We start from the raw sequence: 1,153,433 nt of genomic DNA on the forward strand, positions 1-1,153,433 counted from the left end.
CTTGAAAAGATACCATAAAAGTACATAAAATCAGTTAAAAATACGTTAAAAAACAATTCATTCATGACATTTCATTTCATTTTATCCAGAGTCTCTATATACAGGGCATTACAATCAACTCATCTCTCTCGAATTCCTTAACCTCACCGGCATCTTAATAAAACTCATGATACAGGACAGGGTATATGCATCATTGGCCTTCTGCAAGAACAATAAAGCTACCTTGGCGTGTTTAAACTTAGTTTGTTTCAGGATTCCCACCAGGAACTTACGCCTAGGTAATGAGTAAAATGAGCATAGCAAAACAAAATTAAGGGTATCCTGCGGAGACCTATTGTCGCAGCCGCAGGTACCCTTCTGCTCAACCGTTAAGGTAAAACCAGGGGGATCGGACAACAAGTGGTGCAACAGGTTAAACCTAAAACGGGTCATATAAAATCTGTCCTGTGCAGTATGGATCAGTGAGAGATAGGGTTCCCTTCCACTCTCCATTTTCAATAATCTATAAGCCACAACTGTGGATTTGCGCTCTTCAGTGGCCGCCCTACTTACAGTTGTCCATTCCCCAAACCTTTTCTTAACTGTTGTTTTATTCTGGGCAGTGAGGACTTCAGGCTCAGTGAAGAGGTTCTTACAACCAATGACCTCTAAAGTACACTTTACATATTTTAGCCAGGGGATAGAGCTCCCTTAGTCTCGATTCAGACAATCTGTGATAATTTGTCTACTGAGGCCTGCCTCGGGGTTAGACCAGATTTTCACCCAGGCCAGAAGTGGTCTGATCTTAATCTGGTCTTCAATATAAGGTTCTCCCAGTTCCTCATGCATTATGTAGGTAGATGTGCTAAGTGGAACTTTCAGTATCCTTCTAAAAAATGTGTTTTCCTCTGCCTGGACCTGATGTATGTTCACAAAACCCCAGACTTCCGCCCCGTAGGCTGCCTTGGCGCAACATATTGATCTATACAAATTCATCACTTGCTCGGGGGACCATCTTCCCAGCCTTCTCCCATAACCCATTATAGCCCCGGATGAGGCCACCAGTTTTGCGCAGTGTTTGTCCACCAAAAGTCTGAACTTTAAAAGCCCGTCAAATAGTACACCTAGATAGGAAAAGGACTGGACCAGACTGATTTTGTAAGTTCCTATCTTATAAGAAAATGTCTTATCTGGTCTGGCCCCCGCAAGCATAACATATGATTTGTCCAGGTTTGATTTACCCTAAATCACTACACTGCACAAACACTACTACACTACCCTAAAACCTAAATCACTACAACAGTACCCTAAACCCTAATACACTACAGAAAAAACACACTAAAACGTTTAAAAAACACACAAACGTTAGAATACTACTTTTACACCATCCTAAACCCTACAAAAAAAAACTCCACCCCAAGCTCAAACCCCCTTACCTCCCTCCTCTCCAGCATCGCCGTGACTGCTCTGGTTCCTGCTTCCTCCTTCCTGCTTGGTGCACGTTGTTGTGAGGGGTTTTATGTCGTTACAACGAATTCCGTTGCAACTCAGGCCTTTACCACGCATGCGGTACAACGGAATTCGTTTTCCATGCATTACCTTTACCACGAATATTCCTTTACCACCCATAGATTTACAACGATTTTCGTTGTAAATGTATGCATGGTGAGGGCATACTCGTGTTAAAGGTTATACCTCTCTCCTTACATGACCCCCGGCCTCCACTCCTTATAATTATCCCTTCCCTTAACCCTTAATCTTTTTTTTTTTTAAACTAAAATTCCCCTAACCTTTGAAGTTGTCTCCTCTTCATCTTCGTTGGTTACGTCGGTCGTACGTCGTAAAGAGGAAGCGGAAGTTTATTTCAGCTTCCTCTCTAACGACGCTGATTTCTTCAGCTTCGTTATTTTGGGAGGGGGAGACCCCCCAACCCCCCGTTTTAATTAATCCCACGCTTTATTTTTTATTTTTGGGGGGGAGATCCCCCCAAACCCCCTTTTTTTTGCATTTACCACACATGCCTTTACTACGTATCTCTTAGTAAAGGTATGCGTGTTAAAGGCTGTCGTTGTAACCACGCATGCATTGTAATGCCTGCGTGGTAAAGGTTTTCGTGGAAACGGCCGTGTTGTAGTGCCGTTTCCCGTTGTGAGGAAGCAGCCTAAGTTTCCTCCCAACGACTTGGATAGCTGCCGCCATTACACATTGCGTCGCATGCGTTGTAAAAGTGCATGTGATGTAATGTATGGTGGTTTTTACCACGCGTTGTAACATCACATGCGTTGTAACACGTGCGATGTAATAGCAACGGGTGGTAAAAACTGCGTTGTGATGGATGTTTCCTGAGGTTTCTGGGCCTGCCTGTCATTAGGCTTCCTGAGCAGTAACCAGGGACAGATAAAAAGCAGGGATGACATTGAAACCTCTCCACCTTTAACAACAGGAACTGCATTCCCACCCCATAACCATACAATCAACCAAATAGCAGTGCTCAGGAAGAACTAATCCAGCAGCCCCTTCCTAACAAAGTTTTCATGGAATTTCAAAAGCTAGCCCTGTTTCCATCCTTCTCACTTCAGTGTCTGACTCTCCACCGCCAGCCAAAAGAATGCAGCCAGTACACCTCCGGTGTGTGCAGAAGCTGTCCTCATCCTCCATCGTGTTCCACCATAAGCCAGTGGCATCCAAAATGGAGCCCACTGACTTCAATACTCACACTAATACACAGAGTCTTACTACAACACATGTATTATAGACTTACTATGCACTCGACATACACAAAGGATGCTGGCACAAAGTTCTGGATTTCACATAACAGTGGACCTTTACACAAGAGTGGTAAGTTAGCACTCTCACGGGCACAAATAAAAAATGTTGGGTCACCTAACCTTTAAGATCACATAAAACGGTATTAGCCACCACCGCTTGATGTGCAAAACTCAAAACAGCCACAGTAGTCCTCCGTCCACTATGAGGGCTTGCTTGGTGTGCCCCTACAGATAACAGGGCAGCTCCTGGACCTTGCATTGTCAGGGAGAGTTCTGGGCCTCAGTGCCTATGCTTGATTAGACTGACGCCAGGGACTAAATAAAAATCAGAATACCTCATTCACAGCACTCTGATATAAGGGCGGGGCTGCATGGTGGTATACCATGCAGGGGACAGTCCTGCCCCAACAAAAGCCCAATCCCCGGAGTTACATTTAGACTTACAGATTTAGGTGCCAAATGCATTTGGATGGGGAAACTCTTTACATGAGTTAATTATTCATCCCAATAAGTTCCGATCTCCGGGAATAGGCTGATATATAATGGATGTCTGATGAGTGGCCATTACCAAGCGAGCAGTTGGGTTTGAATGGGCTGAAGATGGGCAATCGGCAACGATTTAATGCATAACTAAAGACCATTACAATCCAGTCTGACACCTGTGAATGGCGTGATGACCTCACGGCGACTAAAAGCTGAGAAGAAATGAAGAATAGGTCAGATTTCTGCGTAATTAAAAGTACAGGAAAAAATGAGTGCTGCGGCCTGGATGTCTAATTTTGGGGAGGTGTCAATTTCATCCACGATGGGCTGGGGCAGCTGCCAAAGGAGGTTGCTAGAGGGAAGCCCTGCTGCCCATGACCAATTGTCTGTCTTATCTGTGCTCATTTCAACTAGTGACAACCCACCCATTCACCAACACCTCTGACCATTATAGATAATTGATCATTGGTACGATAATTACAATGCATTGACCAGAGGTTGTGGCGTAACGACCAGAGCTGCCGACGTTGGTGCTGGGGAAACAGGTTAGAGCCTCGGCATCGGCTCAACATCCTGTGATTCTTGGCAAATCATTTAATCTCCCTGTGCCTACCAAAATTGATGTGTCCTTGTGTAATATAATGGTGCTCATGTAAAGCTCTCTGATACCTTTGGGTCAAGTTCGTGCTATATAAAAACAAAACATGCTATATATAGGTGATATGAGCAGTTAAATGCAATAAGATGTGTCTGACACGTTCGCCACTCTTCCTTCTTTAGTTCCTAATAGAAACATAATACATACCATAGCTTCGCAAAACAAAATATGTGGTCAGCTTTGATGAACACTGTACAATTAAGGTGCACCCCTGTATTCATTGGACTCTGGATACCGAAACTGAACAAAGAGTTTACAATGGTTCCCTCGAAGGAAGCATATCAGTCTATTTTTTCTTGGCAGTGTGTGAAATAAAAAATAGAGAAGATTTGTCCTGTTGACCTGTTGACTGCCATTCAGTGAGAAGCGAGAAAACTGACATTGCAATAAAGAAGTTTTCCTTTACTTAAATGATTTTGTCAAGCAGTCAACAGTATATTACTTGCTGGTTTTCTATCACAAAGTGCACGAATGCTCACCTTAGTCACTATTTTACGTGCACTGCCTCGTTCTTTGGAGCACCTACTTTGAGCTAGATATATTTTTTCCTGTGTCATTATCTTATCACTGGAGTGAAAATAACGAGAATAAGTTTATCTAAATATAATTACGTGTATATATGTTTTTGTTTTACACACTGTCAAGCAAGCATATGCCAATATGCTTTCCCCTGTGGAACCGTTGCAAATTCTTTGTTTTGATGTACACTGCAACATGACTCGCAGTAGCAGTCCCTCTGCAATGGCAGAGGAGCATTGCCCCACTGCTTTCAAGCAGTGCGAATTATAAACAAATTGATAATAACTTTGAGATATTATCATTTCATGTTTCTGCTGCTTTGCGGGCGGGCAGGTGGGCCAGCCTGCTCTGCTCTCGGAGCAGGGGAGGAGTGCACAACTGTTTGGCTGGCACTCTCAGGCCACCCAAACCAGCTATGCACACTTTCCCTGTTCTCCAAGCATACTGCATTACAGCCTGTGTGGTGAACATACCCAGGACCTCATTTCCTGACTGAGCGTCGAATCAGGATGCTCAGACCACTCACAATGCTGCATGGCAGCATTGTGATTGGCCAGGGGAGCCTGGGTGCCCACCAATCCAGCGTTGTGATTGATCATTGGGCCTGGCTGTGCTTCCTGTTCCTTGAGGAGAGCAGGAGCAGAAACATGGGACCCAGCAGCAAGTTAAGTTTTTATATATATGTGTTTGTCCTAGACTAACAGTAACAGATGAACTCCGTTTTTTACAGATGGACCAGGGATCAGACCATCAAATATCGCGGGGTCGGGCAGACCAAGAGGAAACAGAGAAGAGGAGGGCAGGGATATTGAAGGAGCACAAGGAGGAACAACGGAGAGATCACTGCGCTCCAATGTGAAACGGAAGGGGAAGAAATAATCCAAGGCAATACAACTATTAATTTGAGTTGTATTGAATTGACAAACGAAAATAAACAAGTACATGGATTAGGACTCTCCTACTGCCACAAAAATGATTTTAATTATGCCAATAGTTTTCCTCCATATCGCGTGACACCTGGCAAGGCTGCCCTCTATTCCCTTTGCTATTTGCGATTGCTATGGAACCACTAGCGGTGCGTATAAGACAACGTCATACGCCCCGGGGGATCTGGTTCAGTACCAGGAGTCTCCTCATCTCACTATGCGCGGATGACGTCACCTTGTATGTACTTGACCCTGCGGTAAATCTCGACCCTCTCCTTCGGGAATTCTTCAGGTTTGGCGGCCTATCAGGCATCTCTATCAATTAGGCCAAGTCAGTTATTTTCCCCCTGACAGACAATACTGCCCCAGTTGTCTCCGAATTCCCTCTCAAGAGGGAAGGAGACTCCGTCAAATACTTGGGCATCTGGCTTAGTAGGAACCTGCAGGAGGTGTGGAACTTAAACTACGGGCGTGCCATCTTGTCGTTGGAGAATAGGGTCGCACTGTGGGCCAGACTCCCCCTCTCTCTGGTGGGGAAAATAGCCCTCGCTAAAATGATAGTCCTGCCTATATTTCTTTATTTATTTGCCAATATTCTGATTCCACTAACGAGGGCCTTTTTCAGAACTCTTAAACACTGCTGATCTCGTTTGTGTGGGATTGTGGGCAGGCTCGAGTGTCCTGGGATCTTTTGACACTCCCACTGAGTCAGGGCGGTCTGGGCGCTCCAAATATGAAATTATATGCCTGCTGCGCGCAGGCCCAGTTCCTTCATTATTGGATTCACGGACCCCTTTTCAGTCTCATGTGGCCATTGAGACTGATGTAGCAGCACCTGTCCCACTGTGGGTTGCCCTGTATCAGAACTATCGCCGCCCTAGGGAAGACATAGACACAGTGGAAGCTCTCCGCTGGGCATGGAACAAGCTGCGGAAAAAAGCAGGTATTTCTGTATTCTATGCTCCAGCCATATGGCTAGAGCATAACCCTTTATTGCCTCACCTTGGGGATAGGATTTGTGGGACTGCGGCTCAAAAGTTGAATCTCCGCACCTTCTCAGATCTCTACCCAAATGGCTATTTCCGTCCTCCACCAGTTGCGGAGGAGGGCCAGTCAGTGCCTTTCACTGAACTATTTTCATATCATAAGCTCAGAGCTGCCTGTAGATCCCTACACGAAAAATTCCTGTGCTCCCCGGTGCCTATGGCAGCCTTTGGAAATGTGTTGAAGTCACCCACGCCTCGTAAACTGGTTACACATTTATATACACATATGCAAAACCCAGCACCCTTGACACAATGACCTCCAACAACCGCTTACTGAGGAACAATGGTCGTACTTTTGCCGCCAGCTCTCCGAGCTCTCCCCGAACTACAAACTACGTCTAATCCACTTTAAGTTCCTCAACCGCTATTACAGAACCCCTATGAGTCTACACCGCATGGGACTTCGGGATGACGAGAGCTGTTGGAGCCTTCTTTTTAGTCCTGCTGACTTTTTCCATATTGCATGGGACTGCCCGAAGCTGTCGACATACTGGTTCATGATTTTCACACTGATAAATCTGATAATTGGCGTACCTGCAACTCCATCTCCCCAACTATGTCTGTTGAGCTATGTAAAGGACACTCCTGTTAAAGTTCGTAAATTGCATGCTTTACCTCTCCTTTTCGCTAAACGGCTAGTGGCTGTACACTAGGGTAGAAAGAGAGTGCCTTCCAACAAGGAGTGAATTCGGGACGTCATGTATGGACATTCGCAGCTAACCACCTTTTGGCAACTTATGCCTCCCACATCACGACCACGTGACATTTGGGAACCTTTTCTTAATTGGGACCGGAGAGACAGGGTGCTTCAGGGAACACAGAGACTTCCTGGGTGGGGGGGGGGGGTGGATGGTTGGGTGGGATGGGATTCTCCCTTTTTTAACGATTTCTTAGACAGATTGCTGGTACTCATTCCAACACTGGGCTCCATATCTTCGACATCACAGGCCCCAATCTCAACTAGTGTCATCCGTGGGTACTCGTAAGACTCCTTATGACTCCATTTGCATGTTGCTAGAAGTGCTTTGTGATTTTTTTATCGGGTTGGGAGGGGAAAAAAGAGTGATTGGTACATGTTTAATGATGCTGATATTGCGTTGATTTTACAATTTGAGACTACTAGCTGTTTGTAACTGATGTTACAGTTTCTCTTTTGAAACTGTCAATAAAAATACATTTAAAAAAAAAGATTATGCCAATAGTAGAATGGATCTTTATAAATTCGTTCGAAAACTTAAATTGATGAAAATGCATCAATTGCTTCTCAACTGTTGGATCTGACCACTACCATTCCCGGTGACTTTAATTGCTTAACTGTATCAGACATTCCTATTTTAGATGACATGTGGTTTATGGTGAACAATGATGAAAACGTGGGCCTACCAAATGAGGACATGGAAATGACAGAACAAACAACTTCATTAAAAATAAATGAAGAAGACCAAACACCCTTTCATCCAAAATCAAGAATCATACAGTAAATGGCAAGAGATAACCTTGATATCTCCTCTGAAAATGTAATAGGGGATCTACGAAAAATGTACCAAAACATAGGGACCAGAAAAGAAGAATGGACCCCAGAGAGACACAAATACATAAAGTTTTGGGAATAATCAAAAAAGAACAAAGAATTTTAGTAATACCCTCAGATAAAGGAGGGAATGTGGTTCTCGGGGGGGGGGGTACCTCTACAAGAAAGAAGCCTTAAAGCAGCTCAATAATACAGAGTGTTATAAAAGAATTACATTAACAGAATATCAAGAAGTGATTGATCTTTTTTTCTGATAGACTGAAATAATGGAATGAGCAGGATCTGCTAGATTGGGATGAATACAAATTTATCAAGCAGGACAATCCAGTTACCCCAGTAATTTACATGATACCGAAAGTCCATAAAGACATTTTTAATCCATCAGGAAGACCTATAATTTCATCTTGTAACAGTGTATTTGAAAATGCTTCAAAATATATTGATTTCTTTCTTAATCCTATTGTTAAAACACTCCCCTCGTACATCAGAAACTCTGCAGATTTTGTAAAACACATCTATGATGAGAAACGGGAGGATCATATGGTTTTGGTCACTTTATACATTTCAACCCTATATACCAGTATAAGGCATATGGATGGTCTGAAGGCCACACATCATTTCTTAAAACAAAACCAATGAGATTTGCAGCGCATAACGCTATGTTGTTAGAAATGATGAAGAGGTGCCTCACAAACAGAACATTTTCATGATCTGTTCCAACAAGAACAAGAAATGCAATGGGCACCTGCTTTGCCCCCAGTTATGCCAACTTACATCTTGGCTGGTGGGAGGAGCAGGTGCTCAGAGGGCCAGATTTGGAACAATGGACAGAAAATGTCTTGTTACGGTTAAGGTTTTTTGACAATGTTTTCGAGCTGTGGCAGGGCACGGAAACAGAAGTGATCTGTTTTATCAATGATCTAAACAAGAACATGTTAAATCTGAATTTTGTGGGGCACTACAATAAAATGACCATAGACTTCCTGGATGTAAGATTGCTGGTGAGTGGAGACAAACTGGAGAAAATCGACTGCTCGTAACACAATACTCCACGCAGCCAACTCACACCTTACACCCTTCATTAGGAGCATTCTGTTTAGGGAGATTTACAGGGCTAGGAGGACATTTAGCACTGTGGAGGATTATGAAATTGTGGAACAAGAAATGAAAAGTCGGTTTTTACAAATAGGTTATCCTATTAAAATCTTGGAAAATGCCTCCAAAAAAGCAAGGATCTTAAACAGAGAGAAATTGTTATTTGAGCTATCAAAGACAGCTGTGAAAAGAAGAAATATAAACAGGGAGAAAATCTGCATAGGTTTGTAACAACGTATAATGCTAAACATGAGGTTAATTTTAAAAAAGCACTGGCACTTTATTAGAAGTGACCCTGTTATAAGATCACAGATGAAAAAGTATCCAGAAATAACCTCCAAAAAATCTAAATTCTTCAAAGACCAGATGGTGACGAGTGAATACAGGTAGAGTACTGGAGGACATACCTGGTTGCAACAGAGAGAAGGTTTTTAAAAAAATGCCTAAAATGTAAAGCCTGCCAAAATAGGGATAATCTCTAAAATTTTTAAATGGTTTTTAACAAAACTGTAAAAAAAGGTAACCTGTACATCCAGTTTTATAGTCTATATTTTGAGGTGCCCATGTGACAAAATATATGTAGGCAGCACCACCTTGCCAGCACATAAAAGGATTTTGCAGCACAGGTAAACTATAAGTAACAATGACCGTAGTTACCCTGTTGCAAGGCACTTTGAAAAACTACATTAAAGTGATCCAACAAAAATGCGCTGTAGTTGTATAGTGGAAGTGCCTAAAAAGAAAAGAGGGGGCAATAGAGAGAAAGAACTACAAAGACTGGAAACATATTACATTTAAGAACCAGACAGTAAAGAGCCCAATGGATTGAATGTGGACGAGGACTTGTTCACATGTCTGTACTAACAAGCTGTATAAACTGCACACTCAAGTAAGCCATTTCTGTAGTTTAAAAGAAATTGTAAAAAAAATGTAGTACATCATGGAAGAGGACATTTTGCACTAAGCACTTTATAGATTATTAGCACTTTCTTTAGCAGTATAAAGCACTAGTACTTAGATTAATAGTTAAATAGAAGGGAAAATAATATAAAAAGAAGTTATGTATGAAATGAATACATTATGCACTAGCACTTAGATACAAATGGTATGAAATTGTGGTTAACACTTGATGAAAGCAAATGTATTGAAATTGCAGCCTTGGTAACTTCAAGCACGGTGCACTTTAATAATGAAATTGGTATTTGATATGTATTTCTTGTTAGAATTGCCAATACACATTTTCTGACCTTGTTCTACAATAAATAAATAGACAAGGGAGCAGACAATTATGACAAGGGAATATGATTAGGACGCTGTAGAAAAGTGCAACAATTTTAATATTTCAATGTGGAGTACTTTAGTATTTAAGCACTGGAGCACTTTACAGACTGGGGAACTTTCCCCTTTTTTTGCATTTATTTGTGAGTGTTTAAATTTCCTGTTACAAATGGAAATGTGTATATACTTTATTGATATCATTTTACAAAATATGATATTAATGAATCTTTTGTAAATGGGTTTTTTAACAATTCAAAAGTTTAATATAAATATATCCCATTTTTATACCAATGTTGTATGCAGTGCAAGAACATTCCAAGATGGCTCCTACAACTCCAAAACCCAAATACCTAATGTTTGTAAAGGTTTGTCCTCTGTCTATGTTTGTATCCGGGCCTCGTTCCTTTTACTGTTGGGGAAGTGGCATATGTATTTAAATGGAAAATAAAGCATGGCTTGTATTGTGACCAAGGCTGCAGCCGAAACGCGTGGATATGCCATCACCTTGAAATAAAAGCTTTCGAGTAAAAACTAACCTCTGGACTGCCGGTTTGTTTCATGGAACGGAGAAAGTTTGAAATTGAATATATATACACTTGGGATACAATTGCGGACTACACACCCCAGAAGGCCATGCAAATGACCGCACTCACTATGGCAGGTGTGTTAAGAGCAAGGTGTGCAAAAAAAGACGCTTTCATTTCCCTCTTGACCTAACGCCGCTGAGGAAGGGATTTTCAACCCCGAAACGCGTCTGGCGTTTACTGTGGATTTGTGTTGCTTGTGAAGGAGCCTGCCAGCAAGCTGCCAATCAAAATAAATGAGCTGAAATTTAACTCCCTGTGGCTCCAGTTAATTTGGGTTCCTGCATTCGGTGATATATATATATATATATATATATATATTTATTTTTTTTCTCGCAAAAACTGTACGCCGGACTCAGGAACTGTAACGAATTGGTTTTATTTGGCAAACTCCACAGCAAGTTAAGTCTGGTGTGACAGACTTAACTTCCTGTGGAGTTTGCCAAATAAAAACAATTTGTTACAGTTCCTGAGTGCGGCGTACAGTTTTTGCGAAAAAAAGATTACTGGACCTGTGGTTGGTCCCGCGCACGCACCCGCTGAAGAGCGCTCCAGCTCTAACCGCCATTGCTTATATATATATATATATATATATATATATATATATATATATATATATATATATATATATATATATATATATATATATATATATATATATGTATATATATATATATATATATATATATATCACGCTCCTTGTCTACTTCTAGTTCCAAAAGAAACACAGCACTCGCGGGGGGAAAGTCATAGATATTTATTAGACTTTCAAACACACCAGACGCGTTTCGGCATACGCCTTCCTCTGGTACCACAGAGGAAGGCGTATGCCGAAACGCGTCAGGTGCATTTGAAAGTCTAATAAATATCTATGACTTTCCCCCCGCGAGTGCTGTGTCTCTTTTGGAACTAGAAGTAGACAAGGAGCGGGATATATTGCGGTAGCACCCCCCGCATCCAGCCCAGCACCCGTGTACGAGTGCGTGAGTTTGGTGCAACAGGAGCGATATATATATATATATATATATATATATATATATATATGTATATATATATATATATATATATATATCCACAAAACCCTCCAACAGCGTTAAAGGAAGGAGCCACAAGCAGAGACTTCGGGTGGGGTTCTTTATTGGAAAACAGGTAAGGCATAATGCATTTCGGACTTCTCCTTCTTCAGACGCCCCCTGCTGCACCGCATAGCCGCAGCCATTGTGGAATGCACTACTAGCGCCGCCCCAACCATGTGATCATCCGCCTTGTTGCAGTCACTGTAGAAGCTCTCTCCCTCCTGCCCCTCCCCCTGTAATCCCCCTTGGGACCCTCCTCCAACGCACCCCCGCGCGTCATGCCGGCCACCACTACAAACAAAGTGGTGATTCTCTTGTTAATGATGCATGATCTATACATATAACATGTGATAAACCACAAAGGCAGATGAGCAGAGTGAAATATCCTATTTAATAACATATGTACTACAATTGTTGAGTTTGGGAAGTAATAAGACCCACAAGAATGAAACCTGCTTCTCCCCTTCCCCAACAATGGTAATAAACGTCACGTTACTGTGAATTCCTGTGTGTGTATACATCATCTGCATTTGTCATTATGCTTGCTTCAAATAATAACAGCCTTTTGAGCACAAAGAGACCTCACAGAAGCATTATGATGATCTAGAAAAAAGATGAGTCATTTAGGGAATGAGAGATTTAGTCAAAAGCACTTAAAGTGCATCATCCAAGAAATACCTGCACTGTTATGACAAGAAGTGGTCACTTACACGTGGCGCTGATGATGCAAGTGCGAGAAGTTTGGTGTCAACGAAAGACTTCCACATCTCTAAGGACTACAGCACTTCAAACCTGTACATTGTATCGATGGAGCCAAGTAGCCTGGACTGTCTTCTGCGCCTCCCTCGTTGGAGTCTGCCAGGCCCATTGCCCTCCCCCATTTCTTTCCTGCCTTGCTAATGTAGTCTGCCAGTCTGCTAACACTCTGGCCAAGACATCTAAAAGGAGGTAAGGATGCTGCTAGGTGCCGTTTATTATATTTAATAGCTTTTAGAAGTAAAATATTCAGTATTAACCACAAATGTTGGTTGCCTTTGATGAAGTGCTGGGGCTCACAAGTTGTGCTCCTTGTGCCAAGAACCAGTAAATAAATATAATTATGTGTATGCCCACGAGCAATATAGCTTTTTTCATCTGGGTCCAAGGAGGAAATGGCAGAGCAGATATGGGTAAATTGTTTAGTCAGAAGGAGTGAAGATAATCTATTTATGTGCCACCCTACCAGCTTGTCATTGGCAGAACTCCCAGTTTCTGGATTCTTAGAATGTGCATGCCACATCTGCAGGTGGAAGGAATCGAGGCTGTATCCTTTGCTGATGTGAGAAGAATAAAATAGTTTATTAGTCAATTAAAACCATGAACAAGGTAATGCAACTCATAAGGTTTGAAAATATATACAAGAAAGATTAGGAAAGATTTGTCATACATCTATTTCGGCCACTGAGCATCTTCTCACTAGTCCTTCACTTTCTTTAACTTTCCTTCCTAAGTATGAATGAATGAATGAGTACGCTCTTGTATAGTGCATGGCTACCGTGAGGCATCCCAGCGCTGCGAGACCATGGGCAGAAGAAGACACTCAGTGAAACAAAAATGTCTTCAATCGCTTCCTGAATACGAGATGGTTCATTTCCAGCCTGATGTTATCTGGGAGTTTGTTCCAGCCCTTGGCTACATGAAAAGAAAGCTGGCGGCCACCCATCCGGGCTCGCTTCACCCTGGGTACAACCAGCAGATTTTGCTGATTAGATCTCAAGGATCTAGAGGCATGATGCCGGCGAAACAAGGGCTTGAGGATGGTAGGACCAACATTACTTATTGACTTATGCGCCATACAGAATGTTTTAAACATGATCCTTTCCTGGATTCCGAAGCCAGTGAAGGGACCGAAGTGCCGCCTTTGCCGAGCAGCGTCTGGGAAGATTCATAAGCAGCCGAGCTGCACAGTTTTGTACTGATTGGAGAATCTGGATAGAGCCAACTGGAGCTCCCAGATAAACGGCATTTGCATAATCCAGACGCGATAAAATCAGCGACTGGACCAGCAGCGTCTGGCCTCAAAAGGTAGGAAAGACAGGACTTTCCTAAGGACCCTAAGCAGTCCATAACAAGTCGCTGCCACCTTCTTGGCCTGAACCTGAAACCCCAAGGTGGTATCTAGCCAGACCCCCAGACTCTTTATTTGGGTCTTTGGGGTGGGAGGGGGGCCCAGACACTGCGGCCACCATGGGTCGAGGTTAATGCGAGCTTTATACCCCAGGAGCATGACGTCAGTTTTTGCCCCATTTAGCTCTAAAAATGACATCGTCATCCACTCCGAAACCTTGGTGAGACACGGGGTCAAGTTGTTACTCCCCTGATCTCCGGCGTCATCTGTAGCCCAAGAGACGACCAACTGCGTGTCATCGGCGTAGGTGATAAGCTGAATTCCCCAGGGACGCACCACCTCAGCCAAGGCACTCATGTAGATGTTAAATAAGGTTGGACTGAGAGAGGACCCCCGGGAACGCCGTGACACAGATGCAGTTGGTCTGGTCGGATGATACCTCCTCCTCAAAAACGGAGAAAAATCTCTCTGCCAGAAAGGACTGGGCCATTTAAGGACCATTCCTGAGATCCCTGCCCGATGGAGGCACTGAAGCAGAAGTGGGTGATTAACAGTGTCGAAGGCTGCGCTGAGGTCCAACAGGCCGACGGAGCCACACCCACCCTTTAGAACGCCCACACTGCGGCGGGAAAACCGCTGCGGTTAAGGCGAAGAGAACACAAGGGATGAATTAATGAAGTCTTGATGAACAGTTTTGAAACTATTTCCTTTAACAGCTGTTATATTTTTTAAATTTGCAGATGTACTTTATTCTATTATTTTAGTCAGGAAGAGACGTATTAATTAGGTTGGGAATTTGTGATGGCTCTATGTCGTATCCAGGGGTTCAGATGACTGATGCATCCAGTGCAAACACTTGTGTTTGACCTTCTTGTCACAGATTTGAATCCTGGTGGATACACTCAGCTTTTCATCTTTCTGAGGTCGATAAAACGAATACCATTTGAGTTGGGTGACAAAAAAAATCTCTCAGTGCCACGAGATCGAGTGATGCACACACAGTTTGCAAATACACATGTGATGTGTGACTGTTGGACAGGAATCTCCGCTGCATAATGTACAGTTGTGTGCACTGCCATGCATGCTTGAACTGCATACCTGTGATTATGTTTTTTTAACTTCTGGTCACTCCACAAACGAATCCTGTGTGCATGCATTGACCTTGGCCTGGTCTTTTGACAATGATATATTCTGGACGTAGCTCTGAAACAGGAGGGATGATCAAAGCACACCCTCATAGTGGCAGGGGACTACTGTCCATGTCGCGAGTTTCATGCGTGGAGCGTGGTTGCCCTATCATGGTGGGTGAAATATAGTGACAGGCTTGTAATCGTGAGATATACATGCACACTTACAGGCCAATTCATATATAGGTCTGCTGTTCACAATGAACCCTGAATCCTGAACATGTCATACCATGCATTGTATGTGTACATGTGTGCTAGGCGGTGCACAGACAAAATATCGACTCCAAAATATCGACTGGACATAATATCGAGTTTTAAATATAGACTGGACAAAATATCGACTGGACATAATATCGACTACAAAAATATCGTTTTTCAGGTAAGTGAAGTAATATCGACTGTATAAAATATAGATAGCAAAAATATCGAATTTTTAATAATATATAATATTTTATAGTGTATTTTCCTGTAATAATATGTGTGAAAAGTGTGTATTAATGTTATAAAATATTTTATTAAATGAATTTTGTTTTTTTAATAATTGCGTAATGTAATTCTGTAGCGGGTTGTGGGTTTATAGGGGAATAGGGTGGGAAGTAATTTAATAATAATTAAATAATTAATATATGTTTGTAAATATTTATAATTAATAATTAATTGATAATTAATTAATAATAATTAGTTAATTAATTAAAATACTTTTGTACATATTTTGTATTAGTAATTAATTGGTAATTAATTATTTGTAATTAGTTAATTACATTAATTAGAGTACATTTTTATATATATAATTGTGTGTTATTGTTAAGTAATTAATTGGGAAAAAATAATATTAATTATTAAAATAATTACAGCTAATGTGCTAATATATTTACTTTATTGTTATTGTTAATTAATAATTATTTGGTATTTAAATAATATTGATACATTTTGGGTAAAGGGGTATTTTTAGGGTTCAGGGTCAGTTTTTAGTTTTTGGGTAAAGGGGCATTTTTAGGGTTCAGGGTCAGTTTTTAGTTTTTGGGTAAAGGGGTATTTTTAGGGTTCAGGGTCCGTTTTCAGTTTTTGGGTAAAGGGGCATTTTTAGGGTTCAGGGTCAGTTTTCAGTTTTTGGGTAAAGGGGCATTTTTAGGGTTCAGGGTCAGTTTTTAGTTTTTGGGTAAAGGGGTATTTTTAGGGTTCAGGGTCAGTTTTCAGTTTTTGGGTAAAGGGGCATTTTTAGGGTTCAGGGTCAGTTTTTAGTTTTTGGGTAAAGGGGTATTTTTAGGGTTCAGGGTCAGTTTTCAGTTTTTGGGTAAAGGGGCATTTTTAGGGTTCAGGGTCAGTTTTTAGTTTTTGGGTAAAGGGGTATTTTTAGGGTTCAGGGTCAGTTTTGGGTTTTTGGGTAAAGGGGTATATTTTAGAGTTCAGGGTCAACAAATAAGATTGTAAAAAATTATTTTTATTATTTTCATTTATTATTTAATTATTATAATTTAATTTAAGTATTTTTAGGTATATTTTAGTAATTAAAATTTAATATTAATTTAATTTAACACTGTTTTTAATAAAGTCGATATTTTTTACATCTATATTATTGTTAACGATATTTTGTACTCGATATTTTTGTACTTACCTGTTTGTAGATACAAACTCGATATTTTGACTGTCGATATTTTGTCCACGATATTTTGGCAAGTCGATATTTTGTCCCTCGATATTATTTCAGTGATCCGTGCTAGGCATGTTAGTGTGCAGTGAACAAGTAATATAGACGTGCAGGTTCCATTTTGGAAGCCCACAGCCTGGGCCAGAGTGCAAGATGAAGGAGAGGTTGCTTTCTCCAGACAGAACGTGTGTAATGCTGGCATCTCCTAGATGGGGAGCACCAGATGCATGGTGAGGAAATAGGGAAGAGGCTTCCTTAGAAGTGCCAGGTTCCTTTTTGATTCATTGGACTGTAATGATTCTGACTGCAGCTACCATTAGGTAGATTGCAGGGGTACAGGACGAGACCGGCAGTATCTGTTGACAGGGAAAGGTGCCCTTTGAAGGACACAGATTCTTGTCTCTCTTCCTGATCTCTGTGAGGAAGGGCCATAAATACCTATGTGCATCATGCTCTCGCCTGTTTGTGGAGACTGCCCCGCTCAGAGGAGCATCCTTGCAGACAGAGGCCAGACCTGGTAGGTGACCTGTGTAGGACACATGAAAGGGGACCGACCCTAACAGGTTCCATGGAAGCAGACCTGCAATACACATCCTCCATTTGGGAAACCAGTATACAGATGGGAGCTCAAGCCCAATTGTTGTTGTGGTCCCTACCGAAGATGGGGTACACCACAGAGTACTCAGGGACTACTACACAGCCAACAGTTGGTGTTGCACTGGCAGCCAACAGCCCAGATGTGAGGGAACATCACCTTGAGTCTGATCTGAAGGAAAAATGACTAAGCTGTCATAAGTGCCAAGATATCTTACCTGTGAGCGATGGAAAGAAGAGCCAACCCTGCAGGAAGAGCAGAGTGTGGGTGGGACTGCTCTAATTGACTTTGGGGTAGGGTCTGTCTGACAGAGACTCACCGAGCAACTGTGCTGGAGGACTTGAGCGGTGTGCCCCGTCTGGGAGCCTCAAATGAATTCGGGATAAGCATCTGCTGGTGGCCGTGTTCCCCACAAGTAAATGTAAATTGATACTTGTATAGCGCTTAACTACTCACTTAACTACTCACCCGCAAGGGTCTCAAGGCGCTTGTACGAATACCGCTGTGGAACCCATCCTGGCTTTCCCTGTGAGGCGTCCACTCCTGGGCACCCCCAAGGTGGAGGCCAGGCATCCTTAGCGTTGTGGGGTCCACTCCTGGGCCCCCCAAGGTGGAGGCCAGGCATTCTTAGCGTTGTTGGGGCCATTGTGGAGATTTAGCAAGTTATTGCCCAGAGTTGCAGAGTGGGACTCAATGATTGAGGGAGGCCCGAGGTCCCTGCAAGGGACCCCCCATGGGAGGGCAAACCCCGTAGTAGGGCGCAGGGAACCGAGGACAGCCCGTGGGTGGGAAGGGGCGGGGGAGGCGGGTCATGCTAGGTCAGGCCCCCCCCCTTTCCTGGGAGGTTATAAGGGAGCTCCTCCCTCCCGGCGTCCTCTTTGCTGCTTCCCCCTGCAACCACCACGGTCGCCAGGCTGCCCCTCGCCAGCCTCAGGCCCGTTAGCCCCCTAGGCCCTCTCCCTATCCCCCCCCACGACGTCAGACGCGAGGCCCGCGGTTTCCAGCTCACAATAAGGTAAGGGATTATCAGGCCTCCCCCCGGGCCCCGTCCTCGGAAATACCGAGTCGACAGGGCTCCGCCACGGGGGGGGGGCCTAGAGATCCCATGGCCACGGGGAGGCATGAGGTCCGTTAGGGGTCGGGTGCTGGGTTATCGTGCGCGGGAGTGGGAACAAGAGTGGGAGGTTCGAGAAGTGTGGGGCACAGCAGCCAAGATTCGTCGACACGAACGGCGCATACTTGCGCATAGCGATCGTTAAGGCTTTAGGGATTGTGTCGGTTTCGCTAAGGCCCCTTCCCCTCCCTGGCTGATGATCGCGCTTGTCGGGGCTGGGTTATCAGGGGAGGGTGGGGGCAGCAGGAGCAGGAGGTTCGGGATGTGGCCCAGCGGATTTGAAACGTCACCGCGGCGGCACATACGGGGCATTGTGATCAACCACCCCCCCCCCCCCCCACGCACGTACACAGGAAAAACAACTGGTTCACATGTTTGGGGTACAGACAGTGGACTCAATTGTACGTCATGCGGGGGACATTCCAGTCCCACCAGTTACACAATTTTAATTTATTTGTACACCATTAGTGGTATTTTGTAAGGCGCATGGCAATTGCAGCAGTGTTTGTAATGCAGAGCTGCTATTTTAAGCCGCCTTTCTTCGCCTCACTATTCGGGTCTCATTGGCAATTGTACACATTGACCCATAAGTGATGATGCTGTAAACAGTAGCAGGCCGCACTTGAACTATGCACAGTTGGGAGGCCAGTCCACAGTACAGTCACTGTGCACACATTGTATTGCTCCCCTGGTAGCAATGTGCTACGGCTGTTCCAAATCTATGAATGAGTCACATCAGCCGTCGGGGTTGCTTTTACACGACAGGGCTTAGGACCAAGGGTTGATGCGTCCACGAGAAGTGTCACTGGAAATTAGCGGCGATGGCTAATTTGTTTGCGGAGTCAACTAGGACAGCAAAAGGACACGGTGTACAAGCTGGAGAGGGCGAATCCTACGCGCGCCAACGCTCTTCTAATACGATCCTATGCTCCTTCCAGATAATGTCAATTACGCCAGGCTAAAACCAAGCGGTGAGATAGGCACTACAGATCGGGAGCGCACGCATTCAAATAAAGTGCTTTTAAAATCTCTGTTTTGGGAGGAACTCCGTGGCTCACCTGGGCAGTGCTCAGCCTCTCCAGCCCTGCAGACTACGGTTCTAGCCTCGGGTCTGCTAGATAGTTATTTTAAAATATCTGATTTCAACAGACTTTTGTTTCAGATTATTAGCGCCCACTTTCTGTCCGCGTGCTGAAGCTTCTCCCTGTACCCCCCACGTAAGTGAGTTCGCACGTCGTGCAGCATGTTTGCGCTGCTCTATGGTAATTATGGCGGGGGTGGAGGGAAGCAGTCCTGCACGCCCCCGTCTGCCCCCGTGCACCTCAGCGCTGCTCTGGAGTGACTTGCTGCACGCATCTCCCCGCCCAGTAGCTGTTAAGTGCGTTTTCTGAAATAAAGGAGATAAGGGCCACTGTCAAACTGCAATAAAGTATTTTAAATGAACGATTTCCTTACACCGAGTTGCTAGCGATATCCAGTGAGTGATGTCGCGATGCATCTCACAACACAAGGTGGCATCAATAGACAAGCATTCTAGAAAGCCTGTTGTGGGCGATTGTTAGAAATACAAGTGTGGGGAGAGAAATGCCTTTTTCCTCTACACTTAATGGTCACTTAAAAAATGTTTGCACTGCGTCTGAAATTTGGCTCATTTAATCAATAATACATTCTTGCATGTGTGTTACTCTTCTACTCATGTTAATGTGAAGCTGTAGCACTTGTATCTAAAGTATTTACATAATCAATTTTGCGTGAATTAGGATCTACCAGTCGAGATTGGTTCTTGATCTATTCAACGTTAGTGCATGTGTGTGTGTGGAAAATTCTTAATTAAATACTTTGGGGCAGATTTACAATAACTGGCGCATCCCCAGGGATGCGTCAGTTATTGTGCGCTGCAGCTCCGCCACCCATTGTGCGCCGCATTTACAGTGCGGCGCACCATGGGGCAAAACGGCACAGATGCGTGCGCATCTGCTGAACGTCATCTTCAAAGCGCTGAATGTTCATTGGAAACATAGCATTCTTTAGGCAGGAGCGGATGTGATTACAGTCAGTTAAGGTAGGAATTAAGAGCCAAGTTTGCAAAACTCCATCATGGTTCCAAATCAAGCATTTTGCCAAAAGCGCTGGCTTTCCAAAAGAGCGTGTCGCAATGTATTATAGGCATGTTTATGACTCGTCACACGTCTCATGCACCCTTCGTTAGAATTCGCTGTGAAATATATGTAAATGTATGTAATGCAAAGTAGAAGCTGTCACTGTGGCAGGCCTCTCGCGTTTTTAATGGGAGCAGAGGCACTGGGGGAAACTAGGCCTAATGTATTCCCTCCAGACCACGTTTATTTCTACAACCAGTTGGGTAGCAAATGACATGCTTACGATCAAATATCCAGGATAAATATCGAATATTTTCCAGCACCAGCAGATTATTTAGCAGAACAGTTACCTGTCTGCGTTGGAGGGTGCAAGTGGTTCATTATAGACATATACATTGAAAACTATCCTTTTCGTCGGTCCTTGCAAGTCTCAATGACCTATCCTGTACCCTGTATATTTTGTTTACCCTCCAGTTTTAGAGTATTCGTTTTATCCTATTATTAACGAGCCCTCGAGTTACTGAGCGCTCACATGTGGCGCATTTTTTACAACTTCACGCATCTGCCTAGATGAGTCACGTTGTAAATAGGTCACAGGGATGCGCCACGTTTGCGGCGCGTTGCGTGACGCAACGGCGGCGTAAAAAAGTTTTATAAATGGTGAAATACTGATGACATTTCTCTCTGCTTGAAAATTGTCACTCAGTCAAACATGAGCATGTCTTTCACTCGTTCTCAGTTAACTGCCTGGCACAATGGCCATCGATTCTACATGTGATGACATTTAGGTGGGTACACGGAATACCCTGCAACTAGTGAAAACAGGTTAGGCTGGAGAAATGATCATCCATCAGACGTGTAAAGTAAATTCTCAAGCACATGTATAGTATGGGTCGCAAAAATTTCGAAGTTGTACAGCTTTATCTACGATTAGCATGGCGTGCTACTGATATAGGAGCTGTGTGTGAGAAACGTGCTCTGTATCGTGGAGATATCGGGCTGTTATCCAGGCAGAGTCGCTCAGCCATTTGCATTCTGGTACTCGCAGTCCTGATTAATAACGGGGAGTGCAGCCTCAGGTGTCAAAACTCGCACACAGAGAACTCGATTGGTCCAATATTGCGCCAGTATGGGAAACGTGCAGATAGGTATCGCCACTTTCCTTTCCAATTCAAAGGATTCAAGGTAGACACTGATCCTTGTTTTAAGTCACATCTCTTTTCTGCCGTTTAACTTTCATTCCGTCTTATGACGTTCGCGCCGCCCCCATTCCTGCTCTTAAGCTACAATTATCTGCCGGCAGGGCTGGCTGCCTTTTATGGTGTTTTTAGGGATTGGTGAATGAAGAGCTCGGAAAGAAAGCAGTGTAACTCCCCACACCTGCCCGCGTGAGAGATCGCGCAGCAGACAAGGATGCCTGTGGGGTAGCAGTCGGTTTGCGGCTGGTATGTGCGGCCGCATTCTGCCGGAAGACGCGCCGTCCAGGGAAGTCAGGGGAAGACAGAGGATGCTCTGCAGCAGTACCTCCCTTCTCTGCCCCTGATTTAAGTCAACAAGAACAGTTAGAGTTCGCTCACAGTCTTGCCATTTAAGACTTAAAGCATTCAAAGTTTTATACCAACGACGCCATAGTTATTGCCATTTGTATTTTGCAGCCAACAACCACGATAAGGCCAACAGCCCTGACCAGTGGTAGGTGTAATGCTACGTGTTGTGTTATATAGCGAGAGGCAGGGACATGGGCAGCAAAAGATCAGTTGGGCGGCACACTTTGCTAAGCTCAGAAGTTCAGCTGGTGTTTCAGGCCACCCTTACTCACAGCGGCCACAACAATTTTGAGACCACCCAGTTAACAATCCCAATTTTAAGACCTAACAGGCACATGTTGCTCTCCTCTGGGCGTTAAGACAAAGATTCAGGCGAACAAAGAGAGAGTGGCTGAATCAATCACGTGCGGAGCATATAAAATCAGGCGATAATGTAATAAGGTGTCTTCATAAGTCAAATTATACTGCGGTAACACGCTAGCGCGTTTTCACCTAGTACATCAGATTAGGCCCTGCAGTTAAGAGTTATTGGAAGTGGGAGTTCTAAACAGGCACTGGTGACACATGGGAAATAGGGCAAGGCAATGACAAAACTAGCAGTCCTGCAGAAGTTCAGGTTCCCAAAAAGCGGTGGGGGAATGGCAGGTTGGGTGTGGGTTCCTTACTACGGTACAGCACCAATCCTAAAATAGGTTTCCAAAGGAAAGTTCAGGACTGAACACTATGCCTTGGCGTCAGTAGGCAACCACATCTTGCATCTATATACATTTAGGTGTCACTTTATTATTATTATATTAGCCAGATCTATGTAGTGCAAACATGGCCCAGAGTATTCGAGCACATACACGAGCTCTGGCTGCGATACACAGGGACACATTAAAATTTTGGTGGACACGGGGTGATTGCGGGACTCGCCCAGAATCACAGGAGGTGGCCGCGACCCTTAGGTTTGCCTCTAAAGATATTACATTGTATCAATACGGGTAAGAAGGATAGACACTTGCTTCAGTTTTAAGGGCTTATTAAGAACTATTACGGCAAAACATAGATTATAGCATGATGAAAATTAGCCTCAATGCAGCCTGATCATCGTAAATAGAACCCAGCAGAGTTCAATAGTAAATCCAACATAGTCCTGCCTGCCAGAGTGAGTAAGAGGGTTTCGTGTTGGTGGGAAGAAATCACCCATTATAGGACCTCAGACAATATCTCACGCATTACTACACAAGTATATAGTTCGCAGGCGATGCAGCAATAATCAACAGACGACAAGAAGCATTTTTCTGTAAAATATATTTAAGGATTATCCCAGAAGACCAATACATTGATTCAAGGGGTCCTCAGAGTGCTTCCAGGTGACGCGATTTGTAACATTATTTACTGGGCGGTTTGGGAATGATAGGTTGTCCGGGATAGGGACATCTTATTTACGAGGACTAGGAACCCTGCTATCGCCGCATCGATGTGCGACAGGCGACATGAAACATTTATTGCAGAATGTATTCCAAGATTGCCCCACAAGAACAATACATTGGATTTAGAGGTCCTCGGATTGTATCCAGGTGACGCAAAGTGTATCACTGTTTACTTGCGGTCTGGGACTGTAGGTTGTTCTGGGATAGGGCCATCCTACTACGAAGAGTAAGAAACTTCCAACCTTTCGTTAATGACATCTTGGTTACAAAGACTAGGAAACCTTCATTCGCGCCAGGGGGACCTCACAATTATTAGAGGGAGGGCAACTACAACTCAAAGTGTTTGTCTTTAGTTCCCGGCCCATGTCTGCCTTGGTGAATAGTGCTTGTAATTCTCGTCCTTCATGGGCAACAGAGTGAGATAATTTGGGACCTCATGCAGTGAGCAGGTATCTACTAAAGTAATATCTTGTGGTGCAAAAAATCCCTCACAGTCATGCCTTTGGACGCCAGGTCCTTTAATCTTGATCAATAAAGTGTCACTGCTGAACCACAGGTCTTGCTGCAAGTATAGAATTTAATAAACTAACTTATGTACTAAAAGGGAGTACAGCTCAAACCATAATAAGAGGTCAGTACATGGGCTTTCTTAATTGCAGAGAACACAGCCCTCATGGAGGGTAACAGCAAAGAGGACTAGTATAGAGCAAATTTTTCAACTCCAGCATGCTCCTAACCCTCGGCAAGCAACACCGGGTTAATCAATACAGTAATATATCTGGCACGGCATGCCCTCCTCCTAGTTACTTAACATGACATTCATGCACAGGGGGAACATCTTGCGGCAAAACAAAATAAAAGTAGTATAAAACAATTAAATATTTCAAGTTCACTGACAAATCAGAGTATTTCAAAGCAGGTCCCCACCGGGCGTATCTAGGTATTAACATTCTAGTCCAGTTCACTATCCCGCACCACTTCATCAAAAAATTGTAACAGCAGCTGGAAGCGGTGCAGGAGATGTATAGTTTTCAGAATAAATAGAATCATTTATTAAATCCTGGTCCACAATCCTGACCTGAGGCACTTTTTAAGTAGGTGTTAGTCTATCCCGAGAAGGAGAGCTTAGACAACAATTTTAGGTAGGGAAGGACGTAAGGGAAAGACAGTAGTGTCCTATAGCTGCACATCGTGATATAGGCTCGTGTTCAGGACAGGTGGCAGGCATACACCAGTATCGGGTCCATCGAGGACAGAAAAACCTCCAGTCCACATCCAAGACACGGGCAGTAGCTGGCTGCCAGGCATTTAGTGGGGCAGGGTGCTAGACTCTGAGAAGAACGTGGGGTCAGAGCATACCTTGGCCTAATATGGTGGATGTAGGAGTGTTTGGCAACACCTGCACTCAGGAATGGCCCACCTTGGCTTCGCCAGGATAGGGATAGCCTTCTCACCACCTGGAGTAGGTAGAGGAGAAACAGTTACAAAGGTTAGAACCATTCGGCAACTGCGGGAAGCAATGAAGGGGGACCCAAGCACATTGAGCAGTGAGCTGGGTTCGTGGGCCTCAGGTGGTCAGAATTGTCACCTAGACCTATATGTAGGGCGATCCCAAAAACAGGAAATGGCGCAGGAACAGGACCTGAAGCTTCCAGTGCAAGCGCACCGTGCATAAGTCATACATGCTCCAAGGGGTCCTTCTTGGGAACTTGGGGTACAATGGCGCCCCGTTAGTCCTTAGGGCGGTTAAAGAGGGGTAGGTTTCATTAGGCATGGCTTGCTGCACGCCAAGTCCATTGGGTGCTGGGAATCTGATGGGGTCCATCTGTCCAAAGTGGGTATGGCGATCTTCCTATTGGACCTGGGTGAGGCGCTAGAGTTAGCCGGGTGTAGATAGACGAAGACTAAGGCTAAGTAGTGGGGGCCCTGGGCGCAGCGGTTGCCACGCCCAAGGCTGTGGATAAAGTGCAAGGCGACTCCCCCACACATGCGGAACAGGCGCAGGAACAGGACCTGAAGCCCCAGTGCAAGGCACAACTGAGTCATATGTAAGCCGAGGGGCCCTTCTCGGGGACTTGGTTCAACGGCACCCCGTTAGTCCTTAGGGCGGTTGTAAGCCTGAACAACCAGGGGTTTGCTAATAAACGCCCCGCCTGGATGGGCAAGGTGTGAGTTGACTCTCCCTTGTCTGGAGGGCGGGGCAGGTGGACGGTAGGTCCACCGGTGGGAGGCTGGTGCCTCCCGGAATCGACACCTGGCCAGGGCCATGGTGTCCGCGTTATTGGCTCATCTTCAGGCGCCCTGCAACAAGGGGTTGCGGGGCCTAGGGGGGGTCGCCTGTCAGTTAACCCACTCTGTTATTTGGATCACAAATAAACCTGCAACTTCTTACTCCCAAAATTCTTGTCTGTGTATCATTTGGGTGGTGAGGGTTGTGGGGTGAGGTGTACCGATGCAACTACTATGAGGGAGGCCCGAGGTCCCTGCAAGGGACCCCCCATGGGAGGGCAAACCCCGTAGTAGGGCGCAGGGAACCGAGGACAGCCCGTGGGTGGGAAGGGGCGGGGGAGGCGGGTCATGCTAGGTCAGGCCCCCCCCCTTTCCTGGGAGGTTATAAGGGAGCTCCTCCCTCCCGGCGTCCTCTTTGCTGCTTCCCCCTGCAACCACCACGGTCGCCAGGCTGCCCCTCGCCAGCCTCAGGCCCGTTAGCCCCCTAGGCCCTCTCCCTATCCCCCCCCACGACGTCAGACGCGAGGCCCGCGGTTTCCAGCTCCCCTCCCTACCGCTCACCCGCTGGAAGGGGGGAAGTGGTGAGGGGAAAATATTAATGTTGTATTTATGTTTTCTAGGTTGCAGGAGGTGTTACAAGGGATCCCCCCCACACATGCAGAACAGGCGCAGGAACAGGACCTGAAGCCCCAGTGCAAGGCACAACTGAGTCATATGTAAGCCGAGGGGCCCTTCTCGGGGACTTGGTTCAACGGCACCCCGTTAGTCCTTAGGGCGGTTGTAAGCCTGAACAACCGGGGGTTTGCTAATAAACGCCCCGCCTGGATGGGCAAGGTGTGAGTTGACTCTCCCTTGTCTGGAGGGCGGGGCAGGTGGACGGTAGGTCCACTGGTGGGAGGCTGGTGCCTCCCGGAATCGACACCTGGCCAGGGCCATGGTGTCCGCGTTATTGGCTCATCTTCAGGCGCCCTGCAACAAGGGGTTGCGGGGCCTAGGGGGGGTCGCCTGTCAGTTAACCCACTCTGTTATTTGGATCACAAATAAACCTGCAACTTCTTACTCCCAAAATTCTTGTCTGTGTATCATTTGGGTGGTGAGGGTTGTGGGGTGAGGTGTACCGATGCAACTACTATGGAATAGGCACCGAGGCGAGAATTATCAGGTCCGTGGAATTTTGAGCCAAAGACCCGCCGAGGCAGGGAATTGAACCCTGGTCCCGGGCTAGACCTCTGCATCAGGGTCTGCCGCTCTAACCACTTAGCCACACTTCTCCACTCCACAAGTAGATTGAGTGACCACAGAACTAGCAAGAATGTCATTGGGTCGGACCCAGTCTGGAATATTAAGTGATCAAAAGAGTGTCCTGGGGGAGCCTTGTGAAGAATTGAGGTTGGCGTCTCGAGGCTCGGTTTGCTGAAGCTGGCACCGAGTGTGTGTTGTGGCAAAGAATGGTCATCTGCCAGTGTGTGACTCCCGTGCTCAAGAAAAAGCACAAAGTACTCACCTGAGTGTTGGAATGAGCCAGGTCGTGAATGGAGCACCCACAAAGTGCCTGAGTGAGTTGTGATCTGCAGCCCCTCCCTGGAGGAGGGACCTATCAAAATCCTCCTCTCCTGCGCCACCCTCCTAGTGACAAGCTGGGTGAATGGCTCCTGCAGTACTCTGAGAAGACTGCTATGCATCGCAGAGAGGCTCCTGCTGCGGACGGGATCCTGCTGCTAAGAGAAGGCCGAATGCAGTCCGGCGCTGCTATTACGAAGTTGGTGAAAGACTGGTTTCAGACTCAAGACGGCCAGGTAAAGTTCTAGTCCGCAGCCGGGGCGTAATGGACACCCTGCAGCCCCTGCTGTGCGGGGGTGCAGTCTTCTGTACATAAAGGAGGCCCCTTAGTTTGTCTGTGCAGTGCTGTGTGTCTATGCAGTGTGTAGCATGCTTAGAACTGACTTGCGATGACCCAAACAATTCAGTGGGGGCTAGTGACTTTTGAAAGTGATAGGGTGGAAAGTTAAGGAAACAGCCTCCCCCTTATTGTTGTGGTGTGGGTGTCTTATCACCCACACTGTCTGCCCTTCACACTGTCCAGCATGTACCCTGCCTTGTGCCCTACATGAATTTGATAAATTCTTTTTATTAAATTTTCAATTATACAACAGTACAGGTCATAATAACGTTTCATAAAAATAAGATTTAGTTAATATTCTTTACAAAGACTCCTTCGCCAACGGTATTACTGGGGTACAGCTTCTCTTGCCGATCAGCTCCTCTCCCTGCCCCCTCCCCCCCCCCCCCCATGCTAGTTCGATCGAGATGGGAATTACAGCTCTCTCCCCTGTATGAGTTCCATCCACCCAGCTTTTTATCCCATTTTTTAGGGCAACCTCTGCTTTTGTAGACATCTTTTTCGGCAATCATGCATTTATCCATATCGTTGGCCCATCCCTTTGTTGTCGGTGCATCATCTGCCCCCCATCGCATAGCTATGTTATGGTTGACTAATGTGAAGCCTAGTGTGGCCCATTGTTGTTGTATAGTGGAGAGATCTGTGGCGTTCCACATTTTGAGGAGTCCCAATTTTGGTGTTAATTGGATTTCTTTCCAAATCGCATTTTGCAGATGTCGTGTGGCTTTTTCCCGGGGTGGTGCTATGTTTGGGCAGCTTCATAGCACATGGTGAAATGTAGCCTCCTCCATGCAATGCCTGAGACAACGTACATCTTCCTTACACCCTATTTTGGTTAGGGTGGCCCCTGTTAAGTATGTTCAATGTAGTATTTTGAGCTGGATGAGACGGAATTTGAATGGTATGGCTGCCTCTCAGGGGGACATTAACGCTGTTTGCCACTCATCGTCTTCCAGCAGCCCTATTACTTCCTGCCATCTGTGACGGAGTAATTGGTGTGGGTCAGTTAGGCTATTACAAAGTTTTCGATAAGTCATTGAAATGGCTTTTTTGTTCATGAGTTCGGACATTAGCCTATCTTCTAGTGGGGATGCCTCCGATACCTCATGCTGCGCAGGGATGGTTGTGATAAGGGCATGGCGAATTTGCATGTAACAGAACACTTCCTGTTGAGCTAGGTCATATTCTTTTTGTAGCTCTGAGAAACTGAGAATTTGCCCTTTTTTCCATAGGTCACCAACTGTGGAAATGCCGATGGCGTCCCATTTATCAAATCCTGGCTGTGTACCCAGTGTACCTAGACTTGTAGCAGTTTTGTGAAGATGTGTAGAATTCTGTTTATTGATTTCACTGGTGACGAAAGGTATAGTACAATGTCGCCAGCATATAGGGATATTCTATCCTCATGGCCCTCTGCCCATTTTAGTACTCTAAGTAGTTGGCCGTCTCTGACCCAGGTTGCAGGTGGTTCTAGCATCAAGGAAAAGATCAGTGTTGATAGGGAACACGCCTGTTGTGTTCCCCTCTTCACCGTGAATGTCCGTGAGGTGTGGTTGTGTACGCTGACTTGTCCTTTGAGGTCTATACAGAGAAGCCTAACCCACTAAAGGAATTTGGGTCCAAAACCGATTTGTTGCAGGACTTCGAAGAGGTATGGCCACTCGATTGTGTTAAATGCCATTTTAGCATCTAATGAGAGTATTATTGCATCTTCTACGATTGTGTCTTTCCTACCCACTAAATTGTGTAGCCAGCGAATGTTTAGGGCCATGTTGTGGCCAGGCATGCAGCATGTACTATTTTATTAGGTTTTGCTGGGGGACGGAGCTGTAAGCTCCGCCTCCAGAGAAATCTGTAGTTTCTAGTATGGGTGACTTGAACACGCCCCTCTGCCTCATTGGCTAGCTCCATAAATGGAGGCTAGCCAATGGAACAGAGAGGCGTCCGTCATGGCCGGACCAGATTCGGGGGCGTTCCCGAGAATCTTTGGCTTTTGGCTACGTCATGCTACGTCAGCCAAAAGCCGGGAACGCCCCCGAATCTGGTCCGGCCGGGCGTGCTTGCTGCTGTCCTGCCTTCCTCCCGCCGTCCCCCCTCCCCTCGCTGTCCTGTGCACGTTTCCCGCCCCCCTCGTCTTCTCCCGCCCCCTTCCCGCCGTTCGTGTACTCTCCCGCCTCCCTCGTCCTCTCCCGCCCCCCTCCCGCCGTTCGTGTACTCTCCCGCCCCCCTCGTTCTCTCCCGCCCCCCTCCCGCCGTTCGTGTACTCTCCCGCCCCTCTCCCACCCCCTCCCGGGTTCAACCACGGCATTAGGAACATCTCCGCCCCCTCCCGTGTTGCTGAGTATCTTTTTTTTCCGTATACGTCACTGTGCACTCTTAAATACTAACTACGTCACTCATTCCTCCTCCTCTACGCAAAGTCAGTGGCTGGTTCCAAGATGTCGGCTTGTGGACGTGGGATGGAGCTGTGGGCGCTGCTGCTGTATTGCGGGATGTGGGCTTTGGCGGTACGTGGGGTTGGCATAGCTGTAGACGCCCCGAAGGCAGGGGGCGCGGCTGCCCCACAAGCCGCAAGTCGTCGTGTCCCCCGCGAGGCGTGGGCCCGGCGGATGGAAGCTGTCTGATGATGAGGCCTGCCGGGAGGATGTGAGCCGTGTCTGTCCAAGGAAGACGTGGAACAACAACCTTGCCGTGCTCGAGTGCCTACAGGACGTGCGAGAGGTGAGAATGCGTGCATTAATAGAGATCTGAATATCCCGGTTATGCGTGTGCTTCAGTAAAACACAGGACCGTTGACGTTCAAAGATGTATTGGGGACCACACAGCAGCTGTAGGTGACCCCCACCCCCTATTTTACCCTTGTTAGTGCTTGTCAAGTTGCAACTGGGATCAGTCTGGCTGGGTGTTGTCCAATAGTCTAAGTTGTCAAAGAGGCATGATAGCGTTGTCAGATGGCAAGTCGTAGGTAGGAGGCAAATGCTTGTTTTTCTGGGTTCTCAAATGATTTTATTTAAGTTTTAAGTTTAAATAATGAACTCTTTAAAGATTACTCTACATAGAGTGCGCACTCTTATACAAAGTATTTGTGTTCCCCTGTTATTCCTCATTGTGCAGTCATTGAAAGGCTCAGCCAGCTCATGTCTGGGGACCTTGACTTGAACCCTTGACACAGAAGTTTTCAGTAACACGCGTCACATATTTTGGCGCAGATGTTTACAGTAGCTGCTGGACTGACATTGCTAAGATAGCTCGGCCAGTAAAGTGGGCGCTGCGGAGATTTAGATGTGAATAGACTCTTAGGACTGACTCAGCACTTCAACTGCAGTTAGTGCATTATTGACGTAGGTACGCCACCACCTGAGGCCAGATCGCTCCACACCTGGAGCTTCATTGCACACAGATTGCGATTTTTGGGTATGTGTTATTCTCGTAACCACCAGTACATCAAGGTCAGCTTGATATGGACAAGGCAGTGACCTGTCCTTGACCGGATATGCAGCGATCAACTTCTGGCTTGTTATACCGTTTTATTTAAATAAAAATAAAAAAGACACCTAAAAAGCCCCAACCGCCCAGGAGACGCCAGTGCGTCTGCAGAGGTGCAAAGTGAAGCTCTTTGCACCTTGAGCCCCTCCCCTATTCTACAGTGCGACGCCCCCCGCAGAGATAAACCAACGCCACCCTGCAGGCTCCTTTGATGTGCTTATTTGAAAGAGGCGGCATTTGCATGCAAACCATCACCATGTCTTTAAAAAACATCCGACATCTTCGTACTTTACGGTTGAAGGCTGTCTGGGGGAGGGGGGAAGCGATTTACGGCGGGCTACGTGTTTCAGTTATTTCTCTCGGCCTGGCGATAGCTCAATGTGAGAGGGTGGGGAAAGAGATGGAATCGAAATCAACTCAAACTAAAGAAAAAAAAATAGTGATACCTATGCCTCTCGTACCACTTCCGTCCTGCACCAGCCACATACATAGACGCACTTTACAGACTGGCACAATCGGTGCTGCCATCTGTTAGCCGTAAGGCCATGCCAGCGAATTGTCTTTGTGCCATGCCTCTCTTACACTGAGCTCACTCTCGACACCAGTACCCACTCTCGGCTCCTGTGCCCACCACTCTCAGCACCCGTGCCCACTTAAGCGAGAGGGGAGATCCTTCTACCAGGTGGAGGATCAGGGAAGCGGGTCTGGTCAGTTTCCAGGTGCTTTTGACGCACCATGCATACATTTTGATCAATCAGAGAGAACGCCTCTAAAGTTCAGGGACATGGGGGTGCCCGTAGTGTGTCATTATGTTCTAAATGTATGTGTGCAGATATCATTAAGCCATATACAAGTTTTACCACTAGTATATGTAGTAGAGCTTTGTACTTACTACCATCCCTATGGGATTTTAGAGTGTATCTGTTGGTATCTCTTCCTTGAGTGACTTTACAACTTGTACATTTGCAAATTTCACCTCCTTTCACTCCTCTTGTATATTTACATTTTTTTTCTGTTTGCATCTCTTATGTAACTCATGTAATCCAAAGTCCTTATGTAACGCAACTGGTTCTTTTGTAAAGCGCTCTGACGCCTTCAGGTAATGTTTGCTCTATATAAAATTGCAATAAATAAAAAAAAAAAAAGCACGAGCCTTCAATGCATTTCCGGTATAGTGGACAAACCTTATTAATCAATGTCACCGCATTGCTGATCGCATGAAAGACATCTCTGTTGCCTCGTTCGGGGAGGTAAACCTGGGTAGAGAGTTCTGGTGCCTTTAAAGGCATGGGTCGCAGCTCAACAAAACACTGCATTTTAGAAATATGGGGGTGTGATCCCTTCATGCCTGGTCTTCAAGAGAGGGGAGAGAATAGCAGAGAATGGAGCATGACCTGCAGGTTACACGTTCCAGTGCTGGCGGGGCTGATTATGCTTTCATCCTTCTGAAGTCGCTGCAGTGAGCTCCAGTGTGTGGATAATATCGACACCCTTTATTTCAGATGCAAAGTCATTTATTTTGAGCTGTGTGCCACATTAATAACCAGTATATCAATGTATTAATTAATATACAGGCAATAACATTTGCCCTTCTATGATATTATTCAAAATTCGAACTATAAAATACTGAAAAAAGTGAGCAGATGTTCAGACCGCAGAAGGATGTTGGGGGCGCCTTTAATCAAGCAGCCGTTCGAACAAGCAGAGAAGATCCTATGACCGCGCTCAACCCAGACGGGATTCGTCGCTTTCAGTATCCGGGTGGGAAAGGCTCAGAAATAGTCGAAGCTAGAAGAAAGGACATGGGTAAATCAAGTTTGCCCGCTCATGTCCTTGATATTATTTGCACAGTTAAGCTCAGGATTTATAATTCAATTAGTTCACGCTGTACTTTAAAATGCATTTTAATCTAAATGAACGAGAATTTATAATGCATTTGATTTTAGTAACTCAGTATATTTGTATATTTATCACTGTACTTCCACAATGTTATTATTGTCCCGATGTATTGATGGTGCTGTGTAACTTTTTTTAATTAACTTTGCACATTAGAAATAGAGTTGACCTTGAGGATATGAGCACGCGCTGTGCTGCCCGAGTAGCACGGACTGGAGCACAGGGCTGGAACCGTCACAGCCTCACATCAGAGCAGTGATTGGCGCACTAAGAAGGAAAGGGTGGGCATTTCCTGTTAGTCAAAGCCCTGCCAAAGAAGTGCAGGCTGCCTCGAGCCTTACCCATAGGTGCTTCAAAAGAATAGGAAGTGTCAGAGATCGAGCTCCACCCCTTTTATAATGAACTGTAAAAATGTACATAAACTTCAAAACAGCACGGTACAGCCCCATACTGTCTGCAAACCACTGTTACCCAAGTAACCGATGACCCCCTGGCCTCTGAACTTCAATTACGAAGTGTGTGTGTGGCTCTGGGTGTGTGTGGCTCTGGGTGGGTGGGTGTGTGTGTGTGTGTGTGTGTGTGTGTGGCTCTGTGTGTGTGGGTGTGTGTGTTGCTCTGAGTGTGTGGGTGTGTGTGTGGCTCTGAATGTGTGGGTGTGTGTGTGGCTCTGGGTGGTTGCGTGTGTTTGGCTCTGGGTGTGTGGCTCTAAATGTGTGTGTGGCTCTGGGTGTGTGGGTGTGTGTATGACTCTGGGTGTGTGGGTGTGCGTGTAGCTCTGGGTGTGTGTATAGCTCTGGGTGTGTGGCTCTGGGTGTGTGTGTGTGTGGCTCTGGATGTGTGTGTTAGTGTGGCTCTGGGTGTGTGTGTGTGGCTCTGGGTGTGTGTGTGTGGTAGTAATTGCTGTCTGCTGAGCTCGTCCGTAGGGTACAATAGGTCTCACATTTGCAAGAGATTAATCTAATGGCAATGTAAATGACAATGCCATTTATTTATCTGTTTTCAAAACCAACACATAAATACAACATTTGTCATTTACAATGCCAATAGCTCTAACTTTTTCCAAAGGCGAAACCATTGCATTGTAAATGCTTGTTCATAATAGGGGCAAGTCGGGAGGCTAGAATCTTAGCGCGGATTTTGGCCTCAGCATTTATTAGATCGGTCATTAGGAGCCACAGTTTTCAGATGGTTTCTCCTTCTTGCGTATAACTTCAATAGAGGTCAACCTTTGATCTTCGGGTAGGGCCCCCTTCTCGTTACTTTCTAGGGATATGTCTCATAGGTATGGTGCAACCTGAGATGCTGTGGCTTTAAGGAATTTGATTGGGAAACAATTGGGCCCCATAACCTTCTCGGATTGTGTATTGCTGATTGCTGAGCGGATGTCCTCCTCTGAATGGGTATCCTTTGAGCGAGTCCTGATCGTCAGGGTATAGTGTCAGTAGGGTAATGTCCGCAAGCAGTTGCCGTGAATCTTCTGCCGTGGTTTTGACAGCTGGAGTATACAGCCTTTCGAAGTGGTTGGTAAATGCCTCTGCGATCTCTTGTGGGTCTCTGATAATGTTGGGGCCATTAATTTGTAGCAGGGGGACCCAACGCGCACCTTGTTTAAATTTTTCAAGCCAAGCTAGAAGTTTTCCCGCCCTGTCCCCAAGTTCGTATAGTTTGTGTTGGACTGCCATGTATTTGGCCTTAGCTACCTCTGTCACAAGAGCTTTGTATTCGAGTTTTAAGATGCTTAATTATGCGCATCCTGCAGGTCATTGGATGGGTTTCCACATCCTGGCGCACCCTTTCGTCACTGTGTTGTTAGTTAAATGAGGGCTATTTAGCAGAATATCAGGAACAACTCTTGAGTACACAGCAGTACAACTGTGGTAACAACAGCAATATAAAAATATGTGATTATCATCTTTCATACATGTGGATTACAGCAGACTGCAAACTGCGCCGATCTGGGTTCTCTGTGAAGGGAGATGAGTGTAAGCGCTCTGACAAACTTATCTGACCCCTCCATGCCTGCTGTCTGCACATTATCACACCACTTTCACTGGTGTTGTATAGAATAAATCACTTGCTCCCATACTAGATATTTACTGATTCAAGTCTCCAGAAAAGCAATGAAAAGCGATGGACACTGGAAAGAATGCAGAACCATGTCTAGAAGTCCTATATTCATTGATGTGACACGATCTTTCCTGAATCCCACTCTCACCTCTTCTCCTAACTGGATGCGCCTTGAGACGCTTGATATCACAGTGCTTTGCTCTATTACCAGCATCTTCTAACTCTTTAAGGGCCATATGTATCAACATCCCGTTTTGCGATTTCTAAATAGCGATTTTTAAGGAATCACTATTTAGAAATCGCAAAATGGTATGTATGTAGAAATTTGCTTCTTTTTAGCAATTCCTTAAAATTCCTTAAGTGCGATTAGCAAATTGCTAATCGCAATTAAGGAATAATTTCCCATTCATTTCTATGGGCCAGGAGACACATAGGAATGAAGGGGAAATTTGCGATTCGCAATTTGCTAATCGCAAATTAAGAATATGTTCAAGGGTGCAGGGGTGTCCAAAGGACACCCTGTTGCACCCCTGAAATCTGCATGGGTGCACATGTGGTGCACATACATGCCCTAAGGGCATGTATGAGCGTCACATGGCACCATTGGATTTTCAAAAAAAAATGCTTTTTTTAAAGAATTCGCAACTTACCGCCAACTAGAACCTGCGCGCCTGTGTGGTACTAGACCTGGCAATATTTGGCAGCCACCGGCAACCCCAGAAGATAAGAAGATGGCCTATTCCCTGCTGATGAGGGGTAAATACCCCGAAACACGTGTCCAGGGATGGCGAAGAAGGATACATCGCGGAATACTAAACTACACTGACCATAGTCCTTAGGGGCGATCCCGCTGGTGAGTGAGTGGTGTGCGACCCCACCCCCTTTTGAAAAGCCTTTCGAAGTGGTTGGTAAATGCCTCTACGATCTCTTGTGGGTCTCTGATAATGTTGGGGCCATTAATTTGTAGCAGGGGGACCCAACGCGCACCTTGTTTAAATTTTTCAAGCCAAGCTAGAAGTTTGCCCGCCCTGTCCCCAAGTTCGTATAGTTTGTGTTGGACTGCCATGTATTTGGCCTTAGCTACCTCTGTCACAAGAGCTTTGTATTCGAGTTTTAAGATGCTTAATTATGCGCATCCTGCAGGTCATTGGATGAGTTTCCACATCCTGGCGCACCCTTTCGTCACTGTGTTGTTAGTTAAAGGAGGGCTATTTAGCAGAATATCAGGAACAACTCTTGAGTACACAGCAGTACAACTGTGGTAACAACAGCAATATAAAAATATGTGATTATCATCTTTCATACATGTGGATTACAGCAGACTGCAAACTGCGCCGATCTGGGTTCTCTGTGAAGGGAGATGAGTGTAAGCGCTCTGACAAACTTATCTGACCCCTCCATGCCTGCTGTCTGCACATTATCACATCACTTTCACTGGTGTTGTATAGAATAAATCACTTGCTCCCATACTAGATATTTACTGATTCAAGTCTCCAGAAAAGCAATGAAAAGCGATGGACACTGGAAAGAATGCAGAACCATGTCTAGAAGTCCTATATTCATTGATGTGACACGATCTTTCCTGAATCCCACTCTCACCTCTTCTCCTAACTGGATGCGCCTAGAGACGCTTGATATCGCAGTGCTTTGTTCTATTACCAGCATCTTCTAACTCTTTAAGGGCCATATGTATCAACATCCCGTTTTGCGATTTCTAAATAGCGATTTTTAAGGAATCACTATTTAGAAATCGCAAAATGGTATGTATGTAGAAACTTGCTTCTTTTTAGCAATTCCTTAAAATTCCTTAAGTGCGATTAGCAAATTGCTAATCGCAATTAAGGAATAATTTCCCATTCATTTCTATGGGCCAGGAGACACATAGGAATGAAGGGGAAATTTGCGATTCGCAATTTGCTAATCACAAATTGAGAATATGTTCAAGGGTGCAGGGGTGTCCAAAGGACACCCTGTTGCACCCCTGAAATCTGCATGGGTGCACATGTGGTGCACATACATGCCCTAAGGGCATGTAAGAGCGTCACATGGCACCATTGGATTTTAAAAAAAAATGCTTTTTTTAAAGAATTCGCAACTTACCACCAACTAGAAGTTGGTGGTAATTTGCGATTCCTTAAGGGCATTTTTGAATTTTTTTTCCTTGATACATTGCATTTAAGGAATCGCAAAATTTGTGATTCCTTAAATGCAATCGCAAAATAAGGAATGGCAAATTTTGTGATTCCTTATTCCTTATTTTGCACCCAAATTGTTTGATACTTACCATTTTGCGAAAATGGGTTCGCAAACGCCGAAATTATGCGAATTTCGGCGTTTGCGAACCCATTTGGCCTTGATACATATGGCCCTAAATCAACAGGACTCCAGGTTACGAGTTGCAGGATTTTCGTTTACAACCCATTGTTATTAGCTGCTTCCATTGAAGCCAGCAAAGACTACAATTACCAGAATGCACTGCCTTTGTAACTGAAAGGCTAGGACAGGGAATATATTGTTCAGACATTAAGTTATTGGGTCTTCCCATTGATAAGTCTATTCAGTAACACATTCACTCAGCAGGATGCATGCATGTTAGTTTCTTCCTGTTACCAATGGCTGAGACCTGACCCCTCCATACCTGCTGTCTGTACTGCGGTTCTTTCAGACAAATCTGGGGCACTCCATGACTGTGCCCCTGGGTGCGTGAGTGCACGCAGTATGCGGGCCTGCCCTTTTCAAAGAACATTTGCAAGGTTCACTTACATTACATCTAAAAAAGGTCACAATGCGCGTCACGGCCTGTAGCATCTTGATGATATGTTACGTGCGACAGCGGCAAAAAACATAAACTAGGCCCCTGATGCTTGTGAACCAACTCTAGGTGCCCTTCTTTCTCACCTGCATCATAGAAGGTGTCCAGCGGCACGCCGTCTCCCCAAAGTCCAGCTCCCCGAAGTTGACACTGCTTAGGTGGGCCTCCTCAGCCTTACAGGCTTGCAGCAGTCACTGTGGGGCTCAGACTCCATGCTGCCCACCGGTCCGGTGTTAGGGTTGATGATTACGTAGTCGAAAAAGTAGGACACTGGCCCCGTCGCGCAGCGGGCCCGCCGCTGGTGCACCAAAGGCAAGCCCGTCTGCGCCTGTCCACTCCTGGCCCGGGCCATGGGCCAATAACCCTGGCTGCTCGTCCAGAGCCCGCCCAGAGCCTCTCTCTACTCTGGGACTTAGTACCATGGCACAACCGGTTAGACTCAAATATACCTCAGAACGATTAACGGCTTTTCATACACCCTTGAGTCCAAATTGCATCAGAGCACATTCTACAGAAAACTACAAACTTTGCGCCAATTGTGGTTTCCGTTTTCTCCCCAATCCTGAATTTAAGGCAGAAAAGCTAATACCCAGCTCCAACACTTCACCTTCCCAAGAAAACCTTTCTTCTTTATCAGTATAAATTGCCGCTCCTTACCCGAACACAAATCAGACATCTTTGATTTATTATCAAATGACAAACCGGATGCGATTTTCCTCACTGAGACCTGGCTTCATGAAAGCTCAGGCCCAGATATTGCTACAGCACTACCGGAAAATTATGCCATAGTGAGAAAAGACCGTAATTTGAAAACCGGTGGTGGAATTGCGGTTATCTTTAAGAAAGATTTCAAATGCGATTTTGAACATCTCCCCTTCCCTAATTGTGAGGCCGCTCTCGTTAAGTTGTCTCTCTCCCCCAAATTCACTTTTTCTGGTGTACTCATTTACCGTCCACCTTCCTCTTCTTTATCTTGGACCTCAACTCTCACGGAACTCATCGCTCCCTTAGTCATGAAAACAGCTAATTTTTCCCTTCTAGGTGATTTTAAACTCCACCTAGAAAATAAAGCTTGTAAAAACAGCTTAAATCTTATTTCTGATTTGGCCTCCTTGAATATTCACTTACTATACTCTGGTCCTACTCATGCAGCTGGGCATTTCCATGACCCCATTTTCTCCAACCTAACTGAGATCTCTAGTTCCCCGGCCCTCCCAATAAGTTGGTCCCATCACTTCCTTATTAAATTTAACCTAACACTTCCACCACACCTTTCAGTCTTTTCCAGTTCACCAGTCTCACAAAGTAGAAATTGGAAAAAGCTAGATATTACTCCCCTTATTACTGTTTTACACTCCAATCTTCCTTGTTCCTCGCAACAAGTAAGCCAGCTATTAGTCTCAGTGCAAAACTGGCTAGCTGATGCCATTAACACATGTCTACCCCTCACCAACAAAAAAATGGACAACCATCGACCACCTGCTCCATGGTTCAATGAATCGCTAAAAAGTGAAAAAACTAACTGTAAAATATTGGAGAGAAAGTGGAGAAAGAACTACACTTCCTTATCTAAGTCTATCTACAAAAATGCCGTAAGAAATTACCATAAACTCTGCAAATTAGCCCGTGCAGAGTATGTTTCCACTACCATTGTAAATGCTGTCAATTGCTCCAAGACACTTTTCAACACGGTCAAGGAACTTGCTGGTTCCAAAACTCAAGCACAACCTCCCACATTAACCAAGCCCAAATGTGACGGCTTGGCCTCCTTTTTTGTTCAAAAAGTTGATATAATATAGCAAGACATTGTACTGTAACTGGCAAAAAATCCCCCCGCAGCTTCCTCGCCTCAACTCCCTCTTGATAGCACAGACCCTTTCCTCAATCAAGCAGAGACACCGGCTCTCCTCAACCATTCTCTTATAACCTGGCCTCTACTTACTATAGAAAGCTTAACAAAACTCCTAAATAATATTAAATCCGGATCGCCAAATGACCCCTTACATGTTCCAATACTAAAGCAGTTGAGTTCCTCCTCACTTTCTGTGATAACGGATCTCCTCAACACCTCATTGCAAGAAGCCATCATTCCACCAATACGGAAGCATGCTATGATCCATCCCCTTCTTAAAAAAGCTAATACTGACCCTGATATGTCCAGTAATTACCGTCCTATATCTCTACTTCCCGTCTTCTCAAAGATTCTTGAAAGATATATTCACTCACACCTTACTCAGTATGTATCAATACATGGACTTCTTCAACCATCCCAATCAGGCTTCAGAGCTGGATTTTCCACCGAAACCTCCTTACCTGGGGTCACTGAAAACATATCTCATCACCTGGACAATGGAGACACCGTTGCGCTCATTCTACTTGATCTAAGCGCCGCCTTTGACACGGTGTCCCATACTGTATTGATAAACACACTAAAATCACTGGCCATTGACGGACCTGCTTTAAGTTGGCTTACTGTCTTCCTTTCAAATCGCACCTTTCAAGTCTTCTCACAGATAGCCTGCTCTGAAGTCCACTCTTTTGCCCATGGGGTGCCACAGGGATCAATCCTCAGCCCTCTGCTATTCAATCTGTATGTAAGACCACTGGCTGAGGTAGCAGAAAACTCTGGTTTATCCCTTTTCTCCTACCCCGATGATTCTCAAATCATTTTCTCCCTTTCCTCACATAACACAAACTCTCCTTCTATTTTCAAAATCGGTTTGAACAATATAGCATCTTGGATGCAGTAACATTTTCTCAAACTTAATGGAGAAAAAAACGGAGATATCGGTGTTAGAAAAAAACATAGATCTCTGGAATCCCCTGCATCGGCCTTGTGAAATGGGTGATCTTCCGTCCCCCTCTCCCCAAGTTCGAAATCTGGGCATCATGATTGATGACCAACTCAGCATGCATCCCCAATCAGTCAAAGTTGCAGCGACTTGTTTCACCATTCTTAAACGGGTAAGGAAAATCTGTTGGCTGCTTCCAGAATCCACCAGAAAAACCATAGTCAATGCCCTAATTACATCTAGGCTTGATTATAGAAACATACTCTATCTAGGCTCAAACAAATCTGTAGTCCATAGACTACAGATGGTACAGAACGCTGCCATCAGGGTTCTGTGTGGAGTCCCTAAGTTCACTTCCATTTCTACCTACAGACGCAAGTTACATTGGTTAAAAGTCAAAAATCAAATAAAATTCAAGGCCCTAAGCTATATGCAAAAAATTAAATCTTGTTGTGCGACTCGATATCTTCAGTCCTTAGCCAGTCCCTACTTCCCTCATCGACATCTCCGCTCTGCTACCCAAAGAAGGTTCATCATCCCCAAATTCAAACTCGCCCGGATGGGTGGTAGATCTTTCTCTTACCTTGGCCCCTCGCTCTGGAACTCATTACCCCCAGCACTCCGAAATGAGATGAACTATATACCCAGTTTCGTAAGTCTTTAAAAACCTGGCTATTCGACAGATAAACTGTATTGTCTTATTCTTTTCCTCTGAGCACAGATTCGTCCTTTGCGACGGGAAACCCTTTTTGGTTAGCTGTTGCGCACTATAAATTTAAAACTAACTAACACCAGTAGAAGAACAACCAGTTGAGTTGAAGAACAACTTAACCAATCCTAGAGCTGCTCTCATGCATGAGACCTGCTCTAGGATTTATTAGAGAGTGATGGCTCAGTGCTCAAACTGGGACTTGTGGCCTGTGCTGTCTATCCACCCGGCTGTTTAATACAGCTTGGGTGGGGGAAGCTTAAAATGCAGCAGGCAGAGTAAAAAATACAATTTTAATAAAGTGACTTTATTACCGTTTTCTTTTACCCTTTTGCTGTGCCCACATCAGGGGTGACTCACGCTCCTTTCTCCAAAGGGAGCAGCCGTCGCTGCCAAAAGTGAAGAGAAACAAAATAAACAATTTCCTTCCTTCTCTTCAGTCCCAGCATGGTAGGCACCTTACAAGAGTGCTTGGAGCCACTCAATGAGAGCCTTCTCCACAGGCACTGCTTCTTTGAGAGGGGAAGAGGCAGCACAGATCAAACTGGGACGGGGTTAAATAAGGTTGTCACCTTCCCTGAAGAAAAATTCTGGCCCTCTGTTTACTTTTTAATATTTTTTAAAGGCTCCAACATAATTCTGAAGTAGACCATAAAATATGACTTTAGGTAGCTTAACAGAAGAATGGAGATAACGTAGGATGATCAGAAATAATGAAAAGGAAAGAGATGGGAAGGGAAAGGGAGAAAAACAGTAGGAAAGAGAAAGAGCATTGGAGATTAGAAATTTGAGTGTACTGAGAGACGTGTACACATAGGAGGGGAAAAAAGAAAAACATGGGATGGGAGAGGACAGAAAAGGAAAAGGGAAATATATTGGAATGAGGGATTTTAAAGATGAGAAGGGACTGGGGAGGAAAAGAGAAAAAATATGAAGGACACAACATTTATACTTTGAGATATGTTAGTCCTCTCCATCAGCTCACTTTGTATATTTCACACTCGTTCTTCAATAACCTTAGGAAAGTGACCACAAGATTTGCTAACACTTTCTCCATCACTACCCCAGGTCTACAAACAGCTGGTAATGCTACTCCACTCTACTCTACTCTACGACATGCCACTCCAATCTATGCCATTCTACTCTATGGCACACTATGACATGCCCCTCCACTCAGCACCTCTCCACTCTACGCCCTGCTACTCTACACCACACCACGCCACTCTCTGCCCCTCCACTCCATGACACTTTATTCTACGCCATGCCACTCAATTCTACTCCACTCCACCATCCGACACTTTGCGCCACTCCACAACACTCTATAGCCCCTCCACTCTATGACACTCTGCTCCACTCTATACCATTCCACTCTACAATACTCTATGACACTCTACAACTCTCTATGCAACTCCCTCTTTGCCACTCCACACAACCTTACTCCACTTTACTTTTTCACACTATTGCAGTATGTCACTTTATGCCACTCCACTCTACGAAACTCTATACCACTTCACTCTACGAAACTCTATGCCACTCCACTCTATGACACAGCATTAATCTCCACTCAACCACATTCTACTCTACTCCATTAAATGACACTTCGCTCTACGACACTCGACTCCACTTTATGCCATGTCAGTCTACTCCACTTTACACCACTCTACGCAACTCCTTCTTCACCACTCAATGCCAATTTAATCCACTCTTTTTCACTCTACTCCACTCCACTCTACGACACTCTACTCCACTCCATACCTCTACACTCTACAACACTCTATGCCACTCCACTCCACTCTATGCCCGTTCACCCTATGCCCCTTCCCGTTACTCCATTTCACTCCACTCTACTCTATGACACTCTGTCACTCCACTCTATAACATTCTATGCCACTCCACAACACTTCACTTTGCTTCATGACACTCCATGACACTCCATGACACTCCATTCCACAACAGTCCTCTCTACTCCACAACACTCCAATCAATGACACTCTATGCCACTCCATTGTATGACATTCTACTCCACTCTATGCCACTTCATTCTATACCACTCTACTCTACTCTATCCCACTACACTTTATGAAAATCTACTACACTCTATGCCATGATACTCTACTCTGCTGTACACAACTTCCTCTATGCCAGTCCACGCCACTTTACTCCACTCTACACCACTCCACTCTACTCAACGACACTCTACTCTACGCCACTCCACTCTACAACACTTTTTGCCAGTCCACTCTACAAAACACTACTCCACTGTACAACACTCTATTCTACACCACTCCACTCAATTACACTCTATGCCATGACACTCTACTCCACTGTAGACAACTCCCTCTATACCTGTCCACACCACTTTACTCTACTATGCACCACTCCACTCTACTCAACGACACTCTACTCTACGCCACTCCACTCTACAACACTTTTTACCAGTCCACTCTATGACACACTCCTCCACTCTACGCCCCTTTACTCTATTCCCTTCTACTCTACTCACTGACACTCTACGACATTTCACTCTATACCACTCTACACCACTCCGTGCCACTCTACACCACTCCACAACACTCTATGCGTGTTCACTCTATGCTCCTCCATGTTACTCCATTTCACTCCACTCTACTCTACTACACTCTGTCACTTTACTCCACAACATTCTATGCCACTCCACTCCACGACACTTCACTTTGCTCCATGACACTCCAGGACACTCCACAACAGTCCTCTCTACTGCACAACACTCCATACTGTTCTATTCTATTACATTCTACTCCACTCTATGCCACTTCGTTCTAAGCCTCTCTACTCCACTCTACGAAAATCTACTACACTCTATGCCAAGACACTCTACTCTACTGTACACAACTTCCTATATGCCAGTCCACGCCACTTTACTCCACTCCACACCACTCCACGCTGCTCAACGACACTCTACGCTACGCCACTCCACTCTACAACACTTTATGCCAATTCACTCTATGACACTACTCCGCTCTACTCCACTCTACAACACTCTATTCTACACCACTCCACTCTATGCCATGACACTTTACTCCACTGTACACAACTCCCTCTATGCCAGTCCATTCAACTTTACTCCACTCTACTCAACGACACTCATCTCTACGCCATTCCACTCTACAACACTTTTTGCCAGTCCACTCCATGACACACTATTTTGCTCTACGCCCCTTTGCTCTATGCCCTTCTACTTTTCTCATTGACAATCTACGACATTTCACTCTACAGCACTCTATACCACTCTATGCCACTCTACACCAGTCCATAACACTCTATGCCACTCCATGACACTCCACAAACTCCTCTCTGTGCCACTCCAGTTTATCAGGGCCAGACTGGGAACCGAAACCGGCCCTGGCAAACTGCTCGGCCAGCCCTACCTGGGGGGGCAGAGGGGCTGCGGCCGAGTTGTTTGCAGGGGCCGGTTTCGGGCGATTTTGTTACAGGGGGAAGATATTGCCAGCCCCCGGTAACAAAAAGGGCCCCACAGGGGTCCAAAACTGGACCACATCCTGGCGGCCCACCGGGGATACGCCCAGTGCCCGCTATGACCAGTCCGGCCCTGCAGTTTATGCTATTCCACTTCATTCCACACCACACTACTCTATGCCACAAACTTTTAGCCAGGCAGAACAGCAGCCACTCTGGTGTACTACATGGCAAAAATCTTTGTCAAAGCGAATAGCTCTTCATAGGTGAGAGCGATTGGCTTTGCCAATGGTTGTTTCTCTACGCCGCGAAATGTATCACAGAAGCTACGGCTGATGTCATGTGGATGCAGGCAGGAAAGGTGAAGTACTTCTACAGAGTTGATGGCAACTAAGAAGGTATAGGCATTATGGGAGCCCCTCTCCATTTCTTGCAAAGGAGCCCCAAAAGGATTTGTTACGTCACTGGTCGACAGTAGCCCCTAGAGCATGGTGAACTGGATATTCATGCATTATCGATGGTGTAGGGAAATTCTATGTTTTCTGTGTAATAAAGTGCTTGTCTTTTTGACAAAAAGAAGCACTGGACTGGACATTGATCTTATTAAGTTAGTAGGATGGTGGTATTGATTTTTGAGCCTGAGTAACCCCCCAGATTAATCTCAATGAGAAGCCTGTGACTGCTTGCCCCTCGATTATTGAGAGTCAAGTGCAGAAAAGGGTGGTCTTTGACCCAGTTTGAAGAGCCATAGTAAGGCAGGCCCTGGGACCGCAGTGGTAAAAGGCTTCCACCCTCACGGTTTATAATAATTACGATTATGGACTGTGGAAATGTTAACAAAGAACAAACCAAAGTTCCCAGCATTTATAATATGCTGCAGTTTCTTGATTTAATGCATTTTGTTATAGGATATCGATAAAAAAAACTTGGATGTGGTACTATTAGAACAAAATGTTGCTATTTTCTACTGTAAAGAGAAACCTGAAGGCAGACAAAAATTGACCTACTTTTGTCCTGCAACAAACAACCTTTCCTCTAAATTTTACCATCGCATCTGGGTCTGTTGGTTCTTCGGTAGCCTAGATTTATGAAGTAATGGCCGTGTTGCGGCATGAAGGTATTGTCAACCAAAACTGATGTTTCTCCTACACCCTTCTATGGAATTGGTAGTGGCCTTCAGAGCAGTTTCCTGCTTTCGCACCATACTACTTTGTAATATGATGGTATCATAAAAAATAATTAAGTAGTAAAGCGTTTGAGGAGGACAGACCCTTTATGATTTGTTTAATGACTGTATGGCTGCGGTGGATGAAGCAGATTGTGATGTGCCGAGTGGAGATTACAGATCCCACTTAGTGATGAAGTTGTGTTGTGTTGCATGGTGGGTGCACGCTTCACCTGGTGTCGTCTGTTTCTCTGTGTCAGGTAAAATATGCAGTGTTGTGTTGAGTAAAGAGTGTGTACTCCACAGAGTAGAATACACCTTTATACTGCTTGCTTTCCTATAGGTCCCTACTGGATGGCGGTGCCATACACAGGACAGTTATTTTCCTTCTTGTTTCTGTTTATCCCTTAGTGGGTGATGTATGATGTGGTGTGAAGTTGTTACGTGATAATAGTGAAGGTATTTAGCAATTGTGTTCCCGTATGTGGCTGGCATGTGTGCATGTGTGGTAGTGTGCAGGTAGGTCGTGTGAGGTGTGGAGTTTCTATTTATTATGTGTTGGTAAAATGTAAATGTGTGGTATTATGAGTTGTGTTTATGCCTAGGGCAAATAGGTTAACTTTTTTGTGCTCATCCCTTAAGTGCCATTTGCTAGTGTTTCACTTAAATAATATGGGGCAGATTTACAATAACTGGCGCATCCCCAGGGATGCGCCAGTTATTGTGCGCCGCAGCTCCGCCACCCATGGTGCACCGCATTTACAATGCGGTGCACCATGGGGCAAAAACGGCACAGATGCGTGACGCATCTGTGCCGTAAAGGTGGCGCATTGCTGGAGTTGCATCGCAAGCGCGACGCAGCTCCAGCAAGGCTCGGTGGTGCCCTATCTGTCCAATGCTGCGTCAAGCCTTACGCCTGCTTCAAGCAGGCGCAGGGTTTTGACGCAGCATTGGCCTAAAAGTGACTGAGTGAAATCTTGTAGATTTCACTCAGCCACTTTTGCGAGGTGCACCTGACCCGGAACGCCCACCCTGCGCCGGAACGCCCACAGGGCTTTACAACATGACGCATCTGCCTAGATGTGTCACGTTGTAAATGGGTCGCAGGGATGCGCCACGTTTACGCCGCCGTTGCGTGACGCAACGGCGGCGCAAGTCCGACATAAATCTGCCCCTATGTGTGTGGTCTTGTGCATTGTGAGTCTTTCACTGTGTCTGACTGTGTGCTCCTAATCTCTGTAGAATGTTATGATGCATGACTATTTTGTGTGCATAAAGAGGCAGATGAAGGCAGAAACAAAGCTTCTAACATTATTATTCCTGGCGAAGAGTCTCTGCTTACTGAGTAAACTCTCCTACATGAAGGGTGAACTGTATCCTGCTTCTGCACGTTGTATATCTGTGAGGGTCACTTCACAACACTGCACTGGGAAATCTCACCTTAATTTTTGGAGGCAGAAAAAAAGCTTCCATATTAGTCTTGGCACCCTAACACTCCACGACTGTCAGAATGAAAATCCTATCCCAAAGGACCACCTCATTATATAGACAAACAAATGATGTCCACTTCTTGCTTTTAGGACAATTAGACTTCAGAAGCCATGCCTTCCAGCATGGGAGAGACCTCTTTACATGTCAAGACAAAATAATAGCACTGCTCTTCCATTAGTTTCTGATTTTGAAACTGAAAGTTTCCATATATTTTAAACTCCTCCACGATGTTGGGAGGGATCCCATTCAGGCAGTGGCTCAGAAAGGAGAAAGTCTTTCTGCATTCAGACTTTTGGTGGGTGTGGCTCTTGATATTAGAATCAAGGAATCAGGGAGGACCATACATTCTTTGGAGTCCACCGGGAGCATTCTGAGTCCTGGGGTCAGCCTTTTAGCTGCAGCTATCTGTCTCTTCATTCCGCTAACAGCCACAACTAACTGAGAATCTCATAAGAAGTGCCCTCTCACACCTTCAGCCATTCTTCCCAATCATGCTTCACATTAACTCACATTCAAGACCCAGTCACCACCCTTGCATTTATCCAATCACCTGACACATCATTTCCAGACAGGCGTTTTCAAACTCACTATGTCCAGTAACTGGTACCTGTTAGACTCATCCGCCTTAGGGCCGTCTTCCCCCAAACCTTTTGCCTTTACACTCCTATTTTTGCTAAAATTAGTTTTTGGAGGATTTAGGACTCTGTGCACTTTACAACTGCTAACAAATGCCAAAGTGTTAGTGATCACTCCCTAAAACATGGTGAAATGGACTATCATCTGATTGGCATTTTTAATTTACTTATAAGTCCCTCCCTAGTAAAGTGGTATACAATTTGCCCAGGGCCACCCTAGTAAAGTGGTATACCATATACCCAGGGCCTGTAAATTAAATGTTACTAGTTTGCAGGGTATGCTCAGGCGTGAGTCCCTTGCTCACTTTGCCACTGGATTCAAGCAAGCCGGGCTAAAGACGGCTGGAATGCCAGAAACCGGTCCTCGGAAGCTTGTTTCCGGTCCAGGGAAGACATGGCTTGGCAGTTCGGGCTGGACTGTTCCCATGAGGCACAGGGTCAGACTGACTTGCATATAGCCATGTCTGAACTGGGGTGGCAGAGTGGGCTAAAGAACGGTGATGGATTAAACCCAGATCTTTTGACTGGGTGTGAGTGTTTGATTGGTTCAGATGCTCCGTCCATCACCACCCCCTTTTGTGCCACTAGTTTGCCTGCAGCACTTATTTGCCACCCACATAAGAAGACCACTCTTCAGTTCACTTTCTGGACCTGTGGAAGGATTCTCAGAGGACTGCTTTCTGTTGTGGCCTGCTGTGTCCGCCCAAGACTACTTTGCTGCACCTGGAAGGACTGCTTTGCTACCTGAAGCCTGCCTTGAACTCTCAGAGGCCTGCCCTGCTGCTTGAGACCTGTTCCACTGCTTGAGCCCAAGACTACCAGAGTGACTTCAATGGCTAGTTGGCTGGCCTCCTGATCAGAGACTGAGGAACAGAAGAGGCTCCAACCATCTTGAAACCCGCACCTGGAGTGAGCCTGAGTGAGTACTAATCCCCCAAGTGGTGCCTCTCCAGTCCTGGACCCTTCGTGGTGGTGCCAAGGGTGCCCAGATTGCCAATAGTAAAAACTTGGGACGTAAACAATTTTGGGCTAAAAACCACTCTGAGAACCGAGGGAAGACCAACACCAACCTCCTTCTCTATCCGCCCAAGGTGCATCAAAGGTCAGCCTGACTTAGCGGCAGCTCCCACAACTTTTTTCTCCACTGCAGCATATCCTTTTCAGTGGTCCTTCGCCAAAGGGGTATCCAGCCTCATGGTTACAGCCTCGAGCCTTGTCCCACTGGAGATTTTCAACTTCCAAAAAAAGAGACTAAGTCCAAATGAAGAAATCTTCACCGCAACTTCGTCCAACAGCTCCATGACAAGGCAGTCTACTCCTCGGACACTGCCTGCAGCCTTGACTTGCTGAACTTCTACGATGTTGAAATTTCAACGAAGTCCGAAGATAAGCGCGACTGGGCCCAATCCACTTTTTTATCCGACTCACTCTCCATCACGGTCAGACATATTTTTCAACTTTGACCAGGTCTCGCGCGAATAGATGTCCATGGTTTGCGCTTCGATCTTTTTTAGGGACTATTTTTCACCTTAAATCGAAAAATTCATAACTCAGGCTCTAACTGATGGTGTCAAATAATTTATTAAAATATACTCAATTTTTCTGAATTGGTGCGAATTTTTTTTTACGTTGTGTTTTCACTTTATTCCTGTTGTGTGCTGCATTGCCTCTAATTTAAGCCTGACTGCATTTGTGTCAAGCTACCAAAGGTGTAAGCACAGGCTAATTTAATGACTTTTGTGGTTCACCCTGACCAGGTTGGGGTTTTTGCTTGAGCAGGGTTAACTCCCAACTCGACCCACAGCCCAATTTCCCACAGTACCCAAAAGATTCATTTCGAGACACAGGCCCAAAACTACTTTTATATAGGTTGCCAACAGTAAAAATGTAATCTCCTGTCACACTGAGGAAAGCCTTCAACAATATCATGTACCTACACCTGGGGATTGTCACTCATCCGTTAGTAATATAATGGCATGGGCACATTCATATGTTCCCTAACTCAGTGGCATATGCATTGAAAAGACACAATGGAATGAAAGCGAGGAGCGATGGAAAAGAGGAGTGGTTGCAGGGCAAAAACAAACAAGCCAAAATGTTGTCTATGGTCTATAAATCCAGTACTTGTATAGCGCACAAATCCCCCCCGAAGGGGTATCTCGGCGCTGGGGGCCGTTGGGAAGATTAAGCAAGCTATTGCCCAGAGTCACATGGTGCTGGGCAGACCCCTACCATCGGCACCAGGGACCAAACCGTGATCCCCAGCGTCCAGCGTCAGTCGCCCTTGCCGTGGCGCCACACCTCTTATGTAGCCTACTCAAGCTATACTCACTAGGACCCTCTTGTTTCTAGGTGGACTCTGAGCAGGGAACATGTAAAATCGGGAAGGTGTTAGAGTGTGGTTAATGGGAAGTAGGATGTAATGAGCACTGTGTGTGACTGTATGCTGAAGAATAAAGTAATGCTCCAGTGTGTTTCTCTCAACATGCTCCTTCTAAACGAATCGGAAAGGCAGCCATCGATGACTCTGAGGTTCATGGCTTCTTCATCAGTGAAGTCACAGAAGTGGCAACGTGCATCAAGTCTTTCCACAAATTTATCCATTGTCTCACCAACCTGCTATCATGCTTGGTTGAAAAACATACCTTTCATAATTGACATTCATAATTGGATTAAACTTGGCCTATAATGCTTCTTTAACCTTTTGGTGCGATTTTGCATCAGTCTGTGAAACTTTCTTTACCACTTCTTTCACTCCATCATCTGCAAGGTTTTTTCAGTATTTGATGATCTTCTTGTCATTGTCATCTTCAAGCGCATCTATGAAGTCATTGAATACTTCGATCCACACAGCCCACATGGCCCCCAATGTTCTGCTTCTTAGAAGTGTTGAAAAGTGGTGGCAGCTTTAGGAACATTGCTGGATTGTATTCCCTTTTGCGCCATTTTGTTAGCACATGCTGTTCAAGTGAATGCATTGCAGGCTGGCACCAACAGCGTCTGCAAATAGAATTCAGTGGAGAAGCATGTGTTGTGGTATGCTTCAGTCATCCTTGACAGTGAGTAAGTTCTCTGGTTCTCGTACCTTGTTGACGTTATTGTTATTTCTTGCTTCGTCTGACTAATGGCTCTGTTTTTGTAGCACAGCGTCTCTGTCGACCACCTCACTGGCAGTTTTGTCACAGATTGTGAATATGCTCCTCTGCAGGTCCTTTGATTGCTTCTGCGGCTGTGAATAGGTTGGAGCAGAGCTTTGACTCTACATGTGCTGATTGCAGACTGCTTTGCATTGATTCTGGGCACACGTGGCATGCACAGGCAGTTTGCTGTACTGTTGCAAACTCTCAGGGAGAGCAGTTTTGTTTTCCTCTGGCACACATCCTCTACTCTTTGCCAGTTGTAGCGTCTTCAACAGCCAAGGAGCCAGCAAATGAATTTCGCCCTGTGGGAGCTTTGGTCAGGCATTAATTTATTCTTCAGTCAGTATACACACACACACACACTGCACATTACATCATACCAATGCAGCCATTACGCATTTCCTTTTCAGAATCCGCCCAGAACCACAAGGGCCCCAGTGCATATAACATCAATATGCTACATGGTACACAAGGAATACATTGGTAATTCTGTACATCAGGAAGTATGTGATGCGAATTTACAATAGGGATAAGAAAAGGGCTCCTGGTTTCAATATATTTTTTACACTTCGTTCTGTAGTTATCTATATTTATTTTTGGATATTTTCCTGTCTTTATCCATATTTATTCAGTTTTTTTGTCTGAAAAAAATGAGATGTGACTATTATCATTCCTTATCTACTTAACTGAAAAAATGTAAATTCACACTGGAATGCCTACTGGGTTTTAATGCTTTAAGTACTCGTGTATGGTACATCAATGCATCCAGAAAAACATGCTGGCAAAACTAGTAGGTCTTGCCTGCGATAGAGTGAGGAAGACCTATTGGAATTGCTAATGCTTTTGAACCCCAGATAGCTGGACATGCCTGGCAGCCATCTTGGAATCATTTTTCTAATGAATTCTAAAAATCATTTTATGATGGCACACGTGTTTTCACCTGTTTGCACAAATGCCATTAACAGGTGGCCATCTGAAATGGTGGGAAAGCTATCAAAAAATGGCTGCTATATTAGCACCTAGTGGACAGAGGCACAGTGGGATCAAGCAACTGAATGGGTGGAGCTAATTTATAAACAAAAAGAGCAGAGGGTGGGAAGGGAGGAGGGAAATGGGGGAACAACGAGACAGAGAGAAAGTCAAGAAGAAAGCAAAACCCTCCACCTGGCTCCTGTTGCCCCAGGGATTGACTTCAACTGGACTGTAGTGAGAAATAAGGGCAAAAGCCAATGTGCACTTGTTGTGATGACCCTTGAGTGAGCTGCTTGTTAACAGCCTCGGCTCCTCTGCAATGGCGGAGGAGCATTGCCCCACTGGCTCAGCCAGCAGCTGAAAAAATAAAATGATATTGTTTTACTTTTCAACTGCTGGCTGAGCCAGCATGTGTGGGTATGGGCAGAGTGATGTGCATTGTTAACTGTGCATGTCAGTTTGGCTGGCCGTCTTAGGCCGGCAAAACAGACATGCGCACTTAAGTTTCGCCAAACCCAGCTGTATTACACAGCTGGGTTGGAAAAACAGCTGTGCCTGAGCGAGCACTAAACAAGCCAGCTCAGGCCAATCCTCGTGCTGCTCTCATGCAGCATGAGAGCAGCTGGGGGATTGCACAGAGAATCTCTGATGCTGTCCCAGGGGCTGCTGGGACCAGGAAGCAGAGGAGCTCCAAGGAGGCAGAAGCAGCACCAGATAAGTTTTATTTTTTTATTATTCCATCTCTCCTCCCCCACACTCATCCAGCGCTTCCCCCTCCATCCACCCCACCACTATTTATATGCAAAGGCTGCCACTGCTTGTTGATTGCCAATTTGGAAACTTGTAATTAATAAATCAGTTTTTTCTTGTTAAGAGAAACTCTTCGTCTACATTGTAAATATGGGTGAGTTCTCTTTCACATAACACCCTAGTTACACACTTACTTCTCTCTTTCAGAGGAGTAGGTCTATAATTACAGGTTTTCTACTACTGTGTGTGCGCTCTCTGATCCCAAAAGTTCACAAAACCTTCAAAAAGTGAAATGTGTGACTGCTAATTGCTCTTTTGAGCACACGAAGGCCTTTGAATTGTTCCTGAGTCATTACAGCAGTGGGTGCAGAAATGCTGGAAGCTGGTATTGCTACAGAGATTTGGCAAGAAGTCAGCCATACCTGCACTTTTGTTTTTTTTATCTTTCCCGCCTATCACAGTCTGTGAGACAGCAAGGCAGAAAAGTGCACGCGGCTAGCACGCAGCAGGGCAGTACAGTCCCAGGAGCAGTGCTTAATTTGTGCCGGTACTTTCAGGGTCTGAGCACCGGCACCTATTTCTCAGGGCCGGGTCTATTGAATTTTTCTCTGAAGCACAGTCAGCACTGTGCACAGTCTTGTACACACAACAGGAGCAAACCCTTCAACCGCGTTGGGATTGGGTTAGGAAGTATATAAGAAACATATGATATCCCAAATGGTATAATTTGGAGACAGTTAGTTCAGATATGTATAAAACATTATAACAAGGAGATAAGGAGACTCTCTTTTGGTTTTTCACATATGTGCTGGTAACATCATATTTATTAATTGGGTACAAGGAGAGGAAAAGGGGGAAAACAAGGTAATTCTGCAGTTATATCAGCACTGCAAGGAGCAAAGTAAAACACTTGTAGGTAACCCAAATTGTACTTGGTGCTTAGTGCGAGTGAGTGAAGGCACGGTAGCAAAACAAGTGACAATAAACAACGACGGCGGCGCAAGGTGACTAGTGATCAATATATACAGTGAATACAAACAATATGGTTCCACATTTGTTTGAAATTGACTTGAATGAGATTCTGCAATGGACCCTGCCACTTTGACTGTCCCCACTGCTACCTCGTACAGTGCCTCTCTCTCCACAGTGGGCTTCTCCCGCTATCACAGTGCTCCTCTATCCACAGTGCCTTTCTCACCTGTATCTCAGTTCCTTCTTCCTACAGTTCCCTTCACCTGCCTATCACAATGCCCCTGCCTGCCACAGTACTCATTCATTCCTGTTACAGTGCACCTTGGCTCCAGCCCTTGCTCTCACAGCCATCCCTCTCCACCATTGCTTTGTATTAAAGCTTGCATTGGGCCCTGAGCAGCCATACTTTACGAGTTTGCACTTGAGACCACAAAGCCCTTCTCAGTCTTGGCCACTCGAAGTAGGAGACTTTCCCAAAACCCCAAACCAGAGAGAGGATACATGGGGAATTTATCAGTTTCGACCTGGAGAAAAATAGCATTGATTCAAAACATGCTATCGGCGGGGTAGGCTGTGTCGGGTGCGCTGTACCTCCCCCCACCCCTACAAGTCTGCTGACTACTATCGCCCCACATTGTCTCTTCACTTCCAAAGACCCATGTCCGGTAAACCCCTGCAGCATACTTACAGCCTTATGTCCCTGTTGGAGAAAGATCAGAGTTTTGTCTAGTTGCATTTTTGACTGTAGTGCAGAGGGGTAATGTAGAACATGTAGCATGCAGATGACACAACTGTATTTATGTGGATAGCTCAGTGGGTTTCTGTTTTTTGTCACAGACGTCCTTTTGTTACTCGCGGATCATAAATTACAACCCTAATATAGCCAGCCGGCAGACTCAGTTGAATTTTGTGCTTTATTAGTTAAAAAGTGTGTGTGGAAGTCTCTCTGAATGGAGTTGAATGTCTGACTTTGTTTGAAAGTAGGTGGCAGTGGGATTCTGCGACTTACAGCCTGATCATGTAATTTAACTATTTGTTTGAAGCATATGAGCGTGGTTCTTCATCAAAGCGTAATCCCAATGGTATAACTGACACTTTATTATGTTTTATCAGGAATACCTATTGTGATGGCACAAAACATCTTTTGATGGTATAAAACTTAACACAGTTAAAGAATCACTATTGTGTGTCTTGGACAACACTGCTATGCATTGATCAGACAGGCCAAGAATGATACACTCCTGTAACCCCTCAACTTCACATAATTAAATACTGTATATTTAATAAAGCAGAGGAGTACTCTTTTCTTGCTTTCCCTCAGTATCTGCTTTTCTTCTTCTCCTTCACACCTCACTCCTTCCCTTCTCTTCAATCTTCCTTTACTTTCTGCCATACAACCGCATTTTTACTTAATCTCCACATCCCCTCAATAAATTCTGGTTCACCTTTCCATCTTTCTCTTCCACTCTACTCTTCCACTATCCCTGCTGTCCACTCTTCTTCCCTTGCCTTTCTCCTCTTTTCACTTTTCCTTCTCATCACGTTCCACTCCAATCTTACAATCCTAATCTCTGCTTTCCACTTTTCTCTTCACATTCTATGTCTATCGTATATATCTTTGCCTTAGGACCTCTTCTCCTCCCTCACTCTCCCTTTAAATTTTTTCCTTCCTGCACATATGTTCATATCCACTCCAGGAATCTGTGTTCTAACTCAGGGTCATAAATTGAAATCTTGGTGTGGCTACTCAATCTTTCATATTTAGATACAATTAGTGCAATTGAGCTGGATAACAACATTTTGAAATTTGGTGTCAAGGCCCCCTTTAGTGAATATGTGCTTTACAAACATACGTGGTGTATTTCTCCCTCTATCCCTTCATTTCTTCCTTCCACATTCTTCTCTAATTTCCTCCTTCTTTCATCCATTATTTATTTCCTTAGGCCAGTTCGCCTCTTCCTGCTTGTATTTTTTGCTGCCTTCTTTAATGTGTTCCTTCCTTCATCCTTTCCTTTCTTTTAAACAGCACAGTACAAGCACATTTTCTTTCATTTGCAAAGCTGCCTCAAGTCCTCAAATGACCTTTTCTAAAGCTACATTTTGAGATTTACACACATTCTCTAATTTGAGTTCACTTTTAAGTTGTTGTTATAGTCTTCCTACATGTTATGTTATATTGATTTGTATAGCGCACTAATTACTCAGGAGGGTATCCAGGAGCTTGGCAGGTGTGAGGTGCCTGAGGTGCTTTTGTGAATAACCAGGCCTTCAGCTTCTTTCAGAACTCAAAAAGTGAAGCGGTGGCTCAGATTTGTTGACTCTTGTGGATGTGGGTGAAGCCAATAAAGGAAGTGGGTGGAGCCACTGGAGGATGTGGGTGGAGCTGGGTAAGTGGGTGTGGCCTCTATAAAAACTGTGAGCATCTGCACTTCATATTTTACAAATTAAGCACTGCCCAGGAGCGGATTGACTGGTAGAAGGATGAGAGCAAGATGTGAGGAACCTGTTTTCCTGGCCAGATACTGAAGACAGGGCAGGAGGGAATGCTGACATTGACAACCCAGCCCACAAATCTCAAAGAATACACCATTTATGTGAAAAACACCTGCCTGAGGAGCTCATTTAATGTTTTTTTTAAAGAGATGTTTATTGATTTTAAAACAAAACCGAAAACTAATACATTAACCAAAAAGAAAACATTTAGTGTAACTGGGCGCACAGAGGTTTAAGTAGGATAAAAAAACAGGGGGCGGGTGCAGGTGGTGGGGTCTCTGAAAGGAACGTGGTCTATTTTATTAACGGCGTGGTTCAAAATCTACTAAGGTACAAATTTAGCATAGTGTGCCCCCACTGGTTAATAGTTGCGTAAGATAAATAAGCCTTTCACTTTGTTGTGTATATAGTATTGAAAATGCTTCCGTTCTGAAATGATCGAGACAGAATGTACTAAAGAGAGTCTCTTTGAAGTTACATCAAAGGCAGGGAAGGGTGGTACTACTACAGAGTTAAGATTTTTTTTCCATCCTGAGAGTGAGGGCAAAAAAGGAGATCTTGATAGGGACCCGCCTCAGCCTATGCTTTTTAGAACTGCCTCTTCTGGACACCGGCAGGACCCGGCCCACTTAAAGCACTGCAGGCGCAAGGATTGGCAATGGTGGCAGTCAAGATCACATGTACTACAATAAATTACAGCAGGTGACATAGGGCAGTACCGCGCCAATTAACTTGGGTCTTCAGCATAGATACACAATGGAGAGCGCACCTGGACAATACAACACAGTCCCATACAGACACATCATCATTCAAAACCACACAGCGCAGATCCACATCAAATCAGTGGTCGAAGTGGGGGGAAAAAAGTAGGGGAACTATGGGCGGAGACTCAGAGGGCGGGGATAACCCAAGGATTAGATCAGTGGGAGGAGTCAGAGGTGTGGCCAGAATGTGCCAAACATCCCCATTTCTAGTATTTGTTTGGCATTTCACCGACCAGTTACACCTTATTGTGTTATTTAATTCCACCAATAGATACACTTGGTTATTTAAGGTTTAATAGGAGTTATTGGCAATTAAATATATTCACAAAGTGGGATATATTTCCAATCACACAATGTCCCAATTACGCTTAAAAGTGGAATCACAAGCCATTTGTCTCCAAGCAATGCAGTTTCTCTCATTAGCACTTCTCCCTTCTTCCACAAGAGCAGTTCAAACATGAATGGCAAAATATCTTAGTTTGCAATTGTTTTCTATATAATTATGGCTCTGCCATGTTTGCCACATAATACATCATCCACTGCATAATCCTACAGTTTTAACTAATCATTTTTGTAGCTCAAATAGATAAAAAGTTACAAAAAACGTGACTTGAGTTTCTGCAAAGTGGATGGCCCTTTGCAAAGGTTGACTGATCAAATTTCTCATTGCTGCATTTGTATGTTATACTGATAATAATGAGGCAGAATCTTTACAGAGACTTAACGTGTAAAAATGTCTAAATAATAAAGTTTAAGAAAATATATTGCATTACGATGCAGCCTTTTTTTTATACATAATGTAGTCAACACTGCGGCATCATTTTGTCCCCTGTCGCTGCATAATTCCAGTGGCTCCAGGGCAGGTAGCACATGTTAAAAGTGCTTGTGCATGAAGCAGAGGGACTGTGAAGTTTATAAACTTAGTTTGGTGTGCGTATAAATCCTGCATTGCTGATCCTTGGTGAGCTGCAGCTACTACTGCAGAAACAAGGCCAATGGAGGTACCAATGGGTGAGGCGGACTGGCCTCGATGGCAGGACCGGCTTTAGTGCTGGTGTCGCCCAGTGCAACAATGTTTGTTGGTGCCCCCAATGATCACCTACGCCTCGGACTCCCTCACTACCACCCTCTATCAGTCCCCCTCAAGCCTCCATAACCACACTCTTTCTCAGATGCATTTAATTTGATTTACAGAGCCACACATACCAGTGTACGGTGTCAGAGCACTTTACATCACACACACTACACAGAGACAAACATTTATATGTGTGTAATCACTGTGTAGGAAATGTTACATAAGACAAAGGACTACAAGGTGTAGAAGCCACATGACAACCATACTAGTAGGCAGTATAGTTTAATAGCTCACTGTTCTATGTTAGGATTTTGACTTATAAACTGCAAATAACAAAAGAATCTCTCTGCCAAAAGCAGTAACCTACTAACATTATGTGCACTTTGTGATCTGCATGTTACATGTTCTTTGCAGCAGGCACATTAACCCTCTGTGCTACCTTTCCAGGAGTCAACCCATCCACTAGACAAAACTCTGATCTCTCCCTAGGAACTGGAGTTATCAGGACATATTTATTGTTGTTGAAAATTGCTGGAGGCTAGGAAGGAGTCAGCAATTTTTTTTTAAACCATAATATACTTGCAAACACTACGCACCCTCCCGAAATAGGTACCCAGTGTGTTTACACAGTTCGCACCGCCCTAACTTGCTCAAGGTTCATGTGACCTCAGTGACAGAGTCACAGTGACTGGATCACTGTTGCTCTAGGGTGTGCTGCTTCGAAGGCCTGCCCGCAAGACTGGAGATGAACTTCAGTATGGATTGTGGTGGACAGGCCTTCAAGGTTAACCCACAATTGACACCAGTAGGGTACACCTGCTTGTGCTAAGACACCAGGGCTTCTAAGAACTAGTGGGGCTTTCTAAGGTCTAGCATGGGAATATGCTCCCTCAGTAAAGCAGTCTGGCAGACTGGTCATGAAGGCTGAACCCAGTTCCCCAGTTCCCCAGTTCCAAATTCGACAGCTCTGGCCATAGTGCCACATCCTCTGCCCCACTGAACACCATACTGCTCCACTGAGAGAAACTCGCACTGCCTTCAGCTACAACCTAATTTTGCCCGCTATAAACACTTGGATGTGGCTCAATTCATATTATGCACTTGATAATAGTAATATGCTGACAAAAATACAAGAAAAGTAAAAGCAAACACTCATAGGGAATGCAGGATTAAGTAAAGCATGTGAAATGTAAGCAGAAACAACATGGTTACCTTAACGATCTCTCACTCACTATTCAGAAATTAGCGAGTGGTTTTACCTGAAAAGTTAAGGACATGACTACAGGGCCCTGGAGGGAACCGTTTCAATATCCATTGCTTATATCCTTACAAAACGTAAGCATTATGGTGTAAAAAGACCACATCCATAAAAACAGAGCCATGGTACACATTTTGTTTGCCAATCCACCCATCAAGCAGGTATTGCAGTACCTCCAGGAATGGTGCACTTCCCCACCTGGGGATAACAATGCTGTTCGAAGAAAGACGAGAACACAAAAGTAACGCATCACTGCAAAGTCTGTAAAGTGAGGCTGTTGTGTTTGTATGTGAATAAAACCAATCTGGCCACCTTGCAACCACTCTGCCTTGCTTTGTTTAGTTATGTATTTATTTTTCATATTTAAAACCTTTTATTTCTCTCCATCCCGAGGCTGCACTTTGGAATAGAAAAATGTCAGAAAAAGGGCATTTACCGCAAGAGTGTTTTTCTTTTTTGGATCCATTACACAGAGAAGCAACTAAATGAAAGAAGGAAAGAGAGGTTGTGAACCGTTTCTTCAAGTCATGGTTTTCAGTAAATGAGGAGCAAGACAGAAAGTAAGGGAATAATAGAAGAGAGTGGAGGCAGCGGCCAGCACAGACAAGAAGAGGACATTGTCTGTGTCTTCTCTGGGCAGTAAGGAAGAGACAGAATCCTTTCCCTGCTCTTCCCATCACCGAACATCCACGAAAGCAAGCCGAGCCTTATCTGAAGGCCTTTGCTATTTCTGCCGTCCTGGGACACAGTTTTGAAAAGAATAAGTAGGGAATGGAATCTTTTTAATAAAAGAAGTAGGGGCATGCCGTGCCCTTCCGATCCCGCACACTATGACCACTGCATCAAATGCTTAGAAAGAACACCTAATCACTGTATCCCAGCCTTGCCATGTCACCTGAAGATGATGCACTAACCCCCAGGCAACCTCCAAATGTTTCCGCCATGACCAAAATCCTCCCTTGGGGTCTAGTTTAGGGCAGTCCAACAAAATCATATCCCACTCTGGCAGGCCTCTTCCTTCCAGATCGCCTCCCTCTCGCCGTCTGCCAACCTAGGCAGTTCTTCCCACCATCTACACACGCCCGGGCAGGGGCTCATTTAATATTAATGTTCTTCTGTTATTTCAATTTGCATAGATCACATTTTGCTCATTAGTTGTCAGTTGTAACACAACCTGCTATTAGTATGGCAGTAGCACTGTCTGATGTCTTGCCCCTCTGTATGGTCCCACAGTTCTCATCATGAACAGGATGGACCTGCTCTAGTGTGCACTGTGCCTATTGAACTCAATGTTCGCAATTTTCAAACATTAATTGCTGTCAAACATAAACATAATACACGATATTGATATACTGCATATCAGTGTTTACTCATTTTTTTCTCATTACATAGATTGTTTACTTTTACGTGTTCATATTTCATTTATATGTTATTTCATCACATATGATAACAGTCCAACTTGTTGCTAAATACTACATCCTATTACAATACATGAAAACTCTCGAATTTCTATGTTTATTCCATAATTGCTACTGAACCATATTTAATCTCTGGCCCAATGCATTTCGGAACGCTTGTTCCTTCCTCAGGGGCAGTGTTTGCCGCTTCAATCAACCTGTCTCTTCTCCGTAGGGGTGTGTATATTCTTTTTATTCTATGTCATCTGACATGGTTTGGTCAGAGAACGAGGATACAGCGGAGTACTCGCAGCACTAATCGCTAGGTAGAGCAAATATCGAGAAGAGTCGTGCACCACTTTAACAGTTGATACAGAACTAAAGCTGCACATCCCGAGCATTTGATTCCAAGGGTGAGCGCATATCGAGAAGGGTCCCGCAACGTTTAAACATCGGATGACATAGAATAAAAAGCCTCGTATTCGGAGTTGTTGATCCCTCATAGGAAGTGTCACCGTTTACATTTACGACGGTTGCAGATACCTAAGATTAACCGACTCATCCACTCTATATATACACACCCCTACGGAGAAGAGACAGGTTGATTGAAGCGGCGAACACTGCCCCTGAGGAAGGAACAAGCGTTCCGAAATGCATTGGCCCAGAGATTAAATATGGTTCAGTAGCAATTATGGAATAAACGTAGAAATTCGAGGGTTTTCATGTATTGTAATAAGATGTAGTATTTAGTAACAAGTTGGACTGTTATCATATGTAATGAAATAACATATAAATGAAATATGAACACGTAAAAGTAAACAATCTATGTAATGAGAAAAAAATGAGTAAACACTGATATGCAGTATATCAATATCGTGTATTATGTTTATGTTTGACAGAAATTAATGTTTGAAAATTGCGAACATTGAGTTCAATAGGCACAGTGCACACTAGAGCAGGTCCATCCTGTTCATGGTTTGAATAGTAGTATTAATGTGGAGCCAACACATGATTATAGTGTAGCACCCTTGTATAAGTATAGGTAGAGTGATAACATAGTGTTAAGATTGAGTGCGCCTCTTACTCAGTTGTGGGTATTTATCTTGAGCCCACAGTTCTCATTGCACATAAGAGTCAGATGCTAATTATTTCCTTTGGTCCCTGACCGGATTAGAATGAAAAGAAAGCTTATAAAGAACAATCAATGACAAAAATATTAACAGCACACTATTGTTTATTCACATAGTGTTCATACGTATTTCATTGTATTTTTTTCTTTTTGGTTTTTACACTATACACATATAAATAAAAAAAATTCAAAGTGCCCACCGCACAGGGAAAAAGGGGTGAGTGCAGTGATCGGGATTTGTTCAGGTAGGTGAAGTCACAAATCAATTGCAAATTTCTTTTAACAATTGAAAATGGCTTCTCGAAAGAGCCATACAGGAGTACATCCAAAAATCAGTTGGCATTATTATAAAGAAAACATCATATTCGAACGGGTGTTCAAAATCACAATCTGATTGTGTGTTCCAGTCTGAAAGTCAACGTTTCGACCCTCGTTGTAGGGATGTTGCCCCTTACATGGCGGGTCTTCTTCAGGACACGGGGGAAGGGGTGGGCATATCCTATGGGGGAAGATTATTAAAATTATTAAAAGTTCACTTAATGTGGAAAGTGCACAGAGGTACATCAAATTACATCATACATTGGTACAGAACCTTAACACAAGTCAGGTCAGACCATGTAGAAGTGGAATTATGAAATTATTATGGATTGGTAGGTCCTCATTAATGTGAGACACCTAGGAGGAATGGAAGCGGGCCATAATTATATTATCAATCACGCATTGCTGAATGGTATAACCACGATTGACAGTCAAGGGTATTACCCGTTTAGTGGCGTGCGCGTATGGGCCAGGGTCCGTGTTATTTCGTGACTCGGCCGCTGGGGAAGGAAATGCAGTAGGATTAGGTCTTCCCGCCTAAGTTATATATTTATAGACAGAAAGTCCAACAATTAATTAAAATCGACCGGCCATCAGTACCTGAGGGAATGGGTCAGGAATCCTCGTCCCCGGCAGTCTCCTAGAGGATCGGGAGTTCGTCTGGCGTGTTAAATATCACGTATGCTGGAACGGGAAAACTTCTGCATCACGTGATTACAATAGTAGTGGTAGAAAGACTAGGACTTCATCACTATGGTAACCTAGCGTGGCCTCAAAGAGAGGAAAGCATAGTATTCATCTGTCTGTATATTAAGTGATCAGGCAAAAAGAGTAGTGGGAAGGCTATATTTGGGTATTTAAAATACGCGCGCCAAGGCATTCCGACACTCAAAACTCCATTTTAATTTCAGGAATTGATATTAAACTACGATGGATTTCCGGCATTAACTTGGGTTTGTGACGGCATCTAGTGACGGCCGTAGGTGAATTTTGACCTGTCTGCATTCAGTACCGCGTATGCAGGAACGGGCAAAGTTCTGCATCACATGATACCGTTAGTACTGGTAGAAATACTGGAACCCTATCACTATGGTAACCTACCGTAGCCTCAGAGAAATAAAGGCATATTGTGGATCTGTCTCTATATTATCAAGCAAATGAGTGAGATTAAATTTAATCATCTATATTATGTGCGCCAAAGCATTCCGATGTTCGTTACATTTACAGGAAGTGATACTGTGATGAATTAGCAGCATTCCCATATGCTTATGAAGTAACGGCCATAGGTACAGAATTTGGCCTGTCTTCGGATAAAAATACAAACGTTAGGTCGGCATATCCACTAAGACCCCATATTGTCTCGAAATAGACCACGTAACTGCCTTGCAGGGTATTAAGGTAGTCTAGAAGGGATGCAAAAATGTTTGAGCTCTCTTGCACTGACTGGCTCTGCAGACGTATACCTGTTCCATGTTTTTGAAGGAAGTGTTGTACGGCTTCTACATTCTCAGTAGGAACTGTGCATTTGTTGGACAACATAAACGTTGAGATGGTGCCAGACTGATTCCATGAAATCCCTCGGGATATGTTGGCAATAGGATTGGGTGGTAAATATCGACTCCTAAAAAGCCTGTGGCACTCTTTGAAGTGCCAGCTACATCTGGATTTACCGAATCGGTAAATATACCGATTCGGTAAAAATTAGGCCCCCTACATTAGAAAACCCTAATACCAGTCGGTAACGGCCAAATTCGGCCGTTACCGACCGGTATTAGGGCTCCTACCTCTAGCCCTGAGACTTGCAGTAATGCATATTGTTGGTAATTAGAGCTTTACCTCATTGCCTTTTCTCACCCTAGTCCGAATAAATAAAGATTGTGCCAATGCATAAAAACAACTGGACTACAGACACATGAACGAAAGTCACAGAAGGCAACCAGTAACATTTATTGAGCAGAAAACGAAATTAGCAGGACCCAGGTCAACACATGGGAGCCACACTCTGCTGGAAAAGAACCACCCCCTCCAAAATCTAAATGGAGATTAAGGTATGTGGAAATATTTAGTGACTGGGTATTTAAGGGTCCTTTTGCTGTTTAAGGGTCAAAGTAGCCACTACGCAAATCTTTAAGAAAATGTCTACTTTGCATCTTTGCTTACTCAATCCCCTTGTTTGCGATTCGTACCAACCCCATTATTTGCTTTTCCAAGTATAAACGTGGCACACATTTCATTCTGCAGGGCAGACCCTTGGAAATTTTCACAAGAGGCAGGGGTCCTGAACCGGGCCATGACAGGCCTGTCCTGTCTGATAAGCAAGGGAAGTAGCCAACCAAAACCAACAGCTGGGAGTTGACAAAGAGGAAATCCTCCCCTTACAAGTGAGTTAAAAGTAAGAAATCAAAACAAAGCTGCTGAAAAGAGGCAGTCCTGGTTAGGTAGATGGAGAGAGGCTTCTGAACTTCCAGCCTGCCTCTTCAGTCGAGGAAGGGACCAGAAAGGAGCCCAGGATGGATGAAGTACAGTGAACAGTGAAAAGCAGAGGAGACTTTTAGGAGTAAGGTTGCAGGACACCTATGATCATATAGGTCATAATGAAAATTAAGCTAAGACTCTGTGCATAATAGGGCACCTGCTCACCATTTCTGTGACTAGAAGAAATTGCCATTACAATAACAACCTGTCAGGAGGCAGATTTAAATCAACTGCCTCTATTGGCTCAAAGGCTCCAGTTGAAGACCCTAAAGAACTAGAGGCAAATCCCAAGAAGACAAACAGAGAATTAATAATATGCCAATTACTGAAATACCTCTTCAAAACCTGTAGTCAAGGAGTTCTAGGTTCCGCTCAAATAGCTTTTCCCTTAATCTGCACGGTGGAGACAAGTTGGCTCAAGAGAAAGTAATTCGCAAAATAAAATCCAGCACGTGACCATGCACACAAAAAGTACGCAGAACCCCCCCTTTTCAATTGTGCCATGATTTAAAATTCTTCTAGTGCCTGGAATAGACTTTGAGAGTAGCCAGGCACTGAAATTTGTGGGTACAAACAGATACAACATTTAAACGCCCTAGAGTGTGATACCCTAATCTTTTAGACTCCAACCCCCTTTAGGGACTTACAACAGAGCTACCTGTGGTAGCATCAGATACCTAATGTGCGACAAATCTCTTGCTAACACACAGTGTAAACATGTTGTCAGTCTGCACAGAAGGTGAAACTATGACATTGGGCAGTGTTTGCTTTGTATTCTCACTGTAATGTCCAGTGAACATGCCACTGTGCTACACTTCCCAACACCCACCCCTTCACAGGTACCTCCAGTAGCTGACCCGGTTGATAAAAATGCTGCTGGGAGAATGTGCCCTCCCTCGAGTTACCACTTACCCTCACTTCAGTTATCTACAGTACCCCTCTGTTTTGTTTAATGCAATACGTGCCTTGGACCTACAACATAGCTTTACTACCCCTAGATTTTGAGGATGCAAGGACAATCGAGAACTCATAATAATACCATGCATGTGACAATAAATGACATTGACTACTTATTTGTGGATAAATATGGTTCATGTTTATTTATTACACAGGTTGGGTTAGCTTACGGGCGATTCAGGTGGCACCAGTGCCTTCACAGTCAATTCATCAAACAATTGATACCCATCCTGAAAAACCTATATATGTCCTGTTGGTGGTATCAATGCACTTAGATTATTTACAGCTCATTCACTCAAGTGTAGGTTGCCACCCTGCTCTTTCCTGTTTGGTCATTTGACAATCCATAGCCCCCTGGCCACTCTCCACAGTTACTCGCGATTTCACTGTGCCTTGAGAGATTAAGAAGCACAGCCATGTCATACCAGGCCCAGTTGTAGTTATTCCCAGTGACCTGAGGAATTACCTTTCGTCTCCCAAGATCTACCATCTAGAGGCCCTCGTGGTTGTTTGAAGCTTTAGGCTCACTCTCTAACTCTGCCATGTGATGTTGAAAGAAACCATCACATTATTTGTCCTTTTGCCTCTCATGCATCCGGTTTGAGTCGAACATCTCCTTAAAATAGGAGGAATTTTCTTCGCAAGCATTAAGGGCCCGATGTAGGTAAACGGGATTTTCCGATTTCAAAATACCGAGGCGGGCCGAATCGGTATTCTGAAATCGGAAAACGAGATGTAGGAAAAAAATACCGAATGAAAACCGATTCGGTCGGCATCGGTAATGAGATTCGGTACGTTCCGATTCAGCTAGGTCCGAATCGGAAATTACCGAATCGGCCAACAACGAATCGGAAAATACCGAATCGGCTACCACCGAATCGGATATTTCCGATTCGGCGAATACCGAATCGGTAAATGCCGATTCGGTAAAAACCGATTCGGCAATCATAGACCCATGGCGAAAAAGCCCATAGGAATGCATTGCATGACCCGATTCGGCTTTTACCGAATCGGATAATACCGAATCGGATTTTACCGATTCGGATTTTACCGAATCGGTAAAAGCAGACTCGGCAATAGGCGATTCAGCCAATGAGGTGGCTCCCCCTCCCCCACCCAAACAGGGAGTGGCAACCCTGGCAGGTGCAGCCAATTAAGAAGTTTCTAGAAGTTTCTGGAAAGCCTGCCTGAGCCCAACACACAGTTAGCAGCAGTGGGAGAAGGAGGTTGCAGACTGAGCAGGAGCAAGAGAACATGGCAGATCAGGCAGGAAGCCAGAAGTCCTCCCAAAAGAGGAAGCCAAAATTCACCACCACAGAACTACAGGTGCTGGTTGAGGAGGTGGTGAGGGTGCACCGCCAGCTCTTTGGCAAGCTGTCCCTCAACGTGCCAGACAGCACCAAGAGGCGATTGTGGGCAGACATCGCCCAGAAGGTCAATGCTGCTGGAGTCACCCCCAGGTCCATTGAGGAACTTAAGAAAAGGTTCTATGACCTCCGCAGCCTCACCAAGAGGAAGCTGGCCGACCTCCAAAGGCAGGCAGGACACACCGGAGGAGGCAAGAACCCGGCGCCACCCCTCACCGAGCTGGAGGAAATTGTCTCCAGCACCATCGAGAGGGAGAGCATTGTAGGGATCGGGACCCTGGACAGCACTGCGATGGCCACAGCTACAGGTAAGAAGCATGCGCATCATGACACACCCTACCAGACACCTCCCCATTAGACACAATGCATAGGCAAACACCAGCACTGTACTGTCACCAACATACAAGAGACAAGCATCATGGTACATGTAGTCAGCAGAAGTTAGCCAAATATGTCAGTGCAGAATCACAAGACAGGAAACAGTGTGACACGGTGTAAGGAGATGCAAGGACATGTGGAATGCCATAATTGTACTGACTGTAATACATCGGCACTCAGTTTACAAATGCTTCTTTGTACCTAGGGGCACCATCAGGCGGCACCACTGTGGCAGCAGAGGGAGCTTCCACATCACATACTGCAGTGGCAGGGCCGAGCACCAGCCAGCCTGGCCAGGAGGAGGAGGAAGAGGATGAGGAAGGAGACACCCCAGGGCTTGGAATGGAGGGAGTCCTGGTGATTGATTTCCAGGCAGTGCACTCCCCAGTACTGCCCAGCTCACCCCCCTTGCAATTTTCACCATGCAACTCCCCACCAAGGCAGACCATTCCGCCGACAACAGCTCCTGCCACAACCGTGGCCTTGCCACCCGTCCTACCTGTCCTGGGAGCAGGGGCTCCGGGACCGGCCAGCACCACACCACCACCAGTGGCACCCCAGCCCACTCAGCAGGCCGGAGGCAGCAGTGCCAGACGCCGTGCCACCACCACCACCACCACCACCACCACTGCTGCACCAGCACGGGAGGGCAGTGTGTTCCTGGGCCTGGAGGGCCAGATGGTCAAAATCCAGCGCCAACAGGCCAGATCCACCATGGCCTGCCAACGCCAGCTCCTGCAGCACAACCTGCAGATGGGGGAGTTGGTGAAGGGGTTCCAGGCTGTTGTGGACAGCAACAAGGAGGTGGCAGCAGGGTTGGGCAGGCTGACCACTGCCATCACCCACTCCTCTGCCAGGCAGGAGGACCATGAGGTTGCGCGCAGGAGGGATGCCCGGGTGCTCAACCGGGCCATGGCCCGCCTTGCAGCGGCGACTGCACAGCTGTGCCAGCGTAGCGCAAATCAGGAGTCGGTGCAGAGTCAGCATACTGCTGAGCTGACCAGGGGGATGGCCAGGATCACCACGGCCATGGAGGCCATGTTAATATCGAACGCCGCCTCCAATCCTGCCCTGGACCTGGGTGATGCTGGTGACAGCAGCAGCCGCAGCAGCCCGGCCAGCGCTGCATCAGAGCCAAGGAGGAGCACCAGGCGCTCCGCTGATGCTGCTGGCCATTCGGAGGGGGCCGAGGGACACCCCAGTGGATCTGGAAAGCGGGCCAAAAAATAGGCTGGCAAGGGGGGATGATCATACCAGAACCCTGGACTTTATTTGTTTTGACAGACTCCATTTTTTTATGCACTTCAGTGATGTAACTGTGGTGCATCACTATTAAAAAGTTTATTTTCCAAGCAACATTTAGCTGTCTTTGCATCTGTACTCAGTCAGAAATAGTTCTCAGTGATCTCCTCACGTCTGTATCTGCCATCACATGGCGTACACACCCCAGCTGGCTGTGTCAGTGGCACAGCTTCGTCGTCGTCATAGTCCTCGTAGTCAGACAACTCCACCTCAGTGCCCTTCTTGACCGCAAGGTTGTGTAACATTGCACATACAGCTATGATCTTGCAGCAGGTGATGGGGGTATACTGCCTTGCACCTCCACTCTTGTGCAGGCATCTGAATCTACTTTTCCAGATGCCAAAGGTCCGTTCAACAACATTCCTGGTGCGTATGTGGGCACGGTTATACCTCCTTTGGCTGGGTGTGGAGGGGTTGAGGTAGGGGGTGAGTATGAATGAGCGGAGGGCATATGCACTGTCGCCTGGAAGAGAAAGGGGTCACATTAGACACATGCATACATGTATTACACCTACCTACTATGTGTTATGGGGGTCTGATGATGTGGCTCACCTAGGAGGTATCCTTCTCCAAAATCGCCAGCCATCAGCCGTGCATATATGCCGCTCTGTTGGAATATATATGAGTCATGGGTACTCCCTGGAAATTTTGCTACCAGGTCTGTGATGGTGTACTTGGCATTGCAGATCACCTGCACGTTGATGGTGTGTGTCGATTTCCGATTGCGGTATATGTATTCGGTGTCCGCTGGTGGGCAAATCGGAATATGCGTGCCATCTATGCAACCGATGACTTGGGGAAAGTGTGCCATCTGGTAGAAGTCCGCTTTGGTTTGTAGCAGTTCTGCGTGGGTTGCAGGGAATGAGATGTATTGGTCCATCCTGTCTATCATGGCGTCAAGGAATATGTGGAAGAACCTTGACAGGCTGCTCTGGCTCACCCCTCCTGCTGCTGCTACTCCACTTTGATAGCTGCCAGACGCTACCAGGTGTAGGCTGCATAGCACCTGGACGTGGGCAGGGATGGCGTGTGCCCTTGGGGTGTGGTGGTCCAAGTATGGCTTAAGGTCCCTGATGAGCTCAAGTATGGTGTCAGAGTCCAGCCTGTATCTCTGTAGGATCTCAGCCTCAGTGAGCATGAACAGGGTTATCCTCTGTCTGTAGACCTGTTCATTTCTTAGCCATTCCCTCAGTCCTTCCTGCTGTAGCCGTAGCCGCCTCGCAATGACATAGAAAGCTGCCATCCTGCAAGTTGCAATGCATTTTGGGACTGTTTATGTGGGTTGGAGTTGGTTACCACCTGATTGCAATCCATGGTAAATACCGAGTGAATTCTACCGATTTTGAGCCGATTTCGGTGTTTCTGTGCCTCCCTACATCTCCCCAACTGTCGGAATCGGGGAATTTCCCGATCGGAGAATCATACGAATCGGCATGTTTTCCGATTCGGAGAATGTCCGAATCGGTATTTTTTCCGATTCGGTACATGGACCGAATCGGTGATTTTCCGAATCGGTGTCACTAACGATTCGGTAGTGGGACCGAATCGGTGATTTTCCGATTCGGTGTCACTAACGATTCGGTAGTGGGACCGAATCGGTGATTTTCCGATTCGGTGTCACTAACGATTCGGTAGTGGGACCGAATCGGTGATTTTCCGATTCGGTGTCACTAACGAATCGGTACATGGACCGATTCGGTCTTTGTAACCGAATCGGTGTTTTTCCGATTCGTTACATATCCGATTTTCGGTATGTACGTATCGGATTCTTTCCCATTCGGTACACATTCCGATTCGGTTTTCTATCCGATTCGTTCTGTTTTTGCTTCCCTACATCTCGATGGCTGTTTACCGATCGGTAAGGGCCAAAAATCGGTATTTTCGGCCGATACCGATCGGTAAAGCCCTACCTACATCGGGCCCTAAGACCCATAACAAAGTTGCTGCGCCACTGTACAAACCCAGGAAACCCAGTGGGTTTTAATGTCAATGTGAAGGATGCAAACTGAACCTTGTTACAGTAAGTCAGTGCTTAATTTGAGCTGGTGTTTTCCGATGCTCAGCAAAGTACTCAATAGTCAACACTGACACATGGCAGTCTGCCACATGGTGGCGCTGTTTGTCTAATTTAGAGATGAGCACAACACTTGGTTATTAATTCAACATACATTAAAATGTATAACACCTGTCACCCAAGCCATTCTCATAGCTTTTGGGGCCTGGGATGGCCTATGTTGTCAAGCTTGTAAGTGTGGGGTGGTTAGTAAGTTGTGTTCCTACTGTTATTGGCTGGGGCAATAGGTGGTACACACTGCTGTGCCCTCCAGACTGGCGCCCTGGCATTTGTTTTTTCTACAAATTAAGCACTGTGAGTAAGTGTGCTCAGAAACCCAGTAGATGAAAAATCTTTCCCCACACCTTGACTGACTGTGTGGACCCTGTCTGCTCACGCGCTGCGCTTGGTTTAACCCACGAGCCCCGACAACTGCCCTTGTTCTGTGCAGAGTGGAAAAGGCTGACTGGGTCAGGAAATACATTACACGATATCTGAGAAAAACACACTTTGAGCGCCTTTTCAAATATGCCAAAATGGGGGAGATAATGGACAACAGCGAACTAAATTGATTTTGTACTTTTTCGCCAGCTAAGATTAAAAAAAAATACAAACACCTCCTGGGACAAGTTGTTTTTGTAACAATGGGATCTAATGCCTTACAGTTCATGTTAACAGCTGCGCCATCTGATCCGCGGCCGCTTTTTGTCGGCTGAAGCACTTCTGTTGCCAATCAATCTATCATGGAGTGCTTAATGCCTGCAAACGGTAGGCGGGGCTGAGGCAGCCCGGAGAGCAGCGGCCGACAGTTACAGCAACCAAAGACCCGAGGCGAGCCCGAGGGAGGCAGGAGGCTCGCGCGCCACAGCGGGAAGCCGCCCTCGCCCCAGGACCACGCAAACAGGGTGGGGATCCCGCTTTCCGCCCGCCTGGTCACCATGTCACAGCCCAACAGCCGGAGGCAAGAGAACAACAAAATAGTAAGTCTATACGAACCAACGTACATATTAAGAATGCTCTGAAATTGAAATCATACAGACCATGAATGTACAGCCGGATTTGTGTTAGTATTTCCTTTAAGGGCAATATCTGGTAGATGATCATTTTTATTTTATTTGATACTTCTTGTATTGTATTGTATCGTAATTGCTTTTTTTTATAGCGCTTTCTACCCCTGAGGAGGCGTGGAAGCTCTTTTCTCCAGGCATCACTCTGTTCTGGTGCTCAAGGTCAGTGTTTATTGGTTATTTTTAGTTTTTGGGATTACTTTTGACCTCGGCCTCTCATGGAAACCATTACTCGTGTTCGAGTAAACTAATAGGGGTTACCAGGGATCACTGGCTGTTTGTATTCATGCAGGTGGTTGATCGGATTGGTAGATGGACCAGCCCAGGTGAGATCAGGTATTGTTAGATTGTAGGAATGTTTTTGTATTTCGTGCACTGCTGAACATTGCCCGAATGCACAGAGGTTGGTGGATTATTTTATGTACCATGGGAGGTTGTCTACAGGCAAGGGCCACTGTCTGATACTTAATAAAGGTCAAAATATGTTCTTAAGAGCCTGAAGTGCGTGGTGCTGAACGCCACAATTGCTGAATACTAAGGCTTTCCAATCTTCATTCCACCTCCTGCCTCTTTCTTCTCCATCCTACGCTTCCCGTCTCTTTTATCTCAGCCTTGCAGGTTCTTTTCTTTCTCTTCCTCCTTTCTCCCATTTCCGCCTTTCTGTTTCTTGCTGAGGGTCAAAGTCTGTTGGTAGAAAATAAGTCCTGGTTACAAAATCAGTGCCGGTGCCAACCACCTGCAACCAGTGGGACACTGGCCAGGTTCAGCCACTGAGAAACACCGCCTCGGGTCTCACTCTGTTGTAGAGCAGTGCTTGAGCTGGGACCCAAGTCGGGAATGTCACAATTGTCAAATGTGAGGAGGTCACTGGGTGTGCAAGGTTGAACCGAACATAAATATAAATGGTGGAAGCCGACATATAACACTTTTGAACATGGGTAATCACTTTCTCCACTTCCCCTCAACCGCCCAGAAACCTCAGTTCCGCACACCTGACATAAACCGCCTGCATGGTTGCTGCATTTTCATTTTATGCAACTAACAACCATTGCCAAAGCCAATAGTCCTGCCTTGTTGTAGGTGTAATGATACTTGCTGTATTATATATCTGGATGCAATGACAGAAACAACATAATACCAGTCGGGCGGAACACTATGCTAAGCACAGATTTTTATCTTAGGTGTTTTAAGCCATGCCCTCAATTATATCAAACGCCACCTTTAGAGAGGACCCCCCCTTTTTTCATTCCGCTTAAAGCCCTGGAAAAACACCATGTCACAGTCACCTCAAAGCATGGCACTGTGCATCATGCATGACTTATGACTTCCACTTTTTCAGACTGCCTATGTACAGGGGCATAGTGAACCTTGCCCACCCCACCCCTTGCTTCAGGAACTACATACAGCAGGATGACAATTTTGATGGGTCTCTTCTGTATGCAACTCTGCAGACAGAGACTCAGCTCTTAATTAATATGAAAAGGTGAGTGAGTGAGCAAGTGAAGGGATGGGTGGATGGATTAGTGAAAGGGTGAATGGATAAATGAAAGGATGAATAGAAGGTTAATGAGCGAAAGGATGGATGGATGTGTGAAAGGGTGGATGATTGGCGATTGAATGGGTGGATGGATGAGTGATAGGGTCAATGGATGGATTCACGAGTGGATGAGTAGAAGGATGTGTGGATGGATGGAAGGAAGGATGGCTAAGTGAAAGGGTCGATGGAGAGAGAAAGGGAGAATGGATGGATGACTGAAAAGGTGAATGGGTGGAAGGATGAGTGACTGGGTGGATGGATGAGTAAGTGAAAGGATGGCTGGATGAGTGAAAGGGTAAATGGCTGGACGGATGAGTGGATGGATGGGTGGAATAGTGGATGGATGAGTGTATGGATGGATAGGGTGAAAGGATGGATGGATGAGTGAAAGTGTGGATGGAGGGATGGATGAGTGGAATGATGGATGCAAGGATACATGATAGATAGGTTTGCAAATGGATGATTATGTTTGGATATAGATGGGATTACTTATATACTATTGCACGACCTCCTCTGATCTGCCTGTAAAACGTGCTTTTGTCCCGAAGTTTTGTCCTGAATTTTGATCCCCTGTCCTGAATTTTGACCCTTTGTCCTGAATTTTTACACTCACCGTCCTGAATTTGCACTCATGCCAGTTGGTCACCCTAGCACAACACCGTCTTTAAGAAGAGACTCAAGACCTGGCTTTTCGAATGAGACAGGCAGCACGCACCTGGATACCCTTGAGGTTGACAAGTAGCGCTGTACAAATACCTCTTGAAAGAGTCACAGCAATGGATAGTTTGGGTAGCCCTGCGTTGCAGGCTCTAGAAGTATCATAAGCTGTTTTGGCACGGAGCCTTCAGCCACTCCCTAGCTCAGACGTTTAACATTGAGCAACAAGGACCAAATCAGTGCAGATTTTCTAGATACCTCAGATCTATTTAGTTACAATGAATCAAGATGGGAACCATTTCCCTAGTCAGTTGATATCATTGCCTAATTTGAGCCAGTGGTTTCCGGTGCTCAGCACCGGCACTTAATCATCAACACCGACGCTTTGAACAAGCACCAGTTCAGGACACATTCACAATCATTTGAGAGGCACGGAATATCACAGGATATTGAGCCGACCCAAGATTCGAACCTGACTCCCCAGCTCCGAAGTCAGCTGCTCTGGCCATTAAGCCACAACTGTGCTCCTCTTTTCATAGTTGGGAGTTGGTTCTGGTTCAGGAACGCATAACAGGAGAGCTGGGGCTCTTGTCTATTGGCAGCCTGCCTCCTCACAAGAGCCCTGGCACTTAGTTTTTTACAAATTAACCACCGGACTTGATATCATTAAAAGCTGATGGATCTGTCCATTATGGACCAACATTAGATGCCACTGGCTGCAGCTTTCTATGTCCTCATCAGAAAAAAAAGCTTTAAGAAGCACAAATAAGAGAGGAGCTTTGGCTCCCCTCACATATTGATTACAGCATTTGATAGGGAAGAAATTGTGTTAGTCCACTTACAAAGTAGTTCCATTCCCTCTGCTATAGGGCTGTGTATCACATGTTGTTCTGATACCTGTGAAAGAGGACAGAGATCTGCTGGTTATTGCGGCACAAGCAGGGCTCGAGTTGGGGGTACACGCGGATGGACAGCGTCCCCCCACTTTTTTCACAGAGTGGATGCCGTCTCCCCTGCCAAGAAGCTGGGCCCCACAGAAATAAGCTGAACATGTCCCGGTGTAATTTTCAGACACTGGGACACGTTGAGCACGTGACGTCATGGGATCATTTGCATATGGTCAGTCCCCCCTCTTCTTTTTATAGGACTTGTGCCTTGAGCACAAGTTAATAATGCATTTCTCTTTATGGCGGTGATATATGATGTATTAGAGGCGGGTTATCTTTGTAGAAAATAAAAGGCATCTATAAAAAGCGTTCCTTGGAAATGGAGGGGCGCAATTCATCCAGGGTTGTTAGTGTGCCTGTTTATCTACAATCTCTTGCCGGGAAGTCGCACAAATCAAATTAAAGCTGAAGAGAAAAGATACCCTCAAACACTACGGGAAAACACTCCGGCGTTTTCCGACAACACAGCAAAACCAACTGGCTCCAGACCGAGCTTTCTCGCACGAGCCGCCTCGCAGCTCCGCCACTGATTTCATTTACATGAAAGCTGCCAAGAAAACTCCACACACACTGCCCGGTGATAGACAAAGGGCATGGACATCATTTGGGGGTCGCCAGAGGTCGCAGCTGCGACCCCTGGCTTGCCCTTTGCTACCCGTAGAACTGCCTTTGCGACCCCTAGCCTCAGAGGTGGCAAAGTCAGTGCCAGGAACACAGGGGCAGCTGGGGCCCCACTCTCTCTTTATTTTTTATCAATTTTTTATTACACTAATAGTAAATAAATAAAATATATGTGTGAGTAAAAGTGGATGTCAAAGGGCGTGTGATGTCCTTTTCACTACCCCTGTGATGTCCCTTCTGCTACCCCTGGCATTTAGGTGAATTGACGTCCATGACATAGTATGTGTGCTTTCATGTGCTGCCCGGGCACAGGGGCACTGCGAGTAGCCCTCTATCATGGTGAAGAAAGGTTCTAAATAGGTATGGTGCACCTGCCTGGAGGTGCACAGAAGTTCCCTCATTAGTTTAATTTCTATGCGCTCTGCGCCCCGGCCCTATGTCCCACTGTCAACAGGGCTCATTTAGTCTGTCTCTCTGGCTTCATTGCTGTGCCACCACAGCAACCTGTGCCACCGCCAGAAGTAGCACAACACCAGTATCACCACCACTGTTACCACTACCGCCACCACCACCTGCACTATACCAGCAGTACCAACAACACCAGAACTACCACTACCACCAGCAGTGGCACAAACATTGCCCCTACTAGTACCAGAACCTCTGTTCCCATCACCACCACCACAGTAACACCAGTACCAACCTCACTAGTACCCCCACCACCCATCAGTACCCCCCTGCCACCACTACCAGAACCACCATTAACACCATTGTCAGTACTACCACCAGAGTACCACTACAGTGTCATCACTAGACATATCCCCAACAGTACTACCACCACCAGTACTACAACACCATTCCCACCGTACCACCAGCATAGTACCACCTCCAGTAGTGCCATCACAACCAGCAGTCCCACCTCCATAGTAACATCGCAATCATCACCACCCACACCACCACTCATACCATCAAGTGTACCATGGACCAGTGCCAAGATTACCACCACTAGTAACTCCACCACTACCAGAACCACCACCATCAATAGCATCACCACCATTGACGCTACCATCCGTACCACCACTAATAATAATTGTACCACCAGTACTGTCATCAGTACCAATACTTCACCATCAGTACCACTGCTACTATTACCCATACTACCATTAACACTAACATCAGTATTAGTACTGCCCCCAGTATCAGTACCATCACATCACCACGACTAGTACCATCACTGCCAATGATATTTAAATACACATTTTGCACAGTAATCCAGTGGTGAGTTGTTCACTAAGGGACCCTGCTTCCCATCCCATTGAATGGGATCTGCCCTTCTGGAGTTCAATGTGATTTTTGTTGGCTACGTGGGCTCTACCCAGCAAATTTGGCTTTGGAACTCGCACGCTGTTTTTAAAATACATAACTTTTTCTAAAAAAATTTGGAGTGATTTATTTTTCACGCTTTCATATGTGCTAAACCATATGGCTCTTTCAAATATTCTGCCTAAATGTATCTTATATGTAAGGTGCAGAGATACCAAAAGTTTCTTTTGAAAACCTTCTACAAAAAACATTTTTAAGCATCTGTTCCAACGCTGTAAAATCTCACGTTTGGGTCATAGCTGTTTGCAAAGTTCCCTGATCTGTTCATTCATATGGATGATAGGTGTTTAGGAGTGTGGATTCGTCTCAAAATCTCTAGATAACCACTGTTCAAATTATTCTCATTTGCATTTATTGTGTGTAAATCCATGTGAAACACCTGACACGTAACTGGTGCTAATAGGCCAGAGTGCGACATGCTTTAGATGAATCGGTCTGACATGTTTAGGATCTTTGACTTATTGGCAGCACCTTTTGTCACTGGAAAAGGGGCATCACAGGATTACAGACCCCATTTGCCTTCAAGGAGTAAACTCGGAGGTGGCTCCTGCGTTAGAGCGGAGGAGCGTCGCTCCGCCCAGTAAAATGCTCCCAAACGCCCTTAGATAAAAAATAAAACAGTAATAAAGTTAATTTATAACCATTTTTTTTCGTCCTCCCGTCCCGAACTGAATGTGAGGACGGGCGGGGTTTGTTACCTGTTTGCAGCAGGGAGTAGGGTGGGTTGCCTGGTCAATTTTCAGAGCGCGCATGTCCCTTTTGCCGCTGTCTTGCGATGGCCAGCCAGACATGCGCACTTGGAAAGCTGGAAGACAGCTGGGTTAGAGCAAGTGCAGGGTTCCAGTGTCCTCCGGAATGGCGAGAGAGGCCACTCCCTCCAATCCTTGCCCTTCTCTCATGCTGGTGAGAGAAGCTCTAGGATAGGCCAAGGCAGTTGGCTGGGGCCTGCGCTGAACATCGGACTACAGCTGGAGAAGGGCATGCTGCGAGGAGGAGGCTGTGTTTGGTTAGTGGGTTTAATTTTTTATTATTTTATTTGTGGCGTGTGCACAATAGTGCACAATTACCCACCATCCATTTGCCCGCCCCATCACTCCCTGTAGATGCCAGTGCTACTGGTAAGGTCGTTATGACAGGGTGAAAGATGTTGTTAGTGGTTGCACATATGAAGAATAGGTATTTAATGGTCCATTTTTGCTTAAGGTCAGACTAGCCACTACAAAAATCTTTAAGAAAACGTCTACTTTGCTTGTTTGCTTGCTCAACCATAGTTTGCAATTCGAACCAATCCTATTATTTGCTATTCCATGTATAAACATTGTACATATTTTCTTCTGACAAAGTCCATCTGCTGCTATAATTGTGACTTTTAGGCCTACTATTAGTGGACATATGCAGTGGATGTATCTTCTTATCAAATAATAACACAGCAGAATGTTAAATGCGTATTTTATGCGTATGGTAGGGATTCGACTAGCGTACGTTTCCCATGGGATTGAAATTTATTTTAGAACATTGGATTGTTGAGAGCTCCACTGAAGAAAATGTAGTGGATAATTTAGAACATTTTACCTTCAGTGGATGGCATATTATAATAGCCTTATAGCCCTTGTGCCTTAGGGTACACCAGTTGTTGAAGGACCTCTTCTATGTTATAGGTGAACTCTGGTTCAGGTCCTTTAGCAACCTGTATATCTCTCAGCTGTGGACTATAAGGCTACATTATTGCTTCAGTATTGTGTTCACACTGTCCCAAGATTGCTTCTGAGTGCTGTAGGAGAAAAAGGAGGAAACAGGAGACCTTGAAACAACCAACTGAATGCATAAAGTAGTCTCCACTCCAAATGTTTGTCTGAAGAGAAATGTCTTTAGCTCATTTCTATATGTCCTGAAATTTGACTGTAATTGATGGGAATTAGGAATGAGTTCTAGAGGATGATGCAGTGCTTAATTTTAGCTGGTGGTTTCTTATGCTCAGCACCGGAACTTAATCATCAACACCAGCGCTTTTCATGAGCACCAGTTACGGACACATTTATTTACAGGGAGATTAAGTGATTTGCCCAGTGTCACAGGATGTTGAGCCGACGCCAAGACTCAAATCTTGTGTCCCACCTCCGAAGTCGGCAGCTCTTGCCATTACACCACATCCTCTCCCCACTTTCATGGTTAGTAGTTGGTTCTGTTTTAGTCAGCGCTAAAAGGAGAAATGGGCTGGTGGAAGCTGCCTCCTGGCGAGAGCCCAGCACTTATTGTTTTACAAATTAACCACTGGGATGTTGAGCCCTAGACTGTGTGCCGCAAGTAGGAAGAGACAATTGTTGAGCTCTTACCATAGCCGATACAGCCTAGAAACACAACGTAGTACTTAGTGGTTTTGGATGGAAAAGGGAACAGGCATGTGAAATGTAGCCTAATGTTGTAAAAAAAAGAAAAAAATTCTGTTTTACTTCCTAAACTTTACAAATATAAGCAAGCATTGGCCAAGGCAATTGGTCTGGTATTAAAGTGCTAACGTATGAAAATACAGCCATGCACAAAAACAACCTGCCTCCAGTATCACATTCATGCAAGACATATTGGCGTTTACAACTCTTGTTTGGGTATCTTTTGCTTACATTGAAAAATGCATGGGGTTTGTTGTGCATTTTGGTAAAGTATATGTGTTTTGTTTATGTCAATTAAAATTGTATTTCAATATGACTTGAAGTTAGGCCGTTCTGTACATTCTTAGAATACCTTTTCTTTTTATATTTGATGTTTATAGATTTCAGAACCCTAGAACACATTATTAGCGTCTTCTATTTTTAAATAAGGTGAAATCAGACCTAATAGTGTATCCATAATAGACCTTCTGACTCTTGTTGAGTAACCGTGCCAGAAAGCATCAGGACATGATCTTCAAGGAGTTGTTTATGATGTTGAAGTAAGCATTAGTGCAAGAAAGCCAATGGGCTCTCCCTAGAGGAAATTCTGGTAAATCCAAGGATAGCTATCACAGGATTGATGAGGGGAGCGTTGGGGGGTGTTGTCGGGTACTGTATTTGTACAACAGATTGCAAATTGAAGTGTGGTTAAAAAAAAAAGCTTGAACTGACAGGAGAAGTGGGCAAGCCAGCAAAGTAAGGAGAAGAACTGGGCCAGAACCGAGCCAAGGGTCTGGTTTAGCTCTAAGAGCCCGTACACGAGCCAATCCCTGAAAATAGTTGGCATCTTAATCATGCAACAAACATCTTACAAATGATAGTCTCTTTAAAATGAAAAAAGTATTTCTTTAAAATGCAGAAGCATTGACCCTTAATACATCAGATTATTTTTTTACTAAAGGTGCTCTGAAATCTGATACGAAGAAAAAGGAGACTTTGTTAAATAAAATATTTGCCTAGGATCACACAATTTGGTCAAGTGAGAAGCCTGGACTGGTCCCAGGTATTCTGGTTTTGCATTATGCAATTCACCCATTAGATGGCTACCTCTTTCTCACCTTTTTTAACACAAAAGGTTTATGTTTTGTTTTTAATTCTTGGCACATGGTGATAAGAGTGTGGGTGGCAGGCAGAAGCCACAATAAAGCTCTGTTTGATTTTTGGCTCTTGGGTCCAAGAGGACCTCAATATGAGCCAGAGACAGGCAAGTGGACCCAGGATCCTTTTTATTAGTAAGTAAACAAACTGTAGGAAGGTAGGATCCTTCTGCATGGTTATCCTCCATTTTTTGCCTGGTGCTATGCTCACTTTGACTAATCAGACGTGGGTCCGGTGCTCACTACACCACTGTATTCAAGCTTGCCTGGCTGATGATGGGTGATGCCCTGAAACCGGTCCCAGGATGCTTGTTTTCGGTCCAGGGAGGATCTGGTTTGGCAGTTCGGGCTGGACTGTTCCCACATGGAACAGGGTCAAGACTGATTTGCATATGGCTGGGTCCAAACTGGGGTGGTGTGGTGAGCAGAAGAATGATGGATTTAACCCAGATCCTTGTCATGGGGGCGAATGTTTGCATTGTCCAGCATTCCGTTCATCAATTGTTTCTTTTGTATAAATTCAGGAAACTGGCACTAGTTTACCCCAGGTAACAGCAGAAGTAAGTGAGTTTCCAAAGAAGGAAAGGGAAGAGAACACCAACGTGGTTCATCTGGGCTTTACAGAAGGGGGTTCTTCACTGGGAGAAATACTGCTCCTATTGAGAGAGAAAAACAAATTACAAGGGGGGCAAATGCACGTTGGCTAATTTTATTTAATCATATAGATTTTTTTACCTAGTAAGACATCTTCATGCAAATATTTTGTTAAATTGGATTGCTCCTGAAAATGTGTAGCTGTTTTAGACTTACAGCAGCTCTTCTAGGATTGTTTGTGACTCCCATAAATTTACTTCAGCTATAGGAGGAAACCTAATCAAGTCAATTTTATTTAGATTCTGGAAAAATGCTTTTCCCTGTATGGCCAATTGACTGATATGGCATTAGGGACCAAATTATGCAGCAATGTTCACTAAATTATGCTGTAAGTCTAATATGGAGACTAATGTAGCACCTTGTGTAGCATTATTATTAATCTATTTTGCCATTTTTACACTTTTTTAATTGTGTATGGGTAAACGTTCCACCTCATTCATACAGGTTTAATGCTTGAATATAATGGAACAACAACAAGGTGATGGGTGGAATGCTCAAAATAATCTCCGCTACTGACAATGGCTCTGGCCACATTCAAATACACTTTTTTTTGACCACCATGCCATTTGAGTTTGGACCAATACATATGCACATCAGTCTTGACCCTGCCTGAGCAGGAACAGTCCAGCCCAAACTGCCAAGCAAGGTCCTCCCTAAACCAGAGTACAAGCAACCCAGGACCAGTTTTGCCCTTCTTATGGTCTCTTCAGCCAGGTATAGCTTGATTCAAGAGGCACAGTGAGCACAGGACCCCCTGCAAACACATTGGCCCTGATTCACAAAAGTAATCTGAGACAAAATCCTAACTTTACGACTTTCGGTATTCACAGAAGGTATTTAGGAGTACTAAAGTTAGGAGTTTGTCTCAGTTAGTCTAAGTTTTGGCCTTAAGTTAAACTTAAGACAAATTTACGTTTAACTGAGACAAAATCCTAACTTTACGATTCGGATTTTGTTTCAGTTAAACTTAAGTCTGTCTTAAGTTTAATTTCAGACCAAAACTTAAGTTTAACTGAGAGAAAATCCTAACTTTAGTACTCCTAAATGACTTCTGTGAATACCGAAAGTCGTAATCTTACAATTTTTTCACAGATTACTTTTGTAAATTGAGCCTATTACATTAATGAGTAACCCCATGAATGTAGAAAAAAATGTAAACTCTTAAAATAAAAATGTAGATAAAGATATAGATAGGTATAAGAACCCAATAGCTATCCATTCACTGTGGAGAGCTGCAGGCAGGGCATCAGCGGCTGCATGACTGGCTAAAGATAAGCAGTTGCCTATTTCCAGTTGTTGCCTGAAAAGCAATTCAGTGGCAGGCATCCAGCTCTTTAATATCAGAACAATCTGTTAAACTCATGGCTTGCTTTTCTCTTACTGTGGCTCTTCCTTTTGCTTTTTATGCTCCCACATCTCTCCTCATAACGTGCTCTCTCTGTAACAGTCTTTCTGTTACTTAAACTTATTATGCCACAGTCTGCATCTTTTCTACAGTTCTGTCACACTCTCTTTGTTTTTGTTCCCGCATTTTTCTTCCCTGAATCCAAACCCAGGCTTCGTCATTGGTGCTACTTCAGGTTTTATTTTGTCAGTAGGTCATTGAATTCTGGGACTTGTAGCCATATTTTTTCTATGATCATTTTGCGGTAGCAGCCAGCATGGCTCCTGGGTGGGGGAGGTGGGGGTGGACACGAGGGGTCACGGGGGGTTCTATTCGTGGGAGGTGTCATGGGGACATAAAAAAAAAGAAATACAATTAATCTTACCTTCTCTGCTCCTGCTCTCCTGCCTCCGACAGAAACAGGAAGTAGGCAGCCAGGCCCCCTCCCTTAAGCCAATCATTGGTCGGGACAGCGTGTTCTAGATGCAGGCTGCAATGCAGCCTGCACGAAGAAGGGCAGAGTGCGCATGACTGGTTTGGGTGGCCTGAGAAGGCCGAACATTCTTTGTGCAATGAGGAGTGGGCAAACCACTCCGCCCCTGCCATGCTCAAAGAGTAGAGCAGCCCTGCCCACCCGCCCTCCGCAGTGCGCAAAGGAAACATAAAATGGTAATAACTAAAAGTTATTACCATTTTATGTTTTGTCTATTTCGCACTGCGAGAAAGCAGTGGGGCGAATCTCCTCCACCCTATTGGAGGAGCCGCCCCAGTCTGTTTGGGAAGAAGGGGGGGTGAAGGTTTCACACATAGGATGAAGCCACTAGCCAGATCTGTTCTAAGGCCTCACTCCTGGCCGATGTCATGATACTGATTCAGGTAAAAACGTCTAGCTGCACGTGACTCAGTTTCACAACTCAAGTTAAGTTTAGACATTCTATGGTATTCACTAGCCCAATTTTGCCAGGTCATATCTGTCACAAACCAGGCTTCTCTAATACTGCAAATGCTCTATTTGAGCACCTAGGCCCTCATTGCACATTCCCAGATGTAAGCGTGTGAATAGCTGTATCTGTTCACCTATAGCCGGTGATGATACATTTTTTCCTGGACCTGGGAATAACACAGCCCCAACTTAGATGCGGGGTAGCACTTGCTGTTTCCCAGATGCAGAGAGGGAGAGCAGGTAGGGATAGATGCAGAAGGTGCCTGCTGCCCCTGCACCTCTGCAGACAGGGCCAGACTGGCTGTAGCGGGCACCAGGCATTTCCCTGGTGAGCCAGCGGGGTGGAGGCCTGCTTTGTGCCAGTAGGGTCTGGTTTTGTCACTGGGGGCAGTATTGCAGCAGTACTGCATATCTGCCCCATGTAACAAAAGCAGGAGAGGTGCTTCTTGCTGACATCCCCCACTCCCAACCCCCCACCTTTCCTCCTCCCTCACCCCCACCAGGGCGGTCGAGCAGCAATCTGCCGGGGCTGGTTGTTATTCCCAGTCCAGCCCTGTCTGCATAGAAGTTTGGGTCTTGGGTTTCTGGGCCAGGAATAATCGGCCCAGAGATTGCAGACCCGATAATTCTAGCACGTATAAGGAAGGAGTCCTTTGAACTCGTTGTATTGAGGAAAATGTATTGGTGTTTTCAGAACTTGTTCATAAAGGGCTTTCAAAAGTGGAAGTACATTTGTTGGGGCCTTTGCTACCTTGGTACCTCGTGCCTTTTGAATGAGCTTACCTTAAGCAGGGTCCCTGGAATTATGAGATTGTGCAGCGGCATCGATTATCGCATAATTATAGATTTGCCTCATTTTCCACATAATCCATCTTCTACTGTACAATCTGCAGATTTTAACGAGAAAAAAATCAATTTCTAGCTCAAATGGTTCAAACGTTACCAAAAACGCAGCAGCATGTGTTGCCAATCAGTGGACGACATTTTACAAATTTTGACTGGTGTCATTTCTGTTGCATATTGCTATATTTGGGTATTAAACTGGTACTAATGAGATGCACCCAATTAGGGCTTTAAGTGGGCCGGGTCTCACAAGGCACCAGCAGTTTTTTAAAGGGGGGCCTCGAAAAGGGTCTCTATTGGGCTCTATTTTGTGCTCTGGCACAGGCGTTTCATTTTTTTCCAGCCTGCAGTGACCGCAGGCACATCAATGTGCGCCTGCTCACACGGCTCTTCTCACTAGTGGAGAAGTTGCGTCATGACATCATGCCAGGGGAGTGTTGTAGGTGAAGGGAAATCCTTTAAATAGAGTCATTTTCTCTCTGGATTTCCCTTCTCTTTTTGAAACTCCGGTGCCGCAACATCGTCGTGGTGTCAGCAGGGCTTTAAGTGGAAGCTTTTTCAATATTATATATAAAAAGCCATAGCTGCTGCTTATTTATCTTATGCAACTAACAACCATTGACAAAGCCAATAGTCCTGCCTTGTTGTGGGTATGATGTTACTTGTTGTATCATATATCTGGATGCAAGGACAGAAACAGCAAAATACAAGTCGGGCGGCACACAATACAAAGCACAGATTTTTAGCTTATATGTTTTCAAGCCATGCCCCTAATTACATTGGCCACGCCCCTTTGAAAGACCCCCCGTTTTATTTATCCCCCTTAAAGCCCTGCACCCATTGTCCAGACAGCGTTAACAAGTGTAAAAATGACAGAATAATGAATTAATACTATTTAAAAATGTGCCGCATTTTTTGGCTGTTCTTGCCGCATAATTTACTCAACCCTGCCACATAATTTGGCCCTCTCCTGCTGTATAATTCCAATGGCCCTAACCTTAAGAGATTGAATCCTGAAATGGCCATTGAATCATGAGCTGTCTTTATTCGATAAGTGCACTATGCAGGATCTCGCTTTTTTTTAACCACATCGATGCTGATGACGAGCTCAGCTCGTCATCAGCTACGGCGCTCGTATGCTGATGACGAGCTGAGCTCGTCATGTAAAGCGGTAATCTGAAAATAGCCGCACACAGCGGGAAAAGCCACCGCAGCGATGCGGTTAAGGTGTTCTGAACACAGGAACAGTGTAATTTGGAGAACACGAGAGACTGCCATTGATGTCTGTGTTCCTCTGTGGTTATTTTTGGAGAAGGCAATTGGCCCTTCCAATTTATTTAATGGTAATTTTTTCATGAATTTTAAACTTGAAGATTTGCAAGATATAATTTTTTAAGTCCTAAAGAAGGTGGTTTCAAGCATTATAAATAAATACATTTGTACCCACTGAAAAGCATCGACAAGCATACAGATTCATTTCTTGCTACATTTGGACTTCGAAATATGAATACATTACAACTTCATTACCACATGATTTGTAATTGAAAGAGACAGTGTTTTTACTTGTGTGTTTTATGAAATCTTCTTTGTTCTTTTCTGTTTGTAATTGTATTTATATAGCGCTTACTACCCCTGATGAGGAGTCAAAGCGCTTTACGGCGAGTAGCATGCTAATCTGGAACCAAAAAGTATTAGTGGTGCATTAGTATAGGGAAATATGAGTCAATTTGAGCAGTGGAAATGAGTCTGTTAGTTGGATTGAATGGTATAAAGGAAGGATAGAAGAGGGAAGAGTCTAGAAAGTGTTATTTGGGAGATCATAGTAGTAAGATGAGGTTTTGGATGAGTCAAAGGAGGGATCCATGAAAGGAGGATTTTGATTGTCTTTATAAATTTCTGAGTTATGTGATTACATTGTAATAAATATTATAGTCTTGTATGACTGTGGTCCTTTTGTTTATGACATTTTATTGGCGCAGTTTGTATCTGATCTGTGAGAGTAGGAAGTTTTGTTCCTAGGGGAATTCTTAGCGTGTTGTGACAAGAAAGGAATCAAACCCAGATTGCTCATCTGGTAAATACCTAACCCTGCACAATTGGCATTTGTCAGGTATCCAATTTTTACATGAGGGGTAGCAAGTCAACATAGGACTGAATGAACAACATTTCAAACTATGTGGACACCTGGGGTTAGGGATAATAAATCATGTTTTCGTTGCCATTGCCAAGCTGTCTGTAGCTTAAGCTGAAGGTGCTTGCTCCTCTCTGTCCCTCTCTAACACCTACTTGTTTATAGTGAAGAGCCACTTCAAAAAGCATGGCCCCCCAGAACAGTAGGTCCGCCTTTAGTTGAAAATGATGAGTGCCTTACTGCTCACCATGCGTAGCTGTTAGCTATCTTTCCATATTACCGAAGCAGAAAGACTACTTTGGGCTTTCTTGAACAGTATACAGTTCTTGGCAGAGGTGTCTCTAAACTTAAATTAAACCGTAGGAGTCAACACTGTGTAGTTATAGTTAGGCAGGAATTTTCATATGAAGAGCATTTTTGTTTTGCTAATATATTTCAAACCGTTTGATGAATCATGGCAAATCTTTCCATAAAAAAGTTTATTCACCTCAGCTTTTACCTGGAAAGTGTTGGGGTTATCCGTCAAGGGCATCAAGTAAAATGGGGGTTTCAAAACACATTTTTCCCATCAAATTTCTCATAAGAATTTTGGGATGCAATACAGAAAAAAACAGCTCAGCAGAATTACACCAAATATAGTGGAAAACTAGATAAATACTCAATAATTGTGCTGTTGTGATTTGGTGTAAATCTGTTAAGCCATTTTTGGGAAATTAAACTTCAAAATATAGTTATATCTGGATAGTTGGTTCCGCAGGAGTAAAGGGGTACTCTCGCAGTACTGCAAATGTAAAACAAATCTAGCCTTCTGATTGTCCGAGAGGGCATTTTACCTATTGGCCCATTCAGTACAGCAGGACCGGTACCAGTCCCATTTACAGAGCATTCTGATTGGCTGACTGCAACATCAACAGGGAAGTTGCAACCCCTATTTTAGGACTTGGGGACTCGATCACTCATCCTGAGTTAAAAAAAAGAAAGGTACAATAGGGCCGTGAAAGGGTACCCTGCTCCCTGGCCCCATGTGGAGGTATCCCAGAGCAACACCCTGCAGCCAAAAAAAAAATTAATTAGTGTTGCAGATCCTGCTGTACTTCGGCTGGACCAAGCAAGGTCTCAGGTGAGAACCTGCGGGAGGTACTGCAGGACTCTGAGCACCCCCATGAAGTTCTGCTGGAGTACCGAGGAGCATCGCAGGACCATATACGTTTTAAAAGGTAAAGCTTGCACTATCTTCTATACGTTGATGTTCCGCTTGTGTGATGGTTCTGAAGGAGTACTGCAGTACCACCAATTGTTTTTTTTTTGTTAAGGGGAAAATGAGGCGTGGATGTATGTGGGGGGTTGCACAACTCAGGCATGGTGGTGGGGCTGCATTGGGGGTGAGCTGCCCATGGAGGGGTTGAACACAGGACCTGGCTGCAGGCCAGGTGCTGTGGCCAACCCTTGCTGTGCATGGCGTTTCACTGCTTGTGGATGCCACACATGACTTTCAGTTGTGCATGTCCGGAGTTGGCCACTCACTTGGGGTTTAGCACAGTGTCCAACTCCCTAGTGCGCATAATCAAAAGCTATGTTCAGTGAAGGACTTGGGGGATTATTATCAAAAGCGCCAGGCATTTCGTGAAAAAAACAAAGGTGAGTGGACAGTGGCAGTGTCCCTGCTGCTTGGACGGCGCGAGCACTAGCGCGATCTGTGGTGCAATTATAAAGCTGATTTTATAGCTTTTAACTGATTTTAAAAGGACAGTGGGAGGAGAGCGATCAGGCTCCCTTGTGTGCTGTGCAATTAAACTGGGGCACGGCAGGACTGCCGAGGTCTTGGGCAGCTAGCCTGTTTGCTGAAGGGTATCTGGGGGCAGTTTTCACGGCTAAAGTCTCCTACCTGACGGCAGCGGCTGCAACATCACACAGGAGGGCTGGGCTTGTTTTCTTCTTCACCGCCCCGTTCTGACGCCGGTGACCAGCACCGTTCGTGCAGAGGGCGTGGAATGTCCAAGCCAGCCATTTCCGGTGCGCGGGCAGCGCTCTAGTGGTTCAGACGCTGGGGGAGGTTAAAAGGCGGATGCCTGTTCGGTTTCCGACGCGCCGAAGGCGAGCCCGTCTGTGCCCGTCCGTGACCGGGCGCGGCCCAGGGCCCAAACCCCTGGTCAAATGGGGAGAAGGGTACGCTGGAGCAGAGATCAACTCTTGGCTCTCCGCGGTAACATCCCTAGCGTGTGCCTGCATAGCGTGAGAGTGGAGGTAGATGTGGACTGCATGCACTGCAGGTTTTGCGGCAATACGAGAAGAGAGGGGAAACAGGAGTACACTAGCCTAACCTGTGGGTTGCTGAATGTGAGATCTTTACGCAAACATAGATTAGATGTGTACGACTTGCTCACAGAGAATCACTTCGACCTCCTGTTCCTCACAGAGACATGGCTGGATGGGGACTCCGCCACAGACTTAGTTGAGGCCTTACCAGAGGGCTATCAGATGATTAGGCAAGATAGACCACTGGGCAGAGGGGGGGGGGGGGCATATCCATGTATTTAAACAGCCGCTATGCTGCCAAATGGAGCAAGCGCCAATCTTTGACAGTGAGGCAGGTGCTTTCACTATTAAAGTGAATGGTGGTAATACAGTGAATGGCTTCCTGATCTACCGGCCACCTGGCCCTTACACCAGGTTCACGGACAGTCTGGTAGACAGTAGTACTGAGGCCGCACTATGTAGAGATAAGTTCCTTGTGTTAGGGGATCTTAACATCCATCTTGAAGATCCCTTGGACAGAGGGGCAATGGATCTCTGGTAGGAACTTCAGGCCCTGCAGTTAGATCAAAGAGTAAAGTCCCCCACTCATCAGATGGGCCATCTATTGGACCCGATATTCGCCAACCTGGGGGAGGTAGAGGTCAAAGCTGTTGTCCCAGTCCCCTGGTCTGACCACTTCCTGGTGACCTTTGTGGTGCGGATCCCGGGCAGTAGAGCACCGGAACAGGTGCCCCTTAACTATCTCAGCCGCAAGTGGACTAAATTTTCGCAAACAAAGTTCAATGCGGCACTTACATCGGGAAGGGGGCCGGGGGGGGGGGGAGGATGTGGAAACAGCTAGTAACAATCTGACCAAACGCATTATGGAGGCATTGGACTGCACGGCCCCTCTTTGCCGGAAGAAGGTGGGCTGCCGCACTCAGAGAACGGCCCCGTGGTACAATGATGAGTTGCGGGCAGCTAAGGCGGAGTGCAAGCGCTCAGAGAGGCAATGGCGGGTGGCCTTTAGGAGCCAGATCAAACAAGAATATTTAGTAAAGAGGCGCACTTACCATGGGAAGATTAGGAATTCTAAAGCAGCCTACTATGCTGATAAAATCAGGGAGGCAGAGAATTCTCCGAAAGAGCTATTCCTGATTTATAAGACTCTTTCGGTAGGAAAATCCGCCGTTGCACCTAGGGACTGCTCGGTGGAGTCGTGCAATCGTATCGCGTATTTCTTCGCCGAAAAAGTCTCAAAAATATACTCCTCCTTCCCCAGCAAGACCATGGCAGGATCCGAGTTTGTTGAAGCTCCTAGGGAAACCGAGGGCCTTCATGGACTGGCAAATTTTATCACTCCTCCTCCAGATGTGCTGATACAGATCTGTAGGTCGGTAAAATTGGGTTCCCCCAGGGACCCAACAACCCCTAAACGCTTGGCCGATAGCCTCCCGCTTTTGGAGCCATACCTTTAGGACCCATACCGTACCCAAAGACTGGAAACAGGCGGTAGTGCTACCCCTGCAAAAGAAGCCAAACATTAGCTTCGAAAAACTGGAAAATCTTGGCCCAATCTCCCTTTTACCAAACATGGCCAAAGTTGCAGAGAAGGCCGTGAATATGCCACTCCTCCTTCACAACACTCAGTTCGAATTCCGGCCCCGGTACTCCACGGAGTCGGCCGTACTTAGGGCAGTCGAGACCATGAGGCAGGAGGCAGATGAGGAACAAACTATGACCTTGATCCTGCTGGATCTCAGCGCAGCATTCAACACTGTAGCTCATGCCATCTTGCTACAGTGTCTGAATGAAGGTGGGATCTCTGGTGCTGCGTTGAAGTGAATCCAGTCCTTCCTGACAGATAGAGGCTTTCAGGTCAGACAGGGAGACTACTATTCGAGAGTGGTTAATTTGGGTCAGGGCGTGCCCCGAGGGTCATCCCTGAGCCCTACTCTTTTTAACCTGTATGTCTCCCCAGTGGGCACTATAGTGGAGAGCCATGGGCTTCGCATAGTGTTGTATTCCGACGACACGCAGTTGGCCATCTCCCTATCGCGCGTGCCCGGTCTTGCTGCAGAGAAATTTAGAGTTTGCATGCAGGAGTTGGCAACCTGGATGTCTGCCAACTGCCTAAAGTTAAATGGCAGCAAGACGGAGGTGCTCATGGTGGGGGGAGGCCCGTCAGTGTGGTCGTCGGCATGGTGGCCATCCTGTCTGGGGATGACACCTACACCGTGCCAAGAAGCCAAAAATCTTGGGGTATGGCTGGATGCTGACCTCACTTTCGGACCCCAGATTAGCCGAGTGGTGGGGGTATGCTTTGGTGTCCTAAAAAGACTACGGAAGATCCTTGATTTGCTTACGATGGAGGCTCGCAGGATGCTGGTGCATGCCCTGGTAACGGCGCGACTGGACTATGGCAATCTGCTGTATCTGGGGGCGACGGGAAAGAACATCAGTCGTCTCCAGGTATTGCAGAATGCCACGGCCCATTTGGTCCTGAAATTACCCTGAAGGTCGGCCTCAGGGAGAGCGCTCCAGGCACTTCACTGGCTCCCAGTGAGAAGCAGGATTGAGTATAAGGCATTGTGTACATGCCACCGCATTTTTCACGGTAAGGCGCCGATACCGCTGCAGGACCTGATTTCTCGCTATGAGCCATCTCGTGCCCTGCGATCCACCGGTGCGGGGCTACTGAAAGTCCCCAAAGTGAGAAAGGCTCGGATGGGGGGCAGGTCCTTACAGTATCTGGCAGCCAGAAGCTGGAATGGACTGCCGTCAGAGCTGCGCCAAGAGCCATCCGAATCCAGATTCAGCGGGCAACTTAAAACCTATCTCTTTATCCGCTAGACTTGCACTGCTACTAGCCCCCTGATTCTGTCGCTTCCACTTGTCACAGCGCGGGGACACGCCGGTGCGCGTAACCAGGCGCTCTACAAATCTCCCTATTATTATTATCATTATTACATTGATGTAATAGTTAGGTATGGTAATAATATTGTACTAAAAAACACCAGAAATGTGCTGAGAAAAACAATGGTTAAAGAGATGTTATAGGTAGGTAAAGCTGTATGATTTTAGCTTACAAAACCTAGAAATTAATTGGAAAAAAATAATTGTAATTTGTTATAAAAACTATTGCTTTAAAACAAAAAAAGCACAGAAAATTCAACAATTATAGTTTACTGAGCTAACAATAACTTTCACACCCGCGATGCACCTCTTATGAGCTCACATGTTGCATCACTCATGACATGTTAAATGACATTATTGATGACATCAGTGTTTTATTCGTTTTGAAAGATAGTTTTTACATTATTACATGGCCCAACTATAAGATTACTTTAACCTTTGTTATTTTCAGTGAATAGTAACATACATACGCCTGTTATTTTAGTTGTGGCTTTTATTTGGTAGTTTCTGCATTCATCCTACCTAATCTCTTGTGAAGCGCACTGTTCCCTGTGGATTTGATGTGTGCAGTGTAAATGTTATGAATAAATAAGTAGGTTTAAGAAATGTGCAAGCAGAGCATGCTGTATTGCTCCTATCCGCTACTTTGCTGTGTTCAGCAATGCCCAGTTATGACAGGAGAGGGAATGCATCATCTCTCCAAAAAGCATATCCTGCACGCCCTGCAGTCTAATGGCGAGCTATAATGGGATAGATATTTCCCAAGGTAGTTTGATTGAGATAAAGGATGCATGAGATTTTCCTAGTGGGACTTAGGTGTTTGGTGTTTTGGGCTGAGAATTTAATTGTAGGAGAAGGTACCAGGTCGACAACAAAATTAAAAAAACAAATTGGCTTGAAGCAAATATAGTTTTTTGGTCTCAAAAACCACACACCGTGGTCTCGAAAGGGATCTGCTTAGTGGTCAGATGTGTTCCATGTGAATGCTGCCACTCACACTGAAGTTAGCCAATGACTGAAGCTGGACTGCCACATTTTCGCATGCTGTAGGCCAGCATGAGAGGAAGAAAAATGTGAAGAAAACAATAAGATATCAATGGATGAAGAGGGCTGGCTGAAAGACCCTACAAGTAAGTATTTTATATATGTACTACTGCCAGGCTGGTGCTCAATGTGTCCCTGTGCTTGCCAGTGTACCACATGGTGGCACCACACTCTGTGTTAGGGGAGCACATCAGTATAACCAGGGTCACTGGAATTATGCGATTCTACGGTTGCGGCGATTTTCGCATAGTCATGGATTTGCTGGATTTGCCACATAATCCATCATCTGCTGCGTAATCTGTTGATTTGAACCCAAAAAAATTCTAGCTCAAACATATCAAAAGTCACAAAAACATATGGTGACTTGTGTTTCTGTGTACAGGATGGCTTTTGTCAAAGGTTAAATGGTCACCTTTCATTTGCATATTTCTTTATTATTATTATGTTACCAGGTGTAAACATGACAAATTAATTAGGTAATATTATCACAAAATGTGCATTATTCAGCAATTTTCCATTTATTGCCATATAATTTAGTCAACCCTGACGCATAATTTAACCGTCCTCTGCCGCATAATTCAAGTGGCCCTGAGTATAACTATTACATAAATATTAAACAAATTATTCTAGTGAGTCCAGGCCCAATTTACTGCTTGGGATATCCTGGAAATGTCCAAACTCTGTGTGATGTTAAGAAGGGAGGGCCCGATTCACAGAATGAATTTAATACTCAATCCTAAACTTACTACTGTTTTGGTATTCACAGATTGCACCTACTACTTTTGGTTTTCACAGACATTTAGGAGTCCTAAAGTTAGTAGTCCTAACTTTACTACTACTAAATTGAGAAAAATCCTAACTTTTAAGACTTTCGGTATTCACAGAAGGCATTTAGGCGTCCTAAAGTTAGTAGTCCTAACTTTACTACTACTGAATTGAGACAAATCGTAATTTTAGGACTTTCGGTATTCACAGAAGGCATTTAGGAGTCCTAAAGTTAGGAGTCCTAACTTCTGTGAATACCAAAATGAGTAAGTTCATTCTGTGAATACCAAAAGTAGTAAGTTCATTCTGTGAATACCAAAAGTAGTAAGTGCAATCTGTGAATACCAAAACAGTAGTAAGTTTAGGATTGAGTTCATTCTGTGAATCGGGCCCCGAGTGTTTATACTGGCATGTGGCAGTGATAGCAGTTCCAGTCAGTAGTACAGTCGGCAGTGGCCTCCTGAGCAATATCTTGGACCCTGGCACTTGTTTATTTATAAATTAAGCACTCAGTAGCGGCCAGCATGGTTTGCAAGTGGTGAGGTCGGTGGCAGGGTTGCACAGGGAGGGGGTGATCGCACAGGGAGGTGGGGAATGGGGTTCAATAATAATACAAAAATAATACAAATGTAAACCTACCTTACTGCCTGCCTGGGTTCCACATCTTCACTGCTCCTGCTCTCTTGTCTCTGGCAGGAACAGGAAGCAGGCAACCTCCCTCCCCTCCCCTAAGCCAATCCCAATGTTCCAGTGGAATGTTGTGATTGGTCGTGACGCCGCCCAGCCAGCAGCTGTAGGAGATGGCATTTTCTTCATGCAGGCTGCAATGTAGCCTGCATGGATAAGTGCAGAGTGCGCATGGCTGGTTTGGGCGGCCAGAGAGGGCGGACCAAACCAGTCATGCGACTCTTGAGAGGGCAAACCACTCCTGCCCTGCCAGGTCAGCTCCCCCCACCCGCAATGTGGTAAGAAACATGAAATGGTAATAACTAAACTTTATTACCATTTTATTGTTTTGGCTTTCTTGCACTGCGAGAAACTGTGGGGAGACTCTCTTCCGCCCTAGTGGAAGAGCCGCCCCTGAAAGCACTGCGTCATACCTAAAAATGAGTGCCGGTGACCTCTGCCTCCAGCCACCTTTACAATGTAATGAAAACTGTAGTGCTTCGCTTCATAGAATATATGGTGTGCTAAGCATTTGAGCCTTTCCTAAAATCATAACACTATGGGCTACTACACTGGTTGAAAGCAGAAACTAGATCAAAGCTCCTGCATCTAAACTACCATTCTTTTGGAACATGAGTGCACACCCTTTTAATATGAAATCTAAAAAATAGTCCCAGCAAACCTTTTCACGTACGAACAATGTTCACAGAAACTGCAGTCTGTGGAAGATAGAAGAGACTTGTTCTGTTCTCGAGTTGGGTGATAGGTCTATATTGAGTTTCCATTCATTTTTATAATCTTCGATTGAGGGATTTTTCCCTCATGCTCGATGAAGTTTTGCATGCAAGATATCCTTCACATGTCAAAGTATGATGTTTGCAGGGATCATATTGTTATCAGACTGATGCCACCCCTTGGTCCAGTTGCCTATTGCTAGATTCCACTGTTGTCGCCAAAACATCTTCCTGTGGCTGGCCTTGCATGGTGAACTGTGTTTTATGGCTGGTCAAGGAATGCAGATGTTTATGAAATGGGACCAATCATTGTCTTGATCGATGCAGTTAGGGTACTGTAACATTGTGAGCGGTAGCCATTAAATAATGACCTTAAACTGCAGATTAGAGCAATTAGCTCTCACATTTTTAGGCACAGGGAGATTAAGGGCCTTACTTAGATCTCGGCGGATGGAACACTCTGTCACAAACGTGATGGATATCCCGTTCTTCGTATTATGTTGTCCATAGTATATAATGGGATCGTAATATGGCAGACGGTCCTAGTCTGATCTTCGTCACTAAAAATGTAGGTATTATATTTGACACTAAATTTACCAGGTTAACTCATAATAATGTTCATCATGCTTTTTTCATGCTAAGCATATAAGAACGATTCTTTTGTCTCTTATCCAGGATGCTAAAAGTTTTGTTGTCTCTTCTATTACCTATTAGATTATAATAACTCCTTGTATCTGGGGCTTCCTACATTTTTAGATAAATACATATAAAACATATACAATGCTGCCACCAGATCCACTTTGGGCGCCCCTAAGTTCTGTTGTGCCACTCATCTCTTACCTTTCCTTCACTAGCTTCCTATTAAAGCCAGAATCTCTTTCACAATTCTTTGCCTGGTACACCATATAAACTTGCTGTGCTCCACTTTGTTTTTGAATAAACATATCTGCTTATGCACTCTGTGTGTCCTTTCTGTTTCAGTGATCTTGGTTGTCTGATTTTATCCTGATTTCAGAATCATAGACCAAGTGTTCGTTCCTAATCAGTGATAATACCTGGCCTTTTCGATTTCTCTATTTTTTTAATAAAGTTTATGAACTGTTAGTTTATGCAAGGTTATTAAAATCTGGATGGATTCCAAATATCTTCCTGAATAAACCGATGGATTCAAAGTTTTAAAACTCGCTTTTCAAAGTGACATGAAACCCTTTGTAGTATAGATGCACTAAACAAAAAGCTTTTACCAAAACACAACATAGCAAACAGGAGGGAGTATATATACGATTGTCAAAAGAAATTCTGTGACATCAGTTAGAACGAAATCCATAATGGACCTTCCTATTGTTCCACATATTACTGTCCCCTTTATTGTTCATTTGTGATGCCATGGAGCCTGATGTGGCTTTCAATAGCCATTATTTAGACCAGTTGCTTTCAACAATAAAAAAACACTATGGTGGGAAAAATCAGCACAGCAGGAAATTAACTGGAAAGGTTTTAATCACCAAGGTTGAAGACTGAGGTGATTATCACTTTCCATTGGTTACATCTGGCTTACCCTTGGGTACCCTGCAACATCCTTGCTACTGTGGATCTCTGGGTAAACACAGCAGCAGGAAAGCCCTTCAACAGCAAGTCAACTGTCCTTGACAATGTCAATGTCCTCAAGAGTCGAAGGAGGCACGGTGTAGCTCCCAATACCACACATTTTTTACTATTTTGACACGTGGAGGATCAGGTTAATGTGAAATCAAAGTGTGCTTTTTCATTAACATTTCTTCATAGTGATTGGCTAAGATTCATTCTGTGTTTTATAAATAGCTATATAAATTGAACTAGCCTTGATAATGAAAGGGATAAGATATCTTATCAGTATTAAAAGTTAGTCATGCCCATGAATCAAATTTGGAATAACATTTTAATACTTTGAATTTTAGTCTTTGGCAATTCTTCTCCCTGTGACGACTCAGTAGTGACCCTATAAATAAAATGCAAACCTGCATGCTGCCTCCAGTGGTTGTTGTACATCACCAACCAGATCAATGACCTTGGATTAAATTGGTCAGGAGAAATCCTCAGCATTTTCCAAAAGATACACACTCAAAGCACCACTTAACAGAATTTACAAGGATGTCCTCATCTTTTTGGAATATAAAATAGTGAAGGTCAATGAGGATTTGCTAGATCTGCTATTTATCCCACTAGCCTTAGTCCATCCTCTTTCAGTCCAAAGATAATGGAAGAAATTGGAAAATTAGCCGCCAAAATTAAAGCCAAAAGGGTTCTATCAGAACCTACAACATCCTTTAGATCCTCATAAATTCAGACCAATATTGAAGCATTCATGAACAAGTAAATTATTGGAGAGGTAAGACACAGCACAACTTCAGGGATGTGTGGTGAGATCTACCCTACTACTTAAAAGTCTGATAGGCTTCAAAGCTGCAAGAGAAATGGAAGCCATTATTGCAAGCATATAAGAGGACATCCTCACTGTATTGGATTTAGGACACTGCAGTGTTAATTCTTCTCAACCTATTTGGTGGTTTATGACACACTGTAAACCATGACATCCTAATTTAAAGGCTAAAGGAATGAGTGGGTCTCTCAGGGTCCACAATTTAATGTAATTAATCATTCTTCCTGATGTGCAGTTAGAGGATCTTGATGGACGCCGGAGGGTAAGGGCTAACTACTACCCCCTGCTGAAGATCTACAAACTTCCTGTGGCCCAGTCAATTGTTTATGAACAGCTGGAATTTCTGATGTATTTGGATGATAAGTAAATTCATCTTCTTAAAAGGAAGGTATCAGGCAAACATCAGACAGTGTCAGGATCACATCTATTGTTAGATGAAAAAGTGGTGGCCCACACAAAAATATGAACTGGCCCTATAAATTGAACTCCCTCACGACAGCCAATTTTTGTTACACATACTATCAGAAATCTGGGCGGTTTTACAATTGATAATTGTGTCCTCGAGTCAAAAATGTGTTCAAAATTCTCCTGTGTCCAGTTGTCCATGCTCTTAATATTCCTAGGCTACCATGAACAAGCCATTGGGTGGAACTGACCAGGTCCTGTGAGATGACATAACTGGAGCACTGAAATGTGTATGTAGGCCGCTCAAAAATTAGTTGCAGAGAGTGAAAAACTAGGGAGAAAAAGAATCCCAAACTGAAAATGAGACTGCATCAAGTCCACAGTTTAATCACACCTCTGGCTCCTAGTGGATTCTAAGAATATGATCCAGATCTTATGCAGCATGATCTATGGATTTTGAAAAGGGTGCAGGTTTCTCAATATGCTTGGAGTCTGTGATCGATCAAGTCTTAGTCAGATGCAACCAACAAGTTTAGATAATGAAGGCCCTTACCCTGTGTGTGCAAGCCCTCCATTCTAAAACATCATCAGTCTCTTAACAAGAGACCAACCAAATTGCCTCATTTTTAGATCTCGCCCATTATTTACCATTGGTTCTCTTTGTGGTCACTCTCATTTCCTTGCTTCTCATTGGTCACCGCCTGGCGTGTTCACTTCCAGTTCACATCCTCTTCGTGCATTTGTTCCTTCAATGGTGCTTGGGCCAAGAGCTGATTAATTACTGTATTGTATTTGAACCTAGGTGGCGAAGTGAGCTAAAGAATGATGATGGATTCAACCCAGATCTGTGACTGGGGGTGAGTGTCTGAAAAGTTTCAGCGCTCTGTCCATCATCTCCCTGTGTTTGCGTACTTCTTTTCTTACCCCATTGTTGTTCCTGAATGAGAAACTATACCTTTGCAGTAATCTACTTTCTTCCCTGCTTTCCCAAATGTAACACACTTTACTTTGCCAGCAATCCATTTTACAATGTTCTTTCTTAAGCCTTCTAACAATCACCTTTTTAATGTAAGCATGTTGCAGCATGCTTCCTTTGTTTTTTAGTGTTCGTCCGCTCTGTGTGCTTTTTGTCTTGTATCTTGTACTTGTGGCATTCACTACCACTGCCTGTGTTTGTAGCTTTTCTTTATTTTGGTTGTGTTCCCTGTTGTTGCTTTCACCCATCTCCACCCCTTGTTGTTTGCTTACCTGAATGTTACAAACGATATTTTGCCACCAATCTGTTTTAGAATGTTCATTTTTGCGCAACTTTTTTGTTAACTTATCGTAACATGTTGCAGCATTCACTTACTTTAGCTTTTTTATGTGTTTGTCGTATTCCCTACACTCTATACAAGACTGCACGTAATGCTTGGATGTGTGCTCAGGCTACTGCTAGATAATAACAAGCATTGTCAAAATCAAAAGGTCTTGCCTATACAAGTGCTATTGGCTTTGCCAATGAGTTTGAGCCAGATTGTACACCAGCATGGCTGCTTTTCAGCATGCATAAAAGTTAGTGGAGTGTGGTGTAGTGCCGTAGAGTGAAGTAGAGAGGAATGTCGTGTACTGGGGAGTGGCGTAGAGTGGAGGAGCGTAGAGTGAAATAGTAGAGTGAAATAGTGTGTCGTGGAGTGGAATGGAGTGGCATGAAAGTGTCATCGATTGGAGTAGCATAGAGTGGAGTAAACTGGGGTGGAGTTGCGTGGAGGGAGTTGTGTACGGTGGAGTTTTTGTTATAGCGGCCTTCTTGCTTTCCACTCTTGTAAATACCATGGAGTGCGAGGTTCTTCTCCGATGGTTTCATTTTGACTTCAGTGCGCAAAGGAATTCTTTGGCCTAATAGCCAATTCAGTGCAAACATTCAGTAGCACAGCTATGGTTTCCAAAACATAAATGTTTAACACCTTTAGCTTTTACTCCTTATGGAACAGGTAAACATGCTCCTTTTCTTTGATGTTTTTGCTACACAATATGCGTTTATAGCAATAAATATTTCCTGTGGTTCCACATTTATTTTTTTGTGGTTTACTGTTTTATATTTAGTAGGATAAAGAAGCCGAAAAATATAGCATAAAACCGAAATTTGACTCCCAGCAGGGTCCAGTCAATCTTCCTTCATTCCCATGTTGACAATTACTTAAAAAGAAAACTATAACTCTTAAAACAAAGAAAATGAAAAAGCAAACAGAAGCAACAAAAAGCAAACAAGCAAATGCAGTTAGGTAGACCTTTTATTACTGATTGACCCTTGAAATTAGTAATGTACATTAAAACATGATTTTCTGATTTATTGTCTATAAATAATGGCGGCGCCAGGTGTCGTGTTTAGAGTATCTCAAGGAAGCAGTACCTATAATGAACTGAATGGAGCATGTAAGATGGAAGCGTAGAAACAACCAAGAAATCGCATGACACAGCAGCAAACCCTGGGATTAGCTATCTTTTGTGCAGCAGGTACAGTGGTACCATGAACTTTTATGCTAAACGGAATCCTGTGGAAGCTTGAAATAAATTGCTAGATTTTCCCTGGTGTTGCTGAGTGGCAGTCAGATTTTCCTGGTAGCTTGTGCATTCTACTTTGGCCAGCAGCTACAAAGCATTACTCACAATAAAACATTATCTGCTGTGGAAAGCTTAGACTTACAGCTGGAACACCTCTGCTCTATGGAGAGGGAGAAAGGGGCGATATTATAAGCAACAAAAACATAAATAGATGTTATACTGAGGCAAAAATTTATATTGCACATACTGTTTGGCAACAGTAATAAAAGATTCCCTGGAACAGCTTGGTGATGCTTTTGCCAGCTCCATCTCATAAAGGTTATCATGGTCCTCTGTGCCCAATGCATCACCAGACGACCGAGCTTAGTGGTTACCCGGAACGTGGCACCGTGTGTAGTGAGAGGGTTGGGGTCTCAAACAATAAAACAAATGAAACATTAACATATGCAGAAGCTGTGCTTGCCAGGTCAACTCGCCAATCAGCTTACCTCACCAATGATGCCACAGAGGACTTTGTAGATGATAGAACTGACATCATTGATGGCATGACTTGGTTTTGGAAAAACAGTACTATACGTCCTTATGTCAGTGCATGGTCTCGGGCTGCTCATACACGATCAATAAAGAACCTGGTGGTTCTCATTTTTCAAGCTACAGAGAGTGAAATGTAAAACAACAGAAAAGATGTATTTTGCCTGTGGAAAAATAAATGCAATTAGGGCGGTGGTTGGCTGGAGTCCCCTCGCTGCTGAATTCTATCCGTATACTTGCCACAAGCATGATATTGTAAGCATAATGAATGGGGGACCGCAAAGAGCCAAGGTGCAGATGCGGAGCACAGTCTGTAGTAACCCAACACCAGACACACCGAGGTGCACGCCTCTTGTGATGGCTGCCCTTCAACAGGCATTACTCGGACATAAAGCTGTGACAGACAGATTGCATGCTAATGTCTACTAATATTACACCGTGATGAGTTCTTGTGCTGTGTGGGTATGTGGTGTAGCGGCTAGTGCTGTTGAAGTTAGAACCGCGTAACCTATGTTCAAATCCCGACTTAGGCAGCAACGTCTTTGCTTATGTGCAAATTGCTTAACTACCTCTTGCTTAAAACAAGCATTTGCAATGCAATAGGTCTCGCCTTTTACCAGAGTGTGAGCTATTGACATTGCAAATGGCAATGCCTTTTCATTTTTGTTTTCGTTTTTAAAACATAAATAAAAGGCATTGTCATTTACAATGGCAATAGTTTAACTCGCCTAAATGCGAGACCTATTGCATTGCAAATGTTTGTTTAGTACTGTTCTCACTTATGAAATAGCTTGTGATCTTCAGTAGGTCACATCTGCAGTGTCTTGCTCAATGCTTGTGACCACTCCTGGTAGATTGTGTCTAATTCTGGTGGCCACATCTGGAGTATTGCATCCATTTCTGAGGGCCCTTATAAAGTGTTGTGTTCCGCATTTGGAATACTGTTTCCTTTATGATGTTTTGTGTGATCTTCAATTGGTCATATCTGGAACACTATGTACAGTTCTACCAATAACATTCAGGGCATCATACCTGGTTTTGGAAGCTACACTTGGAGTATCATGTACAGTTACAGGGACAATATATTCTGTATAGTGCAGGTTCTGGGTATGCAGATTGAGGAGCATGCGTTGCTCAATATTGTTTCCTGTTCTGGAGTGCTGATCTAGAGTGGTATGCCCAGTTCTTGAGACTTCCTCTGGAGTACTGTGTCCAGTTCTGGAGGCCGCATATGATGTACTGCTCCAAGTACCGAAGACCACTTACCAACAGGTATTTTTATGATTCTGAGGTTAATTTGCATATTAGTCATAATCCAGGCAGCCATTTGTCAAGAAATGTTGTCAACCTATTCCCCAAAACGCGAAGACCCAAAAGGAAATTCATACTTTACAAACACCATCAAAATGCTCTGGGTTTAAAACAAATATTTTTATCAAGTGTATCAATTTCCACTCAAAAACGTGGTCAGAATTATTTCCGTAGGTATGTGGGTTGCAGCTGGTGCTATTTCTTTGAAAACATAATATTCTACTTCTGTAATGTATTTTCTCTTTTCAGAAATGTGACTTGTTTCTTGTTAAAAGGATAAGATTTCATTGCATCTAAAGGATGGAGACATGAATTTAGGTGTTAAGGGACAGTTTTGTAGATAACTTGTTTCTAATTGTACATATTTGCTGGATAAGGGACCAGAGGAATGGGTGATAAAGTGATGTAAGCTGTAGGTAAAATTCAGATATTCTGATTACACATATGCTCGAGAAAGAACACCGAGGTGACAGGGGATGATAAAATGAGAAAAGGCTGTGAGTGAGCAACAGAACACACAGCTGAGGTAAGAAAGAGAAAAGTGTTGAGAAATTCCACCGTGGAGTAGAAGAAGAGGGATGTTAGTAAGAGCGTGAGAGGTCCGGTGAAAATAAGTCAGACAGAGAAAAACATGGTTTCCAAAAGGCAAACAGATTATGTAAACGGGAGATATGTGTGTAAGCGTGAGTGTTTAAGAGAAATTATGTGTACGGATCATTTGTGCAATTGTGTATGGGAGGTGAGTTTTTTTTTAAACGGGATAAAGAGATAGGGAGATGTGCTTGTGTTTAAGAGCGGTGTACACCTAAGGGATGTGCACATGTAAGGGAAATGTTTGCTGTTGAAGCAATGTGTGCTTGTGAGTGAAATGTGCATGGATGTGTGTGTTTGTGTGTGTCTGTTGTGTAAGGATGTTATGTGGTAAGGAGATGCGTGTCTACTTGCGATCTGAGTGCAACGGGGATCTGTGCAAGTGAGTTATGTGTTTAAGTGTATTGTGAGCCTCTAAGGGCTACACATCTTCATGGAGACTATGTAAGAGAACGTTGTGTCGAAAATAAAAGTATGTGTGTATGTTTTGTGGAGAGAGAGTGAGTGCGGTTTAGGGGCGTGTTGGTGTAGCTGTGATAGGTGGGTGTTTAAAGAGATGTACAAGCGTTAAAGAATGACGTAGGATAGAAGTTAAGAGGGGCGCCAGAGGGGAGGGGTGTGTTTGTGAGATAGAGGAAAGTGGCCAGAAGAGGGAGTTCTGAAGAATAAGCAAAGTGGAGCACAATCATCAATGAAAAAGGAAAGGAAGAGGAACAGCAAAAGAGAGACAATAAAGTAAAGGGTAAATGTGAGGAAGACCGAAAAGGTCAGCAAAAGGAGAAAAAGCAGATGATAAAGACACTAAGAAAATGAGAAAGTGTAAATCAAGAGTGTGTGTTGTTGCGAATGGACGGGAGAAAGAAGGGTTGGGGCGGAGAGCTAGATTGGGATACTTCATTCGTCACAGCACTCACACCACTGCGGTCAAGGATTGCACAGGAGTGGTGCGCGCGCAGTCTGTTCTTTTTCTAAGCACATACTCGTGGCGCGCCCCTGCGCACTCCCGCAAGGTGTATGCCGCCACATGCACGAGTATGTGCTTTGAAAAAGAGCTGAACGACGGCTAAAGGTCTCCTAAGCAGCGCATGCTCGCTGCGTAGGCGAGACCTAAAAAACAAGTTGCATCAGGGGAGCTAATTTTTTTTGTGAAACAGTACAATGCCCTTGTGCCAAGTTTGCGCAATAAAAATCTGAAAAAAAACATTGGCAAACAAAATGGGGGCGGTGGTAGAGGAGAGATGGGTAAAAGCAAACAGGACAGGGGTGGGAGGGAGCGAAGAAAGTAATAAGAAACCAGGTGGCAACAAAGAATGTGATAGTGCCTGAATCACAGTGCGCACTGTGGACGGGCACTAGTTAAGTTTAATTAATTGGTGCTTTGTCCATGCTCCACAGAAGGAACAGAACTAACGCATGGCTTTGTGATGCCCAATTAAAAGGCAGCAAAAAAGAGTGAAAATTGAACGAACTAATGGTGAGTAATGGGCAGGCTCCAAGCCCTTTACTGCTATATACAATAACCTTCGCAGCAACAGTGCATGCGCACTATCCAATTTAATTCAATCCAATACTTTATTCAGATAAAACATATCCATAAAGGGACAAAATCACAAAGTAAAACATAAAAACATGCAAGTTCAAAATGTCCATAAAAACTGATATATGTAAAAAACAGCAGTACAAAGCTATAATATATATATATGTATATATATATATGTGTATATATATATATATATATATATATATATATATATATATATATATATATATATATATATATATATGAACCACGTGACTCCTCCGGATCTCTCGGTGTCTCTCGCGCACATGTAGCACTCCAGCACACCAGCAAACAGGAAGGAGACGGACCACGTCACATCAGCATAGGTGTTGTTTTATTCGGTACAACAGCAAGCAGCTACGCGTTTCTGGCAAGGTATGCCCTTGTTCACGCTACAACCAGTACATCGAACTAAATGCTTTTTAAATGCAATTTACACATAGTGACCACCCCCTCATGGTCACCTAGTGAGTCATGTGACTTAATAGATAAGGAAAACATACTACCCTAGTGAGTGCGAGTACATCTCGTGAAACTTATCAACAAGAAGAAACATCACTGGTTAAATCCAGAATTCACACTAAATAGACCATAAAGTATCACTGGTTAAATCCATGAATATGGCCCTGATTCAAGAGACCTATCAATTCATTACTAGCAATCATATTATAATATCAATACATACATATTAAATAGCTGTAAATGACAGGAAATTCTTAAATGCAAAATTTATACAATTAGTGTTTCTGTATGCGTAACCATGGTAGTATGATAAAGTGCTAAGTGAAGTTTAAAAAGTAAAGTGCAAAGTTCTGAGAAAAGTGCATAAGAAGAGAAAGCTGTACATAATAAAGTGCAATACCAATCATTATATCTAGTACGATTAGAATGTATTTGATCACATTTGAATATTGTATGGGTTCTGATTACCCCAACATTTCATATGTATATTTCGTACATTAATAATAATAAATAGTATAAATAGTTTAAAAGCTCCTTGAACATCAAAAATAACCCGGATTTGTGATAATCAATTAATGATATATATACACACACATTTCAATTCAACTGGCATATATATACATCCATATTACATATTTACAACCCACAACAATTCATGTATAATTTCATTTGTGTTCATACTCAAAATATTAGTCCTATTGTCAAATACTGAGCAATATACAAAAGTAGAAAAGTAGAAAAGTAGAAAAAGTTTTTTTACATATATATGTGTATGCACATTAAATCTATACACACAAATATATCAATCAAAGTATCTACAAGATCATGATACCAAAAATACGAAAAACTTTACAAAGTTATTTACAACTTAGGCAAGCAAGCAAGCAAACAATGTGTTCAGCCCCATTCTCAACCTCAAAATAGGGAACCTAACTAAGAGGGAGATCCAGATTACTAATAGACATGGGGCTGTAGTAGTAGACAGTAAATATGGGTGGACTGACAATAATACCTTCTACAAAAAGTGATGCATCTCATCTATGTTGTTCAATCCATTTGGCCAACGTGTATCCAGCTCTAATATCATCCTAATCTCCAGCTGTCTTAACAGAGATTCCCTATCTCCTCCTCTTTTCAAAGGTGGCACGGCCCCGATCACAAAGTACCTTAAACACGAAAGATCCTTGTTGTGTACTCTTTTAAAGTGGCGTGCCACCGGGTAGGCAGGGTCACTGTGCAAAATGGCGCGCAAATGCTGTAAAATCCTGACATGCACCTGCAGCTTGGTACTACCAACATATTTCAAGCCGCAGGTGCAAGCCAGGACATACACAGCAAAATCTGTTTTGCAATTAAAATTGCCCAAGATCTTTTTAGGTTCTGTAGAAAAAGGAGTCATGTATTGTACAGTATTCTCACCAAATCTACAAGCGCGGCAGCTGGAGCATTTGAAAAAACCCTTAGAGGGTTGCAACCAAGGGGTTTTAGTTTTTAATTCAGGGGCAGGTTTGTCCAATGCGGACCCCATGCTTTTAGCCCATCTGAAGGTTATGGTAGGAGTGGCTGGTAACCTAGTGTTTAATAAATGATCACTTAACACTATAGGCCAATTCTTTTTAAAAATTGCTTTCAATTTCCTGTCTTCGCTGCTAAAAGCAGTAATCATTCTAGGGCCCTGTTGCAGAGTGTCAGGAATGATACCACTTACTGACTCGGGGTGAGGGGAAGGGAATAAACTTTCTCTAGATCTAAGTTTAGATTTGTCTACCGCTTCCCTGAGAATCTTATCCGAATAGCCCCTGGCTTTCAATCATGCCAACAATTCTTCTAAGCATTGTTCGAAGTCAGTAGGGCAACTGCAGATTCTCTTTAATCTCAAAATCTCTCCATAGGGTATCCCCACGATGGTGTGTTTAGGGTGCATACTGGCGGCGTGTAAGGTCATATTACCCGCCGTAGCCTTCCTATGGAGTGTGGTCATAAGCTTGGCATCAGACACATAAATCTCTACATCTAGAAATTGCATTCTAGTTTGACTAATATTGACAGAAAACTTGAGATTCATGGAATTGTTGTTCATGTCATCCATAAATGACAAAGCCCCCTGTTTAGACCCTTTCCACACCATGAATATGTCATCTATATACCTTAGATAACACACAACGTTTTCCCTCATGGTGATGGAGTGTGAGGCGGTGAGGACCTGCTCCTCCCACCAGCCTACGTGTAAACACGCATAGCTGGGGGAAAAACAGGCCCCCATCGCTACCCCTCTCATTTGCCTGTAAATGTCTTTGCCAAATGTGAAATAATTATTGTGTAGACACCAGTTGATTAACCCCAAAATGACCTTATTATGCTCATAAAAAGTCATGGGTTTCTTGTCCAAAAAGTACTTGATTGCATTTAAGCCTTGTTCGTGGTCGATACTCGTGTATAACGATTCAACGTCCAACGATATCAGGCACATGTTCTCGTCCCAATCAATACAGGCAATTTTGTCCAAGAAATCACTGGTGTCACGGACATAACTATCAAGATTTTTCACTATGTCCTGGAGAAAGAAGTCGATGTACTGGCCAACGTTTTCGCCCATGCTTTTAATGGCGGAAACTATTGGCCTGCCAGGCACAGGTGTGACTCCTTTATGCACCTTTGGGATCAAATACAGAGATGGCATTCTAGGAAATTCTGTGTTCATGTATTTGTATTCCTCGGTGGAAATCAGACCCTCTCTCTTCCATTGGGATAGTAGTCGTTGTAATTCACCTTTGGCATGGAGGTATTCTTTCTGGTTAGAGACTTTGTAACATATATATATGTGTGTATGTATGAAGTGAGCATCGTATGACGTCCACAAACTGCAGTTGTCAAAAATGGACCCACATGGCATACTAGTTCATAGTCTTCCAAGTTGAGTAGAATCCTGTATGCATCACTGTAATGTATGTGGAAGACCTTTTTTAAAAAAAGGGGTTAAAAACTATCTTATCTATTGCATATATAATTTACAAAAAAATAAAACGTGTAATGTGGTTTGACCTGAGTGACCTTAGCATGGGCATTGCATTTGATCAAAGTTGTTATAAAAACAGAGGAAAACACAACAAATACTTCACGGGCCAGCCCTTAGATGGAAAGGGAGACCCTGCACCTAACAGCCCATGGATATGGTAAGGAAAATGGCCAGTAAATTATGATCGTTCTCAGTGGTCATAAAAGTGAATACAGTGAACTTCCTAGACTCTCTATCAAGTCTGTCTGTCTATATAGTGCGTATAGGGCTCCTCGCAGATCTTTTATTTACAGTTTCAAACTTTTGTGGGCTATCGAAAATGTCTTTGCAGTTGATCCTGTTTAAACTAGATCTCACCTCGGCTAGCCATGGGATATCCATGCCTTTATCACAGTTAAATCAACAAAAGGAAATGATGTCCAGGGATAAATGTACACAAGTTGCTATAGCAAAAAGACAAAAATATTGATCCCTTGCGTGGGAGCCTAGTCCCCAATTTTAACTTGTCAAAAGTTTACTTACTCATGAGGGCATCCTCAGTTCTTTCACATATCTTTGCTTTATTTTAAATATGGATATCTGCACAATTATACATTTTACATAAGTAAACCATTATACATACAAAAACACATAATCACCACCATAAATTGCTAAAAAAAAATTGTACCCATCCATTTAAACCCGACTGCAAACGTATGCATATTTCTAAGCAATCCGACGGGAGGTAATGCTTTCCACACACCGCATAAACAGAGAGATACTACCTCTCTATTCAGTCACTTGTGTAGTGTGTGTTACAAATGTTCATAAATCCACATTTCAATTTGATGGACTCCTCCTCTTCATCTGGTCGACTTGTTTCAGCCCACTGAGTCGGGCCTCATCAGGACAAGGGTAACACAACTCAAAACAAAAACTACCTACAAAACAATTATACAAAATATTAAATCCTGTACACGTTGTCTTTATCACAAAAAAGGTGCCATATATTTAACATGCATGGTCCCATGTGATATGCACATTCTCTGGATCAAAATAACAACTCTTTTAATGCTGAAAGGGGCACTAGATGTTCTGTCTTACAAGAAGAGACATGTTGTAATCATTATCTGATAAAATAAAAAATGCTGAAACAGCACAATGAGAGGTGTCAACTTGTATGATGAGTCTGTCTGGCAGAGCGCGCTGACATCCTATTAAGCGGGAGGCATCCTTGTAGGAGAACTCACAGACATCGGAGGGGCTTGCATTATAGCGAATTACCATGATCTCTTGTTTGTCCGAAGTGTTCCCTACAGCTGTAAGGCAGAAGGCGTCCACCAGCTGATGCACTTGTGGTGGCCGTGGTAGGTTGTGGCTGCTTCTCCTCACACTGGCAGAAGAGTTGTTGAAGCTCCAGGCAAGGAGAGCAGCTGGCTGATGTCTTCAGCAATTGATTCATGCAGACAGAATCTCTTTCCATGCAAGAACGCTTGACTATTCACTCACTCCATCTGCCTCTAAAGATTCTCTTGCTAGACAGAATTCTATCCCTGCTATAATTATTAAGCCTTCATTAATTTACAAATATGAGGGAGTTTATTCTTGTGTACTGATGAGACCAGTCCAAAATGAGGCAGGCCTAGATCATCATGTCTGGTTTAATAGGATGGAGATATTTTTGGCAGCATGCTTTCAGGGTGTCCTGTTATGGATTGGTATCTCTTCACAGAACTGGCAAGCATAACACTTTGCTTAAAAGACAGCACCTGGCATCAGGCTATTAACTTATCTTTATTATTTTCTCAGCTTTTATACATGGCCTTCTGATGTGGAGATACTCTCCACACATCCTCTTCTCTCTGCTTCCCTCAATGTAGTGAGAGTGAACACTAGTACTTCCTGTTTCCACCCAGGAAGTTCCTTGTATCTCACTTCTGTCTGGACCAGCTAGACTGCTGACATACTTTTTCATTTATTTTTTTGATTTAAAAAAACCTTTAATGATGGCGAGAGTTGTTGACCACAGCATGGTGACTACATCCCTGGGTGGGCTGGCAACGCAAAGTAGTGTACTGCATAGCAATATAGGTGGGGGGAAGGTACACAGCAACCACAACAGGCCGGCCGAGCCAGGTGGGACAAGTTTGACAAGTAGCATTAAAGGGTCATAAGCATTTTGATCAAAGAAAAAACAGATGAGAAAAACAACATTACCACTTTAAGCGTATTTGAAGGTAGAAAATGCCCATTCGTAATGATGTAAGCTATCTGTTGAGCTCATAAGTGATTTTACCCCATATTCTGCCACCTCTTTCGACGTTATACCCTGGCCTGAGTGCAATCCCATATGTATCATTTCACATCCTGTCGTGTACCCATACGTCGCTAATGCTAGGCTCAGCGGCTGTGTCTGTGGCGGTGGTTTGCTCCAGAAAATAGATTTGAAGGGGAGCCCATATATCGCGTGGACGGGAGAAAGGCGGTAAAAGCTTGGCATAAATGTGTAATTGCTCTTGACAATAGATAAGATATTGCAGCCAATCTTTAAATTTGGGGGCTCTCCATTTTCCCCCACCTGCAAGCGATGCGCCTCGTGGCGAGAAGGAGCGCTAGGGAAACATACCTCCGCATCTTAACTGACCAGTGTCTCAGTGTAGCCCAGAAGCGTGGTTAGGGGGTCGTCAGGAATATGTATCCCAGTCATTTGGTCAAGCGCCGTCAGCACCTCCGTCCAGTAGCTTAGTATGGGCGGGCAGTCCCAAGCTAAGTGCATAAAATCTGCACCTTCACTACCCCAGTGGTCTCAACGGTCATTGTCACGAAGGTGAAGGCGTTGCAGGCGCGCTGGTGTGTAATAAAGGGGGTGAATGTACTTGTAGTGAATGATAGGCAGTCTGCTGCTGGCAGAGATGTTTCCAGTTTGGCGGCAGCAGAAGGACCATTGGTCCTCAGGAAGGGGGGAGCCTAGTTCCTCCTCCCATCGACCCTTTGCTGGCTTGGCTGAGCGAGGGTCGTATGTGCGATCTCTTTGGATGGTGCGATATAGTAGTGACACAACGTGTGCAGGGGTAGTTTGCTGCAGAAGGGTGTGTAGGGAGGGCATATTGGGGGATCCTACAGAAAGCACGGCGTGAGAGCTTTCACGTCCTGTCACAATCTAACATAGAAGAACCGTTCAAGTGGGGTAGGAGGTAAAGTGCAGAAGAATTCCTCACTTGTGCAAAATGTTCCCTTGATATAGAGTGTCCCCAGGTCTGGATGGAGAGTTTTCAAAGGAGTCGACAGCAGCCCCCTTCCTGTGTGACCAGGAGGTCAAGCCTACCGTGGAGGGGCATTAGGGGAGAGTATTGTAGGGTGCAGTGTTGTAGTCTAGCTGGGCCGCGCTAGGCACTGGTGGTGCATTTTACAGTGGTGGAGACTAAGTGCGTCGAGACGGCAGGGGTGCTCAAGTAGGCAGAGCATAGGGTTGGTGCCATGTACCCATCCTCTATCGCCAGCGGGCATGTAAGGGGGGGATTGTCCAGTATGATACGAAGTGAGCCTGAGCGCACCTGAAGTATAACTCCAAGTCTGTTACTTCAAATCCTCCGGCACTGAAGGGTTGTGTGAGGGTGTCCCAGCACAGTCTGACTTGTTTCCCACCCTATATAAGGCGAATACTTTGAGTTTTAATGGCTTTAAAAAAGAGTTGGCTGGGGGCTTAGGGGATATTAGTGAAGAGGTAGAGCAGTTTGTGTAGGACCACCATTTTTATAAGGGAGATTCTCCCAGCCAGGAAGAGGGGTAACGCAATCCATCTGGTGATTTTCTCAGTTATTAGCTCGAGCGCCCGCCCATAATTGGCAATCATCAAATCACTCCAATTGCGAGTAATGACTATGCCGAGGTATGTGAGTGTGTCGTCACACCATCTAAGGGGATAGTCAGGCACGAAGTGCGTAGTGGAGTCAGTGGGGTAAATCTGGGACTTTTCCCAATTGATATTGACCCCAGAGAGGTGACCAAAGAGAATGAGCAGCCTGAGAATGGGGTTGAGAAACAGGGTGAGCAGGTTGTGAGATGTACCTCTGCTTGGTACAAACCCTGATTGGTTAGGAAGGACCAGGGCGGTGATGAGGGGGCTCATGGGATTTGCTATCAATTTCGCTAAGATCTTCGCATCAACATTGATGAGGGAGAAGGGTCTGTATGAATCACACTGCGAGGCTGGCTTGCCCGGTTTCGGCATGGAGATTATTAGCGCCTCTCGCATTGTCTCGGGCAATATGCCCGTTTCACGGACCTCTTCGAAAACGTGCCTCAGCACGGGGATGAGTACGTGGCGATATGTTTTGTAGAATTTGGCCGGGAGGCAATCTGGCCCGAGGCCTTGCCAGATTGTAGATACATTATATCGTCTTCATGGTGCGCAAGGAGAAATTCTCTTTGATTGTCTCCCAGCCAGGCTATTGCGGTATCCTCAAAGAAGGGGGGGAAGTCTATGGATTGCGCTCTCTGTGTCGTGTATAAAGTTTTGTAAAAACTTCTGAAGACGGCTACAATATCTGGAGTGTTTCTGTGTAATTGACCTTCCTCATCAACGATTTCTAGGACGGTATTGGAGAATCTAGGGGGGCAAATCAAAGATGCACGCGCTTTGCCTGGTCTTTCGCCTTCACCATAGCGGCGTGCTAGGTGGTATTTCCCTCTGTACTTACATTCCCTCTCATCCGTCTCCTGATAGTCAGTGATCAGGTCTCGCAGGCGCGCCTTGAACTCGGGGGGTGGGTGCAGCCTGCATCTGCGTTTCTGTTTGTTTGAGCTACAGTTCTAATTTACGGAGTGTAGCGCGGATATCTTTCAAGACTCCCCCACTTTTGGCAATACAGATTCCACGTATGGTGACCTTAAGGCCTCCCAACTGTGGAATATTGTGTGACAGAGTTGTTGTTCCAGGGAAAAAAATCAGTTATTTCTTACTCTAGTTCCGTCTTGAATACTGGATCTAACAGGGCCTGCGGGGCTAGGCACCAGGACATATTGGGCGATTCTCGTGGGGGGGTGTGAGGGTGATGAGCACCAATGAATGATCGGAGTATGTGCGGGAGAGGTGAGAAGCGTGCGACAGCCATGGGGTTAACTCTCTAGTGAGAAGCCATCCATCTATTCGTGAGCAGGAAGAATGGGCAGCGGAGAAGCAGGAGCCCTCCCGAACCTGCGGGTGAAGGGCACGCCAGGTGTCGTTCAAATCATGGTTCTCGATAATGTGGTTGAGAGTGTGATGTGCATTGGAGTAGTGACGGGGTTGTGGGTTTGAACGGTCTAGTACCAGATCCAGGGTAACATTAAAGTCTCCCCCCCACATCAAATGTGTGTAGCCAATATCAAGTATCTTTCCTCAGAGGACCCGAACAAATTCTGGGTCATCAGTGTTCTGTACGTAGCAGAAGACAAAAGTTATACATTGAGCAGCCAATCTACACCATAGGATACTGTAACAGCCTTGCAGGTCGGGCTAAGATCTTATGGGTGTGTATGGTAGTATGCTTTTCACTAGTATAACTGTGCCCCGGGCATGGAGGAATATTATGAGAAGCATCTACAGGTCGCCCAGCGGGATGCGAATGTAGTGGTGCGGAGGGGCTAAGATGTGTTTCCTGGAGCATAGTGCAGTGGACATTGTGGCGGTCTAGATAAGAGAGGATGTGTCGGCTTTTGGGCGGGTCTCTCATGCCAAGCACATTCCATGTCAGAAAATTATAGTTAGGGGGTCTAGGTCGGGTCACCATGGCAGTGTGGCAGAGCCCCACCACCCGCCGGAAAGGCCCAGCATAGGACATGTCGCAGCACACCGAGTGGGGCTTGGTGTTCCGGGTGGCGACCCTGAAGGTTACATGCTGGAGATGGACACAGAATCCTCAGGCCGGGGCAGAGTCGTCACTCTACATCCAACGTACCGCCATCTTCAGTGATTCGAGTGGAGGGGGAGGATTGGCCCGCGGACACCTTGGGTAAGGGTTTAAGAAAGTAAAAGACGTGTTGAGGATTAGTAAAGCAGTGTTGTTTCCCCTGGTGAGTAACCTTGAGGCACGCTGGAAAGAGCATAGTGTACTCAATGATCATTTGTTGGGGTTTTTTCTTTACTGGGAGGAATTTTCTGCGCCCCTTGTGGGCAGCCATTTTGAAATCCAGGTATAGTGAGACTTATACGCCGTCAAAGAGCACCTTCTTGTGCTCCCTGGCGAGTCGCAGGGCAGCGTCCCAAACTCTATAGTTATGGAGTCTCACAATAATGGGGTGAGGAGGGGCGCCAGGCACGAGGCGAGAGGCCAGTGAACGGTGCATTCTCTCAATGATGAACACCGGTGAGAACGCCGCTCTGCCATAGGCGGTGGTGAGCATGCGTTCTACGTACTCTTCCATCCTGCCAGTGGCGGTGGATTCCGGTACTGCCAGGATGCGTAGATTATTAAGTCTGGAGCGCGATTCCAAGTCCTTGTTCTCTGCGGCTATGAGTTTCAGGACCTTCTCCATGTCCAACGTTTTGGTATTGGTAGTGGTGGATGCATCATCCAGGGCAGAAATACGTTGCTCAGATTCTTTGAGACGTTCTTCATGTTGGTCACTTTTGTGTGCTGTGGTGTCTATGCGGGCATTCATAATGTCCATTTGGTTTCAATAGAAGACAGGCTGGACTGTATGGGGAGAAGGAGGGCCTTCAGGTCATCCGTGAATGTGGGTTGGTCAGGGGTGCTGGACTGTTCCCCCTCCATTTCGGCCTGTGTTCATGTGGATTTCCTGGCTTCGAAGGTAGGTTTAGGTTGCTTTTCACCTGTTTGTCCCATGGTGGGGTAGTGGTCCAACGGGAGACAGGCAGCAACCTGGTTGTGGGATGATGATGCGATGCGGGAAGGGAGCAGATGTGAGCTTGCCAAGAAGGGGGTGCGCTGAACCGATGCCCGCGACCCCACCAACCCTAGCATCGGGACCAAGTGGCACACCCGCGCGCAGGAGGGGAAGCCCAGGACGCCTCAATCCACACAGACTGCTGACGAGACGGGATGGCTCCGCCAAACTTGAGGTGGCCGCCTGTGGGCGGGTGGGCGATAAGGCCACCTCCTGGGACGGTGGGGAACACGCCCGGTGGCGGCAGCGGGACCCTGGGTCACGATGGGGGCTCCGGGGTGGTGGGGGACTCGACCAACAGCGAGACCGTCCCTCAAGTGATAGGGCAGTGTCAGTCGTTCGGCAGGGGGGAGGTCCCAGGGCCCCACCGGCCCCTACAACACCAGGCCAACAGCATTCACCAGTTTGTGACAGTAGCGGCACAGCAATTCATCAGGTGCAGCATGGGGGATGTGAGCAGGGTGGCCTGGGGTAATCTCCCCCACAGTATTCCAGTACAAGCAGGCGGCACAGCTATTTCCCCCGCAGGTCCCAGGGGTGAGATCTGGCAGCTCCGTTGTTGGCTCAGGGGCAACGGTGCGCGTAGCGGATGAGGCCCAGATTATTGGTGCAGGCGGGGAGCGAGTAGGCCGTAAGGAGCAACAATGTAGGCCCACCACCACATGCAAAGTAGCCACCGGGCGCCAGGAGGGACTTTAGCAGGATCGTCCCAAGCGATCTCAGCAGCCATCAAAGGTTCATGGTGGGAGGTAGAAACAGGTGGAAGATCGGTCTCCAGTCAAGAGGTGGCATTCAGCGAATCACGGAGTACAGCCAATGGAAGAGCGGTTGGCGGGCAGTGCACCACCTGCAGAAGATGCAGGGCATCGTGGCGCGGGCATTGGGGCAACAGACAGGAGCAGCGGAGCATCGCAGCAGACTCACTAGGTGTGGCGGAGGCGAGGTGTATCTGTCCCCAGCGCAGGCGGGCCCTCCAGCATCAGCACACAGACAAAAGTGGCGCAGGCCTCCAGTCCCCCATCAGGTCCAGCAGGGGTCATGTAGGATCCGGGAAATGGCACTCATCTTAGGCCGTACGTCAGCACCAGCACAGTCCGCGCCATCTCCACCAGCGGTCCCCAGCACAGGATCTGCAGGTCCTCCCTTGACCGTCGCAGACCAGCGTCGCCCAGTCGTCGGAGGGGAATTCTCTGCACGACTGGCCGGGGAGGCGGCAGCGGGTCCCCAGGTGCACAATGGCAGGCGGAACGGGCTTGCCACTCAGGCAGGCGAGGCGTCAGTGGTTGCGCGCATCACCGGCTTCGTTCTTCAAAAGGAGCTGGCTGATCGCACCGGGGTGTTCAAGGGGCCTCGATAGTAGCAGCCTCCATTTTGAATCAGCAGGGTTAAAAACTAACGGAGGCGGGGTCCGCTGCTTACAGGTCGATTTTCGGCGAGATTCCTGCAAAGGTAGGTGACAGATGACGTGCACTACTCCTCCAATACATTTTTAGGCGTACAGGGCTGGCTTTGAGGAGGATGTCAGGTGGATGTTGTCCTGAGCTGGAGGAGCCTCAGGTAAGTGCGGCAATCTTGCTTGGCGCCCTCTAGCGCCCCCTAGACCGCTGACATACTTATATAACAATGTCCTTTCCTGGAGGACATGACACAGGGTAACATTAAGTTTTGTGCTTACATATTCATTAAGTAAGTACTAGTTTAGCTAAAGAGCCCTTTGTAGTTCTAACCATATTATTGCAGAACTTATCATTGAAAACAAAGCTCTCTGAATAAAACCCAACAACCCAACATTGTTTCTAAAATAACAGCAAATGGAGTCCTGTAGCATTGTGGAACTACCTACTGAAACTCTCCTTCCATTACATTAAATATTCTTCCTTTTCTCATCCAAAATTAAGGCCCTCATTCAAAATAGGAAGTGTACAATTACTGCACTATTCCAATACTTCCCCAGAGGAATCGGGAATTACAGTGGAAATCATTATTTCTTCAATGATATCTGCAGATATTGCACACATCCTAGTACTTTTTCTGCATACATTTTCTGTCAGGTATTATTTAGTGAAATATACCTTCCTTAAAGAATGATTGCCCTTCTTGAAATCTCAATTCTGGAGAGTAACTTCCTTTTACAGGCGGAAACGGGATTTTCGAGATTCTCAGAGAAATTAAGGGGAGCATTTTGTCCTTCAGAGCCCTTATAAAGTCTTGAATGGAAGACACTCCATGCAATGCAGAAATCCTGCAAAGGCCAGGCAGTGCCACTGAAGTATTCTTTACCAGACACTCAAAGAATAGATTCCAAGTATTTACTGACAGTAACAAGGTAATCAACAAGACAACAGTATTCCTGTAAAGCATGTAAACGTCAATGAGACAACTGCGATCTACTGATTACCTTTACACATATTAGCAAGAAACAATTACCACAATAATTTTTATTATGTTTGCTACCATTAATCCTGTTATTTTGGAAGGACACACCCCCTTAACCTCTCCCAACCTACCAACAGATATGTCTGTGGGGTATTTTGGATTCCCCCCTGTTACACTTGGCATCTTTTGGCATGTTTCCCCTCACCTTTTGCTTTCTGACCTCTCGGTTTTTACTGTTTTTGCTGGTGTAATGATTCTGCGCACTTTCCTCACTGCGGTCCAGTGGTAAAGAGTAAGTGCTCCTGTATAAAATGTGTTATTGATTAGTGTTTCCATGATTGGTATACTTGATTTATGTGTCAGTCACTAGGAAAGTGCACTGTGGGCTGCAGCACTGGATTGTGCCACCCACGCAAACAGCCGGTAAAGTGTATCTCTGCCATCGCAGAGCCTATGCACAGCCTGGGGCTGCCGTGTCGACTTGGCGAGTGCACACACTTGCAATTTCCTAAACCTTCCCTTTTCTACATGTGAGTCGCCCCTAAGGTAGGCCCAAGGTAGCCCATGGGCAGGGTGCATTGTACATAAAAGATAGGACATGCCCTGGTGTGTGTGGCATGTCCTGATAGTGAATTACAGCCCACTTCATTTTTCACTATTGGAAGGCTATCTGTTTCCCGTAGGCCAGAATGGGCAGTTTGATCATTACATCCTATGATCCTAAATGACCCAGGGAACATGGTAGCAATTTTAGTTTAGTATGCCTGAACTCAGAATGGTAAAATACATATTTTAGTGAAGTTAGTTTTAACATTCTGTGTTTGAAAATGCCACTTTTAGAAAGTAGGTATTTTTTGACCTAACCATTCAGCCTGCCTCTGCTAGCATGTGTATTGTCTGTCTGGTTTGTGAGTGACAGGAGCTGAGGGAGACAGGGTGAGTCAGCCAGGATGAATAGGCATATCTACACCTAGATGGGTGGGAGGAGTAGCGCCTAGGTCTGAATAGGGCTGAGCTCACCTTCCAAAATGCTGGCTCCACCTCCTGTGATGCGTCTGAGAACACTGGCCCACACTGACAAAGGAAGAAGGTGCAACCTGGCAGAATGCACCCCGAACTGGTTTGTACTAGGTCCAGGTCCCTCTGCCTTCAGAGGACAAAGGAATTGCTGGTATAAATTTTGGGGTCCAGACCCCAAGACTTTAGAACTCGCTTGAATCAAGGAACCTGCCAAGAAGAAGAGCTGGAAGAGCAGCCAGGAGCAGTATTGCCCCTTTGCTGTGTTGTTGCTTTGTTGGGTTGGCCTGCAGCTGATGCTTCTGCCTTGGGCAGTGAAAGTACTGGACTTAACTTTCTCTACTTGTGCTAAGTATCTCCAAGGGCTTGAGGTAGAGCTTGCCCCTTGTTCACAAAGTCTCAGGAACATCAAAGACTTCAAGCCCGACGCCCTCTACGACGCCACTGCCGACACCGTTTCCTGAAGGCACAGCAGAGAGCACCGCTGCAACGCCGCACCGCGACCCTGGTCTCACCCACGACGCCTGCTGATGCCGCCACCGAGTCGCTGCTCGCACTGCGACCTGTGGGCACCGCACTCCGCACTGCCTCGCTTCACGACGACGCCTTGGTATCGCCGCTGCTTCCAGCCAGAATCGACGCCGCTGCTTGCACTGTGGTTTAGGGGCACCGCTCGTAAAGTTATACGACACACCGCCCTCATTCCGCACCGCAGCCTTGGCCTACCGATGCCGGTGCCCTCAACTCCAGTTGTCAGCTGACGACAGAGCTTCAAGCGACAGCGATGCCACTGCTGCACCATGACCTGCCAGCACCGTGACGAGCACCGCCTTATCTCACACCACGACCCTGGTCTCACCCTGACGCCATCCAATGCCGCCACCGAGGCGCTGCTCGCACCGCAATCTGAGGGCACCGCACACCACACCGCTGCACTTTGCACCGCAGCACTTGACGCCTGCCAATGCCAGAGCTCCAGATTCCATCAGAGAGGAGATTGCCCTGCAACAGGCATGACAACGAGAGGTCTGAGACAACCTGCATCTCTGAAAGGTACTGTTGGCGGATCCTCCGACACCGCAGCTGACCCGTGACGCCGCGGTCAGCCAGAACTCTTTGGACTTGCTTGTTCACGACACCGTGAGAGCCCGGACGGAGCTATCATCATCAAGGAACTGTGTTTTCAAGACATCTTGAAACACAACTATTTTCAAAGTACTGTACTGTGGATTCTTATTGTCTTTGGTCTTGTTTGAGGATATAAAAATATTGGATATTTTTCTAAACTCGTGAGGTGTCCGTTTGTAGTGCTAACACTGTATTAATGTTGGTTATGTGCAAATACTTTACACACTGCCTCTGAGATAAGCCTAACTGCTCATGCCAAGCTACCAAGGGGGTGAGCAGGGGTTATTTTAGGAGTGTAACTCCCATATCCTGACTTGAGTGGTGATTCCGGCCTGGCTTCGGTGTAAACCTTAGCCAACCCGAAACCCCATTTCTAACACCCCCCCACCATAAATATATTATGATTATTGTTTTCCTGGAAATTTTCCTGAGACCAGGGATGTTTTGATTGTGGGCAGGGATTTCCAAAGAATGCCCTTATCATTTGCACTTCCATAGTATTCCTGTTGATTTTGTGTTTGATGTTAACATCATTTTAAAACTGGTGTGACAACAATCACATATCATGCACAACAAGTGCTTTAACCCCTTCAATGCTGGTGATAGAACCATTCAGTCATCAGTCACGGTTGGGCTGTGCTGATGACGGAATGGTTCCGTCACGACCACACCCATTATCATAGGGGCCCAGCACAGGAGGAAAATATCGCCCGCAACGATGCGGTTAAAAACCTTTTGTGCATCATGACAACATTTGTTTGGGGCCTCCGAGCAGTCACGGGTTACTGGGCACCAATGGTGACTATTTAAAACTAGTGTCCAAGGCTACAGTATGTATGATTCCAGGCTGAATTACCTATCATTCCCTTTTAGCACTTGACTTTCAAGATAGTTTGGGCAGGCAGTCCAAAGCTTACTCAAAAAGGTGATGTAGGTTCAGACATTCAGAACATAGTAAATGCAGTAGTATCATTGAATAGTTCTACCTTTTGAGTCAATACTTTATTTTAGAAAAGAGGCTTACTTTAAACTATATAAAAAAAAAAAACTACAAGATGCTGTCAAGAAAACGAGACCTCTATATCCCCTACCTAGCCGGCGATATGACTAGGCCTGGGTGGGAAATTCTGTTCCGCTTGTGGAATTTGGGGAATTTCGCGTTCCACGGAGAACGCAGAATTGCCAAAAATTCCGCGATCCGCAGCTTCGCAGATTTTTTTGCTTCTTTGCGCTTTCAAAATGCGTGTTTGCAAGATATTTCTCCCCGAGCACGCAAACAGCATTCGATAACAGGAAAAAAACATTGCGAAAGGGCGGAACAAGCAATTCTGCATGTATGTGGAACTTTGCGTGCTCGCAGAGATTTTTTACCATTTCGCTGAACTTTGCGTAGCGCGGCAACACAAATTACACCCACCCCTAGATATGACCCCAAATTCTATTACACAGTTGGAGCGGGAAGCACTATAAAAATACTTAACAATGAGGCCTTCAGTTATTCAGTGGATGTTTGAGAGGTTAAACACTAAGAATCCTTGCTAAAGGATTGCTTAAAGAATAACAGTCTTACAGTTTATGGTGAAGAACGCAATCCATAATTTGCACACAGAAATGCAAATCATAACCCGCATATCAAATGCAATGCTGGGGACCTCTTCTTTAATGTGATAAATGCAATTTCAAATTCCGTAAATAATCCTATAGATGAAATCACATATCATATTACCCGTAATACTATAAAATATACTAGTATGAATGTAGTATTATTTATTGGTTTGACTATGTATTATTTATTTATGTTTGCTTTTAGGTGTTGTTATTTATTATGAAAAATAAGCATTGCATTTGGTGTGTGAGTTATGGTTTACATATCTGTTGAACAAGGTATGAATTGTGGTACTACTAGTAACTTGCGATTGTATTGGTCTTTTGGTTTTAATTTGCAACTATAACTCCACTTTAGCTGTGGTTTTCTTGAATACATTTCTAAACTTTTTTTTTCATTTATAAAGATGGTATGCCAAAGCTAACCAAAACGTCATCCTTTTGTCAGTAAAGTTTGGGGTTCCATTTTGTCATATACTACATGAAATAGTTACCTGTGACCAACCTGTGCGCACGCAGGTTGACTGCAGGGCATTGGCGTTGATTCACCAAAATGCTAGCGGTAGCAGGAGTAACATCACACATTCTTTGACCTCCGTGAATTCATACAAAGTGACATCATATGACCTTTGCCGCTGACATTAAGAACTCCATAATAAGTGCACACTTAGTATAACACAGCAGTTACTAATACAAATACATGTCAATTTTATATACATAAGTATTGCTGTATTCTAAATAGAATGCTTAGATGATATGCCAGAGAAACACAACACATTTCTATATAACTGGAAGATATTTTCTACAAAACAAAAAATATTGGGTTATAGTATTCCTAAATTGCTAAATTTCTTGCTCACTCTGGGGTCGTGGCTACGGCCCGAAGCGGGATGGCTGCCTCTTGAGGAGCTCCGTATGCCAGGCTAACATATTCGGCAAATACCACTGATTCAGGTCACTGACACCGTTCAAAACTTCATGAAGCGACCGGATTTGGGTCTCATCGACCGTCGGAAGCTCCTCGAAACTGGAGTCAACGTTGCAGATCAGCCGACAATAAAATGGCGTCGAACCATGATTGTGAACGGAGAAAGGAGTGCTGATCTGCATTGCGGGGTGGCGTGTGACTCCGGTGTGCTTGGCTCTGGATTCCCTGTGTTGCGGGCACCGTTGGAGCTTTTGACTGCTTTCATCGCGGTACCCCAGCGGGGGAACTCAGGACATCGGGAGCAGTGGGGACGAACTGAAGAGGAGCATCCTGGGAACCCGGCCTTGCAGCTGCCATGCTGACGGAGCCTCCGGAAAGACGGGCTGAGGGGGCAATACAGGTCACTGAGCTGTCCACCCGGGCGCCCTGCGAAAGTGCGGTGAGTGGGATGGGGGCTTTTGCTGTGTCGGGCACGGGCTGGATTGCACGGCTGGGCCTGGATGCCCTTGTGTATTTACACGGGCGGGGTCATGGCGCGCCAGAGCGAGCTGGCCGGGCGTTGTGTGGAGGTTGCACCTGCTGCTTATCTCGCGGAGCGATTGATCTAGCTGAGCGCCCGGGGTGGACAGGTTCTGGTGGTTTACTCTGGTGCGCGGTCCGGCCTGTTTCAGCGGTCTGTGATGCCTAGGGTCCTGCCGGTGCCGCTAGCCCACGGGGGTAGGTTGGTATCGAGCTCTGCGTGCGGGTTGTGGTGCCAGTGCGCTCCGAGGGGCTCTTTGAGTGGCTCGGCCTGCACCATCTGGCGGAGAATTTCCCTATGGGAGCCAAGAAGCAGGCTCAAACGGTGTTCCATTCTGACCGCGGGTGAGTGAGACGACCAATCCAGTTGAAACTAAGTGGGGCCCAGCGGTGCACAGAATATGAATATCTAGAGTGGTGGTGGTAAATAAGACCGACCTAATCGCTGACTTGATGGCTACTGCTTGTGCGACAGTTGGGGGTCCTGCTGATACATCAGCCTTCTGCGGATTACCTGAGAGCCTACAGGCAGTACCTGGGGTAATTGGTGAACCACTGTGAGGTGCCTGACTCTTAATGTGCTGATGTGCGGTTTGCTCGCTGACGGTGGGGATCTACGCATTTACAGTCTAGGCGTGAAGGAGGGCATGGAGTGACTGGAGTCCTGTACATTGCTGACACACCCCTTCAATATGGGAAAACCTGACCCCAAGCAGCCAAAACTCTCATTTGAAAGCAAACGCAATATGGTGCAACCAAAACCATGGGGGACCAGCCTGCGATGCAGAGTGTGTCAGATGCTGTGGAAAACCCAGAGGATGACACCAGGACTATCCTGCTTGAACTACGCTCAGGCCTGAAATCCATAGACGGTAGATAGATGCGCTCACCTCCAGCCTAGATGTGGTAAAAAAGAAGGTTGATATGTATGAACACAGGCTTGATGTCCTGGACAACTGGCTGTTGGATACGCAGGTCTCGCAAGCAGAATCTCGAACACAGATACTGCAAATGGAAAATGTTGTGGAGGTCATAAAAGCTAAAAATGAGGATTCGGAAGCGTGTTCCAGGCGGAACAACCTTCGTATAATTGGACTGCCAGAATCCACTGCCATATAAAAAATGGAGCAGTTCATAGAAAGTCTGTTGCGCGAACATTTTGGCACTGTTTTGTCGACTGTAATGATTGTGGAGAGAGCTCATAGAGCTCTAAGCCCTCGATCTAAACTGGGCACACAGCCGCGTCCGAGAATTACACACCTGCTAAATTATGCAGACAGAGATGCTATTTTGAGGGAGGCCAGAGCTAAGAGCCCCATAAATCATAAGGGTGATAATCTATCCTTTTTCCCGGACTACACCCCTGCGGTGCAAGGGGCTCGTAGAGAGTGAAAAAGATTCTGCAGTCTGCTTCCGCCCCATATGCTATGTTGTACCCTGCTGAACTGAAAATATCACATGATTGTGTAGCGCATTTTTTCCCAGACGCAAAGTCAGCCTTGAAATTCACAAAACTTGTCTGCAAACCTAAACCCCGTCAGGGCGGGCCGGGGAGTCCGTCGACCTAACAAATACTGAGGAATCTGATTAGTAATAGTAGTTCTGTATTCTTGTGGACACATGTAGATATGTAAGGTAGCAAAATGTCAGAGTTGGTTTGGACTCGATCTGAAGGCTGAAGCAGGAGAAATGTTTTTCTCTTTACTTTTTCTGCATGTTGTTATACGCATTTTGATTGCTAGGAATTCCTGATGCTGTCTTCATTTACAGCTGATGGCGCATAGGTGTGCCACACAGTTATAGCCTGGCAACCTCACCACATGGTGGGTGTTTGCTGCCGTTCCCTTCCCCCGAGCGGGTGTTCCCCTAATAACAGTTTTATGGAAGATTGAGTAAATGGGTGGGAGGGAGGACGGAGATGGACTCGACCTAATTGGGAGGTTGGAGTGGGTGGCGGGAGGTGGAAGGGAGGACTGGGAGATGTGTTGCTTTTTATTTATTTATTTATTTAATGTAAATCTGTTGTCTGAACTAGGAGACGGTGAATATTGCGAATTAGACATATATGGCATCACTGCTGCGCTCCTGCTGTGGCCCGACTTGATTGCTAAGCTGTCTAGAGATGTTAAAATAATCAGTGGGTGAGTGACACAGATTACGTCAGGTGCTTGCCTACTTGTCCCGCCATGACATACATATTGCTCTGCTGCAGGAAACGCATCTGACCAGACACACGGAACGTGGCATTGCCAGCAAGTGGGCTGGATTCAGGCTCGCCTCTTCCTATTCATCATATGCCAGGGGTGTGTTGATTTTGATCCGACGAGGCATTCCATTTGCCCCAATCCAGACACATACAGCTGGAGAGGGGTGCTGTGCAATGGTACAAGGGAAATTAGAAGGCTCCTTAGTGTCAATAGTAAATATGTACGGACCTATTGTAGATGAACCAGAGTGTTTCTTAAGAAGGTATACCAAGTTGAGGGATTGGCCAGAAGCAGACATTCTTTTGGGGGGATCTAAATACCTATCTGAACCACAATCTAGATACATTTAATCCACTATCAAATCGAACTCCCAAAGTGGCTCAAAGTGTACTAAGAGCTATGTTGGAATTTGGATTATTAGACATTTGGAGAGTTCGCAATGCCTCGGTGAAAGAAGGTACACATGCTACACCGCTACACAATAGCTGGTCTAGGCTGGATTATAGGCTTCTAGGTAGCGATGCGATTGAATGGGCAATAGAGGTAACTAACTTATAGCGCACATTATTGGATCGTAACCCAGTACAACTAGACATCAAAATTCCGACGGCAATACACCGCCCTTTCACGTGGCGCCTGCGCTCGGAGGCGCTGCTAGACCCAGTATATGGTGTGTGATGCAATAGAGCGCTACTTTGAAATTAATAAGGGATCAGTAGATAGCGCCTCCACTGTATGGGAGGCCTTTAAAGTGACAATCCGAGGAGTGTGCATTAGTAACACAGAGGGCATATTGAAGGATCTCAGAGCGCAGCTTGCTAAAATTGAAACCATGCTTCAAGACTTAGAACATAGCTACACAGCTGCCCCATCGGCTAACACCCTTTCCCGAATACATTAGCTGATATTGGAATATGACTCCCTGGCTGAATCTGAGATACGGTACATATCACATAGACACACGGCACGTAGGTATGGAGAAGGGGGGAGGCCAGGTCGTACTTTAGCAAATAAAATCAGGGACCGTATGGAACAACCTCATATTGACAAGGTCACAGACTCTCATGGGATAGACCATTATCATCCACCTGCTATCACTGAGCAATTTTGTGACTTTAAGGTGTGTCTCTATACATCTAGGGGGAGTCTGCAACAGCTGAGATGGAGAGCTACTTGGATGATGTGGCGTGTCCCTGGTTATCGGATGCCCAAAGGGAATATCTGAGCCTGCCAATTGATGCAGAGGATATTAAATCTGCAATTTTGGCCCTGCCTAATGGGAGGGTGTTGGGACCTGATGGCCTCACGGTTGAATTTTATAAAACATATGCAGACCTAGTTACCCCTCACCTGCTGGAAGTGTATGTAGAAGCGCATGACTCAGGGGTATTGCCGCTGTCGCTTCAGCAAGTGCTGATTATAACACTGCTCAAAAAAGATAAACCTCCTGATAGGTGCGACTCATACAGACCCCTTTTGTTGATCAATATAGATGTTAAGATTCTTGCCAAAATTCTAGCTGTTAAATTACAACCTCTGATACCGTGCCTGGTACTGCCAGATCAGTTGGGTTTTGTACCTGACCGCTCTACATCGCACAATCTGCAGACCATCTTTTCAATGCTTCATGTAGTAGAGCCGGGCATCTCTGCTGCAGGCCTTCTACTCGGTTGAGTGGAAATATATGTTCTTCATCCTTCAGCGCATGGGATTCCCAATACATTTTTATAAAGTGGGTTATGTTATTATATGCGGAGCTATCAGCTCGGCTGCGGGTCGGTGGTCTGACATCAGATCCATTTAGTATTGAGCTGGGCACTCGTCAGGTCTGCCCTCTATCTCCGCTGCTCTTCGCGCTTGCGTTGGAGCCACTAGCGTGCATTAAAAGACAGAGGCATAGAGAAACGGCTCTAAACTTTAACTATCGCCTGGTTGCCATTTCGCTATATGCGGACGACATGGTGCTGTTTGTATGAGAGCCTTCGTGCTATCTGGCACAGTTGCTACGGGAATGTGTCAGATGCGGCCTACTGTCTGGACGGCCGTAAACTGGGAAAAATCCATCATCATCCCTCAAACGGAGTCCACGACTCAGCCTGATGTGGAATTCCCGCTGGTATGGTCCGCAGAACCAGTTAAATATCTTGGAGTCTGGATCCATCGAGATCCAGATTTAGTTTTACGTGAAAATTATGGCCGAGCCTGCAACAAGCTGGATCAACAGGTGGATGTTTGGGTGACTTTGACTCTATCTCTGGCGGATAGTATCGCTCTAGTAAAGATGGTGGTCTTGCCGCGTTTTCTGTATTCATTTACGAACATCCCGATTGTGCTATCAAAGAGGTTTTTTAACATCCTCCGCAGGATTCTGCTCCGATTGGTCTGGGGAGGCAAGCATGCTCAAATGAGCTGGTCTGTTCTCACTAGCGATTATGATAAAGGGGGGTTCGGGGCTCTGGAATTCGATATCTACTATCTCAGTGCGCAGGCTCAGTAAGTGTATTATTGGGTGAGAACGCACGCTTTTACTCCACATGTCGCAGTGGAGGAGGGAGACGCCTGTCCAGTCCCGCTGCACAGTATGATTACACACACGAAACATGGAGTCCCGAAAACCGAAATTAATGCGATAGACACAACGATCGCTGCTTGGCTGGAGATAAGGTGGCTGGTACATAAGATACCCATATACGCACCAGCTATGCACATAGAACATCACGCTGTGCTGTCAGTGACTCATGAGGCGCCCTCGAAGCGGCTTCTTAATGAGACAGGCCTTCAGCTGATGAAAGATTTATACCCGGAAGGGTCGTTCCACACAGCTGAAACTCTGCACTACATAAGTAATCCTACTTTGTTGTTCCGGTTTGCGATGCATAGACTCAGATATGCGGTTAGGGCGCACTATGTCACCTACCCTCTTGAGCCTCCTACATTACATTCATTACAGTTAGTACTCACTGTTCCCACTAATAAGAAATTGTTTTCTAGGTTACATAGACTAATAAGGGAAGAGTGTAAGAGTGAGGCAGACAGAAGCTGGGAGAGATGGAATGCTTGTCTACCTTCCCCGAAATTGGAGAAAGATTGGGAATATATATGTGGTTTAACGGGCACACTTGTTATGAATGATAATTTACGCATAATGCATTTTAAATATATACATCAGGCGTATTATACGCCGGCAAGGTTACACCGCTATGGGCTACGAGACTCTGGCTGTTGTGTGAGGTGTGGTCAACATGATGCTGATTTTTTGCATCTTGCATGGGGATGTCGAAAGGTGGCCGAGTATTGGACACTTGCGGTGAGGGAGATCGGGGAAATGTCGGGACTGGAGTTGTAGTGTACTCCACTTGTCTGTTTACTGTGTTGTGTTCCGCATGCAAAGGGAGTGAGCGGTAGATTTGTAGGACTAGCGGTGTTCATGGCTAAAACAGAGTGGCTATTACTTGGGGTGGGAAGCGCTCACCAAAAATAGAACACTGGATCAAGGACCTTGTATACTGCAAAGGGAATATGGAGACTTATGCAGAGGAATTGCCAACAGCATCAAGGCCAAAGGATATTTGGGAGCCCCTGAGGCAATTCCTCCAGAAGAAGGCAACAGAGGCAGAGCAGGGTGACCAGAGCTAATTGGTACACGGTAAAGCGCCAGACAGTCCGGGTGAGCAGTATGTGTGCATTGATAGGGTGATGCTTTTGTTTCTCAGCACAACTTAGTGTTATCCCTCAGGCACGATATGGGTTTCTTTTTGTTGTTGTTATAATTTGCTGTTTATGTGTTTTGTTGTTTTTGCAATGGGGGTTATGTTCATTGTTATTCTCGTAAGATGATAACGTGCAACATGATTATTTCTTGATTTGTTTGTATTTTTTTTTCTTTGTTGAAAATAAAAATGTAATAAAAAATAAAAAAATCTCTTGCTCACTCTTTCTAACCACAAAGATGAAGATATGGTTCTAACGATATTTTTCATGTAATCACAATAGGCAAATATGATAAGTTGTTCAACAATTGTGTTTTTATTTCACTTTTTTGTCTTGTCTATTCAGGTTGAGTGGCATTCCCCTGCTGTATTTACTTCTTTTTAAGAGTTAGATCCCAACTTCTTTTATGGGACTGCTTTTGCGATTTTTTAGGCCAGGGGTCGCAAAAGAAGTGCCAGGGTTAGCAGGGAGCAAGTCAGGGGTCGCAGCTGCGGTCCCTGGTGACCACTAATTGACGTTCGTGCTGCAGAGACATGCCTGCAGCCAGGCTCTGTGTTTTACCTACTTTGGGTAGTCATACCCTCTGGGCATGGCCCTTGGTCGTGCTCAGCAGGGGTTGGCCACAACTCTCTGTAGGAGGCAAACTCCCTCTGCACATGGACTTTGGCCATCTCTCACAGCATCTAGCCATCCTCCGCTGTGCAAGGCCTTCAACTATTAGTGGAGAAGTGTGGCTCACTGTTTAGAGGAGGCAGACCTGGAAGCAGAGGTCAGCCCGGGACCAGGGTTCAATTCCCGGCTCGGCGGGGTCTTGAGTCCTAAAATGTCCATGGACTCGACAATTCTCGCTCCGGTGCCTACTCGATTCATGGGTTCACACTCTTCGACTCTGGGCAATAGCTTGCTTAATCTCCACAACGGCCCCTCGCGGCGGGATGCCTGGCTTTCACCTTGCGGATACCCTGCCGGGGTATCTCACAGGGGAATACCAGGACGGGTTCCCTAAGCAAGCGCCTTGATGCCTTCGGGTGATACGTGCGCTATATAAAATCGCAATACATTTACATACATTTACATGCACAGCAGCAGTTGACCTCAGGGCACAATCCGTCTGGAGGCAGCCAAAACCCACTGCACAGGGGGTTGGGCCATGTGCATTGGGGCCTACCCACAGGGCCTTGCCAAAGTACATCATGCATCCATCCATGGCAAATCCCACCTGGACATGGATTTTGATTATGCTAAGTCGGGGTTGGCACAGAGCCCGACCTACAGCCAGACCCTGCTCCCAAATAACTGCATGTGGCCAACTCCTCTTGCAGCCCTTTGCCACATGCACCATAGTGCACTAAATTATATTTTTCATGGTTCAGGAATCCTGTGGCAGATGCCTGAATCTCGAGGCCCAGTAGGGTCTAACTAGCAACTCACACTTCTGTGGCAGTTGTTCCATGAATGAAACAGACAATCAATTGCATATCATTCAGTTGCTGAAAAATATCTCAGGTGTTCTAACTGTTCAATAACAAGGTCCAAACATATTGTGTCCATATTTTACTTTTCCGGCACATCGTACACTCACTAAAAAAAGTAGATACACAAAACACTCACAACACAAGCTCCCACACATACCTCTTACCCAGCCTCACCACAAGTATCACTCTCACACCCAGCCACATATTCTGCACACACACTTTGCATACACCTACACCTAACCTGCTCCCTACGCACACTCCAACCTCACATATTCCTTACTCGCATACACCACTCACAGACACACAGACATGCACACACACTTGTCCACAAATATTACCCTTCTTACTTCTCGATTAAATCCGTAGTTACCTCACATACACCACCACACAACTTCCATTCATCCACCAGCCAATTGCACACTTCGCACATTCACCAACAGATATCTCTCACAACCCTCTTGTTCCTTTCCCACAAATATCAGTATTGGCCCCCATGCTATTTAACTCACATCTTCAGTCTCTTTGGGACTTCCTAGGTTCCTATGTACAATGGACCCCCCTTACCATCAACATGCAAAACACTCAGTGTGCCATATCTGAATTAATAAACAATACAGCAAAAAGATGACATGTACACCACAAAGAAGGAGGACTTTGCTTTGAGCCTTGATTTTCTTGAGTATGGGATAAGGGATCTGTCAACTCACCAGCCTCAGCTATTCAGACAGCACTGCAAGAATGATTATATACATGAAAACATTATGCAAAATTACAGTTGCATTATTGAACTCAAATCGCTTCCCCTGTACACCTAGTGTACCCAGGGCTGGACTAGAAACCAAAAGCAGTCCTGAAAAGATTGTTCAAACCCCCACTGCTCCCTTCCTCCTCTCTTCTGTCTCCCTCTTATGTCTCTCCTGAAGCTCCCCCCCTTACTACCCCACCCACCTGCTGTAATTGCCTGGGGAAGGTGGGGCAAGTGAAGGAGCTGCAAGCCGCCTAAAAACCCTCAGGCAAAGGCTTCCGCACACAGGTGAAATGCCTGATAGGTTAGAGCAGCACTCCGGGTGTGTGTACTGCATGCATCACATTAAAAGCCCCGAAACAAAACTCTCCCTTATAAATGCATAATAAATTTGAAATCTTGTACAGCAGAAAACACCTTTATCGTGTAACAAATCTTCAATTGGAAACATTGCTTTGCAGCAAATCTTTCACGCAAACCAGATCCCTTTTTGAACTTTGACCTGACCAATCTTTGACATCCTTCAAAATCTGCCTAGAAAATCACCTAGTCTTGGCACTGCTGTCCTCCTCCTGGCGAACATTTTCTTATTCATCAGTTTAAACCTGTACATTTTGGTGAGTACTTCTTGGAATCTGTGTGAGTCATACTTTTCTTTGAGCTCGTTAAGCAATCCATGAATGGCAGAAATTTGCTCGACATGTAGATGCAAGCAGTTCTTCATTTGTAACAATAAATAGATAACTTAGAGGGCTGAAAATATTTTTTAGGAGCCTGACGTGGTGCTGCTGAATATCGGGTTTGTCATCACGCATGTTTGTTTTCATCCCTGCTTTCTCCTATTGTCACTGTTTTACTACCTTTCTCTTCACCCTTCTTTCTCTCTTTTATACCTTACTCTCTCTTGCTCTTATGATGAACAATTAGGGGCTCATTACGATGGCGTATCGATTGCCCTATTTTGATAGCGGGGGTATTGCGCCAGACGCAAAGTCCACCGTTTTTCCGCCGGTCGGCAATCGTTCCGATTGTCGGCCGGGCGGTGCTGGGCCAGGAACATGGTGGCAGTGCCTAGCAGGCACCGCCAGCCATATTACAATGTGGCTTGCGGACAGGGGGTTGGGGGGTGCACTTCAGGGGTACCCCTGGTACCTCCCTGCAGTTCCCTGCACCAAGTGGCAGGCACCGCGTGGTGCCTGCCATGTGGTGCCCGGAAAAGCCAGGCATGCGATTTGATATCGCGGCGGGTGCTGCTTTAAGCAGCGCCCGCCGCATTGTTAAAATGCGGAAGGCGACTGCCAGGGTGGCGGTCGCATACTAATTCGTGGTGCGGGACCATCGCATGTCTGCCGCCAGTCCCAACACAGCGGGGATGGCAGGCAGACTCAGGTCTGACTGCCATCCTAATAGGCCCCTCAGTCGCTAAAAAAGTATATGTTGCCCACCACCGGCAACCACTGGCAAAATAGTAAGCACTGGAAGACTTCATCAGTACATTGCTGACTATTAGTAAGGATCTTTTGTCAATCAGATCTTGAGGTGGTACTTAACATTTTAAATTTTCAACATTCTCTTTTTGGAATAAGACATACATTTTCTTGGAAACAAAGTCAAAAACGGATCATCAAATGAGCCTCATAGTGTTTTGCTCTCTAAGAGATATATATATTTTAATACCCACAGCTTAGCAAAACGCCACACAAGCGTCCATACCTGTCTTCACACACACGAGGCTCAGGCATCAGCGTGGGTGGAAAATTACAGAGCAGACGCGCGCTGACAGCTCATATAGCGAGCGCAACCTTTCTTTCATTTCGACTGACACACAAACCGAAGTTTCTTTTCTTTGGATATGTTTTCTATTCCAGGACAATACTGAGAATTGTTTATAAACTGTATAATGACGTTTGTTAATTTATGATGAAGTCCTGATATCACATAAGAGTTGTACAAAACACTTTTATTTTAAAAAAGAATCGATGGTTTGCCTTTATTTTGGAAGCATGACTCTGCAAAAAAATGTAATTTTCTTTCATTTCCATTAAGGTTTCACATGTCAGTTTTGTCGTTTCACAATGAACCAATGGGTTATCAGTATACACTATATATGTTCTATGTGCACTTGGTGAAATCAGATGTAGTGAGCAAGGCGGACTTGTCCGCCGAAACGCGTCTGATCGTTTTTTTTGTTAATAAAGACCCTTGATTTGGAATCCCACGGAGTCGGTGCCTGTTTTTCGAAGGATTGTGAACACAGGATTGAGTTTATATATATATATATATATATATATATATATATATATATATATATATATATATATATATTCACTGAAAAAACCATAGGTTTTAGGCCATATATAGTTAGGGATTAGCATTTACAAAACCTTAATTTACTCGCACAAAACCATAGAAATTCGCATATATAGTTAGATGCAATAACTATATATCGCGCACCCGCAACCCACTGCTGATGATGTCACATATTACATCATTCATGACATGGTCAGTGACATCACTGATGACATCACTGATGACATCTCAAATGACATCACTGATGACATCTCAAATGACATCACTGATGACATCACTGATGACATCTCAAGTGACATCACTGATAAAATCACTGATAACATCTCATTTGACATTACTGATCACATCACTGATGATATCATTCATGTGATAATACGATCAACCTCTTCAGACTCTAATATAACCTTAGATACAATCAGTGTAAACAGACTCTCACAGACTGTCACTCATCCATGGAGCTACTCACAAACCTAGTCAGTCATGCAAAGAATCAATCACACCTCCATTTCCTCAACTATACAGTTATACACACCTTACTTAATCAAACATACACTAACACATATTTACTCTCTTATACAATCCCTGATACAAGTTCACAATGATCCATACAGCCACTCACACATTCACTGGCTCTTATGCACAGTTATTTATATATGTCAACTCTTACATGTACTGTGTTTTACATATGTACTTACTTTGACATGTAGCACTGAGAAATCCAATTACTCACCAATGCACTCATGCAGATAGTCAACCGCCCATACAGCTCTTTCCACATGCACTTTTGAACCCATACATCTACTGAATCAACTGCTCACACATCTATGCACAGAGTCACACACCTCCCAGCCACCCCCACACACACACTCACTCTCCCATACAAATATTTGGGCAACCAATCAATAACCCATATAGTTACTCATATAGCTACTGATCAACACATGCAGCAGTTTACAGAACTACAGTCATAATGATGCACAAATTAAGACAGTTTAGTCACTAACCCATGCACTCAGTGAGACACATTTAATCATTCTCTCATACAGTCAGTCATGCACCTACTAAATCCTTCATCCAAACACTTATACATCCACTCATTCTTCAATATGTAAGACATATACATTAGCCTGGAACATTGTTAGTGATAAACTGTAAACATATCTGGGTCCTTTGCTTAAAAAAAAATATATAAAATATATTTGTGAATTAGAATAAGACTAATGTATTTTCACGAGAAATTAACAACTGTCCTGCAAGTAAAATATTCCTATTTCGTGAAAAAGGGCGTTCCTTCGTCCCATGAGGGAGCCATTGAGCAAAAGAGACTCGACCTGCTGTCTTAGTCACTGATAGGCCTGATTATCTGATTTTTATCGATCACTTTATGTTGCAACAGTGGAAAACAAAACAGCCCTTGCCCATTTATTTTTACTGCATTCCTGCGTATTATACCCTACCCCCAAACAGTATTTTGCCTGTTACCATAGTAGTAGTTTATGGAACACTTACGTCAGCACATAGGTTAAAAATTTCACCACAATATGTTGCTAATGAGTGACATTCAGCATTATACTTCAAATTATAAATATAATTTCTATTGATGACTGCTACCCCCACAAAAAAACAGACAAGTCGCAATAATGTTTAGTCTTTGCAGATAGTGAAAAATCGTTTTAAAAAACAAAAGGAATCGAGCAAAATCAGTAGGCCACTAATGGGTTCTCTTTTTGACCTCGCTAAAATAGAAACATTAAGAACAACCCCTCATGAGAAATACGAAACTAGTGAGATGAACTGAGCTCCACACGATGATGGCTGCAAGACAGCTCGGCTCCGCCACCCACCCCACCCAAAATAACGACAAACCCTATGCAAATATTATAAATATATACAACACACCAGCAAAGTAACAGGGTAAAACATTTTATTAAATAACTATTTACATAACTATTTTATACTTTTAGTTGCCCAATCCGGCTAGCTCAATCGATCGAGCATGAGACTCATGCACTCTGATCTCCTTGGCCTCAGTCAAGCATCAATAGTAAGATTTTCATACATGAGTGTTCGTTCATGGTTTTGGTCCCTGAGTTGCTTCGATGTCACTGCCTTGCACAAATGGCATAAGTCCTGGATGTTGGGTGCCATAGTTCAGAGTTCTGAGCAGCGCTTGTAACACTGTCTAAACCTTATTTGCACCTGCTGCAGCTTCACTATTCTCAAAGTAAGTGGGGGCCGTTTGTGGACCTGACTGCATTTGAAAACAATTTGATACGGTACCTCCCTAAACCACTTGACGGAAGCCCCCGAGGGGCGGTGTGATGGCGCGGACTCGGAGAAGACGCTTGGCTCCGACCCCCTCCCCAAGTCTTGTTGCCCTGGTGTAGCCTGAGATCGCACCCGACATAGGCGGCCGGCTCCCGGGGTCAAGCGGAACTTTTTGCCTTTTGGTGACTCTTCCATTCTGAACATTGTCCCACAATCCGTTTGACCTGAAAAGATTACACAAATAAAACATTTGTGAATTTTAAATTTCTGGAGAAGTATAATTCACCAATACCTTTCTCTGTAGATCTTTTTCCATTAACAATCCCAGTTCCATCACCCGCCCAGGATATCACTACTGTTAGTTGTCATTTTTGCTTCTGTTTTAATAAAAAATGTTTTAAGGTGTTTACTGTTTTTGTTGCGATGTATATATTTATAAGTTATTAAAGTGTTATAATCCTACTAATTTTTTATCGATTATTGCTCTTTGAGATATTCCCTGTCACAGGGAATATCTCAAAGAGCAATAATCGGACCCTGTCTACAAACAGAAAAGAATAGGAATATTCTGTTTCCCTTTGCAGATAGTGAAGGATAGGTAATGCGGACTTTTGTCCCCCGTTGTAATCCGTCATGACTGTTTTTCTCCCCACTAATTGATTGATTGGCTGGACATTTATTGTTCAAGGAATAGTTCTCTTGAGGTATTCTCTGTTTACAAATAACGTGGAAAAGAAATATTCTGTCTAGTCTTTGCAAGTAGTGAAGGGTGGGTAATGCGGACCTTTGTCCCCCGTTGTAATCTGTCATGCCCATCTACTCCCCACTGATTGAGAAACTAGTTCCACCCGGACCATTTATTAGAGGTACATCATCTGGCTCAACCGGAGAGTACCCCTAATAAAGAAGACATATGTAAAATACGAAGTAATCACTGTATCCTAATAAACAGAAGCTTTAACATGAAACACACTTGAAAAGGAAGGGAAAGAAATCGAACAAAATCAGTAGGCCACTGATACGTTTTTGACTTCGCTAGAAATAAGAAACATAGAAGTGGTGAAAAAAGCCAAGCTTGACGTTACGGCAGCCACGAGGTAGCTAGGCTCCGCCACCCCCCCACTGCTCCAAGCATGTCTGTCCCACCGCCCGCCACGCCCATTAACGGTAACATGAAATAGATACAAATCAGCAGATACCTACCCCCATTCCGGAAACTCCCGAAGTGCAACAGGGCCACGGTTACGCCCATCCGGAAGATGAGGCCTAGACACGTGCAGGGCGGGGCCCGGCTAACCGCCATCAGCCGTGGGGTGGATGGCCCAAAATGTACTGGTCTCCCGATTCCCTTCTTCTGCCGCCTTACAGGCCACGGGGGGGGATGTCTTGCCTCTGCCTCCGACCCCCCCCCGCCCCTCTTATCGCCTGGTCCGGACATCACGGATATCAACGCCAGGTGTCGGCACGTTTGCTGAATACTGTAAAGGTTTTCCTACACTTGGCGACGTGCTCGCTGCCTTGAATTCCTGGCGTGAGTCCATGAAGTTTCAGTCAACAAGGCCGGAGGGTGTTCTTCTAGACTGGCTCGCTGACCCGCTTCCCACGTGTGCTTGATATGAGCTCCCCGTTCGGGCCTGAAGCGACGCCCTGCAGGCCACGGGGGGGATGTCTTGCCTCTGCCTCCGACCCCCCCCCCCCTCTTATCGCCTGGTCCGGACATCACGGATATCAACGCCAGGTGTCGGCGTGGGGTGCGCTGGGAGGGAGAGGCGGCGCGAACGAGCCTCTCCCACCCCCACAGGTGGGGGCCCCTCAGCTGCACCCCCAACGCTCCACTCACCCAACAAAAGGGTTCCTCCACTCTTGCGATGCAGCGGCGCTGCACTCACCCGACAAAAGGTCTCGTCCACTATTGCGAGGCAATGATGCTCCGCTCACCCAGCGGGGGTCTCGTCCACTGTTGCGGTGCAACAACGCTTCTAGTTTCCTGCGTCCAGAAACGTTCTCCTCAACTTTGAAGATTCTATAAGAGCCACGGGGGCCCCCGACCCACCAAAATCCTGCAAGACTACCAACTTGATCAGTTCCGGTGGGACACCAGTATGACCCGGTAGAAGAGATTGTTGCCTCCCACCCCACTTTGACTGATAGTTCATGTCGGCAGTCCCCTCTGCTACCCTTCAACGAAAACTTTTGGACTGCCGAAAGAGGTCCCGGTCCAACCACGAGTTTGTGGAGACATTTTGACTATACTTAGACCTTCCTGACCTCACCCAAAATGGCGCCGGTACAAATGAAACTCTCAACTCCTTGTTGTGCCCCGATTGCTCAGCCTTGATATCATGAGATATGTATGCAGTTTTTAGCACATGAATTGATATGGGATAAGACTGATTATATGTTCGGACAATGAATTGATCCAGGATGGGTATTGATTATACGTTCAAACAATGAATTGACATGGGACGGGTACTGATTACACGTTCGAACAATGAATTGATATTAACTTCTAATGCATCATTGATTACTGTATTTATTATTGAAGGTTCGAATTGTCGACACTTTTGGTACTTGCTCACAATGAATTATCGATATGATTTTGTTGCACTTGTCGCACTTTTTACTATGAAATCAACGACCACTGACTCTGTTATGTTTTCTACAAATAAATACCCCCCCCCCCCCCCCCCCCATTTACAGTTCCAGCCTGCTCCGTGGCCGGCCCACGGGGTTGTAAGCCCGTATTTGGGCACCAACATTTTTATTAAAGGTTTTTGAAAAAGCAAACGTAGTTGTAACGCGTAGATTGGTAATTTTCGAATAAATGGCCACTATTTCCGATTATTATTATTATTATTTTTTTTTAAAGCAGGTGAAATGAAGCAGCTCAATTAGTTAAGGGTTAAAAAGTATAGTACGCAGAAACATTGAAAATATGAATGGTCCAGGTTTGTTGTGTGTTTTTCATTTTTCTACAGCATAAAGCAATCAATAAAGATCCTGGTATTTAGCCTCTACTTTATATGCTACCTGTATCAGGGAAGTTGTTTTAAATGCCCCTAAGCCACCCCGAACGAATGTCACCTGGCCCTCCTAGTACGAACGAAAACGACCCCGTACCACTGTAGGTTATCTCTCTTCCTCAAAAATGACAAAAATTACTTTCTAGGACGTTTTGGACATTGATGATTTTCATATGATCTATTTATTAAAGTAATACTCATCTCTCCCCATGAAATTAATTTTCCACATGCTACACAAGTCAATCTCATCTGCCTAAAGTTCTTTTACAGATTTGGGACCGTTTCCTTTGCCTCTGACTCACTTATTGCTAAGTCATTGGTGGATGTTTTTGCCGGTCGGGGATTATCCACCAAATCTCGAAGTTGTGCTTTAGAATAATTAAGAGGGTGCCACCTCTCCATGTGCCGATGCATGGTATGATTACCATAGCTATATTTTTTTTCGGTCCCTCTCGAGAGTTTTTTTTTTGCAGATGAGGCAGGTAACGAACCAGGCATTAACTTTCTTTTCATGAGAAGGAAAAGAAAAAAATTGCCAGATAAAATTCACTTTCACATGGGACGTTCTTGGCATATCTTTCAGAAACTTTTACATCACTGTGTCATTTCTTTGTCTATCCTGGTTAAAGCAATGTCATGTAAATAGTTGTTTAAAAAGTTTTTTTTAACGTGTTTACTTAGTTGGAGCGTTGTATATATTTATAAGTTATTAAAGTGTTATAATCCTACTACTTTGTTGGAGTGCTATATATTTTTAATGTGACACATAATTGTAAAAACTTTGATGTACAAAGAGGCATCCCTGGAATCTTCCGCTTCAGGCTCGGACCCACACACCCTCACAGTGAGAATCCCCTCCCCAAGCACAATACAGGATGGTTATCAGATAGTAGGAACGCGTGTGGTGTGACGGATCTCATCGGGTGGGGGCCTTGATCTACTGTAACTCCTTTGAAGAGGGGTGATTCTCTACAGCTGGGGCCATAAACTACATCTGCAGGGCTAGGTGATAGCCTGGGACCGGCCTGGACAATCGGACACAGAGGAAGAGGAGTGTCAGAGGGTGCGGTAGTGAATAGGGTGAAAGGGAGGTGTCGGGCGGGCACAGGGTGTGATTCTCAGAGAAGAACAGCGCAGATGGGAGGAGGTTTCTGGCCCATGCATGAGAGAGGGAGCGGGGGTGACCAGTGCTTGGGGGAGATGCTTGCGAGGGTGGGGAGTCATGCGGAGGATCGGCGGCGTGCAGAGAGTGGGTCTGGTCAAGGCATCTAAAATGGCTGCCGTGCTCAACAAAAGTGTGGCATTGCAAATAAGGCAAGATGGCGCAGACAATGTTTATCAATAAGGATTAATTTATAACAATTATTTTTAACAAAATATTTACTCGCAGTGACAAAATGGCGGTCAACAGTTCCTGATTTCCATCGAATCGAACGTTAACAGACGTCACGCAGCAAAAAAAAAAAAACGCTCACGCACAGCCGCTGGAAGACATGTACCAACATATATGAGCCTCCTCAACCACCCTCAAAAAACATAAGGGGTCAGGATACGTCTCCCGTACCCCCTTATACCTAGTAATTTAATTAAATCGAAACACAAAATGGCGAATTCATGTTTCGCTACCAGTTTGCGACCCGGTTCGCGAACCGAGAAGCGCTTCTACCGCGAAAAATCCAATTTTTATTATTTGCCCCACGGGACCCTTTAATAACCCCAACATCATTCCTAGGGGGTCAAGAGGGGTCTACCTTGCCCCCTTTCATTAAATTCCCCCTTCGTTTTTCTCCTCCTCTTGTCTCTCGATCCTACCGAGAGACAAGATGGCGGCCACATCGGACTGTTTAGAATGTTGACAGACACCGGAGAACCAATCAGCTTCGCTACGCAAAGCTCCGTTACGCGAAAAGTACGCGATCTGGAGCGCTATCTGGGACGCTGTCACAGATATATTTGTTTTTTTAAACGTTAATTTCTCAAAATCCACTGGAGCACATATATTGAGACCCAGCAAAGGCACATCGGGCTAACAGTCCTTATAATTTTGCCAAGTTTCGTGTAAATCCATTCAGCCGTTCGAGCTAAAAGTGAGGCCAAAGGCCCTATGGAAAAATGAATGGGAAAAACGCGTTTTGGGACCCCCCTTTTTTCTCGGCCCCCCCTTGACGGAACGCCCCCCAAATTTTCAGGAGCTGCACAGAAACAAAATGTGCCATTTTCCTGAAAAATTTCAGCCAATTCCGTCCACAAACGCCAAAGTTATTAGACATAGAATTTTCAAAAGTTCCATAGAGAAAAAATCCTAACTATATATACCTACTGGCGACCGCCAGTAGGTAATATATATCAGCCCTACAAATGTAACATTCCTAGATGTTGAGGTCTATATAGAGAACGGCAACTTGGAGACAAGAATACACAGAAAGCCAACAGCTGTAAACTCCATATTACATGCAACCAGCCATCACCCGAAACATCTTATAGAAAGCATTCCATACGGTGAAATGCTACGAATTAAACGCATATGTAGCACACCAGAAGAACTCTCCAAAGCACAAGAATCAAGCAAGAACAGATTTTTAGAACGAGGGTACTCCATAAAATGCATTGAAAAGGCAATAATAAAAAGCAACGAGGTAGACAGAAGTTCCCTTTTAGAAACAGCCTTAGCCAAGACAAACACGAAAGTATCAAAAACAGAGATACCACAAGATGACGACTTCAGAATGATTGTAAGCTACAATAAACAAAACAAAGAAATTGGTCGAATTATTCGAAAAAATTGGCCATTGGTTAAGAATGACCCAGTACTAGGTCCATATTTACCAAGCAAACCAACAGTCACTCATAGAAGAGCACCAAATATGAGAGACAGATTAGTAGTGAACAATCCAATAGAAATCGCCAAAAAGAACTGGTTTAACCAGAGACAAGGTTTCTATAAATGTCAAACGTGTAAAGCTTGCTTGAATGGGGTGAACAAAAAGAGTTTTACACTAGCATTTGGAAAAGGTGACCAACAAATCAAACATATGCTAACGTGTAAAACGGAATATGTGGTCTATATCCTCGAGTGTCCCTGCAATTTAAGATATGTGGGAAGCACAAAACTGCAGGGACATAAAAGAATATTGCAACATATACGTGCAATTAAAAACAAAGACCCGAGCTACCCAGTTGCCCGTCATTTTAATGAAAAACACCAGGGAGATGTTAAATTACTGAAATACTACCTCATTGACACAATACCCCCAAGTAAGAGAGGTGGGGATCGGGATGAAAAATTAAGAAGATTGGAAACTAGCTATATATTAAAGCTAGATTCTAAACAACCGTATGGGCTTAATATAACTGAAGATCTGTACACAAGCCTATAATAACAGTCAAGAAGTAGGTAGTAATGATACTGTGAAAATGGAGTATAGTAAAAGAAACAGAATAACAACATATACCCATAAACAACTCCCTTGGTAAATAGAAATGAAATTTAGTGTATCACGACAAACATAGCCGTAACAGAAAACAACAAATAAAGCATAAAAAGGTTTTTATTAGTAACTGTTTTTTAATAAAATAATTCATAGATTAAAAATCGTGAATTGTATGTTGCAACACTTTTTTTAGGGAGTTTTCTTTTTTCTGTCATCAGGGTTTACACGACAACACTTTTCTTTTCTTTTGTAACACCTTCCTTATCAGAGGCTTCTGAATAGGACTTTTTAAATCACATTAGAATCTGTCCAGAACATACAAGTGGCCCCGACAAATCAATTTCAGAGATACTATACATATGTAATGTGAAAATCTGTAGATGTATTATCTTGCACATGCGAATTTGCACAAATCATATAAAATGTGATAGAGCTGTAAAGGAAATGAGTCTTTTTAATCAAATGTATATATATTTATTTATTTATATATTTATTACACTCTTTAGAAATCTGCTCTAGGGTATTTATACCGTGATAAAATGCACTTTATTGCGAAATTTGCACAGAAATACATGTAAAAATGAATTGAAGATGTACATATTACTATGAAAATGTATCTTATGGTATTTATACCGACATGAAATGTATGCTATAATGCAATATGGAGCCAAAATCGTTATAACAACCAATGTACAGATTTGTTATTATTATTAGAGCACTGTCACTTTAAATTGCATCACTAACAAAAGAGAAAAAAATGCAAATGTTGGTATATAAGAAACCAGGTGACCATTTACTGTGTCATGTGATCAAGGTACGTCAGTACCGAAACGCGTAATGGCCGACTGAGTAACAGCTCAATAAACCGACAATTTTTCTACTTACCTGGGTCTGTGCTCCATGTGTCTCTTCGGGAGAAGAGAGCGCCTGCGTCCTGCTTGCGAAGTGGAGTGGCAGTAATATATATATATATATATATATATATATATATATATATATATATATATATATATATATATATATATAATGTTACAACCTTTTTGGGTATACTTTGTATGCTGTAGTCTTTCCTGTTAGCGCTAAAACATCTCCTTATTCTGGTTTCGTGTTTTGTAATCACATGTATATATTTTCATCAGACATGTTTTTAACTTCACTATTTATTCACTTTCACTGATTTGCACAATTTTGCTTATGATGGTTATGGCACTAAAGATTTGTTAATGGGAACCTTTATTCTATTGGCCCACTTGAGCAGGCATTATTTGCACACTGCGAAATTTGCACAAATCATATCAGAAGGGTATCAAATTTATTTGACCTGTAGTTATGATAATCAGAATCAGAAAAATCTTTTTTCGGTTATTTGCACAAAACAACCATAAAAGCACAATTTGATAAAAACATAATCATAAAAACCAAATATCTAAAATCCTCTTATCCTGAAATATAAACACATTTGATCTAGTGCAAAGATTTACTGAGATTCTAGGCATTTTAACCCTCCATACTGTTTCTAAATTTTAGGGCTAATTTTAAAAAGCTGATTACAAATAAAGTGCATTCATCTTTTAGCAGCTGTAGATAGCAAAGTGCAGGTCTAACCTGGGTAAAATTCAATTTTTTAAGAAGAGGTTTAAGATAAATCCTCCGAGGTGTATCATAAAATGAACAAATAAATAAAAAGTGCACCAAGTCCTGCGGAGACACATGGTCGCAGCCGCAGGACGGTAGCACTTGGCCTTGATGGCTACCTTTTGGGACTGCTAGCTGTAAATGAAAAAGACCCAGACGAAACCTAATTAACAGGAAACAGTCAAAGCTTGACATTGGCCAGGACAAATAGGGTTCCATACAGAATGTGGTTTGTAAAACAACATATTTTCGAACACTACTTTTGTTTAGTTCCGCCTCCTCACGCTGTAGGTTCTGCATGAGAGAAAAGGTGTTCTTTACGAACTCTACATCAGCTATGGTGATAGAGTCAGGGTTCAGAAAAAGTTCAAGGCGCCCTAAAGCGAGAAAGCAATTTTTCGAGTATTTTAACCATGGGATTTTTAACATATTGTCCCATGATAAAGCTTCTCTCAAAAGCTGGTAGTTTAACGGTAAATCCTTGTTAAGCCAACATTTCAACCAGCATGTTAAAGGTCGTAGTGCTATGATGTCACTTAAATAGGGAGAACCTAGTTCTTCGTGCACTATAAAGTTAGCAGTTCCCCTCGGGACCCCCAACAGCTGTTTCAAGAAATTATTTTCAGCTACCACCAAATCATTAATAGCTATATGCCCCCATAACTCACTTCCATAACAGCCTATCGCCACTCTCTTGGCCTGGTAAATTTTTAGCAGCGCGGTAATTGGCCACTTGCCCATTTTCCTTGCAAAATTAAAAATGGCCGCATTAGCACGGGTTATCTCCCCCTTTATCCTCTGTATGGCGGGTCCCCATTTCAGTTGGTTGTCAAACAGGACCCCCAGGTATGAGAAGGTTTTTGTTGTAGGGATCTTCTTCCCGTTTACATGAAATGAGAGCGTCTTGTTATGTCCTTTGCCTACATTCATTACAAAGGATTTTGAATTATTAATGGCAAGAAACCGGGTTTTCATAAAACTGAAAAAGGTGTTAAGCAACAATTGGAGACCTTTTGCGGTCTTAGCCAACAAAACGGCATCGTCCGCATAAAGGAGGACAGGTAACCCTTTGCGCCCAACATAAGGGTAATCGGCGCCTGTATTGAAAAGATTGTTCTCTAAATTGTTAATATATAAGTTAAAAAGAAACGGGGCCAGGATACAGCCCTGTCTTACACCCGGTGTACTCCGAATTCCCTGGTTACCTTCAAGTCCTGGGAATATCGAACATTAGCCCGGGTGTCCTGGTGTAAATCCACCAGAAGGTTGATCAGGTCTGTTCTACCCCCATATTTCCCATGGCCTCCCATAATTTGGCCCGGTTGACACAATCAAAGGCAGAGGAAAGGTCCATAAAGGCCATATAAATTGTGCCCTGACGTGCCAACGTATATTTTCCCAGTACCATGTACAGGTTAAGGCACTGTGAGATGGTGGAGTGACCTGGTCTAAAACCATACTGAATCGGGGAAATTATATTGTTTTCTTCAGCCCAGGCTGTTAACCTGTTCAAAGTTACAACTCCCACTACTTTGACCATTGAATCGATTAGGGATATTGGCCTGTAGCAGGTCGTGCTATTTCGATCCCCTTTTTTAAAAACTGGGAATATCGTGGATACCCCCCAAGACTTAGGGCATCCGTGATTTAAAACTGCATAAGTACAGCAGAGAGAACGGGCGCCCATAATGATACCCTTGATTTAAAAAGGTCCAGGGGCAGGCCATCAGGCCCGGGTGCTTTATTACTCGATAGGCTTTTAATACCCTTTTCCACATCACGAATAGAAAATAGCAGAGGGTTGTCACCTCGATCACCTCTTTTATATTCTGGCTGTGGCGTTTCACTGTTAAAAAAAATGGAACTAAAATGGGAGACCCACTCTTCTTCTAATATGTGCATATCTATAGAAGAGTCGCCTGGGGATTCAAACAGGGGTTTATTAATAATTCCCCAAAGTTTTGCACTATTTCCAAGTATTGTGGGATCTGACAGCTTTTCCCAGATGGAAGCTTTCACTTCTGCTTTACGTACAGCCAGAACCTTTTTGTAGGTAAGGCGGGCTACCCTGATACTTAGCGGATCCCTCGGTCTGGCTTTTAAAGCCGTCTTTAGGTCACGACTTGCCCTCGAGCAAGAGTGATCAAACCATTTAGGGTCACTACATGCCCGACTTGTGGAGGGTATGGTTAGCAATGGCATTGCCCCAACTTTTGAGACAATGCCATCATAGGCTAAGAGAATTTCCTGGGCTGAACGTACTGGAGAGACGCAGGTTGATAACTCGATATTGCACATATTATTAAACTGTTCGTACAATTGGGCCGAGTTCACCTTTACCCACTTTAGGCGTCTTTTGCCGTCCGTACATTTTAGGACCCCACCATCCACCCTTTTATTTTGCACATTTAAAATCTTGCCTCCTAGATGAATGCAGACTGGGTTGTGGTCGCTAAGTGAGTTCTCAAGAATTTTAAAACCTGACATATGGGTGCTGAGAGTACTAGAAAGAAGTATGTGATCAATATAGGAACCCCCGCGCTGCCTTTATATGTGGGGACTTCATGAAGAATATGATCGTCCACCTGGGACATGGCAGTGATAAAATCAAATTCATCCATGAAGTTGTTCAGCAAATTGCCCCGGGGGGTATGATCAAAATGAAAACCTTCTAGTCTGTTGCAACCCATTAAACCGGTTACGGTATTTGCTCGGTTTCCACAGTTATGATAATTGGCCATTCTCAAATTTACGTGGATTGTCAGTTTTCATGCTGCATATGACATATTGTATTTATTCGGTTTGTATTATACAATTATTCTGACTAATTGAATTGGATACATGATGGTAATCTGCAAGGCACTTTTTGCATATTTGCACAAGTACATTTTCACTATTGTCATAAATTGCTGCTTTTTGATTAATTGCTGCTAAAATGGATTCATCCAGGGACAAACTGTTTTTAGCTTTGTATTGTCAGCTATTTTTAATCGAAAACGTTGCATTTTACCGGTGTTATGTTTTAATGCCTAAGGATGTGTCCTTGATGACTAATCTTTTTTCGTTGCCCATTATGTTCTGTGTCGCATTATCCAATCATATGTGTTCTTTGGTTTGCACTTGCACTTTAAATGTTGATTCCTCCCGCCATGGCGTCATGTGATCAAGGCCTCTGGGTAGGCCGAAACGTGAAGCTGGCTGGGTGCGCTTTGATGAAATAAAACACCTAATTGCTCACCTGTATCCCTGAGTCGACTTCACGTTTCTGGTCTTCGTAACGCTCCATGCACAGGGGGCTCGATGATTTGAACTGAGTCTACGGCATATATATATGAGCAAGGGTCTCCGACCCGAAACGCGTAGAGTAATTGCCTTAAAACTGTCGAATTAAAAGGCTTTTGGGAGATCTAAGTGTTCGTGTGTTTTCTTCTGAGAAATATTGAAGAAACTTTTGACTCTCTCTCTCTCTCTCTATATATATATATATATATATATATATATATATATATATATATGGGCCTTACACATTTTTATTGATGGCTCAATGAAGTTCAGTCGATCGTTTACAAAATTATTGAACAAATTAAAAAAGAAACTTGATTTTAGATATTTATGATGTAATAAATATTTATTACGGTTTGAGGATTCTATTTATAGAACTTTTGTAAGAATTCTATGGTAATATCAAATAATTTGCACGCTAAACTTGATTTTAGGTATTTACGACGTAATCAATATATATTAAGGTTTTTTCGCATCTTAGGTATTTTTGGCAGCTTTTTTTTAGAAAAAATATTTTTCACGTTGAATTTGTTTAATAGCTAAGTGTGTAGTTGTCGATCCATAGTTGGTGTAATTTCCTACATTGGATCAAACCACTTATTTGTTCAAATTTATATAGTCAATAATGTTTGATTTCATTTGAAATGCCATCATGCTTCTAATATATTTTTAGTAGTATCATATCATTAACGTTTTCAATAGGAGTACCAGGTGCAGACCCACTAGGGTGTTATTTGTGGTATTATACGCATATCTGCAACATTCTATGGGAAGGCCATCATGCAGAAAAGAGTAGATTTCTCTGTTTAGCTCAGTGGGATTCCGCCACATACAATTGAATATATTCATGATTCATTAAGACTGGCTTATTTGCACATTACTATGCAGCACTGAAAGCTCATTTGCACAAATTATTACTGCCTGTGAGGCCACTCATTGTCTCAAAAATTTGTGGCTATATATGAATTTTTCCGCAAATTTGAATCGCTTTAATTACATTCAGTGACATCTGTGTATTTGCACATTTATATTAAGCACTGTTTGCTTATTTGCACAATTGTCTTAATGTATATCAATGTTTGATACTGTGATGTTTATGAAGAACATATGTTAAGAAGTGATATTTCTTCTATGTCTATCTGCCTTACTTACACGTGGCATTGCACTGTCACTTTAAATTTGTGGGTCTCTTCTCACAAGGTCATGTGATCAAGGCCTCCTGAAGGCCGAAACGTGTCATGGCGGTGGTGCTGGGTGTTTTGATGAACTAAAGAACCCTACACGAAGCTTTTGGGTCTGTGTTCGTCTTTCCAGACCTACTTGGAAGTATTAGGCAGATAATGATGAACCAGAAATCCTCAAACTCCTTCTCAGGGGTCTTACCAATAAGTAGTCCATTCAAAAGCAGCAAAGAAATCAACAGAGAATCTGAAATATGAAAAGACATCTTTATTACAATTAATTGTGAGGCTACGTCCCCCAGTCACACCTAAAGCAACTAAATGAGGCAGCCTCCTGAATGGTCTCAGCACAGACCTTTTATACCATTTATTATGCCCTAGGCACATATTTTCTCTTTGAAGTACATTATTGTTGGTCACTCCCAGGACGTGCACACAAAGCACTGTATGATGACAAACCCACTTTCAAGATAAGTCCAGGCCATAAATAATGTCCACATAATGCGTACATTCTCTAGCTGACAAGGCCGGATAAACCCAAAACAGTAAGATCACAGCCCATGTCATAAATAGCTCGTGGAGGCAGGAACAGATGGAAGTAAGATAGGCACGTTTGTGTGTAGTAAATCTTTACAATGTCCTGTGCTCTGATCTATAATCTTGATCAGCTAAAGGGCAGGAACTGGCTTGGCAAGGTTAGCCTCAAGCAACAGGGTCATCTTCTGCCAGGTCATGCAGGAGTCAGCACAAACCCATGCTAAGGTTATGTCCTTAAATACTTGTTCTGCCACAGTGAGGGCCTACTGTAAGGGCAATCCACAAAATGACTGCTATGTACAAGATGGAACCCGAGGGTTCAGAACAAAACCTTCAAATACACAGTGAATCCATTGGTGTAACATGACGAAAACACTCGCACTTGCTGAACTCACTGTTTACGGTCTGCTGTTACCAAATTCATAACAGAATCATGATATTTAAAACACAGGTTCAGAATTCAAGGAACCATAGACCATCCTTTTGCCCTTCAATAGGCAATCACTCAGTCTATATTTGCAACTGTGCCCAAAGTCCGTTATAAGCCTCTTTGGAAGGCTTCTATTGTCCATTAAATCGGCTTCCATTGTCTTCTTCCGCGTTGGGCCTCTCGATCCAGGACTTTTCATGAGAAAAAGTACTGCTTAGTTGGAGTGCCCTCCTGGCAAACACCCACAGCTCACTCAAGTCTCAATGTCTCAAAACAATGCACCAGTGTCTCTTCTTTGTGGCAGACACTACAAATGATGTGCTCTTCATTGATCATGGGCACAAAACATCTCGTGCAGATCCAAGCACTACTGAGAAACAACCTCTCAAGATCAGCAGCACTTTCAGACTCCAACACTCATTATTTAGTGTCAGAGGACACTGCTCTCTCATGGGCACCAGAATGTAGTGCCTTTCCGTCTGAGCAAAGGGAAAAGAGAGAACCACTTGCTGGCAGGTGGCTACTCCCAGGGAGAAGGGAACTAGATAAAGCACACATGTCTACAGAGACAGGGACACGTGTTCACGTCTGCCTGAGACTAATGCCATGGCTGGTCAGGATAAGGAGCCAAGCGCCACCCAGATGGCGGACGGAAAACAACACTGGGCAGTGAGTACTGCCGAGTACAGCAAAGCATGTGCGAGTATCCTGCCATGCCAGTTTGGCACCAAACCACTGCAAAGGGACAGCACAGGAACGGGTTAGGAGTGCAGGAACTTCACACAGAGGCAGTCGTGCCCATGCTATCCAAAGCGGATGAGGACAGCAAACTGGGACCCCCAGAAGAAGGAAGAGCGCAGCCATCAGCGTGCAAACGGGAGTGACCAGGAGAAGGTCGACGGAGCGATGACGCAACCCTCCAGAAGCACTGAAGCCACGCCGGGATGGAGTACAGCGATGCCTGGTGGCCACAGGCCATCGCTGCAGCAGTATGGCGAAGACAGGAGCACCACCACACGAACCGACGGTGGTTCCGAAACTCGGCACAGGAAAGTGTGAATGTGCATGACACAAATGCGCAGCAGTAGACGACACTAGCCCAAAGCAGCGAGTCACGGACCGACCGAAGAGCGCATTCAGAAGCGCGCCAAAGTAATCGAACTGCGACGGAAAGGAAGAAATGGTTGCGCAGACAACCAGAAGCATGAAGACTCACCGGAAGAAGCCGACCACCCAGTCTGGTCGCAAAGGATAAAGCCGACCAGTCAGGTGGTCGCCCAGGAAAAGAAGAAGCCAACCAGTCGGAAGGTCACCCGGGAAGAAAGCATGAAGCCGACCAGTTGGATGGTCGCCCAGGAAAAGAAGAAGTCGACCATTTGGATGGTTGCCCAGGAAAAGTAGAAGCCAGATGGTCGCACCAAGAAGACGATCAGCCAGATGGTCGCATGAAGAAGCCAAACTGCCAGAAATTGGCAGAGTGGACCGGCAAGAGGTCCAAGAAGTTCGACCAAGGCGTGGTCCGCGAACATGGACCAACGAACTTCGACACCACAAGTTAACAGAGTAGAACTGAAGATGAAGTGAAGGTTGCGACACTAACTCTAGAGGTTGAGTGAAAAGAAGACAGTGTCCTAGGACTAGGACAAGACCAGGAAGACACGTGCAGAGTGCGCGTGCTGCACAGGGAAGCCTGGCCAGAGAAGATGAAAGGAGATCAGTCCAGGTTACGCTGCAAAAAGAAGGAAGAAATCAGAGAGGCACGCCGCCACTGCGAAAAGAAGGAAGAAGGAGTCGGAGTGGCACACCACCACTGCGAAAAGAAGGAAGGTGACAGGCACTAGAACATCTGAGTGCATTGGAGGACAAGGCCTGGCAAGAGCACCGGCAGCACAGATCAAAGACGTCTACCTACGAACCATCCATCCACACGGCGATCGCAGAAGAGAGCAAGCTGGACTGTTGGCGACATCTACCTTTGGGGTTGAGCGGAAGATTGGATGGCGAGAGTGCTCAGGCATCCAGAAGCTGAGGAACTGACCACTCCACACCAGCCTGTGGCAACCCAAGAAGCAGAGGCCTCAAGGGACTCTGGTGGCAACAAGTCCTGCACGGGAGACAGATCCACAGCTGCGCGTCTGCAGGACCCACGAGGATGGAAGCCTTGTGTGCAAGGAAAGGAGTCAACAACTTAACCTTCAGGTGGAGCTAAGGACATAACGGTGAGGCTCGTGGAGCGCCCCGCTCACGGCCCGAAGGCTATGGTGGAGCAACATGACCGAAAGCCCCAGTCCAGTGAAAGCCTGGCAAAGAGGGCCTCCCGGACATCTTGTGAGAGAAGAACACTGGCGAAAGGGGCATTCTAGTGAGAAGGATGTTTGCACCTACTCTTTTCACCTGCCAAGAGACACTTTGAAGTCTGCCCGGAGACATCACCAATGACCAAGACTGAGTAGGGGAAGCTAAAAGACAGAGAACAATCATATCATCCACCCTTCTCCCCAACTACTCATCATCACCTGTTGAGCGAAGCAAAAGCAAGATTGAGGATGACGTCCAGGCGGCACGGGCAGGAGACCAGACCCGCCGAACACCTGCGAACCATGCCACAGCAAACTGTTGGTCTTGGCCGCAGTAACTACGTTGCCTGCGGCCAGCGGCAGCCAAAGAGACTCGTTTGAAGTCATGAGTCCTATGTTATGTTTTAGTACATCTTTCTCCCACAGGTTTTGTGACTGTTCCGTTGGTTGGATTTTTCACCAAGTTTGTGAGGGATGTAATGACCTAGAGTCAGCGCTCTAGTGTTCAGCATGTTACCACACACTGAACACCCACCCACCACAGGCATCATCGGTCAGATGACCCTGCTCAATAAAGAGGGCTGAGCACACATGCTCAGGGCCAGTTGTACCCAGTAACCACTGTGTCCGTGTCACCAGTCATTCATAGCATGTGGGCCTAGAGCCCAACTTTACAGTATCCAAGAAACCGAGCCTTGCCAGGAAGTTTGCGAAGGTAGGAGCATTGGCTTATTAGTCCGGTGAAGGAGTGTGAGTGTTGCGCAGTTAGTGCTATCCAGCTAACCATCTGTTTGAGACACCTAACTTCACATCATACGTACCGCACCATGGCCGCTGACGCTGTGAGGAGCCGCGAGGAGGCAGCAGCTGAAATGTTCGATGACTCCCCGGTCATCCAGTCTTCTTTAAATGTGCATCCCAGTGTATCCAAAACTGGGAGTTCAGATTTAAAAGAGCTTTTTAAAAAACTGGAGAAAGCGATGCGCGCAGAACAATCAAAATGGTGGGAGTATCTTTCCCTTTCCCGCTATCTGGAGGTGGGGCGCATTCCGCGAGGGGTTGCGCATCATGTTGGCGCAGAGTTATAAGAACCCAGACCCCAACGTGCTGGCTGAGTGGGCAGAGTGCAACCTAGAGTCATCCTGCAAATTAGTGAGGATTTTGGTGAAGTATGCAGAAAGTGCCACCTTGCAAATTATAATAGATTAATTAAATGATGAAATCACCAAAATGGGGGCTTCGGACATGGAGAAGAAATACTGTGAGGAAATGCTTGCACCCTTATTGAAAGAAGATATAATCTAAAACCGTAAGGTGTTTACATTTCAGAGGGACAAACTGCACTACCAGAAGGGGCAAATTTTCACCTTTGCAAAGAAATGTGATTCCCTCAAGAAAACCAACAAACCCGCACAAACACTGTCAGTTCCAACAGACACTGGTGATATTGCCCAATCATCGACATCAATGTCTGATTTAAGCTCGGTGCCAGGCAATAAGTCGGAAAATAAACAGGCTTTAACAAGCTCCAAAGTTGGGGTTTACAAAACTTTCACTGGCACAGGAAGTAGATTGCCTGCGCCAGGACAGAAGACAAACCTAAGGCCCGTGCGCAAAACCAAAAACAACTGAGGGGGCAAACCTAAAGCGCCGCGAGCGAAGATAATGCCGCAAATGCAAACAGCGGAGGCAAACTAAAAATACAAAATAAACACAGAAAAAACGGAACCGCAAATGAATAGTTCCACTAATGGCCCCCTTTCAATAATTAACCTCACTGACATGCAGCTCACTAACACGGAAGAAAAGATCTTAGCACTCGGACTTTCATACTGTCCTGTCAATGATTTTAATCATGCACAAACCAACATTGATTTGTACAAATATACGCGTAAACTCAAATTACGCAAGTTTCACTCATTGCACAAAACTGAGCACAAATCAAAACAAGCCCTGGCACCTTCAGGAATTCTCAGCCCCCAATCATAACAGTCAATTACTACGATTTGATGTGTAACCTACGTGAGTTGCGTGAGGAAAGTACGAATGTCGCATTTTCAGATACCGAGTTCTTTCCAAAATTGTATATGTCTGGTCTAACACAATTCAAACCAAGATCCACCTTTAATCCTATTATGTTGCATGACAATATTGACATCTACAATGAACTTGTAACTAATCAACTTAAAAAACGACATATGTCAACATTTCATGCGCGGCGGAGGTATTCATATCAAAACAGCTGTTATGGGCAACTAATGAAGAAATTGCAGGGCAACGATAATGTGATCATTTGCCAAGCTGAATAGGGCGGAAATGTCGTACTTTGGCCTCGGAAAATGTATCTGGAGGAAGCACTCTCCCACCTGAACGATCGCCAGTGTTACAGACGCAGTGACTGAAAATCTATCAGTGTAGCATGGAGCGACTTCCATACAAAGCTGCTATCATGGAAGAGTGCTGGATTGCTGAGGATGGATGAATTCAAGTTTCTTAAAGTGAACCATCCAGTAATCCCAGTTATTTATTTAATCCCCACAATACATAAGGATCCAACCAAGCCTCCCGGGAGGCCGATAATATCCGCAAGGAACAGTATCGTGGAGAATACCTTGTGATATATCGACTATTTCTTGCAGGAGCACGTTAAACATTTACCATCATACCTGCTTGAGGAAGATTAACAATCTAATATGGCAAGATAATTACCTGTTAATTACTCTTGATGTCACTGCTTTAAACACAAGTATATACCATTTGGATGGCATCAAAGCAGTTGAACATTTTTGAGGACTAATGGGCACATGCATCAACCTATTTAGGAAGTGCAAACGGTGCGAATCGGTAAATTCGGCCGTTTGCGCTTCCTAAATACGTTTTTGGGATGCATGAAACAATTTTTCAAAATTCGCTTTTTTTTGCATTTCCTAAAAATGCGAATGCATTTAAGGAATCACATTTGTGCGATTCCTTAAATGCAATGCATCAATTTTTTTAAAAATGCGAATTTTGAAATAGGAAGTGCAAATTAACACGAGGCTGACCCTCGTGTTAATTTGCGAAATTCTTTAAAAAAGCACAAAAATGCATTTTGGAAAGTGTCATGTTACATACACACATGTCCTTAGGACATGTGTGTGTGAAACATGCACTTTAAAATACATTTCAGGTGTGCAGGGGGGGGGGTCCTTTGGACCCCCCTCTGCACCCTTGCAATGCATCAACAAATTGCGAATTCCAAAAAATAGAAATGCAAAACGGCATTGATTCCTATGGGCCTCTAGGCCCATAGGAATCAATGTAATGCCATTCCTTAATTGCGATTCGCAATTAAGGAATCGCAAATTCCGAAAATTAAGAAATCCTAAAAAAAATTAGGATTTCTTGATGCATAGGATTTTGCAATTCCTAAATTGCGATTCCTTAATTTTCGCAATTTAGGAAATGCAAATTCCTACAATGATGCATGTGCCCGTAAACCTCTGTGCATGTTGAACCATAACAAAATGCTTTTAGTGATGATTTCAATTTGTTTAAACAATAATTACTTTTTGTTTCAGAGCCAGATTTTTCAACAGATGAGAGGTGTGGCTATGGGAGCTTGCTTCTCCCCTAGTTATGCCTGTTTGCATATGGGGATGTGGGAGGAGCAAGTCCTCAGGACCAGATTTGAGCAAGTTCTTACTGATAATATAGTTGCTTGGTATCGTTATATAGACAATCTATTTCGCATCTGGAAGGTCTCAGAGGCAGAAGCTGATTTGTTTATCCATGAAATCAATGACAACAATCTCAATTTACGGTTCACAGCACAAGTTAGCCAGGAATCAATGAATTTCTTGGATGTGGAAGAGTACATCCAAATCTGTCGGCTGGAGACCAGGTTGCATCACAAGCCAACGGCGGGCAACACGGTGCTCCATGCCACCAGCCATCATCTTGATCATCTGATATGCAGCATCCCCTATGGTGAGATGCTGCGTATCAGACGTATTTGCAGTGTAGATGAGGACTGTTTTAAAGTTCAGAATGACAGTAAGAAAAGATTCCTGGCCAGGGGCTACACTGTTGAAATGATTGACAAGGCAATTATGAACACGAAGTCCATTTCCAGATCTGTAGCTTTAGGTCTTAGACCTAGATCAGGTATCACGCACAGTGCACCTATCTCAAGTGCTGAACCTCCAAGATTAATCATGACACCAACACCGCACTTTACGAAAACTCAGCACACTTTAACTAACAGAAATTTGTATATCTGACCTCCTCACCTGTAACTTTAGTCATTTTAAGATTTATTATTAGCATTTTTTATTTGCACAAGCACTTTTTTTCATGGCAGAATAGACAGTAGGCCCACTTGGGCCTTGTACATTTTTATTGATGGCTCAATGAAGTTCAGTCGATTGTTTACTAAATTTTCGAACAAATTATAAACTAAACTTGATTTTAGATATTTATGATGTAATAAATATTTTTTAAGGTTTTAGGATTCTATTTATAGAACTTTTTTGAGATTTCGATGGTAATAGCAAATAATTTGCCTTCTAAACTTGATTTTAGATATTTATGACGTAATGAAGATATATTAAGGTTTTTTGCAATCTAGGTATTCTAGGTATTTTTGGCAGCTTTTTTTAGAAATGTCTATTTTTCAAACTGAATTTGTTCGATAGGTAAGTGTATTAGTTGATCCATAGTTGGTGTAATTCCCCACATTAGATCAAACCGTTTTTTTGTTCAAATTTATGTATTCAATAATGTTTGATTTAATTTGAAATGCCATCATGCTTCTAATATATTTTTTGTAGTATCATATCATTAACATTATCAATAGGATTACCATATTATATGGAAGTGCAACAGGTGCGTACCCACTAGGGTGTTATTTGTGGCATTATACGCATATCTGCAACATTCTATGGGAAGGCCATCATGCAGAAAAGAGTAGATTTCTCTGTTTAGCTCAGTGGGATTCTGCCGCATACAATTGAATATATTCATGATTCATTAAGACTGGCTTATTTGCACATTACTATGCAGCACTGAAAGCTCATTTGCACACATTATTACTGCATGTGAGGCCACTCATTGTCATAAAAATTTGAGGCAATATATGAATTTCTCCGCAAATTTGAAACACTATAATTAGGTTCAGTGACATCTATGTATTTGCACATTTATATTCAGCACTGTTTGATATACATTAAGACAATTGTGCAAATAAGCAATGTTTGGTACTGTGATGTTTATGAAGAACATATGTCAAGAAGTGATATTTCTTCTATGTCTATCTGCCTTACTTACACGTGGCATTGCACTGTCACTTTAAATTTGTGGGTCTCTTCTCACAGCGTCATGTGATCAAGGCCTCCTGAAGGCCGAAACGCGTCATGGCGGTGGTGCTGGGTGTTTTGATGAACGAAAGAACCCTACACGAAGCTTTATATATATATATATATATATATATATATATATATATATATATATATATATATTTTTTTTTTTTTTTTCACAAAAGAACAGTACAAAAGAGAGGCATTGAGACAATTGAATGACTCTGACTGCTACAGAATCATGGACAAAAGGGACTTTGGGAAGTGTGTCACAGAATATCACAATTTATTTGGGGGTTGGAATGAGGAGGGTATGCTGAATAAACAAGAACACGAGTATCTACTTTGTGAGCACCCAATCATTCCAACATTTTATCATCTTCCCAAGGTACACAAGGACACTCTCAACCCCCCAGGCAGACCAATTGTCTCTTCCATAGGAAGTTTACTCGAAAACACGTCGAGATTTATAGATGGATATCTATTCCCATTTGTAAAAGATCTCCCTTCCTATGTTAGAGACACTCAGGATTTTATAAGGCAGATTGACGGGATCGGGTGGGAGGATGACATGCTCCTCATCACCTTAGACGTTACAAGCCTATATACCTGTATTGAACATCAGAATGGAATTTCTGCCGTAAAATGGTTCTTGGGCAAGAAGAGTATGCAGTACCATCAGCATAACAAAATGCTAGTAAAAATGATTGAATTCTGTCTCCATAATAACATGTTCTTATTTGCAGGTAACATGTATCACCAACTCAGAGGGACCGCGATGGGCACGTGCTTTGCCCCCAGCTACGCGAACCTCTTCGTGGGCTGGTGGGAGAAGCACGTGGCCTGGGGGGGGTCCAACGAAAAGTGGCTAGATAACATCATGATTTGGTCGAGATATATAGACGACCTGTTTGTCGTTTGGCGGGGTGACGTCTCCTCGGCTGAGGAGTACGTGGCAAAGCTAAACGACAACGAGTTAAATCTCAAATTTACCAGCACAATGAGCCAGACATCAATCCACTATCTCGACCTAGAGGTCTTTGTCAAGGAGAAAACCCTATGCACCAAACTTTACCGCAAGCCTACGGCTGGAAACACCGTATTACACGCGGCCAGCCACCATCCGAAAAGTATGGTTAGGAACATCCCCTTTGGAGAACTATTGCGCATCAAAAGGAATTGTTCGGATTCCAATGATTTTAGACAAGCGCAGAAAGGGGCGGTAAGCAGATTCAGAGAAAGAGGGTACTCTAAAACACTACTCGATGAAACAACCAAGCGAGTAGACAGTATTGAGAGAAAGGACCTCTTACAGGCCACTGCCAGCAAGAAAACAGATGATGGTATCACTAGGATGATCACCAGTTACAATATGAGATCGAACGAACTGGTGCACATATTTAACAAGAACTGGCACATCCTAGGCACAGATCCAACGCTTAAGGGACTGATACCAGACAGACCACCCATTACTTATAGACGCTGCCAGTCCCTGAGTGACCATCTAGTGAGAAGCCACTACACGGACCCCCCCAAAAGCACGAGAAACAAGCCAATTAATGGTTTCTTTCCTTGCATGCATTGCAAGGCTTGCAAGTTCAGCAAAAAGAGAACCAAATATGAAGGGAGGACGAATGACCCTAGGCCAATGAGAGAAATTAAGAAATTTCTGAACTGCAATTCAGAATTTGTAGTTTATTGCCTAGTTTGCCCGTGTTCGAAAAGATATATTGGTAGTACCATCAACCAAGCCAAAAAACGCATCCTGGAACATATGCGTGCCATCACCAATAAGGACAAGAACTACCCGGTGGCACGCCATTTTGAGACCCACCATGACAGCAACAGGGATCTGTTATCCTTCTATCTTATAGATCAACTTGATAGAAGGGAACGTGGTGGGGACAGGATAAGACTTCTTAGGGCAATGGAGTCCAGGTACATCATTGACCTCCAGAGCATGCAGCCGAAAGGGCTTAATAACGACGAGGAACTCTGGGTACACCTAGAATGAACTTACACCCACTCCCAGATTGGTTCAGGAGGAATGAAACTGAATTGCAAGTAGAACAAGTAAGATCTGCAATCCCAAACATGCACACATTCTTTGAGTCTGCAGCTCATTATACTGGTACCAAGAACTTACAAATATGGATTTTGGCCCATACAGGGCTCCATAATATGTGTTGATAAAACAAGGCACACATACACATCACCCACTTAGCCCATTCAGGGCTACACATAATGCACTAATACAGTATCTAAGTAAATATCAAATAATTTATATTTTTCTGGATATGAACAGAATGAATTCACATCAAGTGAGGTGGACAGAAAGACAGAGTCAAAGGTCTTCTGAATGTGTATAAACGAATGTTTGCTGATAATGTGCCTTACAATCAACTCAGTGTTTTTATCATTTTTTATTATTATATACACTTTTGCACGGGCACTTTTTTTATAAAGTCACTTTATACCCCTTGTTAATATGATGTAACAATGCTACAAACGAATTGTAATACTGGACGTTCAAACATGGCCGCCAAAACCACCAAGGCGAGCAGCAGTCCACTTTCTATGTTTCGGGAAGTGGTAGGGGATTTAATGACTGTGTACACAGAGAATGGCTGACACTGAAGAAGCCAAATCGGTGAAACGCGTATGTCAGGGGGGCAGGGGGGTCTGCCAATAAACCATTGTTTGGAAAAACAACAACTTGGAGTGCCGTCCGTTTTTGACCTTCGAAGAGATCACGGAGGTGTGTGCAACCATATATATATATATATATATATATATATATATATATATATATATGTACATACATTAAAAAAACATAGGTTTCACACCAGTTATAGTTAGCTGAACATTTTACTCATACAAAACCATTGAAATTCCCACGTTATAGTTAGTTGGACTCACTATAACTCACGCGCCCGCAATCCACTGCTGATGATGTCACACATTACATCATTCATGACATGGTCAGTGACATCACTGATGACATTTCAAATGACAACACTGATGACATCATCCAGTGTCTGTGTGTTACTGTAAAGTTCCATACATCATTTGTGTGTTACTGTAAAATTTAAATATGTTTTACATATTCAAGAATGAGTGGGTGTATAAGTGTCTGGATGAAGGATTTAGTTGGTGCATGACTGACTGTATGAGTGAGCGATTAAATGTGTCTTACTGAATGCATGGGTTAGTGACTAAACTGTCTGTATGTGTGCATCATTATGTCTGTAGTTGTGTAAGGTGCTGCATGTGTTGATTAGTAGCTATATAAGTGGCTATATGGGTTATTGATTGGTTGCCCTAGTATTTGTATTTGAGGGTGAGTGTGTGTGGGAGTGGCTGGGAGGTGTGTGACTCTGTGCACAGATGTGTGAGCAGTTGATTCACTTGGTGTATGGGTTCAAGAGTGCATGTGGAAATAGCTGTATGGACGGTTGACTGTGTGCATGGATGTGTTGGTGAGTGAATGGATATCTCAGTGTTACATGTCCAAGTGAGTACATATGTAACACACAGTTCATGTGAGAGTTGGCATATATCAATGACTATACATGAGAGTCTGTGATTGCGTAGGTGACTGTATGGAACACGCTCTCGCATTTGCACCCTTGCTCTTGCCCCTACCGCCCCCCCTCACATCCCCCATCCTACCGTCGGCCCCTCTTCTATACCTTGCAGCATTGTTCCTCCAGCTACCCCTAAAGCCCTCACGGCGTGTTATCTCAACACCCGGTCTGCGGTCGCGCACGCGCATGAGCTCTCGGTCCTGCTGGATACTCACGCCCCAGACCTCCTTTTCCTAACGGAGACCTGGTTCTGCGATGACTCCCTCCCCGCCCTATTATCCATCTTACCGGCCACCTACTATGCTCTTAGGGCTGACCGCCCTACCGGCAGAGCTGGGGGTGGCGTGGCAGTCATCGCACGTGCCGATCTTCCCTTTCAAATTCTATCCCTGCCCGGTATTGCGACCTCCGAATATCTGATGATTCGCACCACTTCCACCTCTCCCCCTCTGACCTGCTTCCTCACCTATCGTCCCCCTCAATCCCCCATACAGTTTCTCTCTGATTTCTTGGACGTTTTAGCCACGATTACAGTCAATAACTGCTATCCTACTTCTTGGCGACTTCAACTTCTGGCCCTCTGACCCTGCTGAATGTTCGTCCTCTAAGGAGTTTTCTGACACTCTCCAATCTCTTAACTTCACATCCTTCGTTCACTCCCCCACTCATATCAAAGGTCACACGCTCGACCAGATTTGGTCCCTGAATTGCCCTGTGGATTCTCTCTCCATCTCGCCCTGCTCATGGTCTGATCATCATCTGATCTCATTCTCCCTTCCTACCCACCCCCCAGCTAAGCCCCCCCGCCCCAAAAACACCTGGGTTCGATCTTGGGGCCGAGTCAATCCGGAAAATCTCTCCTCCCTTCTCACCTCCTCCCTTCCCTCCTTGCAGGGTCTTTCCACTCTCTCCCAGGTCAAGGCCATCGACCATTGGCTCTCCTCTGGCTGCGACTCCGTCGCCCCGCTCAAACTTATCACCTCCAAGCGCGAGAAGGATGCCAACCGGTGGTTCAACGTAGAGCTCAAGGCCACCAAACTTAAAGTACGCCGCGCGGAGCGGGCATGGAGGAGAAATTATTGCCCCATTTTAAAGCTGGAGTATACCACCGTTCTCACCCAATATAAAAAAGACATCTTGGAGGCTAAAACATCTTACTTCTCCTCCAAAGTCCTCGCCGCGGACAACCAGTCCAAAGAGATATTTACGATCATCCACAACCTAGCATTCTCGGACAGAACAACCCTCAAGCCCGTCCCGTCCGAAGACCTCTGTCACTCCCTCAATAACTACTTTATTCATAAAATTGCTATCATCAAGGCCAACATCCCTCCCCCTTCCCCCTCCTTCGTGGTTCCCCAATGTCCCCCTCCCAAGGGTGAGCACATCACCCTCCACCTCATCACTAAGGAATCTCTGATCTCTTTAGTTTCCTTGGTCAAATCTGGCTCTCCGCTTGACCCCTGTCCTGCTCACATCCTCCGGCATATATTTGCTACCTGCCCTGACCCCCCCCTTCACCTCCTTAATAGTTCTCTTGCCCAAGGCGTAGTCCCAAACCCCTTGAAGTCTGCGGTTATCGTGCCTATCCTAAAAAAACCCGGGGCAGACCCCACCGTCCCCGCCAACTTCCGCCCCATCTCCCTCTTGCCATTTTTGGCTAAGGTCCTCGAGCGCCATGTCACCTGCGCTCTGAGCTCCTTCGTGGAGATGCATGGGGCTCTTGCCCCCCGCCAGGCCGGCTTCCGCCCCGCACACTCTACGGAGTCCGTTGTCATCTCGTCCTGGACAACCTCAGGGAGGGTATGGATACCAACCAGCGCCAGGCCCTAGTGCTCCTCGACCTCTCTGCCGCCTTTGATACTGTGGATCACACCATTCTGCTGTCCCGTATCAAGGCGGCGGGGATCGGGGGTACCGCTCTGGTCTGGCTTTCCTCCTTCCTGAGGGACCGCACCCAGGCTGTCCGCCTGGGCGACTTTACAGCGGACGTCCGGAAAGTTCAATGCGGGGTCCCCCAAGGCTCCTCCCTTTCCCCCCTCTTATTCAATCTGTACGTTGCCCCGCTTATCTTTTCTCTTCAACAGATGGAGGTCGCCGTTTTTAATTACGCGGACGACCTCCAGCTGGTTTTCAATCTATCCTCTTCTCCCTCTTCTGTCTTAAACTTTCAATCTGTTATGCTCCACATCAGGGACTGGATGAACCACAATCACCTCAAACTCAACCCCGACAAGACCGAACTGGTGTTGACGGGTGGCTCATCCAGCCCCTGGTCTCCTCTCTTCTGGCCCCCCTCCCTTGGCCCTTCTCCTGTACCCTCTTCCTCTGTTAAAACCCTGGGCATAAAACTCAACTCTCAACTCACCCTTCACTCCCAGGTTAGCTCTGTGGTGTCTTCTTCTTTCCTTTCACTGCGCACTATACGCAGGGTGTCCCGTTTCTTCACTTTTTCCGCTCTCAAACTTATCATTCTGGCCATGGTGGTTTCCCGCCTGGACTACGGAAACGCCCTATATGCCGGTATCCCCGCATATAGCTTGCGCCGCCTACAACTGATACAGAACCAGGCGGCCCGCCTGGCCTTCAAACTTCCAAAATTTCACCACTCTACCCCCCTTCTAAAAACGCTACATTGGCTCCCTGTGCTAGCCAGGGTCCAATTTAAGCTCGCCTCTATCACCTTTTTGGCACGCCAGGACGTGGCACCTGCCTTTATCTCTTCTGAGATCATTCCCTACGTTCCCACCAGGGAACTCCGCTCGTCCTCCCAGTCCCTCCTCACTGTCCCACGCTACCGGAGAAAGAAGTGGGGAGGCTCAAAATTTGCCACTCTTGCCCCGATCCTCTGGAATTCCCTTCCCCTTGAACTCCGCTCCATCACCCTGTACCCCCAATTCCGAAAACATCTCAAGACCTTCTTGTTCAAGAAGTTCCTTGAGTAAAACGCCATCACCCCCCCCTGCTTTCTAGCCCTGGACCATGTTAGCATTAGCGCCAAGAAACCGCTGGTAGACGTGCGCTCTATAAATAATTTTAAGCTTAAACTTTTAAACTATGGAACAATGTGTACTTGTATCAGTGATTGTAAAAGAGAGTAAGTATGTGTTAGTATATGTTTGAATAAGTAAGGTGTTGTGTGTATAACTGTATAGAAGAGGAAATGGGAGTGTGATTGATTCTTTGCAGGACTAACTAGGTTTGTCAGTAAGTCCATGGTTGAGTGGTAGTGTGTCAGTGTCTGTATAGGTGTATGAGTGCATATGATAGTGTTGTATTGATGAGTGACTGCATGTATGAGTGATTGTATGGGTGAATGAGTGGATGTGTGTGTAAACTTAGGAATCAGTGAGTGTGTATGTATTAACTAGTATTGGTGTGTCAATGGTTTCAGGAATGGTAGTCTGTATTCAATACTGGATGTATCAAAGATTAGATTAGAGTGTGAGGAGGTGCATTATATTATCACATAGATGATGTCATCAGTGATGTCATCAGTGATGTCATTTGAGATGTCATCAGTGATGTCATTGACCATGTCATGAATGATGTAATACGTGACATCATCAGCAGTGGATTGCGGGCGCGCAAGTTATAGTGAGTCCAACTAACTAAAACGTGGGAATTTCAATGGTTTTGTATGAGTAAAATGTTCAGCTAACTATAACTGGTGTGAAACCTATGTTTTTTTTAATGAATTTCAAAGGTTTTTTAAATGCTAATTCCTAACTATAACAAATGTGAAACCTATGTTTTTTTAGTGAATTTCAATGGTTTTTAGGTTTCGCCTTTTCCATTCCGAAGGAATGGGAAATGGCGAGAATTCAAGTGCTCAAAATACTCGGGAAACCACGGGTTTTTTCGTGCGGTTTTCTTCGAGTTCACGTGGCCACAGGCACGCGCATTTGGGCCATAAACTTTCACGGCCATCTGTTCCCCAGCTCCAGCACCTCCCCTCTCTCTCCCCGCGCACAGCCTTACTTGGATTTCTCCTCCCCCTCCCCAGCCAGCTTCCCCCAGGCCGTGTTCCCTCCCCTGCTACCCCATCCTCACTCATCCCTCTCACCCCCTCCTCCTTCAGGCCCCCACCATTTGCTCAGGACATTGCTTGTTTGCATTTGCGATATTTATTTGTTGTAAGGAACGTGTTTATTTAGGGGTTTTGAGTTGCTTGATTTAAACGTGCATGCAGCTTGCCTTGCGGGCTTTAGCAGTGATCTGCATTTTTTTTTCTAACTTTAACATTTTGCTGCTTCTCTTAATTTAGGTAATGTGTATTCCACAGATGCGGTAAACCTAAAGATAACAATCTTCACTAGAAGGCTGATTTTTGCTTCATTAGCGGTTGCATCTTCACTGTTAGGAACGGACCATGTTTTTCTCTTGTGAAGGAATTGTGCTTTATTTTGAGAAATATTTTCTGTTTCCTGGCTAGATCTGCTTTTAATTCTGATGGAAGGACTTTTTTCCCTGTTTGGAACAGACGTGTTTTTTTCTTCCAAAGGGCTTTGCTTTATTTTACAATTTGTTTTGTGTTCTTTGGCTTACATTGTTTTTATTTCAGATGGAAGGGATTTTGTTTTCCTGTCTGTACATAAATGAAGTGCACGCAACGTATTCAGCACACCGTGTTCAATGACCCCAACATAGTTAATACAGAAAGTCTCCTAACCCCACTCCCCTGCGTTCCCACCAGCCCCCACCATGTGTTTTCCTGTTGATTCCTTTTAGAGACAACTTTTTTCGATTCAACAAAACACAGACATGCTTCTTAGAAGGACGATAGCAGACTTTATAGCTTTTCACAACTATAAAGCATTCTACCTGTTCTCGCTGCTACACCCTTTTTGTTTTGCTAATTTACTATCGTTGCAACCAAAGGTTCCTAAGTTTTGTTGCAAAGTTAATTTGGTATTCAAATGCTTTTAGGCTATAGGACCTTCTACTGTGCTTACACCTTCAATTTTTTTAAAGGAAAAACGCTACAAGAGTCAATTTGCAGTCCCTGAACATGGTTAAACAGCCTTCCTCTAACCTCCAACCCCCATGCCTCCCGCCCCACCCGTATGCGAGCACTTTCTAATGGGAACATTTACTAATACATTGTCACGGTGCAATAAAAAACACAGATGCTTCTTTCAACACTGATAACAATCTTTACTGCGTGGCAGATTTACAACAAATTGTACCATCTCCTCCTACTTCGTCAATGCACTGTTTCTCTGGTCAAAACCTCTCTGGTCCATCTCAAACATAAAACAAGCATTGGCATACCCAATAGGTCTCGCATTTACGCGAGTTTGAGCTATTGGCATTGTAAATGACAATGGCTTTTAGTTTTCTTTTCATATTTATGTTTTAAAAACGAAAGCAAAAATAAAAGGCATTGTTATTTGCAATGTCAATAGCTCAAACTCGCATAAATGCGAGACCTATTGCATTGCAAATGCTTGTTTAAATGCTAATTCCTAACTATAACAATTGTAAAACCTCTGTTTTTTTCACTGAATGTCAAAGGTTTTTTAAAAGCTAATTCCTTTCTATATCGAGTTTGTAACCTAAGATTTTTTTATTTATTTGCTGTTTTGTGTAAGTATTAATTATTATTAATTTATTTTTGAAAAATATTTTTCCATTGGTTTTTTTTAATCATTTTTTCCTGGGGCGCTCAGGGTGCGCGCACCGGTAAGCTCCTTGGAGAGCGCACCAAGAGCGCTATTTCTGCGTTCGTTAAAAAAAATATGTATGAAAAGTAAATAATAACGCAAGACATTTAGTACCATACTTATAAATGCAGTATTTTTGATTTACGAAATGAAAATGAATTTACATTTCCGTAAAGCTGTCAAAACGTCACTCAGGCGCGCCGCGTAAGCGCCCCTGGAAGAGCCTATGTTCGCGCCGCGTAAGCGCCCCCGGAAGCGCGCAACTTAAGCGCGTCAAGTCATGTGACCTTAAAATAACTCTTTTCATTGGTTGCTAACAGTTTTTTTTACAAAGAATGAAATCCCCACCCATTTCCTTCACTTCTTCTTTCACTTTTGTGACTGCAAGACCTGACTTTTTGCTCTTGGATCTTTGTTGGATTACCATGGCTGCCAGAACATCCAGCAGTGATGATGACACAGAGAGATTTATTGATGAAGAGGTTCCTCCGCCCCGGGTAAAAGAACACTTCATATGGAAGTTTTTTTCCATTCCAGATGATAAAAAAAAGTAAGTGCTCCAAATGTGGAGTGCCGGATTTGTCATACAGTCCTCTCACGGGGTGACCCCATCAAAAAATATTCATTTGGGAACTCCACCATGATTCCCCACGTCGAGAGGAGGCACCCCCAGAACTTTGCCCCGGAGAGTGTCAGAGCTCTGGCACAAGAGGCTCCCAGGGATGGTGCCTCTACTTCAACCGGATGACCAACTACATCGGTGAGGGGGCGACCAGAAGAGCTGATCCCTAACATTCAGCCTGCATTTAATGAAGCCGTAATTAAATGCAAAAAATGTGATCAGCTACTTTGTTATGGGGAACAGAGTGTTATGCTCATGGTACGAGCAATAGACAACCACTGGTACCAACCCCAGTCCTAATTTTGATTATTTTTTTTTGCTCCTGTTGAGCAGTTTCCCATTCCCTGTTTTTGTTTCTGTCGAAAAAAAGGAAAAAAGAACTACCTCCAATTCTCATCGAAGAGCTGTATTCTTAAAAAAATGAAAAAGAGTAACTGAAGTGGAGTGCAGTGAGAGAAGAGAGGAAAATGAGTGAGAAAGCAAAGAAAGGGACGAGAGGGGAAGGGAAGTGAAGTAGGGGGACTAAAAGAAGGTGAGTGTGGGGAACGAGAGTGAGGAGAAGGAGAGTGAACATGGGGAATGTGGATAATTGAAGAAAATGTAGTAAAAGAACGGTGGTGTGGAAGGGTAAGAAAAGAGCAATGATTTTTAGGAAAGAGTGGAGATACAGACTGGATAAAGACAATTTAGTGTGAGACAAGGTGAGTAAGGCAGTGAAGAAACAGAGAAAGTGAAAGAAAAGGTTAGAGTAGAAGACTGAAGGCCACATTTATGAGGCCATGGGTCACTTTTACGCTGCCGGTGCGTCACTTTTTGTGATGTACCAGTGGTGTAAAAAATGCACCTTGTTGAGTCATATTTACAAAGTGACGCATCTAGGTAGATGCGTCACTTTGTAAACCCCCACGCCACATTATACCTTCGCCAGGTATAATGTATGCAAAGGGGGCGTATTGACGCAAGAAAGGGTCGTAGAAGTGACGCAGTGAAATCTATGAGATTTCACTGCGTCACTTTTATGACACCGTTGCGTCAAAATCTTGCGCCTGCCTCACAGCAGGCGTAAGACTGACGCAGGCCCTTTCACATGGGGCTGGCCTCATGTGAAAGGATGCATTGCTGGAGTTGCGTCACGCTGAATCCGGCATTGACCGAGCACCCCTGGGAGAGGCGCAGTCTTATCATGACTAACGCTCTATTTCCACATTTGTGAACCCCAGGGCGAGGCAAGCCACAATTGTGACTTCAGCGCAAACTGGTCGGAATACTGATGTCCGAAGTATAGAGCCATCGATGCCCTTATACTTTTGATTCCGGCGCTCGCACTCAATTGAAAGTGCGGCCACCCGGTTCATTTACAGACGGGCGCTGAAGTTTTAAACCACCAAAACAACATAATCACTGAACTCCACTTTAAACCACGTGGACGCTCAACCGCGGGGCTTGTCTCATTCAGGCATGTTTTGTTATTATATAAGTCCTGATGATGATCCCATGCATCTAATAGAGCTATAGGGATCGAAACGTCGACACCCAAGAGTGGGTTGACACTCATATTATTGTCTAAAAAACTTGTGTACATTCCACTCCAGGCGACACTGCCAGTTATCTTTGAATTTTCTGCAGTGCCCTGTCTTTGCTCTTTTTCCTTGCCTGAAAAACACCCTTTTTCTCACCCTACATCTATTTTTCCTTTCTTTGTCAGTACGGCACAGGCTTGTGTCTTGTTATTATTGTATTGTATACTTGACATTGATTCTTGAGAATAAACTCCTGTCCCGGCTGGGTCAGGATATCTTGATCTGTATAGTTTCCATTGTGTTTCTATACTACATTGTACATATGTTGAATAAGCTAGGTTCCATTGTTTCCCATAACACTCCAGCAATGCATCACTTTTGCGCTTACAGATACGTCAGAAATACTGACGTATCTGTAACTCCTTGCGACATAATGCGTCATACATTAAATATGACGCATGAGTAGAAGACTGAAGGCCTCATTTATGAGGCCATCCGTCACTTTTACGGCACCGGTGCGTCACTTTTTGTGAGTGATGCACCAGTGGTGTAAAAAATGCACCTTGTTGAGTCATATTTACAAAGTGACGCATCTAGGTAAATGCGTCACTTTGTAAACCCCTGCGCCACATTATACCTGCGCCAGGTGTAATGTATGCAAAGGGGGCGTATTTACGCAAGAAAGGGTCGTAGAAGTGACGCAGTGAAATCTATGAGATTTCACTGCGTCACTTTTAGAACACCGTTGCGTCAAAATTTTGCGAGACTGATGCAAGCCCTTTCACATGAGGTTGGCCCCATGTGAAAGGATGCATTGCTGGTGTTGCATCACTTTTGTGACACACTCAAGCAATGCATCACTTTTGCGCTTATAGATACGTCCGAAATACTGACGTATCTGTAACACCTTGCGACATAATGCGTCATACATTAAATATGACGCATGAGTAGAAGACTGAAGGCCTCATTTATGAGGCCATCCGTCACTTTTACGCCACCGGTGCGTCATTTTTTGTGATGCACCAGTGGTGTAAAAAATGCACCTTGTTGAGTCATATTTACAAAGTGACGCATCTATGTAAGTGCGTCACTTTGTAAACCCCTGCGCCACATTATACCTGCGCCAGGTATAATGTATGCAAAGGGGGCGTATTGACGCAAGAAAGGGTGGTAAAAGTGACGCAGTGAAATCTATGAGATTTCACTGCGTCACTTTTAGGACACCGTTTCGTCAAAATCTTGCGCCTGCCTCACAGCAGGCGTAAGACTGACGCAAGCCCTTTCACATGGGGCTGGCTCCATGTGAAAGGATGCATTGCTGGAGTTGCGTCACTTTTGTGACACACTCCAGCAATGCATCACTTTTGCGCTTACAGATACGTCAGAAATACTGACGTATCTGTAACTCCTTGCGACATAATGCGTCATACATTAAATATGACGCATGAGTAGAAGACTGAAGGCCTCATTTATGAGGCCATCCGTCACTTTTACGCCACCGGTGCATCACTTTTTGTGATGCACCAGTGGTGTAAAAAATGCACCTTGTTGAGTCATATTTACAAAGTGACGCACCTAGGTAAATGCGTCACTTTGTAAACCCCTGCGCCACATTATACCTGCACCAGGTGTAATGTATGCTAAGGGGGCGTATTGACGCAAGAAAGGGTCGTAGAAGTGACGCAGTGAAATCTATGAGATTTCACTGCGTCACTTTTCAGACACCGTTGCGTCAAAATCTTGCGCCTGCCGCACAGCAGGCGTAAGACTGACGGAAGCCCTTTCACATGGGGCTGGCCCCATGTGAAAGGATGCATTGCTGGAGTTGCGTCACTTTTGTGACATACTCCAGCAATGCATCACTTTTGCGCTTACAGATACGTCAGATATACTGACGTGCCTGTAACTCCTTGCGACATAATGCGTCGTACATTAAATATGACGCATGAGTAGAAGACTGAAGGCCTCATTTATGAGGCCATCCGTCACTTTTACGCCACCGGTGCGTCACTTTTTGTGATGCACCAGTGGTGTAAAAAATGCACCTTGTTGAGTCATATTTACAAAGTGACGCATCTATGAAATGCGTCTCTTTGTAAACCCCTGCGCCACATTATACCTGCGCCAGGTGTAATGTATGCAAAGGGGGCGTATTGACGCAAGAAAGGGTCGTAGAAGTGACGCAGTGAAATCTATGCGATTTCACTGCCTCACTTTTCTTGCGCCTGCCTCACAGCAGGCGTAAGACTGACGCAGGCCCTTTCACATGGGACTAGCCCCATTTGAAAGGATACATTGCTGGAGTTGCATCATTTTTGTGACACACTCCAGCAATGCATCACTTTCCTCTAAACACTCTACTTAATTTTTTTACTCTATTTTTTTACACTGTTTTCCCTGTGGTGCGCTCAGGGTGCGCGAACCGGAGAGCTTACCCGGGAACGCACCCAGCGCTTACCCCGCGAATTTTTAAAAAAAAAAAAAGGTTTTTTTGCCCTTCAGGGTCCTTCTAGGCCCCCCTCAGAAAACCTAGGGGGTCAGGGGGTGTCTACTATGCCCCCTTTTAATTATTTCCCCCTTTCTATTTCACCTCTTGTGTCTCGATTCTACCAAGACACAAGATGGCGGACTCTCCGGACTGTTTAGAATGTTGACAGACACCCGACAGCCAATCAGCTTTCCGCTCGCGCACTCCCGTAGCGCGCTGGGTGCGCTCCCCGGTACGCGCACCGGTTAGCGCTTGGAGCGCGCCTATAGATATATATGTGTTTTTGAATTTAATTTAAAAAAAACCACTGGAGCAATTTCAACCAAATGTAGCAAAGGCACATCTGCGTACCAGTCCCTACAATTTTGCCAAGTTTGGCGTAATTCCATTCAGCGGTTCGGGCTGTAGACTTGTCAGACCGTCCTATGGAAATTAACATGGGGAAAACACGTTTCGGGACCCCCCTTTTTTCTCAGCCCCCACTTCACGAATCCCCCCGAAACTTCCAGGGAAGGAGCGGAGCGGAACTGGCCAAAATTTTGGAAAATTACATACAAATTCCACAACCGTCGCCAGAGTTATTCCCAATAGAATGTTGCGGATTTCCTATGGTATCCAATCCAACTGTAACTACCTACTGGCGACCGCCAGTAGGTAATATATATATATATATATATATATACATATATATATATATATATATATATATATATTTATATATATGTATATGTATATATATATATATATATATATATATATATATATATATATATATATATATATATATATATATATATATATATATATATATATATATATATTCAATGAAAAAACCATAGGTTATAGACCATATATAGTTAGGGATTTGCATTTACAAAACCTTATTTTACTCGCATAAAACCATTGAAATTCCATATATAGTTAGTTGCGCTAACTATATATCGCGCACCCGCAATCCACTGCTGATGATGTCACATATTACATCATTCATGACATGGTCAGTGACATCACTGATGACATCACTGATGACATCATCCAGTGTTTGTATGTTTCTGTAAAGTTAAAATATGTCTTACATATTGAAGAATGAGTGGATGTATAAGTGTCTGGATGAAGGATTTAGTAGGTGCATGACTGACTGTATGAGTGAGTGATTAAATGTGTCTCACTGAGTGCATGGGTTAGTGACTAAACTGTCTTAATTTGTGCATCATTATGTCTGTTGTTCTGTAAACTGCTGCATGTGTTGATCAGTAGCTATATGAGTAACTATATGGATTATTGATTGGTTGCCCAAGTATTTGTATGGGAGACTGAGTGTGTGTGTGGGTGGCTGGGAGGTGTATGACTCTGTGCATAGATGTGTGAGCAGTTGATACACTAGATGTATGGGTTCAAAAGTGCATGTGGAAACAGCTGTATGGGCGGTTGACTGTGTGCATGAGTGTATTGGTGAGTGAATGGATATCTCAGTGCTACATGTCAAAGTAAGTACATATTTAAAACACAGTACATGTGAGAGTTGACATATATAAATAACTGTGCATAAGAGCCAGTGAATGTGTGAGTGGCTGTATTGATCATTGTGAACTTGTATCAGGGATTGTATAAGAGAGTAAATATGTGTTAGTATATGTTTGAATAAGTAAGGTGTGTATAACTGTATAGTTGAGGAATTGGAGGTGTGATTGATTCTTTGCATGACTGTCTAGGTGTATGAGTAACTCCATGGATGAGTGACAATCTGTGAGTGTCTGTTTTCACTGAGTGTATCTAAGGTTATATCAGAGTCTGTAGAGGTTCATCGTATTAACACATGAATGATGTCATCTGTGATGTTGTCAGGGATGTCATTTGAGTTGTCATCAGTGATGTCATCAGTGATGTCACTGACCATGTCATGAATGATGTAATATGTGACATCATCAGCAGTGGATTGCGGGTGCGCGATATATAGTTAGCGCAACTAACTATATATGGAATTTCAATGGTTTTATGCGAGTAAAATAAGGTTTTGTAAATGCAAATCCCTAACTATATATGGTCTATAACCTATGGTTTTTTCATTGAATTTCAATGGTTTTTTAAATGCAAATTTCTAACTATATATGGTCTATAACCTATGGTTTTTTCTGTGAATTTCATTGGTTTTTTAAAAGCTAACATCTGTAGCTGTAAAATGTATTCTTCTTTAAATCCCAAAATATATTTAGATGTTTATTGATAATTTTTTTTTAAATATTTTTTTTCTTCGCTTCTAGTTCGCGAACCGGGAAGCTTTCCGTTAGCTCATCTTGATGCCGCGATCTAGTCCGCGAACCGGTCAACGTTACGTTAGCGGAACTGTGACGCGTCACGGAAGCGCGACGTATCACGTTATCGCGTAATGCGTCTAATGACGCGCCGCGTTAGCGCTCCCGGAAGTGCTCCGGACCGCGAACCGGAAGCGATCTGGGACGCGGCGCGCGCCGCGTAACGTAAGCGGAACAGGTCATGTGACTTGTTTATCAAACTTTTCATTGGTTCATTTCACTTTTGGTTTCCAAATGATGTATGACTAGGTCATGTGACCTAAAAATAACACTTTTCATTGGTTCAGAACTTTTGCTTTCCCCAAATCATGTAAACCCCTCCTTATTTCCTCACTCTGACTTTCATCTTGGTGAGAGAAAGACCATTTAGCTAGAATTGAACAATGGCTTCTGTACTTGCTGCAGCTGGTGGAACCCCACCACCACCTCCACCTCCTCATAAGAAGAGAGGACCACCTAGTCAATTTATCACTAACAGAGAGGAGGAAGAGGAGGAAGAAGAAGAAGAGGACAGAGAGGAACAACAATTTGTCCAAGAGTTGCCCCGGGTTTCAAAGCGAAAAACAAGTTTCATCTGGCAGTTTTTCTCCATCCCTCCTGGATCAAAGAAGGTGAATGCTAAATATGCCACCTGCCTCATCTGTGATTACAGATTGTCGAGAGGCACAGATAAGAAATACAGTATGGGCAACTATACGATGCATCGACACATGAGCAGGTGGCATCCCTTAAACTACAGCCGGGCTGAGTTAAGGGATCTTCAAGACAATCCCACGACAACTCCTGTGGCCAGATCTACCTCCACAATGTCTTTGACGGGAAGAGAGGCACAAGAAACTGTGCCAAACATTCAACCCAACTTCCAGCATATGAAGTTAACTTGTATATACTGTGGTGGTATGCTGTCGTATGGCAACATGAGCGTCAACCTGATGAACATGGCGTTCGAAAATCATAAATGCCCTAATGCACCCAAGAAGTAATTTTTTTTTTTGCTCCAGTTGAGCCGTTTTCAATGCCTGTTTTTTGTTGTCTCCCCTCCATAAAAAACACAAAAAAAACATAAAACAGTTCTAAAAATACAAAAAAATCAAAAAATGTTCAAAAAAATAAATAAATAAATAAAACAACAAAAACAAAAAAAAACAGTTCTTTTCAGAACTACCTCCCCTTTCAAACAAAATTGCTAGAATGTTTATCACTCTGGCAAGCTCTATTTCTTTTGGTTCGCTTCAAGTTCGCTGACCGGTTCGCGAACTTTAAGCGAACTAAAAAAATATTTTTTTAAAAAAAAGAAGAGTTAGTATAAGGGAAGTAAACAGAGAATAATGTAAAAAGAAAGACAGCTATAGAGAGTAAATGAGAGATACTGTCAATGACATCATCAGCAGTGCATTGCGGGTAAAAAGAGTAGAAAACATTTACCTTATAATTCTTGTTACCTTTTTTAAATATTTTTTCATACTTTCAATCTGTAAAACAAAGAACAAACATTTCCAAAAATATTAAAACATGTATTTAAAAATTAGAAAAGACAAGGGAAAAGGTTCAAAAACAAACAGTTTTTCAACAACTTTGACATTTACAGAAGTCTCTGCTTCTCTACGTCCCCTACACAATCCTAAAGATATATATTCTAAAGAAACTGTATCTTGATGTTGATGAACTGAGGCCTATTTTGGAACATGATGTTTTTCTTGCACTGCTAATGTCTCACAATAGTGATGCAATAGCAGCGCAAAAAAGATGTAAAGCCATCATAAAATTGTGTCTAACATTGTAAATGCTTGATTTAGGATGCAAATAAGATGTGTGCTTTCAAGAGCTTTCTTTGAGGTGAGGCCTCTTTTCTTTTTTTAAAAAAAACACTACCCAGAAGTACAGCACTGAAAGCATTAAAATTGATATTTACAGAACTCAGCTTACCCATATGTACCTCACATTTCTAAATGTATATCATAAGGACAAAAAGCATAACATTAATTATACATGTTAAATGGTTTCTTTTTGCTGTTCTCAGAATGTATCAAATTTCACTTAAATCAGTGACTTGAAGGTATTCATCATGTAACAGCGGGGAAAAAAAAACACAATCAAAATGACTGTGTTTAAAAAACCCATACAACCTAAGAAATCTGATTTCAAAACTCCTTAAAATTAACTTACTTTCAATGACGTCGAACGATCTCCTATGAACAGCATCCACTCTGTTGTGCTACAAATATTTTCAGCCCGCCACTTTCTGAAAGAAAACCTCCATCGATACGTAAAATATGTTACATAGAAAAAAAGACTTCTCTCATTATATCACATGTTTCCACTAGGCCAAATCATGTTACCGCGATTCGCAAGTCTTGTTATTCTTCCAATCAAATCCCGACATTTTCTATTTTCGCAACTTTCAAAAATAAAATATTTGAGATTATTTTCACAATCCTGGACTACTAATAACTTACTCTTCTTTGTCACTCATGTTCTCCTTTTCCTATGACACTGATACTGCTTACTATGAAGCAGACTTACTTGCATCAGGTTTATATAGTTGGATTTTTAATCTAGACAGCATTGCAGACTTACATTCCCTCTACTTAAAATTTTGGTTTTAAAAACACCAGGTAAGAATTTTTAAGGTCAAACGGCAATTTTTTTTTGAACGTTACAACGGAATCATTACAGAATGACCAGCCGTTTCCAGACTTTAAGTAAGCTGTATAATGTCCTGATGTTGTTGATGGACCATCGTGATAGATAATTGCTACAGTAACAAAAGTCCTCCCTGATATTGACAGCTGAGAAGCCACAAAATTTTTTATTAAAGTTGACAATTTTGATCCATCAGGCCTACAACGTTGGATCATTAAAATGACATACTGGCCATATCTACGTATAAATAATGTTGACATCATATCACATTTACATTGGCTACACTCCATGTTGTGATCCGCTGCATTTACTAGCTTATTAAAGGACACTGATTTACTGTCTGGCAAAGTTAAATATATAAATCTTTCTGAGTCTACACTAGTAGTACTTGATACCATACAGTTCTCGCAGTCATGCTGCCATTGATAAGAAAGCCCAAACAGGTGATCTACATCTACACCCTCATCTTGCAATACATCAAGCATATACATTAAAAACTCCTGACAATCTTGCTGATTATTTTCAGAGAAGTCTGTTTGACCTGAACATTCATCTAACAGATAACGAACTTCAGACACACTTTCTACTTTTGTTCGATCAGTGCTACATTTCTCTAACACAGAATTCAACAAGCAGCATAAACTTTGTTCTGAATTGAACACAATCTGTTCTTTTAAACTCTCTAGTGAAAAGAGAACATTAACAACTACATTTGCATAGCAGTTGACACCAGAACTGTTTTCAAATTGAAAACCAACAATATCTTCAACAGAATCCACTTTCTTTCTGCTAACAACTTTCGGTTCATTGACTTTTAGTCTTTTTGCAACAACCTCCCTACTGTTACTGATATTTCTACGTTTCTGGCCTACCACACGTTTCTCAAACAAAGGATATTGAGGCAAATGTGGCGCATACTCTCTTCTTAACCTATTGTATTCCTTAACACAATCTAGATCCGCACAAATGTTTGTGACATCACAGTCAATCAAGTACAATCCCGATAAAGTTCTAACTCGTGACAATGCCACATATGCCATACCCTCCTTGAACACAGAACTGCCAATATTCACCAATGCACAGTCTACACTTAAACCTTGCGATTTATGGATTGTCACCGCATATGCCAAGCAAACAGGAAACTGTTTACGGCGAACATATAAGTCTTTAACAAGCAAAAACCTAGCAGAGCAACGACCAATTTGCTGTACTTCCTCAATGCCATCAAATGTAATTCTTAAAATTTCTATTCCATCTCTATTTTTGTATTTCTCAAAATCAACAACATTACCCATTGATCCATTTACCAGACCTCTTTCTACATGTAAATTCCTTCTCAAAATGATTCGGCAATTTAAACACACATTCAAAGTCTTTTCAAAACCCGCTGTCTTAGATATAGTCTTCTCTAATGAATCCAATTTTGATTTCAAATTGTCTGACAAAATAATTGTTGATCCCATATGCTCTAATTTGTCGATAGCTTCAAGTTTCACAATCTCTTGCTTTTCTAAATTCAACATTTTGTTGTTGAAGATGGCACATTCTGCAAGAGTTGGCATGAGACATATCCCAGATTTCTTCTCAGTAATTTTCTGAAAAATATTCTCAGGCTCAATCTCTTGTTTGGGATATAAATTTGACAGTAATCGTGCATTTAAAGCTTCTTTCCCATACTCGGTCACTTTTCCAATTCTAATATCTTGTAGAATATTCTTGTAATCTTCATCCTTTGCCTGACGCATATTTTGATGCAGTTCAGCATAATTGAAGTTTAACCATATATTGACGTTGCCAATGCTCCCTAGGCACTTCCTGGTATCTTCATGCGTGAGTATTTTGAACACAGGTTGACCTTTTACTGGTGTCAGCTGCAGAAGATCTCCGAAAACAATGATGTGTTTCCCACCAAATAACACATCATATTCAGTTTTAAGTACTTCTTGCATTCTCAAATGCACAAAGGCAAGCATGACATTTGAAACCATGCTTACTTCGTCAATGATAAGTAGTTTCATTTTCCTCAAGACTCTTGAAACTTCACAGCATGCATCTCCAGATAACTTGTTGTATTGTAATTTGTTGTCATGCTCCACCGGCAGCATCAGTAGACGATGCAAAGTAATACCTTTAATGTTATGTGCTGCCAGTCCAGTAGGAGCGGTGACAACACAAGACAGCGATGACTCAGTCCTTTCCTGCAAATAACAAGAGATTGCTTTAATGAGGAAACTTTTTCCAGTTCCCGCTTCTCCACTCACGTACAGTCGGACAGGCTTCAACGATGTACATGAGCACTTGTTCTTCTCATGACTTAATCCGTGCTCAATTTCCTTGGTAACTTCATCATATATTTTCCTCTGCTCAACGTTGAGTTGTTTTTCCAAGTCTTCTAAGTTAACTGAATCCTCCTGAGCATATGCCATGGCTCTTTCTACTTCATTCATAGCAGTGGCAGCTTCATTTTCGATAATAGGTCCTCCAAGTGGATCTTGACTCAATGAAACAGAACTCTGACTGTCCTGAGAACTGTCTCTGGCAATCTCGGCTGCAATCGTTGCTTCCTGCTCAATTTCCAAAGTTAGCATTTCTTGATATTTAGAAAAAGCAGGACATTCTATGGACTCCTTGGCTGCATTGAAAGAGTCTTCGTAACAGAGGAAATCTCCAAGCAGTTCCTCTTCTGCACGCCAAGGCTTGAAAAGTTGCAAAAGTGCTAAATAGAAAAACTCCTTTTTTTCTGGAGATTCACCACTCAATTTTCGATGGTTTACTAATTTGCATTTTCTTTGCTTGACCAGGCATCCCTCACTTCCAATTACAGCATACACTCCTTTCTCAATATCTTCTTTGATGTTCCTCTTGAATATATAATTTTGGAGAACCTCATATAAACAAACATTCTCAAGGTGACTGCTTTGATTTGGATAATATGTATCCAACATGTTGGTCTTCAAAATGTCGGTACTGTTTGGTTCCTTTTCTGCCAAATACTCAATTTCCCGGACAGGTTTTAGAACTCGATTTCGCCTTGCAGCAAGACCAAGACTCGCCCAAACGAGACTCCTGGATTTGGCATAGAGACTTGCTGAAGACATTCGATCAGAACATTCGTAAGCTCCGATTTCTCGATGCGACAACATCTTCAGACTGAAACTGTACAACTTCTTGCTGAGGCTCTTTTCATGGGAAATGTCCTCCCACATATCCTTCAGTTCGGTCTTTTCTTTTTTGGTGATGTAAGATGTCACATACCGAGCCACAGCCATACAGTTGTCAGCCACAAACTGTATATCCATGTTGGCATTCCACATGGACAAAATCACTGGGTTGTAGTCATTGATGTACTTGGACTCTTCATTCCTTTTCAAATTGTATGTATTCTTGGGTGATTTCCTCGTCACATTATGTCGCAGCGAAGACATCAAACTGTTCACTCTTCCTTTAGAAATCACCGGTCGTGGAAAGTTGAAACGACATTTGGTGTAGAACTTGTCCTTGTTTCTGAATTTACGACGACAGTACTTTCCACAACGATGGCTTTGGAAACGTAGAACTTGTTCTCTTAGACTTTTCTTCTCCGTTGCGTTTGGAACAGCACACGTAGAATACTGTTCTATGAAATTCATCACTAAGTCATCCGGATCTGTTCCAAATGTAGGTGCATCCTTGATCCACAACAACATATGTATATGAGGGGCACCTCTTGCTTGGTACTCCTTTCTCCAGAAGAAATCCAACACCTCTCCAAGAGGTGGATTCTTTTTATTTGTGATGAAAGACATCATAGCTTCAAATCTATGATTGAAGTACCTGCATACATTCACTGGATCCAAAGAACACAGTTCTCCAGGTGTCTTGAATTCAATGTTTTCAATATTTCCATTTGCCTCTCGTAGAAATTCAAGTAAGTCTTCCCAGCCATACTCGGCACAGCTCAGAGTGAACCTATGAAGCTCTAAAAGTACATATCAAGAAATGTAATTGTTTATCACAAATGCGATTAAAAACAGCCGCAATGCATGAATATCGCTGAAAAGTCAACGATATTCATGCATTATCCAGCAAATGCTCTTAGCCATGTTATCCACCTCCCATTGGATAACATAGCTAAGAACTGCTCGCAAATGTGAAAAAAAACGGCCGCAATGCATGAATATCGCAGAAAAGTCAGCGATATTCATGCATTTTCCAGCACATGCTCTTAGCCATGTTATCCACTTCCTATTAAATAACATGGCTAAGAACTGCTCAGGGCCCCATGAGGAACGCTTTCCATTTAAAAAGGGAAAAATAACATCAAAGACACTAAAATTCCTTCTAAATATGACCCCAAACAACCTATGAAGCTCTAACAGTACATATCCTGAAATGTAATTGATTTCAAAATTTGTTTTTAAACACAGCATATAAATCAATTGTATACCTGCATTCATGGAGAAATGACTAAAAATGTCCTTGAGACACATGAAAGTGTTTTCTGGAATGCCCTAGCACCATTTTTGGGACACTATTAACATGGCTACGTAACTCCCATAATCAAAATCTAAATTTGCCAAGCGCAAGTGGGAGCGTATTTAGAAGACACTTGCCCCAAGAGGAACACTTTCCATTTAAAAAGGGAAAAATAACATCGCAGAAAAGTCAGCAATATTCATGCACTTTCCAGCAAATGCTCTTAGCCATGTTATCCACTTCCTATTAAATAACATGGCTAAGAACTGCTCAGGGCCCCATGAGGAACGCTTTCCATTTAAAAAGGGAAAAATAACATCAAAGACACTAAAATGCCTTCTAAATATGACCCCAAACAACCTATGAAGCTCTAACAGTACATATCCTGAAATGTAATTGATTTCAAAATTCGTTTTTAAACACAGCATATAAATCAATTGTATACCTGCATTCATGAAGAAATGACTAAAAATGTCCTTGAGACACATGAAAGTGTTTTCTGCAATTCACTAGCACCATTTTTGGGACACTATTAACATGGCTAGGTAACTCCCATAATCAAAATCTAAATTTGCCAAGCACAAGTGGGAGCGTATTTACAAGACACTTGCCCCATGAGGAACACTTTACATTTTAAAAGGAAAACATAACATCTTAGACACTCAAATACCTTATAAATATGGCTCAAAACAACCTATGAAGCTCTAGCAGTACATATCCAGAAATGAAATTGATTTCTTAAATCGTTTTTAAAAGCAACATCTCTGTTTCAGCTTACATAACAGACCATAAAATGGGCTCCATGTACCACAATAACTTGTGTTACTGCATGCCAGAATGTTACACCAAATATGCAATTACAATTTCTCTATGAAACTAATTCTATTAGTATATCACTAGAGACAAAACCACATTTTAAAAACACAGCTTTCTTCATCATTTTCTCCTTAAATCATACTATTCTCTATCTAAATTAAATAAATCTTTTCTCACCTTAGCAAATATTTTTTGAGTTTTGAAAACAGTCTAAGAAATACACCAAATTGTCTTCAGCAGAAGAAAAAGGATGCACTCCAAAGGCTGCAGCTATTGAAAGCACAGAAATACAGATATTCTTTTCACATATCTCTCATATTAGCCAATCATACCTCTTCCCTCACTTTTTTCAAATCAAAACCCTTCCCCCCTCTGCCCTGTCTGCCTTGTTTCCATAGCAACCACCTCCTGGAAGACCTCTCATGTTTGCAAATTCACACAACAATGTTTCAATTGAACTCTGAACTCTCAGTGCACCTGCGTATCCAGTGCAATCTTTCATTAAATGTTTCTTCCTTGACCATTCAAATTACATCTTTCAAAGAACACATCCATGCACCCTAACTTTCTGTTTTCAGAAATGGAAATGCACCAATCACTGCTAATGAATCATTAGCATTGTAAATCCACAGTTTTTTTTCTTTAGAAACTCCTACTGTTTCAACTGCCCTTTCATTACCACACTTCATCTGACTGCAGAACAACCTTCTCCCACCATGTTTAAGGTCTGGATTGTTGGACATAGTTACATCCACTGGGCTCAAAGGTATGCTGAGAGCAGAAATTTACCTAACCTCAATTTACAAGATGTGGAAATTAAGTGGTTGGGCCAAAGAGGATTAAAATGTCACCAATTGATACCATTGGTGAAAACCTTTATGCATTTGCCAAAACCTGACCTGTTAATAGTGCACTGTGGAGGTAATGATTTGGGCACTTTGACAGGGGTAGGTCTGGAAATGCTTTTAAAGGACACCTTTGAGCAATTAATGGCACTTTTTCCTCAAACTGCCTTGGTATATTCCAATATATGCCAAAGACAGAAATGGAGGTGGTCCAACCAATTTTGTCCACAAATTGAGAAAGCGAGGAAGCATGTAAACAAATCTGTTTCAGCTTACATGAGAGACCATGGAATGGGCTCTCTGTACAACAATAACTTGCGTTACTACATGCAAGATATCTACAGAGGAGATGGAGTTCACTTCTCAGATGAGGGCAACAGAATTTTCATTCTGAATTTAAGACTGTGCATTGGTACCTACTTATAAGTACCTAAATGTACCATAAACCCAAAAGCTCTTCTCAGAGCTACCCTACATCTGATCACTCACAATTATTATTTTTCTCTAACTTTTTTCACTAATTTTCCACAAAATTCGCTCCCCGGAGCGCTACCCGGTTCGCTAACCGAAAGCTAACCTCGCGGAATTTTTTTAAAAAAAGTTTTTTTTTCCGCACATATAAGCCTCCTCAGCCACGCTCAGAAAACCTAGGGGGTCAAGATAAGTCTACCATGACCCCTTCTACCCATTCTAAACATTATTTGCCCTCCATCTTGTATCTTAATGCGACCGAAACACAAAATGGTGGACTCCCGTGACGCTTAAGGTTCGCTAACCGGGCCGCTTCCCGGAAAGCGGTCCTAAAAAAAGGCGGGAAAGTAATTTACAGAAAAACGACTAGAGACACTCTCACCAAATATAGATTAGCTCATACTACATAACAATCCCTTCCATTCTCACAAATTTCATTGAAATTCCATTTAGCCATTTAGCCTGTAGACCTCTCCAAATACCGTGAGGTAAATTACTTCACAAAACACATCTGAATTGTTGGAATTGACAACCAATGAAAATGTTACTTTCCTTTTCTACTTTTATTACCTGACATTTGATTGGTTATATACCTGTATATATATAAAGGGAGAGAAGGAAACACAGCCATTTTGACTACTACTTGTTGTTGTATATATCATTTAGAATATCACTAATAACATCAACTTGTTTCTAAAGGTAAGTTGTTATTTTTAAAACTGAAGTATATTGTGCACTATAAGTAAATATGGTAAACTTTTTCAGATAGTTATATACTATCCCTCTGTAAGAGTTAGACATTGAGAAAGGCTTCTTTATTATAATTATGGACTGATTTAGGTTTCTGTGGTATAATTATGAATTTACTTAGGCTTCTTCACAGGCACTTTTTAATAGTACTACTTCACGCCTGAAACCATACAGTGCCCATAGATTACTTCTCTGTTATAAACTCACAAGTGCCTGTCTGAACTTAAACCCAACAGTGCCCTATCTCTACTGATATATTTATTTTTTATGCAAATTACAGCAATAAAATGGAAGGTGAGCAGAATGTTTCCTTCGAAATTGTTCTGGAGACCAACACAGAAAAAGTTATTGCGGACAATGATGACTCAGATTTCATGGATGAATCACGGGACCATGAATTAGTTCAATGTGTAGAATCAGTGGATCATTTACTTCATTATGATGACGGTCAAATGTTTGAACTTATGTTCACTGAACAAGAACACATATCAGACAGTGAAATGCTAGACGTTGTATTAAATTTCGAAAAACAATCCGAAAAATAAAATTGTATGTAATATTAAAAAATTGTTTGAGTCTTTAATCATTTTTATATGTAATTCATAAACTAGTTAAATGTTAGAAATGTTATTAAATTTTGAAACACAATCACAACAATAAAAAATTGCTTAAAAAAAGTAAAAAATAATCAACAAAACCAACAAATAATTAACATACAGTATTAGAAAAGTCTTTCATTCTTTTATCCATAAAGTTCGCTGCCCAGAACGCTTTCCGGTTCGCAAACTTGGCGCTTACCACGCAAAAAAAAAAATTTTTTTTTTTTTTTTTTGGACCCTCCTAGGCCCTTTTAAAACCTCCACATAAAACCTAGGGGGTCAACGAGGATCTACTATGCCCCCTTATGGTAATTTCCCCCTTTGTTTTGGCCTCCTCTTGTCTCTCGATCCTACCGAGAGACAAGATGGCGGCCGCTCCGGACTGTTTAGAATGTTGACAGACACCGGAGGGCCAATCAGCTTCGCATCGCAAAGTTCCGATACGCGAAAGGTTCGCTAACCGGATCGCTGCCCGGAGCGCTGTTACAGATATATATCTTGATTTAAACGTTAATTTCTCAAAATCCACTGAAGCACATATATTGAGACCTAGCAAAGGCACATCGGGCTAACAGTCCCTACAATTTTGCCAAGTTTCGTGAAAATCCATTCAGCCGTTCGGGCTAAAAGTGAGTCCAACCGCCCTATGGAAAACTCAATGCAAAAAACGCGTTTTGGGACCCCCCTTTTTTCTCAGCCCCCCCTTGACGAAACCCCACCAAATTTTCAGGGGCTGCTCAGAAACAAAATGTGCCATTTTCCTGAAAATTTCAGCCAATTCCGTCCACAAACGCCAAAGTTATTAGGCATAGAATTTTCAGAAATCCCATAGGGAAAAAATCCTAACTATATATACCTACTGGCGACCGCCAGTAGGTAATATATATATATATATATATATATGTATGTGTATATATGTATATATATATATATATATATATTTATATACTAGCAGCCGGTCCCGACGTTGTCCGGGTCTGAAATACAATGTGTGCAATGTGTGTAATAGGCAAGGGAAATTTATTTTAAAATCTCGCGGTAGACAATATTTTTTGTTTGATTTGAATCTGGACGGAGAATAAATTGGTTCTCAACATTACAGGACCTAGAGAGCACGACATATAACTGTCCATGAGTGAAGCAGTCTTCTCATAAGTCAACGCCTATGACTTTGTACGTTTGACCTTGAGATTTGTTAATGGTGGATGCAAATGCAATGTTAATAGGGAACTGCAAGCGTTTACATTGAAATGGCAGATCAGTAGGGATCATGGGTATGCATGGAATGTGAGCTAACTGTACAGCAGCTGGGCCAGAGAGAATTGTTGCTGTTATGACATATGGCAAAAGACTTTTAACTTGTAGGCGCGTACCATTGTATAGATTGGGTGCATGTAGGTTTCGTAATAACATGATAGATATTCCGACTTTAAGTTGGAGTAAATGAGGTGGAAGTCCGGAAGGGTTAAGAGAGTTTAGGAATTCTTGAGGATAATGCACGGCGTCTTCCGTATCTAATACTGTATCAATGGATTTGTAGCACTTGGCGTCACCTGGGATTTGTAGTAGTATGTGTTCATTGATATGGCTGATACTCGAGTTTCTGGCCGCGACTATAGCTCTTTCGCAAATCCATCAGTAGTCTTTAGTGATAATATGCCTAATGTTGGGGTATACATGGTCGATGAGGTCATGTAAGGTAGAGACAGGCCATTTGTGTTTGGTACTTCTCCATTACCTACTTGTAGTAGAAGATCAGCAAATTGAGTATCTCCTCCTCCCAAATGTGTCCTCATGTTAGTGCGTAGCGTGAGTGATTGTACAGAGTTCCAGAGGTGTGATGCTTTTAAGCATGCTTTCAGTATATCAGTACGCGTCCCTCTTGGAACTACAGGAAGAGTTTGTCGGAAGTCACCAGCAAACACAAAAGTAACTCCACCCATAATGTTTGTTGAACTCCTAATGTCTTGTAGAGTTCTGTCGACGGCTTCGATATGTGAGCGGTGTTTCATAGTACATTCGTCCCACATGATAAGAGACACATTTTAAAGCTGCGTGCCTAATGCTCAGTTTTTCCATATAGAGCATGTGTACTCACAAACTTTCTCTCGGGGCCAAATTTACAGTGTGGTTTGTGTCCGAGGGCCGCACCGGTGGGGGCGGGGTCAGTGGGGGAGGGGGCTGGCTAGATTTAAAAAAACTGTGACCATGAGGTTGATCACAGGTCCCTGCAGCGGACGCCTTCATCCACTGAACCACCAGATCCGGCAGACGAACATCTCTGTCTCTCTCTTGTTCTTTTTCTTTCTCTTTTTGTCTCCCTCCCTCTGTCTCTCCCTTTCCATCCCTCTCTCTCTCTCTCTCTCTCTCTCTCTCTCTCTCTCTCTCTCTCTCTCTCTCTCTCTCTCTCTCCCTCTCTCCCTCTGTCTTTCTGTCTCCCTCTGTCTCACTCACTCTGACTGTCTTACTCCCTCTCACTCCCTCTCTCGCTCTGTCTCACTCATTCTGACTGTCTCCCTCTCTCTCTCTCTCTCTCTGTCTCCCTCTCTCTCTCTCTCTGTTTTCCTCTCCCTCACTCTGTTTTTCTCTCCCTCACTCTGTCTCCCTCTCTCTCCTTCCCTCTCCCTCCTTCCTTCTGTCTCTCTCTCTCCTTCCCTCACCCTCCTTCCCTCTGTCTCCCTCTCTCTCCTTCCCTCTCCCTCACTCTGAGGTCTCCCTCCCTCACTCTGTCTCCCTCTCTGTCTCTCTCCCTTTCACTGTCTCCTTCTCCCTTTCTTCCTCTCTCTCTCTCTCCCTCCCTTTCTCTCCCTCCCTCTGTCTCCCTCCCTCCCTCTCCCTCTGTTTTCCTCTCCCCCTTCCTCTGTCTGCCTCTCCCTCCCTTTCCCCCCTCCCTCCCTCCCTCTGTCTCACTCCCTCCCTCTCCCTCTGCTTCCCTCCCTCTCTCTCTGTCTCCCTCCCCCTCCCTTTCCGAAGCCTCCCTCCCTCCCTCCCTCCCTCTTCCTCTGTCTGTCTCCCTCTCCCTCCCTCCCCCGCTCTAGACTCCCTCCCTCTCCCTCCCTTTCCCTCCCTCGCTCTCCCTCTCCCTCCCTTGCTCTCCCTCTGTCTGCCTCTCTTTCCCTCCCTCCCTCCCTCCCTCTCTTGATCTCCCTCCCTTTCCCTCCCTCGCTCCCCCTCTCCCTCCCTCGGTCTCCTATCTTCCTCCCTTTCCCTCCCTCCCTCGCTCTCCCTCAGTCTGCCTCCCTTACCCTCCCTCCTTTCCCTCCCTCCCTCGCTCTCCCTCTGTCTGCCTCCCTTTCCCTCGCACGCACTCCCTCTCCCTCCCTCGCTTTCCCTCTGTCTTCCTCCCTTTCCCTCCCTCCCTCCCTCTCCCTCCCTCTCCCTCCCTTTCACTCCCTCCCTCGCTCTCCCTCCCTTTCACTCCCTCCCTCGCTCTCCCTCTGTCCGCCTCTGTCGCCCTCCCTTTCCCTCCCCTCTCTGTCTCCCTCCCTCTACCTCCCTCTCTCATCTCACCCTGTCTGTGTGTGCCCGGGCTGAGACAGCTTCCAGGCACACACACACACAGCTGCACCCGAGCACTTCACAGGTCTTTAAAAGACCATTCGCATGTTAAAGAGGCTTTGTTCACCTCTTAGCGCCCCTGCAGCCCCACTCTGACTATGCGGGGAATCGCCCGTCCCAAACAGAGCAGCAGAGTCTCAAGGTCTGTGGGTGGCCAGGGAAGGCTTGGTGGCCGCTGGCGGCCCGCGGGCCGTACTATGAGTACCCCTGCTCTACGCCAAAGCAAGGTTCAGTATGTAGACAGCATAAACTACTCCATCTCAGCTGCCTACATACACCTCCAATGGACCAATGAAGTAAGGGCTAAGGAAAGTTTGACCATGTGTAAGCCTGCCCTATTTAGAGTTGGCAAACACATGGTCAATTTTCACTGTCAGGTAAAACCTGGTGACAAAGGACAGTGAAAACAGTAAAATTACTTTACTCCCATGAAGTTTTTTTTAGTATGGCAGAGGGGTGGGGGGCATTGATTTTTATTTTCAAAAACAAAATCCCATTTTAGGATTATGTTTTATGAAATAAATAAAATGTTTCGCATATGGTTATGTGATGTTGACAGAGCCGTCCATCAAACTTTCAATGCATTGACAGGAATGCTTTGACAGTAGTACCTAGAATTGCAAGCGATTCTGCTGGACTGGCGGACATCTGTAAATCTCGTGATCAGAGAACCCTTGCCATGGCAGGAGTAAAGTACTCCACCATGGGGATGGTACATACTCCCTCCGCCAAATTCTAAATCAGGGACTAGGTATACATCAGAAATATTGCTAGAAAATGTAAGTGACATTCATCTTACCACTTCTGCTACCAGCAGTATCTTGTGTGTGAAGGAAGACCGCACTGCTGATGACCATGATAATATATACCAGAATTTGGGAACATGATAGTGGAAGCCTTTGAAAAGAAATCGTTGCAATTTAATATCCCAACGACTAACGAAGTAAGCAGAAGAAACTTAGCAACGCATAAATGGGTAAAGAACAGTGAGCCTGTCGCCTGAATTGGCATGTGTAGTTTTCCGTGAGGAAAGTATGCACTGGTGCTGCTGGTTTTGTGTGTCAAGGAAGCTTGCACTGTGACTCCTCATTTCCTTTTCTGCTTCCTATTTTGGAAGCTTGCACTGTGTGTTCTCGTTCGTTCCCTTTTCTGTTTCCTATTTTGCTGTCTGCGTTATCCCCAATGTGCACCTTGCACTTTTCCTTTGAAAAGTGTCAATCATTTTTGCCTCCTGTGAAACTGCTTTGCTGAAGCATCAGTAACATGTAAGCCATTCTTACACTGAAAGTAATTTATTTTACTTTCTGTACAACTGAGAGATGTCCACCAAGCATTATTTAAATGCAAACTTCTCTTACACTCAAGCTACAAAACCGACGATGTCTGAGACAGCTTCCAGGCACACACATTCACAGCCGCACCCGAGCACTTCACAGGTCTTTCAAAGACCATTCTCATGTTAACTACATGAGCGCTATGCGGTTTTCCCGCTGTGCGCTGAAATTAAAAAAAAGAGCCTTATGTGACAAAGCCAGCTCGTCATGTGTGCAGCGCAGGTAACGCCCATGACGAGCTGGCTTTGTCACCAGCATCGAAGGGGTTAATGAGGCTTTGTTCACCTCTTAGCGCCCCTGCAGCCCCACTCTGACTATGCCGGGAATCGCCCGGCCCCCAGATAGCAGCCGAGTCTCTGAAGTCTCTGAGTCGCGCTGCCGCAGGGGTGTTTTTTTCTGACATTCTTTAAAATAAAACACGGATGTCTCAAGGTCCGCGGGTCGCCAGGGAAGGCTTGCCGGGCTGCTGGCGGCCCGCGGGCCGTACTATGAGTACCCCTGGTATAGAGCATGTTGAATCCTTTTCTAGGGAAACCGTCAAAGGTAGTTTAAAAGTTGAATGTGCGGTGTTACCTCCAGTTAGCAAAGTTGCAGCTATTCCTGAAGATGCAACAGCAAGAGCTAATAGTCCTAAAGAGCATACTTTGGCGAGTATGAGGTTTATTAGGTACGTTTTGCCAGTCCCTCCAGGGGCATCTGAGAAGAATAATGTTTCTTGCTTGTTTTCTACACCATGAGCTATGCAGTTGTAGGCGAGTGCCTGATCAGGAACTAAGTTTGGCAAGTGCTGTGCAAGGTATTCACTTTAGTTGTGTATAATTTGTTCGTTTTCTGTATGTTTGTACGGAGTATGGATTGTCCTGACAGCTGGTGGCAGTTTGAAATCTGCTGTCATTGCTCATTGGGATGGAGTCATTATGTGTTTGCTGACACATAGTATGCAATATATCTTCACATAGCTGATCTTTATATTCGTCCCATAAAGCCATTGGATCAGATGGATTACAAAACAACAGAATAGTAACAAATAAGTCACGTAATTTTGATGGTGAATCTGAAATGGTGGCCTCAGCTAATGTATGTTTCAAATGTTTGTTGTCTTCAATAAGACAACGTTTTTTACATGCGGCTTGATATGTAGGCATTGTTTGGCTATAAACGTTCAAAAGAGTATCGAAATCAAACCCTGTAGGACCACGAACATGTTGTAAAAGAATGCGTAAGTGGAAGCACTCCAATTGGTTTGGGTGAATACTGTACATCCCACCAAGAGCAGAGTGTTTCATTACTCCTGGGTGGCCTAATACCTCTTGCCCACGTTTCCTACGTGTAAAGGTGGAATTAGCCCACGTATAGTATTGTGGAACTTCTTGGTATAGCAATGTTTTGGCAAATGTGTCGGACTGACACAATTTGAAAAATCCAGTAAGAGTTGTGGGTGTTGGGTTCTGTGCCACGTGTTGTAAGTTATTTTGATGGAAATATACTCTTTGTTCATTAGGTAAATGTACGGCTAGATGTGTGACAGTGGGATGTCTTTCATGAATGTGAAACTCTAGAAGGCGCCACATCGCCTCAGAGGTGCTAATATAACGTCCATTGACATATGTTTCTATTTCATTGTGTTTGTTTTCGATAGTAGCAGTTGCTTGATCAGACCCTTTGTTATTATATTTGCAAATATATTTGATAGCTTTAACTGATTGGCAGTATTCTATGTTAATGTGAGCATTAAAAGTGCGGCACAGTACAGGTGAATATGGAACTACCCACTGATTATTGACAGCGACCTCTTGTCCTTTTACAGTGATGGTGACAGTATGTCCACCATGCTCCAGGCTTCTCCTACGGTAAATAGGATAATCATTAACACCAGTTGCGGTCTCATTAGTGAGAGCGCGTGGGTATTTTTTAGTACAAATGCAGTTTTTCATACATGGTGAATGAATGTTGTGTTCACCACATGGGCCATGTAACATGTTTTTTTTAACGATCATAAATAGTAGGTGATCTGAATTTGGATCAGGCAGCTCAGCGGATATAATGAGATCAACTTCGTCTGGCTGTATTTTCGGTTCAAGCCACAATAGGATGTGTACGTGAGGCAGCCCTCTCTTTTGCCATTCAACTGTAAATATATAAGCTTTTGCAGTACCAAATATAGCCTTTTGTGTCAGCAGTTTCATGAGTGCTTTGACTTTTAAATTGAATACACAGGCAACAATGTCATGTCTATCGCATGGCCTTTCTTTAGGGAATAATTGAGCTTTAATTTCAGTCCACTCTGGATTGCATGTGAATGTGATGAATAAATCTGGTCTCCCATACTGCCTGATGCATGTCATGGCATCTTGCGTCTTTTCCTGCATGTACCTTGGTGAGCCAGTGAAGGTAGCCGATAATATAATGTGTTGGCCAATATCTTGTGCATTGACGTTGTGATCTTGATTAACAGCATCTTTTAAATGGATGTAGTTTTCAGCGTGTAGCTGTGTTTGATTTCGTCGGATAAAGTCCAGTCTTTCCGTGATCATCTTTGCCATCATATCCACAATATATTGATTAAATAGATTGCGGAACCAATGCAATGTATTGAAACTTCCGAATCTAACCATAAGAGTGTAGGCATAGTACTGCATGCACGGTACGGTTTTATTGTTAATAGACCGGCCTTGTGGTGATAGAATTCAGTTTTCGATGCCTCACCCATCCCTATTTTCATATGTGAGTTAGCATCATGTGACTAACTGATGAAATGCGTATATATACACGTGTTTGCATTACTCTTGCTTATTGCATGATTATTCAATTATATGTGTGATGATATTAGTTCCTTAGCTTAGCCCGTGTGCCTCCATTTTGTATATCTCCCTGAGCCTGCGAGTCGCACTCGCTCACCTGCCCCTCCCGTAGGAATAGAGAATTTCACTAAGACAGCAGTTTTCGTTTCTCAGCTAACTGTGGCCGAAACTAACAAGTCTCTTTATCAGTAATGTTCTCATGCCCCAGAGACGCTGAAGCCTAGCTCCGCGGCCTTGAGCAAAGATAGCGATGTATCCCTTGCAGGTGCAGATGCCTACTGTATGAGGACATTGTTCCTCTGTCTGGGTTTCAGTAATTTTCCAGAAGGGGCGTACCCTAATGTACTGTGTTGCATTATAATGTACTGCTGTGATGAAGAGAGGCAGTCCTCTCGACGCACTCTTTGGGGTGAGGTCGGACAGGGCCCTCTCATATGGGAGTTTGTGGCCTAATAAAATATCTTGTTTATTCTTCTCCACTGTCCGGCTGACTTCTTACAGAGTTACTATAGGTGAGTGCGGTAAGTCACTCAGGTGGATTTGAGCCACGCTTATCAGATGGCGCCCGAATAGGGACCCCGCGATAAAGATCTTTCTCACCCGTAGGTGGGTAGCAGAAGACCGGGGACCCGCTGGTCGGCACTGTGGGCCCGGGTACCCATCTGATGCCGAGCTTGGTTCTCGCAGCGCTGCCCCACCCTGCTGATCGGGAGAGGTCCCGGTTCGGATCTTATGCCGGGGTCCAGAAGGCGGAACTCGGAGCTGACCGTGTTGGTCCTGGCAGCCGGAGGTGGAGAACGGTAGAGGTCGGTACCGCCTACGGAAGGTGAGTGGTCCACCTGTGATTGTTTAAGGAGCTGGAGTGTTCCGGGAGACTAGGGTGTCTCCAGTGGTTTGAGGAGCCGGTGTGCTCCTGGGGCTAGTGTGCTCCGGGGAACTCAGAGTGCGAGCAGGCGCTCTGACAGACTTGACGAGGTTGGGAGAATATTTGGATATATTGTTTGTAGTAATCCAACCGGGTGGTACTGTGGTGAAGGCGTGGCTCATTACGGGTGGACTCCGGAACTTACCCTGAACTCCTAGAGTGGTGGTTCAGTGGAGGTGAGTCCTGGGTCTCCCGTGGTAAAGTGCGCAGTGATCCGTAGTGCCGCACGGGGAGCGGATGTGTTCTCCATCCTCAGAACAGTTAGTGTACTGTTCGGTCTGCGGTAGGGTCCAGGTTCCCCAGGACTTGGTCGACGGGCCTTGTCCCAGTTGGTAACACGTGTTTGGAAGGATTTATATGTGTAGGATTTGTATGTGTGTGTATGGTTCCCCAATGTATATTATATGTGTGTGAACGAGCTCGAGCTAGCGATTCAAGGTAACGAATTTTGTGGAGAAGTGTTTTATTTTACACCAAAGTAGAGATGCCGTGTTTCAGTAAGTTACGATGTTTTGGGTGTTGTTGTCGTGTATCAGACTCCAGGCTGGCTGAGAGCCAACCTGCACCCCTTGAGGGCACTCCAAACTTTGATATGTATATCAAGCATGGATTGCCCCCGATCTTGTTTGGCACTTTATGGCACCGATATACCGCTGACAATGTGGATTTACAATGGCCCTTGACAGGTTCATTCGAGGCAGCTAAATTGGACTATTTGCAAGATAAATTGTTTGCTAAGCGTAGCCGTCAAAGCATGTTCAATTCTTTAAGAGTATGGCAGAAGGAAGTCAGGGAACGTAAGTTGAGAGAAGAGAAAGCGGCTCTTAAAAAGTCAGCGCAGACAATGGCGCAGAAAGCAAGAGAACACACAAAGAATGAGAATGAGCAACGTTTGGAGCGCGCAGATAGGCTTTGCAGGTTGAAAGAAAATAAAAGTTACGTAGTACGAGAGGACGAACAGGATGAGATGGAAGACATTTTGAGTACTCGACCCCCTCCTCCTTATGCCCCGCAGTCATTGTATCCCTCTCTACCAGCTCCTGCCTCTACTAGTGGGGTTTCGGGTCCACTGGCAAGTGCCCCGCACCAACATGGCGCAGCGATTTCTGCCTCCCCACCCTCCTCCTCGACGCCCCTCGTTTCTTTACTCCCGGCCAGTTCACCTGCCCCCTCCCAATTTTCTCTGGCACTCCCTACTGTTTCGGCTAGCACCACCCCTAGTCAGGAGATGTCAACGGCAAGTCGAGGCGCAGGAAGCGGACTGCTCTCACAGGTACGGAAGTTGCTTACGCGTTCTACGATTGGTTTGGATGAGAAGAGTATAGTGGCCAACCAGGCATGTCAGTGGGCTAGGAATAATATCTATTCGTTTGAAGACATTTGGTCCACAATGAAAGATTTTGGGCCTTTGATGCAACAGCACGCTTTATGGCACATGTCAAATGTACTAATATTGCTATGGAAGCAGGGGTATGGAGGTGTGGCTCCGGCGACTTTACGAGATATACAGAGTGGAGCCTACAGAACGAATACTGGGGTGAAGGAGGTGATGCGCAGTCTACGTGCTTTATTACAGTATAGAAATGAATTGCCCTCTGCAGGTGTGCACCATTTTCCAGGTATACATCCAATGCGTGAGGTGCACCCTATCTTTCATCCCGAGATACCCGAGATGGTAGACCCGGTCACGAACACTGTCACCAGGAACAGGGTAGATGCACATTTCCAGGAGCAATGGGTGTATACACCATGGAAGAGAAGTGAGGTACTGGCCTTAAAGGCCCAGTTGCCGGATTCTAGAAAGAACCCGACTGCATATTATAAAGAGCTGACGGAAGCCGCGTCTTCCACAGTAATGACTTTAGCTGATGTTGAACTGTTTTTTGGGCTTCTGGTCCCAGTCGATGTATGGCGGCAGGTGAAAGGTACAGATCATTCGGAAGAATTGGGTGGTACGTGGCAGGAGTTGCAGGATTGGGACAAGGAACGTAAGCCAGGGGAAAAGCCAAAAGCTGAGATTCTGGCATTACCGGGGCGAATAATAAAGTACATGCACACTCTCATTGCCCCGAAGAAGGTAGACTGGGACAAGTTGACCGCTTGTAAGCAGAAAAAGGATGAGGCAGTCTCGGACTTCTTTACGAGGTTTGAAGAGACGTTTATGGACTTTAGTGGGCAGGATGTGTCACAGGATGGAGGGTTGCGACTCTTTGTTAATAGGCTTGTCATGAACTTATTGCCTGAGATCTCAGCAAGGTTGCAAGCGTCGGAGAGTACGTGGACGACGTCCTCTCCCTCCGGTATTCTCAGTATGGCTATGAACACAGAGAAAATGAAAGTAAGGACAAGCAGGAAAAGAAGGCTAAGGATCTGAAGACAAGGGTTTTGTTACAGCAAGTGTCTAGGGGTCGAGGGAGAGGTGCTGCTTCGGGACGAGGAGGTGGCGGCTATGGCAGAGGCGATAGTAGAGAAAGACTGGGACCGAATCAGTGCGCGAAATGTAAGCAAGAGGGGCATTGGTGGAGGGATTGCCCTCTGTTTCAGTCGAGTGCCGGTTCAGGGCGAGGACGAGGAAGAGGTAGCGGTGACTCTGGGAGACAGAATGCACGGTCAGATGGGGGCGGGAGGCCAGGAGGAAATTACTTTGACAATGGTGCAGACAGGCAACAGCTACAAAGGGGCGGTGGTCAGTATTACAATGATGACTACTCTGTGGACGATTTGACAGGATTCTCCCATAACTAGGACAGCGTAGGACAGAGCGAAGGACCGGTGCCTGTGAAAGTTGATCAGAGGGGACCCTATGTCGAGGCGGACTTATTGGGGTCACAGCAGAAATTTCTAGTGGATACGGGTGCAATGAAAAGTTCAGTGGCTCATTCTCGGGTCCCCGGGGCGGCTCTGTCTGGCAAGAACAATATCTCTGTGGGTTTTTCAGGTACCCCGGTGATTAGCCCCATTTCCAAACCCCTTACACTTACGATTGGCCCTTTCACTGTTGATTCACCATTTTTATTGACCTCAAATTGTGGAGAAAATTTACTGGGTTTAGACTTATTGAAGAGGTTGCACGCCACCATTTATTGTTCTCCGGACGGCGTGTACCTCACGCTAGGCCCGACTGTTGCTCGCCCACTGCAATGTTTCTCTAAAGACGATCCACTACCACCCGAATTCAAAGGAATACCCAACAGTTTGTGGGCTATCAATGATACAGATGTGGGTAAGATGGATATTGCCCCAGTAACAATAAAAGTTAAGGTGGGAGCGAAATTACCCAGGGTACCACAGTATAGAATTCCTAGGGAGGGAGAGAAAGCCCTGTTACAAATAATACAAGATTTGATTCAGTCAGGAGTAGTGGAAGAGACAGACTCGAACATATGTAACAGCCCCATACTGCCGATCCTTAAAAGACGGTCGCCTGATGCTGCAGATAATACTCCTGATGTCTATAGGTTTGTGATTGATTTGCGCCATGTGAATAAAGTAGTGGAGCCACAATATCCGGTGGTGTCGGACATCACTACGATATTGACAATGATTCCCCCATCTGCTAAGTATTTTTCTGTTTTGGATCTGAAGAATGCTTTCTTCAGTATCCCATTACATGAAGACAGCCGTTATCTCTTCGGATTCTCATTGGCTGGCCGAAGCTTTAGGTTTAAGAGAATTCCCCAAGGTTACACAGAAAGCCCGAGCATATATAGTCAAGCACTGAAGGCACAATTGGACGAATTGGAACCTCCACCTGGCAACGTTATGTTGCAGTACGTGGATGATATCCTGATAGCATCGGATGAAGAGGAAGGTTGTCGGGATGCTACGATAAAATTATTGCATCATTTGGCCAAAAGGGGGCATAAGGTGTCCCTTCCAAAATTCCAATATTGTCGAACGGAGGTTACCTACCTAGGTCTCCTCCTTTCGAAAGTGGGGAGGAGATTGACGCCAGAGCGCATAAAAGCGATAACTAACATGAAGATACCTAACACGCAGCGAGAGGTGCGCGCATTCTTGGGCATAACATCGTATTGTCGCCAGTGGATACCTAACTATGCATTACTAACAAAACCCCTATTGTATCTGACTACCAAAGAAGTGCGCGAACCCCTACCCTGGACCCCTGCATGCCAGGAAGCGTTCGAGTCACTAAAAACTGCTTTATGTTCTGCACCCGTTCTGGGAACACCTGACTACCAGAAGCCTTTTGTGCTTTATGTACACGAGGCGGAAGGTTGCGCGTTGTCTGTCTTAACACAATGTTTCGGAGGGAAGCAGAGACCCTGTGCTTACTTTTCTGCGATGCTCGACAATGTGGCAAGAGCGCTGCCGAGTTGTCTGAGAGCCACGGCGGCTGCTGCGGTCTCTATAAGACAATCGGCAGGGCTCGTATTGGGTTCAGACCTCACAGTAATGGTACCACATGCCGTGGACATTTTGCTAAACAGAACACAGACGCAGCATTTAACTAGTGCTCGACTTACCGGCTATGAGATGACCCTCTTTGCACCCCATGTGACGATAAAAAGGTGTGCTACACTGAACCCTGCCACATTGCTACCTATCCCAACAGATGCAAAGGACGATGACATGCATGACTGTTTGTTTCGGACAGAGGAAGAGACAAAAGGGAGGGTGGATCTGACGGACAAGCCCTTAGATGAGCCGGATGGGGAACTGTATGTAGATGGGTCTTGTTTCAAACTTGCAGATGGTACATCGACAGCAGCATATGCGATAACAACATTACAGACGGTAGTGGAGACCTCTAGAATACCTTACAATTCGGCCCAGGCTGCAGAAATTATAGCTTTACTGAGAGCATGTGAACTGAGTGAGGGACTGGAGGTGAACATTTATACTGACAGCCAATACGCCTTTGGCGTGGCTCATAATTATGGGCGACTGTGGGCAGAACGGGGATTTCTGACTTCACATGGACAACGCATACAGCATGGTCCGCTGATATTACGATTGTTAACAGCATTGACGTTACCCAAGCGACTGGCTGTGATAAAGTGCAGCGCGCACAAGACAATAGTGGATGATGTGGGACGAGGCAATGCCTTTGCAGATCAAACGGCAAAAGAGACTGCTCGGACAAAACTACCACGGATGTTTGTGGCAGGCCCAGCTAGATGGGTACCAGACGTTAACATGTTTGTAGATACTGTACAGAGTGTAAAGAATATACAGGAGAAAGCGACTGAGGATGAATTGAGGACATGGAAAGATGGTGGGGGCGATTGGACGCTGATGAATGTTGGACAGATGTGACCGATAAGAGACGATGGTTACTTCCGAACGCATATGTCCTCCCAGTGGTGACGATGGCTCATGGGCCGGCACATATTAGTGCCAAAGGTATATGTAAGCTGCTGGACCCAGTGTGGAGCAATAAAAATATCCCTAAAGTGGCGACTCACTTGGTCCAACAGTGTATGGTATGTTTGAGGCACAATCCAGGAAAGGGAACGCCTGTCCCAGTGGGAAATTTTGCACCCCCCTCTTTCCCTTTTGAGGTGATTCAGATGGATTATATTGAAATGGAAAGGGTTAATAATCTCAAATACGTCCTGGTGGTTGTATGCTCTTTTAGCAGATGGGTGGAGGCATTTCCAACAAAAGATTGTACAGCCATTTCTACTGCTAAGATGTTGATTAAAGAGTATTTTTCCCGCTTTGGATTGCCTAGGGTGATCTGGAGTGATAATGGCACATCCTTCAATGCTGAATTGATGAAACAGATATGTAAGGGCTTACAGATTTCCCAAAAGTTCCACGCGGCCCAACACCCTCAGGCCGCGGGACTTGTGGAAAGATTTAATGGAACATTGAAATTAAAAATGGCCAAAATACAGGAGAGTACGGGACTCCGTTGGCCAGATGCCCTTCCTTTAGCCCTGCTTTCTACCAGAGTGACAGTTAATTCCAAAACGGGTGTCTCCCCTTACAAGGTAATATTTGGCCGCCCTGCCAACGTTTGGGGAGTACCCAGACCCAAATGTTTTTCAGAAATAGAGTATCCTCTGTTGATAGACTACTTGTATGCTTTGACTAAAGATCTTCGTTCTATTCATCAGCAGGTAGCAGACACCCTGAAGCCGTTGCCGGAGGGGCCTGGACACTCCATCCTACCTGGAGATTGGGTACTCGTGAAAAGATATCAGCGGAAATCCTGTCTGGCGCCCAGATGGTCGGAGCCAAGACAAGTACTACTGACCACACGTACCGCACTTCGAGTTGAGGGCAGAAAAGCGTGGACGCACGCATCGCATGTAAAGAAGGTCCCGCTACCGTTACCCTATGACAAATGGGTAAGAGAAGGCATTGCTGATGAGGAACATGAGCAATTACCCAGATACGTCCCCTTCTCGGATGCTTCACTGAGGGGAGAGGAGCAAGGTGAAAAGACGAACGCAAAGTCTCATGCAGAACAAAGTGCTCCAACAAGCTCCGTTACTCCCGTTGCTACAAGTGAAAAGGCGTTAAAGGGTCCAGTTCATGCTACAGATACACCTGTTTTGTTCACTGACCCTGAAGTGCGAGGGAGCACTCGCTATAATCTGCGGCCCCGAAAAAAGTGAAAGTGTACTGGACTAAACACTGGAAGAAGGGCTTAGCGGAGATTCTGATATAAAAGAAGATTTAGTGGTAGGGATGGACTTGTAAGAGCCCTGGTGTTTAGCCGAAGATTCTGTTCTATGAGACTATAGAGTGGTGTGGGGCCCAGATTAAGTGCTCCTCTGTTCCAATTGCTGTGTGTCAAGCGACGTGGGATTAAGGTATGGACGGTAAAAGCCTGCCTGTGAGGCTTTGAAGGACACAGGGAGAAGATCCCTTTTCAGGGTTGAAGAACCCCTCTGGCCGGTTTTAGGACTGTCTGGGACTATTTTTTTTAGAGTATCTTTTTCTCGTTTTTGATATATTTTTGCAATTTTAATATGCACCCTTTTGGCCGCCCCATCCCTGATGAGGAGCAGCCCTTTGCGGCTCCTCGAAGATCTTTGCCTGCTTCCCCCTGGTTGGCCCTTTCCCGGAGGGGAAAAATAGTACTCCTTATTATAGTGCTCATTGCTTTTCTAGTGGCTCTTGGTATACTGTTTTTCTTGGATAAAGCCCATCCCGTACATGTGTTTGCACCCACACCTACTGCTGTTCCTGAACATAACATTATTACTGTGGATTATGGTGAACGAATACTTAGACGAGGTTACAAAGAAAATGTTTTTATAAAGACTTTGCACCATGCTCATGCAACAACCAACATGACTGACTGTTGGGTCTGTGGGCTTTTGCCTTCTGCTGCTTACAAAAAGGATAGATTTTTAGCGCTTCCCTTGACACATGTGAATAGTTGTGTGGGATGGTATACTCTCATAGGTCTTGTTAAATATTTTCAGCAGCCAGATTTTCTGACTCCTCGACTGCAAAATAGGGGATCGACAATGACAATGCGAGTTCGCCCTATGCCCCCCTCTTCCCTTGGAGGGGTATATACTGACGGACGTTTTGATCAGACATTTATAGAGACGTATGAGAAAAAAGTGGGCCGGTTTTTGACTCCAAATGATACTGACAAAGTTAGAGAAAGTTTTTTACAGCTGAATTCCTCCCTGTCCTACAGACACCCACCAAAAGGAAATGGCAGTGTTAAGTCTTTAATACCCTTGGCAGTAGTGGGTTCGTCACCGTTCTTTTGTATAGAGGGTAGGGGCCCCATTAAAGTCGGCAATAGTTCTTGTAACGTGACAGCATCAATACGTTTGCCCCTTAGTCCATCCTTGGTTACTCCCCCCAGCATTTATTTTGTGTGCGGAGATAACGGGTACTTATGGTTGCCGGAAGGTTGGGGTGGGGTATGTTACCTAGCTTATATGATTCCGCCCGTATATGTGGCACCTTCCGACTATCACAAGACTCATCGTAGGTTTCCCAGTCCACCGGAACAGCGTAAAAGGAGGGAGCTTCAGGTAGATGACGTTGATCAGACAGACACTTCTCTACAACAATGGACTGATTTCTCTAAGGGCCTTCTGCCTTTCTGGGGTCCGATATTTAATAGTAGGGCCATTCGACGACTGTCCAGGGTGATGGAGAAGGTAGTCCTTACTGAAGCAGACATTGCGACTAACATGTCAGTTGAGATTCAGGCTATGAGATTATTTACGATTCAGAATAGGATGGTGCTTGACGTCATCTTGGCAGATAGGGGTGAGGCCTGTCGCGTCATCGGGACGTCTTGTTGTGTATATATTCCCGACTCAGCTCCGACTGTTAACTTAGCAGTACAGAAACTCCATAGATTAGCGACTGAACTTCATCAGGATAACGGGGCATGGTCCTTACAAGGGTGGCTCTGGGGTGTTTTCTCCTCCTGGGGTTGGAAAATATTGATGGGTTTAGTTGGTGTGGTGAGCATACTATTGACGTGTTGCCTCTTTGTATACTGCCTTCCCCCATGTTGCTCAATGTGTGCTACAAATTTGCGACAGCAAAAGAAGGTGTCTGGTCAATATACTGCCTCTATCATTACTGAACTTCCTGATACACATTGGATGATGTTTATTGAAGATGATATTTTTGAATAAGTATGATGCCCTGCCCTTAGAATGGTTGTGAAGGCGCTACCTTTTGGCAAATAAATGCGTGGCTGCAGTTAGCCAATGATGCTAAAAGGAGGGTCTGATAGAATTCAGTTTTCGATGCCTCACCCATCCCTATTTTCATATGTGAGTTAGCATCATGTGACTAACTGATGAAATGCGTATATATACACGTGTTTGCATTACTCTTGCTTGTTGCATGATTATTCAAATATATGTGTGATGATATTAGTTCCTTAGCTTAGCCCGTGTGCCTCCATTTTGTATATCTCCCTGAGCCTGCGAGTCGCACTCGCTCATCTGCCCCTCCCGTAGGAATAGAGAATTTCACTAAGACAGCAGTTTTCGTTTCTCAGCTAACTGTGGCCGAAACTAACAAGTCTCTTTATCAGTAATGTTCTCATGCCCCAGAGACGCTGAAGCCTAGCTCCGCGGCCTTGAGCAAAGATAGCGATGTATCCCTTGCAGGTGCAGATGCCTACTGTATGAGGACATTGTTCCTCTGTCTGGGTTTCAGTAATTTTCCAGAAGGGGCGTACCCTAATGTACTGTGTTGCATTATAATGTACTGCTGTGATGAAGAGAGGCAGTCCTCTCGACGCACTCTTTGGGGTGAGGTCGGACAGGGCCCTCTCATATGGGAGTTTGTGGCCTAATAAAATATCTTGTTTATTCTTCTCCACTGTCCGGCTGACTTCTTACAGAGTTACTATAGGTGAGTGCGGTAAGTCACTCAGGTGGATTTGAGCCACGCTTATCAGTGGTATATTTAGACAATACCCATCTTACCCTCTAGGGAATAGAATTGGGTATTGTAAAGGATCATATGATCTATGCAATTCCGAAACTTCACGTAATAGGCCTTCTCAGGTATGTAAGACAATGTTGCGTGGCCCTTTGTTTTCGTTCACTAAAAGAACAGCAACCTCATCATTGGTGGGTGCATTATATCTGCCACAATAGGCATTTGGAGGCCGTTGATCTGCGTGGATAATTATTTTCAAGTCATCATTATTGTTATTCATTTCATAGTTGTACTTTAGGGACTGAATATATGTGTTATGAGTGTGCAATGTTTCTTGTAGTTGTTGAATAAGCTGCATGTTCAAATGTGGCAGCACGTGTGACTGTGCGTCTAGTTGTTGCTGTTCAGATAGGAAATATATTTGTAGAAACTGTGGAGGCTTGCCTTCTTCTGGAAGTAGACTACCAATTAAGTGGTATACCTGCCCATGTATTCTAAATGTAGATATGATATTCCCTTCCCTTACTTCATTTGCCCCAAAGGATGTCATTTGGAAGAGAGTATTGTAACGGCGTGTGTTTGTCAAGAGATTATTTGAAAGTGTATGAGGTCCATCAAGTAGTTGTCTAATGAGTACAGGTGGAACTTGAATGTTGTTGATAATGACTTTCCCTGAGGAGCAGCAAAGGCCTTGAGGTTCAGCCTTCCATTTAAGTGCGTAGCACTTGTTACAGACCTTGTCCATGTTGCCAATGTTTACATATGAATGGTTCATGTAGTCAGTAAGTGGGTTGTAGTGGAAGGCAGATCTGAGAGTGTGTACATTGTGTGGCTGTTGTACTACATCGAGTTGTGTTACGTGTATTTTAGATTGCAGTGTTGTCCGTACTACAGTTGTTGGGTCAGGTATGTTGTCTCTATTCTGCTGCTGAGCATCATTGAAAGTGAGAGTGATGTGTGTTTTAATGTAGTTAGTGTCTTTAGTAGTGGAGGTGTTGCCTTGTGCAGTTATGTGAGCAACACGTTCTGAACGGCATCTACTTTGCTGAGTGCAAACAGCAGAGGTTGATGGTGCAGATGTGTTTCTTAACATTTGTGCATGAGTGTCTTGGCTTTGGCGTATGCGCTTATTCTTTTGCACCCGTGTTTTATATGTTGTCCTTGCAAGTTGTGTCTTTCTCTCACCATTGTTGCTTGGCCTTGTACTTGTTCTTAAAATTGCAATTGTTGTGCTGTTTGACAGTGTTGTCAAAAGGTTACCCCTGCAATAATGTGTGTAGCAGGCAGCGTTTTAACTTTTGTAATGACGATTTTTAAAAGCATGAAGTGGCACAATAGTTAGGCATGTGTGTGCACATACTGTGTGTACCTCGGAGTAAGAAGTGTTTGCAGATGTCTCTAGTGTGTATTTACTCCAGTTACGTTGGTAAGCGTTTGTGGAACTGCAGTCATTTGTAAATGTAGTGTCCCCGTAGGCACGCTGATTTGCGCCTGCCCCCGCTTGAGGTCCGGCTCCAGTTTCCTTTGATGTTGAGCTTGTGGTGTAAATTCGTGGAGAAGTGCGGCTCACTGGTTTGAGGCGGCAGACCCTGAAGCAGAGGTCAGGTCCGGGACCAGGGTTCAATTCCCGACGCGGCAGGATCTTGTGCTCAGTGTCCGCGGACTCGATAATTCTCGCCTCGGTGCCTACTCTAACCATGGGTCCCACTCTGCAACTCTGGGCAATAACTTGCTTAATCTCCACTATGGCCCCAACAGCGCTGGGATGCCTGGCTTCACCTTGGGGGTGCCCAGGAATGGGCACTTCACAGGGAAAGCCAGGATGGGTTCCACAGCGGTATGCGTACAAGCGCTTTGAGACCCCCTGGGGGTGATATGTGCGCTATACAAATACAAAATTATTATTATTATTAATATTTGTTGACTTAGAGAGTTGAGTGGGTGACAGCTCGCGCTAGAGACGCTGCACGTGTGGGAAAGTGTAGTCAGTTTCAAGGTTAGTGGGCCAGCAGGGCCGCTTAGTCGCGTCAGCCGCCGCTTGAGGCCGGCTCCATCCCTGGTAAATGTTGGGCGCCGTGTGTAAATTCGTTTATGTAGAGAGTTGAATGACAGCGCGCAGGAGATGCTGCAGTTATTGTCCCCGCAGGCACGCTCAGTGGCGTGTGCCCCCGCTTGAGGCCCGGCTCCAGGGGCGACCGTATTACAATGCGAATTATGTGACCCTTGAAAGTTATTTCCCGGTTTTATTATTTATTTTAGGACCCACATGGCGTGAAGGCAGGAACGTAACGGCAATTTAGTAAAGCACCAACGGCATTCGGCCCCAGTCTGTTTGACACGCACCCAGCACAAGGCACACACTGCATTCGGCCCCAGTATGTGTGACACGCCCCCAGCACAATGTGCAGGCCCACAAGTGAGTAGAGCGAACGGTTACTTACCACGCCTCCAGCTGAACGCAGACACCCATTGAACACATATGCCCAGGTGCGCGATTGGCATCATAATTTAGGAATGTGGCGCGATTGATGGCGGCCGATTGCCGCGCCCATTGGCCACGGCCCTTGCTCCCGTGCAATTCTGCAATTGCCGCGCACATTGTCGTTTGTCACGACCCTTGCTCCCGCGCAATTGCGGAATTGCCACGCCCATTGTCGTTTGTCACGCCCCCAGCACACGCCCCCAGCCTTTGTCACACCCCCAGCACAACGCACACGTTTAAGGAACGCTTTTTTTTGCACCCCGCCAACACGCACACGCCCACAAGGGACTACTTTGCTGGCAAGGTTCTTTTACCTTTCAAATGTATATGGTGGCCATCTGTATAGCCTATTCACTTCTGCTGCAACCGCTCTTTCCAATGTTGTACTGGGTGTTGTGATTGGTGCTGTGGTTACTGAGATTACCTGCCTCAAAGGTTAGTGCTCTCTCTTTATAATATTAGTATGTATTCCAACACGTTTTCGGCGAAATCAACCAAAGCCGCTTAAAATAGCGGGCCGCAGCGAGGTTCGCCAACCTCCGTAAATCCAACAGTAAAGTCGTCTCCTTTATAAATAGACAACACGCCTTGGCCCATTTGCTTCCAAGTGAGTTTTATTTGGCAAAATCTACCCAATGCGTTTTGAAGCATCCTGCTTCTTGATCGCAAGCAAGTGACGCTGGTACTTGGAGTCCTTAAAACATCGATCTCCCTCTAGTGAGTGCTGCCAGTTCTGAAGGTGAAATAAAATGTAATATCCGAGTGGGGTTGGCATGGGGTGAAAGGTACATCTTCCTGCTTCAGCAAGTCCTCAATCGCGGACTCCCCCATTCCAAATAGCTTGACCCATGTGGATCACTGCCGGATCCACCACAGCAGCCAACCCAACTCTGGTATTACACTTTATTTCACCTTCAGAACTGGCAGCACTCACTAGAGGGAGATCGATGTTTTAAGGACTGCAAATACCAGTGGCACTTGCTTGCCGACGCCCCCAGGGGAGGGGCTAACTTGGAGGCAGATATTTAAACACCACGGCTGCTCGCTGCGGATTGAAATGCTTGTGAACAAGAACTATCTACGTTCGAAATGCATCAGTCTTTATACTTGCGTGTGAGGTGCATTAGAGACTTTTCCTGCGATCCTCAATAAAAGGAGAATCCTCCCTCGTGTGTGGCCTCTTCATAAGGGTAAACCTTGCTTGTTGGATTTAATAGCGGCCAGTCCTGTCGCGAAGAGGCCCCACTTCTGTGGTGGATCCGGCAGGGATCCACGTGGGTCACGCTGTTTGGAACGGGGGAGTCCGCGATTGAGGAATTGCTGAAGCGGGAAGATGTAGCTTTCCCCCCATGCCAACCCCACTCGGGTATTACATTTTATTTAACCTTCAGAACTGGAAGCACTCACTAGAGGGAGAGCAATGTTTTAAGGACTGCAAGTACCAGTGGCACTTTCTTGCCGACACCCATTGGGGCGGGACTAACTTGGAGGCAGATATTTAAAACACCACGGCTGCCGGCTGCAGATTGAAATGCTTGTGAACAAGAATGATCTACGTTCGAAACGCGTCAGGCTTTATACTTGCATGTGAGGTGCATTAGAGAGTTTTCCTGCGATCCTCAATAAAAGAAGGAGAATCCTCCCCCATGTGTGGCCTCTTCATAAGGGTAAACCTTGCTTGTTGGATATATATATATACATATACATATATATATATTCACAGAAAAAACCATAGATTTTAGGCTATATATAGTTAGGAATTTGCATTTACAAAACCTTGAAAATTCACTGAAAAAACCATAGGTTATAGACCATATATAGTTAGGAATTAGCATTTACAAAACCTTATTTTACTCACACAAAACCATTGAAATTCCATATATAGTTAGTTGCACTAACTATATATCGCGCACCCGCAATCCACTGCTGATGATGTCACATATTACATCATTCATGACATGGTCAGTGACATCACTGATGACATCACTGATGACATCTCAAATGACATCACTGATGACATCACTGATGACAACATCCAGTGACTGTATGTTTCTGTAAAGTTAAAATATGTCTTACATATTGAAGAATGAGTGGATTTATAAGTGTCTGGATGAAGGATTTAGTAGGTGCATGACTGACTGTATGAGTGAGTGATTAAATGTGTCTCACTGAGTGCATGGGTTAGTGACTAAACTGTCTTAATTTGTGCATCATTATGTCTGTTGTTCTGTAAACTGCTGCATGTGTTGATCAGTAGCTAGATGATTAACTATATGGGTTATTGATTGGTTGCCCAAGTATTTGTATGGGAGACTGAGTGTGTGTGTGGGTGGCTGGGAGGTGTATAACTCTGTGCATAGATGTGTGAGCAGTTGATTCACTAGATGTATGGTTTCAAAAGTGCATGTGGAAACAGCTCTATGGGAGGTTAACTGTGTGCATGAGTGTATTGGTGAGTGAATGGATATCTCAGTGCTACATGTCAAAGTAAGTGCATATGTAAAACACAGTACATGTGAGAGTTGACATATATAAATAACTGTGCATAAGAGCCAGTGAATGTGTGAGTGGCTGTATGGATCATTGTGAACTTGTATCAGGGATTGTATAAGAGAGAAAATATGTGTTAGTATATGTTTGAATAAGTAAAGTTTGTATAACTGTATAGTTGAGGAAATGGAGGTGTGATTGATTGTTTGCATGACTGACTAGTTGTGTGAGTAACTCCATGGATGAGTGACAGTCTGTGAGTGTCTGTTTACACTGATTGTATCTAAGGTTATATTAGAGTCTGAAGAGGTTCATTGTATTATCACATGAATGATATCATGAGTGATGTCACCAGTGATTTCATTTGAGATGTCATCAGTGATGTCATCAGTGATGTCATTTGATATGTCATCAGTGATGTCATCAGTGATGTCATTTGAGATGTCATCAGTGATGTCATCAGTGATGTCACTGACCATGTCATGAATGATGTAATATGTGACATCATCAGCAGTGGATTGCGGGTGCGCGATATATAGTTAGTGTAACTAACTATATATGGAATTTCAATGGTTTTGTGTGAGTAAAATAAGGTTTTGTAAATGCTAATTCCTAACTATATATGGTCTATAACCTATGGTTTTTTCAGTGAATATATATATATATATATATATATATATATATATATATATATATATATATATATATATATATATATATTACCTACTGGCGTCTCGCCAGTAGGTATATATAGTTAGGATTTTTTGTCTATCGAACTGAAAATTCTATGTCTAATAACTTTGGCGTTTGTGGACGGAATCAGCTGAAATTTTCAGGAAAATTGCACATTTTGTTTCTGAGCAGCTCTTGAAAATTTGGGGGGGTTCGTCAAGGGGGGGCCGAGAAAAAAGGGGGGTCCCAAAACGCGTTTTCCCCATGTTAATTTCCATAGGGCGGTTGGCCTCACTTTTAGCTTGAACGGCTGAATGGATTTGCACGAAACTTGGCAAAATTGTAGGGACTGTTAGCCCGATGTGCCTTTGCTAGGTCTCAATATATGTGCTCCAGTGGATTTTGAGAAATTAACGTTCAAAACAAGATATATATCTGTAACAGTGCTCCGGGCTGCGCTCCGGTCCGCTTACTTTTCGCGAAACGGAACTTTGCGATGCGAAGCTGATTGGCTCTCCGGTGTCTGTCAACATTCTAAACAGTCCGGAGCGGCCGCCATCTTATCTCTCGGTAGGATCGAGAGAGAAGAAGAGGTGAAAAACGAAGGGGGAATTTAATGAAAGGGGGCAAGGTAGACCCCTCTTGACCCCCTAGGAATGATGTCGGGGTTATTAAAGGGTCCCGTGGGGAAAATAAAAAAAAAAAGATTTTTCACGGTAGAAGCGCTTCTCGGGCCGTGAACTGGGCCGCAAACTGGTAGCGAAACGGGAATTCGCCATTTTGTGTTTCGTTTTAATTATATTACTAGGTATAAGGGGGTGCGGGAGACGTATCCTGATCCCTTATGTTTTCTGAGGGTGGCTGAGGAGGCTCATATATGTTGATACATGTCTTCCAGCGGCAGTGCGTGTTTTTTTTTTTTTTTGCTGCGTGACGTCTGTTAACGTTCGATTCGATGGAAATCAGGAAGTGTTGACCGTCAATTTGTCACTGCGATAAAATATTTTGTTATAAATGAATCCTTATTGATAAACATTGTCTGCGCCATCTTGCCTTTTTTCCAATGCCACAATTTTGTCGTGCACGGCAGCCATTTTAGATGCCAGGCCGGTCCCAGGCTATCACCTAGCCCTGCGGATGTAGTTTATGGCCCCAGCTGTAGAGAATCCAGACATACCAACCCTCCCGATTCAGGCGTGAGACTACTGATTTCAGTGCTAGTCTCCCGCCTCCCGATTTCTGCAAGCAAAAACCCGGGGGCATATTACCAACAACTAGCGATAATTTTTGTCTCTAACTTGTTTAGAGACAAAAATTATCGCCGCACATCGGCGATTTTTATCGCAGATAAACCTTGCTATTAGCAAGGTTTATCGCAAATGCGATAAAAAACGGCCGCAATGCATGAATATCGCTGAAAAGTCAGCGATATTCATGCATTATCGAGCAAATGCTCTTAGCCATGTTATCCACCTCCCATTGGATAACATGGCTAAGAACTGCTCAGGGCAGGTGTTAGCTTTTGGAGATATTCGCGCTTAGCGCGAATATCTCCAAAAGTTGGTAATAGGAGATAGCGATGTTAGGGACTGTTTCCAGTCGCTAACATCTTGGCACGCCCACTTTGCATGTCATTAGTGATAAATATCACTGACATGCAAAGCGGGGCCCAAGATGGTTGCTATCTCCTTTTAGCTGTCACTAACTGGTGTTAGCGACAGCTTGGTAATAGGGAGATAATTTTATCTCCGCTTTCTTGGCTTTCAAAGCCAAAAAAGCGGAGATAAACCCCCTTGATAATATGCCCCACGATTCCTCGGGGGTTTCAGGTGACAGGGCTTGGTATTGTGTTACGTGGTAATTCTTCCAGGAAACGTCAGAGGGTCGATGCAGGGGTTCTAGAAGGGGTGATAAACCATTTAAGCCTCATGAACAAGCGCATGGTCTTTTAAAGATCTGTGAAGTACTCGGGGCGGCGGTGTGTGTGTGTCCTCTTTCAGGAGCGGGCGGGGGGGGGGGCACTGCCAGCAACTTGCCAGGCCAGGCAGTGTTCAACACTTGCATCACCCTTTCTCTGCCTGCTATTGCGCTCCATGCTTCGGAAAGGTAAGAAAAAGAACGTGCATTTGAGTTTGAAATGTCCGATCCTGTAGCAGTACACTTGCAAAGCCCACACATGACAATAACCCGATTCAAGGCCCCATTCACCCGATTTTTTAAAAATATATAGCACTCCAAGAAAGTAGGATTATAAAACTTTATTAACTTTTAAATATAACGAACGCAACAAAAACTGTAAATACATTTAAACATTTTTTGACAAAAAAAACAACATTGGTCAGAAGCTGTCTTTTGTGCGAATAGTCCCAAGGCAGCACAACGTGCTGAGTTCTGGACGGCACCCAGGTGATGTCACCTGGCTGTCGCACTGGTTTTTGGTTTCCTACAATGCAGCTCAGAAAAACAGCGTGGGGCGTCCCGGGTGGTGCGGGGGGAGGCCTCGTCAGTAGCGGTCGGAAGTGCGAATAGTCCCAAGGCAGCAGAACGCGCTGAGATGTGGATGGCACCCAGGTGATGTCCAGTAAACTGCCGCACTGGTTTTGGTATCCTACAATGCTGCTCCGAAAATTGGCGTGGGGCGGCCCGGGGGGGGCGTGGGGGAGGCGGCGTGAACGGGCCTCCCCAGGTGGCGGCCATCCAGCTGAGTTGCGCCCGCTCTTGCGGCTACAGCGTCTCGCTCACCATGTAGTTGACTTCTGCCTACTCTTGCAGTGCAGCGATAGGCGGCTGCCACAGGACTCTCAAAATGGCGGACGGCTCTTCGGTTTTGGGCCTGGTCCACTAAAATGGCCCTGGGACACCTTGGAACTCGGACGCTTGCCTGCTAGGGCTTGGGCTCCATTCTCGAAAGCGTACCCTCAGCTGTGAAGATTCTACAAAAGTCTTGGGGGCCCTCGACTCCTGCAGGCTTCCGGTGGGGAGCGGCTGCCATGATTGCTCGCGGAATGACCACGACGGAGCCACGAGATGGTGGTGCTCTCATGCTGACGCCAGCTTCAGTCTGAAACATCCAGAAACAAGGTGGGGCTTTCATCGTTTGGGAAAAAAAAATGTTCTAAACCAATGAAAAGTGTTATTTTTAGGTCATATGACCAAGCCTTCCATCTTTAGGAAACCAAAAGTAAAATGAACCAATGAAAAGTTTTATAAACAAGTCACATGACCTGTTATGCGGCATAGGGCTACAAAAAGCGTAGAAAATCCGTTGGCACGTGAGGCGGCGTCAGTAGCGGACCGATGTGCGAATAGGCCGAAGGCAGCACAACGCGCCGAGATCCAGATGGCACCGAGTTAGTGTCCAGCAAGTTGCTGCACTGGTGTGGCTATCCTACAATGCCGCGCCGAAAATCGGCATGGGGCGCCCCATTGGCCTGTGAGGTCGCGTCAGTCAGTGGGGGCTGTGCGTCTCCCCCAAGATGGAGGCTCCGTCCTCGGCTGCAGTGGGGCGCCCCTTATCTTTTCACTCGCCGTCCAACTGAGTTGCGTCCGCACTTGCGGCTACAGTAGGCCGAAGGCAGCACAACGCGCCGAGATCCGGATGGCGCCGAGGTGGTGTCCAGCAAATTGCCGCACTGGTGTGGCCATCCTACAATGCTGCGCCGAAAGACGGCGTGTCCAGCTGAGTTGCGGTCACTCTTGCGGTACAGTGACTCGAACGCGCAGAGATCCGGATGGCACCGAGGTGGTGTCCAGCAAATTGCCGCACTGGTGTGGCCATCCTACAATGCTGCGCCGAAAGACGGCGTGTCCAGCTGAGTTTCTCCCGCTCTTGCGGTACAGTGACTCGAACGCGCCGAGATCCGGATGGCACTGAGGTGGTGTCCAGTAAGTTGCCGCACTGGTGTGGCCATCCTACAATGCTGCGCCGAAAGTCGGCGTGGGGTGCCCCATTGGCTTATGAGGTGATGTCAGTAGTGGACCGATGTGTGAATAGGTCGGAACCAGCACAAGGCGCCAAGATCCGAATGGCAAGTCCTGGATGTTGAGTGCCATAGTTGAGAGTTCTGAGCAGTGCTTGTAAGACTGTCTGAAGCTTATTTGCACCTGCTGCAGCTTCACTATTGCCCTGGTGTGGCCAAAGGTCGCACATGACATAGGCGGCCGGCTCCCGAGGTCCGGCGGAACTTTTTTCCTTTTCCTTTTTGCTTCTTGTCCCACAATCCGTTTCAACTGAAGACACGACCAGGTCCCTGAATGTGTGCAGGGGGACGTTATTGATTGAATCAAAATGGCGGCTTGACACAAAGCTGACTCAAGCGTTGCTGTTGATGCTATACAGACAAAAATTGGTTTTCAGTTTGTACATTCTTCTGGTTTTTTTTTTCCATCCAAGGCTGATTGAGAGTTTGTAGAAAAATGGCTTCAGATTTTCCACATACTACTCTTCAACATTCTTCCTAAATGTAACAATGTGAGACTCACTAGGAGAACGGCTGTTTATCTTTCCTTTCAAAATGCTGCCAACAATATTTTCTGAATGGAAGACACCATCTTGTAGCATAAAGGGCCGAAAGGGGTTCTGGTCTGGCCGATGGTTGGTGGAGACATTTTGACTATATCTTGGACCTGCCCGGCCTCGCCCAAAATGGCGCCGGTATAAATGGGACTCTTAACTCCTTGTTGTGTACTGGTTGAACAACTTTGATATCACGAGATATGAATGCAGTTTTGATGCTCATGGCGGGCGGGGACGAGAATTGATTGAATATTTTGTCATCCCTATTGATATTAAGTTCTGATGTGTTATTGATTACTGTAGTATTGAAAGTTCGAATTAACGTCACCCATGGTACTTGCCCGCAAATGTATATCTAGATGATTTTTTTGTAAGTGGCCCTGTCGTATTTTAATTACAAAATGTACGTCTACCGATTCCGCAACTGTTAGACACCTTAGTTCTTGCAACCTAATAGCCCGCTTGTTACGTTCCTCTATAATGTAAATGTCATGGTTAGTGACATCACTGATGACATCACTGATGACATCTCAAATGACATCACTGATGACATCACTGATGACAACATCCAGTGACTGTTTGTTTCTGTAAAGTTAAAATATGTCTTACATATTGAAGAATGAGTGGATGTATAAGTGTCTGGATGAAGGATTTAGTAGGTGCATGACTGACTGTATGAGTGAGTGATTAAATGTGTCTCACTGAGTGCATGGGTTAGTGACTAAACTGTTTTAATTTGTGCATCATTATATCTGTTGTTCTACAAACTGCTGCATATGTTGATCAGTAGCTATATGAGTAACTGTATGGGTTATTCATTGGTTGTCCAAGTATTTGTATGGGAAACTGAGTGTGTGTGTATGGGTGGCTGGGAGGTGTGTGACTCTGTACATAGATGTGTGAGTAGTTGATTCACTATATGTATGGGTTCAAAAGTGCATGTGGAAACAGCTGTATGGGCGGTTGACTGTGCATGAGTGTATTAGTGAGTGAATGGATATCTCAGTGCTACATGTCAAAGTAAGTACATTTGTAAAACACAGTACATGTGAGAGTTGACATCTATAAATAACTGTGCATAAGAGCCAGTGAATGTGTGAGTGGCTGTATGGATCATTGTGAACATGTATCAGGGATTGTATAAGTAAATATGTGTTAGTATATGTTTGAATAAGTAAGGTGTGTATAACTGTATAGTTGAGAAAATGGAGGTGTGATTGATTTTTTGCATAACTGACTAGGTGTGTGAGTAACTCCATGGATGAGTGACAGTCTGTGACTGTCTGTTTACACTGATTGTATCTAAGGTTATATTAGAGTCTGAAGAGGTTCATGGTATTATCACATGAATGATATCATCAGTGATGTGATCAGTCATGTCAAATGAGATGTTATCAGTGATTTTATCAGTGATGTCATTTGAGATGTCATCAGTGATGTCATTTGAGATGTCATCAGTGATGTCATCAGTGATGTCACTAACCATGTCATGAATGACGTAATATGTGACATCATCAGCAGTGGATTGCGGGTGCGCGATATATAGTTAGCGCATCTAACTATATATGGAATTTCAATGGTTTTATGCGAGTAAAATAAGGTTTTGTAAATGCAAATTCCTAACTATATATGTTCTATAACCAATGGTTTTTTCATTGAATTTTCAAGGTTTTGTAAATGCAAATTCCTAACTATATATGGACTATAACCTATGGTTTTTTCTGTGAATTTCAATGGTTTTTTAATAGCAAATATCAAAAGCTGTCAAATGTCAAGTACGTGCGAAAATACAAACATTAGGAACAACCCTTCATGAGAAATACGAAAATAGTGAAATGAACTGAGCTCCACACCATGAGGGCTGCAAGACAGCTCGGCTCCGTCACCCACCCCGCCCAAAATAACGACAAACCCTATGCAAATATTATAAATATAGACAACACACCAGCAAAGAAACCGGGTAAAACATTTTATTAAATAACTTTTTACATAACTATTTTATACTTTTTGTTGCCCGATCCGGCTAGCTCAATCGATCGAGCATGAAACTCATGCACTGATAGCAAGCGGTGAGAGTTTGTAGAACGATGGCTTCAGATTTTCTACATACGGTGTAGTGGCGCGAACTGGGAGGGGGCGTTTGGATCCTGCCCCTTCCCCAAATAAGATTTTCATACGTGAGTGTTCGTTCATGCTTTTGGTCCCTGAGTTGCTTCGATGTCACTGCCTTACACAAATGGCATAAGTTCTGGATGTTGAGTGCCATACTTCAGAGTTCTAAGCAGCGCTTGTAACACTGTCTAAACCTTATTTGCACCTGCTGCAGCTTCACTATTCAAAGTAAGTGGGGTCCGTTTGTGGACCTGACTGCATTGGAAAACAATGTGATACGGTGCCTCCCTAAACCGCTTGACGGAGGCCCCCGAGGGGCGGTGAGATGGCGCGGACTGGGAGGGGGCGCTTGGCTCCTGCCCCCTCCCCAAGTCGTGTTGCCCTGGTGTGGCCTGAGATCGCCCCCAACATAGGCGGCCGGCTCCCGGGGTCCGGCGGAATTTTTTGCCTTTTGATGACTCTTCCATTCTGGACCTTGTCCCACAATCCGTTTGACCTGAAGACACGCTGTAGTGGGGCGCCCCTTTACCGTTTTAGTTGCCATTCCGCCCGCTTTTGGTACTCTGTGCCTCTTCCGCCATTCAGCTGTTTACCGCCCGCTCTTGCGACTACAGCGTCTCGCTCACCATGTAGTTGAGTTGCTCCCGCTCTTAAGATTTAACAGAACTTTTTGGACTGCTGAAAGCGGTTGTATTCCGACCGCTGGTTGGTGAAGACATTTTGACTATATTCTGGACCTGCGTTGTCGCGTAATGCGTCATATGACGCGCCGCGTTAGCGCACCCGGAAGTGCTCCGGTGCGCAAGGCGCAGCTTCCCGGAAACGATCCAGAGCGCGCCGCGCAGCGCGTAACGTAAGCATAACAGGTCATGTGACTTGTTAATAAAACTTTTCATTGGTTCATTTTACTTTTGTTTTCCTAATGATGTAAGACTAGGTCATGTGACCTAAAAATAACACTTTTCATTGGATTAAAACATTTTTTTTCCCAAACGATGAAAGCCCCACCTTGTTTCTGGATGTTTCAGACTGAAGCTGGCGTCACCATGAGAGCACCACCATCTCGTAGCTCCGTCGTGGCCATTCCGCAAGCAATCATGGCAGCCGCTCCCCACCGGAAGCCTGCGGGAGTAGAGGGCCCCCAAGACTTTTGTACAATCTTCAAGGCTGAGGGGACGCTTTCGAGAATGGGACCCAAGCCCTGGCAGACAAGCGTCCGAGTTCCAAGGTGTCCCAGGGCCATTTTACTGGACCAGGCCCAAATCCGAAGAGCCGGCCGCCATTTTAAGAGTCCTGTGGCAGCCACCTATCGTTGCACCGCAAGAGTGGGAGCAACTCAACTACATGGTGAGCGAGACGCTGTAGCCGTAAGAGCGGGCGGTAAACAGCTGAATGGCGGAAAAGGCACAGTGTAGCAAAAGCGGGCGGAATGGCGACTGAAACGATAAAGGGGTGCCCCACTACAGCAGACGAGCCTCCGCCATGTGCTTCAAAACTGCATACGTATCTCGTGATATCAAGGTTGGGCAACCAGTACACAACAAGCAGTTACGAGTCCCATTTACACCGGCGCCATTTTGGGCGCGGCCGGGCAGGTCCAGGATCTAGTCAAACATAACAAATGAGGCTGACGTCTCTGAAGCAGTTGATGCACAGCAGGACATAGCAAATAAACATGAAGTCTCTAAAGCTGTTAACTCACTGCAGGACAAAACAAGTGAACCTGAAACCTCTGGAATAATTGTCGCTCAAAAGAACAACACACAAAACTCTGTAGAGCCTGAAGAAAGAAAAACAGAAGGGCACTGTAGTTTCAGACACACTTAACACTAATGACTTAACAAGGATATCGTCTGTTTATGAAGCAGTTATCATGTTCACAGAATTGACAAAGAAGTGTGCAGACACCAATGCTATTAAGAAACACAAGGAAATCCCTAACGCATCAGCATTCTCGGAAGAGGTTGACACAAATAACATCTTAAGGAACAAAGAAAGACAAAATAAGGATGAGGAAGTTATCACTTTAGTTTTTTCATCAGCTAGCGACAGCAAGAAACATATTGTAATGGAGATTAGAGAGGTTACGGATGGATGAATAAATTATCCAAAGAAATGGCGACTCCCCCCCTTTACCAGATTAGCTAAATCTTTGCGTAATTTGGACGTTAAAGTTATATTATTGTTGTTGTTGTTGTTATGGTTATAGTTCTGGCTAATTTTAGCAAAAAACACATTGTAATGGAGATTAGAGAGGCTACGGATGGGTGGCCCAGGATATCACCACTGTTCCCCATGTCATAAAACCTTAGGATGTTCAATAACTGAAACAGCTAATATGGGTTTACTTACAGGGGACATCTTTTGTTCTGTTTTGTAAAGAAAAACTATTGTGAACGCAAGTATTATACATAGTAAGTGTTTAATACAGCATTTGTCAGTCATTGGTTAAGCAGCTAGGACCTGTTCACTCTTGACACCCCAGGTGCTGTGTATGTTGCACTATAGTGCTGCATCGGGAATACGGACAACCCTATTGATGTTGATTTTTCATTATTGATTATTGTAAAGAAATGGCGACTCCCCCCTTTAGCAGATTAGCTAAATGTTTGCGTAATTTGGGCATAAAAGTTATATTATTGTTGTTGTTGTTGTTATCGTTATAGTTCTGGTTAATTTCCATTCAGTGTCCTACACAGCACCACTCTAGGTAAACACTACTTTATGTAAAACCTGGGACATAGCACTCATTGAAACTATAGTTGGTCACCATGGGGTTTAAAGAAGGGATGGTTCTTCACCTGGGTGCCTTCCACAACTCAGCACGTTGTGCTGCCTTGGGACTATTCGCACAAAAGACAGCTTCTGACCATTGTTGTTTTTTTTTATCAAAAAATGTTTAAATATATTTACAGTTTTTGTTGCGTTCGTTATATTTAAAAGTTAATAAAGTTTTATAATCCAACTTTCTTGGAGTACTATATATTTTTTTAAAATCGGGTGAATGGGGCCTTGAATCGGGTTATTGTCATGTGTGGGCTTTGCAAGTGTACTGCTACAGGATCGGACATTTCAAACTCAAATGCACGTTCTTTTTCTTACCTTTCCGAAGCATGGAGCGCAATAGCAGGCAGAGAAAGGGTGATTCACGTGTTGAACACTGCCTGGCCTGGCAAGTTGCTGGCAGTGCCCCCCCGCCCGCTCCTGAAAGAGGGCACACACACACCGCCGCCCCGAGTACTTCACAAATCTTTAAAAGACCATGCGCTTGTTCATGAGGCTTAAATGGTTTATCACCCCTTCTAGAACCCCTACATCGACCCTCTGACGTTTCCTGGAAGAATTAGCACGTAACACAATACCAAGCCCTGTCAGCTGAAACCCCCGAGGAATCGTGGGGCATATTATCAAGGGGGTTTATTTCCGCTTTTTTGGCTTTAAAAGCCAAAAAAAAGGAGATAAAATTATCTCCCTATTACCAAGCTGTCGCTAACACCAGTTAGTGACAGCTAAAAGGAGATAGCGACCATCTTGGGCCCCGCTTTGCATGTCAGTGACATTTATCACTAATGACATGCAAAGTGGGCGTGCCAAGATGTTAGCGACTGGAAACAGTCCCTAACCATCGCTATCTCCTATTACCAACTTTTGGAGATATTCGCGCTAAGCGCGAATATCTCCAAAAGCTAACACCTGCCCTGAGCAGTTTTTAGCCATGTTATCCAATGGAAGGTGGATAACATGGCTAAGAGCATTTGCTGGATAATGCATGAATATCGCTGACTTTTCAGCGATATTCATGCATTGCGGCCGTTTTTTATCGCATTTGCGATAAACCTTGCTAATAGCAAGGTTTATCTGCGATAAAATTCGCCGATGTGCGGCGATAATTTTTGTCTCTAAACAAGTTAGAGACAAAAATTATCGCTAGTTGTTGGTAATATGCCCCCGGGTTTTTCCTTGCAGGAATCGGGAGGCGGAAGACTAGCACTGAAATCAGTAGTCTCACGCCTGAATCGGGAGGATTGGTATGTCTGGATTCTCTACAGCTGGGGCCATAAACTACATCCGCAGGGCTAGGTGATAGCCTGGGTCCGGCCTGGACAATCGGACACAGAGGAAGAGGAGTGTCAGAGGGTGCGGTAGTGAATAGGGTGAAAGGGAGGTGTCGGGCGGGCACAGGGTGTGATTCTCAGGGAAGAGCAGCGCTGATGGGGGGAAGTATATGGCCCATGCATGAGAGAGAGAGCGGGGGTGACCAGTGCGTGGGGGAGATGCTTGCGAGGGTGGGGAGCCGTGCTGAGAATCGACGGCGTGCAGAGAGTGGATCTGGTCAAGGCATCTAAAATGGCTGCTGTGCACGACAAAATTGTGGCATTGGACAAAAAGGCAAGATGGCGCAGACAATGTTTATCAATAAGGATTCATTTATAACAAAATATTTACTCGCAGTGACAAAATGGTGGTCAACACTTCCTGATTTCCAGCGAATCGAACGTTAACAGACGTCACGCAGCAAAAAAAAAAAAAAAAGCTCACGCACAGCCGCTGGAAGACATGTATCAACATATATGAGCCTCCTCAGCCACCCTCAGAAAACATAAGGGGTCAGGATACGTCTCCCGCACCCCCTTATACCTAGTAATTTAATTAAAACGAAACACAAAATGGCGAATTCCCGTTTCGCTACCAGTTCGCGGCCCAGTTCGCGGCCCGGGAAGCGCTTCTACCGTGAAAAATATATATTTCTTTATTTTCCCCACGGGACCCTTTAATAACCCCAACATCATTCCTAGGGGGTCAAGAGAGGTATACCTTGCCCCCTTTCATTAAATTCCCCCTTCGTTTTTCACCTCTTCTTCTCTCTCGATCCTACCGAGAGATAAGATGGCGGCCGCTCCGGACTGTTTAGAATGTTGACAGACACCGGAGAGCCAATCAGCTTTCTGCGCGCAAAGTTCCGTTTCGCGAAAAGTAAGCGGACCGGAGCGCAGCCCGGAGCGCTGTTACAGATATATATCTTGTTTTGAACGTTAATTTCTCAAAATCCACTGGAGCACATATATTGAGACCTAGCAAAGGCACATCGGGCTAACAGTCCCTACAATTTTGCCAAGTTTCGTGCAAATCCATTCAGCCGTTCGAGCTAAAAGTGAGGCCAAAGGCCCTATGGAAATTAACATGGGAAAAACGCGTTTTGGGACCCCCCTTTTTTCTCGGCCCCCCCTTGACGAAACCCCCCCAAATTTTCGGGGGCTGCTCAGAAACAAAATGTGCCATTTTCCGGAAAATTTCAGCCGATTCCGTCCACAAACGCCAAAGTTATTAGACATAGAATTTTCAAAATTCCATAGACAAATAATCCTAACTATATATACCTACTGGCGACAGCCAGTAGGTAATATATATATGTATGTGTATATATATATATATATATATATATATATATATATTCACAGAAAATACCATAGGTTATAGTGGATATATAGTTAGGAATTTGCATTTACAAAACCTTGAAAATTCAATGAAAAAATGTCATTTGAGATGTCATCAGTGATGTCATCAGTGATGTCACTAACCATGTCATGAATGATGTAATATGTGACATCATCAGCAGTGGATTGCGGGTGCGCGATATATAGTTAGCGCTTATAACTATATATGGAATTTCAATGGTTTTATGCGAGTAAAATAAGGTTTTGTAAATGCAAATCCCTAACTATATATGGCCTAAAACTAATGGTTTTTTCATTGAATTTTCAAGGTTTTGTAAATGCAAATTCCTAACTATATATCCACTATAACCTATGGTTTTTTCTGTGAATTTCATTGGTTTTTTAATAGCAAATATGAAAAGCTTTAAAATGTCAAGTACGTGATAGATAAAAACATTTTCGTATTTATGCACGCTGATGTGCTTTGAACGCTGCACCCCCCCCTCCCCTCTTTTGTCTTAGTAGTACTCTCTCTTTGCAGATACTGAAGGGTAGTTAACGCAGGCCTTTACCCCCGTTGTAATCCGTCGTGCTTGCTTGTCTCTCCATTTGATTGATTGTTGTCCAAGCATTTACTGTTTTAGAATTGGTTCTCTTTTTCGCAATACTCTGTTTAGTCTTTGCAGATAGTGAAAAATTGTGTAAAAAAATAAAAGTAATCGAGCAAAATCAGTAGGCCACTAATTGGATCTCTTTTTGACCTCGCTAAAATAGAAATATTAGGAACAACCCTTCATGAGAAATACGAAAATAGTGAGATGAACTGAGCTCCACACCATGAGGGCTGCAAGACAGCTCGGCTCCATCACCCATCCCGCACAAAATAACGACAAACCCTATGCAAATATTAAAAATATAGACAACACACCAGCAAAGAAACAGGGTAAAACATTTTATTAAAAAACTATTTACATAACGTTGGTTTATAAGATGATGTCAGTAGTGGACCGATGTGTGAATAGGTCGAAAGCAGCACAAGGCTCCAAGATCCGGATGGCAACCTCCTGGATGTTGGGTGCCATAGTTCAGAGTTCTGAGTTTGAGCCTTTTTCAATGCCTGTGCTTTGTTGAATCAAAATGGCGGCTTGACACAAAGCTGACTCAAGCGTTGCTACTGATGCTATGCAGACCAAAACTGGTTTTCAGTTTGTACATTTTTCTAGATTTTTCAATCCAAGTTTGGTTGACTTTGTAGAACGATGGCTTCAAATTTTCAACATACGGTGTGGTGGCGCTGACTGGGAGGGGGCGCTTCGCTCCTGCCCCCTCCCCAAGTAAGATTTTCATACGTGAAAGTACGTTAATGGTTTTGGTCCCTGAGTTGCTTCGATGTCACTGCCATTCTCAAATGGCATAAGTTCTGGATGTTGGGTGCCATAGTTAAGAGTTCTGAGCAGTGCTTGTAACACTGTCTGAAGCTTATTTCCACCTACTGCAGCTTCACTATTCTCAAAGTAAGTGAGTGTCGTTTGTGGACCTGACTGCATTAGAAAACAATGTGATATGTTACCTTCCTAAACAGCTTGACGGAGGCCCCTGAGGGGCGGTGTGATGGCCATGGACTCGGAGAAGACGCTTGGCTCCGACACCCTCCCCAAGTCTTATAGCACTGGTGTAGCCTGAGATCGCCCCCGACATAGGCGGCCGGCTCCCGGGGTCCGGCAGAACTTTTTGCCTTTTGATGACTCTTCAATTCTGAACCTTGTCCCACAATCCGTTTGACCTGAAGAGACGCTGTAGTGGGGCGCCCCTTTACCGTTTCAGTTGCCATTCCGCCCGCTTTTGCTACACTGTGCCTCTTCCACCATTCAGCTGTTTACCGCCCGCTCTTGCGACTACAGCGTCTCGCTCATCATGTAGTTGAGTTGCTCCCGCTCTTGCGGTGCAGCGATAGGCGGCTGCCACAGGACTCAAAATGGCGGCCGGCTCTTCGGTTTTGGGCCTGGTCCACTAAAATGGCCCTGGGACACCTTTGAACTCGGACGCTTCCCTGATAGGGCTTGGGTCCCATTCTCGAAAAGCGTCCCCTCAGCCGTGAAGATTCTACAAAAGTCTTGGGGGCCTCCGACTCCCGCAGGCTTCTGGTGGGGAGCGGCTGCCATGATTGCTCGTGGAATGGCCACGACGGAGCTACGAGATGGTAGTGGTCTCATGCTGACGCCAGCTTTAGTCTGAAACATCCAGAAACACTGTAGACTACCAATTCGATCAGTTCCGGTAGCGCCCCAACATGACCCGGAAGAGAAGAACTTGCCCTCCCCTCTTTGACTGATGGTTCTTGTTGCCTGTCCCCTCTGTTGTCATTTAACAGAACTTTTTGGACTGCTGAAAGGGGTTGTGTTCCGAACGCTGGTTGGTGGAGACATTTTGACTATATTCTTGACCTACGTTGTCGCGTAATGCGTTATATGACACGCCGCGTTAGCGCACCCGGAAGTGATCCGAGGCGCGGCGCGCAGCGCGTAACGTAAGCATAACAGGTCATGTGACTTGTTAATAAAACTTTTCATTGGTTCATTTTACTTTTGTTAATTTAATGATGAAAAGCTTGATCATATGACCTAAAAATTACGCTTTTTATTGTTTTCGAACAATATTTTTTTTTCAAACATATGTTATAATATTCCAGGCTAATGTACTTTCCCGGAAAATTTACAACTGTCTTGCAAGTAAAATATATTCCTTTTTCGAGAAAAAGGGCGTTTCTTCCTTCCATGACGGAGCCGTTGAGTAAAAGAGATTCGGCCTGCTGTCTTAGTCGCCGATACGCCTGATTATCAGATTCTTATCGATCACTTTATGTTGCAGACATGAAAAACACAACTGCCCTTGACCATTTATCTTTACTGCGTTCCTACATATTATACCTTTTATCCGTCATGTAATTGGACTGCTTTATTTCACTTGCCTTTTACTGATTCGAAAACAGTGACTAAAAGTAAAAACTTTACCAATGTAAATACTACTACCGTGTTTTGTTTTAAAAACCTTTATTGTGAAAATGTCAGTATACAAATACGGGCCTATAACCACGTGGGCCGGCCACGGAGCAAACTGAAATCGTATATGATGAGGAGACATTTACACTGTAGAAGAACGTAACGAGCGGGCCATTAGGTTGCAAGAACAAAGGTGTCTAACAGTTGCGGAATCGGTGGACGTACATTTTGTAATTAAAATACGACAGGGCCACTTACAATAACATTTTCTAGATATACATTTGCGGGCAAGGAGTTACGAGTCCCATTTATACCGGCGCCATTTTGGGCGAGGCCGGGCAGGTCCAAGATATAGTCAAAATGTCTCCACCAACCATCGGCCAGACCAGAACCCCTTTCGGCCCTTTATGCTACAAGATGGTGTCTTCCATTCAGAAAATATTGTTGGCAGCATTTTGAAAGGAAACAGAAACAGCCGTTCTCCTAGTGAGTTTCACATTGTTACATTTAGGAAGAATGTTGAAGAGTAGTATGTGGAAAATCTGAAGCCATTTTTCTACAAACTCTCAATCAGACTTGGATGGAAAAAAAAAACCTGAAGAATGTACAAACTGAAAACCAATTTTTGTCTGTATAGCATCAACAGTAACGCTTGAGTCAGCTTTGTGTCAAGCCGCCATTTTCATTCAATCAATAGCGTCCCCCTGCACACATTCAGGGACCTGGTCGTGTCTTCAGATGAAACGGATTGTAGGAAAAGAAGCAGAAAGGAAAAGGAAAAAAGTTCCGCCAGACCTCGGGAGCCGGCCGCCTATGTCATGTGCGACCTTTGGCCACACCAGGGCAATAGTGAAGCTGCAGCAGGTGCAAATAAGCTTCAGACAGTCTTACAAGCACTGCTCAGAACTCTCAACTGAGGCACTCAACATCCAGGACTTGCCATTCGGATCTTGGCGCCTTGTGCTGGTTCCGACCTATTCACACATCGGTCCACTACTGACATCACCTCATAAGCCAACGGGGCACCCCACGCCGACTTTCGGCGCAGCATTGTAGGATGGCCACACCAGTGCGGCAACTTGCTGGACACAACATCGGGGCCATCCAGATCTCGGCGCGTTCGAGTCACTGTACCGCAAGAGTGACCGCAACTCAGCTGGACACGCCATCTTTCGGCGCAGCATTGTAGGATGGCCACACCAGTGCGGCAATTTGCTGGACACCACCTCGGTGCCATCCGGATCTCGGCGCGTTCGAGTCACTGTACCGCAACAGTGACCGCAACTCAGCTGGACACGCCGTCTTTCGGCGCAGCATTGTAGGATGGCCACACCAGTGCGGCAATTTGCTGGACACCACCTCGGTGCCATCCGGATCTCGGCGCGTTCGAGTCACTGTACCGCAACAGTGACCGCAACTCAGCTGGACACGCCGTCTTTCGGCGCAGCATTGTAGGATGGCCACACCAGTGCGGCAATTTGCTAGACACCACCTCGGTGCCATCCGGATCTCGGCGCGTTGTGCTGCCTTCGGCCTATTCGCACATCGGTCCGCTACTGACGCCGCCTCACGTGCCAACGGATTTTCTACGCTTTTTGTAGCCCTATGCCGCATAACAGGTCATGTGACTTGTTTATAAAACTTTTCATTGGTTCATTTTACTTTTGGTTTCCTAAAGATGGAAGTCTTGGTCATATGACCTAAAAATAACACTTTTCATTGGTTTAGGACATTTTTTTTTCCCAAACGATGAAAGCCCCACCTTGTTTCTGGATCATTCAGACTGAAGCTGGCGTCAGCATGAGAGCACCACCATCTCGTGGCTCCGTCGTGGTCATTCCGCGAGCAATCATGGCAGCCGCTCCCCACCGGAAGCCTGCGGGAGTCGGGGGCCCCCAAGACTTTTGTCGAATCTTCACGGCTGAGGGGACGCTTTTCGAGAATGGAGCCCAAGCCCTAGCAGGCAAGCGTCCGAGTTCCAAGGTGTCCCAGGGCCATTTCAGTGGACCAGGCCTAAAACCGAGGAGCCGTCCGCCATTTTAAGAGCCATGTGGCAGCCGCCTATCGCTGCACTGCAAGAGTGGGAGCAACTCAACAACATGGTGAGCGAGACGCTGTAGCCGCAAGAGCGGGCGCAACTCAGCTAGATGGCCGCCACCTGGGGAGGCCCATTCACGCCACCTCCCCCACGCCCCCCCCCCCCCCCCGGGCCGCCGCACGCCAATTTTCGGAGCAGCATTGTAGGATACCAAAACCAGTGCGGCAGTTTACTGGACATCACCTGGGTGCCTGTCGTACATGTTGTGTCAGCCATGGGACACTGGACACAGTCCCATCAACATCTCAACGCGTTCTGCTGCCTTGGGACTATTCGCACAACAGACCGCTACTGACGAGGCCTCCCCCCGCACCCCCCGGGACGCCCCACGCTGTTTTTCTGTGCTGCATTGTAGGATCCCAAAACCAGTGCGGCACCCAGGCGACATCACCTGGGTGCCGTCCAGAACTCTGCACGTTGTGCTGCCTTGGGACTCTTCGCACAAAAGACAGCTTCTAACCATTGTTGCTTTTTGAGTTGAAAAATGTTTAAATGTTTTTAGTTTTTGTTCCGTTCATTATAGTTAAAAGTTAATAAAGTTTTATAATCTTACTTTGTTGGAGTGTTATCTATTTTTTTAAAAACGGGTGAATAGGGCCTTGAATCGGGTTATTGTCATGTGTGGGCTTTGGAAGTGTGCTGCTGCAGGATCGGACATTTCAAACTCAAATGCACGTTCTTTTTCTTACCTTTCCGAAGCATGGAGCGCAATAGCAGGCAGAGAAAGGGTGATGCACGTGTTGAACACTACCTGACCTGGCAAGTTGCTGGCAGTGCCCCCCCGCCCGCTCCTGAAAAAGGGCACACACACACCGCCGCCCCGAGTACTTCACAAATCTTTAAAAGACCATGCGCTTGTTCATGAGGCTTAAATGGTTTATCACCTCTTCTAGAACCCCTGCATCGACCCTCTGACGTTTCCTGGAAAAATTACCATGTAACACAATACCAAGCCCTGTCAGCTGAAACCCCCAAGGAATCGTGGGGCATATTATCAAGGGGGTTTATCTCCGCTTTTTTGGCTTTAAAAGCCATGAAAGCGGAGATAAAATTATCTCCCTATTACCAAGCTGTCGCTAACACCAGTTAGTGACAGCTAAAAGGAGATAGCGACCATCTTGGGCCCCGCTTTGCATGTCAGTGATACTTATCACTAATAACATGCAAAGTGGCGTGCCAAGATGTTAGCGACTGGAAACAGTCCCTAACATCGCTTTCTCCTATTACCAACTTTTGGAGATATTCGCGCTAAGCGCGAATATCTCCAAAATCTAACACCTGCCCTGAGCAGTTCTTAGCCATGTTATCCAATGGGAGGTGGATAACATGGCTAAGAGCATTTGCTCGATAATACATGAATATCGCTGACTTTTCTGCGATAATAGCAAGGTTTATCTGCGATAAAAATCGCCGATGTGCGGCGATAATTTTTGTCTCTAAACAAGTTAGAGACAAAAATTATCGCTAGTTGTTCGTAATATGCCCCCGGGTTTTTGCTTGCAGAAATCGGGAGGCGGGAGACTAGCACTGAAATCAGTAGTCACACGCCTGAATCGGGAGGGTTGGCATGTCTGAATTCTCTACAGCTGGGGCCATAAACTACATCCGCAGGGGTAGGTGATAGCCTGGGACCAGCCTGGCATCTAAAATGGCTGCCGTGCACGACAAAATTGTGGCATTGGAAAAAAGGCAAGATGGCGCAGCCGCTGGAAGAGATGTATCAACATATATCAGCCTCCTCAGCCACCCTCAGGAAACATAGGGGATTAGGATACGTCTCCCGCACCCCCTTATACCTAGTAATTTAATTAACGAAGCACAAAATGGCGAATTCCCGTTTCGCTACCAGTTTGCGGCCCAGTTCGCGGCCCGTGAAGCTCTTCTACCGTGAAAAATCATTTTTTTTTCTTTTCCCCACGGGACCCTTTAATAACCCCAACAACATTCCTAGGGGGTCAAGAGGGGGATACCTTGCCCCCTTTCATTAAATTCCCCCTTCGTTTTTCACCTCTTCTTCTCTCTCGATCCTACCGAGAGACAAGATGGCGGCCGCTCCGGACTGTCACGCAGCAAAAAAAAAAAAAGCTCACGCACAGCCGCTGGAAGAGATGTATCAACATATATCAGCCTCCTCAGCCACCCTCAGGAAACATAGGGGATTAGGATACGTCTCCCGCACCCCCTTATACCTAGTAATTTAATTAACGAAGCACAAAATGGCGAATTCCCGTTTCGCTACCAGTTTGCGGCCCAGTTCGCGGCCCGTGAAGCGCTTCTAACGTGAAAAATCATTTTTTTTTTCTTTTCCCCACGGGACCCTTTAATAACCCCAACAACATTCCTAGGGGGTCAAGAGGGGGATACCTTGCCCCCTTTCATTAAATTCCCCCTTCGTTTTTCACCTCTTCTTCTCTCTCGATCCTACCGAGAGACAAGATGGCGGCCGCTCCGGACTGTTTAGAATGTTGACAGACACCGGAGAGCCAATCAGCTTTCTGCGCGCAAAGTTCCGAAACGCGAAAAGTAAGCGGACTGGATCGCTGCCCGGAGCGCTGTTACAGATATATATCTTGATTTAAACGTTAATTTCTCAAAATCCACTGAAGCACATATATTGAGACCTAGCAAAGGCACATCGGGCTAACAGTCCCTACAATTTTGCCAAGTTTCGTGCAAATCCATTCAGCCGTTCGAGCTAAAAGTGAGTCCAACCGCCCTATGGAAAACTCAATGTAAAAAACGCGTTTTGGGACCCCCCTTTTTTCTCAGCCCCCCCTTGACGAAACCCCACCAAATTTTCAGGGGCTGCTCAGAAACAAAATGTGCCATTTTTCTGAAAATTTCAGCCGATTTCGTCCACAAATGCCAAAGTTATTAGACATAGAATTTTCAAAAATCCCATAGGGAAAAAATCCTAACTATATATACCTACTGGCGATAGCCAGTAGGTAATATATATGTATACATATATATATATATATATATATATATCTTCATCCAAAGGGATCCATCAGCCATGTGAGCGCGCTCAGCAGTGTGTGCTCTGCCTAGGGGTCGGATCCTGACCCAGGCAATTTTTCAAAACAAAAGAGGCGGCACAATCAGGATATCTTTTTAAGCCTTATTTATTTCAAGACTTCACCCCACCAACGCGTTTCAGCCACACCCGGCCTTGCTCACGGTTGGTTAGTCCCTCTACTGTGTTGCTCTTTATACTAGCCCATAGTTAGCCATTTATGAGGCATTATGGGATATGTAGTTCCATTACATTTCAGTGAAAAAATTAAATTAAAAGAAAGAAAGACTTTGCATGCTTTTAAATCACAGCATTTTGGTAACTAGTTATTTACTACATAATATAACCAATTTTGGGTATAGTACCCCAATCTTTCATTGATGTTTCTTGTTTGTCATTTAATGTTTGTTAGGGGTATAGTACCCAATTTCATTCTGAGATCATTATTCCAGGTGAATATGCAGATCCTCTCCAAAGTTCATCCCCTTCGGGTGTTTTGTTCTGAGTCTAATTATCATGCGTGACTCCATTTGTCGCAATCTTCGAACCACATCACCACCTCTCTCCATTTTATCCAGTATTTTTGCCCCATAGAAATGCATTTGTCTCCAGTCTCCATTCTGGCATATGCTCATATGTTTGGCAGTGGCATATTGCATGTTAGAGTTTTTTACTGCTCGGATATGTTCCAAAATTCTTTTTTTCAACATGCAGGTCGTGCACCCCACATACTTCATTCCACATTTGCATTCAATAACGTATACAACGTTTTTTGAGGTACATGAGATTTGTTGTTCTATTCTCATTAGCTTTCCATCTGGTTCCTCAATCACTTTCATACTTTTGCCAATCTTGCATGCTTTGCATGAGTTACAGGGTTGGAATCCTTTCCATTGCATTTCCAACCAGTTTTGTTTTGGTTTCTCTTGAAAGTGGCTTTTAACCAGTAAGTCTTTAAGTGAAGTGTTTTTTTTGTATGTTATTAGTGGAGCGTTGCCGATGGTGGTGCCAATGTCAGGGTCCTTTGACAGTAAATGCCAATATTTTTTCATTATGCGGGCAATGTTTGTGCTTTCTTTACTGTAAGTCATTATAAGTCTTGGAGGTGTGTGGGTTTCGCTTTTTTTAGGTTGTTCCATTAGTGTTTGAGTTCGTGTTTTCAGGTCAATTTTTCTTTTGCAATTGGTTAACACTCTTTCTTCGTAGCCTCTCGCTCTGAATCTGCATTTGCTTTCTTCAATAACTTTCTCTGCATCTTCTGGTACCGAGCAATTTCTCTTGAGGCGTGTAAATTCACCATACGGTATGCTTCGCAGAAGGGGTGTGGGATGAAAACTTGTTCCATGGAGCACACTGTTTGTAGCTGTTTTTTTTCGAAATAGAGTAGACTCCAGCTTATTATTGTGCACATATATTTTGGTGTCCAAGAAGTCTATTTCCTGTGTGCTCGTGTTGCATGTGAATTGTAGTCCAACTCCATTCTCATTTAGTTTGTTAAAATAAGTTCGAAATTGTTCATCCGTACCATGCCAAATAATGAACAGGTCGTCAATATAACGAACCCATAACATTATCCGTTCCAGATCTTGTTGGTTTTCTTCATTCCACGCTATAGTTTTTTCCCACCACCCCATTGTGATGTTAGCGTAGTTAGGTGATAGAGAAATGCCCATGGCGGTGCCACAAATTTGTTTGAATAATTGTTTGTTGAAAAGAAAGACATTGTTCTTTAGGCATAGATCAATCATTTTCATTAGCATTTTCGAGTGGTCCAAGTATATGATGTTACGTTGTTTGAGATAATACTCACAAGCTTGCATTTCGATCTCATGACGGATTGAAGTGTAGAGTGAGACTACATCAATGGTTACTAACAAAAATTCTGGGTTCCAGGTCACATTCATAAGTGTTCTCAAAAAGTCACCAGTGTCTTTAATATACGATGGAAGACTTTGGGCAATGGGGGCCAGAAATTTATCGACATAGTTGGAGATGTTCTCATATAATGAGCCGCATGAAGAGACAATGGGTCTTCCTGGAGGGTGATTTAAGGTCTTATGAATTTTCGGGAGAAAATATATACAAGGTGTTATTGGGTGGTCAATAGTTAGGTATTTTTTTCTTCTTCATCTATTAAGCCTTTTGTGTACCATATTTCCAAATACTCTTGTAGTTCTCTCTTCATGTTTGCATACGGGTTCGTTTCCAGTTTTTGATAATTGTTTTCTTGATTTAGTTGTCTCATTGCCTCCCATGTATAATCAGATGTTTTCATGAGAACAATATTGCCCCCCTTGTCTGCGGGTTTTATGGTGACTTTGTCATTGTTCATCAGCGTTTTGATTGCTGCACGTTCAGTTTTTGAAAGATTTTCACGTGTCTTGTTTCTGACTTTTGCGAGATTATCTAGTTCTTTTATTATTGCCTCTGAGAAAAGATCTATTTTGTTCCCTGGTGATAGTATTGGGTAATACCTTGATTTTCTTTTTAGTCCGGTGGCTGGTCTTACATCTGTTGGGATATTTAGCTCCTCTAACAGTTCAGCATCCGATATAGAGGCCCCGTCCAGGTCAAATAGTGATTCAAAGCTATTTCTCAGATCTGGAATGTCTGCAATAGTATCAAAAAGAACGTTATCCACATTCTCATCCGCTGTATTGGCAGGCTCTATTTGTTTGTCAGCGTGTACCTTTGCTAATTTCAACTTCCTGATGTATTTGTAGAAGTCTATCCGTGTTTCTGTGTAATCGAAGTGAGCTTCAGGACAAAATGACAATCCCTTATTTAAAACACGTTTTTCTGTCTCTGTTAGTTGGTGGTCTAAAAGGTTTACTATTAGGTTGGCCTCGGATTGCGATTGCGGAGGGGGTACTGACGTTTTTCTTCGTTTGGCCCTGCGGGTTTTTCTGGTGCTGGCGCGGGGGTTGTCTGATTTTGTGGCACCCTGCCTCTTCCTCTGTGTCTTTGGTTGGGGTATGGTCGTCTTCCCCTTCCTCTTCCCCTTCCTCCCCCTCTCGCAATACTCTTTTCCAAGTTGACCAATTCGACCTCCTCTAAAACTGACCAGTTTTTTGACTGGTAGGTGCTTCGTGTTGAGCCATCATCACTGATGCTGGATTCACTTGCACTTGATGCTAGTTTTTGCATCGGATAATTCTTTTTTAAATTGTCATATTTTCTGGCAAATGTAAGAATTCTGCCATGAATGTAGTCCTGTTCATCCCGTTGGAATTTACGCTCTTTGCGTTCTTCAATTTCACTTTCGTAGGAGTCTAGTCTGGTTTCCATTTCCTTGCGTAGTTTGACGACTTCCTCTTGATTAGTATCATTTATTATGTTATCTTCCAACTCTTTTATTTTTTTTGTAATCTCATCCACCTCAATGCGTGCATGCTTCACTAGAATGCGCATCATGTTTAGTGAACATTGGGTATTATTATCCATCCATTCTTCAATCAATTCTTTCTTTACTTCAGTGTGCGTTGGCATTGTAAATATCCTTAGCCCTCGTGGGATGCGTTTCACTTCCAAGTATTTTTCTAAAGCAATTGCTTCCCAACTTTTGTTGATCTCTTTTTTGTACAGTTTTTCCAGAGCGTTTAGCTGCTGTTTCACAGTGTTTTCTGGTATTGAGGATGTTGTCGAGGTTACTGGAGTTTCATCTGGCTTACCCCCAGTTTTAAACATTGTTGTTACCTTGGAAGCTCTTTTCACTATGCGAGCCTCCATAATTCCAGTTATTTAATGTGCTGCACGCTTTTAACCTTAAAGGGCGAAAGGAAAGTTTTTGAGTCTGTATCGCTTTAAGGCTGTATCCTGATCTGACTACACTCCGTGAGGCTGCCCGTGTTGTTCACGGAGTCAGCATTTATTTTACGGAGATCGCGTCAGCCACTTCTTTTCGCCCTTTAAGGTTAAAAGCGTTTAGCACATTAAATAACTGGAATTATGGAGGCTCGCATAGCGAAAAGAGCTTCCAAGGTAACAACGATGTTTAAAACTGGGGGTAAGCCAGATGAAACTCCAGTAACCTCGACAACATCCTCAATACCAGAAAACACTGTGAAACAGCAGCTAAACGCTCTGGAAAAACTGTACAAAAAAGAGATCAACAAAAGTTGGGAAGCAATTGCTTTAGAAAAATACTTGGAAGTGAAACGCATCCCTCGAGGGCTAAGGATATTTACAATGCCAACGCACACTGAAGTAAAGAAAGAATTGATTGAAGAATGGATGGATAATAATACCCAATGTTCACTAAACATGATGCGCATTCTAGTGAAGCATGCACGCATTGAGGTGGATGAGATTACAAAAAAAATAAAAGAGTTGGAAGATAACATAATAAATGATACTAATCAAGAGGAAGTCGTCAAACTACGCAAGGAAATGGAAACCAGACTAGACTCCTACGAAAGTGAAATTGAAGAACGCAAAGAGTGTAAATTCCAACGGGATGAACAGGACTACATTCATGGCAGAATTCTTACATTTGCCAGAAATTATGACAATTTAAAAAAGAATTATCCGATGCAAAAACTAGCATCAAGTGCAAGTGAATCCAGCATCAGTGATGATGGCTCAACACGAAGCACCTACCAGTCAAAAAACTGGTCAGTTTTAGAGGAGGTCGAATTGGTCAACTTGGAAAAGAGTATTGCGAGAGGCGGAGGAAGGGGAAGAGGAAGGGGAAGACGACCATACCCCAACCAAAGACACAGAGGAAGAGGCAGGGGGCCACAAAATCAGACAACCCCCGCGCCAGCACCAGAAAAACCCGCAGGGCCAAACGAAGAAAAACGTCAGTACCCCCTCCGCAATCGCAATCCGAGGCCAACCTAATAGTAAACCTTTTAGACCACCAACTAACAGAGACAGAAAAACGTGTTTTAAATAAGGGATTGTCATTTTGTCCTGAAGCTCACTTCGATTACACAGAAACACGGATAGACTTCTACAAATACATCAGGAAGTTGAAATTAGCAAAGGTACACGCTGACAAACAAATAGAGCCTGCCAATACAGCGGATGAGAATGTGGATAAAGTTCTTTTTGATACTATTGCAGACATTCCAGATCTGAGAAATAGCTTTGAATCACTATTTGACCTGGACGGGGCCTCTATATCGGATGCTGAACTGTTAGAGGAGCTAAATATCCCAACAGATGTAAGACCGGCCACCGGACTAAAAAGAAAATCAAGGTATTACCCAATACTATCACCAGGGAACAAAATAGATCTTTTCTCAGAGGCAATAATAAAAGAACTAGATAATCTCGCAAAAGTCAGAAACAAGACACGTGAAAATCTTTCAAAAACTGAACGTGCAGCAATCAAAACGCTGATGAACACTGACAAAGTCACCATAAAACCCGCAGACAAGGGGGGCAATATTGTTCTCATGAAAACATCTGATTATACATGGGAGGCAATGAGACAACTAAATCAAGAAAACAATTATCAAAAACTGGAAACGAACCCGTATGCAAACATGAAGAGAGAACTACAAGAGTATTTGGAAATATGGTACACAAAAGGCTTAATAGATGAAGAAGAAAAAAAATACCTAACTATTGACCACCCAATAACACCTTGTATATATTTTCTCCCGAAAATTCATAAGACCTTAAATCACCCTCCAGGAAGACCCATTGTCTCTTCATGCGGATCATTATATGAGAACATCTCCAACTATGTCGATAAATTTCTGGCCCCCATTGCCCAAAGTCTTCCATCGTATATTAAAGACACTAGTGACTTTTTGAGAACACTTATGAATGTGACCTGGAACCCAGAATTTTTGTTAGTAACCATTGATGTAGTCTTACTCTACACTTCAATCCGTCATGAGATCGGAATGCAAGCTTGTGAGTATTATCTCAAACAACGTAACATCATATACTTGGACCACTCGAAAATGCTAATGAAAATGATTGATCTATGCCTAAAGAACAATGTCTTTCTTTTCAACAAACAATTATTCAAACAAATTTGTGGCACCGCCATGGGCATTTCTCTATCACCTAACAACGCTAACATCACAATGGGGTGGTGGGAAAAAACTATAGCGTGGAATGAAGAAAACCAACAAGATCTGGAACGGATAATGTTATGGGTTCGTTATATTGACGACCTGTTCATTATTTGGCATGGTACGGATGAACAATTTCGAACTTATTTTAACAAACTAAATGAGAATGGAGTTGGACTACAATTCACATGCAACACGAGCACACAGGAAATAGACTTCTTGGACACCAAAATATATGTGCACAATAATAAGCTGGAGTCTACTCTATTTCGAAAAAAAACAGCTACAAACAGTGTGCTCCATGGAACAAGTTTTCATCCCACACCCCTTCTGCGAAGCATACCGTATGGTGAATTTACACGCCTCAAGAGAAATTGCTCGGTACCAGAAGATGCAGAGAAAGTTATTGAAGAAAGCAAATGCAGATTCAGAGCGAGAGGCTACGAAGAAAGAGTGTTAACCAATTGCAAAAGAAAAATTCACCTGAAAACACGAACTGAAACACTAATGGAACAACCTAAAAAAAGCGAAACCCACACACCTCCAAGACTTATAATGACTTACAGTAAAGAAAGCACAAACATTGCCCGCATAATGAAAAAATATTGGCATTTACTGTCAAAGGACCCTGACATTGGCACCACCATCGGCAACGCTCCACTAATAACATACAAAAAAAACACTTCACTTAAAGACTTACTGGTTAAAAGCCACTTTCAAGAGAAACCAAAACAAAACTGGTTGGAAATGCAACGGAAAGGATTCCAACCCTGTAACTCATGCAAAGCATGCAAGATTGGCAAAAGTATGAAAGTGATTGAGTAACCTGATGGAAAGCTAATGAGAATAGAACAACAAATCTCATGTACCTCAAAAAACGTTGTATACGTTATTGAATGCAAATGTGGAATGAAGTATGTGGGGTGCACGACCTGCATGTTGAAAAAAAGAATTTTGGAACATATCCGAGCAGTAAAAAACTCTAACATGCAATATGCCACTGCCAAACATATGAGCATATGCCAGAATGGAGACTGGAGACAAATGCATTTCTATGGGGCAAAAATACTGGATAAAATGGAGAGAGGTGGTGATGTGGTTCGAAGATTGCGACAAATGGAGTCACGCATGATAATTAGACTCAGAACAAAACACCCCGAAGGGGATGAACTTTGGAGAGGATCTGCATATTCACCTGGAATAATGATCTCAGAATGAAATTGGGTACTATACCCCTAACAAACATTAATTGACAAACAAGAAACATCAATGAAAGATTGGGGTACTATACCCAAAATTGGTTATATTATGTAGTAAATAACTAGTTACCAAAATGCTGTGATTTAAAAGCATGCAAAGTCTTTCTTTCTTTTAATTTAATTTTTTCACTGAAATGTAATGGAACTACATATCCCATAATGCCTCATAAATGGCTAACTATGGGCTAGTATAAAGAGCAACACAGTAGAGGGACTAACCAACCGTGAGCAAGGCCGGGTGTGGCCGAAACGCGTTGGTGGGGTGAAGTCTTGAAATAAATAAGGCTTAAAAAGATATCCTGATTGTGCCGCCTCTTTTGTTTTGAAGAATATATATATATATATATATATATATATATATATATAATATAACGAGAGTTGCCTCCAAGGATGAAGCCATACCACATCAAGTTAAAACCTTTATTTGCAGATTGCGGGACAAACAGACCAGCTGCTCCATAGCAAAAAAGTCTCGAGCCAAGCGCGTTTCGAGCATCACACTACTCTTGTTCACTGGCAGAAGGGAGGAAAGGCAGCACACGCACCACCTGCACAGATTTAAATGTCCGGCCCCAGTGGGCGTCTGCGCCAAGCATGCTGGTAGTTGTGGTGCAAAGTCAATGTTACCCCCAGTGGGTCGCATGCCTCGCCCCCAAATGTTTACAATAATTACCCAAGTGGGCTGCTTGAAGTTGTCTAGGCTGCCATCATGCCCATACATCATCCACAAAGCGGGCTTTCCGTCCACGCAGCGTCTTTGATTGATGTCGCTGTAGGCCGCCTTGTAAGCAGTGGAGCTCCTTCGCGGTGCGGCACGCCGCATAACACAGAAAACGAGAATTGCCTCCAAGGATGAAGCCATACCACGGCAAGTTAAAACGTTTATTCGCAGATTGCAGGACAAACAGACCAGCTGCTCCATAGCAAAAACGTCTCGAGCCAAACGCGTTTCGAGCGTCACACCGCTCTTGTTCACTGGCAGAAAGGAGGAAATGCAGCACACGCACCACCTGCGCAGATTTAACTGTCCCGCACCAGTGGGCGTCTGCGCCAAGCATGCTGGTAGTTGTGGTGCAAAGTCAATGTTACCCCCAGTAAGTCGCATCCCTCGCCCCAAATGTTTACAATAATTACCCAAGTGGGCTGCTTGAAGTTGTCTGGGCTGCCATCCTGCCCATACATCATCCACAAAGCGGACTTGCCGTCCCCGCAGTGTCTTTGATTGATGTCGCTGTAGGCAAGCCTTGTAAGCAGTGAGGCTCCCTCGCGGCGGGGCATGCCGCATAACACAGAAAACGAGAGTTGCCTCCAAGGATGAAGCCACACCACGGCAAGTTAAAACCTTTATTTGCAGGTTGCAGGACAAACAAACCAGCTGCTCCATAGCAAAAAAGTCTCGAGCCAAACGCGTTTAGAGCGTCACACCGCTCTTGTTCACTGGCAGAAAGGAGGAAAGGCAGCACACGCACCAACTGCGCAGATTTAAATGTCCCGCCCCAGTGGGCGTCTGCGCCAAACATGCTGGTAGTTGTGGTGCAAAGTCAATGTTAACCCCAGTGGGTCGCATGCCTCGATCTTCCACCGATGCCTAGAAGTTCACAAATGTGAGAGGGTGCGGCTTTGCTCTAAAAGAATAGGTGACTCAACACCACCTCCCTAATTGATCTTTACCAGAGTTAATATACTCTGCTTGTAGGTTTTAAATATCGCAGTCCCTCTGAGTGGCAGAGGATGATGAAACACCCCATTAGGCTGCCCAAGTTCTAAACATGGCAAATTCGGGGATGTTTATATTAGGAATATGAGTTTCTTGTAGTAGAATTACCCCTGGATTTTCAGTTTTTAACCAAACTTCAATCGCACGCATCTTTTGCTAATTATTTAGCCCGTTTACATTAAAAGAAACAACTTTCAATATTAACCTATTCGCCGTATATGCACACAGTTGACATTTCTAACAAAAACAGATGTGAGAAAACACCAACCAATAACAAAACAACCAGCTTCTTTTTTTCCCTTTTGCACACCACCCACCCCCCAGAAAAGTGGACTACCCCCACCACACCTTCCACTTTCCATTCCCCCCTCCCAATTCAGGTGTCATGTTTTAACACCCTAGTGATCTCACCTCCAGCCCCCCCAGCAATGTGAGTTACCTGCTCCCCTTGAAACTTAGCATCCAGTTCCAACAACAAAACGATCTCCCCGAACTAATATCTAGACAAGAATTATCTGTGTCATACTTCTCTAGGACGAGGGATTATATCGCTTTTACTACTACCCCAAAGCATCCTGACAGGAGGTTTAGTACAGATATCATCCCGGCACGGACTATTCTAACCATTTGCAGTCAGAGAGATCTCATCCAGAAGCCCCTGCGCTTCCCCTACATCTGTGAACATAAACAACTTCCCCTTCACCAAGACTCTCAGCTTAGACTGCTGAGCAATTGCCGCTTGTGCCCCCTTTGCCTTAAATAGTTGCAGCATTTTAACAAACTCTTTCCTGTGGCGAGCCGCAGAAGCAGACATGTCTGAGAAAATTCGACATTTGGTAGTCTCATTAACTGGGAATTGCCTTTGTTGACTGGCTTCCGTTAAGACTGCCTCTTTGATGCAAAAATCTGCGAAGTTAATCAAAATCGTGCGCGGGAGTGTCGAATTGGGAAAAGGCTGAGCTGGGACACGATGAGCTCTTGTAATCGTGAGGTCCCCTTGAAAGTCAGGAATAACCCTTTGTTTAATGAAGGTATTAATCCAGCTCAGGGTTTGAGACCTTCCAGACCCTTGGGTACCCCAACCAGGCGGAGGTTTGATCTTAGGGAGTGGTTCTCCAGCTCTTCCATTTTGATTTCAAGGGCCTGTTTACTTTTAGCCGCTACTTTGACCTCTTTCATAACGTAAGACAACTGATCCTCTAAGGCAGATATTCTCTCCTCAGCCTCTTGAAGCTTAATTGGAAAACTCCCCATTGTTTTTTCTATTTTCTCTAAGCGTAAGCTGAGGGAAGCCAATTCTGCTTTCTGAGCCCTTTTCAAGTCCCCCGCACTTCATCTAGGATCAAATTCAACATATCCTTAATACTCATTTGGAGGTCTCCCGTCGAGCCCACAAATATATTAGGATCTGAATTAGCATTTGCATTGGCATTGGGGGTGGATAAAGGCAAAGGCATGTCAGAAGGGGGCGTTCTCAAAACCTCTTCCGCTGCATCTTCCTGCTGGTGGGATAGCAGCTGGACCGACGTTGTTGGAGCAGCCCCACTACTCTTCCTAGAGTCAGCCCGTTGATCCAAAACTTGACCGTTCCCTGAATCCAACAGCTTTACCACATGCCTCTCGCTCTGATTAGTAGGGATGTGGGCGGTCTCTTTATCCAGATTACGGGAGTCCGGCAGGTTAGGCAAAGCAGTATGAATAACACAGTGCGCATTGTTTAATGCTCCTTGTGGGCTTGGACATGGACTCTCCGGTCTCACCCCTACGCCCCCATTTTATTTTGTCATTCATAGTATTCTTAATATTCTGAGTACCCTGTTAAGAACCAGGGGAGGAGACCTGCAGAAGAGGTTTTTTTCTGAAAAGGCGAGAATTGCTTAACCCCCTTTGTGCTCACTTTCTTCTGTATATCCAATTCCTTATTCAAATCACCTTCTTCTTGTATATTTATTGGTGGACAAATGGTGGTTGCGGTGGTTACGATAATTAGATCTTTATTAAGTATGGGCGGAAAATCCGTTCCGCTCGCGGATTTTGCGGATTTTCGGTAAATTCGCAATCCACGAGATTCGCGAATTTCCCGCCAAATCCGCAAGCAGCGGATTTTATGGCTTGCTCGCACTGTTCGCGTGAGTTCGCGGCTTCCCAGTTCAACTTCGCGCCCCGCGAATGAGCGCTAAATTGCAGAAATACGATCTTAGCAAAACTGAAACTACTTACCAGGTTCAAAAGTTCAAGCTCATCATTAGTAGCCATTTCCTGTAGTGCTTCCTGAGGGGCCCCTCCAGAGTTCAGTTGCCTACTTGCAACTATTATGTGACCCTGCTCTGACCCTCAGAATAGTTACACATATGCCACAAAGGTCCTGAATTACAGCTAAGGGAGACAAGCAGGAGCCAGGCTGGAAGTTCAAATCCAACAGTGACACATTAATCAGCCCCTAATTCATTATTGTCAGTTGGGGCAGGGCAGGTGTTGTAACTAATTTTGCAACAATGAAAGCACTTAGCAAGTGCAAAAGATCACTAATCAGGAAGCACTAAGGAAGCAGGTGCCAGCTAAAAAAATATTCTGTGACACATTAATCAGCCCCAAATTAATTCAGGTCACTTGAGGCAGGGAAGGTGTGCTTTGCTTTGCCACAATAATGTACACTGGACAACCAGAGGGTGCTGTGATGAAGTGATGAACCAGAGGGTGGCATGGGTGGGCCAGAGGGTGGCATGAGTAGTCAGAGAGTGGCAGTGGTGACAGAGGGTGGCAGTGATGAAGAAGAGTGTCCCAAACAGGCTGGACACGTAGAAACAAGTTCGCAAAACTTGCGACCCGACAGGTAAGTTAGCGTTTGCGAAATTGTACAAAACCCTCGCAAACTGGCAGAAACCCGCGCGAACACACAAAAAAAATCCGCAAATTCGCGAGAATTCGCGGATTTTTGCGGATTGCGATTTCGCAAATCTGCAAAATTTGCGAACCCGAGATTCGCAAAATTCGCCCATGCTTAATCTTTATTGGTTGTTGAATTGGTGATTAGATCTTTACTTGTACTCTCTCCTGGTAATGCAGGCTGCAGAGTGGCTCCGTCTGGGCTCTCTTCCTCCACTTCTCCCTCGGAGCTCTCAACTGTGGAGTCCTTAGTATGAGGAGGGGGGGTGCTTTCTAATCCGGCTAAGCGGGCCGCTTTCTTAGCCTCTCTTGCTTCCTTTGCTAAAAGCCGCCTAGCCTTAACCTTTGCGAGGTGAGTGTTTAGCAATTTCCCCATCTCTGGAATCTCAGGCATATAGACCGCTACCACTGCCTTGTCTGCTCGGTCTTTAAGCCACAGTCCGTCTCTTGCCTGCGACTCAGCCTGCTTTTAACCCGCATTTAACCAGTTTATTTTCAGTCTCCACTTCCTCTGGCTCTGACAACCGCAGCCCCCAACCGTATCAAACCTTGTACAGGAACCCGATACCAACACAGGCTTCAAAGAATAAAATCGCCTTGCCTTGCCTTGCCTGCTGAACTTTCTTTGGCAGTCCGCAATCCGCAGTCTCCTCACCTCCACCTCCTCCACTCCAGCGCTGGTCGCCTCCTCCACTGCACTGTGCTGATTTTTCGTGGAGCTCCACAGGGTAAGCTTCGCAGGGCTCCACAATGCTGTGTCTCTCTCTGGCTCTCTCTGCCGGGTCGCAGGGCTTGCAGGGTGTACAGGGCTCCGCCGACTGCCGTGTACAGCCTCCTCAGTATTCAAAGCCACCAAGTATGCAAGTATGCATCGAGCAAAGCACGAGGAGCCGCCATCCCGTATTTCGCTAATCCTCCCAAAAACGCTGTCAAACCGAAGCAGTAAGGGCAGTAAGAACGCCGTCAGGTACACTCTGCCATTCCTGGGGGCGGAACGGTGAGTCACCTGTGACTACCCGGAGGCGTTGTTCTCCGTAGAAGTCATCCCAGCAGTCCACTCACACTAGTCGTCACAGATATTGCTGGGGAGATTCTTCCAGAAGTTTGATGTTATTTAAAACTGGTACAAGGTTTAGTGTTAGTAACACCTTTTGTAGAAAAAGTACCTCAAATATGTACGCGAACAGTATCCCAAACTATCTTCACAACAACACGGCACAAGCCGAAGTATCAGTTGTTGTAAGCAGTCAAAATCTCTGAGTGAAACAACAGGTGAACACATGCAGGACAAAGCAAGGAAACATCTATCCCTGCATGTTAATCCCCCAAAACCTATAATCTCATTATATCTCGTAAGCGTAACAATATGATTGAGTGGCAGTAAGAGCCCATTGTTGTATGTGGGACAGATTCCTAAGGAATCGTGTAAAATTCCAAAACCTACACCTGTGGGTTTCTTGTACAGTTCCAATTTTAATAGATTTACAATAATGTCCAAAAATACATATTGCAATCCATAGAAATGATAGATTCCAAGCATATTCATACTGCCATACAATTAACCCTCGGGTTTACTCACAGGGCAGGCAACTTGCTAGTATCTCTGCCACACACATTAGCACATAAAAAGCTTCTTTATTCTTTCAACCTGTAAATTAATTTTCCAGGTGGAGAAATCTCTTCCACTACACAACAACTAAATATGATTCTATTTGGGTGTTTTCGTATCCAATTTGCTTACTCGTTCCTGCTTATGTTGGCACTTAAGAGCATATTTATAAGAACTGAGGCATCAGCGTTGATGCGTCAGATTTCTTGCACCGCCTGCAAATGACCTAATAGATACATCAGAAATTCTGACACATCTTTTGCCGCTAAAGTGACACATTGCTGGAGTTGGTCATAAGATTGACGCAACTCCAGCAATGCATCAGAACACAGAGGCAAGTCCCATGTTAAAAGTCCTGCGTCAATCCTTAAGCTTAGTTTGAGAAGGCATAGGAATTTTGACGCAGTCAAGTCGTAGAATGACGCACTGAAAAGTTGTACATTTTACTGTGTCAATTCAACGTGGCTTTTACTGAGGGAACGCCTATATTATACCTGGCGCAGGTATAATGTGACGCAGCTCTTTACAACCTGGGTCCAATGCGTCAACTTGTAAATATGAAGCAGTGTGGAGCACTCATTGCACTGCCGCTGAGTCAAAAAAATAACGCTGCGATGGCGCTGGCTCCTTGTAAATATGCCCCATAATGTAGGCACAAAAACTAAGGGGCTTATTTACAAGGCCCCTGTGACACTGAGAGCGTCACTTTTATTGACGCTCCAGTAGCGCACAATGCTGAGCCATATTTACAAGGCCACGCAAAGCCACCCTGCGTGGCTTTTCATGGCCTTGTAAATATGGCCCCCTTTCATGCATTAATCTGCGTGAAAGAGGTGTTCCATGGGTGTTGCTGTGGATGTTTCCACGCAAAACCCATGGATTCGGATGCTTTCCCAGATTTACAAGGTTTCGTAAACCTGGGAATGCTCCAGATTCTAACGCCTCTCCAGGGAAGTGGTGCAACGTGGAGAAATACCATTATTTCTCCTTGTTTATTGCTCTTTCTATGTGTGCTGCATTCTGCAGCACACATAGAAGGAGCGAACCGCCATCAATGATTGCTTTTGTGCAGGAAGGTGCCCCTTCCTGCACAAAAACAATTATCCCTGCAATGCAGGCACTCTTGTACCATGGGCAAGGGTGCCTGCATTGGAGCTAGTCAGCCGATTGTGTGCCAGCACAGAGGAAAGCACAGGGATGCATCATATTGCTGTAAATACGACTCATCCTTGCACTTTTCCAATGACACAGCTTTGCACAGCAAGATGGCTTGCAGCGCAGCACCATTTTTGCTAGTAAATATGTGAATTCCTGCAAAGTTATGTTTTTGTTGCTGTTTCTTTGCAAAGGTCTCCTCTGGGAACACACATTTTATCACCCCTAACCCTAAATTAATAGATGTATAAAATATGTAATTTCCAGTATTTCGCAGTGGTATATTCCATTTGTGGCTGTCAGTATGTTCAGATCCTGGCTTTGTGTATCAGGTTCTTTTACTTACCTTCACAGATGGCATTTGTGTGCACTTAAGTGCGACATTGATGCACAAAATGTGTTTTGAACCGGGCCCAATCAGTTTTCCTGATTTTCAGATGTAATGATTGAAGGCAAATGGGTTCATATTTACATAAATGAATGAGATCAAGATGTTTAGCTAAAAGTAGTCCAAATTATCTTCAAAAGGGTAAGGGGGACCTATTCTCCCTGTCACTACCAATAATGCTAATTGGAGTGGAGGTACATGTACCTTTAATTATATCTATATTCTAAACAAAAAGCTCTGGTTTCGTCCCCATTACAATGTTCTACATCTTTGATATTTAAGGGTAGCGTTATAGAACAATAATATCAACAAATATTCAATGAATACACAGTTCAAGCAGACCCAACGTGGACAGAGGATTGGTGACCACCAGACATCAAAATGAGCATGCCAACAGGTGCAACTTGCCCGTAAAGAATTAAGTCTGCATTGTACCCGAATAACTATCTGAGATTTAAAAATCTGACATGACAATAAGCCTTGAAAATGACCGACGCTTGCATGACATTGAGGGGCGAAAGGTGAGGGCTGTATTCAGAACACAATTGAAGGGAAAAAACTGTTTGTCACCAACTATGACAAAGGGTCAAATAATTGCCATGGGAAGAATAAAAAAAATCCTCAACTGAAATGATTGTGTTCTAATGAGCAGTTCATTTAATGCATTTATGGTTTTGGTTGTTGCTGTTCTCTGAATTTAGTGCCCTTTGTCACAATTTAGTCAGATACCCTCTGACAATTAATGAATGGATGATTGCTAACCATTCAAGTCTCTTGAGAGGCCTTCATCAGGAAAAGTTGTTTTATATACTCACAATGATTGTTGTAAACAAACTGTATGTATTTTTTTAGGATTGGCATTTGCCTGCCGTTTCATCTTCTGCTTCTGCACATCATATGGTACGTACTATCAAATTATTTACACTGTAAACGTGGGCACATCTTATTCAATGAAATTAATGGGGTATGCATTTAAGATTTCCCACCAAGCACTGTAATGTAGCCGATTTAGAGAGGTGCGGCTCCAAGACTGTACTGCGGCCAATCCTGACGCTGCATGAGAGTAGCGTCAGGATTGGCATAAGGCTGGCAACTTGCGCTCCCAAGCAGTGTCGGATTGGTAACGGGGGCATTCGGGCAATGCCCGAGGGGCCGGGGTCCAAGTTCCAGCTGAGTGCTGCTTTTGAGCAGCCTGGGGGCCGATTTGGGCGGTGTCTCTGTTCGACTATACCACCAGCGGCCCAGTGGGTGTCTGAGTGGCCTTTCTGTTGGGAGATGGGCACTCATTACCTCCCGTATAGCAGTGTCACCCCTTTTCTCTCGCTGGGCCTCTCATTAATGTAGGCATACTGAGCGGCGCAGGGGACCTGAGCAGAAGTGGCCTCACTTGTTTTCAGGTGTGTTTCACAAGTGTAAACTGATGCGTGCATTTCTCCCCCCTCCCCCCTTTTTTATGTAAAATTACGCTGAAGCAGTGATATGAGGGACGCCATTATGCAAATGTGGGCAATTTTTTTATGCGTGCCCGAGCCGATTTTTAATCCCAATCCAACCCTGCAAGCAGACTAGGAGCCTCTGCCTGCTCTGTCCAGTCCCAGCAAAACAGCTGGGGCTGGAGAGAGCTTCACTGCTCATGAGGGTTTTGTCGGGCTGAGCCAGCCGGCCAAACCCTCGTGCGCAGTAACAGGAGTGCACTACCACTCCCCCACCAGCAGTGTCATCCCGAGACCTGGGGGCGGGTCCAGGGAATTAAAATAAAACAATAATAAAACGGGTTCAAAGCCTGTTTTATTACAGTTTTATTTGAGGGTGATGGCGGGGGAGGGGGTCGGCACTCCTCTGCCCTAAAGGAGGGGCCACTGCTGCAAGTGAAGTATATAACGTGCATACAAGTCTCATCGGCTGCACATGTGTGTGTGTTTGTGCATGTGTTCATGTTTGTGTCCACAGTATTATTTGTTTTTATGTAATCTATTTTATTTAACATGAACCTAACTCCAATAAAAAGCCTTAGAGAGGACAGTTCTATGTGTGTAGCAACATCTGAAATAAAAGGTGTTGTACACAGATACGTATTGTATTCATTAGGATCAGATTAAATCACGTTAAATAACAATCTGATTAGCAACTTGGTTGTGTAGTAGCCAAAATACAAAATGCATTGCACCCCATCAATTAAACCTTAAAAATCTTGAGATGCAGTGCCCCCATTGCATTGTGAACTTTGTAGCTATATGTGTTGCACTTAAATCTGATACTTCACACCAGCATGCAATCCACACCTTAATTTCCAACATGCTCAAGTTCCAAAAGCACCATGGTGGATGTAGTAGTTCAAGTGATACAGGGCTTAATTTGTGCAGGTGCTTGCTTAATTTGTGCCGGTGCTTTCCGGCACTTATTTACCAGGGCCGGGTCTACACTGCCACCTCACATCAACATCAGGCCTGCGCTCACTGCACATCATATCATACATGTTGAAGCAAATATAATTGGCTCACTCACTGCGGTGTTATTCAAACTCTGCTACAGTCTCCCGAGTACCTGGTGAAAAAGTATTGCTGTGTAGAGAAATCCAATAATAAATCCATAACCTTGCAAATTTGCCTTCAGTTTCGTATTGCCGGTGGGCGGGCCACTGATTCAGCTATATTTGGTTCTGTGGGGAGTAGGGGCTGTGGCAACCTGCCTGCGTAACCTTTTTTTTGGAACTACTATGAGGCGGGCACTATCATTCAGAGCAGCAGCAGAAGGCCCTGTTCATAAAGGCAGTGCACCAGTAAGTATCAAACCAATGCTGCTTTTTTTCTTGAGCGTGGTGACGGTCACCGTGGGGCAGTAAAGTAAAAATGACTTGGTATGAACAGAGTCTGAGGCCCGAGCACTCATGCCACCGGCGACGGGTGAGGCACCGTGTGCAGGAGCATTAGTCAGGTTAGGAGGTTGGAAGGGCAGCAAGGTCTTGACCTTTAACCCCTTTCTGTCTGTGATTTACTTTTACTTGACCCAATTTAAATGAAATGCTGTTTTTCCGTTTTCATCTCTTTTGGAATCTGGATATTTCTATCCTACGTCATCAAGCCTCGTGTCTCAGGTTGTTTGTCTGTGTTTGCCGGATGTCCCGAGGACCCGCAGACCCAGCTCAGTGCAGAGTTAGCTGAGTGTGGTGACCTTCATATACTTTATATCTGTAGTGCTGTGGATCCTGGAGGCGCGCAAGAGTTGTTGATGTGCGCTTTGTGTCTCAAGGGATGAATGAAGTCAGTAACTGAGTTCCAAGTTCCAACCCCACTGAGTTAATGCCCCATAAGCATAACAAATGACCTGAGAGAAAAATGCATCTTCATATACAGTGTCCCCCTCAGCCAATCAATACCGAATTTATAAAATTATATTAAACAATATGGATTTCATTTTTATTTCAGTATTCCTTACATATGTCACACACTAGTGGCCCTCATAGTATCGAATGAAAGGGTTGGGGTTGTGTTTATACATACATATGTACAGAATAGATAATCTCAGGGATATTTTATGTTAAGTAGTTGATGTATCATGAATCTAACTGCGAGATGCAGTGTCACTTTGTATTAAACATTTCTATGTCTGCAAAAGCGTTACAAACATGGTGCTGCAGGAGGTCTGGTTAAAATCTGACTACAAAGAGATACTATTTTACATTACACATATTTTGTACATAAGTATATATATATATTGCGCTCGAACTTTTCGTGTCTTCAAAGAAAAGGTGCAGCACTCAAGGGGGGTTTATGAAAATCACGATATGATTTATTAGGGGGAACTGCACAGGCGCGTTTCGGCGTGCTGCCTTCGTCAGTGTGTCAACATACGAAAAAGCGTTTAACGTCCCCTAATGGACTTCGTATTCATGTTGATATATATATATATATATATATATATATATATATATATATATATACATATATATATATATATATATATAATAGAGAGAGCCCAAACCTTTGAGGTGGGTAATTTCAGGAACCACAGCACCAATCACAACACCCAATACAGCGTTGGAAAGGGCAGTTGCAGTAGAAGGACATAGGCTATGCAGACGCCCACCATATACATTTAAAAGGTAAAAGAACCGTGCCAGCAAAGTAGTCCCTTGTGGACGTGTCTGCGTTGTGCTGTGGGCGTGTGCTGGGGGGCGTGACAAACGCTGGGGGCGTGTGGTACGTTCGGCCCTTCATGCTATGTCTCATATCATGTACTGGGGGCGTGGGCGTGTGCGAGGTGCGGGATTACGGGAAAAAGAAGCGAGCGTTGTGCCCAAAATTTCATTGTTTTTTCTTCCCAGGTTCTGTACATTTCCAGCTCCGGGTGTGCTTGCCCCGCGCTCCCAGTGACGTGCACCTGTTTTACTGTATGGAGGTCAGGCATGGCGCTATTCCCAAGGGCCGGAAGGAGCGCAAACAGGGGCCATTGTGCAGGAAATGTAATCTCGCCTTAACTTCCGGTGATGCCTGAAGCGCACACTGGAGATTTTCCACTTCTGTTGCGCACAGGCCTTGCGCCACGTACATCCGCACACAAGGCCTGCCTCCACGGAAATAGCAAGGAAGGAACTATCCCTCCCCCGGGAATATGTGATGATATTCCGCAAACCAACATCCCGCATACCATCACTCCGCAATTTTTATAATGCGGGACTATTGTTCCGCAAAAACATAATTTCTAAAACGCATATGACTTTATCACACATGCCATTATAACGCAAATGCATGCGTGGTAAAGTCATATACATTGTAAAAGTACATTAATAAAACATCAAATATATCTTTGTATATATGTGTATTTATATATATATTACCTACTGGCGGTCGCCAGTAGGTATATATAGTTAGGATTTTTTTCCTATGGGATTTCTCAAAATTCTAGGTCGAATAACTTTGGCGTTTGTGGACGGAATTGGCTGAAATGTTCAGGAAAATGGCACATTTTGTTTCTGAGAAGCCCCTGAAAATTTGGGGGGGTTTCTTCAAGGGGGGGGCCGAGAAAAAAGGGGGGTCCCAAAACGCGTTTTTCCCATTCATTTTTCCATAGGGCGGTTGGAATCACTTTTAGCTCGAACGGCTGAATGGATTTACACGAAACTTGGCAAAATTGTAGATATGGTTTGCCCGACGTGCCTTTGCTATGTCTCAATATATGTGCTTCAGTGGATTTTGGGAAATTATCGTTTTAAAAAACAGATATATCTGTGACAGCGCTCCGGTTAGCGCTCCGGTTCGCGTACCTGGCGCGTAACGGAACTTCGCGAAGCTGATTGGCTCTCCGGTGTCTGTCAACATTCTAAACAGTCCGGACCGGCCGCCATCTTGTCTCTCGGTAGGATCGAGAGACAAGAGGTGGAGAAAAAAGAAGGGGGAATTTAATGAAAGGGGGCAAGGTAGACCCCTCCTGACCCCCTAGGAATGTTGTGGGGGTTATTAAAGGGTCCCGTGGGGCAAATAAAAAAAATTAGATTTTTCGCGGTATTAGCGCTTCCCGGTACGTGAACCAGATAGCTCACCGGTAGCGTAGCGGGAGTTCGCCATTTTGTGTTTCGGATGAAATAAATCACAAGATGGAGGGAAAACAATGCGGGAAATGGGTATAAGGGGGCACGGGAGACGTATCCTGACCCCCTAGGTTTTCTGAGGGTGGCTGAGGAGGCTCATATATGTCGGGAAAAAAAACAAATTGAATTTTTTGCGCGGTTAGCTGCCGGTACGCGAACCGGGAAGCGAACATAAGTGAAAATTAGTGAAAAAAGGTACATTCGAAATTTAAAAAGAGTAATTATAGTTAAGGTAGCTCTGAAAAGAGCTTTTGGGTTCTGTGTACGTTCTAGGTACTTATAAGTAGGTACCAATACACAGTCTTAAATTTTGTATGAAAACTCTGTTTCCCTCATCTGAGAAGTGCACACCATCTCCTCTGTAGATATCTTGCATGTAGTAACGCAAGTTATTGTTGTAGATGGCGCTCATTCCATGGTCTCTCATATAAGCTGAAACAGACTTATTTACATGCTTCCTCGCTTTCTCAATTTGTTGACAAATTTGATTGGACCACCTCCATTTCTGTCTTTGGCATATATTGGAATATACCAAGGCAGTTTGAGGAAAAAGTGCCATCAATTGCTCAAAGGTGTCCTTTAAAAGCATTTCCAAACCTACCCCAGTCAAAGTGCCCAAATCATTTCCTCCACAGTGCACTATTATGAGGTCAGGGTTTGGCAAATGTAAAAAGGTTTTCACCAATGGTATCAATTGGTGACATCTCAATCCTCTTTGGCCAATCCATTTGATTTCCACATTTTGTAAATTGAGGTTGTGTAAATTTCTGTTATCAGCATACCTGTGAGCCCAGTGGATGTAGCTATGTCCAAGAATCCAGACAGAAAACATGGTGAGAGGAGGTTCTGCTGCAGTCAAATGAAATGTGGGAATGAAATGGCAGTTGAAACAGTAGAAGTTTGTAAAGAAAAAAAACTGTGGAGTTTCAGTGCTAATGATTCACTAGCAGTGATTGGTGGATTTCCATTTTTGAAAACAGAAAGTTAGGGTGCATGGATGTGTTCTTTGAAAGATGTAATTTGAATGGTTAAGAAAAAATGATTTTAAGAAACATTGCAGTGGATTTGCAGGTGTACTGAGAGTTCAAAGTTCATTTGAAACATTGTTGTGTGAACTTGTAAACATGAGAGGTCTTTCAGGAGGTAGTTGCTATGGAAAAAGAGCAGAAAGGGCAGAGGGGGAAGGCTGTTGATTTGAAAAAAGTGAGGGAAGAGTTTTGATTGGGTGACATGAGAGATATGTGTGATGAAATACAGCATGTCTGTGCCTTTGTTGGTTGCAGCCTCTGGAGTGCATACCCTTTGCTCTGCTAAAGAAAAATTGGTGTGTGTCTGAGACTGTTTTGAAATTCAAAAAGCATTTGCTAAGGTGAGAAAAAATTCATTTAATTTAGATAGAGACTAGTATAGTTTATTGAGAAAATAAGGAAGCCAGCTGTGCATTTAAAATGTTGTTTTGTGTCAAGTGTTTTCATTATTTTTTCCCAAAAGATTTTGCTTCTTTGACAAATTATAATTATAGATAATGTGAAGTATTAGTACTGACAGGGTGTGCTTGTACATAGGAGGTGTGCTGTGTTTTCAAATTATGACCAGAAAATCGTTTTTTAACAAAAAGACATGCTTTTTACATTTATGAGAAGGATAACGTGGGGTGTGCTTTTTTAAATAAATATTTCACTTCCCAACATGAATATGGGAGAATAATTTGCTTGTTTGTTGGTTTAAAAACTCGTTTCTTGAAGTCATTTAGGTTTCACAATATGTTCGGCAAGAGTTACATAGTCAACATGGGGGCATATTTACAAGGCATATTAGACACATTCACGTCATTTTCCCCATTTTAAAAGTGACTTTAAGGTGGTGCAAGGTCCTTGTAAATACACCCTCATGAGTGCTTTGCAAATTTAAATCATTTTCCCCTGGTGTATGTGCCTTGTAAATACGCCCCTATGTGTGCTAGACAATTTTAAGGTACTTCTCCTATGAATCTGGGAGACTAATTTCCTTACATGATGTGTTTAAAAATCGTGCTAAGGTGAGAAAAGATTTATTTAATTTAGAAAGCGATTAGTATGCTTTTTGGAGAAAATAAGGAAGCCAGCTAGAGTGTGCTTGTACATAGGAGCTGTGCTGTGTTTTCAAATTATGACCAGAAAATCGTTTTTTTTTTTTAAAAGAAATACTTTTCACATTTATGAGAAGGACAACAAGGGGTCTGCTTTTTTAAATAAATATTTCATTTCCCAACATGAATATCGGAGAGTAATTTGCTTGTTTGATGGTTTAAAAACTCGTTTCTTGAAGTCATTTAGGTTTCACAATATGTACTGCTAGAGTTTCATAGTCACTATGATAATTATGATATACATTTAGGACTGTTTAGGGGGCATGGATATAGTGAGGCTTCTGTAATTGTCATTGGAGGAGAATTATGTACATTGCACTGCTGCATACAGTCCTCACCTTCTGCGTACTCTTGGATATGCTAGACTATATCTGCTCAATGAGATACCTAAGCTGAGGAAACACAGGTGATGAGATTGTGAAATGAGCAAAAATATTTGCACGTTTTTCAATTACATCACCTGTGTTTCCTAACATTACTAATCACATTGTGCAGATGAGGTTTAGGCCTGTCCAGGGAGACAGAGGAGGTCTGGCCTTTGTTGAAGTGTGCAGTGGACATGACTCACTTCATCTGTTGGCCTGCACATGTATTATGTCCTCTGTACTCTTCAACAAGCCAAAATTTCATCTGCAACCCTGAGTAGGCCTCACCTCAAACAAACTTTTGTGACTGCAAGACCTGCCTTTTTGCTCCTAGATATTTCTTGGTTTTACCATGGCAGACAGACAATCCAGCATACCTCTGGATAGGCCACACCTTATGGTGGTGCAAGGGCCTTGTAAATACGCCCTCATGTGTGCTTGGTAATTTTAAGTCACTTCCCCCTGGTGCAAGGGTCTTGTAAATACACCCTCATGTGTGCTTGGCCATTTCAAGTCACTTCCTCAAGGTGCAAGGGCCTTGTAAATATGCCCTCATGTGTGCTTGGCAATTTTAACTCACTTCCCCCTGGTGCATGGGTGTGGTAAATACGCCCTCATGTCTGCTTGGCAATTTTAAGTCACTTCCCCCTGGTGCATGGGTGTGGTAAATACGCCCTCATGTCTGCTTGGCAATTTTAAGTCACTTCCTGCTGGTGCAAGGGCCTTGTAAATACGCCCTCATGTGTGCTTGGCAATTTTAACTCACTTCCCCCTGGTGCATGGGTGTGGTAAATATGCCCTCATGTCTGCTTGGTAATTTTAAGTCACTTCCCCCTGGTGCAAGGGTCTTGTAAATACACCCTCATGTGTGCTTGGCCATTTCAAGTCACTTCCTCCTGGTGCAATGGCCTTGTAAATACGCTCTCATGTGTGCTTGGCAATTTTAACTCCCTTCCCTCTGGTGCATGGGTGTGGTAAATACGCCCTCATGTCTGCTTGGCAATTTTAAGTCACTTTCCCCTGGTGCAAGGGCCTTGTAAATACAACCCTATGTGTTCTTGGAATTTTAACTCACTTCCCCCATGGTGCAAGTGCCTTGTAAATACGCCCCCTTTTGTCTATGTTGTTAAATTACTGTAGATAGAATTGACAACTAGTGTGTTAATTGTTTGCCTACTGTTGTTGGTTTACTGTTTGGTAATAGTGGTTAATATCAATTTTTTAAAAAAATTTCCACAGATTTAACTGAAGATCTTTAGAAAACTTTAAAAATGCCCTCAAGTCAGAGATAACAAAAAGAAGCAAAGCGACTTACACTCCACCTTGGTAAAGATTTGCAGCAGTCCTCTACTATTAAATCGTATCGAGTCGCCAAAAAAGCTCCGGGTAAGAAAATAAAATCATTTTTAAAAAGAATTTGCAGACAAAAAAATACTAGTATTGAACATGTTTTAGTGCATAAGAAGAGAGACAATTTAAAAGAAAAGGAGAGGCCCGTCAAAAAAAGTTTCTGCTAGAGCAGGAGATAAGTCTGTGCATGGCAGTAGAAGGAAAAATCAATTCAGGGACATTCGTAGGCGAATGTTCCTCAACAGGATAATTGTCAATTTGTTAAAAAAATTTAAGAAAGGCCAACAGAAAGTGACATTTTATAAGAAAAATAAAAATGTAGAGAAAATTATTGATCAGGCTTTCGAAATTAAGCGAAAGTTATTTATTTTGGTAATCAATAGAATTAGGAAACTAAACAAGGTAATTTCTGATTTCAAATCAAATAGTAGATGGAAGAGAGTAGTTAATCGTAGTCCTTTTTGTGAAGTTTTCTCAGGAGAATGGATGCATAGTTCAAGTTGTGAGGCATTTTTCAATGAGGAGAGTTACTTTCAGGACAATGATTTGGTGCATGCAGTTGACACCAGTGGTCGAGCATATGAGGTAAAAGATGGTTGTCCGGTTGAAAAAGAAAAACTTGTGTCTGCAGATGCAGAAGAGGTGTTAGGTGATGAGGTTTTAGGAAGACGTCCTAAGGGACCAGTCTACACCTGGAAATGTAGTAGTATTTGTAGTGTGCGACAGGATTCCATCAATTTGCTTTGTGATTTTGTTCGTACATTTAATAAGAAAAGTTTAAAACAGAAAATGAAGTTGTTGCAAGAATTAGATCCTTGCAGAGTGAGAGAAGTAACAGGTTTGCATGGGCATTCACTAGCTTGTCTTTCCATAAGAGTATGCCAGAGTGTTTTTCGTCATTTCAGGATGCTTGCAGTGCATCATAATAAAGTGAGGAAATTAGTGAGAATGTTGTATTATGCTAAGAGTCCAGCAATTATGCTTAAACAATTGAGCAGTGCTCTCTTGCATGGTTCAGAACTACATGTGAAGAATATTTGTGAAGAAATTGAGTTCTGTTACTTTGCTAGTAAAGAGAACAATGTTGAAATTGACCCAGTAGAAGAAGGTAATGTGGAAGAGAGTGTACAGATTTCTAATATACATAAGTTTCACAAGGAAATTTCCATCTTTCAGGTGAAATCAAGTGAGAGGCCTAATTTCACTTGTGTGTGTTGTCGACGGACTTATTATAAGAATCAGACTAAGTTAGTGGATTTATATGCAAAAAGTGAAATGGAAAACAATAGTGAATGGAAGGATTTTGCTACATACTTGATGATAGAAAATTGTTTTGATTTGGGATCGGACCAGCGTATGTGTACTTATTGTTTTAACAAATTAAACCAAAACCGGATGCCTGCTAGAGCGGTTCATAATAATCTGGAATTGGTTGACATTCCTTCTGAATTGAAGGATTTAAATACTTATGAGTCTATTTTGATTCAAAGTGTGCATCCCTTTCAGGCTATTGTACGAATGGAGCCAAAGACAGGGAAATTGCCTCCATCAGATTTACAGAGAGGATTAAAGGGAAGAGTTGTTTATTTGCCTTTAGATTTGAAGAAAAACATTAATACAATTGTAGAATAGAGAAAGTGGAAGAGGAACCTCTGGTTATCCTAGTAATGGTGTTCCGACAAAGAGTAAGAAAATCTGGCAAGATTTAGTGGATGTTAGGAAAGTCAAAAAGGCAACATTGTATTTGATAAAAAACAATGAGTACTACAAGAATGTATGTGTTGCAGAAGAGGAAGTAAGTGAAGAAGAAGACAGCGAATTGTGTGCTGGACAAATTGAGAGAGTAGAAGCCTCTAAAAATGAAGAAATATATGAACATTATAGTGTTCATCCTTTGCATTCCAAGGAAGTCATGGGGAATGCTATTGAGTTGTTTCAAATGAAACAAGCCAAAGGGAGTCCCATTAGTGTCTGGGAGGAAAGTTTGGAAGCTCTGTGTTTTCCACAGTTATTTCCCACAGGTCGAGGAGGACGATATGATGAGCGACCTGATCAAATTCCTGCTTCTGAATACCGGACTTTACGATTGTATGCAGAAGATCCTAGGTTTCGTCAATGCATTCCCTATTTGTTTCATCTATTGTTTGAAAGTGATCTGTCTGGACTGTCTTATGCAGTGAACCACATCCTGAAAAGTGGTCTACAACTGCAAAATATCTCAGCAAGGGAGTTTATGGATAAAGTCAATGTGCAAGACAGTATTTTGGATTCTCACCTGATTAATCTGATGGCATGTCAGCGTGGTACTAATGAGTATTGGTACCATCGTCATGGTGACTTAAAATGTATGCTGAGGAACTTAGGAACTCCCACATGGTTCCTCACTCTCAGCTGTGCTGAGTATGGCTGGGAAGACTTACTTGAATTTCTACGAGAGGCAAATGGAAACATTGAAAATATTGAATTCAAGACACCCGGAGAACTGTGCTCTTTGGATCCAGTGAATGTATGCAGGTACTTCAATCATAGATTTGAAGCTATGATGTCTTTCATCACGAACAAGAAAAATCCACCTCTTGGAGAGGTGTTGGATTTCTTCTGGAGAAAGGAGTATCAAGCACGAGGTGCTCCTCATATACATATGCTGCTATGGATCAAAGATGCACCCAAATTTGGAACAGATCCGGATGACTTAGAGATGAATTTCATAGAACAGTATTCTACATGTGCTGTTCCAAAGACAAAGGAAGACAAAAGTCTAAGAGAACAAGTTTTACGGTTTCAAAGCCATCGTTGTGGAAAGTACGGTCGTCGTAAATTCAGAAACAAGAACAAGTACTATACAAAATGTCGTTTTGGATTTCCACAATTGGTGATATCTAAAGGAAGAGTGAACAATTTGATGTCTTCGCTGCGACATAATGTGACAAGGAAATCACCCAAAAATACATACAATTTGAAGAGAAACGAAGAGTCCAAGAACATCAATGACTACAACCCAGTGATTTTGTCCATGTGGAATGCTAACATGGATATACAGTTTGTGGCTGACAACTGTATGGCTGTGGCTCGGTATGTGACGTCTTACATCACAAAAAAAGAAAAGACAGAACTCAAGGATATGTGGGAGGACATTTCCCATGAAAGAGCCTCAGTAAGAAGTTGTACAGTTTCAGTCTGAAGATGTTGTCGCATCGAGAAATCGGAGCTTACGAATGTTCTGACCGGTTATCTTCAGCAAGTCTCTATGCCAAATCTAGGAGTATCATTTGGGCAAGTCTTGGTCTTGCTGCAACGCGTAATCGAGTTCTCAAACCTGTACGGGAAATTGAGTATTTGGCGGAGAAGGAGCCAAGCAGTACAGATATTTTGAAGACCAACATGGTGGATACATATTATCCAAATAGAAGCAGTCACCTGGAGAATGTTTGTCTGTATGAGGTTCTACAAAATTACATTTTCAAGAGGAACATCACAGAAGATATTGATAAAGGAGTGTATGCTGTAATTGGAAGTGAGGGATGTCTGGTCAAGCAAAAAAAATGTCTATTGGTAAATCATCGAAAATTGGATTGCGAATCTCCAGAAAGAAAAGAGTTTTTCTATTTAGCTCTTTTGCAACTTTTCAAGCCTTGGCGTGCAGAAGAGGAACTGCTTGGAGATTTCCTCTGTTATGAAGACTCTTTCAATGCAGCCAAGGAGTCCATAGAATGTCCTGTTTTTCCAAAATATCTAGAAATGTTGAATGCAGAAATCGAGCAGGAAGCAACAATATCAGCCGAGATTGCTAGAGACAGTTCTCAGGACAGTCAGAGTTCTGTTTTATTGAGTCAGGATCCACTAGGAGGACCAGTTATCGAAAATGAAGCTGCCACTGCCATGATTGAAGTGGAAAGAGCCATGGCACATGCTCAGGAGGATGTGGTTAACTTAGAATATTTGCAAAGACAACTCGACGTTGAGCAGAGGAAAATATATGACGAAGTTAACAGCCAAATTGATCATGGATTAAGTCATGAGAAGAAAGAGTGCTCATGTACGTCGTTGAAGCCTGTCCGACTGTACGTGAGTGGAGAAGCAGGAACTGGAAAAAGTTTCCTCATTAAAGCAATTTCATGTTATCTGCAGAAAAGAACTGAGTCATCGCTGTCTTGTGTTGTCACCGCTCCAACTGGACTGGCAGCACATAATATTAAAGGTATTACTTTGCATCGGCTACTGATGCTGCCAGTGGAGCATGATAACAAATTACAATACCACAAGTTATCGGGAGATGCTTGTTGTGAAGTATCTAGAGTCCTGAAGAAGATGAAACTTCTTATCATTGACGAAGTAAGCATGGTTTCCAATGTCATGCTTGCCTTTGTGCATTTGAGAATGCAGGAAGTTCTTAAAACAGAGTATGATGTGTTATTTGGTGGCAAACACATCATTGTTTTCGGTGATCTTCTGCAGCTGACACCAGTGAAAGGACAACCAGTGTTTAAACTGCTTACGCATGAAGATACCAGGAAGTGCCTAGGGAGCATTGGCAACGTTAACATATGGTTAAACTTCAATTATGCTGAGCTGCGTGAAAATATGCGTCAGGCGAAGGATGAAGATTACAAGAATATTCTACAAGATGTTAGAATCAGGAAAGTGACTGAGCGTGGGAAAGAAGCTTTACATGCACGATTACTGTCAAATTTGTATTCAGAAGAAGACGTTCTGCCAGAGAATATTTTTCATAAAATTACTGAGAAGAAATCGGGAATATGTTTGATGCCAACACTTGCAGAATGTTCCATCTTCAACAACAAAATGTTGAATTTAGAAAACCAAGAGATTGTGAAACTGGAAGCTATTGACAGAATAGAGCATATGGGTGCAACAATTGTTTTGTCTGAGAATTTGAAATCTAAATTGGATACATTAGAGAAGACTATATCTAAAACTGCTGGTTTTGAAAAAACTCTGAATGTGTGCTTAAATTGCCATATCATTTTGAGAAGGAATTTACATGTTGAAAGAGGTCTGGTAAAATCGTCAATGGGTAATGTTGTTGATTTTGAGAAATACAGAAATAGAGATGGAATTGAATTTTTAAAAATTAAATTTGATGGCATTGAGGAAGTACAGCTAATTGGTTCTTGCGCAGCTAGGTTTTTGCTTGTAAAAGACTTATATGTTCGCCGTAAGCAATTTCCTGTTTGCTTGGCATATGCGGTGACAATCCATAAATCACAAGGTTTAAGTGTAGACAGTGCTTTGGTGAATATTGGCAGTTCTGTGTTCAAGGAGGGTATGGCTTATGTAGCATTGTCACGAGTCAGAACTTTATCGGGTTTGTACTTGATTGAGTGTGATGTCACAAACATTTGTGCGGATCTAGATTGTGTTATGGAATACAAAATAGGTTAAGAAGAGAGTATGCGCCACATTTGCCTCAATATCCTTTGTTTGAGAAACGTGTGGTAGGCCGGAAACGAAGAAATATCACTAATAGTATGGAGGTTGTAGCAAAAAGACCAAAAGTCGATGAACCCAAATTTGTAAGCAGAAAGAAAATGAATTCTGTTGAAGATGTTGTTGGTTTTCAATTTGAAAATAGTTCTGGTGTGAACTGCTATGCTAATGTAGTGGTTAATGTTGTCTTTTCTCTAGAAACTTTAAAAAAACAGATTGTGATCAATTCGGATCAAAGTTTTTGCTGTTTGTTGAATTCTGTGTTAGAGAAATGTAGCGCTGATACAACAAGAGTAGAAAGTGTGTCTGAAATTCGAAATCTGTTAGACAAATGATCAGGTCAAACACAATTCTCTCAAAATATTCAGCAAGATTGTCAGGAGTTTTTAATGTATACGCTTAATGTATTGCAAGATGAAGGTGTAGATGTAGATCATCTGCTTGGCCTTTCTTATCAATGGCAGCATGACTGCGAGAATTGTACGTTATCAAGTACTACTAGTGTAGACTCAGAAAGATTTATATATTTAACTTTGCCAGACAGTAAATCAGTATTCTTTAATAAGCTAGTAAAAGCAGCTGATCACAACATGGAGTGTAGCCAATGTAAGTCTGCAATGCTGTCCATATTATTTATACAAAGATATGGCCAATATGTAATTTTAATGTTCCAACGATGTAGGCCTGATGGAACAAAATTGACAACTTTAATAAAAAAATTTGTGGCTTCTCAGTTGTCAATATCAGGAAGGACTTTTCTAACTGCAGCAACTATATATCATGAGGGTCCTTCAACAACATCAGGACATTACACAACGTATTTGAAGTCTGGAAACGGCTGGTCATTCTGCAATGATTCTGTTTTAACTTTCAAAAAAAGATAGCCTTTTCTCCTTAAAAATTCTTACCTGGTGTTCTTACAACCAAAATTTTAGGGAAGGAATCTCGGGATTTGTTCTGAGGAATTTCAAGAGGTTCTAATGGCTCCTACACTATATAGCCTTGTGGATAAGTGTAGCACAGAGCGAAAATTGTTTGTTTTAATAAGCTAATTCAAGCAGCAGATCAAAAGAAGGAGTAGAGGTAATGTAAGTCTGCAATTCTGTCCACATTATTTATAGAAACTTATGGGTGAAATGTCATTTTACAATTCCAACTATATAAACCGGATGTAAATAAGTTGTCAAGTCTAATTAAAAATGTTTTGGCTACACAGTCGTCGATTTCAGGGAGAACATTTGTAATTGCAGCTATTATATGACATGATGGTCCTTTGACAACATCAGGATATTACACAGCTTATTTGAAATGTAAAAAAGGCTGGTCTTTCGGCAATGATTACTATTTGACTATGAAGCAATGTTGCCTTTTGACTTGTATTCAGAAGTGAGAATTTAGGGTAGGTAACTGGATTATAATGATTCTAGGTGTTGCTGTAATTTAGTGTGCTGTTTTAAATTGCTTTGTATGTCTCATTTTTCTTAAAACGATGGAGCTTATCTTTCAGAAAGTGGCGGGCAGAAAATAATAACAGCTTAACAGAGTATAAGCTGTTCATAGGACATCCTTTGACGTCATGGAAAGTAAGTTACTTTTGAGGAGTTCTGATTTCTGATTGGTTATATTATATGGGTTTTTTAAACACAATCATTTTGATTGTGGTTTTTTTTCCCCACTGTTATATGATGAATACCTTCAACTCACTGTTTTTAGTGAAATTTGATATATTCTGAGAACAGCAAAAATAAACCATTTAATATGTATAATTAATTCTGTACTTTGAATTGTGATTTTTAATATGTACTCATCTTGTCTCATGCTCACTCATCTTTTACTACCTTCTATCAATTCAATTCAATAATAACTTTATTCAGTAGTTTTGAAAAAAACACCATAAAAGTTCACAGTGAGCAAATTACATGATTTACAAAAGTTAAAAACCATTAAAAATACATTTGTTAAAAAGCATTTAAAAAGAGCAACAGCATCTCAATTTGTATAAATGTTTCGACCTTATAATAACATAGTTTTCCTGTTGTCTAGCATTCTTTCGTTTGTGCAAAGCTGCTGTATAATTCGTACTCAAAGATTCGTACGATGACGTATACAGAATTTAAGAAAAAGTACGATCGCTTTGGCATAATTTTCGTTTTCGAGATACTGAAGTGCCAGATATGCAGGACGGCACTGTCGAAGGCCCCAGAATCTCAAGATGGGCAGTATCCAACGTTTACGGGGTTCAGTAAAAAACTTGCAGAATAACATTGTATGTATCGTTGTTTGTGGGGACACTAGATCACAAGGGCACATATTCTATCAATTTTAAAATTTTTGTTCTTTCATTCACAGATTGAAAGTATAAAAATAACAAGTGACTAAGTTAACGATAATTATAAGGTAAGTGTTTAGTACTCATTCCGTTACATCTCTTTCACATTTAACTTTTATTAGTTCCACTGCTTCATTTCTTTAATCCTCAGTTTCCTGCCTTTGCTACTTCCCTCATTCCTTTTTCTATTACTTACTTACTCTACTCCTTCCACTCCTTTTCTCAGTCCCTCTGTTCTCATAGTTCATCACTCTTGTTCACTCACTCCGTCTCTATTACTCTCACTGTCTCTGACTCATCACTCTTTCACTACTTGTTTATTATGCTTTCCCCCTGTAGTTCAAGCACACTGTTATTTACATTTCTTTGCTGTTTCAATCATTCCTTTTCTGTCACTTCTTCTTTTCTGCTTTCTGTTTTTTCTCTCTGTTATTCCACATGTTTTAACCTTAGTCACTGTCATACATCTTGTTTTATTCCTATTTACTTTCGCTCACTGTTTTCTTAACACTTTCCCTCAGGATTGTTCTTTTAGTCCGGTTCTATCCCTACTTCTCATTGCACATCCTTTACTGTATTTCTTCTTAATTTGAACATTCACTCACATTCTCTAAGAAACTCTTGTTTATTATTCTTCTACTCTCCTTTTTTTCTTTCACTTCCTTATCTATTTTGTTTTTCACAATTATACCCTCTTACATCTTTTCTTCTGTAAATAGATCTATTAAACAGTATCTCTGTGTTACTCCCTCTAGCTGTCTTTCTTTTAACATTACTCTCTGTTTACTTCCCTTATACTTACTCTTCTTTTTAAAAAAAAAAAAAAAAAATTCTGGTTCGCTTCCGGTTCGCGTACCGGCGCGCAAACCGGGAAGCGAATCAAAAGAAATAGAGGTTGCCAGAGTGCTAAACATTCTAGCAATTTCTTATAAAGGGGAGGTAGTTCTGAAAAGAACTTTTTTTTAAATTATTTTTGTTGTTTTATATTTTTTTAATTATTTTTCTGAACATTTTTTTACTTTTTTTGTATTTTTTGAACGGTTTTATATTTTTTTTGTTTTTTTGGGGGGGGAAACGAAAATGATTCATTATAAAGGGCTCAACAGGAGCAACAAAAAAAAGATAATTTATTTTCTGGGGCGTTTTGGACATTTGTGATTGTCAATAGCTGTGTTGATTAAATGTATGCTACTCTCCCTGTAGCAAATCAATTGGCCGCAAAAAATGCACACTTGCTTCACTTTCCCAAACTTCAGCTGGATATTTGGGACCGTCTCCCTCGCCTCTGGTCCCGTCACTGCCTCTTCATTTGATGTACTGGCCACAGGAGGGGGGTTATCCTGCAGGTCACGTACTTGCGCAGCACTATAATTTATAGGGTGCCACCTGTCCATGTGCCGATGCATGGTGTAATTGCCATAGCTGTATTTCTTATCAGTCCCTCTGGACAGATCTTTTTTGCAGATTAGACAGGTAACGTAGCGGGCATTTACCTTTTTTTGGCCCCGGGGAAATGTGAAAAATTGCCATATGTAATTTTCTTTCACATGGGACCTCCTCGGCTCCTCAGGCAAAAACTCCCTTGTCCCTTGCTCCTCTTCCTCTTCTTCCTCTTCTTCCTCCTCTTGCTGAAGGATAACCTGAGGAGGTGGTCCTCTCTTCCTAGAAGGTGGTGGTGGTGGTGGTGGGGATGCACCAGCTGCAGCTACTAATGAAGCCATTTCTTAAGAATCAAAATAGATCTTCCTCTCACAAAGTTGAAAGTCAGAGTGAGAAAAAAGGTGGGGCCTTTCATCATTTGGGAAAAAAAAAATTCTAAACCAATGAAAAGTGTTATTTTAGGTCATATGACCTAGCCTTACATCATTAGGAAACCAAAAGTAAAATGAACCAATGAAAAGTTTTATGAACAAGTCACATGACCTGTTATGCTTACGTTACGCGTCCCGCTACGCACCCGGAGCGCTTCCGGGGCGCTGCGCTTCACGCCTCGGTTCGCGCTCCGGAGCACTTCCGGGTGCGCTAACGCGGCGCGTCATAAAATGCATTACGAGGCAATGCGATACGTCGTGTTTACGTGACGCGTCACGATGTTGTTTTCTTGCGCGGCAGTTCCGCTAACTGAACTTTTCCCGGTTGGCGGACTGGGTCGCGGCACCAAATTGAGCTAACGGGAAGCTACCCGGTGCGCGGACCGGTAGCGAAACAAAAAAAAATAATTTAAAAAAATCTATAAATAAAAAAATTATATTACAAACATATAAAATATATTTTTGCATTAAAATAAGAATACATTTTACAGCTTTTGATATTTGCTATTAAAAAACCATTGAAATTCACTGAAAAAACCATAGGTTATAGACCATATATAGTTAGGAATTAGCATTTACAAAACCTTAAAAATTCACTGAAAAAACCATAGGTTATAGACCATATATAGTTAGGGATTAGCATTTACAAAACCTTATTTTACTCTCACAAAACCATTGAAATTTGCATATATAGTTAGTTGCACTAACTATATATCGCGCACCCGCAATCCACTGCTGATGATGTCACATATTACATCATTCATGACATGGTCAGTGACATCACTGATGACATCACTGATGACATCATCCAGTGACTGTATGTTTCTGTAAAGTTAAAATATGTCTTAATATTGAAGAATGAGTGGATGTATAAGTGTCTGGACGAAGGATTTAGTAGGTGCATGACTGACTGTATGAGAGATTGATTAAATGTGTCTCACTGAGTGCATGGGTTAGTGACTAAACTGTCTTAATTTGTGCATCATTATATCTGTTGTTCTGTAAACTGCTGCATGTGTTGATCAGTTGCTATCTGAGTAACTATATGGGTTATTGATTGGTTGCCCAAGTATTTGTATGGGAGATTGAGTATGTGTGTGGGTGGCTGGGAGGTGTATGACTCTGTGCATAGATGTTTGAGCAGTTGATTCACTAGATGTATGGGTTCAAAAGTGCATGTGGAAACAGCTGCATGGGCAGTTGACTGTATGCATGAGTGTATTGGTGAGTGAATGGATATCTCAGTGCTACATGTCAAAGTAAGTACATATGTAAAACACAGTACATGTGAGAGTTGAGATATATAAATAACTGTGCATAAGAGCCAGTGAATGTGTGAGTGGCTGTATGGGTCATTGTGAACTTGAATCAGGGATTGTATAAAAGAGTAAATATGTGTTAGTATATGTTTGAATAAGTAAGGTGTGTATAACTGTATAGTTGAGGAAATGGAGGTGTGATTGATTCTTTGCATGACTGACTAGGTGTGTGAGTAACTCCATGGATGAGTGACAATCTGTGAGGGACTGTTTACACTGATTGAATCCAAGGTTATATTAGAGTCTGAAGAGGTTCATCGTATTATCACATGAATGATATTATCAGTGATGTGATCAGAAATGTCAAATGAGATGTCATCAGTGATGTCATCAGTGATGTCACTGACCATGTCATGAATGATGTAATATGTGACATCATCAGCAGTGGATTGCGGGTGCGTGATATATAGTTAGTGCAACTATCTATATATGCGAATTTCAATGGTTTTGTGCGAGTAAAATAAGGTTTTGTAAATGCTAATCCCTAACTATATATGGTCTATAACCTATGGTTTTTTCAGTGAATTTTTAAGGTTTTGTAAATGCTAATTCCTAACTATATATGGTCTATAACCTATGGTTTTTTCAGTGAATATATATATATATATATATATATCTATACTACTATTATAAAGAGAGAACTTGCACCTTTTGGCCAGGTAAACTCGGGAACCACAGCGCCAATCTACACACCCGATACATCTATGAAAATGTCAGGGTGTGTAGATGGACATAGGCTATATAAATAAAAATAAAAAAAGTAGATTTAAAAAATTCGTTTGTAAACAAAGTAGTCCCCTGAAAGTAGCGCCGGCCGGGACCTAGCGCTGGCCGCTACGCAACATGCGTGATGACGAAGGAGGAGTGCGGTGCAGTGACGAGCGGCTGTGCAGTGAGGAGCGGCGGCACAGGTAAGGAAATGATTAGTGAGACTGTGTGATGCAAATGTTGGAGCGCGAGTTAGTCGGGGCGGGAGGGGGCTGCGAGTGAGTCGGGGTGGGAAGGGGGCGCGAGTGAGTCGGGACGGGAGGGGGCCGCGAGTGAGTCAGGGCGGGAGGGAGTTGGTGCGGGAGGGGGTCGGGGCGGGAGCGGGTGTACTTCCCCCAGCCCCTTTCTGCCCCAGGCAACGCTGGGGCGGGCTGCTAGTATATATATATATATATATATATATATATATATATATATATATATATATATATATATATATATATATATATATATATATATATTCCTTGACTCTCTTCCACCAACCGCTGCTTCGCTTTCCCACGGGTGCCTCTTACCGCAGCCCAGGAAGAAGAGGCTTTGACCTTGAAACGCGTTGGCAATGTAAATATTAATCGGAACTGAAAAGCAGTCTGCATTGTAAAGCCGGATGGCAGAAGGCTGTCGTGTGACCTCTCATAGCTTTGGCACATTGGACAAAAAACATACACACGGCAGCCTGGCCGTGGAGAGGAGCACCATCACCAGCTGGGGAAGGAACTCTGCTACTAGTTGGTGAGGCTGCAGGTTTTGAACTATTAGGACTTTTGAGCACAGCTTTCTATATGCTAAATTAGCCTGCTTTGATGTCTCCTAACCTACTAAAGGAAATAATGATGCATTTAAAAATACAAACGAAATGTTGACACTTAATGCTTGCAGCAAGGAAATACATGTTCCATCATGCACCAAAATCTAGTGCACTGAACCCACGCCCATTGGAGGCAGGTGAATAAAACCGGAAATGAAAAGCGAGTTTTTTTTTTTTTTTGGAAAACCTTTATTTACCAAAACAAGTACACCGCTATTCAGCCGTACATCCCGGAGGCCAGGCAGCATCGTATTGCAACTCGGAAACATGTACAAAAACAAGGCACAGGAGTGGTCAGGTTTAATTTTACAATAGAAATACTAAAATAACAATAAATATGACCGAAGTCAACAAAGAGAAAAGTAAAGAGAGAAAAAGAGGAAAGAACAGAAGAAGAGGATGAAAAAAGAAAGGAAACAAGGCTGAGGACAAAGAGGATATTCTAGGCACATATCACGGGGAGGGGCGGGGTTGGCACATCCCATCAACAACAGGATACATGACAGTCAGGTAGACGGGGAGCGGAGATTCAGGATATAAGCTTGGAACCTTGGGAGGGGGGAACTACGGAGACAGGTGGATCTCAGGCTGTGTCATCTCCGGGGGTGCACAGATGTCTCCCCTGTATGAGTTCCACGCTCCCCATATCGACCCCCACATCCTGGGTTTGCCCCGAGCCAGGTAAACAGTCTTTTCTCGGAGCATGCACCAATCCATGTTGGTCTTCCACAGGTCAACAGTGGGGGGCGCGGACGCACCCCATTTCTGGGCAATGTCCCTTTTGGCTATCATATTACCCAAGGTGACCCATCGGGTCTGAGCAACATTGTAGTCGTTCGGGCCCCAAACGTTCAGAAGGCAGCGCCGGGCCTCAGCAGGCAGGGCCACGCCGGTAACAGCTCTCATCACTCCATGCACACGCCCCCAGTACGAGGCAACCACCGGACACTCCCAGATTACGTGCATGAAAGTTGCCACAGCACCACATCCTCTCCTGCACAGTCCATCCTGAGAGAGTCCCATGTGTATCAGCCTTGGGCCCGTGATATAAACCCTGTGGAGTATCTTCAACTGAACAAGTCTCAGCCTGGCCGAGATCGCCACCTCCTTAAGGGAAGAAACTGCTGACTGCCACTCCTCCTCATCCATCTCAATTCCATCATTCACCCAGAGGTCTTTCAGTTTCACCAGCAGGTCAGTCCGCACAATAATAAGTTTTTTATAGGTCAAGGAGATGGCGCTATCCGGCATATGGCCGTCTAACACCCTGTCTTCCAGCGGAGATGACTCAGGCACTTTCTCCCCCACGGGTATAGAAGATATGAGAGCGTGCCGAAGCTGTGCATAATGGAAGTATTCCGTTGTACCCAATTGGAACTCGGCCTGCAGCGCTTCAAAAGATTTAACCTCCCCCCTAGCCATCATATCTACCACCTTTGAAATACCGATGAGATCCCATCTGTCGAACCCTTTGGAGTGCCACAGTTTCCCAAGCAGGTCGGAGTCGTACAGGGGAGTAGCCATAGTGAGTTTGCCCTGCCAACCCAAAGTCTTGGTCACCGCCCTCCAGAGGTGTCCCGCCGTTTTAGTAGGTCCAGTCAGTTTCCGATCCAGAGATCTAGAGTACAATGCCCTGTAGTAATTCCCATCATTCGTGAGCCAGCGATCCATGGCATATCCAGGGTTGACCGCCGGACCATAAAAACCGTGGTTAACTGCCGCCAGCTGAGACGCCCAGTAGTAGCGGCGCATGTCAGGCAAGGCGATGCCTCCATCATACCATGGAATAGTCAGCTTGGCAATAGAGATCCGCGGCCTGCCATCCCACAGCAGGGTACGCTGCAGACTCTCAACCTCTCCAAAGTACTTGGCTGGCACAGGGTCTTGCATATTCTGGAGTGCATAGAGGAACCGCGGCAGGGGCATCATTTTAAACAATGCTGCCCGGCCCAGCAAAGATATCGGCAGTTTCTTCCAGCCCTCCACGTCTCGCCGCAACCGCACCAAAGGAGGGAGCAGGTTCTTAGTGTAACGAGCACGGGCATCCTTTGAAATATAAATGCCCAGGTACTTGAAACCATGTTGCGAAATCTGTATAGAGCAGCCTCGAGGGAGGCGCGGAGTATCGCCACACAGCACGTAGAGGGAAGATTTGGACCAATTGATGACCAGGCCCGAGTAACCACCAAAGTGCCAAGTAAATCAAACACCACAATCAAGGACCGGCAGGGAGAAGTAAGATATAGAAGGATGTCGTCTGCATAGAGCGATATTCGATCTTCAAAGCCAGGCGACCACGTGATACCTGCAACGTCGGGATGCACCCGGATCCAGGCAGCCAACGGCTCAAGTGCTAGAGCAAACAGGAGTGGCGACAGTGGGCAGCCCTGTCTAGTGCCCCTGCGCAAGGCAAACGAGGCAGACAGTCGACCGTTCACCGTCACATTGGCAAGCGGGGAAGAATAGAGGAGCCGGACCCAGCCGATGTATTCAGGGCCAAACCCAAGTTTAGTAAGCACAGCCCAGAGGTAATTCCACTCGAGCGAGTCGAATGCCATCGTCGCGTCGAGCGAGGTAAGTACCGTCGGCTCCGTGATCAAGTGCGCCCGCACCACTACCGCATGGAGCCTTCGAAGATTAAGAGCCGTGTTACGGTGCGGGATGAAACCGGACTGGTCCGGGTGAACCAAGTCTGCGATCACTCCCACCAGCCGGTTAGCAGGAAGCTTCGCCAAAATTTTCGGCTCGGCGTTCAGCAGGGAAATGGGGCGCTAGGAACGGCATAGGTCTCGAGGCTTCCCTTCCTTGTGAATGACCACAATAGTGGCCAGTCGTTGGTCAAATGGGAGCTCACCAGCCTCACGGGCCGCCAGGAACATATCTCTCAGAGATGCAGCAATGGTATCAGCCCTGAGCTTATATAGTTCCACCGGGATACCATTGGGCCCCGGTGCTTTACCGGAGCGCAGCGACCTGATCGCCAGCGCTACCTCGTCAGCCGTCATGCCCCGGTCCATATCCTCCCGCTCCGCGTCAGACAAGCAAGGGAGCTCGATCTCCTCCAGAAGGGAGGCCGAGTCAAGTTCGTCCCGGTCGGAAACGGACGTATAGACCGTCTCAAAGTAGTCCGCAAACGTCTCGGCAATAGCAGCTGGGTCAGTGACGACGAGTCCGTCGTCACCCAGGATCTCTGGTACCACGCGGGACGCCAGGTCCTTCTTATCCAACCATGCAAGAAGCTTACCCGCCTTATCCCCAGCGTCATATATCCTGCCCTGCTGTTCCCTGCTCATCGCTTTAGCTGCGTCAGTAGCAGTGGCCCTAAGTTCCGACTGCTTCAGGGCGAGAGCATGGAGCAAATCCGGAGTCGGTCCCAGGGCCAGCTGGGAGTTCAAATCAGCAATATCCGACTCCAGCCGAACCAAGTCTTCATCCCGTTTTCTGCGCACCTCGGCTATCAAGGAGAAGGCTTCCCCTCTGAGAACAGTTTTGAAGGCCTCCCAAAGGGAGACGGCCGAATCGACAGAACCCGAGTTTTCAGCAAAGTACAGCTCAATAGACTTCGCCAGGAGATCGCGGGTCTTGGGGTTACGAAAATACCAGGGGTTAATAGGTGCCACTCTCGATGTCGCCACGATGTGGAAGTCGAAAGACACCCAAACCGGGGAATGGTCAGAAATACCCCTGGCCATGAGACGAGCATTGGAAACCGACTGTGCTTGGGCCGCGGGGGTCAGGACATAATCAATACGGGAAAGACTACTGTGGGCCCCGGAGTGGAAAGTGTATTGTCTCTGAGCGGGATGGAAAAGTCGCCAACAATCAACCAAGCCCATGGTGGCAATGAAGTCTGAGAGCCAGGACTGTGCACTACGTAGATCTCTGGATGGGAAACGATCCAAATCACCTGAAACCACAGAATTAAAATCTCCCCCCAGAATCAGCAGTCCCTCCGGGAGTCCCAAAATGGCGCCACTCAGATCTTGAAAAGTGGATGTTTGCAGCCCCGGGGGGACGTAAACCGAAACTAAAACCAGAGTGCGCCCCTCCCACCTGCACACCACTGCAACGTATCGGCCCCTATCATCAACCAGGGTAGACTCCACCTCCAGGGGAAGGGACATGCGCACCATGATGCCCACCCCGCGGGACCCCGTAGAGAAACCCGAGTGGGCCACCATTTTAAACCCTCTCCTATTCAAGGCCCTACACGTGTTACCAACAAGATGAGTTTCCTGCAAAAGAACGACATCTGGGGCACAAAGTTTAAGCATCTGCAGAACAACACCACGTTTAATGCGATCCCCCAACCCATTAACGTTCCAGCTCAACAAATTCAATGATTTACCCCCCATCATCAAGGACGCCCCCCCCCCTCAACCCCCCCCGGAATGCAGCCCATGAGTAAAGATCATCAGAACAATAAAGCCCCAGCCATGACGAGTTTAGAAAGAATAGAACAAACAAGAAGAACACGTTCCAACTAGCCCCCACCCTGCACCCCTGCATTAGACTAGAAGCCACCCCAACTAGCAGTGTGCCTGTCGCCCCTTAAACTAACCTTCAAGAAGCCCCTAGAGGAGAAAAGAGACATCCTATCCCCCCCGTCACCCTCCATATCAAAGTGCAGAAGTGACAAAAACAAAAGAGACAATAGTCAGAGTCGGTGCCAGCCGCAGCAACCCTCCCAGAAAAAGTCACAGGCAGATTGTTCATTCCCGGGAACCTGATCCTCCTGCAGCATCCTCCGCCTGGTCATCCGGCTCGGTCCGTTGTTGAGGCAAAGTGTCCAACCAGTCCCCTGCCGCATCTGGAAGGTCAAAAAACACTGTCCGGCTACCATGCTCGATGCGAAGTTTGGCAGGATAAAGCATGGAGTAGCGCATCCCCAACTCCCGAAGTCGCCTCTTTACACCAGTAAAACTTTGCCGGCGCTTCTGGACAGCCTGAGTAAAGTCAGGGAAAAAGTTGATGTCTGCATTCTGGAACCGCAGAGGGCCAGCGCTCCTCGATGCCTGCAAAATGGCGTCCCGGTCCCTATAATTAAAGAGTCTCGCAATGACGGGGCGAGGGGATGCACCCGACTTCGGCGGGCCACCCGGGATCCTGTGAGCCCTCTCGACTGAAAAAAACTTGCTCAAACCTCCCGGCGCCAAGTTCTTAACCACCAAGTCCTCCACAAAGAGTTCCACCGACCCTTCCTCGGCCCTCTCCGGCACTCCCGTAATGCGGACATTCTGGCGCCGTGTCCGTCCCTCGAATTCGTCAAGCCGGCGCGCAAGCATCCCATTAGCCGTTTTCAGGTCACGGACCTCGGTCTGTACGTCCGACATGTCGTTGGTTAAGCTCGATGTTTTGAGGTCCATGGACTTTACCTTATCATTTGTCTTGCCAAGATCAGCTCTGATGAGATTAAGTTCGATCTTTAGGGTATCCACTTTGCTGGACAGCGCCTCGTGTAGACTATGCATCTCAGCCTTCACACCAGCAATGGCACCCATCACGTCCCGGAGCGTAAATTCAGGATCCTCAGGGGACACGTCCCGCAACGAGTCTTTAGTTCGGCCCGTCATAACCGGTGACCCCTTAGATTGAGAGAAACGTTCTGGAATTGTGGATTGGGAGTGAGTCGGCTTCCTGCTGACTCTTGGAGGCTTTCCTTTGTCCGAGTCCCCTCTGCCCGCCATATTGAAGTGCTATAGCAGGATAGTCCGGGGGAGGGGCAGGTCACCAAACGCAACTTCAGTCGGTACCAGAGATACGGCAATGGGAGCCCCAGGAACCACCAAAGGGAGAGTGCAGCTAAGAGTGCCCGGGACAGCTGGTCCAGGCAGTCCGATAGGCCTGAACAGGGAGTCCCGCGACAGGCCACCACTCGATCCCAACAGTGTCAGCCAATGACGCAGGCGGGGACCGCCAACTTCACGACGGCATAACTCGGTCCGGGAAGATCGGATTTCCGATCTGAGAACGGGCGCCGCTTCAGCACCGGCTCAGCTGATGATTCCCACCGTAGTGGGACAGGATAGGTGACAGGAGCATTGCGGAGGATCGGGAGGTCTTCGGAGCTCCGAGCTCATGCGGCCATCTTGGTTGCCCGCGAAGCTCCTCCTCCGAAAAGCGAGTTTTAAATGTCATGTTTGTTGCTGCCCAGGAAGAAGAGGCTTTGACCTTGAAACGTGTTGGCAATGTAAATATTAATCGGACCTGAAAAGCAGTCTGCATTGTAAAGCCGGATGGCAGAAGGCTGTCGTGTGACCTCTCATAGCTCTGGCACATTGGATAAAAAACATACACACGGCAGCCTGGCCGTGGAGAGGAGCACCATTACCAGCTGGGGAAGGAACTCTGCTACCAGTTGGTGAGGCTGCAGGTTTTGAACTATCAGGACTTTTGAGCACAGCTTTCTATATGCTTAATTAGCCTGCTTTGATGTCTCCTAACCTACTAAAGGAAATAATGATGCATTTAAAAATACAAACGAAATGTTGACACTTAATGCTTGCAGCAAGGAAATACATGTTCCATCATGCACCAAAATCTAGTGCACTGAACGCACGCCCATTGGAGGCAGGTGAATAAAACCGGAAATGAAAAGCGAGTTTTAAATGTCATGTTTGTTGCTGCCCAGGAAGAAGAGGCTTTGACCTTGAAACGCGTTGGCAATGTAAATATTAATCGGAACTGAAAAGCAGTCTGCATTGTAAAGCCGGATGGCAGAAGGCTGTCTTGTGACCTCTCATAGCTCTGGCACATTGGATTAAAATATATATATATATATATATATATATATATATATATATATATATATATATATATATATATATATATATATATATATATATATATATATATATATATATATATATATATATTCAATGAAAAAACCATAGGTTATAGACCATATATAGTTAGGGATTAGCATTTACAAAACCTTATTTTACTCGCATAAAACCATTGAAATTCGCATATATAGTTAGTTGCGCTAACTATATATCGCGCACCCGCAATCCACTGCTGATGATGTCACATATTACATCATTCATGACATGGTCAGTGACATCACTGATGACATCACTGATGACATCTCAAATGACATCACTGATGACATCACTGATGACATTATCCAGTGACTGTATGTTTCTGTAAAGTTAAAATATGTATTACATATTGAAGAATGAGTGGATGTATAAGTGTCTGGATGAAGGATTTAGTAGGTGCATGACTGACTGTATAAGTGAGTGATTAAATGTGTCTCACTGAGTGCATGGGTTAGTGACTATTAAATGTGCATCATTATGTCTGTTGTTCTGTAAACTGCTGCATGTGTTGATCAGTAGCTATATGAGTAACTATATGGGTTATTGATTGGTTGCCCAAGTATTTGTATGGGAGACTGAGTGTGTGTGGGGGTGGCTGGGAGGTGTATGACTGTGCATAGATGTGTGAGCAGTTGATTCACTAGATGTATGGGTTCAAAAGTGCATGTGGAAACAGCTGTATGGGCGGTTGACTGTGTGCATGAGTGTATTGGTGAGTGAATGGATATCTCAGTGCTACATGTCAAAGTAAGTATATATGTAAAACACAGTACATGTGAGAGTTGACATATATAAATAACTGTGCATAAGAGCCAGTGAATGTGTGAGTGGCTGTATGGATCATTGTGAACTTGTATCAGGGATTGTATAAGGGAGTAAATATGTGTTAGTATATGTTTGAATAAGTAAGATGTGTATAACTGTATAGTTGAGGAAATGGAGGTGTGATTGATTCTTTGCATGACTGACTAGGTGTGTGAGTAACTCCATGGATGAGTGACAGTCTGTGAGTGTCTGTTTACACTGAGTGTATCTAAGGTTATATCAGAGTCTGAAGAGGTTCATTGTATAATCACATGAATGATGTCATCAGTGATGTGATCAGTAATGTCAAATGAGATGTCATCAGTGATGTCATCAGTGATGTCATTTAAGATGTCATCATTGATGTCATCAGTGATGTCATTTGAGATGTCATCAGTGATGTCATCAGTGATGTCATTTGAGATGTCATCAGTGATGTCATCAGTGATGTCACTGACCATGTCATGAATGATGTAATATGTGACATCATCAGCAGTGGATTGCGGGTGCGCGATATATCGTTAGCGCAACTAACTATATATGCGAATTTCAATGGTTTTATGCGAGTAAAATAAGGTTTTGTAAATGCTAATCCCTAACTATATATGGTCTATAACCTATGGTTTTTTCATTGAATTTTCAAGGTTTTGTAAATGCAAATTCCTAACTATATATGGACTATAACCTATGGTTTTTTCTGTGAATTTCAATGGTTTTTTAATAGCAAATATCAAAAGCTGTCAAATGTCAGGTACGTGATGGGTAAAAACGTTTTCGTGTTTATGCACGCTGATGTGCTTTGAACGCTGCCCCCCCCCTCCCCTCTTTACTCTTAGTAGTACTCTCTCTTTGCAGATACTGAAGGGTAGTTAACGCAGGCCTTTACCCCCGTTGTAATCCGTCGTGCCTGCTTGTCTCTCCATTTGATTGATTGTTATCCAAGCATTTACTGTTTTAGAATTGGTTCTCTTTGGTTCATTTTCTATTTACAAACAAGCACAAAGTCGCAATACTCTGTTTAGTCTTTGCAGATACTGAAAAATCGTGTAAAAAAATAAAAGTAATCGAGCAAAATCAGTAGGCCACTAATTGGATCTCTTTTTGACGTCGCTAAAATAGAAACATTAGGAACAACCCTTCATGAGAAATACGAAAATAGTGAGATGAATTGAGCTCCACACCATGAGGGCTGCAAGACAGCTCGGCTCCGTCACCCACCCCGCCCAAAATAACGACAAACCCTATGTAAATATTAAAAATATATACAACACACCAGCAAAGTAACAGGGAAAAACATTTTATTAAATAACTATTTACATAACTATTTTATACTTTTTGTTGCCCGATCCGGCTAGCTCAATCGATCGAGCATGAAACTCATGCACTCTGATAGCAAGCGTTGCTGCTGATGCTATGCAGACCAAAACTGGTTTTCAGTTTGTACATTTTTCTAGATTTTTCCATCCGAGGTTGGTTGAGTTTGTAGAACGATGGCTTCAGATTTTCCACATACGGTGTGGTGGCGCGGACTGGGAGGGGGCGCTTCGCTCCTGCCCCCTCCCCAAGTAAGATTTTCATACGTGAAAGTACGTTAATGGTTTTGGTCCCTGAGTTGCTTCGATGTCACTGCCATTCTCAAATGGCATAAGTTCTGGATGTTGGGTGCCATAGTTCAGAGTTCTGAGCAGCGCTTGTAACACTGTCTGAAGCTGATTTCCACCTACTGCAGCTTCACTATTCTCAAAGTAAGTGAGGGTCGTTTGTGGACCTGACTGCATTTGAAAACAATGTGATATAGTACCTCCCTAAACCGCTTGACGGAGGCCCCCGAGGGGCGGTGTGATGGGACGGACTCGGAGAAGACGCTTGGCTCCGACCCCCTCCCCAAGTCTTATAGCACTGGTGTAGCCTGAGATCGCCCCCGACATAGGCGGCCGGCTTCCGGGGTCCGGCGGAACTTTTTGCCTTTTGATGACTCTTCTATTCTGGACCTTGTCCCACAATCCGTTTGACCTGAAGACACGCTGTAGTGGGGCGCCCCTTTACCGTTTTAGTTGCGATTCCGCTCGCTTTTGCTACACTGTGCCTCTTCCGCCATTCAGCTGTTTACCGCCCGCTTTTGCGACTACAGCGTCTCGCTCACCATGTAGTTGAGTTGCTCCCGCTCTTGCGATGCAACGATAAGCGGCTGCCACAGGACTCTCAAAATGGCGGCCGGCTCTTCAGATTTGGGCGTGGTCCACTAAAATGGCCCTGGGACACCTTGGAACTCGGACGCTTCCCTGATAGGGCTTGGGTCCCATTCTCGAAAGCGTCCCCTCAGCCGTGAAGATTCTACAAAAGTCTTGGGGGCCCCCGACTCCCGCAGGCTTCTGGTGGGGAGCGGCTGCCATGTTTGCTCATGGAATGGCCACGACGGAGCTACGAGATGGTGGTGCTCTCATGCTGACGCCAGCTTTAGTCTGAAACATCCAGAAACACTGTAGACTACCAATTCGATCAGTTCCGGTAGCGCCCCAACATGACCCGGTAGAAAAGAACTTGCCCTCCCCTCTTTGACTGATGGTTCTTGTTGCCTGTCCCCTCTGTTATCATTTAACAGAACTTTTTGGACTGCTGAAAGGGGTTGTGTTCCGAACGCTGGTTGGTGGAGACATTTTGACTATATTCTTGACCTACGTTGTCGCGTAATGCGTTATATGACACGCCGCGTTAGCGCACCCGGAAGTGATCCGGGGCGCGGCGCGCAGCGCGTAACGTAAGCATAACAGGTCATGTGACTTGTTAATAAAACTTTTCATTGGTTCATTTTACTTTTGTTATTCTAATGATGGAAGGCTTGGTCATATGACCTAAAAATTACGCTTTTTATTGGTTTCGAACATTATTTTTTCTTAAACATATATGTTATAATGTTCCAGGCTAATGTACTTTCCCGGAAAATTTACAACTGTCCTGCAAGTAAAATATATTCCTTTTTCGAGAAAAAGGGCGTTTCTTCGTCCCATGACGGAGCCGTTGAGTAAAAGAGGCTCGGCCTGCTGTCTTAGTCGCCGATACGCCTGATTATCAGATTCTTATCGATCACTTTATGTTGCATGAGTGGAAAACACAACTGCCCTTGACCATTTATCTTTACTGCGTTCCTACGTATTATACCTTTTATCCGTCATGTAATTGGACTGCTTTATTTCACTTGCCTTTTACTGATTCGAAAACAGTGACTAAAAGTAAAAACTTTACCAATGTAAATACTACTACCATGTTTTGTTTTAAAAACCTTTATTGTGAAAATGTCAGTATACAAATACGGGCCTATAACCACGTGGGCCGGCCACGGAGCAAACTGAAATCGTATATGATGAGGAGACATTTACACTGTAGAGGAACGTAACGAGCGGGCCATTAGGTTGCAAGAACTAAGGTGTCTAACAGTTGCGGAATCGGTGGACGTACATTTTGTAATTAAAATACGACAAAGCCACTTTAAAAAAAAATCATCTAGATATACATTTGCGGGCAAGTACTATGGGTGACGTTAATTCGAACTTTCAATAGTACAGTAATCAATAACACATCAGAACTTAATATCAATAGGGATGTCGAAATATTCAATCAATTCTCGTCCCCGCCCGCCATGAGCATCAACACTACATTCATATCTCGTGATATCAAGGTTGTTCAACCAGTACACAACAAGGAGTTACGAGTCCCATTTATACCGGCGCCATTTTGGGCGAGGCCGGGCAGGTCCAAGATATAGTCAAAATGTCTCCACCAACCATCGGCCAGACCAGAACCCCTTTCGGCCCTTTATGCTACAAGATGGTGTCTTCCATTTAGAAAATATTGTTGGCAGCATTTTGAAAGGAAAGATAAACAGCCGTTCTCCTAGTGAGTCTCACATTGTTACATTTAGGAAGAATGTTGAAGAGTAGTATGTTGAAAATCTGAAGACATTGTTCTACAAACTCTCAACCAGCCTTGGAAGGAAAAAAAAATCCTGAAGAATGTACAAACTGAAAACCAATTTTTGTCTGTATAGCATCAACAGCAACGCTTGAGTCAGCTTTGTGTGAAGCCACCATTTTGATTCAATCAATAGCGTCCCCCTGCACACATTCAGGGACCTGGTCGTGTCTTCAGGTCAAACGGATTGCGGGACAAGATGCAGAATGGAAAAGGGAAAAAGTTCCACCGGACCCCGGGAGCCGGCCGCCTATGTCATGGGCGATCTTTGGCCACACCAGGGCAATAGTGAAGCTGCAGCAGGTGCAAATAAGCTTCAGACAGTGTTACAAACACTGCTCAGAACTCTCAACGATGGCACTCAACATCCAGGACTTGCCATCCGGATCTTGGCGCCTTGTGCTGGTTCCGACCTATTCACACATCGGTCCACTACTGACATCACCTCTTAAGCCAACGGGGCACCCCACACCGACTTTCGGCGCAGCATTGTAGGATGGCCACACCAGTGCGGCAACTTGCTGGACACAACCTCGGTGCCATCCGGATCTCGGCGCGTTCGAGTCACTGTACCGCAAGAGTGACCGGAACTCAGCTGGACACGCCGTCTTTCGGCGCAGCATTGTAGGATGGCCACACCAGTGCGGCAATTTGCTGGACACCACCTCGGGCAATAGTGAAGCTGCAGCAGGTGCAAATAAGCTTCAGATAGTCTTACAAGCACTGCTCAGAACTCTCAACTATGGCACTCAACATCCAGGACTTGCCATCCAGATCTGGGCGCCTTGTGCTGGTTCCGACCTATTCACACATCGGTCCACTACTGACATCACCTCATAAGCCAACGGGGCACCCCACGCCGACTTTCGGCGCAGCATTGTAGGATGGCCACACCAGTGCGGCAACTTGCTGGACACCACCTCGGTGCCATCCGGATCTCGGCGCGTTCGAGTCACTGTACCGCAAGAGTGACCGGAACTCAGCTGGACACGCCGTCTTTCGGCGCAGCATTGTAGGATGGCCACACCAGTGCGGCAACTTGCTGAACACCACCTCGGTGCCATCCAGATCTCGGCGCGCTGTGATGCCTTCGGCCTACTGTAGCCGCAAGTGCGGACGCAACTCAGTTGGACGGCGAGTGAAAAGATAAGGGGCACCGCACTGCAGCCGAGGAGCCTCCATCTTGGGGGAGACGCACAGCCCCCACTGACTGACGCGACCTCACAGGCCAACGGGGCGCCCCACGCCGACTTTCGGCGCAGCATTGTAGGATAGCCACACCAGTGCAGCAACTTGCTGGACACCAACACGGTGCCATCCGGATCTCGGCGCGTTGTGCTGCCTTCGGCCTATTCGCACATCGGTCCGCTACTGACGCCGCCTCACGTGCCAACAGATTTTCTACGCTTTTTGTAGCCCTATGCCGCATAACAGGTCATGTGACTTGTTTATAAAACTTTTCATTGGTTCATTTTACTTTTGGTTTCCTAAAGATGGAAGGCTTGGTCATATGACCTAAAAATAACACTTTTCATTGGTTTAGAACATTTTTTTTTCCAAAACGATGAAAGCCCCACCTTGTTTCTGGATGTTTCAGACTGAAGCTGGCGTCAGCATGAGAGCACCACCATCTCGTGGCTCCGTCGTGGTCATTCTGCGAGCAATCATGGCAGCCGCTCCCAACCGGAAGCCTGCAGGAGTCGAGGGCCCCCAAGACTTTTGTAGAATCTTCACGGCTGAGGGGACGCTTTCGAGGATGGAGCCCAAGCCCTAGCAGGCAACCGTCCGAGTTCCAAGGTGTCCCAGGGCCATTTTAGTGGACCAGGCCCAAATCCGAAGAGCCGTCTGCCATTTTAAGAATCCAATGGCAGCCGCCTATCGCTGCACCGCAAGAGTGGGCGCAACTCAACTACATGGTGAGCGAGACGCTGTAGCCGCAAGAGCGGGCGATAAACAGCTGAATGGAGGACGAGGCACAGTGTAGCAAAAGCGGGCGGAATGGCAACTGAAACGGTAAAGGGGCGCCCCAGTACAGCAGACGAGCCTCCACCTGGGGAAGCCCGTTCACGCCGCCTTCCCCCCCCCCCCCCCCCCCCCCCCCGGGCGCCCCACGCCGTTTTTCGGAGCAGCATAGTAGGATACCAAAACCAGTGCGGCAAGTTACTGGACATCACCTGGGTGCCATCCACATCTCAGCGCGTTCTGCTGCCTTGGGACTATTCGCACAACAGACCGCTACTGACGAGGCCTCCCCGCGCACCACCCGGGACGCCCCACGCTGTTTTTCTGAGCTGCATTGTAGGAAACCAAAAACCAGTGCGGCACCCAGGTAACATCACCTGGGTGCCGTCCAGAACTCAGCACGTTGTGCTGCCTTGGGACTATTCGCACAAAAGACAGCTACTGACCATTGTTGCTTCTTTTTGCAAAACAATGTTTAAATGTATTTACAGTTTTTGTTGCGTTCGATATATTTATAAAGTTAATAAAGTTTTATAATCCTACTTTGTTGGAGTACTATATATTTTTAAAAAATCGGGTGAATGGGGCCTTGAATCGGGTTATTGTCATGTATGGGGTAGTGAATAGGGTGAAAGGGAGGTGTCGGGCGGGCACAGGGTGTGATTCTCAGGGAAGAGCAGCGCAGATGGGGGGAAGTTTATGGCCCATGCATGAGAGAGAGAGCGGGGGTGACCAGTGCGTGGGGGAGATGCTTGCGAGGGTGGGGAGCCGTGCTGAGGATCGGCGGCGTGCAGAGAGTGGGTCTGGTCAAGGCATCTAAAATGGCTGCCGTGCACGACAAAATTGTGGCATTGGAAAAAAGGCAAGATGGCGCAGACAATGTTTATCAATAAGGATTCATTTATAACAAAATATTTTATCGCAGTGACAAATTGGCGGTCAACACTTCCTGATTTCCATCGAATCGAACGTTAACAGACGTTACGCAGCAAAAAAAAAAACGCTCACGCACAGCCGCTGGAAGACATGTATCAACATATATGAGCCTCCTCAGCCACCCTCAGAAAACACAAGGGATCAGGATACGTCTCCCGCACCCCCTTATACCTAGTAATTTAATTAAAACGAAACACAAAATGGCGAATTCCTGTTTCGCTACCAGTTTGCGGCCCAGTTCGCGGCCTGAGAAGCACTTCTACCGTGAAAAATCAATTTTTTTTTATTTTCCCCACGGGACCCTTTAATAACCCCAACATCATTCCTAGGGGGTCAAGAGGGGTCTACCTTGCCTCCTTTCATTAGATTCCCCCTTCGTTTTTCACCTCTTCTTCTCTCTCGATCCTACCGAGAGACAAGATGGCGGCCGCACAGCCGCTGGAAGACATATATCAACATATATGAGCCTCCTCAGCCACCCTCAGAAAACATAAGGGATCAGGATACGTCTCCCGCACCCCCTTATACCTAGTAATTTAATTAAAACGAAACACAAAATGGCGAATTCCCGTTTCGCTACCAGTTTGCGGCCCAGTTCGCGGCCCGAGAAGCGCTTCTACTGTGAAAAATCAATTTTTTTTTATTTTCCCCACGGGACCCTTTAATAACCCCAACATCATTCCTAGGGGGTCAAGAGGGGTCTACCTTGCCCCCTTTCATTAAATTCCCCCTTCGTTTTTCTCCTCCTCTTGTCTCTCGATCCTACCGAGAGACAAGATGGCGGCCGCACCGGACTGTTTAGAATGTTGACAGACACCGGAGAGCCAATCAGCTTCGCTACGCAAAGCTCCGTTACGCGAAAAGTAAGCGGACCGGAGCGCAGACCGGAGCGCTGTTACAGATATATATCTTGTTTTGAACGTTAATTTCTCAAAATCCACTGGAGCACATATATTGAGACCTAGCAAAGGCACATCAGGCTAACGGTCCCTACAATTTTGCCAAGTTTTGTGCAATCCATTCAGCCGTTCGAGCTAAAAGTGAGGCCCAACCGCCCTATGGAAATTAACATGGGGAAAACGCGGTTTTGGGACCCCCCTTTTTTCTCAGCCCCCCCTTGACGAAACCCCCCCAAATTTTAAAGGGCTGCTCAGAAACAAAATGTGCCATTTTCCTGAAAATTTCAGCCGATTCCGTCCACAAACGCCAAAGTTATTAGACATAGAATTTTCAAAAATCCATAGGGAAAAAATCCTAACTATATATACCTACTGGCGAGACGCCAGTAGGTAATATATATATATATATATATATATATATATATATATATATATATATAATGGCGGCTTGTTCTGTGCACAAAGGATGAAATAAAATCTAAACGCTTGCAAAATATCCGTGAGGGTCCGGTTTCGTTATTTCCTTTTGAGTTTTACTAAGGGGACTTGGCGAAGTTCGTGGCATATATATATATATATATATATATATATGTATATATATATATATATATATATATATATATATATATATATATAGAGAGAGAGAGAGAGAGAGAGAGAGAGAGAGAGAGAGAGAGAGAGAGAGAGAGAGAGAGAGAGAGAGAGAGAGAGAGAGAGAGAGAGAGAGAGAGAGAGAGAGAGAGAGAGAGAGAGAGAGAGAGAGAGAGAGAGAGAGAGAGAGAGAGAGAGAGAGAGAGAGAGAGACATAGATACATATTTACATATTTACAAGGCCACACAAAAACTGGGACAGACCAGAGATAGTTGTGAGACTAAAGGCTTTAGTCTTGCTTTTATTTCTGATCTATCCCGGTTTTTGTTTTTCATAATGGTCACCTTAGATCTAGAGAAGTTTCACCCAACGTTGCTATTGGTCTTGTCGATGTGTCAGAACGAGTAGGACAAATCAATTGTTCTCTGGAACCAATTCCCATTTATTTTGTAGTGCTTCGAGACAAAGGAAGAACATTTTACAGACAACACATGTTTCACCCCCATACACCGATCATCTGGCCTGGGGCTTCCTCAGGGCAATAAGAATAGAAAACTGGTTTAGGAATATTATACAATCCTTTCCCTGTGAGCCGTAAAGGGCAAATCTTGTGGTGCAGTAGAAAAAGCATCTGCTATCTGTTACGATCCGTCGGCATGGGCCCATCACAAATAGTATTTAAATTCCAAGCCAAGGGTACACCTTGATCCGCATACTTAAGAGCTCAACACTCCACATGCTGGAACCAATGGCAGGCAGACCTCCCCGGTCGCACCCCTCTTTGGGGCTTTATAGAAACAATGGTGCCACACATTGATCAGGGTTCTCCGGCGCCCCAAGAAGATTCTCCCAGCCCCCCTGTAGGCATTCAGGGAGCAGGACCACCAGGTGCAGCTCCACGACGGGCACCTGCCATTGCCAGCCAGCTGCGGCCCGTGGATGTAAGAGCGGTGGGCCAGGTGAGGGGGGATTTTGACGGACGATGATGAGAGAAAATTAATTATTTATCCCCCCACCCGGCCCCACCGCTGATACCTGCATTGGCCGCGGCTGCAGACAGCAGTACCTCCACTGGCATTCCATAAAGTGGTGTAGAGGGGGCCCTTTCAACCCCCAGAGCTCTCAGCCCAGGGGCACAGGCATCCCGATCTTCAATACTGCCGAAGTTCTATCCTCTCTGGGTGGGGGGGCCAAGTTCCTCCAGCTTTGGTCACTGTAATGACTGGATTTTTGGACCAGATGGGATCAGCTCCTAAGAGCCCCTCTAACCCAGTCGGAACGTAACCATCTCCCTCCTCAGGACCATCTATCCAGGCACCTGGGTACCTTCCTGAGGATGGGGAACTCGCAATATACAAGCTCATATTATCAGAAACACCACTAAATCTATAGGGATACTAAGAATACTCACTGATTACTAAGGATATCTATGCCCTACACCACACTCATACCTTATAGTCTCGCGACCACATGGGTCCAGACTAATGTACCCTGGGGCAGTTCTGATTATCTACCATTACACACTGATCACTATCCGTGCTCACTCAAGCTGCAATCTTGCGGGTATACACACTGAGCTGCAGCCCCAGTGCTCACTCTTTATCCGGTCCACAATCCGGCAGACCTAGGCACCAGTCTCCTACCTGGTGTTCTCATTAACGCCACTTTCCCTAGAGGCGATCTCATTATACACCAGTGTCCTCCCTGGTGCTCTCATTAACAAACCACAATCCTGTGGGTATACACACTGACCACAATCAGTGCTCTCACTAACGCCACTTACCAATGACGACCACTTTCCTATGAATACCTTCAGCTCTCTGTCTCTCTATGTTGGGAAGTCTCTCTCTCTCTTCACTAAGGGCTCGCTACTACAATAATATTATGGGATGGCCGAATTACTTAGTGTCAACAATTCCCTAGCTCAAGGGCTCCCTGTTCTCCCTATTCATTCAGACTTACCGGATCAGGGGCAGCATCTGTTCTGGTTGTAACATCTGACTAGAAGAAAAGGTTACCTATGCTCTGGAACAGAAGACACTGTTTGCAGGAGTCTCTCTATGTTGGGAAGTCTCTCTCCCTATTCACTAAGGGCTCACTACTACAATAATATTATGGGATGGAGTATAAGCTTTATCCCTTAGTTGCAGGTTTCCTATCTCCCTAATTATTCACTATTACTTACCTGATCAGGGGTAACATCTGTTCAAACAGTAATACCTGACTAGGAGACAAGGTTACCTCCACTGTATGGGGACAAAAGATATACACCACACTAGTTCACTAAGAAATGGGGTCACTTTTATTATAACAATGATGAAATACACATATATAAATCTATGGGGTCTCTATAACTAGCAGTAACTTTAACACACCGCTGAAAGAAAAGGATTAGACATACAATTTATCTGCGGGGTAACAGGAGCTTTTAACACACCGCTAAAAGGAAAAAGATTAGACATACAATTTATCTGCGGGGTAACAGGAACTTTTAACACACCGCTGAAAGAAAAGGATTAGACATACAATAGCCTAGGGAATAAGGACAAGATTAAGGTGTAATTGTAAAGGGGACTAGTTCAGACTACCTCACCTATTAGAAGGAAGATTTCTCTCTGACTCTGGTGGGATCAGGGCTCTCTCTGTCTCTCCCTCCGTCACCACAACACCACGCCTCTGGTTCAATTACTCCAGCTGACAGCATTAGCTCCTCCATCTGCTTTGATGCTCTCTGCACTGCTCTCTCTCTTCAGCTTCAGCAACCATCTGCCTTCTTTCTCCATTCCAGAACTGCACTCTATTCTGCAGCTCCAGCAGACATCCTGTTCTCTCCTCTGCAAGAACCAGACTGCTCTGACTCCAAGCTGAACTGCACACAAGCTGGACTGAACACTCCTCCTCTCCTGCAGCTCGCTATTATGGATTCCTCTCCCCTCATGGAAATTTCCAACAAAGGGCTGCCTCCCACCGAATTCCTGTGCCAGCTCCAGAGCTCTTTACGAAACCGCAGTGGCCAGCTGCTTGTTACGTCTGGGCCCAAGAGACAAACACATTCCTCGGATAAGAAGCAGTCCTAACTGGTTTTCCTCTAACACACAAACAGCCTTAACTATAAACATTACCTTTACCCCTGAAGCCTCTCAGCTCCATCAAGATGGAGTCCCTCTAGTTCAGGGCCTGTACGCCTGAGAAGGATGAAATAACCCTTAGGTCTGTCAGAGTACCTACATAAACCATACCAATGTGTAATATAAAGTCAGGACCACAGGATCCAACCTCTACTATAAGCAAAAATGACAGGCCAAAGCCAATAGGCAATAGATGGCCTCTTCTAGGTCTGGAAGAAAGGGCTTAAAAGGGCCAACACAAGCTAGGAATACATATCCTAGATGTGAGCAAGATTAAAGTCTATATCACTGCTAAGTAGAGCCAAAAAGCCTGTCAAGACAGTCACCAGAATGCTTCCTGCCTCTTATCCATCCTGGCCCCCCCAGGGAGGCCCCTTCCCCCAGGCGGTGCCGGTCATAGGCCAATCACAGCAGACAGTCCCACACTTCGCAACTCCAGCTGCAGACTAATCGCTCCCAGGGGGCACTGCCTCCATCCACCGCTGACGGCTGCCGAAGCTCTCCACTCCACAGGGCACCACCTGGAGACCACCACGTAGCTCAAGTAGACCAGTCCAGGCCTCCAGGGGAAGACATCTTCCCGCCACCAACTGGCACCAATCTGCAGGGGCCGGCGGAACACTAGCTGATGCCACTCTTCCCCCGGGACGACCAGCAGCCCGGAATTCCAATCTCCGCCACACCCCCAGGGCAGCGTACTAGTTACAGCGGCAATCCAGGGGTAGGCGCGGTGCAGGCCGATCCCCTCAGTCGCTGCACACAAAATGGCTTCTAGGGTACTTCATCATCAGGCCTTGGGGCAGCCAGCGCAGCTCTTCCAAGCAGCCACAGTGCCCAACAGCCTCCTCAAGGAACAGCCGAGCCCTTTCCTCAGCTTAAGGCAGTCCAGACAGGTAGTGGGGCTGCTTTCGCCTGCAGGATACCTTCAGATTTCACCTGGGGCCAGCAGAGCTCCAGCGCTCTACGTCAAGTCAGACATTTTGCTTGGCTACAAGTTCCTTTTAAATTAAACATACTGAAAAATGGTCTGATGGTCTATTTTTTAACTTGTGGGATGTCAAAGATTAGTTGTTAAAAAATTGACTTTGTGGAGTACACATTCAAGTAGTTGTTTTTAAAATTTTGATTAGGTGGTACAATGAAGGGATCTTTTTAATTGTGGGTGTGAGAGAACTTGGCATTAAAGGTAGAGGGCTGAAGTCTTAGATGTGAGTAGGCTGGTTCCCTTTTGAGCAGATTGATTCAGGGCTGGATGTGTACATCCTCACAGTAACAGCCGCATGCCAGATGTAATGTGGAATATGCAAAAGATAAGCATGGTATTCCATTCTATTATAAATGAATTACCATAACATATGGAATGGTAGCATTTATGGCTAATGTGAAAGTATGGAACTTAAATCTTAATTTTAAGGAGTCTAATAGTAAAAGACACTTAACATCTATGTATTTGAATCTCTACCAGGCATTGTGTATTTATGCATTTGATTCGCTCTCTCGCAAAGAGTAACTATGAATTTGCATCTCTCCCATGCAGATATAATCATGCCAGAGGAGACTCGTCAATCACCAGGAAATGTTCCTAGAATTGGCATGACAGGAATTGAAAAATAGATGACAGTATTTTATTCCACTATCTTCTTTATCTAAAATGAATACAAGATCTTGTAGACTTACCCGGTAGATGGGAGATTGTGTCAGCCTACCATGAGAAATAGATGCTACTATTGCCAGTTTTTGTGACCCCAGTGTTGATGAACATCAGCAACACTTTCAGTTTTCCACATTGTTGGCATGTTTCCCTGAACCATTTACTTTTTCGTTATAGCTCACTGTTAGAACTGGGGGTCTCTAGTTGGCAGAGGTAGGTACCTTTGTCCAAATAGGGACCCCTGCTTCTAGTCAGGGTAAGGAGCTACACTTCTAAAATAACCCTTGCACACCCCCTTGGTAGCTTGGCACAAGCAGACAGGCTTATCTCAGAGGCAGTGTGTAAAGCATTTGCAAACACATACAGCAATACAGTGAAAACACTACAAATGGACACCACACCAGTTTAGAAAAATAAGTAATCTTTACTAGACTTAACATGAGCCCAAACAACAAAAATCCACAATACTGTAATCAAAAATAGACTTTAAAATGGTGGAAATAACTTAGTTCAATGTAGATGATAAATACAACACTATACTCTCAAGTTACCTTGGATGCGCCAGACAAAAGGGTCGCAGGGAAGGTGATGCGTCGGTTCCTTGCATCGGGGGAGGTGATGCATCGGTTCCTCACTGCAGCGCAGGGGAGGTGATGCGTCAGTTCCAATACCAGAGAGGAGGTGATGCGTTGGTTTCTTACTGCGTTCCTGTTACGATGCGACAAGATGGCGCCTCGATGTGATGATCCTGTGCGATGCGACAAATGGCATCTTTGATGCACTGTGACAACCTTGGATGCGATGCGTGCATGCCCGACAGCCGTGCGGCGAACTCGGTAACTTCTGAGACAGGCCCTGCAAAACGCTTCTCCAGTGATGCAATGTCGACCTCTGTGGCGGCGAAACGCTTCTCTGGAGTGCGACACACTTCGTCGGTGATGCGTTGGCGGCACGCTTCCTCAGCGATGCAACGTCAACTGCTGCAGCGGTGACACGCTTCTCCTCGTTGCGTCGTGCTTCCAGCTCCCAGCGACACGCAGTTTTCTCAGAGGGCCCAAACAACAGTAGTTTCAAACAGTGAGCAAACTACCCTTGAGGGCTTGGGTAAATATAAATTGCTAGGTAAAAGGGGCCTTCAAGGGAATTTATTCTAAAACTATATTTAGGTAGATCTGAAGTAGTCAGGGAGACAAATTAATGATCCCAAGGTTTGAACAATCAATACCAAGATCTTTTGAAACACATAAATTACATACAATGCAGATAAATGTCAAGCGACAAACAAATACAAAGAACAAAACAGAAGCAACAATAAAGAGAAAATGAACGGGTGTATATGAAAATATGGAGTTTATCATCAAGTAAAAAAGGCAAAAAATATATTTACATACAAATATGAAAACAGGCCTACAGGAATATCAGTAATAAATTAATTTATAACACTATAGGCACTGCTGACACCTTTCCTTAGAGTCAAAGTAAATAAATTAATGGTAGGAAAAGGCGATGGTCGACGTTTCGGTCTCTTATGTATCCATCTGTGAGACCATCTTCAGGACTGTGTCATTTATATTTGTATTGCCCTGAATGGTTTCACAGTAAACGCGGTATATACAAGGATCCGTATAGCCTCTGCAGATCAAATGGCTGGGAGACGGTGTGCCAGCGAGGACAACAGTTATAATCAATTATGTACACAAAGCGATGTTGTAGATTCCATATAATCAAGCAATCAGGTTGCAGTCTCAATTGTGGTTTGGGACACGTTGAGAGAAGACGGATTAGATGCAGATTAGTTGCAGTCTTAATTAGAGTCACTCCGGGAGTCGTGGCAGTAAAGCAAAAGCGGCTGTCAGCGTGACGATGTCACATCGCTTCATGTACATAATTGATTATAACTGTTGTCCTCGCTGGCACACCGTCTCTTTGACTCTAAGGAAAGGTGTCAGCAGTGCCTATAGTGTTATATATTAATTTATTACTGATATTCCTGTAGGCCTGTTTTCAAATTTGTATATAAATATATTTTTTGCCTTTTTTACTTGATGATAAACTCAAAATTTTCATATACACCCGTTCATTTTCTCTTTATTGTTGCTTCTGTTTTGTTCTTTGTATTTGTTTGTCGCTTGACATTTATCTGCATTGTATGTAATTTATGTGTTTCAAAAGATATTGGTATTGATTGTTCAAACCTTGGGATCATTAATTTGTCTAACTGACTACTTCAGATTTACCTAAATATAGTTTTAGAATAAATTCCCTTGAAGGCACCTTTTACCTATCCAAGCAAAAGTAGGCACCTCTCTACAGGTAAAGTTCCCAGCAAGGGAATTCAGGGGAGCTGGAGGTGAAGTATTGTATCCCTGAGACTTCAGGCAGGAGGCAAGAACACCTCAAGCCCTTGGAGATTCTTCTTCAAGGTTATGAAAAGTTCACTAAAGTCCTTTTCCCCTTTCCTTGGCAAGAAAGTAACCACTGCAACCCAACTCCAGAAATAGCGAAACAGCACAGGGCCTGTCTCCTCCTTCAGCTTCCTTGATTTTTCTCCTTCGCAAAGTTTGTCTAGATTCCCAGAAGTGATAGAAAGTTCTGGGGTCTGGCCCCAATATTTATACCAGTAAATCCTTTGTCCTCTGAAGGCAGAGGGTGACGGTGCACAGCCAAAACCTTTTCGGTGCAGCTTTCTGGCAGGAGGTGGAGACAGCATTGTCTGAGAGCAGACCTAGCCCAGGTAGCTGAAAAGAAATCTCCTCCCCCTACTCTCTATTCTATTAGGGCTCAGGTTAGTGAAAGGAAATCTCCGCCCCCTCACTCTCTATTTAATGCAGGTCCTATTCAGCCCAGCCCTGACCCATCAGACTGCTGGAGCCAAGGCCCTCTCCAGCCCCCTGTCACTCACAAACCAGACATGGAATACACAAACCTAGCAGAGGCATGCTGGATAGTTAGGCAAGAAAACACCTACTTTCTAAAGTGGTAGTTTCAAACACAGAATGTAAAAATCACCAACACCAAAAGATGTATTTTAACATTCAGGCATACTAAACTCGAATTTCTACTTAGTTGCCTGAGTCAGTTAGGATTATGAGATGTTATATTCGAACTACCCATTGTGGCCTATGGGAACAGGTAGCCTTGCAATCGTGAAAAACACATTTTGCTGTAATTCACTATCAGGACAGGCCACACACATCAGGGCATGTCCTACCTATTACCTACAATATACCTTGCCAATGGGGGTACCTTGGGCCTAACTTAGGGGTGACTAATATGTAGAAAAGAGAAGGTTTAGGGACTGGCAAGTGGGTGTACTTGCCAAGTCGACATGGCAGCACCAGGCTGCACACAGGCTCTGCAATGGCAGGCCTGTGGGTGGCACAACCAGTGCTGAAAGCCAACCAGCAGCATGTGATTCACAGGCCCTGGGCACACAGTGCACGGTACTAGGGTCTGATACGTAAATCAAATAAGCCAATCATGGAGTCACTAATCCATTACCACAGTTTATAATAGGGAGCACTTGCACTTTGCCACTGAATAGCAGTGTGGAAATGTACCTTTTTAGGGGTACACTGGTGCAAGGTCACCCTTTTGTCCACAGGTTCAAAGGCCAACAAAATAGACATCAGCACTGGAGTTGGAAGAAATAAAAAGTTTATAAATCACTCATGTGTGCGACCACATCCACAGAGCACTCTCAAGTGCTGCATGAGGTAGTACACTGACTTCACAAACCGTTCTCCCTTTTATAATAGTTTCCTGCACTGTAAGCATGTGAACAGAAATAGGAAGAACAAGTTTTAGAAATAGTTATCAGCAAACAAGGGCAGATGAATAACTACATGGTCAGCAAAGTGGGAGGGAAGCAGAAATACTTATGGCAGCAGTACATGATTGACAGTTAACAGGTGTACTGGCAGCTACAAACTCTCAGCACGTACATTGCTTTTAGCTAAGTCAGGAAGTTAACTAAAATAGATAACACAAGCACAGTAAAAAGACGAGCAGCAGAGGACGGGAGAATTACGAAGGAAACAAATTGGACACCACAGCCAAAATTACTGCATCTTACGCTAAGTAAAATATTACACATTTCCACAGACGACCCTTTTAGCATAAACTAAGACATTTTCTTATGCTTTAAAAGGGGTATGATAAACATCATAGATGTCAATTAGGATCATATCGCTGACTTCTCAGTCTATTGCTAAACAGGCATTTACATTCGGGACATTCTTTTTAGATTGTAGACAAGTAGTACAAGTGGAAATACAGAGGGAACAGAGCATTGGCCCTCATTTGATACATAAACAGCAAGAGAAGAGAATTTGAGATATGACACTTGGTACTTTTTTTGGTACTTTTTTTCATGATAGGGAAGAGTAAAATAATAATGTTCGGTGGGGACAGGAGTAGAAGCAGTCAATAAGTTTTGAGCCAGAGCTACTTTCTATACAACCCACATTATTACAGCAATGATGACAACAGTCAAAGTTAGTCAAATAGCGAACATCATATTTTTACTACAGACGTTTGCAACGTTCGATTTCTTCTCCTCCAGCATGTTCATTTCGTCAGTAAACAACAAAACAGATGGTGCCCTAAGGTCTTGGGCAGGCGTTGGCTTCTTCACTAACGTTGAGATGAGTAGTCACTAATAGGCTACCCCCTTTTGTAATCAGTCTTTAACCACCCAGGACAGTGGCTCGAGCAGTCTCTTTCTGCAATTAAATGTTTTTCTTCCTTCATTAAAGCAAATATCTAGATGTATGAGGGATTGTGTGGTCCGGGAAGACTTCCTCATGTCTTTCAGGTGACACAGGTCGTCCTTTCTCGGTGGCCAGGATGTCGCGGTGATCTGTCAATGCAGCTGGGCTCACGAGGGTAGGCGGGACTTTTTGATAATGGGTGGCATACACCTAATTCTTCCGGTTCGTCACTCGCACTGCAGTTGTGATACACAGGAGCACTTCTTCCGGTCCGTGCCAACGAGGTGCCAAAGAAGTGGTTTGTTGAAATGACATTGTCAAAACAAATCACCAGGCCGCAGATCATGGCCATCACCCTGTCTAAAAGGGCTTCCCGTACCTGCTGATAAATAGAAGACAAGCTGTCAGTTAACTGGAACAATAGTCACTCATCAACACATGGGGTACATCATGTATAGGGCGAGGCTTAGGGATTCCCCAAATATTCATGGGCCTGCCAAACACAACCTCATATGATCGTGTATGTGGTTTTGATCTGATAGAAAGTAGTGCTAGGGGCAGGGCATCAGGCCATTTCAAAGACATGGAAGCCTGTATTTTAGGCAATTTCAATTTCAGGGTGGAGTTGTAACACTCCACCAAGCCTGCTGATTGTATGTGAAAAGCGGCATGAAATTTCTGCTTAATCCCGAACCCTTTCATGACATATTCGACAACTTGCCCAATGAAATGAGGTCCGTTGTCACTCCATAAGACCAGACAAATGCCGAATCGAGGAAAGAGCCCCTTTAAGAGTACTTTCGCTGTCGTGAGGGCTGTATTATCTTTCGTAGCATGCACCTCCACCCATTTACTGAAGGCACAAACCACTACTAGGACATACTTCAGGTTATTACAGCGCTCAAACTCAATGTTCAAAAGGTGCAGTTGGTGTCACAAACCCTCCTGTTGGAGTTTGCTTTCCCTATCCAGGATTATACTGTAGACAGACCAGACAAGACTGGACTATCTTTTTAGCAGTGCCGGCAATATCTGGGTGATCCCACACTTGCATAAGTTGTTTTGCCATTGAGGATGCACCAACATGTGCCGGCCCATGCAACATGTGAATCAAGGGGTATACGTAGGCTGTGGGTAACTTCCATTTGGTGATATCTTTATTCCTCCAGCAGCCCTCATCATCCAGTGCTCCCTCCTTAGACCATTGGTCTAGTTCATCAGTGGAGGCAGATTGTTGCATGTCCAGCACCTCTTGCCTGGCATCATGCCAGTGTTCAGCTTGTGACTTCACCACATACATGGAGGTGGTACTTCGCTGCTTTGTGGTTTCACATGCTGTGTGATCTGGAAAGTCATTACCTGCACCTATTTTATCAGTCACTTTCTTGTGTGCACTACACTTAACAATTGTCGCTTTCTTAGGATAGGTTAGGGCAGTAAGAAGATTATGTACTAATTCTCCATGCACTATCTGTGTCCCATGTGAGGTGAGAAAGCCCCTTTCTCACATCACATTGCAATTTCTTTTGCGAGACTTTGTGATGATAAGAGGCGAGAAAGGATACTAATAACAGTGTTCCTTCTTCACACTGCTCAGGGGTATCTGCAGCCAACAAGATATTGTCGACGTATTGGATAAGGGCCACCCCTGTAGGTACAGGAAAATAATCAAGCTGCTGTTAATGCCTGACTCTCTGTATAGCCCTGTGAAGCTCTACAGAACCGAAATGATCTATTCAGGGTGAATGGGTATCGAGAAGAAAGCATTCTTCAAATCGATCACTGAAAATATAGTGGCAGTAGGAGGAACAGTAGTGAGAAGTGTAGTGATATCAGAAACTACCGGATATTGGGGCACTACAATTGTATTAACTTCTCGCAAATCAATAATGAATCTGTAGATTTTGGTGTCAGTGTCTTTTTTCAAATTAGGAAGGATAGGGCTATTGCAAGTGTTATAAAGGACTTCTTCCACTACCCCTACTTTAACCAAATCCTGAACAATATGTGCTAATGCTTCTTCACCTTGTCGGGATATTTTGTATAGGGGCAGTTGAGGCAATGATACACTCTCCTTTATTTGAATATGTACTGGTGGAATAACCATTTGACCCACATCAGTATGATTTAGCCCACAAAGTACTGGGTAAGGATGACAGAGCAACATCCTCATTTATAAGACAAGATCTCTCAACCATTGGATAATTGTCATTCAAAATAACACGCACACCTTCTGGAGAATAACATATTGTGGCACGAAAATATTTAAGCATATCGATACCCACAATGTTGTCCGGTGTGGTAGGGGAAAGCAAAAATGGACATGCGGCAGTGAATTTATCAAGTCTGAAATCAAGTGGCTGTGAAAGTGAGCTAGGTGTAGGTGTCCCATTGAATCCTATCAATGTTATCAATGTGCCGGACAGAGGAGCCCTAGGAACCAATTTTTCAGACAGAGCACTACGGGTAGCCTCTGTATCAACCAGAAACCGATCAGTAGATCCCAAGACAATTGCATCAACATAGGGACCCATTTGATCTACTGGCACCTCAACCGGTTCCTTACCCCATCCTAGGCATCCCTATGCATAATCGGAATCTGCAAGGGCATCAGCAGACTAATCAGACTTTGCTATTGATTTTGTCTATCAAAAGTATTAGAGTAATTTGGTCCTTGATCAACTGCTTCAAATCTGGGGCGTCCTCTTATACTGCACCTTCCCCGCTGATACTGCTGACCTCACAAAAGAGGGCACTCAGAATGCCAGTGCCCAGTCTCTTTACAATAAGCACACTGATCAGGGGACAAATTTGCTCGAGGAAGAGGGGGCACTCCTGGTGCATATATTACACGTCCGCCTCTTCCATCTCCCCTAAATGATGGACCATATACTTGAGCCAACATAACTTTTGTCTTTAATTCTTTAACATTCTTATCCTCCCTGCCTTTCACTTTCTGTTCCTGTTGCTCATAATATTGGGCCATAGTCAAAAGGGAAACTGGGAAAGACGTGGTCCAAGGACTCTCGCTGGCCTTTAAGCGGCTAGCTATTTCCAGTAAAATATTAGTGACAAATGTGTCAACAAACAAATGCTTACCCGTATCATCTGCCAATGACTGACCTAGAAACTCATGGAATGTCTCTTCAAATCTTGAAAAGAAATCAAAAACTAGCTCATCCTTTTTCTGTTTACAGAACGCTAACATGGTCCAATCTATTTTCTTAGGGGGTATGAGAGTCTTTAACTTAGTCACAATAGCTTTAGGAAGATCTAATATCTCCTTCAGAGGTTTCTGCGCAGGCTCCCATTCCACATCTATTTGTTCTGAATGTTCCCAGGTATCACCATATGCTACATTATCATCTATTTTACGTATCGTTCTCCACATATCAGGGGGCAAAATAAGCCCAAAAAACATATTGATAGCTTATGGCTCCTTCCACCTCCTCATAAAAGGCGGCAGGATTTTTCCAGTGGTCAGGCAAAGCAGCTTTAAGAGCCATCACGTCAGCTCTACTCCAAGGAATGTAAACCCAATTATATATAAAATATCCAGTTGCATGCGTGTTAAGTAGTGGCTAGATAGGGCGCCTATTAGGGTACTGGCCATTTACCTCTAATCAACAATCTCTATCTTCTTTTTCTATTTTTCCTTCTTTTCTTTATTTTTTAATTCTAGCGCTTTTTGATATATCGTTTTTCGTTGTTCTTTTTCTGCTATAGCTTCTGCTCCCTTTGCTCTCTCTCGTACTTCTTTCTCCCACATACGCACACAATCAAACATATCCTGTCTAATTTTTCTTTTTAAATAAACACTGCCATACATATTGAAGCTTTTTACAATCGAATCGAATTACCCATTCACTGGCCATTGCAGATCAGAATCTTTCTTTGTGTATTTGTTCCATAGTGGACCGTACATTATGGAAGGAATACCATATTTGACATACATGTTTCTATGAGGTGTCCCCTCTGGGGGAGCCGGCTGAGTTTTTTCTAAGCTAACTTTGGTACCACCAGAGCAGCAACACCACCTACGGAGTGTGCTGAGAACAAGCATGTTTCATAAATATGTGTAAAATATTACTAATCTAAACAAATATTCTAAAAGGAGAAAAATCTCCACATTACCTGCCTTCAAACTTTGCAAAGAAAGAATTACAAATCTAAACAAAAACCTAAGCCAAACAAATCAAGAGTGCCTCTTCTGCGACTTTACCAAACAGAAGTCTCCACCTCCCACCTGCCGATCTCTGGCGGACCTAATTTGGGCCAAAGAAAACCCCGGTCAAGACTGGCTGCCACCTGGAGGGTCAAATCGGGAAAACCTGAATAGTCACGTCGGCCTGCAAAGACAAAGATCTCCTCGAGCAGTGCGCTTCCTCAGTAAGAATTCGATCCTCTGTCAAGACCATTCCTTGGGACGCCCGCGGCTCCGATGGGGTCCCAGGACAGGCGCCAACTGTGGAAATGCATTTTTTTAGGGGTACACTGGTGCAGGGTCACCCTTTTGTCCACAGGTTCAAAGACCAACAAAATAGAGATCGGCACTGGAGTTTGAAGAAATAACAAGTTTATTAATCACTCATGAGTTGGACCACATCCACACATAACTTTCAAGTGCTGCATGAGGTAGTACACTGACTTCACAAACCATTGTCCCTTTTATACTAGTTTCCTGCTCTGTAAGCATGTGAACAGAAATGGGAAGAGCAAGTTTTAGAAATAGTTATCAGCAAACAAGGGCAAATGAATAACTACATGGTCAGCAAAGTGGGAGGGGGAGCAGAAATACTTATGGCAGCAATAAATGATTGAAAGTTAACAGGTGTACTGGCAGCTACAAACTCTCAGCACGTACATTGCTTTTAGCTGAGTGAGGAAGTTAACTAAAATAGATTACACAAGCACAGTAAAAAGACGAGCATCAGAGGACGGGAGAATCAGGAAGGAAACAAAATGGACACCACAGCCAAAATGGCTGCAGCTTATGCTAAATAAAATATTACACATTTCCCAACGCACCTAGACCAGGAAAAACATAGCAAAAACACAGGAGGCAACAGCAACAAATGGAAGGGAGACCTACACCAATGGTGCCAGGTCTAACACCCGCCATACTGGGCTATGCTGGCCATTAAAGGCCTGCTCCAGTGTTAAAGGCCCGACCTGAAGGCGAGGGCCTTTAACAAGGGAGCAGGACTTTAATGCCGGTATAGCCCAGCTACAAAAGGCTAGAAGGCTATTAGTACATTCTGCCACTAGAGGGCAGAAGGTTCTAACAAATAAAATAAAGGCGTCACAGAGCCGAAGGGATTGAAATCCCCCTCAGGTTCTGTGAGGCCTTTGTTCACAGCAACCGCTGCAAACGACAACATTGAAATGTTGGCGCTCCTGGCTTCTACCAGCCATTAGAAGCCCGGACCATGCCATTGTTTTCAACGAGCTCCCAACATTCTCATGTTCTTATATAGAATGGGATATTAATATTGTTTTAGATCAGGCATTAGACAGTCCTTCCCATTCCCCAAGGAGTGTTAAATATCTAGGGAGCATGAATAAATCTTGACAGTTAGTGCACAATGTTATGTCCACGTATCTTCAGCAGGACATGAGGCAGTTTGAACATGGAAAAGAAAAAGCATTTTATCCTACTCACACAGTCATGTCACCGATGTCTGACTCTGTCTATTATTAGGATCAAATAAGGGAAATGCCATCTTAAAAGTCAGGTTAGATTCTGTGTGTATCTCAGATCATGAAATGGTGTTCTTTGTGTATAGAACTGACAAAGCCATTCCGTCTTGCAAGTGGACCCTAGACTGGCATATTTTTCAGATAAGCCCTTGCCAAATTAAAGTTTCAATCTTCATCAAAACATTGTTGACAAGTAAGCCTCTAGCCAATAATCAGTTGATTAATTGGTTGTGTCAGTCAGTCAGTCAATAGAGCTTTATTCGATTTGTAAAAACAGAATCATAAAAAGCATTCATATAAAAACAACATGATAGGAAATGCCAATACATAAAAATTAGATATATTAAAAAGTGAATTAAATTAGTACAGTACATAAAAGACTGACATTTTTTTTTAGCAAGGACGCGTTGCTCATAATGGCTTAAAACATTTGTTATAGAAGGACTGGTTGCACTTTCTGAGCCAGCTATTTGGAAATTGTTCCAGAATTACATCAAGTTCCTGAGCCTAACAATCACTTTTAAATAAGTAGATATGACTTTGATGACATGTGCGTTATCTAGGGTTTTCAGTTTGTTATAGGCCCCTCTGCAGGTTTGCAAGCCCCATGTCTTTAACAGAGGTTCCAGTAGGCTTACCCTCTGGAGCAGCTAGAACCTGCAGAATAATATACAATGAATGTTGGACTGGTGTAAGATGTTATCACACAGGCAGGTTTTTAAATCCTTTGTCCAATCATTACAGTGTGGAAAAGTAATTAATCTGAAGAAAGTGTCCATACGGAAGTGGGTCAAAAGCATGCGTGTAAAGGGGGATGGTTCGAAAAGCAGGTACTGCTGGACCCCATGAGCGATGGTGATTGGTTGTGTACAAGGCTTATACATGGAGGCAGGTTACCTCTTACTCTTGGCCTGAGGTAAAATGACTTAAAGTTAGCAAGTGTTGAAAGTTAAACAGTCTACAAATTATACATAGCAGATAAGAATGGGGATATAGTAGCCTCTCCAACAAGCTAGCAAACAAATATTTAAACTGTTAAGTTAAGAAAGTGGGCAAAAGAGGAGGCTAAGATTGTTACGGCAAGGATGAAGACCCAAGCGAATCGACTTGCGACTGGCAATTAGGGTAGTATAGGCTGCCTTGGTTATGTAGAAAGAAATACCTCTACATTAGATTACTATGTGATATTGTGGGTGCGGAACCACTTAGTTTTTACACCCTGAAACATAACCTCAGCTGCACGCTCACAGTGGGTGAATTGGATATGGTGTTCAACCTCAGTTTCATGAGACAATATGTCCCAGAGAAGAGGCAACTTACAGCATATAACAAAATACAGTCGACTCAGTAAGGACAGACTTAATAATTGAATTCTAGGGCAGGAATTTATTTATTACAAAAAGTCGAAGTTGTGGTACAGAAATCATAAATTCAAATGCATAGAATCATTGGCATAAATGCTCTCAGCAAATACAACAAAACAGGATAAGGGGCGAAACCAGAAATATTCTAAGTCCCAAATGAGAAGCAAAATCAATAAGAATTTGGGCCGCATCCATAGAAGCATCAGAAAGTCTTCTGGCTCACACCCACATTTAAAGGTTTATATACAAAGAAAGCATCAATTTCGGCAAACTCATCATGATGTGAGAAAACGAATTATACTTTTAGTAAATCAGAGCACACATCTAATAAACATCCTATTGCCTTACCATCTAAGCACTATCCTATTACACAAATATTGATTCTGCTCTCTCTTTGTTGTCAACCAGAGATGGCAGAACAAACTTGTTACAAGAACAACAGCAAACTATTGTAAATAAATACAGTGCAGGGAGCTTGCAAAAATGCAACATTACTCTGTCTGTATTGGAAAGTTTTCTTTGAGAACAGCAAGAACAACGTGAATTAAAAAAACAGGACTCAGCTTGGCTGCATGCTGCAAAAATATTAAACAGTGAATATGTAAGAGGAAACATCCATTTTGAACAAGATGGCGTTGATGCCTAGGTAACTAAAGCAAGAAAAACACACTTTAACAAGTCACTGTAAATTTGCGACAAATGCAATAGTACCGTGTCAGTGTGTACATGTAAATCTGAAAGTAAATCCATGTTGTGCACGTTGTTAAAAATTTACTAAAATATAAAATGCACAAACACTTCCACAAGAGGGATTTGGGAGAGGGAATGAAATAGAATGATGAAATATTCCTGGAATTTTACAGCATCTGTAAACATTTGAAATGGGGGAAGTGGCTGAGCATCTGAATGAAGACCAGCTGCAATCTGTTAGATTTCACTTAATGATGGCATATTAGAATGAAAGATGGTACTGAATAGTGGTCTGTCCTCTGGGAAAACGGAGACGGTAATTTAGAATAGTTGCAATAGGAAAACAATTTGCTTAGAATGCCCACTTAGCAGATCATATGCAAGCCCTATTGAATTATTTATTTTCAACCGTGGGAGTCCCACTCTCATGGGCAGAAGCCACATTTTCAGAGTTGCTGAAGAATGGGAAACATCCACAAAAGTTGAAATTCATAAAACAGCATCTTTGGTTAATGCAGACAGCAAATTATATTCTAAATGTTTGTGAATCCCTTATCTTTGGGGACTCCTTCTGTAGTGCAGACGATCAATGATGGTTGTTTCTGAGAGACCCACTGGGCACACCACCTTATTACATCAATAGACTGAGCAGTTACAGAGGGAGCCCCACACTTATCATCAGCCAATTGGAAGCGTTTATTCGCATAGAACGGAACTTTTTTGTGCTGTAATCTGTAAATTAGCCCATATTTGATTAGATCACTCCAAGTTCTTTATCAAACCATCTTGCACAGATTTTTCTAAATCGTTATATACTTAGTTTAAAAATGTATGTAGCACCAGGCAGGTGTGTCTTCTCTTGTAATATTATTCACATTGCTTTTGGATTCTTTGATTCATATAATTAATTCAGTACGTTCGTGGGTTGACCTTTAGTTCTGTCCCTATGAAAGTATTGGCATACACAAATGACTTGATACTCTTTACTCCATATTGTGACATGGACTAACCTGTGTACATTTGTATTTTAGAATGTTTTTGCACTATTCTATAAGAGAAAAGAAATCCAATGTGAGAATTTAAAATTTGGAAAGTGGAATCCTGATACCTCAGCAAATTAGGCAAATATTGACCCAGAACTAAACCTTTAGAAGTTAATTAGGCAAAGACCTAATCATGCCTCGGAACCAGGTTGAATTATCTTTACTCTGGTGTACAAACCTGATCATAGCTATCGATTTTGCTCAAACCTTTGTTCCTATTCCAGGCAATACAATTTGATCTAGCTGCGAAGGATATGCAGCCCATGTAGGTTAAAATCCACTGGTTTAGATGCTGTATAAAGCACCTCATTTTGTTTGAAGGAAATTGACAAGCCAAAAAATAATAATGATGGATGATTCTGGTGTAATATTTGGCTGTAGTATCCAATATTATATGAGGCTTAATACGTTATCATCCAGCATAGGCCTGAGGTTCCGTGATTCTGAACCCGTTTCATAAAGGTCATGATATCGTTACGATTTTGGTAGTAGCGAACCGTAAATAACGAGTGCGGCAAGTACGAGTGTTTTCGTCATGTTCGATTGATGGATTCACTGTGTATTTGGGGATTTCGTTCTGAACCTTCGGGTTCCATTTTGTGTGTGGCAGCCATTTTGTGGTTGCCCTCAGATAGGCCGATGACTACGGCCGAACGAGTCTTTGGGACACGTACACCTTTAGTTGACTTTTGGATGACCTGAGCGAACTGACTCTTTTGCCTGAAGCTAACCTTGCTGAGCCAGTTTCTTGTCCGACAGCTGGTCAAGATAGAGATCAAAGACTAGGATATTGCTGAGTTTATGGTACACGCGCACACCCTTCTATCTTGCTTCACATCTGTTTCTGTTCCTTCTTTTATGGCTTATTTATGATTTGGGTCGTGGTCTCTTATTATGGGTTTGTCCGGCCTGTCCGAGCAAGAATGTTGGGTTTTCCCATGTAATTGATGATGGGCTGGACAACTGGAAAGTGGGCTTGTCATTATGTGATACCTATTGCAATGTCATCTGTGATTGGATAGTTTGTAAATAATTGGTGTTTGTCAGGAATGTGATTTTTAGCATAAAAGACGATGTCTCGCAATTCGAAAATTGAGCAGTCTCTAGCGAACTACCAGTGTCGTACTTCGTAGACTTCTGTTCCTGATTGCAGCCAATAAATTTGCTCTTTGACGCCACCAAGAAGTATCCCGTGTCTCTGTATTCTAAGACAGGTGAATTTGAAGACTTCGGGCGTTTCCCCTGGCGCCGCTGGGTTCTAAAACCCGGTTCTTCAGTTGGCACCCAACGTGGGGCGACTTCAATGGTACCGGTCCAAGCCTGAAGATCGTGAGGAGCTTCGTGAGAAAATTCTGGAGGAAGGCCAACCACTTCATCGACCCCTGTATGTCGTCGTGGTCTGAAAGTCTTTGCTGCAAGGTTGCCTGCTTTCCAACCGCTACGAAGGACTGCTGCCCTGACTGTCGCCCTGTCTTGGACCCTTTGACGATTTGTAAAGCGAGACGATGGACGGGTCTTCTGGTGACGTGATCGATACCTCAGTTAAGTATGAGTGGAGCGTCTCCCAGTCCTTAGTTTTTGGGTATCCTTCGGGATCTTTGATTTGGAACTTGTAAGTGCCAAAGCCGAGGGACTCGTGTATTTGCGAGACTATCGAATTTGATAATCCCTTGAAGTTTGAAGCTAGACTAGTGAGCGAAGATGCCTGGTCTTAGCAGACTTGGAAAGATATTTTGTTGTGGTTGTAATAGGGATTCCCGATTGGAGGATTCGTGTCCGATACCTCCGGTTGGAACTCCGACCTATGAGCTCTATTCGAAACATGGTGTGGGCCCCATTACGTATAATGAAGTGTGAATTTGCTACACTAGAAAGGATGGTGTCCTAAAGTGGACCCAACATGGTAGCTATGACACGGAGATTTTAGATAATCTGGAAATGAAACTATTTAAGAAGAAAGCCCGGCTGGCGATGTTTGACTCTTTCCGCCTCTGGCGAAAGGAAGCCAAACAAAAAGAAATTAAATTAGCGAAGAGAAATAAAAGAGAGAAGGGTATATCGATAATGCAGGCTGCTATACAGTTTAAAGATAATGAAGAAGAACAAGAGAGTGAGCAGTTGCACAGGCAACGTAAAATGGCTATCGATAAATGTTATCCAGCTTTGTCACCTCTTCAACAAAGTGCAACGAAGGACACTGAGAAGGATCATTTTATGTCACATTTGTTAAGTTCTCCACCCCCTTATGTGCAGAGTGCTACAGGACCTCCGCAACCTTTAGTTGCGCAACCTCCAGTTGTGCCTCTTGCTGTTGTTCAACCGCCAGCTCCTCTTCAGTTGGCTCCTATTCCTTTGGCGCAGCCTTCTCAAGGGCCGCCGACTTTGCTATCTGTTCCGCCTCCAATTCCTACGACTTGGTCTCCTGTATTTCCTGCTTCCTCTGATACTCCTTCTGATACTACTTCTACGTATACTTTGTCGCAACCTGCCTTGCCTCCTGTCCTTATGGCAACTTCTCCTTCTGTTCGACAAAGAATGACCGATACTGTTACAGGTCTTTTGTCTCCTTTCTTTGGGTCATTGAGTATGACCCCTGTTTCAGCGCGTAAACAGTTGCGTAGCAACTTGCCTGGTCCCGAAGAGCGGGCAGTATTGGATCATTTGGCTCGTAAATGGGTTACTAATTCTTCGAGATATGGTTTAGAGTCGGTAATGGATGTCTTCCGTCAATGGGAAGCACCAAAGCAGAGGTATGTCTTCGACATGATGTGTACTTTCCTTCGTGAAGAATGGGAAGATGGTGAGTTGGGACATACTCCGTCTGAGTTGTTCCGTGTACAGTCCGAGTTCGCGAAAGGTACTATAGTGGGTCTCGAAGTTGAAAAAGCAGTTGAGACATTGCTGTCATTTAGAAATGCATCTCCTTCCCAGCCGTTGTTTGAGCCTGATTCTTCTGTTAGGAGAAAAGTGCAACAATATCCAATGAGAGAGGTTCCTCCGGTGTGGAAGGATGCAGTTCAGGCCGATGCCGCTAACGGTATTGCAGCGGTAGATGCTCATTTTCAGCGTGTTTGGGTACATGTTCCGTGAAAGCGAGCTGAAGTTTTGGCTCTTAAGCAGACTTTACCATATCCCAGTAAAAATCCTGCAGGGTACTATAAAGTTGTCACAGACAGCTGACGCGTCCATTATGAATCTAGCCGATATAGATATGTTGTTTGGGAATGTGGTTCCTCAGCCCTTATGGGGAATGATTCGTCATGTGGATCATGCGCCGGAGTTAGTGATACATGGAATAATATTACAGCTGCAGATGGTCTCCAAGGTGGAGGAGCTAAACCTGAAGCTTTAGTTGCAGAACTCCCCGGTAGGATCATTACTTATATGAAGACTTTGATGCCTGCTATGCGAGTGAATTGGGATAAGTTGTCTGCATGCAAGCAGAAGAAAGACGAAAGTGTGTCTGATTTCTTCACTAGGTTTGAAGAGAAGTTTATAGATCACAGTGGTCAAGACATGAGTACGGAAGGTGGCCAACGGTTGTTTGTAGATAGGTTTGTGCATAACTTGCTTCCCGAGTTGTGTACTAAGTTGAAGGATTCAGAGAGTTCATGAGCTGTTTCTTCGTCTGCTCAGATATTGGCTACTGCACAGTATTACGAGAATAGGGATAAGGATGAGAAAGAGAAAGCGGATAGAAAGACTAAAGATCTGAAGACGAAGGTTCTTTTGCAGCAAGCGTATCCGCCTCGTAATAATCAGCGCGACTATCAGCAACCTCAGCAGTTTCAGAGAAAGTCGCAAAGGTTCTAATCAGTGTGCATATTGTAAAGAAGAAGGTCACTTCAAGAGTAGTTGTCCGGTTCTGTTACAGCGCACAAATGGTGCTTCTGGTGTGAGAGGTCGAGGTGTTCAGCAAGCTCCTAGAGGTAGAGGACGTGGTGTGTTCCCCCAGAATGCACGATCCTTTCCCCCTCAGAATTCGATGAACTGTTTTGATCAACAGAATGGTGCGTCTGGTAGGATGACTCAGTACTATGCTGACGACTACAATGTCGAGGGTAAGAATACCGATGGTAATGATTGCTAGGACAGCCATAGACAAAGAGAGGGAGTTGTGTCAGTTCCAGTAGATCAGAGTGGACCTTATGTTGAAGTGATTACATCAGGTGTGTCAGAGCCTTTTCTGTTGGATATTGGTGCTGCGAAGAGTTCTATCATGCACTCTAAACTCCCTGGCGCACCTTTGTCTGGCTTGACGAATGTCTCAGTAGGTTTTTGTGGCGCACCAGTTTGTAATCCGGTTTCTAGTCCTTTGTCTCTTTCTGTTGGACCTTGTGAATTTGAAGCACCCCTCATTTTAACGACAGGTTGTGGTGAGAATTTGTTGGGATTGGATTTGTCGAAAAGATTGTATGCGGTAGAGGAGCAAGATGGCGGCAGTGTGAGAGGAGCCGCGGAGCAGCAGTGTGTGGCGGTGGTGCAACACACCCCTAGATGCCTCGAACACCTACTCTTACCGTATGCCAGTGAAAATGAAGGACTGTTAACTCCTAGCAAGTCGCGGTAGGAGCCCGACTTCACTCCCGATGCAAGGTTTGGTCAGCCGCGGAAGAGTGTGCTCTCCGGCAGCCCGTAGGAATCAACAGCCGGAGGTAGTGACTACAGGTGCGCTCCGGTTGCTCACAGCGGCACTCGCTCCCTGGTTGCGGTGCATTCTGATTGTAAAGCTCGCCTCCTGCTATCCGGCAGTTTCTGTGACTCAGCGGAGGGCGAGTTCTCAGCGGAGGGCGAGTTCTGTGAATAACCCCTGTTGGTGCGGATTGCTTCGAGGGTCGTTAAGTTCAAGAATGGCCTCGAAAATAGCCTCTGGTATAGCAGCCAAGGCGGCGGCTGCAAAGAAGAAGGCACAGGCTGCGCGGGCTGCCTCTCACACGGCAGCTGTCGTTTCAGCTGAGATGGTGAACTCGGCACGAAAAGCGGTGGTAGCTGGGGCAGTGCAAGAGTCGGGGGCGAAACTAAAGCCGACCACGTCAATCCCCGAACTCTTTGCTCGAAGTGGCCAAAGCTCTAAAAATACAGCAAATACAACTCCCTCCACTGCAGATAAGGAGGAGGTATTGCAGGGCGCACTGGAATATGATTTAGACGCTGATGCAGCCCTATTGGCGGCCAAGGGGAGTGTGTCACAAACACCTTCATCCATAACAGGCATTAATACAGATTCAGCCAACATAAGGGGGGAAGGAGGAGGAGAAGGAGGAAATGAAGGAGTGATCCAGCCGACCCCAGGACCAGCCCAGGTGGAATTACTCGATCAGGAGCTTCAAGTAAGCGATGGGGGAGAAAAGGGGAAAGATATTGACGGGACTGCAATCATTGGCGTTTTAGTTTCACCCCTGCATGTGGAGGAGCTGATGGCTGTCGAACTCGAGGATGCCAATGCCATTCAGGGTATACAGAAAGACACTCTAAAGGAACCTGACTGTAGGAGAAAGGAGAATGCACCATGTCTCTCTCCGTCTACAGCGATCTTGGCTGAAGGAATGGTAAGCGAACAAGAGAAGGAGAAGGATAGCAGTGATTGCTTCTATTCAGTGATCGAAGAGGCAGAGTGGTCCGATGGCGAAAGGAGCTCCTCTCTTGAAGATAGCAATATTGAGACGGATAGCGACCCTGACCTAACCCTTCCTGGTACAGCGAAAAGACTAGATGGCAATGCTAAGGCTCATGGTCAAGCACATAGGGATCTGAGCTGGGATCACTCTTCAACGACACCACTACAGGGAATCCAGGAGACCGAGGTCCCTCATCCCCCCCTTCTGGATGTTATCTACCAGACAATGCTCACGCACAGAGAAGAAGCCAGGCAGGACACAAGGAAGTCGCAATCAGCAATGCGTAAGTTACAAACTGTTGTAAGAAAGCTATCAAAAGCACATGCTAATGTGGGGGATAGAGTTACGAACTTAGAAGAGCGGATTGTAGGGACTGAGTCGGAGGCTGCCTCTGCATCACTTAAAGTTGACTCTCAGGCAGCGCAGGTTGTTGATATCCAGTGGAAGCTGGAGGATATGGAGAATAGGCTGAGGCGCAACAACCTGCGCGTCCTCGGGGTTCCAGAGGGGATTGAGGGGTCGGACATGAGGGCCTTCATCATTACCCTTTTTAAGAATGCATTTCCTGAGCTGGGAGATTGGAACTGGTCTTCTGAGATTCAGAGAGCTCACCGAACTCCATTTAAAATACGAGCTGGTGCTACTCCGGACAGACCAAGGGCAGTCCTTATATTTTTAGGAAACTTCATCCTCAGACAAAGTATTTTTGATAAAGCCAGACCTGATGCCAAAAGAACAAGCGAGGGCATATCTTTCTTTGTAAGACCGGACTTTTGTCATGCAACGGTTGAGAGGCGCTGGAGGCTTCGTCAACTGATTAAGCCTTTCCAGGAAAAACATATGCAGGTTTATCTGGTAAATCCTGCACAGCTTAAAGTTGTGGGAGAGGGCAAGACTCAATTTTTTTCATCTGAGGTGAAGGCAAAAGAATTTCTGGACTCACTATAAATAATTATAAATAACTCGGTAACAAGGGGAAGTGGCTCGAAAGGTGTCCAGAAAAAGATATACAGCAGGCTAAACAAACTTACGTTGATGCTTACCCTAGGGTGTTATGTTTAATTTTTCTTTGTTGTCTCTTGGAGTCGGGAGGGGAGGCGTCTAGGGGGGGATGTGTTTTTGTTCAATGTATGATTTTTGGTGTTTCACAAGTGCATCCACACACACCACACTGCTGCATCCATCCATCAACGCACAGACCTCGGTCTGAGCGCTTCTAGGGGGAAAGGGTGGGATGGAAGGGGGGGGGAAGGGTGACCCAAGGGAGGGTCACGCACTTAAGGGTGGTGGAGGGAGAGGGGGGGGAAAGCACAGAAATAAAGAAAAAACTGAGAATTGACGCTATAGAAATCAGACCCGTATGCTTTTTTTTTCTGTACAGGATGACTAATATCAGTAATCAAATCCCGGATCTAAAAAGAAGGGGGTGCATAAAAATCGATAATGCTTAGCCTTACTATCTACTCGATTAATATAGGGGGGCTCAATGACTGGCGAAAAAGAGCCAGACTTACAGAATTTGTTAAAACTGAACCCTTAGATATCTTGTGCTTGCAGGAAACGCATCTCTCATGGGCTAAAAGAAAGTTGTTAAAATTTGGTGGCTTTGAGATGCTTACATGCTCTTCCCAGTCCTCAACTATAAGAGGTGTGGCAATTGTGGGAAAAATAACCCTGGGTGGGGTTAAACGGGCTAAATCAGATCCAGCAGGGAGATGGGCCATAGCAGAATTAGGATGTGGGATAACGGTCTGTGGAATCTATGGATCAAATCATGATGATCCCACAGTATTTGAAGTAGTGGAAAGCGAGTTGTCAAGCTGGCCCACACCAATCTTGGTATGTGGAGATTTTAATATTACAATTGATTTCTCTAGCAATATCCCTTATAGTGGAAGGAAACCCAGAGTCTCAAGGGCGCTCCTATCCATGATGACATCACATGGTTTGGTTGATATATGGAGCTCAAAATATCCTGATGACCCAGGCTTCACTTATTTTTCCTGTCCCCACCAGAAGTATTGTAAACTTGACTATGCTTTAATCTCCTCAGGAGAGATTGGGAAAGTTAATATTAAAAAACTCCCCAAAATCCTATCGGATCATAACCCGTTAGTTATTAGCCACAGCGGTCTAGGTCCTACTAAGAAAAGAAGATCTTGGACATTTAACCGTAAATTATTAGCTGATGCTGCATTTATAGAACATTTACGAAACCGGACACGCGAGTTTTTTGACGCAAATCAATACAGTGCTTCGAGAAACTCGGTCTGGGATTCATTTAAAGCAGTATTGAGAGGGGAAGTAATCAGCTATTCAACCCAGCTAAGGAAAAAACAACAGGATTATAAGAACAGACGTCTGGGTGATTTGGTTAAAGCAGAGGAACAGCATTGTCTGGCATTAACTTTGGGGAAGGAGAGCGCTCAGTGTCAAACCAAAATTTGTCTGATTAAAGCCGAAATACAGAAGCAATTGGCTGATAGGGCATCTATAGATTACTGGACTTATAGGAAGAAAATGTACGAGACAGGGGAGCAGGCCGGGAGGGCATTAGCCTTAAGAACTAGGCAAGACAGTGTTAAAAATGCCATAACATGCATACAGGATGAGGGTCGAGATTATACCGAACCCCAAGATATTGTAGCTGTATTTGAAAAATACTACGAGAACCTATATAGGGAAGATGCAGGGGACATCCCCCCAGATATTATAGGGAGGCATTACCCAGATTTAGGCCCCAAGTTAAATCAAGATGAAATGGCAAGTCTTGAATGCGATATAACTAAGGAAGAAATACTAGAAGCATTGTCTCAGTTAGCCGGAGGTAAAGCTGCTGGCTCTGACAGTATACCCTTAGAGATATATAAATATCTGAAAATCGAGATAACACCATACTTGCTAGATCTTTTTAACGGGATTATATGTACTGGTATAATACCAGAAACTTGGAGAGATACTAATATCGTGGTATTCCACAAGAAAGGTAAGCCGAAAGAGAATACTGGTTCCTATAGACCAATCTCTCTTATTAATTCCGACAATAAACTGTATGCAAAAATCATAGCCACAAGGCTGGGGAGGGTCATTGGCGGCCTCTTCTCCCCTTGGCAGCATGGGTTCATTCCCGGTCGTGGCACAACGGACCATGTGAGAAGAGCTATATCTATATTCGAGGCCCATGCTGGGGGGGAGGGGGTCGCTATGATCCTCCTCGATGCCGAGAAGGCATTTGACCGCGTTAGATGGCAATATCTTTGGGATGTATTACAGGGAAGAGGCTTTGGTCCAAAGATATTGATAGCTATCAGGGCCATGTATCGCGACCCGATGGCGCACATACAGTTGATGGGTCTGAGTTCGGCTGGGATCAGGATAGAAAGGGGCACCCGTCAGGGTTGTCCCTGTTCGCCAATCTTATTTGCCTTGTATATTGATCCACTGATTAGGCAGATATTGGTAAGTAACAACATAAAACCAGTCATAACTAATGGGTTCGAGAGTAAAATCCTTGCATATGCAGACGACCTAGCGGTTATGACACCTAATCCGGTAGTGACCATGCGAACATTAGTAGAGATTACTAAACAATTTGGACATTATTCTGGATACAGGTTAAACGAGGAGAAAACACAGGTGATCTGCTCAAAGAATATAATAAAAATGGATCAACGGTATGTCGACTCTGCTACGTACCTGGGGGTTATAATTAGAGCAGAGACAGGGCTAATTATACAGGACAACTTCAATCCACTACTTAAAAAAATAGAAACAGACTTAAAACGTATGGATGCATTACATCTCTCTATTATTGGAAGAACAAACGTTTTGAAAATGACAATGCTGCCCAAATTGTTGTATCTATATAGGTCTATACCCTTTTTGATTGAGGAACAAATATTAAAAAAAACTGAATCTATATTTAACAGTTTTCTCTGGCAATACGGCAAGATTAGAAGAGCAGCTAAGTATATGTCTCTTCCTCAGGAGCTGGGAGGCTTGGGTGCCCCAAACATTAGGTTCTACCACTGGGCATGTTTAATAACCCAGATGTCTATCTTATTCCAAGCTGGTGGTGGGGCGGGGAATTATACCAGGGATCCAAATGATAATATGTATATTCCTCCCTCAATATACGAGCTTCTCATGGGGCAGGAAGCCGTGGGTGCCTTATTGAGAAAAAAGAGTCGCAGATTTTTTAAGAAAACTAGGCTCAAGATTATACTGGGAGCCTGGGACCTATGGAAGAGAGTTAAGAAATATATGCAGATCTCCAGAATTAATAGACACTCACCACTTTGGAAATCAGGTTTCTTCCCGAACCTTAGTATGGATGGGGCATGGAAATGCTGGGAGCAACATGGCATACAGACGATAGGTGATATTATGCGTAGTGGTAAGCTGATGTCATTCGAAGCTATTCAACAGAAGTACGATCTATCTATAGCTCACAGATTTAAGTATTTCCAAATCGCACGAATTTTCAGAGCAGATGTAATTGCCACTTGCTCTTCTGCCCCTAACCCCATTCTTGATTATGTAGCGAACCATGGTGATAGGATAAGGATAGTATATCAGGAGCTGTTGGGCAGGTTGCCTAATGATCTTGAGAAACATGAGGCAGCTTGGGCAACGAAACTACAGGACCCAGATGCAGACCTTGATAGAGCCCTATCCTTAGATAGGCAGGTACTTAGGTCCTCCAATTTGAAGGCTCAACATTTCATGACTGTCTTCAACCTATACTATACACCAGCTAAGTTACATGAGTGGGGGATAAGAGAAGACAGTAAATGTCCTAGATGTCAACAGGATTCGGCTGATCTGGTTCATATGTTCTCTATCTGTGAAAAACTTGTCACAATCAAAACGGAGATAGAAAAATTTCTGGAGGGGCTGCTAGGCTCGAAGATCAGCCTATCCCCAACAGTTATGATATTGGGGATTGATGGCAGACTAGGGCTGAGTGGAAGGAGAGAAGCAGAGGCTTTAATCTTCTTAGCAGCAGCCGTTCTAAGAATCTTGATATCAGCTGCTTGGAAGGATCCCTCTCCCCCCAATTTCTCGATGTGGATGGCCAGATTCCTCACTATACATAATATTGAATCCTCTCTGTATTCTCATAAAGGTAAAAAATTGCGGGATTTTGGTCTTGAAATGTGGGCACCTGTGAAGGCATGGAGGGAGGGTATATCTACTAACGGTGCTTTTAGGTAACTTTTTTCTGTAATTTTTTTTTTTTTTTGTATTTAGTCTATCTTGCCAACCTTTTTTTAAACAGTGGTATATATATGTGTAAATAGGTATAAACTGATCTTTTTATCTTTTTGTATGGATTGAATATTTTATATACCTTTATAAAGGTGGGCAATAACGATATTAAATCTAAAGGCTATATTGATGTATTAACGGGATATATGAATTCTTGTGATTTTCTGTCGGTGTATTAAATTTGTATGTCTTTTTATATATCGTCAATTCTCAATAAAAAAAAGAAAAAAAAAAAAGAAAAGATTGTATGCGACACTACATTGTTCTCCTTCAGGAGTACAGCTTACATTGGGTAAGAGAGTGATCTCTCCGATGTATTTGTCTAAGGATCGACTTCCATTGGAATTGCGTTCTCTCCCTGATACTCTTTGGGCTACTGGTCCTAATGATGTGGGTCTTTTGGAGATTCCACCATATGTTGTGACGTTGAAGGCGAATGTTCGAGTGCCACATACTCCTCAATATCGGATCTTTAGTGATGGTGAAAGAGTGCTTCTAGCGATCACCTATGATCTGATCGATAAGGGTGTGATTGAGGAAACAAGAGGTAATGTGTGCAATAGTCCGGTTTTGCCTGTTCTGAAGCGTACTGATTCTTCACAACCGCCTGTATATAGATTTGTGATCGATCTTCGAGAAGTGAATAAGATCGTAGTTCCGCAATTTCCTATTGTTCCGGATATTACTGCTTTGCTAACTATGATTCCTGCTTCTGCTACCTGGTTTTCAGTGATTGATCTGAAGAATGCTTTCTTCAGCATCCCGATTGCCGAGGAGAGTAGAGATATTTTTGGCTTCTCTTTAGGAGGCCTAAGTTTCCGGTTTAAGCGCGCTCCTCAAGGCTATTGTGAGAGTCCATCCATCTATAGTCAGGCTTTGAAAACACAGCTCGATACGATTGTCTTACCTGATGGTGCTGCTCTTATTCAGTATGTTGACGATTTGTTAGTTGCTGCTGATAATGAGGAGATTTGTAAAGAAGCTACTTTGTCGTTGTTGCGACATTTATCTGACCTCCATCATAAAGTGTCTCTTTCGAAGTTGCAGTATTGTTGACAAGAAGTGACCTACTTAGGTCATCTCTTATCGAAGGAGGGAAGAAGATTGACCCCAGAACGAATTCAAGCGATTGCGAGAATGAATGTGCCAACCACACAGAGAGAAGTGCGTGTTTTTTTGGGTATTACCTCATACTGTAGGCAATAGATTCCAAATTTTTCGCTCCTTGCGAAGCCTTTGTTAGCACTCACTGTTAGGATACTCCGAATCCTCTTCCTTGGACTGACGAATGTCAGAAGAGTTTTTCTGAATTGCGTGGTGCGTTGTGTTCAGCTCCTGTGTTAGGTACTCCCGACTACAGTAAGCCTTTTACACTCTATTTTCACGAGAGAGAGGGATGTGCATTGTCAGTCCTGACAGAGCAGTTTGGTGATAAACAACGTCCATGTGCGTATTTCTCGTCGACTTTGGATCCGGTAGCTAGAGCATTGCCGAGTTGTTTGAGAGCTACAGCAGCAGCAGCTGTTTCTATCCGACAGTCTGCTGGTTTGGTGATGGATAATACGTTGATTGTGATGGTCCCACATGCAGTGGATACCTTGTTAAACAGGACTAAGACACAGCACTTAACTAGTGCTCGATTGTCAGGTTATGAGTTGACACTTTTAGCGAGCCATGTGCATATACAATGATGCAACACGTTGAATCCAGCTACGTTGTTGCCGATTTCTGTAGAGACGGATGTTTCTGAACAGCATGATTGCTTTCTTAGGACAGAGGAGGAAACGAAGGGTAGCATAGACCTTAGGGACACTCCTCTTGCGAAGTGTGATGGTACCCTATGGGTAGATGGTTCATGCTTCAAGCTTCCGAATGGTGATAGGACTGCGGCATATGCTGTTACGACTTTGTGTACGATTGTTGAAGCTGCACGTATCCCACACAATTCAGCACAAGCAGCAGAGTTGATTGCATTGACAAGAGCGTGTGTGTTGTCGAAAGGGAAACAAGTGACTCTGTATACCGATAGTCAGTATGCGTTTGGTGTGGCTCATAGTTTTGGTCGCTTGTGGAAGGAACGTGGGTTCTTCACGTCTCATGGAACGAAAATCCAGCATGGTCAGTTGGTGAATGAACTTTTTGAGTCGCTTACGTTACCGATGCAAGTTGCGATCGTGAAATGCAGTGCACACAAGAAGGTTACCGATGACGTTAGTCGTGGTAATACGTTTGCAGACGAAGTTGCGAAAGAGACGGCGAAAGATGTGATGAGTCGAATGTATGTTGCAGGTCCAGCAAGATGGGTTCCGGATAGAGGAATGTGTGAAGATACGATAGAGAGCGTGAAGTCGATTTATGCTGAAGCTACAGAAAAAAAATTTGAGTGTATGGAGAGAGAGTTCGGGTAAATTGGATTCAAATGGCTGTTGGATTGAGTTGTCAGAGCATCAGCGATGGTTGTTACCTGATGCGTATGTGCTTGCAGAGGTTACAATGGCTCATGGAATGGCTCACATTAGTGCGAAAGGGATTTGTAAGTTGTTGGCTCCAGTATGGCAGAATGCTGGAATTCCTAAATGTGCAGAGAACTTGGTCAAGAATTGTATGGTTTGTCTGATGTATAATCCTGGCAAGGGAACTCCAACTCCAGCTGGTCATTTTGCGCCTCCGACGTATCCGTTCAAGGTTTTACAATTAGATTTCATTCATATGGAAAGATGTAACAACCTGAAGTACGTCCTTGTGGTTGTTTGTGCCTTTTTGAGATCGGTAGAAGCATATCCCCTGATAGATAATACTGCTTTGTCCACAGCTAAAGCCCTAGTTAAGGAATTTTTCCCTAGGTATGGTTTGCCCAGAATGGTCTGGAGTGATAATGGGAGTGATTTGTGGGTCAAGTGATGAAGAGAGTATGTGATGGTTTAGGCATCAGACAGAAGTTTCACGCTGCAAATCAACCCCAATCAGCTGGTCTAGTTGAATGCTATAATGGCACTTTGAAGCTGAAGTTAGCCAAGATTCAGGCAAGCTCTGGTCTCCAATGGCCCGATGCTTTGCCATTGGCACTTTTGTCAACTAGGATGACAGTACATTCTCGAGTGGGCCTTAGTCCGTATGAGATTGTGTTTGGCCGTCCGGCAAATATATGGGAAGTGCCGAGGCCGACAAAGTTTAGTGAGATTGAACATCCTGTACTAATCGACTATCTGTATGAATTGACGGCTAAATTGTGTGTTTTACACCAACAGGTTCACGAAACACTGCCCCAAGCATCTGAAGATCCAGGACACGCCATTGATCCTGGATCCTGGGTCCTTATTCGAAATTTTCAACGGACAAAGAATAATCAGCCCCGCTGGACGGGCCCATTTCAGGTTCTGTTGGCGACGCGTACTGCAGTGAGAGTGCACGGTAAAAAGAACTGGATCCACAGCGTACATTGTAAGAGGGCCCCTTTGCCTCTGCCGTATGACCAGTGGGTCCAGGAGCGAATAGGCGATTCAGAGACCGAGACCGTGCCTTGTTTTATGCCGTTCAGTGATGCATGTTTAATTGGGACAAGTTCTGAGCGTGAAAACGACGATATCTTGCAGGAAGCCGTGCCTCCATCAGTTCGATTGGACACTTCTGAACCTGAACTATTGTTTCGTGAACAGACATTGCCTGGTAAAGGCTGCTATATTTTACGACCGAGAGTCGATGGACAAATAAACAAATCATTATTTTCTTGCTTTTTCGAAACTAAGCTCTCCCGTCTGAGAAACTGTTTTGATCGATTTTTGTTTTTCGAACCGCCATCCGGGTTCAGCTGTGGGGTCGCGGTATAAAGACTCAGAGCGTACTGCCATGTAGACACAAGGTCGACGGTTCTGGTTTGTTCTAGGGAGTTCCCTGGAACATTCAGAGGTACACTGAGCGAATCGAACCAACTGCCGCGAACAGCACAGTTAGAGGATGGAGTTTTTCGAGATGGAGAGAACTGTTGAAGAAATTAACTTTAAGACAAAATTGTGTAAAATAATGAGTAGGAAATGTTTTCTCATAATGTGTCTTTTTATGCTACTTAGCATAATGATGTTTTTGGTGGGATATATTATTTTCTCTTTTCAAGTGACGTTTGCACCCACTACACAACCCATATCTTCTTCTACTATGTCTTCGCATTCTTTTCACACTTTGCCTGAACATGAGTCCATTAGAAGATTAGAATTTGTTAATAACTTCTTTGTTCAACTTTTGCACCAACACCAGCTAGTAGTGAACACAACTAATTGCTGGGTGTGTGGTCTTATGCTGCATACTACTGATAAGGGTATTCCTTACCTGGTCCTGCCATTCAGCTACAATGGTTCTGTGTGGGCATACAGAACAATGTTCATTTATGCTCGTGAAGTTTACCCCCTGCGTTCTGTGAAAGACAATACAAAGAATAGTGCTCTAGTTAAGGGTATAGTAGACATGATTAGAGGAATTGACTCCTATGCGACTATCCCGAAAGATGAGACACTAGCGTATATTGGATGGAACGTGACTGGATATGGGGTTAGTCTGAGTGGAAACCAGCTAGCGAAAAGATCTTCTCCGATTTGGATCGTACCCCATCGTGGTAATTTTTGTCTGCAAGGTAATGGCAAGAATCAGAGAGCTCAGTTAGGGAAGAGTGTTTGCACTGCGACGTATGTTTTTGCGTCCCAGACTTCCCCATCGTTTTTAGCAGCTAAGGGTACCTATTTTGTCTGTTACGATGGAGCATATACATGGTTGCCCCCTGATTTTTCGGGCACATGTTATGTCTCGTTCCTGTTGCCTCCTACGTATACTGCTGCGGCAGATTACCATAGAACGAGAGTTGTTAGAGGTGTCTTCAGTAAGGAAGATACTTCAGGACAAGAATTGGGAGATTTTCTGAAGGGTTTTCTGCCGTTTTGGGGACCTATGGTTAACAGCAGGAACATACGGCAATTGACGAGAGTGGTTGAGTCCACCGCAGTTGAGACTACCGGTGCCCTTAGTAACTTGACTGCTGAGCTCCAGTCGGATCGTCTTATGACTCTTCAGAACAGAGTTGCGTTAGATGTCATACTTGCAGATAGAGGAGGGGTATGTAAATTGATTCAATCGAGCTGCTGCGTTTTCATTCCAGACAACGCTCCGACAGTGTACCAAGCCATTTCCAAGCTACATAAGATCTCCGAGTCTATACATGTGGACGAAGGAGATTGGTCGTTAATGGGATGGTTTTGGGGATTGTTATCCACTTGGGGATGGAAGATTCTGATGATCATTGGGATGGTTTTAGCCATTCTTTTCCTGTTCTGTCTTTGTGTACAGTGTGCTCCTGCTATGTGTGGCCTTTGTGCTACTTTGTGTGCGAGGAGACCTGTCCAGAGAGAGTTACTAAGTAATAGGATGATGCTACAACAACATCTTGATGATCTGATGAATATAGACCTGGATTCAGACTGACGTGAGTTTAGGTTATTGCCTATGTAAGGGCAAAAGGAGGGTCTGAGGTTCCGTGATTCTGAACCCGTTTCATAAAGGTCATGATATCGTTACGATTTTGGTAGTGGCGAACCGTAAATGACGAGTGCGGAAAGTACGAGTGTTTTCGTCATGTTCGATTGATGGATTCACTGTGTAGTTGGGGATTTCGTTCTGAGCCTTCGGGTTCCATTTTGTGTGCAGCAGCCATTTTGTGGTTGCCCTCACATAGGCCGATGACTACGGCCGAACGAGTCTTTGGGACACGTACACCTTTAGTTGACTTTTGGATGACCTGAGCGAACTGACTCTATTGCCTGAAGCTAACCTTGCTGAGCCAGTTCCTTGTCCGACAGCTGGTCAAGATAGAGATCAAAGAGCAGGACATTGCTGAGTTTATGGTACACGCACACACCCTTCTATCTTGCTTCACATCTGTTTTAGTTCCTTCTTTTATGGCTCATATATATGATTTGGGTCGTGGTCTCTTATTATGGGTTCGTCCGGCCTGTCCGAGCAAGAATGTTGGGTTTTCCCGTGTAATTGATGATGGACTGGACAACTGGAAAGTGGGCTTGTCGTTATGTGATACCTATTGCAATGTCATTTGTGTTTGGATAGTTTGTAAATAATTGGTGTTTGTCAGGAATGTTATTTTTAGCATAAAAGACGATGTCTCGCAATACGAAAATTGAGCAGTCTCTAGCGAACTACCCGTATCGTACTTCGTAGACTTCTGTTCCTGGTTGCAGCCAATAAATTTGATCTTTGACGCCACCAAGAAGTATCCTGTGTCTCTGTATTCTAAGACAGGTGAACTCAAAGACTTCGGGCGTTTCCCCTGGCGCCGCTGGGTTGTAAAACCCGGTTCTTCAGGCCACAATGTGTATGCTTTATGATGCACTGCTATTTCCATAAATAGGAGCATTAAAAAAAATATGTTTAAAGACTTTCATTTTATTATTATATTTAGCATCAAGTGAAGTTTGATTTCACAAATTAAGATATTTTCCCCACTCCGGAACAACCTCAACATCCAGACTTTGGAATTTAGCACAGGATGCAGTCATAATTATAAGGCCGACGCACAGGTTTTGAGTTATTTGATGTCATCAGCTGCGCGTACACCTAGCAAAGAAATTTCCAGGTTATGTTGGTTGTTTTATTACACTACAAGTCTTGGTAGATGCTATCAATTGGAATTTGGTCATTTATCACACTGATTAAGAAAACCCCCAGTTTGCGCAAAAGAGATATCTCAAAGCTAAGGGGCATTTGAAGATCTCAACCGGTTATCCTTGGCTGTTGGGTAGCACACTTGCAAGGGTATGATGCTTATGCAATAAGTGGTTTCAAGACCTATGAATAGACAGGGCTACCTTATATAGCGCATCGTACTAAAATTATGTATAACAATCTTATGCCTTGTAGGTTGATACAATCTCAATATTTATATAGTAAAGGGTTAATTGTATACATTTAAGCTAAAAATATATATATATAGGGTTGGTGGGTGTATTTAGCTTAAGCAGCCAAGAGACTAGGCTCCTGATCAGTGACATAACATAAAATCATGCCTACCCCCACAGAATTTGAAGAGGGGCCCCAGAAATGTAGCTCCTCTGAAGAGTTTGGGGTGTCCCTAAAGAGTTGGGGTTCACCCACTGCACCGCAGGGACTGCAGGGGTCTGTGTTATGCCCCAGATTCTGTTTCCAGGGTGCCCTGCTTGATCCCTATTCTTGTAAAAATGCCTATACATACGTAGGGGATACTAAGTAAAATCTCAGCGGTCATTGGTAAAACAGCTGCAAAATATGATATAGTTGCTTGCTTGTGGAGCACCTCCGAATTTAGAAGAGGCGGTTGTGGCTTCCTGTGCCGCTAGACACCAGCATTGCGCAAATTAATGTGAAACTGCATAGGCCCTAGGCGACATACCCATTAGTATAAACATAGGTTTTGACGCACCTTTACATAAAGTGCTTGTTAAATATGCTCTCAATGAACTGAATCTTTTTAAGTGAAATCCATTTATTCTATGAACATTAATAGCTTTTCATTGCTATGTATTTTTGTAAAGCACTGCTTTTGTAACTTGATGGTGATTGCATAAAAAAACAAATTTCCAATACAGAGAGCCCAGTTATATACCTGTATTCACCTGTTTTTTTCGTCTCCTAGCAAAACCGAGACTGGAACTTGGATGTGCCGGTTCCAAGATAAAAATTTGAACGTAAGACTATTGTAATAAAAAAGCGGTTTCTTTAATTGAGAAATAAGATGCAGAAGCCCGCGACCAATTAATAAGCTGCCTGTTTTGCCTCTCTTCATTTTAAACACAAGAAAAATGTGCAGTTAAACCTTTGATAGACTTGATTTTTTAAGAAGGGAATATAAGTAAAATATCTAAACATTTTCCTAATTTAGGCTTAAAACTCGAAGTGTGTAGTTAAAGAGGGAAAAATGGTAAATGTGAACATGTATAGGGACGGCTCTAAACATATTACTTATTTCCTATTAATAAAACATGAAAATACCTGCAGGGATTTGCTGTATTTTTGTCCTGCCCTTGCACTCCATCGTCCACCAGTTGACCTCTCTCCCCAGTCCCATAAAAAAACAGAAGAAACTCCGACCAAGGATCTTTGGTGCTTTCCTTCACACCCCTCTCCTCACAGAAAAGGTACTTTGACGTTTTGTCTCTGAGCCTTCCTTGAAAGAGCCGATTAAAAGAATACTAGAGAAAACGACTTCTTTATTACAGGAAGGACAAGAAGCATATTTTAAAAATGTAAAAGGTTTCTGTACTTCAGCATTTTACCGAGCTCTTAATTACTCCCTTTGTTTTCCTGCCCGGTGGTGTGTGGGCGGCTGTGGGCTAAATTAAACTTGAAAGGTTGAGAGGAATGCTTGCGTCTGCTACGAGTGCTGCTGAGGCAGACACTGCACATCCTACTCCCTGGGAGGGTCCAGAACAAGCAGTAACTCAGGATTGCATATATTAGTGGGTGGGATACCCCACATACCCAGTGGCCGCCGCCACAAAACTCAAATGGCGGGAGCAGGGGATTATGGCCATAATATATTTTTTTTAAGTACCATTTCCCTGCCTCGGTGCTCCTTTTCTCTCCTGCTCTTGATGGTGTCTTGATGGTGTCCCAGCAGTTCCTGGGACACCAGTACAGGCTCCCACCCAATATTGGCGCTGCTCTCATGCTATACCTGGCCAGGATTGCTCTGAGCAGCCTAGTTTGCTGCTCAGACAGTGACTGGGAGTCTGTGCTTTTTCTCCAACATGCCTGTGCAACACAGCTGGGTTGAAGAAACCTAAGTGCGCATGCCTGTTTTACCGGCCTAAGACGGCCGGCCAAACCGATATGACACTTTACAGTGCACCTTCCACTCCTCCTCCCTGCCATGGCCTAGCCCGACCCTGCCCCAGAATCCCTGGCTCAGCCAGTCAGCAGAAAAAATAATATGTGTCATTATCCTTTTCTTTTTTTGCTGACTGACTCAGTAGGGCGATGCTCCTCTGCTATTACCGAGGCGCCACCCCTGCACATACCCCCCAGAAGAATCACAACTGTAAATAAATGGGAAGAAGGGGTTTTGGCCGAGGGCCCCGGCCCTTTCTGGGGTCACCAGTTTAGAATGACTAGATAGCTGCTGCTGCATGTACTGTACGAATTTTGTATGTGAATGGAACTACCAGAAATGCTCCGTGCTCAGCCTGGTATTTTTCTGGATGTAGGAAATGTAAATTGCTGTGCCATATTCTATAGGCAAATCTTCAAGTGATTATATACATTTGTACAACATTTTACTAAAAGAAAATTAACTTCTGCCTTAGTTGGGCTATTCTATTGAAAGACAGTGGCCGTGATCATTTAGTATTTAAGGTTTTTTTTTTGTATTTTTTGTATTTCAAAGTATTTTATTAAGTTTATAAGCAAAGACATTAGCATTTCTGTTACAAGGTTAGCCATACATGTTTACAGGCACTTTTAAAATATATGTTTTAGCTAACCCCATCTGGCTTGACTTGCTAAAAATTAGGAAAAGTGTCATAGAAGCAGGAGAGAAAGGGGTGAAAGGAGGACACAAGAAAGGTTCTGTAGTGATGAGTTTTTGAAGATGAATATACATACCCAATTTATAGTTTACTTGGAGTCTTTTTATATGCCATTTATTTGCTTTTACATGTATTTCTTAGTGTGTTATTGGGGGAAAACAGTTGCATTTCGTCAAGATTTTGTTTTTTGATTTCAAAATCTTGCCATCCATAACTATGCACCACAACCCAGTCTTCGGCAGTTATTTACAGCATCAATCAATTAGGCCTAGGTATTTTTCCAGATTAGCATCATGAAGGACATATCTGTGATTTTGGTGTAATTTAACAGATTGATTTGCTGTCAATACAAAGTCTACAGGAATTTTCTTTTTTTTAAATAGATTACTTTGCTCTCAGTGCCCGAGCCTTTAAGAACTGTGTTACTGAGGGGCAGATCTGTACTTTCATGCTGTAAGATATGAGTAACCTCAGAACAACTTGACTGTTAGGTGCCCGATTTATTTAACTTGTGTGAAACTATTGCTGCCTGAAACTTGGGATGTTTGTATCCTGATGTAACGTTCTTCTGCCCAAGGCATTAGCCTGTAAGATATCTGTTAAAGAAGTAAGCAACAACTAGGAGCTGTTTGGATGCCAAGCTGAGACAACGGTGAGAGTGATAGGGAATAAGATAGTCCTTCAGAAGGAAGACTCGTCTGAGTAAAGACAACAACGAACAAGACAGAAGAGTTGCCTTCATGCGAGAGAGTTGTGCTTAACTTGACTAATATCTCTAGGGTATGCCATCTAATCCTGTACACTATCGATGTATAGCTCTGAAGGACAGAGGATACACAGTCTCTGTACCTTGAAAGATTCCTGTCTAAATCTCTAAAATATTAGATTGCAAAATGGCTCATTTAGTTAAGTATCATTAGGTCTCGCTGGCGTTGCAGCGCGAAGCGCTGCCGCCAACAAGACTTATAGTCACTGTGTTTGCCTCCAAGGGAGACAGACCTGGAAACAGACCTGTGCACGAGCCGATTGTAGTATGGGCACGAGCCGATTCAGGTCTGTGAACGCGCTTCACAGTGGAACAAGATTCAGGTCTGTGAACGCGCTTCACAGTGGAACAGCTTGTGCGCTGCAAGTAACAATTATCACAGCATGAGACCCCACTTATCACAGCATGTCAACAGGCGCCCCAGGCTGCTGGAGCACTCAACTATAATTAATGTGCAGTTGAGTGCTCCAGCAGTGTGGGGCGCCTCTCTGCATGCTGAGATAATTATCACTTTGGGGCCTCATGCTGTGATAATTAGGGCGGCATGCTCTATTTGCAGCACTGAACATTTTCAAAGAAGGCGAGGCAGCGACATTCATTGGAGACACTCACCCTCACTCGCCCTCACCCCCTCACACCCCCTGACCCCTCACACACCTCCTCACCCTCACACACCCTCACTCTCACACACCCTCACACACCCTCACCCTCACTCACCCTCTTACCCTCACACACCCTCTCACCCTCACACCCCCTCACCTTCACACACCCTCACCCTCACTCACCCTCTCACCCTCACACCCCTCACCCTCACACCGCCTCACCCTAACACTCCCTCACACCCTCACCCTCACACCCCTCACCCTCACCCTCACACCCCTCACCCTCACCACCCCTCAAGCACCCTCACCCTCACACCCCCTCACCCTCACACCGCCTCACGCTCACACCCCCTCACATACCCTCACACACACTCACTCACCCTCACACACCCTCACTCACCCTCACACCCCCTCACCCTCTCACCCTCTCACCCTCACACCCCCTCACTCAATCTCACCCCCCTCACCCTCACACCCCCTAACCCTCACACCCCCTCACCCTCTCACCCTCACACACCATCACCCTCAAAAACCCTCACCCTCACACACCCTCACCCCCCTCACCCTCACTCACCCTCACTCACCCTCACACACACTCACACACACACCCTCACATACCCTCACCAGCATAGCATAACAAAACATAGCATAGCATAACGAAACACAGCATAGCGTAGCATAACAAACAAAAGCATAGGATAGCAAAAGCACAGGATAACAAAACAAAGCATAGGATAGCAAAACAAAACATAGCATAACAAAATAAAACATAGCATAGCAAAACACAACAAAGCATAGCATAGCATAACAAAACACAACAAAACATAGCATAGCATAACAAAACATAGCATAACAAAACAACGCATAACATAACAAAGCATAGCAAAATAAAACATATCATAGTAAAAGAAAAGATAGCATAGCATAACATAACACAACAAAACATAGCAGAAGAAAACATAGCATAACATAACATAAAACAAAGCATAGCATAACAAAACAGCATAACAAAACATAGCAAAACACATCAAAACATAGCATAACAAAACAAACCATAGCATAACATAACAAAGAATAGCAAAACAAAACATAGCATAGTAAAACAAAACATAGCATAGCATAACATAACACAACAAAACAGCAGAACAAAACAGCATAACATAGCAAAACATAGCATAACATAACATAACACAAAGCATAGCATAACAAAACATAGCATAACAAAACATAGCAAAACACAACAAAATATAGCATAGCGTAACTAAACACAACAAAACATAGCATGCATAACCAAACACAGCATTGCAAGGCATAGCGAAACATAGCATAGCGTAGCATAAGAAAACACAACAAAGCATAGCATAGCATAAGAAAACACAAAAAAACATAGCATAGCATAACAAAACACAACATAGCATAGCATAACAAAACAAAGCTTAGCATAACAAAACATAGTATAACAAAGCATAGCATAGCATAACAAAACATAGCATAGCAAAACAAAGCATAGCATAATAAAACACAACAAAACATAGCATAGCATAACAAATCATAGCAAAACACAACAAAGCATAGCATAACAAAACAAAGCATAGGATAGCAAAACTAAACATAGCATAGCATAACATAACAAAACAAAGCATAGGATAGCAAAACAAAACATAGCATAGCATAACAAAACATAGCATAACATAAAAAAACATAGCATAACAAAACACAACACATAGCAGAACAAAACATAGCATAACATAACTTAAAACAAAGCATAGCATAACAAAACAGCAAAACACAACAAAACATAGCATAGCATAGCATAACAACACACAACAAAATATAGCATAGCATAACAAAACATCGCATTGCAAAGCATAGCAAAACCTAGCATAGCATAACAAAACACAACAAAACATAGCATAGCATAACAAAATACAACATAGCATAGCGTAACAAAACACAACATAGCATAGCCTAACAAAACAACGCTTGGCATAGCATAACAAAACATAGCATAACAAAGCATAGCATAATAAAGCATAGCATAACAAAGCATAGCATAACAAAACATAGCATAGCAAATCAAAGCATAGCATAATAAAACACAACAAAATATAGCATAGCATAACAAAAAATAGCATAACAAAGCATAGCATATCAAAACACAACATAGCATAGCATAACAAAACACAACAAAACATAGCATAGTATAACAAAACAAAGCATAGGATAGCAAAACTAAACAGAGCATAGCATAACAAAACAAAGCATAGGATAGCAAAACAAAACATAGCATAGCGTAACAAAACATTGCATAACATGACAAAACATAGCATAACAAAACACAACAACACATAGCATAACAAAACATAGCAAAACACAACAAAACATAGTATAGCTTAACAAAACACAACAAAACATAGCACAGCAAAACAAAACATAATAGCAAAGCAAAACATAGCACATCAAACACAACAAAACATAGCATAGCATAACAAAACATAGCATAGCAAAACAAAGCATAGCATATTAAAACACAACATATAACATAGCATAACAAAATATAGCATAGCATAACAAAGCATAGCATAGCAAAACATAGCATAGCATAACAAAGCATAGCATAGCATAACAAAACATAGCATAGCATAACAAAACATAGCATAACAAAACATAGCATAGTAAAACAAAGCATAGCATAGCAAAACACAACAAAACATAGCGTAGCATAACAAAGCATAGCATAACAAACACAACAAAACATAGCATAGCATAACAAAACAAAGCATAGGATAGCAAATAGCATAGCATAATAAAACAAAGCATAACAAAACATTGTATAGCATAACAAAACATAGCACAGCATAACAAAACATAGCATAGCAAAACAAAACACAACACATAGCATAACAAAACATAGCAAAACACAACAAAACATAGCATAGCTTAACAAAACACAACAAAGCATTGCATAGCATAACAAAACAAAGCATAGGATAGCAAAAAAACATAGCATAGCATAACAAAACAAAGCATAGAATAGCAAAACAAAACATTGCATAGCATAAGAAAACATAGCATAACATAACAAAACATAGCATAGCATAACAAAACACAACAACACATAGCATAACAAAACATAGTGAAACACAACAAAACATAGCATAGCTTAACAAAACACAACAAAACATAGCATAACAAAACAAAACATATCATAGCCTAGCAAAACATAGCATAGCATACCAAACACAACAAAACATAGCATAGCAAAACAAAGCATAACACACACAACCACACACACACAACCACGCACACACAACCACACACACAACTATCTATCTATCTATCTATCTATCTATCTATCTATCTATCTATCTATCTATCTATCTATCTATCGCCCTCTCTCGATCTGTCTAACGATCTATCGCCCTCACTCTATCTGTCTATCTATCTATCGCCCTCACTCTATCTGTCTATCTATCGCCCTCACTCTATCTATCTATCGGCCTCACTCTATCTATCTAATCGCCCTCACTCTATCTGTCTCTCTATCTATCGCCCTCACTCTATCTATCTATCGGCCTGCCTCACTCTATCTAATCGCCCTCACTCTATCTATCTATCTATTGCCCTCACGCTATCTATCGCCCTCACTCTATCTACCTATCGCCCTCACTCTATCTATCTATCTATCTATCTATCTATCTATCTATCTATCTATCTATCTATCTATCTATCTATCTATCTATCTATTGCCCTCATTCTATCTATCTATTTATCTAGATACTGATCGCCATCACTCTATCTATCTATTTATCTAGATATTGATCGCCATCACTCTATCTATCTGTCTAGCTATCTATCACCCTCACTCTATCTATCTATCTATCTATCTATCTATCTATCTATCTATCTATCTATCTATCTATCTATCTCGCTCACTCAATCTCTCTATCGCCCTCACTCTATCTATCGCCCTCCCTCTATCTATCTATCGCTCTCACTCTATCTATCTATCGCCCTCACTCTATCTATCTATCCCACTCACTCTATCGCATCACCACAGTATCACTCCGCACCACCACTGCATCACTAAGGGGCACAACAACATCACTATGCGCTACCACAGGATCATTGAATGCCACAGCATCACTAGTCGCCACCACAACATCACTCAGCGCCACCACAGCATCAATCTGTGCAACCATTCAACAACAACTGGGTCAAATATGTTCTCTCAATGTTTCAAGCTTTATTACAAATGTCACAAAAAGAGGTTAGTATTTCCCTTCTGTTCTTGGATTTTCGTCACAATAAAATACACTGAACATATTCTTCACAAAAGTTATTTACAAAAGTTTAAGCTATTGCCATTATAAATTACAATAACTTTTATTTAAATATTAATTATTAAAAAAATTAAAAACCATTGTTATTTGTAATATCAATACATCTAAGTCACGTGAATACAACACATATTCCATTACAAATGCTATAGGTGTCACAAGTTATAACTATTGGCATTGTAAATGACAAATCTATTATTTTTGCTATTTTCAAAACCAACACATAAATAAAAAATGTGTCATTTACAATACCAATCGCTCAAACTTTCCTAATGCGAGACCTTATGCATTGCAAATGCTTGTTTTTATCTGCCCACTTTGTGCCTCATGAGGTTCATAAAGGGATTTGCTTAAACCTGGGCTATAATTAAGCCTGGTGTTTACATCATGTAGATATGGCAAAACAGATGTACAGAATATTATAAAAAATATTTTTATTAATTGTATTGTTCTTTACTTATAACCAAAGATTTAAATATGCTTTCCAATGTCTAAGCCTGTAAGATCTATGCGACATTGCATAGCTTTGTAGTCCGAAGACTGCGCCCTCGCTTAAAGCCTGAATTTATAAACTCACTCTCACTTGATGGATTATTGTCTGAGCTTCTAAGATGTGTGCAGGCAGGAGGATAGGCTTCTGCGTGACGTTTTAGCCATATCAGGATCAATGTAACCCGATAAACTGCTTAAATTGGTATAATATGTAACCTGAGCACAGCTCTGTTCTCCAATGTCCTACTCTACGACATATCTAACACCAACTAATATGAAATTCTCTGCTCAGTGTTGGTAACTGAGGCCTGTGATTAGGCCACTGTTACTGTCTAATCCATTGTTTTTATATCTCCAGTCAATGTACATGTTACAACACAAACTCTTTGTATTTACTTGTACACTCTAAAACCAATTCACAAAGCCAATTTTAGCCATAAAGCTAGTCTACGGCCGAAAACTGAAAGATTAATGCCTACATGATATACAAAAAAGAATACCTAGCAGTCATAATAGATTTACTCCTGTGTAAATGTATGTCACAACTGCAGAAAAAGTGTGCAAGGGGTAGGTAGTGTGCAGAGTACTTCCAGGATGGGATGTGGAACAGAAAACACGTAGACTTTGTAGGGGTGTAGGGGAAAGTCTTTCTAAATACTGAAAAAAAATCCGTGTAGGAAAAAATAAAATAAAAACGCAATTTCAGTTAGGTACCGACTTGTAGTGTTTCTACAATATCGTGTGGTGAGAATACCAATGTCCAACTCTGTCACATGACATTCCCTGTAGCATGTTTGGAAATCTGTGAGCGGTGCATCTTTCCAGTGATGCTATTAGAAATGTTTGTGGATTGCAATGAGCACTAAAAGTGTACTTGATCGTAGAAGCAAAAAAAAACATTCTGAAAAAGATCTTTTTGTGTTATGGTGTTGGTGTCATTTATTGTAGGGCTTCCTCATCGATAATGAAACCAGTGCACTTAACGTTTATTTTTTCTAAAGTAATATGTTTGGTATGATTATTCCAAGTTGTTAATAAATTATAATGAGATAAGAACAGACTTTGGAAGTTTTAACCTGCATAACATTTGCTCTAATATGGGCGTTGAATCCCTAAATCTTTTCTCCTCGTTATCTATCCTTGAAACAAATTTGATCACACTGAATCATTGACTGTTTGAATATGTGTTATTTTAGTTAAACAAACATTGAAATGGAGGCTTTATGATCATGGTACAGAAATTTCACTGTGCCTCCTTTTTCTTCATTACTGCATTTACGAGCACCTTGAAATGCATGAGTTCAGGATGAGTGCTGTACAAAACCCTCTCTTGTTTTTGATTTTGATAGGACCATCTATAAGCAGAATCTAGCTCGCATACCGGGTGCATCTGACAACTGACGTGCCTCATCTCACTAATAGCGGGCAGTGCACATTGACGTTTCTAAGTTTGTCATGAAAAACTATCACTTTTAATAAATACCTCTCAATGCTGATTTATGCTTCCACATTTCAAAGAAATACTTTTGAGAAATTTGAAGGGATTTTTTTATGTTAGTGGGATGTTTGTTGCACAATTTATATGCCAAATATTTTCATGGCTCAGCCCATGTACCAGATCTTACAGCCAAGGCAGAGCCCTGGCTCAGCTCTACCTTTTAATGTGGTGACTTGTCCACATCTGGTGGTGATGCTGTAGTGATAAATGTCCAGTCAGATATGGTTCAAATGTAATTTATTTGAGTAACTTAAACCCGGTGCTCCCAGCATGTCGTGTCAGGTCGCAGTGAACATCCGAACATTCTATCCCTGCATTCAGCAGAGACTGCGGGGTGAACCAAAGAGGGGACGGCATGGGGGTGGCAGGGAGGAGGAAGGAACCACAGGTGAAGTCACAACATATCATCCTCCCTAGGGAGAACACAAAAGGGAAGAGGAGGGGTGAGGATCACCGGAGGGTGGGGGTGAGAACAAGGTACAGGTGAAAAACAACATTACCCAAGGAGGGAATTGCAAACACCTTGAGTATACGATCTTGCGCAGAAGACCACATGAAGGCTCCCTAAATAGGATACACCAGTGGAACAAAGTACTGAATCCTATAGGGGGTGGAGCGACTAACAGTTATCTCATGCTGTACTGCCTGTGCCAGAACGGGGAGGTTCTTTGTCTGAAGCTTTCTCTCCTCTGCCCCTTTTCCAACCTTCTGTCCCCTGCCTCAGCAATCCCCCCACTTATTTTGTTGTCTCTAACTGTAACAGGAACTACCTGGTCCTGGCTCCACATTTTCCCGTCTTCCATGACAACCACATTACTCTTTACTTCCTTAATTTTCCCTGGGGCGTAGAATTTGTCTCCTTTTTTCCCTAATTTATCGGGCTTTCTGATGTACACCATCTGTCCTTCCTTGAGGTTCTTCTCCTTGACACCCCACTTCCGGTCGTAAGATTCTTTGTATTTGCAGTGTTTGTCTTCAATTTTCTTTCTCATTTCCTCTTGATCAATTTCCACCTGAACATTTTTGCCCATCCAATTCGAGGAAAGCTTCGATCCAGCCTTCCTTCGTCTCAGCAGCTCAAACGGTGAGTGTCCTGAAGTGGAGTTTGGAGTGGTATGATATGCCCACAGCATTTCCATGATGGCCTCCTCCATGTTTTTCCCAGACTTGCTGGCCAGATTCATGCATTCCTTCAGCAGGCGGTTCGCTCTTTCTACTCGAATCGAGCAGTCTCTTAGAAACTCTTTCATCTCCTCCGAGATCAGTTGTACACCATTGTCCATTATTATCGCTGTAGGGAAACCTTCTCTTGAAAACACCTCCTTTAAGAAGTGAATCAAAGACTTGGTATTGATATTGTATACCATCTTGTGAGTTATCCAGTTGGAATAATAGTCAATCAAAACCAACAGGTACAAGTCCTGTGAGCCTCTATCATGAATTGGGCCCGTAATGTCAAAACCCAGCTTTTGCCAGGGTGCCATAGGTACTTCCATAGGGGAATGTTTAGTTACTTTAGATTTGTCGCTCAGGCTGCACGCATAACAGTCGCGTACTTTTTCCTCCATCTCTCGATCCATTTCTGGGAACCAGTAGTCAGCACGTAACCTTGATTTGCACAGGCTTCTGCCCAAATGACCTTCATGGGCCAGCAAGATCACTTGATTCTTCAACCCCTCTGGGGGGACTAGTTTTCCAGATTTCAAGATGAATTTCCCCTCCACCGAAAGGTCATCCCTAACATTCCAGTACGGTTGAATTTTGGTATCCAGTTCCTTACACTTGTTTGGCCATCCTGATACGGTATATCTCTTCACCCTCTTCAAGGTTTTGTCTTGTTCCATTTGAGTTTCCCAATTTTCCTTTGCCACTGCTGCCAAGCCTACTTCCAAAATAGTATTGTCCACTTTCTCCTCCTCTGCATCACAGCGGATAGGAGCCCTTGAGAGGAAATCCGCTACCTTGTTTTGTTGTCCCGGAATGTATACAGCTCTGAAATTAAAACCTTGTAGGCCCAATACCCATTTTGCTATTCGCGGGGTCATTTCTTCCATATTCTTATTTGTAAACAAAGGCACCAAAGGCTTGTGATCTGTATGTACCTCGAATTGCACTCCCAACACATAGTACTTGAAATGCTTGATTGCCCAGTATACAGCTAGGGCCTCCTTTTCCACCGTGAATAGTTAGCTTCCGGGGCGGTGAGGGTCCTGAACGCAAACGCTACTACCTTTAACTCCTTCTCCACCCTCTGAGCTAAGGTGGCACCTATTCCTCTGTTGCTGGCATCTGTTTAAATCATTATGTCTCTTTCTGGACCAAATTTTCCTATGAAGGGCACCTGTATGATTGCCTCTTTCATCTCTTTAAACGCCGTCTCTTGGTCCTTTCCCCAGTTGAAGATGTTATCTCTCTTCACCAACTCTCTTAATGGATAAGACATGGTGGCGAAATCTTTGATGAATTTCGCCATGTACTCCGCCAGTCCCAGAAATGACACCACCTCTTCTCTGTTGTTTGGCGTGGGTGCATCTCTAACAGCATTAACTAGGTCGAACTTCGGTTTGATGCCTTCTTCTGAAATGGTATGGCCCAAGTAGTCCACTGAGCTCACCCCCAACTTGCATTTGCTCGCTCTGGTGGTGAAGCCTACTTCTCTCAGTCTCCCTAGCACTCCCCTTATGTTTTCATTGTGTTCTTTCTCATTGGATCCGTAAATCTGGATATCATCCTGGAAGCACATTGTTTTTGTGCAGTCTTTGAGGATGTGCTGCATAACTCGTTGGAAGGCCGCAGCTGCAGACGCCAAACCAAAAGGCATCCGCAGAAATTCAAAATTACCGAAAGGGGTAGTAAATGCCGTCAGGGATTGTGACTCAGGATGTAACTCTATCTGATAATAGGCCGATGACAGGTCCAAAACACTGAAGAATTTTGCCCCTTGAATGGTGCTCAACATCTCTCCAATTCTCGGGAGAGGATATCTGTCCACTTGAATGTTGGCGTTCAGGTCTCTCAAATCCACGCATAGCCTAATGTTCTTTCCTCCATCTTTGGTCGTGATGACGACCGGAGCCAACCATGCTGAGTTTTCTATCTCCTTTATCACCCTTTGGCTGACTAGCTTTTCCAACTCGCTTCTCAATGGCTCCTTCATGCGCAGTGGAATGGATCGTGTTTTATGTACCACTGGTACAGCTCCTTCCTTGAGGGTGATTTTGTGCATATAGTTTTTTAAAACCCCCAGGTTTTCGTTGAACACCTCCTTAAACTCTGTGGTTAAGTTTTCTGCAATACTAGGTGGCTCCACTAAAAGCACTTGCTCCCTGTTGTTGGGGTCCAGCTTAATCCCTAACTCTTTCTGGTGCTTCCACCCAAGGAGGCTAGATCCCCTTGTGGTTACATATACTTTCCCCACCGTGTGCCTGTCCTTAAATGTAATCCTCATTCTTGCCATACCCTCTAATGGGATACGTTCCTTGTAGTATCCTACTGGACTAATATCAGCTTTCTCTAGCTCCACCCCGTATTTTGCAAACTTTCCATCAAATAAACTTTTGTCAATCAAAGTATAAGGAGAGCACGAATCAGCATAAACCTCAAATTTCTCTCCATCAAGGGTAATTTCACACTTGGGATAATCATTACTTTCATTTGCATCGTCATCACCCACTTGAAATATGAATGTCTTCTCACCCCCTTCTGAAATTTCAACATTTTCAACCAAGTGTACGTTAGGATTGATATTCTTACAAACTTTTGAAAAATGCCCTCTCCTGTTGCATTTCCTACACAACACATCCCTGGCAGGACACTTCCAGTTATTCACCAAATAATTAGGACTACCACATTTATAGCATAATAATCCTTGTAAGTTACTGCGTGGATTGCTCTTCGTTTTTTCCCCAACCTTGCAAACTGTCTCCCCCTCATGTACCACCTTGCTCTCACTTTTTCCTCTGATCACTCCCTCATGGATTATCATTTCCTTCATGCACAACGCTGTGTGCTCTAATGCCTTTGCTATACTTAGTGCCACTTCCAGGTCGGGATTCCTAGTGAGAAGTTCCTCCTGGATCCTAGGATCATTTATACATCTAACAATCTGATCTCTTATCATAGAATCCGTTAAAGTCCCAAATTCACAAGTGGCTGATAAACCCCTCCGGACAGCAACATAGTTAGTGGCTTTTTCATCTTTCTTCTGCACCCTTTTGTAAAATTTGTGCCTTTCTAGTACCACATTGAGCTTAACTTTAAAATGTTCCTCCAATTTCCTCAATGTATATTCATATACATTAGTCCCTTCTACCTCCTCCTGTTCGTCGTCTACCTGTCTGCCTGTTATGTCCTCAAAAACCTTTTCTGCCATGAATCCCAAAGTTATGCAGTAATATATGTTGTTTCCTCACATTGTTGTAATTTCCTCCCCCTATTGCTATGAGGTAAGACTTGAAAATACCTTCCCACCTCTTCCATGGTATGTCAGGCTCGCCCAGTTCATTTAAGAAAGGTGGTGGCTGGCTCATTCCTGCTCCTGCCATGGCCATCCAGCTAGGGTCCCTCCCAGATAGCCTGTCTACTATCCCTTTATTCTTCCCAACTGCAGGACCCTAATAGCCAGATACCCCACCCGTTAATGTTATTGGTAAATTAAGGGAACAGTATTATATGACAAAAAATGAGGAGAAAATACCCACAGCATGCTATTTTTGTACCTTAACCAATTAAACACCTTACATTGGAACAGTTCTCCATAAAATTTCACGAAGAGAAAAGGATATGATTCCTCTTTCTTTCTTCGATGTATCTCCCTCACAGAACCAATGGGAACACTTCTCTGACTAAAGGCGGGAACTTCCTGTGAGGAGCTTCAGGTTCCATCAGGAAACATTTCTTCAAACACACGGATCGCTTTGCTCTCGGCTGGACACCCCGTCCGTGAAGAGATGACACCTTTCACCACCGCTTTTCTCCCGCTAGCCTCGCCCTGGAACGGTTTCCTCACCTGAGAAGCAGGGCACACACCGCAGGAAAGTGCTTACTTTCAACAGCACTCCCCGTCTGTGAAGCGATGACGCCGTTCGCCCTCACTCTCCTCACGCTTGCTGTCGCTTCGGGTCAAATTTCCTCACATCAGCCGCAGGGCTCACCTCGGGAAAACGCCTCCGCTCTCCTCACAACGCCGGTTACGGCATGGATTGCTTCACGAAGGCAGCCAGGGGACACTCCTCCCTCGCAAAACTCAGGCTCACCTTCCTTCTTCCTTGCTCCCGACCAGCCTCGGGCAGGAGGGTGTCTTTGTTCAGAATCGTTGCGCTCCAGCCAGCTGACAGGAAAGACTGATTGCTCAAACCTGCCCCCCTCACAGCTACTGCCTTCCTGGCAATTCTTCGTCCTTTACCTTCTTCGCCTATTCACACTGCTCTGATTTCTTGACCAATCTCGCAGAAAGGATTGATTCACCGAGCGGGTAAGTCCCCCTTTAATTTTACTTTTCTCCGACAAGCTTCTTAATCTCCTCCAGGGGTGAAACACCGTGCTGTCCCTGGCCCAGCTTCCGTCCAATGTCGCCAAAATTGTAGTGATAAATGTCCAGTCAGATATGGTTCAAATGTAATTTATTTGAGTAACTTAAACCCGGTGCTCCCAGCTTGTCGTGTTAGGTCGCAGTGAACATCCGAACATTCTATCCCTGCCTTCAGCAGAGACTGCGGGGTGAACCAAAGAGGGGAAGGCATGGGGGTGGAAGGGAGGATGAAGGAACCACAGGTGAAGTCACAACAGATACCCACTTTAACATCCAGGACTCTGTAACTCATGCTCTGTGTATGAATAATCTAGACTTGTTGTTCTAACGATTACCTTGACAAAGAAAGTCTGATAGCAAGACCCAAGAGAAACTTAAGGATTAAATACAAAATACATCAATCTTAAATCATAGATAAAATCATAGTGAGTTTAGTAGCCAATACATCTCTTCAATTAATATAAATATGTCTACAGTTCCAGTTGAATTTTGAACTAAGTAAAATAGCTAGGGCTTACAGATGAAACCATAGACCTAGCCATATTAAATTCCTCAACCAACCAACTCTCTTGCAAACATGTAATGGGCTATTCACAAATTGAACTTAAACCACCAAGGACGAGTTATTAGATTACCTGTTAGGAACGTAACCAATTCCCTGGGCAATCCAATGCACACCCTCTACACATCTAAAACTATTAGTGCACTGCCAGTATTTTTAATTTCTTCTGATAATTTAAATGTTGTTGTGGGCAAATTCATTCTATTAAGCTACCTCACTTCACTTACCAATATTATCTTAAGGCACCAGCTTTAATTTACCATATTGTTGCACCAGGAGTGCGACATTATCAATCACCTGGATGCACAGTTTGTCATCTCACTGCCAAATCGATAAAGACACTTGCGACGAGGTAATTTAATAATTTCCTGGGATACACACAAGAAATAAGACCAGTGTGTGATAACAGCAATGAATACATTAAGGCCCACATGCATCAAAGGAAAAACCGATCGCAAACGGGCAAATTCTCAGAATCTGCCCCTTTGCTACCGGTATTTTTGCATTTGGGATGCATCATCCCAAATGCAAAAATCGCAATTCAAGTAATCTCTAAATTGCGATTACTTAAATTGCCATTGCATGTAAGGAATCGCAAATTGAGATTCCTTAAATGCAATGCATTAAAGTAAAAAAACTAGCGTTTTCGCTAATAGAGGGAGCAAATTACCATGAAGTTAAACTTCATGGTAATTTGCAAAAACTTTGAAAAATGGACTAAAGTGCATTTTTCAAAGTTCCATTTTACACACACACATGCCCTTGGGGCATGTGTGTGTGTAAGATGTACACATATGCAGATTTTCAGGGGTGCAACAGGGTGTCCTTTTGACACCCTGCCACCTTGAAATTGCATTCTCAGTTTGCGATTCCCTAATTGCGAATCGCAAATTGAGAATGTCTTCCCATTTATTCCTATGGGCCTCTAGGCCCATTGGAATGAATGGGGAGGTATTCCTTAATTGCGACTCACAATTTGCGAGTTGCAATTAAGGAATGTTTAGAAATCGCTATTTTTTTAGCGATCTACATGCATAGCCTTTTGCTTTTCCTTATTAGCGAATCCTTATTTTTCGTTAATAAGGCATCGCAAATGGCATTGTTGATGCATGTGCCAGATAGATGTTTTACAGCCTGGTATGCAGAAAATCTGGATTTTATTAAAGACATGGAGGCTAAGATTATGCAGATCTCCTTTATTGCGCACATCACAGCAGCAACAATTGAAGAGATCTAGAACTTCAAAAACGTTCTAACAGTGTATAAAGTCCCACCACACGTAGTCTTCTCCATTCCTTGGTGCAGCGAATAAGATAACTTTAACTTTCTTTTCTCTTAACTTCAGCGTAATGATCAGTTATTTATTTGAAATTTGTAATCTGAAAGACAAAAAGATCCACTTTAGTTATTTTACCCAAGGGGGGCTATTTAGTGGAGGGATAATCTTAGCGCCCATGTCTTTAATAAAATCCAGATTTTCCGCCCACCAGGCTGTGAGAAATCTACATTTTATGGCATGACACGGATGCTAATATTATGCAAGTGTAAAGTGTGTTCAACAAAATATCAATTGCACTTGTTACAGGTTTAAAGTACCAGCTTTTGAAGATACTTTCATTGGACCTGTCTGCAGCTCTAAGGATGCCAAGTAGACCTCAACCCAAAATAAAAGCTTTTGAAGCCGAGGCCCCTCTAAGAAAGTGTGCACCAAATATGGATATATCTATTCCTGCTTCTTTCATAACATCTTTCACCTATCTTGCTAAGGTGGGTGAGGAAACTGTTCAATGTTTCTTCTTACCCTTGCAGTCCTTTCTTTCGTAGTCTATCAGGCATTTCACCACACACAATCTTTCATTCTGTGAAAAGAAGGGGTAGAAAACCGAGGTAACATGGTCTTAGTTCATCTTTTTAAGTAAAAGCAGACTCCTTTTGCTTGATAGGCTCTACTAGTGATATATAAGGCTTCAACGTCTGAAGTTTGCCTGAAGGATACTAGGCACAGTAAAGCAGTGAGTTTGCAATACAATTGTTTTAGGGATAGCCCAGAGTTCTCACCACAGCTTGTAATCACTCGAAGGACATCCCTAACGTCCCATAGGGCAGTGTATTTAGCCGAAGTTGGTTTTAAAACATGCATACATCTTATTAATTTCTTAGTTAGTAGGTTTTGACCCACAGAGGTTCTGTCTACAGGGCAATGGCCTGCTGCAGTGGCTGATCTGTAGACACTAACTCTCCGATAGGACAGGCCTAATGCAAAACCCTTAGTTAATTATGTGTCGTAGATCAGCTTAAACAGGATTGTAGTTCCATCGAAGACACCAATAAACCCATTTCTGCTAAGCCAGTCTATATGCTTTTCTTGTGCCAGGCGCCCATGACTCTGATATGAGTTTGAAAGCATTTGCCGAAAGTCCTGCCATCTGCCACTGTCTCATGAAAATCTCCAGGCCATCAATGACAGAAGGCCCTGCTGTACAAGGGGGTGATATTCTACCTGAGGACCTGTAATTATTTCCTCAAACGTTAGTATTAAGATTGGTAGATCTATACTCATTTCTATCAGGATTGGGAACCATGCTTGAGACATCCAGATGGGCGTTAGTACTACTGTTACCTCCCTGTTCCTGCGAACTCGAAGTAGTAGCCTTGATGGCATGACAAATGGAGGAAAAGCATAAGGTGTTAGCCCTCGCCAATTCAGTAGAAAGGCATCCACCCCCAAGGCTGAGGATCTAGCCTCAAGCTGAAACATTTCAGTAGTTGACTGTTCAGTCTGTCTGCAAAGAGGTCTACCCCAAAGGGTCCCCATTTCGACTGAATGGTCAAGAAGATTTCCCTGTCTAGTCTCCAGTTGCTGGAATCCCTGAAATTCCTGGAAAACCAGTCTGCAACCACGTTGTTCAGACCCGGGATATGTTTTGCAATCACTGAGTTGCCCTTGCTGAGGCAGTAGGCCCCGAAATTCTTGGCTAGGTCCGATAGCCCTTTGGAGTGGGGTCCCCCCATTTTGTTCACGTATCGAACTGCAGATACATTGTCCATACGAAGCATGGACAAACACTTCATTAAGTTCCTGGTAAAGCTGCAAATTGCAAAGGAGCCTGCCAATAGTTCTAGGCAGTTGATATGTAACTCCTTCTCCTGTTCTGTCCTCCCCCCCTGTCGATGAGTCGCCACATCTCGCACCCCATCCCTCTAAGCTCGGGTCCGACTCTATTATTATCTCTGGGACCTCTCCATAAATGGCTCTGCCGTTCCGTGCCTCTGCATTCCTCAACCAGTAGTTCCTTCATCGAGTCCGAGTCCAGGAATACTGTCTAGGAATAGGATTGGTTCATTTTCAATGCTTTGGCCTTGAGTCTCCGAAGGGCCTGGTAATGTAGGGCGCCCGGGTACATGACCTGGACCATAGAGGACAAGAGGCCCAGTATGTTTGCTAATGTTCTCTTTTTTTAGTATTTTCCTTAGCTCCTTCTGAACTTTCCTTAATTTTTCCCCAGGTAATGTTAACTATGCTTGAACTGTATTTATGATAAAACCCCAAAACTGCATCCTGGCTTGGAGTAATTGATGAGTTTTTCATGTTTAAGATAAAACTGAAGTGTTCTATGAATTTTATTGTGAGATCTGTGTGTCGTGATGCCACTTCTCTGGATTGGGCCATTATTAGTATGTCATCTAGGTACAATATCAGTTTTATCCCTCTTGCTCTTAGCCATCTGGCTACTGAGCATAGGACCTTGGTGAAACACCAGGGGGCTGATGAAAGACCGAAAAGGAGGTTTCAGAACTGCCAGACTTTGCCCTCCCACATAAACTGGAGAAATTTCTGATGTGGAGGCCAGATATGGATAGTGAGTTATGCATCTTTCAGGTCTTGACAAATTTACCAGTCCCCTTTTCTCAGTTAGTCTCTGAGTAGGTAAATTCCCTCCATTTTGAAGTGGTGGTAAACCACCCATTTATTCAATTCTTTTAGGTTTATAAGAGGTCTCATGCCTTTGTCTTTCTTCTCAACTAGGAAAACATTGCTGATGAAGCATAACTCTTTTCCCTCTTGTATTGCTCCTTTGGTGTATAAGTCTTTTACCTCCTTTGCCACTAAGATTGAATCTTGTTGTGAGAAGGTTATCTCCCGCGGTAACTTCCTCTGTATTGGTAAGTGTATGAACTCTATCTTGTACCCCTTACCTGTATCCCGGACACAAGGATCCAGGCTCACCAGATTCCAGTTCCCACAGAATTGGACAAGTCCTCCTCCCACCTTTACAGGGGTATCTGAAGGGTCTTTCTTAAGACTTACCTTCTGAAAAGCCTCTTTGTCTCCGCTCGCCTCTGAAGCCTCTGCCTCAAAATCTCTGATTATTAGGGTCGAAGGATGAGTGACTTGCAAAACCTGCTTTGGAGGATTTTGCTCCCCATCCCTTGTAGGGTCATGATGAGTTCTGGCCATGGCTGAGGAACCAACCCCGTTTTCTCCCAGCCCGGCCAAAATCCTTGTTGTGGAAGACTCTCTTTATGTTCTTTTGGGACTTCTGTATAGAATTAAATACTCCCACATATTTAGCCATTTCCTTGATAAATTACTCCCCAAAGAGAAGGCCTTGGGAGGCTGTACCCCCTTCCTTATTAGCCAGTTCTACCAGCTTGGGGTCTATTTTCAATAGAACACTTTTCTTCTCTCATTGGAGAGTGCAGTGTTGGGGTTGTCAAGAAGGCAAATGGCTCTTTGACCTCACTGGAGTAGCTCTCTGGAGTCAATGGGGGTATCCTCAAGATAGGCCATTTCAGCTAACTTGAACATCTTAGAGAGCTGGTAATATCCAGGAGTCAGTCCTGGCACAACTTCAGGCCCTTGTCAAGACCTTTCCTAGGGTCTCTCCCGCTTTTGGCAATGAACGCTACTACCTTGTAGTGGGGTTGAGGCCACTTTATCTGAGAGGGATGGTCTAGGGCACTCAGGCTTGAGGCGAGCCCCTCACCTCCTTAGGAATTCCTTTACGGAGCCAGAAGGAGAGTTATTCGCCCACGTGTTGTGACAGGACCCACTCAGGGGATAGATGGTGTTTGATGAGGAGCGGGTCGAACATGCACTCCACAAAAGGGTCTACCCCGAGGCCTTAGATGCCTCATCAGATAAACCCACATTCCTTATCCCTCTCTCTTCCTCAGAGTAAAATACGGAGGAGTAGGAGAGATTAATCTCATCTTCCAGACTATTGTCACTATTGATGGGGATGGGTAGCACTGGGCCTTTGTCCTGCCCATCTGTTGTGCCCAAGGCACTGTCTCTGTCACTGCCACAGTGTGAAGTCAGTGGGTAAGAAGTCTTGGCCTTTTTAGCACCCTTAGGAAGGCTATCAGCTGTAGCTCTCTTCCTTTGGGTTTTATCTGTCTCCGTGACCTCCTCGGGCGTCCAGTAACTGGCCAACCTTTTCTTTGGAGAACCTCCAAGTTCTTGGTAATGGTGTCATCAAGTGACCCTATTACCCTATCTAGGGCCTTATTAATGAGACTTTCCAGCCTATCCTCCATGGAGCTAGTTGAGTGTTCAGTGGTCATAGCGATTAGTATAGATTCTAACACAGGGAACTGGTGATCGAAGGCACCTGTCCTAGCAGTTAATCAGGTTCCAACTATCAAAATCACAATTTAAGTTGCACAGTTGACAAAATGGCCGCTCTAATTGCTGTAATGCATTTATCCAGTTTTATGAAATGGCTGTCGGAAGTTGCTAAGGATCTTTCCTTAGATTTGGGCTTGTTGTCAGTGTCCTTCTTCTATTTTAGTGTTCCATGTGACCCTTCTCTCTTTTTTTTTAATAATTAACTTTGTTAGCAAAACTGGTTAACCACTGTCCTCGAGGGTTAACCGGCACTGAGAGGAAGAGGATGACTCACCATATTGCCAAGGAAGGGTGAGTCACCTCTAACACTTGTGTCTACAGTGGAATGTGTTCTCACCTTTCAATCAAACAAGTGCGAGCTCCTCTGTTAGCTGGTCTCTTGATTCAGCTCAGGGGCTTGCTTGTTCCTTTCCCGCTGTCATGACAACTCCATGCGGCCTTGCCAGAGCTCCTACTCAGGCCGTAGTGTTGTCATGAGAGCGGGACCGCGCCTGTCACAAAGGCGCTGCTCAGCACATGATCGGTCTCTAAAAGATGCTGATCCAGTGTAGCAAGCGCTTGCCTCGGCCTTAAGAATCGAGTAAACAGAGAAAGAGTCTGGTAGGAGGCAGAGAGCTTCTGCCCAACTCCACGCGGAGAACAAGTTGAAGTAAACAATTTAATTGAAAAGACGAAAGATTTAGAAATAGGATGTTTCTGCTCCGATTATATGCAGATAGGCATTAATGAAGGGAAACGGAGGCAGGAAGCCTCCGTTCAGGAATCTTGAGTATTACTAAGATAGAGAGCCCCCCTATAAGAAAAAATGGAAACAAACAAAATATGTAATATAAAATATGCAGTATGCAGTTATAGGTGGGTGGGGTTTAGTCACTTAACCCCTTCGCTGCTGATGACGAGCTCAGCTCGTCATCAGCCACGGTGGTCGTGTGCGGATGACGAGCTGAGCTCGTCATGTAACGCGGCTTTTGGAAAAAAGCCGCACAGCGGAAAAATAACCGCCGCAGCGATGTGGTTAATCAATCAATCATGTTTAAACAGGGATACATCATACATAAAAAGTATGAGAGGTGTACTTATCTTGTGAGCAGCAGCAACAAAGAAGGGAGAAGACTACGTGTGGAGGGACTTTATACACTGTTAGACTGTTTTTGTAGTTCCAGATCTCTTCAATTGTTGCTGCTGTGAGCTGGGCAATAAAGGAGATTTGCATAATGTTAGCCTCCGTGTCATGCCATAAAATTGCATCACATCCCCTATGTTGTCCACTTAATATCTTTTAGGGTGCTCTCTTCCAAGAACCAGCTGCCAATAAACTCAAATGGGTATTATGCGAAAATGCATATATTCCTAAATCATATTTTTAATTGGGAGAGGCGCTCTAATACAAGAAAATATTTGTAAACAAATGGTCTCAAAGGAACTGTATGTTGCCAATATCCAGTCCTCTCACATTATTCATGCAGTGATTCTTTAGTTACCATTTTTGTAGTGATATAGTTTATATTTATAATCCAGGAGCAAATAGATAGATGCAATTAGTTATCTCAAATTCCTACTGGCTGTGTTCGGTATTGAACCCCATGTTGAGTGCCTAAAGCACATGGTGAGATGATGCTCCACTGAACACATGGAACACACACACTGCAAAAGATCAGGATCTAAAGAATCTGAAATTTGCTCAACATCTTTGCAGATACAGGCAAGGTGATCCCTTCAATGGTAGATGCATGGTTGTCTATATTGCTAAAACAAGACAAGAATCCAGAAGATTGCAGCTCATATCTTGTCATTGCCCTTTAAAATGTAGAACTAAAAATGTTCTGAAGATACTGGCTCAGGTGATCTGCCCTAACCAAATGAGCTTAATAATGAAAAGACAAGCGGAAAGCAATATGAAAAAATGAATCCACCTCATAGGTGTAGCGAACAAACAGAAGAAGACTGCCATGCTCTTAACAATGAATGCTAATACACCATTTGATGCAAAGGGTTGGAGATTTCTCATTTGGACACTCCTGATAAGGGGTTTTGGCCCTTATTTCCTAAATATGGCAGAGACTCATAGAGGATCGACAGAGTGTGAAACAATTCAGAGGTGCCCACTATCTCCTCAACTATGGACATGATAGCTGGAACCCCTTGGAAATAAGGTATGAAAAACAGGAGTCAAACCTTGCGTAAAAACTAGTGCCAGACAAGTTCAAGTTAGCTCTCTTTGCAGATGCTGTCCTGGTATCCTCATGAAATCTGGAATGCTCCCTGCAGCCTCTGATTAGGAAACTACAGAACATCTGTGTAGTGTTGTTTTTTAAGTTAGTAATGTGCAGAATTCCAAGAATTTGGTATTAACATCTTGAAAGATGACTTGGACAGGCTTTTGGATCACTCATCCTTCAAATGATATACATCTTCCATTAGATATTTGGAGATACAGATAGTGCCACTTTTTATTCGGCCAACTTTACAGTGTTGATGCAAATAATTAAAAGCGACCTGCAATACTGGCAAAACTATTCCCTTTCACGCAGAATCCTTAACCCACTTATTATGTGGTTGCCCAGCAGTCAAGGACCAGAGGAGACAGCACCTAAAATACATCTTTAAGGACCTAAACATTCGTTCTTGCAGGCAAGCGGTTATATGCTGGTTGGAGGGCACTTCCATAATCTTGGCCTGCCGGGGGGTCAAATACATGACAAAGGTCAGAAGACTCTTACAGCAAGCTGACGGGGAGTAAACTAAATAAGTAAGATTCATGCTGCAAGGCCACAGTTGATCCATCACTTTAACAAATGGACAGAATGTAAGATGATAGAAAGATCCTGCTTTGCATCATGCCGCTTAATGTATAGTCTGTCTTTTGTGTTTTCTACTCAGTAGAGGGAGGGACTACACCAAACAAGTTAAAGTGCCATTGGGCATTTTGTAAGAAAGTAATTGTGTAATCAGCGCCGGCACGCTCTTCGGAGCAGCTGAGCGCTCTACAAAACCCACAGTAACATAACATAACATAACATAATCAGGAATCCCCACCAATGAGTTTTAACGTTTGATTAAAAAAACAAGCACTTGTATCTTTGTCAAATAATTGTTGGGATTGAGTTGACGTCATGTGTGTTTTAATCGTATTCTTTTAATGTTTTTATTCATACTGGGGAGGAATTTGTAATGATTTTAATTAATCAAATAATAAACTATGACTTGACAAGACTATTCCCTTTCATGGTCAAGCCAAATACCAACAGTTAAGATGGTGATACTCTCAAAGTTGGATTTGGTTTCAGGTCTTGCTGCATAGAGTTAAGCTCAAATATTAAGAACAGCTTTAAATGATTTGCTCAGTTTTCATATAGGCATGGAAGAAAGACAAAATTATGGCCAGTGGAGGATACAGACGAATGAAACAGGAGTCTAGGGAATCCCCAGCATAAAATAATATTACCATGCAAATACATGAGATTTTTTATGGAGTAGTCCAAAGAAGAGATCGAGAAACACTGATGTTTCCTAGACCAGACCGCGGTGAACTGGCCCCTTTTGGATGTCATAAACTAAAGATCCGCACGGAGGCCCAACAAAGGATCTGGAGGGTTGAGAGGGCCCTTCACAATTGAAAGGGATTTGGGGGATATGTCCTCCCTAGTATATCTGTTTTAACAAACAAGTATCCCAACAACAGAGGTGGTCCGTTACAAAACAGAGGGAGAGGCTAGGTAACCGCAAATGGATACAGTAGCTCCGCTTGACTTGTTGAGGGAAGGAAAATATCCTTTTTAGGTCGAGGGCTGTAGGCTGCGCTTGCGCAGTTCGATCCGGAGATTTAATGATTCTTAGAATGGGGGATTGAACCCGCCCCTCTTCTCCATTAGCTGGCCTCGTAAATGCTGGCCAGCCATTGGAGGAGAGGGGCGTCACTCCCTTTAAGCCCCGTCTTTCCCCGATTCGGGGCATTTTTTTCTCTTCTTTCTCTCCCTGACGTCATCGGGAGAGAGCACGCCCCTCATCACGCTGCCTGCACGCTAAAGTCGGCTCTCTGATTGGTGTTCCTTATTAACCAATCAGAGGGCCGACTTGGGCGTGCAGGCAGCGTGAGCATTTCTGCCCGATTGCCGCACGTATTTTTTTATTTCTGTAGCTTGTAATGTGTCACTGGAATGTAATCTCAGTTGTAACGACTGTACTTGTCTGTCCTTGCGCTTGGAAATGGACAGGAGGCACGTTTGATGTGTGGCACACAATACCTATCTACTCGACTGATAACGACGATGGACTTAGAGATGTGACCTCCTGACGCACAGGAAGTGACATAAACACGCGACCATAGACCCCGGGCATGGGGGGCGCTCTCTTTTTGGGACTTGGAGTCAAGAGTTCCTATAAATGTCTAGGCAGATCGTACGTGGCATGGATGATGCTTTTATGAATAGGGCGTTCTAACTAGGTGGAGAATAGAAGTAAGTATAGGGAGTGGTTATGTGGCACGGGGAATGCTTGTAGTTCTGTTGGGGTGGTTCTCATATGGCAAGGACAACACTTGTAAGTATAGGGAGTTCTTACATGGCATGGAGAATGGTGTATCTATGGGGAGCTGTTATATAGCAAGGAGAATGCCAGTATGTAAAGGGAGTTCTTATACTGTACAATGAGCACGTGCATGGTATGGAGAATTCTTCTATGAGCGCGCACTTGTAAGGCACAGGCTCTTCAGATGAGCAAGGACAATGTTTACATCGCATGGATGCTTCGTATGTGGTAAAGAGAATTTTAATATGGTATAGACAGTGCTGGGGAAGGCGTTGCTATATGGCGAGGTCAGCTCATATACGTCGCAGGCAGTTCTTATAAGAGATGAGTTCTGAAATAGCTGGCACAGTTCATATATGGCATGGCCCCTTCGTGTATTGCAACAACGTTTCGTTTTTGGCAAAGCCGGTTCTTAAATTATACCGACAGTTCTTGTAGGACTATAAGGTGTTACTGAATGGTATGGACAGTTCATGTATGGTATGCCCAGTTCTTATATAATGTGAATAATTTGTATGTGGCATGGTCAGGTCTTATAGGATGTGAACTTTTTATATGAGGCCCCGTCTGTTCCATATACTGTGGGGGGTTCACAAATCACATTCTCAGTTCTTATATGAAACATGAGAGTCAAAGGTCTCCGAGAGTTGAACCCTCGGCCTTACAATGATCTCATTTTCACTGGTTAGAATACCGACACGGAAGACTCAGCCGCCCATCCTTCTAGAGTCGGTAATTCCATTCGGCAATAGTAACATCTTTGATTGACAGCATTACTGTTCAGGTGCTCTGGACTGTTCACTTTGGCATGATTAGTTTTTATATGACACGGTCAGTTCCTATATGGGCACAGCACCGGAAGCTCTTGGGATATAGATACTTCGGAAAAGAAATGGGCAGTTCCTGCAGGAGGAACAGTTCCTAAGAGTCCCGGCAGTTATCCTCTGGGCGGGGGGGGGGGGGCTTAGCTCTTAAGTTGCGGGCCCTGTTTCATGTACTGGAGACATCTGATCTCGTGTATATATATATATATATATATATATATATATATATATATATATATATATATATGTATATATGTATATATATATATACACAAACTATATATATATATATATATATATATATATATATATATATATATATATAAAAAGCAAACGCCCAGGAGCTTGGGAAAGAACACGACCTCGCTCTGCCCTCCGGCCTCTTCATGTAACCTGCTTGCTTCTGTTGTGTATTGGTTCAAGGTGCCTACGCGTTTCAGGGCCAACAGCCCTTTCTTCTTGGGCAGTATAAAATTCACAACAGATTCCTGTTTGCGTTTTCATTCAGTTAGTTTTATTACCATCCCCGCCCTACAGGGGCGTGTCTCGATTGCATTGTCCCTTGGTGCATTATGGGAGATGGGGTCCTGCAAAACAGATAAAATCTCCTTTTAGTAAGTTCTGTCATCAATTTTCATTTATACAAATGTTCATTACTCTGAGTGAGTCACGATAGAAAGCAGGCAGGCTTTTGTCCGCATATTGAGCGTGGTACTGTAAGCGTCCAGATTTGTATCTGACTACAGCCTCTGATAGCTGGCAGCTGGCGTTTTTTCCAGGTATCGATGGTTCCTTTCCCCACGGCCAGGGCAGCCGTGTCTAAGTATGAAAAGCAAACCCCCAGGAGCTTGGGAAAGAACACGACCTCGCTCTGCCCTCCGGCCTCTTCATGCAACCTGCTTGCTTCTGTCGTGTATTGGTTCTAGGTGCCTACGCGTTTCAGGGCCAACAGCCCCTTCTTCTTGGGCAGTATAAAATTCACAACAGATTCCTGTTTGCGTTTTCATTCAGTTAGTTTTATTACCATCCCCGCCCTACAGGGGCGTGTCTCGATTGCATTGTCCCTTGGTGCATTGTGGGAGATGGGGTCCTGCAAAACAGATAAAATCTTCTTTTAGTAAGTTCTGTCATCAATTTTCATTTATACAAATGTTCATTACTCTGAGTGAGTCACGATAGAAAGCAGGCAGGCTTTTGTCCGCATATTGAGCGTGGTGCTGTAAGCGTCCAGATTTGTATCTGACTACAGCCTCTGATAGCTGGCAGCTGGCGTTTTTTCCAGGTATCGATGGTTCCTTTCCCCACAGCCGGGGCAGCCGTGTGTAAGTATGAAAAGCAAAGTGTGCAAAGCAGCCTACTGAAGGTATTTAACGGACTAAGCAATATTTTTAAACGAACAATGAAGCTTACTCAAAGTTGATGTCTCATTGCGCATTAAGGTACTTCAAGTCCCATGAAGCATCAGAAAGGCTGTGTACTTAGCAAATGCCTAATGAGGGACCTGTAATCAATAAAAGCAACCGGAAATGTAATCCAGTGCGTGTGTCCATTTTCGTTTATGCAGCCCAAGATGAAGGGGCATGGCAGCCCTGAAACGCGTCGGCACAATAAACAATATGTTGAGCACGAAGGCAGGCTGTGAACTTATGCTGGAGAGCCAGAATGTTGTTGAGTGTTCTCAGAATGCACAGGGCATTTGCGTATCATATATATATATATATATATGTAAGCTCACGTGTATATATATATTATTTTTGCAGATTTATATAGCGCAAACTCGTCCGGAAGTGCTTTATATGCGCACCAGTTACATTACACATTAATTTTTTCGTTAGGTACGGGGAGATTAAGTGATTTGCCCAAAATCACTGGATGCTGAGCTGACACCGAGCCTCCATCCTGGTTCTGCAGCTCCAAAGTCGGCAGCTCTGGCCGTGACTCCACATCCTCTCCCCATACTCCGATCATGTATCGATAACAGTTCTAATGTTACCTTCTGTCACGCCCAGGGTCGGCGCCGAAACTCTCCTCCCACTTCTGGGCCTCTGGTCCTAGGTTCTCGCCCAGCTGCGGGTTCGGCTGAAGTGAACTCCGCCGGACAGACCTCGGACAGCGCTCGGGCTGTCTCCCTCCGTCCGTGTGTCCACACTCTGCTCCTGACTCCTACAAACTCGAACCTGTGTCTACGTGGTGCGTGTTCCTTTTTTATTTCTGAAGCTTGATAAGAGCCTTGTTTCTCTTATCAGTTACTGCAAAGCACTGTCAGCAGGAAAATAAATGTATTGTGCACACCTGCCTTGCCTGACTTCTTTGCACGCCTTCTGTAGACCAAGGCACTATGAGGAGAGGGGCTGAGGGTCTCTCTCCTCATCCTGCTGTCAGTAGGCGCAAGTATGGGGGTCCTCCCTACCTCTCATGTGGTCAGCAGAGTGCAGTGTGTGGTATAGCTCCTCAAATGGTGCGCCAGCTGAAGCACCTTAGCGGTCCCGTGCATGTTTCCGTGGGTGCCTGTGTGGCGGGTGGGGTCTTGACTTCGTAGTTTCTCACACAAGCACGTGAGTCATAGCGCCTGAGCAAGACAGTGCGAGTGTGTGCACGCGTGTGCATGTGAGGGGTGTAAGGTTCCTCACTCTGGAGCACAGGTGACACTCACACAGAGTCCGAACAATGCAGGCGTGTGCGTGTGGTGGGTGTAGTGCGGGTTCTCACATTGGCGCACAAGTGACATATGGAGCAAGCAGGCAGTGGGCGTGCGATGGTTGTGAGGTGGTGTTAGTATGAGTTCACACACAGTCAGGCGGATAGTTGCCTGTGTGCCGGGCTGCCAGCAGGGCCTCGTAGCATCCCACAGAAGTGCACAGTGAAAGGTGTGTGTGGTGTTCTGTACTACACGTGCACGCCCAGGAGTTAAGGATGTGCCATGTACATGCGCGTGCAAGTTAAAGCCTTACCTCCTGGACGCGTGTTCACAATCACTGAGTGGTTGGCGTGATAAAGTTTGTTAGTTTGCATTTAAACGCGTGACCCCGCAGGTGTCACTCCCTCCAGACGCGGACTGCGCGGCCCCTCTCTGCCACACTGTCTAGTTGTCTTCGGCTCTCAATCGAAGTTTCTCTCCTTCACCTCTGAGGTATAGGAGGGTGTATGTACGCCTGCATCTCTGTATTCTTAATTTACCCCTCTATGTATGTCTGTCTCCCCCCTCTCTCTCACTGTCTACCTGTCTCTCTCACTCTGTACATTTCATTTACTCTCCTCACTTGAATATTTCTCATATCTGTACCCCTGCATGTCCCTCTATTTGACTGGTACTCTGTTTACTCTTTGTCTGTCTGTCTGTCTGTCTCAGACTGTCTCTTAGTGTGCACGTTTCTGTGTGTCTATATCTCTCTATGGTTCTAGACGTTTCTCTCCCTGTCTTCAATTGTGTCCATCACTGTTTATTACACAGTTCCAGCCTATATCTGTCCCTTGATCACAATGTTTGTATCTTTTTTTTGTTTCAACCTCCGCCTCGTATTTTATGTTCCACTTTTTTCCGAGATCTGTTCACCCTTCTCACCCATTTCCCTCTCTCATATCGCCATCATGTGTAAAGGGGTTCGTTTTTAGGTCTCGGCCAGCGTACACTGCGCAGCAGTGTCGCAAAGCCAAGATTTTATGTTTTTCCTAGAGTGGGGCTTGAACCCGCCCCTCTTCTCCATTGGCTGGCTTCCTAAACGGAGGCCAGCCATTGGAGGAGAGGGGCATCACTCCGTTCAAGTCCCGTCTTTTTGGGATAGAGGGGTGTGCTTTTGCTGTTCTTTCTCTCCATGACGTCATCGGGAGAGAGCAGCCTCTCATCACACTGCCTGCACGCCCAAGTCAGCTGTCTGGTTGGTGTTCTTTATTAACCAATCAGAGGGCCGACTTGGGCATGCAGGCAGCGTGAGCATTTCTGCCCGACCATCACCGGAAGAAGTAGAGAAGCTGCCGAGTCCTCCGGTGAGTGCTTGCTCCCCTGCCCCCTCGCTGTGCTTGCTCCCCTGCCCCTTCGCTGTGCTTGCTCCCCTGCCCCCTCGCTGTGCTTGCTCCCCTGCCCCCTCGCTGTGCTTGCTCCCCTGCCCACTCATTCGTTTTGCTTGCTCTCCTGCCCCCCCTCGCTTGTTGTGCTTGCTCTCCTGCCCCTGCCCCCTCGTTCGTGTGCTTGCTCTCCTGCCCCCTCGTTCGTTGTGCTTGCTCTCCTGCCCCCTCGTTCGTTGTGCTTGCTCTCCTGCTCCTGCCCCCTCGTTGCTTGTGCTTGCTCTCCTGCCCCTGCCCCCTCGTTCGTTGTGCTTGCTCTCCTGTCCCTGCCCCCTCGTTCGTTGTGCTTGCTCTCCTGCCCCTGCCCCCTCGTTGCTTGTGCTTGCTCTCCTGCCCCTGCCCCCTCGTTGCTTGTGCTTGCTCTCCTGCCCCTGCCCCCTCATTGCTTGTGCTTGCTCTCCTGCCCCTGCCCCCTTGCTGTGCCTGCTCCCCTGCCCCTTCGCTGTGCTTGCTCCCCTGCCCCCTCGCTGTGCTTGCTCCCCTGCCCCCTCGCTGTGCTTGCTCCCCTGCCCACTCATTCCTTTTGCTTGCTCTGCTGCCCCCCCTCGCTTGTTGTGCTTGCTCTCCTGCCCCTGCCCCCTCGTTCGTGTGCTTGCTCTCCTGCCCCTGCCCCCTCATTCGTTGTGCTTGCTCTCCTGCCCCCTCGTTCATTGTGCTTGCTCTCCTGCTCCTGCCCCCTCGTTGCTTGTGCTTGCTCTCCTGCCCCTGCCCCCTCGTTCGTTGTGCTTGCTCTCCTGTCCCTGCCCCCTCGTTCGTTGTGCTTGCTCTCCTGCCCCTGCCCCCTCGTTGCTTGTGCTTGCTCTCCTGCCCCTGCTCCCTCGTTGCTTGTGCTTGCTCTCCTGCCCCTGCCCCCTCATTGCTTGTGCTTGCTCTCCTGCCCCTGCCCCCTTGCTGTGCCTGCTCCCATGCCCCTTCGCTGTGCTTGCTCCCCCGCCCCCTGGTTCGTTGTGCTTGCTCTCCTGCCCCTGCCCCCTCATTGCTTGTGCTTGCTCTCCTGCCCCCGCCCCCTCGTTGCTAGTGCTTGCTCTCCTGCACCCGCCCCCTCATTGGTTGTGCTTGCTCTCCTGCCCTGCTATTGGCATTGTAAATGACAATGCCATTTATTTATGTTTTAAAAACAAAAACATAAATAAAAATAATGTCATGAGCAATGCCGATAGCTCTAACTTAAAGAATGTCGAGACCATTGCATTGTAAATGCTTGTTTATATATATAACTCTCTCACACTTTAGCAGTGTCATGCTTCATCACTGGGTTCACCCTGACTCCTAAAGATCAGGATGGGCTCAACTGTATTCCAGGGAGCACGTCTGAGAAGGGTGACCAGGGGGCTTTACTAGAGATTAAAAGTCCTTCACCTTCTCTAAGGTATCCCTTTATTGGTGGAGACAGTGGGGAAAGTAAAAACAACATATAGTGGGTAGTATGGACTGTTATGGTCCTATGACCCTGTTTCAAACCGACAAGTTTCAGCCCTACTCTAAGGTCCAAAAAGGTCTGGGCTTTCATCTGGATTACGAAGTGGTACCTCCCTGGGTTATTGGTAAACTTGATAAGTGGCTATTTTGTGCCAAACATGTGAAATCGGGCATTGATAATACTTGCAAACAATTGTTTGGTGTTGTGTATCTCAGGAGCGGAAGCGATGCACCCTCTAGTCACAGTTTCCTCAAGGGTCCTGCCAGGGTTATTAGCCTTGTTTCTCTCTGCGTCTCCCAGCTTATATCCTTTTGGATGTTTCCTAAGGACACATCGATCAATATGCAAAGATCTCCGGTGACAGGAGATTTGGTACTGAACAAGTGTCGGATATGGACTCCCTAGCTTCCCTTCGCAATATATACCACTACTGTGAAATCTGAGCCTTAAACCAGGAATACATAGGGATGTATCCTCCCTGAAACTGCCAAAATCACATTGAATAAAAGATAGGAGGCTCAATTGATGAAGGCACTATAAAATCTCTTTACACACAAATCAGGCTCTGGCTTCTGTACCCAACGATTAAGGCAACTGCAATCTGTCAGCTTACTCCATTTAAAAAGTTATTTTAAAATAGATATTACTCCCGCTTCATTTGCAGAATATAACATCTCCTTGAGGAGAGGGATTCCCTTACGGAGGAAATTTCAGTTTAGATGGTAAAAGAAATTAGACCAGTTGTCCTCAATCAAACAATGGAAGAAAATAATGACCCTAGTTTATAAAGGGATCATACACACTCGGGGTCGATAATTGGTCAGGAAAAAAACTGCTTCATTGGCATTTACTCAACAGCACATTCAGGTAATAGATGGCAAGAAGTTCACTTGCTGCCTGATGCACTTTGGTCTGGCAGATGTTACATCCCATGTGTTGTCTGAGTATGCACATTAATGTGGGTATTGGAAAGACGTTGTCATAGTAATAGAGACCATAGTGGACTTGAGGATTCCTGAAACCCTAGTTAGCATCTCAGCTGGATGCCACTGATTTTTTTCATGAAACAAGAAGGGTACACGTTCATTGCTTAGGAGGAGGGGCTCCAACAACGTGCTTCAAAAGTGCAAGGTTGCTCCCGCAGTGTGGTACATAAATGCTGCCTGGCAGGCCTTGGTGGACTTCATTGCCCACAATCAATTGAGTCCAATGATCCTAGGAGGAGGGGCTCCAACGACGCGCTTCAAAAGCACAAGGTTTCTCCCACAGCAGAGGACATGCCTGGACGAGGATCAAGCCAATCCGTCTGTGCCTATTTAAGGCCAGGCCTTCCTAATTCAACAAAGAAAAATCACCTTGGAATTTCTGCGGCATCTGGATAAAATGGGTAAGAGAAAAGCAAAGAGTAATATATATTCACCTCTTAGGTGGAAAACCAGGAACAGCATGATGGACAAATTTATACTGCTAGTGGTGGGGGTGTTGAACAAGGAAATTGAATTAGCTGATCGGAGACTCACAACTGAGGGGTGTAATCAAAAGTGGCCTATCTAATCACCAACCCTTATAAACCTGGTCTCTTCTTGTGAGAACACAAACAGATTCCTTTTTCCTCCGATGGAAACCCAGTAACCTCAGTCCTCAACTAATCAAGCCAGTGTCAAAGAGAAGGAAAAGGTGGAAAATTTGCCTACCACATGAATACGGAAGGAGAGGACTTTAGTCCTACTCTGATGGAAAGGGGATGGTAGATTTATTGTGTGGAAGATTAGGCAACTTTGTGAGTGAACTTCTAAGCCTCTAACAGAAAGACTAGCCATATAGAGTCTTCCCTTGAAGCATTGGAAGTCTCAAGGAAACAGGTAGCTGTGAATCTAATCTTGTCTTCTAATCTTGTCAGCAGCAATGAGGCCAATGCCAATGAGAGAGGGGAGCATTTGCAGCCCAGGTGAAGGTGTTGCACCTCCAAGACTCGTATCTAAGACCACCCATTCACTAACAAACCTGGCAGGTACTACAGGCAATGTTCTGTCTGATAGCAGGACTGCTCCTCAACAATTACCCGCAGTAAATTCTGCCCAGATGCATGCCCATATATGGTCACCTTAGCCGATGTACCTCCACTTAAAGAGGGAGTAACAGAAAACCATACGCAATTTAAGAACAGGGTTTTACACTGGTTCAGCAAATATCTTGGTTACAGTCCTGCGCTGTCCAATCAAATCTTTTTCGAGAGAGTATTGTGGATTGGGTCAGCTAAAAATCATTTGAGGGACATATGGTTGTAATAAACTTTAGTGGCTCCCATAGTGTGAGCAGGCTGCGTTCTTGTGTAGGCAATCTCTACTGCACAACTGCTGATATTCTGGTAGTTCCCAATGGGTAACTATTAGAAACCAATATTTATCCGCTCTAAAACATCCTCGAATCCAAAGTACCCAATAAATATAACCTGATAACAACATCTTTTTACAGAATCTCTTTTTACATTTAGAAAAAGTTACGGACATTGACTGACAACCACGTCTTGCCCCTTTCATTAGAAATTGCACAGAAATTAACTTCAATGACTGCAAATTGAATTCAAATTGTGGATGCCCTGGTACCAGCACGATTGTAAGCTGGAATATTGCAGGCTGTGCAGCGAGGGCATAGTGTAGTATGTGGTCATCCTTTATTGTAAAATAGTGTTGCTACATAAAACATTGTAAGAGTCCAATATTGAGTGAAATGGATACATTTGTTATTCTGTTCTTGCCCAGCTGCCAAGATTGGGGAGAGCTAAAGTGGGTGAAGTTATCTCTGAATGCGAGGCTATTTCTGTCTCTGTAGACAGTCGCATGATTCAGGCTATGGTTAGCAAATATAAATATGTTGTTAAGCTTTATCTAATTCATTTTGATAATGATGAGTTTTATTACTCAATAATGTTATAATATTAACTATAAAAATGTATTCAGGGTAGTAGATTTTTTAATGAAGCAATGGTGTGGAGGGCTGCTTTGCGTAAACATGATTTTATGTGGGGATTTTATCAATGTGATGAATGTTTACAATTAATATCTCATTTTGGTCAAACTATAGGGGCATTGAGGTAGGCAACAAGCTTTTAGAGAGAGATTTTAAATGCACTTATGGTTTAGAGACAACGTATCTGGTATTCCCACTTTTTTGGCCATGGGTGTTCATCTGCTAAGGATTATATTTTTGTTTCCAGATCCCTAATTACGTCTGTCATAAACTGTGTGAAACTATCAGTTTGGGTATTGGAGACGATAATCCCCCTACCTTGTCTGTTCATCTACTCATCGCACACTTTGAGTCCCGAAGATAATGACTTATGCTTGGTTGTAAACCGTGGGATTCAACACTTTTTCTTGAAAAGTTAATCAATTATTGGGCTTTCCTCTCCTGCCTCAGAGATGAGGGGACAGGGGTGTAAAAATTAAACCTTCACTGAGATTTGTAGAATGACAAAGTAATTGCTCATGAAACCTGTTCCCAGTTCTGCGTCCCTGAATCCAAAGGGGTCTGAGCCCTTCTGTTCCCCAAGTGAACTGTAATCTGAGATCAGCCCTGGGTACAAAATCGAGGAACATTGAACTCATAAGGAGATGTAGGGAGCACTATAAGCACTATAAATCTACCCTAACGATAAGAAAGAATGCAGTTAGAAAGGCAAATCTTGAGATTATAATGGAAGCTAACAGTTGGAAATACTATAGATCTTTTTGGTCAATGATCACTCACCTAAGAGATAGCAACAGAAAAATGATGCCACTCAATATACACATAACAGCTGGTGCCTGGATTAAGCCTTAGTCCAGTGTGTATAGACTGAGTAGTAGTGAGGCTACTCTGATATTTCAGGAGGCTGGTGGAGAACTTGCAAGCTGCTTGCTTATTGACCTGGATGAAGTGTTGACTGCCCTTAGGGAATGTCCTTCCAATAAAGCCCCTGGATCAGATGGGGTCCCGAATGATTTATTAAAGTGTAACATATACATTTGAGTGCCATTCTTAACTAATATTTCTAAATGAATGAACTGTGTTCCCTCCCAAGCTCATAGTCCTCTTCTTTACAGACAAGATAGCCAAGATTCAGCAGGTCTTTACTTCCACACCATCGACTGGGAATCCAGGATTTAACATCTCCTGTATGTTCGATCCCTCTGATATCCAACAGCTCACTAACTTTGCGTTGGTGACTGAGTGTGATGTTTTGCCTCTTCTCGAATGCCTTAAATCAGGCTCTCCCGCCGATCCGTGTCCGGCTCGGGTTTTGTCAGAAGTGGCCAGCACTGTCTGTGGGGATGTACCCAGATCGTAAACCTCTCTCTTTCCTCGGCAGTGGTCCCTGCTGAGTGGAAACAGGCTAAGCTTCTGCCGCTTTTGAAGAAGCCAGGCCTTGATGCCTTGGTTCCCGGTAATTACCGGCCTACTTCTCTTCTCCCTGCCTTAACCAAAATCTGCGAGAAAATAGTCTTTCGACAACTAGAAAAATTTGTAGAGGCATCCAATGCCCTGCACCCAGCCCAATCGGGATTCAGGGCTGCTTACAGCACTGAAACGGCCCTGGTAGAGATGACAGAGTCGATTTGGGAGTGTCTGGACGGGCGGCGGCAGAGCAGTCCTGATCCTATTGGATCTCTCTGCCGCCTTCGATACCGTCCCCCATGCTTTCCTCATCGCCAGGTTATCGTCCATCGGCATTGGTGGCAATGCCTTGGCCTGGGTGTCCTCATTTCGTTCGGGAAGGACTCAACAGGTCTGGATGCCACCTCATGTCTCGGAACCAAAACCACTCCTTACGGGGGTCCCACAGGGTTCCACTCTTAGCCCCTTACTGTTCAACATTTATATTACCCCCTTGGTGTATCTTGCGGAACAGTACGGGGCTAAGATTATAGGATATGCGGACGATACGCAGCTTCTTTTCACCTGGCCTGACGATCATCTGGACACAGCTAAGGTCCATCTCTGCCTATCCTCAGTTTTCCGCTGGCTAACGTTGGCCCAATTAAAATGTAATGAGGACAAATCAGAGGTCCTCTTTTATGGATCTTTCCCCCCAAGTTTCAAAAATTCGCTGTGGCCCCCGAATATCCCATGTCCTAAGGAAATGGGTGGCCCTGCGAAAAATCTTGGGATTTGGTTCGGAGAGGATCTAAAATTTGAGAACCATATAAAAAAATTAACCGGTACGTGTTTTGCCACCTTGAGAATGCTCAGGAAATTCTTTCCATTACTCCCTAGAGAGGCGAGGGAGACGGTTGCCTGAGCACTCATTCTAGCAAGGCTGGACTACGCAAACTCCCTTTTCAGCGGCATTCCAGCTTATCTGACCAAACGTCTGTTGGTCATTCAGAATGCCGCTGTTCGTCTTCTTTGCAACGTGCCCAGATGGAAGATTGTCCGGTCTCATATGTCCGGCCTCCACTAGCTCCCAGTTCCTCAACGTATCCTCTTTAAAACCTTGGTACTTGCGTTCAGAGCGACTCATGACCAAGGACCAGTCTATTTAAAGAAAAGATTTACACATACGCCCCTACAAGAGTTCTCAGATCATCTTCTCTATTTAAAATGACCCTTCCCCGATTCAAGCGAACCAGACTAGGGGGAGAGTCCATTGCTGTGGTCGCTGCCCGCGCCTGGAATGCTCTCCCCTTTCATCTGCGCTCCAGTCAATCGGTAGCCCAATTTTAAAAGAATTTAAATACCTACCTATTCAGTAGCAGTTTCTAAGCTGATCCCTGCTCATCCTTCTTTGCTTCTCCCATCGCGCCAGGACACTCCCCAGTAACAGTGCGTGTTACAAAATCATTTATACATACATACATACATACATAACTGTACCCATTTTTAAGAAGGGCAGCCGATCGGACCTGAGGTGCTACCTACTGATCTCTCTTATTGATTCTACAGCTAAAGTACAGAGGAGAGTGATTTTTAGCTGGATCAGAACATGGGGTAATGACCAGAGTATCCTAATGTTTTGCCTGTATGGGCTTAGAAGGCCCCTTGGTACAGAGGTACATTGGTAAATGTGTTGTGGCTAAACACTGCCCATTTTACCTGGCATTTATAGACCAGTCCAGTGCTTTTGACCATGTTAATAGGTCTAAGTTATGCTCAATGGTATCTGCTATGGGTATGGTCTCTGCTTTGATAAACGTTTTGTTCGCTTTCAATCAGAAAACTGCAAGGGTTAGATTTTGACATAACAGGGAATGTAAAAAGCCATTTAGATTAGATAGAGGAGTTCATCAAGGATGAAGTTTATCTCCAATTTTATTTATCCTATACATCAATGATCTCTATCAATATTTGATCTCTTGTGGACAAGCAGTTCTGCAGATTGGCAACCTACAGATACCAGTGCTGTTATATTCTGATGATCCTATACTGGTGACTCATACACCAAAGAAACTATTATACTTTCTCCAAGGTTTCTTAAGATTTATGAAGGACTTGGATATGATATCAATAAGTCCAAATCCCACATGATGGCCTGCGGTCCCAAGAGGTGAAGACTGAGCCCTATACATGGGAAGAAGAGGACAGGGGCAACCCACAGGCGCTGTACTCCTTGACCCTTCAGCAGCTTGCACCACGGTTGCCCATGAACTTCTCATTGACTGTGCCGATGCTGCAGGCCTACAGGGCTTAGCATTAGACTGGATCACCTCTTTCTCAAAAGACCATTGTCAATTTATTTGCCTACCCCCTTTCAGATCCCCATGGTCCCACTCTCCTGTGGAGTACCCCAGGAGGTTCTCTATGTCCACCCACCTCTTCAATCTTTTCATACACCCCCTGGTGCATGCTCTGGTAAAGATGAAGGTGAAGATCTACAACTATGCAGACAATATGCAATTGCTATTTGCTATCGACAACTCACCGAAATCTAAAGCTACCTTTCAAAATACACTACTATTATTCCTGGATTAGATGAATAGTAATCAGCTTAAACTGAATTCTGACAAGACAGAAATCCTCATTACCAGAACCAAGCCTGCCTTGTGGAATCCTAGTTTGTGTCCTGTAGCTATGGGCACCCTCGAGGTCCTCATTGACAATAAGTTGTCGGTGAAACCCCAAGTAGGGGCCGTAATATCATCTTGCTTCCTGCAAGTTCGTAAAATATGAAAAATAGGTACATTTCTAACTTTTGAAGCCCGCGTCCAGGTTATCATTGCATTAGTGCAGGGGTCTCCAAACCGGTCCTGGAGGTCCGGATCCATGCCAGATTTTTGGGATATCCCCATTGAGATATATGTAGTAATTTTTAAAATCTGGCATGGATCCGGCCCTCCAGGACCGGTTTGGAGACCCCTGCATTAGTGATTTCCAGGCTAGATTATGCAAACTCTCTTTACTTGGACCTCCCTGAGGGTCTCAGCCATAGGCTACAACTGGCACAAAACCATGCAGACAAGTTGATCTTTCATAAATCTAGGAAATGTCACATCACCCCCTTGATTAGGGATTTGCACTGGCTACCGGCCAAAACTTGGATTTAGTTTGTTTCAGCATTTCATTTCTCTTATAAATTGCTCTCCTTTCCTCAACCTGATCAAGGAACGATCTTTCTTCATTCCTCATTTTGCAAGTTAAATTATTCTTGTAAGCGTACTCATAGGTAAGCTCATTTGTTACCAGGAAGAATTCCCTCATCTGCTTAGCAGGCCTAACTTTGTTAAGACTATGCACAATTTTCAGGTTAGCAAAAATCTCATCAAAATCTGAATAATAGTATTCCAGACGACCAGTTTGATAGAACAAGCTTGATATAACACTGCATGTTATTTCATAAGTAAGGGGAAGCATATTATACTTGGCCCCTTCAGAAACTGAAGTTGGAAGCTTAACACACACATAATAATCCTTAACATCCATGACTCTAACATACTCCGATAGGAGTCTGGAAAATGAATTAGTAGAAAAGTCTCCAACAGATCTGTCCTGATGGATATCTGGTTTATGCTCAATGATTCTGTTAGTTTTTCCTGCAACATCATGATCAGCTTGTTTTGATTCAGCTTTGCTTGTCATATTTATCTTATAATCCTCCCTATTAATGCCAAACGGGAAAATGACTGCTAAAACTAACCAAACTAGAATGATAAAAATTACACAAATAGAAGACATTTTACAGCATCTTCTAAGAATTGCACACCTAGAATTATCAGCATTAGGCATCTTCCCTCAATTTAAACAAAAAAAAAATTTTAAACTTGAAATTTTACTAAATTAGTATGTAACACACACACCTTCCCCTTTTAATTTTTTTTTAGTAACCCTCTAACAGCTTATCTTCGACCTTGCGTCCATAAAAGTATTCAGCTAACACAATTTCTTCGACCTTGTGTCACCTAACACAATTTCTTCAGCCTTATGCCAAAAGCAAACCTCAACTCTAAAAGTAACTAAACCTCAATCATTGTCGCTATTTTCTTCCAAATCTTCTTGACTACTACTGCTAACCTCAACTACTGGTGGGATAATTATGTAGGCCCACTCTGGAGACTTGTACTTCTGATTTGGTTTTAACGGCCTTTTGCTCTTCCTGTTAATAACTTCAATTTTCTTTCCAACTTGTCCTTGTTTATCTGATTCACCTTTTTGACTAGGAATTTCGTTGACCTGTTTTTTCGATCTGTTAACTAATTTGAATTAATTTCAAATCTTCTTTTGGCCAAACATCACCTTTTCTCAAGAGTTTCTTCTTAGGCTCAATTTCATTACACTCAGCTTCAGGTTCTTCTTCTTCTGAATCTGAATCTGCTGTAGTCTCGTCACTGTCTTCGTCAGGGTTTTCAGGTGCAGGTACCCGAATGGTATGACTTGCATGCACCCACCTTTTCAGACCTCTGCACTTGACAGCATTTGTTGTGACTAAAATCACTTGCCTTGCTTTCTGCCACCTGGGTACCAAACAGTTCCTCCTCCGATGAACTTTTGTTCTGACCCAATCTCCTGGCAATAGATCATGAGCCTGCTCCTTTTCTTTTGAAATCACATCTGTTCCCACCTGATGGAATACAGAGGTTACTACATCAGAGAGCTGCTTACAATAGTCTAAGATTGCACTGTCATTTATTGCTAACAACTTTCCAACTGGAATATAAGCCTGTCTCATTACTCTTCCCTTGAGAATGTCATGAGGGCTAAAACCTGTTTTCTTATCTGGAGTACTTCTCAAAGACATCAAAACAAGTGGAAGTGCATCAGTCCATTTAATTCCTGTAGCTAAACACATTTTGGAAATTCTGTTTTTGATTGTGCCATTGATTTGCTCAACAACACTTGATTCTTCTGGTCTGTAAGCACAATTCAGCTTTTGTTTAATTCCAAATGCTTCACAAATTAATTCAATTAGTCTGTTTTCAAAATGTGTGCCACGATCACTTTCAATAGTTACTGGAAAACCATATCTAGGTATGATCTCCCTCAAAAGCAATTTTGCCACAGTGATTGAATCATTATGACGAGTTGGGAACGCTTCCACCCATCTTGAAAACAAACAGACAATCACAAGCACATATCTGAGCTTATTGTGTTGTGGCATGTCAATGAAATCCATCTGTAACCTGGTAAAAGGATCACCTTCCCGACCTATGGTTCCCATGCTTACAACTGTTTTTCTGTTTGGATTGATTTGCTGGCAGATCAAACAACGTTGGCAAAGCGACTCTGCAATAACCCTAAATTTTGGATTATACCAAGTCTCCCTGAACTGTCTGATCATTGTGTCTCTTCCTAAGTGACCTGGTCCATGGTACATCCGTGCCATGTCAGCAATCATGCAATTAGGCATAACAGGTCTTCCATCTTTATAAACCCAAATTCCATCTTCCTCCTGCTGTCTACAACCTTCTTTGAGCGATGTGTTTTTCTCTTCATCATTTGCCTCATCTTGTAAGTCTTTTACTCCCTGCCATGTTTCTACCACAGATATTAGCATGAGAGAGTTCATTATATGCTCATTATCCTTCTCTCGATTAAGTGAAAGATTGATCTTTGCACAGTATCGTGCAGTTTCATCTGCAAAGGCATTTCCTTTAGTAATGTAATCTTGACCTTTTTTATGTGCACCACATTTAACCACAGCTATTTTTTCTGGTAACTGAATGCCATCGATCAGTCTTTTAATTAATTTTGTGTTCCTGATTGGAGTTCCTGCAGAGGTTAAATAACCTCTCTGGGACAAGAGCTGACCATAATCATGGACTACGCCATATCCATACTGACTGTCAGTCACTATGGTAACTTTTTTCCCTGCAGCTTTTTCACAGGCACAAATTAAAGCAACTAATTCTGCTACTTGTGCCGAACGAATTCCTTCAAGAGTTGAACCCTCAACTATCTCAGAAACTGTACAGACTGAGTATACTGCTCTCAGAATGCCCTCATCTGTTCTCAAACAAGAGCCATCAAAAAAGTAAACAATGTCTGACTCTGGTAAAGGCACCTCTTTAATGTCTTTTCTGTGTTTGGTTCAGTATTCTAAAACATCCAAACATTCATGATCCACATCATCATCATCAGGAGCCACATTATCTGGTAAAAGTGTAGCTGGATTGAGATTAAGACATCTTGCAATAGATACATTATCTGATCCCAGAATAACTTTTTCATATTTTGTCAATCTGTTGCTTGACAGGTGTTGCGTTTTACTTCTGGTAAGAAGTGTTTCAACTGAATGAGGTACATATACTGTTACAGGGAATCCCATTATGATTCCTTCACTTTGCTCAAGACTTACACATGTTGCAGCCACTGCTTTTAAGCAACCTGGCAATGCTTTGGCAACAGGATCAAGAACAGCTGGAAAGTAAGCTATGGGTTTTCTCATTGTCCCATGTTTCTGAATGAGAACTGACAAATCACAACCTTCCCTTTCACTGCAGTACAGCTCAAATTCCTTATCATAGTCAGGCATACCCAATGCTGGTGCTTCACAGAGACTTTCTTTAGCTTTTCAAAAGCCTCCAATTCTGTTTTTGTCAAAACAATCAGGTCCTTAATGTCTGCCTTTGTTAATCTTTGCAAAGGTTTTGCAATTACTGAAAACCCACAAATCCATTGGCGACAATAACCAACCATTCCTAGAAACATCCTGATCTGTCTCTGAGTTGTTGGTGGTTGTATTGCTCGAATCATTTTTATTCTCTAAATTGTCACTTGTCTAATTCCTTTTGCAATTCTGTGACCAAGGTATTTAACCTCTTGTTTGCAAAACTGTAGTTTTGCAGGTGACACTTTATGCCCTTCATCTGCCAATCGATTCAGAAGTGTAACGGTGTCAGTCACACAATTTTGATCTTGTTTTTCCGGCAATTAGGAGATCATCAATATACTAGACTAATGTTGACTCTCCAGGTAATTTTAAATCTTCCAGGGATTTTTTCAATAACTGATTAAAGATAGATGGACTCTCAGTATACCCTTGAGGAATACAACACCATGCTAATATGCGATCCTTGAACTGAAATGCAAAAATGTGCTGGCTATCTGGATGCAATGGAACTGTATAGAAGGCATTACACAGGTCAATGACTGTGTACAATTCTGCATCATGCGGGAACTCATATAGAATTACCGCTGGATTTGGTACAACTGGACAGCAAGAAACAACTATCTTATTAAACTTACTCAGGTCCTGAACTATTCTGTACGTTCCGTTTGGTTTTTTAAAACCCATAATTGGTGAATTACATGGGCTGCTCTCAATTTCTCTCAAAAATCCTTGCTTAATGAATTTTTCAATAACAGGAATTACACCTTCGATTGTTTCAGGTTTCATTTTGTACTGGGGAATGTTTGGAAAATCTATTCCCTGTCTCACAGTAATTTGTACTGGGTCTACATGTTTCATTAAACCCATTTCATCACCAGTTAGATCCCAAATTTTCGGATTTACTGTCTCTTTCAGTTCCTCTGGTAAATTATTTTTATCAAAAGCAGGAAACATTTTATTTTCTTCATCAACCATTAACAGTGTCAATTTGTACAAACCATCTTCTTCTAGAGTTTGAAGCTCAATACCCTCTGGCGAACAGTAAATTTTGCAATTCATCTTGCATAGCAAATCCCGACCTAAAAGGTTAACAGGACTGCTGTTACAGACAACAAATCTGTGTTTGTCTTTGTAATTTCCAATGTCTACATCTACAGGTTTTGTCAGATCCATTTTAATCTGCTGATTAGCTACACCAACTACCTGGATAGAATCACCCGAGAGAGGAAGGTTTTCAATTTCCACTGATCTAACAGTAGAACTGGTAGCACCAGTGTCCACAAGAAAAGTGATATCTTTGTCATTCACTTTACCATTTACAAATGGACCTGACTGATCTACCTCAAGAGTGACTCCAAGCACACATTCTTCTTCCCCCCTTATTTGTAAAGTTCCCTTTGAACTTGCCTGAATTTTGGTTCTGCTGAAAATGTTTATTTTCTAATGCTGCTATCTGCTGCTCAGCTACCTTCACTTGTGCTCACATTGCCTTTTCCTTGAGTTTCTTTTGCTTTGCATCTAATTCATCACTGCAATATTTTTCCTTTCTCAGGATGTCATCAACTGAAAGTGCATGCCAACCTACAATTCCAGTCCTAATCATATCCCCTATCTCAGGTCTCAAGCCATAAACAAACCTGTAAATAAAGTAGCTCATGTCACTTTCACTTAAGTTTTTCATAGCCACTGTATTGTTTAAATACCAGGAGCAATCTTTCATAATAAGAATGAACTGATTCTTTTGGTTCCTGGTTAGTTCTGTCAATTTTAACCCAATCTACTTCTTTTGCAGGAATCTTGTCATTCAGCCAAACAATTACTTTGTCATAGAAATCCATGACAATGTCTGAAGGAGCGCCAGTTACTTTATGCCACTGCGGTTCCTCCTTGGGCCAGCTACCAGAAATTTTGCATTCTGTCCAAAGATCTGACGGGACAACAATGTCAAAGAAACCATCAAGATAAATCCACAGAACATTTGAAACTTTAATAAATCTGTCAACCTGACGATACCATTCCACTGGCTTTTCTCTCAGCCGAAGAAAATCATTTGTGAACAGTAATATATCCTGCCTTGTCCATGGAACATGAACATAACCCCCACCTGCTATTTCCCTCATTGGAAATTCACCAAAAACTTCTCCCCTGTCTTTCTTTTCTTCTTCTCTTTTCTTTGTCCACTTAACTCTCCATTTACTTAAGTCGCCTAATCTTTTTAAAAACACAATCAATTCTTTTATATGGGTTATTCTGCCTATAGTATTTAGATTCTCTATATCTTTCTCAGAAAAATCCACTCTGTAATGCTTTTGTAATTGCCTCTGGCGAGTTAAATCTATTTCCAATTCAGCAGCCACCTCTTCAAACTGTTCATATTTATTTTTGGTTTTCCACTGAATACTTTTGCAAATGAAAAGCAGTTCATCATCCTGATATTGCTTCAAACAGTCAGTACCAATTGTGCCAATAATTAATTCTTCTAAATCTGCCTTTAATTTTGCAACATCAAGTTGTTTAGACTCAGGAACTTGTGTTAAATCTATTCTATTTATAGAACCAGAATCTGATTCTGCAGCTGTTGGTGTGACATTTGTCATTCCTTGATTTAAAGTTAAATTTGGCATTGATTTATCTTTATGGATTTCTGTTAACTCAGAATAAAAATTTTAGCCACTTTTTGAATTTCTGCATTTAAAGGATTCGTTATAACAGAATGCCTGTTCTCACCCTGATCAAAAACCGGTACGACAGGACCAATTGTAACTGGAACTGTCACTGTTTCCATGCCTTTTGTCAATTGCTGAATTAATTCTCCCTTTGCTTTAAAATAATCTGTTATATTTGGTACATCTTCAGGCAATGCTCTTTTATCATTTTTCGGGAAATTATTTCTCGAGTTAGAATTTTCTCTTGGGGATTTTGTTTTACTTCTTGATCTCTCTCTATCAGGTAATTTCATAAACCTGGGTGAATCCTCAATTTCCCTAGGTGCACTAGGAGAAATACCTGGAAGACTCTTTGGAGTAGAATGTGAACAACCTGGCTGATAAGGTGGAGGACTACTTAACATATCCTCTAAAACTGCATCATCTAATTCTTGATCAAGATTATCATCATTCTGAGAATTATTTTGACCTGATTCTACAACCATTTCCAATACCGGATATAATCCTTCATGCATGTCTCCTTTCCTCCAACGTTGCACTTTATCTTGGTGGGTTTCCCTATATAAACCTCTTGGTGCTCCCCAATTTTCTCGCTCAAGTTCCATCATTTCAACTTCCCATTCAACTAAAGCTTCAAATTGAGTGGGTCTGGGTCTTGGTGAAAGAGCCATCATTTTATCTCTTAAGTTTCCTAAAACTTTAACATTAAATGACCCATCCTCCAGCCAGGCTAAGACACCATCACCTCTAGTGTATTGCATCCAATTTTCAAACCAGAGAACGGTATGATAACCATATTCTCCTTCCATATATGCTGCAGGTGTTTTATACTTATGAAATAATTTTCCACCACGCGCTTCAATTTTCTTGTCGGGATTAAATACATTTTTAATTTTCTGAAACCATGAAGGCTTTTTCTCTTCTTTATACCAATAACTCATGTTTTAAAAACAAATCGTATAATTTAGAAAAGATCGTAAATATTTTTCCGTTGTTCCGCTGCCCTGACCAATCCGTGCGCGAAACTCACCAACAAGCCAATCAGGTTAAGCTACGTCACCACCTTGCTCAACCAATGAGAAACCAGTTTTCAGAAATGACCAATCAGCTAACAGCTCATTTTGATCATGTGAACCAATCAGCGTACTTGCTGTGACGTATGTCAACCAATCACAGCGCGAACCCTGTAACGTACACTGCCGCTGCAGCGAAGCTGCGCGTGTCAGTGTCACTCCGTAAACTCACCCCTCCCTTACAAAATATTTTCACAGCGCCATTTTAAACAATTATTTTCAATCAATTTAGTTAATAACTACAGAAAAACAAACCATTTGTCGGTTTCGCTAAACAAAGTGATAGTTTTATCAAACACTCAAGAACTCACTCTCGTGAAATAGATGACACTATTTTCACAAAACAACCACAAAAAAACCTATTCATGCAAACATGAAATCTTCGGTAGGACTTTAACCAACCAATAGAAATCCAGAAACGTCAGTAAGAATAGACAACGCTATTTTACCCTTCACACAAGCTCGGAAAAATCCTACTACTCTTTTCACAACGAGTTTTAAAACGGGCTCTTAGTCCCTATACTCAGAGCTACGATTTCATAGGCAAACCTCACTATTCGTGCAATCTATCATACCTAAATCCCTAAACTTGTGTTGTACGTCCACAACACTTGATGATATTGCTGTACCACTAATTTGAAACGAAACAAATGAACTGTGTAACTTCACCTGTCACACTACTCTGCCGGCACATAGGCTTTTCCCACTGCTGGAAAAACCTTTCAACAACAAATAGCAACTAGACAAAACTTTACATGTGTTAAACATGTATCCTATGTAATTACCATGTAACATGTATGTTACCATAGTAACCGAACTCTGCTACCAGGAATTTGATCCAGCGGGCCAAGAGAAATTCTGTCTCATATATACATTTCTACACCACAATACTCACCATAATTCATAAATTTATCACTAGGCCCATAAATGACTGAGACATGAATTGACCTACTGAATCTTATTACCTAATTAATCAAAACACAATATAATACATTTAATTAAGTCAATATCATAGGCAATGGATTAACTAATGGTAACTCAAGGAAACAAACAAGACCAGCTTGTCATTTCAAAATTTATTTTATTAACTTTATTATAAAGCAGAATGCATTTTTAAAGCGAAAACTCTTTTATTAGCAATTTTTATTAAGCAAAATTATTTATTAGAAAGGCACATTTGTCTGGCAGTTCGAACCAAACACAGCATGAGAAAATGCTCAAACATTTAAATTATTTCTCCAAAGCCCTATTTCCCTAACTTAGCTAAAGAAAACCTAATGGAAAAAGTAAAGTCTCAATGGATCTTACGTGAAACGAATGTCCGGCAGCATTTCTGGAGCACAGGAACGAACGAACAGTGCTCTTAGCAAGGAGATAATTTTTATACCTTTTTCCTACCTAAAACTAACTAAAAGAATACAAATATTCGAGCAAGACATTATATGATTGGTCCAGGACATCTTCCGATGAAGTCAGACGACTCTCTCATAGCAAGAGTCACTCTCTCATAGCAAGAGCAGCATTGTTCACAGTTTTACGTGTCACAGGCTTCCCGAGAGGTTGCAACATTAAACAAATTATTTCCTCCGTCCAAGCCTTTCCTCCGCTTAGCATCCTGTCCTTGGCGATAGAAGCTGAACCAAATGTCCTCAGCTTCCACACGACCTTGCTTACGAGCCTCTCTCAAAGATTAATTGTAGAAAAAACATTTCCACATTCAAACGTTGCTGTGCAAGGCCCACTTTTGACAGAGCTCCGGACATCCATTTTAGAAATAGGCCACAGGCCTATTTTAGCGTGAGTCTAGTATGCAAGGAAACACAAGACAATAATTAATTCAAGAAATGATAATTATTCTGTTACCCACCCCCTTTACTAAAATTAACCAATTAGTCTGTTACCTAGTTTTGCATACAAATGAATAAACAAAACACAAACACATGAAAGGACAAAACATAAACAAAAGCACATTTAACCCCTTCACTGCTGGCCCGTTTCCACCCCTGTGCGGTAAACAAATGAACAGGGGGGGGCCATGACGAACCCCAGCCGTCATCAGCACACGAGCACCGTAGTGCATGACGGCTGGGGTTCGTCATCAGCATGCAAGGGGTTAAAAGAATGCACATGCTATTATTTAAAACAGTAGCAGTTAATATACAACAAAACGAGAGACATAGTAAATGTATTATTTAAAGCAGAATGACGAAAATGACAAGAGCACAAATGATTAAACCTGCGTGTTTATGTAGGTGCACATTATTATAGGTTGAGTCAGTACAAACGTGCAAATCATGCAACACTCATTAGTGAATTAAAATTATGGGAGTTTCATTGCCACGCACTTCTATTCAGAATAAATTCTGAAAGTTCGCTTCATCACTGTCTACCTCTCTCCCTTTCCCTCACTTCCCTCACACTCTCTCCTCACTCCTCTCTCCTCTCTCACCCTCTCCCTCTCTCTCTCCTCTCTCCTCTCTCCCCCTCTCTCTCCTCTCTCCCTCTCTTTACCTTCCCCCTGCTCTCCTTTTTCTCCCTCTCCCCATCTCCCCCTCTGCCTGCTCTCCTCTCTCTCCCCTCTCTCTCCCCTCCATCCTTCGCTCTCGTCCTCCCCCTCTCTTCTTACCCACCCTCTCTCCCTCTACCCTCTCTCCCTTTCCCTCTCTCCCTTTCCCTCACTTCCCTCTCCCGCTCTCCATTTCCCTCTCTCTTCCCTCTCCTCTCTCCCCGTCTCTGTCTCCCTCTCCTCTCTCCTCCTCTCTCTCTCCTCTCTCTCCTCTCTCTCTCCTCTCTCTCTCCTCTCTCCCCCTCTCTCCCTCTCTCTCTCCTCTCTCCCTCTCTCTCTCCTCTCTCCCTCTCTTTACCCTCTCCCTCCTCTCCTTTTTCTACCTCTCCCCATCTCCCACTCAGCACCACCACAGCACCACTCAGCACCACCACAACATCACTCAGTACCACTCAGCACCACCACAGCATCACTCAGCACCACCACAGCATCACTCAGCAACACCACAGCATCACTCAGCACCACCCCAGCATCACTCAGCACCACTCACCATCACCACATCATCACTCAGCATCACCCCAGCATCACTCAGCACCACCACAGCACCACTCAGCATCACCACATCATCACTCAGCACTACCCCAGCATCATTCAGCACCACCACATTATCACTCAGCACCACCACATTATCACTCAGCGCAACCACAGCAACACTCAGCGCAACCACAGCATCTCTCAGCATCACAACAGCATCACTGGTTCAAATATGTTCTTTCAATGTTTCAAGCTGTTTTCAAGCTTTTACGCTTTATTACAAATCACAAAAAAGATGTTAATATTTCACTTCTGTTCTTGGATTTTTGTCACAATAAAAAACACTGAACATAATCTTCACAAAAGTTATTTACAAAAATGAAAGCTATTGCCATTACAAATTAAATACATTATTTAAGTATTAATTATTTAAAAAAATTAAAAGCATTGTTATTTGTAATATCAATACATCTAAGTCACGTAAATACAAAACATGTTGCATTACAAATGCTACAGGTGTCACATTTGCGAAGGTTATAACTATTGGCATTGTAAATGACAAAGCTATTAATTTAACTATTTGAAAAAATAACACATAAATAAATGAAAAAACATTTAGAAGACCAATAGCTCAAACTTTCCTATTGCGAGCCCTATTGCATTTCCAATGCTTGTTAATGTTTTTATGTAGTCATTTAATTTGTGATTTATGATTCAGTTTTTTAATCCAATAAAGTATACTGACTGAAGCCTATTGATCAATTCTTTATTACTATCAGCCAAACAAAGCCTTCACATTCATGGCTGGTATAGCAATTTTTTTTTCATTTCAGCAATGGAAAAAATCACATCATCCATGATGTAGATTTAGCCTATTTTTCCTAAAGGCGACCACTTCTCGAGTATGCAGCAGTTTGCATGGAGCTTATATGCCTGAGACTTTGAGAACCCTACAAATCCTGGGCTAAACTCTTAAGAGGTTTCATTACAAGGCCTGCTCTTTGTTTTTCCATACCCGTTTATGATCCCATTGAGTTTTCTTCCCCTTTATTTATTTGTAAAGGTTTATTCAGGAATAGATCAACATGATACATTTTGCTTGGCAGAGGTGTATATTTTCTGCACTTTAGCATAACCCTAATGCTTAACCAGTAACCCAGATGAAGAAGCTGTCTTGGATTTGGTCACAGCTACTTCACTCCTGACTGTTTTGTCTGCAGCGCATGGTTATTTGCACAAATGCCTCTTCGTGCAAATCCATACATCTAAGCCCTGGTCTCACTGACAGGGTCAAGAAGCTTGTCTCCTCTTTATGGTAGTACAACTCCACTTTTCCCTGCAGGGAGAATTATGCTTGTTTCAGTCTTGGGGAAAAAGTGGCAGTGCAAGGAGTTGTTATCTTTGTCAGACCTCTTTCCAAAGGGGTCAGAGGGAGCTTCATTGGTAGCCTAGATTAATACCAGGATGGGGTCGTTGAGCACAGTTCAACTTCAGTTCTGGGGTCACTGGTGGGAATCCAGGGCCAACCAAAGGTTGTTCTGGGTTCAAAATCTCTCACTTTGGTGAATTAGTGTTGGATACATATTCCGAGACATTTCCACAGAAGAGGGGAAGCAGAAGCCACTGTTTTTGTCAAAGGAGTGTGTCTCCCACAGGAGAGGCCAGCCAGACTACCAAAATTGTGTCTCTCCTTTTTGATGAGTAACTGCAGCAGAATGAAATATTTGAAGCCACAAATGGTCTCAGGCATGGGTATTAAAAAGAATGTTGGGCAGGCAAACAGGTTATATTTCCAGACTACGTGCGATATACTAGGGCAACCCACTAATCCTCCAAGGAACTGGGTACAGCTATATGTCTACACAAATTGCCCCATGAAGGAGAATTTTTTTTCATTCAGTTATTCTTTAAAACTATCAAACTGAATCCCTAAGCTTAGTTGTAATGACGGTGGCTGAATTTATTTCCTGGCTCCTAGTGAATTTACTTGACGCAGGTGCTATTTTCTGGAATGTTCCGTTTTTAAATATTGATTCATTGTTTTATGGACTTCGTTTGATAACCATTGTGCTGAGTTGGGACATAACATTCCCCTTTCTCTGGCGCTTTTCAGGATTTATTCCTTGTATTATTACAAATAAGGGATCTATAATGTATTTAAAAGACACATTGTCCTGAAGATGGTCTCGAGTACTTTTTAGACACAAGGAGGCCAAAAGGTTGATGATTAACCACCCACAATTGCCAACAAATGGGCTTGTTAGACAATCCTTCTTCAAAGGAAAGAACGTTAATGGATAATTGATGAGTGGCTGCCCTATCTGTCTCAGATCACTTTTTGCTGATTATGTAATTTCTGTTATCAAAGTGTGCCAGAGGGCTTGTGAAGTCAGTTTGACCCTGATTATATAGAGAAATATTTGGACTGTAAATTAAAAAGAATTTTGATTACATATAAGAACTCCTGATAATATTATTAGTACATTAATTCAACAATGATGTTGATTCATTTTGTTTCGAACCAATTTGTGGATGCATTGGATGCTGCAGAACAAAAAATCCTCTTAAAGAATAACTAAACTAAGAAAATATTTCTAGACTCAGCCCAGAATTTAAGGGCCGGATTTATGACTGGGTCTTTCAGACTTAAAACTGAATTAAACCAGGCCAGAGGTCCTCATTTATGAAGAGTCTGGAAGTCCTCAATCTGCCTATTGCCAGTAAAACATATTGTAACTCTGGCACAACAGTCCTAAGAATATTCTTAAAGCAGGGACACCTTCGTAAATTAGACCCTCCTACCGGGTGAAAGACAGTCTTAAGGTCTGGTAAACTCCTTCATAAATAGGGCTCTCAGCCTTTACACACGTCCATCCATTTTCCCCCATATGTTTAATATGTGTGTTCTACATTAGTTTGGAATAATTTAATTGTTTAATCGAACAAGAGCATCGCTTTATTTGAAGGACTTTTATACAAACCTAAATGTTACTCTGATACATTTACATATGTAAGTATTGTGTGTGTTAAAATCATTGTGTCACTTAATGCTGTGTGTGTATTTTGCAGAGTAGAGAATTATTTGTGCTCACCTACGGAGCTCTGGTAGCCCAGCTGTGCAAAGACTACGAAACGGATGACGAAGTCAACAAATCCCTTGACAAAATGCAAGTACTAGGTTTATTCTCAGTTACTCATTCCTGATACTCTTTTTTGGCACGTTATACATTTTTGTTAGCATTAAAATGTTCTGCATGTGTTAAGTTCACCTTATATTGTATGTAGTTGCACTTTTGTAGCACTTCATACTCATTATGAGGCACTGAAGTGCATTTGCAGATGGTTAGCAGGCTATTCCCTAGAAGTACATTGGTGGATGCATTAGTGGAAGGATGAAGCGTGAGTCCTGCATGGGGGCCTATTTGGCTTGTATTTTCATGTTGTGTGCATGGATGCTGCACCTTGGCGTGTACTAAAGTGAAAGGCGGGAGAGATAGTACTCATAGGCTTATACATTCCTATTGCATGGATCAAAGTATCAATGTGTGGATGGAGTGTGGTCTGTGTGGAAAGGGTTTCGATGTTATAAAGTATGAGCTTGGTGCATGTTGCTTGAAACATGTAACTGATATTATGCATGAGCCAAGTCAATGTGAATTGTTTCACATTTGGGTTGGTATCATCAAGTTTTGTATCCTCCATGTATCCTAATGGTGGCCTGAAGTTTGGTCAGAGTTGGTCCGAGACACAAATTAAGGCCCAGGCACCAAAATAGAAGTAACCCCCCCCCCCCATTAGCCATCAGATAACTATAAAAGTGACCTGCATTTGTAAATCGGACATCAGTTTTGAACTTATAAAGACACGCTGTATAGGTGTCTTGCTAGGTAAGTGAGACTGCAGGGATGTGTCCTTCTTGCAGGCAATGTTTGTGTACTATCAGGGAAATCAACAGTAAAAAACAACCCACCAGACCATAAAAAGGCCCACAAACAGACACAAAACAGTCCACAGTTGTTGCCTTGTAGTGGGATCATCTTGTGAAGAGCCAGGTTTTAAATTCTTCGACTGAATTATAGGTGGTCTTCAATGCTTTTGATCTTTACCCAAAGAAAATTCCAACTTTTGTTTTGGTATAATTTATATTGGCATACAGTATATAATTGTACAAACCTGTTGTTATGCATCAACAACAACCCAGAAACCCCACACCCCTTTGCTCTACCACAGCAATTGCATAAGTTCATTAATAGAGTAGAACGCAGGATGAAAGTGAAGGAATTAGTGAAATACATATTTCCGGGGTACCCAGCCCAACTCGGGCATCACATTTGCATAAGCACTTCAGGAACATGTGCAATTGCATCCAATTTAAAATAAAACAACCAAAAAAACATAATCTCCTTCTCCCCTTTTTTGGAAGCATAGTTCAAAGTCACATCTGACCTAACCAGCCAGCATGCCTGTGAGCCAACAGTGATTGTATTTCTTTTATGTACTGTTATGTTGACTCTCTCACCAGCGCCAAGAAGCCCCCGGGCGTATGTGCGCTTAATAAATAATAAATAACATAACATAACATAACATGCCTAAGGGGAGCTAGCATCAGGGGCTCAAGTAGTCCGCAAGTCATCAGCGTATTTCCGTCATTTACGCATACGGATCTCTACAGCTACTGTTCACTCTCTCATCCATTTCCGCACTTCCGGAGGGGTAGGGCACAGCCAATGAATAGCCTCTCTGTGTTTGGCAAAGATCAACACCAACAAAAGAAACCTCCAACTAAGGCCTTCCTTTTTACGTGTCGGTATCAGCCCAAACAGGCATTGTCTGGGTTCCCAAGGGACCCCCACGTGTGGCTGTGTTCAATCAGTCAATTATGGTGGGCCAATATGTATCAAGATCGCGGCATCCCCACAGCATGTGCAGAAAGTCTGCTCCCTCAACTAAACACCTGGGACAGGCAGATGCCCTACCCAGGTAAATAGCATAGAGTGTGGCCTGAGTAAGAAATACTTGCTGCATAACATTATAGTTGATTCATTTTAACCTCAAAATTGGCAGTGGTTGTCTGTTCCCCTGCATGTATGCTCTCCCACTCCTTGTCTTTAATCTCTTGCCCCAGCACCTCCTGCCATCTACCCTGCACCGGCAATGTGAAAAAGAAGAACATTCCAACTTGTACGGAGGACGGTCTGCTGGATTGCCAACCTAGGTTCTAGCCTCTGAAAACCCTTTCCAGTTTTACTTTGATGAAGGTTGGATCCATTGTCTTGGTTCTAATAAGTTTAGAGGCAAAGTGGTTTGATTTTAACATGAGTAGTGTCAAATAATCAAGATGGTTTAATACAAACGTGCTACCTGCAAATGGATTCTAGAAGTAGTTTAATATCAGAACAGTCCTTAAATCACCCATCTGCTTTTAAATATTTTTTAAAAGAAATATACATTTTACAGAATATACATTCTAATCAAATCCATAGAAACTAAATACAATATGAAGAGTTTGACAACAGTTTGCAGTTGTTAGCTGGAAGAAGACAGTTTATGGACAGAAATCTGAGAAATGCTCTCAGAAAGAATTTAATATTTTATGGTACAGTTGCCCAGAGCCAGTGATTTAGAATGTCAATCTAATCTGACTCTGGTTGGAAATAACTGCTACCCTACCTACCATTTGCATCTCCTGCTACTTTGGAAGAATGTAACATGCCAAACTCTTAGCAAAGGAAAGGCGTTCCTGACCAGAACGCTATAAGGTGGAAAAGCCACAATATTTAAGTAGTTACTCAGCTTTTTGTCCTGTAACCCAGCCACGCCTATTCCAGAGTTGTGTTAAACCATGTTTTCTAAACCTGGTATATTTATTTATTTTTATTTTTATTTAAAGAGTTTTATATAGCGCTGGCTAGACCCGAAGGTATCAGAGCGCTTTACATGAGAATCAACAATGTAACAGAAAAAGATCAACAATTACACAATACATCAAAAAAAGGCAAAACAATTAGGAGAGGAGAGAAAGGAGATAGAAAGGTAGTGGAGGGGTAGGGGAGGTGAGAAAGGGAGGATAAGGGAAGAGACAACAAGGAGAGACGAAAGGAAGTCTGTCTAAAGATCGACTGGGTAGGTGACGACCAAAGAGGGAATCCACGGCCCATCTCCCCTATCGCTAAACCAGGTAGCTCCATCGGGTATCAGACAAAATAGCTAGATCTCAATTGACGAGGGAAAATTCACAGATAAACAGGGTGGGGACTAAGGGCCAGGACAGGTGAGGGCAAAGGTCAGGGTGGGGAGGAAAGGAGACCGGTGAGGGGGAGGAAAGGAGACACAGCAGGGAGACGAGAAGAACTATGCCCAATGTAATTGGGTAGGTGATGGTCGTGGGGGTGAGCCCAGGCCAATCTCCTCTATAGCTGTCTAGCAGCTCCACCGGGCATCAGCCATGTAGCTCAGGTCTCAGCGGTCAGGAAAAATAAAGATAACAGTTTTGCAAAGTTACATTAGATACAGTAGCCTAGTCAAACATAGAATAGCACGTCCCAATAGAGGATGGGGGGAAAGGGGGAGGGGAGTAGAAAAAAAGGGGCTGGGAAGCAGGTCAATTCTGGCAGACTGGCAGTGGAGGAACAGTACATCATGAAAGCCCAAAAAGAGTGAAAGGGACAATAGCACAGGTGGAGTTACATAGTCATTAGGTCCAGCGCCAAATTCAATCACCGCGTTGGGTTATCTCGGCAAAGTTGGGGGACCATAAGGAGGGGGTGAGACAAGGAAAGGAGACAGGTGAGGGGGAGGAAAGGAGACACAGCAGGGAGACGAGAAGAACTGTGCCCAATGTCCGGCTGGGTAGGTGATGGTCGAGGCGGTGAGCCCAGGCCAATCTCCTCTATAGCTGTCTAGCAGCTCCACCAGCATTCAGCCATGTAGCTCAGGTCTCAGCCAACAGGAAAAAAAAGATAACAGTTTTGAAAAGTTACATTAGATTGAAGAATCGGGTTTTAGAACCCAGCGGTGCCAGGGAAAACGCCCGATGTCTTCGAGTTCCCCTGCCTCTGGAAACAGAGACACGGGACAATTCTTGATGACGTCAAAGACCAAAGTTTATTGGCTGCAACCAGGAACAGAGGTCTACGAAGCACACACGGGTGGTTTGCAAGAGACTGCACAAATTCAATGAGCGGAGCATGGTCTTTTATGCCAAAAATCACATTCCAAAGTAGCATCAATTACTTTCAAACCAACCAATGACAATGTGACATTTCAAAAGTAGCGCATGACGACAATCCCATTTTCCGTTGTCCAGCCCACCAGAAATGACCAAGCACATTCCCATATCCTGTTCGATCAGGCCGGACAAACCCATCATAAAACCTAAGCCCAAATCAGTGATTATGTCGTAAAGGAAGGAGCAGAAACAGATTGGAAACAAGATAGAAAGGTGGGTGCAGTGTACTGTAAATGCAGCAATGTCCTGCTCTTTGATCTTTATCTGACCAGCTGCTTAACAAGGAACTGGCTCAGCGAGGTCAGCCTGGGGTAAGGAAGTCAGTTCGGCCAGGTCACTCAGATGTCAGCTAAGGTGTACGTGTCCCAAGGACTCGTTCGGCCGCAGTCATCGGCCTATGTGAGGGCAACCACACAAAATGGCTGCCGTCCACAAAATGGAACCCGAGGGTTCAGAGAAATCCCTAAATACGTAGTGTTCTCATTGATCGATTAAGACAAAAACACTCGTACACACCGCACTCGTGATTTGCGGTCCGCTGACACCAAAATCGTCTATTTCCGACGACCTTTATTGAACGGGTTCGGAATCACCGAACCTCAGACCCTCAAACTACGGAACTACAAGATACATATCCTAGTCAAACATAGAATAACACGTCCCAATAGAGGATGGGGGGAAAGGGGGAGGGGAGTTGAAAAAAAGGGGCTGGGAAGCAGGTCAATTCTGGCAGACCGGCAGTGGAGGAACAGTACATCATGAAGACCCAAAAAGAGTGAAAGGGGCAATAGCACAGGTGGAGTCACATAGTCATTAAGTCCAGCGCCAAATTAAATCACCGCGTTGGGTTATCTCGGCAAAGTTGGGGGACCATAAGGAGGGGTGAGTCAAGGGAGCCCCAAATTTGAAAATCAAGTCCGGAGGGGAGAGAGCGTCCAAGTGGGAGCTGTCCCAGGGCAATGGACAGGCAGACGGCTAAAGGCGTGGACCAGCGATAAGCAGTGATTGAGGAACCGGTCAAAGGCAATCAAGGTGGAGTGCCTTGAGCCACAGTCCCCAACAACCTTGGCACAAAATGGCAGACTCCCAGATCACCAGAAAATGAGCGCCCCAATAAAATCTGAGGAGCAAAAACCAACCTCCAGGAGCAGGACTGGTTGGGGAAGGCAGGCACAGGACCAAGAGGAACGAAGGCTGCTGGAAATCGGTACCAACTTCTCTCAGGTCGTCAAGAGAAGTTCGGCAGTAGAAACCCAACCCTGTCTGCTGTAGAGGCGGGGTAAATCTGAGTCGGGGGCCCTGACTGCAGCCTCGATGAGGTGTCCATGACTGCAGCCTCGATGAGGTATCCAGACATCTTGTGGTAGACATGCCCAACCTACCAGACGCTTGTGTATATAGATCACAGTGGGAGGTTGTAGGGAGGAAGGTTTCCCCGATACATTCTATTGCCGCCATCTTGTCAGGCAGTGCCAAGAGTGAGATCAGGGATGTCGAGGGGCACCTTAATGTCCGTCAGCGACAGGAGACAGCCGCCAATTTTAGCAGTATTTCAGAAACACTTCAAGTGTTGCTTTAGTGTTCCATAGCCATGTCTTGTTATGTGTTCATACTGATATCTCTTTAGGCTTTTTCGTTTGATAATTTTTATTTAATAAGTATACATGCCATCAACACAAACAAAACAAATTTCAATTGTTATACACAGAGTGTAACAAATAAGTAAATAGTGTAATATAAACTATTTTCCATACAATCAAAGATATGTAAAATAGAGGGTTATTTTTAGCCTGTGTTGGCAAGCTCCCAATTAAAGGAGCCATCCAGTGAGTGCTATCAGAATATATCTCAAAACCCAAACTGACATCATCAAAGAAAGCCACATTCTAGAAAGCTCAGTGTTGGTGATTGCTAGAGATGTAGGACTAGGCAAGGAGAATGTTTTTGTCTCTACTTTGGATCGCCCCATTAAGTCAGCCCTCCAGTGTCCTTTATCTGTATGAATTATGCATCCTACAACTTAAACGATGAGATTTAGTGTTTTTCAAAGAATAGTCAGTGCAGGTAACATATGGTCAACCATTGTTTCACACCTGTTTGTCTATTTTCTCTGCTTCTCACCATGCCAGGTCTCTTCCGTACTATTGCCCTCCCTCAGTCGACACCGTTTGGGGATCATGCCATATCTTTGATGCACACCCCTTCTGGAATTAATACTGTTCCGATGTTACATCTTTCATGTGGCCTCCATTTTGCTGTAGTCCACCCCACTTCCTGAAACCACAATTTTTGAGAGTGTACACTGCACCCTAGAGACATTCTCTCTTTGCCTAAACCGCCCATTGAATGCCTGTGGTATGATAAGGTGTAATCCATACTCTGCACAATCGACACGTTAAATATTTAACATCAAGCATAGAAAGCATAATGCTCCCAAGTAAATGGGAAACCGCTCTACATAAACACACTTTCATCCACCCTATCACATTCATTCCTCTTCATGAACCTATCTGGGGCATACCAATTTAAATTTAAAACATGATTCTTAGTATTGTCACTTTTATTTATGCTCATGAACCGTTTACGTCTTCCAATCAGACCCAACTTGTTTTTATTTATAAAGGCAAGTAGCCACACTCATTCTTTTGAATCACTTTTGTTTGGCATGAGGAACAGCTCAAGTACTTTATGAAGTTCATTGCTCCTTCGGGGTTTGAACATCAAATCAGTGGTCTTCACAGTATCAAAGAAATCTTCTTTTTCAGTGGGCAATCACTACACTCATAGTCCATGATAAACCAATTTTGCTCTGCCGTCAATTAGAATTTTTGGGCATAGGGCAAGCATCGGCTCATTATTGAATTGCTGCTTGCCGACAGAAATCATTAATATTGTCTCAATGTGGAAATACCTCACTTGCTACATTACTTGTAGGCTGTGTACAGGAATCCTCAAACGACTTATCAGTGACTGTTAGGCTCTGAATTCCCTCACAGATTATGGCTCTTGACTAAGTTTAGGATTTGCACGCCTGACCTGCTTTACAGATTTGTTGCTGACCCCCGAACCATTATGCACGCCGTTGCTCTTATATTGATTCTCTGGCACTGCAGTGGTTGCTAAAAGAGAGGAAAACCCTCAAGCGTCCATGTATGTTCCAGCCAGTGCTTAAGGTGTGTCAAAGGGGGGGATATTCAGGACATTTGAATAATGACAGAAAAATCTGAGCCCTAATGTACATCTATAGGCACCAGTGTATTGATTCTTAAACACAGGTGCAGGACTTCAACATACTACATCTATATATTTCAAATCATTTCCTCTGATCTGCGTTTGTGTAGATTTTATCTAAAATGATGCTTTGTCCTGGAAAAGGTAAGGTCCAAGAGTAGCATGGATTGTGATGGACAAATTCCAGAAGGACTAAGGTCAGCATCAATGGGTCATCTCTCCCTGAAGAATCTACTTAAGACCAGAAAGGCGCAACGGGGGTTGGGCCTCCTGCCACTTCTGTTGTGATGCCATTTGTTGAATAGTGTGTCTCCTCTCTACTTCTAGCGGAGCTGTTCTTTAATGTCATTCCCACCACCCAGCTGCCATTTTTTAAATTTCACCTCCCACTTAAGTATAGGTAGAGAATTTGTTTTCCCTAGAGACATAAGCTGCAATTTTTTATCCCTCTGTTGTGAGATATTTTTTTCTGTCAGGGTTCTTATTTCATATTCAGTCTTACCAGACTTTCCGTAGGAGCAATGTTTCTTCTTCACATTGAGCGCCTTCGGATCTGCCTGCCTCATTCTTCTGTGGCCAATCGCTGTTACTCTAGATCTAGCTTTTTCAGGGCCATGTCTTCTTATCTTACGTCATTCTGATATCTGGAAGACGCCAAGCTGTGGAGCTTGAATAGAGCCATCGGGTGGAGAAAAGTTATTGCACTAACATTGGGATATCATTTTCTTATTGCAGACAACATGTGATGATATAACTAAAATGAAAAAAAGGATATTATTAGTGGATTTCTATGTTGGGATGTTATTATGAGCCATATCCCTTTAAGCTACTCTGGTAACTGGCATATGCAGATGGGCTGCAGACCTACTGAGGCTTTCACTCACCAAAATCATTGCTCCAGTTGTATTTGCAATTGTACAACACTTGCTAGAATAAACGTTAGCATGAAAGTTCCTGGTCAGTTGCTGTTGGTTGACGGAGGGACTACATCAGTGGTATAACATTAGCTTCCACAACCCCAGCGGTGTAGGGGTGACCTTCGACCTCCAGGGGGGCCCTTCAGCACTGATCACAGGCGGCGGGGGCGGGGCCCTGGACTGAGAGCTCCTGACTGGGTCCAAGGGGGGGCTTTGTGTACTTTGCAGGGGGACCCTCAAGTTTCGTTACATCACTGGGCTGCACCTTTTGTAGCTACTGCTGAATAAAGTGGCGCAATCTCCATCATTCCTAGAGCAGGTTATAAAACAATCTGGTGACAAGGATGTTATAACACTAACCAGTGTTTTTCCAGTGTTTATCCTGCCATGAAACCTAGGAAGACAGAAACTGATGGCACGCACCACCTTTGCACTTCCACTGTCAATGACGGGGAACACAATAACTTCACAATCTCTGGAAATACTTTAATGGCATCTGCCAAAATGTATCTTTCATAAGTGCTGTCAGTTTCTCTGATCTGCTTGTCCTGCTGGTGAGATTGCTGTATTAGTATTTCTTGTGTAGCTACCAGTTGTGCAGCAGGCGCAGTGGCACTAGGGTTTAGGGGTGTCAGGTGCCTGCTGACCTACAATTATGTATTTGTTTTACTACCAAAATTTAGTGCAGGAGGGCCAGTTTCTCATGCTTGCAATGGGGTCCATGCATTTCTCTTTGGCAAAGGCTGTTGTTGAATGCCACCATTGGAGCTGACTGTTGCAATGATAGATGGTTTGCTCTTGGCTGTAAAGAGCTTGCTCTGCCAGTGCTACCTGCCCTCTCTTTATGCCACACGGCCACACATCTATCAGGAACACTGCGGGGATACCCCGCTTCGAGTAAATATTGTTACCCCAGAATGCCATTTGAGCCAGAAGAAACAAAACAATGATTCAGTGGCTCTCTTTCGACATACCACCATGAAATATCTTAAAATAAACTCTCTCTCAACATTATCAGTTGTAAAGTAATCCCTCGTGCAGTTGAGAGGAGCCAGAATAATACCCTCAAACAGTCAATAGCATTAGGTGAGAGATGAAGTCTCCTCTCAGCTGAGCCAAGATATGATTGACCAAGTCTCAATCTAATAAATGTCAAAGGCTGGTTGAATAAAGTCAATGCCTGAAAGTGGCGGACCCCGAAGCCCGCCTAATGTGTATTGTTTGCTGTAGTTCTGTTTAGTAAACTGCACTGTAAATCTCCAGACCTTAAAACGTTATGTTACATGATAGAGAAAGTAAAGTTGACCATGTCCCACTTAAAATGTGTTTGTCACACTCCTGTAGTTCAATGCATAAACTTACAGGATAGCGGTAGAACAGATGGGGCCTGCTACATAAAATAAAGGAAAATATGTACAGCATGAATCATAAGGCCACATTTTGAAAGTTTCATTCCTAAATTACCAACCAGACTTGTTGGTCTTGACAAAAGATCCTACAATTTTGGATTATCAGCAACAGTGTGAAGTTACGTTATTTGGTTATAAGCATTATCAACATGTAGGTGAATTTTCAGGGCTATACATACTGCATTTCAGATCCAGGGAAAGTACAAACACCTCCTTTTGCTGCATTGATGTGGACTTTGGAAGCATTGCTGGACGCGTTAGAAAAAACTCTGATTTAAATTATTAGTTAGGATATCGGGATTACTGGACTTTTGAGAATTATTGGAAGAACAGTTTAAAAAATTGTGTTTGGCATTTGGAAACTGTCTGAGGTTGGTAGTGAACCAGGATTCCAGATCTCGGAGTAATTTCCACCTGTAACAATGAGAGTGTAAAGTTATAATTGTAGCTTTTGTAAAAGAGAAACAATTAGTGCCTAATAGAACCTACTTTCTGTCTAGTACAAACCAACCTTTCAAAGAAACGTTTCAGCAGAAGGAAATACCCCACTCAGTTGAGTGCCTACTGCTTAGATTTGTGTGCAACTTGTGGTGTACCACTTCAAATCTAGGTAGAAAAAGTGAGCTGGGGCTTGGGCACTTAAAATCATAATTTTGTTTTGTCTTTGCCATATGCTGTTTTAATGAGAGGTTCATATTTCATATAGCTTTTATGTTGGTGGTGTGGGCTGCCATTTATTTAAAATCTGGAAAATTCCAAATACAGCCTCAAACGTTCTGATTGCAAACAGAAATTTGAACAGTTCACCCCTCCAAAATATTTGCACCATTTGCCAGGTAGGCGGCAAGTTATTTTCAGAGTTCTGTATTGTACTCTGTATCAACCATCATCTGACCCTTCCTTTCCTCAATGGAAAATATCTCTGGTATGTCTCAGCAAACATACTACATTCTTCTTTTTATAATTTTCTTAAAATCTCATTCAAAAATACGTTCAAAGGCGACGGAGGTTCTACTTGTCCAGGTTGCTTAGCTCTGAAATATTATCTGCGTGACATCAGGGACCATCTTCACTGCCTCTTTCTATATGCCCAACTTGTACTGCACGATTCTGTCAGATGCCACTTCAATCTTTTCCAATTCTGAGGTCACCTTAGTAGAATTTGTTACAGCTGTGCAATTGGCAGTCATGCTACATAACATGCTATTCTTTCTCTTGCACATGATCTTCAGTGGGGGTCAACTTCTGATCCCATTTTCCTACCAGATAGGGCTGTGAGCACATTGAAGATTGACTCCTGAATATCAGGGGCTTGAATAGAGAGGATAGAATATCGAAAGAAATATTGATATGCAAATACGTCTAGATTTTCTATACCTAACTCCACATATATCTACCTATGTGGTACATATATCTTCAAAGTACATAGATGTGGCATGTAGAGTTAGGTATAGTAAATCTATGCTTCCTGATTTGCTCTTACCTTTTGATATTTTTTCCCTCAATATTCTTATATGACAATATTCTGGGGGCTGATATTCAGTAATACAATTGATTGGACATCCCACTGACACAAATGGCAGTGGTTTGTCTAGGTTTAAAATCCAATCCTCTGGTCCCCTCTGCCTTGCTACTAGCACCTGCAGTTTCTTCATGAGGGTGGGGGAGCGTTTCCCTACCACAGAGCAGGACTGGCAACGGTTGTTTTCCCGGGAGGCTGGACGGGTGGGGGCCGATTTTGAAACAGGGCGGATGGGGGCTGGTCCTACAAAATTGCCAGGGCTGCTTTGGGTTCCCAGTCAGGACCTGCCCCACCGCTGACTGCGACCCATGCATGAAAAAATAAAATTGTAATGAAATGATTTAATTGGCATTTTATGTTTTACCAATGTGCATTTCGCCGTGCCCCCCAGCCAAAAGTCTTGTGAGTCGTGTCCTCTGCTGCTGATTGGCAGCATGGAGGACTGGAGCAGCGGCTGGCCGGATACTCCAAAGCGCATATGTCAGCTTGGCCGACTGTCTTATGATGGCCAGCCTAACATGCGCACTTTGAAGCTCTCCACCCATAGCTGTCTTAGACAGAAGGGCGAAGAGCAAGCAGAGGCCTCCAGGGCTTGAAGCAACATCCGGCCATCCCCGCTCCATCCGATCCTGGTGTTTCTCTCCTGCTGGATATACAGTTAAAAATACTTGAAAAACGTGTGAAATATGAAAAGATAAATCAAAAATACATTATGATAACACAAAATTTATACATGAACTAGGCTTAACTTGCATCATAATGGTTACTAGTATGAGAGCAGCATCTGGATTGGTCAGGAGAGCTGTAGAGCAGACTGCAGTTTCAGAACACCAAGGAGGACGCGCTGTAGTGGGTAAGTACCATTTTTTAAAATTAATTTTAAATGTTAGTGTAGTTTTATTTTGGGCTTTTGGAAGGAGGAGGTGTTTTGGTAACTGCTTTTGGATGGAGTGTGCGTGTTTTGGGAACCAGTGGGGGACTATTCTCGCCTCACCACGTTCATAGGTTACCAGCCACCCCTGGAATTTTCCAACAGCTCATAATCATTAGTGTGAGAAAAATGACCCAATCACTCTCATTACAGAAGGTTGTAGAAGAAAGACTTCGGCCCAAGAAGAAAATATTTTCCTGGGAAGTAAAATTGAAAAGCATCACACTTTTACTAAACCATAAACTGGCAGACTTTTCACTACAATAGCTCCATCTGGTCCAGGGTTAGTTCATCTATGATAAACAAAAGGAATCCACTAGGTGGACGGCGGTTGTTACCACAATGGTGGGGAGCAACCAGTGTTGTTAAAATACCCCTCACACACCAACAGGCCCCTTGGTGTCATGCTTCATCATCGGGGTCTTCGCAAACCTCTACGGAATGCGGCGTGCTACGACTTCACGACTACGCAGGAGCACTTTATGAGTGAACTATGTGTTTGGTGTGTGAAGGTACCAATAATGTGAGTGGTGAGGTGAAAAGTGAGGAATTAAAAAATACCTGGCACGTGAGTGCTGAAAAAAATTTTTATTTAGTCTCCGGCTGGTATTATTAAAAAAAGTGCTAGAGTGGTTGTGGTTTACTAATTAGGGTAACCCAACCAAATTAGTGCGTCGACATGTTTCGGAGTACTGGAACTCCTTCTTCAGGACGGGAATATGCACTACTTATCCCCACCTTACTCACATGTGTGTAGATATTAAAAATTGTGCTCTACAAAAATAGATATGGTGAATAATGTACCTATCTATGTTGGATGTACGGTCCGTTGCGCCCAGTTGGCGGTTCAGGATACTTATTAATAGAGGTCCAATGGCCTCATGAGCCACAGCGTGTTGGGGCGTGGTCCGTCATCGGAGCCGCGTGGAGGGGGAACAAGCCAGACAGCCCTGTGCAGAACCGTTGCCATATCGGGTAGAACGGACCCGTGGGGATAAGTAGTGCATATTCCCGTCCTGAAGAAGGAGTTCCAGTACTCCGAAACATGTCGACGCACTAATTTGGTTGGGTTACCCTAATTAGTAAACCACAACCACTCTAGCACTTTTTTTAATAATACCAGCCGGAGACTAAATAAAAATTTTTTTCAGCACTCACGTGCCAGGTATTTTTTAATTCCTCACTTTTCACCTCACCACTCACATTATTGGTACCTTCACACACCAAACACATAGTTCACTCATAAAGTGCTCCTGCGTAGTCGTGAAGTCGTAGCACGCCGCATTCCGTAGAGGTTTGCGAAGACCCCGATGATGAAGCATGACACCAAGGGGCCTGTTGGTGTGTGAGGGGTATTTTAACAACACTGGTTGCTCCCCACCATTGTGGTAACAACCGCCGTCCACCTAGTGGATTCCTTTTGTTTATGATAGTTGCCAGGGGAGACAGAATCCACTTTTCCCTCTCCATCCCTCCTTTGTTAAAAATTAGTTCATCTATGACCTATAGGCTGTGAATACCAAAAATATTTTTATCAAACGTACCATATGATTTTCAGTTTAGTTATTCCTTTTTATTATTTAGTGGCAAATAAGTGCTGTGCATTCCATTCATTTTCTCCGATTACTGTTTATTTAGGGGTATACGCAAATACTATTACTCATTATTGTGATTCAGACACACATGACATGCTCAGCTCTTTTCATCTTTCAGTAAGTTGCCACGTTTCCACCTCCATAAAGGGGTAGGAATATTTATTTGAAAAGAAACGTTAGTGTTGGCAAGTATTGTGTCTGTCTCCTACACGCCCAATTTACCAACTTTGCTTTTCGCTTAAGTGGTAGTTAGGTGAAGGGCCGGACTGGGTACCAAAAGCAGCCCTTACCCCACTCTCTATTTGTCTCCTAACTCATTTGCTCTCTTTACATCCGTCCACTATCTCTCACTCCTTCTCTCTTGTCCGCCTCTGATTGCTTTCTCTCTACCGTCCCCTCTTTCCTGTCTGCTGCAGTTAACCTCTAGGAGTTGAATATGTGACAGATCCATTAAAAGCGTCCCGGGGCTTTCAAAACCGGCCTCCAAGTGCTCTGTCCTACCGGGGAAATGCAAGGTAGAATAAAAGGCCTGTCCGGCCCTAGTTGGGGGTGCAAACATAGCAGTCGACATCCTGTCTCAAAAGGTCGGGATCTGTGGAATCTCACAATAGTACAATGCACTTACAATGGTGGAAAATCAAATACTCTGAAACTATTTCCTCCATCGTGAAACCAAGGTTAGGGATGGGACATAGACATTTCAGGGCTGGTAACCATGCAAAATAGGTAAACACCCACAAAGCACTTTGTTTATGGGTTTTAACATACTAGGAGTAAATGCCCTTGCAGAATGGAAAATGGAAGGGAACATCCAATATGTAACAGCAATGTAGAGTACGGGTTGAAAATAAAGTTAATTGTGCAAGTGCACAATTACTCATAATTTACTGTTGTAGATTTTCCTTGGAGTGGTACATTTTGCCATTTGAATTGCTTCTGGAAATCTCTGGCTGTTAGTTTGATGAATATCATAAAACTGGAAATCTCCTACAATCACAGAAGTGATCTTCTATGAGTAAAGAATTTTACGTTGGCAACCTGGGCTGTGTGAATTGTGCTCCTAGTAAGGTCTTTCACAAGCAAGAGTTGAAAATGGAGTGATGGAGACTATGGGTAAGCGATTAAAGAATTTCTTTCAATTGATGACGGATTTTACATACTATACTTAGTAGGCCGTTGTCACTCTGCGCCATGCTCGCACCTGTGTGGTCACGTGAGCAGCATTCAAGTTCTCAGTGTTTGTGTCAGCCCACCTCGTCTCTGTTTACTGTGCAGCCATCAGGACATGCCCCTTGCCACACCTGGTTGCATCTTCCCTCAGCACCCCCTCCCCCAGTATAGGAACAAGTTGATTCATATAACTTGGCCACATTTCTTTCTTTGACTAGCTATACTAGATGAGACCAGAATTTTTGTGGGAGGTTGTTCGCTTTTCCTTTTTGCTACAGACCATTAAAGACACTTTCGGACCGGGTTACATAAACTATTGGACTGCTCTTGTACTCTTTAAAGCCTTGAAAAAGTCATGTAGTGACGAAACAGGTGTCAGCTGTTTTCGAAACAAGAATATGTATATAAGTGGAATGTACAGAATTGACATTCAGGTGGGGGAGTCAGGAGGGTACAGATTGTCATTACATATACACAGCCTTCTCTTAGACACCGGATGAGAGGACCACCAAGATCCCTAACACGGATATAAAAATCGTTACGATAAACGTCAAGGGCATGCACACAGCAAATAAGCGATACACCGTCTATGCATATATAAAGAGACAGCAGTCACAAATAGCTCTCCTACAGGAGACACACCTGTCAGCGGTCGAGGTGGATCGCTTGCGTAAGAAGTGGTGGGGTATTATCCGTGCCACAACATACTCGGTATTCGCTAGAGGGGCCCTAATCTGGATCCGGCCTGGGATCCCCTACAGGGAGCAGTCACTTAGCATAGATAAAGAGGGATGATATTCCCTACTAGAGTGATTGTTAGATGGTCAGTCAATACTGTTAGGTAGCATATACGCTCCTAACGTAGATCAGGACCACTTTTGGAGGTGCCTTATAGTAGTGTTAACCCAATACACCTCTGTAACGTGGCTTAGGGGGTGATTACAACTGTGTCTTGGACATCTGACTCGATAGATCCCATACCCCGCTGGCGCACTCACCGGCACACAAGCAAACGGAACAATATCGAACATGGGTGAAACACTGGGAATTGGTAGACGCATGGCGGGAGCGGAATCCAGACACTAAAATATACTCCTTCCACTCCATCCCATATAACCTGCGAGTGCTCCACAACACTGCTCCCGGGAGTACAACATGCTGACTATCTGGGTAGGGTACTATCGGATCATGATGCACACATAATGGCCCTCAGATGGAAGCCTCCCCACCCCCCAGTGCCCACCTGGACACTACCGCTGGAATGCCTCACAGACCATGTGTTTCGCCACGAACACGGGGATCACATGCAAGAGCATTTCACATTCAATGTAGGCGCAGCGACTTCCAGACTAATAGAATGGGACGCATTCAAAATCGCAGCCAGGGGGCATTGCATACAGCAAATAGCAGGGGTACATAGAACACTTAAAAGGTCACTGCAAAGCGCGGAGGTAGCGCTTGCTGGTTTAACGAAACAAACAGATGCCGATGGAGCCACCCCATACCAAATAGCAGCGGCCAAAACGTCCCATGCAGAAGAAATGAGGGACTTACCCAAATACAACTTTCGGGCTTATGCCTCCAGGGTGCATAGAGAGGGTAGTAGAGTGGGGAAACTTCTGGCTTGGCTAGCCAAGCAGGACACTGATGTGAAACCGATCATAGAAATACTCGATAAGGCCGGAACTCCTCAACACTCGCAAATAGATATTTTGCACATTTTTCACAACTATTACTCGGTTGTCTATCGGACCCTTGCACAGGGAGTTCAACATGCGATTAACCTGTTCCTCCACCCATTGCCTATACCCCTCATCCCATCCTCAGATGTAAAAGCATTCAAAGCAAAGATCAAATCGCCAGACGTCACCCATGCAATCAGAACACTGGCACTTAACAAAGCTCCAGGTATGGACAGATTCCTGCTCAAATATTACCGTACCTTCTCAGCACAACTGATCTCCTGGGCTGTAGCCATGTACGAAGATGGGCTAGACAGAGGTGAACTCCCAGGCTCGCTCAGGGAATCTATTCTGGTTACATTTCCCAAACCACACAGAGACCCAACACTCCCCGCCTCATAAAGACCAATAACACTGCTAAATGCAGCCTGTAAAATATTAGGCAAAATCCTAGCTGACCGATATACCCAAATTCTTGCACCGCTGACCCACCCTGACCAATGTGGATTCGCTCTGAGACGTAACACCTCGCAGAACCTTCGCAGGTTGTTCCAGGTCCAAGACAGAGTGAGAATGCACTTCCCTAACGCAGCGTGTCTGATTCTAGACCTCGAAAAGGCCTTTGACACTTTTCTATGGCCGTATTTATTTTCTGTCCTCCTTAGAATAAGAGTAGCGCCTACCCTGATGGCGTATAGACAACTCCTCTATAAAGGCCTTACCTCGCGGGTAAGAATAGGTAAATACATTTATGGTTTCTTCCCGGTAGATAGAGGGACTAGGAAGGGTGCCCCTTCTCCCCCATCCTGGCAGTAGAACCCCTGGCAATACAGATGCGTCAGAGGGGCGAGACCTGGGGTATTCCGATAGCAGACACGACGCATTGCGTATCATTATACGTAATCGATCTCCTGATATATGTCCGTAATGTCACAAGTGACCTCACCCCAATTTGGACGACGCTGCAAGACTTGGCAGAGGTCTCTGGCCTCAAAGTCAATTGGGACAAATCCACAATTTACCCACTGAGCCCTCATTTAGCCCCGCACAACATATGTGTCGGAGCTCACACAGTTGCCTGGAGAACTGCAGCATCTAGATATCTGGGGGTGAGGGACTAGGAAGGGTGCCCCTTCTCCCCCATCCTGGCAGTAGAACCCCTGGCAATACAGATGCGTCAGAGGGGCGAGACCTGGGGTATTCCGATAGCAGACACGACACATTGCGTATCATTATACGTAATCGATCTCCTGATATATGTCCGTAATGTCACAAGTGACCTCACCCCAATTTGGACGACGCTGCAAGACTTGGCAGAGGTCTCTGGCCTCAAAGTCAATTGGGACAAATCCACAATTTACCCACTGAGCCCTCATTTAGCCCCGCACAACATATGTGTCGGAGCTCACACAGTTGCCTGGAGAACTGCAGCATCTAGATATCTGGGGGTGAGGCTGTTTCATTCAACAGAGGACCTGTATGAAGGGACCCACTGCAAGGTACTAGTGGGGATATGCACGGCGGTGGGCTTCTGGAAAACACTGCCTCTCGCCCCCATTGGACGAGTAGCCCTTGCAAAAATGATCATGGTTCCCAGACTGCTCTATCATTTCACCAATCTCCCCGGGATACCGCGCGCCCCTTCTTCCGAGAGCTGGACACACTCCTAACCGTGCTGATCTGGGGAGGGAGTAGATATAGGGTAGCCTTAACCACACTGTACTTGCCCAAGAATCAGGGAGGGCTGGGAGCTCCATCCTTCGAAGCATTTTTCTTGGAGGCTCAACTTCTGTGGTTGTCACACTGGACAGCAGAGCGTCACATAGGAGAAACAAACACGGATGAGGGTCGGATACCCCTCCCAGCAATCCGGAGACTACTAATGTCAGGTACCAAGCCACTACGCACTTACCACCTACAAGTATCCATAGCCCGTATGTGCATGCTGAAATTTCATCGTATGTCCATAGAGAAACCTCTGTACTCACCTCTGCTCCCATTGGTAGGGTTTCTACGAAAGGATAAATACTATACCACTGAGCCCTTCAGGTATGGACTGAACATTTGGTCACAGAGGTGGAATCCCTGTTTGAAGATAGACAGCTAAGGACGTATGCCCAAATGGCTGCCCACTATGAACTTCTACCGGGCCAGTTCCTACTGCACATGCAACTATTAGACAGCAGTCGACCCTACTGGGATCTAAATGAGGGGGAACCTCCGACACACCCGGTGATACACACCATTCTGCATATGGGAGTGGGTAGACATTTAGTTACCTGGCTATACAAAGCAGTTCGGGAACTGCTCCTCCACCCTTTAGACTTGTTACGGCAGACATGGGAAGATGAAGTGGGATGGGTGTTTAATGATAACGACTGGCAAAAGGCCCTAGAATATCCCAAAAAGGTCTCCAGAAATGCGTGTTTCAGGAACATTCAATTTATTATTCTCCATAGGGCATACCTAACCCCACACCGCCTCCACTGTTTTTATCCTGACACACACTTCGTCTGCCCCTGCTGCCAGACTCCTGAGGCGGACTTCAAACACATGTTTTGGGACTGCCTCACTGTCCAACAATACTGGGACAGAATACCCCGAACGCTCCGAGAGACGACCAATATTATGACAATGTATTCATGGGAAACCTGTGCCCTCGGAATCTTCTGCAGGTGAAAGACCGAAAAGGTATAGTGCCGCTTTGCCTCCCTAGCCATTTTCTTAGCAAAAAGGGGTATAGCCATGCATTGGCAGGCCCCAGCAGGACCCCCCGAAGCAGCCTGGATAGGGGCCATGAAGAAGGGGGGTGCAGCAGAAGAAGAGGGGTTGAGGGATGAGGAAGTGAGGGTAATACAGAAACATCCTATATCTCTGGAGTGGGCACAATTATTGTACTAATTCACCCACGAAACAACGCATGCAAAATCACTGGTAGCCTCCCAATCTTAGACTCCACCTCTATCCCACATGGGACCAGCGGAAGATAATACAACGCAAAACCCAGGCGCCTAGGGCTGGAAATGTAATAGGACCACATCAGGCGATCCCACCCACTATGTCAGGACGACCCGTCACGTTCCTCCCCCACCCACACGATGTCGCGCAGTGTCACAAAACCGCAACCAATCACACAATACTTACATTCTGGCAGCTCCCCAACAGCATCCCCAGTTCACCCCCAATCTAGTAATTTTACCTCTACATCAGTTGTTCCGAAACCGATTACTTTTAAATGGGAACGCATTCACTAAATGTTATGCGAGAAAATACAAAAACGGTAGGCCTGGGGAACAAATAACAAACCCATGACCGCGGGAAAGGCACCCTACCAGGGTCTAGTAAGCATACTAGTACAGAATCAAACGTTAGGCAAGTGGGTATCTCCCAGAATGTTCTACTGTACCGTGTCTAAAATGTTCGATATGCAATAAGGTTATGAACTCTGTTCTCTACAGTTATCGCTCAACTGACAACAGATGTATGTTAACATATTATAATGATATGATGTCAACTTGTCCAATGAAATGCAAAATACCCAAAAACAAATTTAAACAAAAAAAACGTGGAATGTACAGAAGAACACAAGATTACACAATGTGTTAATACATTGTACTTCTACTCATACAAAATCCTGACTATTTGAATCTTATACTTTTGTGAAACTATATGAGTGTTTGGGTTTCCGGTATCATTAATACTGTTTTAAATGTATGGTCATTGGCACCTTAAGTCCATTCTTGGAATTGCGGAAGGTTTGAAACCACTTTTATGTTTGTATCTGATATTTTATTAAATCTATACAATATATATATATATCGTGACACCTTCTGTTTACACAGCGATTTCCACACCAAACAGACAAAGGACCCCGAAGCAGCAGATGTATTTAGTGGGAAGATTTATTAGCTCTTTCAAATGGTATTCCAGGCATATATATTACCTACTGGCGGTCGACAAGTGGTTAGTTATAGTTAGGACCTATTTTCCATAGGAAATCCGCCACATTCTATTCCCAATAACTTTGGCGCCGGTTGACGAGGCTTCGCCAAATTTTCAAAACTTTTGGCCAGCTCCAGTCCGCTCCTATCCTGAAAGTCTCGGGTTGATTCATCAAGCGGGGGTCGAGAAAAAAGGGGGGTCCCAAAACGTGTTTTCCCCATGCAATTTTCAATTAGCAAAAAGGGGTTAGTCGCAGCTACAGCCCGAACTGCTGAACGGAATTACAAAAAATTTAGCAAAGAGGTAGTCCTTGGTTCAAACTCGTGCCTTTTTGTTAAATAGTGTAAATCTGTTCAGTAGTTGCTGTGAAAATCAAAAGTAAAATCAAAAGTAAAATCACATATATATCTATGGGCGTGGTGGATCCGCACACCCTGCCGAGCACGAGCTGTATGCTAATTGGCTATCAACACTCCAAATCAGGAAGTGTTGGCAGCCATCTTGTGCCTCGTTGGAACTGAGGCACAAGAAACCTAAGAAAAAAAAGCTAAAAACACGAAAAGGGGGCAGGGTTGAAACACCCTGCCCCGCTAGGCCTGATCAGGGGGTTCCACAAGGACCCCCAAGTCCCCAAAAAATAAAATAAAATTTAAATCGGCGAATTCCGCCCAGGGTGCGCGGATCCTGCCCCCAAAAAAAATGAAGCGCAGGCTCCCGCGCTTTGTTGCTAAACAGCCCCCGGGGGGCCAAGTCCTGGGGACATGCACCAAAAACATGGGGGGTGCCTAATCCCCCTCAACATTGCACCGGGGACCGCCACACCCGGGGCAAAGCATGAATAATTGTGGGGGGTAACATCGCCCCCCAAAGCCCCGGGGACCGCCACCCCGGGGCTTCATAGTATAATGTTAGGGAGGCCTCTAAGGCCACCTCGAGCCTCGGGGACCACAACCCCCAGGGTTTTATAGTATAATGTTGGGGGGGCCTCTAAGGCTCCCCCGCAGCCCCTTGGACCGCCACCCCCCAGGGTTTTTTTAAATAAAAAATCCTGTGTGGGGGGGGCTCAAGCCCCCCCACATGCCCCGGGACCGCGACCTCCCCGGGGCTCTAAATATTTAAATTGTGGGGTCTGTGACGGACCCCCCTAGCTCCGGTAACTACCACTCCCTGGGACTTTGAAAATGTTGGTAGGGGAGCCGCGCGGCCCCCTCCTGGAGCCCTTGATGGCCCTGGGGACCACCACCCCCCCAGGGCCGGCTCCTGCACTGTCCCCCCAGGGAGCCCACCCCCGGGACACTGTAGTTTGCTATGGCAGGGCAGGAGCCTCGCGGCTCCCGCTCTGCCATAGCAAACTTGGTTTCAATTTTGAAAGAGAGAGCAGGGAAATCTCTCTTTCAAAATTCAAACTAAATAGCTTTTCCACAAGGGAAGCTGCATGTTAGCAGCTCCCCATGTGGAAAAGTAATGCCGGCTCCCGAGGGACGAGGGGAGCCGGTGGGACCGTGAGGGGATTAAGGACACCCCCACTGTCTCCAATGGAGAGGGCCAGCCCCGGGGGAGGGGGTCCCCGGGGCTACAAGTGGCCCTGGAGGAGGGGCCACACGGCCCCCCTCCCCAAATTAAAAAAAATAAATAGAAAGGACGGCCCAGGGGGATGGGGTCACCGGGGCCATAGGTGGCCAGAGGAGCGGGGCAACGCTGCCCCCTCCAAAACATTTAAAATAAATTTAAAAAAGGCCATGCTCCAGGGGATCGGATCCCCGAGGCCGATTAAGGCCTCGGGAGGGGACCACGTGGCCCCCTTCCAAATTTATACATTTTTTATAAAAAAATTAGAGAGCAGGCCCTGGGGGATGGGGTCACCAGCGCCAAAAAATGAGAAAAAGAAGGGGGGCTACACAGCCCCCTTCTTAAAAAAAAACAGCATAACGCCGGAGGCCACGCCCCCTCCTTTCAGCACTCTGCAAACACGCCCCCTGACGCATTTGCAGATGGGGAACGAATTCCCCTTGAATACTGGGGGTCCCTAGGGGCCAACTAGCCCACCAGGAACCTCCAGTATGCGCCAGGGGCTGCTTTGCAGAGAGGTGTTCTGAGGCCACACCCCTTTTTACAACTCTCTGCAACGCAGCTCTGTAGTGCTTAGTGGAGGTAGATGGTGGGTTAGTTGCACCCCAGGGAGTCTCTTGCTCACTTTGCCACTGGATTCAAGCAAGCCTGGCTGAAGATGGCTGTAATGCCAGAAACCGGTCCTAGGAAGCTTGTCTCCGGTCCAGGGATGGCATGGCCTGGCAGTTCGGGCTGGACTGTTCCCATGAGGCACAGGGTTAGACTGATTTGCATATGGCCATGTCTGAACTGGGGTGGCAGAGTGGGCTAAAGAACGGTGATGGATTAAACCCAGATCTGTTGACTGGGTGTGAGTGTTTGATTGGTTCAGATGCTCCGTCCATCACCATCCCCTTTTGTACCGCTTTGTTCGCCATAAGTTGGCATGGTATGCTCAGATGTGAGTCCCCTACTCACTTTGCCACTGGAATCAAGCAAGCCTGGCTGAAGACGGGTGTAATGCCAGAAACTGGTCCTAGGAAGCTTGTTTCCGGTCCAGGGAAGGCATGGCTTGGCAGTTCGGGCTGGACTGTTCCCATGAGGCACAGGGTCAGACTGATTTGCATATGGCCATGTCTGAACTGGAGTGGCAGAGTGGGCTAAAGAACGGTGATGGATTAAACCCAGTTCTGTTGACTAGGTGTGAGTGTTTGATTGGTTCAGATGCTCCATCCATCACCACCCATTTTGTACCGTCTAGGACTGGTTAGTCAGACTCCGTTACCACCTGTATCCATCTAAAAAAAAGTTGAGGGTGCAGGATGATTTTAAAACAAGGCTTCTTTCTGCTCCTCTGTTTGTTCTTTCTGCAAGTTTTCCTTCTTCCTGTACTTTTCTTCGTCTTTGAGGACTTCTGTTGCTTCTTTCAGTATTTCTTTTTTTCGTACTGTGCGTTTTCTCTACTTTTTTCACATGTCCTATCTCTTGAGGCATATTTAGAAATTATCATTTACAAAACCGTTGAAATTCACTGAAAAAACCATAGGTTTCAGGCACGTTATAGTTCGGAATTAGCATTTAAAAAACCTTAGAAATTCACTTAAGAAACCATAGGTTTCAGGGGCATTATAGTTAGCTGGACATTTCACAACCTTAGAAATTCCCCCGTTATAGTTAGTTCAGCTAACTATAACTCGCACACCCGCAATGCAGTGCTGATGACGTCACATATTACATCACTCATGACATGGTCAGTGACATCACTCATGACATTACTGATGACATCTCAAATTACATCACTGATGACATCACTGATGACATTATCCTTGTGATAGAGTGGCAGACCTCCTCTCACCCTGATATACCCTTTGATACACACACTCAAAAATAGAAACTAACATTTTCAAAACAATGGATATACCAATGCCAGTTACAACAACCTATTCAGTAATTCCAAGATCTACATTCACATCCACTCAATCACCAACAGTCTTATAAAGTCACTCATACATGTACTCACTTAACATACGTACACATGCACCTATTTATCCTGTTATACACCGCCACTCATCCATAGAGTTACTCACACAAATAGTCACTCATGCTAATAAAGAATCAAACATCCATTTACCTGCATATACAGTTATACACACACCAGCACACTTACTTCTACAGAAACGTACACATACCTACTCTTTTAAACAATCACTTATAGAAACACATACTTATTCACACAGGAACTCTTCCAATCTCTTACTCTCACATATACTCACTTATATACACCAACACTCACATATACTAGTTTAAAATATATGTACTTACTTATAAAGACACTATTGAGACAGTCATTCACTCACTGACACAGCCATACACACACTCATCCACCCATACAGTCCTGCACACATACTTTCTTCAACACATAAAAACAGTGATGCACTCATTCATGCAACTATGCACTAAGTAATACCCTCCACTGAACCATACAGACACTCATACTGATAATCTAAAAACCAAGTAATAACCCATATAGACACTCATGTAGCTACTCACCAACGCATGCAGTCACTTATGCAAAAAGTGAGAGACTGATACGGATATTTACATATTTAAACATTACTCAGTAACCCATGTATTCACTAAGATACACTTAATCAGTCCATTATAAAGTCAATTTTACAAAAACCAAAAAAAATCATCCATTTAGACACTTATATACCCATTTATTCTTCCATCGACCTTGAGATATACATATATAAAACGTATTTAATTTTCAGAAAAACACACATTCATTGAATGATGTCATCAGTGATGTCACTGACCATGTCATAAGAGATGTAATATGTGACGTCATCAGCAGTGCATTGCAGGCGCACGAGTTATAGTTAGCTGAACTAACTATAACAGGGGAATTTCTATGGTTTTGTACAAGTAAAATGTCCAGCTAACTATAACGCCCCTGAAACCTATGGTTTTTTCAGTGAATATACCGCCGAAACGCGTCAAGCAGCCTAAATGAGTGAATAAACTTATTTGGAATCATCTATTTCACGGAGTCAGTGCCTTACTTGCATGAGAAAGTTTGGAGTGTTCCAGATATATATATATATATATATATATATATATATATATATACGCACACACACACTAAATGGGGGTGCAGGGTCGCTCGCTCCCCATTTCACAGATGGGAAATGGACCCTCTCTGATAGGCACAATGGTTCTCTTGTTGGAAATGGGATCACGCATCCACTCACTCAAAGAGTTAGCCTTCATTTATTGCAAGGGGAATTTCCGAAATTTAGCAGTTTTGAAGTTACTACTAAAAAATTACACCATCCATGTATTTGCAGTTAAGGGCATGACCTACAAGGAGCAACACATTGTTTGCGTCTTTTGGGAAGTCACTATGGCCCTGAATAAGAGTGCTCCAAAGAGGTAAGTGCTATTTACCACACTCGAAATCAGACTCCCAGAGGTTCGAAATGTATTGGGCACTTACCAGTGTCAGCCTGCGACAAGTTAAACAGGTGGGACAATGGGTACACTAACAGGCACTGATAAAAACCAGCAGTGCTCTTAGGCTCAAAGCCAAACCTCTCAATTGTGGTCCGCTTTTAACAGTGTTCATAATGGGCCGCGATTGAGAGCCCTGGAGTTGAGACTGAAGCCCCTGCGAGTTTCTCACAGTGCCTAGCAGTGAATTAAACCAACATAATATTTAAAAAAAAATAAAAAGATTTACTTACCTATTGCATCGTGCTGGGTGCTAGTCTTCATCTAGACAGCACAGGAACACAGAGCTCCAGCAAGCAACTCCCCTCTACCAACCAAGACGCTTGTCTCATGCTGCTCAGGCTGCATGAGAGAAGAACAAGGATTGGCTAGAGCGCGCTGGTGCGATGCTCCTTAAAGCACTGGATATCAGTGCATTCTTTGCAGCCAGCTGTCTAAGACAGCTTGAGTTGGAGTGTTTAAATTGCAAGGCAGTTAGACAAAGTGACATGCACACTTTAAACTGGGTGGCACACTGTTCCTCCCTGCTGTTGCCCCACCCTCAGACTTGGCTGATGCCAGAACGAAAAATAAAATGGTAATAAATGTGTTTTATTACCATTTTATTTTTCATGTTTCCTGGTCTCCGGTGGAAGGGCGACACTCCTCCACTCTCATGGAGGCACTGCCACTGGAAAATTCCGATCCCTGAGCATCCAAGAATTTGCACTGTGATCAGATCACGTTGTGACATAATGATCAACCTCCTGAGGTTTTCCCTGAAATACAATGCTGCGTACAGCCTGCCAATATTTACCAGGGTTTTGTTGCACCAAATACTCAGTCCACATGTAATGCCTCAAACTCAGAACGGAGGTAATTTTTCACCTGGTACTGGGTATAGGTATTTACCAAGTGTGGTAAAGGCCACATCCTATTTTATTTCACCCATCTGGTAATCGGATCCTAAGACACATATTTTGTAATCGGATCCTAAGACACATATTTTGTAATCGGATCCTAAGACACATATTTTGTAAGTTTAAGGGCCTATGTGCATTTTGTGTGAAAAACGTCCTGCAATGGTTTTGTGAGTACCTACAAATGTTGCTTCTAAAGGTCTGATGAAAACCTTTGCATGCCCTGCTGTTTTCCTCCTTCTACCCCCTCCCCCCTTTCCCGGCATCCACTGCAACAGAATGGCCAGCCATCCCACGCCTGAGTAAATGACATTCTACATATAAATTCTGATTCTTCACAATTTAAAAGTGGAAATGCTATTTGTACGCTATTAGCAAATACTTAAGAGGATAAACACCTTTGGGACTCCTCTACTACATTATGATATCGACAGGATATGACATGTGATCATTTAGGAGGTTCCTGGAGTCATGGCTACTCTAATATCTAAATTCAGATCTACTCTATTAGTTGCTATTTCAATCCCCTACTTACTGCACCAAACTCTGCATTTCCTCAATAATTCCTGCGCCCTTCGCCCTGTTACTGTACAGCAGGTTTAACCGACTGAAATATAAAGTAAGATGCAGGCTTTATTGCCCTGATAATAATCCAGAAGGGTAAACTCCAATTGAGCATACAGGGCTTTGTGCGGGTCAAGGACACTTTTGGACTATTCATAATAGGGGCCTTCATTTGCCTCTCTCAATCAGACCACGTTTAGACATGTTGTAACAAAGTCATAGTGTTGAAGTTTGAATTGAAACTTTGTTTAAAACAACTCATTTAATCGTTCACAGGGGATACAACATTGGAATACGGCTCGTGGAAGACTTCCTGGCTCACAGTGGCATTAGGAAGTGTCGCAGTTACAATGAAACAGCGGATATCATCGCAAAGGTAAAGCAAACAAACTATTGCTCGCTTCCGATGATAGCTTAATTTTATTACCTCGGCTATAAAGTTGTCATTTTCTATTCCATAGTCAGATTTTTTTTTACCTCAGGCGACGCAGCACGCTTTGACTATCGGTCACACTTCAAAGGAGCCCTGCAGTGAAGTGTGCCAGTGACGCATGGCGGCAGAAATCAGACTCAGTTGTTGTACGTGCCCCTGTGACGTGTGGACCAACGTTTTGTCTGTTGGGTTTGATGCGTTACTACCTGCTTTTAGCCGCGCGCCATTAATCTATCAACTGGAACGCTAACTTCTTTTCTGTGAAGTAGGCCAAAAACCCGAGGTAAAGTTTCCTTCCTCTTGGTGTTGTGGTTATGAGTATGCAGTTTGTGGTATTTTATAGTGCCTTTTAAAAGCTGCTCTTTACAGCATCACTCAGTATCCACGTGAGCATCATTTCTCTTTTATTAGAAATGTACTTTGATTCTACAGCCAACTAGCCACACCGCATCAAATCGTGACAGCCTCAGCCCGGCATGGCTTTTTACCAAGCAGCAGCTGGTATTTATCAGCCTATAGTACAATGTAACAAGTGAAACTACAAGTCACAGAATGCAGTCTGCTTTGGGCTAAAATACCAGGACTGGCTAAGTATCTCACACATGACATGCAGTAATAAAACTATTAAGAATTAAGATGTGGTCTCCTTCAGCCACTTGTGACTTTATACCCACCAGAAGTTTGCTTGCTGAGATTTGTGGGCCCATAGTTGCAATGTTTTAATTTTTTGTTCAAAATGTTTTTTTTTGTTTTAGTGAAATACAAGGAGAGAACAGCTCTCAAAACAAATGGCAGTAAATCAGCTTGTTGTTCAATGTTTAGTACTAGAGATAGGATAGTAGCCATATTGTTGGCAAACAACAACACAATATTAAGGGCTCAGTACACATATCATACAGACTCTATGCGTTTGTATAAACAGGTACAGGATAAATGGAAACGCAATCACATCAACATCAATCCCGTTACAGCGCTAGTGTACTGGATTCTTTCAGGTCCCTAAATACTAAATCAAAGGTGAGAAGTAAAGTTGAAAGTAAGGGGGCGTAAATAGCGCGCTGAATTGCTAGTGCGCAGACCACTTTGAAAATTCTCCTGAGGCACAGCCGGGAGCTGACAGACAGATCGAGCACTTTGCTTTGTTTTTAAAATTGTATTTTGAACGCTTTTTTAACAATTCAGTCACCCCTCCTGTCACACGATTGCAGTGTGCAGGCACCCCTTTTCCCAGCAAAACTAGCGCTGGAAAGGGCGAAATCGCCGATCCTCACTACCGCCATTCCCCACGCCCTGACTGGGCCACGCCCCCTCCTCATCATATCCTCATAAAGATGTGCCAGTACCGGAAGCGCAGCGGACGAGCGCAGCGGGCGTGACGAATGCGCACCGAAGGCGTGCTTAAGGCAAGCTCGTCTGCGCTCGTCCGCGATCAGGACGCGACCGGGGCCGGGCTTCATCTCCGTCCAACTAGCCATATCTCCGCTACATACACTCGGAATGAGCTGCTGTCTCTGAAACCCCCCATTGCGCAACCTGCCTTTTTCCCACCCCTGACGCTCGGAACCAGGCCCATGTCTGCACGGTTTGCAATTTCGCCCTTCCTGTTCCAGACACTACTATCAGGACGGCTCACACCCTTAATTACACCTCCTCGCGCGTAGCCCAATCCTCCTTGATCCTCAGAGCTGCACTGATCAACTGCAGATCACTGAGCAAACACGCCATTGACATCTGGCAGTCCCTTCAGGACAACAGCTGGGACCTGCTCTTCCTAACGGAAACGTGGCTGAATGACACCACGAATCCCGCCATCTCCCTTGCTCTGCCGGAGGGCTACAACATTATCTGTGCAAACAGACCCAACGGTAAAACAGGAGGTGGTGTTGCCTCAATTCACAATTCCAAATGGACTGTTACCCTTCCTCCATTTGAACAAATTGATTGTATCGAAGGCCTACCTTTCAGCGTCCAAACCTCCCCGTCCTCCTCTTGCTCCGGAATTCTTATCTATCGTCCCCCACATTCCAATACCTCTCATCTACTGGCTCCGGCGGACTCTCATTCAGCTGAGCACACGCTACGCTAATTTCACTGCTTTAGGAGACTTCAATCTCCACGTTAATAACGACTCCTGTTCGCACAGCAGCAACTTCATCTCTACGCTAGCTGTTTGTAACCTAGTCCAATTAATTACCTTACCCACGCACAAAGCAGGTCACACTCTGGATCTGATCTGCTCCAACCTACCTTCTATCCGGACCTCTCCCCCCACCCCGGTCATATGGTCAGATCACTTCCTCATCCCTTTTGAGATTGACATTCCTTGCCACATTAGACCCGTTATCACCCCCAAATCATCAGGCAGAAACTGGAGTCGCATCACCCCTGAAACGCTCCTGGAATATCTAAAAAACTCCCTACCCTCTCTGTCATCTGACCCGGACTCACAGATTGACCACCTGGACGCATGGATTAATCAGGCCCTAGACGCACTAGCCCCTCTGAAACCCACTAAAACCTTCAGGGCGGCACCATCTGCACCTTGGTACTCCGACGAGCTCCGGGAGAAAAAGGCCTCCTGTAAATCCCTCGAACGCCTCTGGAGACAAAATTACTCCCTGATTGGAAAACCACCTATAAATCAGCCCTCAAAGAATACCGGAGAATGATCGAGAAGCACAAATGGGACTTTCTGGCTTCCAGAATCAAACTAGCCAGCAATGGCGCCAGGGAAATTTTCAACATAGTGAGATCCTTCACAAACCCCAATGCATTGACTCGCACCCAGCCCGCCTCCCAGTCGCTTTGCGACAAACTCTCACAATTCTTCGAGGACAAAATTGAGGCTATCTACTCCTTCTTCCCCACCCCTATCATAGAAGGACAAAAAGAGGAACTCATCACTTCCTCGCCCCCGCAGCCTACCCTACTCGAATTTGCTACTATATCAGAAGCTGATTCTATGGTTGAACTCCTCAAGTGCAAATCAGGCTCACCTAAAGACCCTTGGCCAGCCAAGCAATACAAAAATCTTGCATCCGTTCTTAACCCCCACCTCAACCTCATCTGGAACGACTCCCTCAGAACTGGCTGTTTCCCGTCCAAATGGAAAGATGCCTACTTAGTCCCCATCCTTAAAAAACCCAACCTGGATCCAGATGACCCCAGCAACTACAGGCCTATCTCTCTCCTGCCTGCCCCAGCCAAGATCCTGGAAAAACTGGTACATTCTCAGCTGTCCCATTACATCGAAACCTATGGGTTACTCCACGACTCCCAGCACGGTTTCAGATCAGGCCACAGCACCGAGTCGGCCCTTATCGAAATGGCTGACTCGGTAAGATGGACGCTTGATGGAGGGTCGAGGGCGGTGTTAGTGCTGCTGGATCTTTCAGCAGCATTCGACACCGTCTCTCACAACATCCTGCTGAAAAGGCTGGAGAACTTAGGGCTGGGTGGCGCTGTTCTGAAATGGCTCTCATCCTACCTCTCAGACCGCACACAGCAGGTCTTCACCCCTCCGTACACTTCCCCTGCCAGACCACTTAAATGGGGAGTTCCACAGGGCTCTTCCTTGAGTCCGCTCCTTTTTAATGTGTATTTCACCCCCTTGGACAAACTGATCGCCCAGGCGGGAATCAAATCCACCTCCTACGCTGACGACATTCAGTTTCTCTTCACTTTCGACTCCCCTTCCGCCTCTGCTTTTGACCCACTGAAATCCTGTCTCAGAGACATCTCAAAGTGGATGGATGCCAACTCCCTCCGACTCAATGCTGGGAAAACAGAGATCCTATTTTTCAATTCACCTTCCCCTCTGGATTCTAATATGTGGTGGCCGGAAGACCTGAGCCAAGCCCCCACCCCCAAAGACTTGGTAAGAAACCTTGGAGTTCGTTGGGACAACCAACATAGCTTCCACAATCAGGTCCAAACAGTAGCAGCCTCCTGCTTCGCAAAGATCTGGACCATTAAACGACTCATCAATTACCTGCCGGCGGACTGCCGTAAGACTGTGATCCAGGCACTGATAACATCCCATCTTGACTATGCCAACGCCCTCTACCTTGGTATCACAGCAGGCCTCTGCCATAAACTTCAGACGGTCCAGAATGCAGCCGCCCGGCTGGTGGAGAATATCCCTTCTAGACACCACATCTCCCCACACCTCCGCAAATTGCACTGGTTGCCCATATCTAAAAGATGTGTGTTTAAGGCCATGACACTGGCCTTCCGAGCATCAAAAGGCAGTGGGTCGGCACACCTAAAAAACATTTTGCGACCTTATGCCAACCCCAGGACTCTACGCTCCAACACCCTTCACTCCCTGGAAACTGCCCGATTTAAACGCTCTTGTGCAGGTGGAAAAACCTTTGAGGTCTGCACTTCTCAGCGCTGGAACAAGCTCCCTCTAGCCCTACGCACCTGCCAGACAGAATCAGCTTTCCGTAAATCCTTGAAAACACATCTTTTTTCCTCTTAAATCTGGATATCGGACCCCGTGGCCTCTACTTTCAGAGTTCTCAGCGCCGGGACGCCCCGTTGGGGCCACTGCGCGCTCTACAAAATTCTCAAATAAATACATAAATAAAATAAATAAAGGACAGAAACGGAGGATGAAATAAAGAAATGCACGAGAGAGCCAGTGCTGGCTTAACACTTGGTCCCACGAGCTTAGGAGACACATGCAGACCAGAATTTAACACTAATTTTTCATTAAACATTTCCATTCCTGTAAGTGGTTGTGTAGGGAGGGCCCAGTGCGCTGTTTTGCCCATGGGCCTGTAAGGCTATTAGGATGGCCCTGGAGAGAGAAGAATGAGAGCCAAGTAGAAGGTCTTTGGGGCCTCGGTGTGGCCTTATCTGGCCCTGGTCATTGGAATCTGGGCACAGCAAAGCAACCTGCTAGTAGCCACAGTAGCTTCTGGCACCGGTTGGGGTGGCAGGGTGGGGGGGGGGGGGGGGGGGGGGGGGGGAACAATAAAAAAAACGTACCATATCGCTGTCACGTCGCTCCTCTGCACCAGGACTCCACTAGCACCAAACAGAAACCAGAAAGCAGCTTTGTGATTGGTCTGAGCGATGTGGATCAGTCCATTGCCAGGGAATGGAGGCCTGGGCATGTTCTTCATGCAGGCTGTAATGCAGCCTGTATGGAGAACATACGAACAGGGGATGGATGTTTTGGCCGGCCCCAGAGGGCCAGCCATACAGTCATTGCCCACTTTAAGTGGCCAAACCACTCCTTCCCTGAGAGCAGAGTAGCCCGCCCGCCCGCAAAGCAGCACGGAAACATAAAATAATAAAAACGTTCTTAGTATCATTTTATGTTTCCTTAATTCACACTGCTTAGAAGTAGTGGGGTGATGCTCCTCCTCCTTAGTGGAGGAGCCGCCACTGATTAGCCATATACCAGAAGTTGCTGACGGTGTCACACTTTACATGTGGCCACTTGACAGAGATACTTAGGTGCCTTCATATAACTTGTTGCATTAATCGGTGCTGAAATTACCACCAAAAATTACAAGACCGCACTACAAAAGTGGAACTAAATAGTATTACCACTCTTTTGAGACGATGAGAGGTGCTGACTGCCAACAACAAGCATCATTTCAACCCAGATAAAATGGTAGTAATTATTGATATTTTGTGGCGCTCCTTGGCATGATGGTGTCCACTGCTGGTATAATGTTTACCCTGACGTCTTAGTGGCAATTCATGCCATAGTGATGGAATCCAGGGCATCAGATGGTGATTTGTGGGCATGCAAGGCATAATCTATATGTGTGGCAATCTCACAAGTGAATACTTGTACTTGGTAAACTGATTACTGAGTAAATACAAATGCTGGTATTTGAGGAGTCAATATTTTTCATTAAAATTATCACCTTTTTGTTTTGGGAATTTAATTTAATTTTTTCAAAGTAAAACGTTTTTACTGTAATATGTATGTAAGACATCTGAGTGATAATCACTATTCCTCTCTGAGAGCAACGCCTGTATGATGTTTTTTTTTACCTTACCTTACCTTTTGGGTTCATAATCATCTTCACCTTTGCAATAATGTCTTTGTTTTCTTTTTCCCTTTCTTTAATTATCCCAAGTCACCACATTGGATGACTTTGTTGCCCTATGTCCTTCCTGCAGTGTTTATTTTTAAATTTTTGTATGGATTGTTTTCAACTTCTGCTGCCTGCATGATAAGGACACCGCACACTAGTTTGACCAGTGCTGTCACATATATTTCTTAAACTACCCCCAGTGGCCTTCAGAGTACATTAGGCTCTCTTAGGGGACGCCACAAAGGATACAGCAGCCATAAGGAATAATGGCTAAATGGCACGTCGTGGACATTAAACAGTAACGACCTCATTAGTTAGGCTGGGATAGCTTCAGTTTTATGAACATACTCCCCAAATGTTTATTTGTTCCAGACTTCAGCAGCAGCCAAACAGGATGAGGCTAGCATTTAGTATCTAAATTACCTTTCCATTTCGATTTTAATGACCCTGGAACGCTTACAGCAGCCTGCTTTCATGGTATACTTTTCAATTAAGGCAGCCGGCAGTTTTCTTTACATCACATAATGTTGCATTTCTAATGTGACATAGGACTCAAGACATTTTAAAGCCTTTGTCTCAGCTGCTGCTGTTGCAAATGATTAAAGTTTAGTTGTCTGTTTACCTTTTTGCACAGAGTTAGCATGTCCCTTCGTGGCTGCTTCAGTGGCCTTTCGGTTTTTATATAGCAGAAACTTTACCAGAAGGTGTCAGAGCCAGGGCCGGACTGGTATTTCTAGGCACCGGGCAATCCCCCAGTAGGCTGGATGGGGTGGGGGCTGGTTTTCTGACAGAGGGCCGCTTGTGTGGCTGGGGCAGAATTTCGACCCGAGAAGTCATGAGAGTCAGAGAGAGTCACAGTAGTCTGACTGTCTGAGTCTGACAGACTGAGACTACTACTCTTCTCCGTCCGTGGCTCCACTCCGTGGTGCAGCCCGCAGGGAAAAAAGCACAACTGCATTGACCCAGTGCAGACCATGCAGGCAGCCTGCTGCTAGGTGGATTTAATAATCAAGAGGAGAAGGAGGTGCCTGTGAGCAGCGCGCATATGCATTGTCTCCTCCTCCGACTGCGCTGCGTCTGCGCACAAATCTTCAGTTCACCCTTAGGGTGAGGCTGATGGGTGACGGGTGACCAATTGTCATGCCGCATGCGTATTGGACCTCGCGCAATAAAAGTACATGTGACTGCCTGCATCCCAGATGACTGAGACAGAGAGGCAGAGGCACCGTGTGCAGGCCTGACCGTGCGGCCATAATTTAATTATTTCTAGATCCCTGTCTGCCGCCAGTAGCAGGTGAGTTTATCCACCCACTCCAGTCGTCCGCAATGAATGATCATTCATGGTGGGCAATGGTGGCACTGGGTGGGTGTCGCACGCAGTGGTGGATTTGATTGTTGTGTGAGCAGGGCGGAGGCAGTGCGGAGCAAGGTGGCCTGAGTTGAGCACTCGGCACAGAACCGTCGCGGGCCGTGGCTGCAGGCAATACATCAACATTTGTTTTGGTGCACATGGTGCGGGCGGCCAGGCCACCATTAAAGTAGAACAAAGCTAATGCAGGCTGGCTGCTTTGCTCGTTCTCCTTCTTTAATTGCAGCCTACTGTTATTGCTAGACCTCTCGGGGCTGCATGGGGTGGCCAACATAAGTTATACAGGTCAAATACATTTTTTTGAACATACCATCAGATTGGGGCCTCATCTGATGGTATGTGCAAAAAAAACAAAAACAGAGCAAACATTATTTGACGCATGGGCAGTCCCCCAGCCTTTCACTCACAAACTGGAGGCTCTGGTGCGGCCGGTCTCGTCTCAAGAGACACACTCTCTCTGTCTCCACTGTGCAGCGCACAACCAGGATGAATCATTTCCACAGACAGGACCAGGCCAGGGCTGTGGAGAGATGTCCTTCTCTGGGACCAGTTCTACAGTTTCGAGGTAACTTTGGGGACATTCCTTACATTCACCTACACAGTCTCTTCTGAGTTTGGCTCATGGTCCTTTCTTGGGTTGGCTGTGGTACGTGTGTGGCTTGATATAGCAAATGCAGTTGTGTTAGTCGTCGTTGTGACTGTGGTACAATAAGGTACATTTACTACAGTAGGATAACAGCATGTTTTGCGGTGCATTAATGGCTATTCTGTAGGGCAATAATAGCCATTCTCTGTAGTGAAATGATGACATATTTTTTAGTGCAGTTGTGACCTGATTCATGTAGGAGAGTGATTGCATTAGTAATACAATTGTAGCATATTCGTAGTACAATCATGGGGCCATTCTGTAGTACAATAATGAACATATACCATAGTACGAAATGTCATTACATTAATGCCCATTCTACAGTGCAATAATAGCCTTATTCTTTAGTGAAATTATGACATATTCTGTAGTACAATAGCCTTATTCGGTAGGGTAGCAATGACATTCTATAATACACTAAATGCATATTCTGTACTACAATCATTGTATATTTTGTAGTACAGAAGCACAGAGATGGTCATATTTGGTACAAAGATGGCTACATTCGGAAGTTCAGTCAAAGGGACATTCTGTACTACATTAATGGGCATATACTGCCATACTGTTATTACATGTTATTCAGTATGTTGATACCTGTTTTGTTATTCAATAAGATCTATATTATCTAGTTTAACTATTCCCTTATTCTGTAGTGAAACAATATTACATTATGTGGAACAACGATGGCACTTTGGTGTAGTGAGGGTAAAATTATAAGTACATTTGTGGTATGTTCTGTAGTGAAATTATGGATATTCTCTCTCTCTATCTCTCTCCCCTTTCTCTCTCTCTCTCTCTCTCTCTCTCTCTCTCTCTCTCTCTCTCTCTCTCTCTCTCTCTCTCTATATATATATATATATATATATATATATATATATACCTTTCTCTCTTTCTCTCTCCTTCTTTCTCTCTCTCTATACTTCTATCTCCTTCTCTCTCTCCTTCCGTCTCTCCCCTTTCTCTGTCTCTCTCTCTCTCTCTCTATATATATATATATATATATATATATATATATATATATATATATATATATATATATATATATATATATATATATATATATATATATATACCTCTCTCCTTCTCTCATGCTGTCCTCTCTCTCTCTCCTTTCATCTCTCCACTTGCTCTCTCTCTCCTTCTCTCTCTCCTTCCATCTCTTCCCTCCTCTTTCTGTATCCCTCTCTCTCCCGGTCTCGATCCCTCTCTCTTTCACTATACCTCTCCCACTCTCTCTCCCTCTCTTTCTGTCTTGCGCCCCCTCTCACACCCCTCCTTCTCTCTCACTCCCTCTCTCTTTCTTTCGCCCCCTCTCCCTCTCTCTCTCTCTCTCTCTCTCTATTTCTCTATCCCTCTCTCTCTTGCTCTCTATTTATCCCTCTCTCCCTCTCAATCTCTATACCCATCCCTCTCTCGCTCTCTCACCATCTCCTCTCTCTCTCCTTCCCTCTATCTTCCCTCTCTCTCTCTCTCTTTTTCTATCCCCATATCTCTCTCACTTCCTCTCACTCTCTATCCCTTTCTCTATATATCCTTTTCTCTCTCTCTCTCCTCTCCCTCTCTATCCCTTCCTCTCCTCTTTTATATCCCTGTATTTCTCTCCCTCTCTCTCTTTCTCAATCTAATATGTAATGAAAAATGTGTTGAAAAATGCTTTGTTTTGGCCTTTCTGTCTCCAAAAAGTTCTTGGCGGGAGAAGCCCTCCAAATTTTCTCTAGTAGTGGTTGCTCACTGTGCTTGCTCGCTACACACCATATGGGGGCTGGTCTCACTTTTACTGTGTTCTCCCTGATTCACTACTCGTGTCTATTCGTGGTGCTCTCAGAAAGAATGTCTATGGGTACATATGACTGAGTGGGTAATCTGGTTCGCTTTAAGGTCATCATCTACTATTTACTGTGCTTTGAAAGTTGATACAATTGAAAATGTAATGAAAAATGTGCAATAAAATTTTTCATTTTGGTCTGTCTTTTTCCAAACTTTTCTTGGAGGGAGGACCTCCACAAAACCCTCTACTAATGGTCGGGCTCACTCGCTGCGCTCGATCACTATGCACCGGACGGGGGCTGGTCTGCCAAAACTTGTCTGGGCTGCTTTCAGTTCCCAGTCCGGCCCTGGTTAAAGCACTTTACAATACAACCAGTTACATTACATAAGGACTTCAGAGTACATAAATTACATAAAACCTACCAAACAGATAAACTCAAAACTCAGATAACAATGGTAGTAAGTACATACGTCTACTACAGATACTAGTGCTTAGAGCTAGATATATACAAGTTGCAAATTCACTCCAGAATAAATTTTAAGAAAAGTTGAATCAATTATGGTTGGACAAATATAAAATCCATATTTACAGAGCAAGATCATCTCGCCATTGCAGAGGGTTTTTGCAGTGCTCGTTTAGCCGGGCCTTCAGGGTGCTGTTGCACTCATCGGCGGTGATCTAGGGTCTGGAGCGATCTTTGAGATGCTGATGGCCATAGCGGTAGAACACCAGGTGGTGGTGGCCGAAGGCCGCATGCTGGAGCCTAGGGCTGTTCTTGAGCTTGTGCTGGTGGCCAACTATGGGAAGGGGGTAGCTCGACACTGTAGGGCATGAAGGCTCGAATGCCAGTGTAGGGGCTTACATAAATGGAGTTAAAGCAGTCATTGGTTTGGTGCTGTGGGAGAGAGACTGGAGTAGTGGGAGCTGACCAGTCTGTGTTGCGCCCTGAAGTGACCCCCTGAGCAGGGTCATCTTCCATAAAGGAACTCACCGCTGTGTCCTCAAGTGTACCCCTGAAGAAGGGCTTATTGCCCGAAATGCATTGGGTGAACATTTGCACTGTGACCCACGATGAGTCGTGCATTCTAACGTTCCATTGAAAAAAGCCTGAACAGGCATTACTTCAGAATTAAAAGTTGCAAATCACGCTGCCTCTGTTGCGAACTTTAAGATTTTTGAAAAATAAATATGGATTACTTGGAGTAAATTGGATTCTGGACGTTTGATTCTACCAGTATGTGCCTTTGTGGCTGTGTGGCTTGAGGCTGGGCGCGACGGGGCAAAAGTTTAATTTTGAAATTCAATAACCTTGCTACTTAGTCAAGCCTGCACGCCAAATCTTCGTCTTTGAGAATTTTCAAAATTGTCGAAACTTGACTAAAACTAGGTGTGCATTCTATTATATACCTAGATCATTGGAGTGTCACCATACCCACCGCGTAAACTTTCCCAAAAGACGTAACTTGCAATACAAGCATTGTTTTCTAACCAAAGCATACACCTTCTTCCAAAGCAAATGCTGTGCTTAGGGCAGTCAACATGTGAGAGGAGCCAACGCAAGCCACGCCTAAATGACAGTAGTGGTGGAAAAAAACTGTGCTTAGTTCTAAAACAAGACAAAATAAGTGCAGGTGTCCAGATTTTTTCTTAGGAGCTCGCCACTAGAACTACAGAGGATGCCTAGCCCCGATTACTTTCCTCTCTTCCACCACCCTTTATGTCCTCCTGTTGCTTTATCTCACTATTGCAAGTTCCTTTTGTCCTTGTTTTGCCCCCTTGTCATTTTTTCACCCATTTTGTCCCTTTTATGCTTTCCTCTCTCCTTTCTTCTGTCAGCCTGAAGATGAAAAATAAGTCAGAGTCCCCTAAATAAATGATCAGGCTAAGCAGTGATAAAAAACAAACTGAAAAGTGGCAATAAAGAGTTTGGATGACGCAACTCAAAGGATGTTACAAGGGTGGTTAGCAGTAGACACAGATCATAACGAAAATCTGTGGTCATCCTGATTTACCAACATTTATGTGGAGTCAATAGCACAAAAGGACCATGGGCCTCTCTCATAACGTAGAGAACAATGTGCTGCAGCCACTAGAAGTCATCAGTAGGTTTTAACTTTACCCAGGCTGCTTCAAGTTGCTACTGCACTTTATAAGTCAGAAGCTCTGCATATTTGTAGCATATTTGTCCATTTAACACCAGGGTTTCTCCTTCTGCCCTTTGCCAAGGGGGGCCACTCAGAGTGCAAATGCCCCCTCTTGGCCACTGGCTACCTCCACAGTACTGCCAAAAACAGTCAAGACCTCCTAGCATGCCATCTGCTTGACTGGTAATCTGTGTATGCAAATGTGCTATAAAAGGCCAATGACAGCCCTTTTGTAGTGAGGATAGGAATTATTATTGGGTCTAGAGCTAGTGAACACAACCTGCGTCCTTTTTATTTTTAAAGCTCTTTTTATTGACATGTTCCATACATTTAACAGCTGCAACATACAAACATTTGCACATAGTTACTTGAGGGTTACAGATAATAAGTCAGAGCCCGAACGCAATTACTTTTGGGGGGGGGGTTAGAGGGACGAAGGCTTAGGTGTCAGAGTCCATAGGTGTGTAGAGTTCCACTATGGGAGGGTAAAAAGGGACTCTAGTGTCTGGCCCCTTCATCCTTGGGTGCATAAAGTAATCTCATCTTGTCGCAGTCGGGCTGGGCATAGTTCTCCATTGCAGCACTTCTCATCAGTCGTTCTTCTCAAAATGTAGCGTCAGCTAACGATCTATGGACAGTGGGTACAGAGGAATGCCCGCAGTGTATAACCACTCGTCTCATAGCTAGTAATAGGAGCATCGCGTTACGCCTGCAGACGCCAACGAGAACATTATTTACCAGTCGTGGCAGCTGGCAATAAAAAGTGGTGGGCGGCGGGGCACCAGCGAAAGGAGGGGGAATTAATAATAAAAAGAGATGTACCTGATGCTGCTGGCCACCTCAGTGCTTCTCTGCTTTCTGCTCCCAGCAGTCCCTGGGACACCATCAGAGACTCCCATTCCAATCCTTGCTCTGACCTGAGCAGGCTGATGTAATGCTCCTTTAGGCACAGGGAGTCTGAGCTGTTTCTCCACCCAGCTCTGAAATACAGCTGTTTTGAAGAAACCTAACTGAGCATGTCTGTTTGGGCGGCCTAATAAGGCCGGCCAAACTGACATGTGCACTTATAAGGGAACTGAACTCCTTCTCCCTCCCATGGCCTTGCCCCACCCCTCCCTGCACACGCTTGGCTCAGCCAGCAGATGAAAAATAAAACGATAGTAAAAAATAATTTTGGAATAACAGTGACTGTTATTTCCTCAATTTCTCTCAATAGTTGATTCCAGTAATTCGCTATAGATGGGCAGTGCCATGCTAAGTACAAGAAGCCAACTTTCTTCTCCCTGAATTGCGTGCATTTTTTGCTCTCTATAAAGCCCATTCTATGTAGTCAGATAGGGGTGATGTAGAGCAGACGATGGAATGTTGTGTATGAGAGGGAGCCAATAGTTAGGGGAGAGCGGGCTAGTGTGGATGCACCAATATCGCTGAGATGTCTGCACCAAGCTCGTGCCACCAGACCACCAACGCCTGGAGGGTGGCGATAGGGGGCCATGGTTTGCATGGTGCTGTATAGTCACATATTGAGTTTCTTAGGAGGGAACAATGTCAGGAATAGGTTTAAAGCTGAAAGGGCTGCAGGCCCACATAGAAAAGAGAGGTGTACCTGTTTACAGGCACCTCCTAGCCTATAATACAGAAATACATCAAGGGGCGTGCAGTCCACAGCCGCTTGAAGATTGTGTAGCTGAACAAAAGAACCCCCCAGGGTAATGGTCACCCATTTCTGTCAACCATAAGCACTGCAGTTGCTGGCAGGCTCAGCTGTCCTGCGAAGGGGAGATAGATGGTTTTTGCTGTGCTAGCGGCAGCCCATTCGAGTAGAGAAGGGGAGGTGGGCTGTGTGGAGCAGTCCATTGTACGGTGTCGGAGGAGCCTCTGGCACTTTCAATAGGCGTGCATAACAGTATTTAGGTGGCGTGGGGTGCGCTATCTGATTTAACTGCTACATGAGGAGTGTGCTGTACCGGTTGGTACCACAGATGTGCAAATTGCACCTGAATACACACTTAGATACCCATTACTTATGGTCACAGGTTCTTCTCTGGCTGAACTTTAATACACTCAAAATTATTTATATTTGAGCCTTTAGTTTGCACTATCATCACATGGCTGTCCACAGTATGCCAGGGATTACAACCATTGTTCTGGGCCTGGCATTTTCCGGGAATTACCACCACTGTGCCACCACAAGCTTTTTGTTGGGGATCACCACCATTGTGTCAAGGCGTGCATTTTACCAGGAATTACCATTACTGTGCTAGTGCCTGCATTTTGCCATTAAATAACATCAATAAACTAAGGCTAGCAGACTGCAAGGAATTATCACCACTATGCAGCATCCAGCATTTCACTGGCAGAAGCGAAGAGCAACATTAATTCACTCACACACACAGATAGGCCCTCACAGATATGCCAGTGAGGGCTGGTAATTGGAACAAGAGTTGTGGCTACACACACACACTCACATTTACCCATCTACATGTACAGTCACTCACACACTCATGCATCTAGGATCTCGTGAGTATTGTGCAATGCGTTAGCGCTTTCAGTCACTATCTCTTTAATGACTGAGTCAGGTTGATTCTTTCATAGAATGGTGGCCAGGGTTTTAGCAGGTCAGACACCCTTTCCATACTCAGTGCAGTCGTTTGGTAGTCACAACGATAGATCTCGCAACTGCCAGGAGTAACGGGGTAGTGTCTCTGTCTAGCTCCTCTTCTAAGTCCTTCAGTTTCCTATCAGGTCTCGGCAACTGGGATCTTATATCCTTGAGGATTCTGGCCTGTGTTGAATTGCGAATACCTCTAATGACTACTCTGTAGGACTAAACACACAAGATGATGGACGGAATGTTGCACAATGGCAAAACTCTCACCCCAGTCACAGATCTGGGTTTAATCCATCGTTATTTTGCTCACCAAACCACCCCAGTTCAGACATGGCTATATGCAAATCAGTCTTGACCCTGTGCCTCATGGGTACAGTCCAGCCCGAACTGCCAAGCCATGTCTTGCCTGGACCGGAATCAAGCATCCTAGGACCTGTTTCTGGCTATCAGCCATCTTCAGCCAGGATAGCTGGACTTTAGTGGCTTAGTGAGCAGGGTACCCACGTCTACGCATACCCTTCCCACATAGGGTGACCAACAAAACACACAAGATGATGGACGGAATGTTGCACAATGGCAAAATAATCACCCCCAGTCACAGATCTGGGTTTAATCCATCATTATTTTTTTTTGCTCACCAAGCCACCCCACTTCAAACATGGCCATATGCAAATCAGTCTTGACCCTGTGCCTCATGGGAACAGTCCAGCCCGAACTGCCAAGCCATGTCTTCCCTGGACCGGAATCAAGCATCGAGGACCAGTTTCTGGCTATCAGCCGTCTTCAGCCAGGATAACTTGACTCCAGTGGCTTAGTGAGCCCGGGACCCACTTCTGGGCATACCCTTCCCACATAGGGTGAACAACAAAACACACAAGAGGATGGACGGAATGTTGCACAATGGCAAAACACTCACCCCCAGTCACAGATCTGGGTTTAATCCATCGTTATTTTGCTCACCGAGCCACCCCAGTTCAGACATGGCCATATGCAAATCAGTCTTGACCCTGTGCCTCATGGGAACAGTCCAGTCTGAATTGGGGTGGCGGCGTGAGCTAAAGAACGGTGATGGATTAAACCCAGATCAGTTGACTGGGGGTGAGTGTTTGTATTGTCAACGCTTTGTCCATCACCACCTTTGGTTTTTCTCCATGTGTGCTGGGGCATGGCTCTTCACCAAAGGAATGATGGTGATGTGTTGCATGCACAAGGTGGTCTCAGACTGTGAGCTTTGGTAGTGTCTTGAGCCTTATTGATGTGTGGTATAGCCATTCCCCAACCCCTCTCCCAACCAGCCAAAGAAAAACACCATGCTGTCCCTTCACCCTTACCAATATCACACTCACAATAGTTGGACTGGGTGGCAATCCCGCCCGCTGTGAGGATAACCAAAAGCATCATAGAAGCCTCATTGCAGCTGCCATTGGTATGGTCTGCAGCTTAACAACTACTGACCAGGGGATCTCCCAATGTGGGGGAGCTGAGGGCACTGTGTACCCCCAGTCCATGAATCAGACTGATGGACAGGACTATTAACAATGTGGTGGTGAAAAATCAGTACCTGGAGGCCCCCAGGACTAGTGCTGCGGTACAGGAAATAAAAAATGTGGTCTGGTATTCCCGCTGAGCACCATGCTAGTAAGCCGTCCGATGGTTTGTACATTTGTAGCCTGGCCGTAACTGAAAGAACGTGTTTGTCATCAATGTAGCTATTAGTCATTGGAGTCCATTGGGTCAGCCTCCACTTGTTGAACCCTTTCACAAGGAGAGTATATTCTTTACGCTCTCTGCCATACACATTTTTCCACCTGCTTCAGGCCTGGGAAGACGTGCGGCTTGCCGTCAAGCATGATCTTTAATTTAGCTGAAAAGGAGCATCCTGCAAAGTATTTACGCAATTTCTGGAGTGATTGCTTCACTGAAAGAAAGTCTCTCCTCGCCAATTGGGCTGTGAATGCTAAATCTGTGTATGGGGAGACCTGGTTAGCTTCTAATTGGAGAGACCCCTGCTCTCTAGCCATTCGGTGTAACTGCAACAAATGGTGGAGGGAATGCTGAATGATTCAAACATTCTCCCCAGTCAAGAGATCTGGGTAAAATCCATTGTTCTTTTGCCCACTACGCCACCCGAGTTTGGACCCAGCCATATGCAAATCAGTCTTGACCCTGTGCCTCATGGGAACAGACCGGACCGAACTGACAAGCCAGGTCCTCCCTGGACCGGAAACAAGCATCCTGGGACCTGTTTCAGGATATGTTACCCTTCATCAGCCAGGCTAGCTTAAATCCAGTGGCACAGTGAGCAAGGGACCCACGTCTGGGCATGCCCATCCCACTTAGGGTAAAAAGTGTAAATGCAACAAATGATGGACGGAATGCTGAATGATTCAAACATTCTCCCCCAGTCAAGAGATTTGGGTTAAATCCATTGTTCTTTTGCCCAATACACCACCCCAGTGGCCATCATTTGTTTGCATTGCACTTTTCACCCTAAGTGGGCTGGGTATGCCTAGACGTGGGTCCCTTGCTAACTGTGTCACTGGATTCAAGCTAGCCTGGCTGATGAAGGGTAATACCCAGAAATGGGTCCCAGGAAGCTTTGTTTCCGGTCCAGGGAGGTCCTGGCTTGGCAGTTCGGTCTGGTATGTTCCCATGAGGCACAGGGTCAAGACTGTAGTCAAGAGGTATACACCCCAGAAGGCTAACCACACACCTAGGGGGGGTTACCTCATTTATTTAGCTAAGAAAGGTTTCTGCCTTTTTTTTTAAAGAGGCAGAATAGAGGGTTCTGGATAGAAAAGGTGGCACCCCTCTCCTTCACCCTCTGGATGTAGTCACCTCAGGGGCGTATTACCTGCTGGGACTACTAGCCCATTGGCCAAAAGCAATCACACCCCTAGCGACGCCAAATCTAGGATTTAAGGGTACCCCTGGCACCAGAACCTCAGTTCTGCTTTGACTTACAACAAAAGACACAGAAGAGACCCAAATCCGTGACAACAGGAGCTGCCCAAACCAAAGACATGCTACTCTGCACCTGTGGCTACCAACCTGAAAGTGCACAACTATGACTTGTCCTGGATCAAAGACCGGTTCTCCCAGACAGAGGCACCCCTTTGAGAGCCAAAGGAAACTCCAGACTACCATGGACTAGGGGCACGAGTTCCCTGCAGTCTGCAGGTAAAAACAATGTACCTGAAACAAAGAATCACTGGCCATCGGGCCCTCCAAGGGATCGCCCTGAAAGTAGATGGTCCAGTGGATTGTGCGTAATGTAGTCTTGCCCTCCAGCAAGTTTTAGGCAGCTACCGGTTTCCCGATGACCGCTGGAAAGTAAAATAACTTCTTGCTGACCTTACAGCTACCGAAGCTTGTTGGTGGCTATTCCGGCATCCACTACCTATACTCAATGCTGCACCTTGAAGGAACTCCGCAACTCCTTCAGCTGACCACAGCAGAGGCCTTGTTGCCAACTTTTTGGATCTGTTTTCTCACCAGCTCTGTGTAAGCAGTAAAATCAGCTTCCAGGTGACTCCCCCTTCAGCAAGAAGGTCAGCCAGGACAACTCTGCATCCGGTCTTCTAAAACCAGGTAAAATCAAACTGACTGTCGTGGCTTGGTCCTGGGACCCGCATCACTTTAACACCCAGTGGGACACACATGACTCAACCTGCAAGTGAAAACAAGATGTGATACAGAAATCACTGCAAGGCGCGCATTTTCACATGAAACTGGGGGGTTTCTTCAAAGGCTTAAAAAACTGCCAAAACAAACTTGTTTGAATGCTTCATTGCGAATTTATTTTATTCCAATAGACGGAAAATTCATCAGGTTTATTCATGAAATGTATTCAACATAAATCAATCTTCGCATTACTTGATGCTTGCCCAATGCATTTCGGGTTAACAAGAGGTAACCCTTCGTCAGGGGCCTATAAATGAAAAACATACAGGACCATCACTTTCAGGAAAAAGAACCATGGGGTCATAATGACCTAACATATACAACACTGCTATTAATGTGCCTGTGGCCAATTGAACATTATCAAGCCTAAACACTGTAGTTTACATCAAACCGAAAAATGAATCAAGACGTACTTCATAAAACAATTGAGGAGAAAAAAGAAGCTGACAGCGTGCAACATTGTAGTTCGTAAATCGGGTGCATGGTGGGAGCGGGTGGAATACTGAAAACAAGTGGGTTAACAGGGAGAATGCGAATGCAAATGCGAGAAGGGTGGAGTGGAGACATACCTATATCCCACCCCCCTATTGGTTCCTTGCTTATCGGACCGGTTCCGCGTTCGGAACACTGAGACGACCACTCGTTACTATTGCGGTAAGCTTCCCCACTTTGGTTGCAGTCTGCCTTCCGGTTAGGCTCGCACTCCACCCTTCTCGCATTTGCATTCGCATTCTCCCTGTTAAACCACTTGTTTTCAGTATTCCACCCGCTCCCACCATGCACCCGATTTACGTACTACAATGTTGCACGCTGTCAGCTTCTTTTTTCTCCACAATTGTTTTATGAAGTAAGTCTTGATTCATTTTTCGGTTTGATGTAAACTACAGTGTTTAGGCTTGATAATGTTCAATCGGCCACAGGCACATTAATAGCAGTGTTGTATATGTTAGGTCATTATGACCCCATGGTTCTTTTTCCTGAAAGTGATGGTCTTGTATGTTTTTCATTTATAGGCCCCTGACGAAGGGTTACCTCTTGTTAACCCGAAATGCATTGGGCAAGCATCAAGTAATGCGAAGATTGATTTATGTTGAATACATTTCATGAATAAACCTGATGAATTTTCCTTCTATTGGAATGAAATAAATTCGCAATGAAGCATTCAAACAAGTTTGTTTTGGCAGTTTTTTAAGCCTTTGAAGAAACCCCCCAGTTTCATGTGAAAATGCGCGCCTTGCAGTGATTTCTGTATCACATCTTGTTTTCATGATTTAAGGCACTACTTGGCAGAGTGCGACAAGGAAACGCGCCTAAACTTATTTGAATTGGAATAATTTAGTGAGTGCACGGAGATATCATAACCTATCAACGTGCAAGTGATCAAGTGTCAATAGTGCGTTTTACCATTGGCTACAATGCTAAAATTCTGTAGTGTTAAATTGCACTGATTTACTTTCTCTCTAAAATCCATAACTCTGTTTGAGCTTATCTGATTGACTTAATGTTGGTGTATAAATTTATATAAAAATCTGCTTTATTTTCATAAATTGGTGTTGGATTTCTTTTGAGTCATGTCAATTACTTATTGTATATGTTGGTACTCTGAAATGCATAACACATGTTCCTCTAGTAAAGCCTGACCACTCCTTGCCTCCATACCGGTGCAGAGCTAAGGATGTTTTATTGGGAATCTAAGGACCATCTTTGGGGTATTGTGATAGTATTGCATAGTGAAGCCCAACCAGCACCACTACATAATACTCCACCTTCCTACAGTAAGTTTGACTTAATTTTGTGTTTATTTTCTCTTCTATAGGATAGTAGGTAGATATTTCAATGTATCCATATTTACTGCCACTTTGTGAAAATAATACTAAATCACCATTTTAGAATATAACTTAAATGGTTTGCTTGAAGGAAATCCACCACATGCAGAATTATGATGTTTATTTCTCAATCAACACATACTTCTCTATGTAAGTGTGTGAAAAGAAATGTTGAGTATTGTTAATCAAGTTTAAAGTGATTCTTTGATTTAACAATTCATGTGACCATTTGCAGTGATATGAATGTCACAATTCCAAAATCCAGAACGGTAGACTAGGTCTTCAGTCCTTCAAAGATCTGTAAATTGTTTACCATACACTGAGCCAAAATAACATCTAATACTAGCAGTATTAAGAAGCTGTGTAAATTTGACATGAAACGTTAACTTTAAAAAATATGGAAAAAATCCAAAGACCCTGAGTACTGAAATCTCTTATTGAACTGACAAAAAAAATCCAAGGTAGTACACAGACTTGCCAGCTTTAAAATAACTTTCAATGTGTGACCGGGGAGAAGGGGCAGTGCCTTGGAGAGTGGGGCTTTGAACACTATGCCCTGTCAAAACAGTCACACATAGTCTCGCCCAGGAGCAAGCATGAAATCATCTGGAACCAACTCACATAATCTCAAGTAGATTTAATTGGTACCCAGCTATGCAGAGCGTTCATGCTAGTCTGTGCAAGGGTTTCCTGCTCTGTGTGAGATAGTGGCTTGTTACCCGTTCTCCTTGCGATGAGTGAAGAAACCATGGGCCACTTTTATCATTATTTGAAGCAGTGCAACGCAAGACTGTTTGCTTCGCTGTACTATGACAAGGGGAGAGAACAGTAATGCAGTACACTTAAAAAGAGGGAAAAATAGGGAGAAATACACATGTTTCCCCTTGTTGCACATCAATCGGGAAGGCGTACAATTTTGACACATTACCAGGTTTACTTGTCTTGGTAATTCTGGGAACACCCTCACTGCACCTATATAAAGCCTTCTCTGTGCAGAGTAATCCAAGGCAACGACTTGCGCTGCCTTGTGTTAATCCAGAATTACCAAGTAAACATAGGGTCACGCAAGGTGGCTTAGCGTGTCGTGGTAAATCTCTCTTCAGGATTGTGTTCTCCTCACGTGCCGATGTGTGATGCAAGGGCAATACAATCCTTTGATGAATCTGGGACTGTGTGCCATGGCGGCACCATGCATGTTTGTAGGCCTTGGAACAATACATTTACTTTTGAGTTCTCAAAGGCCCATGGTTTTCAGATATATTTTGCAGGCCTGGTTCATACAGAAAACTCATAAATCTACACAGATAATCACATGCTAGGGTGTAGACTTATGAGTTTTGTGTATTCAGGTACAATTCCACTACATGTCTGGATAGATGTCTGACGAGATTCACATTTCCAGGCGTACAACTGGAAAGTACTTTCTGTTTTTCGGAGTTGATATTTCCCGAGTATATTCAGGGCCGGCGCTAGGCATGGACAGCGTGGGCAGCTGCCCAGGCCCTCGCACTCAGCCCACCAGCATGGGGCCACGCACTGGTGATGCGTCCCGTCGGTTCCCTGGCGATCCATTTCAAAGAAAGGTGTCACCTTTCTTTGAAATGGAGGGCCCCTCCTACGCCGGGCTTCTCAGGGATGGTATCTGGATACATAAGGGAGAGAGACGCTCCCTTCAATTGAAAGGAGACCCATTCACAGACACTGTGGGAGGCCCATTGTTCATCATTTTGGTGCCCCCATAGTTTTAACTTTTAGCCCACAAGCAATCTCACACCTATGAAGCAGTGGTGGCTGGTGACATTTGTAAGTGGCGGGCGGAAAATGAATTTCATAGAGCACCGTAGCGAGCCCGAACAACCAAAGGGCCGAGCAAAGTTACCAAAATGCTCATGTTAACGTTGCTCAGCACCCTCTAAAGTGCACAATCACAAAAACACCTCTACGTCTGTTAGTATGACTATATCTATTCGTAATAGTAGTCCTGCGAAAGTTAGATACAACAAAACATAATAAGGGAATGTAATGTCAACCATTGTTTAAGTTGACAAATGTTTCTCAGCAATTATTTCTGCCTACAGATTTTTAGACTGTTCTTTCGCATTTCTGTATTGGTCAAGTGACAAATTGACAGAAATACGAGAAATGTAGGCATCATTGATGAAAGAAATAATCTCACAGGCAACGGGAGAGGTGGGCAGGGGTGGGAGGGGAGTGCTCAGTCAAGACAAGAGATATCGTAAAAAAACAAAAGCAGAACTAATTTGTGCCTGCCCTATATTATCATGCCAAGATTACCTACAACCAAGCACACGTTAAAAAACAGAATCCATCTTGCCTCTGAAAGGGAACCATTAGGCCACGCCATGTGTAAACTCGAGACCAGAGGGAGGGCTTCACTACAACGGCAGAACAGGAGCATTAACAGTACACATAATGCACCGTCACAACTCCTCAGTCAAGAAGACCTCTGAACACCAGCCGAGTTAATCACAATGGAACAGAAAAGTAAAAGTTTGTATCCTGTGAAGAAAACCCCCAAAGTGCCCCCTACGCATAGCAGTCACAGTGAGACAGCAGGCCTCAAAACAAAGCTGATGTCTCTGTAGTCACGTCTCCGAGAGCCCTATAATTTGGAGAACCTCCGCTTATTTTCTAAGGGGGGGGGGGAGTGATTCACCAATCCAAACTCTAGCAGAGTGGTGGGGGGTTTCAAAGGATGAAGACAGGCCTCACCCACTTGAGAAGGAGCCACCTCAACAATCCCCTGCGCAGCTGCGCCGGCCTCACCGCCGGACCCAGAGCACATTAATGCGCGCGCTTCAAACACCTTCCTGTAAACTGACACTGCACACAGCGCCATACTGCCTGCTCAAGGCCATAATTACTTGCTCCTTTTTTACAGGTAAGTCAAGATTACTGTCAGCAAGAGCCATCAGCATCCCCACCCACAGGCCACAGCAAGTAAACACTGAAGCCAATGGTCAAACCATTCGAGCTCACTTTCCGCCCGTACTCCTCCCTCCCCCAGACAGTGCCTGCCTGTACGTCAAAACCTCGCCCTACATCAGAGAAGAGGCATAGGAATACCTCAAATATTCAAGGAAAGGAGGATTTACTATTAGTGGGTAATTTGCACAAAAAAAAAGTGCCAGGGCTCGCGTCAGGAGGCAGCTTGCTCCACTGCATTTCTCAGGTAGTGAAGTACTTAACTTACCTTATGTGGTGAAGTCTCGGCCAGCAGCAGTGAGTCTCTTCTTTCACGGAGCCAGCCACCCACGACGAGCAGTAGTAGCAGGCAGCCTCGACCCTTGTATTTGTATTGTTTTGTATTGTTTTGGTAGAGCGCAACAGCTGCCCCGGCAATGAGGCGTCCCGGCGCTAAAAAAACCCAGATCATAGCCTGAGAGGAGGGAGAGACCAGGACAGAGGGAGGATTACAGGCAAGGGAATAGAAACTTTTCACTGCTTTCCGGAAAGCTGATAAGCTGTCTATCGAACGAATATGTTGTGGCAGGTCGCACCAGAACACGAGGTGTGTGTTGTGTCGTCGTCGGGTCACAGTCCGAGTGTCCGACTATGGACTTCAGTTAACGTTTAAGTTTCCCAAATCCTGTGCCTCGCTGTGACTAAGCCAATCCAGACGCTGCCCCAGCAGCGCCAGGATTGGCTTGGGCAGGGGTACACACCTGCCCATTAGGAGACCGGGGGCTGCGCCATGAAGCAACCCCGCTCTTCTAATCTGCAGGCTAAGGCGCATGTCCGCCACGGGCTGGTCAGAAAACTGATCACCCCAGAACTGAGCTGAGCATGCGCACTAAGTGCGCTACACCTGACGTCACCACCCCCCCTTCTCAGGCCCCCCACCTTGTCCTGATGATTGCTCGGGCGTCGCCCAGTGATCGTCGGCAGTGACCGTCACCGCGTGGCACAGACTTGAAGTAAGACACCTGTGTACGTCTGCCAGACGTACAGGAGAGGAGTATTACTTTTTGCATTAGTGGGGCAACGCCCCAGCGCCCCAATGGACGCACCGCCGCTGCTATGAACGTGTGAGAAATGCTTGTGGGCTCAAAGTTAAAACTGTGGGGGGCGACAAAATGCTGGACAATAGCCCTCCCACAGTGTCTGTGAATGGTCTCCTTGCAGGGGTCCACTTATCTACATTAGAGGGGCCTCGCACATTCTTTTTTAGCCCAGGGCCTCGAAAATCATTGAACCGGCCCTGAGTATATTGGGAACAGCCAGGCAGCCCTCTGTGGAGAAACTCCTTCACTTCTCTCGCATCAAATTAGGTAAGGGGTTTTCCATTTCCATTCCTGTTCTCGAAGGGATTTGTGCCAGCTTTTTACTGCAGCAAATTTACAACCGTTTCTGTAGTGGGAAGGGTTGGACAGACAATCTGCCCACTTTTCAATCACGGTACAAAAGTGGGGGGTGATGGACCGAGCATCTGAATCAATCAAACACTCACACCCGGTCAAAAGATCTGGGTTTAATCCATCACCATTCTTTAGCCCACTCTGCCACCCCAGTTCAGACATGGCTATATGCAAATCAGTCTGACCCTGTGCCTCATGGGAACTGTCCAGCCCGAACTGCCAAGCCATGTCTTCCCTGGACCGGAAACAAGCTTCCGAGGACCGGTTTCTGGCATTCCAGCAGTCTTCAGCCCGGCTTGCTTGAATCCAGTGGCAAAGTGAGCAAGGGACTCACGTCTGAGCATACCCTGCCACACTTATGGCGGCTAAAAGCGGTACAAAAGGGGGTGGTGATGGACGGAGCATCTGAATCAATCAAACACTCACACCCAGTCAAAAGATCTGGGTTTAATCCATCACCGTTCTTTAGCCCACTCTGCCACCCCAGTTCAGACATGGCTATATGCAAATCAGTCTGAACGTGTGCCTCATGAGAACAGTCCAGCCCGAACTGCCAAGCCATATCTTCCCTGGACCGGAAACAAGCATCCGAGGACCGGTTTCTGGCATTCCAGCCGTCTTCAGCCCGTCTTCCTTGAATCCAGTAGCGGTACAAAAGGGGGTGGTGATGGACAAAGCATCTGAATTAATCAAACACTCACACCCAGTCAAAAGATCTGGGTTTAATCCATCACCGTTCTTTAGCCCACTCTGCCACCCCAGTTCAGACATGGCTATATGCAAATCAGTCTGACCCTGTGCCTCATGGGAACAGTCCAGCCCGAACTGCCAAGCCATCTCTTCCCTGGACTGGAAACAAGCTTCAGAGGACCGGTTTCTGGCATTCCAGCCGTCTTCAGCCCGGCTTGCTTGAATCCAGTGGCAAAGTGAGCAAGGGACTCACATATGAGCATACCCTGCCACACTTATGGCGGCCAAAAGCGGTACAAAAGGGGGTGGTGATGGACGGAGCATCTGAATTAATCAAACACTCACACCCAGTCAAAAGATCTGGGTTTAATCCATCACCGTTCTTTAGCCCACTCTGCCACCCCAGTTCAGACATGGCTATATGCAAATCAGTCTGACCCTGTGCCTCATGGGAACAGTCCAGCCCGAACTGCCAAGCCATGTCTTCCCTGGACCGGAAACAAGCTTCAGAGGACCGGTTTCTGGCATTCCAGCCGTCTTCAGCCCGGCTAGCTTGAATCCAGTGGCAAAGTGAGGAAGGGACTCATGTCGGGGCATACCCTGCCACACTTATGGCGGCCAAAAGCGGTACAAAAGGGGGTGGTGATGGACGGAGCATCTGAATCAAACACTCACACCCAGTCAAGGCTGATTTGCATATAGCCATTGTCTGACCTAGGGTGGTGTGGAGTACAAAAAAACGATGGATTTAGGCCCAGATCTTTGTACTGGGGTGAATGTAAGACATTGTTCTGCATTCTGTCCATCAACTGTGTTTTTTGCAATTTTAACCCCGAGTGGGCTGGGTATGCTCAGACGTGAGTCCCAGGCTCTCAACATCACTGGAGTCAAGCTATCCAGGCTGAAGAAGGCTGATAGCCAGAAACCAGTCCTTGGATGCTTGATTCCGGTCTAGGAAAGACATGGCTTGGTAGTGCGGGCTGGACTGTTCCCATGAGGCACATGGTCAAGGCTGATTTGCATATAGCAATTTTCTGACCTAGGGTGGTGTGGAGTGCAAAAAAACGATGGATTTAGGCCCAGATCTTTGTAGTGGGGTGAATGTAAGACATTGTTCTGCATTCTGTCCATCAACTGTGTTTTTTGCAATTTTCACCCCGAGTGGGCTGGGTATGCTCAGACGTGAGTCCCAGGCTCTCCACATCACTGGAGTCAAGCTATCCAGGCTGAAGAAGGCTGATAGCCAGAAATCGGTCCTTGGATGCTTGATTCCGGTCAAGGAAAGACACGGCTTAGTAGTTCGGGCTGGACTGTTCCCATGAGGCACAGGGTCAAGGCGGATTTGCATATAGCCATTGTCTTACCTAGGGTGGTGTGGAGTGCAAAAAAACGATGGATTTAGGCCCATATCTTTGTACTGGGGTGAATGTAAGACATTGTTCTGCATTCTGTCCATCAACTGTGTTTTTTGCACTTCTCAATCACTGCATGAGATTTACCACAACATAATTGTATGTAATTAAGGTGTTCAATTATGCAGTAGTAAAAGCATTACGTTTGTTAGATATCCGCTAGTGGATTGATGTGTGTGAATTAATAAAAAACGAAAACTTCAAAACCACATTGGAGGAAACCAAATCATGGAAAAACACTTTTAAGGAAATACAATTAAAGAAAATATAAAACAAATCAAAAAGTAAAGGAAACATTTTAAAGGAATGATCATTATAAGGAAAAATCCAAAATTACATTATGCTTGAGTTGAGTTTCGAACTACTGGGGGTTTTTGGGTTCAGGAATGGATAATGTTTATGGGGGTGATGGCTTTTTAGGGATCAGGAATAATTGGGAGTTTGGGCATAGAAAAGAGTTTTTAGGGTTCAGAGATGGGTGAAGTGTTTTTTAAGGTTCACGAATGAGTGATGTTTAGGGGTTTGAGGTCTTTTAAGGTTTCAGGGATTGGTGGTGTTTAAGGGATTTAGGGTTCATGGATGTGTGGAGTTTAGGGCTGGTGAGGGTTTTTAAGGTTTAATGGTGGGTTGCGACTGGGATGTCGAAGAGTTTTTAGGGTTCATGATGTGGTGGAGTTTAGGGTAGTGGAGGGATTTTAAAGAGTCTGAGAAGGGTAGAGTTTAGATGTAGAAAGGGGTTTTTAGGGTACAGGGATGAGTAGTTTAGGGTGAAGAGGAGTTCTGATGGGTAATGGATGGTTGGTGTTCAAGGGTGGAGAAGGTTTTTTTAGGGTTCAGGGATGGGTAGAGTTAGGGGAGAAAAGGCTCTACGGATGAGTGTAGTTTGTGTGGCGAGCGGTTTTAAGGGGCAGGGTTGGATGGTGTTTAGGTGCTGTGAGGGGTCAGCGATACATGGTGTTTACAGGTGTTGATGAATCCGCAAATTAAAAAGTATCCACAGTAATTGTTTGACAATGTAAATGAAATAAATATATCATGCCTCCTGAATTAAAGCACTGAAATAAATATCTCCAACAATACTGTTTCTGAAAGTAAGACCTGAAAAATTGCATTTACACTTAAAAAATAAGCATTCAAAAGCCATTTTCGACCAAAAAGACATTCTACGAATTGGTTTCTATGAAAAAGTAAATGCCCTTCAGCCTGAAAATGTCCATTAAACAGTTTAGATTAAATGTTTTCTCATTAATGGTATGCCATGAAATCATTTTTCCATGAAATCACATAAAACCCTAGTGGATGCTTGGTTGGTATAAATGGAAGTAGGTTAACCATAATGATATGACTAAGTCAGAAAATTAGTTTGTGAATCAGGTGCAGGTTCTTTTCTGAAATTATTAGATGTATATCTGTCATGGAAGTTTCTATAAGGCATTTAGCTGAAGGAGACCCTGCTAAGGAAACAAGGTGCAGTATTCTTCATTCTGCTGAAACATAGAAGGATGCAGAAGGGTTGAAGTTTATTTGACAACATAGACTATATTGACAGAAGTGCCATGGGAGTGCAGTGGTCACTTTTCTATTCCCGAAAATGCAAGGCTGTCCCAAGGATCTCAAGCAAGGGAAGGCAGTCACAGAATTAATTCCTCAAAACATGGAGCAATCCCTGGATCTTTTCAAAAGCAGGACAGACAATGCTCCATTTGTGGCGTGATTGCTGGGTTCGCACAAGTACTCTTGTTTGGGGACTGGAACATATTGTTAATCATCCGACTTTGACCCAGAATAAGAGAGAAAGCAGAAAAGGAAGATAGAAGGAGGAAAAGAAAGGTAGGAAAACAGTGAAAAGGAGATAAAGCAGGAAGAAAAAGGAGGTTTCAAGAGTGAGAGAAAGAGACAGACGTTTAGGGTGGTAGAACAAAGAGGGAGGAGGATGAATCAATCGTAGGTAACTTTGGTTTTTGGCAACACTGGAATTAGGCAGTGGAGGGTGCCTAAAAACAACTGTCCCATGCACTTTTTTTTGCAATTTAAGCTGGGTGTGCCCCGGCACAGATAGTGACATCACAGCAGGTGGTGTGTTTTAAGTATCTGGCTACAAGCTACTTGCGCCCCTGTCCCTGAGGGGGATAGAAGACCCCAGCAGGGGAGGGTGGATGCTATGGGGAATGCCTCTGCCCTCTTGTTTCTGTGCTGTTCTGTGCATGTAATACTCTTTGAAATAGAACATTAATTAAAGACGGATACACTCAAGATCCAATAAAGCACAAATGGACCCAATGAGATACGAACCAGTGCGGTGGGCGTCTTCAACAGTTTAATTGCTGCATACCTGTTTCCTATATATAACAGTGAAGTCTGTATTGCAACAACTCAACCATCTCCCTCCTGGTCATTATAAACACTGCCCCCAGTTCTGGACTTCTGTGTGATAGCATAATGCATTGTGGGTACTGTAATTGTGTTTTGCTTCCACTGAATTAATTAGATTAACACCTAAAATCAATGATTTGTAGATGAAATGTTCAGGACTGGAAACTATGATCTGGTGTTAGGTAGTCGCCACACACAGCAAAAAAAATTTATTTGACACAGTTAGCATTCCTTGAAAGTGACCTTGTGCAGGTACCCTTTCATTCGGACTCTCCCAGTAATAAGGATGTGACCCAGCATTTAGTGGAGCTCAGAGTGTGACACAGGTGCCAGTCTGTAGAAAGAGAGGAGCTCTTGGATACTTCTAGAGATACCGGTAACAGGCTGAGATGTAAAGCTAGGTTTAGCACTGCTTCTCCACAAGGGTTCATTATTTATGGATGAAAGTGGACTTTTGTTTACACTGCTGACTCTGCATTCACAAGCATTAGAACTCATGGAAGACATACACACAACAGTCTTTAAACCCGTCCATCATGTTTTCCAAAGCCGTAAGACTTTATCACAATTATTTTATAATGGTTGCAACAGTGAAGCGCTGACTGCTGCAGGTCTTTGCTCTAAATTTGATGTATAGCTTTCTGTTATTTGTTTAAGTGGACCGCATGAAAAAAATTCATAGGGTGCGCTTCCCTGTGCTGATATATTGACGGGCTTATATGGGTGTTCCTTGGCTTAAGGCTCTTTGCAATCATGGAAATGAATTTTAATAAATTCAACATACTATACATATTAGACATCCTCCCTGCAACCAAATACCTCAAAACTCAGTAATTAACATGCTTTAGATAGGTTTTCATATAATAGTAGTCCTGGATGGAAGCTGATAGCTAATGAATACATGCAGCACAGAAAAAAGTTTTTCTACTTTAGTATCTCTTTTTACCTGTTTTTATATGAGTCGGTGCTCCATTTAGTTATTCAGTGTCCTTACATATTTAATAACCATATAATGTGAGGGTCCATTATATGTTTGGATGGGCAGGACCAGTTTCAGATTTTCAGAATAACCGCCGACTATTTATTTATTTTATTTTATTTGTGGAGCGCTACACTCATCCCAAGGGATATCACGGCGCTAAGAGCAAATGTCCTGGTAAGTCTGCAAGGCTGTAGCTTAGAATTTAGGTAATAGATGTGTCTTTAATCTTTTCCGGAACTGAATGTAGTTAGAGGTGAGTCGTAGGTCCTGGGGGAGCTCATTCAACTTTTTAGCTGCTAAATAGGAGAATGAACGTCCTCCTGTCCTTACTTTTTTAATATGCCTTGTTCTGGCAAAGGCTAATTGAAGTGACCGCAAACTCCTTGTCGGAACATAAAATTCAACCTTTTCCTGAAGTATTTTAGGGCCGGTTTTGTGAAGAGCTTTTTGAGTGTGACTAAGTAGTTTAAATGCTGCTCTTTGGCGCATGGGCAATCAATGCAGTTTCTTCAAACACAGTGAGGCAGAGTCTAGCTTCCCCTTATAGCAGACAAGTTTTGCAGCAGCGTTCTGCAGCACCTGTAGTCGTGTAAATAGGTGCTTATTCATGCCTACAAATAGTGCATTCCCATAGTCCAACAGACTAACTAGCAAGGCTTGTGTCACAGATCGTCTGCAGTCCAACAGTATCCGGGGGAAAAGTCTGGCCAGAAGTTTCAGTATAGCGAAACCTTTGCCACAAAGGGACCGCACATGTTCCTTCATGGTCAGGGCGTCATCCATAACGATGCCCAGTTTTTTGGCATGTTGTTTTGGAATTGGCGCATTGCCTAGAGTGTGTGGCCACCAGGTAGCGTCCCACACTAGTTTGGCGCCACCAAACAATAGGATTTCGGATTTTCCTTCATTCAGCTTTAAGCAGTGCGTGTGCATACATTGGGCCATTTCTGTGAGACAGTTGTGCAGCTTTGATTTAGTAATCTCTAGTTTTACGTCCAAGGCCACCATCAGTTGCGTGTCATCCGCATAGGAGCAAATGCCAATGCCCCACTTCCTAACAATTTTAGCCAATGATGAAATATTGACATTAAATAGGGTGAAACTTAGTGAGGCTCCTTGCGGGACACCACAGCCGATGGTGCTGGGTTTGGATTGAAATTGACCGAGATGTACTGATTGTGTTCGGTTACTTAAAAATGAACGTAGCCAGCTCAGTGCATTGAAATTAATTTATTTTTCATAGACAATTTCCATCAGGCTGTTATGAGAGACCGTGTAAAATAATTCTATTTAGATTTATTGTTTGTAGAATTATCCTATGTGAATATCCGGTCATATAATCAGCCTCACAAAATCTGAAGATGTTGCCTTTCATAACAAACACTGAAATTCCAATGTAAAATAAATTAAATATTCGTTGTAACTGTGCCAACTATTGCAGTGTTCACCTGTGGATGGAATGATAACGAAGAGTGTCATGGACCCCAGTTTCTGAGTTTGTTAACAGTTTTGTTCTGGCCTGACTTTATCAAACAGTAACACTTCCATCTAGGAGCCATTTGAAGAACTGGTACTTCAGTGGCATCCATTCCTATGCCTATGATAAGAAGATGGATATGTCCGTGTTTCTTTTCTCCTGCCAATAATGAGTGGCCTGTTATCTTTTTTTCCCCTCGCAAAGGCATTGTTTAATGATCCATTCAGATAACAAGCGGCTTGTTAGACAACCAAGAGGAGAGAGAGTTTATCTTTGTGGAATCCTGTAGCTATATTTACATGATTTCAAGATCAAAAGACATAACTTTATGTGCAATGTAGAATATAGAGGAAGTCACCAATGCCAGGGCTGTCCTGAGATTTTTGCTTTTATCTTGACGTTGGAATAGTTTTGGTGTTTGACAAGTCTTTACTGTTTGCGTTGGGTTTCTTTAGTAATGGATTGATTATGGCGGTTTGAAGCAGTACTTTTTGGGCAGCACAGAGACAAGGTAATGATGTTTTTCGGTGCTTAGGTGAAGTTGCTTAGTTGTTCTTTGATGCAGCTTGCTGGCCATGGCTATGCTAAGTAAGATGAGGACTGGGTGTTCCGGCCTGATTAGGTCAGTAGTTCTGTGATAGGTGGGGTGAATGTTCTGAAGACTGAGTAATGTGACAATGGAGTCCATTGTTGGGTGATGGGTATAATTTTTTTAGTTTAATGTTTCAATTTTGATGACAAATAATATGAGTTCACTTTCTCCTAATCTTTGTAAAGGGCCACTCACATTCTTCACTCTGACTAGTTCAAGTGATTTAAGGCATTGTTATAAAATGTTTGCCAGTTTTATGTGTGGTCAGTTAACTGATTTATTTTATCAATTACTACTTTAAGATATCCCTTTATCTTTATCTTGTAGGCGACATTGTTTTGTTCTAGACCTGCTTCCTGCCATTGATGTGCTAACATACTTCCCTTGCTCCTCATATAAGTCAGTTGTCCATTAAATTACTTATTGACAATTTTATGCTTCAATTTGCCTTTCCTACTTTGTACTGGCCACTGCATCAGGGGATAGTTTTAGATCAGCATCAAATGTATCCAAATTGATATATGAAAGATAGTAAAGATGCACTTGTAACTAACTGTAAAGAATACCAATAGCTTGATTCTGAACTAGATTTAAATACCATTCTCATTTTATTTAATACTAGAGTTCACGTTATACACACGCTGTGTAAATAATAAATTCATACCTTATGTGCGATCAATTGCAGTTGAGTTCTGGTACAAGCTTGGTCAAATCAGTGGGGTACTTTAAAGTTAGTGGGGTGCTTTTTGGGGTACCCAACTGCTTCAAAAACTGCTGGGTTGTCTGTGGATTTTGACACGTGTTGTAATCTTCTAGAGGCTGGGATTTTAATGTAATTTTAAAATTCTGTTGTTGCTAATTTATACAGCACATCATCGATATTGTTTTGGTCTAATGGAGGGATGAAAGTAGATTTCAGCTTAAGGCCAATGTCACATTTCTGATAAATCAATGGTCGATTGATTAGCTAGATCTTTAGTCTGATGTTGTGTGTCTTCTAAGCTTAGAATTTGCGTATCATTTGATGGGCACATTTTAATGCTGTAGTGTTCTAATATGGTTTCTTTTATGTGATTGTCATAGCTATGGGAGTACTTTGCTGATGCATCACCTGACATATTGGATATTGATTATTTTTATAGAGTCATAATGCACAAGGGTTTGTGCCACTGATGAGGGAACAGGTTCTAAGAGACTTCTTTGTCCAGTTTCACGAAGATGGCCACATCTACAGAGAGGTGGCATAGGATGCTTAGTTACCCAGGGTTCTCTATGATATATTTATTCTCACTCAATTGGAATCGTTGGCCTTCTAGGGGAGGGGGACAGTGTCAGGCCTTCTGTTCCCTAGTTCCTAGTGAGGAATGGGAGACTTTTGCATGGACCTTTTATTATAATGTGTCCACAGGAGTTATCAATAATTCTCTCTAAACTTAAGGAGTATTCTGAAACTTTCTCCTCTTAACCCATAATGCAGTAGAAGTCATTTTGTCAAAGGGAAGTTGGAATGAATGGTTTGTGGTAGAGCAGTCATGGCAGAGTGGTCCTTCTTAGAGAAAATATTTTCGAAAAGTTAAAGTTATCACAATGGGCAAATAACATTAATCCAGAAATAAACAGATTTACTTACAAAGATAGATACATTGTATAAACATTTTCTTTGACACATATAAAAAGTGCAAGTAGTCCTTGGTGATTTGCATGCTAAACGTGTGCATTCTGTCCATCTACAAAGTCCAGCATTATCTCTTCCTCTCCATTAACATGCTTATCTTTTTTTGCAATACCGTTCTCTTTTTCTGCATCCATACATATTACGCCGTGTTCCACATATCGGTGCATGGTGCTGTAATACTGCTGCTCCCGGCTGAAGGAATACAGAGAGGATACCTCTTCCCAGGCCCTGTTGGATGGCATGTCAAATGCTTCGGGGTCCTTATTCTCAAAAAAACTTGTAAGGTTCCGTTCCGCAAGCTTGCTCGCATAATCTTTTGATAGCTTTTCGAAGTGTTCCTTTTCCTTTTCAATGTAGGTCCTCCAGAAAGTCAACTGGAGGTAGCTCACTTTAGAACGGCAGCTGGCGTAGCAGGTACCCAACAGAGACAGCAAGAGAGTGGTTACAATGAGGCCCCATCCAAGCAACTGTAAAACAAATAAAGGAAGGTATGATCAGGGAAGTTTGGAGTGTTCCATTTCTGATTTTGAATTTATCTACATTATTATGTAATTATAGGAATCCCTGCGAGTATCTTCAAGTAAGATTTAGGAATCAAGGGTTTGAGATAGTCGGTAGATTTCTATATTATATCATGCACATTTTGTTTTAGGGAATAAGGAACGATATTGTCACAGCTTTAATACCACTAGATCATGTTGTGGATGAGTACCAGTACCACGGCCACCGTGGCTCATGACGAGCTGAGCTCGTCATGAGCATAGGAGGGGTTAAAGCATTGCTGGAGCAGATGAAGCACATGTTGAATGAGCCTTATCAGTGAAGACCCTTGCTACAAGGCAGAAACAGACAAGATGGATCATGTGCCAGGACCTCGTAGTGGTGCAGAGACGGGACTGTGAATCATGTAGAGGAAATGAATTATCAGTTGCTATAGTAGCAGGATTAAGGATTCATGTTTTATTTGAGGAGTAGAGGCTTTGTGAATTTTTCCCAGTAAAACAGGGCTTAATTTGGAAATGTATGAGTGCTGGTGCCCAAAGCTGAGCTCAGAAGCACATGTATTTACAACAAGGGGTGGTGAGGGACAGAGTCTCTGAATTAAACAGAATACTCTCACCCAGTCAAGAGATCAGGGCTAGATCCAACACCGTTTTTTAGCTCACTGCACCATCCCAGTTTCAGAACCTGACTGTATGCAAATTAGTCTGTTCCTGTCCCAGTGCATGATGGGAACAGGGCAAACCAAACTACAAAAGCCAATTCTTACACTGGGAAGGAAACAAGCTACCGGGGACCGGTTTCTGGCATTTCAGCCTCTTCGGCCCGGCTTGCTTGAATCCTGATGGTGCAATGAGCAAGGGACTCACATCTGAGTATACCCTTCCACGCTTAGGGTGGACAAAAATATTTACAACAAGGGGTGGTGAGGGACAGAGTCTCTGAATTAAACAGAATACTCTCACCCAGTCAAGAGATCAGGGCTAGATCCAACACCGTTTTTTAGCTCACTGCACCATCCCAGTTTCAGAACCTGACTGTATGCAAATTAGTCTGTTCCTGTCCCAGTGCATGATGGGAACAGGGCAAACCAAACTACAAAAGCCAATTCTTACACTGGGAAGGAAACAAGCTACCGGGGACCGGTTTCTGGCATTTCAGCCTCTTCGGCCCGGCTTGCTTGAATCCTGATGCAGAAGCACATGGCCAGTGCTATTTAGTGTTGGCACACTGAATACTAAAGCTGCCTAATCTTCAATACACATCAGGCCTCTTTAATTCACTTTAGACACCCTCTTCCCCTTTATCTCACTCTTCCATGTTCCTCCTTTGTCCATTTGTGACTTTTTCCTGTGTTTCTCGCTCTCTCTCCCACCTTCTTTCTTTTTCCCCTCTCTTTTCTCTTGCTCTCTGACCTGAAAATAAGTGCCAGTCTCCAAAAATAAGTGTGAGTGCCACCACTCGCAACCACCAGCTCAAATTAAGCCCTTCTTATATCTGCTAAGTAACTCAATGAAGGTTATTGACTATGCATGGTGAAGTCCTGGGTCCATGGCTATTTCAAATTCTGGACCGAAACATTTTTAGAACTGAGTTATACATATATTCAGGAAATCATGGGATGAGCTTATTAAAGGATGGCCAGTCCTCCATTCCCACTGCACATGTACAGCACATTACCCATAAATATGCTGTCCTACATAAATTCATATTGAACTGGCACCGGATTGCACAAAAAATAAGAGAGTTCACGGCGTATCTTTGGCGAGTTAGGTACCTTCAATAGATGCGCATGACCACTGGGAGATGGATATTTTTCTCAGTAGATGTTGTAAATCCCCCCTCTTTCACTTACATGGTTTTATTGCTGAATTAACTCTGTAAGGGCACCTTTATTGATCACACGAGTCCAGATGGACTGCTTGTCTGACCACATGCACCTTATGAAAGCTCTATTACTTTGAGTAGAGTCGTGTAAATCACATCAGTAGGTCACTAAACATATATCCTACTTCAATTTGTTGATTCATTTGTTGATATATTTAAAAATAAATCGCATTCAGAGGCAATCTTTTGCTGTATTATTTATCGTTCATTCAACTTTCATGGTGTTTCAAAAGTATTTAAAATCGAAATGTTAGTGGAAAATCTGTTAGTGTGCCTACTGCAAGTTAATTCATATATATTAATTAACATTTTAATTCTAATATCTGAAGTTGAATTAATTCTGCGATCACATGCAAACTCTGTCTTTGCCCGATACCAGATAGTGAGGTTTCTGATTATGATGCATCCCGCATCTTTAACCTGTGTAAATTCCTCCAGTTCCCTCCCGGAAGAAGTTTTGCCGGGTAAAGAAGCATTCTTTGTAACAAGTTTTCTTTCAAACCGTAGAATCCGCATGCTACTGCAAGTTCACTGAATGCTAAAAAACGAACAAAGTTTTAGCCTTTGACCTTCAGGGGATAGTAAAAGCGAACAGTTGTGATAGTCGTGGCTTACTCTTCACCTTAGGGGGAACAACGAGACGCTTTAGTGAGGTGGGCTGCTCCCAGGCAGTCACTTGAAGAAAGATAGGTTCTTAATGATCAGACCATCAGACCCATAGAAATGCCATACTCACAGGAAGGAAGAGCATCTTGGGAAAGTAGCATGGGTCCAGCAGCAGCTCGTGTCAGGTAAAAGAGCCAGGGCAGGAGGGGGTAGTGTGTGTGGATGAGGTGCGACGGAGACAAATTTAAAAAAAGAAAAATAACGTACCTGCCACCCTCCAACATCGCGCTCTTCTGGTCCTCTCCATTGCAGGCACAGTCTCCCAGACTGGAATGCGGCCAATCCTGAAGCTGGTCTTATGCATGAGAGCAGCTTTTGGATTGGCCTGAGTGCTTTGACAGGCTGGGACCCTGTTCTTGGTCTCTCCAACCCGGCAACACAGCTGGGGTCGGAGAGAGCTTCAGTGCACATGATGGTTTGGCCAGCCTGAGACGGCTCGCCAATCTGTCATGGTCACTGACAACAGCGCCCAGCATTCCCCCTCCAGTACTACCACCCCACTTGCCCTGCCTCCAAGACACGACACAAGAAAAATAAGACAATAATAAAACGGGGTTTAAACCCATTTTATTATCGTTGTATGTTTCACATGTTTTAGGGTGCTAGAGGGAGAGGGGATGCTCCTCCACCACAGCAGAGGAGCCGCGGCTGCATGGGTCATCAGTTTGCCCCACTTCATCTCTTTTTGCTAACTCCAAGCTGCAGCATAGGTAATCACCTCTTTGCAGATGTTGATGAGAGCTCTACTCATCAGGGGAGGCTAAAAAAACTTGTAGAAGACAAGCATCTAACTGCACTCCTCTAGGGATCTGATGGGTAGAGAATTTTCATAGAAAATTATATTTATTTTGGATGAATCCCTACCCGATATGTGTGCACAGAGTGTCGGGCACCTATATGGCAATATGTCTGTTGTCCTTACTTAACACATCGACCTCTCCTCGCATTCTAATCATGATTGGATGTGGGATATTGCCTTATCTGGGTCCAGTCTGTCCCCCATAACTACCTTGTATCTTCAGAATGATCTAGAGTAAGATATTTCAGGATTCAACCAAACTGATAGTCCAGTGTATGTCATGCCTTGTAGTTCTTGGTGTTGCTATTCCAGTATGATGTATATTGGTGTAAATTGGTGCTGGCAGATGCATAAGGATGGACCAGCCGTTGTCGCAAAATTTCAGGAGGGGATGTTGGCCATCAGTTCATGGATGTCAAATAACTGCTTGAAATTAAATTCGGATAAGACCGAGGTGATGACCTTTGGCAGCCTTTCACTGGAGTGGTCCGCCACCTGGTGGCCTGGTCAAATGGGCCCCCCTCCCACTCCGGTTGCCAGGGTCAGAAACCTTGGTGTTATGTTTGATGACAAGCTGTTATTTAAGCACCATGTGAACGCAGTGATCTCATCCTCCTTCTACATACTGAGGAAGATTAAGAAACTGTTGCCATATCTCCCTCCAGCTGCAGGAAAAACATTGATCACCACCCTCGTTTTTTCCAAAATGGACTATGGCAACGCTCTCTTCCTCAACACTCAAGAACACGTCTTAAATAAACTACAGTCAGTCCAAAACGCTGCCGCTAGAATTCTGCTCAGCATCCCCAGACACTGCCCCACCTCCTTGGCCATACGTCACCTGCCTTGGCTAAGGGTTAAGAGTCGGATAAAGTTTAAAGGCACTTTGCATTGCCTATAAAGCCATCCATGACTTAGGACCCAGGTTTCTTAAGGATGCTTTTCGGATCTACGCTCCAAAAAGATCACTTCGCTCATCCTCCACCCATCTCCTTTCTGTCCCACGTACCAAAACCACTACTTGGGGAGATAGACGTTTCTTAGTAACAACACCTAGGCTATGGAACTCTCTCCCCCTGTTCATTAAAACCAGTCCCACTCTTTTCAGCTTCCGTAAACTCCTGAAAACCTGGTTGTTTAATCAATAATCACTTAGCTGCTTTCCGGCCCAGGAAGTCCGACATGCGCCGAGACACCCTTGGGTAGTTGTGCGCAATAAAAATTCCAAAAACATAAACAAACATAAACATATCCGTGTCTGGCTGTTGCTTTGAACTTTATTTGGGGAAAAAATGATATGTGAATATATTGTTTTCCTTTAGGGTGCGTGTGGAGTCTAACGGTGTACTCGAATAGAGTTTATATATATTTTTTTAAATACCTCTAAAGGCAGCACTTTGATAAACTTTCATTTGTATTTGTCGGATATGTAACGCAACAAGCAAATGTTTGCAGTTGAAAGTAGGGGTTAGTGTTGTAAGAACAGCTGCCTACACTGGTTTGCTAGTGCTAATAATGGATTGTGAATGACAAATGTTTGATGTGAGTGGCAGATATCCAGCAATAATATTTTGGCCCACGCTGTCAAAAGCAGGCCTTACCCGTTTCCTTTTTATTTGCTCCTTTCTTGGAGGAAGGGTGGTCCTTTCCCAAGCCACCATATACTTCATAAATAGAAATAGGAAGTAACAAAAGGACGCAAAGCAAAGAGGCAAAACAAGGAGGGGGAAGCATGGAAGCCAATGGAGTGGAAGATTGGAGACAACCAAAATGGAGGAAGGCTGAGGTCACTCACCTACATGAAGAAAAAGCACAAGGCACAAAAGTCCTCTCGCGGAATAACCACAACAGAAAATAAAGAGGAATACACCAATACAGAACTTTGAGAAAAGGGAATGTTATGAAAATGGATGCAGAACATGCCAAAGGCAGAGTATCACCAAGCATTGCAAGGGAGGTACAAAGTGCTTTGTGATAATGGTTATAGTGTGAGATGTTACTGTATAATGTTCTGTATGTGATATTACACATTCTGGTATGACATGTAAAGGTTCAGAACAGGAGGGTGGAGAGCAGGAGAAGGTGAGAAGCTGCTGTGCAAGGTGTGACCAGTATGTGTGGGTTGACATGGAATAAAGGAGTTGTTCTACTACCTTCAGTGTGGAGTGATTACTGCATACTTGCCTAAAATAGTCTTCATTGATAGTGCTTTCCATGGTCACCCGAAGGTGCTTTTTTGCCACCTTGAGTTAGGCAACCATAGATGAATTTTTAAACACGAGTTGGGACTTCGATAATAAAAAGGAGCTACAAACAGGTGTTGATGTCATTCATGTCTACCAAACATAGAAGAATAGAGTCCTTCCTTTTTAAAAAAAAATGTGGCACATTTTGTGGCACTTTTATTTCACTATTTAGTCATTTTACCACATTAATACGACCACTAGTCCCAGAGTTCTAAAGTGAGACTGGGCTAATTAATCACTCATGAACCTAGGAAACTAGGCAGGCATGGAAAGGTGACTGGTTACCCTTTGAAAATGGTGTGCCACATTTAAAATTGTCTCCACACTCTTCATATGTATTGCCGCATCTTCTTCCACGATTACTTTTTTTTCTTAGGAAAAATAAAATCTGATATTTTTATCACTTAACAACGTCAAAAACACCTTAGCTACAACGGTTTCTGCAACAGGTATTCATATGTTATGATTATGCACAGTTAATTCGCGATTTATTTTTACTTAAGTTATTATCCCATTTATAACATTCATCTCGTCTGCAACATCTGGTTCGGAGATGGCTTTTCCCCTTAAATACTCGTGACAGAGGGCCCCATATGTCCTTAGGCCTTGAGGTCTCCGGAGGTTCTTCAGGATAGAGTCCCATGTTCTCCCTGCAGTATACCATGTTCTGGAGACAATGTTTGTGCTTAGGAGCTGACCTTTTTCCCTAGTGCATAGCAACTCGCCTATTAGCCAATAATAGCGCTACTGCTGTGAAAGTACGTATGCTCCCTTTCAAATTCGAAAGCAAACCCAACAGGCACACGTGTGGGCTACATTGTATTGTTTCTGCTGTCATGTCTCTCAAACCTTGTATTACAGACATCCAGAAATCTAAAGTACATTCCCATGCTAAATGTATAAAATCTGCTCCCTCCATCCTACATCCCTACATTCATCATTTTCCCTAAGACCATACCTGTGAAGCCTAGCGGGTGTGTAGTACATTTGCTGTATATATTTAAAATGAATAATGCTAAAATTGAAGTTAGACAGTATTCCCATTCCTCCTGTGACAAATTAGGTACCAGCCTTTCATTCCAGCGCATAAGGGCTCTGTTGAGAGTGCTCTTTTTCTCCTCCAGGACCATCTTGTATAATTTTGTTACTAATTTACATATTGTGGGGCTTGCAAGAAGCACCTATAACGTGCAGAGTGTTGATGGTTCCTCTGAGAATGGATGGTACAATTCTCGCATAGCATAGCTGTCTGCAGCCTGTGATATATGAATGTGAATAGTGGTATTTTGTTCTATAGATCTCGTAAATTGTCAGCAGTTACAAATGACCCCACTGGAAATACATAATTCAGCCTCTCTATACCTGCCTGTTTTAAAATCGGGAGTGGCCCCTGCTCATGTGTAACTGACAGGGCTGGGTGGTATCCTATAGGAAGTGATGCGGAATACAGTGAAAGTTTGTTAGCTCTCACCCCAAGGGCCCAGAAGGCAGAAATGGTGTAATGCATTGTATTGATTTCTGTGCACTGTATTCTCCATCAATGATGTAGTAGCACATGCAGAGGCGGTATAGCGTGAGCATCTCTGTCTCCCACCGCCAAGTGTGGTGTATACATGTGAGGGTTATACCAGTAATGTGCAAAATGTGAATGTGTGCATAGACAATACAAATACGTATCTGGTACGCCAAACCCTCCCTCTTTGTAAGACATAGTAATTACATTTCACTACACACTGAGTTGTTTTCCTGCCCATAGGAGCTTTATCAGATGAGAGAGTATATTGGCAAATAAGGAGCTGGGCTAACCAATAGGTATATTTATAAACAGGTAGAGAAAACGCGGGAGAACTATCATTTTTATAAGAGCTATCGTGTCCGCAAGTGATAGTGGCTTTCTTATTCATCTATCAACTTGATTCTCCAATTTAGTGAGTGCCCTGCCGTAGTTTTCCCATATCACCAATTTTGGGTCTCTGTGAACTCACACTCCCAAATACTTCACTGGGTGTGCGGACCATTCAAGGGGCTATTCAAGCGCATATAGTAAGGTGCACCTGGTCAGAGGAATAATCGTCGATTTGTTCCAATTTATACTAAGCCCTGCATGCTGCTCAAAGCAAATGTATTGACTGAGCCTTAGTGTGACATATGTCTCCGGGTCCCTGACACTTAGAACCATGTCATCTGCATATAATAAAATATTAATTGGTCCCTGTCTAAAGCGCTGTGCCGATTCACCATGGCTCTGCCGTATAACACATTCCATTGGTTCTAAAATCAATGAGAACAGCAGCAGAGACAAGTTGCAGCCCAGTCTAGTGTGCCTTTGTATAGATAACACTCCCAACGTGTGCCCTTCTATGCGTACTCTCGCCACTGGGGAGGCGTAGAACAACCCTACCCATTTTTTGAAGTATTCGGAACAAGTAACTCCATTCAATGGAATCGAAAGCTTTGGCGGCATCTAACAATATTGCTGCGGCCTTGAGATCCGGATTGAGCTGGTGATATAATGCAAATATTGTACACAGATTGTGCTTGGTAGATCTGGTTGGGATGAACCCTGATTAATCCGGCAGTATCATAGTCATTGGTAAAGGTTGTAGCCTGGTGGCCAGTATTTGTGCTAGTATTTTAGCGTCTGCATTGTTGAGGGATAGAGGTCGCTATGACTCACACTGCGTCAGTGGCTTATTCGGCTTTAGCAAAGCTATTATTAAGGCTTCACGTAGAATGGAAGGAAGGATGCCCTTTCCAAATGATTTTTATGTACATTTCCAAGATATATGGTGCCAATAGATCAGCACATGCTTTGTAAAATTCACAAGTGAGCCCATCTGGACCTGGTGCTTTTCTGTTATGGCCTCACGTATCTCAGCTTCCTCAATAGGTTGACTCAAATATACCCTTGGTCCATTTGACAGCCATAGGAGTGCAATGTCCGATAAATAATTATCTGACCTCTCTTTATCTGTCTGCCCCCGAGAAGCATAGTTTCTCTCATAAAATTGTTTAAATTGTACTAGTATTCCATAGGAGTCATAGTGATCGACTCCATCATCGTCCATGATCTTGCTAATGGGAGGTTGATGTCTGCTGCTATTCTGATGGCCAGGTTATGCCCTGGTCTCCCCCCTCTTCATACTCTCTCGTGACATGTTGCCTAGCCATATATTTTACTTCACTTTTCCCCAAGTCGTTATTGTCTGTCACTTGTTCTTTTATATTGCCCAAGGTGTCAGGGCCTGGCATGGTTTTGTATTCCTGTTCTAACGGTTTTATGGTGTCTTCAATAGTTTGCAGTTGCCTGTGGATGGATATCTTTTAATACTCCCGCACTTGTGCTCATGCATATTTCCCATATTGTGGATGTGAATGCCTCCAAAGTGTACTGGCTTCACTTACTGAGCCCTTATTTATGTCAAAGTAATCAATAATGGCACCCTGAATAGTGTTTGTGTACATCGGGTCTAATAAAGCATCTGCCCTGAACATCCATGTAAATTGGCGAGGGGTTGTATGATGGCAACTGAATACTAAATTTGACCAGCTTGCGATTAGATAATGTCCTTGCTAGGTGCCCAACTTCTGTCACCCAGGCATTTACCCCTGCTGGCTCCAGCTATTAATCCAGTCGGGACGAGGTCCCGCAGACCTATGATGCATGAGTGCCCTCTAATCTGTCTGGATTGTGGATTCTCCATATGTCTACTAAATCCAGTTCCTGCATCCATTCTCTTATAATTCGGGGCGACCTTTTGTTTTGTCCGCTTGAGGGGCCGATTTATCTTTGCTTGGGTCAAGATGTGTGTTTAATTCACTGCCTCATATTATTTCAGATTTTGGGAGGGGGTACAGAGCATTCAGTAGGTCTACATAAAAGGCAAGATCATCTATGTTAGACCCATAAACATTTACTATTGTAAGTAGTGTGCTGTGCATGCGGCCCTGTAGAATGGCATAGCGCCCTTGCCCATCTGTAATGGCGTGTGTAACCACAAATGTCATACCTTTTGTTTTATTAGTGTCATTACCCCCCTGGCATACATTGAGTACGCGGATGCAAGCCGAACCTCTGCCCAATAGGTGCCCACCTTCGCCTCTGTGTGCTTTGTTAGGTGTGTTTCTTGGAAGAGCGCTATTTGAATGTTATGCCTAGTTAGGTAGGCCATTACCTGTTTAATTTTCTTGGGGCTGTTAAGACCTCCTACATTCCATGTTATGAAAGATATTAGTGGCCTTAGAGATTCCATTTGCAGCTATCTAGTTTCCCGCGGCTTACTAGATCTTCTTGCATTATGACCAAATATCTATCCAGTGCATCTACTACCGGTGAGCTATAGTAGCCTAAACATGAAACATAACCACCCTTTCCTCTCGCCCCCACCCACTTCAGCATCCCAATCATAATAAAGACACAGTCCCTAATAACTCTAATTTCTAGCTTCTAACAATATCCTTATTTCTAACAAGAATAAACTTATCAGCACAATTGGGGTTCACCCTCCTGCTAACCGCCAGATACCCAGTATCCCTCCAGTCATGGAGGGGGCCAGGCATACTAGTTCACCAGTTTATTTAAATAATGTTAGGGGCCGGAGGCCTCTGCCTTGTCCCCTTTCATATGTGTTTCACGTTCTTTGTCCCATTGGTGCCCCTCTGTTCAGATGAACACTTCTCTGTGACTGTGTTACTGGTTGAATTCTTCAGCTTACTGGTGTTTGTTGGTGCTGTTTCGGACGTGTAATTGACTTCAGAAAATCCTTGGCAGCTTTCGGAGTTGTATATATTTTTTGCTGACCATCATAGTCAATAAGCATACGGTATGTCTTCTTTCTGTAGTTGGTGTTTTATAGGAAGGTACTCTCTCCTCGCTGCTTGTACCGTTGTGGTGAAGTCCAGACACCTGAAACCTCCAATAACTCAGTTCATCGTTCTCATGCGCTAGGCGCAACACTGTGTCTCGGGCGAGGTAGTTGAGCAGTTTTGAGATGATAGGGTGCGGACTGACCCCCGGTAGAGGTCATGCCGTCAGTGATCTATGTGCTTGCTCCACCACCATTATCCTGGACATATTCATCTGTTCCACATTGTTAGAAATGTTGGCAGAGGTAGGTACCTTTGACCAAGTTGGGGCCCTTGCTTCTAGTCAGGGAAAGGGGGGTACACTCCTGGGTAACCACGGCTCACCCCCCTGGCAGCTTGGCATGAGTAGACAGGCTTATCTCAGAGGCAGTGTGGACAGCATTTGTGAACACATACAGTAATACATTACAAATGGACACCACACCAGTTTGGAAAAATAAGTCATCTTTACTAGACTTAACACAAGAACAAACGACTAAAATCCACAATACTGTAATCCAAAATAAGTCTTTAAGATGGTAGAAAATAGCTTAGTTCAATGTAGATGGTAAATGCAACACTTTACTCTCAAAGTACCTGGGATGCTTCTCTCAATATAAACAAAAGCGTCGCAGGGAAGTTGCTGCGCTGCTCCTTACACTCAGGGGAGTGGGTGTGTCTGTTCCTTACTGCAGCGCAGGGGAGATGATGCGTCGCTCCCTTACTGTGTGTGGAGTTGATGTGTCGTTTCTTACTGAGGCCCGGTGCCGATGTAACAAGATGGCGCCGCGATGCGGTGATCCAGTGTGATGCAACAAAATGGCATCTTTGATGTGATGCGACAACGTGGATGCGATGCGTGCACGCCCAACGGCCGTGCGGCAACTCAGTGAACTCTGCGACAGGCCCTGCGACACGCTTCTCCAGTGATGCGACGGTGACCTCTGCAGCGGCGAGACGCTTCTCCATTGATGCGATGCACTTCGTCGGTGATGCGACGGCGAACAGCTGCGGAGGCGACACGATTCTTTGGCGATGTGAAGGCAACTGCTGCAAGGGCGACACCCTTCTTCCTCGATACGGTCCGCTTCCAGCTCCCAGCAACACGCAGTCTCAAGAGAGCCCAACACAACAGCAGGCACCTCTCTGCAGGCAGAATTCCCAGCAAGGAAATTCTGGGGAGCTGGTAGTAAAGTCTTGGTGTCCCTGTGACTTCAGACAGGAGGCAATCTAAGTTTCAAGCCCTTGGAGATTTTCCTAAAGATGACAAAGTACACAAAGTTCCTTTTCCCTTTTCTTGGAAATGAGTTACCACTACAGGCCAACCCCAGACAGCAACCAGAACTGAGATAGTCTCCTCCTTCAGCTTCCTTGGTTTCTCTCCTTGAGAAAGGTCTGTCTTGATTCCCAGAAGTGATCTGAAGTTCTGGGCCCCAATATTTATACTGCAAAATCCTTTGTCCTCTGGTGACAGAGGGTGTCTGTGCCCAGCCAAAACCAGTTCTGTCCTCCTGGGTGCAGCTTCCTGGCAGGAGATGGAGACAGCATTGTTTGAGAGCAGACCTGGCCCGGGTAGCTGAAACGAAATCTCCCCCCCCTACTCTCTATTCTATGAGGGCTCAAGTCAGTGAAAGGAAATCTCCGCCCCCCATACTCAATGCAGGTCCTATTCAGGCCAGCCCTGATCCATCAGACTGCTGGAGCCAAGGCCCTCTTCAGCCTCCTGTCACTCACAAACCAGACATGGAATACACAACCCTAGCAGAGACATGCTGGATGGTTAGGCAAGAAAATACCTACTTTCTAAAAGTGGTATTTTCAAACACAGATTGTAAAAATCACCCTCACTAAAAGATGTATTTAAACATTCTGAGTTCAGGCAAACTAAACTCGAATTTCTACCTTGTTCCCTGGGCCAGTTAGGATTATAAGATGTTACAATCAAACTGCCCATACTGGCCAGTGAAAAACGAAATTGGCTGTAATTCAATATCAGGAAATGTCACACACATCAGGGCATGTCCTACCTTTTACATACAATGCACACTGCACTTGGGCCTACCTTAGAGGTGACTAATATGTAGAAAAGGGAAGGTTTAGGGACTGGCAAGTGGGTGCACTCGCCAAGTCGATATGGTAGTCCCAGACTGCACACAGGCTCTGCAATGGCAGGCCTGAGTCATATTTTACAAGCTGCTCCTGTGGGTGGCACAACCAGTGCTGCAAGCCCACCATCAGTATTTGATTTACAGGCCCTGGGCACACATGGTGCACTGTGCTAGGGTCTGACAAGTGAATCAAATAAGCCAATCATGGACTCACTAATCCATTACAACAATTTACAATAGGGAGTACTTGCACTTAGGCACTGAATAGCAGTGGCAAAGTGCCCAAAGCATCTAGACCAGCAAAAACATAGCAAAACATGGGAGGCAACAGCAAAAAATGGAAGGGAGACCCACGCCAATGGTGTCAGGTCTAACACATATTTGCATCTGCTGTTTATTTGTTGATTCTGGGACACCTACAGTGCGCAGATTATTGCGCCTTCAGCTCGATTCTAATCCTTCATTTTTCGCTTGTATGATGGCTAGGATTTTTTCCACATCGGAGTCCTTTCAGGCCACGGTATGTATTTAATCCTCTGCCATAGAGATCCTTTGCTCTGCATCTGCGAGTCTGGATGATTGCTTGTCCAGTTTGGCTGATAAATGATCAATACGCTGAGGCTCTTCTGCATAGCTTGCAATTTCAATTTGAGTGTCGATGCCCCCTGTGTGTCGGTTTCGTGATCAGAGTCCCTTTGCGCATCCTGTGTGCGGTTTGTAATTCTTTTAGCTTCAAATGTGAGGTGCAATGTATTTTTTCTGATTTCCCCATGCACAGTTCTGTGTGCCCTCACCGCTGTTGGTCAGTAAACGTAGTTGGTACCTGTTCTGATACGAAATCAGAGATCCTGGTGTTTGCTCCCAAACCATCCTCACTCAGAAGTGAGCTCAGGCTATGCGCCCCATAGTCGTCCCGCCTTACCCGCTCTTGGCCCCAACTCACCACCTCTGACTGCCTCACCAGGGGATCCGACTACATTCAGCGACATCCTCTCACCCGTTTCCTTCAGTTTTGGCCCCAGCCACACCTTTCCCTGCCACAGCAATCTGGTCTCTAGGATCTGCAGCGAACTGCTCAAGCTCTGTCCCGGTCACACAGGGCTCCTCTGTCACCAGCAGTTGCCGCAGCCTCTAGCAGCAAGTTGGCCAGGCTCTTATATGCTTTTCTTCTCTCTGGATGGTTTGCTCTTTGCTGCAAGACTGGGTGCGCTGTGACGGGTCATGACCGCTGGTTCTTCGGGCCCGGACGCTGCCTTATGATGGGAAGTCTTACCAAATCTCGGTTCCCAGGGTCATGCCTCACTACTCCCACATTTCAGGATCAATTTACTGTTTGTTTTAGTACTGGATGGCAGGATATTAGACTGATAGGTTTCGCCCGACCGGCAGAACTGCACTAATGTATGGCCATCTTAACTTGGGCTCACTAGCGCCCCTTTTTCCAACTTTTTCTTTTTTTTAATTAAATTGTGTGAAAGTAGTCAAAGCCACTGCCCGAGCAAAATACCACATTCAGAAGATTCATGAAAAAGACCCATGTGGAGCCAAATGGAGAAATGGAAAGTGTCTTAAGAAGCTACTCTAGCGTGTGTGGAGGCAGCGTGACTTTGTTCACAGTCCTGAGAGGAGGGCAAAGAGTAAGTAGTGTTCCTTCTAAGGTTTACCTAACTAGGCTGAAATGAGTGGAGACAGTAGGGTGGCCTAGGGAGAAGACCCACCTGCTCAACAAGGTCTCATAATCCGGCAAAGGGCAGGCCCCCCCTTCCTAAATGTGTCGCTATGGAGAGTCTATAAAACAAGAACTCATAGTAAGGGTAATAGCTCAAGCATAGGCACTCAATGTACGGGTGCGAGGGGTGCTGCAGCATCCTCAAAATCACCATGCTGGAGTCCAAAAGGTGAATGAGCAATTTATTTATTTATTTGAGAGTTTTATATAGCACTGGCTAGACTCAAGGGTATCAGAGCACTTTACAAGACATAGCATTGATAGAAGGATTCGCAGTTGACACAGTATAACGAGAGGGGATAAAAACAGTGTAACATAAAATATGTATCTTATGAAACCTAGGGTCTTGCTTACACCTTTTGCAACCAAGAGACCACCTCCGTATTTACAAACTTCGTACTACAAATTGTGTGGTTTTAGGGAAGTCACTTTATCTACTTCTATTTCAGACCATTACCTGCAAAAATAAGCTAGAATTGCCTACAGGGGACATATATAGGTACCACGCTGCCTTTTTCGTTCCAACTACATGTTTTTAAACTTAATTTTAATACTTTTAACATAGTTCTGATTCAGCGCAGGGGGTGGGTTTATACTGTGCATTATTGGTATTAAACTCTTTGCGGCCAGAAAGGAATGTGCAATCTACAGTCAGAGACTTCTCTAGACATAATGAGAAGCTTTTTGTAAAACTGTCTTGAATTTGAATCTGTATATGCAGTAACCTCTCTTTGCATGTTTTCGTGTTTTTCGGCTTTTTCCTCATTTCTGCTCTCCTGTTGAGAGCCTCTTTCAAGGGTGTGGAGTTCTTCAGGATTTCACCAGAAGTGTGGCCATTTTCTGTCCAGCTGGGGTCTAGTGGTTGACAGCACTTACTCTTCATAATTTGCCTGCCACCGCGGACGTGCAGCGGATGCGCTGCTTGCATGCCAAAGTCGCGCCAAAGGCAACCCATCTGCGCCCGCCCATGGCCGAACCATGGCCTGTGCCAGCAATGCTACCCAACTCTCCCAAGGTATGCGATTAACAAGAGACTTGCTACTTGGGGGAGAACATGGCGGCAGACGGCTGAGCTGCCGTGGTGCTCCGGGACTCGAGCTCCCGTTTTTTCCTCCTAATGCCGGACGAGCTCGGATAAATACTGTTCTTTTTCTACCAACTAGTTAATACTACCTGGAGAGGTTGAACAATAGGATATTAGGGGTATTTTTGCAATTCTTTCCGATTTCACCGACCTATTTGATATTCCTGGCGTGGGGCCTGTCTTTCATGTCTATGACGGTACTCCATGGCAGCGCTCTCAGCGCTCCCTGCGTTGGAGGAGGCAGCAGCGGTGCAGTGTCTGTCTTCGTTTCTTTCCAGCCTACAGGAGTCCCGCTTGTACTGCGGTTGTGGTCCTCGGCCGCCCTGGAGCTGCGGCGTGGTAGGAAGGCACGAAGTTTGGTGCATACGTCGTGCAGCGGTCTCGCAAAGGCTCGGCTCTTTGAGTCTGCCTCCCGTGATACAGTGGAGGGTGAGGAGGTCGCCGAGGAGCCCCAGGGCGGTAAGGAGAAGGAGCAGGAGTGTCTGATGGAAAAGCTGTCGGGGGTTCTGAGGAGGAATGTTTGCCTTTACAACAACAGCAGCAGCAGCAGGTTAAAGGTAAGGGGAGAGGCGGGCGCAGAAGGGGTAAGGCGCTTCTCAAGGCACAGTCGAAGGAGCCTACCCCCAACGCTAAACTGGTCTCCAACGTCTCTTCTTCCCTTGGAGGTAAGAAAGCCTCTTCTTACCTATCAGCAGAGGCAAAGCCAAATTTAAAGGGAACTCTAACGCAGTGCTTGATGTAGGCTCCAAGATAACTCCTTCTTTGCGCTCATATTTTAAAGTAGTACCACAGGTGCTTCGTCTATCAGAGGGTCAAGAGATGTCTACATCATTGATAGATCCAGAGTCCGGTGTCCAAGACCTTTCAGTTTTGGTCCCTGTTCCTCTTTCCTCTCCTGACGGTGGTTTGGTGTCAGTATTATCATCTGACTGGACTTCTACGGCAATGTCAGTCCTCCCCTTACCTGCAATCCCATCTATTGATGGGAGTTCATCTGCCCCGGGTCAGAGTGGGGCATCAGTGGAAGAGCCACAGGGGGTGGAAGGTCTCGCGCCAGAGTAAAGATCAATCATTTGGTGGTTGTCAATAGCTGTGAAACCTTGGGTACAGGGATGGGTGGCGAGGAAGTAGAAGAGTTTCCCCTTGTCCATGCCCAGCAGCAAATCTTAGACCCCGAGCCAAGCTTGGATGGAGGAGGTACAACGTCTCGTATCTCGGCTACCTCTTTACTGGCAATGTTCTCTACCCTGGACAGGATGGAGGTGTTGGAGAACAATGCCAGAAGGTGTAACATTCGCATCCTTAATGTACCAGAGGGTTCAGAAGGTTCTGATGTCAAACAGTTTGTCGTCCATTTATTGAAGAACTCGCTATGTGTGGATCAATCCTTGGAGGAGCTGGCTATCGACATTCAAAGGATTCATAGAGATCCATTTAGGCAGAACCCGCAAAGGTCCAAGCCTCGCAAAATACTTGTCAATTTCCACACTTATGCCCTTGAAGAGCAGATCCTCAACTTAGCTCTTAAACAGAAGACCCTACCTGGTAAGGGGTTCCCTTTCCTTATCAGGTCTGATTTATCAAGGGTCACGCTGGAGAAGCAGTGGGAGTTTGGCAGGTGGCTGGACGCTTTTAGGAAGTTGGGTGCTACTGCTCAACTTATGTTTCCAGCTGCACTAAAGGTGATGCACAATAATAAGATGTTCAACATCAGGTCAGTGCAAGCTGCTGATGAGCTCCTTCTAGATCTACGTAATAAGGCGTCGGATAAATAGGATATGGTCCCTTAAATACACAGGCTAACTAAAGTATAACTAAAGAATGTGAATGCTAACACATAATCGTAGATATACACATTCACTATTAATAAATATAAAATAATATGATTTGAAATCTAAATGTATAAATCTATAAAATATACCTAAAATATTTTTTTCCTTTTTGGAATGCACTCATTTAGTTGATGTGGTACACTTAGGTCACTTCTGGTAGTAAATTTAATTCAGGATTTGGGAGGAGTAGCGGGAGCTTGGGGTGGGGTGCCATGTACTGGACTTGATCCAGTTAGATACACCAAGGGTTCTCCATGGGAGGGGGGGGGGAGGCGCTTGGGGGGGGCACGATTTCAGAGGGGAGGTTAGGGGGGACAAAAATTCTACAAAAAAAATCCTCATTTGCCAATTTTGTGTCTCAGTTTCTTACGTTGCTTCAAAATTCTTGTATGATGTGCTGCCAAGTTATATAGGGGTAGGTCATGCGAAAGATGTCTCTTGCACTCAATTAAGGTTGGGAGGTGTCTGGGTCAGTGCTTATGGATAAATTGAAAATAATATCTTGGAACGTCAATGGCCTACGTACTAAACCTAGGGCCAGAAAGTTGTTGCAGTATCTGCGAGATTCAGATGCACAGGTCATCCTCCTCCAAGAGACACATTTGATCCAGGCTGAAATTGACACGCTAGTTAAGGGGAACAAGTGGATTGACTTTGCAATTTCTACCTCTCAGTCTTTGTCCTCTAGAGGGGTATCGCTTATCTTTAAGAAACGTCTAAAGGCTAAGGTGTTAGATTCTAAGGTGGATCCAGCTGGTAGATGGGTTATTGCTTCTCTCTCTATTCTGGGCGCTCAACTTACGATGGTTAGGTACTATGGCCCCAATCAAGACTATTCATCATCTTTAGAGGTGATTTTTTCCCATCTCTTGTCTTTCCCCGAGCCTGTAATATTTGCTGGCGATTTCAATATTGTGTTAGACCCGGTTTTGGATAAATCTCATAATAATCGGTCCCGGATCCCTTCGAAATCAAGATCCTTCTTGTTGAATGCAATGAAGCAGTATGGATATGTGGACATTTGCAGCCATATTCATCAACATGAATTGCGCTCGCAAATGGCCAGATTCTGAGATTCTGGCTGTTTGCGAGTGCGATTTTTGCATTTGGGATTCATCCTCCCAAATGCAAAAATCGCTATTACCGAAATCGCATAATTGCGAGGAATTGGATTTAAGGAATCTCTAATAGAGATTCCTTAAATCCAATTCATCACCCAATTTGAAATTGCGAATTCGCAATATTTGGTCGCAATTTACCACGAAATCTGACTTCGTGGTAAATTGCGAAAAAAGAGTAAAAAGCACTTTAGTGCATTTTTTTCTTTTGCATGTTACACACACACATGTCCTCTGGACATGTGTGTGCGCAACACCTGTTCAAATGTGCATTTGAGGGATGCTACAGGGTGTCCTTTGGACACCCCTGGCACCCTTCAAATCGCAATCTTATTTGCGATTAGCAAATTGCTAATCGCAAATAAGGAATACTCCCCATTCATTACTACGGGCCTTTTGGCCCATAGGAATGAATGGGGAGTTTTTCCTTATTTGCGATTAGCAATTTGCTAATCGCAAATAAGGAATCAGTAGGAATCGCAATAAATTTTGCTAATCCTACATGAATCCCGTTTTGCGAGTCCTTAATAGCGAATCGCTATAATTCGCTATTAGGGCCTCGCAAAACGGGAGATTGATGAATCAGGCTGTTGGAGATTAAGGGCAGGCAAACAGCAGGGAGTCTCTTTCAGAAACTACAAATCAGTCCAGAATAGATTTTGTATTAATTAGTCAGAGGCTAGTTGACTTCGTTAGGGACATTAGATATCTTCCACCACATCTATCCGATCATTCGGCGGTAGTTCTGGAACTTATAACCCCTCTTATTGCATCGGTCAGGAGTTGGTCTTTCGATCGCTCGTTACTTTCTCATCCTGATGATTTCCTGTTTTTTAAGACCGAGGTGACACATTTCATTAAGGTAAACGTAGGTTCGGCTGGTATCGGAGTGGTGTGGGACTCTCTTAAAGCTTTTTTGAGAGGCCTCATCACGGGTAAAGTGGCTTATAGAAGGAAGGAATATAGAGAGGCCGTGACCTCGGTGGAGGCGAATATAGCTAAGATCCTGGTAGATATCGATGCGGACTCCTACTCCTCGAACGCTGTTTTAACACCTCTGCGTGAAAGACTACTTTCCCTAAAGGGGCACTTAGCTTCGATTCTTAACCAGTGGATACAGGAAAGGTGGGAGGCCAGTAAACTCGCACACTTTCAATATGGGGAGGGTGCCGGGAAGTTATTGGCATGGAAAGCTAAAACGGACCAGGTCCGCAATAACATCGAGCTGATTAATGTCAATAACTCCCCACTTTTTTCAGATGTTGATATTAGATCAGCCTTTAGAGAATTTTTCCAAACTATTTCTTGCAAGGATAAGAATTTGAATTCGGACATTATTAAAGACTGGCTTAGTAAGGTCACTCTCCCGGTCCTTTCTGCTGAGCAGAGTGAGACGTTGGATAGCGAAATCTCGGAAGAGGAAGTTAGGAAAGCTATTCAGAATGCCAAGAAGGGGAAGGCGTCGGGGCCAGACGGCCTACCTGCTGAAATTTATTGAGCTTTGGAGCAGGAACTTGTTTCTTTCTTGGTAGTGCTATTTAATCAGATCTTACTGGATGGCGTGCGTCCGCCGTAGTCATGGGACAGTGCGTCTATAACACTAATTTTAAAACCAGGTAAGCCGTCCACGGCATGTAGTTCATATAGACCAATTTCGGTCTTAAATGTAGACTACAAGGTATTCGCTTCAATTCTTGCTAATAGATTGGCTTTAGTCGCCCCCAATATATTGCACCTGGACCAGAAGGGGTTTGTTAAGGGGCGGCAGCTCTACGAGCTAACCTTTGACTTAATAGGGGCTATAGATTTGGCAGTTTTGGAGTCCCTTCCCTTGGCGGTCCTTACGTTGGATGCCACCAAGGCCTTCGACAGGTTCAACTGGTTGTACCTGTCAGAGGCCCTGGCAAAGTTCAACGTGGGAGGAGGATCTCGCTGGGCAATTAGCCTTTTATACCAAAGCCCTAATGCTTGTGTCCTTGTCAATGTTGTTCCATCAGATCCCTTCAACATCTCGAGGGGATCACGGAAGGGCTGCCCGCTCTCCCCACTCTTGTTCGATCTATGTGCTGAATCATTTGCCCAATCGTTGAGGGACAATGTTAATATCAAGGCGTTCGCGTATAAGGGTTGGGAGAGAAAGGTGGTCCTCTACGCCAATGATATTCTCATTTTTACCTCTGAGGCACACACGGCCCTTCCGGTAATATTCAAGCTGGCCTCGGAATTTGGGGAAGCGTCCGGCTATGAGATCAATGCCTCAAAAACTGAGATGATGACCTGGAGCTTTGACCAGAGCTCACTTAGCTCTGATATCTGGCCAGGCAATAGGATGAGGTACTTGGGCCTTAATATTGTAGAGGACATTGACCAGATTGCCACAACAAATTTCTCTAAGGTTGCAAAGGACTGTCGTAAGTTACTACAGTCTTGGGCACATCTCCCTTTGTCACTATTGGGAAGGGTTAACTTGGTCAAAATGTCCATTCTGCCCAAGATTTCTTTTTTATTTAATACTATCCCTTTATATTTTGATCCTTTTTTAATTAAAACATTTCAGGCCGAAATTAATACCTTTATTTGGAATAAACATCTCCCAAGAATTTCTTGGAAAAAGCTTAGGAGGCGCAGGGAAAGGGGGGGGCTTGCTGCCCCGGACCTCCAGGCGTATGCCTGGGCGTTCCAGCTATCTCATGCCAGGATGTTATTAAAGAAACCATCTGAGTATGGAGTGGGGACTCTAACTCCCTCTCCCTTAAGCAAAGTAGAGTACAGCCAGTCAGGGTTTTATGGGATCTTCCAGACAGCCCGGCTTGGTTGAGGGATACACTTGCAGTGCCTATTAGAGAAGCAGGGGTGGAGGTCTGGGGAGACTTATTTGTCGATGGGGTCCTGCTCTCTTGGGAGTGTCTGAGCAATAAGATCGGCCCAAACTTTGCCAGGCTTAAATTCCTGCAAATATTCAGCTGGTCCCGTTCTTATACTGCACTGCCCTCTCGAGGAAGTAAATTTCCCTTAGGTGATTATAGCTACCTTATAGCCCTTCTAGTCGACCAACTTCCCGCTAAGAAAGAGATTTCATCTTGGTATAATCTGATCTTGGAGGAAATGGATGGTGCTTTTTTGTTACCAGATGAGCTCTGGTCGCCACCTGTGAACAATTAGAATCTTCAAGTCCTTTGGAGTACATCATGCAGAATGATGTGGGACATTGTTAAACCGGCCTGGTTACGCAGGAACCACCTTTTCACCATTCACAGGGCTTATTACTCTCCCCTTTCCAAATTTACACAGCGGAGCATGGTGGCTTGTCCGAAATGTGGTCTGGTGGCTACTTCGGACATCCACATGTTCTACGAGTGCCCTCACTTGTGCTCATTTTGGGAAGCCATAAGTAAGATTCTTTCATCATCAGTAGGTTCCAACATTGTCCTGGACCTTTCCTTGGTAATTTTTGGTCTTCTAGAAGGGGTCCCCACGTCAGCGAGGAAGTTAATCTTTTATTCCATTCTCCTTGCTAGGAGGGAGATATGTAGGAAATGGAAGGACTCCCTACCTCCCTCTATCAATGACTGGTACGCTTCGGCCCTGCAGGTCTCAAGGTTAGACCTGGTTAGAGCTGGGAACCCAGCTAAAAGATCTTTCTGGCATCTCCTGAAGTGGGATCATTGAGAAACTGTTTTTTTTTTCCCCCAGGTCCAATGATTAAGCCATCAATCCCCCCTTTAGGAATAGCTGTGCTCTGATGCTTTTATCAGTATCCTGCCTGTATTCTGGCAACCTCCACAAGGTTTTATTTTAACGATCATTGCTGGTTGAAGCATTATTGCTGAGGGATGAGGTCTACGCTCCATTTCTGTCCCTACCAGTTTAAAGAAAACTGAGGCAGCATGTTGCTTGTTAGCCTATCGATTGCACATTTAAAACCTAGGTGGAAAATGAGGACAAAAAAAAAGAGACTTGCTACTTAGCCTAAATATTTACTCACAGAAATTAAATAATTACTTGCACTCTGAAATATGGATTAGCCCTATTACATGTAGGAAATGCAAACTTGCACTTAGTCCCCTACCTGAACATTCTAAGAATGTCTTAAGGACCTCTAAATCCCTGTTAGGAGGACTAATAAATGCCCGATCCCTATGTCAGCATAGCCAGAACATTCAGGATCTTACCCTTGATTGGAATCGTGATCTTCTATTTTTTACAAAAACGTGGTTCTGGCAGGGGTTCGGTCCAGATAGTGCTCGGCCCCTTCTCAGGGATATACCCTGCATAGGTTAGACAGGCCGGAATCACAGGGACGAGGGCTTGGAATCCTCTACTGCAACACACTACAATGTTCTACTTTTGAGATCATGGATCTAAATGGGACAGAATCGCTGGGTTTCTGCCTCTATGTAGATGGGTCTACCTCTTTCCTTGGATCCCTGGTCTATCACCCCCGGGTCCTAGCGCCCAATTTTTAGACACTCTGAGGGACTTCTTAGGCCCTCTAATCCTTAGATACTCCAATTTCACCCTTCACCCTTCACCCTTTGCAAAGGCAAATCAGGGATTAGAAATGTCTTAGATACCCTGGGTGTATTCTCCCACTCAAAACCCTGGACACACCCTGGATGGAATCTGTTCCAACCAACACTCCTTAAAAATCAAGGACCCTGTCTTGGACTGATCATTGGTTCATCCCATTTGAGTTAAATCATAAGCACACCAACACTACACTAGATCGGACCAATGGCGCCCCCAAAACAGTCCGGAAATGGAGTAAAATGCTTACCAATCCGGACCTTCAAAAACAAAGCACTAGACCTTAGGCCCTATTTAACTGGTGATCCCATCAAGGAATCACAAAATTTTAACTCATAGATGTCCTCAATGTGCAATGCCCTGTCCCCCCCCTCCCCCAGTTAACTTAAAAAGGAAAAACCCCACCATTAAAACCTCTTCTGAAAAATTCACTCAAAAGTTGATAGATCTACATCTTCACTGGAGACAGCTCGTACGCCGCTAGCGCAAAAACTATAAGCCAGAGGAATTGTTCCAGTTCAAAAAAAGCCCTGAAAGCCTATCATCTTCCAATTAAACTAGAAAAGAAAGCGTATTACACGGACGTACTTGAGTCAGTGGACTAGGACCAAAAAATCATCTTTAAGATTGTGACATCTTTCACATGTCCAAAAGCACTCGAATGAGATATTCCACTTTCACAGACTCTCTGCAATCAAATAGCTGACCTTTTTCAACAAAAAATTCACAATGATCTTAAGGGGATACCTTCCCCCCAACCTAGAATTAACATCTGAACCACAAGAAAACGCACATCATTTAAATTAGTTCCAGAGGATTGAATTGGTCATCCTCTCTTGAAAGTCAGGATCTCCTTTTGATCCCTGCCCCCCCCCCCCCGAAGATACTTCACGACATCATTGACATTGTAAGCCCATCCATCAACCGTATAATTAATTCATTACTTTCACTAGCAAAAGTACCCCCTGATTAGAAAATCGCTGCGGTTAAGTCCCTCCATAAAAAGTAACTATCGGACCCCACCACTCTTTCTAACCTTCTCACCTTCTCCTTATTACCCTGTCTCAGTACAATTACTGAAAAATTGGTCAATATTCATTTAATGACTTTCCTAGAAGCCTCTAACATGCTATCTCCCACCCAATCAGGCTTTATACAACTACAGTCTACAGAATCAGCACACCTACACACTTCTGAGAACCTCAAAAGCGCACTTGATAAAGGAAAAAATGCAGTACTGATTCTGTTGGATGTGTCAGCTGCTTTCGACACCATTTCTCATGAGATCCTGTTACATCGTCTTAAAGCATGCAGCATTTCCCATTTGGTTCTGGACTGGCTTAAATCTGTTTTGACAGGCCATTAACAAATAACCACGCTTGGTCACTATCAGTCAGCCGCTAAGCTCCTCTGCAAGGTTCTACATTAAGTCCAGTGCTGTTCAATGTCTACATGGCACCTCTCATAGAATTAATATCATCATTCCACATCTAAATGTCCTCATATGCTGATGATACCTAGTTGACTTTAGCCTTAGATAAACACCATGGCGATGCGGATGAGAACTTCCAACACTGTCTTACGGAGATTATACATTGGATGAAGTGGAACCACCTCGAGTGTAATACACAAAAGACAGAAATCATGCTCCTAGGCAAGGCGGATAACTTCACCCTAGTCTCTGGTGGCCACCTAATACTCCCCCTCCACCCAACATGGTGGAGGTAGTTAACAATCTTGGGGAAACATTAGACTCAACTCTTTCTTTCCGCCCACAAGCATTATCAGTGGCTGGGAAATGTTTTCAGCTGATTAAATCTTTGAAGAAGTTTTTTGACCTGCTTCCGGTGACGGGAAGGAAAACTGTTACAGCAGCCCTAATCACCTCCAGATTAGACTATTGTAATAGCTTCTATGCGGGTACTAGCAAGATAAAATTCAAGAAGCTCCAGACTGTGCAACATGCAGCAGCCCGCCAGGTGCTGAAACTGCCACAATGTTCCTCATCTTCCACAGCCCTAAAACTACTGCATTGGCTACCCATCCATAAAAGAGTACTATTTATGATACTCGTCATCAATTTAGAGCTTTCAGTACCTCAGGACCTAAAACCTAACATCTAGATTCACACCTTATGTTACTACACGTCCGCTTAGATCCTCCTCAGCTAATCTTCTAACACCCACACTGTTTAGATACAAAGCTAAGGGTGGGAGATCAGTAACCACCCTGGGAGTGAAAGCATGGAATACACTCCCTCGCCATCTCCGCCTCATCCAATCAGGAGCCAGGTTCAGGAAATCCTTAAAACCTGGATTTTTGGAGCTTCTGACCCATTCTGTTTCTCCCTTATCTATCTCTCCAGTTTCTATAATTAGCAGCACCTCTCCTGGGCCTTCTATCTAGCTCTGTATAGCGCCAACAAACTCCCTCGGATTGATACCCGCGCTTTAGAAATAACACTTACAATACATTACAGACTTTTCAGTTTAGAAAGCATTTACTACAATAAGAGTGAACAACAGATGGTATTCTTTTAAAAAGTAGTGGAAAGATATCCAACTGAAGAGCATGTAAAAGAAATCTACAAATTGAATCTTCTGGTAGAAAAGGGAAGATCTGTGAAATAATTATCTGAGAAAGAATTTCATTTGAAGTAATTGCCAGTTTTAAGAAGAAGCAAAACAAAGGTCATCCACATTGCATCATTCAATACCTACAGACTGCACCTAAAACAAAGCTGCATCTTTTACTATCTTGTCACATTTGCTGTGTGCTCAAAGACCGAGAACGATGTCAGGATAGGTCATCTAACAAATTGCTGCTTCTTTTAAATGGGAGGTTCTTTCTCGGATTGCAAACTTAGAGGATCTTGGAAAGTGAACTATGTTTGGTACAGTGAGTGGGAAAGGAAAGGCGGGAAGATGTCATTTTTTCTAACACACATCGAAATTTAAAGGCTTGTAACATGACATACAAATATTCCAGGGTATATCCTCAGTTAGGAAATCACAAATGAAGCACATTTTATGTAAGTGTAATGGATACAAAAAGTTTATAAGATCAAAACAAATAAATACACTTGATGGCGCACATTTGAAATATTCGCTCAAACCAGATGGCTTCACATTATCATTTGTGAGCTGTATAGTTATAATAATAGAACTATATGTCTGTGCAAATTTAGTGTTCATTTCAGTGGAATATATGTGTCAGTAAATGATTGGGGGCTACCAGACCTTGCTTTATAATATATTTTTGACAGTGTGCTCCAATATAGACCACCAGCTACTTACTACTAAATGTAAATGTATAGGCATTTATATAGCGCACTACTTACCCGGAGGGTCCCAAGGCGCTTCGACCGCTGCGAAACCCTTCCTGGCTTCCCTGAGAGATGGTCCTACATTTGCATTTGCTGCACTTGTTCTTTATGTGACAATTGCAATTTTCTCAATCTTTAAGACTGCCGTGATGTAACACTGATGGAACTCCTCTGCCTTTGAAAATTGTTTCAGCACCACTATACTCAAGTCAGACTATGAAATAAATCCTCTTCTTTTGAGAAGACTGTGTTAAGGAAGGTAACTTGTGAAAAAAACATGGATTTTCACCCACTATGGGCATACCAAAAAGGGTTTCTCACTTAATTTATTTAAAACTTTATAAAAAGCAACATTTGTTTGGATGCTGAGGGACACTGCACACCCTGAGCCAAAATTTAGAACACACAACACTGAATATAAACGTATTTCATTAAAATACAGCTGCAGAACTATAGTCCTAAGAAAAGCACAAGCAGACACTGAAGTTCATAAGAACTTTGTCCATCCACCAGTAATTCCGTTTGTGCCTCCATAGGTCACCAGAATTTGATCCAAACAATTAATAATGCAGGAGCCTCTTGGCTCTAGGGTGGGGCTATGTCATCAAAACAGCCCTAAGCGTTTTCTTTTGCCACTCATATGTGGTAGAGCAGTAGGACATTTTATGCCATTTGTTGCACTCTGGCATCATCTTTTGGACAATTGTGGGGGTCCAGTGAGGCAGCTGCCTGTTGTGGCCAGTTTGGATTTAGCCATGAGACTTCATCTCCAGCAACCCACAGTCAGACTCTCCCTTCCTCTCTCCCACCCTCTTTTAGCATCTCCACAGTGCTCCTTCCATCAGTCTAGTTAACAGCCATCTCTGATCTGTTCCGAGTTTTCCTCTTGCTCTTCCCCCTATCAGGTTCACTGCCCCCGTACAGCCATGTCCCTACTCAGAAGTGTACCTGTGTAGAGATACTGTGCATCTTCATGACATCAGGCCCCTCATCACCAAAGATTCCTCTACCCCCTTCATCATACTTAATGGGCATGTAGAAGTTGGTTATGTCTTTTATTGGCTATGTGGAAGCTGCCTATGCATTTTCTGCTGGGCATATGGAACCTGGCAGTATCTACTACTGTGCATGTTAGAAGCACGCTATCTTTGTGGCTGGGGAAGTCAAAACTGGTGTATGTGACGAGTGGAAATAAGTAAAATAAATGCACCATTTCAGACCATGGGGAGATGCACCTTCCCACCCCTGTAATTTGGTACCATATGGGTTTGACAAATGTTATTGGGCCACTAGAAAATCCAACACAAATAAGGATTTACAGCAAAACATTAATAAGGGCATTTATTCTGGTAAAAGCATTCAATGCATTTGTTAATCCATTTCTGTATTCTTCATATATTAATGTTTCTGCCACTTTATAGTCCAATGTTTTTTTCAAATAATTCATCTCAGTTATCCAGCTCACCATGTTTCATGTATCACACATTTCAGTTTGCTCCACCTCTACTCACCAACTGCAAATTACCTCTTTGATCTTCCCTGAATGTCATGCTTACGTAACAAACAGCATAGTGTTTCGAGTAATGTTAGAAATGGGGGTCGCTAGTTGGCAATGGTATACACCTTTGACCAAATAGGGACGCTTGCTTCTAAATCAGGACAGGGGGATTACACTCCTAGATAACCCCTGCTCACCCCCTTGGTAGCTTGGCATGAGCAGACAGACTTCTCAGAGGCAGTGTGTTAAGCATTTGTGAATATACACAGTAATACAGTGAATGCACTACAGATGGACACCACACAGGTTTTTATAAAAAAAATAAGTATTCTTTATATAGACTTAACACAAGACCACAAACAACAAAAAATCCACAATACTGTACTTAAAGTTGACTTTAAGATGGTAAAAGTTACTGAGTTCAAGTTGGTGATAAATGCAACCCAGTTCTCACGAAAGTACCTGGATACGTAACTCAAAACAAACAAAAGGCTTGCAGAGTTGGAGATGCGTCGGTTCCGTGTTTCGGGGGGAGATGATGCGTCGCGCCTCAATGCTTGCTCAGAGTAGGGGATGCATCTGGATCCTTACCGGAACAGAGGTGATGCGTAGATTATCATCCTGTGGCCTGGTTGCAATGCACAAGATCGCACCTCGATGCGATGCAACACTCCGGGTGCAATGCGAGATGATGACGCCCTTGATGCGACGACGTGGAGACGATGCATGCACGCCCGGCAGCCGTGCGGCGAACTATGTGGCTTTCTAAGCCACAACAGGCCCTGCAACACGCTTCTCCGGCGATGCGATGGCCTTTGTGGTGGCGACACGCTTCTCCAGTAATGCGTCAGGTAACAGCTTTGATGAAGTCACGCTTCTTTGGCGATGCGGCGGCGACACACTTCTCCAGCGATGCGATGGCAACAGCTGCGACTGACACGCTTCTCACGATTCGCTGCGCTTCCAGCGGCACGCAGGCTTTTGTAGACAGAATTCCCAGCAAGGAAACTCTGAGGGGAGCTGGAGGTGAAGTCTTTTGTCCCTGAAACTTCAGCAGGAGGCAAGCACAAGTTCAAGCCCTTGGAGCAATGTTCTGCAAGATGATGAAAGTTCTTTGAAAGTTCCTTGAAAGTTCCTTCTCCTTTCCTTGGCAATGAAGAAACCACTGCAGGCCAACCCAGCAAACAGCACACTGACAGAGGGGCAGTCCAAACTCCTGCAGCTTCCTTGGTTCTTCTCCTTGGCAAAAGGTTTGTCTTGTTCCCAGAAGTGATCTAAAGTTTGTGGGTCTGGGTCCCAATATTAATAGCCCAAAATTGTTTGTTCTCTGAAGGCAGAGAGGCCTCAGCCTAGTCTAAACCAGTTCTGGAGCACTCCGTTTACAGGACTCCTTCTTTCCTTTCACAGTGCAGGGCAGAAACATCAGACGCCCCACAGTAGGTGGAGCCAGCATTGTGGAGGGACGACACAGCCCTGGAGCACTTTGTTCACATGACCCCTTCTCTTCTTTCACAGTGTATGGCAGAGACATCAGACACACCACAGGAGGTGGAGCCAGCATTGTGGAGGGAAGGCCCAGCCTTATTCAGGTCCCAGGTGCAACTCATCCCTCCCTTCTCTTCTTTCACAGTGTATGGCAGAGACATCAGACACACCACAGGAGGTGGAGCCAGCATTGTGGACGGAAGGCCCAGCCCTATTCAGGTCCCAGGTGCAACTCCTCCCTCCCATCGAGATGCAGATCTCTCCATTCACCACTGGGCTGACTCAGCCTGTCTCCTGGAATCCCCCAGCCCTGCCACTAAAACTCCAGACAAGGAATACACAACCTAGCAGAGGCGGGCTTGGATAGTTAGACAAGAAAATACCTACTCTCTAAAGGTGGTATTTTCAAACACAGAATGTTAAAACCAACTTTACTAAAACATGTATTTTATCATTCTGAGTTTAGGCATACTAAATTCGAATTTCGACCATGTTCCCTGAGTCAGTTAGGATTATAAAATGTAATAATCTAACTGCCCATTCTGGCCTATGGAGAACAAGTAGCCTTGCAATAGTGAAAAACGAAAATGTCTGTAATTCACTATTAGGACATGCCACACACACCAGGGCATGTCCTACCTTATACTTACAATGCACCCTGCCCTTGGGCCTACCTTAGGGGTTTCTGATATGAAGAAAAGGTAAGGTTTAGGGCCTGGCAAGTGGGTGCACTTGCCAAGTCGACATGGAAGTCACAGACTGCACACAGGCCTTGCAATGGCAGGCCTGTGACACACTTTACAAGCTGCTTCTGGGGGTGGCACAACCAGGGCTACAAGCCCACCAGCAGCATTTGATTTACAAGCCCTGGGCACACATGGTGCACTATACTAAGATCTGATAAGTAAATCAAATAACCCAATCATGGAGTCACTAATCAGTACATCAATCAGGACTCACGCCAATGATGCCAAGACTAACAAGTAACTATCTGTATACAGGGCCGGACTGAGAACCGAAACCGGCCCTAGCAAAGTGCTTTAATTCTCAATTTGTAATTATCGATGCTTGTTTTGTAACTGAAAACATGCACTGCCTTTACAGCTACCTTTTGTTTCTTCTCTGAAGTCCTCAAAGGCATGATGCCCAAGCTCTATGCTACTCCTACCCATGTCTTAAGTCTTCTCTGTATTACGCAAGCTTGCAACATATAAATACAAACACTAAAATATTGACATTTTCAATGCTTGGGTGGACTTTACATGATAAACAAAATGTATTTCAAGTAGAAGAAAAAAATTGTATTTACAGACGGTCATAAATATTTTAACTCTACTCAGGCATATTTGCTGCAGGGCTAGCAATAGCATTGCTTGCCATGGAAGTTCACATATTGCAAACATTCCTTGTGCAGGCCTAGGGCCTACACAAGGTTTATAGTTGTAAGACTCAGCAATGTATAGGCCTCTGACTTTGGTTCTGGGGATTAAGAAGAGCCCTTTAACTGTTTTTATACTTTCTAGTCCTTGCTTTTCCTTGTTCTCCTCAGAAGCAAGTAAGAGACATGTTAGGGATTAAGGATGGTGACAAACATGTGATGTCATCAGGTCTCTGTGTGTGGGAATACCATGTCTGCTATCACATGCATTTTGGTGTATCACTGCGCCTGCGTATCCAGTTGCCACAAAAGTACACTTGAGCAAATGCATTTTCCATAGGGGAACTTCTTCAGGGATAATCTCATGGGATACTAGTAACTTCACCATAAGGAGTTTCTTCACTGATTGATTCGATATGAATCCTTAGTGTATATATATATATATATATATATATATATATATATATATATATATATATATATATATATATATATATATGTAGGAAGGGGGGAGTCTCTAGTTGGCGCAGTGCAACACTAGCGACAAGCAGGGACTCTCCTCTTCCTCGTCAGGGCTGAGGGTTACCTTCCAGACAACCTCGGCTTACCCTCTAGGTAGTGTGGCTTAAGCAGTCGCAGGCTAATCTTTGGGGCATACAGGTTAAACACTTGCAATAGTACACCTTTACAACCAACCCACCACACAACGAGACCAGACTGTATTCTGTAAAAATATATATCTTTATATAGATTTTAAGCAGGCTTGTGAATACAGTCAATATACTTTATGAAAACGGTTGCAGATTACTTAATTCGGGTTACCACAGTTCTTATGCAGTTCTCTTGAGGCCCGTAGGCCGGGGTTAACCAAAGTTCTTTGTGGAGCCGGCGGCTTCCAGGGGATCTGTCCCACGTCGCGTTGCCTTCCCGGGGTCGCTGATCGTTGCGGCTCTTCAGCCGAGCAGGTCACTGGTCATCCGGGGCAGCGGTGTTCTGTGGCGGCAGGGTCCTCTCCTCGTCGTCCGCTCCGACCCTGGAGGCGGCGGCTGTGCGGCGGTGGCAAGTGGCAATACGGTCCCCAAGTGCAGGACGTACCCAGCCAAATGCCGGTGCAGCTGTGGGCTCACAGCTGGGCTGTCGGGCAGGCTACCGACCTTGCGGATTCTCGTAGGGCAACTGCCCGTCTTTGCAGGTGAGTGACTGCTCGTTATGCAATCACCTCGAGAGCTCGGACCGGACGGGTCCTCCTTCGCTTTGCTCTCGGGCTCCCGGTGCAGTTGCGGTCACGGTGTTCGGGCCAGCGGCGGCTGGTCCTTACTTTGCTCCCGCTGTTGCTTTGGGCCCCGGTCACGGTGGTCGGGAGGACGTCGATGCCTTAGAGGAGCTTCCTCTGTCGGTACTGCGGCGATGGTCAGCACCCGCAGTCGCTTTCTTCCAAGGGGGTTAGCGTCCACTGGTCCTGGGACGCTGGTCAGGGGGCAAGTTCAGTTGCAAGCCCTTGGAGATCTCTTCAGCAGAGTTTGGCACAAGTAAAGCAAAAGTCTTCTCGTAGTCTTTTCTCCTGTCTCTCCTTCAGCAGCAAGGCACCAGACACAGGCAAGAGTCAGCACCCTTCCTTGTCTCTCACGGTCCTTCTCGTCGGGCAGAGTCCTTCTGTGGCCCAAACCGGATCTAATTCTCAAGGAGCAGGGCTCCTTCTTTTATAGGCCAATTCTTTTGTTCTCGCAGGCCAGGGGGGCCTTTGCATAGCCACTCTCAGTTCTGGAGTACCACCAGCAGGTGTACTCCGGCTTCTGCTTTCAGTGTGAGGGGCAGGCGCATCAGACGCCCCACAGGGGGTGGAGCCAGCATTGTGCGGACAGGGGCGGCCAGAGTACCTTGTTGATGGAGGCTTCGCCCTTCCTGGGCCAGGTGCCGGCAGAGTCATCCGCCGCTCCCCAGGAGGGTGGAGCCAGCATTGTGGTGGCCGAGCACAGCTACAGTTCGAGTCAAGAGGCACTCCTACCTCCCACTAAGGTGTAATCTGCGCATTCACCCCCTGTCATCCCTCCAGCCCTGTCACTCACACATCCTAGACAGTCAGAGACACATACCAGCAGAGGCGGCTGAAATGGTTAAGCAAGCAAATGCTAACTTTCTAAAAGTAGCATTTGCAAACCCAGGATACCAAAATAAACTTGACTACAAGAATTATCTTATCATCCTGAGTTCAGGCATACTAAACATGACTCGCTACCATGCTCCGTGAGCCTGCGGGAATTATATGGTGTAATAATTCCAGCAGCTCAGTCTGGCCTAATGGAGCAGGTAGCCTTCAATAGTGAAATACGGTCTCGGTTGTAAGTCACTACTAGGACATGCCACACACACACATCAGGGCCTGTCCTACCTTACACCTACAATGCACCCTGCCCGCAGGCCTACCATAGGGGTGACTAATGTGTAGTCAAGGGAAGAGTCGAGGCTGGCAAGGGGGGTGCACTTGCCCAGCTAGCGTGACGGTACGAGACCGCACGCGGGTTCTGCGGTCGCAGTTCCCAGACACATCTTTACGGCTGCTTCGGTGGGTGGCGCAACCAGCGCTGCAAGCCCACCAGCAGTATTGGCATCTACAAGCCCCGGCACTCTCTAGTGCGCTTTACTAGGGACTGACAGTAAATCCAATGCACCAATCATGGATACCAATCGTATATACAGTTTTACAGTAGGGAGCACTTGCACTGCGGCACGGATCAGCCGTGGCGCAGTGCCCTGAGTATCGGAAAACCAGCAAAACATCGGAGGCACATCAGCAAAAAGTGGAAGGGAGACTCACGCCAAGGTGCCAGGTCTAACATGTGTCCCCTCCAGCTGAAATGTGGGGGGAACTACCCTTCCCCAGGGAGTTCCACATCACTAAGGCGGAAAAATCTGGACAGACCGTCAGCGTTGGCGTGATCGGTGCCAGGGCGGTGTTCCACCGTAAAGTCCATACTCTGTAGAGAAATGGACCACCTCAACAGTTTCGGGTTCTCACCCCTCATTTGCATCAACCATCTGAGGGGCCTGTGGTCCGTCTGAACTCGGAAGTGAGACCCAAACAAGTAGGGTCTTAGCTTCTTCAGCGCCCAGACCACAGCAAATGCTTCACGCTCTATTGCACTCCACCTACTTTCCCGTGGAAGTAACCTCCTACTTATGAAGGCTACGGGTTGGTCAAAGCCCTCCTCAGTCATCTGTGAAAGAACAGCCCCTACACCATGCTCTGAAGCGTCTGTTTGCACAATGAACTCCTTGGAGAAATCAGGGGCCAGGAGCACGGGCGCCGTGCACATGGCAGTCTTCAGGGTGTCGAAAGCATTCTGACAGGCGTCAGTCCAAATCACATTCCTGGGCTGCTTTTTTGAAGTCAGCTCTGTCAAGGGGGTCACGATCGTGCCATAGCCCTTGACAAACCTCCTGTAATACCCAGTGAGCCCCAGGAAGGCTCTCACTGCAGTCTGGGTCTTGGGGGGTTCCCAAGCCAGGATGGTCTCGATTTTGGGCTGCAAGGGGGCTACCTTGCCACTCCCAACTTGGTGTCCCAAGTACACCACGGAACCCTGCCCAATCTGGCACTTGCTTGCCTTGATTGTGAGGCCTGCTCTGCGCAGGGCCATCAACACTTCCCAGAGGTGTCGCAGGTGTTCGGGCCAGGTACCGCTGAACACTGCGATGTCATCCAGGTAGGCGGCACTGAACTCGTCCAGTCCAGCCAGCACCTGGTTGACCAATCTCTGAAAGGTGGCAGGGGCATTCTTCATCCCAAATGGCATAACCCGGAACTGGAAATGCCCATCTGGTGTCGAGAATGCCGACCTCTCCTTTGCCCCATCGGTCAAGGCGATCTGCCAGTACCCAGACGTTAAATCAAACGTGCTGAGGAACCGGGCAGCCCCTAGCCGATCAATGAGCTCGTCAGCTCTGGGGATGGGGTGCGCGTCAGTCTTCGTGACTGAATTGAGTCCTCTGTAGTCCACACAGACCCGGAGTTCGGGTGTGGCTACCGGCGCAGCAGCCTTCGGAACCAAGACCACGGGGCTGGACCAAGGACTGCTGGAAGACTCAACCACCCCGAGGGCAAGCATCTTGGAGACCTCCTCCTTGATGCAGGCCCGGACCCTGTCAGTCACCCTGTAAGCCTTATGCTTCACAGGTAAGCTGTCTCCCGTGTCCACATCATGGACGCACCAATCTGTGACACTCGGAACCAGGGAGAACAGGTCTGGAAACTGCCCCAGCAACTGGCGGCAGTCCTCCTGTTGTTCGGCGGTCAGGGTGGGTGAGAGGTTAACTCCATCCACTGACCCATCCTTCTCACAGGCCACCAAGAGGTCAGGAAGAGGCTCCGACTCCTCCTCCATTCCGTCATCGGTTGCCAACAACATGCCCACTTCGGACCTTCGCAAGTGGGGCTTGAGGCGGTTGACATGTAGGACCCGCAAAGGGTTCCTGGGCGTCTTCATGTCCACCAAGTATGTCACGGGGCTCTTGCGCTCCACAACCTCAAATGGTCCTGTCCACTTATCCTGAAGGGCACAGGGCTCCACTGGGGCCAGGACATACACCTCTTGTCCAGGCTGAAGCTCGACCAGAGTGGCATTCTGGTCGTACCACCGCTTCATTTCCTCCTGGCTCGCTTCCATATTTGCCTCGGCAAGTTGTCTGAAGCGTCTGGTCTGGTTTCTGAAGGCCAGCATGTAGCTATATACATTCTGGGGAGGTTTCCTGGGAGATTGCTCCCAGCCTTCCTTTACCAGACTCAGCGGTCCTCTCACGGGGTGACCGTACAGCAGTTCAAAGGGGCTGAACCCTAGGGACTTCTGTGGCACCTCGCGATATGCAAAGAGCAGGCATGGTAAGAGGACGTCCCACTTACGCCTCATCGGACCTTCCAGGCCCATGATCATGTCTTTTAGGGTTCGGTTGAATCTTTCAACCAACCCGTTACCTTGGGGATCGTAGGGCGTGGTGAACTTGTACGTTACGCCACACTCCTGCCAAAGGGACTTCATATACTTCGATATGAAATTGGTCCCCCTGTCGCTCACCACCTCTAGAGGGAATCCTACTCGTGAGAAAATTCCCATCAGTGCCCGCCCCACCACGGGAGCCGTCACTGTCCTCAGAGGGATGGCTTCAGGGTACCGGGTGGCATGGTCCACCAAGACCAGGATGAACCTGTTGCCCATGGCTGTCTTGGGGTCCAGAGGCCCAACGATGTCAATACCCACTCGCTGGAATGGCGTACCGACCACAGGGAAGGGTTGGAGGGGAGCCTTGTTCTTCCCTCCCGTCTTCCCACTTGCCTGGCAAGTTGGACAGGTTCTGCAATAAGCATCTGAACTCTTATGCATTTGGGGCCAGTAAAAGTGGGTGACAAGCCTGTCATAGGTCTTGTCCATCCCCAAATGTCCTGCTAAAGGCACATCATGAGCCAGACCCAGTAGGAAGGCTCTGAACTTCTGGGGTACCACCAGCACACGGGCTGACCCAGGTTCAGCAGCCTTAGGCTCCGAATACAGGAGGTCGTTCTCCCAGTACACGTAATGTGTTTTGGCCTGAACACCACTGGCCTGGTCTGCAGCCTGCTGCCGCATACCCATGAGAGAAGGGCATTCTTTCTGCTCCTTGCAGAATTCCTCCCTGGAGGGTCCTCCTTCTTGCTGCCAATGGGTCAGCTCAGGCAGGTCCCCCAGTTCGGCGATCTGTTCCCCTGTAGGCTCCAGGGCATCCCCCTCAAGGTCTGCTTCCTCCTGGACCGTGGGAACTTCAGGAGCCGGTTTCCCGCTCCCCCTGCGCCTTCTCCCTAAGGCCGGTTCCTGGGCCTCTCCTTCAGGCCCCAGGACCTCTCGATCACCCCTACTGGCTGCCATTGACCGGGTGGTCACGCACGCCCAGTCAGGCAGACCCACCATCCGCAGGTGAGTCGTCTTCTCCACCTTTTCCCAAGGGGAGTGCTCCAAGTCGTTCCCTAGCAAACAGTCAACAGGCATGGTTTTTCTCACACAGACCTGCAGAGTACCAGAGACCCCCCCCACTCGAAGGGAACTTGAGCCATCGGACACTGACTCTCAGAATTATCAGCGTTGATAACCCTACAGTAGGCATGGGGTACAACCTGCTCTTGAGACACCAGGTGCTGCCTCACTGCAGTCACACTGGCTCCTGTGTCTCTAAGAGCCTCAGCTTCCTTGCCATTGATGATCACCACCTGCCCATATTTCTTAGTGTTAGAGGGCAGGTAGTTCGTAGGGATCATCTCGCTGTCTCCTAGCGAGACCAGGGTCATGTGAACGGGATCTCCACCCCCCGGGACCATCATTTCTTCTCCCAGGTGAACGCTAGTCACTTGTTGGGGCGGAGCACCAGTGGGTGCGGGTTTTCCAAACAGGCGACACTTGGGGTCACTGGATATGTGCCCAGGCTCGCCACATTTGAAACAATTGAAGGGCCCCTTTGGAACAGGTTTACCTGTCGGGGCCCCATTCTGCTTCGGAGGTGGGGGAGGCTGAGAACCCTGCTGCGGGCTCCCTTGGGAACTACTTTGGGGGCCTTTTTGGAACCCTTTCTGTTTTCCCCCCTTGTCCCCCCCACTCTTCTGCTGGGGACCCTGCCCACCCTTGGCGGAGTCTCCCACGGGACCCTTGTGGACCCTGGTGCTGAGCCAGCGGTCCGCCTCCTCAGCAAGCTTCCTCGGGTTGGACAGCTTGCTATCGATCAGGTGTTGGCGTAACTCAGGAAAACAGTGATCAGACAAGTGCTCCCATGCAATTAAATCAAAGAGACCTTGAAAATCATTAACTTTGTTACCTTTCACCCAACCATCCAGTGCTCTGCAAAAGTAAGTCACATACTCCACATACGTATTCCCAGGCCGCTTAGTACATCCCCTAAACTTCTGTCTATACATTTCAGGGGTAAGCCCGTACCTGTTCATTAAAGCTTCTATCATGTGGGAATAGGATCTCTGATTTTCAACGGGCAAATCTAGCAAGGTATCTCTCCCTTCGCTAAGGAACCTTCCCCACAACCCCGCTCCCCAATCCTTGTCAGGGACCCGGTGGGAGGACATGGCTACCTCGTATGCCCTAAACCACTGTCCTATGTCATCCCCCTTAAAGAACTCCTTAACTACGTCCTTCGGGATGTGCACTCTTGACTCTACCTTCACTGGCGATGCGCTGCCACCAGAGGGAGGCCGATCCAAGTCTCTCTCCTTGAGACTTATCTCCCTCATTTTTACTTCATAATCCATCTGGTGCTTTCGCTCTTCCAGCGCCATTCTTTTCGTTTCAAGCTCCAGCTGGATTTTTAATTCTGCCAACTTTCTTTCGTGATTCCTCGTTTCCTTCCTGTCCGCCAGCTCCTCTGGCGACAGGCCTTTACCAAAGCTGTGCTCGCTGTCTTGCCTCTCGAGATCGATCAGATCCCCAAGTGCATTCTGCTCCGTCGTTGCATTCTGCTCGGCGAGGGCGTCTTGCTCCTCTGGGGTCTTTCTGGACTCCACCCAGGCTTTCAGGGCCTTGTAGAGCTCCGGCTTGTTTTTGCAGCCAGCGTGCGGAACCTTGAGTTTCCTACAGAAAAACTTCAGCTCCGTCTTTGAGTATTTGTCCAGTTTTGCGGCGTCCCACTCCACCTCCAACACCTCGGAGGTCGTGGACTCCGCTCCATCCAGGCTCTTTGTGCCCGGCATGGCTTCCGCACTCGGAATCTTCTTTCGGCAAAATTCAAAAAGCAAAGTCTGTGGCTAAGTAACTGGACCGTAATCCTTGTGTAGTGGTCAGAAGCTCAGGTATAGATATCGCAAGTGTAAATTCGAAAATCCTCACCGCTGCGTCCAATGTAGGAAGGGGGGAGTCTCTAGTTGGCGCAGTGCAACACTAGCGACAAGCAGGGACTCTCCTCTTCCTCGTCAGGGCTGAGGGTTACCTTCCAGACAACCTCTGCTTACCCTCTAGGTAGTGTGGCTTAAGCAGTCGCAGGCTAATCTTTGGGGCATACAGGTTAAACACTTGCAATAGTACACCTTTACAACCAACCCACCACACAACGAGACCAGACTGTATTCTGTAAAAATATATATCTTTATATAGATTTTAAGCAGGCTTGTGAATACAGTCAATATACTTTATGAAAACGGTTGCAGATTACTTAATTCGGGTTACTACAGTTCTTATGCAGTTCTCTTGAGGCCCGTAGGCCGGGGTTAACCAAAGTTCTTTGTGGAGCCGGCGGCTTCCAGGGGATCTGTCCCACGTCGCGTTGCCTTCCCGGGGTCGCTGATCGTTGCGGCTCTTCAGCCGAGCAGGTTACTGGTCATCCGGGGCAGCGGTGTTCTGTGGCGGCAGGGTCCTCTCCTCGTCGTCCGCTCCGACCCTGGAGGCGGCGGCTGTGCGGCGGTGGCAAGTGGCAGTACGGTCCCCAAGTGCAGGACGTACCCAGCCAAATGCCGGTGCAGCTGTGGGCTCACAGCTGGGCTGTCGGGCAGGCTACCGACCTTGCGGATTCTCGTAGGGCAACTGCCCGTCTTTGCAGGTGAGTGACTGCTCGTTATGCAATCACCTCGAGAGCTCGGACCGGACGGGTCCTCCTTCGCTTTGCTCTCGGGCTCCCGGTGCAGTTGCGGTCACGGTGTTCGGGCCAGCGGCGGCTGGTCCTTACTTTGCTCCCGCTGTTGCTTTGGGCCCCGGTCACGGTGGTCGGGAGGACGTCGATGCCTTAGAGGAGCTTCCTCTGTCGGTACTGCGGCGATGGTCAGCACCCGCAGTCGCTTTCTTCCAAGGGGGTTAGCGTCCACTGGTCCTGGGACGCTGGTCAGGGGGCAAGTTCAGTTGCAAGCCCTTGGAGATCTCTTCAGCAGAGTTTGGCACAAGTAAAGCAAAAGTCTTCTCGTAGTCTTTTCTCCTGTCTCTCCTTCAGCAGCAAGGCACCAGACACAGGCAAGAGTCAGTACCCTTCCTTGTCTCTCACGGTCCTTCTCGTCGGGCAGAGTCCTTCTGTGGCCCAAACCGGATCTAATTCTCAAGGAGCAGGGCTCCTTCTTTTATAGGCCAATTCTTTTGTTCTCGCAGGCCAGGGGGGCCTTTGCATAGCCACTCTCAGTTCTGGAGTACCACCAGCAGGTGTACTCCGGCTTCTGCTTTCAGTGTGAGGGGCAGGCGCATCAGACGCCCCACAGGGGGTGGAGCCAGCATTGTGCGGACAGGGGCAGCCAGAGTACCTTGTTGATGGAGGCTTCGCCCTTCCTGGGCCAGGTGCCGGCAGAGTCATCCGCCGCTCCCCAGGAGGGTGGAGCCAGCATTTTGGTGGCCGAGCACAGCTACAGTTCGAGTCAAGAGGCACTCCTACCTCCCACTAAGGTGTAATCTGCGCATTCACCACCTGTCATCCCTCCAGCCCTGTCACTCACACATCCCAGACAGTCAGAGACACATACCAGCAGAGGCGGCTGAAATGGTTAAGCAAGCAAATGCTAACTTTCTAAAAGTAGCATTTGCAAACCCAGGATACCAAAATAAACTTGACTACAAGAATTATCTTATCATCCTGAGTTCAGGCATACTAAACATGACTCGCTACCATGCTCCGTGAGCCTGCGGGAATTATATGGTGTAATAATTCCAGCAGCTCAGTCTGGCCTAATGGAGCAGGTAGCCTTCAATAGTGAAATACGGTCTCGGTTGTAAGTCACTACTAGGACATGCCACACACATCAGGGCCTGTCCTACCTTACACCTACAATGCACCCTGCCCGCAGGCCTACCATAGGGGTGACTAATGTGTAGTCAAGGGAAGAGTCGAGGCTGGCAAGGGGGGTGCACTTGCCCAGCTAGCGTGACGGTACGAGACCGCACGCGGGTTCTGCGGTCGCAGTTCCCAGACACATCTTTACAGCTGCTTCGGTGGGTGGCGCAACCAGCGCTGCAAGCCCACCAGCAGTATTGGCATCTACAAGCCCCGGCACTCTCTAGTGCGCTTTACTAGGGACTGACAGTAAATCCAATGCACCAATCATGGATACCAATCGTATATACAGTTTTACAGTAGGGAGCACTTGCACTGCGGCACGGATCAGCCGTGGCGCAGTGCCCTGAGTATCGGAAAACCAGCAAAACATCGGAGGCACATCAGCAAAAAGTGGAAGGGAGACTCACGCCAAGGTGCCAGGTCTAACAATATATATATATCCCATGTAATGTAATACTAGGAGAAGTCAGAGGTATCGTACAACACACTGTAGCTCAATAGTTGTGTATATGTTGAGTGGCTTTTGGCAAACAATTGTTATCGGCTCATGTGGTTCCACAGTAAAGAAAGGCTTATTTGTAAGAGAGGAGTAAAATGTGTTTTGTTGCAAATACGATGTATTGAAGAATAAGAAGTTTCAAAATATAATTCGGACTCAAACATTGAACTTTTTGTATACTACGTTTCTATCAAGTGCAATCCTCCCTCTAAATATAATGGTGTTTCTACGTGGATGGCAGCAGTCCCCTTTGCAGCTGGACACTGATTTGGAAGTGCAAAATGCACCATGAACTGCGTGCTAGGGAGTGTGGTGGTTAATGTTTAGCTACAGCAGCTATAGTTGTTAGAATGGAAGGTTTAACCGCTTGCGTGCTCGTGACGGAACCATTCCGTCATGATCCACGGTGGGGCTGTGCTGATGACGGAATGGTTCCGTCACGGCTCGGCCGCCGCGCCTGTGCGGCGCATTCTATTAAGCGGGCGGGGCCGTGACGGAACCATTCCGTCGCAAGCACAGCGCACCGCGGCTTGTAACGGAGTGATTCCGTCACGAGCATGGCAGCGCCACGTGGCCCCCCCTGCCCCTTAGCGTCGGCTAAGGGGTTAATCAGCCAGTATGCCATTCATTCAGGGCCAGATAGGGACTTAAAATATGTCTGGGCACCACAATAAAAGTGGGACCCATTAGGGAGCCAGATAGCTAAAAAGTTGCCCACATTTCCATATTGGAGCAGTTTTTAACTTTGAAAGACACACTGTTTACGTATTTACCAAGATATGGGAGAATGCACACATTTGAGCTTGCTGCAGTCAATATTTGTGGTAATATCAGAGAAATTAATGGTAAAAAACGGCCTGCCAGACCCTAAAATAGGCCCACACACTAATTTACAAGACCCCTCCAGGCACTGCCAGATTGACCTATGGGCAAGTCCGAAACTGCATTGATTTCCCATTCACCGGGTTTTTAGTTGATCTCGTTTTGCCAATCACGACACACTGCATCACAGTACACACACATAAATAGGACGCGTTTTTTCAAAAGAACCTTTGCTAAACAAGCACTGGCCCATCTTGGTAAATAAAGGTGAGGCTGCAGTCTTACGTACCTGAGACTGGGCTTGCAGCATCAGCAGAATGTCTTCTGTTTCAGACCCGGGCATGGTTGTTTTCCCGCACACCACTCTGTGGAGTTCATCCGGGCACTTCCCCGACTTCCCTGCACACATGCTGTCCACGTAGCTCGCCACCTGACAGCCACTCATGGCGCACTGATAGAACGTCGCATTGAGCAGCGCCATGGCTAGCCAAATCACCGGTGCAAACAACGCTTTTGACGTAATCTGACAAAAAACGTGAAGGCCCCGGCAGCGGTTTCCCCTGGGGATGATTTTCGATGCATTCAGACAGCAGCCTGTAAAGAGTTTCCACGTTTGGCTGTTCAAGAAGTACCCCGCGATGAGCAGCACCAGGGCAGGGACGAAAAGAAACACCGCTCCGTAGGTGAGATTCTGGTGGCTACATGGACATTTAAAGGCAACTAGAGAAAAAATCTGTTGGCCCCCAATCGTCATCAGCCCCATGATGCCATAACCAATTGCGGTTTTTCTCTCGACAACGAATTCAAACATCTTTTTAAGACCATCCATGATTGAAGCTGCAGAAACAGTGAGCCAACTCTAAGTGAAACCAGCGAAACAGAGAGTGCGCGCCGGACTGCTGGCTGACTACTTTCGGTAAAACAAAGGTGTGGAGGCTGCAGAAATAGCGCACGCAAAGTAGTATTTCCGGTTTTATTTAAAGCAGTACAGCGCAAGGTTACTATCAGTACAAAGCACGTGCCTGCATGTCCCATATCTCCAGGGGTCGAAGTGCATTAAACATTTAAGGAAACTCGGATTCTTCGTGCAGTGGGGGTGGGGTCAAAGGCATGGCTCAAAAAACAAAATACTTTTTTCAATCTTTCACCTTCAAGTAACTATATATGTCATAATGGACTGCCGTATATTATGAATGCTCCATTAGTTAATGCAGTGCACAGTACCGGTCTGTCTGCACAACCGGAGAGCCACAGGATTGCAACCTGGTTAGTGTGCAGAAGTCCGGCCTATCTGAGAGCAAGAGTCACCTTCTACGCTCCTGCTAGGCAGCTACGTTCCTCTACCAAGCTTATGGCATGCGTTCCCACCCAGGTATCGCAAGCAGAGCACCGGTGGCAGCCCCCAGGGTCGGATTGGGATCACAATTCGGCCCGGGCACTCCTAAAGAAGTGGCCCATATTCCCGGAATGTGCCTTTTCATGAAACACCAATTGATTAGACTCCTCGGGCACGTTTATAGAAATGTTTGGTAATGTTCACATTTTATAGCGTATGGAGACAGTAGCGTGTGTAAAAACTAGGAGCATTGATTTTTGGCTTGGCGGGCAAGGTGAAATAGAATTGGCCAAGGGCCACAACACCTGCTCTGATTGGAATTTTAAAATCCTGGCCTGTACAAAAATGACAAATATCACCAAAATCCGATATTTTCCCCCTAATCAGTATGTATTTTAAACATTTAACGTAAGGCAAATGCACTTTATATTGATTTCTAAAGCTGCCTTAATGACCCGTGACTGATTGCCAAATTAAAAAAGTCAGAAAAGCCATGTTAAAAAAGAATAAGGTTTTTATTCTATATAAAGATTTGTCTTTGATTATCATTCTCTGACGTTTGCAACATTTGAAAACATGAACAATGGCCAGTCATTTAAAAAAATGTTTTTTGAAGTTTTACATAGGTTGAACTGGCCCCAAGGGCACTGGATCTAGTTCAATGAGCACCATCTGTGCTAGAGGAGATCAAATTAGTTTTTATTTTTCAGCCTCAGGACAAGAAGTGATTTGCCCAGGATCACAGGATGTTGAGCTAAAACAGGGATTCCAAAATAGTTCCAAAGTTGGCAGCTCTGGTCATGGTAGCCTCACAGCTAGGCCTATATGCAAACAACCCCTCCAGGCACACTCAGCACAGAAAGACACTGGGGCTGACAAGACAACACCTGGCCCCCCAGCAAAGCCCCTGAAGAACTCTCTCCCTCCCCGTCTGCCAAGGCCTGGTCGAACCCAAGGGAGTGAGGTGAAAAAACAGCCAGAAGAACAACTGGCCCCCAGGGAGGCCTCTGGCCGCTTCACACTCACATCCTTCCCAGCACACCATAGCCTCGGACTTTGGCCTGGCAAAGGTGGAAGGAAGCACAGAACAAAGCTTCTGGGCCAGCCTCGGAGGTGGGGAGTAATGGAGGCTGTGGTGAAGATGGGCCATCAGTCGTTATCACCTGACATTTAACCCATAGTGAGGCTGCTTTACTCTTCCCGCCTGCTTCTGTTTGACAGCAGAAGGGGAGAAGGAGCACTGCTTTTGGGTGTGTGTGCATCCCCACAGGTGCTAAGCTGTAGTCTAGTGCCCAAAGCTCCTGCCCTGATAGTCAGCTTGCCTTACAATACAGCAGCCTGGCTGGGGGCGGGCGGGGCTGCCAAAGATTGCAAGGTTCTGTGGGCCGGTTGGCACAGGGCTTAAAAAAAATGGCCCACGGGTGACACTTAGGCTCCGGCCCATCGTCCAATGCCCGACTGCCCGCCTTCCCAATCCAACCCTGAAACCCCCTCTCACGGATGGGGCCATAGCCTGGAACCAACTTCCAGAGGAGTTGCATGCTCTGAGTGACCATAAGGCTTTCAGAAAGAGACTAAAGTCCCTACTTTTTAAATAGTTCTGTGTCTCATCTAATCACCTGCAGGGCATGTGCAGGGACACTCCTTGGAGTAGCTGAGCTCAAAAAGGGCTGCAGAACATCACATAACAGTCATTTGAGATGTCCTCACTGATGTCACAGACCATGTCATGAGTGATGGTATATGTGAGGTCATATGTAGTGCATTGCCGGGCAGCAAGTTATAGTTAGCTCAGCTAACTATAGTTGCTGAATTTCTCTGGTTTTGTATGAATGAAACCTGAGCCTAACTATAATGTCTGTAATCTTTATTTTTTTCAGTTGATTTCAAAGATTTTGTTTTAATCTAGTTTTCACGTTTGCATTGTGTTGGAGAAAGGGGGCTCGGCCTTCAACCAGCTCTCAGGAATCCCACTCTGTAGGACTTACCGGAGGTACCAGGCGGGCTTCTTGGGTCCCAAGGACCCTCAGAGGTAAAGTGGACTTCATCCCCTAACCAGTAGTTCACCACAAGGTGCGTTTGCAGAGTGGTGTCGAACGTGGGCGTGGCTTCTGAAGACCTCTTAGTAATCACACTGGGTGGGTTTGATTGAACATAACAGGAGGAGTAGTTGGCTCCCAAAGATGTCCTTGGGAGCCAACTAGCCCTCCTATTACCTTCAGTAGGTCCCAGACAGCAGGATTGCTGAGTCCTGATAATCCCCTTTTTCTCCCCTACTCTGCAAAATGCCTCCTGGCGCACTACTAGTAGGGGTATGAAGTCCCCATGGCTATTGAGGGTCCTTGGGGGCCAACTACTCCTCCTGTTACCTCCAGCAAGTCCCAACAGTAGGTTTTCTGAAGGATTGTAGTGGCGACGCCCCTTTTTTCCACCACTCTGCAAATGTGCCTCTTGGCACACTAAACGTTGGGGGATGAAGTCCCCTTGGCTCTTCAGGGTCCTTGGGGACCAACTAGCCCTCCTGTTACCTCCAGTAAGGCCCACACAGGTAGACTGCTGAGAGGTCATCAGAGGCCACGTCCCCTTTCTTCATCACTCTGCAAATGTGCCTCTTGATAGACTACTCGTTGGGGGAAGAAGTCCACTTTGATCCTGAGGCCTCAGGAGGCACCACCAGCAGTGCGCCTAGAGGCACATTTGCAGTGTGGTGGAGAAAGAGGGCATGACGTCCAACCACCTCTCAGCGATCCCGCTGTGCGGGGCTTACTGGGGGTAACAGGTCTTGTTGACCCCTAAGGACCCCCAGTAGCAAAGGGGACTTCATTCCCCAACCAGGAGGCGTATTCGCAGATTAGTAGAAAAAGGGAATGGAGCCTCTGGCGAATTACCCCCTTACCTGGACCATTTTAGGCCCCAGGGACCCATCCCCTGGGGCCAGACCCTTTTTTTATTTTGTAATGTTAAAAAATGGGAGGGGGGCTGCACGGCTTCCCCTCCGGACCAATTTTGCCCCCAGAGACCCCATCCCCGGCCTTCATTTACTTCTTTTGTAATAGAAAGGGAGGGGTCCGAGCACCCCCCACCCCCTCTCCAGGGCCAATTTTTGGCCCTAGGATTCCATCTCCGGGGCCTGCCCCTGTTACATTTTTTATTTTCTAAAGAAAAGGTAGAGGGGCCATTCGATCCTCTCCCAGGGCTGATTTCGGCCAGGGACCCCATCCCAAGGGGGGCCAGGCCTTTATGATTTTTGTTTTATAATAGAAAGGGAGAGGGGCACACGCGGCTCCCCTCTCTGTGCCAACTGTGGCCCTGGGGACCCCATCCCTCAGGGCCTGGCCTCTCCTTTGGGAACCACAGAGGGAACCTGAAGGCTACTGCGATCCCTGCCAGCTTCCCACCTCCTGCAGGAGCCGGCATTGCTTTGGGATCCTGGGAGCTACTGACATCCATTGGGTCTCCCCACATTGCTTTAAAAAAATATTTATTCTGTGTGCCCCGGGAAAGGTGGCGGTCCCCAGGGTAGCGTGGGTGCCGCAAGACCACCAATAAAATGCATGATAAGACTGCTCACCTGTGATCAAGGCTGTTTGTAACAGCCGAAACACGTAAGGGAAACAAAAAGTAAATGCTGCCACTTTGATTGCAATAAAACGCTGGCTCATGGAATTGGGCTTCGATATTCTTTTTGTGCGTGGTTTGAATTGACAGGCTGCTCCATGCATGTCAAAACAAAGCCGCCCTGCAGAGATGGGGGCTCCTAGCAAAATGCGGAATTCTGTGGAGTTTGAATTTGGGGAGCATGTCCCGGTCACCTCTTCTGCCATATTATGGAATTTTTCCGATTACACTGGCATCGAAGTGAGGAAGGGAGACAGGAGGAGAAGTGTCTCCTTTTGCCTTTTCTGTGAAACCTGCATTTTTCAAGGAATGACCTTGGCAGCAATTACATCGAGCATGAACTGAAAACATTAAACTATTTAAATAGGCCTCCTTTTAACTGGTGACTATATTAATGGAATAAGCGCACTGGGACACAAATTGACTTTGTGATGTTATGTAATGCTATTGAGCAGGATTTACTCTACATTACGAGTCTAAAGACATGTATTAACATTACAAGTGCACTTTGGGAAATGTATGCTGTTGCAAAGTCATCCTGTGCCCTGAGCACCCCCCAACCTTTTCCTGACTTCGACTGGTGGTAACCGACTCTGACTGATCCTGGGCTCTGCCTAACCAGGCCCAGGGCCAATGTTATGCTGAAAGAGACACATTAGAATACAGTTAAAACATCTACATACGCTAGGGTACAGAATGGTATGGTGGGGTACTCTTGTGATTGCATGACCTACCCTATAGGCCCCTAGTATATAATAGGGCAGGGGGGGGGTGAAACTACCTGGAAGTCACTAGTACCTTAGGGCATGGCAGTTTAGAGGCCAGCAGCTCTTTTTGCACTTGAATGTGTTCACTGCTGAAGCCTGAGGTCAGTTTAAAAGCAGCAGTGGGTGCCAGGACTGCTTTTAAAAAGTAAATTGTGTCCAAACTCGACTTTGGTGTTTGGGGCACTTAAAATGGGTAACCTACAATGTTTCAGCATATTAGGGACCCACAGGGTCTCCCCTAGGTATCCCAGGGGTGTGGGGGGGGGGCAGGTATTTATAAGGTACAAACAGTGGAGGAGTACCCCCTATAGGCAAAAAGATATTTATACAAAGAAGAGATTCCTTCTGTATCAGGAGCTTAAGGCTCTGGTTTTAGCAAAAGATTGCTCCAACCTTTTTATATTGGACAGTCATAGTCCTTAGAGAAGACCCCTCACTCACCAACCTAGTTGGTGACATGCTTCATCATCGGGGTCCCACCCCATAGGCCGAGCGCCTATAGGGTGTGCTGCGACACCTGGTTACAGTGGAGCGGGTTTCTTTGATTTTTATATGTGCAAAGGATAATTGTGAAAAGTGTATTAAAAAGGGGTCAAGTCTACTCACACCAAGAATTTATTCCGGAGTGCTTGAACCCTATTAAAATATATGTGGCACCAGTGCCTATTTAGGAAGGTTTAGGTGCTTCGAGACGTGTGAAAAAGAATAAAAATAGCGTAGTGTGCTATGTGAGTTATTTACAAGTTAAAATAGGTCTACATGTTTCAACCAATGGTAGTATTATGTGGTTTTCGTCAGGACCGTGTTATTTGAACGGGGTGGTACACGCACGCTAAGGCGTGTCCAGCCCTCGTCCAAAAGCAGACCATAAATAGTGGTCTGGTGTTAAAAAGTGCTTTTTCCTGAGTTCAGGAGAAAAACCTGTGAAATAGAAAACATATAAAAGGTTGGGTAAACGTACTGGGGATAACAATACAAGGGTACAAATTACTATAGTTATTGTGCTAGGTGAGTACTCATGTGATAGTAAAACACCTCACATTTCAGGTCGTACCCGTGGTCTGTCTGTGGTAGTTGACAGAAGTGCTCAGGCGGAGTTTACCGGAGCATAAAGGTGTTGAGAATGATTCCAACAACTAGTTAATGCACTAGTTGTAGGTCCCATGAATGATTCCAACAACTAGTTAATGCACTAGTTGTAGGTGTACCTACAACTAGTGCATTAACTAGTTGTTGGAATCATTCTCAACACCTTTATGCTCCGGTAAACTCTGCCTGAGCACTTCTGTCAACTACCACAGACAGACCACGGGTACGACCTGAAATGTGAGGTGTTTTACTATCACATGAGTACTCACCTAGCACAATAACTATAGTAATTTGTACCCTTGTATTGTTATCCCCAGTACGTTTACCCAACCTTTTATATGTTTTCTATTTCACAGGTTTTTCTCCTGAACTCAGGAAAAAGCACTTTTTAACACCAGACCACTATTTATGGTCTGCTTTTGGACGAGGGCTGGACACGCCTTAGCGTGTGTGTACCACCCCGTTCAAATAACACGGTCCTGACGAAAACCACATAATACTACCATTGGTTGAAACATGTAGACCTATTTTAACTTGTAAATAACTCACATAGCACACTACGCTATTTTTATTCTTTTTCACACGTCTCGAAGCACCTAAACCTTCCTAAATAGGCACTGGTGCCACATATATTTTAATAGGGTTCAAGCACTCCGGAATAAATTCTCGGTGTGAGTAGACTTGACCCCTTTTTAATACACTTTTCACAATTATCCTTTGCACATATAAAAATCAAAGAAACCCGCTCCACTGTAACCAGGTGTCGCAGCACACCCTATAGGCACTCGGCTTATGGGGTGGGACCCCGATGATGAAGCATGTCACCAACTAGGTTGGTGAGTGAGGGGTCTTCTCTAAGGACTATGACTGTCCAATATAAAAAGGTTGGAGCAATCTTTTGCTAAAACCAGAGCCTTAAGCTCCTGATACAGAAGGAATCTCTTCTTTGTATAAATATATTTTTGCCTATAGGGGGTACTCCTCCACTGTTTGTTTAATTCTAGTTTAGGGGACCAGGAGTTCCCACCACACATAAGACTGTGCAACCTTCCCTTACTCTCCTTTTTGTTACACACATTTATAAGGTACACCCTTATAAAATTAGTTTTATATGCCTGGGTGAAGTGAAATTTCCCATTTCACTTCTCACATTGTGGTAAAGTGCTGCTCAAATTTGACTTTGATTCTAGGAGCACTGTGGAGGGAGAATCTGCAATATTTTGACAGATACAGAGCCCCTAAAGTCTCCCCTAGTTGCACACGGGGTGGGGATCCTGTAGATATAAGACAAGTACTTATAAAATATGTTTTTCTAAGTCCTGGTGCTAGAAAAATGTCCCAAGTCATTTTTCCCATTGCAGTTCAGTTCAAAAGTCTTTATTTCGAATATCAATTCATAAAAGACAATACATAGAAAAACACCATTATTTTGTAAAACCATTATAGTAATCATTATCTAAAAGTTTGCCTCATTTTAAAAAGATATTAAACAATTCGATAGACAGTTTATTAAAGACTTTTAGTTATGATAACAATCCACTATATAAAATGTGTAAAAAGTATATAAGAGAAATAGGCATTAAGAGACATTGGGGTTTCTAGTTCGAATAATCCAGGCCCAGCCTAGATACTTGGCCACACCAACCACCGCCATCTCAGATGTATTAGAGCGAAATATCCTCATGGCTTCTAGAAACCCTTTAATTTCAAGATTTTTACATATGGGTTTAAGCCATTTCAGCCGAGGAACGCGGTAGGCTGGGCATGCAAAAAGAAAGTGACCCAAGCTTTCCGGGTGATTAGGGCACCAAGGACAAGTATGATTTGTATTCCCAAGCCATTTCCCGGCAAAGGAATTGACTGGGAGTGATCCGACACGGAACTGGTGGTATAGTTTCCGGTCGAAGGTTTTAGTGATCACATCCCAGTAGGATTCTAGAGAAGGGGTCAGTTTAAGAACCAGAAAATGCCCAGTTAGGTTGGAAGCATCCGACTGGGCCACAGCTAGATGTTTTATTGTGGCCCAGTATATATCCTTGAAGTCCTGTTTGGAGGGAAAGAGGGAATCCCCCGGGTTGGACCAAAGGTGGTTGAGACCCATCTCATCCAGCACAGATTTTACTTCCCTTAACCAAGGGATTTGGGAAGCCCCCCACAATGACCTAACTTCATCCAATTCCTTGGAGAATAGGCTAAGCTCTGGAGTGGTCCAGAGCCGTCGCCATAGGGCCACCAGGCGGAACCGAGCCATGTCATTGAAGGGTTTGCAACCCAAATCTAACAACAATGGTTTGGTGGGTGTAGATGTCGGTAGACCCACCAGATTACGCAAAAATTTGTTTTGTGCCTTGACAAGGAGAGACAGATCTTTGTACCCCCACACATCAGTGCCATATAATATGGCTGTATTGATTTTCGCTTCATAAATTTTTATCACCGGGGCAATACGTTTGGTCAGTGACTTTTTTTGCTCCTGTAATAAGCAGCCCGAGAGGCGGACAAACTTAATATAAAGGGCCTCAATCTGGGGTTTCCAGCTAAATCGGTAGTCCTGGGTCACACCCAAGTACATCATTGTATCCACTTGTTCAATTAGGGTACCATTCAAAGTAATAAAGGTTTTAATGGGGCTTTTATTACTGGAAACCATAAATTTTGTTTTGTCAGTGTTGATCGGCAGATCATTAACCCTGCAGAACTCAGCAAACCTGCTGAGGGCTATTTGCAACCCCCTACGAGTTTTTGAGAGAAGCAGGGTGTCATCTGCAAAAATCAACATCGGGTATTTAAACCCGCCCAAAGATGGTGCATCGGTCGGGGTATCCGAAAATAATTTTACAACCTGATTGATAAACAATAGGAATAAGGTGGGTGCCAACAAGCATCCCTGTCTCACACCGCGTGTAACTGGGAAGCTGTCAGTCACGTGACCTTGTTTACCCCATCTCACTTTGGCGAAATTTTCTTCGTGAAGTCTAATCACTAAATTAAGAAGTTCAGGAGGCAGACCCATGAGTCTAAGGGACTTCCACATTTTCTCTCTGGGAACTAAATCGAAAGCCAATTTAAGGTCTACAAAAGCGGCATAGATAGTGCCTCCACCCAACTTGACTACCTTCCAAAACAACATGTTAAGTCTAAAGACCTGACCTAGGGTGCTGGTGCCTGCTCTAAACCCAGCTTGCATAGGGGACAAAATATTTTCCTGCTCCATCCACCCCTGGATTCTCACAAGTACCATCCTGGCAGCTATTTTTTGGATAGAATCTATCAGGCTTATGGGGCGATAATTCCCCGGGGCTGAGCGGTCTCCTTTTTTAAATACTGGTAGAATCTCCGCCCCTTTCCAGGAATTTGGAATCCTTGCCCCTGCAGTGATTGCATTCACAAGCATGGTTATGTAAGGAACCCAAATGTCTAAATTCATTTAAAAAAGATCAGAGGGTATTGCGTCCATCCCAGGCGCTCTACCTGAGTGGACTGTACCCAAAGCGTACTTCGTATCAGAGATATTAAAAACTAGTGAACAAACAGGATTAGAAGGCAAGACTACGTCCAACTCTAGGTGAAAATCCTGATCCACATCCGGAGCTCTAAACTGCAATGAGTAGAAATCCATCCAGTCTTCCACTGAGACATGATTCGCGGGAGTTTTGGAATTTTGGTTCGCACCCCACTTAACGATTTCCCAAAACTTAATTTGGTTTGAAGTTAGACATGCCGAAAGGAGCTCTGACCAATGGCGGTCCTCCCACTCCTTCTTCGCGGCCCATAGCGTTTTTTTATAGAATAGCCGGGCCGTTCTGATAACTGCAATGTCTCTAGATTTGATCGCTAAGATCAGTCTACTGTGTGCTACCCTACAGCTTTTGTTGTACCATTTTGTCCGGACTTTATCCTTCCTTGGTATTAATGGGGTTGTTAGCAGAGTTTTTAATTCCGCGAAGCACTGGTCGTGAAGATCGCTAATCTGGGGGATAGTCTCCTGGGAGGATGATGCAACTACCATAGCGGCCAGGGTTTTTGCCACTTCTTCCTCTATACCTTTTATTATGGAGGGGTCTGCAACTACCCTAGACCATTTTACTCTTTTTCTGTCATTACACAGTAAAACCTCTGATGTTGAGCAGGTGGTAATAGAAGGCCCATCTCCAATGCCTAAAAGCGCGAGGCTCAACGAAAGGGGGTTATGGTCGCTCTCTGGGCGTACCACAACCTCCATATCGATAACCTGGGACCAGAGCTCAAGTTTAACAAGGAAATAGTCGATACGACTCTTACAGACCCCATTGTTAAAGGTCGGTTGGCCTGATTTATCAGATGGCGTGCGTCCATTAGCAGCACGCAGCCCCCACTCTAAACATAAACCCTGCCAGTAAAGTGCTGCCTCGGTGCCCTTGACGCCCTTTGTTATTGATAAGGGCGGGATGTCCCATACCATATCTTCATCAACCCCTAGATCCTCCCCCACACTGTTCAGAGGCTCAAATGAACTGTTCAGGTCACCAGCGACCAGAATCAAACGGTCACTGCCTATTCTCCTCAAGAGTGAGTCCAGATCGTCTATAACTGGCTGTTTACGACCTCCAGGTCATCCTCTAGCATAAATATTTATGAGGATTAAGTCTTTATTGTTGCCTCTCCTACACTTAACACACAGGAGATCCGGATTATCTACCGAAATCTCCAGTAAGCTGAACCCCATGGACTGTCTTATCCATACCACTAACCCTCCTGAGGGTCTACCCTTAGGGCCCTGTGAGGCCGGCTTGTAAAAGTTTAGGTACCCTACCCTATGAATCGGGGTAACTGCCCAACTTTCCTGTAGAATGACAATATCAAAGGAGTCAATGAAATCAACCCAATCTTCACTATCTATACGACCCCTTAGTCCTGCCATATTCCAGGAAACTATTTTAGCTGTCCCTACTTGGTTACTAAATGGGGCTACCACAAGGGTACACTTATCCTCTTCTAGTTCAGCATTCACCCTCAAAAGGGAACTAGATCTCGGGGGAGGTGAATTAAGATGTACTTCAGCATAGTCCTTGCTATTACCCTCCACAGTGGTGGGTAGGCTACAACCTATAGAATCCCTACTACTAGAACTATCTAGACGATAAACATACCCCAGTCAATCAACACATTCCAACCCAGACAGTGGATCAAACCTGTTCGACAGGCACGGGTAGAAGGGCGAATTAGGAAACCTCTCCACCACATTTCTCCCCACCGGTCTATGAGGTGGAAAGTTTCTGGGAGGGGGCGGGCCATATTTTTTTGGGTAGAAGTAAGACAAGCTTAAGTACTGTACATCTCCTGTTCTTCCAAATCTTGCCTCTCTACAAATATAATCAACCACCCAAGGATCCAGGAAGTTTATTAAAATACAATTGCCTTCCAAGTCCTTTGAGCAATAACCCACCCAATCAACTCTGCGGACTGTCAGTATCTTTGTGGAAGAGGAGGGTGGAAGGGGACGATTTTTATTAAGCCAGAAGGCTACTTTGTTCATAAGATCTCCATGTGATTCTGATTGTCTATCCCTTAAGGGTGCAACACCTGTCAGGACGATAGTATATGGTGTGGCATCGAATGGTAGATCTGCTGGGGGGGGGCCTCTTCTGGAGACTCTCTTCAATGGTTGTGTACACCCTGCTGCAATACTAGTACTGGAATTTTGATGGGAAGTTGGTTTAGAACTGCCTACCCCTGAAGTGGAGGCCTGTGCAGAACTCACAGGCTTGGGGGCAGATAACAGTGGAAGCCCATGGGATTTAAAACTTGCCTTCTTGGGTATAGCAGTTTGGGTAGCCGGGGTGGAGGGTACATTTGGTGCACTAGGTGGCTTCGAGGTCCTGGCCTTAGGGACCGGTCTGGAGTCGCTAACATTTGACAGCGCCCCAGTAGGGATAGCCTTGGTAATGGTAACAGAATAGCCTGGGGGTTTTGGGTTAGAATGACCAGAACCATTAGAAGAGACCGAAAGCTTGGCCTGTTGGCTAACCAGTTTTTTAAGTAGACAAGAATTATCTTTAATATTGGTCTCTAGGTTGTCAATTTTTAGATTCATAAGTCTAGTTCTCTCTAGTACCGGGAGTAAAAGTGTCTTAATTAAAATTTCCATTTGTGCTAGCAGGTCGGCATTATTCACATTCATATTTACTATGCTAGTAAGAGGGACCCCTGTAGTATTAGAAGCAGAAGTGACAGTGCCACCCGATGGAATAGTAGGTAATGGTTCATCCCTTGAAAGGAGGGTTTCAGACACACGTAATGATGGACTAACGGTTTTAGGTGCCGTTGAAACTCCGCCTTTCTGCCGGCGTTTGTTACGCTTCCTCTTACCAGGACGATTCACCTCCAGAGTCTCCTCTTCGGAGGAGGAGTCTAGAAGCGAGGGTGTAGCAGAAAGAACACTATCCTCTACACCGCTCGTGGATGAATCTGTATCACCAATGTTATTATCAGAGATACAATGCAATAGAGGGGAACCTTCAGTATCATTATGTATCTCAACAGGTACAAGAACCAAGTTAGGGGGAGGTGGTTGGTTAGGTGTGGGGCTTGGTACTGTAACAATGTGCCCCAAAGAAGAACGTTTCCCATTTATTAGATCTAAGGACAACCTTTTTTCAACAAACGCTATTTCTTTTTCTAATATACCCGTAGCTTTCATTATAAAGGCATCTAATGGGCCTGAAACCACCCCCTTTGATGTCTGAAGTGCAACAGAACAATCTCTACCCGAATGTAGGGGCATGTTGAAGATTAAACAAGCAATACAGCCAAGATACAAATATTACAAACCCAGCAGACGCACAACAACATCTATAATAATTTGGGCGACTGAGCCACTTAACCAACTAATAGTCAGAATCACCGGGACTTTATCCAAGACCACGAGGGGTGGCCCAGCCCGGCCTCCTTCAGCCCCGGACGGCCACAGACGGTCCCGCCCTTGTCCCGGGCTTCTCCCGGGACGCTCCCGGGACGCTCCCGCGCCGCGGGATTACCACTTAACTTATATACGTGATCTGTAGGAGTGGAAGCTGGGCGTGGCTAGCAGGGAGAGCGGCCAGGTGACGGGAGGCGTGGTTAGCCGGGGCTTCTGGGACTCGAAGTCCGGTCCCGATTGCTCGCAGCCCTGCAGCACGGAGTTTGCCTTCCAACCTAGTCCAAGGTCCCCTCGAGGCAGATAGCAGCGCAGCGGTACCCGCGGAGCGGGTACCGCAAGTTGTGATCAAGAAAACGTCTAGGAGAGCCCACACGAACTACCAGCAAGGTCCGTAGAGTGTTTTCCATTGCAATTCCCCTGTTATATAGGTTAACATGGTAGGAAGTTATTGATTAATAACTCTTGATAGAAGAGGGCTAGAAATGCCATTCAAAGACTTCCCAGAATGGTATTAATAAATCCAACAATATCATATTGTTGAATGTCTCCTAAAGTGTACATACAAGACGTTATAATACTTTCTTGTTAGTAAGTCCAAATTCAGCCTTCCAGTGGTCTGCCCTGATTGGTCAGAGTGGAGTGGATTAGCCAGCCTGCCTTGAAGAGGTGATAAAGAGCCCCTGGGGTTAACCAGCTCGACTGGCACGGCAGTGTGCTGTTCCTTAGAAATGCCAGGGTAGGGGAAGGAGTCGTAAACTTTGTTCTTCAAAGAGGAGAGTAGAGACCAGTGCCATTTACAGCTCTGAACTTCCACCTTAGGCAGATGGTAGGATTAAGGAAGGTATGAGCAGATGCAGGGGGGAGAGTCTAAGTAAATTAGCCATCCTAGGGGCGTGTTTAGCCAGCTCTTACCTCCTTGCTGAAAAAAACAGCGATTATGGATTTGGAAGATTTGATGCACTCTGGGACAAAATAATGCCACACTCTACATGATGTGGTCATATATTGGTGGAGTTATCCTGATCCCATTGGTCAGAAGTGACCTCCTGCTTGACCCAGAGAACCAGGAATAAGGATCTGAGAGGGGCAGAGCCCTCCAGATCTGCTGCTTGAAACTTACTGAAGCAAGAAGTGCCCTCTTGAGAAGTTTTGCTGTGCAAAGATTTCTATGGCCTGACCTCTGAAGACTGCACCATCTGAAACTACAGCCCTGTGTATTATCTTGCTGAAAAAGAACTAAAGAGTGGACTCCCTGAAAGCTACAGGTTGAAAGAGCTCAGCTGGAACATCACTAACTAAATCCACACCTTGGAGAACTACCAGTGGATTTATTAGGGTTTTGTACCAGTGGATTGTGGGAACTGAAGTCCTCAACTTTCAAGGACCATCTTAGAGCTTCCGGACCCTTGGAGTGAGTTTGAGACACTTTGAGACCCCCTGAGGAACTTCAGGAAGAAGTTCAAGAAGTTTGGAGAACTTTGGAGCAACTTTGGAAAAAAGCTCCATAGAGGGACCAACTCAACCTGGCCAGCCAGGCCGCCTGCCTTCAACCGCGAGCCGGCCAAGCCAACTAGGTTCGTCCAGCTGAAAGCTCCATCGCTCCAACTTCCAGAGATTGACCAGGACTAGAAGATATCTGAAGCCGGCGAACCCTCACCGGATCCGGCTACATGAGGAGCACTGAGAGACCCTGCGAGAAAAAGCTCCAGAAAAGTTTCTAAGTCCGCTCATAGAAAAGGTGACTGGGAGCAACTGCGAAAGCCAAGCGGCCTGCCTTCCATTGCGTGCCGGCCTGGATTCCTGGGTTGCCCCGCTGAAGAGATCTAGAGAAATTTTCTGAGTCTGCTCCAGGGAAGTTGACCGGGACCTCGTCACAAGTCAAGCCGGCGAACCCTCACCGAATCCGGACTGGCTGGGAGCTTTTAGGGGTCTTGAGAAGAAAAACTCCAGAAAAGTTTCTAAGTGTGAAGGTAGAAACCGAGACCGGGACCTGCCGCGAGGTGTAGCCGCGCAGGGCTCCTTCGCGCCCAGCCTGAAACTTTGACTTTGGCCTGGTCTATCGCAAGCAGGTATCACAATATGGTGCTATAATCGTCTAAGTGATATTTGTTATTACATCTTTGAAAATTCATATCTCCGAATCCCTACATTGGATTTTTGTCATTTTGGTGTCATTTTAACACCTTAGCTGCGTGTAAACATTTCTCCCCAGTGCTGCGCTGTCCATTAGAACTAGTGCTGAATGGACGTTCAATGGTCGTGCGCAGCACTGGGGAAGTAGCGCTGCTGACGACCATTGGCCGTCAGCAGCACTTAAGGGGTTAAAGATACAAATATTTTCCATTTTTATAAATTGGTGTCGGTTTTTATTATGAGTTGTGTCTTAATTATTTACTGAATTGGTGTTTTTAGATGCTTTACATACTGTCTTTGAAGTTAAGCCTGTCTGCTCGCAGCCACGTTACCAAGGGTTGATCTTAGGAATAATTTCTTAAGTCCTATGCTGAGTCCTACCATGTGTTAGTGGGCTTATTGCCATTGGCAGACCTACATTTCCCCTACCAATAAACCACTTTCCAACATATGCTTATACTTAGGAAGCATGGTACAACTGGATTTAAGGCCACCAATAACGTGCATGATATGACTGCTCACCTGTGATCAAGGCTCATTGGAACAGCCAAAACGCGTACGTGAATGATATGACTGCTCACCTGTGATCAAGGCTGATTGGAACAGCCGAAATGCGTAAGGGAAATGAAGAGTAAATGCTGCCACTTTGATTGCAATAAAACGCTGGCTCATGGAATTGGGCTCCATTATTCTTTTTGTGCATGATTTGAATTACTATTGTTTCAAAAAGACAAGGGAAACCCAATTTAGCAATTGGGCTGGGACCTTGGGTACTTATAATATTTCTGAAGACAGTGATCCCTAGACAATGAAAAATAAGTGTGGAAGTAAACATGGACTAAATAGTTTCTATATTCTTTGTCTAGCCGGACAGAATTTATTATATGATATATAGATTAGTAGTCAATATCCATACAACCTGTGTCCTACTACCACATTAGAACAATTTGATATACAGAAGGGGCATTCAGGCAAGGGAAAAGGGTCTGGCTACAATACAATATTGCAGACTGATAAAACAGAAATACACTATTGCAACTTGTTATACAATATGGTCATAGGCATATAGTCAGACCCCCCAGGATATTGCGGCATGGATTGGCAAATTTAGCGGCACAAATATGGAAATTTAGCGGCACAGATATGGAAATTTAGCGGCATTTTTGCAGCACTTTATTTTACTGATAATCATTCATTTTCAGCCTGAAATCGATTGACCTCCCATGGAGGCTGGCCCTTTACTTCAGTTGTCACAGGGTACATGTTATTTAGTGTTGTACGCACTATTTTCTTTATTGAGTTTCTCTTACTGTATGCACGGCATGCCTTGCCTACATTCAGTGCGCCATGCGGCCCCCTCACGCCTCTCTCCGGGCACCACACTTTAGGTTTCAGCACAGTGCCTTTAAGACAGAAGAAGAATAAATGAACCAGTTGTTGAAATATGGAAAAACCTGAATTTCTTTTGCTAACACTTACCAATGGAGCTAAAACTTTTTCGTGAAGAGTTGACCCTTGGAAATGTTGCTAGCTCAAAGATTTGACTTCCTCACAAAATCTAAGTTCCTTCCTCGAGAATCTGTGAATTGTGCATGCAGATGCGATTTCAAGGGGGCCACAGATGCAAAAAAACATGTCCAGTCCTCATGACCTGAAGAATTACCTGCAGGGTCATCATTTTGTATGCCGCATGGGGGGTGCAACATTACACCTCTAGTAAGTCCAAAATCGGTTTGTATTCACTTGATACCTTCTAAACCAAAAACAAGAGTATAATGTTGTCCCCTTCTGGAAGGATAGACTTAAATGACCTTGTTTTTCAATATGCTTTATGTTCCCTCCATTAAAGCTGTAGCTTCTGGGGTTTGTCTGGAAGAGGAGCTGATTAAAAACAGTCTACTCAGTCTTCCTATATTCAAACTTATTAATCCGATATTGAGGTTTTCCATTCCTCCTTAAAAATACGCAGTCTTCCATGGAAGGCAAGACCGGTCGAGGTTCAAGTCATGATTTTTGGGAGTGGGGAGGGGGTGGGATGCAGAGCAGGGATGGTAACTTTTGGAGGCTGAGACTGGGATTTCCAAGATGGAGGGACACTCCAGCCTCATACCTTCCCACAAAAAGGCTTGTAGCTTTAGGATGGAAGGATGGTCCAGAAGCTTTTCGAGAGCGGTAGAATTTTCATCTTCTAGGCCCATTGCGTCCCAGTTACTACCACACCGGGAGGCCGGGGGCATTTACCTGGCTTGCGTTAGGGCCCGCGTCTGCGTCACTGCATCTCCAGCTGTGCAAAGTAACTGCATCTACTTCTGCAGTCTGCATCTGCTAATTTCTCAAACCAGGTATCTTCTTGTTTACAAGATATGTTTTGTTAGATTGGCTCGTGAGGCAAGACATGGAGTTAGTGTAATCTTAAATCATTTTCAAACTGTTAGTTATTTTTCTTAACCTTGGTGACTCGAGATGGGATTGGTGGATTACGTACGTGTTCCAGTCAGGGCTGCACCAGATTTGTGTCTGTGGACTGTGAGTCTGGGGCTATACAATTATTATTCTGGAAGCACAATTTAGGTCGACAGGAGGCATAGCCCCTCAATAACATTCAAATATCTGGTAACTGTTTGCGACCAATGGGCTTTAGGAAGGGTGAGAGTGCCGACAGATGTATTCTTAATTTTAAGGTAATGCATTCTGTTCATACCATGTGCTTTTGGTATGCAGACCTTCGGGTTTCAGTGCTGGTTTTGCTACCTGCTTGTTCTGTGACATGAAAGAGGGACGTTGTCTTCTCATGCTCTGTGTTGAATTGAATTTCAGATACACCACATATGTTAAAGGCTTGGGTGCAGCCAGGTGCATACACATCCGTTTAAAGTTAAGCGCGAGAGAGTCCCTGTGTGTCAATGTCATGGTCCGCACAGGGGCTCTGCACTGTCTACGTGTGTGCCCTACTCAGAGGAAGAGTTTGCCAACTGCATTGCGTCCCAGTTACTACCACACCGGGAGGCCAGGGGCATTTACCTGGCTTGCGTTAGGGCCCCCCGTCTGCGTCACTGCATCTCCAGCTGTGCGAAGTAACTGCATCGGCTTCTGCTAATTATCAGCTGTGAGTCTCTACAGCTGCAGTTAAAGTCACGTCTCCCGGGGTAAAAAGAGGGTTCTGAAGCTGTAGAGCGCTTGCTGTGCCTGGTGCTCGATGCTCTGATCAGAAATGCAATATTGCTTCTCAAAAAGTCGTAACATTCTGTTCACATTCCAAGCTGTTCATGCCTTACATCGCACTGCTTGCACTGTGACAGATTTCAAAGGCTGCACTGTTACCGTTTTTACAAAGAAAAACCGGATGTGACGGATCGGGTGAATCAAATGATGCGCCTGGAAGACACTCATGCAAATCGTTATTTGTAAAGTTGTTACAACTTAAAACAAAGTCCAACACCGTATATAAGGGGATATTAGGATCGGAGAGGCCCAGAGATTCTTATCTGCAGCTTGTTGGATGCAAAAATCTATTGTATGAATATGGAGGATGACATTTTCCAAATTTCGCGGGCAGTTTTGTAAAAATCGCGGCATTTTTACAAAACTGCAGATTTCGCGATTTTGTTGCAAATCGCGAAATCGCGAAATACTGGAGGGTCTGTATAGTGTATAAAGTGTTGACAGTGTTTCGATCCCTGCATGGGGATAAAGGGATCATCCTCAGGACATTTAATTCATGCCTGTTTAACATTGCATTATTAAAATAGTCACTTTAAGCCAATTAACAAATTAAAAGCATACATTGTAATTAACTACTTTGATGCTGATGACGAGCTCGTCATGACCGTTAGAACGCTCGCATGCTGGGCTAATTCCCCTGCTGTGCGATTGTTCTATGAAAACGGGTGTGGTCATGGCGAGCTCAGCTCGTCATGAACACACGAGCACTGTGCTGCATTACGAGCTGAGCTCGTCATGAGCACGGGGGCACTGTGCGCGAGCCCCCCTCCCCCAGCACAGTGGGGGAATGTGCCCAGCAGCGAAGGTGTTAAAGGAACAAACACAATGGGGAGAAAGAGGTAGAATAACAGGGTTAAGGAAGGCATGGGTATAAAGGTTATCAAGCTTTAAAATCAGTGACAGCCTAATTTTAGTCCGAGTGGCATCGTATATGTGAGAAGTTGGCCTGGCATTGTTGTATGGTGTTTTGGATCTGAGTGAATTTTCTCGATTCATGCCCTTATTTAGGTACAATTCACGTTGCCCTAATATAGGCATATAAATCATTCTCTTATTTAGATATAGCCCATGCAGACCAAATACAGGCGTGGCTACTTCCACCCGTACTAAAATGTCACAACGATTTCTTGGAAAATCGGCTTAAGCCCGTGGTTCCCAAACTGTGCGCCGCGGCGCCCCAGTGCGCCGTAATGAGGTGCCAGGGGCGCCGCGCACACTAGGGTGACCACGGGCCTTTTATCTGTAATTCTGGCCATCACAGGGAGCAGCGCTGCTCCCTGTGAGAGGCCTCACCCCTGCTGCTGGAGGCGCCTCGCACTCCTCCAGGAGCACGAGAGCAGCCCCTCCCGCCCATTGTCATTCAGTATGCCGCTGATTGCCACTTACTGAATGACAATGGGGCAGTCTGGGGGTGTGACACCATGTGGCGGCCTCCTCCTGCCTCAGGGTACCGAAGGGCAGTACGATAAAAAGTAAAACGCCCACGCTGCAACGTTAGAAAACACTTTATTCAAAGAAGCCTGTAAAATAAGTTTAAAAGAACAGGTTTTCGTTCTCTCACTGTCCTGTCATTTTAGAACTGAAGTATTTTCAATATTGTATTTAACAAAGCCATGGTTGCTCCTTTTTTTTTTTAAGGAACCAGCAACCATTGACAAAGCCAATAGTCCTGTTTTGTTGGGGTGTAATGATACTTGCTGTATTATATATCTGGATGCAATGACAGAGACAACATAATACCAGTGAGGCAGAACACTATGCTAAGGGCATATTTTTAGCCTAGGTGTTTTAAGCTGCGCTCTTAATTACGTCAAACACCCCCTTTGAAGCGACCCCCCAGTTTTTTTACACCGCTTAAAGCCCTGGAAACAACACCATGTTACAGTAACCTCACATCCTGGCACTGTGCATCATGCATGACTTCTACGTTTTCAGTCTGCCTATGTGCAGGGGCATAGGGAACACTCCCCCACCGCACCCCACACCTTGCTGTAGTTCGTTCTTGATGGGACTCTTCTGCCTGCGACTCTGCAGACAAAGGCTCAGCTCATAATGTGAAAAGGTGGGTGAGTAAATAAGTGAAGGAAAAGGTGAATGGCTGGATGGATTACTGAAAGGTTGAATGCATGACTGAAAAGGGGAATGGATAGATAATGAAAGAAAGGATGGATGGATGGATGAGTGAATGAGTGGAAGTATGGATGAGAGAAAAGGTAAATAGATGGATGTATGGGTGGAAAGGTAGATGGATGGGTGGATGGGTAGATGGATGGGTAAAAGTGTGGATGGGTGTGTGAAAGGATGGATGGATGAGTGAAAGGGCAGCTGATGGGTGAGTGAATTGGTGGATGGGTGTGTGAAAGGTTGGATGGGTGTGTGAAAGGTTGGATGGGTGTGTGAAAGGTTGGATGGGTGGATGAATGAAAGAGTAGATGATGGGCAAGTGAATGGGTGGATGGATGAATTGATAAGTGAAATGGTGAATGGATGGATGGGTGAACGTGTGGATGTAAGGATTGATGAGTTAGTGAAAGGGGGTAGATGGACAAAAGGATGGATAGATGAGTGAAGTGAAAGGGTGGATGGATGAGAGAACAGATGGCTGGATGAGTGAACAGATGGTTGGATGAGTGAAAGAATGGATGAGTAATAGGATCAATGGATGGATTCATGAATGGGTGAGTAAATGGGTGGGTATATGGATGGATAAGTGAAAGGGGGATGGAGAGAGAAAGGGAGGATGAATGACTGAAAGGGTGAATGGGTGGAAGGATAAATGACTGGGTGAATGGATGAGTAAGTGAATGGGTGGATGGATGAGTAAGTGAATGGATGGCTGTGTGGAAGAGTGGATGCATGGATGATTGTACAGATGGATGGGGTGAAAGGGTGGGTAGATGAATAATGGATGGATGAGTGAAAGGGTGGATGGAGGGATGGATGAGTGAAATGTTGGACGGAAGGATATTGGTGGATAGGTGTGCAAATGGTTGAATATGTTTGGATATAGATGGGCACACAGATGGAAGGACAGACCTTTTTAGTGTAAATAAAAGGCTGGGGATACTGATTACGACAGACCAAACTCAATGTTCCATTTTCTCAGACCGGGTTTCAGTACCAAAAGGTACTGAAAGCAGCAGCTGGCATAAATAAGGGTTTGGGACCAGGTACTCTGTTGGGGAAAAAAACGATGGATTAGGATGCAGCGAGTGGATGAGATTAATAATTCAAGCATTCCAGCCAATATAATACCTTCATTGTGTCCCAAATACTTTAAGGAAGATAACAGGATGTACACACGACCCACCCACCCACCGGTAAAAAAAATGGTGGGGAGCCACGGCCAACTGTTGATTAGGTCAGGGGAGCCACAGGTCAAAAAAGTTTGGGAACCACTGGCTTAAGCAGTCAGGGACCTTCCCTTGGTTGAATATTGATTTGTCCAAGAACTCATGTACTTTACAAAGAACTACTATTCCCTTGGGGTTATTTCCTGACGTTATTATGCCCGACTTTACGTCAAACTAGACACCTTCAAGGTATAAATATGCCTTCACTTGCTCTAGCAAGACACAGTGTTTCGTAGCAGTTCGACTATCTACTTGCCCGACGCAGCTCGCTACAGCAAGTGCCGAAGGAAGCCGACCCTCCAACTGACACACTGATCGAGAGGCTGCATTTCTCTCGGCGAGAATCCAGCTCCAGTGTTTCCAAGCTCCCCTTGCAGGGTGTTGGGAAATCGACGGCTACGAAGGACTGCTGCCCTGACTGTCGCCCTGTCTTGGAGCCATTAGACAATTTGTAAAGCGAGACAATAGACAGGTCTTCTGGCGACGCCATCGACATTTCAGTTAAGTATGAGTGGAGCGTCTCCCAGTCCTTAGTTTTGTTTCGGTATCCCCGTGGGATTTCTTTGATTTGAGACCTGCAGGCCTCAAAGCCGAGGGACTCGTGTATTCGCGAGACTATCGACTTTGATATTCCCTTGAAGTTTGAAGCTAGACTAGTGAGCGAAGATGCCTGGTCTTAGCAGACTTGGAAAGATATTTTGTTGTGGTTGTAATAGGGATTCCCAATTGGAGGATTCGTGTCCGGTTCCTCCGATTGGAACTCCGACCTATGAGCTCTACGTAAAACATGGAGTGGGCCCTATCACGTATAATGAAGTATGGATTAGGTATACCAGAAAAGATGGTGTCCTACAGTGGCCCCGTTATGGTAGCTTTGAAACAGAGATTTTAGATAATCTCAAAGTTAGACTGTTCAAGAAGAAAGCCCGGCCGGCGATGTTTGACTCTTTCCGCCTATGGCGAAAGGAAGCCAAATAGAAAGAAATTAAGTTAGCGAAGCGAAATAAGAGAGAACGAGGTATGTCAATGGTGCAAGCTGCTATACAGTTTAGGGATAAAGAAGAAGAACAAGAAAGCGAACAGTTGCTTAGGCAACGTAAACTGGCGATCGACAAGTGCTATCCAGCTTTGCCACTTCAACAACAAGATGAAAAGAAAGATCTTGTGAAAGATCCTTTAATGTCGCACCTATTGAGTTCGCCACCCCCTTATGTGCAGAGTGCTACCGCACCTCCACAAGCTATGTTGCGCAACCTCCGGTTGTTTTGCCACCTGTGATTCCTCAACAGCCAGCTCCTCTTCCACTGGCTCCTGTTCCTTTGGTGCAGCCTTCTCAAGGGCCGCCGACTTTGCTACATCCTTCGTCTGCTACTTCTACGCCTGTCTTGTCTACTCCTCCTGTTACTGTTCCGACTTTGGTTTTCTCTCATCCTGCTTTGTCTCCTGTTCTTTTGTCAACTTCTCCTTCTGTTCGACAGAGAATGACCGATACTGTTGCTGGTCTCTTTTCTCCTCTTCTTGGGTCATTGGGTATGTCTCCTGTTGCAGAGCGTAAGCAATTGCGTAGCCAATTGCCTGGTCCCGATGAACAGACAGTGTTGGATCACTTAGCACGTAAATGGGTTACTTATCCTTTGCACTATAGTCTCGAGTGTGTTATGGATGTTTTCCGTCAATGGGAAGCACTGAAACAGAGATACGTTTTTGATGTGTTCTTTCCTTCGTGAAGAATGGGAAGATGGTGATTTAGGACAAGCTCCGCCTGAGTTGTTCCGTATACGTTCTGAGTTTGCAAAGGGAACTCTAGTGGGTATTAAGGTTGAGAAAGCAGTCAATCAATCAATCAAAGACATTTGTAGAGCGCACTACTTACCCGGAGGGTCTCAAGGCGCTTGGGGGGGGGGGGGGTGCTGCTACTGCTCGAACAGCCAGGTCTTGAGCTTCTTCCTGAAGGAGAGGTGGTCTTGGTTCAGGCGCAGGTCGGGAGGGAGGGAGTTCCAGGTCTTGGCGGCCAGGTAGGAGAAGGACCTTCCTCCTGTTGTCGTTCTTCGGATGCGGGGGACGGCGGCGAGGGCGTGACTGGCTGATCGGAGATGGCGTTTGGGAGCGTAGAAGTTGATGCGGTTGTTGAGGTAGCTCGGGCCTTGATCGTGTAGGGCTTTGTGTGCGTGGGTGAGGAGACGGAAGGTGATTCTTTTGTTGATGGGGAGCCAGTGCAGGTCTCTCAGATGTCCGGAGATGTGGCTGTGTCGTGGGATGTCGAGGATGAGTCTGGCTGAGGTGTTCTGGATCCGCTGGAGTCTCTTCTGGAGCTTGGCGGTGGTTCCGGCGTAGAGGGCGTTGCCGTAGTCCAGTCGGCTGGTGACGAGGGCCTGGGTGACCGTCTTCCTGGTCTCGGTGGGGATCCACCGGAAGATCTTCCGTAGCATGCGCAGGATGTTGAAGCACAACGAGGAGACGGCGTTGACTTGTCTGGTCATGGAGAGGGAGGAGTCCAGGATGAAGCCCAGGTTGCGTGCGTGGTCTGTCGGTTTGGGTGCGGTGCCCAGGGCGGGGGGCCACCAGGAGTCATCCCAGGCGGAGGGCGAGGAGCCCAGGATGAGGACTTCCGTCTTGTCTGAGTTCAGTTTCAGGCGGCTGGTCGTCATCCACTCGGCTACGTCTTTCATCCCTTCGTGAAGGTCGGCTCTGGCGGCGGCGGCGGGGTCGTTGGTCAGGGAGAGGATCAGCTGGGTGTCGTCAGCGTAGGAGATGATGTTGAGGTTGTGTTGGCGTGCGATGGCCGCGAGGGGGCTCATGTAGACGTTGAAGAGGGTGGGGCTCAGCGAGGATCCTTGAGGGACGCCGCAGATGACTTTGGTGGCCTCTGACCTGTACGGTGGTAGACGGACTCTCTGTGTTCTTCCGTCAAGGAAGGAGATGATCCATTCCAGTGCCTTCTCCTGGATTCCGACGTTTCTGAGGCGCTGCACTAGGGTGCGGTGGCAGACTGTGTTGAATGCCGCGGAGAGGTCTAGGAGGATGAGGGCCGCTGTTTCTCCGTTGTCCATCAGGGCTCGGATGTCATCGGTGGCAGCGATGAGGGCGGTCTCGGTGCTGTGGTTGGCTCGGAAGCCAGACTGTGAGGGGTCGAGGGATCCATTCGTCTCGAGGAAGGCGGCCAGCTGTTTGTTGACGGTCTTCTTGATGACTTTGGCTGGAAACGGGAGGAGGTAGATGGGGTGGTAATTGTTGAGTTCTGTGGGGTCCGCTGTAAGTTTCTTGAGTAGGGCGCTGAGTTCGGCGTGCTTCCAGCTCTCCGGGAAGGTGGCGGTGTCGAAGGAGGTGTTGATGATGTCCCGCAGGTGGGGTGCGATGACAGCGTCGGCCTTGTTGAAGACGTGGTGAGGGCAGGGGTCGGTTGGAGATCCGGAGTGGATGGAGTTCATCATGCGGACGGTGTCTTCGGTGCTGATCGGAGTCCAGGCGCGGAGGGTGGTGGTGGGGGGCGGTGGTTCGATCGTGGCGTGCGTCGGTTGAGTGCTGAAGCTGTTGTGTATGTCCGCGATCTTGTTGTGGAAGTAGGAGGCGAGGGAGTTGCAGAGGTCTTGCGATGGGGTGATGTTGTTGTTTCCGGCGTTGGGGTTGGAGAGCTCTTTCACGATGTTGAAGAGTTCCTTGCAGTTGTGTGCGTTGTTGTCCAGCCGGTCCTTGAATGCAGTTTTCTTGGTGGCGCGGATCAGTTGGTGGTGCTTCCGGGTGGCAAGCTTGAGGGTGGTCATGTTGTCCGGTGTTGGTTCCCTTCTCCAGGCTTTCTCGAGGGCTCGGCAGTTCTTCTTGGAGCTCTTGAGTTCGTTGGTGAACCATGGGGCCTTCTTGCTGCCGGGTCTGCTGGGCGGGGTCCTCAGTGGGGCGAGTTCGTCCGCGCAGTTGCTGATCCACTTCGTGAGGTTGTCGGCGGCCTGGCTGGGGTTTGCTGAGCTGGCAGGAGGGTGCTGGCTCAGGGAAGCGGCCAGCTGGTCGGCTGTGATCTTGTTCCAGCTTCTTCGAGCAACCTGTTGCTGGTGGTGGTGGATCGTCGTTCTTTTGAAGGTGAAGTGGACGCAGCTGTGGTCCGTCCAGTGGAGTCCGGTGGCGCGGCTGAAGGCGATGTCTTTGCTGGATGAGAAGACGGCGTCGAGTGTGTGTCCGGCGAGGTGGGTGGGGGTGGATACCAGCTGCTTGAGACCGAGGTTGGCGAGGTTGTCGAGCAGGGTGATGGTGTTGCGGTCGTTGTTGTTCTCCAGGTGGAAGTTGATGTCCCCCAGGAGGATGTAGTCAGCGGAGGGGAGGGCATGTGGGCTGATGAAGTCGGCGATGTCCTCGCTGAATTGTGTGCGTGGTCCCGGGGGTCGGTAGATCAGGGTGCCTCTGAGGGTGGTTTTGGGGTCCGTGTGGATCTGGAAGTGCAGGTGTTCGGCGGTTGTCAGGGTGTCGTCGGTGTTGGTCTTGATGCGGATGGTGTCCCTGTAGATGATGGCGATGCCTCCTCCAGTCTGGTTGTCACGGTCTCTTCGGGTGATCTTGTAGCCCTCTGGGATGGCGATGGCGATGTCGGGCGCTGAGGAGTCGTTCATCCAGGTTTCCGTGAGGAAGGCGACGTCAGGAGCTGTGGTGTCGAGGAGGTTCCAGAGTTCGATGGCGTGTCTGTGGACAGAGCGGGTGTTGAGGAGGATGCACTTCAGGTGGTTGCTGCTGGTGTTCGGCTTGGCGGGTGCTGGTGCGGGACAGGTCCGGATGCAGGTGAACTTGCAGGCGTGGCAGCTGAAGGGTCCGTGGGTTCGTCTCGGGGTGGCTCGGTAGCATCCCGGGATTCGGCCGGTGTTGAGTGCGTTGAGGGTGGCGGCGTTGTAGGTCCGGCGGGTGGGTTGGTGTCTGCGGGGCCCAGGGGTCCTGGCACTGGGCGCGGTCCAGGCGCGGACGGGCGCAGACGGGCTTACCTTTGGCATGCCCGCTGCGCGTGCACGCTGCGCGTTGGCCACTCTGCCATAGGAGGAGAGTGGAGGGGGCGGAGCGAGGGAGGGGCAGCTGGGAGGCGGGAGCGGGCGGCGAATGGGAAGGCTCCAGGTGGAGGGGGCGGGGCCACAGGGGATCCGCGGCGGGGAGGTGGCGGGGGCACAGCGGGAAAAACGGCGGGAAAAACGGCGGACTGGGCAAGAGACAGGTGAGAATATAGAAAGGCTGGGGAAAGCAGGGGAAAGCAGCCCCAACACAGGGGGGACAGACGATAGTGCAGAGACAGGAACAGAAAGGTCAAAAAGGTCACGCAGGCAGCAGTGAGCGGCGCTGCGCTCCAGAAGCAGAGACCACGCCTCGTGGTCAGGGGCACAGCTGCGAGCAGCGGCGGGAACGGGGCAGCTAGGGCACACCCACGGGGAGTGTGCGCAGTGCGTGGTGGAGTGACCGGCCCAGAGGCACAGAGGTCAGTTGCGACGTTGTTGTTGTTTAGGAGTGAATCTCCTTCTCTGCGACTGTTTGAGCCTGATTCTTCAGTTAGGAGGAAGGCGCGACAATATCCGATGAGAGAGGTTCCCCCCGGTTTGGAGACCGGGTGATGCACAAGCTAATCCAGCTATTCCGCCACATTTTCAGCGAGTTTGGGTACATGTTCCATGGAAGCGTGCTGAAGTTTTAGCCCTTAAGCAGACTTTGCCTGATCCACGTAAAAATCCTGCAGGGTACTATAATTATCTCAGACTGCAGATTCATGCATTATGAATCTGGCTGATATAGACATGTTGTTTGGAAATGTAGTTCCACAGCCTTTATGGGGATTGATTCGTCATACGGATCATGCACAGGAATTAGGTGATACATGGAGAGTGATCTCTCCGATGTATTTATCTAAAGATCGACTTCCACCTGAATTGTCTTCTCTCCCTGATTCTCTTTGGGCTACTGGTCTTAATGATGTTGGTCTCCTGGAGATTCCGCCATATGTTGTGACGTTGAAAGCGAATGCTAGATTGCCACGTATTCCACAATATCGGATTTCCAGTGATAGTGAAAGAGCACTTCTGGCGATCATCTATGATCTGATTGAGAAAGGTGCGATTGAGGAAACGAGAGGTAATGTGTGCAATAGTCAGGTTTTGCCTGTTCTGAAAAGAACTGATTCTTCACAACCTCCTGTATATAGGTTTGTGATCGATCTCCGCGAGGTGAACAAGATTGTAGTTCCGCAGTTTCCTGTTGTGCCTGATATCACTGCTTTACCGACTTTGATTCCGGCTACTGCCACGTGATTTTCGGTGATTGACTTGAAGAATGCTTTCTTCAGCATCCCGATTGCCGTGGAGAGTAGGGATATTTTTGTCTTCTCTTTAGGAGGACGAAGTTTCCAGTTTAAGCGCGCACCTCAAGGCTATTGTGAGAGTCTATCGATCTATAGTCAGGCATTGAAAACACAACTTGATTTGCCTGTTTTACCTGATGGTGCTGCTCTTATCCAGTACGTCGATGATCTGTTAGTTGCTGCTGACAATGAAGAGATCTGTAGAGAGGCTACTTTGTCGTTGTTACATCATTTGTCTGATTTCTATCATAAGGTTTCTCTTTCGAAGTTGCAATACTGTCGACAAGAAGTTACCTACTTAGGTCACCTCTTATCGAAGGAGGGAAGGAAACTGACCCCAGAAAGAATTCAAGCTATTGCGAAAATGAGTGTGCCTACTACACAGAGAGAAGTACGTGCTTTTCTGGGTATTACGTCATACTGTAGTCAGTGGATCCCTAATTTTTCGTTGCTTGCGAAGCATTTGATAGCTCTTACTGTTAAGGATACTCCAAATCCTATTCCTTGGACTGACGAATGTCAGAAGAGTTTTTCAGAATTGCGTGATGAGTTGTGTTCGGCTCCTGTGTTGGGTACTCCCGACTACAGTAAGCCGTTTACATTGTATGTCCATGAGAGAGAGGGATGTGCATTGTCGGTTTTGACTCAACAGTTCGGCGATAAGCAGCGTCCATGTGCTTATTTTTCGTCGACTTTGGATCCGGTAGCTAGAGCGTTGCCGAGTTGTTTGAGAGCTACAGCAGCAGTGGCTGTTTTGATTCGACAGTCTGCTGGTTTGGTGATGGACAATACATTGATTGTGATGGTTCCACATGCAGTGGATACCTTGTTTAATCGCACCAAGACACAGCACTTAACTAGTGCTCGGTTGTCGGGTTACGAATTGACACTCTTAGCGAGTCATGTGCATATAAAGAGATGCAACACTTTGAATCCAGCTACGTTGTTGCCGATTTCAGTTGAGACAGATGTTGTTGAACAGCATGATTGCTTCCTTAGGACAGAGGAAGAAACGAAAGGGAGAATAGATCTTAGGGACACTCCTCTTCCAGAGTGTGATGGTACCTTATGGGTTGATGGTTCGTGCTTTAAGCTTCCAAATGGTAATACGACTGCGGCATATGCTGTTACGACTTTGCATACGATTGTTGAAGCTGCACGTATCCCATATAATTCAGCGCAAGCAGCAGAGTTGATTGCATTGACAAGAGCGTGTGTGTTGTCGAAAGGAAAACGAGTGACTGTGTACATCGATAGCCAGTATGCATTTGGTGTGGCTCATAGTTTTGGACGTTTGTGGAAAGAGCGTGGGTTCCTGACTTCGCATGGAACTAAGATTCCGCATGGTCAGTTGGTGAATGAACTTCTTGAATCTCTTACTTTGCCGTTGCAAGTTGCGATTGTGAAATGCAGTGCGCATAAGAAAGTTACTGATGATGTTGGTCGTGGTAATGCGTTTGCAGATGAAGTCGTGAAAGAAACTGCGAGAGATGTGATGAGTCGAATGTATGTTGCGGGTCCGGCGAGATGGGTTCCGGATAGAAGTATGTGTGAAATCCATCCAAGCTGAAGCTACAGAGAAAGAGTTTAATGAATGGAGAGAAAGCAAGGGTAAATTGGATTTGAATGGTTGTTGGATTGAGTTGTCAGAGCATCAGAGATGGTTGTTACCCGATGCTTATGTACTTCCAGTAGTTACGATGGCTCATGGAATGGCTCATATCAGTGTGAAAGGGATTTGTAAGTTGTTAGCTCCAGTATGGCAGAACGCTGGTATTCCTAAGTGTGCAGAGAATTTGGTTAAGAACTGTATGGTGTGTTTGATGTACAATCCTGGTAGGGGAACTCAAACTCCAGCTGGTCATTTTGCTCCTCCAACGTATCGGTTTAAGGCTTTGCAGCTAGATTTCATCCACATGGAGAGGTGCAACAATCTGAAATATGTATTAGTGGTTGTGTGCTCTTTTTCAAGATGGGTGGAAGCCTACCCTTTGAAAGATAACACTGCTCCACAGCGAAAGCCCTTATTAAGGAATTTTTCCCTAGGTATGGTTTGCCGAGAATGATCTGGAGTGATAATGGGAGTGAATTTGTGGGTCAAGTGATGAAGAGAGTTTGTGATGGATTAGGAATAAAGCAAAAATTCCACGCTGCAAATCACCTTCAATCAGCTGGATTAGTAGAATGCTATAATGGCACCCTTAAGCTAAGCTAGCTAAGATCCAAGCGAGCTCTGGTTTACAATGGCGAGACGCCTTGCCATTAGCCCTTCTGTCCACTAGAATTACTGTGCATTCACTAATGGGACTTAGTCCTTATGAGGTGGTGTTTGGTTGCCCGGCAAATATTTGGGGAGTGCCGCGACCGACAAAATTTAGTGATAGAACACCCTGTATTGCTTGATTACATGTATGAATTGACGGCTAAATTGCGTGTTTTGCATCAACAGGTTCATGATACACTGCCACAAGCTTCTGAAGATCCAGGACACGCCATCGAACCTGGTACCTGGGTGTTGGTGAAAAATTTCCAGCGGACCAAGAACGAGCAGCCCCGCTGGAACGGCCCCTACTTAGTCCCTTTGTCTACCCGTTCCGCAGTACGAGTGCACGGTAAAAAGAACTGGATCCACGGCGTACATTGTAAGACGGCCCCTTTAACTCTGCCGTACGACCGGTGGGTCCAGAAAGGACTTCCTGATTCTGAAACTGAGACCGTGCCTCGTTTTCTGCCTTTTAGCGATGCCCGTTTGATTGGAACGAACACTGAGCGAGAAAGTGACGATCATCTGCAAGAAGCTGTGCCTCCGTTGAATCGTTTGAACACTTCTGAACCTGAGCTCTTATTCCGTGAACAGACATTGCATGGCAAAGAGCGTTATAATTTGCGACCGAGAGTCGCTGGACTAATAAAGCAATAAAATTCTTTCTTTACTGATTTTTGAAGGTTAGCTCTCCTCCGAGGAACTATTTTGATTTTTGTTTTTCAAACCACCATCCAGGTTCAGCCGTAGGGTCGCGGTGCCAAGTCTTTGGAGTGCAAGCCGAAGACGTTAGGTCGACGGTTCTGGTTGGTCTGAGGGCCTTTCCCTAGACTGACAGACGCATTCCTTAGCATAGAACACCCTACCGCCGCGAGCAGCAATTAGAGAGGATGGAGTTTTTCGAGATGGAGAGACCTGTTGAAAGAATAAGCTTCAAGAGCAAAATCTGTAAATTAATGAGTAGAAAACGTTTTTTGATATTGTGTTTGTTTATGCTTTTTAGTTTAATGATGTTTTTAATTGGATATGTGACATTCTCTTTTCAAGTGATGTTTGTGCCCACTATGCAACCTATGCCTCCTCCTACTGTTTCTTCACATTCTTTTCACCCTCTGCCCGAACAGGAAACTGTTAGAAGACTGGAATTTGCTAACAATTCCTTTGTTCAGCTCCTGCACCAACACCAGCTAGTGATGAACACGACAAATTGTTGGGTGTGTGGCCTCATGCCCCATACTACCGATAAATGTATTCCTTACCTGGTTTTGCCTTTTAGCTACAATGGTTCTATTTGGGCATACAGAACAATGTTCATTTATGCTCATGGAGTCTACCCCCAACGTAACGTTCTGTGAAAGATAGTCCAAAGACTAGTGCTCTGGTTAAGGGTATAGTTGACATGATTAGGGGAATTAGTTCCTATGAGACTATTCCGAGAGATGAGACACAAGCATACATTGGATGGAAGATTACTGGATATGGAGTTAGTCTGAGTGTTAACCAGCAAGCGAAAAGTTCCCCTCCGATTTGGATAGTGCCTTATCAGGGTCATTATTGTTTGCAAGGTAATGGCAAAAATCCGAGAGCTCAGTTAGGGAAGAGTATTTGCCCTGAGACGTATGTTTTTGAGTCTCAGACTTCCCCAGCGTTCCTAGCAGCTAAGGGTACCTATTTTGTCTGTTATGATAAAGCGTACACATGGTTGCCCCCTGACTTTTCGGGCACATGTTTTGTTTCGTTCCTGTTGCCTCCCTCATTTACAGCTGCAGCAGATTACCACAAGACGATAGTTGTTAGAGGTGTCTTCAGTAAGGAAGAGACCGCAGGACAAGAATTGGGAGATTTTCTGAAGGGTTTTCTGCCGTTCTGGGGACCTATGGCTAATAGCAGGAACATTCGACAGTTGACGAGAGTGGTTGAGTCCACCATGGTCGAAACTGCCGGTGCCCTTAGTAACTTCACTGCTGAGCTCCAGTCGGATCGCCTTATGACTCTTCAGAACAGAGTTGCGTTAGATGTCATACTTGCAGATAGAGGTGGGGTGTGTAAATTGATTCAATCGAGCTGCTGCGTTTTCATTCCAGACAACGCTCCAACAGTTTTCCAAGCCATTTCCAAGCTACATAAGATCTCCGAGTCTGTACATATAGACGAAGGGGATTGGTCGCTGATGGGATGGTTTTGGGGATTGTTATCCACGTGGGGATAGAAGATTCTGATGGTCATTGGGATGATTTTAGCTATCCTTTTCCTGTTCTGTCTTTGCATACAGTGTGCTCCTGCTATATGTGGCCTTTGTGCTACTTCGTGTGCAAGGAGGCCTGTCCAGAGAGAGTTGCCAAGTACTAGGATGATGCTACAGCAACATCTTGATGATCTGATGAATATAGACCTGGATTCAGACTGACATGGGTTTGGGTTTGTTGCCTATGTAAGGGCAAAAGGAGGTCTGAGGTTCCGTGATTCTGAACCCGTTCAATAAAGGTCGTCGTATCTAGACGATTTTGGTATCAGCGGACCGCAAATGACGAGTGCGGTATGTACAAGTGTTTTCGTCATAATCGATCAATGGGAACACTACGTATTCAGGGATTTCGTTCGAACCTTTGGGTTCCATTTTGTGTACGGCAGCCATTTTGTGTGGTTGCCCTCACATAGGCCGATGACTATGGCCGAACGAGTCTTTGGGACACGTACACCTTTAGCTGACTTTTGTGTGACCTGAACGAACTGACTCCCTTGCCCGAGGCTGACCTCTTTGAGCCAGTTCCTTGTTAAGCAGCTGGTCAGATAGAGATCAAAGAGCAGGACATTGCTGAGTGTATGGTACATGCACACACCCTTCTATCTTACTTCTCATCTGCTTCTGTTCCTTCCTTTATGGCTTAATTATTGATTTGGGTTGAGGTCTTTTATTATGGGTCCGTCTGGCCTGTTCGAGCAGGAATTTTGGATTTTGCTTGGTCATTTCTGGTGGGCTGGACAACGGAAAGTAGGTTTGTCATCATGCAATATGTCATCATCTGATTGGTTCGTTTGTATGTAACTGATGCTAGCCAGGAATGTGATTTTTAGCATAAAAGACGATGCTCCGCTCTATGAATTTGTGCAGTCTCTAGCGAACCACCCATGTTGTGCTTCGTAGACCTCTGTTCCTGGTTGCAGCCAATAAATTTGGTCTTTGACGTCACCTAGAAGTGTCCAGTGCCTCTGTTTGCCAAGGCGGGGGAACTCGAAGACATCGGGCGTTTTCCCTGGCGCCGCTGGGTTCTAAAACCCGGTTCTTCAGACCCCAAGATAGATTCTTCAGTCTTTCAGTCGAAATGAAATGTCGAAGGTCCAGGATTTCTTCTTCAGAGTTTCGTCCAGGGTAATCTAAAGTCCTAGGGACTGGGTTCCTATACTTATCCTAAGTTTTTAGGGGTTGGGCTAACTCTAAGGTCCCACCTAAGGGTGTACCTGGGGAGGGGGTGGTTACACCACTTCCCCTTTCTCCAGTTTCGTGGCAGAGCTGGGGCTGAGTGCCCCAGCAACCGGGTTGAACTGGGAAATGCATGGAGCACCTTGTGTGCCCCATGCAGTGTCTAAAAAGCATTCACTGAATGCAACCCACCCTGGCCCAATACACTAAAGGCTGTTTGGGGAGGTGCTGGCACCTCCCTGGAGAGGAAACCTAATGTCCAGGCCTCCCCTGCCAGTGTTTCATCCAGCAGCAGGAGGTCAGACTCATGTCTGTGGCAGCAGCATCCATTTTGTGATGCTGGGTCTGTGTTTAACTTTAACTTGGTATACCAGTGTGTACATGTCTTTTCCCTTTAGAAGGGTGGAATGCTACAGCCGCCGCCAGAACATTCGAATTCCAAATCGTTTGACACCTTACACGACCTGTTTTGATAAAGCTAAACCAAAGTTAGCATTTAACTACGAGGATTATATGCACTTAAAAGTATATGGTATGGCTATATCATAGAACAGCTATAAGGAGATGTTCCGGAAAGCTGCAGAGGGGCTCAGCTCATGCTAGGGCACCCTCTCACACAAAACCAAGCACTCTGCCTTCAGGATTGTCAAGGCCTGCCATAGGAGTGACTTATAAGTTAATATGTGTCTATATGTAAGGGTAGATCTAGGTATACTATATCTGAGTAAGGGGTGCTTACACCACCTTACCCTGGCTGCAAGTGCAGACCTGAGGTGTCATTTTGGAAGGATAACCAGGGGTGGCAAAATACATGCATCAGCCCCTGGTAGGCCTCTGGGGTCCCTATGCCCTGGGTACCTAAGGTACCATATACAGGGACTCATAAGGGTGATCCAGTAACCAATCTGGTATGTATCTAAAGTACATGGTATCAATTTAGAGAGAGAACAGCTAGGCTGTGGTCATGATTAGCAGGGCCACAGTCAGTCTTAATTCAAAAAAACAGTGAAACACAGCAAAAAGTGGGGGTAACCATAGGAAGCAGATCCTACTCTCCTACAATATACGGCTCACGTCGTGTGTTTATTTTGACTACCTGGGTTTTCTAAAGTGCTTAAAACGAGGAACATATTTTAAAATGCAGTGGTGGTAATATTGCTTGCAAGTGAAAACACATGCTCATTCAGAAGGCATAGGTGTCATAATTGCTTGAGTTTAAGTAAGAGGAGTGAATGGAACCAAGTTTGAGTGAGGGTTTTTAGAGAACAGGCGGCAAGACCAGTGGTGGATACCCGTTTCTTGTGAAATAGCATGCGTGTCTGGCGGGTGCAGTTCCATGCAGACAGAATCATGTTAATGGGCTTTTTGTCTATACCTAAAATATTGTGACCGGCGGGTGTAGTTCCATGCAGACAGAATCATATTAACGAGCTGTCTTGTATATGGCTCAATTGCATTGCCTGGCTGGTGACTGAACTTTCTTACCTACGGCTGGAGGTGATTTGGAAAAGGCCATGGTCGGATAGTAAGGCATCATGGGCGGTAATGAAATCGGTCACTATTTCCTGCAAATAAAAGTATTGAAGTATTGAAGTCAAGAAAAGTGCTTTTCCCTGACCGCCGAGTGAGCTTTAGTGCATAAATTACTCCTACCGCGTTGATTACACACTGGGGTTCCAGGATGAACTCTGCAGATGGGAAAAAGAGAATAAAGCCAGAATCATGACGCATGTCGGTGTGACCGGAGGGGGTGAGGAGCGTAACCAATAAGGCGCTTACCTAGGAAGTATGAAGGAAGTGCTGCTTAAGGGTAGAGCTGTGGATAATCAAAACTAAAGAGCAGGGGGAAGACGTTGGTATTCGCTCAAAACAGGTAGCCTTTCGGTGCAAATCGGCTGGTGATCACAGGTTCTTACAGTATACTGGAAGGTCTAGGAGCCGTAAATGGGTTCCTTGTGGACAGTTGAGGCGATGCTCAGGATAACTGTGCTCTTGGTGGTGGTGAGCCGTCATTATGTCTCTACGGGTCATGTGGTGCAGATCATGTGACCGTGAATAGGGTTGATGCTAGTGCAACAAGAAAGGGTGAGCGAATGAGGTGGCCATTTTGTAAGGGTGTGATAAAGGAGAAAAAACATAGGGGTTTGGTACTTGAAAATGTATACTTGTAGTACAAGTGCTTGGGGCATCAATGAAAAACAAGTGACAATTTACTAAAAACAGTGGCAAACAGTTTAAGCACATTGAGCAGGTTCCAAATAGCGAGTAGACTGACGTTATAATGTCATCCTGAAGTTGTTGGTTTCCATTTACAGAAGAGATTACATAGTTCACAGTAAGTAAGTCTAGTCTTCAATGCAGTTCAGACCATTATGAATACTTCTAGTCTTTAGTATCCATTTAACCCCTTGCGTGCTCGTGATGGAACGGTTCCGTCACGAGCCTCGGGTGGGCTGTGCCGGTGACGGAACGGTTCGGTCACGGCCCGCTCGCCGCGCCTGCGCGGCGCGAATTCCGCACCTGCGCTGAGGGTTCTATTGGGCGGGCGGGGCCTTGACGGAACCGTTCCGTCACAAGCACAGCCCACCCGAAGCTCGTGACAGAGCGGTTCCGCCACGAGCACGGGAGCGCCGCGCGGCCCCACCTACCCCTTAGCACTGCGGCGGAATAGCCGCCTCAGCTAAGGGGTTAAGTTCCTCTTTATAAAGGAGTTGATGAACATCTCCACCCCGCGCGGGAATTTTTATGACATTGATTATTGTCCATTTCAAATCAAGTTCAGTATGGCCAGTTTCGTTGAAATGATCCACCAGAGGCGCATTTGGGGTTTTACATTGAATCCTGCTCCGAAGTTGGCAGATCCGGATGCGTGCTTTCTGTATCGTCTGTCCTTCATATATTTTATTGCATGGGCAAAAAATCGCATAAATGACTTTTACAGAGTTACAATTTGTGACTTGTTTTCTCTCAAATATTATTTGCTCATACGTAAAGCCTTTCCCTTCCAAAGTGGAGTCACAAACAATGCAAGCTCCACATTCAGCATATCCCGTTAAACGCGGGATCCCCTACAGTTCGTTCAGAGTGCCTTTGGTTTCTGGGGTGGGCAACGCAGCGTGTACCAGATGGTCTTTTATGTTTCTAGACTTTTGAAGGCAAATAATGGGCGCCCTAAATTCAGGGTGCCTGCGTTATTGGTATCCCAACATTGTTTTAATGCTTTTATTGATTCAATTCGATGCAGGTGCAAAAGTCGCGACACACACCAGCCGGGTCTGTGTCTTTTTTTCTTTTGGTTCCAGAAGCCCATCCCCAAGAAAGTGCCATTCCTTTTCAAGGAGCTATGAATCAGTTTATGTGGGTATCCTCTGGTACAGAGTTTGTCACTCAAAGTCTGTGCTTTGTGAAAATAGTCTTCCTTCTGATAGCAGTTTCTCCATATACGCAGAAACTGGGAGTAGGGAAGTAAGTCACTCAGTGCACGGGGTGGTTGCTCTTGTAGCTCAAAAGGGTATTGCGTTCAGTTGGTTTCCTGTAAAGGCTGGTAAACAGTTTTCCTTCTTGGTGCTGAACCTTTAGGTCAAGAAATGGAATTGTTTGTTTGTTTTCAGGTAGGGTGAAAGTAAGGCCATTACAATTATTATTCAGCCAATGAAGGAATTACAGCAGTATGTCATGTGATTCCTGCCAGATCATAAATATATCATCTATGTACCACTTCCACAGGGCGATGCCACTGTGGAAGGGGTTCAAAGGGCTAAGAATACGTCTTGATTCAAGGTCATCCATATAGAGGATCGCCAGATTTGGGGCATAAACTGCTCCCATTGACGTACCCATGACTTGGCCATAATATTGGTCGTCAAAGAGAAAAAAGTTTTTTGTCAAGCAGATTTCCCAAAACTGCAATATAAACAGTGTGGGAACTGCGTGCGGACTGTGGCGTGTGTTAAAAATGTGTTCAATAAGCAGCATTGAGTCAGCTTGTGGAATATTGGTGTAAAGTGACTCCACATCCAAAGTACACATTGTTTTGGATGTGGGGTCAAATCAGTATTCCTCAATTATGTTAATCATTGACATACTATTGTGTATGTAGCACTCTGTGTTGGGCACAAATTCTTTAATAAAATGATCCACATACTGCCCTTGTGGTTCCAAAATGGAGCCGCAACCAGAGACTTTTGGCCTACCTGGCGGGCTTTCAGAGTTTATATGGATCTTTGGCAAGGTATAAATTACCGGCGTTCTAGGGGTTTTGGTATACAAAAATTGATGTTCCTTTTTGCTCAGAAAACCAGCGGTTAGGCCTTCATTGGTAACCCGGCTATCATGTTCTGTATTTCCTTTGTGGGATTAGTAGGTAACCTGCAATAATGGTCTGTATTGCTGAGTTGTCGCAGGATCTCAGTTTTATATTTGTCTTTTTCTTGTAATGCAATCCCTCACCGTTGTCCGCTGGTTTAATAACTAAGCAGCTATTCAATTTTAGATCTGTTAGTTCTTTTTTCTCCGCAATTGAGATGTTGTATGGAATGAACATTCTTTGACATTCTAGTTCGGATATATCTTTAAATACCAGTTTCTCAAAGGTCAGGATTTCGCCAGGGACCATGCTTGCTGAAGGTGAAAAGGTAGAGGGGGGGCTAAATGGGGTGATGGTATTCATTGCAGGTGTGGGATTGAGGCGAATATAACTGTGTAGTCTTATTTTCCTAAAGAATCTTAGGAGTTAGGTCTGGATTTCGAGGAAGTTGGGGTGGACCGTGGGTACAAAGGAGAGGTGTTTATTCAATATGGACTGCTCACTGCTGGACAGATGGTAATTAGTCAGGTTAAAAATGGGTAGCATATTGCCTGGCATGAGCTCAGTGGTGGTAGTAACGATGGTTATTGTGGTATTAGTAGGGGGTTTGCTACCATTAGTAGTGTTGTCGGCGTGTGTAGGGTTCCCCTGGAGGGTTCGGCCAACGTTGTGGCTGTTTCCCTCTGCCTCTCTTGGGTTGTTCTGTTTGGCCTCTGCCTGAAAAAAGGGGTTCTATGGGGAGTGTTTGGTCGGTCACTCTGGTCTGAATTATATGAGGATTCAGCCGAAGTATCGGAGAACCCTACCAGATATTGTCTTCTATTGAAGCGGCCCCAAGGTCTTGGGTTTTGGGTGCCACTGTAAGATCTGTTAGTGTAGTAGTCTTTTGCAAGATAAGTGTATGCACATTCTTGGGGGAAGGCTTTAATATCTTTCCTCACTTTGTATGTTTTTTTATTTTGTTCTATTCTGCAGAATTCCTCAATCGTTTTTTGTACTTCTTCTAGAAGTTTCTTACCTTCACTTGTTGAGCTCTGATCTTTGACTTGCTTTTCTAAATCTTCTATTTCAGTAGTACGTTTTTTGAGTTCCTCTGTGGCTATATCTATGCCCAACATCATCCAGTGCCTGAACAAGTGGAGCTAATGTAGCTGAATCCTGTGGTGTAACCCACTTTCCAACATATGCTTATACTGAGGTCACATGGTACAACTGGATTTAAGGCCACCAATAACATGCATGATATGACTGCTCACTTGTGATCAAGGCTGATTGGAACAGCCGAAACGCGTAAGGGAAATGAAGAGTAAATGCTGCCACTTTGATTGCAATAAAACACTGGCTCATGAAATTGGGCTTTAATATTCTTTTTTTGCATGATTTGAATTACCAGGCTGCTCCATGCCTGTCAGAAGGAAGCCGCCCTGCAGGGATGGGGCTCCTAGCAAAATGGAGAGTTCTGTGAAGTTTGAATTTGGGGAGCATGTCCAACTCACCTCTTCTGCAATATTATGGAATTTTCCCGATTACATTGGCACCGAAGTGAGGAAGAGAGACAGGAGGAGAAGTGTCTCCTTTTGCCTTTTCTGTGAAACCTGTGTTTTTCTATTAAGGAATGACCTTGGCAGCAATTACATTGAGCATGAACTGCAAACATTAAAGTATTTAAATAGGCCTCCTTTTAACTTGTGACTATATTAATGGAATAAGTGCACTCGGACAAAAATTGACCTTGTGATGTTATTTAACGCTATTGAGCAGGTTTTACTCTACATTACGAGTCTAAAGACACGTATTAACATTACAAGTGCACTTTGTGAAATATATGCTTTTACTCAGATTGCGTGGTACAATTGGATTTAAGGCCACCAATAACATGCATGAAAGGCTGCTCACCTGTGATCAAGGCTGATTGGAACAGCCGAAACGCGTAAGGGAAATAAAGAGTAAATGCTGCCACTTTGATTTCAATAAAACGCTGGTTGATGGAATTGGGCTTCGATATTCTTTTTTTGCGTGATTTGAATTGACAGATTGCTCCATGCCTGTCAGAACAAAGCCTCCCTACAGGGATGGGGCTCCTAGCAACATGGAAAATTTGCGTATATATATGTGTGTATATATATATGTAATATGATGCACTCAATTGTTATTCACTGCTCAGGCAATGACCCCCCCCCCTATAATGTCCTGTAAAGGTCTTGGGCTTTTTTGCCATGCATTTCGATCTAGGTAGTGTTCCTTGTGGGGCAGGGGCACCACCAAGCATTTTGTAATGTTCTGATGTGATACAGAGAGCACAGCAGCACAGCACAGCAAAGCACAACAGCCCACCAGCAACTTAAAAAGCACAATAAGTCTCCTAGGTCATTAAATCTATGATCCCACAAGAGTTTTTTCCATATTTTTTAAAGCACTCCGTGTGAGAGTTGTATGCTTTTTAGCTGGAGTGCAGGTCCTCCCTGTGTTTGGTTCTATGGGTGCACGTCATGGCCTGAAAAATGTTTTTAAAAAAGACAAACACATGTTTAATTTTCTATATTTAAAAATGCCTTATTGAAAACATGTTGTGATGATCACTATTAATAAGCATTGCAATGTGTAGGTTTATAAAATGGTTGCAAAAAAACAAGGACCCCCTGAATAGTGAATATATCGTAATTCCTAGGACAGGGTAATATAATGTGAGTAAAAAAAATTCCTAGGCAATTAGATCAGGTTAATTCAAAATCAAACTCAAGACAAAATCACAAATATAAATCATGAAAACAGGGAAAATCATACTAGAAAACGTAAAAATATATGATATATTTAATTTCTTCTACAGGATAAAAACATACATTAAAAACAACATAAGTTGTATTTTACTCATTTAGATGTAATCATTTCATTCTCATTTAATACAATGTAAACTTTTATGCAAAATTGGCAATCTTTATCACTAATATTATCCGACGTGCGTTTCGGCGTACTGAAAACGCCTTCTTCAGGAAACAAGCCAGCCACTGTTTTTACCTAAGAAATATAAATAAAAACATTCAACATCTAATAATAGCTTGTTGTCAGACATTACTATATAAGCTTACTACAATTATAGTGGATTTGTGATACATACACATACATTTGTATAAATTCATACCAAATAAAAATCGGTAAAAATCGTTTCTTAAACATTTTTCATAACATACTTTTAAACTCCATGACTGCTAGTACAACAAATTCCCTGAACATTGCGAAAGTTTATATCACTTTCAAACTTTTTTCTAAAACATACCTTTGGTTATAGTCTGAGTGCTTAGTTTTAATAGATGGGGGAAAGAAGGAAAACAATATAATAGATAAAGTATTCAAATTGAATACAGAAAAGAAAACATTCACCTATAAGGGTTCTGAGTTCATAAAAGATATACCACACTTACTTCTTATTTGTGGTTAGATCACTCTAATGTGTCATACGCTCATTTCAAAAGGGGGGAAAAGGATAGGCAGGGGACAGACTGATTGGTCCGTCAACTTCTTCTGGATATTTTGTGAAATGGACAATAATATACCACGATACTTGTCATAGTTTATATGAGACTACTATTTCAATTTAATAGTGTCGATATTACTAATCACTTACATTGATATGCATTCGATATGACACACTATTATGGTGGTTCTCCAGTGATGAACCTCAGTGATTAAAAGCGAAAAGAGAAAAACCAGATAGTAACTTAGTACCCACGAAGCGTAAACCTACAGAAAGAGGAAAATGAAATTGCTTGAAAAAATCCTAGTGTGCTAACCAAAACTCTATTGATAAAGTTTATTCAACATGCTTAAGTTGTTACCTCCTTCGTGGGGGTCCTACGATGGTTATTTCGAGGAGACAGTGAGCTTTCTGGGATCGGCGACAGATTTATATAGGTAGTTGTTCAGTAACCTAGCATATATGCCAATCTCGATAACTATTTGGAAAAACTAAGAAATATATAACACATTAATTACGAATGTTCTAATGTGTCATACAGCCATTTAAGGCGCATTTGTATCAAAATATGGAGCTGATTACCTTATGGATGTATTGTTAAGACGCTCGCCCACATTAGATATTCTGTTGTAGTGTTTCTTTTATAAATGGAAAGACATCACCCTAAGGTTATTAAGCCAAAAAACAGAAGAAACTGAAAAATTATTTAACTGTAATTAGTTCTTCTTGTTTTTAGATGGCTAAAATAGGTTCGTGTCACGGACGTATTTACTTCAGGGACGCACGAGAAGGGACACATACCTGATAGAGTCCTCTTGATATGGTGTATCACTTCCGCATCATATGTCTCCTCGAAATTTCCACAGCCGATTTCAATCAATGAAAGGGTATAAGTGAAAGAAAACCGTATTTTTAAAGCCGTAGAACACGGTTACGTAGAACCACGTAACTTCCAGAAACGTTAGGGCGACGTGATGACGTTTCAGGAGCGCGTCATCAGTATCATACATAGAAGAGAAAACAGACTCACCTAAGGTCGATACACTGGATGTAAAGGAAAACAGACTGAACTCAGATCCGTATTATCGAGCCTGCACTCTTTAGAACCAACCATTCGACCATTTGGGTATAAGCTTTAATAGTGATTTAAATATTTAATATTTATCTCAAGACAAGAATGTAGACAATCTAATGCGTTTAAATTAAATTTCAACTAAAGTCATTCATACGAATAGCCACGGATTATGCCATCAATACATTATCCTAATGATTTTAAAGATGTCTATCTAGAGGTATAATATTGTAGCTACTTAATCCTAATTATCCAATAGTCCATATATATCTATAGTGTCTATAGTGTCCAGATAATTACATCCTATAAGTGTGATATAATTCCTGGAAATATTTAATATATATATATATATATATATCTTTTATTTTAATATATTGTTTTGGCATAATAGCCATATGGACATCAACTGGTATTGTTTAAGGTAGACAAAGTTATAATTGTTGACGTATCAATAAACTATATTTAAAAATCAATTATATAAGTGCAGCAAATATCGCAATAATTCAAGACAACAGATGTCAGAAGAATAACAAATTTAACATATTCAGTTCTCCCAGGATATTTCGCTATTGAGGCCTCTATTGAAGGTGTCAAGGTAGAAAATCCAAAATACTTAGCGTTTTTTGCAAACGTTTTGGCCTCCTTTATTATCTGGTGTTCTTATTCTCTCTAATATTCTCCATCGTAATTCTTCTGGTTTATGGTTTTGTTCCAAAAAATACTTTACCAAGGGGGCTTGAATTTTTTTGGTACGGATTGCTGAACGATGTTCAGTAATCCGAGTTTGAATCATTCTCGAAGTCTCCCCTACATATCCAAGGGAACAGGGACATAAAATGAGGTAAATCATATTTTTCGTTTTGCAATTCCACATTTTTGTCGCCTTTATTGTTTGACCATAATGTGTGAACATGTCTCCTTCAATAATCATGTCACACGATTTACAACTAGAACACTTCATTGTACCTTTAATAGGTATGTCACCATCTATTGACTTTTGAATAAATTGAGAGTTATTCATGGTGTTAAAGCAAGAGTGGACAATTAAATCTTTAATATTTTTGTTTCGCCGGTGGGCAAACAAGCGCTTCAGTAGTTTGGGGCCTTGTGTATAGTTACTATTTAGGATATGCCAATTTGAGTTGATTATTTGTTTTATTTTGGTATCCAGAGTGGAGTGTTTAGTAACACATACTATTTGGGAATTTTCTTTAATAGTCTTGGATTTTAGTAAATGGTCACGGTCAAAAAATCTCGCTCTTTTGTAAGAGTCCTTCACCAGCCGGTGAGGGTAACCTCTATCCATGAATTTCTTTCTCATAATAGTTGCCAGCCTATTGTAATCACTAAGATTAGTACAATTTCTTCTAACCCTAAGAAACTGGGTAAAAGGAATACCTTGTTTTTGATTTCTTGGATGGAAACTATTGAAGTGGAGCAATGTATTCCTCGCGGTAGGCTTTGTAAATAACTCCACTTCTAATCGTCCATTATGATGTCTAATTACAATATATAAAAATTCGACTTGGTCTGAGCTTGTGTGTGCTGTAAATTTGAGGTTACTATCGGTCAAGTTGAACCAGGATAGAAATTCCTTTAAGGAGTCGCTCCCATTGGTCCAGATAAAGAAGATATCATAAATGTATCTGGACCAATGGGAGACAGACTCAAAAAACGGTGCTATCTTATTGTAAATAAACTTCTCCTGAGGGGGCGTGATTTGGACGCCGGAGAAAATGGCCGCGTAAGTCTCAACCTCCTCCTGTGGCTCCGCTTTTCTTTGGAATTAAGGCAACCAAAACTTAACAAAACCTGACGCCGATGCCACATCCAACAACCGGAATGTGAGGGCTACCCGCTACATGCCTTTGGTGGTGCTTTACCGCTTACCTTGAGAACGGCGGACCTGATTGCAGCGTGACCGTTACCCCACCAAGACCAGGCGGCGGCATACAACGAGGAAGCCCTCGAGAGGTAAAGTAGCAGCTAACGCGGCAATTACAGTCCCATGACAGTGTGATTGATGGAGTGATTGTCGGAGACAGCCTGGGACCCTCAAAGCCTCCGATCCGCCATACAGCGAGAGTACCTATTAAGGACAATCAACAGTTGAAAGGTAACGCACGCATACAATTAAAATGGCGAATGGCAGATGGTATCGGCGATCAGCAAACATTGTTTTACGCCTTCTGACACCATATATGTGATATATACGGCATCAGAGCAACTGTGCACTGAGCAACTGAGCACTGACAAGATCACGCTGTTGTGTAAAATGCTGCTGTGCACTGAGCAACTGAGCACTGACAAGATCACGCTGTTGTATAATGCTGCTGTATAAAACCCACATCTAAGAGCTAGTAACAGAGCTTCGGTTCGATCTTGATGCCCATGATGCCCATGAGTGTTGTCATGCATGACGTGTAAGAAAATGGCGGGCGCTGGCAGCACGTAACGGAAGATCTCCGAGAATGCAAGCATGTCTTCGGATTCGCTTCAAGTGTTATTAGGATGGCGAATTCTGAATGTGAGTGCAATATGAGTGCAAGCTGTGACTAAGGAGCAACGAGGCTTGATACAATCGACTCATTTTGGGATGCCAACACAGTTTGGGAAGCCAATACAAGTGTTGCTACCAATACATATTTGGGTGCTTGATCTGCTCTGTGAAGGAAAATGGTGGGCGCTTAAAGGAGGTTCACCGAAAACACCGATACTAGCACATAACCTTCCGCACATTGGTTCACCGTCACATATGATAATTGTGATACTCTGATAGGAGAGCATAACGCTTGAAGGGGATGATGACTCTTGATTAATCTCTGTAAAGATATCTCTGGAACCCCAAACAAACAAAATGGCGGTCCTCTAACCTCGATTACACCATTAGCAACAGGGTCTGTGCAACAATACCTCCAGACAACATTGCTTATCCTCGAGTCTCATAAAAAGTATCCCCCGTACCGAAGGAGTGTAAAGTAAGTGTAAAGCACAAATTTCTGCATGGGGTCCTTAACTTTAAAAGCGGAAATGCAAAGATTTACAAGATCGCTAAAACCGCAGGCATACATGAAATCCAATGTTTCTACTAAGCACCTGTCCACATAAGCAGCTATTCGCCTGCTAAGCAAACATTCATATAACACGTAAATCAGTGTTCCTGATACATCTGGCCAAGGTGCTACCGTGAGGGGCATTGAAGGTTGATATATAGAAGGTGCATAATTATATGGTCACTCCTGAAACATACTAAACTACTACAGCGCTACCACTATTGAACAAATTACAGCAGTACTGATTTAAACATCGCGAAGGCGGACTACCCAACGTACATTTAGATGCTAACCCCTGGGTTGGTAAAAACAAACAGTCTGACCAAGCAAATTGGAGAATAGCAGCATACACAACCACAACTCACGCAACAGGCAACACATGGTCAAAGAAGGTTATTAAGTCTGCACTGGCTACCACTGACGACTCCTAAGTCAAGCTCATTGATAAACCTCATTGATAAACCTCAAGATAAACCTCAAGACAAATAAAAATCATCGTCTGGAGGGTCCAAATACAGGGTGTTAGACCTGACATCATCGGCTTGAGTCTCTCCTCCATTTTTTCTGTTTGCCTCCACTGTTTTACGATGTTTTTGCTGGTTAATGCTTTGGGCACTGTGCCACTGCTGATCAGTACCACAGTGCAAGTGCTCCCTATGTTAAATTGATGTATCGATTGACTTCCATGTTTGGCTTATTTGGTTTACTGTCAGTCCCTAGTGTAGTGCACCAGGAGTGCCGGGGCTTGTAAATACAAATGCCGCTCGTGGGCTTGCAGCACGTGTTGTGCCACCCACCAGAGCGGCCTCGTAAAAGAATGTCTACGGGTCGGTCATTGCGAGACCTACGTGCAGTCTGGTACTGTGACGCTGACTGCGCAAGTACACCTACTTGCCAGTCCCTAAGCCTTCCCTTAACTTCATGTTAGTCACCCCTATGGTAGGCCCACGGGCAGGGTGCATTGTAAGTATAAGGTAGGACACGCCTGACCAAGTTGGCATGTCCTAATAGTGAATTACAGCCATCTTCGTTTTTCACTATTGCGAGGTAACCTGCTCTCCATTAGTTAGAATGGGCTGCCCGGATTATTAATGCTATAATCCTAGCTGGCTCGGGGAGCATGGTGCAATGTCGAGTTTGGTATCCCTGAACTCGGGGTTTAATTACGCATCCGTTGGTGTGGATGGTTTTTGGACTCTGGGTTTGAAAATAGCACTTTTAGAAAGTGTCTATTTTCTTGTCTAACCATTTCTGGTTTCTGCTGGTTTTGCGTGTGTGTGACAGGAGCTGGGTGGCTCCAGAGGTCTGGATGAGTTAGTGTGGGATGAGTGGGACATTTGCGTTGAGAGTAGGGGGAGAGTAGTTGCTGATAGCCTGCCCTGCCTGATACAACGCTGGCTCCACCTCCTGCCAAGCGACTGATGGCTCTGTGCCTGCCATGGACGATCCTAGCCCCACCTCCTACCAGGAGGCCGATAGCTCTGCTCCTGCCAGTGACAATGCTGGCTCCACCTCCTGCTGGGCGTCTGAGGACCCAGCCCTGCTCAGTGAATAGGCCAGGTGCCTCTGCCTGGCTCCACCCACAACAGACCCAGGATGTTGGGAAATTCCCCTGCATGGACAAAGGGATCAAAGCCATAAGAGAAGGACCCCTAAACCAAGAATTTAGATCACTTCTGACAAGGAACCCTTAAACCAAGGACAAGAGGCCTGCTGATCTAAGGACTTGCCTACCCCTTCTGCCGGTGTGCTGTTTGCTGGGGGGAATCCTGCAGTGCTTCTTTATTTTTGCCAAGGAACCAGGAGAGAGGAACTGTGTGTGTACTTTCACGCTTGCTAAGAAAATCTCCAAGTACTGGAAGAGTGCCAGTCTCCTGTTGAAGTCACAGGGCTAAAGGACTTCACCTACTACAAGTGCTATTTTGCTGGAACCTGTAAATCCAGCACCTCTGAAAGACACCAGCAATCTCGACGCCGACGGATGTCGCCGAATCCAGCTCGACACCATGAGTGACGGCTCAAGTGTCCCGCTTCCTCGACGCCGGCCGCCGGGCCTGATTGACGCCAGCAGCAATGCCAGTGAGTAGTGAGTTCGGCTCCAGCTCCAAGGGACCTCGTGTCTGCACCGCTGCTGATCGCATCGACCTCGTGCCCTCTCGACGCCTTGAGCGCTGCTCACACTGTGCAACTGCATCATTGACAACGACGCCTGCTGAGGCCTGATCACCACCGAAGACGCGACGCCGGATTGCTCGACGCCGCTGATCATCGTGTGCTTCATTTTCCTAAGGTACTGTGTTGTTAGGGGTCCGTGTGACTCCGGGCTCGACGTAGCGCTCCTCGCGGTCGACGCCAAACCTCTGGATTAACTTTGCCTCGACGTCGTGTAGCTCCCGTGTGGGTTACATTGTTGCTAAGAACTGTGTTGCCAGGAAGAAGAGTTGCTTTGATACGAAAAGACTTTGTGCTAAAGAAGAAACTACATTTGAACTATTATTTTTCCTTCCAAGAGTATTTATTAAGATTGTGTATATTTTTGTGGTAATTTGTCTTGTGCTAAGCCATATATAAAAATCCTTATTTTTATAATACTACTGTGTCATGTCCATTTGTAGTGTATTCACTTTATTACTGTATGTGGTCATAAATGCTTAACGCACAGCCTCTGAGATAAGCCTGTCTGCTCTGCCAAGCTACCAAGGGGGTGAGCAGGGGTTATCAAAAGGTGTGATCCCCTTGCCATGACTAGAAAAAGTGTGTCCCTATTTGTCAGAAGTGCATACCTCTGCCAACTAGAGACAGCCGGTTCTAACATTGGACGCAGCAGTGAGGATTTGAACCTTGCATTGATGACCCATGTACAGTGATTAGTGTGCGCTACATAGTGAAAGCAGACCATAGCGCAGCCACAATTTAATTTGGGAGGATCCTATTTTTGGTTCTCCGCTTTTCTGAAGCTTGATTTTTTGAACACTGCCAGTTTTGACCATGAGTGACACCGGAATCACTACCCCTGTTGTTGTTGTGGAGGAATTCGACAGAGCGAAGATAAACGACTACGGCTTAAAGGAGCTGAAATCCTTTTGCAAGCAGTTGAAAGTGCCTACCAAAGGCATCTCAAGAAAAGAGGAATATCTCAAAGCATTGCAGGCCTGGTTGGAGGCCAGAGATCCCACTGATCCGGTGGTGGAACCGCCAGTGGAAGGGGATGAGGAGGCGCCAGTGAATGGGCCGGTGTCCTCTCCCGGAAGCAGTGTTTCCTCCAAAGGTCTTTCCCCTGAAGAAAGAGAAGAAAGGGCGAAGGAGCGTGCATACAACATGGAAATGGCAAGGCTAAAGATAAATGAGCAGTTGGAGTTAGAAAATGCAAGAGGTAGGAGAGAAGCTGATTTGGAGACCAAAAGGTTGGATTTTGAAAGAGAGAAGTTAGCTTTGGAGCGTGATACCAAGTTGAGGGAGTTGGACATCCAAGCTAAGAAGTTAGAGTTGAATCCCTCTGGTGGCAGCATCCCATCTGTGCCTGCAGAAAGTAGGTTTTATTTTCCCAAAGATGTGATAAAAGATTATCATAGGAACGAAGATATTGGTCAGTGGTTTAAAGCGTATGAGTTAGCATTGTTGGCCCACCGGATCCCTGAGAAGGATTGGGGAGCGGGATTGTGGGGTCGCTTTGTAAATGAGGGGAGAGATACCCTGTTAGACATGCCTGTTGAGGATAGGATGTCGTATGCTCATATGAAAGATGCTTTAATGTTGCGGTATGGCCTAACCCCCGAGAAGTACAGACAAGCTTTTAGAGAATGTAAGAAATTGCCTGGTACGACGTGGGTTGAATATGTGTCTTATTTTTGCAGAGCCATGGATGGTTGGATAAAGGGCAGCAAAGTGGAAAGTTATGAAGCTCTTTATGATTTGTTTGCTTGGGAGCATTTGTCTAATAACTGTTTTCCAGAGCTGCGCCAGCACCTTATTGATAGCACGATATATAACCCTAGAAAACTTGCTGAAGAGGCGGACCGCTGGGTCAGTACCAGGGTCCACAAGGGTCCAGTGGGAGACTCAGCCAAAGGTGGGCAGGGTCCCCAGCAGAAGAGTGGGGGGACAAGGGTAAACAGAAGGAGTCCCAGAAAGGTCCCCAAAGTAATCCCCAAGGGAACCAAGGGAAAGGTTCCCAGCCTCCCCCTGAGAAGAAGCCAGGGGCCCCGATGGGTAAACCTGTTCATAGGGGCCCCCTAACCTGCTACGTTTGTGGGCAGGTGGGACACCGGTATTATGACCCTCAGTGTCCCATGAAGAATTCGAATGCACCGCCGCGTGCACCCCCCGTCAGTTGGCAAGTGTAGCCCTGGGAGGGGAAGAGATGGTTGTCCCTGGTGGTAGGGGTCCCGCAGAAATGTCCCTGGTCTCGCTAGGAGACATGCAAATGGTCCCTCCACCCCCTCTGCCTAGTAACATTAGTAAATATAGGCAGTGGGTGACCATTAATGGCCATAGAGTGGAAGCTCTCAGAGACACCGGAGCGAGTGTGACAGCTGTCAAGTGTCACTTGGTGTCCAGAGAGCTGGTGGTTCCCCACGCATTCTACCCTGTGATAGCTGCTGACAACTCGCAGAAAGAGTGTGAGGTAGCTCAGGTTTCTTTTGAATGGGGGGAGTTTCAGGTACTCTTCAGGTTGCTGTGAGGCCCGCCATGCCTGTCGATTGTCTCCTGGGCAATGATTTAGAAGACTCCCCTTGGGCTAAGGTGGAGAGGGAGACACATTTGAGAATGTTGGGTGTGCCAGAGTGGGTGTGTGCAACCACTCGATCGATGACAGCGAGTAAGGGTGTTGATGGGGTCCCGGAGCCTGAAAGTACGGCCCAGGGCCCAGCTGTGAAGAGAAGAGGCAGGAGGCGCGGGAAACTGGCCCCGTAGTTCCCGTAGTCCAGGAGGAGGTAGACCCTGAGGGGGATGCCCTGGAGCCCACAGGGGAACAAATTGCCGAACTGGGAGACCTGCCCGAGCTGACCCATTGGCAGCAGGATGGTGGTCCCTCCAGGGAGGAATTCTGGGCAGGAACAGAAAGTGTGCCCTTCTCTTGTGGGTATGAGGCAGACAGCCTCAGCCCAATCCTCAGGTGATCAGTCAGGGTCACATTTTGTGTACTGGGAGAACGACCTCCTGTATAGCGAGCCTAAGGCTGCTGAGCCTGGGTCAGCCCGTGTGCTGGTGGTACCCCAGCGCTTTAGAGCCTTCCTACTGGGTTTGGCTCATGACGTTCCGTTAGCTGGACATCTGGGGCAGGACAAGACCTATGACAGGCTTGTCACCCATTTTTATTGGCCTCAGATGCGAAGGGATGTAGACATCCATTGTAAGACTTGTCACACTTGCCAGGCAAGTGGGAAAAGCGGAAGGAAGCAGAAGGCTCCCCTCCAACCTTTTCCAGTGGTCAGTACCCCCTTTGACTGGGTGGGAATTGACATTGTTGGGCCCCTGGACCCCAAGAGCCCTGGGCAACAAGTTTATCCTGGTCTTGGTGGACCATGCCACACGGTACCCGGAAGCCATCCCTCTCCAAACAGTGACGGCCCCGTGGTGGGACGGGCATTGATGGGTGTTTTCTCCCAGATGGGGTTCCCCAGAGAGGTGGTGTCAGACCGGGGCACTAACTTCATTTCCAATTACATGAAGTCTCTGTGGAAGGAGTGTGGGGTAACCTACAAGTTCACCACTCCTTACCACCCTCAAGGAAATGGGCTGGTTGAGAGATTCAACCGGACCCTTAAAGGCATGATCATGGGTCTTGAAGAACCAATGAGGCGGAAATGGGACGTCCTTTTGCCATGCCTGTTTGCTTACCGTGAGGTGCCGCAGAAGTCTCTAGGGTTCTGCCCCTTTTAGCTTTTGTATGGTCACCCGGTAAGAGGGCCTTTGAGTCTGGTCAAAGAAGGCTGGGAGCAATCTCCCAGGAAACCTCCCCAGGATGTGTACAGTTACATGCTGGCCTTTAGGAACCAGACTCGGCGCTTCAGAGATCTTGCTCAGGCAAATCTGGAGGCCAGCCAGGAGGAGATGAAGCGTTGGTACGACCGGAATGCCACTCTGGTAGAGCTTCAGCCTGGTCAAGAAGTGTGGGTCATGTCCCCTGTGGAACCTTGTGCGCTCAAGGACAGGTGGACTGGACCGTTTAAGGTTGTGGAGAAGAAGAGCGATGTCACCTACCTGGTGGACTTGAAATCTCCCAGGAACCCCTTGCGGGTCCTGCATGTCAACTGTTTGAAGCCCCACTTAGAAAGGTCCGAAGTGGGCATGCTCCTAGCTACAGATGCTGGAATGGAGGAGGAGAGTGAGCCTCTTCCTGACCTCCTGTGTGCTAAAGAGCAAGACGGGTCAGTGGATGGTGTTGTCCTCTCTGACACACTTACCCTTGAGCAGAAACAGGATTGTCGCCAACTGTTGGGACAATTCCCTGATCTGTTTTCCTTGGTTCCGGGTGTCACTCATTGGTGTGTCCATGACGTTGACACCGGAGACAGCCCTCCTGTGAAGCACAAGGCTTACAGGGTGACTGACAAGGTCTGAGCATACATTAAGGAGGAGGTCTCCAAAATGTTTGCGTTAGGGGTGGTTGAGTCCTCTAGCAGTCTCTGGGCCAGCCCAGTGGTCTTGGTCCCAAAGGCTGCCACGCCTGGTGCTTCACCAGAACTTCGGTTCTGCGTGGATTACCGAGGACTCAATTCAGTCACGAAGACTGACGCGCACACCATCCCCAGAGCTGATGAGCTCATAGATCGGTTGGGGGCTGCCCGGTACCTTAGCACGTTTGATGTGACGTCTGGGTACTGGCAGATCGCCTTAACAGATGGGGCAAAGGAGAGGTCAGCATTCTCCACACAAGATGGGCTCTACCAGTTCCGGGTGATGCCTTTGGGATGAAGAATGCCCCTGCCACCTTCCAGAGGTTGGTCAACCAGGTCTTGGCTGGACTGGAGGATTTCAGTGCCGCCTACCTGGACGACATCGCAGTGTCAGCGCCAGCTGGGAGGAACACTTGCACCACCTCCAGGAAGTGTTGTTGGCCCTGTGCAGAGCAGGCCTCACAATCAAAGCCAGTAAGTACCAGATTGGGCAGGGTTGTGTGGTGTACTTGGGGCACCAAGTAGGGAGCGGCAAGGTTGCCCCCCTGCAACCCAAGATTGATACCATCCTGGCTTGGGCACCGCCCAAAACCCAAACTCAGGTGAGAGCCTTCTTAGGTCTCACGGGTTACTACAGGAGGTTTGTCAAGGATTACGGTAACATTGTGCACCCCTTGACTTCGCTGACTTCCAGGAAGCAGCCATGAAATGTGATCTGGACTGATGCCTGTCAAACGGCCTTCGACACCCTGAAAACTGCAATGTGCACAGCACCTATACTCCAGGCACCCGACTTTTCGAAATAATTTATTGTCCAGACGGACGCTTCAGAGCATGGCGTGGGGGCTGTTCTAGCTCTGGTGAATGAAGAGGGCCGAGACTTGCCTGTAGCCTTCATCAGTTGGAGGTTACTTCCCAGGGAAACGAGGTGGAGTGCGATAGAGAGAGAAGCATTTGCTGTGGTCTGGGCGCTGAAGAAGCTAAGATCCTACCTGTTTGGGACTCACTTCCGGGTTCAGACAGACCACAGGCCCCTCAGATGGTTGATGCAAATGAGGGGTGAGAATCCAAAACTGTTGAGGTGGTCCTGGTACAGATCACGCCAATGCTGATGGTCTGTCCATATTTTTCCGCCTTAGTGATGAGGACTCCCTAGGTCAAGGGTAGTTCTCCCCACATTTCAGCTGGAGGGGACACGTGTTCGACCTGACATCATCGGCTTGAGTCTCTCCTCCATTTTTTCTGTTTGCCTCCACTGTTTTACGATGTTTTGGCTGGTTAATGCGTTGGGCACCTTGCCACTGCTGATCAGTGCCACAGTGCAAGTGCTCCCTATGTTAAATTGATGTATCGATTGACTTCCATGTTTGGCTTATTTGGTTTACTGTCAGTCCCTAGTCTAGTGCGCCAGGAGTGCCGGGGCTTGTAAATACAAATGCCGCTCGTGGGCTTGCAGCACGTGTTGTGCCACCCACCAGAGCGGCCTCGTAAAAGAATGTCTACGGGTCGGTCATTGCGAGACCTACGTGCAGTCTGGTACTGTCACTCTGACTGCGCAAGTACACCTACTTGCCAGTCCCTAAGCCTTCCCTTAACTTCATGTTAGTCACCCCTATGGTAGGCCCACGGGCAGGGTGCGTTGTAAGTATAAGGTAGGACACGCCTGACCAAGTTGGCATGTCCTAATAGTGAATTACAGCCATCTTCGTTTTTCACTATTGCGAGGTAACCTGCTCTCCATTAGTTAGAATGGGCTGCCCGGATTTTTAATGCTATAATCCTAGCTGGCTCGGAGAGCATGGTGCAATGTCGAGTTTGGTATCCCTGAACTCGGGGTTTAATTACGCATCCGTTGGTGTGGATGGTTTTTGGACTCTGGGTTTGAAAATAGCACTTTTAGAAAGTGTCTATTTTCTTGTCTAACCATTTCTGGTTTCTGCTGGTTTTGCGTGTGTGTGACAGGAGCTGGGTGGCTCCAGAGGTCTGGATGAGTCAGTGTGGGATGAGTGGGACATTTGCGTTGAGAGTAGGGGGAGAGTAGTTGCTGATAGCCTGCCCTGCCTGATACAACGCTGGCTCCACCTCCTGCCAAGCGACTGATGGCTCTGTGCCTGCCATGGACGATCCTAGCCCCACCTCCTACCAGGAGGCCGATAGCTCTGCTCCTGCCAGTGACAATGCTGGCTCCACCTCCTGCTGGGCGTCTGAGGACCCAGCCCTGCTCAGTGAATAGGCCAGGTGCCTCTGCCTGGCTCCACCCACAACAGACCCAGGATGTTGGGAAATTCCCCTGCATGGACAAAGGGATCAAAGCCATAAGAGAAGGACCCCTAAACCAAGAATTTAGATCACTTCTGACAAGGAACCCTTAAACCAAGGACAAGAGGCCTGCTGATCTAAGGACTTGCCTACCCCTTCTGCCGGTGTGCTGTTTGCTGGGGGGAATCCTGCAGTGCTTCTTTATTTTTGCCAAGGAACCAGGAGAGAGGAACTGTGTGTGTACTTTCACGCTTGCTAAGAAAATCTCCAAGTACTGGAAGAGTGCCAGTCTCCTGTTGAAGTCACAGGGCTAAAGGACTTCACCTACTACAAGTGCTATTTTGCTGGAACCTGTAAATCCAGCACCTCTGAAAGACACCAGCAATCTCGACGCCGACGGATGTCGCCGAATCCAGCTCGACACCATGAGTGACGGCTCAAGTGTCCCGCTTCCTCGACGCCGGCCGCCGGGCCTGATTGACGCCAGCAGCAATGCCAGTGAGTAGTGAGTTCGGCTCCAGCTCCAAGGGACCTCGTGTCTGCACCGCTGCTGATCGCATCGACCTCGTGCCCTCTCGACGCCTTGAGCGCTGCTCACACTGTGCAACTGCATCATTGACAACGACGCCTGCTGAGGCCTGATCACCACCGAAGACGCGACGCCGGATTGCTCGACGCCGCTGATCATCGTGTGCTTCATTTTCCTAAGGTACTGTGTTGTTAGGGGTCCGTGTGACTCCGGGCTCGACGTAGCGCTCCTCGCGGTCGACGCCAAACCTCTGGATTAACTTTGCCTCGACGTCGTGTAGCTCCCGTGTGGGTTACATTGTTGCTAAGAACTGTGTTGCCAGGAAGAAGAGTTGCTTTGATACGAAAAGACTTTGTGCTAAAGAAGAAACTACATTTGAACTATTATTTTTCCTTCCAAGAGTATTTATTAAGATTGTGTATATTTTTGTGGTAATTTGTCTTGTGCTAAGCCATATATAAAAATCCTTATTTTTATAATACTACTGTGTCATGTCCATTTGTAGTGTATTCACTTTATTACTGTATGTGGTCATAAATGCTTAACGCACAGCCTCTGAGATAAGCCTGTCTGCTCTGCCAAGCTACCAAGGGGGTGAGCAGGGGTTATCAAAGGGTGTGATCCCCTTGCCATGACTAGAAAAAGTGTGTCCCTATTTGTCAAAAGTGCATACCTCTGCCAACTAGAGACAGCCGGTTCTAACATTGGACGCAGCAGTGAGGATTTGAACCTTGCATTGATGACCCATGTACAGTGATTAGTGTGCGCTACATAGTGAAAGCAGACCATAGCGCAGCCACAATTTAATTTGGGAGGATCCTATTTTTGGTTCTCCGCTTTTCTGAAGCTTGATTTTTTGAACACTGCCAGTTTTGACCATGAGTGACACCGGAATCACTACCCCTGTTGTTGTTGTGGAGGAATTCGACAGAGCGAAGATAAACGACTACGGCTTAAAGGAGCTGAAATCCTTTTGCAAGCAGTTGAAAGTGCCTACCAAAGGCATCTCAAGAAAAGAGGAATATCTCAAAGCATTGCCGGCCTGGTTGGAGGCCAGAGATCCCACTGATCCGGTGGTGGAACCGCCAGTGGAAGGGGATGAGGAGGCGCCAGTGAATGGGCCGGTGTCCTCTCCCGGAAGCAGTGTTTCCTCCAAAGGTCTTTCCCCTGAAGAAAGAGAAGAAAGGGCGAAGGAGCGTGCATACAACATGGAAATGGCAAGGCTAAAGATAAATGAGCAGTTGGAGTTAGAAAATGCAAGAGGTAGGAGAGAAGCTGATTTGGAGACCAAAAGGTTGGATTTTGAAAGAGAGAAGTTAGCTTTGGAGCGTGATACCAAGTTGAGGGAGTTGGACATCCAAGCTAAGAAGTTAGAGTTGAATCCCTCTGGTGGCAGCATCCCATCTGTGCCTGCAGAAAGTAGGTTTTATTTTCCCAAAGATGTGATAAAAGATTATCATAGGAACGAAGATATTGGTCAGTGGTTTAAAGCGTATGAGTTAGCATTGTTGGCCCACCGGATCCCTGAGAAGGATTGGGGAGCGGGATTGTGGGGTCGCTTTGTAAATGAGGGGAGAGATACCCTGTTAGACATGCCTGTTGAGGATAGGATGTCGTATGCTCATATGAAAGATGCTTTAATGTTGCGGTATGGCCTAACCCCCGAGAAGTACAGACAAGCTTTTAGAGAATGTAAGAAATTGCCTGGTACGACGTGGGTTGAATATGTGTCTTATTTTTGCAGAGCCATGGATGGTTGGATAAAGGGCAGCAAAGTGGAAAGTTATGAAGCTCTTTATGATTTGTTTGCTTGGGAGCATTTGTCTAATAACTGTTTTCCAGAGCTGCGCCAGCACCTTATTGATAGCACGATATATAACCCTAGAAAACTTGCTGAAGAGGCGGACCGCTGGGTCAGTAGTACCAGGGTCCACAAGGGTCCAGTGGGAGACTCAGCCAAAGGTGGGCAGGGTCCCCAGCAGAAGAGTGGGGGGACAAGGGTAAACAGAAGGAGTCCCAGAAAGGTCCCCAAAGTAATCCCCAAGGGAACCAAGGGAAAGGTTCCCAGCCTCCCCCTGAGAAGAAGCCAGGGGCCCCGATGGGTAAACCTGTTCATAGGGGCCCCCTAACCTGCTACGTTTGTGGGCAGGTGGGACACCGGTATTATGACCCTCAGTGTCCCATGAAGAATTCGAATGCACCGCCGCGTGCACCCCCCGTCAGTTGGCAAGTGTAGCCCTGGGAGGGGAAGAGATGGTTGTCCCTGGTGGTAGGGGTCCCGCAGAAATGTCCCTGGTCTCGCTAGGAGACATGCAAATGGTCCCTCCACCCCCTCTGCCTAGTAACATTAGTAAATATAGGCAGTGGGTGACCATTAATGGCCATAGAGTGGAAGCTCTCAGAGACACCGGAGCGAGTGTGACAGCTGTCAAGTGTCACTTGGTGTCCAGAGAGCTGGTGGTTCCCCACGCATTCTACCCTGTGATAGCTGCTGACAACTCGCAGAAAGAGTGTGAGGTAGCTCAGGTTTCCTTTGAATGGGGGGAGTTTCAGGTACTCTTCAGGTTGCTGTGAGGCCCGCCATGCCTGTCGATTGTCTCCTGGGCAATGATTTAGAAGACTCCCCTTGGGCTAAGGTGGAGAGGGAGACACATTTGAGAATGTTGGGTGTGCCAGAGTGGGTGTGTGCAACCACTCGATCGATGACAGCGAGTAAGGGTGTTGATGGGGTCCCGGAGCCTGAAAGTGCGGCCCAGGGCCCAGCTGTGAAGAGAAGAGGCAGGAGGCGCGGGAAACCGGCCCCGTAGTTCCCGTAGTCCAGGAGGAGGTAGACCCTGAGGGGGATGCCCTGGAGCCCACAGGGGAACAAATTGCCGAACTGGGAGACCTGCCCGAGCTGACCCATTGGCAGCAGGATGGTGGTCCCTCCAGGGAGGAATTCTGTGCCGAACAGAAAGTGTGCCCTTCTCTTGTGGGTATGAGGCAGACAGCCTCAGCCCAATCCTCAGGTGATCAGTCAGGGTCACATTTTGTGTACTGGGAGAACGACCTCCTGTATAGCGAGCCTAAGGCTGCTGAGCCTGGGTCAGCCCGTGTGCTGGTGGTACCCCAGCGCTTTAGAGCCTTCCTACTGGGTTTGGCTCATGACGTTCCGTTAGCTGGACATCTGGGGCAGGACAAGACCTATGACAGGCTTGTCACCCATTTTTATTGGCCTCAGATGCGAAGGGATGTAGACATCCATTGTAAGACTTGTCACACTTGCCAGGCAAGTGGGAAAAGCGGAAGGAAGCAGAAGGCTCCCCTCCAACCTTTTCCAGTGGTCAGTACCCCCTTTGACTGGGTGGGAATTGACATTGTTGGGCCCCTGGACCCCAAGAGCCCTGGGCAACAAGTTTATCCTGGTCTTGGTGGACCATGCCACACGGTACCCGGAAGCCATCCCTCTCCAAACAGTGACGCCCCGTGGTGGGACGGGCATTGATGGGTGTTTTCTCCCAGATGGGGTTCCCCAGAGAGGTTGTGTCAGACCGGGGCACCAACTTCATTTCCAATTACATGAAGTCTCTGTGGAAGGAGTGTGGGGTAACCTACAAGTTCACCACTCCTTACCACCCTCAAGGAAATGGGCTGGTTGAGAGATTCAACCGGACCCTTAAAGGCATGATCATGGGTCTTGAAGAACCAATGAGGCGGAAATGGGACGTCCTTTTGCCATGCCTGTTTGCTTACCGTGAGGTGCCGCAGAAGTCTCTAGGGTTCTGCCCCTTTTAGCTTTTGTATGGTCACCCGGTAAGAGGGCCTTTGAGTCTGGTCAAAGAAGGCTGGGAGCAATCTCCCAGGAAACCTCCCCAGGATGTGTACAGTTACATGCTGGCCTTTAGGAACCAGACTCGGCGCTTCAGAGATCTTGCTCAGGCAAATCTGGAGGCCAGCCAGGAGGAGATGAAGCGTTGGTACGACCGGAATGCCACTCTGGTAGAGCTTCAGCCTGGTCAAGAAGTGTGGGTCATGTCCCCTGTGGAACCTTGTGCGCTCAAGGACAGGTGGACTGGACCGTTTAAGGTTGTGGAGAAGAAGAGCGATGTCACCTACCTGGTGGACTTGAAATCTCCCAGGAACCCCTTGCGGGTCCTGCATGTCAACTGTTTGAAGCCCCACTTAGAAAGGTCCGAAGTGGGCATGCTCCTAGCTACAGATGCTGGAATGGAGGAGGAGAGTGAGCCTCTTCCTGACCTCCTGTGTGCTAAAGAGCAAGAGGGGTCAGTGGATGGTGTTGTCCTCTCTGACACACTTACCCTTGAGCAGAAACAGGATTGTCGCCAACTGTTGGGACAATTCTCTGATCTGTTTTCCTTGGTTCCGGGTGTCACTCATTGGTGTGTCCATGACGTTGACACCGGAGACAGCCCTCCTGTGAAGCACAAGGCTTACAGGGTGACTGACAAGGTCCGAGCATACATTAAGGAGGAGGTCTCCAAAATGTTTGCGTTAGGGGTGGTTGAGTCCTCTAGCAGTCTCTGGGCCAGCCCAGTGGTCTTGGTCCCAAAGGCTGCCGCGCCTGGTGCTTCACCAGAACTTCGGTTCTGCGTGGATTACCGAGGACTCAATTCAGTCACGAAGACTGACGCGCACACCATCCCCAGAGCTGATGAGCTCATAGATCGGTTGGGGGCTGCCCGGTACCTTAGCACGTTTGATGTGACGTCTGGGTACTGGCAGATCGCCTTAACAGATGGGGCAAAGGAGAGGTCAGCATTCTCCACACAAGATGGGCTCTACCAGTTCCGGGTGATGCCTTTGGGATGAAGAATGCCCCTGCCACCTTCCAGAGGTTGGTCAACCAGGTCTTGGCTGGACTGGAGGATTTCAGTGCCGCCTACCTGGACGACATCGCAGTGTCAGCGCCAGCTGGGAGGAACACTTGCACCACCTCCAGGAAGTGTTGTTGGCCCTGTGCAGAGCAGGCCTCACAATCAAAGCCAGTAAGTACCAGATTGGGCAGGGTTGTGTGGTGTACTTGGGGCACCAAGTAGGGAGCGGCAAGGTTGCCCCCCTGCAACCCAAGATTGATACCATCCTGGCTTGGGCACCGCCCAAAACCCAAACTCAGGTGAGAGCCTTCTTAGGTCTCACGGGTTACTACAGGAGGTTTGTCAAGGATTACGGTAACATTGTGCACCCCTTGACTTCGCTGACTTCCAGGAAGCAGCCATGAAATGTGATCTGGACTGATGCCTGTCAAACGGCCTTCGACACCCTGAAAACTGCAATGTGCACAGCACCTATACTCCAGGCACCCGACTTTTTGAAATAATTTATTGTCCAGACGGACGCTTCAGAGCATGGCGTGGGGGCTGTTCTAGCTCTGGTGAATGAAGAGGGCCGAGACTTGCCTGTAGCCTTCATCAGTTGGAGGTTACTTCCCAGGGAAACGAGGTGGAGTGCGATAGAGAGAGAAGCATTTGCTGTGGTCTGGGCGCTGAAGAAGCTAAGATCCTACCTGTTTGGGACTCACTTCCGGGTTCAGACAGACCACAGGCCCCTCAGATGGTTGATGCAAACGAGGGGTGAGAATCCGAAACTGTTGAGGTGGTCCTGGTACAGATCACGCCAATGCTGATGGTCTGTCCATATTTTTCCGCCTTAGTGATGAGGACTCCCTAGGTCAAGGGTAGTTCTCCCCACATTTCAGCTGGAGGGGACACGTGTTCGACCTGACATCATCGGCTTGAGTCTCTCCTCCATTTTTTCTGTTTGCCTCCACTGTTTTACGATGTTTTGGCTGGTTAATGCGTTGGGCACCTTGCCACTGCTGATCAGTGCCACAGTGCAAGTGCTCCCTATGTTAAATTGATGTATCGATTGACTTCCATGTTTGGCTTATTTGGTTTACTGTCAGTCCCTAGTCTAGTGCACCAGGAGTGCCGGGGCTTGTAAATACAAATGCCGCTCGTGGGCTTGCAGCACGTGTTGTGCCACCCACCAGAGCGGCCTCGTAAAAGAATGTCTACGGGTCGGTCATTGCGAGACCTACGTGCAGTCTGGTACTGTCACGCTGACTGCGCAAGTACACCTACTTGCCAGTCCCTAAGCCTTCCCTTAACTTCATGTTAGTCACCCCTATGGTCGGCCCACGGGCAGGGTGCGTTGTAAGTATAAGGTAGGACACGCCTGACCAAGTTGGCATGTCCTAATAGTGAATTACAGCCATCTTCGTTTTTCACTTTTGCGAGGTAACCTGCTCTCCATTAGTTAGAATGGGCTGCCCGGATTTTTAATGCTATAATCCTAGCTGGCTCGGAGAGCATGGTGCAATGTCGAGTTTGGTATCCCTGAACTCGGGGTTTAATTACGCATCCGTTGGTGTGGATGGTTTTTGGACTCTGGGTTTGAAAATAGCACTTTTAGAAAGTGTCTATTTTCTTCTCTAACCATTTCTGGTTTCTGCTGGTTTTGCGTGTGTGTGACAGGAGCTGGGTGGCTCCAGAGGTCTGGATGAGTCAGTGTGGGATGAGTGGGACATTTGCGTTGAGAGTAGGGGGAGAGTAGTTGCTGATAGCCTGCCCTGCCTGATACAACGCTGGCTCCACCTCCTGCCAAGCGACTGATGGCTCTGTGCCTGCCATGAACGATCCTAGCCCCACCTCCTACCAGGAGGCCGATAGCTCTGCTCCTGCCAGTGACAATGCTGGCTCCACCTCCTGCTGGGCGTCTGAGGGCCCAGCCCTGCTCAGTGAATAGGCCAGGTGCCTCTGCCTGGCTCCACCCACAACAGACCCAGGATGTTGGGAAATTCCCCTGCATGGACAAAGGGATCAAAGCCGAAAAGGGGTATAAGAGAAGGACCCCTAAACCAAGAATTTAGATCATTTCTGACAAGGAACCCTAAAACCAAGGACAAGAGGCCTGCTGATCTAAGGACGTGCCTACCCCTTCTGCCGGTGTGCTGTTTGCTGGGGGGAATCCTGCAGTGCTTCTTTATTTTTGCCAAGGAACCAGGAGAGAGGAACTGTGTGTGTACTCTCACGCTTGCTAAGAAAATCTCCAAGGACTGGAAGAGTGCCAGTCTCCTGTTGAAGTCACAGGGCTAAAGGACTTCACCTACTACAAGTGCTATTTTGCTGGAACCTGTAAATCCAGCACCTCTGAAAGACACCAGCAATCTCGACGCCGACGGACGTCGCCGAATCCAGCTCGACACCGTGAGTGACGGCTCAAGTGTCCCGCTTCCTCGACGCCGGCCGCCGGGCCTGATCGACGCCAGCAGCAACGCCAGTGAGTAGTGAGTTCGGCTCCAGCTCCAAGGGACCTCGTGTCTGCACCGCTGCTGATCGCATCGACCTCGTGCCCTCTCGACGCCGTGAGCGCTGCTCACACTGTGCAACTGCATCATCGACAACGACGCCTGCTGAGGCCTGATCACCACCGAAGACGCGACGCCGGATTGCTCGACGCCGCTGATCATCGTGTGCTTCATTTTCCTAAGGTACTGTGTTGTTAGGGGTCCGTGTGACTCCGGGCTGGACGTAGCGCTCCTCGCGGTCGACGCCGAACCTTTGGATTAACTTTGCCTCGACGTCGTGTAGCTCCCGTGTGGGTTACATTGCTGCTAAGAACTGTGTTGCCAGGAAGAAGAGTTGCTTTGATACGAAAAGACTTTGTGCTAAAGAAGAAACTACATTTGAACTATTATTTTTCCTTCCAAGAGTATTTATTGAGATTGTGTATATTTTTGTCGTTATTTGGTCTTGTGCTAAGCCATATATAAAAATCCTTATTTTTATAATACTACTGTGTCGTGTCCATTTGTAGTGTATTCACTTTATTACTGTATGTGGTCATAAATGCTTAACGCACAGCCTCTGAGATAAGCCTGTCTGTTCTGCCAAGCTACCAAGGGGGTGAGCAGGGGTTATCAAAGGGTATGATACCCTTGCCCTGACTAAAAAGGTGTGTCCCTATTTGTCAGAAGTGCATACCTCTGCCAACTAGAGACAGCCGGTTCTAACACAGGGCAACCCAGAATGACACGCAACCGCGAACTGCCACATAAGGAGACAAGAGATCTAGACGGATATCGTCTCTCGAGGCGCTCAAAGCGGAACACTCGTAGCTAATTACACCATCTCACTAATCTCACCATGGGAGACAAAGAAGCAACAAAGAACCTAAAGAGGCTCAAGGCTGAGCCTCCGAACCCTGTATCTCCCATCAAAGGCAGGAAAGATGTCAGTGACACTATGGACATTATACTAAGTAAGCTAGAGGAAGTACGGGATCTGGCAAGATCCACAAAGGAAGAAGTCGATGCCATCAGACAAGATATTCGGGACACTAACTCCAGGCTCACTGAAACGGAAACAAGAATCAGTCACTTGGAAGATACAGAAGTCAAGACCTGCGGGCCCTTAAACGCCTTACTATAACCTCGGAACAAATAACAAGGAGATTGTCTGAGTTGGAGGAAAGGAACCGAAGGGGCAACCTCCGCATATTTGGTATTCCGGAGGGATCAAAGGAAGACCACAGATCATGCGTCTCCTTCCTAGAGTCGTGGTTGTCCCAAGCGACCAACCTTACCTTCCATCAGCCACTTGAGTTTGATAGAGCACATAGAGTTCCGGGCAGAATCACGAAGTCTCAAAAAGGTCCCAGACTCATTGTGTGTAAACCATTGCGATACCAGCACGTGGAACAGATTCTATCCTTACAGCTACGATCATTGGGTCACCAATTTGGATTCATAGGTCCAACAAAATTTCGTGTATCTATCCATGGATCTCCTCAGGTTTTCAAGGATTCGCAAAAGCTGAAAAACCTCCTGGATGGCCAAGATGAACGAAATATGGACACGACGGAGGTACACTCGGAGGCTGCCTCAGCCTCACCCTCTGCCTCAGCCTCCGGCTACAAATGAATATCGTTTTCACTGTGTGCTTTTACTGTACAGCTCTATGATATCAGGGTTCACATACGGGGACCGTGGACTCTGAATATAGGCTCTAATTGTCCTTGCTGTTGTAATATGTGTTGCCTGCCGCATACTTGCTTAGATTATCTATTGATGAACTACAACGGAGCGTAAGATGCTTGTCTTACTATTCAATGACACTAGTCTGTTCCGTCTGAGCAAGTTAAACCAAGTTTACAGCACTACCCGCAAATTGTTGTTCATTGTTCATTGATCAGGATTTCATTGATCAGAATTTATATGGAATGCTTAACACTTTGAATTTATATGGAATGCTTAACACTTTAAAGTTTATTTTGGTTTTAGTACCATAATTAAGATATTCTGAAGTAAAGTCAAGACAGTCGATGGTTGATGGTCTAAGTAGCTTAGCCAACCATGTACCATCTTCAAAATGTGCCTAACAGCGCTTAGCACAGTGATGTTAATAATGTTCATTCCGCTCTACATCCGCACAACAAGTGGTGATAATAGATATAGATGCCATAAGGCTCAGTAGAATTAAGGTTGCATATGTATACGTTAATATAGGCACTCAAGATACAGCATGTTTTTGGAGTGTCTGCATATGTTAGCTGATGTTTCATCGTTGAATTAGTTTCTATCCTAAAGCTGTTCTTTTTGTAAGGCCATGGGAGGGACAACGCGGTTGTTCTCCTAGTCACCATGCCTATCAGCAACGTTTGGAGAGGGATGGGTGGGCTGGGGAGAAGGGCAGAGGGGGTGGGGAGGAGGAAGGGAAAAACAGGGGTAGGTTTTGGGTGTTTCTTTTGTTCTTCATCAATGTACTTTTTCTTTGCTGCACAACAGTGCCAGGATGCTCACATTTCATATACTCTGGTAGTATTAACCCATACACTGTGAGGCGTTTGGTCCTCACTAATATGGTTGTTCAAATCTTCTTATCTAAGCTGTCAGGTCTCAACTCTATAATGTATAGGTATTCAAAAGTTTTAGGTTGGAAGGAAGGCTACCTACAAAGGAACTTGGTTGTCATATCAATCAATCAATCTTAGCTTTATTCGATTTCAGTATAAAAATCATAAAAGCAACAACAGTACATAAAAATACACCAGTACATTTCATCAAGATTACTTATGTTAAAATAAAATCAAGTCGATAAAATAAATCAGCTAATCATTTTAGAGCGAGATAATAAGTCAAGTTGATTAGAGGTGGAGATAATACGGCCACTCGATACAAGACCACTCCTGCCCATCAAGAGGTTGCTCTCTGCTTTTTGACATTTCGACGGGACATATAATGATCTAGGGTAAAAGTCACTTATGCTCCAAATAGATATAGGACCATCACCTATTTGTGGCTGCCAGGATTGGAGAAATGGAACGACGTATTTAGACCTGAATTTGACGAGTACCAAATCGCCCGCTATGTCCTTAGGAAGAGGTCCTAGCCAACCCACCCTTCTGACATTTAGTATGGTGCCATCGATGTTGGGTGGTAGGGGTCTATTTTTGGTTATCCAAAACACAACCTTGTTTCTTAGGTCCAGATGACTTTCATGTTTCCCCTTTATAAGTTCTGGTACTCCCGAGAGGACGCATACAATAGGAGCGGCCTCTGGAGGAAAATGTAGATGATCGGTTTTAAATAGCATATTGTCATGATTAACCGCTGTTCCTTTATGTAATGTCAATTCTTTGTTTGGCCCTACTCTAGGATAAGAACTCCGTACAGTTGTGGCAGGAGGAATAAAAGTTTTCACGTGTGGGGTTACTAGTTGGTTGCAGGTGGTCTTGCTTTGTGTGGAGGTTTCAGACATTTCTATGGAGGCTTTGCGTTGTGGCTGAGTGGGTACTGCCATAGTTTTTACAAGTAATGAATTGGCCTTGATTGCTTCTTCGACACCCGTGAGCCTGTCCCCTAAACTAGCCAGTTTATTAATCAACGGGGATAATATAGACTTAATCATATTTTCAATCGAGCCCATTAAAGAGGCGTGGATAGGGGCAATCGATATGGCATTGCTGGGAGTGTTGGGCGATGGGGGATTTGGGTTTAGTTTTAGATGTTTGGCCTGACTCCCCAATTGTTTGGCCCCATCTCTCTTCCTTTTAGCAATAGTGACCTGAGGGGTAGCTGCAGATAGTGATTTTTCTTTTGGTCGTGTTAAAAGGGGAGCTATGGGTTGGTTGAAGTTGACTGTTAGACCGGGGACTAGTCGGTGCTATAGCGCAGATAGGGGGATTAATTTGTACATTGTCTGATTCCACAGGAGCATACATGGATTTGCACATTTTGTTTAGTTCCTCCAGTAATGATATATTTGGAGCTACATTGGCGGTCTGTGAGGGAGAGCACATAGTGGGAGAACTTTCCATGGCTGGTGATCGCTCTATTCTCTCTAATTCTCTGACAATGGGGAGCGTTACCCTCTTTATATAATAATCCATCGTTCCCCTGAACAAGTCACTCTGGGGGGAGATATTTCTGATATCCCCTTGCAGGTCATATCAGCATCATCTGCCCAAAAGAAACAGTTCAACAGATCCACTATGATGACAATTGGGAAGGACCTATGAGAAAGCGGGGAAAAGGCAAAGGGTATCAGTATCTTTTATACTTTTTCTTCCTCTCTTAGATCAAAACCAAGGGGAATGGCCCCGTCCCAGCCTCCACTGGCCTCTGATGGCCGCAGATGGCCCCGCCCTTGTCCCGGGCTTTTCCCGGCGCGTCCCACGTGCGATCCCGCGACGCGGGGTCTGGCCTCCCAGTTAAAGCGCCTCCGGGCGCGGAAGTTACGTGGGTGGCTTCCATCGCAAAGCAGCCTGGGGAATGTAGTCCCTGTGGCCCTATGGCGGCGCGGTGTCAGCGGCAGCGTTCACCCAGGTAGGGCAACCAGCGATGCTGCGGCCAGGGAGCAGTTAGTTCGCCCCTCAGCCCCTCCACCACCATAAAACAAGCGTCCCCACTCCACTGGGTCTGGCCTCCCAGTTAAAGCGCCTCTGGGCACGGAAGTTACGTGGGCGGCTTCCGCCGCAAAGCAGGCTGGGGAATGTAGTCCCTGGGGCCAAATGGCGGAGCGGTGTCAGCAGCGGCAGCGTTCACCCAGGTAGGGCGACCAGCGTGCTGGCAGTCATCAACGGCCCAATTACAAGCTTGGAAGTTGAGAAGGCCATAAAATCGCTAAAAAGTGGAAAGGCTCCCGGACCCAACGGGTTCACTGCCAGATTCTATAAATGCTTCTCTTCTGTTGTGAAACAACCACTCCTACACATGTTACAGGAGATCAATGAGACAGGTGAAACAAAAGGTACACTATCAGAGGCCATTATCGCGGTTTTGCCCAAGGAGTGAACTGTCCAACACTGCCCAAGAACTACAGGCCCATATCGCTTATTAATCTAGATTGTAAGCTCTTAGCCTTGAATCTAGCCGACCGCCTTCAGGGAGTCTTACCCAAACTCATACATTCGTCTCAGGCAGGGTTCTTGAAGTATAGGCTTTCCAGTGACAACACCAGGACTGTAGCACATGTGCTGGAGAAAGCGAAGCTATTAACCACCCCTACTGTGGCTAGTACACTCGATGCCGAAAAGGCATTCGATAAGGTAGACTGGAAGTACCTGGAGGCCTTACTAAATAAATTCAACTTGGAGGGAATCATTAATAAAGATGATCATGTCTCTATACTTTTGTCCATCTGCTAGAGTTAGAGCAGGAGGGTCGTTCTCGTCATCGTTCCGCCTGCATCAGGGAACCAGGCAGGGTTGCCCCCCCTCCTCCTCATTATTTCTATTGGCTATTGAACCGTTTTTACACCATATAAGGTCCAATAAAGACATATCAGGAATCCCCTTTAAAGTTTGCACGATAAAAATAACGGCCTATGCGGATGACGATTTGGTTGTCTCAGAAAAGGTGGATGAGGCTATACCGGCCCTTCTCCATACTATCGAGGAGTTCTCGAGGCTCTCGCGAAAATAAATTAAACAAAGAGAAAACAGAAGTCAAACTACTAAACAATCTAGGTAATAAGGAAATTCTGGGAGATTGTGGCCTAACCTGGAAACCGGGATGCTTCAAATACTTGGGGTTGGATTTTGACAAAGATCTAATATCTACGCTAAGAATCAATGAAAACATACTCCTAAAGAAAATTTCCAAACTACTTGAAGGTTGGTCTCCTAAATATTTATCCTGGTGGGGTATGGCAGAAACCTTGAAGATGATGGTAACCCCTCTGGTAAATTACTTGGCAAGCATGTTGCCAATGACCTTCTCAGATGACTTCTTACATAGGATAGATGAGCTATTTTCCACCTTCCTGTGGCAAGGGAAGAAACCCAGGATATCAATGAAAAAGCTACAACTAGCTAAAGAGAAAGGCGGCCTGGGCCTCCCAAACTTCAGACATTACCAAACTGCGTTCCTATGTAAACAGGGTGCCCAATGGTTAAGCGTTGAACCGTCCTATACCCCACTATGGCTGGATGTTGAAAGAGACATAATTGACAATGTTACCCTCCCTGCCCTACTCACCATGGACCTTACACATCTGCCACACTCGAAATATATTCTGTTGAACACTAGACGGGCCCTTCTAAAATTCGAACATTCCCAGCACACGGGCGTAAAATTAAAAAAATCAACATCCATATCCCTATGGTATAATCCTGCACTGAAAATCAATGGAGCGCCTCTCCGATGGGAGCACTGGTCTAATAAAGGCATCAACTTGGTGAGCGACCTCTACGAAGGTTGCAATCCATTACCATTCTCTTCCCTCCAAACCAAGTACCACCTCGCACCAATAGACTTTTACAACTTTCTGAAACTAAAAACACTCCTGTCTACTCGTTCCTTAGCGCCGTCTGTACCATGGCTCTGGAGCAACATTACTCACATCAAAGCGACAGGACATTTTGTTTCAAAGGTCTATAAACTTCTCCTTCCCCTACCTCAAAAAGCTCACAGGCGGAATGAGACAAGATGGGAAACAGAACCCAACACAACGGGTCTGACTTTTGATTGGGACATAATACACACCACTGCCTTCAGAAATAAGGTCTCCCCCATACTGTCACAGACTAAATACATGTTAATTAACAGAACGTATTGGACACCAGATAAGCTCTATAAACTTCACCTAAGAGACAGCCCAAAATGTTGGAACTGCGACTCTGGAGTAGGAGACATGGCCCACATGCTTTTTAATTGCCCTTCCTTGGGAAAGTACTGGGAAAGAATCTTTGGCTGCATAGAACACATTTTTAATATTAAGCCTCCAAAGGAATTTGTGTATGTCCTACTAGAAGTACTAGACCCGAGAGTGACCAATGATATGGACCGCCAGCTTCTTGACGTACTACTAACTTTAGCATGCAAAATTGTGTTATGTAAATGGAAGAACGCCTCTGAAGTATCGTTCAAAATGTGGCAAGAATGGTTGTCATTTTTAAGAGGGGCGGATAATCCTGCTCTACATGCCTCCCCATGGTGTGCCTCTCATAAAAAATTATGGGAAGCACTCGATGCCTCCCCCTTTTCATTTGACCCACCATAGGTGCATTAGGCAATTCTGTATGATTCCCTGTGGAATGCACTTACAGACACAGGACATATCTACTGTAGAGGAACAACCAAGCGCATGATATTATCCCTGAAGATCACCCGAAATGTGAGACATATATGAGTACCACTGCTACAAATCCCTTAACAGGTACATTTTTTATACAACTGTAAATACATACACCGATTGTGCAGCATCTATCGACTTGTATTGTGTTTGTTTTCTTAGACTCAAGTATGTATGTAATTTTACCACAATATGTTTGTATTTCATGATACTGTACTATACGACTCAATGTATGTACATGCTTTTTTTTTGCTTTCTTGTCTTGTTTTCCTTTTATTTCCTTTTTCAAATAAAAACGATTTGAAATAAAAAATAAATACATTTCTCCTCAAAAGCCGCCATGTAATATTTGCTACCGAAGGCGCCACCGAGGCGCCCATGCTCACGCCCTTTATTTGACGATAAAGGGTGGAGCTAAATTCAAAAATGTTTTCTGTTAGTACGATATTTAGACAGGATAAAATAAACATTTTTTGACAATCCTCATTATATTTATCGATGAACCAATCTGTTGCTTCCATGGCTTCCTTCAAGGGGATGCTACTATACAATGATTCGACATCAAAAGTTACTAAAATATCGCTATTGGAGTTAAATCTTAAATGTTCCACTTTATTAATCATTTCTCCCGTGTCTTTGATGTAACTAGTGATTTTGGGGATATGGGGACGCAATAATGGTCAACAAATTTAGATAAAGGCTCGGTAACAGTACCAATAGTAGACACTATTGGTCTATAAGGGGATCTATAGTGTTTTTGTATATTTTCGGCAAGCCGTAAATACATGCTGTCTTACCTTTATTGTTGTTTAGGAAATCATATTCTTTAATTGTAATCTCATTAGCGTCCAATGCTTGATGCGTAAGTGTCTGAATGCGTTTGACAATTTTATTTATGGGGTTAGACCCTATTCTAGAGTAAAAAGTTTCATTGCTCAACATAAGGTTCATCTTGTGTGCATAGTTCATGGTATCAGCCTCCACTATGCCTCCTCCCTTATCACAGCCTTTTATGACTAAATTTTTATTGTGGGCTAGATCTTTTAAAGCTTTAAATTCTTCTCTTTTTAGATTATATACAGGCTTTGGGGTAAAGCGTAATGCTTGCTCACGTTTTTGGAGTACTACCAGCTCAAAAGTAGCTACCTCTGGGCCTGGTTGTTCCAGGGATGGACTAAAAGTGGAGGGTAATGACAATTGTTTAAAGGTGTTACTTTGGGTCTTCTCATCATCTAGATTAAAAAAAATGTTTAATCTAATTCTTCTGAAAAATTATATAATATCCTAATGTAATTCAAAAGTGTTTACATATGTATGCGGGACAAATGAAAGTCCTTTAGTTAGGAGATTAACACTATGTGAATCCAAGGGTACAAAAGATAAATTAACAAGCATTTACAATGCAATGGTTTTGCCTTTGGAAAAGTTTGAGCTATTGGCATTGTAAATGACAAAATTTGTATTTATGTGTTGGTTTTGAAAACAGATAAATAAATGGCATTGTCATTTACATTGCCGTTAGCTTAATCTCTCGCAAATGTGAGACCTATTGTACCCTACGGACGAGCTCAGCAGACAGTAATTACTACCACACACACACACACACAGAGCCACACAAACACACCCAGAGCCAGCCACACACACACATCCAGAGCCAGCCACACACACACACCCAGAGCCAGCCATACACACACACCCAGAGCCACACACACACCCACCCAGAGCCACACACACACACACCCAGAGCCGCACACACACACACACACACCCAGAGCCACACACACACACACACCCAGAGCCACACACACCCAGAGCCACACACACACACACACACCCAGAGCCACACACACACACACCCAGAGCCACACACACACACACCCAGAGCCACACACACACACCCAGAGCCACACACACACACAGAGCCACACGCACACACACACACACAGAGCCACACACACCTAGAGCCACACACACACAGAGCCACACACACACACCCAGAGCAACACACACACACACCATGAGCCACACACACACACACAGAGACACACACACACACCCACCCAGAGCCACACACACACACACACACCCAGAGCCACACACACACCCAGAGCCACACACACACACACCCAGAGCCACACACACACACCCAGAGCCCCACACACACCCAGAGCCACACACACACCCAGAGCCACACACACACCTAGAGCCACACACACACACCCAGAGCCACACACACACACACACACACACACACCCAAAACCACACACACACCCAGAGCCACACACACCCACCCAGAGCGGTATAGGGCAGGAACTGGATAAAAAAGTATTAAAATATGCCGCTTACCTGCTAGCAACTCAAGGAAAATGAAATGTGGAAAGTGACACAACTACTCCCAGTAGGCTTAGTATTAGCTCGAAAGCAGGCCAAAGTATTGATCATGGGTCATTTGACAGCTATATATTCAATGTGCAATTTTACTCACGCAAACGTTACTGCCAAACTGATCTTTTGGCTGACCTCAGCCCCTGCCAAGATATTTCAGCAGACTAGAAAAAACAAATACAACTACAAAAGTATAAAAATGCAAATTAATGCAAACGAATCAAGAAAAAATCAGCTGGTCACATTTACACAAGCGCATGTCCACACCGAGATCTGTGCATTTGTCTGTAACATATTGTTTTATCTCTATCCTCTACGTGCGTTTATACAAGTAGAGAGCACCACACACATCCATGCTCTGTAAACAGCATTCATCCTCTGAATGAAGTACATAAATTAGAGCAGTCGACAACCATAGATGCATAGATTCCATAGGCAGGCCAAATACCAAATTATGTTAAATAAGCATAGCCTTCCCAGGACTCTTCTGGCATCCACTGGGCACACTAAAGTCACAGCAAGCAAAATAAATAACATTAGGTAAAAACAAGTGATCTGAAAACTATTGGCAGATAATAGGGATTAAAATACATGAAGAGCAGCTGCTGACAAGTATATGGCAAGGCAACGCCTTCTACATTTACTTCATTAACCAGTGCTCAAAATTAAATGAATAATAAATAGGCACTGTTCTGTTCTTAGAAGAACAGATGTCGAATCACACCGGAAAGAACTCTGGGAGGTGTGTAACATAGAGGACTACATACGATATCAGTGTGCTGGTCATCTTCGAGTGCAACAGCAGTGCTTTCATCCACATTGAGCATGAAACTATCTGGTGTATTTCAATGGAAAACCTATACTTTTTGAAGGAAACAGTATCCACAATTAAAATGATTTCCTTTTGGGGAAAAACCATTCCCACAACTTTTGCAAATTAGAGAGAAGACATTTTTACAAGCCATTTACAGAATTACTCAAACCTTATTTTGGAGTAGTGGGTTATGTATGCAACTGATGTAACAATATGTAACATGTTACTGAATAACCACAATGTTATGTTTGGGGTGGGGGGGGGGGGGGGGTTACGATATTTCCAATGGTGACTGTGTTCCTCCATGGAAGCACCAACGTTCCCACACCTGATCCTAAAACTTACAATGGAGTAAAACCTGCCATGATATTGGATTTTAACCCTTCAAAAGAGCACTTTCCAATCATGAAGACATACATGCCGAGAGTCATCAAAACTGTTAAACTACACAGTAAAGAGTGCAGAAGAGCTAAACAATGACCCTCTCAAGTGCACAATCAACCATCAGCAGAGGAGTTCAGCCAGATGGAGCGGCCTTCACAGATGTCACTGCGTTTTTTTGCACATAAGTGAGGCAAGGTGCACAAAAAATTTGCGAAATGGGCTTTCCGTCCTTAACTTATAGGCACGCTTGCTTTCCTAAACCTTAAATATATTACCATCCACAGACACGTCCCACAACATACACTAAATGCCACTCGCAGAGGAAAAGAAGCTGTCATTCTTTCCCTCAGTAGCTGCTGGGTTAGCATTCAATAAGCAGCCTACACGCGAAATGCTGACAGAGAAACTGAAAACTAGCAAAATCACAAACCTTAAAAATATAAAATAGCAAAAGATTTCACAGTTGTAAGGACATTTTACATCTCTTCAGCAGCAATTCAGAGACCAACAAATCATTCCACAAGAAATCAAGGCAGAAGTTGAATATGTTGCACTTCCTGTTTCTCCCTATCAAATGCCAATATAAATTGTTTACAAATAAATAAAGCAAGGAAGAAGTAAAGGTGATAACATTTCTTTCTAAGCAGTCACTTACATTAACCCCGCTTGGGACATTGAAAGGCGTGCTGTGTTTTGCGTTAAAGCCTGCAGTGCAAGCGCACGGTCACCGCATGGTCAGGGCCGGCAGTCGCCATCTAGGGAGACCGAAAAGAACGGTTTACCTATTTCCCTCGCACAGCCGGTGAAGAACGCGTGGCCTCCAGTTTCAGCAGCTGGGGGCTTGCCGGGCTCGTTTCATCACTTCCTGCTCCGCGCTAAAATCCTTGCAGCTTTCCGTAAGGTCGTCCCGTGCCTGCAATCTGCAGCTGGCGCATTACAGGGCTCCCGGCCCCGCCCCGCGCGCATGCTCGGGTCTCTGCATGCTGTGCTGCAGCAATGCGGAGGGCGACGCAGGAACCCCGCCACATCTGAACACTCCGGCGAACCACAAAAATAGAACAGGTTTCCAGTCAAGAAGAGAACCGGTGTAGCCGAGAGGATTCAGGAAGTGCCAAGAACCCCTTAAACCGAGCACATGACTTCATGAATGAACACGCTTGTGCCTGCCTCCAGGCGTCCCGCAAGCAGGCATGCAAAGGGCAACTCACTGGGAATAGTTAACATGTGTATTACTTCAGAGAAGGGCAGGCAAACAAGAACCCCGTGATTAATGAATGAAAACACGGACAGCGGGAGGGGGCGGGAACGGGATAAGCAACGAGACACGCAAACACGTAAAAAAAACAAAGAGACGACATGAGACGGGGTAAACGTACAAATGGAAAAGAAAATTGCAAACAAAATGCTGCTTACCTGATCGCAAATATAAACTCCTTCCTGGCAACTTCAATTTCGCAGCCCACTCCTGGAGAATACTTTTGGGAACTGACCAAAACAAGGCGACCAAAAAAAAAAAAAATAGGAACCGCCCACCACCGCAATGAAGTTGTCAAAGGGGCAGGATGAGAAAAAATCGCCGGAACGCCCACGAATCGCCTCGCACAATGACGGACGCCTCTCTCTTCCAATGGCTAGCCTCCATTTATGGAGCTAGCCAATGGAATACAGAGGCGGGACAAAGCCCACATACTATTCTCATAAGATTTTGCCTGCGCCAAACGCTGCTGCGCAGCTTTCGACAAGCGAAACCTAAAAATATGGATTACATCCCTGGTTTCCAGTATTGCCGGTTCCTTGTTTCCAGCATGTACTGGGGATCTTGCATATGGTGATGATGTGCTTGGTAATTCCCTCTGTTCTGGTTCTGAAAGCGAACTCTGGGGCGTCCCCTGCGGGTCCCTCGGTTGGATAAAAAAGATCGATTTTCTCTTTTGTTCTGAAATGAATTAAAGTTACCTTCTGGCTCGTAATAAGTACTTGGGTTTGAGTCAGAGGTCTCAGAGAAGGTATTAACTCTCTGTTGTTTGTATCTAGTTTCGTCAGCATAATGGTTTTGTTTATAATAATTGGGATTTAAATATGGATATGTGTTTTCCATAGTGCAATATCTTTTATCTTTGGTTAATTTGTCATTCTTCCGTTTATTCAAATAATTGGAAAACGATTCCAATTCTTTGTTAGACTTCTAGTTTTTCAAAAAGTTATCGAGATTGGCATATATGCTAGGTTACTGAACAACTACCTATATAAATCTGTTGCCGATCCCAGAAAGCGTACTTTAGAGCACGAGTTATAGTTACTTGAAATAACTATAACTGGTGAATTTCTGTGCTTTTGTTTGTTTAAAATGGTGTGTTTCAATTGACAGTGTCACCTAACTAGAACGCCCATTTAAACTTTGTTTTTTAAATATATATATAAATATATATATATATATATATATATATATATATATACAATACGTGACTCCTCTGGATCTCTCGGTGTTTCAGCAACCACGCAGCACACCAGCAAACAGGAAGGAGACGGACCACGTCACATCAGCAGAGTTGTTTTTATTGAACAACAGAAAGCAGCTACGCGTTTCTGGCAAGATATGCCCTTGTTCACGCTGCAACACGTACATCAAACTCAATGCTTTTATAAATGCAAATTACACATTGTGACCACCCCCTCACGGTGACATGGTGAGTCATGTGACTTAATAGAAATAAACAACATACTTCCACAGTTGAATGTCTGTACATCTGATGGTAATTACCAAACGGACGGAAAAACATCACTGGTTAAATCCGGATATTAATATTCGTAGACCATAAAATCTCACTGGTTAAATCCATTGATACAAATGTATCATAAACGAACTGTCCAATAATTGTTAGTGATCATGTCACATATTTAAAATGCAGCTATCCATCTACTCAAAAGTAGTGAATGACAGGAAAGTTCTCATATCCACAATTCAGGCCTAAGAGTGTTACCGTCTACATACCAGTGGTCGTATGATAAAGTGCTAAGTGAATAAGGTAAAGTGCAGAATTGTCAAAAGTGCATAAAAAGAGAAAGCTATACCAGCTAAAGTGCAATACCAGTCATTATATCTAGTACGATAAGAATATATCTAATCACATATGAATTATTTGTGGGTTCTGAATACCCTAACATTTCATGTGTATATTTTACGTACTTTAATAATAATAAATAGTATAAATAGTTAAAAAGGATCCTAGAACAATGGAATACACCCGGATTTGTGATAATCAATTGATAATATATATATAACCACATTTCAGTTTCATAGGCATATATATACAATTCTATATTACATATTTACAACCCACACCAAATTACGTATTCTTATTTATAATGTTCATGTCCATTGTCTTATCAACTAGTAATTTGTATAATAGAGTAGAAAAATAGAAAAATAGAAAAACAGTACAAAAACAGTAGAAAAACAGTACAAAAATCTAACGCTGGAAAAGTAGAAAATTACAAAAGTACAAAAACTCCATATATATACATATGCATAAATGTATATACAATAAATCCATATATACACATATATACATACATACATACATCAAAGAATTCTATACATTCAAATTTACAGACCAATAGAAAATGTTATGCAACATAATTTACACCTTTGGCAAACAATATGTACAGACCCACTCTCAACCTCAAAATAGGGAACCTAACTAAGAGGGAGATGGTTGGTAGACTTGGGTCTGTAACAGTCAGCAGGAAATGTACATGGAAAGAAAATCATTATGATTTACAGAAAATGGTGCAACTCATCTATGTTGATCAATCCATTGGGCCAACGTGTATCAAGCTCCAATATCATCCTTGTTTCTAGCTGTCTCAACAGTGACTCCCTATCCCCTCCTCTTTTCAATGGTGGCACAGACCCTATCACAAAGTACTTCAAGCACGAAAGATCTTTATTGTGCACTCTTTTAAAGTGGCGTGCCACCGGGTAGGCAGGGTCACTGTGTAAGATTGCGCGCAGATGCTGCAAAATCCTGACATGCACCTGCAGCTTGGTACTACCAACATATTTTAAGCCGCAGGTGCATGTCAGGACGTACACAGCAAAATCTGTTTTGCAATTGAAATTGCCCAAGATCTTTTTGGGTTCAGTAGAAAATGGAGTCAAATATTGTGCTGTATTCTCACCAAATCTACATGCGCGACAGCTAGAGCATTTGAAAAAACCCCTAGAGGGTTTTAACCAAGGGGTTTTTGCTTTCAATTCAGGGGCTGGCTTGTCCAATGCGGATCCCATGCTTTTGGCCCGTCTAAAGGTGATAGTGGGATTAGCTGGTAACCTAGTATTTAATATATGGTCACTCAACACTATTGGCCAGTTCTTTTTGAAAATTGCTTTCAATTTCCTGTCTTCACTGCTAAAGGCTGTAATCATTCTAGGACCATCATGTAGAGTGTCATGAACAGTGTTGGTTTCTGACTCAGATTGGCGGGAAGGGAACAGACTTTCTCTAGATCTGGACTTGGATTTTTCGACCGCTTCCCTCAGAATTTTATCAGAGTAGCCTCTGGCTTTTAACCGCACCAACAATTCCTCTAAACACTGTTCAAAGTCAGAAGGGCGACTGCAAATTCTCTTTAATCTAAGAATTTCTCCATAGGGAATCCCCACGATGGTGTGTTTAGGGTGCATACTGGCGGCATGCAGGGTCATATTGCCCGCCGTAGCCTTCCTATGGAGTGTAGTCACAAGCTTGTTCTCAGAAACATAAATCTCTACATCTAGAAATTGCATTCTACATTGGCTGATGTTGACTGAAAACTTGAGATTCATGGCATTGTTGTTCATATCATCTATAAAGGACATAGCTCCCTCCTTAGGCCCTTTCCACACCATGAATATGTCATCTATATACCTTAGATAACAGACAACATGTTCTCCCATGGTGGCACGGTGCATCGCGGTGAGGACCTGCTCCTCCCACCAGCCAACGTGTAAACACGCGTAGCTGGGAGAGAAACAGGCCCCCATCGCTACACCCCTCATTTGCCTATAGATATCTTTGCCAAATGTGAAGAAGTTGTTATGTAAACACCAATTGATTAACCCAAGAATTACTTTGTTATGCTCATAAAAAGCCATGGGTCTTTTGTCCAAAAAGTACTTGATTGCATTCATGCCTTGTTTGTGGTCGATACTCGTGTATAACGATTCCACGTCTAATGATATCAACCACATGTCATCTTCCCAATTTATACAGGCAATTTTGTCCAAAAAGTCACTGGTGTCACGCACATAACTAACAAGATTTTTCACTATGTCCTGGAGAAAGAAGTCTATGTATTGACCAACGTTTTCGCCCATACTTCTAATGGCGGAAACTATTGGCCTACCGGGCACAGGTGTTATGCCTTTATGCACCTTTGGGATCAAATACAGAGACGGCATTCTAGGAAATTCTACATTCATGTATTTGTATTCCTCGGCGGAAATCAGACCTTCTCTCTTCCATTGGGAAAGTAATTGTTGCAATTCACATTTGGCATGGAGGTATTCCTTCTGATTAGAAACTTTATAACACAAGGGATCAGAAAGTTGTCGCTTGGCCTCTAGAACGTAATCTTGTTTGGGCCAAATCACAAGATTGCCACCCTTGTCCGATTTTTTTATTACAATCTCATGATTTTCCCCAAGTTTCTTTATTAGTTTGCCATATTCTCTCCTCATGAATGTTGTTTTCTTCCTTGATTTAGAGTTAGTTTGTTTATACAATTTTTTGATATCATTTATCACAGTCATGGAAGACGTCAATGGCGTCTTTGGGTGTAACAGGCACAAATTTGGATTTGCTCATAAACGGACTAAGACCTGCTCCTTTTTGTAAGACCGATATCTTGCTCAGTCTTGCCTGCGTAGAAGCATCTAAATCCGCCTCAGTATCATATGTAGAGGTATTTAGGTCGTTGGCATCCAGAAAAGTGTGTACATCTGAAGCTGATAACATGTTTAAGTTGTCAGTAGTCATGTCATCGCCCCTATTATTAATAGGGTCTTTGATAGATTTAAGTGCAAAATGTTTTCTCAGTTTTAACTTCCTAATGAAACAGAACAAATCTACTCTAGTCATAGTATAATTAAAACTTTGAACAGGACAAAAGTTCAAGCCTAATGACAGTAGTTGTTGCTCTGCCTTTGTTAGTGTCACATTAGAAAGATTTATAATGGTGTTGTCATTCAACGGCGTCTTACCCATGGCTTCTTCTTTTTTGTTTGCACTTGGGCGCCGTTGGCGCTGCTTGCGCCTTTCTTTTCTTCGCTTGTTTCTTCTTTGTCTGTTCGCAATTATTTTTGCCTTGGCCCTGGTCTCAAAGTCTGTAGCCTCTCCTCTACTATGAAGTCCATTTCCTCCTGCAATGTGAGTTTGGTCAGTCCTTCCAAGTTTAAATCCGAGCACATAGAGGAAGAGGAAGTTAAGTTATCACTCGAGTTGCTTATTATAGAGCTTGCATCTGAATCCAAACTGCTGCTTTCAGCGACCTCCTCATTAGATGCATTTTCACCTCTGCTATTGCTTTGTGAATTAATTCCTTGTGCGCCTGCAATAGAGCTGGTTTGTCTGGCAGTACGCGTATCCACTGTAGCAGAACTTCCAATGACATTTTTCTTTTTGCTGAAGGCTTGTCTCTTTGCAGAGTCATATTTCCGTGAGAATGTGAATATTTTCCCATCACGGTAATCATTGGCATCACGGGTGAACTTGGTAGCTTTCCGAATTTTGATCTTTTCTTCATGTTTTTTTCAGCCTTTCATTCATGGTATCCGCAAGCTTTTTTATCTCTTCCCCTTCAGCATATGTAGATAGTTCGTTTTCCAATGCCTTGATTTCTTCCAACAATCTAATCCTGTCTTTGGCATATATATAAAGATATTTAATATATTATATTACCTTCTAGCGGTTGCCAGTAGGTTGTTATAGTTAGGACCTTGTTTCTGTTTAAAAATCATTTTTTCTTTTGCCTATATCTTTGGCACTGTTTGACGAATCTTTGTGAAATTTTCAACACTAATAGGCCACTCCGGTCAGCTCCTATCTTGAAAGTTTCGGGGTGATTCGTCAAGCAGGGGCCGAGAAAAAAGGGGGGTCCAAAACTGTTTTCTCCTTGTTAATTTCCATAAGAAACTTTAGACACGGCTACAGCCCGAACTGCGGAACACCAAATTTGGCAAAAAGGTAGGTTTTGGTCCAGAAAGCACCGTTTCTTTAAATGTTGTAAATCCGTTCAGTAGTTTTTGAGATATTAAAACATTTACAGATATCGATATTTCAGGATTGTGAGATCTGATAGCTGAACCCTCCCGATCTCGAGCTTGTTTCTGATTGGCTGCCAACACTTCAAACCAGTAAGTGTTGGCAGCCATCTTGTGACTCGGTTGAACCAAATCACAAGCAAAAAGGAAAGAAAACGCAAAAAAAAAGAAAAGGGGGCAGGGTAGAAACACCCTGACCCCTAGGCCTGGTCAGGAGATCCTACAGTGAGCCTCAGGCCCCCCCAAAAAAGCATTTAAAGAAATATTTTAGGCAGGATTCTCAAATAAAAACAAAAAATGAAGCCCGGTCTCCCAAGTGGGCCAGGTCCCGGGGCAATGTATAACTGTTATGTGGGAGCCCGCGGGGCCCCAGCATTCCCAAGTACCACCACCTTCCCAGGACTTTTCTTTATTTTGATTGGGGGGCTTCATGGGCCTCCCCAAGCCCATGGACTGGCACCTCACCGGGGCTTTTATTATTTTGGTTGGAGGGGACTCGCAGGCTCCCCAGAGCCAGGGACCGCCACCTCTCTAAGGCTTCAAATATTAATAGAAATTGTGCGGGGGCCCTGCCCTCCCCCACACTGCCCCAGGGACCACCACCTCCCGGGCACTAATTATTCAAAATAAGGTGGTCCGTTGTGGACCCCCGGGGACCACCAACCCCCTGGGGCTACATACATTTGAGATGTCATCAGTGATGCCACTGACCACGTCATGAGTGATGTAATATGTGACGTCATCAGCAGTGCATTGCGGGGGCACAGGTTATAGTTAGCTCACCTAACTATAACGTTTTGTATGAGTGAAATGTCAGCCTAACTAGAAGGTCCCTGAAACCTGTGTTTTTTTTCAATGAATATATATTAATTCTCTCTTCTCTCTCTCTTCTCTCTCTCATCTCTCTCTCTCTCTCTCTCTCTCTCCCCGAATCTTCACAAGACTTTCCAAAAACAAGTTCATCCACCTCCCCTCCTTCCTGAAAATGTTCAGGGTGATCAGTCAAGCAGGAGCCAAGCAAAAAGAGGGGTCCCAATATGCAAAATCCCCATGCATAATCCATAGACTTCTTTAAGATGGGCTACAGCAAATAACTGGGAAAAAAATACACCGAATTTGACAGGAAGCTAGATTGTGGTCTGCAGAATGTGTTCTTTGTTTTTTGGTGTAAATCTATTCAGTAGTTTTTGAGAAATTTAGGGTTAAAAATAATTGTATTTTTTGGCAGTTGGGTCTGCAAGAGCTGAGAGAAATTCTTGGGAGCGCCAATTTAAAGATTGAGCATTCTGTTTGTCCCAGGGACCTTTATGTTCCTTGGGCATTCTTGCTCCCATGGAAGCGAGCACTTTGATTGGCTGCCAGCAACAAGAGAAAAATATTGCTGGCAGCCATTCCAGGGCTTGGGGACTTAGGGCCAGATGTAGGTAAATCACATTTACCGATTTTGAAATACCGAATTTTACCGATTCGGTATTTCAAAATCGGTAAATGGGATGTAGGTACCAACATCTGGATTTTTTACCGATACCTTAAAACTCGGTATTTACCGATTCGGTAAATACCGAATCGGTATTTGCTATTGAATCCTATGGGCCTTGAAGCCCATAGGATTCAATGCAAATACCGATTCGGTATTTACCGAATCGGTAAATACCGAGTTTGTCAAGGGTGCAGGGGGTGTCACTTTGACACCCTCTAGCACCCCCAAAACGGGCATGTGTGCAATGTGGCACACAGACATGCCCTAAGGGCACGTCTGTCTGTCACATGGCACATGTGTACATGCACAGATGTGCATGTACACAGGAATCGGTATTTTACCATGGATTTGTATTTCATGGTAAAATACCGATTCTGAAAGCTATGTGCCAATGGAAAATTGGCTACCCACATATCATTCTAGCATTTTCAGTAATTTTACCGAATCAGTAAATATTACCGATTCGGTAAAATTACCGAATATGTGCACCTACATCTCCATAGCCCTTTACCGATCGGAAACGGCCGAAAATCGGTATTTTCGGCCGATTCCGATCGGTAAAGGGCTACCTACATCTGGCCCTTAGTCTCCTGTCTTGGATTTATAAAAAAAGAAAGATATATGGTGGCAGATTAGGGATACCCTAATCCCTAGCCCCATAGAGAGGACCAGGGTCCAAAAATAAAAAAATGGCAATAAATGCTGCGCTCCTGTAACACTCTCGCGGGATCAGAAAAGAAAAATGGCGGCTGGGCCGCATTTATAAACTATAAGCCCCAGGGAGCTCACCCCCAGGACTGTATTCATAATTGGGAAGGGGCTGTGTGGCCTACCTCCAGAGGCCCTTGGAAGCCCAACCACAGAACAAAAATTATTTATTTTCCTGTTCCCACCTCCCAAGCCATCAGAGGCCCTAGGTAGTTCCCCCGCCTGGGGCTGAGCATATTCTGTATGTGGGTGGGGGATGCACCGCCCCCTTCCCTAGCCTCTGAAGGCCCTGGGGACCCCATTCTCCGGGGCTGGCTCAGATGCTATATCCCGGGGAGCCCACCCCGGGACTTAGCAGTTTCTCTGCTCGCATTGGTGTGAGAAGGCAAACCTTTGTTTGCTCTCACTTGACAGGAGTCTTTTCAAAATTCAAAACAAGCAGGAGCAAACACCAAGTCTGCTACCAGCAGGTGGGAGCTTTTGATCTGATCCCTGCCTGCAGTGATGCAGGCAGGGAAACGGATCAAAGTATTGCTCCCGCCCGAAGGGAGCAACATAAGGAACCTGCTTCCTGCAGGCGGGAGCACTGCTAGCTCCTGCTGTATGAGAGGAGCTGGCTGGGGCCGCAGGGTCCTTGGGGCTCCTCCTTGGGCCTCAAACAAGACTATGGTGGATGCCCTGATTGGGCACCATGTTACCCATCTTTAAGTTTGGGTGCCCCTGTGGGAAGGGATCCAAGAGGCCGAAATTGACCAAGGGAGGTGGGCTGCAAGACCCTCTTCCCCTGCACCATGTCATTGGGCCTGGGGATGAGTTACTAGGGTGCCCAATTCAGCCCGGGAGGGGGGGGCTGCATCACCCTCCCTTTAAAAATTACACCAAGCCTGTGTAATGGGGTCCCTAGGGCAGAAGGGGGACTACTTACGCACCTCCCCATTATTTAAATGAGTTGGGGTCCTCAGGGCCTAGCAAAGCTTGGGGAGGGGGGCCACGCAGTCTCCCACCCCATACAAAAATACATGACACAAGGGGATGGGGTCCCCAAGACCTTAGAAGGTGCAGGGAGGGGAGCCGTGCAACCACCCTCCCTTTTAATTAAAATATGGCAGGATTGGATGCAGGGAGTGGTTGCAGGCTTCACGCGGCAGCTGGTTGCATTTACATATGGTAATTAAGTATTGGATTACGCAAAGAAAAAAAGAGAAATGCACTAGAAAAAAACAAAGGTTCAAGTAGCATTATAGTTAGGTGAATTTGTCAATGACAACATCAAAATTTTTAACAAAAAAACTGAAATTCACCAGTTATACTTAGCAGCACTAACTATGACTTGCGCTCCCACCATGCACTGCTTATGACCTCACATGTGACATCACTCATGACATGTTCTATGACATCACTGATGGCATCATCCAAGTTTTGTTTTCCCGCATATTGCTCTATATTGCTGTATAGATTACTATGGTATTAGAGGCTTGACAGTAAGTACAAAATTACACTGATTAATCAAGTTGAAATCAGTAGAGAACTTAGTACTGTAAACACTGCTTACTCTATGGAGAGAGATTACTTTAAACTTTCATCAGAAATACACCATAGGGTATTAAAAAGTATCGACTAAGAAGAGTGTGCAACTCTTTGCAACAGTTGCAAAAAAAAGACACCTTTATGACACTTTACTCAACTGTATGCTACACCACTCTTCTGCACTCCACACCACTATGGTCTACGACACGCCAATTTACTCTGACACTTTACTCTACACTACCCCACTCCAGTGCACTCTCCTCCACTCTACTACAGTTTATCCCACTCTACGTCACTATACTATACTCTGTTCTGTGCTGGTCCAATGTCCGACACACTGCTTCACTGTATGCAACTCCACTCTACAACACCGTACTACACTCTATGACATTCTATGAAACTCTACTCCACTCTCTGCCCATCCACTCTATGCCACTGTACAACACTGTATGACACTCAACTTATTTCTATGATACACCACTCCACTCCACTATATGACACAGCACTCCACTCTACAACACTCTCCTCTACTGTACTCTACGACACTCCACTCGAGGAAACTCCACTCTATGACACTACTTCACCCTACTACACTCTAGAACACTCTACACAACTCTGACAGTCTGCGACACCCAACTCTACTGTTGGACACACCATTCCACTGTACATCTCACTGCTTCAGTCTATGATAATTGACACCACTATGTGAGACACTGTTAGACCTGTCAGCCCTGGGGTGGTCTTACCCCGTTTTTTGCCTTTTGCCTTGTTTTTGCCACCATCGTTTTGTTTTGTCTCTGGGCGCCTTACCACTGCCAAACAGTGCTGAGGTGCAGGTGCTCTCTCCCAACAACATGGCTGCCACAGGCCCCTGCTACTGCGGAGTTGCTTTTGTGGACACGCACTAGTAGTCAGGAGCAGGCTGGAATATCATGATACAGTATCACTGCCATCCCGCCTTTTTGGTCCATAGCCTAGAATGTGGAAGCTCCTGGAACCTTCCAGCCATGGGAGGGGTTACGCATTGCCACCTTTAGAGGAGGGTCACCTGACCTAGGGGTATAAGAGCAAAGGAGGGAAACCTGCCTGTCAGTTTGGGCACCACTGTACCTGGGGGAGCATCTGTAGGAGTTTAGGCGGTTGGGCCTAGGGAAGGAACTTACACTCCTGGGACTGACTGGGCCTAGGCACTGCTTTTCCAAGTTAGATGAGGGACTCTGCCAGCCTGCTGATCTAGCCCCACGATGGGGGAACCCAGGGAACCACCTTCAGTGTTCTAGAGGGAACCATTCTGCCTCTGAGCCCACCAACTCAACCCCCCTTCTTTCGCCCCCAATAAACTTCACAAGAACCTACCATCCATCCCCCCAAGAAGGGCGCTGTGACCATCAGGTGCTATTTGGAAGCACCTGCCTGCTGTGAACACTACTGGGGGATCAACTAGGTAACCAACGCTTAGTGCCTGAACTGTGCCCCTGCGCTGTCTTGTCTAAGCTGTGACTGATCCCAAGCGCTAGGCCAGGACCTATAGAGACTGCTGCTGGAAGAAATGTCTGCCCCCTAAAGTGCTGAGCCCCTAAAGAACTGTGACCTCTAAGCGCTATCCTGCCCAGAACTGTGCCACTAAGTGCTGTGCCCATAGAAGCGCTAGCCTGCCATCACCGTCGCCCGGTACCTGTGACTGAGCACTGTGACCTGGGAAGCGCTGGGGCCTCGGAGCTCTATTTGCCACACTCGCCGCCACGGCCCAGTGTGTTGTTGCCGAACCGGCGCTGCATTGCCCCGATCACCGCTGCTGTTGGGCGCTGCTGGAGAGAGAGTGTGCCTAGGGCCCGTAAATCACTGCAGCGGCCCAGGCGACTGAGGTTCTGCTCACCACCTCGGCCCCCGAAGCCTGGGGAGGGCTGCCGCTGTATTCCCAAAGGCCGCGCTGGGCCGCTGAAGCTGCAGCAGCCACCGTCACATGATGGGGCGTCGGCCGCGTCATCGGCCACGCCCCGCCAACGCCTCGCAGCCATTGGAGGAGGCTGCCGCGCCCCCGCATACCGCGCTGCCATTGGCGGCTGAGGCACGCCTCGGGCAGACCGCTCCCTGATTGGTCCTGACGCCGGGAGAAGCCCCAGAAGGGCAGGGATCGGCCGAAACACAGGCGAGGGGGTCCATAAGAGAGCATGACCCCCCCGACCGGCCCTCGCCTAGCCTGATGCAGGAGGAAGCCACAAGGGCCTCACCAAGCAGTGAACAGAGAGGCAGCCCAGCAACTGCCCCTCCCCTCAGGAGACTGCAGCTGGGCCCTGTTGGCCCTGATTAACCCTGTGATGGCCCTAAAGAACTAAGGTGAGAGGGAAAAGTGACTACAGGCCTTCTGAACTGGGCTTAAGAACTTCTTTTTTCCTGTTGTGTTCTGCCTAAGGCCACCCCCTTTTCTTGGAACTGATCACTCTAGTGTGGCCCAAGTTAGGAAATGTGAAACATGATTTTGTTGTGCCATTTATCCTTCGGTTGCAGTATTCCAATGATTCCCTTGTGCAAAGAGATGTTCTTGTATTGAGACCAGACCTGTGAAATGTTATGATTAATGCCCATGCTTACTGGAAATGTTATTACCTAGACTGCCCCTATATATTTGCAGAGCTCCTTGCCTGATGTTTCAGAAATGTTCAATGCCTTACTTGATGCCTAGAGTATAGATGGAGTTGCTTACCTGCATTGAAGAAATCTAGATAAAAGAGTCTGGTTTTAAACAACTATCTGGTGTGGTGTCATTTTATTGTGTGTGTGGTTCCGTAGCTCATGGGTCAGTCAGTGGTTTGTAGATTCTGACCCCGTGCAATAAAGGTCGTCGGATATAGATGATTTTGGTATCAGCGGACCGCAAACCACGAGTGCGGTGTGTACGAGTGTTTCTGCAATAATCGATCAATGAGAACACTACGTATTCAGGGATTTCGTTTGAACCCTCGGGTTCCATTTTGTGTGCGGCAGCTATTTTGTGTGGTTGCCCTCACATAGGCCGATGACTGCGGCCGAACGAGTCATTGGGACACGTACACCTTAGCTGACTCTTGTTTGACCTGGCCGAACTGACTCCCTTGCCCGAGGCTGACCTCGCTGAGCCAGTTCCTTGTTAAGCAGCTGGCCTGATAAAGATCAAAGAGCAGGACATTGCTGAGTTTATGGTACACTGCACCCACCCTTCTATCTTGCTTCTCATCTGTTTCTTTTCCTTCCTTTATGGCTTAATCACTGATTTGGGTTGAGGTTTTATGAAGGGCTTGTCCGGCCTGATCGAACAGGAATATTGGAATGTGCTTGGTCATTTCTGGTGGGCTGGACAACGGAAAGTGGGATTGTCATCATGCGCTACTTTTGAAATGTCATGTTCCCATTGGTCAGTTTGTATGTAATCGATGCTAGCCTGGAATGTGATTTTTGACATAAAAGACCATGCTCCGCTCATTGAATTTGTGCAGTCTCTAGCGAACCACCCGTGTTGTGCTTCGTAGACCTCTGTTCCTGTTTGCAGCCAATAAACTTGGTCTTTGACGTCATCAAGAAGTGTCCCGTGTCTCTGTTTGCCGAGGCAGGGGAATCCGAAGACATCGGGCGTTATCCCTGGTGCCACTGGGTTCTAAAACCCGGTTCTTCAGTTGGCGCCCAACGTAGGGCGACTTCAGCGGTGCCGGTCTGAGCCCGAAGATCTTGAGGAGCTTCGTGTGGAAATTCTGGAGGAAGGCCTGCCACATTATCGACCCCTGTATGTCGTCGTGGTCCGAAAGTCTTTGCTGCGAGGTTCCCCGCTTCCGACGGCTACGAAGGACTGCTGCCCTGACTGTCTCCCTGTCTTGGAGCCATTAGACGATTTGTAGAGCGAGACAATAGACGGGTCTTCTGGTGACGCCATCGACATTTCAGTTAAGTATGAGTGGAGCATCTCACAGTCCTTAGTTTTGTTTGGGTATCCCGCAGGATCGCTTTGATTTGGTACCTGCAGACCCCAAAGCCGAGGGACTTGTGTTTTCACGAGGCTATTGTTTTTGAGATTTCCCTTGAAGTTTGAAGCTAGACTAGTGAGCGAAGATGCCTGGTCTTAGCAGACTTGGAAAGATATTTGGTTTTGGTTGTACTAGGGATTCCCGATTGGAGGATTCGTGTCAGGTTCCTCCGATTGGAACTCCGACCTATGAGCTCTACGTAAAACATGGAGTGGGCCCCATCGCGTATAATGACATATGGGTAAAATACACGAGAAAAGACGGTGTCCTACAGTGGCCCCGTTATGGTAGCTTTGAAACAGAGATTTTAGACAATCTCGAGGTTAAACTGTTCAAGAAGAAAGCCCGTCCGGCGATGTTTGACTCTTTCCGCCTATGGCGAAAGGAAGCCAAACAGAAAGAAATTAAGTTAGCGAAGAAAAATAAACGAGAACGAGGTATGTCAATGGTGCAAGCTGCTATACAGTTTAGGGATAATGAGGAAGAACAAGAGAGCGAACAGATGCTTAGGATCCGTAAACTAGTGGTAGATAAGTGCTACCCAGCTTTGCCACCTCAACAGCAAGACGAGAAGAAAGATCTTACGAAAGATCCCTTAATGTCGCATCTATTGAGTTCGACACCCCCTTATGCACAGAATGCTACGGCACCACCGCCACCAGTTGTAGTTGCGCAACTGCCACCTGCGATTCCTCCACAGCCAGCTCCTCTTCCGTTGGCTATTATTCCTTTGGTGCAGCCTTCTCAAGGGCCGCCAACTTTGCTACCTCCTTCGTCTGCCTGTTCTGTGTACTTCTCCTGTTCCGACTTTGGCTTCCTCTCATATTGTTCCGACTCCTCTTCTTTTGTCACCTTCTCCTTCTGCTCGACAGAGAATGACTGATGCGGTTGCTAGTATCTTTTCTCCTCTGTTGGGTTCATTGGGTATGTTTCCTGTTGTCGAGCATAGACAATCACGTAGTCAATTGCCTAATATTGATGAACGGACAGTGTTGGATCACATGGCACGTAAATATATTACGTATCCTACGCAGTATGATCTTGAGGATGTTATGGATGTTTTCCAGCAATGGGAAGCACCGAAACAAAGGTATGTCTTTGATATGATGTGTCGTTTCATTTGTGAGCAATGGGGAGATAGCGAAGTAGGTCAAACTCCGCCTGAGTTGTACTGAATACGTTCTGAGATTGAGAAAGGGACTGTTGTGGGTCTCGAGATTGAGAAAGCAGTTGGGACATTGTTGTCATTACGGAATGCATCTCCTGACTGATTGTTTGAGCCTGATTCGTCAGTTAGGAGAAAGGCGCGTCAATATCCCATGCGTGAGGTTCCTCCAGTTTGGAGACCTGTTGATGCGACTGTTAATCCGCCTATTGCTGCACACTTTCAGCGTGTCTGGGTACATGTTCCTTGGAAGCGTGTTGAAGTTTTAGCTATTAAGCAGTCTTTGCCTGATCCACGCAAAAATCCAGCAGGGTACTATAAGGAGCTAACTGAGACTGTGGGTTCATGTATCATGAATCTGGCAGACATAGACATGTTGTTTGGGAATGTTGTTCCACAGCCTATTTGGGGTAAGATTCGTCACACGGATCATGCGCATGAGTTGGGTGATACATGGAATAATCTTAGAGATGCCGATAATAGACAGGTAGGTGGCGCTAAGCCTGAGGATTTGATTACCGATCTTCCTGGTAGGATTATTAATTATATGAAGACTCTAATGCCTGAAGTGCGTGTTAATTGGGACAAGTTGTCTGCGTGCAAGAGGAAGAAAGACGAAACTGTGTCCGACTTTTTCACGCGGTTTGAAGAGACCTTTGTAGACCACAGTGGTCAGGACATGGCTACCGAAGGTGGTCAGAGATTGTTCGTCGACAAATTCGTTCATAATTTGCTTCCCAAATTGTGCAATAGGTTGAAGGATTCTGAGAGTGCTTGGGCTGTGTCTACGTCAGCGCAGATTTTAGCTACTGCCCAGTACTATGAAAATAGGAACAAGGATGAGATAGAGAAAGCGGATAGGAAGACTAAGGAATTGAAGACTAAAGTTCTTCTACAACAAGCTTATCCGCCCCGTAATAATCAGCGCGATTATCAGCAGAATCAGCAATATTCGAGAAACTCGCAAAGGTACGAGTCTTCTCAACCACGTTTTCCCGTTGGTCCTAATTAGTGTGCGTATTGCAAAGAAGAGGGTCATTTCAAGAGTAGTTGTCCGGTTCTGCTACAGCGCACGAATGGTGCTTCTGGTGTGAGAGGTCGAGGTGCTCAACAAGCGCCTATAGGAAGAGGTCGTGGTCAGAATACGCGTTCTTTGCCTCCACAGAATTCTATGAATAGCTTTGATCAGCAGAATGGTGCATCTGGTAGGACGGCACAGTATTATGCGGACGATTACTACGTCGAAGGTGAGGAAGTGTATGGTAATGATTGCTAGGACAGCCATAGACAAAGAGAGGGAGTTGTTTCAGTTCCAGTAGATCAGAGTGGACCTTATGATGAAGTGATTGCATCAGGTGTGTCAGAGCCTTTTCTGTTGGATACTGGTGCTGCAAAGAGTTCTATCATGCACTCTAAAGTCCCTGGTGCACCTTTGTCTGGCTTAAAGAATGTTTCAGTAGGTTTTTCTGGCGCTCCGGTTACAAGTCCGATTTCTAGTCCATTGTCTATTTCTGTTGGACCTTGTGAATTCGAAGCACCCCTCATTCTGATGACCGGTTGTGGTGAGAACTTGTTGGGATTGGACTTGTTATAGAGATTGTATGCGACGCTATATTGTTCTCCTTACATCTTACATTGGGTAAGAGAGTGATCTCTTTGATGTATATATCTAAAGATCGACTTCCACCTGAATTGCCTTCTCTCCCTGATTCTCTTTGGGCTACTGGTCCGAAAGATGTAGGCCTTTTAGAGATTCTGCCATATGTTGTGACATTGAAAGCGAATGCTAGATTACCACGCATTCCACAGTATCGTATTTCGAGCGATGGTGAAAGAGCACTTTTGGCGATCATCTATGATCTAATTGAGAAAGGTGTGATTGAGGAAACAAGATGTAATGTGTGCAATAGTCGGGTTTTGCCTGTTCTGAAGAGAACTGATTCTTCACAGCCTCCTGTATATAGGTTTGTGATCGATCTCCGCGAGGTGAATAAGATAGTTGTTCCGCAATTTCCTGTTGTACCTGATATCACCGCTTTACTGACTTTGATCCCGGCTACAGCCACGTGGTTTTCGGTGATTGACTTGAAGAATGCTTTCTTCAGCATCCCGATTGCCGTGGAGAGTAGAGATATCTTTGGATTCTCTTTAGGAGGACGAAGTTTCCGCTTTAAGCGCGCTCCTCAAGGCTATTGTGAGAGCCCATCGATCTATAGCCAAGCTTTGAAGATGCAACTTGATTTGTTGGTTTTACATGATGGTGCTGCTCTTATACAGTACATTGATGATCTGTTAGTTGCTGCTGACAATGAAGAGATTTGTAGAGAGGCTACCTTGTCGTTGTTACGCCACTTGTCTGATTTCCATCAGTTGCAATATTGTCGACAAGAAGTTACCTATTTAGGTCAACTCTTATCGAAGGAGGGAAGGAAACTGACCCCAGAAAGAATTCAAGCCATTGCGAAAATGAGTGTGCCTACGAGACAGAGAGAGGAGGATGTGCGTTTTTGGGTATTACGTCGTACTGTAGACAGTGGATCCCTAATTTTTCGTTGTTAGCGAAACCTTTGATAGCTCTTACTGTTAAGGATACTCCAAATCCTATTCCTTGGACCGACGAATATCAAAAGAGCTTTTCAGAATTACGCAATGCGTTGTGTTCGGCTCCTGTGTTGGGTACTCCCGACTACAGTAAGCCTTTCACATTGTATGTCCACGAGAGAGAGGGATGTGCATTGTCAGTCTTGACTCAATAGTTTGGCGATAAGCAGCGTCCATGTGCTTATTTTTCGTCGACTCTGGATCCGGTAGCTAGAGCGTTGTCGAGTTGTTTGGGAGCTACAGCAGCAGCTGCTGTTTCGATTCGACAGTCTGCTGGTTTGGTTATGGACAATACACTGATTGTGATGGTTCCACATGCAGTGGATACCTTGTTGAATCGTACCAAGACACAGCACTTAACTAGTGCTCGGTTGTCGGGTTACGAATTGACCTTGTTAACGAGTCATGTGCATATTAAGAGATGCAACACGTTGAATCCAGCCACATTGTTACCGATTTCAGCTGAGACAGATAATGACACAGAACAGCATGATTGTTTCCTTAGAACTGAGGAAGAAACGAAAGGGAGGATAGACCTTAGGGATACTCCTCTTCCAGAGTGTGATGGTACTTTGTGGGTTGATGGTTCATGCTTCAAGCTTCCGAATGGCGATAAGACTGTGGCATATGCTGCTACGACGTTGCATACGATTTTTGAAGCTGCACGTATCCCACACAATTCAGCGCAAGCAGCAGAGTTGATTGCATTAACGAGAGCGTGTGTGTTGGCGAAAGGTAAACGAGTGACTGTGTACACTGACAGCCAGTATGCGTTTGGTGTGGCTCATAGTTTTGGATGTTTGTGGAGAGAGCGGGGGTTCCTGACTTCCCATGGGAAGAAAATCCAGCATGGACAGTTGGTGAATGAACTTTTTGAATCACTTCCTTTGCCATTGCAAGTAGCGATTGTGAAATGCAGTGCGCATAAGAAAGTTACGGATGATGTTGTTCGTGGTAATGCATTTGCAGATGAGGTCGCGAAAGAAACTGTGAGAAATGTGATGAGCCGAATGTATGTTGCAGGTCCGGCGAGATGGGTTCCAGATAGAAGTATGTGTGAAGATACGATTGAGAGTGTGAAATCCATCCAAGCTGAAGCTACAGAGAAAGAGTTGAATGAATGGAGAGAGAGTAAGGGTAGACTGGATTCGAATGGTTGTTGGATTGATTTGTCAGAGCATCAAAGATGGTTGTTACCTGATGCGTATGTGCTTCCAGTGGTTACCATGGCTAAAGGAATGGCACATATCAGCGTGAAAGGGATTTGCAAGTTGTTGGCTCCGGTTTGGCAGAATGCTGGAATTCCCAAATGTGCAGAAAATCTGGTTAAGAACTGTATGGTGTGTTTGATGTACAATCCTGGTAAGGGAACTCCAACTCCAGCTGGTCATTTTGCTCCTCCAACGTATCCGTTTGAGGCTTTGCAGCTAGATTTCATCCAAATGGAGAGGTGCAACAACCTAAAATATGTGTTGGTGGTTGTTTGCTCTTTTTCTAGATGGGTGGAAGCTTACCCTTTGAAGGACAATACTGCCTTGTCCACAGCGAAAGCCCTTATCAAAGAGTTCTTCCCTAGGTTTGGATTGCCAAGAATGATCTGGAGTGACAATGGGAGTGAATTTGTGGGTCAAGTGATGAAGAGAGTATGTGAGGGATTAGGAATCCGGCAGAAATTCCATGCTGCAAATCACCCCCAATCAGCTGGTTTAGTCGAGTGCTATAATGGCACTCTTAAATTAAAGTTGGCCAAAATTCAAGCGAGCTCTGGTTTACAATGGCCAGATGCCTTGCCTCTAGCCCTTTTGACCACTAGAATGACGGTGCATTCGCGAATGGGTTTGAGTCCGTATGAGGTTGTCTTTGGCCGCCCGGCGAACATTTGGGGTGTGCCAAGACCGACAGTATTCAGTGAGATTGAACATCCTGTGTTGCTTGATTACCTGTATGAACTGACGGCTAAATTGCGTGTTTTGCATCAACAGTTCATGACTCTCTGCCACAGGCTTTGAACCTGGTTCCTGGGTTCTTGTCAAGAATTTTCAGCGGAGCAAGAACGAGCAGCCCCGCTGGACAGGACCCTTCCTCGTGTTGTTGTCTACCCGTTCCGCAGTACGAGTGCACGGTAAAAAGAATTGGATCCACGGCGTACACTGCAAAAGGGCTCCTTTGCCTTTGCCGTACGACCGGTGGGTCCAGAAGGGACTTCCAGACTCTGAGACTGAGACCGTGCCTCGTTTTCTGCCATTTAGCGATGCCCGTTTGATTGGAACGAACACTGACAAAAGAAAGTGACGATCTTCTTCAAGAAGCTATGCCTCCATTGAATCGCTTGAACACTACTGAACCTGAACTCTTGTTCCGTGAACAAACATTGCCTGGCAAAGATCGTTATAATTTGCGACCAAGAGTCGCGGGACTAATAAAGCTATAAAGTTTTATTTTTTATGATTTTTTGCAGGTTAACTCTCCTCCGAGGAACTACTTTGATTTTTGTTTTTTGAACCGCCATCCGGGTTCAGCTGTAGGGTCGCGGTTGACTAGTCTTTGGAGTGCAAGTCTGAGACACTAGGTCGACGGTTCTGGTTGGCCTAAGGGAGTTGCCCTGGGCTGACAGAGGCATTCTTTAGCACGGAACACCCTACCACCGCGAGCAGCATATTAGTGAGGATAGAGTTTTTCGAGATGGAGAGACCTGTTGAGACAATAAGCTTTAAGAGCGAAATTTGAAAACTAATGACTCGAAAGCAATTTTTAATACTGTGTTTATTTATGTTGCTGAGCTTAATGATATTTTTAATTGGTTATGTGACATTCTCGTTTAAAGTGATGCTCATGCCCACTGTGCAACCTATACCTCCTACTATTTCTTCTCATTCTTTTCACCCTCTGACCGAACATGAAATAGTCAGACGATTGGAATTTGCTAACAATTACTTTATTCAACTTCTGCACCAACACCAGCTAGTTATGAACACGACAAATTGTTGGATTTGTGGTTTAATGCCCCATACGACCGATAAAGGTATTCCTTACTTGGTTTTTCCTTTCAGCCTTAATGGTTCTATTTGGGCATATAGAACGATGTTCATTTATGCTCATAGTGTCTATCCCCAACGTTCAGCGAAAGATAATCCGAAGAATAGTGCTCTGGCCAAGGGTATAGTTGATATGGTTAAAGGAACTAGTTCGTATGAGACTATTCCGAAAGATGAGAGACAACCATACATTGGTTGGAACGTTACTGGATATGGAGTTAGTCTGAGTGTTAACCAGCGAGCGAAAAGTTCTCCACCGATTGGGATAATGCCCAATCAGGGTCGCTATTGTCTGCAGGGTAATGGCAAGAATCCAAGAGCTCAGATAGGGAAGAGTGTCTGCACTGAGACTTATGTATTTGCGTCTCAGACTTCCCCAGCGTTTTCTGCAGCTAAGGGTACCTATTTCATCTGCTACGGCAAAGCGTATACATGGTTGCCCCCTGACTTCTCGGGCACATGTTTTGTTTCCTTCCTGTTGCCTCCAACTTTTTCAGCTGCGGCCGGCAGATTACCAAAAGACGAGAGTTGCTAGAGGTGTCTTCAGTAAGGAAGATACCGCAGGGCAAGAGTTGGGAGATTTCTTTAAGGGTTTTCTGCCATTCTGAGGACCGATGGCTAACAGCAGGAACATTCGCCAGTTGACGAGAGTGGTTGAGTCCACCATAGTCGAAACTGCCGGTGCACTTAGTAACTTGACTGCTGAGCTCCAGTCGGATCGACTTATGACACTTCAGAATAGAGTTGCTCTTGATGTCATACTTGCAGATAGAGGTGGAGTGTGTAAACTGATTCAATCGAGCTGCTGCGTTTTCATTCCAGACAACGCTCCGTCAGTCTTCCAGGCCATTTCCAGACTACATAAGATCTCCGACTCTGTACATATAGACAATCCTTTTCCTGTTCTGTCTCTGTGTACAGTGTGCTCCTGCTATATGTGGCCTCTGTGCTACTTCGTGTGAGAAGAGACCTGTCCAGAGAGAGGTACCAAGTACTAGGATGATGCTACAGCAACATATCGATGATCTGATGAATATAGACCTAAATTCAGACTGACATGGGTTTGGGTTTATTGCCTATGTAAGGGCAAAAGGAGGGTCTGTGGTTCCGTAGCTCATGGGTCCGTGGTTCGTAGATTCTGAACCCATGCAATAAAGGTCGTCGGATATAGACGATTTTGGTATCAGCAGACCGCAAATCACGAGTGCGGTGTGTACGAGTGTTTCCGCAATAATCGATCAATGAGAACACTACATATTCAGGGATTACGTTTGAACCCTCGGGTTCCATTTTGTGTGCGACAGCCATTTTGTGTGGTTGCCCTCACATAGGCCGATGACTGCGGCCGAACGAGTCCTTGGGACACGTACACCTTAGCTGACTCTTGTTTGACCTGGCCGAACTGACTCCCTTGCCCGAGGCTTACCTCCCTGAGCCAGTTCCTTGTTAAGCAGCTGGCCAGATAAAGATCAAAGAGCCGGACATTGCTCAGTTTATGGTACACTGCACCCACCCTTCTATCTTGCTTCTCATCTGTTTCTATTCCTTCCTTTATAGCTTAATCACTGATTTGGGTTGAGGTTTTATGATGGGTTTGTCCGGCCTGATCGAAAAGGAATATTGGAATGTGCGTGGTCATTTCTGGTGGTCTGGACAACGGAAAGTGGGATTGTCGTCATGCGCTACTTTTGAAATGTCATGTTCCCATTGGTCAGTTTGTATGTAATCGATGCTAGCCTGGAATTTGATTTTTGGCATAAAAGACCATGCTTCGTTCATTGAATTTGTGCCGTCTCTAGCGAACCACCTGTGTTGTGCTTCGTAGACCTCTGTTCCTGGTTGCAGCCAATAAACTTGGTCTTTGGCGTCATCAAGAAGTGTCCCGTGTCTCTGTTTGCCGAGGCAGGGGAATCCGAAGACATCGGGCGTTATCCCTGGCGCCGCTGGGTTCTAAAACCCGGTTCTTCATGTGTGCCTCCCTGTCTCAGTGAAAGTGTGTGCTGCACTTCTGCTTTACACATAGCCTTCGGGTGCCTACCTGCCTCGTGCCAAGCTACTGTGGTGGAATTAGTAACCCCAGTTCTAATATTGGGGTTCAGCGTGGGATAAGGACCTGTGGTTGTGCAGCACCCTCCAGTGGTTCAGTGTATGCCGCAATTGGACACCTGTTGTATGCACCCCTAACAAGTTGACCTCCACTGTCTAATTGATTGCGCAGACTCCTGTTTTTAGCCTTGTTACCTACGTCCTGGTGTTTCTTTCCCTTAAGTTGTCTGGGACCCCACCTGTCAGGATGGAGTTTGAGCTGGCCAACCTAGAAGTGTATACAGTGGTGCAGCTGAAGGACTTCTGTCAGGGGATGGGGGTGTTCGTCGGGCGAGGCGCCAGGAGAGAGGAGCTTCGGAAAGCCTTGAGGGCATGGGTAGTGGCCCACCCATAGGGGAGAGTGGATGAGGGACAGAAGGAGCTGGGCGCACAAGGGGAGGTGGGCACTCCAGGAGAGTTAGACCTACTGCACATTGACATTAGTGAGAATGTGTTGCCAGGAAGACATTCCGGGGCAGGCAGTATTGTGTCAAGGAGGAGTGCATCGCCGGAGGCGTATGAGGACAGGAGGGAGGAGAGGCAATTGAGATTGGAGCTTGCTTGAATGGATAAGGAGAGAGAAGAAAAGAGGCTAGTCATGGAGGAGAGGAAGCTTGCGCACAAGCGTACCCTAAAATAATTGGAGCTAAGAGCATTGCAAATAGGGGCGCAAGGTTATATGAATGGTGGCAGCATACCACAGGTTCCACAAGAGCCTAAGTTCTATCTACTGAAGGAGGTGATAGCCAGTTTCAGTGTGGGGGATGACATTGACAAGTGGTTGGCGGCGTATGAGGTGTCCTTGGTAGCCCATGGGGTTCCCGAGAGTTACTGGGGGGTGGCCTGTATCGGTACATACCTCCAGTGTTAAGGGATACACCCTTGACTTTAGAGAAAGTGGACCAAACAAACTACCCTGTAATGAAAGAGGAGTTGCTTAGAAAGTTTGGCCTCACCCCAGAGAAGTATCACCAGAGGTTCTGCAACAGCCATAAGCTTCACACACACAACTGGGTGGATTTCTTTGATTATGCATGGAAGGCCTTAGATGGTTGGGTGCGTGTCAGTGAAGTGAGTGATTACAAAGGGGTGTACAATTTGTTTTTAACGGAGCACTTTCTAGATAAATGTTTTTCCGAGCAACGCCAACGCCTGGTGGACCGCAAGCTGACCGACCCTCGGGAACTTGCGGAGGAGGTGGATACCTGGGTTAGCACTTGGGTATCCCACAAGGGACCCTGGGGAGATGCCCAGAAAGGTGGACAGGGTTTTCCCCAGAGGAGAGAGGGGGGAGATAAAAGGAAGGCGTTCTCTAGAGGCCCACAAAATAGACCGCCTGGAAAAGGGGTAGGTTCCCCACCCCAATCTGGATTCCAGATACCCACAAACCCTTACAAGAGTCAGCAGCCCAGAACTGTTTGGCGCTACAAGTGTGGGGAGGTTGGACACTACAAGGGGGATCCCCAGTGTTGTAAGAGGTCCCCAGCCCCCACAGGAGGTAGGAGCCTCGGGGTGGCTAGTGTAGCGCTGGGGGAGAAGTTGTCCCTAGATGAGGGAGGGGAGTGGACAGGCTTGACCCTGGTCTCACTCAGGGATAGAGAGATGGTCCCAGAGACACAGTTACCCTCAAACACTGCCAAGTGCCGGCAGAGGGTGTGGGTTAACGGGCAGGAGGTGGAGGCTCTGAGGGACATGGGTGCCAGCGTGATGATGGTACTGAGACAGCTGGTGTCCCCGAAGCAAATGATCCCAAACGTACTACATCCGGCTGTGTTGTCTGACGGCAGTGTGGGTCACTACCCTGTGGGTCAGGTTCCTTTTGAGTGAGGAGGGGTCTCGGGCCAGCTGAGAGTTGCCGTAAGCCCTGCCTTGCCAGTTGAGTGTCTGCTCGGAAACAATGTGGAGTATACCGCCTGGAAGGAGGTGGAATTCCAAGCCCACACAGAAATGCTGGGGTTACCAGGATGGACTTGCATGGTCATGAGACTTGGCTGCCCGGCAAGGAACTCAACCCGGGTTGGAGCCTGGAGCAATGGCCCAGCCCAATGCTGGACAAGAAGAGGATGTTGTGGAGGACACGCCCCGTAGATGGATGGGCAACCCGCGGAGTTAACCCCGGAGTCTGCGGAGGTGGATGTTGTTCCTGTGGGGGACTTGCCGACCCCTGCAGAGTGGCAGGTGGAAGGAGGGCCTACCCGGGAGGAATTCTGTCAGGCGCAGAGAGAGTGCCCCACGCTTGAAGGCATGTGGCGAAAGGCTGAAGCCCAAGCGACCAACCAAGAGACCGGCAATTACAACATTTACTGTGAGAATGGCCTCCTCTACAGTGAGCCAAAGGCTCCGGTGCATGGATCATCAAGGGCCTTAGTGGTCCCCCAATGCTACAGAGCCTTCCAGCTAGAATTGGCACACGGGTAATCCACTAGCTGGACACCTGGGTCAGGACAAAACCTTTGCACGGTTGGTTCCATATTTTTACTGGCCCAGAATGCGAGTTGCCCCTGACACCTTTTGCAAGACCTGTAAGACTTGCAAGGCGAGTGGCAAGACGGGGACTAAGGTAAAGGTCCCTTTGGAACCACTCCAGGTTGTCGGTACCCCTTTTGAGCGGGTTGCCATTGATATTGTCGGGTCAATGGACCCGACGACTTCTTCGGGACACCGGTTCATCTTGGTGTTGGTGGACCATGCCACCCGGTACCCAGAGCAATCCCTCTGAGTACCATCAATGCACCTGTGGTGGTGCAGCCCTTGATAGGGATTTTTACCTGTGTGGGATTCCCCAAGGTCGTGGTGTTGGATAGGGGCACGAACTTCATGTCGGCCTACATGCAGGCCATGTGGAAGGATTGCAGAGTGACCTACCGGTTCTCCACTCCTCCCCACCCGCAGACTAACGGGCTTGTAGAGTGCTTCAATAAAACCCTGAAGGGGATGATACGGAGCCTGCCAGAGGACTTGAGACGGAAGTGACATGTCCTCCTACCCTGTCTGCTATTTTCCTACCGCGAGGTGCTGCAGAAGGGAGTCGGGTTCAGCTCCTTTGAGCTGTTCTATGGCCACCCCATTAGGGGGCCCCTCAGCCTTGTGAAGGAGGGGTGGGAGAAGACTCTGGAGAAGCTTCCCCATGATGTGGTCAGCTACATGCTGGCATTCCGCAGCCAGATGGCTAAGCTGTGGAAGGAAGCCTCAGACAACCTGGAGGCGAGTCAAGCCGTCATGAAGGAGTGGTATGACCGCAACGCTCGGACGGTGGAGTTGGATGCTGGACAGAAGGTGTGGGTCATAGAGCCCAGAGATTTTAGCGCCTTCCAGGACCGGTGGACTGGACCGTATGAGATCGTGGAGAAACGAGGCCAGACCATTTACGTTGTAGACCTAAAGACCCCCTGTAGAAGAGTAGGGTCTGCTATCCTATGGTCACCCCAAATTTTTGCTTTTTGCTTCACTGATTTTCGACTTAATGTGGCCTGCTAATCAGACACACAGCCTGCTGTTCTCTCTCTAAATTCACATACATGTACTAAAGAGTGGGAGCAGTGCCAACGCACATCAGATTATCCTGACTGAAACTTATAAAATGAACTCTGGACCCTTCGACATCCTACTCGACGTAGAAGACTGAAAAATCTCCCTTGTGGTCAAGGAGTGACCACCCTGTGCAAACAGGCACCATCCAGCACCTCAACGTTTGCTTTGTTGCAGTTCCTGCCGGAACTCGAGCAACAGAGTTCGGCAAGAGCCAGCGTTCCTGCCTTCTAACAGCCCGATCCACAGTCCCTGCAGAGCTGAGACCCGTGGAGGCGACCTGAAGCGTGGGGCCGGCCATCTTGGAAAGACCAAGAGGTGCTGACTGTGCAGCTTCCGAGGCTCCCTTGAAGCTGTGCATTGGGCTTTGAGAAGCCTCAGCCCTGAGACACTCTTGCACCAAAGCTCACTCCTCTACACTCACCGAGTGCTGCGTGGGGCCCTTCTGCATTTATTGCCTCAACGCGTTGGTCCGGTCGCTTGCCAATTGGAACTGGACACCTTGTCAGCCCCTGTACCATGCACTATAGGTGCTCAGGGCATAGGTGCCAACAAGGCCTACCAGGGGCTGTAGCATATCTTTTGCCACCCCTGACTGGTACTTAAATCGACACATCTGGCTGATCACTCAGCCGGGGCAAGTTGGTGTAATTACCCCTTGCTTAGATATAGTATACCTATATCTAAACCTATATCTGGACACATATATACCTATAAGTCACTCCTATGGCAGGCCTTAACAATCCTGGAGGCAGAGTGCTTGGTTTTATGTGAGATGGTGCTCTAGCATGAGCTGAGCCCGTCTGCAGCTGTCGGGACCAATTCCCTAAGCTGTTCCGGGATAATGCCATACCATATACTCTTAAGTGCATTATAATCCATTGCGGTTATGTGCTAACTTTGGTTTGGCTTTATCAAAACATGTCGTGTTTGGTGTCATATGTTTTTGAATACTACCCCCTCGCCAGTCCTGGCGACGGGGGTAGCATTCCACCTTTCTAGAGGGAGAAGACATGTTACTTTACTGAAACGCGGTGGATTTTTAAAAGAGCCTCAGCATCACAAAATGGACGCTTCTGCCACAGACACAAGTCTGACCTCCTGCTGCTGACCGAAACTTGGCAGAGGAGGCCTGGACAAAGGGTTTCCTGTCGCGGGGAGGTGTCACACCACCCCAGACAGGAGATAGGGGATTGTAGCAGGGAGGTTTGAAAGAAACCAGACAGTGCCTGGGGAGCACAAGGCTTCCCCTTGCATAATCCGGTCAAACCGGTTCTGGGGCACACCAGCCCCAGTCCCAGCGCGACCCTGGACAAAGGGAAAGGGGTGTAACCACCCCCTTCCTGGGTCCCACCCATAGGAGGGATTTAGCAGGTAATCCAGCCCACTAGATTGGTATAAGAGTGGGAGCAGTGCCAACGCACATCAGATTATCCTGACTGAAACTTATAAAATGAACTCTGGACCCTTCGACATCCTACTCGACGTAGAAGACTGAAAAATCTCCCTTGTGGTCAAGGAGTGACCACCCTGTGCAAACAGGCACCATCCAGCACCTCAACGTTTGCTTTGTTGCAGTTCCTGCCGGAACTCGAGCAACAGAGTTCGACAAGAGCCAGCGTTCCTGCCTTCTAACAGCCCGATCCACAGTCCCTGCAGAGCTGAGACCCGTGGAGGCGACCTGAAGCGTGGGGCCGGCCATCTTGGAAAGACCAAGAGGTGCTGACTGTGCAGCTTCCGAGGCTCCCTTGAAGCTGTGCATTGGGCTTTAAGAAGCCTCAGCCCTGAGGCACTCTTGCACCAAAGCTCACCCCTCTACACTCACCGAGTGCTGCGTGGGGCCCTTCTGCATTTATTGCCTCAACGCGTTGGTCCGGTCGCTTGCCCATTGGCTGGCGGCCCCAGTACCAACAAACCTTTGAATTGACCTGCCAGTCCGGTTTCTCTGGACTGGCCCTCGCTCCCCTGAAAAGGAGCACCCGCTCTGACCTAGCTGGTCCGAGTAAAAAGCGATCTTCGAATCCTGCGTGGGTTGTGCTTGCCAAGGTTTGTTTGCTCCAATCCGGAAGTCGACACCGCCGACAGCAAGAGCCTTCTTTGGACAGCTCGTGATTCACTCCTGGACATCTTTGGTGCCCCAGAGTCCACGTGGCAGCGGAGACAAGTTTCTCGACAACCACCTGATTGCGCCTGACATTGCCTGGTTCCTTCCTGGTTCCACCCTGGTCACTGCTGAGTGACCCAAACTCTGTCCCCTCTGCTTTCAGGTACTCTACATCTTCGATCCACCCTTGGATCACACCGGACACTTCTCTTCTCGACGCCTGCAGCATCTTCATCTTCAGGCACCATCGACCTGCGTGACGAAACCCAACACTACTTTGCACCTGTGCATCCGCTTCCTGTGGGTGAGGTAACTCAGCAACGCCGGTGCTTCTGCACTGGTACACACCTCTAGTGTATATGTCTAAAGTTTTGTCCTTCTAGGTCAGTCGGAAGATTCCTTTAACAGTAACTTTGTAACTTTTACGCACCATTGACTTTGCATTGGTGCATGCGTGTGCTTTAAGCGCTGCACCCGAATCCCACGGGCTTTTCCCAACTTCAGCATTGCTAGTCCCGACTGGTCCCAGCGATTCCCTAGGCCCTAGGCCTAACCACTGTTCGATTAGTGATACTTATACCACTATTTTAGTATATGGTTTGCGTGGCCCCTGGCCTCATCCATAATTGTGCAACTTTCATATGTTTTACTGTGCTTTTGTTAAAACGCTTGTGCTTCTAGACTCATAAAGAGTATAGAGGATTATTCTAGTAATAAATACATATTTTTTATAATATATTACTTGTGTGGTGTCCTTTCATTTGAAATTACAGGATTGTGATTGGTAAAACAGCTCACTTAACTCGACCTCTTGAGTTAAGCCTTTAAGGCTGCTTAGTCCATGCTACCATTAGGATAGCTTGTCTAATAAGGTTGACTTACAACCAGACACCATAAGGGATTGTTTGGACTGATACAAGGTGCCCCCAGAATTGGAGACATCATATATCAGGACAATTTCTCACATTGGTGCGCAGCGGTGCCGATTTGAGCTTGCTGTTGTTTTACCATTGCAATCTTTTATCAAATTGAAAGATCACATCAAGTACCTTAGGTACATATAAACAAAAGCTTAGCATATTTAAGTTCTACTGAACTTAGTAGTTGTAGATCAAAGGGCTTAGCACACCCTGCCTACAACTCACTAGCAAGGTACAGTAGGAAAACACTTAGTGTAGGTAAGTGCACCACTTACACCTCACTAGCAGTCATGTCTGGCACAGGTGAAGCTTCCAGCTCTCTACCTGTGACGGTTGACCTTCCAGCTATGACAACCTCAGACACAGAGACTTGAGTGCCTTGTGCACTTCAAGGGGGCTGAAAAAGGGTCACAACCCTACCATTCCCATTCTGATAGCCATCCTGGAGAAGGATGATCTAGAGAAGGCAAGTGCAGTTCCCTTAGATACAGGAGATGGAGTGAACCCCCCTGAGACTGAGAATAGCCCCCCTTATGTAGAGGAGGACCCTGAATCAGATGCTAATGAAGATTCAGATCAGGATCAAGGGACAAACCAGGTACAAGTTGGTAGGCTTAACCAGGCCAACTTAGACCTACATGGGAATGGAGAGGGCCAGCAGCTCCCCAGATCCTATAACATCATTCCCCCAGGTAATAGAAGGAGGAGATCACCTTCCAGGGACTCTCACCTTTCTAGTGCCTCAAGGGAATCTCAAAGGGGAATGACTTCCCCCCCAGAGGAAATAGCATAGGACCAGAATGAGGGCTGTCTAACTGCAGATAGAGAGGGAAGAGGTAGCCCTGGCTCAAGCTAAACTTGCTTTAGTAAGAGAACAACAGTTGTGTGGATTAGATTCCACTGGTGGCAGCAATATTCCTAGAGAGAAAGACAGGTTCGATGACAATAGAAACCTGACAACATTTGTAGCCCCCTACAAGGAAGGGGGTGACATCCACAAATGGATGACTGCTCTGGAGAGAGCCTGCGTGGTACAGCAGGTTCCTCAAGAACAGTGGGCTGCAATTTTATGGTACTCCTTTTCTGAGAAAGGGAGGGATAGGCTCCTCACAGTTAGACCTGAGGATGCCAAAAACTACTCTGTCCTGAAGAGTGCTCTTATTGAAGGGTTTGGCCTAACCACTAAGCAATGCAGGTTGTTGTTCAGAGATACCCAAAAAGCTCAGACTCCGGACTGGACTGATTTTGTTGATTGTGCCACTAAGGCTCTGGAGGGTTGGCTGCAGGGAAGTAAAGTCTCAGACTATAGAGGATTGTACAATCTTATAATGAGAGAACAGATCCTTAATAACTGTCAGAACCAGCTATTGCATGAATACCTTATTGACTCAGATCTGACCTCTCCCCAAGAATTGGGAAAGAAGGCAGACAAGTGGGTCAGAACAAGGATTAAGCAGAAACCCCAGAACCATGGAGGTGATCAGAAGAAAGCAGACCAGAAGGGTGGGGATAAGAAAGATAAAGAAAAAGACCAGAGGTCTTCAGGCCCCAAAATAATTCTAATAAGGAGGGTGGTTCCCAAAATGGAAACAAGAAAAAGAAGAATGATGGCCCAAAGAAATCTTGGTGCAATACCTGTAAGTCCATTTCCCACTGGGGAAGGGAATGCACTAAGAAAAATCCAGTCCCTACCACTGCAGCTCCTAAAGCACCTGCGCCCCCTAGTACAGTCAGCAGTGGTAGTACACAGCCAAAGGCTTTAGTAGGGTTGACCCTGGGTACTGAGATGGAGTTTGGCCTAGTCAGAATCCCTACTCAGGCAGTTCTGCTCTATGATGTGGACATAGCCATGCCCACTAATGTGAGTCCCAGTAACTTGGGCAAGTATAGGCAGACGCCTTTGATTAATGAGAAACCGGCTCAGGCCTACAGGGACACTTGTGCCAGTGTCACTATGGTGACACCTAACTTTGTGGACCCTGGACAAATTGTACTAGGTGAGAAATACCTAGTGACCAATGCAAGCAATGCCACTACTACACATAGTGTGGCTGTTGTTAACTTCTCCTGGGGAGGGGTAAATGGCATCAAGAAAGTTGTTGTGAGTGCAAACCTCCCAGTAGACTGTCTGTTAGGCAATGATCTTGAAAACTCAGAATGGTCAGAAGTGGAGTACAGGACTCATGCAGAAATGCTAGGGATTTCAGCACATGTCCTTGCTGTAACCAGGACTCAGGCAAAGAAGTGCCTACCTGAACCTGTGGTGGATCTTGAAAATATAGACCAACCACAATCCAAGAGGAAGAGCAAGAGGGTTAAGGCTGTGCCTTCCCACTTGCCCCAGGTTGAGGATCAGGCTTCACAGGAGGCTGATTCTGAGATCCAAGAGGAGACTGTCTCTGAAGAACTTGAACCTGATCAGGTTGAGTTTCTGGGGACAGGGGGACCCTCAAGGGCAGACCTGGGGCAGGCCCAATTAGATTGCCCTTCCCTTGAACCCCTCAGACAGCAAGCTGCTGGTGAGACTGCAGGGAATGCTCAAGGTACCCATAGAGTGTATTGGGATGATGGGCTCCTTTATTCAGAGGCTAGAGACCCCAAGCCAGGTGCCACCAGGAGGTTGGTCATACCTTTGCAATTTAGGGGCTTCCTTCTTACCTTGGTCATTGATATTCCCCTTGCAGGACACTTAGGCCAGAACAAGACTTGGGACAGGCTTGTCCCTCACTTTCACTGGCCTCATATGTCAGAAAATGTCAAGGAGTTTTGTCGCTCCTGTGTCACTTGCCAAGCCAGTGGTAATTCAGGTGGCACAACAAAGGCCCTCCTGATACCACTACCTGTGGTGGGGGTACCCTTTGAAAGAGTTGGAATAGACATTGTGGGTCCCATGGATCCGCAAACAGCAGCTGGGCACAGATTTATACTGGTGGTAGTGGATCATGCCACCAGGTATCCAGAGGCAATTCCCCTGAGGACCACAACAGCACCTGTTATGGCAAGGGCTCTTCTTGCAGTTTTCTTAAGAGTGGGCTTTCCAAAGGAGGTTCTTTCAGACAGAGGTACCAACTTCATGTCTGGATACTTAAAGGCAATGTGGAAGGAGTGTGGAGTAAACTACAAGTTTACCACACCCGATCATCCTCAGTGCACTGGGCTTGTTGAAAGGTTCAACAAGACCCTCAAGGGAATGATGAAAGGGTTACCAGAAAAGCGTAGGCGAAGATGGGACATCCTTTTACCCTGCTTGCTCTTTGCTTACATAGAGGTCCCACAGAAGGGGGTTGGCTACAGCCCTTTTGAACTTTTGTTTGGCCACCCTGTGAGGGGTCTGGTGAAGGAAGGATGGGAGTTACCTCTCAAAAAACTAGATGTTGTGGACTATGTACTTGGTCTCTGCTCCAGGATGGCTGAGTACATGGAGAGAGCATCCAAAAACCTGGAGGCCAGCCAAGAATTACAGAAAGCTTGGCATGACCAGAAGGCTGTTCTGGCTGAGTTCCAGCCAGGGCAGAAGGTGTGGATGTTGGAGCCAGTGGCCCCAGCGGCTCTCCAGGACAAATGGTCTGGACCCTACACCACATTGGAGGAAAAGGAAGAAGTCACCTATGTGGTTGACTTTGGAACCCCTAGGAGCCCCCACAGGGTGCTCCATGTGAACAGATTGAAAGCATTTGTTGACAGGGAGGACATGAGCTTGCTCATGGCCACAGATGGGTAACAGGAGGAAGAGAGTGGCCCTTTCCCAGACTTGTTGTCCCAGAACCCTGATGATGGTTCAGTTGATGGAGTAGCCTTGGCAGGCAGCCTCACTGACCAGCAACAAATGGACTGCAGACAAGTGTTGCGGGCCCATAGACATATGTTTTCTCTCACACCCAGTCAAACTAACTGGTGCACCCATGAGGTGGACACTGGTGACAGTCTGCCTATAAAGAATATGATCTACAGGCAACCTGACCATGTCAGGGATTGTATAAAGGCTGAGGTGCAGAAAATGCTTGAACTTGGAGTGATTGAGCCATCAGAGAGCCCATGGGCCAGCCCAGTAGTCCTTGTGCCAAACCCCCATACCAAAGATGGAAAGAGAGAAATGAGGTTTTGTGTGGACTACAGAGGTCTCAATGCTGTCACTAGGACAGAGGCTCACCCCATTCCAAGGGCAGATGAGCTCATTGATAAGTTGGCTTCTGCCAAATTTCTGAGCACATTTGACTTGACTGCTGGCTATTGGCAAATCAGGTTAGCTGAGGAGTCTAAAGCCAAAACAGCATTCTCTACCCCTAGTGGTCATTCTCAGTTTGTGGCGATGCCCTTTGGTTTGAAGAATGCACCTGCCACCTTCCAAAGGTTGGTGAATCAAGTCCTTGCTGGGTTGGATGACTTTTGTGCAGCATATCTAGATGATATTGCTGTCTTTAGCTCCACCTGGGAGGATCACCTGATCCACCTGAAGAAGGTTCTGGAGGCCATGCAAAAGGCAGGCCAGACTATCAAGGCTACTAAGTGCCAGATAGGGCAGAGCAAGGTTGTGTACCTGGGCCACCTAGTAGGTGGGGGTCAGGTTCAACCACTGGAGAGTAAGATCCAGACCATACAGGACTGGGCTCCTCCAACTACCCAGACACAAGTCAGAGCTTTCTTGGGCCTGACTGGGTATTACAGGAAATTTGTAAAGAACTATGGGTCCATTGTGACACCATTAAATGACTTGACATCCAAGAAGATGCCAAAAAAGGTTCAGTGGACAGTTAGCTGTCAAAAGGCATTTAAGGACCCGAAGAAGGCCATGTGCTCTGCACCTATCCTGAAGAGTCCTGACTAATCCAAACAGTTCATTGTTCAAACAGATGCTTCTGAGTTGGGGGTGGGAGCTGTGCTTTCACAACTTAATGTAGATGGTCAAGACCAGCCCATTGCTTTTATTAGCAGAAGGCTGACCCCCAGGTAGAAACGTTGGTCAGCTATTGAGAGGGAGGCCTTTGCTGTGGTTTGGACCCTGAAGAATTTGAGGTCATACTTGTTTGGAATTCACTTCCTAATTCAGACAGACCATAAGCCCCTCTTGTGGCTAAATCAGATGAAGGGTGAAAATCCCAAACTGCTCAGGTAGTCCATTTCCCCACAGGGGATGGACTTTACAGTGGAACACCGCCCAGGGATTGATCATGGTAATGCAGATGGTCTCTCCAGGTATTTCCACTTAGAACATGAAGACTTATCTGGTCAAGGGTAAGTTTAATGTCCCTGTGTTGGGGGGGGGGGGGGTGTAGGAGAGTAGGGTCTGCTATCCTATGGTCACCCCAAATTTTTGCTTTTTTCTTCACTGGTTTTCGACTTAATGTGGCTGTGGGCCTGCTAATCAGACTCACAGCCTGCTGTTCTCTCTCTAAATTCACAAACATGTACTATAGGTACATAACCCAATTGGAACTGGACACCTTGTCAGCCCCTGTACCATGCACTATAGGTGCTCAGGGCATAGGTTCCAACAAGGCCTACCAGGGGCTGCAGCATATCTTTTGCCACCCCTGGCTGGTACTTAAATCAACACAACTGGCTGATCACTCAGCTGGGGCAAGTTGGTGTAATCACCCCTTGCTTAGATATAGTATACCTATATCTAAACCTATATCTGGACACATATATACCTATAAGTCACTCCTATGGCAGTCCTGGAGGCAGAGTGCTTGGTTTTATGTGGGATGGTGCACTAGCATGAGTTGAGCCCGTCTGCAGCTGTCGGGACCAATTCCCTAAGCTGTTCCGGGATAATGCCATACCATATACTCTTAAGTGCATTATAATCCATTGCGGTTATGTGCTAACTTTGGTTTGGCTTTATCAAAACATGTCGTGTTTGGTGTCATACGTTTTGGAATACTACCCCCTCGCCAGTCCTGGCGACGGGGGTAGCATTCCACCCTTCTAGAGGGAGAAGACATGTTACTTTACTGAAAAATGGACGCTTCTGCCACAGACACGAGTCTGACCTCCTGCTGCTGACCAAAACTTGGCAGAGGAGGCCTGGACAAAGGGTTTCCTGTCGCAGGGAGGTGTCACACCACCTCAGACAGGAAATAGTGGATTGCAGCAGGGAGGTTTGAAAGAAACCAGACAGTGCCTGGGGAGCACAAGGCTTCCCCTTGCATAATCCGGTCAAACCGGTTCTGGGGCACACCAGCCCCAGTCCCAGCGCGACCCTGGACAAAGGGAAAGGGGTGTAACCACCCCTTTCCTGGGTCCCACCCATAGGAGGGACCTAGCAGGTAATCCAGCCCACTAGATTGGTATAAGAGTGGGAGCAGTACCAACGCACATCAGAGTATCCTGACTGAAACTTATGAAACAAACTCTGGACCCTTCAGCATCCTACTCGACGTAGAAGACTGAAGAATCTCCCTTGTGGTCAAGGAGTGACCACCCTGTGCAAACAGGCACCATCCAGCACCTCAATGTTTGCTTTGTTGCAGTTCCCGCCGGAACTCGAGCGACAGAGTTCGACAAGAGCTAGCGTTCCTGCCTTCTAACAGCCCGATCCACAGTCCCTCCAGAGCTGAGACCCATGGAGGCGACCTGAAGCGTGGGGCCGGCCATCTTGGAAAGACCACGAGGCGCTGACCATGCAGCTTCTGAGGCTCCCTCGAAGCTGTGCATTGGAGTTTGAGAAGCCCCAGCCCTGAGGCACTCTTGCACCGAAGCTCACGTCTCTACACTCACCGAGTGCTGCGTGGGGCCCTTCCGCATCTTTTGGCTCAACGCATTGGTCCGGTCACTTACCCGTTGGCTGGCGGCCCCAGTACCGAAGAACCTTTGAATTTGACCTGCCAGTCCGGTTGCTCTGGACTGGCCCTCGCTCCCCTGAAAGGGAGCACCCGCTCTGACCTTGCTTATCTGAGTAGGAAGCAATCTTCGAATCCTGCGTGGGTTGCGCTTGCCAAGTTTTGTTTGCTCCAATCCAGAAGCCGACACCGCCGACAGCGAGAGCCTTCGTATGACAGCTCATGATCCACTCCTGGACATCCTCGGTGCCCCAGAGTCCACGTGGCAGCGGAGACAAGCTTCTTGACAACCACCTGATTGCGCCCGACATTGCCTGGTTCCTTTCTGGATCCACCCTGGTCACTGCTGAGTGACCCAGACTCTGTCCCCTCTGCTTTCAGGTACTCTACATCTTCGATCCACCCTTGGATCACGCCGGACACCTCTCTTCTCGACTCCTGCAGCATCTTCATCTTCAGGCACCACCGACCTGCGTGACGAAACCCGACACTACTTTGCACCTGTGCACCCGCATCCTGTGGGTGAGGTAACTCTGCAACGCCGGTGCTCCTGCACTGGTACACACCTCTAGTGTATATGTCTAAAGTTTCGTCCTTCTAGGTCAGTCGGAAGGTTCCTTTAACAGTAACTTTGTAACTTTTACGCACCATTGACTTTGCATTGGTGCATGCGTGTGCTTTAAGCGCTGCACCCGAATCCCGCGGGCTTTTCCCAACTTCAGCATTGCTAGTCCCGACTGGTCCCAGCGATTCCCTAGGCCCTAGGCCTAACCACTGTTCGATTAGTGATACTTATACCACTATTTTAGTATATGGTTTGCGTGGCCCCTGGCCTCATCCATAATTGTGCAACTTTCATATGTTTTACTGTGCTTTTGTTTAAACGCTTGTGCTTCTAGACTCATAAAGAGTATAGAGGATTATTCTAGTAATAAATACATATATTTTCATAATATATAACTTGTGTGGTGTCCTTTCATTTGATATTACAGGATTGTGATTGGTACAACAGCTCGCTTAACACGACCTCTTGAGTTAAGCCTTTAAGGCTGCTTAGTCCATGCTACCATTAGGATAGCTTGTCTAATAAGGTTAACTTACAACCAGACACCATAAGGGATTGTTTGGACTGATACAAGGTGCCCCCAGAATTGGAGACATCATATATCAGGCCAACTTCTCACGCCCCCCCTACAGCCCCATAGGGTGATAGGGTGTTACACATCAACCGTCTGAAACCGCACCATGAGCGATCTGAGCTTGCTCTCCTCATGGTGACGGATGGGAGCGAAGAGGAAGAGAGCGAGCCTCTTCCAGACCTTCTGGCGGCCCAAGAGAAGGATGGATCGGTGGAGGGAGTGGTCCTCTCCCCATCCTTGACCCCTGAACAATGGAGGGACTTCCGCCAGGTATTGGAGCAGTACGCCTTGTTGTTCTCCCACACTCTTGGAATCACGCATCTGTGTACCCATGACGTTATGTTATGTTATGTTATGTTATTGGATTTTGTATAGCACGCAGATGCCGCAGCCAAGAGGCGTCCCGGCGCTTTGGAGATAAAAGACACAACACAACAATGATGACCAAAACACAGAACTATACCGCGGAGAATAAATGGGTTTTTAATTGTTTCCTGAACTGAAACAAATCGTGGATGGAACGAAGTGAAGCAGGCAGAGAGTTCCATAGTGTAGCCGCCATCACCGAGAAAGAGCGTCCACCCATTCTGGACTTTTTAAAACGAGGAACAATAGCCAAGTTAGACCCTGCAGACCGAAGAGCTCTTGCGGGGACATAGTGGAGGATGGTCTGGGTGAGAATGGGAGGGGAGGCCAAATTGAGAATTTTAAAAGTAAGGCACAATGCCTTGAGCTTAATTCTTTGGCCTACTGGGAGCCAGTGAAGGTCACGAATAGTGCTGCGGGCTGAAACAAATTTGGGGAGGCCGACCAGCATCCTAGCCGCCGAATTTTGTACCCGCTGAAGACGGGCAAGCTCAGCTTGATTAACACCGAGAAACAGGGAGCTGGCATAGTTGGCACGGAAGACAACCCACCCTTGCAAACCAAGTCTTACCGGCTGTCCAACAAGATTAAGACCAGCATTGAGAGTGAGGTGGCCAAGATGTTGGAGCTGGGCGTGATTGAGCCTTCCAGCAGCCCTTGGGCTAGTCCAGTGGTGTTGGTGCCGAAAGCTGCCCCACCGGGCACCACACCAGAACTTCGGTTCTGTGTGGACTACCGTGGTCTGAACTCCATGACCAAGACGGATTCTCACCCGATCCCTCGGGCAGATGAGCTGATTGACTGACTGGGAGCTGCTCGGTATCTAAGTACCATCGTCCTGACGTCAGGATACTAGCAGATTGCCATGACGGACGGAGCGAAGTAGAAGACGGCGTTCTCCACCCCCGAGGGCCACTTTCAATTCCTGATGATGCCCTTTGGGCTCAAGAATGCTCCGGCCACTTTCCAGCGGTTGGTTAAACATGTACTTTCTGGCCTAGAGGCCTTCTCAGCTGCCTACCTGGATGACATAGCTGTCTTCAGCAGCAGCTGGGAGGACCATCTGCAACATCTCCAGGAGCTGCTCCAGGCTCTACATCGGGCTGGCCTAACCATCAAGGCTAGCAAGTGCCAGATTGGACAGGAATCTGTCGTCTACCTGGGACACCTGGTGGGCAGGGTTAAGGTGCAACCCCTCCTGGCCAAAATTGAGACCATCCTGGCCATGGAGCCCCCTAAAACTCAAACGGAGGTCCAAGCTTTCTTCGGCCTCACTGGTTATTACGGCCGGTTTGTCAAGGGGTATGGAACAATCGTATCCCCCTGACTGAATTGACGTCTAAGAAGCAACCACGAAAAGTCACCTGGACGGCTGCCAAGGAATTTATCGTGCAGACAAACACCTCTGAGCATGGCATAGGAGCTGTGCTCTCCCAGCTAAATGAAGAAGGCTAAGACCAGCCCATGGCCTTTATCTCCTGAAGGCTATTCCCCAGGGAACAATGGTGGAGTACAATAGAGCGTGAAGCCTTGGCCGTGGTTTGGGCCCTGAAGAAATTGAGGCCCTCACTTCCTCATTCAGACCGACCACCGACCCCTTCGCTGGCTCATGCAAATGAGAGGCGAAAACCCCAAATTACTAAGGTGGTCCATTTCCCTCCAGGGTATGGACTTTCGGGTGGAACATCGGCCCGGAGTAGACGACTCCAAATCTGACGGTCTCTACCGGTTTTTCCGCCTTAGTGATGAGAACTCCCAAGAGGATAGGTAACTCTCCCCACTTTAGGCTGGGGGGACGCATGTTATACCTGTCAGCCCTAGGATGGTCTTACCCTGTTTCTTTGCCCTTTTGACTTGTTTTTGCCACCATCTTTTTGTTGGACCTAGGTCTCTGGGCGCCTTACCACTGTCAAACAGTGCTGCGGTGCAGGTGCTCTCTCCCAACAACATGGCTGCCACAGGCCCCTGCTACTGCGGAGTGGCCTTTGTAGACACGCACTAGTAGTCAGGTGTAGGCTGGGACATCATGATACAGTATCACTGCCATCCCGCCTTTTTGGTCCATAGCCTAGAATGTGGAAGCTCCTGGAACCTTCCAGCCATGGGAGGGGTTAGGATTTGCCGCCTTTAGAGGAGGGTCACCTGACCTAGGAGTATAAGAGCAAAGGAGGGAAACCTGCCTGTCAGTTGGGGCACCACTAGACCTGGGGGAACCTCTGCAGGAGTTTAGGCGGTTGGGCCTAGGGGAGGAACCTACACTACAGGAATTGACTGGGCCTAGGTACTGCTTTTCCAAGTTAGATGAGAGACTCTGCCAGCCTGCTGATCTAGCCCCACGATGGGGGAACCCAGGGAACCACCTTCAGTGTGCTAGAGGGAACCATCCTGCCTCTGAGCCCACCAACTCAACCCCCCTTCTTTCCCCCCAAGAAACTACACAAGAACCTACCATCCATCCCCCCAAGAAGGACGCTGTGACCATCAGGCGCTGTTTGGAAGCACCTGCCTGCTGTGAACACTGCTGGGAGGTAACTAGCGCTTACTGCCTGGACTGTGCCCCTGCGCTGTCTAGCCTAAGCTGTGACTGATCCCAAGCGCTATTTGGCCAGGGCTTATAGAGACTGCTGCTGGAAGAACTGTCTGTCCCCTAAAGTGCTGAGCCCCTAAAGCGCCGTTGTAGGAGAGTAGGGTCTGCTTCCTATGGTCACCCCCACTTTTTGCTGTGATTTTCTGGTTTTTCTACTTTAGTGTGGTTGTGGGCCTGCTAATCAGACCCACAGCCCAGCTGTTCTCTCTCTAAATTGATACCATGTACTTTAGGCACATACCAGATTGGGTATTGGGTCACCTTTGTGAGCCCCTGTATAGTGTACCATAGGTACCCAGGGCATAGGTGCATCCAAGGCCTACCAGGGGCGTCAGCATGTATTATGCCACCCCTGGCTGGCCCTCCAAACTGACACCACAGGCTGGTCCCTCAGCTTGGGTAAGGTGGTATAATCACCCCTTACTTAGATATAGTATCTCTATATCTACCTTATATATAGACACATATGCACCTATAAGTCCCTCCTATGATAGGCCTCGACAATCCTGGAGGCAGAGTGCTTGGTTTTATGTGAGAGGGTGCCCTAGCATGAGCTGAGCCGCTCTGCAGCTTTCGGAACCACCTCCTTATAGCTGTTATATGATATAGCCATACCATATACTCTTAAGTGCATTATAATCCTCGCGGTTAATGCTAACTTAGGTTTGGCTTTATCAAAACATGTTGTGTAAGGTGTCAAACATTAAGGAATACTACCCCACCCCGCCAATTCTGGCGGCGGGGAAGCATTCCACCCTTCTAGAGGGAAAAGGCATATATGTTACTGCTTTACCGGGTTAAAGTTAAATAAAGCCTCAGCATCACAAAATGGATGCTGCTGCCACAGACACGAGTCTGACCTTCTTTTGCTGGGGGAAACTCCAGCAAGGGCGGCCTGGACAATAGGTTTCCTGTCCAGGGAGGTGCCAGCACCTCCCCAGACAGGGGGTTTGTGTATTGGGGCAGGGAGGGCTGCAATCAGTGAATGCATCTAGACACTGCCTGGGGCACACAAGGTGCTCCATGCATAGCCCGGTTCAAACCAGTTGCTGGTGCACTCCAGCCCCAGCTCTGGCGCAAAACTGGACAAAGGGAAAGGGTTGTAACCACCCCCTTCTCAGGTCCACCCATAGGAGGGACCTAGGCAGGTAATTCAGCCCCTTAGCTTAGTATAAGTATAGGAGCTGTGTCCCGAGGACTTTAGAGATTATCCTGGAAAGAAACTTTGATACAAAGCTCTTGGACATTTGACATTCTATTCTGACTAGAAGACGGAATACATCTCCCTTGTGGTCAAGGAGTGACCACCCTGTGCAAACAGGCACCACCAGTAACTTGCCGGTCTGCTTTGTCGACGCTCCCGCTGGAACCCGAAGAATCAGCGACACAGGAACTGGACTCTCAGACTTTTCTGACTCCGACCCACATCCACAGCAAAGCTGAGTTCCGTGGCAGACACGAGAGACGTGGGACCGGACACCCTGGACATCCTGCATTTTGCTAACAGCTCAACTACCGAGGTACCCTCGCAGTTGTGCATTGGGGTACAAGAAGCCCCACATCCGAGCACCATTTGCACCAAAGCTCAGCCCTCCACACTCCACGAGTGCTGCATGGGGCCTGCTCTTGCATTTCAGCTTCACGCATCTTCCCAGTTCCTTGCCCGCTGGCTAGTGAGCCCCCTGAAGACTTTCCTCTTAAAATAAACTGCTTTCCTGGTTGCTCCAGGCTTTCTCCAACTTCCCTTCAAAGGAGAAACGCCTCAGACCTTGCTGGTCTGCAACAGAGCCAATCTTGACATCCTGTGTGGTTTGCGGTTACCAAGGCTTGTTTGGTCCAATCCAGATACTGACACCGCAATCAACTAGATCTGTCATGGGACAGCTCGAATCCAGCGCCTGGCCCTCGTGGCTGAAGAGACAAGCTCACCTTCTTCACCTTCAAGCACGCAACATCGCCTGGTTCCTTCCTGGTTCCTCCCTGGTCACTGGCTAGGGACCCAGACTCTGTCTCATCTGCTTTCAGGTTCTTCAAATCACTGATCCACTCTTGGATCCACCCGGACACTTTTCCTCTGGTCACCTGCAGCACTTCTTTGCAGATCTCCATTGAAAACGACGTCGAAACCCAACACCAAAAGGCACCTATGCACCCGGCTTCCCTGGGTGATGTAACACGAGTACTCTGGTGCTTCCTTGGGTCTTGACTCTCAAAGTGTCCTAGTCTAAAGGGGTTTTATCGTAGTCCATCCGGACGTGTCCTAAAACAGTAACTTTGTAACTTCTTTGTTTCCTATTACAAGTCAATGGTAACTCGAGACTGTGTTTAGACACTGCACGCGTCTCCCGTGGGCCTCCTACTTCCTAACCCTTGGTTGTTTAGTGTAGTCCCAGCGATTATACAGGCCCTAGGCCTGCAGTCTAACTCTCACGTAGTTCTTATACCACTTCTTTAGTATATGGTTTGTGAGGCCCCTAGGGCATACTGTATTTGTGCAACGTATCGTATGCTAATGGTAACTTGTGATGTACTTTTACCTCTAACCTCATAAAGAGTGCAGAGGGGTTGTGTTTAGAATAAAAACATATATATTTGATATATACCTTGTGTGGTGTACTTTCATTTGGTATTAAAGGGATTATAATTGGTAAAACAGCTTGCTTCACATGCTCTCTGAAGTCTTAGCCTAAGACTGCTGGTCCATGCTACCACTAGGATAGATTGTCTACAAGGTTGACTTTACAACCACCATCAATAAGGGTCGATTAGACTGGTGCAAGTTGCCCACTAGAATAGTGGACATCACATGCCAGGCTAACTTCTCACAGCCGTGACCTCTAAGCGCTATCCTGCCCAGAACTGTGCCACTAAGCGCTGTGCCAATAGAAGCGCTAGCCTGCTATCACCACCGCCGCTCGGTACCTGTGACTGAGCACTGTGACCTGGGAAGCGCTGGGGGCTTGGAGCGCTATTTGCCACACTCACCGCAGCGGCCCCCTGTGTTGTTGCCTAACCGGCGCAGCATTGCCCCGATCACCGCTGCTGTTGGGCGCTGCTGTAGAGTGCGCCTAGGGCCCGTAAATCACCGTCGCGGCCCAGGCAACTCGGGAGGGCCGCGCGGTATTCCCGAAGGCCGCGCTTGGCCGCTGAAGCTGCAGCGGCCACTGTCACAATATGGGGGCATCTGCCGCATCATCGGCCACGCCCTGTGAACGCCGTGCAGCCATTGGAGGAGGCTGCCACGTCCCCGCAAGCCACGTTGCCATTGGCAGCTGCGAACGCGACTCGGGCAAACCGCTCCCTGATTGGTCCTGATGCCGGGAGAAGCCCCAGAAGGGCCGGAATCGGCCGGAACACCAGCGAGGGGGTCAATAAGAGAGCACAAGCCCCCCGACCGGCCCACGACTAGCCCGAAGCAGGAGGAAGCCACAAGGGCCTCCCCAGGAGCCGCAGATGAAGGTACCGTCCCAGGGGGAGGGCGGAGGTCCCAGGAGAAAGCGGGGGCTGCAGAGGAGCCTTGAGTGAACAGAGAGGCAGACCCACGACCGCCCCTCCCCTCAGGAGGCTGTAGCTGGGCCCTGTTGACCCTGATTAGCCCTGTTGGCCCTGATTAACCCTGTGATGGCCCTAAAGAACTGAGGTGAGAGGGAAAAGTGACTACAGGCCTTCTGAACTGGGCTTAAGAACTGCTTTTTATACTGTTGTGTTCTGCGTAAGGCCACCCCCTTTTCTGGGAACTGATCACTCTAGTGTGGCCCAAGTTAGGAAATGTGAAACATGATTTTGTTGTGCCATTTATCCTTCGGTTGCAGTATTCCAATTATTCCCTTGCACAAAGAGATGTTCTTGATTTGAGACCAGACCTGTGAAATGTTATGGTTAATGCCCATGCTTACTGGAAATGTACCTAGACTGCCCAAATATATTTGCAGAGATACTTGCCTGATGTTTCAAAAATGTTCAATGCCTCACCTGATGCCTAGAGTAAAGAAGGAGTTGCTTACCTGCATTGAAGAAGTCTAGATGAAAGAGTCTGGTTTTAAACAACTATCTGGTGTGGTGTTATTTTATTGCGTGTGCCTCCCTGTCTCAGTGAGAGTGTGTGCTGCACTTCTGCTTTACACCTAGCCTTTGGGTGCCTACCTGCCTCGCGACAAGCTACTGTGGTGGAATTGGTGACCCCAGTTCTAACAGATACCATGGTCTGAACTATATAACACTTCACTACATAGTATGATACACTACTACACTCTGCTCTATTCCAATCTACAATAATCCACTCTATGACAATAGACTATACAACACTCTTCTCCACTGTACTGTACGACATTCCTCATAACTCTACATTTGCGAAACAGGACGATTTGAAAAACATTTTTATCAACAACATTTTTTAAAAAACTCTGAAATTCAATTAAAAAAACCAATGGTCAAAGCTTAGTTATAGTTAGGAAAACTTATTTTTCCTATAGAAACCAAGTTTAAACTACACAAACTTAACTCCTTCCCCATGGTGCTAATTCCCCTGCTGTGGGGAGAGGGGGGGCGGGGGGGGGGGCAGCGCCACGGTGCTCATGACAAGCTTGGCTCGTCATACAGCACGGTGGCGCTGTGCTCATGACGGGCTGAGCTCGTCACGACCATGCCGGTTCCAATGGAACACCCAGCACAGCAGGGGAATAATCCCTGCGTGGGCGCGGCGCAACGGTCAGTACGAGCTCAGCTAATTATGAGCACAGGGCGACCGTGCCTCATGACTAGCTGAGCTCGTCATGAGCACGGAACGGGTTAAAACATTTGAAAGTTATACTTCCAACTTTCATTTACAAATTATCCACCTCCTTCTAATTATTATAAGTAGCCGACCTTGTTGCACACTGTTTTCAGCTTGCTAACCACACAACACTAACTAAAACTGGGAAGCGCTGTCTGGTTAGCAAGCCGGACAATTTCAGAAGGGGAAGAGGGGCCCTCCCAGGGACCAATCTTAATAAAAACGGGGGGGGCATGCAGCCCCTATTCCAAGGCTGATTTAGGCCACATGGACCCAATCCCCTGGGGCCTGGCCAAATATTTTATGTGGCAGGGGGGCTGCGTTCAGTCCAGGGCCTGCTGTGCATGAAAATGGGTAGGGAGCCGCGTGCCCCCGAGCCATTAATGGCCCTGGGACTCCCTCCCCTAGTACCGACCCAGACTATGTCGTGGGGGCGCCACCCCGGGACAAAGCGGTTTCCCTGCCTGCACTGTTGCATGCAGGGACACTTGTGTTTGCTCTCGCTTGGTGGGAGCAATTTCAAAAACTCCCACCAAGCGGAAGCAAACACCAAGTCCTCTCCCAGCACGCAGCAGAATGAAAAATGCTCCAGTCCATTAGGAGCGCTCTTTTCATCTGTTTCCCTGCATGCAGTGAAGCGGGCAGGAAAACAGATGGAAAGATTGTTCCCGCCTTTGGCCCGGAAGGGGGGGGGCCCTACCCTTAAAAACAGTGGTGGGTCCTGGGGTCACATACCCCCCTAACAAAATGTACTGGGCAATGGAGTCTCCAGGACCAAAATCTTTCTATGGAGGGGGACATATGCTCTCCTCCCCATTAAACATGGTGCTGGGGGGTGGGTTCCTTGGGGCCGAAATCTGCCTGGGGGGGATGCTGCATGCTCCCTTCTCCATGAAATAAGTTGCTGGGTCCCGGTGGTCAAAAGCACCCCAGGGAGGAGGGCCACAGGTTGGCTGGCCGTGCGGCCAACCCGCTCGCCATGCATAGCTGAAGGCCATGCGTGGTGGGGGGGTATATTAATATATGGTAATTAAAAATTACTTTATGTTATAAATACCCTAGAAATTCACTTAAACAAAAGGTACAGAGACATTATAGTTAGGAAATAGAATTTTAAAAAATCTTATAAATTCACAAAAACACCAAAAGTTACAGGGACAATATAGTGAGATACAAATTTTACAGACATAAAACCATAGAAATTCAGCAGTTAGAGTTATCTTAAGTAACTATAACTCTTGCCCTAAGATAACTATAACTTGTGCGCTCGCCCTGCACTGCTAATTACCCCACATATTATAGCAGTCATGACATAATTTATGACAACATTGATGATATCATTGCAACATTTGCGATAAAATTATTAACTGTGCAGGGCGGGAGCACGAGTTATAGTTACCTTAGGGCACAAGTTATAGTTTCTTGAGATAACTATAACTGCTAGATCTCTATGGTTTTATGTGTGTAGAATCTAAACCGAACTAAAATGTCCCTGTAACCTTTGTTTTTTTGTGTGAAAAAAAAAAAAAAATATATATATATATATATATATATATATATATATTACCTACTGGCAATAGCCAGTAGGTATATATAGTTAGGATTTTTTCCCTATGGGATTTCTGAAAATTCTATGTCTAATAACTTTGGCGTTTGAGGACGGAATCGGCTGAAATTTTCAGGAAAATGGCACATTTTGTTTCTGAGCAGCCCCTGAAAATTTGGTAGAGTTTCGTCAAGGGGGGGCTGAGAAAAAAGGGGGGTCCCAAAACGCGTTTTTCCCATTCATTTTTCCATAGGGCGGTTGGACTCACTTTTAGCTCGAACGGCTGAATGGATTTGCACGAAACTTGGCAAAATTGTAGGGACTGTTAGCCCGATGTGCCTTTGCTAGGTCTCAATATATGTGCTCCAGTAGTTTTTGAGAAATTAACGTTCAAACCAAGATATATATCTGTAACAGCGCTCTGGGCAGCGATCCGGTCCGCTTACTTTTCGCGAAACGGAACTTTGCGCGCAGAAAGCTGATTGGCTCTCCGGTGTCTGTCAATATTCTAAACAGTCCGGAGCGGCCGCCATCTTATCTCTCGGTAGGATCGAGAGAGAAGAGGTGAAAAACGAAGGGGGAATTTATTGAAAGGGTGCAAGGTATACCCCTCTTGACCCCCTAGGATTGTTGTTGGGGTTATTAAAGGGTCCCGTGGGGAAAATAAAAAAAAAAAAGATTTTTCACGGTAGAAGCGTTTCCCGGGCCGCGAACTGGGCCGCAAACTGGTAGCGAAACGGGAATTCGCCATTTTGTGCTTCGTTTTAATTGTTTAGAGACAAAAATTATCGCCGCACATCGGCCACAATGCATGAATATCGTTGAAAAGTCAGCGATATTCATGCATTATCCAGCAAATGCTCTTAGCCATGTTATCCACCTTCCATTGGATAACAGAAAGCTGATTGGCTCTCCGGTGTCTGTCAACATTCTAAATAGTCCGGAGCGGCCGCCATCTTATCTCTCGGTAGGATCGAGAGAGAAGAAGAGGTGAAAAACGAAGGGGGAATTTATTGAAAGGGGGCAAGGTATACCCCTCTTGACCCCCTAGGAATGTTGTTGGGGTTATTAAAGGGTCCCGTGGGGAAAATAAAAAAAAAAATATTTTTCACGGTAGAAGCGCTTCACGGGCCGCGAACTGGGCCGCAAACTGGTAGCGAAACGGGAATTCGCCATTTTGTGCTTCGTTTTAATTGTTTAGAGACAAAAATTATCGCCGCACATCGGCCACAATGCATGAATATCGCTGAAAAGTCAGCGATATTCATGCATTATCCAGCAAATGCTCTTAGCCATGTTATCCACCTTCCATTGGATAACATGGCTAAAAACCGCTCTGTGCGTGAGCTTTTTTTTTTTTTGCTGCGTGACGTTTGTTAACGTTCGATTCGATGGAAATCAGGAAGTGTTGAACACCATTTTGTCACTGCGAGTAAATATTTTGTTATAAATGAATCCTTATTGATAAACATTGTCTGCGCCATCTTGCGTTTTTGTCCAATGCCACAATTTTGTCGTGCACAGCAGCCATTTTAGATGCCTTGACCAGGGCCACTCTCTGCACGCCGTCGATTCTCAGCATGGCTCCCCACCCTCGCACGCATCTCCCCCACGCAATGGTCACCCCCGCTCTCTCTCTCATGCATGGGCCATATACTTCCCCCATCTGCGCTGCTCTTCTCTGAGAATCACACCCTGTGCCCGTTCGACACCTCCCTTTCACCCTATTCACTACCGCACCCTCTGACACTTCTCTTCCTCTGTGTCCGATTGTCCAGGCCGGACCTAGGCTATCACCTAGCCCTGCGGATGTAGTGTATGGCTCCAGCTGTAGAGTATCCAGACATGCCAACCCTCCCGATTCAGGTGTGAGACTACTGATTTTAGTGCTAGTCTTTCGTTTCCCGATTCCTGCAAGGAAAAACCCGGGGGCATATTTCCAACAACTAGCGGTAATTTTTGTCTCTAACTTGTTTAGAGACAATAATTATCGCCGCACTTCGGCGAATTTTATCGCACATAAACCTTGCTATTAGCAAGGTTTATCGCAAATGCGATAAAAAACGGCCGCAATGCATGAATATCGCTGAAAAGTCAGCGATATTCATGCATTAGTCAGCAAATGCTCTTAGCCATGTTATCCACTTCCCATTGAACAAGCGCATGGTCTTTTAAAGATTTGTGAAGTACTCGGGGCGGCGGTGTGTGTGTGTCCTCTTTCAGGAGCGGGCGGGGGGGCACTGGCAGCAATTTGTAGGCCAGGCAGTGTTCAACACGTGCATCACCCTTTCTCTGCCTGCTATTGCGCTCCATGCTTCGGAAAGGTAAGAAAAAGAACGTGCATTTGAGTTTGAAATGTCCGATCTTGTAGCAGTACACTTGCAAAGCCCACACATGACAATAACCCGATTCAAGGCCCCATTCACCCGATTTGTAAAAAAAATATAGTACTCCAAGACAGTTACATTTTAAAATTTTATTAACATTTAAATATAACGAACGCAACAAAAACTGTAAATATATTTAACCATTTTTTGAAATTAACCAGAACTATAACGATAACAACAACAACAACAATAATATAACTTTTATGCCTAAATTACGCAAACATTTAGCTAATCTGCTAAAGGGGGGAGTCGCCATTTCTTTACAATAATCAATAATGAAAAATCCACATCAATAGGGTTGTCCGTTTTCTCGATGCAGCACTATAGTGCAACATAGACAGCACCTGGGGTGTCAAGAGTGAACAGGTCTTTCTTTGTTCCTTAAGATGTTTTTGTGTCAACCTCTTCCGAGAATGCTGATGCGTTAGGGATTTCCTTGTGACAGCTGCTTCATAGACAGACGATATCTTTGTTAAGTCATTAGTGTTAAGTGTGTCTGAAACTCCAGTGCCCTTCTGTTTTACTTTCCACAGACACTACAGAGTTTTGTGTGTTGTTCTTTTGAGCGACAATTATTCCAGAGGTTTCAGGTTCACTTGTTTTGTTCTGCAGTGAGTTAACAGCTTTAGAGAGTTCATGTTTATTTGCTATGTCCTGCTGTTCGTGAACTGCTTCAGAGACGTCAGCCTCATTTTTTATGTTTCAGTAGATCCTGGACCTGCCCGGCCGCGCCCAAAATGGCGCCGGTGTAAATGGGACTCGTAACTGCTTGTTCTGTACTGGTTGCCCAACCTTGATATCACGAGATACATATGCAGTTTTGAAGCACATGGCGGAGGCTTGTCTGCTGTAGTGGGGCGCCCCTTTATCGTTTCAGTCGCCATTCCGCCCGCTTTTGCTACACTGTGCCTCATCCGCCATTCAGCTGTTTACCGCCCGCTCTTACGGCTACAGCGTCTCGCTCACCATGTAGTTGAGTTGCTCCCACTCTTGCGGTGCAGCGGTAGGCGGCTTCCACAGGACTCTTAAAATGGCGGCCGGCTCTTCGGATTTGGGCCTGGTCCAGTAAAATGGCCCTGGGACACCTTGGAACTCGGACGCTTGTCTGCCAGGGCTTGGGTTCCATTCTCGAAAGCGTCCCCTCAGCCTTGAAGATTGTACAAAAGTCTTGGGCGCCCTCGACTCCCGCAGGCTTCCGGTGGGGAGCGGCTGCCATGATTGCTTGCGGAATGGCCACGACGGAGCTACGAGATGGTGGTGCTCTCATGGTGACGCCAGCTTCAGTCTGAAACATCCAGAAACAAGGTGGGGCTTTCATCGTTTGGGAAAAAAAAAGTTTTAATCCAATGAAAAGTGTTATTTTTAGGTCACATGACCTAGTCTTACATAATTAGGAAAAGAAAAGTAAAATGAACCAATGAAAAGTTTTATTAACAAGTCACATGACCTGTTATGCTTACGTTACGCGCTGCGCGGCGCGCTCTGGATCGTTTCCGGGAAGCTGCGCCTTGCGCACCGGAGCACATCCGGGTGCGCTAACGCGTCGCGTCATATGACGCATTACGCGACAATGCAGGTGCAGAATATAGTCAAAATGTCTCCACCAACCAGCGGTCGGAATTCCACCGCTTTCAGCAGTCCAAAAAGTTCGGTCAAATCTTAAGAGCGGGAGCAACTCAACTACATGGTGAGCGAGACGTTGTAGTCGCAAGAGCGAGCGGTAAACAGCTGAATGGCGGAAGAGGCACAGAGTACCAAAAGCGGGCGGAATGGCAACTAAAACGGTAAAGGGGCGCCCTACGACAGCGTGTCTTCAGGTGAAACGGATTGTGGGACAAGGTCCAGAATGAAAGATTCTTCAAAAGGGAAAAAATTCCGCCGGACCCCGGGAGCCGGCCACCTATGCCGGGGGCGATCTCAGGCCTCACCAGGGCAACACGACTTGGGGAGGGGGCAGGAGCCAAGCGCCCCCTCTCAGTCCGCGCCATCTCACCGCCCCTCGGGAGCCTCCGTCAAGCGGTTTAGGGAGGCACCGTATCACATTGTTTTCCAATGCAGTCAGGTCCACAAATGGACCCCACTACTTTGAATAGTGAAGCTGCAGCAGGTGCAAATAAGGTTTAAACAGTGTTACAAGAACTGCTTAGAACTCTGAAGTATGGCACTCAATAACCAGGACTTATGCCATTTATGTAAGGCAGTGACATGGAAGCAACTCAGGGACAAAAAGCATGAACGAACATTCACGTATGAAAATCTTATTTGGAGAAGGGGTAGAATCCAAACGCCCCCTGCCAGTTCGCGCCACTACACTGTATGTGGAAAATCTGAAGCCATCATTCTACAAACTCTCAACGCTTGTTATCAGTGCATGACTTTCATGCTCGATCGATTGAGCTAGCCGGATCGGGCAATAAAAAGTATAAAATAGTTATGTAAATAGTTATTTAATAAAATGTTTTATTCTGTTTCTTTGGTGGTGTGTTGTGTATATTTATAATATTTGCATAGGGTTTGCCGTTATTTTGGGCGGTGTGGGTGGCGGAGTCGAGCTGTTTTGCAGCCCTCATGGTGTGGAGCTCAATTCATTTCACTATTTTCGTATTTCTCATGAAGGGTTATTCCTAATGTTTGTATTTTACCGAGGTTAAAAAGAGATCGAATTAGTGGTCTACTGATTTTGCTCGATTACTTTTATTTTTTTACACGATTTTTCACTATCTGCAAAGACTAAACAGAGTATTGCGACTTTGTGCTTGTTTGTAAATAGAGAATGATCCAAAGAGAACCAATTGTAAAACAGTAAATGCTTGGATAATAATCAATCAAATGGAGAGACAAGCAGGTACGACGGATTACAACAGGGGTAAAGGTCTGCGTTAACTACCCTTCACTATCTGCAAGGAGAGAGTACTACTAAGAGAAAAGAGGGGAGGGGGGGGGGCAGCGTTCAAAGCACATCAGCGTGCATAAACACGAAAACGTTTTTACCTATCACGTACTTGACATTTGACAGCTTTTGATGTTTGCTATTAAAAAACCATTGAAATTCACAGAAAAAACCATAGGTTATACTCCATATATAGTTAGGAATTTGCATTTACAAAACCTTGAAAATTCAATGAAAAAACCATTGGTTTTAGGCCATATATAGTTAGGGATTTGCATTTAGAAAACCTTATTTTACTCGCATAAAACCATTGAAATTCCATATATAGTTATAAGCGCTAACTATATATCGCGCACCCGCAATCCACTGCTGATGATGTCACATATTACATCATTCATGACATGGTTAGTGACATCACTGATGACATCACTGATGACATCTCAAATGACATCACTGATGACATCACTGATAACATCTCATTTGACATGACTGATCACATCACTGATGATATCATTCATGGGATAATACCATGAACCTCTTCAGACTCTAATATAACCTTAGATACAATCAGTGTAAACAGACAGTCACTCATCCATGGAGTTACTCACACACCTAGTCAGTTATGCCAAAAATCAATCACACCTCCATTTTCTCAACTATACAGTTATACACACCTTACTTATTCAAACATATACTAACACATATTTACTTTACTCTCTTATACAATCTCTGATACATGTTCACAATGATCCATACAGCCACTCACACATTCACTAGCTCTTATGCACAGTTATTTATAGATGTCAACTCTCACATGTATTGTGTTTTACATATGTACTTAATATGACATGTAGCACTGAGATATCCATTCACTCACTAATACACTCATGCACAGTCAACCGCCCATACAGCTGTTTCCACATGCAGTTTTGAATCTATACATATAGTGAATCAACTACTCACACATCTATGTACAGAGTCACACACCTCCTAGCCACCCATACACACACACTCAGTTTCCCATACAAATACTTGGACAACCAATCAATAACCCATACAGTTACTCATATAGCTACTGATCAACATATGCAGCAGTTTGTAGAACAACAGATATAATGATGCACAAATTAAAACAGTTTAGTCACTAACCCATGCACTCAGTGAGACACATTTAATCACTCACTCATACAGTCAGTCTTGCACCTACTAAATCCTTCATCCAGACACTTATACATCCACTCATTCTTCAATATGTAAGACATGTTTTAACTTTACAGAAACATACAGTCACTGGATGTTGTCATCAGTGATGTCATCAGTGATGTCACTAACCATGTCATGAATGATGTAATATGTGACATCATCAGCAGTGGATTGCGGGTGCGCGATATATAGTTAGCGCTTATAACTATATATGGAATTTCAATGGTTTTATGCGAGTAAAATAAGGTTTTCTAAATGCAAATCCCTAACTATATATGGCCTAAAACCAATGGTTTTTTCATTGAATATATATATATATATATATATATATATATATATATATATATATATATATATATATATATATATATATATATATATACATATATATATATATATATATATATATATTACCTACTGGCGATAGCCAGTAGGTATATATAGTTAGGATTTTTTCTCTATGGAACTTTTGAAAATTCTATGTCTAATAACTTTGGCGTTTGTGGACGGAATCGGCTGAAATTTTCAGGAAAATGGCACATTTTGTTTCTGAGCAGCCCCTGAAAATTTAGGGGGGTTCCGTCAAGGGGGGGCCGAGAAAAAAGGGGGGTCCCAAAACGCGTTTTTCCCATTCATTTTTCCATAGGGCGTTTGGCCTCACTTTTAGCTCGAACGGCTGAATGGATTTGCACGAAACTTGGCAAAATTGTAGGGACTGTTAGCCCGATGTGCCTTTGCTGGGTCTCAATATATGTGCTCCAGTGGATTTTGAAAAATTTACGTTTTAAAAAACAGATATATCTGTGACAGCGTACCCGATAGCGCACCAGTTCGCGTACTTTTCGCGTAACGGAGCTTTGCGAAGCGAAGCTGATTGGCTCTCCGGTGTCTGTCAACATTCTAAACAGTCCGGAGCGGCCGCCATCTTGTCTCTCGGTAGGATCGAGAAACAAGAGGAGGCCAAAACGAAGGGGGAAATGAAGGAAAGGGGGCAAGGTAGACCTCTTCTGACCCCCTTGGATTGATGAGGGGGATATTAAAGTGCCCCGCGGGGCCCAAAAAAAATCGGTACGTGAACCGGGCAGCTAACCGGCAGCGTAACGGGAGTCTGAGGAGAAGCTGATTGGCTGTCAACATTGTAAACAGTCTTGAGCGGCCGCCATCTTGTCTCTCGGTAGGATCGAGAGACAAGAGGTGGTGAAAAACAAAGGGGGAAATGAAGGAGAAGGGGCAAGGTAGACCCCTCCTGACCCCCTAGGATTGATGAGGGGGATATTAAAGTGGCCCGCAGGGCAAAAAAAAAAAAATGTGATTTTTCGCCGTAGAGGCGCGTCCCGGTACGCGAACCGGGCAGCTAACTGGGCAGCTAACCGGCAGCGTAACGGGAGTCTGAGGAGAAGCTGATTGGCTGTCAACATTGTAAACAGTTCGGAGCGGTCGCCATCTTGTCTCTCGGTAGGATCGAAAGACAAGAGGTGGTGAAAAACGAAGGGGGAAATGAAGGAAAGGGGGCAAGGTAGACCCCTCCTGACCCCCTAGGATTGATGAGGGGGATATTAAAGTGCCCCGCGGGGCAAAAGAAAAAAAAAGAAAATTGCAATTTTTCGCGGTAGAGGCGCTCCCGGTACGCCATCCGGGCAGCTAACCGGCAGCGTAACGGGAGTCCGACATCTTGTGTTTTTGGAGCGTCCGGTTTGCGTACCGGGTAGCGTTCCGGTAAGCGTAACAAGGGGAAAACCAAGAGAAACAGTAAAATAAAATTTAAAGGAATAGATTTCCACCAAACTTGGCAAAATTGTAGGGACTGTTTGTTTGTTGTGCCTTTGCAAGGCCTCAAGATATGTGCACGTGTGGATTTTGTCTAATTAAGGTTAAAAAAAATATATATATCTGTAAGCGTGCTCTGGCGCGCTTACGTTACGGGTTTTGTTTGCGCTGCAGAGACGATACGTCACGTTTATGCGACGCGTCATGAGGCGTCTCACGTGGCTACGTGATACGTCACGTAATAAAGAATATATTTTACAGCAATAGATATTAGCTTTTAAAAAAACAATGAAATTCACTGAAAAAACCATAGGTTATAGACCATATATAGTTAGGAATTTGCATTTACAAAACCATGAAAATTCACTGAAAAAACCATTGGTTATAGACCATATATAGTTAGGGATTAGCATTTACAAAACCTTAATTTACTTGCACAAAACCATAGAAATTCGCATATATAGTTAGTTGCAATAACTATATATCGAGCACCCGCAATCCACTGCTGATGATGTCACATATTACATCATTCATGACATGGTCAGTGACATCACTGATGACATCACTGATGACATCTCAAATGACATCACTGATGACATCTCAAATGACATCACTGATGACATCACTGATGACATCTCAAATGACATCACTGATGAAATCACTGATAACATCTCATTTGACATTACTGATCACATCACTGATGATATCATTCATGTGATAATACGATGAACCTCTTCAGACTCTAATATAACCTTAGATACAATCAGTGTAAACAGACACTCACAGACTGTCACTCATCCATGGAGTTACTCACACACCTAGTCAGTCATGCAAAGAATCAATCACACTTCCATTTCCTCAACTATACAGTTATACACACCTTACTTATTCAAACATATACTAACACATATTTACTCTGTTATACAATCCCCGATACAAGTACACAATGATCCATACAGCCACTCACACATTCACTGGCTCTTTTGCACAGTTATTTATATATGTCAACTCTCACATGTACTGTGTTTTACATATGTACTTACTTTGACATGTAGCACTGAGATATCCATTCACTCACCAATACACTCATGCACACAGTCAACCGCCCATGCAGCTGTTTCCACATGAACTTTTGAACCCATACATCTAGTGAATCAACTGCTCACACATCTATGCACAGAGTCATACACCTCCCAGCCACCCACACACACACTCAGTCTCCCATTCAAATACTTGGGCAACCAATCAATAACCCATATAGTTACTCATATAGCTACTGATCAACACATGTAGCACTTTACAGAACAACAGACATAATGATGCACAAATTAAGACAGTTTAGTCACTAACCCATGCACACAGTGAGACACATTTAATCACTCACTCATACAGTCAGTCATGCACCTACTAAATCCTTCATCCAGACACTTATACATCCACTCATTCTTCAATATGTAAGACATATTTTAACTTTACAGAAACATACAGTCACTGTATGTTGTCATCAGTGATGTCATTTGAGATGTCATCAGTGATTTTGTTATTGTTATTGTTAACAATAACAATAACAATAACAATAAGAATCAGTGATGTCATCAGTGATGTCACTGACCATGTCATGAATGATGTAATATGTGACATCATCAGCAGTGGATTGCGGGTGCGCAATATATAGTTATTGCAACTAACTATATATGCGAATTTCTATGGTTTTGTGCGAGTAAATTTGGGTTTTGTAAATGCTAATCCCTAACTATATATGGTCTATAACCAATGGTTTTTTCAGTGAATATATATATATATATATATATATATATATATATATATATATATATATATATATATATATATATATATATATATATATATATATATTGTTGACTCTAGGGCAGTGGAAGGCTTGGTCATCGTGTCCTGCTGTGTGACCGCGGTGAAGATTACCTACACACCTTCCCCATTTCACCAACCTGAATTGCCGCGACCATATGGCTTTTTGGGAGTTGTAGTCCTCTAAGTCAAACGGACTACGACAGGTGTGCCATATCGCCAGGGGGAGGAGCGGGTCACGCCAGCGCTACATCAGAGGCAGCAGGAATGATACAACATAGATGAGGGCTCCCGGTGTTGGGTACTGAGGAAGGCTCCACGCCGAAATGCATCTGCCGCCACTGGGACTGCCTGTTTGCCAATAAAGTCTTACTTGTTCCCCTTGGGCTCCTGCTTCGTTCTTGTGGAGGAAGGTTTTCATATATATATACTATATACATACATACATATATATATATATGACGCCTCTGCCACAGTAGAAGCTGCTTAGTCCCCGGTGAACCATTACAAGAAAAGGAAAATTGCGGGATCCGGAGACTGGGTGAAGCAGTGACTTGAGTTGCGAGCGGCGAAAACTGGGCGGTGAGTATGGGGCAATGGTGGGAGGCGTGGTGTAGCCGCCTACCACGCTGCTCGTACGGCATGGGTGGGTGTGTTGCCCGGGCTGAATCCGTTAGCCCTGGAAAGCCGCCTATGCGAGTAGCCGCCCGGGAGGTGTACTGTTAGGGTTTAGTCAGCTTTTCCCTTTCCTACTCTTCCTATCTCCTTTCTGTGAGCTGGTTTCCCCCGGTGTCCTCCCTCTGTTTCCTTGTTTTTGGTAGCCTCCGCCCCCTTTCCCTCAATTCTATATAGAACGCCAGCACCTTGACTCGGTGCTTGGTTTCTTACCCGGTTGGCGTTTTTCCAACAGACAGAGTGAGATTTGGGTTTATGACTCCTCGTGTGCTCGTTTGGTAGAGTTTTGCTGCACTACGCGACCTTGCTGGAGGCGGCGTTTTCACTGGACGAGGCTTAGTTTCAGCGGCCCGGATGGGTTCCACATCGGACGTCTTCCCGCTCGTGACAGTTTCATCGGAAGCGTAAGCGGAGCGTTCGAGCAATTGGGCTCGAGTATGGACTGGTGTCATTTTTTTGTTTTGATATTATTGGGATCGAGGGTTTACCTCTTCTACGAGGGAGCCACTGCTAAGCTGATTTCCGGGTTTTTGAGTACCCGAGGTACGTTGTTGTGTGAGCGCTGGGACGTATTTTTAAGAAACTTTCTTAGCTTCTGGCGTTTCACTGAGTATGCGCTTTTAGTCTGTGGCCACAGATAGATTATATTTTTGGAAACAGTATAGTTTGCCGTGATACTCGTTTTTCAGGGGGTTTTTGTCAGAAGTATGACTTTTTCCCCTTCATACAAGTAACGTTTGCCTACTTGGAGTCTGTCAGATCTGGAACTGCTGGACTCTCGCTCTCTTTGGGACTCTTCAGCTATGTTACGCAAGTAAGGAGGGGATTGGGGTGTGTTGGGCATATATCAGGGAGTGAGAATAAGGATTCAGGTGAGAGAACACTGGGCATTGTGTTAATGTTCTGTTCCTTTTCTGTGTTTTCTTTTCTTTTCTGACTACAGGTTAGAAGACCATTACCCACTACAAGAGGGTCTGCCTAGCTGAAACATAGAGAGAGCCTTGACGTTACTCTTTCTTTGTTTTACTTTTTCCTACCTTCTCCCTTTGCTCGGTTCGCGGTCACGCTGTATAAAGGTGCGTGTGGCGATCCGAGTGCGGGCAGAGGAGTGGGGCCATCCTCGCTTCCGTGGTGTGGGTCGGGTTGTGGAAAGATCCAACAGAAAACCAAGTCCACGAATTTAACACCACCCGAGCGAGAATGGATGAGGATGGACAGGAAGGGGAAGAGAGGGTCCCTACTGTGCAGGAACTAATGGGGGCTGTTAATGCCCTTCAGATGAAAGTGCAGGAATTACAACATGTGAATCAAGGGTTGCGTCAGGAAATGAGTGCTGGGAAGGTTAAGGATCCGGTTTGGGGAATGGGTAAACCCTCTGTACTACAGCCTGCCACTTTTCATTTCGATAGAAGTGCGAGCGCCAGTAATCCCCCTTTGACGGTTAAAGTTACTACTCCCACCCCAGTCCCATTGGTAGTCCCTGAGAGGTTTACTGGAGACTCCAGTAAATACAGCGTGTTTATGAACCAATGTCATTTACACTTTATGTGTCGTCCTGCTTCATTCCCTAACGACTCTTCCAAAGTGGCGTTTGTTATTTCCTATTTAGCGGGTACTGCGGCATCTTGGGCTGTGCCATTGGTGGACAATGATGACCCTGTTTTATACAATTATGGGGCATTTAAAGAACAGATGCGTTGTCTTTTTGCAAAACATGCGTTTATGCAAGCGAGTGACTCCGAATTATTGAAACTGAGACAGGGAAAACAGGATCTACTGACCTATGTGTCCACGTTCAATCGGTTAGTGTCCGAAACCCATTGGCCCGTGGATAAAAGAACCTCTTTGTTCTATCAAGGGTTGTCAGAAGACCTGAAGGATGTGGTCTCACAGGTGGTGAATCCTCCTGAAGATTGTGTGGAATTTATCGATTTAGTGGTGAAGTTGAACCATAGGCTACTGGAAAGGAAAGGGGAGAGATCCCGCTTTCAGGTATCCCGAGTGGTTCCTGTGAGAGGCGAGGTAAAGAGCACCAGTGAGGGTCGGACCACTCCGGAGCCTATGGAAATAGGCCCCCTCACTGCCGAAGAGAAAAGTAGAAGACGAACCCAAAACTTGTGTTTGTATTGTGGGCAGGGAGGTCATTATGCCAGAGATTGCTCACTCAAACCTTCTTCCATGACATCAAGAAAAGTGGTAGCTTGTGTGCAGCCTCCTGCGGAGTTGTTGATGGGTGATAAACTCAATCCTTCTTATCAGATATCTGGTATAGTCAAGAGAGTCCCTAAACATTTTATGATTACTGTCTGTTTAGTAATCTCCAACAGCCATAGGACTCCTGTTTCAGCTTTATTGGATTCGGGGGCCACGGGCAATTTCATGGATATCAAGTTAGCGGAACAATTGAAAGTGCCCTGGATTTTGAAGGATCAACCCGAACCTGTGAGGGCCATAGATGGAACAGAGTTGTCCTCCGGTACTATCACTAGACAGACAGAACCCTTGTGTATGATTTGTGATAACGGACATTCTGAGTACCTTGGGTTTGATCTAATTGATGCCCCTTCGTTTGGTATTGTGTTGGGGGTTCCTTGGTTGCAGTCCCACAATCCCCGGATCGATTGGTTTCGAAGGACCGTGACACTTGATTCGGTCTATTGTCTGCAGAGTTGTTACAAAGTCGCCACGGATTGGGTTACTCCTTTATCTTGTGCAGTAAGTGATGGGTTGAGGTGTGACGTGCAGAAGATACCAGAGGCTTATGTAGAGTTTGCCGAGGTGTTTGACAAAGGACGAGCGCGGGACTTGCCTCCCCATCGTTCATTTGATTGTCGAATTGATTTGCTTCCAGGGGCCACTCTCCCCTGTTGTCGCATCTATGCCTTATCTGGTCCAGAAGAACAGCATTTGAAGGAATACATAGACGAGATGTTGGCTAAGGGGTTTATTCGTCCCTCTTCCTCTCCTGCTTCCTCGGCTATCTTTTTTATTCCCAAACGGGAAGGTGGTCTCCGCGCCTGTGTAAACTATAGGGCGCTCAATAAGGGTACTATTAAGAACAAGTATCCCCTTCCCTTGATTCCCGTATTGCTCGATCAGCTGAGGCATGCAACGGTGTTTACTAAATTGGATCTCCGAGGGGCGTATCATCTCATACGAGTCCGTGAAGGTGACGAGTGGAAAACTGCCTTCCGGACTAAGTTTGGTCTGTATGAGTATTGTGTTATGCCCTTCGGGCTATGTAATGCTCCGGCTGCTTTTCAGTTTTTTATCAACGAGGTACTGAGGGAATTTCTGGATGTGAGTGTGATAGTCTACTTAGATGATATTTTGATATTTTCTAACACCGAGGCTGAACATGAAACACACGTTCGCCAGGTCTTACAGACCTTGAAAGAGCATCAGTTGTTTGTGAGACCAGAGAAATGTAGCTTTCATTCTGATAGAGTAGAGTTTCTGGGTTTTCTTGTATCTGCTGAGGGCATTCGAATGGATCCAAGGAAGATTGAGGCTATTACCTCGTGGCCATCGCCAAAATGTGTGAAAGAAGTGCAGGTGTTGCTTGGATTTGCAAACTTCTATCGGAGGTTTATCTCCCACTTCTCGGAGATAGTGGCCCCCATGACTGTGTTGTTGAGAAAGGGTGTTCCTTTTGTGTGGTCCTATTTGGCTCAAATGTCGTTAGATCAATTGATTGAACGGTTCACTTCAGCCCCTGTTCTGGTCCATCCTGACCCAGCGTTACCCTTTTTTGTTGAAGCGGATGCTTCCTTGGGTGCTGTGGGGGGGGTCTTGTCTCAGCGCAATGCAGAGACGGGGTTTATGCATCCCATAGCCTTCTTTTCCAAAACACTGTTGCCGGCTGAAAGAAATTACACAGTTGCGGAACGTGAATTGTTGGCCATTAAGCTGTCATTTGAAGAGTGGAGACATCACTTGTGGGGGGCTCGCCATTCCATTACTATTTTTACAGACCATAAGAATCTTGAGTTCTTCAGGTCTGCTCGTGCCCTAACTCCTAGGCAGATGAGGTGGGTTTCATTTTTCAATTAATACGATTTTATAATCACCTACAGACCTGCAGCTCGGCAATTGAAATCGGATGCTTTGTCCCGCATACATGTGAAACAGAATGAGTGGGGGACAGACAAGGACACGGGGTCTTTTATTCCATCTGAAAAGATAGTAGGGAGTGTTTCTCTGGATGGTTTTTTGGTCACCGTGAAGGATAAGTTGCGGGGACTAGATTTGACTCTTGGTCTTCCCAGCCTTCCTTTTCAATGAGAGACGGATTGTTGTATCATGAAACCCAACTGTTCATACCACCTGCTTTACGGGACACAGTGTTGAAGTGGTGTCATTCGTCTGCTTTAGTAGGGCATCCCAGAATCAATAAAACCAGGGAATTCTGTTTACGTTGGTTTTGGTGGGAGTCGTTGGCACATGACGTTCAACAGTTTGTAGCTGCCTGCCCTATATGCGCTGTGAGTAAACCATCGCACTCCAGTCCGTCTGGTCTATTACTGCCTTTACCTGTACCCCCTGCGCCATGGCATATGATTAGTATGGACTTTGTCACAGATTTGCCATTGAAGTCTGGTTGCACGGTGATTCTTGTTGTGGTTGATTCCTTTACAAAGATGGGCCATTCCATCCCCTTATCTAAACTGCCTACCGCTAAGGAAATGGCTTTAGTATTTGTATCATCTATAGTGCGATTGCATGGGTTACCCTCAGCCATTGTGTCCGATAGGGGTTCTCAGTTTGTGTCCCGGTTTTGGACTGAGTTATGTGAGGCTCTACAAATGAAAATCTGCCTTTCATCTGCTTATCATCCTCAGTCCGATGGTCAGACCGAGAGGGTTAACCAAACTATGGAACAGTACTTACGCTGCCTGTTGACTTCTTTGACTTGTGATTGGGTGGTAGCCCTCCCTCTTGCGGAATTCGCGTACAATAACAGCATTCATTCCACAGTTGGTATGTCCCCCTTTTACTGTTCTATGGGATTTCATCCCAGGGCCATCCCTATTCAACCTTCTGGTCATGTGCCTGCTGTCGATTCCTTGGGAATAGCATTGAGCAAGATTTGGGGCTTGGCCCAGGAACATCTGGTGAAGGCCAAGGAGGACATGAAGCGGCAGGCTGATAAGCATAGGGTCCCTGCCCCATCCTTTGTAGTGGGGGAGCGTGTGTGGTTGTCAACAAAGAACTTGAGATTGGATGGCCCTAGGAAACTGCAGCCACGGTTCGTGGGTCCCTTTCCCATAGCTAGGGTTATCAATCCTGTCGCGATGAGGTTGGAGCTACCTGATGAATATCGCATTCATCCGGTGTTTCATACTTCATTGTTGAAACCCTATAAAGACACCGATCAGACTTTGCCTCCTCCCCCTCCCGTAATGGTTGAGGGCGAGGTGGAATTTGAGGTCAACGCTATCCTTGATGCCCGGAGGAGACGGGGGAGGTTGATGTACCTGATTGATTGGAAGGGGTATCCTCCGGAGGAACGCTCCTGGGAACCAGCTACTGGGGTGCATGCTCCTAGATTGGTTAGACTGTTCCATCTCCGTCATCCAACTAAACCCCGTCCTGTTGGGAGGCCTTTGGGGGGAGGTACTGTTAGGGTTTAGTCAGCTTTTCCCTTTCCTACTCTTCCTATCTCCTTTCTGTGAGCTGGTTTCCCCCGGTGTCCTCCCTCTGTTTCCTTGTTTTTGGTAGCCTCCGCCCCCTTTCCCTCAATTCTATATAGAACGCCAGCACCTTGACTCGGTGCTTGGTTTCTTACCCGGTTGGCGTTTTTCCAACGGACAGAGTGAGATTTGGGTTTATGACTCCTCGTGTGCTCGTTTGGTAGAGTTTTGCTGCACTACGCGACCTTGCTGGAGGCGGCGTTTTCGCTGGACGAGGCTTCGTTTCAGCGGCCCGGATGGGTTCCACATCGGACGTCTTCCCACTCGTGACAGTTTCATCGGAAGCGTAAGCGGAGCGTTCGAGCAATTGGGCTCGAGTATGGACTGGTGTCATTTTTTTGTTTTGATATTATTGGGATCGAGGGTTTACCTCTTCTACGAGGGAGCCACTGCTAAGCTGATTTCCGGGTTTTTGAGTACCCGAGGTACGTTGTTGTGTGAGCGCTGGGACGTATTTTTAAGAAGCTTTCTTAGCTTCGGGCGTTTCACTGAGTATGCGCTTTTAGTCTGTGGCCACAGATAGATTATATTTTTGGAAACAGTATAGTTTGCCGTGATACTCGTTTTTCAGGGGGTTTTTGTCAGAAGTATGACTTTTTCCCCTTCATACAAGTAACGTTTGCCTACTTGGAGTCTGTCAGATCTGGAACTGCTGGACTCTCACTCTCTTTGGGACTCTTCAGCTATGTTACGCAAGTAAGGAGGGGATTGGGGTGTGTTGGGCATATATCAGGGAGTGAGAATAAGGATTCAGGTGAGAGAACACTGGGCATTGTGTTAATGTTCTGTTCCTTTTCTGTGTTTTCTTTTCTTTTCTGACTACAGGTTAGAAGACCAACACCCACTACAAGAGGGCCTGCCTAGCTGAAACATAGAGAGAGCCTTGACGTTACTCTTTCTTTGTTTTACTTTTTCCTACCTTCTCCCTTTGCTCGGTTCGCGGTCACGCTGTATAAAGGTGCGTGTGGCGATCCGAGTGCGGGCAGAGGAGTGGGGCCATCCTCGCTTTCGTGGTGTGGGTCGGGTTGTGGAAAGATCCAACATGTACAAAGTGAAATTGTCTCCTGGGTTTTTTCGCATTCGCGCCTAACTATCGCTAAACCAACAAGTGGCATTACGTCGGACCGGTTTACTCTGAGTTATAAAACAAGTAAACCAAGGGAACGGAACCAAACTCAAGAACAAAAATAACGATAAAAAAACGATAAAATCTACAACAACACGCAGTGCAAACAACAAATATTATTATTAACTCTAAATAGTGAAACCAGATTGTGAAGATGGCCGAAAGGATCATAAATGGAGCACAGAAAGCAAATGAATTGCTGGATGATAACATGATGACCCACGTACCCCAAAGCTCAACAAGCGCATCAACAGTAACAGACACAAAGAAGAAAACAATTCAGAGCATTATTAAAGAACTACAACAGGCCAAAATCGTGGAGGTCAAAGAGTGATGGGAAAAAACCCTGGAGAAATATATTGAATTTAAAAGAGTACCAAGGGGCTTGAGAATTTTAATTATGCCCACACTCAATGACCTGGACATGGATTTAATTAAACAATGGCAAATGGATACCAACGAATGCTCAATAAATCTCATGAAAACATTATTCGTACACGCAGAATGCAAGCTAGAGGGAATATTGGAGAAAATTCAAGAGTTGGAAAAAGAGCTGGATAAATATCCCAACAATGAGGAGAAAATAAAATTGTTGGAAACAATGGAAAAAAAGATTCTCTAACATGAGACTGATGTTGAAAAAAGGAAAGCAAGTACATTCAATCGAGATCGCATAGACTATGCAAATGGCAGGATATACACTTTCGCCAGGAAATACGATTCATTAAGAAATAGAGCAGCCATGGACAGATGTATCAGACATGACAATCAGGGCGTCTATGATAGCTCTGATCCGAGCTCAACAGATGAAGATTCAGCCATCTCAAAGTTGGATTTTTGTGGGGAAATGAGGCTAGCCCAAATGGAGACGCGACAACGGGGAAAAGCCTGATGAACGAAATGGGGAAGGGGGAGGGGATCAAATCCATCGCAACCAGACGCAGCAAAAGAAGGAACAAGACCCAAAAGAGGAGAAGAAAAGAAAAAGGAAAAATAAAAAAGATGGCACTAAATAAACATCTGGTGATAAACCTTTCAAGTATGATTTTAAACAATGATCACATCAGTCTCCTGAATAAAGGACTTTCCTTCTGCCCCAATACAAAAATGGATATCCCGAAATTCCGCATTGATCTGTATAAATTCTGTCGCAAGGCAAAGCTAAAGAAATACTCTGAAGAAAGACCCGCAAAAAAATCCAATACACATGTGACATCAACAGAAACATCTTTGCTGACTAGAAAAGAATTGCCAGCTTTAAGAGCAATGTCAAATTTACAGACTGACATCATTGGAAATAATTCTTTTGAATCTACTGAAATTGAGAGTGATATCAACATCTGCCAGAGGGAAGGTACCAAGACTAATAAAGGTGGAGATAGTGGACTCAAATCGCAATCAAAATTTTGCCCACAACTACCACCGGGCAATAAAATAGACTTATTCCACGAAATTGTTGTGGAGGAAATGAACCAACTAACAAAGAAGAATGATATGATAAAACATCATGGAACCTCACGATAAGAGAGCAAAAGGCCTTGAATGAACTGAGAGAAAATCAAACTATCATTATAAAGGCCACGGATAAAGGCGGAAATATTGTTATACAAAATTGAGAACAATATATTTCTGAAGCCTACCGACAATTGAATAAGCAAGAACACTATGCAAAGCTAGCGGTCAACCCCATAGAACGTTGGACTAAAGAATATCATTCTCTACTTTTAAACTGGAAGGATAGAGGACTCATCAATTTCGAAGAATATATGTATCTGAAGGTGGAAAACCCTATAACAGCGACAATATACTTTCTACCTTAAGTACATAAGTCCCTTATTGACCCACCGGGCAGACCCATAGTTAGTTCTATGGGTTCACTACTTGAGAAAACCTCACATTTTGTGGACGTGTTCTTAATGGAGTATGTGAAACTTCTTCCATCATACCTTAAGGATACAACAGCTTTCCTCAACAAAGTGAAAAACATGAATTGGAATGAGAATCTAACTATGGCAACAATAGACGTGAATTCATTGTATACGTCAATTCTACATCAAAATGGACTGTCAGCCGTTAGGACATTTTTGGATATGCGATCATTAAGTTTCCTTGAACACTCTGAAATGCTAATGGAAATGTTGAATTACTGCCTTACTCATAATGTCTTTCTTTTTAATGGGGAGATTTATCTCCAAAAGCAAGGAACTGCAATGGGGACGTCTTTTGCCCCAACATACGCCAATCTCTTTATGGCGGGGTGGGAGGAGGACATACTACAGAGTAGGTACAAGTCAAATATAAAAACCTGGATAAGATATATTGACGATTTATTCGTTATATGGGAAGGAGGCCAATCCTGTTTAACAGAATTCATTAACAACTTGCCCATAATGACCAAAATCTAACATTCACATCTACGATTAGCAAAACCAGAGTGATATATCTAGATGTGGAGGTCTTTGTCAAAAATCAACAGCTTTGTACCAAAATACATAGGAAACCTACTGCCACTAACAGTGTCCTTCATGCCAGTAGTGGACACCCGGAACATCTAAAGTGGAGCATCCCGTATGGGGAGATGCTCCGCGTAAAAAGAAATTGCTCTGAAGACAATGACATCAGACAGAATATTGAAGACACAGGTTTAAGATTCTTCGCTAGAGGATATCCAACGGAGGTTGTTGAAGAGGCAAAAATGAAAATCAAAGAAAGACCAAGATCCACACTATTGGAAACATCGGAAAGGGTGGGGAATGAGGAGACAACTCGCATCATTATGGACTTCAATTCAGAAAATAGAATTCTCAAAAAAATCATAAAGAAAAATTGGAACATCTTGATGCTGGACGATTCATTAAAAAGAACACTTCCACCAACTCCAAAGATAACTTACAGGAAGACAGCTTCGTTGAGTGATATCCTTACACAAAGTCATCTAACAACCTGCAATTCAAAGAATGAGAAAGGCAAAAAATCCTGGCTAACAGCACCTGGCTTTTGGAAGTACTCGAAATGCAAAGCCTGTGAGCACGGCTGTAACACTCTCTCATATCAACTACAAAACGGAAAAAAGGAAAACATCACTGACCACATAACGTGTGAATCCAAATTTGTGGTGTACGTTCTACAATGCCCATGCCAAAAAATGTACGTTGGGAGCACAATAAACAAACTAAAACTGTGCATATTACAGCATCTAAGAGCAATTAAGAATCAAGATCTTTCTTACCCAATGGCAAAACACTTTTTGGAGAAACACTCAAGCATCAACCAAGAACTAAAATTCTTTGGTGCGAAATTAGTAAAACCAAATGAAAGAGGTGGGGATAGAACCTTGGATTTAAGAAGAGCAGAATCGAGGCTCATCTTGGCGCTGGGTACAGAAAGTCCCTTTGGACATAACCTGGATGCTGAACTATATGTGCATCTGTAGAAATGTAACCACATGGATAAGATATGAAGAACATACTCTATCTATGGGGACAGAACAATCATAAGTACAATGTGATAATACTTCGACGATAAAATGAACAATAACCTAAAAAGAGGAAACATTTGGGAAGAAGGATACAAGGAGAGAGAGAAGTGCAGACATAATTAAAATAATGAGTAGGGGTGAACTGTATAGAAGGATTGAGGGAACTTTATTCCTAAAAATCAAATGTGGTACTCAGGGATGGACTAAGAAAAACTGGATAGATAATTTGTATTCTTTCCTCTCCTTATCTGTGCTTTTCTTCTTGAAAAAAGTCTACTTTAGCATGATAGAACACAGGGTTATGGCAAATTTTAAAAATCTAATGTGTCTTTGCACATGAAAAATATTTGCACATGATGTTTTGCACAATGCACATGACACTTTATTACCAAATTTCTTTTTGTTCCATCCTATAGATATCCGTTATCCCCCCTTCTTTTCCCTCCTTTTTCCCCTCCATCCCCCCCTCCCCTTTCCCTTCCCCATCCCTGCCCTGGGTCCAAATCCCCTCCTCTTCCTTATTTCTGCTTTTTTCATTCTTTTTTCCTTTTTTTCTTCCCCCCTTCCTCTTTTGAACTTTCTTGACCTTGCCCCTTCTCTCCCCCTCCAGTACTTCCTTTCCTTCCTTTCTTTATGACTACTGAAGTTTAGACATTGTACACCCTGATATGTATAAACGCCTATGTTTCCGTTTTTTTATGAATTTTAACAACATGGTTTTAACCAGGTAATGCGAATGTTGACTTAATTACCTTTCTTGTCTTTGGGTACTTTCCCATTATGTTTCTCTGCCTTAACAGAAAATAACAAAAATGTATGTCCAAAATGGCCACTGAATAAGAGCAGACTAATAGGGTTAACAGTCTAGTCTACTTTTAAATGAAATAAAGAAGGGACTTATGCACTTATCACTTTAAATGGACAGTTTAGACTGCAGGACTCTATGGTCCAGTTGAAGGCAATCGCCGAAACGCGTTGACCGTCCTCCTTGTTTACAAGAATGGTATTGTAAAGAATGAAAATTACCTGAACTTGAAGAAATTACGCTTTGGATTCCGTTTGTGCTGTGGTGTATTCGGACTGCTGGGCTACGAACTGGAGCTCGGCTGGGTTCGTTCTTCGTTTTTATATATATATTCCAACTCAGTTTTTGCGTAGAAGCTCTTAGCCACTCTCAGCGGCGGGCCGGGAGGGGGTTGCAACTCCCTAAACATCCAACAATCCTCGTTACACATACACAGTTAGTGAAAAGAACGAAGTCGAGGCCAACAGTCCTTAGTTCAGGGTGTGTTTATTTTAGCAGCTCACTCGACCCGTTTCGGAGAACAAGTCTCCTTGTTCACGAGTACGAGTGTAAGTTTGAGTAAAGCTTTAAATTCATCATGTGACTTTACACCAGGTGAAAACATAAACAACAGACTCCTGTAATGTGTTTACCACTGGAGCTAAAAGGCAGACTCACAGTGTGCACTCGGTGGACAAATCAATATTTACATCCCATTATGAGCAGCTTGAAATGAAATGAAATCATGTGCGGTTACATAATTTCTCAAATAGTATTATATGTGAAAAACGGGTCAAATTATATTATATTTTTTGTACCAAGTAAAATGGAGGCATGTTTAAAACGTTAAACAATAATATGTTAGAGACAAATTACTAGCATGACAATACCGCATGGATTGCCTTTCGTATTGGTCGCAATATAATACTATTTGGGAAATAATGTAACCGCACAAAATCAGATTGCTGCTTTTCTTTAATTTAAATTAGTAGAGCTGCGGGATCGCTGCTTTTCTTTAATATAAATTAGAAGAGCTGCACAATTACATAATTTGGAAAGAATCGCAGGTTGTTGAGCCGACACCAAGGTTCGAAGCCTAAATCACCAGCTCTGAGTCGGCAAGCTCTGGTGCTGTGCTATACACTATTCCGCTAAGGATTAGCCATCAACACTACCTAGAGTTAACTGTTTCCTTTACCTACTCAATGTTGAGAGCGCTTGAAAGTATATATCACATTTCCTTTTTCTGAAAAATCCGTAGGTAAATACCATAAGGATTCACTTGCCCCTTGCATCTGATGACTAGCGATAACTTTACAGAAAACTTTAACCACAGAACCACACCTGTGATTTGTAAGCACTTCTGATGAACGGGCATCTCTGCACACAATTTGTGAAATATTTATAGTTCTCACTTGTACAACGATGCCCAGGATGATCTAAACAAGCATTTGCAATGCATTAGGTCTCACATTTACGTGTGTTTAAGCTATTGGCATTGTAAATGACAATGAATTTTAGTTATGTTTTAAAAACCAAAACATAAATAAAATGCAGTCATTTACAATGCCAACAGCTCAAACTAGCAAAAATGCGAGACCTTTTGCATTGCAAATGCTTGTTCAACGTAGTTTATGGGTCATTGTGAATTGGAACCATGAATTGTCTCATGTCCGGGCCAAATTGAGGAAAAGCATATATGGTGTTTTTAAATTTGCTCCTAACTTGGGGGATCGCCGTATCACAGACATGGTTAATAGTTATAAAGAAAGATGCACATCGGTTGCACTCTATGGGGCTGGGGTTTGGGGATACCAATCTTGCTGTGATTTACAAATGGAAGAGAATCCTTTTTTAAAAAGCTTTTATGTCTCCCGGTCTCAGCCTACTCTGAACTTATTCATTGTGAAGTTGTTCCTAATTATCTGATGGATTTAATAGCCCTGAGACCACTTCAGTTATGGAGAGCAATATGGTTCAAATAGGAGACCATTTTTACCAAGCCTATTATTAATGATTGCCTGCTACTGGATAATTACCTAAAGATCCCCTGGCTTAATAATTTAGCCAATTCCTTTGGGGTCATATTCGATCGTACTATCTTGGAAAATCAAAATGAAGCATCTGGTTTGTCCAAACAGGAGTTAAAGAGTGCCTTCCTGTCCCATAAGAATGAACGCAGGCTGAAAATAGTAAGGAAGCAAACCACGTATCAACTTTATTATCTGCATATAGATACGGAGGGCTTCCAAACATACCTTTCACTTGTCACGAGACCTTCCCACCGCTATGTTTGAACCAGAATGCGGTTAGGCCTTGTGCATCATTTAGTTGCGTTCCCTACGATGAAACAGCACCCCGTTTCCCCATGCCCTTGTGACGGGAACACAAAGCAGAGCACCTTGCACTTTTTACTTTTATGCGATTTTTACCTGTCTTTTAGAATTGCTTATCTTAAACCTTTGTTTAAAAATTATGATGCCAAAACCACTAATGCTGCTATGACCCTACTTTTTGCACTAAGAGAACCTGAGATTTGTTTTTATACTGCTACATTTATTTTAAGTTCAATCAATACCAGGAAGAGTATGTTGTTCTAACGTAATTAACCATCTCCACAATGATTGGGGATGGTCTCACTAATTAAGCACCTTGCACTTTACACTTTCTGAAGCCTGCGTGTCCTGGACCGCTGATATCAAAATCATGTAATGCTGCTATGAGTTTAAAGTTTACATTAGGAGAATTGACGCAGTTTATGCACTTTATACTTTTTGAAGCCTACGTGTCCTGGATCTTTGTTAGCAAAATTATGTAAGGCTGCTATGAGTCTATTGTTTACATTAGGAGAACTGACGCAGTTTAGGATGTTTAATGGAATCAGTATTTGTATGTCATTTTCACTATGGATGTTGATTTTTTTTAAATAGTTTTTTATGTAAGTTGATTATATATTGTGCTTTTATGGTTGTATGTCCCAACCGAACAAAGCTTATTTGAATTTAAAAAAATTGAGTCATTGTGTATATCTGTGTGTAGGTGGGTGTTTGGTTGACTGTACAGGTGTGTGAGTGGCTGTATGGGTGAGTGAGTGGCTGAGTGAGTGTTTGGTTAAGTGAGTTGGTTTGTGCGTAGCTGTATGGAAGAGTGAGTGTCTGGGATTGACTGTATGGGTGAGTGAGTGGCTGTGTGGGTGGTTGTATGGATGTGTGAATCGGCATGTAAGTGGTTGGGTGTGTGAGAAAGTGTGTAAGTGGTTGCATGGGTGAGTGGGTGTGTGAGTGGCTGTATAGGCTAATAACTGGGTGTGTCAAGTAGCTGTGTGGGTGAGTGTGTGGCTATGCGAATAGCTGTATGGTTGAGTGTCTGGTTGTATGATCAGACTTTGTGAATGAGTGGGTGTGTGAGTGGCTCTATGGATAAGTGAGTGGTTGTGTAAGTACTTGTATGGATATGTGAATGGGTATGTGAGTGGGTGTATGGGTGGGCATAAGGTAGGTTGTATTGGTATGTGTGTGGTTCTGTCGATGATGTCATCAAGGATGTAACTGATCATGTCATGAGTGATGTAATATGTGAGGTCATAAGCAGTACATTGCATGGGTGTAAGTTATAGTTAGCTCAGGTAACTATAACTGATGAATTTCACTGGTTTTGTACGAGTGAAATCTGAGCCTAACTATTAAGTCCCTGTAACCTTTTATTTTGGGTGACTTTCTAAGGTTTTTTTATTCCGTTTCCTTAATATAACAACCATGTAATCTGTTTTTGCAGTGAATTCCAAGATTTCTTTATTCTGTTTCCTAACTATAACATCCTTGTAAAATTTGGTCTTTTCAGTGAATTTGGACAATTTTGTTATTCCATTTCCTAACTTTAGCATCCCTGTAACCTTTTCTTTAAGTGAATTTGTAAAAAAAAAAATCTTTTTATTTCTTAACTGTAACCACTAACCTTTGACACGAAGTGTATGAGTGAGTGCATGAGTGTCTCAGCTGGTGTATGAGAAGGTTTGTAAGTGTGTGTGAAAGAGTATGAGTGGGGCTGTAAGTGGGTATATGAGTATCTAAGTGGGTCTGTGAGTGGGTGTGTGAGTCTCTAATAGGGGTGGCGATGAACTCCACTCTGTGGGCAGAGTTTGTGGAGTTTTGCCACACCACTATCTGCTTAGAGTGCGGAGTTCAGCAAAATCTCAGCCAACCACCGGCGGAGTTTACCGGCACGCCCACCTCCAGACTTCATCCCCCAACCAGTAGTGCACCAGGAGGCCCCTTTCACAAGTGGTGGAAAAAGGGGCGGGCCTCCGATGATGTCTTTGCAATCTCGTAGTGGAGTACTTACTTGTAGCAACAATTGCGGTCTTGGTCACCAATGACCCTTAGCAGCCAAGGGGACTTCATCCCCAACCAGTAGTGCACCAGAAGGCCCCTTTGCAGAGTGGTTAAGAAAGGGGGTGGGGCCTCTGACAAGGTCTAAGCAATCTAGCTGTGGGTGACTTACTTGTGGCAAAAATAGGGGTTCCTGGTCCCCAATGACCCTTATCAGCCAAGGGGACTTCATCCCCCAACCAGTAGTGAACCAGGAGGCCCCTTTTCAGAGTGATTGAGAAAGAGGACGGGGTCTCCGATAAGGTCAGAGCAGTCTCACCGTGGGGGACTTACTTCTGGCAACAATAGCGGTTCTTGGCCCCCAAAAACCCTCAGCAGCCAAGGGGACTTCAACCCCAGCCAGTAGTGCACCAGGAGGACCCTTTGCAGAGGTGTTGGGAAAGGAGGAGTGGCCTCTGACGAGGTCTGAGCAATCCCACTGTAGGGGACTTACTTGTGGTTGTTATTTAGCCCTGAGAGGTGGTGGTCCCTGGGGTCTGTAGTCTATGTAGCCCCCTATTAATATTTCTTTAGCCCCAGGGAAGTGGTGGTGCCCGTGGCTCAATAAGCCTCAAGCAGGGAGGGGGGTTACTTTTTATTTTTTAAATGTCCCTTGGACCTAGCCCACCCAGGGGCTGTGTTCAGAACAAGCATGGGAGCCAGCGCTTATTTATTTTTTTACATTGCCACAGCTTTGCGGCTCTGTTACATTTTTGTTGCAGCATTTTTTTTAAAGTGAGTTTTTTGGCCCTGTTAGGGTCCCTTTGGGACCCCATGACCTGAGTTAAGGGTCCGGGTATTTCTTCTCTGCCCCCTTTTCCTTTTTTTAAAGCGTGTTTTTGGCTACTAACATTTCCTGGTTGAAGCGTTCGCAGAAAATCAATCTCAGCACAAGATTGGGAGGGTTCACTAACCCTTTGTGTCCCTATTAATACAAATTTGGATTTACATAAATATCTAAAAAATTACTGCGCCTATTTACAGCAAATCAGAAAAAGCACTACTCTGGATCAATATCTTCCTTTCTGCAAAATTTGCTATAATTCCATTCAGCAGTTTGGGCTGTAGATGTGTCTAAAATCACTATGGGAAATTGCATGGGTAAAATGTGTTTTGAGAACCTCTTTTTTTCTCAGTCCCCGCTTGACGGATCAGTCGAACTTGCAACTTTGCATGGGATATGTCTACAAATGACAATTTATGTCAGCATGCTATAGAGGTCAAAGTGATTCGAAAGGTGGAATTTGAATTAATCCTGTATGACACAACTGACACGAATACTGGTATTAGTGTATTTTCACACAATGAAATACTTACATTTATGAAATGGAAACTGCTATTTTAAATAAGTGCCCATTTTCACCAGCAGTCTTTCTTCAACAAGGGACTGTGCCTTTAACTATAAGTTGGATGGAATGGCTGTCGCTTTCCTATGTTAATGCAACATGCAGCACCTGTAGGCAACATTTAAATGGTGAAAAAATTATGCATTTCAAGGTTGACAAAGGCTGCGTAAGACAGCCGAAACACGTTCCAGATATTTTTAACCAAGCACTGCAAATAAATAAGGATTCCTCATATAAGTGAGTGTGGGCTCCTTTGTGATTTGGAGGGGAGGTGTTTTGCATTTAAAAGAGGTGTGTGTGGTTTGACGCCTCTTACCTGCACCACCTGCGGTCTGGCAGCCACCAGCAACAGCCACTTCAAGGTCTAATATATATATATATATATATATATATATATATATATATATATATATATATATATATATATATATATATATATATATATATATATAATCGACGAACACTTGCTTTCTCTTCAGAAAAAAGTAGACGGCACTCCGAGCTTCAGTGCAAAAGATGATTTATTGGCAGACCCCCCTGCCCCCAAGATGACAAACGTGTTTCGCCGTAAAGGCTTCCTCAGTGTCAATGGTGTATAACAAGAAACGCCATTTTATCTCCACCTCTCTACCAACATGGAGAGAGGACTATAGTACCAAGTTGTTTATGGCGGCCATCTTACAATGTACATTCGTATATATACAACGTGAGATTCATTACAGCTAGTAAATCGAGGAGTATGGCATTCGTAAAGTGCTCGTGCAATTAAAAACAATATGGGTTTCCCCAATAAAATTCATTGTATATTACATTGCGTATTGAGACATTGAATAATCTTCAGGGGCAATTCGACAAAAATTAATCATAACGGTTGTGAATTAAAAGTGCATCTTGTGAGTTCCAGGAGGCTGATTTTCTATATACATGATTTCATATTTACATACATTATATCTCTCCACTGGATGTTAGAATATCTAACTAAGTGCTATTTTCTTATTGTATATAAACAACATTATATCACACTGTATTTACATATAGCCCTTTGCATTTGGTTTTATACAATGTGCAAATACGCATGCGTTGTACTGCCCTGTATGGGCAGATGTTTTCTACTTCTCGGTCTCGCCCTGAATGGGCCTAAATCTCCCTGTTCTATGTTATGGCCCATGGCGTAGAGGGTGGAGTGGGAAATTTGCGGATGATGCTATTTAACCTGTAGCTCTATTCTGTCTGAGTTCATACTTTTGCAGGGTGACTAAAAGGCCCTTATGTAACACTGACAGCTGTTTTTGTACATGTTGTCCCAGACTTGATTGTCTACTCTAAGTGTACCCAAAGTTCTTCATCGTTGTTCAGCCCAACGGGTTTCATGGTCTGGAGATCGATGATGTATTTCGCTTCCATGGCCCTTAGTGCTCTTATTTTATCTCCACCCTGTTCTTTCCTCTCTAGTTGATCAATGAGAAAGAAGGATAATAGATCCCTGTTACTGTTATGGTGGGTTTCGAGATGGCGTGCCACCGGATAGTTCTTATCTCTGTTGGTGATGGCACGCATATGCTCTAAGATACGCTTTTTCGCCGGGTTGATGGTGCTCCCGATGTATCTTTTTGAGCATGGGCAGACCAAACAGTATATTACAAATTCTGAATTGCAGTTCAGAAATGTGTTAATGGTTCTGATGGGCCGTGGGTCATTGGGTCTACCGTCATATCTGCTTTTTTTCTGGCTATACTTGCACGCTTTGCAGTGCATGCAAGGGTAGAAACCCTGAACAAATTTGGTTTTAGATGACTTTGGGGGATCCTCAAATTGACTCCTCCTTAGATGGTCACCGAGGGACTGGCAGCGTCTGTAAGTTATAGCAGGTTTCGGGGGTAATCTGTTTTTCAAGACTATATCTGTTTTGAGGATATGCCAGTTGTTGTTGAAAATTTGGACCAATTCATTAGATCTCATTTTGTAGGTTGTGATCATTCTCGTCGCTATCTCAAATTCTGTTGTTTTTCTTATATTTTTGTTCTGTAGGAGGTCCTTTCTATCTGTGAGCTCTACTCTCTTAGAGGCATCCGTAAGCAATGTTTTCGAATAGCCTCTTTCCAGAAATCTGGAGACCGCTGCATCTTGTGCCTGTAAAAAGTCAATGTGGTCTGAACAGTTTCTCTTCAGGCGAAGCAGTTCCCCAAACGGAATGTTCCTTATCATGCTTCTAGGGTGGTGGCTTGCTGCATGAAGCACGGCATTACCTGGCGTTGGCTTTCGGTAGAGCTTCGTTTGTATGGAGCCCCCTGCTGTAAAAAAATAATAATAATAAAACAATAAAAAATATATATATATATATATATATGTATATATATATATATATATATATATATTAGTTTCCCAACAAAACTCCTTCCGGATCCCTCGACCCGTGAAAGGTGGCGTGGACGCCGGCGGAGTGAAACCGACAGAAAAGTTCTCAATAAGCACAGTCCATATCCCACGCTCCATATCCAACATCAAGCTGTTGTGTGTTCTGGGCATCTATTGTCCTCGTGTACACCTCTGGTGCCCGTCCAGGGTCCCCCATGGCGATTGGGGGTATATATATATATATATATATATATATATATATATATATATATATATATATATATATATATATATATATATATATATATATAAGTTTTCCTCCAAATATCCAATCTGTAGCGATAGAAGAATAGCGGACCCAAGGAGTTCTTCGTGCCAAAAATATTTATTTCACAGTACCCAGCATCCCCGCCATGACGCGTTTCGGTCCCACCTGGACCTTGATCACATGACGCGTTGCGTAGGTGAAAAGCCATTTTTAAAGCACCCGTGCAATATTATTAACAACAGCTGTGCATTACATTCATAGACAACATAGACAGACTATAACCATCGTGCTGATGGGAGCATGCATAATGAAGAGTAAAATTGCAAAAGTCTATACAATTATTTATAATTCAAATGCGCTGTCTGCTTAAATGCATATATAACAAAATAAAATTCATAAATATGTCCATATATATACACATGTAGACAAATGAATAAACATCTATGTACACACACTATATACAAGGAAATATAAAATGTACTTGTAGCGGAATCTTATGGGGTACAATGTTTGACCTTATGGGAAAAAATTCATCAGTCCCATGATTTAAACATAACCTCATATAAGAGTCCAATAAAGACGCCCCTCGTAACCATTGCCCCACAAAGTTCAGCTTGTCATGCTCTTATAGTCTGAGGGTAATTGATTGACCGTTCGTAGTTAGTCATATAGGGAAACCATGATCACACATAATTTCCTATAAATAAATAAATATAGCCCAAGTGGGCATGCACAGAGTTTGAAAGGTGGGCTTTTCATAAGACGGTCGAAAGAATCTATAGTGTCATCACCAGCCGGGGATGAAAAGCAGATTCTAAGTGAGATAAGTGTACACAAACTTTATAGTGAAATAAAAACATGATTCCATAGGTATATTAAAGAAAGCGCATATGTTGATACAGAACTGATTAAATCAAAAGCTAGAGAAGACATCATGCAATACTCTGATAACAGTAAATATGTATAGGGGTGAGCTTACAATTGCAATTGTATAGGGGTAGTAATGTCCGTTATGTCTTATACATTATGGAATTGAAAGGAATATAGTTGTAATAACATCCAAAGTAAGATGACCCATTATAAACATGTATATAAGCCCTCCGTTATGTTAAGACCAGACGGGGACTTAGTATTTAGTTCCAGTATATAGCGTGTTTCCAATAAGCGAAGCACACTTTCACGATTGCCCCCTCTGCGCGATTGAGGTATATAATCAATTGCATAGTAAATCAGATGTTTCGGGTCACTATCATGGGTAACCTCAAAGTGCCTTGCCACTGGATAAGCCTGGTCCTTATTAGAGATTGCACGTATATGCTGAAGAATCCTCTTGTGCACTTGCAGCTTAGTGCTGCCAACATAACGAAGTGCACAAGGGCATTCCAAAGCGTACACGACATAATCCATTTTACACGTAATTCTTTTTTTAATTTGTACTGGATTGGGTAAAAATAGAGTAGTATATTCGTTTTTGTTTTTTGCAAATTTACAAGCCTTACAAACTATGCATTTATAAAAGCCCTTTTGAGAGGATAGCCAATTAGTTGGAGGTTTAATTTCCGGGCTGGCCCTCATGAGACAATTGCCCATGGATCGAGCTTTTCTGAAGGTCAAGAGCGGTGTACGGCTAATATTAGCCAAGTCTGTCCCTATTACTGGGTCATTCAAAATCGGGGCCCAATTTCGTTTTAAAATACTCCTGATTTTTCTGTGTTGTTGATTGTAAGTTAGAATGACCCTAACTTTAGGTGTTCCATTGATAGTCTGGCTCACCCTTGATTTTTTAGGGACAAGTGCCTGGTCTCTAGTCAGTGCCTTGGCTTTATTAATAGCATTGTTAACAATAGACCTATTATAACCTTGCGCTAAAAATCTTTTCTTACTGTTTTCCTGCGCAATACAGCATTCAGTATCAGTACTGCAGATCCGTTTCACCCGCAACATCTCCCCATAAGGGATACTATGGATAAGGTGCCGCGGGTGATGACTGGTTGCATGTAGCAGTGAGTTGCCTGCGGTGGGCTTACGATATAGTCTGGTGGCAATGGCATCATTAGCAATGATTACCTCTACATCCAAAAAGACCACAGTCTGGGTACTCATATGTGCAGTAAACTTGAGGTTAAGATGATTTTCATTCAGTTGTTTAATGAATTCTTGGGCCAGATGTTGAGGACCCTACCAAATAATGAAAAGGTCGTCAATAAATCTCAGCCAAAGGGTTATCTGACGTTTAAGAATGTGATCAAACTGGCCCCTGAGGACCTGCTCCTCCCACAGTCCCATATGCAAACAAGCATAACTGGGGGAAAAGCAGGCCCCCATAGCTACACCCCTGATTTGCTGATAGATACTATTTTTAAATGTAAAAATTCTGTTCCGGGCATATAGTGACCATATTGATAAGCATATTGTTATTCATAGTTAAGCATGCTGGTCTGCGGTTGAGATAATGTTGGACTACCTTAATGCCATCCCTGTGACAGATAGAGGTATACAGTGAGGTGACATCCATGGTGATTTATATTGAATCCTCACTCCACTGTATATCTTGAATCTTCCTAAAAAAATCTGAGGTATCTTGAATATAAGATGGTAAGCTAATGACCCATTCCTGCAAAAAATAGTCTTTATATTCAGACATATTCTCCATGATGCTGCCTATTGCAGAGATTATGGGTCTACCCGGAGGCTTAGTGCTGTTTTTATGTATTTTAGGTAAAAAATACAGTGAAGGTATACTGGGATGATCATTTTTTTAAAACCTGTACTCTTCTTCACAAATGAAGCCACCACTTCTCCAGGCCATTAGCTTGCCATAAAAATCATCCCATGAAGCTTTAACCAAACGTATATTACTCAATCTATAACATGAAACATCACTCAATTGTAAGTGGGCTTCCTCCATATATAATGAGTGTGGCCACAGGACAACATTCCCCCCCTTATCAGATTGTCTCACAATGAGGTCATTGTTGCCCTGTAGTTTTTTCATTAATTGAATATAACATTTTTGCTGATAATTGAGTTTATTTACTGAAAAATGAGTGGCTTTATACAGTTCTTTAAGATCATTTGTAACTTGTTCCTGAAACAAATCAAGGTTGCCATGCAACATTATTGGCTGGAATATCGATTTCGGTTTAAACGTAGTTTTAATTGTCCCACCAATATCCGTATGTTCCAATCCTAAATCACTAATAGTAGTATTTTGCTCATCCTGTAGTGATTTCAAATCATGGAACAAGTTCACATCACCAGCTCTATATATATATATTTTTATTTTATTTTAAACTTTTATAAAGCGCTTGACTCACCCCAATGGGGTATCTCCACGCTGAGGACAAAAGCGGTACAACACAACGGGGAAAATAAAGCTGGAAAAGATGAGTCTTAAGCTTTTTCCTAAAGGCAAAACAGTTGGTATTCAGGTATATATATATATACATATATATATATATATATATATATATATATATATATATATATATATATATACATATATATATATATATATATATATATATATATATATATATATATATATATATATATATATATATATATATATATATATATATATATACCCCCAATCGCCATGGGGGACCCTGGACGGGCACCAGAGGTGTACACGAGGACAATAGATGCCCAGAACACACAACAGCTTGATGGACGTGTCTGGTGACGAAGTATGGTGCACGTCCAGACCATACTTGTCATCTCATTGAAACTGCAAGGTGATCCTGGATTGACATAATAAGAGCCTTCCATACTTTTGTAACCTTAATACATTATTAGTGTTCGATTTGCATGATTGGGGGAGTTTGGGGTGGTCAGTCCAGAGCACTCTAGGACTTGTAAATAGAAATCCGCAGGAGGAGTTAAGCAACATCCTTGTGCAAACACTATCTGCCAGTGAATCTTGCGCCAGTGTGATAATTCTAATTTGATCTACTGAATTCTCGGACCTTGCTTTCTTTGTCACCTATATTTAAATAGGTTTCTCTTTAAGTCAGAGGTCTTCAAACTTTTTTACTCTAAGCCCCCCCTAAGCAAAATTTTTGAGGTCGGGCCCCCCTCCAAAACTTTATGGCAAGGATTGGGGGAGCGGGAGGGACATGGCTGCATGCAGGGAGCAGGGCTTATGAGATGATTTCAGGAATACTTTTTCTATAGCTTATGAACCACACCCAATATGAGACTTATAAAACAGCAAATGCATCAAACAAAAACAGATATCCCAAACAAACTGCTCCCCATAATTGGGATTTCGTGAGCCCCTCACACTCTTTGACCCCAATGCAACTATACTTGCTGCACTAATGATAACTGCAGTCCTGAGTAGCAGGCTACCTCCTCTGCCGCTTTTACCTCTTCCCCACCATGATGGATCATCACCTCTGTCCTATGCTTGAAAGGAAAATACGCTCGGATGCCCTTTTTTTAAAGGTAGACAGTCATTATTGTGATGCAGTGGGCCCCCCAAATTCGTGGGCCCAAGTCCTTCTGCATCTGCATCTACTCCTTTATGATAACCAGCAGTGGCCACTTACATACTTGGCAGCAGTACCAGCTTCACTAATGTCCCTTTAAAATAAAAAACCTTAATTGTCCCCTTCTTTGGGGTATCACTCTAAAGAATCGGTCTCTGGCCATTTGTAAACATTTGCATAGAGTGCTCACTATTCTGGGCCTTCTCTTTGACAATATCTATGAATCTCGATCCTTTCCTCTGTCTCCTAGACCATTTCTGTGAGGCCCCAAGGATCGAGAGGATTAGGGCTCTGCATCTGAATGCAACCCTACTGGCCTTCTACCAGCCACCCCATGGACTCAGCAGTCACACAAAAAACTTCCCCTGAATGGTTAATACTGACTTTGACATGCCTGTGCCTGAAATTGAAGTGGGTGGTGGTAGTGCAGAAAGTTACAAAAGAAACCGGCCTTCTTACCAGCCCTTAATTGATTGAGTCACTTAAAGCCAGGGCCACTGGAATTATGAGTTTCTGTAGCAGCAGCGCTTTCCACATAATTATCAGTTTACCGCATTTGCTACATAATCTCCAGATTTCAATGACAAAAAACTTGATTCTAGCTCAAACGGAACAAAAGTTACTTAAAGCGTGCCAAAGTGTTCTGGAGCAGTGGAAGGCCCTTTGCAAAGACTGGTAATCTTGTAGTTGTTTACTGCTGTATTTGGGTGTTAAACTGTTACTAATGAGGTGAAATATTTTCCTTGACAGCGTTACCGTGAGTTAAAATGACAAAATATTGAAGTAATGCTAACTACAAAATGTGGCGCATTGTGCCGCATAATTTACCTTTTCTTGCTGGATTATTTAGTCAAACCTGCCACATAATTGTGTTCTCTTCTGCTGAATAATTCCAGTGGATCTGCTTAAAGCTTTATGGTGGCAAAGAGGTATTCTTTTTAAGATGTGATGTAACAGAGTTATCAGCTGGGATCTGGAATAGTGGAGACACTTACAAAAATGTCTGCATTAGATAAAGTTTGATTACTTACTACTAAAATGTATATTTTGTAAGAACTTGTTTTATCTCAATCACTGCATCATTTTGCAGCAGTCTAGCTTAGAGTATGTAAATACTGTTTTAAAATAATGACTTACATATTCACAGTGCTTTCTGCCACAGGCTGGGATTTCTTAGCACTATAAACAGGGCCATTGGAATTATGAGGCAGGAGAAGGCCAAATTATGCAGCATGGTTGACTAAATTCTGCAGCAAGCAAAGGCGAATTATGCTGCATATTTTGTGATAGCATTACTGCACTATTTTGCTATTTTTACACTTGTTAACATTGTGCTGGCCTTTATTACCCCTCATAAGTACCACATTAACACCCGCATATAGCAATAAACAACAGAAAGGTGACCATTCAACCTTTAGAAAGGGCCTTCCACTGTGAGGTAACATATTTTGCTGCATTTTTTAATCTGCAAATTATGCAGCAGACGATGGATTATGTGGCAAATGCGGGAAAACCATAACTATGCGGTGTAAGTTCAGGGTGAGCGTGAAAGTGAAGGGTGAGAATGAGGACTGAGTTGTCTGAATGCAGGGTGAATTCCCAGACACTTGAAGTTAATCAGCATGTTATTGGCGGGGCGCAGGGTTTCAGATATAAGTTAAACTATTGCTATTATGGAATTAATCAGGGAATCGAGGGTGAAGGAAATAAATAATGTGCTGATCCTGCAACAAACTTCCAGTCTTATGCTTAGGGTTGCCAGCTCATTATTTTGATGTTGCAGACGGCACAAAAATAAATAGTCACCTAAAGCCCTATTTACCGCACTTATCTGTGCATACTTCGTAAAGCAAATATAAAGTACTTTTAAATGTGTTCTAGGGCTGCAGGAATGATTCATGACTGGAAATAAAAGGAACAGACAAAAAGTCACATTGCAAATGAATACATACTTTTTTATTTAAGACCCTATTTAGTGTCAAAGCAAGGTCTTTGCAGGCTCTTTAAACATACATGGCTAGCATTTTTTCTATTGGCAACCCTTTTTTGTATTGCTTTTCATGAAATGCATTTTCACACTACAGCAGTAAGTTTAAAATGCAAATGTAAGGACTAGGCAGAGTCGGGCCCAGGGGGTACTGGAAAAAGAAATAAAAACTACGCTCAGTTTCCAAATGTATGGAAATGGTCTTTTAAGACCCGTGAAAAACTCGACTTTGCTGGAGTCTTAATAAGACTCCAGACACTGCCCAGCCGAGCCCCCAGCAGCACACCCACTGATCTCTGGCCCCGGGGCACTCTGAGGCCTTCAGAGTAAATGAAGACAGCCTGGAAATGCAGCAAATAAACATCGCACTTCCAGGCGTCTTCATTTACATGTGCTGGCAGAGGCCTTTGCGCCCCCCTGGGAACCCATCTACGCCCCCCAGGGGGGCGCGCCCCACAGTTTGAAGAACGGTGCTTTAAGTGATTGAGTACTCTCCCATGGCCATTTGAATGGTATTCTAGTTTCGCTTCTTATAGGTCGATATCCTCAGAATAGATTTACTATAGAATGATCTTCTGTGTTTGTTGAGGTGGGCCGAGTGGTGCCAAGCAGATGCCATAGGAAAGCTCACTTTAGTGGGTAGGTCATCAAGAAGTAAGGATTGAGACAAGGAAGAGCTATGAAATGGTGTTCCAAATATGAACCAGCAATGTGCTTTGCACTAAATCATCCTAGTCGGAGTCGAGGATTGAAATCCTTCCTACTTTTGGGACTTCGGTTCATGTCATTCTTCTCAAATATTTTAACCAGGATTTTCCTATTGACAGAACAAATGTAAGGGCTTCACATGAGCTTACAAATACACTTTGTCATGTTCATCCCGGACACAGGGAGAATAAATGCTTTAGTCCGGGCTTTACATGGGCCAGGTTCCTCTGGGGCTCAGACCAGGAGTAATTAAAAACAGACATTAGAATGTGTCCCTGTTGGGCCCTATGTTCATGTCCTTAACTGTACTGGCAAAAACACGATCGCTTTATAAATAATAAGCATAAAATCTGCTAGAGTAATCCGTGTATTGGATTTAATTTCTGTTTATATGTATGTTTTACGCATCTTCTGAGAGTGTTAGTTATTTACAGAATGTTGTATTTCTATATTTGTTTTTCGTGTAGCATATTACTCTTATATGGTGCATACTTTCAACTGAGTTGCCTTTAAGTATTTACAACAGGGCATTGATTGAGCGCTCTGGAGTTGAGGCTGAAGGCATCAAGAGTTTCTCATAAGGCCTGTTAGTGGGTCTGACAGGTATTCAGAATACATGGCAAACACAACAAGATGATGGACGGAGTGTGGAAAACGTTCAACCAGTCAGCCCTAGTCACAGATCTGGGTGTAATCCATCATTCTTTTGCTCACTATGCCCCCCAGTTTGGACCCAGCCATATGCAAATCAGTCTTGACCATGTTCCTCATGGGAACAGTCCAGCCCGAACTGTCAGGTCGGATCCTCCCTGGACCGGAAATAAGCATCCTGGGACCGGTTTTTGGGTTTCACGCCTCATCAGCCAGGCTAGCTTGAAACCAGAGGCACAGTGTACAAGGGACCCCACGTCTGGGCATACCCATGGCCACTTTGAGCAAACACAAGAAGATGATGGACAGAGTGCTGGAACTTTTCAACAACTCACCCCTAGTCAAAGATCTGGGTTTAATCCATTGTTCTTTTCCTCACTATGCCATCCCAGTTAGGACCCAGCCATATGCACATCAGTCTTGACCCTGTTCCTCATGGGAACAGTCCAGCTTGAACTGCCAGGCCAGGTCCTCCCTTGACCAGAAAAAAGCACCCTGTGACCAGCTGTGTTTGCTATTCAGAATATATGGGCATCCAATCCTTGGCCTCTACACAGAGCACGGGGGCAACGATCATGCATTCTAGTTGCAATTGGGATTCTGTGCAAATGTGTGTGAAGGAGGTGCACAGTTTTCAAAATATTGACAAGGCGAAAGTAGACGAAAATGCACAGCTCATAGTAAATACAAGGAAGTGCATTCAGGAGAGACTGAAAAGAAGGTGCTAAGGAGTAAAAATGAGGTATTCGATATGGAGAGAAAAAGAGAGTACATGTATTGACAGAGAGTGACGTAACTGGAGCGATTGCAACCCTCTGAAGGCCGCTACCCCTTCCACAGGCCTCAACAATGCTGAATTCAGTGTCACAATTTCAGAATATTGAAACATTTTCAATATTATTTACAACAAAACTATTATTATTACTCTCATGTTGAACAGTTAACAACCATTGACAAAGCTAATAGTCCTGGTTGGTTTTCAGAGTATGTAAACTGTTGTACTATACATGTGGATGTAATAACAGAAAGCTCAGATGAACATACCTGCCAACTCACACGCTGCCACCGTATTACACAATATTGTCTCCCATATTACGGTCTCTCCGTTGACATGGATAACGAGAAGAAAACCACTGTGAAGTGAAGTAGAAGACTATGAAGTATGTGGAACATGTATATTTATTAAGATAAATATATATATAACAGGTGAGAGCCAGGGAAGCGACGTCCTTCTCCAACCAGCTCGGTAACATCAATGTTCCACATGGAACTGTTATACAACACTCTATATTCTAAGCACGAGCATTAAAGAGATAAGAACACAACACATCCCCCCCCCATACTTTTAAGCAACCCGGAAAGGTGAAACAAAAGAAAAAGAAGGAGGATAGGGAGCAAAGAGAAGAGGAACAACAGGAGGGACAAAATTACAAAGCATAGGGACAAAATTACAAAGCATAGTCCTTCAGCCATCTGGGCATAACTCTTGTTCTTTTATCAGGTAGCACATTAGCCTTGCTCTGTGTGACACCTGCGTCCAAGCTTGTAAAATCATTGACATCAGTTTGAACATCATGCTCATGACTACAACCTTCACCCACTCCCCCCTCAAAACACAAGGGAAGGTAGGATTGCCTGGATTCACCAGAAATGGTCGTCAAATCCTTACCCAGTTGAGACTGAACTTGGCTATTTTCGAAATGATCTTCTACCCAATCAAAATTGTTGACACATGAATCAGGAAGTACTTCTACGCAATTTTGATCTGGGTTGAAGGCAATATTCTTAAGATTCCATACTCTACCATCATCCAGTCTTACGGAATTCCTTAAAACCTCAGCAATTTTACAAGGTGGTTCAAAACGGCTCATACCTTTGGGAACCTTAAAAGGTTTTTTCACTCTCACCCAGTCTCCAACCTTGATGGAAACATCTTTAGTATTATGGTGAGAGTCATAAAATTCTTTGCTCTTCTCATGACTGGACATTAATTTGTCCTTGACCTCTACAGGAGACCAACATGCCACCTTTCCATCAACCAGCCATCCAGGATTAAACTTACATCTAGCCGTTCTGCCTCTCATCATGGTAAACGGAGACAAACCAGTGCTGTTCTGTACAGTAATTCTATATGACCATACTGCTTTCTGTACCTGTACCTTCCAATCAAGCCCACTGTGCACAGAGGCTTGAATGACGCCCTTGATTACTCTGTTAAACCTTTCGACAGTGCCGTTGCCACTAGGGTTATATAAAGCGGTGGTTTTGTGTTTAACCCCACATCTGTCGAAATACTCTTTAGCTAGTCTAGACGTAAATTGGACACCATTGTCCGATAGCACACAGGCTGGTAAACCTTCTACCATAAAAATTTTGTCCAAAAATTTTAGTACTGTTGGAGTGTCAACCCTTTCCACAATTTTGACAATGGGCCACTTGGAAAAAAGGTCAATAGCCACCAAACCATAATCCCTAGAATCACCTACAGGTCCAAAAATATCCACTGCGATGGTGTCCCACGGAAAGTTGGGAATTAAACCATCACTCATCTTGGGCTTAAAGGTCCTAAGAGTTTTGTCAGCAGACATGCAAACCGTACACTTTCTAACAAACTCCTCAACCTCCCCGTCAACTCCTGGCCACCAGAACATACCTTTGACAATAGACTTGGTTCTCATAATCCCAAAATGTCCCTCATGGCACAATTGCAGAATTTTCTTCCTTAAAGACACAGGTGGGACAATCCTATCACCTCTAAACAACATATCATTTTCAGATGACAACTCCGTACGGATTTGCCAAAAAGCATCCAAACCAGGAATATTCCTCACTTTGGGCCAGCCCTTACAAATATACTCTAAAACACTTCCCAATACAGAATCCTTACTCTGTTCGGTTAACCACTCTGTTTTACTTATCGCAGGCTCACCACAATCGTGTATCAAAGCCACACAGTATTCGCTCCAGGGGTCATCCTCACATTCTTCCAAAGGGGGTGGAAGTCTTGACAAACAATCAGCAATGCGGTTGTCCCTACCCGGTAGATAGACCATATTGTAGATATATTCCTTCATCCGCATAGATAGTCTAGCCAACCTTGCGGACGCACCTGAGATGCCATCACATGACAAAATGCGGATCAATGGTTTATGGTCTGTACGAATGGTCACAGGTTTGCCCCAAACAAATGCTCGGAAATGCTCCAGCGCCCACGCACACGCTAGGGCCTCCCTCTCGATGATAGGGTACCTACTTTCAGCAGGGGAAAGGGCCCTAGAGGCAAAAAGAATTACCTTTTCTTTACCACAGTCATCATACTGAGATAACACAGCGCCCAAACCCTTATCACTTGCGTCAGTTGTGAGCAAACAGTCAGCATTAGGGTCAAAACTGGCAAGAGCATTTACTTTTTGCAACTCCCTTTTGATCAAATTAAATTCTTCCTCACACAAATCACTCCAAAAGAACTTAGAGTTCTTCTTCAACAATGCACGCATATTGTGAACTTTTGCTGCAAAATTTCTTATGAATTTGGCACAGTATTCAGCCATTCCGAGAAAAGCTCTCACTTCATCTTTCGATACAGGCGCCGAGAACTTAACAATATTCTCCACCAAGGTAGGCTTGGGTTGGACACCTTCCTCACTTATGACATGCCCCAAGTATGAAACACTTCTTTGGCTGAATTTGCACTTTGACAACTCTACAGTCAGACCAGCTGACTGTAAGGTTTCCAAAACTTGTTTCAATTTGGAATCATGACTTTCCTTGTCTTTAGCTGCCACGAGAATATCATCTTGAAAAAATGAGACATTTTCCATGTCTCCAAACAGTCTATGCATCAGCCGCTGAAATACAGCAGCGGCTGAGGCCAACCCAAAGGGCATACGCCTGAACTGATAACAACCAAACGGTGTTATAAACGCCGTGAGGTTCTTAGAGTTCGGATCCAACATTACTTGATGGTAGGCGGCAGAAAGATCCACCGTGGAGAACCATGTAGCTCCTTTAAGGGAAGAAACCATTTCATTTATTCTAGGAAGGGGAAACTTTTCCACGACGATGTTACTGTTCAAATGGCGCAAATCGATGCATAGACGGATTTTTCCGTTGGGTTTGCGGGCAACCACAATCGGAGAAATCCATTCTGATGTTTCCACTTCCTCTATAATACCTTTTGCAAGTAGACCTTGGATTTCTTTTTTCACTTCCTCCCTTATGAGAATAGGTATTGGTCTCACTTTATGAACCTTGGGTTGTGCATCAGCCTTTAAAATTATTTTATGTTCAAACCCTTTCAGAACACCCAGCTCCTTATTGAAAACTTTGGGAAAACTTTCAGATAACTTTTCCTCCATTCTACTACAGTCATCCAAAATTAAAACTTTGTCTTTAGAATTAGGGTCTAGAATAATGTGTAATTTTTTCTGATCGAACCATCCTAAGACAGATGGCCCAACCTTTGCCACATACAATTTTGCTCTTGTGGACCTGCCTTTAAATACAAAGGTAAGCCACCTAAAGCCAATCATACCAATCCTGTTACCTGTAAAACTGATTGGGCAGACGTCAGATGGGTATAGTTGCTCACCAATCTTATTTACAAACTTCTTTTGCCAAACCTCCTCATTTATGATCGTGTATGGGGAACCAGAGTCCGCATACACACTAATGGTTACCCCACCTAGGGATATATCACAAATAGGTTTTCCCTTCAATGAGTCTTCTGAAATGTTGATCACGTAGTTCCCTCTAATACTTTTGATGCAACATTCTTCCTCAGTTTCTAATTCATCCACACTCTCACATTCATCCTCATACACATATTTTACGTTAGTGCGCCTACGACACATCTTGCTGAAGTGACCTAACAGTCCACAAATGCCCCATTTCTTTTTTAACGCAGGACATAGTCTACTAAATGCCAGATGTTCTTTACTGTCACATCTATAGCATCTCCTATCCTCCATGTTTTTATTCTGGACTTTTGCCGGTTGACCAGCCCATCTCCCTTGCTGTTGTTGTTGACGAAAGTTTCTATTCGAAGCTTGAATCTTACACACAGTTCCTGAGGTTTTGGAAACATCTTTCTCTGTCTCTTTCACCACTGTTGCACACCTCCCTGACATCTCTGATTTCCTCATAATGGCAACAACGTCGTCAAGAGGTGCGTCACCGTTAACCCAAAGACGATCTTGTAAGGCAGAGTTGTTATTATGCATTACCAACTGATCACGAATGAGATCGTCATGTAAATTGTCAAATTTACAATCTATGGCTAACTTCTTGAGATCATCCATCCACTCATCTACGGTTTCCTCTTTGGTTTGTTTTCTTTGGAAGAACTTGTGCCTTATGACTCCTATGCACACTTTAGGAGCAAAGTATTTGTCCATATTTTTTATCGCATTCTCAAATTCATCTAAATTAGAATCCTCGGACTTACTCATCCTTGAGAATGTTTTTAATCCTATGGGACCAAGAGAATGTAACAAAAGTCTTTTCTTTTGCTCCGCTTTCATTTTTTTGGTTTCATCAACAGCTTCCAAATAATTAGTGAAGTATTCCTTCCATTCTATCCACTTTATAACAGGTTGGGTACCTTTAACCCAAAATGGTTCAGGAGGACTAATGGTAAAATTCTGTTGTGCCATGTCTCTGTCTCTAACCACAGTACTTGTAGTGGAATCTCCTTCTTCCATGCACAATGAAGTACTATTTAATTTAAAACGACCTTCTCCCGACTTTCTCACCTGTTACCAATGTTCCACACCACAACAAAATATAGTAAACTCTTTTCCTTATTTATATTAAAATTTCCATTACACCTACTGTTCTGTTGGAAATGCGTACCTCGGAAATGTAGTTATCAACATGCGCCACACGACCTTGATGCTTGAACTCGATATTAATGTTTGACTCGATCGAGATGATAATTGCTTCCGACCGATGTAAACAAAGGAAGCAAAATGGCCGCCACGTTGGGGTCACGTTGCGTGACCTGCGTCTGACGTCAGTCGATGAGGGGATTGTGGAAGACGCGCTGATCGTGACGCGCGCAGTCCCCTTGACAGTCAGCGCATGCAGTGGAACAGCGAGCGCTTTTGAAAAAATGCAGGTAGGCGAGTGACGGTTGCTCCGTGATGGCGCTGAGTAATAAGCTTGTAGCAAATAGTTATTTAAATAAAGCGCTGTCGTAGGCGATGATTCCCATGCAAAGGGAGAGGAAATAAAAAAAAATAACTTACGAAGTTTCCGTTTTGGTACGCTTTCTTCTTTTCTTCCCGCTTGTAAGGAACAGAAAATTCTTCACATGAACTCCTCATAAATAGTCTATAAGGATAAACGCCAGTTTCCCTCGTCGCCAATTTGAAGTGAAGTAGAAGACTATGAAGTATGTGGAACATGTATATTTATTAAGATAAATATATATATAACAGGTGAGAGCCAGGGAAGCGACGTCCTTCTCCAACCAGCTCGGTAACATCAATGTTCCACATGGAACTGTTATACAACACTCTATATTCTAAGCACGAGCATTAAAGAGATAAGAACACAACACACTGTAAATCGTGGTTTTCCAGCATGTTTTCCGAGGCTTTGAACCCATTAGGGGGGTGTGAAATCAAACCACCCCAGGACATCGGGGGGGGGGGCGGGGGGGAGGGGCTGCGAGCGGGGTGGTGTTCAAAAGTGCCTCATAGTTACTTCTCAGCACGAGGACCTGCCCCCTTCAAGGCCCACTCCCTCCTCACACATCGAGATTGTTCAAGTTGGCTGCGGCAGGTATAATTGAACTAAAATACCGGTCGGATGGCACATTCTGGGAAATGGGAATCCCAGAAATGTGGTGTATGTGTTTAAGCCGAGCCCCTAATTACATAGGCCATGCCCCTTTTAGAGGCCCCGCCCTCGTACCCACACTTTTTCATCCCACTACAAGCCCTGGCTTTAGTAAACCATAATTTAGTAATACAAAATGTGAAGTAACCGGTGTTCGTAATGCATGCAGCAAACAGATATTTTCGGGTGTACCCGTGTCAGTCACAGGTGCTCTTATTTCAAGCACAGGGAAGATGCTAGAAATGTAAACCAGTATTTTGCGAAAGCCACATTAGTAAAGGATGACCGAGCTTGGAGCTCAGTTACAGCAACAATTATGTGAATTGATAAATTGCCCGTATGTATCAGGGACTGCAAGCAAGCAGGAATGTCGCGTTTCGTTTCAAGCGAAGGCCAATGAAAGTTGCAACTGTAGATAATTCTGAAATGGCTTTGTTGCTGGGAGTGTTGATTACGTTTGGGGCCTTGCTGGCTGGTGTATAAATCAACAGGAATTATACACGTCTCCATAACATAATGAGAAATATACTGAAAAAGTCACCTGCAAAAGCCCGTTGCCATTCATAGATTTTACAGGTGCTTGACAGCTCTGCGGGCTTTAAATCACTTGATTAACTTGGTTGTATTCCTGCCATACAACACTGCCACCTAATGACTATTTTCTGGTAGAACCTTCTCCATCACAAAACGCTTTCAGATGATCATAGTTTTGATTTTTGAGATTGTAGCATTTCTAGCAGTATCATGTTTTAAACAGAATTCGGAGGTGTATTTTTACTAAACATTTCCTACTTCAAAACTTTAATCTCTTTAATGAGTTCACCCAGGCCACATTTGAAACAATTGCACTTTTACCGACATATAGCATTTCAGGTGGAAGTGGTCTGCCCAGGGTAAGAATATCCAATTTGCCTATTCCTGAAATATGTGGGAAGTGTGTTTGGCTGGATTTAGAAGTTAAATATGGGACACACGTTTTGTAGAAAACGATCCTCGAGACCTGACGTAGGGTTAGGAAGTAAGCCAAGCCCTATGTCTGAACCTTGGTTACAGAGGTATTTGTATTTGTCCTTGAGTAAGACCACCTACTGGACAGCAAACTCACCCCCTAATCTCAAAGGGATTGCATAGCTCAACAAGCATTACAAAAGCCAATAGGTTGTAGGGTAGTTCTTATATTCCCAATAGGCTCTGCGCATTGGAATAATATATCCTATAGATTTGATGTAGGACTTAGGTCAGTAGGGGGCAGATGTATCAAGTGTTTTGCATGTCGCAAATGCTGCGAATCGCAATTTCGCAGCGTTTGCGACATGCAAAAGTGCATTTGGCATGTATCAAAGAAATCGCATGGCATAATAAGAATTCACAATTTTGCGAATACTTAATGTGCGAGAAGTGAATATTCGTAGAATAAATTGCGATTTCTAATTTTGCATTTCCTTAATTTTGCGAAAATCGCAAATTAGAAATCGCAAGGCAAGAAATCGCATCGAGATGTAAGAAAAAATCGCAAATTGCGAATTTCCAAAAATCGCATATTAAGAAATCGCTATTAACACCAAGTAGAAGCAGGTGGTAAAAAATAAAATCACATAAAAAAGCTCCCACAATGCATTTTCTTTCTCTCCAAAATGGCGGGACTGTACCTGATTGCCAGGAGGCTGTGCATTCAAGCTCTTGCCCAGAGAAGACAAAGGCAGGATAGAATATTCAGAATACGCATTACGCTGTTCCAGCAGACTCAGGAGGAGATCTATGACAAATACAGGCTACATCCTCACACCATACTTGACCTCATTACTGAATTGGAACCTTTTTTGGCACACCCAACAGTCAGAACACAATCAATACCAACACATGTGCAGGTATTGTGCTCACTGCACCTTTTGGCTTCTGGCTCCTTTCAAACTGTAATTGCAGAGGTTGGTGGAGTGTCACAGAGTGCCCTATCACGTTTTTTCCATGTCTTCCTGGACGCAATGATAAGTAGACTCCATTATCATATATATTTCTCAAATACCCAGCAAGCCATACAGGAAACCAAGTTGGATTTCTACCAAATTGCAAGATTTCAACATGTGATTGGATGTATAGACGGAACCCATATTGCATCACTCCACCAGCAGCCATAGAATATGTATTCCGGAATAGAAAAAGCTACCACTCGCTGAACATCCAGATCATATGCAATGCAAAATACATTATCAATGACATTGTCGCAAAGTTTCCAGGGAGTACATATGACTCTTACATCTTCAGACATAGCGCAATTCATAGACGTCTCAGTGCTGGTCAGTTTGGAGATGGATACCTGCTAGGTAAGTAATACACATGCAAACATCCATCCATCCATCCATCCATCCATCCATCAATATGGAATGGAACATACAGTTACTTTTTCCTCTCTAACTTGCAGGTGATAGTGCCTACGCAGTGCGTGATTTCATACTCACCCCATACTTAAATCCTGCAAATGCAAGTGAAAGACGGTACAACAGGGCACACCGGTCTACACGTGGGGTAATTGAACGTACATTTGGAATCCTGAAAAGCCGTTTCAGATGCATACACAAAAGTGGAGGTGCATTGCAATACAATCCAGAGACATGTTGCAAAATTGTAACAGCATGTGCAATGCTGCATAACATGGCAATTCGCAAAGGCACAGAAATTGAAGTGAGTGACTCTGACACATCTGATGATGATGATAACCCTCCACCAAGAATGGCAGTGGCAGGAGTAGGAGCCATGGCTGGTTGTCGAAGAAGGGCAGAGATTACACATAACTATTTTTAGGTAAGAAAAAATACTAAACACCAATATTAGTTTGCAATTGTTCTTTTAATTCAGAACATGCAAACAGTACTATAAGTTTGACTCATTACTACAAATGTTTGAAAACTGAAATATCCATACGTGTTAATGAAATGAAAAAACTGGCCTCAATGCATTACTGCTGCATAGGTCATTGAACAATTTAAGTCATTTTTTACGCTGGCGGGTGGAGGCATGTTGCTCCTGTGGAGGCATGGCCTCTTGTTCAGCTCCGGTAGTGGAACGCCTTCCACTTCTGCGTTGCACCATGATGTTAGTTGGGGTGGGGTTGTTACTACTCCTACTGGAGTTGTCCTCGCTTTCTCCAGAGCAGAGGAGAGCGCTTGCACCTGAGTGGGTGGTTTGCATGCTTTCCAAAACCAATGTCATTTTGTCCACACTCTTTGCAACTGCACGTGTGCAGTCACTTAATTCACGCTGCATGTTGATACTGCGACATGTAAAATTGCTGGTGACTGCACATAGCCTGTTGATGGCCTTGGTGTATGTGTGCATTCTATCCTGCGCAGCCTGTGCAGCCCTGTTTCGTGCCTTTTCAGTTTTTACAAGTGTCACGCAGAGTTTGTCAATTGAAGCAGCCATGCTTTCCTGGTTCTTGTTTGATTTTAGTAGCTGCCTATTAATTGATCTCAGTGCCTTATGTTGTAGGCGCTGCACCTGAAGCATGTTCTGCTCAAGGCCTGCAAACACTGTGACTCCTTCACATTGTCCTGTGTTACTTCCAGATGCCTCCAGACGGAATGAGCGTGCCCTCCTTGGAGTTTGGGATTGCTGTTGTGCGTCTTGGGAGGACACTGTAACTGTCTCATTGGGAACTGCTTCAACATCAGAATTTTCATCCTGTCCCATTGGTACTATAGGTGGTACATGTCGGCGCTTCCTTTGTATGTGCAGATGTTGCACAGGGGCATTAGTGACTTCTTCATTTTCTGACGTCACGTGTGGAGGAGTAAATTCGTATTCATTGTCTGTCCTGGCCTCACTTGTATGTTCTGTGGATGTAGAGTGAATTTTTTCTCAATACAAAATAAATTATTTCATTGCAGAATACTACTTGTACTGCACTGCTTCAGCATACCAATGACCTATTTTGTAAAATGGCATGAGTTACTATGGTTGAGAGTGTTTCTATCTCAATAGGACTACCACTCCCATAATGCATTGCTCAGTTCTTGTTTCACAGTGTAAGTGGACTACTATTAATCTGACATGAAGAGCACACACACACATTTTTGTAACACACACAGGATTCAATTAGCAGTCATCTTACCTTGTGGAGTTGCTGTGGGTTCAGAGCTGTCAATGGTAGCCACTCCACTCACACTTTCAGGTAACAGTCTGGATTCAATCAGTTCCTCATGGGGTGTGGGTTTGTCCACTACAGAAGTTCCACCACCTGTTTGGTTGGCATCTTTGATCCTCTCAGCAAGTCTTTCTTTGGATCTGAGTCTCATGTCATACCACCTTTTTTTAATTCCTCAATGGAGCGAGTGGTGACTCCTACAGAGTTAACTTTCTCCTGGATCTTCAGCCAGATTTTTCTTTTCCTGGAGTCAGGTACTTTCAATGCTTTTTTGCCAAACAGGTCCTCATGGTTACACACCATTTCTTCATTGAGCACTTCTTGCTCCTTTTCTGAAAACTTCTGCTTTCTTTTCCTCTTTTCCAATGCCTGTTCCTCCTGTGCCTTCTGTGACTCCATTGCTCTCCAAACAGGTCTGCTCTGCCTCAGCACACTCTTCCAACTGCCACTGGGTGTGGCTCTGGGTAGCAGGTGCAAGCAACCACTGGAACTTCCTGGTTGTGATGTCATCAGGCTGTTCCTGCATTGCATGATTCCCGTTTTTCCGATTTCTTAAGTTGCGAAATTCGCAATTTCAGAAATCGTAAATAAATCGCAACATATTCTGCGATTTTTAAGAAATCGCTATTTTCTCGCAGAATTCTTCTTACATACCATTTTACGATACCGAAATAGCGATTCGCAAAAAATCGCTATTAAGGACTCGCAAAATGGTTTTTGATACATCTGCCCCAAGGTCTCTATCAAATATACTAAACTTAATTGAGTGCCAGCTAGCTCAGAGCTCACTAGAAACTTTCTTGAATTCACAAGAAGGGATTTGTTTTTGACAACCGCATAAACATGACAACTTTGTTTCCCTAGGACTGGAATAACTATCTTCAGAGTCGTAGAAACAATAGATAAGTATTTCACTCAGTCAATCGTGCATGCTTCGTTTCCACAGAGTTTCAGAGAAATATTGAGACAGGCATTTTCAATTAAAGGTTTATTGAACAGTCTTCTTTCTCATACAAGAGAGGTGAACTGGTACAATCGTAAGACAGAATGCAAAGTATAATGCCTACAGCGAGAATAGTATTATGAAATATTACTGTAATAGGATTGTATGGTTTCTAAGCCTTATAAAAATTCATACATAAATAACACCAGCTAAAATACTCAACTGGTGCTTCTAAAATACGCATACCCCAATGTACCTAACCTAGGTCTAGTACGAGGGAAAAAGTAAGTATGGTCTTAAGCATAGGTTTAGTTTTTGCCAAGAATCTACCAAAGGTTTCTCTAGGTTCTAATCAGCTCCATACCTTAGAATGAAGGAGGTCTGGTATCTCTGTCTCGGGACTCGATCTCCCAACACCTCGCAAGGAAAGTCAGAAACACTGGAGCTGGATTTCTCAGCAGAGGAGGGCAGCTTCCTGATCAGTGTATAGGCTGGAGAGTCGGCTTCCTTCGGCACTTGCTGTAGCAAGCTGGGAAACATCCTTTACGACGCAACTTTTACCACGCAGTACCTTTATAACCGCCAGGTTTTTCAATGCAAGTCATTACAACGAATTGCGCTGGGGGCGCTCTAGGATAGGTACTAGTTTAATTTACTATCCAACACCTTCCCTACTATCCACGGGGACTGGAGTAGGAATGCTCCTTCGCTGGAGTCGCTGTGCGCATAATAAATTGTTATAACATAACATAACATAACAATAGTAAATTAGGATCACTGACAGAACATCGACAGTCAAAATATCGAGAGTGCAAAATATTGAGGTAAAAATATCGACTGCAAGAATATCGACTTCCTATCTTCAAACAGGTAAGTACAAAAAAACCGACTCCAAAATATCGAGTGTAAAAAATATAGACTGTCAAAATATCGAATTTTTTAAATGTCTTAAAAGTAAATTAAAAGTAATATAATAATAAATTCAATTAATTTAAACATATTTAAAATACTTAAATACATGTAAAATTGAGAAATAATTAATGTAACTAAAAAAATATATATATTTTAAATACATATATATATATATATATATATCTTGGCTCCTTTTGCACTTGATTCACGCACTCGTACACGGGTGCTGTACTTACGGCAAGTGCAACCATAAAATATCGCGCTCCTCGTCCCCTCGCCCTTTCAAAGAGACACAGCACTCACGGGGGGGAAATCGTAGATTTTATTCCGACTTTCAAACGCACCAGACGCGTTTCGGCATACGCCTTCCTCTGTGGTACAGGGGTATGACGGACGCGGCCACATTAAATACAAACATGTGATTTCTTTTTCAAATTTTAACATAAATACTAACAAAGGACAAATACCCTACTGTTACACTCCATCGCATGAGCGCCATCTTGTAATGGTATAATACATCAATTCATTAATGCACTTCATTACTAACGAAAAAACATTTCTTCGATCTAGTAATATCTCATGATTTGGCCCTGTATGGGCACACTTATGTCTTACTATCTTGCCCTGTATGGGCTAGAGTGTATTGTATTTGCCCTCAATTTCTTGTGCAAAAAACGTGCAAACCCAAATCATAAAAGAATATACATAAATTTCCAAATCTCATTAAAAGTTTTACAAAATCTCAGTAATGATTCCATATTTCCTTACAGCCTATTAGTCCGCTAATGATTCTATACTCTTTACAGTTTCACTTTACAGAACGTATCATATATGATAAAGAGCCCTTTATCCTAAATGTACCGCTAATCCCTCATGACTATTGAGGCCATTCGGCGTCTTGGTACAGAGATCTATTATATACCTCGATTCTAATCTGCGTAATTTCATTAATCTATCCCCCCCTCTTACGCTCATGGGAACTTGGTCTAGTGCAAAATAAGATATTAAATCACTATTGCTCTCATGATACTTCTGAAAGTGTCTCGCCACTGGGTAATTCACATCCCCCTTATTGATGGCCTGAGATGTTCTAGTATGCGGATTTTGGTTTGGTGGATGGTGCTGCCTATATACCACAGCCCGCATGGGCAGATTAAACAATAAACTGTATATGGTGTTGTACATGTTAGGAACTTTCTTATTTTCATAACCTTTTCCCCGATTTTATATGTCAGCGTCTTTTTACTGTTCTTACACGCCTTACATCTCCCACATGGGAAAAAGCCGGATGGTGGGTCTCCAAAAGGTTTAACTACCGGTTTTACTGTGTGGCTCTTGGTGAGGGTGTCTTTTAAAGCTCTCGCCCTCCTGTAAGTTATCATAGGGCGTGATGGCAGATCTGTTCCAATCACTGGATCAGTTTTCAGTAAATTCCAATTTTTTCTCATGATTGCTCGGAGTCTATTCGCCCCCCTAGAATAAGTTGTTATCATCCTAAGAGCATTTGTGTTACTACTCTTATCTTTGGATTTCTCCAGAAAAAGATAAGAGTAGTAACACAAAGGTGCTTAGGATGATAACAACAAGTACTTGTAAACATCCACTGCTATTAGTGGATAGCTGATGTGCTGATTGGAGCATGTGTCCACAGCTGCTATTACTTGGCACATGTGTAGTCTCTGTGTATTTGCCTATGCGTGTGGGTACTAGGTGTGTATGTTTATACCATATGTGTTTATAGCTGGAAAAGCAGACGTCAAGTGAATCAGGTATGCATTATTACCAGGCATGTCAGAGCTTCTAAAGTACCTGTCTTCTGCTGTAATTGCATCGCCATGTTTCTCCTGTGTGAAATGCTTAAACTCTTCGTGTTGCACCTTGTTGCTTCTCATGTCATCGGGTGGGACTCTTGTATCTTCAAATTTCTTATTTCAGGACACCTCCTTACTTTTTCAGTATTTACTGCTGAAGTGTTTCTACGCGCCATTGTTGCTTAACTTGAATTAAATTGAGCCAGGCTGAGTCTTGATGTCATCAAGGTCTGCCTGCCTCTCAGTGTCAATGGCAAAAGTAGTCCTTTTAATGTGGTTGGCGATGTGATGTATTTCCTCATGTTCACTACTGTAAGCCAGCTTAATAATGTGACTCTTTCAGTTTTTGTGTGCGGTTTTATATACCGCCAACACCAGCCGATTTGCTCAAAATCAAGAATGTTAAGCTGACGGCAAAACTCTACCTCAGTTTACTGGTACCATAGTAGTCAGCTCTAGCTCTTACACCACATCCTCTTCCGAAAGGACACCATATTATCTTTCCAGCCTCGGCCTCAGTTCGCCATTTTGTGATTATGAATAAATAACTTAATATCCCCATTTCTAAACACAACCAGTATTGGCAAAGCAGTAGGTTTTGCCTGTGTGTAATCTATTGTTTTTACGGCAAGGCTAGACAGCGCATGCGCTGTCTCAAAGAGATGTGTTGTGTTCTATCTGTGGGCTTACACACCACCAATCTCCTACTATTTCTAAACTTCAGCGTCACTCTCATTTTCTTTGATTGCATTCATCACGGCATGCGGGCATCATGCCCTCTTCTTGTGTTTGGCCCTCTCATAGCGCATGGACCAAGTTTTCTTACACTGCTCCAGGTTAGGGCAGCTATTTTCTTTTTTTCTTCATTTGATTACTTCTGTTTTCAGGGCGTCTGTCTTGTACATACACATATGCCGCTAAAATGCATGCACATGTATATAAACATGTATATTTTTTTTAATTGTTAAAAAATGATAGCACATTTTTTTTATTTTTTGCAAGATCCGTTGATATTGGAGCACTCATTCTGCCCTCCGTCTTGCCATAGCGCGAACACAAGCTGATGGTATTGGAGTGCTTTAAGTGCTAATCAGTTACATTCCACAACACATAAATGTTGTCGCTGATCCCGTTTCAATGAAGGTATTCCTTTCCCCTTCATTGTTACTTGTTCCTGCCCTCTCCCATCTCCCATGCCCTCCTGCTTCCCTGCTTAACCCGTTCCACTACCTCCCTCGTCGCTGCTGCTTTTATTTTTATTTTTGCACGATCCGATGGTATTGGAGTGCTTGTTCAGTCATCCATCTTGCCATAGTGCTAACAGCAAGCTATGGTTTTTGAGCACTTTAAGTGCTCTCCAGTTACATTACACAATGACACTTTCATTGTTGTAGGTAGGGGGTAGCACAAGTGATTTGTCCGGAATCCCAAACAGTTCAGGCGGCCTGAGATTCGTACCTGGTTCCCCAATTCCTGTCGGCAGCTCTGACCTTTATGCTACATACAGGCTTCACTTCAGAGCTCCTCAACTGTTTCTCACTATCAAATTTGTTCAGTAAGACCCTGTCAACACCGAACAAGCATTGGCAAAGCCAACTGATATCAGCACTGCCCGATCTATTGGCCTTGTCAATGTGAATGAATTTTGGCATTTTGTCTAGCAACACATCTGCTGTTCAGCATGACTGAAAGTCACTCAAAAAAAGCACCAAGATGTGGCCAGCGCAGGCCAAAGCTATAGCGCTTTTTTGTGTTAGGTGGGGCAGGACAATAAACTTAACATGAGAGTAGAAAAGACTCTGTGTCGGCTCAACATCCTGTGATTCTGGGCTTTCAGTGACTTTCAGCCATGCTTAACAGCAGATGCGCTGCAAGACATTAGGGCTAAAAGACACTGACAAGCCAATAGTTTGGGCATTGCTGGGTTGTATTGATTATTTTGTTTCCCTGCCCCGTAAAAACAAACAGAAGAAGAAAAGCCATGGGGGGGAGGGGGGGGGGGAGTGTGGAGCAATAGATGAACTGTGTGTGTGTGTAGAGGGAGGATGAAGTAGCAACATGAAACAATTTCGGGGGAGGGCTGGTGTTTGTGGGGAAGCAACACGCGAGGAAGAGTGCTAGAAAACTTGAATTTACATGGAGTACTTAAAGAACAAGAAAGCTGCGAAAGTAGGTCAGGGTGGAGCATTAATACAATAAATGTAATAAAAGAAAGAGGATGGCAGGTGGTGGAGAATGTCGAGCATCCAGGGGAAAGAGTGAAGGGTGGTATGGAAGAATGACATTGGGAGGCACATGCGAGAAGGAAATGGTGAGACACACTGGAAAGAGAGGTCACCTGGAAGAACAGGCTGTGAGGCGTATTAATGTAAAGTATTCCCATGCAGTTACACGTAAGAAGTGATTTGGAGGTAGACATATATCTAGACTTAATGTACTAATTCATGAAAACTCAGGCATGATCGCATGCTGTTTGCATATGTTAGCACATTTAAATCACACATATCTGGGACCAGAGTTGAAGAATGAAACAGAGGGAAGGAGAGATAGAGGGGGGTCTGGAGCAAGAGAAAAGGGAAGAGAGAGGTTCATGGGAATGAAAGAGGAGAGGGCAAAGAGACAATTCAGTGAAGAGATAGAATCAGGAGTGGGTTAGAACAAATCTAGCAGAGAGAAGACTTACTGCTTTCACGAGGATACTAGGATTCATCTAGAAAAGCTAGGAGAGTTCTAATATGTATTCAAAGTGCGTTACGATGCCCGTATTTATGTGACAAATCAACATGACTGGTGCATCAGTATTTTCACAGTTTTTTTGTTGGCATTTTCCACATATGCAAAAGCATTATAACCTTACGGTGGAGCATTTATATGATTGAGCAGTTCGACTGAACTACCAGACAGGCTGCCTGCACAGTTCTGTCGTAGGAGTCCAGGTTACAGTGAAAATGATCCCTGCTACCTACTTTGCTGCATTCCTCAGTGTATTTGTCATCCTCCAAATTGAACCTATTTTCACAATAATATTTGTTTAATTACTCAGAGAGGGATGCTTGCTATAATGAGTGTACTGGCTGCTACTGACTCTCTTTCAACAAATGTCGCTGTCTGGGATTAGAACACCTCCTTGACCAATGAGACTCGCCCTGAACTGCGCTTGAAACTTAATTTTCTTCACATTGAACTGAGTCACACATAAGATGTTTGTAGAGATGTGATGTGTCTGTGTATGTATGGGTGGAGTGGCCATGCTTTGGAATGTGGCACGTGGCTGCTGTTAGAATGCAAAATAGCTTAGAATGTTGCTGTCTGTGTACTTGGTGGAGACTGGGGTGGATTACAGCTGCAGGGAGGATGGAATCCTAACAGTACTGTAAACTAAGGCCCTTGTTGTGATTCCCTCATACTTTTTATGCACCTTGTAATTACAAGCTATTATTGTTAAGTGTATAAGTATCTTCAATTGACGGATAACATCTAATTGATGTTATTATATGTATTGGTCAATCCTCACCTTCCCCTTCATCCTTGTGTATGTGGAACATTCCATGATCATTGTCTTGGCTGCTTGGCAGTTATGACAGTTGATTGGATTGAGGTTGTGTTGAAGAGGAGAATAAACTTCCTTCTCAGGAGATACTTGTGTTTCGTTATTTCTACAGGCTTCACATGGAACAAAGCTTACCTCCTTCCCCAGGAGCTTTAGACTCATGTGTGAAGAGCCTGCTATCTAACAACCTGCTACACTTTAATCATACTTGCTTTTGTTGGTTTCACATGTTTCACCCTGCACAGGCAGGCCCATTGCATTGCTGTATATGTTAATTTCCATTAATCTAAAAGAAGATTACAATTGCCATAGAAACTGACAAAATCTTCAATGAAAGCTTTCTTTTGTCTTGATGAACAAAACATATGATATCACACTGTTGTTTATCGTGGGAAGAGGAGGGCGCTGACAGTGCCCAGAGGGGGTGGGAGAAATAAAAGCATGTGCGTCCGTTTTCCATGCTCTTGGGGCACTGTTGTGTTACAGAAGGGGCCACCGATGCTTTTGCACCCCTTTCTGTAATACTGATGCAGCAAGTGCATATAAAGTGCCAGTACTATCTTCAGAGGGTATTGCCTGAGGCACAACATTTTGCCTCTGCACCACACCATAGTATGGATGCTGGAGCAGAGGCAAAGAGGCTCATCGACTGAGCTCCACCACAAAAGTGTCCCAAAATCCATACGCCCCCTGAAGGCAGTCCTCCGAAGAGTTTAAAGGGGGTGGTTCCCCTGGACCATGCCAAACATCCCTAGCAGGTGGTGCACTCACTCACTTCACCAGCCTGCAGCGGGAGCTCTGTACCCTTTTGCTGCGCAGCCGTGTGGCACCTCCACCGTGAGAGAAGGAGCGGCTGCTTGAAGGAGTCGCTCCATCTTTCCCTAATGTGCCTCCCCCAGGACAGCTCCGAGGTTGCTGCTGAATTGATGGTAATACGGCACAATGCTCAAGTCTGCGCCAGGTGGTACATTGTTTAAGATGCACCACTGCACAGGGGGCAGCATAGCACTCTTATCATTATATGACCCCAGTTGCCATAAGACTGCCAAACAAGTGTAATTTCTCATGGTGGCCATCTGTAATGGACAGCATGCCACAGAGAACCACACTAGCAGCACCCCTTTCGCTTGGCAGTCTTGAAGTAACAACATCGGTACTTCAGTCTGTGATGGAGTGGCAGGGCCAGACATTAGCCAAAAATAAATGCCCCGGTTACTTACCGGTAATCTTCATTACTCCAAGTCCATGTCTTCCTTGCCACAGTAATTACCCATGAGCCTCCAGCTCCACACAGAACTCCAAGTACAAAAACAGCGCTCTAGTCTCCCTCTCCCTCCTCCAAGATGGCCCGCAGTGGCTCCAGCCAATCCCATAAAGGGACACAAAAGCACCAACACGACCTGAAGAACCAAGCCGCAGACATGAAGCCACCAACAGGGCCGGGAGGGAAGGGAAACTATACTATGGCGAGGAAGACATGGACTCTGAGTAATGAAGATTACCGGTAAGTAACCGGGGCATTACCTCCTCATCCTGTCTTCCTCGCCACAGTAATTACCCATGAGCCGATACCAAAGCAATCAGCTTCATGCAAGGAAAACACTCCACATAAAACATGCAGAGAAACATATCTGAATCACAAGAGGTACAAAAATTCCACAGAAACATACACCTCAGGGAATCCCAGTCGACAGTACAGAAGACACTACACAAAATGGGAGTCTAGAGGGAAAGACAAAACGAACTAGGACGCCCTCCACTCTGAAAGCTAGTCAACAACAACAGTCCTAGTTCTCATGGCAATTTTCCATTGTAACATTGTAAAACATCTCTGGCCCACGTGCCTAGTCCAAGGGATTTCTTTAATCTTAAGGAAAACCTATGATGCTTCAATGTATTGCCTGTTAAAACAACAACCTCTCTGATTAAAACAAACAGGACAGCACAAACAAAAATGTGTGAAAAAGCGAGATGGCACCTCACGGGCGCACCACCAATGGGGCCCCTGATTGGTACTCACCAGGATGGCCCTGTTCTCATCATTGGTGCCATCAAGCTAAAACCAAAAAAACGTGTCTCGAACCTCAAAAGTAAAAAGACAGTGAATGGTGCAGTGGACACAACTTATATGTGACAAAACTAACAACATTTAACATATAAATCACTGTGCAACAGGGACCATAAACTTTACTATCATTCCCTTCTTTGTTGCAAACCAGTGAACACACATATACTAAAAAGAAAGAGAGTAAATACTACCTATCGATTTACTCTCTACTCACAGCCAACATGTTTCATTGCCTTGGTTTCTATCAGGCAATTTCTTCAGGGCAATATACTTTGAATGCCACTGCAAGAGACACTGAGGCTTGGGTGCTGTAACAAAAAACAAATAAGAGTGTGGTCACCTGGTGTCCCCCTCTGTATTCTGCAGTTTAAAATGTCAAACCACCATGCTATATTCAGTAAATGAAATGTATGAAAGGAGTCTATTTACCCTGCATATAGTTTTGCCTCTCATACCAGTGAAGAAGGAATGCTAAAAAACGGAATCCAGCCCCCTCAGGTGGGCATGGTCCTTACTCCCCGTTCGAGAAAGTAACTGTAATTTTAAAAAACAGGGTATTACATTAATTCAGCATAGGCGCCTGTTCCCAGCTAGCGCTTTCAGACATCCAGAATGCAGCCCTGTTAGATGTTAAATGTTACCGGTAGAGCAGTAGCGGTAGGCGTCCTCTCAACCCTCCAGCTCCGAGCGAGTAAGTTTCTGTATATTTACCGGTTAAGGAGCGATCGGATTGGTTCAGGCTGCCGATTTTCCGTGTCTCGGATTGGTTCCCGAGAACACGTTCCGCTCATTTCAATAGGTCAGCATTGTCTGTTGACACGGAAACCGGTTTACGCGTCAGACCTCAGACTGTCCTATTGTCAAATGCCGGTCTTCGGTAGAAAGTCTCGGCCATTTGTAAATGGGCACTTTAGTCCAGGTTTGGAATGGTTATAACCTGCGTTTAAAATGTTTGGTGTATGCCACAGATTACAGCGAATAGTATTGCTGACACTAATAGGTATAAGCATTTATAATGTTTAGAGCGGATCGTATTGCTAACGTTAACAGGTGCATTGTTCGTATCTCATATTTGTTTAGTGAAAAATTTTTTCCCGATTCATAATATATTAAATGGATTTTAATATATTAACGGTTTATATTGGCAGCTCACACCGTTTGGTAGGTGTGGTTTGGAAAGTTAAAGGCTCTATCACCCTACTAGGACAATTCAAATCATATGTTGTGAGGGCCAAGGTGCTACTGGGTTGGAGCATAGGGTCATTAATATAGATGTTATATATATTAATTTTAGGATATTAATTTTAGGATGGAGGAGTACCACCAGTCAAATAGGACAGCAGAACACTATGCTGGAAGGCAGCTCTTCAGAAGGTTAACGCAACTTATTCCATTCTAAAAGTTCGTTCAGCCCTTTCTGCTCACTTTGTTCTTGGTATATCCAGCGGGCTTCCTTATTGATTAGTCGTCTTTCCACCGACTGTGCATCGCCCATCACTCTCTCTAACACTACCCAAGAAAAGGTGTGTTTATTGCGGTGGCAGTGTTGCACTAACTTAGTAGTTAGTTTTCCATTCCGTATCGTACTGACATGTTCTTGGATGCGGAGTTTGATCTTCCGTGTGGTCAGTCCGATATACTCCAGACCACACTCGCATTTCAATCTGTATACCACGTTGGTTGTATTGCAGTTACTGAAGTGGTTCAGTGACCACGTCTTCCCAGATTGAAGCGTCACGGTGGTAGTTTTCTTAGTCATTGGACACACGGAACAACTCCCACAAGGAAAATGTCCGTTGGGGATGGTGGTGTTCTCAATCTCCCGTCTTTCCACACTTCGGGTGTGAACGAGTTTATCCTTCAGGTTACTCGCTCTTCGAAAGGCAAACCGTGGTGGTGGCATCTTGAAGTCCGCTGTCGAAAGTAGGGACCAGTGTTTCCTGATCGACTGGCGGATTTTTGTAGCCATGGGATCGTAGGTCATGACTACAGGTAGACAGTCTGATTTCTCTTTAGCTTGTGTCTCTAGCAGGGCTGCTCTGGGTGTGTTCAAGGCTCTTTTCTGGGCTTGCTTAACTACTTTCCGTGGGTATTCACGGGCTTCCAGTTTCAAACTTAGGGCTCCTGCTTGTTCTTTATATAGTTCTGTTGAAGAGCAGTTTCGTCGGTACCTGAGAAATTGTCCTACAGGGAGATTGTCCCTCAATGCTCTCGGATGATATGACCGGTATGACAATAATGAATTCCTATCGGTCGGCTTTTGATGTACGCTTGTTCTGAATCCTCCTCCTGATGCCTCAATTTCAAGATCCAAATAGACCGCCTTAGTGTGGTCATAGTTCCAGGTGAACCGCAAGCTCATGTCCTGAGTGTTTAGCCAATTTAGAAATTGGATCAGGATTGCTTCCTCCCCTGTCCAAAGGAGGAGCACATCATCAATATATCGCCTCCAGAGACGTATGTGGTCTCTGAAGGGATTGATGTCAGATTCGATGACGTGCTCCTCGAATTGGCCCACATAAATGCAGGCCAGGCTAGGTGCCATCGTAGCCCCCATAGACGTTCCCGTCACTTGCAGAAAAAGGTCGTCCTTGAAGCAGAAAAAATTCCTCGTAAGCGCAATTTCTATGCACTGTAACACAAAACTTTGTGGGGTGTCGTAGAACCACTCTTGTGTGGCCAATGCTCTGGAGGCAGCTACTAGTGCTGCATCCTGGGGAATACATGAGTACAAAGACTCTATGTCTATAGTTACAATGTATTCGTTGGCAGGTTCAAATGTTGTTTGGTCCAGGACATTTAAAATGTCCATGGTGTCCTTGACATATGATTTCTGGGTTACCACTGATTCACGGAGGAAATAATCAGCGAACTGTGATAGGGGCTCCAGAATGGATTGGATTCCCGATACAATAGGCCGACCCGGGGGGGGCCGGGCCGGCTTGTGTATCTTTGGCAGGATGTAAAATGCCGGGATCCTGGGATTGGTGTTGACGAGGAACTCCGCTTCCTTCGCGCTTATCCACCTCTTCTCCTTCGCCTGTCCCACTAGGTCAGTTATCATTTTCATAAGATCTGGAGTGGGATCTTTGGTGAGCGGTTGATAATTAGTTCTCACACTCAGTAGACGGCGGACTTCAGCCTCGTAGTCACAAGTGTTTAATACGACGATGGCTCCGCCTTTATCGGCGCTTTTTATGGTGATTTTATCGTTTCTTTGTAGGGACTTCATAGCCTCCCAGTCACTTTTCGTCATATTTTTAAAAACACCTGATTTGTTGTCGTTTTCTATTCTCCCAATTTCCTCTAGAACTTTAGCTTCAAAAACTGCCACTTCCGGGCCAGTAGCTCCAGTCGGAGGGCAGAAAGTAGATGGTCTTCTCAAGTTGGTATAGAAGCCCTTATTCTCCTCAGATGGTTGTTTCGCGAAGAATTTCTTCAATTTGATCTTTCTCATGGTTTCATGAAACTCAGTCCGGCATTTAAAAGCATCATGGATAGGGGTGGGGACAAATCCCAGCCCTTTATTAAGTACATGTTCTTCCTCCGTTGTTAACTGATGATCGGACAGGTTGACCACAATACTCATCACAGTGGCTTCTTTCCTCTGCTCCGTGTCAGACGTGGGGAGAACGGTTGCCATTGTTGTGGTTGCCGGCTTCCGCGTCCTTTTCCTTTCCCTTGTTGTTGTCCCGGTCCCTTGTTGGACGCTTGTCCCTGTTCTAAAAAACTCCGTAACAAGGTGCTCAGGTCAGTATTGGAAGCTTCTGATTGGTTGAATCTTACCCTGCTGGTGCTGGGTCCTGGTTCAGGCTCGTCTTCACTGGAGGTATTGTCAAAGGTCCAATTAACAGGTGTTCTTCTTTGTGGTTGAAATCTGGCACCTCTGCCTCTTCTCCCTCCTCCGAATTGTTGTGGCTGTTGCTGTTCTTGAGCTGATTCGTAGTATGAATCACTGACGTAGGGGAAAGCCCATTCATGTGTATAGCGTTGTAAATTGCGCTGCAATCCCCTAATTTTCTGTGTTATCATGTATTGTTTGTATTCTTCCAGATCGTCTTGGATTTTTTGTAGATGGTCTTTCGCGTCAGTGAAACTACTGTCCCGACTGATGGCCTCCTCAAGTTCTAAGATCTCCTTAAGTACTTCTTCACTTAGTCTCTGGGCTGTACTTATTATCAATATTAACCAATCCCTGGTACACTTGTTGGCGATAAAGCTCCAGTCTCGTCGGAACTCTTTATCATCAAGGAAGATCCGCGGTTCTATTCTCACTATTAAACTTGCTGGTGAAGCTCCAGCTTGGTAGTACTCAGTCATAAGAGCCCCATGCAGGGCAATTCTTATGTGTTTCTTTTTCAAATTAGTGAGTTTTTCCCATCCTATGCTGAATTAATGTAATACCCTGTTTTTTAAAATTACAGTTACTTTCTCGAACGGGGAGTAAGGACCATGCCCACCTGAGGGGGCTGGATTCCGTTTTTTAGCATTCCTTCTTCACTGGTATGAGAGGCAAAACTATATGCAGGGTAAATAGACTCCTTTCATACATTTCATTTACTGAATATAGCATGGTGGTTTGACATTTTAAACTGCAGAATACAGAGGGGGACACCAGGTGACCACACTCTTATTTGTTTTTTGTTACAGCACCCAAGCCTCAGTGTCTCTTGCAGTGGCATTCAAAGTATATTGCCCTGAAGAAATTGCCTGATAGAAACCAAGGCAATGAAACATGTTGGCTGTGAGTAGAGAGTAAATCGATAGGTAGTATTTACTCTCTTTCTTTTTAGTATATGTGTGTTCACTGGTTTGCAACAAAGAAGGGAATGATAGTAAAGTTTATGGTCCCTGTTGCACAGTGATTTATATGTTAAATGTTGTTAGTTTTGTCACATATAAGTTGTGTCCACTGCACCATTCACTGTCTTTTTACTTTTGAGGTTCGAGACACGTTTTTTTGGTTTTAGCTTGATGGCACCAATGATGAGAACAGGGCCATCCTGGTGAGTACCAATCAGGGGCCCCATTGGTGGTGCGCCCGTGAGGTGCCATCTCGCTTTTTCACACATTTTTGTTTGTGCTGTCCTGTTTGTTTTAATCAGAGAGGTTGTTGTTTTAACAGGCAATACATTGAAGCATCATAGGTTTTCCTTAAGATTAAAGAAATCCCTTGGACTAGGCACGTGGGCCAGAGATGTTTTACAATGTTACAATGGAAAATTGCCATGAGAACTAGGACTGTTGTTGTTGACTAGCTTTCAGAGTGGAGGGCGTCCTAGTTCGTTTTGTCTTTCCCTCTAGACTCCCATTTTGTGTAGTGCCTTGTGTACGGCGGCTCAGCCGTGAGAGTACCTTTATACAACCTTACGTCGTAACTCTGATTTTTAACATATAGGTGTGGTCACTCTAACCTGGTTCCCCCACCACTAACTGCATATTCAAACCACCAATAAGCCTGTATTTTGAGAATGGATAAAAACTGCCTGGCTTTCACGAATGATCAGATCGCGGCAATTTTCTCACGCCCATCATTATTTGAAGGGAATCCCCTCTCTGGTAACAATAAAGTTAGAGAAGAATGGGAAAAACTCACTAATTTGAAAAAGAAACACATAAGAATTGCCCTGCATGGGGCTCTTATGACTGAGTACTACCAAGCTGGAGCTTCACCAGCAAGTTTAATAGTGAGAATAGAACCGCGGATCTTCCTTGATGATAAAGAGTTCCGACGAGACTGGAGCTTTATCGCCAACAAGTGTACCAGGGATTGGTTAATATTGATAATAAGTACAGCCCAGAGACTAAGTGAAGAAGTACTTAAGGAGATCTTAGAACTTGAGGAGGCCATCAGTCGGGACAGTAGTTTCACTGACGCGAAAGACCATCTACAAAAAATCCAAGACGATCTGGAAGAATACAAACAATACATGATAACACAGAAAATTAGGGGATTGCAGCGCAATTTACAACGCTATACACATGAATGGGCTTTCCCCTACGTCAGTGATTCATACTACGAATCAGCTCAAGAACAGCAACAGCCACAACAATTCGGAGGAGGGAGAAGAGGCAGAGGTGCCAGATTTCAACCACAAAGAAGAACACCTGTTAATTGGACCTTTGACAATACCTCCAGTGAAGACGAGCCTGAACCAGGACCCAGCACCAGCAGGGTAAGATTCAACCAATCAGAAGCTTCCAATACTGACCTGAGCACCTTGTTACGGAGTTTTTTAGAACAGGGACAAGCGTCCAACAAGGGACCGGGACAACAACAAGGGAAAGGAAAAGGACGCGGAAGCCGGCAACCACAACAATGGCAACCGTTCTCCCCACGTCTGACACGGAGCAGAGGAAAGAAGCCACTGTGATGAGTATTGTGGTCAACCTGTCCGATCATCAGTTAACAACGGAGGAAGAACATGTACTTAATAAAGGGCTGGGATTTGTCCCCACCCCTATCCATGATGCTTTTAAATGCCGGACTGAGTTTCATGAAACCATGAGAAAGATCAAATTGAAGAAATTCTTCGCGAAACAACCATCTGAGGAGAATAAGGGCTTCTATACCAACTTGAGAAGACCATCTACTTTCTGCCCTCCGACTGGAGCTACTGGCCCGGAAGTGGCAGTTTTTGAAGCTAAAGTTCTAGAGGAAATTGGGAGAATAGAAAACGACAACAAATCAGGTGTTTTTAAAAATATGACGAAAAGTGACTGGGAGGCTATGAAGTCCCTACAAAGAAACGATAAAATCACCATAAAAAGCGCCGATAAAGGCGGAGCCATCGTCGTATTAAACACTTGTGACTACGAGGCTGAAGTCCGCCGTCTACTGAGTGTGAGAACTAATTATCAACCGCTCACCAAAGATCCCACTCCAGATCTTATGAAAATGATAACTGACCTAGTGGGACAGGCGAAGGAGAAGAGGTGGATAAGCGCGAAGGAAGCGGAGTTCCTCGTCAACACCAATCCCAGGATCCCGGCATTTTACATCCTGCCAAAGATACACAAGCCGGCCCGGCCCCCCCCGGGTCGGCCTATTGTATCGGGAATCCAATCCATTCTGGAGCCCCTATCACAGTTCGCTGATTATTTCCTCCGTGAATCAGTGGTAACCCAGAAATCATATGTCAAGGACACCATGGACATTTTAAATGTCCTGGACCAAACAACATTTGAACCTGCCAACGAATACATTGTAACTATAGACATAGAGTCTTTGTACTCATGTATTCCCCAGGATGCAGCACTAGTAGCTGCCTCCAGAGCATTGGCCACACAAGAGTGGTTCTACGACACCCCACAAAGTTTTGTGTTACAGTGCATAGAAATTGCGCTTACGAGGAATTTTTTCTGCTTCAAGGACGACCTTTTTCTGCAAGTGACGGGAACGTCTATGGGGGCTACGATGGCACCTAGCCTGGCCTGCATTTATGTGGGCCAATTCGAGGAGCACGTCATCGAATCTGACATCAATCCCTTCAGAGACCACATACGTCTCTGGAGGCGATATATTGATGATGTGCTCCTCCTTTGGACAGGGGAGGAAGCAATCCTGATCCAATTTCTAAATTGGCTAAACACTCAGGACATGAGCTTGCGGTTCACCTGGAACTATGACCACACTAAGGCGGTCTATTTGGATCTTGAAATTGAGGCATCAGGAGGAGGATTCAGAACAAGCGTACATCAAAAGCCGACCGATAGGAATTCATTATTGTCATACCGGTCATATCATCCGAGAGCATTGAGGGACAATCTCCCTGTAGGACAATTTCTCAGGTACCGACGAAACTGCTCTTCAACAGAACTATATAAAGAACAAGCAGGAGCCCTAAGTTTGAAACTGGAAGCCCGTGAATACCCACGGAAAGTAGTTAAGCAAGCCCAGAAAAGAGCCTTGAACACACCCAGAGCAGCCCTGCTAGAGACACAAGCTAAAGAGAAATCAGACTGTCTACCTGTAGTCATGACCTACGATCCCATGGCTACAAAAATCCGCCAGTCGATCAGGAAACACTGGTCCCTACTTTCGACAGCGGACTTCAAGATGCCACCACCACGGTTTGCCTTTCGAAGAGCGAGTAACCTGAAGGATAAACTCGTTCACACCCGAAGTGTGGAAAGACGGGAGATTGAGAACACCACCATCCCCAACGGACATTTTCCTTGTGGGAGTTGTTCCGTGTGTCCAATGACTAAGAAAACTACCACCGTGACGCTTCAATCTGGGAAGACGTGGTCACTGAACCACTTCAGTAACTGCAATACAACCAACGTGGTATACAGATTGAAATGCGAGTGTGGTCTGGAGTATATCGGACTGACCACACGGAAGATCAAACTCCGCATCCAAGAACATGTCAGTACGATACGGAATGGAAAACTAACTACTAAGTTAGTGCAACACTGCCACCGCAATAAACACACCTTTTCTTGGGTAGTGTTAGAGAGAGTGATGGGCGATGCACAGTCGGTGGAAAGACGACTAATCAATAAGGAAGCCCGCTGGATATACCAAGAACAAAGTGAGCAGAAAGGGCTGAACGAACTTTTAGAATGGAATAAGTTGCGTTAACCTTCTGAAGAGCTGCCTTCCAGCATAGTGTTCTGCTGTCCTATTTGACTGGTGGTACTCCTCCATCCTAAAATTAATATCCTAAAATTAATATATATAACATCTATATTAATGACCCTATGCTCCAACCCAGTAGCACCTTGGCCCTCACAACATATGATTTGAATTGTCCTAGTAGGGTGATAGAGCCTTTAACTTTCCAAACCACACCTACCAAACGGTGTGAGCTGCCAATATAAACCGTTAATATATTAAAATCCATTTAATATATTATGAATCGGGAAAAATTTTTTCACTAAACAAATATGAGATACGAACAATGCACCTGTTAACGTTAGCAATACGATCCGCTCTAAACATTATAAATGCTTATACCTATTAGTGTCAGCAATACTATTCGCTGTAATCTGTGGCATACACCAAACATTTTAAACGCAGGTTATAACCATTCCAAACCTGGACTAAAGTGCCCATTTACAAATGGCCGAGACTTTCTACCGAAGACCGGCATTTGACAATAGGACAGTCTGAGGTCTGACGCGTAAACCGGTTTCCGTGTCAACAGACAATGCTGACCTATTGAAATGAGCGGAACGTGTTCTCGGGAACCAATCCGAGACACGGAAAATCGGCAGCCTGAACCAATCCGATCGCTCCTTAACCGGTAAATATACAGAAACTTACTCGCTCGGAGCTGGAGGGTTGAGAGGACGCCTACCGCTACTGCTCTACCGGTAACATTTAACATCTAACAGGGCTGCATTCTGGATGTCTGAAAGCGCTAGCTGGGAACAGGCGCCTATGCTGAATTAATGTAATACCCTGTTTTTTAAAATTACAGTTACTTTCTCGAACGGGGAGTAAGGACCATGCCCACCTGAGGGGGCTGGATTCCGTTTTTTAGCATTCCTTCTTCACTGGTATGAGAGGCAAAACTATATGCAGGGTAAATAGACTCCTTTCATACATTTCATTTACTGAATATAGCATGGTGGTTTGACATTTTAAACTGCAGAATACAGAGGGGGACACCAGGTGACCACACTCTTATTTGTTTTTTGTTACAGCACCCAAGCCTCAGTGTCTCTTGCAGTGGCATTCAAAGTATATTGCCCTGAAGAAATTGCCTGATAGAAACCAAGGCAATGAAACATGTTGGCTGTGAGTAGAGAGTAAATCGATAGGTAGTATTTACTCTCTTTCTTTTTAGTATATGTGTGTTCACTGGTTTGCAACAAAGAAGGGAATGATAGTAAAGTTTATGGTCCCTGTTGCACAGTGATTTATATGTTAAATGTTGTTAGTTTTGTCACATATAAGTTGTGTCCACTGCACCATTCACTGTCTTTTTACTTTTGAGGTTCGAGACACGTTTTTTTGGTTTTAGCTTGATGGCACCAATGATGAGAACAGGGCCATCCTGGTGAGTACCAATCAGGGGCCCCATTGGTGGTGCGCCCGTGAGGTGCCATCTCGCTTTTTCACACATTTTTGTTTGTGCTGTCCTGTTTGTTTTAATCAGAGAGGTTGTTGTTTTAACAGGCAATACATTGAAGCATCATAGGTTTTCCTTAAGATTAAAGAAATCCCTTGGACTAGGCACGTGGGCCAGAGATGTTTTACAATGTTACAATGGAAAATTGCCATGAGAACTAGGACTGTTGTTGTTGACTAGACAGTACAGAAGAGGCAAAGGAAACCGAACCCCCACCCCCAATCCGAAGGCGATAATGGGACATGACAGTATGCGGGAACGACCAAGAGGCAGCCCGGCAAACATCGTCTATGGAAAAACCCCGAAAAGCGGCCCACGATACAGAAACAGATCCGGTGGACCGACCCTGAACAGGCAGAGGGGAAAGTACAGAAACAGAACCATAAGCCAACAGTATGGCCTCCGTAATCAAAAGACTGACAGTGGACAGGGAGGGCTGCAGGCCCTGACGAGACAAACCAAAATCGACAAACAAATTGTCAACCTTAAAATAGGAAGAAGCGTGTGAAAAATAAACCGACAACGCACAACGCACATCCAACAGGTGGAGAAGGCAATCCGCAGCCGAGGAAGGATCAGGACAAAGAATCGGAAGAACCACTTCAGCAGAACGGTGAAATAAGAAACCACCTCAGGAATAAACGTAGGATGAGGGCGCAATATCACACGATCAGACAAATGACTAAAAATGGAGAAGACCGCAGGAAGGCACCCAGCTCACCAATACGCCTGGCAGAGGCAAGAGCCACAAGAAACACCACTGTGAGTGTCAAGAACTCCAGGCCCACCGACACCAAAGGCCCGAAAGGAGCCGACTGCAAGGAACGCAACACCAGAGGAAGGTCCCAAGGAGGAGAACATAAGATAGGACGGGGACGTTGCAAAGAAAGCGACTTAAAAAGTCGAGCCATCAAAGGATAAATTCGAAACAAAGGCGGGACATGAAATGCCCGAATGGCGGCCCAACGAGCCCGGAGAGTGGAAATGGTCAAGCCCAAAAGGAAACAAACATCCAAAAAATCCAGAAGTCGAGTAGGGTCCAAAGAATCCAATGACAGACCCGTGACCCATACACCAAGAGGCAAAGTCATCCCAATGCTTAGCAAAGGACTCAGGAGTAGAAGGCTACCGAGAATGCTGAAGGACGCCAGCAACCGCAAAAGAACAACCTGCACGCATCAGCGATCCCCACTCAAGAGCCAGGCCCGCAGACCCAGGGACCGGAACATAGGCAGAGGTAGAAAAGGACCCAACAGAGGATAAGGCACGAAAGGTAACGTCCAGCCCGGAGACACAGCCAATTCCAGCAACAGGGGATGTCAAGAACGACAGCACCACCCCGGAGCAACCAGTAGGACAAACGACCCCACCCTCTCGATCTCCTGCAATTTCCCTAAAATAGAAGAATGGACAGTCAAAGAATCAGGCTCAGGACGCCGATACAGTGAAAACAGAGCGTCCACCAGAGGTATAACAGAAGGAAACACCAAGTAATTGCAATGCGACCCAGTACCTCCTTCAGGTCGGTACCATGTACAAAGCGACCCCTGACATCAACCTTCTCCTCATTCCCAGATTCAGCAGCAGCAGCACCATCAACCATTGCCCTTGTAGCAGGAGGGACAGGAACCTGACCCTGCAATGCCGCAGCCACAGCAGAATCATTCGCTGTAATAATTTCCAAAGAAGGAATTAGCTCTCCTGAACCAAAAGCCACTACCAAGGAACCAGGAGCAGGACATACTGGTGAACCACGCTCCATCATAGCCACCCACGAGTGAAGTAGCGAAAAGAATACAGGCAAGGAACGGGACAATATGCCCGGCATAAAAAGGTCCTGAGGTTGCCAGGCAACCATAGAAACCAGCCCTCGCCCGACCTTCAACAACATAAAGGCAGCATGAAGATCCGCGCACATGCGCAAATACAGCCCCATACCGTCACCGGCAGCAGGAGCAACGGGGACCCGAAGGCACTCCCACCGCACCATGAGAATATGCACAGAACTGGCAGCAGGTAATAAGCGATCGGGAGCCTCCGGCCCCCACAGCAAGCTCACCCGGCCCCGGGAATATGCACAAAACGCCACCGGGAGCCTCCAGCCCCCAGACCAAGCACACCCGGCTCCGCAATAGAAAGAAAAAACATATATATAAATCGGGAGCCTCCGGTGCCCAGAGCAAGCGCACCCGGCCGCGCAACGTCCGCTCAGCAGGACGAGCGGCCGGAAGGAAATCATATATAATCGGCAGAGCAGGACTCCAGACGACCTGTACAACGAGTCACAAAATGACTCATAGCCCATATAAAACGCCACGAAAAGTCCGCTAAGCAGGACAAGAGGCGTGGAGGCAGAAGAAGGGGGAAAAAAACAACCTTATTACAAACATAGAATACACAAAACTACTTCCCCCAAACTAGATACCCCAGGACATAAGGGGACTGCTCAAGTAGGACTCCAGCCCCACTCACCTGACCAGCAGGGAACACAGCACTTGGAGAAGTGCATAAAAAAAGAACAGGTCGTGTTGGTGCTTCTGTGTTCCTTTATGGGATTGGCTGGAGCCACTGGGGGCCATCTTGGACGAGGGAGAGGGAGACTAGAGTGCTGTTTTTGTACTTGGAGTTCTGTGTGGAGCCGGAGGCTCATGGGTAATTACTGTGGCGAGGAAGCCAGGACGAGGAGGTAATGTCAGTGTGTCACCAACCAATCGAGCTTGGTAGTAACAGCTTTGCCCAGGCCCCTCTGTTGGCACTGACCGCTCATCCCATGAGCTCTACCCTTTTCAGCAGCAAGGTGCTACTAGCTTCACACTTACACAAAGACATAGAAGACAGACCAGATTCTGAATGGTGACATCGGACGGCCACCAACAAAGCTGCTGTCTTACAATAACATTTTCGCTCGCTGAAGAATAGCTTACACTAGAATGGTTAGAGAGTAAAAAATGTAAACTTTTTCATCTATTCAGCCCCGCTTTACTCCAGCTTTGTAGATTATCAATTTATTGAGGTATTTTATAGACACATAATTTGCTTGTAAAGCGTTGTATTGGATGCACAATTTCTTACAAAGTGTTCTTTTAAGTTATGATGATTTCTGTCAACTTCTACCGGTACCGCTATATTTTGTGTTCCTAAATATCTCCACTTGGTAAAATCTCTCAGAAGATCGACCTCTCCTCAAAACAGAATTCTTTTTTAATGTGTCATTTACGTCTCTGGTTTTGTAACTGGGAGTGTGAGCACTTGTCTGGTTGGATAGAAAGTGCGTTGAGTGGTTGGGGGAAAGCAAAAGGGAGGCTGGGACTAGGGAGAAAAAATAAAATCAAAGAAGAACATTCAGGGCGGGGTGCGGTGCAGTCGAACTTGGGGAGCCTGGGGGGGATGAGGGAGCAAAACGTAGTGTGTGTGGTGGGGGTAGAAGCACATGTTGGAGCGCGTGAAAAATTGCACTTTAATTGAGTGCTGAAGAAAAAAATAGTTCACTGATGCGATCAGTGGAATGATTCAAGTCAGTCAATCAAAAGGATATTAAAAAGAGTCAGTGCACCAGGGTTGGAACTAACACAGGAAGGAAAAAGAAAGCCATCAAATAAGAGTGACACTATAGCTAACCAATGGTAAGCAAGGGGCAGACTCTAAGCCCACTGTAAGAGTTTTGGAGTGGGCCACAAGCGGTCTTTCGCAAACAGATCTAAAACTAACAACTAGGAAGAGAATATCGCTTGTCATTGGAGCCAGAGTGTCCATTGTGCACAAAAGCAAGCAAAAGGAAGAGTCTACATATCAAGAACATTACATCCTTTTTAGAGCACCCGCATAACTTTTAACCATACCAGGAACACCTTAAGTTAAAGGGACAGCGGGGTGCACCCTAGGAATTATTTATCTTCAGACCCCCATCGGTGATAATACCAAAAGTGCTCCCTGAAATATGTCGGAGCCCATGTAGGTTTACAGGGGCCAGGGTGCGACCATATGATGAAGCATGCCACCATAAGGTGTGTGAGAGTCGCAAATAAAACCACTAGGCGTATCAAAATTGAGGTCACTGAAAAAAACAGAAATTCCATCTGGGAGTAAGTGTACAGGGTACTTTGCATACTCTGTTTAGGTTTTGTGCTGTAACAAGTATCACATCCTATCAGCCGCAACGTTTTCTTTGTGTTTTTTGAGATGCATGGCTTTTTAATGTTGGAAGTGAAGCTGTACCCAGGTCAGGTGTACTCGGCCTCCTTTACCCAAATTGTTTTTAGGCTTAAGATGGTATCCACCTCATAACTGAGAACATGGCCCAGGGTCAGCAGTCACCTGCCCAGACTTCATTGTAAAACTAGTGCGGGGAAAAGGAGGCCTAGTGTAGTGTTCACTATTCCATATTTTCGGCCAGGGCAGCCGGCCTTACTTGCCTGCCTTGAAGAAAAGTGAGAGTGCTCTGTGTTGGACCCCTACTTGCTCAATGACAGGGCAATATCTTTTCTATACATTTGCCTTGGCTAAAGGTAGAGCTGTTGTTTCACCAAGAGGTGCTATGTTATTGGCTTTCTTTCCAGAAATAAACCTTACCTATATTAAAGAAATTACTAGGAGGTTACATGAAGGCAAATTAATGAAGCGTACACCTTTTCTCGTCCATTTTCTGTCGACAGAAAACTTCACATTGTAACACTGATCTTTTTAATTTTCAGGTTGCCTTTAAGATGTATCTTGGCATCACCCCGAGTGTCACCTGCAATAATCGGTCAAAGAATGAGTTTTCCTTAATTTTGGAAAAGAATCCTCTTGTGGACTTTGTAGAAGAGCTTCCAGCGGGGAGATCTTCACTGTGTTTCTGTAATCTTCTCTGTGGTGTCATCCGAGGTGCCTTGGAAATGGTAAAGTAACCTCGAATTGATTCTTTTCTACTGATGTTGTATTTCCTTTTTATATCGAAAATCCAGCATGAACGAAAATCTTTAAATATATGGTTAAAGTTACTTAAAAAAATCTAGAACTTCAAGCATGACCTGCATTTATCAGTGCTGCCAATCTATAAAGTGATTTGCCTGTGCACATCTATTTTTCTACAATACTAGCATTGCTAGGAGCACAAAAATGAATTTAGAAACAACTATTTGTACTTAGCCTCAGTTGCATATCAAATTTGTGTCTATCAATTTCAGCCTTATTATAAAGGATGATGCCACAAAACACTGTAAACTGATGTGACAGTCAAGGCAATTGAATTTCAAGCATCCTCTTTTCATCTTGTTTTTCGGTCTGACTTATAAACAGCGTTAGAGGTTTTACCAGACTCATGTAATGTAATGTGCCATTCACATTTTAATTTCAGCTGTCACGGCATACTGCATGTGGCAATGGTTAACCCTCTTCAGCAAGTCTCTCTTGCATCCTGAATAATGCCATATTTGCTGATCCCATCTACTCCCCCCTCTTAAAAGAAATGCCCTGATTCAGTACCATGGCTAGTGGGTCAATACTTTACTTTGCTAATGTCTTTTTCTTCCGTTCTTTATCTTTTTTCATAATTCTTTAAAATCATTCCTGTGTGTTTAAACAGGAAATCAAAACTAACAGTACTCTTTCTTTGTGCTAAGAAGAATCATATTGTCCATGTTCTAAGCCCCCTTGGCATATGGGAACATCCATTCTGTCACATAAAAATTATATTCAAGCATAAGGCGCCCACATTTAGGAGGTGGCATGCTTTATTTTGTTTACATATTGTTTTTATGGCGTATGCTTGCAATAAAAAGAAACTTTTATTTTAAAGTATTTTTATTTGCTTTTTGTATCAAACAAAAAACGAAAAGAAGCGTGTCACATTTGGTTACATTCATGCAGAAATTTACATATATTATCCACATCACATAGATTCCCACCTCCCCCCCCCCTTTGCTGGCTGTATGGATTTGTAAGTCCCACTTAATCATTGATCTTTGCTGCAGCAACCCCCATGTGTTCCTCTTCCAAAGTGTCCGGGGACGAGCCAGCCGGCTGTCCTGACAGAAGTGAAATGTGGCTCCCTCTATAGGCCAACTAATCATCGCCCAGTCCTCCATCAAGCCCATAATATTACCTCCATTTACACCATACCCTACAGAATTTTCGTGGGCAACCTCTTGCTTTGTTTGTGACCCTCTCTGCCGCCATGTACATGTCCATCCCCATCTTCCATTCTCGAAGCTGGGGAGCCAACGCCACCCCCTCATGTTCTAGCTTCATCCCTTTTCGCTACCACTAGAGCCAACATAGGGAAGATAAGCTGCGGACAGCACAGATCTACATACCCAGGTATGCCCAGCAGTATGAATTTGGGGTCCAGGGGCAATGTCTCTTCTAAAACCTTGCTCAGTTCCCCCAGCACCATTTCCCAATATGACTGTATGACGGTGCAGTACCAAATGGTATGGTAAAAGTCCCCCTGTTCCTAGCCTCATCTCAAACAATTCAGGTCACTGGCGCAGCCCATATGATGGAGCCGGGCCATATCATAGTATATTCTGTGTAATATCTTATATTGAATAAGATGGAGGCGGGATTTAATGGCCACCTCCCGATGGTGCATTAGGCCTGCTTCCAAGTCAACGTTTTCTAGAGTACCTAAATTCAGTTCCCACAATTCCCTCAATTTCCCCAGCCTGTCCGGTGTATTATTATTCAGGGTCCGGTATGTTACTGATACTGCCTTACTGAGTACATGTTCCTGCAGTAGGCGTCCCACCAGTGATGCATACTCTGGCAGTGAGGAGGATAACAAGCTCTCCACTAGCCAGGCATGTCGCAGCTGTGCATACTTAAAAAACTGGTAGGTGTGTAACCCAAAATCTGTCTCCAGTGCTCGGAAGCTTTTAAGTTTGCCCTCGGCTACGATATCCCCTTTCGTGGAAATGCCTATGGGGTCCCACTCCTCAAAGCCCCTCAGTTTGTGGAGCTCCTTTAACCAGGGACAGTGCCAGAGGGGTGTCTGTTTTGTTGGTCTGTGTGCCCAACCCATACCTCTAGTGTGCCTTGTGTGGCTGGGAGTAGGCGCCCCCTGCCCTGTCCTCTATAGAGATAATGCATGCATTTGCGAGTCGCCATAATATCCCTTTCTAGCCTATAGGTGGGATGGTCTACCGTAGCATGTATCCATTAATTCACAGGGGTAGTAGGCCAATATATCCGGTAACAAGATCCCCCTCCAATATATTGGTTACGTTGTAATGTGGTCAGTGCAATTCTCTGCTGTTTCCCGAGCCATAATAGGAGCGTAGTTCCGCGTCCATCACTCGGAAGGTCTGCCTGGAGAGGGGAAAGTACTCATTCTGTAGGGCATAAAACAACAGGGAAAGGTGATCATCGCAATAAAAAGAAACATAACCAACACACCAACTTCTCAAGGCAGTACCTATTGACCTTGTGAGGGCCTGTCCTCAATGGTGCTTCAGACAGACTATCTCTATTGCAGGAGAGACTTGCTTTAATGCATTGCTTGTTGAATCATTGGTCTACTTGGTGATACATGGTGATTTTACAAGCGCTTATAAAAGAAGAAAGTCACTATAATATAAACAATCAAGCCACCATATAATCAACTATTACTTGGCTAGAATACGTCCCATACAAAAACAAATTATGTTTCTGCGTTCTAACATAATGAAAGGCAAAACCACTGCTTTCGCCACACGCTTTTGAGCACAATGTTATGGTGCAGATTTGCATTCGTTTATTTTAATAATACATTTAAAAAAGGGTTTAGCAGGGGATGAGCAATCCTACAGAAATGATGTCCAAAACAAGGCAAGGATTAGTTCCAGTGACAAATGCCAACATTGAATTGGAAGGTGCGAGGCAGAATTTATCGGGACTAGCTTTGGAGATTGAATGGGAAGGATCACGGTGAGTAGGAAAGGGTCTTGGGGATTGTATGATGGTATTTGGACTGGCATTGAAGAAGTTGCCATGGGGTACAAATAGAGAGAGATGGTTCCTGTTAGATATTGTATGGGGGGCCAGATTATAAATGGATATGAACACTACAATGAGAAATTTGTAGTAAGTCCGGTGGTATGCAGTTGGCAGAGGTGGGCAAGGACTGGAGGAGATACTAAAGGGCGCAGAAGTCTCAACTGAGGAATTTGTAAAGTGTAAGCAAGATGTAAACAAGTTCAGGACTAGATAGCCACACCGCCATGCCTGCTGATTAACAGTGCAGCCAGTGATCAGCATTTTTGCGGAATAGTAGGGCACTCGATGTTGAGTAGGTTGACAAGGTCTGAAGTGACACCAACTCTGAGGAGTTTAGTGAACCTCCTCATGTTGTTGAAGTTAAAACCTATGTTATGGGTTTATTATGGAGGGTTTGATTGGGCAGTTAGAAAAAGAGATAGGGTACAAAGACTTCTAGAGCTGCAAAATATGAGAAGTAGCTAGTTGTAAATGAATTAGTTCTACCTGTTCCAGGACAGGTGTGACCTGTTCCAGGACACCCCCACGCCGCACGGCCCACCAGCTGTTGGCGCGGCTCCCCCACAGCGCCACAGGTCCATCCCTGGCCTCAGGTGCCCCCTCGTTGCTGCTCGCGATTTTGCCCGTTTTCTGCCGCTTTTTGCCCTCTGTGCCTGTATTTCAACTGTTATTACTGTTTAGTGCTTCTTTTTTCTGTAAGTAGAATTATTGTGCCTTGTTAATTTGTCTCGGTTCCCCCTGTGTGATCCCCCACTCCGCTCCCCGCCGCTGCTCCCTCGCGGCCCCACCCCTTTTCATTTCTGTCAAACCCATTGGCCCCCTGCTCCCGCCTCCCAGCTGCTCCTCCCTCCCACTTCGCCTTAAATGGAACCCGCGCGTACGCGGGTCACAAGCAGCGGTCACGCGCAGCGGGTGTGCCGATTGTGCGCAAGGCAAGCCCGTCTGCGCCCATCCGCGTCTGGACCGCGCCCAGCGCCAGGACCCCTGACCCCAGACAACGCCAGACCACACAACAGATCTAAGACGACGTCACCCTCCACACACTCAACGCCGGCCGAAACCCCGCCTGCTACCGAGCCAACCCGATTCGCACCCATGCAAACCTGCAAATTCACCTGCCTCCGGACCTGCACCGCACCCGACAAGCCGAGCACCAACAACAACCACCTCAAGTGCATCCTGCTCAACACCCGCTCCACCCACAGACACGCCGTCGAACTCTGGAACCTGATCGACACAACATCACCTGACGTCGCCTTCCTCACAGAAACCTGGATGAACGCCTCCTCAGCGCCTGACATCTCCTTAGCCATCCCTGACGGATACAAGATCACCCGGAAGAACTGCGTCAACCAGACTGGAGGAGGTATCGCCATCGTACACAAGAATACCATCCGCATCACGACCAACCCCGATGACACCTTCAACACCTCCACTTCCAGATACACACTGACCCCAAGACCACCCTCAGAGGCACCTTCATCTACAGACCCCCGGGACCACGCACCCAATTCAGCGAAGACATTGCCGACTTCATCAGCCCGCATGCCCTCCCCTCCGCCGACTACATCCTCCTAGGGGACCTCAACTTCCACCTGGAGAACAACAAGGACCGCAACACCGCCACCCTGCTGGACAACCTCGCTAACCTCGGACTCAAGCAACTGGTGAACACCCCCACCCACTACGCCGGACACACGCTTGACCCCGGCTTCTCCTCCAGCAAGCACATCTCCTTCAGCCACTCCACCGGACTCCATTGGACGGACCACAGATGCATCCACTTCAGCTTCAGAAAAACCACGACCAACCACCACCTGCAACAGGGTCCTCGCAGGAGCTGGAACAAGATCACCGCCGAGCAGCTCACCACCTCCCTCCGCCAGAACCCCCCCGCCAGCACAACGGACCCCAACAAAGCAGCCAGCAACCTCACACAGTGGCTCACCAACTGTGCAGATGACCTCGCACCACTGAAGGACCCTCCCAGCAGACTCGGCAGAAAAAAAGCCCCCTGGTGCACCGACGAACTCAAGACCTCCTAGAAGAATTGCTGCACCCTCGAGAAAGCCTGGCGCCACGACCAGACCACGGACAACATGACGGCCCTCAAGCACGCCACCCGCAAACACCACCAGCTGATCCGCACCACCAAGAAGACAGCAATCAAAGAGCGACTGGACAACAATGCCCACAACAGCAAGGAACTCTTCAGCATTGTCAAAGAGTTCTCCAACCCTAGCGCAGGAAACAACGACATCACTACCTCGCAAGACCTCTGCGACTCACTCGCCTCGTTCTTCCACCACAAGATCGCTGATATACACAACAGCTTCGGCACACCAACCACGCACCCAACCACCGAACAAACGCCCCCCACCACACCCTCTGCGCCTGGACCCCAACCAGCACCGAAGACACCACCAGCACGATGAACACCATCCACGCCGGATCACCAACCGACCCCTGCCCCACCACGTCTTCAACAAGGCCGACTCCATCATCGCACCCCAACTCCGGGACATCATGAACACCTCCTTCAACACCGCCACCTTCCCGGAGACCTGGAAGCACTTGGAGCTCAGCGCCCTCCTGAAGAAACCAACAGCGGACCCCACCGACCTCAAGAACTACCGCCCCATCTCGCTCCTCCCTTTTCCTGCCAAAGTCATTGAAAAGACCATCAACAGACAGCTTACCGCCTTCCTCGAGACAAATGGATCCCTCGACCCTTCGTAGTCCGGTTTCCGAGCCAACCACAGCACCGAGACTGCCCTCATCGCAGCCACTGATGACATCAGATCCCTGCTCGACAACTGGGAAACAGCGGCCCTAATCCTCCTGGACCTCTCTGCAGCGTTCGACACTGTCTGCCACCGCACCCTAGTACAGCGCCTCAGCAACATTGGAATCCGAGAGAAGGCACTGGAGTGGATCATCCCGTTCTTCGCCGGAAGAACCCAGAGAGTCCGCCTCCCCCCGTTCAGATCCGAGGCCACCGAAGTCATCTTCGGCATACCACAAGGGTCATCGCTCAGCCCAACCCTCTTCAACTTCTACAGAAGCCCTTTCGCAGCCATCGCACGCAAACACAACCTCAACATCATCTCCTACGCCGACGACACCCAGCTGATCCTCTCCCTCACCAACGACCCCGCCACCGCCAGAGCCAGCCTACATGAAGGGATGAAAGACGTCACCGAATGGATGAAGAACAGTCGCCTGGAGCTGAACTCAGACAAGACGGAAGTCCCCATCCTCGGACCATCGCCCTCCGCCTGGGACGACTCTTGTTGACCCCCTGCCATGGGCACCACCCCGAAACCAACAGACCATGCACGCAACCTGGGCTTCATCCTGGACTCCTCCCTCTCGATGACCAGACAAGTCAACGCCGTCTCGTCATCATGCTTCAACACCCTGCGCATGCTCTGTAAGATCTTCCGATGGATCCCCACCGAAACCAGGAAGACGGTCACCCAGGCACTCGTCACCAGCCGACTGGACTACAGAAACACCCTCTACGCTGGAACCACAGCCAAACTTCAGAAAAGACTCATCTCCGGCCATCTGAGAGACCTGCACTGGCTCCCCATCAGCAAGAGGATCACGTTCAGGCTCCTCACCCACGCACATAAGGCCCTCCACGACCTGGGCCCCAAGTACCTCAACAACCGCCTGATGTTCTACGCACCCACCCGCCAGCTACGATCGACCAGCCTCGCCCTTGCCGCCGTACCACGCATCCGCAAAGCCACCGCCGGGGGAAGATGCTTCTCCTACCTGGCAGCTAAGACATGGAACTCCCTCCCGATCCACCTCCGGCTGACCCAGGATCATCTCTCCTTCAGGAAGCTCCTCAAGACCTGGCTCTTCAAGCAGCAACGGACCCCTCCCCCCAAGCGCCTTGAGACCCTTCCGGGTGAGTAGCGCGCTTACAAATGCCCATGATTGATTGATTGATTGATTGATTGACCAAACGCGCCAGGCTATCCACTAGACAATAAAACAATCAAGTAAAGGGTAGACGAAACCATAATCATTTTCGAAATTTAACTCATATAATTGTTATATATAGATATAATAGATATAGATATATATAGATAGATATATTCTAGAAATAGTACAGGATATTCCACGTGAATACTTAAACGTTTCTTTCATTTTGAAAACAATTTTGAGACTTCACTGTCATGAAGTGGCCCTAGGCTAGACAGTCACTTCTGTAACAAAACATGTGCTATCTACCTGAAACCAGTTATGAACAAATAAACAACTTTAAATATTCACTTGGTAATGCGAACCCCTATGGTAGAGATCAAATAAAGGGACAGGTGAGACGGATTTCCTTTAACTTATCTTCGATGAAGCTGTATCTGTATGATGACTGTACCATTTCACGTTTTGGTTCTTATTATCGTTCATTTTGTTCTGTTCATTGGTAGAGAAACCTATGTATATGTGTGTTATTAATGTGATATTTTGTATTGCCCAAAGCTTGCAAATTGATGAGCAAATGAATCATAAGACATTAATAAATTAATATATACATTTATTCACTTGGAAGATCCTATAATATTTTTGATATATACATAGGAAATATATGAATATAATTTAGTAAATTGTGATGGTGTCTTCTACACTTTCCTTGTTTGCTTTAATTCAGTAAAACAGGGAAGGTTACAACTGTACATAAATTCCTTCTACTTTGCTAAAAAGGTGTTCTTGGTGTAAGCTAAAGCCTTCTACCTCTCTCTTCAAATCCAGTGACCAGAATGCAGATTTTGTTCCGCATCTAGCGCACAACTGGATAACTCCCCACTTCAATGCACACATGTAGCAGGTGGGAAAAAACAGTGTAGGAGCTGGGGGAGAATGATCCCTCTAAACTTCCCCCGTCTTAGCCTCTTCCCCGCGAGGCTAAATCCCCCGCGGTGGGGGGAGAGGGGGGCGCGAGCGGCGCTGCGGTGCTCGTGACCAGCTCGGCTCGTCACGCAACACAGTGGCGCTGTGTTCCATGCCCATTTAATGGAACGCCCAGCACAGCAGGGGAATTATCCCTGCGTGGGAGTTCCGGGGCGGTCATGATGAGCTCAGCTCGTCATGAGCACAGCGCCACTATGCCTTATGATGAGCTGAGCTTTTCATGAGCGCCCAAGGGGTTAAAAAAACACCATCACAAGAGAGAACTCCTTAAGTTGCGGGGCGGAGGAAAAAAACAGGACAGGCCATAGAAACAGATTCTGGATAAGGACTGGTTAAGAGGAATTTTCACGGTGGGAAACTAGCTGGCAGAAAATGTGCATTGGGATATCTCCCTCTGTGAGATATCCAGGAACACCAACACCCAATGGCTGAGAGACAATCTCTAAAAGGTGGCATGTGGGAAATGGTTGACGGAATGAATAGAGAAAATTATTACAGTGCCAGAAAATAGATGAGAAAGAAAACTAGAAGATGAGATTAAGTTACAGATAACGAAGGTTAATTGGAGTAGGAATGGAACTTGAACTATCAATGCCAGGAGGGACAGCTCAGCAGCATGTCGGGTCACCCCATCCACCACTCAACCAATTGTTATTCACCAGGAGTTGTGGGTTCAGTAATAGAGGTTGACGCCTGCCAAGGCCATAATACACCAAGTGAGAGCACTTATCCAGGGCTATTCGAGGGCATTGGTTAGCCCTGGTGAGCGGTGGTGAGATCTCACAGCCAAATGTGCGTAAATATTAGTGGGAAGTTTTGAAAAATGTACAAAAAGCAGACGAGAAACATCCTTCTGAATATAGCCACCCTATCATGAATGTTCAGTGGGAGGGTGCCGTAGAATCGGACATCTGTCTCGTTTCATGTTAGTCAAGATTTGGGTTCCAGATGACACCTGGGTCTGTTAAAATATTTATTTTATTTTATTTGAAAAGTTTTATATAGCGCTGGCTAGACCCGGAGGTATCAGAGCACTTTACATGAGTTACAGCGAGTTACGGGTTACATAGTTACAGCACTTAGATCAGAGTCACAGGGGTAGGAGCAGGGGGAAGGAAGGAACACACAATGGGAGAGACAAGGAAAACAATGTCAGATGTCCCACTGGGTAGGTGACGGCCGAGGGAGTGAAACCAGGGCCAGACTTCTCTTTAGCTGCATGTGACAGCTCCACCCGGCATCAGCCAAGGTTGCTCGTGCATCGAGGTGAGTACAAACAGTTTTGACGCCCATGGGGTGTCGTCAAAGATCCAACAGAAGTTCAGAGGAACGTTATTTATGAGTTGTATATAGTGCTGGCTAGACCCGTAGGTATCAGAGCACTTTACATTAGGCTACACTATGTTGCAGAGAATGAAAACAAATACACATTACGTAAAAAATTACGCAACAAATTGGTAGAGGAAAGAAAGGTGAGACAAATAGAGAAGAGGGGTGAGGGGGGAAGTGTGATGGGGGAAGATGAGGTAAAAGACGGCAGGATAGACGAAAAGACAGCAGCAGAGACAAAAGGAAGTCTGCCCAAAGACCGACAGATGTCTTGAAAGGTTTGGCTCACGGTATTAATATAAAAGTACGATTAATTTGGCTGTGGCTAGTCTGGTATGGTACAAGACGGATTACAAAGACTGCTTCCTTAGACACTGGAAGTGTATTGTCTATCGGCTTTCAGGTCATTCAAGACCTCCTACAGTGTAAGTGGCCGATGTAGGTAACTTTTCTGGGCAGTGGAGTGAGGGTAGGGCAATATCTGTTAGGACTGACCTTTTGTGGCCTATTTTTAATAATATGTGGACCACTTTTGACTATTATTTAATTGAACACCATCTTAATGGCTGTTTTGACGTAAACGTGCATTTTTATTCTAAACTGCTCCTCTACACCCTTGAGGGTAAACATACTTCAGAAAATTGGTAATAAATCAAAACCTTCATATACTGAACAAAAAAATCAATGACTATTTATCACAAAATCTCAACTCCTATACCGTGAATGATTGTCCCATTTTTCCTTTCCAGATTCATTTGCCAGCAGACGTAAGGTTCATCCAAGACAGACTTAAAGGAGACGAAGTGACAGAAATTGGAATACTCTTCCTGCGAAAGATTGAAGACAAAAAGCCCAAAAGAAACAAATGAAGGCGGGAAATACTCTAACACGGGGACAGAATGAACCAAATTCAGAACCAGAGGAATGTGCTTACTGATTCATAAGACAGCAGATGGAATTAATAGATTAATGTATTATTTATAATAATTTGTGTACAGTGTTCACTGATCAGGCCCTGTTTAAGATTCCAGATTGTAGAGCACTATAGTTGACCTAGTAAAACATAACACATTTAAAATCTTAATTTCTCCTGGTTTGAATTTACAGTAAAGTAATGTGATAACTAATTGGGTATATAAGAAGCCATTTTTATTGTGGAAGTTAGCAGAAACTGAAGATTCTGATGTTTATTCATACAAAATTCCCGTGTGCTTGGTTTTAGCAACATCATAATTTACTTGACATCTATACTCAGGGTGGAATTTATGTTAATATCATAGCATCAGCAAGCTAAGTCAAAGGGCACAAAGATGGTGTAACAGCAGTGCAACGACGAGCTTCATTTGATCATAGCTGGCTGTCATAGAAAGACAACACTTTTTGCGTTGATTTGCATTATAGTAAACCTGTAACAATGGACTAAATTCGGCCTACTACTTAATCGGGGGTCACTGTAAATATTGCAATTCTGCAGCTGCTGCGTTTTCCTTTTAATTAGGAATTTACAACATCCACAGTCTGCTGCATAATTTGAAGATTTTACAAAAAATAGATTGCAGTTTACTAGCTTAAATAAATCAAATATTAATAAAAGACAAACCGGGAAAAAAAAACAATACCACATACACTGACTGACTCTTTGCAAAGGTTGACTGGTTACCTTTCAATTACGGATTACTGTATTCAGGTATGACACTGGTAATAAGGGATGAACTATTTGTCCATAAAGTATTTCAATAATACTGCCACAGAATGCATCGCATTAAGCCACACATAATGTATAATTTACTCAAGCCTACTGTATACCTTTGTCATCCACTGTCACATAACTCAAGTAACCCAGTATATAATTATAATTTGGGCCACTCAATATTTTAACTAGATTCACTTTCTCACTGTGGTGCAGAGAGCTGATTTAGTTTGTGGCGGAGGGGTACTGCATCACAAACGTGACAGATATTCTGCCCGCCTTCTTATAAGTGCATTAGGTTATAATGCACCTGTAAAAAGGCAGGCAGTAGATCCGTCACGTGTGTGATGGAGTATTCATTCACCAAACTCTACATCAGACCTAAGTTCTTTAAAAGCCAGAGTAAGCAGTAGGTACAGTGGTGAGAGAGCATCACTCCAAAGTGTTATTCGCACAGTCAACAGGACAATGAAAGTGGGCTAAAGGAAAGAAAAAAAGTAACAAATAATAAGTCTGATTCACTTTACGTTTCTAAGAAAAATCAGTAACATTGTTTTCCTTGTTAACTTTTGAACTTTATAAAATCTGTGCACCTTACAAAACTAGAGTTAGAGAAAGCATTAAAAAGACTACATAAAGGCTCCGTCGAATTATTGAATTATGATACTTCAGTGTCTAAATCAGTCAAATTATGGGATTCCCCCCAATTTGGGGTCTTCAGGGGTTATAAAGCTTTGGCAGTTTATATGCGAACTTAAAACCATACAGTAGCAGTTAACATTTGGAGATATCTTGGCAAAACATTGTTTACTCGATAGAAAACTTTAAAAAAAAGAACGAATGAATGAATGACTGGTTCTGTTCAACACACAGCTCCTCAGCGAGAGTCCCAGCGCTATGGCAAAAGACAACTTTACTGAATGAGTATTGAAGAAGTCGTTTTCCGTATATTGTCTTAAGTATACAGAGTTTTTTGTCTGAAAGATCAATGTATATGTGACACAAAATTCTAATCACTACCTAATTGGCCTGGGTGGAGGTATACGATTGGCTTTATGGTCTGAAGGGACTAAGGAGGTTTCCCTGTAATCTATATTTCAGCTTGCATTGTTACGTTTTAAAAGAATTGATTGTATATGAAACAAATGTTTACAGACCGCATCTAGTTCATCAATGAGTGCGTCTCTCTTATAGTAAGGTTGGGAATGGTTCTTGGTCACCACGCTGTAAAGGGGTGTAAGTCAATCAACATACTGGGGGATATATTTATGAAAAATGGCGCAGCGCAAGTCAAAAACAATCCTGAGAGACATATTCCTCTATCTATGTGTGCTGCAGAATGCAGCACACACAGAAAGAAGAAGTAACAAGAAGAATTAAAGATATTTCTCCTTGTTCCGCCTCTCCAGGGGAAGCTTATTTTTTGGGCGCATTCCCAGGTTTACAAGTTTCTGTAAATGTGAGAATGCTTCAAAAACCATGAGAGTCGCATGGGAACACCCACGCAGCGTTTATGGAAGCCTTCCCAGGGCAGAGTAACACAACAGAGCGATCTGCGTTGCCTTACTCCAGATTTTTGGAGCCACTCAAGGCAACGCATAGAGGCTTCGCGTGGCTTCAAATATCTGACTTAAGGTTTGCGTCGCTCTTGCACTACATTGCGTGGTGCAAGAGCGACGCAAACCGAGTCATAAATATGGCCCATGGTTTTTAATGTAAGCTCTGTCAAGGGGACCTTTCTGACATTCTCAGCAAGTAAGCAAACACCTACTACTGTAAATGTTAATGACAGTTGCGAAGTCTCTTGCTACCCTTTCCTCATGTAATGGGCCACAGTTGCTTCTTTTCCAAAAACAAATCCCATTAAAAACGATTATTGTTTGATATCTCAACTGCAGATGGAGTTTTGCTCAGGTGAAATCATTTAAATTGTAATTTCACACATGCTCATTCAAAACACAATGGCCTAGAGAGACATACTCAGGAAAGCCATTTAGGTTTTGTGGGGTTTCTTTCCGCTGATGCTTTTTTAAAGAACATATTTATCAGCTTTCGACACAAGCCTTTTCTTATAAAATACAATTAAAAACAATCAACATAAAACTGTGATATGTGAAGTACATCAAATACAGAACAAGCAACATTTAAGTTATAAAACAAAGTATGAAATGGGCTGCACCGCATCAGCTTTGCCTAGTTCAAAGATATGACATCATTGTAATCTAAGGAAAATTGACCAATCCACTTCCAGGTCTGACAGTACATTTCAATGCATTTTCTGTTCGGAAACTGTTCTTTGAACCACTGGGCTACTTAGCATCTTGAAGACTAAGCACAATTTCAAGGCTACCGCCAGAAATAAACCTTTCATGCTACGAATATGGTGACAAAGAAGAAGTGACATTGCAATCACTTACCCATGTTCTTCTCAACCAAGGAGCACAGTTCTATTTTGTAGAATTTCTTCATCTCGGGGACCGATGAAAATAAAGGGCCAGATGTACGACCATTCAGTTTAGCAAGTCCAAATTGTGCAGAATTGCGACTCGCAATTTGCAACTTGCTAAACTGAATGTACAACAGTGTCTCAGACACTGTTTGCAATTCCCAATGGGGTTGCAAATTGCATGCCTCATCAATATTCATGAGGCAAGCGCAATTTGCGACCCCATTGCGAATGGCTAGCACTCACAAGGAAGGTGGCCTGCTGGGGTCAGTAGACCACCATGTATGTCTGTGACTGCTTTTTCAATAAAGCAGATTTTTCTTTTTTAAATGCAGCCCGTTTTCCTTAAAGGAAAACGGGATGCATTTAAAAAAAAATGAAACTTTTCAGTTTCATCTTTAAAGGGCAGGAAGTGGTTCATGGGACCAATGCCTGCTCCTAAAATATATTTTTGCACACAATCACAACGGGAAAGGAGTCCCCTGGGGACCCCTTCCTGTTTGTGAGTGGTTTACCACCTACTTAAAGTAGGTGGTAAACTGCGAGTGTGTTGGGACTGCAAATACGGCGGCAAAACTATAGTACATTGGTGTTAGAGTCGCTATTAGGGAGGGACACCCTTGGCACGCCTTTCCTAATAGTGAGTTGCAAACGCTATTTTAAGAGTCAGTGAATCGCAAAATAGCGTTTTTACATACCACCACTGATTTTTTTGTGGTCGCAAATGGGCCAAATTCCCGTTAGTGACTGCAAAAAACAGTCGTACATCTGCCCCAAAGTGCTGTAAACCTTCTGTGTGATTTGCGTAATGGGTACAGGTATCTGGTACTGCTAGGAACCATCTTACAAACGTATTTGTCACAGACAGCACAATAAAAAAAAATACATGTGTAATATAGTTGAAGACATATGTAGATGCCACAAAAACAGAGCAAGCATTTTCAGCATTCCAAGCCCTAAAACATTTTACCTGCTGTGGTCGTTCCCTTACACTTTAAAAAAGGGAAAAGTTGAGCTCTTTTGTAGTATTTTGACACCAGTGCCACAAGGTTGTGCTAGGAGGCTGCTTTATCAAAGCGCTGTTACGCTGCACCCAATAAAAATTACCAATAAACTGTAAGTGAACTATTCTTATCTTTTTGGTGACTACCTTTACATTTAGAGCTCTGTGAAACACCCCGGTCGCCAGTGACATATTTAATGGACCTTTCAATTCCCTGGTGAAACTCCGCAAGTGTGCCTAGATTTCTAATTTCACTCGAAAAGATGCTGTCTAGTAAAACAGAGGAGAAGGGAGAAGCACTCAGAGCCCTAAGGCCAAGCATTACTAAGCTCCCTGTAATCCCTTTAAGTAAAACTAATATCAGTGTCTGTACTTTTCAATAAGGGTATACTTTTTGTTTTTTACACTTACATTTAATTAACATAGGCCCAGATGTACTTAACAATGGTCGCAATTTGTGATCAGTGTGGTATTTTGCAACCTCACCCATGTAATAATAGGTGGGATCACAAAATATCAAATCGTTGTGGCTCGAAATTTGATTTAGCTCTTGAATAATATTGAAGTAGGCTGCATATTGCGACCCAGTACGATTTGCAGCCATCACAGGGATGGAGGCTTGCTGGGGTCAGTAGACCGCCATATGTGTAATTGCTTTTATATAAAGCAATTATATATATATATATATATATATATATATATATATATATATATATATATATATATATATATATGTGTGTAATTGCTTTTAAATAAAGCAAATATATATATATATATATATATATATATATATATATATATATATATATATATATATATATATTATTTTTTTAAACATCCTGTTTTCCTAAAGGAAAAATGAAAAGTTATACAAACATTTTTTAAGAGTAGGCAAGGTTCTTAGTCAACAGTCACAAAGGCGAAGGGGTCCCTTGCGGGATCCTCCCTGTTTGCAAGTGGGTTATCGCTTCATTTGTGTAGTTGGTAAGGTATTAATATTTTGCAACCCGATTTTAGCCGCAAAACATTACTACTCCCATTCCGAATCACTATTTGAAAGGGACGCCCTAAACAAGCCACTTCAAAAAGCATTTCAGTCTGAAGTTGCCAACCCAAAACGTGATTCGGATACATGTTACTGAATCATAATTTGTGTTTGGTCCATACCAAAAGGCCATTTTGCAGTTGCAAACAGTCTGATTTTGCGAATCGTACACTTTGAAACCACAAAGAGCCTTGGTACATCTAGCTACTAGAGTCTTACAAATGGATAAAAACTTGAGAAAATAATGGTGGGCGAAGACATCACCACTTCCTAATGTAATTTGCAGAGTAATCATCAAAAAGTACTGTCTACTTATGGTGTGTTTAGAAATCTGGTTGCTTTCATGCACAGTTTACACAACCAATTTTGATGTGCATCAGACCCATTATATGATCTGTGGGAGGAAGAAAGCTCGAACACATCCCATTAACATTAAAGGGCATAAAATTATTAGGGTTCCCACCTTTCCCTATCTGGGGGTATTATTTGATCAACAGAACAACTGGCTTTCATGCATACCCAGTTGCTGTTCCAAGTTCACACAAGCCTGTTGTGCCCTGTTTAGATTTTCGCTATCAGTGGGTTAATCGCCCATCTTGCCCCTGTTACAAATAACAATAGGCAAAATGGTTCTACCAATAGGGTAGTTAGGAGTTTTTTAAGTCGGGATTGAAAAGGTCTTCTGAAGAAAGCAAATGTTTCCCTGGTACTCCATCTTGAAGGGTCTTTTGACCCTGGAAAACAGGTGGGGGGAAATTATGCGACCCTTTGTCTACATTTAAATGATAAACTTGATCTGCTTGCCCCTCTAAAATTGGTCAAAAAAGTAGGCAAACCTTCCGCCCCATGGTACTGTGAAAAACTGCAGATAGGAAGAACGGAGGTGGAGGAAGGGGTACTTAGATAAAGATAAAGCAGCTTGGAAGGAGTACATTTTAAGCTATAAGAAAGAAATTGCCTCTGCTAAAGCAGAATATGTTTCAGATATAATTTTGAAGGAACCTAATAACACTAAGGGTGTTTTTAAAATTATGAACGCTATTGCTAGTCCTGCATGTACAAAAAATAAGGTTCTTCTGACGCAAGAACTTTGTGATAGATTGGCTGTTTACTTTGAAGACAAGATCTATAAAATGATCGAAGGGCTGGAAGGGGATAGCTCTGATGGCAGGGTTAGTGGACCTCCACATGAGATGCAGGAGGGATGGGAGGGAGTGAGTAATCCACTGGATCAGAGGCCTCTTTTAGATCATTTCGCTATACCTTCTGAGTAGAACTTTAATAAAACAGATTTAGGCGTTTCCTCTGGGTCAGCCTAGGACCCTCTTCCCCATAGGGTTTGGAAAGAGCTAGGCTCTGAACTGTTTCCTTTTTTAAGACAGCTATGTAGTCAATCCCTGTGCAGCGGGTTGGTTCTGACCTGCTGGAAACAAGCAGTTGTGTCCCCTCTGCTGAAAAAACCCTCACTTGACCCAGCTTGTCTTAAAACTACAGGCCAATCTCTCTCCTACCATACCCTGTGAAGATCATGGAGCGTTTGGTAAGCAAAGAGCTCTCCCAGTTCCTGGAGGCCAATAATAAGCTGAAGGACATTCAATTTGGCTTCCACCCAGGTAATGGGACAGAGACAGCCTTGTTGACTGTTGGACGATCTTCGTATGCGAGCAGACAGGGGTCAATCTGCCATATTGATCTTGCTAGACCTGTCTGCCACATTCAACAGATTGAACCACAAGGTCCTCCTGGAACGGTTTGAAGGAGCGGGTGGTGGGTGTGGCGTTGAAGTGGCTTCAATCTTATCTGTCTGACAGATGTCAGGCAGTGGCCTTTCCCCCTTATCTATCCAAGTTCGCCGAGATTCGACATGAGGTCCGGCAGGGATCTGCGATCAGCCTGTACTGTTTAATGCGTCCTCTGATGACTGTTATTAAGTCCCGCGATATAGGCCTGGTGAATTATGCTGACGATTCTCAGCTTATTCTTTCCCTGGAGGGGGATCATTTAACCACTCTAAGGTTATTTTTATGCCGGTATGCAGGACGTGAAACACTGGCTGAAAAATAGCTCTCTGCAATTTAATGCAGACAAAACAGAGATCTTATGCTGTGCTGGTGGGAAAGTGCCATACTCTCTCCCAACTGATTTTTGGCCTATCTCATCTGATCCACCACTGGTACCCTTTGAGACGGTTCACAACTTGGGAATCTGTTTCAATGAGAAGTTGACTTTGGAAACGCAAGTCAACAAGATTGTTGGGAGTAGTTTCTCCCTTATAAGGGTTCTCAGGAAGATTCCTCCTATGCTACCAACACAGGCATGTGCACTGGTGGTAAGGAGCGTCATCATGAGCAGGCTGGATTATTGTAATGCCTTGTTGCTGGAGTCCCCCAAGTATTTACTTGGGAGACTACAGAGAGTTCAGACTGGCGGCCAAGCTGACTTTGATGAGACCTCAGCAGTCCTCTGCTTCCCAGGCCCTTGCGGAGCTCCATTGGCTCCCAATACTGCAGAGGATTCAATTTAAATCACGTTGTATTGTGTTTAAGGCACTGCACGGTATAGGGCACAAACCATTGCAGAACAAATCTGGCTGGTATGCTCCTATTCATAATCTTCGCTCATCCACGGCCAACTGGGTGAACGTACCCAGGATTAGAAGAGCAAAATTAGGGGGGCAAGCTTTCAGTGTTGCAGCAGCATGGCTCTGGAATAGCCTCCCCACTGAGTTGCGACAGATGGAAGACCTACCGCCGTTCAGAAAGAAAATTAAGACCTGGCTCTATCCTAGAGTATAACATCAGTCTTTCTCCTGCTCTTAGCACATCACGGGTCTCCCTCTCGATCTGTGGCTATAGGTCCTACGTCTCTCAGCGCCAGGATACCCGTTGGGTCACAGTGCGCTTTATAAATAGCGCTTACATTACATTACAATAATTATATAATATATGTTGCTCGTTCCCTAGACTGCATGGATATTTTTATTAGGCCACACCTCCTTAAAAAGGGTGATCGTGACCTTTTTAAGGAGTGATTCTTAAACAAACTCAAAGATGACAGGGAAGCCTGGGTGATGGAGTAAAACTCCAACATATCTTACTTATTACTGAAATCTGTCATTGGTGTGGATCCTTACCAATAACCTTACCTTACCATAAAAAAGTTAAACATCCTAAGGACAGATCATTGCTTACTAAATTCGGCCTGGGTTCTATCTGTACAATGATCTGTTTCCCTCCAGGTCAGTTTGATCCAAATGCCCTCTTAACTTGCCACTGTGATGACAACTCACCCCAGACCTTAATACACCTGGTCTTATTCTGGAAATACTATGAATTTGTTGCGTAAAAGGTTCTTATTACTCCCCTCTTAAAGGTGAGGGGTTTTAATCAATTTCGCCTAGCCTTTTCACATTTACAGTTGTTACCTGATCAGGTGGTGATGTTGGTGGTCATCGGCTACTTAAAGGGTGACTTACGCTGGAATAAAATGTGTGCCTAGAAAAATAATGACATTGAGGTTAGGCTGGACTGCTAAGTTTACAAGGTTGTTGGCTGTGGACCGGGGACCTCGATTTTCAGGACGCCGGGTGGCGGTCGCAAGCACGCTGCTGGAGGTAGCATCGGCGACGCGGATTCCGGCCCGGCCTTGCAGCTTCAGTTGCCCACAGATCGCAGAGGTGCCCTGTACTCCAGTGCTGTGCCTTGGGAGGACATTTGCAGGCGACACGGCGTGGTAAAGGCCTGCCCCGCCCTTGTGAAGCCGGGGCCTCGAGTTTCGCGACACGGGGACTACCCTGGCCTGGAAGCAACCCCTGTCACTCCTTCGCTGTGAGTTTGCTCCCGAGGGTCTACTGAGAATCGTCGCGGGAGGTGTCCGCCCTGCCCAAGGAGAGAAACCGCTGAGCCTGAGAGCGGCCATGACCAGGGGTGGTGGGGAGGCCCGCCTAAGCAAGGCCCTATCGATAAATTTACGGGGCCCAGTGGTAGCTCCGGGGCACCCGGCAGCAGCGGCGGGTCAGGGCCGGACAATGCAACGATCCTGGCTGCCATCACCCAATCCCGGGACATGCTCGATGCTAAAATCGGGGCAGTGGGAGCGGACGTTACACTGCTGCGCCAGGACCTTCGCAATGCGGTGGAGCGGATCACTGAGACCGAATCCCGAATCTCGGTGACTGAAACGGACATTGGCGCGCTGAAGAAAAGAATGGCGGAGGTGGAGTGTATCCAAAAGACTCTCGCTGCCCGAGTGGAGGATGCCAAAGGGCGCGCACGGAGGAACAACCTCCGCTTTATTGGTTTTACGGAGCGGTGTGAGAAAGATGGCATGGAGCAGTTTTTGACCCGATGGCTGGAGAGCTGGCTCCCCGAAGGGGCACTGTCCGCATGCTTCGTGATCGAGCGAGCGCACAGGGCCTTGACTCAGCGGCCGCCGGAGGGTGAGCGTCCTCGGCCTGTTATTGCTCGACTTTTGAATTACCACGACCGCGATGCCATAGGGTTCGCTCACCTATGAAAATCACAACATTATGATCTTCCCGGATTATACGAAAATGGTGCAGCAGCAGAGACAGTCTTTTGTGGCCGCCAAAGCCAAGTTGCAGGGCCTGAAGCTCCAGTACTCTCTTCTGTACCTGGCCCGCCTGCGGGTGGTGTACCAATCCCGGACGCATTTCTTTGATACGCCCGAAGAGGTTTTTCGTTGGACTGACGAAGCAGTGATACTCAGGCCGCATGCCCAGCCGGGGCTGGACCCGGGCGGGTCCCGGGGATCATCGCCGGAGCGGACAAACCGCCCAAACCGAAAAGGACGACATCGGAGGTCCAGATCACGTAAACGGTCAGCCTCCGCGAGTGCGACGCAGACCAGCGGCACGATGGACTCTGAACATTCCGATGCTGGCAGTTGAACTCTGGTGGACCCTGGCTCTGTCCGGTAATGTGTTGCCCTACTTGTGATGGATCGGCTGGTGAGACTGTTGTATTGGGGCTTCGTTCATGCCAGACTGTATACGCCTGAGACATTTTGAAGCTACTGGTGGGAATGCTGTCGGGCTCGGGAGGCGGCTTCTATGGGCCTTAGACCCTCACGAGTTGTGGGTGTTGTTGGGGGGGGGGATGAGTGCGTGATGACCGGGGTGTTGGGATCCATTGGTATGGCGGGCCCTGGGTCCTCCGTTTTGGACCCGGGTCTCTCCATGCCGTGACAGATACTTCAATGTTCTATGAGGTATAGGGGTGGGGGGAGCGGGGTTGGGGGGGAGTTGATCTGTTGTTGTTGTTTGGGGGGGTTCGGGCCTGGGGTGGAATGGTGGGAGTTGGGGCTGGGGGGGTGGGACCACACGTGTATATTGCTGTTGGATCGAGTGGATGGTGGGGTGCGCCGGGGTGGCGCGGAGGGCCTGATGGAGTGGACTGCCTTGATGTTGGCTGATCGAACAACTGTGTCCTAATAAGGCCATTCGTGTTGTAACGTGGAATGTGAGGGGGATGCTCGATAAAATCAAACGTGGTGCTATATTGCGCTGGGGGAAGAGGGAGGCGGTGGACGTGCTGTTGCTCCAGGAGACTCATATGCTGGGCTCCAAGGTCCTTAGCCTCCAGAGATTCGGCTTCCAGCAAGTGTACCATGCAGGCTTCGCGAGGGGCTCACGGGGGGTGGCTATATTAGTTCATTGCAGGGTGGCGTATGTGCATGAAAAGCAGTGGATTGACCCCCAGGGCCGTTATGTTTTTATTAAGGGGCTGATGGGTGCCGAACCGGTGGTCTTTGGTAGCGTCTATGCCCCCCCTCCCATGCAGTGGGCCCTGTCTGAGAGACTGTTTACGTTATGGGATGAAATCCCGGATGTGTTGACTGTGGTTGGGGGCGATTGGAATGAGGTTATGGATGTGGGCTCGGACCGCCAGAGACGGGTGCCTGTTGCTGTAGATCCCCCCCCTGCTGCCGCGCATACTAGACTGCGTGCAACGGCGGATAGCTTGGGCTGGGTCGATGTGTGGCGCCATTTTCATCCTGCTGCGCGTGAATTCACGTATGTGTCGGCGGTGCATGGTTCCTTCTCGAGACTTGACTATATTTTTATGCCTGGTGCCTGTTTGAGCCGTGTGAGGGACGCTGCGATCCTACCCAGGGGTCTGTCTGACCACTCCCCAGTTGTGGCTACTATAGACCTCCCCTCGCAGCGACAGCCGTTTCGTTGGCGGATGTCTTCGTGGCATCTACAGCAGCCTGAGTATGTGCATCACTTGCGTGAAGTGGTTGATAATTATTGGCGAGATAACCTTGTAGGAGACGTGGATGCAATGGTGGTATGGGAGGCGCTGAAGCCCACGATACGGGGCGTTGATATCGCTTGGTGTGCAGCTGCACGGCGGAAGCATCGGGAGGCCATTACGGCCGCCGCCGCTCGCGTGGAGGAGTTGGAACAGTGTGGCCGGGATGGGGTGGCGAGGACACGGTACGGCAGCTCTTGCAGGCGCAGCAATCCTACGCCTCGGTCCTACATGACGAGGCCAGGCTGGCGTGGCTCGCCACGCGTAGCAGGATTTATCAATGGGGCGACAAGTCTTGTACGATGCTTCACAGGTTGTGTCAGGCGACCTTCCAGCCTCTCACATTGCCGGGTCTCACGGCGGAGGATGGTTCGGTAGTGACGGACCCGGCCGTTCTTGCAGCTAGCTTTGCCCATTATTATGAGACGCAGTACGCCTCCCGGGACTACCTGGAGACGGAGGAGATATCCGCTTATCTCGATGACCTGCTGCCGCAGGCCGTCTCCGATGAAACTAGGACCGCGCTAGACGTCCCGCTCACGGCTGAGGAGCTCGGGGAGGCACTGGGACAGCTGAATACAGGGAAGGCACCGGGCCCGAGCGGCTACCCGTGCGAATTCTACAAAAAGTTCCACCTCCAGCTGGGACCTCAGTACAGGCGCGCGCTTGAGGCGGCACGGGCCCTTGGGGAACTGCCGCCAGATTGGCGCCACGCTGAGATCGTAGTTTTCCTGAAACCGGGCAGGGCGCCGGACAGGCACGACTCGTACCGGCCCATTTCTCTATTAAATATCGAGGCCAAAATCCTTGCGAAGGCTTTGGCGAACCGACTGCTGCCCTTTATTACAGACCTGGTCCATCCTGACCAGGCCGGATTCATGCCCCGTAGAGCTACTCGCCACAATATCCGGTGGGCGCAGGCGGCGGTTGACACCATGGGCGCTCGGGATGAGCAGGCGGCGCTCCTACTGGCGGATATGGACAGGGCCTTCGACTCCGTGAGTTGGGCATACCTGTTTACACTCCTGGCCCGCCTTAACCTTGGCCCGGTGTTCCTGTCATATCTGTCATATCTGCTCGCACCTGCTTTATTTTATCTATTAGAGCTTCCTGTTGAAGCTAATTTAGTAAGTATTTTAGGATGGCGCTGGCAGCTTGCCGGCGCCATCCTAAAATAGTTACAACACGCCCTTCCTGTGAGCCCAAAAACAATCGTGAGCGTCGTCGAGGCAGGTGTGCCTTCTTCACAAATCTACCGTGGAAAATCAGCTGTGATGCTGGATAGAGGCTTTTGCATCCTTGACTTTCACGAGCGCAATACCCGTGCTGTTTCTGTGACCAGGAGCTTATTTCTCTTCATCTGCTGAACTGATCTTTCTCTGACCTTTTATACACACAAGAAGCATGTGTGAACTCGCATGGTAGCCCTGCCCGTTTGGCCCCGCCCACACACTCGCGGTTTGCACCGTCTTCCCGCCATTCACCCACTATGATGGACAGCTCACTCAAGGGACCCCTGCGCCCTTCGGGGCGATTGCATAGTAACACACACATGGTCACTCGAACTAGTTGATGCTCAAATTCAGTGACTCATTCATTAGCCCAAAAACAATTGTGAGCGTCGTCGAGGCTGGACAGGTGTGCCTTCTTCCTAACTCTACCGTGGAAAATCAGCTGTGATGCTGGATAGAGGCTTTTGCATCCTTGACTTTCACGAGCGCAATACCCGTGCTGTTTCTGTGACCAGGAGCTTATTTCTCTTCATCTGCTGAACTGATCTTTCTCTGACCTTTTATACACACTAGAAGCATGTGTGAACTCGCATGATAGCCCTGCCCGTTTGGCCCCGCCCACACACTCGCGGTTTGCACCGTCTGCCCGCCATTCACCCACTATGATGGACAGCTCACTCAAGGGACCCCTGCGCCCGAAGGGGCGATTGCATAGTAACACACACATGGTCGCTCGAACTAGTTGATGCTCAAATTCAGTGACTGCACTCGCATGGAAGCCCCGCCCCAAATCCGCGGATCCGCAAATCCGCAAAATCCGCGGATCGTGGATCCGCAAAATCCGCCCATGCTTATTCAGCTGGTTCCATTAACCACAGAGCCCCACTCTCAAGCCACAGCCTTGCACTGAGGTAGGGATTCAGCTCGGCTTCCACAGCCCATTTGTTCTGCAGCTTAGGACGGCTCTCTGTACAAGAAGGAAATTCCGTGGTTAGTGCTCTGAGATAAAAGACCACCAGGGAGAAGAATATCTGGAACAAGGCATGTTCAAGTGAACTGAAGAAAATTCGCAGTTAGCCTCTATAACTCTCTGGTAATAAACATTCTAGCTCTGGCCTCGCAGCTGACACACACTTTTCTTGCTGTCAGCACCAAACTCCCACATCATTCTACTGAGATATTGAATGATGCCCGAGTTATGACTGTCAAAAGAACATTCAGACAACGGATTTACATTTACACATGCTGTCATTCGGAAAATAACTGAAACTCCTGGTTAAAAGCACTCTGCATAGGTGAACATTTAAAGGCTATCATGATACATAAACAGAACTAAGAACACACTGGGTGTGGAGCAAATATTTCACCCCTTCTATACAGGATAATTAAACAAATATCTAGCCCTTTAAGGTTTGGAGGGTTACATATGCACACTAATGCTCATTGGTGTTATTAGTCAGATAATCATGCTTTTTTTTAAATTTTAACATTTGTTTCAACGCAATCTTTAAACCACTTTTTTATTTATTTTTCTTCTCAAACAGTCCCTTTAGTTTGATTGAAACAAGCTTTATTTCGATATATTGCACATATCTTAAAAAGCATTTACAAAAAAGAACATGTATATATTAAAACTCAATACAGTGTAAAAACATTTCATTTCATAAGTTAAATTACATGCAGCCGATATGGGCATTAAAGCGGGATGTGCAGCTGGCTATTGGGGTACTGTTTATAGTCTGAGGGACCGGATCCGCCATGCCCAAGCCAAAAATGTAGCTATACAGAAAGCAAACAGAGGGCGGGGGTCAGATCTTAAGATTCGTAGAGCCTCAAGATGGGATCTAGTTCCGAGACTCCTACACAAAGGCTTTAGCCAAGTGTGGCGCGGGGCAATATAAGCTGGGCACTCGAAAAGTAGGTGGGGCACAGACTCTGGCCTACTGTTACAAAAAGGACAGAATAAAGATGAATGCGACGATGCCCTCCAGCTGGCTATCAATCTACCCACTGGCAATAATCCCAACCTGAATTTAATATAAAGTGCCCTGTCCCAAGGTTTGCTAATCAGGTCTAAATATGGTTCACAATGAGGGACATCCTTGAACAAGAGAAATTCGACGGAAGTTCTACAGAGGGTGGAATTACAGTTTCTGGTGACCGTCACCCATGACCAGTACAGCGTCTTTAGTGTCTGTTTAGGCGGGGCAGATCTATTAGCCCACGCATCCTCAAGGCCCAATTCAGTAAGTAGACGCTTGACTTCCTTAAGCCAACGGATTTTGGACCAACCTGGTGTTAAAAGCAGTTCCTTTAGCCCATCAGCATAGCTAGACAATTCTGGTACCCTCCAGATGCGTGCCCAGAGGAGAAGAGGGCGCAACCTCGCCTAATCTCCTATTGGACAGGTACCTGCGTCTAGAAGAATTGGAAGGGCAGGAGTGCTATACGGCAGTCCCATAAGGTCTCTGTAAAATTTATTTTCAACTCTGGTCAAAAGATTCCCAAAGCCCTTCGAGTCTTTCCTGGAGCTCGCCTCTTTTAGATCAATCCAGAATTGGGTTTCGTGCTCAACCCTAGCCGTAGATAGTGCCTTCCGATAGCTTTTCCTGGCTAGTTTTATAAGGTTGGCATCCTTGGATTTCACTGCTCTGATAAGTGCACATTTTGCAGAGCGACAGGCAGGGGTGAACCAGGATGCTCCACCTTTTGGAGTGTTTTTTCCCTTGCGTCTCCCATCTGCGGGGATGATAGTGAACAAATCCCCCAAAGCTTTGGTTGTTTCAACAAAAAGGAGTAGAACATCCACATTGCCGGGGCTCGTAGGGTCAAGTTCCACTTTGACGGTGGACATTATGGAGTTCGCTAAGGACATTTTCCCTTCGTCCGCAGCAACTTTTCTCCATTTAAGCCTCCTCCCACAGTTTGAGGGGCACACATCATGTGTTGACTTCCATAAGTGAGGTGGAGGGTTTGGCTTCAAGACCCTCCAAAGGGAAGACAGAGTCAATGCTAGTTGGTTGTGATCGCTATCCATTGTTGGTAAGACCTCCATGTCGAGCAGGTGAGCCCAAAGCTTGTAGTTGAGGAGGATATAGTCGATCCGAGAGGTGTGACCAATCCTATTGTAAGTATGTGCCCCATTGGTATCAGAATTGGATCTGCCATTGGTTGCCCTTAAGCCAAATTCCATGCAGAGGGCATTAAGATCTATAGCCCCCTGCGTCCATTTTTTTATAGGGTTGAGAGTCAATAAGGGAATGCATCTCCTAGTATCCTCCTTCCAAGTGTCTAGAATGTCCTCGCTGGAAAGAGGCTCAAAAGAACAGTTAAAATCCCCTGCCAATAGGACAAGAGAATTGGCATTGCAAGTTCCCAGTTCTTCCTCTATACCTGTCAGTGGCAACATAGAGACACCATCCCTTGCCACCATGATGATGGATTAAACTGGGGCGAGATAGCTAGTGGCTGGGCTACCTTGTGGATGGCATTACTCATCAGCCCCATATCAGATTCAGCATCTAGGATTGGGTAATCGGGTGGGTGGCAAATGGGAAGATGGGAAATTGGGGTGCTGGGCGGTGACCTAGCGGGCTTCTCTAATAGGCGCAAAGCAAGGCTGCACCCAGGTGGGCTTCTCTCAGAAATAGGGGAAGCCAAGGTTGCTTGTGGCGATTTGGTCTTAGCTTCATAGGATAGAGTAAGAGGCAGAGAGAGTCAGTCTACCTCTTCTAAGCAGCCAAATCTATTAACAGTTGATGCTCCATGCCACCTACTATTGGGACCTAGCCAATCTCCTCCCGCCCCTCCACGAACCGGATAGCGAGGGTGTGACCAATCGCCCCCTTAGTTTCGAGCAGGACGCGGGGGTAGAAGAAGGTTAGGGGTTTTACAGCAATGGGTGATTTGTCCTCTCCAGTATTCTATGAACAAATATGTTGTGCTGTCTGTGAGTCCTCAAAAGAGACTACAATACAGTCGCCTTGGATGGTTTGGCGTGAGGGTCCTATCCAGGGAACTCTCCGCACCATTAGGACTTTGCTTCTCTGGTGCCCTGGGAGCTGCCTATTAGTATTCAACCAGTAGATGACCTTGTTTTTGAGGGACCAATAGTTTTCTTGGTTGGAGCTCCCTAGTTCTGGAACACCCGTTAGTACTACCACATAGGGCCTTGCATCCGGGGGTAGATCTATATATCCCCCACGGAAATTTTCAACATTAGGTGGGCCCTGCTTGGTAGTTTGGTTAAATTTGGAGTCCTTCACCCTTTGGGCAACTGCCTCTTTATTGGGTTTGGTTGACTGTTGTGAGGACTGCGAGGGTAGCTTGACAGGGGGATTGGTGGATTTAAGTTCAAAGCCCTTTGTGCGTGGTTTGGGTATTGGTTTGCTGGAGGACAAAGCAGTTGGCATAATGGTGGGTAAGTCCTCTTTGGCTATGTCAGGCCCTTTGTTATTTTGGAAGCTAAGGCTCGCTAACGTTAAACTGCTTTTTTCCACCTCTAAAAGGTGGTTTTCAATGCAGGAGAGCCTAAGGTCTAGCGGGGTAAGGAGCTTTTTTAGAGAGTTCCAGACTATTTTTAGGAACTCCTCATCACTTCCCCCAACTTCTCTTGGTTCCACCCCTGTGTTCGCCTGTGTGATAGCAATGTCAATAGGGTCCACGCTTGGGCAAATCTCAGCAACACTTGGGGGGACCAAGTCTTGGAAAACGGAACTAACTACTACTCCCTGTTTAGGTGGATTGGCATTGGTTGAGCAGTGTACCCTAGCTATTTTAGCCTTCTTCCGCGAGTATGCAGACCCTGCAGTGCGCTTCCTTTTGTGGACTGTGCCCTTTTGGTGGGAACCCTGGGGATTAACATACTCCTCAATGGTGCTGGGAGAGATCGAGATAGGGGCTATGTCAGTATGGATAGCAAGGACTGGGTCACTTAGATGCAAAGGGGAGGTTTGGCTATTTTGTAGTTGTAAGAGACTTGCGGTCATGGACAACCCGGGCGATAGGGATGGGGTTTGGTGGACCTCAGCCTGCGTTGTAATTAGTCAAGGATTTAGTTGGTGCTCAGGGCTTTTGACTGTTGCTATATGACCTAAGGAAGATTTCTTGGACATTGCGATGGTTTGAGACAGTCTTCTAGCTGCTTCGAGGTCCAGAGAAACACGTTTGTGCATTTTAGAAATTTCGTGGTCAATAGCAATGTTGGTTCTAGTAATAAAGTCATCCAGCATTCCATTTACCATCTTCCCACCCTTAACAGCTTTACTGCGGGTAGCCCGTGTGCACATAGTGCTCGATTGGGTCTAGTGTGACTTTCTAAACAAAGATGAGATGTGGATGGAAAGTTTGATAGCAGATAGACTGAAGAACCAAAGGGATGGGGCCCAGTCCAGTCTCTCCGGTCCTCGAACGGCCTCAAACGGCCCGCTCTTTGCCCGGTCTTCGCACCGAGCTCCGCCCTGCGCGCGTCCCGCGGTGCGCGTTACCAGGGCCGCTTATGGTTGCAGGGAGGTGTGGCACTGGGAGGGGGCGCGGCTCGGGCGGGAAGAGGAACCAGCTGTTTATGTCAGCAGGAAGCTGGTCCTCGCAGTCCCGCTCGCCGCGCCTGTCGCCTCCTCTGCGGCCAGGAAAGTTAGTCACTCCGCCCAGGGGTCCAGGAGAAAGCAGGGACCTTGAAGAGCTACTCCTGTAGCAAGGAACAAGTTGCAATTGGCAGAGTCTCTCTCGAGCGGCTCCCGCGAAGCGGGGGCCGCGAGAGGTAAAGAGCAGTCAGGCGGGAGGCGTGGCACTGGGAGGGGGCGCAGCTCGGGCGGGAAGAGGAACCAGCTGTTGATGTCAGCAAAAATGCTGGTCCTCGCAGTCCCGCTCGCCGCGCCTCTCGCCTCCTCTGCGGCCAGGAAAGTTAGTCACTCCGCCCAGGGGTCCAGGAGAAAGCAGGGACCTTGAAAAGCTACTCCTGTAGCAAGGAACAAGTTGCAATTGGCAGAGTCTTTCTCGAACGGCACCCGCGAAGCGGGAGCCGCGAGAGGTAAAGAGCAGTCAGGCGGGAGGCGTGGCACTGGGAGGGGGCGCGGCTCGGGCGGGATGAGGAACCAGCTGTTGATGTCAGCAGGAATGCTGGTCCTCGCAGTCCCGCTCGCCGCGCCTCTCGCCTCCTCTGCGGCCAGGAAAGTTAGTCACTCCGCCCAGGGGTCCAGGAGAAAGCAGGGACCTTGAAGAGCTACTCCTGTAGCAAGGAACAAGTTGCAATTGGCAGAGTTTCTCTTGAGCGGCTCCCGCGAAGCGGGGGCCGCGAGAGGTAAAGAGCAGTCAGGCGGGAGGCGTGGCACTGGGAGGGGGCGCGGCTCGGGCGGGAAGAGGAACCAGCTGTTGATGTCAGCAGGAATGCTGGTCCTCGCAGTCCCGCTCGCCACGCCTCTCGCCTCCTCTGCGGCCAGGAAAGTTAGTCACTCCGCCCAGGGGTCCAGGAGAAAGCAGGGACCTTGAAGAGCTACTCCTGTAGCAAGGAACAAGTTGCAATTGGCAGAGTCTCTCTCGAGCCGCTCCCGCGAAGCGGGGGCCGCGAGAGGTAAAGAGCAGTCAGGCGGGAGGCGTGGCACTGGTAGGGGGCGCGGCTCGGGCGGGAAGAGGAACCAGCTGTTGATGTCAGCAGGAATGCTGGTCCTCGCAGTCCCGCTCGCCGCGCCTCTCGCCTCCTCTGCGGCCAGGAAAGTTAGTCACTCCGCCCAGGAGAAAGCAGGGACCTTGAAGAGCTACTCCTTTAGCAAGGAACAAGTTGCAATTGGCAGAGTCTTTCTCGAACTGCACCAGCGAAGCGGGAGCCACAAGAGGTAAAGAGCAGTCAGGCGGGAGGCGTGGCACTGGGAGTGGGCACGGCTCGGGCGGGAAGAGGAACCAGCTGTTGATGTCAGCAGGAATGCTGGTCCTCGCAGTCCCGCTCGCCGCGCCTCTCGCCTCCTCTGCGGCCAGGAAAGTTAGTCACTCCGCCCAGGGGTCCAGGAGAAAGCAGGGATCTTGAAGAGCTACTCCTGTAGCAAGGAACAAGTTGCAATTGGCAGAGTCTCTCTTGAGCGGCTCCCGCGAAGCGGGGGCCGCGAGAGGTAAAGAGCAGTCAGGCGGGAGGCGTGGCACTGGGAGGGGGCGCGGCTCGGGCGGGAAGAGGAACCAGCTGTTGATGTCAGCAGGAATGCTGGTCCTCGCAGTCCCGCTCGCCGCGCCTCTCGCCTCCTCTGCGGCCAGGAAAGTTAGTCACTCCGCCCAGGGGTCCAGGAGAAAGCAGGGACCTTGAAGAGCTACTCCTGTAGCAAGGAACAAGTTGCAATTGGCAGAGTCTCTCTCGAGCGGCCCCCGCGAAGCAGGGTCGCGAGAGGTAAAGAGCAGTCAGGCGGGAGGCGCGGCACTGGGAGGGGGCGTGGCTCGGGCGGGAAGAGGAACCAGCTGTTGATGTCAGCAGGAATGCTGGTCCTCGCAGTCCCGCTCGCCGCGCCTCTCGCCTCCTCTGCGGCCAGGAAAGTTAGTCACTCCGCCCAGGGGTCCAGGAGAAAGCAGGGACCTTGAAGAGCTACTCCTGTAGCAAGGAACAAGTTGCAATTGGCAGAGTCTCTCTCGAGCCGCTCCCGCGAAGCGGGGGCCGCGAGAGGTAAAGAGCAGTCAGGCGGGAGGCGTGGCACTGGGAAGGTGCGCGGCTCGGGCGGGAAGAGGAACCAGCTGTTGATGTCAGCAGGAATGCTGGTCCTCGCAGTCCCGCTCGCCGCGCCTCTCGCCTCCTCTGCGGCCAGGAAAGTTAGTCACTCCGCCCAGGGGTCCAGGAGAAAGCAGGGACCTTGAAGAGCTACTCCTGTAGCAAGGAACAAGTTGCAATTGGCAGAGTCTTTCTGGAACGGCACCCGCAAAGCGGGAGCCGCAAGAGGTAAAGAGCAGTCAGGCGGGAGGCGTGGCACTGGGAGGGGGCGCGGCTCGGGCGGGAAGAGGAACCAGCTCTTGATGTCAGCAGGAATGCTGGTCCTCGCAGTCCCACTCGCCGCGCCTCTCCCCTCCTCTGCGGCCAGGAAAGTTAGTCACTCCTCCCAGGGGTCCAGGAGAAAGCAGGGACCTTGAAAAGCTACTCCTGTAGCAAGGAACAAGTTGCAATTGGCAGAGTCTCTCTGGAGCGGCACCCCCTTTAGTTGTCTACCTTTCTTTTTCACCACAGTTTCCTACCCATACCACTCGGGTGTCACAGCTACTCCTTTCCCATCTATCCTGAACACAGGGCCAGTCCATTTAGGTGCCCACAGCTATCCAACGTACTCAATTGCATAGGCCAGCTCCCAGCTATGTGTCTTTTAGGCTATAATGCTCAACTTCACAAATATAATGTCTCACAGTTTGCAATAGACTGCTTGAGGTAACTCCCGAATTTAACTGGAGCTCCTGCTCAAAAGACCAGAAACACCCACTCTCACAACGACCAACACTCACATGACGAAGTGCCATAAAAGATAAAAAGGTGAACTGGACATTTTAAAAATGCAGGAGTAAAAAACAAATCCTGAAATCTTGGTGAATATGGGGGATTTCCCAAGTAAGAAAAAAAAACTAAGGACACCACACACTTGGGGCATGGGTGGACCAGACCAGGGGTGTCCCATAAGTTTTTTTTTAAAATTAAGGCAAGCTAAAAATAAAATGACCTATGAAAGCATAATCCAGAACGGTGAACTCCATACTACTCATTTCAAGACTTGTCAAGCAACCCCTTTGAACTCAGTAAGGCAAAAGTTCTGCCAACATTCTTTTGGCTTACACGTCTGCAGTGCTTAATTTGTACAATTATAAGTGCCAGGGCTCTTGTCAGGAGGCCACAGCAGCTTGCACCACACATTGCCCCTATAAATGCTGCCAATGATATTAACAGTACATCTTATAACCAGCACACTCCTACAAGTGTGACAAGTTAGGCTATTCCATGCCCCCAAAGCTACAAGATGGACTTGGGCGGCAGGTAATAGTGATTTTTTGAATCAATAATTAACTGTTGTTGTGGTCACCTCTGAATTAGCCAGACAGTGCCACCTTGTGGCAGACTGTCACAAGCGTTTGTGCTGACAATTAAGTGCCGGTGCCGAGCACCGGGAATCACTGGTTAAAATTAAGCATTGCACGTCTGTAAACTGTTAAGGTGGGAGAGCCACTGAAAGCTCGAGCCAGATTTGAGCCAAATGCCTGGCTCACCTCTAGGTCCCTGGGAACGTCGAGCCCAAAACAAGCCAAGCTTCTGCAGGCTATGTTGCCTGGTGGATGTAGCTGCTGACAATGTATCAGCAGGAGCCAGATTCCTGGCCTTGGCTTAGCAGCCTATGAATCCCGGCAAATCTCTGTGCCAAAAAAACAGAACATGTAAAATAGTCTTTATCTGTCATGAAGCTTTGTTATGTCCTTGGGCAATGTTTGCACTAAGCTGAACTGCCCAAAATAACGCATGGATTCTGCAAGTCACCCACAATCTAATTTTATACACCGTGACTAATTTGTAGAGATAAATTCCAAATTGAGAAAGTCTTGTGTTGTGTGAGATACAACAACACTGGTCCTACATACTACCTGAATAATTCTCATCTCTGTACCCATGTCCCCTCCTATTGTACACTATAATTTGCATTTGGTGCAAGAGTTATTTACAGATTACATTTAAATAAATGTTTTTGCATCGGACAGGTCTACTGATACTGGTTTTGATTATCAGGAATGTTTGAAAGAATGTTTAAGAAAGAGAGAGGAACCCCTAAAACAGTCAAGAGAAGTGAGGTTATCTAACCAGAGAAAGAAGTTGTTCCCTTGAGATAAATACAAGAAAAGCTAAAACATAGCCTCAGAGTACGCACTATAGTCAAAACTAATGCAATCACAAAAGTATAAAATACAACATATTTATTATGCAACCGAAAATAAAAACAAATCATTACATACCTATACATATCATGCTTACCTAATCAAATAATTAAAAAGAACTTACAAGTAATAACACAATCTATTGTGGCCTGCACAATTGAAAAGACAGACAAAAATTGTAAAACACAAAGCTTGTAAAATACAGTTGGTACATTTAAAGCTGCCAGATATTAACACCTATCTTTTACCACTATTAATTTTGAATATAAACATGGGTTATGGAGACTTAAATTGTACAATAAAAAAGCGTTGACGCGTTTCGGTGGTTCGGAACAAATGGAGTCCACCTTTATCAAGACATTTCTTTGTTGTCTGTCGTAATGAAGGGTTTGAACAATTTCCCTATGGAGTTATGTCCTGGAAGTCTACGGTTCTCTGCTGTACGTATGCTAGCGCACTTATGGCTGTCAGACCAAACGAAACGGGACTCCATACGAGAGACGCGATAACACGGGATGGCGATGGGACTTATCATGGCTCCATCTAATAAGTAATTACTTGTTACTGACCAAAGAACGGAAGGACTGACTCCATATTCCACGAGCATAATTCCCGGTGTACCAAACAAACAATTTAAAGGACCCCTTTACGCTCAGGCTATACGATTTCTTGTTGTCGACAAAAGATACATGCTCACCACCTAATTTGTTAGCCTTGAAAAAGCCCGCGGAGGGCGAAACGCGCGTCGGCTGTGACGGTGTGGCAAAAGAAAGGAATTGTTAATAAATGGACTTGGAATAATATTCAACATTGTACATGTCTTTTTGAGGACCACGAGGAGCTTGTGAAATTACCTTTCGTAAGAGCTGTAATGGCTAAATGCTATTTGGAGAATAGTAACTAAGAGGGATGTGCCTTGGTACTTTTTCTAACTAGCGCACTTATTGTTGAGGTGTCAATATTTCAAGAATTCTCGGAAACGGTCCTGTATTAGATCTGCACCTTCCAGGAGAACGGGGAACGGGTTTCTGGAATTTACGTTCTCTATTGGTATATCTTGTGGATTTATGTCTCAGCGTTGGTAAAGAATACTCCTGCTCTTGCAGGGGCTTGCCGTGACGTATGATGCATAATTTACATGTCAAATATTTTCAGAGCTCGGCTGGTGCAGCCTGATCCGACCTTTGACTCGACACTGGCTCGGTTCTCCTTGTTTACTTGCTGACTTGTCCACCTTACTAAACTGTCAACATAAAAAGTTAGCTCCTCAAGTTTGTACTGAATAAAATTTAAATTTTCTATGGTGACTTCTCTTGCTCATCACCGTTTTCAGTATTTTATTTTCTTTGCTTGACTCTCCCCCCCTTATTTGCTTCAGTCAATTTTCCTCTCCCATCCTAAACACTTCCCACTCCCACACTAGTTAGCAGTGTAAAGCAGACTCCATGCGACGCAAGCACCTTATACATCTATAATAAATTAAAGTGAGGGCTTCTTATTTATTGATCAATAAACATTGTAGTTTTGCTAATTTTTTTAAATTAATTTAGTTCCTAGTATACTGATTCTGATTTTGTTGCTCTGAAGTAATGTTCAGCGGTCCCATTTGAAGACTGCCTGCAGTTGTTTGAGACAGTGTAGTTTGCATTTGGCCCAAATCAAAATATAAAATATAAAACCTATGTGTGTTATTTCCTAAACTGAGCTACATTAACATGCCCTTTACATCGGCAAGGCGTGAGTGCAACCGCACTTACTATTCTAACTCCAATGCTAGTAATCCGGGTGCTAGAGCCATGCTAAAATGAAGGCTAGTTCAGGTTATGTTTACGTGATATTAAGGTTTTCTCTATGCATCATATGGCGATGTAGTAGCAGCTAAAATGGTGCATATAGGAGTACTACAATAATTGTCGCTAGCTGGTTACCACCTTTGTGTGACTATTATGTTTTAGAACCAACCTATGTACTAGGTTAGTTCACAAAAGACCTAATCACTGTGAGTTGTAGATTAAGCTTCCTAATGATTATTCATTATGCTAACCACAATTTGCTACCCCGTGACTGGCTACAATCACAAGAATGGTGGTCCAATCACAAGAATGGTGGTCTGCAAGAGACAGCAAACCCCGAGCCCGATGACAGTATTCCAAAACAGAACACTTTCTTGAAAGCAGCCCAAGATCCTAAAAGAAATTGTGGTTGCTTTAAAAAAGAATTTAAAAAGTTTTCAGTTTCGGAAAACTTTAATGAGAGCAGGCAGTGGTACTGTGAAGGGGTCTAAAAGTGACCCTTTCCCGCTGCAAATGAGCTATCACCCCAATTTGGGAGTCTGGAATGAATTACTCTATGGTTTGCCACTGGAATTACAGTCGCAAACCATTGAGACATAGGTTAGTGAATCGCAATTTGAAAGGGGCGCCCCTAACACATCCTTTTCAAATTGAGATTCAGTAATGATTTCTAAAACCAGTTTGCGGTTCGGTAGAAATTTCCATAATCTCAATATGGGATTAGTATATATTTAAAAGAGCTCTAGTGGTCACAAACCCTGTATTTTAATGAAACAGATGGTTAGTGCCCGCAAAAACCCTTTGTGCATCTGACCCCTACTTTCACTCCACTAGAACAATGTTATCAATGTACATTACCAGCAAAGAGTTGCGCAACAATGTGTGTGGGTGGGTGGAGGGGGTTTCAAAGCCAAAGTAATCAGAAATTCAAAAAGTTGTTTGGTATCAAATGTTACAGACTTTACAAATCAAACATAAATAAAAACATAAAAAGCCGAAAGGCTAAATCCTAACACTATTTTTCCTGAGTCTGTGACTTAATACCCGTAAGTCTAAACTGGTGAATAAAAGTTGAGATGAGTTTGCCTGATCCAGGCTAAGGCACTTATTGGGCATTGTTCACCTAAAAGGCCACACATTACCCCAACAATGTAAATGATAGAACAATCTAAAATAAGCAATTTATACAGTAAGTAATGGGTAAAAGACACATACGAGGTCCATAATGAAGAATTGGTAGGGAGACTTATCATAGTTTGAGTGTGACCAAAGGCAACACCATTCGGACACGGAATTGCACAGAAAAGGAAAGCAGATAGCAATCACGTTGGAGAATCTTTCAGTCAAGATGAAGTAAGTTCATGGGATAGTTTGCCCGTGTACTGTTCCCCTATGAGGCACATTCAAATGTTTCAACATACCTAATTGACTTACTACAGAAAAAAGATAATATTGAGTCCTGAGGCAATGTGTTGATCAATTCATTTCTTGTTCATGCTTCTAACCTTGAACTCGCCTTGTGTTAAACAGCAGCCTCACCCATTGCAAGATCATCCACAAATACTAGAACTGGGGGTAATACATCGCCCTCTGCAGACCTGATGCTAGCAGTCTTGTCAGGGCTCTCAACATATTTGTGTATGGTACTGTAGAATTGTCCCTTTGTGTTATAAGCATAAAGAGCTGAGATCTGACGCCATTCTTGATTTCCTGGAGTTAGGAAAGGCTCTGGTTTTGTGCACTCAAAGAAACTTTGCACATTCCTCTCTGCCAGTTTGGCAGCATGTTCCTTGGCCTTGGCCTCAAACATCTCCTTCTCCTTCTCCATGTAGATTTTCCAGAACTTGAGTTGCAGAAAACTGACTGGGGAACGGCAATGGCTGATGCATGTGCATACCAGAGTAAATGACATGATGCTGGCGATCAGGATCCACCCCAACACCTATAGGACAGAGCAATAAACTATTGAACTTACATTATCAAGTACTTCCAAGACAGCAGCATTTTTTTTATTAGGCACCGCCACAATGAGACAATTAATATTTATATTGGGTTTTGCCAACACACATTCACAGTTCTGAGATTTAATCTTCAGGCAAATGTTAGACTACCCAACAGATACATGCTAGTCCCAAAGCTTCAAATGCGCTTCAGAATAGTACTACAAATTAAAAGAGTGGAACCGACATAGAGCGGCAATTCTATAGAACAGACATACGTCTTACCAGTACTACTATTGTTGGATCTCGTTGGGCTCCCCATCATTAGAATAGACTTGTGGTCCAAGGATTTCCGTTTGCTACCTTGGCTTCTCGTAGCCCAGATGCTGTGCTCAACCTCACTGGAATCTTATCACCTTGTTGCATGCATCTAACTTGACTCCAAACACCTTGGTTTTATCCCTTCCCATGTAATAACAAAATGAGAGAGAGAGGGTAAAGGGCACTCTCGGTCCCCCTAGTCAATATTATTAAACAACTAAAGAGTGTCGTAAAGGATATGTGTGTGAGCACTAGACACAGAGAAGGAAAAGGAAAAATCACCCAGAATGAGTCACAATGTACATCAGTGGGGATTTTTCAGGAAGCCCTCACTCACCACCATCACAAATCTGTATGTCCCTTTGCCTTTCAGACTGTACAGGTACCTCTAACTTGAAGGTATCCCATCACTTATGGTTTGTTTTTTGGACTTATTTTCTACACCTGCTTTTAACTTTCACGTCCTCAGGTAAGGCTGGGCCTTAGCGTGCCCATACCACCGAGGTACACAAACTGACGGTCCTGACGAAAGCCCAGTAAAAGACACATAGAATGGCAGAAACATGTTGACCCCACTTTAAGTGGAAACAACCAAGTCATAAACTGGTAGTTTTCCCACACATATTTTATCCATGTCAAACTGACCATTGAATAAAGTTTTTGTATGGTACAGTCACTGACATTTTTAATTCACATTTCTTTTTGACACCCTTGCCACGAAGAACCAGCTCCGCAGTAATCTGGCGTTGTAGCACACCAGGGAGGCATTGGGCTTGTCCTGGTGTGCCCGATGATGAAGCATGTCACCACCCAGGGTGGTGAGTGAGGGCTTCCTGAAAAATCCCCACTGATGTACATTGTGACTCATTCTGGGTGTTTTTCCTTTTCCTTCTCTGTGTCTAGTGCTCACACACATAACCTTTACGACACTATTTAGTTGTTTAATAAAATGTATCCCTTCCCAGTCAGTTTTCCAACAGCTGGCTTTTCTCTACAGTTCCGCCCACAGCCCAGAAGTATATTGTGATCCTTACACAATCTGCTGGTGACTCTCCATCAAGCTGCCATGGCTCCTCCAAAATGAAGACGTATAACTGAAGGACAGCAGCGTTCAGGACCAAGACTGTCAAACTAAGTGAGTAGATGGAAGGTGGGGAGGCCAAGTTAAGCATGCAGCGTAGGACTCATGGAATACATCTCTGCCTACGCCAAAGCAGCATGCCCAAGGTTACAGAGATAAGAAAGGTGGAGAATTTTCATTTCACACATCCACTATTGAAGACTCTCACACCTTTATGGCATAAACGCCTTGAACCTGTCAAACGAACAAAGACCCCCGAAAGGTGTCTTCACAATTTATGTTTCTCCAACCTACAAATGCTTCAACCTGGGGCATCTCTCTCATATGAGCATTGGAGTTTCTACCCTCCTTAATTTCCGTCTCTTTTTTTCTACAACACAAACAGATAATAATGAGCTATTTGTTACTATTAGTATAGTAGAAAAAATACTGACTGAATCAAACAGCAGTCTGTGGCAGGCACAGTCATCTGTGTTCATCTGTAACGAAACTGGTGCTCATGTAAAGAGGTTTGCGTCGTTCATGTACCACTTTGCGTGTTGCAAGCATGACGCAAACCCCTCATAAATATTCAGCTTCGACATTATAGCCCTTCTCTCGAATACAGTGAAGCATTACTACACCTTGGGGGTGCAACCTAACTCCTCAATCTGGGAAATGGTGTTCTGTAAAACATATTTAGCAATGACTTTCAGTACACCAAAATAATACCACTGCATCTCTATTAACCAAACAAGCACAGCTGCCGCAGTCTGTTCTACAGTAGAAAGAGGCAGACCCACAGAGTCTCCAGTGACAATTTCAGAAGCTGTTATGTTATGTTATGTTATGTTATGTTACGTGGATTTGTACTGCGCACAGCTGCCCCAGCCAAGGGGCGTCCTGGCGCATGTCAAGGTAACACGCAACAACCACAGAGAACACAACAGAAAAAAGGAGATAAAAGTTAAAACAGAAAAGTTTTTATCGCCTTGCGGAAGCAAAGAAGGTCTTCTAGCAGCCGAATCTCTACCGGGAGAGAGTTCCAGAGTTCGGCCGCTTTGACCCGGAAAGAGCGTCCACCAATACGGCACAGCTTGTATCGTGGAGTGATGGAAAGAGCTTGGCCCAAGGATCTCAAATGTCTAGTGGGGACATACCAGGACAGAAGACCCGTAAGAGTTTGAGGGGCCGTGCCATTTAGGATCTTAAAGGCCAAGCATAGCACTTTAAACTGGATTCTTGCTCTGACCGGGAGCCAGTGCAGCGCTTTCAGAGTACTAGACACAGAGCAAGATCTGGGAAGACCTACAATAGCTCTAGCTGCAGCATTCTGCACTCGTTGGAGGCGAGTGACTTCGGCCAGATTAGCGCCAACCAGAAGAGAGCTGGCATAATCCAGGCGCGATGTAACAGTCGCCTGGATTACCAGCTGCCGCGTATGAGAGTCAAAAAACTTCAGGACTGGTCGCAAAGGCAACAGAAACACAGTTGTGGGCTGCACGGTCAATAGCCAGCAGAAGAATATGAGCCTCTTGCAAAGGCCAGCAGAATCAAGGAAGATAATGTATATCCATACAATGTAAGATTTGTTGGTTTACATGCGTTCCGGAGTAAGGGGAAGTACCAGAATAATATAGGTGATGGGGCACCCTTGATTCAAAAAGGAATATGAAAAAACAAAAGACCTCCAAAATGAAAAGTGAACATAAAAAACAACAGTAAATAGAAAATCAGTGGACAGATAGGGACTAGAAAATTGTTTTATAAAGTAACTGAATCCTTTAAATGTGTATTGAGCAGGACAGGTCCTTTCAAAGCCATCTATCTCACTGTGTTCAGCATTCCCCGTGTACCATTTGTAACTCCAAATAATCAAATTCATATGTTTAAATCTACTTTTTCCATTTTCTCACCATTATTTTTCATCCTTCTTTCTTGCTTTCAATTCATTTTATTCAATCCATGTTAAACGTTAATGTTCAAGAAAGCTCAGAAGCATAATGTGGGTTCCCAATACATTTCGGGAATTAATTCCCTTCATCAGGGCATGTAAAAATATAAAGAAATATATATACTTTTAACCATTACTGTCAGCCAAGCATTTCACTAATATTCAAACATCGCATTAAATATAAACATGAATCTCAACAACCTTGTGTCCATGTTAGTATTGGCCTTGCAAGTCCTTAAGAAATGCAGTCTTTACGTGTGTTTTTCAATGTTGCTCCTTCCAAGAAATGCTTGTAACCTTTGTTTATCCACGATTTCTAAATTGACAGGGAGCCCAATAATGGTTCAATGTATATATATTTGCTTTGATTTTTAAATGCCCCTGATGACGGGAATTCATTCCCGAAATGCATTGGGTTTATCAAAACAAAAATCATGACATGGAACCCACCTTATGCTTCTGAGCCTTCTTGAACATTAACGTTTAACATTCATTGAATAAAATTAATTGAAAGCAAGAAAGAAGGATGAAAATGAATGGTGAAAAAATTTAAAAAGTAGATTTAAACATATGAATTTGATTCATTGGATTCAGGCACTGATGTGGCTGTGCAGCTTGATGGAACCTATGAAGGTTCCTTCGCTGTTTAGTAATGTTGCAGCGCAATGGGACGAAGCGCGAAGCAAGTTTTGCACGCCGATAATGTTTGAAAGGAGTAATTGTACATGATTATCTTTTGGATTACTAGGAGTGCATCTCATCCCCACTCAGCCCTTTGTAACTCCCCCATCTTTGGCCCCTTCAATTACTAGTGACATTTAACTTTAATCATCAAACCTGCACATCAAATTGTAAGTAGAAACTTCCTTGAATTTCGTGACAGCCATACAATTGTTAAATATTGTGTGTATTCTTACTCCAAGGATCCAAGGACCATATTACAGAAGTTTGTAGTGTTGGAAAAAATCATGGCAAAACAATTTGCCTATTAGTTGCTGCATTGCACCTCCGATTTTGGCAATCAAAATTACAGAACGATTTTTAAAACAGGGATGTAAATTGAGAAAGAGCAAAAGTTGAAAAAAAAAAAGAATATCCATTAGGGGTCTCCAACCAGTCGATTGCGAGCTGCGAGTAAGTAGCTCGTAGACCTCCTGTATCTTCTTTCACCCTAGTATAGCCAGTCTATTATTTTGTTTAATTTCAGGCCTCTTAGCAGCCTTGGTCCGTCCTTAAACCAGCAGGTGCGATTTTCATAATTGAGCTTAGCTGGTGCTGGGCTGACAGACAGAAGCATGTGAAGTCATTGCTGAAAGCCAGACTACGGGATGAGCAGTATTAGACTGCTTAACTGGAATCGCGCGCCTGCGTTCTGCAGCCTAGCACCACACTTCAAAATTTGCTAACATTCGTGACAAGAATTTTCAATTCTATTAAGGACTAGGAGGCGAGGATTATGCTTAGTCTCATTTCTTTACTGACACATAGCAGCCAATCACATTACAGTAAAGAAAAAACAGAAAATACGTCACCCATGAACCCAGGGCAACCATAGAGTACACCCATAGTATATAAACAGTCTCAGAGGTAACCACTTCCTCTTTCTTTGTCCAAATCCAGTAGGAAGAACCAATTAAACATCAGAAACCACGGAGAACATCATCCGAAAGGACCAAAATCCGAACGAGGAGGAGGAGGAACTTCCAAAAGCCACAGGAACAGAAGCAGGCCAACGAGGAGTAGAAACTCGCAGCAGAACTTCCACAAGGGCGGAGCCGGAGGAACCTCACTTGGGATCAGAGCCTGAAAAGAGACACAAAGCCGTAATACACATCCTGTGTAATTATGAGCAAACAAAGGGTGGGTAGAGAAAAAATCAAAGCATTCAGTACATTTCATCAGGAAAGATCTATGAAGCATTGCATAGTAACAATATAATAGATACATGCATATACAACGGGTGGGATAATCCTCGCCTCCTAGTCCTTAATAGAATTGAAAATTCTTGTCACGAATGTTAGCAAATTTTGAATTCTATTTCAGGACAGGAGGCTCCGATTATGCTTGTTCAAAGCTCATCCACCACAACAGAAGCAACAGTAGGAACAGGCTTGAAATAAAATGTCTTAAACACTGAATCTGAGGACCAATCAGCAGCTTTCATAATGTCACATAAAGAGACCCCCAATGAAAAAGCCTTAGAGGCCATGGCTCCCCGAGCCGAGTGAGCACCAAAAACAGAAACATCAATGCCCGCTTCCTCCATAAGCCATCTTACCCAACGGGCCAAAGTGGCTGGAGCAACGGGACGAAAGGGTTTTTGCAAAGCAATCAACAATTGACCCTGCATATCAGATCGATGAAGAGAAGTACTCACCTCATACTCCTTAAGGCATTGAACTACACAAAGGTTAGGTCGAGCCGGAAAAGAAGGATACGAAATGACCTCCGTGTTAGTTTTTGTGCGCCGGGAAAGGCGAAAGGAAACACCCTCAGGCGTGAAACTACGACCCGCTAGATCTAGAGCGCGGACGTCAGAAATGCGTTTGCAGGAAAGCAAACACAGTAACATAGTAAGCTTGGCTGAAAGTTGCTTACGAGATAATAAGGAATTAACCGGCCAAGCCTCCAGAAAACGTAGTACCACAGAAACGTCCCATAGGGAAACATATCTAGGCTTAGGAGGAGTAGCCATACGAATACCTTTCAGAATTCTGGCTACGAGAGGATGTACCCCAACTGGCTTGCCATCGATAGGAAGATGACCCGCCGAAATGGCGGAACGGAAATTGTTGACTGTGCAATAAGCCAAACCCGAAGAGGAGGACAGAGAGGACAAAAAATTGCATATCAAAGAGATATCAGCCGATGTGGGATCAACTTGCCGTTGAGCACACCAATCACTCCAACGCTTCCAGGAACTTCTGTAGCGCTTGTGAGTGTTAGGGGCCCAGGCATTGCTGAGGAATCTGGCAGCGTCCTCAGAAAGGCCTGGCACCGTCCAACGTTCCCCGAAATTCGCCACGCCAGGAGAAGGAGGGAGCCGGACTGAACCAGGGGATGCGGATTCTGCAATGGATCTAGAAGGAGATTCGCCCTCTGAGGAAGAAGAAAGGGCAGGTCGCATGCCATCTCCAGAAGAACAGGGAACCATGGCTGAGCCCTCCAGAGAGGGGCAATCAGAATCAATTCCGCCTGAAAGCGCGTCACGTAGGCCAGAACCCTCGGGAGCATCATAAATGGGGGAAACGCATAACAGAGGGATGTCGGCCATGTCTGGAGGAAAGCATCGGTGGCTAGAGCCTCCGGATCCGGTCGCCAGCTGAAGAACTGGGGAAGTTGGGCGTTGAGCCGGGACGCAAAGAGGTCGATCAGACACGGACCCCAGTTGCGAAGCAGTTGGCGAAACACCCTGGGGTGGAGTCTCCAGTCGCTGAAGTCCCTCAGATGTCTGGAGTTCCAGTCCGCCACTAGATTGCGAGACCCGGGAAGGTACTCTGCAATAACAGTGATCTTGTGTTGGAGGCAATAATGCCAGAACTCCTTGGCAATCTCTGCCAACAATCGCGACCGAGTTCCCCCCAGCTTGTTGATGTAACGCACTGCGGAGACATTGTCCATCCGGAGAAGGATGCAGCAGTGGGATTGAAGAGGCGACAGGCATTTGATCGCAAATGACCCCGCCAGCAACTCCAAACAGTTGATGTGGAGTGAAAGTTCCCGCGGAGACCACCGTCCCCCCGTCGAGACCGGACCGCAACGGGCTCCCCATCCCCAACGACTGGCATCCGATTCGATCACAATCTCCGGAGAGGAGCCGAAGAGGGCCCTGCCGTTCCAGGCCTCCATGTGATCCAACCACCATTGCATCTCCAGTCTTGCCTCCTCCGAGAGAGGAATCAAATCGTAATACCGGAGGCCACGCTGAAGATGCTGAATCTTCAGACGTTGAAGGGCCCGATAATGTAGCGGTGCCGGAAAAATTGCCTGCAGGGAAGACGCCAAAAGCCCGACTACTCGTGCTAACAACCTCAATGACACAGTCGGACTCGAGATAATGGAATTCAATTCCTTCTTGATATAGCGAATCTTCTGCTGGGGCAGCAGCAGCTGACATGTGATGGAGTTGACTCTGAACCCCAAGAAATCGATGACCTGAGAAGGATGAAGAACAGATTTGGGAACATTCACCAGAAATCCGAGGGACTGGAGAAGGTCTATGGTCCAGTCCAGATGAGTCATTAGTCGGACCGGACAATCCGCCAGAAGGAGGATGTCGTCCAAATAAATGATCAAACGAACCCCACGACTGCGGAGCGATTCCACTACAGGACGTAACAGTTTCGTGAAGCACCACGGTGCCGACGAAAGGCCGAAGGGAAGGACTTGGTATTGATACCAAGTCCCCTGCCACTGAAACTGCAGAAAACGGCGATGGGGATGGAAGATCGGGACCGAGAGGTAAGCATCTTTGAGGTCCAGACGAACCATCCAATCCCGTTCCCTCAAGAGGTCTCTCAACAGATGGATACCCTCCATCTTGAAGTGTCTGTAAACTACCCCCGCATTGAAGTCCTTCAGATTGAGGACCAACCGTGAACCTCCTCCCTTCTTGTCCACCAGAAAAATCGAGCTGGCAAATCCCTGCGGATGGCGGACTGCCGGCACAATGGCCCCCTTCAATACCAGAGACTTGAGTTCCTCTGTGATGAACTCCTGACTTTCCTTTGAGAAGTGAAGAGGGAAGGGAGGACGAGATTGGTGAATGGGATGATAGAATTCTATTTTGAATCCCTGAACCGTTTCCAGCACCCAAGCATCGCCTGAGATTGCGCGCCAATTGGCTAGAAAATGGCGAATCCTGCCCCCCAGAACAACACTGCATGCAGGAAGAAGTCTCACCTGAAGCGGCGGAATCTTGACGTCCGCCGGAGTAGCCACCTGAACCTCCTTTCTTGAACTGCCCACGTCCTTTCCTGGAAGGGTAGAAGTTAGACCGCTGGGCATAACTGGAATCCTGTTGGCCTCCCTTATGGGACTGGTACCCACGTTGAGTGGATTGGTTTTGACCACGGCCGGACGAGCGTCCCCAGTTTCGTCCGGCCTTGTTAAAAACCGGACGCATGGCCCGTTTTAAAGTGGCCTGTGCCTTATCAATACTACTAAAAGTGCTGACAAAATGGGTGAGCTCCTTCAAAAAGGATTGACCAAAAAGAAGACCCTGAGCAGCAGCCCCTGCCTCCGAGGAAGAAAGTTCAGACAATTTCGGGTCCAGTTTCAGAAGAATAGAACGCCGACGTTCACTTGAGAGGGCACAGTTGGCGTTCCCTAAAAAGCAGACGGCTCGCTGTGCCCACTGAATGAGCTCGTCAGGATCGACAGTGGAAGACGCTTCTTTGGCACGGAAGCCTAGATCCAACATTTTTGTGATAGGACCTAAGAGGTCCAAAACTTTATCCTGACAAGCCCGCCAGGAACGGTCCAGACCCTTTTTGGGGTCCTTTGAAAATTTTGTCATGTACGTTAAAATGGTAGGGTCGACCTCCGGCGTGTCCGCCAGGTTGTCCGCCAAATCTGGCCGCGGACACTCTGAGCGAAGACGCGCTCGTACATCTTTATCAAAAGGGTGCCTGATATACTGCTGAACATACTCAGCCACAGCCGGGGAAGGAAGCCAGGCGGAAGAATTCGGGTGCACAATATCCTCGGGCTCAAAAGTTAAAACAGGAGGCCGAGAGGAGGCGTCCACAAAATGTTCTTTGCATTTACGTTTTTTGGGAGGAGGAGGCAAAACCTCCGACGAGGAGGAGGAAGCATCATGGTCATCGCTCTCTACCAGAACAGGGACAGCCTTGGATTTAGAGGACAATGACCGAGCCAACTTCCGAAAGTCCGAAGAATGGGGATTACCAGGAGATGAGGACTTCATGGAGGGAAGCCAACCTTGCTGTTGCGCATATTGCGTCAAATGGCGCTTCAGAGGTGTAATGGCGCGAGCCATTGCCCTGTTCATAGAGAGTTGTACCCCTTTGTCCAGTGCCTCAACCAGGTCCTGCTCAAAAAAGTCAGACCCCTCCTCCTCAAAGTCACCTTCCTCCTCGAAATGATAGGAGCCACTCATGATACACTGGTAGTGTGGTAAATCAGCCCACCAGGTGACAAGGAATCTGGTATGTCAGTGACACAGTCTGAGGGAGTGAAAAACCTCACAGTCAGCAAGTTAAGCAGGAAAAACTGCGTAGAACACAAGATATAGAGCGTGGAGGGAGGCTTGCCGACCAAAAAATAACCACTCTAGGCAAAGCCTATGCAATTTCACAACCGGGACCTTTTTCCAAGCTCCGGCGTCGAAACGGGACTAGCTGACAGGCAGTGGGCGTATACGTCAACAGACGCGTTCAAGAGCCGGCGCTGTGTTGACAGAAAACACAGCTGCGCGAGGAAAAGCCCTTAGGGACAAAGGTCGCGCATGCGCAGACACACGGCTCGCCCGACAGCCAAGGAGCCTGCTCGCGCTGAACGTGCGCGAGGCAGGACAGTCCCCAACTCCCTCCACCAAAATACGGGACAAACGGCAGCAAGTGCCCGACCCCGGGAGGTGACACACGCTCCCACCGACGCGCCGGCCGAGGAAATGTTAGACGACCAAGACGGCAGCAAGAGCGCGAAATAAGCGCCAAAGCAATAGCACACAGCGCGCACAAAGCGGTATGAATTTAAACATACAATACAATATAAGCAGTAATAGAATAACAAGTTTGCACTTAACTGGCTGCGGAGCAGCAAAGAAAGAGGAAGTGGTTACCTCTGAGACTGTTTATATACTATGGGTGTACTCTATGGTTGCCCTGGGTTCATGGGTGACGTATTTTCTGTTTTTTCTTTACTGTATTGTGATTGGCTGCTATGTGTCAGTAAAGAAATGAGACTAAGCATAATCGGAGCCTCCTGTCCTGAAATAGAATTCCACGCTGCACAACCTCTGTGGCCAGTGGGACGAAGCAGTAGCCTTGACACTGGAGCCTAATTATAAGGCCCGGGTTTTCTGGTTGGATACTGTGCAAGTGGTGTGCCTCAGGAGTGCAATCAGTGAAAGGGCCGTGGCTCCTATATATTGTCAACTTGAGATGTAGGCTGTCGGAAAATTCAAAAGGTACTTCAATTTAAAAAAAAAGCGAAACTGTGAATTAATTTCGTAGATGTTACCAGACCCAGCTGAACAGACTGAGTTTTCTCTTTTGTTTCCGCTTTTTTTCCCCCAAACAGGAAGTGTAAATGGATATTGTTATGTCCTGCTGGACACGTTCTAGTGTTCCACCTCTGTTTGCACCCCACACTGTACACCCACCCATCACAGGTGCCTCTGCTAATAAGAGGGGCCGGGCGCATGAGCCCTGAGCCAGTTCCAGACCCCAACCACAGTGTGTCCGCGTCCATCTTCAGTAGTATGTGGGCCCAGGGCCCACAAAATCACAGGTACAAACCTATTTTTTTGCTCTAAAAAGCAGAGAGAAGAGCGAGTTTGAAAATAAAAGTACTTCTGTTTTTAACTCACCATGAGATGGAAACATTGTTATTTATTAAAATGGCAACACAAAACTACGTTTTTATTCTCTGTGCATGTGTGAGAATGAACTATCTGTTCAAATTCAGAGCTTATAATATAATTCACAGGTGTATTAAAATTACCCTGATGGTTTGTCTTTTCTTTCTTGACTCACCTTTTTTCCACGCTGAAAGTGTAACCTGAATCAAGAACGGAAAGCCAGCCCGCTCAAGGCAATTTCAATACAACTGTGAATTATATCACAAGCTCTGAAGTTGAACAGATAGTTCACTTTTAAACATGCACAACACAGTAGAAGGAAGTTTCCTGTGGGAATTTCAATAAATAAAAAGTTTCTATCTCATCAGTTTCAATTGAGTTCAAAGCAGCATTACTTTATTCGCAAGCTCACTCCTCTCTCTCTATACTATAAAGTATGGTGACAACACCAATCCATGTAATTCTTATCAGTGTTTCTAGGGCACTCAACATATTTTGTTCAAACCACAGTACTGGCTCCATAGACTTTGGGTTTAAAGTCAGTGAGGCTGGATGTGTGGGGTCTCTAGGAACAATGCGCAAGTTGCACAGCCTTTACCGGCTTACAGTGATTTTCAGCGATCAGAAGTAACTCTCCCTACAGAAAAGGTTAAAGACCCCACCTAGTATATGGCCAACCATATATATATATATATATATATATATATATATATATATATATATATACACACACACACACACACAATGGTTTTTTACTCCTTTTACTACTTACTTGATCAAAAAAAGGGACACATTGATATTGCCTCACCTAGCCCAAATTACTCAACAAACACTGGCAAAGCCAATAGATTTTAAGTTTTTTTAAGGGTGTGCCAATGGGAAATGTGCATGATATACAAATAAACCAAGTACAGCACAGAAAAAAAGCCTATGAAAGTGAATGCTACAGAAAATAATGCAACCTTTTCTGTTTCGTTCACTTCACTCAGAAGTGCCACTTGTTGGCTGATTTATGATGGAAAATAGTCCCCCATGTTCTCCAATCGAGGTGGAAGGATACACAAACAGATTATGGAAAAACTGAGACTAAAACACTCGTGGATTGAGCTAATATTTTTATTGTACCTATTTTCAAAAGTTAAAGTTAACAAAAAGGAAAGAGTACCCTGATGCCAAGTCTACCACAATTACTCTCATTGCAAAACAGCAATTAGAGAGAAACCTGTCCAAATAAATGGGTTTTCAAATGTTTCAAGAAGCTGAGAAGATCAGTGTTGGCTTGTAAAAAATTAGGAGGGAATTCCAGGTTTCAGCCATGAGTACCAAGTGTGAATGCTGCAAAAGTGAGGGACGACCAAAGTGTTTGTCTCTATAGAACTAAGAGACCGTTCAAACATATAGCGACGGAAGATCTTGCACAAGTAGGCTTGTGAAGTCCCGTAAAGCACCATGTGGTAGATGCATAGTTTCTTGAAAATAAATCTTTTGCAGATTACTTCACTTTTGCAGTCAATTTAAAGAAGACAACCAGGCTGCGATGCAGGTTTTTTGTTTCAGACTGAGGATTAACTAGGCAGCAGCTTTCTCTAGACGTTGTAGTCTGTTGGTAAATCAGACTTCTAAACTAAAATAGGCAGAATTGCTTTAGTCCAACTGCTAAATAATAAGTGATTGGGAACTGTCTTTCCGTGATAATTGGGAACAATGGGATGTTTTTTTCTGATAATGTGAAGCATAAAAAACAAGTCATGGAAACATATTTATTTAGAAATGCTGTGCATGAAAAATAATCCCAAGATTTCAGACTACGGAAGTAGAAGAACCAGCTGGGTGGAGGGTAGAACGTCTAGATCAAGTGGCCAGCAGTTACCTAACCAAGCAGAGTGATAACCGGAAACCCAATTTTTAGTCTTCAGGGTTTACCCTGAAAGAGTTCATCCAACTGGCTACTGCACACATGTAGTCTTTAAAGTTTGATTTGAAAGAGTTTCTCCCGACGTCTAAGGGCCAGATGTAGGTAGCCAAATACCGGTCGGTAACGGCCGAAAATACAGAATTTCGGCAGTTACCGACCGGTATTTGGATATCGAGATGTAGGGTCACAAAAAATACAGATTCGGTAAATAAAAGTCGGTAATTTTACAGAATCTGTAATTTTACAGAGTCAGTAATTTTACAGATTCAGTAATTTTACCGAATCGGTAATTTTACCGAATCGGTAAATAAGAAATGCTAAAAAAATGAGTTTTGAGATGTAGGTAACTTCTAAAATACAGAATTTCATGAAATTTGGTATTTAAGAGTCGGTATTTACCATGGATTGAAAGCAGGTGGTAACCCGGTGCAGGACATACAAAAGGGCCCAAAATGCAACCGTGTGACCAGAATGGCGGCATTCTACGTGATAGCAAGGCGGCTACGGCTACAGGCAGCAGAAGAGAGGGTCTGGAGAAGGGAGGAGCAAGTAAACAGGCAGAGGATAACGCTATTTAAACTAACTGAGCCAGAGATATTGCAAAGGTACAGGCTACACCCCTACACCATCCTGGACTTGATCAGGGACCTGCACCCACTTTTGGAGCACCCAACCCCAAGGGCGCACGCCATCCCACCACATGTGCAGGTGCTGTGTAGCCTACACCTGCTGCATCTGGGAGTTACCAGTGTGTGATTGCTGTGGTAGGTGGGGTGTCCCAGAGCTGCCTGTCCCGTTTCTTCAGGAAGTTCCTAGAGGCCATGATGCAGAGAATGCATCATTACATCAGCTTCCCTGAAACTCATGCCGAACTGCTCAAGACCAAGACTGACTTTTATCAAATTGCACATTTCCCACATGTCATCGGCTGTATTGATGGCACCCACATCACAATATGCCCACCTGCTGTCACAGAGTACATATACAGAAACAGAAAGTCAACCCACTCAATCCATGTACAGGTAATCTGTGATGCCAAGTACATTATCACGGACATAGTGGCCAAGTCCCAGGAAGTACCCATGACTCCTACATCTTTCAGAACAGTGGGATTTACACACGCCTGACAGCGGGGGAATTTGGCAAAGGATACCTGCTAGGTAAAACTCTGTGTGACACTCCCTTGATACATATTGCAGATGTAGGTATATGTGTGCATGTGAGAAATGGCTTTCTCATTTCCAAATAGGGGATAGTGCATATGCCGTCCGCTCTTTCATCCTGACACCCTACCTCAACCCTTCAACTCCCAGCCAGAGACGATACAACGTGGCACACAAATCTACTAGGAACATTGTGGAGCGCACCTTTGGGCTGTTAAAAAGCAGGTTCTGCTGCCTCCACAAAAGAGGAGGGGCACGGCAGTACTCACCAATCATCTGCACAACCTTGCTACTAAGGAGGGCACTGAGGTGGAATGGAGCGACTATAATGACCATGATGATGAACATGCACTGCCTGAACCCAACACAGCAGGAGTTGCGACACCAACAGATGGCAGACACAGACGGGCAGAGATCACACGCAACTACTTTTAAGTAAGTGAAGAGACAGAGACAGGTGGAGTATGCACCCAACATAGTTTATTATTTGGCACTATGCAGGTACTCAAAAGCACAAATGTGCAACACAAATGTAATCCTTTTAATAATGGTAGTCCTGGGTCACCTCCCCATTTACTGTACAAGTCATTTCCGCCCACGCCTACCAGTGCCAGATTTAAGTGGCTGGCTCTCTTCACTGTGTGTTTGGGCTGTTGGCTCACCCCGGCGCCTGCTGCTCCTCCGTGTCTCAACAACAAGGGGGCTTGTCATGCTGCTCCTACTGGTGCTTTCCTCACTTTCCGGTACATCCAGAGCAGCAGTTTGTGCTGTCTGTGCATTAATCAGCACCTTTACAGCACTGGTCATCCTAGCAATGCACCTAGACACCTAATTGCTGTTGTGGGTGAATCCCTCCTGCATGTTGATGCATCGTCTGCATTGCAGGGAAGTGGCTGTAGCCAGGTGGTTCATTGCCTTACTTTGTTGCTGCGCATGCTGCCTCTCCTTGCGCCTTGTTAACATGTCGTGGTCCAGTTTACTGCACAGAAGCTGCACCGATTGTGTCATGTCCCGCATCCCTGCAGACATCTCCTTGTTCACATCAACCAGTTCTCTGATGCCCTTCCCTATGTCTTCCATATTTGAGTTCAGGTTCTTCATCTGGCGTTGCACATACTGGATGGCCCTCCCCTGCATCCTTTGAATCTGGACCATGCTACCCTCCACATGTGCTGCAACACTGCTATCTCTGGGCCTGCGGCGTCTGCTACCTGTACGAGCACCCTCTGCACTGGACTGCTGTGTGGCAGTGCTTCCTTCCCCAGCCAAGGTTTGAGTGTAAGCATGGGCGAATTTTGCGAATCTCGCGTTCGCGAATTTTGCGGATTTGCGAACTCGCAATCCGCAAAATCCGCGAATTCTCGCAAATTTGCGGATTTTTTTTTGTGTGTTCGCGCGGGTTTCTGCCAGGTCGCGAGGGTTTTTGTACAATTTCGCAAACGCGAACTTACCTGTCGGGTCGCAAGTTTTGCGAACTTGTTGTTTCTACGTGTCCAGCCTGTTTGGGACACTCTTCTTCATCACTGCCACCCTCTGTCACCACATGCCACCCTCTGGCTCACCCATGCCACCCTATGTTTCATCACAGCACCCTCTGGTTGTCCAGTGTACATTATTGTGGCAAAGCAAAGCACACCTTCCCTGCCTCAAGTGACCTGAATTAATTTGGGGCTGATTAATGTGTCACAGAATATTTTTTTAGCTGGCACCTGCTTCCTTAGTGCTTCCTGATTAGTGATCTTTTGCACTTGCTAAGTGCTTTCATTGTTGCAAAATTAGTTACAACACCTGCCCTGCCCCAACTGACAATAATGAATTAGGGGCTGATTAATGTGTCACTGGATTTAAACTTCCAGCCTGGCTCCTGCTTGTCTCCCTTAGCTGTAATTCAGGACCTTTGTGGCATATGTGTAACTATTCTGAGGGTCAGAGCAGGGTCACATAATAGTTGCAAGTAGGCAACTGAACTCTGGAGGGGCCCCTCGGGAAGCACTACAGGAAATGGCTACTAATGATGAGCTTGAACTTTTGAACCTGGTAAGTAGTTTCAGTTTTGCTAAGATCGTATTTCTGCAATTTAGCGCTTATTCGCGGGGCGCGAAGTTGAACTGGGAAGCCGCAAACTCACGCGAACAGTGCGAGCAAGCCATAAAATCCGCTGCTCGCGGATTTGGCGGGAAATTCGCGAATCTCACGGATTGCAAATTTACCGAAAATCCGCAAAATCCGCGAGCGGAACGGATTTTCCGCCCATACTTATTTGAGTGTCATCCCCCTCCATGTCACCTGCTGATGACTCCATTGGGACTAGTGGGGCAACTACATGCCTCTTGCTCTTTTGTGATGCAGGTGTTGTTAGAGGCAGTGACGCAGGCAGTTCAGGTGAGGACAGTGGCAGAGGGGATCCTGAACGTTCTGGTGACGCCTGCAGATGTGGAGACATTTCAAGGTCTTTGGATGGTGGCTGTGTTGTTGGTGCACCTGTGTCCTCTGTGACATTCTCTGCACTTGTGGCTGCCTCCTGGCTATCATCCCTCTCTGGTGCCGTGCCTTCCATCTCCCTGGTCCGCCTGCGAGATGTCTCGCCTGTGGACATATAAGCGTACATTAGCTCTGTGCTCCTGCCTCACAGCCTCTACAATTAAATGATTCACACTGAAACACTGTACATGTTGCCTGCACTTGATTATGTCTGATATGATTTGCCTAACTTGTTGTGTTGCTGTGCTGTATGACATGGTGTTTCATTTAATGACTACATGTCCCATTATGCATTGCTCCTGTATAGTGCTACCTCTACTGGACTGGGGTTAACTTTGCCACATAGGGAAAAGGGAAGGTGATGGGGTGGGGGTGATTGCTGTGCATGCCTCTTACCTTTTCTGGTGGCAGCTCTGGCTGAGCTGTCTGCATCTCCCAGTCCACAGACGCTCTCTGGTTTATTGGTGGACCCCACCAGCTCCTCCAGCTCAGTCAGGGGGTGCACGGTTCTTCCCTCCTCCAGTTTTGTTTGCCTCTTTGTGGAGCTCTGCAATTTGTTTCTTAGTCAGGCTCTTCAGGTCATACCACCTCTTTTTCAGGTCATCTATGTCCCTTGGAGTCACTCCTACAGCATTCACCTTTGCTTGTATGTCCAGCCAAATCTTCCTTTTGGCAGATTCAGCCACAGTCAGGGACAGCTTGCCAAACAATTTCTGGTGTTTCTTCACCACCTCCTCCACGAGGACCTGCAGCTCCATGGTGCTAAATTTTATTTTTCTTCCTCTCTGGAAGTTCCTTTTCACTGCTGCTTGCCATTTTCAAAGTTTAAAAGCACAAAACTTTTCCTGTGGCTCAGGGACTCAGAAGCTTCTGGAGAGGCTGTGAAAGCTGAGCTAATTACTTGCAGCTGCCTGTGTAGCCACTTCCTGGTAGGGAGGGGGAGGGTGGGAGCACCTGATTGGCTGCCTACTTAAGTTTCACTTTTATTTGCTTTCCAATTCGGTATTTACCGAATCGGTATTTACCGAATCGGTATTTCACATTCATTCCTATGGGCCTTTTGGCCCATAGGAATGAATGGAAAATACTGATTCGGTAAATACCGATTCGGTAAATTCCAAATCGGTAAATACCGGTTCGGTAAATTTACGAATGGCAGATTCCGAATTTTACAGAATCGGTAAAAAATACCAAATTTTTACCTACATTGCATTTACCAATTCTGAAATACCGAATCTGTAAAATTCGATATTTTAGAGTCGGTAAATTGCAAATACCTAAATCTAGCCATAAGTGTATTATAAATTGTGATTCATGGGCGTAGCAATAGAAGTTCATGCCAAAGGAGCTTATAGGGTCGGCCAAAGGAGTGAGAAAAATATTCAAGATTTGTGATCAAAGCTGTGCCCAGAGGCACTCCACAGGAATATTGTTTGAAGTCAGGTTAGTAGGGAACTAGAGCATCATCCTAGAAAAAGGACAACCAGCTGAGCGCTGTATCTCTCACTCCAAGGGAAGCTAAATGGTTTAATAGGATTGAGTGTGATACCATGACAAATGCTGCAGAGAGATCCAAGGGCTGGCATTCTTTATCTAAAATTGTACGGATACCATTAGTGGCTTTGATTAACACTGCTTCAGTACTGAAAGAAGGGTGAAAGCCACATTGATGAATATGTAATGACCTGGAGGATTCTACGAACTTTCAAATTTTACAATACTTACTATAAAGTCCCAGGAAAAGGGAGTAGTGACACAGGCCTGCAGTTGGTCGTTAATATTAGATTCAGCCGTATGCTTTATCTTGAATGGCGTTAACTGTGTTTTAGGTGATTTTTCACATTTTTCTGCCCGCAGCAACATTAAAATGCTAAAACTGGCCAGGTTGCAAACCTGATCTGCTCAGAAAGTGACACCACTGCCTTCCAGCCAAAACCAACTTTAAAGGAAGAATCAGACAAGCTCTTAATTTTCCATCATCCATTTGCACCAGAGCTGTCATCACTGCAGTTGACAATCATCCATCCACATGGGAAGTGACACGCTGGATTCCAAACAAAACATAATTATAAGAAGAAGCACATAAGAAGACCTAATTTCCCATCACCCAACTTCACACAAAGTGACATTACTGGTTTCCTGCCAAAACCATCTTTAAATGAAGCCAAATAGAGGCGTTCATTAATGCTCGGTCGCCAAATAATCTTAACAAGAAGAAACTAGGCAAGTAGACTTTGTTTCATATCATCCATTACCACAGGACAAGACATCACGTCACAAGCAGAGTTACCCACTAAAACCATCTTTGTAAGAAGTTAGGCATAAGGGATTCCTTACCCATCATTTCTCTGCACTGAACTTATATCATTGTTTTCCTGACAAAATCATCTGTGGCGGAGGAAGTCAGAGAAGAGGAGATCATTTTCCTATCATCCATCTGCCCAGGAAATGAAATTACTGGTTTCCTCCTAAAACCATCTGCATCTTTAAAATAAGAAGCCCGGGAAGAGGACTCACGTTATCATCATCCATCTCTACAGGAACTGACATCACTGTATTACCCATCATCCATCTGCACTGGAAAGGACGTCACTGGTTTCCTGCCATCCCCATTTTTTTTGTGTCAAACGTATTTTTATTGTCATTTTCAATTCTTACACTACATACATAGTAATATTTTAAATCATCATCTTCGCTTATAGCCACTGTGAAGCTATTACACAGTACAGATTCAAACATGAAAGCCGAAGAGTCGCCCCTTTGAATGCTAAGACATGTACTTACATGCATTATCTGGTTCGTTTCCATTTATTACCCACAAAAGAAGCCCTTCCCATCCCCCTAGTATCTCTCATATATCCTGAGGCTAAGTCCTCCCTGAACAATTGTCGTGGTATAGTCTCCTAGTGTATACCCACGGAGAGGTGGGTCAGAACGAGATCCACAGTTAGGATACAAAAGAAGATAAAGAAAGGAAAGAAAAAGAAAAATCTGAACTTAAAGTGGTATGGCCGGGTGACTTCGGGTTCTAACTATAGGAGTGGAATGGTCTCTAGCAGAAATGGCGGTGTCACTCAGAATTGGAAAAGATGCAGTGCCCTGACTCTTGAGGGGCAGGTGGTTGACGGAGCCCTTTAGATAAACAGCAGACCAGTGGGCCCCAGGTGTATACGAACATTTTTAATTCATCCCTTAAAATATTGTCCATGCATTTCATAGTGAGTGCTTTCCATAAACGTGCATGCCATTGTGTCAGGGCTGGTGCCTCTTTCTTTTTCCAGGCGGCGGCTATGGTCTTCTTGGCTACCCCCAAGCAGAGCCACATTATGGCGTGATCAATCATAGTTTGATATTTCAGGCAGGGGTCTCGAAGGCCTAGGAGTGCAAAATCTGGGGTGTCTGGGATCAGGTATCCCAAAATCTCTTTAATTCGAGCTGGGATTTCCGTCCATAAATGCCGAATTATAGGGTAATCACACCATATGTGGCGAAAGTCCCCAAGTAGGCCACACCCCTCGAACAGAGGTCTGATGTGTTCGGGAAGATCTTTTTTAGTTTGGTGGGGTATAGGTACCAGTCATAGAGTATCTTGTAGTGTGCCTCTTGTTGCTCTAGAGCAGGGTTCTTCAAACTGTGGGGCGCGACCCCCAGGGGGGGCGTGGAGTGTTACAAAGGGGGTCGCGCATTCCCAGTCAAACTTCTGCCCAGGCCCATCGAACTACAAGGGCTTCAGCCCCCCTCCTCCTCGTCTGTGTCTCAGCCTGGGCTGCTGCAGTGCAGCTCGAGCTTCTGTGGGCTGGGCAGTGTCTGGAGTCTTATCTCCTGCACACCCCAGTTTTTGACAGGTCGTTAAAGACCATTTTCATAATTACATGCCTTTGTAAACTGGTTACAGAGGCTTTGTTTTTTTTCTGGTTCCAGTACCCCCTGGACCGCACTCTGCCTATTCCTTACATTTAAACAGTTTATCAAGTGGTAGCTGTGAATAAAACTCCAGGAAGTTAAGAATGTCACAGGTCAACAACAAATAAAATTAACCAAGAATAAAAAAGACATTCATTCATCTTAAAAGGTTTTTTTCAGTACACCAAGAAGTGGATTTACAAGCCGCTTGCGCCACTTTTGCATCACTTTTCCCATGTTAAAAGTGACGCAAAAGTGGCGCAAGGGGCTTGTAAATCTGCCCCAAAATGTTTTTCACTTTTGCCAATTTCTATTATAAGAATAATTTATCTTATAAAAACATTATATACAAGTCCCATTGCATCTCGGCACTAGTGAGAATTTGTTCCTGTGGATGTGCTGGAGTTGTAAAAATTTTAAAGCACTTTAGGGCAGATTTACAACAAGTAACGCAGCACGGTGCAGCAAGTCATTTTACTGCGCCGTGCTCTGTTAGTTTGGAAAGCACAGAGATGCGACATATTTACAAGAATGTGTTGCATCTCTGTCCTTACCCTGCGCTGGCGCACAAGCTTCAGCCATGCACCGGCGCAGGCACCCTTGCACCATGGTTCAAGGATGCCTGCGTCGTGGGGAGATTGTTTTTATTCTGGAAGGTACCCCTTCCTGCACAAAAACAATCACTACAATAATTTTCCTCTTTCAACGCGTGCTGTAGAATGCAGCATGCATTGAAAGAGGTAAAAATGAGGAGAAATGAAAACATTTCTCCTCGTTGCGCCTCGCTGCGCCAACTCTAGGGTGGCGTAGCATTCACACGCATCTCCAGATTTACGATTTCTCGTATATATGGAGATGTGTCTTGTTCAATGGGTGTTGCGTGGAAACACCCACAGCAACACCCATGGAACGCCCCTTCCACGCACAGTGCTGCATGTGAAGGGCCATATTTACAAGGAGAGGAAAAGGCTCGCAGGGTGGCTTTTCATCTCCATGTAAATATGGAGGGGCCCCCTATGCCACCAATACGTCACAAAAAGTGACAGAGTGGTGGCGCAGGGGGCTTGTAAATCTGTCCCTGAGTATGAAGGCTTAGGAATCCATTTGTTAACCTGCGGCACTGGCAGTGCCATGAATCCAGGCTTTTTGCCCACTCCTGCTCTGGGACCAAAGCTTGTGCTGCCTGGACCAGAGCTGGAGATTGATGCATGTGCAGATTCTGCCTACAGGTTTTGAAATGTTTGTCATGAGGGGGTCCTTACACCTGAAAATGTCGACAGGGGGGTCTCAGCATCCAAAAGTTTGAAGACCTCTGCTCTAGAGAGTGATTGTGTTGTCTAACGTCTCTCCATAGACCCTTTAATTGTGTCTCTGTAATATTGTGGCCTAGTGCGCACTCCCAGAATTCAGGGTGTCGTGGGAGCCTGGACCATTTTGTGTTTAACAGCAACGAGTACAGGAAAGAAATACCCCTTTTACTGTCACCACCCCCTTTACATAGTGTTTTAGCATCCAGAGTTCTCTCTTGGCTCCTTCTCTGATGTCAGGTTGTAGGACCCAGTGTTGCAATTGTATGTAGTGGAAGTATTCTGTGAGTGGAAGGTTAAAGTCTCTTTGGCAATTTTCAAAGGTCAGTATATACCAGTTATGGATGATGTCAGCTAAAATATGGCATCTCCCTTCTTTCCATGCATTGAAGGGCCCGACTGTAGCGCCAGAGGGAATGCTGGATTGTGGTGTATGAGGGTGAATGGCAAGGGGAACATTGTCAGGTCCATCTGTTTCAGTACAGTGTCCCATATTTCCAAGGTCGTCCTAGTAGGTGTGCTTAAGTAGGCATTGGTGGGACGGTCCACCTTCGGTTTCCTGAGGACATCCCAAATCACCCTCCCCATAATTCCCCGATCCAAGTGAAGCCAGTGTTTATCTGACTCCCGTTGGGACCACTCCACCATGACCCGGAGTTGCGTCGCTCTGTAATAGAGGGTCAGGTCTAGCAACGCCATCCCTCCACTGTCTGATGGCTTCCGTAATAGGTTGAATGGGAGCCTCAGTCTTTTATTTAGCCATATAAATTTCTTAAGGAGAGTGTGGATCCCTGTAGGTAATCTCTCACTAGGTAAATAGGCAAACTCTGGAATAAGTGCAAAAATTTCAGGAGAATCACTATTTTGATGGCATGTTTTCTGCCAATCCAGGATAAATATAATGGTGTCCATTGCTTAAGGTCTGCTTGTATCTGGCGTAACAGGGGGGTAGTTAGCTGCAACGAGTCCCGAAATTTTAGGAGTAAGCTTTATGCCGAGATAAGTTCATTCCTTCTTGGCCCGTTGGAATGGGGTTGTGGCCATTAGTGCACTCATCACTGCTTCTGTTATGGTCAGGTTGAGGAGGAAGGATTTTGGGAGGTTAATGCATAGCCCAGCCACCTCCTCAAAGCTCTTCAACTCGACCTCAAGTGTTGTGAGAGAGTGATGCAGATCTGTATGTGTTAGTAAGATATCATCAGCAAACAAGGAAATCTTGTGCTCCTCTGGGACGTAAGCAATTCGCCTTATCCTCGGACTCTCTCTGATTTTTTTCTACAAGGGGTTCGATGCTGAGGGCCAAGAGGAGTAGGGACAGTGGGCGCCCCTGCCTCGTCCCCCTCCCCAGCAGAAAAGAGTCCAAACTTGTCCCACAGACAAGGATTGTGGTGGTTGGGGCCGCAAAGTTAGCCGTTATCATGTTTATGAAGGCCTCACAAAAGCCTAAGCTTTGAAGATCTTTGTAAGAGAAACGGACAGTCTACTCTGTCAAACGCCTTCTCGGCATCTAGGGCTAGCAGGATTGCAGGGACTTGACTTTAAGTAGTCTTGAGATGTATTGCTCTGCGGACATTGTCATGTGTCTGTCTACCCTTAATGAAGCCGGACTGATCAGGATGGATCAGTGCCGGCATTAGGTCCTCTAGGCGGGTGGGCAGGATTTTGAAGTATAGCTTAGCATCTAAGTTGAGGAGAGCTATGGGTCGATAAGAGGAGCATTGTTGTGGGTCTTTCCCAGTTTTAGGGATCACTGTAATAAGTGCCTTGCGCATGCATTGTGCCACCTGCTGGGTATTCCATCTGGACCTTATGATTTGTGCAGTTTTTGGTCCCGCAGGCGCCCCGTCGCACTTCCTCCTCTGTTATGGGTTCGCCTAATTGTTCATTCTGGGATGGGGTGACTTGTGGGATTTCTACAACTTTAAGGTAATCTGCTTGTGCTTGTAGGTTGGGTTAGCCAGCTGTGTATAGTATATTGTAAAAGTCCCTGAATGTGTGCGCTTTCCCCAAATCGTCCCGTAATGTGATCTTGGCTGGGCCTTGAATGTCCCCAATATATTCCTTCTCTCTCTTGATTCATAGCTGTTGGACTAAGTGGGATCCAACCTTATTGCCCTGTGTGTAAGAGGTCTGTTTAAGCCTTAGCAGTGTCAGTTCTGCTCTATTAGAGTAGATCGCCTGCAGTTTCCCTTTTAGGGCTGTCACCTTTCTCTGTAGTGTCCGTGTGGGGATTGCCTTGTGCGTGTGTTCTAAAACTTTCAGTTCTCCTTCTACGTTCATCCTTTCCTCTGCTATCTGTTTATTGAGGGCAGACATCATTGTTCTGCATTCGCCCCTCATCATTGCCTTGAATGCGTCCCATGTGTTTTGACTATGACGTTATCTTGTGGGTCATTTAATTGGAAGAATTCTCTGATGGTTGTTCTAAGTGTGTCTCGTAGAGTTCTATTCCGAGTTAGTGCATTGGGAAAGAACCATCTTTTGAATGTTGGTGCAGGCCAATGCCACTCCAGGGAAATTGACACCGGTGCGCGATCGGTTATGATGATGGGGTGAATGGCGGCATATCTGTCTTACTTATTTAAGGCTTGGCTTTTGAAGATGTAATTGGTTCTGGAGTAAGTGCGGTGAATGTGGTAGAAGAAGGTATAATCTTTGTCTTCTGGGTGTGCATCTCTCCATGTGTTCTTTAGGCCCATTTCCTGGATGGCTTGTTTCGCTTGTTTCGGAAAACTCTCTGTGGGTGATCTGCTTGGATGTGTGCTGTCGGACCTTGAGTGCCAGGTGAGGTTGAAGTCCCCCATCATGATTTTGTCTCCCACTGCAAATCCCCCCAGTAGGGCTAATGTATTGTGTATAAACGTTAGTATTAGGTGCGTATACTGATGCTATTGGGCATTGTTTTCCTTGGATCCGACCAAACCATAATTTCCCTCCCTACCATGTCAGTTTTGTAATCTTCGGGTTGGAATTTGCGGGAAGAGTGGAATAGGAGAGCCACTCCATTATGTTTTGTGGAGAAGGAGGATTTATATATTAGAGGGTACACCTTGTGTTTAAATCTGTGGTTTTCCGCTCTTTTAAGGTGTCTCTCCTGGAGTGCAACTTTATCATAGTGTTGGTCAGTGAGGTATTTCCAGATCTTCTGGTGTTTGAAGAGGGCATTCATGCCCCTAACGTTCCATGAGATTGTGGTGAGTACCATAATAGTGAAGTGTACCTGCTTGCATGCTTGTGATCGACCCTTTTGTGTCCCACGTTTCCATCTTCCCTTCCCTCTCTCCGAGCCCTCCCGTAGTCTCCTGATGTCACTGGCATAACGAAAGTTGAGGGGCCACCCTGCAAGGTACATGGAGGGGGCCCCCGCTCTGGATTGAATCTCAGGCCTGACTACTATGCAGAGGGGGGCCCTGCAGCTCGGGCCAATCTCACCGCGGGGGATGCAGGGGCCTGTGGTATGCCACTGCCTGACGTCTCGAGCCTCCCTCGCCCAATTGTGTTCTCCCACGTGTCCCTTGTCACCCAGGTCTCAGAAATTAAAACCCCCAAACACAATAAAAGAAGGAAAGTAAAGATTTAACCATATACTACTTAACAATAGGACAACGTGTCCACAAACTAGTTCATCATTATGGTAAAGGTTATGCATCGGTGGCGAATTGGACCAATATCCACTGCCAAAATATCTGTACATGTTCAAATTGAGAAGTTTTGATCATTTTGCTTCTTCTATCTTGTTGACACTATTCTTAGGCATGTTCCTTGGCATTCGATGTGTGTAGGGGTCGGATTTGTTTGGACTAGGTTGCGGAGTGGTTGTAGAGGCCGAGTTGCCTCAAGTCTTTATGCTGTCTGTCTAGTGTCCGCTCTTCTGCCCAGTCTCATCGGCATCTTAAGGAAGCAGCCCCTATTCCTGTGCGAGTCTTATGAGTCACGCACTTTCAGGAGGTTTCTGATAGCTCTTGTTTCTTCTGTAGTCTAGGAGGTCAATGTTTGTGCCAGGCATCTCCATTTCTTGTGCCTGGAGGAGAGTTTGTGCCTTGATCTCGACTATCCAGGTTGGTATCATCTGCCGGCATCGGGAGCCCCAGAAAGGCATGCGCTTCCTTGATATCCGTTATGTGGCGTACTTTATTGCCGAATTCAAAATCCAAGCCGAAGGGATAAGTCCATCTATATTTAATGTTGTCAGGTCTCAGGTTTCTGTGATGGGTCTAAATTGGTGTCTGCGCATAAGAGTAGTTGGCGCTATATCTTGGTGCAGGTCACATTTGAGTCCCTGGAACTGCAGTGTGTTATTTTTTCAGGCAGCTTGTAGGATGGCTTCTTTTGTTTTCAACAAACGTAGTTTAGCCTAAACGTCACGTGGTCGGGGCTTATCTCCTTGCTTAGGTCTTACCACTCTGTGCACTGTTTTCAGTTTAATTTTGATGGCTGGTGTTGCCAATGTCTCCGTGAAGAGACCGATTATGAAAGCCTTGAGATCTAGGTCCTCTGCCCCTTCTGCCAGGTTCCGGATTCTTATGTTGTCTAGTGTTGACCTGCTCTCCAGGTCTTCATTTTTCAGGAGAACCGCGCGTAGATCAATTTGTAAATCCTTCTTGGTGGAGTTGTTTGGTCCATTTCCTGCTCGAGGTCTGTAGCCTTGGTCTCCGCATCCATCACTCTGGCTCCCATAGAGTCAATATCCTGTTGAAGCATTACGAGTTGGTCACTAACGTCTGCTCTTAATCTTTCTAGTGAATTTGTCATGTCCACCTTAAGTTTTTCCTGTAGTTCCTGCTTTAACTCTTGGAGCAACGCCAGGAGATCCTCCTTCGTTAGTGCCATTTCTGTCCCCCCTCCTGTGGTTGGTTGTGAATCTTTGGTGCTCCTGTGGGTGAAGTACGTGGAGACTCTATTCTTCTGCTGTTTTTTGGGTGGCTTAAGGGTGCTCCCTTTCGCTCCCATATTACTTTGTTCACATTCAGGTTCCACAGGGGAGTTGGCGTTTGAGGTTGTGTGATCTCCTTGCCGTTTCCGTGTCCCCTGGTGGGTTGTTCTGGGTAGCTTGTGGTGTTAATGGTCGCCGTAGGGCCTTGGGGAGGGCCTTGAGTTGTAGCCTGAGTGTGGACAGCTCAATGTCCTTCATTTTGTTCCCCGGCCTTTCTTGACGTGGTGGTGGATTCCGGCCAATTCTTTTTTTTTTTTTTTTTTTTTAAATTTTTGGAAAACCTTTATTAGAAGTGAGACCAGTTACAATCGATACAAAGCAGAACATCATAATCAGCCATCGGAACAGGTTCAAACAGAGCAAAGCAATTAGACCATGGCAGTGCAAAGCTCCGTCCCACACATGCTCGGTTGCAACCCAGGAGAGCAATTTTGTCAGAAAACAACAGGATTAATGAAGGTTTAATTTTAAAATAAAGTAGAAGGGGCAGGATCTATTGCAGTATATGTAGATCAAAGCAAATCAGGGGAAGCAAGAGGCAAGATGATCATAGTCCAGGAGAACTGCCAGTGAGACGTAATGATTCCTCTCGGTACCAGGATAGTCAAAAAACAAGCAGTCCGCCCACCAACAAGTTCTCGATCACCATAGCAAAGCAGTCTAAATCCCCCTTAAAATCGAAGTAAGGCAAGTGTACAGAGAACTACCACCACAAAGATCCCGAATAAAGAAAAGGAGAAAATAGAATTAGCCAGGAACAAAAAAGGATAAGAAGGCCATAGAAACAAAGAAAAATAGGAAAACAACAACACCCCTCCCCCATCCCCCCACCCTGCACCCCTGCATGTGGCCATGGCCTACCCCCCCAGCAGCGTGCCTGTCGCCCATTGTGAACCCAAAATATAGACAAGAGAATAAGAAGATTAAAAAAAAGGGGGAAAAGAAAGGAAAGTAATCAATAGCCCACGATAGGGAAGGAAACATGGGGGAAACTCCCAGTGCGGGAACCCCAACCTCCCCCCCTCTTCACCCACCTTTAAAATCAATGAGAGAGCAAATACACAATATTGGGAGCACCTACTTAAACAGGATGTATCAATCGCTACGCAGTCCAAGTCCCACGGGGGGGCATAGTGCACCCCCAGACGCAGAAATGGCGCTCTAAGCACACTAGACTCAGACAGGTAAACAGGATCAATGATGCAGGTCCCACCAGCCCCAAAATGCCGGACCGGGGTAGAAATCACAAAGTGAAACAGTCATGGCAGTCCAGGAAGAACCAAAACCTCTTCAAAGTCACATGAAACGAGCACTCAGCCACCACCGATCGTAGTCCACAGAGTACGCTGTCTTGTAGCCGATCCGCCGTAAGACACCAGAAAGTCTCCCCAGGGAGCAAGTCCGCAGTGTCGCCATCAGTAAGCCACCTCCATGTCGAGCCGCAGTCCCGCCGTGATAGCAATAACCTTTACCACAATGAAAGTGACGAGCGAAGCTGGTGACGGTCACAATGAGACATTGCTTCAATAATAATCAGGACTACTTCCCTCCAGCACCAGAACGTGGGTCAGCGGCCCTTTAGAGAAATACAGTCGCCATCCCCCGGCTTCCAGTACATCCAGCCGCCGCCACAAGGTATAATCCATCGGATCGCCACTGTTCCAACTAGCAGCGCCACAGCGCAGTACAGGCAGGCTTAGGAGTCTTCGGTCCCCTCCCAGTCAAGATGGCGAATTGCCCGTGTATCAGCAATGGGCAACACAGGGTGCCCTTCTCCCCACCACTGAGTATTGGTTGCGGGCCCCCCAAGCCCAGAAAGGCACATTAACATCGTGCTCTAGCCAGCGCCCACGAGCTGGAGATAAAACGTCCATCCAATTTGCAGGCATGCAAAATGCTCCAGTTAGACAGGGAGCAATTCTCAGAGTCCAGCAGCCAACAAAAATTGCTGGGGGGGAAAGTAAGGTGGGGGGGGAGAAGCAAGCAGCACAGGAGGATTGTGCATTGCACCTGGAAAGGGCGTCGGCGGTGTCGAGGGTATTTTCAGGCTCCCTGGCGGGGGACCGGCGCCCCACAGGTCGATGTGTCCGTTGTTGTTGCATTGGCAGTCGGGTGCAGCGAAACGCAAGGTCCCGGTCGCCGACATCGGGCAGGCCGCCCTGCGCTGTAAGTTTCCCGATTCATGCCTTTATATAGGTAAACTTTATCATATCCTTATATAGGCATAGAAATCAATACCATATTTGGCTTGAGCCTTGCAGACCAAATAAGGCATGGCTACTTCCACTAAGTTCTGAGAATCAACACCGATTTCTTGGAAAAACCTGCCTTCAGCAGCTAGGGACTTCCCCCTGCTTGAATATTAAGTTCTCCAAGAACTCCTGCCGTTTTCCAAGAAATTAGCCTTTGAGTGACGTTGTTGTGTCTCTATCTAGGACCCTAATTCGATATTCCCGATTCATGCCCTTATGTGGTTATAATCAATAATATCCTTATAAAGGCATAAGAATCATATCCATATTCAGTAATAGCCCATGCAGTCCAAAGCACAGCACGGCTACTCCCATCGACTCCTAGAAAGCACAACGCGTTCTTTAAACAAACCAAGCCTCCAGCAGCCCGGGAAATCCCCCTCTGCTTTTGTTTTGATTTGAACAAGAACTCCTGGAGTCCAGAAAGAACTGTTAGTTCCTAGTGATGTCTTATGTCCAACCTTACGTCAAACTCGGCACCTTTCAGGTATAAATATACCAACAGTTGCCTTAAGCAAACACACGGTGGTTTGGAGCAGAGCGGCTATCTACTTGCCCGTGAGCCCAGCTGATGCGAGAGCCCACGGAAGCCGCCCCTCCCGTTTTGACGCACTGAGAGAGACGCTGTCTTTTTCTCCAGCTGAGAAAATCCAGCTCCGGTGTTTCCAGCCACCCCTGCAGGTTGCTGGGGGATCGAGTCCTGAAGAAAGAGATACCAGACCTCCCACATTCTATTACCAAGGTACGGAGCTGACTAAACCCTTAAAGAGAATTCTTGATGCAGATTCCTGGCAAAACAATCTTAACCAACTTAACTTAACTGCTACTTACTTACTCCTTCCCAAGTATTAGGCTTAGGTCAGGTACACCGGGGTAGGTGTAGTTAGAAGCACCAGTTGAGTACGTTAGTCAATGTTTTTATGTATGTATATATTTTATCCATTTTAAAGTACCATATGGCTAAGAAACCATATCAATGCTTTTACAGTATTATTTCATAATACTACTTTTACTGTACGCACTTTACTTTATGATAAGTATTGCAATTGTGACAAATCATTTCTCTTGCATGAGAAAGAAGACTGCTCAATAAATAACACCTTTTTTTGAAAACGGCCGTCTCTCTATTTCTCCGCACTCTGGTGAAACTAAGTATGCACGGTTGACTGAGTGAAATAGCTGCCTATTGTTTTCACACGACTCTAGAGATACACTCTTTATTCTGAGGGAGCAAAGTTGTCATGTTTTTGCGGTTGTCAGAAACTGAATCCCTTCTTGTCTAATCAGGGAAGTTCACTCCTCCCTGTTCATTCAAGAAAGTTTCTAGTGACCTCTGAGCTAGCTGGCAAACCTAAATTAAGTTTAACATAGTCAGTAGAGACCTAGATGACGTCAGTCCTATGTCTACACTGCTGTTTATCTTATTCCAATGCGCAGAGCCTATTGGGAAAATAGGAACTACACTACAAAGTTATTAAGTCCAAACATGCGTCAAACTCGGCACCTTCAAGGTGTAAATTTGCCTAGGTTTGCCCAGACAAACACACGGTGGTTTGGAGCAGATCGACTATCTACTTGCCCGACGCCCTGCAGCAGCAAGTGCCGAAGGAAGCCGACCCTCCAGCTGACGCACTGAGAACTGAGAGAGACGGTGTCTTTTCTCTTGCAGAGAAATCCAGCTCCAGTGTTTCCGGCTTACCCTTGCGGGTATCTGGGAAATCGAGTCCTGAGAGAGAGATACAAGACCTCCTTCATTCTAAAACCAAGGTACGGAGCTGATTAGACCTCTTAGAGAATTCTTGGAATAGATTCCTGGCAGAGAACTACTAAACTTAGGCTACTCCTCACTTACTTCTTCCCTCGCACTAGACTTAGGTTAGGTTAGGTACACCGGGGTAGGCGTATTTTAGAAGCACCAGTTGAGTACTTTTAGTCATTATTTATTACTGTATGTATTTTATACATTTTATGCACTTTTATGGCTTAGAAACTATATCATGCTTTTACAGTACTACTTTATAATACTGTGTGTATTATATGCCTTGTACTTTATAACCAGTATTACGATTGTAGCAGTTCATTTCCAATGCTTGAGAAAGAAGACTGTTCAATAAATACTTTTATTGAAAATGCCCGTCTCTCTATTTCTCTGCATCTCTTGTGAAACGAAGCATGCACGATTGACTGAGTAAAATATTTATCTATTGTTTCCGCGACTCTAGAGATCTGATTTCTGATTCTTGGGAAACAAAGTTGTCATGTTTATGCGGTTGTCAGAAACTAATCCCTTCTTGTGAATTCGAGAAAGTTTCTAGTAATCTCTGAGCTAGCTGGCACTCACTATTAAGTTTAATATATTCGGTAGAGACCTAGTTGACCTCAGTCCTACGTCTAAACTACAGTATATATTATTCCAATGCGCAGAGCCTATTGGGAATATAGGAACTACACTACAGTACAGCATTCACACAACTAACACAATCAATAGGCCACATTCTCAACCTTGACTTCTCAACATTACTAGCAAACAATGCAAACCACCCACACCCCCTGGATCCTGATAACCTAGATAGCTGCTGGCCAATCACGAACATACCATTCATTGGCAAGATCATTGAAAAATGTGTTTATATTCAACTTCAAGATCGTATTATTGCTATTCATCACCTCCATGATCACCATTCTAACTTCCTATGCTGCAATATGGAGAACACTCTCTCACACATCGCAGACAATGTCCTCCTGACCACAGATGAAGATAAGCCCTGCCTCCAGATATTGTTCGACCTCTCAGTTGCTTTTAACATAAGCAACTTTTTCACCATTTTACATATCATGGAGACTTGAAAGGGACTCACATGCAATGTCCTTCATTGGTTCTCCTCCTACCTTTCCAACCGACACCGGTTTGTTCACATAGGCACCCCCAGGTCACAAAAGATCCCTTTCATTTACTAAGTCCCCAGAATTCTATACTGTTACATGTCAACTTCAATCTCTAAATTGAGCAGCTTGGTGCTCTACTCACAGATAACAGCTGTCAGGCTCCACTGCACGATCCTCAGGATGGGGTTGATGTTGTATAAGGGGCCCACCACTAGATCACCCCAAATCTGGCTTGGTATAACAACACAGACTTAGAGGAAATCGGGCGAGGGGCAGGAAAGGGAGGGGACTGCGGGGAGGGAGATCTGAAGGAGACAAAATGTGAACACAGGGTAAGTTCCAAAGCACTATAATCATATGACACACATCCTGAACAGTGCTACAATAACTTTCATTTTCCCCTCACCTGAAAAGTAAAATAAGATGAACTTAGGCCATAGAAGAGAGAAGAGGGCAGAGGTAAGGCTGCTTCACACACTATTTTGGCAATCAAAAGACAAAGGAACACAAGGACACCTATGTACATTTATACTGGAATAAGTACATCATATTTCCTACGATAGATTGCTTGAGCGTACCATTATCATTGCAGTGAAGTATTCAACCATAGACTCCCGAGGGTACTTGCCCCCCTACTCTCTCCTGAAAATAGAAGTAAAGAAAATACTGAGGTCTTGCTTCAAGAGTAACAAGGAACAAAGAGTTGACTCCACAAGAAGCATACACCCCTAGTTATCGTCACTAGGTATGTAATAGACGACCATAAGGGCTCACAATGTTAGTGTTAAGGATCGCTATCATTAATATAGGAAATCCCAACTTATACTGTTTTCCTTTTTTTGCCTTTGAAAGTAAAGCACTTCTCGTTGTGCGCCAGTAAGGAGCCTCTCTGTATGAGATTTCAGCAGTACAATCCCATCCAACAGAGAAGCCAATGTCCAATACAACACAAGATACCAAAGCACAAATGTCTTCTGCACGAGACCCCTGGAACACGGTCTCTTCCAACAGAGGAAAGGGTCCTGAACTCGGACCTGAAGATAGCAAAACAACCGCTCTCTGATACAACTCAGAGCTGCTTGAAAAATCAACGAGTCCCAAATGACTCGAAAAAGAGGCAATCGGTAGATCGGTGCAGGTGCACCCTTACCGCCTCACAGATAACTTCTGCAGAGCCGCTGGCAAGAATCCGCCAAACTAAGGATCCGCAACACGGAATTATTGGCACTCTCTCCTCCGGTCGCCGCTATTATATCGTGGCTTCGGAGATTACGCCGCCCACGTGATACGTGGCCCGCAATGTTTCTGGGAACTGTAGTTCAGCGTGTTCCGCTTCCGTACTCTGTGCAAGATGGTGGCAGGCAGTGATTACCGGTATACGGCAACATGACAGAACATCCCTTCTCCGATATTCACTGACTGCCAGACGGTTTATCAGGATGCAGACGATGGAACTTAGCCACAAGGCGAGGAGCGTGCATGGCCGTGCCAGGCTCCCAGGAGTCCTCCTCGGGGCCATAGCCCTTCCAAGATACCAAGCACCACACCCTGCCCTGCACCAGATTAGAGTCAAGGATCCCCTTAACCTCATATTCCCTTTCATGCTGTATCCAAATAGGAACAGGGGCTCGCCTCACTGGGCGAGCAGAGGGCTTGAGCAGGGACACATGGAACACAGGATGAATGCGGAAATGAGCAGGCAATCGCAGTTTAACAGATACAGGGTTAACCTGTCTAATCACCCTGTAGGGGCCAATGTACTTGGGGTTAAACACACTGTGCTTGTTAAACCTGATGTTTCGAGTGGATAACCGCACCCAATCCCCCTGCAGATATACCGGACCAGGTCTACGATGTTTGTCTGCCTGTGCTTTGTAACAAACCTTAGCTTTAACCAGATTCTTTTGGGCTTCAAGAAACGTTTTACGCATAAGCAGCAACCTAGTGCGCAGTTCAGGAAGCTTGGACACAGTGGAAGGCAAAAGCAAAGGGATGAATTGAGGATGGAAACCATAAGTACAAAAAAAAGGAGTGAGTTTGGTGGATGTGTGAATGGCATTGTTATAGGCTATCTCCGCCACCCATAACCAATCAACCCAAGCATCATTAGTGGTATTGACAAAGCACCTCAAATACTGTTTAAGGGTTTGATTTAACCGTTTAGTTTGACCATCGGTTTGGGGATGGAAACTCGTGGAGAGGGAAGAGGTGACCTGTAATTTAGCGCACCATGCCTTCCAAAACCCTGCAGTGAACTGAGCTCCCCTGTCAGATACGATGACTTTAGGAAGGCCATGGAGCCTAACAATGTGGGTAAGCAATAAATGGGCCAACTGAGTAGAGGAAGGGGCCTGTCTACAAGCAATGAAATGACCCATTTTAGACAAGTAGTCTATCACCACTACAATCGCTGTTTTTCCTTGGTCTTTAGGAAGCCCTACCACGAAATCCACAGAAAACCTTTCCCACGGCAGCTCAGGAGTGGGCATGGTCTGCAATAGTCCTTGCGGTTGTCGGTGGTCTGATTTTATTTGTGAGCATGTAGTACAGTTTTTTACCCACTTAAGTACGTCTGGACGTATTGAAGGCCACCAGAACTGTCTCAGCATCATTTCCAATGTCTTTGTGTACCCCATATGACCTGCACACGGAAGCTCATGAGACCAGGTAAAAGCCTGTTTCCTAAGGGTGTTGTTCGCCAGAAGTACTTGTTTGCCTCTAATGGGAATACCCTGATGCAGTTGCCACTCTGGATGACTCCTGAGCCATAGTTTCCAATCAAAGGTTTGTATCCCTTTCTGAATCCCACGAAAGAAGTGGTCTGTTAGTATCACCCCTAGCACCTTGCTGGGCTCGATGATGGCTCTTTCGGGATTTACACCACTCGGTACCCCCTGTTCCTGGAGTGTGAGCTCGTCGGCCTTCTTGTTATCCGCTCCGGGACGGAAGGTGATGATAAAGCGGTATTCCGCAAAGAACAGCATCTATCTCAGCTGTCTTGGGGTCAAGTGTCGGGCTGCTCGCATGAATTGAAGGTTGCGGTGGTCCGTGAATACTGTAACTTGATGAGAAGCCCCCAAAAGCCAGTGTCTCCATTCCATGAAGGAATCCCTAATAGCCAATAGCTCCTTTTCTGCTATTGTGTAGCGTTGTTCCGCGGGATTCAGTTTCTGGGACATAAAGGCGATTGAATGAAGATATCTCGTGCTGGCATGTCGTTGGGAGAGCACCGCTCCAGTCGCTATTTCGGAGGCATCAGCCTCCACAATGAGTGGTAACATAGGATTGGCGTGGACTAGAACGGGTGCCGTGGTGAATGCTTCTTTCAGCAGCTCGAATGCTCGCTGTTCCTCCATCGTCCATACAAAGGGAGTGTTCTTCCGGGTCAACCGAGTAAGCGAAGCCACCAGGTTTGAAAAATGTCCAATAAACCTCCGAAAGAAGTCCACAAAGCCTAAGAGGCTCAGTATGTCTTTGACGGTCTTAGGGCGAGGCCAATCCAAGATAGCTTGCACTTTTCTTTTGGCCATGACCAGGCCTGTGAGGGTGAGCATTACGCCTAGGAATTCCACGGTATGTATGTGGAATTTACATTTCGTGAGTTTGCAGAACAAGTTATGTTCCTGTAATGCCTGTAAAACTTTCTTCACATGTGAGATGTGTTCTTTGACTGAGTTGGAGTAGATGAGAATGTCGTCTATATACACGACTACGAATATGTCCAAAAAGTCAAGCAGAACTTCGTTTAAAAAGAACTGAAATGCTGCAGGGGCATTACATAGCCCAAAGGGCATCACTAAATATTCAAATAGCCCGTATCGCGTCTTGATGGCCGTCTTCCACTCATCCCCCTTGCGCATGCGTACAAGATGGTAAGCCCCTCTAAGGTCTAGTTTGGTGTGAATGCATGCTTGTCGTACCTGTTCCAACAACACAGGAATCAAGGGAAGCGGGTATTGGTTCTTTATTGTGATTGCGTTCAATGCCCTGAAGTTGATACAACACCTCAATTCCCCCTTGGCCTTTGGGATGAAGAAGAGGGGCGATGCCGCTGGAGATCTTGACGGGCGTATGAATCCTAATTCCAAAAGTTTGTCCAGATACCTTCGCAGATGCAGATTTTTGGGTTTAGGTTAGAGCGTATATTCGTCTGCAGGGTACTACAGCTCTGGGAACTAGATCAATGCGGCAGTCGTATCCTCTGTGAGGCGGAAGTACCTCTGCTTGGATTTCACTGAAAACATCGATATAGCTTTGGTAGTGGTCTGGAAGCACGACCTCTTTTTCTAAAGAAGTGGCGATGTGCAGCATTGTGGCTAACACAGTCGATGGCTGGATCATTTTCACGTTGCAATGGTCCTGGCAATAGCTTGACTGGAACTGTGAAGAGTGATCAGCCCAGTTGATCACAGGTTCATGTTTCTTCAGCCAAGGCAGTCCTAGAATTACCCCGTAAAGCGGGGCTTGGATGTTGTTAAATGAGAGCATTTCCCGGTGATATCCATCATAAACTAGTTCGTACTCCTGAGTGTGTTGGCTGATGGGACCAGATTCCAATTCATGACCGTCAACTGCATACACCCGTTCTGGTGTTGTCTTGCATACCAAATGTACCCCTAGACGTAAGGCTTCTTTGTTGTCCATAAAACAGCCCATAGCCCCGGAATCCACCATGGCTCTGATACATTTGATTTCTTGGTTTATGCATATTTCCATCGCTATGAAGAAATGCTCGGGTCATCGAAATCGTTTGTATCCACAGAAGGGAGAACATTGGTGCTTGAGCTCTTCCCTTCAATTGAACTCAAGCATTGTAGTTTTCTGCCCCTTTATCTGCTGCTATGACGGACAATTGACCGGGACGGAACCGTCCTGCTTTGGGTTTAACCGGACAGTCTCTTAGGAAATGGCCTTTCTTGCCACAGTATAAGCATAGGCCCTGCTTTCTTCTATGATCCCTTTCGCTTAACGTGAGAGAAGCCCGGACCGTCCCTACTTCCATGGGTTCAGCCCTTACGCCAGATTTCTCGGCTGTAAACCCTCGATCACTAAACGAGGAAATAGGTTGCTCCCTACTTTTATGATCCCCTTTCCTTTCTCTAATCCGATGATCCAGACGGAGTGTAAGGTCGATGAGGGCCGAGCACGTTTATGGTTGAGGGTCAACTTGCGCAAGGACGTCTTTCAAGTCATCCGTGAGTCCCTGGCAGAACATCACCGACTGTTTAGCTTCAGGCCAGTCCGTTTCTGCTACCAACCTCCTGAAATGGTTCAAATAGGTAACCAAATCAGTAGAACCCTGTTTAAGTTCGAGCATGGCTCGGATACATTTGATTTCTTGGTTTATGCATATTTCCATCGCTATGAAGAAATGCTCGGGTCATCGAAATCGTTTGTATCCACAGAAGGGAGAACATTGGTGCTTGAGCTCTTCCCTTCAATTGAACTCCAGCATTGTAGTTTTCTGCCCCTTTATCCGCTGCTATGACGGACAATTGACCGGGACGGAACCGTCCTGCTTTGGGTTTAACCGGACAGTCTCTTAGGAAATGGCCTTTCTTGCCACAGTATAAACATAGGCCCTGCTTTCTTCTATGATCCCTTTCGCTTAACGTGAGAGAAGCCCGGACCGTCCCTACTTCCATGGGTTCAGCCCTTACGTCAGATTTCTCGGCTGTAAACCCTCGATCACTAAACGAGGAAATAGGTTGCTCCCTACTTTTATGATCCCCTTTCCTTTCTCTAATCCGATGATCCAGACGGAGTGTAAGGTCGATGAGGGCCGAGCACGTTTATGGTTGAGGGTCAACTTGCGCAAGGACGTCTTTCAAGTCATCCGTGAGTCCCTGGTAGAACATCACCGACTGTTTAGCTTCAGGCCAGTCCGTTTCTGCTACCAACCTCCTGAAATGGTTCAAATAGGTAACCAAATCAGTAGAACCCTTTTTAAGTTCGAGCAAATCCTTGTTCGCTGAAAATGTCTCTTCCCGACGATCAAAGGTTTTCTCGAATGCAGTACGAAAGGTATCTCAATCATAGAGCATGGCATCATCTCCCCTAACTATAGGAATAGCCCATTGTGCCGCTTCCCCACCCAGATAAGAGATTAGGAAAGCCACTCTGGCCTGGTTGGTTAGAAAGAGTTTGGGCTTACACGTAAAGTGGAGCAATAACTGCGTCATGAACACTTGGACTTTCTTCTTATCCCCATGAAACCTCTCAGGAGGGGCTAGAGGTACTTGGACAGGCATTTCTATCACCACTGATGCTGGGGGGAGGGGAGTAAATAGAGTGAATGTGTTTCTCTGCATCAAGTCAACCCTAGTCTGCAGAACTGCGGTTTCTTGGCGGGAGGCCGCTAACTTGGCCTGCACCAACACCAAGGCAGCCAAAACATCGTCTAGGGAGACCATCCTTAATATCAACACAACCGGGAGGAAATATGATTTGTGGGCCGATAATTCTGTCAGGCTCCACTATACGATCCTCAGGATGGTGTTGATGTTGTATAAGGGGCCCACCTCTAGATCGCCCCAAATCTGGCTTCGTATAACAACACAGACTTAGAGGAAATCGAGCGAGGGGCAGGAAAAGGGAAGGGACTGCGGAGAGGGAGATCTGAAGGAGACAAAATGTGAACACAGGGTAAGTTCCAAAGCACTATAATCATATGACACACATCCTGAACAGTGCTACAATAACTTTCGTTTTCCCCTCACCTGAAAAGTAAAATAAGATGAACTTAGGCCATAGAAGAGAGAAGAGGGCAGAGGTAAGGCTGCTTCACACACTATTCTGGCAATCAAAAGACAAAGGAACACAAGGTCACCTATGTACATTTATACTGAAATAAGTACATAACATTTCCTACGATAGATTGCTTGAGCGTACCATTATCATTGCAGTGAAGTATTCAACCATAGACTCCCGAGGGTACTTACCCCCCTACTCTCTCCTGAAACTAGAAGCAAAGAAAATACTGAGGTCTTGCTTCAAGAGCAACAAGGAACAAACAGGAGTTGACTCCACAAGAAACATACACCCCTAGTTATCGTCACTATGTATGTAATAGATGACCATAAGTGCTGACAATGTTAGCTTTAAGGATCGCTATCATTAATATAGGAAATCCTAACTTATACTGTTTTCCTTTTTTGCCTTTGAAAGTAAAGCACTTCTCGTTGTGCGCCAGTAAGGAGCCTCTCTGTATGAGATTTCAGCAGTACAATCCCATCCAACAGAGAAGCCAATGTCCAATGCAACACAAGATACCAAAGCACAAATGTCTTCTGCACGAGACCCCTGGAAAACGGTCTCTTCCAAGAGAAGAAAGGGTCCTGAACTTGGACCTGAATATAGCAAAACAACCGCTCTCTGATACAACTCAGAGCGGCTAGAAAAATCACTGAGTCCCAAATGACTCGAAAAAGAGGCGATCAGTAGATCGGTGCAGGTGCACCCTTACCGCCTCACAGATAACTTCTGCAGAGCCGCTGGCAAGAATCCGCCAAACCAAGGATCCGCAACACGGAATTATTGGCACTCTCTCCTCCGGTCGCCGCCATTATATCACGGCTTCGGAGATGAGGCCGCCCACGTGATACGTGGTCCGCAATGTTTCTGGGAACTGTAGTTCAGAGTGTTCCGCTTCCGTACAAGTTGGTGGCAGGCAGTGATTACCAGTATACGGCAACATGACAACAGCATCATGGCTCACAATACTTTTATGTTATCCAGATTTTCATGAAAGCCTCTTCTGCTTCATAAACTCAGCACCTCAAACATTGCCTGCATATCTGAAGGACCTGGATGCCTAGTGCCTACATGAAGCTCACCCAACCAAGACTGAATTTCTCTCATTTTTCGAGAACAAACAAAAAAAAGTACAAACCTGTCTCAATGACACAAACCTTGGCAGCTTCAAATCCCAACTTGCACTGAATGCCAACTCACTTGGACTCACCGTGGATGCCAACCTAACCCTCATGGAATAGATGGCAAGAAACGTGGTACTAGCTCTCTCTTCTAAAGAAAGAACAACTCTTTCTTCCACAAAAGAACTTCCGAAATGCTGTTAAAGTCCTCATTCTCTTGCATCTGGATTGTGACGATGCCCTTCACAATGGCCTTTCAGACTCCAAACCTGAACCTATTAAGGGGACCCTACACACAACCTTACATCTCATCCAGAGCCTGAATAAAAATAATCAGATTACCCCATCCTGATAAATTCATTGGCTCGCTCTGAAAGCCCACAACATCTTCAAAAACAGCTGCATCATTTACAAATCCATCATGACCAGCACCCCTGTTTATCTGGCAGGCAAGCTCACCATCTCTAGTGGTTCTCAGTACACTATTAGACTGTAAAATAAGAAGTGTAAAAAAGAAACAAATACAAGGCTGCAGGCCATTTCTATCCATGCCCCCAGGTTCTAGAACAACAACCTTGTATCCATCAGGTCTACCCTGAGGCTGCTCTAATTTAGGGAAGAGCTGAAGATGCACTCCCTTATAGAGAACTACATCACAATGCAATAGTGAATGCATATTTCATAAACCATTTTCCTCTCCTAGTACTTGTTGACTATATGCTAGTCTTTGACCCTGTACAGCTAGGGCCTTAGTACAGAAATTTCACATACCTACAGAAACATTAAAAGCAATCAACAAAAAGGTAACTAAAATAATTAGCACTCCAGTACAAGATGAGAGTAATGAAGTATCAAACAAATAGCTGAAGGGTCTAAAATAAAAAAAAGTAAACACTAGCTGTAGAAGACTGAGCCAAAACTCCCCCAAGCTAGTATAGAATACAATACACCGGTCAATAATAGAGCAAAGGCCATACACTTCAAAGCTAAACACTAGGGTAAAGGTATTTGGTCTATTGAGTATGTAAATACAGCAAGCATAATGTCAAATTAGTTGTTGCCATGCTTGACCAGGTGCAAATGCCAGAAGTGTAAGCAACACAGATGAAGCAAGTGCACCACACTATTTTTGCAATATTGTAAATATTTTGCCATACAGACCCTGGTCTCCTAAAATGTCAAAGCACTACTCATGACAGTTCCGATCATAAGTCCTTGAAAGTATAGGAGTCCCAAAGCATCAGTATTGTTATAGTTGCAGTTGCAAATGGTGCCAGTTTGAGGGATTTTCTTGTATTTGAGGCCAGCAGCATCACTAGGGTTGGTGTCACCCAGTGCCGTAACTCATGGTGACGTGTGGTCCGCACCCACCACACATCTCTAGTGACGCCACTGTGCCTTACTGTGTACCGTTTCTCCCAGGCTCCTTACCTGATCTGGAACCTTACTCCTTGATGTCTTCTCTTATCCAGGCCCCCTCCTCTCTTCTCCTTCTTTCAGGTCAGTTGGCCTCAGTTTGCCACTCTGAGTTCCTGCTGATCTCCATGCAAAGCTCAAAGCAAAGCCCATGTCTAGGCCGACGTAGCTTTGAGCTCTACTGGTGCGGATCTGCTGGCTCCGCACGCAGTGGCTGCGGCCCCCCTGTCGGCGCAAGCTGCACCGTTCTAGCACCGGCTGAGGTACTCTGCTCTGTGCACCTTGTCGGATCTCCCAGGTCCTCCAACTGCCACAGTGGAAGATCACCTAGTAGTTGTCAGTCAGAGACCGCCGACACCTCTAGGGTGAGCCGTGGCCACAGACAAAGGGACACAGAACTTGGGTCGCCTGGTATGGAGCTTGTCTCTACCGACGTGCGATGAGGCGAATGAACCAGAACCGAAAAGACAAGTAAACACTGAGGCAATGCTGGTCGCCCCCCCCAAGGTTTGGCTTGCTCTGTGCATGGGTGTGTGTTTCATTGTGCCTCAGTTGGGTGTCTGCCTGCATTCACCCTGTCTGGGGGTTCAGCAGCCAGAGTCTCTGCCTGACTGCTTTTCTGTCACCCAGTCTTTCTGGGAAGCAGATTGTCTGTGACCCTGTCTGCATCTCTGTGACCCTTGCAGTGCCTGTCTGTGTGTCTGTCTGCGAGTGTCTCCTAGTGTGGGCCTGTGGAACTGTCACTGTGTCTGCTTGCTTTGGTGTCATGGTGTCACCCCATGTGATGGTGTGACCCGCTGCGGACCACACCCTCCGTACCCCCTAGTGACGCCACTGTTTGAGGCTTCCTCAATGAGCTAAATCAGGATGCTAAATGACCTTTTGCTCATTATCAGTGCCAGACAGGGCAACCAAAAGCAGCCCTGGAAAAAATGCTCAGACCAGCCCGCTCCTTTCGTCTCCTCCTGCAATCTGTCCTTCCATCCATCCATTTTCTCTCTCCTCACCTCCACTCCTGTCTGATCTCTTTCTATCTCTGTTTCCTCTCTTTCTCTCTTGAAGCCTCCCTATGCCTTCTGTAATTAACCGTGTTGAGCTGGAGATAGTGGAAGATGCACCAGGAGCAACCCTGAGCTTTCAAAACTGGCCTCCAAAAGCTTTAGCCCACCTGGGAACAGCCCTCTGGACTAAAATGCCTAGTGCGGCCCTGCCTGTTATAGTGGACGATGAAGGTTGGGGGTCTTAAGAAGACCAGAAAAGACATAGAAATCTGTTCAGGTGATTCATCGATGAGGAAGAAGTAAAGCATACATGCAAGCTGGGAAGACTAAAGAAGCTCAGAGAATATTTCAGTTCTGACACTATGAGCAAGAGCTGCACAGAGGAGCATGTGAAGGGCCAGGACAGGGGTCTCCAACCTTTTGTGTAATAAGAGCTACTTGTGTTGAAATTCATTGTGAGCTACTAATACATTTGGTGTTGTAATAGTGACCACATCAGAAAAGTTTACATTGGTGGTTACTATATTAAAATTACGAGCAGTTATTGCTTCAGCACAACAGCACATCAGAAGGAGATGCCAACAGTGATGTACAAAAGGCTTTGTCATGTTGGAACGCCTCTACATGGGTAATACAAAAAAGCCACAGCTGCATTGCCCCGGGACAAAAGTAATGATAATAGTAATGATAATAGTAACAAGTAATTTATCACTCACAAATTAGCTTTAAATATATTTTGAGAATTCAACCATTTTTTTCTAAACATCAGCTCATCAGTTCTGAAAATGCATATATTTTTGTCTTGAATATATACAATATTGACATAAATCATTAATTCAACCAGAAAAATGTTCTTATTTAGAAGGCTGGGTGCACACAGGAGAGCTACTTACAGGTAGCTAGAGAGCTATCAGTAGCTCATGAGCTACTCGTTTGAGAAGCCTGGGCCAGGACTTTAAATAGTAAATGGCCGGATGAGCTGCAGCCAGGGCATGTTCTTGGACAATGCTGCTTTTGAAACAGGTTATTTTTTTTTTCCTTTTTTTCCTTTGAAAAAAAATCTTTATTGGCACAAAAGCAAAGACACAGCTCTCAGCCTACAACCACAAGGGCCGGCCGCATTATGCATATGGAAAATGAAAACCAGACATGTGTAGACACAGCCCATCAGCCGACAACCCGGAGGTCCGGCGGCGTAATCCTCGAGGGGGCAGAATGAGCAATAGTTAACCTTACTGAAAGAGCATGTCGTAGTTATCTACCATGGTGTCATACTTCCCTCCACCAGCTCGATCCCTCCCACCCTCCCCTTCTCGCTGAAGCTGTGTTTACAGTCAAGTGTCTTCGTATCTCAGCCATGTCAACATTACCAACAACTCAAAAAATAAATAAATAAATAAATAACCCCCCCCCCTTGCCCCCCCTCATTGCAGTCACAGTGCGCGGTAAAGGTGTAAGTGCCATGTAGGGGTCGCATCCGGACTCACATCCAAGTTCCACTCAAAATGCACGCAACAGCCATACCAGTGCCACACCGGAACTGCCCTAGTTAGAGTGTCCACAGCAGCTGTAATGTTTCAGCCATCCGTGAGGGGAGCAGTGCGCTCGCGTTACCACTCCGTCCATTATACAACTCAACTCTCACTCCCCCTCTGCAGAGCACCATGAATCAGTATCCGGGTCATATATGCGACCCTCCACTTTCACTCTGCGAGGCTCCGATTCCTGGTCATTAAGAGTCCGCTGGTACGGGATTCCCGTCTCTGGGTTTGAGGTCGCCTCCCGCTCCGTGCCACTTAAGTACGTCTGGTACAAGGCCCAAAAGTTCTCAGGGCAGCTCTTGGGGGGCTGCAATTCACTATAATGCTCCGCCTGTGTGCTACAGTACAACATATCACGCGCCCATCTAGTCTTAGTAGGGAGTGGGCCTCTCATCCAGCAATGCGCCACTACTCTTTTGCCCATTAACATTCCCAAATCCGCGAGTCTACGAATCGCGACTGGAAGCCGCTTGGAGTTGCCTATGAGGGCCAAGCCAGACTCCGGGGTCATATCTACCTCCAGGACCTTGCTCACTTCTGAGAAGACTTCGCACCAGAAAGCCTGGACTCCCGGGCAGTTCCACGCCAAATGCAAGAAATCAGCATTAGCCACGTGGCATCGCTCACAGTCCGCCGTCTGCCGTAGGCCGTACCTGTGGAGTCTTTCCGGAGTATAGTAGACCCTCTGCAGGAATTTAAAGTGTATCAGCCTGTGCCGCCCATTACACGAGATCCGCCTCGTGCTTTCACAACAGTACAGTCATACCGCGTCATCTAGCACGGTCTCCAGGTCTCTCTGCCATGCCAATCTCGCTTTCATTAACTGATGCTCTCCTTGCGACCTAGCTATCCTGTAAAGATTCGTGAGGAGTTTTCGGGGCTCCTTGGCCTTGATGACATATACCAGTTCTAGGACTTCTGGTGGCTCAGCCATGTCGGCACCAAGCAGCTCCAAGGGAGCACTATGCACCCTGTGAAATTGGAAGCGCTGCACCATAGATACTTCTCTGCCGTCGCTCACACCTGGTCCCAGGTTTTGACCACGCCATCCTGGAAGAGGTCGCCCACGCGGTTCAAACCGAGTTTCGCCAGCTCCCTAGTGACTCCCTTCTCCCTTAAGGGCGAAAGCCAGAGCATCCACTCCAGGGGCATATCTGGTGCGTATAGCAGCACCCTTCCCTGTCTCTGTAGAAGCGAGTGCCACGCATGGTTGGTAGCAGTAATGGAGTCCAACATTCTGGTTCTACGGTCCAGAGGTAGGCAGATCGTGGCCAGGAGCGGATGCGGGTGAGCAAAAAGTCGCTCCATCCGGACATGTTCAAGAATTTATATAGCGCACTACTGACCCAGAGGGTCTCAAGGCGCTTGAGGGAGGGAGGGTGAATTACTTATCGAAAAGCCAGGTTTTTAGCTGCTTTCTGAAGGAGAGGTGGTTCTGTGTAAGGCGGAGGTGAGTGGGGAGAGAATTCCAGGTTTTGGCCGCTAAGTAGGAGAAGGATCTTCCTCCCATGGAGGATCTGTGGATGCGCGGAATTGCGGCGAGGGCTTGATTGGATGATCGTAGTTGGCGGGTGGGTGTGTAGAATGACAGTCTTGTGTTGAGGCATTCGGGTCCTAGGTCGTAGAGGGCCTTGTGTGCGTGGTGAGGAGACGGAACGTTATTCTCTTGTTGACTGGGAGCCAGTGGAGGTCTTTCAGGTGACCGGAAATGTGAGCTTGACGGGGGATGTCCAGTATGAGTCTGGCTGAGGCGTTTTGAATGCGTTGGAGTTTTTTCTGTAGTTTGGCAGTGGTTCCGGCGTAAAGGGTATTTCCATAATCCAGTCGGGTAGTAACCAGTGCGTGGGTGGCTGTCTTTCTTGTTTCGGCGGGGATCCAACGGAAGATTTTTTTGACCATGCGTAGGATGTTGAAGCATGAAGATGAGACGGCGTTGACTTGTCTGGTCATCGAGAGGGAGGAGTCCAGGATGAATCCCAGGTTACGTGCGTGATCTGTAGGTATGGGAGCTGTACATAGGGCCCGTGTCCACCATGAGTCTTTCCCAGGATGAGGGGGATGATCCTAAGATGAGGACTTCCATTTTGTCTGAGTTTAGTTTTAAACGACTGTTCTTTATCCATACGGCTACTTCTTTCATTCCTTCGTGTAGATTGGTTTTGGCGGTGTTTGGGTCTTTGGTGAGGGAGAGGATCAGCTGGGTGTCGTCTGCGTAGGAGATGATGTTGAGGTTGTGTTGTCGTGCAATGGAAGCGAGGGGACTCATGTAAACGTTGAAGAGGGTGGGACTGAGTGATGATCCTTGTGGTACGCCGCAGATGACTTCGGTGGCCTCTGATTTGAATGGGGGGAGGCGGACTCTCTGGGTTCTCCCCGCGAGGAACGAGATGATCAAGTCCAAAGCTTTTCCTTGTATTCCGACGTTGTTGAGGCGTCGTATGAGGGTGCTATGACAGACTGTGTCGAAGGCGGCAGAGAGGTCGAGTAGGATGAGGGCGACTGTTTCTCCGTTGTCTAGTAGAGTTCGGATGTCGTCTTTAGCTGCGATGAGGGCAGTTTTGGTGCTGTGTTTGGCTCGGAAGCCGGACTGTGAGGGGTCGAGGGAATTGTTGGATTCAAGGAAGGTGGCGAGTTGACTATTGACGGCTTTCTCAATGACTTTGACCGGGAATGGGAGGAGTGAGATGGGGCGGTAGTTCTTAAGTTCTGAGGGGTCAGCTGTGGGTTTCTTCAGAAGTGGGCTGAGTTCGGCATGTTTCCAGCTTTCCGGGAAGGTAGCAGAGTTGAAGGAACAGTTGATGACATCGCGGAGATGGGGTGCGATGATGGAGTCTGCTTTGTTGAAAATGTGGTGGGGACATGGGTCGGTAGGTGAACCTGAGTGGATGGAGTTCATCAGGTGGATGGTGTCTTTAGTGGTGATGGGGTTCCAGGCGCAAAGGTTGTGAGAGTGCTGTTTTGGTTCGGAGGTGGGTGGAGTGGACTGTTCTTTGGATTGATTTTCAAAGCTGTTATGTATGTCGGCGATTTTGTTGTGGAAGAAAGAGGATAAAAAGTCGCAGAGGTCTTGAGAGGGAGTGATGTCGTTGGTGTCGGCGGTGGGGTTGGTAAATTCTTTGACGATGTTGAATAGTTCCTTACTGTTGTGGGCGTTGTTGTCGAGTTGATCCTTGAATGCTGATTTCTTGGTGGATCGGATCAATTGGTGGTGTTTGCGGGTGGCGTCCTTGAAGGTGGTCAGGTTGTCAGTGGTTGAGTTTTTTTTCCAGGTTTTCTCGAGAGTACAACATAACTTCTTGGATTTCTTAAGGTCATCGTTGAACCAGGGGGCCTTTTTGTTACCTTTGGTTTTCCAAGGGTGCTAATTCGTCAGCGCTGTAGGTGATCCATTGTGTGAGTTTGGTGGCAGCATGGTTTGGGTCCGATGATATGGCAGGAGGGTTTTGGTTAAGCGATGTGAATGGTTGGTCGGTGGTGATTTTGTTCCAGTTTCTTCGAGGAATAGGTTGTGGGAGGTTGAGGGTCGGTGTCTTTTTGTAGCTGAAGTGAACGCAGCTGTGGTCCGTCCAATGGAGGGCTGTGGTGTGATCGAAGGAGATGTGTTTGCTGGAGGTGAAGATAGGGTCGAGCGTGTGTCCGGCAAGGTGGGTGGGGGTGTCAACAAGTTGTTTGAGTCCGAGATTGGCAAGGTTGTCCAGAAGGGTGGTGGTGTTGCTGTCGTTTTTCTTTTCCAGGTGGAAGTTGAGGTCTCCCAGTAGAATGTAGATCTCGGAGGTGAGGGAATGTGGGCTGATGAAGTCAGTGATGTCTTCGTTGAATTGTGTGCGGGTTCCGGTTGGTCTGTAGATGAGGGTGCCTCTAAGTGTGGTCCTGGGGTCGGTGTGGATCTGGAAGTGAAGGTGTTCAGCGGTCGCCAGGTTATTGTTGGAGCTGGTCGTGATTCGGATGGTGTTCTTATGGACGATAGCGATGCCTCCTCCTGTTTGGTTGGTGCGGTCTTTTCGGATGATCTTGTAAGCGTCTGGGATGGCTATGGCATGGGGACAAGGATCATCTTTTCCCCATGTACCCAAGTGTGCAAATGCGACGCTTGTGCCGCTCTATAATAAAGTTCAAGGTCTGGGGCGTTCAGGCCTCCCATGCTGTAGGACAGTGTGCAGATCGACCAGCTGACCCTGGGTTGCTTCCCGGCCCATGCAAGGCTAATCATGAGACTCGTCAGGCGCTGAAAAAAGGCCTTGAACAGGACTATTGGAATGGCATTAAATAGGAAAAGGAACCGTGGCAAGACCACCATTTTCATAATGGCAATGCGACCCATCAAAGTGAGCGGCAGTTTGCTCCAGAGTACTATATCATCTTCAAGTTTGTTAACTGCCCTCCCATTATTTTGGCTGATTAGCAGCTCCGGGTCTGTATGAAGTTGTATCCTAAGATACCGAATCGGATCTTCAGACCACTGGAGCGGGTACTCCATCTCTACTTGCCTAGTCGCAGGTGTGAGCGGAAGGACAATAGATTTAGCCCAGTTGACTTTCAGGCCAGAGAGCGCCCCAAAGTGGACCACCTCTCTCAGAAGCGGGGACAGGTTCGTCGCGGGATCATGAACATAAAGCAGCGTATCATCAGCATACATTGACACCACAATTTTGTTGGTCGGAATTGTAATGCCCTCGTGACTATGGTACTCCCTTACCGCACAGGCTAGCGGTTCTGCCGCCAGGGCGTACAACAACGGGGACAGGGGTCATCCTTGGTGAGTTCCCCTGCCGATGTAGAGGGGCTGCGATACCGCATTACCAACCCGCACTCTAGCCGAGCGACCCTTGTAAAGAGCGCCCACCATCTACAAAAAGGGCTCACCCAGTCCCATGCTCCGCAACACCTGGATCAGAAACGGCCACTCCACCGAGTCAAACGCCTTCTCAATGTCGAGAAATATCGCCATGGTCTCCACGTCCTGCTTTACATGTTGGATAGTCCCCAGTACCGTCCGCACATTATACGTCAGATTTCTGCTAGGTATAAATCCCGCCTGCTCTGGGGCTACCAACTCAGGGGCTAGCAGCGCAAGCCTCGTGGCTAGGACTTTGGCATAAAGCTTAGTGTCCACATTCAACAGCGAACGGTAGGATCCGCACTCGTCGTGTGCCTTATCCGGTTTAAGAACAGTGACTATCATTGCCTCCCTCATGGAGCTCGGCATGCTGCCCTGAATACAGATGTCACTCATCAGAGTAGCGATATGCGGCAGCAATTGTTCCTGGAATGTTTTATAAAAATCGGCCGTTAGACCATCTATACCCGGTGCGCTGCCCAAGCACATGGTGGCTGGGGCCTCCCTAATCTCGTCGTGTTGAATAGGAAACATGAGGAATTCCCTCTGCGAGTTAGTGAGGAATGGGAGCTTTATATGCTCCAGGTAATCCAGAATTTCCACTGACAGATCTTCACTCCTCGAGGAGTATAACTCCGAATAATAATCTCTGAAGATGTTAGCAATATCTGCCTCATCCGAGGCGCTTTGGCCATCAGAAGGTTTCAGCTCCGTAACCAATGGCTTTCCCCTTCTGCCTTTAAGGATGTTAGCTAGAGCCGAGCCAGGCCTTTCGCCCTCTCCATAAGTGCGGGCGATAGCGTATTTGCCCAAATGTTTAACCTCCCTGTCTGCCTCCTGAAGGTACTCCGCAATGATCTTTTTAATTTCTCCCTCAGTGGCATCATTTGGTTGGCTTAGCTGCCGTTTCTCAAGGGCCTGCAGCTGGCTTTCCAAGTTGGACAATCGACGCCGTATAGCCTTCTGGACGCTAGAGTGTTTGGACATAGCAATGCCCCGTATGTACACCTTAAACGCTTCGCACACTGTTTGGAAGTCATCCACTGATCCCACATTTGTTGCAAAAAAGAGGTCGATCACCTCTGCCAATTCCCCTCTAAAAACAGGGTCCAGGAGCGAGTAAGGTGGAAAGCGCCACGTAAAGGGGGGGATTTTCCTAGTCGGGGTTGTCATGACCAGCAATATGGGGGAGTGGTCCGACAGCGTGCGCGGAAGGACCCTGCAGTTACTAACACTATGGAGCACCCCCGAGGTAGCAAACCAATAATCTATTCTAGTGTGCACACCATGGTAAGCCGAGTAGTGGGTATACCCTCCCGGGGCCGCATGCCTGCTTCTCCATACATCCTCCATGTCCAAAACGAGAAGTCTAGCAGTCAACGTTTGTGTTGCAGCCGATGGCCTTCGAGGAGGGCCAGTCGACCTGTCCAAGTCTGGATTAAGCGTCAGGTTAAAGTCCCCTCCCCAGAGTATTTGGGGCTTATCATATGTACCAATCATTGCAGCTAGCGATTCATAGAATTCCGGGTCATCGTAGTTAGAACCATAAGCATTCACCACTAGCAAATCCATCCCCATGCCCCTACAGGACGCTATGACATATCTACCATCTGGGTCGTCTCTCAGTGTCTGCAGCATGATTTTCGACCCCTGGTTTACCCATGTGATGACTCCTCTGCCATGTGTCGTGAACCCAGCTGCTGCTATGTGCCCCTCCAGGCCCCTACTGCGTAACATACTGCTAGAGAGTGGTAGATGGGTTTCCTGCAGCAGCGCTATATCTATGTTTTGTCTTTTTAAATAACTCAGCACTTTCCTCAACTTCCTGAAATTATTCAGCCCTCTGACATTCCATGTGAGTGCGCGCATGGTGGCAGTCTGTTCGTGCTCCTGCGCTTCAGGTAGGTTGGTCATCCTGACACGGTGTAGGTAGTGTGAGACTCGCTAATCTTCTAACAGTGTACCAGACCAGTGGCCCCAATCCGGAATATGACCACCACCTCATTTCCCCCTCAGTTTCCCCTCCTGTGAAATGCAATGAAAGAGTACCCTCCCCCCCCGGAATGATACAATGCCCATTCCCTCCCCCACCCACAGCAGACCAACCCAAACACGGCCTAGCATGGAAAGACATCCCCCCACAAACAATCCAAAATAACCCAAATTATCCCCCATGGAGGCCATCAGTGCGTACAGCGCTAGGGCCGAGGTTGCCAGACAAAACAACAGGTGTTGCATTTAGTGGAAGAGTACTTCAGTGTCACCCCTAACGCCATCACCATTTGTAATCCGCACAACAAGAGCTATAACTGAGTCCTCATGCCTCTCAGGCTACCCCCATCTGGTGTTCCGCCACCCTCACAGCCCAGTTTTAGCCAGTTCATTATTGAATACTATGCCAAGAGGTATATGTAGTCCCATAAGACCCCAAAGCCCTTCACTCGTGGACTATCAACAAAGTACGAAATGGAAAGATCTCACCGGATTGCAGATCGACGTGCCTCTCATAGGCGTCCTGGGTTCTCGAGCCTCCCCGCACCCTGGTACACTGAGGCCCCTTGGGCGCAGGCCCCGGTCCAAGTCGAATTATAAGCCACACACCGCCCAGTCCATGGGGTAAGTCCCTGGTGCAAGCATATATTAGAGCGCCGCGAGCGGGCTTCCAAATCCTCAGACCTGTCCTGTATGACCTGAAGCAGTTTGTCAAGTTGCTTGCGGTCTTTATCCAGCTCCATCTGGGCCTCCTCAACTTCGGTCAGGCGCCTCTCCGACATATCCAGTCGCTCCGCGTGTTAGTCCACTCTCTCCGACATGCGATCCTTGCGATACGTCAGGGCATCAATTTTAGTCCCTATTGACGCCATACTATCTTGCAGGCCCTTTTCCATCGTGACCAGCAGCTCTTTTATGTCAGAATAGATCGAACCGTCCACACTCCTGGTCATCTGCGCCGGATCCGGCTCCTGAGGGGCCAAGGCTTTAGACCGTCGCTGTTCAAAAGGGAGTTTGCTTTGGGTCTTGTCCCCCTTCTCCATGGTGCCACGCAGTTCACCAGGACCTTAGGCCTCCCGCCACACACCAGGGGGCGGGTTCCGCTACGGGGACAAAGGCACTCACCGCCCATCCGGTCGAAGCAGTAGCTCAGGCGGGGCCCCGCCGCTGTAATTCACCAGGGCCTCACGGCGCTTCCTGCAATGTGGAACAGTGGGCCGCAGCCTTCCGCGCCACAGGGGTTTCTCTTCATCGATGCGATGTGGGGGATTGGGAGGGCGCCTTCCCAAGCTGCGTCCAGAAGAGGGGGGTCAGCAGCGTTCCCAGTTGCCGCTCCCCGAGGGGCCCCAGTGTGGTCAGGCAGCAGGCAGCAGCAGGGAGGCTAATTCCTGGGCACCCCGTGTCTCCCCTACCAGGTGGCACACCGCAGCGCCCATCAATGTAGTGCCAGGGGGGGCAAGGTCCGGCGTCAACTCAAGGGCTGGCGCTAGCAAGGGTCCCGCACCGAGCCCAGACAGTCCTGCATGCAGCGGTCCAGTCCAGGAGAGTAGAAGGCCAATTTCGCCAGGCCCCGTGGGTGCCCCCCACGTGCTCAAAATCACAGGAACGGGCAGAGCCCACAGCGCGTGTGCCACCTGGCTGCCAGTACAATCGGAGTGCCCTGAAGAGAGTCTTCTCACCCCAGGCGCCGAGGTGCACCCCGTCCGCTTTCTGCAGCTCGTCTCCTCCAGGCCCCGTACAGCAAGTCTGCCGCACGTCGAGTGACACACGCCGGGCCGCTATTCACCCGAGTCCGCTACTTCGCGGCCCAGCGGCCCGGGATGTCCGACGTCACAGCTTTTCACTCCCGACCATCAGGGATCGGGAAAAAACACACGATTCGGGCGGCGGGGGCCTCCAGCTGTTGTGCGCCCACGTGAGTCTGCCTCTGGCTCCGTTGTGCGAGGATTTCTGCCGGATAATGTTAGTGATGGCGCGGAGCTCCTCTATCGCGCGTCCGCCATCGGCGCTGGCAAGCTCCGCCCCCCTCTTTTGCAACAGGTTTAGCTTTCAGATGTTACTACAGAGTAATGGGAGATTTTCAAAGAAGAGGCCCTGAACCAGCAGGGGAGGGGCTGACCTTTAAATAATACTAGGCAGATTTAGTTTATGGCCAGTCAGCCCCATGGAGAATAAATATTCCAGGTCCCCTTGTTAAATAGAGTAAGGCATTGGCAATTTACTGTCCCCAAAAATGAAAAACCGAACTTGGTGACCCCACAAATATTTGGGATCTAATTTCAGCCACTCTAGGATCAACTGGAAGTTTATTATTTCTGCATGTCTCTATCTCAACTTTAATGTAATAGAAAAGAGTGCACTTGATACTAAATTGCATTTGATTAATCTGGGGCGTGGTGGTCGTGTTGGTCATAAATGTATCAACAGAAAAGATCTCGTGGAGAAATTGATACAATCAAGTATCTCACACTCCACTTTGTGCACAGTCACAGCCTCTTCGATCTTAATCTAAAAAGGGGAGACCCGAAAGGCAATTATAAAAATCCATTTAATGAGACAGTCAATAATCAACAGTTGTACAATTATTAAAATTCATACATTTAGAATACATTCTAAAAAACAATCTAAATTTCAAATACATTATTACACATCATTTTACTAAAACATTATATCAAGAGAGACAGCAACCAAGACATACATATTTGTCATTGCATATTTGTTAATTTGAAGGAATCAATAGAACGAAAGCATTTAGGCATTATTCTATTTATATTTTATTGTTCCTCAAATTTAACAAGATAAAAATAAAGGACGTGGACGGGTTTCGGTGGGTAAATATTATGAAACCACCTTTTTAAGGACAACTACAATAGATATATCCCTCTCAGTAAAAATGCAAAATACACCTATGGAGTGTAGTTCCTATGAAAATAAATATACCATAACAATAATAAATTGAATATCTTTTAGGTCCAAGTCGAATGACAGGTCCTATGTCCAGGATTCAGGCTCCACACTTCGGGACGTGGTAGTGGAGACTAAATAGCCCTACAAACGTTCAGTAGGCTTTTCAAGACGTAACTGAAGGAGGGCACGGGACGTCAATTATACAGAAGCCCAAAACCCCCAGAATTTATGGAAACACTAGATGTGTGGTAATCGTACTGAAAGTTTGGATTGCTGCTTTAAATCTATTGTCTTTTTTTTCTTCATTCCAGCTTCTGTTTCGGCACATATGTATACATACAATCAATATTCAACGTTCCTTCCTGCCACGGGAATGTGAGAATTTAGAATAATTCATCATCCTTGATCTTTGTTCCATTCTTGAGATGAATTGGTGCTACCTGTGAACCCTGCCATCGCTTGTAAAATCAGCAACCTTCGTAGTGTCAGGCCCTGCCTACACAATCAACCACCCCTGCAAATAAGCATTGGCATAGCCAATAGGTCTCGCTTTTGGGACCTTGTAAGTATTTAGTTATGCAGCACAATATCCTTGGTGCAACAACATCAACTGTTGCATGGCTAAGCCAATGCTTGTTGAGATAGTGTGTTGGTCATAACCCATCAACTAAAAACAATTCAACCAGGAAACTATGATGAAATCATAACCCTGTATAAATAAAAACTGTACTTTGGCCTTCCCAGGTGACAGGTCCTTGAAGCTCATTTCCTGTATCGAGCCTGTTTTGTTTTGAAGTAAAACTGCAGATGGGGTATAGGAATAAGGAGACCATGATTCTTCCAAGGTCAAACAATTGTGTCAAGTAGAACCAAAATTGCAACACAGGGCTGTTTGTTTCAAGGTCTGTAACTTTTCCATGATACCACATTTTAGTGAGTAGACTGTGAGACTAGGCCCTCTGCCCCGAGGGGTAATATTCTATATTTATGGGGTTCCATATCAGCTTTCTTATTACACACTTACTGTCAGTATTTAGCGTGATTCCAAAAACCTCCCAATTTTGCAAAAAAGGTAGCAACGGAATGTATTCAAAAAAGGTGAATGCCCACTTTGCGTGTTCAGGGAGGTCTGGATGTTTGCAGACAGTGGAATAAGTAAAAGAAGAGATTGTTTACGCCTTTTCTCTGGGTCCTGGTGTAGTCTAGTTCCTATATTCCTGATAGGGTCTGCGCATTGGAATAATATACACTATAGATTTGACATAGGACTGAGGTCGGTATGTCTCTATCGCGTACATTAAACTTAATTACTTGCGTGTGCCAGCTAACTCAGAGGTCACTAGAAACTTCTCGAATGAACAAGAAGGGATTAGTTTCTGACAACCGCATTAACAATGACAACTTTGTTTCTTTTAGGGTTGGAACAATATCTTCAGAGTCGTGGAAACAATAGATAACCGTTTCACTCAGTCAATCGTGCATGCTTCGTTTCTGCAGAGATGCACAGAAATAGATAGAAGGGTTTCAATAAAAAGGGTTTATTGAACAGTCTTATTTGTCAGACAAGAGATATGAACTGCTACAATCGGAAGACAGAATGCAAAGTATAATCCGTACAGCGTTAGCAGGAAGACAAAGTAATACTGTAATAGCATGTCGTGTAGCTATGACATATATTCGTTAAAATACATACATAAATAACACAGGCAAAAATACTCATCTGTTGCTTCTAAAATAATCCTACCCAAGTGTACCTAACCTAAGTCTAGTACGAGGGAAGAAGTAGGTGCTGTCTTAGTCTGGCTTAGTTACGCCAAGAGTTGCCAAAAGTTTCTCTAGGTTCTAATCAGCTCCCTACCTTAGAATGAGAGAGGTTGGTATCTCTTTCCCGAGACTCGATCTCTAACAACCCGCAAGGGGAGTCAGAAACACTGGAGCTGGAATATCGGCAAAAAGGATGACAGCGTCTGGTCAGTGCGTCAGTTGGGGACTTGGCTTCCTTCGGGACTTGCTGAGGCGATCCGTGTGCAAGTAGGTAGTAGAACCGCACCGAACCAAACCGTGCTTGCCATAGCAAGTGAAGGCATATTTATACCTTGAAGGTGTTTAGGAATGCCAGTATTGACGTAAAAGTCGGGCATAAGAACGTCATGAATGAACCCCTAAGGAATAGATGTTCATGCTTAATAAATGAGTTCTTGGAGAAATCAATATCCAAGCAAGGGTAAGTCTTGATGGCTTAAGAGTCTGGTTTTCCAAGAACTCGTTGTGACGTAGATAAATGGATGAAAGTAGCCATGCCTGTATTTGGTTAGCATGAGCAATGCCAAAATAAGGGCTGGATTTCTATGCCTATATAAGGGCAGTGTGAATAGTACATATATAAGGGCATGAATCAGGAAATTCATACGGAATCTAAATCGAAACACAACACCCACTCCACTTTCATATGTACGACGCTGCTAAATTCTAAATATGTTAAACATATCTAAAACATAGCTACATATGGATGGATAAGAACAAGTCTAAAAATACATTCTAAAAATGCATTAGAACTGTTGCGATGCATACAATGCAATTGTGTTGTACATATTAAAGCAATGTTTCATTCTAAGCATAAGTTGGCAATGAATGCTAATTGAATGAATATACACATATATATATATATATATATATATATATATATATATATATATATATATATATATATATATATATACACATTTATGAAATGGCTCGTGAACACATAAGAAAACGGGTCACAACCATTTCATTTCAGATTACATAATCATTCAGTTGTGGACATGGTCATATATGGTCTCTGGAAGTATTCATAGATAATTCTTGTTCTCGATGAATAGTTCTACTATAAGCACATTACTTGTACCAAAAAATTAAGAAAAAAATTTGGAGAAAAAAATTAATCATAGGCATAAGTTCCAAAGTCAGTACCTTGTTTTGAAAAAATGAAGTACAACAACAGACCCAGTCCAAAGGCGTCAAGGCATATCAGTGACTCTAAAGAAGGGGCAGTCAATCAAATCAAAATCAAAACCAACTTTATTCGGTTTTTCATAATAATAGAAACACCATAAAAGTTCATAAGATACATTTTACACATTTACTCAATTTATCAAAACAATTAAAAGACAAGATTTAAAAAAACAATTTATAAAAAACACACTATTCTTAATGACTTGGCGATTACATATAATCTTTGTACTCAGTTCATCAAATCTTGATTAAAACAAATTAAAAACATTTCAATATCAAAGATTGGAGCGATGACGTATGCAAAATTTAAGAAAGCGTGCAATCGCTTTCGCTATTAGTTCGTTTTCAAGATATTGAAGCGCCAAGTATGCTGGGCGGAATTGGCGTAAGCCCCAATGTTTTAATATGGGCAGTAGCCAGTGCTTCTGGGATGCCATAAAGAATTTACAAAATAATGTTGTGTGTATAGTTGACTGTTTTGATTGGGAATCACAGGGGCATGGTACTAGTTTTGATGACCAGTCATTCTGTATGGGAAAGGAGACCATTAAATGAAACGTATTAAACCTAAAGCGTGTCAGCAGCAGTTTTTCAAATTGGGTTACTCTATACATCAAACAGGGTTCTACAGAGAACACAGTTTGTACCAATAGACTCTGCTGAACACAAGGTTTCTGAATCTCTTTTAGCAGACGTACCTGGCGCAAATGCGCAAGGCATGCTTTCTTTAGATCTGACTTAGAGATATTATTGAAAGATAGTGGATCTGTAAAGAAATGTTCATATCCCCTTTCTGTTAGGAGGGCTTTAACATAGGCTGTCCATTTTATCCTTCTGTAATGATCAAGTGTCTGAATGTCTTGTATGATGGATCTTGTTAGGTGACATTGTTCAGTGACCCAAATGTGACGCCATAGCATTACTGGCTGGGCTTTTATGATATCCTCTAAATAGTCTATGCCCAACTCTACATGACAAGCATATGTAGAGGAATTTTTCGGTAATCCGAGTAGGAATCTTAAAAAGGAATTTTCTACTTTTTGTAGTTCAGTCACATTTGCAAAGCCCCGTATTCCTGCCTCGTAAGTGGCGGTACTGGCACATTTGGCATTATATATTTTTAACATTTCCAACGTTGGTTTCTGGCCCAATTTTTGTGCAAATGATCTTAATGCCGTTGTTGCTCTTAAAAAGGATAATTTCCTGGCCTTGATTGCTGCCTTCCACTTAAAGTTTTTATCGATTACAATTCCCAAATATTGATATGTTGATGTTCTCTCCAACACTTCTCCTTTCACAAATAGTCTTTTGGGTTTTGCACTTTTTTTCCCCGCTTGCATAGTAAAAGTTTTTTTACGTTTAGGGACAAGTTCAGGCTTAACATAAAGTCGCAGTATTTATCCAATGCTCGCTGTAGTTCCACAGAGGTTCTAGCTAAGATGACCACATCGTCGGCATATAAAAAGGCAGGTATCTGCCGACGACCAACTGAGGGGAGATCTTTACTTCCTTCCAGCATGGCGGCCTCAAGGCCATTTGTGTAAAGGGTGAATAAAAAGGGGGCCAGCACGCATCCCTGTCTGACCCCCTTTTCCACTCTAAAGCTTTCTGTGAGTTGGACCTTTGTCCCAAATCGCACTCTACCTGTTGTTCCAGTGTAGAGTTCTCGAAGGAAGTCCACAATAGGAGGGTCAACTCCCATTGTTAGAATGATTCTCCACAGCCTTGAATGTATAACACAGTCAAAGGCTGCGGATAAATCTACATACACCATATGGAACACAGTCCCCTTAGCCTCCACATATTTTCCTGCCAATAAAGACAGGTTTAATGCTTGATCTACAGTACCTAACCTTTCTCGGAATCCATACTGTATTTCTGATATGATGTTTTGCGTGGCTGACCACTCCTGTAGTCTCTCGCGAACGATCCGACCAGCGACCTTCCCAAGAGAGTCCAGGAGTGAAATGGGCCTGTAACAGGTCGGTGAATTTCGGTCTCCCTTTTTAAAGATCGGGACAAGTAGAGATGTTTTCCATGATTTTAGCAGGCCTTCTTCTACAGTGGCATTTAAAACATTCGTCAAGTGCGGGGACCAGAGTTCTTCCTGATATTTAAAAATGTCAACAGGAACCCCATCTGGCCCTGGGGCCTTACCTGTTTTTGAGGACTTTAGTGCTTTCTTTACCTCATCATGTGTGAAGTACAAATTTAGTGGATGGGTGACTTGATTCAATGGATCTATATAATCCATGCCGTGTGATTTCCCTATACCAAAAACATTAGAAAAGTGGTTTACCCATTCGTTATTGGTAATTGCAATATCAATGGATGGTAAATCCTCTTTATCTGTAAGATATGGTGACCTTACTATTTGTCAGAATTCTGCGCTGTCTTTAAGTTCCGAGCTTTTCCTAAGACGTTCCCATAGATCGGCTTTTATCTCTTGTTTTCTGTTTTTTATCGCTAGGGCGTATTCTTTTCTTAGGCTAATGACCTCCTCACTGTCTCTTTTGTCCCTTCCAAGCGCTATTTTTATTTTTGAGTATGCTTTAGTACAGGCTGGACTAAACCAGCCTTTCTTGTCCTGATTTTTTTGTTTACAAGATCTAGTGAGTGCCTTCTTTATATTTTGTGAGATAATATTGAAGCTAGTTATTACGTCGCTACATTTTATCTCACACCCTAGGCAGGTTAGGATATCTTTTTTACATTCAGTGACTATTTCTGCAGTAATTGCTTTTTTATCAATATTTCCCCACTTTAAAGTGTAGCCATTCAAACAGCCTAGCTCAAGATTTTGTTGGTCTAATAATGTCGATGTATCAGGTTCTTTTTGATTTTTTTGGTCACTCAGGGCGGTTATAATTGGGAAGTGATCGCTCAGCGGGTTTTTACTACTTCAAATAATTCGATATTTGTGCCTTTATGTGCTGAGATCAAAACGTAGTCTATGAGACTCATTAGTCCCCTACCATTAAAAGTTTGTGTAAAGGGTACTCGGAGGGCCTCAATTCATTTGCGAAGCCCAGTTCATTTTTTCGACCTCAATCGAGTGTGTGAAGTGTGTTATCCTGTTGCCATTATCTTCCTCAATTCCACACTTATCAGTGTTATTATTCCCACGTAGGTGGAGATTAAAATCGCCACCCCAAAGTATTGTACATGTTTTATTAGCATTTTTCTCCTTTAAGTCTTGTAAGACTAGAGAAATGTCTGAAAGGAGGTTAGTTAAGTCGTCTACTTTCTTATTGTTATAGAAATTTACTATGACGTATATCCTCTGTTTGGTTCTCTTTAAAATAATTATTTGGTAGTTCTCTTTTAATTTCAGAGGAACAATTTCCTCGTTGCATAGAGTATTTGCTATGTAGATAATTAGACCACCACTATTTCTTCCAGATGGAGATTTTTTAGCCGGGGAAAGAAAGGTCTTATATCCGATTATATGTATTGGGTCAATAGCCCAAGTTTCCTGGAGACAGATAACACTACATGCATTAACTTGGTTTAGGAAATTGGGGTTAGTCACTTTAGCCAGCAAGCCAGCTATGTTCCAAAATGTTAGATGTATTAAGGAGGTAGTCCTATTATGACTGGAGGGAGTGGGTTTGATTGACAGATTTTCCAGTGGAACAGCACTAATTTTTACTTGTGATGAATTGGCCACATCGATCAATCCCATTTGGGTAGAAGAGATTAAAGTATGTTTATTAGAGAGAGTTACTGTATCCTTTTCCTCTCTATCTGGAATACTATCTAACACCTGCCCCTCTGAAGTTAATGTATACATAGTTATCCCTTCAGAGTGATCGTTCTTTTGTCAATCGTTAAAATCCAGAGTAGACAGTGCAGTAAACCTATTTTGGATTGGGATGCTGTAGGAATTGCCTGGTGCAGCAGCAACCTGATGCCAACAAGGGTCCCTATATTCTGTTGTAGTGACCTTATTTTTGGCTCTATTTCTGAGTGATGGTGACTTTAAGCTTGCTACCATCCTGGATCTCTATTCTTGGCTTGTGTTGGCCCTTTTCAGGCCTTTTTCCAGACCTAGAAGCATAAACTAGAGGATAGCTGCTTTATATGATGATAGATCCCTTATTCTTGACTCTAATCCATCTATTGCCTATTGGCTTTGTCCTTTCATCATCCTACCTATAGTAGAGGGTGGATCCTGTAGTCCTGACTTAATATTATGGTTTGTGTATGTACTCTGACAGAGCTAAGTGTTATTTCATCCTTTTCAGGCCTACAAGGCCCAGAACTAGAGAGACTCCATATTGCTTTCTGTCCCTGCAGACTGAGATGCTTGCAGGGTAAAGGTGATGTTTTAGTTATGAGGTGTTGTTCGCTAGGGGAAAACCAGCCGAGACTGGATCTTATCGAAGAAATGTGTTTGTCTCTTGGGCCTAGACGTAACATGCAGATGGTCACTGCGGGCTGCGCAGAAGGCCTCGGAGCTGGCACAAGAATTCGGTGGGAGGCAGCCCTCTGCTGGAACTTTCCATGAGGAGAGAGCATTCCTTATTAGTGAAGTGCAGAAGAGGAGGAGTGTCAGTTTGTCAGTTGGTTAGTTTGTGAGTGAGTCAGTCGGTTCTTGGAGAGAGAGAAGTAAGATGGTTTTTGGAGCTGAAGAGAACAGTTCATTTCAATTGGTTTTCTGGAATGGAGAGAGAAGGCAGATAATTGCTGAAGCTGGAGAAAGCAGTCAGATGAACGAAGTTGGAACTGTCAGCTAGAGCTGCCAGTTTATCAGGATGCATTAAAGCAGTTACCAGTCAGATGAAAGAGCTGAAGCTGCCAGCTGGAGCAGTTGAGTCAGAGGAGTGAAGCTGTGGTGACGGAGATAGAGAGAGAGCCCTGATTCCACCAGAGAGAGAAACATTCCTCCTAATAGGGTGAGGTATTCTAAACTAGTTTGCTTTACACTTACACCTTAACCTTGTCCCTATTGTATTGCTAATACTTTTTCTTTCAGCGGTGTGCAGTATAATCCATTCCCTCTTTAGCTATTTACAGTCCCTGTCAATTACATGTGGATGTGTGATAGTAATAAAGCTTTACAGAGACCCCGCAGATCTGTGTATGTGTCTATTCCCCTTTTACTTTTCAGGCTATGTGTTGTAGTGCAGTATTATATTGTAATAAAGGAACCCCAGTTCTTAGTGAACTACTGTGTAACTGTTGTTTTCTTATGATAAAGCTAACCTTTCTTCTAGCCAGATGCTGTAATGGTAACTGATGGATCAAAAGGAAGGAGGAGCGCTTAAATCAGGGAATAACTTTTGCATATAGTGAACCAGCATGTGCCTCTTGTTCTTGTATAATAAAGGTAACCTGTTCTTCTAGTCAGGTTCACGAACAGATGCTACCCCTGATCAGGTCTGAATAATGAGGGAGAGAGGAGCCCTTGAAATAGAGAATAAGTTGTACACCGTGTAATTCGGCCATTCCATAATATTGTAGTAATCCCCTAGTGAATAGTGAGAGAAACTTCCCAACAGAGAGAGAGAGAGCTAAAGGTATTCATAGGAAAGTGATCGCCGTTGTAAGGCGGCGTTAATGAGAGCACCAGGGTGGAAACTGGTGTGTAATGAGATCGCCTCTAGGGAAAGTGGCGTTAGTGAGAGCACTGATTGTGGTCAGTGTGTATACCCACAGGATTGTGGCTTGTGTATGTATGAAATAGTGAAAGCTCCAGGGGGGACACTGGTGTGGATACCCACAGGATTGTGGCTTGTGAGAGCACTGAGTGTGTCAGTGTGTAATGGTAAGTTATTGGAACTGCCCCCTTCACAATGAGTAGGAGGGTAGCATAGTCTGGGTCTGAGTTGCCGCGAGACTATACGGTATGAGTGTGGTGTAGGGCATGGACGTCCTTAGTAATCAGTGAGTATTCCTAGTAATCCCTATAGATTTAGTGGTGTTTCTGATGATATGAGCTTGTATATTGCGAGTTCCCCATCCTCAGGTAGGTACCCAGGTGCCTGGATAGATGGGTCCTGAGGAGGGAGGTGGTTGCGTTTCGGCTGGGTTGGTGGTGCCTTGGTGAGCTGATCCTATCTGGTCCGAAAATCCGGTCGTTACATCTGTATGCGGCATTGTGGACAAATAAGGATGAGACATAAAATGAGAGTGTATCTGTGCTTGGTGTCTTTGTGTAGGAACATTCGGATAAGTGAATTTAGGATACTGATGTAAAGAGGGGGAGTTATTTTCTATCATCTGATAGTGCTCAAAATGAGGAGTAACTAAATTGGGTCCCATAGTTGTGTGATTTGTAATCAAATGCCTGTAAAAATATCCCACCGGGAGAAGGGTGGTATTAAATTCCCAGACCGAAGGTGAAGGAGCCCTTGCCAAAGTTTTTTCAGCCCATTGTGGGTTCTTAAAGCTTATGGATATGCAATCCCCCTCGAATTTTTTCTTCAGGGGGCCTATCCATCCTACTCTCTGAACATTATTTATTTCTCCTGTACATTCTATCGGAAAGTTACAATTTGCTATCAGCCAATGTAAGATCTTGTTTTTCAAAGAGGAAAAAGTTTCCTCCTGATCGTGTCTGAGTGTAGGAACATTAACCAGGACCAGTACATAAGCACCACATTCAGGTGGCAAATTGATTCGTGAAGGAATCTGTCTTGAATTATATGGCGGGTCATGTAATGGCCGAGGTTTTTGAGAGGTTAAAAAAATTTCATTCGGTTGGTTAGATATGTTTGTCATGTCATGGGATGCAACTATCTTCTTTCCTGCGTTTGTAGTTATAGCCTGGGTGTTGGTAGTTATGCTCGGCGTAGAACTACTTTCTATGACAGAAGGACTTTCTCTGTTTGCAGGAACGACTGGTTTTGGTTTTGGTTTTGTCGCCGTATCTACAGGTGGAATATCTTTTGCTTTCTGTTTGGAAGTAATAGGTTTAGTGATAGTTGATTTTGAGCCTGTGTTAGTGATTGCAATATCGCTAGGAGCTTTGTTGTTGACAGCAATAAGTTCCTCTATTTGTTTTTCTATACAGGCCAGTCTGGATTCAATTGGTGACATAAAGATGGCCAAAAGGTCGCCAACTCTTTCTATTAATTGATCATTATTTTTTGGGGGTACGTCAAGATTATCCACACGCACCTGAGTATTCCCCTGGATATCTTCAGTTGTTACCCCTGTGTGTATAGTTATTCCACTAGCAGTGGGATGTTTGGTTGTACCTTTACTGGTCTGTGGTTTTGTTATATTACATTGTTTTTCAACAGGAGGAATAAGTTTCATTGGTTGCTGAATCCGTTTTTGAATGGCACCCTCTTGGCTGGGTCTTGTCAGCGGCACGCTATTCTCTTCCAGAATTTCCGCAGTATGATTTGGATTTAAATCTGGTGTCTTTTCTAGATCATTACTCGCGTCAGAGTCACAGTCAATTAGTGGATCTGTTGCTGATAAATTAATCTCATTAGGAATGGTGTGAAGGTCAGGTTGTATTTCTCGAGGGCAACCCATTTGTAAGTCTTTATGTTTTACTGGAGTTTTTACCAATAAAATGTTACCAAGAGAGGAGCATTTAATTTTTAGTAGTTCTTGTGAGACCCTACGCTTAGCGAGTTCTAGGTCTTGTGAGACTCTACGCTCAAGGAGTGAAATACTGAGATCAATGGCATCGTTTGTTCTTATAATGAAACTATCGATAGGGCCAATCATGGATGTGCCGGCCTGTCTTACTTCTACTTCCCCTGGTAGACATCACAGTATACGCGTAGATACTCTGGAAGTGATAAGGTTCACTTAACTCTAATGCTCTCGGAGCAAAATAGTGCAATGTCAGAATACTACTGGCCCTATGATAATTGTTGTGTAGCAGGTCAATGTATTTACAATCAAGGCACAAAGTCAGATTTACCTACTTGATGTAAAAGTAGTAATGTTAGGGGGGTATACCCAACCCGACCTCCTCGTCCTCAGAGAGCCTTAGAGGGCCCGCCCTTTGCCCGGGCTTAGCCCCGGGCGCTCCCGCGACGCGGGTGATGACGACAATTTAAAGCGTCTCCTGGCGCGTGCCTGACGTGTCCGCTGCTAAGCCCGCTGGGAAAGGTAGTCCCCCACTCGGCGGCCGCTTAGTTGTAATTGTGGCGGCGGGAGGACTACAGGGCAGGGCCAGCGGCAGCAAGGAAACGTTGCGGCAGGAGTCCCAGGCAGCAGGCAGCAAGGTGAGATACAGCGGAGCACCCGCTCCAACACAAAAGATAAGCAAAAGCGGAACGCCCGCTCCTCCGGCGATGACGACAATTTAAAGCGCCTCCTGGCGCGTGCCTGACGTGTCCGCCGCTAAGCCCGCTGGGAAAGGTAGTCATTCACTCGGCGGCCGCTTAGTTGTAATTGCGGCGGCGGGAGGACTACAGGGCAGGGCCAGCGGCAGCAAGGAAACGTTGTGGCAGGAGTCCCAGGCAGCAGGCAGCAAGGTGAGATACAGCAGAGCACCCGCTCCAACACAAAAGATAAGCAAAAGCGGAACCTTTCGAAGCCTGTCGGAGTTTTGGCACTGGCTTTAGGTAATGGTATGCATGAATAGCTACCAGCCTTTTTAACACAAACAGCATATAATCACCTCCCTATAAATAAAGTTGGTTAAGGGAACTGTGTGCTGTGTTTTTAGGCACTTGTTTATGTATGTGTTTGTCACCAGCAGAGACTTCTGCTTTCCTCTGTTTGTCACAATTTTTGTTGTTTGTTTTGGACACTTCTTTCCTTTCTTCTTATTTTCTTTGAGAAGCAAGTGACTACTGATGATGAGACAGGGGCTTGTCTGGAAATTACATACCAGTTACCCCGTTGGTGGTGTTTCCGTGAGGCGTCACTTGTTTCTCACACATTTTTTCTATTACGAATTTAGTCCAACACTAGTGTGTGGACTCTTGCGACCAACTTTTTTGGGTCACAATATTTGTTGTTCTGTGGTACTGTCGGGGAGAACAGGTGTGTCTTTTAACGTGGGCGGAGTACAGTGCATCATCTCCTTATAAATTGTATAAGAGAGTGATTGGTAGAGGTATATTGCGACTGCCCCTTCTTTAGAGTCACTGATATGCCTTGACGCCTTTGGACTGGGTCTGTTGTTGTATTACAGGTTTTGAGTGGAGGGCGACCCTTTCCTAATTCCCTCTTAGCTCCTATTAAGAGTCTGATTGAAAAAATGAAGGTCAAATTCAAAGTCTCTCAGAACACCGTGCGCCAAAATCAAAAGTACGTGTTAGGGCTTGGAGGAAACATGAAATCTGCTATGTCTGTAGATAAAAAGTTGTCTATCATTGTAGGCGAAAATTGGATTACCTCGTTTAGAAGATTAACTGCGCATAGATGTGATGCATCACCTTCAGCATTGGTTGCATCAGCAATGTTCATATCGGATGTTACCTGCGCGCTTGTTGTTTCCTCTTGAACCTCAGCAGTAGCAATTTGCATCTGGGAGATCTCAATGAATGCCGTCATCCGAATTGGTAGCCGCTGGGTACAACACAGAGCATGGGCCGTTACTGGGTCCAGCAGAGTATCGATAGTCGTAGGCATGACTGATGGGAATGTTAGATAGCTGTCTAGCACTCATTCTTCGCCGCAACGCAGGCAGCGTATAACAGGTAAGATGCAATCATGCCAAATTGGTCTGAATGACAGAAACCATGTGGTATTTAATTCTCGTAGACGAGGTGAGCCTCGAATTTGAACGATGCGCTCATGACACTTCATATTCAATACAGCTCGCTCTATGGTGCTTGGATTGGCATTGGTGATTTGGGTTGCCAATATTGCAGCAGAAGGAGCAAACATAGGATCCCTGCAACGCGTCTAAAACGTAGTGGCAGTCCGCCAAACACAGAGTGCGCAAAGTTGGGAATTATTCCAAGGACTGCTTGAAAAGGTGCTAACAGTCCTGAAAATAAGTTTTTAAATAGGTGTACAATACCGCTCATATCAGACATGTTTAAGATACGATCCAACATTTTTGAGAAATGTATAGGGCAGTTTGTATTCAAAAGGGCATGTATCTTGGCAGAAGTCCTTGCAACTTGTAGAAAATAGGTTTCTTTGGCCAAGGTCAGTGGCACAGTTGTTTGTAAAAGAATGGATTTTATTCTGCTTAGAGCATCAATTCGTATAAAAGAGATGTTCAGTGAAGGCCATAGTGGCAACTCCCTGACTGTCTTTGTTTGTGGAAACAATACTTGCATACAGCAAGTGACCCTGGATAAAATACTCACTAGATATGGAATGCCTGGCAACATGCCACAGCAGCTGTGATCATTCAACATTAAGTAACTCCCATTAGAAAGTTGTCCAAAAAATTGGATTAATCACTGCAGCTGGTGAACCTTGCAGGTGACAGGATAAGTTTGTAGTGGAACCATCGCATGCCCCGTGTAAATTAATACCCTGACAAAGAAGAGAACCACTTAGTGTGTTTTCACAGTAGGTACCGCTAAGAAACACTTCACGACCCCCACTCCAACATCTGTATGTGTATGGTAGGTACATTCTAGGAAGTCTTGATGTATTCTTTACCCAACCTTTCATATTTGCCTGCTGGTATGTGTTTTAGGCAATACTGAAAATGGAAAAATGTAACAGGCAGAGTGATTTTACCATGTATTATCCATTCAGTAGCTGACTTCTCTGATACTATGAATGGTAATCTTTTCAGCTTTTCAATGCTCAGCACTGTGTAGTCTTCTCCTCTTTGTACCAGTTTGATCTGTTTATCAGTGAGATTGAATTCTGAAAACAGCGACATAGTGTTGATTAAACGCCAAGCCACATAGCCTGCACGCAAGTTTTGTAGCGCCCAGCCCAATAGCATGACAGAACGTAATTGAGGCTGACCATGTTGCAGCATGACCAAGTCTTGTTCCATAATGTCTATGGCAGAATATACAATGCTGTCCAACAAATATATTCTGGACAACAGAGTCGTTAACCCATTGTCTACTACAGAGAGAGATTTCTCTAAATTAATACGATCAATTTCTCGTATTCATTCTGCAGTCTCTGCTTGGGTAATCTTCCATATTTCATTATAAGCAGCGTATACACTGGCATATATGAAACGTTTTTGACGTGGTTTTCTTGGTCCTAGCACGAATTCCCTAAGGTCCGCGCCTTCTTTAAATAAAGATAAGTGTTGTTTTACTTCCTCAAGTATAGATTTCTGTGGCCAATCAAGTTAAAGTTTCCCTACACTGTATGTTGTTACTATCTTTGAACATATCTTGGGTCTGGCCTATGGATAGTGAAACTCTGTGTTTTGTTCAGGAATCGATCTTGACAGTCGTTTGTGTCTGTGGGCCAAAGCAACCATTTTTTTCTATTCAGGATTGGATCTGTTGTGATGCATAATATTATGTACGTCGACTTCCCTCTGTGTAGTGCTATTACTTGCAGGTATAGGTATGGTCGGTGTGTTCAAGTCTTTGATCTTGGCTAACCCAAGGCAAGAAGTTTGTTGGACAGTGTCATTCAAAAATATAATTTGCTCAGTAATGATACAGGCTCTAAACATAGCTTCTAATCCCTGCACTTGCCAAACTTTTGTACCCCAGACAGATTTTGGCTCAAAGTTGTCTTTCCAGAAGTCGAAACCCTGTCTAGACAGTTGGGCAATAAAGGCTGCAGAATAAATCTGTTTTGTATTGAGCAACACATTTTTCGTTCCTGTCTTGTTCACATTTTTAAAGTAAAATGATTCAGCATTGGATATATTGAACCCTGAAAAATATGGAAATTTCATTGCAAAACTTTTTGAGCTACCCTTTGGAGGTTCCCTTTGGTTATACATATATACATTTCTAGATATTGCAGATTTGTGCAAGAAATGATGACCATAATGGTTTAAAAATACATTTGTTCATGGTCGGATGAACCCTCTAAATATTCATGATTTGTGAATACTGCTGACATTTTTAGATCAGACATCATAATATTAAGAGTCTTGAAGTCCCAATCATCAGAAAAGGTACTAGAGGTAATAAAGTCACTTAATGAAATCTTGAATTCGTGTGTAATTTTCAACAGCTTCGACGGGCCAAAAATGTCATATTCAGTACTGTCCCAAACTATATCATCCAGTATAGGAACGGCTGTGATGTTCACTGATGACAAGTCTCTTGGTTCACGATGGGATGATTTGTGTGGCTGGAGAGGTAAGTTCACTCATTTCCTTGCTGTGTCCATTTTAATATATCTTCCATTTATCAGCATACCCAGAGTTATTACCAGAGCTAACCAAAGTAGAAATCAGGTGATGAAAAAAGTCTGTTGCTTGTTCTTTGAAAGTTCTTCGTGCTGGCGTTGTTTCAGGTTTGCAGGAATCCTGAGAAAACGTATCAAAGTTAATGAAATAGCCGGAGGTAGTTCTGTCAATGGTTGGAATTGCATCGGGATTCATTCAAATAGCTGGAACCACATGATCACTTGGTACTTCGTTGTAGACAGGTGTATCAGGACAAACTGTTATTTCGGTCTCAAGAGGAACGAGTTCCATGGCTTTATTGCATAGTCCTTCTTTTCTTACTGTAGAATCTTCAAAGGTGATGAGACTCTCAGTTTGAACCTCTTGGATTGTAGCTAGCGGAGTGCGTCTGCTACATTGTCCGAGTCCATTTGGCCTACTGCTTAGTATCGGCCACATAGTGTGCCTTGATCAGGTCGATGGACACAAATCTATTCTCCTTTTTACCAGCTAGGGGCGGCAGTAAAACTGATCTTGATCTGTGGATTGCTAGGACTGGTACTGGTCTGTAAGAAGTCCGAATTCCTTCTTGTCCGCAATCTTTTCTGTGACTAGATCACCAAGCTTTTGGATCCTGACAGGCCTTGCTGGGACGGTTGGTTTTTCCCCAGTGGTGGTTGGCTTCAGGAACACTTTGCTTTGTTTCGATCGTAGTTCATTTAAGTCGTGTAAAACAGCCAAGCGATCTTTGATATCAAATTTCTTGTTTTCCACCACTGTTCCATGACAATCAAGGTCCGGAACCAACATTCTTGTCCCAAATAGGACCTCATATGGAGTGATACCCCCTAGAGAACTTCTTGGCAAGTTATTAAGACTACATTGGGCCCCATAAAGATGTTTGACCCACCCATTACCCGAACCTAATACTCTAGCTGTTATAGACTGCTTTATGTCCCGTTTTTTTATTTCCACAACAGAATTTCCCACAGGATGAAATGGACAAGAGTACGGTAATGCTACGCCCAAACTGGCCATGGCTTCTTTGCAAGCTCGAGTGCTATACGCAGGGCCCTGGTCAGAATGTAGTGTGCCAATTGCGTATGTGCCGATAAAGACTCGCAAATCTTTTATAACAGTTCAAGCATCAGCCGAGCGCTGAGGCCACATCCAAAGGAACCTTGATTTAGTATTTTTGGGACTGCATTTGTCCATAAGGAAGCCTGCATGTAGCTAGTCTAATGATGTCTAACAATGGTGTCTGAACTGGGCTGGCTATGCTGTAGTTAGGTATCTAGTGGCGTTCCGTACTGCGATCTCTATTGCAGTTAGTGGAAACTTTTTAGGTAACGCTACACCGCTGCCTTTGCTTGAAGCATTGACAACCAGTATTATTTCACTGTCTATTTTCGTTTTTGATTGAGTGATTGCAGCTGCGGAAGCCGTTTGCACAGCCCCCTTTGCGGCTTCATCAGCCAATGAATTCCCTTCAACGTAAACGCCATCACGTTGATGACTCCGCGTGTGTATCACATGAGTGTTTTGTAGTCCGTTTCGCAACGGAACTACCTGTTCCCAAAGCGTTTTATGCTTGATTGTGCCACCTTTTGCATCTTTGAAACCATTTTGAAAACAGGTCTGCAAATATTAATTGTAAGATTGAACAAAGTAAAAATGAATCACACACTAGGAGTGTGTAGAATTCGCGATTTCAAGTGTCATTTTGAATGCTTGCAGTTCAGCTTGCTGAGCTGTACAATCTCCTAGCGATTGCGTTTTTGTGACCATAGGTCTGAATTTGCCATTGCGCATACGACCTTTAACGATTGCGCATGCTGCACTTTAAGCTGGTTTACCACCCGTAGCGGGTTGTGCAGATCCGTCAGTATAAATTATAAATTCCTACTGGTCAAGAGGTAGAATTTCAGTAGGCAGAGGACATTTGTGCTGGTATTGCAGGAATGCTTGTGTTTTTAAATAAGGATCAAAAACGTATTCAACATCAGTTGCAGCAAGAGAATTCACCCATTGTATCCATCTCGGATGTAAAGCTTTAGCATCCGGAATGCTCGCTTTGGTCACTGCCTCTAAGGCTGGTAATGGTGTTACGACCATAATGCGTTTTCCCAGTGCTAGGGCTCTTTCTTTTGCTACAGCGGTTTGAACTGCTGTCAGAATTTTTTCTGTTGATGTAAATTTGATTTCTGCTTGTGTATACAAATGTGATTTGTATGTAATTGGTATTTTTTCACCTTCGTTAAAAGTTAAGTAGGTGAATCCGCATTGACCCGGAATGATTCCGATCACTAAGTTGCATACCTTTACTCATTTTTGCAAATGTTTTGTTGCTAACATGTCTGTTTGAAGTAAAAGCAAAATGTCTGTGTGTTTTTCTGTCCAATTTACTATTTTAAAATCAGGTTTGAATTAATTTGTAGAGAGGTTTAACCCTTTCTGCGTAGTTTAGAACGTAAGTTCTTCCGAAATTCAGGAAACCTAGAATCAACTGTACGTTTTTCAGCGTTTTTGGAGGTTCGAGCAGCGCACACTTTTCTAAAAAGTTGGCTGCCAGGCTCTTGCTTTCGCTTGATAGTTCATACCCTAGAAAAAGGACGTTCTGATATGATGGGCCATTCCTGATTTTTTTTTATTGAATTTATGCCTTTCAGAGGCGCCCTTCAGAGGCGAAGCCCAGTATAATGGTGTTCACCCTGTTCAAGTGCCTGTTCAGGTCATCGTCTGTCAGATAGATATCATCGACATATGACAATGCCTCGTCATCATAAGTTTGTAGTAACTCTGTTACTCTTGCTGAGAATAACCCCGAACTATTCTTGAATCCTTGAGGGAGACGACAGAATTGACGCTGTGTCCCCATTATTGAGAAAGCGGTCAAATACCTACTTTCTGGTGCAATGTTTTGACAAAGGAAACCATTTGAAATATCTAATGTGGTTTTATATTTTTTACCCACAATGTTATTCATTAATGCTGTACTGTGTGCATTTTGCACTGCAAATGTTTTACAACTGGAGTTTAGGTGTCTGTAATCCAAAACTAGACGATATGTATTGTCTGGTTTGGAAACAGGAAACAAAGGATTGTTCATTGATGAGGTGCAAGTTTCAATCACCCCTTGGTATTCAAGTTGATCTAATATCTCCCTGACCTCTTTTTTAACTCCTTGCTTAAGGGTTCTGCCTTTGTGCAGTTAGTTGATTTTTTAACTGGATTTTGTGGCGAGGCGAATCCTCATCACATCCTACATGATTTTTATATAATGCTGGGGCTTGGGCAACTACCCATTTCCTGGCATAAGTATATTTTAAATGTACTGGAACATGGTTAGAGAGGGCTGGCATAATGATGTTTTCGACATGTGTGCACTCCCTGACAAATTCTGGTGGCCAGTCCTGTTCTGCTACAAGTATATCATAACCCTTTGAAAGTAGCTCCCAAAAGAGTGCTTTCAATTTTCTTGGTATGTCTCCCACCATCCTGAGTGTTATTTCATATAACCTATGTGGAGAACTAACCCTGGTGTCTGCAGTTTCAACTTGAATGTCTTCATTCAGGTCCACTGTCTCCATTCTTGAGTTGTGTCCTCAAGATCCTCGGCATGTCTGATTTTTACACCTGCTACCTTTTTTTGGTGAATTGAGGTTTTTGTTTGCTTTTCCGAACGTGGTGATCATCTTTGGACTTCACACGTTCTTCTTTTTGATCGGACGATCCTCTTCTTTCGGATGTCTGTGACGATATCTGAAAGGTACGAGAGGAACGTGTATCAGTATCTTGATACCTGTCAGGTTTTCTCATATTTTCCCTATTCCTGAGGTTATACCTCCTTTCAGAGGGCTCCTTTTTAGGAGACCTACCTCGGGTTTGATAATCTTTCTCTTCTGAATGTTTGTTATTTTCCCACTTCTTTTTAGAAGAGGTAGGAGTGTTTTTAGTAAAGGCCTATTCAGGACTTTCAGATAGCTGAGGTTTAACTGGTTTCCCACCCAAACTGTCTCTGCCTAATTCTTCATAAGATTTTTAAATTATTCTGGCTAGTTCTTGTGGTTGTTCTGTTACATCAAATTCCCTTAATTTCTGGTGGATTGCCACTGATGCGGCTTCTCCTTTAATATTAGATAATATATTTTTCAGTAACTTCATACCTAAATTCAGAGCAGGCTCTGCTCCGTATTCATTTTGAATCTGTTGCAGGACGTCTGGTATTACCATAATAGATGGAACACTATGTGTTTTAGTGTAGATAGCAGCAAAGACTGCGCCCCAAGTGGTGCAGTCTTCCAGATGTGGTGTTATCCCCATTGGTAAACAGATTATTAGAATTCTATGTTTCCCATAAGGGCTGGTATTAGGAAATACCGCTTTGATTGGAGTAATTTTTTGAGCTTTCCAGAACGGCATTTGCTCACATTTTGTGGGCAATTTTCCCATGACTGCGTGTAAAGTCTGTGGTGTGATTTTTTTGTGTATTCCCCTGGGGAGAGGTTTGTTGTGGATTAACTAGTGGTGGTTGGACTGTGAGGGTCCGCATGACATACTGAACCAATTGTCTATAAATTCTGATTAACTTTTTGAGTTGAGTTAGTAATTCTAAATCTAACATTTCTTCAATGTCAGGATGAGGTGTATAGCAGGCTAAAATCTGCCATCTTGCTCTTGGTCTACCTAGTGGACCGAGCCTGGTAATGTGATTTAAATGTTTTAGGGCACCTTTAAACCAGAGCTCATGCTCTTGGTATGTAAGTGGAATTTCGATATCCTCGAAAGGGATATATTCCTCAGGTGGTTCATCTTCTTTGTAGAAGTGAAACACGTTTGTTACTGGATTTGATTCTGGGAATACTATCCATGAATAGAATACCTCTGTCTAGTGATATTCATGTGCCTCTATCACAAAAACTGCTCTACCACCTCTTGGTGTTAGGCCATGTTTTATAAATTTTAAAGTGATCATTCCTCCTTAAATTTGGAGGAATGATTATAGCATTCTCATTGGTTTCAGTAAAACCTGTATGATTAAAAGCTGCTGCGACCTGGTCGACTGCAGCTCCACCGGTTTCGGTGTTATTGTCCTTGGACATTGTTTAATCAAAATTGCAGAGCAATATTCAAGGGAACAAAGATAAGGTGCACAATATTTTGGAACACTGTATCCTTCAACGTTGAACAAACCAAAAAGCTAATACATAGGATTTTCATCCTACTCAGCTATGGCGGGTATTATTCCTACCCACTCCAGACATCTAATGGAGTATTATGAGTAGGGGTCCCTGAGAAAAGCACGACTGAGTTACTTCAGTATCTAGTGTTATATTAGTGCCTTACCAAACCATTGGGCGCCATGTAGTGTAGTTCCTATATCCCTGATGGACTCTGCGCATTGGAATAATATACACTATAGATTTGACATAGGACTGAGGTGAGTATGTCTCTATCGAGTACATTAAACTCAATTACTTGTGCGTGCCAGCTAAAGCAGAGGTCACTAGAAACTTCTCGAATGAACAAGAAGGGATTAGTTTCTGACAACCGCATAAACATGACAACTTTGTTTCCCTAAGAGTCGGAACAATATCTCCAGAGTCGTGGAAACAATAGATAACCATTTCTCTCTGTCAATCGTGTACGCTTCGTCTCTACAGAGTTGCACAGAAATAGATAGACGGGCGTTTCAATAAAAAGGGTTTATTGAACAGTCTTATTTCTCATGCAAGAGACATGAATTGTTACAATTGTAAGACAGAATGCGAAGTATAATACGTACAGCGTTAGCAGTAAGATAAAATAATACTGTAATGGTATGTCGTGTAGCTATGACATATATTTGTTAAAATACATACATAAATAACACAGGCAAAAATACTCATCTGGTGCTTCTAAAATAATCCTACCCCAGTGTACCTAACCGAAGTCTAGTATGAGGGAAGACGTAGGTGCTGTCTTAGTCTGGTTTAGTTATACCAAGAGTTGCCAACAGTTTCTGTAGGTTCTAATCAGCTCCATATCTTAGAATGAGAGAGGTTGGTATCTCTTTCCCGGGGCTCGATCTCCAACACCCCGCAAGGGGAGACAGAAACACTGGAGCTGGATTCTCGGCGAGGAGGATGACAGCGTCTGGTCAGTGGGTAAGTTGGGGACTTGGCTTTCTTCTGGACTTGCTATGGCGAGCCGCGTGCAAGTAAGTAAACGAACCACACCATACCGAATAGTGCCTTCCCATAGCAAGTGAGGGCATTTTTTGACCTTGAAGGTGTTTAGGAATGCCAGTATTGACGTAAAAGACGGGCATAAGAACATCATGAATGAACCCCTAAGGAATAGATGTTCATGCATAATAAATGAGTTCTTGGAGAAATCAATATCCAAGCAAGGGAATGTCCTAACGGCTTAAGAGTCTGATTTTCCAAGAACTCGTTGTGATGTAGATGAACAGATGTAAATAGCCATGCCTGTATTTGGTTATCATGAGCATGCCTAAATAAGGGCTGGATTTCTATGTCTATAAAAGGGCAATGTGAATTGTGCTTATATAAGGGAATGAATCGGGAAATTCATACAGAATCTAAATCGAAACACAACACTGGGGCCATACAATAGTTGGTCACTGGCCAGTATTGATGGTAGACACTGCATTTACTGTTGGTGTCCCTGGGCCTATGAATCTATATATTCCAAATGAATGATTATTATTCCGATTGTACATTTCACTCTCACAGCCAGCGGTTAAGGCAAATTACAGGCAGTGGTAGACAGATCACAGCTCTATCTAATCCAGTATCACACAGTAATGACACTCAATAAACTGGATTTCTGGTCAGATCTATATCTTTTAAATGGACTGGAGAACTGGTTTAGAGGAGGGTGGTGTGAAGTCAAAACCCAAAACAGGCCTTTACTAATAAAAGTCTCTACAAAACCCAAAAAAAACATTTTCTACAGGCTTAACATGCAACGTGTCTCCTCCTGTTTTAAGTGTCCCTGGAAGTGTAAAGTGTTCTATAAAGTGATGTTGGGAAGTACATTGCATGGTAACTGCCACTGCTGCCGACTTTGAAATGAGAAGTCTGATTCAAGTCTCAGCGCCAACTCGAACATCCAGTGATTGAAGGCAAATCACTGAATCTCCCCGTTCCTAAAAAAGAATAAAGGTCTCTTGGGTGATATAACAGGTTCTCATGTAAAGTGCTTCAATATCTTCATGCAGAGTTTGCACTGTGTAAAAAAGCCTGCATAAAAATAAATCACCTCTATGGTCTACAAGAAGAAGGGAAAATAATGAAGTGCGAGGAACAGATGACACAGTAAGCACAAGGAACCTTCAGAAGAAGTGTGGAGTTAAAGTGAAAAGTTCTCGAATGGGTGAACTCCTCTAATAAAGCAAGACTGGAGGGATGCAGGGCCAGCAAGATGGATGGCTTTGCAACTGTAAAGAGAATTCCTATTTTACTCATAATAATAAATAAAGGGATCCAGTCATCTCAAAATCAGTCCCTGGGAAAGGTGTATAGAAACCTTTTTCCAAAGAAATGAGTGAAACTGGATAGTGGACTGCCCCTGCATTGGGGAAATCTGTGAGGCAGGATGCTCCTACCCGAATCACTTGTGGTTGACCCAATGCTGATTCACTTGGGGAGATAGAGGTCCAACTGCTGCCACCAAAGGGAAATTCCCCCAAAGAAGAACTTGGCTCAGGCCGGCAGACTTAAAAGATAACGCTATTCCTGTCAGCCACATTGCCAGCTCGGAACGGGGAGAGAGCTTAAAAGGGGTGTGGAGTCAAAGGGAGCAACCCAGAGAAATGCACCAATAGGAAAAGACCAGGGAGGGGTCCCAACAGAAAAAAGAGACAAAGTACTAGGAAGAGAAGAGAGTCCATTGGTACCCACACCCCTAGACCAGGCAATAAAAAAAGTGGGTGAAGAGGAAGGCAGTGATACATCCTTCCAGCAAAGGACTCAGAATAACCTATTTGTTTTCTATTCTCTCAGGAAAGGAAGGACCATAAGGAGGATGAGTAATGCAGGAACGTGGGGAATGTTCAACTTTATACACAACCGTATACATAAGACCCGAGGTCTAGGCAGCTGATCTTAGATGAATAATAATAGCCCTGGGATTATATGATGGAATTTATTCTGGGAAGGGGAAAAAATAATACATAAGACAAGTAACTATGTCGGAATTGAATTTGATACAGCTATTTAGACAGAGGGAAAAGGAAATCAGAACATTCAACAAGAGTTGTCATTTCCTGTCTTACACTATCTTTTGTGTGCAATTATCAGAATAAAGAATCCAGAAGTCATAACAACTTTCTACGGTACGTCGTCATTCAGAGCATTCACAGTGACTGACGCAAATAGAATGAAATAATATTTTCTTATGAAGCAGGCACCACTAAAGCTTGAGGGGATGTCCCGAATTATGGTAGTTCTGAGAAACACCAAGAACAAGTCTGGCTGCCTTGATGTGGGTTCAACACAGCAAATATCTGAAAAAACTAACAGAAATGTTTCCACTCAGGGGTTACTGGAAGTTGCTTGTATGAAGCAGAGGTCATTTACCACTGGTGTCCTAGGATGTAATCTTATTGTTGGACTATAAACTGATCACCAAGTACAGCCCTTTAGCACATGACCCTCAGGGTAGCGAAGGTGAGCCGTCCACTGCTTAGTCAGGGAAGCGGTGTGAGGTTAGAGACTCGGAACGCAAACTAAATTCAGTTTATATCAGCATATCCAACCTGTGGTTAGTCTTTTTTTTAAGTATTTTACTGTAAATCCCACATGGCATAGTACAGCACATATATAGCCGAGCGCTCACAGAAGGCCTGTCAAGGCTCAGCCCCAATATCAAGTCCTCTGAGTTTGGAAAACGATCTGTTGGAGCTCAGGAAGGGCACCAAAGACGATCAGACCTTAGAAATACTCTAAACCCCCTCCCTTGAATGGCCAAATGTAGAACTGGGTGTTGATGGGCTGGTCGCCGATCAATTCGGCTCAGTTGCTGAAGAGCTTCCTACTCTGAAAGATGGCGGGGCTACAGGAAATTCAGAGGAGAGGCTGAACCAAGAGGCCGCGAAGAAAGATTCTGCCAGCACACTCCTAACTAAAACCAAGGAATATCCAGTATCTATGAAACCTAGTATATCCCCAACTCCCTGCACAGCCTTCAGGTACAGAGCAAGAGCTCTTGGAGAAAATGCAAGTGGACCAACGGAGGGAGGGGCGGGGGGGGTTAAGGGAAGGCCAGTTCCCAGCCCCTCTGGCTGATACAATCACACCAGCAGAACAACAAGATATGGTTCAGCTAGCTCCAGAAGATTCTGTAGGAAACCAGATTTTAGAACCCAGAGCCACCTTCCAATACAACATTAAAACCATGTTGAATCTCATTTTGGACGAGCTTCGCGAGCTGAAAGTAATTCAAGCAAAGAGATTGCAGCATTACAACTTTGTTTGTCCAAAATTGAAAAAGCAGACAGTAGCAAGATTACAAGAAGATGAATCCAGGATATCTCACCTCCAGATTCAGATGACTTTGATGAAACACCAGGCTACCTTGGCTAAAAAACAAAATAATCTATTGAAGAGCAAGCTGGAAGAGCTGGAAAACCACTCGCAACGCTAGAGTCTGCGGTAGGTTGGGGTCCCAGAATGCTCCAGTGGGTTGAATTATGTATTAACGATCACGCGCCTCCCGAGCTCTCCGGAGATCTTACCATCACAAGGGCACACAGGGTCCCAGCCCAACCATTTCTGAACTCAAAGTTACCTCGAACAATTCTAGGTAATTTTGCAGACTTTCGGGTTAAAGAACAGATATTGACTAGAGCTATTCAAAGAAAGCTATTTTCTGCCCGTGAAGTTCTAGTTGCCATATTTTTTCTGACGTGTCTGCAGCAGCAGCTCGCAGTCAGAAAGAATTTGTCAAGCTCCTTTACCTGTTCAAGGCACAGGGGGCCCAGGCGCCCATAGCCCAGCAATCTAAGATACGTGTCTTCGTACAAGGGAAATTCCACATGTTTGCAAATCTTGATGAAGCACAGGAGCTCCTCCAGAAAATCACTATGGAAAAATAGAAACTTGGGATTGGATGTTATGTTTTCATCCTCCTTTCTCTCTCTCTCTCTCTCTCTCTCTCTCTTGTTGGTTGAGGGTTTTTTTTTGTTAATGGGAGGGGAGGGGTAGGTCACGCTGGTGCAACTACATGGCACCCAGCTTAGGGGCCAGTCAGCCGGAAGAGGCTGGGGATATGGTGGGTTATTCCCCAACTTCATGAAATGGGGAGTTGATGGGGGGAGGTGGGGGCTAGGGAAGGGGTAAGCAGTCAACAAAATGAGGAAAAAAGTGAATTATACAGGATGAGCTCACAAGTTAGCAAGATATACAGAAAGTGGCTAGGACCGGAGGTGTTGGTCGAAAAAAGGTTACAATTGCAGAGAGAAATTGCAGACTGGGCAAAGATGAGACAGGCCTTTTAGGATGGATCAAATAGCGCAAAATATAAAAGTGATTACATGCAACGTTAATGGATTACTCAACCTGCATATAAGTTCTGCTTTTTTTAATTGGCTAGCATCCCTCTCTCCTAAAATCATATTTCTGCAAGAAACACATTTTAGGACTGAACCCTCCAAGATATCGCTACCTAAAAAATATGCTTTGGCATATTTTTCATTTGCTAACTTAGCGGTGCGAGGGGTGGGAATCTTATTATCCAATTCATTGGATTGGCAGGTTGAGGAGGTCCAGCGAGATGGAAAAGGTAGATGGCTATAGGTGACGGTAAGACTGGAAGGGATAGTGCTAAATTTAGTTCATTATTACAGCCCCATAGAGGACTATACTGCAGCACTCTAGCAAATTTATCAACTGGCAGCGAATACAGAAGGTATATTGATCTTGGGGGGTGAATTTAATTATATTCAGAATCTGGCACTAGATACTTCAAATAGAACAAAACAACAGTTAAAGCCTAAAACTGCAAAGTTAATAAAAAGTTTGTCAATAGACTTTGCATTAACGGACCCCTGGAGGCAGGGACACCCCAGCTTTTCTCAATTTACCTACTACTCCTCAAGATATAGAACAGCATCTCAGTTGGACTTTTTTCTTGTGAATAAGCAGGTGGCCAATGGTGAATCAGAGATATTGGCCAATTTTTTCTCTGATCACTCTGTAGTTTTTTTTACGTTAAGGTTGGCGATCATGCCGAAAAAGAGAGCAAGATGGCAGTTTGATAAATCTTTGCTAGAAGATAATACTTGGGTGACCAAAACTACAATTTTTATCACGGAATTCTTCCAGTTGAATGCAAATTCTGACCTAATTTTTGTGGTTTGGGGGTATTTAAAGCCACTTTTAGAGGACAGACAATAGCCTATAAGCTCAGGTTAAATAAACATTGCAAGCAAAAGATTTTGGGGTTACAGACTGCAGTAGAGGAAGCTAGGCAAAACCTACATTTAACAGCAACAGCAGAGCATACCTTTAAAGTGCAACAGCAAGATTTATCAAAAGCTAAAGACCAGTTGAAGGATTTCTTTTTGCTAGAGGAGATCTCTGGAAGCAAGGCGTATAAACAAAAGGTTTATGAGGAAAGCCATCATATTGGCAGATTCCTGGCCTGGACTACAAAAAGTCAGAAAGCGGCGCAAATAATCAGTCATGTCAGAGATCCTTCTACACGCCTGCTAGAAGAAGATAAACAGTATTGGTATTGGTCAGGGGAAAACATGGCGGCCGCTGGTTAAGCGGTCGCAGTGCTCCGTAATGAACTCCCGGTGAGGATTCCCACATCAACTAAATCGCCATAGAAAATTGCGTCTGGACACTCACGATAGCTGGGGAGCTGAGCCTTGACTTAACGGGCCGACTTTCGAGCTGTACCGAAGGTCTTCGTGGCGGGAGATGCTGTCCCGTCACATCGAGTCCGAGTCCGAGTCGCCGTCAGTCCGCTTTCTGTTCGAGTGCGGAGCGGTAGCTGAGGGCGGGGTGAACGCGGACTGCTGTCGGCTGTTTAGCAGCCCTGAACTCTGTTTGGTCTTATCCTGCAACTGCTTGAGAGGGTGCAGTATTGCTTCGCCGAAGAATTCAGCGATTTTCCAGCAGCAGGAGCAGGGGCTTTGGCAATATCCACAGAACGAGATAAGTGAACTGCATTTAAATTTTGCCGAGGAAGCCCTTAAAGGAGCGGTAAGCCTTTTATTTGGGAAACAGAGGCCCCCCATACACTACTGGGATCTCCCTGGGAGGTTTTTGCAGCCACATTTACAGGAGTCAACGGGTGTGTTTACATATCCTCAGCTACTACAACCACCGTTACTCCGTTTACAGTTAGCCGCGCTGGAACTGAGGAGAGGGAGGTTACTTAGAAGTCTGGGGCAGCCATACCACGCAGTGACCTCTGACAAAATCCTGCGTAGTGCCCCAGAACTTGTATCTAAACAGCCGGGAATACAGCCAATACATATAGCTGCCCCTTCATTATCTGCGGTGGCGGATATTGCGGAGGGGGGGGGGACAAGGGGATTTTAGTTTTTTCTGATCCCCATACTACAACTTTGGCAGGTCAAGAGGTGCCAATAAAAGTAGAAGTCGCTTCTGAATCCACTGCAAAAACACAGCACCCTCTCAGTAAAACTAAAGTTACCAGCAAAAGAGGGCGGAAGAAGAAAGGTGCATTGCTAGAGGATAAGGTTGAGATATTAGGCTCACCTAGTGGAGTGGGTGACCATACCGTAGCAGCTGAAGATAAAAAATCCTCCTCTTACTTAAACACAGAGGTCAAAGGAAGAGGCACCAAATACGGCTCGAAGTCCAAAATTAAGACAAAAACTAAAACGCAGAACAACATATCTGAAAAAAAAGCTAAGATCACCCCTTCCCTACGATCCTACTTCAAAGTCATACCCCAAATACTACATCTACCAGGGGATCACGCCATGTCAGCCGGTTCTGAAGTGGAAACTTCTCCCCAAATCGATAAGATTTCTCTCGTACAGGATTGTGACCCTATAGACGCAATAGAGGTCATTGATCAAAGAACAGAAGAAGGGGGTATAGAACCTGAAGCTAGAGAATCAAGTTTAGGAGAAGGAGAAGGAGAAGGAGACGGGGATAAAGAAAAAAGGTCAGGCTCACAATCTTCTTTCGCTCGGGTGGAGTCGGTACCTGTACCAGTTCCCATATTACAAGATTCAGAAGATTTGTCTGACATTGAGGTTCCCCCTGGCAGTTCAAATGAAGAAGCCGGAGCAGTTGGGGGAGATCTTTTCAATCAAATTGACTATTCTTTAGACTCCCTCACTGATCAATCCAAGTTTGCAGCTAATGATGAAATAACACCAGCGGCTATACTAGGCATGTTTTCAGCTCTCACATTAGAAATAAGGAAGGGCTTTGCGGAGTCTTCAGCAAATCTAGCTGCTCATCAAGCTGAAATAAGAAGCTACTGTGAATCCCTTGAAAATAAAATCGAGGGACTCGCTATAAGAACGGGAGTCCTGGAGGAGACTACAGGAACACTCTCTATCGATCTGGACCAGGCGAAAGTAGATATTCAGAAGCTTTCTAGAGAGGAGCAAGCGGTCAGTGAAAGGATGGAGACCTTGGAAAATAGCGCGAGGAGGGGGAACCTATGAATTCTGAATGTGCCTGAAGGTTCAGAGGGCTCAGACTTAAAACAATATATAACGGGCTTGCTAAAAGAGTCCTTGAGTTTAGACCTCTCCATAGAAGAAATAGCATTGGACATCCAAAGAGTCCACAGGGATTCCTTTAGACGAAATCCCCAGAGATCCAAACCCCGTAAAATTCTAGTAAATTTTCATACTTATGTTCTAAAAGAACAAATACTTAATCTTGCACTAAGCAAGAATTATCAAAAGCTAAAGAACAGTTGAAGGATTTCTTTTTGCTAGAGGAGATCTCTGAAAGCAAGGCGTATAAACAAAAGGTTTATGAGGAAAGCCAGCATATTGGCAGATTCCTTGCCTGGACTACAAAAAGTCAGAAAGCGGCGCAAATAATCAGTCATGTCAGAGATCCTTCTACACGCCTTCTAGAAGAAGATAAACAGGTAATATCTGAGGTTTTTCTTTCTTATTTTAAACAAATGTATGCGGATACACAGGCAGTAGAAAGAGTCAGAATCGAGGTCCTATCTTGAATTATTGGCGCTACCACAGATATCTCAGCAGCATATTGAGACGCTCAATAGCTCAATAGGAATGTCAGAAGTTTTTATAGTGCTAAAAAGTATGTCCATCGCCAAGGATAGTGGGCCGGATGGGATGCTGGTTGAAGTATATAAGATATTTCAAGAAGAACTACTTCCTTTCTTAACAAAACTGTTTAATCAAATAAAAGAACGGGATAGAGATGCCCAATAGTTTTAAGGAGTCAGTACTTGTGGTCTTCCTTAAAAAGGATAAAGATCCTCGTGATCCGAATTCCTTCCGCCCTATCAGTTTGTTAAATACAGACTACAAACTGTTTGTGAAGATGTGGGCAAGAAGGATTGCTCCATGCACCCAACAAGTGGTTCACACAGATCAAAATGGCTTCCTTCCAGGATGGCTAATGGACACCAATACATATTTTTTAATGCAAGCCATTGATTATTTTTCTACTAATAAGATTAAAGCGGCCATTCTGATGATGGACGGCATAAAGGCTTTTGATATGGTAGATTAGTGTGCCTTATTTTCTATTTTGGATGTTTGGTTTCCCATTTCAGTTGATACATATGCTAAAAAAATTATATAGTCACGCAGAAGACAAAATTATCATTAATGGAACAGAAGCTGGAAGGGTGAATATTAAACGTGGTACGCATCAGCGTTGTCCGTTATCCCCTCTTTTGTTTTCTCTGGTTATTGAACCCCTTGCTGTCAAAAGTCGTAATAATTTATTGATTGCGCACCCCATGGAAAGTATGTCAAAAATTAAGTTATATGCAGATGATATAATCTTATTTCTTAAAGCTGGAGGGTCTAACATACAGAATGCGTTGGATGAAATTCAGAAATTCACAAAGGTAGGGGGATATAAAGTTAACTAAGCTAAAACAGAAATCCTTACATTTAATTCGGAGCCTTCTGATATCCCGGCTTCCTTACATCCTCGATTGCCACATCCAATCAGATACCTAGGCATTTTTGTTACAAACGATTATGGCCAATTATTTTCTTTAAATTACACTACTATGCTGGTGAAAGTGAAAAAATTATTAGAAAAGTGGTCTTTGCTTAATCTATCATTGATAGGTCGGGTTTCTATGGTTAAAATGTCGGTGCTCCTGTTATTTCCGTTTCTCTTCAGTAATCTTCCCTTGAAAATCCCAATTACCTATTTTAAAGAATTGGACGAAATGATCCAGAAGTTTGTGTGGAATAACAAACACCCCCGGTTAAGCTAGCAACACTACAATTGGATGTAGCATGGGGTTTAGCGCTCCCACATTTTCCAACTTACTACCAGGCCTCTTTGCTTAATTTTCTATCGCAACTAGGAGAGGAAAATTCAGTTTTTGAGAACTTCTTTTTAATACAAATGTTGAAGGAAAGTGCCATAAAATTCCCCACTTTTTTACGATCAGCAAAACTCCCTATAAAACCCAGACATACGGTCATACTGGCATTATAAGCTAGAACTCAGTTGTTTTACAAATCACAAGATATTCGAGCATATCATGCCTATACCCCTATCCAAGATTGTGCAGTAGGAGGTCTAATGCTGCCCAGAGGGCTTTACCAAGTATGGCAAGAATTAGGTTTTGGTCAGCTTGGGGATATTTGTAATCACAAGACATTAATCACTTTGGAAACGGTACGATTGCAATCCGGCAATTTAAATACCACTTTTTCTTTGAGCTTTCTCAAGCATGTGAACTTTCTTAAGAACAATTATACCATGCTGAGCGAAGTCGCGCGTCAAATCACTAGGCAGATGTTGCCTAAAATTGTGGGAATAGGATTTTGGTATCTGCAGTTGCATCAGCAGGTTCATAGTGAAGAGATTATTGTGAAAGAGTTCCAGAAAATCCACTCAGAGACAGGCTGCAAGTTTAATATGAAAGAGTGGCAGCAGCTCAGTAAATTATCGAATATAGCATTGCGAGGTACTAAATTTAAAAGAATGAATTCTTTATCCAGATGGCTAGCATATTACACCCCTCTAAGATTGTATCAAATGTTTCCTACTAATCCGAACCAATGCTTTAGATACAATAAACAGGATGAAGGGTACACGCATTTTATGAGTGTACCCAACAATTTTGGAAAGTTTTTTTATCATGATTTCTCATTTTCTGTCGTCAACAATTGACCCATCATCCATGTTGGTTTTATTTGGTGCATCACCAGAGGCACCATTTTTTTACGAAATATCAACAATATTTTATAGTAATTTCTATAGCGGTTGCTAGATCACTTGTCCTCCAAATTGGAAAACTATTAAACAATCTAGGATTGACCATTGGGTTAATATAATGTGCAGGACTTACAAATTCGAGGAGGGCTATGCAATATGTGTAGGAGCTACTGTAAGATTTAGAGCTACCTGCCAAAAATGTTGTATATCTAAATAAAGTACATTTCAGGAGCCCTCTGTAGTAGTAGGTAATTAATTTCCGCACTTTGTATTGATGTAGTTACTGGTATGGTTTTTTTAGTCACTCTTTGCACTTTTACTGAAATATTTGCTGCTAGTTGCACATGCACTTTAAATAGTTTCTGATATTTTTTCGCTAGCTGTTTGTCGCCATTGTTTAGATTGTAGTGGGTCAACTATGCAGTAATAGTTATTAACCACATGCGTGCGGCGGTTATTTTCCGCTGTGCGGCTTTTTTCTAAAAGCTGCGTTACATGACAAGCTCAGCTCGTCATCCGCACACGACCACCGTGGCTGATGACGAGCTGAGCTCGTCATCAGCAGCGAAGGGGTTAATGAATATATGCTACTGTGGAACATATTCTGTAAGCACCTTCCTATATATTTTTTTAATCCTCTCAAATTGGTATTAAGTATCCCTATGGTTGACACTAACTCAGAGTCTTTTTTATGCATTATCATGTAATGTATATTATGTTTTTTCTGCTTTTATTCCTGCTCTAATAAAAATATATATTTTTTTAAATCAAAAATCTCTCTGTCTAATTCTTGAATGTAATCCCTAGCTGCTCCGCAGTCTTGGGTGAGAGGGCCTTGAGTCTTCCTTTCATTTTCAACAATGGAATAGCTGTCCTTCTGTTTCTGCTAAGTGACTTATTGCCCGGTCTTGAGAGACCAGCACTCTGTGCCCACCTCTTCAGAAGAACACATTTTAGCTCCATTCCTTATGAATGAATGAATGAAAATTGCACTTGTATAGCGCTAAACTAGCCGGAGGCCTCGTAGCGCTTGTGACTGAAGTTGCTTAACGCGGGCTCAGGGCAGATCAGCAGAATTTGGCGTACAAGTGTGTTTTCAAGGCTTTCCTGAAGGACAGGTGATTACTGTTGCCTCGAAGGGATAGAGGGAGGGTGTTCCAGAGTTTGGCCGCAGTATGGGAGAAAGAGCGGCCTCCCCATCGAGCTTTCCTGACTCTGGCGGAAGTAGCCAGCCGGAGGGTGCAGGAGCGGAGGGAACGGGACGGGACGTAGGGAGTAGCCAAGGGATGCAGAATGGCGGGACCTGTGCGATGAAAGGCTTTGTGTAGGATACACATAGCCTTAAATTGAACTCTTGCCACTATAGGGCATTCCTCGCTGACTGCCAGCGAGGGAGATTGTAGAGTAGGCGGGCCGCACTATTTTGTGTGACTTGGAGCTTCTGGGTGGCAAAGGTCGGAGCTCCCATGTAGAGGGCATTCCCGTAATCCAGGCGGGAGAGTATAAGGACCTGGACCAGGATCCTCCTTGCCTGGAATGGGAGCAGAGGGAGCAGAGGGTACCTCTGTCCTATAGTCCTATAGTCCTTAATATCTAAAATAACATATTGTAATTCTAATTGCATTTATATAGCACTTGTCATCCCTGACAAGGCATTGAAGTGATATATGCCAGGCAGCACACTACTCCAGAAACCAAGATCAGTGGTTAATCCACTATAATTTGTTATAGACTGCCGCTGAGATTATTTTTCCGTGTACAAGCAAACAATTCTATGCATTCACTTCAGCTTCTTTGTGTGCATTAAAGTAATAGGAGTTATCTGCGATCATTAGTGGGGAGTGGTCTTGACGCACGCACATGGTTGGCGGGAATAATAGATGAGCTAAAGGAGGTTAGGGATTGTTTGGCTGCATAGGTACAACTTTCAGAGGAGGGGAGGTTGTGATCTTCTAAATGAGTTATTTGCAGTTTGCATGAATACAATAATAGGCATTAAGGAAAACATGCAAGTGACAGACCAGGTTGTACTCAGAGAAAAGTAGGAATGCAGAGGATGGAAGGGAAGAGAGGGCCATTTGAAAGAAAAAAGAGGTAGCCAATCAACGTTTAAAGTAAAGGTCAGTTTTTCATGCCAGATTTTAGGGATAGAGGATCTTTTTGTGATACAAAAGGAGACAGTAACCTTAAGATCATAGCAATGTTAGAAAATATAAGGGTGACGAATACAAAGATTGAATATGCTGGAGCAGATTTTATTTTAATTTAATTTAATTTGTAAAGTTTTATATAGCGCTGGCTAGACCCGGAGGTATCAGAGCGCTTTACATGAGTTACAGGTTACATAGTTACAGCACTTAGATCAGAGTCACAGGGGAAGGAGATGGGGAAGGGAGGGAATACACATCTGGAGAGACGAGGAAAACAATGTCAGATGTCCGACTGGGTATGTGACGGCCGAGGGTGTGAAACTAGGGCCAGACTTCTCTTTAGCTGCATGTGACAGCTCCACCGGGCATCAGCCAAGGTTGCTCGTGCATCGAGGTGAGTATAACCAGTTTTGACGCCCATGGGGTGTCATCAAAGATCCAACAGAAGTTCAGAGGAACTTTATTTATGAGTTATATATAGTGCTGGCTAGACCTGTAGGTATCAGAGCACTTTACATTAGGCTACACTATGTTACAGAGAATGAAAACAAATACATATTACGTCAAAAATTAAGCAACGAATTGGGAGAGGAAAGAAAGGTGAGAAAAATAGAGAGGAGGGTGACGGGGGAAATGTGAAGGGGGAGGATGAGGGAAAATACAGCAGAAGAGACGAAAAGACAGCAGGAGAGACAAAAGGAAGTCTGCCCAAAGACCGACAGATGTCTTTAGAGGTTTGGCTTACGGTATTAATACAAAACTAAGATTCATTTAGAAGTGGCTAGTCTGGTATGGTACAAGATGGATTACAAAGACAGCTTCCTTAGACACTGGAAGTGTATTGTCTGCACTTCTGTGGCTGGTGCATGGAGATTCAGACACTGAGGTGTGGCATATGGTGTCAGGCTCCCTTTAGAAATTGAGTAAAGGCTTTATTAGCAAGGGGCTGATGATCAGACTGTCTTAGGCACTGCCCTTTGGAAGATAGTAAGGGTGAGGAGTGGAGCTGTAGATTCAGTTGTGTAAGGTGAAAGGGTCCTTTAGGTGAGGTCCAGCCTTTTGTCTTCCTCATATGGTATTTTGTGCAGTGCCTTGAACATACTCAGATTGGTTCCTTGAACCCACTAAAATGTCTATTTGTGGATTGCCTTGGTCACACTCAGATGGCACTTTAAGGAACACACAGATGGCACTTCACATGAACCATACAGATGCATAAGATCTGGAACAAAGGGAGTCCGAATCTTACCAGTGTCTCACAAAAAGTAAACTATCAAGTATTAGTGATTGCTCCAGATACAATGTCTGTTAGACCACTACCACCCCTTATCTTCCTGGCCCCTGAATGTGCCCCCATATTATAGTCATGGATATGAACTACGGCCTGAACGAGTGTCAGTCAAGGACAGACACCTCCATCATCCCACCGGTGGGACAAAGTGAAGGCCCAAAACAAGGCCAAACAATTATACACTCTGATCACCAAGAGCTGGCCATCCCTGCCCCACACTGAAGACACCACTGTTTCTTGTTCTTTCCTTCCATTTCCCATTCAGTATCACAGGGTGAAGCAAACAAGCTTACCTAGGTTGATAGTCACCACCAGGTCCATAACTAAACTCTCTTCAAGTTAACCTCTAGCCAGGCCAAGCCCACACAACTAAATAGGCGACACATGTAGACCTTCAGAGGACAGTTCTAACATATGCCGGTGCTCAAAGGTTTTCTTAGAAGTATCGCAGCTGGTGTTGACGAATGTCAAATGCAAAGGCTGCATAGTCTTGATTCTATCTCATGCCTCTTTCTTCCAAAACCATACATTTCCTGTCCCTTTATTTTCCTCCTGCAGGATCTCTTTTATGCAGGCTTTCTTCCTTTATCACTTTTTTTTATCTTTCTCTTCAATCTTCTTTCGTGTTCGTCACTCTTACTCTAGGTCAAAGCTGTAGAAATAGTATGTGTCGGTCCCAAAAATGAGAGCCAGTCGGCCCCTGTGCAACCAGCAGCCTTTGCACATGGTATAGCCTTTTTAGCACTGTGTGAGTGTAATTACTAAACTTTTTTCCAAAAGTGATGCTGTGTAGTGTACAAAAGCAACTGTCTAGCTCTTTCACAAACTGACCTGAGGTTGTATCAAATAGTGAAAACGACCAACTAGGGAACATATTATACACCTTGACAGGGTTTTACTATTATGTATGACACCATGCACATCCTTAGTTCATACTTATGAGTGCCTAGGCCTTGCACATCACTACATTCATAGTCATATAGGCGTGACTATAGAACCGCAGAAGTAAGTAGTTCAGAGAATTGATCTTACCCACCCATGTACTGGGTGACAAATATATTTATTTATTTAAAACATTTTTAAACTAGTATCTTTTTTCAGTTGCACAGAGCAATACAATACACCTTCCATTTCGAGGTCTTACAAGAAAATGTATATACACTCCATTTGTACATAGTTCGTCTGATAGAAGAATGTCTGTTCTTAAGGTGATTTGGCGTTTGAACCCCCAAAAACACATTCTTGTCACTTTCTCAGTGAACAAGTTCAACAATATTGCAAATATTGCAAATCAGCCAGAGTGACTACATTTCAACTCTATAGCAGAAAAGTTACCCACATTAGTGTCATTGTGGAGCTGACCAATACAGAATCCTCCAAAAGCAAAGAGATAAGTATCCAAGGGAGCTAGGCAGATATAGTTGAACTTGGGAAAGCACAAATTGCAACAAAGCTCTCTTTATAAATGTTACGTGGATTTGTATAGTGCACTATCACCCGAGAGGGTACCCTGGAGATGACCAAGTGTGTCAAATGCAAAAACAAGAATTGATGGACAGAATGCAGAACAATGTCATACATTCACAGCAGTACAGAGATATGGGCCTCAATCCATTGCTTTTTGCATCCCATGCCATTCCAGTTTGAACCCAGGCATATGCAAATCAGTCTTGACCCTGCGCCCAGTGGGAACAGTCCAGGCCGAACTGCCAGGCCAGGTTCTCCCTGGACTGGAAAGAAGCATCCTAGGACTGGGTTTGGGGTTTCACCCCTCATCAGCCAGGATAACTTGACTCCAGTTGCATGGAGAGTACAGGACCTACGTCTGGGCATACCCGTCCCACTCGGGTGACAAATGCAAAAAGAACAATTGATGGACAGAATGCAGAACCAGGTCATAGAATCACCCCAGTACAGAGATCTGGGCCTAAAGCCACCCTTTTTTTGCTCCTCAGGCAATTCCAGTTTGAACCCAGCTAGATACAAATCAGTCTTGACTCTGCTCCCAATGGGACAGTCCAGCAAGAATTGCCAGACCTGGTCCTTCCAGGACTGGAAACAAGCATCCTAGGACCGGTTTCAGGGTTTTACCCCTCTCATCAGCCAGGATAGCTTGACTTTAGTGGTCTTGCTCACTTTGCCACTGGATTTAAGCTAGTCTGTCTGATGAGGGGTGTTATCCCGAAACCTGTCCCAGGATGCTTGTTTGCGGTCCAGGGAAGACCAGGCTTGGCAGTTCAGGCTGGACTGTTCCCATGAGGCAGGCACAGGGTCAAGATGGATTTGCATATAGCATGGTCTGAACTGGGGTGGCGAAGTGAACTAAAGAACAATGATGGATTCAACCCAGATCTGTGACTGGGGGCGAGTGTCTGATAAGTTTCTGCACTCCGTCCATCATCTCCTTGTTTTGCTAAGTGTGTCAGAATAGCAGAGTCTGGAGCAGGTGATTATTCGAAGAGCCAGGACTTCAGCTTCTATTAAAGCTCAAGAAGAAAGGAGAAGGCTTTGATGTGAAGTGGGAGGTTGTGCAACCCATTAGGAGCGATGTAGGAGAAAGCCCGGCCTTCACATCTGTTTCTACGTATGCATGAGATTTGTGTGAGTAGGAGTCTTAAAGACTAGAGGTGTTTGGATGGTTGTTGGAAGCAGGGCCGGATATAGAACATAAATCAGTCCTGGCAATTTTATCTGACTGCCCCCCCAGTGGGGGGCGGGGGTTCTGATAAAATTGCAGTTCTTTAATCTGAGAGGCAGAGTACCGGCCCTTCTCAGTACTGTTGCTATTCATTTAATAGGAGGGTCCTGGCACGTCTCGGGAGCAAGCATGTACTCTAAATAGTGAGTACCTGTACGTCTAGATTTCCATGTAAATCACCGCTGAGCACCGCATTGGGGAAAGCGGGTGAAAGTAATGCTGTGCTGAAAAAGCGTTGGGAGATAGGACTCACAACAGCATGACTGCAAAGTGGGCCCATCGCCTGGGCCCCATCTTCCTCCATAACTGCAAAGTGTGTGACATCTTCATCCAGAAGGGACTTTCCGGCCAACAAATAGCTGTTTTCAAGGGCTTGTAGTTTCGCTTCTCGTTTTGTTTTAAGCAGGGCTCGAGTCGGGATACCACGCGGGTGGACGGTGTCCCCCCACTATTTTACCAGGGGAACACCGTCCCCCCTGTCAAACAGCTGGACTTCTCTCTTTGGCCTCTCTGGGACAAGATCGTGCCCTGCATGTGTAAGAAAATCCCCACTGACGCATGACGTGTAAGTTTAAAGCCAGCCCGTCTGACACCTCCAGAGCTGGCTTCTAAGATGCAATTGCATCTAAGGGGAGAGCAAGGGGAGGCAATGATCCCGATGGTGCAAGCCACCTTTTGTGACGTCACTTCCTGTTGTGACGTCACTTCTGGTGAAAACGTCCCCCCACTTATTTTTAAGGTCTCGCCTGCCAATGCGCTTGTGCATTGCTGGCGAGAGATATAGAGGGCCACCAGAAAATCCTACCAAGAGGGCTTTGGAATGCGGATTATGGCCTGTGCATGTGCGACGGGTGTGCGCTCGCTGCTCCCCCGCCCCCCCAATCAGACTTCAAAGGCTGCCACTCCCCCCATCAATCACACTTCAAAGGCTGCTGCTTCCCCGCCCCCCGCTTGCACATCGCACACCACCACTCTCCTACTTCCCCTCCCACCTCCCACGGCCGCTCTTCCCATTCACACGCTCTGCAGGTCACCATTTGCCAGCATGCGGCCGCTAGCGCTTTCATCCCGATCACTCCCCCCTCTCCTACTTCCCTTCCCACCTCCCAAACATCATCGAGCCGAGAATACTTGTTTAGTTTTAGCGTCATGTTTGGTCCCTTCAGTGTCTTATAAAGTTAAAGACTCAAATCACATGACTTTTCTGGTTATGAAATTGCCATGTCTAGGTTTCCAAGTTAAAGGTTAATACGATTTAATTAGTAAAATGGAATAAATGAGGACTTGGCAGAATAGCAGAAGTCAGCAATGATCAGGTAGAGCACGCACAGCGTAGGCCAAAAGATACCACAGCACCAACAAGTCCTACTGTAAACACGCTTGCGAGCCAGTCTATACTTTCTCGGGGCTTCACCGAGCACCTTGAACGCCGTGGCACATTCACACTATGCTCTGCGTGCGGTGCAGCTGGTACCAAAACTCGACGTAGACACGTAGTCTGACCGAAGTAATTTTTAGGCACAACAGCGACACAAGAGAAAACCTGTGTTTGTTCCACTGAGTTGTTTACTGCATGAAAACCACAAGCTTTCTAAAGAGCACTTAATTAAGCAAGTAAAAATTGGGCAATGAAAGGCAACATTGAAAAGTTAGTTGAGATATTCCATGTCGCTTTTCTCTAAAAGGCACGCCATCAAAACCACAGTTTATCTATTTGTTGAATATGGATGGGTGAAAAACTCTATTTGATTTCTGATTTTTGTTTTGGCAGGGAAACACATGGTAAGACATAAGAAAGAATATACCATTTATGCCACATGATGATGTACAAACCATTTCACTCAATGTACTGGATTTTGCAGAGGCTCTTCTCTTACTTTGTGTGTGCATAGGTGCACATCTGTGTGTGTGTGTGTGTGTGGGTGTGTGTGTGTGTGTGTGTGTATGCCAGCGTGTCTGTTTGTGTGTGTTTGTCTGACATTTTATTAGAGTTGTATGTATTTGTCTCTTTATTATCATATGTACATATACATTTCTAAGTATATATAAAAGGTACATACATTTAACATTTCAGTAATAATTGAAAAATATGACGAGAAAGTTTTTAAACTTTACTCATCCTGCCAGAAAAATACAGTCTTTCGCTCAAACATAACAGGCATTATCTGCAGTTAGAAAACCCTTCTAGCAGTTAGAAAACCCTTCTAGCACCTAAACGTTTTTATGTTGATTTTTTTGTTATTATTTCAAATAACAACAATCTCACCCTTAAATTCCTTAATGAAAATATTAGAAATCAGATGTCAAATCTCTCAAGTTAATGTGATTCTTGGATGATAGTATGGTGCTTCATGAGCCACCTTGTGGTTTCAGGTAGGGCCTGCTTTAGCGCTGATGGCGTCCAGTGTGATAAACTTTTTGCCCCCCCCCCAGCCCTCACTCCCAATGCTTTAAGTGGGACAGGTCCTGCAGGTGTTCAGCACCGGCAGTTTTCAAAAGCAGGTGGTGAGACGGGTTCCGATCGGGCTCTCCATTTTTGCCCTCACCCTCAGGATGAAAAAAATGCATCTTAATTCTGCAGTAGCACCACCCTTCACTGCCTTTGATGTAACTACAAAGTGACTTGTTGTAGTCCTTTCACTGTCTCAACATTTCAAAACTGAAACATTCTCAATGTTATAGCAACGAAGTCATGGTTGTTGCTTATATATCTTATGCAACTAACAACCATTGACAAAGCCAATGGTCATGGTTCTTTTTTAGGTCTCGCTGAAGCAATGCGTAAGCATTGTTCAGCGAGATTCTAGTAAGCGGTCCGAAAAGTCTACCTAGCTGCGGATTAGACACAGTTCATGTGAGACAGGCGCGTGCACAACGCCAGCCACATCACACACCACCATTTGTATTTAAAGGCTGCCGCTCCCCGCCCCCACTTAAAAGGAATGCACTCCCCCACTATCTTGAATGTGGATGCATGGGCACTCCTTTTAACATCTCACACCCCTGCCTGAATTTTTTTGACTGTTTCATTTTTGATGCCCTACCCACATAGTTGCCTGTATTGCTCTCCTGGCAGATCACTCCCAGTAGTTTCCGTAAGCCTGCAATTTCTTCCAACCTAAAACAACCTCCATTGCTCCACTATGCGTTCCATTGATTTCTTTTTTTATTTGCGTTCTTTCTTTTTGGAGGTCCCAGCAGCTGCCATTTGCTGCCTTGCTGCTCTTTTTATGGAGTCGCTTTTGTGCGATTCTCTCCCCGATGCTCCGAGTGGCTCTTTCTCGCCTGTTTGCTTTCCCGCCGTACTTCGTTTTGCTCTCGCCTATGTGCTTCTCCCTTCAACCCATGTTGTTCTTTGCTTTGTGCATGTGCCTCCTCCCTGTTGCTCTTCCTATACGTCTTTCTTTCCCTTCCTTCCCTCACCCGCCAACCCGTTTGCCCACTACCCCTACAAGCAATGCAAGTTTCTAGGCTTTTTTAGGAGTGTCCTGCAGTAAATTGCTTCCTACCCTTCCATTGTACTAACAACACTACTTTCATTGTACTTCACTTTCAATTTTTTTTACATTTCCACTCCATTTCGGATTGGTAAATAAAATAAAATGGTGCATTCGTGTGCCTAAACAATTATGCACCTGTACTTACAAAATGAACGTAGCCCCATCATCTCCTCTTTGGTTCCTTTGTTCATGCAGTACAGTAGCATCATTTTTTGCCCATGCCTCAAAGCATGTACAAAAGGCACTGACAAAGCCAATAGGTCTCAAAGGTGAGACCTCTTGACTTTGCCAATGTGTCAGCACCGCTGTGTCACGTTAATGAATGGGCATGCTTAGTGACATATGCACATGCATACGTCCTCAGGGTGGGCCGCTGTAGTATTATGACGCATCCATGTGTGTGTCAAGAGCCATATGCGTGTGCAAGTCATAGCTCTTTGTTTTATTTCTTTTTTTTAAACATTGCTTCTTGTTTAGACTTAACAGTAGGGGCAAAAGAAATGGCAGAGCCAATATACTCGAAAAGTATACATTGGGGTTCAATAGAGACATTTTGCAACATGCTTGTCATTGAATACTCACTCGAATTGCTTGCAGTTTTTCACCAAAGTATTTCTGTAAATGAACATGTTTCAGAGCAATAAATGGTACCATGTTGGAAACTTGGAAACTAAATGTGCTGCGATGCATTTCTCAAAGTAGGCTGTCATCGCTGTAAATGAAAACCAGTTTAACTGGCATAAGCAAATTCTGCCTGGTTAACTGCAGTTTTTGAAATCTTGGCGAATTTAACTAAAGTTTTCGAAATCTTGGCGACCCACCTCGCAGCCAGAAATCATGCAACCTCACCTAGGAACACACCCTCTCATCCTCACACACCCTCTCACCCCCTCACCCTCACACCCCCTCACCCTCAAACCCCCTCACACACCCTCTTACCCTCACACACACACCCTCACACACCCTCATCCTCTCACACCCTCACCCTCACACCCCCTCACCCTCACACACCCTCACCACAGTCACCGTCACCCCGTCACCTTCACCCTCACCCACACACACCCTCACACACTCACCCTCACAACCCCAGACCCCCACCCTCACACCCCCACACACCCTCACATGCCCTCACCCTCACACCCCCTCACCCTCACCCTCACACCCCCTCACCCACTCACACACCCTCAACCTCACACCCTCACACACCCTCACCCTCACACACCCTCACCCCATCACCCTCACCCCGTCACCTTCACCCTCACACTCTCACCCTCACACACCCTCACACACTCACCCTCACAACCCCACACCCTCAGCCCCCCACACACCCTCACCCTCACACACCCTCACACTCACACCCCCTCACCCTCACACCCCCTCACCCTCACACCCCCTCACCCACTCACACACACCCTCACACACCCTCAACCTCATATCCTCACACACCCTCACCCTCACACACCCTCACCCTCACCCCCGTCACCCTCACACCCTCATCCCCCTCACCCTCACAACCCCACACCCTCACCCTCACACCCCCACACACCCTCACCCCCCTCAGCCTCACACCCCACTCACCCTCACACACCCTCACACCCACTCACTCTCACGCCCCCTCACCCTCATACCCTGTTGGACCAAGCCTCGTGGCGTGGTTCCTCCCCAGCGAATCAGCTCCCCGTTAGCCCAGCCCATAGCTGCCCTACCCATGTCCGAGCAAACGCCCCATTGCCCGCATCGGCCTGTCCCCGGTCACCCTTCCAGCCCGTCCGCCCCAAACCCGCAAGACCCCATAGGCCCATCGGCAGCCATTTTCCCTTCCCGAGATCCCAGATGACGTGGCCCTAGCATGACCCCAGCCCCGGCGCAGTGTAGGCTCCAGATGCGCCAGCCCCCGTTTGGAGGGTGAGGGCTACCCTAGTGAGAGAAGGCGAGGAGTTTCGATGGCACCTCCGGCCTCCCCTGCGAGACTGGTTTCGATCACACCTCTGGTCTCCCCCCTGAGGGCCAGTTTCGATGTCACCTTTGGCCTCCCCGAGTGCTGGCACCAGACCTGCTGGGCGTCTGGGAATTCCCGGACGCATCCTCAAAAGGATCAAAGAACCAACCGCCGGACCTCACCCACGGCCCACCCCCACAGCCTCGGACCCCCGCCTGCAAGGGTTCAGACATCAAAGGGCCACTGAACTATATCAAGGCTCGCCCTTGAACTAGCGGGCAGTTGTATCTTGAACAAGGAAGCCCTGCTGATCTGATCGCGGCTGACTGAACCTCGTGAACTCTTGAGCCCTGCTGACGCTGTCATGGCTCGTTCTTGGAACTGAACCATCGGAGCCCTGCTGACCTCGTCGCGGCTCGAGTTTGAACCTTGAAGACATCTACGGAACTCTCTGAGCCCTGCTGACTTGGTCGCGGCTCCCCTGAACTACCTCCAGAGCGAGCCCTGCTAACGCTGACGCGGCTCGAGGAACCTTCTAGTCCGGCTGGACTATCGAAGTTACCATCTCGAAGAAATTATCCTCAAGGGAGTAGGATCCCCAGTGCGACCACCACCTTCCGTATCCCCCCGGCTTGAGGATTGAGAGCTGTGCGCGGGGTACGCTACGCACTGGGCTACGAACCTAAGACTGTCCCGCTTCCCCCTCCCTAAAGACTTGAGACTTTCTGCGATCTCCCGATCATTGTACATAAGCGTGATATTACTTTTCTTCGTGATTATAAAGAAGTTCTTAACTGCTCCTATCGGTGTTGTGTCTGTTCATAAGTGTGGTGTGGTCCTCGTGTGTACGATTCACTACTTGAGGTCTTCCCAGGTGGAGATCTCTCATTAGGCTCGGCATTATTGGTGGGAGAGGTGGGTCACGGAGGAGCTGGGTAGACTTAACCCGACTTCTGGGATCGCCCCTTCTAACACACCCCCTCACCCTCACACCCCCTTACCCTCACACACCCCCTCCCCCTCACACACCCTCACCCTCACACCCCCTTTCCCTCACACACCCTCACCCTCACACACCCTCACCCTCACACACCCTCACCTCCACACAGCCTTACCCTCACACCGCCTCACTCTCACACACCCTCACACACCCTCACAACCCCTCACCCTCACACACCCTCACTCACCCTCTCGCCCTCACACCCCCTCACCTCACACAGCCTTACCCTCACACCGCCTCACTCTCAGACACCCTCACACACCCCTCACCCTCACACACCCTCACTCACCCTCACACCCCTTCAACCTCACACCCCCTCACCCTAACACCCCCTCACCTTCACACACACCCTCACCCTCACACAGCCTTACCCTCACAGCCCCTCACCCTCACACACCCTTGCCCCCTCACCCCCACACCCTAACTCACCCTCACATCCCCTCACACCCACTTACACCCCCTCACCCTCACACTGCCTCACCCTCACACACCCTCACCCTCGCACACCCTCACCCTCACACACCCTCACCCTCACACACCCTCACCCTCACACACCCTCACTCACCCTCACACACCCTCACACACCCTCACCAACATAGCGTAACAAAACACAGCATAGCATAACAAAAAAAAGCATAGGTTAGCAAAACATAGCATTGCATAACAAAACAAAGCAAAGGATAGCAAAACAAAACATAGCATAACAAAACAAAACATAGCATAGCAAAACACAACAAAGCATAGCATAGCATAACAAAACACAACAGAACATAGCATAGCATAACAAAACATAGCATGACAAAACAAATCATACCATAACATAAAGCATAGCAAAACAAAACATAGCATAGTATAACAAAGCATAGCATAGCATAACAAAACACAACAAAACATAGCAGGACAAAACATAGAATAAGATAACAAAACATAGCATAACATAACAAAACAAAGCACAACAGAACATAGCATAGCATAACAAAACATAGCACAACAAAACAAATCATACCATAACAAAACATAGCATAACAAAACATAGCGAAACAAAACATAGCATAACAAAAACACAATGAAACATAGCATACATAACGAAACATAGCATAGCAAAGCACAGCAAAGCATAGCATAGCATAACAAAACGCAGCATAGCATAACAAAATAAAGCTTAGCATAGCATAACAAAACATAGCATAACAAAGCATAGCATAGCATAACAAAACGTAGCATAGCATAGCAAAACAAAGCATAGCATAATAAAACACAACAAAACATAGCATAGCATAACAAAACATAGGATAGCATAAGAAAGCATTGCATAGCAAAACACCACAAAACATAGCATAGCATAACAAACCAAAGCATAGGACAGCAAAACTAGCATAGCATAACAAAACATAGCATAACATAACAAAACAAAACATAGCATAACAAAACATAGCAAAACACAACAAAACATAGCATAGCTTAACCCTTTTGCTGCGGCGGCAATTCCGCCGCAGTGCTATGGGGTGGGGGGGCCGCGCGGCGCTCAGATGCTGGTGACGGAACCGCTCCATCATGCCCCTCGGGTGAGCTGTGCTTGTGACAGAATGGTTCCATCACGGCCCCGCCCGCTCAATAGAACGCGCCGTGCAGGCGCGAAATCAGCGTGGCACAGGCGCGGCAAGCAGGCCGTGACGGAACCGTTCCGTCACCAGCACAGCCCACGCGAGGGGCGTGACGGAGCGGTTCCGTCACCAGCGTGGGAGGGGTTAACAAAACATAGCATAGCATAACAAAACATAGCATAGCAAAACAAAGCATAGCATAATAAAACACAGCAAAACATAGCATATCATAACAAAACATAGCATATCATAACAAAGCATAGCATAGCATAACAAAGCATAGCATAGCAAAACATAGAACAGCATAGCAAAAACATAGCATGGCATAACACAACACAGCATAGCATAGCATAACAAATCAAAGCATAGGATACAAAACATAGCATAGCAAAACAAGACATAGGATACCAAAACAAAACATAGCATACAGCATCACTCACCACTACCACAGCATCACTCAGGGGCACCACAACATCACTATGCGCTACTACAGCATCACTGAATGCCACAGCATCACTGAACGCAACAGCATCACTCGTTCGCCACAGCATCACTCGTTCGCCATCACATCATTCAGCGCCACCACAGCATCAATCTCTGCAACCATTCAACAACTGGTTCAAATATATTCTCTCAATGTTTCAAGCTGTATTACAAATGTAACAAAAATATGTTAATATTTCACTTCTGTTCTTGGGTTTTTGTCACAATAAAATACACTGAACATAATCTACACACAAAAGTTATTTACAAAAGTTTAAGCTATTTCTATTATAAATTACAATAACTTATTTAAATATTAATTATTAAAAAAAATAAAAGCCATTGTTTTTGGTAATATCAATACATGTAAGTCACGTAAATACAACACATCTTGCATTACAAATGCTATAGGTGTCACATTTGCGAAAGTTGTAACTATTGGCATTGTAAATGACAAAGCTATTAATTTCGCTATTTTAAAAAACAAAACAAATAAAAAATGTGTCATTTACAATACCAATAGCTCAAACTTTCCTAGTGCGAGACCTATTGTATTGCAAATGCTTGTTTAGGACTTGTGCCCTGGTTTTAAGTATGTCTGAAAATCGCGCAATGCCGTTTTTGTGGCTAAAAATGCGACACATACAGAGCCACTGGCAGACTCACTTCTCTGTGGGAAAACTTGTCACTTCAAACTTTCTCTAGAGCAGCCAGCCACCATGGTGGCGAGAACTAAAGTTTGAATTACCTGAGACTCCGCCCGCAGATAGCGAATCACCTCCTCAGCCGCCTCCCCCGAGTCGCAAGGCATTCGGTGCAGGTCACCCAGACACGCATCACCCATGTCCAGGCACAGCCTCGTTCGCAGCCAGGGGGGTGGCAGCGGCGGCTCCCCGGTAACCAAACACTCGTAGTAGGCACCGTTCAGCAAGGCCACGGCGATCCAGGTGAAGGGGGCCACAGAGGCGCCGGACGCCAGCAGCACGAGAACCCGCAGCCTGCAGCGGCGCGAGCGGCGCCCCGGGAAAGGCGCGCGGCAGCCGGTGAGCAGTCGCCAGGTGCGCGAGTTGAGCAGGAAGCCGAGCAACAGCAGTACCAGGGCGGGCACCAGCATGGACACCAGGCTGTAGCTGAAGCTCCAGGCGTTACAGGGACACTTAAATACCACCTGCGAGAAGAGCTGCTCCCCGCCAGCCGACAAGAGCGACAGGGCCCCGTAGCCCAGCGCCGTCTTGTGCTTGGCACACAGCCCCACGACTGCCTGGAAGTTCTCCGTCATCTTCAAGTGCGTGGCCCTTTCTTTCACTCGCCTTCCTTCTTTGCTGCACGCGGGTTCCAAGGACTGGCACGCGACCTGTGCGTCTGCTTTGATTTTCTATAGGATGACGTGAGATCGGACCAACTTCAGTCTCTGTTTACCATCCTGCTTGAAACCGCGCAAGGGGAAGTTCCACAGGCGCGCCCGCAAAGTCCAGAAGCCTAGTTTCAGTTTTTGTCATCTGTGTGAGGAGAGCGTTTGTTATTTTGTGCATTGCTGCTTCCTAGTTTAATTATTCGACCACACCTTTCTGCAGGTTCCACCCTCGTGAGGCAATGAACGTTCACATGTACCGAGAGTTTCTAATGCTACTGCTACATCACCTTTAGTTTACAGAACTTGTCTTTCCTTCCTGTTTTCATATTTCTCTAGTCTGAACTTTTTTTAGCGTAATGCTTTTTTATATATTTCTACCACTACTTTCTGAAAATAAAGTGTATCCTTAGCAACCTTAATGGCGAAATATAATCTCGTGGACGCTTAGAACAGGGCTTTAAGTAGTCCGGGTCCTGCCGGTGCCCAGCACTGGCAGTTCTAAAAAGCTAGTGCTGAGACGTCATCATCGGGCTCTCCATTTGTGCCCTCAGGTGAAAAATAAATCTAAACTCTGCAGCGGTCCCACCCTTCGCTGCCTTTGATTTAACTTCAAAAAGAATTGGTATAGTTCTTTCAGTCTCATCATTCCAGAACTGAAGCATTTTCAATATTCTATACAACAAAGCCATAGTCGTTGCTTATTTATCTTATGCAACTAACAACCATTGGCAAAGCCAATAGTCCTGGCTTGTTGTAGGCGTAATTTTACTTGTTGTATCATGTGTCTGCATGCAATGACAGAAGCAGCAAATTACCAGTCGGGCGACACACTATGCTAAGCACACATTTTCTAGCTTATTTTTTTAGCCACACCCTATTCAAATCAACCACGCCCTTTTAAGAGACCCCCCCCCAGTTTTCCATCCCACTTAAAGCCCTGGCAGAGTCTTAGCAACATGAATTAATAATAATGCTACGGCTCAGGAATTAATAATAATGCTACGGCTCAGGACAATGTTGTCTTGTTAAAAAAAATAAAAAACATCATTATAAAATGTATTCAGATATTTTCACTGTTGCTATAAATCGACGTATGTGTTATATCCTGGGCTCATTTTTATTGTGCTTTATTTTAGAGGAATCGAAAATATTCGAATTTGAGGAGTTGATATTTCATTTTCTATGTTAGCTTACGGTGCTTGTACAACCTTTGTACTTTTGCCCCTTTGATATTACCTCTTCTTTCCATCATGTTGAAGAGGGTGTTTATTTCTGGTGCATTTATGTTCTTTCTTTCTTCTGCCTTTCTGCTTCTGCCATCTTCTGTTTCATCTTATTCATTTTTTCAATTAAAGGAGGGAGGAGTGTTATATCCTGCTCTTCCTCTATCTTTGTCCCTCCTTAGTTTTAGTGTCTGCTTGTCTATGTCATGTCTCTGTGATGTCATCCATGATTCTACCTGTTGCTATTCAAGGGATTTATCAGTTACCTGGAGACTGAGCAGGAAGTTATCTGCTCCTGGTGGGGTTTCTTACCATATTACATTCCTACCTGAATGCTGTACCTTCTATCTAATCTCAAGAATAAATATACTACATGAACATTACAACAAGGACCCTTCATCTTTATTTTATTGAATTTAACAGTATGCCACAATAAAAGATTCAGAAAAGGGGGTGGTGATGAACAGAGTGTCTGAATTAAGCAGACCACTCTTACCCAGTCCAAAGATCAGGGCTTGATCCATCACCGTTTTTTAGCTCACTGCACCATCCCAGCTCAGAACTTGGCTATATGCAAATTAGTCTGACCCTGGCCCAGTGCATCATGGGAACAGGGCAGACCAAACTACCAAGCCAATTCTTACACTGGGAAGAAAACAAGCTACCGGGGACCGGTTTCTGGCATTTCAGCCGTCTTCGGCCCGGCTTGCTTGAATCCTGATGGTGCAATGAGCTAGGGACTCACATCTGAGTATACCCTTCCACGCCGGTAGCTTGTCTCCTTTCTGGTGAAGAATTGGCTTGGTAGTTTAGTCTGCCCTGTTCCCATGATGCACTGGGCCAGGGACAGACTGATTTGCATATAGCCAGGTTCTGAGCTGGGATGGTGCAGTGAGATAAATAACGGTGATGGATCAAGCCCTGATCTTTGGACTGGGTAAGAGTGGTCTGCTTAATTCAAACACTCTGTTCATCACCTTCCCCTTTTCTGAATCGTTTTTGGCCACTATAGGTGTGGCAGGGTATACTCAGACATGAGTCCCTTTCTCACTGCACCATCAGTATTCAAGCAAGCCGGGCCGAAGACGGCTGAAATGCCAGAAACCGGTCCCCGGTAGCTTGTCTCCTTTCTGGTGAAGAATTGGCTTGGTAGTTTAGTCTGCCCTGTTCCCATGATGCACTGGGCCAGGGACAGACTGATTTGCATATAGCCAGGTTCTGAGCTGGGATGGTGCAGTGAGATAAATAACGGTGATGGATCAAGCCCTGATCTTTGGACTGGGTAAGAGTGGTCTGCTTAATTCAGACACTCTGTTCATCACCACCCCCTTTTCTGAATCTTTTTTGGCCACTATAGGTGTGGCAGGGTATACTCAGACATGAGTCCCTTTCTCACTGCACCATCAGGATTCAAGCAAGCCGGGCCGAAGACGGCTGAAATGCCAGAAACCGGTCCCCGGTAGCTTGTCTCCTTTCTGGTGAAGAATTGGCTTGGTAGTTTAGTCTGCCCTGTTCCCATGATGCACTGGGCCAGGGACAGACTGATTTGCATATAGCCTGGTTCTGAGCTGGGATGGTGCAGTGAGATAAATAACGGTGATGGATCAAGCCCTGATCTTTGGACTGGGTAAGAGTGGTCTGCTTAATTCAGACACTCTGTTCATCACCACCCCCTTTTCTGAATCGTTTTTGGCCACTATAGGTGTGGCAGGGTATACTCAGACATGAGTCCCTTGCTCACTGCACCATCAGGATTCAAGCAAGCCGGGCCGAAGACGGCTGAAATGCCAGAAACCGGTCCCCGGTAGCTTGTCTCCTTTCTGGTGAAGAATTGGCTTGGTAGTTTAGTCTGCCCTGTTCCCATGATGCACTGGGCCAGGGACAGACTGATTTGCATATAGCCAGGTTCTGAGCTGGGATGGTGCAGTGAGATAAATAACCGTGATGGATCAAGCCCTGATCTTTGGACTGGGTAAGAGTGGTCTGCTTAATTCTGACACTCTGTTCGTCACTTCCCCCTTTTCTGAATCGTTTTTGGCCACTATAGGTGTGGCAGGGTATACTCAGACATGAGTCCCTTTCTCACTGCACCATCAGGATTCAAGCAAGCCGGGCCGAAGACGGCTGAAATGCCAGAAACCGGTCCCCGGTAGCTTGTCTCCTTTCTGGTGAAGAATTGGCTTGGTAGTTTAGTCTGGCCTGGTCCCATGATGCACTGGGCCAGGGACAGACTGATTTGCATATAGCCAGGTTCTGAGCTGGGATGGTGCAGTGAGATAAATAACGGTGATGGATCAAGCCCTGATCTTTGGACTGGGTAAGAGTGGTCTGCTTAATTCAGACACTCTGTTCATCACCACCCCCTTTTCTGAATCACAATAAAAGATTCAACCACTCGAAGTGTCAACATCTCAGAGCTGTTTTGACCATATGTAAACATTGTGTACTTATTTTACGAAGCAGATTCCTCATGCTATGGTGCGCTGCTTACAATTCTGCGTAACTGCTTTGTCATGAATTTGTAAGAATTTCAGAAGTTTGCAGTTTAGCTGAGGATCTGTAGAGGACAGACTTCTCATAATGGCTGTTCTGCACGTACGTATCCCTCTCTCATTAAATAAATGCTTTAAAAATGTGCAGCCTGCATTATTCGATTTAGGACATACAGTAACCAGATGGACGAAGTCCTCCTTCGGAGCATCGCATAGCCTGCACATTTTAGGTCCTTTGGGGCACATGCATAATTGCAAATTGCATTCGCAAATGGTGGGATTTTAAAATATCGGCCGTTTGCGAATGCAATTTGAATTTTTGGGATGCATGAAGGGTGAAGGCCCTCGCAATTTGAGAATTCGCAAATATTCGCGAATTCTCAATTTGCGATTGCATTTAAGGAATTGCATTTTTTGCGATTTCTTAAATGCAATGCATGAAATTTAGAAAAATTGCAAATTCGCACTTAGGGGGAGCAAATTACCATGAGGTTGAACCTCATGGTAATTTGCAAAAACTTTGAAAAATGCACTTTTGTGCATTTTTTCAAAGTTTCATGTTGTGCACACACATGCTCTTAGGGCATGTGTGTGCACAACATATGTGCACAGATTGATTTCAGGGGTGCAACAGGGTGTCCTTTGGACACCCCTGCACCCTTGAAATCGCATTCTCAATTTGCGATTCGCTAATTGCTAATCGCAAATTGAGAATGTCTTCCCATTCATTCCTATGGGCCTCTAGGCCCATAGCAACCTGGGAATCATCCTGGACTCCGAGCTCAAAATGGACCGCCAGATCAACTCTGTCTCATCTTCCTGCTTCCACACCCTCTGCCTCCTTCGTAAGACCTTCAAATGGATCCCCCTCGCACACCGAAAGACAGTCACTCACGCCCTGGTCACCAGCAGACTCGACTACGGCAATGCACTCTACGCCGGAATAAACAAAAACCTCACTCGCAAGCTACAGAACATCCAGAACGCCGCCGCAAGACTGGTCCTCAACCTGCCAAAACACTGCCACATCTCCCAGCACCTGCGCACACTCCACTGGCTCCCCGTCGAGGCGAGAATCACCTTTAAGATGCTCACCCACGCACACAAGGCCCTCCACGGCACTGGACCAGCATACCTGAACAGCCGACTCAAATTCCACGCACCCCAAAGGACCCTACGATCAGCCCAGCTTTCCTACGCCGTGGTCCCCCGCACCAGAAAGACCAGATCGGGAGGCCGCTCCTTCTCCTTCCTCGCGGCCAAAGCATGGAACGCCCTTCCGCTCCACCTCAGACAGACAACATCACTCCCCATCTTCGCAAGAAACCTCAAAACCTGGCTCTTCGACAGACCCCCTCCTTGATGGAATGGAACCTGCACCCCCCACCCCCCCACCCCTAGCGCCTTGAGACCCTTACGGGTGAGTAGTCGCGCTTTAACAAACTCCTGATTGATTGATTTGATATAGGAATGAATGGGGAGGTATTCCTTAATTGCAATTCGCAATTTGCGAGTCGCAATTAAGGAATAATAAGAAATCCCAATTTATTCATGCATAGCCATTTTCGATTCCTTATTAGCGATTCCTTATTTTTCTCTAATAAGGAATCGCAAATGGCAATGTTGATGCATGTGGGCCTTGGTATCTCCATGCAGGTTTGTCTAAGAGGGACAGCAGTTCACCTAAACGCATGACCAATCGTTTTTTCTTAAGATACACCGGATATGTTAGGTGTAAATAAGCCGCCGGTTGCAATGCGACATAGGTTTGTATTGTCATCCAAGCATGTGATCTCTGCGAGAATTTACTTTGTCCTCAACTAGCGAATGTATTTTTGCAGTTTTATTCATGGTTTGGCAGAACGTGGTATGCAATAGATTCAAGTTCCATAAGTCACCCGTGTTGGTTAGTTGTAAAGATGATGACAAGTATTTGTTGTAACTTGAGTTCACATCGTTGTTCACAGATTTCCATAGAGCACTAATTAATGGACTAGACTGATTGTTGCGTAATTTATGCATCAACTTGATAAAGTGATATCTTCTTGCTATGGTTTGTTGTGGCAGAGTCAGATTTATTAAACAAAGCTCACTGGTGGCCGAGATCCATGTGTCTAAAGTGCGCCAATGAGATCTTAGCTTGTAATTAATGGAGGAAGACTGCATGATCCACAGGTCTGTGGCAAGGTAGAGCACAGCACATTTTTGCATGCAATGTTCAATATGTCATTTTTTCTTGCTCATTTGTATGCAGTGGTACGAAACCCACATCCCGCATGTTCATAAAAAGGAGTATTAGATCATTATACATGTTTCAATGAGCACAGTAAAGTATTTAACATAAACTGGTGTGCACCCTTCATTTGAGCAGAGCCTTTCCACTGCTGCTGCATGGACTTGTGTATATCCACAGCACTGCAGTCAGGCTAAAGGATGTAAAGGCTCAACACCTACAGAGCATTCTGCAAAGTCAGTTACCCGCACTGAGACCACCAAAGCAAGACATCACTGCACAGAAGCTCTCACCATTGTGGGGCAGCTCTACGGGAGCAGAAGGTCAGCTAGAGACATCATGAAGATCGAGCAGGGGAGATTGGCCAAGTACGTCACCAGCAACCAAGAGATGCTGCAGTGATCCCAAGGCCATAATGCAGCTGCCTCATCAAAGTTGGGCATTATCCACATGGTGCAAGTGGTCAGTTGGGCGAGTAAAGAACAAGGGGTGCTTCTCCTGCTCAAGGTCCTTGCCTCTGAAACCTGGTAAATGGGGGCAAGCTTGTTACACCGCCTACGTCCAAGGCCTGAGACATCACACACGGACTATGAATCCACTAGACCAAGAGGAAAAATCACTTCTTGCAGAGATGGGAATCATCAACAGCCCATGGACGCTCTATAGAGTCTCCCCTCTGAACCCCGGAGACCAAGAGAAAGTGCGGGCCACACATGGCCATGAGATTTTCAAAGGTAACCTAGGGTTTAGCAGACAAAAGCCACTAAAATATTGTGCTTAGGTAGATGAGAGTGCTCCACTTCAATTTAAATTGTGGGGAAGATAGGCATTGTGCCACCCTTCAATGCTTTGAGTCTGATGAAAGAAGCTGAAAATCATACGATCCATCATTTTGTACCCAACTAACAGACTCGCATGTCCACTGCTCAAATTGATTTCATATTTCCCTATACTAATTCCCCACTAATCCTGTTTGGGTTCTAGAGTAGCGTGCTACCTGCCGAAAAGCACTTCAACACCTCATTAGGGGTCGCAAGCACTTTATAAATGCAAACACTTTCCTCTTCTATATTTCCACTATATTTTTGCAAACCAAATAACGAACTCACATGTCAATGGCTCAAATCAATTTCATATTTCACAATCACCACAAATCCTATTTGGGTTTGGGAGTAGCGTGCTACTTGCCAGGAAGCACTTAGACGCCTCCTCAGGGGTAGTAAGCACTATATAAATACAATTACAATTGCTCCTAGTCACTGGTGAACAGACTGGGTTCATTGGGACATCTGAACAACTCCTCTTTGAAGCCAAAAAAGGTCGGGAGCAGAAGCAGTTGCAAAAAATCCTGTGTTCATCAACAATTACTAGGAGTACCATTCACCAACAAAAGGCCTAATGGGCCCCAAAGTGAATGTTCCAGTGGATCACCACTGCATGGCAACCCCACACAGTATCTCCAAATTACTGGCATAATGTGCTCTTGTACCAGAACTGACTGAGAGGAACTCTCCTTCCTTGAAAGAAGTGCAATTTATTCACGGTACGTGCGGGTACTATTCATGTTATTATTATGTGAACGCGTCGGTTAAAGCGATTTAGTTCTGATTGTTTAAGCTTCGATTTTCACATCTAGGTTGGGTGACATCAACAGAATTTGGATAGTAAGTAGATTTATTTGCAGCACGCGTTTATTCACGTTATGACACTACTTGTGGCGAATAGTTGGTGACTGTATTTGTTTCTCTACCTAATAGAGTACAGACGAATTGAAGTATTACACAGTAAATCTGGAAGGCTGCCTCTTGGTTTATTTACCTTAGAGTAAGTGTATTTGATGTAGGATAAGCACTATATCTTCACAAAGGTGATGGCTTCTTTTTCACGCTGTTCTTATTACTCATGATTTCGTGACACAGTTGGTTTTAAATCTGAATGCTGTTCATCTAATCACAACAATCCTCATGACTTCGTGACATGGTTGGTTTTAAATCTGAATGCTGTTCATCTAATTACAATAATTCATAACTATTGTGTACTAGGTCACAATAATGTACCATTGAACTTATAGAGTCTCCTATGTACAAAGCATTTTTGTTTATGGTTGATCATTTGTTTGAATTGCAGTGTTTCCCCTGACAAAGGGACAATGATACGTCCCGAAATGCATTGGGCTCTCAACATCTGCATTTTTTGAAAGAAAGAAAAACTATATGAGTCAACTGTATATAAACATAGCTTGTTGCAATTACTGAAAACCATAGTGATTTTGTTTTTTACTATGTGAAGTTGTTTAATCTCGCTCTCACATAAAGTTCACAATCAGCTTTTTGTAGAAATTAAACTGAAATGTTTGACTATCATGTTTTAAGTTTTATGTTTAAACCGTTTAAACATTTGTAAATTGACTTATAGTTGTGCATGCCTGGGACTAGAAAGCAATTTAGCTAGCTCGCCTAGATTTTTATTAAGAATAGAGTGTTAAGGTAAACTCAATCAGACACAGCACACTGATTGAAAGATAATTGATTAACTATATTACCCTCAACTAAAATAGGAGTGCATAGACCACCCCCTTACATTTTTCCGTTTTACCTAACCTGATCTATCGCACCCAAGAGTAAAAAGATGTCTTGTGAAACTAGCTTCACTAACGGACAAAAGAGCGACCACTAGAGCACACTCAACAGAACAAGCATCAGAAATCTATGGTGTAATTCATGAAGTTAGCAATTTACAAGCGCATAGCGGCTCTATAAGTCACCAACTCAAACAATTGGAATTCAGTGCAAGAAGAGATTTAAATCAGAGGCTTCATGCATCTACATTAATTCAGTACCATAAGGTCAAGAGGATCCCGAGGGGCCTGAGGTTATCTATAAAACCCATGCTATATCGGCTGCAACATAATCCACAATTCATGGAGAAATGGTACCAGATTTTAAATAAGTGTTCTTTGGATTTAATTCGTTTGATAATAGAAGAACTTGCAAAAACAATAGAAGAACTAAATATTGAGATCCAAAGCATCTGGATGGATGTATCAAAGAGAATGCTGGAAGATGAGTGGAAAAAATACTTAGAAAATCTTAATTTGAGACTAGAAGAGTATGGCAAAGAGCTTCAGGAAACTAAACTTCGCAAATCTAAACGCAATACTAATGATTATTAATTAAATTAGGCATACACCTGGGCAGAGGTGTATGCCCAAAGACGATTCAAAAGACGAACAAACACATCATCTGAGGAGAGTGTAGCCAACGAAAGAGATATGGATCCTTCTAGAGCTCCAATTAAACTTCCACAACTATCTACAACCGAAAAACCAATTGAAAAACCTGGTCCCTCAAGCCAACAAGTGTCTTTTTTGTCCCCAACCACGAATCTAGAGCGCCTACCAGACACAATAATACAACAAAAAACAAGGAGAGGACAAAGAAAAGGAAAAAGAAAAAAGCAAGAAGGGCTTAAGGAGCCAAGGGAAACCCTCATAATTAATATCTCATCTTATAAATTGTCCCCTAAAGAGGAAGAGATCCTGAATAAGGGCATTTCTTTCGTGCCAACATACTCGGGGTTCTAGCTTTGAAATTGACATCTCTTTCTATAAATTCATGAGGACTTTGAGTATAAGAAACTTTTTTGAAAATGTGGTTTATCCTCAAGATATTCAGAGACCAGAACGTGAGCAGTTTAAACCCAAGAGCACATTTGAAACTCCAGTTTCACAGAAAACATTGGATTTATTTGAATCTCTTGTACTCAATGATTTGAAAAAATTGAATAACAAAAGAAACATGAAAATGCCCAGCAATATGAGCAGAGTCGACAAATGCATTCTGACACAACTTGCAAATAGACAAGAACTGACTTTTCAAAAAGCTGACATGGGTGGTGCCCTTGTCCTCATGGATACAGCATTTTACAACACTAAAGTTAATGCACATGTGGAGGACACCAACATCTATATGCCACTTGAGCAAAATCCAACCGTACAACTTCTAGGACTTCTCCAACAATTAGTTGACAAAGCACTTGATATGAAATGGATCTCGGAGGATATGGCTAAATTTCTTATAATCAAATTTCCAAGAAGACCCAAACTTTACATGTAACCCAAGTTCACAAGAATTTGTAAGATCCCCATTCCGACCTATTTTGACGGGATGTGGTTCACTCTTTGAACCAGCTTGCAAAATAATCGATCATTGTCTCCAGCCATTGATTCAAGTATGGCAATCATATATCCATGACACATCGGATTTTATTCTCAAATTAGAAAATATAATTTTAACAACAGAGAAGGAATACCTATTGTGCACAATTGATGTTATATCACTATATACATCCATCGCCCATTCCGAAGGCTTGGAAGCATTAGAGTGGTTACTAACTCAACATTCGGACTCTACAATTAATCCAATTTTCATGCTTGAACTGACTCACTTTTGCTGGCACCACAGTTATTTTGAATGGCTAAATAAATTCTTTGTTCAACTGAATGGCACTTCGATGGGCTTCGCAGGAGCTCCTGCCTACGCCAATACGTTTATGGCAAAGTATGAAGACAAACATATTTTTCAGAATGAAGATTGGAAAGTAGATTTAAAAAATTTTTGTAGATACATTGATATCTTTATTATTTGGTCCGGCACGGAAATCAAACTGATTCAAAATATCAACGATTTGAACGCCAAAAACCCAAGGATACAGTTTACTCATTCAATTACTAAACACAAAATAGCATTTTTGGACGTTTTAGTTGAAATAAGCAATCATCGATTGATCACGCATCTGTACCAGAAACCGCCAGACAAAAACAGTCTTCTGCATTATCGCAGTTTTCATCCTCAAAATATTTCGAACAATTTACCCTATTTGCAATTTTTGAGCATGGGGCATATAGTTTCTGATGAAGACGATTGTCATAATAACATAATTAAATTAAAAAACAAATATTTGAAGCGTGGATATCCAGTAAAGCTGCTTGAAGATTCAGCTGCACGTGCACTGCAACTAAACTGAAGGACGATACTAATGAAAAAAGACAAAGTAGATACCAAAAGGACCGTGTTTGTATCTACATATTTAACCAACTCACAGAAAATAAAGAATATCATCAACAAAAGGTGGGAACTGTTACAGTTGTGAACCTGATTTTAGAAATATTTACCTTGAACGTCTACTATTTGCATATACAAGAACCAAGAACCTGAAGGAACTACTAAGTAGCCAAACACCATCTAAAAGCGAAACAGTTGGAATGAGACGGTGTGCCAATTGTGTACACTGCAATAATGTTACTCCGGGAAATATTATTTTCCATCCACACACAGGCGAGAAAATTAAAGTATGTTACAAAGGAGATTGCAATACAAGTAATACTATTTATGCAATTAAGTGTCCATGTGGATCACTTTACGTAGATAAAACAGAAAGAAAATTGAAAATACGAATATCAGAACACAAAAGTCGTATACACAGTAAAGTTATCTCCTCATCATTAGCTACACACTGGTAAGAGAAACACCACACAATAGCACAATTACGTTTTCAGATAATTGAGATAGTCAGGGTTCAAAAAGGAGTGGATATTAATAAAAGACTTCTCCAGAGAGAGACATTTTGGAATAAATGATTGGGTGCAATGGCCCCAAGGGGTCTTAATGACCGAATGGAAATTAGCTGTTTTTTGTAAATTAATATATGTTCTTGATGCATGGACAACCAGAAAGTGTCTTCATGAGTAAGAAATAATGCCTTTCATCAAAGACTATTTTACATATTTTTCTTTGACTAGCATTTTACTTTGAGCACTATTTTCCTTTGAGCACTGTTTTTCATTTTTATTCTTTATGTGCCACAGTTTCACTGGCGTCGAAATTTGAGATTTATTTTAAATGGGGTTATATTGCTTTTGAAGATGGTCTTTATTGACGTGAGCACTGTCGGGTTCCAAGTTATAGGTTGCGACGAGGGATGTGAGTGGAGGAGTCTTTTTCGGATTGTGATTATCGCGGCTGACAGTTAGTAGGTTTTACACTGAGCGATATTCAGTTTTAGATATACTTAAGTTTTGTCAATAAAGTTGCCTTGAGGTTGTGATATCCAAGGAAACTACGGAATTGAGCGGGCCAATCAGCAACTAGTGTCCTTAAATACGTAATGACGTAACCTCTTGTAGTCACAGGATCGGATGATCGTGGTGTGCATGGGGGCGATCCAAGAAATGTTTGTTTCCAAGCTACAAGGTAGGTCTGTTGCAAAATGTTATTGCATTGGGCTAACATGGTTTAAGAAGCCGACTGTGATTACAACTTTGGGTTTTATTCTTGTTTTAGAGTAATACAAGAAAAACATTTGACTGAGCGGAACTCTCTTTCCTTCAAAGAAGTGGAATTTATTCACGGTAAGTGCAGGTACTATTCATGTTATTAATATGTGAACGCGTCTGTTAAAGCGATTTAGTTCTGATTGTTTACTCTTCGATTTTCACATCTAGGTTGGGTGACATCAACAGAATTTGGATAGTAAGTAGATTTATTTGCAGCACGTGTTTATTCACGTTATCACACTACTTTTGGCGAATAGTTGGTGACTGTATTTGTTTCTCTACCTAATAGAGTACAGACAAATTGAAGCATAAAGCAGTACATCTGGAAGGCTGCCTCTTGGTTTATTTACCTTAGAGTAAGTGTATTTGATGTAGGATAAGCACTATATCTTCACAAAGGTGATGGCTTATTTTTCACGCTGTTCTTATTATTCATGATTTCATGACACAGTTGGTTTTAAATCTGAATGCTGTTCACCTAATCACAACAATCCTCATGACATGGTTGGTTTTAAATCTGAATGCTGTTCATCTAATTACAATAATTCATAACTATTGTGTACTATGTCACAATAATGTACCATTGAACTTATAGAGTCTCCTATGTACAAAGCATTTTTGTTTATGGTTGATTATCTGTTTGAATTACAGTGTTGCCCCTGACGAAGGGACAATGAAACGTCCCGAAATGCATTGGGCTCTCAACATCTGCATTTTTTTGAAAGAAAGAAAAACTCGGAGTCAACTGTATATGAACATAGTTTGTTGCATTTACTGAAAACCATAGTGTTTTGTTTTTTACTATGTGAAGTTGTTTAATCTCGCTCTCACATAAAGTTGACAATCAGCTTTTTGTTGAAATTAAACTGAAATGTTTGACTATCATGCTTTAAGTTTTATGTTTAAACTGTTTAAACATTTGTAAATTGATTTATAGTTGTGCGTGCCCGAGTCTAGAAAGCAATTTAGCTAGCTAGCCTAGATTCTTGTACTAGAAGTGGCTTAGTAATCTGTGAAGTAACCTATTCTAAGGAATTATTCTCTAAAGATGTTTCATGCCCGTTTGTGATGTATGTATGTTTCATCATCAGATAACTGTAAAATCACGGAAACTAACTGAGAACTGACCACTTTTAACCTGGTCAGCCCATTGGAAGGTAGTGAAAAGAGATACAACTTTTTTAGAAGACCCATTTCAGACATGTTTCCCCCCTTTGTGCCAGCAATCATAACTTTGAATAGAAGCAGACAAGAAGGCACTGGCATTTGGTCGTGAATTCTCTATCACCTGTCAACTGCTTTGACCAAAAATCAAATAATGAGGTGAGAATCTACAACCTTGATTGCTTAATAACAAATAAGAGACCCAACAGTGGCTCCTTCGCTAAGGCGGCCTACTGCTTTTCAGCAGTGCAAAAAAGGAAAAATAAAATGATAGTAACACAATGCTATCATTTTATTTTTCCATGCGGAAGCCAGTCTTGGGGTAGGGCGGGGCTTGGCTGTCATCACAGCCAGCACGAGGAGGATTGGTTGGTGCACTTAAGTGTGCATGATGGTTTGGCCGGTCGTCTTGGATTGGCTAAACAGTCATGCACACTTAGCATGCTCTCCACCCGGTTGTATTGCACACCCTGTGTGGAGAACATGCACAGGCTTCCACTCCCTGTCTTAGTGCTGAACCAGACCCCTCAAACCAATTACGATGCTGCTGTCATGCTTGTGACATCAGGGTCGTGATTGGCAAGGGGAGTCTGGGAGCCTTGGTGCTTTCGGTTGACAGAAGAGGGCGGGGGAGAGGCAGTGGCCGGCCAGCAGGTAAGTGATATTTTCTTTTATTCTTTTTTTTTTACCCCCTCCCCTCACCCCACCCCACCACTACTGTCCTGTAGCAGCCGCCACTGAGACCCATTACAGGGGGGCTGTCACCCCTTCGGTACATCAGGCAGCCGGGAGCCGTCCGACGCACCAGTGCTCATGTGCGTCGGACGGCTCCTGGTCGTCTGCGCACAGTAAATCCCTCTGGTGGAGGAACCATAGGCATTTCCTTTCCCCCCCAACAGCCTCAGGAGCTTAAGAAGGGCTTCCCCAGCTCCCATGGCTGTATCTTTGGTTTGTCCTAAATGACAATCAGTGCGCACATCGAGCTGACGTCATTTCAGAGAAACTGATAGGCTCATTTCAGTTTCACTTTCAACATGCTCAGGGGGCTATTTCAGCAAGGCCCTTTGCCCTGCTCAAATAATTTTGGCATATTCAGACTTTTTGACCCCTGGGGGAGGGGGGTGTCAGAAAGAGCACTAGCCACCAGGGATGGGCATGACAAACTCCTCATTCCACATTCTGTCTGACCCTACTAGGGGGGCAGATAGGGGAAACAGTCCCCAATCAGCCCCCCCCCCCCCCCGGGGGGGGGGGGGCAGAAAGCACACTGGCCACCAGGGATTTTTTGTTGTGAATTTTGGGGTGGGGGCTCTAGATGAGCATGCCAGTGCCCCCACCCCCACCTAATTCCACAGTCTATCTGCCCCCTGGAAAGGCAGATGGGGACAATAGCCCCTGATCTGCCCCACAGGGTGCAAAAAGACCACCAGGCACCAGGGATTGTTTTTTATTTATACATAGGAGTGGGGCTGCCTGATATGGGCATGCCAGTGCCCCCACCTCTACCTAATTCCACAGTCTTTCTGCCCTCGAGGCAGGTGGGGGCAATAACCCCTGATCTGCCCCCCCCTCCCCCTGGGAGGACTGAAAGCACACTAGGCATCAGGGATTTTTTAATGTATATGGGGTGGGGGCTGCTCAAAATGGGCATGCAAATGCCCCCACCCCCATACAAATTAGCCACAGTCTTTCCGCCTCCCCAAGAGGCAGATGAGGGCAATAGCCCCAATCTGCCCCCGGGGGGGCAGAAAGGCCACTAAGCACAAGGGATTTTGTTTTTTTTTTATACGTAGGGGTAGGGGCTACAGGGAACAGGCATGGGAATGCCCCCACCACCAAAAAAGACTTTCTGCCCCCACCGGAAAGCAGATCAGGGCAATAGCCGCTTATCTGCCCTTCCCACGGGGGGGCAGAGAGCCCACTAGGCACCAGGAGTATGTTTATGGGCATGCCAGTGAAAAGCACCATAGACAAGGGTCGCTCCCTTTTATTTAGGCACACATTTTGGCTGTTTCAGTGATATTTTTATTCTCATCAGCACCCAAGCGGGTGCAGAAAGCCACTAGAAACAAGGGTGAGTTTGTGTGTGTGTAAACTGGAGTTTGTCTGATGGTCTGCATGTACTGCCCTTTGCCTGGCATTTTGCTGGCGGTGTGTGTGGACCTGCACTTGGCTAATAGTATGGGTGAACACACACTTAATGAAGGTGTGTGTAGATTGGCACTTGCCTGGTGGTGTCCGTGCAGTGGCACTTAGCTGGTGGTGTATGTGAACTAGTGCTTGACTCGCTGTGTGCATGGATGTTACTTGGCTGCAGGGCCAGACTGGCTGTAGCAGGGCCGGACTGGCTGTAGCAGGTACCGGGCGTTTCCCCGGTGTGCGAGAGGAGTGAGGGCTGGTTTTCTGGCCATAGGGGGCGGTTTTGTCAGTGTGGGCCAGTTTTACAGCAGTGCAGCAATATCTGGCCCCAGTAACAAAAGCAGGAGTAGAAACCAAAATGGGTGCAACACTGCTGGCCTCTCCACCGGATCGCCCCTCTGCATCCTGGTATTTGTAGTGCGAGTAGCACAAAGAACCGGAAAGTTTAAAGTATATCACCTTGGTTGGTGCAAGTCTGTTCTAGAAAGTTCAATCATCTCTAGACCCGAGACATGGCCCGGGTTTCGGGATTTATATCCCTCATCAGTAGAGAAAGTTCAGGGGTGGTGAAGAAAGCCGCCGTAGAACCGCCAAGGGCTTCGTTGCCTGCTCGGCACGCAGGTGCGTCTCCAAAATCTCGGCAGCTTAGGGGGCTCGCAAAAGCCCTTAAGTAGAAACCAAAATGGGTGCGACACTGCTGGCCTCTCCACCGGATCGCCCCTCTGCATCCTGGTATTTGTAGTGCGAGTAGCACAAAGAACCGGAAAGTTTAAAGTATATCACCTTGGTTGGTGCAAGTCTGTTTTAGAAAGTTCAATCATCTCTAGACCCGAGACATGGCCCGGGTTTCGTTGTTACAACGCATGCTTTTACCACGCATGCCTTTACAATGCAGGTTTTTCAACGCAAGTTGTTACAACGACTTGCGTTGAGGGGTGCTGGATAGTGAATAGTTTAATTTACTATTCCAAATCCAGTCCCCGTGGATAGTAGAGAAGGTGTTGGATAGTAAATTTAACTATTACCTATCCTAGAGCAGCCCCCAGTCGTTGTAATGACTTGCGTTGAAAAATCTGCGTTGTAAAGGCACTGCGTGGTAAAAGTTGATTCGGAAAGGATGTTTCCCATGCCAGATGGGCGAAATCTTCTTCAGGGGAGTTGCATTTGGGGCAGTGATGGGACCTAGATGGGTCTATTCTGTGTACTCTTACTGGGGTAATGTACATTCTACGTACAAATTTCAAATGTATTAGTTTGTGACGACTGTTAATCAATACGGTCTTGGTGGCTGTGCAGCAATAAGACCATTGCTCATCTGTGATTTGGGTACCCTATTAAGAAATTTAAAATGCAACAGCCAATGTCGGCCGTTAAGGGATACTCTTTTAACGTTAGCGCAACAGTATCTCCATTTGTCCTCTGGAAGATCAGTCTCTATATCTGTCTGCCACGCTAATCTGGGTTTTGCATAATGCGTTGTTTTCTCCCCCAGTGTGTAACGATAGAGTCGCGATATTAAATGAGCTGGAGACTTAGCCGTGACTACATATTCGTACGCCAGTATCGTTGGAGGCTCTTCCATATACTCCCCTAATAAGGCCCTGAGCGCTAGTCTCACCCGGTGGAACTGGAGCCGAGCCCGTGGCGGAGTGCTTGGTCTGTCTCCCGTATCCACTTCTTCCCACGTGCGAGCCGTGCCATTGATAAACAGATCTCCCATGGTAGTTAAGTTTAATTTTGCAAGTGATGACAGGACACCCCTACCTCTGCATGGTCCCAGCCACGAGCACCACTCCAGTCTGGCCCCGGTGCATACAGCAGCGGGCAAGCCTGTGCATCCTTAAGATAGTGCCAGGCGTGTGTTACAGCATTCAACGAGTCTAATAATCCCGTACGTCGATCTCGGGGCTGAGCCATAAGTGCCGGCAATGGAGTAGGGTCAGCCACTATTCTCTCGATGAGTATATGAGGAGCGTTGGCGGGACCGTGCATCCATCCATACCCGTGAGCGGAGCGATAATATAATTCCAGATCAGGGGCCTGTAGGCCCCCGTCTTCATAAGGACGTATAAGGATATACCACGCCACTCTGGGTTGCTTACCAGCCCAAACCAGTCGCAACACCAAAGTGTGCAACTGTCTAAAAAACGCACTAGACAATACCATGTTGATAATGCTAAATAAAAACAGGAATCGGGGGAGTACGATCATTTTCAGCAGTGATATGCGACCCATCACGGAGAGAGGAAGTTTAATCCAATTTTCTACATCATCTTCAAGTTTGGAGATAGCTACGCCATAGTTTTCTCGTATGACCACCTCCGCGTCCGTGTGGAGCCATATGCCCAGATATCTGACCGAGTCATTGGTCCATTGTATAGTCCGATTCCACCCTTCTTGTGGCTGGGGTGAGTGGGAACACAGTTTGTTCCAGTTCACGCTAATCCCAGGGAGCGATCCAAACAAGACCACTTCTCTCAGCACTCACGAGAGGTTAGTCTCCGGGTCGCGCAATGTGTCGTCAGCATACGTGGACACTATCAAATTGTACCCGGGGGAAACAGATACCGCGGTGCCCGTGGTACTCACGTAGAGCACACGCAAGGGGCTCCGCGACCAAGGCGTAAAGGAGGGGAGAGAGGGGGCAGCCCTGTTTAGTGCCACGTCCAATATTGAAGGGTTCCGTCGTGAACGCACCTATACGGACCCGCGCAGTTGGAGATGTATAGAGCGTGTTCAGCAATTGTATGAAAAGTTCCCCAACACCCATGCGTTGTAACACTACACGTAGAAAAGGCCATTCGACGGAATCAAACGCCTTTTCCATATCCAGGAAGACCGCTCCCGCCGATACTTCCTGTCGTGTGTGCTGGAATGCTGCAAACACTGTACGTAAATTATAGGTCAAGGTGCGGTTGGGGATGAATCCCGCCTGCTCAGGGGCTACAAGCGTCGATATCAGTGGGCTGATACGATTAGCAATGATTTTTGCGAAGATCTTCGCGTCAACATTGATAAGAGATAGCGGTCGGTAGGAGGCGCAGTCCTCTGGAGGCTTACCAGGTTTTAATGAGAGCTACGAGGACCGCCTCTCGCATCGTCGAAGGCATCTGTCCGTCTTCCGCAACCTGCTCTACAAGTCTCAATAATTTAGGGATAAGTAGTTCGGAAAACGTCTTGTAGAAGGAGGCCGGAAATCCATCGCTATTCGGTGCGCAGCGAGTGTTAGTGAGCCATGGTAATTGAATATGTGTTAAATACTCCATAATACGTTATACCGATATCGGCCCTCTAGAGGCGTATAGGTTAGCATAAAACTCTCGGAAACGGGCCGCAACCTGAAATTCGTCCAGCTTGTCCCCAGTAAGTGGAGACCTAAGAGCAGGTACTGTCGTATTTTGCCTGCGTTGTTTGGCCATCTTGGCCAGAACCACACCTGGGCGCTCACCTTCTCCGTACGACCTAGCAATGGCATACTTCCCGAGATGCTTCTCCTCAGCGTCTGCCTCTGCGTGATACTCTCGAATCGTCTGTGCTAGCTCCTGCGTTAGATCTTCACTCGGATCTCGCAAAACGACGTGCCTCTAGGTAGTTCAGCCTGTTCTCTAAGAGCGACAGACGGCCACGAATGGATTTGAGGACTCCAGCGTGTTTGGAAATAATGACTTCACGCATGTACGCTTTAAAGGTCTCCCACACCGTAAGGAAGGAGTCCACCGTACCCTCATTCCTGCTAAAAAAGTTGTTGATGGCAGTAGCCAGCTCTTCACGGAAAGCGTCGTCAAACAGCAAATATGGGGGTAATCGCCATGAAAAGGGGGGAGGACGACGTGCCGTAACGCGGAGGGTAATCAGCACCAGGGAGTGATCTGAGTAGGTACGAGGCAGCGTCACACATGCCTGAACTCTGGAGAGGAGATGCGCAGAAAAGAGCCAATAGTCAATACGAGTGTGGATGTCATACTGTGATGAGTAGTGTGTGTATCCCCCTTGTGATGGGTATTTAGCCCTCCAGATGTCCTCTAATCCCAGTCGGGTCATTTCTGCATCTAGGACGCGGGAGGAGGCAGAAGGTCACCTGCTAGGCCCGTCTGAGCGGTCCAGGGCCAAGTGTCGCGTCAAGTTTAGGTCACCACCCCACAGGATCTGTCCTTCTCCCAAATCTCTAATTTTACTGGCAAGCATCGTATAAAATGAGGGGCAATCAAAGTTGGGGCCATACGTGTTGATCACGTGAAATGTCATACCCTTATCGGTGCATTTTCGTGATCACATAACGTCCTTCGGAATCAGTGTCAATTGGTGTAAATGTCGCAGAGGACCTCGGGTTTACCCAAGTAAGCACTCCCCTGGCGCTTGACGTGAAACCAGCAGCGTGAATGTGATTGTGTAGCCCTCTGAAGTGTAGTGTCGAACTGTCAGTGCGTAAATGGGTCTCTTGTAATAATGCAATGTCAATCGTGTGTCTCGAAAGGTATTGAAGTACCCGCCGGACCTTCCTGTGGTCATTTAGACCCCTAACGGTCCAGGTCAATAAAGTAATGGAGTCAGTGTCTTGTAGTTGTAGTGTCATGGTAGGGGACGGGGGGCATGGAGGGACGGCCTCATCGCCGCACCTGTGCTGAGTCACTACTGGGGCAATGCGGGAGTATGTCGGCAAGCGCCTCGCTTTCTGTCAAAAAACAGCGCGCACGTCTGTCAGCGTCTCTGCCAATAGAAGTCTTCATCACATCCAAAACAAGAATGCAGTCAACCATTTGCATGAACAACTGTAAAAATAAACCTTGCAGCTGTGCCCAACTCCCCACCCATGCATGCCAAACCTCAACCTGTCTGCGACCCTCATCTCCCCCCCTCACAACCCTCCCCCTTCTTCCAAATAACCACCAACTTTCGACGACCCGTTCCCCTCCCCACCTCCCCCCTCCTCTGTCAGTCGGATTCCCAGCTCACTCACCCCCCTCCCCCCCAACAGCCCAATCATCCAATACAAAACCATCAACAAATAGAATAAACCACTTCTACTTAAGGAAATGTGGTACACACACAGGGGCGCAGGTAGCTCGCTCATAGTGAGACTATATCAGTGTCTATCCAATGTGTCAGCCACTGCGCCCCGCTCCTCCGCCTCCATATAGGAGCAAATAAGTGTTTGCCAGTGCCTTCCGGGAAAGGTAAAAAACAGTTGCCTTTGGCAATATGCAACATTAAGAACCGGCTCTAAGGGGCTTCTTCTCTACTTCTTCCCTGCCTCGTCACCTATCTTCTTTGGCATACCTTATATTGGCTGATGCAGAAATAGTACAGTAGAATAGTCATGGCATATGCTATGTAACTATATGATCACTTGAACCAGGGTGTCACGTGCAACTAGAGTGTGAGAGCAAGGTTCAGTGTGAGTAACAGTGTGGAACTGTCTCTCGTGGGAGTGCGCTCCGTTCCTTATCTTCACTGTGTGATCAATGGCTCCCCTTCTGAGCTATTAGTCCCAGCGCAGCACAATCCCTGTACGAACATCACTCCTAGCTAGACCAGCACTGCCAGCAGATTAGTACAGTCCCTCCTGTCTGCGCAGACTGCAGTGTTCAAATACCTTACATTTTCGTGTAGCTCGGCCTTAGTCCTGCTCTTCCATGGACCCCCAAGCAGCTTCTTCGAGTCCTCCGGCATTGTCTGCTCCGCGGGTGTCCCTGCAAGCGCTTTTAATAGCCTTCTGGAGCGCTTCAGGTCTGTGAAAATAGTGGATCTACCCTGTCTGTTGACCCTCAGTTTGGCAGGGTACAGCATCGCGTAATCAACGCCAAGGTCCCTTAGTTGTCGCTTCATGGGAACAAACTGGCATCTCGCTTCCTGTACTTTGGTGGTAAAGTCCGGGAACAGGGATAGCGTGCTTCCCCCGTAGGTGAGCGGTTGTTTTTCACGTGCCAGCCACAGTGCAGTGTCAGGATCCCTGTAGTTGAGCAATTTAGCCACTATGGGCCGAGGCGGGCTTCAGGCTTCGGTCTTGGGCCTAGCGTGTGGTGTGCGCGATCTACAACGAACATTCCTGAAAAAACTGTATCTCCAAGCAGTCTTTTAAGCAGCGATTCCACAAACAGTTCCATGTTTCCCGTTTGGGTGTTCTCCGGAAGGCCTGTGATGCGGATGTTGCATCTGCGTGACCTCGCCTCCAAATCTTCGGCTTTATCTTGTAGAACCTGGATCACTTTACCCAGTTGCTTGTGTTCCAAGTCCAGAGTCATCTGCGCCTCCTCCACCTCCCCTATGCGGCGTTCCGACATGTCAAGGCGCTCGGCGTGCTTGTCCAGCCTCTCTGCCATCCAATCCATTCGATACGTGAGGACGTCCATTTTTGTACCCAGAGAGGTGATGCCATCTTGCAAGTTCTTTTCCATGGCCATGAGAATACAGCGAATGTCAGGCTCGGCTACGTCATCTGCGCCTGAATTTCCAGCTCCCTCAGTCGTGTCGCTGGACGGTGGGTCCGTGGCTTTGGATTTTTGGTTGTTGTTGGTATCAAACGACAGCTTGGGCTGCGTGCGATCCGGGCGTCCCATATCGGCTCCAAGTCCCTGAACGTCATTCCGCCCAGCACTCCTGCCGCTCTTCTGGTAACAGCAGTCCTAAACTAGTGTAGGTAGCGTACACGCGGTCCACGGAAGTCGTGATTCAGAGCTGAAGCTGGTGTGAGCCTCTTTTTTAGTGCACTAGTGCGGTATGACCTCACTTGTAGATATTTCCCTGGGTAAAGGAGTGGCGCAACGGCCAAGCAGCCTGTTCACACCAGGGCCTGATTCCCCTTCCGCTGTTGTGTCCCGCGTGACCTCCTGCTCTTCAGCTATTGTGCAGCCCACTTATTAAACACCCTGTGAATCCGGCCTACCGGTGTAGCGTGGCAAGTGGGGTAGAGCAAGAGGCAATCCCAGGGTTAGTCTCCCTTTCGTCGCCGTGGCAACGTTCACAGTTCGCCAAAGGTACTAATGTCCACTCGACACAGTGGACCGCAGCGTAAGGCCCTGCATGAGGCGCAGCTCCCACTCCAACACACAGGGGGAATACCAGAATCACAACAAATAGGGGACCGTCGCCGTGAGTCGGCCCAGATTGTACAGCCGGGCAGCGCTAGTCCACGTGATGCAGGGCCCTAGGTCCAGGGCGGGTCACAAGAACTCAGTGGAGCGTTATTATCCCAGCAGCGCTCGTGACTTCATTATGCTTCCTGCTAGGTGCTCTCAATGGCTGCTCTGCCCTAAAGGCGATTCCCGTGCTCCTGCGCTGTATCCTGGCACTGTTAGCTCCCCAGGCTCGGGCACCAAGCGTCCTGCAGAGTACAATGCTTGCTGGCAGGTGAAGGAGGTCCCTGCGGCGCAGCGAGCCCTTCCCACCGACTTCAGGAGTTTCGTAGGCCCAACCAGAGCCGTAGACTCAGTTAGGCCATCTCGCCGCGTCAGGCCACCATGCTGTCTCTGCACTGCCGGTTCGTTTCCCTCGCCCGCCGCTCCTCACCAGAGTTCCCGCTCTCTCTCCACGTAGGACCGGAGCAGCGTACTCGGGTCACTGATGGTCTCTGTTGGGGTCCGATGCGGTGCTTTGTAGGACGGGCCCGTGTCACCACGCAGAGACCGGGGAGTCACATAGACACCAGCCCCGGTCGGAAGCGCGATCCAGTTCTTAACTTCAGTTCCGCTCGCCGACCTCGGGCGAGGGGCTCAGATCTTGTGCTCCCAACGCTCCGATGTTGTTAGGTAGCGTTTAGGCTCGAGTAAGGCCCTGGCAATGCAGGATATTTTACAGGATAGTTTTTCTAGCGGAGGAGCCGACGGGTTAAGCGGCCATCTTCTCCGCTGGCTAGCTCCACCCCCAAGAAACTTTATATTCAGGAGTGGAAGTGCGGAGGAATAATTAATAGTGGTGCAGGTGGTACGCAGCAGCCTTTCCAATGCCCAGCATGTCGCTGATACTGTCTGGATGTCCTTAGGGTCTCTGGGAAAACCTGTAGGTAGGATAGTTACCAATGTGTCGGGGAGGACCAGGTCTGCTTCCGGGCGTAGATAGGGAATTCTAGCATCCGGGTGGTACCACGACTGAGCAAAGCTGCACTGAGCCACCAAATAATATAACTGTAGGTCTGGGACTCGAAATCCCCCTCTTTCACAGGGTAACGTCATGATTTGCCATTTAACCCGGACTCCCTTGTGGCCCCAAACTAAACGGATCAACTGGGAGCATATAGTCAAAAATAAAACTATTTGGCAGAGGAATCAGAATGTTGTGAAATAGATATCAAAACGTGGGATGCACAACCATTTTAATAGGAGCTACTCTGCCTGCTAAAGACAGTGGAAGTTTGAGCCATTTATCCGCCTGTGTTTCTAGGGTGGTAGCGGCTTGCCAACAGTTCAGCCTAATGATGTGGTCAGTGTCCAAATGTATTTGTATACCCAAACAGATTCTATATACCATTCCAGTGAAAAGTCTAAGTCCCATCTAACTGTGGCTGCCGCGAGGGGGAAAATCACGGATTTGCGCCAATTGATGCCCAGTCCGGAATAGGAGCGGATCTAGGTTTATCTGCAGTTTGCGGGCGTATAGTATTGTGTCGTCCGCATATAATGATACCAACAACGGGCCCGTTGTGAACTGTAGTCCCCTGTGCAAGTGTTTTTCTTGAAAATGGCATATCAATGGGTCCATTGCTAGAATAAATAACAGGGGAGACAACAGGTAACCCTGTCTTGTACCCCGTGAAAGGGTGAATGGAGTAGACAGTGTGCCGTTCAATCGCAGTCTGGCCATCGGTTGGCTGTATAGTAACGCCGTTGTGCCTACAAAGCCTGCCGGCAACCCCATATGCTGCATAATAGATAATATAAAAGGCCATTCTAAAGAGTCAAATGCTTTTTTGGTGTCCAATATGACTGCAGTAGCTGGGATCTCAGGTTTTTTTTCTATGGAGAGTATTGAACAAGGTACGCAAGTTGAAGGCGGTCGAACGATGGGGGATAAAGCCAGATTGTGCAGGTGATAATATGAATTCCATCAGTAGGGAAAGTCTGGTGGAGAGAACTTTAGCCAGTATTTTGTAATCTAGATTTAGAAGGGAGAGCAGGTGATAAGAGCCACACAGGAGAGGGTCTTTCCCAGGTTTAGGGAGAAGGATAATATAACCGCCTCATGCAAGGTAGGGGGCAAGATCTGTCTTTCCAACACCTCAGCATACACCTCAAGCAGTTGTGGGATCAATAAATCCCTGATAGTTTTGTTCAAGGCTCCTGTGAAGCCATCTAAGCCCGGGCCGAAGACGCTTTGAGGGAGGAAATGGCTTCGTCAATATCCGCCTCGGATATGGGCTCTGCCAGGAAGTCCTGCATATCTCTCTCGAGGTATACAAGAGCCACCTCAGAGAGATAAGTTTCCTATCCTGTCCAGTCCTGTTCCACTCTAGAGGTGTATAGCTTCTTAAAATGCGACAAGAATTCCCTCTGAGTGTCAAGCGGGTCTGTGATATGTTGCCCTGTGTCTGTTTGTAATTGAGCTATATATGCATTTTGATAAGGAGGTCTGACCATCTGGGCCAAGACCCTACCCAGGCGATCACCCTCACTGTACCGCAGGGCAGTTTGATCTTTCCCCATAAATAGTATTTCTTTGTCGGCAGTGTCTCTATAGTTAGCCAGAACTGACAATCGCTGTTGATTGACCTCAGGTCGTTTTGTCAGTATTTGTCTGGAATCCAGCACCGCTAGGTCTTTATCTATCTTGGCCAGAGTCCTACACAGATCTCTCAACACCCCAGCATGTGTGGATATACACACACCTCTTAAATATGCTTTAAAGCCTTCCCACAGCATCCCTGCTGAATCAACAGAGCCTGTATTGAGTTCCAAATACTCATCTATAGCCTCTTGAATGTTGTTTTGGAATACCTCATCCTCCAAAGCTCGATTTGGGAACCCCCACTGTCTTTCTAAACTTTCAGGGAGTGGGATTTTCAGTGTTAATAATATTGGAGAGTGATCAGAACACGTGCGTGGAAGTGTTTCGATGGCGCAGCACCAACTATATATACCGGGGGAGTCCAACCAATAGTCTATCCGTGTCCACGTGTTGTGTCCATGTGTTGTAAGAGCTGGTGTAGTGTGTGTATTCCGTGCGCTGAGGGTTGCGAGCGCGACCTACATCCACTAGAGCGAACTGTTCCTTCAAGGAGTACTATCCGAGAGTGGATCAGGAGTGACATTAAAACCCCAATCAAAAGAAATGTCGGCCCAAGCTGCATGAGGAGGGAGAGTATGGAATAATAAAAATCAGGGGAGTCAATATTGGGACCATAGATGCTAACTAGCGCTACCTTATGTCCCATCAGCGTGCCCTGCACTACCACTTACCTGTCCTCATTGTCCCTACTCACAGAGTGAAAGGAAAAGGGGACCCGTTTGTGTATAATAATTGCCATGCCTCCTGCAGAAATGCTGTAGTTAGCGAAATACCTGTTTGTGCCCCAGCTCGAGGCAAAGCGATTTTGGTCAGTTTTGGCCTTGTGGGTCTATACCGTGCCGGAGAAGGTAATGGAGTATTTGACGTTTCTTGTGTGTATCATTTAGGCCGCGAATGTCCCACGTCACCACAGCCAGCTCCGAGGGGGCAGAGTTATGTCCTATCTGAGTGATGTATATACTTTCATAATCAAACTATCTTGCAACAAATTAAGATGTCTAGTATTCCTGACTGCATTAGTCTGTGTAACTTGTACAATGACAACAAACAACCAAACCCCTTCCACCACCCCCCTACCCAGCCTCCCAACCTGTTCCGAGAGGCAATACCCACATTGTCGAATAGGACCTATGTATCAGACGGAATAAAACTACCAGAAACAAATCTTGTAAAATGTACAATAACATATCAGAAAAAGATTAGACGGTGTACACCACGGGGGAAGCAAAGCTCCGTAAGCCATTAGGCAATGAATTATAATGCAGCATGAATTACATCCCATAAACAATGAATGCCAGCTTGCAACAGAAGTCAGAGGAGAAATCAAGCATGTCCTGATCCTGAGAAAAGATCTATACTAGCATCAGATCCGCTCTGTGGTGGTGAGAGTCTATGTTCGTCATTAGAGCGAGCATTATTGGTTTTGTATTTATACCAAAATTCCAGCGCCTCCCTGGGACTATCGAAAATGCGGGTTCTTCCGTTGGATTCAACTTTGAGCCGTGCTGGGTACAACATACCATATTTCATCTCAAGATTTCTCAGAGTGGCTTTCACTCTGTTGTATTTCCGTCTGGCCTCTAGTACCATGATGGTGAAACCCGGAAACAGCGAACGTTTGGAGGCCTGCCATATTGTTTCACCACGTTCTCATGCCATGCGAAGTGCAGTATCACGGTTCCTGAAGTTCATAATTTGGGCAATAATTGGACAGGGAGGACAACCTGGGTTTGGCCTATGTCCCAGTGAACGGTGCGCGCGTCCACCACAAAACCCGCTGTGAATGCATCTCTGCCAAAAAGATCAATAAGAATCATTTCCAGAAAGGTGTCCATTCTCCCAGTAGCAGAGGTCTCCGGGACACAAAGAATGCGCACGTTGTTTCGGCAACTGCGCGATTCTAAGTCCTCATACTTGATAGCAACCTCCTTGAGGATTCGCTCAACGCGGTCAAGCCTTTTTAATGTCTGTGCTGTGCCATCTTCGAGATCTAAGGTGCGGGACTCCACAACATCCAGTCATCGATCATGAGCCATACACAACCAACGGGGGGGGAGCACAGCAGGGGGGCAGGACCAGGCACCAATAGAATGTAGAAATGGGGCACTCCAGCGGGCACTCGCTACTGGGGACACACAGGAGGATCTACTCGCAGGTCCTTTCCCCGCGAGTATCTGCGTGTGTCGGTTTCCTCCTCATGGGGGCTGCCCTTGGGCACATCCGCGGGAGACCTATGGACCTCCAGCTCGTGTCTGGGTGGGATTGCCCGCGAACAGCTAATCGGAGCAGCCGCCCGCCTCCCACCCATTTACCGCACAAAGTTGAGCCGTATCCCCGCCGATTGCGCCACAGCCCGCGCAACACCTCCGATCTTCATCTGGTCCGCAGCGAGCCATCAAGTTGGATTCATGGGCGGAGGTGAACTCGCGCTGGATTACCCTCAGTTCAGCATCGATGCTGGCGGTTTTAGGCTCCGATGGATCAGGGGAGCATTCCTTATCTCCAGGGCACGGAAGCTGTGTCCTGGGATCGCGCTGGAAAATGGGACATGGATAGATTGCCCAAACGGCTTGAGGAGCTTCAGAGCAGCGTGGCCATCTCGGTCTGCGGCTTGGCCATGCCCCCTTGGACTGTACCTTAGTGTAGCTCTTGAGCGCTTGTGTTGCTCAGACCCAGTGGTAGCTAAAAGGGACATAGCCCAACTATGGGGATCTCAGAGAGCACCTCTGGTCTCAACCTGGAAAGAAAACATGGACTGGTGCATGTTCATGGAAAAAACTGTGTATGTCGCTCGGGGTGGGCCCAAGAAGTGGGGGAGGATATGGCACCAATGGAACTTGTATCGTGGAGAGATTTGCACCCCCCCTTTTGTAGAAGTCCCTGACATACCTCTGTCCCCGTGACCACACATTCCCTGAATTCTACATTCTACTGTTTATAATGTGCTCGCCCACTCCTGCCCCCCCCCGAGATCTTAGATCCTTCTATCACATATGGCCTTTCAGATGGGATTGCCCCCCCTCCTCCCAGGGACAGACACTCACCGTATAGTTTCATTGCCTCGCTAGTTTTTTCTGTTTGTGTTTCTTGTTTCTTTATAAAATATAAAATGTGAAACCTTTAATTTATCCTTCCTACCGCCACAGGATCTTCTACAATGTTGTGCGCAATCGCTGCCGGGCCCTCGGGTTGTCGGCTGATGAGCTGTGTAACATTGCAACTTTGGTCTTCATTGCTAACGGCCGGCCCCTGTGGTTGTAGGTCTGCAACTGTATTATTTTTATTGTAATAAAGGTTAAAAAAAAAAAAAAAAGATTCTGCCAGTGATGTGGCCTGATGGATACAGCTGCTGACAATGTATCAACTGAAGGCGAGTTCAAATCTTGACCTTGGCTTCAGCATCCTGTGAACCCTGTGACATCTCCATGTGCCAGGTGGCGCTAGAGGGCTCACAGCAAGATAGCTGTGCCTTAGTGTAGTTCTGCAGCCTGAATGCATAATCCCCTCAATATCCTGGAAGGCATACCAACCCGCTCACCAAGTAGCTGCATACTAGTACTGCAGATGCTGTGGTGAAATATTGTGGCACAGAATTTGTGCAGAGGGCGAGCAACACAGAGAAAACACCCCGGCTTGGCTGAGGTACCCAAGGGAAAAGAATGCAATCCGCCGTCTGCATCTGAAAGTTGGCAGCTGGATCGTGGTGAAGCGGCAGCGCTGACAGACTGGCGAGGCCTGAGGTTGGGTGCTGCCTACGCGCGATGAAATGTGCGGAAAGGCAGCACAGATTTACATAACCAGAGATTCCATATGTGATTGAAGTGGTGCTGAGTAGCTGGACACCGGAAAAGGCATTGCAAGAGGGACAGAATGGACCAGCAGTGGTATTACGGGTGGACAGAGCGAGAACCTTTGCCGAAGAAGCTGCTGCGCTGGGATACGTTGATGCAGACGGCCCGGGGAGGTACAATAGGTGGCAGATCGAAGCGCTGTACCAAATAAGAACCTCCAGGCACAGAGTCAACTGTCTCAGGTCCACAAAGCGAATCATCATATCAGCAGCTGGGGATCAGGTGATTACCTTAGGCACAAACAGCCGGTTGACCAACATGGGGAAGACGGACAAGAGCCAAACCCGCCTCACATTTGAAATGCGAAACCCTGGCAGGTCCCAGCAGCGGGCACTCTCGGACTCCGAGCTGGCCACCCAGGTAGAAGGGGCCTCATCGCTGGAGACTAGCTCCTCGCAATGCAGCACAGTCTGCAATTATCAATGGGAAAAATCGACACTCTGAATCTACAGATGGATCACATGTCAGCGAAGCTAGATAAACAGAGTGCCAGGCTGGGCGAAGCAGAAAGACGCATTTCTGATGTGGAGGATTGCCTCTAAAGTGTCTCACCTAAGTGCCTAAACATGGAGAAGGTCCTAGCAGTAATTAAGGCTAAGAACGAGGATCTAGAAGCTAGGTCGAGACGTAATAACCTTAGGATGGCGGGTTTACCGGAATCAACCAATACAGGCAAGCTCAAGCTCTCTGTGGAAGGAATGCTTAAAGACCTCTTTAGATTGGGGAATCTGTCGGAGGTGCTAATTGTAGAAAGGGCTCATCGGTCACTAGTAGTACGCCTCGTCCCAGGTGCCCCACCGCGACGCAGTTCTTCGTCTGGCACGGTAGAAGAGAACCGTCAACTATCAAGGAAATGAACTGACATTCCATCCGGACTTCACTGCATCTGTCCAGGCAGAGAGGCGGGAAATCCAACCAGTCAAGAAACAGTTGCTGGCAGTGAGCATTCCATACGCAATGTTATACCCTACCTGTCTATGCATCAGAATAGAAGGTAAAACTAAAATATTCACCAACCCCAAGTCAGTCTTGGTATATGTGAAAACCATGAAGAAAAGCAGCGGGACAAAGCAGATGACTCGGATGAAGAGGAACAATAGAGAACACTGTAATATGGCAGACTCTGTAATATCTCGTTCCTCGCTGAGGCATCCTGGTAGTAGCGGCGGATGGAGGATTTTGATGCAACCTGAGGTCAGAAGCGGACCAATTACAGGACAGCTTCAGGATGGATAGCGCGAAGACGATTGAACAATAGTTTGTGAGTATCGCCTCAACGTGGGAACTGAGAACTTATGCAGACTAGAAACTACCAGGTAAAATGTTGGTGGGGCATGCCCACTTAAGAGACACTTTCGCCATCCTCCCTGTTCATCAGGGTGGGTGTTTGAGCACTAGTTCTCCCCTATGGGTGTACCCCGGCAACACATATGGGAAACCTTTTCTAAGGTGGGCAAGTTAGAATTCTGTGGGGATGGCTTTAGAAAGTTGGGGGTGCTGAAGTGCGTGGGGTGCGGGATGGGCATGCACTTTTAGTTGCAGATGCAGTGCAGAACATATGCATTATAGAGTCAAGCGTTTTTCAATGGTGGTATTCACATGCAGCAGTGGATCTGGATAATCAGGAAAAGCCAACGATGCGTCCAGGTGGTTCAATTAAATTGCTAACATGGAACGTGTGAGGCCTTAACAACCCCAAAAAATCTGTCATGTTTTGGCATACTTAGATAGCAGAATGTCCGGGTGGCATTCCTGCAAGAGACACATCTTACAAAGCACACAGATCACAATGTGCGGACATGCTGGGTTTCTGTCAGAGTCGCAATTTCGTAATACACACACTCTAGGGGTATACTGGTGCTGGTGAAAAGGGGGGACTCCTTTCACACTAATCCATTCTGAAGCAGAAGAACACGGTAGGGTGCCGTTAATACCGGGATGCTTGGGTGGCAAGAAAATATTATTTGTAAATACATATGGCCCCAACTTAGACGAGCCTGCATTTTATAATGATATTTGGAGGCATATGACTGCACCGCCCCTGTCTGCAGTGATTTGGGGGACACCTGAATGTAAATCTGGAGCCACAGCTGAATCGCTCAGCCAACATGACATGGCATAGTGAACAGGCAGCGTCAGTGATAGGGGAAGTAATGGAGGCAGAGAGACTTGTAGATGTATGGAGAGGCCACAACCCTACCGTTAGGGAGGGAACACCTGTGTCTTCAGCACATGGCTCGTGGTCCAGGCTGGACTACTGATTAGTCTAAAAGGAAGTGAGCACATGGAATTAAAGCATCTTGCCAAAACACTGTCTGACCCTGCTCTGGTGCTTTTGGAGTCAGCAATACCTACATGAACCAAGCCACTATTCCATTGGAGATTGCAACCGTCGTCTCTGCTGGATCAAGTAGTTCGCACTACAATCGGGGCTGCCGTTCCAAATTTATTCTTAGAAAATGAAGGCACAGTAGATGAGGCTGGAACATTATGGTCGGCCTCAAGATCACTATCCGGGGAGAATGTATGGGGGTGCAGGCAGGTATCTGAAAATCGCTCAGGAAATGGCTGCAGGACATAGGAGGTAGGATACACGCGCTGAAACACATATATGGGAGAGTTAATATCAGAGCATACAGACATTGCTGAGCAGGAGGTACGCCGCAGGTCCAGGAGGTGGAGAGCACAAGCGTATGGGGTGGGGGGCAGACCAGGTCGATCACTGGCAAACAAACTGCCAATGTTAAGGGAACAGGAACACATTGTAGAAATAGTCGACAATAATTCTGAAACGGATTACACCATGCCAGAGATTAGTCAAGTGTTTGTAAAGTTCTTCTCCTGCTTCTATGGGTATAGGCCTGCTGCTAATGATAGTGAGTTTTCAAGTTATCTTGAGGATGTTGCACTGGGCTGGTTGTCCCTGGGCCAACGAGAGTACCTAACTCATCCCTGGATAGTAGAAGATGAGAAGGAAGCTATACTGTCACTCCCAAATGGCAGAGCAGCAGGGTTGGATGGCCTGCCAGGGGAGTTCTATAAAGCTTATGCGGACACCCTAGCCTGAGACTATTGGAGGTGTTCACTGAGGCATATGCTAAAGGTGTCCTGCCTCTTACCCCGCGTGAAGCGCCCATAGTAACATTGCTGAAGCCAGATAAGGAAGCAAACAGGTGTGAATCATATAGGCCGCTCTCGTTGATAGATAGTAAAATACTGACGAAATTCATTGCTAACAGATTGCAACCCCTGATCACAAGCCTGGTCTTACTGGATCAATCGGGATTTGTACCTCAAAGATCTACCACACATAACCTGCACAATACTTTTGCTGTGCTGCATCAGTTAAACCCTGAGCTTCAATCCACGGCAGTGCTCTGTGGCCAAAGCATTTGATTCGATACAATAGGGATATATGTTTGTGGTCCTGCAGCGCATGGGGATAACACCTGTTTTTTTTTAAGTGGGTGCACCTCATCTACACGAATCCGGTGGCCAGGATACGTATTAATAAAGAGGTCTCTCCCCAATAGAGATCTGTAGAGGAACTAGGCAGGGGTGCCCTCTCTCCCAGATATTGTTCTCCTTGGCGCTAGAACCTTGGGCATTAAGATCGGACAGGGCCACGACAGCGCCGTGCTTGGATCCAGAAAACGACCTTTGGCCATATCCCTATACGCAGACAATATGTTATCCCATGTTAGAGAGCCTGCAACACACTTGGCATCCTTGCTGCGGGAATATGTTTGGTTCAAGGGATATTCAGGACTCTGCATAAACTGGAATAAATACACTGTATGTCCTCTCACACAGTGTACCCTTAGACATGAACTAGAGTTCCCACTGGCCTGGACAAGTGAGCCAGTGCGTTACCTGGGTGTCTAGGTGCACAGAGACCTGGAATAGTGGTCAACATGCATTACGGGTCTGTGATTGCTAAATTAAATGATCAAGTAGCCAGATGGACATGCCTCCCATTGTCGCTAGTGGACAGAATAGCGAAGATGACAATTCTCCCCAAACTTCTTTGTGAATATTCCAATAGTTTTAAATACAGTTCTATTCATGGCCCCAAAACGTGTTTGTTGTCTCTGGTGTGGGCAGGGAAACAACCGAGAGTTTATGTTCTGAATAAAGTTACAATTTTCTTTGGTGACTTCATTTGTTTATCACCCTTTTCAGTACTTTTATTTTCTTTCCTTAACCCTTACCTTATTTGCTTCAGTCAACTTTCCTCTCCCATCCTACTCAGTCCATTCTACCACCCCTTTACCATACCAGTTAGCAATGTGAAGTGGATTCCATGCGACGTAAGCACCTTATACGTCTACAATAAATTCAAGTGAGTGCTTCATATTTAATGTTCAATAAAAAGTGTAGTTTTGCTCATCTTTTTTTAATTTATATAGTTCCTGCTACACTGACACTGATTTGGTTGCTCTGAAGTAATGTTCAGTGGTCTCGTTTGTAGACTGCCTGTAGTGGTTTGAGACGGTTTAGTTTGCATTAGGCCCAAATAAAAATAAATAATATAAAACCTTTGTATGTTATTCAATAAACTGAGCTACATTAACATGACCTTTACATCGACAAGGCCATCAGTGGAATCGCTGGAAGACCAGGTCTTCTGTGAGACGATTAGGACCAAGATAAGCCAATATTTCACTGACAACACGGGCAGAGCATCCTCCCCCAGGTGGAATGGGACACCTTTAAGGCAGTGACGAGTGGATACTGTATAGTGAAATCGAAAGGGGTTCGACACTCACTGTTGGGCGACGGTGAGGCTGCTGAGGGACTCCTGAGAGATGTTGAGACCAGATGTCTGGGCCACCCGGAGCTCTAGCCTGACCTACTGGCAGCCAGAGAAGCAGTGGTGACACAGGTAGAATGATTACGATGTTTTGATTACAAGCAGTACACTGACAAGACACATATTGAGCGGAATAAATCTGGCTCCCTGTTGGCGTGGCTAGCTAACCCAGAAAAACGTGGCTTGATGATAGTGGAACTAGAAGATGGGGATGGCACAAGAATATGCTCGCAGGAGGGGATAAATAACATATCGGGGTTACTACTCAGCATTATATACTAGCTCCCCCACATGCGATGCGGGGATATCTAGATACATTGCCATTGCCGCAACTTATAGCCAAGGAGGTAGAAAACCTCAGAGCAGACATCAGGAAACATCGCGTGCAATAAAACCCCAGGCTTCCGGTAGAGTTTGATGCTGCATACACTGAGGAGCTGATGCCCCGGCTATTGGCCCTATATGCAGCGTCCAAGGAGGCTGGCCTTTTGCCAGATAGTAGCAGAGAGGCTGTAATAGTCCCTATTTTAAAACTGGGTAAACCTACACATGGCAGATCGGCCTACCACCCATTGTTGATGCTTAATATCGACTACAAAAATCTGGGTAAGATTTTGGCCACCTGCCTCTTGCTCTTCATGACTAAACTGATACACGTAGACCAGGTGGGACTTCTCCCGAGCCGCAACACAGCTGGAAATATCCGGCAATTACTAGCCATTATGGAGGCGGAACAGGCTGATCAGGGGGTTGCAGCAGTCTTCGCGGTGGACACAGAAAAAGCCTTTGATAGCCAGGAGGGGGGCTATTTATATGAAGTTATGGCGTTTATGGGACTGGGTGGAGGATTCATCAAATGGACCCAGTTACTCTATGCTAGACCTACTGCTAGAGTGTGCACCGAGAGAGCTATCTGGGGGAGATGGGTGGTGAACAAGGAACCAGACAGGGATGCCCTCTCTCTCTCCTGCTTGCTCTTTGCTATTGCTATGGAGACAATGGGCGACGCGTCCAGGTCTGGACAATCCTACAGGGGACTGAGCTTCGGCCATGTTAGGCATCGAATTGCCCTTTACGCTGACGATTTGCTATTTTTCCTGAACAAGGGCGAGGAGGATCTGAGAGGAGCTTGCTCCCTGCTAGAGGAGTTTGGTTCCGTTTCTGGAATGAAGGTAAACTGGCAGAAGTCCAGGCTCTTCCCCATGATAAGAACTGCCCCCCCCCCCACCCCCTCCCGACTGGCCTGGCTCAATTACAATGGGAACCAAGGTGCTTACCCTATCTGGGGTTCTGAACAGATCACAACTGGAATGACTTCTTCAAGGGAAATTTGGGGGAGGTGTCCGATCAATGAGAGCATCCGTTGCCTTCTGGCAGACCCTGCAGCTCTCTGTTGCAATGACTGGTCTCCATGGGCAGCCTGGCAGTTCCTGACTTTGAGTCCTATTATATCACAGTCCAGATGCAGTGGATAGTCTGAGGGATGGCGCAGGGACAGAGACCAGACGGGTCCCCGGGCCCACTCATGCCACCAATTCTTGATGTCTTGCGGGTTTTCCTTAGGAAGCGCAGACCCACTGGAGGGGATTTGAGTGAATTTAAAGTACAGGCTAGGAGCTATTGCTGAGGGTTACAGAAAATGTGAGTTAGAACTCCTTATTCCCCTGACTTCCCGATGGACATGTTGAAAGCACTTCTACATGGGGGTAGTTGGAGAGATCTAGATGTTTGGGTTGTCGCTGGGGCGATGAAGATGGGGGATCTTTACAGAAATATAGCAATACTCTCCTTTGGGGAATTTCGTGAGGAGTTTGACCTACCTCAAGGTCACTTCTTACTACAAAGAGCACTGATTACAGCAATACGCAAGCACTGATGTACGGAAACTACTGATTCCCCATCACAGAGCTGTATTACATAGCTCTCTCTGCGGGCACCATAAAAGCAGTATCTTGCCTATATAGGGCACTGAATGCAGTCCCATTGGAGAATCTACGCTGTCAGTGGGAGGCGGATCTGGACACCCTGATCACAATAAAGGACTGGGACAACACACTAGCTTGAGTTGCTAAGGTTTACAGAAATGCGTGCTTAAAGCTCATTAACTATTACGTCCTGCATAGGTCCTTTCTGACCCCGAGCACATAGGCAGATATTTTTTGATAGCTGATGTGGCCTGCCCCCGCTACGGAGAGATAGTGGCGCTCTTGCTCCATGTTTTGGTCTTGTGCAACACTTAATTAGTTTTGGGAAGGGGTCTTACATGCAGTCGAGGGGACTATCAAGAGGGAGATCCCACATACCCTGGGCACTGTTTACTGGGATGGTTTCCCCACACATCACAAGCAAATTCCAAGATCCTGCGTTTTTCCGTGCAAAATGTGAGATAGCAAGGAAATGATAGTCACTGTGGGGGTCCCCACCTACATGTATGGAGGAGGGAAATGTTGAAGTGGGCAGGCTGTTAGGAGCATATTGCTGCAGGAGGCTAAGAGGATATTGGGGAACATAAAGGTAGCCCAAGTCTGGGAGGCACCGGTGGAGGGCCTGGACGGCCCTGAATAGGACATGCCTGAGGGGTCGCATCCGGGGTCTCCGTAAATGCCCCCTAGAGAGCGCACTCCCTCACTTGCTAGAACCGATACGTAACTCTTTTAAAGCCACCCCTGCAGATACATTTGTCTATGACAGCCCCAACCCTTTTCAATTATGAGAAAGATATGCTGATAATACGACAAATAAGCCCGCTCATGCTGCATGGTACTGATAGGGGGGAGGGAAGGGACCAGTTCCCATCTCGACTTTGTGTCACTGTCGTGTCTTAATCTTATGTATGTACAGAGAAATGACTAAGGAGTCGACCTATATGGCGCCACTGTGCTGTCGTGCTACAGTGTATACAACCTAAATAAAGCTGATTACAAAAGAGACAAGGCCATGATTGCAACCTCACTTACTTACTCTTCTAACAACAATGTTAGTAATCCCTGTGCTAGAACCATGCTATAAGATTAAGGCTAGTCCAGGTTATTTTTATCGTGATATTTAGGTTTTCTCGATGCAGCAATATGGCAATGTGGTAGCAGCTAAAATGGCACATATAGAAGAACTATAATAATGGTAATTTGCTGCTTACTACCTTTTTTGACTATTATATTTTAGAACCAACCTATGTACTAGGGTGTACTAGGTTAGTTCACAAATTAACTAATCACTGTGGGTTGTAGAACAAACTTCTTCTTAATGAATATTCATTAGGCCACTCACAATTTGCAATCCCCTGTGTCTGGCTACAGTCACAGGAATGGTGTTCTGCAAGGGGCGGCAAACCATCAGCACAAGGATTGTATTCCAAAACCGAACATTTGCTTGAAGGCAGTCCAAGATTCTAAAAGGAATTGTGGTTGCTTAAAAAAAAAAAGAAGTTTTCTGTTCTTGAAATCTCAAATGAGAGCAGGCAGTGGTAAGCACAAGGGGTCCAAAAGTGACCCCTTCTCCTCTGCAAATGAGCTATTACCCCAACTTGGGAGTCTGGAATGAATGAATCAATGATTTGCCACCTGGATTACAGTCGCAAACCATTGAGACATAGGTTACAGAATAGCAATTTGAAAGGGGCGCTGTGGTTTTGAAGCATTCCATGTCTGGAATGAATGATACATCTCTGTGTAGAATGAGAATGAACGGAGTGAGGGATTCGGGTGGAAACGGTTGAGGGATAACATGGGAGATGGTTGTATTCAAGTTACGATGCAGAGTTGCCAATAAAGCATCTCAATGATACTTGAATGTGTAGGAGTATACTTTACAAATTGGCGACGGAGGATGGTGGAGCAACTCTGCGCGAGCCCAAGAGAGCAGAATGAATCGTATTCAGTGAATTACGTGAGAAGGAAGAAATTGGATTGAAATAACAATACTGAGGTGAACCGAGTGGAAGGCTAAACTGACTTGAGAAAAGCGTGTGGCGTATAAAAGATAATTTATGGAAGAAATATAAAAAGAAAAGAAAACAACTTACAGAGCGCGAGTGAAGAGGCGCGAGGAGGAAAAGTGACGTGTTGTGTGCGTGAGAAGCCTGGAGTATCGCGTGCACAGGAAATGTCACTGCAAGCCAACGTGAGAAGCTGAAGTATCACGTGAAGAAGAAGCAATTTGTACGTCATTGCGTGAGTGTGAGAGAGGCAACACTACGCTGAGTCGGACGTACAACGCGTCGGAAGAAGACGTGCCGGCCATTTTAGATTGGGAAGTTTAAGGGATCACATCGGAATTAAGCAGCGTTCGTGATTGACAACGGACGCAAGGAAGAGAAGAACTATCGAAAAGCAAAGTTAAGAATCGGAAGGTATCGTGGTACTATGTTGAGTGTGACATTGTCAGGAATTGTCAAAGAAAAGTAGAAACAAAAGGAAGAGCAATTTAAATTACTGTGCTGTTTTAAGAAAAGTAAATATTTAAAGGATAATGAACAAATAAACCTTGAGCTATTTGTGACAGGAAAGAAAAACAACTATACACTTGAATTAAGAACTAATTGCAAGAAATTAAAGGAAATATAATTTTACGAAGGACAAATAGAGAAAAGTTGAAATAATAGGAAGTAGAATGTGTGCAGCACAAACCTTTACGTTGACACCACCAATCCCATTTTTGGCAGAACCTGGAGAGCCAAAGATTAAATGGCAAGAATGGAAAGTATATTTTATAAACAACATGGTCACTATAAAAAAACGAAGATATGACACCAGAAATAAAAAAAGGAATATTGTTACATTCTTTAGGACCAGAAGGAATTAGGCAATATCATTAAATGCAAAAGAAGGAAAGAAGTGAAGATGAAATAGATGTTTTAGAAAATGCATTAGATGACTTAGAGAGGTATTATGCACCAACCTCTAAGTGTAGCTATTGATAGGTACAAGCTTTTCAGAAGGAAGCAAGATCAGAACGAGAAGATAGATGATTATTTAAGTGTTTTGAAGAAAATGGCGGAGAAATGCAGGTTTGATCAAATAGAGGAAAAACTGATAAGAGACCAAATCATCATGTTGACAAATAATAAAAGGGTGCAAGAGAGATTGTGGACTACGGGTGATGGAACACTGAACAAGGTAATTGCTGTAGTGAGAAAAACTGAAGTATCTGTAAGGTGCCCAAAAGCAGCTCTTGAAGAAGAAAAAGAGAAGGAAAAAGAGGAAGTATGTGTTGTAAGGAAAACAACAGAAACAAGCAGTATAAATTTGTGAAAAAAGACAAATTCAAAGAGACAAATGTAGAAAGGGAAAGTAATTACCCAGTAAAAAATGAGTACAGAAAAGGAAGTCAAGCAAAATTAGCCTGTTACAGATGTGTAAGCTATACTCATTTAGCTAACAGTAGAGCTTGTAGAGCAAGAGATCAAACATTTACAGAATGTGGGTTAATTGGACACTATGCACAAGTTTGTTATAGGAAAGACAAAACAACAAAAATAAAATATGTGACAAGGGAAAACGAAGGAAAAGAAAGTCAAGAGGAAAATTCTGAAGAGGATGATGAGATTTTTATGATAAGAGACTTCATTTTGGATGTGAAGAGTAAAGGAAGAAGTAAACCAAAATGTGAAATTGTGGTGGCAGGAGTGAAGGTGACGTTAGTGGCTGACTCGGGGTCGCCCTACACTATTGTAAATTTGGATATGTGGAATGAGAAATTTGTAAAAGAAATAGGTGAGGAACTTGAAGTAAGTGATATTAATCCTTGGAGTTTCACTGGCGAAAGCATTCCAATGGTGGGATGTAGAGATGTAGCATTTGAATTCAAAGGAAGGAAGGCAGAAGGAAGAATGTATGTTGCTGACTATGGACCAAGTGTGTTGGGATGGAGAGATCAGGCGAGTTTAGATATAATACTAAATCCCAATGGGAAAGAACAAGTTATGGTGTTGAGTGATGGTGAGGATTTAGGCAAGAAAATAAGAGAGAATTTTGGGGATGTTTTCTCAGGGAAAATTGGTATGCTGAAAGGGTTCAAACATAAAATTAAACTGAAGGAAAATGCTGTACCAGTTAATTATAAAGTAAGAAATGTTCCTTTTGCTGTAAGAAGTGAATTAGAAAAGGAATTGCTAAGGTTGGAAACATCTGGAATAATTGAAAGGATTGAATCGTCTGAGTGGATGTCTCCGATTGTTGTTACAAGGAAATCGAATGGTAAAATTAGGTTGTGTGTGGATCTGAGGGGTGTGAACAAGGAGATTCAAGTTGATAAATATCCTTTAACAAAGATTAATGAGTTATTGGCAAAGACAAAAGGAATGAAATGGTTATCTACAGTCGATTTATCGTCAGCGTACCATCACATTCAATTACATAAGGAAAGCAGGAGGATAACATCTTTTATAACCCCTTTTGGATGTTTCCAATATATTAGGATGCCATTCGGACTAGACTCTGCGGTGGCAGTTTTTCAGAGGTTAATGAGTGAAATTTTGAAAGACATACATGGCGTGTTGTATTTTCAAGACGACTTTTTGATAATGGGAGAAAACAGGAGAATACATGACCAGAGATTAAAAGAAGTGTTCAATGTTCTGAGAGAAAAAGGTTTAACAGCTGAATATGGAAAATATAAGTTTGCAAAACAAAAGGTGGCCTATTTAGGTCACAATATTGGAATAGATGGTATATCTCCAAAAAAAGAACTATTGGAAGCTGTAAGAGAAGCGCCTTAACCAAAGATCAAAGAAGAATTGCGTTCATTTTTAGGATCGGCAGAGTATTACTCCAAATTCGTACAAAATTTTGCAGAAAAGTCCTATGACTTAAGACAATTGCTCAAACAAAGGAGTAAATTTGACTGGAATGGTAAATGTAAGGAGAGTTTTGAGACTTTGAAGAGAGAGATTTGCAATGCAACACCAATTAAGCGATTCGATCCAGATTTGAGGAGTACGTTGACTGTGGATGCAAGCGGAAAAGGTTTGGGTGAATTACTGACACAGAATGAGGGTGGTGATAAGGAAGTGATTATTGGTTTTGCGTCAAGGAGTTTAACACCTACTGAAGAATTGTACTCTGTAATCGAAAGAGAAACACTTGGATGTGTGAGGGGAATGGAACATTTCAGAGCGTTTTTATGGGGGAATGAATTTGATGTAAGAACTGATGATAAGCCATTGGTGAATTTATTAACTACGAGTGGAATGGTGAGAGCATCAGCAAGGATAGCGAGGCTTTCAATGAGATTACAACTACAAGATAACATATGTGCCATTTGTACAAAATAAAATCACATATTGTTTAAGTAGAATACCTATACCGATTAGAATTACCAAAGAATATTTGGGATGATTACCAATTTGCTGTAATTGAGGAAGAGGATTTGAGGTCTATCGAAAAAAAAGAAGGGATCTTAGAATATGAAAAGAGGAATTGATGAAAAAAATAAAAGGGAAAGTCTTGGAAGGATGGGGAGAAAGGAAACCAGATGTGGTGGAAGAAAGAAGTGTTTGGGAAGTAAGGAGTGAGTTGAGTGTAGAATCAGGATTTGTGTGCAGAGGATGACAAATGATACCACCAAGAGGTTTGAGGGAAAGAATAATAGATTTGTGTCATGAAGGACATTTTGGTATTGTTAGAACAAAAAAAAGAGCTAAATGTTCATATTGGTGGCCAGGAGTAGATATTGAAGTGGAAAGATTTGTAAGGGAGTGCAAAGAGTGTGCAGATTTGGATAAAAGTTTAGGAACAATGAAGCCACAATTATCACCTATGCAATGTCCAGAAATGGTTTGGGATTTAGTTGCAATAGATTTTGTTGGTCCAGTACAAACTAAGAATAGAGAAAGTAAGTTTATTATAGTTTTAATAGACTACTTTAGTAAATAGGTTGAGTTGGAAATTGTTGAAAAAGATGATGCAGAATTGTGAGTGACAATGGCACGCATTTTACGGCATTCAAAGTGGAAGAATTTAAAAAAAGGAATGGTATAGTTCATGCTAGAACATCGGTGTATCATCCTTCAGGGAATGGTGCAGTTGAACGATTTAATCGTGTTATTAAAGGCACAATTCAAATTGCTTGTGAAAACAGAAAGAATTGGGAGGTAAAGTTAAAAAAAATGTTGTGGGGTTATCGTCTAACACCATCTCTCACTGGTCCCAGTCCATTTGTTTTGAAGAGGGGAAGAGAACCTTTCACGAGAGACAATATAGGATGGATGGAGAGTACTAAACATACTGAATGGTCACCAGAGAAGGTTAACCCCTTGCGTGCTGCCGTCGGCCCCGCCCATTTTACGGACGTGCAGCACTGCCGCGAAATCGCGGCAAAGGGGTTACACAAAATATAATAAAGGCACAACAGATGTATAAAAAGAATTTTGACACAAAGAATGTGACAAGGATGGAAGAACTTGAGGTAGAAGATTGGGTAAAAACAAAAAAATGGGGTAAGGTAGCTAAAGGGGAGAGTGTATTTTCAAAACAACATTAAAGTGGTGGAGTGTTTCAAAAATTAAGCGAGACTAAGTGATGGTCGAGTATGGCATATGAGTCGTATAGCAAAATGTAAGAATATTCAAAAAGCACAGGAGGAGGATGCTGGGGAAACTACAGCTATGTTTGATGAGTGGTTGTGGGAGAATGAAGTAGAGGATGAAGTGGAATTTGAAGAAGCAATTGGTGAGCAAACTGCAGAAACACGAGAACAAACAGATGTGGAATCTAGGAGGTTGAGAAGATTAGGAAGAGTCATTCATACTCCTCACAGATTTAGAGATTACATGATGTCATAGGATTTATGTATATATTTTGTATACATTTATTAATGTTGTTTTATTATTTCATATAGGAGGAAGATGAGGAAGATGTGTGGTGTTGAAGCATTCCATGTTTGGAATGAATGACACATCACTGTGTAGAATGAGAATGAACGGAGTGAGGTATTCGGGTGGAAACGGTTGAGGGATAACATGGGAGATGGTTGTATTCAAGTTACGATGCAGAGTTGCCAATAAAGCATCTCAATGATACTGAATGTGTAGGAGTATACTTTAAAGGCGCCCTTAACACATACTTTTCAGATTGAGATTCAGTAATTATTTCTAAAACCAGTTTACGATTCAGTAGAAAATTCCAAAATCGCAATATGGGATTAGTACATATTTAAAAGAGTTCTAGTGGTGACAAACCAGTATTTTACTAAAATAGACGGTTAGTGCTTGTAAAAACCCTTTGTACATCTGGCCCCTAATTTTTATCAGTGCCTGAACATTACCCGTGCATAGGTGGGCAACAATGTGGGGGTAAAAAAATATAAAACCCACGTAATCAGAAATTCAAAAAGGTGTTCAGTATCAAACGTAAAAGACTTTCCAAATCAAACATATATAAAACATAAAAAGCTGAAAGTCTAAACTGGTGAATAAAAGTTGAGATGAGTTTGCCTGATCCAGGCTAAGGCAGTTGCTGGCCATTGTTCACCTAAAAGGCCAAACTATTTTTTAGTTCCTAGGATCCCCGAGGACCTTGGTATTTAGGATGACCTAAACTGAGGGCTTCGTGTGCAGACGGAATTCCCTAGAGGATGAGTCAGCCGTTAGACCTGCTAGCTCAACGCTGCCCGTGCTTGCTTTTTCTCAGAACACACATAGAATGATGACTTGAAAGGTTACAATAAAATATTTATATCAAAAGACAGGAGTATACGGATGTGATCGCTAGTACCAATATTGTAAATAGCGGATAAATATTATATCATATTGCTAATAACATGAATAAAACCAAATTACATTAAAAAAAATAGCATTTGCGTACTCCTAGGATGCAAATCCTACCTACATGTACCTAGCCTAGATATGTTGGTGAAGCATGTCTTAACTAAATGCTAGGACATGTTCTAATGAAGCCAGGAATTCCCCGGGGAAGTTCTAACCACTCACCTGATGGTTCTGAATGAAGGTCCCCGTCTCTGCGTTAAGGACGGCACCCCGCAAGGGATGTCAGGTCTCTGCTTGTCAGGAGGATCAGCCTGCAGAGTCTCAGTCCAGCCTGGAAGGAATTCTCCTCTGCCTCTGTATGGGGGAGGGAGGGTCTTTTATACTAAAGTGACCACTCAGGGTTTTTCGAGAACCGATATTCTTTTGAAAACATTCACTAATCCCTTGTTAATCTTTTTCCAAACAAAATACTCATGCACTTCTGGCTGTTGGCCATGGATGGAAAAAACGGTGACCCTTGTAGAGAATAAATATGCTGTGCCGGAGGATATGTTCATGTACGTCAGGTACAGGAATTAAGATAGGCTGCCAAAAGCCCATTGTCGAAAAGACAGAAGGAAGCTAGTAGGTAAAAGGTCACCTATATAGAACCGTTATGTTGTGAGTATGGGATAAAATGTATGTGGCTTATATGTACACGGTCGGACAATCCCAAAAGACATGACACCCACTCCTCATCAATAGGTCAACAAGGTCAGCTAGATAATGCTAAAATAAATGCTAGACAAAAGGCATTATACATTTGAAATCTTTAAAACATACTAAAAAGCACTTAAAAGTCTTAAAAATATTGTTCATAAAAGCAGAAAACATTGTTTCCTAAAAGTGTTCTAAAAAAGGTCCTTTATATACATATATCATTGCATAGTTTCTCTGAGCACCTTGAAAGTCACTATGCTCAGACCGAACAGAAAAAAAGGAACGAGGAAAACAAAGTTAAGTTGACCTTCAATTTGGAAGTTGTTTATTAACGTGCCAAACATTCCCAGCATAGGAGAGACCAGATTGTTTAGGAATCCTGCGCTGGAGACTCAACATCACTAAACATGTCATTGGCAACAGGCAGGCTCTTGTGCACCTCCAGTATGAAAGCAAGGGAAGAGAGGTGACCATCTCTGGTTCCCACGGCAGCCACTGGGAAAGAACGGGTGATGCCTGTATGCCGGAGCCTGATGCTTGTGCGCCTGAGGCCAATGCCTGTACATTCGTGGTGAAGCCATTCTCTGTTCCAACAGCAGCTGAAGTATCCTATGGAGGCTCAAGGAACGCCATCATCAACATGGGAATAGCATGGACAACTGTGCAGGTGGGACCGCAAAGGCGCCAGGAGCATGTCTATGTCCGGCGGCCTAACTGATGGAAGTGTCAGACAGAGGTCCAACATGCGTTCAAATCCGCAAAAGAGGCAGGAGGAGACTGGTAGAATGCAGTCAAGCCAGGCGATTCTGAAAGACAGGAACCAATATTAACTCAACTCTCGAAGTCAAGGTATAACCACGAAGAAGACTAAGCATTCACAAGAACGTCGCTCTAGGAGTGTTCTCTCCATTTCTCGAAGTGATGTTGGCATCCATTGCGTAGCAATAGGATTAAAATCAGGTTGCCTGCCACAGGTAGAAGGGCCAAAGGAAGTCCTCAAAAGACGCTTCCAAGTACAGAGTGTATGAATGATGGAACCACTCCGAAAATAGTTGAAAGGTGGTTAACAGGCCTTATTCTATGGTCTCCATCAAGTGTACGATCCCACTCATATCAAACATGGTAAAGATACGATGCACCATTTCTCCAAAATGGAGGGTCAATTAGTTCGGACCAGCGCCTGTATCTCTGCAACCTTGCAAACTGGAGATCAAAGATCTCTCGGGCTGAAGTTAAGGCGACATTTTGCTGAAACAACATGGCTTTAAGTCTGCTCGGAGAAACAAACCCTGTGTTGGAAACATTCAGTGAAGGCCACAGTGGTGCCTCCCTAACTGTGCGAGCCGGAAGAAGCAATACTTGCTTACAAAAAACAACTCTGGAGTTGACGGTCACTAGATAAACAATGCTGGACGTCATACCACAGCAACCTTGGTCTGTCAGCATTAAGTAACTCCCATTCGAAAATAACTAAAAAACCGGATGAATTAAAGCAGCTGGGGAACCCTGCACGAGGCAGGACAAGTTGGCTATGGACGCATTACACGCCCCGTGTAACAATATTTCCTTACACACTAAAGACCCACTTAAGGCCTTATCGCAGTTTGAACCACTCAAAAAAACCTCCTTGTCCTTATTTCTGCATCTAAAAGTATAGGTAACTCCCAGGTTTCACATATGTACCCTTTGCCCAACGCTTCATACCTGCCTACTGGATAATATTTTAGACAGTACTGAAATTTGAAAGCCATGATTGGCAGTGTGATATAGCTATGGATTAACCATTCGGTACACAGTGACTCTGCTACAGTAAAAGGTATTTCTCCAGTTTTTTAATGAGCAGCATGGTGTACCTCCCATCTCTGCGTGCCATGGTCAATTGTCTGTCTGTCAGGTTGTAACCTGAAAAAAGATTTGTGTCTGTAATGTATCACCATGGAACGTGGCTAGAACGCAAGGATTGAAGAGTCCAGTTTAGCAAGCATAATAGCACATAGCTGTGATTGCCCATGTTGTAAAATAGACAAATCTTGCTCCATTACATTGATAGCTGAGGACACAATGTTGCCCAGTGAATAAATCCAAGATGATAGTGTGGTCATGCCATTATCTAGCCTTTTCTAGGTTAAGTCTATCTATTTCATGAAGTCTCTCCGCAGCTTCCTGTTGGGAGACCTTCCAAATCTCATTGTAAATGGTGTATAGAAAGCGTTTTGCTGAGTGGTTGCTTGGGACCTAACAAGAAATCCCTAAGATCCATGTTGTCTGACAGAAGGGACAAGTGTTTCACCTGTGATAGTATCGAGGTCTTTAGCCAATCTATGCATAACTTCCCAACATTATAGGAAGTCACTACCCCAGGATATTCTAAGTGTACATAGCGTGGGGCGGACCTTTGGATACTAAACCCTTCGGTTGGACCCTTGAATCTTGAGTTACACATATTCGTGCCTGTACGCCAAACCAACCAACCCTTCCAATTGGGAGATGATAAATTGTATGGACCATGTGTCTCTTCACCTATTAGTGTCTTATTTGCGATACCCTTAACCGGTGAGGGTGAAGGGATGCTCTGTGTTTTTAGGGGTTGGATTTTTGCAAAACCGTAACAGAGAGTTTGTTATACAGTTCTGTTCAGGAAAATCATCTGTAAAGGTATGAGGCAAGCTCTAAATAAAGCCTTAGTTCCCTGGTCCTGCCACGTCTTGTCCCCCAGTGTCAGGATCCATCGGACTGCCCACCACCTTCCGCACTCCAGCAGTAGTGGGGGAACTATTCAAGGTGAACCCCAGGGCGCTAGGTGCATTTCACTGACTTACATCCTACCTAGGAAGACTGCCTGTGGATGGGGGCTCCTAGCAGGTTCTCAACACATGCCTCTTGCCCTCGGCTCGTCCCCACTTTTACTCCCCGTGTTCCCTGAGGAAGAAAAGCTGACTTATAGTTCTATATTTCACTGCTCCGGTATGTCGTGGTGTTTTCCTTATCTGTTTTTCCAGGCCACGCTAGAGCTCGACTCAGCAACCTTCATGACCCAGCAGCCTCCATGACTCAAAAAGCCTCTGAGACTCAGCAACCCTCATGACTAAGCAGCCTCCATGACTCAGCAACCTCCATGACTCAGCAGCCTCCGTACTCAATAAGCCTCCATGACTCAGCAGCCTCCGTGATTAAGCAACCTCCATGACTCAGAAAGCCTCCATGACTCAGCAACCTCCATGACTCATCAGCCTAGCAAAAGGAATTTAACTCTCACCCAGGCTCATCTTCAGTGCTTTGCGTTGAGTTTCCTGCTGAAGATCCTGCGGCGTGACGGCTCTTCTCTTCAGGTGCTGGTCGGACAAGTCCTGTTCCATCCTTGCTGCTGCTACTCACAGATAAGTCTAAATCCTTTTTGAACTACATTTAACTCTTGTGCTCAGTGGAATTTCATTGTTTTGATTTCCGGCTCATTTCTGGTTATCAAGGAGATTTTGGGTAACCGCGCACGAAACCCTTCACAGTCAGAGACTTCCTGACTTAGTTTTCTATATCATAGTTCCCTCTTGTTCCCACTCATCTTACTTTACGCTACTTGCCTGGAATTTGGTCATTTCCTCATATCATTTATGTAATTTGTGCATAGTCCTTGCTGATAGAAGTGTATATTATTATTGCATTGTTTATTGTTATCCTGTTACGTCTCTGTTTTTTCTCGCTGAAAGAAGGTCTTTGTAACGCTGTCAAGCCTTGGACATACTTCAGCTGAAGGATACAGATTGTGTCTTATCTCATTGAAATAAGAATCTATGGTGTGTTTATGTGTAATCTTCGTTGGCACAATATTGTGTCAGTGTGTATTTATCTTTGGTGTAATATTGCGTGAGTGGGTATTTATCTTTGGTGCCGTATGGTGTGAGTGCAGTTCTGGTTTATTCTAATCACTCTAAAAAACATTTTATTGTGACCCGATGCAGAAGTTTATGCATGATATATGTCATTGATTATTTGTGTTCTTATTGATGTCTTTTACTACTGCTGCAGGAACTGGTCTCCATACTCATTACTAGCTTTAGGACAGTGTCCCATATTTTTCTGTGGCCCAGAGTTTCTTCTCCACGGCACAAATGCGCACCAGTTGTTTCTTTCTTTATTTTAGCTTTTTCTTTTAACTATTTATTTTAGTTTATTGTTTGTTCACAAACCTCCTTCCCTTGAGATTATTGGATGAACACTGGTGTCTCTGGTTCAGTTTTCATCGGATAATTTCTAGGGATTGTTGGGGTCCAGCTGCTTTTGCGTGTCCAGCAGAGAGAAGAACACATTCCAAAGTTCATCTTCCTAGATTGGTTCCTGATACCCAGGTGGATTTTCTCTCTATAGTGTCTCTCCAATAGTTGAAACCCTGTATAGAGAGTTGGGAGAAAAAGGGTGCTAAATATATCAGGTTAGTATTTGTCAGCATAATTTTCTTTGCTGTTGCATTGATTTGTGCGATTTAGTAATCTAATGATTCTGGGTCTGATGTGCTGAACCCTGAAAAGTATGCAAATTTCTGTGCAAATGTAGCAGAACCAACTTTAGGAAGTGGTAGGCAATGTTCCCACTGATGGTAAGTATTAACAGTGCGTGGTACACTTGCTCTGTGCAAAAAGTGATGACCATAATGCTGATAACAAAACATGGTATCATCGTCAGTGGTATCTTAATACAATTCCCTGTAAGAAAATGCAGCAGACTGTTCTAAATCTGTTAGCATAATATTTACAGTTTCAATGTCCCAATCATCATAGAGTCTTCTGGGGGTAATGAAATCAATCAATGAAATTTTAAACAAATGTGGAAATTAAAATGTTCAGTGGGGCCATATACATCATAAGAAATGTTATCCCAAACTATACCATCCGGTATTGGAATCGCTGAAATTTTCACCGTGGACAAGTCTCTTTGTTCACAATGTGATGACGTATGTGGTTTCAGTACCAAGTTCACGGATTGTACTGCAGAGCGTTCTGGGAGATAATGTCCGTTCAGAATCAGAAAAAAGACAGTTACGGTTCCAATCCAAATTAACAGATATACTACACCTATTGCAAACCAAATGTTCAGCCAAGGTGGCACTAAGTCTTTTTGAGCGTAAGATGGAATTGTAGAAATTTCTCTCTTTTTTAAATGGGTAGCGTTTGATCAGGTTCACTTGGATCTGAAGAAAAGCCATTGAAGTTGATGAAGTAGCCAAACGCAGTTCGATCTATCTTTGGTAGCTCCGCAGGTTTTGTAGAACTGGCAGCTGTGTCATTTGAAGGCACATTAATGTAAACATAATTTTTGAGCTGAATTGCAACATAATTTCTTCTTGATGCTGTTCATTGTCAAGTGGAACGATTTGTGCTCCGTTATTTGGTACTCCTTCACTTTGTGTAGTGGAGTCTTGAAAGGTTATTAATCTTTCCATCTGAACTTCCTGTATATTAGCTAGAGGAGGTCTTCGGCTACTTAGGACCCGAAGCGGCCTACTGTTGAGAATCGGCCACATGATGTGGTTTGATAAGATCAATGGAGATTAATCTTTTTTCTTTTTTACCCGCCAGAGGAGGCAGTAGTACTGTTCTTGTTCCTACTACCGCTAGGACAGGTACAGCTGTTCTGTATGATGGCACAAACTCTCTTCTGTCCACAATCTTTTCCCAGACTAGGTCCCTATCTTTGGGACACAGGCAGGTCTTACCGGTACTGGGTATGGTTTCCCAGTGGCGGTGCATTTGACTTAGACGTTGCTTTGTAATGCTTGAAATTCATTGAGTTCCTGTAAAACAGCCAAACAGTCATTCAGTTCAAATGGTTTTGCTTCCGCCACTGTGCTGGCACAATCGAGATCAGGTACCAACATTCGTGCCCCAAACAGTATTTCATAAGGTGTACGACCTCCCAAGGACTTTCTGGGCATATTATTGAGTGCCCTCTGGACCCCGTAAAGGTGATTGACCCAAACACCACCCTCGCCTAATACTCTAGCTGTTAAGGATTGCTTTAGGTTACAGTTTTTCCTCTCCACTACCGCATTTCCCTCGGGATGATAGGGTGAGAAGTACCGCGAGGCCATGCCCATACTTTCCATGGCTTCCTTGTAAGCTCGAGAGCTAAACACAGGACCACGGTCGGAATGTAACTTGCCAATTGCGTATGTCCAGATGAAGACTCGCAAATCCTTTTGTAACAGTTTGAGCGTCAGCCGATAGCTGGGGCCAAACCCACAGGAATCTAGACCATGAATCCACTGCCACCAAGATATACTTGTAAACCCCGTCTGATTTTAAGGGCTGCAGTGGTCCAAATAGACACATGCGAGGGGTTTGTCCGAAATCAGTAATGGTGTTTTTGGTGGCTTGTGAACGGAGGAACCCTTCAACTGCTGGCAAATATCACACTGCAGGACAAAGTCTTTTGTTTTTTTCCTCAACCCCGACCACCAGTAATGCTGCTTCAAACAATCAATCAATCAGACATTTGTAGAGCGCACTACTCACTCACGAGGGTCTCAAGGCACTAAGGGGGGAGCTGCTACTGCTCGAACAGCCAGGTCTTGAGTAGTCTCCTGAAGGTAAGCAGGTCCTGGGTCTGGCACAGGTGGATGGGGAGGGTGTTCCATGTCTTGCCGGCGAGGTGGGAGAGGGATCTGCCGCTGGTGGTTGTTCAGTGGATGCGTGGGACGGTGGTGAGGGCGAGGTCCGCAGTGAAATGCTGGCGGTTGGGGGTGTAGAAGGTGAATCATTTGTTGAGATATGCTGGTCAAGCATCTTGGAGTGCTTTGGGAGCATGGGTGAGGAGCTTGAAGGTGATCCTCTTGTTGACGGGGAGCCAGTGCAGGTCCCTCAGGTAGGGAGTGATGTGGCTGTGGCTGTGGCTGGGGATGTCGAGGATGAGGCGTGCGGAGGCATTCTGTATGCGTTGGAGTCTTTTCTGGAGTTTGGCCATGATTCCAGCTTAGAGGGCATTGCCGTAGTCCAGACTGCAGGTGACAAGGGCCTGGGTGACCGTCCTTCTGGTTCAGGTGATAATCCATCTGTAGATCTTGCGAAGCATGCAGAGGGTGTTAAAGCAGGAGGAGGAGACGACGTTGACTTGCTGGGTCATTGACAGTGCTGAGTCCAGGATGAACCCCAGGTTGCGTGCGTGGTCAGTGGGTGTCAGCGCAGCCCCCAGCGAGACCGACCACCTGGAGTCGTCCCAGGCGGAGGGGGTGGAGCCGAGGATGAGGACCTCCGTCTTGTCCGAGTTCAGTTTCAGGCGACTGTTCTTCATCCATTCGGTGACGGCCTTCATTCCTTCATGGAAGTTGGTTTTGGCGGTGGAGGGGTCTTTGGTGAAGGAAAGGATCAGCTGGGTGTCATCGGCGTATGAGACGATGTTGAGGTCGTGTGATCGGACGATGTTGGCAAGTGGTGTCATGTAGATGTTGAATAGGGTTAGGCTGAGGGATGATCCTTGGGGTACACCGCAGGTTAGGTTGGTGGCTTTGTATTGGAATGGAGGGAGGCAGACTCTTTGGGTTCTGTCAGTGAGGAAGGAGGTGATCTAGTCCAGAGATTTGTCATGGATTCCTGCATTGTGGAGGCATGTGTGTAGGGTGTGGTGGCAGGCGGTGTCGAAGGTGGCCGAGAGGTCCAGGAGGATGAGGGCCGCGGTTTCGCCATTGTCCAGCAGGGTTCCTATGTGGTCGGTGGCGGCGATGAGGGCAGTTTTGGTGCTGTGGTTGCTGCGGAATCTGGATTGGGAGGAGTACAGGGTGTTGTTCTCTTTGAGGAAGCGGGTCAGTTGTCTGTTTGCGATCTTCTCGATGACTTTCGCCGGGAACGGGAGCAGGGAGATGGGCCGGAAGTTCTTGAGGTCCTTTGGGTCCGCTTCGGGTTTCTTGAGTAGGGCATTGATCTCTGCGTGTTTCCAGCTCTCCGGGAAGATGGCAGTCTCGAAGGAGCTGTTGAAGATCTTCCGGAGTTGAGGAGCGATGATGTGGCTCGCTTTGTTGAAGATGTGGTGAGGGCAGGGGTCTGACGGTGAGCCGGAGTGGATGGTGTTCATGGTTTTGATGGTGTCTTCATCGTTGACGTGGTTCCAAGAAAGCAGGAGGCCGGAGTGGCTGGGGGGCGTTGGGTCTGAGGTGTCAGCAGCTGTCGTGGGTCTGAGTGTTAAAGTTGTCATGGATATTGATGATCTTGCAGTGGAGGAGGTGGCTAGAGAGTCGCAGAGTTCTTGTGACGGCGGGATGTCGTTAGAGCTGGAGCTGGGGTTGGAGAGTTCCTTCACGATGTTGAAGAGCTCTTTGCTGTTGTGTGCGGTGTTGTCGATGTGTTCCTTGAAGGAGGTCCTTTTGGCAGTTCGAATGAGTTGGTGGTGCCTGCGGCTGGCAATCTTGAGGGCTACATGGTTGTCCGTGTCTGTTCGTGGCGTCACCTCTTCTTGAGTCGTCAGCAGGTCTGCTTGGATGCCTAGAGGTCGGTGGTGAACCAGATGGCCCTTCTGTCTGTGCGTCTGTTTGAAGGTTTCTTGATCGAGCGAGGGTGTTGGCGCAGTTGTTGATCCACTGCCTGAGGTTCCGGGCAGCTGTGTCGTGTCGGCGTGGTCGATTGGTGGGTCCCGGGTGAGGGTGGTGATTAGCTGGTTTTCGGTGACCTTGTTCCAGCTGTGGTGGAGGATTCATTGTGGGTGGATTTGTGCAGTGTTTTTCTTGAAGGAGAAGTGGATTCAGCAGTGGTCGGTTCAGTGGTGTTCGGGGGTGTGGCTGAAGGTGACGTGGTTGCTGGCAGAAAAAATGGGCCAAGCGTGTGTCTGGCAGAGTGTGTGGGTGTCGTGACGGGCTGTCTGAGTCCGAGGTTGGTGAGGTTGGTGAGCAGGGTGGTGGAATCGTTGTTGTTGGCGTTCTTGAGGTGGAAGTTCCGGTCTAAAAGGAGGATGTAGTCCGTTGGGGCCAAGGCGGGCGACCTAACAATGTTGGTAATGGAGTTGCTGTACTGTGGCCGGGGTCAGGGGGGTCTACAGACGAGGGTTACTCTGAGGGCGGTGTTGGGGTCGATGTGGATCTGGAAGCGCAGGTGTTCGGCGGAGCTGAGGGTGTCTTTGGTGCTGCTCGATATTCTGAGGGAGTTCTTGTGGACGATGGCGATTCTTCCTCTCGGTCTGTGGGTGTGGTCCCTGCGGGTGATCTTGTAGCCATCCGGGATGGCTATGTCAACGTCGGCTGCCGGTGAGGTGTTCATCCAGGTCTCCGTCAGGAAGGCGACGTCCGGGGAGGATGAGTCGAGCAGGTCCCATAGTTCGACGGCGTGCCTGTGGACGGAGTGGGTGTTGAGTAGTATGCACCCGAGATGGTTGTGGCCTGCCCTGGTGGGAGGGGCAGGTCGTGTTGGTGTACGTTGACTGGTGAAGTTGCAGTTTTGGCAAGTGAAGGGTCCGGGGGCACGCTTCGGGGTGGCCTGGACACAGGTAGATGAGCGGCCGGTGTGGAGTGCGTGGAGGAGGTTGGCATTGTAGCGTGACATATGTCATGGCGAAAGTGGGGGCCAGGGGATCTGGCGCTGGGGGAAGTCCAAGCGCGGATGGGTGCAGACGGGCTTGCCTTATGCGCACCTTCAGCGCGCCAGCGGTGCGACCGACATTAAGAAGGAGAGGGAGGAGGGAGGGAGGAGCAACTGGGTGGCGGGCGGGAGGGTGAATGGGCTAGAGGGGGCGGGAACCAGGGAGGCTTCAGGGAGCACAAATAAAATCAGCAAAAAAGGCAAAAACAATACCAATACCAAGAAGAAGACAACACAGTAGCCCAGAGGAGTAGGCTGAAATACAGCGACAAGTAGTGAAAACAAGGGCGGCCATAGGAGGCTCGAACTCGTGGCAGCAGCGGGCTGAGGGCACAGGCACAGACAGGTGGAGCTAGCCGTGCGGTGTGGGGAGCGACCTACCTGAACACAGGGTCAAGGGTCGCTCTCCTCACCACCCTGCGGCTGCCATTAAGAAGGGGACTAAGAGAGAGGAGCAGCTGGGAGGCGGGCGTGAGGATGAATGGGCAAGTAGGGTTGCGGCGCCGCAGGGGACCGGGCTGCTAGAAAAAAATGGAGACAGGTGGAGTTAGCTGTGTGGTGTGGGGAGCGACCTGCCTGAACACAGGGTCATGGGTCCATTCAATAATGAAATTGTTGCAGTGACTCCTGCATGAGCAGAGCTTAGACCCTCATGGGTAGCTAGAATTAAACCTAATCCGCAATCTTTGTGCTGTATTTGTGAAAGCCCAGCTCACCTGAGTTTCTGTTCAGTTCTGATGGAGGTTGAAGACAGTCCGACCCCACCCTGTAACTGCTTGTTCCAGCACACTAGTTTTAAAACAGTGCACTAAGAACCAGAAGCTCAAGGGAAGGGGGGAAGTGGATAAAATAAAAAAAGAGAGACAACACCATTCTTGCGTTTCCAGTGTAGAAGAGCTGCTAAAATGTGCGGCCCTCTCTGACGTCGGTAGAAACTGGTGCCTAATGAAACATAAACAAAGAACAGATAAGTGCAATCTATCCCTAAATGTGTTCCAGACTAAACCTTAATCTTATTAGAAATTCTCTTCTAAAAGTACCTCTTGGATCCTGGTCTCAAGCTTCCAGGTTTGGAATGTGTTACTGTTCTGGGATGTGTTTTCTATTACTGTAATTTGTGCAAGTCCTTGATTTACTGTTTGCCTTGCTGTCAATGGTTTCCTCTGTTTGATTCTTAAAAAAGTTCCATGTAAAACAATGTTTATTTCACAAAGTTCCACAAAGTATTCTTGTAACAAAGGGTTTGAACCACAAAGTTTGTGGGAGATATCTTGTTCCAAATTGTCTTTACATGAATCCAGAAATCGCCGATAAAGTTATTTCAGGTAATAAAAGGTTTTGCACTTACTTGTTGCTGAAAAGGGATACTGATCAGTCTAACCTTGACCTCTTTCTCTTTTGCAGGTCGATTGTAGTGGACAGAAGAGGGGCTGAAGCAAGAAGTAGCCGGAAACCAGAAGAAGGACGAGCCAGAAGCCGCGCCCATTGAAGTCAATGAAGGTCTGGAGAGAGCAGGAGGGTCAGCGCCGAAGGATCTGCTCTCAGATAAGTGGGAAGTAGACAAGCACAAGCACTGGGTGAGGCTCAGGGGCTGCCTTTTATAGACAGGGCTGGGTGTGGTTCGAAGAGCTGGGTGTGGTTCGAAGAACTGGCTGTGGTTCTCACAAGCAGGTGTGCAGCTTCAGTTATTATGCTAATGAGTTGAAGTAACACATGGCCTAGGGAGGAGTGTTCTAAATAAGCCTTGGTAAAAGCAAGGTCCAATGTTTTCTAAATAAGCCTTGGTAAAAGCAAGGTCCAATGTGCAAACAAGACAGCAATGTCCAAACTTGTGAATACATTGAGCAACATACACAGAAGTCTTAGGGAGGGGCTGATATAACAAGAAAGGCTTTCAGTAGTATGTTTAAAGAGAGCTATTACAGAGAACACTAGTGCAATGAGAGGGGACATGCTCTTTGCTGTGCACAAACCCTAACAGTATTACTCTGTCCCCCTCTCCTGGAATTTGAGCATACAGGGTGTTGTGTGCATCTATCTTGAGTACCTCAGGGGAAATCCCTTTGGACGAACGGCCGAGCCGTTTTATGTGCATTGATAGCTACTAGTATATCTCCATCTATTCTCGTGTGTGAACGACTGATTGCGGCTATGGCAGCAGTTTGCACTGTCACCTTGGCTGCTTCATCAGCCAGTGAATTCCCTTCAACGTGTATGCTAAAAGGCTGATGACTCAAGGTGTGAATAACTTGAGCTTGTGGCAGGCCAGCTTTCAGCTTTGCCACATATTCCCATAACAAATTCTGTTTTATCGTGCCACCCATAGCATCTCTAAACCCATTATGGCCCCAATAGTGAAGGTATTCACTGTAAGATTTCATGCAGTAGAATGAATTGCACACTATCAGTGTTGGGAATTCCTAATCCGTGTACTGTAGCGCAAGTATCAAGGCTTTTAATTCTGCTGCTGCGCCGTACCATCTCCTAGGGATTTTGTAGTCATTTTTCTGGGAAGGAATTTACCCTCCCGCATACGACCTTTCACTATAGCACACATGGCGCTATATTGCTCTTTACTTCCTATGGCAGGTTGAGCAGATCCATCAGTGTAAATGATGTATTCATACTGATCTAGAGGTAAGACTTCATTCAGGAGAGGATATTCTTGTTCGTATTGCAGGAATGCTTGTGTTCTAAGACGTGGATCGTATCTGTATTTATCTGTTGCAGTGAGAGAATTAGCCCATTGTGTCCATCGTGGATGCAATGCTTTTGCATTTGGAATGCTGGCTTTTGTTACCACTTCTAAAGTCGGTGTCTGGGTTACAACGATAATGTGTTTCCCCTGTGCAAGTGCTCTTTCTCCCACTACAGCAGACTGTACTGCCATCAACATTTTTTCTGTTGCTGCAAACTGATTTCAGCATTTGTGTACAGATGAGATTTGTATGCAATAGGGACTGTCTCACCTTCATTAAACGTGATGTAGGTTTAGCCTGATCCGGGGACTCGTATTATTAGGTTGCGGACGTTTACTCGTGTCTTCAAGTGCAGGGCCGGACTGGGAACCACAACCGGCACTGGCAAAGTGCTCGGCGGGCACCCCCTCCCCACTCGGGGGGTTGGAGGTGCCGTTGACCTCTTTGCCGGGGTCGGTTTTCAGCCGATTTTGGTACAGGGCCGATTTTGCAGCTATGCTGCAAAAACGGCCCTGTAACAAAAATGGCCCACAGGGGCCCAAAACCGGCCCCTGCCTGTGCAGGGCACCACGGTATTGCCCGGTGCCCGCTATGGCCAGTCCGGCCTGTGCAAGTGTTTTGAAACTATCAGATCAGCTTGAACTGAACGCAAAATGTCTGTATGTTGTTGAGTCCACTTGTTTGCAGTCGTAGAAAGTTTTGACTCTTTCTGTGTAGTCTTGAATGCATGTTCTGAGGTAAATCCTAAAATGGATTGTAAACCTTTTAGATTCTTTGGAGGCTGTATTTGCGTGCATTTTTCTAAAGAATTCGTGACCAGGTTTTTGCCTTCACTTGACAGCTAATATCCAAAAAAAGAGGACGCCGAGATGTGCAATTTTTGATTTTTTGAAGTTAACTTTGTAGCACATATTGGAAAATCCAACAATAATGTTGTTCACCCTGCTCAAGTGTTCAGGTAATTCATTGAATGTCAGGTAAATATCATCTACATAGGACACTGCCTCTTCATCTTAGGTTTGTAGAAGCTCTGACTCCCTTGCTGAAAACAACCCTTGGCTGTTCTAATACCGTTCAGGTAAACAACAGAATTGATGATGGGTGCCTAAGGCTGAAAATCCGGTCAAATATCAGGTTTCAGGAGCTATATTCTGGCAGAATAATCCATTTGAGATGTCTAGTGTTGTTTTGTATTTTTTGCGCACAATGTTATTCATTAATGCGGCACTGTGTGAGTTCTGAACTGCAAATGTCTTTGTGCATGTGTTCAAATGTCTGTAATTTAAAACCAAATGATATGTATTGTCAGGCTTCATTACAGGAAACAAAGAGTTGTTCCTGTGCGAAGTGCAAGTTTCAATTACACCTTGGTATTCAAGTTGGTCTAAGATTTCTTTGACCTGTTTCTTTGCCTCATGTTTTACAGGGTACTGTCTTTGTGGTGTTGGGAGTAGATTTATTGGTATTTTGTGGTGTTTTGACTCCATGCCCCACCCTACATGGTTGCGGTATATTGCTGGAGCTAGGGCTTGCGCCCACTCCTGCACGTGAGAGTGTTTTAAGGAAACAGGAACGAGGTCGGAAAAAGCAGGCAAAATGACGCCTATACTTTTTGGGCTACCCATTATAAATCCAGACGGCCAGTTTTCTTCAGCGAACAGGATGTCGTATCCATATGTCAAATGTTCCCAAAGGAGACCTTTTATTTTCCTTGAGATGGCCCCCTCTAATTGGAGATTAATTTTATGTAGACGGTGTGGGACACTCACTCTTGTATCAGGTGTTTCCACTCTGATGTACTCATTCAATACTGCCCTCGCCAGTAATTCCTTCAGGTTCTGGCAAGCTATTGTTACTTCTGCGATACAGCAAACAAATGATGGACGAAATGATGACAATGCAAACATTCTCCCCCAGTCAAAAGATCTGAGTTAAATCAATTGTTCTTTTGCCTACTACACCACCCCAGTTTGGACCCAGCCATATGCAAATCAGTCTTGACCCTGTGCCCCATGGGAAAAGTCCAGACCGAACTGCCAGGCCAGTCCTCCCTGGACCGGAAACAAGCAACCTGGGACCGGTTTCAGGGTATGTCACCCTTCCTCAGCCAGGCTAGCTTGAATCCAGTAGCACAGCGAGCAAGGGACCCAGTCTGGGCATACCCATCCCACTTAGGGCGAAAAGTGCTACAGCAAACAAACGATGGGCGAAATGCTGATAATGCAAACATTCTCCCCCAGTCAAAAGATCTAGGTTAAATCCATTGTTCTTTTTCCCACTACGCCACCCCAGTTTGGATCCAGCCATAAGCAAATCAGTCTTGACCTGGTGCCCCATGGGAATAGTCCAGACCGAACTGCCAGGCCAGGTCCTCCCTGGACCGGAAACAAGCATCCTGGGACCAGTTTCAGGGTATATCACCTTTCTTCAGCCAGGCTAGCTTGAATCCAGTGGCACAGCGAGCAAGGGACCCACTCTTGGCATACCCATCCCACTTAGGGCGAAAAGTGCTACAGCAAACAAATGATGGGCGGAAAGCTGATAATGCAAACATTCTCCCCCAGTCAAAAGATCTAGGTTAAATCCATTGTTCTTTTTCCCACTATGCCACCCCAGTTTGTACCCAGCCATAAGCAAATCAGTCTTGACCTGGTGCCCCATGGGAATAGTCCAGACCGAACTGCCAGGCCAGGTCCGCCCTGGACCGGAAACAAGCATCCTGGGACCGGTTTCAGGGTATGTCACCTTTCTTCAGCCAGGCTAGCTTGAATCCAGTGGCACAGCGAGCAAGGGACCCACGTCTGTGCATACCCTTCCCACTTAGGGCGAAAAGTGTGACAGCAAACAAATGATGGACGAAATGCTGACAATGCAAACATTCTCCCCCAGTCAAAAGATCGGGGTTGAATCCATCATTCTTTTGCCCACTACGCCAACCAAGTTGGACCCAGCCATATGCAAATCAGTCTTGACCTTGTGCCCCATGGGAACACTCCAGACCGAACTGCCTGACCAGGTCCTCCCTGGACAGGAAACCAGCCCAGACGTGGGTCCTGTGTTCTCCATGCCACTGGAGTCAAGCCACTTCAATGTCCTTGTATGGGATGTACTCTGCTGGTGGTCCACTTCAATGTATTCATGGAATAAAAGTGACTATTACTGTATAAAGTGTACTGGGAATGTGTTTATCTCAGGATGTGGAGTGTTAGCAGCTAAGACCGGCCAGGTCTTTGCTGAGTAGACTGAGTCTTAGGACTGAAGTTGTGTGATTTAGGGTGCCTTTAAACCAGTTTCTATGTTGATGGTAAGTTAAGGTCCTGTGCTCTCCATGCCACTGGAGTCAAGCTACTTCAATGTCCTCGTATGGGATGTACTCTGCTGGTGGTCCACTTCAATGTATTCGTGGAATAAAAGTGACTGTGGATCTGCAGGTGGGAATTAAACCCAGGAATAGAATACCTCCGAACCAAACACCTCATGTCCATCAATCACAAATGTAACATGACCACCTTTCGCAAGTAACCCATGTTCTAATAATTTCAGAGTTACTGGCCTGTCGGCAGTTTTCTGTAATGTTAAGGGCATTTGCAAATTCTTCTCCTTCATCACTTCCACTATCATTTGCGGGTTCAGTCATTTTGAAGTAAGTAGTTTAAGAGTTTAGGGTTTAGCACAATATGGGAACCTCTAATCCTTACAAGCTTGTTTAAAACCTTCAGCCAATACACAGTGTGTACCTACTTAGTTGAGACGGATTATTCTCCCCACTTCAGACTTCTCTAAAAAATGTGAGTAGGGTTGTCTGAGAAAGCACGACTGAACTACTCAGATTTTTACTGTTAATGTAAGAACCAGAGGAATGTTGGTGGCACCATATTGTTGTGTAGTACCTAGTATTCCCCCAGGACCTGCGCGTTTTGGGTTACCTAAACTGAGGGGTTGGTGTGCAGACAGACTCTTGACAGCCCCTCACGATGAGTCAGCCATTAGATCAGCTACCTCTATGGTGCCAGTACCATCCCCCTGAATTCTTCAGTGGTGTGTGTAGTTTCTGGCAATCACTGAACATGACAACCCTGATTACTCGGGTATCGTGGAAACAATACAGTATCTTTTCAATAAGTCACTCCTGCTTGCTTTTTCTCAGAACACACGTAGCATGAAGACTGGAAAGGTTGCAATAAAATATTTATTGGTTAAGCGTCAGTCAAGTGTGAAACATATTGGCTGTGACAATCAAAAGACAGGAGCATACGAATGTGATCGCTAGTACCAATATTGTCAATAGCAGCTACATTTCTATCATATTGCTAATAACATGAAAAAAAACAGATTATATAAAAGAACCACATTTGCATACTCCTATGATGCGTAGCCTACCTCCATGTACCTAGCCTAGATATGTTGGTGAAGCATGTGTACGTAAATGCTAGGATTTGTCCTAATGGAGCCAAGAATTCCCTGGGGAAGTGCTAACCCTCACCTGATGGTTCTGAATGAAGGACTCCTTCTCTGCGTCAAGGATGGCACTCCACAAGGGATGTCAGATCTCTGCTTGTCAGGAGGATCAGCCTGCAGAGTCTCTGTCCAACCTGGAAGGAATTCTCCTCGGCCCTTTCTATGGGGGAGTGAGGGTCTTTTATTCTAAAGTGACCACTCTGTGTTTTTCGAGAATCAATATTGTTTTGAAAACATTCACCAATCCCTCGTTAATCATTTTCTAAACAAAATACTCATGTACAGCTGGCTGTTGGCCATGGATGGAAACGGATTCCTCAGGTATCGTGGAAACAATACAGTATCTTTTCACTCAGTCACTCATGCTTGCTTTTTCTCAGAACACACGTAGAATGACGACTGGAAAGGTTACAATAAAATATTTATCGGTTAAGCGTCAGTTTAGTGTGAAACATATTGGCCGCGACAATCAAAAGACAGAAGCATACCAATGTGATCGCTAGTACCAATATTGTAAATAGCAGATACATTTCTATTATATTGCTAATAACATGAATAAAAGCAGATTATATAAAACAATTGCATTTGCGTACTCCTACGATGCGTAGCCTTACTACACCTAGCCTAGATATGTTGGTGAAGCATGTGGATGTAAATGTTAGGATATGTCCTAATGGAGCCAAGAATTCTCCAGGAAGTGCTAGCCTTCACCTGATGGTTCTGAATGGAGGACCCCTTCTCTGTGTCGAGGCTGGCACCTTGCAAGGGATGTCAGATCTTTGCTTGTCCGGAGGATCGGCCTGCAGATTCTTGGTCCAACCTGGAAGGAATTCTCCTCTGCCCTTTCTATGGGGGAGTGAAGGTGTTTTATACTGAAGTGACCACTCAGCGTTTTTTGAGAATCAATATTGTTTTGAAAACATTCACTAATCCCTCATTAATCCTTTTCTGAACAAAATACTCATGCACAGCTGGCTGTTGGCCATGGATGGAAAAAATGGTGACCCTTGTACAGAATAAATCTGCTGTGCCAGCGGACATGTTCATGTACGTCAGGTACAGGGATTAAGTTAGGCTGCCAAGAGCCCATTGTTGAAAAGACAGAAGGAAGCTACTAGGTAAAAGGTCACCTATAAAGAACCATTATGTCGTGTGGATGGGACAAACTGTATGTGGCTTGAATGTACATGGTCGGACTATCCTAAAGGACATGACAACACAGTCCCCAAACAATCTAAATGATAGAACAATCTAAAACAAGCAATTTCTAAAATAAGTAATGTCTAAAAGGCACATACGAGGCCCATAATGAAGAATCGGTAGGGAGAAATGTCATGGTTTGAGTGTGACAAAAGGCTCCAAAATTCCTGACACAGGATCTGCACACAAAAGAAAGCCGATAGCAATCAGGTTGGGGAATCTTCCAGTCAAGTTGAAGAAAGTTCATGGCATAACTTGCCAGTGTAATGTTCACAAATGAGTCAGGTCCAAATGTTTCAACATACCTAAATAACTTACTGCAGTAAAAAGATAATATTGAGTCTTGAGGCAATGTGTTGATCAGTTAATTTCTTGTTCATGCTCCTAACCTTCAACTCGCCTTGTGTTAAATAGCAGCCTCACCCATTGCAAGATCATCCACAAATACTAGAACTGGGGGTAATGCATCGCCCTCTATGGACCTAATGCTAGCAGTCTTATCAGCGCTCTCAACATATTTGTGTATTGTACTGTAGAATTGCCCCTTGGTGTTATAAGCATAAAGAGATGATATCTGATTCCATTCCCGATTTCCTGGAGTCAGGAAAGGCTCCGGTTTGGTGCACTCAAAGAAACTTTGCACATTCCTCTCTGCGAGTTTGGCAGCATGTTCCTTGGCCTTGGCCTCAAACATCTCCTTCTCCTTCTCCATGTAGATTTTCCAGAACTTGAGTTGCAGAAAACTGACTGGGGAACGGCAATGGCTGATGCATGTGCATACCAGAGTAAATGACATGACGCTGGCGATCAGGATCCAGCCCAACACCTGTAGGATAGATCAATAGGTTATTGAACTTACATTATCATGCACTTCCAAGACAACATCATTTTTTTTATTGGGCACTGCCACATTGAGACATGAATATTTAGTTGTGTTTTGCCAACACACATTCACAATTCTGAGATTTAATCTTCAGGTAAATGTTAGACTACCCAGCAGATACATGCGAGTCCCAAAGCTTCGAGTTTGCTTCAAAATAGCACTACAAGCTAAAAGAGTGGAGCAGAAATGGAGCTACAATTCACCAGAACAGACATACCTCTCACCAGTACCACTATTGTTTGATCTCGCTGGTCTCCCATCTTTAGAATGGACTTGTGTTTTAAGGATTTCGGTTTGCAAACTTTGCTTCTCACAGCCGAGATGCTGTGCTCAGCCTCACTTGGATCTTAACAAAATCTTGTCACGTGCATCTTAACTTGCCTCCCAACACCTTGGTTGTATCCCTTCCCAGGCAGCCTTTCAGCAGCTGGTTTTACTCTGCAGTTCCACCCACAGCCCAGGAGTATATTGTGGTCATTGCACAATCTGCTGGTGACTCCCTGTCAAGCTGCCATGGCTCCTTCAAAATGAAGACATTAGACTGAAGTACAGCAGCGTTCAGAACCAAGACTGTCAAACAGAGTCAGCGGATGGAATGTGGGGCGGCTAATTCCAGCATGCAGCGTAGGACTCATGGAATACATCTCTACCTGCAGCTAGTCATCAGGCCCAAGGCTATAGAGAAAAGTAAGGTGGAGAATTTTCATTTCACATACACCCCATGGGTAACTCTCACACCTTTATGGCATAAACCACTTGAACCGGTTAAATGAACAAAGCCCCCTGAAAGGTTTCTTCATAGTTTGTTTCTCCACCTACAAATGCTTCATCCTGGGGCATCTCGCTCATATGGGCACCGTGGGTTCCACCCTCCTTATTTTCTGCCTCTCTTTTCTACTATACAAGCAGATAATAATGAGCAATGTGTTACTATTAGTATAGTAGAATGCTGACCGAGTCAAGAAGCAGTCTGAGGCAGGCATGGTCATTTGTGCCTGGCTAGGGCAGGTCCCTCAAAGTGCATGCACCGGCCATCAGACAGACTGCCAAGACCTGGAGAAGTCCCAGCCTTGGCCATCAGGTGATTTAGGATGTAGCCCTGCAGTGCATGGGGCTACTGAGCAACTACCAGCCCATATCCCTCCTACCCTTGCTTAGTAAGATCTTAGATAAACATATAAATTCCACCCTATCAGCCTTCCTAGAATCCCATGAGCTACTTCATCACTCCCAGATGTGTTTCCGCCCACAACGCGGTACGGAATCTGAATTAACGGCTGTGGTTGAGGAAGCCAGGAGGATAGTAGATCAGGGAGGAGTGGCGGCCATCATCCTCCTAGACCTCAGTGCGGCCTTTGACACGGTCAACTTCAATGCTCTCACTGAACAGCTAAGGAGAGCCGGGGTAGCAGGATGAGCCATTTCATGGATTCAATCTTTTCTTAATAGCAGGACTTTTCAAGTCTTCGCGGGTAATCCACCTCCAGTCCTCTTCCTCTGAACTACAGAGTGCCCCAGGGATCTTCTCTGAGTCCCATGTTATTTAGCGTATATATGAGACCACGGGCCGAGGTCATCCAGCCATACGGGATCAAAGTGGTCACCTACGCGGATGACACTCAGTTGGTGATATCTCTAAATCATCCGCGGACTGACCCTGAAGACCTGGGGCTCTGTTTGGGAAATATCGCCACTTGGATGCAACATTCCTGTCTCGAACTGAATGGTGAAAAAACGGAAATCATGTACTTGGGCAATACTGCCAAGTTAGCTCCCACACTATCCTGGCTGTTTTGTTTGGGCGTCCCCGAAGTCCAAGACTAGGAGCCTCGGTGTGTGGCTGGATGACTCTCTCAAACTGGCAGTGACGGTCGCTTGTCATGGCATCCTTAGAATGCTACGGAAGGTCCTTCCCCTATTGCCCACTGAAGCTAAGAAAATTGTGGTCCAGGGCCTGATTCTCTCACGGCTGGACTACTGTAACTCACTGTATTTGGTAGCGTCAAAGTCCTTAGCTCCAGGTGGCACAGAATTGCACTGCACGACTTCTGACAGGTTGGGGCAGCACGCAGTCAGCCAGACCCAGTTTGAAAGCCCTTCACTGGCTACCAATAAAGGAAAGAATCTCATTCAAAGCCTTATGCACTGCTCAAAAGACACTTAGGGACATCCGCATCAATCAGTCTGTGATCACTGCCTACCTTCCTAAGAAATCCCTTCGCTAGGCAAATTTAAATTTAGCCTGTATTCCTAAAATTAATAGGTTACGGAGTAGAGGCCACTTCTTTTCATATAAAATAGCTAGACTATGGAACTCCCTCCCTCTCAATCTCTGGCTTGAAACTTCCCACCTCTCCTTCCAGAAGGGTCTTAAAACTTGGCTATTCCAGAATATTAATTGCTAGCTTTCTCTTTTCAGCCTGAAATGCCGCTAGCGCTGGGATGCCTCAGGGTCTTAAATGCTAATTAATAATAATAATAATAAGTCAGCAGGTCACAACATCCTAACCCAACAAAGAGTTAGAAAAGGGTGGTGTGACAAAGCAAGAGGTTTAAAGCAGAAGCCTGCACAGTACATCAGAATGGACCTTGTGATAGCAGCCCCATGCTGATACACAGTGCAATCTACAGCTCTCAGCTTTCTGTTTTGAGTGTTAACTCCAGATGGAGCGCCAGCAGCTGAGGAGGAACATGTGCAGGCAGCTGAGGGCAAGTAAAATTGCGCTTAAGTAAAATGTGTGTGTGGGAATGTGTGTGCCTGGCTATTTCACTGGCGTTTGGATGAAGTATTATACCCAACTATTTTTAGATGTCACTGGCTGATGCTAGCATCACCAGCTACTTGGTGGAAGCCTTGCTTCTAGTTATACTTATTCTGCTTTAGCATCTTGCCAAGTACTAAAGTGTTTTATTTATGGTGTTCTATCATGCATTCTAAAATCTTGGGGGCATATTTACCAGAATAGTGGTGCAAGGCAGCGCAGCCAACTACCTTGCTGCACTACCCTGTGTCACAGGGAAAGGACAGGAATGCACCGTATTTATCCAATACGATGCATTCCTGTCTGTAGTGTCCGGCCCCAATAACTCAGGCAGACACAGTGTGGTAGGGTCATGGACCTTCTTTATTATTCATCCTCCTTCTTTGAATCCCAACAGCTTACTGCCCTTTCCTGCCCACTTGGTCCCCAGCTCCTCCCTTTCCGCCCGCCCTCGTCCCTCACTCGGGCCGGTCCTAGTGCCTGACCAGTTGGGTCACTGGGCACTTTGCATCAACATCATTACATCTCCCCCCTCTGTGAATAAAAGAAAACAAAATAATATACACCACGGCAAAACAGGAAATTGTCTTTCTTTAGAATTCTTCGATGAAGCGATACGGTAGGGCCTGTCGGGCTTATTCTCAGCGTCAGTTTCCATCAATGCCTGACTGTCAGTTAGCAATGTCTCAGGATCTCTCTGTTCCAGTTTCGTTTCGGTTTCACGTTGCGGGTGAGTCGTCTTCCGTCAGCCTCTGCAGTTCTTATAGTTCCGTTTTGTTGAAACGCTAGACTGCATCACACTATTACATCTCCCCCTTGTTGACAAAATAAACTTAGCGTCTAACATGTTTAATAGTTCCTCAGTCAGCCACACGGGTCTGCAGGCCGCCTATTTAGGCTACGAAGATGCATCTCCATTTCTTTTGTATGGCTTTCTGTTGCTTTGACGAGAACATCTTTTGTTACAGTAGTGTATCTTTGTAATTGCGAGACGTCTCGCGTGGTCTTCTTGTGCTCAGGTTGGTGGTGGTTTCCAATCAGCTTCTGGGTGATCCACTCATTTTCAGTTTCTGAGGTGACTGTGAAAAGCTCAACTTGTTGGCGGCAGTCAGTCTTCATATGGGGCTCTTGTTTGATTGACGCTCGATTTCCTTCTTGAGGGGATGTTGTTCGGGTTCTTTTCCGAGCACCCGCATATGACTTTACTTCCTTTTGTCTTGTCCGGTTGAGGGCACCACTGCCTTCCTGTTCAAAGTCATGTATACCAGATGGTGAGGCGCTATCTGAAAAGACCATCTTGGTTTGGTTCGGGGACTCATTCGCTGCCTCTGTTTGCCTCACCCACTCCCACTCATGTTTGGGACTGGTGACCTCTTTGACTGTCTGGGCTTGTGCATGTTTCTCTCTCATCTGATGATGATCTGTCTCTGTTAACACGTCTTGTCTTCCTTGCGGGGTGCCTGGATATTCCTTTCCCATCCGGTTGGTAGTGTCCACTATGTTTATTTTCTTTCTGTAGGCCCTGTGGGTCAGCCTCGCTGATCCTATCAGTGGTGAAGGTATATGGTTTATATCTTGATGTATCTGCGATTGACATGACAGGTTGTCTTGTGGAGTGAGTGAGTACTCAGGGACATTGATGTGAGATACGTTACTCTTGACGTGACTGATGTCATTTGATTCTGAGGTGTGTTCAGGTGGTTGACGCCATGGCCGTCGTCGGGACCATGACTCGGTCGACTCGAGGGCTCGAACAGACGTGTTTTCTGAATCAGAGGAGTCTTCTGTCGATGTCCTTTGATACCGTTCTCTTGAGTGTGTCTTGAATAGATGATTTTTTTAAATAGGTAGGCCGTGGCGAGCTGCTCCTAGAGTCGGAGTTCTCTTTGGCATATTTCTCCGGGTACCTTTCTCGAAATGACTTCGATGTCGTCTTACTGGATGGGTTGTTTGATGACCACATATCTATCTCTTGTGGTTGATCTCTTGGTATATCTATCTCTTGTGGTTGATCTCTTGGCATTTTATTTCTACCTCTCTCGTGTGATGATATTGGCCTCCTCTCGGTTTCTTCATTGTCTCGGATGTCGTGGATGTGTTTGTCTTCCTCTTCCCGGTGTCCGAGTGAGTCAGTCCGTCTTATCTGGTTTGCTTCTCCTTCCCGCTTGTTTTGTGCACTGACATCTGTGTTACGGGTGTGATCATGTACCGAATTCCAGTGCTGGCGTAACTGGTCCAGTCTTCTATAATTTGCCTTTCTTACACATTTGTTGGGCAGGCTGTCATCTGGTCCTTTGGTGCGATCTGTCTCACTTGATGCTTCATCTGCTTCATATTCACTTGCAATACATGTTGAGTTTGAGGTTGAATAAGTGACGCTGTTGTACTCCTGGATCATCCCGGTCTTTTGTGTTGTTGACTCAGAGTACTTCATGCTACTTTGTTTCTCCCGTTGTCTTATCTCTGATCTGTCTTCATCCTCCCCGTTTCTGGTTTTGTTTATTTCTTGTGCTTTATTCACGACCTTAGAGATGTCTCTTTCCTGGTATCTTGGTGTCTTGCACATAGGTGCCGTTCTTTTGATAGTTCTCTTGCTTTGACCCGCTCTCCAGCTTCGGCCTTCTTGATTATTTCCTTTAGCGACCAATGCCCTCGAAGAATCTTGTGCTTTGTACTAGACCTTGAACATCCTTCGATTACCCAAAGTCGAACTGCGTCCTCATTTGTAAACGTGTTGAAGTGGCAGCGTTGTACCAGACTCTGCAAACGGGTGATGAAGTTTGGCAATGATTCTCCTGGTTCCTGCTGTGCTGTGTTGAAAACGATGCGTTCATGATCCACGTCATCCTTTGCATTGAAATGGGCGCGTAGCGTCTCTTGTAGTCTTTCATAAGTCTCTGTGTCCTTTTCAGAAAATGTTCTAATTAAACGTCGGCCCTCATGGCCCACCAGCTGGAGCAGTAATGTCAGACATTTTCCATCTCTTCGCTCACCGGTGGCGTCAAGAAAGTCGTCCAGTGATTCCAGCCACCGGTTCCATTTGGGACCCAAACTCTGAATGTCAGTCTGTGTCACTGGGGGTGGCACTTCAATGTAGGGATTGGATCGTTGGGTTGCTTTTCCCACCGCCATGAGGGAGGAAGATCTTGATCTGCAACGGTCACGGGACTGTTTCCTTTTAGGTTGGTAAGATCCGCAGCTATCTCGGTATGATTCTGGACCATTTATTTTCTCACCTTCTTTATTTTAATTCTTCTCTTTGCGTAGCGTTAAAGGTTTACTTTGGCACTTGCCTTTGCTCGTGCTTGTTGTGTTTCAGACCTGCATTTGCTTGTGTTTGTCGCATTCGAGATTTGCACTGTCTGGTGCTTGTTATGTTTCCTTATCGCTTGCTCGTCGTTATTTACCGTTGTCTTGCTAGTGCTTGTTTGTTGCTTTCGTTGCGCTTGCCAGTGTTTGTTTATACTATTTGTTTTGCACTTGCCAGTGCTTATTTGTTGCTTTTGTTGCGCTTGCCAGTGTTTGTTTATACTGTTTGTTGCACTCGCCAGTGCTTGTTTGTTACTTCTGTTACATTTGCCAATGTTTGTTTGTTACTTCTGTTGCATTTGCCAATGCTTGTTTGTTACTCCTGTTGCATTTACCAATGCTTTTTTTACATCTGTTGTATTTGCCAATCCTTGCTTGTTACTTGCCAATGCTTGTTTGTTGCTTGTCAGTGCTTATTTTCTGTTTCAGGCTCTTTGCCTGACTTCAAAATGGCCGCCGATGATCCCTCGCAGGGGATTGGTCGATATTGCCTGACTTCAAGATGGCCGCCGGGAATCTCGTTTTCAGCGAGATTTCGGTCGTTTCTGCTCGTTTCTTCGGCGGGGGCAGTTAGGCGGCGATTTCACTCACCGGAGCCGTGGTCCACCGCTTGAGTCACGAATCAAGGTAGGGCAATTTCTTTAACTTCTGCCGCCGAGGTGGGCACTCGGTAGGCGCTTTAATTGACGCTATTCCGCCGCCGAGGTGGGCACTCGGTAGGAGCTTTAATTACCGCTATTCCACCGCCGAGGTGGGCACTCGATAGGCGCTTTTATTATCGCTCGTCCGCCGCCAAGGTGGGCACTCGGTAGGCATTTTTTCGCAGCGCGCTCGAGCCTCCAGACGTGGGGCGAGCTCCGGGCCAGTCGGTCGCCGGTTACTGCTGTGGCTTCCACACGCTTGGGGTTTCTTTCGCCTTCGTCGCCAGTTGTAGTGTTCAGCCCCAATAACTCAGGCGGACACAGTGTGGTAGGGTCATGGATCTTCTTTATTATTCATCCTCCTTCTTTGAATCCCAACAGCTTACTGCCCTTTCCTGCCCACTTGGTCCCCAGCTCCTCCCTTTCCGCCCGCCCTCGTCCCTCACTCGGGCCGGTCCTAGTGCCTGACCAGTTGGGTCACTGCGCACTTTGCATCAACATCATTACACTGTCCTTTAACCTGCGCTGGTGCCATTTCGTCAGCATTGCGCTAACACGGGCACCCTTGCACCATGGTGCAAATGTGTCTGCGTTACGGGCAGGATTGTTTTTGTGCAGGAAAGGGTGCATTTCAGCACAAAAAAAACATTGAGGCGTTTTCCTCTTTCTATTGGTGCTGCAGAATGCAGCACACATAGAAAGTGGAAAAGTCGAGGAAGAAAAAATATATTTCTCCTGGTTACACCTCACCTGGGTAGGATTACAAGTCCTTGCAAATCTGGGAATGCTTCAAACAGCATGGGAGTTGTGTGGGAATACCCACTGTAACTCCCATGCAACACCTCTCTTGAGCAAAGTAAGGCAACGCAGCGATTTGCGCTATGTTGCATTACTCCATATTTGTAAAGCCATTCAAAGGTTTGTGTCTTTCATGTACCACTTTGGGCGGTGCACGCATGACGCAAACTCCTCATAAATATGCCCCTTGGATTTTATAGCCCTTCTCTTGAATATAGTGAACCATTACTACACCTTGGGGGTACAACCTAAAGCTTCAATCTAGGAACTGGTGTTCTGTAAAACATATTTAGCATTGACTTTCAGTACACCAAAATAATGCCACTGCACCTCTATTAACCAAACAAGCACAGCTGCGGCAGTCTGTGTTTCAAGGCAGAATAAGTCAGAGCCACAGAGCCCCCAGTGTCAATTTCAGAAGGTATGGCCCAACAAAGCCCGCAGTACCACAAAATCGGGCTGCACAGCCAATGGCCAGCAAAACAATATGGGCTTTTGGCAAAGGCCAGCAGAATCAAGGAATGTGTGTGTATCCTGGCAATGTAAGATGTGTTGGTTTACATGAGTGCCGGAGTAAAGGGAAGTAGCATAATAACAATAGATGATGGGGCATCCATTAATTCAAAGAGAAATATGAAAAAAAACACAAGAGACGTCCAAATTAGACAGACCCTCCAGGATATCGCGATTTCGCGATTTGCTGCGAAATCGGCACTTTAGTGAAAATGCCGCGATTTTTACAAAAGTGCCCGCGAAATCGGCACTTTTCGTAGAAATCGCAGCATTTTTACAAAAGCCGCTATATCCTGGGGGGGTCTGACTTACTTTGTTTATTGGGGCGGGCGGGCGGGAAGGACACAGAAGCACAAAAGAATGACATTCTGAGCTTAATGGGGCATTAGCAGCTCACTCAGCTCACAATCGATAGAAGCGCACAGACCGACCTGGGACTGCTGGTGGCCAGAGGCCAGGGGCAGCTATCTTCCGGAGGGGGCGGGGCAGAGAGCAAGAGGTGTCTGCTGGAGGGGGGCAGCGTGCTTTCCAGTGTGTGTGTGCCCTGTGTACAGACTGCGCTCCTGTGATGTGGGGTGCGTATGGACACCGCTGCAGGGCGGGCCGGGGGCTGCAGGTGGCCAGAGGCTGGGGGGCATCGATCTTCCAGAGGGCGGGGGGGGGGGAAGGGTGGGGGGGGGGAGTAGAGACAAGGTGAGGGTGTCTGCTGAAGAGAAGCGTCGTGCCTTGCAGTGTGTGTGTGTCTGCCCTGTGTACAGACTGCGCTGCCTGTGAAATGGGGTGAGCGTGAACACCGCTGCAGGGCGGGCCGGGGGGGCTCGAAGTGGACACCCGACCCCCCCACCTTGAAGACAAGCCTCAGTGTAATCCCGACATTCCTCTCGGTAATGAGCTCTGGAGCGGGAGGGGGGGGGGGGGAAGTCTCGGGTGGGAAATGAAACAAACACGAGGATTGTGATGGGATTGGATTCCCAGCAGGAAGCGGGGGCTCGCACCTCCACCGCCCACCATACGGCAGGGAACCCACAGCACTGAACTCCTCTTGCTTCACAGATAAAATTGGCAGTAAACCTAGGTCTGACATGCAAAGGCAGGTAATGAGCTTCAAAAGGAAATACGCTCATTATGGATAAACGATAATTAGAGTCAAATGTTCAAGTGTCCTAAACGATAAAGCCATGCTACAATTTCTACCGCCCCCTAGAAGATATCCTCAAGACAGTCTTGATACTATCAACAAATCACGTTGCAATGTCAGCAACTACAGAGTAGCACATCGGAATAAGTGCTACTTTCAAATTGCACATTATCTAGCATCAAAAAGTGTGTCACTTTCACTTAAAAGCCTGAGTAATCACCGATGTGAGTAGCCTCCAGCCAATGGAAGACAGCCTATAGCAGCCTGTGCCTACTTTTGCCCTATCCAGTAGCAGTGGAGCGCAAAGGTAAAGAGGGGGAGCAAGAATGAAAACTGAGGGTATGGGGCAGGTGAGACGAGAAAGAAGGGGTGAAAGAGAGGGGGAGTGAGCAAAGAAGTCACAGGTGGGAAAGAAGTAAAGGGTAGTAGGGGGTGAGAGAAACTGGGCGAATGAATGTGAAAGGTGGAGAAAAGTAGAGAGGAGTGAGCAGGAGAGAAAGAGGGAGGGTGAATGAGCGAGAAATAGGGCGAGAGAGGTAGGGGAAGAAAGACAGTGTCTGGAAGAACGAAAGTTTGAGAGTTAGAGAGAAGAGAGGGCTAGGAAGGGAGAGAGGGCGACAAGAGAGAACTAGAGAGGCAGGGTGCTAGAGAGATAAGAAGATGGAAAGAGAGAGGGACGGGGGAGAAGAGACTGGGCTGATGAGAGAGATATCGATAAGGAGAGAAAGATGTGTGTGTGTGTGTGAGAGAGAGGATGAGTGAATGAGGCACAGAAAGGAGGGGGCATGAGAAACAGAAAGCTGAATGGGACAGTGGAAAGAGTGAATTAGGAAGGAAGATAGAGGAGCTAAAAGCGGCAAAACACAACTAAGGGGGAGAATTGGGAGGCAGAAAGAGTGTAAGGAAGGGCGGGTGACGGATGGGGTCACTGGAGGCCGCTTTATGAAGGTCCAGGGCCAAATGAAATGCCGCAAAATTGCCGCTAAATTTCCATATTTGTGCCGCTAAATTTCCATTTTTGTGCCGCGAAATTTGCGAATCCATGCCGCTATATCCTGGGGGGTCTGATTAGAAAATGAACATATAAAGCAACAGTAAGAAGAAAATCAGTGGACAAATAATGACTAGAAAATTGTTTTAAAAAGTGACTGCACCCTTTAAATGTGTATTGAGCAGGACAGGTCTTTTCAAAGCCCTCCCATAATAAAATCCGTTTCACGGTTTTCTGATGTTCCTGTATCCCCTTTGTAACTCCGCCATGTTTGCGCCCTTCGATTAATAGTGACATTTAACTCTAGTCATCAAACTTGCACATCAAATTACAAGAAGGAACTTCCTTGAATTTTGTGAGAGACATAAAATTGTTAAATAATGTGTGTATTCTTACTCCAAGAATCCAAGGACAATATTACAGAAGTTTGTACTGTGTCAAAAAAAGCATGGCAAAACAATTTTCCTAATTGTTGTTGCTTTGCACCTGGGAATATGGTTAACAAAATTACAGATTTTTTTTAAAACAGGGATGTAAATTGAGAGAGCAAAAGTTAAAAAAAGATAAATAAATACCCAAAGAGGGGTCTCCACCCCAGGTCGATTGCAATCTGCCAGTGGCATGTAGACTGGAAACATCCTTTACCCCGCATGCTTTACTCTACATGCCATTACCCAGCGGTTTTTACTCCACAAAAACGTTTACAAGGCAGGGCTATACACCGCAAAATTAAATAAGTGGGGGGACGCCGTCCACCCGCTTAGTACCCTGACTCGAGCCCTGATTTCGGGCCTCTTAGCAGCCTTTGCCCGTCCTCAAACCAGCAGCTCTGATTTTCTTAATTGAGCTTAGCTGGGGCGGGGCATCCAGAAGCATGTGACGTCATTGCTGAAAACCTGACTCAAGCAGGAGTAGTATTAGAATCGCGCACCTCCGTTCTGCAGCCGGGCACTGCGATTCCACGCTGCACATTTGTGTGGCAAGAGGGGCGAAGCAGCAGCCTTGACACTGGAGCTTTTTTATAAGGCCAAGGTTTTCTGGTTGGAAACTGTGCAAGTGGAGTGACGTAGGAGTGCACTCAGTGAATTCTGCTATAAATTGCCAACTTGAGTGGTAGGCTGTTGGAAAAAATCAATAGGTACTTTAGTTTTTTATTTAAATGCGGCACTGTGATTGAATTTCATCGATGTTGCCAGACCCAGTTGAACACACTGACTGTTCTCTTTTGTTTCCGCTTTTTTCCCCATGCAGGAAGTGTAAATGGATATGGGCTTATTTCTGGCATGTGTTAATTTTTGCTCTATAAGGGAGAGGGTGGAGTGAGTTTCCAAATAAAAGTACTTCTGTTTTTAACTCACCGGAAGCTGATGAGATAGGAACGTTTTTATTTATTGAAATGCCAACATGAAACTTCTTCTTCTCCGTGCATGTTTAAGAGTGAACAATCTGTTCAACCCGCAGAGCTTTAAATATAATAATAATTGACAGTTGTGTAAAGGGCTGTGGTGGGCCCTAGGCCCTCATGCTGGCAAGCACTCACACACTGACGCAGGACACACTGGAGGTATGGTGCAACTGGCCCAGAGCACGTGCGCTCGGCCTCTTTTATTGATGCTGTGTCACATGACCAGTGACATCAGTGGTGGGTGGGTGTTCAGTGTGAATACAGGCTTCAGCACTAGACTGCTGACTTATGCTGGGCATTACATCCCTCCTCAAATTGGTTAAAATTAACCCAAACAGAAAAAGTCCAAAAACCTGTGGGGGAAAGAAAACACAGAAATTTAACATTGGACTTGTGCTTTCAAACGAGTCTCTTTCGCTGCTTGCAAGCCGCAGGCAGTATAGTTCTTGCGTTTTGGATTAACAGTTCTTGGTGGCACGGTTCGCAGTTGTTCGGCGGGTTCATTCTTTGTCTGTACTGTCTGTCCGCTGTTTTCAGCCCTGCATTTTGCTTTGCTCTCTTGGTGACGAACAGTTAAAGAGAGATGGATGACGTGGTTGTTGTCTGTCTTCCGGCTTTTTTTCTCCATGCTGGTTGCGTGATGTTTTCGGGCAGGCTTCAGTGTGTTTCTTGGCAGGTGAATAGAGTAGGTGCGAACATCCCTCTCACTAGGATGCCCCTCTCGCCGGTTTTCTTCTGCCACAAGATGTCCGGGAGGACCTCTTAGCCAGGTTTCCACTGGACTGGTGTTTTCGGTCGTGTTGCTCTACCATAGCCTTCGGGCCATGAGCAGGGCGCTCCACGAGCCTCACCGTCGTGTCCTACTTCCACCTGAAGGTTGAGTTGTCGACTCTCTTCATTGCTCGCGAGGCTTGCATCCTCTTGGGTCCTGCAGACGTGCTTCAGTAGGTCTGTCTCTCGTGCGGGACTTGCTGCCACCAGAGTCCCTCGAGGCTTCTGATACTGGTTTGCCACGGGCTGGTGTGAGGTAGGTCAGGTCCTCCACTTCCGGAGTCCTGAGTAGTCTCGCCATCCAATCTTCCGCTCAAACCTCAGAGGTAGATGTCGCCAACAGTCTATCTTGCTCTCTTCTGCGTTCGCCATGTGGATGGATCGTAGGTGGTTGTCTTTGGTCTGCGCTGCCGGTGTTCTTGCCAGGCTTGTCTTTCATTGCACTCAGGTGTTCCAGTGCCTGTCCCTTTCCTTCTTTCCGCAGGGGTGTCTTCTTTCTTCTTTTCTTAGTGGCGGCGGCCACTCTGTTCTTTCTTCCCTCTTCTTAACCTGACAGTCGTGCCACTCTGATTACTTCTTCCTCCTTTTCTTCGTAGTGGCGATGACCACTCTGTTCCTTCTCCTTTCTTCTTTTCTTCCTTTCTTGGGTGGCGGCATGCCACTCCGATCTTTCTTCTTCTCTTCTCCTCGCGACGTACCCGGGTCCCCTTTTCTTCATCTTCTCTGGCCAGGCTTCCCCATGCAGCGCGCGCACTCTGCACGTGTCTTCCTGGTCTTGTCCTAGGACACTGTCTTCTTGTCACTCTCTTCCAGGGTTGGCGTCACGACCTTCACATCTTCTTTCTGACGATTTCGTTAATTTGTGTGGTTGGAGTTCGTGGGTCCAGGTCCTCGGACCGTGCCTTGTCTGAACTTCTTGGACCTCGTGCTGGTCCCTTCTGCCGAGGTCTGGCAGGTAAGATTCGTGGTGCTGAGCTTCTTGGACCTCGTGCTGGTCCCTTCTGCCGATGTCCGGCAGGTAGGCTTCTTGGTGCAACCATCTGGCTGGTCGACTTCATGCTTTGTGACCAGGCTGAGTGGTCAGGTTGCTTCTGTGTTGAATCTTCAGTTCTGCGGGTTGTCTGCGCAACCATTTCCTTTTCATCTCAGTTCAATTGCTTTGGTGCGCAACTGGGTGCGCTCTTCGGGTGATCTCTTGTAACTTGCTGCTTTGGGCTAGTGCTGGCCGCACTGCTGCGCATTTGCGTCATGCGCTTTCGCACTTCCTGGTGCTGGGTTCTAGAACCATCGTTGGTTCGTGTGGGGTGTTCTTACTTTTGCCATTCTGCTGCAGTGATGGCCTGTGGCCGCTAGGCATCGCTGTCTTCTCTTCTGGCGTGGTGTAGATGCTTCTTGAGTGTTTGCTTCTGGAGGGTTGCGTCACCACTCCATGGATCTTCTCCTGGTCGTGCTTCTTCTGTTTGGTGCTAGTTACGATTCTTGTGGGCGCACTTGTCGCGCGTGTTCTCTTGAATATCTTGTGAGGAGTCGCTGCACTCCTGGTGCGCTTCTAGGGCTTCATGCGCGTTTCTTAGGTTCTGTCGCGTGCTGGTGGTTCTGGCGCGCTCCTGCGCCGTCGCCTTTTATCTTCTCAGGCTGTGTGGTGGCGTTCCGGTGTAGCAGTGTTCTTGCTTGCGCTTGGTCAGTTTCTCCTGGTGGTGGTATCCTTCTGTGACGTGCTGAGGTAGTGTTGCCTTTCTTTTCTCTCACTCTCTATGCATCGCTTGTGTGCGCCACATAGTCTTGGCTGTGTTTGCTTGTCTTGTCGTAGGCTTGTTTCTTTTTGTGGAATTTAGCCTGGCTGCTAGTGTCCTATGCGGGGAGTCTGCTGTCCTGTGGCACACTTGGGGCTGCTAAGGCAAAGCTGCAGTGATCACTCGCCTTACTGCAGGCTTCTCTGTAAGCTGTCTTTTCCCCTTTCCCTGCAGTGTTGCTGACAGGCCACTAGATGGCAGTGCTGCTTTCTGCATACACGGAGTTGTGTTCATACTCGGGGCCCTTCAGTCTTTCATGCTGGCTCCTCTTGCTCCCTGGCTGCACGGGGACACAAGCCTCACCTGACACGCTGCGCTGCGGGGGAAGTCGCTTCTTTCACCCGTTCGAGACAGAGCGAGACATGCGGCCACCGCTGGACAGCTTCTCTTCTCCGGTGAGTTGTATTCATTTATTTACTTTCTCCCTGGTTTAGGTTGGCAGGAGGGGGCTTGCGCAGCTCTTAACGGCTGTGGTCCGGGTGCTACTCTTCTCGCTCCTTGCCCCTCCGCTGCAGCCACACGTCTCTCGGGGGTGAGGAGGTATTATTCTCCTAGTGCGGGTAGGCTCCTCTTTGACTCCTAAGTGCCCTTCAGATCCTCATACACTGCGGGCGCTCCGCAGTTAATCACTGCTCCTTCCCTGTTGGGCATGACGCGCTTCGCCGTAGGGCAATCGCGGGTGGGCTCCGCTTAACTGTTCGGCGCCTGGCAGCTCCCCTCACGCTGCGGGCGCTCTTTGCTGAGGTTTCTCACCCCGCCGCCGCACTTTCACACGCGGCGGGGGACTCTGCAGGCAGGCCGCGGGTGGGCTCCGCGAGCCTTGCTCTATCATCGGGGCATTTGCGACCGACGCCGCGCCGCAGCAGGCAGGCCACGGGTGGGCTCCGCGAGCCTTGCTTAATTAACGGGGCAGTTGTGGCGTTGCTGCAGGCATGCCGCGGGTGGGATCCGCTGGTCTAGCCTTAATTACGGGGACAGTAGCCAGCGCCGCTCGCGCTTTTGGGGCACAGGCAGTGTTTTTAGTCTATGGCGGGTGGGCTCCGCTTTTGGTGCTTCACAGTCTGGGGCTCACCTTCGGCCGACAGGCCTGTTCTTACGCGGGTGGGCACCGCGATGGTTTCTCGTCGTCTTAGGGCACCGCCACGGCAGGGCGGGTCACGGCAGGCTGGAGAGGTGCGGGGTGGGCTCTCGGTCACCTCCTCCTTCTCCTCCAGGCCCGGGGCTCGACAGACGCCCCACGGGCCTCTCGGCAGCCGGATCTGTTCGTCGCAGGGGGTGCTCTCAGGCGAGCAGCATTCTCTTCCCCTTTTTCTCGATGTTTCTTTTAGCTGGCACGCTTGGGCAAAGCTACACTCTCGTCGCCAATGTAAAGGGCTGTGGTGGGCCCTAGGCCCTCATGCTGGCAAGCACTCACACACTGACGCAGGACACACTGGAGGTATGGTGCAACTGGCCCAGAGCACGTGCGCTCGGCCTCTTTTATTGATGCTGTGTCACATGACCAGTGACATCAGTGGTGGGTGGGTGTTCAGTGTGAATACAGGCTTCAGCACTAGACTGCTGACTTATGCTGGGCATTACAAGTTGTATTGAAGTTGCCGTGATGGTCTGACTTGTCTTTCTTGACTCACCTTTTTTCCACGCTGGAAGTGTAAGCTGGATCAAGAAAGAAAGCCAGCCGTTGGAGGCAACTTCAATACAACTGTGAATCATATTACAAATTATATTACAAGCTCTTAAACATGCACAGCATAGAAGAATGAAGTTTCATGTGGGCATTTCAATAAATAAAAACGTTTCTATCTCATCAGTTTCAATTGAGTGCAAAACAGAACTACTTTAATTCAATTCAATTCAAAAGTCTTTATTCGGTTAAAAATATATCCATAAAAGCACAAGCAAAAGCACATAGCAGCATGAGCCATAAAAGCACAAGCAAAAGCACATAGCAGCATGAGAATACACAAGTTTGTATTAGTCATAAGAACAATATAAAAACAAATTCAATTAAAGCATTACATAAATATGCATCATATTATTAACCCCTTCGATGCTGATGACGAGATCAGCTCGTCATCAGCCACGGGGGCGTGTGCGGATGACGAGCTGAGCTCGTCATCTAACGCGGCTTTTGCAAAAAAAGCCGCGTAGCGCAAAAATCACCGCAGCAGCGGTGCGGTTAACGGATACAGAAGTTTTCCGGGTAACGCCCACTTGGTGTATGCTATTCATGATCATTATAAAATATTAAAAGCCAGTCTACAGAGAGTGTCCACTTAGTTTGTGTTAATCGTAGTAACAGTATAAATATTAATTTGATAAGAACACCTTTCATAAAGTACGCATCGTATTACGAGCATGTACTGCGACTTTCACAAAGGAGCCTACACGGAGGTCTAATTCATCATCTTCCAGTCTAAGAATTTTCATGTAAGCAGCTTCAAGATGAACAGGCAAGATTTTCTTTTTAAACGGTATCAAAAGCCATTTTGCATATTTTATATGGAATTTATAGAAGAATAAATAATGGAGTACCGTTTGCCAGCTCCGGCCATCACAGGGGCATTGCAGATGGTCTAATTTAGCATTAGTACCCAAGGGGGAAACAGAGTAAGAATTTTACTGTGCCTACCCTTGAGCGAAAAAAGAGTCCCCTCTCCCTGCGGCCTATTGGTTTTAGGAGATAACTAGATGGCATATGTGAAACATCCTCAATAGACATGTAGGTTACAGCAGTTGTTTTCTTGACCTCTCTTTCGTGTCTTTCTTTACTATAATATGCGTATAAGGCCATCCAAAGGTCTTTTTAGGTACCGCCTAACCCAGCGCATGCGCTGTTCTGGCGAGACTTTTAGTGAGGGCTCAAAAAATGCTACCATGGCCAGCCTAGAGCTACAGTGCATGCGCGCGGGCGCGCGCTCAGGAGCAGAGGCGCCATATGGCAAACCTCGTCATGCTCATTAAGCGCCCGCGATCACTTTCACTTTCGCGCGCAATTACTTTCGCTGCGCCCCTTTGATGTTCTCGTTCAAAGGTTCCCTGCATGCACATGACCCAGGCAAGCACTTTAACAGCTATTAGGAGGCCAAATTAAAGAGAAAAACTTCCAGCGTCAAATGCCACAGGGTTGGTGCATTTGTTAACCTCACTGAAATCAATGGCTTTGTTATCTCCGAGAGCCCGGAGATTGTGTTTTTATTTGCATTCTAAGGTTATTTTTTCCAATGAGTTTTTCATGTGAAATTTCATTGTGTATAACCAAAACACATTACCAAGGAATGATTAGACTTTCCTTACCGTGTTTCGTTTATTTTATTGTGCCACAGTTTCTCTCTCTCGTCCAAGAGGCGTGATTTGTGCGAGTGTGTTATCAAGGGATGTGCAAGGGCCAGAGTGCCTTTCTGAGCCAATATTTCCTATATCAACACCATCACTGGCTCCACCTCGCTAATACTTGTGCATTAAAATCAAACTTCTGGCATTGCAGACACATTTACGAGGCAAAGGTAGGATCTGGCTTCAAGTCCGAAGGCAGAAGCTGAGAAGTAAGTGGGGACGTCACGTCTCTGTACATGGTCCAAACACATGAAATTCACTTCCTCGTGGCATTAAGACCTCTTCTCCACTAGTAATCATCAGGCAAAAACTGAGCTGTTAGATGCTTGGTTGGGAAAACTATAAAAACCAGCGCCAAGAGGCCCAAGAGGAGGTAGGTGCTTCATAAATTCTGTAAATTAATGACTCAGTCAAGGTTAATAATAAAGCCCACTCACAGACAGGTGCAGCATCAGCCAAACTAATGTCCATATTTGACCCTACACAGCATAGATAGCAGCAGAAAGGACGTAGGGTGGGCCTACTAGGGCAAATTTCCCTAAAAAAAGGAACAACTACAGCAGGTCTACGTTGTGGGAGTAGGTTCTCTTGCACACTGACAGCAAATAGAGCAGGTACCACGTGCACAATTTACAGTGCAAGTTTCTTGAACAGGCACTGCCTGTACAATTTACAGTGCAAGTTTATTTCACTGAGAAAACATGAACAGCAAACAAAGCTGTACTGAAGGCTTATTTCACACATAACAGATGTAGCACAGGTGGAAGTCGTGCACCCCCCGCTCACCACATTCACCCCCTCCTCGCCCCCTAATCACCTAACATCTACTCAGAGCGATCCCCCTCTTTGCACGAGAAATTGATTTAGATACAATGCTCACACCTTTCTTGGCCTCTCTACTGAGACTCCGTATAAGGTTGACAATTCCCTGCAAGTGTGGGAATGGTTTCATAGAAGGAGCAGCTCTTTACGGAAGAGGAGCTGCACCATTGGAAGAGTCACTTTCGCTGCGCCCCTTTGATGTTCTCGTTCAAAGGTTCCCTGCGTGTACATGACCCAGGCAAGCACTTTAAGGGCTATTAGGCGGCCAAATTAAAGACAAAAACTTCCAGCGTCAAATGCCACGGGGTCGGTGCATTTGTTAACTTTACTGGAATCCATGCCTTTGTTATCTCCGGGAGCCCGGAGAGAGCATCATTAAGGTCTCGTCTTCGCCGTTAAAAGCGCAGGCTGCCTTATAGTTTTAAGGGCCTCAATTTATATATTTTTTGTTTCTAGTAAACGTGTTCACTTTGCTCGGGTTCCGCAGCATCTCCACAATGACGCCTAACACTTCAAATCATGCACTCTCCGTGGATGCGCCTGCATGATCCTTAACATAAGGTAAAACATTCCGTGATCAAGGAAATGCTGTTTTTAATTTGTGTCAGCGAAATATTTCTATGCAACTGCTGCTCTATTTACTTCACATCACAAGATGTTTTGCATGTGTGAATTTTGGGACATGACCTCTGAGGCAGAGTGTTCCACATCATGGCTTAGTTGCAACTTTTTATAAAGGTTCCTAAAAAAAAAAGGAGCCAAACTCGGATTGTTCATAACCCATAGCCATTCCCAAGCAGACCGCTGTGCACTGTCCTGTGCTGAAAAGGTAACTCAGTTACCAGCACACCAAAGTTCACATCACTGGAAGCACCATCGCAACTGACGTTAATTGGAGCCTCGGCTCGGTTTCCTTCATAAAATGTGCCTACCTCGAGACTCAATTGGCCATCGTTTGTGTCTACATATTCGCCTACCAACATATGTCAGTGCACGCTTTTCCACCAGGCACACAGACCACCAGCCGTCAGTGCACGCTTTGCCACCAGGCACACACACCACCAGCCGTCAGTGCACGCTTTCACCAGGCATACACACCACCGGCCGTCAGTGCACACTTTCACCAGGCACAGTCACCATCAGTCGTCAGGGCACGCTTTCATCGGGCACAGACCCCACCAGCAGTTGGTGCACGCTTTCACCGGGCACAAACCCCACCAGCCGTCAGTGCACGCTTTCACTGGGCACAAACACCACCAGCCGTCAGTGCACACTTTCACCGGGCACAAACACCACTAGCCGTCAGTGCACGCTTTCACCAGGCACACACACCACCAGCCATCAGTGCACGCATCCACCAGGCACACGCACCACCAGCCTTCAGTGCACGCTTCCAGACACACACACCACCAGCCTTCAGTGCATGCTTCCAGACACACACACCACCAACCGTCAGTGCACACTTTGCCACCAGGCACACACACCTCCTGCTGTCAGTGCACGTTTTCAACAGGCACACACACACACCACCAACTGTCAGTGCACGCTTTCACCAGGCCTACAAACCATCAGCCGTCAGTGCACACTTTCAACAGGCAATAACACCATCAGTCGTCAGTGCACGCTTTCACCAGGCACAAACGCCACCAGCCGTCAGTGCGCGCTTTCACCGGGCACAAACACCACTAGCCGTCAGTGCACGCTTCCACCAGGCACACACCACCAGACGTCGGTTCACACTTTCATCAGGCACAGACACCACCAGCCGTCAGTGCATGCTTCCACCAGGCACACACACCACCAGCCGGCAGTGCACACTTCCACCAGGCACACACACCACCAGCCATCAGTGCACAATTTCTACAGGCACACACACCACCAGCTATCAGTGCACACATCAATTGTTAACACATTCACAATTAACTATTGAAGCAATCGCAGTATGGCACACTTTACTTTTAAACATATTCATCTAAAGCGCAGCATGCCACCATTGCTACAAAAATAAATACACATTTTTTTGGCCTACAATTTATAGACTTTTGTTGCAATTGGTGTTTCAATATTTAGCAAAGCCAATAGCTCAAACTTGATTAATGCAAGACCTATTGCATTGCCAATGCTTGTTTGTTCATACTATCTATTTCAATTGAGTTTGAAAAGAGCTGTTCATGGCACAGCGCAGAATAATGAAGTTTCATGTGGGTATTTCAATAAATAAAAACGTTTCTATCTCATCAGTTTAAACTGAGTGCATAACAGCACTACTTTAATTGCAAGCTCACTCCTCTCTCTCTATACTATAAAGTATGGTGACAACAGAAATCCATGTCATTCTTATCAGTGTTTCGAGGGCACTCAGTGTATTTTGTTTAAACCACAGTTCTGGCTCAATAGACTTTTGGTTTAAAGTCAGTGAAGCTGTATGTGGAGGGGTCTCTAGGAGTAATGCACAAGTTGCACAGCCTTTAGTATCACATAATGATTTTCAGCGATCAGAAGTAGCTCTCCCTACAGAAAAGGTTAGCGACCCCACCTAGTATATGGCCAGCCCTTTATTGAAAGAAAATCACACAAACTGATTTTGTACTCCTTTTGCCACTTACTTGATTAAAAAAAGGGACACATTGATATTGCATCACCTAGCCCCATTTACTTTACAAGCACTGGCAAAGCCAAATAGGTTTCATGTTTTTTTAAGGTGTGCAGATCGGGAATGTGCATGCTGCACAAACGTCAAACCGAGTACAGCACAGAAAAAAACATCTAAACGTGGATGCTACAGAAAATAATGCAACCCTTTCTGTTTCGTTCACTTTTTGGATGCTTTTGTTAGAACTCACTTACAAGTGTCACTTGTTGGCTGATTTATGATTCAATATAGTCCCTCATGTTTTCCAATGGAGGTGGAAGGACAAACACAAACAGAATTTGGAAAAACTGTCGGACTAAAACCCACGTGGATTAAGCCAAGATTTTATTTTTATTGTATCTATTTTAAAAATGTGCAGTTACCAAACGTAAAGAGTAACCTGGTGCTAAATCTACAACAATTACTCGCTTTGCAACACAGCAATTAGGGAGAAACCTGTCCAAATATTTGGTTTTTTCAACTGTTTCCAGATACTCTGAGGATCAGTGTAAGCATGTAGAAATAGAAGAAGGGAAATCCAGGCTTCAGCCATGAGTACCAAGTGTGAATGCTGCGAACGCGAGGGATGGCCAAAATGTTAGTCTCTATGGAACTAAGAGACTTTTCAGACATATGGTGACAGAAGATCTTGCACAAGTAGGCTTGTGAAGTCCCGTAAAGCACCATCTGGCAGATGCATAGTGTCTTGAAAAGACATCTTTTGCAGATTGGGAGTCAATGTAAAGAGTACAAATAGGTTGTGATGCGGGTTTTTTGTTTCAAATTGAGGATTAAGTAGGAAGCAGTTTTCTCTAGACGTTGTAGTCGGCAAAATACACGGCTAAACTAAAATACAGAAAATTGCTGTAGTCCAATTGCAAAATAATAAATGATTGGGCAACTGTCTTTCAATGATAATTGGGAACAATGGAATGTTTTTTTCTGATGATGTGAAGCATGAAAAACAAGTAATGGAAAGCATATCTTTTTGAGCAATGGCCTGTGCATGAAAAATATTCCCAAGATTGCAGACCACAGAAAAATGATCCGAAGAAGGACCGGGTGGGTGGAGGGGAGAGGATCTACATCAAGTGCCCAACAATCCCTTAACCAAGCAGAGTGGTAACCGAAAACCCAATTTTCCGTCTTAAGGGTTTAATCTGAAAGAGTTCATCCAACTGGCTACTGCACACATGTAGTCTTTAAAGTTTGATTTCAAAGAGTTTCTCCTGATTTCTAAGTGTACTATGAGATTTGATTCATGGGCGTAGCAATAGAAGTTCATCCCAAAGGAGCGTATAGGGTTGGCCAAGGGAGTGAGGTAAATGTTGAGCACTGTATCCCTCACTCCAATGAAAGCGGGATGGTTTAATAGGATTGAGTGTGATACCATGACAAATGCTGCAGAAAGATCCAAGGGCACAATTATGGATTGTCATCCTTTATCTAAAATTGTACTGATACCGTTAGTGTCTGAGACGAACACCTTTTCGGTACTGATGGAAAGATGAAAGCCACATTGATGAATATCTAATGAACTGGAGGATTTTATGAATTTAAAATGTTGAAATTTTACAATACTTACTATAACTTTCCAGGAAAAGGGAGTAGTGAAATAGGCCTGTGGTTGGCCATTTATTATAGATTCAGCCCTATGCTTTTTCACATTTTTGTACCGGCAGGGACAATAAAACGCTGGTGATCCCAGTATAAAACCAGCCAGGTGGCAACCCTAATCTGAACAGAAAGTGACACCACTGCTTTCCAGGTAAAAGAAGAATCAGACAAGCTCTTCATTTTCCATCATCCATTTGCACCAGAGCTGTCATCACTGCAGTTGACATCACCCATCTGCATAGGAAGTGACACGCTGGATTACCAACAAAACATCATTAAAAGAAGAACATAAGAAGACTTAATTTCCCATCAACCATTTGGAATTCCCTCCCGGTTGAAATTCACCTGCTGGAGGATTTGATGCTTTTTCGAAAAGCCATTAAAACATTCTTGTTTGAGCCATTCTTTTTAGCTGTTTTTCTCTGTTCTGTTCTCTGTTATGCTATGTCCTACCTTGCCACTGCGCCAGGACGCTCCTTCGCTGGAACAGCTGTGCGCATAACAAATACCGATAACATAACATAACATAACATAACATCACCCAACTACACACGCAGTGACATCATGGTTTCCTGCCAAAACCATCTTTAAATGAAGCTAACTAGAGGACTTCATTACCCATCACCCATCTGACGCAAAATAATCTTTAAAAGAAGAAACTTGGCAAGTAGACTTCATTTCACATCATCCTTTAGCACAAGACAAGACAACATTTCAGCACATGCAGAGTTACCCAATAAACCCATCTTTATAAGAAGCCAGGCATAAGGACTTCCTTACCCATCATCCCTTTTCACTGAAGTTATATCATTGTTTTCCTGACAAAATCATCTGTGGAGGAGGAAGTCAAGCAAGAGGACTTTATTTGCTTTCATCACTCTGCCCAGGAAGTGAAATTTCTGGTTTCCTGCTAAAACCATCTTTAAAATGCGAAGCCAGGAAATAGGACTTAAGTTCCCATAATCCATCTCTACAGGAACTGACATCACTGCATTACCCATCATCCATCTGCGCAGGAAAGGACATCAGTGGTTTCCGGCCAACCCTATCTTTTAAATGAAGAAGCCAGGCAGGGGAAGAAATGTGTTACTTACCTGTTACTGCAGTTATCCAGTATTGATATCTTTCATAGATTCACATGCCTGAATCATTCCCTGTCGTCGGAATGGGAGTCCCCAGTATATAAATAAAGTAATGTCCCATAGACATATAGATAAATAGGCCTAAAGGCCTCACATTAGTAACCTATCCTTGTCCTTTTGTAGAAAGGACCAAACTCTAGAAAAGAGCCAATCAGCTGTCACCTCCCACTAGAACCCTCCTGGAAGGAGCCTCAGTCCCTCAAATTTTCGTACGCACAAAGCTAAGTAGGCGTATTACTGAGAGAAGTAGGTGAGCCCTTCAAGGGGAAGCGGGAGGGTTGCATGTGACTCTATGAAAGACACCAATACTGGATAACTGCAGTTACAGGTAAGTAACGCATTTCTTATCCAGTATTAGGGGTGTCTTTCATAGATTCACATGCCTGAATCAGAGTAGCAAGCAATGAACAAAGCACATTTTGGATGTTATAGGATATAAAGTCATTAGATAACAACATATCAAACAACTAATAGAAAAATGCATTCGCAAGCGCAAGCAAGAAATACCACCAAATTATACAATAGAGAAATGTGCATACATGAGAAGGATGGAGGGTTGAAAAGAAGGCTCACCTCTACTGAAATAGATGACGAAGTACTGCTTGTCTCACCGCAGCATTCTTCATGTGTTTTGTATCCAGGCAGTAATGCCTAGTGAAGGTATGTGGTGACTTCCATGTTGCCGCTCTACAAATGTCTATAACTGGCACTCCTGCAAAAAGCGCCATGGATGTAGATATTGCCCTGGTAGAGTGGGCTCTCCCTTTAAATTGTAGGGGGTTGCCCTGCTTGTTCATGACAAAATGAAATAGCTGCCGAAATACAGTGGGAAATACTTTATTTGGTGAGTGGAAAGCCCTTCCTGGGCCTACTGTAAGCCACAAATAGCTGGTTTGACTTTCTGAAGGCTTTTGTCTTTTCAATATAAAATTTCAGGCAGCGTTTAAGATCAAGAGAGTGTAACGACCTTTCCGCTGCAGAACTGGGATTCGGGAAGAAAGAGCGCAAGACCACAGGCTTGTTGAGATGGAAGTCCGACGGGACTTTTGGAATAAATTTCGGATTTGTCCGTAAAATTACTCTGTTCTGCTTGAATTGCAGAAAGGGTTCCTGTATCGAGAAGGCTTGGAGCTCACTCACCCGCCTTGCAGAGGTGAGTGCAAGCAGGAGGGCTGTCTTCCAAGAGAGGTATTTCAGGTCAGCCCTGTGTACCGGCTCAAAGGGATGCTTCATGAGCTGATTAAGGACTGTGTTAAGGTGCCAGGTAGGCGGCAAAATCTTCACGGGGGAAAAGTCCTATAGAGTCCTTTCAAAAACTGTTTGATCAATTTGTGAGACCAAAGAGAAGGGCCCGTAGGGAATCTTCTGTATCAGGATATCGCAGCCAAGTGGACCCTGACGGAAGCATGAGCAAGGCCTGAGTTTGCCAGATGGAGAAGATAAGGCAATACTTGTTCCGAAGAGGAAGAGAAAGGATCTACCCCTTGAGCTCTACACCAGATGCAGAACCTCTTCCATTTTAAAGAGTATGGTTTGTTGGTACTATCCGCGCGTGCTCGAGCCAGGATAGCTCTACAGTCTGGTGGAATATTCAAATTTTGAAGTTCTCTGAACTCAGGAGCCAAGCGGCTAATTTGAGTGAAGCCAGGATTCGTATGCTGGACTTGCTGGTTGTTCATCGTGAGTAGGGACGGAAACTGTTTCAAGCTTATTGGCGGCTCCAGAGACAGTCGGTGGAGTTCCGTGAACCAATGTTGGTGTTGCCAAGTTGGGGTTATCAAAATAAGTGTACAAGGCTCCGCTTTTAATTTCCTGAGGACTCTGGGAATCATTGGAAATGGTGGAAAGGCGTACGCAAAGACGTTGCACCATGCGATCGAAAATGCATTCCCTTGAGACCCTTTCTGGGGATGCCAACTTGTGAAGTGTGAAGAATGGGGGAGTCAGGTCCTGGGACATGGGGCTAGCTGGACCATTAATATAACTAAGTGCACAGAATGCCAGCCACACACTTACTTAAATCCTCTATTTTTGAGGGAACAAACCATAAGAAACTTCCTGGTTCGTACGGGTATATCACTCAAACCCTTTTATTATTTATTTGTTTTTTGTCTTTTTTTAAGTATTGATGTATGAAAGGGACACCTTATCGTTTTGTACACCTTATATACAATTATTTACAATTTGTGATTATTTACAACACAAACACATACACATAACTAGTTGTATTATACAAAGTGAATTGCTCTGATATATATACACTCAAATATGCATACTACAAAGAAAAAATCATCCGTAATTCCATAAAGACCAGAGTCAAAAGTATAAACTTGATGGCAATCATAAATCAATGAACTACAGTTGAATGTAGGCAGTTCAAAAAAGGAAAAATAGACTTCAAATTAATTCATTCAGTCCATTCAACCAATAAATGGCTAATCTTTTGAATGAAAATGAAAATAATGAAACCTAATAAAACGCTGTTATTTCCTCTAGGGAAAGCGAGCGCAAATAATAAGGACTGAGGAAAGCGGTGCCCACATGGTTAGAAAGCGTTTACCGCTGCAACCGATTACAACACGAACAGCCCAAGCGAGGAATCCCTCAGAGCAGGTATGCCGAGTAGAGCAACGAGTGCCATACTCTCTCCGTCTGTGCATAAAAAGCGCGTAAAACGTTATTCTCATTATTTTCAGGCTGTAATACAAGACTGAAAATTAACTCCCATTTGGTGGAAATGTAGGATCACGAGCATGATCCAGTAAGGTATGTTGATAACATATGTGCCCCATTCTGGTCTTAGAAAGTGAGCAAGAACAGGTCATGATACCTGCGTTTGTTTTTAGATCCCGAAAAGAAAAGAAACTCAGTCAGAACTAATATCCTACCCTTGACCGGCGGCTGCTGGTTCAACAGGTAATATGAGGAATCCGAGTTAAATGTAGTTGGAAGCTAAACAACTGTCAGAAATGTAGCTAAAACAAGTTTTATTTTATACACTTGCAGATATCCCGTATTAAGACAGAGCCCTGATGAGAATCCGTAGAGTTGACATACCGGATTCGAAACGCGTTGGCGTAAAAAGATTAGCCATTTATTGGTTGAATGGACTGAATGAATTAATTTGAAGTCTATTTTTCCTTTTTTGAACTGCCTACATTCAACTGTAGTTCATTGATTTATGATTGCCATCAAGTTTATACTTTTGACTCTGGTCTTTATGGAATTACGGATGATTTTTTCTTCGTAGTATGAATATTTGAGTGTATATATATCAGGGCAATTCACTTTGTATAATACAACTAGTTATGTGTATGTGTTTGTGTTGTAAATAATCACGAATTGTAAATAATTGTATATAAGGTGTACAAAACGATAAGGTGTCCCTTTCATACATCAATACTTAAAAAAAGACAAAAAACAAATAAATAATAAAAGGGTTTGAGTGATATACCCGTACGAACCAGGAAGTTTCTTATGGTTTGTTCCCTCAAAAATAGAGGATTTAAGTAAGTGTGTGGCTGGCATTCTGTGCACTTAGTTATAACTTGTGAAGTGTGGGCATTTGGATCTTGTGGCGAACAGGTCTATCCGCGGAGTGCCCCATCGTGAGAAGACGGTTGAGGATCCCTTGATCCAGTTCCGACTTGTGAGACGTTGTGCTCTGTCTGCTTAATGAGTCGGCAAATACATTGTCCATGCCCAGGACGTACTCCGCCCGAAGAGATTTATTGAGTCCGATTAACCAGTTCCAGATACTCTGCGACTCGTGAGAGAGTGTCAGAGAACGAGTCCCCCCCTGTTTGTTGAAGTAGTGCATTGTTGTGGTGTTGTCTGTACGGACGAGAACCAGGGAATTTTTGATCCTTGGAAGAAAGGCTTGAAGGGCAAGGAAGACTTCCCGTAGTTCGAGGAGATTGATATGGAGCCCTTTTTCGAAGAGGGACCACTTTCCGCTTATCTGCAGTTCTTGGAGGAAATCTCCCCAACCTTCTAAGGAGGCGTCTGTCATGATGATATGTGGTGCAGCCGGAAGCAGGAATGGTAAGCCTTGAGAAAGGTTCTGAAAAGACATCCACCATTGCAGGGCCTTGACCATCCGAGGAGTCACTTTTATGAGATCGTCGAATGACCATTTGCTTTGGACCCATTGTTTTGAGAGTTCCTCCTGGAGGGGGCGCATCCGCAGACGGCAGTGAGGTACTAAGAGGATACATGATGACATCATTCCCAGAAGGGATTTGAAAAGGTGGACCATTAAGGTCCTCTTTGAAGCCACGAGGATTGCCAGTGCCACGAGGATCGCCAGTGCCAAAAGCTTGTCCTTCCCCTCTTGAAATGGGAAGGCTTTCCTCAGTTGTGTGTCGAGAGTTGCACCTAGGAAGTTGATGCGCTGAGAAGGTAGAAGGACTGATTTTTCCCGATTGAGCGTGAGTCCTAAACAATTGAAAAGCTGTAGACAGGCGTTGGAAGACCTGGATGCATCTTCTAAAGATGGATCCTTGATCAACCAGTCATCCAGATATGGAAAGACTTGATGGTGGTGCTGTCTGAGATATGCAGCTACTGGGGAGAGACACTTTGTAAAGATGCAAGGTGCAGACTTCAGTCCGAATGGCAGGACGCAAAATTGAAAGTGTCTGCCTGCCACTGCAAATCTTAAATATTTTTTGTGATTTCTGTGAATCGGGATGTGGAAGTAAGCGTCCTGAAGGTCCAGGGACGTCACGTAATCTCCCCCCTCCAGGAGTTGCAAGACCTCCTGGATTGTTACCATGCGAAACGATTGCTTCTTCAGCAATTTGTTGAGGGCTCTGAGGTCCAAAATTGGTCTCCACTTCTTTTCCTTTTTCTGAATTAAAAAGAAGCGGGAATAAAATCCTTTCCCTCGTTGAGACAGAGGGACCTTCTCTATCACCCCTTTCTGGAGCATAAGAAAGACTTCTCGGAGAAGCAGACATAGATTTTTGTGAAGCATAGGGCAGGGAGGTGTCTGGGGAGGTAAATGCATAAATTCCAAAGAATGGCCGAATTGAACTAATTGTAGGACTCAATGGTCCGTGGTAATCTGCTTCCCATTTTTTATGAAATGGGATATTTTTCCTCCCATTTTTAATGATGGAAATGAATCTGAGACTGGCTGAAGTGAAAGGTCATTGTCTATGTCCGTTGTTTTTTCATTGGCTTTTACCACAAAAGGACGTCTTGCCATAAGAGGATTGTTGATTTTGTTGCTGGCGCTGCTGATACTGGGGTCGATTATGGCCTGAAGAATATGAAGACCGGTACTGGTAGTCCTCTCTATAAGAGGACTGTCCTCTACCTCTAGACCCAAAAAAGGACTGACTTTTGTACTGGAGAGTGCCCAATGCTCTAGCAGCGTCAGTGTCCTTTTTTATACTCTGCAGCACTTCATCAATCTGTGAGCCGAAGAGAAATTGGCCATCATAGGGCATATCCAATATTTTCGATTGTATCTCGGGAAGAAAGGAAGTTGCCCTTAGCCAACCTTGTCGCCGCAAGACTGCCCCCCCAGCCAGCTGACGAGATACTGTGGTTGCGATATCCATTGCACAGTCTAGTATTTCTGACGCTGAGGTTTCACCCTCTAGTAATATCTTCTTCGCTTCTTCTTTTGACACTTAGGTAACTCCGATAGATATGGGGCTATATCCGCCCATAGCTGTGTATTGTAGTGCCCCAAAAGCGCCAAGGCATTGGCTGCCTTCACTGTTACTGCAGACATTGACAAGAATCGCTTCCCAATGTTGTCTAATCTTCTGCCTTCCTTATCTGGAGGGGCTGATACCGGGGCAGAAGTATTTCTGGGCTTCTTCTGGGCCGCCTGAGTAACAACCGAATCCGGCTTGGGGTGTCCTGTCAAACCCGCTGATGCAGTATCAGGCGCCCTATACTTCTTATCTAAGCGAGGTACTACCGGAAGTACAGAGTTAGGGTTCTGCATGACCTTAACACCCTGTTCCCACAGGTATTCAATAATGGGTATTGATCTTACTGACTTTTTTAGAGGTTCCTTAAATCATATAAGAAGCAGTCTTGCTGTTGAGTGCCCATTGGAATTTTGAAACGTTGAGTGGCCCTCTTAACCACATTATGGAACCATCCAATGTCTGCAGGTGGTGAATCTGCGGGTGCAGGTACTAGAGATACGGGAAAGGGAATAACATAGTCATCCCAGTCATCGTGGTTAGATTGAGTATCTTGTAGTTGTCCCTCATCATGTTGTTTTTCTTCCTCCTCCTCATCAGTAGACGGAGGATGCGGTAGATCAATCCGCTCCAGCTGTACACTCAAAGGTGGAGGCGTGGTCCTGGTGAGGGAGATACTGCGGAAGTCTGAGGAGCAGGAGACTCTGGAAACCTCTGTTTATAGTCTTGTATGAGGAACCGCAAGTCCGAAACCAAAGAGGTAGGAAGGCAAACCATTGGAGGTGGTGGTGGATGATATTCCTCCACCTGATCCTCTTCTTCGTCCGAACTCTGACATTTGACATGAAGCTCCGAAGGGCTTGTCGCCGTCTGAAACATGTCCGCTTCATCTGAATCCTCCTCCTGAAAAAGACATGTTCGAGGCAGTAGCTGGATTCTGCTTGGCAATGTAAAAGCCTCCACCTGTTCTAGGGGTTTATCATTCAGGAGGTTTCTACCTTTAAAGGATTTGCGCTGATTCAGGGACATGAACTTGGTTTTTGAGGTATTAATCTCAAGTCCACGCAGTTGGCAGAATTCCCCAAAGGCGTTGACAGCCTTCTGCAACCCAATCGGGGTCCGAGAGACGATCAGGGTATTGTTCGTGAACTTGAGGACGGGTACACAAACCCCAGCTATAACAGGGGCATCTGTGGGGGACTACGAATATGGTCAACTATTCCATTTATATATAAGGAAAACAGGGTGGGGGCCAAGACACAACCCTGACCAACACCACGCTTGACAGGGAATGAATCGGTAACCTCACCCTGTGCCCCCATCTGATTCTTGCAAAGTTGTTCTCATGTAGGCGGACGAGGAAGGTCAATAATTCAGGGGCCATCCCCAGTTCAGTAAGAACTTTCCAAAGTTTAGAACGGGGACTAAGTCGAAAGCCGACTTCAAGCCAACAAAGACTGCATAGAGTGACCCCTTCTTCAAGACCACATTCCTCCAATAAAGTGCAATAAAGTAAAAGACTTGGTCGATAGAACTAGTGCAGGGACAAAAACTGGCTTGGAATGGGGATAAGATATTGTATTGCTTTACCCAAGTCTGTAGTTTGTTTTGTACTAATCGGCCAATGAGTTTTTGAGCTGAGTCTATAAGGCTAATAGGCCTATAGTTACTTGGGAGAGATTTGTCGCCCTTTTTTAAAACAGGAATTATTTCAGCTCCCTTCCATGAGAATGGAATGGGAGCCTCCCTGGCCACTGAATTGGCTAACAGTGCAAAGTACTGGCACCAAGGTGATCTGTCACTTAAAAAAACATCAGCAGGGATGCCGTCCATGCCTGGAGCTCTACCCCCAGTCACACAGTCAAGTGCTATACTAACATCCTTGATGGTAAAAAGCTGGCCTTGGTAAAAGATAGCAGGAGGTAATGGGCACTCCTCCTCTTCCAGGCTTTGAGCATATTGGGGCTTGAAGAATTCCATCCACTCGGACTGGGCAACATTATTTTGAGGAGGTTCTGCTAAGCCTCCCCTGTCCCATTTAATGATATTCCAAAATTGCTTGGAATCTTTGGCTTCGCAAGCATATTACAGGTCCCTCCACCTATCCTCATCACACTGTCTTTTAGCAACCCTCTGAGCGTATCTATATGAATCCCTTGCCTCCCTCACTCTAGAGGGATTCTTTATCCTTAATTCCACGCTCAGTTTTTGATGGGCAGATCTACATGCCTCATTATACCACCTAGCCGTGTGTAACTTTTTTCCACCTTTTTCCGGGTTCAAAACCTTCATAAATAAGGATTTAAGTCTAGAGAAAAGTTGGATATGTGCCTCTAGCATTACTTGGTGAAAATCCGGGCTACTAGTTTGTGGATTAAGTTGGGACAATACGCTGGCAACCTCAGCTTTGAGCGCATCCAGTTTCACAGGGTTTTCAATAAATTTGTCCCATTTAACATGGCGTATATTGTTTGCAGCAACAATGTCTAGTGCAATCATCCCACCCCTAGGAGGCTCAACTCTGTCCCCCTTTTGTGCACGGAACATCGAACAAAGGGGGTTGTGGTCACTTTCCAACCTAGGTTTGATGACCATATCTAATTGACAATGCCATAATCTAATGTCCACCAGTAAATAATCTATGCGTCTGCTATTCCGTCTGTTATCAAACGTGCTCGCTCCCTGGCGGTCTGAAGGGGTTCTCCTGTTTGCTGCTCTAAGCCCTCTTTCTAAGCACATTGCCTTTAGTTGCATGGCTGCAGCTGTCGATCTTTTTATGGTAGGTACTTCAAGTTGTGGAATTCACCTTCTATAGTCCTGGTTTGCCGTAAGTTTCTGGTCCTCTTGGCCAAGCGATTCAAAAGTTGTGTTAAAATCTCCGCCCACTATCGTAACGTTCTGATCAGGGAGAGCCTCAAGCTGAGTATCGAGAGCGGCAATTACCTCAGATGTTTGCCCCCCTACTTGCCCCCTGGCATAAACATTAAAGATAGCCACCCTATGGCCATGGGTCCATTCGAGTCTAACCATCATGATATCATGCGTAGGGGACCTAATTTGTTGCACATTACATCGAAGACTCTGATGCACCCAAATTACCAGACCACCTATTGGCCGGCCTTTTGGTTTTTTTGTTGTGGGGACATAGAAATGAAGGAATCCCACGCGGAAGACTGGAACAATTGACCAAGACTCCTGGAAGAGGATAATATCATACTGGTCGACAAAGCTACACCATTCAGGAGACAATACCTTGCTACCAATTCCCGCGAGGTTCCATGAGAGGAGGGACAACCCTTCTTTATTTTGCAGGGCAATACTCGTGCCTAAGGGATGCTCTATTCCTCCTGGGGTATCACCTCACTCTCTGGTGTTTGCTCAATGGTAAAATATTTTGGGGAATGGGAGTTTAATGGAATTCTACATGTGGTGCAAGGACCACACTCTCTGGCGGGATTCAAACATGCCACTAGCGGGGAGTTAATGTCATGAATAGTCACAACATTCACCGACAATTTTGCTGAAAGTTTTAACAGTGGTATGAAATCTTGGTGGATATCAACATTACCCAATACCCGATGGTCATACGATGATATATCTCCCTGGGAATTATTATAAACACCCTGCAGTCAATCGCATTCCTCCATATCGGTCAGGGCCCCAAACCGATTCCTCAGACTAATTCCGTCCACCAGGGATGGGGTCACCCTCCCGAAAGGCATGAATGTGTGCAGGCGTTTTGGCCTAGGTCTGCTGCTACTCCTTACCAGCCAACTCCTATAACAATAAAATTCTAGGGTAAGGGGAATTATTGCAGAACCCCTTTGTTGGGGAGGGAGTAGGTTTGCCAACACATTAGTCAGCACTTGGGGACTCGAAAAATTCATAGCTATACAATCACCCTTGAATCTTTTCTTATGGTCCCCTAACCATGTCACCCTTCTAGCCATTATAATTTCCCTGGCTAGTTGCTGTCTACCCCTTGCAGATATCCTCATGTTATTAGTCAACCAACACAAAGTGTTGTCAATTAGCGTGGCTGCAGTTTCCACTTGGCCAGGAACCAGAAGCGGAGCATTGGCCAGGACAAGAACTAACGGAAGGGCCTCGGGTACAAATTGGAATTCCTCTCTCTCTAACAAAGGTGCTATGTGTGTGTCTAAGGGAACAGTCGGGGAGGTAGCAAGAGTAGCAAAGGGAACCACCTTCTCCAAAATCACTGGTCCACTAGTATGTTTTGGGGCAGCTGTTTCGAGGATTTGGCCATTAGTAGATAACCTCTCAGCAGCAAATGGGGGGTCAGATTCACCCGGAGTTAAAAGTGTTGAGGGATCCTGCCCCTTTGTAATAGCTGACTGTCCATTAGGTCCCTGATGTGCTGATACTGATCCTACAGTGGATGCATTAGACTGGGGTATCAAACCACCATTTTGCTCCAAATCAATCACCCTGTCTTCAATAGAGGATAACCTAGACATAATTGGGACCAGAGTAAGATCTAGTTTCTCTTTGAGGGTTACCCAAATGGTGTTAGATAAATCCTCCAACGAGGGTTGGATGATAGGGGGCGGTTGGTTGGATAATTTAGATTTTACTTTTGGAAGCCTTGCCCCCTTCTGTTGTTTAATCTTTCCAGGGGGTACCGCCCCGCCAGCCCTAGTACATCGTCTCATGATTGGAGCGGGAGACAGGGAATTACAATATGACACATCATCAGTGCAACCTGAGATGGAAATATTTTAGGACTGAACATGATTACTCGTTGACATACAGGGTGGTTCAACCAGGTCTATCAAGTCCTGTGGTAGTCCTGGGTATGGCGTCAATGACTCTGGGATATCATGTACCATGGCAGTAACAGTACGGCCTAAGTCCATCGAAAGCCTCCTTTCTGTTCTTTCTATTTCGTCGTTAAGCATGCTTGATACTTTCACCAGGTATGAGTCTAGGGTCGCTCCTCCCCCACCATTGGGTTTACAAACATCATTTCTCTTTTTCCCCATTCTTACTTGGCAAAATAATTAGCGTGGAACAGTACCTTTACTTGCAGCGGATGTTTGAGGGGGGGCCCAGCCCAGCACCCTCCAGCCCCGGATGGAGCCCGGTGCTGCCCGCGCGCGTCCCGCGACACGGGGGCTCTCGTGATCTTTATGCGCCTCCGCGGGACAAGGCGTGTGCAGCTTCCGGGCGCAGGGGATCATGGGGATTGAAGTCCCCCTCACTGCGGCCACGCCGTGATTTGGAAAGGCTGCAGTGGCAGGGGGAGACCAGCGGCAAGGGCGCGATGCGGGGCGCAAACAGCAAAGAGCCAGGAGCCACGAGGAACCCCCACAAGCACACAGGTCAAACAATCCAGAGCCCCACTCCACCTGGGCTCTTGGTGATCTTTATGCGCCTCCGGGCGCGGGACAAGGCGTGAGCGGCTCCCGGGCGGAGGGGATGATGAGGATTGAAGTCCCCCCCTCACTGCGACCGCGCCGTGATTTGGAGAGGCTGCCGCGGCAGGGGGAGACCAGTGGCAAGGACGCGATGCGGGGCGCCAACAGCAAAGAGCCAGGAGCCACCAGGAACCCCCACAAGCACACAAGTCAAACAATCCAGAGGCATTACTTCCTGCTTCATTCCTACTTCAATTAAATATTCAGGGCCCCCATCCTCAGGAAAATGTGGATGCAGACAAATGCTTCACCTGTTTGGGATTTGTTAGGGCGACTTTAGCCTCTGGAATAACACAAAATGAAAAAACACACACACAGGAAAAAACCTAGTCAACTTCTCTGACATACTCATTATGGTACAGCATTCACACAACTAACACAATCCAGAGACCACATTCTCAAGCTTGACTTCTCAACATCAGCAGCAAACAATACAAACCACCCACACCCACTGCAAAATGTGTTTATATTCAACTCCAAGATCGCATTAATGCTACACATTGCCTCCATGACCACCAATCTGACTTCATATCCTGCAGCATGGGGAACCCTCCCTCACACATCTCAGACAATGCCCTCCTGACCACAGATAAACCTTGCCTCCTCATATTTTTGAACCTCTAAGTTGCCTTTGACATAATAAACGATTCCACCATCTTACGAATCATGGAAACTTGAAAGGGACTCACAGGCAATGTCCTTCATTGGATCTCCTCCTACCTTTCCAACCAACACTAGTTTGTTCACGTAGGTAGACCCCAGGTCACAAAAGATCCCTTTTAGTTACTAAATCCTCAGAATTCCATACTGTTCCATGTCAACTTTAATCTCTACATTACGTAGCTTGGTTCTCTACTTACAGATAACAGCATCAAGGTTCACCAATACGTTGATGTTGTTCAGCTCTACTTAAAAGTCTCTTCTGCTTCATAAATTCAGCACCTCAAACGCTGCCTGTATATCTGAAGGACCTGGATGCCTAGTGCCTACATGAATCTCAATCAACCAAGACTGAATTTCTCTTATTTGCTGAAAACAACAAACAAACAATAAGTACAAACCTGACTCAATGACATGACCCCTGACAGTTTGAAATCCCAACTTGCACTGCATGCCATCTCACTTGGACTCATCCTGGACACCTACCTGACACTCAAGGAATATATAGCCAACATTGTGGGTACTAGTGCTCTCTCCTACAGAAAGAAAAACGCTTTTTTCCACAATGAGACTTCTGAAATGCTGTTAAAGCCCTCATACTCTTGCCTCTGGATTGTGCAGATGCCCTTGTCAATGGCCTCTCGGACTCCAAACTTGTACCTCTTATGGGAACCCTAAGCACCCCATCACATCTCATCCATAGCCTGAGTAAATATAATCATATCAACCCCATACTGATGGAAATTCATTGGCTCCCTCTGCCAGCCCACAAGTTACAAATCCATCATGACCATCTCTGTTCACTTTCTCTATATGCTCCCTCTCTTGAGGCCTCCCCGTGCCACCTGCAATTAACCGTGGGGAGCTGAGGATAGTTAAAGATGCACCAGGATCTTCAGAAGCTCTAGACCTCAGAACAGCCAGCATATCTCAGAGCATCCATAACGCTATTCTTGAAATGAAGAGCATGCTACACCTTACCGAACACTCTCTCTCTAAAATTAAGCTCACTCAAAATCAGTACTCTACCCCAAAATCAAGCCTTTCCATCAACATGTCTCGATGGCCAATAGACAGTAGCGCCATGCAATCGACTTACCTATCTATCGGGTGATGAAACACTAGCTCTTATATTATCTTACGAGGCAACACCTGCTGCTTCCAGTCCCCCTGACAAGAAAGACAATAACAAAATTCATACAGTCCCAATCAACTCAAATAGAATGTCCCAACTCACAACATAACCCCTGGGAACTCAGCCTCACAGCTCTGTGGTCTCTTACTTATGCTTCCGACATCACTGCATTCATCCTGAGTCGAATGATCGACATGGCAATCTTAACCGAATCATGGCTCAATGAAGCATCATTGCCCTTCCTGGATTTATTGGTTCCTCTAAACTACATTTTAAGGCTTGACAGGCAAATAAACAAAAATGGGGAAGTATTGCTGGCATCTACCACTCCGACCTCGCTGTTACGGAACTTCGCTCGGATCCTCCTGACTCCTGCGAATATCTCACACTCTTCATAAGTAATGACTCTAACCAATTTTTCAAACTGCACACCTTCTACCACCCCCGGGTAACAATGACCTATTCATTGATCACCTCATGGAAATCATTAAAGCAAATGCCCTCCCCCGCCCCTCACTTCAATTATATATTCTTAGGAGGCTTTAATCTTCAATGGAATGACCTTAATGACACCCAGGTCAACATCCTTAAACATTTCCTAGCCGACCAATCACTATTGAAGCCTGGACTTAGCAACTCACATGAAAGTGTCCACATTGGATTGGATCATCTTAAAGGCAATGGCGGTCAGGCTTGCCTTACTTGCTCCTTGCGACTGGTCAGACCACCATGCTATTCCCTTCCTAACACCGGACGTACATAAGAAAAGATCTGCGCAATTAGTGCAACCAAAACTCTGGCTCAGGGACACAAAAAGCCTAGACTTTGAGAAGCTAGCAGTACAATGCGAGAAGGATCTCCCCCCCTCCCCCCAAGCTATTGGATGTTAGCAAGTTTACTGAGCACAACAACTCAAGAATGTCTGATATAATTGGCTCTCTAGCCCCGTTAAAACTAAAAAGAATTCAGGTTAAAGACAAAAATCACTGGTTTAATGGGTCCCTAAGCAATTTAAGGAGAATTTTTCGGCTAACAGAAAGGAATTTGAGACAACACCCCTCTGCCTCCCAACTAAAACCTCTCAGAAAGATCAGAAATGGTTACAACAAGAGCATGCTCAAATCAAAAAAAAATCTTTAGATTGGAACTGGAGAATGCTAAGAATAGACCTCATAAGCTCTTTGAAATAGTAAAACAACAATCAAACAAACTGGCAAAAACCTCTAAAGGAGCAACACAATCCCTAATAACCTGTAATGAGTTCTCCTTCTTAACAGCCAAAATCAACTCTTTGGGAAACAAGCTGAATTCCGCCACTAGCATCCGTTCTCCTCTTTATGCAACACATCTCTCTACACATTCCCACCAGGCAGTACCCAAAAACCAGACGCACTGGACTACCTTCAATATATAGGATGACCATACCATCTTGAATATTCTATCCTCCTGAAAACTAAACAACCACTTCAATGACTCGCTCCCCTCCAACTGCTTGGCCGCAACCAACCAATTTATCATACCCATCTGGACTACAATAAATCAATGCTTCCCTAACGCAAAGGTCCATACCGGACACTCCAAAAGCTGGTGAAGTCATCCCCATCTTAAAAAAACCCACACTGAATCCTGCTGAACCAGACAGTTTCAGACCAATAACTAATATTCCTCTACTAGCAAAAGTACTTGAGAAATATGTGCAACAGCAGCTTATGAAAATAAAAAACTCCTTCTCCTGAGTTTGGCAAATGATTAGTGATGCTAGATTCCCCTGGGGACCGTTTGCATCAGTGGGAGGGATTTAAGTATTGCGTAGGTTACCAAATTTACAACTTAATATGTATCAGACCAAAAGATAGCATAAAAACATTGCATACACAAAAATTAAAAGTTTCATTCATTTATTCACATAATTTAAAAATAATAACACGTTATTTCATGAAAACAATCTTGTGCACATTCGTTTTTGCTGTTAGTCAGCTATAATAAAAAAACTCCAATTTTTAAAAAAAAAATGCTGTTAGGCATTGTTACACAAGTCTACATGTACATCATATTTATTTAGACATAAGGAACAAACTGTTGAAGCGGCGTTTCGGTGCCTCAAATAATCTTGCACCTTCTTCAGGACTTGTTCATTTAAATCATATCCAGGTTTGTATTTCCTTCCTGGCACTACCTTCTCGGTCTTTTGAGCAGGTTCTCTTCCGCTCTTGTGTTCTCCTAAGGAAGTTTTTGTTTGCTTTCCTCTTTCTTATTCTTATGTATCAGTTTTGTTGGTACTCCACCCGGGTTGATTAAAAATGGACCAACTTCAATCCAGTCCTATTTTCTTGGTGTCTTAAAGGGTTGGAAGGACGCCTCTGGGAGCTACCCGTCGCTGTTCTTCTCACCACTTTGTCTTCTTGGTGAAAAGACCTGCTTTAAACTTGGTTTCCTTCTTCTTTTTTCTTTAGTGTGAAATCAAGGGTCACTTTGTTGGGCTTTCAAAAATTAGCTGGCAACTTTGTTTTTGGTAGCTGAGCTGCGTGGCGTCCTCCTCCTTCCCGACAGCTTAGCCAACTCAATTCAACCTGCTAGACGAATGCCAATCTGGTTTCAGGCCAGATCACAGTACTGAAACAACTATTCTCCATTAAGATGACGCCCTTCAAGCTCTAGACCAAGGCAAAATGTGTTTCTTAATTCTTTTGAAACTATCATCGGCATTTGACACAGTTAACCATGAGAAATTACAAGAACGGCTTGAAAATAGGATGGGATTAGGGGGAGCAGTTCTCGAATGGTTTAGATCCCTTCTACGGGACCACTCCGATAGATTCATAGTCAATTGAAATCTATCCTCTCCTTCTCCAATAACGATCGTAATCCCCCAAGGTTCAACTCTCTCCCCAACTCTTTTTAACCTCCATCTGGAACCGTGAGCGTATCGCCAACATCTCTTTCCAAATGTATGCTGCTGACACACAGATCTATATCAAAATTTCATCCCTAGAGGATATCAACTCAATGAACAAGGCCCTAAAGCTGATTGTACAATGGCTCGCCAGCAATCAGCTCAAACTTAATGTGCAAAAAACAGAATTCTTACTAATTTCCCCTCCTAAAAGTTCAGCTGACATACTGGAATGGCCCAATTCGATCACCGCGCTGAACGGCACCCTGACTATAGTGGACTCAGCCAAGCCACTAGGAATCACACTGGACACCAACCTGAACACGCAAGTGCACATCAACTCACTGGCCAAAAATGTCAGGTTTCACTTGAATAATCCTGAGAAAACTAAACCCACTCCTAGATACATCGGACTTAAAAGTGACAGTACAGGCATTAGTTATCTCTAGGATTGAATGCGGATACTCAACCCTCTCTGGCCTACCCAAGATCTCAACGGCCCCCTTAAAAGCTTGTCTCAATGCAGCGGCTAGGCTCTTAACAAGCTCAAAAAGCTTCAACCACATCTCACCGCACCTGATGGCGCTGAACTGGCTTCCATACAAAGCCAGAATCCAACTCAAATTGGCCTGTATCACACAAATCTTACACTTGAATTCTCCTGCATATCTTGCCCAGAAAATCGTGGTATCTGGAGGAGGCAGGCCCTCCTGGTCTGCCAGGGACTCTGTGCTGAGACCACTCCTCTTCGGGAAAAGAAAACATACAACAGAGATTTCTCTGGGGCCGCTCCTAGGATCTGGAAATTGTTGCCACTTAACATCAAAAGAATACCTTCTTTGTCAAGATTCAAAAAGGAAGCCAAGACTTTCCTAATGGGCAAATTCCTCTCATAAACATTCTCAGTGCATATACAGCTCAGCGACCTAGTAATATACTTTTGCTTCTTACTTGAAAGCTTCCCGTGTAAGTCGGTCTTGATATTGTTGCTGTAACCGTGCTTTCTTGTACCATGGTTCTTTGCTCATTATTTTGCCTCATTCATATTTCACTGTCATTTTATTGGGCAGAGGCTGGTGTTCTACAGTCCTCCTCTGCACCCGCTAACGTCTGTTTTATCTCCCTCTAGGATACCCACGATCGCCTATTCCTACTGTTTGTAAATAGCTGGTTATCTCTGCAAAGTGTTCTCATGATCGCCTGTTCCGAATCTAGTACATAACTTGCTATCCCCCAAGTCTACCCATGATCGCCTATCCCTACTCTTTGTAATAGCTTTTATATTGCCTATTCCGAATCTTGTAAAGAGCTTGTTATCCCTGTAAATCGCTCCGATACCCTAACGGGTCACGTTTGTGTAATATAAATCACAAAATAAAAAAATAGGAGGGGCCCTGAGCTTTTAAAACTGGCCTCCAAAAGCTTCAGCCCACTGGGGAAATGCCCTGTGGACTAAAATGCCTAGTCCGGCCATGCTCATTATAGTGGACAATGAAGGTTGAAGGTCTTAAAGAAAAAAGAAAAGGCAAATAAATCTGTTAAGGTGACTCATTTATGAGGGAAATGTGAAGCATAAGTGCAGGCTGGGAAGACTAGAGAAGCTCAGAGCAGTTAGGGCTAATTACAGGAGGTGGTAGACAAGACTACAGCTGGCTTAGACAGTGAGGGCAATTCGGTACCGACCTTTATTGGCAGGAATTGTGCCACGGTTATCGACTACCTCATTGTCTCCTCCAGTATTACAGCTTTGTGTTCCTTACCCGTAATAGTAGATCCAGCCCTAAGCGATCATAACTGTCTAACAATGTATCTCTCTTTGTGGGGGGATAAAGTAAAGGCGTTACATGGTGCAGTGACAGATGTAGTTCCTCATAGACCCAATGGCCCTAGAATCAAATGGGGTAGGCAAAATGAGGAACGCTTACTATGTACCATTGTGTCTGCCTGTATAGATGAGGTGGAATGCTGTCTCGAACCCGAGAAGGATAATGCTGATATTCTAGCTAGTTTTGACATCATTAATAAAAACATTGCACAAATCTTAACTGGAAGAAAACCAAAGGGCCCAAGGAATAACGGGGGATGGTTTAACAGGGAATGTACTAAATCTTTACAAAGACTCAAAGTTGCTCTTAAGGGTAAACCCAGGGATAAGGAAGCAGTTAAACCCCTTAGAAGGGAATACTCAATTCATCTGAGGGATAGGAAACAGGAACTAAGGGAAGAGGCTTGGAACAACCTGACTAAGGCAGTGGATCTTAAGGATGCCAAGCTTTTCTGGTCCACTGTCAATAGTCCCTTCCTCCAAAATGAAGAAGCCCCGGTAATGTCTGCTCAGGTGTCTGAGGAACAATGGGTGGCTCATTTTACTAGTATTTTTAACCCTGAAGGACTAGTTGTAGGGGGTGATAGGGAGACCGTGGCTTTTATCCCCCTACCTCTTAATATCACAGTCTCTGAGGTGGATGCCGCCATCCGGGTCAGTAAGGGGGGAAAGGCGCCGGGCCCTGATGGGGTACCCGTTGACCTTTATAAAGCCGAGGTTTCCATCTGGAGCCCATTGTTAACAAAGGTTTTTAACGCAGCTGCAATGATTGCGGCCCCACAGACTTGGGGGGAATCAATCATTATCCCGGTGTATAAAAAAGGGGAGAGGGGTGAGGCAAAAAACTACCGCCCGATTTCTCTCCTCACTGCTTCCCTAAAAATGATGAGTAGGGTATTACTGAGTCGTCTGGAGGAATGGGTAGAAGATAAAGGGATCCTTGCGGATTCTCAGTATGGATTCCGCAAGGGGTTAGGCACCATAGAACAGTGCATTAATTTAGACCTTATTATATGCAAATATACACGGGCTAAACAAGGCTCGTTGTTTCTATGCTTTGCCGACCTGACCAGTGCCTTCGACCTGGTTGACCATGGCCTTCTGTGGTCAACCTTGTTGGACATGGGTGCTCCACAGGATATTATCTATTTCTTGGCCCAACTTTATAGGAATCTGACGGCTAAGATACGCTACGGGCAATCGGGGGAGTGTACACCAAGTATTAAAGTAGGTTCTGGAATTAGGCAGGGATGTGTCCTTGCACCTCTTCTTTTCTCCCTTTTTATTAATGCAATTGAGTCGGAACTACGGACCATCAGTGCAGATGCACCGACTGCTGGCGGCCTTTCCATCCCAATATTGCTTTACGCGGATGACGCGGTTCTGCTCTCACAAACCCCTCTTGGGTTGCAAAAACTTATGAATAAATTTGCAGATTTTATTAACGGGAGAAAATTAAAAATTAATAATTCAAAAACTTTTATAATGCCCTGTGGGAAGAAAATTAAAAACTTAAGGCCCTTCACAGTTATGGACCAAACTATAAAAGTGGTGGACAAATTCTGTTATTTGGGTATCACTTTTAACAGTGGGGGGATGTGGACACCTGAAATGATTAATGTAAGAGCCAAAATGGCCAAGTGTTCTTTTGGCATATTTAGGTTTGCATCCAAGTTAGGCTCAAGACGGATACAAGACATGTTGTACCTATACCACCATAAATGTGTTGCCCTGGCCCTATATGGCTCAGGAGTGTGGGGCCATTGTAATAACAACATGCTCCAGGTTGAGGAAAACAAATTTGTCAAAAAACTCCTGTGTTTACCATCTTCTGCCTCAACAAAGCTGACCCATCAGGAGGTTGGTCTAGAACATCTATCTGACTTGATCAGATTAAGACCCCTGTTAGTGTGGAGATCTATATGGATTAATGAACAGACTGGTTTCACAAGAAAGATTATTTTAGACTGTCTTCACATGGATAAATGTTCCCGCATCCCTTGGCGTAACTATATTATTCGAACATTTAATGATGTTTTTAATCTTGCTGTGTGTGATAACCCTTCTTGTGTTTTAGATATCCCGAAGAGTGAGCTTAAACATGAATTTTTGAGGGTTAGCATGGTGAAGCGTAACGCAGCTACTGCTCAGTTCTCCTCACATGTTTTTTACGACAGATACACTAAGGAAGAAATGGGGCTTTCAGGATACCTTAAATTGGTTACTATCCGATCCCATCAATATGTATTGACAAGATTGCGGATGGGGATTGTTCATTTGCTTGTTGCGTATCCTGTAATGAAGACCTATCCTACTGCCCCCTGTCCGTGTGACGGGACCTCAAAGCAAAGTACGGAGCATTTTTTATTGTTATGCCCTCTTTATCTTCACCTTCAAAAAATATATCTGAAACCGCTTTTCAAAAAATATAATGTATCCACTATTGTATCGGCCATGGGGCTTTTATTTGGACTTGATTCACACGACATCTGTTTTTTTACTGCTGTATTTTAAAATCGATATGCTTGAGGAAAAGCACCCTTTTTTGATGTGTGATTAACTTAAAATTTGCTGTATCCTCACGTTTTATTACTTATGTATGTATGTACTTTTATGATTATTAATCAATGATCGAATAAAGTTTTTGAATCGACTACAGCTCTAATGCAGTATCACACAGTAATAACACTCGATAAACTGAATGTCTGGTCAGATCTATAGCTTTTAAAGCGACTAGAGGACTGGTTTAAAATAGGGGGTGTGAAATCAAAACCCAGAATTCCCCTAACTACTAAAAGTCTCCCCAATACCCAAAATAAACATTTTTACTGGCTCAACATGCGAAGTGTCTCCTCATGTTTAAAGTGTCTCTGGAAGCGTAAAGTGTCTCTTCATGTTTAAAGTGTCTCTGGAGGTGTAAAGTGTTATGCAAAGTGATGATGGTAAGGATACCAATCTCGAGATACATTGCAATGTAACGGAAGGGGTACTGACTTTGGAACTGGGAAGCTAGATTCAAGTCTCAGCATCTATTCTTACATCCTGCGATTGCAGGCAAATTACTTAAACTCCACGTGCCTAAAAAAAAAAGAAATAGTAGGGTAATTTGACTGGTGCTCATGTTAAGCGCATCAATACCTTCAGGTCGAGTTTGTGCTGTGTAAAAAAAAGCCTGCATATAAATAAAATCACCTCCATGGTCTACGAGAAGAAGGGAAAACAATGTAGTGCGAGGAACAGAGGACACAGCAAGCATGAGGAACCTTCAGAAGTGTGGATGGAGTACAGGTGAAATTTTCTAGTAAGGGTGAACCTCTATAATACAAGACTAGAGGGAGGAAGGGCCAGCAAGATGGATAGCTTTGTGACTGTAAAGAGTTTTCCTATTTTGCTAATAATAATTAATAAAAGGATTGAGTCATCTCAAAATCAGTCCCTGCGAAAGGTGTACGGAAACCTCTTGCTAAAGAAATAAGTGAGACTAGATAGTGGAGTGCCCCTGCAGTGGGGAAATCTGTGTGGTAGGATGCTCCTACCCGAATCACTTCTGGGTGTCCCTGTGCTGATTCACTTGGGGATATAGAGATACAACTGCTACCACCACGGGAAAGATTCCCCAGAAAATGACTCGGCTCATGCAGGCAGACTTGGAGGATAAAGCCACCCGTGTCAGCCACGGTACCAGCTCTGAACTGGAAGAGAGGAGGGCAAATTGAAAAGGGGTGTGGAGTTAAAGGGAGCAAACCAGAGAAGGGCACCAATCGGAAAAGACCAGGGAGAGGTCAACCGTTCCCAAAAGGAAAAAGAGACCAAGCACTAGGAAGAGGAGAGTCCATTGGTACCCACATCCCTAGACCAGGCAATAAAACAGTGGGTGAAGAGAAAGGCTTTGAAGAATCCTTCCAACAAAGCACCGGGACAATTCGTTCTCAATTCTCTCAGGAAAGGAAGGACTGTCTAGAGGAAGAGTAGTGCTGAAATGTGAAGGAATCTTCAACCTTGTACAAAAACCCTGAGTTTCGGGCATCGGAACCTAGATGAATAATCATAGTCCTGGGATTATATGATGGAATATATTCCGGGAAGAGGGGACATTTAATACATAGACAATTGACTATGTCAGAACTGAATTTGAAAAAGCTATTTGAACAGTGGGAAATGGGAATTAAGATACTCAATAGGAGATGTTATTTCCTTTTTTAAACTTCCCCTTGTGTGGGATTATCAGAATGGAAAATCCAGAAGTCAGAACAACATTTTGTGCTAATTCATCATTAAGAGGCATTCACAGTGTCTGACGCAGATATAATTAAAGATTTTTTTTTTATTCAATGGGCACCACTAAAGCTTGAAGAGATGCCCCAATTAGGGTAGTTCTGAGAAACACCAAGAACAAGTCTGGTTGCCTTTATGTGGTTTCAACACAACAAATATCTGAGAATACTAATGTTGGAAAGTTTTCAAGGGACCCATGGCACTCAGGGATTACTGGAAGCTGCTTGTATCAAACAGAGGTCATTTACCGCTGGTGTCCTAGGATGTAATCTTACTGTTGGACCCAAAAACTGAGCACAAAGTACAGCCCTTAAGCACCTGAGTCTCAGGGTAGCAAAGGTGAGCCGTCCACGGCTTAGTGTGGCGTTTTAGAGTCTGAACTCAAACTAAATTGAGTCTATATCAGAATATCCCAACTTTGGTTAGTCTTTTTTTTAAAGTAGTTTACTGTAAATCCCACCTTGCATAGTACTGCACATACATGGACCAAAAGATACAAATTACAATCAATCAATCAATCAATCAATCAATCAATCATCGCATTTATAAAGCGCACTACATACCCGTGAGGGTCTCAAGGCGCTAGGGGGGAACGCTGCTACTATTCGAAGAGCCAGGTCTTGAGGAGTCTCCTGAAGGTTAGGAGGTCTTTGGTCTGGCGGCGAGGTGAGAGAATGATCTGCCGCCGGCGGTCACTCTTTGGATGCGGGGGACGGTGGCTAGGACGCGATGTGCGGAGTAGAGCTGGCGGTGTAGAGGCTGAGACGGCTGTTGAGGTATTCTGGTCCGGTGTCGTGAAGTGCCTTGTGTGCGTGGGTGAGGAGCTTGAAGGTTATCCTCTTGTTGATGGGGAGCCAGTGCAGGTCTCTCAGGTGGGGTGTGATGTGGCTGCGGCGAGGGATTTCGAGGATAAGGCGTGAGGAGGCGTTCTGAATGCGTTGCAGCCGTTTCAGGAGTTTGGCCGGGGCTCCGGCGTAGAGTGCGTTGCTGTAGTCCAGTCTACTGCTGACGAGGGCCTGGGTGACCGTCCTTCTAGTTTCGGAGGGGATCCACTTGAAGATTATGCGGAGCATGCAGAGGGTGTTGAAGCAGGAGGAGGAGACGGCATTGACCTGCTTCGTCATGGAGAGGGTGGTGTCGAGGGTGACCCCTAGGTTGCATGTGTGGTCGGTGGGTGTAGGGGGTGCTGCTAGTGCAGTCGGCCACCAGGAGTCGTCCCAGGCCGAGGGGGTGGATCCGAGAATGAGGACCTCTGTCTTGTCGAGTTCAGCTTCAGTCGGCTGTTCCTCATCCAGTTGGCGACGGCCTTCATTCCTTTGTGGCGGTTGATTTTGGCGGTGTGGGGGTCTTTGGTGAGGGAGAGGATCAGCTGGGTGTTGTTGGCATAGGAGATGATGTTGAGGTCATGCCGTCGTGCGATGAGGGCGAGCGGTGCCATGCAGACGTTGAACAACGTTGGTCTGAGGGATGAGTCTGGGGGTACGCCGCACCTGATCTCGGTGGCTTTGGAGCGGAAGGGTGGGAGGCGGACGCTCTGAATTCTGCCGGAGAGGGAAGAGGTGGTCCAGACCAGGGCCTTCTCTTGGTTCCCGGCATTGTGGAAGTGTGTCCTTAGTGTGCGGTGGCAGACCGTGTCAAAGGCGGCTGACCGGTCCATAAGGATGAGGGCCGCGGTTTCTCCGTTGTCAAGCAGGGTCCTGATGTCGTCGGTGGTGGCAATGAGGGAGGTTTCGGTGCTATGGTTCCTGCGGAACCCGGACTGGGACGGGTCCAGGATGTTGTTCTCTTCGAGGAAGCTGGTCAGTTGTTTGTTGACAGCCTTTTCAATGACCTTCGCCGAGAACGGGAGCAGGGAGATGGGTCGGAGGTTCTTGAGGTTCTTGGGGTCCGCCTTGGGTTTCTTGCGTAAGGCGTTGATCTCTGCGTGCTTCCAGCCCTCCGTGAAGGTCACTGTCTCGAAGGAGATGTTAATGGTTTTCCGGAGGTGGGGTGCGATGGTGCTGCTGGCTTTGTTGAAGATGTGGTGTGGGCAGGGGTCTTCCGGGGATCCGGAGTGGATGGAGTTCATGATCTTGATGGTGTCGTCATTGATGTTGGTTCAGGCGAGCAGGTGGTTGGTGCAGTTGGTGGTCGTGGGAGCGGGAGTCTCTGCGATTGACTTGGTGGTGACAGCATTGAAGTTGTCGTGGATGTCTGCGATGGAAGAAGGTGGCCAGTAAATCGCACAGGTCTTGTGAAGGTGGGATGTTGTTGGTGTTGGAGCTGGGGTTGGAGAGTTCCTTCACGATGAGGAAGAGCTCTTTGCTGTTGTGTTCGTTGTTGTCTAGGCGGTCTTTGAGGAAGGTCCTTTTGGCAGCTCTGATGAGGTGGTGGTGTCTGAGGGTGGCATTCTTGTGGGCTGTGTGGCTTTCTGGAGTTCGTTCACGGATCCAGTTTGTTTCGAGGTTTTGGCAGGTTCGGCAGGGGTCCCTATTATCCTTTAACCATTTCACCTTGAGCGTTGCCTAACCTTTACCAATGGGACAAGCTTGCAAGGTGCTCGAGAACCACAGTTTCTTAAAGTCTTTCTGGATTTATGGGGTCTTATGAAACGAGGTCACTGTTGAGCAGACTGGTTGCAATAAAGCCAGCTCTCCTTTCTCAAGAAGGATTTAGGTATAGCTTCTCAACTCCTCCTCCTGTAGACACCCTTGTAGAGCATAGTAACTTACATGATATCCAACTGAATCCGGCACAGGCTGCACCTGTCTGTATCTGCCTGCTTTGTGGGTTCACACTGCTTTACTTGTCTTACAGAATGTCACCTATAAGAACAGACATAATTACTTGCCTGACATGTCAGGTTTCTTTAAGTGAGAGTCCTGTCTCCAGGTGGGGACAGACAAAACTGGAAATGAGGGGGCCTAATAGACAATGGGCCAGAGACAAAAAGTAATATAATAAAGGTCCTTTAACAATCTAAAGGAATGCTTTTCTTTGGGAGAAACAGACGAGTTCCTTGTCTACTGAATAAGGTTTCACATCATAAACCTAGGACTGTGACAAGTTACAAAATAAAGGGGTAACCCCAGGCACGTCACTAGGACCTGGGTAAAGTTTGGTACAAGGAAGAAATGGCTCTAGTGGACACAAACTTGAAATAAAATATAAAAATCAACAACACCTGTTAAATCAATTACAAACAATATTATGTATGTTGAACATAATTGGTTAGCCTTGGATAAATAAGGCTGGATTGGCTTTCTATGATTTGGATGGATATATTGTTCACTGCCCTCCCACTCTCACTTATCTTCACACTTGCACATTGCTGCACTTATTCCTTCCTTCCCTCTGGGGCACCTCTTCACAATTGCATTTAACAAATGTGATGCTTTTGAACATGAGAACACATGCTGAACATGAATAAATATGTTCAACATGCATAATATCATTTGTAATTGATTTAACTGGTGTTGTTGATATGTATATTTTATTTCAAGTTTGTGTCCACTAGGGCTATTTTTTCCTTGTATAGGACTGTGACGAGGCAGATGAATGAGGAAGAAATCCTGACAATCCACTCGACAAATGAGAAGAGGAGAGAACATGAAATGTTGAATTACATATGCTCCTAGTAAGTGGTGTCTCTAGTTTCACTAAAGCATAGTGTTAATTCACCTAGCACCGGAATGCTAAATGTTACACATTTCTTCTGCCACATGGCTTACTAAGCAGGGGTTTCCTTGCTTTGTCACGAAGTGAACTGAAGAGTTTCACTTCCCCTCTACTTCAGATACACCACCCATTAACTATAAGCGAGTTCCTCACAGACTAAATTCCAGTACAATGTTCTTCCTATGTTATGAAGCACCCAAAAAATAAATTAGAATTGATTCCAAGGAAGATGTGACTTTCCATACAAGGTCAGACACATTGACAAGCTAAATTCCAGTAAACTGGCAGGCTTGGAGTCACACGCCTGTCATGTCCTCCAGGAAAGGACATTGTTATATAACTAGGTCAGCGGTCTACCTGGTTCAGACAGAAGTGAGATGCCAGGAACTTCCTGGGTAGATACAGGAAGTACTAGTTTTCCCTCTCATTAAATTGAGGGAAGCAGAGAGAAGATGATGTGTGGAGAGTAGCTCCACATCAGTAGGACATGTATAAAAGCTGAGAAATTGATAAAGATGAGTTAATAACCTTATGCCAGAAGCTGTCTTTTCTGCAGTGTGTTATGCTTGCCAGTGCTGTGAAGAGAAGCCAATCCAGAACAGGACAACTGGGCACGAGGGTGGGATCGAAGATCACGCCTGCAGATAAAGGAGGCAAGTAACATAAGAAAGTACCAGTGCTGAAGAAGCACAAATGACCTGCAGCTAGCATGCAGCATTAAAGAAAAGCAGGAATTCTCTGAGCTACAAGCCATGCATGCTGCAGCTGAGTGGCAGCCAGTCAGGCAAGTTGAGGGACAGTCCTTTGAAGTCTAAGGGTAGGCCTTCTTGAAGTCAGGCACCCTGAGACAAACCCACTAAAATCAATGAGGCGGGCATATTGGAATCAGGCAATCCAAACTTAACTCACTGAAGCCTACTGAGATAGCCATACTAAGGGCAGACACCAAGCCAGGTTGGCTTTTGAAAGGAATAAACATAGCTGGGGGCATCAAAACGGGAACAGCTCTACAAGGAAAATGTGAAGATGCAAGAAAGTATACGGCGGTCACCTTTGAGTGAGCTTTCTCAAAATCAAAAGAAAAACAACTATACGCAATATCTCTACCGTAAAGGGCCAACAAATAATACATAAAGTAGGGTGAGCAGTCCTGTGGCATTATCATACTAGCACATTCCACCATCATGTCGGTGGAAAAAGAAACACAGAAAGCTAACCCCTACACTGAAGTGCCACCCGAAGTGACACAGACCAGCACCCAGAGTTTGCGTCCCAAATGGAACCGGTGGCTGGACTCACTGGAAGAATTTTTTTGCAACAGCTGATGCGTGAAAAGATGAAAAACGTCTGCTACTACTACTTCAGCTGGTGGGGCATGAAGGCCGATGCCTAATAAGAATATTTTCAACAAAGGATACAGAGACATATGAACAACTCAACGTGCCTATTTCAGCACAGAGAAAGACGTGGACCAAGAATGCTGCATCTTCAACGCAGCACGGCAGGAACCAATTAACAAATTTCATTACAAGGTTACAAAGTCTGGTACAATACTGCGATTTCAACTCATTCACAAATGAGGAAGCAAATCGACTCAGGGTAATTGAGGGCTGTTCAATACTAGACACAAAGCACAAGATCCTTCAAAAGCAGCTCTCACTAAAGGAAATCGTCAGGAGGGCCAAAGCTGGAGAGCGGGCCAAAGCAAGAGAATTACACCTCAATACAAGAAAGGAAGACAAGAGAAATTAGATGTTTCTCATGCCAGAGACAAGCTATCACAACAGACAAAGTGACATGAAATACTCAGATTCAACAATACAATCGGCTGTGGAGGATAGCAAACAAAAGACCGGGACAATCTGGGATTTTGACAGCCAAACTGAATTAACTTCAAGGAGTCATTCATCAAACTTTTCAGTTCATTCTGGAGAAGCATCAAGCAGTGGGACGGATCACACAAATGGAACAGACGACAGCATGCCCAACAAGCGATAAGAAAAAACAAAGTACAGAATATTGGGCAATTGACACCGACTCTGGAAACCAGTATACAAACACACCCAAGCCAACCACTGTTCATTGAGCTTCTTAGACTTTTCTGAAGAAGCATCAAGCAGTGGGACATATCACACACATGGAACAGACGGCAGTGCGCCCAACAAGTGAGAAGAAGAAACAAACCATAATTCACTCAGACTCCAGAAACCGGTATACAAACACACTCAAGACACCCACAACAATAAGAATAAGGAGAAAAATTAGAGGAGACAGTTAATACCACATGGGAGGACCAGAGACAAAATGCACTGGGGCCATACAAAATAAATAAACACTCAGCTATCAAATTATCCCTCGTTGCAAAAGCACATAGGACACTTCGAGATGTACCCAAAGAAACGTCCCAAAGATACCTCTGACTTAAGGAGCAGTTCATCACAGTCCATCAGCTCATGAGATGTATCAGCCAGACCACACTCAAAAGAACTTCCTCAAAGGAAATCAACTTAATATTCATCTGATGTAGAAAGCATGTCAGCCCAATCACTCAGGTCAACAGAATAATCTGGCAGGTCAAGATCGAGAAAACGCCCATGCTGTCAATCACCCAAATGCACTGTGGAATCAGAGAACATTCTCCCCGTTCAAAGCAAAACATCACATGCTGATGACTCAGAACAATCACATACCCCACAACGCAACATGTCATGTCAGTTATATTCACATCAAGACATGAATATTATACCTTCACCTCTGGTTAGGACAGCTCGACTGACTCAAAGAGCTTGAAGAATAAGAACGAACGTATGGGACATTACCCAGAAATGTTCAGAAAATGATGTCCCATCACTCTGTAAGGAATGCAGAAACGTGTTGACAGAGACATGTCATTCTCAAAGGGGAATGAGAAAGGAACATGCAGATGCCTGGATGGTCAAAGACCTGAACATTCCCAAACGCAACTGGGAGTGGGTGAGGCAAACAAAACAAGTAAATGGGTCCCAGACCCTACCTGTGTTCTCATGAAGCATCGAAACAAACACCTTTCTCAGCAGAAACCCCACTCAACATCCACAGAGCTAACAAACCAATCAAGGAGCCCAAAGGATACTCACCTCACCTCACCTATGAACACTCCCCGCAACAGACATTACACGCAACATCTACAGAACCACTCTCAACATTTTCAGAGCAAAGAAACAGAATACAGAGCTCAAAGGATGCACTGAAGAGATGGACTGCATTTCTTTGTAATTGGGGGGGGGGGGGTGAGGAGGGGAGATGTCATGTCTTTTAAGAAAGGACATTGTTATTCAAGTAGGCCAACAGAGCTAACAAACCAATCAAGGAGCCCAAAGGATGCTTACCTCATTAACGAACACTCCCAGTAACAGACATCACTCTCAACATCCGCAGAACCACTCTCAACATTTGTGAAACAAAGAAACCAACTACAGAGACCAAAGGATGCAATGCAGAGGTTTACGGAATTTCTTTGTAAGTTTGAGGGAGATGTCATGTCCTCCAGGAAAGAACATTGTTATATAAGTGGGTCAGTGGTCTAGCTGGTCCAGACAGAAGTGAGATGCCAGTAACTTCCTGGGTGGAGACAGGAAGTACTAGTTTTTCCTCTCACTACATTGAGGGAAGCAGAGAGAAGAGGACGTGTGGAGAGCAGCTCCACATCAGGAGGCCATGTATAAAAGCTGAGAAATTAATAAAGATGAGTTAATAGCCTTATGCCAGGTTCTGTCTTTTCTGCAGTGTGTTACGCTTGCCAATGCTGTGAAGAGAAACCAATCCAGAACAGGATAGCGCCTTCCCCAGCATTTCAGACTATTCAGACCATTCATAAGTACATTTCCCTCCATGGTGATCGTCACTTCTCCTTTGTCTCCACCCAGCACCAACCAAAGCTGGATTCTGTACTTATGCTGAAGAAGCGTTTATTTGACAACTACTCTATGGTGCTTCTGAGCACTCAATGCCAGAACAGTGAAAAGGAGTCAATGAAAATTTTGAAAAAGTAATCTGCTGGATTATTATAATAGGGGGACTATCTGGGTGTAGTAGAGAGAGAGTGTGAGTGTGTGTGTGTGTCTGTGTGTGTGTGTAAAGAGCTTAGCAAGGACCTTTTTTATGTAATTGACTATAACCATGTGCAATGAGATGTCCTTACTGCACCCCTCTATTGAGGTTTTACTAATCAATGAACCATCGTATCATCTCTAGTGCACATTCCCAGGAAAATATTTAACCAAGACAACTGCCTACACTCGAAGCACAAACACTTGACACACCATCAAAGCACCATTAAACGTCCAAAACTCTGCACAAAACAGAACGCTTTCACATAAAAATACCCTAGTAAAGAAAACCTACAAACAATGTCATGCACCTTTCCACATCCTCGCTTTTGTTGAACAGAGCTTTTAATAAACACTACAAAAAAACAGAAGTGTAGAAATTTTGACAGGGCAGAACGACACACTTCAGAAAGAACTTAAGGATTCGTAGCCACACGCAAATACAAACCTTTCAAAGACGTTATACATGGCGGTTTACCTCTCGCTGTGCACTCCTTAAAATACGAGCCTCATATATAGCAGAAGGTAACAGTATGCCTCTCTAGTAACTAGCACATGCCAGCAGTCATATAAAGTTACTCTTATGCATATATATGATCAGACTCTCCATATTCAAATAAATTAATTCCTTTGCATAAATCTCAGAAATGAAATACATTAATAGCGAACAGGACCAAACTAATGGGAGGAGATGCAGAAAGTCTACAGTGCCAAAGACCAGATTACCTCCTCTTCATAAATTCCTAGTGTTAAGTATCAGCAGGCCAGAGCCACATCAGCTGGTGAATCCCTGTGCTCACACTGGAGGAGTGACGATGAACACTCACCTTTTAAAGTGTGGATTCTAAACCAGTGACACCCCATCTGAGGGTGCTCCCACTGGCAATGGTCAGCGGTCCATTGAATCGCATCAAACAGAGGACCATCTTCAAGATGAGATTCAATGAACTTTGTACTGAGACTGCAGATGCAAATGAGGAATGCCCCAGCTATGACATGGCACTAGGGATAGTTCTGGCTGTCTGTGCAGGACTCAGCTTCTCCAGGATCAGCTATCCTACAAGATGCGTAATGTGGAGTAGCACCTACTTATTGACTGGATGCTCTGACAAAATTCCTCCAAAGCAACTGGGCCCCATACTATGATGTGCATACATATGCAGGAACTCCATGACTAGGAAATCAGGAAATGTGAGAATGCTGATGCTTTTACCCTCACCCAGAGCACAAACAGTGCCACTTTCACATACCCTTGATATTTTAGAAGTAGGGCATCTTTTAGATGCTACTATCACAAAAACGATATTTTGTCCGAAACTTATCAGAACAGAAATTGATTTAAGGACCTCAGAAGTCTGACTTCATTTTTGTCCAGTTCCCCACTCTGTAAGGGGTGAAGGACATAAAGCAGTGTTGGATGGACCAAGCACACATGAAAGAGTTAACTAAAATGCTAATGTTTGAAAAGCAAACGTGTTATCCAGGGGTGCTTTCCACCTCCTTCTAGTGAAAAAGAAAAAAAGACATAGAGACTGCTGTGAGACTAAATATGCCTAGTCACATAGTTTACTTGAGCAAATTCATTGGACATGAAACCTCAAGTAGTGGAGAAGTGTGGATCAATGATTAGAGTGGCAGACCCTGATGCAGAGGTCTAGCCCGGGACCAGGGTTCAATTCCCGCCTCGGCGGGTCCTGGGCTCAAAATTCCACGGCCCTGATAAATCTTGCCTCGGTGCCTATTCCAATCATGGAGTCCCACTCTGCAACTCTGGGCAATAGCTTGCTTAATCTCCACAACGGCCCCCACAACGCTAAGGATGCCTGGCCTCCACCTTGGGGGTGCCCAGGTGAGGTTCCGTGGCAATTGTAAGGGGTGTTTTCGACTCGCACAAATATGGTCGAGTCTGGTATCTACGAACCGCAAATGACGAGTTTAGTAAGTGTGCGCAGTTTCGCTGTGCTAACTTAAACCGTTCGTTTGTTACGTGGGTTTTTCATCTGTACCCACGGGTTCCATCTTAGATACGGCATCCATTTTGTCTCTTGCCCTCAAGTAGCCAGCGAACGGACGTTGTCCGCTTCGCGACCCTGGGATTCCCAAGATATCTGCGGAAGACACATGTCCTTTGAAAGTGTCTTTATGACGAGGGGGATGATACTGTAAGGCAGATGGCCCCGCTCGAGGCTCATCTTGCCGTGCCGGTGTATTGTCTCAGCCGTGCATCTCATTAGGCACGTCCCTTTGATGCCTGTAGCTCGTGTTTCCTGATACCTCCCCTTTTACACCCTTTCCAATCTCCCCACTGTTTCCATCTTCCTCCACACCTGTTCTTGTTCCTTCTTCGATCTGTTTTACTGCTGATTGGAATGTACTAATGGTGGGAAGATGGGTTTTTACAGTTGGGAACCGCCAAATGTTTCCGCACTTATATTCCGGACCTTGAATGTATCAAAGTGACCAAAGCGACCCCTCTCGGGGATAATTGTGGGAACCAAGTCGTAAACCTTTGTGTACCATGTAAACCTATGGGAGAATCGTGTATAAAAGGAGCGATCCACAGAACCAATTTGAAGCAGTCTCCCCGAACTACACTCGTTGTACTTCCTGTGACTTCTGTGTTTCCCTGCAGTAAATAAACCTTGAATCTTTGACGCCGAAGGAAGTGTCCCGTGTCTCTGTCATTCGTACGCCGGAGCAGGTTACCCACGAAGGTTTCAGGTGTTGTCCCCTGGCACCGCTGGGTCTTAAAGAACCCAGTCCTTCAGTTGGCGCCCAACGTGGGGCTGCATCAGTGGTACCGGTCCAAGCCCGACGATCGTGAAGAACTTCGTGTGAAATCTCCGAGGGAAGGTGCACTCCGCTTCATCGATCCTGTTGTCGAAACAAGTGGCCCGAAGACTTTTCCCGCGAAGATTCCCGCCTCCTGACGGCTGCGACGGACTGCTGCCCTGACTGTAGACCTGTTTTGGCGCCTGGCGTAGACCTTGATATAGCGAGACGATTGACGGGCCTTCCTGGTGACGCCATCGATCTTTGAGTTAAGTATTTGTGGGTCGCTCCCAGAGTTCTTGGTTGTGGTTGCTTAGTTGTTGCATGGTTCCATTGCATTTGTAGTTCTTGGTACTTTGTTGTGATATTTGACGCCTGCAGTCGCCAAAAACCGAGGGTTTTTGCTCTTTGCTGGGACTTGGTAAATCCCGTAACCCTTGACGTTTGTGAAACTCGGCTAGTGTGCAAGATGCCTGGTCGCAGTAATTTGTTTAGTTGTTTCAGACGTTGTGGTATGGATTCCCGACTGGAGGACTCGTGTCCGATACCTCCGGTTGGAACTCCAACTTATGAACTGTACAGCAAACATGGGCTAGGCCCCATTACTTTTAATGATTACTGGATCCGTTACACTAGGAAAGATGGTGCCCTTAGTTGGCCACCTCATGGTAGTTTTGAGACAACAATCTTAGATAATCTTGAGGCTAAATTGTTCGAGAGAAAGTCAAGGCCGGCCATGTTTGATGCCTTTCGGTTGTGGCGTAAAGAAGCCCGACAGAAAGAGATCAGACAGACTAAACGTAATCAGAGAGATGGTGTTGCTACCATTGTAAAGAAAGCAGAGCAGTTTCAGCGTGATAAGGAGGTTAAGGAAAAGGAAGTGTTTGACAGGCTACAGCGTATGTCCATAGATAAGTGCTATCCTGCTTTGCCTACGGAGTCGGATAAGAAGGACGAATCAGTTGAGGATCCTTTAATGTCTTATCTTATGAAGTCACCACCTCCGTACGTGCAGGGTACCGCAGCTCCTGTGGTGCCCCCTGTACTTGTTCCTCAACCTGTTCCTCAACCTGCACCCGTTCTTCCGACTGTTCCCGCTCCTTTGCCTATTGCTATTCCTACTGCTCCTCCGCTTCCACATACTCCTGCTCCCGCTACTGCTCCTGCTTTACTTACTCCTGTTGCTTCTTCTGTTTCTACCTCTTCTCTTGTTAGTCCTTTGTGCTATACTTCTCCGTCTACTCGTAGTTGTACTTCCCCTGTTGCGGCTAGTTTTTTCCGTTCTCTCGGGCCCGTTTTTGGGTCCGCTGGTTCAGATGGTCCTCAGAGACATAGTCAGCTTCCCGGTAACAGGGAGCGTGCTTCGCTATACAATATGGCGATGGGTTGGATGACGCACCCTCTTAGAAATCCTCCACGTGTCGTACTTGATACGTTTTGCCAATTCAATGAACCGACACAAAGATACGTGTTTGAAGAAATGTGCAAGGTACTGCGTGATCAGATATCGGCCGATGCACCTGACGAGGTGCTGACCGCCTTGTCTGATCTACAGCTTCAGTTCTCGAATGGACTGATAGTGGATACTAACGTTCGACGTGCTGTTGAACGGTTGTTATCTTTCCGTCCCGCTCCTATACCTCAAGCTTTGTTTGTTGAGGATGTTGAGAGGCAGTTAGATGCGTCCGGTCAATTTCCCATGCGTGAAGTTCCACCAGTGTGGATGCCAGGCGACGCTACTGCTGCTCCACCGATCTTGCCGCATTTCCAGAGAGTATGGATACATCTCCCATGAAACGCTCTGAAGTGTTACAGGTGAAGCAATCTTTGCCTGACCCTCGCAAAAATCCTGCAGGGTATTATAAAGAATTATCGCAGCTTGTAGACGCTACGGTAATGAATCTTGCCGATATCGATATGTTGTTCGGTAATATCGTACCGCAACCGGTATGGGCTAAGATTCGGCACGAAGATCACGCGAATGAATTAGGTGGCGATTGGGCTGCTCTTACTGCGGCCGATACGCGACAAGTTGGCGGGGCTAAGCCTGAACAGCTCATCACTGCTCTCCCTCAAAGAATAATTACGCTAATGAAAACTCTTATGCCAGCTATGAGGGTGAATTGGGACAAATTGTCAGCTTGCAAACAGAAAAAGGACGAGAGTGTCTCTGATTTCTTCACGAGATTTGAGGAGGCATTCATTGATCACAGTGGTCAGGATATGAGCACTGAGGGTGGTCAACGGTTGTTCGTGGACAAATTTTTCTCTAATTTATTGCCCGATTTGAGCAATAAATTGAAAAATTCTGAGAGTGCGTGGGCCGTTTCTACCTCGGCTCAAATATTGGCTACGGCACAGTATTATGAGAACAGAGAAAAAGAGGAGAACGACCGCGCTGATAAAAAGACGAAAGAACTTAAAACTAAAGTGTTGTTACAGCAGGCGTATCCTCCGCGCTCAAATCAGAATACTTCACAGCAAAATAGACCGCAGTCGCAATCAAATAGGTCACAACCTCGAAATGACTCCTCTTCCCAAAGATCTTCGTTGGGGTACAATCAATGTGCCTATTGTAGACAGGAGGGTCATTTAAAATTTAACTGTCCCGTTTTAAACGATCGTAACAGTGGTAACTCATCTAGAGGAGGTCGTGGTGCTTCGCAGCAGGCATCACGTGGTAGAGGTCTTGGGGTTCAAAATGATCGTTCAGATAACTCATCAAATTCCGATAATTGTTTTGATCAACGTGGATCATCGCAAGGACGATCTGCGCAGTACAATGTAGACGATTATTATGTCGATCAGGGAACTGACGACAGTAATTACTAGGACAGCCATAGACAAGGAGAGGGAGTGGTATCAGTTCCGGTTGATCAGAGAGGGCCTTACGTCGCAGTTGCTACATCGGGCGTCGTTGAGCCTTTTCTGTTGGACACTGGTGCAGCGAAAAGTTCCATAATGCATTCGAAACTCCCTGGCGCACCTTTGTCTGGCTTAACAAATGTTTCCGTTGGATTCTCTGGCGCCCCCGTTAGCAATCCAGTTTCATGCCCTTTGCCCCTTACAATTGGGCCTCGTGAGCTAGAAGCTCCGTTGATTTTGACTACGGGTTGTGGTGAAAATCTTTTGGGCCTGGATTTGCTAAAACGTTTGTATGCAACTCTGTATTGTTCTCCTGCGGGTGTAAAGCTTACTTTGGGAGAGAGGGTTGTCTCTCCTATGTACTTGTCTCTCGATAAGCTTCCACCGGAATTGAGTTCTCTTCCTGCATCTTTGTGGGCAACGGGTCCCAATGATGTGGGCCTGCTTGACATCTCCCCTTATGTTGTTCAGCTGAAATCCAATGTGCGGTTGCCACGTATTCCCCAGTATCGTATCTCTCTTGATGGTGAACGAGCATTGTTAGCGATCATTTATGATTTGATCGAGAAAGACGTAATTGAAGAAACACGGGGAAACGTGTGCAACAGCCCTGTACTGCCCATTCTAAAACGTACTGATCCTTCGAAACCACCTGTTTATCGTTTTGTTATCGATTTACGGGAGGTAAATAAAATTGTGATTCCACAGTTTCCTGTTGTGCCTGACATCACGGCGCTACTGACTCTGATTCCAGCTTCTGCATCGTGGTTTTCGGTGATCGATTTGAAGAATGCGTTCTTCAGCATTCCCATTGCAGAAGAAAGCAGAGACCTTTTCGGTTTCTCTCTTGGTGGACGCAGCTTCCGGTTTAAACGCGCTCCTCAGGGCTACTGTGAGAGTCCATCGATTTACAGTCAAGCCTTGAAGGGTCAACTGGATGCGTTTTCATTGCCGGCTGGTGCGGCCTTAATCCAATATGTCGATGACTTATTGGTAGCCGCAGATACTCAGGACATTTGCAAAATTGCTACGGTGTCGTTGCTGCAACATCTCTGTGACTTACATAACAAGGTGTCACCTTCTAAACTCCATTATTGTTGTCAAGAAGTAACCTATCTAGGTCACTTATTGTCAAAGGAGGGAAGACGGTTGACCCCAGAGAGAATTGCAGCAATTGCGCGAATGGCTGTGCCAACAACCCAAAGAGATGTGCGTGCCTTTCTAGGTATCACGTCGTATTGCAGGCAATGGATTCCAAATTTTTCATTGCTAGCGAAACCATTGGTGGCTCTTACGTGCAAGGATGTTTCAACTCCTTTAGAGAATTGCAGCAATTGCGCGAATGGCTGTGCCAACAACCCAAAGAGATGTGCGTGCCTTTCTAGGTATCACGTCGTATTGCAGGCAATGGATTCCAAATTTTTCATTGCTAGCGAAACCATTGGTGGCTCTTACGTGCAAGGATGTTTCAACTCCTTTACCATGGACGGAAGAATGTCAGAAAAGTTTTTCTGAATTACGTGACTCATTGTGCTCGGCTCCTGTGTTAGGTACTCCTGACTACAGCAAGCCATTTACACTATATGTTCACGAGAGGGAAGGTTGTGCTTTGAGTGTCTTAACGCAACCTTTTGGTGGTAAGCAACGTCCATGTGCATATTTTTCCTCGACCTTGGACCCGGTAGCTAGAGCATTGCCGAGTTGTTTGAGAGCAACAGCGGCAGCTGCGGTGTCCATCCGACAATCAGCAGGATTGGTCATGGATAATATGCTTACGGTGATGGTTCCGCATGCAGTCGATACTCTTTTGAATCGTACGAAAACTCAGCACTTGACGAGTGCAAGGTTGTCTGGGTACGAGTTGACGCTGTTGGCAAGCCACATTCAGATAAAACGTTGTAATGTTCTGAACCCGGCGACTTTGTTACCCATTAGCACAGAGTCAGATGAAATAGCAGCCCATGACTGCTATCTGAGAACTGAGGAGGAAACAAAAGGTCGAGTGGACCTTAAAAACACTCCTTTGGAAGATCCAGATGGAACGTTGTATGTGGATGGTTCATGTTTTAAATTGCCGAATGGTGATGTGACTACTGCGTATGCTGTTGTGACTTTGAATACTGTTGTGGAAACTGCAAGATTGAATCAGAACTCTGCCCAGGCTGCAGAGCTGATCGCTCTAACTAGAGCGTGTGTGTTAGCGAAAGGGAAACGTGTGAATGTGTTTACCGACAGCCAATATGCTTTTGGCGTCGCCCATAGCTTTGGACGGTTGTGGAGAGAGAGAGGTTTTATGACATCGCATGGTACGAAGATTCAGCATGGACAGCTTGTGAATGATCTTTTGGATGCACTTACGTTGCCTAAGCAGGTAGCGATTGTTAAATGTAGTGCGCATCGTAAGGTGACGGATGATGTTGGTCGTGGTAATGCCTTTGCGGATGAGATTGCTAAGGAGACTGCACGGAATCTTAGCACTAGAATGTATGTGATGAGTTCGGTTAGGTGGCCTACCGAATCGAGTATGTGTGAAGACACTATCGAGAGTGTGAAAGCAATTCAGAATGAGGCCACCGAGACTGAAAAGACGAAGTGGAAAGAAAGTACGGGAAAGTTGGATGTGAATGGTTGTTGGGTTGATTTGTCGGAACATAAGAGATGGATGTTACCGGATGCGTATGTGCTGGCTGTTGTGAAAATGGCGCATGGGTTAGCACATATTAGCGTGAAAGGTATTTGTAAGTTGCTGTCCCCTGTGTGGAAGAACGATGGTATCGCGAAATGTGCTGAACGATTGGTTAAGAATTGTATGGTATGTATGTTGTACAATCCTGGTAAGGGAACCCCAACTCCTCCTGGTAGTTTTGCTCCCCCTTCATGTCCCTTTGAGGTGATCCAATTAGACTTCATCCATATGGAGCGATGCAATAACCTGAAATACGTTTTAGTTGTGGTTTGCGCGTTCTCCCGATGGATTGAAGCCTATCCCCTCAAAGACAACACTGCTTTGTCTACTGCGAAAATCCTACTGAAGGAATACTTTCCTCGGTATGGAATGCCTCGGATTGTATGGTCGGATAACGGAAGTGAGTTTGTGGGGAGTGTGATGAAGAGTGTGTGTAAGGGCCTTGGAATTAATCAAAAATTCCATAGCGCCAATCATCCCCAGTCAGCTGGTTTGGTTGAAGGGTACAATGGCACCCTTAAATTGAAACTAGCGAAGATTCAGGCTACGACTGGTCTTTCGTGGCCTGATGCTTTACCCTTAGCCTTGTTATCAACTAGGGCAACCGTACACTCCCGAGTAGGGCTTAGTCCCTATGAAATAGTGTTCGGTCGTCCTGCGAATGTGTGGGGGGTCCCTAGACCGGGTGTGTTCTCCAGTCTCGAATACCCAATGTTAATTGACTATCTTCATGATCTGACTGCTAAACTGAGGTTAATTCACCAACAGGTTTACGAAGCATTGCCGACGCAGACGGAGGGTCCAGGCCACCAGCTCCAGCCCGGAGACTGGGTGGTCACCAGGAATTTTTCACGCAAGAAGAACTTGGAACCCCGGTTTACTGGACCCTACCAGGTCCTCCTTGCCACGAGAACTGCCGTTCGTTTAGAGGGCCGGAAAAATTGGGTGCATGCCACCCATACAAAGAAAGTTCCTATTCCTTTGCCGGCAGACTCGTGGGTGAGGAGGGGCATTGCTTCATCTGAATCCGAAGGATTGCCGGCGTTTGTACCTTTCAGCGACGCACAACCTGTCGGAGAATCCTCAGTGCAGCAGAAAGACACTGTTGAACATTTGCCATCAAAAGACTCGAGACCAGAACATTCGACTGATCAACAGGACTCTGTTCCCTCATCGGATCCTTTGTTTGATGAACATACACGTCCTGGGAAAACTCGATACTTTTTGCGTTCCAGCACTAAGGACAAATAAAATAATATCGTTCTGCCCCTTGATAATTGCATTATCCCGTTTTCCACGATCAGTCCGAACACCCGTATCATTGTAATTATTTTTGTATATATATTGAGTTTCGTTCCATATGTGTTTTTGCTTCCACAGCTGAGAGACATTTTTTTGCATATACATTGTGAATAAAGGCCGTAGGGCCGCGCGTGTACTTCCTTCTGGTTAGCAGGTCTTGACGCTAGGTTAAAGACCGTCGGTTCCTGGGAACTCCTAGGGATTGACTACTGCTACACAGAACGAAGTGCGTCAAGAAACGTTGCGGACGGTCATAGGGGATGGCGTTTTCGAAGCTGATGGACTTGGAAGAAGCTCAGGCGCAAAGGTTCAAGTTACAACAACTTACTCGTACCAAATGTTTTATGTTTCAAATATTCGTACTGCTTCTGATTGTTTCTGCACTATTGGCGGGTGGGGTGTATTACACGATGTCTTACTTCTTACCTTCTGCTATACCTACTCCTACCTCTGACCCTACACTTACCTCCACTGCATCCCCTCATTCCTTTCATATCCTACCCGAACACGAGCAGGCTAGACGTGCAGAATTCCGCAATAATTCCTTTATTCAGCTCCTTCACCAGCACCAGTTAGTGGTAAATACTACTAATTGTTGGGTGTGTGGACTAATGCCGCATACCACGGATAAGGGAATTCCATATCTGGTCCTACCGTATAGTTCCCAGGGTTCAGCTCGAGCATTCCAAACAATGTTTCGAAGCGCACTAGATTCTCACCCCAGTCGAGAGCCACGTTCTCCCTACCTTGGCCCTGGCTCGTACTATAAGCCTTTGTCCATAGCGATAGAAGATTTAGATAGAGATATCTATGAGCCGTCGCTCATCCCAGAGGAAGAGGTACAAGCCTATAGGGTCTTGAGTAAGGTCGAGTACAGTGCGCTCACGAGTGATAAACAGCTTAAAAGCTCGCCTCCGATATGGGTCGTACCCCACATTGGTAATTTTTGTCTAATGGGTCGTGGCCGAAGATCGAAAGCCCGGCTTGGAGAGAGTGCTTGCACCGAGAATTACATTCTGCCGATGGTCTCGTCCCCTGTGTTTCTGGCTGCCAAGGGTACGTACTTTGTCTGCCATGATCATGCGTATGCATGGTTGCCCTCCGACTTTGCGGGCGCATGCTTTATCGCAAATTTGTTGCCTCCGACGTTCACTGTAAATGCAGATTATCACAAGACAAGAGTTGTGAGAGGCGTAATTAGCGAAGAGGATACCGCCGGTCAAGAGGCAGGAGACTTTTTCAAGGGTTTCCTCCCGTTTTGGGGGCCTATGGTTAATAGTAGGAACCTGAGACAGTTGACTCGAGTGGTAGAATCGACAGCTAATATTACTGCCAGTGCCCTTGGTAATATCACCACAGAACTTCAGGCGGATAGACTTATGACGTTACAAAACCGTATGGTTTTAGACGTGATCTTAGCAGATCGAGGTGGGGTATGTAAGGTGATCCATTCGAGCTGCTGTATTTTCATTCCAGACAACGCTCCGACTGTCTATCAAGCCATCTCAAAGTTGCATAAAATCTCTGAATCCATACACGTGGATGTAGGGGATTGGACGCTACTTGGGTGGTTTTGGGGCCTGATGTCGACTTGGGGTTGGAAGATTCTGATGATCATCGGAGTTGTTGTGGCGTTCCTGTTCACGTGTTGCCTTTGTGTGCAGTGTGGTCCTGCCTTATGTGGCCTCTGTGCTACAACGTGTATGAGACAGCCACCTGTTACCAGGGGGACTCGGTTGGACAGAGCTATGTTACAGCAACATCTAGATGGTCTGATGAATATCGAATATGATTCCGACTAGTGCTTGCCTACATGAGGGCAAAAGGAGCGTCTGAGGTTCCGTGGCAATTGTAAGTGGTGTTTTCGACTCGCACGAATATGGTCGAGTCTGGTATCTACGAACCGCAAATGACGAGTTTAGTAAGTGTGCGCAGTTTCGATGTGCTAACTTAAACCGTTCGTTTGTTACGTGGGTTTTTCATCTGTACCCACGGGTTCCATCTTAGATACGGCATCCATTTTGTCTCTTGCCCTCAAGTAGCCAGCGAACGGACGTTGTCCGCTTCGCGACCCTGGGATTCCCAAGATATCTGCGGAAGACACATGTCCTTTGAAAGTGTCTTTATGACGAGGGGGATGATACTGTAAGGCAGATGGCCCCGCTCGAGGCTCATCTTGCCGTGCCGGTGTATTGTCTCAGCCGTGCACCTCATTAGGCACGTCCCTTTGATGCCTGTAGCTCGTGTTTCCTGATACCTCCCCTTTTACACCCTTTCCAATCTCCCCACTGTTTCCATCTTCCTCCACACCTGTTCTTGTTCCTTCTTCGATCTGTTTTACTGCTGATTGGAATGTACTAATGGTGGGAAGATGGGTTTTTACAGTTGGGAACCGCCAAATGTTTCCGCACTTATATTCCGGACCTTGAATGTATCAAAGTGACCAAAGCGACCCCTCTCGGGGATAATTGTGGGAACCAAGTCGTAAACCTTTGTGTACCATGTAAACCTATGGGAGAATCGTGTATAAAAGGAGCGATCCACAGAACCAATTTGAAGCAGTCTCCCCGAACTACACTCGTTGTACTTCCTGTGACTTCTGTGTTTCCCTGCAGTAAATAAACCTTGAATCTTTGATGCCGAAGGAAGTGTCCCGTGTCTCTGTCATTCGTACGCCGGAGCAGGTTACCCACGAAGGTTTCAGGTGTTGTCCCCTGGCACCGCTGGGTCTTAAAGAACCCAGTCCTTCACAGGAGTGGACGCCTCACAGGGAAATCCAGGATGGGTTCCACAGCGGTATTCGTACAAGCGCCTTGAGACCCTTGCGGGTGAGTAGTGCGCTATACAAGTATCAATTTACAATTTATTTACAAGTATGCTACCTGGTTCACCTACCATCAGACGGGCCTATGGTGCAGAGCACATGGTGTTTTATCAATGTCACTGGAGTTTGTCGCAAGAGGGGAAACAACACATACTGCATGCTATAGAACCCCTTTAAATGCTCTAGAAGTCCAGAAAAATATATAGAATACCCCAGGACCTCCCTCATACAAAAAGAATAAAGATTAACGCACCCTCACAATGCCCACACCAGCTGCTAGATCCAACATAGCCTTCAATAGGTATAATGTCACTGCCTCCTCAAATCAGCTCTCTACAATGCAGAATAATTCAATAGTACTCATCCTCACCACAACATGCATCTGACTAACTGTTGCCATTTGAGAGGATTCTGGTCATGCATAACTATGAGGTTTGCATAAATAAGGTATGTGCAAGTATCTGCAGTACCAAACCCTCTGTAAAAGCATTGCCTCGGGTGTCGCAGATTTCTAGTCCCTCATTTGGAGCTTCTAGCTCATGCAATATGGTTTCTTATCTTGCCTTTACCCACTGAAATGAACACTAATGGTATACTTAGCTCTATATCCCTCATCTGTCCCAAGCAGTTGTGTCCATTTTCCCTTCCAGATCTGTACACAGCAATAAGGCTGCTAAGTGATGTGATATCCATAAGTTATGTATGAGTAAGGGCGGTGCCTGACATGTGTAGATGGGTACCCAAATGATAAGTGACCAGAGGAAGTTCTTGGTGCGTCTGCATCTTGCAACATCACTGCAAAGAGGGGGTGTCTCATGTTTGTAATTATTTCTTTCAGTGTATTCGTCTTCTTGTTCTTTCATACTTGCTCTTTCGCTTTGGCCCATCAAAGCCATCTAAAATAAAATGTCTGATATTAGACCTATCAACCTTAGGGTGATTTTCCCCCCAACTGTTTGCCTTCCTCCTCCATTTTTGCAGACCTCCTTTTCGCTGGCCTTGGGACTCTGTGCACTTTACCACCACTAACCAGTGCTAAAGTGCATGTGCTCACTCATTAAAAAATGGTAACATTGGCTTATACCCAATTGGCATATTTAATGTACTTATAAGTCCCTAGTAAAGTAGTACTACGTGTACCCAGGGGCTGTAAATTAAATGCCACAAGTGTCCTGCAAATGCTAAAGGAACAAATGATGGACGGAATGCTGAACAATGAAAACATTCACTCCCCGTTAAAAAGATCTGGGCTTAATCCATCATTCTTTTGCTCACCACGTCACCCCAGTTTGGACCCAGCCATATGCAAATCAGTCTTGACCCTGTTATTCATCGGAATAGTCCAGCCTGAACTGCCAAGCCAGGTTCTCCCTGGACCGGACACAAGCATCCTGGGACCAGTTTTTGGGCATCACCACTCATCAGCCAGGCTAGCTTGAATCCAGTGGCACAGCGAGCATGGAAACCCACATCAGGGCATACCGTCCCCACTTAAGGCGACAACTGCAAAAAGAACAAATGATGGACAGAATGGGGACGGTGCTCAGATGGTTTACATCTTTCCTGGAGGGCCGCCGCCAGACGGTCTGGGTTTCCCAGAGCTCCGCCGAGATGCCGCCATTGGGTGTTGGGGTTCCACAGGGCTCGGTCTTGAGCCCGACATTATTTAACATCTTTATGTCCCCTCTGGCGGCTGAGGTTGAGGCTTACGGAGCCCAGATCGTGTCCTACGCCGATGACACACAACTCCTCTTCACATGTGAAAAAGATCAGACATTTGACGGGGAGAGAATCCGGGACTGCCTGGACAGGGTCTTCAGCTGGTTCCAGCAAAACTGTCTGAAGGCCAACTCCAGCAAGTCGGAGGTTCTTTTCTTCGGCTGTGCCTTCGATCCCGAGTGGCGGCAGTGGTGGCCGGCCGCCATGTGTCCTCCGGCACAATCATCCTTGGTTGCCAAGAACTTGGGTGTTAAGCTTGACAATAAACTCTCTCTGAAAACGCACATCCTTGGCCTGTCCGGCACCTGTTTCGGCATCCTCAGAATGCTCCGCAAGTTTCTACCCCTTTTGTCTGCGGAGCACAGACGGATTACGGTGCAGGCGCTCATCGGATCCAGGCTAGATTATGCTAACGCCCTTTTCTTAGGCCTCCCGGATTACTTGGTTCAGCGTCTGCAGGTGGCACAGAACTCGGCAGCCCGGGCAATCTTTGGTCTGCATAGACGAGCACGGGCTTCGGTGTTGCTGCAGACGCTCCATTGGCTTCCTATCCGGAAGCGGATTGTCTTTAAATCCTTGACGCTGGTGCACAAGGCTCTGTTTGGCTCAGGCGCAGGATACCTGAAGAAAAGACTAGCTTTTTATCGCCCAGCACGCTCATTGCGTTCAGAATCCCTGTTCACTGCGGTGGTCCCACGCGTGAGGAAGGCCCGTATTGGGGGGCGTTCTTTTAGCCTCAAGGCTTCCCAGCTGTGGAATGCGCTTCCATTGGCACTCCGCAGCACTCCCAACTTGCTTCAATTCAGGAAGAATTTGAAGACTTGGCTTTTTAATCATTCTGTTTAGGTGGGTTTTCTTTCTTTCTCTTTTTTTGGGGTTCTGTCTTACTTGTTATGTTGATTTGACACTGTAAGTTGCCTGTGGAAAGCGCCGGGACACTCTTTTAGAGTAGCCGTGCGCTATAAAAATGCACCGTAACATAACATAACATAACATAACAGAATGCTGAGCAATGCAAACATTCACCCCCAGTCACAAAGATGAGTGTAATCCATAGTTCTTTTGCCCACCACACCACCCCAGTTTGGACCCAGCCAAATGCAAATCAGTCTTGACCCTGTTCAACATGGGAACAGTCCAGCCCGAACTGCCAAGCCAGGTCCTCCCTGGACCGGAAACAAGCATCCTGAGTGGAAATGTACCTTTTTTAGGGGTACACTCATGCAGGGTCACCCTTTTGTCCACGGGTTCAAAGATCAACAAAATAGAGATCAGCACTGGAGTTGGAAATAAATAACAAGTTTAATAATCACTCATGAGTGGGACCACGTCCACACAACACTCTCTCAAGTTCTACAAGGAGGCCTTATACTGAAGTCACAAAACACAGGTTTTTTATACAGCTTTTCTGCAGTGTGAGCATGTGAACAGAAATAGGGAGAACAGGTTTTAGAAATAGTTTTCAGCAAACAAGGGCAGATGAATAACTACATGGTCAGCAAAGTGGGAGGGGGAGCAGGAGTGCTTATGGCAGCAGTAAATGGTTGACAGTTAACATCTGAGACCAGGTGCTCTGGCAGCTACAAACCCTCAGCACGTACATTGCTTTTAGCTGAGTCAGGAAGTCAACAAAAATAGATAACACACGCAGAGTGAAAAGACGAGGAGCAGAGGACGGGAGAATTACGAAGGAAACTAAATGGACACCACAGCCAAAATGGCTGTCGCTTATGCCAAGTAAAATATTACACGTTTTCCACACTGGGACCGGTTTCCAGGCTGTACATTAAATGCCACAAATGGGCCTGCAGCACTGACTGTGCCACCCACTTAAGCAGCCCTTTAAATATTCCACTGCAGCCTGTGTGTACAGTCTTGAACTGCCATTTCGACCTTGAAAATTAAACCTTTTATGGTCATTTAAGACGGTTAGTCTGAAATGGACCGTGTGCACAGCTAAGAACAAATACACTTGCTATACCAAATTTCTAACAAATGCTTGCGCAATTTCATGCAATATGACAAAAAACAATGGTCTCACATTGATATCACCATAACTTTACCATCTGTTTTCGATAAGACAAAAATTAACACATCATTCAATATATACAATTACAATTATCATTGCTTCATTATAATCAATTCGTGAACAGCGTTTCACAAACATAAACTTTTGACGATGTGAACGCGGAGAGTGACGATTAATGACCTTCGGCCCAATGCATTTCGGGACCTTGTGTTCCTTCCTCAGGGGCCACTGAAAGTAACAAAGGAACATATGTATAGATTATATGGTAACAATACAGCATTTTAAACACAAACAGATAAGACCATCCAGTCCTGTGACACCCCAAAGAACTGGAAAGATGGAAATAAAGGAATGTACACCCACTGCATGAGAAAGCATCCCAACTTGTGACTGAAAGTGCAAAAAATTGCAATGATGACAGTAAGCTTGCAAAAGGATATCAAAACAATTCTGGACACCCCGAAGAGTGAAGAGGTCAAGAACAAGTACAGTTTACTGCGTGATCATCCACCGCAATGATTTGCTCATGATCAAACCCCAAAAAACTACCACTAAGCGCACTGTTTTCATCTCCAAATTTTCTACAAGATCCTCCAGCATCAAGAATATCATTGTTAAACGTTGGGAACTTCTACAAAAAGAGGTAAATTTTGGTGACCCGTTTAAAGACCAACCTTTATTTGCATACATACACAGTCTCAACCTCAAAGAATTGTTATCTGCAAAAAAATACATTGTCAGGACTCACGGTTTGGGCATGAGAAAGTGTAACAACTGGACTCACTGCAAAAACGTGATGCAACAAATTTCGTAACACATCCCAGCACTAGCGAAAAAATAACACTACGTTCCACAGCGGATGAGAAAGCATCTGAACTTGTGACTGAAAGTGCAAAAAATTGCAATGACGACAGTAAGCTCGCAAAAGGTATGAAAACAAGCCGAACAAGTACCGTTTACTGCAAAGCGTGACCTTAGGAAAAACATGCAGGTGCTCAAATGGGAGAAAGCGGGCAATAATAATGCGTGGGGCTTACTGAATTTGACAAGCGAAAGCCGCAGCAAAAAGAAAAAAAAACTTACTACAGGTTCCTAAAACAAAGGATTTAAGCATTTGAAAACGGTACCGTAATAACATGTGCCCAGTTAAAAACAGTCGAGAGGAAGTGCTAGTACCTTTTATACTAAGACGTATTCAGGAAATGCAATTAGAAAACGGGCGACCTATAATGAAACAAAAAAATACACTCAGCAGCAGTGTATGCCGCAATACTCTAGAACACTACACACCATCGGCCACAGGACGAATCCTAAGCAGGCCACTGACCTGGATGTGCTCAAGCATTCATCAAACGGTCCTCTCGTAACTGCTGAGCTGCCAAGCTGCTACCGGCGCGTACACACACGGGGTCCACTTCAAAAAAGCATGGAGTGGATAACGTGACACAGCATCAAGTCACGGTGAGAGGAGAACTATGGTGGCCATATTGGAAAGGTGCAGTAGTACTAGAAAACTATGAACGCCTGAGTGAAAGATGTAATGTGCACAAAAGGGCGACACATGTGAGCAAGAGAAAGTCACAATAGAAACAAACTGGACTAAAACCTGGTGAAAAATGTAAACAGATACAATGCTACGGCGGCCAAGATAAACAACAGCTGACGGCTGCAAGTACACAGCCTGGGCCATCAAAGTGGAATGAAATGCGGAAAAACACATAGTGAAAATGCATGAATGCATGTAAACTGATGCGTGACAATCTGGGTATGATAGATAAATGATGCAGCATGGAGCTAAGAACAACCACGCAATTTCACAAATGGATAAAGGGGGACAGGTGCCACTTCAACTAACAGAGATATGATGCAAGGAAAGAAACTTAGTTGTGCACAAGACACAAGCCCATCACCGATACGCAGGAGGTGACTGGAAAACATACTCAGCAAATGACAATGGATAAATGCAAAGATACAATGCAATGTGAAGCAACAAATGCACGATTTCACAACAATGTATAATCTGAAACTATATAACTTCAAACATGTAACAATGCATACAGGCATGAAAAAAGCTAATACAGGCTACATCTGCTTACTGAGAAGCTGACCAAGACTGCCTGGCACTAAGGCTGAGGTAATGTATAGCAGAGGGGCTCAGTATGATGATGGAATTAAAGAAAACAGCTGAGATCTAATTTATCGTTCAGTCCAAATGGTTCCATGGTGTTGAATTATTTGATCCACATTACTTCTCATTGCGATAATCACTGACTGGGATCCCTGCCCTCTCTAGCTTGAACTTTTTCCAACACCAAGAATCGAACTTGGGAAATGTTGTGATGTTGTTGTAGCCAGCAGCGGACTACAAGGTTGGAGTTGGTATTCCTGGTGCATATCATGCTTTTGTGCTCACCTATTCTTATTTTGATTTTCCTTTCAGTTTTTCCTATATATAGGAGTTCGTATGGGCATTTGATGCCATAGATTACATTGGTAGTATTGCAATGAGGGGCGTGGCTAGAGCGCCGATGGTGGAGGTCGCCTGAGCGTTCGGCTCCGCGATCGAGCCGCCATTAATCCTGTGTGCCGGGCACTAGAGGCTCCCCAACCCACGGGCTGTTGTGTGAGAAGGGACGCTGAGCTAGGAGGCAACATCGGGGAGCCCAGTTGAAGCAAACAGGGCCGGCCGAGCGCCAACAGATCGGACGGCGCCGAGATCAAAATGGCGCCCGCTCCATCTTTGTGCTTTGGAAGCGGCCTATGACCCTGGGAAGCCGGGGATACCAGTGAAATTTCCCCCCCACCCCCTCATGGCGGGGCGACAGAAACACCGGCTGTCTGGGCGGCCGACGGCATTTGAAGACCATCCGAGCGGAGCCCATCGGAGACGCTGCCCGGTCCGGCCCCTGAAGCGCTGAGTGACACAGTGACGGGGAAAGCGGAGAGGGCCGACCGGAGCCCCATCGGACCCCTATTAGACTTGGCCTCCGCCGCTCTGAGACTCGAGCGAGCTGTTCCGACCCTCTGGGCGCTGCCGGACGCTCTTGTGGTCCCCCGGGGGGATGCTTCCTGCGAAGCCCGCGTGGTGAGGTTGGCGCTGGGCCCCGGGGGTGAATCTGCCCTGCCACAGCATATGGGCGCGTGCTGGCGGCCAACGCCGAAGGAGTGCCCTGAAGGGTGCGTCGAGACCACTGTGGACGCGCTGCAGGACTACTGGGTCCGGAACAAAGGGCTGGAGGCCTGACGAGGCGGCGAGAGAGATCGGCCTGACCCTTGGGGCCTATGTGGGCCAACGGGGGAGACGGAGGAGGCCTGTAGCACTAGAGACAATGGTGGAGGTGGAGCGAAGGGGCCGTGGTCCCCGGAGGAACACTGCAGGTCGGTGACGGCCCTTCCCCCCCCTTTCCCCACCCACCCGAGTCCAACTCATGGGGGGTTGAAGTCATCCCAAGCCTGGGCTCCCGACAGCGCAATCCGCCATAAGGACGATCCAGGAGGGCCCAGAACGAGAGGTAATCAAGGCGGGCGCCACTGCTCACCGGACCGTACACCCCCAGTGGATCATCCACGAACCCGGCGATAAGAAGTTTTAGATCCCGGATACGGCTGGGTGCAGAGTGGCTCGGGGTGGCGCTGTCCTGACTCGACGTCCCCGGAGCACGAGTGAAGTGACCTGGCGGTTAGCCCCCCCCCACCGCTTTACCTGGAGCTGGTTAGAGGGAGGCCGTGGAGGAGATTTGTTGAAGCGCGCCGACTAACAATCTGAAGCGGGGCTTGTCGAGGCTTGGTTGCCGTTTCCCAACTGGTCGCTCGCCCGGATCAGCAACGGCCGCCACGGATACCATGGGGAAGCCAAAAGAAGCGAATGGCAATGCGCAGGTTACTTCGGATGCGGAGACGCCAGACAAAGGGGACCAATTGGACCCAGAGACGTCGCGGGACCCGCACCTCCAACACCAACCAGACAAGATCCTGGCGGCGATAACGGATACAAGGTCGGCGCTCCAACAGGATATAGCACAAGCCGCGACAAACCTAGGATTGCTCAGGGCCGACCACGGTAAGCTCTCGGACAGAGATAAGGAGGTGGAGAGCTCGATTAGTACTCTGGAACCGGCGCAAAAATCACTCTCTGCTGCCATGAAAGAAGTTTTGAACCGGATTGACGTACTGGAGAAGAGGGCAGAAGACGCAGAAGGACACAATAGACGGAACAACATCCGAATAGCGGGGCTGCCGGAAAAAATTGAATGTGAGGACATGGTTGGTTATCTAGAAGAGTGGCTCCGGACGGTGGTGGCGCCCGAGGGGCTATACTCATTTTACACCCTGGAACGAGCACATAGGGTACCATCCAGGCCGCCGCAGCAGGGCCGACCCCCACGTCCAGTGGTTGCGCAGCTGTTGCACTTCCGGGACAGAGACTTACTTCTTAACAATGCAAGACTGAACGGTCCCTTCCGGGTGGAGAACAGTAGAGTCAATATCTTCCCGGATTATACCTATGAGACCCAGCGCAAGAGAGCCTCTTTCCTAGCAATAAAGCGGGAACTGAGAAGCGAGAGTATACAGTACTCCTTACTGTTCCCGGCGAGGCTCCGAATAATACTGGACGGTACGACCAAATTTTTTGACACCCCTGACGAAGCGTGTAGTTGGTTGGAACTATATAGAGCTGGCAAGGACGGCCCTGGATCACTTTTCCCAACGGTTCCAGAAGAGAGGCCGTGGCGGCGATCTAGGAGGATCCGAAATGGCCGTAGTAGACTTGGACGGCCCTCGGCTCTGGAGACAACGGCGGAACGGCGAGGGGTTTTGGAGGTGGTGTCCAGTATGTCGGGGTCTCAAGGAGGGCCCACAATGGAGGACACGGAGCCTGGCGGTGGGGAAGACCGCACGGACACAGAGGACTCTGAGACTGACAGCGTACACTTGCCAACGATTACCCCGGAGCCGGCAAAAGGACTGCTGGATGGACAAGGGTGATTCCGGGTGAGCCGATTTCAATAAAGGAACGAACAATGGGAGACGGGGTGGTGTTTAATGGTGGCTGATTGCTAACCTGATGATGTAAGGGTTGAGGGGTAAGACCTGAAATGGCCCTGTGCTACTATGGCTCGATCGCACTTAGGTAGCTCGGGCAGAAGGCGGCTTCCTGCCGGTGCTCGACCCCCATATTGCCCTTAAGGCAAGCCTGCGGTGACTACCGTCAGGATAGTCTACGGTTCTTTGGGGACAGTTTGGATGGGAACTAGATCACGATCTTTGGGTCCTGTTCTGGGGTGGGCGGGGGTGGAGGAGAGGTCTGGGGATGTTATGTTGTTGTTGGGGGTGGGTACGCCATCGGTGCAGGGCAACTACAGTGTTTGGACCGCATAGAGCTCGGGTGGAGGAGAAGGAGCAGGGCATTATGGGACAATGGTTGAACTATCTAACTTAAAATGTATTACCTGGAACGTGCGCGGGCTGCATACTATGTCGAGGCGACACAAGGTACATGCTTACTTAGTGCGCAGAGGAGTGCAAATAGCGCTATTGCAGGAAACACACCTCACGAAAGCAGAGGGACTGGCATTGCAGCGCAGATGGAGGGGACAACTATACAACACTACATACTCAGCTTATGCTAGAGGCGTGCTGATTTGGATAAGAGCTGGAGTCCCTCTCCAGGTGACAAAACACACAGTAGATCCGGAAGGGCGGTTTGTGGCCATAGCAGGTAAATTGGGAGGTAAAGACATAAACATCTGCCGAATTTACGCGCCTAATGTGGACCAATTAGCCTTCTTCGCGACAATGTCGGGTTCCTTGGCCCACTATCTAGTGGGGCCACTCCTGATGGGGGGGGACTTTAACTCGGTGGCGGACATAGACCTCAATAGATCGCACCCCCCTCTAGCGGATTCCCCAACATGCCGAATAGCCACGGGTAGACTAGAATGGCAAACTAAATGGGGATTGACGGACATCTAGCGAGCTCAACACCCGCACACCCGGGATTACTCTCATTTCTCGGGCATGCACGAATTATACGTGAGGCTGGATGGGATCTTGTGTTCTGCGGAGATGATACCCGCGGCCACAAGATACGAATACCTGGCGAGGACGATCTCCGACCACAACCGTCTATTGGCCGCCTTCAGGTGGTTCCCGGGCACCTCCTGTGTTCCAACCTGGAGATTGCGCCCTGAAATGTTAGAAGACCCAATATTCCAAAGGGAACTGGGAGAAAGGATCACTGATTATTTCACTGAGAATGAAGGCACGACTGGGGAGAGGGCAACAGAGTGGGACGCCTTCAAGGTAGTAGTGAGAGGCTATTGTATAGCTAAGAAGGTGGGGATGCGCAAGGTACTTCTGGAAGACCTCGAGAAGGTGGATCGTAAACTCCGGGAGCTGGAGCTCTTGCGACCCGGTCACCCGGAGCTGCAACAGCGGACCGCAGCGGCGAAAAAAGCCTTAGCGGTCGAAGTGGAAAGACTGCGTAGTTTCGACTATAAGGCTTACTTGACCAGGTCGCTCATGGAGGGAGACAAGTCGGGAGCGTTGCTGGCTTGGTTAGCCAACCCCACGAGGCGCAGCTCTCCCACGGTCTCCATGCGTGACTCTGAGGGCGTGGAGGTCTACACCCAACCCGAAATTCTCCGCTGTTTCATGAGCTACTATGAAGCTCTCTATCAGAGTAGGCTGATGGCGGATACCGCTCCCATAGATAATTTTTTACGAGAGCTATCCATCCCTAAACTAGAACCCGAACAGGCGAAGGTCTTGGGTAAAGATATAGAAATAGGGGAGATCCGTAGTGCCATAAAACGTATGGCACGCAACAAAACCCCAGGACTAGACGGGCTACCAGTAAAATTCTATGCTGCCTATGTGGACTTGTTGGCCCCACGACTACTGATAGAGTATAAAGAAGCAAAACGGCTGGGGCATCTCCCGGGCACGATGCACGAGGCGCTGGTGATCCCCCTGCTTAAACCTGACAAAGAGAGCGGTGACCCGGCGTCGTACAGATTATTATCGATGCTCACAGTAGATTACTAAATATTAAGTAGTATTCTGGCGTCTAGACTACTGGAACACATGGGCACTCTAGTACATAAAGATCAGGCGGGTTTATTCCCAAACATAACACCACTATGAATATACGCCGACTAATTTGCCTGCTGGAAGAGGACCACGAGGAGGCCCCTCATCCCATGATATTGTCGATTGACCTGGAAAAGGCGTTTGATAGTCTGTAGTGGGAGTACCTTCGTAAGGCGCTCAGTTGCTACGGGGTAGGAGAGGGCTACTTGCGGTGGACAGCAGTGCTCTACGCTTCAGCGATGGCGAGGGTGAAGTCGGGTGCGCTTTATAGGGGAATAGGGTGGGAAGTAATTTAATTATGGTAAGTTGATTAATAATTAGTAGGATTAATTAATTAATTATAATTATTTGCTAATTAATATTGATTAATTGGGAAATAATTAATTGATTAATTGATTTATATTTTCTGTAGCGGGATGTGGGTTTATAGGGGAATAGGGTGGGGAGTAATTTAATAATAATTAATTAATTAATATATGTTTTTAAATATTTATAACTAATTAATTGGCAAATAATTAATATTAATTAGTTAATTAAATAATATAATTTTGTACATATTTTAAATTAGTAATTAATTGGTAATTAAATAATATTAATTAGTTAAATACATTAATTAGAGTAATTTATTTATATATATAATTTTTAGTTACTGTTAATTAATTAATTGGGGAAAAATGATATTAATTATTAAATTATATTAATTACAGCTAATGTGCTAATATATTTACTTTATTGTTATTGTTAATTAATTATTAATTGCTAATTAAATAATATTAATTAACTTTGGGTTAAGGAGTATTTTTAGGGTTCAGGGTCAGTTTTGGGTTTTTGGGTAAGGGGTATATTTAGTGTTCAGGGTCAGTTTTCAGTTCTTGGGTAAAGGGGTAATTTTTAGGGTTCAGGGTCAGTTTTCAGTTCTTGGGTAAAGGGGTATTTTTAGGGTTCAGGGTCAGTTTTCAGTTTTTGGATAAAGGGGTATTTTTTGGGTTCAGGGTCAGTTTTCAGTTCTTGGGTAAAGGGGTATTTTTAGGGTTCAGGGTCAGTTTTCAGTTCTTGGGTAAAGGGGTATTTTTAGGGTTTAGGGTCACTTTTCAGTTTTTGGGTAAAGGGGTATTTTTAGGGTTCAGGGTCAGTTTTCAGTTCTTGGGTAAAGGGGTATTTTTAGGGTTCAGGGTCAGTTTTCAGTTTTTGGGTAAAGGGGTCATTTTTAGAGTTCAGGGTCTGTTTTCAGTTTTTGGGTAAAGGGGTATTTTTAGGGTTTAGGGTCAGTTTTCAGTTTTTGGGTAAAGGGGTATTTTTTGGGTTCAGGGTCAGTTTTCAGTTCTTGGGTAAAGGGGTATTTTTAGGGTTCAGGGTCAGTTTTCAGTTTTTGGGTAAAGGGGTATTTTTTGGGTTCAGGGTCAGTTTTCAGTTCTTGGGTAAAGGGGTATTTTTAGGGTTCAGGGTCAGTTTTCCCTACTGTTGCACTTTCTGGAGTGGGAATAGTAATTTTATCCCTACGCTATCAAATGCTTTTCCTACTGTTCCACTCTCTGGAGTAGGAATAGTAATTTTTACCCTTACGCTATCCAACGTTTTATATAATTAATTGTTAAAATATCAAATGTTTATTTTATTTTTTATATAACTTACATTTTATTTATGTTATTGTTTTATGTTTGTAAATGTATTAGTAAATTAGAATATATTTCATTAATTTATAAATTAGTACATTAATTATTAATACTTATTGTTCAGTACATATATTATATATTTACTGTATATATTTAATTAATGTATTATTAATATATATGTATTATTTATTAATTTTAAACATTATTAGATACTTTTAAATATGTATATTTTATTTATTAGTGTTATATACTTACTTTTACATTTATATATATAAAAAAATCGATATTTTTAACATCGATATTTTTTACATCTATATTTTTTTTTCGATATTTTTGTACTTACCATGTTGTAGATAGGATGTCGATATTTTTGCCCTCGATATTGTTGACTCGATATTCTTGTAGGTCGATATTTCTGATGTCGATATTCTGTCAGTGATCCACAGTGCGGAACTGGGCCATATGTTATGGACTTGCCCTGGTCTGACCTCTTATTGGAAAATGATAGGAGATACTCTTAATGAGGTGACAGAACGAACACTGCAGTATGATATGGAGGTGGGGATCCTTCATTGGTTTCCGCATACCCCTAAAACGAAAATCACCAGCAAATTTATAGATATGGGATTGCTCTTAGCGAAACGGGAAATCACGCGACACTGGAAGGCACGAGTGGGTCCAACGGGCACTAAATGGCGCAGCGAGTTCTTTTAATGGGCTGAGGGAGAGAGCACCTTGAGATATCAGCTAGCGCGGCGGCAGCAGAATGAGAGGGCACTGGAATCTGTGCAAGCATGGTAGGCTTTGGTACAGGCTTTACGCGACGAGGACACGCAAAGTGACATAGACAATGAAGGCAACAAGCTGCCTACAACCTCGTAGCACGACAGGTACAATGCATGTTACCCCAACTGCTGAGAGAGAGACTCCTGCCTCATGCTTTCTAACATACCAATAATGCAGCGAAGGCGGGGGGGGGGGTGAGGACTTTCAAGCTTCTTAAAAATTTCTTTAGGATCCGGGATTGATGGTTTGCTGCTAGACCTCAGGGGTAGTTTTGTTAGGCTGGTTGGGGTACAAGTTCTTTAAGAAAAGCAGACACAAACCGTTCTTCATAGCCGGTCATGACTAGCAATGCACAGTACACATGTACAACATGGGATTGATATTTGCCGCCCGACCTCCAGGTTGTGGGCTAAATGGCTGTGTAACCATAATACCATAGTCTCGTCGTTACCAACGCTGATTGTACTGTTATTGACCGATGTATATCTGTGAATGATTATCTGCAATAAAAACATATTTAAAAAAAATAAAAATTGGTAGTATTGCAATCCGCTGTGTAACGTAGTGTTATTTTTTCGCTAGTGCTGGGATGTGTTACGAAATTTCTTGCATCACGTTTTTGCAGTGAGTCCAGTTGTTACACTATCTCATGCCCAAACCATGAGTCCTGACAATGTATTGTTTTTGCAGATAACGATTCTTTGAGGTTGAGACTGTGTATTTACGCAAATAGAGGTTGGTCTTTAAACGAGTCACCAAAATTGACCTCTTTTTGTAGAAGTTCCCAACGTTTAACAATGATATTCTTGATGCTGGAGGATCTTGTAGAAAATTTGGAGATGAAAACAGTGCGCTTAGTGGTAGTTTTTTGGGGTTTGATCATGAGCAAATCATTGTGGTGGATGATCACGCAGTAAACGGTACTTGTTCTTGACCTCTTCACTCTTCGGGGTGTCCAGACGTGTTTTGATATCCTTTTGCAAGCTTACTGTCGTCATTGCAATTTTTTGCACTTTCAGTCACAAGTTGGGATGCTTTCTCATGCAGTGGGTGTACATTCCTTTATTTCCATCTTTGCAGTTCTTTGGGGTGTCACTGTACCGGATGAACTTATCTGTTTGTGTTTAAAATTCTGTATTGTTACCATATAATCTTTACATATGTTCATTTGTTACTTTCAGTGGCCCCTGAGGAAGTGACACGAGGTCCCGAAATGCATTGGGGCGAAGGTCATCAATTGTCACTCTCTTCTTTCACATCGTCGTAATGTTGTTTGTGAAACGCTGTTCATGCATTGCTTATCCTGAAGCAATGATAATTGTAATTGTATATATTGAATGATGTCTTCATTTTTGTCTTATCGAAAACAAATGGTAAAGTTATGGTGACATCAATGTGAGACCATTGTTTTTTATCATATGTTGCTTGAAATTGTGCAAGCATTTGTTAGAAATTTAGTATAGCAAGTGTATTTGTTCTTAGTTGTGCACACAGTCCATTCCAGACTTACCGTCTTCAATTGCCATACACGTTCATGTCACATGAGGGACCGGCAGCCCTTTGATACCGTGTAGCACACACTTTAGTTTGATTCATCATTGTTCGTAAAGTAATCTCTTCATTTTAAGATAATTGATTTGTACCCATTGGTGTGCAAGCGACAACCTTCTATTTTGTAAATTAAACCTTTTGCCAGGCTAAAACCCTTCTTTTTAATACATGTGTCACCCTTAGTGTTGGACCAGTAAAGCTCAGAGGGTAGGATAATTAAAAAGTTGGGCATGCACCTTTAAGTTATACATGACCTGGTACAGTAAAACCCTTGAATTCATTTTTCACTACTGCAAGGCCTACCTCTTCCATTGAATAATATTGGGATCACCTTATTACATTTAAAAGCTGTCATTTCCAAACGGGAGCAGGTACTCAGATCATGTTTGGTATCTTTGGAATTAGAATCACAAATTCCATCTCATGGTAAAGTCGGAATTTGAATTACAATTTTTCAAATGCCACTTTTAGAAAGCTTCATTCTCAAAACAGGGGCAACGTCTCGCCCCAAACCAAACACACAGCTAAATTGTGCCTTTGTGGCGGTCATTTAATTATTCCACATTTATCCATGTAATCCTTTAATCCAAACATATATATTACTAGTTTCAATTTTTTCCAATGTTATGAACAACCACAAGTGGAATGGAATGCCAATTTTCTATTTTAGAAAGCTGGCCTTTTCCTGCCTTAGCAACTTGTTGCCTGCAGCCTGTCTCTGGGTCACGTGATTGGGTGTAGCCAACAGTTGGGTTTTTTGTATTCCTCCCATACAGCCACACACAATAGAGAGTTTAGGGGTGTCTGGATTGGCCATCACTGGAAGGGTGGAAGGGCGCAGCAGGGCACAGCCCTATTAACACTTGAATACGCTGGGCCCTGCATACTCCCTGTAGTTAGTCTGGAGCTAAGCCAGGGAAGGCAGGAAGCCTGTGGGTGGCCTTTAGAGGGAAACCTCTAGGAGCTTTTTCCACTTTAAAGAAAGAACCAGGTATAAATATTAGACCTCAGACACAAACTCTAAGTACACTGCTGGATCTCTGGATACTCTGCCAGAAAGAAGGACTCCAGTATTGCTGAAAGGACTGTTGCTTTGCTGGAATGTTGCCCTGCTGCCCTCTTGCAGGAGTCTGAGGGATTGGACCTGCATCTAAACCCAGGACTCCCAAGTGACCACAAGGGCTAGTCTACTGGCCTCTTGTTCAGAGTCACAGGATTATAACAGGCTTACAACAACCTGACTCAGCACCCAGATCCAGCTGGAGTAAGCCCCTGACCCCCAAGTGGGGCCCCTCAGGTTCTGGACCCTTGGTGTGGCCTTACAGAGGCTGAACTGAAGTGTGTGGGTTCTTTGTGACCATGAAAGGGTGTGCTAGAGCCAAAACCTTGCTGCTTGCACAGCCCACCAACCCAACTCTTCACTCTACAGCATCGACCGCTTGCAGAGAGTAACACTACGAAGCTCCAGTCAATGTACACTTTTTTTCTAACCTGGTATGGGATCCTTTTTGTGTAGTGTTTTCATTTTATTACCGATTTTAATGTTGTACAAATGCTTTACACATTGCCTCTAAGCTAAACTGAACTGCTCTGTGCCAAGCTACCAGAAGGTTGGTCACAGGTTCCTTTGTGTTTGCTTATGATTTCACCCTCCCAAGGTTAGTGGGACGTGCTTGAGTAGGATTTACCCCTTAAACCAGTAACCCAATTTCTTACATCTGACCACGCACCAAAAGTTAGCGTACACCAATTTCTTTCTAAGGAATCTTATAAAACACAGTCTATACATTAACATACTTATTCATCCGCACTAACAGTGATTTATGCTATATTAATATACGTCAATGCTCTTGGGACCACAAGGATGAACATCTTATGAAGCTTTAATGTAGTCGAAAATAAGCAAGGATGTCCATTTGTGTATAGAGACTATACCCATCATTAATGTTTTTCAGTCGTACTTGTTCATCCCAAAATCCACTTCTTTTCATTTTCTAAAGGTAAACGTAAGACCATTTTTAACTAAACCATGGCCTAAACCCATATGCTGTGGGTAGGGGAGGTGGCCAACTCTTGGGTCAACACCCATAAAATAAGCTAACTCTTTTCTTCAGAGTTGAGGATGTAATATGGTATTAATAATTTTAGAGCTCACTGTACAAGGCAAATGCAGATGGGGCGCTTCTGATTTAGACAGTCCAAACTACCCACTTCTCGCTCCATAAAAAGAAAACAATAAGTGAGCAATGGAATGATGGAAAAAAAATGGATGGCTTCTTCCCAATGGAGTCTGACAAAGTTATGGTTCTGCTCTCCACTGGATATATTATTCCGCTTATGCTCAGACTTCAGGGACAGCAGCTTGAGGGAAGGTAGTGACAATTAACCAGTCAACAGCTGAAAGTTGGTACAAAAACCTCACCATCGCTCTGGCCAATTCTTGAATGTAGTCCCTAGTGACTCCGGAGTTGTGGGTGTAGAAAAAGGGCCTCAAGTCTCTTTCACTTCCAAAAAGTGTATAGCTTTGTGTCTCTGCTAAGAGACTCATTGCCCGCTCTTGAGGGACCTGCCCTCCGTGTCAACCTCTTCTGAAGAACACATTTTGCATCCCTTTTTCTTCAGTCCTTAATTTCTAAAACAACATATTGCAATTCTAATTGCAATTATATAGCACTTACCACCCCTGACGAGACGTTGAAATGATCTAAGCCAGGCAGCACCCTGCTCCAGAAACAAAGTAGTTAGTCCAGTATAATGTGTTATTGCTTGCCACTGACATTCGTTTTTTGTGTCCAGGCAAGCAATTCCATGCCTTACCTCCAACTTCTGTGTTTGCATTAAAGTAATAGGGGGGGGGGGGCGTGGCTTGCAGCCGAACATGGAGGCAGCTTAGAGGACTAGCTCCGTGGTAAGAGCGGCCTCTCCAAAGATCCGACGTCTCATCCGTGTTAATACAGGCTTCTGTGGGGGTGTACCCGACGCCCGGGACCGGGCGGTTTCGGTGGCAGCGACTCCGGCGGCAATTGATGGCCGGGAGGTGGAGTTCTCGCCGGGAGATCCTGAAGCCTGCGCGACAACAGAGAGCCGGGGACTAGTGTACCTGAGGAGCCAGACAGGAAGTGCAAGTGGCCGGGGCAAGTCAGACCGGAAGTGCCCGACATATTGGGAAGTAGAGCTACGGCGCTCGAAAACCCAGCCGACAGAGATCACAGGAGGGGCGCAAAGGAGCGGACGCAGGAGTGGAACCACAAAGGAGGTGTGAGCCCCGTAGAGTGTGACCAGGCTACGAGCAAAGAGACTCCGGAGGTGCACCGCAGTAAAGAACGACCCGCCATATTGCTGGGGAGGCAAACAGCACAGGACATTCAGGCCTCATTGGAGTTTAGGGTAGCCTAATTGACAGAAAGGCGCAACGGCTGAAAGACGATAAGCCTCATTGATTTGGAGGGGGACTCCCGGAACAGTCACTAGCAACGGGAGATACCTCGTAAGCTCCACGGCACCGCAGCACAGGAAAAAAACACCGGGAGCGAGCTGCCGGAACAGACATACTTACCCCGAGCCGTGCTACCCCATCCGGACACAATAAGTCTGGGGTGATATTGGGGCTCTGGGGAGAATCAAGGTGGCAATTAAGAGGCGGCAAGGAGTACCCCGATAACCTGGCGCACGGCAAGCTCCGCAAGTGTTGCAGCGCATCAATCAGCAATCGGCCCCAAGTGGAATTCAGAGCTATCACGAGTGCCTGGGAGACAAACATAAAACTACAATCGGGTAGTTATTAGCGGAGCCTCCGTGAAAGACCCTGAGACCTTATAATCAGACATTTCCCACACTGGCACTTGAGTGAGCTGACGAGAACTGAATGCAGTGGCCTGCTAGCCTGAATCATATCTCCTTAACGGCAGAACCAGAGAGGAGTGGTCACCGGGGAGTTAACGAATCGAGGGGGTCAGCGAATACGCTAGCCTCGGAAAAGACATTGACGAGAACCCCAATTTCGACACGCTATAGCGGACGCCAAGATGGCGGGGAAGGGTGCCAAAGGAGGCACGACACAAGCACGCCTCAAGAAATACGCCTATGAAAAGGGTGCGTCCTCCCCGCCTGAGGGGAGGCAATCCGGCGGAAAAACAGCGGATGGGACAGGAGGGAAGAAGGCGACGCTGGATGATGTAATGCGAACATTGACGCAGGTACAGACCACAGTGGGCTCAATTTCTACTGAGATCACCCTACTAAGAGAAGACCTCCACAAAATATCAGAGAAGGTGGGCTCGCTGGAGGTGGTCACGAAATCGTTAGTGGAAGATGTGTCGGAGCTGCAGACGGCAATGGAACGTGTAACAGCCGAGAACAAAGTGCTGAAAGAAAAGCTTGATGACCAAGAATGGCGGTCCAGGAGAAACAACATCAGAATCTTGGGAGTTCCGGAATCGGAAGGTACCGAAGCGACGGACGCATTCATAGAGGTCTTGATCAAAACAAAACTACAGCCTAGAGGCCTATCCACCTTCTTCTCGGTTGAGAGGGCGCATAGAGTACCGGGAGGCAGACCAAAATAGGGAGCAGCTCCGAGACCCATCCTAGCAAGATTATTCAAATTTCGTGAAAGGGATGCCATCCTGCAGGCAGCAAGGAAGTCTCCTCCTGTTAAGCTGCACAATGCGACACTGGCCTTTTTTCCAGACTACACGGCGGAGGTCGCCCAGCGTAGACGAACGTTCCTGGATGTAAAAAGAGAGTTGAGGTCACAGAAATCCAGTACTCAATGATTTTCCCGGCCAGACTGAGAATAATAGCAGACAACAAGACTTGGTTTTTCGATACTCCGGAAATGGCTCAAGATTATTATCATTATTATTATGTTTCTTATATAGCGCCTGAATCGACCCCCGAAGGGGTATCTCCGCGCTTGCCTTGAGAACCCGTCCTGGCTTTTCCCTGTGAGATAGCCCCTACAGGGCATCCCCAAGGTGAAAGCCAGGCATCCCGCCGCAGGGGGGGCCGTTGTGGAGATTAAGCAAGCTTAATGCCCAGAGTTGCAGAGTGTGAACCCAAGATTAGGTCAGGCACCGAAGCGAGAATTATCGAGTCCATGGACATTTGAGCTCAAGACCCTGCCGCGTCGGGAATTGAACCCTGGTCCCGGGTCTGACCTCTGCTTCAGGGTCTGCCTGCTCTAACCAGTGAGCCACACTTCTCCACTGTGGCTGGAAGGGTGGAGACCAGCCAATCACCCCCGCCGATCGAACAGGACACAGGGTGATCGACACACTAAGGATCGAGCAGGCTCTCGGACTCCGGGGCAGGAGGAAAGGGAAGACTCACCAGGAAGAGAAAGGGTAGATGAGGACCCTGAGACGGGACGATGACCAACCGGCGGATAAAGAACAATTTCTAAACTTGAGGACTGCTTAAGAGACTGCCATTGGACACTGGGCGTGGGACCTCTGAAGAAAGGACGAGAGGCCGCTGACTATGGGGTATTCCTCACCTCAGCGAGCAAGTATTCTATTTGAGGGTTGGGTTAAGCACGTGCTAAGTTGGGGGGCGGGCAGTGACAAGTCCGTGTGGCATGAGGGCAGGGAGGGGGGGGAGGTCTGGGGGGGGTAGTTATGGACGTTCACACCTCGAAAAGGGAGGTGTTGTTTGTTAACAAATTGACTCAGGGTAGGAAAATATGATGCATTGCCACCAATAACACAAAGACTGTCTTACACAAACGACCACGCGAGGGCTTACATGCGGCGCACATGGGTACTGCACCCCTAGAGAAACATGGCACACAACATACAGGTTGACTCCCTGCAGGGTGACCCTCAAATGTCACCAGGACGCCACTACAGCTCATGTCCTGGAACGTACGGGGCCTGGGGGATAAAATCAAGAGGGGACTAGTGGTACAGGGCATTAGGAGAGCAAATCCAGCCCTGGTTCTTCTCCAAGAGACACATTTAGTAAGCACGGCAAGCCAGGCGTTAAATAGGAAAGGCTACCATATGATAGTACATTCTGAGTTTACCTCGGGATCAAGGGGGACGGGAATCCTGCTGCGAAAATCATCCCCGTTCATACTTCAGTCTACCAAAACAGATGACCAGGGCTGCTTCGCGGCTGCGCATGGGCAATGGGAGGGCAAACCGCTGACGGTAGTATCGGTCTACATACCCCTGGCGTTGCATGCAATTGCATTTCCAGACCTGGGGAGGTTCCTCCTGGAACTCCCGGAGGGTGATTTAGTAATAGGGGGTGACTTCAACGCGGTTATACATAACACACAGGATAGATTCCCGGTGAGAACACTAACTCCTGGTCCCTCCCGATTTAGCGATTTCTTAGAAGCGCAGGAACTGGTGGATGAACTGCAATACAACTACTACTCAGCGACATATAATAGTCTGTCTTGCATCGACTATTTCCTCACTTTGGGCGATGGCCGCCTCACCATAGATGAAGCACAAATTAAACCTAGGGGTATATCTGACCATTCACCAATAACCCTTACCCTGTTGTGTCCAGAAAGAGCCTATAAGAAAATGTATCAGATACGACCGGGATATCTCGCGATATCGGCCATAAAAAAGGAGTTGGAGAAGGAAACCCGGTACTACTTTGCGGAAAATGCAGCTTCAGTGGAGTCCCCTACGACTCTATGGGAAGCATACAAAGCAGTCCTGAGGGGGCAGGCCATATCAACCATAGCGGGATACAGACGTTCTCAAGGGAGGGAACTCGCACAGCTAGAATCAAACCTGGCTGAGGCAAATGCAGCACACATGGAGGACCCGATAACGGACACGTTACACTCCCTTCAACTATGTCAGCAACTGCACAATGATCACCTAAAACAGAGGGCGATAGAACACATAGCGACAACTGCACACACGATATATGACGTCGGGGATAAGGCAAGCAAACTCTTGGCCTGGCTGGAAAAGAGAAAGGAAGGGGGTAGGACTATATTGCAACTGAAAGATGCAGGAGGGAGGACACACACGCGTCCAGCGGCAATCGTTGAGACGCTGGCAGACCACTTTCAGGAGGTATATACCCCAGAAGTAGAGGTCAGAGAGGAGATAGCATTGGCGGCACTCAGGGATGTGCAGACGCCAACTCTGTCACAGGACGCAGTAGATGAGCTTGATTCGGAATTTACAGTAGAAGAGGTACAGGCAGCAATCAACATGATACGCTCCGGGAAGGCGACAGGCCCAAACGGCATTCCGATAGAATGGTATAAAGCTATGTCGGAAACGCTGAGCCCACCCCTACTGGCCATGTACGCAGATTGCCTTGACAGGGAGATCATGCCGCTCGATCAGCGACAGGCCACAATCGTGGCAATCCCGAAACCGGGCAAACCACCTAATGAGTGCGGGTCATACCGCCCGATATCACTCCTCAACGTTGAGGCAAAAATGTTTGCGAAATTGTTGGCCACTAGGTTGATGCCATACCTCACCCAATCGATTCACCCTGACCAGTCGGGCTTTATGCCACACAGGAGTACGGCATTGAACCTCCGTAGAGTACATGGAGCTGTGGCGCGTGAGCCACTGCTGACGGAGCCGGCGTCAATCCTGGCCTTGGATGCCAGGATGGCATTCGATATGGTGGAATGGCGGTACCTCTTCGCAGTGCTGGCCCACATGGGCTTCGGCCCTAAATTCATCTCCTGGATACGGCTCTCATATAATAGTCCAGTGGCACGAGTGGCAGCTAACGGACACATCTCCCGTGAGATACCACTGAATAGAGGGACGAGACAGGGATGCCCGCTCTCACCGTTGCTATTTGCAATAGTCCTAAAACCTTTAGCCACAGTCCTCAGAACCACCCCGTTGCTGAGAGGGGTCAAGTGGGGGGACAGCTGGGAAGACAGACTTTCCCTCTACGCAGATGATATGCTTATATATCTGACGGACCCGGAGAAGGGCGTCCCTGTACTCCTCACACTGTGTGAAAAACACGGGCAGGCGTCTGGATATAAGATCAACTGGACAAAATCCGTCATATATGAACTGAAGGGTCCCTCACCAAATCTACCAAGCGACTGCCCACTAGCAATAGTGGATACATCATTTAAATACCTGGGGATACACGTAACACGCAATGCTCTAGATTTTTATGAGCATAATCTACTGCCACCATTAAACAGACTAAAGAGGGACGTCAGACACTGGAAGACCCTTCCTCTGACGCTGATGGAGAGGGCAGCATTGTACAAAATGATGGCCTTGCCGCATTTCCTGTACGTACTGGAAAATGCTCTGAGTCTGGTACCACCACGCTATTTACAGCAGGTGACAGCAGTGGTGAATAATTTATTATGGGACGAGCGCCCCGCGCGGATAGCACATCTGAAACTCAACAGAAGCGGGAACGATGGTGGGATAGCCCTGCCCAATATACAACTATACTATTGGGTGGCCCAACTTAAAGTTCTCAACCAATGGATACATGCCCCACAAGACGACCCGGCTTACCTAGCGGACAGAGCACAACTGGGCACACATAGTCTACTAGCACCGCTGTACCACAAAGGCTTGGCGGGCAAGCTAATGGAACCGACCAAGCACACAGTAACGCTCTGGCACACTGCGCAGGCGAGGCTAAAATGGAGGGAAGTCATAACGAAACTAACACCTTTGTGGGACACCAAGGCGCTGGGGCACTTGCGGTGCACCAAAGGTTTCACCCAGTGGGACAATATAGGAATCTTAACAGTAGGAGACATGTGGTCAAAAGATGGAGTAGTCCCGTTCTCACACCTACAACAAAATTATAACCTGGGTCCCAACGAGACATATAGATATATTCAAGTTAGACACGCACTTATGACAATGATACCAGCAGGAACAAAGGTCCTGGAGTCCTCTCCGTTGGAGGACCGCCTGCTCACCGATTATATGCAGACTAGCGCCACTTCCCTCACATACCGTAAACTGATGAATAACTTGCCAGACCCCCTAGTTAAGTTACGGGAGAAGTGGGTGAGTGACTTAGGGGACATGGACGAGACGGAATGGACTGTGGCACTGGCGTCCCCGAGAGAAGCTGGCATCTCGACAAGGTATCGCCTGGTGCAACTTAAGATCTTGCACAGAATATACTTCACAAGGACCACACTACACAAACTGCAAAGGGCAGATCACCCGTATTGTCTAAGGGGCTGTGGTGGGGAAGGCACATTTCTGCACACACTCTGGGAGTGTCCCAGCGTCGCAGATTATTGGCGACGCACCATCTCCCAAACATTAGACACTACATTGGTACCTGACCCCCGCACAAACCTATTACATGTGTGGAGCCCTACTGATCTGTCACGACAGAGCCAATTGTGGGTTGCTGTGGGTTTCATGGTCACCAAACGAGACATAGCCCAGAAATGGGGGGCGGTAAAAATTCCAACCCTGGTCCAATGGTGCAGAAATATGGACACGATTATGGTGACTGAGAGGGCTGTGTATGAAAGGAGAGCTAACCCGCGCAAATGGAATAAAGTGTGGTCGCCCTGGAATAAATACCGGGGAGACATATGTGACCCTCTGGAAGAAGACGATATGGAAAGTTCAGATGATGAGGAGGAGGAGGGATAAGAAATAATACTTGAAATCAGACTGAAGTAAAGTTAAATGGTTGAAAGACGTTACGCAATCGGGCCGATACAGGGGGGATACCTAAAGCAGGGAGGAGCAGGGTGGGCGCCTAGACTGGCCGCAAGAGACACAATGCGCAATTGGGTACGGTGATATACTAGATCTGTAACACTACTGAGTCAAAAGTTAAGTTTTGTTAGAAAATACAAAAGTAAGAGGAATTATGATTTATGGTTAATGATGAAGTGGTATGTAATGTCATCCTAGTTCATATGCTGCCGAACCGGAGGTTGTCGGCTAAACAGCTGTGTAATCGACAACAAAAAGTAGTTTCTATAAAAAGCAGCCGGCCTGAGGGTTGTAGGCATGCAGCAGTGTATTGTTTGAAACTGTCAATAAAGCTCTTACAAACCAAAAAAAAAGTAATAGGAGTTATCTGTACTGATTAGTGGGGAGTGGTCGTGACGCATGCACATGGTTGGCAGGAATAATAGATGAGCTAGAGGAGGCTAGTGATTGTTAGGCTGCATGGGTTCAACTTTCAGAGGAGAGGAGGTTGTGATCTTGTAAATTAGTTGTTGGCCATTTGCATGAATACAAACATTATGCCAAACATGCAAGTGACAGAGAAAGAAAGAATACAGAGGTTGGAAGGGAAGAGAGGGCCATTTGAAAAAAAGAGGAGGCGACCATACGAAGTTTTAAGTAAAGTTCCGTTTTACATGCCACATTTTAGGGTCTTTGAAAAATTTGGGGGATAGCAAAGAAGATCATAGCAATGTAAGAAAATATATGGGTGACGAATCCAAAGACTGAATATGCTGGAGCAGATGCCGTCAACGGTCTGACCTACAGTATTAATGTAAAAGTGGGATTCATTTAGATGTGGATGGTCTGGCATGGTACAAGATGGAGGGTGAAGACAGCTTCCTTAGACATTGGATGTGTAGTGTCTGCATTTCGGTGGCTGGGGATTGGAGATTCAGTTACTGAGGTGTGGCGGATAGTGAGGGGCTCCCTTTAGAAATTAAGTGAAGACTTTGTTTGCAAGGGCCTGATGATTAGACTGGCTCAGGTACTACCCTTTGGTAGTTATTAAGGGTGAGGGGTGGAGCTGCAGATTCTGTTGTGCAAGGTGAAAGTGTCCTTTGGGTGAGGCCCAGCCTTTTGTCTTCCTTGATTGCACTGAGATGGCATGTTGTGAGGTGCCTTGAGCACACTAAGATGGTACTTTGAGAAGTGCCTTGAGCACACTAAGATCGTACTTTGTGGAGTGCATTGAACACACTCAAATGGCCCTTTAAGGAGCACACAGATGGCACTGCATATGACGCATACGGATGCATAAGATCTGGAACAAAAAGAGTCCAAATCTAACCAGTGTCTCACAATAAATAAACTATCAAGTATCAGTAAATGCTGCAAATACAATGTCTGTTAGACCAATGTCACCACTTATCCTGCTGGCCCCTGAATGCCCACCCATGTTACAGTAACAGGTATGTTCTAGGCCTTCGCGAGTGTCAGTCAAGAACAGACACCTCAGTCATCCCACCAGCGGGACAGAGGGGGTCCCAAAACAGGGCCCAACCATCATTCACTCTGATCGCCCAGAGCCGGCCAGCCCTGCCCCACATTGAATACACCACTGTTTCTCGTTCTTTCCTTCCATTTCCCATCCAGAATCACAGGGCACAGCAACCAATCTTATCTAGGTAGATAGCCACCACCTAGCCCATAACTAAACTCCCTTCAAATGAACCTCTAGCCAAGCCCAGCCTACACAACTAAATAGGAGGCACCTGTAGGCTTTCAGAGGACAGTTCTAACATATGCCGGTGCCCAAAGATATTCTCAGAAGTACGGCAGCTGGTGCTGACGAATGTCAAATACCAAGGCTGAATATTCTTGAGTCCACATCATGCCTCTTTCTTCCAACACCATACACTCCCTGACCCTTTATTTTCCTCCTGCAGGATCTCTTTTATGCCAGCTTTCTTTGATTTTCACAGTTTTTTTTTATTTCTCTTCCACCTCCTTTTGTGTTTTCCTCTCTCTTGCTTTAGGTCAAAGCTGGTTTAGAAATAGTATGTGTAGGTCCACAAAAATGAGTGCCAGTCGGCCCCATGTGCTACCAGCAGCCTTTGCACATGATATGGCTTTTTTAGTACAGTGTGAGTGTAATTACTAAACACTTTTCCAAAAGTGATGCTGTGTAGTATACAAAGCGATACAAAAGGGGATGATGGACGGAGCGTTTGAGCAAATCAAACACTCACCCCCAGTCAACTGATCTGGGTTTAATCCATCCCCATTCTTTAGCTCACTCAGTCACCCTAGTTCAGGGGTGTCTCTCCAACTGACCTGAGGTTGTATTAAAGAGTGAAAACGACCAACTAGGGAACATAATATACACCATAACAGTGTTTACTATTATGTATGACACCATGTACATCGTGAGTTCATACTCATGAGTGCCTCGACCTTGCACGTCACTATTTTCAGGGCCATATAATGGTCACCAGAACTACAGACGTAAGTAGTTCAGAAAATTGATCTTACCCACCCATGTACTGGGTGACAAATATATTTCTTCATTTAAAACATTTTTAAACTAGTATCACTTCCAAATGTTACGATCGGAGTTCACAAAGGAAGATTACTGGATTTTAATTAATTTTTACAATAACGAATTTGGGGGTAACATGAAGAGACCAGTAGTAGACTTGGGCAACGAGCTGGATCGCCTTAACCCAAGCATTTTTAAGCCCTCCTGCAGCTTAATCTGGATGGGAGATTTCAGCAAACACCTGTGCAAGTATAATGAGGCTAGGGTGTGTGGGCTGGATGACCATCAGGGCAACCCTCTCTGTCACTTCTCACACACTGAATATGGTGACACTTTAAACCAATTACTTTACTCGAGGCACCTGAGCATAATTAATAGCTCAAGGATTGGTCAATTGGAGAGTACTTTTAGGAGAAACAATACAGAGTCAACAATTTACTTTGTTTTAGTTTCTCTGGCTACACAAGATAGAGTGGACCACATAGCCACTCTGCTTACTTCCCCTAGTGATCATACTATCTTATACTCCCATTTGACCCTTTGATATAAAATGAAAAGAGACCAGTAGGTAGTGGATGACATTGTATTAGCCAGGAAAAATGGCTACCAATTAAAATGAACCCAGGTTGTTAAATTAAATATGATCTACTCCATAATAGTCCAAGTAAGCGATAACATCTTATACTGCCTGGCAGAGGACTATCCTCCTTCCCAAATAGTCACACAGTTTGAGACGTATTAAATAAACTAAAAGGTGTACTTACCCGTCCCAAACCAGCCAACTACTTCCATCTGGTTTGATACAGTTTGCTCTAAAGCAAAGAGATTCTTTGTAGCTGCTTTAAAATCCAATCACAGAGACCCGGCACTGGTAAGAACACTGAGAAGTGAGTACAAGCAGGCGAGATCCAATCGAATAAAGGACATAAGGGAGAAGGCGTGGGAGGATCTTGAATAAGCTGCCAGCTACCAGGTCTGGGAACAGCCGGGAGTTCTGGAAAATCATAAACACCCCCTACTTTAAAGACATAAAAGATCCGTCACTAGATCTGCATGTAGGGGAGGAGGCGTGGATAAAGCATTTTGAGGGCATTTTTAGTTTAAAAGCCACCAAAGAATCCACGCAACCCGCAGAAAGACCCCTCCCCCCCCTCCCCCCCCCCCCCCAGTAGCTTCTTGACTTTTTCGATCCATGAAGTAAGGGTTGGCAGCCTGTGTCCCGGGAAAAGCACTAGGTCCTGACGTTGTCCCCATCGACCTCTTTCAGGTAAATGGAGACATGTGGGTCCCACTTTTAACATTTGTATTTATTAGCATAGCCATAGAGGGACCCCTCGCCCTCCTGGAAACACAGTGTTCTAGTTCCCATCTTCAAGAAGGGAGATAGGGTCTGTCCGAAGAACTATAGACCCATCTCCCTTCTGGACACAACAGCAAAATTAATGGGGCGGCTATTATTAGCCAGACTTGAGGCATCGACACTGGAGTGAAACCTCTTAATGCAGGCACAATATGGCTTCCAGAAGGGAAAGGGGACTGTGGACCAATGTCTAAATCTCTTGCTATGCATAGACAAGTACACAAAGGCCAAGGGCGGAAAGCTATACATAGCCTTCATGGACTTGTCAGCTGCATTTGATTGTGTGTCCCTTCAGAAGTTGTGGCCCAAGATGGTTTAAATGGGGATTGATCCTCCAATCATTCACTTCATTTATCAGCTATATACTAACGCCACGGCCTGTGTGAGATATGGCTGAAATGGAGAATGCACTTGTGTGTTTAAAATCGAAAAGGGGGTTAGGCAGGGCTGTGTCCTCACCCTGTTTCTTTTCTCCATCTATACCAATGGGGTGGAGGCGGCCCTGTCTGGCTCAACTCTTGACGTCCCCAGATTTGACGACTCCCCCTTACCATTATTGGCGTACGCTGATGATGCAGTGTTACTAGCGAGGACAGGCGTAGCTCTTCAGAGTCTTTTGACTGCATATGCTGCCTTTATGGCCTCATTGGAACTCTGTGTTAATGAAGGTAAATCTTTTATCATCATAGCTGGAGCTACCCGAAGTGCAAAAGTGCCTCATTTTCATTTAGCCTCCAAAAACAATCGAAGTAGTTGACTCCTGTTCGACAGCAAACAAACTTGGTCGAAATTGGTGGCTGCAAGGGCCCAGTATAAAGGTAAAACAATATCCCAAAATGTATAAATGAAAAGACAATTTATATTGCATGCACAAGGCATTACATAGATCAGAAAAAGGAGACACTTACTCAATTGATTTTAAGTCAAAATACATTTTTGTAATTTTGATATTCAAGCAGGGTAGGCAAAATTCATGTAGGAATAGTTATGTACAGCACACAATCAGATAATTGAAGTGACAACCGGAAAAACTTGGTGCACAATATGTACAAGTGATGTGTGGCAACTCAAGTGAGAGAGTGAACAGCGACGGACGGCGCAAAGTGAGCAAAGTGAAATATTTACAGTGAATAGCTCAAAAAGTGACATAAAATCAGTGACTTTCTATAGTCCAGTTCGCAATTTCAAATGGAGTCACAACAGAATGCGCCTATAATTTGCGCTGTGAGGTCGACGACGTTTCGGTCCTTAATCAATGTGGACCATCTTCAGGACGGGGTTGTCTTGTTACAGGTGCTGTAAGCGGTAAGATCTCAGCCTTGATCTGAAGGGTCCGGCGAGGTTCATGTAACCACCCAGGGACTGAATCTTTTGTGTGGTCAAAATGGGCGTCACAAAACGATCACGGTAGTTTCGTATTTTGGCAGCCAGGGACCTGAATGTTTTGCGGGGTCAAAGCCGGCGTCACAAAACGATCGCGGCAATTTGGTATTTCGGCATCCAGGGACCTGAATCTTATGCAGGATCACGGAAAGCGTCGCAGAACGATCGCGTTGATTAAATATTTTGGCAGCCAGGGACCTGAAGAATTACATGGTCCGAGAACGCAGTGAATACGATCAGGCGTACCAGCCAAGGGTCAGGGAGCCTTCTGTTAGCGTGTAAGTCGCTTGCAGAGTGCAAGGGCCCAGGGCATGGAAAGAAGCCTACTAATAATAAGAGGCTTTATTAACAAGCTGGGGGCCTGTCCCGTGGACACGGTTAAAACTATTAATCTAGCCAAAACAAAAGGGGCTGTAACCTACGGGGCTGGAGTCTGGGGGGTGGCTCATATCGAGAAATTGCAGAGAAAGGAAGACACCTTTTTTAAGTCTAGGGTCTCACTACCATCTACAGCATCAAATTTCATCTTACACCTTGAATTAGGACTCCCTTACTTATCTGACTGCATTAGGCTGGCACTGATCCTACTGTGGATCTACATCTGGTGGAGGTCGACGGTTAATTTAACCCAACGCATTATTGGTGATTGCCACAGGTTGGAGGGATGCAGTGGGATCGGTTGGCTCAGTTATGTAGAAACTGAGCTAAGAGCAATTGGGCAGGAGGAGCTGTTTAAAGACCCAGCTTCCTGTAGGATAGTTTCTAAAGGAGAAGTGTGGCTCAATGGTTAGAGCGGCAGACCCTGATGCAGAGGTCTGGCCCGGGACCAGGGTTCAATTCCCGCTTCGGCGGGTCTTGGGTGCAATTTCCTCAGACCTGATAATTCTTGCCTCTGTGCCTATTCTAATCATGGGTCCCACTCTGCAACTCTGGGCAATAGCTTGCTTAATATCCGCAACGGCCCCAACAGCGCTGGGATGTCTGGCTTCACCTTGGGTTGCCCAGGAGTGGACATTTCACAGGGAAAAGCCAGGAAGGGTTCCACAGCGGTATGCGTTATAGCGCCAGGACTACCCAGTTGGGGTATTAGTGCTCTTTACAAGTACAAATTACATTACATTAAACTGAAATTTACTGATCTATACATGCAGAGGGCTGATATTATTCGCGGGGGGTTGTCAACAGGCACTTATCGCCTAAGCCCTCGTCCCCCCTAGACCTGCGGGAGAGCATCACTATTTCTACCTCTCACGTATTACTATGGCTCAACACAGATTTATTCTGGTGCGTTTTCGTCTCAACTTTATCCCCCTAATGCTCGGGTTCCCAGAGAGGAAGTTCAAACATGCTGACCTCATCCTGTGTCCATGTGACAATGTCTCACCCCAAACTGATTTACACTTGGTATTGTTCTGCAAATTTTACCACAAAGAAAGAGAAACCTTTATTTTACCCATCTTAAGACTTCAAAACTTTAAACAATGCAGGGTGGCACTGTATTTTTTAAAGTCTTTACCTAATTCGTACGTTTGTTTCTCAGTAGCAGCTTTTTTCGGGGCTTGCATGAGAAAAAAAAAAGTCGATGGGCACGCTAACTTGAATTACTGTAAAGGTTACCCAAAATGTATGATTGTAATTTGTTTTACGGTCTTTTTTAATAGTTTGATATGATCAATTTGTACTTTTATGATCTTTTTTAAAAGATCGAATAAAGATTTTAAATGAAAAATGAAACTAGTATCATGTTTTCAATTGCACAGAACAATACAATACACCTTCCATCTCAGGACTTTAAAAGAACATTACTATACACTCCATGTGTACATAGTTCATCGGATAGAAGAATGTCTGTCCTTAAGGTGATTTGGCTTTTGAAACACCAAAAAGCACATTCTTGTCACTTTCTCAGTGAACAAGTTCAACATTATTGCAAATAGTTCAATAAGCCAGGGTGACTGCATTTACACTCTATGGCAGAAAAGTTACCTACATTAGTGTGATTGTGGAGCTGACCAATACATAATCCTCCAAAAGCAAATAGATAATTAAATTGCTGAACTTGGGAAAGCACAAATGCCAACAAATCTCTCTTTATAAATGTTATGTTTATTTGTATAGCGCACCATCACCAGAGAGGGTACTCTGGAGATGAGGAAGTGTGTCAATATAGCAGAGCCTGGAGCAGGTGATTATTCGAAGAGCCAGGTCTTCAGCTTCTATTCAAGCTCAAGAAGAAAGGAGGCTCTGGTGTGAAGTGGGAGGCCGTAGGGGAAGGGGAGGGGGCCCTAGGGGGTTTGATAAAAATGCACTTCTTTGATCTGAGAGGGGGAGTATCGGCACTTCTCAGCACTGCTGCTATTCATTTAATAGGAGAGTCCTGGCACTTCTCGGGAACAAGCAGGTAATCTAAATAGTGAGTACCTGCACCTCTAGATTTCCATTTAAAACACTGCTAAGCACCGCATTGGGGATAGCGGGTGAAAGTAATGCAGGGCTGAGAAAGCGTTGGGAGTTAGGACACAAACAGTATGACTGCAAGGTGGGCGGCATCGTCCCCCATAACTGCAAAGAGTGCGACATCTTCATCCAGAAGGACATTTCCAGCCAACAAACAGCTGTTTTCTATGGCTTTTAGTTTCGTTTCTAATTTTGTTTTTAAGCATGTCTGAAAACCTCACAATGCAAAGATTTTGTGGCTTAAAAGCCAGAGCTGACAGAAAAAATGGCACACATACATAGCCACTGTCATAGTCACTTGTCTGTGGGAAAACTTGTCACTTCAAACTTTCTCTACAGTAGCCTATGTGGTGGCAGGAGCTAAAATCCGGATTACCTGAGACTCCGACCGCAGAGAGCGAATCACCTCCTTAGCCTCCCCCGAAGCCTCGCAAGGCATGCGGTGCAGGTCACCCAGGCATTTGTCACTCTTGTCCGGGCACAGCCTCGTCCGCAGCCAGAGGGGGCCCAGCGGCGGCTCCCCGGTACCCAAACACTCGTAGTAGGCACCGTTCAGCAAGGCCACGGCGATCCAGGTGAAGGGGGCCACCGAGGCACCGGCCGCCAGCAGCACGAGGACCTGCAGCCTGCAGCGGCGCGAGCGGCGCCCCGGGAAAGGCGCGCGGCAGCCAGTGAGCAGCCGCCAGGTGCGCGAGTTGAGCAGGAAGCCGAGCAGCAGCAGCACCAGGGCGGGCACCAGCATGGACACCAGGCTGTAGCTGAAGCTCCAGGCGTTGCAGGGACACTGGAAGACCACGTGCGAGAAGAGCTCCCCCCCGCCGGCCGACAGGAGCGACAGGGCCCCGTAGCCCAGCGCGGTCTTGTGCTTGGAGCACTGCCGCACGACTGCCTGGAAGTTCTCCATCACCTTCACGTGCGTGGCCCTTTCACTCGCCTCCCCTCTGAGCTGCACGCGGGTTCCAAGGACTGGCACGCGACTTGTGAGTCTGCTTTGATAGTTTAACCTGACTTGAGATGGGCGCAGCTTCAGTCTCAGTTTACCATCGTGACTACAACCGCAAAGAGGAAGTTCCACAGGCGCGCCTGCAAAGTCTACAAGTGGGGTTTCAGTTTTTGTCATCTGTGTGATGAGAGCGTTTTTTATTTTGTGCATTGCTGGTTCCTAGTTTAATTATTCGACCACATATATACAATAGAAGGGGGTTCCCCAAGACAATAGGCGATGTAGGCAGGAAGGGAGGGGATCAAAAGAGCAGTTAGAAAAGAACACCCTGCCAAGATAGATAATAAGGGGTCCTAAACAGGATCCAGTTCTGATTGGAAGGGAGTAATATCAACTGAATATCAAGACCCAAGACAACAAATGGATAATAGTCAATTCATATTTGTATAGAAAATATATATTTTTTTATTTGTTTTGGTGCAGTCAGTCATTTTAGAAAACAGTCAGAAGAATCAGAATATCTTTATTCAACTTTTTACAAGTCATACAAAGAACAAACGATAAAAACAAAGACAGTTACAAATACATACAATACTTCTACCTAAGTTTTCCCTAAGGGGAAACCGTCTAGGCATTTCAAGATAAAAAGTTATATACATGGTTAAAAAAGTTTAGCAATTCATATAAAAAGTGCATAATAAAAAAAAAAGCCATTAATTTTAAAGCGAGATTTGGCCAACAGATTTTGCCCTTGCGGCAGCTACCAAAAAATTTGCCATGCAAAAAGTGATACGTGGAGTAGGTAAAAGTTGTAAAAAGAGCAAAGCTGGGCGCACCTGTGTAAAGCCTGCTTCTTTCAGAATAGGAAGCAAGTGTTTCTTTCTCTGCTCGTGATACAAACTGCAAAACATGACAAAGTGCAAGGTGTCCTGCACCGAGAAATTGTCGCAGCTACATGGTGGGGCCAAATCAGGTTTCTGCCAGCTCTTAAAAGAACCCAAATGAAAATGTAGCAAGTTAAATCTAAACTTTATTAGTAAAAACATGTGATAAGGGAAAGTGACAAAGCTCAGATAGGGGGCGAGTGAGGATGAGCTAACCAAAAGGCTATGAGCCCTTACTGCTGGTTTCAGCAGTTCATCTTCCTCCCGCCGTGCTTCCTGCCTATCCTTAAATGCCTTTTTAATGAAGGCTATGTCCTGAACCCTAATTTTGTCTGGGGATGAAAAAAGTTCCGGGCGACCCAGGTCTATGAATGTTTTCGCTAAATAGGCTAACCATGGGATATTATTATATTTGTCCAGAGATAAGACGTCAAGCAGAATTTTGTGGTTCAAGGGGAGATCTTCGTTTATCCACATTTTCAACCACAAAATCAAAGGTGCCAGACTCAAGGTATCTGACAGGTAAGGTAGGCCCACCTCTTTGTGAATAGAATATGTTGGGGTTGACTGTGGTACAGAGAGCAGGGATCTGATGAATCTATTCTCTGCTCTCTGAATTGGGTCAAGATTTGCATACCCCCACAAAGGGGAACCATATGACGCTATGGCCACCGGTTTACTCATATAGATTTTTAATAGAGCTTCCATGGGCCTAGCCCCTAGCTTACCAGCAAAACCCAGTACTGCTGAGGATGATCTTATTACTGCCAACCTCTTTGCTCTTATCTGAGGGCCCCAAGATCCTTTCTGGTCAAATATTACGCCCAAATAGGGGAATGTAGTAACATTAGTGACGGGTACCCCCCTACAAAAAAATGTTTTGTGTCTTTTTTTGTTGCACTCACGCCCCATTACCATCGTGTGTGATTTGGAGGCAATTACCTTGAGGTCCAGACTCTCCATGAATAAACCAAATGCATCCAGGAGACGCTGTAGGCCTACCCCAGTGCGGGCTAACAACACTGCGTCGTCCGCATACAGGAGTGCCGGTATTTTAACGCCTCCTGCATACGGAACGTCGGCTTCCTGACCCCTCAGGTGATCGCCCAAACCATTGATATAAATGATGATAAGTAAAGGGGCTAAGATGCAGCCTTGCCGTACCCCCTTTAAGGATTTAAACAAAGGGGTACGTCTACCATCATTTGTTACTCGGACAGCTGCAAAAAGCTCCTGATGCAGAGTGGCCATAAACACTAACAACGACTCGTCGATACCCATCTCCAGCAAAATCAACCATAGTTTTGTCCTATTAACCAAGTCAAAGGCCGAAGAGAGGTCCATGAATGCAAGAAACACGGAACCCTCCTTGGCCACGGTATATTTAGAGATGAGTAAGTGCAAATTTATGCATTGTTCGATAGTCCCTTTTCTTTCTCTAAATCTATACTGTAGTTCCGACAGCCCGCCACATCTCTCAACATTCTCCCTCAGTCTGGCCAAAAGTACTCTACCCAAGATTTTTATGGTTGAGTCCAGAAGAGATATAGGCCTATAACAGGCGGGGTCATCCCGCTGGCCTTTAATTTTAAAAATAGGGACAATGGTGGATGTGGCCCAAGAACTAGGGGCTTGGTTATCATTCACTGCGTTAAACACATTTGATAAAACCTCCGCCCACAATTTAGGTGAGTACATAAAGAAGTCAGCAGGGACGCCGTCAGGGCCAGGTGCCTTATGTCTTGTTGTAGCCAATAGTGCTTTTTCCACTTCTTCAGGGTTAAAAACAATAGGGTGTGCAGCTACTTTGGGCAGTAAGGCCTCAATAGTTCCTTCAACGTCACCCTCATAGACGTTTTTAAAATGATGCAGCCATTTTTCGTCGGTGATCACGCAATCCATGGAAACATTTTTATCATCGGAAAATAGGGGCTGTTTAATAATCTCCCAGAATCTCCTACTGTCTTTCAACACTGCTGCTGAGAGGAGATTTTCCCATGATTCGCGTTTAATGGTATCCTTACGATTCTTTATGGCTGCCTTGTAATTTTTTCTTAATCTAATGATGTCATCTCCAACCCTAGGGGAAATTTTTAAGGCTTCCAGCAGTGCTCTGTGGGCTTTTGAACATGCGGGGTCAAACCAACGCTTAATTCCAAGAGTTCCTTTTTTTGGTTTGACTAAAAGGTCCTTAGCCACCTGGCCACATATTGCCTCATAAGCCGCTATTACTTCTTTACCTTGGGCGTCGATTTTTTTACAGATATCCACCTTATCTTTTATTTTAGGGAAGTTTTTTTCATAAAAGTTTTCCGGGATCACTTTAGCCCATTTCAATCGTCTATCTTGATCGGCAGGCCTCAGGGGATGTACAGGTTTTAACGATATTGGTGGTGCACCCATCTCGGATCCCCAGGCCACTTCAAGTAGTACAGGATTGTGGTCGCTATAAGGCATTATAACTGTTCGATAATCCATAGTCCGGTTTAAGATGCCTTGTGAGACGAAGATGTAGTCTATCACTGATCCCTGGTGGGTACTGGTAAAAGTTGGCGCCCTCGGACCCCTGTCAGGTTCATACAAATCATAGTTAGCAAGAAGTTCTTCTAACTCGTGCCCCTCTGTGGAATGTTCAAAGTGGGGTCCCAGGGGGGCCTCCTCATCGTCCTCATTGTCATTGTCACTGCTTCCCTTGCAGGCTAAGTTACATAAATGAATATTAAAATCACCTAGTAATATAAACTCAAAAGCAAACTTGATATTCTGAAATACTGTGTTTAAAATGCTATCTAGGTTAGCGACATTACGACCTCTGTGTTCGCTATTCCCAGAATTGTAAAAATTTACATAAATGGTCCTGCTATTATTATTTATCACCCTTTCGACCACTAAGATGTTAACGGAGTCGGTATTGATCTGCCTATAACTTCCTTTCAAATCTAAGGAGAACATAATTACCAGGCCGCCTTTCGCTCTTCCCATACGACTGGGGACAGCAGGTTTAGTGAAACTAATGAATCCATCCCACCAAAAATTGGCGGATGTATCCCACGTTTCTTGCAAAGCGATTATGTGGTGATTGGAGACAAAGCTCGAACAAGCGTTATCCTGGCGTTTGGCATTTATACCTGCTATGTTCCAACTTATGATTTTACAGGGCTCGGTTGGTATCCTAGGCTCTTTTACCCCCACCAAACACCCATCAGCTAATCGTGAAGATAAAGCCCCCTCACTTAATTCCACATCAGGAAGGCTATGTGCAAGCTCGATGTTCAGTGTTGGCTCTACCCTTACCGCCATCTGATGTAATAACAGGGGATGGTCGCACGCTCGCGACTCATTGCTCTCTAATGCTTCTTTAGAGATAGACTCGCTGGTGACTTCACCGATAGAATATTGACCACTGATTAATATTGGCGTATTTCTAACCTCACTTTCTGAGTCGGTTCCGAATGTAAGTCAATCACAGTTATTTAGGTCGGATAAGGGGCCATACCTGTTCCCCATTCCGCCTCCCCAATTAAAGGGAGTAGCTACCTGACCTTGACCAATAACTGAGGTATTCCACATAGGTTGTGGCGTGTTTGGGCGTATCAAAACTGGTCGTTTCTCATCCGTGGTATAAACCTATTACTCCCGCCGATAAGATCGTGACCCGGGATGCCAGAACCCCATCCATTTATAACTGGATCATATGGCATAACAGGCCTGATGTTTAGCTCTTGCGGGTAATTAGGTCTTCCAGTCTCAAAGTTCGGCATGGTCTGGAAACGGTCATTGGGATATCGAGGTCTAGTACCCCCTTCCCAGCTAATGGTATTATTAACTCTCTTAACTCTAGGAGTGTTAAAGAAAGTAGCAAGCTGGGTCTCACTAAAGAAAAATTTTAGGGTAAGGGGGATTATGGAGCCGCTACGCCGTTGAGGTGGAAAGATATTGGTCAGAATATTTGGGAGGACATCTGCATTAGCAAAGTTTATGATTACGCAGTCCCCCTTAAATTTTTTAGGCTTATTCCCAATCCAGGGAACCCTCCTAGTCATGACGATATCCCCAGCTAAGCTATCCAACCCTTGGTGTGTCATGTGCATATTAGTAGTGAGCCAATGTAGCGCTTTATCTTTCAGACCCTGTTTGGATTCTATTTTGTCTTGTGACAAAACGGGAACGTTTGCTAAAACAAGCACTACTGGAGAGGCTTCCAGAATAAATTGGGCTGAGTCATCCTCTTGTTTTGATCCTGCTATAGCCGCAGTTATGGTGCTAGGAAAGACTCCTACTGCTGCTTCCTGTATGGGTGCTAATAATGATGGAGATGGTGGTGGCTGCTCTAATGGAGTGGTCTGTACTACGTTCTCAGTTGGTAAAACCTCCACATCTGTAGCCGCCAATTTTGTGACAAGGGAGGATAAATTCTCCACCTCTTCGGCCAACTTACTATGTACTCCACCCATCTTTTTAACCTCCGATGTTAATTTATCCAGTTTCCCGATCAAAGGCTTAATGATTGTCCTGATTTTAATGTCAATCATTTCTTGTATCCGATTAAATAGGTCATCGTCGATAATGCGTCTTGACTCCACTTCAACGTCAAACTCCACATTTTTCACTTCACGTCTTGGGGGTGGTGTGGCCAACTTTTTCCTACCTTGATGTTTCCCCCCCCCCCCGCTTTGACTGGGTTTTTCTGCAAGATCTCATGGCCCGTGGTGCGGGCTGCTCCGGGGAAGATGCATCTACCACTGTAGCTGTCTGATGGTTGAGATCTAGATCAATATTAACAGACAAATCTACTAGAACATCGGAATCTTCTTCCTCGCTAACATGATCTTGTAAAATGAGATCTGAACTACTTGTTGTGGGGATCTCTAGTGTTATAACCGACGTCGCTATGGATGGTGCGCTTGAGGACGGGCTTTCTAGGGGCAGAACTGGGGATTGGCTCAGGCCTAAGGATTGCCTTCTGACATTATTGATCTTACTGACCTTTTGTATAACATAGGAGTCCAAGGTGTTAAGTGGCTCAGTAGTAACAGGTGCCAATTTCTTCCCCATGTTACCTTCAGTTTATTGCGAGTAGACAAGATGGATGAGCGATATAGCCAGGTAGGGATCAGGTGCGATGGTCTAATGACAGCTAGGCAATGAGATATAGATAACTTAGCACTATACCCTATTGAAACCACGCAATGGGCCTCAGGGGGGTGGCCTAGCCTAGCCTTCTCGGGCCTCTGAGGGCCACAGAGGGCCCGCCCTTTGCCCGGGCTTCGCCCCTGCGGTCCCGCGACGCGGAGGGTTCGCTTCCTTTGAAGCCCCTCCTGTCGCGTTGAGCGCGTCAGGGAACGCGCCGCCGCAAAGGCTCACGGGAACTGTAGTCCCGGAGCGGCGGCGCGACTGGCGGCAGAGAAGTGCCGATGGCGCTGGTCCAAGGGTGTTTGGCTGGCTCAGGATTCCTCGTGACTCTCGCTCCTTTGCCCTCTCGAAAGGTAAGCCTCTATCTGCTCCGCTGCTCAGCTCGTCAGGACCCCCTGCTCCGCCGAGCGCTCGCTTCCTTTGAAGCCCCTCCTGTCGCGTTGAGCGCGTCAGGGAACGCGCCGCCGCAAAGGCTCACAGTCAAAGCTAGCAAATTCAAGAATTAATAAAAACTATCAATAAAGTTCATCATTTCATGTGGGGAAAAGATATTCAGTTGACATTGCTCCCTTCCAATCAGAATTGGATCCTGTTTAGGACCCCTTATTATCTATCTTGGCAGGGTGTTCTTTTCTAACTGCTCTAATTATTCGACCACACCTTTCTGCAAGTTCCACTCTAGTAAGGCAATGAACGTTCAAATGGACCGAGACTTTCTCATGCCACCTCACCTTTATTGTACAGAACTTGCCAGACCTTCCTCTGTTTTAATATTTTCCAAAGTTTCTTCCAGCGTTATGTTTTTGTTATTGTTGTATTTCTCTGACTACTTTCTGAAAAGCAAGAATTTTCTTAGGAACGTCACTGGTAGAATATACAGCCTCGTTGTTTCTAAGAGTCAGATGTATGCAGTGGTCGAAGTGGGGAAAAAGAAGTAGGGGAACTGTGGGCGGAGAATCAGAGGGCGGGAATAACCTGAGGATTGGATCAGTGGGCGGAGTTAGAAATGTGGCCAGGATGCGCAAAACAGCCCAATCTTTAGTATTTGTGTGGCATTTCACTGACCAGTTACAGCTTATTATGTTATGTAATTCAACCAATGGATACACATGATTATTTAACGATTAATATGAGCTATTCACATTAGAAACATATTCCACCTTGTGAATTTATTTTAATCACAGAATGTCCCAAAACGCTTAAAAGTGGAAGCACGAGCCATTTGTTTCCGAGCCATGGAGTTTCTGTCGTCAGCAATATACACAGAGACAATCAATTTTACGTGTGTAAATGACTGTATAGGAAATGTTACATAAGACAAAGGACCACAAGGAGTAGGAGTCACATGATAACCATACTAGTAGACAGTATAGTTTAATAGTGATTGGCCTGGAGAAACACGAACTCAGAATTTAAAACTTAATACCATGATTGGGGGTGCTCTTTAAAAATCATTATTGATTTGTATAAAAAATAACACTTTTTGCAACATTAGGATAATCAAAGGCTTAGGGAAAAAACCATAACGCTCTAGTTTATACCTTGCAGTTTGTATGCAGCTCTTAAAAGAAAGTTAATAGCTCACTGTTCTTTGTTAGGATTTTAACTTATAAACTACAAGTAGCAAAAGGATTTCACCGACAAAAGCAGTAACCCACTGACCTATTTACAATATGTGCACTTTGTGATGGGCCTGGTACATTTTCTTTGCAGCAGGCACATTAACCCTCTGCGCTATCTTTCCACGAGTCAAAACTTCCACTAGACAAATCTCTGATCTCGCTCTAGGAAGAAGTTTATTTATCAGAGTTATCATGACATTTTTATTATTGCCAAAAATAGCTGGCGGCGGGGGGCGTGGCTACGCAAGCGGCGATGGCGGTTGCAGCCTGATAGAGCTCCCGCCGGCCCGCCATTGATCCGACGAATTATCCTGGTCCCCGAGCCCCTGACCCACAGCCGACACGGGGCTACGATTACCGGAGGTGCCAGTGACCGTCCGGTGTGTTCGGCGGCGATCCTGCGCGTCCGAGCGGCGCTGGGCGGCAGGCTGCGGAGTGCGGCCTGGTGGACTGCGGAGCAGCCGGGGCCTCGATTTTTGAGCTACCGAGGAGCGGGCTGCGGCTGAGAGACGGCGGCGGCGCCCCGCCTGCCCTGGGGCGGAGAAACTACTGGCAAATCATCCGTCCGAGGCCCGGCTGTGCCTGAGGGCAGTGTGGACATAGCGGACTGACCGGAGCGGCAGGGGCGGCCTGGTGGCCCGAGCGCAGCCGGGACCTCGATTTTCGCGGCCTGGTGTCAGAGGCCGGCAGCATAGAGGGGAGACGGACGCCCTGGAGAGCCCTATCGGTGGCGATTGTGCAGCGGCGACTACGCAACACTCCGGCAGCGACTGTGAGTAGTGGGGGGCCCCCACCTTCTTCCCCCCCCCCCCCGGGCCCACGGACCAGAAGGGACAGCATCGCGGTGGCGCGTGACGCAGTGAGTCCACGCTCCGACTAGGCGAGCATACCGGTCACGGCGAGCCACGATCATTGGCGGCTGGTGTGGGGTCAGCAACCGAGGTCCACACGGCGACATACCCGACAATCAGCCGACCCGGAGTGCCCTGTCTCGGATTCCCCAGGGCCAGCGGCGGCCAAGTGACCCTGCTACCTCTGCCACCATGACCAGGGGGGGTAACAACTCCACTAAGCAAGTCACCATCGATAAATTCACCGGGCCTAGTGGGGGCCCCGGACCGTCAGGGGGTGGCCAGCCCAGAGGGGGGCCGGATAACGCGGCCCTTATGGCGGCCATAACCCAGTCGCGGGACATGCTGGACGCCAAGATAGGGGCCGTTGGTGCAGATGTGACACTATTGCGCCAGGACCTGAGGAACGCAGTGGCGCGGATCACGGAGGCAGAATCCAGGGTGTCAGTGGTGGAGGACGATGTGAGTAACCTTAAGAAGAGGATGGCGGCAATGGAATCGGCGCAGCGGATTACGGCGCTCCGAGTGGAGGATGCAGAAGGGCGGGCGCGCCGCAACAACCTCCGCTTCCTTGGATTTCCCGAGAGCTGTGGGAAGGGTGGCATGGAACAGATCCTTACACAGTGGCTAGAATCGTGGATGCCCCCGGGGACGCTGTCTGCATGCTTCATTATTGAAAGGGCGCATCGGGCCCTGACACAGAAACCACCGGAGGGTGAGCGACCTAGGGCGGTGATCGCACGGCTGTTGAACTACCATGACAGGGACGCCATCTTGAGGGAAGCTAGAAATAAAGACACCCTCTTATGTGAAAATCAGAAGATCTTGATCTTCCCAGACTATACCAAACTCGTCCAACAGCAGCGCCAATCCTTCATGGCAGCCAAGGCGAAGTTGAGGGGCCTTAAGCTACAGTATTCCCTGCTGTATCCGGCGCGCTTGAGAGTGATCTTCCAATCACGGACACTATTTTTTGATACGCCGGAAGACCTGTTCAGATGGACCGATGAAACGGTACAGGTCAGACCGAATCCACAACCAGGGCTCAATCCGGGCTCCCCTGAGGGCTCGCCTCGGCCACAGCGTAACCAATCGTCTAGACATGGCCGTACCAAACGCTCCAAATCACGCAAGCGAGCGGCCTCGGCGGATGACACGCAACCCTCTGCTAGAACCGAAGACTCCGAACAATCTAGCACAGATCATTGAAGTCTCCGGGGCCTCGGCTCCCTATCCTGCTACCGATGCTGCGACTCCCGGATGGACGCACCTGGTCGCCTGAGACCTGCTGGATTGCTGGCTGTATCGTGGCCTTATGACAGTACTGTTATTGTCTACTGAGGGTAGATGAGGCTGTGGGGGGGGGGGTTAGGGGACTGCATAATGGTGGCTGCCACTCTCCCGTTGTGAGAGGGACACGGAGGGGAGGGGGTGAATTCACTGTTCTTTTTTGGGATGTTGGGATCCATTGGTATGAGTGGGCCTGAGCCCGCTGTTTCGGTCTCGGGGCTACTCATACCGCGACAGGTACTTCATAGTTCATTGAGGTATAGGGTGGGGGGAGGCAGGGGACGGGCGGTCAGGGTTGTGGCTGCTGAGTTGGGGTTTGGGTCTGTTGGGGACTGTGGGGCCGAGGAATTGGTGATGTTTTTTGGGGTAGATAGTACAATGCATGTGTGTGTCGTGATAATGATTCCTGTGGCGCGTGGTGGGTGGTGCTGGAGTGGGGGGCTTATGAGGTGGACTCCGAAAGATTATGGCTGATACGATTCATCGGACTCCAGAGGACTCTATGCGAGTAGTTACGTGGAATGTCAGGGGGTTGCTAGACAAAATCAAGCGTGGGGCTGTTTTGCGATGGGGTAAGAGAGCAGCGGCAGATGTGTTATTGCTCCAAGAAACTCATATGATGGGTACGAAGGCACTGGGCCTGCAGAGGTTTGGATATCAACAAGTTTTCCATGCCGGGTTTACTCGGGGATCCAGGGGAGTGGCCATATTGATCCACCGTAGAATAGCGTATGTCCATGAGAAACAATGGATAGATCCACAGGGTCGCTACTTGTTTGTGAAAGGCAAGGTGGGCACGGAACCTGTGGTGTTTGGGAGTGTGTACGCCCCCCCCCCCCTGCAATGGGCCCTGGCTGAGAGGCTGTTCTCTGTGTGGGATGATATAGCCGAGTCGGTGGCAGTAATTGGGGGAGATTGGAATGACGTAATGGATGTGTGTATGGATCGCCGGAGGCGCCTAGTAACGGCTGAATCTCCTTCCCCTTCCCTTCCACCCACTAGACTGCATGCAATGAGTGAGGGGCTGGGCTGGGTGGATGCTTGGCGACATATGCACCCTGCGACCCGTGAATATACCTATTTATCGGCGGTGCATGGATCATTCTCGCGCATAGATTATGTGTTTCTGCCTCGTGAATGCCTGAGTAGGGTGAAGAGCGCGGCCATCTTGCCGAGAGGCCTATCCGACCATTCCCCAGTTTCGGTTGATGTAGACCTCATGCGGACACGGCAGCCGTTCAGGTGGAGGATGTCCTCGTGGCATCTGCTACAGCCAGCCTATACTAAACATTTGCGAGAAACCATAGATCACTACTGGCGGGAGAACCTGATAGAGGGGGCGGACGTGGAGGTGGTATGGGAGGCGATGAAACCTACCGTGCGTGGTGTGGATATCGCGTGGTGCTCGGAGGCCCGTAGGCGGCGCCGGGAACAAACTGAGGTGGCGGCTGAGCGAGTGGCGACCCTAGAACGGGAACGCCGCGAGGGTGGAGATGAGATCGGGCTCAGGCTGCTTTTACAAGCACAGCAATCGTACACGTCCCTCTTGATGGATGAAGCCAGACAGGCGTGGCTGGCCACCAGAAGTAGGGTGTATCAATGGGGGGACAAATCGTGCTCCATGCTCCATCGCTTGTGCCAACACAACTTTCAACCCCTTGTACTGCCGGGCATTATGGACGGTAATGGGGTGGTCCTGACTGACCCTGGCGAGCTGGCAGCGAGCTTCGCCTCTTACTTTGAAGCCCAATACACCTCTAGTGACCGATTGCCTGAAGGTGACTTAGACCGGTTTTTCGCGGACTTACCGCCCATACGGGTGTCGGACGAGACCAAGGAGATCTTGGATGCACCCCTCACGGCGGAAGAGCTGGGAGACGCCCTGGGGCAGCTCAATGCGGGTAAGGCTCCTGGCCCTAATGGCTACCCGTGCAAATTTTTCAAGAAGTTTCACGTACAGCTAGGGCCACACTATCGTCGAGTGCTTGAGGTGGCGAGGACGCGAGGCGCGTTGCCCCCCGATTGGCGCCATGCCGAAATAGTAGTATTTCAGAAGCCTGGTAGACCCCCGGGCAGCCATGACTCGTACAGACCTATCTCCCTTATCAACATAGAGGCCAAAATATTGGCCAAGGCCCTAGCAAACCGCCTGGCTCCGTATATTACAGACCTAGTCCATTCAGATCAGGCAGGCTTCATGCCCCGCAGGGCAACACGACACAATATTAGGCGGGCACAGGCGGCACTGGACGCTGTCGGAGCCTTGGGGGACCGAGCGGCACTGCTATTGGCCGATATCAACAAGGCTTTTGATTCGGTCAGCTGGCCGTACCTCTTTACACTGCTATCGTGGCTCAACCTGGGCCCGGTTTTTCGGTCCTATATCGAACTACTTTATACGGACATCACGGCATCAGTGCGCGTCGCCGGGGCGGTGTCAGAGAGGTTCCGCATTGGCCGGGGAACTAGGCAGGGGTGCCCTCTTTCCCCCTATCTTTTCGCCTTAGCAATGGAACCCCTGGCTGCCAGAGTTCGCAGGGATGCGTTGATACGGGGCTTTGAATGGAATGCCACATTATCGGATAAAATTGCACTATACGCAGACGATGTCCTCTTCTTCCTCACTGATTTACAGCGCTCCGGCCCACGTGTCCTGGAGGTCATGCAGCTATTTGGGGAGGTGTCGGGTCTCTACCTCAACGTACGTAAATCCACCCTATGGGTACTTCATGGGGACATGGTGACGGATCCCTGGGCTTCGGAACTGCAAATAGCCACAGTTGGTCTGAAATACCTCGGGGTGTTCCTCTCGGACTCGGTGGGCACGGCCTGGGAACGTAATCTACTGCCTGTCTGGGAGCGGGTCCAGACGGATATTAAAACCTGGTCCAGAATGCCTCTTTCTATTTTTGGTAGGTCGGCTATCTTTAAGATGGTTGCACTGCCGCGCCTACTCTACCAACTACAGAACCATCCGTATCCTATCCCACCCCAATGGTTTCGGCAGGTCGACTCAGTACTGGGCCGTTTCCTTTGGGCTGGCGGTGCTGCCAGGGTAGCGCTGCGCACCTGCTTTCTGTCCACGTACTGTGGGGGGCTCGCCACCTCGGATATACGGTCATACTACCAGGCCGCTCATCTTCTGGTTCTAAATGAATGGTGGTATGGTGACGGTGGAGATCCGGCGTACGCCCTAGAACGTGCATTAATGGGGGATAACTCGCTCCACACCATCCTATACTCACCCCGGCTACGTCGGCCATTGCCGAGAGTCACTAAACTTGTATTTGGGATGTGGCGGCAAGCCCTGCGCCGCATGGGTTGGTGGGGTAGACTGACCGCGGAAACGCCACTATGGCGCAACGGTCTGCTACCGGAACTTTCTAAACTATCAGGCTTCGATGGCTGGGACTCAATAGGCATTTCGCAGCTCGGCCATGTGATGTCCGGGACGGCTCTCAAGTCCTTTCAGGCTCTTAGTGCTGAATTTGGTATGCCCCAGTCTCACTTTTATCGCTATTTGCAACTTAGACATGCATTGACGCCCAGCATAGCCAATCTTGACTCGCTCCCAGAGTTCAGCCCGATCGAGGCGAAGGTGTTCATGGGCGACCTTGGAGACAAAAAAGTATCGCGCATTTACCAGACCATGGTCACACATTGCTCTTCCACTCTTCTTCGGCTGAAGGCGAACTGGGAGGCCGATATAGGACCGCTAGATGAGGATGATTGGCGGGAGGCATTAGAATCCCCGAGGGGGGCGGCTATAGCAATACGGTTTCGCCTCATACAGTTCAAGATTTTACACAGGGCCTATTATACTCGAGAGCGTCTGTGGAGAGCGGGCCTGATTGAGTCCCCGGAGTGTCTGAGATGTGGGGCGGAGGTGGGTACATTGCTCCACACGGTGTGGTCGTGCTCAAAACTGGTTGGCTTTTGGAGGGGTGTCTGGGGCTGTCTGTCGGAGGTGTTGGGCTGGACCCTTCCCCGTACCCACCGCCTGGGCCTGCTGCACATCCTGGAGGGGGTTGGTGGTAATGCCTATAAGCGTCACCTGCTCCTCCTGGGGTTGATGGTGGCCAAAAGAGACATGGCCCGAGCATGGAAGGAGGTGAGGCCCCCCCCCCTGACTGCGTGGAGGGCAGGTTTAGATTTTTGTATGGGTCTGGAGAAGCCAATCTTTGAGGCGCGGGGATGCCCTCGTAAACATTTCAAGATATGGAAGAGGTGGGCGGACTACAGAGGTTTGACGCTAGATCCCCCGGAGGAACCGGAGGAAGACCTATAGCCCTGTCTACTCCTGAGAGGCCCACTCCCACACACTCACTTGCTGCGCCAAGAGTTTCCATACATACGGTTCCACGCACATGCATGGGGTTAGGGTGGGTTGTGGGGGGTTCGGGGAGTTGGGTGGGTAGATGCTGGAAAAGATGAAGTTGGGGTTGATGTTTTCGGGTACCATTGATTCTGCTGGTTCATTGCTTTGATGCTCGGATTTATTCTGTGACTGTAACCATAATGCCTGGTGGTGTCGTCCTGATTGTGGGATGCCACTGTAATTCATGTGCTCATCTTTATCAATAAAATCGTTGTGAAAAAATAGCTGGCGGCTAGGAAGGAGGCAGCAAGTGCTTTTAAAACCATAATATACGATGCCCCCACCAAAGTCAGCGCCCGTTGCACCGCCCTAGAGCCAGCTCTTCTCAGGGGTCCTGTGACCTCAGTGACAGTCACTGTTGCTCTAGGGTCTGCTACTTCTTAGGCCTGCCCGCAAGACTGGAGGTGAACTTCAGTATGGATTGTGGTGGGCAAGCCTTCAAGGTGAACCCACACTTGCCACTGCTAGGGTCCACCTGCTGGTGCTAACACACCAGGGCTTTTCTGGTGCTTTCTAATGTCTGGCATGGGAATGTGCTCCCTCTGGAGAGTGGTCTTGGGGACTGTTCATGAAGGCTGAACCTGGCTCCCCAATTCTAAATTTAGCAGCTCTGCCCCCAGTGCAACATCTGCTCCCTCACTGAACACCATACTGCCCCACTGAGAGAAACTCATACTGCCTTCAGCTACAATCCAATTTGACCTGCTATAAATAACTGATGCGATTCAATTCAAATTACATACTAGGCAAGAGCAATATGCTGCCTAATAGAAAAGGTAACAACATCCTGGAAAAAGTAAACACTCATAAGGAATGAAAGATTTAATAAAGCATGTAAAATGTAAGCAGGAACATGGTGAACTTAACGCTTTTACAGTCATTATTCAGAAATCAACAAGTATTTTTGCCTGAAAAGTTAAGGACATAACTACAGGGCCCAGAAAGGACCCATTTCAATGTCCACTGCTTATATGCTTACAAAACGTAAGCAGTATGGTTTCAAAAGACCACATTACTGAACATAAAGCCGCCGTACACATTTAGTTTTCCAATCCACCCATCAACCAGGTATTGCAGCACCTCCCGGCAGGGCCGGTCCTAGGATTTTCGGGGCCCTGGGCAAAAGGGAATGTGGGAGGCCCCTGAAATCTACATAAGTGACACCTTCTGATCTCGGGAAGCTGCTTTGTGCAGACTCCACTTGGGCCGCAGCTCATCTTCTCAGCCACCCCAAGCAACTCTTGTACAGCCCATTTCGAACTGAAGGTGTGAGAATTGCTTGGGGGCTGAGTTAAACCTGTGTGGGCTAAAGTGCTGACAATGGGCGCCCTGCCGAGTCTCTGAACTGGCTGCCTGAGAGGTTTACCCTACCCTAGGCCTTCCCACACCATCCCTTAGAGGCCCCAGGAGGGGGGCCCCCTCCCATGAGCCCGTTTGTGAAGCATTTCTTTCACTCTGGTTGGCAGACTTACATGAGGACTAGTGGGGTGTTACTTGCCATTGTGGGGGGCCCCATCCTGGCAGGCAGAGTTGCAGGCCCTGGGCAGCTGCCCACACTGCCCATGCCTAGCGCCGGCCCTGCCTCCAGGTAGGAGGTACTGGAGGAAAACAATGCTGGTCAAAGAAAGACAAGAAAACAAAAGTAGTGCTTTACTGGCAAACTCTGTAAAGTGGCGCTAGTGTGTTGGGGTTTGAAAAAAAATATCTGGCCACTTTAAGAACACTCCATCTTCCTTTATTTAATTATTTTTCAGAATTTGAACATTTTATTTCCAAAGCTGCACTTTGGAATAGAAAAATGTAAAAACGGCATTTCCAGCAAAAGTGGTTTTCTTTTTTGCATCCATTTCACAGGGGTACACATGGAAGATAGGAAGAGACGGTGACAACCATTTCTTGATTCATGATTTTCGGAAAAGTGAGAAGGAGTTAGACAGAACGAGAGGGAATAGGAGTACGAAAAAGGAGGCAGCTGCCAGCTGCAGAGCAGAAGCGGACACCTTCCTTGTCTTGTCTGGGCAGGAAGTAAGAGGCAGAGACCTTTTCCTTCTCTGCTCCCCGCCCGTCCACGAACATAATATGTCTGTCGTCCAGGGACGCATGTTCATAATAAAAAAGTAGGGGAACGGAATCTACAGAATAAAGAAGTAGGGGCACGCCGTGCCCTGCCGTTCCCGCCCACTGTGACCACTGGATGTATGTAGCGAAGCTCACCAGTGGACGAGACCCGTCTGTCTAAAGTGCACCAGTGAGCAACTAGCTTGTACTTAACACAGGGAGACTTTGCATGGCGCATGGTTTCCAGGTCTGGGGGAAGGCAGAGCACAGAACATGTCTTTTTTCTTGCTCATTTGTATGTAGAGGTACAAAACCCACGTCCCGCATGCTGAGAAAAATTACGATGAGGGGGCGTGGCTACGCAGCGTAGCATGATGGCTGCAAGTTAGGGCCACTCCGTCAAATCTGTCTCCCTCTCACATATCGACTATATTGATCCGGCCCTCGAGAGCAAAATACGCTATCGGAAGACCTACTGACCCATCGAAGCGAGACCCGAAGCCGAGAGGCTACCGCAGCCGAAGTTATCCCCGCCACTAGTTGCGGCCCTCACAGGAGCTGAAGCCGTAGGTGATTGCTGGGGCAGAGGGCGTCGCGTCGGCCAGCAGAGGGTGCCTGACGAGAGACCGGGGACTGGGCCTGTATCTCCGAATGTGGAGTCTCCGGAAGCCCAGGGTGAGAGCTGGCTACGAGGCCCTTCTCCAACCGCACCAAGAGAGGCACGGGACTCGCGGCCTGAGGCGCATCGCTTGTGACCCTCACTCTGGTAACGGTCTAGTGTGCCGAGTGGGCGTAGACCGGAACCGGAAGGGCGGCCATGTTAGTTAGCGGCCGGCACCCGATAGAGTGAGAGCGTTCCCTGGCGCTCCGAGAAATAAACCTAAACTTGAGAAAAGAAACCAGGCTCAAGTGTTGTCATTGTGGGAAAAGGAGCACTTCTATAAATGGCGACGAGGCGGGACACCAGCAACGACGAGGACCCACGGACAACGCACAGCTAAAACAGGAACATAAATTAAATAAAAGCGAAAGCATCTTGGAGCGCGGCAGAGGGTGCGAGCCACAAAGGGGGCACAGAACACAGCACGGAGGCCGAAGGGACACCGCGCAGAGTGCCCCCCAAAAAAAAGCTGGGCACAAACGGAGCCGGTGAGTGGGAAAAAAAATAAAATAATAGGGAGCACGCACAGGACGCAATCGAGGCAAGCGCTGCAAGGAGGCACAGCACGGGGGGGCAACAAACATCCAAGGTGCCCCGAGGCTGTGGAGATTACAGCCATAACGCAATCCCCACAGGAAAAGGCGGGAAATACAGGAAAAGACCGCACTACATAGGGGTGAGGACCGCGCACAGCCATAACGAAATCCCCACACACAAGCGGGAAAGCACTGAAAATACCGCGCAAGAAGGGGAGGGGACCCAGGCCGGAAAAAAACTAAATAAAGAAGGATAGGAAGCAAACCTGGAACCCCAAGGGGCAGCAGGCGGTAATGACGGCAGCCAGGACCAGAGGAGTAGTACAGGAGAGACGCAAGCACCAGGCAGCCCGCCCAGCGGTAACGGTCAAGCCCAGACTGATCAGAGGGGCAACGAAAGGATGGCCACACCCTCCACATCACTCACCAGCATGGTGCCTTTCCTGCCAAAAAGAGGAGAACCAACGATGCCGTGGGAGGACTGGAAGAGGTACTTCCTGAATTACTTGGCGGCACTGGAGGAAGAAGGCGACGCAGAATACTCCAGCCCAAGGAGGAAGAAAATACTCCTGCACAATTTAGGACCGGAAGGAATAAGAGTCTATGTCAACGTAGTGAAAGTGACAAGGAATGCGACGGACACAGATGTGTTCCAACACGCGATAGGAGACCTAGATGCGCACTACAGACCAGTGGTATGTGTAGCTATAGACCGATGCAATCTCTCCCAGAGGAAGCAGGAGAGTGGAGAGACCATAGACGAATACGTCGCAGCGTTACAAAAATTGGCCTTAACGTGCAAGTTTGGTGCCCTACATGATGAACTAGTGAGAGATCAAATCATCATGCATACGTCCAACTCAGCAGTGCAAGAAAAGTTGTGGGTAAATGGAGATGCGCCCCTCAAGGAGGTATGGGCCTTGGTAAAGAAAGCGGAGTTATCCAAGAGGTGCGTGGAAGCGGCCAGGAAGGACACAGGGAGCAAACAGACAGTATGCAGAGTGATGGTGAACAACAAAAGGGACAAATCCAAACAATCGGGGCCACCCAGAAACCAATACGTAACGAGAAGCCAGCAGAAAGTAGGGGCACCACAGAGGACAAGTGGAAAAAAGGAGAACAAGTTGCTACAGGTGCGGGAGCACCTCACATGTAGGAAATGACAAAGTGTTCGAGCGAAGTGTGCATTCTGCGGCATATTCGGCCATTACGAAAAAGTCTGTAGGCGGAACCCTAAAGGAGCAGCAGTCAAGTACATTGACCAAGGTAGCCCTGACGAAGAAGAGGCGCAAGGAGGAGAAGAGTACCTCAAAGAAGTTCTATACATAGCGGACCAAGTGTTGGATGTGGACTGCAAAGGCTCCAGCAAACCGGTACTCAATATGAACATGGGGGGAGTGATGATCGACATAGTAGCAGATTCTTGAGCTCCCATCAAGATAGTGCAGAGAAAGGTATGGGAAGAAAAGTTCCTAGAGGTAATAAGGGAGGAGCTATGTCCCATGGATTTGAGACCAGTCACCTACACAGGGCAAAGGATACCCATGCTGGGATATTGTCCTTTGTTGTTTGAATTCAAAGGACGCCAAGCCAACTGTAAGCTATATGTGTCGGAAAAGGGACCTTCGGTGCTCGGATGGAAAGACCAAGGTGCCCTAGGTATTCAACTGAATCCGGGAGGAGTGGAGAAAGTGATGCTGATGGACACGGAACGAGGATACCAGGGAGAAGCATGGAAAAGAGAGTATCCCGAAGTGTTCAGCGGGCAGATAGGATAATTACCAAAGTTCACGCACATGATACACTTGAAGGAAGGAGCTAAACCCGTGAGCCACCAGGTCCGAAACATACCGTTCCGATGCCGAGAAGCAGTACAAGAGGAACTAGAAAGGTTGGAGAAAGGAGGCATAATAAAGGCCATCGAAAGTGCGGAATGGCTATCGCCCTTGGTTGTGGCACAAAAACCCAATGGGAAGGTGAGGTTGTGCGTGGACCTCAGAGAGCTCAACAAGAACATATTGTTTGACAAATTTCCCCTTCCACGCATAAACGAGATGCTTACAAAAACCAAAGGAATAAAGTGGTTTTCGACGGTGGACCTGTCCTCGGCATACCATCAAGTGGCACTGCATCCTACATTCAGCCACCTCACATCCTTCATAACACCGTTTGGATGTTACAAATTCGTGAGGATGCCGTTTGGACTAGCATCAGCGGCTGCAGTATTTCAAAAACTGATGTACAAACTGTCCAAAAAAGTGGAAGGAGTACAGTACTTCCAGGACGATATACACGTAATGGGTAGATCTAAGCCTGAGCACAATGACAAGCTATATGCAGTACTGATGATACTAAAGAACAATGGACTCACTGCAGAGTGGGCAAAGTGTAAGTTTGGGGTACCATCAGCCTTGACGCCCACTGGGCTAAGTTTGCGCGATACAAGATTCCCCTCATTCACGTACCTAGGACATGAAATAAGTGAGAAAGGAATCGAACCAAAGAAAGCCAACTTGGAGGCGATAAAAAACGCACCGGCCCCCTCTAGAAAGGAAGACGTCAGGTCATTCCTCAGGATGGCTGAATTCTACAGCAAGTTCATTCCACACTTTGCTACAAAAACACATCACCTACGTCAACTACTGAAGGAGAGAAACAGGTTCAAGTGGGACAAGGAAGAACAAGAAGAGTTTGAGGCCTTGAAAAAGGAGATGAGCGAGGCCATACCACTCAAAGGTTTCGACCAGTCAGCAGAATCCATACTCGCCACTGACGCCAGCGACAGAGGCCTTGGGGCGGTATTGATGCAAAAATCAGGCAATGGGGATGTCTCGACGGTCTGCTTTGTGTCCAGATCCCTGGCCCCAAACGAAGAAAAGTTTAGTGTCATTGAAAAAGAGATGTTGGCCGTAGTGTGGGCAATGGAACGCTTCAGGCAATTCCTGTGGGGGGCCAAGCTCTTGGTGCGCACGGACCACAAACCCTTGATAAAAGTACTAACCTCGAATGGACATGCGCATGCTACCCCGAGGATAGCGAAGATGACACTAAGACTCCTGGACTACGTATACGAGATGGAGTACATACCAGGGCCCAGGAATAGAGTCGCAGACTTCTTAAGCAGAGCGGCAGCTAAGGAGAGAGCGGACAAACAGGAACCCCCCGGATGGGAAGGTTACATGGTGGTGACCATGCAGGACATGGAACAGGTCATCAGCGAACAAGAATGGGCGGATGCATACAGACAGGATGATACCCTGGAAGCAATAAAAGGGTATGTGACTCATTGGTGGCCGGAGAAGAGACATCTAGACAACCAGATGAGGAAGTACTGGGAGGTGAGAGAAGAACTATCGATAGGGGAGAACCCCATGTTCTTGATGAGGGGTGACAAGGTCATTCCTCCATTCCTCACCAAAAGTTGGTGGAACACATATTGGCGATTTTGCATGAAGGACACCAAGGGATCAGGAAAACCAAAGCGCTGGCAAGGCAGGCATACTGGTGGCCAGCGATTGACGCCCAGGTGGAGAAATACGTGAAGATGTGCGATTCATGTTCCAGAGCGGACAAATCCCAAACATTGATAAGGCCCCAATTGGGCAGGTTTCCCGTGCCCAGCAGCCCATGGGAAATGGTATCCATTGACATTATAAGGCCCATCTTGAACATTGAAGGAGTACAGAAATACGACATAGGGATGGTGGACAGATATTCAAAGTGGCCGGAGGTGGAAGTAAAAGAAACGGTGGATACGGAAGCGGTGCTGTCATTCCTGAATGCGATATTTGTGAAGGAAGGGATCCCCAAAGTGATAACCTGTGACAACGGTCCACAGTTCGTATCAACTAAATGGGAGGCGTTCATGGCCAGGAATGGGATAGAGGTGAAGCACACTCCCATCTACCACCCGGCAGGAAATGGACTGGCCGAACGGTTCAACAGAGTTATAATGGGAACCATCCAAGCAGCGATCAGTGCAGGACAAGATTGGGAAAAGGAACTACCCAAGATTCTGTGGGCATACTGCATCACTCCGGGAAGCACTGGATACAGCCCCTTCAAAATGTTGAGAGGAAGAGAACCGTTCACCAAGGACAACTTAGCGTGGAAACACATGGTAGTACAAAGCAAGTGGTCCCCTGCAGTGGTGAAGAGGAACCTGGAAAGAGCACAGGAAGTATACACAGAACACTACAACAAAAGGGGCAATGTGCAAGAAGTGACATTAGAGAAAGGAGACTGGGTGAGAGTGAAGGTAGCAACGTTGAAAAGGAAGGGAGAAAGTAAGTTCACGCCACCCCTCAAAGTCATTGAACCATATGCCCGGTCAGCACTGCTAAGCGATGGTAAGGTATGGTCACAAGACAGGATGGCTAAATGTAACAAAATCCTGAAATGGGAGACGGAAACGGAAGGAGGGATGGACCTTGAAGAGGAAATGCAAGGTCATGGCTTTGGAAGAAGAAAGGAAGAGCAAAGAGAGGAGAATGAGAAGGTCAACATCTGGGATGGAGAGGACATAAGAACTAGAGAAGTGATGACTCAGAAGGAAAGATGTGTGGTAAATTAAAATTACCTATGCTTAATTTCTATGCGGTAAAGTTCAATAAGAATAACTCAGTCAAATAATTGAGAGGCAGAGTCCGTGGCATCTGAGTTTATAAGGGTTTTATTCCTTAAAAAGGAATTGGTTCGAACCAGGTATCATGTTCCATCACCACAAGGGTTCAGGAAAGGAATGGACATGGACATGTACAATGGTTTATTAACAAAATATCATATATATAGTCAATGCATATAGCGGTGATGAATGCAGAAGGCGTAACAGCTGAGAGAAACGAGATAAGAACACACATGCGTAACAGAAGGCGTGCACGAGGGCGTACACGGAGGTGTGTGCTAGAAACGTCATAGAGAAGTGTCACAGGTGGGTGGATCCATAGAAGAATCCTGCAGAGTCAGCAGAAATATGTGGCAGAGATGCGCGCGCAGCAGCATGACGTATGATTGACTTGGAACTGGAGGGTGAAGGGGACTTGACATTTGCGCTATACGGGGAGACAGAAGTCTGGCGTGTCAGAACAACCTAATCCCAAATCATATCTGGTATCTTGTGTTTGAGGAACTGTATTATCTAGAAGGAAAGGTCTCTCGGGCAGAGGCTATTCTATACTGACTGCCAGTGCGTGCATATGCGACTACGTGTCTACGTGTAAAGCAAGGGGCCATGGGCCTACCATGGTAACGGGAGCTATGAATTACTTGCATGGAGACAGAAAGGCCGGGCTCTTTGCTCTGCAGCTGGGAAGGATGTTTACCTAAACTACTAGACAGGAATGTATTTTCGAGGAGCGGAGCAGATAACTTGAAGGCTGAATACTGTTTTGGCAGGCAAGCAGGCCGAGCCAGGCACCGCTAGCCGCGCAGGGAGTAAGGCAAGGGTCATGGAATCGGCAGGCTGCAGCTTTCAGAGACAGAAGGCAGAAAGGGCTCGATGGCATGAATCAGGGCCTAACTCGCCAGAGCCAGAAAAACGTGAAAGTGCACCATGTAAAGACGGTGGCAAGGCATACTTAGGAACTGAATATTCGACCCATTCATGGTGGATCTGAAAGAGGACATATTAACGTTGGACGCAAATGTATTTGCGTCTTCATAGCTGGAAGTGGAGGGAACATACATGTACTTGAAGCACGTACATGGAGCCGTTGGGGTCTACGTTAGGGGACACAATTGACCATAAAAATTCATATTACCTCATTCCCTCCTTGTCCCCTACGGACCCTTCATGATATATCGATCCTCATTAATCTATCAATCTGTTCATGTAACATCATTTGCTCTTCTTTCTTTTTACGGTATTTTGAACGTGGACTTGAATGAGGAATCCATGATGTGTCGCACAAGCCGCAAATCGCTGGCCCACATTGCAGACATAGGCAACAACTGAACACTATGAGAAGGGCTATTCCGAGGAAGGATAGGACCTTCCATCCCCAGGCTGATAGCACGCTCCAGAACCAACCGGACCAAGTCCAGGTGCCTGGATTCTGGTGTATCTGACTTGCAATCTTGTGAAGACGGGTTATGGCTCTATATACTGATGGCGCGTTTTCTGGAATGAAAACACAGCAACTCGATCCGATGACTCTACAAGCTCCGCCCCTATCGGCCAGGATGACGTCAAGGACAAGACGATTTTGAAGAACAACAATCCGCATAGCAGACTGCTCCTCCGTTAAGTTACCTAGGGCGGAAGTAGTTTCATTCACTACTGCCTAGAGGGTTCTGGTTAATCTACGTATCAGTTTACTATTAAAGACAGCACCTAAGTAGGGAAAGAAACCTTTATTGAAGTCTGTATACTGTTCCCATGCCGTTTCAGTGTAGTCGACAATCGGGAGATCTCTCTGTGGTCTTTGAGGAACTAGATGGGTGTCCCTATGGTAATCAGGAGGGGCTAGGAAAACAGGTGGCAGAAGGAAGGCAATGTAACAAGTACCATCCCAATCTAGAGGTAAACGTATATATGCTCTATGACCACAAACGAAATAGGAATGACGGGAAGCCTTGAATGTAGACTTGCCCTTATCGCTGAACTCGATCACAGTAGTACATGTGCTATGACCTAGGTGTACTGAACCATTCTTTCTGACACATAATTCACCTTTGACTGGTAATACTGACATAGCGGGGCAAGACTGGTTCGGTTTCAGACTCAACATTCAGAATCATGAGGTTAAGTGTAAAGTTACCTAATCCATAGACTTCATTTTCTAGATCAGTCCCTGTCCTTTGGGGAAGACCCTCCTTGTCGGGGAAACATACTTTATGCAGAACTGTGTTCAGATTTCCCCATACCCAATTGCCCTGGTAAACTACGGAATTGGAGTCTAAAGAGTTCATTAAACTAAACCATGCACCACAGGAACCATTGTGTGTGAATGGGTACGGAAAAAGGGGCAAAACTCCCTTGAACTTCTGATAGGGAGGGAGTCGGCCACATATCCAACAATTTGTAGCATTGCTGGTCTGATGGGAATGATGTAACATACTAATGAATGTATTGTTGCGCAGCGCAAGTCGGTAAGACAACTCATGCGGGGGCAGTTCACTGAAAGTGTGCTTGACAGTGTCATTTGAAGAAGAATGTGCACGTTTGAAAATAGGAAAATATACATGAAGCAGTATACTTGCAGCAATAATCATAAGACTCAGAAAAAACATAATCAATAGTGTCACAATACAGTGACTACGAAGTGATTTACAATATTCACGTTTCTTGAGCTGTTTCTGTCTATCTCTCTCTCTATTGGGGTCTAGGGGATACATGTCAGAAACTTGTCTAACCGATTCACCTAGGGGAGGACTTAAACAATTAAACTGTCTGACTTGCTAGACCTCAACTTTAATTTATACTCCTGAGAAGAAGTTTTCTCTACCAGGGAGAGTTTTGAGTCAGTCTGTGGAGGAGGGCAGGGCTGGGAGTCTAAGTCTGGCGGCAGTCCATGGCATTTTTCAACATGACTCGAGTGAAGCCAGCCCTTACGGCCCTCCACCTTAATCACAGTCCTTGTAGTCAATAGTACTAGCTTCGGCGCCTGCCAACGGGGCTCCAGCGGACTTCTCCTGTCGAAATTCCTCACGAACACCAGGTCCCCCGGAACAACCTCATGTGGCTTCACCTCGGTGTTGTCGGGAAAGGCTGCAGCAACCTGTGAATGACATGATTGTAGTGCAGACATCAAGGAAGCAAGGTAATCTGTCAGCATGTTACAATCAACATCAGTGATTTTACGAGGCAGAGGCGTCCCCCACATATTCGGTGGCCTACCAAAGACCACCTCGTACGGGGATAGCCCTGTTCGAGAGTGTGCTACCATTCTCATGTAAAAGAGTGCAACTGGTAAAGCTACTATCCAGTCGACGCCTTTCTCTCTACAGATCTTGGCAAGGCGAATTTTCAGAGTCTGATTATGACGTTCCACGAGACCTGCTGCCTCGGGATGTCGGACACATTGGAATTTCCACTGATAGCCTAGCAGGAGTGATACCTGCTTCATAAGCTCGGACGAGAATGGCTGACCGTTATCTGAGTATACGATACGGGGCAAACCATACCTGGGGAAGAATTCACGAACCAGCTGCTTGGCAGTGGTCGGAGCAGTGTAATCTGGGACTGGATATGCTTCTGTCCAACGGGAGAGTGCACATACAACTACGAGGACATATTTGAATCCTCGACAACGTTCCATCTGGATATAATCCATCTGGAGGACTTCAAAAGGATGATCGGGAGGATGAAATCCACCTTGCTCTACGGGAATGCTTTTACCTGGGTTGAACTGACAACAGATCATGCAAGTACGCACTTTCTGTTTGGCTGCTGCTCGTAAATGTTTATTGAACCAAAGGTTTTGAATACTATCTAACATGGCTTTTTCTCCTAAATGTGCTGGACTGTGTACTGTGTTAATGATGACTTGAACCATAGAGTCGGGGAGAAACCATGTAGATTTTCCCTTCGTCATCCATCCCTGTTCTGTCTGGATCCCTCCTAGTTCAGTCCATTTCTTGATTTCGTCTGGTGTAGCATGTGTCTGTATGTCAATTACATCTAGAGCGGGATCCTTAACTGTCATGCAATGTGTCGGTGTCGGGACTATTGTCTTTGTCAGGTCAGTTGCGTGAGTCTGAGTCTGAGCTGTATGTTTGGCTGTTCGATCTGCCAGGTCGTTACCCTGGGAAATGATATCTGTGACTTTCGTATGTGCCTTGCACTTCATAATGGATATGGCTGTAGGCAGATGTATTGCGTCTAACAGAGCTTGAATGAGGGGTCCGTGCTGGATCTTGGCACCGTGAGAAGTCAAAAAAACCCTCTCTCGCCAGAGTACTCCGAAGTCGTGTACGACTCCGAATGCATAACGTGAATCTGTATATATGTTAACTCTCTTGTTCTTTGCTCGAATACAGGCTTGAGTCAGAGCGATGAGCTCTGCTGCTTGAGCTGACAGGGTGTCAATACAATTCGTTTCTATGACTTCAGTTTCTGTCGTGACTGCATATGCGGCCACTAACTCTCCTGTACTTGTTCTCATACATGAACCATCCACATAAAGTGTCAGGTCCGGATCTGGTAATGCGGTGTCTGTCAAGTCTTGTCTGGGTTTCGTCGTGATGGTAATGACTTCAATACAATCATGTGCCAAAGGATCTGTCTCACTTAATGGCAGAAGTGTAGCAGGATTCAATGTATTACAACGTCTGATTTCTATGTGTGGCTGAAACAATGTCAATTCATAACCTGTCAGTCGTGCTATAGTCAAGTGCTGAGTCTGTGTTCGGTTTAAAAGAACTTCCACGGAATGTGGAACTTGTACTGTCAATTGGTGTCCTAACACTATGGAATCGCTTTGTCTGATTGCTAGAGCTGTCGCTGCTACTGATTTCAAGCACGCAGGCAGCGCCTGGGCTACTGGATCCAATGTACTAGAAAAATAAGCACACGGTTTGTGTGAACCTGCTTGATCTTGGGTGAGTACTGACAATGCAGTACCTTCTCGTTCTGTGACAAAAAGTGTAAAAGGTTTGCTGTAACATGGTGTCGCTAAAACTGGTGCTTGACATAAGGCTTTCTTTAAGTCGTCAAAAGCTTGTGTATGTTCCTGAGTCCAAGGGAGGACAGTCGATGTCGCTGCCTCCTGGGTTGTCAACTGTATGAGTGGTTTGGCTAGAAGTGCATACTGAGGAATCCATTGTCTACAGTAAGAAGTGAGGCCTATAAAGGCTCGTACCTCCTTTTGTGTCTTAGGTTGTGACATGTTTACAATTAACTGGATACGGTCAGGTGTTAGCTGTCTCCCCCCTTTGGACAGCAAGTGCCCAAGGTAAACCACTTGCTGAACACAGAATTGCAGCTTCGAAGGAGACACCTTGTGTCCCTTGTCAGCCAAGAAATGCAAAACCGTCAGTGATGCTTGTTCACATTCAGGTTCACTTCGGGCGGTGATCAATAGATCATCGACATACTGAAGTAGAGCAGTGTCATCAGGCATGTGAATACTGTCAAGTTGTCTTTTCAGTGCTTGGCTATAGATGCTGGGGCTTTCTGTGAATCCCAGAGGTGCGCGTGCAAATTTGAAGCTTCGGCCATTTAAACAGAATCCGAAGAGATATTGGCTTTCCGGATCAATGGGGACACTAAAGAAGGCGTTCTTCAGATCAATTACAGTAAAGAACGTTGCCTCGGAATCAATAGCTGTCAGTAGTGAGGAGATATCTGGGACCACAGGATACTGTGGTACAATGCATTTATTTAATTCGCGTAAATTGATCACTAATCGGTAAACTGGAGGTGCATTTGGATCAGTGCGTTTAAGAATTGGAATGATAGGGGAATTACATAAATTTGAGTCGGTTTCTACAACCACTCCTTGTGCAATGAGCTCGTTAATGATTTTCAGCAAAGCCACTACAGCATCTGGGGGTAACTTGTATTGTCGGATTCGTGGTAATACCACTCTTGGCCTGAGTGTGACTCGATATGGTGTAATGTGCATACAACCTACATCAGTGGGGCCTTGTGCCCATAAATGTGCAGGAACATTTTGTAATCTGGGATCAATATCTCTCAACACATAGTGACCCTTGAAGTCACGCAAAAACAGTCTTACTCCTTCCGGAGAACAACATATCACAGCTCCTAGAGCTTTCAGTGTCTTGATACCTAACAAGTTTTCTGGACATGATTTCGTTAATAACAAATCTGTAGTGCGAGACAACGGACCAACTAAAAGAGGTACTGGTTTCGATACTTCATTTACAATAGGTTTGCCTGAAAATCCAAGGGAAACATTCTGTGAGCCTGAGAGGGGTGCCCCTGGAACCTCGTCGTGACTTATTGTCGTCCTGCTTGCCCCTGTATCAATCAAAAACTTTCTATCTTTTCCTAACACTTGGCTAGGTACGTAAGGACCCTCTTGATCTACAGGAACCTCAATAAGAGGCAAGCCAACTTCCCTCTCTAGGCTGTTTCATGTGTATCGCTGATAATCGGGATAATCAGTTTGGGCATACTGGTACATCTGCTGCGTTGCATGTTGTGTTGCGGCAATTGGTTGTGGCTGTGGTACCGCTACGGTCTGTACTGTCTGTTGTGGAGCCTGCATAGGCTGGATATTCTGTGGTACTTGTTGTTGGACCTGGTCCTGTCTAGGTTGACGCGGTCTTTCTTTAGTTTTACCTGTAGCTATATTGTGTTTCAAAACTGCACAATCGTTTATATAGTGACCTGGCTGTTTACAATAGTTGCATGTCCCTTTAACAGGAGCTGCTGAATTATTGGACTGTGTCATGCCCTTTTTCTGACCGTCAGCTGGAACTGACTGAGCTACTAACATTTTCATTTTCGTATCTTTCATACGTCTTTGTTCGTGATCATGTTCTTCTCTAATTCTATTCTGGTGGTACTGTAACATTTGTAACATTTGTGAAGGCGTGTTTGCTTTCCAGGTGCTCTCGACTTTCAGTACACGATTCTTAACTTGGGGCAGGGAATTCTCGACTAACTTGGATACAAAAAGGTGTGGATATGACTCGCTACTGGCTTTCAGGCCACTATTAATAATAAAACATTTCTCGAATCGGGAATAAAAATCACTAGTGTCTTCATCGGGTTTCTGTTTGCAGGCTGAGATTGCATCCCAGTCCTCCTTTTACGTTGCTAATAAACGTGGCAATACTTGTACTAACAATCCTGGTAATGCTTTAGTTTTATCCCCAAGCCCTAGGCCTGGTGTTCGAGTATTTTCTTCGTTCTCTAATGCAGCCCAATCAATCTTTTGCTCTCCCACCTCCCATTCTTTTTCTTTAAGTTTCTCGTAAATACCGGCAGGCAATAATACTTTCAATATTTTCATGATGTCGGGATAGGTATAATCACCCATGAGTAACATGTCTTTTATTTCACGGTGGAAACCTGCAGGGTCTTTGTCGTGACTGGGCACTAGTTTCTTCATTTCCAATAATTCCATTTTAGTTATGGGCGTGTACACAAACACACCGTTCTAAAGGTATTATCAGCATTCCTGACTGGATGCACTTCTCGCAAGGGATTCTGTCTGTCTATGTAAAACATTTTTCTTTCTGGGGGTGGAGCTGAAACAAACTGTGGATTCAGGAAAGCACTATATCTGTGTCGATGTTCTAGAATTACCTTAATTAAGTCGGTACCCAGGCCTCTCCATTTATTCATGAGTAACTCTATTAGTATATCAGGTAAGGGACCTGGATCAGAATGTTGGCTCTTATACAATATAAGGAGGTGTTGTATCATATACATACTAGCTAGTCGCTGTTCGTCTGGGGAAAGATTCAAAAAGGTCTGCGCTAATGCGTCATCACTATATTTATCAGAATTGTCAGCCCATTGTACTGCTGACCTGGCTAATTCTTGTTCATCCATGGAATCGAGTACATGGTACCCCATTCGTTCTTGAAGTATTTTATCGGTAGCCTGAAATAGATGTTCAGGAGTCTTCGGGTTTGACATAGCGGAGTGAAAAAGTCTCTTGCTTTCTGGACGTATCGGTTTATTAAAGGATCTCCCCTTTCCTACATATGCTATCGTTCCTCTATCTTCTGGCTCTGTCTCTGGCTCATCCTCTGAGGATTTATTCGCGTCTGATTCTGCTTCCCTTTCAGCTTTCTCTTTTGCATGGAATACTACTATTTCTTTACGAATTTTCCTGTACATGGCCTCTATACATGCCTTTCTATCGTGTTTTCCCTCTGAAATATTCTGACCCCACGTAGTTAGTACCTCCATCTCTTCTTTATTTACACCAGGCTGGTCTCGTTCTCTTATGAAACAGTTTATGAGAAATCTTAATAGTATACTTTGAAGGTCTACTTTCTGATGCGCCATAGCCTCGCGAATACATTCCTGACCCTCCCCTGTCTGAACAAAATGATATATCCTGTCTAGGTAATCTTGCATTCCTGGAAATAAAACCAAAAAGTTTGCAGCACGTCTTATACGTATTGAGGCTAATATCATGCAATCGTCTTTGCCTGGTACTGGGTCATATCTACAGTATGTAAGAAGCACTTTAAGCTTTTCTATTGTGGCTGGTTTCGGAGTACGTTCCATTGCTAGTTCTCTAGTAGTTAATCGGTGGGCTGGTGGCGGGGTATGATAACCCCCTGATGCACCTCCTAAGGCGGAGGCTTGAGCATGATCTGTCTGTAGGGTCGTGTCAGACCCGAAAGGATTAAGCGGATTAATAGGGTTAATGGGGGATGCAGGAAGTGGTGGAGGAGTGGTCTGTCGTTGGGGAAGTATAGGTGGTATAGGTGCAGGTGGACCATTGGTGTATGCGGGTGCTACATCGTCTAAATAAGAAGAAAGGAAAATCTCTGCTGCGGTCTTGTGACACAATTTAGTCGGAGCCAATGGAGGGGGCAGATCTTTCGGTACTTCCGGGGTCGCCTTAGGCAGGCCCTCGGCCAGGACTGGATACAATCCTGTCATAATAGCATTTCTACGTCTATCGTGTTGTTCTATCCTAACTCGTTCTCCTTCTTCTAGTAGTTCTTTTTCTTTGGCTTTTTCGGAATCCTCTTTAGTTCTCTCTGCTTTTCTGAGTGCTTTCTCTGTCCGTCTGTGTGATTCTTTACGCCATAATTCAATGGCATCTTTCTGTGACTGTCTGGCTTTCTTTTTCCATAATGCTTCTTCTACTCTCAAGATGCACTCGGCATCCCATGTCCCTGTAACGGGCCATCTCTGATTCTCTGCTAGATCTTTGGTGTAATCCACCCACAAGTCGAGATATAATACAGCATCTAAGCCGTGTTTGTGGTACATAAAATATCCTGGAGTGTCCCTGGGTGGGATGGGAACAGCTTCCTCGAGTATTCCTTTCCTAGTTCCTATCTGTTTCAGTTTAGAAAACAGCGGCATGTTGAGCCGTGGTACTTGATACTTGATACTTACTCGGATTTGGACACCACTAATACAATAAACACAGTAATGAAAATCAAACAATCACTCATACCACGACATTAAAACACATGAAAACATTTCGGAAAACGAGTAATAACTTGATAGCGGAATACTGGATATACTGCTAAACAGTACAGATACACTGCTAAACAGTGCAGACCGGGTCTGTGTACCCAAACCCGTCTTGACCGGACACAAATTAATGCACCCGTCTAGATGCGTCCCCAGCAACGGTACTCACTGGGAAGCACGGAACGGAAGGCCTCGGAAACTCGACACTGGACTGGACCGGACTGGACTCGACTCGTGACGTAGGTACTTCGGAACTTCGGAACTGGTGGGCCTCTGAACACCTCGGACCTTGCTCTCTCAGCTGGGCTCTGGTCGGGATCCTCCGCACTCCCCACCGCCTCGTCTGGGTGTCGATCGCAGCCTCAGTCACCTCCGTTGGCCTGAGGGAGATACAGGAAATCCTGCGGGTACGCGTAGTTGTCCGTCACGGCTGTGGCAGGGGACCAGGCCTGCAACGCACCACCGGCGCGTAAGGTGGGGGAGGGGTCCCTATTCGGGCGCCAATTATGTGGTAAATTAAAATTACCTATGCTTAATTTCTATGCGGTAAAGTTCAATAAGAATAACTCAGTCAAATAAATGAGAGGCAGAGTCCGTGGCATCTGAGTTTATAAGGGTTTTATTCCTTAAAAAGGAATTGGTTCGAACCAGGTATCATGTTCCATCACCACAAGGGTTCAGGAAGGGAATGGACATGGACATGTACAATTGTTTATTAACAAAATATCATATATATAGTCAATGCATATAGCGGTGATGAATGCAGAAGGCGTAACAGCTGAGAGAAACGAGATAAGAACACACATGCGTAACAGAAGGCGTGCACGAGGGCGTACACGGAGGTGTGTGCTAGAAACGTCATAGAGAAGTGTCACAGGTGGGTGGATCCATAGAAGAATCCTGCAGAGTCAGCAGAAATATGTGGCAGAGATGCGCGCGAAGCAGCATGACGTGTGATTGACGTGGAACTGGAGGGTGAAGGGGACTTGACATTTGCGCTATACGGGGAGACAGAAGTCTGGCGTGTCAGAACAACCTAATCCCAAATCATATCTGGTATCTTGTGTTTGAGGAACTGTATTATCTAGAAGGAAAGGTCTCTCGGGCAGAGGCTATTCTATACTGACTGCTAGTGCGTGCATATGCGACTACGTGTCTACGTGTAAAGCAAGGGGCCATGGGCCTACCATGGTAACGGGAGCTATGAATTACTTGCATGGAGACAGAAAGGCCGGGCTCTTTGCTCTGCAGCTGGGAAGGATGTTTACCTAAACTACTAGACAGGAATGTATTTTCGAGGAGCGGAGCAGATAACTTGAAGGCTGAATACTGTTTTGGCAGGCAAGCAGGCCGAGCCAGGCACCGCTAGCCGCGCAGGGAGTAAGGCAAGGGTCATGGAATCGGCAGGCTGCAGCTTTCAGAGACAGAAGGCAGAAAGGGCTCGATGGCATGAATCAGGGCCTAACTCGCCAGAGCCAGAAAAACGTGAAAGTGCACCATGTAAAGACGGTGGCAAGGCATACTTAGGAACTGAATATTCGACCCATTCATGGTGGATCTGAAAGAGGACATGTTAACGTTGGACGCAAATGTATTTGCGTCTTCATAGCTGGAAGTGGAGGGAACATACATGTACTTGAAGCACGTACATGGAGCCGTTGGGGTCTACGTTAGGGGACACAATTGACCATAAAAATTCATATTACCTCAGATGGAAGGATCTGGACAAGGAAAAGCGAGTATTTGACAAAGGAAGCAATAGCGAGAGATATGGGCATAGATATGAAATGGAGGCGGTGAGAACGAGAGCCGGCAGAGTCGTAAGAGTTCCTAAAAAGTTCGATGACTTTACCATGAGCATCAAGTAAGACTATTCATTATATCATGTACATATTGTTGAGGTGCTAAAGGGGGGAGATATGTAGTAACGGTCTAGTGTGCCGAGTGGGCGGAGACCGGAACCAGAAGGGCGGCCATGTTAGTTAGCGGCCGGCACCCGACAGAGTGAGAGCGTTCGCCGGCGCTCCGAGAAATAAACCTAAACTTGAGAAAAGAAACCAGGCTCAAGTGTTGTCATTGTGGGAAAAGGAGCACTTCTATACTCACTGGCGCTGAAGCCGGGCCGAGGGTGGTGAAGAACAATGGGCATCTGCCAGGAGTCCGAGGATTGGACCGGCGTGAAGTGGTGGCTGACATCGTACCATCGCTCGGACACAGTAAGAGAGGTGCATTGCTAGCATTCTGCAGCACATTGTTTCAGGAGGAGGGGTGATGTGGTGGAAAGACCCCGCTCTACGCTATGGCAGCCCAGCTTTGAGGAGGTGCGATAATGCAGGAGTGACATTGCCACGGAGCTGACTGATTGAGGCACGACGAAGGCCCTGAAAACACCTGCTTTGGTCTTGGAGGTGCTCCCCACATGCTCGCAGCGCCCGCATCCCTCGGAAGTGGATGACCGCGGTAACTGCACGCCAAGAACATCAGGACTTGGAAGACAATCCTGCGACTGGTGTGGCCAGGAGTGCTGAAAGACCCGGGAGGCAGAGGTGAATCTGGACGGTGAGTCCCAAGTATCAGAGGCGCCTTCCTACCGTATTCAGACAACACTCTCTCCTCCCTGTCTTATAAGCCTGCGATGCTCGAGACGCAGGGGCCCATTTGGTGACGCGCTCCCCAGCCGGTACACTTGCACAGAGGGGTGATCAGAGCGGCTGCGTTTCACCATGACAAACCAATCCTGGGCCTAGATCGAGAGGGCCAAGATGTCGGGGACAAGGGGTCCCATAGTAGTCCAGCATAATAAATTGGACCGCTATACACTCCCCAAGGCATCGCTTCAGGACCAGCAAGCCAGAGACAAAGCAGTAGGTGGATCGGAAGAGGACCCGCCCAAGCTCACTCTCAAAGACTTCATGAATGCCATATCTGGGGTCAGAACATCTCTGGAGCAGAGAATGGACACAATCTCCTCAGAAGTAACGCTTATATGGGCTGACCGCACAAAAATCAACGAAAAAGTCTAACAACAAGCTTGGTGGATGACACCTCTCTCCTCCAAAATGAGATCCCAGACTTGCAAACTTTTCGGAAAATTCGCAGAAAGCAAGCTAGACAATTACAAAGGGCGCACCCGCCGAAATAACATTCACAATCTGGGCGTGCCGGAGCGGGCGGAGGAGCAGGCACCAGATCTTTTAGTTGAAGACCTTATTCTCACCCACCTACAACCCAAGGGCCTGTCAAAATTCTTTGTAATCGAAAAGGCGCACAGAGTTCCTGAGGCACGACCAAAACCCGGAGCCCCCAGCCGATCCTGGCGTGGGTCCTGAACTTTCGTGACAGGGATGTGATTCTACAAAACACCAGGGTAGCCCCGCCGCAAAGGTATGAAAATGCTGAACTCCACTTCTTCCCGGACTTTACACTAGCAGCACAGAAACAGAGACTTTCTTTGCCATCAAAAAGATGCTTAGAGAAAAGGGTGTGAAGTTTGCCATGCTGTACCCGGCTTGGCTCCGGGTGGAAACTGATGGGCCAGGACAGTTTTTTGACCATCCAGAGTCTGTTTCGGAGTAGTTGGAGTGGTGGCGGGGGGCTAAGAAACATAATTCCCGTTGAAAGAATGGCCGGCCTAGACCCTGGCCTAAAGCATGATCCCACTCCAGGGTGCTGCGGGACCTCTCGCCTCACCGAACTTTCCCCGCATCAGTGAAGGACTCAGGTACCTTGCAACAAAGACAGTCACTGACTCGTTGGGTCGTCATACATTAGACATGGGCATGGATCCTGGGGACTCGGCCCCTCTCGGCGAGCTGCAAAACGTTGGTTGAATAGGGAGGGACGGAGTGACGAAGCATCGAATCCCTCCATGTTTCTACTTTTAGTTCATCAGTTGGACGACAGGCACTCTGCATTGCTGTATTAATGAGCGATTTAGGGCCCAGAGTGCAAGGGAGCAGGGAGGGGTGTTGTTGGGTTTGGGATTCAGAGTTTATGTATGTTTTTGTTGAATTAACACGAAAAGGTTGCGCTTTGACAGAGGAATCTTTAACCTACACATGTTCGAATGAGTACACAGTGGGACAAAAACATTAAGATACTGAGTTGGACGGTGGGCGTGGCTTAGCAAGCCACAATGGTGGCGGTGTTTTGCTGAGGCTCCGCGATCGGGCTTGCATCCTGCCCGCCTCAGCCAACGGAAAAAGTTACCGGTGGATGCAAACGCACCGGAGGCACCATTCAGGAGAGCCGCGGCCGCTGTTGAAACGCGGCACCAGAGGGGGAAATCTTTTCTACCAGAGCGGGGAGCCGAACCGCAAGATGGCGGCCGCGTCTCCGACCTTCTAGGTTCAATACCGCTACACCCTCGTATCCAGATCGGAGACCCGGGGAACACGCACACAGACCAAGGCTGCGGAGCTGCTGACAGGACGGCGCGGCTGACCCCTTGGGGTGCACTCGGCACTGGGCTTACCCCTGCGGGCGCGCATCGGTACGCAAGATGGCGGCCACCGAACCGGAACCTCACCCCACCAATGCTCCTGCCCGGCTGGATGCCTGCCTGACCACCAAGGACTGAGGGACCCCGGCGGACGCACCACCGGCGCGGCGCCTGGACTCCCCTGCGGCCGTAAAGCTTCCGGCGGGTGGTGAGTGTCCGCTCGCTTTCCCTCCCCCCTGGGGGCCCCCGACGCTACCACCCCAACGGCCTCCGACCTCCTCTGAGACCCCCAGCGGTCACCCAACACCGCACTCCCTGGACGGGGGAACGGAGCGGCCTGGACACTCCTGGCACAGCAAACGGCCCCACAGATCGGGCTGCCTGACCCTAACATGGCGCCCAGGAGGTCTCGGATGCCGGGCCCGGTGCGGGCCTCCTCATAGCGACGGCAGCGACCCCCCCCAAGATACGGCGGTGGCACGCCACAACAGGAGCAACTCATCACTGCCACAGTCCCACAGGAACCTACCGCTCAGCCCCCATTACCCCGACTCCTGCCAAGGACTGTTCTCTACCTCGAGGGGGGAGGGGTGCGGCCGGCCCCCTACCTCGTTAATAGCCTGCTGCTGTGAGCCTGCAGACACCAACGCAGGCCCCGCCACTACTTCACCACCAAAGTCACCGGACCCCCGACGCGCACCGGACCGGGGGGGCCACGTGGCGAGCCCAGTGGCACCTCGGCGCCGACAAGGACTAGATACTCGACCCCCACTGGGTTGACATTCGCCCCAACGACCCCTAGCTTCAGGACTCCACGACGACGCGGCGCCCTCTCCCTCAGCCCAATGGGGAAACCGAGGGGCTCGCAGATGACCAACGTCCCTGAAACGGCAGTCGAGAAAATGCCGCACACAAGGACATGGACTCAGGCAAACACGCCAAATGCGGACCCCACGCTGTCAGCGAAACTGGATCAGGTGCTGGCGGCTATCGAAATGTCCCGACTTTCTATAGAGGAACGATTTGGCGTTTTGACAACGGACATCAGCCTAATTTGCGACGACCACCGCAAACTAGTGGACAGAGTGAAGGAGGGAGAGCGAATCGTGGCTGCACTTCAACCCACGGTGAAAACGCAAGAAGCAGACATGAAGGAAGTCCTGCACCGAGTGGCGGCCTTAGAGGAGCGCACAATCGATTTGGAGGGACGCTCGAGGCGATGCAACATCCGCGTCCTGGGACTGCCAGAGGGGATTGAAAACTCAGACCCGCTAACCTATATGGAATCATGGACCAGATCGTTCACCCCCGAGTTGGAGCGGTCAGCATTCTTCTCAATCGAAAGGGCCCACAGGGTCCCCGCCCGGAAACCCAAGCCAGGCCTCCCTCCACGCCCTATGCTGGCTAAGTTCCTACATTTCCGAGACCGCGATGCGGTGCTCCGCGCGGCCCGGGTGGCGGGCCCCCTGCAAGTGGAAGACCAACAGGTCATGGTGTTCCCGGATTATGCCCGAGAGGTACAACAGCAGCGTGCGACATATCTGGAGGTTAAAAGACGTCTCCGCGAAAATAATCTCCAGTACTCCCTACTGTTTCCAGCCCGCCTTAAGGTGCTCCATAATGGGAAATCCATATTCTTCACCACGGCGGAGGAGGCACAGGATTGGGCGGAGTTCCACTGTCCGTTGATCCCTAAACCCGGTCCCCAGCGGAGACACAACAATGACTCGCGACGATCCAGGAGACGAGGCACGAACCGCACCCGGACGGACCCCTCCAAGAGTCAAGCATCTTCTCCTTCGGGCTCGCCCGATCTCACGCAAATTATGCAGGAGAGACGTGACGCCTTACGGGCGGTGACTGAACTGCACACTTCTCCCCAAGCGCCGGACCTGGAAAGCCAACCACACCTGTTCACCCCTGAGAAGGACCGGGACAGCGACGGCACAATGTCGGGATTTGGTCCGATCTCATCCCCCATCCTTGCGGTGCATACAACGGACGCTACCCAAGCTGGCCAGCCTGGCACCTCTTCATGATGAACCATTGGACGATTGCTGTATCCTCTTTCTTGGTTGTTTAACGCGCTGTGCGATGTTTGCGCGCCAAAGATGCATAACAAGTTGGCTGTATGTGTACACACGCGATTGTCATCTCTCCTACAACAGCCCGATCTGCGAATAAGCCCGGCAGTAACACACGCTGCCACCCCCACAGAATTTTGTTATATTTCTCCCCTAGTGGGACACTAGTTTGGATATGCCACCCCCGGTGATATATCCCTGGTATTGGGACTGTTACCCACCTTTGGTTCCACCTGTTGTAGCCCCCGTTAAACCCTGGGACCTTTTGCGCCACGACATACTCGGCATTCGCACCTGGCGCCTTAATTTGGGTTAGGCCAGGCACCCCTTTTCGAACTCTCAGACGGGTGGTTGACAGGGAGGGCAGATACGCGCTATTAGAGGGAATCTTAGACGGGCAAGGGGTCCTTCTGGGCAGCATTTACGCCCCTAACACTGAGCAAGATAAATTCTGGGATCACCTCACGGGAGTCCTGGCCCAATTTACTGCAATTCCATGGATCTTGGGAGGAGATTACAACTGCTTGCTAGACCCCGCCCTTGACCGATCACACCCACCCCGCGGGTTCCCCAACCCCCCGACAAGCGGAACACTTTAGAGCTTGGACCACACACTGGGGGCTCACTGACGCGTGGCGGCACTTACACCCACTGGCCCTTGTTTACTCATTCCACTCGATACCACACAACCTTCGAGTCCGTCTGGACAGGTTCTTATGCTCTGCACCTATACTCCCAAAGGTAACATCTTCGGACTACCTAGGTCGAATCCTCTCGGATCATGATGCCCACATTCTGCGCTTGATCTGGCACCCCCCACACCCACCAATCCCCACTTGGCGCCTCCCAAAGGACTGCCTATCGGATCAGGTTTTTAGGGACACACACAAAACCAGCATACAAGACTACTTCCTACACAATGCGGACTCGGCATCGTCGACGTTAGTAGAATGGGACGCATTCAAAGTGGTAGCACGGGGGGAATGTATTAAACAAATTGCAGGGGTTCGCCGCACATTAGAACGGACACTCATAACATCGGAACAGCGCCTTGCTACGCTCACTAAACAAACCAATGACTCAGAGGAACACGTCACGCTCACGGCCGAAGCGAAATCGGTGTACCAAGCTGCCTGTGCTGATCTCCTGAAATACAATTTTCGGGCCTATGCCTCCAGAGTCCACAAAGACCGGGATAAAACGGGGGCGATGCTTGCCTGGATGGCGAGGCAAGACACTGAGACCAAACCAATTACGGATATTATCAATCCGGAGGGCGTACTAGTGTGATCTCAGGCTGAGATCCTCCTGGCATTCCAACACTACTACGCAAAGGTATACGAGGCCCCAACCCGGTACACTCCGTCATTAGTGGACCACTTCCTCGACCCATTGACACTGCCCACGATATCGGACGCTGACAAGCGCACACTTGACACCAAAATACCTCCCTCGGATGTCACCCAAGTACTACGTGCCCTGTCCCGGAATAAAGCCCCGGGGCTCGACGGCTTCCCACTAGAATACTACTCAACGTTCTCTGCCCTGCTAGCTCCACGATTTGCTCGGATGTACGCGGCAGCCCTCCACTCTCAAGTGCTTCTCCGGTCACTGCGGGAATCCGTAATTGTGACCTTCCCCAAACCCCACAGGGACCCACTCCAACTGGGATCGTATCGTCCCATCACGCTCCTGTCAGCAGACTGTAAGATCCTCTGGAAAATCCTGGCTGACAGGTACACCCAGGTCATATGCCCACTGGTTCACCCTGACCAATGTGGATTTGTGCCGGGTAGAAACACCTCACAGAACATCCGCCGCGTCTTCCATGTACAGGATCAGGTTCGAGACAGATTCCCCCGCATCGCTTGCCTGATTATGGATTTGGAAAAGGCGTTTGACACCCTCACCTGGCCATACCTTTTCTCGACCCTACGTCGTCTCAACGTCGGCCCGACACTCATGGCATACACTCGTCTCCTGTACACCGACCTAACAACGCGAGTGCGGATTGGGAAACACATCTCCTCTGCATTTGAGGTTCGCCGAGGCACGAGACAGGGATGCTCCCTCTCACCACTTCTATTCGCCCTGGCCGTCGAACCGCTGGCGGTTCGACTGCGCCAGGAGGGAGTACATTGGGGCATCCCGCTCGCGAACGACACACACTGCGTCTCCATGTACGCAGACGACCTCCTTATATATGTCCGGGATATCGAGGCGGATCTCACTCCCATAGGAGTGGCGCTGACTGAGTTCGCAGACGCCTCGGGACTCCCGGTGAACTGGGACAAATCCACGATCTATCCTTTCCACCCGCACGTGCCCCCACGCGACGTCGAGCTGGGAACCCATAGACTCTCTTGGTCCGCGGAAGCTCCCCGGTACCTCAGTGTCCGCCTGTACCACTCTCCGGCAGACATCTTTGATGGCAATCACCGTAAAGTGCTAGCTAACCTGCGCCCGACGGTTGCTTTCTGGAAAAAGCTCCCATTGGCCCCGATAGGGCGGATAGCCCTGGCCAAAATGGTGATGCTCCCCCGACTTCTCTACCACTTCACAAATCTGCCGGTGGTGCCGCCCAGATCCTTCTTCCGGGACCTCAACTCTCTCCTGGGTACCCTTATATGGAGCGCTAACCGACACAGAGTGGCCTTGAAAACCCTCCAACTTCCCACAACACAAGGCGGGCTCAGAGTGCCTTCCTTCGAGTCCTACTTTCTGGCGGCGCAGCTCCAGTGGCTGTCGTACTGGACGGCGGACCGTTACACTCAGGAGACCTTCACCCCGACCGGTAGAGTCCCGATCCCGGAGCTCACCCGTCTTCTCCTCCCAGGCACCAAACCCCGACGCACATACCCCCTTCAAGTCGCGATTGCGCGTCAATGTATGATGCGGATCCACCGAATGGCCCCCGGTAGAGCCCCATGCTCCCCGCTACTACCATTGGTAGGCTGCCCCAGACGGGAATTCTATTTCACGGCGCCTATGCTTACTGAATGGACACATTGTGCCATCACGGATATGGAGTCGCTCTTCGAGGAGGGACAGCTGAAACCAATCGATTGGCTGGTTGCGGAGTATGAACTTCCCCCAGGTCAATTCCTCAGACATCGACAACTACTCGAGGGATTTCGTCCCTACTGTAATCTAGGGGCAGGTGAACCAGACACGCATCCAGTAATACACACTATCCTACACATGGGAGTGGGACACCACTTGGTCACCTGGCTGTATAAATCAATACGGGAACTCTTGCACGCCCCCCTGACGGCCCTACGGGCCACGTGGGAGGAAGACATCGGCCGCGCATTTCACGACACAGAGTGGACCAAGGCGCTCGAGGCCCCGAAACGAGTCTCTAGGAATGCTCGATTCAAAAACATTCAATACTATATTCTACACAGGGCGTACCTCACCCCAGCGCGCCTACAGCGGTTTTACCCTTCTACACAATTCCTGGCCCCAGATGTCGATCCCCTGATGCAGATTTTCGTCACATGTTTTGGAGCTGCCCCGACCTCCACTCCCTATGGAAAATGGTGCACGACACGCTGGCAGATATTACAGGTCTCACATCACTAGCCTCCTGGGAGTCCAGTGCACTAGGCATCTTCCATGTCCCTAAACGTGACCCGGTACACAGGCGCTTTGTATCCTTGGCGCTATTACTGGCAAACAGATGCATAGCCATGCACTGGCGATCCCCGGAAGGCCCCCCTATAGCAGCTTGGATGGGAGCGGTTTGTAAGTGGGCGGCAGCAGAGGAGGACGCTCTTAGGGAAGAGGAAGCCAGAGGAGCGCGTAAGCATCCCATCTCTATGGAATGGGCCATGCTCCTGCATGGCTTCCGGCAGACCCTGCACACAGAGGACCCGCCTGCGCACCCCTCCCCCCCACACCTGAATGTGCACGTAATCCCTGACCAAGGCCCCGCCCCCACACCAACCACCCCAACACTCACGGACACGGAATACCCCCACTCTCTGATTGCTCTACCTTAGCGTGAGTGCACACTGAGGGAACCCTTTGTCTCCCGACACCCATCACTTGCCCTCCACTACTGTGCTCTTGCCAACGCCTATATGCTCCCTCCCACAGTTCTGTCACCCCAGTTACTGGTAATACCATTATAAGAACTGTACAGACCCCGATCCTACGCCTCCTAGGCGGAACTTCACGCACCCACTAGTATTCTCCTTCCTCCCTTACGGAGCACGATAACGGAGCCCCCAGCCTGATGACATACCTGACCGATCTGTACTGTTTAATGGAAGAAATGTCAATTACCACGAGTTTGTATTCAGAAAAGTTGCGCGTACGGCTGACCGTGGCTGAATGTTGACGCCACGCCGGCCATTGGCCCACTTTGTACCCAGGAGCTACGATGCAAAAATAAAAACTAATTTAAAATTTTTTTAAAAAGATACTGAGTTGGACCGTCAATGGGCTTGGGGACAAGGTCAAACGCTGCGTGGATCTACAGTATATTAGAATGCAAGCCCCAGATGTTATCCTTCTCCAAGAAACGCACTTGGTGGGCAACTCCTGCAAGGCGCTAAACATGTGGGTATACAAGCTGGTGACCCACGCAGGCTTCACTTCTGGTTCAAGGGGAGAGGGTATAATGACAAGGAACTCCTTTCCACTTGCCATACACTCCACATGGTTGGATGACAGAGGGAGATGCATTGGAATCACGTGGCAGTGGGAGGGACGCACACTAGCAATGCATGTCTGTCTATGTACCACCCGGTCTTCAGAACTGTACGTTTAAGGATTTGAGTGCAATATTACTCTTGCTCCCGGAGGTTCTGCTGGTTATGGGAGGGGACCTTAACTCAGTGGTTTCAGGCACACTAGACCGGTACCCCCTGCAGGAGCATGGGGCCTCAGCTCGATGGTTACCGAATTTTCTGGAAGCCCTGAGTCTAACAGATGTGTGGAGGACGTACCACCCTGACTGTATCCAACACACATTTCACTCGGGGTCACACAATAGCCTCTCCCGCATAGATTACCTCGTCGTCCCAGCATCCCAAGTCACAAATGTCCAAGAAATCAGACATGGTGCGAGGCATCTCGGACCACTCCCGGATATGGGCTCAACTCGTCCAGTGTCGTGGAAGAATGGGTAGAGTCACTCCTTTAAATCCATGGTATCTTCGTGATCTGAGTGTGTGAAGGGCCCTGCTCCAAGCCTTCGACCACTACTTCTCAGATAAAGAGGCGTCGGTTGACTCCCCCAGGTAGTGTGGGAGGCGTTTAAGTCAGTAATAAGGGGGCAAGCACTCTCCCTGATAGCTGGGACATGCAAGGAAAAAATGAAGGAGTTAGTTGAAGCAGAAAAAAAATCCTCCGACTGGAGGAAGAACTGGGGGAGGAGGTAACCCAGGAGAAACTGCATACTTTAAAACTTAAAAGAGATAACTGTAAAGCAATAGCCACTGACAGGGCCAAAACACTGGGGAGAGAAAAAGAGGGAAGGATATATGACCTGGGTGATAATGCCAGGAAACTGATAGCATGGTTGGACAAAAAAGAGTTGGCATCTAGGTTGGTGCCAGAGCTGATAGATAAATATGGCCAGTCCATTAGTGATACCCAAACCATTGCTAACACATTTGCTGCTCACTATAGCGACATTTACCGCACAGATACATCCTATACCGAAGATGAATCCCGGTCACTACTCAAAGACGTCACACTTCCCACCCTATTGGCAGAGGAATTGAGGCTATTGGGGAGTGACTTTTCCAATGCCGAAATTGCACTAGCGATCGGTAGTCTCCAATCAGGCAAGGCTCTGGATCCCAACGGCCTACCTATAAAGCTTTACAAACTAAGGCCAGACAAGCTAGCCCTGCACATGCAAAACATGTTCTCGGACAGAAAAAAGAGAGGGGCACTTCTACTGGATCAGAGGGTGGCCACACTGATTACGATCCCCAAGGAGGGCAAACCCAGTACGGACTGTGCCTCTTATAGGCCTATCTCCCTATTTAATGCGGAGTCCAAAATCCTAGCCAAGCCCCTAGCAAATCGCCATGTCAAAGTAATGAGCGGGTTGGTACACCCGGACCAGTTGGGTTTCATGCCCCAGCGCAATACTGCTCTGAATTTGCGAAGAGTACATAGTGTGATGCGGAGGATAGCCACGATCCAAGAGCCGGCGACTATAGTTTCACTGGATGCATCTGTGGCATTCAACACCCTCGAATGGCCATACCTTTTCGCAGTCCTAACAAAGATGGGGTTTGGGCCTAGTTTTATTCAATGGATCAGGCTCCTCTACTTAGAGCACCTGTCACAGGTTGTAGTTAACAATAAATAATCAGAAGTGTTTTTACTGGTTCGGGGAACCCGTCGGGGTTGTCCACTGTCTCCCTTCCTTTTTGCCCTTGCCCTGGAACCTCTAGCAGCATGGTTTCGCAGGGATCCAGTGATACATGGCCAGCGATGGGCACCAACATGGGAGGACTGCATCTCACTATACGTAGACAATATTCTTCTGTTCCTAGCCTCTCCAAGAGTGTCATCGGGAAGTGTGCTTGAATTTTTGCAAGCTTTGGTAGATTCTCTGGGTATTCCATCAACTGGAGTAATTCTCTCCTATACGTCCTCAGCGGGGACCCACCCACCCTTCCATGGGGATGCCACATACAAATTACCACAGTGGTCTTTAAATATCTGGGAATTTTCGTCACATCGGACCAGAAGCTCCGATACGACCGTAACCTACTCCCACCATTACAAAGGTTAAAGCGAGATATAATAAGCTGGAAGGCGCTCCCTCTTTCACTGCTGGGCTGGGTGGCACATTTTAAAATGATGTCCCTGGTTCACTTTCTCTATGCATTGCAAAACTACCTCGACCCTGTACCTGCACGTTATTTCAGGGAAATAGAGGGCCTGCAGAGGAATTTGCTGTGGAACGGGAAACCTCATCTAGCACTGACCAAACTCACCCTCAACTGGTATGACGGAAGGATCAGTCTTCCCAATTTCAAGAAATACTATTGGGCAGCTCACCTAGCGGCCTTTAATCATGGCACCACCGCGGTGCACATGACCCGGGATATGCCATTGACAGGTAAGGAACTACAACAGGGCCCTGTATTCTAAAGCCAAGCGGTACCCTCTAACTGGGCCAACAAGACATTCGGTCCAGGTCTGACACACAGCAAATAGAAGTCTGGGGTGGGAATGGAAACTGACACTGGCAACACCCCTCTGGGATTCCGAGAAATTAGGGAACCTGTGGACATCGAAAGGGTTCGACAAATGGGATCTCATTGGGATCTCGAAAGTAGGGGACATGTGGGTGATGGGGGACGTTGTGACGTTTGCCTCCCTGCAATAGGAATATGAATTGGAATACTTTCGAAACCTCCAAGTTCGCCACACACTACAGACCCACCTGCCAAAAGGTTCCTCCCTTCCAGAATCTTCACCCCTTGAAGATAGGTTGCTTGATGGATACTTACCAGAGAAAGCCATCTCCCTCACCAACAAGAAATTGATAAATAACATGGCGGAACCTTTCCAGCACACCAAAATGAAGTGGGAAAGGGAAGGCCTAGAGTTGGATGATGAAGAGTGGCAGGAGGCAGTGGCATCCCCAAGGGAAGTGGCAATCTCGGCCAGACTGAGGCTCGTCCAGCTCAAAATAGTGCACAGAGTGTACATCACTGGACCAACCTGCCTGGTCAGCATGGGGACAGCGGAAGGGAGAGATTGCCAATGTCAATGTGGCAGAGTGGGCACATTCATGCACATATTGTGGGAATGCGATCACATTCAGGTGTACTGGCACAAAATACATGATGTCCTTAGTGAAGTGCTAGAACTGGTCGTCCGCACTGAGTTGAAGAGATGCCATTTGAATGTATGGGAACCCACAATATGGGCAAGATCTGGGTCACCCTAGGCCTAAAGATAGCAAATAGAAACTGCACAGTTGTGGGGAGATGCGTGTCCAACCACCATAGAGAACTGGATGAAAAACATGGACTGTTGTATGTTCCGAGAAAAGACAGTATATCTAGTGCGGGCTGCCCCAAAAAGTGGTCCTTAATCTGGGGTGCCTGGAATGCCTACCAGGGTAATATTTGTAGCCCTCCACGTAATTCCCTTCCTGATGATTTGCCCTCACCGTAAAGGATGTAACCCAGACCACTCCATTGACCTGTTCCTGTCGCTAATGTGATTACCACTGTACAACTGAATGAATTCCTATTATCTGTAAACTGCTATGTCAATTCATGATGTTTAAGAAAATAATATTAAAAAAAAAGAAAAAGTAAGATAGAATTCCAGCGCATTTACATCTCAAATGTTGCACCATTTACGGAGGGTGCATATAATGCTCAGAGGTACATACTACTTATCTTTAAACTTTTGAGGAGTCTCTGGAGCAAAAGCCATCGTCCCTTGCCATCTACAGACCCACCAAACCCTCCTATTTCCGTAATCCGAGCAAGAAGCAGTATTAGATTGTTACACATGTTTCAAGGTGCACCAAAAAGTATTTAACAGAAACTGTGGTGCTCCCTTCATCAGAGCAGAACCACTCCACTGCTGCTGCATGGGGCCTGTGTATGTCCACAGCTCTGTAGTCAGGTTAAAGGATGTAAAAGCTCAACACCTACAGAGCACGCTGCAAAGTCAGTTATCCGCATTGAGAACACCAAAGCAAGACATCACTGCACAGAAGCTCTCAGTCCAGGCGCACAACGCCCATTGCGCTCATAGGGCTTCAGCCCTGTCGTGTGTGTCAACCCAGGATGAGACAGCTTCCCAGGCACACAAACAGAACATTTTTGAGCTGCTGTGGGCTGGCTGGTCTGGCTTCCATTTTATTGCAGCCGCACCTGAGTAAAAGACCATTTACCTGTTAACAAAGCTTTTTTGTTTTTCACCCCTTCTTAGAGCCCCTGCATCTCCACTCTGCCTATTGATAGAAGGATTAGCCCACCCCCCTCCCGAAATTTGGCTCTAGTTGCACCTCTGGCTCTTACCATTGTGGTGCAGCTCTATGGAAACAGAGGTAAGTGAGAGACACCATGAACAGCCAGCAGTGGAGAGGGGAGAAGATGACCAAGTACGTCACCAGCAATCACGAGACGCTGCAGTGATCCCACAGCATTAATGGAGCTGCCTCATCAAAGTTGGGTATTATCCACATGGTGCAAATGGCCAATGGGGCAAATAACGACCAAGTGGTGCTTTTCTGGCCCAAGGCCATTGCCTCTGAAATCTGTTAAATGGGTGGAAGGTTGTTACTCCCCCCACTTCCAAGGCCTGAGACATCACACAATGAATATGAATCCACTAGACCAAGAGGTAAAATCACCTTTTACAAAGCTGGGGAAAATCAGCTGTTGTTCATCAACAACTGCTAGGAATACCATTCATCAACCAAAGGCCTAGTGGGCACCAAAGTGAACATTCCAGTGGAACACCACTAGATGACAACTCCAGACTGTAGCTCCAAATTACTGCCATATATGTACTCTTGTACCAAAAGTTTCTCAACCATCTGCGATTGAACCCAGTCTAAGGAATTCCTCCTTAAAGATGTATCATGCCCTTTTGTGAGGTATGTATTAAGCATGGGCGAATTTTGCGAATCTCGCATTCGCGAATTTTGCGGATTTGCGAACTCGCATTTCGCAAAATCTGCGAATTCTCGCGAATTTTTTTTTTGTGTTCGCGTGGGTTTCTGCCAGTTCGCGAGGGTTTTGTACAATTTCGCAAATGCGAACTTACCTGTTGGGTCGCAAGTTTTGCGAACTTGTTGTTTCTACGTGTCCAGCCTGTTTAGGACACTCTTCTTCATCACTGCCACTCTCTGTCACCACTGCCACTCTCTGACTACTCATGCCACCCTCTAGCCCACCCATCCCACCCTCTGTTTCATCACAGCACCCTCTGGTTGTCCAGTCAGTGTACATTATTGTGGCAAAGCAAAGCACACCTTCCCTGCCTCAAGTGACCTGAATTAATTTGGGGCTGATTAATGTGTCACAGAATATTTTTTTAGCTGGCACCTGCTTCCTTAGTGCTTCTTGATTAGTGATCTTTTGCACTTGCTAAGTGCTTTCATTGTTGCAAAATTAGTTACAACACCTGCCCTGCCCCAACTGACAATAATGAATTAGGGGCTGATTAATGGATTTGAAGTTCCAGCCTGGCTCCTGCTTGTCTCCCTTAGCTGTAATTCAGGACCTTTGTGGCATATGTGTAACTATTCTGAGGTTCAGAGCAGGGTCACATAATAGTTGCAAGTAGGCAACTGAACTCTGGAGGGGCCCCTCAGGAAGCACTACAGGAAATGGCTACTAATGATGAGCCTGAACTTTTGAACCTGGTAAGTAGTTTCAGTTTTGCTAAGATCGTATCTCTGCAATTTAGCGCTTATTCGCGGGGCGCGAAGTTGTACTGGGAAGCCGCAAACTCACGCGAACAGTGCGAGCAAGCCATAAAATCCGCTGCTCGCGGATTTGCGGATTTTGCGGGAGATTCGCGAATCTCGCGGATTGCGAATTTACCGAAAATCCGCAAATTCCGCCCATACTTAGTATGTATGTTTCAGCATCAGATAACAATGAAATCAAAGAAGCCCGCTACGAACTGACCACATTAGACCTGGTCTGCCCATTCGTAGGTAGTGAAAAGAATTAAAACTGTTTTGGAGGACCTATCTCAGACATGTTTGTACCCTCTATACCAGCAAGTATAACTTTGGATAGATTGTTACACAACAATAGGGGAAATCAGTATTCAGTTGGACCTGGGCCAATAATAGTATAGAAAACAGTTGATCCAACTGACCAATATTTTTAAGGTATCTGTGTGACATATTCGTCGACTTTTCTCTTACCTTGACCTATACTCTTATTTTATGCCTTGATGCGGATGATGGAAAACATATTCACAGCGTCTTGCTACTTGGGATTTGACTAGTTAGCAATTCAAACATTTTAGACAGATCTTTTCATCATTGTAAATATTGTAATTATCAGCACTTATAGCCCTCCATTCCTGCCCGATCATGAGCACTTTCTTGAGCACTTGTTGCACTTCACGTTTATTGGAGCAACTATTGATACTGTAAATTATGGATGAATTTACATTATAAAATCCTTGATAGAAGCTCAATAATTGGTCACCTTTTAATAAACTTGTTGAATGTGGGTGTCATACAAAGATACCTTAAAAATATTGGTTAGTTGGACCAACTATTTACTATACTAACTTTGGATAGAGGCAGAGAAGAAGGCACTGGCGTTAGGTCTTGCGTTCTCTTTCACCCGTCAATTGCTGTGACTAAAAATCAAAGGAACGAGGTGAGAATCTACAACCTCAATTGCATAATAACAAATACCAGACCCGTTACAGGGGTGAAGTCGGACGTTCAAAAGTGAAGCCTGTGCTTCTGTGACTGCTCCTGATGTGGCCTGAATGCTTATGACCATGCTACCAGTGGCGGCTCCTCTGCTAATGCGGATAATGATAATGACGTATCGTTATTATCATTTTATTTATCCTATTGAAGTCAGTGGCTCTCGAGGCATGACTGCTTGGCTGGCCCGAGAGTCCTATGCCCTTTGTATCTTCCCGACCAGCCTTGCTTTACACAGCCTGGTGAGTAACATGCAAAGCCTCCATGTCCTCGTCTTCGCGCCGTGGTTCAGCACTCTGACCAATCACAATGCTGCATTGCAGCATTGTGATTGACTATGGGGAGTATGGGAGCCTGGGTGCTTCTTGCTCCTTCCTGCAGCCGGCGGAGACAGGAAGAAGAGGACGAGAAAAGGCAGCAGCCAGCAAGCCTAGGTAAGTGGTTTTTAGGTCTCGCGACCTATCAATGCGCGCAAGCGCATTGAGCGGAGCGAGAATTCAAGTGCTCAAAATCTTCGTGAAACCAAGGGTTTCGTTTGTGCGGTTTTCTTTGAGTTCACGTGAATCACGTGACCAAACAAGCACGAGCATCAGCCTCCCTCCTTCACTCCTAATTGCATTTTTTCACGGCCGCCACCACATCAAAGGGCTTCTCCCTTTGATGTGGTGGCGGCTTCTCCTCCCCTAATTATTCATGGCTGGTTTCTCTTTCAGCGCCTCCACTCTTTCCCAGGCCTGTAAAATGACCGGATTCCCCACCCTGTGCTGTTCAACCTAAATAACATTGTTCCGTTTAACTTTCTTGAAAGTGTTATTTTTTATGAAATGCCGTCTTTACCACTTTACTTGTAATGTAATATCATGCAGTCTTTACCACTTTACAAGTATGTATGTATGTTCTTCCGTATGCTTTTGATACAGCATTCCTCTGATGTGAGCGAGCTAGGCTGGCCGACTTCTCTCTGTTGTCTGTTTTGCAACATTTATCCATCCCCATCACGTTTTCCCTTTCAAAATGGTTACGTTACGTCTGCCTTGAAAATGACGTCGATTGACAGCAGCTCTGCTGGTGCGTGGGGATCATGTTTACAAACACCGTGCACACTCTCAAAGAGCGAGCACATGGCTGCAGGTCCGGGCTTCGCACCCTCTCGGCGCAGGAGTGGACTGAAGAATGTTGTTGGCGAGATAGCGTGGACTTCGGTTAGATTTGTTAAGTCTAGTTACAGTTACCCGACCTCTTGTTTAGCGATCAGAAAACCACGTCTCCTTTCCTGGTGACTGTTTTTGTGCATGCCCAAGGTGTGTGGTATCTGCTAGCAAGGATTATGTAACCGAAAATGCAAAGTATTTGGCGAAGCGATTTATTACCTAATGCTGCCACGTTTCTTCTGACTCAATACTTTTGAGATTGTTCCCCTAGGCACTTTGTGTTCTGTGAGAACTTCCGGCTGATGTGATATGTCCACATGTAGGAGAATGTGTCCGAGAGATGGCCTGTGGCATTTTATTGAGATTACCACATTGACCAGTCAAATGTTTCTACTCTAATCTCCCTAACGTCTAGGAAAAGGGCATAACTAAGGGCGAACAGACTGCAAGCTGCCGTCAGTATATACATTCCTGTTGTATTTATCAGTCTTTTTTAAAAAATATTATTTTATCATTTTGTTCTTTCGTTACTAGTATGCCAAGAATCATCAGATGACTGGGTATTAGCAGCCAAGACACATCCGGCTGGGTGTGTCACTGTTGACCAACCTCTCTATTCGCTGCCTGGGGACATGGTGATCATCTGTCTTGTAATTAGAGAGCTTGATAATATTTACAAAACAGAATGGAACAGAGTGATGCACATGAGACATCATCCTGAACTTGTTCCGTGTTTAACCAGCCCTCGTTTGACTGAATTGCTCGTTGAAACAACGCAGGTTTCTATGTTTGGTCAGCGCGCAGTGCATTGTTTGAATGCAAATGTTATAGCTCCGCAATTCTAGAAGTACTGAGGGGCGTTTTGTTATGAACAGATTCACTGTCCACAAATATTTCACGTTGGCTTGTGGCTCTTGCATTCCTGGCAGCATCTCTGTCTTCAACTTTGTGACATAAGTGGGAGGTGGTGAAAGCCTTTCTAAACCAACTAACATTCTTGAAATATTCATTTCAAAGCTGGGTGTTTTTGCGGTGTTGTTGCATAACTTATGCTCAGAGCTGCAACTAGTCTTTTTTTATTTAGTGTTTACGTTGTCTTGAGAGTTTTGTATAAATGAAATGTACAGTACATATTACACCAAATCTTGGATTGTCAGTAGTTGATGGTTTTAATTGTGGGATATATATCTCATATTTAAAGGAGATGATATTAGCAGATGCAAAGTAAATTTATCTCTTCACTTGAAATATTGATATATATTGCTTTTGTAATAGAACACTAGAACTAGTGGTTCTAGTGTCTTTAATTGAGCGTGAATGCTTGCTTTTGTAATAGATAAACCATATTTAAAAATGCATTTTTGTAGTGTCTTAAATTGAGAATTAATTTTGCTAAATTTTAAAATGTCTGCAAGATTTAAAATGGAATAGGTTGTCTTGTTGGTTCTGGCTTGTGGAGTATTTTACTAACATTTATTGGATGCGGCCTCAGGAAGCAAGCATACATAGACCCACTCAGCACCACCACAGCACCACTCAGCACCACCACATTATCACTCAGCACCACCACATTATCACACAGCACCACCACAGCACCCCTCAGCACCACCACATTATCACTCAGCACCACCACATTATCACTCAGCACCACCACATTATCACTCAGCAGCACCACAGCACAACTCAGCACCACCCCAGCATCACTCAGCACCACCCCAGCATCACTCAGCACCACCCCAGCACCACTCGACACCACCACAGCACCACTCAGCACCACTCAGCACCACCACAGCACCACTCAGCACCACCACAGCACCACTCAGCACCACCATAGCACCACTCAGCACCACCACAGCACCACTCCGCACCACCACAGCATCACTCCGCGCAACCCCAGGTTATAGGTGTCACATTTGCGATAGTTATAACTATTGGCATTGTAAAGGACAAAGCTATTAATTTACCTATTTTCAAAACCAACACCAAAACCAAAACCAATAGGTCTCGCAGTAGGAAAGTTGGAGCTATTGGTTTTGTAAATGACAAAGCCCTTTATGTTTTTAAAATGAAAACAAAAATAAAAGGCATTGTTATTTGCAATTGTAATAGCTCCAACTTTCCTACTGCGAGACCTATTGGCAATGCCAGTGCTTGTTTAAAATGTTATTTTGGTCTTGTCCGTACTGCCCCCCCCCTCCCCAACGCAACCCAAACCGCCCCACCAGTCCCTGCAGGTATCAGCCACTACTGCATGCTACTGCTGGGTCTGCTTTAACACTGTTGTTTGTGGCATGGGAATGCAGCCAACTAAGCTGCATTGTGGATGAGGACGTCTGCGAAGAAGGCTGTACACCCGAAGCACCAGCTTAAGTGCCTTCCGCCATGGTGAGCAGCACGGAGCCATCTTGTTTGAAGTGGACCTTGCCTTCGCCTAGAGACATGCCTGACGTAGGTTGTGGTGCCTGTGACTTCAGGCAGCATGCAGAGAATCCTGGAGCTCAAAGGCCTAGACTGAGGTAGATGCTGTCTGTTGGTGCCCCCATCTGGGCTGAGATTGATGTTGGCTGTGTAGAGGAGGTGTGGAGGCTCATGTGAATTGTTTGAATCCGGTGTTGAATCATGTTCCATGAAAGGTGACAAGTGGCAGGTCTTTCTACAGGGTGTTGTGGCTTGTTCCAGAGTGGCACCCTTGGAGGCCAGTAAAGATAAGATTACTGGTGGCACTCGTTGCACAACTGGGATTGAAGCTTGGCATCTGGTCAAAAGTGAGTGCTGTCCAAAAGTACTCAAAGGTGTGTTGGTGCCTGAGTGGAGCATGACTGTCACGGTTGAGGTGAAAGAAACTTGGGGACCTCCACACAGTCTTGATCTAGGCCCTGGGACATGCATCATGGCTCCTTCGCTTTCACTGACCTGATGTAACGCACCTATGTGTTGGAACATATTGCATGTTTGTACTTTCTCTCCTCGAATGCATATACATCTGCCAAACCGTGTCACCAACTATTCTTACTGTGGGCTGTGGTTGTTAATTCTCTGAGTACTTCCTGATTATATTTGAAAGTATTATGACAGTATCAACACCTTTGTCGGCTGATGTGATGATGTCAGCATTGTTTTTAAGACTAGTAAGAGCTTCTTTTTCCATGTTCCTGATGTTTAATTTATAGGTGTGCCTTTCTAGTCATGTCTGGTTCTTTGCAAATAACCCTTTCAAACGCCCAGATCTCTGCAGGGGCTCCTTGTGCTGGGGAACTTTAATTATGTGGGGGCATAGACCAGTGGTGTCACACCGAAATAGATCACAATTGTTCTTAAAATGAAATGTATATGTACATTGTGAAATAATTTTTGCCAATCAAGTTTATTGTTGAGAAAAAAGTCTGGTCTTATTCTGGGTACGAATAATAACCCCATCCTTAAAACAGGAATCAGGGATGGTGTTTGTATTTTGCTAATTTAAAAAAGGAGACCATGGTCGGTGTCTCTGGTGTAGAATGCTCTACAACTAGTAGACTTGGTAGCTGGTTTACCATTCCCCTCGTTGGTTTGAGTGACCACAGCACGGCTCTGCCTCTGACCTTGCCATAGCGCGTGTGACTAAAACAATCTGCTGTTTTTCTGAGCTTATGGATCCTGCTGGAAATTAAAACGTTCTTGAGCCTGCTTACTATTTGATGACATCACTTTCAAACCTGCCGACAAAGGAGTTGAAATTGTCTTAATAGATGCTGGCAAATACAGCCGGTAATTATTGAGACAATTAACATTCATGCACCATTTCACAAAATTAAATTACTGGAAGATCTGACAGGTGAAATCATTCACTATATTAAACAAATCACTGACTTAGAACTACAAGCAAGGTTTGTAAGCAAACTAGAACATCAATTTTGGAATTTTCCACTTTTATATTAGTAAAACTTTACAAGAAAACAGAAGATAACCCCTGGCCACGTTGTTATTTCTAGCTGTAGATCTGTTTTAAAGCCTCTATGCCAATATATTATTCTGAACCCCATTGTACACCTGCTACTTAAATATGTAGCATCACAGATTTCATCACTACTACTTGAAGACTTTCCATTCAACATTGATTCCAGTTGTTGGTGACAGCAGATATTTAGTCACTGTTTACTGACACCACACAAAAGAAGCTCTCTATCATCAATGCAACACTTGCCCTGCTCCAATACAGGTACTTAGTTTATCACATTCTTCTTGACATTGCGTTGTCCAAAACATCTTTTTTTCCAGTAAAGATTTTTATTATTAAGTGAAAAGATTTACAATGGGCACGATCTTCATGCCCAACCTAGTGAACTTGTATTTGGGCCATTATGAAAACCAGCAGATCTTCGCCATCCATAACTCTTTGAAACAACACATTACCCTCTGGCATTGTTGCATTGACGATGTTTGACGAGTTGAACTGGAGACCCTTGGACACTCCAAGACTTTCTTACATCACTGAATAGTTGTAGCCCATGTATAGAAAACACAATAATGTATGATACAAAATCCATCAATTTCACGGACTTGACTTTTAAGTGTACTGCTGAAAATACATATATACTTCCATAAATGGGAAGCCTACAGATAGGAATCCTGCACTCTCGTATTGCGATTGGCATCTGTGTACTTTGAGACAGTTTACCTTTTACTTAGTTTTTGCATCTTAGATGTAAGCTTCTCTTACTGAGGACATTTTAATGAATTTGACTGACAGAATAAGGGCCAGAGAGAGACTGTTAAAAAGGACCAGAAAACAGACTGGCTTCACTTTCATGAAACGTTGAAATATACTGTTTAATCTTGATAACTCACTAAAGAAACGTCTATTCCCTTCAGAGGAAATATTAAGGAGCACAACGTAAAACCCCAGGCTAAATCTATGAATCCTACCTCCATCCTTTCACTATTTGGTTGTTGCCTACTACAAATGCAGCTCCCCTAGTGCAAATGCAAACACTTTTTACTGTGGGCTCAGGGTGCTGCCTTGGGTGGGTGCCTTCCACCTTCTTGGAGCCCAGGGAGCCAAAGATGTTTAAGCCCAGGCCACCTCCTCTCCCTGCGGGCCTGGACTGGGAAGCCCAGTTTTCTCTACCATGTGGGGACTTACAGAACCATGGGGGGGAGGACAAAAGTTGGTGTTAGCTTGGCTGGCTGGCCTTCCGGCCATCTGGTCATGCAGAATGACAACCAGATGGGCGAAGACTACTCAGTGACCAGATGGCTGTCTGGCCGTCCAGCCATCTGGTCGTACAGCATGGCAACCAGATGGCCCAGGATGACCAGACACAGGACCCACTCGCACGGCAGTACAACAATGACAGGAGTGGATATGCACTCTGAGGACAGTGCTCAGGAGGCTCCTTCCCCGGTCTGCTTGCCTCCCAGTGACTTGTGCAAAGGGATCTGGTCGCCCTGCAAGGTATCATGCCCCATCATTGCACCCGGAGGCGCTGTGACAGGAGGGGGAGGCACCCGCGCCCGTCAACACGTGCTGGAGGCAGCCTCCCACATGCCCACATTTCCCCCTCTGCGTCCCTACCGCTGGCCTGGCGGCAGAGAGACCCACCCCCAGGTGTGGTGAAAGGGGTCCACAGACATCTACGAAGGATTTAGCACCGGGAGCCCCACAAATGTGTCAGCCTCCCATATTTGAAGAGCTTTACCAGGCGCTCAGCCCAGCAGGGACCGTACAAATCTTGACAAACCCTCAGCCTTGCCACAAGGGACTAGGACAAACCGGGTACCTGGCAAAGATAGAGAGTCGCCCCATCTGCACATCAGCGGTCCACCGCCAGACTCAACCCCTGTGGCATCAGGAGTCCCTGGCTTGGGCAGTAGCGCCGAGCCATGCCAGCAGGCTGGTGAGTAGCCCACCCCCTGCTCTTGTCAGAGGCGCCAGAAGAAAAGATGCTCCCCATCCCACACACCTCCCACCGAGAGGAGCCAAGGTCCCCTCACATGCCTCAGCTCCTCTTCCAGGCTGCCCTGCCACTTGAGAAGGGCCACCGCTTGATCCCCCATAGCCCGGTCAGGCCCTGGACTTCAGGGCCCTCAGGATTGGTCCCAGCCTGGGGAGACACTGCAATTCAGTTTCCCCACCATGGGGTCTTGCTGGATGAGCTTGTGTTCCATCTCAGGCGAGCCTCCTGATCCCGAGCTGGGTGCTGCCCCCGTCCTCAGAGCCTTGCATATTCATCGGTCTGCTCCTCCCTGGTGGAGGAGCCCACCCCAAACTCCACCAACCAGGGTACACGAGGGTAAGGCCAAGTCCTGTGCCTACAGTGTGTGTGTCCCATCTGGCAGGTGGCCAAAGGTTTTAGGCTGACACCATCCATCGCTCGGGCCGTACCGCCATTAATGATCCTTCTGTAGGTTCCCCTAAGGAGTCGTTGTTACGACTTCTACTTCCTCTAGATAGTCAAGTTTGAGTGTCTTCTCGGCGTTCCGCCAGGGCCATTGCCGACCCTGGCCAATCCGAGGACCTCACTAAACCATCCAATCGGTAGTAGCGATAGGGAATGTGTACAAAGGGAAGGGACTTCTCGTAATCCATGCACACTTAGGGACAGAGGGGACCACTGACACAAACACACCCAACCTCCTAGAGCCCTGCCTGGGCTTAGGGAATCCAATGATCCCCTATTGGGACTTCCAGGGCAGCTGGTAGGGCAGCTTCATGTCCCTGCCTGATCTCGGGGAAGACAGGCTCAGTGGAAAGTACCCATCGGGCAGGTCTGGGAGGCAGGCATCCACCAGAGCCACTGGGGGACCCAGCAGGCCAGGCCCTGGCAGCAACCGCTGAGAACCTCTGGGCCACAAGGCACTCTGGAGTACCCTGCCCCTAATAATCTAGAGGAAGGCTATGACCGTTACTTGTATTCTATGCGCACTGAGGGACAGAGGGAATGACCAGCACAAATGCACTTAACCTGGTAGCGCATTGCCTCAACAAAAGAGCTTCAGCTTGTTTCTGAAGGGGAAAGGGACTCAGCAGCCCGGGTGCTCGGAGTCCCAGCAAGGCCTCAGGCACAGAGCTGCAAAAGGGTCCCTTTCGGAGCTTCGAGCTGGGGGCCGCAGCCACCTTAACATGCAGACGATGCAGGTGAGGTCTCACCAGGCCCGATGGACCCCCATTCCAGGCCAGTGCAGTGCAGCGGGCTGGAGGATGAAGGCCAGTGCGGGAGGGCCTACCTGGGCCCGCAGGAACCCATCCTGGGCACTGTGACATGACAGGCCCGAGGATGGAGCCCAGGATGGGGGCCCCACCCAGGGCCCTCAGCGGCCCGATCAGAACTTTTGAACCCAGCCAAGCAGGGTAAGACTCCCCGGGCCTGATAGAGTGACATCCCAGGCCCTTGGCAGGGCGTCAGGCTGGAGCCCAGGGTCGGAGAGCCTGCATAGGGCCTGGCAGGAGCTCCTTTACACGACCAAGCAGGGGAAACCTTCCTGAGCCTGTCCCAGGGGGTTAACCATGCGGTGGGCCGCAGGATGGAGCCCAGCATGAGGAACTTCTAAACCCAGCCAAGCAGGGGAAGCCTCCCTGGGCCTGATCGAACCCGACTCCGAACCCTTGGCAGTGCAGCAGGCTGGAGGACAGAGTCCAGAGCAGGGGTGCCTAGGGCCCTGCGGGTCACTAGGGCCCAGTCGGAGCTCTTGGGCTTGGCTGTGCCAGGGAGGCCCCCCATACCCACGGGAGGCTATGCCAGGGGCTTGGCAATGAAGTGGACCAGAAGACGGAGCCCAGACAGGGGTCCCCACCCCAGGGCCCACCAGAGCCACGGTCGGAGCTTCAAACCTGACCAATCAAGGGTAACCTCCCCAGGCCCGATGGACTCCCATCCCAGGTATTTGGCAGTGCGGCAGGCAGGAGGACCGAGCCCAGGGCATGGGTGTCCACCCTGGGTCCTCGCAGGGCCCTGGTCAGAGTTCCTGGCCTGGCCACACCAGGGAGGCCTCCCTGGGCCCACAGTAGCCCATCCCAGGGCTAGGCCAAGCGATGGGCCGGAATACGGAGCCCAGGAAGGGGGATCCAGAGCTTCTGAGCTAGGCCAAGAAGGTGAAGCCTCCTCCTGGACTCACCCGCACAGGGGAGGCTTCTTAGGCCCTTGGGACCCGGTCCCGGGCGCTCTGCCACGCGGCAGGCATGAGGATGGTGATCAGGATAGGGGGGACCCCCATCCCAGGACCTGCTGGGGCTCCAGTCCTGGGTCATCTGGTCACTGGCTGGGAACCGCCCAACCATAATTGGGGCCTGATTACTCTGTCTCTAGTAATCCGGAGGAAGGTCTTACAAAGATAGGTGGCTGAGAAGGTCTTTTAAGTAGGTTTATTAAGTAAACAGGAACAGCCCCAGGTCAGCAGCTTCCCTCACAGTAACACACACGTTCTGAAAGTAGAAGCTACATGAACACCCCAATAAACACTTAGCCATAACATATCTCCCCTCTTTTACAGAAAGGCAGCTTAACACTGTAATATATATTTAACAATAAGTGCAGCAATAAAAGAAAAATAAGCCTTAGAAAGAAATGAAAATAAAGAGCAATCAAACTTTTCAAAATCAATCTTAACCAATGGTAATCGAATTGCAAACATAAGATTCCAAATATTTGGGCCTGGATTTATATCACATATTGGGATCTCTAAGCATTTTCACAGGTTTGGTACTCTAAGCATCTCTAAAGGTTTTCCAACATTACCACCACATTTTCTCAACCACTCTCTACTTTACATGTCATTGCATTCGGCCTCTCTTCTAGTGTTCTAGCATTTACCTTCATCCAACTTGACAACATTCCCTCTTACATCAACTTTTTTTTTTTGGAGTGGATAACTTGGAACAAATTTTCCTCTGAAGATGATCAGAATGCACTCGGAGCAACATCCCTTTATTAAATACCTTGCATCCTTTTGTCACATTATCATTGTGACTTAGTCTATATCTTGTTTGATATTTGCCAACATTCTCACGTAGGTCTTTATCATTTAAATCAGAGGTACCAGCTCTTGCCATCCATGCTAGAGCTGAATGGGGTGTGACAGGATAGTTCCACAACATTTCTTTCACTTGATCCTTCAAACACAAGTTACTATGCCTAGCCAACTGAATACTCTCACTCAAAACACGGATAAATTGTTCAATCATTCCATTCCCCCTTGGATGATAAACAGGGGTTTTGCAATGTCTGATGCTCCATTTGCCCAGAAAAGTACTGAACTCTTCAGATATAAATTGGGGACCATTGTCGGTTAAAATTCCTTCAGGACACCCCTCACGCCGGAAAATGTCTACACAAAAATAAACTACATTCTTCGATTTCACTTCCTTTACAAATCCAACTTGCGGCCATTTGGAAAAGAAATCCGTTAAGACGATGGCATATTTTTCATCAGCACCTAAACACTCAAAAGGGCCACAAATGTCGGGAAACAACACTTACAACGCAACTTTTACAACGCACTACCTTTACAACAAAACTTTTACAACGCAACATCCATTACAACGCATGCCATTACAACGCAACCATTACAACGCATGTCACTACAACGCATACCACTACAACGCATGTCATTACAACACAGTCAGTACAACGCATACCATTACAACGCATACCTACACTATCCAACACTTACCCTACTGTTGCACCCCCTGGAGTTAGAATAGTAATTTTTACCCCTACACTATCCAATACCTACCCTACTGTTGCACCCCCTGGAGTTAGAATAGTAATTTTTACCCCTACACTATCCAACACTTACCCTACTGTTGCACCACCTGGAGTTAGAATAGTAATTTTTACCCCTACACTATCCAATACTTACCATACATGCAATGTAATGGTATGCGTTGTAATGGTATGTGTTGTAAATGTAGTATGCGTTGTAGTGGAATGCGTTGTAAAGGGAGTTTCAAAGAATTAGTTGTAACGGCATGCATTGCAATGGAATGCGTTGTAATGGATGTTGCGGTGTAAAAAATGTGTTGTAAAGGTAGGCGTTGTAAAAGTATGCGTTGTAACGACATACATCCCAAATGTCCATAGCTAACTTTTCCCAGGGTTGTTGGGAAACAGAACAGGGCATATTGACGTCTCCTGAATCTTGTTAGACTTGTCACTGCAGGAACAGGGAATGCAATCAAGTACACACCCTTCTTTCTGGGTGTCCATTCCTGGCCACCAAAAATCCATGCAAGTTCTTTTCTTCATGCCAGTCATGCCGCTGTGCCCCTCAGGGAGAAAACTTACAACTCTCTCTCTCTCAAGCTCATCGGTACAACAAATCTCTCATTCCTTTTGACTATTCCTTTATTAACAGACAATTAGTCCCATACAAACTTGAATGGCAATAGCTCATCCTGTTTATTCCAACCATTGTGTCTGGGAAGAGCATCAATAAGCTTCATGAATATGCATGAATACCCAAATCCTTCCTAAATAACCTAGGAAACAATTTAACCCATTTGTTTTCACACTGGGACGCAGTTACCAAAACTTTCTTGGGATGATTTGGATTGAGTAATGCCTTCTGTTCCCTCCAACCTAACAGAGACCTCCCTTTTTCAACAATGTACACTTTACTTATAGTTTTCCTATCAAGATACGACATTTCTGTTTAAAAAAATCCTAGGACTGGCAATTTCTCACCACGATACCCTTCAGATTCGACATCTGAGATGTATAATTTCACTGAACCTTCTTTCTACCTTGTAGTCCTGTCAATGAATGTAAAGAGAGAACATGAATCTGCCCACATGAATATCTCTATTCCATTAATGATGACATTACACTTAGGAGGACGAATATGTATGTGATTAATTTTTATCACTATCTATCACCATCACCTCAACGCTTTCATCATCGCTACCATTCTCATCATAAGGCATAAAAGTGTCTTTGTTCACCATGTTCACAGAATTCCTGAACCTGGAATTTTGATCTTGTTTGCATGCTCTGGAGAAATGGCCTATTTTCTTGCATTTAAAACATGTACTGTTCACTGCAGGACAATTATTAAACTGTGCAGTATGTCTTGTACCCCCACATCTGAAACATTGCCTGGTTTTAATATTTGTAACAGGCTTTGATCTTACACTAGTTTTGGTATTATTTTTGTGAACACGTTTTTTTATGGCACATACGTTGCAAGACTTTTCTGCAATGGCATCACCTTTGGTAGTTTCACCACTTAGGGCCAGATGTAGGTGGGTAAATACCGGTCTGTAATGCCGAAATTCGGTAAATTTCAGCGTTACCTACTGGTATTTAGCCATTCCTAATGTAGGTAAGGAATCAGTAAATAAGGAATGGGTAAATACTGATTCCTTAATACCGATTCCTTATTGCTCTTGCATTTAAGGAATCGGTATTACTGTTTCCTTAAATGCAATGTAGGAAGCACATTGAAGAGTGCTTTTGAGCCTTAAGAAATCGGTAATTACCACCAACTTCAAGTTGGTGGTAAATACCGATTTCCCTTAAAAAAACACTTTTTTGCTTTTTTTAAAGTGCCTTGTGGCACACATCCATGCCCTTAGGGCATGGATGTGTGCCACATGTGCACACATGCACATTTCAGGGGTGCAACAGGGTGTCCTTTGGACACCCTGGCACCCTTGAAATACCTCCCGCTATTACCGATTCGGTAATACCGAATCGCTAATACTGAATGTTTTCACATTCAATCCTATGGGCCTCCAAGCCCATAGAAATGAATGGGTAGGTATTCCTTATTACCGAATCTCAATTACAGATTCGGTAATAAGGAATATTAAGGATTCTGTATTTTTTACAGAATCTTTAACTACATAGGAAATACCGATTTCTTAATAGCGAATCGGTAAAATTCGCTATTAAGAATTCGATATTTCTCATTTACCTACATCTGGCCATTAATTCCTTAACATACAAGGATGAGTTCTTACTGCATTTGGCTAATTTCAAGGTTTTTTCCAGAGTGGGATCTTGAAGACTTAAAAGTTTTTCCTGTATTTTGTTATTACAAGTTCTGTTGATCATTTGATCACAAATTATCTCATCTCGGAGCTCACCCAATTTACAAGAGACGGCTAATCTCCTTAGTGCAGATACAAACTGATCAATCAACTCACCCTGGGATTGAGCTCTGGCAAAATATTTGTAGCGCTCTACAACCACCTTAACTTTTTTTTCTGCATATCACTTCTAATGCTTCCAAAGCATTTTCAAATACATTTTTTTCCTCATCTGATTCAGCATCAACATTCAACATTCCTACCCTCGATTGGTAAAGTCTTTAATACTTTTCTGCCTTCTACCCCAAGATCACGTTTCAAAATGGCTAACTTCCTTTTGGATATGTAATCATCACCACCAATTGCTTCCAAATAGGTGATGAAAGCCTCTTTCCAGTCCTCCCATCATATGGCCTGGATGTTCCAAAAATGTAGGAAGTGCAGCAATATTGTGAGAAGCCATAATGTAATGAAAACATGAAGATAGTCACCCCAAAATAAGCTGGAAGATAGAAGAAAGGGTGTGCCTATTACAGAGTTTGATAGGTTGAATGTTGTAGCAGTATATTGCACCAAGCAGGTACACAGAAGTGAGTGTACCTATTAGGTTGACATGAAAACAATGTAAAAGTTAGCACTACTTAAAGGTGAGCGTGTCACTGAGAAATTGAACAAAACACAAATAAAGGTGTGGTGCCACCATGACACGCCAATTATTGCACGGCGGTGCGAGACGGAAAAACAGGTGTGCACTTTACTGTAACACTCAATATTGCCAAGCTGTGCCTGTCAGCGCGTGTCACTGGCAGGTATGGGGATGCGGCTCAAAACATGGGTGTGCATTTTACTGTAACACTCAATTATTGCTAAGCTGTGCCTATTAGCGCGTGTTACTGGTAGGTTGTATGCTGTATGGGGATGCGGCTCAAGACGAAAGAAATTAACAAAGTACAGCTCTATGGAACACGTTGGGCAGTTGCTAGGATAGCAGCGTTTATTGTGCTTCAAGCCGACGTGCCTCTCCAGCTGAAGCGTGATCTCGCACAGTATGTCACACGTAACTGCAGCTGCGGCTCAACAATGGCGAAATGGAACACAGGGAAGCTGAGAACGGACTCCTCGCCAGCGCTCTCGTGCCGAATGAGGTAGGAGTTGCGTGAAGAATAACGCTGTTAACGGTGCTTGAAGGCATTCGAAGTGTTTCTCTTTTAGCATAAATATTTCTAAACAAGCTGTCTCAAAAGCATGCTTGCAGCATAACTTGACTCTTGATAAGGAATATCAGTGCATGCAAGTCCTCCTTTTTGACCCAGGGGCCAAAGTAACTCACTGTGAAGAACGACTTGCTAAAATCTTCCAGTAGACACCTTGTTGTAATCACGACAACATAATAGGTTAGAGTTGATAAAGTAAAGGGTTTATTCACAAGATGAAACCTGGATAATAAAACCCACAAGAAGAGACAACAGAAAGCGATGCTGTCTTGTCCAGTTAACAGAACATACTGATATGACAGCACACATCATTAATGGAATACAGAACACTAAGTATGTCAGGGAAGAACGGCAAAGTAAATAAAGTAACAGATACAACATCTCCCCTCCATAAACAAAAAGAAATAAACAAAATAAACATGTATATACATTAATACAAATAATAATCCTTAAACTTTGCAGGAATAACAATATTTCTCTTTCCATCAGTAAGATTTAAATTAGAACGAGAATTAGAGGAAACATTAGTATCTTCTCTCAAACTTTACGCAAGATCATTAGAAGAATCCAAATTTTAATTTAGAACTGAATTACTGTTCTCACACCTTTCCAAACTGTTACCAGACTGAAAACTTGACTCAACAACATCTGAATTTTGTAGTGGTTGTTCCTCATTGATAATGTCTTTATAACACAAAAAAGAAGAATTATCCAAAGAACCTCTTCCAACAACTTTTTTAAACATAATGGGCCTTATTTATGAAGGACTTGCGCCGCCGGTGCGTCACTTTTAACATGGGAAAAAGTGACGAACCGGCGGCGCAAGTCCTTCATAAATAAGGCCCAATGTCTTTTTGAAAAGGTTCAATCTTTATAATTGCACTTTTGTTCCACCACCCTTTGTTTTTAATAATTACAGATGAATTAGAAACTCTAACGACCTGTTGAGGTAAAGAATACTTAGATTCCCCTTTAATAACTTTTTTAGGTTTTCTGATAATAACCCAATCTCCAGTTGCAAATTCACATTTAACTTGAGGAAGAACCCTATTTCTTAATTTGTACCTTTTTTCAAAATTTTCTCTAACACAATCATCAACAGATCTCAAAGAAGTATGCCCTTCCATTTTTTTTAAAGAAGACAAACTGTTTTCAAAATCAGGTTTGATTATATCATTTGCATCTCTACCCTTCAATAAGAAAAAGGGTGTAAAACCAGTTATTGAATGTGGAGTATTTAAATAACTCCAAACTTTTTGTTTTATATGTTTTTTTACATCAATCCCTGATGATAAAGCTGTTTGTATTCCCTCCTTGAAAAATTTGTTAGCTCTCCCAACTAGTCCATTTGCAGCTGGAAAATACAAAGGACTTTTTTCATGTTTAATGTCATGCTTACTTAAAAAATCAATCATGCTTTTTGAAACAAAATGTGTACCATTGTCTGACACCAATTTTTTGGGAAAGCCTTCAACAGAAAAAATCTTTTCTAAAAAATCAATTACAACTTCGGTACTTGGAAATGTTACAAAATCATAAGAAACCCATTTTGAATAATAGTCAGTCAAAACTATCACATATTTCATATCTTCTCCCAAGATATAATATGGACCAGAAAAATCTATTGCCAATTTTTCCCAAGCTTGATCTGGCAACACCAATTCCATTTCCGTTCATCAAGAATAAAAGTGGTTTATGATCTGTCAAAAGATCAAAACGACTACCCCATAAGTAACTCCTGAACTTTTCAACTGCCCATGAGCAAACTTATGCTTCTCGCTCTATTGTGCTATAATTAGATTCAGCTTTACTTAATAGTCTTGAAATAAAAGGCAATAGTATTCTCTTTTCCTTTCACAATCTTTTTTTAAAACACCACCAAGACCTACGGAACTTGCATCTACAGTGACAATGCACTTGACTCCACAAGAAAAAGGTTTTAAAGCTGGAGCATTCTTAATCATTTCTTTTACCTTTCCAAACTGTTACCAGACTGAAAACTTGACTCAACAACATCTGAATTTTGTAGTGGTTGTTCCTCATTGATAATGTCTTTATAACACAAAAAAGAAGAATTATCCAAAGAACCTCTTCCAACAACTTTTTTAAACATAATGGGCCTTATTTATGAAGGACTTGCGCCGCCGGTGCGTCACTTTTAACATGGGAAAAAGTGACGAACCGGCGGCGCAAGTCCTTCATAAATAAGGCCCAATGTCTTTTTGAAAAGGTTCAATCTTTATAATTGCACTTTTGTTCCACCACCCTTTGTTTTTAATAATTACAGATGAATTAGAAACTCTAACGACCTGTTGAGGTAAAGAATACTTAGATTCCCCTTTAATAACTTTTTTAGGTTTTCTGATAATAACCCAATCTCCAGTTGCAAATTCACATTTAACTTGAAGAAGAACCCTATTTCTTAATTTGTACCTTTTTTCAAAATTTTCTCTAACACAATCATCAACAGATCTCAAAGAAGTATGCCCTTCCATTTTTTTTAAAGTAGACAAACTGTTTTCAAAATCAGGTTTGATTATATCATTTGCATCTCTACCCTTCAATAAGAAAAAGGGTGTAAAACCAGTTATTGAATGTGGAGTATTTAAATAACTCCAAACTTTTTGTTTTATATGTTTTTTTTACATCAATCCCTGATGATAAAGCTGTTTGTATTCCCTCCTTGAAAAATGTGTTAGCTCTCTCAACTAGTCCATTTGCAGCTGGAAAATACAAAGGACTTTTTTCATGTTTAATGTCATGCTTACTTAAAAAATCAATCATGCTTTTTGAAACAAAATGTGTACCATTGTCTGACACCAATTTTTTGGGAAAGCCTTCAACAGAAAAAATCTTTTCTAAAAAATCAATTACAACTTCGGTACTTGGAAATGTTACAAAATCATAAGAAACCCATTTTGAATAATAGTCAGTCAAAACTATCACATATTTCATATCTTCTCCCAAGATATAATATGGACCAGAAAAATCTATTGCCAATTTTTCCCAAGCTTGATCTGGCAACACCAATTCCATTTCCGTTCATCAAGAATAAAAGTGGTTTATGATCTGTCAAAAGATCAAAACGACTACCCCATAAGTAACTCCTGAACTTTTCAACTGCCCATGAGCAAACTTATGCTTCTCGCTCTATTGTGCTATAATTAGATTCAGCTTTACTTAATGCTCTTGAAATAAAAGGCAATAGTATTCTCTTTTCCTTTCACAATCTTTTTTTAAAACACCACCAAGACCTACGGAACTTGCATCTACAGTGACAATGCACTTGACTCCACAAGAAAAAGGTTTTAAAGCTGGAGCATTCTTAATCATTTCTTTTACCTTTCCAAACTGTTACCAGACTGAAAACTTGACTCAACAACATCTGAATTTTGTAGTGGTTGTTCCTCATTGATAATGTCTTTATAACACAAAAAAGAAGAATTATCCAAAGAACCTCTTCCAACAACTTTTTTAAACATAATGGGCCTTATTTATGAAGGACTTGCGCCGCCGGTGCGTCACTTTTAACATGGGAAAAAGTGACGAACCGGCGGCGCAAGTCCTTCATAAATAAGGCCCAATGTCTTTTTGAAAAGGTTCAATCTTTATAATTGCACTTTTGTTCCACCACCCTTTGTTTTTAATAATTACAGATGAATTAGAAACTCTAACGACCTGTTGAGGTAAAGAATACTTAGATTCCCCTTTAATAACTTTTTTAGGTTTTCTGATAATAACCCAATCTCCAGTTGCAAATTCACATTTAACTTGAGGAAGAACCCTATTTCTTAATTTGTACCTTTTTTCAAAATTTTCTCTAACACAATCATCAACAGATCTCAAAGAAGTATGCCCTTCCATTTTTTTTAAAGTAGACAAACTGTTTTCAAAATCAGGTTTGATTATATCATTTGCATCTCTACCCTTCAATAAGAAAAAGGGTGTAAAACCAGTTATTGAATGTGGAGTATTTAAATAACTCCAAACTTTTTGTTTTATATGTATTTTTACATCAATCCCTGATGATAAAGCTGTTTGTATTCCCTCCTTGAAAAATTTGTTAGCTCTCTCAACTAGTCCATTTGCAGCTGGAAAATACAAAGGACTTTTTTCATGTTTAATGTCATGCTTACTTAAAAAATCAATCATGCTTTTTGAAACAAAATGTGTACCATTGTCTGACACCAATTTATTGGGAAAGCCTTCAACAGAAAAAATCTTTTCTAAAAAATCAATTACAACTTCGGTACTTGGAAATGTTACAAAATCATAAGAAACCCATTTTGAATAATAGTCAGTCAAAACTATCACATATTTCATATCTTCTCCCAAGATATAATATGGACCAGAAAAATCTATTGCCAATTTTTCCCAAGCTTGATCTGGCAACACCAATTCCATTTCCGTTCATCAAGAATAAAAGTGGTTTATGATCTGTCAAAAGATCAAAACGACTACCCCATAAGTAACTCCTGAACTTTTCAACTGCCCATGAGCAAACTTATGCTTCTCGCTCTATTGTGCTATAATTAGATTCAGCTTTACTTAATGCTCTTGAAATAAAAGGCAATAGTATTCTCTTTTCCTTTCACAATCTTTTTTTAAAACACCACCAAGACCTACGGAACTTGCATCTACAGTGACAATGCACTTGACTCCACAAGAAAAAGGTTTTAAAGCTGGAGCATTCTTAATCATTTCTTTTACCTTTCCAAACTGTTACCAGACTGAAAACTTGACTCAACAACATCTGAATTTTGTAGTGGTTGTTCCTCATTGATAATGTCTTTATAACACAAAAAAGAAGAATTATCCAAAGAACCTCTTCCAACAACTTTTTTAAACATAATGGGCCTTATTTATGAAGGACTTGCGCCGCCGGTGCGTCACTTTTAACATGGGAAAAAGTGACGAACCGGCGGCGCAAGTCCTTCATAAATAAGGCCCAATGTCTTTTTGAAAAGGTTCAATCTTTATAATTGCACTTTTGTTCCACCACCCTTTGTTTTTAATAATTACAGATGAATTAGAAACTCTAACGACCTGTTGAGGTAAAGAATACTTAGATTCCCCTTTAATAACTTTTTTAGGTTTTCTGATAATAACCCAATCTCCAGTTGCAAATTCACATTTAACTTGAGGAAGAACCCTATTTCTTAATTTGTACCTTTTTTCAAAATTTTCTCTAACACAATCATCAACAGATCTCAAAGAAGTATGCCCTTCCATTTTTTTTAAAGTAGACAAACTGTTTTCAAAATCAGGTTTGATTATATCATTTGCATCTCTACCCTTCAATAAGAAAAAGGGTGTAAAACCAGTTATTGAATGTGGAGTATTTAAATAACTCCAAACTTTTTGTTTTATATGTTTTTTTTACATCAATCCCTGATGACAAAGCTGTTTGTATTCCCTCCTTGAAAAATTTGTTAGCTCTCTCAACTAGTCCATTTGCAGCTGGAAAATACAAAGGACTTTTTTCATGTTTAATGTCATGCTTACTTAAAAAATCAATCATGCTTTTTGAAACAAAATGTGTACCATTGTCTGACACCAATTTTTTGGGAAAGCCTTCAACAGAAAAAATCTTTTCTAAAAAATCAATTACAACTTCGGTACTTGGAAATGTTACAAAATCATAAGAAACCCATTTTGAATAATAGTCAGTCAAAACTATCACATATTTCATATCTTCTCCCAAGATATAATATGGACCAGAAAAATCTATTGCCAATTTTTCCCAAGCTTGATCTGGCAACACCAATTCCATTTCCGTTCATCAAGAATAAAAGTGGTTTATGATCTGTCAAAAGATCAAAACGACTACCCCATAAGTAACTCCTGAACTTTTCAACTGCCCATGAGCAAACTTATGCTTCTCGCTCTATTGTGCTATAATTAGATTCAGCTTTACTTAATGCTCTTGAAATAAAAGGCAATAGTATTCTCTTTTCCTTTCACAATCTTTTTTTAAAACACCACCAAGACCTACGGAACTTGCATCTACAGTGACAATGCACTTGACTCCACAAGAAAAAGGTTTTAAAGCTGGAGCATTCTTAATCATTTCTTTTACCTTTCCAAACTGTTACCAGACTGAAAACTTGACTCAACAACATCTGAATTTTGTAGTGGTTGTTCCTCATTGATAATGTCTTTATAACACAAAAAAGAAGAATTATCCAAAGAACCTCTTCCAACAACTTTTTTAAACATAATGGGCCTTATTTATGAAGGACTTGCGCCGCCGGTGCGTCACTTTTAACATGGGAAAAAGTGACGAACCGGCGGCGCAAGTCCTTCATAAATAAGGCCCAATGTCTTTTTGAAAAGGTTCAATCTTTATAATTGCACTTTTGTTCCACCACCCTTTGTTTTTAATAATTACAGATGAATTAGAAACTCTAACGACCTGTTGAGGTAAAGAATACTTAGATTCCCCTTTAATAACTTTTTTAGGTTTTCTGATAATAACCCAATCTCCAGTTGCAAATTCACATTTAACTTGAGGAAGAACCCTATTTCTTAATTTGTACCTTTTTTCAAAATTTTCTCTAACACAATCATCAACAGATCTCAAAGAAGTATGCCCTTCCATTTTTTTTAAAGTAGACAAACTGTTTTCAAAATCAGGTTTGATTATATCATTTGCATCTCTACCCTTCAATAAGAAAAAGGGTGTAAAACCAGTTATTGAATGTGGAGTATTTAAATAACTCCAAACTTTTTGTTTTATATGTTTTTTACATCAATCCCTGATGATAAAGCTGTTTGTATTCCCTCCTTGAAAAATGTGTTAGCTCTCTCAACTAGTCCATTTGCAGCTGGAAAATACAAAGGACTTTTTTCATGTTTAATGTCATGCTTACTTAAAAAATCAATCATGCTTTTTGAAACAAAATGTGTACCATTGTCTGACACCAATTTTTTGGGAAAGCCTTCAACAGAAAAAATCTTTTCTAAAAAATCAATTACAACTTCGGTACTTGGAAATGTTACAAAATCATAAGAAACCCATTTTGAATAAAAGTCAGTCAAAACTATCACATATTTCATATCTTCTCCCAAGATATAATATGGACCAGAAAAATCTATTGCCAATTTTTCCCAAGCTTGATCTGGCAACACCAATTCCATTTCCGTTCATCAAGAATAAAAGTGGTTTATGATCTGTCAAAAGATCAAAACGACTACCCCATAAGTAACTCCTGAACTTTTCAACTGCCCATGAGCAAACTTATGCTTCTCGCTCTATTGTGCTATAATTAGATTCAGCTTTACTTAATGCTCTTGAAATAAAAGGCAATAGTATTCTCTTTTCCTTTCACAATCTTTTTTTAAAACACCACCAAGACCTACGGAACTTGCATCTACAGTGACAATGCACTTGACTCCACAAGAAAAAGGTTTTAAAGCTGGAGCATTCTTAATCATTTCTTTTACCTTTCCAAACTGTTACCAGACTGAAAACTTGACTCAACAACATCTGAATTTTGTAGTGGTTGTTCCTCATTGATAATGTCTTTATAACACAAAAAAGAAGAATTATCCAAAGAACCTCTTCCAACAACTTTTTTAAACATAATGGGCCTTATTTATGAAGGACTTGCGCCGCCGGTGCGTCACTTTTAACATGGGAAAAAGTGACGAACCGGCGGCGCAAGTCCTTCATAAATAAGGCCCAATGTCTTTTTGAAAAGGTTCAATCTTTATAATTGCACTTTTGTTCCACCACCCTTTGTTTTTAATAATTACAGATGAATTAGAAACTCTAACGACCTGTTGAGGTAAAGAATACTTAGATTCCCCTTTAATAACTTTTTTAGGTTTTCTGATAATAACCCAATCTCCAGTTGCAAATTCACAGTTAACTTGAGGAAGAACCCTATTTCTTAATTTGTACCTTTTTTCAAAATTTTCTCTAACACAATCATCAACAGATCTCAAAGAAGTATGCCCTTCCATTTTTTTTAAAGTAGACAAACTGTTTTCAAAATCAGGTTTGATTATATCATTTGCATCTCTACCCTTCAATAAGAAAAAGGGTGTAAAACCAGTTATTGAATGTGGAGTATTTAAATAACTCCAAACTTTTTGTTTTATATGTTTTTTTTACATCAATCCCTGATGATAAAGCTGTTTGTATTCCCTCCTTGAAAAATTTGTTAGCTCTCTCAACTAGTCCATTTGCAGCTGGAAAATACAAAGGACTTTTTTCATGTTTAATGTCATGCTTACTTAAAAAATCAATCATGCTTTTTGAAACAAAATGTGTACCATTGTCTGACAGCAATTTTTTGGGAAAGCCTTCAACAGAAAAAATCTTTTCTAAAAAATCAATTACAACTTCGGTACTTGGAAATGTTACAAAATCATAAGAAACCCATTTTGAATAATAGTCAGTCAAAACTATCACATATTTCATATCTTCTCCCAAGATATAATATAGACCAGAAAAATCTATTGCCAATTTTTCCCAAGCTTGATCTGGCAACACCAATTCCATTTCCGTTCATCAAGAATAAAAGTGGTTTATGATCTGTCATAAGATCAAAACGACTACCCCATAAGTAACTCCTGAACTTTTCAACTGCCCATGAGCAAACTAATGCTTCTCGCTCTATTGTGCTATAATTAGATTCAGCTTTACTTAATGCTCTTGAAATAAAAGGCAATAGTATTCTCTTTTCCTTTCACAATCTTTTTTTAAAACACCACCAAGACCAACGGAACTTGCATCTACAGTGACAATGCACTTGACTCCACAAGAAAAAGGTTTTAAAGCTGGAGCATTCTTAATCATTTCTTTTACCTTTTTAAATGCTTCTTCATGAACCAATGACCAATCAAATTTCTCATTCTTTCTGGTTAAACATCTGAGTGGTTCAACCACAAATGCATAACCATGCACAAAGCGTGCATAGTACTCACTAAGTCCTAAACAGGATCTTAGTGAGTCCTTATCAACAGGTGCCGGTGCAAGCATAATTGAATCAATGAGATTCTGTTTCGGTTTAATACCTTCTTTAGTAATTGAGTGCCCTAAATATTCCAATTCTTGGACCAAAAAATTGCACTTATCTTTTGATACAGTCATCCCTCTTTTACTCAAGATGCCTAATACTTTTCAAGAATTTTATTATGTTCATCTACTCCTTTCCCAAATATGAGAATGTCATCTTGAAACGCTTGCACGCCTTTGATGTCTCCAAACAATGAGTCCATTAGCTTCTGAAATACACTAGCTGCAGAAGCTAATCCAAATGGGAGTCTCATATATTTGAAGACACCAAAGGGAGTTACAAACGTTGTAAGATCCTGTGACTTATCTGACAAAACAACCTGATGGTAGGCTGACTTTAAGTCAATAAGCGAAAAATGTGTAGATTCACCTATAGCCATCAGCATCTCTTGAATCAGAGGCAATGGGTGGCAATCCACCAAAATGTTCTTATTCAGTGAGCGCAAATCAGCACACATGCACAACTTACCATTTTTCCTTTTAGCCAAAACAACGGCCAAAACCCACTCAGATGAATTTGTAGGTTTAATTACTCCATCTTTACATAAACTATCTAAATGTTCTTTCAACTCTTGTCTAACACTTAATGGTACATTCCTGACCTTATGTATGACAGGTGATGCATCTTTCTTCAATTTAATTTCATGCTCAACACCTTTCACACAACCAATTCTATCTTCAAATATTTCCTTATATTTCTTTAAAATAGAATCTAAATCATTTGAATTCAAAGATTCTTTGAAAACATCTATTGAAGCAATAGGAATGTCACCAATAATTATGGGTGTATCACTTCCAGGTTTCAACATGATACCCATTTTTCCTAAATCACGCCAACCAATTATATCTCTTCCTTTCTTAGCTACATAAACTTTCGTTGTTATTTTCCTTCCTAAAAGCTCCACTAAACCTGTAAAATAACCTAACATGTCAATATAATGTCCACCAAAAGCTTTTGGATTAACATCCGCAACCAAAAGCTTGTTGGGAAAAGAATTATTACCATAAGTTATTTCATCTAAAATGGTTTTTGGCGATCCAGAATCTGCCATTACTTACAATTTTACACCTTCAACAACAGCTTCACCTAAAGGTGCTTTGAAAGTAATATCAGAATCAATTATGTTAACATTAATGACAAGATTACTAATTTCATCCTCCATGTCATCCAATACATTAACACTAGTTTGCGAAACATTCCTATTCTTAAACATAGTTTTACATGCAATCTCTAAATGTCCAACTTTTCTACACTTAGAATTTTTTTTCCCTTGTGCAGGACAATTTGGATTATTTCCAATGTGAGTCTTTGACCCACAACAATAACATACAAGATTCTTCTTAACAGAAATGGCTCCTTTTTCTCTTCTATAGTCTTGTACTCTAGACTTATTGGTAACTGAACATATAGCTTCTGAATTATCTGATCCAGATATAACTTTCGTTGATACTGAAGACCTTTCAATTCCGACTGCAATGCCAATTACCTCTCTTAAAGTTGGATTCCTGCATGCCAGGAGATGTACGTTCTATGTACTTTTTTTGAGAAACAATGAAAAACCAATTGGTCTCTTAAATAAATATCAAGCATGTCTCCAAAATCACACTTGGATGCTAAAATGCGTAAATTTGATACGTAGTCTTCAATACTTTCTTCAGCCAACTATTTTCTTTTATTAAAACTATGCCTCTCCACCACAATGTTAGGCTGCTCATGAAACCTTTTTTCTAACCTTTTCACTGCTTCTGTATAATCATCCCAAGGAATGAACTGTCCAGGTGGTGGTTCACTTTCAGGTATATTGTCAAAAATCTCCCTACCAGCATCTCCTAAAAGCCCATATAAAACAGCCTTTTTCGTTTCCTTAGAATAATCTTTTCCATCTATGGCAATAAGATAGCTTTCAAAAGATTTATGCCACTGCTGCCACCTAACTGGTGATTTTCCTGCACTTTGTAGAAAAGGATTTATTTGATAAGGTTGTATTTGGTAAGCCATTGTAAATTATAACTTTAAAAGTATTCGTTTTTCACTTAAAAGTATTCGTTTTTCACTTTGTTATTTAGTTTTGCTAAAAAAAAAATATATTAAATTTAAATATTTCATAAAACCTTTAATAGTGTACTCCTTTCCTTCCGATTAATTAGCAATGTAGAAATTCCGAATACGATCTTTAGGTTTACTTGAAACTTCTCCTTGTTGTGTGAAAAGCTGCTGTTTCGTGTAATATTTACTATTTCCTCAAAATGGCAGTTGCGTAGGGTCACGTTTATCGACCTTGCGTGATGACACACTTCTTGCGTGATGACACGCTCTTCAAGCTCTGCGCATACAGCTCTGCGCAATTAGATTAACGCGCTGAAATCTCTGACGAGTTTCTGTCCTTCACTGCAGTCATGCGATACTCTGGAACACCAGACTCATTTCAAATGCTGCATTCAACTTCTTCCATCAGACAAATACAATTCGGGTAAAGTAATCTTACCAAAAGTATTTTTTCCGTCGATGACAGTAGAAGCTGTTCTTTTTTCTTCTTAAATAAATGTTCTTACTTGCTTCTCGGTGGGTTATTTCCAATCTCAACTGGCAAAAAATTCTGTTTTAGAATATTTTTTCGGATCCCAATCCATCGTCGCCATATTTATGTTGTAATCACGACAACATATTAAGTTAGAGTTGCTAAAGTAAAGGGTTTATTCACAAGATGAAAATTGGATAATAAAACCCACAAGAAGAGACAACGGAAAGCGATGCTGTTGTGTCCAGTTAACAGAACATAATGACACGACAGCACACATCATTAATGGAATACAGAACACTAAGTATGTCAGGGAAGAACGGCAAAGTAATTAAAGTAACAGATACAACACACCTCCTCTCAGTGGGATCGAGTCCTGATTGTCGCCAGTCTTACAAAGACAGGAGGACGAGAAGGTCTTTTACGTAGGTTTATTAAGTAAACAGGAACGGCCACCGGTCAGCGGCTTCCCTCACAGTAACTGCCTCTCCGACCTCCAGAAAACACACGTTTTGGAAGTAGAAGCTACATGAACACTTCAATAAACACTTAGACATAACAGAAGGCTACCCGCCTTTCTTGTAATACGTGCATACCGTGTGACAGTGGGGTGTGAAGGCGGACACGCGCCCGGCCTCCTGGAGCCCTGGCTGAGCTCAAGGAAGCAAATGGGCCCTGATCGGAACTTCAGGGCAGCCCGGCCACCCGGTAGTACCCCTAGTGGAAGCATGGCTCATGACCAAATGGCCAGCCACAGGGGACCCTGCGGCCTGGGTGCTCAGAGCACCAGCTGGGCCTCACTCATAGGGCTTCAAGGAGGGACCTGACAGAGCTCGGACTGGGGCCCACATGCGCCTTATCATGCAGGCAAAGTAGGGGAGTCCTCCCGCGGACCTAATGGAAGTCCATCACGGGCCCTTGGCAGTGCAGCAGGCCTGAGTACAAAGCCTGGGCCTGGTCGGAGCTCCTGGACCCGTCCACGCACGTGAAGGCTCCCTAGACCCGGAAAAATGATAACACTTGTTATACCATTTTATTCCCTTAGATTTTGGACCCTAGCACCCAGGAAAACCTAGCCAACCTAGGGCTATTCAGGGTGGGCTAACTTGTGTGGCTCTCACCACGTTTTATTACCCAGAATGCCTTGCAAACCTCAAACTTTCACTATAAAAAGCACATTTTCCTCTCATTTCTGTGATGGAAGGTTCTGGAATTTACAGGGAGCCACAAACTTCGTTCCACCCAGCATTTCCCCAGGTCTCCCGATACAAAGGGAAGGGAAAGCACTTCCTATACTCCTGAGACCAAAAAATGAAGAAAGAAATGGAATCCCATTGCTGTATACAGCAGAGGTATTACCTGGACGTGCGCAGAGCACCTAACAGTTACGTCCTCAGCACTCGGCCACTGTGGTGGAGGACGTAAGCGTTATGTCCTTGGCACAAAAAGGATTAACACAATGCCTGCAATTGATGTTCCCTCTGTGTGTTTTGATGAATTATTCCGACTGTTTTGTATTCATTATCTTGCAGTCATGCAAGTCAGAGTGCATTCTTTCCTCCATTCCTCACCCCCCTCATTTCTGCCTCTCACTGTGCCCCAAGGCTGCGGTCCGACTTTTTCTTGACATGCACAGAAAGTGTCAGTTGTGCTCTCTAAAGCAGCATTGCAGCCTGCGCCCCACTGTCTTGAGTCTGCTCTGCAGTGTATCTTCTGTCTCATTGCTTAGTACACTTTCACTCTTGTACAGTGTGCTGCCTGCTTCAACATTCTGTTAGAAAGTACCTTAGAACCATAGAGTATTACTATTGTTTATCAATTATCAGTCCAACCCACTATATTTTGCTTTCAGGTTTCTTTGCTCAGAATCCTATCATGCCTTGCATATTGAGGCAGCTTGCTTTTGATTTTCCTGTTGGTTATGCCTGTAAATGCAATTATTCTGCAAAACCTGTATGTGTTTATAGAGCTATGTCAGTAATGATACATCCTGCTCAATTGTTTTTCCAGGTTTTGATACAGAAGCAATATTCTCTGCTACTTTAAGTAAACCCTCTCCCGAGGTCCCTAATTATCCTCCAAACTAATTTCCTTTATTACTAAAATCACTTTCCTTTTTCAGGCCGAACATTCAAGACCTCTTGTATACACTTTAGTATTTACTTATATGTGTATGTACTTTGTGGGCTCTGGAGATCAGCCCTTGGACTGGTCTCCGTCCGCTTAGGAACTTTTCTTTCTGTTCAACTGCCACTATTTAACGGTCTTGATAAAAAAACGACTAGTAGAGGTCAGTAAAATACCCGAATTTCTTTCTGCTTGTTAAACTGCCTCTATTTAACTGTCTTGATAGCAAATGACCAGTAGAGGTTAGTAAAATACCAGAATTGCTTTCTGCTGAGGGACTTTCTTTTTTTATTTTTCTGGCAACTGCCTCTATTTAACTTTCTTGATAGAAAACAACCTGCAGAGTTCAGTAAAATACCAGAATCACTTTAGCATTCTCTAGATTCCAGTCCATAGAAATTGTCTTCCAGAAGCACCCATGAACAATAATTTTTTTTTCAAATCTTGTATTTTCAGTGATATGACCACCGAAGGCCCTGATTGTATGTTAAAATCAGAGCTTTGGACTATACCATTTCCCGCTGAAAGGCAATATTTCCGTCCATGTGTTCTCATACCTGGTGTGTCATGCAGTTTGGTGCTTACTTTCCCTCCATGTTAAAGAACAGTAGATGTTTCAGCACCCAGGCTAATGGTCTGCATAGATAAATACATATAAGGTTCCAAAGGCAAGACCGATTGCATTGCAAATATTTGTCTCAACCAAGACTGCTCCTCTCAAAATGGCTTTGACCTAGTCCTGATGAAAACCCCTGTTAAATTTCTCCTGACGGGACAAAACATCAACATAATGACGCCCTTTGAACAACATTGAAAATTATAATTAGACCCCGCTGTGTCCACACATATAAATATATGCTCACTTATATACATATATGGATTTCTGGAAATAAAGGAGTACTGAAACCATTGGGTTTCTTATCCTGTGTCTTCCTCTTTGGCTTCACACAAATTGCACAGTTGCCCACTTAAGCACTGAGCCTGTTCCCTAATGTTTTTGTTGCATGGTGTTCGAAATTGCTGCATGATTCATTGTAATACTTCATTGTTGTGGTCTCTGTTTTAACGTTCACAACTATTTTTAGAGTACATTTATCTTTAAATTACGCCCAGCGACAAATCCACTTAGGGCATGATTTGATACCGCAGAGTGAAAATATTGTTTTTAAAAAACCAGAAGAGACCACTGGTTTTGAATATTTGTATGTGCTGCAGGCTCTTATGGATACTGAGTTGTCTCTGGTTTGCAGCTTACAGCGCGAGGTCGGCTACAGACTTGTGTACCTTACTAGATTCTCCAAGCTAGCACTTTTCAAGACCTACTTTTCAAATGTGGGATCGGCATGCTATGACGTAACACTTTGATAACAAGCAGCAATTGGTTTGTTTAAAGTTTATTCATAAAACATACCTTTATGTCTTGCCTGTAAATTTTGAAAATATGCCACTGATCAGAGTTGCGCTCTTCAGAATCACTAAAGTTCTCTGTCCCAAAAGTGAAACAAAATAGATAGGGGCTCAAAGCATCGAAATTCAAAGAGCAATCCTTTGAAATTCCATCCTCTTTGATTTATGGAAATAACTGAATCTGTTGTGATTTAGGAAATACCTGAAACATAGTATTTTCAAATGGAAACATATCAAACCCCTTTAAGTAAACCAGGTTAGCCATTGTTTACTCTGCTTTGCTTAAGTTTCTGGTTGTGGCTTCCTGTAGCGCCAAAAGACTCTGCTAATGAGTGTACCCTTGTGCTTAACAAATAAACTCATAATAATATTAGTGGATGAGATTGTGGAGAAGTGTGAGAGACTTTTATTAGGTCTCGCCTATGCAGAGCACCTGCGCTGCATAGGGAAAATACCTTTAGCAATCGATTCAGTTTTGCAGGCAAAAACGGGCACGCATTGCATTGCTTTGAATGGCAACGCGTGCACGTATAGCGATTCCCTTACGGGAGCAAGCTTTGAAACCATCTGTTTGTAATTAACAGATGGTGCCCCTGCTTGCTCCCGCAAGGTAAACCGGCACAGCCCCCCTCCTCTCTCCCCTCCCCCTTCTACCTCCTCCTCTCCTCGTCAAACTTTTTTTTTACACTTTTAGTGCGAAGCGCGCACGCTTGTTTATCTTACCTTACGAACAATCCCATGGCTTTTGTTTCTTTCCCTTTTCATTGTATCCTTCCAGTTTGTTTTCTCATATTTATATCCCTATCTGTCCTTTCATTTCAGGTTCTTTGTTTATGCGCTCTTCCATGGATTCTGGTGTGCTGCTGGTCGCTGTATCGTTTCTATCTTTCCATCTTCTCAACCGGAGTGTGGATCGGTTCCTTCCTACCCCTCAGTCCGCGCTGCGAAACCCGTAGAAATGGAGAAACATCTGTACCTCCTTCATGCACAGCCTGCTTACCAGCTTCTAGGTTCTCCTAGGGTAAGTGTGGTTTGTGAGTGTGTCCCTGAGTGACGGCAGTGGCATGGACCACATGTGCGGTGATGCAGGTAGTTCACGTGAGAGGTGGTATGGATGGTCAGAACTGTTGGGTGTGTGTGGCTTGGAGAATGCGAACCAAAACGCAACTGTGCTGAGTCCGGCTCACGAGGTACCAATGGTCAGAAGTAGTGTGGGTCAAAGTTCATAAACTGGTAAACTGAGGCCACTGCTGCAGCAATACTTAATGGAACCGCGGAGGTTACGCTACCCGGTCTGTAATGCACCCCCCAGATCCTGTGACCAGCTCTTTTTAACAAACACTTCACTGCACGTCACACACCATTCACGACTTCAGATTCATCCGTGTCTCTAAACATAGTTTGGTGGGACAACAGCAAAACTCAAAGGAAATTGTAAGAGAGACGCACACAACCAGACACCAAGAGGAGGTTTTTCTGCCGTGTACTCCTGCATGCATCTAAGCCTGGGCGGCCACATGGCTCTGTCTCAACCCGGACACTCCTACCACTCGTACGTAGCCTTTCATGTGACAGGCTAAGCATTCTCGGTATGGAAATCAGGGTTTGCATCAGTTGAACTAGTCAGACAAACTTATTTGATATTAGTAGTATACCTGAAAACCGACTACATGAGGGGGGGGCAACTTAAGCACTCCCATCTGGTGCAGACAGAGAAATTGGGCCTAGCCTGCACCATCTAGCTGACCCCAACCAACTGTTCTGTGGAGGAATGTGGCACTACCAGCGAAGAACGTTGTTCAACCAGAACGTCCACCTGGTTTTTACCCGCCACCTGAAGTGCGTGCATGTAAGAATCGCATAGCTGTATTTAGCACCAAAACAACCATACACACCCTGAGCGGGTATTTCAGTACAGGCACACCTACGCTCTTAGATGAGACTTCAGAAGGCAAACGCTGAGGAGAGATGCACATATGTGCAGCTTCTGGAAAGGCCGCTTGCTACTTTGTTCCACATTCCTTATCCTACATGTTTACTAGTACCCTCACAGCTTGAGAAAGGCAAGTGTGGGTTAAAATGCAGGGAACGACTCACAGGAGCAGAATACTCTTGGTAACATGTTTAGAGTTGTTTTCCATTACCTGTCTCTAAACAGAACATCTGTTCAGTTATTAGGCGTGGGCTCCTGTACACTTACCTCACCCAGTACTAGAACCCCAAGGGAGTGCCGACCCGGCACGTAAATCGGCCTGCATCCAAAACCTTGCGTTCCAGGACCACGCTAGCTCAGATAGAAGGGACAACAGAAATTGGAATGGAGTATTTCAGTCCACCATTCTCCATATATTGGGACAGAAGCCCTAGTTTGGCTTTTTTTTTTTAAATTGAGCTGCCTGTTTGACGTTTTTGCTGACCTTCGGAACCCCCAACCTGTGGGGGTTTTTATAGTGCAACTTCACTTTAATTAACCCATTTTTACACATACATTCGTGATTAAAGCAAATCTTCATGCATTATTTGGGCCCAACATGGCTGTAACCTAGATAAAGCCAAAGTTGGTACCCCTTTCATTGGCACACAGTGATCAATTAATTTATGACTCCTTAACGTAAATCGGCGACAACCCATCACCCACAGTGCGCGCCATGTTTCATCACTGCAGTTAATCACTCGTGTCTCTTGTTTTTAAATGGGTGTTCAGTTCATAGCACCGGAGGCAAAGCAGTAGTAGGCAGATATTAAGACACTAGCGTTGTTGTCCCAGGGAACCCCTATCCTGATGTGTAGCCCCCTTCTTTCTCTGCGATGGCCACATATTCTTGCGGTGGGAATTTTTCAAGCGTTCACCTTAATACAGTTGCCGCCAACACCTTATTTTCCATATTCTGCTACAAAGTTGTGTAGTTGTGGGGAAAGAAAAGTTTAGCTTATTTTTGCTATCGTAAGAATTTGACAGACACTATAACTCTTTAAAGCACTGGGTGACGTCAAACACCGCTTCCACATCCAGTGATGTATCCTGGCTGTTACCTCACTGTTCTAATGTAAGCGTTTGTGTGGCGGCAGTTCATTCGCACTTCTGTCCCATGAGTCAAACTAGGCCATTGGTGGGGGGAACTTAACCAGGTTCTGGCAATCTGCACACCACCTGCAATAGCAGGTGTAAATCACAGAGGGCCGACTTAGGCTCTCATAGAAGGCCAAGTACTTAAGTATCATTCGGTCGCGTAATAGCACCTGTTGTTTACACCAATAGGTGAGACCAGGGCTCGAGTCAGGGTACCACGCGGGCGGACGGCATCCCCCTACTTATTTTACCGGGGGGCTCCGTCCCTCCCTGCCAAACAGCTAGACTTCACTCTTTGGCCTCTCTGGGACGAGGAGCTCGGCACCTTTCGTGATGCCACTTTCTGTCGTGATGTCACTTCCAGTAACAGCGTCCCCCCACTTCTTTTTTTAGGACTTGTGCCCTGGGTGAGACATAGAAGTGTGGGTAAAATGACTGCCCTTTAATAGAGGGTCTCTTGAGAGCTATGAATGAAGCGCGTGCAGACTGCAGGTGCACGAGGCTGAGCCCGGAGCCTGTGATGTGTGAACTCGCCCGCCCCCCCCCCCACTCCCTTCACGGAGGCAGTTCTGCATCTGGTGGGAGCCAGGCTAGAGGGCAGAGTACCATGGGAGCAGAGAGCATTATCAGTAGACACCGAAAACATTCTTTACGTTCCACGGCCAGGTGGCAGAGGCATAAGGAGAATAACGATACAGCTAGAAATGCCCTGGTGCAGCCAGGATACTCCCTCCCTCTAGCAGCTTTAAGCCATGGCGAACTAAGATGCCTGCTGGTCTAAATAACTGTTTCTAAATCTGTGGTCCATGACTGTCTAGAAATATATGATAATGTAGATAATATTAGTACACTAATAAAGTACATACACTTAACAAAGCAACATTAGAAAATGTAAAATGCTCTGTAAATGTGAAGAGAGTTGAAACTGGAGGCTAAACATTGGTAGCTTTGACTTGATTCGTGGTAGCAGCACAAGTACAGCAAACAACAGTATGGACAATGAATGGCCTCAATTGAAATACTATCTTCCTCTGGCAGAAAGAGGACGCATTGGGAGCAAGGCAAAGTGATATGTTGGAGTCCAGCATATTGGTTTGTCTTTGAGAAGCAAACTCTAATTCTGAAAATCTCCAACCTACCAATAAAATTTCGATTTTTTTTTGTGAACTAAAGGCTGAATTTCATCATTTGTATATTTGTCTGATGCATACTTGTTTCTGCAGTTTTATGTATTTTTGTTTTCTACTTTTGTGAGGTTTGCATTGTGCCCAGCTTCGCATAGGTATTCAGTGGGGGTCTAAATCAATCAAAAGTTTAAAAACTGCTGGTCTAAATAACCATTTACTGAACACCTACTAGCTCAGCATCCTTAAAGTCAACCCTTACATGGAGACGATAGGATAAGTATACTTTGAAACTGTAGAACTCCTTTTGCTATGCGTTATGTATTTCACTCCACATCTGATCGTACCCATAATGTCCTTCACTGTGGCTTCCTTTTAAATGTTAAACTATGTTTTCCAACCTCCAAAATACTTCAGCACCCCTGTGATGGCCACGGCAGCGCTACATGACGATAAATAAAATATAGACAGACATAAGATGGATCAGCCAAGATAAAAAGCCAAGAGGGGTATTTTTTCGACTGCTTCATAAAGTGTAAAAACCCGTTTTTACTCGGGCTCCCAGAAGTAAATATAATGTTACTAAAGGCTGGAAATGGGGACAGAACCTCTAATGTTATAAAGTGATGTATACTTCAGCTATCTGCATGGTAATGATAGACCACACCCTAACAGGATCTTCAAACATACCTGGAGGCGTGGGGGAGGGGGATGATTCAGATAAAGAGTCTGACATGTATGTAATCTACACCCAAGCCTATTCCGCATAAATGTTAAAACATATCAACACTGCTTAAGGAATCCTAGACTCCAGGTCAGGTGCTGAATACCTCCCGCATGTGAGCTTATCCTCCCAACACCCACCCAGAAAGTCATGTGCATAGCATAGACAAGAGTGCTGAAGGACAATGGCCTGGTAAGCATATCAAAACCCTGCTTCCAGAAAAAAAGTAAGGAAAGCAAAACTTTACTCATCCAAAAGCTTCAACATAACAATAAAAAGGCTGCAAGAAAAAAACAAGCATTGGCATAACCAACAGGTCTTGCTTTTGGGACCTTATAAGTATGTAGTTATGCAGTACAATATCTTTGTGGCAACAACATCAATTTTTGCATGGCTAAACACTTATAAGGTCCTTAAGGCAAGACCTATTGGCTATGCCAATGCTTGTAGTTGTAACAAGCTGTGGCAACGAGGCAAGGATGTGTGCAGTGCCCACACCAACATGCTTGCCCTGTTATTTCTAAGAAAAACATGGCATATTGCTGGATTAGAGGCTTTGTTTAGATTCTAGGGAATATGTTGCTGCGATCTGACAAGCTCATCGGTATGCATCTGTGCTCTGGGAATGGTACAGAAATCTGTCAAGCATTGCTAGCACCCCAAATTTTTAGGTGTTACTCTCCTCTGAAGGAGGACAAATATCCTGAAACACGTCTAGAGATACAGAGCATTGGCACAACCAACAATGGTGAATACTAACAATGCCGATCTTCACCTCCTCCTATGCCCCCCCCCCCCATCCCAAGCTCAATATTGGCAAGCAATCCCGGCCACTAGAATTGAAGTTACCCACAGCAAAGGATGGGATTCCTGGGAGGCTGGTGCCCTCGGTGTGTACAAGTGTCCTAAGATCAATAGGGTTGGGTCTCGGTTTGCTGGCCTGGTGCTCCTTTTAGCTGCTCCTTCTGGCGGAAGTGCTGGCCTGTTGGATGGAAGCCGAAAGCACAGCAGTCTAACGAGAGGAGGCTGGAGGCCTCCACAACCATCCCATATCACTGGAATGTTAATCTAGCTTCAAAGCCAAGGATGACTCCCGGCTGCCACGAGAACACAACTTGGACCAGCCCAAGTGGGTACCCTGGCAACGCCATACTGGTCTACAGGGCCCAGGCGCCCCACCCTGGCTCCCAACCAGCCTTTGACACATCTTTTCTAATTTTAGCAGACCACCCAGCACTGCCCATACTGCTACTCCGTGCCCTTGTTGCCTCCTGACTCCCCATTAGCAGCAGCGCCCTACTAGTTTATTTCACCTCTGATTTTTGGACCTGTGCTTGTCCGTGCGACGGCATTCAATTCGAGTCTGTGAGCGAGAGAGTTGTTTCCGGTGGCGCTAGTGAGCAACTGCAACCAGCGAGCCGCAGGTGTGGACGAAACCTTGGACGAAACCGTGAGGAGCCCAAGCTGGGGCGGGACAGCAGGGCTGAACAGCGGCAGCAGCCCCCGGGCACCCGGCAATCGGCAATCACCATCCTGCATCCAGCGCATCGTGTGCAGCACCGGCGGCGGTCACTAGCGGCGGCGGAAGAGGAGAGGTGAGGTGAGCAAGAGGTGAAGGCGGAGGTGGGAGAGAGGAGTGAGCGCGGCCCTACGGCCCCCGCCTCGCCTCACCTCGTCTTGCCGTTTATCGCGTTGCCCGCATCGCCATGGGCCAGTGCCTGTGGTGAGCGTTTGTCAAACTGCCATCAAAGCCAATAGGTCACCGCTAGCTTTGATGCACAAGAACCTGTCAGCAGAGCGAGTTCAGAGGACGTTTGTGGAGCTTGGAGCTCGGAGCTTGTGCCACGCAGCGACACCGGTGAAGCAGAGAAACGCCGGTCAGAGGTGGCCGCCCCCCTCCCTTCCTTCCCTCCCTACAGGCACAGGCCAAAAGCTAAGCACTGCTGGAAACAATCCTGGCTGGTGAAAGCGGTCCAGTTCAGAAAGGAGGGCGAATTGACAGGACGAGTAAAACAAACAAACAAAGGCAAAACCAACAAACATACAGATATCTAACAAATCAGAAAATACAATTCAATACAATTTTTATTTCTCTTTAAAATTGGCAAAAAGACTAAAAACAATAACGACCATCCCCAAAAAGAAAAAAACTCATAGCTCCGCCCTAAGCAAAAAAAGGAAAAAAAAAACCTTCGCCACAGCATCAAGTCGCAAGGCGGGTGGGCAACAACCCAACAATGAGGTCTGGAAGAATAAGGGGGGATGAGAGTAAAGAGAAAAAATCACCATCTAACCCCAAAAAACCCAAAAAAGAAATGGAGATGGAACCAGAAATAGAAACGGAGGTCATAAAGGCGATGGTCAAGGAGGACAACAGTATAGCACCAGGTACTACGCAGGAAGGAATGTCACCTACGGAGCCGAGGCAAACAAATAGAGACAAGCAGTACGCGACGGAAGGCGTAACACAGGGCATTACAGCCATCTCCGGATCCGCAAGCTCAAAGTCAACTGTCAGCAAAAAAGCGACTGAGACAGCCCCGCCTGTTACTAACGAAGGCGGCAAGAAGGGCATACCACCTGCACCAAAAAGGCACTATTCATGCCCAAACAGCAGTAAGCGGGCATTGATCACCGACTTCCTAAAAGTGGCCACTAAAACTGCGAAAAACAACCAGGAAGGCGACGACCATAAACAATTCGCACATTTACAAGATACCAGTCCTAGCATTGACACCTTTGACGGCCCAAGTGAAGCCGATACGAATATCCCCCTCGATAAGTGCATCAAGAGTCGCATTAATGAAAAAGCAGAACCTAGGGCGATAGGTCCAGACCTGGATCACGCATCAGAAGACGAAACCCATGGCCCCCAAACTCTAAAAATCATACCCCTCTCAGAAGGTGGTCACATCCACAAAGTCAACGCCATAGAAGCAGAAATACATCATCAGCCGCTCATCCTAGTATCACAGCCGAAGGGGCAACAACAACTGTTACCAAGCCATATGGTCTTAACGGTAACAAAGAAGCCATCTCAACACATCAGACAAGCACAGGCCTTCTAAGCCCCTTCGGTACCACACACATGCTGTCACCGGCCCTACTCACAGACGACCCGGTCAAAGCAATAACCAACAAGCATTATTCACCGGAATCTGTCTATCAAAGTAGTATAAAATCACCACCCTCAAGGCAACAAGATGACATATGTCTTTGTCTAAAAAATCTCGAAAATTCTCCCATGATGCCGCAGTCGCAAAATAGGGAGATAGTACACGAAATTCCAGCCTCTCAGGTTTCCTTGCCTCCAGAGCATACACCTTCACCGGTACAGGCAGCCAGCTCACCACCCTCTGCAGTCTGGTCCCATTTGTTAAACACTTTGGACACTATCGGCAAAGCCATGACCTATCACGCAGACAAATTAGACACCCAAGTTGGCCTGTTAAACATTCTAGCTATCTACGTACAGGGGGTGGAACAAAAGCTGCAAAACCTAAATGAAATGATAGAGCGGGTGCAGCAAGACCGAGAAACATGCTACCTAACAAACCATTGCCATTGCACGCAAATCATAGATCAACTAGCCATAGTTCCAAATTTAATGTCCGAACTACTGGGGGTCGTCAGGGACGCCTCAGCACAGACTAATCCACCAACAAAGAAATTCAGAGAAACCCAGCAGGAAATGGATCAGGTTTACCCAAGTCCCCCAAAAGAGCACAATGTAAAAGCAGGGGGGCTCAACAGTGCTCTAACACCCGAAAGCACAAAAACATTACAGTTAAAAACCGTTTCTGAAAATGTAGCCGTCTCGATCATCCCATCAGCTGATCTTTGCAACAATCCACTCGCAAAAGAAGCAATTACTAAAGCCCCACTATCAAAGCGGGAGAGGAAACAACTAAGAAAGTCAAGAAAGGGAAAACAAACAAGACATGCACCAATCATAATCAGTACCACAACGGAGCAAAACATTACCCAAAGCGAAGACGATACACCAACAATAAACACAGAGAAAGTAAGCCTGGTGGTCGACACAGTTCTATCTACCAATAAGCCTACCAACACAACAATTCAAAAGCAACCAAAAATGGAACACTCGCAGCCAGCAAACGTATATAGCATATTCAAACCCATAGAAAAGGTAGAGAATCGGCATGTAACATCACAGCCCACTCAAATCCCAACAAACACTACCAGACGCAACACCTTAGTCACATTAGAACCCGTCAAAACCAGCTCAAATGACGTAATTTGGCCTAATGAGGGAGACAGCAAGGATGGGTGCACCGCCGACAAAATATACAGGATTCACAGGGAAAGCAGTGTTCCAACCACTGCAACAAACAATGATATACCTCCTCTAAACACCGCATGCAACACTCAGAATCCTCGCCCGTCCACTGCGGGACTACCCTCAGAGGGAAATGAACTTAAAAAAAGCCATCACTAAGAGCTGGTCCTTTCCGACAGCAATAACTGTTACTACAAAAAGCTGCATTTCATCCCTCATTTCGAATCGAGGGGAACCCATGACATCCTTAATAGAAGCGTAATACTAAAACTGCTCAAAGCACTCCCGTCCCTGCGTCATATCGAGACGGAGAACCTTGAAAGCGTCGAATTCAGCCCTAATCCCGACCCATCCGGTCGAGAAATCACCACAGTAAGCTTTACTGATAACTCCATCACAGAGCAAATCTGGCAGCAGCAGGTTTCATTTGCCAAATGGGGTATAGAACTAACAAAACCAACGCCCGCCCGCTATCCTACCCCACTTCAACAACTAAAGTCATCAGAGAGCTTGTTGAGAGGTGCGAAAGGCCCAGAACACCAAAGCCCAAGAATTGGCAAAGATCAAGACGGAAGGAAAATAACCATAACCTTCGTTCATCCTGAAGCTGGAAAACACACAGGGCAAAGGAAACAGAACCCAGCTGGAACCCGCCAATGCACGGCATGAACAAACCCTTCCAAAGCAAAAATAACAGACCACGGGTGCAACATTTGTTCTTGGAACATAAATGGCCTGAGCTCAAAACTAGAAGATCCGGACTTCATGGAATTTCTCAAAAAACACGATGTAATTCTTCTCCAAGAGACATGGCAAACAAATCCTTCACCAATAGTAGGTTACAAAGAATATCTTAACCCGGCCCAGAAGGACTCGAAATATGGTAGAGCTAAAGGAGGGCTTTCAATCTATGTCTCGACCCACATCTCCTGGCAGGCCACGGAAGTAGATCTAGATACAACATGGATGCTATGTATCAAATTAACAGCCCCGACCTTCTGTAGCCTACTAATATTGAATATATACATCCACCCATCATCCAAACAAAAGAGATTGAATATTGACACTCTAGCAGCAACACTGGATACATTAAAACTGGCTCACCCACACTCCAACATAATTTTATCAGGAGATTTCAACATGAAATTACAAAATCTAAGGAAAGATAGTCCAACAGGCCATGTTCCACCTAGCAAACAACGTGACACACATGGTAACAGATGTGCCTCTCTGTTGGAAGAAAGATCATTGGGCGTGTTAAACCGACAAGTGACATCAGAGAGCCACCAAGCATATACCCGAGTAACGCAGAGAATATGCTCCATCATTGACTATTCATTATCAAACCTAGACCTTCTCCCCCACATCACAAACTTTGAAATAAAAGATAGGTCAGAAAGCGATCACCACCCACAAACCTTCACCTTACTCGTAAATATGGCCGACCCCGCAAAAGACAAAGAGATGTCCCAATTCACAAAATGTTACAATTTGAAACGTCTAATTTGGAAAAAGGAAAATATCGGTGACATCATGGCCACATGCATAACCCTTTCGGAGAGTTTTAAAGTCAATCCATCATGCATAAAGGCTTGGGAAACCTTTGCTCAAGACCTAAACAAAGATTTCTCAAAAAATGGCCGCAAACCAGGCAGACCAGAAGGGATAGGGTGGTTCACCACCAGTTTAAGGAAACAAAAAAACCAATTGAATAAACATCTAAGGCATCTGCGAACTCGAGGCCCAGAATCTACTCAGGACATTCTCTCACTAATATCAAAAGCAAGAAAAGACCTCAAAAGAGACTCCAAGGCAGCCAAGAAAGCCTTCAGAGAAGAACTCTGGGCAAAACTCCTCCATGCCAGCAACCAAAAAGACTCAAAGCTCTTCTGGGATATAATCAACCAGCTATCGAACGGCAAGAACAGGCACTTCAACTCTGACGTAATGGAGGACACTTGGAAAGCACACATCGAGCAAACATATAATGACACCCTACCCTCAGGAGCTAAAAATCAGGAAATCCCCACTGCAGAAACAGTTGATGACATACCAACAATCGAACTGTCAGAACCACCTCTGCAGATTTCCCAAGATCGGGTCCTTAAAACCATAAAAAATCTAAGGCCTGAAGGAGCCCCAGGACCTAACGGATTGCCTAACGCATTATTCCGGCATGATCCCTTATTCTGGTCTGATATCCTTACTCCATTATTCACACATGCACTATTGTCAGGTACGATCCCAGACTCCTGGAGAGGAAGCATCCTTAATCCTATACATAAATCTGGTCCACGTTCAGATCCTGCCAATTACAGATTGATTACACTCATCGATGTTGAAGCCAAAATCTACGCCTCCAACCTGCTGGCAGAGTTAGAAGACTGGGTGAGCCACACAAACTTGATGCCAAACACACAAACAGGATTCCGGCCTGGAATGGGCACCCTCACCAACATCTCTGCGGTCACACTCCTTGCCAATCAAGCCATGGCCAAATCCCGCTCACTCTATGCCTGCTTTATTGACCTTAAAGCAGCATTTGATAAAGTACAGAGGGCAAAGCTATGGGCCAAAATGCAAAGCTTGGGCGCACCAACAAAACTCTTGGAGGCAATTATAAACCTTTACTCGGATACATGGGTCCAAATCAAAAAAGGAGACGGGTGCAGCATAACAAGTAAGATCCAAACTAAAAACGGGCTGAAACAGGGGTGCGTGCTGGCCCCCTGCCTCTTTAACATCTATACCGCCGACCTCGAGAAATACCTTCAACAAGTCCAAACCGACCCCCCAAAACTGGGCAAAATACCAATCACCAGCCTTCAATACGCAGATGACATCGTCCTTCTATCACAAACACCGATAGGCCTTCAACGATCAATGACCCAACTAGGAGCATACACCATTGCATCCCAATTAACAATCAACCGCAAGAAAACTAAGGTGCTGTGCTTCTCAAAACATCATAAAAAAGGGTCAAAAGGCAAATTCATCTGGAACCTGGGTGACAAACCAATAACCCAGGTGGAATCTTACAAATATCTAGGGTTTCAACTTGACCAAAACCTTAACTTCAAACACCAGCTGAATCAAGTGAGAACGAAAGCAAAACAACTTCTCTACGCCTTTAAAACTTTACAAAGGAAATTAAAAGGCAGCTCAACAGGCCATGTGTTGAAGGTAATCGCAGCCAAATTTATACCAACCATATCATATGGGTCAGAAATAATGCATACAATAGACGCAGCCGCCCTTAATCAAGCCCAATCAAGCTTCTTCAAGAGGTTGTTCTTAATCCCCCAGCACATTTCTCAAGCTCAGATTCGACTGGAATACGGGCTAAAAAATCAGAAACCAGCCAGACAAGGGGCGGTCATCAAATACTACTGGCGGATGAGGCAAGCAGAAGATAACACATTAGCCCACTACTGCTGGGAAGAAATCGAAAAGCAAGCGATGTTAAATAATTCCATCGTCACGGTCCTAAAAGCTTCACTCAAGGACTTACACCTCGAAGGGGTATGGCACACAAATACCCCTTTTTCTGGCTTCAAAAAGGCAGTAAACAGCGCAACCAAACAAATTTCACAGCTAATGGATAAAACGGCATTCTCAAAGAAAAAACACGCTTGGGCAGTGATTAGTTCTTACCAGTCGCTCAAACCACAACCATACTTGTTAGACCATTTTTCACAACATAAAAAACACTATCTGACCATGCTACGACTGGGGTCATTCCCTACGAAGGACCTAACCCCAAAATGGAAACAAGTATGGTCAACAAAAGAATGCCGGCTGTGCGGACAAGGAGAAGAGAGCCTCTTACATCTACTATGCATCTGCCCTACACTACTAGAAATTCGGAAAAGGGTCCTCCGCAAGTTGCTGATAAAAAATCAGCTACGGACATGCAGAGCGGCAGTTATATATTGTCTTGGAGGCCACTCCATTGAACTTTCTTGCAAAGCCATCATGCTTTGGAAAATGGCAGCCAAAGAATTAGACAACAAACAAGAATGAACTGGAGTGGTTCAGTTCAGACCACTTGGACCCTTGTTCATCCCCTGCATTAACACAAATTCTGGGCCCCCGGTGTACAGCATCGCCTCTCTCTGTTCAAAACTTCTTTTAACATGAAAGTTTTACTTAATGTATTTTCTATGGACGATTATTCAGGTCGTGACAGCATTGTGTTTTCATTTCTTTTTTGTTAGCTCCTTTTTAACCCTCAACATTTTATCCAATTAAGTAACCTTGTTTCTTTTTTTTACATGTTTGTATCATTGAACTTTCTCCATTCTTTTATGATTTTTAACGAGATCAAATAAAAGTATTTTTGACTGACTGACTGACCTCTGATTTTTTTCTTATTGGTATTTTATATAGTAAAACATTACTCATGTTCAATGCGTACACTGATATGTTCATTTCCATGTCTCTGCAATCAACGCCTATTCATCTGTATCACACTTTAAAAACTGAGGGGATATTGTTTATAAAGCTTGTAACAGAAATGCCTGCTAAAAATGTTAAATACTAAAGATTTCCTACTAAAATGAGTATTATCTTGCACCACACTTATCACAATGCATCTCGGTGAAATGTGTGCTGTTTTGCTAGGGTGTCTGCTCCCTCCCCCATTGTGGAATATGCTGCTAGGATGCAAGATGATGCGGACAGTTCCAGCCACATGTTGGCACAATTGATAAGAGAGGAAGGTGAGGGCAATTGCTATCCACATTATTGAGAAGATCTGTTATGGACAGTATGACATGAATTCCGTTTTTGGGGTTTAATATTCCTATCTGTACTCCCATCAAACACCATTTCCTCTGGCCACATATCTGGGGGCAGTTCCCTTACCGGTCCTTACTTCTGAGCTAAGGGAAGAATTAAGTACATTACTCACGCAAGTTGCTTTAGAGAATGCTATATGGATGTGGCAGAAGGACCCGGGTACTGATAGCTTAACCACGGAGTTATCTTCAATGTTTGAGTCTTTGCTAGCCTAAGGCTTATTAGAAATTAATAACTCCTCATTGACTTTGGGTAGATTACTCTCATCAACCAGAGCAGTGTTAATTGCAGTGGTTCCCAAGCTCGGTGGAATCTGGTGGATAATTCATCCTACTGCCCCCTAAAAATGCTAAACTTTGGCTATGAGATATTGGCTATGATTCTAGCAGCTTGTATGCTGGTTTTATTCCCATCAAAGACTCTATATATGGCCTTCCTGAAGGAACTGGGGTGTCAGTAATGGCACCAGTGAACACTGAATGGGCCTTTGATGTTTTAGATTGAGATTCTCTCTATGCCCTCCTCTCAGCCATGCTCCCTGGGTCTCTAATGTGACAATGGAATAAGCTGCTCCATGCAGAAGGGGCTGGTAACTCTTCTGGCTAGCAGGTTCAACAGGGCACATGGAAGGGCTGGTCATTGTCTAACTTGCCGTTTGCAGTGACTATAAAGCCCTTGGAGGGCAATGTACAGGAAAAGCTTAGACACAAGGAAAGTTTTTATACAGAGTTGGAGGATTGTTTTGAATCTTGCCATCAGCAGCTGAGAATTTCTCTACCTCTATGCAGATCAGCACTACATATGGATAGCAGTAAGAGCTGAAGAGGAATGCAATGAGTGGAGACACCGGTTATGCTCTCCCCACAAACTCTCAAGCCCTTACATTCTTGTGCAAAGAGATCCTTATATGAAGGTGGGCTTTTGCTGAGAGACGCAGGCTGTAGGGCAGTTGTACGTCAAAATACTAAGAAAAATATTGAGGAACAAACTATCGAGAAGATAAGTGCATATAGGTAAGTATGGATTTAGTATTCTTCACTCCATATGGAAAAGATATACAAAAAAAGGGTTGTATCCGATAATGACAAACAGAACATGATCCAGACTTTTATCAGAGGATAGGCTAGAATAGAGACAAACTCAGAGCCCTCAAAACAATCAACCAATGTGAGCCGTAATAGGGATACTCAAGCACAAAATCCTAGTGATATACAATGGGGCCCAGTACGTGTTGCACCAACAAAATTCCTGATACATATCCACTCTTTGAATGTCATTATTCTAGGCTCCCAGTTGCTACAAGGCTTAAATAATTAACAAAGACACAGAGTCATGGCACAGCAAGTAAATCTGCAAAATCTCCAAGGAAAGGTGGGGTAATGATGGTAGGGAGGGCTAAGTATAGCTCATCCAAATTGGAAAAACCAAATTCGGAGATTGCATTTCCTTTTGAGGATCCAGTCAATTTTCAATCCTAATGACATTAGTCATTTTGCTGTCAGGAATAAGATAGTGCAGGAACAGAATATTGAGCAAAAAATATAGTGTTGCACAAATATCAAGTCATTAGTATTGTGGTTGAAAAATATCGACAGCAAGAATATCATGGTCAAGAATATCGACTTAAGGTAAATAATATCGATTTTAAATATCAATATTAAATATATCGAATATAGTTGTTAAAAAGATCTTTTTTTATTAATGTTATGTATTTTAAGTATATTTTATATGAATGTGATATACGTGTTTTTGTATAAGAATTGTTTGTATTTTTAACATATGTGTTAAATTTCTAGTAGTTATATTTTTTTATTTCAATTTGGGGTTTTTAGTTCCGTAGCAGGTTGTGGGTTTATAGGGGAATAGTGCGAGTAGAAAGTTAATTATATTAAATTTATTGATTATCTTTATTTATTAATATATGCTTAAATGAGATGTTATTGTGTTAAATGTGTAAAGTAATGTATTATTAATTAATTAATAATAGGTTCTTAATAATTTTAATTAATTAATTGGGAATTAATTCTGGTAATCGTGTAATTAAATTTAGGTGTGTGTTGTGGTGATTAAAGGTGTAAAGTGTGGGAAGTAATTTATTTTTAATTTATGAATTATTAGTTGGTTGTTAATTAATTTTAATTAATCTTGCCATCAACAGCTGAGAATTTCTCTACCTCTATGCAGATCAGCACTACATATGGATAGCAGTAAGAGCTGAAGAGGAATGCAATGAGTGGAGACACCGGTTATGCTCTCCCCACAAACTCTCAAGCCCTTACATTCTTGTGCAAAGAGATCCTTATATGAAGGTGGGCTTTTGCTGAGAGACGCAGGCTGTAGGGCAGTTGTACGTCGAAATACTAAGAAAAATATTGAGGAACAAACTATCGAGAAGATAAGTGCATATAGGTAAGTATGGATTTAGTATTCTTCACTCCATATGGAAAAGATATACAAAGAAAGGGTTGTATCCGATAATGACAAACAGAACATAATCCAGACTTTTATCAGAGGAAAGGCTAGAATAGAGACAAACTCAGAGCCCTCAAAACAATCAACCAATGTGAGCCGTAATAGGGATCCTCAACCACAAAATCCTAGTGATATACAACGGGCCCCAGTACGTGTTGCACCAACAAAATTCCTGATACATATGCACTCTTTGAATGTCATTATTCTATTGACTATCTTTATTTATTACTATATGCTTAAATGAGATGTTATTGTTTTAAATGTGTAAAGTAATGTATTACTAATTAATTAATAATTGGTTCTTAATTAATTTTAATTAATTAATTGGGAATTAATTCTGGTAATCGTGTAATTAAATTTAGGTGTGTGTTGTGGTGTTTAAAGGTGTAAAGTGTGGGAAGTAATTTATTTTTAATTTATGCATTAATAGTTGGTTGTTAATTAATTTTAATTAATCAATTAGTAATAAATTATGATAATTAATTTTAGGTGTGTGTTGTGGTGTTTGTCGGTTATAAAGGGGTAAGTAATTTATTTTTAATTGATGAATTAATAATTAGATGTTAATTTTAATTAATTGATTGGTAATTCATTATGGTTATTGTGTAATTAATTATAGGTGTGCGTTGTGGTGTGTGTATAGAAGTAAATGGTAGGAAGTAATTTGTATTCAATTATTTAATATATAGTTGTTAATTAATGTTAATTATTTGATATTTATTTTTGGTATTTGTTTATCTTTTTGTGTGTTGTTTTTACTTTTAACGGGGTAAATGGTGGGTATTAAATGCATTTTAATTCCTTTATTATTGGTTGTTAATAGTAATAATTTTTTTTAATAAACATACATTTTAATTGTGTTTTAATATTTAATATTTTAATTTGGATGTGTGTTGTGGATATTATAGTGTTACATTGTGTGTAGTCAATTAATGTGTATTCATTTTTTTAATTAATAATATTAATATTATTTGTTTAATTGATTATTAATTATGGAAGACAATTTGAATAAAAATGTTGAAGTGTTTTGATATTGGTGTGGTGTTATACGTAAGAAATAAAATAAATACATTTATGTATTCATTTTTTTGTTTGTAGATATTTTCTATTTAAAAATTATTTTTTATAAATGAATTCATTATTTTATTTTATATAATGTTTGCAGGTTGTTGTTATATGTAAGTAACATTATAATATGTTTTCTTTTTATATATGTAATGTATTTGATTTTACATTTTTTTAATATTGTTTATTTATTTTTATGATTTTTTTTGTTTTGACTGTTTGAGTTTGAATAGTAGTTTTTGTCTCTCTGCTATCCAACACTTTCCTGTTGTCATAAATCATGCTGCATGATCATCATCAATCATCGGCCATAAATCATTTGTTGGTCATAAATCATTTGCTTGTCGTTGCTCGTTTGCATATCCTAGTATCGTAAATCACCCTGACAGTTTATAGATTGTTCTGTTGTTTTCCACACCCCTTTGCATGTTGGGGGCTGCCTCTCCCCGAGTTAGACCCCAACTCGCTACCATGCTAGTCTCTTGTGTGCCCTGCCGCATGGCGGGGGCTGGGCTGCAAGCGCCATCTCCGCTTGCTACCCTCTTTTTGTCAGGCCTACTCACCCTACCATAAGGTATCCCAAAGTGAGTGGCCCTCCTTCTACACACCACCCTGTTGGTGTCTTGAAACTTTCAGCGCGCTCCCCAGCTCCACAATGCAGTAGTGAGCTGCAATATGGGGAGTGTCACCCTATATCCCCCTTCTCCCTTCCTCACATTGTTCTTGGGGGATGCCCCTTATTGGGGATTCGAACCCTCACTTGGCCCCCCCCATTGGCGTGGTGACCCGGCGCCTCTCAGCTGTAAGTTTGCTGCACGGGTAGCGCTCCCCCCTCTGCCTCAGGGTGCTACCCGGTGGCGCAAACCAGTTCCTTGTTCGGCTCTGGCGGGCATTATGGCACCGGCCCTAGAGTCCTCCTTCGGGGGCAGCCTCTGCTAGAATGAGGCAGTGATGGAAAGTACAAGATGACAATAGAGTATTTCTGGCCATATTCCAACTTCTAGATTAGGATTCGAAACTTTAAAAGGTAAGGCAGGGCTGGAATTATTTTAGCTTGCATGTGGGCGAAATACAAAGTGAACCAATAATTTGTTAACTCCGAGACCAACATAAGTCTTGCATTAATTTACCCCTTCCCTTCTGTAACAATGTCACTTCGAACTGCATGTTATATTTAAACAAAGATAGCTTTGAAACCCAGTTAGTTGGTCCTGCTGCAGTGATTTTGCAAACAAGTTCATACTTTAGTTGAACATATACAACTAATTCCTGTTAGCAGAAGCGACGTGTCCCTTTTGTGCGTCTCTCAACAGAACTGGCACGTGCCATGCACCAGTAGCTGAAAATGTACAGACAGGAGGCTTGTGATCTCAAGCCTCCTTGAGCCAGGAATCTGCGATATGAACGCTGATAGTGGCACTAGCCAAGATGCAGACCCCAAGCAGATGTGTTCAGGAACTTTAGAGCGTTTAGCCAGTCTGGAGCAGACCGTAGCATCAACCCAGCTCAAGACAAGATTTACGGTGCGGTCTTACCTATTGGTGACATCATGGCAAACTCTCCAAATTGGACATGCATAAATTGGGCCTGAGTGGCAAAGACTGTAAGAAACAACCAGGAGAGAGTGGGTTGATGGAGTTTTAATTGCCATAGAAAAGGTGTTTCTTTAATTGTTTTCCGCACACACTACTTGACCATTTTTTAATAATGGCAATGATATTTGCACTTTAGATTAGGTAATGTATTTGCAAACACACATTTACACCAATTAAATGGAAAGCAGGTTTTGCAGCATCTATTCACACAGTTTTCAATTAACGGTCCTTTTCTGTGTTACGGTATTACGTATGAAAGTATAAGCATACAGATTATAGAAGCTTTACAGAATTTTCACTTTTTTAAATTGGGTTTTAGATGTTGGTGAGAGTTGTTCCTAGCACATCCGTCTCTCATCACTGTACCCAGTTTTACTGTTGACTAGTGTAATTGTTCTGTCATACTTTCAGTGGAGGTAGAATGTAGTGATTATATTTTTAGGTCTGGGGTTTAAGACTCTGTGTTTATGTTCTGACAAAAGGCTTGCAGTCAGAATAAAATAGTGGTTTCCAAAAAGCTGACACTTTAGAACCTTCAAAATGTGAGTAATAAATACATTCCCATTGTCACAACCAAACACTGCTGCATTTGATAGGACAAATAACAATAGTGCTATTCATCATGATGATCTCTGGATGTATGCAGTCTATAAACATTGGGAAAAGAAATCCCAGCCTTGCCTTTGAAACGCACTCTGGTCTTGTGACCTGGGGTATAGGAGATGTGCTGGGCACCTTGATCTGCAGCGCAAATTCCCCAACCATCCTCTGTATAATTTATATGTTTTACCGATTGGATTTAAGATGCTGAAATGGCAGCTTACAGGCACTGCTGGTTGGTGCCTATCCAGTGTTGCACCGAATGGTATGGCAATAGACTGTTGTTTTGTCTCCAGCACTGCAGCGGCCCTTGTGATCATTGGTTTAGCGTTGCTTCTTCAGCAATAATAGAATACCTTCTACTCCAATGTTAATTGTTGCTTCACAGGAATTAACGGCAGTGATTGTGCTGCATGTCATGTTACTGTAATATCTAACCTCTAAGGCGTTAGATATTGCAGTAACACATGACGTAGTCAGTCAAATTTCTTTGTTTGGTTAAAAACAGGTTAACCATGAAAGGTACAAACAAATGGAACAAGTACATTCCTGTATTACAACAATTAATGTTCTATTTTTTAGAAGGCGTTCTATATTTGTGTGGACGTTGAGGAAGCAGTGCTGAACCTGGAGGAGAAATCTGCAGCAAAAACTCAGTTTGTTCTGATAGAGCGCGCAGTCCACCCGGGTCACCGAGATCACCAATTGCTTACACGCACTGGGCCCTGGCGTGCAAATTCAGATACAACAATGACATTTGGGTGAACCGGGTGATGATCACTTTTGTTTCTCCTCCTGCACGCTTCTATGAGCAATTAAGGTTTGGTTTCACCTCTGCTTACCATGCACCTGACTTACCACAGGCACAATTCTTATGACAGATCTGGAGCTATCAGGGAAATAGTAGACAGGGCCTAGGAACAATACTCTTTATAATCAGTACATACTTATCCACAATTTCTGTAAAATGACCACAGACACCTGAGGATGTTCAAAGCTTTATATAGAAGTTCAAAGAGAGTATGACAAGGCAATAAGTGATATGCAGAGTAATGCGTCAAACATCAAAATCAAAACCATTAGGTAACTATGAATTAACACTAGGACCATTGAGTATATGGGAAGACTAAAGGTAGGAATTTTTAGAACAGAACTAGTCACTGCAACTTTATACTAAGACCTAGGACATGGATGGGACCTAGAACATGTACTTATCCTAAGTGCTTTAAACTATTCTTACTAAGTTCACCGCAATCATACTAAAGGAAAGGGAAAAATCGGAACATACTAATAAACATAACAGTTTGGCAATTCTCTAAAGGTGGGTAGAGAAGTGGAACAATTCTAATAAACAATTTGCATAAAACTTGCTTTAAAGGTGATAGAGCAATATCACAGGCAAGAGTGCTTTATTAAGAAAATGGAGAGAGAGTGAGAGTGAGACGCAAACCCACAGACTGATAATTACCTAATTCAGAATGAAGACCAACCCTGGCCGCGGGTCAGTTGGAAGGACGGGGACAAGGACCCTCAGAAAAGGAATGCCAGAATGCAAGCAGGTACAGCTCACGGGCAGTCAGGACAGGATACCCCTCAGGATTTGGGATCAGGACTGGGCTCACCAAGGTACGACCAACACCCACAGCTTCGGAAGCAACGCCTGCGTTACCCCTCTCTGCAAGTAATCCGCCAGTAACCCCGATTGTTTTTTTTCGTATTTCCCAGCAAAGTGCTTCGCCAGCACTTAGGACAATTTCCACCCCTTAGGAGTTTGTGGAAAGTATGGACAGAGTGCTCCGCAGCACTTCAGATTGAGCACCTATAGAGTTCGTAGGGTCAGTGACAGGTCTGCTACTCGGACAAGTCGGACAATTTTCCTAAGCTAAACTAGGGCAGTTATACTGTTTTGGGGTCCCTCAGACCACCCACTAATGTTGCAAGTGACAGTTTCCCACATTATGATTGGTCAGGAGAGGTGGTGCGGTCATTACCACCTCCTAGAGTTCGGCTTTCCCATCATTATTATTCAATTTTGCACACCCGCCCCTTGGGTTCACGTTCCCAGGCATAGGAATACAGAATACAATACAAGTGTACAGCATATAGCAACAGTGTTTAACAGTTCAAGGTGCAATACTGCATCTTCGGGATGGGTTCTCAGGCGCATCGAGCTTCAGGAGCCAGCTGGCTTGTTTTAGCTTCTGCGCAGTGAGGATTCTCCCAGGTCACATGATAGGGTTCAGAGGAGCCTCAGCATGGCGTCGCTCATGTATGCCCCAGCCCACAAAGACGCGGTACATGAAAAGTAAGCGAGAACAAATTAATATCACACATAAAATGATCACACTGTATACCATGATGAAATTCTAAACATCCCTTATTTTATAATGACTATAGCATTACTGTTTAGTGCAAAAAGACAGATAGGCTGAAGCAGCGGTAGCAAGCGGAGAGCGTGGTGAGAGACAAGCGGCCATCTTTGCATCAGTGCGCATGAGCAATACAATCCCTCCAGAATGCGAGTGCGTCACAGCACATGGGTATGACCGACGCATGCGCAGACTGAATTTCAGCGAAGCAGCCGTTCCTTCAGTGCAAGCTTCGTTAGTATGGGAAAGACATACAAGCAAGCATCCTGGGGACACCCGCGTGTTTGGAGAAACGCTTAATATATGACGAACAACTGGTTTAGTAGGATTATACAGTTAGGCAAGGGTTTTGTATGTGAGCAAGGCGCTTTACATGCGAATCCTTGCTCCATCAATCCCCTCTTTGATGATATTTACTATCATCACCAGATAAAGGAAACAGATGCCAACTTCTCTCATTCATCCACATCACTCATTTGGATTTCAACAAATTTATTGTTGAGTTTTCTTTCAGCTTCTCTATGAGAGTGGTGATTTTTCACCTTTTTGTAGACTTCATTCCTTAATTCTTCTAGTTCTAGTTCATCAATATTTCTCTTCACCCCCCTCTTATTTACTGTACATTTCTTTTTGCATTTCTTGCATTTGCAACAAATGAAAATGATCAATACAATTACGCCTATTACAACTATTGGCATCAGTATTTTCCACAACAGATTTCTACCTAGGTTAGTAAACCAACTACCTATAGAGGAGAGACCTCCAGTCAGTCTCGTCCAGGCACTGTCAACCTCCAATGGTTTGAGTTCTTTTTCCAAATTAGTTATGTTCTTCACATATTGTTTTAATTCGATACTTTTATCAGGAATGTAAGTGCAACAATGTTGCGCTTTCAGCATTCTACAGACTCCGCCCTCTTTTGCTAATAGGGTGTCAAGGGAAAGACGGTTTTGCAAAACCATTGATCTGATCGCAACCATTTCAGTATTGACCATCAGGAATCCAGCAGCAGTGTCCGTTGATAGCCGGTCCACTACTGTAGACAATTTGCAGATTCTATGAGTGTTCAGAACTACCCCCATTCCAGGTATCAGTGCACTAAAAATATCACCTATAATTTCACCTACACTTTCACGTTTACTACGCACTAAGCCATTAGTCTCTTCATCGCTTCCAGCTGCATTATTCACATGGAATATTTTTGGGAAAACAATGCCAAAGTAGCAGCTTCCATACCAGTGATCCGGCAATTTGAAATAAGCCTTGTTCCCACATATATAATATATTCCGGGAAACACAGGTTCTGACCCATTTTTGAAACCCCAACCTCCAAATACCTTGTAATTATGTTCACACTCGCTGGAACCGATGAATACATTGTTATAGTACTCTGACTTTTCCCTATGGATACAAAGTTTCCCCTTTCGTTCAAAATCCAACAATAAGGCAGGATTAGCTTCGCCTTGCGAGGTGTTATCCATGTGCTCAGCCCACCTAGGGACTCTATCTTTTTCGTCATTCGCTTTCTTCTGAAACTTTTCTCTCCTTCTGTCTGCCATCTTTATGAACATCTTTTCCTGTTCATGCAGAGAACAGGTCAGATTAGCTTGTCTTGCTTCATCTAAATCTATGTTGCCTATAGTCAGAAAATATTCTCCCATATAACGGGTCACGTCACTTTTAGTATGTACAAGGTTCAAGTGTCCTCTAATAGGAAGTTCAGAAAATACTACGTCAGCATTTGAATAATAGTACTGCAAAGTGCTCCTATAAAACAAGCTAGCTAATATACTACAGGAAATTCCATAGGTTAAAGGTAGATGGTGATATGTCACGCCTTCAGCCACTGAAGTTGGTAGCTTCATGCAGACATAACAGTCCTCTATTTCCATAGCTTCTACGTAATGTACTAACAAGTTAGCAAAAACATTTAAATGTGTCCTGTTTCTCATTTTGTGAAAGTGTAGTCCATCCTCATCTGGTGCTTCTAAATTAGGTCGTGTGTGTGTCAGTCTTACTTGTTTGTCGCGTCTTTCTAAGCTTCGTGGTGTCTCGGCAGTCTGTACAACCCCTGCGTCTACTGCTTCTGGTTCAGTAGGGGATAAGTTAGGGTTTTTACTAATCATAAAAGGGAGAAAAACTGTTAGTCCTATCCACATTACTATTAACATTGCTATACTACACAAGCATATCTTACAGCAAGTTTTAAGACACCCACATCTGGATCTTCCAGAGACATTCGGATCAGACATTTTTGCTTACAGGTGGCTTTTGCTACCCCTCTTCGTTTCTTTGTACCAGAGGCTCACTTCGGGGCTTTCTCAAGGAGGGTCTTCGTCAGAACTCCGATCAGCGATGGACTCTTCGTCACTGTTGCCACTGTGGTGGGGCTCGTCAATTTCCTCCAACACAAAGTAAGTCCAATCAGGGCTCCGATACAGTCGGTTCTGTTTCTTTACTCTGTCGCTCTTTCTTAGCGATTTGCCTTGGGCTGCCTTTCTTTCACTTTCAGCCCTTTTTCGGTCTTTTAGTTTTTCTTCGACTGTCTTTAGTCTGAGCCTCAGTCTCTTGACGTATCGGGGTGCACTTCTGCCTCCGTGCCTCCCAGTAGTTGAGGAAACTTGGCCTTCTTCGTGCACTCTCTTTACTTTTTGTTGTGGCACCTCTGTTTCCCTGCCTGTCTGACTAGTTCCAGGTCTTTCATCTATTTCTTCCGCCTGGTCCCTAATCTGACCCTGCTCAGATTCAAATCGTACTTGCTTTTTATTTTCAGTTGCTTTTATTTCAGTTGTCTGAGCACGTTGATCTATTTCTATCTGTTCCTGTTCATGCTCTTCGATCTCTTCGTTTTCTTCTGCATGAACGTCAGCTCTAATTATTATCTGTCCCTCTCCAGCCTTTGGAGTTTCAGGAGGAGTTTCGACGTCTTGATCTGACCCTACTTGGCCTATTTCCTGATCAGGTGTACTGTGATTTTCGTTGACCTGACCTTCTTCCTCTATTTCTAGCTCACCTGGACTATCCCACTCACTGTCTAAGTAGGAGTATTTCCTGGTTCGTATTGGATCATGAACCTGGTCGTCGGCGGGGAACCATTCAACGTCTCGACTTGTGCTCGGCAGTTCGATGTCAGCTAGCTCCGGACTTTCCTCCTCGGAAGCCTCTTCAGCTGCGCTGCCTTCAGCTCCAGTCGCGTTTTCTCCAGTTACCCGCTTTGTGTGGCTGGCGTGGATCCACTTCGGTACACCAGCACACTTTACAGCAGTTGTAGTGACGAGGATCACTTGCCGTGGCTTTCCCCACCTTGGTTTCAGGCAACTGCTCCGGGTGTGTTTCTTTAACGCCACCCAATCTCCTGGTTGCAGTTTATGTGCTGGAGTCTTTGGCCACTCGTCTTCAGTCTCTCCAATCTGCTGAGAGAGAGAACGCACTTGGTCACCCAGCTGCTTGCAGTATTCTAATACCATATCATCAGAAATGCTTAGCAGTTTGTGTCCGGGTACCCATGCCTGTCGCATCACTCTTCCCATCAACACTTCATGGGGACTTAGGCCAGTTTTTCTGTTCGGGATACTTCTCAAACTCATCAGCACAAGGGGTAATGCCTCTATCCAGTACATCTTTGTGGAATCACACATTTTTGCCAATCTGGACTTCAGGGTGCCATTTATTTGCTCCACTACCCCAGAAGCCTCTGGACGGTAGGCACAATGCAGTCTTTGCTTCATTTTGAATGCTTTACAGAGTTCTTCTAGGACATCGTTGGCAAAATGCCCACCTTGGTCCGTTTCGATTGTCTCGGGAATTCCGTACCTAGGTATCAACTCCCTAAGCAATAACTAGGCTGTAGTTAGGGCATCATTTTTCTTTGCGGGATATGCTTCCACCCACCTGGAGAATAGGCAAACTATGACTAAGATGTATCTATACCCTTGACATCTAGGCATTGTTATAAAGTCTGCCTGCATTCTGACAAAGGGACCTACTGCCTTTCCGATATTACTCTGTTCTACCACAGTCCTTTTTCCTGCATTGAATTGCTGACACACTAGGCACCTCTGGCAAAGCTTTTCCGCCTGGTTCCTGAACTTTGAATTGCAGAACACCTTGTCAAACACCCGACACATTGCGTCCCTTCCCATATGTGTTGGTTCATGTATCATTCTGACCATGGGGTCTATCAGGCTGTCAGGCAATACAGGCACCTCAGTCGAGTTTACCACCACACCATCATCTCTCAATTTGCATCCCTCTGCTGCCCACCTGCCTTTCTCTTGCCTGTCTGTTGCCTGTTGCAAATCCTTTAATTCTTCCCACGTTGACACATTCTCAAACAACATAAGTTGGCAGCTGGTTCCACCCCACAACGCAATTTGGAGGGACATTTGGTATCGGGCACAAAACTGTGCAATTTGGTCAGCGTACCTGTTACCGGCTGTCACATCGTCATTTCCTGATCGGTGAGCCGCACACTTGACCACAGCCAATTCTTTGGGCAATTGGATAGCTTCCAGTAAGTTATGCACCACTTTTCCATTTCTGATAGGGGTGCCTGAGGAAGTCATGAATTCTCTTTGCAACCACAATTGGCCGAAGTCATGAACAACCCCGTAACAGTACTGGCTGTCGGTGTAAACAGTTATTCTCTTGTTCTTACCCCTCTTACATGCTCTGGTTAACGCGATGAGCTCTGCCACTTGTGCAGATTTCACCTCGCTCAGGTAAGATGCTTCTATGGTTTCCGTCAATGTGACCACAGCATAGGCAGCACACAGATCCCTACTCTCATGTCTTAAACATGAGCCGTCCACGAACATTGTCTTATCCCCATCAAGTAATGCTATTTCACGGATGTCAGGACGGGGCTTAGTACTGAACTCAGTTAAATCGATGCAATTATGTTCCCCTTCCTCTTCAATGTCTACATCCAGAGGAACAGGCAACAGTGTCGCAGGGTTCAGGACATTGCACCGGGAAATGGTCACATTTTCAGCACCAATCAAAATTCTCTCATACTTAGTCAGCCGACTAGGTGTGAGGTACTGGGTCTTAGTTCTAGTCAGTAGGATTACAACAGAATGAGGAACATATACAGTGACGTGATGTCCCATGACAATGTTCTCACTCTGTTCCAGACTGACGCAAGTAGCAGCAACTGCTTTCAGGCATCCAGGTAATCCAGCAGCCACCAGATCTAGGGTGGCCGAAAAATAGGCCACCAGTCGTCTAATTAATCCGTGCTCCTGGGTCAGGACTGAAAGAGCACAATTTTCTCTTGTGTCACAGAATAGCTCAAAGGGTTTAGAGTAATCAGGCATACCCAATGCAGGAGCAGTACATAGACAGTTTCTCAGAGTTACCCAAGCGCTCATGCTTTCACTGTCCCAACTGACGGGGTCTTCTACTCCTTTCTTTGTCATTTTTATCAGGGGTCTTGCTAGAGCCGCAAATCCTACAATCCATTGTCTGCAGTAACCCACAACTCCTAAGAACATTCTCACCTCTTTCTGTGTTCTGGGCAGTTCCATCGCTTTAATTATTTTGATTCTTTCTGAAGTAACTTTCCTGATCCCTTTTTCTATCTGGTGCCCCAGATACTTCACTGAGTTCTTACAAAATTGTAACTTGTCAGGTGACACTTTATGTCCTCCTTTTCCTAGATGATTCAGCAAGGCAATTGTGTCAGTGACACAGTCCGTCTGGGTTTTAGATGCCACTAGCAGGTCATCTATGTACTGTACCAAAACAGACTCTCTTGGCAGCACTAGGGTTTCAAGGCACTTTTTTAGTATCTGGTTGAAAATCGATGGACTTTCGGTGTACCCCTGGGGGACACGATTCCAGACATAGATATGACTGTCGAATTCAAAACTGAAAAGGAACTTGCTTTCGGGATGCAATGGGATGGAAAAGAATGCATGGCACAGGTCGATGACAGTGAACCATTCTGCATTCCAGGGAATCTGATATAGTATCACTGCAGGGTTAGGCACCACAGGACAGCAAGGCACAACAATCTGGTTTACCTTGCGCAAATCTTGCACCACCCGATATTTCCCACTAGGCTTTTTGATCCCAATGATAGGTGAATTACAGGGGCTGCTCATCACTTCTTCTATTATTTCTGCTTCGAGCAGCCTGGTAATCTCAGTCGCTACTCCTGCTTTTACTTCTGCACTCATTTTGTACTGTCTCGTTTTGGGGTATACAGCATTTGTTTTTATTGCTATTTTAACTGGGTCCACATTTGCCATTAAGCCTACATCTTTTCCGGTGAAATCCCACACTTCTGGAACTACTCTTAACTGGAGCTCTTCAGGTAAATCCTCAACTGTTAAAGGTTTAATATCTGAATCTTGTCTGACCAACATCAGCTTGTACAAACCATCTTCATCGGGGGTCTGAATTCCGACGCCTTTTGGTGTGCAATAGATGGTACAATGCATCTTGCACAACAAATTGCGTCCTAGCAGATTCACAGGACTGGAATCACAGACCACAAATCTGTGCATTTCCTTGAAATTTCCTATAGAAACTTCCATTGGTTCAGTTACAGGGGTACTTATTATTTGATTGGAAACACCCACTACTTGGATCGCTTCTCCCGAGAGGGGTAGGTTAGGAACATCCACTGTTCTCACAGTAGATCTAGTAGCACCAGTGTCCAACAGAAAGGTGACGTCTTTTCCTTCAACCTTCCCTTCAATGTATGGTCCAGTCTGGTCTACCGGTAAGGAGGCGCCAAGTACGCACTCCTCATCCTCCCCTCTCAGGCCCCGTCAATCTTGATCTTCACGGAGAAAGGTATCATTTAACAAATACTGTGGAATGATGGCATCTCTTTCATTCTCGATTTCCCATACTTCCGCCCTCTCATTCTGCTGACCCTGATTCTTAAAATTCTGTCTAGGAGCGCGAGGTACTGGAGGTAATTTTACCTGTTGCTGGTTCTTTCTTGTCCCCTCTTTCGGCACCTGTGGATTTAAACCATTTACAGGGGCATTACCGGCCTGCAGGTGTGGACACTCGTCTCTCCAATGCCCTATCTGGCCGCACCCATGGCACGGAAACTTCTTCATGGCCTCTTCCCGACTCATTTTAGCTCGGGGCTTTCCTCCTCCCCCAGCAGTGGCATTCTGAGCATTATTATTAGAAGTCAATTTACTTAACTGTTTTTCCTGCTGTTCAGCTAATTTCACTTGTGCCCACATTACCTTTTCTTTGAGAGCCTTCTTTTTATTTTCGATTTCATCTTCGCAGTATTTTGCATACTTCAGGACATCATCTATGGGTTTTCCCTGCCAACTGATTTTATTATCTCGAATCCATTGTGATATTTCAGGTCTTAATCCTAGCACAAATCTATAACTGAAATGGGTCATGTCTTTCATGTCTACATTATCGATTCCACTGTAAGTCTTGAATACTTGCAGTAATCTTTCATAAAAGGAATGAACAGTTTCATCGCGTTCTTGGGTGGTTCTATCTATTCTGGTCCAATCTGTTTCCTTTGCAGGCACCTTTTTCTTAAGGTACTGTATGACTTGCTCATACTTCCTCTTACTTCAGGTGCGGGAGCTCCTGTTTTCTCATCTCTTGGAAATTCTTCACTGGGCCAATCAATTTCAATTTTACAATCGGTCCATAGGTCTACAGGGACCACAATGTCGAAAAACCCATCCAGGTCTTTCAAGAGACATTTCTGAACTTTTATGAAGCGTTCTACCTGCCTGTACCAATCAACTGGTTTCTCCCGTAATTTCGGGAAGTCATTAGTAAATGACACAATATCCTGTCGGGACCAAGGGACATGGACATATTTCCCTCCCGGGACCTCTCTCATGGGGGACAATTTTTCTGTCGGCTTTACTTCTTTCAACACAAATTCTGAAGCCTGAGACTTAGCCCTGCTGTCTTCCTTTTTCTTTGCCCACCGGGTCCTCCATTTCCCCACCTCTCCCCACTTCTGCAAGAGTTTCAACAATTCCTTTATCTGGATCTGTTTTCCCACCACATTCAAGCTTTCTAAATCTTTGTCTGAAAAGTCTACTCGGTAGGGTTTCTGAAGGATTTTGGAGCGACTAACATCAATTCCCATTTCTGTGGCTGTATCCATTATCCTTTCATGGAGCAACCTAGCATTTCGGGTAAGATTTTTGCTGATAAACAGTAACTCTTCTTCACTGAAAGAGTTCAGGCGTTCAACTCCCACATTTCCAGCCATCATCTCTTCTATTTCTATTCTTAATTTATATATCTCTAATGCTTTTGGCTGGGGAGTGGCCTCCTTTTCCAGCTCCTTGGTCCATCTGTCTAGTTCTTCGGGGGATACTACTGTGGCACTCCTAACCCCAGATGCACCTTCAATCAACACCTCTTTCGGTCTAGTCTGACTTCTTGCCCCCGACATACTAGTCCTAGGCTCTCTAATGGGCAAGTCCATCAGGACCACAGATTCACATTCACTCTCTTGATCATCATCTATGAATACTTCCTTCCTCGGGGGAGGGATGCTAGGAGTAGGCAGTATTGGGGAGATAACAGGAGGACGAGGACTAGCTAGGTCATCTCTATACAGTGGGATAGCTGGACCAATAGTTACTGGAATAGTCAGGGAATCAGGATGGGGATGTATCTGGGCAATGGTTCGAACTAAATCCTCTCGCTGTCTAGCCAGGGCTTCTTTCTCCTTCTCTCGTAAAGCCTTTTCTGCAGAGTGGTCATGCAATACCTGAGGTACTAAGGGAGGATAAATACTGGGAGCAGTCGGAGTGACCAACCGAGGTGGATCTTCTCCGAACGGCTGATAATTTGGGACCGTACATTTCGGTCTGCAAAACCCATCCCCACTACTGACTTTACTGTCTGTACCCGTTCCATCTGTATCACTATCCCTCTGACATCTGGGATACTTTGAAAAAGGGTTTGGAGAATGTACAGATTCTGATTCTGCAACATAGGGAGGCGGATTTTTCATTAACAAATCTTCTAGGTGCTCATCCTCTGAGTCCCCCACGGGCATTAAATGATGGGTCTTTTCTTTACTTTTTCCTTTCCCCTCTGCTAACACCCCCATCATTGGGAACAGACCTTCAGTTATCATGGTTTGCCTCCACTGTTTCATTTTCTGCTCTTTGGTCTGTGCTTGAACCCTCGGATACCATTTACTTATTCCCTTGTCCATCCGGGGTCTATCTCTCTCTAGAGCCTCAATCTCCCATTCTTCTAGGGCTTCGTACTGGGTCAATCTAGGTCTAGGATGTAATTCATTCATGCGGGTCCTTAAGTTAAACAGAACCCGACCATTAAATGTACCTTCAACAGGGAATGCTAGGACTCCGTCATCTTCAGTATACTTTGCCCAGTTTTCTAACCAGACACAGGTGTGGTACCCTTTATCAAACATCATGAAAGAGGCAGGGGTATTTGGCGGGGGAATGAGCACGCCTTCCCTCGTTCTAATGGGCTTGTCAGTTTTGAAAAAATTCTTTATTTTATCAGAAAATGTCATTTTCCTTTTTACCCCATACATCTTGTGTGGTCTACCTCGTATAAGCTGATCCTTATGAAATCCTAGGTACTTTGGATTTGGTATAAAATCTGGATACCACATGCAACTTTCCAGACTCGCTTCTAACTCGGCTTGATTAATTTTGTTTACCTTTGTGCTTCCAATGCTAGTGCGAATTTTATGTCGTAACACCCAATCAACGCAGAGAACACAAAAGATCCTTAACCAATGGGTGCGCGGCCTTTCCGCAAGACAGAGTCTCACGCTTCGGCACTCACCCCTCCTTCACAATTTCAGCTCCTTACACACCCGCTGTTTTGACCAATACCAGCGCGGCACGGAGTGACGTCAGAGCAGCTTTCCGACCGACTCCCTCCTTCACAAGGTAACGGAAACTTTTTACTCTCCCTAAAGTGCGAATGCAGATTTTAGTCAACAACACGCAACGTTTGCCACTATGTCTGAGTGTTCTAAAGAGATAAAAGAATTTTCTTTCACTACTAGTAAACCACTTCTGTCTACTTTTCATTCACTCCGGATAGACTTCTTTGCCTAACCTTTTACATACGTAAAATAGAACCTGTTATTCCCCTGACTTATCCGCTTCTTCCTGGGATATATACTAAGTCAGGCTTTCACCAGCGGACTAATTTACTTACCATTCAAGCCTCGGAGACCCTACTACTTCTTCCGTATGCGACCCTTACTAGGTGATATCGCAATGAAAGTTTTATAAAGGACTCGTAGCTATCATTTACTTCAGATACAAACAAAAAGGTCCTAATTAGTGCTTCCAGTTATCCTTAACCCTGCACTAATGACTCAAACCAGTGACTTCAACAGCTAACCGGATTCTGCTCACCGTTAGCTAAATACTTCCCCGGGGATTCGGACTACACTAAACATTTACAAACAATTTTCGGTTAATATAACATTTATAGCAGCAATGCAAAATCATGTACATTTACATATAAATCTTTAAAACATTTCAAAATATTTGAACCAATACAGTGGAAAATCAGCAGCACATTTTATTTTCACGGTTTGTTTATCAACTAACCTGTCTACCTAATCTAACTAGTCCAAACCATCCTCTGGTTACCAGAAAATTACTGATAGAGCGCGCAGTCCACCCGGGTCACCGAGATCACCAATTGCTTACACGCACTGGGCCCTGGCGTGCAAATTCAGATACAACAATGACATTTGGGTGAACCGGGTGATGATCACTTTTGTTTCTCCTCCTGCACGCTTCTATGAGCAATTAAGGTTTGGTTTCACCTCTGCTTACCATGCACCTGACTTACCACAGGCACAATTCTTATGACAGATCTGGAGCTATCAGGGAAATAGTAGACAGGGCCTAGGAACAATACTCTTTATAATCAGTACATACTTATCCACAATTTCTGTAAAATGACCACAGACACCTGAGGATGTTCAAAGCTTTATATAGAAGTTCAAAGAGAGTATGACAAGGCAATAAGTGATATGCAGAGTAATGCGTCAAACATCAAAATCAAAACCATTAGGTAACTATGAATTAACACTAGGACCATTGAGTATATGGGAAGACTAAAGGTAGGAATTTTTAGAACAGAACTAGTCACTGCAACTTTATACTAAGACCTAGGACATGGATGGGACCTAGAACATGTACTTATCCTAAGTGCTTTAAACTATTCTTACTAAGTTCACCGCAATCATACTAAAGGAAAGGGAAAAATCGGAACATACTAATAAACATAACAGTTTGGCAATTCTCTAAAGGTGGGGAGAGAAGTGGAACAATTCTAATAAACAATTTGCATAAAACTTGCTTTAAAGGTGATAGAGCAATATCACAGGCAAGAGTGCTTTATTAAGAAAATGGAGAGAGAGTGAGAGTGAGACGCAAACCCACAGACTGATAATTACCTAATTCAGAATGAAGACCAACCCTGGCCGCGGGTCAGTTGGAAGGACGGGGACAAGGACCCTCAGAAAAGGAATGCCAGAATGCAAGCAGGTACAGCTCACGGGCAGTCAGGACAGGATACCCCTCAGGATTTGGGATCAGGACTGGGCTCACCAAGGTACGACCAACACCCACAGCTTCGGAAGCAACGCCTGCGTTACCCCTCTCTGCAAGTAATCCGCCAGTAACCCCGATTGTTTTTTTTTTTTCGTATTTCCCAGCAAAGTGCTTCGCCAGCACTTAGGACAATTTCCACCCCTTAGGAGTTTGTGGAAAGTATGGACAGAGTGCTCCGCAGCACTTCAGATTGAGCACCTATAGAGTTCGTAGGGTCAGTGACAGGTCTGCTACTCGGACAAGTCGGACAATTTTCCTAAGCTAAACTAGGGCAGTTATACTGTTTTGGGGTCCCTCAGACCACCCACTAATGTTGCAAGTGACAGTTTCCCACATTATGATTGGTCAGGAGAGGTGGTGCGGTCATTACCACCTCCTAGAGTTCGGCTTTCCCATCATTATTATTCAATTTTGCACACCCGCCCCTTGGGTTCACGTTCCCAGGCATAGGAATACAGAATACAATACAAGTGTACAGCATATAGCAACAGTGTTTAACAGTTCAAGGTGCAATACTGCATCTTCGGGATGGGTTCTCAGGCGCATCGAGCTTCAGGAGCCAGCTGGCTTGTTTTAGCTTCTGCGCAGTGAGGATTCTCGCAGGTCACATGATAGGGTTCAGAGGAGCCTCAGCATGGCGTCGCTCATGTATGCCCCAGCCCACAAAGACGCGGTACATGAAAAGTAAGCGAGAACAAATTAATATCACACATAAAATGATCACACTGTATACCATGATGAAATTCTAAACATCCCTTATTTTATAATGACTATAGCATTACTGTTTAGTGCGAAAAGACAGATAGGCTGAAGCAGCGGTAGCAAGCGGAGAGCGTGGTGAGAGACAAGCGGCCATCTTTGCATCAGTGCGCATGAGCAATACAATCCCTGCAGAATGCGAGTGCGTCACATCACATGGGTATGACCGACGCATGCGCAGACTGAATTTCAGCGAAGCAGCCGTTCCTTCAGTGCAAGCTTCGTTAGTATGGGAAAGACATACAAGCAAGCATCCTGGGGACACCCGCGTGTTTGGAGAAACGCTTAATAAATGACGAACAACTGGTTTAGTAGGATTATACAGTTAGGCAAGGGTTTTGTATGTGAGCAAGGCGCTTTACATGTGAATCCTTGCTCCATCAGTTCCATCTAAAAGAATAGCAGATGGTCAGCTTCTATTCTGGGACCGAGGATGCTGATGGAAAGTTCAGCACTTCCAGAATGGAAGTGCATCAGGCAGGCATCAGATCAAGATCTTTCAATCTCGTCTGGCATATTTAAAGGCTGCAGTGGGCCTGGAACTATTTTCAGAGTTGTGGTTCTGCCATCAATGCCGAGTGACTAAAATCATAGGGTTTGGGAAAATTCCAGGGGTAGCACAAAATTCAAGTGTCAAAACAAAATGACCTACAACCATTCAGCAGGAAAGTGGTATGGTTGTAGTATGTAGATGGTGGGGTTGCCTTTTTGAGCACACTTTCACAAATATATCACTAGAAGATGGCCCAGGAGTGCACTATCCTTCGCAAATCGCACATTTCCATTGAAATGGCCGCAGAATTTGCATATTCATGCAATACTACTGATAAAATTATAGAGCATTAAGATGATAATGTGTGGAAAATTGATTTATTTAATACTTCTGAGTTGGAGATAAATACTTCATTTGTTCTTTCCCAACAGCTAATTTATTTTGAAATATTTGTACCATTTATTTACATTTTATTGTGTCACCTATGTGTTTACATCCTGCAGCCTTTCCTTTCAGACTCCCTGCGCTACACAGCACTAATGTCTTAGACTTCCCATTATGAAATGTGTTTAAATATTTCAAGCCTACACATTCACAATGACTTTATAAACTGTCCTGCGTTCTCAGATTTGCTTTAAAATGCTCCATTTGCCCATTCTTGTTTTCAAACGTTTCTCAGGGAGAAACCCACTCACCCCAATATGATGGTTGGACTCACTCAATTCATTCATGCTGAAACACTCATAACCTACTGTTACGCCTCACCACTTACAAATGTCTCTAGCCGCCATTGCTTTTCGGGGGGGGGGGTTTGATATGGGTGGCCCCTGGAGTTTCCTTTGCACTGAAATATATGGAGGCAGGCGTTGAGGGTACATACATACTAGAGCAGGGCACTTTAGATGGACAGGAGATAGTAATCCTGAATTCTTATGGTCCCACAGTGGATGACCTGGTTTTCTATGCCACATTGAGAAATATACTGTCCCCTGTAGTGAGGGTAGATGCCTTTTGGGTGGGAGACTAACTGTGTGATTGACGAAGGACTGGACCACCACCCTCCCCGACAATTGATTAACCAAGAATGACGGATAGCTTGGCAGAAGTGATGGCACAGCTGGGGTTTGGAAATGTTTGGCGGGACACACACCTCAGGGAAACGGGAATACACCCTCCACTCAGCCACACATGGAACATATAGTAGGCTATATAGGATCTTAGCACCACATCAGATAGCACAATGAAAATACAAGAGACTACACACTTGCTAAGATACATGTCAGATCACACACCAGTGGCATGCGAGTTCCGGTGGGGGAGGAGGCCCCGGACCCCCGATTCCTGGAGTCTCCCCTCAGAGATACTGCAAGACTGGGTAGGAAAAGAGACTATGGCAAAGGCACTGGGGGATTACATTTATTTAAATTAGACCATGGTGGGGGGGCGTGGCTAAGGCGCCGATTGAGATGGCCGCCTGACGGATCCGCTCTGCCGCATCGGGACGCATTTAGGGCGTTCTAATGCGTTTTCCACCCACCTCCTTCATGTACATTGACCGCATCCTGTTTCGGAATGCCTGGGATCCTTGGTGAGCTGATTTATAGACTTTAAAGCCTCACGCTTCATTGCCTTTTCTCCGCCGCATCTGCTCCCTCCAGACGCCTGCAATTTCACTTTGGATTCCGCGCATACCGCTACTCCGGTTACCAGCGCGCTCACAGGAATGCTGTCTGCTAATTGGAACTCCATTTTTTCTTCATAAAACCTCCTGACTTCTCTACCGCTCAGTTTACCGGCAGCGAGAACACATTTTGACTTATTATCAGCATGTTTGTCTGGGCTCCTACTTTTGCTGTACTTGCCTCCTCGTAATCTACGCCATTTTAGGTGAATGCCTCGTTTTTTAAGTCAGCAATTTCATTCTTTGAAGAGCTTACTCTCCACATGAGTACATTGGCAAACTCATAAGTTTCCCCAATTCTACTGTGAACTGCTCCTTTTCATATAAATAAAGGAATTAACCTATGACTCTCTGCTATGTTTGTCTTTTGAAGATGGCGCCATTTTAAGTGAGATCTCGTCAACTTGGACTTTTACTGCGCAAAATGATGTCTGCATCTCTATCTTTTCTATCCCTTTATGAGACCTAATGACTTTGTTGCTCTATATATGAGGACGTTTGAGTCTTTTTCATTGTCCCGCCTGATCATATCCCTCATATTTATCTTTTAGCAATATCTGTGAGCAGTTCACTTCTGCATAAAATTTATTTAATTGTTTTTCCAAACATGCTTGTCTAAAGGATTACCCTTTCCAGAGTCCTCTTCGCATGGTCATACATAACTTCATATTAATTATCGAGCAGAGAGTTATCGCTTTACCTACCTGCATTACCACTGTGCTTCGCTTACTCTATGTTTTTCAGGATCTGCGTTTTATGGGAAAGCTGCGCAAACCAAAGTTTGTTTTTGTTCCATCGACTCTTTCATCTTTCTCAACTTCAGAATCCTCTTCTAACGTAGATCAAATGGCTGGGATTGCTTCTAATCGCTCGTCCGCGACACAATCTACTTCAAGTAAATCCTCTCCGCCCACTACACCATCTAAGTGTTTAAAACATGATCCTCCATCTCCGGAGAAAACTTAATCTCCCATCTCTATGGAGTTACTTTTAGAGGAAATACGTGCATTACGCCCTTTTGTGGAGAAGACCAACAGCAAAATGCAATATCTGGAGGAGAAATGGTCTACCATGGAAAGTAGAGCATCTTCGGTGGAGCAGCAAGTTTCACAGGTACAGGTTAATTCTCAGCGAATTTCTTCATTGGAAAAGTCCATTCTCACCCTTCAGCAACATGCGGAGGACTTGGAAAATAGAAACAGGAGGAATAGCTATGTATATATGGTGTGCCAGAATCCTTGGAAGGTGATGACCCAGTGTCATTCTTCTCTTCCTTTCTTCCAAAACTTCTTGATATGCTATCAACCACTTCTCTCAACATTCAAAGGGCTCACAGACTTGGTCCGCGTCTAACGTCTTCAACAGCTCCAGCTAAACCTTGTGGTGTCATCATTCTCTTTTTGAGATTTACAGATCTTCTTTCATTCCTTTCTGCAGCCAGGTCTAAACGTCAGATCTCCTGGTTGGGTCAGAAGGTGTTTCTGTCCCAAGATGTTTCCAATGCTACTGCATTTAGAAGGAGAGACTTCCTGAATCTTCGCGCTCCTCTTCGCTCTCTTGGAGCTAGATATGGTTTATTTCACCCATTTCTTTTCAAAGTTACCTTCCAAAACCAAACATGGACCTTTCACGACCCAGTGGAACCTAGAAACGTTATCCATATACATACTACTAATGACATGGACACTACTAATTCTCCTAATGGCTGAACATGTAACTTTTCTTTTTTCCTTACAGGATACATGTTAAAGTCCCTGCATTTCTTTGTTCCTGTTACTAAATAATCTTACATTTTGATGTTACTCAAGTAGAGTTCACATGGTTCCATTGATGTTCCTTTTTTCTTTTTTCTTTCTGTATGTTGAGCTGGTGTTCTTCTTCTTCTCCTTATATTCTATTCTGATGTTGATTGTCTTTTTTCTTCACTCACATAGATTGGTTTGCTTTCCCCATTCCATACGGGTCCCCTCTGACATTCTTCCGTCCTGATGGGGTCCGGACTCCCGATTTCGGGAGGTTCGTCTTGTTGAGTGTCCCCACTTCCCCGCCTCTTCCTGTTTTGTCCCCTTCAGGTATGTTCTTCTCAGTCATCCTTTTTGCAGTTTTAGGCCCTTTTGTTGTACTTATCTAGTTCTATTAAGCTTTTCTTAGACGTAATATGTTTTCAAGACATCTTTTTGTGTTGTAATGTTGTATTGTTGCATATTCCCCCATGTTTCTTTTTCCTGGTATTAATCATTTCTTTGTGTTTCATTCATATAGCTTGGTTGGTATATATTCCCTTCTCCCTCATGGCTCCTTTTCTACATTCCCTTGTCCTGGTGCGGTTCGGACTCACAACTTTGGTAGGCTCGTCTTGTTGAGTGTTGCCATTGCCCCACTGTCCTCTATGTTCCCCTTAGGTATGTTAGTTTCAGTCATCCTTTTTGGATATGCACTGTCTCTTCTTGTACTTTCTTCCTTTCTTCCTTCCCTTTTTTCCTTTCTTTCCTTTTTTTATTCATTGATCAAGTTCTCTTTTCCTCTGCTTATGCTTTTCTCTTATGCCTATATTGGTATAAAATCTTTTTCCTATGCTTAACCTCATTCTGCTATATTCTTTGATATTCTTTACTCCTCTCACTTCTTCTTTCTTGTAATTTTTAGCATGGTTTTACTTTTATGGGTTATTGTAGTTTTTGGCAATTTTTCACTTTTATGTGATATTGTGGTTTTTACTTCTATTATATGTATATTGTTTAAAAATTCAGAGTTATCTCCTGGTATGTAAAAGGTTTTATTAGTCCTATTAAGCGGCAGAGAGTCCTTTCCTGTCTAGCCTCTTACAACCCTGATATAGCTCTTTTACAAGAGACCCACCTTACAGAGGCTGAATCCCTTAAATTAAAAAGGAGTTGGGTGGGTATGGTTTTGTTTTCACCTTCTACTAATAAAAAGAATGGTGTTGTCATTTTATGTCACAAAAAACTAAAATGTAAAGTTTTATCACAAGAAAATGATTATGATGGTAGATGGATATTAGCTAACTTTTTAATTAATTCTATACCTCTAACTGTTTTTAATGTTTATGGCCCCACACAACCTGATTGCTCTTTCTGGCCTTTAATCACGAAAAAATATATCCAGCATAAAGATGACTTGTTTATTTTAGTTGGAGATTGTAACCAGATTGTTGATCTCTTCCTTGATCGTAAATCCACAGTCCGGTTTATATCTCACAAAACTCACAAACAATTTCTTGACACTATCTTGCAATCATGTCTCATTGACTCTTGGTGACTCTCATCCTGATACTTTGGATTACTCCTTTTTCTCCCCTCCCCACTCATCCTTTTCTCGTCTAGACTACATTTTTCTCTCTCATCACACTTATTGTCTTCCTCTATTGAACCCATAGTAATCTCGGACCATGCTCCCATTATAACAGACATTGATTGACTCTCGCCACATCCCAAGTCTTCTCGCTGGCTCTTCAATAGTTCCCTTATTAATGATCCTAATTTCTCTTCCTCTTTTCGTTCTTTTACCAACGAGTTCTTCTTGCTTAATAGTGACCCTAATACTACTCCTCATATTCTCTGGGACTATTTTAAGGCCACTGCGAGAGGCTTAATTAATTATGGATTTTGTATCTAAGAAGAAGAAACAATATCTCCAGAAGCGGAAACACTCATTGGCTCATAAAAAATAAATCTTACACTTCTTCAGATAAATCTGTGTCCCGAGCAAAATTAGAGTTCAATAAATCTACTACGGATAATGCATCTTCAATACTTCTTCGTAGTAGTGCTCGTTATTATGGTGGTCGTAATAAATCGGGGAAACTTTTAGCTAATTATCTCAAGTCACGTAAAGAACGTACTCTTAAAGAATCAATTTATTCTTCTGACAATACCCTACTTCATAAAGACAAGGACATACTTCATCAATTTCAATTATTTTATCAACAGCTATACACTCCAGAATCTCCTCCTACTCCTTCTCTTATTCAGTCCTACTTTGAGAGACTGCCTACACCCTCTTCTTCTCAACTTAATTTTCCAGACCATGATCTTGATATCTCATTACGTGAACTTTCTATAGCTTTATCATCCCTCACTAAAGTTAAAACACCTGGTCTGGATGGATTCCCAGTTGAGTTTTATTTACACTTTTCTGATCTCTTACTGTTCTGACAGACTTTTTCGGCCCTTTTCGAGGGAAGATGAGTGGAGGTGACTTTAGTCTAGTATCATTCTAATAGAAGGATTAGAACCGTAACTAGATCCTATTCACAAGGCGTGTTGACATAATCCCGTACCCTTTTCCTTAGATCAGGGCTTATGAATATATGTTGAGGGATAGATTCATTAGTATTAGTGATAATCCATCCTTTTGTAAGAGTGTTAGTATATTTTTCATGGAGTTATGCTGACTTCGGGCCTTGTAGGCCTCAAACGGGAGAGCCTACATCTTTCTTTCTGCCCCGGCAGCTTGAGATGCTTCTAGGTCAAATGTAATGTTTTAGTTACGAGGTGTTGTTCGCTTGGAGAGAACCGGCTCAGGCTGGCCCTTATCTAAAGACTGTATTTTTCTCCATTCCGAAGACATAACATCAGGCCGGCCGGCTGAGAACGTGTCCTTGGTACGGGGAGGTACAAGAATTTGGTGGGCCGCAGGTTACTGGCCGTAACTTTCCATGAAGGGACAAGCTTCCATTTTATCGAAGGCATGAGGCAGTGAGTCAGTCAGTTTTGTAGGCGGCAGCTAGTTGTTAGCCTCAATGCAATTAATTATTCCAAGGCAGACAGTCGCCATTTTGAAGTCCGAGGAAGACCGAGAAGCTGATACTCTGTTAGAAAGATTGAAGTTATTTTAATTGGAACAGCTGGCGAGCTTTGACATCAAGATCAGAGCATACAAAGTGAAGCAGTTAGTTGAGGGAACGAATACCAGAGTGGTAGAAACTGAGTTACAAGATCGAAGCTGACAAGTGAAGATAGTCTGTGATTGAGAGGAGAGAGGAGTAAAGCAGAACAGCCAGAGAGAAAGCAGCTGATGAGAGGAAGGTTCCAGTGACTTGGAGGGAAGCAGAAGAGACAGAGCATAGCTGTGCAGACGTGTATCCGTGACTGCAGAGGTGTGACCCTAAGACGAGCCAAGGCACAGACAAGAAGGGAACTTAGATGACTGCCGAGCCCAGACTTCAAATTAATAAGGTGACGTCGACCCTTTCTTATTAGCGTGCACACATTCTAACCTTTCACTTTCCTTTTCAGGCTATATGTTATAGTATAGTATTATTTTATATTTGATGTTATTGATCAATAAAGATACCCCAGTTCTTAGTGAATCAGTGTGTGGACATACTTCATTCTTATATAGTAAAGTTAGCCTTTCTTCTAGTCAGGTACTGTTGCATGAACGGATGCTATTCCCGATCAGGTGAATGGTAACTGAATAATGAGGGAGAGAGGAGCCCTTTAAATAGAGAATAAGTTGTACACCGTGTAATTCGGCCATTTTTGTGTGATCCATAATATTGTAGTATTGTACCTCTAGTGAATAGTGAGAGATTCTCCTGACATGAAGAGCTAATCGTATTCATAGGAAAGTGATTGTCGTTGTAAGGCGGCGTTAATGAGAGCATCAGGGGGGACACTGATGTCTATACCCACAGGATTGTGGCTTGGATGAAAATAGAGAGAGCATCAGGGGGGATACTGATGACTATACCCACAGGATTGTGGCTTGTAAGAAATAAGAGAGCACCAGGGGGGACACTGGTGTGGATATAATGAGAGCACTGGTTGTGGTCAATGTGTAATGGTAAGTAATCAGAACTGCCCTAGGGTAGATTAGTCTGGGTCCGTGTGGCCGCGAGGCTATAGTGTATTGTAAAAGATCCAAGCATGTATATTGCTAATTCCCCATCCTTGGGTAGGGAACATAGATACCTGTTGTAAATAGGTCCTAAGGAGGGAGGTGGTTACGTTTCGGCTGGGTTAGTGGTGTTTTGGTGAGCTGATCCTATCTGGTCCGAAAATCCGGTCGTTACACTTACTTCCTAGACTCTTAACGCTTTTTCAATCATTTTACTCATCCGGTAAGGCGGAGGGTACCTTTCAAGATGCTACCATCTGTCTTATTCCTAAAGATGGTCGTGATCGCCAATTCTGTAAAGATTATCGTACGATTTATTTAGTCAATGTGAACTATAAATTATTCGCTAAATTACTTGCTTTACGCTTAGACCCTTTTATGCCACATCTCATTGGTAAGGAACAATGTGGTTTTGTTGAAGGCAGACTCACCTCAACAATTCTCGCCTTTTTCTTAATGTGTTAAATAAGGCCATATCTCTTTCAATTCCACTAGCCGCTATCTCGGTTGATGCAGAAAAAGCCTTTGACCGGGTTGAATGGTCTTCTTGTTCGCCTCATTACGATGGCACGGCTTTGGTACCAAATTCATATCCCTATTTCCCTTTTATACTCAGCACTCAAAGCTTTGGTGCTTGTGAATGGTCAGGTTTCTTCGTCTTTTACTCTTCACCGAGGTGTACGTCAAGGTTGTCCCTTATCTCCACTTCTTTTTGTTTTAGCGCTTGAATCCTTTTTGTCCTCCATCCGTAACAATCATTCCATCTTTGGCTTTCCATATGGGGATAATCAACTGAAACTTTCTGCATATGCAGATGATATTCTCTTATTTATTTATGATCCAGAAGTATCTGTTCCCCTTTTTTATCTGAATTTGATTTATTTTCACAGGTCTCCGGATATAAGATTAATACTGATAACATTGAAATTCTTCCTTTAACCAAAACTTGTCTTCCCCATCTGTTTTCTTCTTCTGGCTTTGCTTGGAATAGCTCAAACCTTGGTATTTGGTTTTCTAACTCTGTTCCCTCTTCCATTAACGTAAATATGTCCGCAGTTTTGTCCCGTATTGATAACTCGTTCTGTCTGGAATCCTCTTTTTCTTTCCTAGTGGGTTCAACTAGACTCAATTAAGATGGTGATAGCTACTATTCTAATATACATCTTTTCTATGTTACCTGTTCATATTCCTGCAATCCACTTTAAACAAATTGACTCATCTCTTTCAAAGTTTCTTTAGAAGAACAAAAAATCTAGAATTTCTCTTGCAGCTCTTCATAAACCCAAACCTAATGGTGGAGTTAATTTTCCAGATTTCCGTCTTTATCATAATTCTTTTCCACTACACCATGCTTCGAGATGGCTTTCATCAGAACCTTCCCCTTTTGCCCCTCTTTGGCTTCTTATTGAACGAACACTATTGCTGCTCTTTTCCTTTGATGAAGTTATACGCTTCTCTGCCAAATTTCCTCATACCTCCTTCCCTTTATTCAAACACACTTCTTCTATTTTAAAACCCCTGGTTTCTCCTAACACTGTTACACTTGAATATTTTTTAAATTCCCCCATTTGGTATAACTCATTGATCCTTTTAAATAACAGACCCATTTTTTGGAACGCTTGTAGGATAAGAGGCGTCATGTGGGTTAACCAACTTTCTGATGGAGCTTTACCTTGTTCCTTTCCCCAATTCCAACTCTTATTTCATTGTCCACGATCTTTTTTACAGAAATTCATCACTCTCATGGCAGTCATGCTTGACCTTTACTATTCTCTTCCATCCTCCTCGTCACCTATATCTAGTTCTCCTCTCCTTAAAACTCTTAATACCCTTCCTAAAGTGTCCCTTGTTTATACATTTTTCATCTCTCTTAATCCGGAGCGTATTAAAACCAAGGGGTCGATTAGGATGGAGGTGAATCCGCATCCTCCGGGCCTGCGGAAGCCACCGCCGGCCCGGAGGATGCGGATTCACCGCTGCGGACCTCCAAAACACCACCAGCCACATTCGGATGGCGGTGTGATCAGCGGCGAACGGCAAGTCCGTCCGCCGCTGATCCGCGGAATGTTGTCCACAATTTGGTGGCAGTGTCTGCAAGACACCGCCAGCCAAATTACGAAGGGTGAGGAAGCATGCTTTACAGCGGCGAATATTCTGCCGTGGAAAAGCATGTGGACCTTTGCTTCTGGGGGCCTGTTGCGGGCCCCCAGGGTGTTGGGGGGTGGAGGGTGCACATGGGGGGTACCTATGGTACACCCCTGCATATGCATGCACAAAGCGGCAGGCACCGCGCGGTGCCTGTCGCTTCAAAGCATGTAATTTTAACATTGCGACGGGCGCTGCTTCAAGCAGCACCCTCCGCAAGGTTACAGATACGGAATGTGACCACCAGGGTGGCGGTCACATCCTAATGTGCACGGAGGGACCACCGCTGCCCCTGCGGACGGTCCCTCCACCTCAGGGGTGGCGGACGGACCTGTGTCCGTCCGCCATCCTAATGAGGCCCCAAGTTGGAACTTTCCTGGGAAGTGGACTTCGGTTGTACTTGGTTTGTTGCTCTCTGGGATAAGCTATGGTCCAGAGCCTTAGAAAGTTCTCGTTCTGCTTCTCTTACTGAATCTTTGTTTTCCTATATCATCGACTTTATTTTTCACACCTTTCTTTCTAATGTTTTTTAACCTCTTCTGACTCTAACCGTTGGACATGTGGTTCCCCTAATGCTGACCTTCTTAATCTCTTCTTTCTCTGTCCTGTTGTATCTAGATTCTGGGACAGAATTTGGTCATATCTTACACAAATCTTTACGCTTACTGTTCCTTATTCTAAGACTCTTCTCTTCTTGGGTAGCCTTTCAGATTCTGTGGACCTTCCTACACATTCACATGGCCTTTTTGACCTTATGCTTGCTCTAGCATTTCAGAAAAGAAGGGCTAGCTGGCTAAACTGCCTGCTAGACTCAGGTATGCACTACTAATGTTGATTTACTAATTATTCAAAAGAAACTGAACCATGTTTTAACCACTGATTCCATTCTTATCAATTTATTCTTCACAATACTAAATATTTTTTTGAAAATTCAATTTCGAATATATTTTTGGAAACATAAGAATCATGAATACATAATTTGAACTTAAGAAACACAACACATAGTAACTTTCATCAATCAATTTAGATGTTGATGGCCCAATGCATTTCGGGACATTGTTGTAGTCTCTTCGTCAGAGGCAACACTAGAAAATCAAAAATATGAACAAGCAAATAGATCAGCACATTTTAAAGGATCCACAAGTATGATCTAATTCAATTAAACAATGTCAGATTGCTTGTTGTACAGCAAATTTCAAGAACTCTCATATGCATACTATCATAACCAAAACCAACAATACAATTGGAAGATTAACACATCAACTGCAAAATGTTTCTTCAGTAAAAAAACCTTCTGTAGTTTTAGCGCGCATTAAGAATTTTAGTGAAAAGCCACCACCATTAGAAACACGCCAATGTGTGATATCTGAATATAACTCACTCCAAATGACAATATATCATCACCTTTCTGGGAATGTAACTGAGAAGACGATCAACCGAAATCCTGAACAAGGAAACATGAGAAACAACAGAGAATAACCACCAGTTAATCTCCGTGGTCATCATCCATAATAGTATATGATTATTGCAATTTCGTGTTACTTACAATTGCTTCAGTGTGCAAAGTCACTCTGCCTATTAATTTAAGCCAAAAAACATGACTTCAGTTTAAATTCGATACTAACACCTAAACAATCAATTGACACACAAACGATTCCTTATCATACCGTTAAAAATGTGCGGTGGATTCTTCACTTCAATATATTCAAACTGTGCTTCGAACTTCCACCGTGACGAGCCCTGCAAATTTAATTAAATGTCTCAACTGACTGTAAAACATTACCATTTATTTCAAACTTAACCCAATTCAAGACAAGTCACTTGCTTACCGCGATGGAACATCAATCGTTTTAGTTATATCACCGTTTATAAAGCGCCTCGTGAATGTCCGTGAATGCTCAAGCCATACACCTAATCACCAGAAAGTCTGCGATAAACCAGCAATCAGTTAATAGACTGAGAGGTACAATATTCATTCCAAACAGAATCCTCTTACTGAAACACGTTCCACGCTTATCGAGATCAAAAAGAACCACATGCTTCTGATGTTTCCGCGTCCGTGCACTGCCGACACCTATTCCAGTAATAATCGCGTGTGTTCAAACGCGATTTTGTATTTAGGTTCGTCGTCCAAATACAACCAACTTTACGTTCCTACGTCGTTGTCGAAGACCGCATTACCCAAACAACAACTTCTAGCATTTCAACATATTTCATCTAATTGGAAGTCCCTCACAAACATTTCCATACAAGGTTGGTGCAACACTCTATGTCATTTCCACAGACTAGATGTTGCCTTTGCCTCCTCCTGTAAACCAATTCGTAACACTGATCTCTTCTGGTTACCTTTTACATCCTATTTGGATCGTTTGGCCTTAAAGAAATCTCTGTGTTTCAATTCAGAAAATTTTAAACCCCCTTGAAGAATTCGACACTCTACCTTCTTGTCATCTTTTACAGGCTTCTTTTGTTATAGAATTTTTACATTGAACTTTAGGTACTGAATGTTTATTTAATTGGTATATATGCCACTATTCATAGTTTTACTATTTAATATTTATATATTGCTAGATTCATTTTTTAATCCCTTCCCCCTCCTCTCTTCCCCTTTTTCTTCATCCCTTCCTCCTTTCCCTTCAACTTTCAAAAACTCCAAAAAATGCTGTTTGTTTCTTATTATTGATATCAGCGTTGCTTGTATTTCATATTTATTTGAACATATTTTCTGTTCTTTCTTGCTGATGTCTATGCTTGTAAACAATTTGTCAATAAAGCTTTTCAAACATAAATTGGACCATGGTGATAAGCCAAGCGGTAGAATGGGATGATATCAAAACATGGTCCTGAGGGGGAGGGATGGGACCCTCACATGTGGAGTGTGACGCTCCCTTCAGGAGACACTCATAGGGAAGGAAAGGGACTTGGCTGCCTTGCACAGTGAGGTAGAAGAGGGAGAGAAACTGCAGGACACTCAAACGGAATTACTGAGACAAGTTATGGACACACGCAACAGTTAAGAGAAATACACACTAACTTCATACCGTCAACGGCAGGAAGATAAATCAGGAAGACTCTCAGTCAGGATCCATAGGTGGGCAGCGGACGCGCGCAGCGGGAGCACCGACTGAGCGCCGAAGGTGCGCCAAAGGTAAGCCCGTCTGCGCCCATCCGCGCCAGGACCCCTGGCCCCCGCAGAAACCAGCCCACCCGCAGGACCTACGACGCCACCGAACTCTACGCACTCAACGCCGGTAGATTCCCGGGCTGCTACCGAGCCACCCTGAGACGCACCCACGGACCCTTCTGCTGCCACTCCTGCAAGTTCACCTGCATCCGGACATGCACTACTCCAGCACCGACCAAGACCAAGACGGAGCAACAGCAGCAGCCACCTGAAATGCATCCTGCTCAACACCCGCTCCGTCCACAGACACGCCGTCGAGCTCTGGAACCTGCTCGACACAACTTCACCAGACGTCGCCTTCCTCACGGAAACCTGGATGAACGCCTCTTCATAGACCCGACATCGCCATCGCCATCCCAGACGGCTACAAGATCATCCGTAGGGACCGCATCAACCAGACCGGAGGAGGCATCGCCATCATCCACAGGAACACGATCCGCATCACGACCAACACCGACGACTCCCTCGCACCCGCCGAGCACCTGCATTTCCAGGTCCACATCAGCCCCAAGACCACCCTCAGAGGCACCCTCATCTACAGACCCCCGGGACCACGCACACAATTCAGCGAGGACATCGCCGACTTCATCAGCCCGCACGCCCTCCTCTCCGCTGACTACATCCTCCTCGGGGACCTCAACTTCCACCTGGAGAACAACAACGACCGCAACACCACCACCCTGCTGGACAACCTCGCCAACCTGGGATTCAAGCAGCTGGTGACCACCCCCACCCACTACGCCAGACACACACTCGACCCCATCTTCTCATCCAACAAGGACATCACCTTCAGCCACACCACCGGACTCCACTGGACGGACCACAGCTGCGTCCACTTCAGCTTCAGAAGGACCACGATCCACCACCACCAGCAACAGGTTACACGCAGAAGCTGGAACAAGATCACAGCCGACCAGCTCGCGACTTCCCTGAGCAAGAACCCACCCACCAGCGCAACGAACCCCAGCCAAGCGGCCAACAACCTCACGAAGTGGGTCAGCGACTGCGCAGACGACCTCGCCCCCCTGAGGACCCCGCCTAGCAGACCCGGCAGCAAGAAAGCCCCATGGTTCACTGACGAACTCAGGAGCTCCAAGAAGAACTGCCGAGCCCTCAAGAGAACCTGGCGCAGAGACCCAACACCGGACAACATGACTGCCCTCAAGCTCGCCACCCGAAAACACCACCAACTCATCCACGCCACCAAGAAAACTGCATTCAAGGAACGACTGGACAACAACGCACACAACAGCAAGGAACTCTTTAACATCGTTAAAGAGCTCTCCAACCCCAACGCCGGAAACAACGACATCACCCCTTCACAAGACCTCTGCAACTCCCTCGCCTCCTACTTCCACAACAAGATTGCGGACATACACAACAGCTTCAGCACTCAACCGACGCACGCCACGACCAAACCACCGCCCCCCACCACCACCCTCCGCGCCTGGACCCCGATCAGCACCGAAGACACCGTCCGCACGATGAACTCCATCCACTCCGGATCTCCGACCGACCCCTGCCCTCACCACGTCTTCAACAAGGCCGACGCTGTCATCGCACCCCACCTGCGGGACATCATCAACACCTCCTTTGATACCGTTACCTTCCCGGAGAGCTGGAAGCACGCCGAACTCAGCGCTCTACTCAAGAAGCCATCAGCCGACCCCACCGACCTCAAGATCTACCGCCCCATCTCGCTGCTCCTGTTCCCTGCAAAAGTCATCAAGAAGACCGTCAACAAGCAGCTGGCCGCCTTCCTCGAGACGAATGGATCCCTCGACCTCTCGCAGTCTGGCTTCCGGGCCAACCACAGCACCGAGACCGCCCTGATCGCAGCCACCGATGACATCCGAGCACTGCTTGACAACAGAGAAACAGCAGCCCTCATCCTCCTAAACCTCTCCGCGACCTTCAACACTGTCTGCCACTGTACACTAGTGCAGCGACTCAGCAACGTCGGAATCCAGGAGAAGGCACTGGAGTGGATCATCTCCTTCCTCGCCGGAAGGACACAGAGAGTCCGCCTCCCCCCGTTCAGATCTGAAGCCACCGAAGTCATCTGCGGCGTTCCTCAAGGCTCCTCGCTCAGCCCAACCCTCTTCAATGTCTACATGAGCCCCCTCACAGCCATCGCACGCCAGCACAACCTCAACATCATCTCCTACGCCGACGACACCCAGCTGATCCTCTCCCTCACCAACGACCCCGCCACCGCCAGAGCCAACCTTCACGAAGGGATGAAAGAGGTAGCCGAATGGATGTAGAACAGCCGCCTGAAACTGAACTCGGACAAGACGGAAGTCCTCATCCTGGGATCCTCACCCTCCGCCTGGGACGACTCCTGGTGGCCCCCCGCCCTAGGCAGCGCACCCAAACCAACAGACCACGCACGCAACCTGGGATTCATTCTGGACTCCTCCCTCTCCATGACCAGACAAGTCAACGCCGTCTCCTCGTCGTGCTTCAACATCCTGCGCATGCTACGTAAGATCTTCCGGTGGATCCCCACCGAAACCAGGAAGACGGTCACCCAGGCCCTCGTCACCAGCCGCCTGGACTACGGCAACTCCCTCTACGCCGGAACCACCGCCAAACTCCAGAAGAGACTCCAGCGGATCCAGAACGCCTCAGCACGACTCATCCTGGACATCCCCCGTCGCAGCCACATCTCCGGACACCTGAGAGACCTGCACTGGCTCCCGGTCAACAAGAGAATCACCTTCCGTCTCCTCACCCACGCACACAAAGCCCTACACAACCAAGGCCCAGGGTACCTCAACAGCCGCCTCAACTTCTACGCTCCCAAACGCCAGCTTCGATCGACCGGCCACGCCCTCGCCGCCGTCCCCCGCATCCGAAGAGCCACCACAGGGGGACGGTCCTTCTCCTACCTCGCCACCAAGACATGGAACTCCCTCCCGACCCACCTCTGCCTGACCCAGGACCACCTCGCCTTCAGGAAGCAACTCAAGACCTGGCTGTTCGAGCGTAGCGGACCCCCCTCCCCTAGCGCCTTGAGACCCTCTGGGTGAGTAGTGCGCTATATAAATGCTTTGATTGATTGATTGATTGATTGATTGATTGATTGAATTACCCCGTCCGGAGGTGCTCTAACTCGCGAACCCCGGTGGAGGAGAGGCGTGTACCCAGAACAATAGTAGAGGTGTTCAGGGGGCAACTCTAACAGGCATATACTAAATTGAGAGGCCCTACCCAGGAGCAATTAGATGAGTACTTAGGGGATTTGCAGCTCTCTCATTTGAGTGAGGAAGGGAGACAAACATTAGATAACCCACTGACAGTGGACGAGATACAGTCTGCTATTAAATCTCTCCCATCTGTAAAAGCCTTAGGCAGTGACGGGTTCACTGCTTAGTTTTATGAATGTTTTCCGTGGTTGTGGCCCCCCACCTACAGGAAGTGTACACAGAGGCATTGGAAAAAAAGATGCTCTCCTTGCCCTTTCGTGAGGGTATCATAACAATGATCCCAAAGCCGAGTGCGTAGCTTTCTGATCCGGCCTCCTACTGCCCAATCACGATGATAAATCTAGACATCAAAATTCTATGTTAGACTTTGGCCCAAAGACTGGGACCGGAGATGGGCAGTTTAATCCCCGCTGACCAATGTGAGTTCATATCCGGCAGAAACACCACAATGAATCTTAGGCGGCTCTTGCACGTTATCTGTGAAGTGGAGGACAGTGAGCAGGATCTTCCCTTGGTATCCATTGATATAGCTAAGGCATTCAACACAACATGGTAAATTGGTGCTTCCTCCAGGTGGTTTTGAGGATGGTGGAGTTTGCACCCAGGGCCGGTCCTAGAATTTCTGGGGCCCCGGGCGAAAGGGAAGATGTGAGGCCCCCCTAATTTCCATGTAACATCCAGTCACGGCCGGCATGATGCACGGGTGAGGGATCTCGTGGGGGTTCAGCGCGGGGGGCGGGGGGAAATAAAAAAAATAATAAACTTACCTTCCCAGGTCTCGCGTCGTCTCAGCTCCTGACCTGCTCCCCTGCTTTCCTGCCTCTGGCAGGAACAGGAAGCAGGCAGCCTCCTTTCCCAAAGCCAACCACAAGGCTGCAATGGCAGCATTGTGATTGGTCGGTACGCCGACCAGCCAAGCGCCTATTGGGAGGCCTTTTTCTCCATGTAGGGTGCAAAGCCCATGACTGGTTCGGTCGGCCCCAGAGGGCCGACCAAACAGTCAGCGCCCTTAGCAGTGGGCAAGGGACTCCTCCCCTGCCCTAAAGCAGACCCGCCCACCTCCAACCAAACACTTCTGCTTTTTTGCAGTGCGACAAGCAGAAACATAAAATGGGAGTTTTAGAATTTTGTGTTTCTGCTTCTCGCATTGTGAGAAAGCAGTAGGGCGACGCTACACCGCCCTAGTGGAGGAGCCGCCCTTGGTAACATCACAAGAAGTGACATCACTGAAATTGACATCTCAGCACAATTGATCTTATTTGGCATCCCGAAGAGACCTAACGTGGATATCAGTACCATGGACAAAAAGATAAATATAAATATAAAATAAGTCCATATATTTTAAAACTGTATTAAATGATTACATTTGTCACATTGGATGGAAAAGCTAGGTGCAGTTCTCACAAAAATGTATATTATTTACTCCTTGTTAACTGATTGTTTCCAGATGATTGCAAGATTCAATTTCCAGTTCTGCCTCATAAAGGGGGGAGATCCTGTTGAGGTAATGAGGGGCGGGATCATTCAAAATATAAAATGACACAAGAGAAAATCTCTCACACCATGGAAATAATTGCAAATTTGAAAAGTCTCCCTTATCTTTCTGTGCCATTATTGTGCTACCTTAGGATGACATTAATACTTCGTAATTTGTTTTAACATAAATCCTCTCACCAGTATACCGCATACACATGCTAAGAGATGTAGGACAATCTTTTTTGTGTGTGGGCTCTTTACTCGCCAGAATTATGTTAAGTGCAAAAACACAACTCATAGTACAAAATTACAAGACACCATTACAAACAGATAAAGATTGTACATAAATAAAAAAAAGACTTGAAACAACCAAGACCACTGCTAAATCATACATTGACTTGAAGGTAAACTTAAGATTCAAGGAGTTTTCAAATCAACGTTTTTGATTTGGTGGTATGTAGCAAGTGAGATTTGGTGAAATGTAGCAAGTAGAAGTGGCCGTCTTTAGCGCTGGTAGAGTCCTGTGCGACAATGTAGGTGCCCCTCAATGACTCAGTCTGGCACGGATTCCCTCACTACCACCCTTTAACAGTGCCACTCAAGTCTCCATAACCACATTCTCGCTCAGATGCATTTAATTTGATTTACAGCACCACTGATACCAGTGTAGGGTGTCAGAGAACTTTATATCACACATTACATGGAGACAATCAATCCTACGTGTGTAAATCACAATAGGTAATATTACATAAGACAAAGGACTAGGAGTCACAGTACAATCATACTAGTAGGCAGAATGGTGTATTAGTGATTAATCTGGAAAAACCCAAACTCTGAATTTAGAATGTAATACCATGGTTCGGGGAACAGCGTTTACAACGCAACTTTTACCACGCAACTTTTATAACGCAAGTCGTTACAACGTCTTGCACTGGGGGGCGCTGTAGGATAGGGAATGGTTTAATTTACTATCCAAAACCTTCACTACTATCCACGGGGACTGGAGTTGGAATAGTAAATTAAACTATTCACTATCCAGCGCCCCACAACGCAAGTCGTTGTAACGACTTGCGTTGTAAAAGTTGCGTGGTAAAGGCATGCTTTGTAAAAGAATGCATAGTAACGACATACATCCCCATGGTTCAGGTTTCTATTTAATAACTAGAATTGATTTCTGTCCAAATTAACCCTTATTGCAATATTGGGATAATCAAAGACTGGGAAAAAAAACATAACGCTGTAATTTATACCTTGCAGTTTGCATGCAGCTCTTAGATGACAGTTAATAGCTCATAGTTCAATGTTAGGATTTTGACTTATAAACTGCAAGTAACAATAGCGTCTCTCTGACAAAAGCAGAAACCCATTGGCCTATTTAAATTATGTGGATTTAGTGATCTGCATGGTACATGTTCTTTGCAGCAGGCACATTAACCCTCTGCGCTACCTTTTAAAGAAGTCAAAACTTCCACTTGACAAAACTCCATCTCTCTCTAGGAAGAACATTAATCATCGGAGTATTCATGACATTTTTATTGTGGCCAAAATTGTTGGAGGCCAGGAAGGAGGCAACAAGTGCTTTTAGAAACATAGTATACTCGCAAACATGACGCCCCCACCCGAAGTCAGCACTCAGTACGATCTCATAGGTCGAACCGCCCTAGAGCCTTCCTGCTCAAGGGTCCTATGACTTCAATGACAGAGTCACTAGGGTGTGCTGCTTCGAAGGCCTGCGCAAAAGACCCAAGTTGAGCTTCAATAAGGGTTGTAATGGACATGCCTTCAAGTTTAACTCACCCTTGCCACCGCTATGGTCCACCTGCTGGTGCTCAGACACCATTCTTCTAAGGTCTTTCGGGGCCTACTAAATGTGCTCTCTTAGGAGAGTGGTCTGGTGGACTGGTCATGAAGGCTGAACCTGATTCCCCAGTTCCAAATTTGGCAGCTCTGACTATAGTGCCACATCCTCTCCCTCACTGAACTCCCCACTGGGAGAAACTCGCACTGCCTTCAACTACAAATCCAATTGTGCCCCACTATAAACACCTGGAGGTGACCAAATTCAAAGTAGGCACTAGACAACATCCTGGAAAAAGCAAACACTCATAAAGAATGTAAGATTAATTAAAAGCATGTGAAATGTAAGCTGGAACAACATGGTTACCTTAACCCTTTTGCACTTATTATTCAGAAATCAATGAGTGCTTTTGCATGAAAAGTTAAGGCCACAACTACAGGGCCGGAAGGGGCCAGTTTTAATGTCCATTGCTTATATCCATACAAAACGTAAGCAATATAGTTAAAAAAGACCACATTCGTGAATACAGAGCCTCGGCATGCATTTTGTTTTCCAATCCGCCCATCAAGCAGGTACTGCAGTACATCCAGGAATGGTGCACTTCCAAACCCGGGGAAAACAATGCTGTTCAGAGAAAGACAAGAAAACAAAAATAGTGCTTCACTGGCAAACTGTAAAGTGGCACTCATGTGTTTTGGGTGTGAATAAAATCAATCTGGCCCCTTTTCGACCCACTCTGTCTTGCTTTAGTTATATTTTTACATTTTGAACCTTTTATTTCTCTCCATCCCAATGCTTCAGGTTGGAAGTGAAAAATGTCTGAAAAAAGATGACCTTTCCGGCAACAGTTTTTATTTTATGGATTCATTTCACTGGAGAACAAATAAAGCAGTACTGGCTACAAGGCCCAGGGAAAGGGGCCCCCACACCTGGACGTTGCAGCTTTCTATAGTGCTTAGAGGCCCAGGGAAAGGGGGCCCCCTCCCCTGGGCCTTTGAAGCAGTGAGTCATTTTGTAAAACACTGCCCTAGCACTGGCAGTTCTACATACATTAAGTTAACAAAAGCCAGTTGATATGGCTGCTCCCTCCTCCCCTCACCCACCTCCCTTACCTGTGTCCGGCTGGTCCTGGAAACCAAGGGGCCTTCTGTCACCTGGCAACAAAATGCAGAAAGGGAATGGCCGGTACTTAACACAGGTGCCCCTCAGCCCCTGACACTGTGATGCTGGCCAGCTGCTCTGCCTTCCCCCCACCCCTGCACCCCCAGGAATGCCAACACGCCGTTATCAGCAAGGTTGACACCAGCCTTGCATGTGTATTGTATTGTGATTGTGCGGGGAGGGGAGGGGGCCCAGCAGGAGCAGATGGGCAATCTGTGAAAGTGTGGCCTTTCACAGTGAAGCGGTGGGGGCCCCTTGTCTTGCAGCCAAGCACGAGGCCCTGGGCAGTTGCACACACTGCCCATGCCTAGCGCCGGCCCTGTTTGCACCCCGATTACGGTCCTGGGTGGGTCTAATCTACCTCGGGCCCTCTCCCAGAGTGGGGCAGGGGAGGGTGATCTCGGATCCCTAGGAGATCCAGAGGGGCACCAGGCAGGGGTGCCCATTATCACCTTTATTATTCGCTCTGGCCCTGGAACTCCTGGCCATCAGAATTAGGAGGGACAGGGGCGCTTTGGCATACAGATCGGGGACAGGGAGCACCTGCTTTTGGTATCTGCCAATGGCACTTTATTTTATCTGACAACACTGGCAGTCTCACTCCCATTCCTCTTGAAATATTTTGAGCCCTTCACGAAATCTCTGGTCTACGAATCAACATGACTAAATCCCTGAATTACACACTGGGTGCCCTGCAGGGTTGGGACCCCACTGCGTTCCCCCCTTTGCCCCTGAGCTGGTAGACATATCATTTCATATATTTGAGGGTTGTGGTCACCCACACTATACAAAAACAGAAGCAATGTAACATAGATTGGGTGATGGAGGGGTTGACTCGTTCGGTCTCTTTCTGGAATATGCTCCCCTTATCCCTCATGGGGTGCATAGCGGTGGCCAAAATGGTGTTCCTGTCGAGATGCCTTCAGCATTCACTAGACACACTACTGAGGTCAGTGTTCAAAAGACTTCATTCCTTGCTATTAAAATTAGTGTGGGCAGATGGCAGGAACAAAGTAAGCCAAGTCATACTGCAGCTACCAATGGAAGAGGGGAGGTTGGCACTACCTAATTTTGAAATGTATTACATGGCGTCGCAGCTACAGCACGCAACACATTGGGTGACCAAAGAGAATAATTGGGCGACAGACTTCCTGGTAGATAATACAAGAGAAAGAACTCTACCTCAACTGCTGCATGGAGGTGCGAGAGGGTGCAGAGTGGATAAATATTTGATCAGACACACAGCAATACTGTGGCAAAGAGCAGTGAGGGTGGTCCTGAAGTGGGCCCCCTTTGCAAGAGAGTTTTTGTTTTGGGACCTCCCAACATTCCTGCACCTAGCATCAAAGGTGGATATCACTGGTTGCAAGGATGTGGGATGCACAACATTAGCAGACCTATTCCCCAACGACACATTGATCACTTTCGAGATGGCACAGAAAAACTTTGGGATCGGGTGGGGCGGGCGCAATCCCTTCTTTATGCGAGCATCACTAATATAGTCAGGGATATTTGGCCCACATGTCCAGAAGCTCCAGACTCCTCAGGCCCTTATTCAGGGCACTACTGGAGCTTGGAGGGGGAAGACATTTGATATCCCGGTTACATAAAGTCATGATTACGGATATGCCCAAAACAGAGCCATGACCAAGAGTAGCCTGAGAGGAGGACTTAGGTATGCCAGACACAAGATCGAAGTAGGCCTGTACACTGGTGAAGAAGGCCTCATGTGATGCAAGGTTTAAACTGGTTCACTTTAATTACTTGCACCGCACATATGCCACTTTGGTTTGGCTACACCGCATAAACCCAACAAAAGCAGACATGTGCCCCAGATGAAATGCTACCCCATCACTTAGCCTGACACTGTCCAACGGTCCACACTTATTGGAGTTAAGTGGTTGAAGCAGTACAGAATATTGGAAGCATGACGCTGAGGCTAGAACCTACCACATGTTTGCTGGGGATATTGAAACAAGGCAAAGGTGGGAAAATGCAGTGGAGAATCGTACAAATAGCACTACTACTGGCAAAAAGACGAGTAGCCATTGTATGGATGGGCACTACGGGTCCCATTAAGCAAAGATGGACGAAAGTTGGCAAAGAATGGGCGATAGCAGTGGAAGTCAGGCTACGGGGGTGTAGGGTGGATGAAAACGCAGAAAAGGATCCGACAACATCGATAGAGGCCATAGTGGGTTTGAGACTGCAGTGGGAGGGCGAGATAAAAGTTGACTCCGGATCTGGAAAGGGAGGTGCTCCAAACATCAGAGAGGGCTCAGATATAGGGAAAAAGGTACTAGCAATATTTCCAGTGCGGAAAATAGAGCTTGAAAATCAAGCATTTACAATGCAACGGTCTCGCCTTTGAAAAAGTTAGGGCTATTGGCATTGTAAATGACAATTTTTTTTATTTGTGTTGGTTTTGAAAATAGATAAATAAATGGCACTGTCATTTACAATGCCAATAGCTTAATCTCTCGCAAATGCCACACACAAACACACAGACCCACACAGAGTCCCACACACATACATACCTACAGAGCCACACGGAGAGCCACACACACACACAGAGCCGCACACTTCCAGTAGTCGGTGGGCAGCGTGGAGCAGACCAGCATCCAGCCCGACAGGGCCAGCAGGAAGGCCACGATCTCCCCCGCCATGCTGGCCATGGTCACCGGCGAGGGTCACAGGGCACAGGCGTCAGAGCTGAGGGCACGGGTGAGGGCAGCAGGCACAGGGGTAAGAGCTGAGGGCAGAGGGGTGAGAGCTGAGAGCAGAGGGGTGAGAGCTGAGGGCTTAGGAAGAGCTGAGGGTACAGGGCAGGGTAAGAGCTGAGGGCAGAGGGGTAAGAGCTGAGGGCAGAGGGGTAAGAGCGGAGGGCACAGGGGTAAGAGCTGAGGGCACAGGTAAGAGCTTAGGGCACAGGTAAGAGCTGAGGGCACAGGTAAGAGTTGCGGGCACAAGGGTAAGAGCTGAGGGCACAGGGGTAAGAGCTGAGGGCACAGGGGTAAGAGCTGAGGGCACAGGGGTAAACACTGAGGGCACAGGGGTAAGAGCTGAGGGCACAGGAGTCAGTGAGGGTACAGGTGAGGGCAGTGTGGTGAGGGCTGGAGGCCTGGGTTGAGGTCAGAGGGCACAGGTGCCAGAAGTGTGGGCCTAGGAAGAGCTGAGGGCAGAAGGGTAAGAGCTGAGGGCAGAGGGGTAAGAGCTGAGAGTACAGGGGTAAGAAGTGAGTGAGGGACCGGGGTGAGATCAGATGGCAGAGGATTCAGAGCTGAGGGCACCTGCGAGGGCAGAGAGCAACGCGGCAAGGGACTATTACTATCGGTCTTAAAAATGTAACCCAGTTTCATGCCTTTACAAAATAAATGTCAACTGAGTGGTGTCAGAAAAGTAATTTATACGCCCACTGATTATTTTCTGGAAAAGCTCTGCTGCATTCTCATTTCAAATAATTTAATTTTAAAACAGAAATGCCATTCCAATCGTTATACTGCACTAGGCATGCCATCGTTCCTGACGGAAATGTTTGCACTGCTGCCCATATCAACTTGTCATGCAGCCTTGTCATGCAGCCTCGTGTGGGTACAGGGTGAAACGCTAAGGTTTATCTGCACCCGTTTATCACCTCGAGCTAGCAGTTTGCGTCCGGTCGAACATGGTAATCGCACCACTTGGAAGGGATCAGTAAGGGTAGATGGGCTTAGTGGCATTATAATTAGCTTATTTGTTCAGGGGTTCGCCCATCTAAAGTTATCGCTTCTTCTCAGGACAAACTATAAAAATGTCATTTAACTGTATCAGACGTGTTGCAAAATGAAGAATCGGGCAGGAAAACATTAACAATATTGCTACAAAGTAGAGCATGTCGTATAAATCTGGGCTAGCATCATCCTACTGCAGTGGCTTGCACGAACTGTGAGCTACTTGCTCTACGGAAGTGTTGGGAGTGCCGCAGACTTATAGGCTGCCTTGCCAGGGGTATTTGTGCAGCCACTACTCGCTGCGCAGAAAGTAGCGTAACTGGCGGACTCTCACCTCCCTTGCATGGGGTCCGGTGCTGGCTGTGCTGTGCCCGGTAGCCCTCAATCACCTCCCACTCTCCGTTGTCTCTCTTGATGGGGAAGCTGACGCTCAGCACATGGTTGCAAGGTTTGATAATGCGCAGGATGCCCTGCACGCGCAGCCGCTTCTGCTCCTCACTCTCATGGGTACGCAGGTCCTCTACCAGCTTATCCTCCACGATGCTTGCACCGCGGTCGAAGAAGCCCTCCACCATCTTGAAGAAGTTGGGGTCGGCCTCGGCCTGGGGTGCATGACAGTACCGCCGGAGACCTGTAGCGGCCGCAGGGAGTCCGGCATCCACGGCCAACACCGCACCCCCGCGGGTAGCGAGCACCCCCATGTAGCCGTACATGGCGACTAATTCTACAGTTCATGCAGCCAGGTATGGACGGCAGCCAGCACTGGACAATAGAGCGGAAGGCCTGGAACTTCTCGCTCTGATGCCAATAACCGACACCGCCCTGTAACCTGACTGACAACTTTTTTGTGTACCTTTGTTGGACGTTTAAATTCCAGACTCTACGCCTGTCGCCAGTAGTGAAGGCTGCATGCAGTCTAGTCTTCAAACAGCTGCCTATCAAGGTTCTGCAACAAGAAGGCGCGCAGTTGTGAATCAAACACTAGAGCGGAAAGTCATTCTCATTTTCCCTTTATCATAGCGGCGGTACTTCCCACATGTGCGGGTTCTGTTCCCTGTGGGTGTCCTCCACGAAGGCCCTCTGTCTGGCCACATCCCCCCACCCCTTCGTGAAAGGTGGGGGTGAACCAGGGGGTAAACGTTCATCCAGAAACAGAAGCCAAGTTGGAATAACCCGCGGTAACATAGAAAGAGGACACTTGGACTTTCGTTCTTCACTCGTATAACTTATATCAAAGCCTCACTACAATTTGGCAGCCACCATGGACTGTATTTGAAGTCAATAGGGTTGGTGTAGTAGCATAAGGTGAGCCTCAAATATTTATGTGGAAAACGATTAAGAACAAGGTCATTTTGGGATTCGGGGCGTGTTTTTCGTGCTCTCCCCTTCCCATTGGCTGGAAGGTAAAATTCCAGCCAACGGGAAGAGGAGAGGGCGGGACTTAAAAAAAGACCCAGAAACACCCCTGAATCGCGTTGTGACGTTGAAAGAGTGATTGACAACCAATCTCTTCCAATGGCTAGCCTCCATTTATGGAGCTAGCCAATGGAAGAGAGAGGTGGGACAAAGCCCCATACTGTAGGATCAAAAGATTTCGCCTGCGCGAGTACTGCTGCGCAGTGCTACGGCCAGCCGAAACCTAACAAGAGATCTCAGGGGGGCAGACTTCTCTGACAATTACTTGAGAAGGGGTGGGATGGCTACAAAGTTTGTTCTTTTTTCATATACGTTGTAAAGTATAACATTATAGATGTAACCTTAACAATTGTGAAATGGAAATAATAAACATATTCGTTAAAAAAAACTGTTGTACTCAGCAATGAAATATTGGTGCAGCTATTGAATCTCGCTCTAAAGAAAGTTTATGATTTAAAATTGTCTCAAGATGAGAATGTTTCCATTACCTGCAAAAATCAACTCATTGGATTCTAAACTTGAGACCATTAAAGGCAGCTTTTTCGGAGCTGGAGCAGCACCTTTCTGATATTTAGGATCGCCAAGAGGAACAGCAGAAAAATGAATCCTAATTAAAGACGTAATGGAGCTCAAAAACAATAGGAGGACCTGTAAATTTGGGGAGTAAAATTGTATTTTAAATGTGTAGAGAAACTGGAAGAAAGTGGTGTGGAAGATCTCATTAAGAAACTCCATGGGGCTGCTGACATGTTATTTCCTGTTTTCTGCAACTCAGACCATCGTCAGTGGCGTAACATAGGGATAATGGACCGTGGTGCAAGCAAGGAAAGCAGGCCCCCAGCTGGTATTAAAATGTTGTTACAAGGAAGTGCAGCACACTCATCTCACATGTGGACCCCAATGTTACTGCACCTTTTACACTAATAATATTTACAGGTCTCAAGGTTTCTCATTCCACTCATCTTGCCTACTCGCCCCCTGTCTACACCTGCTCTCCTCTCAGCCCCTTCATCTATGTAATGCTCTTCTCTTTATCCCCTTCCTCCGTCTCTCTTCCCCCTCTCTTCTGCCTTGCTCATCCTCCCTTTTATCCTTACTTCTGATCCATTTCTCCTCAATTTTCCCATTTTTATCTCATTTCTCTTTCAACCTTATTTCCAGTATATTATTGGTGTATCCCTGAAGGGAGACCACACCCATCGAAGTTCCAGCAGGGTACACAGATGCTGCCCCAGGCATCGCAGGACCCTTGTATCCTCCAAATTCTGGGTGGTACACCGCCCCAGACATGCAAAAGGGGAGGGCAAGGTATTTAAACCCTGTTGCCCCCTGGAACTCTCTCAGTTCTGAAAATGCGGCATGAAAGGAAACAGTGTCTCCTTAGGTACCCTAAAGATGTCTATAAAGGGCAGCGTGCATGGTTTGGGCAGTGGGCAGTGGTCAGTGGACCTGGACATGGAGCAGAAGGCAAGGTGAGTTCATGTTGTTTGCTAACTAATTTCAACCCCCTAAAGTGTGCCTGTTGTTCCCCAAACCATTGCCTGGGGAAGGTATGGGAGCACAACAGACAATAGCACCCTTCCCAGGGACGGACTGGGATAGCAAACCAGCCCTGCGTCCGACCAAATCTGTAATGTTCCCGAAGGTCCGCCCCCGAAGTCCGGAGGGCCGGACAAGTTGGTCATGTGACCGCCCTATAATAAAAAGAGGTTGAGCACGTGCGAGGGCGTTCAGAGATACGCGCCGACCGACAAAGCAACTTTATTCCCAGTGTCTGGCTGAGTTTATTCTAGGGCCACGTGTCAGGCCTAGTCAGGGTTAGATGCCCCTTGAGCGTAGATCACCCGACACAACAATTGGCGACGAGGGTGGTGATCGATCCCCCGCTTGGGGTGCGGGTGTGTGTCCCTTTTGTGAGGCGGCTGCGGGCACTACCACGTGCCTGCGGTGCTCGTGCCTTGCCACCACACACACCCCCCCCCGCTCTGCCTGCCTGGTGGAAATACTCTGATCCCTGGCTCTCATCAGGTGAGCGGCGCTGGCTTGCATCTTCCTGCGGCGCACAGGAGTCTGATTGGTCGCGCGAGGTGCTTCCCTCGTGGACCCTCCACGCCTCGGTGCCACGCTGCACTGGGCTGCACGGGTGTAATTCGCAACAAGACACAACTGGCCGGGCGCTCCGGCTGCCGCTGGATCACATCCCGGCTGCCCACGGACATCCTCCCGGGCGTCTAAAGCGATGGCCAACATTCCGCCCATTGAGCCGTTTGTGGTGGAGGGTGCGCCATCCACTCTCGCACCGAAGTGGAAAGAATGGGTGGACAGGCTCTTCATATTCTTCGAGGCCACCAAGGTCCATAAGGAGCAGAAGCGTGCCATGATCCTCCATCTTGGTGGCAAGGACATTCACTCCATCGCCCGCACCCTTACGGAAGCAACTCCCAAAACCCACCACACGCTCATAAACGCGCTCAATGCGCACTTCGAACCCATGGCCAACCAAGACTATGAACGGTTTATTTTCAGACAGGCGCGGCAACTGCCAGATGAATCGCTGGACGCCTATCACTCTCGGTTGAAGAAACTGGCACTAACGTGTGGATTTCAGGATGTCACGGAGGAAATCAGAGGACAGATCATTCAGGGTTGCGCTTCTGCTAAACTACGCGAGAGAATTCTGGAGGAGTCGGGGAAACCCCTCCCAGACATTCTCACGCTGGGCCGCACGAAGGAGCTGTCCAAGGCCAGGGCAGCCCACATGGAAGCAGCTCTACAGGCCAACATGAAAGTGGAACCGGTGAACAAGCTGCAAGTCCGCCCACCGCCCAAATGGGTGAAGAGAACAACAACTCCGCAGGGCGGAGCTTCGGCGCAATCATGTGGGTACTGTGGAGGCCCGAGACACCCGGCGCCAGAATGTCCAGCACGGGGCAAGATATGCTCCGGGTGCGGAAAAATGAACCATTTTGAAAAGGTGTGCCGGTCCAAAAAGTTCAGCAAGCCCCGCCAGACAGTACACACGGTGGCGGAGCCTGAAGGCGCGGAAGGAGGACCCAGCAACAGTGATATGGACGACGACGAGGAGGAGCGGTCCGTACATAAGGTGCACATGATCGGCACGGCCACCCGACGCACTAGGACACTACCACAGTGTGCAATACAAGTAGCCGATCAGGACATCATGGCAACGGTGGACACGGGCGCCTCAATAAATCTCATGAGTGCGTCCCTTTACGGAGGCATGGCAACTCCACCCAGCCTCCGCTCCACTCCGATCACCGTTTTTGCCTACGGCCAGGACGTGCCCCTCCGCATTCGAGGAAAGTTCAAAGCAGCAGTCCGGCACGGAGACAAGATCACGCGTGCCAACATCTTCGTGTCGGAGGAAGGTCAAGGCATGCTCCTGAGCTGTCGGACGGCAGAAGACTTGGGAGTGGTCTCTTTTGCGTTTGGGGTGCACGAGGAATCGGTGCAGCAACTGATTGCAGACTTTTCGGACCTGTTCGAAGGGATTGGCCGATTCAAGGGTCGGGAGATACACCTGCATGTGGACCCCACTGTCCAACCGGTGGCCCTGCGACACCGGCGGGTTGCGTTTCATTTAAGGCCCCTAGTTGAGGAAGAACTACAGAAGCTGGAAGCTGCGGGCATCATTGAAAAAGTGTCCGGACCCACCCCCTGGGTATCGCCCATCGTGGTTACCAGGAAACCAAAGCAGCCGGGAGCGGTCCGGATATGTGTGGACATGCGCCTCCCCAATGCGGCCATCAAAAGGGAACGACATATCACCCCGACGATCGATGACCTGATCGGAGAAATGGCCGGGGCCCGGTGGTTTTCCAAGTTGGATCTCAGGGCGGGGTACCATCAGCTCGTGCTGGATAAAGAATCCCGGAACATTACGACGTTCTCCACCCACATCGAACTGCGCAGGTACACCCGGCTGAGCTTCGGGATATCCAGTGCTGCCGAGGTGTTCCAGAATGTTATCCAAGAGCTCATTACTGGCATACCGGGGGTGATCAACGTCAGTGACGACATCATGGTGCACGCCAGGACAATTCCCGAGCACAACCAACGCTTGGCACAGGTGTTCCGTAGGCTCCGCAGCGCCGGACTCACTCTGCACCGAGACAAATGCGAGTTTCTCCAGACCAAACTGGGGTTCTTCGGCTACGTATTCTCGGCCGACGGCGTCAATCCTGATCCCGACAAGGTCAAGGACATCAAGGACGCACCTCCGCCCACGACTGTCACGGAAGTCCGAAGCTTTCTCGGGATGGTGAATTACTGTGGTCGCTTCATCAGAGACCTAGCCAACTTGACCCTCCCTCTACGTGATCTGACCAAAGACTCCACGCCATGGAACTGGGGACCGGAACAGGAAAGGGCATTCCAAAATATCAAGAGTGCGCTGTCCAGCAACACCACGCTGGCGTTTTTTGACCCAAGACGTTCCACTCTCATCGCGGTAGATGCCGGACCGGCGGGATTGGGAGCTGTTCTGATGCAGAGAGCCCGAGACGAGATAGACTGGGCCCCTGTCGCGTTTGCCAGCCGGTCCCTCACGGACACAGAACAAAGGTATTCCCAAATCGAAAAAGAGGCCATCGCGATTCATTGGGGATGCCGGCACTTCCACTTATATGTATATGGCAAGCCATTCACAGTAGTGACGGACCACAAGCCGCTGCTGTCGCTATTCTCGGGTACCTCATCCAAGCCACCCCCCAGAATTGAAAAGTGGATTTTGCAATTGCAAGAGTACAACTGTGCCATTGAGTACCAGCCAGGGGCAAAGAATCCGGCGGATTATCTGTCACGACACCCCCGGGCGGCCACCCCAGAGGAGATGGAGGAAGCTGAAGAGACGGAGGCCTATGTGCGATGGGTCGTGGCCAGATCATGCCCGCGCCCCATATCCCTGGAAGAGGTTGTGAGCGCCACGGCTCAGGATGCCTGCATACAGCGGGCCAAGGATCTGCTCCGGACGGCCAACTGGCAGAAGGCCAAGGAGAGCTGGAAGGTACTCACACCAGAGGCTCAGAAGATCATGGACAGTCTGTACCACGTGAGGGCTGAGCTGAACGAGGACGCGGCGGGGTGCCTCCTGCGAGGGCATCGCCTGGTGATCCCGACGGCGTTGACAAGCCGAGTAGTTCAACTGGCGCACATGGGGCATCAGGGAATGGTTAAAACAAAGGCCCGGCTGCGGACAAAGGTGTGGTTCCCGCTCATGGACGATATGGTGGAAACTGTGGTGCGCACATGCACGGCCTGCCAAACTACGGGCGACAGCCCCCGCGAGGCCCCCATCATTGTGGAACCCAGGCCCCGAGGCCCCTGGGAAAGGGTCAGCATGGACTTTGGCAGCCTTCCGGATGGACGGCACACGCTAGTGATGATCGATGACCATTCCAAATATCCTGAGGTCGAAATCATCACCGGCACCAGTGCGGACTGTGTGATTCCAAGATAGAGAAAATCATTGCCACCCATGGAGCCATGAGAGAACTCAGAACGGACAATGGACCGCCCTTCCAGGGCCAAGACTTTGCGGAATATCTCTCGTCCCTAGGAACACGTCACAGGCGCATCACCCCGAGGTGGCCTCAAGCCAACGGGGAGGCCGAGAGGTTCATGAGAACTTTAAACAAGGTCATCCGCATTGCGCATGATAAGGGACAGTCAGTGGAGATGGCCATTTTCACTTTCCTCCGCAGCTACCGACAAACCCCGCACTCCACAACCGGGGTAGCTCCTGCCCACCTTCTCCTAGGGCGGGTAATAACGGACTCCATTCCACATCACCCCCAGTGGGCACCTGAACTGATAGATGAACATACAGTGGAAATAAGGAGACGTTCCGCCTGTGACAAGATCAGCAATAAACGCAGGGCCGTGGCCCCCCATTTCAAAAGAGGTGACCTAGTGCTCATCAAGAATCGGGCTACTGGTGGCAAATTCAAACTCAGTTACGAAAAACGACCATGGCGAGTCAGTGGTGTGAAGGGCACCCGCATCACAGCCACTCGAGGACGAGACAGGGTGACTCGCAACGTGTCTCACTTCAAGCTCTATCACCCTTCGAGCAGTGAGCCAAGGCGCCAGCAAGGCGACAGAGAAACCGAAACTGCAACTACGTTGCCGTCTGGTGAATCAACACCTCAGCCCGAGGTCAGGCCACGTGACGAGCAGCAGGTCTCTAGTGAGGACGTGGGCGGAGACACGGAGGCCCTGAATGAGGCCCCAGATCCGGAGGGGGCCGACAACGAGGCGCCAAGACAAGAGGTGGAGACTGGAACAGAGCTGATGACTCATCGGGGGTCCCAACGCCAGCTACGTGCCAACCCCACCCCCTCCGGCTGGCTGAGAGACTACTTTACGTAAGACTGTTCTCATTTACATACATGCACGTAATGGTTGAACTGAATGCGCTGGCATTTTGAAAGACGCTGAAGGTTTCGGTCCTGATGCTATTAAGACAATGGGTTTGATCAGACCATGTTTGCGGTTTTTGCAGTTTGTTCTTGTTTTTTTGTTTCCTTGTTTTAGGAGGAATGTAATGTTCCCGAAGGTCCGCCCCCGAAGTCCGGAGGGCCGGACAAGTTGGTCATGTGACCGCCCTATAATAAAAAGAGGTTGAGCACGTGCGAGGGCGTTCAGAGATACGCGCCGACCGACAAAGCAACTTTATTCCCAGTGTCTGGCTGAGTTTATTCTAGGGCCACGTGTCAGGCCTAGTCAGGGTTAGATGCCCCTTGAGCGTAGATCACCCGACACAACACAAATCCAGGGGAGGGAGGAGATGTACCCAAAGTGGCAGGACCACTGCTGCTGCGCTGTTGTTACAAGGGGCTGATTTTGTAGTACTGCTGCAAAACCGGCCTCGGTAACAAAAACGGCCCCCACCTATCGAAAACTGGCCCCGACCCTTGTTGCCCACTGGGGAAACACCCGGAACACGCTACAGTCAGCCCAGCCCTGACCCTTCCTCCACCATCCCCATATCCCTTAGTAAGTTGCCACAGGGGAGCTGGGACCATAGAGACTGGGGGTGGAGAGCCACTGTCCTGTGGCTTGCGCACACCTGGAACATGGTAAACATCCAGGGAGAGAGTGTGGGATTTTTCTCTTGCACTCTCTCCAGCTCCCAGAGTTGGCTTTGCGCCTCCTCCCCACCCTACCACTAGGATCCCCTGAGCACCAAAGTCCTGTCTGACAATGGTGGGGATCTCAAATGGCCCAGTGGCAGCAACAGCAGAGCTCAATGGGCGTCTGATTTGCATTGGTGAGGTGGAATATGGACATGCTGAGAAAGAGCTTTTGGTGGCCTCATGCCTATAGCAACCCAGTTTGTCACTCTACGTTGACATATTCAAGTTTATTTGCCTTATTGTGCAAATTATGAAAAAACATAGCAAACCCCTTATATGCCATCCAACTTCATTCACTCAAACAGTGACAGAATGAAAAGGAATCTAGGATGCTAAAGCTCACTGTGTTTGGGCAAAAAAAGATACATTTTGTGTATTTCTATAAACACATTATCTAACAGGAACAAGGAAACATGTCCAGACCCAAGTCAAAATCTCCTCAAATATTGGGATGCTGTGAAGGTAGTTGAGAAAAGAAAATTGAGGCACCATCACCATGATGTTAAACGCGATAAAAATGTAGTCAACGTGATTTCACGCATACCAAAAACAACTCCAAAGACAACAAATGTCGAAAAAATTGTACCTGTGAAGCCAGCAAATTTAGGGAATGAGGTGACTTGGGACTGTTTGCAGAACGGTCTTGCAACAGCAGCCCAAGCATAATGCATTGTATCTTGATAAATTACTATTTATTTTAGCATGGGGTTGTAGGCAGACACGTGAAGGTGTACCTGCCTGCTTCTGTGCAATGCATTGCAGTGTGGGTGCTCCACAATGTCTCTGGTTTGCCCTCTCTCAAGCAAAGCCATGGTTAATCTGTGATTATAGTATATTGTGCATTTATTTACTGTAGAAGGGTTTAGCATTTGCATTGTGTAATGTAACCACTGCGTTCAAAGAAGACTGGGCCCGGTGCAATTGCACTGGCTGCTCCAATGGTAGCTACACTCCTGAGCATCACCATCAGTCTCACCTAGAGGCCTCTTAGGGAGAACAAACACTTATCTGATGAATTTCCAGAACTCCTCGCTGCCTCATCCATCCGACATGCCCATAGCACCCTCTTGATTGACTTCAACCTCCCAGACAAACACAAGCTGAAAAACAGCAAGAGACCACCCCTCAGTGGTGGCTCCTCCACTAAGGCGGAGGAGCATCGCCCCACTGCCTGCAGCACTTCAAAAAAGAAAAAAGAAAATAACAGCACAATGTTATTGTCATTTTATTTTTCCGTGCGCTTGCAGCTTTGTGGGCGAGGCTGCCCTGCGTTAGAGCAAGGCAGGGAAGGAATGATTTGCCCACTCCAAGTGAGCATGAATGTTTGGCCGGCCCTCTTGGGCCAAACAAACACTCATGCACACTTTGCATGTTCTCCATCCAGGCTGCATTACAGTCTGGGGGGAGAAAATGCCCCAGGCTCCCATTCCCTGGCTGAGTACTGAAAAACGACTCCCAGGCCAATCAGAATGCTGCATTGCAGTGTTGTGATTGGTTAAGGCAGTGTACATATTTATCCTCAACATGGTGGAGCTGGTGTGCCTATTTTTTGTAGCAGAATTCCTCAATGGGAATATAATATACTTTTTAAATACTAGTACGTAGGTATGGCTATCAATAGCATTTGGTAGCATTGGTTGGGGTTGGAATGGTTCCAGGTGCATTGCACTCACAAAAAAATACTTTAGACCCTGGCACTTCATTATTTACAAATTAAGCACTGGCTCAATGTGGCCTAGTGGGTGCCTCCTGATCCTACCTCCTGTTAAGCAGAAGGAAGGAAGAGAGGGCGCATCGCAGGCACACATCACTCGGAGTAGTGCAGAAACTAAAAAAACTGGTCTTTTGGCTGTTTTCTGTATCCCTTTATGGGATTGGCTGTACCCACTGGGGGCCATCTTGGAGAGAGGGAGACTAGAGAGCTAAAAGTTGCTTGGAGTTTCTGTGGGAGCCGGAGGCTCACTGGTTAATACTGTGGCGAGGAAGACAAGGACTCGTAGTAATAAGATTACTGGTAAGTAACCGGGGCATTTACTTTCAAGTAAAACTGGCTGTATTTGGGAAAAAATGCTGTATTTAAAAGCAATCATAGACATGGTGGTCTACTGACCCTATCAGGCCAAAGTTCCTGTGATGGCGGTGATTCTAAATGGGTCACAAATTGTAACCTACCACATTAATATTCATGAGTTAGGTCAATTTGCAAACTACTAGGGATCAGTGTTTTGCAAACAGACTTAATACTACATAGGTTGGTTCGAAAAATACTGCACTGGTCGTAAAAATGTGGCTTGCACATTGCGCCCAGTATTTTTGGACCAGTTTTACATACATCTGGCTCTGTGATCCCAAAGCTGATATTAGGAATCCTCTAGAAAGCTTTAGCAAATGTTAAAACCAAGACTTTGACATTTAAAACCATGATTCATGCTTTATTATAGGTGATCCACAAGGCATATAATGTTATTTAGGAATCTCTGTCCTAGTAGTTCTCTGATTTATAGGATCTAACTTATGTCCCTGATTTAAAAAAAATGTACACAGTACTCTTTCATGAAGGAGAGACATCCCGCTCTCTATAATTGTTAGGGTGGCTCTAAATAAAATAACCTTTATTTATTTTTCAATTTTCTACCACGCCGTCCATTCGATAATGTTTTTACAAAAGTCGGAGTATGGGGTTTCTGAATTTCTTTGGAGTAGCATAACTTCAACATTAACACCATGACCTTTGTTTTGCCAAGCAGGATGGCGGCCTAGCCTTACCAAACTTAAAGTTTCATATTATTATGCATCCCTAACATCATATATTACTAGATTTAAGCAGCTTGCTATATTGGATGATATAGGAAATGATCAATGATATAACCTTTGCCAGCATAGGTCGAAGACAAAAAACACCAAAAACATTTGTCCACGTGTTTTTAAAAGAAAAGATAAATTCTTTAAATATTTTCTCATTCCTAATTAAAACTATATTAGAAGATTATATTACTGATTTTGTAACCCTAACAGAAGCTACAGTGGCAAGATTGTGCAGTATAGCAATGTGTATGTATGGGATTTAGTATAACAACAGTGAAAACCATGAAACTACTTTAAAATCTAAATATTGAGCAAAAAGTTTGGGTCTGTCTATCATATAACTAAATCAGCTGGCATTTTGCTGTTATTAGATCCGTTCAGTGTGGAGAAACTGCACTAACTAAAATATTAGTTAATGAAGAACAGTACTCCAGGATAGTGGTATGGCATCTAACACTCAATGAAATCACTCGATCAAGCATCTGGAGAATATTACTAAAAATGAGTTATGGAGACAGGTATAGCGAAAAAGTATGTAGTGCGGTAAATAAGCTAAATCTCTCTATCAGAGGTGGCAGTTTTAGAAAATTGACCTTTTTTGCAAAGTGGTTGTTATAAAGCACCATCGTTTTTTTTTACCCACAATCGAATCCAAAATTCATCCGTCATGATTTAGATGCCTAAAAGAAAAGAAGCTCAGCTGGCTTAATCTAGTATGGACATGTGCCCTTTCATTTAAATATTGGGAAGGCATGTTTAGTTTTATTCAACGCAGGTTTACTTAGGTTGGATTCAAGCAGAAGCTCATTAAGAAAGAAGGAAAATGTGTTTGATCCTGAAAATTCATTTAAATAGTGTGTCTCTTATTGGGTATACTACTTGGTCACTGTATATATGTAAGACTTTTGATATGATTGTAATTGGTGGGTTGTTATAATTCTACGTAATTTATTCCCATGAAAAAAAAATGTTTCATGGATGGGTTACTTGGTACGCTCCATGTCATTTCGGTTTATGCAGATGAAGTTCTGCTGCCCAGACATGACCCTAGTCAAGACCTGGCCTCAGTGATTCAGTTGTTTTACGTCTGGTAATCTGTCAGAACTGTGAGTAAACTGCAACAAGTCATGTTTGTTCCCCTTGTGGCCGGGCACTAACTAGTCCCAAAGTCTCCATGTCGATAAACCTCTGCGATAAGCACCTTCCACATTTACATACCTATGGGTTTGGGTTATTAATCAGGGGTGCATACAACAGCAACATTTTGAAAACCGTTGTGATGCTCCAGACGTCTGTGTTCTTTCACCAGCATTTCCTGCTTTCCATAATGGGGTGGGCGTTATTTGAGATAATTATGCATCTGATGACTCACAGAACAGCGGTACTTCGGAGGTGCTGTGGCACCGTAGGGGCTTCTGTTGTAAGTCACGATCATTGGGTCACGTACTCCGCCAGCGAGGATCATGGCTTCTGTGCAGGTAGTGGTGATGCATCGATTCTGCAGAGATGCGCTGTTTCTGAAGTGACGCTTGGAGTCGATGTGTCGATTTCTTGGTTGCAGCACCAGAATCACTTTCCAAGGTCTAGGAATGGGCACCCCATGGTAGGTCAGAACTCACAGTAGAGGAGCCCAAGTGCTGGTAGTAAGATGCAGGTGAATTCTTTGTTGGCCCGAGACTTCCAACAGGAGGGAAGCTCAACTAAAGCCATGGTGAAACTTTAAAAAGCAGGATGCAGAGAGCAAAGTCCAGTCCTCTCACTCATAGGCAAGAAGCATCAGACAGCAGGCTGGCTCAGCAAGGCAAGCATCAAAGTGGCAGTCTCTCCTAGCAGTCCAACAGCACTTTTTCCTGGCAGAATATCCTCAGTCCAGAAGTGTTTCTACTGTTATGGTGTCAGAGGTCCAGTTCTTACACCCATTTGGGCCTTTGAAGGTGGGAGACTTCAAAGAAAGGTCTTTGTATTGCACAAGACCCTGCCCTTCCTGGCCCTGGCTCCAGACACACTACAGCGGGGTATGCAGTTATTTGCGTGGGGAAAGGCACAGCCCTACTCAGGTGCAAGTGTCATCTCGTTCCACCACTCTAGCTCAGGAAGACCCATCAGCCTGGTGATGGACCATTTGGATATGCAGGGCGCACCTCAGCTCCCTTTGTGTTGGACTGTCTAGAGCTAATTCACAAAGCCAACTGTCATCCAACCCAGATGTGTATTCTAGGGACAGACAGAGGCATCGAATGGTTAAAATAGTGCCAACTTTCTGAAAGTTTAAGAAAAAATTGAGTCAGGCCCAAAGGGACGTGGATAGGGCAGTGCCGTTTTAAGAATGCAAGCAAAAAGAGATTTCACCTATACCTCGATTTTTTAACAGACAATAATGATTTCTGCTCTGAAGACAAACACCTTTTGTTTATCCCGGTATATTTATTTTACCTTTTTCTTTTTAAAAATTATAGTATTATTTTTATGTTCTCAAAGGAAGAATGAAAACATAGTCAATTCATATCTATATAGACAAACATTTCAAAAAACCTTTTCAATATGCAAAGAAACAAACAACAATCTGTGACAACAAACAACAAACAATTCACATCAATTAATCATCTAACATGTACAAATGCCCCTTTGTGTGTCAATAAAGTTTATACAAAAATAGGAATTCAATCCTGATTTTGATAGTGGGCTTTAACCACAAATCCTCGAATTTTTCTAGAAGTTTATCTCTAGAAATATGTTGACGCGTTTCGAGTTCAGATATTCCAATGTAATGTAAAGCAACATTTTGTGATGTCTTTGGTGGAGCACAATTAATTTTTTTGTATATTGAAAATGTTTTTTGAAAAGTTTGTCTATATGGATATGAATTGACTATGTTTTCATTCTTCCTTTGTAAACATACAAATAATTCTATAATTTTTAAAAAGAAAAAGGTAAAATAAAAATACCGGGATAAACATAAAGGTGTTTGTCTTCAGAGCAGAAATCATTATTGTCTGTTAAAAAATCGAGGTATAGGTGCAATCTCTTTTTGCTTGCAACTTTCTGAAAGTGGCATTTTCAGACCTGCAATTTAAAAAAACAACTTCACTAATATATGTGCTTTTAAATTGTGAGTCGAGAGACACCAAACTCCAACTTTCTATCAGCTCCCAATTGAAAGATACCAGTGTAAAATGCTGCAGAGCCGCTCCTATGTTAACCTATGGGAGAGATAGGCTTTTCTTTAGTGAACAACACATGTAGCAGTTTTTCACTACCAGGATGTGTAAAACTTAAAAGCACTTGTCCCACCTTTTAAATGCACAGAACCCAACCCCTGGGGCTAGCTAGGGCCTACCTTAAGGGTGCCTTACATGTAGTAAAAGGGATCGTTTGGGCCCAGCAAGTAGGTGTATTTGCCAGGTCGACATCGCAGCTAAAAACTGCGCACACAGGTTCTGCAGTGGCAGGCCTGAGACATTTGGAGGGCTACTCATGTGGGTGGGACAATCAGTGCTGCAGGCTGACTATTAGCATGTGGCTTATAGGCTCTTTATGAGGGACTTACTAGTAAATAAAATATGTCAACCATGGAGAAACCAAATGTCATTACATTCTAGAAACAGAGCACATGCAGTTTAGTATTGGTCACCAGTCCAAACACCAGCAAAAACAAAGTCAAGCCTACAATCTTAAACAGAAAACCAGAAGCAAAAAGAAAGGGGAAACAACGCTAAACAATGCCAGATCTAACATGTGTCCCCCCACCCTCCAGCAGAAGGTGGGGAGAACTACTCAACCTCCTGGGAGTTCTCATCAATAAGGCAGAAAAATCAAGCCTCGCCCACAAAGCTGCCTGAGCACGTAAAAATAAAATGTTAATAACATTGTGTTGTTATCATTTCATTTTTCCTTTTTTGCAGTGCTGCAGGTAGTGGGGCGATGCTCCTCCGCCTTAGTGGAGGAGTCACCAGTGAGGAGTGGAATCTTGCTTTTTTTCAGCTTGTGTTGTCTGGGAGGTTAAAGTCAATCAAGAGGGTGCTATGGGCATGTTGGATGGATGAGGAATTGAGGAGAGCTGGAAATTCATCAGATAGGTGTTTGTTCTCCCCAGGAGGCCGGATGGTGATGCTCAGGGGCGTAGCTACCATTGGTGCAGCCAGTGCAATTGCACCAGGTCCAGTCTTCCTTGAACACAATGCTTACACTGCACACTGCAAATGCTAAACCCTTCTACAGTAAATAAATGCACAATATACTAGAATCGCAGATTAACCATGGCTTCGCTCCCAACATAGAGTCCAATCCCTTTAGGGAGATGGACCACCTCAACAGTTTAAGGTTCTGACCCCTCATCTGCATTAACCTTCTGATGGGCCTGTGATCTGTCTGAACCCAGAAGTGAGTCTCAAACAAGTAGTGTCTTAGCTTCTTCAGCACCCAGACCACAGCAAAAGCTTTGCCTTCTAATGCACTCCACCTCTGGGAAGTGACCTACTACTAATGAAGGCTACCGGTTGGTCTAGGCCTTCTTCGTTCAGCTGTGAGAGCATGGCCCCCACGCCATGCTCTGAGGCATCAGTCTGCACCACAAATTCCTTAGAGAAATCAGGAGCCTTAGCACAGGCATCGTACACATGACTTCCTTCAGAGTGTCAAAAGCGGTCTGGCATTCCTCTGTCCAGATCCCCTGACGTGGATGCTTCTTGAAGTCAGCTCTGTCAAAGTGGCAAAAATGGTGCCATAGCCCTTGACAAATCTTCTGTACTAACCAGTGAGACCTAAGAAGGTCCACACCTCTGTCTGAGTCTTAGGGGGTGCCCACATCAGAATGGAATTTATCTTTTGTTGCAGGGACTGCACCTTGCCGTCCCCTGCTTTGTGTTCCAGGTAAACCACAGACCCCTGCCCTATCTGACACTTACAGGCCTTGATAGTGCTTTTCTCTTTTTCTCTAATAATGTTGTATTATTCTAGTGACACAAATACCCCTTGGCCTGCATCCAATTTAGACAACATCTCTCTTTATAGGACTTTGAGTTGTATTCAGTCTTATCTTGGATCATCGTTTTAGGTTGAGGCACTATGTAAATGGTAAAATATGACTTGAGCTACCGTTTCATATAAATGTTTTACATATTGAGGCTATCAGAGAGCTAGAAAGAGTAATCATGATTCTCTTGATGTGATTGTAGGCCACAGCTTTGTATATATGTATCTTAGTGTTGTTTTATTTATTTTGGTTTATTGTTTACATATGTTACTAGCAGTCTTAAATCGCTGTAAAACTTCAATACAAATTTGGTAGACACAAAAAAATAAATTCATTAAAATTATTTCTATACATAAATTTGAAACTTTTAATACATTATAAATAAACATAAATACATCTTTAAAAACTTAATTTTATTTTGACATCTGCTTAAATTGTTTCAATATTTAATAAATATTTAGGTTGATAGTGCTGTAGCATTATTTTAAATACATCCTACTTTTAAAATAAATATATCAAATTAATTTAAATCGACATTTTACAAAAAATTTAGACTATTTTTTTTTTACTTGAGGAACATCAAATATGGTCACAAAGTCACTACCAATAGTAACTTTAACATTCATATATAATCTTTTACTGACTCCAGCCCCTGTGTAAGGGTATGGGGACATGTAAGTCTACACATTTGAGCAATTTTACACTACTAAGGGCCCGATTTCGATCTTGGTCAGAAGGGCACCGAACGCGATCCAGCCGGAAAAAGTTTGAGCCGTACGCGTTTTTTCGCCCGACTCGTACACCTGTATGCGTGAGCAAGAACGATGCAAGCAATGCGAAATTCACTGACCGAGTCGTTCCCGGGTCCGAACCGCTCCGTACGACTCGTCCGTAAGCTGACAGTTCCGTGCAATGGATGCGAATTAGGACCGAGCCAGTACGATGCACGCGTCGGACAGCCGGTGCGAGCCGAAGTTTCCTGCTCGCAAAATGTCCGGGACGTTGCCTTATTACTCGGACACAGGGGGAGACCCAAGGGTCTCTCCAACACAGACATGTATGGTGCGGGTGGCATACCCACTGTAGGGGGGCCCTTGTGTGAGACGTACAAAATCAGTCAATGGCAGCGCATGTAGGTGTCGTACGACTGACTCCCATTGACTTCTATGGGTGTCCCACTGAACCAAGTCCGGCAGTATATGGCCTCATCGTACTCGCTCGGTCGGACTGCAGGACTCCGGCTCGGTCGAAAAACACTCCGGATCCGGCTCGGTCAGAGAGCTTTCCGACCCAGATCGGAATCGGCCCCTAGATGGTGAATAGCCAAAACTAAAGTTACTCAAAAGTGTTAGAGTAAACCTACATTTGTACATTTACCAGTGGCGGTTTTTCGTTTAGGGCGTCGGGGCTCCGCCCCCTTTACTTCAGCTGGCAGTCTGGCACTGTTTAAAGATTAATTAATTTATCTTTGTAAAGCAACTGTGACAGCCTAAACACGCATCAGTCATTCATTTTTTACAGCCAGGACTGCTGCTCCACACTGCCTGCCACTTGCTGTGTGATGACACTGCAATCTGCAGTGACGCTGACGCTAAGTGAGCAACGTCTACAGTGTTTGCCGGGCCGAGGATCTCACAGCCCTGAGGCCTGTGAGGTCATCAGCTCGTCAAACACATAGACTTGCATACCAGTCTCCACCCCCTGATGCCGTGGGGATAAAATTAGCCCCGGGCGTCTTACAGTGAAGCCCTGAAGTGCCAGGGCTTCACGTCAATCAGGGAGTGGAGAATATGGTTACCCCGCCCTTTAGCAACTCGTCACTGTGACGAGTTGGGAATGGGCGGGGTAGAGGCTGCAAACCGAGGGGGAGCAGAGAAATCGAGTCTGCGCAGACTCAAGGTGGCTGCTTCCCGCGCAATGGCGCTTTTGAGTTCCAGTTCGTCACCCATAAGTGTTCAGAGCAGCGACTCGGGCTGTCAGAAGCAGAAGAGTTTTTGCATGTTTCCGTTTCCCTTAGGTTAGTGTTATTTATTTTATTTAAAAAAATATGTCATGATAGTGCCAGCTTTAAATAAAATATACTGTGGCCTCACATCTCCCCACACTCCCTTCCGCCAGCAGACTTCATATTCTGCCCCCCCCCCACCCCCTCCCTTCCTTTGCTGTTCACTCGCCCTGTTCCCCTCACACTGCTCCTCCTACATAAACTGCCAGCCAGCTCTGTGATTACCCAGTAATGAAAGGCTGTGTGGAAGCAAGGCAAGACAGTGCGGCCCAGGCAGACAGGCAGACAGCAGGTGTGAGCTCAGGCGATGTGTGGGAAAGAACAGGATGGGAGCTGCCTCTGTGAAAGTGCCCCCGAAAGCGGAACCCCCTCAGCTTGCTTTACTCCCCAGAACTATCGAGCTAACTTAATCATTAGCATGAAGGTAACACTTGTGGCACAGTGGCAGGGCAAACAGCCCAGGGCATTGCAAGAGGTGTGTCTCTGGGCTCAAAAACGCATTGGAGGATAGACTAAATAGCCCATTGCCATTAAATATTATTTCCTCTTTGAGTCTCTTGCGAGCCCAGACCGGGTGTCTCTTGCTCTAAGATGGGCCTTCTCTGTAATGTTTGTTTAACCCTTTACATCGTGATTCGTGAAGTATTAGCATTACACTGAGAGCAGCCCGCACGCTGCAAAACATGTCTTCCAATTTAAATCAAAAACGTGTGAATGTGACAGCTGCTCCCTGTGCGATCACTGGTCTGGGCTGCATTTTCTTTGACACAAAACAAATTGATGTCAAGGAGGCATGGAGTTCTTTGCGAGAAAGAGGTGGACTTCTATCTGTTCGAATTAATATTAACTGTGGACTTGACAGACGGTGCCAGTTGAATTTTACCTAATGCATCTGACATTTAAGCACTCAACCTCAAGTGGGCTTTTTGATGCTATGATTTGGTTTGAGATCCGCTGCGGGGAGCAGATGATGGGCACAGGTGTAGTTTAGGGGTGCTTGTGGGGTGTGACTGTCATTGGAGGTGCAGTGCATTAGGGAAAGGCTTGTTGCCATGCAGTGACTCGCGCTTCAATGAGTGTGCCCTGATTCCCTCTAGCTGATAAACAGACTTGGCTCGGAGCGGGGCAGACCTGCAACTTGGCACCCCGGCCCAGATGGCACATGAGGAGATGCGACCATGGCATATCCTTAGAAGATAAGACTCATTCATTTCCCATCCAAGTTTAGCCAGAAATTACGATGTCCCATTATTACTAAGGTACATTTTGTGTTATATCAACATATGAGAAGCTGCATTCTCTGGTACAAAACTGAGAGGCAGTGCTTGAGAAAGCTGATGTCATTCACTGTAGAGACTGTTTATGTACAATTGTGTCATCTGCATATTGGTGAATCTTGATTCTTTGTTCAGAAAGTAGAATTTCAAGATGTTCCATTGTGAGGAGCTTACTGGGGGAAAGTTGGGAGCAAGCACACAGGCATAGGACACAAACCAATGAAAAACAGTACCGTTGGGGCATATGAACTATGAGAGGCTAATAACGAACGCTTAATGATCAAGTGTCGAAATCTGGTGATATGTCAAGTATGGAAAGGGGACATTGAGTGCATTATGGCCAGAGCTGCTGACTTTGGACCTGTGGAACCAGGTTTGAGTTCCGGTGCCAGCTCAAAATGCCTTGATTCTGGACAAATTTTTTAATCTCACTGCCAAAAATAATATATCTGACGGTGTCTAATGCTTTCTGATGCTCATGTAATAGCACTCTAATGCCCTTGCCTCATGTTTATGGTATGTAAAAATGAAAAACAAACCTTGGATATTGGCTGTCTCAGTGCTGCAATGCGATCCGAAGCTTGATTTAAAACAGGTCGTTCAGAGATGTGCTACAAGTGGGAGGCATTTAGAGGGCCTATTTCCGTTGGTTGTATGTGCTTGGTATGGGGGTCATTTTGCAAGCAGACCAGTTTGAGGATTGGGCACATTTTTTATTTTATCCTAATGTTTTCTACACACTTGTGCTTCATAATGCTATATTTGGAATCCTCTTTTTTTTCAACAATTTGCAGTAAATATGTGGTGAAAAACCCACCATTTGAATCCATTTTTTCAAAAAATTTCTTGCGCACCCTCTTTTTGCAGTTCAAGCTCGCTCGCTTCGCTCGCTCGCTTATTACATTATGGTACAACATTTTTCGCCCCACCACTTTCAAAATCCACCAGCCGCCACTGACATTTACTCATGTTAATTTACCCTTGTGAATAGCCCTGAAGACGCTTAGAATGGTGAGTGGTCCAGCAGGCAGCAGAATCATGGTTCTTGCCTGGTAGGTGCTCCTGCTGGAAGGATCACTGACAGAATATCGACTACAACAATATCGATCTACAGAAATATCTTGACAAAACTATTGTTGTCAAAAATATCAACCTCCTATCTACATAATGGTAAGTACAAAAATATCGGAAAAAAATATAATTGTAAAAATTATCGATCTATCGAATATCATTTTTTTATATGTATAAAAAATAATGTAAAATAAATTCATTAATAAATGAAACTTAAAAATGTATTTAGATGTATTTCTAAATGTTAACAAATATAAGTAATAAATGTAATGTAAAAAAATTAAACATACCTATATAAAATATAATATATATATTTACTCAAAAGCTATTAAATAATAATTTTAATTAATGTTAAAATGTTATAAATGTATAACAAATAATAAATACACATATATATGCATATACCTGTAACATAAACATAAATAAATAAATAAATATATATATTTTAAATTAAAATATTAAATATTTTTGAAACCTACATTTTGCACTACATTGAGGGCAACAGTAAAGAAAGTGTTGGATAACGGAGGGGTGAAAATTACTATTCTCAGTAGGGAAAGTGTTGCATAGTGGATAGGTTAAAATTACTATTCACACTCCAGCGAGTGCAACAGTAGGGAAAGGGTTGGGATAGCGGAGAGGTAAAAAATTGTATTCCCAATCCAGTGAATACAACAGTAGGGAAAGTGCTGGACAGCGGAGGGGTGAAAATTACTATTCGCACTCCAGCGAGTGCAACAGTAGGAAAAGTGCTGGAAAGCGGAGGGGTAAAAATTACTATTCCCACTCCAACGAGTGCAACAGGAGAGAAAGTGTTAGATAGCAGAGAGGTAAAAATTACTATTCTAACTCCTGCGATTGCAACAGTGGGGAAAGTGTTGGATAGAGGAGAGGTAAAGATTTGTATTCCCACTCCAACAAGTGCAACAGTTGAGAATATTTTGGATAGCAGCGGGATAAAATTACTATTCCCACTCCAGCGTGCACAACAGTAGGGAATGTTTTGGATAGCGGAGGGGAAAAAAATTACTATTCACAGACCAGCGAGTGCAACAGTAGGGAAAGTGTTGGCTAGTTGAGGGGTAAAAATTACTATTCCCACTAAAGACATTTTTTATTTTAAAACAAACAAAAAATCAACTACAATATAAAAGATAATAACAATTCCAAAAACAAAACTTAGATAAAAAATAAAAAAAATTACAAAACATAGAAACATAATATAATGTCAAAAAGTACGAAAAATTACATACAAAGAATAATTTTTTTAATGTAAAAAATATATATATTTTTAATCAAAAACATTATTTATTACATGAATGTGATTTTTTTTACTGACCCTATAACACCACACAACTACAAACATCTAAAAACATTTTTAAAGTGTACCTCCACAAATAACACAATTATTTATCAATTAAACACATATTATTAATTAAAAAAACATTAAAACGGATCAAAATTAATATACCAACCAAACGTTACGCCTATATAATCAAAATTCACAAACAAAATAAAAAATAAACAATTACCAAAAATATTTATCAAGTAATAAGGAACTAGTAATGATTAATTATTTTAAACTAAATTACTTTCCACCGTCTATCCCAATAAACACCACAACACACACCTAAAAATAATTATACACTTTCCATAACTAATTTTACAATAATACATTCAAATCAATTAACCACAAATCATTAATTAATTTAAAAATATGTACTTCCCACTATTTACCACTATAAAACCCACAAATCACACATCAAAACAATTACACAATTGCCATATCTAAATTTTAATTAATTATTTAGCATTAATTTACAAATAATTATTTAAAAAAATTACCTCACACACTACTCCCATTTAAACCTCACCACCCATTTCTAAAAACATGACACAATTAATTAACAAATAATTAATTAGTTAATACCAATTAACAAGCAAATTATAAATAATTATAAATAAATTAATTCCCACAATTAACACCATGGGACCGATTCCGATCTCGCTCGGAATGCCCTATGGCTGACTTGCGCCCGTTGAGCTTTCTGAGCGACTCGGTCTCCCGGGCTCTGAGCGACATATTCTGATGCGCTGCAGTGCTGATGGACTCAGGTCCCTTGGAGCCCTATTGAAGTTGATGGGAGCCTGGTGAACGTTGTGTACATAGGCTCCCAAAGACAATAAACGCACGTCTCAGACAAAGGCGCCCCCTGTCGCGGTGATGCCTCCGTCCTGTCCGCACCAAGCATGCATGTATAGGGGGGACCCTTGGATCCCCCCAGTGATCGAGTCGTAGGGGCCCGGGTAAAGGAGGGCTCGCTGAGGAACCCCAAAGTCTACTTCCCGGACGCTCCGACTCAATCCAGCTGCTCGGCACCTGCATCATACTTGGTCGTCCGGGAATCCGCCCTGTTGCGCTGTGTGTGTCGGCCATGGCGGAGTCATCCGTAGGAGATTGCTGACACGTACGACTCGCTCGGAGCGCGAGTCAATTATCGCATGGTACTTGCTTGTTCGTACAGCTGTACAAGCAGCATGGAAATCACACGTACAAATCGCTACTGCCGGATGCTGTCAGGAGTGCTTCTGAGCGATATCCGAATCGGGCTCTATAAAGTAACATTCCGGCCAGTGGCATAGCAGACCAGACGCTGTTGGTTTTCCAGGGCTAAAAGACCTACTTCTCGCCGAACCCGCTCCGCGGGTGCCGCTTCGCACAGGAGTGCGTGGAGCCACACTTACCGGGGAAGAGGAGCAGCAAGGCGGCGGCTAGGGCGTGAGGCTCGGCGGGGCTGCGAGCGTGCGGGGACTCCAGCAACCAGGAGTCCCTGCGAGACCAGTGAGTCACCATCCGGTCCGCTCTCCCTGCTGGCCCGCCCCCCGCCCGCCTGAGGCTTGTAAAGCCGACCTCCACCTCCACCTGTTGGGACACCGCACCATTCCGGCCAGTGGCATAGCAGACCAGACGCTGTTGGTTTTCCAGGGCTAAAAGACCTACTTCTTGCCGCACCCGCTCCGCGGGTGCCGCTTCGCACAGGAGTGCGTGGAGCCACACTTACCGGGGAAGAGGAGCAGCAAGGCAGCAGCTAGGGCGTGAGGCTCGGCGGGGCTGCGAGCGTGCGGGGACTCCAGCAACCAGGAGTCCCTGCGAGACCAGTGAGTCACCATCCGGTCTGCTCTTCCTGCTGGCCCGCCCCCTGCCCGCCTGAGGCTTGTAAAGCCGACCTCCACCTCCACCTGTTGGGACACCGCACCATTCCGGGCATTGGCATAGCAGACCAGACACTGTTGGTTTTCCAGGGCTAAAAGACCTACTTCTCGCCGCACCCGCTCCGCGGGTGCTGCTTCGCACAGGAGTGCGTGGAGCCACACTTACCGGGGAAGAGGAGCAGCAAGGCGGCGGCTAGGGCGTGAGGCTCGGCGGGGCTGCGAGCGTGCGGGGACTCCAGCAACCAGGAGTCCCTGCGAGACCAGTGAGTCACCATCCGGTCCGCTCTCCCTGCTGGCCCGCCCCCCGCCCGCCTGAGGCTTGTAAAGCCGACCTCCACCTCCACCTGTTGGGACACCGCACCATTCCGGCCAGTGGCATAGCAGACCAGACGCTGTTGGTTTTCCAGGGCTAAAAGACCTACTTCTCGCCTCACCCGCTCCGCGGGTGCCGCTTCGCACAGGAGTGCGTGGAGCCACACTTACCGGGGAAGAGGAGCAGCAAGGCGGCGGCTAGGGCGTGAGGCTCGGCGGGGCTGCGAGCGTGCGGGGACTCCAGCAACCAGGAGTCCCTGCGAGACCAGTGAGTCACCATCCGGTCCGCTCTCCCTGCTGGCCCGCCCCCCGCCCATCATGCCCCCTATATCACAACATCAGACTCCCGCAGCGCGGGACGCAGCTCGGGGCGAAGACCGGGCTAAGAGCCGGCCGTTTGAGGCCGTTCGAGGTCTGCGAGGACTGGACTGGCCCACCCTCTTTCGCCCTTTTTTCGACATTTGATTTACTGGGTCTAAATAGGTAAACCTTTCTATTTTCCTTATTGTAGTGCCAGGCTAGGTGGTTTGCCCTTGTTGTTGTTAAATTATGTGCACCAGGTTAACTCGGAGTAAGGCCGTTAAGGTCGGCCCACCAAATAATGGCCCCATGGATGACTTCATTACTCGTACCAATCTAGCCATAGACCAAGAAATTTCCAAACTTCAGTCTCCCTGGAATTGGCAGCCGCCAGAAGATTGTCCCAGGTCATTGCACTCTCAAAAAAATCCTCCCTGGGCCACATAGCTACTGTGGTTACCCCGGAGCGCCCAGCCATTCCCCATTGTGTAGTCACGCAGGTAGATGTTCATCAGACCCCGATTCCACCCTCCCTTTCCCCAGCCCTAGGGCCTTCAACTCAGACAGGCGAAGTGAACCTACCTGTGGCTACTCCCAAGCAGGATGTTAGTTCTAATTTCCCCACCCCGGCAATTTTAAACACACCTAAGTGCAAGCAGGATGTTAGTTCTAATTCCCCCACCCCGGTAAATTCAAACACACCTAAGTGCAATAATATTAATGGTAAATTACCCAAAAGGAAACGCAATTCCCGGTCTGCTTACTCTCGTAAGAAGGCTAAAATTGCGGTAGCACAACAACTGAAATTGGCCAGTGTTCCGGTACCCAATGTAATAGGAGGGTGTACCCCCAGGGAACAGCTACAACGAGAGGGAGCCAAAGAGGGGACAGCCTCTGCCTTTACTACTACAACTGCAGAGGATGAGGGCTTACATGTAGAGGGTCTGGAAGGGAAGGATGGGGAATTCATAGGTTTAGTTTGGGAAACTCTTAAGAAACTACTTTCTCCCCTTGATCTCAGACTCTCACGTATTGAAAATAACTTGCTAGAGATGGAAAAGAGCATTATTGCCTTGGCCACTCTTGGCCTGAGAAGTCTAGAAAATCAGGGCCTTCTTGTAGTTGATCCAATATCACAAGACCCAATATCACAAGCCCCACAACTTCCCCCTCCAGCACCAGCTTTTGTACGGCCAGTTCCCAAACCGCGGACCGTGAGTGTGGATCAAATTACCACCGCTCCCAAACCTAAGGCTCCCAAGCGCCCCATTCCTCATCCATCAGTAAATCCTAATGCAGGTGTTCCTCTTAGACCTCCTCCCAGTGAAGCTGCTTATCAACTGACCCAGGGCCCTCCTGTCAAGAATAATTTTAGATGGGGCTATATTGATCTTCCTCCAGAGGCCAATGATTACGTGGTTGTATTGACGGGCGTCCCCCAGATCGGAAATGGTCAATACGAGAACCACTGGTCTCTGAAGAACAAGATAATGCACTGGCTTAATGTGAATAGACCAATTCCCAATGGTCGGAGAAGCAGAGTTCTGATGGTACGTCGAGTTCCCTGGGTGGGCCCCACAAGGAAAACCAGTCCCGGGGACTGTATAGTGGTGACCTTTGAGGACCCACATATGGCACACCACATTTGCTCTTGGCCCACCGGTGAAGGTTCTTTTGTCTAAGTATGGGCGGAAAATCCGTTACGCTCGCGGATTTAGCGGATTTTCGGTAAATTCGCAATCTGCGAGATTTGCGAATTTCCCGCAAAATCCGCCAAATTCGCACGCAGCGGATTTTTTTTTTCTTGCTGATACAATTTTGCGGCGCGCGGCGTTGGTGATACAATTTTTGCGGCGCGCGGCATTTATCATCGTTTGCCGAGTTGTTTTTCTCGATATTTTGCGAGTGCTGCGCCATTTTGGATCTTGCTGCGGGATCCCGCGGGAATTTGGCGAGCGCGATTACGTCATCGCGGCTTGCCAACTTGCACAGCGAGAGTTTGTCAACGCGAGTACGGCGAGATCACGTCTCGCGGTACTTCGCAATTGCGAGATTTGAGATGCGGCGAGCAGCAACAATCTCGCACAAGCGAAAATATAAAATTTGCAATTCTGCACAAGAAATCCACCAGCAAGCAGCATAAACCTTCTTGAAATGATGATTTTTATCTGAATAACTCCTTAGGATTGACATTTGCCTGCACTTTTTTAGCGAGGAGTCCATTTTGGGGAGGGGGGGAGAAGGGTGGGAGGAAGGAAGTGCCCCACAGTCTTCAACTTCCTGTTCCTGTCCAGCAGGCTCCTCCCAGTGCTTTGTCCATCTCCTGGTCACTTTTCATTTGGATCTGGAGCTGGAAGGATTACTTTTTGTGGATGCTGCTGGATATTTGGATTTGAGGCCTTTTTGACTTTCTTTGGATCACTGTTGGATTAGAAATTTTACAAGTAAGTTTGTTTAAGGCATTACAGTTGCTGCAACTACAATTTTGGAATTTTCGATTTTTGGGCTGTTTTGGGGCCTTTTGCCCAGGGGTACTCAGTGGTGGGTGGACTGAGTCTTTTTGTGGGGTGTCTTGAACTTAAACATCATGGAGGGCATGGATGGATTGGGATTGTGCTGATTTTTCAGTGATTTTCGTTTTTTGGGGCTGTACTTGTGGCCTTTTCACCAGGGGTATTTGAGTCTAGCATGGGCCTAGTCTTTCTGTGGGGTGTCTTGAACTTAAACATCATGGAGGGCATGGATGGAATGGGATTGTGCTGATTTTTCAGTTATTTTCGTTTTTTGGGGCTGTACTTGTGGCCTTTTCACCAGGGGTATTGAGTCTAGCATGGGCCTAGTCTTTTTGTGGGGTGTCTTGAACTTAAACATCATGGAGGGCATGGATGGAATGGGATTGTGCTGATTTTTCAGTGTTTTTCGATTTTTGGGGGTGTTCATGGGGAGGGACAGGCCATGTGGCTGGGGGCCATTTTGAGTGCTAATACAGGCCCTGGCCATGTGCTGGGAGGCAAGTGACCATTTTGAATGCAGGCATTGTTGTTAGGCCTGCAACCATTTTGCCTACTTTTCAACCTTTATGCCCAGGGGTAGTGAGTGTTGCATGGGCCTAGTCTTTCTGTGGGTTGTCTTGAATTTAAACATCATGGAGGGCATGGATGGAATGGGATTGTGCTGATTTTTCAGTGATTTTCGTTTTTTGGGGCTGTACTTGTGGCCTTTTCACCAGGGGTATTGAGTCTAGCATGGGCCTAGTCTTTCTGTGGGGTGTCTTGAACTTAAACATCATGGAGGGCATGGATGGAATGGGATTGTGCTGATTTTTCAGTGATTTTCGTTTTTTGGGGCTGTACTTGTGGCCTTTTCACCAGGGGTATTGAGTCTTGCATGGGCCTAGTCTTTCTGTGGGGTGTCTTGAACTTAAACATCATGGAGGGCATGGATGGAATGGGATTGTGCTCATTTTTCAGTGTTTTTCGATTTTTGGGGGTGTTCATGGGGAGGGACAGGCCATGTGGCTGAGGGCCATTTTGAGTGCTGCTACAGGCCCTGGCCATGTGCTGGGAGGCAAGTGGCCATTTTGAATGCAGGCATTGTCGTTAGGCCTGCAACCATTTTGCCTACTTTTCAACCTTTATGCCCAGGGGTAGTGAGTGTTGCATGGGCCTAGTCTTTCTGTGGGTTGTCTTGAATTTAAACATCATGGAGGGCATGGATGGAATGGGATTGTGCTGATTTTTCAGTGATTTTCGTTTTTTGGGGCTGTACTTGTGGCCTTTTCACCAGGGGTATTGAGTCTTGCATAGGCCTAGTCTTTCTGTGGGGTGTCTTGAACTTAAACATCATGGAGGGCATGGATGGAATGGGATTGTGCTGATTTTTCAGTGATTTTCGTTTTTTGGGGCAGTACTTGTGGCCTTTTCACCAGGGGTATTGAGTCTTGCATGGGCCTAGTCTTTCTGTGGGGTGTCTTGAACTTAAACATCATGGAGGGCATGGATGGAATGGGATTGTGCTGATTTTTCAGTGTTTTTCGATTTTTGGGGGTGTTCATGGGGAGGAACAGGCCATGTGGCTGGGGGGCATTTTGAGTGCTGCTACAGGCCCTGGCCATGTGCTGGGAGGCAAGTGACCATTTTGAATGCAGGCATTGTTGTTAGGCCTGCAACCATTTTGCCTACTTTTCAACCTTTATGCCCAGGGGTAGTGAGTCTTGCATGGGCCTAGTCTTTCTGTGGGGTGTCTTGAATTTAAACATCATTGAGGGCATGGATGGAATGGGATTGTGCAGATTTTTCAGTGATTTTCGTTTTTTGGGGCTGTACTTGTGGCCTTTTCACCAGGGGTATTTGAGTCTAGCATGGGCCTAGTCTTTCTGTGGGGTGTCTTGAACTTAAACATCATGGAGGGCATGGATGGAATGGGATTGTGCTGATTTTTCTGGGGTTTTTTTCGATTTTTTTGGGGTGTATAACTGAACTGATGTTCCTCTGTCTTCCATTGTTTTTAGGTGCACAAGACTCAAGAGAACCACCAGTGCCAGGAAGAAGTCCTGCAGCGGTGTGTGTGTGCAGCATAACGTCACGCGACGTCACGTCTGGCCTCAGACAACTCTACAATTCGTGCAACTGCGGCCTGCTGTCTGACCTGCTCTGAAGAAGATGGCCCCAAAAAAAGGTCTCCGTAGCTCCTCTAGCAAGAAAGTTGCTAGTAAGGAGCAGAAGAAGCAAGTTACCAAGGAGGCTGGTGTGCCAACCGCCACGTTTTTTGGGAGCAAAAAAAAAAGTACGCCTGCAGCAGCAGGATCTGCTGGGGACCAAGCTGGGAGCAGCACCCCCGCTCCATTGGGTTCAGTGCCTCCACCACCACCCCAAATTAAGTCAAAGCCCTTGAGTGCTTCAGAGGCAGTCAGTGTACTTCTCCAATCACCATCGACCAGTGATGTTGGCTCTTCGCAAGAAAGTAGCAGCAATGCCCCTGAATCAACACAGGTTGTTGTAACTCATCTGACAAGTGTTGAACAACCACAGCCGCAACAACAACATGTGCAAGTAGTACAAGCCCAAGTACATGTGGAAGGAGAGGCAGCGCAAGGAGATGCGCAAGCAGAGGTGCATGGAGGGTCACAAGTGCCCACAATAGTTGTTCCTCCCGAAGTAGGGGCACATCAGGAAATTGACAATCAGACCGAGGTATCATTTGAGGAAGCCACTCCTCCTGATGATCATTCATTGTCTTCCACATCCCTAGCAAGGAAAATATCAAGGGGGGTGTCTACATCTTCTTCAAGCTCACCTCCTACTGATGATCTGGATGACGAATGGGTGCCACCACGGCAGCCTGAGAGTGAGGCACACCATGATCTGACAAAGATACCTAAGCGTAAAAGGAAGGTCGTCGAAAAACTCATACCTATGGAGTGTGATGAGGCTCAACAAGAAGTGACGCATACTGCTGCTGATGAAGCCCTTCACGACGACGATCCAGTCATCATAATGGTCACTGCAGCCCCAGCGGGCATGCAGCAAAGAGACATTTTGACCCTATCCCGAGAAGCTGCTGAGCGTGATGATGATGTCGACGAGGAGTCAATGGAAACACAACAATCATTGGATTTGGAGTTAACTAGTACACCAACACCTACCGCTTCCATATTTCTTCCTCGCAAGAAGGGACCTCCATCCACCTCGACCTCAATTAGTGGTGGTGAAAGTGCAAAACGTACTGAAGTTCGGCAATCCACATCCTCCACTTCATCTGGCATTAGCAGCAGGACCACCACCACCAGTATATCCGGCCCCCAAAGACATTTCAAGTCTGCAGTTTGGGACTTCTTTAGTGTTTGCCCAAAAAATGAAAACATAGCCATTTGTAGCATTTGTAAGCTTCGAGTTAGTCGTGGTAAGTTTGGTACCAACTATGGTACCGGAGGCCAGAGAGGTCATCTTGAGAGACAGCACGCTGTCCAATGGTTTGCGCACCTACAGGCGATCAAGGAAGCCCGAATTGCACGAAATGAAAACGTTGATGTTTCATCTGATGATGACAAGGAGGAAGAAGACGTGTCAAACACTTCACTTACACCCAGTACCCCTGTCAGCAGCACACCCCATGTGAGGCACACTAAGAGTGTGGGAGAGAGTGAGACATCAATGCGGAAAAGTTCATCAGCGAGCGTAACTGGGTCGAAGATATCATCATCATCCCGTAAATCCTTGGTCCAGGGCAACATTAAAAAGATGTTGTTTACAGAAGCGCAATATGAACGCAACCACCCACTGACGCGTCTGTATAACACTAAGCTGGCTAAAATGCTAGCTCTGGACCTTCTCCCTTTTTCTTTTGTAGAAGGGGTTGGTTTTCTAGAATTAGTGGCAGCGCTCTGCCCTAAATGGAAGGTTCCTAGCCGGTTCTATTTTGCCCGAGTTGCGGTTCCAGCACTACATGAAGATGTTCTGAAGGTGATTGGGGCAGCTTTGCAGAAGAGTGCTGTTCACACTATACATCTGACAACAGACATGTGGACCAGTGGCGCAGGCGCTGATTACATGTGCATCACTGCACACTGGGTCTCTTTTTCAGGGGCTAAAGCAAAGCTAAACACAGGTGTTGACCCGGACATTGTTTTTAAAGCTGCTCGGAAACATGCAACACTAGCCATGTTTGGTTTGGAGAAACGTCACACAGCACAAAACATTTTGGATGTCTTTAACACAAAGGTCCTTAACTGGCTGTCCCCAAAAAAACGCCAGGTTGGTTATGTTTCCACGGACAATGGCGCCAATATAGTTAAGGCCATGAGGCTGGGTGACTATTTCAGAGTGCCGTGTTTGGCGCACTGTATAAACCTGGTTGTCCAAAAATTCTTGGGTAATAAAGGCAGTGCAGCGTACAGAGTATTGGACACCTGCTGAAAAATGTGCAACCATTTCAGCCATTCTTTTAAGGCCCGGAAGCAGCTGAGGAGCCTGCTATATCAATGTCAAATGCCAGTGAAAGCACTCATCCAGGAGGTGGTAACACGTTGGAACTCAACCTTCTACATGCTTGAGCGTCTGTATGAGCAGTATACGGTACTCGATCAATATTTCTTAACAGAGGGTACAGCTCAGGATGACCTGAGGATGGGTGCGGCGCAATGGAACATAGTTCAAAGCCTGACACGCATGCTTCGTCCTTTTGAGTTCTTCACGCGTGCAGTCAGCAAGGAGGACTGTAATTTGAGAAAAGCTATCCCATTGTTGTACATGCTGGAGGACCAACTGAAGGAGGTGTGTTCTGTGTTTGAAAAAGATGTAAAAAACCAAGACTCTTTTGTTCTGGCTGAGAAATTATTAGAGCTCCTACAAGGTGATGAACGTCTTAAAATGATCCACTCAGAAGAGCATTACATTTGTGCTACTATTCTGGATCCACGCTACAAAAAGGCGCTGGCAGGCCAAGCATTCTTTCCTTTTGATGATGAACATGTTCCAAAGTACAAACGTTGGCTAGCCTTGTCAGCCAAGAGGTTTGAAAGAGAACAGCAGAAAATTGAAGGAAATGGCAGTACATCAGCAGGCCATCCCCAGTCAAAACAATACACTTCTGCACCTGTGGCTGTGGCACAAGTGACCTCTCAGCCGTTAAAGACACCGGCAACTGGATCATCTGCACCAGACACAACAGAAACATTGGAGGCTGAAGAGGATTGGCTAGCTCTGCGTGGGTTTGGTTCTCAAAAGGTCAGAGGCACAGCAACAGCTAAGCAAAGTGGAGGAACCTTGGATGAGGACCTTGAGTCGATGGTGAAGGACTATCTGAATGACTCAACAGAGGTCTATGTTAATTCTGACCCATTGGCGTATTGGCATGGGAAAAAAGAATTGTGGCCACAGCTCACCAACCTGGCTTTAAACTACTTGTCTTGCCCACTCGCAAGCGTGTCTTCTGAACGTGTTTTCAGTGCTGCTGGTGGCATTGTAACTCCCAAACGGAGCCGCCTCTCGCCCATAAATGTGGAGAGGTTAGCAATGATCAAGATGAATCAGCACCTCATACCACCAGATTTCAGAGTACGAGAAAGCGCGCCGGATGAAGACGAGGTGGCCAGCAACATAGATGAGGGAATTTCTACTCTGTCAGGTGACACTGAGCTCACCCTGCCTGAATTCGCAGAGTATGATGGCGAAGCCTTATTCTCATTCCTGGACCATGATACCGAGCCCTGAAAATGAGACAACGAATCAATAACTTTCTTTTTCGTCCTTATTCACTTTTATTCCTGTGTGTCTGTCTTTCTTTGTTGTGCACAGTTAATATATTTCAAACTTTAATCAGATAATCACAAAAACAAGCCCATCAGCAGAACTGTCTTCACTGGTTTGCTAATTGATTTGAAGTTGCCGCAGTCTGCATTCCTCAGGTTCACAAGTTCAGAAGAACATGCTCCTCTATCCTCCTCCTCCAGACTCCTATTTCCAGCAAACCAGAGGGCTGGTTTACGCCCAATGAAGAAAGACTCAGCACTTGTGGGGGTGTTGTTCTACCTCTTTGCAGGTGAGTTGACGGCTCTGGGACCATTGTTGGGAAGCTCTAATACCGGATAAAAGTGGTTTGGACCAAATCCGAGGCGCAATTTGTTAGTGTTTTTGCTGACTTGCTTGCCTTTGAGGTGCTCTTAGGGGGGTTCCGTCTGTTTGTGGGTGAGTTTCGGGGTCTGGGAGCACTGCTGGGACACTCTAATCTTGATTGCATTTGCTTTTCAGGAAATCCGTGGTGGCAACCCCGACTTATGGCCTAGCTACGCAGCGCGTTTGGACCGAAGGCCGAGAAATATTGCAAGTATGAGATTTTGCTTTTGGCCTGTTTGGGGGTGTTATGCTTCTTGGCGGGTGGGTTGGCGGGTCTTGGGGCATTCCTGGGAAGGTCTAATACCGGGTAGAAGTGGTTGGGACAAAATCCAGGCCGATTTTATTTTTGCTATTTCTGACATTTTGCTCAATGTAGCGTTTTCGGGGGCCTGTTTGTGGGGCTTCCTGGTGTTTGTGGGTGAGTTTCGGGGTCTGGGAGCACTGCTGGGACACTCTAATCTTGATTGCATTTGCTTTTCAGGAAATCCGTGGTGGCAACCCCGACTTATGGCCTAGCTACGCAGCGCGTTTGGACCGAAGGCTGAGAAATATTGCAAGTATGAGATTTTGCTTTTGGCCTGTTTGGGGGTGTTATGCTTCTTGGCGGGAGGGTTGGCGGGTCTTGGGGCATTCCTGGGAAGGTCTAATACCGGGTAGAAGTGGTTGGGACAAAATCCTCGCGGAAAAGCCTTTTGGCACTTTTTGTAACTTAGGGTTCATTAGGGTTAGCCCTAGCAGCAGGATTGCATGTGTTTCGGGGTGTTCTAGATTTTTGCAACTGAGTTCTGGGGTCTTAGAGCACTCGTGAGAATGTGTAATTTTGGTTGCAAGTCATTTGAAGAAAATCCATGGTGGGAAAGGGGGGATTTGGCATAGTTAAAGAAAGCCTTTGCCACTATTCTTAACTTAGGGTTCGTTAGGGTTAGCAGTATTTCTATTGCATGTGTTTGGGTGGGGGGGTTTTCGAGTCTTGGAGCGATGCTGGCTATGGATACTTTTGCTTGGTTGCTTGCAAGTGGTTTGAATGCAATCCACGGTGGGTAAGGGGGTACTTGGGCCTACTTTTACTTTCAAAGTACGTTTTGTCACCAGTTTTCTTCTAGGCCTAGTTTTTTGAGATTTGATTGGGGGTCTTCTACATTTTTGCGACTGGCTTTAGTAAGGGTCTGGGTGGGAGCACTGCTGGTAAGGTCTAATTTTGTTCTAAAACACAGTTTACAGGACACCTAGCTTGAGGGGAAAGATCCGCTACATTAATTTGCTCATACTTATTTATCCTTCAAAAGGTGACTCTGACAGAGTACGCACTTTCAAAAATATTGTACTGTCTACTAGGAAAATCAAAGTGTGACTTTTGGCACTCCACAGCCTACATACCTTATATTTATTTATCAGTGGTGTTGTAATATTATATCACTTCCTGTTTTTCGTTGAATAATTACAGGCCGGGTTTCAGTCTGTGCAATGGGGAAAAAAGGATGGAGTCAGGCTTCACATTAGCGAGCCACAATTCAGCATCAGGCAGGCAGTGGACAGGGTGTCTTCTGGTCACCAACATCGATGGACGAAGCGTCAGCTGCAATGGAGGAGTGCCGCTAATAAGAGGATTTTTTTTCTGCAGGCAACTTACTTACCAAATTCAACAGGACAACTACAACAACATACAGATACAGTATCCTTTGTCTTTTTCTCTGACTGTGACTGCATTTCTTGGATCTCTCTCTGCTTCTAAATTGATCCCTTAACACATCACTTAGTCCACTCCACTATCACATCTGCACCACACATAGTCATTTGTAAGTGCTCCTACGTAATTCGCACGTCGCAGCACGCCCCAGCCCGTAGAGGACTGGGATGGCCCCAATGATGAAGCATGTCACCAAGGGGCAACCCTGGTGAGTGAGGGGACACCTAGAAAAAGAGCAATTTCTCCTTTTCTATCTACTATACCTTCCAGACCAACCGCATTGAGTGTTGTGAATGGATTTATAGTGACCAGCAAGGCTCTCAGGTATCTGGCAACAGAGACCTTATGTTGAATATAGTTATCAATAATTCCACACATGCCCTGTACTGTCGCATTCTTTCTTCCACAGTTGTCGAAAGTACTACTTATTTTTCACTGACATGCATGCAGTAGTGCATGCACTTTCAAAGATTGATGGATAGGTTTGTACACAAAGATTTGTTTATGTTCAATTGTTTGTCCATGCTGTGCTTTTTTTACAGGGTGTCTTCTGGTGACCAACATCGATGGACGAAGCGTCGGCTGCAATGGAGGAGTGCCGCTAATAAGAGGATTTTTTTTCTGCAGGCAACTTACTTACCAAATTCAACAGGACAACTACAACAACATACAGATACAGTATCCTTTGTCTTTTTCTCTGACTGTGACTGCATTTCTTGGATCTCTCTCTGCTTCTAAATTGATCCCTTAACACATCACTTAGTCCACTCCACTATCACATCTGCACCACACATAGTCATTTGTAAGTGCTCTTACGTAATTCGCAAGTCGCAGCACGCCCCAGCCCGTAGAGGACTGGGATGGCCCCAATGATGAAGCATGTCACCAAGGGGCAACCCTGGTGAGTGAGGGGACACCTAGAAAAAGAGCAATTTCTCCTTTTCTATCTACTATACCTTTCAGACCAACCCCATTGAGTGTTGTGAATGGATTTATAGTGACCAGCAAGGCTCTCAGGTATCTGGCAACAGAGAACTTATGTTGAATATAGTTATCAATAATTCCACACACGCCCTGTACTGTCGCATTCTTTCTTCCACAGTTGTCGAAAGTACTACTTACTTTTCACTGACATGCATGCAGTAGAGCATGCACTTTCAAAGATTGATGGATAGGTTTGTACCCAAAGATTTGTTTATGTTCACAATTGTTTGTCCATGCTGTGCTATTTTTTCTTGTCTCCCAAAACCTTTCCCAAAAACCCCCGTACCCATCCATTTTTCAAACCCTAACCCTCTTACCCCGGGCTGTGTGGTTTTCATTGATGTGTGACTAAATTACAGCAATAAATCCACACACTTGCTGGGGAGGATAAGGTGATAGCAACAGGCTGGTGAAGAAATCCGAGGATATATTCTTACTCTGCTTGACAAAGACCCATGGCTAATGTCAAAGAACTTCAACCGAATTAGTTATACTTTAACATTTGTTAGGCTACAATGTGGCACTGTTCTAGTGTACTTCTGTCACCTGCTATATTCTCTATTGTACCGTTGTATTGCTCAGGAGGACAAATCAGATTTCATTTTCTTTTTTTTCATAGGCATGCAACTGCCACTGTGTCACACCACTAGTACCACCGCTATGAGGAAATTTTATCCGCCCAGGATTGCCAACCTTATTCGCTGTTTCCCGTGGAGCCAGCCCTGGGCCTAGCCCTACTTGCAAACAGAAATTACAGGTAAGATAGGCGTTTGGTTGGAGGTAGTATAATGGAGTATTAGGAGAGACGAGAGATTGGATTGACGGTAGTACTACTAAAGTCCTAGGACTATTCAGGAAAACAAACTTACTGTTAAACCCCCACCCACCAGACTCAAAAGCAGTAAAAAACAGGTATGGTCAGATAAAGTTTCAAAAAGTATATTTTTATAGCCCTAACAAAAGAATCTCACGCAAGACCCTCCCTAACCCCAACGATTGTCCTTCAAAAGTCCCCAAAAATCCCAACTCCCAATTCCCACCCCCCAAAAGTCTCTAAAAAAGGGGCAAGGGACACTATGGCAGGGTGCTGTTGGAATTAGCAGCCAGGGCATCATGCTCCTTGCGGAGGGTGGCAAGTTCAAAGCGGAGGCCCTCCACCAAGTTCTTATAGTTATGGACCTCCTGCTCCAGGGTGGACAGTCTGAGGGATAAGCGCCGCCGGTGTGCCTTGCAAATCCTGTGAGGGGCAGCTGCTTTCTTTGCTGCTCGGCGGTGGCATTTGGCTTTGGTAGCCCGGCTCCGTACCGCTGGAGCACTGCGCTGGCTGGCAGCCCGCACGGAGGAGGATGCAGCTGTCCCAGTGGACGTTGTTGTTGTACCAGACTGCGTCTCCTCCTCCTCCAGGGCCACCAGCTGCCGATATTCAGCGACAGTGGCATCCAGCCTCCGTTGCCGGGCCATTCGAGCCAGCTCCTTCCTCCTTGATGGTGTCTTGGATTTGGAAGGAGCAACTACATGAAAAAAGAAAGACATAGTCTGTAACCAATGCTCCTTAAGATTAACACAAAATGATTGAGCAGAAAGTTGTCACAGTACAAGTAGCAAATTGAAAGCACAGTACATAACTATTGAGGACAGTATCTATGTAACCTCCGACTTCTTCATCCTTGCTCTAACATTAGTGGGAGTTTCAGGAACAAATTCTACGAGCACTATGGACTTCCATTACAGTCGACTATGACAGTACACCACTCGTATTCTTCTTCTTCTCTCTTGTTTAGGAAAATTGGTACGTTATCTTATGCAAGCCGGCATAATGCCAGCGCAGTGAACTTGCACCCGAGAAAAACAGACGCACACCATGGTGAGTGAGACAGACTTGCGTTACTGTACCGGTCCAGTACATGCAGGTGGTGAAGCTCTTACTTTTCTATTACGGGTGGCACTGAGAATACTCTGTTAAAAGGGCTACTGCTTAATTAATTTAGCTTTCACCCTACAGTGCAAATGAGTATTAGAAAAGGAAAATGAAGAAGCTAAATTATCTGATTATCTATCACTTCACATGGGATGTATTTGATGACATATGGGATGACTTTAGGTGCTTTGCTTATTATTGAGTGAACAGTGATACCCCCACACATGAATGACGTACTACTACTAAACTAAAGTTATTAAGAGAGGTAGGGAGTGTCCACCGTAATAACCGGATATATGCTGTGCTTGCAGTTGCAATACAAACTACTGCTACTATTCATGGTAGTATTTGGACAACGTTACAACTTCTTTTCCTTACCTTTCCTACACTGGAACGGACGTGCGGGTGCGGTGTTACATGCTCTTCAAAGTAACACTTAGTTCATCCAGTGACCATCTACTCTCTCAAGATACACATATGCTATCTAAGAGTCAGATAGTACCATGAATGATCCAGGCATCCATCTATTCAAAGTATATGCACACATACAGTTTCTGTCTCACCCACCCAGGCTGTTCTCCTTCCACCCATCCTTGCTTCATCATTCACCCAGCCATGCACCATACCATTTTCTTTCCTTCCCAGCCACCTCGGGGACCAAGCAAACACATATCATTCTTCTTTGCCAGTCATCATTACATTTCTCGTGCTTCCACACTTACTTACACCCTTCTTTCGCTTTTCGTTCATCCCATCCATCAAGTTCACCTCAGATCTGATTGGGATTCTTCTCGCCAAAAACTTCACAGCTAAGTCGAAGTACATTTAGAGGAGGCTACTACCTGGTTTATTTATAATACACCCGTGCAGAAAGCACACTCTGCAGTCTTCATTCTCAATGACTAAGGAATGTATAGCTTACCTCTGCCCGCCACCACCGTGTGAACCCTCACAGGCATGTCCTTGTCCGGCACTTGCACCGCCTCCTCCCCAGAGTTGTCCTCCTCGTCCAATGCCACCACCACCTCCGCGCTGGCCCCGTCTCCAGATGTTCCACCTACAAAGTACATTTAATAATGTTAGAATACACCACTCACTACTATATAATATTTGGTCTAGGAGGAAGAAAGAAATGTGAAAAAAACAGTATACAATTTAATAATTTATGACTGTGTACTCTAGAGTAAAAATGTCCCTTTTTCCAGGGAAGGCTGTTGTCTTGCTGCACTTTTTGGCACAACTGATGAATGTTTGCTTTTTACTTTTTAACACTCACCACTTTTTCTCCTAACAGACAGAAGCTTGCCTTCTAAGAACACGAGCAGGATCAAGTTCAAACCAGGTGAGAGCTCGGCTCGACCACAAGAAATGTGTCCAATTAATCGTCAGCACTAAGCACTTTTCCATTTTCAGTTACACGTTCACTTTTATGACAAACTTGATTTTAATAAATGTGTTTACTTTTAATAAAGCTTTTAAACTTAAATAGACTCTGTGGTTTTTGGTCCTCCAGACTAGAGTGGATGAGCTAAAGGTTTTGGAATTTTTGCAAGCATGAGTCCGTGCCTCTGCCATCGTGACTTTGGGAGCTAAATGACTCTGGCACACTATCTAGTCAGTAAGGAGATTGGGGGTTCAGCTACAAAGTCTGTTATCACTGAGGTATGTGGGAAGTCTAACAGCACCTATTATAATTGATAAGCTAAGCAATGCATTATTTAGTGTCCATAGTTCTGTTTGTGCAGATTTGTCCCTGCAACAGTAGTAGAATGGATTGTCCTCCTATCCAAACCAAAAGTAAAGTAGTATCTTATTCTTTCTTGGTGGTCATTCACCTTTTTATTGTTGGCAATGGTCAAAGCATAAACATTTAGAATACTTGAAAAGACATCATGGACAATCCCAGAGGACTGCACTCAGTGCATAGAGCTATTGCTGACTAGAATGGGAGTCCAATGGAAATGCCAAATGTGCAATCTTAGTTAGCTACACAGACAGACTAATAAGAATAATCTAGTAATACCACACGGAGTCATAGTCGAGGCAGGATAAGAATTTAGATCCTGTCTACAAGAAGATCAAAGACGATTTGGAAAAAAATCGAATGAGGAACGCTAGGAAAAAATAAGTACTCTATATTAAAATTAAAACTTACTGGGGCCAGCAAAGGAGCCCTCGCCTGCCCGGTCCTGGCCTGCATCGTCAACAGCACCCTCCTCCTCCTCCTCCTGTGTCCTCCTCTTGCCCCTGGGGGAAGCTGATGTACAACATGAAAGAAAGAAAAACAGAAAACATGGATGATATTTCTCAACCAAATCAAACATTTCAAAAGAACTAACAAAATATTTTTGCGAAATAGCAAATAGGGAACGACTCCACAGGATATATTATTGACCAATCTCATGTGGTCGACTACGTTATTACTTTAGTATTGCTTGATTTGCGGACCGTCGAATTGGAAACTACCCTATGTAACTCACTATTAAACAAAGTACTAAAAAGGTTTGCCTAGGATTGGCAGGCAGCAGTCCGCAGCACGCAAAGTGACAGCCAAAGTCCATCGTGATTGAAGATCAGCAACAACACTAAAGTTTCCTACTACATTAACCAGTCATTAAAATACTCAAACTATTAATCCACCACCACTATTTCTTCTTATCGCCATGTGTACAAAGGAAGGACTGGACTTGAGTCTGTAGGGGCTGATTTAGAAGCCCCTTGCGGCTCTTTTGCTCCATTGCTGCGTGAACTTTTGTGACGCAGCGACAGCACAAAAGAGGCGCAACGGTGCGGCGTATATTAACAACGTGACGCATATGGGAGATGCAAAAACAACAAGTGATGGACCGAATGTGGATCAATGTCACACATTCCCCCAGTCAAAAGATCTGGGCCCAAATCCATCGTTTTTTTGCACTCCACACCACCCTGGGTTAGACAATGGCGATATGCAAATCAGCTCTGACCCTGTTGCCCCATGGGAACAGTCCAGTCCGAACTACAAAAGCCATGTCCTTCCCAGAACGGAATCAAGCATCCGAGGACCGGACCGGTTTGGAGGTAACACCTCTCATCAGCCCGGCTAGCTTGACTCCAAGTGGTGTGGAGTGCCTGGGACCCACGTCTGGGCATCCCCAGCGCACTTAGGGCGGCAGTTGCAAAAACAACAAGTGATGGACCAAATGTGGATCAATGTCACACATTCCCCCAGTCAAAAGATCTGGGCCCAAATCCATCGTTTTTTTGCACTCCACACCACCCTGGGATAGACAATGGCGATATGCAAATCAGCTCTGACCCTGTTGCCCCATGGGAACAGTCCAGTCCGAACTACAAAAGCCATGTCCTTCCCAGAACGGAATCAAGCATCCGAGGACCGGACCGGTTTCGAGGTAACACCTCTCATCAGCCCGGCTAGCTTGACTCCAAGTGGTGTGGAGTGCCTGGGACCCACGTCTGGGCATCCCCAGCGCACTTAGGGCGGCAATTGCAAAAACAACAAGTGATGGACCGAATGTGGATCAAATTGTTTTTTGTAATTTTCTCCCTGCATATGGGAGATGCATCACATTGTAAAGCCCTGCGCCAATAGGGGGTGTTCCGGCGCAAGGGAGGGCGTTCCTGCGCAGGAACGCATCCTAAAAGTGGCTGAGGGAAATCTACAAGATTTCAATCAGTCACTTTGAGGACAATGATGCGTGACTCAAACCCTGCGCCTGCTTGAAGCAGACGTACGGCTTGACGCAGCATTGGGGAGATAGGGCACCCCAGAGCATTGATGGAGCTGCACCATTGTTGCGACTCAACTCCAGCAATGCGCCGCCTTTACGGCACAGATGCGTAACGCTTTGGTGACGTTTTGGGCCCATGGTGCGCCGCATTGTAAATACGGCGCACCATGGGTGATGGTGGCGTGACGCACAATTACTGGCGCATCCCTGCTACTTTGCAGGGATGTGCCGGTAATTAAAAATCAGAACCTTAGTGTGTAGCATTACGCAGTTCTTTAAACTACACTCATACATAATTTCACAGGCCAATGAAATGAACACAAAATCTAAAACAAATAAGCATAGTAGCAACACTACTGAGAAGAAGGAGAGCAGTGTACCTGAAATGCACACAAGATTTTGAAATATAATTTACCTACAATGTAATGAGCAGCATTATTGCTCTTGGTAAAAAACAAAAATTTGCAATAGAATAACACAGCAGGAGAAAACATAGTAGTAAAGAAATAGCTACTACTACTCACCAAGCCCGGGGATCTCAAGGCCAAGGAGGTCGAGCAGATCTCGCTCACGGGTCAGGACATCCGTCCAGCGGTGGGTGGCCTGGTTGTAGGTGCGCCAGACCCGAGAGTGGTGGTAAATGGCCTGGCACACCTTCTCCCACCGCTTCCGGCGCTCCCGGACCCCGTACCCGGCACTGATCTTGCCGCCTCCCATGATGGTCCTGGGGAAGCGGCGCTGAACATAAAAAATGAGTTGGCCCACCTCCTCCGGGGTAAAGATCTCCCTGGGTACGATCTCTTCCCCCATCAAACGCCCGCACGGGAGCCGGACACGGGGTGCGGGACCCTTCCCCTTCTCGGGATGCTTCCCGGCTCCCTTCACCATGGTCTGGGCAGAAAGGAATAAAGAAAATAGAATAGGGAAGAGAAGAAAAGAAAAGAGTTTAAAAAAGTAGTTTAAAATTAACCAAAAGTAGCAGTAAACACAAAAATATAGGGCTAGAAAAATAGAGGGATAGATAATAAGTAAAATAGATCAAAAAAAACTTCAAACAAGCAAAGGATGGCAGAGATTGACAGAGGATACAAAGACCATGCCCAGAACCATAGCAATGAATGAGAAACAAGATGGCCGCGCCCGTTCACGACCGCGCGGGTAAGTTCGCGCGAGATTTTCCTTGCGAACACGCGCAAAACTGTACTGGCAAGCTGCAGACTTTGCGAGATTACACTTCGCGCCCGGAAATGGAAATACGTCAGGCAAACAAGATGGCCGCGCCCTTGAACGACCGCGAGGGTAACTTCGCGCCTTGCGCTACGAGCGGCTCCCAAAAACGCACAAAACCTTGCCAACTAACACGCCGCAAAAAAAACAAATTGCATATTCGCACGAATTTGCGGCTTCCGAATCCGATCTCGCGCGTGTTCGCGCCCCGCGAACCCCGCGAAATTGCAGAAAAACGAGTTTTTCAAAACTGAAAGCACTCGGCAGGGGCAAGAGTTCAAACTCATCATTAGTAACAATTCCCTGTAGTGCTTCCTGACTGGGGCCCCTCCAGAATTCAGTTGCTAGTTGCAACAATTGTATGACCCTGCTCTGACCCTCACAGCAGGCTTATAGAATAGCTACAAGTAGGCCACAAAGGTCCTGGGGAAAAAAAATGCACTGCAACAGAAAGCAAAATTACAGATAAGGAAGCAGGTGCCAGACTGGAATTTTAAAACAGTGACACATTAATAAACTAACCCCAAATTAATTCATGTCAGTTGAAGCAGGGCTGGTGTGCTTGCTTTCCCCCCCCATAATCTACAGTAATGATGAACCAGAGGGTGGCATTGATGTAACAGAGGGTTGCAGTGGTGAAACAGAGGGTGCTGGGAACCTGTGATGATGAACCAGACGTAGAAACAACATAATCGCGACCGTTGCGTGCCGAAATGTAAGTTCGCAATTGCGAACTTGTACGAAACCCTCGCAAACTGGCAGAAATCCTTGCGAACACAAAAAAAAAATTCGCAAGAATTTGCGGATTTTGCAGATTGCGAGTTCGCAAATCCGCAAAATTCGCAAACGCGAGATTCGCAAAATTTGCCCATACTTACTCTTGTCATACCTAGGCCACTGTCTTTCTTTTATCCACCACGCCCCAGACATATCCGGGAAGATGACTGGTCACTGGTACGCCATCACACATGAAGGAGTCACCCTAACAATCACCAAGATCTCTCTATACATTGGAATGGCCTCCCAACCTCGAATAGGTTTGGTGGTCTTGAGGAGGTAGACTGACTCCCAAGGCAACCTGCTTTTCAAGCAGTGAAAAAAGCCCCTTCACCCCTGGCCCTAGGGATCATAGAATCTTTTTCCTTGTTGATAGAACCTACTGTCGCTAGCCCCCCAGGTCCAGAAGAATTGTTATATGCTCTGCCTATAGAGGGGGGATTGAACACCTCAAGCACTTTAGAACCTCAAGACGTAGTGCAACTGCTGGACTCACCTCTTATGATTCCCTTGTCACCCATTCAGAATGTTCCAATAGATGGGAAGCTGACCGGTGTAGCAAGGGCTCTTAATCAACAGCAGAATGAGCCACCGCAAAGGTTAAATAGAGCGGCTGCAGTGGTGGCAGGTCTTGTGTCTAATTCGGCTGTACCTGTCAATCCATCAAGGCGGATTACCCCAGGCGAACCTCTGTTAAAGATTCTAAGCTGGAATGTGGCAGGGCTTGCCAGCAACTTTGACATCCCAGAATGGAACGCTTTTTTGGACCCTTACAACATCTACCTCTTGCAAGAAACCTGGTGCCTAGAACCCAGGCACAGAGTAGGCTTCACAACCTACTTCGTTCCAGCTTCCCAACAACATGGATGTAAAGGTCGCCCGTCTGGCGGCCTTCTTATATGGGTTAGCATTGCACTAGGTTTAAGTGTAAGCCCAAAGACCACTCAATCTCCTGACCTCCAGAGGATAACTATACGCTGCCAAGGGGGAAGGAAGCTAGAAGTCTTTAACCTCTATCTAAGGGGGGCCAGGGGAGGGGCATCATCGCTATCCTCTACAGGATTAAATAGTGAACTAGTCACTTGCAGTATCGACTCTTATGTTCTCCTCGCAGGCGACTTCAACTGCTGCTTTGAGCCACTGGCTAGGGAGGACATTCTGGACACTTGGGATGAGGACACAAGGAGAGGTATCCCCACCCTGACCCGATTCAAAAATGGACGCAGAGTTCAATAGACATCAACGCACTCTGCATGGAACACGACCTGAGACCAACTAATGGACGATCCAAATCGGACCTTATGGGTGCGCATACCTACAACAGGAGGGGACACACCTCCAGAATAGACTATATCATGTTGAATTACAATCTTTGGTCATTTCATCAAGACATGGAAGTCATAGTGTCTTGTGATAGTGACCACAATCCTCTATCCTTAACCCTCATTCCGCCTTGGCAGGTTAGGAACCTAGCCAAGTCTGCCCACATGTGGAAAACCTCCAATGAACTTGTACCCCCAAACTGTGGCAGGCGCCTAAAGTGGGCTAAAGCAGCAGCGGATGAAGAAAGGATGGCACAAGCAGGGACCATAATGACAGCGGTGGGGCCGCGTCTCGATGCCTTAGGTATTACCAGCTGTTTTAACGACATTCACAGAAACTATTGCGGCACTAAGTGAACTGTTTATCATTCCCCAAACCAGTGCGAGGGTTGTAGTGAAAGGTGCATCTAAGGCAAGAGGCAAGTGGTATTCCTCCAAATGTCGGGTTGCTAAGGGGGAACTCATTTCCGCAGTGAAGACCAAGGACACAGGCAATATCAGACTTGCGAGGAAACTTTACAAAAAAACTGTAGCCATGGCTAAGGAGGCTCATGATTACAGCTTCTGGAGGGAGTTAATGGAGGCAAGTACTAGGAAAGATTCTAAGGGGTTTTGGGATCTGCTGAGAGCCAGGGACAAGCCCCTTGATCTACAGCTTACCTGTAACATTCCTGGTGACGTCTGGTTTGCCCACTTTTCCAAGCTTTACTCTGTCCCACTAGGTGCACCTCAACCTAGCATGGGTTTTCTGGCCAGACCCCCAGATGTTACTACAATTAATGACTGCCCCTTCAGTAGTAAGGAAGTCGAAAGGGCAATCAGGTGTATTGTAACCAATAAGGCTGCAGGCCCAGATGGAATTCCGGGTGACCTGTTGAAGAAAAATCCATCTGTGTGGAGTAGACTAATTGCTTCACTCCTGAATGAGGCTGTACTGGGAGGTTCTCTTCCTGATTCCTGGAGGGGCGCTGAGGTCGTCCCTATTTTTGAAAGTTGAAAGTTTGAGCTTAATTTCGATATAGTACATATCATAAAAGCAATACAAAACATCAATAAAAACAGTTCAACAATACACATTATAAAATACCCTACGGGATCATAATAAGAAAAGCGGTAAAACATTTATGAGTAAGTATAAAATACAATACAATCAGGGAGCACATTACTGGATCAACAGCTTCTTAGTAGATCTTATTCGCCATGCCCAGCCTAGGAATTTTGCCATACAGCAGGCAAAAAAGGGGCAGGCATCTGAGCGCAATATGCGTAAGGCTTCTGAATGTGATCTCGTTCCCAGGCTCCTACATAAGGGCTTTAGCCATTTCGATCTAGGCGCTGCATAGACATTGCACTCGAACAGTAGGTGGGCGACAGACTCGACCCTTGAGACACAGAAAGGGCAATGCGGAACAGTTTGTAGTGGTGGATTCCAGGTGGAAGTTAACAGTCCTAAGGGGAGCACACCCACCCTAAATTTGAAGTACAATGATCTGTCGCCCGAGTTGTGGATTGAGTCCAGATAAGGTTCCCTGTAGGGGAGCTCCTTAACTAGCAAAAACTGGGCAACAGATTTACAATGGTTTGGATTACACATTCTCTTATTATCTACCCATGACCAATAGGCCTTCTTTAGGAGTTGTTTAGGCGGTGCTGATTTATTGACCCAAGCGTCTCCTAAACCCAACTCATAGAGAAGTCGTTTGACCTCCCTGAGCCAGGATACCTTGCAGCAACCTGGAAGGGACAACAGTTCATTTAGGGCGTCTGCGTAACTACACAGTTCAGGGACATTCCATATCCGGGACCATAGTAACAGGGGACGCAGTTTTGCTTGCTCACATATTGGGCGGGTGCCTGTATCTAACAGGAGGGGGATTGTAGGGGTACTGTGGGGTAGCCTCATAAGATCTTTATGAAAGTTGTTTTCGAGATGGGCCAAGGTGTCAACTCTCTGGGTGCCCCACAGTTCTGCACCATACAATGCTGCGCTCACAACCCTTGCCCTATAGATGTCTAACAGTGCCCCAATTGGTTTTATGGTTGAGGCACGTTGTTCCTTGAGCAAGGCTCCTGCGACCCTTTTATGAGTCAGAAACACCTTTTGATGGTGTGCCTTCCAACTCATTGTGTCGCAGAGACGTATTCCCAGATAGTCAAATTCTTTGACTCTTTCGAGAGGGATAGAGTCTAAGACAGGAGGGGCAACGGATTTCTTAGGGGGGTTGAGGACAAGGAATTTGGTCTTGCCTATATTTATAGCCAAACCCTTGGTGTCACAAAAGGTTTTAAAGCTCGAAAGCAATTTCTGGATGCCCGCTGGTGATTTCGAGATCAGGAGGGTGTCGTCCGTAAATAGGAGCGTCGGAACTTTTCTTCCCGCCAGGGAAGGTGCATCCGAAGGATGTTGAAGGAGATGCTCCACCACTCCGTTAACATAAAGAGAAAACAGAGTGGGGGCAAGCACACACCCCTGGCGGACGCCCCTATCTACAGGGATACGAGATGTTTTTTCCCCCTGGCCACCCCATCTGATCTGGGCGAAATTGTTTTCGTGGAATTTTATAAGCAAGAACAGCAAATAGGGGGGTTGACCTAATCCATCAAGGACATTCCATAATAGAGCTTGTGGGACCAGGTCGAAGGCTGTTCGCAAGTCTATAAAGACTAAATACAAACTATCCCCTCCCAGCACCACCACTTTCCAATATAACATTAGGAGGCGGAATGTCTGCTCGATGGTGCCTGTCCCTGTTCTAAAGCCTGCCTGAAAGTCTGACAGGATCTTTTCCTCGTCAGCCCACTGCAAAATCCTACACAGTACCACTTTGCCTGCAACCTTTTGGGTTGAGTCCAGCAAACTGATAGGGCGATAATTGGCTGGGTCGTCCCTGCTGCCTTTCTTGCAAATAGGGACGACTTCAGCGCCCCTCCATGAGTCAGGGAAAGAGCCTCCCAGCAAAACCTCATTTAAGAGTGAAGCAATTAATCTGCTCCACGATGCTGGGTAGGTCTTCAGCAAGTCACCCGGGATCCCATCAGGACCTGGAGCCTTATTGGAGATGATACACCCAATTGCCCTTTCTACTTCCTGACTAGTGAAGGGGCCGTCGATGAAAAGAAAATCAACTCTAGGACTGGGCAAGAGACCCAGACTTAAATGAGGTGACCCCAGTGGAGCAGAATATAGCTTGGAGAAGTGGGCAAACCAAACGTCACCAGGAATGTTGCAAGTTAACTGTTGGTCAATGGGCTTATTCCTTGCTCTCAATAAATCCCCAAACCCCTTTGAATCCTTCC

At 45.2% G+C, this 1,153,433-nt stretch overlaps 4 protein-coding genes across 5 annotated transcripts; 1 reads left to right on the top strand and 3 right to left on the bottom strand.

The window, feature by feature from the left end:
- Positions 1 to 71,879: 71,879 nt before the first annotated feature.
- TRAPPC3L (trafficking protein particle complex subunit 3L) lies at positions 71,880 to 678,145 on the top strand. Of its 2 annotated transcripts, XM_086927373.1 has the most exons (6): positions 71,880 to 72,073; positions 242,753 to 242,800; positions 369,657 to 369,754; positions 397,015 to 397,114; positions 667,551 to 667,736; positions 677,817 to 678,145. In XM_086927373.1, exons 1-6 carry the CDS (start codon positions 72,032 to 72,034, stop codon positions 677,934 to 677,936), a joined length of 594 nt encoding a protein of 197 aa, XP_086783499.1. In that variant the 5' UTR covers positions 71,880 to 72,031; the 3' UTR covers positions 677,937 to 678,145. The 2 variants fall into 2 exon arrangements, with proteins under 2 accessions (XP_086783499.1, XP_086783500.1); XM_086927374.1 differs by lacking the exon at positions 242,753 to 242,800.
- On the bottom strand, positions 429,276 to 473,896 carry CALHM5 (calcium homeostasis modulator family member 5). The gene is made up of 2 exons (XM_086927372.1): positions 473,268 to 473,896; positions 429,276 to 431,328 (listed from the first exon to the last, which is right to left on the bottom strand). Exons 1-2 carry the CDS (start codon positions 473,805 to 473,807, stop codon positions 430,891 to 430,893), a joined length of 978 nt encoding a protein of 325 aa, XP_086783498.1. The 5' UTR covers positions 473,808 to 473,896; the 3' UTR covers positions 429,276 to 430,890.
- Positions 678,146 to 703,878: 25,733 nt separating the features above from the next.
- Positions 703,879 to 805,236, bottom strand: CALHM6 (calcium homeostasis modulator family member 6). The gene is made up of 2 exons (XM_086927375.1): positions 804,660 to 805,236; positions 703,879 to 704,363 (listed from the first exon to the last, which is right to left on the bottom strand). Exons 1-2 carry the CDS (start codon positions 805,188 to 805,190, stop codon positions 703,944 to 703,946), a joined length of 951 nt encoding a protein of 316 aa, XP_086783501.1. The 5' UTR covers positions 805,191 to 805,236; the 3' UTR covers positions 703,879 to 703,943.
- A 60,818-nt stretch (positions 805,237 to 866,054) lies between these two features.
- On the bottom strand, positions 866,055 to 967,337 carry LOC147708731 (calcium homeostasis modulator protein 6-like). The gene is made up of 2 exons (XM_086927376.1): positions 966,721 to 967,337; positions 866,055 to 868,367 (listed from the first exon to the last, which is right to left on the bottom strand). Exons 1-2 carry the CDS (start codon positions 967,246 to 967,248, stop codon positions 867,948 to 867,950), a joined length of 948 nt encoding a protein of 315 aa, XP_086783502.1. The 5' UTR covers positions 967,249 to 967,337; the 3' UTR covers positions 866,055 to 867,947.
- Between the last annotated feature and the right edge of the window lie 186,096 nt (positions 967,338 to 1,153,433).

Source organism: Lissotriton vulgaris, chromosome 6 (assembly GCF_964263255.1).
Source record: "Lissotriton vulgaris chromosome 6, aLisVul1.2, whole genome shotgun sequence".
NCBI lineage: Eukaryota > Metazoa > Chordata > Amphibia > Caudata > Salamandridae > Lissotriton > Lissotriton vulgaris.

Excerpts from the sequence above, each read along its gene's own strand:
- LOC147708731 (XM_086927376.1), bottom strand. The coding sequence starts at position 967,248 with ATGGAGAACTTCCAGGCAGTCGTGCGGCAGTGCTCCAAGCACAAGACC. Across the intron at positions 868,368-966,720 it reads CTCTGCGGTCGGAGTCTCAG|GTGTTGGGCTGGATCCTGAT; the intron begins GTAATCCGGATT and ends TCTATCCTACAG.
- TRAPPC3L (XM_086927373.1), top strand. The coding sequence starts at position 72,032 with ATGTCACAGCCCAACAGCCGGAGGCAAGAGAACAACAAAATA. Across the intron at positions 242,801-369,656 it reads CTGCTTCTGCACATCATATG|AGTAGAGAATTATTTGTGCT; the intron begins GTACGTACTATC and ends TGTATTTTGCAG. Across the intron at positions 397,115-667,550 it reads CAGCGGATATCATCGCAAAG|GTTGCCTTTAAGATGTATCT; the intron begins GTAAAGCAAACA and ends TTTAATTTTCAG.
- CALHM5 (XM_086927372.1), bottom strand. The coding sequence starts at position 473,807 with ATGGATGGTCTTAAAAAGATGTTTGAATTCGTTGTCGAGAGAAAAACC. Across the intron at positions 431,329-473,267 it reads TGCTGCAAGCCCAGTCTCAG|TTGCTTGGATGGGGCCTCAT; the intron begins GTACGTAAGACT and ends TTTGTTTTACAG.
- CALHM6 (XM_086927375.1), bottom strand. The coding sequence starts at position 805,190 with ATGACGGAGAACTTCCAGGCAGTCGTGGGGCTGTGTGCCAAGCACAAG. Across the intron at positions 704,364-804,659 it reads ATCTGCGGGCGGAGTCTCAG|GTGTTGGGGTGGATCCTGAT; the intron begins GTAATTCAAACT and ends TCTGTCCTATAG.